Source organism: Schistocerca piceifrons, chromosome 4 (genome assembly GCF_021461385.2).
Source record: "Schistocerca piceifrons isolate TAMUIC-IGC-003096 chromosome 4, iqSchPice1.1, whole genome shotgun sequence".
Classification (NCBI taxonomy): Eukaryota; Metazoa; Arthropoda; class Insecta; order Orthoptera; family Acrididae; genus Schistocerca; species Schistocerca piceifrons.
The window spans coordinates 605,543,834-606,659,214 of NC_060141.1; the positions used below are offsets into that span (position 1 = coordinate 605,543,834).

Below are 1,115,381 nucleotides of genomic sequence, written 5' to 3' on the forward strand. Positions count from 1 at the left end.
ATGACCTCTGTGCGATTAATTGTTTGTTCTTCCGCAGATAGTGAGTGCTGAAATACTAAAGCAAGTTGTACATTTTCATCCTTTGGCATTAAATAAGAATTTTGAAAATCAACCATTGCATCGTGTTGTACGAGAAAATTAGAACCTAAAATTACGTCTGTCGTCAATAAAGGAACAATCCAAAAATTTGAGTGAAATGTGTGACCTGCAATACTAAATGACAAATGCGTCTGCAAATTAACGTCTACTCCTTTACTCGGTACTGCTCCTTTTACTTTTGTTTTGCCTAATAGTAATGTCGGATACGTATTCTCTTTGTTGCACTCGTTAAAAGTTTCTTCATTTATTACTGATATAGGTGATCTGAAATCAATTACTGCTGAGAATTTCGATGAACCAATTTTAATTTCGATGACAGTATGTGAAATAGTTTTCTGAACAAATGGTCTTTCCTGTAAAAGAGTGTCTCGTATGTCGTCAAAAGTAATTACATTTTCATGAACAACATTCTGCGTGTCTAAAGTAGTGCTTACGTTACTGGAATATGCAATCTGTACTGTGTCTGGTCAAATTCTGTCGTACATGCTATTATTTACGGGAGGATGCTGTGGCATTTCGACTATTTGAACTGCTCTGTTATTTCTTACTGACGTGTTACGCTATAGATGACACCTATTGTCTGGATCATTCATGATAATGTGTTGTTGCTGATGTTCTTGCTGCTGAAAAGATCGACTGTTATCAAATGTACGCTGAAAATTGTGCTCATTATTTTTACGTTGGTCATGATAGTCACTTCTATACGGTGTATTGCGATAGGAATTCAAATACTGTGTTTTCTATACGTAGTTATTTCCTTGCTGCTGTGCGTTACTGTTTGTTGGTTCTGGGACTATACATGCACGCGGCGAAACATTAAAGCTTGGTTGACCTTGTAGACTGCATTGTTGGTTAGGTATGCTAAGCGGCTGACTTTCATGTTATTGAGGTGAAAAACATCCATTGTTACAAAAATGTGGTTCCTGTTACTAATAATTTTACACATACTGATGATTACGATTTTATCTGTTATTAAAGTTCTCGTAGTTGTCATTTCTCGAGTGCCTAATGAAAATTGTCACATTCGGTAAAAATTTGTCACATCGGGCTTTCATTACTACGTTTCTTAATTCTAGATAGAGCAATAGTTAAAGAGCAGTTTTGATAGATATAAAGGATAGTAGAAGAAAAGGCAGCAGTGCAGAAAACTAAAGATGAAACAGCACTACTACAGCTCGGGGCCCTATGCTCGCTACGGCACATATTCATTAAAGCGTAATGAATCCCCTGAGGTCTTTTACGCACTGCAAATAAATTTTAGCTTTTGCGTTGCAGGCAATAGCGGTAAAAATTCAAAAGCAAATAGTTGTATCCATGTTAATTCAAGTTTCCTCATTACAGGCAATGCTGATGAAAATGCAATAGCAAATTGTCGCATCAGGTTCAAAGCTAGTTTCTGCATTACACGTAATAGCGGTGAAAGCATAAAAACAAATTGTCGTATACAGCTCAAAGCGTGTACCTGTGTTCTGTCATTATTAAATTCTTTACATTTTCTGGCGGATAAATATTGCTCGTAATCTACGTTCTCGTCATTGAATTTGAAAACACATTCGGGTTTGTGTGTGAATCTGTTTGTCTGTGTCATTTCGTACTTCAAGTTGCGTAGGTAGCTTTTCATATTTTAAGTCGCGTAGCTTTTCGGATTTTAATTCGCGTAGTCTCTGTAAATTGTTCACATTATACACGCTGCGTGAGTCAGACAAATGTTCGCAAAGTGGCGGATTCTGTGACATATTGGTGACTGAAATAGTTTTCAACTCTGTTACTGTAACACTTTCGTCAATTTGGTTGATCTGTCGTGCAAATTTCTCGTCAACTTCCGTATTCGGAGTGTGTGAAACTTCCACTGACTCTAAATTAACTTCGTCGCGAATCTGTACTGCGTTTTTAGGACATTGTTCGGTGACTGCATTAATTTCGTGTATCTGTGTTGCGTTTGCTGAACATTGTTCAGTGACTGCATTAATCTCGTCTTTATGTGATTCTGTTGTGTCTACACGTGTACTACTTAATTCTTGTGCAACAGTGCCAACTTCTTTATTACTGTTTTTAGCACAAGCCTTAGTATTCACACGTAATGGTTCTTTAATGTCCTGACATTGCACGGTAACAGCTGTAATCTGCTCACTAACTTGTTTGTTCTGTTCTTTAAGGTCGTCTTGTTTTTCGCTTATGAGTTCGAAACTTTTATCAATTGCTTCGCTAAGTTGTTTGTGAAAGTCGTCTTGTTTTTTCATAAGTTGTTTGATATCTGCACTAAGTTCGTTCTTAAACTGTAGCATTATTGTCATAAATTGATCCAAACCTAAAGTAGCTGTTGCATTCTCAGTACTCTGTGAAGGAGTACATGCAATTGTCACGTTTTGTGTGACCATTTGGTCATTCTGCATTTTACAAAAAGGTTTACCAGTCGAATGTACACTGTCAGTCACTATTTCGGAGTTAAATGAATCCGTCCTACTTTGTGTATCCTGTTCATTTTCACTAGACAAATTTGTCTGTTCGTCACGTGAATTTTCTAAATCGGTTGTGTTAAGCTGGGCAGAGCTCATTACAATAGTGCGCCCCGCGTCATCAATTGTCGTCAAATCAACAGAGAACATAACCGAGTTCGTTTGTCCATCACTAAGACAAAAATCATCATTAGTGGTTGGAATGCACTGATTGTCAGTGAACGCAGGATTGTCATCACTACACTGCGTGTCACAGTTACTATCGGTCACGCTGTTTAAGTCGGTAATTTCATTCAAAATACCTCGCGATACACTATTAACAGTCTTTCGCGGCATTTTTGCAATAGTCACAATTATTCACAAAACAAATAAGCACAATGCAAAAACAACACACAAATACAACAGCGCAAAGAATTGCCGTTGACCTGTAGAAAGAAAGTCACAAGATTAGTAAAAGCGTTGCGCCAAATCCTAATTATATCTAAGCAAATAAGAGCAGATATCTGACTGTTTTTCAAAAGACTCTCGAAGAAATTCGATCCTGGACTGGGTGTCGCCAAGTGTAACCTCCCCACCGAAATTTAAAAGATATTATTTAATAGAAATGGATCCAAATGTAACCTCCCTGCAATGAAATGTACTGACAAAGGCAATAAAAATGTGAAATTCGCAATCTGACTCTGGTGTCAGCTCGCACAAAAAATATAATAAAAGATAATTCAGTGCTAATGAAACTTCAGTGACAATGAAAATTCAATTAAACCGAAATATCGGTCTTTGGCCCTGTGCAAAAAATCAGAATTAATTTCTTACCTCATTGAAACTGCATGTCAAAGTTCTGCTCTTATTGTTGGCCACAGCTTGGAGGAAATGCATTGCAAATAATATTTTTTTTATATTTTTTTTTTGAAATTTAATTGAAACTTTTCTTTAAGGGAAATGGAAGGAAATCGTTGGTTCAATTAAATGCTTCTTTTGTAAAAAATTGTTTTGAAATGAAAATTATTATTGGGGCGATTATTGCACAAATTAGTTACAATTAATTTACATTATTAGCTAAGGGCATTGCTGATTCATTACCTTGTTTAAAAAATAATATACCTCGTCCTGAATCTTGACCAGAATGCCATGTCGACGCCCGCCGACTCCTCACACACAACTGCACTGGGCTGCTACTACCGACATACAGCACTGCTCACAGACTGCCCACTGACAGACTGCTCGCAACTGTACTGCACGACTACTACTGACCGACTGCTGGACGCAACTGAACTGAGCTACTGCTACCGACAGAGTGCTCTGCACGACGACTACTGACAGAGAACTGTTCGACGACTACTAACAGACTGCCGCTCGCAACACTCGAGCGGTCAAGCGCAGACTAACCACGATAAAAGGCTCTCTTTTCAAAGATTTTATCATGCCTCACCATCGCTGCTACGTTACATACGTGTTTCAGTGGATGGACGTGTTCGGGTATGGAGACAGCCTCATAAATCCATGGACCCTGCATGTCAATAGGGGACTGTTCAAGCTGGTGGAGGCTCTATAATGGTGTGGGCGTGTGCAGTTGTAGTGATATGGGACCCCTGATACGCAAAAAATGGTTCAAATGGCTCTGAGCACTATGGGACTTAACTTCTGAGGTCGTCAGTCCCCTAGACCTTAGAACTACTTAAACCTAACTAACCTAAGGGCATCACACACATCAATGCCCGAGGCAGGATTCGAACCTGCTACCGTAGCGGTCGCGCGGTTCCAGACTGTAGCGCCTAGAACCGCTCGGCCACCCCGGCCTGCCCTGATACGCACTTCCTAATGCTGTGTTATAGGCTGACCGGTTCTGGCTGCAGAGTTGCATGTACGGGAGCTGAAAGAGTTCGGAGTCTAGAATGCTTACTGAACCAGAATATTCTTAATTTCCTGATACATTTCGTGCTGTACTGCTATTATTGAGACACTTTTAGGCAGCATGTGAAGTCCCCAGTATGTTGAGACAGTGGCAACTGGAATTAGGTAGCGGCCTTGCTGATGCCAAGTCCGTTTGGTGTCCTAGGGCCATAAGCACTCTGTACACTGGTGAGAAGTGCACAGAACACATTTCGAACCAAGAACCATCATAGGCTGGCTATAGTGTCAGGTTATGACATCCTCCGGGCGGCCTCATCTCGGCAGATGCACTTCGAAGCCTAAAACCGAGGCTAGCTAATGACCCGTAGCTCAGTTGTTGACTCATCTGAAGTAAGGAAGTCGTGCATTTGACCAATGACTAGTATGTAGACTGCGCCAACTGGATGCACCGTGCCGCAGGGCTGTGGCTCCAGCGCCTTGCTGCAGGGTACTGTGTCAGCAGTACTGCAGCACACATCTACACAATTACATTGGTGACTGGCCGGCATGTTCTTTGCTTGGTACCGAACGCATACTTGAAGCTCATGCTACAACAGTAGCTAGATGAATCCTTTGCTGCACCGCAAGGGAATTTCGCTGGAAATTCTTGTTTTCCTCTACATCTAGAGGCGGCCAGTGCAGGGTTACAAGCTATAGTTAGCTGGAATCCAGAATCAATATATATTAGATTTCAAGTCGTGTCATTATGTATTGCCACCTTCATCACACTGACTTAGAAAGTCGAAACAGAGGATATAATTTTTGTCTTCTCGTGCCGTGTGCCAATGTAGTCCTGAGCTATTGCAGATTTACCCACTTGGCCAAACGTATAGGTGTTTATCACATCCTTCTTACAATGCATGATATTTTCACATCTTGCAGACTCAGATCGCTACTTGAGAATGGACTACTTACGTTTTCTATACTACTCGTAGTTATTATGTTATTTTGAATTTAACTATCCCATTTGTAGAGTTGGCATTGAAAACTCTAGTCGCTGACTACTTTAAGTGTGAAGCAGTTTCAATTACACACATTCAGTTATACAGTTTCAGTTATCATATAGATAAATACACAACTGAATGTATGGTAGACTATGTCAGCGGCCTCGAGCAGAATGCGTCACAATTAAAATGGTTCAAATGGCTCTGAGCACTATGGGACTCAACTGCTGTGGTCATCAGTCCCCTAGAACTTAGAACTACTTAAACCTATCTAACCTAAGGACATCAGACACACCCATGCCCGATGCAGGATTTGAACCTGCGACCGTAGCAGCAGCGCGGCTCCGGACTGGAGCGCCTAGAAACGCACGGCCACCGCGGCCGCCCGTCACAATTACTTACACTATTTAACCTCTAAGTAATTCTTGTATGTTTACAACATTTCTTCCCTGTGATGTGTAGTATACTAGGCGTTTCCTCAAAACAGAAGAGAAAGTCCGTAGTGCGAGTTCATTTTAGTAATGTTGGTTGCCACTTCTTACTTCTACCTGTTAGGTAGTATTCTACGTGACATAACCACAACCATCAACTACACTACTATAAAAACTATGCGAAATGGAGATCTGACTTTATCTTATTAATATTTTTGCTGTAATCGTTAAACTGAAGTGGACACAGTGTAATAGATTTTAACTACATTAAGTACCCTTCACATAAATTAATTTAAAAAATGGTACAGGGCCTGATGTCTTCTGATGTTAAAGGTATCCAGAGTAATTATACAGATTTATCGTCGAAAAACGCAAAGGGAATTTCGATAAGTTTTGGGAATGTTTTAGTTCTTTGTGCACGTCATGCGCACACGCCCTGCGCAGCAGTATAGCTACACGGCTGTGCGGCAGAGAAAGCTACATGTGGTGCCCTTTGGGAGAAAGGCAGGAGAGCATTGTCGCGGCACCGTGTGGTTAGCAGGTATGGGCAGCACCATCGCGTGGCACTTGTTCCAAAATTCTGATGAGATTTTAAACGCTGCCGCGGTCAGGGCGTGCTTTCTGCAGCGTCAGTATGGGGAACTAACTGACAATATCTTGAAATTTCTGAAGTTCATAATAGCGATGTCTACATCTGCTTCTACATCTACATAGATACTCCGCAAGCCAACGTACCGCGCTTGGCGGAGCGTACTATGTACCACTACTAGTCATGCCCTCCTCATTTCCATTCGTAAACAGAGCGAAGGAAAACGACTCCGTATAATCCCTAATACACATGTGATCAAAAGTATCCGGACACCCTCAAAAACATTAGTTTTTCATATTAGGTTCATTGTGCTGCCAGGTACTCCATATCAGCTACCTCAGTACTCATTAGACATCGTGAAAGAGCAGAATGTGGAGCTCCGCGAATCTCACGGACTTCGAACGTGGTCAGGTGATTGGGGGTCACTTGTGTCATACGTGTGTACGCGAGATTTCCACACTCCTAAACATCGCTAGGTTCACTGTTTCCGATGTGATAGTGAAGTGGAAACAAGAAGGGGCACGTACAGCAAAAAAGTACAAGCCGGCCTCGCCTGTTGAATGACAGAGACCGCCGACAGCTGGAGAGGGTCGTGTTGTGTAATAGGCAGACATGTATCCAGACTATCTCACAGGAATTTCAAACAGCATCAGGATCCACTGCAAGTACTGTGACAGTTAGGCGGGAGGTGAGAAAACTTGGATTTCATGGTCGAGCGGCTACTCATAATCCACACATCCCGCCGGTAAAGGCCAAATGACGCCTCGCTTGGTGTAATGAGCGTAAACATCGGACGATTGAACAGTGGAAAAACGTTATGTTGAGTGACGAATCACGGTACACAATGTGGCGATTCAATGGCAGGGTGTGGATAAGGCGAATGTCTGGTGAACGTTATCTGCCAGCGTGTGTAGTGACAACAGTAATATTCGGAGGCGGTGGTATTATAGTGTGGTCGTATTTTACATGGAGGAACCTTGCACCCCTAGTCCTTTGCTAGGCACTTTCACAGCACAGGCCTACACTGATGTTTTAAGCACCTTCTTGCATCCGACTGCTGAAGAGCAATTCGGAGATAGCGATTGCATCTTTCATCACAATCGAGCACCTGTTCATTACACACGGCCTGTGGCGGAGTGGTTACACGACAATAACATCCCTGAATCGACTGGCCTGCACAGAGTCCTGACCTGAATGCTGTAGAACACCTTTGTGATGTTTTGGAACGCCGACTTCGTGCCAGGCCTCACTGACCGACGTCGATATCTCTCCTCAGTGCAGCACTCACTGAATAATGGGCTGCCATTCTCCAAGAAACCTTCCAGCACCTGACTGAACGTGTGCCTGCGATAGTGGAAGCTGTCATCAGCGCTAAGGGTGGGCCAACACCGTATTGAATTCCAGCATTACCAATGGAGGGCGCCACGAACCTGTAAGTCATTTTCAGCCAGTGTCCGGATACTTTTGATCACATAATGTATCTGATATCTTATCTTCTCGGTCCTTACGCGCGTTATCTGCTGGCGGCAGTAGAATCGTCAGCTTCAAATGCCGGTTGTCTATAGTTTCTCAGTAGTGTTCCTCGAAAAGAACGTCGCCTTCCCTCCAGGGATTCCCTTTTGAGTTCCCGAAGCATCTCCACAACATTTATGTGTTGTTCGAACCTACCGGTAACAAATCTAGCAGCCCGCCTCTGAATTGTTTATATATCTTTCTTCAATCTGACCTGGTACGGATCCCAAACACTCATGTAGTACTCAAGAATAGCCCGCACCAGCATCTTGTATGCAGTCTCCTTTGTATGTGAACCACACGTTTTCAAAATTCTCCCAATAAACTAAAGTCGACGATTCGTCTTCCCTACCACAGTTCTCAATGCTCGCTCCACTTCATATCGCATTGCAGCGCTACGCCCAGATATTTAAACGAGCTGACTGTGCCAAGAATGACACTAGTAATACTGTATCCGAAGATTATAGGTTTGCTCTTCCCACCCATTCTATCAATTTGCTTTATTCCACATTTAGAGCTAACTGCCTTTCATCACACGAATTAAAATTTTTATCTAAGTCGTTTTGTGTCTTGCTACACTCACTCAACTTCGACACCTTAAGGAAAACCTCAGCATCATCTGCAAACAACCGCAGATTGCTGTCCATCCTGTCCACCAAATCATTGATGTATATAGAACAACAGCGGTCCTATCACTGGGGCACTCCTGACGATACCCTTGCCTTTGATGAATACTCAGTGTCGAGGACAACGTACGGTGTTCTATTACTTAAGAGGTTTTCTATCCACTCTGTCTCACTTCATAACCTCGTACCTTCGTTAAGAGCCTGCAATGGGACGCCGTGTCAAACGCTTTCCGGAAATCTAGAAATATGGAATCAGCCTGTTGCTCAGGTGAATGTCAAGTTACCCAAGACTACAGGATTAAAGTTCGGGCAGACTTACATTGGCAAGTGAGAAAATGTGATCTTAAAAATATTTGGCACATAAATATCCCCGTTAAGGCAACATTGACCAGATATCGAAACAACACTACATATCCCCCTCCCGTGCGACAAAATTGAGAGTTCAATTCGATTGTTTCTGTTCTCTTTGACAGCAAAACACAACTCCTTACTGGTTTCACTCACCATCAGCAAGTAGCTGAGTTCGCTTTATGTTGCGTTGACAATAAGAATTTTGTGCCGTTATCAAATAGAGTAGTAATAGCTAGATGTTAGTCAAATAATTTCAGAATAGGCTGCTACGTAAATATTCTGGGAAGCTCCTATATTAATTTCTAAGCCTCATAGCTCATCCCATCTCGTAGTGGGTCATTCTTTTAGACCACAGAAGGTTCTTGACTGTCATGACCTGATTCTTTAAAGGTGTAGTTCTTATTATACGCTGTATTTTTAGGAAGCTACTGCCAAAGTAAAGAGTCAGGTAAGACCACTAGACGATAATCAAGTACTTTATGTCGGTGATTAAGGAATCACGTGCACACCTGTCAGTAACCTAGTTTATTAATATCGATAATATCAATTTCGAGAATTCATCTCATAGTGACGTGATAAACTTAATTTTTGTTATTGGCGTTTATCAAGTTGTTATCCTTCAGCAGATCGTTGTCCATCTAACCCCCATGCGGCTGTGTCTAGGGCTACGTTGGTAGAGTGCACCCAATTGTCTCTGGATCCCTCTGATACGTTTATAACTTATGACTGCCTGACTAATTGTGTAGCTCAAAATTACGTCCTAAGGGTAAGGATCGACATCGTGTCAGTTGATTATTCTTCGCTAAGATAAATATGACTAAGATTACGTACTGACTTAACAACTTACAGCAAAATTTCTACAGGGGATGGACTAAAATATCGAAACATCAAAAATACAACAAATTACCACCCCTAATACAGTGTAGGAAACCCGTTGGCATTCAAAACAGTTACTAGTCGTCTCGGAAAGCATAAATACAGATCCTGTATGGTTATTCCTGTAAAATAGTTGGATGTTCATGTAATTACAGTGAAGGTGCATGGTGATCACGCACTCTTCTCCCCAAAACAGACCATGAAGGCTCAATAATACTGAGATCTGGTGACTGTGGTGTGCAGGGAACACGCGAAAATTCATCATTGTGCTCCAAGAACCAGTGCTGGACGAGGCGAGCTGTGGGAACAGGAGTCGTGTCGTCTTGGAATACAGCATCACCACTGGGAGACAAACATTGTACCAGGATTGAACATGATCAGTCAAAATGGTCACATATTCCTTGGTAGAAATGCGACGTTGAAGAGTAGACGCGGGACCCATGGATACCATGACGTGTCTGCCCAAATTATCACCGAACCCCAAGATGTTTCATTCTTGGGGCGTAATCTGGGCCAGAAGTTGAAAAATGTCTGAAGCAAGCCTCATCCGACCAAATCGTCTTTGTTCCATTGCTCCGTAGCCCATGTTTCGTGGCTCTTGCGCCACGTTTTCCTGTTGCGGGTAATTACATCATCGATGAGTGTGTTTGGAATTCCATCACGGCGGGCAGTTTCTACATCTACATCTACATCTACATGACTACTCTGCAATTCACATTTAAGTGCTTGGAAGAGGGTTCGTCGAACCACAATCATACTATCTCTCTACCATTCCACCCCGAACAGCGCGCGGGAAAAACGAACACCTAAACCTTTCTGTTCGAGCTCTGATTTCTCTTATTTTATTTTGATGATCATTCCTACCTATGTAGGTTGGGCTCAACAAAATATTTTCGCATTCGGAAGAGAAAGTTGGTGACTGAAATTTCGTAAGTAGATCTCGCCGCGACGGAAAACGTCTTTGCTTTAATGACTTCCATCCCAATTCGCGTATCATATCTGCCACACTCTCTCCCCTACTACGTGATAATACAAAACGAGCTGCCCTTTTTTGCACCCTTTCGATGTCCTCCGTCAATCCCACCTGGTAAGGATCCCACACCGCGCAGCAATATTCTAATAGAGGACGAACGAGTGTAGTGTAAGCTGTCTCTTTAGTGGACTTGTTGCATCTTCTAAGTGTCCTGCCAATGAAACGCAACCTTTGGCTCGCCTTCCCCACAATATTATCTATGTGGTCTTTCCAAATGAAGTTGTTCGTAATTTTAACACCCAGGTACTTAGTTGAATTGACAGCCTTGAGAATTGTACTATTTATCGAGTAATCGAATTCCAACGGATTTCTTTTGGAACTCATGTGGATCACCTCACACTTTTTGTTATTTAGCGTCAACTGCCACCTGCCACACCATACGGCAATCTTTTCTAAATCGCTTTGCAACTGATACTGGTCTTCGGATGACCTTACTAGACGGTAAATTACAGTATCATCTGCGAGCAACCTAAGAGAACTGCACAGATTGTCACCCAGGTCATTTATATAGATCAGGAACAGCAGAGGTCCCAGGACGCTTCCCTGGGGAACACCTGATATCACTTCAGTATTACTCGATGATTTGCCGTCTATTACTACGAACTGCGACCTTCCTGACAGGAAATCACGAATCCAGTCGCACAACTGAGACGATACCCCATAGGCCCGCAGCTTGATTAGAAGTCGCTTGTGAGGAACGGTGTCAAAAGCTTTTCGGAAATATAGAAATACGGAATCAACTTGAGATCCCCTGTCGATAACGGCCATTACTTCGTGCGAATAAAGAGCTAGCTGCGTTGCACAAGAACGATGTTTTCTGAAACCATGCTGATTGCGTGTCAATAGATCGTTCCCTTCGTGGTGATTCATAATGTTTGAATACAGTATTTGCTCCAAAACCCTACAGCAAACCGACGTCAATGATATTGGTCTGTAGTTAGATGGATTACTCCTACTACCCTTCTTAAACACTGGTGCGACCTGCGCAATTTTCCAATCTGCAGGTACAGATCTATCGGTGAGCGAGCGGTTGTATATGAGTGCTACGTAGGGAGCTATTGTATCAGCGTAATCTGAAAGGAACCTAATCGGTATACAATCTGGACCTGAAGACTTGCCCGTATCTAGCGATTTGAGTTGCTTCGCAACCCCTAAAGTATCTACTTCTAAGAAACTCATGCTAGCAGCTGTTCGTGTTTCAAATTCTGGAATATTCCATTCATCTTCCCTGGTGAAGGAATTTCGGAAAACTGTGTTCAATAACTCCGCTTTAGCGGCACAGTCGTCGGTAACAGTACCATCGGCACTGCGCAGCGAAGGTATTGACTGCGTCTTGCCGCTTGTGTACTTTACATACGACCAGAATTTCTTCGGATTTTCTACCAAATTTCGAAACAATGTTTCGTTGTGGAACCTATTAAAGGCATCTCGCATTGAAGTCCGTGCCAAATTTCGCGCGTCTGTAAATTTTAGCCAATCTTCGGGATTTAGCGTTCTTCTGAACTTCGCATGCTTTTTCCGTTGCCTCTGCAACAGCGTTCGGACCTGTTTTGTGTACCATGGGTGATCAGTTCCATCTCTTACCAATTTATGAGGTATGAATCTCTCAATTGCCGTTGCTACTATATCTTTGAATTTGAGCCACATCTCGTCTCCATTTCCATAGTCAGTTCGGAAGGAATGGAGATTGTCTCTTAGGAAGGCTTCTAGTGACACTTTATCCGCTTTTTTAAATAAAATTATTTTGCGTTTGTTTCTGGTGGATTTGGAAGAAACGGTATTGAGCCTAGCTACAACGACCTTGTGATCACTAATCCCTGTATCAGTCATAATGCTCTCTATCAGCTCTGGATTGTTTGTGGCTAAGAGGTCAAGTGTGTTTTCGCAACCATATACAATTCGCGTGGGTTCGTGGACTAACTGCTCGAAATAATTTTCGGAGAAAGCATTTCTTGCTTATGGAGCTCCCTTTGTGTTGTGTTGATGCTGACGATGTTGGCAAATGGAGCTTTCAGTTCTGAAATGACTTCTGCCGCTGTTGTCCTCTCATGTTTCGCCCCAGTCCTCTTCAAACAATGTCTGTCACGATCGCTCACACACTTCAGTCCGCGTTATGATTTAGTGGATGATGTTTTTCTACATTTCCCTTTAAGCGATATAAATCTTCATTTACAGTGTCTCTCCGAAGGCTGAACACTTCGGCTACTTGGTTACAGAGGCTCCCACCATATGAGCACTAACAATTTTCCCACGTTCGAATTCACTTAGCTCCTACGTAATGAAAGCACTCCCAGACGCACAGAATACTGTTCCGAACATGGCTCACATTTACAACGTACTGAGGAGGTTACACAAGTGCCGTTCTTGGATAAATACAAGAGTGCAAAGTGCAGGCTTGGCTAGTGCCGCCGGCCGGAGTGGCCGAGAGGTTCTAGGCGCTACAGTCTGGAGCCGCGCGACCGCTAGGTCGCAGGTTCGAATCCCGCTTCGGGCATGGATGTGTGTGATGTCCTTAGGTTAGTTATATTTAAGTAGTTGTAAGTTCTAGGGGACTGATGACCTCAGCAGTTAAGTCCCATAGTGCTCAGAGCCATTTGAACCATTTGGTTAGTGACCGCTTCTGTGTTCACCACACATTTCTCGCAGTGTTGCCATGTTTTCCTCCAATCCCTGTAACTGGATCAATAATATGACTGATTTTTGTACTTCTAAAATTCACTCTGTTATTATGGTAACTATGCACTGTGTGACATTTATTCGTGAAATTTCGTTTCTCTTCGTGAGTATGCAGACATAAGTACTCTTTTCTGTGTACGGTGAATTCAGGCATTTCAGTGATCCGTAATCATTCAATTCAAAGTATACTTCTCTTAGTGTGTGATACACGTATTTCCGGACAGCCTCTTGAATCAGAAAGAGCCTCGCAGATCCTAGGGAGTCCCCTCCACGCTCAGAGCTTAAAGCCATCAAGTGCGCCTCGCTTGCTGTTTACCAGACGTGCTGAAACACGACTGCAGCGAATTAGCTGTGCACTCCCTCCCCATTCTTGTTTATTCTGTCTTGTTAAACGTTCCATATGGTTTTCCACATCTTGTTTTGTTTCTTTGTAACCTGTTTCTTATTTTGCACCCATTGGTGCTATAAATAGCACATCATGTTTATCATCCACTGATGTCAGACCAATTTAAGAGAAAGTATAATTTATTTTTACTTTTAATTACTGTACATTTCAACCACTTACGGTATTACATTGACAGTACTAGTTTTTACCTCTCAACAGCTCTTAATGTTGCTGAATCCAAAGCTAATCTGCTGTAGTCTGTAACGAGCTATTTATTCAGCGATGTTTGATGTTCCCTTTTTTTACTTATTTTGGAACATTTATTGATGGACAGAGACCACATCGCACCATCATGCATTCTTCATTGAGCTCTTGTTTTTCTTTTGTAACTCTCCCATGCATGCAACAAGACGATATATTACAGACCACTGGTGATGCTATACCTCAATAAAGCGAAACGCGTCTGGTGAAAAAAATCATGCATTTTTGTAGTTGCAACGACGGATCAAAAATACCCTCATGAATTATAAAGCAACTACGGACACTATGACCACACAAATGAAGAATTTAATTAAGGTCCGTGTGCAACCTGGTTGGGGACAGAATATGCTAAAACGTTTTACTGGATCACGTATAAAGGATGTTCCACTAAACCCGCTCGTCTCACGTCCAAGATTCAAATAACAATGAACGAAAAACTATACTATAATAGTATCGTTAAAAACATTTAGTTACCTGTTTATAAAATATGCTGGAAATCCAGAACGAAATTTTCACTCTGTAGAGGAGGGTGCGCTGATATGAAATTTCCTGGCAGATTAAAACTGTGTGCCGGACTGATACTCGAACTCGGGACCTTTGCCTTTCGCCAGCAAGTGCTCTACTGCATCTATTTTTCTGATCGCGTTTTTTTCGTAATTGTTCTTTGTATATGTTCGGGACGGACGTCCCATGACACCTGTTAAAGTTTATCGTTCACTCAACGCAGCTGACTCTCTTACCGAACACGCTGAGCTACTGTGCCGGCACCGACTGAGCTACCCAAGCACGACTCACCATCCGCCCTCACAGCTGCAACTCTACCAGTTTTATGCTGGAAGTGGTGGCCATGGGAATCGCTGACACCGGGTAATACGTTACCAGCAACACGGTTTAAATATGCAGGTGTGATGTTGTTAATTTCTCTAGTGCTGTTCGGTTTAAGATCGTCTACTGTCGAGGATTGCCAGCATACGCTTTGCTTTTTAGTGTTCCCCATAAATAAAAATCACACGATGTTCAGGGAATACTTTGGGGAAAGTGGCTATACTTTGGTTGCACGTGTGAGCGGTTGATGCATCTTGTTGGAATTCTGCGTACAGTTTCTCTGCATCAGTTAATTGTACATAGAAAGAGTGAAAGATCTCTCCCGATATGTGGCACTGGATAAAGTGTAATTAAAAATTTGCTGCCAATAATATCCCAGAAAACGCACACTAAGTACCTCTATTCCCTGAATGGAGAGGTTCTTCATGCGAAATACGTGTATTGTCCTGTGACCAGTGTCACATGACCTGCAAATAAAACCAGACCTCATATGACATTAAGTAAAGTTAAGGTTCTTAGTAACCATTAGCAGTTGATGTTAACAGCTAGTTACAATAATGATCACATTCTTCTCCTGATACTCAAATTTCAACTCTTGCGCCACACTCATACGACTGGGCTTTAATTTCATATCCTTAAGTACGCGAAAACTGCAACCTTCTGTGGTAACCTCCTTACTAACTTGCGTGGACATCTCGTAATGTCCATGTGGATTCTGTCTATAGTTTCAGGGGTCTTCACCGTCGGTCGCTTATTCCTCTGCAGATTCTAAACGGATCCTACAGCCCTCCAGATCTTGAACAGATCTTGAATGGTGCTGGTAGTGGAGGAGTTTCCTACCAGGATACTTCGCTTGCAATATTTCCTTACATTCGTTGATGGAGGCTGTTCACGAGATCAATTCGCTCTTCTAATGATAACTGACCCATTTCTGCAGCAACCCAGCAATACCAGCCTCTCACAACAACTGAGGCACGAACACAAAGAGCTGCACAACCTTCCGACAGCATACAGTGTAGCCAACTTTCAAGGCGGTGTTGCCACTTCACAAACAATTCGACTAGAGATGATTAACCTGCACGTGGGGTACCGGCATTTTGTGGGGACACACTGGGAAGAGTGTTGTACCTTTGAACACTTTTCAGATTTTAGCCTGTATCCAGTACTGCAATAGAAGTTTAATATGTTTTCTTCCACACTTTTTAAATGAATGCATTCACTTTTTGTGTGATGCAGGCTTTTTCCAAAAATTACAAAAAATTCTGTATCAAAGTAAGGTTCTTCCAAATACGAAAAGTCTCCCAAGCAACGACATGGTCATTTACCTTGAAACATAAATTCTGTTGAAAATTAAAAATGTTGCAGTCGAGAAAATATTCTCAGTAACGTTTTAATACTCTTTTTGTTAAATTACTTTTCTACTGATACACCAATAAGCAGTAACCGAAAACAGATTAAACAGAAGTATTATCGAAAACCAGTCACAAGTTAAATACATCTCGAAATACAAGCTAGTGGAAATAAGCACAAGTCTGCCTTTTAAAAAGAGGTAAAATTGTTAATATATTAAAGAAAGTCAGTTCATTTCTCAATACCACATGTTCCATGGCATAATAAGAACTTCTTTTTCAAGATACAAGATTATGCACAAACGTCCACACGTTTCGTAATTAGTTTCAAAAATACGCTCCTGGCCATTAAAATTGCTACACCACGAAGATGATGTGCTACACGCATGAATTTTAACCGACAGGAAGAAGGTGCTATGATATGCAAATGATTCGCTTTTCAGAGCATTCACACAAGGTTGGCGCCGGTGACGACACCTACATCGTGCTGACATGAGGAAAGTTTCCAACCGATTTCTCATACACAAACAGCAGTTAACCGGCGTTGCCTGGTGAAACGTTGTTGTGATGCCTCGTGTATGGAGGAGAAATGCGTACCATCACATTTCCGACTTTGATAAAAGTCGGATTGTAGCCTATCGCGATTGCGATTTATCGTATCGCATCATTGCTGCTCGCGTTGGTCGAGATCCAATGATTGTTAGCAAAATATGGAATCGGTGGCTTCAGGAGGACAATACGAAACGCCATGCTGGATCCCAACGGCCTCGTATCACTAGCAGTCGAGATGACAGCCATCTTATCCGCATGATTGTAACGGATCGTACAGCCACGTCTCGATCCTTGAGTCAACAGATGGGGACGTTTACAAGACAACAACCATCTGCACGAACAGTTCGACGACGTTTGCAGCAGGATGGACCATCAGCTCGGAGACCATGACTGCGGTTACCCTTGATGCTACATCAGAGACAGGAGCGCCTGCGATGGTGTACTCAATGACGAACCTGGGTGAGCGAATGGCAAAACGTCATTTTTTCGGATGAATACAGGTTCTGTTTACAGCATCATGATGGTCGCATTCGTGTTTGGCGACATTGCGGTGAACACACACTGGAAGCGTGTATTCGTCATCGCCGTGCTGGCGTGTCACCCAGCATGATGATATGGGGTGCCATTGGTTACACATCTCGGTCACCTCTTGTTCGCATTGACGGCACTTTGAACAGTGGTCGTTACATTTCAGATGTGTTACGACCCGTGGCTCTATCCTTCATTCGATCCCTGCGAAACCCTACATTTCAGCAGGATAATTCACGACCGCATGTTGCATGTCCTGTACGGGCCTTTCTGGATACAGAAAATGTTCGACTGCTGCCCTGGCCAGCACATTCTCCAGATCTCTCACCAACTGAAAGCGTCTGGTCAATGGTGGCCGAGAAACTGGCTCGTCATAATACGCCAGTCACTACTTTCGATGAACTGTGGTATCGTGTTGAAGCTGCTTGGGCAGCTGTTCCTGTACATGTCATCCAAGCTCTGTTTGACTCAATGCCCAGGCGTATCAAGGCCGTTATTACGGCCACAGGTGGTTGTTCTGGGTACTGATTTCTCAGGATCTATGCACCCAAACTGCATGAAGATGTAATCACATGTCAGTTCAAGTGTAATATATATGTGTCCAGTGAATACCCGTTTATCAACTGCATTTCTTCTTGGTGTAGCAATTTTAATGGCCAGTAGTGTATATAGAATTACACTCACAATAAAATTCAGTAACTGAAGAAATAACTTCTTCCAAATAGCTTTATTATATGAGGGCGTGCTGAAAAGTAATACCTTCAATTTTTTTGTGAAAACAAAGCTTTTTAAATAAAGCAATCATTATTGGCATTGTATGTCTTCATTCTTCATGTCTACATATTTATAGCCCTCTGCCGCTATAGGGCTTCGAACTGTAGCGTGTAACACGGCGGTGCGTAACGTAACTATGTCGATGGCAAACAGCATGCTGTAATCGTGTTTCGAATTCGAAGGGTTCGTCGCAATCTCTCCTTCAGCATGACAGTGCCACACCACACACGAGCGCTACGACATCTGCAACAATCGGGCGCCTTAGGCTCACTGGCATCGATCACAGTCTCGACTTGGTCCCTTTCGAATTTTATCTGTTTCCTTCCAGGACTTAACGTTGTGATGAAGCTGTCCATGCAGAAATGAGGATGTGGCTTCGCAACAAACATTCTACTATGACGGTATCTGCAAACTAGTCTCTAATGAAGAATAAAGATAAAAATGTAAATAAAGTCTGTTTTATTTGAAAAGATGTAAGAGTTTTCACTTAAACAATTCAGAGACTTTTTTTTCAGGCTGCTCTTGTGTTATTGTGCCCTTATATGTGCAGAATTCGAAATATTGATAAATGCTGCAAAAACAAAGCGTCATGGTTCAAATGGCTCTGAGCACTATGGGACTCAACATCTTAGGTCATAAGTCCCCTAGAACTTAGAACTACTTAAACCTAACTAACCTAAGGACATCACACACACCCATGCCCGAGGCAGGATTCGAACCTGCGACCGTAGCAGTCCCGCGGTTCCGGACTGCAGCGCCAGAACCGCTAGACCACCGCGGCCGGCCAAAGCGTCGTGTCTCACAGTAACACAAACAGCAGAAAACACCGAAAACAGCTTATGGCGGCCACTGTTGTGTATCCCTTACGTGATTCTAAAATTGAACACTAAATTAAAACATCGACCAGGAAGCATCATAGTTCCTAGGTACAACACTCGCCTCTATAAATACCAATGGATGACTTATATATATTTCCTAAGTTTTTGTCAATAATATGCTCCTTGATTAGCAACCTTACGTCCAAATTATCGGTATTTATTTAGCATTTTGTAGCTTTACTTTTATGAATGACTCTAGATATTAGTGCGTTAAGAAAGTTGTCAATATTATATAAATCCACCTCTCGTCTGCCACAGATTCTCCGCGATTTGCAAGCTGTTGATGAACAGACAGACGTGGTTGAACAGATTTCCACAGAGGGATCTCCTAATTCTGCTAGACGGCCTGAAACAATATTTCTTTACCACAACACTAAAATTCGTAGGAAATTTTAGCCCACTTCGGAAAGTAAACAGCCAACCATTCGCGAACTCTTTTGAAATCATTGTCTTCCATGTATGCAGAATAATCGTGTTCAAATGGTTCAAATGGCTCTGAGCACTATGGGACTTAACATCTGAGGTCATCAGTCCCCTAGAACTTAGAACTACTTAAGCTTAACTAACTTAAGGACATCACACACATCCATGCCCGATTCAGGATTCGAACCTGCGACCGTAGCGGTCGCGCGGTTCCAGACTGAAGCGCTTAGAATCGCTCGGCCGCACCGGCCGGCACTATAATCGTGTCCAGTAACAGTTATGTTGAACAGAAAACGGATAAAAATGTTTTTCATGTAATTTAATGGGCCAATTCTATGATCAAGAATCCAATATCAAAATACTGCTAATTTGGTTACATGTCATCATCACTTGCTATATGCCATTGCTACGTCTTATGTGGCAACTGCACACTATCTCCAAAAAACTGATTAGCAAACTTCAATCTCTACCACTGACAAAGAAAGCACAACTACGACAAAGATGAAGGGCAAGTCCCTATGTAGGGCTCTATCGAAACAATAGTCTTTTAATATACAAACAACAAATTTAAAAACACTGGAATATTACAAGAATACTACGGTTTCTAAAAACACGTTGTATGAATTCGGTATCTGTTTTGTGTATTTCGTCGCTGCCGTATGGCTGACTTAAATATCTCTGTTGTAAAAGTAAACCAAACTGGTTAGTAATGAACAAGTCACTAACTGTCGTAAGTTAATTCCATTACATAGTTAAAAGAATTAAGTAAATACAGGGTGTTTATAAGTAGTTATACAAGATTACATTTAACTATGAAAAGGTTAGTAAGTTACAGAAATGTTTGATATAGCACTGAGTACAGTAGTTTTTCAAGTTTTATTTACGAATGTTCAGTGTGGCTACCTTCTGTAACACGAGAAATGTCTCTTCTGATTTCTTGCCAAATCCTATGAAGTAAGTATGGACGTCTGGTGGTAAAGCTTTTGTTATCCGTTGTAGCTTGTCTTTGTGGTCATGACTTGCGATATATAGTCCTCAATTGTCATTGAAGAGTAGCAGAGGATTTGGTTTCATGAAACCATAACGACACCGTGCACACTCTCTCCGATTTTTACGGTTCCATGATGACTGTTGGAGTAACTCTCCTGCCGGCCGGTCTGGCCGAGCGGTTCTAGGCGCTACAGTCTGGAACCGTGCGACCGCTACGGTCGCAGGTTCGAATCCTGCCTCGGGAATGGATGTGTGTGATGTCCTTAGGTTAGTTAGGTTTAAGTAGTTCTAAGTTCTAGGGGACTGATGACCTCAGAAGTTAAGTCCCATAGTGCTCAGAGCCATTTGAACCATTTAGTATTTCTCCTGCGCATGCCACCTAGCGGGAACGTTCGGAACTAACAGTGTTAGACGGAAATAAAACTTGAAGATATACTGTATCAAACATTTCTGCAAGTTATTCGCCTTGTTCACAATTAAATGTTACTTTTGTGTAACCATAAACACACTGTATTTAATCGCGCATTAAAAAAATCAAACTAAGTGCCAAATACAAATAATTTCATACTTGCTGCAAGACAAAGTTCACATAATAGAAACAAAATACCGGTAATGGTTCTTTTCACACAAAGCTGATATTAAATACATCTTGTTATATGAATGCCTAACACGGATGTTACTCTCTTATAGGAATACATGAAATCTTTCTAAAATATGTGTTATGTAAGTAGCTGTTAGAAAGTTGTTACTGCAGATAAAAACTGGCGCTTCAGTGCTATGGATGTTGAAGAAACATTTGCTTCTTATTCTACATGGATTTGTTATTTTACTCAGGATAAGGCAGAAAAGGAATAATCTATGCTCTAGTAGTTCAGATCTTTTACCGGAGGTAGCTCCACGGTAAACAAGCTACACTAATACAAAGTCCCTGAATTGCAGGCTCTTTTCATTACCTTCCGACGGCTGGGAGCAATAACGAACAGCTTTTAATGCACTTCTAAGTTGTCGACGAGACAGACTGCTCCGACCGATCTTTCTATTAAGAAGGATGTTTTATTACCTGTAAACTTGTTCAGTAGTGGGTTTACTTCATAACTCACAGATGAGTAGTCAAGGATTTGTTGAGTACTAAGTGGAAATTAAGTTCATTAAATATCTCGGCTCGCTGGTGATTACGATACTCGTTTCTGAGGTCCTACAGCACCACGGCTCATGTCAACTGACCGTAAATGCCAAAAAAGGGCAGATAATGCCGAGTAACATAAAAATTTTCTTCTTGACGTCTCTCTTACGTAATATCTTGTTGTGTATTATGATGGGGACAGCTGTATATGGATGATGACTGAAGAATACTTTTTGAAATATAAATCATCACTTACAAGAGAGAGGGTCTATCACACCACTAAATGCAGCTCACAACGAATGAAATTATGTAGTGCAGATTTATCACACCAGTTGTTGACTGTGATACAGGGACAATTTCTGACCTATCGAAAGTGCTGAGGTTCGTGCTCGTCAAATGCTGTTACTTTGTTATATAAGATTATGCGTAGCTGTTAACAATAGCTTTAGCAGAATGAATCCTAAAGTCTACAGTGGAAAATACGCTACGTTTCTCGAACAATTTTCCTTGGAGTGCCCTGTGATTCATACGTCTCTCTAGTGAAATATTGAAAGTTATTTGCTTTAATTAGCTAGCGACAAAAAAACTGGATGGAATCAGATGCGGGAATCAGCATAATCAATAATTTCTTGCTTCGTTACTAACACGGTGTTGCATGGCCGTGTGAAGGAATATCAGTGCTTCAGCCCAGTACGTGCGTTGCAATGACTCTTTAAAGTATTGGACTCCATAAAATGAATCGAGTACAAACAAAGGTTTTGTTGTTGACCTTGCAATACGTATTCAATGCTGCAACAATGACGGCCGTCAATAGCCTTACTTTATTAGTAACTCCAAACTACGTCCGTCGCTCGCCGTTACAAAGCTGCGAAAACATTTAAAATCAGGTTAGCACAAGGAATAATGAACGTAAATGCATTGCAGCATTAAATCATACGTAATTAAGTTATACAGAGATAAAACAAGACCGTGTGGTGGAACCGGTTCATAGTATTTCGTGACTTTAATTACTTATAAATGATATTTCAGCTAGACCAAAAAAATAGAAAACCAGTTACCTATTGTCAGCGTAACAATTCGTTTGATCTCAAAAATGATTATCTCAGCTAATATTTGTCACTCTGCTAAAGAAATCTCCACTTGACGTTGTGTAGAAATGTTGCCCGTAAAGTCGTGTGAGCGGCACTAAACTGCATATCATTTATCAGATTTTACACTAGTGTTACTTAACATGGAAGCCCTTTTCTCTTGCAAAAGGAACATTTAGTCTCAAAATACTACCCGCGCACAACACTGGCGTATGTCTCCTATTAAAATGTTTCATGTAAATCGTCCGAAATAATTAGGCTTCATACATCAGCAAATAAGAAATTGATACTACGTATCGTGCTGTAAGAACTATTTTTAAAGATTCAATCTGAGTTGAATTCTGTCTTTTAAAGTAGATTCCATACATTTATTTCTAACAACATTTATGTTTGTTAAAATTCTCGATTCAAAATTGCCGCCGAGATATTTTTGCTAAGATGGCGGCAGACGATAGTCAATTTGTCTACTGTTAAAAAATGGTTCAAATGGCTCTGAGCACTATGGGACTCAACTGCTGTGGTCGTAAGTCCCCTAGAACTTAGAACTACTTAAACCTAACTAACCTAAGGACAGCACACAACACCCAGCCATCACGAGGCAGAGAAAATCCCTGACCCCGCCGGGAATCGAACCCGGGAACCCGGGCGTGGGAAGCGAGAACGCTACCGCACGACCACGAGATGCGGGCTGTCTACCGTTATTCTCGGTTTATGTTGTCAAGATAATATATTTAGATAAAACTCTTTAAGCCTTTTATCTCCATTCTTTAGCATTTAAAATCATTGTCAATGATGAATACCGACATATATTTTATATCAGCTACTAGTAAACTCCGCTGTAAAATGACTGCGCACCTAATTGCAGAGCTGAAAATTAACACTTAAAAACATAAAGTAGATTGGATTACAATTGAAATAAATACAAATCCACGTCTAGAATATAGCGACTCTAATTCTCAAATAATAATTAACAATATATAGTTACAGGCTTTCTCTTTACAGACCTCACACGTCTCACGTCCGAACAGTTCATCCGTCAGCACAGGAAGAACAACTGAGCCACAATTATCACAGAGAACAAAAAAATTATAATTGTCATTGTCCATGAGTGTAGTTCTCTGATAATAATTGTAATTCACACAGAAATTAAATTATTACAGAAATAATGAAATAATATCGTCATTTTTACAAGATACATTCCTTTTATACGTAGTATCGATAATATTTGTTGAAGTTTGTTCACTTAGCTCATTTTAACATCTTGTGGCTAGAACATAGTGTCGTGGATATTACAACCGCCTTCTGCTTTTTGTGAAGAGGGGAGAGGCACCAGACAGAAAAAGACAAATGACGCTGAGCCAGACCCAGCAATTGTTTTTTTTTAAAAAAAACTCGTAATGAAAAGATAACACAGGTATTGCTTACACTACCGACATCAGTAATCTGGTAGTGGCCAAAGAGGCTCATATGTCGTTTCTCGCCTAATTACAACATGGCTGCCACGAAATGTCACGAATACATATAATGAAAATACTTTCCAATTCTGCTCCCTCGTCATCGATTCATCACATGTTGGTATAGAGTTATAAGACACAAATAAATAAAAATACTTTTATAACGTAAAGACTTCTGGAAACTTCCTTGCCTAAAAACAACATGGCGGACTATGTGGATGACAAGAATCGGCAGGCACGTCGAATTTCCAAGCCCTAAGAACATCCAGATAGTATAGAGAGAGGTCACTGACAGATGATTACAGCATTATCTCAGATCTAGATAGTTGTGAATGTTCTTTTGTAATGTTCTGTTATACAGGCCCCTTGAAAGGCGTTGGCACCATTCATCTTGTCGATTTGACGATGCCATTCAACGAGTAGTCACTAGATAAACACACTCACGTACGGGAGTTCGTTGTTATAGCCTATTATTGTTACAGTTTTCTCGTATTCATAATCAGCATTCTTACTTCATTTTATATTTAAATCGTTCAATACATACTACGTTCTATGCACACAAGCAAATTGGTTTGTGTAATTAACATAAACTAAGATCTTCATAGATCTCGTTATTTTTCACTCTGAGTATTGCAATTATATAAATGATATAGAGAGGAAAAAATGTTCGATTTTTTTACTTCTTGAATATTGAATACTGGTGTAGTTATTAATTTAAAAAATAACCTGAAATAATTTGGCTAACACATTTTCAACATTTTACGAATTGAACCCACAGGCAGGTCTAGGTTACGTCGTTGGTTGTCGGATGGTACCAACCAGGACAGGATCCAGGTTTTGAGATTTGTGGTTGGAGTGGGGCAAGGCATCACAGGTCAGCCGGGCTGTCACTCGTGGAGGCATCAGGTGTTGAGGGGCCAGTTTCATGGAACAATAGAACAGTAGGATCAGAACGCCACGACACAACTCGTAGTGGTTGTCCTGTTATGAAGGTTATTATTACAAACACAAAGTTTTCCAGACGAGACAGACGTAGATCATATAACAAATACATACAGTATTAGGAGATTCGTACGTTATTATTTTTATCATTATGGAGACATCGATGTATAGTTGATTTTTCATGTTTTATGTTGTAGCGGAAGTTATTATTTCTTTGTTTATAACCCCATTGTGCCATTGTGCACCCAATCTGGTTTAACTTCAGTAAGGTTCACAACAAGCACACTAAGCGTCCACGTCACGCCTGTTTTCGTGTTTATCCTAGCCACCGGCCGGAGTGGCCGTGCGGTTCTAGGCGCTTCAGTCTGGAACAGCGTGACCGCTACGGTCGCAGGTTCGAATCCTGCCTCGGACACGGATGTGTGTGATGTCCTCAGGTTAGTTAGGTTTAAGTAGTACCAAGTTCTAGGGGACTGATGACCTCAGATGTTAAGTACCATAGTGCTCAGAGCCATTTTTCATCCTAGTCGTTTCATTTGAATGCCTTTAAAGATTCCGCGTGAGCGGCACTCACTCCGACAATCAAGTTTGTTTTGAGGCACTGAAATTGTCGCCGGGTACAGGCACGGGTAATGCTCAGTCAGTTACGGAAACAGCACTGTGGTTACTGTGTTTGCGTGCTTGCATATACAAGGTGTTACAAAAAGGTACCGCCAAACTTTCAGGAAACATTCCTCACACACAAAGAAAGAAAATATGTTATGTGGACATGCGTCCGGAAACCCTTACTTTCCATGGTAGAGCTCATTTTATTACTTCTCTTCAATTCACATTCATCATGGAATGGAAACACACAGCAACAGAACGTACCAGCGTGACTTCAAACACTTTGTTACAGGAAATGTTCAAAATGTCCTCCGTTAGCGAGGATACATGCATCCACCCTCCGTCGCATGGAATCCCTGATGCGCTGATGCAGCCCTGGAGAATGGCGTATTGTATCACAGCAGTCGACAATACGAGCACGAAGAGTCTGTATATTTGGTACCGGGGTTGCGTAGACAAGAGCTGTCAAATGCCCCCATAAATGAAAGTCAATAGGGTTGAGGTCAGGAGAGCGTGGAGGCCATGGCATTGGTCCACCTCTACCAGTCCATCGGTCACCGAATCTGTTGTTGAGAAGTGTACGAACACTTAGACTGAAATGTGCAGCAGTTCCATCGTGAATGAACCACATGTTGTGTTGTACTTGTAAAGGCACATGTTCTAGTAGCACAGGAAGAGTATCCCGTATGAAATCATGATAACGTCCTCCATTGAGCGTAGGTCGAAGAACATGGAGCCCAATCAAGACATCACCAACAATGCCTGCCCAAACGTTTACAGAAAATATGTTTTGATGACGTGATTGCACAATTGCGTGCGGATTGTCGTCAGACCACACATGTTGATTGTGAAAATTTACAATTTGATCACGTTGGAATGAAGCCTCATCCGTAAAGAGAACATTTGCACTTAAATGAGGATTGACACATTGTTGGATGAACCATTCGCAGAAGTGTATCCGTAGACGTACACCGTACCTGCCTATGTTCATTACATTCGAAACGCACGGGTGACGGCGGCAGCGGGGCGGTGTGGCGAAGAGAGAACGAGTAACATGCGAGAAAGAGACAGATGCTGCCGCTCAGCTCAGCCAACAATGACATCGCGCGAGTGCGAACTTTACGTGCGGCAACATTGTTTAATTTTAGTTTGTCTTGGAATGTTGGGGCGCACGTGCACAAGCAATTCATTCAACGTTTTCGTGTTAGCAACATTACAAAAACGCGTAAATGCAAGTTTACCATTAATATTACTTTGCAGTGTTGCATCAGATATTCGTGTGAAAAGTGTCGTACTGATTTTAGTCTTGTCGTGGTGGTGCCAGCGATATCGAGAAACATTTAAAAACACAGGCTTTCTGACCAAGCTACTGCTTCTAGCTCGACAATGCTTGCTTTTTGTTTTTCATAAGAACCGGTCTGCCGACTTCAAAGGATTTGGATGTAGCTGCAGCGGAAGGTGAATGGGCGTATAACGTATTACAAGAAAACCACAGCTTTCGCTCACATAATTTGAGAATAAATTTAGATGTACTCGTACAAAATCCCAGGATATTGTTGTAAATGTTCTGGCACCTATGGCGATGGATGAATGGAAGGAGTATCTTCGTGAGGCCCACTGCGTATATTTATTGTCGGATGCTCACACGTCATGGCTAAGTAAAATTATTCTCTGTTTTGATTAGATATTTTTTTATCTTATAAAGATGCGAAAGTCAAGGTTTTAGAGTTTCGAGAGCAGCCCGGCTATTGCTGTCGGTTATTTGAGGGAGGAATTACAGTGCAATGATTTAAAATAGAAAATTGTGGCATCCTGGGCAGATAATACTAAACGCGATTTTAGAGGAAAAATAGAAAAGGAGTAATAATTTTTACGCAAAACGTAACCTTTCAATTGACTGAACCCACGTAAATTGGAGCTTTAATTTCTGTGAAGCCTCCACATCGACGAAATTGCCCGATTGGACTATGCATCGAAAGAGCCTCAGATTGTCTCCCTGTGACTTCGAATACATCATTGGGATTGGATGTCGAGCCCAAATAGCTCACAACGCTATCGAAACAGCTTCAGACTATCTCCCTGTGACTTCGAATACATCATTGCGAAAATGTACTCATTTTTTGTACACGTACAGCGTTCGAGTGAAAGCTCTCAAAGAGTTCTGTGATTCCAGTGACAGGAAGTAACAGAAATTACTGGGCTACAGCAGATGGCTCGCGTTAATGCCGACGCTTGACAGAGTTTTAAAAAAATCCAGCCCTTAAAAAGCTATTTTCTGAGTATCAATGAAAACCCAAATATTTTAAAAACATTTTTCGAATTGCGCACCTCTGGCTTATCGTTATACTTTTCGCATGCACACGCAGCGACTTTCCATCAAACGTTGTTAAAAACTGAAGCACAATGCGTTTGTACTGTAGAACCTACAAAGGAAATTAAGCGTCTCTGAGATGACTTGGCATGTAGAGAGAGTCGCTTTCTCTTCCTCACACTGTACGTAATCTAATAAAATTACAAGAAACTGACGCTGTTGTTCATGGGGTAGAAATCATGGCGGCTGAATTTCATGAGCAGCGAAGAACACTTGAATCGGATTGGAATGTAAACCGCAGAGACAGGCTGGACAGTCAAGGGGGAGACGTGATTATAGCGATAAAAAGTGCAGTAGTATCGAAGAAAATTGACGGAGATCGGAAATGTGAAATAATTTGGGTGAAGGTCACGGTTAAAGCAAGCTTAAACATGGTAATTGGATGTCTCTATTGGCCCTCTGGCTCAGCAGCTGTTGTGGCAAAGCACCTGAAGGAAAATTTGGAAAATATTTCGAGTAGATTTCCCCACCATGTTGTAGTTCTGGGTGGAGATTTTAATTTGCCCGATATAGACTGGGAGACTCAAACGTTTATAACGGGTGGCAGGGACAAAGAATCCAGTGAAATTTTTTAAAGTGCATTATCTGAAAACTACCTTGAGCAGTTAAACAGAGAACTCGTGGCGATAAGATATTAGACCTTCTGGTGTCAAACAGACCCGAACTATTTGAAACAGCTAACGCAGAACAGGGAATCAGCGATCATAAAGCGGTTACTGCATCGATGATTTCAGCCGTAAATAGAAATATATAAAAAGTTACGAAGATTTTTCTGTTTAGCAAAAGTGATAAGAAGCAGATTTCAGAGTACTTGACGGCTCAACACAAAAGTTTTGTCTCAAGACAGATAGTGTTGAGGAGTTAAAAAACTGCTGCGGAAGCAAAGGAAACTTCACAGCAAACATAAACAAAGCCAAAACCTTGCAGAAAAAAAAAATTACGGGAAGCGAAATGTAGTGTGAGGAGGGCTATGCGAGAGGCGTTCCATGAATTCGAAAGTAAACTTCTATGTACTGACTTGGCAGAAAATCCTAAGAAACTTTGGTCTTATGTCAAAGCGGTAGGTGGATCAAAACAAAATGTCCAGACACTCTGTGACCAAAATGATACTGAAACAGAGGATGACAGACTAAAGGCCGAAATACTAAATGTCTTTTTCCAAAGCTGTTTCACAGAGGAAAACTGCATTGTAGTTCCTTCTCTAGATTGCCGCACAGATGACAAAATGGTAAATATCGAAATAGATGACAGAGGGAAGCCTGCACACCGGCGAAATTGCCCTATTGCACTATGCATCGCACGCCAGACACAAGATTTCACTCACACATTACGTTGCCTGCGAGTACCCTAATTCCTATCACAAATTTTTTATTGGTTTTCAGGTGCATGAACAGATTAGACGTTAATATCACTGGTTTTCCCTTTAGAGTTCTGTCATTTATATTGCATGGATATACGGTACTACACGAATGTGTAATAAAAAATGAGGGTTCCTATTTTAAAAAATGCAGTTGATACCCGTTTGACCTATGGCAGCGCCATCTAGCGGGCCAACTGTAGCGCCAATTGGTTTCCCCCTTTTAGGTAGACAAGTTTCGTTCTTTGTAGTTTTTTCGTTTGACGCTTATCTTCTGAAATATTTGGCCCGGTCACGATCAATGGACCACCCTGTATACACATGCAGATATTAACTTTTGCTTTTAGCATAGTAGTGATCACCACAAGAGAATACTACTTCTTTAACCTACAGCAAAGATAACAAGTGTCTCATTACAGACAATAGTCTATTTTCGTATTACAGTGCTTCTTTATATTAAGTAAACATCAGCGTTAAATATAAGCCTGGTGTTCAAGAGATACGTCCTCTTGTAATATATCGTTCTCTTCTTTCTGTTTCATATAATTACACAGAGACACATTGTTTACAAATTTCCATGTAAACAGTTCAGAGCGATATGCAGACTTGCTATAAGCAAAGATAGTGGTATACTAGAGTAAAACTATTCAGATATGAAATTGTTTAGACCGTGTTTTCGCATCAACCACTATTTATAAAGCTTACTTGCTGCCACAATATTTTGGCGCAGAGTCTTCTGTCAATCTTCAGGTGAACAGTGACAGGAATGGCATTGAGCTCACTTATTTAAGACCCCGCTGGCACATGCGTGATGTGTCCCACTGGCATTGCACATGCGCTGTTGCCTGCAAGTCTGTGCGCTGCTTCGAGCACCGTTCGTGTGAAAGCTGGCTTCATTGATATCAGATCTATGAGCTTCGCATGGAAAACGAAGGCGGCTATGCAAAGCGCGATGTTTATCGATGACGGGATTCCATGAAACATCCAGTGACAAGTGGAAAGATGATGTTCGAATGTTGAATTCTGGCAAACCTCCACATCACTAAGAGGAGAATGCTAGGACAAAAGGAGGGGTGGAAACAAAATTGACGCGCCCGTGGTTCGATTCTCCAACCTCAGTGTTTCAAGCCAAACGCTCTGTCATTTTTTTTATAACACTCGTTCTCACGACATCTCGTGTTGCTGGCACGCGCTTTTCCGCTTTCTCTTTTTTTTTCACCAGGAACTGGGCATTACTAGCCACAATCATTTCACTATTTTATTTACTTTTTAAAAACTTTTTCAGTACGGGCAACAACGGACACATTAGGCTTCAGGCTAGACGGAGACAAGTTGGGCAGGGGTCGAATACCGAAGCCTGGCCACAATGCCCCCCTCCCTTCCCCTGCCCACCAACCTGTCACTGTGCTAGTTCCTCACACGGTGCTGGAACTTTCTTTAATATTACTTTCAGAAATCTTGATATTCATAAATTCCACAATTCCAGGAGTCCAGAAAATACGAACTGAAACTTCCTGGCAGATTAAAACAGCATGCTGGCCCCAGACTCGAATTCGGGACCTCTGTCTTTCACGGGCAGTTTTAATCCGCCAGGAAGTTTCATACCAGCGCACACTGCACTGCAGAGTGAAAATCTCATTCTGGAAACATTCTCCAGGCTGTGGCGAAGCCATGTCTCCGCAATATTCTTTCTTCAGGGAGTGCTAGTCCTACAAGTTTCACAGCAGAGCTTCTGTGAAGTCTGGAATGCAGGAGAAGAGGTGCTGTCGCAAGTAAAGCTGTGATGACGGGCCGTGAATCGTGTTTGGGTAGCTGACACGGTAGAGCACTCGTCTGCGAAATGCAAAGGTCCCGAGCTCGAGTCTCGGTCCGGCACTCAGTTTTAATCTGCCCGGAAGTTTCACATCAGCGCTCACTCCACTGCAGACTGAAAATCTCATTCAGAAGAGAAATTGCTTCCGTTGCAAGAACGCACTGAGTGAAGGCTCGAAATCAAGAGGGAAAGAAACGAACTTTCGAACATCTTGACGATCGAATACAAGGTGCAACATATTTGGAAATTAAGCACGATAACGTGGAAGTCTCTGCATTGCCAATGCACGTTCACCAAGTATTGGCAAAACACGGGATCGTGGTCGTCGTCCGCAGCTCGTGGTCGTGCGGTAGCGTTCTCGCTTCCCGCGCCCGGGTTCCCGGGTTCGATTCCCGGCGGGGTCAGGGATTTTCTCTGCCTCGTGATGACTGGGTGTTGTGTGATGTCCTTAGGTTAGTTAGGTTTAAGTTATAGGGGACTGATGACCGCAGAATTTAAGTCCCATTGTGGTCAGAGCCATTTGAACCATACTCGAACATAATACGCGTTCCAAAATTCTACAACTGATCGACGTTAGAGATATGTCTATAGTTCTGCACATCTGTTCGACGTCCCTTCATGATGACCTGTGCCCTTTTCCAATCTTTTGGAAAGATACGCTCTTCTAGAGACCTACGGTACACCGCTGCAAGAAGGGGACCAAGTTCCTTCGTGTACTCTGTGAAAAATCGAACTGGTATCCCATCAGTTCCAGCGTCCTTTCCTCTTTTGGAGATTTTAACTGTTTTTCTATCCCTCTGTCATCTGTTTCGATATCTACCACTTTGTCATCTGTGCGACAATCTAGAAAAGGAACTACAGTGCAGTCTTCCTCTGTGAAACAGCTTCGGAAAAAGACTACTGGAGTCTATGACTTCTACGTAGGATAAAACCGGATAACTGCATCATGACGTGGAGCGGGAATTTTTGTGCAACGTAACACACTGTTCTGAATACGTAGGCATCTGAGATCCATATTTTGTGAAGAAGGCTAAGGGGACGGCGTTCTTATTCACGAGTCGACCCTTGGATTCGATCCGTCAGCTCCCGCCCACTAAGTGCTGCCATTATCGTAGGGCAGCGATCCACGGTAATTCCCCAAGGATTTGTGGCGGGCAACCACCGTTGCTCTGCGGTAAGCCCCGTCGGATTGCAATCCGGGGAGTAAGTTGTCCAGTCACCACGACAGACGTTTGAATACCAGTAAAAAGACTGGATAATGCCTGACACAGGGTCTGATTGAGATCGGTCGCCTAGAGACGTGCATCAAGAGGCTGGGACTGACTTTGTCAATTGCTTTATTAAAATCGATAAAAGTGGTTCAAATGGCTCTGAGCACTATGCGACTTAACTTCTGAGGTCATCAGTCCCTTAGAACTTAGAACTACTTAAACCTAACTAACCTAAAGACATCACACACATCCATGCCCGAGGCATGATTCGAGCCTGTGACCGTAGCGGTCTCGCGGTTCCAGTCTGTAGCACCTAGAACCGCTCGGCCACCCCGGCCGGCGAAAATCGAAAAAAGTAAGGCCCCAGAGACAGATGTATCTGCAGCCAACGGGACGACGTCTTGTCATGAGACTACAGAAGTCAGGGTCATGTGCCCAGGCTCACAGCATTGGTGAACAGCAAGAATTTTGTCAAGCAATATCGACAAACGCCTATTAACCGCCGAGGCGACTGTTTTGTAATCGAAATTAGTAAGTGTGATTTGACGGACTTTATCAACGTTTGGATGTCCGGTATCTTCCGAATAAGAATGATTTTACTAGCCTTGAAAGGAGCAGGAATCAACCCCCCCTCCCGCCCCTTTTTACCAGCGCCGTAATGGTGTCACCTATAAGAATCCTTAGGAATACCGTTGAGTTCAGGTGGTCAACCAGTAAGAAGATGAAATGTGTCATCGGGAGTAAAGTCCATTTGGAACTCATAATTAAATGTGGGAGTAGGCAAGCAAGCCAGAACAGGTGTAAATGCACTAGGGAGAACTGTATCAGTAGCAGGGACATCATAAAGGAGATCGCTCTGGAAATGTCAATACGTTGTAACCTACCAACAGTAAAAAACATATGTACAGGATTCTCAATCAGTGTAACATCCCAACAATTAAAAAAATAATATAATTATATACATATATATGCATTCACATTCAGTGTAACCTCCCCACAGAAAAAATAATTATACATCATTCCGTAACCTACCAATAATAAAATGTGACTAACCTCCTAATTAAAAAATGTGACTCATTTATAACCTTTCAATAATTAACTGACTGTGAATGTAAACTGGTAAACTTGGACGTCAGCAGTGCTGCGTCATGGCCCTGAAAGGTCATACTGAATAAATTGAAAATTCTTACCTCAATAAGGTCGCCGGAAACGCGTACATATCTGCTGCTATAAGAAATTTTTCTGGCACAGCCCAGTGCAATGCTGGCCGATAGGTTTGTCATGTATAAAAAGAAACAACTGATTTTTCTTTACAATAATCGGGATGACCATGGATTGGAGAAATTAGTAAATACTTTAAATTGAGATGAATGATTGTCAAAAGTTAATTTTTATAAGAAAGATTATTATTAACAGATTTTTCTAAAAACATTTACATGGGACTTGATATAACAATAGTACATATGCGCGAGGCTGTTTTTACCTTATACTACATCGCTCAGGCACCGCCATCGCTCCCCACGACTGGCCCAGCTAACTCCATACACACGTCTGCCAGCTACTACTTATTCGTACAGCGTCACAGTTCCTACTATAGCCAACACTGCTCTCTAGTCTGAGATTCTCTTATAGCTTACATATCGCAGGCAGCGTGTATGCAATCCATCGAAATTACATCTACTCGAGTGCGCTAGCAATAAATTCCTTAGTCATTGACCTCTTACAACGTGACCATCGGTGTCAGTGAGGGACGAGATACACGCTCTTTTTCGTCGCACCCGCAACGGGATAAATGACATAAGGAAGTCAATTCATCCGGTAGGTATGAGCGAGATTTTTATCACACTATGAGTCTTTCCATTTGTTGTCCCTTTAACTGAAGAAGCGTCCCCTTAACATGGCGAATATCCTGAATCTGAAAGGGAGGAAAGGGGGGAGGGGGGGGGGGGGAGTGCAGGATGAAGGTTCTGGGGGGGGGGGATTTTTTCCTGGGGTATATTATGTATCATGTTACTTTGCTTGACAGGATGCATTATGTTACATCTTACAGGCACTAATACTAACAACTAAAAAAGCGCGAAGATGTCAAGATGTTTTTTATTTAAATATCTTTTACTCTGCCAGATAAGTCGAAAAGCTAGTTCCCCTCTTTTACAACTCTACCTGTGCTCAAGACGTACTCCTGTCTTCCTGTGCTATGATGGGAGCATTTTTCATTCTGGTACAACACACTGTCAGTAACTGAGAATGTAAACGCAATCAGGAAACTAAGAACGAAGATATTGTGTATCGGTCAGGTACACGCCGTCGCTCAGGGATAAGCCCCCAGCAGTGCTGAGAATGCCCCACCGCGCAGACCAACAGGCGGACGCCGTGTCCGCTGAGCACCAGATTTACGCCGGCGACTTTAATTTTACGGCCCGATGACCTTACTGTGGCAGTTGCAGGTCTCAGTCCGGCAGAGACTGGAATGGATAGCGGGCTCCGCGGACTTTAGTAAGCCCCACTGCCGGCAGGCTGCCACCTTTATCTTTTACAGCTAGATGGCCATTTCTTCTCACTAAGACTGGTGAATCTGATGAGGATATCTGCCTGGCTCACAGATAAAACATGTATACCCGTGTTTTTTTCTGCTTAAAAAGCAACCCTATAATACCTCGCATTATTCGTTACTCTGATAAGCATTCATTTTTTATGACTCCAACAACTCATTGTTAACTACCTTGCCGTTGCTGAATTAAGGTGTAAGGGTGAATCAGAAAAATAACAAATTGAAGCACAATTTACCTTTACGTTAATGAGCGATCAAGATAAACTACGACACGATAGAAAACAAATACACTATTGGCCATTAAAACTGCTACACCAAGAAGAAATGCAGATGATAAACGGATATTCATTGGACAAATATATTATACTAGAACTGACATGTGATTATATTTTCACGCAGTTTGGGTGCATAGATCCTGAGAAATCAGTAACCAGAACAACCACCTCTGGCCGTAATAACGGCCTTGATACGCTTGGACATTGAGTCAAACAGAGCTTGGATGGCGTGTACAGGTACAGCTGCCCATGCAGCTTCAACACGATACCACAGTTCATCAGGAGTAGTGACTGCCGTATTGTGACGAGCCAGTTGCTCGGCCACCTTTGACCAGACATTTTCAGTTGGTGAGAGATCTGGAGAATGTGCTGGCCAGGGCAGCAGTCGAACATTTTCTGTATTCAGAAAGGCCCGTACAGGACCTGCAACATGCGGTCGTGCATTACCCTGCTGAAATGTAGAGTTTCGCAGGTATCGAATGAAGGGTAGAGCCACGGGTCGTAATACATCTGAAATTTAACGCCCACTGTTCAAAGTGCCGTCAATGCGAACAAGAGGTGACCGAGACGTGTAACCAATGGCACCCCATACCATCACGCCGAGTGATACGCCAGTATGGCGATGACGAATACACGCTTCCAGTGCGCGTTCAGCGCGATGTCGCCAAACACGGATGCGACCATCATGATGCTGTAAACCGACCCTGGAGTCATCCGGAAAAATGAAGTTTGGCCATTCGTGCATCCAGGTTCGTCGTTGAGTACACCATCGCAGGTGCTCCTGTCTGTGACGCAGTGTCAAGAGTAACCGCAGCCATGATCTCCGAGCTGATAGTCCATGCTGCTGTAAACGTCGTCGAACTGTTCGTGCAGACGGTTGTTGTCTTGCAAACGTCCCCATCTGTTGACTCAGGGATCGAGACGTGGTAGCACGATCCGATATAACCATGCCGATAAGATGCCTGTCATCTCAACTACTGGTGATACGAGGCTGTTGCGATCTAGCACGGCGTTCCGTATTACCCTCCTGAACCCACCGATTCCTCATTCTGCTAACAGTCATTGGATCTCGACCAACGCGAGCAACAATGTCGCGATAGGCTACAATCCGACCTTGATCAAAGTCGGATACGTGATGGTACGCATTTCTCCTCCTTACACGAGGCATCACAACAAAGTTTCACCAGGCAATGCTGGTCAACTGCTGTTTGTGTATGAGAAATCGGTTGGAAAGTTTCCTCATGTCAGCACGTTGTACGTGTCGTCACCGGCGTCAGCCTTGTGCGAATGCTCTGAAAAGCTAAACATTTGCATATCACAGCATCTTCTTCCTGTCGGTAAAATTTCGCGTCTGTAGAACATCATCTTCGTGGTGTAGCAATTTTAATGCCCAGTAGTGTAGGTGAACTATAGTTTCCTAAAATTTTTCCCAATAAGTTGAAGCCGACAATCCGCCTTTTCTACTACAATTCTCATATGCTTGTTCCATTTCTTATCGCTTTTCAACATCATGCCTAGATATTTCATCGTTGTGACTGTGTAAGTAAGATACTATTAACGCTGTATTCGAAAATTACAGGTTTCTTTTTCGTACTCGTCTGTATTAACTTTATTAAGTAATAATTTTTATTATGTAATAACTATTATATTTAGACATAGGTGCCAATCACCACGTCAACCAGAATGTTGTGTAATTCATCAACTACGTTATCTTCCCTACTTTTCCGCATCATTAACAAACAGCCACATATTGCTGGTCACACTGTCTATCAGATGACTTACGTATACAGAAAATAGCAGCGGTCCTACTACACATCCCCGAGGCACACCCGGTGATACCATTGTCTCTGACGGACACTCGCAGTAGAGCACGCGGGACTGGTTTTCTGTTACTCAAGAAGTCTGTGAGCCACTCATATAGGTCGGAACACGTTCCATACGCTCGTATCTTCGTCTGCAGTGGCTCACTGTGCCAATTGCTTTTCGGAAATCTGTGAATATGAAACCTGCCAGCTCCCTTCAGCCATAGTTCGCAGAAAATCATGTGGCGAAAAGGCAAACTGAGTTTCATACGACCGATGCTTTCTAAACACTTGCTAATTCGTGGACAGAGACTTTTTCATCTCAATGGAATTAATATTCGAACTGGGAAATCGTTCGAGAACTCTGTAGAAAAATTATGTTTGGGATATAGGTCTGTAATTTTACGAATCCTTTCTTTTACCTTTCTTATTTACAGGAGTACATGACACGTAGATGCTGTTCATTCCTACACCACAACGAATATAAGAGGGTTTTCGTGTCTGTGAGGATCACATTTGATACTGATGTTGATGACGGAGGTATGGAATGAAAGTTTGCTCGTTTAACACTAATTACGTGATGACATTTCCACCGAGTTCGACAAATGTTAGACAGTTACTTCACGGTGTAACACTTCCCCTATCTGCCAATGTGTGTTCATCTTAATCAGCAGTATAAGGCAAATGGTGTTAACACGTCCCATTTCTGTCAATGTATGGTCACCTTAATCAGCAGCATAAGGCATTCTACACCCTGTAGCGCTCGCTAAGACGTTGCTTAACCAGCCCTACCGATATCTGCATATAATTTTTAAGAATTGTTTGAAGTGTCAGTGGAAGGCTAACAAGATGACTTATTCTTAGAAATTTAAAGGAAGTATTACGAATGTTGTAGTTATCATTAAAATCCCATTCAGGATGATTCACATTTCCTTTTGCAAGCTTCTAGGGTTTGTAGATAAAAGATCTGACAAGGAACCGATGCCCGGAAATGTACTCTCTGGAAGAAAAATAGGTTTGAATATCGAATGCTTTTCACGTCTCCCGCTTCACGGTATGCACACACATTCTAACCTGTTTCCTACTCCACGTGGCGACAAAGGTGTGCTTTGCACAACGAGTTTGTGCAACCTATACTTTCATACACACGATCCACAATCCATGGTGTGTATCCGTGGAGCCCTATAGCCAACGAACATAACACTTTTTCGCAGCTTTCGTGGCAGTCGGCCTAATATCGTATGTGATGGACTAAGGAGGCCCAGAAAACATTCTCGATAAACGTATGGTGTAGCTCTATTACTTTGTTCTACGTGGGCAGTCTAATGCGGACCCTGCGTGGCCCGAGACAGCGCAAAGAGAGAGCAATCCAACGCTAAGCCCTGCCGATGTAGTTACTCTGTCCTACGTGTACAGCTCAGCTGCGTAGGGGGCTGATAGCTGTACATGGGTAAAATAAGTTTTCCGAGTATTTTGCTGTTAAAAAAATGTATGTTAATGAACCAAAGCTACATTCACTCCTGCAGTTGCAGAGATTTCTCTTTGTTTAAAAAAACTGAAAACAGCTTTTTCGGTTTCAGAGGAAACTAATTAGTACACAAAATTGAATTTTTCGAATCTTACAGTTTCACAACACAGCCTGATGATGAAATATATATTTTCTTAATATTGCTCATACTTGTTGTGATACTGTAGTATGCATACCCCATGGGTCCAGCGGATCCGCAGAGTCTTTTAACTTTTAGTTACTATATGAAAGACTTAAAATTGTGGCCCAACTCATCAGGTATACTCTCCTGCGGTATTCAATAACACATAAAGGCACAATTAGAAATCTGTGTCATTTGTTTTAAGTGTAACTTCAATTTTCGTCTTTATACCACGCATTTACATAACCTGAGTACGATGGACCCTGTGGTTTAAGTTGTAGCGTCATCAGATTGGGTAGTAATCGATTACATTTTGATCGAATTCAGAGAATGAATTATTGTTGTCATTGTAGAAAATGTGTTGTTACAACTCGCCACTCTGTTCAACTGTCAGATAGCGTACTCCTGTGTTGTGTAACAGAACGAAATATTGTAGTGCATTATTACGAGTATGTGAAGCAATATAGCAATGTTGGAGGAGTTTGTGGCACTGCAGTGTTGTGTTTTATATTCGATATGAAATCGGAAGAAAGGTGTCATTTGCAACACTAAACAATAAAATGAACAGCAGTTACGTTCCTACAGCGGCAGAAGAAGAGTGTAATGAGGTTATTTCTTCACATGTCAGAATCTACATCTAAAAAAAGGAGCAGGAAAGAAGATAGTATACGCCCATCAAGCCCAAATTTTGGATCAGTTGTTATTCAATAGGTAGCCGAAGATGATGATTTCCTTTGAGATGTAAGTACTGCTTGAGATGAAAACCATGAAGTTGTTCCTCAGGCAGCGGCATGCAGCTCTCTGAGTGAAGAACAACGTACTGGTGGTGGTGATGATGATAGTGATGATGACGATGATTATGATGATGATGACGTAGGTAATAATGCCTCTGGACGAAGCAGTGAAAATGCTAACATATATATTGCTCCAAATGGTATGCATTGGAGTAAGTGCCCCCCCCCCCCCCCCCAGTGCAAAATAAAATGCCTGCACACAATTAGGTGAAATTTATTCCAGGACCAACAAGGGGCATCATCACTTACACCACCAACAATGCTTGGGATTTATTTATTCCTCTAACCATTGTGAATGAAATTATGAGATGCACAAACCTAAAAGCAAGAAGAGTTTGTGTACCAAGAAAAATAAACTGGAATGATGTAGTAGCTAGAGACGAAATGTTCGCCTTCTTGGGAATTTTACTTCATACTGAAGAGGATAAGGATTGGGATGTTACAATCAAGGAACTTTCTTCTGGGAAAGTTTTCCAACCCGTTATATAGCGCTACGGTGTCCGTGAGTCGGTTTGAAGCAATAAGAAGATTCATTAGATTTGATGACAGAGCAAGAGATGCTAGGTTACAAACTGATAAGCTTGCTGCTAAATCCTATGTATAGAAAATATTTACAGGATAGTCCAAGAAAATAATGATACCTAAAAGTAATGTTACGGTGGATGAACGGCTAGTTCCATTTAGGAGCCGTTGTGCGTTTGTGCAGTATATGGTTCAAATGGCTCTAGGCACTATGGGACTTAACATCTGAGGTCATCAGTCCCCTAGACTTAGAACTACTTAAACCTAACTTAACCTAAGGACATCACACACATCCATGCCCGAAGCAGGATTCGAACCTGCGGCGGTAGCAGCAGTGCGGTTCCGGACTGAAACGCCTAGAACCGTTCGGCCACAGCGGCCGGATTTGCAATATATGCCAAACAAGCCTGGAAAGTATGCAATGAAAATATTCTGGATGTGCGAAGCTGAAACTGGTTATGCCATTGATGTGATTGTGTACACGGGAAGAGAGCCAGGTGAACAACCCTAGAAAAGTTTGGACCTTACCACAGTGAAGGCCCTTGTAGGCAATAGTGCTGGTAGAGCCAGAAATGTTACCGTAGATAATTATTTTACAAGTGTACCGTAGGCAGAACTTTTGTTGAGTAAAAACCTAGCTATTGTGGGAACAATGAGGGTGAATAAAAGAGAAATTCCAAAAGTGACGAACCCAAACAGGAGTAGAGCAGTACATTCAAGTCTATTTGCATTTATGAAAGAAATGACGATGGTTAGTTTTTCGCCAGACAAAAGCAAGTGTGTAATCCTCCTAAATACCATGCATCATGATAAATCTGTTAATGAATAACATCCAAAATGGAAGCCAGAGATTGTGAAATTTTATAACCAAACTAAGGGTGGTGTGGATGCTATGGATCTACTAGTGCGTAATTATACATGCAAAACAGAAACTAAATGGTGGCCAATGGCCCTCTGTTGCAACATAATGGTTGTATGCATTCTAAATGCCTTTATTCTTTACAAAACTCAGCATCCCACATTTCAGATTTTTTTGGAAGTTTGTGGTAAGTTCCTGTGGGACCAAACCGCTGAGGTCATCGGTCCCTAGGCTTACACACAACTTAATATAACTTTAACTAACTTACGCTAAGGGCAACATAAACGCCCATGTCCGAGGGAGGACTCGAACCTCCTAGTCCGCAGATCGTGGTATCGCGGTCGCATTCTCGCTTCCCGAGCACGGGTACCGGGTTCGATTCCCGGCGGGGTCAGAGATTTTCACCTACCTCGAGATGACTGGGTGTTTGTGTTGTCCTCATCATTTCGTCATAATATGAAATGGCGAGATTGGACTGAACAAAGGTTGGGAAAGTGTACGGGCGCTGATAACCGCGCAGTTGAGAGCACCACAAACCAAACATCATCATCGCGGCTACCCCTCGCGGCCATCCGACATATCATGAAGTGTACCGGCCGCGGTGGTCTAGCGGTTCTAGGCGCTCAGTCCGGAACCACGGGACTGCTACGGTCGCAGGTTCGAATCCTGCCTCGGGCATGGATGTGTGTGATGTCCTTAGGTTAGTTAGGTTTAATTAGTTAATTAGGCGACTGATGACCTCAGCAGTTAAGTCGCATAGTGCTCAGAGCCATTTGAACCATTTTATCATGAAGTGCATTTGCACAAGAGGAATGTTTTCATCAAGGGCCTGACAGTGGAGATAGTCTAACTGTTCATGATCAGAAAATCGTGTAATCCCCTTTTTACAGAAATCCATATACCTGGATATGGAAAAGTTCATTACTATCCCTAAAACACAAAACCGCATTAATAACAACAACTGCACAGGTAACAACAACGGCACAGTGAGTTTTCAGAAGTGAAGGGGTTCATATGTCCTACTTCAAAGGACAGAAAAGCAAACCATAACAGGCAGTCTGAGAACAGTTTGTGATAATACTGGTGCCCTATGTTTCAGTTTTTTAATCTAATTAATTTAATGAAAATTAATCAGGATTAAAAATTGTAATTCTTTTAATTTAAAGAAAGTGTTAAAACAGATCACAACTTGAAAACAAAATATTTGTTTATGTTAATGTCCACAAAATACTTTTTTTCGTTTAAGTTCTCGAATTAGACATAGCGGGTCAAATGGACCCAGGGTATGTAAATGTGCAAAAAATATAGGTCATGCACAGAAGGGTTAATTTCTGAGTAACCCGTAGCATAAAGTTGGAGGGTTTACAGTGAAAAATGTAGTCGTTTGCTACTTCACGTTTGGCTGATTTTAGGTGATGCATTGCTGCATACCAAATGTAGCTACCATACTGGAATTGTTTTTAAAGCTGAAACGAAAGTCATATCACACCACAGTAGGGAGAAAACAAGTCGAAATGTTTTATTTGAGCTCACTGCCGACGAGCATGCCACGTCGATCTACATCTAGATTTACATGGATACTCGGCAAATCACACTGGCAGAGGGTTCATCGAACCACCTTCGCAATAATTCTCTATTATTCCAGTCTCGAATAGCGCGCGGAAAAAACGAACATGAGATCTGTCCCCGCGAACTTTGATTGCCCTTATTTCTTTATGATATTTCATTATGTAGGTTGACATCAACAAAACATTTTCTAATTCGGAGGAGAAAGCTGAAACTTCGTGACCAGATCCCGCCGCAACGAAAAACACCTTTTGTTTGACGCTCTCTCCCCTATTATTCGATAATATAAAACGTGCTGCTCTTCTTTGAACGTATTCCGTTAATACTATCTGAGAAGGATCCCAGGCCGCGCAGCAGTACTCTAATAGACTCTGACAAGCGTATTGTAAGCACTCCCTTTCGTACATCTGTTGTTCTAAGCGTTCTGCCAATAAAACACAGACTTTGGTTCGCCTTTCCCACAACATTTTCTATGTGTTCTTTCGATTTTAAGTTGTTTGTAATTGTAATTCCTAGGTATTTAGTTGAATTAACGGCCTTTAGAATAGACTGATTTATCTTTTTTAGCACTCATGTGGATGACTTCACACTTTCCGTTATTTAGGGTCGCTTGCCAATTTTCGTACCATACAAGTAGCTTTTCTAAATATTTTTGAAATTTATTTTGGTCTTCTGATGACTTTACTAGACTGGCACTCAAATTGTCTCCTAAATCGTTCATACAGATACGGAACAGCAGGGGACCCGGAACACTACCTTGTGGAACGTCAGAAATAACTTTTGTTTTACGTGTTGTTTTCCGTCAGTTACTACGAACTATGACCTTTCTAACAGGAAATCACGGATCCAGTCACATGACTGAGACGATATACGATAAGCACGCAAATTCAATACCGGCTGCTTATGTGGTACAGTGTCAGAAGCCTTCTGGAAATTGAGAAATACGGAATCAATTTGAAATCCCTTGTCAATAGCACTCATCACTTCGTGTGAGTAAAGAGCTATTTCCAAATCCTTGTTGGCTGTGTGTCAACTGACCGTTCTCTTCGAGGTAATTCATGATGTTCGAACGAAATATATGTTTCAAAATCCTACTGCGAATCGACATTAATGACGTGTGCCTGTAATTTAGTGGATTACTCCTACTGCCTTTCTTGAATACTGGTGTGACCTGTGCAGCTTTCGGTCCGGATCTTTCGTCGAGCGAGCGGTTGTATATGATTCTTAAGTATCGATTTATTGCATCAGCGTACTCTGAAACGAACCTAACTCATATATAGACTGGACAGGAAGACTTGATTTATTAAGTTGCTTCAGTACACCGAAGATGTCTACTTAAGTTGCTTCACTACTCCGAGAATATCTACTTCTAAGTTACTCACGTTGGCAACTGTTCTTGATTCTAATTCTAGAGTATGTACTTCGTCTTCTTTGGTGAAGTAATTTGGGAGTGCTGTGTTTTATAAATCTGCTTTAGCAGCAATATCATCGATAGCAGATAAGGTACTGATTGTGCATTGCTGCTAGCGTACTTTACATTAGTGAATTTTCTGTCAGGTTTCGAGACGAAGTTTCGCTGTGAAAACTGTTATAAGAGTCTCGCAATGAGGTCCACCCTAAATTTCGAGCTTCTGTAAAAAATCGCCAATCTGAGAGATTTTGCGTCTGTTCTAATTTGGCTTGCTGTTTTCGTTGTTTCTGCAACAGTGTTCTGACCCGTCTTGTGTGCCAAGGAGGATCAGCTCCGTCGTTTGTTAATTTATTTGGTATAAATCCGTCAATTGTTGTCGTTAATATTTCTCTGAATTCTAGTCACTCCTCGTCTACAGTTAGATTGTCAATTTGGAAGGAGTGGAGACTGTCTCTCAGAAGGCACAAAGCGAATTTTTATCTGCGTTTTTGAATAGGTATACTTTTCTTTATTTTTGGAGGATTTTGGTGCTACGGTATTCAGGCTCGCTACGACAACCCTGTCTTCACCCTCGTTATTAGCTCAGAATTACTTGTTGCTAAGAGGTCAGGTGTGGTTTCACAACCGTTTACTATTCGAGTAGGTTCATGAACTAACTGCTCGAAATAATTTTCAGATGATGCACAATTTCGGACGATGTTTTATGCGTACCTCCGGATTTAAACATATTTTTTCGCCAACATATGGAGGAGTAAATTGGAGTCATCACCACCTGTAACTGTATGAGTCGGGTAAGAGTTTGAAATTCGACTCAAGTTATCTTTGAACCTTTCAGCAAATGTATCATCTGAGTTCGGAGGTCGCTAAAAGAATCCAATTATTATCTTATTTCGGTTGCCAAGAATAACCTCTACCCATACTAACACACAGGTACTATCTGCATCAATTTCCGCTAGGTCATTCGCAAAGAAATTGGCTAGCTTATCTCTGGCTTCAGCCATCCTTCAATGCCTATAACGACGTGAGTATCAGTACTTTATATTACCGCTTGGCGCTCTGGCACCTTCCCAATACAGCTATAACAATTCATAACTGTTACACCGATGGCTCCTGGATCTATGCTCTTCCTGTGATTGACTTGGACCTTTTGAGACTGAAGCCCTTTTTATGTTTCTCCGAGACCCTCTAACCTAAAAAAAACCGCCCACTGCACGTCACACAGCCTCTGCTACCCATGTAGCCGCCTCCTGCGTGTAGTGGATTCCTGACCTATTTATGGTGCAACTCAGTCGTGAACAGTCATTGTACTAGATGCATTGTTCTGCCATCAGCACATCTGCCTAGTCGGCACAGTACACTGATTATGGACAAATCAAAGACGTTTTTAACGGATCAGTCGTATCTTGTCCAAAAAACTGTCTACGACGAAGGAGTGGAACTAATGTTACTGTTGTGGTCTTCATTCCGAAGACTGGTTTGATGCGGATCTCCATGCTACTCTGTCCTGTGCAAGCCTCTTCATCTCCAAATAACTACATGGTTCTGAATCTGCTGATTGTATTCATCTCTTGGTCTCCCTCTATGATTTTTACCCCTACAATTCCCTCCGACGCTAAACTCGATCGAGTAGGTGAGTATGGACAGGGATAAAAGAATGAAAGAGGAAGCCTCCTCGTAGAATTTTGCAGAGAGCAAAATGTAATCACCGCAAACACTTAAGAATCATTGAAAAAGTTGTATATGTGGAAGAGTCCTAGAGGCACCAGAAGGCTTCATATTGATTATACGAAGGAAAGACAGACACTAAAGAACCATATTTTAAATTGTAAGACATTTCCAGTACCAGATGTGGACCCTGATCACAATGTATTGGTTATAATCTGTAGATTAAAGCTGAAGAAATTATTAAAAGGTAGGAAATTAAGGAGATGAGACCTGAATTGGTTTAAAGAACTAGATGTTGCCAGAGTTTCAGGGGAAGCATTATGCAAAGGTGACTACTAAAGCGGAAAGGAAGACAGTAGAAGACGAGTGGATAGCTTTAAGAGATGAAATATGAAGGCAGCGGAGGATCAGAAAAGCGAAAAGACCAGGCCTAGCAGAAATCCTTGGATAACACGGGAGATATTGAATGTAACTGATGAAAAGGGATGATTCAAAAATGCACCAAAGAAAGCGAGTGCATGGGAATATAAACGTCTAAAAAATGAGATTGACAGGAAGTGGAAAATGGCTGACTGGATCAGGCGGCTTCCTCTTTCATTCCTTTCCTCCAGTCCTTATTCACCTACTATTTTTCCTTCGCGTCCTTTTCCTACTATCGATATCCAGTCCTCTGTTATAATTATAAATTGCCTTCTCCGTTAACTGTTTGAATAATTTCTCTCATCTTCTCATACATTGCTTTAATCTCTTCATCAGCGGAGCTAGTTAGCATATAAACTAGTACTCCTGTCCAGGGTGTTGGCTTTGTGTCTATCTTGGCTTCAGTAAAGCGTTCAGTATGCTGTTCATAGTAGCTTACCCGCATTTCAATTTCTTACTCATTATTAAACCTACTCCTGCATTTCTCCTATTTGATTTTGTATTTATAACCATGCATTCACCCGACCAGAAGTCTTCTCCCTCCTGCCACCGAACTTCACTACTTCCCACTGTATCTAACATCACCATTTTTAAATCTCCTAACCTACCTGCGCAATTAAGAACTCTAACATTCCGTAGAATGCCAGTTTTGTTTCTTCTTTATGACGACAAGCTCCTGATTAGACACCGCACGGAAATCCCAGTAGGGGACTATTTTACGTCCGGAATATTTTACCCGAGAGGATACCATCATTTAACCATACAGTAGAGCTGGTTGGCCTCAGTTTCCCCTTGCTTTCATCCATTCGAAGTATAAGCACAGTAAGGCCGTTATGGATGATGTAATAAGGCCATCGTTGACATCAGCACTAGGGTCAATGGCAGTCTCATATATGACACTGACAGTAGCGCTCTAAAGCCATTTTTGTGACCGTCCCATCCAATTCGTTTTCCGGAATGGTACATGTAAAATCCACAAAATCCGAAGACCTGCTCTCTAGTGAGTGTTCTGGCTCAATGTTCGCATCTGCTCTTTGCTATTTTAAGATATCTGTTAAAAATAGCGTGGAATCAAAATACGGCCAAGTGCCTGTTATACAGGTTCACTAGCGGCATCAGTTCCACAGCAACGTTTCGGTATTTCTTCAATTCTTATGAGAATGGGCCCCCTGAATTTTTCCAATTTTTTCTTTGCCGCATCACCTGAAGTAAAATTTAAATAATTTAAGGACAAAACAGAATACTAAAAAAGTTTTCCGTCTCTCTTTCACAGTTGCCCTTTGAATTGGGAGCACATCGAACTGTCGACTGTTTCAAATTAATGGCTAGCGGTACTTTTCCGCTGGGTGAAAATGGATCTCTGTCGGTTCTCTGTGCGACCTGAGCGTGCAGGAGATAAAACTAGTATAAAACTATGCGTTCTACCGGTACATTCTTGTAAATAGAAGCGTACGAAAATAAATCAGTTGCTCAACGATATAATAACTAATGAGATGCTGCATATATTTAATCCATCGTCAACCGTAATCTTTGCGCAGATTTGACCTACGTTACTTATTACCGCCTTTCCATTGAATCGCTCTGTATCGTAACAAATGATTACTCGTTGATGGTATATTCCAAAAAACGTTAAAGGCACATTATAGCAGTATGTCACTCTGAATACTAACGTGACTGTAATACCGAGCTCATTCGCATTTAATCAAAGACTAGCTCAGGATTCTATTGACAGCAGTTATAAAAGAGACAGTTATAATTACGTAGTTCTTAGTTACATATATAAGAGAGAAATAAGTTAGCATATTTAGAACCTATTCCTTTTTTAAACTAGTTATAAACATAAGAAATTAATATACGTTTTTCTGTACTCCTCGTGTTTATCCACGGGCATGCAGTCCCACCAACTCGCTTTTTCTATTAGTATTTCAATAACTGTTATCTCCACTGTGGTGTCACCGCCAGACACCACACTTGCTAGGTGGTAGCTTAAATCGGCCGCGGTCCATTTAGTACATGTCGGACCCGCGTGTCGCCACTGTGTGATCGCAGACCGAGCGCCACCACAAGGCAGGTCTCGAGATACGGGATAGCTCTCGCCCCAGTTGTACGACGACTTTGCTAGCGACTACACGGACGAAGCCTTCCTCTCATTTGCCGAGAGACAGTTAGAATAGCCTTCTGCTAAGTCCATGGCTACGACCTAGCAAGGCGCCATTAGCCTTACCTAGTTTGAGAGTTATCGTATAAATGTCTCAAGAAGAACGTTGTAAATCAACAAAGAATAAAGTTAAGTATATTCCAAAGCTACGTATTTTCTTTATAGCAGTCATAACGTATCCTGTTCCAGACTTGACGCCAGTCGGCGTGTGTGTACGCGTGCCTTTCGGCTCCCTTCTCAGTGTGGCGTAGCTAGCTTGTTACGCCACAACATCCACAATTGTTGTAGACGGTTATAAAGCTATATTTCCAACATTATTAACAAAGCACATGCCAGATCTCACAGAAGATGACTTTGAAAAAATAGCACAATCTTTGTGAGACAAGACGGAAATTCAATAACGGAAGTATGATAGCAAACACATTCGCATTAAATAAGCATTAAAAAGCAGTTAATCTGGTTCCGTGTATTACTGCTACAAAGCCAACTTTTCTGTTGGATTATTATCTTTTACAGATGCAAATTATAGGTCTATTATGGTCACTGTAGGCTCCTACGGCAAAGAGAACAGCCCAAGTGTTGTTGATGAATGCCCCTTCGCCATGAAACAGAAGTGGGAAGACTATAAACACCTAAAGAATTTTCGCCAAGATCCTCTATCAAGTGTTCAATTATTAGGTATTCCATACGTTTAATAAACACTGCAGATACACATAACAGAGATCGCTACGGTCGCAGGTTCAAATCTTGCCTCGGGCATGGATGTGTCTGATGTCCTTAGGTTAGTTAGGTTTAAGTAGTTCTAAGTTCTAGGGGACTAATGACCTCAGAAGTTAAGTCCCATAGTGCTCAGAGCCATTTGAACCATTTTTTAGCTACCAATAATACATTTTACTTCACTATTTACAACAGTCTGCCGACTCTGAGGTAGTTTTCCGATTCCACGAGTGTAGCAGTCACGCGGGTTTGAGGAGAAGAAGTCGAGCCATCTCCGGAGTCAGTTCTTTACGGACAGAAAATTCCTTGAATGTTGTAGGATTGAGAACGGAAAACGTGAAAAACTGAGGCCACAAGAGAAGGTGAATAAGGCGGATGCGGAATAGCTTCCCAAGTCTGCAAGACGTCTCAATTGTTGACAATAAATGTCGGCAGTGATGGTTAAACCTCGGAGAAGCAATTCGTAGTGCGCCACACCTTCGCTGTCCCATCAGATGCATGACATTATCTTTTGTGGATGCACGTAGGTTTTTGTACGGGGAGTTGCTGCTTTCTTTGGGCTCAACCAGTCCTTTCATTTCCTTATTTTACGGTAAAGACATCATTTCTCGTCACCGCTAAGAATATAGAATGGGAATGGTCGTTGTTGTTTATGAGGCGATTATTGACGAGCAACCAGAGACCCACATGTGGCCACCGGCTGATTTTTCTTGATTTTTCGCTCAGAGCTTGCGATACCCTTACACCCGATTTTTTAACTTCCTCCACTGCATGCAAATGTCGCACGATGGTGAAATGATCACGATTACATTGACATGGATCATTGTGGATTAATTAGTTTAAACGACCTTCATCAATGCCCGAAGGTCTTCTTGAAAGTGGAGAGTCATTAAAGTCAAAAGGATCGTCCTGAAAACCATTTTCGTGTCGTGTTCTATCCCCATACACGGCGCTAATGTTTCTGGCTGCCTTCTATGCTGCTGCCCCTGTGTTGAACTCATACAGAAGTGTGTGTCGGAAATGTTACGATTTCTCCATTTGGCACTGCATTATCGAGCGTCAACAGCTGTATTCACTATCGTTAAATGACAAAATGACAATATGAAACTTCCTGGCAGATTAAAACTGTGTGCTGGACCGAGACTCGAACTCGGGACCTTTGCCTTTCGCGGGCAAGAGCTCTACCATATATAAGAAAGAAATAAGTTAGCCTATTTAGAGCCTATTCCTTTTTTGAACTAGTTATAAATATAAGCAATTAGTATACGTTTTTCTGTACTCCTCGTGTTTATCCACGGGCATGCAGTCTCACCAACTCACTTTTTCTATTAGTATTTCAATAACTGTTATCTCCACAATTGTTGTAAACGTTTATACAGCTATATTTACAACAAGTTTCGCAGGAGAGCTTCTGTTAAGTTTGGAAGGTAGGAGACGAGGTACTGGCAGAAGTGAAAGCTGTTGAGTACGGGGCGAGAGTCGTGCTTGGGTAGCTCAGTTGGTAGAGCACTTGCCCGCGGAAGGCAAAGGTCCCACGTTCGAGTCTTGGTCCGGCACACAGTTTTAATCTGCCAGGAAGTTTCATATTAGCGCACACTCCGCTGCATTCTGGAAAATGACACTATGTTAACTCAAACAGCTACAGCGAACAAGAAATAAAAAATGATTGTAGCCAAATAAACCCATAGCAGTAGGAATACCAACATGCAAAACAAAACCTCAACGAACTTATACACCAACCTAATACATTCCTTGGACGTCCAGTATTCCTCCAAAAGCATGTGACGCTAAAGACAGGTACAAGTATCTCGGGGAAGATTGGTGGCTGAACGTTCATTTGGTTCTATTACATCTAACCAATCGAAACCTGGGTAAATATGTTACATGTTCTTACGTGAGTTACTTGTAGTATCGGTTATCGAGAACTTTCTCACATTCACGTTACGATATTAAATGTTTACTGCGGTATTCATTTCCCTTCTATCAGACATATCTGATATGTGACGAAACCAAACGATGGACCCATCAGACATCTCTTATTGTGTAACTTAACGCATTTACTATTGTTAACAAAGTGTTTATCGCCAAGTATGGAGGTGCATAGTTTTTCTCTCATTTCTTGCACTACTGGCCATTACAAATGCTACACTAAGAAGAAATGCAGATGATGAACGGGTATTCATTGGACAAATATATTATACTAGAACTGACATGTGATTACATTTTCACGCAATTAGGGTGCATAAATCCTGAGAAATCAGTACCCGGAAAAACATCCTCTGGCCATAATAACGGCCTAGATACGCCTGGGAATTGAGTCAATCTGAGCTTGGATGGCGTGTACAGGTATAGCTGCCATGCAGCTTCAACACAATACCACAGTTAATCAAGAGTAGTCACTGGCGTATTGTGAGGAGACAGTTGCTCGGCCACCATTGACCAGACGTTTTCAGTTGGTGAGAGATCTGGAGAATGTGCTGCCCAAGGCAGCAGTCGAACATTTTCTGTATCCAGAAAGGCACGTACTGGATCTGCAACATGCGGTCGTGCATTATCCTGCTGAAATGCAGGGTTTCGCAGGGATCGAATGAACCGTAGAGCCACGGGTCGTAACACATCTGAAATGTAACGTCCACTGTTCAAAGTGCCGTCAATGTGAACAAGAGGTGACGGAGACGTGTAACCAATGGCACCCCATACCATGACGCCGGGTGATACGCCAGCATGGCGATGACGAATACGCGCTTCCAATGTGCGTTCACCGCGATGTCGCCAAACACGGATGCGACCATTATGATGCTGTAAACAGAACCTGGAATCATCCGAAAAAAATGACGTTTTGCCATTCGTGCACCCATTTTCGTCGTTGAGTACACCATCGCAGGCGCTCCTGTCTGTGATGCAGCGTCAAGGGTAACCGCAGCCATGGTCTCCGAGCTGATAGTCGATACTGCTGCAAACGTCATGAACTGTTCGCGGAGATGGTTGTTGTCTTGCAAACGTCCCCATCTGTTGACTCAGGGATCGAGACGTGGCTGCACGATCCGTTACAGCCATGCAGATAAGATGCCTGTCATCTCGACTGCTAGTGATACGACGCCGTTGGGATCCACCACGGCGTTCCGTGTTACACTCCTGAACCCACCGATTCCATATTCTGCTAACAGTCATTGGATCTCGACCAACGCGAGCAGCAATGTCGCCATACGATAAACTGCAATCGCGATAGGCTACAATCCGACCTTTATCATAGTCGGAAACGTGATGGTACGCATTTCTCCTCTTTACACGAGGCATCACTACAACGTTTCACTAGGCAACACCGGTCAACTGCTGTTTGTGTATGAGAAATCGGTTGGAAACTTTTCTCACGTCAGCACGTTGTAGGTGTCGCCACCGGCGCCAACCTTGTGTGAATGCTCTGAAAAGCTAATCATTTGCATATCACAGCATCCAGCATCTTCTTCCTATTGGTTAAATTCCGCGTCTGTCGCACGTCATCTTCATGGTGTAGGAATTTTAATGGCCAGTAGTGTACTGTAAGGGGGATAGGCGGGTTGCTAGCTTGTTGATTTATAGAATGTCTAATAATAAATCAATAGTTAAATATACAGCTCTAGGACCTGCAGTATTTTTACAATTTGCAGCCGATACTTTTACAGGCTAGTAAGTCGATATTTTCACCCCGATATATCGGTACATTATTTGATATATAGAGAGCCGAAAAAGATATATTTTTTAAAAATCTATATTTCGGGTTCCCGATATTTTAAAAAATAACTACAGTCGTAACGCCTAGAGACCTCTAATAGTAATTCTGAAGCATCCTGTACTTTCGACCAATTTGTCATTTTTGCTGACTGACAGTTCAGAATAACAAAATCCATGAGTGGTAAGTCAAAGCGGAGGCATGAAAATTTTAGCACACTTCCAAGAATCATAATTAATGTGGAATTATGGAACCGCAAAAAAAAATGTCAGTACTGATACGGACTGTCTGACCCGTTCAGTTCTACAGAGTAAAGGAATGCCGCAGTTGGAGGTCTGCTTCAACACTGTCACATCGTGCGGCGCTCCGGAATGTGCAGAGGAACGTTTGTGACACCGCTTACTGTTCCCGTTTTCATAGCACACTGAGTAAACTGCTGGGACATCAAATCCATGTTCACTACGGACGCAGTCTTTCTTTGGCAGGGGAGCGAGTTGGTACAGTGGTTAGCATAGTGGACTTATATTCTGGAGGACGACGGTTCCAACCCCCATCCGGCCATCATGATTTCGGCTTTCCGTGATTTCTCTAACTCGCTTGTGGCAAATTCCGGATAGGTCCTTTGAAAGGATATACTCGAACCAAGACACTGTCGAGGTGAAGTGTTTTCTGCAAGATGAAGTCAAAATCTCGGTGACCGAAATAACGGGAATAGACTTGTCGATCATGAACAGCATTGTCTCTGTTAAAATCGTGAAGAAGGCGACGTGTGTTCTACGCGAGACCAAACAGGGGCTGCTCTGCTGTCATGCTGGCGGCAATGTGGGGGCGGTGACCGTCGACCACACAGGCTTAGGCATGCGTACGATACGCGGTTCCCAATTGCCATTCGAACTTCCAGCAGAGGCACAGTCCACGGCCATACGACCGACATTCCCGTCCTAGACGGCGTAACACTGACCACCATTCATCTTCGAAGCCACGTCCTGTCCTGTCTTCAGATCGGCGGATGCGATGAAATAATTATAAGCGATGAACAGCTTCGGACCTGTTTCGGGTGCTCCAAACAAGGCGACCTTAGGTCCGAACTCCTACTGTTGTGTCCTGCCCACTCGTGTCTTATAGGGCGCCGAGGAAGCTGTTTCCTCGGATAGCTAGACAACATACAAGCAAATCCTACAGTACTGGCCATTAAAATTGCTACACCACGAAGATGAAGTGCTACAGACGCGAAATTTAACCGACAGGAAGAAGATGCTGTGATATGCAAACTATTGGCTTTTCAGAGCATTCATACGAGGTTGGCGCCGGTGGCAACACCTACAACGTGCTGACACGAGGAAAGTTTCCAATCGATTTCTCATACGCAAACGGCAGTTGACCCGTGTTGCTTGCTGAAACGTTGTTGTGTTGGCTCGGGTAAGGAGGAGAAATGCGTACCATCACGTGTCCGACTTTGATAAATGTCGAATTGTAGCCTATCTCGATTGTGGTTTATCGTATCGCGACATTGCTGCTCAGGTTGGTCGAGATCCAATGACTGTTAGCAGAATATGGGATCGGTGGGTTCAGGAGGGTAACACGGAACGCCGTGCTGGATCCCAACGGCCTCGTATCACTAGCAGTCGAGATGACAGGCGTCTTATCCGCATGGCTGTAACGGTTCGTGCAGCCACGTCTCGATTCCTGAGTCAATAGATGGGGAAGTTTGCAAGACAAGAACAATCTCCACGAACAGTTCATGACGTTTGCAGCAGCATCGACTATCAGTTCGGAGACCATGGCTGCGGTTACCCTTGACGCTGCATCACAGATGGTGTACTCAACAACGAACCTGCGTGCGCGAATGGCAAAATGTCATTTTTTCGGATGAATCTAGGTTCTGTTTACAGCATCATGATGGTCGCATCCGTGTTTGGCGACATCGCAGTGAATGGATATTGGAAGCGTGTATTCGTCTTCGCCATACTGGAGTATCACCCTACATGATGGTATGGGGTGCCATTGGTTACACGTCTCAGTCACCTCTTGTTCGCATTGACTGCACTTTGAACAGTGGACGTTACATTTCAGATGAGTTAAGACCCGTGGCTCTACCCTTCATTCGATCCCTGCGAAACCCTACATTTCAGCAGAATAGTGCAAAATCGCATGTTGCAGGTCCTTACGGGCCTTTCTGGATACAGAAAATGTTCGACTGCTGTCCTGGCCAGCACATTCTCCAGTTCTCTCACCAACTGAAAACGTCTGGTCAGTGGTGGTGGAGCAACTGGCTCGTCACAATACAGCAGTCACTATTCTTATGAACTGTGGTATCGTGTTGAAGCTGCATGGGCAGCTGTACCTGTACACGCCATCCAAGCGCTGTTTGACTTAATACCTAGGCGTATCAAGGGCGTTCTTACGACCAGAGGTGGTTGTTCTGGGTACTGATTTCTCAGGATCTATGCACCCAAATTGCATGAAATTGTAATCACATGTCAGTCCTAGTATAATATATTTGTCCAATGAATACCCGTTCATCATCTGCATTTCTTCTTGGTGTAGCAATTTTGATGGCCAGTAGTGTATTAATGGAGTTTATTACAGTAATTGAACTGACAATACTTAACTTTGTATTTACAACAAGTTGTCGCAAGAAATTGGTAGCATGCAAATAATCAATGTCCGTCGATAATCACTATGTCCGTGCAATTTAATAACACACGTTCATATGGCTCACAAGTGTTGGCTCATCTAGTGTGTGTGAAATCTTATGGGACTTAACTGCTAAGGTCATCAGTCCCTAAGCTTAGACACTACTTAACCAAAATTATCCTAAGGACAAACACACACACCCATGCCCGAGGGAGGACTCCAACCTCCGCCGGGACCAGCCGCACAGTTCATGACTGCAGCGCCTGAGACCGCTCGGCTAATCCCGCGCGGTGCTCATCTAGTGTTCTGTTCTGGTCCGGGTCTGCTAGTGTCCAGCCGAGGCTTGCATGAGCAGCGCTTATTTTCTCTTCGGATAGCGGCCGCTCCTGTCGTGGTGTCGTCCTAGTCAGCGTACTACTGGCTGACGTCGTGTCACATCCTCCTCTGCTCATGCGTTCATCTTCGTGCTGGCGCCTGTGCTTACGCCGGAACACCTGGAAAAGCACATTACACAACTTCTAGCTGGCGAGCGGACCATCCGCGTCGCAAACTACAGCGCCAGCTATGGGGCACGCCGCCGCTCTCGCTTCCTCTGCTGGGACGTCACAACTGAGCCGGATCATACTCCAACGGAGGGTGCCCCGGACGGCCCGTCGCCTCGGCCGGCCGTTGACCTCGCCCCGACGGTGTCGACGCCACCGGCCGCTGACCCAGCGCTCGCCAGCAAGATGGCGATCGACTCGCTCGTCTTCCCTACGGCCGACGTCTTGCCAGAGCGAAGCGGTGCCGTACCGTTCTCGGACACGGAAGGTTGTGTTTAGAAACGACGTTCTCCGAAATGTCGCAAGTGAAGGAGCCAAACCATTCCAGGCCGAGGGGAGGCATTGCAGGCCAATGACGAAGCCACTGTCGACCCCATCGATGCCCACGAAACCGCCACGGCCGAGGGAGACGATGTGTGCGCGGTAACATCTATCGGTGCGTCTGCGCCCGCCCCACAGCTCTACGAGATCTCGGCCGAAACTACACCTTCTTCTGAGGATAACATAGACGATACACCAGTGCCTCCTCCATGACAAGGCTCGAGTTGCAGACCCTTTCGGGACCCTGCCTCGTCGGCGCCGCTCGACTAATTATACTCTCCCCTGGAACTCCTGGGTACGAGTGGCATGACGTTCCACCGCTATCTTACGTCCTTCCACTGACGCAGCAGTGGGTCAGCCTCCAACAGTTCGCTGTCAGGCCTGTCAAGTTGCAACCATTACCAACAAGAATATCCGTTGCGGGTGAAAATCCATGTTATGTGAGAGATGTTCTTGGATTCACATATTGATTTCACCCTCCTGCAGGAAGTTCACTTGGCCAGTTTCCCAGATATCAAAGGCTATGTCTACGAAGTGATTCCTGTCATCAGTGTCACATTTCCTCCATCAGGTAGGGCCGTGGCATTGCTGCCATGAGGACACGATTCATTAAATGTCTACATCCCATCCGGCACTGATCAACGACATGAATGGGACCCCCTATTTTTGGGGCGATATGAACACTGCAGGCCGGTGTGGCCGAGCGGTTCTAGGCGCTACAATCTGGAACAACGTGACCGCTACGGTCGCAGGTTCGAATCCTGCCTCGGGCATGTATGTGTGTGATGTCCTTAGGTTAGTTAGGTTTAAGTAGTTGTAAGTTCTAGAGTACTGATAACGTCAGAGGTTAAGCTCCATAGTGCTCAGAGCCATTTTTTATATGAACACTTCCTATTAGGAGAAGATTTTTAACTGCGTTGTACGCCCGAAAGATCAAGTACCTCACTATCCCACGAAGCAGGAACTATGTACAGTGGTGCAGGACGTTCTGGCTATACTTTTCTTATCAGTCATTCGGCAAGCTGTGTAGACAGGGTACATGTCTCATGGGATCTTACATCAGTGACAAGCTACGCTGAATGCAGGCCACTGGCCATTTCCGACCATTGTGTTTACAACTGCACCGTCCTCCTTCCGCCCCAATCTTTATGGCGCAGCTGTGTGCCGTGGAAATTGAATGCTTCTCATTAGCACGACCCATCTCGTCACCAGCAAGTCGCCGAGACATAGGCAGCCTGTGAACTTCTCAGCCACAGTTCGACATTGATATGGTATATACTAAGCGGCGATTTGGATTACACTGATGACATACGGGAATCCTTTGCTGAATGGCATCGTGTCACAGTCAACTTCTACTATGCAATTCTCCGAGATCTGGACAGTCAGCCGCCAACCCCAGACAGCCAGATATAATGGCCCAGAACTAAGGCGAGGGTACTTGCGCTGGAACGCCGCAAATTGCAAGGGGTGGTGATACGGACGCGAGGCCACTATCAGGGGGGATTGGAAATTCCATCCGTGCATCACATAGCATCTGGCAAAAGACTGCATTGTCGACAGCCTTCGACACTCTGGTCACTCCTCATGAACCGCATATGACTAATCAGAATGACGTCGTTAATAATTTCTTGAAATGATGCTGATGTGGTCGTCGTTACAGATTTCGATAGCACTTTCAATAAAGGACGCCACCGTTTCCTGTTTGCGCGGGTAGTCTTTACAGGGGTGCCAGTCCATGAGTCCAAGTCAATGAACGTTTGTCACGGCCGGTACCATCCGCGGCTGAATTCTGCAAGGGTGCCAAGGATGTCTACCATCTATGCCACTGCCTTGGAACCCCTCATTGAGGGGCTGTCTTCCAGGCTCACCAGATTCACCTTTTGACATTACACCTGTCGCTGCTGGGCACATTCCGATGACCTCCTGCTCCTCGTCGGCTCCCAGTTCCAAGATTCGAGCAGTCCTCGACCTAATTAGATATTATGGGGCAGCTACAGGCAGTGCAATGAACGTCCCCAAACCTTCTGGAATGCACACAGGACGAGGTCTCCAGGAAAGACAAGTGGCACCTCTGTTGCTGTTTGAGTACCCCCACGTCATAGGGACAGCCGCGATGGATTTCTGTCACCTGTTACACGCCATTCGCAACAACGTCTGCCAGAACATCCTGCACTGCCACACGCACTTCAACGCACTAAGTTTCTTAATCGTTATGTGGCATCAGAATTGGTCCGCAACATGCAAGTACCATGAGAAGAGAATGGACTAGACGGGTCACATCCCTCACATGTAGCTTGCTTGAAGTCCTCCTAAATGCGTCTATTCCAACACCAGTGTCTGTTGGACTCATCGCTCCTCACCTGTGTGACTCATTGGACTTTTTTTCAGTGTCAGTTATGCACATACCAGCCTCCCAGAAATGCACCACCCAGAGGCAAGGATTTTTACAACCTACTATTGCGCCGTGACCCGCGTAACACGCTGGAGACTAAATACCTTTCTGTCTGGTGGTCCTTAGTGAAAAATGACATCCATCAGCGTTTCCTCCCTATGGACATCCGGGCAATATGGTATTACAGAGTCAACAGGAAATTTGCCTCATAACAGCTACTGCATGACATTGGTTTGTCAGATTCCCCTCTCTGTCTTCTTTGACAGTAACTCGAGATTGATGACCACCGTCTGACCTGCGCGTTTTCGCAAGATGTCTGGCGATTAGTGAAGCAAATGACTGCTTCTTACATCCGAGCGCCAGTGGATGCAATCGAACAGTGACTGTTTCTGTTCCGGAGGACACAAATTTTCCCGCCGCCAAATACCACGCCTTTACATGGGTCAAGGAGTGTGCAGTCAGTTACCTAATTCGTGAGACAGCCTTCCATGACCGATTCTGCTCCCAGTCTCCGCGGATGGGAAAGCGCGCCGTAAATGCTCGGATTTCTTTTACCCATCTTCTGTTTCCTATACAAATGCTGTCTGTTCCACAAAATAGCATGATAATTGTAAAATAAATACAAAAAAAAAGTCTCGAAATTTAACCGCTGCCCACACTGCCCCCTACGCCCCCATCGGTCCACTCAAAAAGAAAAAAATCTATAGATCAAATCCTCGTCAGGTTCCTTCTTTTTATTTTTTAGGCGTTCTAGACGTTTGTAAGTAGGACAACATTTTTTCACTTGACGATATCGTATCATATGACAGTGGGATCGTTTTAACTACATGCATGTGTCTACTGCACGCACAGCGCGCAACCATAACTGGTCCTGTCAGTTCATGTTGGGTGACTTCCTGATGGATGGATACGTCGATATGCTTTTGGCTACTGCTTCTGCTGCTCGTGCATATGCTGTGCGATACTCTCAAAGGCTCCATCCCAATATGAATGTTTTTCGTCGCCTAGAGCATCGCCTTCAGGATGACGGCGATCTTCGTCCACAAATAAATGAAAACGGTCGTCCAAGAACTAATACTCCACAGAGGAAGCGATTCTTGAAACCGTTCACCAATCACCTCGTCGAAGTACCCATGGTACTGCAAGGAATTTCCAGATATCTCGAAGATGGCAACACCAGCAGCCCGAAGACTACGATGAGTACAGTTTTGTGAATGGTTTTTGGAGCAAGTAGAAGATAACAAATAATTTATAAATAACGTGATGTGGATTGACGAATTTAGCTTCATACGTGAAGGTATTTTCAACCTCCACATTATTGGTCGGAACACAACCCAAATGTCTCCCATGAACGTGGCTTTCAGGCACCGATTGGCATCGTAAGTTTCTGTGCAATACTTTGCTTGACGCGTTAGACAACGCTTCATTTGGTGTTCGGCAACAGCTGTAGTTTCAACTTGATGGTGGACCGCCACTCTTTGAAATGACTGTGTAACTATTTAAATGGGAAATGGTTTCGTCGTGGAGATCCAATGTCCTGGGACCTTCATCAAGAACATTTTTTCTGTACAGACATTTAAAGGAACAAGTTTATAGTACTTCACCCATGAATGTACAAGACCAAATAGCTCCCATGCATGCCACTTCGGCAATAGTGGATGCTCCGAGTGAGGTGGCGCAGTGGTAGCACACTGGACTCGCATTCGGGAGGACGACGGTTCAATCCCGCGTCCGGCCATCCTGATTTAGGTTTTCCGTGATTTCCCTAAATCGCTCCAGGCGATTGAAAGGGCACGGCCGACTTTCTTCCGCATCCTTCCCTGCTCCGATGAGACCGATGACCTCGCTGTTTGGTCTCTTCCCCCAAACAACCCAACCCAATAGTGGATGCATGCGTGTTGAGTAGGGTCCAGCAATGTATGATCCACCGAGCGGCAAGTTCGTTTTCAAATTTTACCTTGCAGTCTTGTCAGACCTTTGCATCACTGGGTAAGTTATCAGCAATTTTAGTTGCGGCATTGTTGATCCATTTCTGTTATAAGTAAGACCCTAATGCGAAGTAATAAATGTCATTCTTCCTTCCGCCAGTGTAATTATGTAAACTGTCCCCTTTTTAAATGCAGTGGATTGTTTACAAGAAACTTCATGAGCAAACAAAAATACTGTATTAATAAGAATGCCCAGCTCCTTAAAACAGATGTCTACTAGATGATCAAGGGTGAGCACCATGTATTACTCTTATGGAACGTTTTTGAGAAACGAAGACTTTCTTTCGTTAAGATGACTTACCCGAGAACGTTGTTCCATATGGCATCATCGTAAGAAAATATACGCAAAGTATGTCAAATAATTTATTTTTCTCTCTTCTAGATTTGAAAACTGGCGCCACTCTTGTTTGGCAACAGTCTTACCGTGTGACGACATGATTAATTTACTTTTTGAAGTTGTCTCGAATGTCCTTGTGCCGTCATAAGACGCGACTGAGCCGCAGCTGTTCAAAAATCGCTCCTGCAACGCTGCCGTCACCGCTAAGAGATCAGCTGCATGACTTTCTACAGACATATGAAAATTTGTACCTGATCAGGACTCGAACCCATGTCTGCTGCTTATTGAGAGCGGTCGCCTTAACAACTTTAGCTATCAGTGCACGCTTTCCAGACAGACCTAAACTTTCATATGTCATAGTGTCTACGTGCCATAGCCCTCACACGCTGTTCCAGTGATTCCTACACAGGGAGAGAGAATGTTTCTCTTGTCGGTTTGACTTGGTTTGTCACGAAAGACAGTTAGTGCAGTGCCTGTATTTGACAGTGTATAGTTCGATGCAAATGTTCCTGTTGTGAAGAAATAGACGCTGATGACGATCTACAGCCATATTAAATTATGAAATGTATTCGGAACCTGCGAATACAATATTTCATGGGGTGTATAAATCTGGGACACAAATCTAGATTTCAAGCATATTGCGAGTGATCGCCTTAACCACTTTCGCTATAAGTGCACGCCTTTCGAACGGACCCAAACTTCCATGTACCGTAATGTCTACGTCCAATAGTGCTGGCCCACCGTCCGCATACTTTTCGCATGGGAAGTGACCGTATTTTCTCGTCAGGTTTCGCTTTCGCATGAAACACTGTTAGATCAGTGTCTGTATTTGAGAGTGTTGCCGTGCATCCATGTCTGTTGGGCATTTTCATCGAACTATACAGATACTGTCAAATACCGACGCAACACTAACTGTCGACGGGGAACGATGGAGTCGTCTAAACGAGAAACATCCAGAAGCAACCTGGGGCACGCCGCACGAGGAGAGGGCCGTACGGATTTCGCGATACGTCTGGGCAGCTGTGGTGGAATCGGCTGGCATTATCAAGAGTGGCCTGGCCTAACTGTAGTGGTAAAGCACGTCGGTGACATTTATCTTTGGTGCTTTCTGTCCGGAAGACAGTGACTTTGTGAGTGTCTGATCAGATGGGGCTACTCTAACTTCCTGTAACAAGTGGTGGTTAGCTCTCTCCCTGTTGTAATCAGGAGCGTGCCCTATTGGAGAGAGCGGAGTGATTTCTACATGCAATACTCCTTTCCGTTACTAGGCTGATCTCTAATTACTGTGTGTTGTGCACATTGATTATGAAATTATTTTCTGTCTACAGAAGATGTATTGGTTAGTCACTGCAATAGCATTCTGTGTATTTCACACGTTTTGTACCTTCATCTCTCCATGAGCGCACATCTCAAACCACACACACACACATATGTCTAGTATATTTGCTTTATTGTCGTTTGTCTTCATCGGATTCGTTCTCACTTCACAGTGTTGCAAGAGTGTTTATTTTCTTTAATGCATTCCAGTGAACCGATTTACAATATAAATTTAGGTCCGTTGGTTAAGTTGCTTTAGTGGTCAGATGATGGGTACAATTTTTGAAATAAGTTTCAGGTAAGAATAATTTCCATGATCGTTAAATCTTGTTGTGTTCACCGCTAAACTCCTTGCATAATTGGACTCGTATTTCAAAGAGCTTCATACTTAGTCTATTGTTGTTGACGGCTTTTGGGCAATTTCCCTAAGTTACAAACTTGTAGAATTATGCAGTGAATTTGTTTCTTTTGTGTTTTAAGACTGTTTTGCGATACCAGGGGCGAATTAATTGTTTCCTTAATTTGTGAATATTTATTCCAAAAATTAGTTTTGAGAATTGATGAATAGCAATTTTATGAGTAGCAGCCCAGTCACGTCCTGCCACTCCCTCTAGCGTCGCATATCGATATAAAAAAAATTAAAGGTAACAGGTCACTCACAGCGCTCAACTCCTAGAGATACAGTCCACCTGCTGCTGTATCTCGAACACTAGGGGTGGCGTTCTATGGTGCATTAGTACTTGCAGTGCTGCTTGCGACTAAGATAGTATCGCAGTTGGCGACACCGTGTTTTCTCCAGGTTTACTTCAGCCCTGCTATCATACGTGTTAAATCTGCGCTTATGATCGATCCGCAGCGAGAAATTTGCATTATCCCCAGTCACCCGAGATCGTGTCGATAAATGCACAGTCGGTGTGGTTACTACCTATTGATCCACCAGTATACAGAATGATTCAAACACACTGTTACGAACTTTCCGGGCAGGTTCCTTACACAGAACAAGAAAAAAAAAACGCCCATATAGAGACTTAACCAAAAATCCTTCATTTACGAGTTAGAAGGAAAGAGATGAAAAAAACTTCCACAACCAAAGCATATGAGCTGTTCTAAATCCTTGTGCTACAGTTTATGCTAGACAGGGCTGTAATAGTAGCCGATTGCCTGAAAGGTGCATACGTCCTCTTACTACGTCTTACATGTGGTCTCTGCAGGGACTTTGCTCTCCAATGTTTGCACCTGCAAGCAAGAAGAAACAAATGGTTTCTGCATGATGGGCCTCTACCACATTTACTTATAGAGATGCACTGGTTGGCAGATGGGTAAGTAGAGTAGGACCAGCTAAAAAGCCTCCACGTTCCTACAGCCTCAGTCCTTTGTTTTGTCTCTGGTGGCACCCAAACAACTGGCTTCAGTAGCTGACGATCTGTGTGCAGTAACTTTCCATGGACGTATCATGGAAGCCAGCGAAACTGTTCCGCGCTCAGTGAATATTTGAAACGATGTGACAGTCCATGATTCGACGGGTACAAGCATGCATGGAAGGTAGGGGAGGAAATTTTGAACTTTAACTATAACTTTCTGGGATGATGACACAATTTGTCTTTAAATTGACTAGCTTTGGGAGCAAGATGCAATTAAGCATTGTGTAATAAACTGGCGTTACGAAGCGAACAAGTTTCCTTTTATCCATGACAGCGTAAAGCTACATTGGAGAGTCCTATACTAGTACAAGTGCTGCAAACGATGTTATCAGATATGCTGCTTTAATTTTATTACTTGCCGATAGCCAAACAAGGTTCCGTTGAATTGTGTAAGAGGCATTACGACTCTAGCTGTGGGGAGAGAAGTTTCGATAGTAATCTGCACCTTATTCATTGTTAGTTAAATTTACAAAATACATGTCTAGCGTATGTTCGTTCTTGAAGTGTCCCTCAATTACAGGTATCAGGCGTCGCGTCAGAAGGAGTACTTTCACAAGTAGTTCATTAGAGACAGATATGCTCCCATCCCTAATCGAGGTACAGTGCCAACGTGTGCTGTCGATTCTAATGTGTACCACCACAAAAAAAGACCATTTTGTTGCCTTTTAAGATTTAGACAATCTGAGCTTTAGTGAAAATTCAAGTGGTCTTCAAGGCGTTCCACAAACAGAAAATCATGGAAATTCCGCTCGGTGTGTAGGAATGATGCTGTAGCATGACATTTGAATGCTCGTCTGGAAAAAAGTTGTCCTCGCACAATCATTTCGGAAACAGAAACTCAGCAATCATGTCGTGAGAAACTGAAAAGATTGGGCGTTCACGTAGCTGTTACGTTGTTTAGACAATGTACATTCTTAAGTGTGCGGGGCATCGTTAGCAAATTAAGATTCGATTTCATGTAGCTGTTAAGAAGGAAGTCGGTAGTTCGATGTCCAGGTAATCGCGTAAAGTTTTGTTACAGATTCATTATCTTCATTAATAAACAAAGACTTTTTGAGGATATGTTTCTACGAGCTTAATTCCTTGTTTTGATGTAAAAGTACGCAAAAATTTTCGATCAGATATTTTGAGACTCCCATGTATTTGCTCCCATATTTCTGCGGTTATTGCTTCACTACTGACGACACGATACTCTTTTCCTCCTTTTATACTGCCGGGTCCATCTCTCGAAGTCAGGTGGGCGTAAATTCGTACATACTTCTAATTGTATTTCCACTGACAGCCTTGACTACAGAGGGTAATCAACCGCTGTGAAAAAGTTCCTCGATACGTGTCACTGCGTACAACCGGCGCCATTAAGACGAGAGCAAATTGCCGGTTCTACTTATTAAGCCCTTCCGCCGCCTCTCGCCCAGGGACCAGTTATTAGGAGACGCGCTCGCGGAGCTGCGCCTGTGCTGCACCTGCATACAAATGAAGGGCGACCGCCGAGCTAACGTAATGAAGCTGCCGTGTTGGGACACCCCTGAGGGAACAGCCTCTACCTGCCACGCAAATTTGCGACGTCGCGCCGCCGGCCAGCCAGATAACCCCTGGCGCCCGCCACATCGGGCTTAGGCGTCCCCAAATCCCTGCCACCAACGCAGCCCTATCCCTCCCCTTCACCCCATCCCTCTCTCCCCTAGTCGCACTCTGTTACCCAATTCGGGGCGACACTTGCAAAGTCGGTCACTTCTTACGTTTACTTCTCAAGAACGCCTCAGGATCATGGTTATCAGTTTCACATTGCACAACGTCCTAGATGCAAGCTTACCGTGTTTTCCTCTAAACAGACAGTATCCACTTATGCGTTTGAACGTGACTAAACGAAAACACCATCGTACGAAGCATAGTTCAAGAGATATGACGTTATAAACACTGAGAAGCGTGAAAAAATGCCACATCATGCATGAAATTTTAACAGACTCCTACAGTCGAATCAGCGTAAGGAAATCCTTGAAACCTGGCAGCGCTATTGACAGCTTTCAACTGCGAAGTGCAAACTGCTGTTGACGAAAAACAATAGCCATCTATAGAGGTATGAAGAGGCGGTGCCATAGTGACATTTACATCTACATCTACATCTACATATATACTCTGCAAGTTACCACACAGCACGTGGAGGGGTGTATCCAGTACCACTACTAGTCATTTCCTGTCCTGTTCCTCTCGAAAATCGCAATAGTTAGTGACTCACCCTGTATATTTAATCGAAGTGACTATGTGAAGCAGTACACTACTCATATTGTAGTCGAATATTATAGGTTTGTTTCTCCTACTCATATGCGTTAGCGTATATTTTGCGACGTTTAGAACTAGCTGCCATTCATCAAACCAAGTACGTTATAGACAAACGAAGGAACTTCTACATTTCTAAGTATCGCACATTTCTTTGTACATCCCTTTCATAGTTTCAATGGTGTTTCTACTAATACATGGTAATTAATTCCTTTTCGATATTGAGCTGAAAACACAATTCATTTTATGTTTCCAACTCTAATAGAAAATTGACAAAATGAATACCTGCTCAATGCCGGGTTTGTCAGATAGTAGAAAATACTTTCGGGGGTAGTACGATAGACTAATTCGAGTAAAACGTTCCATACAGCTCCATGCAGTTCTCACTGGTGGCAAACCTATAGCTGGTTGCAGACAGAACTTTTCATTTGGCATATTCGAGTTCCAGACACTATGGGTTTATATGCCGATTATTATTTTATTTTGAAGTTGTGATTTTCTGCTTGAGTTAACATGGCTGAGTTTTTTAACTGATTGTAATTTGTTGGCCAGTTCCGCTATACCGTCTAAGCATACTACAAGTACAAATGCTGAGAAGGTTTATATGCAAAAACTGCTACAGCATGAAGAAAATATGGAAGACGATTTCGTAACCGCGGAGTATCGGATTGAGCAGTGTACCACTAAACTGCAGAGTCTGCTGCACGAATCAGCACTTATACTTTATCTGAATGTCAGACTGAACTGAGTGTGGATGAAGTGGAAGGCATTATTCAGTTGGTTGAACATAGTCCTCCAAAAAGCACCCACAGAGACTCTACACTCATCGATGTTACACGCTTAAGAATACTGCGGATATTACGTATGCACAGCCTCTATCCTTATCATTCACCGCGTAATCGCCTTCTAGCTCAGTTCCATTTAATTTATTGACATGAATTTTAAACCTGTTACTTTGAAACTATAAATAACTGGAAGAGATTCAATAATATGATGACACAGAAAGCGTAATATTACACTAATGGCCACTAAAATTACTACACCAAGAAGAAATGCAGATGATAAAAGGGTATTCATTCGACAAATATAATACTAGAACTGACAAGTGATTACATTTTCACGCAATTTGGGTGCATAGATCCTGAGAAATTAGTACTCAGAACAACCACCTCTGGCCGTAATAACGGCCTTGATACGCCTGGGAATTGAGTCAAACAGAACTTGGATGGCGTGCACAGGTACAGCTGCCCATACAGCTTCAACACGATACCACAGTTCATCAATAGTAGTGACTGGCGTATTGTGACGAGCCAGTTGCTCGGCCACCATTAACCAGACGTTTTCAATTGGTGAGAGATCTGGAGAATGTGCTGGCCAGGGCAGCAGTTGGACATTTTCTGTATCCAGAAAGGCCCGTACAGGACCTGCAACATGCGGTCGTGCATTATCCTGCTGAAATGTGGGGTTTCTCAGGGATCGAATGAAGGGTAGAGCCGCGAGTAGTAACACATCTGAAATGTAACGTCCACTGTTCAAAATGCCGTAAATGCGAACAAGATGTGACCAAGACGTGTCACCAGTGGCACCCCATACCATCACGCTGGGTGATACACCAGTACGGCGATGACGAATACACGCTTCCAATGTGCGTTCACCACGATGTCGCCAAACACGGATGCGACCATCATGATGCTGTAAACAGAACCTGGATTCATCCAAAAAAATGACGTCTTTCCATTCGTGCACCCAGGTTCGTCGTTGAGCACACCATCGCAGGCTCTCCTGTCTGTGATGTACGTCAAGGGTAACCGCAGCCATGGTCTCCGAGCTGATAGTCCATGTTGTTGCAAACGTCGCCGAACTGTTCGTGCAGATGGTTGTTGTCTTGCAAACGTCCCCATCTGTTGACTCAGGGATCGAGACGTGACTGCACGACCCGTTACCGTCGTGCGCATAATATGTCTGTCTTCTCGACTGCTAGTGATACGAGGCCGTTGGGATCCAGCACGGCGTTCCGTATTACCCTCCTGAACCCAACGATTCCATATCCTGCTAACAGGCATTGGATCTCGACCAACGCGAGCAGCAAGGTTGCAATACGATAAACCGAAATCGCGATAGGCTACAGTCTGACCTTTATCAAAGTCGGAAACATGATGGTACCCATTTCTCATCCTTAGACGAGGCATCAAAACAACGTTTCACCAGGCACCGCCGGTCACCTGCTGTTTGTGTATGAGAAATCGGTTGGAAACTTTCCTCATGTCAGCCCGTTGTCGGTGTCGCCACTGGCGCCAACCTCGTGTGAATGCTCTGAAAAGCTAATCATTTGCATATCACAGCATCTTCTTTCTGTCGGTTAAATTTCGCGTGTGTAGCATGTCATATTCGTGGGTACCAATTTTAATGGCCAGTAGTACAGTAAAGTATGTGAACAGCAACTGTTGTTAATATTAATGTAGGAATTAAAACAAAATGTTGAAAATAGGTCAAAACAACAAAATAGAATAAAATAAATGTAACTTAATGTAAATTTGTGTATGTATTGCTGGATCTGTTACTGGTGAGGAGAGGGGGGGGGGGAGGGGGAAATGGAATAGGAGAGAAAAGGAAAATGACTAGTAGGTATCCACATTCCGCCAGAACTTCGTCTTCTCCCCCATTCACTTCTCCTGATCCTACTCAACCCAGTAAGCCACCTTTGTCGATGTTGACCTCCAACTCATGGATGGATACATCGGTACCTCTCCCCATATCAAATCTACCCGTAATACCACTACTTCGACAGCTGCCACCTATTCCACACCTAGAAGTCTCTCTCTCAAACAACCGTCTTGCCACAGTTCGTGGGGCTTCCCCCATCAGAGGTTCGAGTCCTCCCTCAGGCATGGGTGTGTGTGTTGTTCTTAACGTAAGTTAGTCTAAGTTATTTTAAGTAGCGTGTAAGAGTAGGGACCGATGACCTTAGCAGTTTGGTCCATTCGTAAGTCACACACATCTCTCATACATCCTACGCACCCATGGTCACTGAATCTGCAATGATCAGCAGTCCATCGCAAACATACGGAGGGTCTCACTGAGGTCTTTATTGACAGAAATTACCATCCTAAACTTGAACAAAAACAGATCTGTACCTTGTCTCTCCAGTCATCCACCATCCAGTCACAAAGCAGCACTTCTGTTGTGACTGAACCCACGACTGGTGCAAATGAAACAGGTTCCTTACAAGAGGGTTTCGACTGCCTCTTGTTGCGTCTTGAAATGAAGAATATCCTACTCACAATCCTTCCCACCCCTCCGACAGTGTTGTTCCACCTACTACCAAATCCATGCAGTATCCTTGTCCAACCCTAACACAGCTCTACGTCCAGCCTTTCGCCTCGTAGCTCATAACGTTGCAATAGATCTAGATGGACAGTCTGTCCCACACATCCTCCCACCACCAGCTGCTCCACGCTAGTCACACAGGGACAGGGCTACATGTGAAAGCAGTCAGGTAATCTATAAACGAAGCTGCAGCCACTGTGCTCATTCTGTGTGCGTATGACGAATAAAAAGCTGTCTCTGCACATGAATGGCCACTAACGAACTAAGAGACAGCTGGACAACCCAGTTGCTGAATGTGCTACCCAACGCAATGTTCTTCACTTCAGTGACTGCTTCACAGCCTGCGCCATCTAGATCCTTCCTACAATCACCAATCTTTTTGAATTTCGCAGGTGGGAACTCTCTCTGTAATACAAAATATGCCATCGTAACCCCACCTCTCTGGCCACAACCTTCGTTAGCCTCGACCTTCCATTTATATATGCGCTTCCTCTCTTCTGCTCCTGCAAAACACGGCCTTCCATATCGCTTTCTAGTCCTTTTCCCATTCTCTACTTTTCTCTTTTTCCTCCTCTCACCCCCCCCCCCCCCCCCTGTCCTTGCAAACCACCTACTGTTTCTAGCAAGCCTACCCTGTCCTCACCACATCCCTACACACTCTCGCAAGTAGCTCTACACCCTCCCCCCACACCACCCTTCTACCCCTTCCCTGAGCCATACCTCCTCCTTACCCACACTGCCCACATCTAATGTCTGCTCCCATCAGATGCAGTACTGAGTGAGTCTGGCCACAGTGGACAGGGACACTGGTCTTGTGTGTGTGTGTGTTGTGCATGTGTGTTTTCTACCTTAGAATAAGGCATTTTGACAGAAAGCTGTGGTGTATAGCAGTCTTTTTCCTTGTGTCTGACTGTGACATTGTCTTGTTTATATTGTGAGTAGCAATCTACCCTTTTCATAATATTGTAAACATGCTTTTTAGATTACTGGATGCGCATTCATAGTAAAAGTACTCCATAAGTTTAGATCATTTACATCTGACTGCAGACCGCAGTCTAATTTTCTGCATTGTATTTTTATGTCGAAGTGGGGACAACGGAAAACGACATGATCAGCAGAACCTCCCTACCCATATTCACCGATTGGTGTGTTCCTACATCCTATTAGTAGATGTTTGGTATATGAGCCGTGAACTTCTAATAGGTGCACCGTACCTCGTGTAGCGGCAACGTCGTGCAAACTAGGCCTCTTCCTAATGCTCAGGAATATGCTGTATACCCTCCGTGCAGTGCTACTAGAGTCCCAATCAGACTGACATTCTTTTAACTTATAAGCTCGTAATTGTCTTTTATTAGAAAAATTAAATCTTGTGGTCTCGTACGCTCGACGCGTTGTTCATGCCCAAAACAATAAAGACGCTCCTATATAGCGTACGACTAATTTGTGCACATATCCCAATAACCATCAGTGAACCCTGGACAGGCGTAGTGCGAAAGACACCGGCGAGACTTCGAGAAAGAGATGACGAGGATTGGAATTTTTTCGCTAGATAGTTGCAAATCGCTAAGTAATCTCATTAATTGTGATTACAAATAAGCCACTTTCATTAATGACAGTTTCAGTAACACTCCTAGCTCACAGTGGTGGTCCGACGAAAACCCCAATACCTTTGCGGGGACAAGTTTCCAAGAACACTCGAAACGCGAACTGAGTTCAAGCTTCAGCCTCGTGAATGACCATAATTACTACTCATACATTGCCAGAAGAAAAAGGGAACATCCTCAGGGAAAAGGACATTTCACTCACAAGTGACGTGACAGGTGGTTCGCCATCGTAGGAATGTATAACAACACGTTCAGACCAAATGTAACACACATGTCACAGTAAATCGTTCCCAGACAGTAGCGTCAATGCACAGTGCAGCCCCTCTGGTGTCAACGCAGCTATGTATTCTTACATGTAAACGATCAAAAGGGTGCCGAATGGCACCCTGTGATAGATTTGTCCAAGGCATCTCGCACCTTTTGATGTATTTTGGCTATGGTTCTTGTTGGCCCTGGAAAACAATTCCCACTTCATCATGTCTCGTATGTGTTCAGTTTGTGAGACATCTGGTGATCCGGCTGGCCAAGGCAGTTGTTGTAAACTACGCTGAGCATGTTGCGTCATGAAGCCTGGGATGGAACATACGTGTCGTGGGCAACTGCATTCTGGGTAGGCAGCTCACCACGTCTACGCCATGCACGTGTTTGTCCATCACTCGCGTGTATACAGAAGCTACTCTCATCACTGAAGACAACATAGCGCCTTTCCACCCTCCAGTCAACTCTTTCACGACACCAGAGTAGCCGTGGTTGGTGGTGTTGTGATGTCATTGGTAGCAAGGCCACAGACAAACGTGATCTTAATCCAGCGAGAAGCAAACGGTTCTGTACGGTAGCTGATGTCACAGCAGTTGCGACATGTGTCCAGATTTCGTCCTTGGGTGATTTTAGGTCGGCCACCGCTCCGCGCACAATGTGTTGATCTTGACGTGCGTCCAAGACCTGATTTACAGTCGAGGGAATGTTCCATAGACCTCTACTGAAAGCAGCCATGTAACACCGATTCATTGCGCTCAACATGTGCAGCACTCCTTCGATACGTCTGTCCAGATTCCAGTAGACCCACTATGATTTCCCATTCAGATGCCTAGAGCTGTTTAGCAGGAATGCACACACATCGGAGGGACATGATTACACCCTAGAACGAACGTTGGAAACTCTGCTCAGCTCTAAACTCAGCACAGTTACTACCTGCAGATTCATAATAGAAGGTTCACTGATAGGCTTCCTGAGCGCCATCTTATTACCGATGACAGTGACTAATGAATCATTAACATTACATCTCAGTATGTACATATTATACCCTTGTGTCACTGAACACAGTTCTTGAAGGTGTTGGATTGTTTTTTCTCCAGCAGTCTGTAACATCTCTAACATCTCTCCGAGAAAAATAAAATACTCCAGCGGCAATGTTTAGAAAGTGAGAACGTGCAAAATAAAGGGTGTTTGAAAAAGAACTCCCTAGTTTTAAATATAAATTTAATCGGGAAGTTAATGACAAATACATCAATGAGTAAATATCATGAAAGCATTTCTAACAGGATTGGCAGTATTTTGCGCAAATATGATGTGAAATGTGTTTTTCGACTACCTTCTAAGATTAAGGCCCTGTTGGCGTCCGTAAAAGATGATCTTGGTTTTCGTAGACTGGCTTCTAGCGTATCCCTTGCAGTTGTGGCATGTCACATATTGGTCAGACAATCAGGACTGTGGAAGACCGGTGTATTGAACATAAGCGTCATACAGCTTACAACAGCCGAGCAAATCTGCTATTGCAGAACATTGCCTTGACACCGGTCATCCTATGGAATAAGTCGGCCGAAGTGGCCAAGCGGTTCTAGGTGCTACAGTCTGGAACCGCGCGACCGCTACGGTCGCAGGTTCGAACCTGCCTCGGGCATGGATGTGTGTGATGTCCTTAGGTTAGTTAGGGGACCTCAGAAGTTAAGTCCCATAGTGCTCACAGCCATTTGAACCTATGGAATACAACACGGAGATTCTGGCTTGCACGTCCAGCTATTGGGATACTCTCATTAAGGAAGCTGTTGAAATCAAGCTATCAAGCAACCTTATAAACAGAGATGGTGGATTTTGTCTAAATGCTGCTTGGAATCCGGTTCTGTCTCATAAAAAAAACAGAGGGACAGAATTAAGGCTACCTCACCTGTTGATTAATAGTCACTGTCCATATTTCTGACGTTGGTTATCTTTGGTTGTGTGTTGACTTTGCGGTTACTTGTTTTGCTGCTGCAAACGTCGTCGAACTTCGTGCAGATGGTTGTTGTCTTGCAAACGTCCCCATCTGTTGACTCAGGGATCGAGACGTGGCTGTACGATCCGTTACAGCCATGCGGATAAGATGCCTGTCGTCTCGACTGCTAGTGATACGAGGCCATTGGGATCCAGCACAGCATCCCGTATTTCCCTCCTGAACCCACCGATTCCATATTCTGCTGACAGTCATTGGACCTCGACAAACGCGAACAGCAATGTCGCTATACGATAAAACACAATCGCGATAGGCTACAACCCGACCTTTATCATAGTCGGAAACGTAATGGTACGCATATATCCTCCTCATACGAGGCATCACAACAACGTTTCACCAGGCAACGCCGGTCAACTGCTGGTTGTGTATGAGAAATCGGTAGGAAACTTTTCTCATGTCAGCACGTTGTAGGTGTCGCCATCGGCGCCAACCTTGTGTGAACGCTCTGAAAAGCTAACGATTTGCATATCACAGCATCTTCTTCCTGTCGGTTAAATTTCGCGTCTGTACACGTCATCTTCTTGGTGTAGCAATTTGACTGGGCAGTAGTGTAATTGCTAGAAAAACTGAATGAGTTATTCAAAAGAAAGAGCTTCACAAATTGTGCAAGTCAATAATGTGTCGATTCACTTTCGACCCTTGTTCAAGCAATTATTCGGCTTGGAACCGTTTGACAGAATTGTTGGCTATCTTCCTGTAGGGTATTGTGTCAAATTATGTGTAGCTGGCGCTTTAGCTCGTCAAAATCGCGAGCTGACTGACCGCCTATAATACTCGAAACTTTCTCAAATGGAGAGAGATGCAGCGACTTGCTTGCCAAGGTGGGGTTTGGCAAGCAGGAAGACAAACAGCAGAAACTCTCGCCATAGAATATCGAGGACGTGCCGCTGTGATGTAAGGGCGCCGCGGATAATAACCAAGTGTGTCCCGTTCTGACATCCAATGCCACCCAGACGCTCACTCCTGGTTGCCTAGCTGTCTGGAGAGCGACAGACAGGTTGGTATCCCATTGCTGTCTGAGGAGTCTACAGACACGTCTACGCTGGTCACCGGGGCTCAGATCCAAGTGGGACTCATCACTGAAGACATCCTACTCCAGTCTATGAGATTTTGGAGATGCCCCTTACTGTTGTTGTTGTTGTGGTCTTCAGTCCTGCGACTGGTTTGATGGCGCTCTCCATGCTACTCTATCCTGTGCAAGCTTCTTCATCTCCCAGTACCTACTGCAACCTACATCCTTCTGAATCTGCTTGGTGTATTCATTCTTGGTCTCCCTCTACGATTTTTACCCTCCACGCTGCCCTCCAATACTAAATTGGTGATCCCTTGATGCCTCAGAACATGTCCTACCAACCGATCCCTTCTTCTAGTCACGTTGTGCCACAAACTTCTCTTCTCCCCAATCCTGTTCAATAGCTCCTCATTAGTTATGTGATCTACCCATCTAATCCTTAGCATTCTTCTGTAGCACCACATTTCGAAAGCTTCTATTCTCTTTTTGTCTAAACTATTTATCGTCCATGTTTCACATCCATATATGGCTACATTCCGTCCAAATACTTTCAGAAACGACTTCCAGTCAAATCTATACTCGATGTTAACAAATTTCTCTTCTTCAGAAATGTTTTCTTTCCCACATTGCCAGTCTACATTTTGTATCCTCTCTACTTCGATCATCATCAGTTAGTTTGACTCCCAAATAGCAAAACTCACTAATTCGACTACATTCCATTATCCTCGTTTTGCTTTTGTTGATGTTCACCTTTTTCCTCCTATCAAGACACTATTCATTCCGTTCAGCTGCTCTTCCAAGTCCTTTGCTGTTTCTGACAGAATTACAATATCATCAGCGACCCTCAATGTTGTTATTTCTTCTCCATGGATTTTAATACCTACTCCGAATTTTTCTTTTGTGTCCTTCACTGCTTTCTCAATATACAGATTGAATAACATTGCAGAGAGGCTACAAACCTGTCTCACTCCATTCCCAACCACTGCTTCCCTTTCATGTCCCTCGACTCTTATAACTGCCATCTGGTTTCTGTACAAATTGTAAATAGCCTTTCGCTCCCTGTATTTTACCCCTGCCACCTTCAGAATTTGAAAGAGAGTATTCCAGTCAACATTGTCAAAAGCTTTCTCTAAGTCTACAAATGCTAGAAACGTAGGTTTGCCTTTCCTTAATCTAGCTTCTAAGATAAGTCGTAGGGTCAGTATTGCCTCACGTGTTCCAATATTTCTACGGAATCCAAACTGATCTTCCCCGAGTTCAGCTTCTTCTAGTTTTTCCATTCGTCTGTAAAGAATTCGCGTTAGTATTTTGCAGCTGTGACTTATTAAACTGATAGTTCGGTAATAACACCTGCTTTCTTTGGGATTGGAATTATTATATTCTTCTTGAAGTCTGAAGGTATTTCGCCTGTCTCATACATCTTGCTCACCAGATGCTAGAGTTTTGTCAGGACTGGCTCTCCCAAGGCCGTCAGTAGTTCTAATGGAATGTTGTCTACTCCCGGGGCCTTGTTTCGACACAGGTCTTTCAGTGCTCTGTCAAACTCTTCACGCAGTATCATATCTCCCATTTCATCTTCACCCTTACTATCGCCCAGCATAATGGCCAATAACCAGGGGCGATGTTCTGTTGTGCCATTTCATATCTTAGCAGGACCACTTTCGGTGTCATCCGTGGCATCCTTGCAGCACAGTGGTACTTCGACGATATCCTACGCCTCATATTGCTGTCCTCCATGGTTAGCCATCCTGGGCTTACATTTCAGCAAGACAATGCCCACTCGTATTGCCTTTGCCAGTGACGTCCCCGCATCTCTACCCAATTGAGAACGTTTGGAGCTTAGTGGGCAGGACCTTCCGACCAGCTCGGGATGTTGACGACCTGAAGCGCCAACTAGACAGTATACGGCACGATATCCTCGAGGACGACACACAACAACTCTATCAGACACTACCAAGCCAATAACAGCTTGCGTAAAGGGCGGAAGTGGACCAACGCAATATTGACTTGCCCAGTTCGTAAATCTCTTTCTCTTGGAAATCCTGAATTGTTTGTCTGTAGGTGTACACCACATCTACCAATTTTCATCCCATTCGGATAATTCCTTCGTGGTGTTTCATTTCTTTCGTCTTAGAGTTTACATTTTCCATAATTCTGATGCCTCAATATTCCATTCTATGATTAATTTTCTCTCCAACAAACACGTAAAATTCCCGCTCGCCGGACGTAGTTCTGTACTGCTTTGATGGCTGAATTATCTGAAGCCTGAAGAAGTTATCGTCTTTGTTCATTTTTAGACTTGGCATTTGTATAAATGCTCGAAACCTTTTCCGCTATGTCTTAATCCACAGTTAATCCATTAGCACACAGTATCATTACGCTCATAGTGAAGGGCCACCAGTGAGTAGCCTTCGATGTATTTCAGCCTCACTCACCAGTCATTTACGGAAATGCACGTCTGTGACCATTTATCACAACGATAGTGTGTTTCAGTTGCTTTCTTTTGATTCCAGCGTGCTATAGAGTTACTAAAGATTACAGTCACGATTTTGACGAAGGTGTACGGTTTGATGAAAAACTGAAATTTATTGGTACGTCGTGAATGTATCACAAAAATCGTGGGAAACAGTACACTTATAGTGTATTCCGGGAGTCTATTAAAACACACTAACATGTTACGCATAGTCTTCTGCTTAGGGCCTACTTCTTCCAGACTGTCACGTTGGCAACTCAGGTGAAGCGAACTGCAGTCTCACGCGTGCTGTCACTGACAACAAGCAATGATTTTAGCGGCTATTCCAAAGGCACGGTCGGAACGTGACGATTTAATGGCAGCAAGCTAGTTGTGCAACAGAGATACCTGATATTACGAAGTTACTGCATTGAATATCAAGCGAACCTAAAAGATGTCGAATTTGTTGTGAGTAAGAATATGATCGGCGCTCCATCATACCCTTCGCCACCCTCACGCGTTCTACAACTGGCTTTCGGAACTCATGTATACCCGTTAAGCTTCTCAGCAAAACTGGCGTGAAAGGAGATTAGGAGAGATCACATCGGAAAACGATTACCGAATAATAAGACATGGCAGTATAGGTGAAATTTGGAAATGGTGTAACATATATTATGACGTGCTTACAGAAAACCAATAGGAGATGCATTTGGCTGCATCGAACGAACGCATAGTTAGTGCAGCGTGGAGAGTAATTTTTAATATATTCGCCAATAAAGAAATCTGGGTGGGACACTACAGCTGTTTCATTAGTTATATTTGAATCACAGAAATGCAGTAACTCTGAAAACGTCTAAAGACTACTGCGAAGATAGAATGCAATACTACTGTAATGGTATGACACAAAAAACACGCTAATGCTATCCGAAAATGGAGGCCGACTCGTCAGCCAGAGTAACACAGGTTCCACTTGTGGCGCTGTCTGAAACTGAGTAATTCTATATAAAAGCATCGATATTTCATGAAAGCTTTAATAATACTGATTGCTGCTTTAAATTGCTGTGGTAATTATAAATGTTCATTCATGTACATCCAAGATTAAATCCTCTTTTCTCTGAAGTATCCACCTTTATTTTTTGTCGCTTCGTCGCTTCGTACTCAGCGAGAGTAAATAATTCCTAGTTACGTGTGTTACATACAGTTTTTATTCACTTACATGCATTACAAAGCGGATTCCCCATGGGTCTTCTATTCGTTTAGCGACCTGTCTGACTATCCTCTTGGACGACCATTCCGTTGGTCGATAAATTGAAGGGCTGGAGGCAATTACATGGTAACCAACACAAACCAAGTTCCAAGATAATTGAGCTTTTCTTGTCCTGAAATGTACATAATACATTGTAAGGTCGAGATTCACAGATATAATAATTTAGTGTAAAGAAGCATTTTATAAAAATCAGAATAATCTCGTTGAGTATTCTGTAACCGTTTTGTGTGGCTTAACGTGTTTTTCATGGGAAATTTAATCCCAGACGTTGATTACAATGCTTTCTTTTAATAATAAAAGTTATGTTAGTTCAATATAGAGGCTCATTTATATTTATTATTTAGTTCGTGACAAAATTGTGCTCTGCCACACTGTGTATCGCATAACTGTCTTATACAAATAGACTGATGGAAATAACCTTCTTAATATGAAAAGTTATTCCAGTGTTGATTAATCGGGTTTCTACCGGTTATTCGCGTCTTTCCTGCACGATAATTCAACTGCGTGACTCGCAGTCTTCTTCAGGTGCTGTCTGATACTGTGTGTCAGTTGAAATATCGTGCAGGAAAGACGCGAATAACCGACAGAAACCAGGTTAATCAACATGAAAACGTCTCACCGGGAAAGCTTGTGGAATTACATGTTTTTTCTATTTTATTTAGTAGAAATAATATAGAACCATTTGTTCACTGTTCAGTAAACAACAACTGAAAACAAAATTATCTAATACAGACAGACACACATGTGAAAATAGTCTTAATAACTGGCAAATGATGGTATGTTTAACATCACATAACTCTTAAGGAATAAGTATTCAGCAACATCTGTTGAAAACATTATACCATAACACAAACAATATACTTATGACTACATCTTAATACTGATATAAATTATATACTTAATATTTAAGGGTATATATATTTTTCTCTTCTAGGAACTTATTTGCACCAGATACGAACCTTAATTGATACTAGTGAACATGTTTAGTGTAATAATAATTCATGAATTTGAGTTCCATAACACTTTCTGACATTTTTTCATACCCTTATTGAGAAGTAGGAAAGAAATAGTGAACATTGTTACTGAAGTACACTGGGATGTATTGTATCGCTGTATGTCCAGTTATCATTGTAGAACAAATCTCTCCCACTAACTCTTCTTCTGGTCTGTGACCTATCTTCACTTTATTGTAATATTGTTCCAAGAAGATGTCTAGGATGTAATCTTTCAGGGATAAAATGTCTTTCACTTTTAACGGATCTACTTTCTTTGATCCATTGTACTTTAATGGAAAGACTGCCTTTGCTGGTGATACAGCTTGACCTATCGGACCAAGATTCACTGTTTCATCCAGGCCATTACGTTAGTACTTAATGTTTGATTTCGCTGGATCATCCATTGAACATGAGAAGGTAACTGCATCCTTGAATTGGTCTGATTCCTTTTTGTCAGTCCTTGTTCTGAACGTAAAATATTTCCTGAGGTTCTCCAGACTTACTAAATCCTTCTGTATCATTCTCGTTACTATAAACTTCTTTTTTTGAGAAGATTTTCTATAATTTCAACCCATTGTTGTGGAACGTACACAACCTGTGCGCACCTTCTTACATAGCTCTCTGTGTAGCCTATATCTTGGTCTGAAGGAAGCATCATGTGGCATGAAATAGGGAAATGATGTTCTACGTGTTCAAAGCGACCAGGAGCAAAGAGATATAATATAAAAACCTACCATAGACCAATTTTTGTTTTCGCCGCAACGGTTTTCACTTACCAAAACAAGTTTATTACCTCGCAAATTAAAATAAACACCTTATGATCTCCTCTGATCAACAGCCAGCAGTTGGATCATCCCAAATATAGACGTAATGTAGCCCAGACTTGTTGTCTTGTGCACTAAAAGTGTAGCACCAAAATTTCCTTGGAGTAAAACGCTGGATCGGTACTGAGTTTAGGAAGAAGCAGTGCTGGTTGAAGGTCGAATTTGAACAGGTAAGTATCTTCTTCAGCTTCGGCTAAATCAGTAGTTCCTTTTATTTTTTTAACTCCAGCTTGTGCTCTTTTGTGGCGCAGTTCTTGTTGAACTTCTATCTCATGGAGTTCCTTGGTATCATTTGTTTTAAATTCCAGTCTTTAATTTGCAAGGAAAACGTGTCCCAAGTTGTACTTGTGTCAGTCTTTGGATGTCTGTAATATACACTCCTGGAAATTGAAATAAGAACACCGTGAATTCATTGTCCCAGGAAGGGGAAACTTTATTGACACATTCCTGGGGTCAGATACATCACATGATCACACTGACAGAACCACAGGCACATAGACACAGGCAACAGAGCATGCACAATGTCGGCACTAGTACAGTGTATATCCACCTTTCGCAGCAATGCAGGCTGCTATTCTCCCATGGAGACGATCGTAGAGATGCTGGATGTAGTCCTGTGGAACGACTTGCCATGCCATTTCCACCTGGCGCCTCAGTTGGACCAGCGTTCGTGCTGGACGTGCAGACCGCGTCAGACGACGCTTCATCCAGTCCCAAACATGCTCAGTGGGGGACAGATCCGGAGATCTTGCTAGCCAGGGTAGTTGACTTACACCTTCTAGAGCACGTTGGGTGGCACGGGATACATGCGGACGTGCATTGTCCTGTTGGAACAGCAAGTTCCCTTGCCGGTCTAGGAATGGTAGAACGATGGGTTCGATGAGGGTTTGGATGTACCGTGCACTATTCAGTGTCCCCTCGACGATCACCAGTGGTGTACGGCCAGTGTAGGAGATCGCTCCCCACACCATGATGCCGGGTGTTGGCCCTGTGTGCCTCGGTCGTATGCAGTCCTGATTGTGGCGCACACCTGCGCGGCACCAAACACGCATACGACCATCATTGGCACCAAGGCAGAAGCGACTCTCATCGCTGAAGACGACACGTCTCGATTCGTCCCTCCATTCACGCCTGTCGCGACACCACTGGAGGCGGGCTGCACGATGTTGGGGCGTGAGCGGAAGACGGCCTAACGGTGTGCGGGACCGTAGCCCAGCTTCATGGAGACGGTTGCGAATGGTCCTCGCCGATACCCCAGGAGCAACAGTGTCCCTAATTTGCTGGGAAGTGGCGGTGCGATCCCCTACGGCACTGGGTAGGATCCTACGGTCTTGGCGTGCATCCGTGCGTCGCTGCGGTCCGGTCCCAGGTCGACGGGCACGTGCACCTTCCCCCGACCACTGGGGACAACATCGATGTACTGTGGAGACCTCACGCCCCACGTGTTGAGCAATTCGGCGGTACGTCCACCCGGCCTCCCGAATGCCCACTATACGCCCTCGCTCAAAGTCCGTCAACTGCACATACGGTTCACGTCCACGCTGTCGCGGCATGCTACCAGTGTTAAAGACTGTGATGGAGCTCCGTATGCCACGGCAAAGTGGCTGACACTGACGGCGGCGGTGCACAAATGCTGCGCAGCTAGCGCCATTCGACGGCCAACACCGCGGTTCCTGGTGTGTCCGCTGTGCCGTGCGTGTGATCATTGCTTGTACAGCCCTCTCGCAGTGTCCGGAGCAAGTATGGTGGGTCTGACACACCGGTGTCAATGTGTTCTTTTTTCCATTTCCAGGAGTGTATATTCAGTGTTCTGAAGATTCTTCTGTACTTGTCCAAGGAATCTTCCTTTAGTGCATTTCCTTTGCTGGAATTATTGACATAATCATCATAAATACTTCCAATTAAGTGTTTGTGTCCAATATAAACGCTGTCTTAGTTATCTTTCCAACTCTAATGACTTCTGTATTTCAGAATTTGTTAATATGATCAGTTACATAATTTCTCTGATTGTCGCTAAAAGCATTACTTCTAGTTGCATGAAGGCCTCTCTGATCCAAAGGAGGGGTGATCCGACCTAGAGCTAGTTTTCTAGCCATAATCTCAACCCTTCCTCTCAACTTTTGAAGTCTATGTATGCTTAGAAATGCTACTTTACAAACAACGACTTCCATAGAATCTTTCAAAACAGTGTACTACACCAGTAGATCTCCTACTTCCATCACTGTCCTTTGTGTATCTAGGTTTAATTGCGATGACTTTGATTCGTCCACGTAAATACGACTTCAGGACATCATAGTCCTTCATGTCCCGGAACTCTAAAAACATTTTTTGCCTAAATTCTTGTGGAATCTCAGATAAACTCTGTTTCTTGCTCTCACAGTAATGATCTATTTCCCATTTTCCCATAATAATGCCTTTGTTAACCGTTGTGTACTCAAGCCTGCTTTCCTGTTCTGTTTCTTTTCCTTCCTTTGGTTACTTTTTTTTTATTTTTTACAGGATTATTTTCATTTCAACTCTCTGCGTTTTGTTCCTGCAGGTCAAATGGTTCTGTCACAGTTCGTGTACTTTCAAAATTTCTTTTCCCAGAGAATTGAATATAGCAAGAGTAACACTGCGATTAGCGTATTAGATTTGGAACTGTAAACCTCTGCATGTGTTCATTTCAGAAGTGCAAAACATGGTAAGCCAAATAAAGACGCACTGATGATTACAGAAAGTGGCTCATCAGTTTATAATGCATAAAAGATAGTCTAATAATGTTATAAATTACACTTTTTGTTCTTAAAACGCACACAAAAGACATGAATGATTTCTAAGATCAAAACATGTTAACCAACATCACTCAAATGCATGCTAAGCCAAGTCCTTACATTGTTGATTCTATGATCATCACCGCTTTCTTCATCATTGGACATTATATACTCACTATCAGATCCTTCAAACAATGTATTACTGTCATTAAGATCTTCAAAACTAAGTTTCATTCTCGTTTCCTGTTGCCTTTTAGAGGAATAAATCTCTCTCCAGCCTGCCATTGCGTCTGTGGGATATCAACGTATGAATTTTAGATGATGCAGTTTTGGATTATCAAAATGTATATTACTGCGCCATCTGTTGGATTTTTTGCTGGAACTATGTGATTTCCTGGTGGCTTACCACATTAACAGTCTCAGTGTTACCATATCTCAATTTTTAACAAGATGGGGTGTACCATGTTTTTGCTCCCAGCCTTTCAATTCTTTCTAGTTAAACCACAAATTTCCGCGACAGGCACTACAAAAATTTCTATCGCAATACCTGTTGATCTTCTTTCAAATTTCCTGCCTTACCCGTAATAATTATACCTCATGAGAGCTTCTGTCAGGTCTGTATCATCGAAATTGACAATATAGTTGACGAAGTTTTTAACATCGTATCCTTTGGCATTTTCCTTGTCTCACTTTCTAGTCTCAGTTCCAGTGCCTCAGTTGTTACTAGCAATCATAAAAACATTTCCGAATACATTTCTTCTTTCACGCAGAATGGTGCGATGTTAATTTTTCGTATTTGTCTTGTCTGTCTGTTCACTAATTAGTTCTTAATTTGGTATTCTATTACTTTCATCAAATATGCACCCGAAAATATCTTACCGTACTCACTGTATGCGTTAAACATCCCACACGTTTCAATTAGTCTTGATAGTGCTGTTTCTCTGATAGTTCCAGCATTCTGCTGATCGTGTATGTACTACGTAACCTAAAACATAGTGTAACATTTCAGTACTACGGTATTTTTGGCCATGGTCACAGTTAATACGCAGTAAATGGATGTCCGAGGTTCATGTTTTCTGTTTCACTTAAGTCTTTGCCGGCACCATGTTTACGTCACGCGTAACTTTATATCTTCAGTTATCGACATTTTCAGCGACATGAGCAATTGCTACAATTATTTCCTGCTTACCTGTATAGATTTCAGACCTTATCTTACTTGTAATATCCTTAATTTCTTCTCTCAGCTTCCTTACAGTTCTAAATACTCTCCGCTCATTATCAAATCTCCTCTTTACACCTTTATCCTTTGGCCGGGGACTTAATACAACCATTTATCTGAGCTCGCAGTTTTTTAAATTGTACTTAATCTTTCACTTAATTTACCTTCCATAGATTTAATGCTGGAATTGATCTTACTCATTAACTCTTTCTTCACCTTAGTACCATTCATGGCTCTTGCTCCTATAATGTCGTTTCCTATGGTCGCAGGTTCGTATACTGCCTCGGCCATGGATGTGTGTGATGTCCTTAGGTTAGTTAAGTTTAAATAGTTCTAAATCTAGGGGACTGATGACCTCAGATGTTAAGTCCCATAGTGCTTAGAGCCATTTATCGTCTCCTGAGGGTTCCTCTTCGTTCAACGACTCCTTTCCAGTGTTCTTCGTTCATCAGTTTAAGAAAGCATTGTAATCTACTGTTAGTTTGAAAACGGTCGTCAAATTACGACGCAGTGCGAGTGTCCGTAATCGTAGCGATATCTTCCGACTACCTGCTACTGAATTCGTATAGTCTTGGACGAGACTCCCCCCCCCCTCCCCTCCCCCGCCCCCTCCACGCAACTCACTTGACCCCGCCGTCCTGCTCTCGAATTGTTATCAGGTCTAACTATAGCAAACTCTACTAGCAGTGCTTTCTCGTTTCTATATTTGTTTCTGCATTTATCAGAGATAGGCTATCGCTTATATGACGTAATTGTCCACTTAGGATGTCGTTATTCAGTCAACTGTCGGTTGTTTCGGTTTCAGTTAGCAAACATTAAGTAATACTAGTGGTTCAGAAACTGTAGTAGATACATAAGGTACAGCGACTGTTGCAGCAGCCGCAGCTTTAAGTTCGTGTATCGCGTCTGGCTTAGGTTTCACGTAATCACACCTTAGTCTGGGCCTTCCATTCTCCCAATTATTTATGTTTCTACGAGAGCGAAGTTCACTTAGGGCTTGTGTTCTTTGATAGATAGCGATGAAGGGACTGACCGCTGCTAGCGAAGTAGCTACGTTGGCTACAGTAGACTGCCTTATAATGGCAGCTTGGTCTATAATCCGCTTAACACAGGCACTGCAACATCGTATTTCTCTGCCGATACCGGGCAAGTGACTTCCAAGTACAACGTCTGAACTGTACGAGAATACACATAATGGATGTACGAGTCCGAGGTTTGGGTCCAGCCGTGAGTCGTGCACAGGTAGCAAATGGTAAGGCGACCGCTCAAGAAAAAGGGGAAATCCGCGTTCTAGTCCCGGTCCGGCACAGAATTTTCATTTTCGTCATTCCATTCTGCAGCTGACAGTTGTCATTATTCGCAATTGCGAATATATTTAATGATTCTGTGGCGCTTAATGACTCTTTCACGGCAGGCTAATCTAAACAGCTTGCGGCTACAAACGCGGCACTTGTGTTCTCTTGTACCGCCTACTGATATTATTACTTGGGAGACTGCCTCGAGGAAATAAGACAAATGTTTTTAGTAAGTGTATGCAGTACATTGATAGGAAATAAATCGAAAAACCGAGAATATGGCTACGAAGTCTTTCGCGACGTATTTCTTGAGTAAAAATCTCTCGGTGTACATGCCGCGTCAAATCAGGATAAATCTCCAAGCTTTCGACCACTACCTCCATGGTCGTCGTCAGGGCTAAAACTGACTGTCGTGAACTACTTTTTTTTTTTTTTTCATTTATTGAATTTCAATTCCCCCCGAAGGGGGCGGGCTGGCAGCAGCTTAGTACGCCGCTCTTCAGCCGACAGATTTTGTGACAAAGATCAAGAGAACAAATAATAAAAAACAGGCGATAAAATCGGAGACTTAGAGAGTAACAAGGCGAAAAGAAATCGTGGAACTTAAAACAACAACACAGGGATGATGACGCTAATAAAAATACATACAAAGTAGACAGGGAAAACAATAGACAATTAAAAAAACACGGCGACAGTCTGGATTCTGTTCGCAAAGGAAATAAAATTCACACCGAGCGACAGCATGGTTTCTGTTCGCAACACGAGAAAGACAAACAACACTGAATAGTCACTGGAACACTGCACTAAAAAGTTGGCAAATGTGACACCACAGTCGAGAGCAGGTGGGGGGTGTCGTGAACTAGCGAGGTTCCCACTTTTATATGCAAAGGACGGCTTCTGATTGGTTGGATTACGTCAGCGATATGGTGCGTAGCGAAGTGGTGCCCTCTACTTCCATAGACGTAGTTGCTATCCCGCGTTGCTTGCAGCGCCATCCCTTGAATCAGGAGGTAAAGTGCGAGAAGTTTTTCTCTGCGATTTTTCTTTATCCAGCGCACTCTTCCACGTGTTGCTAAGTGCATAGCCGTTGTCTCTATTAAAGTTATTGTCGCTAAGTCTAATTTCGACTGCTTCCCGGATCACAGAGTCCCAGTAATTCGATGTGTGGGCTATTACTCTGGTTTCTTCAAATAAAATCTTATGTAAGAACCGTTGCCGACCGCTGCATCGAGCACCAACGCCACCTGAAATACAGGTATTTGGAAAAATCAGCGGTGGCTGAACATAGCCTGCTTAACAAGCATAAGATTTTATTTGAAGAAACCAGAGTAATAGCCCACACATCGAATTACTGGGACTCTGTGATCCGGGAAGCAGTCGAAATTAGACTTTGCGATACTAACTTTAATAGAGACAATGGCTATGCACTTAGCAACACTTGGAAGAGAGCACCGGATAAAGAAAAATCGCAGAGAAAAACTTCTCGCACTTTACATCCTGATTCAAAGGATGGCGCTGCAAGCAACGCGGGATAGCAACTACATCTATGGAAGTAGAGGGCACCACTTCGCTACGCGCCATATCGCTGACGTATTCCAGCCAATCAGAAGCCGTCCTTTGCATATAAAAGTGGGAACCTCGCTAGTTCACGACAGTCAGTTTTAGCCCTGACGACGACCATGGAGGTAGTGGTCGAAAGCTTGGAGATTTATCCTGATTTGACGCGGCATGTACACCGAGAGATTTTTACTCTCGAAATACCGAGAAGTTGTTCGACGTTAACGAAAGTCAGTAAGCGTTTTTTCTTCATCTGGAAGATGAAGTCTACTCAAATTTCGCGTCAGTCGCATAAGAGTGCAGCTAGTATCGGCACTATGAGAACGCAAATCAGGTTGAATACGCACCGTAACGGCCGTGAACGTTAGTTACCTTTGGGATTGGATGTAGTGAGACGGTGTTAGTCAAGAATTGTTGTAAGGCGACTAATACGCCATTAACAACTCCTCACTGTTTTAACGAGGTCGTGTAATAGGGCTACGAGAAGGTGGATGTTCCTTCCACGATATTGCAGAGAGACGTGGAAGGAATGTAGCCACTGTGCATTATTGCTGGCAGCTGTGGTCACGATAATGTACAGTCTGAAGAAGACCGGTCTCCGGAAGCCATGTAGCTCTATCGAGAGATAAAAGCACCGTATCGGACGTATGGCACTATCGCATCATACTGAATCTGCAGCAGCAATCTGAGCAGCAGTTGGCATCCCACTGACACGAAGAACTGTTTCAAATCGGTTATTTCGTGGACAGCTCCTAGCCAGGTGCCCTGTTGCGTGGATTCGATTAACCTTGAACTACCGCCATTTGCGTCTTCAGTGTGAAACGTCCCCTTAGAAAAATCAGTGAATTACTGTGCTGATAAACCCCTTACGTTATTTGATTTTCAAACAGCTGAGCAAAACTGAACGTACTCAGACATTTCTCTCTTTACTTATTTGAATCATCGCTAAACTGACACACAATATTTTTAGCGCAACGCAATCTGACTTTGAATAATCCCTACAAAAGAATGGCCCTGACTAACAATAACCCTACCTTTCATGAATCACTAACCTCACAAAAATCTTCATTACTCGAACTACTGCAATACAGCGAGCGCCAATATTGCCAGCTAAATAAAAGATTCTAACTACTGAAGGCACTAACTACTGATAGGCATAGTTAGCAAATGAAAGATTTTGATAGAGAACAAACAATGTATCTACCTTAATAGTGTTCAAATGTCATATATATATATATATATATATCTCAGTTCATGATATCCAGGCTTACAAATTTACTGTCTCTGATGGACACACGTCCAGATCATCCGCTCTCAAAACTCCGCCATCTCTCTCCCCACAGCCACCACTGCTGGCGGTTCACTTCCAACTGCGCAACGCTACGCGCTGTACACATCCAACTGCCCAACACTTGAATATTCCAACAATGCCACCCAGCCACAGACAGCAAAAAACAGCACAGCTAGTGATTTTCATACAGAGCGCTACGTGACGTTACCAATATAAAAACCTAAACAGCCTACTTACAAGTGGTGTCAAGCGAGTGCTCATTGGATGGCAGAACATAGGTTGTTTTTCTTATAAAAGTTGGTTCTGCCTCGGTGACAGTGATGGCCAGGTGTTGGTTAGAAGGAAGCCAGTTTGAGAGCCTACAGCCAACCTGTCTGCGTGCTAGACACACTGCACACGCATGGAGTCATAGTCTGACGTGCGATTTCGTATGACAACGGGAGCACTCTCGTAACTATCCCACGCGCTCTGACTGCAGATCTGTAATACAAACTCGTAACTCGACCCGTTGTGCTGCCATCCATGAACAGCATTTCAGCGGCTGTTTTCCAACAGGATATCACTCGCCCACATACTGCTGTTATAAACCGACACGAGCTACAGAGTGTCGACATGTTGCCTTGCCCTGCTCGATCACCAGACCACTCTGAAATCGAACACAAATGGGACATCATCGAAATACAGCTCCAGCGTCACCCACAAACAGCGTTAATGGTCTCCGTATTGATCAAGTGCAACAGGCATGGAACTTAATCCCACAAACTGACATCCGACAGCTGTATGACACAATGGACATATGTTTCCATGGTTGGAATCCGAATTTGGAGGTTACCCCGTTATTGGAAATGGAAATGCCGTGTGGCTAGGGCCTCCAGTCGGGTAGACCGTTCGCCTATTGCAAGTCTTTCGAGTTGACGCCACTTCGGCGGCGTGCGTGTCGATGGGAATGAAATGATGATGATAAGGACAACACCCAGTCCCTGAGCGGAGAAAATCTCCGACCCAGCCGGGAATCGAACCAAGGCCGTTAGGCATGACATTGTGTCGCGCTGACCACTCAGCTACCAGGGCCGGACACACTGGTTATTTATATACCGGGTGATCATAAAGCCAGTATAAATTTGAAAACTTAATAAACCACGGAATAATGTAGATAGAGAGGTAAAAATGGACACACATGCTTAGAATGACATGGGGTTTTATTAGAACAAAAAAAGCACCTCATATTGCTTCTCAGAAGCAGGAAAGATCTCTTGCGCGCGTCGTTTGGTGATGATCGTGTGCTCAGCCGCCACTTTCGTCATGCTTGGGCTCCCAGGTCCCCCGACCTCAGTCCGTGCGATTATTGGCTTTGGGGTTACCTGTAGTCGCAAGTGTATCGTGATCGACCGACATCTCTAGGGATGCTGAAAGACAACATCCGACGCCAATGCCTCACCATAACTCCGGACATGCTTTACAGTGCTGTTCACAACATTATTCCTCGACTACAGCTATTGTTGAGGAATGATGGTGGACATATTGAGCCTTTCCTGTAAAGAACATCATCTTTGCTTTGTCTTACTTTGTTACGCTAATTATTGCTATTCCGATCAGATGAAGTGCCATCTGTCGGACATTTTTTGAACGTTTGCATTTTTTTGGTTCTAATAAAGCCCCATGTCATTCCAAGCATGTGTTCAGTTTTCAAATTTATACTGACGTTTTGATCACGCGTTACATGCATTTCACACTTGCAATGACTTATCTCGTCCTTATATCAACGTGTGATCTTGCAATATTAATAACTTAAATATGCTACCGAGACAAATACATTCCTGAAATTTCATTACTCTACATTAAGTATTTTCTGGTGTTGGAATTTTCTCCTCCCGTCAGTCTATGAATAACTGTCTTTGTAATTTTATCATTCACGCTGTTACTGTGATACTGCTTTGGAGTATAATGTGGTGGTTCGTTACCATTTTGCACGACGCTCATCTAAATAGCCGACAGCAACAAGCGCTGCATATGAGTTCGCTTGTACCGCCTGCTGATATTACTACTAGGCAAACTCCTTGGATGAAAGAAGACAAAATTCTTTCAATTGTTGTTGTTGTTGTGGTCTTCAGTCCTGAGACTGGTCTGATGTAGCTCTCCATGCTACTCTATCCTGTGCAAGCTTCATCATCTCCCAGTACCTACTGCAACCTACATCCTTCTGAATCTGCTTAGTGTATTGATCTCTTGGTCTCCCTCTACCATTTTTACCCTCCACACTGCCCTCCAATGCTAAATTTGTGATCCCTTGATGCCTCAAAACATGTCCTACCAACCGATCCCTTCTTCTAGTCGAGTTGTGCCACAAACTTCTCTTCTCCCCAATCCTATTCAATACCTCCTCATTAGTTACGTGATCTACCCACCTTATCTTCAGCATTCTTCTGTAGCACCACATTTCGAAAGCTTCTATTCTCTTCTTGTCCAAACTGGTTATCGTCCACGTTTCACTTCCATACATGGCTACACTCCATACAAGTACTTTCAGAAACGACTTCCTGACAAATCTATACTCGATGTTAACAAATTTCTCTTCTTCAGAAACGATTTCCTTGCCATTGCCAGTCTACATTTTATATCCTCTCTACTTCGACCATCATCAGTTATTTTACTCCCTAAATAGCAAACCTCCTTTACTACTTTAAGTGTCTCATTTCCTGGTCTAATCCCCTCAGCATCACCCGATTTAATTTGACTACATTCCATTATCCTCGTTTTGCTTTTGTTGATGTTCATCTTATGTCCTTCTTTCAAGACACTGTCCATTCCGTTCAACTGCTCTTCCAAGTCCTTTCCTGTCTCTGACAGAATTACAATGTCATCGGCGAACCTCAAGGTTTTTATTTCTTCTCCATGGATTTTAATACCTACTGCGAATTTTTCTTTTGTTTCCTTTACTGCTTGCACAATATACAGATTGAATAACATCGGGGAGAGGCTACAACCCTGTCTCACTCCTTTCCCAACCACTGCTTCCCTTTCATGCCCCTCGACTCTTATAACTGCCATCTGGTTTCTGTACAAATTGTAAATAGCCTTTCGCTCCCTATATTTTACCCCTGCCATCTTCAGAATTCCAGTTAACGTTGTCAAAAGCTTTCTCTAAGTCTACAAATGCTAGAAACGTAGGTTTGCCTTTTCTTAATCTTTCTTCTAAGATAAGTCGTAAGGTTAGTATTGCCTCACGTGTTCCCACATTTGTACGGAATCCAAACTGATCTTCCCCGAGGTCCGCTTCTACCAGTTTTTCCATTCGTCTGTAAAGAATTCGCGTTAGTATTTTGCAGCTGTGATTTATTAAACTGATAGTTCGGTAATTTTCACATCTGTCAACATCTGCTTTCTTTGGGATTGGAATTATTATATTCTTCTTGAAGTCTGTGGGTATTTCACCTGTCTCATACATCTTGCTCACCAGATGGTAGAGTTTTGTCATGACTGGCTCTCCCAAGGCCATCAGTAGTTCTAATGGAATGTTGTCTACTCCCGGGGCCTTGTTTCGACTCAGGTCATTCAGTGCTAATCATACAGTGAAGCTGCATGTCCTCGGGAAAAATTACGGCTGTAGTTTCCCCTTGCTTTCAGCCGTTCGCAGTACCAGCACAGCAAGGCCGTTTTGGTTAATGTTACAAGGCCAGACCAGTCAATCATCCAGACTGTTGCCCCTGCAACTAATTCTTTCAATACGCATCTGAAATACAAGGGGGTGGCTAGGTCGTGCGCTTTATAATGTGAATAATAACATATGAGAATCGAGGTTATCGTTTCCAACTTCAGGGAAGTTAGAATGTGTGAGGAGCCGTACAGAGGGGCGATTTCCATTTTTATTGCGTCTCCTGACTGCTCGCTCGCCTACGTTGAACAGCGGCTGCTAGCGCAGCAGTGCCGAGTGGCATCGTGATTCTCAGTGCAGTGCTCGCAGCACAGGCACGTGTTGGCAGAGCTCGCGGCGAGGCAGCGCCGCCCGTTGCCGGCAGACCGTGAAGGGGCGCGTCTCCCCGCTGCTGTTCCGGCCGGGCTGCTGACGTAAGCAGACCGCTACCTGCCGTCCGCCTCTGTGTCCCAGCCCAGCACTTCACCACTTCACAGCTGCCCGCCCTGCCGGCTCCATTGCTAGCAGGGCACTGCTGCCGCCACGCACATTCAGTGCAGACAACTTGCAGGCTAGAGGAGTGCACCTCCTTGTCCGGAGAAGATCTTCCGTCTCATGACTCACCAACAACTTGACGTGCCTTAACTACTTCATCTCTCTTACACTCACTCTGTGTTTCTCTCTCTTTGTCTATTTCTTTCTCTCTCTCTCTCCTCTCTCTCTCTCTCTCTCTCTCTGTTTCCCTCTCTATCTCTCTTGCTCTATTTGCTTTGCGTTTTTGTTTGTTTGATTATTTTTTTGGGGTAGGGGTGGGGCGAATCGAGTACTGTACTCTCTGGCGTCGTATGTGTGTCAGCAGGTGCCACTGTGCCCATCTTATCTCGCAAGTTTGTACACAGTTGTGAACTAAAACAGCGATCTATAAATTCCTGAAATTCTTTCATTGATCCAGTCAATCATAACAAACAAAGTGTCGTCACACTGTAAGACTACAGCAGGCTACTGTAGACCACCAGAAGAAAGCGTTGACTACGGTAGTTTTTGTTGAAGCTTTGATCAACTAAGAGGACTTGGACGTCATGGCCTATGACTCAAAAATTTTAATAGGTTTTGGAACGAAACTTTAACCAAATAATCAGTTTATTGTGATCTATATGCGAAAAAAGTGAAGAAATGTGGAGTACACAGTGGCGAATTCCAGTTGATATGCTGGCCCCACAAACTCTCCGTATCTTAACCCGATCGAACACCTCTGGGATGTAACTGAAATCGGCGTGAGAGCTCACTGTTTCCCTCCCCGGAATTTATGGGAATTAGGTCACTTGTGTGTGCAGATGTTTTGCCAACTCCCTCCAGCGCCCTACCAAAGGCCTCATTACCTCCATGTAGCTATTATCCGTGCCAAAGGTACACATACCGGCTATTAGGTAGGTGGTCGTAATGTTCTGGCTGATCATTGTTTTTGACAAATACAGGGTGGAGCGCCGGCCGGAGTGGCCGTGCGATTCTAGGCGCTACAGTCTGGAACCGAGCGATCGCTACGGTCGCAGGTTCGAATCCTGCCTCGGGCATGGCAAGCCGTTCCACAGGACTACATCCAGCATCTCTACGATCGTCTCCATGGGAGAATAGCAGCCTGCATTGCTGCGAAAGGTGGATATACACTGTACTAGTGCCGACATTGTGCATGCTCTGTTGCCTGTGTCTATGTGCCTGTGGTTCTGTCAGTGTGATCATGTGATGTATCTGACCCCAGGAATGTGTTAATAAAGTTTTCCCTTCCTGGGACAATGAATTCACGGTGTTCTTATTTCAATTTCCAGGAGTGTATGTTACAACAGAACTTCAAAAAGTAAGTTTTACGTTATCATGGTAGGCAAAGTAACTGTTATCGAATACTGCACTACTCTTCAAAGTGCCATAGATACATGACACTATTTTTCAACGTGCTCATCAGGTCTTTGCCGGCAACGATCGGAACGTTGTATCAGGCGTTCAGTTCTTCGCGAAAGATATGCGGTCCTTCGTCACGGACCTATTCGGGAATCGCTAGTCAGTGTTCTCATCGATGGAAAATCTCTTTCTGCACCGATGTACTGTCAAGTTGTTGAAAAAAAAAATGGAAATGGCATCGTTCAGGGTCTGGATTGCTTGGCGTATCAGCTTCATCCAGGTCTCTGTGGGGTAGGTCAAATTTTTGGCACCATCACTACGCCTAGACGTGACATTGCATTTAGTCCATACGTCGCCAGACTATTACAATGGCTGTGCACGCAATTTAAACGTTTCTCGCACTAAAACCGAAGTGTGCTTCAGTGTTGGAGATCATTTGGAGTTTCGCGCCGTTTCACTGTCACACTGCGATGCACCTATTGTCCTTACCGCGTCAGAACTGTGTCTGAAAGAAAAGCGGAACACGCACTCTCTACTCCTACTATTATTACTTCTGATAACCACCAGCAGGTCTTTCAATTGAACGCCACTTCGGTGAATTCTGAGTCCCTGGACCAGCGGCGTGCGACGTGCCCAGACAGTCACCCATCCAAGTACTATTCGGGCTCGACGGTGCTTCTGACAAGACGGCATTCTTCTTGCGTAACAGAGGTGACGTGGCACGACACGTGCAGTTTACTTTCTGATGTCCCTGTGTGTAAGTCATTACAGTTAAAACACTAAATAATAAATTAACGACGATTGAAAACTGATATTGTTTATATCTTTTAACCATGTCACATAGGGTAGATCCTGTTAGTATGATACAAGGCGTCTTTCGTTTTAATCAGGTATAGTTTTAAGTTCATGATTACTGTTTATAGTACACTTCCATTATTTTATATCTTTTTGCTTACACTTTTAGATTCGACAATACGATATTGCGGTGCCTGCTTCTCCGAAGGAGCAGACACTGTGGCGACTACAGCCCTTATGAAAGAAGAACCGTCAGCTGCGAACACAAACAACCATCAGCTGTGTAAGGGAAAGACGACAATGAAAATTTTTGCCTCACCGGGACTCGAACCCGAATATCCAGTTTTACTGGAGCGGTCACCTTAATCGCTTTGGCTACCCGTGCATGACTCAAGGCCACATCCAAACTTCCCTATCAAGTCGTTCCTGCGTCAAGGCCTGTTCTTGTACACACGGTGTGAAATTAACGGGTGGGCATTTTGACTAAATGCCGCTGCGTGGCATCGACGGATGAATATACACTACTAGCCATTAAAATTGCTACACCATGAAGAAATGCAGATGATAAACGGGCCAAATATATTATACTAGAACTGACATGTGATTACATTTTCACGCAGTTTGGGTGCACAGATCCTGAGAAATCAGTACCCAGAACAACCACCTCTGGCCGTAATAACGGTCTTAATACACCTGGGCATTGAGTCAAACAGAGCTTGGATGACGTGTACAGGTACAGCTGCCCAAGCAGCTTCAACACGATGCCACAGTTCATCAAGATTAGTGACTGGCATATTGTGACGAGCCACTTGCTCGGCCACCATTGACCAGACGTTTTCAGTTGGTGGGAGATCTGGAGAATGTGCTGGCCAGGGCAGCAGTAGAACATTTTCTGTATCCAGGAAGACCCGTACAGGACGTGCAACATGCGGTCGTGCATTATCCTGCTGAAATGTAGGGTCTCGTAGGGATCGAATGAAGGGTAGAGCCACGGGTCGTAACATATCTGAAATGTAACGTCCACTGTTCAAAGTGCCGTCAATGCGAACAAGAGGTGACTGAGACATGTAACCAATTGCATCCCATACCATCACGCCGGGTGATACGCCAGTATGGCGATGACGAATACACGCCTCTAATGTGCGTTCACCGCGATGTCGCCAAACACGGATGCGACCATCATGATGCAGTAAACAGAACCTGGATTCATCCGAAGAAGTGACATTTTGCCATTCGTGCACCCAGGTTCGTCGCTGAGTACACCATCGCAGGTGCTCCTGTCTGTGATACAGCGTCAAGGGTACCCGCAGCCATGGTCTCCGAGCTGATAGTCCATGCTGGTGCAAACGTCGTCGAACTGTTCGTGCAGATAGTCGTTACGTTGCAAACGTACCCATCGCAAGGTTCGAGACGTGACTGCACGATCCGTTACTGCCATGCCTGTCATCTCGACTGCTAGTGATACGAGGCCGTTGGGATCCAGCATGGCGTTCCGTATTACCCCCCTGAACCGACCAATTCCATATTCTACTAACAGTCATTGGATCTCGACCAACGCGAGCAGCAATGTCGCGGTACGATAAACCGCAATCGCGATAGGCTACAATCCGACCTTTATCAAATTCGGAAACGCAATGGTACGCATTTCTCCTCCTTACACGAGGCATCACAACAACGTTTCACCAGGCAAAGCCGGTCACCTGCAGTTTGTGTATGAGAAATCGGTTGGAAACTTTCCTTATGTCAGCACGTTGTAGGTGTCGCCACCGGAGCGAACCTTGTGTGAATGCTCTGAAAAGGTAATCATTTGCGTATCACAGCATCTTCTTCCTGCCGGTTAAATTTCGCGTCTGTAGCACGTCATCTTCATGGTGTAGCAATTTTAATGGCCAGTAGTGTATTTATGAGCGAGATTGTTGAGAATGGTGCAGCCATGCAGCAAACTTTTATATAGTGTCGTATCAAACAATCTGAGACCATTTAATTATGAGGCACCATTTAAGTCAAGATTAACCAGTTAGCAAACTGTAGGTTAGAGCCCTGCAAACGCATGGCCTATCGGCGTGGCCCACGCGCTCGTGCTGCATGCGTGTGATTATGCAAATACGGTCCGCTAACGTTGGCAGAAACTGCCGAAGATCACCGGTGTTGATGATCGCCGCGTGAGTAAATGTACACCGGCCATGCAGCTGTCGTAGGCGCTTGTGATCTTGTCCAGAGCCATGTGAATTTCACGTGCTTGCATTCACTTGCACGTAGGCTGCGAATTTGCGGTGTGCACAAGCGCGATGCGCTTTGCTTAGTATCAGACTTGGGCGAAATTTATAAAAATGACGAATAACAAATACCAATATAAATTGCTATTCGTTGTTAGTGAATAACAAATATTATTCGAAACATTATTCACTTACGTGAATAAAAGCACTTATTCGTGATCTGTGAATAAAACATGTTAAGTATTATCGATAAATCTGAAAACTTATTGCATTTATTGGTCCAATTGTATGTCGTTTATTGAACAAAATAATGTACTTTTCGTTTCTTTTAAATCAGTTTTTAGAGCTAATCGTTTTTTTTTCTAATGTCTCATCAGAAACTTTGAGTTATGGGTATTTACCATTGTGACTAAAGAAAATACGTTCTACACATGCAGGACACTCCTGGATTCGTCTTTAAACATGCCTTCGATGTATAACTTTCAGGTCACAATGTTCTTCAGCAATGTTCTACAGCTCCACTGTAGTTTTTGGCAAATAATTCGTTGTGATCCTACTTCAGCTTCACTTCCAAAATGAAATTCCAAATAAAATCTTCTTTTTACGTTATAATGTCATTCAAAGCTAGTGACCCGATTTCTTTGATATTTCTTTGGCTATTATATGTTCGAAGTTTGTTGTTAGCCTACGTTGCTCATTTCTGCTGCAATAATTACACTTCGTATAAAAAGGTGAAAAACGTCTTCCCATCAACTTCTGACGCTTTCACGATACACAAATTACAAGTTGGCTGCAATATTACGAAGTCTTTTGTGTATTGGAACCCTGTGTCTCTTCCGAAATGTTTGAATCTCAGAGCTCTACATAATTGCGTACACGAATGTCGGATCGAAAAACTACTCCATATAATGGCAAGCTTAATGATACTTAATCCTAAAATTGTTTGATGACTTTCGAAGTCCAGCGGCATTCCATAAACTTTTTAGGACACGTTAAAAGTCTGGTGCTGTTAATCGTTAGGAACCACTCAATTCTTGCTTGGTTCACTCATTTTGCAGCATTACAGCCACGAATATCCGATAGTGTTAACAATCTAAAACAAGTTGTTGAAGAGTTCTTGTCAGCTGTATTCTCATCATTAGCAACTTACGTAGAGATCTTGCGCCGTGTTAGCAGTGGGAGAGTGAGATGTATTGGTAGGTGCGTAGACACGTTGAAAGGGAATGAGTCTGTAGTGGAAGTGCTGTAAAGTACTTTGAACTTCTGCGGGGACTAATAAAAAAATGACGCACTTAGTACCCGCTAGACTGGGTCCCTGCGGTATCCAGCTGGCTTCGCGCTGCATGTAAGTGAGCAAACGTTTGGACAGTGACTGAAATTATGCTTAAAATTTGTTGTAAGTTGTTAAGTGTGCTTCCATTACGAAATACTGGACGATTTTAGGATACGACATTTGCGACCAATTTGAAGCAAAAGTGCGCTTTTGACATATCTCATTATTTCTAACTTCATAATTCCTGAACTATTTCCTGTGCAGTGATATGTTGCTGGAGCATTCAGTGGTATATACAGATACTAATATGTTGCAAATGGCGTTAGTAGTAAAGAAGTGAGAAATTAATATGTGACACCTGATGTTGAAATTTTTACTGCACGCCAATGTGAGCAGAAGCTGGTTTTTGACTCGTTTATGTGTCCATCACGTCACATCCCGTTAAACTACGATTTGTGGCGATATAATTTTGCAGATACGTTCAGCGACATATGTAGATATTGTCTGCAAAGTGTGTGGCATCACTAGTAAAGAAGGAAAAAGTTAGAACATTATAGCATATGCTGAAGTTTGATCACATGAACAGCGACGATGTATTAAGCGATGAACTTTTTTCCTTCCCCTAATATGTTGGGACTGCCGGCGAGGACAATTGTCGAAAAGTTTTGAAGTTATAAGTAAGGTTTGTTGTAAGTCGCGAAGTGTTATCATTGTCGAATAATGGATGAACAAAGATGGAATATTTGAGTGCCGTCAGCTTCAAGACAAATAATTAGTTTCTAATTCCAATACTTATCTTATCGTATGAAGTTTATCCTACCTTAATAAGTAGATTATGATAACATGTTAAATTTTTAAACTCGATTAATAATCACGCGAAATATTCAAAATGAATTTTCTCTTGCCCCTGGAAGCCCTTAGAAAGGCCACCTGCAAGAAGAAGTCCAGGACAAACACCCAAAAACGGATTTCATTTTGTAGATTTTAGGTATGTACGATACCTTAAAGAAATGTAAGATAATTTCGATGCAGTTATGCGATCCAGTAACGCTAAAAGGTTGGCAACGCTGAAGCAGCCAGGCCTTGCTTGTATTCTGGAACAAATTTCATGATGACTTTCGACAGCTTGTAGGCCCTGGGGGAATTTCCAGTTCTGGAAGGACGTACAATATATCTTCAAATTTATAGCCATATCTCTCTGGCGCATTGTTTTGTAAATCACAGCTTGCATTTAATAGGGCAATTGCAGGTTCTTCTCGATCATCCACTGGGCGATGAAAAATTCTCCGTTCTCAATTTATTCGCCAGAGTACCAGAAGTGCATTCTGTAAACCTCCTAGAGCCAGAAGGTCGGTTTTTAGAGATTCTTTTGTTGTTTGTTAAGCTCCTTCCTCCATATGGACGCATTAAATTTTCCGATATACCAAATGCGCCGTCTCCGACAACTGGGCAAGGCATCGGTAGTCCATTGTTTGATATGAGCCTTTTCTCTGATATTCGTAAATTTTTACTAGTGAGATTTTCATGCCAAATTGATTGCATAAAAATAGTTGAGTCACTATATTTTCCATATTCTTCACTATCTTTGTAAACGAGTTTATAATGCGCAGCACATAAAGCAAGTAAAGCGACGGAAAAATAATGATTGTAATTAAAAGTAACGTACGTTTGTTATGAGAGAAAAAACATAACATATTCCACATCCATCTCGCACGCCTGATCTGTTACGACCAACCGTCAGCTGGCTGACTAAATTGGCTGCCCATCATCGAGGCTACACAGTGCGTTACAGCCCAAATTGCTGAAGCCGTCCGCCTGTAATCGTTATTATGTTTCATTTGTTACATTGCGAATCAAGTAAAGCTGTACTCAGCGTGAAGGATGGTTTCACCACTTCAGTGCTTTATTAGGCATGGTGGTGTTCCCTTGACTTCCTCCCTCCTCTGAGCGGACTTATGCAGCCAGTTAGAGGGGACCTACATTTCAACACATACTCCTTCATAGGTGAAACTTTTTGCCATTATTGTCATTGTTGTAGGTGAAAGAACCGATAAGAACAGAGAAAATCGTAGGACCAACTGGGCATCGAACCCCAAGTCTAAGTTTTGTCGTCTGGAACTTAAGCCATTGATCCCCAAAGGCACATTTCTGGACAAACCATTAATAAGTTATATATCAAACGGAAACTGCACTGAGCCAAAGGATAAGTACTAATTCAGTACAGGAAGTAAACAAAGAAAATAGAGTTGCATTATGTGCTATTCGTTATTTAATGGACAGATAATTTATTGGCGAATAAATTTCTCTGAGAGATCTATACATGCGAATAAATATCCAGAGAGAAATCTATTCGACGAATACCCATATCTTTTAACTACTACTGCTTACGCTTCATTTCCGTTTCCGTTCGTATCAAGAAATGTAACTGGACCTACTAATTCATTTGTTTAACTTACCCATGAAAGTTTATGGTGTAGCTGAATGGAAGTTTTTCGTTAATTATACACGAAGTTGGTAATTACAGTCTATTGTCACATTCCTCACTGTAAATATTTTTAATTTGTTGTGTTCAAAATATGTGGAAAAGTCAGTGCAATTTTAGCTACTGACTGAAAGTGAGCATTAATTCGTCAGTTATTATTTCCCGGAAATATACAGTTCCGTAACTTAAGCAGTGACTTCAATAACAGTCAATAGTCGGTCTTCACTTTAATTTTCATTATACTGTGCCAACACGTGGTCAATCCCAGGTATGTGGCTACACCTTCTTCATAGAAAACATGGGAAATCACAGATAAAAATAAATTCTAATTCTAAATGCCCTGAACGCTCGCCGGACCCATTAGTTCCGCTACGTTGTGTCGACGCTGTATAGATAGTGTCTGCGTTTCGTTACCCACGTGGGAAGGCCACGCTACTATTGCTCGTCACTCCGTGTGTGACCGCCGCGTGACACAGAGTGAGTAAACTGCCAGCCGCGCACTTCCTCGTGTGCGTGCGTAGTGAGTGATGTAGACGAGCCCTACTCACCCGGATTCGTCACGTTCATGTAGTGTTCTACTGTAGGTAGCCAGTTTGTATCTTGGCAGTGAAACCGATAGCCATTGCAGTTACGCTGGTGGATAATAGAATCAGAACGGAACGAAATATACCAAGTAAACAAATTTTGCTTGTTGTACTCGTACATACACAGCGTAACACGCAGAATACGTGATTAGGTCTATAAATAAACTGGAGGGCATACTGGTTGCGTAATTTAGTAAATAATGCAGCTATGTCTTCCAGCAGTTATGGCTCTAAACTGAGTGCTCGGCGAGTGCAATTGAACTATGTATCACCCGTTTTCATTGTAGCATATTTTACGTTTTCCACATCAAACAGCTTGAATTGACTCGGGTAGGCAGCTTTCCTAAAGACGAATTGATTCAACCTCCCACAATATTCACTCCTTGCCTTCTAAGACAAGTCGGAAAGCCGTTAAGGTGATATTAGGAAGCTTCTCCAGAAAAACAGTAAAGTTTTTACCTCATACGCACGCCAAAACGCCATTTCCTGTATGTGAAGATGTGACGAAGGTCATTTCACAAGTAATCTGGCAATGGTTCTTCTTCTTGGTGGCTCCACACATGCGTACGACCTCCTTGGTGCCTCGCACAGAACCGGGACTAGGCCGAAAAAATACGTGCCGCCATTTTCGTGTCCAACGATATAGTTCAGACGTAGTTTATGGCACTGCGTCAATGGATCACGCAGCAATGGTCTCGCCGTGCTGACGATCAATAATGCTCCGGAGGTCATCGCAGTGTCTGTGCGGTTAATTTTTTTGCTACAAACAAACCCATTTCCTAACGCACGTTATGTGACATTTTTCTTCAATCCTGCTCGGTCGAGCGTCCAACATGGCTGTCCTCTCAACTGCTAGTAATGTGTTGCTATTGTTGCCCTGTAATATGTTGAGTTGGGCCCTCCAGGTCATATCCATTCCATATTCGCATTGTTGTAGTGAGACGTTGAACAAAGAGAGCAGCAAACCATGGAAGTATGTAATGCACTGTCAACAACAGTTCTGCCCCTTTCGAGTACCGACAATTTGTGGTAGACATTTCACCTTCTTGCAAACAACCAGCATGCAAATGTTATTGCAAAAGGAGAAACCTGCCTTATAATCTTCCTTATACAGGTTGGTCAGGAAAAGTCCGAAAAGCTTGAAAGGGTGTTGCAGGGTGGGTTGCAATGGGAAATAATTGTTAAGAAAAAAATCGATACCTTGCACCCTTTCTGAATTAATTAGCACTGAAATTAGCCAATGAGGCCATTTCTCGCGCAAATTTAAGCGGCCCATAGACGGTGTCGCCAAACGTGTTCTTCCTTTAGTTTCCTGAACCGAACAAGAGAGATTTTACAAGGGACAGTAGTAAGCATCGAAATAGTCCAGGCAAACGCTGAGCAGTCTCGTTCGCTATCATCTACGCTATGAGAACTGACACTAAAACTGCATCAACCACATCGCTTGAATTTGTGCCAGCAACGATATATATAAACACAGAGAATACGACGCTGCGGTCGGCAACGCCAACATACGACAAGTGTCTGCCGCAGTTGTTAGATCGGTTACTGCTGCTATAATGGCAGGTTATCAAGATTTGAGTGAGTCTGAACGCGGTGTTACAGTAGGCCTACGAGCGATGGGAAACAGCATCTCCGATATAGCGACAAAATGGGGATTTTCCCGTTCGATAATTTCACGAGTGTACCGTGAATATCAGGAATCCGGTAAAACATCAAATCTCCGGCATCGTTGCGGCCGGAGAAAGATACTGCAAGAACGGGAGCAACGACGACTGAAGAGAATCGTTCAGAGTGACAGAAGTGCAACCCTTCCGCAAATTTCCGCAGATTTCAATGTTGCGCCATCAACGAGTGTCAACGTTCGAACCATTCAACGAAACATCATCGATATGGGCTTTTGGAGCCGGAGACCCACTCGTGTTCCTTTGACGACTGCACGACACAAAGCTTTCCGCCTCGCCTGGGCCCGTCAACACCGACGTTGCACTGTTGATGATTGGAAACATGTCGCCTGGTCGGACGAGTCTCGTTTCAGATTGTATCGAGCGGTTGGACATGGGCGGGTATGGAGACAGCCTCATGAATGGGCGCTGCATGTCAGCAGAGGACTGTTCACGCTGGTGGAGGCTCTTACAGAGCGTGGGGCGTGTGCAATTGGAATGATGTGGGACCCATAATACGTCTAGATACGACTCTGACAGGTGACACGTACGTAAGAATCCTGTCCGATCACCTGCACCTGCACCTGCACCCATACATTTCCATTGTGAATTCCGATGGACTTGGGAAATTCCAGCAGGACACTGCGACACCCCACATATCCACAACTGCTACAGAGTGTCTGCAGGAACACTTCTGGCCTCCAAACTCCCCAGACATGAACGCTATTGAGCATATCTGGGATGCCTCGCAACGGTCTGTTCAGAAGAGATCTTTAGCTAACACAAACAAACTGGACGGTTTGCCCACTCAAGAGTATGCCACGTATACGGCTCTGAGCACTATGGGACTTAACTTCTGAGGTCCCCTTGAACTCAGAACTACTTAAACCTAAATAACCTAAGGACAACACACACACATCCATGCCCGAGGCAGGATTCGAACCTGCGACGTAGCGGTCGCGCGGTTCCACACTGAAGCACCTAGAACCGCTTGGCCACACCGGCCGGCGTATGCCACGTATAATTGTGTGTCTGAAAAACGTGGTGTGCTCAAATCTAAGCCACAAACAGACATCGTTTGGCCTTGAGACTGATTGATAGTTACTGCAAATGCCAATCTAATTGGAAATTGAAAACGTTTAAATTGAATTGGCGCATCTGTGGGTATAATAGGGATTCGTGGTAGTAATATATTTTCACCTTGGAATTTGCCATTTAAAATGATGGCATCGACAACGTTTTACATTAATTTTCTACTGACTAATCGCTTGCAGTTACACATCCATGGTGGGTTCAAATTACGAAGCAAAATAGCCGGAGATCCTACCTTCAGTTGTAAATTATGCGGTGGCATGCCTGGTAAATCCAATGAGTTCAAAAATTTTGTTGGATAATTCACAGCTTCTGTGGCATCGCAAACTGTATCAAAAGATTTCTATGACACCAAGTCCCCTGGCAACAACTGTTATATCTTGAGATTCAACTCGTTGACGTCCACATTTTTTGTTGCTAAAACTACTCTTTCTGACAGCCACTCATGATTAGTGTATTGTGTGTGTATATAGGTAAATATCTGGTCAGTGAGAGCATCTTACGAGTTAATGATTGTGCAGGAATCGGTAGGTAATTTTATGCATCCAGTTTCATCTATAGTAACTTTTCCATCGCCGATATCTAACAATTGTTTTGAGAATGTTTCAGCGGATGGATCTTGAAGCATTTGAACGCGCATATTTACTTTCAGTTGTACTTTTTCAACAGTACGCCACAGTGGCGATAATTTTAAGCAAGCGTTGATCCCATCAGCGTACGTTGGTGTGGAATGACTGGAAGTGTTTGTCTGAAATCACCTGAAAGGAGTAACAAGTGCGCCGCCAAATAGTTTGTCGTTGTTTTTTATATCTTTCAATGTCCTGTTCAACGCCTCAAGGGAATGTTTATGTGCCATAGTGCATTCATCCCAGCTGATAATTTTACATTGTTTCAGCACTGTGGCCATGGACGATTGTTTTTTTATGTTGCACACTACGTCTGTCTTATTTTGAATATCTAGTGGCAGCTTAAATACTGAATGAGCTGTTCTACCTCCATCCAATAAAGTTGCCGTAATGCCAGATAATGCAACGCCCAATGCGATGCCATTATTTGATCGTATTTCGGCGAGAATTAGCGAAATAAGGAATGTTTTGCCAGTTCCACCTGGTGCATCCACCTTGTCCTGCCGAAACTGCGAGCATAATGCGGTCGTGAATGGTTCTTTGTTCCTCATTCATCACTGGGACATTGCGAGTAACAATCGCTGCCGTTTCTACAGTATTGTATTGCAGTTCAGTGTTCATTAAATCAGATGCACTTAGATTTGACGAATGCATACCGAAATGATTGAGTGGTAAGTTGGCAATGATAATAGCAAACCAATGCTTTAGGTTTTGCACAGCAGTCTTTAGTGAAACACAAGTAAAATTTTATCACTCATGATAACGTAGCGGGTAACGTAATAGCAGCTGCCCATGTCCACCCGAAACTGACATAATAAAATCTACAATTTCCCTCTGAAGTCTCCAGGAAGCTGAAAGAGATAATTTTAATGTACCGTTACCTGCCCGCTATATTGCGGGAAAACTGCTTTCATTCAGTTTAATTTGAATTTGCCGCGGCAGCGGTACCCGCGATCGCTGCAAGGCTCTGCGTCATGAAAAATTCCCAATATGCTGAAAAGGGCTAAGAATGTGGAATGAAATCTTGGGAAAGCTAGCAAGAAATTATTACAGGTAATAATTTTAACAATTTCTATATTCAAAAAATCAACATAAATTGAAAGTACACACCTTTTACAAATATCATCCTCCAATGGCTTCTTTCTCGATCAAAGGACAAACGAAAGCTTCCTAGGCATCCAAGCGAGCGTCACAGGGTCTTACAACTTTAACGGCTACAAGAAGACAGAGACAGTAATGTTTTAACCTCCACTGTTTATAGGCAATTTAATATGCATCTTTGTAATTATTTTTAATTATGATTGTCTGCTTCGATACATACAATTGCGCGACCACAGACGTTATTTGTGAAATAGATACATAAATACTGCACAAACATAAAAATGAAAAATTGTTATTTCCTTTTATACACAATCTATAACCATTAATACAGTAATGAAATAATAATAATAATAACACAGATTAATGTTTATTTTTATTATTTTTTATATATTTTAACGATTCCGTAAATCTCTTGCCAGAAGACGTCACAATTTGCAAATGTATTTGATGCTCTTCACTGAACTGCAGAACTCGACATTAATTTGAGCATCGAATATTTTGCTCAGCAGAGGCGAATATGCCACCACCGAACGATTGTCAATGTAAATTTCTGTGTTTCTGATAGTTTTAATAAATGATTGTCAGCCATTATCGGGATTACTTCCACGATATATTGGATATCCGTCAACATTTGTGATGGTATCGTTAGTGAAATCTTTAGGAAAACTATTGGTACATTTTCCATCTGCCATGCAAGGTGATGAACGATTCAAATTACTGCATGGGCCATGAATCATGTTTGCTGTAACAATACCAAACAGCAATGGATCAGTGGACAGACCTGGAATTTCCGCAGAAATTATACTATTGATTTCTTCAGGACAGATTTTGTCGATTAACCAAACCAAAATGTGTGAATGAGGAAATTGCCGCTTTTGCCATTCAACCGAATACATCCAGCAACGTGTGGGACAGAATACATGTAATTTCGTAATAAAACTTATTAAAGACTTTAATTTTTATCTGAACACACGTGCTGTAACGTCATGACGATGTAATGCATTGTGGCCAGGCAATAGCAAAGATGTAATATCCGCCCATTTTGGATTACATGTGAATGTGATAAATAAACACGGTCGTCCATATTCGCGCACGAAATTCAGAGCATCCTGTATATATTGTAGCATATGACGTGGACTGACTATGTACGATGATGGTACAATGAGAGAGTTAACGATTTCGGCGGCGTCGGCGTTGTTGGCAATAGCGCCTCCAACTGAATTCATTCTTCTGCACGCAGCTTTTGTTGACTACATCGCAAGTATAGTAGTGGTTCGGTCTCTATTTTCACTTACATGTCATCCATGAATTGTTGACAGAGCTCACGACATCGTAAAATGACGTCCTGACCGCATCTAATCATCAACCGATATTCCTTCGAACTAACGTTCGGATTTGTTTGGGCTCCTGTAATATATATTAATGGATATTAACTAACATTAGTTAAGTTCAGTAATAAATTAAGATTTATAAATCAAGTTTTTTTGTTATATGAGTAACGATCTTGTCCCTTCCAGAACTTTAGCGGATATTGGAGAGCGTTTGTTTTATTGAAAAAGCTTTTAGAGTTTTTACATAAAAATTTGGAGGCATTACTTTTCAGTATGCCCTCGTATTTATCAAAATTTAGCTCTCCCATCTCTGTTGCACTTTCATATGGACACTACTGACTTGTTTCTAGCAAAGAAGCATGGTTCCGAAGTTCCATATCTGCCCGCCTATTATCCTTAATAATGAGGCCAAACTCTGGCGCAGTACTTACGAATTTATCGCATTTGTATCATCTACGCTGTTTCCTCGCAGAAGCACCGAATTTCCCCATGACCTTCCCAACAGATAAAAGCCTTTTATTCGTCTTCCTCACTATTTATTTAAAGTGTTCGTGTCATTTCATAATGCTAACGGGATATTGCCCCTAGGTATTCTTATGACGTGATAGGCTCCAAAACATTGTATCTTATCTTGTTGTCGGATAGTGCGAGTTCTTCCGCCTGGTTATGGGAATTATTTCGTATTTGTCCTCATTTAAGGAACGCTGTCCTTCTAAAATACCAAATAGAGATGGTCTCTAAATCAATGTGCGTTTCGTTACCGTCATCTTGCCATTATACTTTCTCATAAACAATAGCATAGTCAGCGAACAAGCTAATAGTGTAACCGATAAATCATTTATACAAGAGCGGTTCGGAAAGTAACTGCCCTTCTTGCGCGAGGTGAGCGCCTCCATTGTCACATCTGTATGTTTTCTGATTCAGCAAGCGCCCCGCTGTGAATGTATTAACCTCGTTCTTTCACTCATTCGCTTGTTATGCTTCACAACATGAGCGCTGTAATAACAGTTCACACGATTTGGGAGCAGTAATAAAATATCTTTCAACGCAAAACGTTTCAGCAGCAGACATTCGTTGGCATTTGCGTACTGTGTACTGTCCAGATGTTATCAGCGAACGTGCTGTGTAGCAATGGGACCGATGTTTTAAAAGAGCCAGTACGAGTATTTACTATGAAGAGAGGAGTGGTAAACTATCTGTTGTGAATAATAATCTACATCTATATAAATACTCCGGAAGCCGCCGTATGGTGAGAGGCGGAGGATATCCTATACCACCAGGAGTCATTTCATTTCCTGTTCCACTCGCAAGCAGAGGGAGGGAGAAACGACTATCTATATGGCGCCGTACGAGTCCTGATGCCTTTAATCTTAGTGCCGTGGTCCTTACGCTTAATATACGTTGGTGACAGTGGAATCATTCTGCAGTCAGCCTCAAATGCCGGTTCTCTAAATGTTCTCAATAGTACTCCTCTAGAAGAACGTCTCCTTCTCTCCAGGCATTCCCTCTGGAATTCCTGACGCATCTCATGCAATAAATAGTTGCATGCTGTTCGAACCTACCGGTTACCTGTCTAGCAGCCTGCCTCTGAATTGCTTAGATGTCTTTCTTTAATCGGACTTGGTACGGATCCCAAATACCCGAACAGTACTGTGTCCTGTATGCGTATTCCTTTACAGATGAATCACATTTACCTAAAATTCTCGCAATTAACCCAAGTCGACCGTTTGCATCCTCTACTGTAATCGCTAAATTCTTATTCCATTTCATATTGCTTCGCAACGTTACGCCTATTTAATCGATATGACTGTGTGAACCAGCACACTAGTAATGCTGTACTCGAATATTACGAGTGCGTTTTTGCTACGCATTCACATTAACGTACATTTTTCTACATTTAGAGATAGCTGCCATTCATCACGCCAACTAGAAATTTTGTCTAGGTCATCTTGTATCGTTCTACAGTGAGTCAGCAACGATAATTTGCAATATACCACAGTATCATCAGCAAACAATCATAAACTGCTGCTTACCCTGTACGCCAGATCATTTATGTATATAGTAAATAACAGCTGTCCTATCACACTTCATTGGGGTACTCCTGACGATACCCTTGTCCATGGTGGACAATCGCCTCCGAGGACAAGCTACTGAGTTCTTTCATTTAAGAAGACTTCCAACCACTCACGTATCTGGGAACCTATTCTGTACGCTATCATCTTCATTAATAGTCGGCATTAAGTTACCGTGTCCAGTGGTTTACAAAGTATAGCAATATGGAATCCGCCTGCTGCCCTTTATCCACAGTTCGCACGATATCATGTCAGAAAATGTATAACCTCCCAACAGAAAAATTCCGAAACTTCCCAGCAGTGAAATATAATTACTTATATAATTCACATTCAGCGTAACTTCCCAATAAAAAAATTCCGTAACCTACCAATAATACAATAACTAATCTCTCAGTAAAATTGTGGCTCAGTTATAACCTTTCAATAAATTGACTGTGAATTTAAACTGGTAAATTTTGGACGTCAGCAGTGCTGCGTCATGGCCCTGAAGGATCATTCTGAATAAATTGAAAATTCTTGCCTCAATAAGGTCGCCGGATAACGCATATACTGTATATCGGCTCCTATAAGAAATTTTTCTGGCACAGCTGAGTGCAATGCTGGCCGATAGATTTGTCATGTATGAAAGGAAACAATTGATTTTTCTTTTGAATAATCGGGATGACCAAGGATTGGAGAAATTAGTAAATTCTTTAAATTGAAATGAATGATTGTCAAAAGTTAATTTTTATGAGAAAGATTATTATTAAGAGATTTTTTTAAAACATTTACATGGGACATGATATAACAATACTACTGTAGGCGCCCCGGTGGTCCGGGTCGCCTACGGTGGACTGGATGGCCGAGCGGTGACCTCTCCAGTCGTCAGGATGCTAGGAAATGGCTGTAGAAGCGTTAGAAACGCCAAAGAAACATTATTAATTCATAACATCTTTATTCCTGCCGAGTACAATGTGATTTGGTGATATCAGTGACCTTCCCCGAGTCCTCGCTCACTCGTAGCGATGACACCAGATCCGGGCCGCGCAGTCTTGCTAGCGCAGCGCCGCGTGCTGTGACGTAGTGGAGGAATGCCCTTACTTCGGCCGCGCGTGGCTGGCGGCGCTCGGCTGGCGAGCCGGCTCGCCGGCGGACAGCAGGCTGTTGCGCGTAGAGGCTCCGGGTTGGAGTCCCGGCGCTGTCGGCACGAGAGGTGTTCTCGTAGTGCGGAGTGTACTCTACCCCACCCTGTCTTCTTCCCTGCTCCTCCTGGTGGCTCGGCCGCGGTGGAGGGGCGGAACGGGCTGCAGTCTCCCGGCGTCGTCGGCTCACCCAGTTGTGACGGCGGATGCACAGGGCCTAGGCCCCGCACGATCTCGACGACGGCTCACTGATGTGGTCAGCATTGGTGGCGAGTGAGTCTGCCGCGATGTCTGCTAATCCTGGGTTGATGATTGACAGCGGCAGCAGAGAGGACCAGAGCTGGTACTGTCCCCTTACGTCTGCTGCTGGATGGGCCGCCCTTACTGCAACATCTCCTTAATAAAGTTTAACATGTCGATCACGGAGCCGAGCGCTACGCAGCGACCCAGTACACTACTAACTGCAAGTCTAATTGCGAGTGTGAGTGTCTTGTTGCTATCAAAGCTGTCGTACTTAAAGGAAGCACGAGCGACGTCCTGACGTCATGCTCGTTTGTAATGACCGCATTCTCCACTTATACTGCTGATTCATCTGTCGTACTCGCCCCCTAGGTGTTCTTGCGACAGAGTTACGTGTTGTTGCGGCAGACTTACGCGAAGTTGTGAAATGCAGTACAGCTGACACTATACCTCTGTCTTGCACTCTACGAAAGTCTCCGTCTAACACAAACCCGTGTGCTAAGCAATTCTCTCTCGCCTGCTGTGTGTAACCAGGCCATTGCCCCTGCGTGACGACACATTCCGATATATGTGCAATGCTCCTACCTCTGGCTCTCGACATAGGCAACGAAACTTTGACAATATTCCGCGTTTTCAATCCTTTATTATTCTGCAACACTACACTACATATGCACTATACTACAACAATCAGGCTTCGCCATCGCTCCCCACGACCGGCCCAGCCAACTCGACACACACGACTGCTACCTACTACTACTACAACTGCTACACAGTTCCTACTGCATACAACACTGCTCTCTGGTCTGAGATTCTCTTATAGCTTACATATCGCAGGCAGCGCGTGAGCAATCCATCGAAATTACATCTGCTCGAGTGCGCTAGCAACAAATTCTTTAATCATGGACCTCTTACATAACCCTCCACTGGGGAGGGGGGGGGGGCAAAAATTTGGCATCGATGGTGAGTCAATTGGACTTGCCATGAGCAACAAATTTTTCTATAATCTATTTAGTTTACTATGTCTACAGTCAGAGGGTATATACATATATACATAACATTACTGATAAATAATATAAGTACAGAACATATTAACAAATGAAATAGAGTGCACATGCACTGAGTTCAGAACATGTTAAGAAATGATAAAATGTATACGCCATGAGCACAAAATATATTAACAAATGACACAAAGTGCACACGCACTGTAAAATTCTTTAAAATTTTACAAGAATTTGAACATATTGCGAAATGAAATAAAGTGCACACGCACTGTAAAAGTCTTTAAAATTTTACAAGAATTTAAACATATTGCAGAATGAAATAAAGTGCACATGGATTGTAAAAGTCTTTAAAGTTCACAAAAAATAACAAATCGCGAAATGAAATAAAGTGCACACGCACTGCATAAGTGTTTACCATTTTACAAGAACTAGGAAAGGAATGGGAAGGATAGCATCATGGTTGTAGCACAGTGGGTTGCACGTAGCTGTGCAGAAAGTTCATATCTTTCTACAGAAGCACAACACCAAGTGAGACAATTTGAAGTTCTCTTCCCTGAAGTATTCGTCAGTGAAGCCAAGACACTGAAATCTTGTATTAATATTGTATGTTATCATTTTGGTAGTACATTAGGTACACCAAACAGTAGGACCATAATGACATCTCCTTCGGTCATAGTGGTGGACAGGTTGATGTCAACACCACATTCTGGTAGAATCCATACTCTTACATCAATGTAGAATTAGTGTACAAACCAAATATAGTGCTCCATGATCATGAGGATGGACAGGACATACGGATATTGCAGTAGTTGCTGGTAATTAGGTCAGAAGGTGAAGGATACATTGAGTCTTATGCTAGTCATAGAATTACACTAGTGTCTCAACCAATACACAGCATTTAGGTAGTACATATGGAGTATTACAGAACATTATTCATAAGTCATCTCATTACAGTAATTATTGGCATAGCGTTTATGTATAAGTAATCTCATTACAGTAATCATTGGCATCATAAGTTATCTCATTACAGTAATTATTGGCACTCATTGGCCAGTTACAAAGCATTTTTTTGTATTATTCAGAAGTCATCATTCAAAACCAGAGTTAATTATTGGCACAGCATTTATGTGTAAGTCATCATTGGCATCATAAGTCATCTCATTACACAAATTATTACAGAACATTATTCATAAGTCATCTAATTACAGTAACTATTGGCGTCATAAGTCTTCTCATTACAGTAATTATTGGCACTCATTGGCCAGTTACAAAGCATTTATTATGCTTTATTCAGAAGTCATCATTCGAAACAAGAGTTATTGCGTGTAGCATCAAGCTGCTAGTGACTATATATGATATCATGTATGTGACATAAGTCATACTTAAAATGTAAGACATTGTAACTATTACTCAAGGGCTGTAGTCCAATAATACATAGACATAATGGAATCAGTACATCAGAAAAATTTCCATTATATTTAGGACTACAAATATATTTTAAACTGGTAGCATTATTTAATTGTATACTGGTAATAGTTGTGACTAGTAATAATTATTTTGTGCTAGCAATGCATTGCGTTGGGATCAGTAGTCAATCGCTGGGACATGAAAATATTTGCTTTTGACTTATTGCTGGAAAGAAGGATTATTAACATCATTCGTCTTGAGTCAGTTGTAGCAAGGTTATGAAACAAGTATAGTATATGTGATCACATTCATAAATGATAGACACAACTGGGTAAAAAAGTGCAAGTACTAGAACAGGTTTAATAACTAACTGCTGATAGCATATTAATATCATGAAAAGCTTCTCCTGGAAAAAATACGAAGTGGATTACTGAGCTGAAAGAACAAATGTATATTATGCTGAAAAGTAGTAAACTTCGAATTAACAGGTAATGAAACGTGTACTTAATATATATGTACTCTAGCTGTCTTTCCCAAAACATTCAGTCATTATACTATGCGAAATAAGACATACTGTCAAAAGGAACTGCAACAAATACTTAAATAACTACATAGCATTTCTTAACTAACAGAAAATATATAAACTTCATCATTATCATCATCTGCAAAGAAAAACTTCATTATTCATATTACCATATTCTTCATATAACTATTCATCATCATTTAATACATCTGCAAAAAATAGACACTTCGTTATCCATATGCTTATTACCATTTACTTCATACAACTATTCATTATGATTCATTATTTCATATATTATAGAGTTTCTTACTTCTAGCATATTTCATCACTAAAACTAACATGTGTAGTTCTGTCCGGCAGCCTGCATCAATCGCCTCGTATTCTGAAAGAAAAATAATTAGTTAAAATTGCTTTTATACAGTGTGTATAGTATATTCTTGTTAATTCTGATCCATTTACTCTTCATGACAAGGTATTGCATTGTATTTTCTTTCAATCCGAAAGAGAAATTTCCATTTCATAGTAAACCACTGTGGTTTGTTTAATTTATTTCTTTTACACGGTATTGCTTTCTGAAAACGATGAATATGGATTAATATCTTGCATTTAAATCATATACTCAATAAATAAAATTTGTTTCTAGTGATATAACTAAGCATACAGCATAGCATGACAGAAAACGTATTAGGTCAAAAACATAGACAGTTTTCAAGTGCAAAAATGTACACACAGTATCATAATGTATTAGCAAAAAAAATGTAGAATAGTCAAGATATTGAGGCATCATAAGGAAAAATGTCAAAGTCAACTGGTGTTTGTTATGTGTTAAAGATTTCATAGTGCATACAAACACAATTCCACTGTCCGCAGCTCGTGGTCGTGTGGTAGTGTTCTCGCTTCCCACGCCCGGGTTCGATTCCCGTCGGGGCCAGGGATTTTCTCTGCCTCGTGATGACTGGGTGTTGTGTGATGTCCTTAGGTTAGTTAGGTTTAAGTAGTTCTAAGTTCTAGTGGACTGATGACCATAGATGTTAAGTCTCATAGTGCTCAGAGCCACAATTCTACTATCGATAGGAAATCAATCGTACATACACAAAAAAAAAAAAATTGAAAGTGTGCACGGTCTGACTGCAAGAAAAGCGACCTGCTAACCTTACCTTGCCGGGCACTTGCCAAGAAAAATATTACCATCATCAGTAAGTAGTCACATAGATATAATTGCATAAGTGGTCATATACATATCAGGAAATGACATTACAGTGTGATAAATCGTAAAGTACGTTCATTCAATAAAGAGTTTAATGTTGATAATATGATGATTGCCCTTGCTTTTTCTGGTTCTCAAAGTTTCGACATGTACTACACTGGGGTGAGGAGTGCTGAGAATTCTACATGGACCTGCGTATAGAAGCTCAAATTTACTGCATCTACTCTTTCCTCTGTTGGATAAATAGTGTGTGTGTACTAATATCTTCTGTCCAATGTGAAAGTCACGGCGTGTACAAACCTGTTTTTGTTGTCTTCTCCGGCGCTCTGCGGCACGTTTGATGTTTTTGAGCGCAATGTCAATTATTTCATGGTTGCGTAGTCGACGAGATGTAAGAAAAGATACTAATTCTTTAATTTTGTTAGGTGGCTCAACATTTTTCAATATAACAGTCGGAAGTAGCACAGTAGATTCATTTGGTATGAAGTTAATTACATCCTGGAATGAGAGTATGTGTGTATCCCAATCAATATGTTTTTATGACAGTATATTCTACGTAGTTTACCAATTTCTTTCATCAGTGGTTCACAAGGGTTCGAAGAAGCGCGATACTTGGATATGTAGATCGGAGAAGTGTTTCTTGCTCGTAACATACGTGTCCATATTACAGATCTAAATTGTGGTCCACTGTCGGAAATTACTTTCAGTACATGCCATACATGAAAATGTTTTACAAATGCATTCGAAATAGATTTAGCAGTAGCTTTGCGTAATGGAGTGAAGGTAACAAATTTCGAAGTGAGTTCAACAGCGACAAAGATGTAGCAAAAACCTCTATTAGTTCTGGGAATCGGACCAAAAATGTCTACAGCGGCCATGTGTCACAATTTAACGGGTACAAAGGGATGTAACGGAGGAATGTGTGAAGCCGTGTCTAATTTAGCTTTCTGGCAGATTTTACATGACATTAAAACTCGTCGAACACGTTTCTCCGTGTTAGCAAAATAACAGTTCTGTCTCAGTATAAGAAAACATTTTCTGGCTCCACAATGTGCGTAACTTAAATGAGTGTACCAAATTAATTTGTTAACAAGTTCGTCAGGAATATATAATAACCAGTTGTTGCTTTTAGGGTGAGAGCGGCGAAACAGAATGTTCTTGCGTACAGTATAATGGTTTCTAATGGTAACGTTATTCCTATCTTGCCAAAGGTGTTTAATTTCTTTCCATACGTCGTCTTTGTTCTGCTCTTGTGCTATGTCTCTTAATGACGACGAAATGAAATTTTCAAATGCAACTTGTTGAATATACATGACGCTAAATTTGCTTGGCAGAAGTTGGTTGCGATGTCTTGCTGATTGTTGCTGAGAGAACGGGATAGTGCGTCTGCTACAATATTTTGTGTACCGGGAATGTGAACAATTGTAAAATTAAATTCCTGTAAATAAAGTTTCCCTCTGCTTAACCTTTCATGTGTAAATTTAGCTGAAAGTGAAAACTGTATAGCTCTATGATCTGTATAAACCGTAGTATGTCTTCCATATAGAAAATGCCTAAATCTAGTAAATGCCCATACAACACATAATGTTTCAAGTTCTGTAACAGAATAATTGCGTTCAGCAGGTGACAAAATGCGACTTGCAAAGGCGATGTTTTTAATTACTGTATTACCACCTTCTTCTATTTCCTGAAAAATGTGGACGCCTAAAGCTGTGTTAGAACTGACGTTGGCAATGGAAAAATATCTGGTAGGATCTGGGTGTGATAAAAGTGGTGCGTTCAACAAAGCTTGTTTCAAATTAACAAAGTCAGACTGTGCTTGGCTATCCCAGGATGAAATAGCGTTTTTACCCGTCAATATGCATAATCTAGGGGTGTCTAAAGCAGAGTATTGAATAAATTTACGGAAAATCCCAGACTGCGTAGTTGTTTCTTCGTCGTTGGAGCAGTAATGTCACGTAAAGCTTGAAGTTTTTCCGTGTCAGGCGCAACGCCTTCTACTGAAATTACATGTCCAAGAAATTTTATAGAAGTTTTCCCAAAGTGTGATTTGCTAAGATTAACTGTGACTCCTTGTGCACGAAAAGTATGCAACAGTTGTTCAAGAATCAGATTGTGTTCAGACCAGTTAGCCTCTGCGATAAGGATGTCGTCTACATATTTTGTGATTCTGTCTTTCAGTTCTGTCGGTAGTATAGTATTCAAACCGCGAATAAATGCTGCTGAAGAAATTGTTAAACCGAACGGTAATTTGCAAAATTGATAACAATCACCAAAACAGAGAAATTCTCAGTACTTTCTGCAGTTCGGATGGAGCTGAATTTGCCAAAATCCCGATTTCAAATCTAATGTGGAATAAATAGCAGTACCATGAAATTTCTGTAGAAGTTCTTCTAGTGTCTGTGGTCGATCTGTTTCATTAATAATAATGTCATTGATGTGACGCGAATCAAGTACGAGGCGAAGTGATCCATCCTTTTTCTTAACAATATAGAGCGGGTTTATGTACGGACTAACTGCCGGTTCAATAATACCTTGGTCAAGCATAGCTTGCAATTCTTTCTTGGCTTGTTCTCTGTGAATATACGGAATGGGATAATGTCTGGCTTTAAACGTGTCGTGCTGTTTAACTTGAAATTTATATATGAAACCGGACATAGTACCAGGGATGTTGTCAAAAACTGGAGCTTGCTGTAAAAGAATTTTGCGTAGCTCTGTACGTTCGTCGTCTGTATTTGCACTGCTTTGCTTTACTGTCTCAGAAATCATTTGCATAACGTCATCGTCGGCTTCGTCTGGTGTATTGTAGTTGAGTACGTACGTATTGTGAACAATTTGGAATGACAGTCTATGTTACGCGATGTCGAAATGACCTCTGTTCGATTAATTGCTTGTTCTTCTGCAGATAAAGCGTGCTGAAATTCTAATGCCAGTTGTATATTTTCATCCTTTAACATTAAATAGGAATTTTGAAAGTCAACAATTGCATCATGCTGTACCAAAGAATTCGTACCTAAAATAACGTCTGTTGTCAATAAGGGAACAATCCAAAAATTTGACTGGAACGTATGACCTGAAATACAAAACAATAAGTGTGTCTGTAATTTTACATCTACTCCTTTACCAGATACTGCTCCTTTTACTTTAATTTTGCCTAATGGTAACGTAGGATAGGTATTCTCTTTGTTACATTCGTTGAAAGTTTCCTCATTTATAACTGACATAGGTGATCCAGAATCGATTGCTGCTGAAAATGCGTATGATCCAATCTTTACTTCAATGACAAGGTGGGAAACGGTTTTTTGTATAACTGGTTTTTCATGTAAAAGTGTGTCTCGGATGTCGTCAAAAGTAATAACATTTTCGTGAACAAGATTCTGTGTGTCAAAAGTATTGCTTACGTTGCTGGAAGATGCAACCTGTACTGTATCTAGTCAAATTCTTTCTGACGTGCTGTTATTTGCGGGAGGATGCTGTGGCATTTCAACTATTTGTACTGTTCTGTTATTTCTTCCTGACGTATTAGGTTCGGTATGTTACCGACTGTCTGGTTCATTCATGATAATCTGTTGTTGCGGATGATTCTGCTGCTGGTAAGACCGACTGTTACGCTGAAAACTGTGCTCATTACTTTTACGTCTGTCATGATAATCATTGCTATACGGCGTGTTGCGATAGGAATTGAAGTGATGTGTTTTCTGTACGTACTGATTTCCTTGTTGCGGTGCGTTACTATTTGGTGGAGCCAAAGCTATACGTGTAGGCGGCGAAACATTAAAGCATGGTTGACCTTGCACATTATATTGTTGGTTAGGTATGCTAACCGGCTGGTTTTGTTGCTGTTGTGGGGAAAAGCCTCTATTGTTACCAAAATGTGTTTGCTGTTGCTAATAATTTTGACGGTACTGATAATTAAAATTTTGTCTGTTATTAAAATTCTGGTGGTTGTCATTCCTAGATCGTCTATCACCTTTGCTATTAAAATAGCGTGGCTGGTCGTAATTACTGTATGCTTGTTGGCCTTGGTTATCATGTGAAAAATTTTTGTTTATGAAAGAATAGTCTGATTGCTTAACTTCCAAAAACTGTAGCAGATCTCCAAATGCCGAAATATTTTCTTTCTGCTGTCCTGTTAAAAGTGATACTCTTAGCGATCGTGGTAATTTGGAAATACATAATTGGATAAGTGCTGATTCACTGTATGGCTCACGTAAGTATTGGTTTTGTTGGACCATGTGTTCAAAAAATTGCAAGACAGTGGGAAAATTTGAGTTCTCATAATTCGGTAAGCTAATTAATTGATCCTTGATTCCGCGCTGCGTCGTCTTCGATCAATACGCTGACAGAAAAGCAGTCTGAAATTCTTCTACCGAATAACATTGCCTCGCGATCATTCTCATACGAGTTGCCGGCTCGCCTTCCAAAAAATTGCAAATAAATTCAAGTTTATGTGTTACGGGCCAAGTTGGTGGAAAAGCAAAGCTAAATTGTTGTATCCAATCCAAGGGGTCAATCTGCGTTCTGTCATTCTTAAATACCTTAAATTTTCTCATGGATAGAAAGTGCTTATAATCAAAATTATCGTCTCTGTGTGTCTGAGGAGGTTTAGGATTGTATGATAATCTGTTTGTCTGTGACTGTTCGGAATCAAAGTCACGTACACTCTGTAAATTACCTAAATTACACTGGCTGTGTGAATGTGACAAATGTTCACAATGTGGCGTATGCTGTGACGTGTTAGAGGCTGAAACATTTTTCATTTTTGTCACTTCTTGCTGTAAAGACGACACTTTTCTACGCAATGTATTATTGGACGAACTTATCTCACCAATTGCCTGCTGTAAATTTTGGAATTCGGGTGTTTGATTGAAAGAAATTAGTGACGTATCGTCTGATTGAGTGTCATTGTTATTTCCGATAACGTCAATACGACTGGCCAATTCATCAAATTTTTCGGTCAGTGCTTTTACCTGACCGTCATTTTTAGTGTCACAAACATTAATTTGTTTTTGGATTTTACAGGTGGTTTTGTTCAATTTCTTAACGTCTGCTTTGAAGGCATCGGGATCTTGTATTAATTCCAATTGTTCAAGTCTGCTGTTCACTGTCTGAAAGTCTACTGTGTGTGTGTCTGGTTTTGTTTTAAGATCAGAGATTTCATCATGCAGTTCGGTGTTCAACTGTTTGATAGTATTGATTTCGTCTGATAGTGCAGCAATGTTGTTGTCTACGTATGTTTTTGCTTTCGTAAACAATTTACGCTTATCTTCCTGTCTCTGTGCAGTAATTGTTTTCATGACTTGTTTCTTTACTTTGTTCTGTTCCTGTATAAATTTACGGTAACGCGTTTCACTGTTTTGTAGGTGGTGATTAAAACGCTCGTCAATTTGGCTGTTTTGTTGTTCAAATTTCGTGTCTACTTTCGCGTCCAGTGTGTGTGAAAGTTCTGATGACATTAATTTAAACTCGTCGCGTAACTGTGTTGCGTTTTCAGAACATTGCTTAGCGACTGCACAAATTTCATCTCTATGTAATTTCGTTGTGGCTGCATGTGTATTACTTAATTCTTGTGCAACAGATCTAATTTCTTCACTACTGTTCCTAGCACAAGCCTTAATTTCCTCACGTAATTGTTCTTTAGTATCGTGACATTACACGGCAACGGCTGTAATCAGTTCACGAAGTTGTTTGTTCTGTTCATTAATCTCTTTAAAGTTCTCATTAATTTGTTTGATCGACCTGTCGTGTTTTTCACTCGACTGTTTGAGATTATTGTCTAGTTTTTCATTAAGTTTGTTGTCTTGTTTTTCATTAGACTGTTTGAGATTTTCACTGAGTTGTTGTTTGAGATTTTCATTAAGTTGTAGCAATAATGCCATAACTTGATCCATGCCAAAATTAGCTGCTCTATTCTCTGTGCTATGTGATGGTGTATCTCCATTTGTCACGTTTTGTGTAACCATTTGGTCATTCTCTGATTCTTGGAAAGGTTTGCCAATTGCCAATTGGATGTGGGTCACTACATCGGAATCAAATAAATCTGACGTATTTTGACTACATTGTTCATCTTCGTGAGAAACATTTACCTGCTCACTGTGCAAATTTTGCAAATGAGGTGTGTCAAACTGGGCAGCGTTCATTGTATCGGAACGTGTCGCCTCATCAATTGACGTTACATTTAGTGTGGACATAATTGAATTTATTTTGTTCATCATTTGAAATAAAATCATTACTTGTGGTGGGTACGCACTGATTATCTGTAATTAGAGGTTTATCATTATAAAACTGAGTGTCGCTAGTATTACCGGTCAAATTATTCAAGTTGGCTTTTTCACTCATTACTGATCGCGATGTACTGTTGGCAGTTTTTCGCGGCATTTTCACAAGTCAAAGATAAGCACAAAATCAAACAAAGACAAAACAAAAAATGGAACAAATACAATAACAACAAAGAGCAATAAATTGCCGATGATCTGTGAAAGAAGGAGTGACAAATTATTAAATGCGATGCGCCAGATGCAAGCTACATTTAGCATTAGGTGAATAAGAGCAGATTTATAACTGACTACTACTCAGAAATTCACAAAGAAATACGATCCTGGGCGGTTGTCGACAAGTATAACCTCCCAACAGAAAAATTCCGAAACCTCCCAACAGTAAAACATAATTACTTATATAATTCACATTCAGCGTAACTTCCCAAAAAAAAATTCCATAACCTACCAATAATACAATGACTAATCTCTCAATAAAATTGTGGCTCAGTTATAACCTTTCAATAAATTGACTGTGAATTTAAACTGGTAAATTTTGGACGTCAGCAGTGCTGCATCTTGGCCCTGAAAGGTCATTCTGAATAAATTGAAAATTCTTACCTCAATAAGGTCGCTGGATAACGCATATATATCTGCTCCTACAAGAAATTTTTCTGGCACAGCCGGGTGCAATGCTGGCCGATAGATTTGTTATGTATGAAAGGAAACAACTGATTTTTCTTTTGAATAATCGGGAAGACCAAGGATTGGAGAAATTAGTAAATTCTTTAAATTGAAATGAATGATTGTCAAAAGTTAATTTTTATGAGAAAGATTATTATTAAGAGATTTTTTTAAAACATTTACATGGGACTTGATATAACAATACTACATACGCGCGAGGCTGCTTTTACCTTATACTACAACGCTCAGGCTTCCCCATCGCTCCCCACGACCGGCCCAGCCAACTCGACACACACGACTGCTAGCTACTACTACTACAAATGCTACACAGTTCCTACTGCATACAACACTGCTCTCTGGTCTGAGATTCTCTTATAGGTTACATATCGCAGGCTGCGCGTGAGCAATCCATCGAAATTACATCTGCTCGAGTGCGCTAGCAGCAAATTCTCTAATCATGGACCTCTTACAAATGGCAAGCTGACTTTTGCACCAGCGATGCTTTCTGCACTATCTATCTAAACCAGTGCTCATTTGTGGCCATAAGCTTACTTCTTTCCAATCTACAGCAAGGGAGCAGAGGGTTTTTAGAAGAGAATTGTGAGTGGTGACGAAGTTTGTGTGGCATACGTAAACACCGAAGCGAAACAGCAGTCGATGGTTTGGGGCCATACCAATTCCCCACGCAAGTCGAAGAAAGCCCTCCAAACTCTGTCATAGAGTAAGATTATGACTACTGTTTTTTGGGATGCCAGGGTAGTTTTGTTATTTGGAAATGACAGTCACTTCAGTTTTGTGCTGCGAAACTTTGCACGGCATTCAAAGCAAACGTCGCGGTATGCTGACATCCGATGTCGTGTTTCTGCATGAAAACGCTCATCATCACAGTCACCGAAAAGGTCTAGAGGTCTTAAAGCAACTCAAATGGGACATTACTGATCATCCCAACACAGCCCAGACTTGGTGTCAAATGATTTTCGATTTTCATCTCTTCGCTCACGTGAAGGAATGGCTTGCGTTTATGTCGCAGCATTTCGATGACTACGATGTACTTCAAAAGGCCGTGAACGATTGACTATGCGACAATTTTGTGAAGAAGTAATTTGTGTTTAGTGAAATGTCAGAAATGCTTGTATTTGAAAGGCGACCATGTTAAAAAAAAGCGAAATTCTGTAGTTTCAAGATTTACATTATAATTTTCTTCCATGCAAGTCTTTTATTGACAACCAACCGGAGATTACTTTGCGAACTGCTTTCGTATGTATAGAGAATATAAGCGGTCCGATTACACTTTCTCGAGCCAAACCTAACGTTTCTTTCATTTGTGCTGCACATACGACATAAACCGTGGACCCCTGATTATTATTCTATCAGTGCTGACAAGCTGAGGGAAGTTTCACTTCCTCCAGAAAACATCCTAATGTTAGAAAATCATCCAATAACTTAGATCAATTGGCTTTTGGGGATATTAGTATGCAGTTTTGTAGTTCTGCCTTTCTACATTTTCATTAACAAGAATTACCTGCATATTTATTTTGGCACGAGGGACTATTCACTAAGAGAGTCATTAAGATAAATTTGTGTTAGGAAGGTAAGTGATTCATGAGGATTTATTGTCTTGTTTCCTATGGGTACCAAAAACTGTTTCTCAATACTGCGAACGCTTATTTAAAAACTTGTTGTTTATGAGCTTGTGCAGATGTCTAACACAGAGGCAGCAGTAAAGGACCACCGGTCACTTTTTAAATTCAGAATTACGTATTTTAGGATCGTGTCTAGCGTTTCATTGTAATACGGATCTCTGAGATACGATTCTGTCCGTTCATCGAGATTGCATAGAACATGTACTTGTTGTATTGGATCTCAAAAACGATGTACACTTCACGTTTATCCCATCAGTGGACGCTCCCTTTCGCACTACATTTTATAGATAAGTACCCTAGAATGTCATTGCAACTTTCTTCTCTACCGTCTCTAAATGAGAGTAACAGCCGAAGTGGTTCCGGGTCGACCTCTAGTGCACGATTTATAAAATATTCCATTTTTACACAAAGACTTCCTCCAAATATACGTTTCATCTTTCATGAGTTTTATGCGTTTGGACACCATTAGGATTGTAATAGTCAGACGCTTTTAAAAACTCTTAAGTGGCCTCCAACCAAAGTTCGTGTATGCATGTGACCATAACGTCTAGAATGTTTCTCTCACGTGTGAGAACATTGATAAGTTGTTTCAAGTAGTCAGTTGCTTTTTGAATAAAACATTACTTCACAGTTCCATTTGTCTTTATAGTGGTAACGTATCCATTATTTTCCCACTCAGCGTCAGGCGTAGTAAGGACACTATTCTCTACTAGCGTAAGCTCGAAGGATTTTTGTGCTATGTAATCATTTAATGATCTACGCGCCTAAGTCCGCCGACAGACAGGAATATCCTACTATCAATCCAAGCTCTAGAATGGTATTTGATTTTGACCGTATGAGTCAATCGGTTTCACTTTGGAATTTATTATACCTAATGCGTCTGCAGTAAATGAAATAGGCAAAAAGGAATACAAACGTCTCAAAAATGAGATCGACAGAAAGTGCAAAATGGCTAAGCAGGGATGGTTAGAGGACAAATTTAAGGATGTAGAGGCGCATATCACTAGGTGTAAGATAGATACTGCCTACAGGAAAATTGAAGAGACCTTGGGAGAAAAGATAACCACCTGCATGAATATCAAGAGCTCAGATGAGCAGTTCTAAGCAAAAAAGGGAAAGTAGAAAGGTGAAAGGAGCATATAGAGGGTCTATACAAGGGTGATGTTGTTGAGGACAATATTATAGAAATGGAAGAGAATATAGATGAAGATGAAATAGGAGATATGATAATGCGTGAAGAGTTTGACAGAGCACTGAAAGACGTAGTCGAAACAAGGCCCCGGGAGTAAACAACATTCCATTAGAACTACTGACACCCTTGGGAGAGCCAGGCCTAACAAAACTCTACCATCTAGTGAGCAAGATGTATGAGAAAGGCGAAATACCCACAGACCAAGAAGAATATAATAATTCCAATCCCAAAGAAAGCAGGTGTTGACAGATGTGAAAAATACCGAGCTATCAGTTTAATAAGCCACGGCTGCAAAATACTAACACGAATACTTTACAGACGAATGGAAAAATTAGTAGAAGCCGACCTCGGGGAAGATGAGTTTGGACACGGTAGAAATGTTGGAACACGTGAGGCAATACTGACCCTACAATTTATCTTAGAAAATAGCTTAAGAAAAGGCAAACCTTCGTTTCTAGCATTTGTAGACATAGAGAAAGCTTTTGACAATGTTGACTGGAATACTCTCTTTCTAATTTTAAGGGTGGCAGGGGTAAAATACAGGGAGAGGAAGGCTGTTTACAATTTGTACAGAAACCAGATGGCAGTTATAAGAGTCGAGGGGCATGAAAGGGAAGCAGTGGTTGGGAAGACAGTGAGACATGGTTTTTGGCTCTTCCCTGATGTTATGCAATCTGTATATTGAGCAAGCAGCAAAGGAAACAAAAGAAAAATTTGGAGTAGGTATTAAATTCCATGGAGAAGAAATAAAAACTTTAAGGTTCGCCGATGAAATTGTAACTCTGTCAGAGACATCAAAGGACTTGGAAGAGCAGCTGAACGGAATGGACAGTGTCTTGAAAGGAGGATACAAGATGAACATCAGCAAAAGCAAAACGAGGATAATGGAATGTAGTCGAATTAAATCTGGTGATGCTGCGGGAATTAGATTAGGAAATGAGACGCTTTAAGTAGTAAATGAGTTTTGCTATTTGGGGAGTAAAATAATCGATGATGGTCGAAGTAGAGAGGATATAAAATGTAGACTGGCAATGGCAAGGAAAGCGTTTCTGAAGAAGAGAAATTTGTTAACATCCATTATAGATTTAAGTGTCAGGAAGTCGTTTCTGAAAGTATTTGTATGGAGTGTAGCCATGTATGGAAGTGAAACGTGGACGATAAATAGTTTAGACAAGAAGAGAATAGAAGCTTTCGAAATGTGGTGCTACAGAAGAATGCTAAGGATTAGATGGGTAGATCACATAACTAATGAGGAGGTACTGAATAGAATTGGGGAGAAGAGAAATTTGTGAGGCAACTTGACTATAAGAAGGGATCGGTTGGTAGGGCATATTCTGAGGCATCAATGGATCACCAATTTAGTATTGGAGGGTATAGCGTGGTAGGTAAAAATCGTAGAGGGACACCATGGGAAGAATACACTAAGCATATTCAGAAGGATGTAGGTTGCCGTAGGTACTGGGAGAGGAAGAAGCTTGCACAGGATAGATTAGCATGGAGAGCTGAATCAAACCAGTCTCAGGACTGAAGACCACAACAACAACAATGTGTCAGCCTCTTGTTGTAAACTTCTCCCCCTTTAGAGAGTCTAATTTATCTTTATGATACAAATTACATATGGTTGTGGAAATTGTAATTCTTTCTATATTGGGTTTGAACACTCAGTTTCTGCAGCTGCATTGTTGTTGTGAACTAAATCCCGTGACTGCTACAAACAATCTGGGAGTTAATGTTTGGTGCTTTCTTACTCTTAATCCGTATCAGGTTCAGGAATTTAGTCATGCTAATGTCTCAGGTGATACTAGTGAAGCCCATTAGTATGTGAATTGTAGTCCATTCCAAAAAAGTTAAAATTTCTTAGTGCCTGCCAACTGTATTTTTTCTCCATACTATTCTAAAACCTAATGTCCTTGTTACTGTTACCGTCATTTAGAAACAAGATATTTCACTATACTCATGATTCCAGAATTTTGGAATTAGCGCATTCGTGTATTTGAGAAATAGTAATTACATGAAGAAAGAAAGGAAGAGAAAACTGTGAAGTACCGCTGGCTTTGAGGAGATGAGAGACAAAGCAAATGTTTGAACTGGGCAAGTACATGGAAAGAATTCGGGCATGGCTTTATTTAGGAAAGCATGTATCAAATTAGTCAACTGGGAATTTGAAGTTTTTTTTTTTCTCCAGAATTCTCCGCAGCTTTTCAGGTTAGTAGATTTTTTGTAGCCAAAAGACAAATCTCATGTCCAACATTTAAGGTAGAGTAATAGGAGGCGAACCCCTATTACAGAAAACAAGTTGCCGTGCACGGTAATAGCCTTGCAAATTTGCAACTGACTTGCACACCGGGTGTTGTATCTAAACCAACTGATATACGCACACAAGTGAAACTGGTACTAAACATTTATTAAGTGAATTCACACAGAATACTCAGTTTTGAATGATTAATGGTATGTGGATCTGTTTTCCAATACCTATACACTAAACTAGCCCAATTCAGTGAAATAGAACTATGTAACCCAGAGAAGCTCAGTCTGTACTTGTATACCTAACAGTCTATTAATTTGGTCAGAATATGGGTTGAGTAATTTGGGGGAAGAGACCAAACAGCGAGGTCTCATTGAATTAGGTAAGGACGGGGAAAGAAGTTGACCGTACCCTTTCAAAGGAACCATCATGGTATTTGCCTGGAGCAAGTTAGGGAAATCACGGAAAACCTAAATCAGGATGGTCGGACGCGGGATTGAACGGTCGTCCTCCCGAATGCGAGGTCAGAATATGAATGCCCCTTTGACTCCTGACGTTGACTGTCCCCCAGTCACTGGCTTATTGCGACTGGCTGTAAGGAAAACATCAGATTATCAGTGACAGTGGGTGGTAATTGTAGACTGGTACAGTTGCTTACGATGAACTGCAACAGGAACTCGCCAAGTGTGAGTCCCCAATTATCCGCGAAATGTGTAATGATGTCCATCTGCCGTCTCGTGTTGGGAGCATAAGCAGGTTCCAGTTTATGAGCGCCACCTAGTCGGCAACAAACGAGGCGCAGAGACTGCCATGATGGCGGTGCCCTCTGGCGCTGTCGCTTGACTGCGTGCACAGAATGTTATATAGCATGCAGTGTCAGAAAATTATTAATAATGGTATTTGTATTCCTATCAGTGGCGGAAACAAAAGTTATGTTCGGCTACACTTTGATCTAATGGCCTATTATTTCATATATTTAATTTTTAGGGTTCCTTGCCTCATTTGGTACGAACGGAACAATTATCACATCGCTTCATTGTCCATCTATTTGTCTGCCTGTCTGACAGTTAGGACCCCCTTTTTCTCAGGAAAGGGTTGAAGTTTATGTCGCAGTTCTATGGCCATTTAGTGGTGTAAAAAGTTTAAGTTTCTAAGTCAAATCAGTCAAATGATATGGTCATCTATGTCAAATGTTGCGATACGAAGTATCTCGTCAAAAAAGTAATTTTTGAGAAAATTTCTCTGCGATTTTTTATTACTTAAAAATGAAAATGAACAGTCATAATCGCGACAAATTTCTTTTTTATGAGGTTACTGGTTTCAGTCTGTTTTACACCAACTTCAGATCTCACACCTGATGGTAGACGGTGGCTGTGAACGGAGCAGGCGCTATACGACTCCACGAATGCTAAATGCTCGTGGAGCCTGCTCTGTTCGGAGGCAACGTCTGCCATCATGGTATGAGGTCTGAAGATGGTCTAAAACAGACCGAAACCGGTGACCTCATAAAAAAAACTTTCTTACGCTTGTGACTGTTCATGCTCATTTTCACTCATCATAACCTATAGAGTACTTCCCATTGACATAAAATCACGAAATTCAGTTACAACCAAGGTTTCACAGTACAAATAAAGGAAAAAAATCCGAAAATTGTTAATTAGTAATAAAGTCACATTAAAATATTTTTTGCCATATGTTGTCTGTCTTTGTTTGTCTGTTTATGCGTTAAGTCCCTTTTTCTTCGGGAAAGGTAGAATTGAAATTTATGTCAAATACTACGGTCCCTAAGTGGCATAAGTCAATGCGATCAAACGATATGGCCACATATTTCATATATTTTGATACAAAATCACATGACACCTGTAGCTGAACTAGCCACATACACTTCTGACTGGTGGTTTAGCATTAAAGCGAACGTTCTGGATTGAATCTGGGGCGGACCATGGGTTTCTAAATCTTTGTTTCAATGCAGCCTTCACCTCTCAGGGATGTGAGGAGTCGCCAGAAACAACACATAGTTCGGCTTCCAAGTCAGACTGTAGATGCCGTTTCTTCTGCTGGATAACTGGGACAGGTTAGCGACACCTAAATTGCCGAAGTCGCGTCCAATAGAAAGACTTGCACCAGGCCAGTGAGCCATACGAAATTGTTATTGTAATCTTATACATAAAAACGAAGATAACTAGAAGTAGCAGAAACTGAGAACAGCAAGAAACTTAATATCAGGATTGGTGACTGCGAAGTAGATGAAATTAAGGAATTCCGGTCTCTGGGCAGAAAAATAAACCATGACGGAAAGACTAATACATGAAAACTGACTAGCACTGGCAAAAAGAGAATATCTGGCCAAGAGAAGTTTATTAGTATCAAACATAGGTCTTAATTTGTGGAAGAAATTTCTGAGAATGTGCGTTTGAAACATAGCATTATATGATAATTGAACATGAATTGTGGGAAAACTGGAAAAGAAGATCGAGATGTGGTGCTACAGAAGAATGTTGAAAATTACGTGGACTGCTAAGATAAGGAGTACGGTGGTTCTCCGCAAAATCGACGAGGAAAGGAGTGTATGGAAAGCACTGACAAAAAAGGAGGGACGGTTTGGTAGGACATCTGTTAAGACAGCGCGAAGTAACTACCATGATACTAGAGGAAGCTGCTGAGAGTAAAACCTGCAGAGGAAGGAAGAGACTGGAATACGTCCCGCAAATAACTGACCACACAGGTTCTAAATGCTATTCTGAGATGAAGAGGTTGTCACAGGAGAGGAATTCGTGTCGGGCCACATCAAACCACTCCGAAGACTGGTGCCTCAAAATGAAAAAGAAACAATAAAAAGATAAAATGGTATAATTAACTCTGGAAATACCAAGGGGGATACTGTATGCCCACTTTTTCAGAAAACTGTATATCAGTTATTTTATATTTTAAAATATTGAAAAAGTATTTATTATTGTTGAGGAATTCTTCTACCAGATTCCATACATGTTTTGAATTTTTAATTTACGCTTCACCCCACATTTGATGTCTTCCTAGCCAATATCACTTTCCCCAATGAATGCCGTATACCGTAAGTCGAAGTTCAGGACGTTAGTGACAGATCAGCATTTCTGTAAAAACTATTTTGAGAGTAAAAGTCAGTATCGATGAATGAAACTTTCCTTTTTTAATTTTTTGTGTTGGTCGTGAAGTAGTAGAACATATTATTGAAAGTGCATTAATGTTGGTAAAAGAGTGCTAAATAGTATTTTCGGGTTCTGGCCCCTACTAACACGTCAGTACTTCTGTAAAAAGTATGTCGTTAAGAGAATTCGCAAGCTGCGACATGGTCGCGAGTGGAACAGTGACCCGAATATAGAATAAATTTCCTTTACTTCACGTCTATGGTCACAAATTTGTTGTTATCAGACTACGGGTTTTGATCTATAATGACCATCTTAGGATATGTTTTTATAAAACAGATCTGAAGATGGTCGTTGCAGTAAATTAAATTTATGTTAAGAGAACTGAGCAAAAATCAATGAATCCTGTTTTTTCAAGTTTTTGATGGGAGGGCATAAAGTAATCTCCACCCCACCGCCCGCCTTGGTAATGCGCCGTATCGAAAATACCTTGGTATTGCTGGGGTTAAATTTGTACTGGACCCTCAGAGCGGGAGGCCTATTCGCACTTGTCCGCTTTCTACTTTTCATAACGACTTGGCTCTCGTTGTTACCTTTTTAATTTCATGTGAGGCAAACGTGTGTTGCAGCTGACTGCAGTTCGTCTGGGGCGTAACGTAGAATGCTACCGTTGCGCCAGCCGTGCAGTCCAAACATGTTCAGAGGATGAACTTCACCATGCCGCGTGGACGCATTTTTTTAGATATTAGTTTATTGTTAATTGTTACCCTGCAGTGACTGGAAGCAGTTATCACAAAACGAAAAATATGTGTTAATTAGCACTGTTGGCTGAGTCAAAAGACGCATCGATTTTACTAGAATATAATACTCGTACGTTACGAGAGAAAAATTTGACTGTTTTTATATAGTAAGTCATGAAAAAGATATCGCAATGAAATATGAGTTAGCTGCCTTTTCTCAAAACATACTGAACCTACTGCTGAGAGAAGCTCAAAAAATAGAACGACTGTAAGCGACGTGGTTCTACGGACTTTTATAGGTGAAACACATTCTATAAATATCAGCTTGTTTTGATATGTATAGACTGGAAGTTGTTTGAACTGAATGGCTGTAAATGTTTTACCATGGATCTAAATCTACATGACACTGTCTGTGGGTAACTGCTGTGCAGCATTGTTTCGTTCGCGGAAAGGCACCCTGCTACAGCCACTGCGACACCAACAACTAAAGTGGTTCACACCGGTTGCGTCATATCACCTGTTGTCCTACAGATTCGCGTTACGAGCAGCAGGTATGTTTCCCGTGAAATAGAGTTCCATTGGCACTGAAGGGCATCCCGCCGTCCTCTTTATGCAGATGTAAAGCGTTGCCCATTACCAGCGTACAGGAAAGCAGGGTGAGAATATTCCGTTCTGTACTGACATAATGTTGATATTAATGAACTTTTGATTTTGGTACGTTGGTGCATATTGTAATACATTAACTGAAGTTTCAACATAATCTGCAGTATAGTTCAGTTCGCGCGCCTTTTAAAAGTAGTTTTCTTTTGTACTCGCTGTTGAAATGGACGTTTCGACATGTTTTACTAAAGTCTAAAGTATCATGTCCTTTTTCAGCCGTTAAAATAGTTGTGAGGGGGGACTGAAACTTCTCAGATAAATTTTTAAGTCGTTGCGTGACTCTTACTAGGCAAAACGGAGCTACGAAGTGTGTGGAGCTCAAGAGTGATGCTAAGCCGATAGCCGAAAATGCCACAAAGACCGAACGTCACGACTGCAAGTAACGTTGAACTCAGAGCACTATCTACGAACAAAACGAGAATAGTCCCACACAACAAACAATCATTGTTCCAAAGCAAAGACCAGATCCCGAAAAGCAAGGAAACAGTTGTATACGACAATCGGTGTATGGCTCTGAGCACTATGGGACTTAATCTCTGAGGTCATCAGTCCCTTAGAACTTAGAACTACTTAAACCTAACTAACCTAAGGACATCACACGCATCCATGCCCGAGGCAGGACTCGAACCTGCGACCGTAGCGGTCGCGCGGCTCCAGACTGAAGCGCCTAGAACCGCTCGACCACACTGGCCGGCCATAGCATGGTATTTGTTATTAGTATATCCAGTTGTTCAACCCGGACGTAGTACACTCAGGTGCCAAAGATCATGGGATAGCTATGTGCACACATACGAGTATAGATGGCGATAGTATCGCGTACACAAGTTATAAAAGGGCAGAGCGTTGCCGGAGCTGTGATTTGTATCTAGGTGATAATGTGGAAAGGTTTCCAACGTCAATGTGACCGCAGGATGGGAATTAACAGACTTTCAACGCGGAATGGTAGTCGGAGCGAGACACTTCGAATATTCCATTTCGGAAATTGTTGGGGAATTAAATATTACGATATCCACAGTGTCAAGAGGGTGCTGAGTATACCAAATTTCAGCATTACCTCTCACCATGGACAACACAGTGGCCGACGGCCTTCACTTTACGACCGAGAGCAACGGCGTTCGCCTAGGGTTGTCAGTGCTAACAGACAAGCAACACTGCTTAAAATAACCGCCAAAATAAGAGTGGGACGCACGACGAACGTATCCGTTAGGGCAGTGCGGCGAAATTAGGCGTCAAGGTATTACAGCAGCAGACGACCGACACGAGTGCTTTTGCTAACAGCACAGAATCGCCTCCAGTGTCTGTCCTGGGCTCGTGACCATATCGGTTGGAGCCAAGACGATTGGAAAACGTGGTCTCATCAGATGAGTCCCGATTTCACTTGGTAAGAGCTGATAGTAGGGTTCGTGTATGGCTCAGACCCGAAGTAGCTTTGGACCCAAGTTATCAACAAGGCACTGTGCAAGATGGTGGTAGCTCCATAACGGTGTGGATCATGTTTACATGGAATGCACTGGGTCGTCTATTCCAACTGGACTGATCATTCATGGTAAAAAGTTATGTTCGGCTACTTGGCAAATGGTTCAAATGGCTCTGAGCACTATGGGACTTAACTGCTGAGGTCATCAGTCCCCTAGAACCTAGAACTACTTAAACCTAACTAACCTAAGGACATCACACACATCCATGCCCGAGGCGGGATTCGAACCTGCGGCCGTAGCGGTCGCGCGGTTCCAGACTGTAGCGCCTAGAACCGCTCGGCCACTCCGGCCGGCTTCGGCTACTTGAAGACCATATGCAGCCATTCATGGGATTCGTTTTTATGGAAGTCAGTGCTTCGTGTAATCGGTCCACAAATGTTGGCGATTAGTTTGAAGAACATTCTGGAAAGTTCGAGCGAACGATGTAGCCACCCACAAGATCCTCCGACATGAATTCCACCGGACATTTATGGGACATAATCGAGAGGTCAATTCGTGCACCCTGTCCAGCACCGGCAACGCTTTTGGAGCTACGGACGGCTGCAGAGGCATTATGGCCCAATATTTCTGCTGGGGACGTCCTACGACTTGTTGAGACCACGCAACGTTGAGTTGCTGCACTACGCCACGCAAAAGAAAATCAGACACGATATTGAGAGGCATCTTTTGACTTTTGTCACCTCACTGTATATGCATTACCTAAATTCTTTTTACTTACAGCCATACCTACCTAGTCATCTTATCTTAAATATCTTATGCAAATGCGATCTAGGTGTACAAGATTTTTATAAATAATTCTTTTTAAATTTCAATATATTACATAAAGAACACTTTCTCCATTACTGATAATGTCAGGCATTGCTAATAGCTGAACTGAAAGCCGGATCGGGTATTTATATCCCGTACAGGTCTAAAGAGCATTGTCACGCTACGTGTCTGCCACGATCCCTAGGTGCAGCTGCCAAAGGGAGAAATATGCGCCGTGCAAATAATATCAGCCTCGTTCTCCGAGTCTGCCACCGTAGCGCAGATTTTTTGTTATTTATTTATTTTGTGTTGCCTTAGGTAACATAGACTGTATACGCAGCAAGTATTACAACTACTTACATTAAACTTTGAGTTAAAATAACCTGATAGAAGAAAATCACATTGTATTTTATACAAGTTCCTTAGGATATTTTATTATAGTCCTCATGACCTTACGTACCATTTTATATTTAGCATGGTTTCATGTGGAGTACCTCGTTCAAAATACTTTGAATCTTAGTAGACAAATATAAATTGATAATATAAAAAACTATACAAAGGTGTAATGGCTTGTTTCTTCATTTATACAAACGTAAGTTCTCAATTTTAACACCATGTAAAATAGTATAGTATAATTTTTCCAACTACTGGGCTGTCTCCATGTGACTGCTTGAACTGAGTGCACATATAGCGCAAAGTTTAAATCTGTGTATCCTCCTCTTTTAAGTATTCTTCTATCAAATTGCACTTATTTACATCGCGTCTATACTCTTAGGTGATAACGTTTCTTGTTGGCAGGGGAAAACTCCTTGCAGCCAGTTTCCTGTACAGTAATTCTTGTTTCCTTGTACTTTGTGCATGCCAGTATTAGATGAGTCATCGGTTTCGTCAGTCTGATCCAGATTACAGCTTCCGCAAACTTGAATGTTTTTCGGTGTGCTCTGTATTGCTGAATGTTAGAAACATGACTTGGGCGGAAGAGGCCTGAAACTGCGACAGACGAAGTGTGCAATGTGCTATAGGGCGTCCGAAAAAAAAAAATGTGTATGAAACATCTGTCACCATATGGATCTCGGTGTAAGAAAATTATACATTTTCATTGAGTATTTGTTATGGCAAAACTTTGGTGGAAGATAGTATAACCTTACAGCTGGAATCGGATGACGTATGTCAATGATACATTGCGTGGAATTTTGTGTATCTACCGAGTGCAACGTACGTGGCCCCCTGTGGTTACTATCAACGTTTTTATCACATGTGTGACTAATTTAAATGTTTATTGGCTGCATTGACGTCTAGGGGACGATCACATAATATACAATTCTGCTAACTTTAATATGCCTTAACAACTGCAGTCAGTATTGTGCAGGACGATCACATAATATACAATTCTGCTAACTTTAATATGCCTTAACAACTGCAGTCAGTATTGTGGTCAGTGGTGAAAATTAACAGCTGCTTTATTTTCTTTTAACAAAACGTATTCTTCATGTTTGTGAACTAACACGGTAACACAAAGGGTTCCTTACAATAACAAAAGCATTCAGCACACCATATCACCTTTCAAACCCAACGTTCCTGTGACAAACTGTCGAAAAAGTTACAAGTTTAGCACATCTGCTCAAATGTTGAAGTTCTCCAGCTAACTGGCATAAAATATTACTAGCCCACCAAATGAGCTCAAACGTTCTCCAACTAAATGGTGTAAAATACTAGCACTCCGGCGGTTGTGCTCAAAAATTACGGTCTATCAGTAGCTTTCTAGCCTTTCAGGTATTAGACGACTGTTGCGTGAAATTTCAGAAGTCCACGGAACTGTTGCCTAAACATTCCGAACTTCTTAGAGCGACTGAGCGAAATTTTTAGAAATCCACTAAACTGCCCAGCGAAAAATTTCTGTCAGTTGAAACCTACGGCCGATTCACCACTCATAAACCACACGTTTGTAATCAAAGTCTCTAAGCGAACTGTCCGCAGTGAAGATGGTGGCTATCCTTTTGACATCGATTTGCCGTTAGAAAAATTCTCATACACAAATTTAACTTATAGCTACCACACACGTGACGTATCACTGTGAGACGCAATAGCGTGTGGAAGATTTTGGTGGCAAACTAATTTATCGATGCGTTTCGATACATCATCACCAGACATAGCTGCTGTAAGAACCATGAAGTACACTATGAAAATGTATGCACAGTGGACAGCACTGTCCATCAGTACTTACAAGTAGTATAAAAACAAAACACACAAAAGTGACAACACAATTTATTCAAACTATAGCTCTCATACGTGTACCAGCTGGCAAAGTAATCATACATCGAGAAATGTAGTGGCGAGGGAAACCGCTCCCTTCAGGTGATGACGTTAGCAAGCATACAGACAGTAACTGGGAAGCAAAGAATGTAACCACTCGATGATCACATACTTTATGAACTTCAAAGCTATGGAGGAACCAAGCAGGCATAATTAAAAAGGCGAATTATGCAATACATAGAATAAAAAATAAATATCTATAAGAAAACACACAGACTTCATTTGGGCCGTTACTTATCAAAATTATAAAGTACAGAGGAAGTGTTAAAGGAAATGTAACGTAAAACAAATTGTAAGACATAGATGCAGACATAACGTGACGTAGTTACGTAAACAATTACAATGTAGGCATGGAATATGATATAGTTAAATAAAGAGATACAATATTGGCACTAACATTTTTTTTATCCAAGAGTATTTAACAGTAGAAAAGAAAACAACAGTATCCACATCATAAAGTCATGTGGTGTATCAAACTTTAACACGTAAAATGACAGACAATAGACTGATAATACAGCTAACTGAAAACTTACGAACTGTGATAAAATGTGAAGTTGTGCTAAGACTATCGTGTCATTCATAAAATCGGGGGAATATAATATAAACATAACACAGCAGTAATGATTGACTTATCTGCAAAAGTAAAAGCAGGAGTGTCATAGTAAATAAGAGTTCTTGACAAAATACATACAGCGTAACATAAACTAACGGCCATTTTCAATAAAATTAAAATATTTCCGGCGTTGCAGCCATCACATTCATGTACAAGAAGCTCTTCTTAGAGCAGTTGAGAAGACAACTGTGACTAGATGACGTAATGCCATGTGAGGTACCGATGACAGGTGGTTTGCTCGGTACGGGTATCGTGAGAAAGACCACCTAAGCCCTAAATTGTGGCCCTTATGCGCGATTGCCTGCTGCGTTCGAAAGTTGCGTGCCAAAATGACAATCTTCTGTTATTAATATTAGATAAGTTAAACAGCGTATTTACTTGGGTGTCGTATTTAAAACATCTCTTAATAGCGTGCTGTCATTCCATTATTGCACAACTATTAATAACCAGCAGAATTATGTTGTTGTTGTTGTAGTCTTCAGTCCAGAGACTGGTTTGATGCAGCTCTCCCTGCTACTCTATCCTGTGCGAGCTCCTTCATCTCCCAGTACCTACTGCGACCTACATCCTTCTGAATCTGTTTAGTGTATTCATCTCTTGGTCTCCCTCTACGATTTTACCCTTCACGCTGCCCTCCAATACTAAATTGGTGATCCCTTGGTGCCTCAGAATATGCCCTACCAACCGATCCCTTTTTCTAATCAAGTTGTACCACAAATTTCTCTTCTCTCCAATTCTATTCAATACCTCCTCATTAGTTATGTGATCTACCCATCTAATCTTCGGCATTCTTCTGGAGCACCACATTTCGAAAGCTTCTGTTCTCTTCTTGTCTAAACTATTTATCGTCCATGTTTCACTTCCATACAAATGCAGAAGTCGGTCTCCATACAAATCCTTTCCGAAACGACATCCTGACACTTGAATCTATACTCGATGTTAACAAATTTCTCTTCTTCAGAAACGCTTTCCTTGCGATTGCCAGTCTGCATTTTATATCCTCTGTACTTCGACCATCATCAGTTATTTTGCTCCCAAAATAGCAAAACTCATTTACTACTTTAAGCGTCTCATTTCCTAAACTACTTCGCACAGCATCACCCGATTTAATTCGACTACATTCCATTATCCTCTTTTTGCTTTTGTTGATGTTCATCTTATATCCTCCTTTCAAGACACTGTCCAATCCGTTTAGCTGCTCTTCCAGGTCCTTTGCTGTCTCTGACAGAATTACCATGTCATCGGCGAACCTCAAAGTTTTTATTTCGTCTCCATAGATTCAAATTCCTACTCCGAATTTTTCTTTGTTTCTGTTGTGTTGGCAGAAGAGCCAACACTGTGTTACGAGAGGGGGCCGAAATGCACGCGTTTTAGCTCACGCAGGCTGGCGTGAGGAGGGAAGAACTATACTGACGTGAGGTCTGGAACATGACAAGGAAGTAGAATTCAGAAAGCGGACGTAATTAGTTTGATACTTAACTTTAATTCATTAATGATGAACGTCGCTCTTGACGGTACATGATTCACAATATTATCAGTTCAGAATACATTCTTGAAGAATATGGCGCCTTGCTAGGTCGTAGCAAATGACGTAACTGAAGGCTATGCTAAACTGTCGTCTCTGCAAATGAGAGCGTATGTAGTCAGTGAACCATCGCTAGCAAAGTCGGCTGTACAACTGGGGCGAGTGCTAGGGAGTCTCCCTAGACTAGACTTGCCGTGTGGCGGCGCTCGGTCTGCAGTCAGATAGTGGCGACACGCGGGTCCCACGTATACTAACGGACCGCGGCCGATTTAAAGGCTACCACCTAGCAAGTGTGGTGTCTGGCGGTGACACCACAGTTTCCTTTACTGCTTGCTCAATACACAGATTGAATAACATCGGGGATAAGCTACAACCCTGTCTCACTCCCGTCCCAACCAGTGCTTCCCTTTAATGCCCCTCGACTCTTATAACTGCCATATGGTGTCTGTACAAATTGTAAATAGCCTTTCGCTCCCTGTATTTTACCCCTGCCACCTTCAGAATTTGAAAGAGAGTATTCCAGTCAACATTGTCACAAGTTTTCTATAAGTCTACAAATGCTAGAAATGTAGGTTTGCCTTTCCTCAAACTATCTTCTAAGAAAAGTCGTAGGGTCAGTATTGCCTCACGTGTTCCAGTATTTCTACGGAATCCAAACTGATCTTCCCCGAGGTCGGCTTCTACCAGTTTTTCCATTCGTCTGTAAAGAATTCGTGTTAGTATTTTGCAGCCGTGTCTTATTGAGTTGATAGTTCGGTGATATTCACATTTGTCAACACCTGCTTTCTTTGGGATTGGAATTATTATATTCTTCAGAATTATAACCAACTAAAAAACGAAAAGGCAGACGAAGCACTTCGGTGTTCTTCGGATCGCGTCTAACTACGATGGCGGGCGAAGCGGTTCGGCTGTAACATTAGAGCTGGTTCGGCAGTCTCGGAGGACGGACATCTTGTCCGCCGCAGTATTAGTTAAGACTTTACTAGCAATATGGTTAATTAAACACATGGTTGAGAACAGCTTGATACTAATTACGGGAATATGCTCTTCAGTAATTTGCTGAAGAATAAAAATCATTTGTGACTCTAAAAAGGGATGTAATTGTGCAGTTTCCCGTGTTCTTCTAATAAAAATGGAGTGGCATCCCGTATAAACAAACTGATTGGAAATTAAATATTTTTAATTCCTCGCTAAGAGTTTCTTACATTCTCAAAATTACGGATCCACGACCTAAGTGCTGTTTTCTGCGCAGGGGACAACACTCATACAAGGCTGTAGATTGGTGAACGTCTGTTAGAACTTACACATTTCACTCTGGGCGCTGGAAGCCTCCCGTGTTCTGCAACCTTAGTACAAATGATATCAGTGACACGTGATCTGTTGTAACACAGAGGAGGTATGAAGAAGAGAAATATTTTTGAGGGAAAGGATTTATCATACGCACGTACATTTATCTTCTCTCTCGCCTGTCTCTTTTTCGCCGGCCGAAGTGGCCGTACGGTACTAGGCGCTACAGTCTGGAGCCGCGAGACCGCTGCGGTCGCAGGTTCGAATCCTGCCTCGGGCATGGATGTGTGTTATGTCCCTAGGCTATTTAGGTTTAAGTAGTTCTAAGTTCTAGAGGACTGATGACCTCAGAAATTGAGTCCCATAGTGCTCAGAGCCATTTGAACCATTTTTTGTCTCTTTTTCAACTTCCCATACAAGGGCTTAAAGTTGATCGAAACATGATCGTAAGAGAGTATAGTGGAAAACCGTGCCAAAAAATTATCAATTACCATAACGTTCCGAGTCAACGGAATGTGTGACGTGTTTTGCACGGCGCATCCGAGAGGAAGGGATAGAGTAATGCAGGCACAAGAGAAATAATAATACTGCACGGAATGTGCGACATTTATTAAACAGCTCATCGTATACCGTAAAACATGATTTTGCTGTGCTGTGCACCACAGCAAGCAGTGAAAAATGAGAAAATTAGAAAACCATACAGACATGATCAATACTCGCAGCCTTAATTTGTACAGACGTATAGCATTTTACTTTTTAGATCCTCACTAACTCGATCTAAGGGCGGTTCAAATGGCTCTAAGCAATTTGGGACTTTAACATCTGAGGTCATCAGTCCCCTAGACTTAGAACTACTTAAACCTAACTGACCTAAGGACATCACACACATCCATGCCCGAGGCAGGATACGAAACTACGACCGTAGCAGCCACGTGGTTCCGGATTGAAGCGCCTAGAACCGCTCGGCCACAACAGCCGGCAAAGTTCAGTTCGAATAACTATGGGTGTGGATTAGAATTTCCCCAGCTTTCAGATGTGTCCTTCGAATTTTACCTGGCCTTTTTATGTTTTGAGCTATTTGCAATTTAATCAATGGTGTACAAATTTGATTTCAATTATTATCAAACGTACTGAGGCTTGCCCGACTACGGATAGCTTTTGTAGTCTACTTTCTCATAGCGCCGCTAGTTTTACCAACTTCTAATTTATTTGACTTTAAAATACGTTTAATTTATCTAACTTTAAAATACATTTTTAATTCTCGGAATGAGCATTATGACTTGTAATTTAAAATATATTAATCACAAAATTGAATCTATATTTAGATAAAACAAGTGTTTGTAGAATCTTGGTGTGTTAAAAATTGCTTGATGTGTTTGGAAGCTAGTAATTTACTAAGTTCTTGGGTGTTTATAAATATTGTATTGCTGATAACTAAAGACGTTTAGATGTTGTATCGAAAAGGTGTATAGAAGCGCAGTTTCGTCTTATGCTTCTCTTTAATGTCTTCGCATAATTCTGAATTAAAATCGTTTGGATTTTATGCATTTTGCGTCCGTGAAATGATTTTTCAGCCAAGTTCTCGTCATGGCGGGACCTCATCTCAACCACATTCCTATAACCGTCAACCCGCGGCAGTAACCTACCGAAGCACCCACTGCCCCCCTTCTATGCGTTTTAGTACGTGGTCTGTCGTTACTCGTAATAGGAGTCCCTGAAAGTGTTATCTGCTGGGATTAGCATACTACTCCAAGCTGCTACTTCGTAACATGTGACAAAACCCGCGCGTCTCCGCCACTTCAGCTGTCAAAACATACCGTGCGCACAACAACGCCTATCTACAAAGTCAAAGCACTAGGTCGGGTCAGCATGTAACGGCTCACGACGAACAACTAGGGATGTAGAATGCTTTACACGTCTGTAGGCTTTCATGACCCTTCACTGAAGGAAAAATCTGTGTAAAAAGACCACATGTTATTCAACAGATGATGTTTCGACACCTGTGTTAGGATATTCTTCAGGGTCATTCTCGTGTCTCGGGTTGCCTGAAAACCAGAAGTAAATCAGAGAAGAGGTCAAACTATCGACTAATTAGGAAGTGTAAAGAGAAACAACGCATGCAACAGCGCGCAAGATCTTACCACTAATGTAGAATACGTTTATTGTAAGCCCCATCGATTATTTCCCAGAAAATGGTACTTCATGATCTTACAAGCTCGCTTAAAAGCCCTTTTACTAGCTACTTGGTACTACTAATTAGCGAAAACTGATCCGAGCAGGTATATGCTTCCGTATACAAGAGAGGCCGTACTGGAAGTGAGTAAACATTCTGCTACGTTAGCCTATGGAGAGTTATTTTTATTTAAAAGATGAATTTCTTTTTTCTCGTTTTGCGTGGGTGAAATTTTTCAATCGATTTCAAACATTCTGATGACATTATAACAGAGACATTCAGGTTTGGTTGATTTTAGGTTTATTTTAGTTTCTCTTCATCTGCGTCAGCTAATATATTGCTTCCTACTACATATATGCTGCATCAAGAAACGTTCGTGAAGGAAACAATTAGAGAGATTCGAAGTTACACAGAGGCTTACCAGCAATCATTCTTACCGCAGCCGGCCGAGGTGGCCGAGCGGTTCTAGGCGCTACAGTCTGGAACCGCGCGACCGCTACGGTCGCAGGTTCGAATCCTGCCTCGGGCATGGATGTGTGTGATGTCCTTAGGTTAGTTAGGTTGAAGCATTGTAAGTTCTATGGGACCGATGACCTCAGAAGTTAAGTCCCATAGTGCTCAGAGCCATTTGGACCATTTCTTACCGCAAAATTTTCTCATTTGGAACAGGAAAAGGGGAAATAGCAGTACCCGTCACAAACATCAGACATACTGAAAAACAAATTACTTTCCGCCACACAGCAGACAAGAAGGCAAGTTAATATTGCATTGTCGTTATCTTGTGAGCTATTTTTAAAGTTTCATGTCTCTAGCTCATTGGGAAGTTAGTTAAAAACCAATTTGTAGTAAACATCAGGCGGGCAGAAATACAAAGCATACTCCGCCACACACCAGACGAGAAAGCGAATTAATAATGCGTTGTCATCTGCTTCTCAGCTCATGAGGAAGTCAATTTGAAACCAATTGTCTTAAATCCTTTGACTGCCGGCTGTTGTTCCCGTAGAACGAAAATACTTTTCGCTGCATTGTCTGTTCTCTCTGGAAATATCACCGTCTGCTACGACCTACTGGAGTCCGGGACACAGTTTTCTGCTGATAGTCCGTAACTCCCAGAGAAAAAGAACTATGAGCGAGAAGTAACTGCAATGAAACAATAACGCACAGATATACTCAGCTAATGACGCTTATTTTCATATTACAGTAACTGCTACTTCTCAGTAACCGGTTATTTCTATCAGTTAAGTTATTTTTTGCCACCTCTTCGATTTACAGATTTCTAAGTGTAACATGCTGTCAGTATGTATCTGACAATGTCGTTTTCATTTTTTCCACTGTCAATGGCTGCAATACTTTGTTTTAAACTTGAAGTACCCAGAGAATTGTTGCATAACTCATTAATGAAAGCAAATATGCAGATAAACTGTAGAATTTTAAGTCACCTAAAGCAGTGGTCAAGAATACTACGATCATAAAGAAACGAAGGCATTTCATTAATTATACGGAGTGTGTTTTCCTATACAATTGGTGATGTATCTGTAGTCCCAAAACATTAACACTTTGTACTTGTCGTATTTCATTGTTTGAAAAAAGTATTTCTGTAGAATACAGAATTCTGTGAGAAGTGCTGAACTATTTGTATCGTTTCTTGTAAAATTTTCTGTGATTATCTTGTTGCTTTTAACAATTTGTTAACGTTTTCCAATATTTCATTTGCTGTTTTTTCATTTGGGAACTAGTTTTATTGTTTACGCCTATACTTGTATCATCTGAAGAATTTATAGATATGCATATCTGAAACTGCGTGTGGAATGTATGCTATGCATATCAGAATCAAATCAAGACCCAAAATAGGACTAAGTAGTACACAATCTCTAAGTGCTTCATATTCTCAACATCTGTTCCTACGTGAAGGACGTGGAACTGATACACGCTGATTTCTGTCATTTAGCTTAAACAAAAAATCATGGATTAGCAGTGCCTACAAGTCGGTAGTATTTCAAATTTTACATTCAGATATCATGGGTCACACAAAGTTTTAGCCCGTTCACAAAAGTTCTCACTTTTTATAATTACTGATTTACTGATTCTAGTCTGTAATGTGCCGTGCGCCGCATTCTCTAAAATTTTTAAAGTATTGGCAGGAAGTGGATGGTACAGTAATTCTTTGCTAACATTTTCTCTCCTTTTTGTGAGGTTTTCACAGCAGCACGTTTAAGCCTCTCCGCGTAATCACCACTGAGGTAAAATTAACCACGCAAGTAACTCAATATTTTACCTAAGTTCAGCTGAACATTTCATTATTTTACAGTCATAGTACTAATTCCATCGTAACCACTTGAAGATTTATTCTTAAGGGGATTGATACCATTGATACCTTTTTCTAAAGATGACTGATGAAATTTTTTTTATCAAACTTGTTTGGAAGGCTTTTCTTAGAAAGTGTAGGTCATCTGCTAAGGAACTGTTCAAATTTAGTCTTATTTACTGGCTGAAAAAAGTTACTACAAATTTCAGCAATTTCAGAGCTATCTCTGATCAGTTCACTATCCACCTCTAAGCAAATTTCTTCCTTTTCTTGAATAATTTTTCCTGTCTCATTTTGTACTATGCTCTAAACATTTCCTATCTTCTTGCTTGAGGAGATTATTTTTTTCTTGGAGGTACATAAATTTTTGTTCTCTAATGGCTTAATGTAGAATTTTAAAGTTCTGTTCCAAATGTGATTTAAGTCCCTCTGGCGCCAAATGGAGTCTTCATTTAATTTTGCATAATGCTCCAGTCCTGACGTTTAGGTGTGGTCAATGTAATTCTGCTCATTAATTTCCTAGAAATAAAGTTTTCAAAGTACTCTGTTAATATGGTACCGAATATTTTATATTTTTCGTTTACAAAAAAATGGTTCAAATGGCTCTGAGCACTATGGGACTTAACTTCGGAGGTCATCAGTCCCCTAACTAACCTAAGGACATCACACACATCCATGCCCGAGGCAGGATTCGAATCTACGACCATAGAGGTCGCGCGGTCCTAGACTGTAGCGCCTAGAAGCGCTCGGCCACACCGGCCGGCTTTCGTTTACACTTGGGAGCGTTGTGCACAACTTTCCACTCTGTATTTGGTAAATTATTTTTCTTAGATTAATCTTGTATTCTTCAATGTCTTCGAAGGTTTCCTGCTACATTCACAACTTTCATTGCTCAAATTCTTTTGCGTGTTCTTAAATCACAGTCTGCAAAGATACGTTCTGCACCAAGGTGTCGAAATCTGAAAGCACGAGTGTCTTTGACACGATCTACAGGGGTCATGAGTAAGCACTTTGGTGAAGCGACTGTGGTCAACAATGGGTTGCGAGCGTGCCACGTGTTTGAATGGACAAAGCATGGTGTTTTGTGGCCCAGAGGTTTGGTGTTGGCAGGGTGGTAAGACGCTTTATAATTAAGAAAGGTGTAAGTGGAACTGAAGTTAAAGTCTGTTGTTTGCTCGCTTACATTGTGCTATAAATATGCTCCTATTTTCTAGTTCGTACTACAAGGCTTGACGTGATATTCTTAGTCTTTACAGTACTTTAGCGAGTGATTTTTGTGTTGAAATGTTACGTTCATGGCTTTGTGAGATGGATGTCTTTCGCAGGACTCTACAGAATATAGTTTCCGTTAATCTATCAGAATATTAAGGCACTTGAACTCATGATATTCTCGTTTAATTAGCTTCCTTTAATATTTTAATATGCTTATTGATTGTCCTTTGTTCATTTATTTCGTAAGTCTTCCTCTTTGCACCAAGCGCTACATGTAGATAAGTTGTGTGGATGATGGTGGCTGAACTATGCTCTGGATGCAGTTCCTTACTTTTCTACTCAAAGGTTCCCTAAGTTACTCCTGATCCCTTGCCATTATTTTCAAATTATGACGTCACTTTAGCCGAGTTAGACTTTGCCGTCGGTACCAAGCTGTCCCACATAACGTTCATTCTGCCTTTAGCAAAGAAAGTTTTTTCATGAACTATCACTGTGATGAATACAATTGTGTTTCAATAACTGCAGTGAGTGATACTTTCGGCCATTTCCTTTGCACAATCTTTCAGAAAGGACGGTAAATTCGCAGTTAACATCTTATTACTCTCTACATAGCGTGAATGCTATGTGTCTGCGAATATTCAGATCTGCCAATAGAAAGACTATGCTAACAGACTGGAAGAAGCATTGTTAATGCATGTAGGTAGGCTACAGGCTGGGTTACTGACATGTCGTAATTGGTAATGTGCTTAGCAGAGATTGATGCTTTTGTGGAAGTAAGCTAAAAGTTTTTTAATGCCCAGTAGCTCTTTATTATTCCGTTGTGCAAGATTAAGCTACCCTTTTCCCCACTGATGATTTTCGTCAATGATCTTTGTAGTTAGATACTCATATCACACTGATTCTGGTCTAATCTTGATATCATTGATGGCATATTCAAGATATAGAGTTGCATATAATCAGACTTAAAGAAGAAGATACGGGGCAGCTCGCTTAAGAGCCACATATCATCGTCGTCGTCATCGTCAGCAGAAACCACATGTCCCTTTTATGCAGGGTGTTCCGAAATTTCCGTTACATGCTTAAAGGACACGTAAAGGGGAGTGGGTACATAATATTTTGTATTAGAACCCATGTCCGGACACGTACCTTATCTGTTCTACAACGGTTTCAGTTCAGATGTTTAACGCAATCATTTCTGCTCGACGAAGTGAATTAGGCGTGATGCAGTACAGTTATTAGGTAACAATTAGAAAGGAAACATAACGTAACACCCATGTATCACTTAATCACGTTTGTTTGGATTAAGATTTAAACATTACGCGTTTACGTTATTCCAAAACAAGAAGGTGCCCAGCATACTGTACGTACAGAACAGCACTGTTGCATTAGAACAGCGGCTTGTTATTACATTTTACCTACAAAGAATGTTCTCGTACATACTCAATTGGACATCCCGGTCAACAATGCCATACGATCATTTCATTTTATTTGACCATCTCACCTGGTGTCTCTTCAATTTCTAGTGTTGCTGTCAGAACTCGTGCTAGCAGATCTTCCTCTGTCTCTGCCGGAGCCCCGTAAATTAAACATTGCGTACAATCCTACATGAAGTAGACCATGTCATCTTGTGTAGCCTTTTCCGTACCAGGAAAAGCAACTCTGAGACTTTTCTCTTTCCCTCAGCAGATGTGCGCCCGTTATACATCAGAAATGAGACCGTCATAGAACGGAAACGTTACGTTTCCTAACATGGGTACCTGTTCAAAACAATATGTCCTCACATCCCTCTACGAGCCCTAGAAATTTATAACGGAAATTTACGAACACGCTGTATACGATTCCGTGCTGTAGGGTGGTGCCTCCGAATTCTTCACTTGAGGCTTTTTAAATACACAAACGTTATTAACATTATAAATCATTATTCGTCGTGTCTACATATTTGCAGCCCTCGGCCGCCAAAGGGCTCAGAATTGTAGCGCGTATTATGACGGAGTGTAATGTAACTGTGTCGGTGAATGAGAAACAGCGCTCTGTAATCGAGTTACAAATTCAAAGAGTTCACCCACACATGTCAACATGACAATGCAGGTAGCACACTCGAGCACTGTGAGGTCCATACCAATCCAGTCTTGGGTTCACAGTCATCAGTCATTTTCCATGAAATCTCCATTGGATTTTCATCTGTTTCCAACGCTTAGAGAAGACCTTCAAGCACCGCTTTGTTAGCCATTGAGTGGCGGAAGGAGACGTGAGGTTGTGGTTCCGTCAACGAAGTCAAGCATTCTACGTCGACGGTGACAACGAACTGATCCCTGTTAGAAGAAATGTGTTCGTCGTCAGGGTCGTTACATTGAGAAATAAATACGTAGACACGAAGAATAAAAGATGTAGAATGTTGATAACGTTTGTTTCATTTGAGAAGCTAGTAGAATTTGTCCGTATAAAATTCGAGACATTACTTCCTACCATGCACCTGTATAAAATGTACATTACTTAGTTACAGTTCGTTTCAGAGTGCACTACACCTGCAGTATGTGCGTGGTGTGTGTGTGTGTGTGTGTGTGTGTGTGTGTGTGTGTGTGTGTGTGTGTGGGTGGGTGGGCTGGTGGGAGGGTAGGTGGGTGTGAGAGGGAGAGGGAGAGAGAGAGAGAGAGAGAGAGAGAAAAGAGGCTAAAACGCGGGATATATGCTATCGAAATGGATTTCTCTCTGATACTAAAATATGAAACTACATGGAAGCACTACTACCCCATCACCTATTTGCACATAGTATAGAAAATCACGTTGCTTGTAATAACCCATCTAACGATGAGCCTACAGTCACTGAAAAACGATGAACAATACTCAAGTCAAAACGCACTCGCTGAATATGATAGTTCCTACACTGATCAGCCACAACATTATGACCACCTAAATAATAGGCAGTATACCCACCTTTGGCATGGTTAACAGCGACGACGCATCGTGGCGTGGAAGCAGTGAGGCCTTGCTAGGTCGCTGGAGGGTTTTGGCACCACATCTGCACACACAAGTCACCTAATTCCTGTAAATTCCGGGGAGGAGGGAGATGAGCTCTGACGCCATGCTCAATCATATCCCAGATGGGTTCGACCGTGTTCAGATCTGGCGAGTTGGGGACCATCACATCAATTGGAACCCGGCAGTGTGTACCTTGAGCCACTCCGTCACATTCCTGCCCTTGTGACATGCCACGATATCTTGCTGAAAAATGGCATTGCTGTCAGGATACACGATCGCCTTGAAGGGATCTACGTGGTCTGCACCAGTGTACGATACTCTTTGGCCATCGTGGTGTGTTGCACGAGCTCCACTGGACGCATGGGTGCCCACGTGAATGTTCCCCAGAGCATAATGGAAAGGCTGCCAGCTTGTCTGCGCCCCATAGTACAATTGCAAAGAGCTTGTAACCTCCCAAAAGTTTATTCTATTTTCGTAACTTCGCAATAATAATGTGACTAATCTCTCAGTAAAATTGTGACTCATATATAACCTTTCAATAATTAACTGACTGTGAATATAAACTGGTAAATCTAGACGTCAGCAATGCTGCGTGATGGCCCTGAAAGATCATTTTGAATAAATTGAAAATTCTTACCTCAATGAAGTCGCCGAATAACGCGTATATATCTGCTCCTATAAGAAATTTTTCTTGCACAGCCCAGTGCAATGTTGGCCACTAGATATGTCTTGTATAAAAAGAAACAACTGATTTTTCTTTACGATAATTGGCATGACTATGGATAGGAGAAATTAGTGAAAACTTTAAATTCAGATGAATGATTGTCAAAAGTTATTTTTATAAGAAAGATTATTATTAAAAGATTTTTATAAAACATTTACGTGGGACTTGCTATAACTATGGTACAAAATCAGTTGTTACAAATTACATATGCTCGCGGCTATGAATACTAATTCTTGGGTTTACCTTATACTATATCGCTCAGGCACTGCCATCGCTGTCCACGACAGGCCCAACCACCCGACTGCGAACTACTACTACTGCTTTCGACACTGCTCTCTAGTCTGCGATTCTATTGTAGCTTACGTATCGCAGGCAGCGAGTGAGCATTCCATCGAAGTTACACCTGCTCGAGTGCGCTAGCAGTAAATTCCTTAGTCATGGACCTCTTACAAGCTGTTGCCCTGGAAGATGACGGATTCGCGGCATCCCATCGGCATGCTAAAAAAGGCATCGAGATTTATAAGATCATGCAACGCTCTGTCACTGCCCCAACGTCCAGTACTGATGGTGACTTGCCCATTTGAGTCGTAGTTGCCGATGCATATTGTTAACATTGACAAATGCATGGGTCGTATACTGTGGAGGTCCATTGCTAGGAGTTTTCAGTGAACTACGTGTTCAGGCACACTGGTAGTCCGCCCAGCATTAAAATCTAAAGTTAGTTCCACCACAGTTTGCCGCTGTTTTATTAGTCTGCCCAGCCTACGACGACTGACGTCTGTAATAAGGAGTGACCGCCCAACCATACGACGCCTGGACGTAATTTCCCCTTGGTTTCGCCACATGTTGAAAGCATTCACCACATCACTCCTCGAACACAAGGCAAGTGGCTCGTGGTGAGCCTCCGTGGGAATACAGTCCGACCTCGGTCAGACTGAGGTAGACTGCACGCCTTCCCCGTTCTATACATGGACAACACGCTCACTGATACTACATGCACTTTGCATATGTCTGACTAGCAGCCAATCATCGTCAGTTGCCACTGCTGTCACCTGGACCGGTTTATATCGATAGTAGGTCGGTGGTCATAGTGTACCGACTGATCAGTGTAAACTGCCAACAATATTGTTTTCATTTATTTCAAGTTCCTGCTACCAGTCACTTTTTATTTTATGCTTAATGTAACATAATGCGACGCGTTTCGAACATGTTCTCTTCCTCTTCAGTTGTATATACATACATACATACATACATAGAGAAATGTTACTTAAAAATAAACAGTCTTAAACTAGATTAATCTAGAACACTTTGTCCATTGTTTTTTACTGTAGCTACTGGTGCGGCATTTGGGGGAAGGAGGGGGGCAGTGTATGGCTAGAAATCGAAATCAGTGATGTCGTCTGCTGGTTTTCTTTTTTGTTGTTTACTATGTATATCACAGCCTGTATAGGATGCAGATAGATTTGCATCAGGTATGTGTTACGAAAATAGTGTGAAAGGCTTTTATATGACAGTTGATCACTTACAATTTCATCATCTTTCTGCTTCACTTGCATCACTGGAGTAATGTCGGAGCTGTTGATTGACATTACACTATTGCACATTATATTTTGTCACTGATTGCCAACGTAATTCACTGCACAAATTGATTAGTTGTTATACACACAAGATGGCGGACTGTAGCATGTGAGTCTGTATCAATTATCGAGGTTTTGTATCGATATTCTTGGTACTGATAGATATGTAGTCAATGTTGGTTGAATTTATTACTCTTGGGAAAAATTTGTGGGGGTTACTATTCTTATTTGCGTATCTATAGGAAGGCAGCTTGTTTCTCTTTCTCAAATTGTCAAGCTTCTTGTGATGAGTGCTGTTTATTTTATTATATGTTTCTTTTTAATTATGTTTCCAAGGATACCATGGAGTAATGGGATCTGTGCTGGATGTGCTAATAACATTAATTCCAGATAGGTGCTGTTAGCTAATCGGTTGAGGTCTTCTTTCTTTGTATATAACTCTTTTACTTCACATCTTAGCCAGAACTTCTCACTTCTAGCTTTAGCAAGTTGTGCTGAGATAGATTTACAGTTAGTCCTAATGTTCACATATTTCTCTATGTATGTATGTATGTATATATGTATGTATAAACGCCTGAAGAGGAACAGAACATGTTCGAAACGCGTTGCATTATGTTAGATTAAGCATAAAATAAAAAGTGACTGGTAGCAGAAACTTGAAACAAATAATCATCCCACACAGTCACGGTTCACCAACATAGTCATTATGGCTGAAAACAAATATTATTTTCAATTTTAATCTGGTAATATTTCACCAAAGGACTGATCGTCAGGACTCTGGAGCGCCCAACTGCGTGGGTCCACGGCATGTGCGACGTGTGTCACTGCATCTACGCCAGTGGAAGCCAGTGGTGCTAGGACTAACACGTGCGTGACGCTGTCTGCTTCTCAGGTGCGCGCTGGTGGCGGCGTGGTGGTGCGCCTCGTCAACAGCGGCAGCAGCTGCCACGGAGGCGGAGGACTGCACGTGCGAGCCGCTGCCACTGGCAGAGGGTGGCACTGAGTGCCGCTGCCACGGGCCGCTCCTGCTCGACCTGCCCGCCACGCTACCCGACGACCTCGCCAGGCTGTAAGTATCTGCTCTCTGACAGTAGCTGCTCTCCACTGAGCAAAGCAATAGCGTAAGTCTACGTAATGTGTAGTTTAATAAGTCACGGCTGCAAAATACTAACGCGACTTCTTTACAGACGAATGGAAAAACTAGTAGAAGCCGAACTCGGGGAAGATCAGTTTGGATTCCGTACAAATATCGGAACACGTGAGGCAATACTGACCCTACGACTTGCCTTAGAAGCTAGATTAAGGAAAGGCAAACCTCCGTTTCTAGCATTTGTGGACTTAGAGAAAGCTTTTGACAATGTTGACTGTTTTGTGGCGGTGTTCGTAGCGACAAGCAATTCGCTGTAGAAACGGCTTACGAAGTCACCGCCACACTTTTAATAGCGGGCCGACCGGTCCGCTGGAACAGTGAACAGAAAGATGAAAACCCAAACACTCTGATTAAATAAAAGTCGGTACTTATCTTTATTAACGAAGATACAGAAACAGTAGTGAACTCTGTGTCTACAGAAATCTGTCTAGTTCGAGTCGGAGCGGCTAGGTCAGCGTCGGCTGACGACAAACAACAACTCTGCTGCGATGAACACACGACTGACTAGCAAGTACACAATTCGGTGGCGAGTATACAACTGAGCGGCGAATGCAGAACTGTCCTAGCGCTCGCGACTCCAGCGCTTAAGAACCCAGAAGCCAGCGGTGGCGCGCGCAGACTTGCGGCGATTTCCTGTCTCGCTGGCGCTGCTTATGCGGACGGCGTCCGGACTTTGATGCTGCCAACCTTTTGGCAGCGGGCTCGGGTGGCATTACTGGCTAGGATATAACAGACTGGGATACTCTCTTTCAAATTCTGAAGGTGGCAGGGGTAAAATACAGGGAGCGAAAGGCTATTTACAATTTTTACAGATACCAGATGGCAGTTATAAGAGTCGAGGGACATGAAAGGGAAGCAGTGGTTGGGAACGGAGTGAGACAGGGTTGTAGCCTCTCCCCGATGTTAGTCAATCTGTATTTTGAGCATGCAGTGAAGGAAACAAAAGAAAAATTCGGAGTACGTATTAAAATCCATGGAAAAGAAATTAAAACTTTGAGGTTCGCCGATGACATTGTAATTCTGTCAGAGACAGCAAAGGACTTGGAAGAGCAGTTGAACGGAATGGACATTGTCTTGAAAGGAGAATATAAGATGAACAACAACAAAAGCAAAACGAGGGTAAAGGAATGTAGTCGAATTAAGTCGGGTGATGTTGAGGGAATTAGATTAGGAAATGAGAAACTTAAGGTAGTAAAGGAGTTTTGCTATTTGGGGAGCAAAATAACTGATGATGGTCGAAGTAGAGAGGATATAAAATGTAGACTGGCAATGGCAAGAAAACCGTATCTGAACAAGAGAAATTAGTTAACATCGAGTATAGATTTAAGTGTCAGGATATCGTTTCGGAAAGTATTTGTATGGAGTGTAGCCATGTATGGAAGTGAAACATGGACGATAAATAGTTTGGAAAAGAAGGGAATAGAAGCTTTCGAAATGTGGTGCTATAGAAGAATGCTGAAGATTAGATGGGTAGATCACATAACTAATGAGGAGGTACTGAATAGGATTGGGGAGAAGAGAAGTTTGTGGCACAACTTGACTAGAAGAATGAATCGGTTGGTAGGACATGTTCTGAGACATCAAGGGATCACCAATTTGGTATTGGAGGACAGCGTGGAGGGTAAAAATCGTAGAGGGAGAGCAAGAGATGAATATACTAAGCGGATTCAGAAGGATGTAGGTTGCAGTAGGTATTGCGAGGTGAAGAAGCTTGCACAGGATAGAGTAGCATGGACAGCTGCATCAAACCAGTCTCAGGACTGAAGGCCACAACAACAACAACACGTAATGTGGGGTCGAGAGTTACCAACAAGGAAAAGGGACGACCCTACCTGTAAAAACAAGTAAAGTATCTGGTCGACTCGATTGGATGCCAGCGTAACTTCGTACAAGCAAGCACCATCGGCGGGTAAGTCACAGGTAGAGTGGCCACAAGAGTGCCTTAAGTGTTTCTCGTGGTAATACCAGGCTAAATAAGCGGTATGAACAGCCTCACCTGAAATGGTGTCACATTCTTCGAATGTTTTTGTGACGCTCAGCGATGTTATTGCCTGTGTTACGATGCGTGAATAAATCAAAGAAAGACGAAAGTAATGAGAAGTAGCAGAAATGAGAACTGCGTGAAACATAACATCGGGATTGATGGTTACGAAGTAGATGAAGTTAAGCAGTTCTGCTACCTAGGCGGCAAAACAATTAATGGCGGATGGAGCAAGGAGGGCATCAAAAGCATTCTAGCACTGGCATAAAGGGCATTCCTGGCTAAGAGAATTCTACGGGTGTCAAACATACGCCTTAGTCTCAGGAGGAAATTTCTGAGAACGTACGTTTGGAAAGCACATCATTGTATGTTGGCGAAACATGGACCGTAAGAAAACCGGGACAGAAGGGAATAGAGGCGTTTGAGATTTAGTGGTACAGACGAATGTTGAAAATTAGGTGCACTGATAACATAAGGAATGAGGAGGTTCTGCGCAGAATCGGAGAGGAAAGGAATATGTGGAAAACTCTGATAAGGAGAAGGTGCAGGATGATTGGACATCTGCTAAAACATCAGAAAATGACTTATATATCACTAGAGGGAGCTCTAGAGGGTGAGAATTTCAGGGGAACAGAGAGAGAGTGGAATACATCCAGTAAATAATTGAGGACGTAGGTTGCAAGTGCTACTCTGAAATGAAGAGTTTGGAACAGGAGAGGAAGTAGTGGCGGATCACATCAAACCAGTCACAAGTCTAATGACACAAAAAAGAAAAAAATGCGGCGTGAAACCAGTGTTCAAGATTTTAACTCACGGTGTGTATCATTCAGGGAGCTCTCATGGCACAACGGTATATCACGGACATTCTGATTCCTCATGTTTTACATCTCACATGGCAGTGTTGTGGTATCTGGTACTTGTTGCTTTGTACTTTATACAGTCTGCGTCATGTTGAACTATTCACATGGTCAGCAAGATGCCCACATTCTTCCCAATAACACAAGTGTAAGACCATCTCAAACGTCAACTCTGTACCATTACCAATATATCAAGGACTAGTTACAATAACTGTGGACCATGTTACCTCAGGAAAGGATACAGTGATTTTACTACACCCTTCCCAAGCGAAACTATTCATGCTTCCAGGTTGGGGTTGAGACTGGGGCGCAACGTCATACTGATAAGTGGGCTCATGCCGCCATGTTCTGGGTATATCTGATTCGATTTTGTACTCACTGAAATAACATCGCTTGCCCTGACAGCCTGTGACGTTTCATTTCCTTTCCTCCTTCCCTTCCCCACGTTTCACTTTCACTGTCAGGAGGAAATACATATATAGGGTGGTCCATTGATGGCGACCGGGCTAAATATCTCACGAAATAAGCCTCAAACGAAAAAACTACAAAGAACGAAACTTGTCTATCTTCAAGGGGGAAAACCAGATGGCGCTATGTTTGGGCCGCTAGATGGCGCTGCCATAGGTCAAACGGATATCAACTGCGTTTTTTTTTTTTATATAGGAACCCCCATTTTTTATTACACACTCGTGTAGTACGTAAAGAAATATGAAAGTTTTAGTTGGACCAGTTTTTTCGCTTTGTGATAGATGACGCTGTAATAGTCACAAACATATGGCTCACAATTTTAGACGAACAGTTGCCAACAGGTAGGTTTTTTAAATTAAAATACAGAAATTAGATAGGTTTGAACATTTTATTTCGGTTGTTCCAATGTGATACATGTACCTTGGTGAACTTATCATTTCTGAGAACGCATGCTGTTACAGCGTGATTACCTGTAAATACCACATTAATGCAGTAAATGCTCAAAATGATGTCCGTCAACCTCAATGAATTTGGCAATACGGGTAATGACATTCCTCTCAACAGCGAGTAGTTCGCCTTCCGTAATGTTCGCACATGCATTGACAATGCGCTGACGCATGTTGTCAGGCGTTGTCGGTGGATCACGATAGCAAATATCCTTCAACTTTCCCCACAGAAAGAAATCCGGGGACGTCAGATCCGGTGAACGTGCGGGCCATGGTATGGTGCTTCGACGACCAATCCACCTGTCCGCAGCTCGTGGACGTGCTATAGCGTTCTCGCTTCCCGCGCCCGGGTTCCCGGGTTGGATTCCCGGCGGGGTCAGGGATTATCTCTGCCTCGTGATGACTGGGTGTTGTGTGATGTCCTTACGTTAGTTAGGTTTAAGTAGTTCTAAGTTCTAGGGGACTGATGACCATAGATGTTAAGTCCCATAGTGCTCTGAGCCATTTGAACCATTTTTTGAACCAATCCACCTGTCATGAAATATGCTATTCAATACCGCTTCAACCGCACGCGAGCTATGTGCCGGATATCCATCATGTTGGAAGTACATTGCCATTCTGTCATGCAGTGAAACATCTTGTAGTAACATCGGTAGAACATTACGTAGGAAAGCAGCATACATTGCACCATTTAGACTGGCATCGATAAAATGGTGGCCGATTATCCTTCCTCCCATAATGCCGCACCATACACTAACCCGCCAAGGTCGCTGATGTTCCACTTGTCGCAGCCATCGTGGATTTTCCGTTGCCCAATAATGCATATTATGCCGGTTTACGTTATCGGTGTTGGTGAATGACGCTTCGCGCTATATAGAACGCGTGAAACAAATCTGTCATCGTCCTGTAATTTCTCTTGTGCCCAGTGGCAGAACTGTACACGACGTTTAAAGTCGTCGCCATGCAATTCCTCGTGCATAGAAATATGGTACGGGTGCAATCGATGTTGATGTAGCATTACCAACACCGACGTTTTTGAGATTCCCGATTCCCGCGCAATTTGTCTGCTACTGATGTGCGCATTAGCAGCAACAGCAGCTAAAGCACCTACATGGTGCATCATCATTTGTTGCAGGTCGTGGTTGACGTCTCACATGTGGCTGAACACTTCCTGTTTCCTTAAATGATTTAACTATCCGGCGAACGGTCCGGACAGTTGGATGATGTCGTCCAGCATACCGAGCAGCATGCATAGCACACACCCCTGTTGGGCATTTTGATCACAATACCCATTCATCAACACGATATCGACCTTTTCCGCAATTGGTAAACGGTCCATTTGAACACGGGTAATGTATCACGAAGCAAATACCGTCCGCACTGGCGGAGTGTTACGTGATACCACGTACTTATCCGTTTGTGACTATTACAGCACCATCTATCACAAAGCGAAAAAAGTTGTCCAAGTAAAACATTCATATTTCTTTACGCACTACACGAATATGTAATAAAAATGGGGATTCCTATTTTAAAAAACGCAGTTGATATCCGTTTTTTACCTAAGGCAGCGCCATCTAACGGGCCAAACATAGCGCCACCTGGATATCCCCTTCAAGCTAGACAAGTTTCGTTCTATGTAGTTTTTACGTTTGATACTTATTTCGTGAGATATTTGGCCCGCTCACTATCAATGGACCACCCTGTATACAGAATAAACTGCAGGAACGAACCTATAGTGGATAAGTAAGCAAAAAAGGTCATATACACAAATGGATTGATATGCTTGGTGCGTATATTAAACGCTATTTATTAATTGCCATGCCTTAACAACAGAATTCATTGCACGACATGCTGAGGTGAGGCTAGTATTAGCCACGGCTCTTGAAGCGGTCCCTACGGTCTTCTAAGCTCACGTGAACATGCCACAGCAGCGAATAATGCACACATTCAGTACGCCATCTCGCAATCGAATGGCGTCATAGGCAGCATGAAAGCATTGTTCCATTGCGTACACATCCAGGATGGAATCGCGCACACACGTCATCTTTCAGGTGCCCTGCAGGTAGAAGTCTAAAGGGTTGAAGTCTGGCAATCAGTCGGACTGTGTGACTGGGCCACATCGTCCAATGCAGAGGGTGGGGTGGATGTTATTGAGATGCCTCCTTATTGAAACGTGATACTGAGCTCAAGCGCCATCATGTATTGTAATTCGTCCCACCAAAGCCGCGTCTTCCATCTGGGGAAGCAAGGTCACCTGTGGAAAGTGCAGATATACTTCGTCTGTGAGGTGTTATGGAAGGATGGTCGGTCCCATGAGGTGGTCCCCAATAATCTCCGTACTGCGTAGACGATACCACCCCTAGTAGTGGTAGCCTCAGCTGTGAATAGGATGGAAGATACAAATCACAGCACCATGGTGGCCTGTGCAACGAAACCAGCAACAAAACCATCGCCATGGAGGTAAGTTGGTAGGTAATAAGGCCTGGATACATTGTGATATGGATAGTGACAGCTGCCCTGGAGATTAATCGATGCAATTGGGACACTAGACTGGTGCTGATGGTAGTGTCATATTTTTTGGTGGTTACTTGTTCCTCCAAGGCCTGTGTATATATCGGGAAACGGTACCTTTCACGGCTACCAGTTACCTTAAATGAGCCCGTCACACGCAAACAACCAAACAGAGTGCAACCAATTTACGGTGCAATTTCTGACTGTGGGGATACTTTTTCCGGTACAGTCATGGCGCTGCCCATCCATTGCCATTTGGCAGTCCGTGTGTAAAGACATAGCCTGTTCCTGGTCTGTCTGTCGTCTCTGGGCACTGAACTACACGGCATTTGTCCACATCAGAGTGAGTCAGCAACAGCAGTGAAGCAGGTTATCCCACTACCGAACTGTAGTTGCACCACCGCCACGGACATCATTTCACTCTTGAGTATATAGCTAAAACGCAGCATTCACACTTGCTGGTGTGTTAACATGTGTGCTTTCAATCATGAAACCCTGCAGTGCCACAGAGCTATTATCTTCTAGTGGGTGTTATCCCTTGGAACACAATACCAGCCACATCTCCTTATGATCTACATGATCTACTTTGCTACTTACTCTCTCAGGGATCGTTTCTTGCAGTTTGTCTGTATTTGACAGATTTTCCCAGCATGCTGTATACAATGTGAACCAAAATTCGCATACTCAGTTTGAGGCGTTGATTGATCTGTTTAGCATGCGCCTAAAATGCTATGGATTTGATGTCTGGGGACCTACGTGGAAGGAATCTCCCAATAAGATTGTGCGAATCTAAGAAAAACAATATTGCACAATGTAATCATGTTATTGAAGGAAAACTGTAAGGTGAGACCCAACCACACAACACACGTGGATAATAATGAAGGAGCTCATCCAACTGAAAATAAAACTGCCAATCACAATAACAAGAACCGTACAACATCAAACAAAGAGATTAACCACTTAATTGAGTATATAAACGTTTAATAAATGGACAAAAGATGAAATACAGCCTTGGCACAGGTGATTGAACACATGAAAGCATAACATGAGACTATGTCATGAACATGGCCAGTGACTGCGAAAATGTTAGTGGTTTGAAGAAAGAACACTACGAAACTAAGTATGAACACCAACAGAATCACCAAAGTCCATGATGGAAGCAGCTAGCTAGCTGAAAACGTTAAAACTGTGCAGTTAAGCACTGAGGTAAGTTAACTAGCCTCACATTCCCCTTGGTTTGCTGATTGGATTGCCGGCTCATTCTTAACACTTCTAAATGGTGTGAATGTAGAAGACGGGAGTAGCAATGCTGGAAATTCTGGGTCCCCTACAGCAGAAAGAGTACTCTCTTCAGTGTCTATGCAGCAAGTAATGTCTCATTGATAATGTGACAGCAAGTGTGTAGCTTAATTCCTTGAAATGACTGTTTCTGCCACTGTAGAAATCTCACCAGATAACTGCAGCAGATCTTGCAAGTTAAGACCAATAATAAATTAATAAATAAGTTTAACAAACGTCTATTCTCACGGATTTTGTCATCTTGAACTAGTGATGGTCTGACACGAGAAGGAAGGCAGAAAATATCTCCCACTCCATGACATGTTCCTAACCACAGTCTTTTGAAAGTCTTGGACATAGACACACGCCGGCCGCGGTGGTCTAGTGGTTCTAGGCGCGCAGTCCGGAACCGCGGGGCTGCTACGGTCGCAGGTTCGAATCCTGCCTCGGGCATGGATGTGTGTGATGTCCTTAGGTTAGTTAGGTTTAATTAGTTCTAAGTTCTAGGGGACTTATGACCACAGCAGTTGAGTCCCATAGTGCTCAGAGCCATAGACACACATGGAAAACCACGCCTTCTGTAGAGATAATTCTTATGAGCCAAACAGAGCGTCCTTTACTAGGATTTTAAAGAAACATTCTTCTGTGGTATGGCTGGTCTTACTCTTTACCATTCTGAAGGCTACACCTATCTTAGATTTCATCTTACGTAAATGGATTTCTCCTAGTGTCTTACATAAAGCAGACAGGCTACCCTGGGCCGTCTGCTCTGCTGAGATGGAATGTGGCGAATTATCTGACATCTGCCTGCTCTGGAGGGCTGGTTTGAGATCCGAACGTGTTTATGACCCTCTGGCCCTTTTAAGTAAGCTTCCATGATGTCCGAGGCAGCTAACAAAAGCTTCAAGAGTGCAGGAAGTAAGAGGTTCACCTCACTGTATTAAAAGGAAAGGAGCAGAAGAAGTAATTAGCTGAGCAATCATTGCCAGTATTGAACACTGTCTGCAGTTACAATTGAAGAATATACTGTTACTGGCTATTAGGATGTGCGGGTTACATTATAAAATAAGTTGCATAACAATTTGGACATAAACTGCCATCTGACATCAGACAACAGGTAATTTGGCAGCACTATGATCAATATATGACGAATATCCCTATTCGAAACTATGTAACTCGGCTGCGGAGTTCGTGGAGTGGATATGGGGTGATATATTCGAGACTGAATGTTAAATTTCAGGTCTAGGTGTATGATGTTTTTATTTTCTAATTTTGCTGTACCCAGTAATGTTGTACGATACACATTTTCGTAAGCGATATGTATCCTACAATTCTATTTATGTTAATTTCTTACTGTTATTGGCCAGACATGACAAAAATATTTATGAAGTATAATAGTCAGTTAAAATAAATTACTGCACAATTATCAATGTAGAGATGTAAAAGATACATCCTGCACTCATTTGGTGGGGCTACAGCAATGTCAGTGGATTAGTACAGATGAAGTCTTGTATTATGTCGTAGAGAACAGAATAAACGTTTAAAGGCAAAAATACTTCTTTGAAACTGAGATGCACCTTCATATCAGTATCAGAATAATATAACGGCACGTGTTTTGTATAAGACCTGCTGTAGTTGCTGTATAAGGATTTAGAAATGAAATATCACGTACTCTAAAATTAGGAAATAAAAAAAAGTTTACAACTAGTTCCAGAATCAAATAGTCTAATTCTATTATTGTAAAACAAAACTTATCCCACTGCACTAATTGCAAACCAGGTACACACAGTTTTCAATTAAGGCAACTGTCGTACATGTAATTACTAGTTGCGAATTCCATTCCTTTGAAGCCAAATTTGTATGCACAATATGCATAGGCTGAATTTTTTCTACAGACATGCACACTACTGGCTATTAAAATTGCTACACCAAGAAGAAATGCAGATGATAAACGGGAATTCATTGGACAAATATATTATACTAGAACTGACATGTGATTACATTTTCACGCAATGTGGGTGCATAGATCCTGAGAAATCAGTACCCAGAACAACCACCTCTGGCCGTAATAAAGGTCTTGATACACCTGAGCATTGAGTGAAACAGAGCTTGGATGGCGCGTACAGGTACAGCTGCCCATGCAGCTTCAACATGATACCACAGTTCACCAAGAGTAGTGACTGGCGTATTGTGACGAACCAGTTGCTCGGCAACCATTGACCAGACGTTTTCAATTGGTGAGAGATGTGGAGAATGCGCTGGCCAGGGCAGCAGTCGAACATTTTCTGTATCCAGAAAGGCCCGTACAAGACCTGCAACATGCGGTCGTGTATTATCCTGCTGAAATGTAGGGTTTCATAGGGATCGAATGAAGGGTAGAGCCACGGGTTGTAACACATCTGAAATGTAATGTCCACTGTTCAAAGTGCCGTCAGTGCGAACAAGAGGTGACCGAGACGTGTAACCAATCACGCCGGGTGATACGCCAGAATGGCGATGACGAATACACGCTTCCAATGGCGTTCACCGCGATGTCGCCAAACACGGATACGATCATAATGATACTGTAAACAGAACTTGGATTCATCCGAAAAAAACGACGTTTTACCATTCGTGCACCCAGGTTCGTCATTGAGTACACCATCGCAGGCGCTCCTGTCTGTGATGCAACGTCCAGGGTAACCGCAGCCATGGTCTCCGAGCTGATAGTCCATGCTGCTGCAAACATTGTCGAACTGTTCGTGCAAATGGTTGTTGTCTTGCAAACGTCCCCATTTGTTGACTCACGGATCGAGACGTGGCTGCACGATACGTTACAGCCACGCGGATAAAATGCCTGTCATCTCGACTGTTAGTGATACGAGGCCGTTGGGATCCAGCACGGCGTTCCGTATTACACTCCTGAATCCACCGATTCCATATTCTGCTAACAGTCATTGGATCTCGACCAACGCGAGCAGCAATGTCGCGATACGATAAACCGCAGTCGCGATAGGCTACAGTCCGACCTTTATCAAAGTCGGAAACGTGATGGTACGCATTTCTCCTCCTTACACGAGGCACCACAATAACGTTCACCAGGCAACTCCGGTCAACTGCTGTTTGTGTATGAGAAATCGGTTGGAAACTTTCCTCATGTCAGCACGTTGTAGGTGTCGCCACCGGCGCCAACCTTATGTGAATGCTCTGAAAAGCTAATCATTTGCATATCACAGCATCTTCATCCAGTCGGTTAAATTTCGCGTCTGTAGCACGTCATCTTCGTGGTGTAGCAATATTAATGGCCAGTAGTGTATGTACCGGTACTGAGCAAGAATTGGATTGTTTGGGGGAAAAGACCAAACAGCGAGGTCATTGCTCTCATCGGAAGGACGGGGAAGGAAGTCGGGCGTGCCCTTCCAAAGGAACGATACCGGCATTTGCCTGGAGTTATTTAGCGAAATCACGGAAAACCTAAATCAGGATGGCCGGACGCGGGACTGAACCGTCGTCCACCCGAATGCGAGTCCAGTGTGCTAACCAGCGCGCCACGTCGCTCGGTACTCTGCAAGGAATAGCAATATGGTGCAAAGTGGACCAATTTTAGTTTGTTCTGCAGATATGAAAAACTAAATCACGGAAAAGACATGTGTTCAACTGTATGTGGTGGGATGATAGGCCTTAGGGAGTGTCAGGAGTCATAGCTCTTATGGACCCTGAAGCTGTCCTCCACGAGATGTTACATTTCAGGGATGAAGATATGAGCTCACATCATAAAAATACAAATCACGAACAGCAGTAAAAATAATATTTTTTCCTTCTGCATTGCCAGTTTAAAATTTTCAACTCGACTGTACCCAAAAACAAATTCCACGTCGTTTTCGGCCTCCGACACTAGAGTACCGCTTCTGGAATCTGGGTGGACCTTGAATAAAAGACCAAATCTCGTAATTTAAATATTTCCTTAAAAGTTTGCACTCACTTTCGAGAAGAATGAACGACATGGTGCAGCATCTCCTTTTCTGGAGTCACGGAAGCAATACCCGTGATTGTGAACATACAGTGCTTATGATTTCTCAGCCGCGTACACTGCTGGCCGTTAAAACTGTGACACCAGAGAAGATACTACATAATGAAATGTTGGTTATTGTTTATATATAGTGTAGTTGGAACGACACATGATTAAATTAGTAGATGGTTTGGGGGAATACAGGGCGTGAAACTTAGTACACTGAGATGCAACCACTGACAGCAAAAACGGCTGTAAGCTGTCTGAACGCCGGGTCGAAGTGAGATTGCTTGAAAGAAACCGACACGTCGTGCCATGCAGCTTCACCTGCGTGCCAGAGTTCATTAGATTAGTAGTGGCTGGCAATCCATGATCTGATGTTTTCAGTGGACGAGAGATATAAAGAACGAATTGCCCAGGCCACAATCAAACATCCTGTTGCGAGATCGGTGAAAACAGCATCTACACTTACGAATATACTCCCAAGCCACCATACGGTGTGTGGTGGAGGGTACTGTGTACCGCTGCTACACATTTTCTATCTTTTCCACTCACAAACTGAGTGAGGGAAAAACGACTATCTATATTCCTCCGCAAGAGCCCTAATCTCTCTTATCTTATCTTCATAGTTCTTAGGTGAAATGTACGTTGGTGGCTATAGAATCGTTCTGCACTCAGCCGCCGGCCGCTGTGGCCGAGCGGTTCTAGGCGCTTCAGTTCGGAACCGCACTGCTGCTACTGTCGCAGGTTCGAATCCTGACTCGGGCATGGATGTGTGTGTTGTCCTTATGTTAAGTTAGGTTTAAGTAGTTTAGTCTAGGGGACTGATGAACTCAGATGTTAAATCCCATAGTGCTTAGAGCCATTTGAACCATTTTTTAGTCAGCCCCAAATGTCGGTTCCCGAAATTTTCTCAGTAGTGCTCCTCGGTAAGGACATCGCGTTCCCTCCAGTGATTCCCGTCTGAGTTCCCGAAGCATCTCCGCCATACATGCGTATTGTTCTGATCTACCGGTAACAAATCTAACAGCCATTCTCTGAATTGCCTGATTGACTTCCTTTAATCCGATCTGGTGCGAATTCCAAACTCTGTAACAGTACGCAACAAGAAATTGAGAGAAATGTTTGATGTCGTGTTACATTGCAGCGTTACTACAGTTTCTCAAAATACCAAGTGCTTCGAAGTGATCTTTTACGGAACGATCACAGGAAGGCATCCTTGGTGAGGGCAGTTACCGGAGAAATACTACGGAGAAATGTGAGGAGGTATATGCAGGTAGATGAGCACTGCCTCATGGTGAACTTTCATCAAGTAGAATTAATGATAGAGAAGAGTTGAAGAAGAGCTGAGCACTTCATCAAAGGTGGTATTATTCGGTATGAGAGCCTGACAGATCTGTTCAGGCGCAATGGACTGGGATACACTGGACTCCGATTTACGTAAGGTCCAAGCTACACATGCCGCAACTTGGGGCGCCAAGCCGAGACAGACGCCACAGCTGTAAGATCTACACTACTGGCCATTAAAATTGCTGCACCAAGAAGAAATGCAGATGATAAACGGGTATTCTTTGTACAAATATATTATAGTAGGACTGACATGTGATTACATTTTCACGAAACTTGGGTCCATAGATCCTGAGAAATCAGTACCCAGAACAACCATCTCTGGCCGTAATAACGGCCTTGGTATGCCTGGGCATTGAGTCAGAGCTTGGATGGCGTGTACAGGTACAGCTGCCCATGCAGTTGTATCGTAACACATCAGAAATGTGACGTACACTGTTCAAAGTGCCGTCAATGCGAACAAGAGGTGACCGTGGCGTGTAACGAATGGCACGCCATACCATCACGCCGGGTGATACGCCAGTATGGCGATGACGAATACACGCTTCCAATGTGCGTTTACCGCGATGTCGCTTAACACGGATGCGACCATCATGATGCTGTAAACCGAACCTGAATTCATCCGAAAAAATGCCGTTTTGCCATTCGTGCAGCCAGGTTCGTCGCTGAGTACACCATCGCAGGCGCTCCTGTCTGTGATAAAGCGTCAAGGGTAACCGCAGCCATGGTATCCGAGCTAATGGTCCATGCTGCTGCAAGCGTCGTCGAACTGTTCGTGCAGATGGTTGTTGTCTCGCAAACGTCCCCATCTGTTGACTCAGGTATCGAGACGTGCCTGCAGGATCCGTTACAGCCATGCAGATAAGATGCCTGTCATCTCGACTGCTAGTGATACGAGGCCGTTGGGATCTACATCTACATCTACATCTACATTTATACTCCGCAAGCCACCCAACGGTGTGTGGCGGAGGGCACTTTACGTGCCACTGTCATTACCTCCCTTTCCTGTTCCAGTCGCGTATGGTTCGCGGGAAGAACGACTGTCTGAAAGCCTCCGTGCGCGCTCTAATCTCTCTAATTTTACATTCGTGATCTCCTCGGGAGGTATAAGTAGGGGGAAGCAATACATTCGATACCTCATCCAGAAACGCACCCTCTCGAAACCTGGCGAGCAAGCTACACCGCGATGCAGAGCGCCTCTCTTGCAGAGTCTGCCACTTGAGTTTATTAAACATCTCCGTAACACTATCACGGTTACCAAATAACCCTGTGACGAAACGCGCCGCTCTTCTTTGGATCTTCTCTATCTCCTCCGTCAGACCGATCTGGTACGGATCCCACACTGATGAGCAATACTCAAGTATAGGTCGAACGAGTGTTTTGTAAGCCACCTCCTTTGTTGATGGACTACATTTTCTAAGCACTCTCCCAATGAATCTCAACCTGGTATCCGCCTTACCAACAATTAATTTTATATGATCATTCCATTTCAAATCGTTCCGCACGCATACTCCCAGATATTTTACAGAAGTAACTGCTACCAGTGTTTGTTCCGCTATCATATAATCATACAATAAAGGATCCTTCTTTCTATGTATTCGCAATACATTACACTTGTCTATGTTAAGGGTCAGTTGCCACTCCCTGCACCAAGTGCCTATCCGCTGCAGATCTTCCTGCATTTCGCTACAATTTTCTAATGCTGCAACTTCTCTGTATACTACAGCATCATCCGCGAAAAGCCGCATGGAACTTCCGACACTATCTACTAGATCATTTATATATATTGTGAAAAGCAATGGTCCCATAACACTCCCCTGTGGCACGCCAGAGGTTACTTTAACGTCTGTAGACGTCTCTCCATTGATAACAACATGCTGTGTTCTGTTTGCTAAAAACTCTTGAATCCAGCCACACAGCTGGTCTGATATTCCGTAGGCTCTTACTTTGTTTATCAGGCGACAGTGCGAAACTGTATCGAACGCCTTCCGGAAGTCAAGGAAAATAGCATCTACCTGGGAGCCTGTATCTAATATTTTCTGGGTCTCATGAACAAATAAGGCGAGTTGGGTCTCACACGATCGCTGTTTCCGGAATCCATGTTGATTCCTACATAGTAGATTCTGGGTTTCCTAAAACGACATGATACTCGAGCAAAAAACATGTTCTAAAATTCTACAACAGATCGACGTCAGAGATATAGGTCTATAGTTTTGCGCATCTGCTCGACGACCCTTCTTGAAGACTGGGACTATCTGTGCTCTTTTCCAATCATTTGGAACCCTCCGTTCCTCTAGAGACTTGCGGTACACGGCTGTTAGAAGGGGGGCAAGTTCTTTCGCGTACTCTGTGTAGAATCGAATTGGTATCCCGTCAGGTCCAGTGGACTTTCCTCTATTGAGTGATTCCAGTTGCTTTTCTATTCCTTGGACACTTATTTCGATGTCAGCCATTTTTTCGTTTGTGCGAGGATTTAGAGAAGGAACTGCAGTGCGGTCTTCCTCTGTGAAACAGCTTTGGAAAAAGTTGTTTAGTATTTCAGCTTTACGCGTGTCATCCTCTGTTTCAATGCCATCATCATCCCGTAGTGTCTGGATATGCTGTTTCGAGCCACTTACTGATTTAACGTAAGACCAGAACTTCCTAGGATTTTCTGTCAAGTCGGTACATAGAATTTTACTTTCGAATTCACTGAACGCTTCACGCATAGCCCTCCTTACGCTAACTTTGACATCGTTTAGCTTCTGTTTGTCTGAGAGGTTTTGGCTGCGTTTAAACTTAGAGTGAAGCTCTCTTTGCTTTCGCAGTAGTTTCCTAACTTTGTTGTTGTACCACGGTGGGTTTTTCCCGTCCCTCACAGTTTTACTCGGCACGTACCTGTCTAAAACGCATTTTCCGATTGCCTTGAACTTTTTCCATAAACACTCAACATTGTCAGTGTCGGAACAGAAATTTTCGTTTTGATCTGTTAGGTAGTCTGAAATCTGCCTTCTATTACTCTTGCTAAACAGATAAACCTTCCTCCCTTTTTTTATATTCCTATTAACTTCCATATTCAGGGATGCTGCAACGGCCTTATGATCACTGATTCCCTGTTCTGTACATACAGAGTCGAAAAGTTCGGGTCTGTTTGTTATCAGTACGTCCAAGATGTTATCTCCACGAGTCGGTTCTCTGTTTAATTGCTCGAGGTAATTTTCGGATAGTGCACTCAGTATGATGTCACTCGATGCTCTGTCCCTACCACCCCTCCTAAACATCTGAGTGTCCCAGTCTATATCTGGTAAATTGAAATCTCCCCGTAAGACTATAACATGCTGAGAAAATTTATGTGAAATGTATTCCAAATTTTCTCTCAGTTGTTCTGCCACTAATGCTGCTGAGGCGGGAGGTCGGTAAAAGGAGCCAATTATTAACATAGTTCGGTTGTTGAGTGTAACCTCCACCCATAATAATTCACAGGAACTATCCACTTCTACTTCACTACAGGATAAACTACTACTAACAGCGACGAACACTCCACCACCGGTTGCATGCAATCTATCCTTTCTAAACACCGTCTGTACCTTTGTAAAAATTTCGGCAGAATTTATCTCTGGCTTAAGCCAGCTTTCTGTACCTATAACGATTTCAGCTTCGGTGCTTTCTATAAGCGCTTGAAGTTCTGGTACTTTACCAACGCAGCTTCGACAGTTGACAATTACAATACCGATTGCTGCTTGGTCCCCGCATGTCCTGACTTTGCCCCGCACCCGTTGAGGCTGTTGCCCTTTCTGTACTTGCCCAAGGCCATCTAACCTAAAAAACCGCCCAGCCCACGCCACACAACCCCTGCTACCCGTGTAGCCGCTTGTTGCGTGTAGTGGACTCCTGACCTATCCAGCGGAACCCGAAACCCCACCACCCTATGGCGCAAGTCGAGGAATCTGCAGCCCACACGGTCGCAGAACCGTCTCAGCCTCTGATTCAGACCCTCCACTCGGCTCTGTACCAAAGGTCCGCAGTCAGTCCTGTCGACGATGCTGCAGATGGTGAGCTCTGCTTTCATCCCACTAGCGAGACTGGCAGTCTTCACCAAATCAGATAGCCGCCGGAAGCCAGAGAGGATTTCCTCCGATCCATAGCGACACACATCATTGGTGCCGACATGAGCGACCACCTGCAGATGGGTGCACCCTGTACCCTTCATGGCATCCGGAAGGACCCTTTCCACATCTGGAATGACTCCCCCCGGTATGCACACGGAGTGCACATTGGTTTTCTTCCCCTCTCTTGCTGCCATTTCCCTAAGGGGCCCCATTACGCGCCTGACGTTGGAGCTCCCAACTACCAGTAAGCCCACCCTCTGCGACTCCCCGGATCTTGCAGACTGAGGGGCAACCTCTGGAACAGGACAAACAGCCATGTCAGGCCGAAGATCAGTATCAGCCTGAGACAGAGCCTGAAACCGGTTCGTCAGACAAACTGGAGAGGCTTTCCGTTCAGCCCTCCGGAATGTCTTTCGCCCCCTGCCACACCTTGAGACGACCTCCCACTCTACCACAGGTGAGGGATCAGCCTCAATGCGGGCAGTATCCCGGGCAACCACAGTCGTAGTCCGATCAGGGGATGCGTGGGACGAGCTGGCCGTCCCCGACAAACCTCCATCCGGATCCCCACAGTGATGCCCTTTGGCAACAACCTCAAACTGTGTGACCGAAGCCAATACTGCCTGAAGCTGGGAGCGAAGGGATGCCAACTCAGCCTGCATGCGAACACAGCAGTTGCAGTCCCTATCCATGCTAAAAACTGTTTTGCAAAGAACGTCTGAACTAATCTACAGAGAGTGCAAACAAATCAACAAAATTTAAATGGTTATTAAAATACAAGATTGCCTAGTAAATGCAGTAATGCTGCTACTTGAGCACTGCTGACACTGCTCGGCGGCGGAAGGAGACTACGCGAATTTACACTATTCAGGTACTAAAACGCGATGCTACACTCTCAGCACGGCGTTACGTATTACCCTCCTGAACCCTCCGATTCCATATTCTGCTATCGCGATACGATAAACCGCATTCGCGATAGGCTACGATCAGACCTTTATCAAAGTCGGAAACGTGATGGTACGCATTTCTCCTTCTTACACTAGGCATCACAACAACGATTCACCAGGCAACGCCGGTCAACTGCTGTTGGTGTATGAGAAATCGGTTGGAAACTTTCCTCATGTCAGTATGTTGTAGGTGTCGCCACCGGCGCCAACCTTGTGTGAATGCTCTGAAAAGCTAATCATTTGCATATCACAGCATCTTCTTCCTGTCTGTTAAATTTTGCGTCTGTGGCTCGCCATCTTCGTGGTGTAGCAATTTTAATGGCCAGTAGTGTATATACAGGACGGATCACAATATTAGTAACAGCCGCAGGTACAAGATGTGTAGACAGTCGGGTATAGCGTAAACTGACACTGGTTAAAGTGTACGAATTAAAAGGAGGGCGGAGAAAGAACCATATTACTTCCGCAACATGCATCTCGTCAGATAGTGCAGTAACAATCCTTCTTTCTGCACAGTATGCACGAAATGAAGAGGAAGGTGAGAAAAATTATTCTGTTATACTCTGTAACAATAACTACACCTCCCAGGGTAACTACAGGACGGCAGATCTACGTGTTGTGGCAGGGAGAATTATTATTGTTTCGAAGGAAACACACAAGCAGCTGTCGTTAGTAGCATCATTGGCCTACCCATTAAAGTACACGCTGCACTCTAGGTTCTCTGGGGGTGAAAACTACAAGACATATAGAGAATAGTGCTTAGAGCATGTTGCCAAGTTTTGTCTCAACATTACAAGAGCTCTATATGGACTCTGGTTGTGACGCAGCAAATGTCAGCACGAGTGTGAATTCATCGAAGTCACTGCTGCTGCCTGGGAAGATACAATGGCAGTAGCACACTTTTAAATGTGCAAGCGCGAAATAAACCGTTGCTACAGTACGTAGCGGATGCTTCCTCTACATGTTTAAGGTGACATTGCGACAGTCCCTAACGGTTTCTGCTGTTGTTGCTCTTCCAAACAGCATCACTTGCGTCTTGACCTGTGGTTACTCATACTTTAGGTACTTGGGTTATGTATGGCTCTCTTCAAAAAGAATAGCTCGATGTAATCATAGGTTCGAGTCCCACACGTCTGTTTTCATGCCCTGCATGTAATTCCCTGCAGATGATAACCTGTAGACGCGATCCTACAGTCAAATAGTCTTTGTATTGGCTATTATTGCGCTTTAATAAAATACACAGAAATACAAAACAAAAGTTGAGTGAATAATCTAATAACAAGGGTTATTTTCTGACGTCTGCAATTGTTATAGATGACTGAGAATTATGCAATGATGTTTATTCAAGAACAGACATCTCAAATAAACGGGAAGCGCTCCTACGATATTCAGTCGAAAAACATGCAGAAATTACCGTTATCAAATGTAGTGAAGCTGTACATGGGTTTAACGGAGTACATCGAGAAAGTTTAAAGATGAGCAGCACGTTTTGTATTGTCGAGAAATAGGAGTGAGAGTGTCACGGACATGATACAGGATTTGAGGTGGACATCGTTAAAACAAAAGTGTTTCTCGTTGCGGCGGGACCTTCTTACGAAATTTCAATCACCAACTTTATCCTCCGATTGCGAAAGTATTTTGTTGACGCTGATCTGCACATGGAGAAATGATCGTCGTAATAAAATAAGGGAAATCACAACTAGCACGGAAAGATATAGGTGTTCTTTTTTCCACGCTTTCCGAGAACGGTATAATAGAGAATTATTGTGAAGATGGTTCGATTAATCCTCTGCCAGGCACTTAAGTATGATTTTCAGCTTATCCATCCAGAGGTAGATGTAGACATAGATTACTGGTAACTATACCACAGTCATATTTCGACACCTACCGTCTTTCAGCACTAATGGTGGCTCCGGATTGACACATGTTTCTGCGCTCACATTTTTCCTTATTTATTGTCAGTTGCCAATTTTCGCATCATACAGATATCTTTTCTAAATATTTCTACAATTTGTTTTGAACTTTTCTTGACTTTAGTACACGATAAACGACAGCATCATCTGCCGACAACCTAATCATATGTCTTCCCGAATACCGATAGGTCTGGTACTGAACGTCCTCCCCAGTGGAATCGATACGTTCACAAACGTTACAGCAGGCAAAACCTGTTTTATGGCGTAGGCCAAAAACTTCATCCAGTGCGACATATCAAACACTCTGTCCATGTTCCCACTAGAAAACACGTCTTTCGTGCTATGAAATATGATCAACTCCATATATCAACTAACATTTTATCACTGCTCTACAGTTTTACCGCGTCTAATTAGAAACTTTAGATCTAATATTGCCCTGTGCAAAAAATCATCCATTCAACTCTTTCAACTCAGTTGATAGCTGAATCATAGATCCAGAAAATGTTCACCTCTATTTGCACTAAAATATCATTTATACCCAGAATTTTACGTACATACATCTATTCAAAAATCTATTCAGAGTAATACACATCATACAATCAACCCACGTAATACACCCCCAAAAGCTACGCTCATACTTTGCACATAACTACATGTTTTACTCTGGCAACCAATTAAAAATTTTATGAGGTGGGATTTACTCCGCACACCAAAGTTCCTGCGAGTAATAATTACTAATAAACTACATGTGTCATACGAGAAATGCATCCAAAATATTACAAGTAACACATACAAATAACCCCCTGAAATTTCCCTCCAAATCTTACGTACAGTACAATTTATTGCTCACTTTCAAAAATAACGAAATTAATTACATTATGCCAAACTCCGAGCATCAAAATTCGTGCCGCCAATGTCGACACTCTCCTCGCACTAAGTTGTGCTTCCATACTTCATCACTTAAGTCTTAAATTTATCAAATTACCGCTTACACATAACAGAAGTAGCCACCAAAATTCTTAAAATTACAAACGAAATACACGTATTTACACACTTTGCACAAGCTCAAATTCTAGATATCTTTCCTCATTCACCAACGGACTCTTATGTTTATATACAAAACTTGTGACTACCGCTGGGACAACACCGTTAAACTCAAGGAACACACAGTTTCTTTCTCCATCAACATCAATCACTTCACTTATAGGCTGCACATTTTTAATTTCACCCCTCACTAAACACTGTTCCCTCAGAACATCATTTTCAACGTCCTTTCCTCTTTCTTCCATATTTATGGTACAAAATATAATTTCTGAACAACCCTCAATTTCATTGTCCATTCCTAGAATCTCCTAATCTTTTTCCAACTCATGTGTAGGATTTAAACCACCACCAAAACCCATCGTCACATCATCATCGTAAGCATCAAATATATTGTTCGCTTCCTACAAAGTAATGATCTCAGTAGCTGCAACATTCTCCCGACTAACCGTACAACCTAGAACTTCGTTTCTCTTGAACAAATCTTCACTTATTTCCACTGAATCAGTACAAACTTCATTACAATTGACTCCATTAGCATCCGACCCATAACTCATATCATTACTTAAGACATCCATCACATTCGTCGATACATAATAGAAAGCACCACCAACTCTGCCAACCTCCGCCTACACACCATATAAATTAACGCTATTGCATCGATCCACATTAGAATTCATGCTTTCTTCATGAACCCTCGGTTCACTTTCATCAGTAGAAATAATTGTACAAATTCCTTCCTCCGAGATATCTAAAACAGTAGCTTCAACCTTCACAATTCTGCACTTTCTAAAACATCGCCTTTACTTTCTTTTAACAATAAATCACCCATATCCGCCGATACACAATAAAATTCGTCACCACCTGACTAGAATATTGCTACGTTGCCTTCACCAATACCTCCACATACTCCCGTCGATTCACCAAAAAAAAAAAAAAAAAATCATCTCCATCTGTCGAGACTATAGCTTCGCCACCTTCACAGATAGCTTCACTTACTTCCTCCGACAGAAAGTCATCCTCATAATTTTCACCTACATTACTATAATTATCTAAGTCTGCAGGCTTTCGTGGCCGTTGTCACTGACGTTAAAATCTACTCGGTTATTAGGCCGCGTCATATTTATTCTAAAATGATCGACGTTTCGACCCCTCTGCTGGGATCTTCCTCTTCCGGTGTCCACTACTGCTACTAGTGTTCTAGAAGTAATGGACACCGGAAGATCCTGAGGAAGATCCCAACAGAGGGATCGAAACGTCGAGCATTTTAGAAGAAATATGACGTGGGCTAGTAACCCAGAAGATTTTAACGTCATTATTATAATTGTTGCTACTGCATAGTGCTCGCCGGCCGAAGTGGCCGTGCGGTTAAAGGCGCTGCAGTCTGGAACCGCAAGACCGCTACGGACGCAGGTTCGAATCCTGCCTCGGGCATGGATGTTTGTGATGTCCTTAGGTTAGTTAGGTTTAACTAGTTCTAAGTTCTAGGGGACTAATGACCTCAGCAGTTGAGTCCCATAGTGCTCAGAGCCTTTTTTTTTTTTTTTTTTTGGCATAGTCCTCACTGCGATTCGTCATTCTGTCTAGCTCCCTTTCACAGAATATTCATCCCCACATAATCAATATCAAATTTCTTTATACATTTTACGACCCTTGTTGCTTTCTCTTTATGACTGCATTGCTTAAAATTATTCTCCATTTTATTCCTACTTGCTATATCATCCAGCATCTGCGACTTCTTTGTCGAATTTTCGATCTCTACAGAAATTTTAAAATAGTGTGTCTTTCCAATGCCGGTTTATTTCGCCGCCTCTGAACCTGAGGGGCAACGATGTCTAATTACACGACCTCGTATTCTGCCGTCACAGTTCGTGAGGCTCCTGCCCCTCAGATCTTCATTTCCGATTTTGATTTTCGTTATGAAAGCTACCGCTTCATCTCTACTTTGTAAATTATTATTACCACTGAGGTGATAATTGCTTGTATGATTATTATAATACCCGTTCTGGTAATCATTGCTCTGTCTACAATTCCGATTATGTTGCTTGAATTTCAACGCCTGTTCAGATTTCTCAGTAAAATCTAAAATCTCGTCAATGGAGTTCGCTGGACTGTGAACTAGTTCCCATTGTAAAAATTCCGGTAGCCGTCTCTTGATCTTAGTGATCTTTGACAATACTCCCAGCAGATGATTTATGTTTGTCAACTTAGCTACTTCAAGCTCACAAGAATCCCTCATCGACCCACTTTTGTGTCTGAAACTTGGTCACCTTTGTTTTGCTTCACTCCAGAATCTGATCACGAAACAATTCTCAAACTCTTCATAGGTAATAAACGAAGCATTAATTAAATTTCCCCATGAGAGCGCATTGCCTTCAAGATGTCTTTTCGCGAATTCGGTTTTTGCCTCTTCCGACATTCCTCCCACAAAACCATCTCTACATGCAGCAACAGAATCGACTGGATGGTATTTGTCATAGGCTGCAAAACACTTTGTCGTTCAATTTATCCCACAGAAGCTCCATCACAGTGGTAGCCTTATTTGCTGCTAAAGAATTTAACTCTGCACTCACGTCTTTAACTGCTGTCAACGCTGCACAGTCTCATCAATTAATACGGCTCGAAAATTTTCTCTGTTCTTAACCACTTCTTTCTCTCATTCAGATACTCTACCTGACCAAATGTTAATGGTCACTTCCTCAAGTGTACTTTGCCTCAGCGTACAATTCTTAACATTGCTACCCAGCTCGTCCGTATCTGTTCTAGCTTTATTACAAAACCTCTTTCTAATGTATCAGCTCTGGTGTTTATCAGGCCAACTTACTGAGGCATTTTGTCCATGTGTGCCCTTATACCTTCTAATTTTGTATCAATGTCTAATTTTTTCCACCTCATCTTTTTACACTTTCAGTATTTGAACTGAGATCAGAATTTCCCTGTTCCATTTTCGTAGTCAATACTTGATTGCACTGGCCCGTATTAGAACTCAAGTTTGACTGAACTTTCTTTAACCTTGTTATTGTGTCAACCGTAATTACATCCCCTTCCTCTGATTTTGGGCTATTTGCCGCACTAATATTGTCACTATCAATAGTAATTCGTTCAGATTTACGGATAACTGGCCCACTAGCTTTACCTGAACCCACGGACTGCCTGACTGCCTACTCGTTGGTAATTCCTTCACCGACGATAGCTCTGCGCGTTCACACATATTAAAACTAGCGGCGAAGGTACTTAACTTGTCGATCATATTGGATGCTTCCGCTGTACCACTGCTGCTGAAAGTGTAGATGCTGCTGACACCGAAGATGCCGAAGTCGCCGACAGTAGTCCATGTCATCGTGGCCGTCGCTGTCGTTGTGCCGCCGTCGAAGTCTCTGCTGGTGCTGACCCGAATTCAGCAGGCCTCTGCGTAGCCTTCTTCTTCTGTCTTGAAGTTCCGTTGCTAACTTTACCATGTGTAACTTTTCCTATCTGTTCTCACACACGCAACTGTCTCAAAATCTTATGCTCTGAGCCCCACGCCCCATCAACTGCCTATCACGCAATAGATTTGGGACATGGATAACAGAATATTGTAAAGTATTACAGTTACATTTATGATTCTAAAGGGAATAAATTCATAAACTGGACGAGAAAATCCCAACTAGAATGGCACTTAACAGCTACTGCTGGTGAAGTTGTTCCCAAACAGACAAAGTCAGTTGCGTCTTTGCCCATGGTAACTCGTACTTAAGGTACATGAGCTATCCGCGGCTCTATTTAAAAAGAACAGCCCGATGCAATCAATGGGTCGAGCCACACAAATCTGTTTTCATGTCACAAAGCTAATTCGCTGAGCGGCCGGGGTGGCCGAACTGTTCTAGGCGCTACAGTCTGGAACCCCGCGACCGCTACGGTCGCAGGTTCGAATCCTGCCTCGGGCATGGATGTGAGTGATGTCCTTAGGTTAGTTAGGTTTAAGTAGTTCTAAGTTCTAGGGGACTGATGACCTCAGATTTTAAGTCCCATAGTGCTCAGAGCCATTTGAACCATAATTCGCTGAAATAGTAACCAGGAGCTGTGATCCTGCAGTCAAATAGCCTATGCATAGGCTAGAACTGAAAGTTAATAAAACACTCTGAAATATAAAATAAAAGTTAATTAATAATTTGATAGCAGGAGTTCTGTTCTAAAAGCTTTAATTGATGAAGAAAAGATAGAATTATGTTGAACGATGTGTATTCAAGAAAGAACACGTCAAATAGGCCTAAATGGGAATATTCATTTCAGTTACAGACAGGAAATCCCCTTACCAAATACAGTGAGGTTAAGTTGAGATCGTTACAAGAATGGTAACAAAATCCTCCAACTGAATTGTAATGAAGTATACATGAAAATTAAGTCCATTTCGTAATCACAATATGTGGAATATTCATCTGCTCAAAACAGTTCAGAGTTCATCATGATTATTTACAAATTACCACTTGTGATACGTACAAAGTATAGTAACTCACCCTTTGTCTGTTGTCAGTTCTGTAAATGTACTGGCAAAATATACTCTGGAGCACATTCAGACTTCTCAAAATAGAAAGTTTCATCAGAAGTAACATATGGTAGCGGCTGTTCGCAACCCAGAATCAGTCATCCATACAACTGAATCATGCACATTACTGCATTTAGGTCTGCATTTTTTACGTGCCCTATATCGCTCCCTTGTGGTTTTTCCTTCAAAAGTTTTAGTCACCTCTTGACTCCCGTAGTGTTCCAGTCTGCTTTTCCATTGGCTGAAGACCATCTGTAACAAAAATATATCTCTCTTACTTGCTACAGATATGATTTGACTCATCTTGACCATATCCAAGACTAAACTAAGAAATTACAACAATACTTTAATAAATAAATGTTATTTATTATTAAGTTATAAATATTAAGTCACAATAATTATAAATAAGGGAGTTTTCATAAATAAATTAGCTGAGCTTCTTGTACAAGTGCACTCATGTTAAATATTGTCGTTAAATACTATTTAAACAGTCATTTGTACCTTCTTGATAGAAGCATCTTTTAGTTCCCTTTTCAGTTGTGGTAGCCACTAGCACATGTCATTGACCACTTTTAAACAGCACAGTTGTTTAATAACACTTGCAGTCAACATTTAATTAAAGTTACTGGCAAAATTGAAAACTGTTCATGAGATAACTATGTGAAGTGTTAACGCCGTATTCATAATTTGTGTAAATGTGGAGAGTACAGTGTTCTGCCAAGCATATTCATGTTAATATATAACATAGATACGTATGAGTAGCTTTCAGGGACGATAACTATCATGAAATTGTCATATGAGGTATAACAAGCTGAAATCGAATGAAGCATTTATCAGTTCAGAGGTTCATTATGAAAATGTGTATTCACAGTGCAGTATTAAATTCTTTAGTTTTGGAATTTATTGAGATAGTGTTGTGTCACCAGATGCCTGTCATTTATCTGAGATCCCGATGTAATCAGATTTGCTTTAATACTTGATCGTAAATTATTATAGACTCTCGGAGAGCTATAAGATGCTACCTTTCAACTTGTCTGATACTCGACCATTTCTTGGAGCATTGTCTGTCCTTGTAAGCATAATAATTCCCTGTACATCGACGTTTCCATTTATAGCCACGTGCTCCGTGTCTCTGCACCTGGACCCGCCTGGTCTGGTCGCCTAGCTGGACCTGCTTCTGCATGCCATGAGCCCTTGGGGCAGCCAGCGTTCAGTTGTACAACAAATTCATGTCGTGCCAATACTGAGTGACTGATTCCCTCGCTTAATTATGTATGACGTTGCAGTTGCCTGTGAACGTCTGGAAAAATACTAACAACTTTCATAAAGTTTACGTGGTTCTAACTAAGAAAAGGTGAACCCTTAGCAGGATTAAAAGCGTAGGATGATGGGAATTCTTCTTGCTGAATATTTTGATATACAATGAAACACATTAGTTCCCATACTGACTTTATAACAATTTCTTGTGAAGATTAGTAGTCAACATGTTCTATTTTCCGGATAATACTTGCACTCTATGCACTGACTATCTTACTTAGATGCTTTAAACATTAAATAAATATTAACAACATATCCATCTAAAATGTTGACTACGACATGCCACTTCGGTCACAAGTTTATATTCTAGAAATATATACGTCTGATGCTCATAATTAAGGTTTCTCTTTTATGACTAATCCTTTTTTTTTTTTTTTTTTTTTTTTGCTGTTGGTAGTAAGTTAGTATCTGTAGTCTGTTTTACTCCAAATATTATCCTGAACCATCCCAAAAAGTTTCAAACATCTAACTCAAATAGATTGTGGTACATAACATAAACAATTTAATCCTTTAGAAATTCAATAACAAGTTACATTTTATAGAGCACTTCTGTTGTCTCTTACAAATTCCAACTGCATACTCTTCTTGGTTTACATGTTCCTCATCTTTCTTCCTTTCTTCATTTCTCTTTGTTATTCTGACCTCTTTTGGGGCCTCATGAACCCTCTTTTCAGGTTTGGCCGTTTTCGTGCAATATCAACTCCTATTGATTATTGCCTCACACTGAACCTAAAATACATTTCTAGCGACTCTAGACCTACACACTAGTACCAAAACACTTTTTTGGAGGCATAAAACTTTAGAGGATCGAAACAGCAAATACTGTAATGTTTATAAGCAAAACAACGTTCGGAAATCAAAGATAGTCAGGGGAAACGTAACACCATCGCAAAATGTATCTCCTAACAGGGCTGCCAGTTAGAGAAACGCTTGTGTAGTGCATTTTCTCGAATGGGAGTCTTACACTCACTGACAGATTTTTAAGCTGATTTTTAAGTTACTTCCTAATGTTTAATTCAATTCTTCTAACCACAGTTTCGTTAAAAAACTTTAAGCAGTTTTAAGTATGAAAAACAAAGAAATCATTTTTTAAAGCAGATTTACAAGCAAGTGGCCTTAAAATCCTGAATTATACCTTTATTGCAGACAATTGAGAGTTGCCAGTGACGAGCTGAAGTCACGTGGGACGAGGCAGCCATCTTGGAACCAAGTAGTACTAGAATGTAAGTGGGAGAATTGATCTAATTAGCGGTTATCTTACTATATAGGGTTGTGTGGAATGTACAGACTAATTTTATATTACATTAAGATCCTAACAAACCGTGTCAACTTTTCTGTGGCAAATAATATCGCAATGTAATGCAGTAAACTGCTATTCGAGGACTGGGGCTGATAGTAGGTTTTTCCGAATTCCACAAGGCGAAAGAATCATGAAAAGATGTAAAACATGGCTGCATGGAATCGAAAGGAAAGATACATTTCCATTCGAGTATGCTTAACTATGTGAAATAAACAAACATTTCTTTCATAGTAAATTACTGAAATTGAAGTTATACAGGGTGTTACAAAAAGGTACGGCCAAACTTTCAGGAAACATTCCTCACACACAAATAAAGAAAAGATGTTATGTGGACATGCGTCCGGAAACGCTTAATTTCCATGTTAGAGCTCATTTTAGTTTCGTCCACCTACGCTCAATGGATCACGTTATCATGATTTCATACGGGATACTCTACCTGTGCTGCTAGAACATGTGCCTTTACAAGTACGACACAACAAGTGGTTCATGCGCGATGGAGCTCCTGCACATTTCAGTCGAAGTGTTCGTACGCTTCTCAACAACAGATTCGGTGACCGATAGATTGGTAGAGGCGGACCAGTTCCATGGCCTCCACGCTCTCCTGACATCAACCCTCTTGACTTTCATTTATGGTGGCATTTGAAAGCTCTTGTCTACGCAACCCCGGTACCAAATGTAGAGACTCTTCGTGCTCGTATTGTGGACGGCTGTGATACAATACGCCATTCTCCAGAGCTGCATCAGCGCATCAGGGATTCCATGTGACGGAGGGTGGATGCATGTATCCTCGCTAACGGAGGACATTTTGAACATTTCCTGTAACAAAGTGTTTGAAGTCACGCTGGTACGTTCTGTTGCTGTGTGTTTCCATTCCATGATTAATGTGATTTGAAGATAAGTAATAAAATGAGTTCTAACATGGAAAGAAAGCGTTTCCGGACACATGTCCACATAACATATTTTCTTTCTTTGTGTGTGAGGAATGTTTCCTGAAAGTTTGGCCGTACCTTTTTGTAACACCCTGTATACATCATTATTTGATGTTCATTTTATGTTATCTCTTTTAGTGTAATTGATCGCGTGGTGGATTACGAATGCAATGTGCACAAAATCTATCCTCATCAAAAACAAGTTTTCTTTTCCCTTTTCTCTTCCTGTTCTCTTCCCTTAAGACTACTGTCCTCTGAACTCCATTTTATTTGCAATACAGTAATATGTTTAAACTCCATAACATATGACTCGTAAGTTTTAATATCCAGTTTAATTTATTACCTTAATTTTACACCTGATCAGTTCAGATGAGTCACAAAGATGGTGTGAAGAAAGTACATTTAATGCCTGATGCAGCTCGTATTCTGAAGAATCTGAGAAACCGGTAAATTGTTTCCGACCACATTCCCAAACAAGCCGTTGGAGACAATAATTGTTTCCGACCACATTCCCAAACAAGCCGTTGGAGACAATAATTTATCATTTCCAACTGTCTTAATTAAGCCTCTTGTAGAGACGCGTGATTTTACCAAAGAGAAGGAATTGAATTTGGCTTGGAACCTTAGAGAAAATGGAAAAAAATTAGACAGGGCACTACGATAGGATAAAAGTTGGTCCTGCCTAATCACACAGTTGAAGCAGCATTTAGTATGCAGTAGAACAGCAGCTGCGCCAGCTGTAAAGTTTATAGATGTGATTCTCTGGTGGTTAAAAATAGTAGCCTGGGGGAACGAAAATAACTAAAATGCATAAGCCTGTTGAGACAAACGCGATGATGTTGCGCAGTTCCTCACGAATTTTACCACGCTGTTCGAAAAGATGGAACTTAGGAAATTAAATACCTGGTAAACAATAGTAATTCTGGGAACAACCACAGCAATTAACAGTCAAAATTAACTTCTGAATGAAAAAGATTTCCACTGAGTATTATTTTGCACGCTGTCACAAGATGCCCTGGTAAAACCTTTCTGCATAGTTCGAGGAAATAATCCCGTTGCACAGTATTTTCGAACCAGTCGCCATGAAAATTATCAGAAAGAAAATGTTGAATTCCTCATCGACTTCATAGAAAGCAGGCACACAGGCGATGAGCCACAAAGCAAAAGCGATGTAGTCATACCTCTAAGAGTATGTTTAGAGATAAGTGAAGTAGATGAAATGTCTCACGAGGAAGCATATTACCGCATTCAGCAAATGAATAACATGAATCGGCAAGTGTTCGTATATTACACAACCGACGACAACTGAGGACGCGTATTGTAAGAAGCGTTGAGCAATATTCAAATGGTAGAAATAGATTTCCGTGTCAATGACACACAAATTTTCGATTCTTAAGTTGCAGATTTAAGTACTGGACGGATATGCAAGTAAAGCAGCTAAGAAACTACCTCATTGCATTCCGTCTTGTCACATTGTCACAGAGAAAATTGTGCACATATTTTTGACGAAAGAGTACATATTCTTTTGAGGAAGTATAATCTCCAGGCAGAGATGGATACACCTGTAAAATGTGGCAGTAAAAATAGAGACATGAGAAAAGCACTAAGGATATTTTAAGAGGCAGTCACTGGGCAGGTAACTTATTTCCGTACTTTTCAGTTAATTATATTATGTAAATATAAAATAAATAAAATATAAATAAAAGAAGTATGCGATTGTGTTTCAATATGGTCTGCAATTCCCAGATATCTCCCTAAATAAACGGAATGAGCATCATATATATATTAGGGATAGAAAAACAATTAAAATCATTCAAAAGAGGAAAGGCCGCTGGACCTGATGGGATACCAGTTCGATTTTACACAGAGTACGCGAAGGAAGCTGCCCCCCTTCTTGCAGCGGAGCACCGTTGGTCTCGAGAAGAGCGTAGCGTTCCAAAAGATTGGAAAAGGGCACAGGTCATCCCCGTTTTCAAGAAGCCACGTCGAACTGATGTGCAGAACTATAGACCTATATCTCTAACGCCGATCAGTTGTAGAATTTCGGAACACGTGTAATGTTCGAGTATGACTTTCCTGGAGACTAGAAATCTACTTCGCAGGAATCAGCATGGGTTTCGAAAAAGACGGTTATGTGAAACCCAGCTCGCGCTATTCGTCCACGAGACTCAGAGGGCCATAGACACGGGTTCCCAGGTAGATGCTGTGTTTCTTGACTTCCACAAGGCATTTGATACAGTTCCTCACAGTCGTTTAATGATCAAAGTAAGAGTGTATGGACTATCAGACCAATTGTGTGATTGGATTGAAGAGTTCCTAGATAACAGAACGCAGCATGTCATTCTCAATGGAGAGAAGTCTTCCGAAGTAAGAGTGATTTCAGGTGTGCCGCAGGGGAGTGTCGTAGGACCGTTGCTATTCGCAATATACATAAATGACCTTGTGGATAACATCGAAAGTTCACGGAGGTTTTTTGTGGATGATGCTGTAGTATATAGAGAGGTTGTAACAATGGAAAATTGTACTGAAATGCAGGAGGATCTGCAGCGAATTGACGCATGGTGCAGGGAATGGCAATTGAATCTCAATGTAGATAAGTGTAATGTGCAGCGAATACATAGAAAGATAGATCCCTTATCATTTTGCTACAAAATAGCAGGTCAGCAACTGGAAGCAGTTAATTCCATAAATTATCTGGGAGTACGCATTAGGAGTGATTTAAAAAGGAATAATCATATAAAGTTGATCGTCGGTAAAGCAGATGCCAGACTGAGATTCATTGGAAGAATCCTAAGGAAATGCAATCCGAAAACAAAAGAAACAGGTTACAGTACGCTTGTTCGCCCACTTCTTGAATACTGCTCAGCAGTGTGGGATCCTTACCAGATAGGGTTGATAGAAGAGATAGAGAAGATCTAGCGGAGAGCAGCGCGCTTCGTTACAGGATCATTTAGTAATCGCGAAAGCGTTACGGAGATGATAGAAGAACTCCAGTGGAAGACTCTGCAAGAGAGACGCTCAGTAGCTCGGTACGGGCTTTTGTTGAAGTTTCGAGAACATACCTTCACCGAGGAGTCAAGCAGTATATTGTTCCCTCCTACGTATATCTTGCGAAGAGACCATGAGGGTAAAATCAGAGAGATTAGAGTCAACACAGAGGCAAACCGACAGTCTCTCTCTTTCCACGAACAATACGAGACTGGAATAGAAGGGAGAGCCGAAAGAGGTACTCAAAGTACCCTCCGACACACACCGTCAGGTGGCTTGCAGAGTATGGATGTAGACGTAGATGTAGATTCTATTACACCTAGAACTTATATACGGTCCAATCACATTAATGAGACCACCGCCAATGTTCGACATCCACATGCAATAACCATTCACAGACTGTAGGTAGCAGGACTAGCAGCAGACGGTATAAAAAGCGCACTGACGGACGTGATAAACGCTGCAAACGTTGTATGTGGAAACGGAGTAACTTTTCTGACGTCCAATAGTGGCATGATCATTGGCATTCCATCGATGAAATCGTTTTTGAAATGGCTAAGTTTACAAACTGCTAGAGTGCCGCCGTGGTTAAAGTATACCGTGCATGGCAAAATGACGCTATTCAAAGCTGGCACCGAGGGAGATGTGTTGCACCAATGGCCATAACGATAGGGCTGAATGACGGCTGAGAAACTTTGTACGGGAGGATAGACATGCAACTGTTGAGCAGCTGACCGCCCTGATGGGCAAAGTGCCGATTAACAGCGTCTCCTTAGCGACCGATGAGAGGCAACTGCTATGTCGTAAAGAAAAAAGTTAATTAACGTGTTCTTTGACTTTTGTCTTTGACACAGGTAAAACAGGTACTCGATTTAAGCTCTCTTTTGATTATTTCTCCTAGATGCATACATTATAAAACTTTTTACCTGTCTAAGATTTAAAAAATCTGTGAACCAATTTGACTACAGATGTATATGTTTTCTTTGTGGCTGCTGTAAAGAGAGAACGGGTTAGGTAGAGGACGAGTTGGCGGTCAGAGGTTTCCGCTTCTCCGGTTCTCAGAGAACGCCAGGAAAGGTTGGAGAAAAATGCTACAACTTGTGATGAAGACTCAATCTCTCTCTTGGCCACAAAAGTACTCACAGTCGTCGTAAGTTTTACTTGAAACATTTTCAGACTGAGAACGTTGAACAAAATGTGGCAGCGTGGTATCTTCTGACTAACAAACTGGTCGCTTAGGGAATGTCTTGAGCACACAAGCTGTCGGCGAAATATTGCGCGTCGTTCCGACCGTGATAGTAGCAGATCCGCCCAGTATTGTTAATTCGCGAAGAAATCACTATGCACTGTATTGCTAAACACACTAACAATTCTTATGAAGGTCATGGGATCCAATAACGAATAAAAGTGTGTAAACTATATGTACCTCCTTTTTTCGTAAACAATATTTACCTCCTTTTTCACAAATTTCTGTTTTTTGATAATTGCGTTACAAGTTGACCTCCGAATTTGATATTACTTCTATATGCAAACTTATTTGACCTCAAAGAAGCACAGTGTCAACTCAGCATTTCTTATCTCCAACAACTGCAAGGAAAACTTAGATGCTCCTTGTTTTTCACAGCAAGGAGCGTTGTCGCCCCAGCAAAGAGATTTGTCGTCTCAGTTATAGTAGCGCATCATCGCTGATACTCGCAGCCGGAATATTACAGTGATATTCCATTACCTAGGGACATTGCATTTGCCGGCGAATTTCCGTGTTTATAAACTTCCACGGTGAGCGCCTGGTTCATTCATTAATATCGAGATCTGTTCATTGGAGACCGAGGCGGAAACGTACATGTCAGTACCAGAAATAGATGTCTACGGAGTGGGGAGTGGTGGTCTTCTCAGACGAATCGTGCGTCTTGCTCAATCGCGTAGGTGGTCACTGGCGTGTAGAACTCGGAACGTTTGAAAGCAAACACCCTGCAATCAGGAGGGAGCATTATGGTCTCAGAATGTTTCGTGGGAGATACCGTAGTTCAGGAAGGCAGAATGGACCAACATACGTATGCATCTCTACTTAGGGACCATGTCCGGCCCAATGTGCAGTTCATTTCCCCGTGGTGCGATGGCATCTACCAGCAGGACAATGCAGTGTGTCTTACAGATCGCAGTGTACGTGCGTGGATCAAAGGGCACCGGGATGAGTGTAGCTCCCCGGATTTAAACCCCTTCGATAGTCTGTGGAACCACCTCGACCGGGCTGTTCGCGCCTCGGATCCTCAACCAAGAAACCTAGCGCAGCTGGGCACGACATTGGAGTCGGTATGGTTCCACATCCCTGTCGATACCTTCAAGAACCCCACTGACTGTCATACTGCACATATTTCAGCAGTCTGCACTGCAAAATGTGGTTATTCAGGCTGTTGACAGGTTGTCACATTAATGCGAGTGGGCAATGTGACAGGAAATTTTACGAGTGCCTTGAGCAAAGAAAAATACCATAATTTCAGTAAAGGAGCTACGAAAATCGGCATTTCATTCACTTTATCTTTGCAGCAGAAACCAGGAAAATAAAAAATAGATCATTGTTTACCCACTAGGATATCTGATGTCCGTATAGTCCGCTTCAGTTCTCCATAAATCAGAATGTTCATCACGCTGCTGTAGCCATTTTGGTGCAAAGTGGCAGCCACCCCCGAGTGCTGTATACCTGTTCTGAAGCCGGCCAACTACTGATGTGCTCTGCCACTAACCCAGGGAGCATATTACGAAGCGATATTGGACTAATTCTCGTAAGTGCCACTTATGAATGTTTCTTGTAATACACTACTGGCCACTAAAATTGCTACACCACGAAGATGACGTGCTACAGACGCGAAATTTAACCGACAGGAAGACGATGCTGTGATATGCAAATGATTAGCTTTTCAGAGCATTCACACAAGGTTGGCGCCGGTGGCGACACTTACAACGTGCTGACATAAGAAAAGTTTCCAACCGATTTCTCATACACAAACTGCAGGTGACCGGCGTTGCCTGGTGAAACGTTGTTGTGATATCTCGTGTAAGGAGGAGAAATGCGTACCATCACGTTTCCGACTTTGATAAAGGTCGGATTGTATCCTAACGCGATTGCGGTTTATCGCATAGCGACATTGCTGCTCGCGTTGGTCGAGATCCAATGACTGTTAGCAGAATATGGAATCGGTGGGTTCAGGAGGGTAATACGGAACGACGTGCGGGATCCCAACGGCCTCGTATCAATAGCAGTCGAGATGACAGGCATCCCCATGGCTGTAACGGATCGTACAGCCGCGTCTCGATCCCTGAGTCAACAGATGGGGACGTTTGCAAGACAACAACCATCTGCACGAACAGTTCGACGACGTTTGCAGCAGCATGGACTATCAGCTCGGAGACCATGGCTGGGTTACGCTTGACGCTGCATCACAGGCAGGAGCGCCTGCTATGGTGTACTCAACGACGAACCTGGGTGCACGAATGACAAAACCTCATGTTTTCGGATGAATCCAGGTTCTGTTTACAGCATCATGATGGTCGCATCCGTGTTTGGCGACATCGCGGTGAACGCACATTGGAAGCGTGTATTTGTCATCGCCATACTGGCGTATCACCCGGCGTGATGGTATGGGGTGCCATTGGTTACACGTCTCGGTCACCTCTTGTTCGCATTGGCGGCACTTTGAACAGTGGACGTTACATTTCAGATATGTTACGTCCCGTGGCTCTGCCCTTCATTCGATCCCTGCTAAACCCTACATTTCAGCAGGATAATGCACGGCCGCATGTTGCAGGTCTTGTACCTGCCTTTCTGGATACAGAAAATGTTCGACTGCTGCCCTGGCCAGCACATTCTCCAGATCTCTCACCAATTGAAAACGTCTGTTCAATGGAGGCCCAGCAACTGGCTCGTCACAATACGCCAGTCACTACTCTTGATGAACTGTGGTATCGTGTTGAAGCTGCATGGCAGTTTTACCTGTACACGCCATCCAAGCTCTGTTTGACTCAATGCCCAGGCGTATCAAGGCCGTTATTACAGCCAGAGGTGGTTGTTGTGGGTACTGATTTCTCAGGATCTATGCACCCAAATTGCGTGAAAATGTAATTACATGTCAGTTCTAGTATAATATATTTGTCCAATGTATACCCGTTTATCATCTGCATTTCTTCTTGGTGTAGCAATTTTAATGGCCAGTAGTGTATATGCCCAATCGTCCTCTGAAAATCCATTCTTATGAATCACCTTTTAATACTATGCTGGTGCTCTAATGAAGACAATTAAAAAATTAGCTTGTTCTAAAAGAAGATAAATGATGCACTAAGTTTCCATTGTTGATCGTCCGAGATACCCATATGTAGTGAGGTGACAAAAGTCATGGAACAGCGATATGCATATACACAGATGGCGGTAGTATTGTGTATACAAGGCATAAAAGGGAAGTACACTGACGAAGCTGCCTTTTGAACTCAAGTGACTCAGGTGAAAAGGTTTCCGACATGATTGTAGACCCAGACGGGAATTAATATACTTTGAACTCAAAATGGTAGTTGCAGCAAGACGCATAGGACATTTTATTTCGGAAATCGTTAGAGAATTCAGTATTCCGAGATCCACGGTGTCTCGAGTGTGCCGCGAATACCACATTTCTCGCACATTCCTCCCAGCATGGACAACGTGGTGGCCGACGGTCTTCACTTAACAATCGAGACCAGTGGCGTTGCGTAGAGGTGTCAGTGCTAAGAGCGAAGTAACACTGCGCGAAATAACTGCCGGAGTCAGTGCATTTGTTAACAGGATGACATCGACTGCAGCGCCTCTCCTGGGCGCGTGACCGTATCGCTTGGACCCTAGACGACTGGACAACCGTAGCCTGGCTAGACGCGTGCCGATTTCAGTTGGAAGGAGCTGATGGTAGGGTTCAGGTGTGACGCAAACCGCACGAAGCCATGGACCCAAGTTCTCAACAAGGCACTGTGCAAGCTGGTGGTGGCTCCATAATGGGGTGGGCTGTGTTAACAGGAAATGGACTGGTCCTCTTGATGTTCGGCTACTTGGAGACCATTTTCAACCATTCAACGACTTAATATTCCCAAAGAACCACGGAAGTTTTATGAATGGCAACGCACCATGTCACTGCGTCACAAGTGTTCGCGATTAGTCTGTAGAACATTCTGTACAGTTCTAGCGAATGATTTGGCCGCCCGCATCGCCCAATATAAATTCCATCGAACATTTGTTGGGACGTAATCGAGAGGTCAGTTTGTGCGCAAAGTCCTGCACTGACATCACTTTCTCAAATATGGACGGCTATAGAACAAGCGTAGCTCAATGTTTCAACGATTTGTTGAGCCCATGGCACGATTAGTTGCTGCACTACGCCCAACGAAAGAAGGTCCGACACGATGTTAGGATGCATCCCATTACTTCTGTCACCCCAGTGCATTTATTCTGATTTTCCACTTGTCACGCATTCTTGCTGCAGTGTGTGTAAAATCTGAACTATACAGAATAGCAACAAATTTATTAAAATACACATTGGTCCTGGAAATTATGTTTGATGATTCAGCTTGTCACTGTTATGTCGACTATCCCCACGACTAGTACAAAAGACACATTCTAAACACTTAACTACAGCTAACGATGAATTTCTGTGGACGAAACTTTGGGATGAATGTCGGTAATTAACTAAGAACATGAATTAAGTGTGTTAAGAAGCTGCTTATGATTACGTACTTGTCATGTGTCAGAGTCGAACCTAGACGAATCAGGGGTCCCATATCACTCCAACTGCACACGCTCCACACCCTTCCAAATCCTCCACCACCTTAAACAGTCCCCTGGTGGCATGCAGGGTCCGTGGATTTATGACGTTTTCTCCAAACCCGTACACGTCCATCCACTCGATACAATTTCAAGCGAGACTCGTCCGACCAGGCAACATGTTTCCAGTCATCAACAGTCCCATGTCGGTTTTGACGGACCCAGGCCAGCCGTAGAGCTTCGTATCGTGCAGTCATCAAAGATACACGAATGGGCCTTCGGCTCCGAAAGCCCATATCGATGATGTTCCGTTGAATGATTCGCACGCTTACGTTTGTTGATGGCCCAACACTGAAATCTGCGGATATTTGCAGAAGGGTGGCACTTCTATCACGTTGAACATTTCTCTTCATTCGTCGTTCGTCCCACTCTTGCAGGATCTTTCTCCGGCCGCAGCGATGACGGAGATTTGATGCTTCACCGGATTCCCGATATTCACGGTACACTCTTGAATTGGTCGTACGGGAAAATCCCATCTTCATCGCTACCTCGGAGATGCTGTGTCCCATCGCTCGTAGGCCTACTGTAACACCACGTACCACGTTGAAATTCACTTAAATCTTTGTAACCTGCCATTGTAGCAGCAGTAACCGATCTAACAATTGAGCCAGACACTTGTTGTCTTATATAGGCGTTGCCGACGGCAGCGTCGTATTCTGCTAGTTTACATATCTCTGTATTTGAATAGGCATGCGTATACCAGTTTCTTTGACGCTTCAATGCTTTTATGTATTGTGAAGCGACTTGTAACACGGGTAATGTTGTGAAAATTTAAAAGTATATGCTGTAATTCTATATGTTACGTAAGTAGACAGTCTCGTGTGGTAATGTCGTTATTGCAAAATATTTTCGCATCAACTACTTTTCATCCTCTTGGAGATCCGATGATGACAGCATAGCTCCGTCGAAAGCGTTTTTAGCGTACACTGAGATCAGTGCTAAATTTTTAAGCCTGTCGTAATGGTCGTCAATAAACGCGCTACTGTGATTAATCTCGTTGTTATAAAACAAATTATATTACAGTTGCTGTATAAAAAGTAATTCTATCATCCCGTTGTTAAAACACGATGCCAGTCCCACATCGAATGTTATTATTAACAATAATAGCGCACGCTAGAGTAAATTATTTTTGATGAGTTATGAATGTCGTAATGTAATAATAATTAACTATAATATCAAAGCATTGTGTTCACATCCGGTTTTAAATGCATTTATGTTTACTCATCGTATCTGAAGCATCCGTTATTATTTTGTTACTCGAACCGTAGAAAATTAACGAAAAAAGTCATATCCGTTTTTAGAATGGAATGTAGCAGATTGAGGGCGCCTAGATAAAATTACACATGGATGAGGTATAATGACAGCCCAGAAAATGACAAAATACTCTGTTGTAGCTAAGCATTGTACTCGTTTTTGGTTTTGCTTATTTAAGGAAATTGTGCTCATCGAGTTCTAAATTCACAAAAATATCACAAGGTTAATCATATGTGTGTTTTACGTATTATTCTCTAGTATTCACTATTTTATCCAATATTTTTGAGCAACGGGTGTGATGGTAACTATCAGGATTAAAGGCAATATTTTACGTCCCAGCGGTTCTGATGTCACATGAGATGGAGCAGTAGCTCATCTGGATTTGGTAGAAAACAAGAATTGTGGAGTCATTCAAGCCTACGGCATGAATTATTTAGACAGGTCACATAAAATCGAAATCTCTGCTGCTACTTGAGTGTTTGTGTGCGAGCTGCCACCATTTATTACGCCACTTTCTTATTGCCCATAACAGTCGTTTGTTTGCAATATATCAACAGCGTGACCTGGTGTGGAGAAGCAAGTGTGACTTCCGTACCTCACTCCCTGAAATTTATATGGCGCCGTTTGTTCGCTCCACGCCTCGAAACGGTTTTGATTAATACAGCCCGCCCGCGCCCAGCGCAGCCGCATGACGTCATGATTTTTTTGCGATGGTTTGACATTAATAACAGCTATTATTATTACATCTTTCTAGCATTAAACTGAGATAAATGAAAAAAATAACGTCTGACTAAATTTCAAGATGGTGTAATGAGAATTTTAGAAGTTAACGTACAGTGTGTCACAGGAGGAATGGTCAATATTAAGAGGTATGATAGGAAACATCATTCGAAACAAAAAAAATACCTGGTAAACTGTAAACATGGGCTCTAAAATGCATACTTTAAGAGCTATGAGCTCTTCATCTTCAGCACTTTGAAAGAAATCTCTTTTCGCGCAAGCTCTGTGCTTTCCATATTTTGGGAGATGTAATATACAGCAAACCAAGGAAAAATGGTATAGTAAACGACGGCTCTAAAATATATAGCTTTAGAGGTATGGGCAGTTGCTCAGTAGAGGGGTGTGTTTCGCAGTAGCGAAGTCTAGTAAACGTGGGATTCAAAATGCTTAACTTAAGCGCTAGGGGCATTTATTGATAAAGAAAGATATTTCAAATATGTATTCTTGACATTTCCAATCTGGGAGCGATCTGCAGTGTATAACAATTAGAGGAAACTTCACAAGCCAAGATAGTTAAAAAGCATTTTATTGGATGACAGCTTTCGACGGAGCTATGCTGTCATCATCGGATCTCCAATAGGATGAAAAGTAGTTGATAAAAAATATTTTGCAATAACGACATTACCACACCAGACTGTCTACTTTCATAACATATGGAATTATAGCATATGCTTTTAAATTTTCACAAGTGTTACAAGTCGCTTCACAATGCATAAGAAAACTGAAGCACCAAAGAAACTGGTATACGCATGCGTATTCAAATACAGAGATATGTATACTAGTAGAATACGACTCTGCGGTCGGCAACGTCTATATAAGACAATAAGTGTCTGGCTCAATTGTTAGATCGATAACTGCTGCTACAATGGCAGGTTACCAAGATTTAAGTGATTTTCAACGTGGTACGTGGTGTCACAGTCGGCCCACGAACGATGGGACACAGCATCTCCGAGGTAGCGATGAAGATGGGATTTTCCCGTACGACCAATTCAAGAGTGTACCGTGAATGTCTGGAATCCGATAAAGCATCAAATCTCCGTCATCGCTGCGGCCGGAGGAAGATCCTGCATGAGTGAGACTTACGACGAATGAAGAGAAATGTTCAACGTGACAGAAGTGCCACCCTTCGGCAAATATCCGCAGATTTCAATGTTGGGCCAACAAGCGTAAGCGTGCGAAACATTCAACGGAGCGTCATCGATATGGGCTTTCGGAGCCGAAGGCCCATTCGTGTATCTTTGATGACTGCACGACACGAAGCTCTACGCCCCGCCTGGGCCCGTCAAAACCGACATTGTACTATTGATAACTGGAAACATGGTGCCTGGTCGGACGAGTCTCTCTTGAAATTGTATCGAGCGGATGGGCGTGTACGGGTTTGGAGAAAACGTCATGAATCCACGGACCCTGCATGCCACCAGGGGACTGTTCAAGGTGGTAGAGGATTTGCAAGGGTGTGGGTCGTGTGCAATTGGAGTGATATGGGACCCCTCATTCGTCTAGATACGCCTCTGACACATGACACGTACGTAATCATAGTGACTGATCACCTGCATCCATTCATGTCCATTTCGCATTTAGAAGGACTTGGGCAGTTCCAGCAGGACAATGCGACACCCCACACGTCCCGAATTTCTACAGAGTGGCTCCAGGAACATTCTTCTGAGTTTCAACACTTCCGCCAGTCACCAAACTCCCCAGAAAGGAACATTATTTCAGCATATCTGGGATGCCGTTCAACGTACTATTCAGAAGGGATTTCCACCCCCTCATTCTCTTACAGATTTATGAACAGCCCTGTAGGATTCAAGGTGTCAATTCCCTCCAGCACTACTTCAGACATTAGTAGAGTCCATGTCACGTCGGGTTGGGGCGCTTCTTCGTGCTCGCAGGGGCCTACACGATGTTAGGCAGATGTACAAGTTTCTTTGGCTCTTCAGTGTGTATCCCATACCATCAAGATCACTGCACATCGGCATGTCATATGTAAAAGTATTTTGTACAAACATAAACATAACTATACTGCGCCGATTGCAAGTTCCCTGTTCGCTATCAGCTGGCAAATGACAGAAGTGTCGTAAAGACGACGACCTTCATGAACGTCCACCAGGTGCATTGTGGCAGGTGACTGGACTATTGTCTTGCATGTAGCATAAAAGACTGATACATAATTCCGTATAATTGATAATACATTATAAAGGACAATTTTTATTTACGTTATTTTTATGCAATCCAATTCAGAGAAAATGGGAATTTTTATGTGTAATTTACGTATGTACCTTTGATAATTTTGTAGTATAAAATATGCATGACATACATTAAGGAACAAGAATTAAGCTCGCAATGTGATAAAAAATGATAAAAATCTTTAAAAAGAGATTCTTCAGGCAGAATGTCTATTCTGGTGCTCTCTATGTGATGTTTATAATTTAAATCTGAATGTCCATATTAAATGTTTAATATCCCATCATGGTGGCCAGACAATGTGGATCTTTACCTCATAAAAACTGTGTTGTACGCAGAATATTATAAACAGATCATCGTTAAAAGTGTAACGAGAACCTCACAGACTTTTAGTCATTGAATAATAATGTTCACCTACATCGCATATGTCGCCCGATATCAAGGTAACTAAGGGGGATATTGGAAACAAGCGTCGTTACGATCCATCCCATCAAATGCAATTAAAATGATACCGAGTTGTGCTTAGAATTTAAACAAGAAAAAATATAAATCTATCTAATACGTCGAAATATAGAACAATGTATATCAACCACGTCATGTTGAAATAGGAGTACATTGTCCTTTTTTACAGATCACAAAACCTGTTTAATGCATTTCGAATAGCTACAATAATAATCAAGAATTACTACATTACATTTTTTCAAACATTTATTGAGCCATAAATGTTCCTTGTCGTCCAACGACGTGATTTAAGTCAAAAGAAACGCTTGCTACATTCATTTACCTCCGTCTAAACTAGCTATCCAATAAAATGCTTTTTTTAGCGACCCTGGCTTGCGAAGTTTTCTTCATTTATCTGATATTTGAAAGTTGGTAAAAACATGTAGCATCTTCAATTGATTTACTCTTCTCTGTATACAATTTGAAATGTGTAAATCAGTAAATACTAGCGACAGAGTTTGGTGAAATCTGTGTAGGTTAATTGATTTTTGATTTGAACTGTCAATTTTGGAATTTTAGGACATTATAGGGTCAAGTTAAAGATGGCGTGCGGCTTTTGCCCAAGTCCAAATCTGAGACAATCTTTGAGAGAATGTAGGCGTTCGTGCTATGTCTAAGAAACCCATTAGTTTACCTAGGATAACACTTTTCACTGGGCTTTATCTGGAAAATATCCCCTTTCAGAGTAAAAGTATTTGGTCACTGAAAAGTCAGAAATGGGAAGGCAACGATGTATAGAGGCATCTGCGGTCACAAGCTATTCTAGGGAGTCTTAATTTGAACACCGTCAGCTCCGGCGCCCGAAACCTGCCCCTGTGGACTAGCAGATAGGGACTGCTGCTTGTTACTCGGTGCTGTCTCCACGTCCCTCTTGGCCATGCTTTGGATGTCTTCGATCAATTTTCTTTTTGATTTGTGCAGGGCTTTGAAATTAAAGCGATAGCGGAGCCAATGCGTACATTTTATTGGCTGTGTTCCACAATGTCGGCCATGTTAAATACCGCGTCTTTTGCGTGCCAAGAATTAAATTGGACTATGGTAGTTGATTAACGATTTGCACTTAGGATGGGGACCTGCCATGCCTGAACTTCACCGATGACTTTTCCACGTTACGTAAAAAATAATTTTTGTTAGCTCTGAGAAGACCGTTTCTGGCATTCGACTCTTATATCAATTACAGTGTGTAGAGGACATAGTGCTGGTGAATGTGAAATTATTAATGCAAAAATTTAATCTAGGTGCTACAAAATGTTGTTGGGATTTTATAGTATTTCCTTTCACGTTATGAACTTGGATTGCAGAGCTGCTTTGACGGAGAAGTTGCAGTTATGAGAGAATAAATCTGTAAGGAGCCTGCGGTATGTTGTATTACACATCGCCTGCCCACCGGTTCCTCTAAAGGCGCGTTCAAATTAGCTCAACGAAGGTCAACGAACGACAGCCAGCGGATTTGGTCGAACGTAGCTCGCCAACGCGCTAGAGTTTGGCCACTCAGTCTCACCAAACCAGAGTAGGGGCAAACGGTTTCAGTCAAGTGGAATCGCAATTGTCACTGATAACATGCCGATGTTGCTCCCATTTTGTTACTGTTATCAAGAAGAGTTTTCATTACAATTTCACCAGCCTATATTATGAAGGGAGAAGAGGGTTTATCATTCGTCGCATATGGAGCTTTTGTTCTACTTCAAGAATCTGATCATTAGATGCTGGTGCCTGATCTCGCTTTTAAAAAGTAGGGAACAGTGTGATGTGACAACACTGTCAGACCTTAAAGCTGAATTGAAATACGGGCTATTTCAGAACTTTTTCCTGATGAAAGATAAAGACTACGAACCAGCAATCATTTGCCTAGACACTACATTTCTAAGCATGACACCTCTTTTAGGTAAGCAATAACAGCAAGAGAAAAAAATAATGGCACTCCGGGTGTTGTTTCCCTTTGTCGTTCACAGCGAAAAGATGTCGATAAAGGTTGAAATGGTTCAAATGGCTCTCAGCACTATGAAACTTAACATATGAGGTCATCAGTACACTAGGCTTAGAACTACTTAAACCTAACTAACCTAAGGACACCACCCACATCAATGAGCGGGGCAGGATTCGAACCTGCGACCGTAGCGGTCACGCGGTTCCAGACTGTAGCGCCTAGAACCACTCGGCCACTCCGTGCGTCTCAGATGTGTTACGACCCGTGGCTCTACCCTTCATTCGATCCTCGCGAAACCCTACATTTCAGCAGGATAATCCACGACCGCATGTTGCAGGTCGTGTATGGGCCTTTCTGGATACAGAAAGTGTTCGACTGCTGCCCTGGCCAGCACATCCTCCAGATCTCTCACCAATTGAAAACGTCTGGTCAATGGTGGCCGAGCAACTAGCTCGTCACTAGTCTCTACTCTTGATGAACTGTGGTATCGTGTTGAAGCTGCATGGGCAGCTGTACCTGTACACGCCATCCAAGCTCTCTTTGAATCAATGCCCAGGCGTATCAAGGCCGTTATTAAGGCCAGAAGTCGTTGTTCTGGGTACTGATTTCTCGGGATCTGTGCACCCAAATTGCGTGAAAATGTCAGTTCTAGTATAATATATTTGTCCAATGAATACCCATTTATCATCTGCATTTCTACTTGGTGTAGCAATTTTAATGGCCAGTAGTGTATTTGAAACTTAATTCTCTAACAAAATAAATTTAGTATGACAAGTATCAAGTCATATTTGAACATCGTTTTTTGTTTCAGTATTAATCAGGGGTCACTTACAATCACATGTGCTGCCACATGGGAAGGAAAGGTAGTGCCATAGCTGGAGAGTTAGAAGTCTATCCACATCACTAAGAGGAGAATTAATCCAAAAACAAATTATTATGTACACTAGGAGTACATGTAACATAGCCCGCCGAAAAACACCTGCCCCATTGCAGCACCGACTGACCAGCCGAGAGGGAGATATTCCACTATTCTCTAGCAAAAACAATAGATGGGAAACAGAGGACGAATTTTTGTAGTAAATAGATCCCAGCAGTAATCCTAATACTCGATCTCTCAGTTATGCGTTACAGTCCATTACGGGAAGATGTCTAAAGTATCGGGAGAGAAACCCCGTCTCTGAGTGAGTGATGGCCTGTTTCGCGAAAGGCTCCCAGAGTCCTTCGCGTGGGTGCGTTCCCTCGTCGCCAGTGCCCCAGACCGTCGCTCTGTTGTCTCGTGGGAGCTTCCGGGCGGAATAATTAATCCTGCGGGAAGCGCGCCTCCTGTATCGCCTGGGCGTGGTCGGCCACCATTAATCTCCAGCGTCTCGCTCACTGCCCTCTCTGCTGCGATAAATTCTCTGGACTTAGTGTCTCTCGCCTCACATTGTGTACTACGCTTTCCCTTCGTTGCAACCAACAAGTAGCGTGTACTTTGGAGTAGGGCTTTCGATGATTATCGATAGTTACAAAACGTCCATTTTGTAATTTATAACGTTGATGATTGAATATCGATAATGTAGTCTTTTAAACATCATAACGTCGACGCCAAAGACATAATACCAACTTCCGATGCTGGCGGAAAAAAAGCCAGTAAACTTCTCAACGCTTATTTCTTCATTTGATTGAATCTTTTTCTGGACATGGCTCATAACTATAGCAGCATAACATATCTGCAATTTTCAAATGTCATCATTGGGGTGGGGTAGAAAGAGATCAATATTTTTGCATGTTCGAAGGTAAGAACAAGATAGGAGTTGGAATAATGAATTAAAACTTGTACCAAGGCTGGGACCCGAACTCGGGTCTTCTGCTTACTAAGCGAGCGAGGTGGTGCAGCTGTTAGCACACTGGGCTCGCATTCGGGAGGATGGCGGTTCAAACCCGCGTCCGGCCACCGTTATTCAGGTTTCTCATGATTTTCCTTAATCGCTTCAAGCAAATTCCGCGATGGATCCTTTGAAAGGATGCGGGCGACTTCCTTGCCCATCTTTCTCTAATCCAATGGGACCGATGGCCTCGCTGTTTTGCCCCCCTCCTCCAAATCAACTAAGGAAATCTGCTTACGAGTAAGATGTACTATCCACTGAAACCGCTACATGGTCTACTCTAGCTGCCTAACACAAACTTCGATTCACACCTCTGCCCATTGAACTGAAGTTTGTGTTAGGGAGGGCAGTGGACTAGCCTAGTCGGTACAGTTGCATGGGGAGAGGTGCGAATTGAAGTTTGTGTTAGGGAGGGAAAAGGACTGTTGTAGTACATGCAACAGTGTTGTAACCTCCCCACCGAAATTTTTAAATGACAGAAATAATAAATGAATGGTAGCCAAGCGTAACCTCCCTGCAATTAAATCTACTGACAATGACAATTAAATGTGAAAAATCGCAATCTGACTCAAGATGTAAGCTCCCACAAAAATAATAAAAAAAAATTCAATGCTAATGAAACTTCACTGACAATGTAAACTCAATTAGACCGAAATATCAGTCTTTGGCCCTGTGCAAAAAATCAGAATTAATTTCTTACCTCAGTATAACTGCATGTCAAAGTTCTGCTCTTATTGTTGGCCACGGCTTGGAGGAAATGCATTGCAAGTATTATTATTTTTTTTTTAAATTTAACTGAAACTTTTCTTTAAGGGAAATGGAACGAGATCGTTCGTTCAATTAAATGGTTCTTTTATTAAAATTTGTTTGAAATCAAAATTATTATTGGGGCACTTGTTGAAAATTAATTACAATAAATAAACTTTACATGATCTGATGTGCGCAGTGCAGCTTGGTTACCTTAATTAACAATATACCTCATTCAGCATCTTGACCAGAGACCCATGTCGACGCCTGAGATTGCGTCCCGCTCGCGACCGTACTTGACTGCAACTGACTGACTACTCGACTGCCCACTGACTACTACTGCTCGCAACACTCGCGCGGTCAAGCGCAGACTAGCCACGATAAATAGCTCTCTGGTCAGAGACTCTGCAATGCCTCGCCATCGCCGCCACACAACATACGTGTTTCATAACCCTCCACTGGGGGGGCAAAAATTTGGCAGCGATGGTGAGTCATTTGGACTCGCCATGAGCAACAAATTTTTTCTTGACTAATTAATTATTACAATTACAGCATAAGTACAAAACATGAATTAAACTTGATGCTCATGCACTGAGTACAAAACATTAGACAATGACAAAAAATGTATACAATGAGTACCGAGCGTATTAGCAAACCAGAAAAATGTATATACAGATAAATGACAAAAATGCACAGTTACAGACGTTCAGCACAAAACATATTAACATATGACATAAGTGCACATGTACTGTAGTTCAGAACATATCAGCAAAATAAAAAATGTATATACAATATAAAAGACAAGAGTGCACATATACTGTACTTCAGAACAAACCGAAAAAATGTCTTTAGCATTTTCACAACATAATGGCAAAAAAAAACATGTCGACAAGTGACATAAGTGTACTTGCATTGGAGTTCAGCAAATCGAAAAAAAATGTTAGCAAGAAAATGATTTTCACTATGTGACAAGAATTAGGATAGGAAAGGGAAGGATTGCATCATGGTTGTAGCACTTTAGATTGCACATAGCTGCTCTGAAAGTCCATATCTTTCGACAGAAGTAAAACACCAAGTGAGACAATTTGCAGTTCTTTTCCCAGAAGTATTTATCAGCGTATCCAAGACACTGAAATGTCGTAGTAATATTTCCTGTTATCATTTAGGCAGTACATCAGGTACACCAAACAGTGGGACCATAATAACGTCTTCATCGCTCACGGTGGTGGACAGCATTTCGTGTCAACACCACGCTCTTACAAGGCACACCAACGTAGAATTAGTGCAAAAACCAAATATAGTGCTCCATGATCAGGAGGATAGACAGGACAAAATGGATATTGCAGTAATTCAGGGTAGTTAGGTCAGTAGTGGAAGGACATTAAGTCACATACCAGCCTTCATTAGCAATTACATTAGTAGTTAGCGGCATTCATAGCCCAGTTATTGAACATTTCTGTACCATGTATGTAGTTTTACAGAAAAATGTTCATTAATTGTTTTACATAGAATCAGTAGCCTTCTTTTCCTGGTTACAAAGCATTATTAAATAATTGTATTCTTTTCCAGTCACAAAGCATAATGAATAGCATAATTACTTAATCATTTGTCATTCCAATATAGTAATAATCATTAGCTTTTTCCTAATTACAAAGCATTATTAAACAATCGCATTCTTTTCCAGTTACAAAGCATAGCATAATCAATTAATCATTTGTCATTCTAATAGTAATCATTAGCCTTCTTTTCCAGTTACAGAGCATAGCATAATTAATTAATCATTTGTCATTTCAATATAGTAATAATCATTAGCCTTCTCCTAATTACAAAGCATTATTAAACGATCGCATTCTTTTCCAGTTACAAAGCATAATTAATATCATAATTAATTAATCATTTTCCAAGTGACATATTATTTATTGCTGATCAGCATTACTCAGAACTCTCTTAAACTGGTATCATTATTTGGGACTGGTAATACATTTTTTGTTAGCAATGCATTGCTTAGGGTAATTATAGGGGAAAGCAAGAAGAAAAAAATTTGTTTCTAGTTTGTTGGTATAAATGAAAATGTGTAACGTCATCCATCATAAGTCAGCTGTGGCAAGATTATGAAACAAGTAGAGTATATGTAATCACCTTCATAGATTTAATGAACAACTGCTTATAGCACATTAATCTCATAAATAATTTCTCCTAAAAAAATATATAAAAATGGATTATTGAGCTGAAAAGAGAAATGCATTTTATGCTGAAAAGTAGTGAACTTCGAATTAACAGGTAGTGAATTGTGTATAAAAAATGTGTTCCATAGCTGTCCTTTCCAAAACCTTCAGTCATTATACTATGCAATATAACACCTGCTGTCAAAACGAACTGCAACAAATACTTAAATAACTACACTCCTGGAAATTGAAATAAGAACACCGTGAATTCATTGTCCCAGGAAGGGGAAACTTTATTGACACATTCCTGGGGTCAGATACATCACATGATCACACTGACAGAACCACAGGCACATAGACACAGGCAACAGAGCATGCACAATGTCGGCACTAGTACAGTGTATATCCACCTTTCGCAGCAATGCAGGCTGCTATTCTCCCATGGAGACGATCGTAGAGATGCTGGATGTAGTCCTGTGGAACGGCTTGCCATGCCATTTCCACCTGGCGCCTCAGTTGGACCAGCGTTCGTGCTGGACGTGCAGACCGCGTGAGACGACGCTTCATCCAGTCCCAACCATGCTCAATGGGGGACAGATCCGGAGATCTTGCTGGCCAGGGTAGTTGACTTACACCTTCTAGAGCACGTTGGGTGGCACGGGATACATGCGGACGTGCATTGTCCTGTTGGAACAGCAAGTTCCCTTGCCGGTCTAGGAATGGTAGAACGATGGGTTCGATGACGGTTTGGATGTACCGTGCACTATTCAGTGTCCCCTCGACGATCACCAGTGGTGTACGGCCAGTGTAGGAGATCGCTCCCCACACCATGATGCCGGGTGTTGGCCCTGTGTGCCTCGGTCGTATGCAGTCCTGATTGTGGCGCTCACCTGCACGGCGCCAAACACGCATACGACCATCATTGGCACCAAGGCAGAAGCGACTCTCATCGCTGAAGACGACACGTCTCCATTCGTCCCTCCATTCACGCCTGTCGCGACACCACTGGAGGCGGGCTGCACGATGTTGGGGCGTGAGCGGAAGACGGCCTAACGGTGTGCGGGACCGTAGCCCAGCTTCATGGAGACGGCTGCGAATGGTCCTCGCCGATACCCCAGGAGCAACAGTGTCCCTAATTTGCTGGGAAGTGGCGGTGCGGTCCCCTACGGCACTGCGTAGGATCCTACGGTCTTGGCGTGCATCCGTGCGTCGCTGCGGTCCGGTCCCAGGTCGACGGGCACGTGCACCTTCCGCCGACCACTGGCGACAACATCGATGTACTGTGGAGACCTCACGCCCCACGTGTTGAGCAATTCGGCAATTCGGCGGTACGTCCACCCGGCCTCCCGCATGCCCACTATACGCCCTCGCTCGAAGTCCGTCAACTGCACATACAGTTCACGTCCACGCTGTCGCGGCATGCTACCAGTGTTAAAGACTGCGATGGAGCTCCGTATGCCACGGCAAACTGGCTGACACTGACGGCGGCGGTGCACAAATGCTGCGCAGCTAGCGCCATTCGACGGCCAACACCGCGGTTCCTGGTGTGTCCGCTGTGCCGTGCGTGTGGTCATTGCTTGTACAGCCCTCTCGCAGTGTCCGGAGCAAGTATGGTGGGTCTGACACACCGGTGTCAATGTGTTCTTTTTTCCATTTCCAGGAGTGTACATAGCATAAATACATAACTTCAACATTATCCTCATCTGTAAAGAAAAACTTCATTATCCATATTATCATAACTTCATTATTATCATCACCTGTAAAGAAAAAACCTCATTATTGATAGTAGCATACTCTTCATCATTATTCATCAGCATTCATTATCATCTGCAAAAAATCACTTCATTACTCATTATACAACTATTCCTTATCTCTAGCATATTTCATCACTAAAACTAAGATGTGTAGTTCTGTCTGACAGCCTGCATCAATCACCTTGTATTCTGAAAGAAAAAATTAATTAAGACTGCTATTCTACGATGTGTATAGTATATTCTTGTTAATGCTTGTTAATCCTGATCCATTTACTCTTCCTCATAAAGTTATTGCATCTTCTTTCGATCATTCCGTAGGTGAAGTTCCCATTTCTGTGTAATTTATTTCCTTTACACGTTATTTTTTTCTGAAAATGATGAACAGAGATTAATATCGTGCATTTACATCATATACTCACTAAATAATGACTGGTTTATGGTAACATAATTTAGCATACAGCATAACACGACAGAAGACGTAATATGTCAAAGACATTGACAGTGTTCAGATGCAAAAATGTACACAGAGTATCACAATGCAGCAGCAAAAAATGTAAAACAGTCACGATTTTGAGATGTCATAAGGCAAAAAATGTCAAAGTCCACTCGTGTTTGCTATGTCTTCACCATTTCATAATGCATACGAACAAAACATGAAATAATCGTATATATATAAGAAAGAAAAAATGTGATGTTCGTTGTGTTCAGCTTGTATGTAGTGTAGTTAATAGAGGCGATAATTAAAGCCTTTAATGGAGAAAAAACGTAACGAAATTAACATGTCATTAGATAACATTGCATAATTATTCATAAAATACGTAAGTGTCTCTGAAAAAAAATGTGCACAGTCTGATATATGACGACAAGAAAGGCGACCTGCTAAACTTACCTTGCCGGGCACTTGCCAAGAAAAATACGATAATCATCAGTAATTAGTCATGTGAATATAATTGCGTAAGTGGTCATAAAGATTAGTAAATGGCATCAAAGCATGTTACATCATAAAGTGGTTTCATTCAATAAACGGTTTAATGTTTGAGATATGGTGATTGCCTTTCGATTTTCTGGTTCTCAAAGTTTCGACGTGTACAACATTGGGGTGAGGAATGCTGCGTATCCGATATGGACCTGCGTATAGAAGTTCAAATTTACTGCACTTACCTTTTATTCTGCTGGATAAATAATGTGTACGTACTAATATCTTCTGTCCAATGTGAAAGTCACGGCGTGTACAAACCTGTTTTTGCTGTCTTCTCCGGCGCTCTGCGGCACGTTTGATGTTTTTCAGCGCAATGTCAATTATTTCGTGGTGTCTTAGTCGACGACAGGTAGGGAAGTTTACTAATTCTTTAATTTTGTTTGGTGGTTCAACGTTTTTCAGTATAACAGACGGAGATAGCATAGTGGATTCATTTGGAATGGAATTAATTACATCTTGGAATGAGAATATGTGTGTATCCCAATCAATATGTCTTTTGTGGCAGTATATTCTACACAGTTTAGCAATTTCTTTCATTAATCTTTCACAGGGGTTCGAAGAAGCAAGGTACTTGGATATATAGATCGGAGAAATGTTTCTAGCTCGTAACATACGTGTCCATGTAACAGAACGAAATTGTGATCCATTGTCAGAAATTACTTCCAACACATGCCCTACATGAAATAGAAAATGTTTTACAAATGCTTTCGAAACACTTTTAGCTGTAGCTTTGCGTAACGGAGTGAAAGTAACAAATTTTGAAGTGAGCTCAACAGCGACAAATATGTAGCAAAAACCTCTGTTAGTTCTCGGAATTGGACCAAAAATGTCTACAGCGGCCATGTGTCTTAATTTAACAGGTATAATGGGATATAATGGAGGAATATGTGAAGTGGTGTCTGACTTAGCTTTCTGGCAAATTTTACATGACGCTAAAACTCGTCGTATACGTTTCTCCATGTTGGCAAAATAACAGTTCTGTCTCAGTATAAGAAAACATTTTATGGCTCCGTAATGTGCGTAACTTAAATGAGTGTACCAGATTAATTTGTTAACAAGTTCGTCAGGAATGCATAACAACCAATTGTTGCTGTCTGGATGAGAGCGGCGAAACAGAATATCATTGCGTACAGTGTAGTGGTTCCTAATCGTAACATTATTCTTATCTTGCCAGAGGTGTTTAATTTCTTTCCACACGTTGTCTTTATTTTGCTCTTTTGCTATGTCCTGTAATGACGACGAAATAAAATTTTCAAATGCAACTTGCTGAATGTACATGACACTGAAATTTGCTTTGCAGAAGTTGGTTGTTGCTGATTGTTGCTGAGAGAACGCGATAGTGCGTCTGCTATAACATTTTGTGTGCCGGGAATGTGAACAATCGTAAAATTAAATTCCTGTAAATAAAGTTTCCATCTACTTAATCTGTCGTGAGTGAATTTAGCCGAAAGTAAGAATTGTATCGCTCTGTGGTCTGTGTAGACGGTGGTATGTCTGCCATAAAGAAAGTGCCGAAATCTCGTGAAAGCCCATACAACACATAACGTTTCCAGTTCTGTAACGGAATAATTTCGTTCAGCAGGTGACAAAATGCGGCTTGCAAATGCGATGTTTTTGATTACTGTAGAGCCATCTTCTTCAATTTCCTGAAAAATGTGTACGCCTAAAGCGGTGTTGGGACTGTCGGTGGCAATGGAAAAATTTCTGGTAAGATCTGGGTGCGATAAAAGTGGAGCATTCAACAAAGCATGTTTCAGGTTCACAAATTCAGAATGTGCTTGCTTATCCCAAGACCAAATACTATTTTTACCTGTTAAATGGCATAATCTAGGTGTGTCTAAAGCAGAATGATGAATAAATTTACGAAAAAAGTTAATTAATCCCAAAAAACTGCGTAATTGTTTCTTTGTCGTGGGAACAGTAATGTCACGTAGAGCTTGAAGTTTTTCCGGATCAGGCGCAATGCCTTCTGCTGAAATTACGTGTTCAAGAAATTTTATTGAAGTTTTGCCAAAATGCGATTTACTGAGATTAACTGTGAGTCCTTGTGTATGGAAAGTTTGTAACAGACGTTCAAGAATCATATTGTGTTCACACCAGTTAACTTCTGCGATAAGAATGTCGTCTACGTAGTCGTAATTCTGTCCTTAAGTTCTGTCGGAAGTATTGTGTTCAAACCGCGAATAAAAGCTGCAGAAGAAATAGTTACGCCGAATGGTAATTTGCAAAATTGATAACAGTCGCCAAAACAAAGAAATGCTGTATACTTTCTGCAATTCGGATGAAGTTGAATTTGCCAAAATCCCGATTTCAGATCTAATGTGGAATAAATAGCAGTACCGTGAAATTTTTGTAGAAGTTCCTCTAGTGTCTGTGGTCGATCTGTTTCATTAATAATAATGTCATTGATGTGACGTGAATCAAGTACGAGGCGAAGTGAGCCATCTTTTTTCTTAACAATATGTAGCGGGTTTATGTACGGACTAACTGCTAGTTCAATAATTCCTTGGTCAAGCATATCCTGCAATTCTTTCTTAACTTGTTCTCTATGAATATACGGAATAGGATAATGCTTAGCTTTAAATGTGTCGTGCTGTTTGACTTGAAATTCATACATAAATCCGGACATAGTACCAGGAATGTTGTCAAAAACTGGAGCTTGCTGTAAAAGAGTTTTGTGTAATTGCGTGCGTTCGTCGTCTGTATTTGCACTGCTTTGTTTAACTTTATCGGAAATCATATGCATTACGTCGTAGTCAGCTTCGTCTGGAGTATTATAGTTATGTACGTACGTATCCGTGAACAATGTGGGACTACAGTCTATGTTACGTGTTGCGGAAATGACCTCTGTGCGGTTAATTGTTTGTTCTTCCGCAGATAATGAGTGCTGAAATTCTAAAGCCAATTGCACATTTTCATCCTTTAACATTAAATAAGAATTCTGAAAATCAATAACTGCGTCGAGTTGTACCAGAAAATTCGTACCTAAAATAACGTCTGTTGTCAATAAAGGAACAATCCAAAAATTTGAGTGAAATGTGTGACCTGCAATACAAAATGATAAATGTGTCTGTAATTTAACGTCTACTCCTTTACTCGATACTGCTCCTTTCACTTTCGTTTTGCCTAGTGGTAATGTGGGATAAGTATTCTCTTTGTTACACTCTTTAAAAGTTTCTTTATTTATTACTGACATAGGTGATCCGGAATCGATTACTGCTGAAAATTTCGATGAACCAATTTTAATTTCGATAGCAGGATGTGAAATGGTCTTCTGAACAACTGGTCTTTCCTGTAAAAGAGTGTCTCGTATGTCGTCAAAAGTAATAGCATTTTCGTGAACAACATTTTGCGTGTCAAAAGTAGTGCTTGTGTTATTGGAAGATGCGACCTGTACAGTATCTAGTCAGATTCTATCTGACGTGTTATTATTATCCGGAAGATGCTGTGGCATTTCTACTATTTGAACAGTTCTATTACTTCTTCCAGACGTGTTACGCTCTGGATGATACCTACTGTCCGGTTCATTCATGAGAATATGTTCTTGTGGATAATTTTGCTGTTGGTATGACCGACTGTTGTTAGATGTACGCTGAAAATTGTCCTCATTATTTTTACGTCTGTCGTAATAGTCATTCCTATACGGTGCATTGCGATAGGAATTGAAATACTGTGCTTTCTGTACGTAGTTGTTCCTTTGCTGCCGTGCGTTACTATTTGTTGTACCAGGGACTATACGTTCACGCGCCCAAACATTAAAGTTAGGTTGACCTTGTGCATTACATTGTTGTTTAGGTATGCTAACCGGCTGGTTTTGTTGCTGTTGTTGTGAAAAACCTCTGTTGTTGCTAAAATGTGGTTCCTGTTGCTGAAAATTTTGACGATATTGATAATCAAAATTTTGTCTGCTATTAAAGTTCTGGTGATTGTCATTCCTAAAGCGTCTGTTGCCTTTCCTATTAAAATTACGTGTCTGATCATAATTGCTGTACGTCTGTTGGCCTTGGTTGTTATATGAACAATTTTTGTTTACGAAAGAATAATCTGATTGTTGCACTTCTAAGAGCTGTAACAGATCTCTGAATGCCGAAATGTTTTCTTTTTGTTGACTCATTAGAAGTGACACTCTTAATGACCTTGGTAGTTTAGAAATGCATAATTGTGTCAGTGCAGATTCACTGTATGGTTCACTTAGGTACTGGTTTTGTTGGACCATGTGCTCAAAAAATTGCGTGACACTAGGAAAATTTGAGTTCTCATAATTTGGTAAACTAATTAATTGATCTTTAATTCCGCGCTGTGTCGTCTTCGACCAGTACGCTGACAGAAAAGCATTCTGAAATTCCTCTACTGAATAACATTGTCTCGCGATCGGCCTCATACGAGTTACCGGTTCGCCTTCCAAAAAGCTGCAAATAAATTCCAGTTTGTGCGTTACGGGCCAAGTCGGTGGAAAAGCAAAGCTAAATTGTTGAATCCAATCTAGCGGGTGAATCTGTGTTCTGTCGTTTTTAAACACTTTAAACTTTCTCACTGACAGAAAATGTTTGTAATCAAAATTATCGTCCCTGTGTGATGGAACAGGTTCAGGATTGTAAGAGAATGTGTTGAACTGTGGTTGTTCGGAATCTAAGTCCCGTACCCTCTGTAGATTACCCAAATTATACGCGCTGCACGAGTCTGACAAATGTTCGAAAAGTGGCGTTTGCTGTGATGTGTTATTAACTGAAATATTTTTCATCTCTGTTACTTCTTGCTGTAAGCTTGACAATTTTCTACGAAACGTGTTATTAGATGAATCTATCTCATTAATTGTTTGCTGTAAATTTTGGAATTCTGGTGTTTGATTAAATGAAACCGGTGCAGTATCGTCTGATTTATTGCCATTAGTACTTTCGATAACATCAATACGACTGGCCAATTCATCATATTTTTCAGTCAGTATTTTAACCTGATCATCGGTTTTAGAATCAGACGCATTAATCTGTTTTTGCAACTTACGTGTAGTTTCGTTCAGTTTTTTAACGTCAGCTTTGACGACATCGGAATCCTGTGTTAGTTCTAATTGTTCGAGTCTGTCAGTCACTGTTTGAAAATCGGTTGTGTATGTGTCTGTTTTCGATTTAAGGTCAGAAATCTCGTCGCGTAATTCTGTGTTCGACTGTTTGATGGAATTAATTTCGTCGCACACTGTAGCAATATTGTTGTCTACATATGTTTTTGCCTTCGCAAACATTTTACGTTTGTCTTCCTGTCTTTGTGCAGTGATTGTTTCCATTACCTGACGTTTTACTTTATTTTGATCCTGAATAAATTTACGGAAACGCGTATCACTGTTTTGTATGTGAACACTAAGACGTTCGTTAATTTGAGAATTCTGTTGCTCGAATTTCGCGTCTATCTTTTTATCCATTGTGCGCGAAAGTTCTGCTGTCATTGTTTTAAACTTGTCGCGTAATTGTGTAGCTTTTTCAGAGCATTGTTTAGCGACTGTACTAATTTCTGCTCTAAGTGTTTCTGTTGCGGCTGTTTGCATTTCCCTTAATTCTTGCGCAACAGACCTAATTTCTTCGCTACTTTTCTTTGAACAAGCCTCAATTTCCTCGCGTAACTGTTCCTTAGTGTCATGACACTGCGCGGCAACAGCTCTAATTTGTTCACTAAGCTGTCTGGAATTGTCGTCTAATTTTTCATTAAGCTGTCTGGAATTGTTGTCTAATTTTTCATTAAGCTGTCTGGAATTGTTGTCTAATTTTTCATTAAACTGTTTGTTAACTTCGGTATTTTCATTAAGTTGTTAACTCATTTGTAGCAACAATGCCATAATTGGCTCCGACACAAAAGTAGCATTTCTATTCTCTGTGCTGTTTAATGGTGGATCTGGAATTGTCCCGCTTTCTGTAACCATTTGGTTATTCTGAGATTTACAAAACGGTTTGCCAGTTGAATGTACTCTGTCGGTCACTATTTCGGAATTAAATGAATCCATCGTACTTTCAGTACACTGTCCATTTTCATTAGAAAAATTTGTCTGTACGTTATTTGAATTTTCCAAACCGGGTGTGTTAAGCTGGGCAGCGCTCATTACAACAGAACGCCCCGCATCCTCGACTGTCGTCAAATCAACAGAGGACATAACCGAGTTCGTTTGTTCATCATTAAGACAAAAATCATCATGAGTGGTTGGAACGCACTGATTGTCAATGAACGCAGGATTGTCATCATTACACTGCGTGTCACTAGTACTATCGGTCACGTTGTTTAAGTCGTTTATTTCGTTCATAATACCTCTCGATACACTATTCACAGTCTTTCGCGGCATTTTCACAATAGTCACAATTGTTCACAAAAGAAATAAGCACAGATGCAAAAAGCAACAAACACAAATACAACAGAGCAAAGAATTGCCGATGATCTGAGGAAAGAAAGTCACAAAATTAGTAAAAGCGTTGCGCCAAGTCCTAATTATATTTAAGCAAATAAGAGCAGATATCTGACTGTTTTTCAAAAGATTCTCAACGAAATACGATCCTGGACTGGGTGTCGCCATGTGTAACCTCCCTACCGACATTTTTAAATGACAGAAATAATAAATGAATGGTAGCCAAGCGTAACCTCCCTGCAATTAAATCTACTGACAATGACAATTAAATGTGAAAAATCGCAATCTGACTCAAGATGTAAGCTCCCACAAAAATAATAAAAAAAATTCAATGCTAATGAAACTTCACTGACAATGTAAACTCAATTAGACCGAAATATCAGTCTTTGGCCCTGTGCAAAAAATCAGAATTAATTTCTTACCTCAGTATAACTGCATGTCAAAGTTCTGCTCTTATTGTTGGCCACGGCTTGGAGGAAATGCATTGCAAGTATTATTATTTTTTTTTTAAATTTAACTGAAACTTTTCTTTAAGGGAAATGGAACGAGATCGTTCGTTCAATTAAATGGTTCTTTTATTAAAATTTGTTTGAAATCAAAATTATTATTGGGGCACTTGTTGAAAATTAATTACAATAAATAAACTTTACATGATCTGATGTGCGCAGTGCAGCTTGGTTACCTTAATTAACAATATACCTCATTCAGCATCTTGACCAGAGACCCATGTCGACGCCTGCGACTGCGTCCCGCTCGCGACCGTACTCGACTGCAACTGACTGACTACTCGACTGCCCACTAACTACTACTGCTCGCAACACTCGCGCGGTCAAGCGCAGACTAGCCACGATAAATAGCTCTCTGGTCAGAGACTCTGCAATGCCTCGCCATCGCCGCCACACAACATACGTGTTTCAGTGTCAGACAAAATGTGTAGTGGACAGAACCACAGGACATCTGCCTCGCTTGCAGAAGACTTGGGTCGAAAGTCCGGCTTGGCACAAATTTTAATTCATTACTTGAGCGGAAGCTAAAATTGAGACTCATTGTGTCTTTGGGAAAATGTAATTCCATAAGGTACGAATGTTGGCTACCGTTTTTACTAAGAAGGTACCACTGATATTGTGGCAAATGAAACCAATAAAGAATAGTTGAGAGAGTTTGAAGAATAGCTCCATAAAGACATCAAGAAAGTGGTTGTAACGCCGGAAATGCATATCCTCCTATTTCCATCTATTGTACTATTATTTTTTTCCTTGTTTTGTTACCTCAAGATATGACATTTCTGTCTCTTTATATATTGTAATTGTTTTACTATTTGTATATTTATGCGTTTATGTCGATGTATAATTGGTTTGTTTCGTAAATATTATTTGTATTTTTACGCTGGGTCTTGCCTAGGGAAAACTGCTATCGAACGATTACGTCGATAGGTCGTGTGAAGAATCAAAGTGTGTAGGATCTTTGGTAGTGTGAACTCTGCCGCGTGGAGCGCGGGCTGAGTGAGAGTCTGGCGGGAGTAGCGAGTGGAGCAGGTGTGTTGTGTGACGCTCCCGCGAGTTGCCGCGCTTTCGGGGTTTGGCAGCATGTAATTGCGCTCGACTCGCGATGATAGTTTCTGACATGGTGTCGCGGACGGGAAGCATTAGCTGGCGCACATCAAGAGCCCGTTTCGCCTGGTGACCGTGTCGAGAAGAAGGCGCGCCAACATCCAGCTTCTGCAACAGCGACGGCCGACAATGAGTGACTGTCGCCACCTCCTCGATCGACGGCTTCAAACCTTCAATCAACCAACAAGGAAGACTAAAAGCACGTAAAGTTTCAGAACTGTATGGCAGACCTCAGCTTTTCAAATTGTTCCATTTGCCTCGCAAAATTACAGCAACTTAGCATGAACCTTTGTTGCTCATTGTCCCAATTGCATTGCCAAGCAGGGTCCCTTCCTTTTCCGAAATGAACCCGAGTGTCGTTGAAATTCAAACGCCAGCATTAAAATAATATAATTAGATTTCACTGCTTTAATTTCAAAGTTCAGTAGCTGGCTACAATATTTAGGTTACACGAGCACAAATTTAGAGTGCGAGTTTTGTTAGCATATTTTAGCCTACCTGTGACTGCAGCTCAGCTTGGTACGTACTAAATTTTACTATTGTTAATAGTTCAGAATCATTTAATTCAAGTTCAAAGTAAAATCTCTTGTTTCTAAATTGCGTAGAGTCAAGTTGCTTTTGAATTGATTGTTGAGGTAGTCCAAGACTAACCGTATTTTACTGGATTTCGATGTGCTTCAGAAAGAAAGCTCACTATTAACTTCAGTCACTAAATTAACTTTCGATTTTCCGGTGTTATTAATTCTTTTGCTAAATTAAGTCAGAGTGTAGCGAAATTTATTACTTCTGACAGACTTTCAGTTTTCACACTACACGTGTCAACCTTCAGTTGCCACGCTTCTAGTGTTCATTATATGTGTAATAACCTTTCTTTTTCAGCTACTATAGTAATTGTCCTTAGGACTGGCGACCGTGATTTCCCCCAAATCTCAAATACCTAATTACCGCTAGTTAATTGTTAACGTAACGGCTGCACATTTACCTTCTTTATTAACTTTACCCCTTTTCAAAATTAATTTCCACCAGTTTCATTAGCACATTTCCTTTCATTTAGATGTAACCCTTTCCTCCCTCTTTACCGACAGGTTAACTTCGGTGACGATTGCTTTTCCAAAACTCCCATTAGGTACACGCGGTTTCATTTTTCACTGTCATAAAGGCCGGTAAGTGAGGGGGAGGTTACATGGTTACCACCAACTGGAAATGTTAACATTTAAGCCATATAACATCAACGTTGCTAGAGCCTAGACATGCTTTAGCATGTTCGAACCCAACGAAAACCATCAAGGTTTTACTCGCAGCTAGGCAACTGGGTGATACATTATAGGAAAACAGAGAAACCAATTTATGGAGTGAACATCATACAAAAGCATAGGAAAAGGACAAATTGCATTCTGTAACAGAAATGGACCTATCATCACAGTTGTGTTATTGTCGGAAAAATCGCCTTCTAGGTCTTAAATAAGATCTGTTAGAAGTATAGAATTACAAAGTTGGTACTACCTACCAAAAGCTACAAAACAATTGGGAAATTTGTTATAAGTTCTATGAGACCAATCTGCTGAGGTCATCGGTCCCTAGGCTTACAAACTACTTAATCTAACTAATTTATGCTAAGGACAACATGCCCAAAGGAGGACTCGAACCTCCGTCGGGAGGGAGGGGGGGAGGGGGAGCCGCGCAAACTGTGGCAAGGCGCCTTAGACCGCACCGCTACCCCGCACGGCTACAAAAAAACCTTCACTTATTTATCTGGAGTGTATACCCACGTCGTCACTTCTCAAGGACTCGTCTGACAGGTAGGATGTACACTCTGTCAACAATGTAATAGACTGAAGGGGCTACTTCTCACAAGAATAGTATTTTCACAGTCTGTAGACAGAAAGTTGTGGGGTGCCAATCGTAATTACGGCTGTTTTTAATGATTAACACTAAATATGATAGTAGATGTATTTGAATGTTGTTCTTAATACGCCATTCCGAAAATGTTAAAAACATCGATAATTTTGAGTCGACTATTATCGGCTATTGATGTAAAGATGTCGGTGATGAAATTGAAATCAGCATCAATAGAGGTATTATTATAAAGTGTTTCGTTTTACTTTCAGAGCTATAGTTTATTGCAGCTGATTTTCTCTACAGATCTCAGATAACTATAAAAAAGAACTGAACAGAGTACTTAATTAATGGAGGTGAAACACAGACTGGTCGAAAAAATGCAAGAAGTTTTAAAATAGAAATAATCAGCAACATCTCCATCCAACTATTGTGAAAAGCATGGAAGGGGTATTCTACCACTTAATTCATGTTTCCTCCCGTTACGTAAGCATGTGTTAGGCGGGAAAAATCATCGCTTGAACGGCTCTGAGAATGTTGTCTTTAATCTTGTCTTCGAAACAGGGACTTGTGCGGTAAGTAGGGAGTTGTACTACACTCCCAAATTCACCATTTAGTACTGCTTCTTAATAATATTGCAAATACGCCTTCGCGGGAAAGTTTGCACCTCTCTTCAAGCGTCTGCCACTTCGTGTTTTCCAGCATCTGATGACGCTCTACCAAGAGGTGAACATACGTGTGCTGCCCCTATTTGTGTGGGTTCATTATCCGTCGTTCTAATGGTTATGACCAACAGATACTTGCGCCGTATTTTAAAAAGGACCAGAAGAGTTTTTTTTATAGGCAATATAGCTTGTAGACTGATTGCAGTTTCCAAGTACCCTACTAATGTGATTCTTGAGTTTCTCCCGGCGTATTTGATAATCAAAATATCCACGGGTATGCTGCCGGTCTATAGTGTCCAACGGGCACAATATTTCGGCGATCACACATGTCGCCATCATCAGGTGAACTGACGGACTGAGCTCCTGTGAACGTGCCGGCACGGAGATCCGTACGCTATGGCTGTTCAGAGGGAACTGGGTTCGGTCGCGGCGGCGGCCGATTTAAATACCCTCCGCCCGCGGCGCGCTCCCTCCGCCGTCCGCGCCCAGCGCCACGGTCGCGCGGTGGAACAGATTGCGACGGCGTCTGAGATGACGTCGGTGTGATGGCTCTGTCCGCCTTGGTCGTCACAACTATACGTCTGCTCGATTTACTCTTGATTAACCCGATCGCTGGTTCCCAAGCCTTGCTAAGATTATAGCCACAGTCACGGTTTATGAGGTCGTCATTGGTGCGAATTTCGATGGCCTCTCTTACAACGCTGTCCCAGTATCTCGACGTCTGTACCAGAATCCTCGTGCGGTCATACTCCATGGCGTGATTTTCCGACAAACAATGTTCAGCGACCGCCGACTTGCTCGGATACATCAGTCGAGTGTGCCTCTGGTGTTCACGGCATCGATCTTCGACGGTACGCATCGTCTGACCAATATACGACTTGCCACATTGACACGGAATCTGGTACACGTCGGCCTTCCTCAAACCGAGGTCATCTTTGGCGCTCCCCACCAGTGCACGAGTTTTATTTGGAGGACAAAACACAGTTCCGACCCGGTGTTTCTTCAGAATGCGGGCGATTTTTCCCGAGAGTGCGCCTGTGTATGGAATAAATGCAGTCCCTCGTGACTTCATCCATCTCAACAGGTTGTGCTGCAGTGGTTGGGCGGAGAGCACGTTGAATCTGCCACTCTGAGTACCCATTTTTTCGAAATACAGTTCTCAGATGTTCCAATTCCTGGGGTAGACTCTCTGCGTCAGAGATAGTGCGCGCCCTATGTACTAGAGTTTTAAGTACCCCATTCATCTGTGAAGGGTGGTGGCAGCTGTCTGCATGCAAATACAGATCAGTGTGCGTAGCCTTCCGATACACCCCATGACCTAGGGTGCCGTCAGCCCTTCTCTTGACCAAGACGTCAAGGAAAGGTAATTTACCCTCCGTTTCAGTCTCCATAGTGAATTTGATGTTGGGGTGTATGGAGTTTAGATGTGTAAGGAAGTCAAGGAGTTTATCCATACCATGTGGCCAGATGACGAACGTGTCGTCAACGTAACGGAAAAAGCAAGTGGGTTTCCATACGGATGACGACAGGGCTTCCTCCTCGAAGTTCTCCATGTACAAATTCGCTACCACCGGTGAGAGTGGGCTACCCATGGCGACTCCCTCCGTTTGTTCGTAGTATTCTCAATTAAAAAGAAAATACGTGGAAGTCAAGACATGCCTAAAAAGTTCAGTGGTCTTCTCGTCAAACTTCTGACTAATCAATTCTAGTGACTCTCGCAGGGGTACCCTCGGAGGGAGCGCGCCGCGGGCGGAGGGTATTTAAATCGGCCGCCGCCGCGACCGAACCCAGTTCCCTCTGAGCAGCCATAGCGTACGGATCTCCGTGCCGGCACGTTCACAGGAGCTCAGTCCGTCAGTTCACCTGATGATGGCGACATGTTTGATCGCCGAAATATTGTGCCCGTTGGACACTATAGACCGGCAGCATACCCGTGGATATTTTGATTACCCTACTAATGATCGAAGCATGTCATATTCCTACAAAATGTTATACCCAGGTACCTGAATGATTTGACTGTTCTAATGATGACTTGTTGATGTTGTAGTCACATATAACTATCTTTTGTCGTTTTGTGAGTGTACTATTTTACATTTATGAAAATTTGAAGCTAGCTGCCAATCTTTGCACCACTTTGAAACATTATCTAGATCTGATTGTATAGTTCTGCAGCTCCTTGCAGACATTCCTTCATTGAAGATAACACATCAGCTGTGAAACTTGACTATGACGGCAGGGTGCGTGGGCGTGGGGAAGTGGAGCATGCTGATGGTTTTACTGGGTAATAATTTTTGCTGTAATCTTACAGCCACATATATACTATTAAGGCACAATCGTTTATCAAAAACGATAAAAAAACTTAGTACTAATGACGAATTTCTATACGAAGTTACTTATGGCAAATACTTAATGTTGCAGTAACAGTAATTTCACAACAAGAAAAGACATTCACAAATATGTCCTCGGAGTCTTTCGCGACGGCATACATGAATAAAACGTTCTCGGTTTTCCAGCCGCGTCAATTCGAATAAAATCCTCGAGCTTTGGATGACCATCTCCGCCATCGTCGTCAGGAGTTCACTGACTGCCGGGACAGTCAGTGAACTCCTGACGACGATCGTGGAGATGGTCATCGAAAAGTTGAGGATTTTATTCGAACTGACGCGGCTGGAAAACCGAGAACGTTTTATTCACATTCACAGATAGTTAGGAACTTCTTTAAAAATAAATCTTCGATACAAATTTCATTGAAATATACATGACATATATAGAGCAATTATCTTGGCACACATTGAACTCTTGACATAACATTGAAGCTACTGGCACACTAAACTGTACGCAGTTGAATGGTGGCAACTTTAGATCAATATCTTTCTCATTATCGAAACATCTGTTTCAGAATCTCGCGGCTACCGGTGAAGTAATATTTAAAAGCAGCTACTTTTTATTTGAGTGTCAGTATCGCACATGAAATGTTCTTTATTTGGATGGGTTACTAGTTTTGTCCAAAAATCTACCCTTTGCAGAACATAAAACATATCCAATCAGTGTCAATCCCATTCAGGCACCGTTAAAATATTTTCAAATGATAACATCCGTACATGACATCTTTTTATCGATCGTTGCCATTTTAATTAGACAATGGTCATAAAACAACAGCGGTATGCCAGTGAAACTTAGTAACTACGTCAGTACTGCTTTATTAGCAACTGAAATTATTATTTACCTCATCTCGTATCTATATGATGATATCTGTTATGAAATGAAATAAATACTGAGTGTCACGTATATGATGATCTCTGCTACGAGAGGATGTAAATTCTGTGTCAGTTACTAAGTTTTGACCGCATAACGTTTTTTGTTTTGACCGTCGTTCAATTACACTACCTACAAACGATGGAAAGCTGTTTTCAACTATGTCATGTATGGACTTTCTCATTTTTAGAAACATTTTAACGATGTATGAAGCTATTATGGAACCAAAGTAGTGGGACAAAGGGGCTATGAGGACAGTTTCAACCTATTCAAGATGGTGGACTTTCCTCCCAACCCTCCCCATACTATCTACAATAATATGGAAGCATCGCACTGATATCATGGGCTTTTCTCCTCCCCATCTTCTCCTCCCCTCCCACTGCACCACCACTCTCTTTCCCCCCACCCCACCTCGGAAAGAATTGGCATGAAAAATCGCTCAGTCTATGCTGAGCTGTTGGTGTGGATGGATATTATTGTTTTTTTCTTTATTTCCTATTGGAAATTGGAAGGAAAAACTTGCAATGTGTTCAACTGACAAGATATTGGTGTCAGACTGAGAAAGGTTTAATAACTGTATCACATGTAAGCATGCGGCTGTGTCCATTGAACCTTACGGGAGGACTGGACAGGAAAGGTCATAGAGTAGTGTAAGGAGAAGAAAACTTAGCAAATAATGGCGATGGAGTGGGAGGATTTGAAGATGCATTTCGCAACTCTTACAGATGGTTGCTTGTGGTGAAACTGTGTTCCTTTTTGAAACGCCCAGTCAATATGCCTAAGAAGTCCCTACCACAGCCCCAGCCGGCCAGGGTGGCCGAGCGGTTCTAGGCGCTTAAGTCTGGAAACGCGCGACCGCTACGGTCGCAGGTTCGAATCCTGCCTCGGGCATCGATGTGTGTGATGTCCTTAGGTTAGTTAGGTTTAAGTAGTTCCAGTTTCTAGGGAATTGGTGACCTCAGAAGTTAAGTCCCATAGTGCTCAGAGTCATTTTTGAACCACAGCCCCAGACCGACTTACCTAGTTGACAATACCGCCACCAGAGTGGCGTCATGGGTGAAAAAGTTGGTGAGAACAAATTACAGTGCAGCTTTTGGTCATACAATTGTGATGTCAGGGATATAAGGCGACCACAACCGCTCACTGGCCTCAGTCAGTGGAAGGATTGGGAGATGTCAACAGCTGGAGCAGCTGTGATCATCCGACACCCTAGAAGAATAGGAAGAAGCGAAAGAGTAAGGTACTAATTACATGACTCTCTGCTATTGTGGCCGGCCGGCGTGGCCGAGCGGTTCTAGGCGCTACAGTCTGGAACCGCGCGACCGCTACGGTCGCAGGTTCGAATCCTGCCTCGGGCATGGATGTGTGTGATGTCCTTAGATTAATTAGGTTTAAGTAGTTCTAAGTTCTAGGGGACTGATGACCTTAGAAGTTAAGTCCCATAGTGCTCAGAGCCATCTGAGCCATCTGCTATTGTGTCTTCTTCTGTGTACCACATGTAATGATTCTTCTTCTTTGTTGAACTGCTAAGGTGACCTCCAGCATGTGAGGACCTGCAGCAGTGGCAATGTCCTGCAACTTGGCATGACTTGAAGCAAGGATGGCGACCTACAGCACGTTGGATCCTGTAGTGCTTCTGGTCAGCAGGAGCTGTTGTCTGTGCAATTCATCGACGATAAAACCCAGCCATAATCCTGGCTAGAAGAATTGCACTGGGGGTCTCATGCAGCATGGCGTGGGCAGTTCTGGACTCCAATATACGCGCCATCCAATGAACTACAGAACATTAAAGCAGTACTGTAAGAGCTGAGTGTAAATGTACTGGATGAGAAGATACTAGTTGCTCCCTGTGCGCTATTGCTGTTCACTCCATATGTAATTTTACTGCTTGTGTCAAAGAGTCTGGATGAAGACATAGAAGCACGAGACAGTGACTGGCATGTAGTGATTGAGATCACAAACGCAATGAAGAGTGTTGAAGAGTGGTTTACTGAGATCGAGCAGAAAGAACTATCTCATGCAATACCCTACATCAGTGTGCAGGTGACTACAGAGTATAACACATCTCTGTCTGCCCTGGACATTTACTGTGCTGTCCTGATGCTGTCTATGCTGCGATGATGCAGCATTCAGGGGGAAATCTGAAGACTGATCCGCACCCCACTGTAGCAATTTGGATTGAGGGGGGTGATATCCCATACGTTAGAGAGACTGGAGAGAAGGCTACCATGTATCCGAGCCATATACAGTCATACTGTGAACCATCTTTATGTGTGTAATGTATATTAATGATTCAGAACAATGCTTTATTTCATGTAGCAGTGCAATGCCAAAGAAGACTCCGGCAGACGTGGAATCCATCCACACTACATTTACAGTCGGAATACCTGAGTTTTTCGATACCCCAATCAGTTTGAAGGAAATACATGCTGAATGTTGTGCATACAAGAAACTGTTATTTGCTAAATACAGTGAAAAAATGAACCAGTAGATGTTTTTGATAATGCGTAGCCTCCCATTTACAATAAAATTTATATTATCACAGACTGGGTGTTTTTCTTCCGCCAGCCACTGTGACCGAGCGGTTCTACGCGCTTCAGTCCGGAACCACGCTGCTGCTGCGGTTGCAGGTTCGAATCCTGCCTCGGCCATGGATGTGTGTGATGTCCTTCGGTTAGTTAGTAATACGCCCTGCTAAACCCACAGGACAGGACAAGTAGTAGGAATTGTGGGAGGGGACCAGAATGAGCAGCTGTCAGTTACACTCCAGACATAACACTTTATTTAGTTGTCCAAACATTACAGCGGAACTTCTAAGCTTGACTATCGACAGAAAACGTCTTTAATTCTAAAACAGCTGAAGACCCATGAATTAAATACAAATGATACAAATATTCCTTTTTTGAGACAGAAGGCTCTAGGCTTTAACCTTAAATAGTATTTAAGGACAGGCGACGTAAGACTTGACTAGTCAGATAGATTAAGTTTTCTTTAAATACGGCTGAAGGCCGATAAATTTAAAACAACATAACTACAATAACCTCTTAATAGGTAGAAGGCCCAAGCTTTATGACCAATAAGAAACCTTACTCCAAAACGGCTGAAGGCCTTTGTTTTTTTTAAAAAAAGAAAAGAAAACTGCAACCAATTTTCCAAGGCAGAACGGCCAAGGCTTTTAACATTAAATAGTATTTAAGCCCAAGTGATGTAAGACTTGATAAGTAAGAATCCAAAATATAAAGCGGCTGAAGGCCCATCATTTTAAGAACAATACAACTACGATAAATTTCCAACAGGCAGAAAGCCCACAGATTTATCTTCCAAAAGGTAATACTTCATAAGTGAGATCCTTATAACTTAATGCGGCAAAAAGCCGATGCCTTAAAACAATACAATAAATTTTCAACGAGCAGAAGGCCCAAGCTTTATCTTCAGACAATGTAAGATTTGCGCAATTTAGGAAAACTTACTTTCAAAGCGGCTGAAAACCTTTGTTCTTAATAACACAATTACGAGCATACAAATTCCAACCATCGTCTATGAGACATTAAAAATACAAAATTAAACACCAACAAGAAAGGCAGTATAGACAACGGCGCTCGGCAACTTCCAGGGACCTCGGTCTGCCCTTGAAATCTTAACGTTCGCTTAGATGAGACAAGAAGTCGGTCCAACTATACTCGATCTGCCGGGAACACAACCAAGAGACAGTCAGGGACTCACCGACAAGACGATGTGCTAACCACCGACCAGTATACGAGAATTCCACAGCCAAAACGTTACAGACATAGATGCTGGCAACCAAAAATACATTAAGCTGTTAAAAACTACACACCGTGTTGGAAAGGACACTGCCTGAATTTACGTCAGCGACCAGGGTAGGTAACCGGAACACTAACGGCCACAAGGCAGAAAATTCCGCTGGTGCACTTGATTTTCAAACCGACAAATATAGTTAATTTCACCACACAGCGGCTAAAGTGTCCAGGTGCCTCGGAGTGAACCAAAGCGACGTTGTTCGGACATCGAGGAGATACAAAGAGACAGGAACTGTCGAAGGCATGCCTCACTCAGGCCGCCCAACGACTACTACTGCAGTGGAAGACCGGTACCTACAGATTATGGCTCAGAGGAACCCTGGCAGCAACGCCACCTGTTGAATACTGTTTTTCGTGCTGCCACAGAACGTCGTGTTACGACTCAAACTGTGCGCAACAGACTTCATGATGCGCTACTTCACTCCCGACGTAAATGGCGAGGTCCATCTTTGCAACCACCACAGCATGCAGCGCGGTACAGATGCGTTCAGCAACATGCCGAGTGGACAGCTCAGGACTGGCATCACGTTCTCTTCACCGATGAGTGTCGCATATGCCTTAGACACACTGTCCAGCGTGTGCAGCAAGGTGGAGGGTCCCTGCTGTTTTGTGATGGCATTATGTGAGGCCGACATACGCCGCTGGTGGTCATGGAAGGCGCCGTAATGGCTGTACGGTACGTGAATGCCATACTCTGACCGATAGTGCAACCACATCGGCAGCATATTGGCGAGGCATACGCCTTCATGGACAACAATTCGAGCCCCATCGTGCACATCATGTGAATGACTTCCTTCTGGTTAACGACATCGCTCGACTAGAGTGGCCAGCAAGTTCTCCAGACACGGACCCCATCGAACATGCCTGGGATAGATTGAAAAGGGCTGTTTATGGACGACGTGACCCACCAACTACTCTCAGGGATCTACGCCGAATAACCGTTGAGGAGTGGGACAATCTGGAGCAACAGTGCCTTGATGAACTTGTGGATAGTATGCCAGGACGAATCCAGGCTAGCATCAATGTAAGAGGACATGCTACTGGGTATTAGAGGTACCAGTGTGTACAGCAATCGGGACCACCACCACTAAAGGTCTCGCTGTATGGTGGTACAACATGCAATGTGTGGTTCTCAGGAGCAATAAAAAAGGCGGAGATGATGTTTATGTTGATCTCTATTCCAGTTTTCTGTACAGTTTACGGAGAAAAAAAACCGAATATGTGACATGCAACAAACAAGCACCAAATTTTTCAAACACGAAATATGGAACAATAAAAAGGATTTCTCAGTTTAAATACTTGGGGGAAATCATACAAGGAAACGGTCTGGTAAAGGCTGGAAACAGAGTTCGCTGTCAAAAATGGCAGCTGCATTCAGGCTAACACAAAATTTTGATAATAAAAATTCACTTTCTAAATTCAGTAAACTTATGCATTACAGCACTGAAATCAAACCTGAATGTCTTTATGGAGCAGAATCTTTAATTTTAAATACGAAGAGGATTAGCGAAGAAATTCAAAAGAAAGAAAGAAAGATTATTAAGAAAATATTGGGCCTCAAAATTACTGATGAAGAAGCTTATAGGCTGAGAAGTAATACGGAAATAGAAGACTACACAGAAATACACTCCTGGAAATGGAAAAAAGAACACATTGACACCGGTGTGTCAGACCCACCATACTTGCTCCGGACACTGCGAGAGGGCTGTACAAGCAATGATCACACGCACGGCACAGCGGACACACTAGGAACCGCGGTGTTGGCCGTCGAATGGCGCTAGCTGCGCAGCATTTGTGCACCGCCGCCGTCAGTGTCAGCCAGTTTGCCGTGGCACACGGAGCTCCATCGCAGTCTTTAACACTGGTAGCATGCCGCGACAGCGTGGACGTGAACCGTATGTGCAGTTGACGGACTTTGAGCGAGGGCGTATAGTGGGCATGCGGGAAGCCGGGTGGACGTACCGCCGAATTGCTCAACACGTGGGGCGTGAGGTCTCCACAGTACATCGATGTTGTCGCCAGTGGTCGGCGGAAGGTGCACGTGCCCGTCGACCTGGGACCAGACCGCAGCGACGCACGGATGCACGCCAAGACCGTAGGATCCTACGCAGTGCCGTAGGGGACCGCACCGCCACTTCCCAGCAAATTAGGGACACTGTTGCTCCTGGGGTATCGGCGAGGACCATTCGCAACCGTCTCCATGAAGCTGGGCTACGGTCCCGCACACCGTTAGGCCGTCTTCCACTCACGCCCCAACATCGTGCAGCCCGCCTCCAGTGGTGTCGCGACAGGCGTGAATGGAGGGACGAATGGAGACGTGTCGTCTTCAGCGATGAGAGTCGCTTCTGCCTTGGTGCCAATGATGGTCGTATGCGTGTTTGGCGCCGTGCAGGTGAGCGCCACAATCAGGACTGCATACGACTGAGGCACACAGGGCCAACACCCGGCATCATGGTGTGGGGAGCGATCTCCTACACTGGCCGTACACCACTGGTGATCGTCGAGGGGACACTGAATAGTGCACGGTACATCCAAACCGTCATCTAACCCGTCGTTCTTTCATTCCTAGACCGGCAAGGGAACTTGCTGTTCCAACAGGACAATGCACGTCCGCATGTATCCCGTGCCACCCAACGTGCTCTAGAAGGTGTAAGTCAACTACCCTGGCCAGCAAGATCTCCGGATCTGTCCCCCATTGAGCATGTTTGGGACTGGATGAAGCGTCGTCTCACGCGGTCTGCACGTCCAGCACGAACGCTGGTCCAACTGAGGCGCCAGGTGTAAATGGCATGGCAAGCCGTTCCACAGGTCTACATCCAGCATCTCTACGATCGTCTCCATGGGAGAACAGCAGCCTGCATTGCTGCGAAAGGTGGATATACACTGTACTAGTGCCGACATTGTGCATGCTCTGTTGCCTGTGTCTATGTGCCTGTGGTTCTGTCAGTGTGATCATGTGATGTATCTGACCCCAGGAATGTGTCAATAAAGTTTCCCCTTCCTGGGACAATGAATTCACGGTGTTCTCATTTCAATTTCCAGGAGTGTATATGGTGACATGAGAAAACGAAGACTTCAATTTTATGGGCACATTAAAAGAATGGCTCCAACAGGTCGATAAAACAAATAGTAGAATTGTACGAAAACAGAACTAAGGCCAAATCTGAGCCAATTAAATGGTTCGCTATGATTAAGAAGGATCTTAAAGCAGCCGGATAACTCAGGCAGACGTCGCGGATAGAAAAACACTTAGACAAAAGAGGAAAATTAAAAAACGGACTGGTACACAGTGGTCTGATGAAAGAAAGAGACTTCATTCCGAAAGGGTGAAACAAATTTGACACAAAGGAAGGCCAACCATCAAAAGCGCCATTGACTGATTCTTCCTCGCGTGGTCCTATTGGGCCCATACGTGACTAATAATAATAATAAGATGCAGAACTCCGTCCTGAAATGTTCCTACACAAAGGAAAAAAAATCAGGAACTCTACCACTGTTAAACTCTCACAACTCTGCAATGATGAACGGTACATTAACGTTAGTGGCTTTGAGAAACAGATGAAGCAGCTAAAATTGAACAAAGCGCCAGGGCACGATGGATTATTAGATTCTATAAAAAAACTGCACCTGAATTAGCCCCTCTTGTATCAGAACATTGGCATCAATCCGCTGTAGAATCTCAGGAGCTATTTTAGACTCAAATGTAACGAGACATCTCGAACAGTATGACCTCTTCCAATCCAGCTTGCATGGACTCTGAAAAAAAATCATATGCAATACAACTTGCACTTTTCTCATAATACATTGTGAAACACACGGTTCAAGGCAGTTATGTAGATGCTGTAATCTTTAATTCCTGAAACGTATTTGTCTCAATGCCATATCGGTGATCATGAACAAAAGTGGGATCTTATGGTGTATCAAGCAAAATTTGTGGTGGGACTAGGTGTTTCTTGGCACGAAAAACACAAAATTTTATTTTGAACGGAGTGTCAACGACCTAAGTAGAAGCAACTTTAGCCGTGTCCCAGGAATTTTGTGTCGGAATTCTTGCTCTTCACACTGTACATTAATTATCTGCAGATGACATTAATAGTCATGTCAGGCTTTTTAAAGCTGATGCATTGATCAAATAATGAGGTACTGATGTAAGAATCTGCACTATTAGTCAATAAAATCTCGATAAAATTTCGAAGTGCTACAAGGACTGGTAACTTGCTTTACATGGCCGGCCGAAGTGGCCGTGCGGTTCTGGGCGCTGCAGTCTGGAACCGCGAGACCGCTGCCGTCGCAGGTTCGAATACTGCCTCGGGCATGGATGTGTGTGATGTCCTTGGGTTAGTTAAGTTTAACTAGTTCTGAGTTCTAGGGGACTAATGACTTCAGAAGTTGAGTCCCATAGTGCTCAGAGCCATTTGAACCATTTGCTTTACATGTTCGTAAATGTAAAACTGTGCACTGCACAAAACGAAGAAAACGTGGTATACCAGGACTGCAATATTAACGAGTCACTGCTGGAATGTCAAATCACACAGATACCTGTGTTTAACTATTTGGAAGAATGTGAAATGAAATGTCGTAGATAAAACAGGTGGCAGGCTTGTGTACCTTTCCAGGATACTGGGAGAATGCAATCATTCTACAAATGAGATTACTTACAAATCACTCATGCGAAATATTTTAGAATATGTTATTAAGTACGTGGGACCAATACCAAATAGGACCTCAAGAAAAGACTGCAAAATGGAAAAGAGAAGTCAAGGCGGAAGTGAGAAGGAGACATAATGTCTATATAAGGATGTAGCAACTGTAGGGAAGCTATAACTGATTATTTATAACAGCCACAGTTATGATTTATTCTAAGCGATTACCGTTTTCTACTTTCATAGCTTTAGGTCAGTTGCTTTGCGAAACGTCAGCTTCGTCATCGGCCCTCAACACTTAAATACTGGCAGACCACATACGGCCTTACTCTGCGAAGAGATAGAGCTATACTGCGACTAAATTAAGGATGACCCATAACAGCCGAAACTCTTAATCACCTATAGTAAACTGCACTTATGACTCCAATAAATAATCAGTTCTACTATCAAACTGGTCGTCTAACAACCTCATAAGAGAAATGCTCCATAAGTATATTGTTACAAAAGATCCTGACACCAGGGTGAGAGACCTCACACTGGCTCTGTGTATAAGGAGCTCAAGAGTGATGCCGTGGTTAAGATAATTAGGACGCAGGCTTTAATTAAGAGGGTTGCGTGAGAGGTACTGTTACCTGTCGGCATATTATTACTTTGTCTCATAAATTTTGACTGCGTGGTTTCACACTGACGTTCCTTTCTAGCTTTTGGCAGGGAGCACCGCTACTCAATATTTCTCACATCGTTACACACACATCACAAAAGTATTCAACAGTTACTCTTCTGGTTGAGATTCTTAATATTGTGGTTGTAATAGTAGTCCGGTATTTGCAAATGTTACTCACTGATCGATGTGGCGTCCCACTCAAGAAGGTGTAAAAATATCCATACATATTGCAAATATGAATGGTTGTATTTGTGTATGACTGTATACATGTTCTCCATCTCCTTCTAAACCACCTGACTGATTTCAAGCAAACTTGGTACACATATGCCGGGTGATCAAAAAGTCAGTATAAATTAGAAAACTGAATAAATCACGGAATAATGTAGATAGAGAGGTACAAATTGACACACATGCTTGGAATGACATGGGGTTTTATTAGAGCTGATAAATACAAAAGTTCAAAAAATGTCCGACAGATGAAGTTTCATCTGAACAGAATACCAATAATTAGTATAACAAAGTGTCGACGAATAATGTTGTGAACAGCACTGTAAAGCATGTCCGGAGTTGTGGTGAGGCATTGGCGTCGGATGTTGTCTTTAAGCTCCCCAGAGATGTCGATCGATCACGATACACTTGCGACTTCAGATAACCCCAAAGGCAAAAGTCCCACGGACTGAGGTCTGGGGACCTGGGAGGCCAAGCACACGATCATCACCAAACGACGCACGCAAGAGATCTTTCACGCATCTAGCAGTATTGGGTGGAGTGCCATCCTGCATAAACATCGTACATTCCAGCAGGTGTTTATCAACCAGGCTGGGGATGATGCGATTCTGTAACATATCGGTGTACCTCTCACCCATCATGGTAGCAGTTTTGCTGTCCAGCGCCATCTGTCGGACATTTTGTGAACTTTGTTTTTCTTTTTGGTTCTAATAAAACCCCATGTAATCCCAAGCATGTGTGTCAAGTTTTACCTCTCTATCTACATTATTCCGTGGTTTATTAAATTTTAAAATTTATACTGACTTTTTGATCACCCAGTACATTACTGTCAGGTAACAATTGCTGTAGGGGTAATAACCACCTACCTACCAAAGGGTTGAGGTTGCAGATGAAGAACAGCATAGTGTGAGAGGCTTGAATTGACAGGCAGTATTTGAGAACGAGAGCAGTAAGTGACTTGTAACACATAATATGAAACCTTTACGAAACTGCTTATCGCTGACAACTCCTACAAAATGATAAAAACAAAAATGTTTATCGCTTACTTCCTTTCCAATGCTCATGCAGTAAAAGCGCTGCATGAAATACAACATAATTTATTACTTCTTTAAGCATCACGTATGATGTTCAAATTTTAATTCTTCTTTGCTATTAACTCTGTTCGCAATAAATTTGGCAAGCAACATCAACATATGTTGCTAAATGTACCTACAATATTATATGACTGTATTACTTGTAGTTCAGTAGATATGACGTTTCCAATGTTAGGCACAACACCAAACGCTGCCTAGTACTGGCGTAGGCGCACTGCTATGAAGTGTGTGTGTGTGTGTGTGTGTGTGTGTGTGTGTGTGTGTGTGTGTGTGTGCTGTGGCTTTCTCCACCAGACATCACGGCGCCTAGAGTATTAGCAACCAAACTGACAGCCTGCAGCCGCGGGTTGCCCGCCTCGCAGGCAAACCGAGGCACTACACAACCGACAGGCAATATTGATGAACGGCCGCAACAACAACAACAACAACAACAACAACCACAGAAAAGACACCAGCGGCCACCAGGGGCCACTACCGGCCCACTTAAACATAAGGAAGAGGTCGCTTCAGATCCCGGAACTAATTTCACACGTCAAACCACGTGATGGGAAATAGTTCCGAGGTACTCATCAGCCGAAGCGCTATAAAGGCCGGCGCTCGGCCGCACATCGGCAGTTCAGCGACCGCCAGCAGACTTGGATAGCTGCCGCCCCGGCAGCTCAGCTTCGATCTTCTCGCTGATCTCTGGATTAGGCTTGGTATATCGGAAAAGTCTCTGGCAGAGACTAGTAGGAAATTATTTCAGTTGTTTTCTGTATTATTCTTGTATGTAGTTGTGATTCGAAGACGGATCACTGTTTTGTGTTGGTGTTATACTTGGAGAATTTGTTTTGGTTAATTGAACAGTCCAATAAATTGTTTTCAGACTTTGATCGTTAGTTCCTTCTGCTCACGCAGACATATCAGTGTGTGTGTTTGGTGCTTACGGACGTTCAACGGCGGGTTCAAATGGTTCAAATGGCTCTGAGCACTATGGGACTTAACTTCTGTGGTCATCAGTCCCCTAGAACTTAGAACCACTTAAACCTAACTAACCTAAGGACATCACACACATCCATGCCCGAGGTAGGATTCGAGCCTGCGACCGTAGCAGTCGCGCGTTTCCGGACTGAGCGCCTTAACTGCGAGATCAACGGCGGGGTTATAAGCGCCCTTACACACATTAAAAGAGACGAATGTGGAAGAAATTATTAAAATGTCATCATACATGCTAAGACAACGGGAAAGAATAAAAGGTGCTGTTCAGTAGGCTAAAACACAAGTAAAAAGATAAAGGAGCTAAAAGCAATGCACAGGAAAATGTCACTGTCTTACCACTTACATAAAGTATGCGCGAGCCAGTCACCATGTGAATATACTCAGACCACCTCCCTAAAATCGTGATAAGAATGTTGGATAATTCGCAAAACTTTAAAACGCTAATCACATTCATTTGATCATTATCTAAAATAGATTGCAAATCCGTCGGCAAACCAGCGTCCGACCGCTGGTCGCAAAATTAAACGCAGTCCAATAAAATGTGGCGCACAGTGATTAGGACGCCACAAGTGTCTCTACATTGGAGGGTCCTCTCGCCGGAGCAAGAACCCGTGCGTCATAGGGCTGTGGACTATCCGAGGACAAGGTAAGGGGGACCTCATCCCGTGTAGGTGGCTAGAATGCCGGCCGGAGTGGCCGAGTTGTTCTAGGCGCTACAGTGTGGAACCGCGCGACCGGTACGGTCGCAGGGTCGAATCCTGCCTCGGGCATGGATGTGTGTCATGTCCTTAGGTTAGTTAGGTTTAAGTAGTTCTACGTTCTAGGGGACTGATGACCTCAGAAGTTAAGTCCTATAGTACTCCGAGCCATTTGAACCATTTGGCTGGAAAGAAGTACACCACAGCCGCGTTGTGGGCTTTACTACACGGAGCTTATTGTCCGTCACTTCCAGCCACTCATCCTCCGACGGGCGCAAGAATCTGAAGCTCAAGAACGAGGTAACAACTTTCAGGGGGATGTCACACTGACAAACCTGAGAATCAAGACACTCTTCCTTGGCTGCTAGCTCAGCCCTTTCGTTCCACGCAATTCCTATGTGCCCTGGTTACCCAGCAGAAAGGCACATGTCTCCCCAGTAGTTGTATTTGGAGGAGGGCATCCTGAATAGTCTGGACTACTTTATCTGCTGGGTACAAACGTTTCAGCGAGTGAAACGCACTCAGAGAATCGGGACAGACAAAAAAATGTAGTACTGGAAGAACGTCTCATCTCCAGTGCTCGCAAAATCGCATATAATTCTGCATCAAAGACAGTAAAGCCATGAGGCAGTTAACATTGAGGACATGATCTGGGAAAGCACCAGAGCCACCAACAGAATCCCCTTGTATCAATCCATCCATTAAAACAGCTAAATAGCTGTGGTGCTCAGATATAATGTCAAAAAATAACGCATTAAAAACGGAAGCAGGAGTGAAATCTCTCCTGTACTGCACCAGATCTGAAATTATTCTGGCCCTCTCCAGTAACCACAGCGGCAGACGGTTAAAACCCTGGATTTGGAGTTGTACTTGCACCATTCCGAGTGACTCCAGCACACACTGCACATGGATCTCAAATTGCATTGTGATTCGTGGACGGTTGCAAAAACAGCATTCCAGAGGCGGACAAGCAGCAGTATGGCATGCAGATGACGTCGGAACTGCAAGGAACTTACACACCTGATGCACCATGAGAAGGTGACTCTAGATGGTAACTGTCTGTTCCCTGGCCTCAGCAAAGAGGCTGAGTATGGGGCTGAAGCGCCTCATGGTGGACAGCGTCAATGATCTTCAGATAAGACGGCCTCGCCGATCCATAACATCATACACCTGTAGTCCAGCAGTGAACACACGAAAGCCCAGTGGAACTGGAGATGACGCGTCCTGTCTACTCCACAATACCTGTGGCTAAGGCACTTTAAAATATTCAGTGCTATCAGTGTTATGGCTTTCAGCTCTCTCAAGTATGGAAACCACGACAATCTGGAATCAGAAAAGAGGTCCAGTAACCTCACCGAGTTTCGAAAATGTAGGACATTTTCCCTCTTATGCAAGGCAGATAAATTAAAAATACGACCCTTCTTTGCAGCCCACCCTTCTAATTTCCGCACTGTAAGTTGCAACTGGCGACTCGCTTTGGCGACACTGGAGAAGAAACAGAAAACAGTAAAATCGTCCACAGATAAGGAGTACCATATGGAACTCGTTACTGCAGACCTGGTACTGTTTACAGTTATGGCCAATAGGGTAACACTTAAAATGCTTTCCTGATGCACCCCATTATCTGATGATGAATCACCGACTATGCCCTGAAAGACCGCTGAGACATGAAAAACAGTATGAAGAAGACGGGAAGGTGGCCATGAAAGTGCCATTGATGCAGTTTCCAAGTGGTATCGTACACCTGAATGATATCGAAGAATATGCCAATACAGTGATGTTTACGTAGGGAAGCCTGATGAATAGCCGCCTCCAGAAGGGTCAAGTGGTCGACAATGGACCGAAATCTCCGGTATCCACACTGAGAGTGGCTGTGTAGTTGCCTGGACTGTAACAGCCAAACCAGACGACGGTTAACCATTCACTCCAGGGTCTTTCCTACACTGCTTGTTACGGCGACATTCCAATAGCTACTGGGACATGTGCGGACCTTTCCTGATTTCTGGAGGGGTATCAAAATTGCCTGTCTCCACGAGTTGGGGAAATTACCTATCTACTGTATCAGATTAAAACATTCAAGGAGTACTTCCTTTGATGCTGATGGTGAATTTCGAAGCTTGCAGTACCGGATCTGGTCGTGACTGGGTGCAGTATTACAAATCTTAGAAAGGGCTGATTGCAGCTCCCTAATGGAAAAAGGGTAATAGTAACTCTCGGAATCTTTGCATCTGAAGTCCAATTTTCCCCTCTCTACAGTCGCACGGCAGCGACGAAACGCTGGATTCTGGTTGGGATTTGCGGTAGTTTCTGGCAGCACCTGAGCGAGTCTCCAGGCACTGTTTGGAGACACCCAACTGCTGCTGTGGTTAATGAGTGCGTTTACCAGAAATCTTCCTGATGACCTCCAATACTTTTGTAGAACAATTGGAATGGTTGATGGAGTCCAGGGACGCTTGCCATAACCTTTTCGAGCTTGCGTCGGGCTTTGGCTCTCGTGGAGCGAAAAGCTATGAGGATGTCTGCTGTAGGCTGGCTTTTAACTGGTCAAGGAGCCACACGCCTGTTCCGGATGACTGAGCGGCCTCCTAAGATGACCTGAGGACGTTGGGATGGATAAGCAGCGGCATGATGGATCACTTGTGTGACATGGTCCACCCATTCCTGGACGCTGTTGCAATGTTCAAATACTGCTAATTGACTGAAAAGTGTCCAGTTAACTCTTCAGGTAGTGCTCCATCCCGACGTTGAATGTGGAGTGGGAAGCGGTCACTGGAATGAGGGCCATAAAAGACTTTCAATTGAATAGAATCTGTGAGAGCTGGAGAATGGAAAGAGAGGTCGACGGCTGAGAATGACACAGTAGCAGCACAGAAATGAGTATGAGCACCTCTGTTGAAAATGCGCAGCTCGTCATAACTCATGAGGTTCTCCAGAACCGACCCTAAGGGCAAACAGACGTCGAGCCCCGTAAAACATGATGTGCATTGACGTTGTGGGAGTTGTTCCACAAGATCTATGAGAGCTTCAGAGATGATTGCATCTTGTGGAGGGAGATACAGCGAGCAAACAGTGATCCTCCAACACCCTTGAATTCCGACAGCAACCGCTTGGAGGTCGACAGCTAGGTAGAGAGCAGAGGAGTGAGGCTTGCTATTCACAAAGACAGCACACCTCCCTTGGCTCTGTCCCCTGTCTGGTCATCCTTTCCGTGAGAGGTATACCCAAGTATCACAGTGGATCCGCGGATTTAAAATGTGTTTCTTGTAAACACAGGCACAGATGGTGTTCCTCTTCTAGCGCTTTCAGTTCCTCCATATGTGTCCTGAACTTATTAATGTTCCACTGTAACATGGGACCCATCTATCATGGAGTTCTACTTTCATCCTGTCTTTATGCCGGGGAGTGGAGCCCCTAATGGGAGGGGGTGTGGGTGGGGGTGAGATGATTGTTGCCCCAGTTCGACATCAAGCATCAAGCTCCATTAGTTCAAATGGTTGAAATGGCTCTAAGCGCTATGGGACTTAACATCTGAGGTCATCAGTCCCCTAGACTTAGAACAACTTAACCCTAACTTAACCTAAGAACATCACACACATCCATGCCCAAGGCAGAATTAGAACCTGCGACCATAGCAGCAGCGTGGTTCCGGACTGAAGCACCAAGAACCACTCGGTCACAACGGCTGGCTCCACTAGTTCTACCGATGATTCAAGAGAGACGTAAGATAGTAGAACGTCGACATCATCAGACTGTTTACTCCCCAACAACGTCGGTGGTGGACAACAGGCGTTCGATTTTTTGCCATGGGTAGACTTTGGAGCAATAGTGGCACTGCTGGACGTGGACCAGACTTAACCTATGGAGGAGGAGGGAGCGCTACAACGTTAGTGGCAACCGATTTGTCTAATGTTTTGTGAGCAGGCTTTGAAGGAACTGCGGCGGCACAAGTGCACTGGCAAATGCAGGTGCCAGTGGTGACATTAAACCTGTGTTTGGGTAGCAGCATCGGTCTTCTGAACTGGTTGTTCAGGAGTAGTCGCAAAGGAGGCAGCAAACTTCGGCAGTTGCATGGTCTTACAGATCTTTTTGGTCTCTCCTTAAGAGATACATTTAGTTTTTTGATTTCTGTAACTTCCTTTGTTCAAGAAAGACACTGCAATCCCTACTCGAGACTGGATCGCCAGAGCAGTTTACACATTTTGTAGGAGATGCACAACAAACACCCTCATGGGCGGCTTTACCACAGTTGTCACAAGTGGCTGCTCCCTTACAGCCTGAGATGGTGTGCCCAAAGCGCTCGCATGTAAAATAGTGCATCAGATTAGGAAGATAAGGCCGCACACTCAGGTGGAGGAAGCCAGCCTTAACATGCTCTGGAAGTTTTGTGCTGCGGAAAGTCAATATAAATGAATCTTATTTTACGAGATCACCATCCATCCGTTTCATTATGTTCTGTACATCAACAATGCCTCATTGGGACCTCTCAGCTTTCAGTTCTTTTCGAAGAATGTCAAGTAGCTCACTCAAGTGACGACACCGTTGCTATGGTTTAGAGTGTTGCTCAGTTTACTTTTTGTTGCATACTCCCCGAGGCACTGAGCTTTCTGGATATTCTTCACTTGTTGAGAATAGGATGTTTTTAACAACAGGGCCCCATTTTCCAAGCGCTTTACAGATTTTAAGCTTCCAGAGATTCCCTCTAAAACTTTTTGTTTGCAAAAAGGTGAAACTTTCTCAAAGCTCCCTTTTTCCGTTTAGTTATAAGATACGCATTCTGGCCACCAGCATGCATTCTATTACTCGGTACAGACAGAATCTGTGTAATGCCCAAGTCTGTACGACTGGCTACACGAGCTCTCTTGTTTGTTTAGGTGCTGGTATCTACCAACAGCCCACCCATTCCACTGGGAGGAGGAAGAGAGATGGCCCCAAAAGCAGCTATGGAAATATAAGTCCACCTAGACAGAGCCCCGCATGTCTAGGTTAGTCTTATACAATTTAGCTGCAGCAGTTTCCCCAGAGGTTGCCCGCTGACGACTGTTTCAACTCAACAGCCAGGCATATCATCATCGTGCAGCACACCTTGAGATTTAGAGGTATTTTACAGAGGTATTTACCGTCCTAGTGATCCGGACGGTCAAGCCAAAACCCCCGTTGCCTGAGACACACAAGATTCCACCACCATGCCGAATGGTCGTCGCTGAAGCATGTCCAGAGCATATGGTGACAGAGGACTGGCGGCGCTTACTAGTCCCCACCTCAGGAAGCCCATGGTCGCAAAGCTCTTGCTCAGCAAAAAATGCTGAGGCCCAGAGGCGGTTGCGCGGTTCCAGACTGTAGTGCCTAGAACCGCTCGGCCACCACGGCCGGCATTTGATTAACAAGAATCCGGCTACTCTGCGAGGAGAAAATATTTGTACTCCGTTTACGTTGTCTTTCACAGCTGCTTTAGATCGTGTTTGTGCGGGACACCACTTTATAAATTCTTCCTTCAAGAATAAGACTAAAATATATAAAAATACTTAGTAACAATGAGTGAACAAGGTATTCTACTATAAATGACTGCTCAATGCAGTTAGAGTTTACCTTGTCTAATTAAAGTTCTCGTATCATTGTAGTACATGAGTGACTGGTCACCTGTGTCGACAGGTCAGCAGAAAATACATCTACTTGTAATTTGAAATGTGCTAATATGGGAGCAGTCGAATTCTGAATCCTGTTCGTACTATAATTCAGACCAAAAAGATGAATACTGAATGTGAAAAAGTCTCGCATGGCTGAAGAGAAATGCTAAACTTGAACAGGTTCAGCGTAAATAATTCGATATATTTGTTAGCTGCTGAAGAGGTTGAAAGATAACGAAAATTTTACTGTAAAAAGGTGATTCTGAATGGAGACGCCTCATTGAATGTTTACGGAACTTTTCCTACTGGGTACGCCAAATCTAATGGTTACGATATTATCCTGGCAGGGCACGCTAAATTGAAAGTTTACACTCGGCAGCTGACGCTAAAATGCATGATATCGTGGCAGGGTCGTACGCAATGAAAGGCTACGTGTTATGGTCGTACACAATGAAAGTTAACACTTGGGCTGACTATGTTAAGTGATGATTTGATTGAGAAGGCGAGGAAAATTTTAGTTTACTGACTTTTATTTTTCCAAACACAAAAAAGCAAAAGAAACAAAGACAGCACTAATCAAACTCAAACATATTATGTTAGAATATCGTAGACAACTAATAGGTGGTTCAAGACCACAATGGACAAGGATCCTGGGTGGCAAAGGTGAGTCAAATACACTGGCCCTAAAAATGTGGATAATGCTCTCGGTGTTAATTTGACGCTGAGCAGACTTTGACTGTTCAACCTATATTAGGCTACGTGGGTGCAGCTGAGAGCAAGTGGCAATTGGGGTTTGTACGCCTAGACAAGGCCGGAGCAGCAGTACTTTACCATGTTTACCTCGTGCAGCGATGTAACCTGCAGCTAGCGAGTCGTGTGCGGCAGTGGCGAGACGTAATGCGGCACATGTGAGTCGATTGCGCCCACGAAAGAAATGAAAAATCCCACGATCTAGCCATCAGGCAGCCAGGTCGCAATTTACTCCCTACTAGAGTCCTGAAATCACGGAAGATATCAGTGTGTGACACACCCGTAAGCTGGTGGTACCAAGGAACAATTCGGCTCACTTATATGGCAGAGCGCACAAGAATGCCAAACATGGAGACTGGTAAACCAAATTGAATTAGTGTGCCCTCGGCAAACGAGTAGTCCGAGAGGTTTGACGTCATACAGTCGGTACAGTGAAACCCACCACAGGCTCCCCCGTCTTACTTCTCGCAGGTTAAGTCAGTCTAAGGACAGGTCACACGTACCAACCACACCTGCCATAGCATCGACCACAAATTGCTTACAGACCAAAGTCCAGAGCCAGAGTGCCTCGCACTTCTCCAGATAGAAACAATTCCCATTTTTCCGCACAGTATACGAACGACACTGCCTTCCATTTCGACTTGAGCCAACTACAAAGCTTTAGGGGCGCTAAATTTCCCCTCCTACACACCAGCACAAACTCCCGACGAACCAGCGCAAGAGTTAAGAGGCCTGCGCCTCTGAAAAAAAAAAAAAAAAAAAAATGAAACAGCCAATTGCAGCCATTTTTGTTTTCGCAGAGTCAGCAGATGTTTTTCTGTTTAAAGTAAAGGAAAACATGTTGTGTCAAAGCAACAGAAACGCTCACGAATTGCATAACTTACGTTAGAATCATACTGTTTACAGAGATGGTATATGTGATACAGGTTTTCATGCCCTATGTGAATACGGTGGATTCTGATCAATACAGGGTGATTCAAAAAGAATACCACAACTTTAGGAATTTAAAACTCTGCAACGACAAAAGGCAGAGCTAAGCACTATCTGTCGGCGAATTAAGGGAGCTATAAAGTTTCATTAATTGTACATTTGTTCGCCATTTCAGCCAATAAAGTTTTTGGTCCCTTTTTCTTCGAAGGTGCTACTGTAACTGGACTACAGTATCTGGAGATGTTAGAGAATTGGCTGTTCCCTCAGCTCGAACAAGAAGCACAACAATTCATATTTCAGCAGGATGGAGCGCCACCACATTGGCACTTATCTGTCCGTAACTACCTGAACGTCAACTACCCGAGGCGATGGATCGGCCGCCAGGCAGCCCGTGACAGAGCACGTCATCACTGGCCTCCAAGAAGCCCTGATCTTACCCCCTGCGATTTTTTCTTATGGGGGTGTGTTAAGGATATGGTGTTTCGGCCACCTCTCCCAGCCACCATTGATGATTTGAAACGAGAAATAACAGCAGCTATCCAAACTGTTACGCCTGATATGCTACAGAGAGTGTGGAACGAGTTGGAGTATCGGGTTGATATTGCTCGTGTGTCTGGAGGGGGCCATATTGAACATCTCTGAACTTGTTTTTGAGTGAAAAAAACCTTTTTAAATACTCTTTGTAATGATGTATAACAGAAGGTTATATTATGTTTCTTTCATTAAATACACATTTTTAAAGTTGTGGCATTCTTTTTGAATCACCCTGTATATTGCTTCGGACCGTTGGACTCTGTTGATTTCGTTGTTTCGCCCTGCTGTGCCTGCCCCTCTACACTCTGCTGACTGCAGATAATAGACTCTGAACGTTTTCATGGATGTCTCTGGGACTGCAGGCTAGGGTGTGTGGAACACTAACGAAATTTGAGTACGTTATCGTCAAGTGACACTGAATGTAACCTGTGATAGGTGCTGAAGTTGTGAAACTTCAAGTGTCAGCTCCTTCTACTTCATGTATTTTCTTGTGAATGTAAAGATCAAGTGATGTGTTATTATGTTTCATGACTAGTAAACACCGCAACTGTGCAAGTGTTTGTTTATTGCTGTAGATTACAGCAGTTTGTTAATAAAATGAAATCACGATTGTTCTGTGTTGGGTGTGCTTATTTGTTACATTTTGTGCAGATAACGCTGCAGAGGAGGCCTTGGCAGATTGGCCATAGGAGCACGGTGGCGAATTGGTATTATTTCGTTGAACTGCCGTCATATTACGCCACCGACGAAGGCGATTGGTAGCAACAATACCGCTGTCTTTTCACAAACAAGTCATTACAGTTAAATTGTCGAGCGAGAATGGTCACGCATTTTGATTTTTCTTGTTAGTGAAAGTAAATTTTGGGTACTCAAGACATTTGATGCGTGCTCGAAGACAACGTTCTTATTAAATAAGTAAGCACACGATTAGTGTCCATAGTTTAAGGATTATTTTTACACTGTTTACGGCAATAAATGTTTTAAGTTTTCGTAAATGAAGTGAAATAACTCCAGTGTGGTGATGGGTGTACAATGGCCCACTTCAACAGAGGCACATCGGTCCACTTGGACAACCTGCTCCGCTGTCTTTATGTAAGCAAGTACTCTTATTTAATAGATAAATTCGTAATGAAAGTCTAAGTCATACCCAGGTCATTTCTTACGTAAGCAAACTGTGTCTTGCATTGATTTAATACTTTGTATTTTCACCGATGCCTTCACACACAACAGATATACCTGATCTTAATGCTGTTGGTTCAGGTTTCATTCCCGAAGCTGGCCCTTCAATTGCTCAAGAACACATTGTTAGGCCTATGAACCAAAGCCTGTTAAGCTGAATGTCACTTCAGCGTACCAGCTGTACTACACTATAACTGAAGAAGTTCGGCCACTTCAAAAATGGCAACCAAGAAAAAAGACAGAAAACGAAGGATAAAGAACTTAAGCTATACTGAGGGACATTAGAGTGAAAGATGCGTTACAAGGCGAACAACAAGTCTCTGCAGATAGAAAAGGAAACACTTTAAATGGAAATATAGGTGATGCGCGTTAAAACCTGTTTTCTAAAAAAGTGCCCATGGTCAAGCTAAATCACACAATGAAACTCCTCAAATAAAACGCAGGAAGGAAGTTAGCATTTCTAATGAGGTTCTTCCAGATGTGTCTTCAATCATTTTCTCAGAGCAATCCAAGTGATGAAAAGATACAGTGGACAAACTGTAAGCATAGGGCATGTCTTAAAAATTAGGTGAAAGAACTTTTCTTTAAGAATGTATGAACTGTGAAGATCGTATCGTGCATTCAGACAAAGACAGATAAAATTTCTGGACATATTTTTCTCTCAGACTATTATAACAATAACAACACAATTTTTGGCTGTAGTTTTTGTCACAAAGCTGTAGCAATTTATATTAAAAAGAACTGTGAGCATTAAAGTGGATATTATGGGCCGTCTTGCCTCAACTGCTGGAACAACATAACCCATGGGTAAATTGGCCCAGGTGATATTACTGTTGTAAAGTGAGACGCCATAATTACTTACTTGTATAGGTTCTGAAACAATATACCAGTGTTTCCGCATAAAAAAAAGATCACTAGAAACGTTTAAAACACAAGCTGAAAAAAAATCAAGAGTAAAAAGTAGGTCAACCTGCCCCAGTCTCCCTTCTATGTGTGAAGCGCGGAATGGGCGCTGAGAAGCCAAAACATTATGACACTACGATATGTCTCAGTTGCTGGTGAATCTTCTGGTTTGTATGGTCGTGGTTATTCAAACTACTTCGTTCCAGATGTTTGGTCCAGAGCTGCGGTAGACGCCTTTACGGGTGCTTTTGATTCTGCGGAGCACCTCTGAAAATGTCCAGCGCAGATCTGGACAAAACATCAGGAACGAAGTAGTATCATGAACCACGACCATACAAATCAGAAGATTCACCGGCAGCCTTATGACAAGACCCGCGGCAAAATTAACGACGCCTGGTGATGTAAGCAAATATACAAACGAAGCAGAAAATCGGGGAGCCATTGCAGAAAACAAGTAAAGCCGATGACATAAGAGACTTTGACAATGAGCAGATTAAAATGTATTGATTAAAAATTTTACGTCAAGGTCGCGAAAATGTGTTTATTGACAACTAGTTTCACCTCATTGGGGAGAAATCTTCAGACGTAAGGTAAATGGGTGACATTGGTGAGAAACAATTTTCGGCCATGTATCATGTGTAGATCCTGTCTTCGTTTTGTCACACCTCAGTGTTATTTAAAGTTGCGCTCTATCAAAACTATGGGAGCCTTTATATTTTATGAAGTAACAGCTTTTTCATGAGACGAGGAAACATTTTAATTTCCAAGCACAGATCAGAAACTAACAAGAATAAACAACTCGAAACCAAGCCGACTACGGCAAAGATAAATATCTATCAGCTGCAGCTTTCACCCGCTGTTTTTGGCGCAGTGGATAAATGACGTCGCCACATCAGCCCCCCTCCTTTTGAAACCGGGTGCACCAGGTATGTGGGGAAACTTGCACTTGATTTTTCTACCAGCTCTCGTGAAAACATCTGGTGCAGGCAATGGCTGCTCCTGTTCTGCACTTGCTGCTTGGTTGTCCTCTTCTGAAACCGAGGGCTCGGCGAGACTCTCTGCTGTTTCTTTGGCCTCCACGTTTGAGGGTGATTTTGCAGACCGAGGAAGGAGTGTACCCTCTTCGGTGTAAGCAGGTTTAAGCCGTTCAACTGAGACTGTCTCTTCTTTACCATCCTTATCGATTTTGAAGCTGTGGCTTCCTCTTGTGATTACCCTGTATGGTCCACAGTAAGGCGAAACAAGTGACAGGCGCACCATATCATCCCTAAGCCACACGTGGAACGTTGCTTGCAGGTCTTTATGTACAAACACTCTCCGGTCTCCATGTCTGACAGGGTTAGTGGGTTTGATGTTTCTCATTCTAACGCTGAGTTGTCTCGCGAATTACGTGCATAGCTCAGAGGCGAACGGCTGTGTAGATGCTGGAACGATAAATTCTCCAGGAACCCTCAATTGCTCGCCATAAACCAATTCTGCGGAAGAACATTGTAAGTCCTCCTTCACGGCCGTTCTCAATCCGAGTAGGACCAGCGGTAGTGCTTCAGGCCATGAAGTGGAACTACACATTAATGCAGCTTAGAGCGTGCGGTGTAGTCGTTCCAACATTCCATTACTAGATGGATGATAGCTTGTGGTGCGTAGGTGGTTGCACCCGCACAGTAGTAACAGTTCATTGAAAAGTTGGCTTTCAAACAGCCTTCCGCGATCAGTTGTTATGTTTTGCGGAACGCCAAACCTGGAGATCCATGAATGCAACAGTGCTTTTGCAACCGACTCCGCAGAAATGTCTTGTATTACAACTACTTCTGGCCACCTGGTAAAACGATCAATGATTGTGAGCAAATAGCGTTGTTCTGAAGAGCATGATAGCGGGCCCACAATGTCCACATGTATATGTGAAAATCTTGCAGATGGCGTCGGGAAGTCAGCAATAGGTGCTAAGACATGCCTGCTGATTTTATTACGCTGGCATGTTAGGCATGCACGCGCCCATGCACGACAATCTTTTTGTATTCCAGGCCACACTACTTTGGAGGAAACTAACTTGGCTGTAGCTCGTACTCCTGGATGTGACAGGTTATGTAGTGCACTATAAATCTCGCGACGATATTGTTCTGGTATGTAAGGTCGCTCCTTTCCTTTTGCTACATCACACCAAATTCCGTCTGGAACATTTGGGGCAGACACACGTCTGAGCTGCAGCGCAGTTCTCTGTTCCTCTATTAGACGGCGCAAGAAAGGAGCTTCTCGTTGTTTAGGCGCTAACTCGGTCCAACGAATTGAATTTAAACTGGCACAATTCCTAGACAGGCAATCTGCGACCAGGTTGTCTTTTCCTGAAATGTGACGCACGTCGGTTGTGAACTGTGCAATGTACTCGACTTGTCTGCACTGACGTGGTGAATTGAGCTCTGTGTCTCGTTGAAATATAGCTACTAACGGCTTGTGATCGGTAAAAATTGCAAAGTGCCTCCCTTCGACAGACGTGCGAAAATGCTTTATGGCTAAGTAAATAGCAAGCAACTCACGGTCAATAGCACTCCATTTTTGCTGCTATCGAGTCAGGTTTTTAGAGAAAAATGCGAGCGGCTGCCATCTGCCATCAACTTCTTGCTTAGCGGTGCACCCACTGCTGTTTGGCTCGTATCAACCATGAGCGCTAAAGGAGCGCTCAATCTTGGATGTCCCAGTAGTGTTGCCCGAGAAAGACATTTCTTTAAGTCATGGAAAGCTGCTTCAGCATCTGGACTCCATGGAATTTTACGATTTCCTGTTGTATTTTTACCTGCAAGTAACGTTGTGAGTGGCTCTTGGGCGGCAGCTAATTTAGGTAAGTGACGTCTGTAATAGTTGAGCATGCCTAAAAATCTGCGAAGTCCTTCGTAAGTTGTGGGAAGGGGCATCTGTTGTACTGCTTCAACCCGCTCAGGCAAAGGTGACAGGCCTGCTGCTGAAACCAAATATCCCAGGAACTTAACCTCTCGTTTTCCAAACGTGCACTTTGTTTCGTTAATAATTATGCCATACTCTGTCAGACGGCGGAAAAGCTGCCGCAGATGTTCGACATGCTGATATACAGAACCAGAGAATACTAAAATGTCGTCCATATAACAAAATACGAATGGTAATTCTCGAAGCACCTCATGCATGACTCTTTGCCATGTTTGGGCAGCGTTTCTGAGGCCAAATGGCATAAAATTGTACTCAAACAAACCAAATGGTGTGATAACTGCTGTTTTTTTAATGTCAAATGGAGCCATGGGAATCTGGGAAAATGCTTTGGCGCAATCAATCACACTAAATATTTTGGCATTGCTAATCGTACTGTTAAAATCAGTCACATTGGGTACTGGGTAGCGGTCGGGAATTGTGCGGGCATTGAGCGCCCTGTAGTCTCCACATACTCTCCATGAATTGTCTTTTTTACGGACCATGTGAATTGGAGATGCCCATGAACTATCAGACCTACTTACAATACCTGTTATTAGAAGTCTGTCGAACTCAGCTCGCGGGCGGAAGGCAACGGATTGACCTTGCGTCGTGCTGATGTGGTGTTGAGTATTGTGTCTGCATTTCCTGGTTGCGTTGACGGGTTCGGTAAGTGCTGGAAAGTCTTGAAGCTGTTTACGAAAAACTGATTCCTCCGACAGTGCTCTGATATTGCCTACAGTATACGAATCGTTACGACTGTCGGGTGTCTTCTTGCGTGACGCACACGTGTGCGCCCCGCTTAGTTGCGGGTAGGAAATCGTATCACGATATCCCGACGCGGATGACGCAGTAGAGGAGCCGGAAATCTTCGTGCGGAAAGACACGGGCACATCGCACTGCACTTGAACCGACGCGGAAGACGCAGTAGGCAATATCCCTTCTGTGGGAACTGTCACCAAACGACGGTTAATCAGGTCGGGCATAAGTCGGTAGTTCCGTAAAAAGTCCGCTCCAATTATAGGACTCGGCACATCAGCAACCACAAAAGTCCATTTTGGATGGAAGTTGGAATTCAGATGTAATGCCAACTGTTTCTCACCATAGGTAGATATTCTGGAATTGTTTGCCGCAGTCAGCACATGTTGCGTTGTTGTCGTGAGTACATCACCTCTCTTTCTTGGATAAACACTGACTTCTCAACCTGTGTCAATCAGAAACTTCTCACCTGAAGAGAGGTCCAACACGAACAATCGGTGTGATTGGTTGACTGCAGATACCGCGGCGTTTTCACCTCTTTGAATCACGCTATGACTCGGGCGCCTATGTTGTTGTTGACGAAAATTAGCGCCCTTTAACGCCCGCCTTTTAAGTTTGGGTAGCTGCAGGGTTGAATACATTGACGGGCAGTGTTACCGAAGCGTCTGTGGTACCAGCACCATTGATCTGTCAAATCCTGTTGGATAGCATTTCTTCGTCTTTTCCAACTGCGACTTCGTAGCTGCTGGTGGTGTGAAGTTACTTGCACGTTGAGTTTTGCCACTTGTGCTGCCAGTTGCTGTATGGTGGGTTCGGCCGATGAGCACTGCTGTTGGGAAGTATTATTGCATCTTCCTGGCTCACTGACGTCAGATTCCATCACACTACACGTTCTTGGGACTCTATCCTGTCTGTAGTCGAATTCGGAACACGCAGAAACTTCGGTTAAGGTGTTTGCGATGGTGTCTGCCTTTTTTGCTAAGACTTGCAATGGTAAGTCTGTTTCTGCTGCAATGACGGCACGGATGTTGGCAGGAAGTTTACGAAGCCATATTAGACGTAAAGACACTTCAGGTAGGATTTGCGGGCCGGCTAATGTACGTAAGGGTTTGAGTACTTGTGACGGAGTCTTGTCGCCCAAATCTTCGTATGCGAAAATTTTTTGTAGTCGCAAATCTGCTGACAACGTATAATGTTGTATGAGAGCTTCCTTTAGCACAAAGTAATTTTGTTGCAACAAGGTTTCTTCTACTTGCTCTATCACTTCTAAATTTAGATGTGAAACCACTGAATTAAATTTGTCAATGTTGTTAGACACCCCACGCTGCCGAAATATGCATTCAGCCTGCGTAAACCAAAGCTGGGAGCGCGTCGGCCAGAACGCGGAAAGCTTAACATTTCCGTGTCGCGCGTAGGTACTCCCATCTTTTGCGTTAACATCTGTCGTTCCGTTTTGTGGCGAATCAAAGGGCGTGGACCGCGATCCTTGGTCGAACAGACTGTAGTCTTCAATCTTGATTCCACTGCCCCAAGCTTTTGTCTCTGAATTCATTATTCTCGTCGGTATATATATTTTCTTTATGCTTCTGCTACGATTTTTCGGGGTCACCACTATGGGAGCCTTTATATTTTATGAAGTAACAGCTTTTTCATGAGACGAGAAAACATTTTATTTTCCAAGCACAGATCAAAAAGTAACAAGAATAAACAACTCGTAACCAAGCCGACTACGGCAAAGATAAATATCTATCAGCTGCAGCTTTCACCCGCTGTTTTTGGCGCAGTGGATAAATGACGTCGCCACAAAACTATGGTTCGGTAGTTTAGATATATTACATAAATGACATAGTAAATGGCAGGATTATCGGTAATATTGGTTGCATTGATAGGAAAGGAACGTAAATGAACGTGAAACAGAGAAACTGGGACCCAACGACTTATCTTTGTATTTTTGTTTATTCGGTTGTTTGCTTTGCATGCAATTAGAACATCATTCGGTGTTAAGTCCATCATGTATTTTATATCCTTACAGAACATAAACTGCATTTTGTAAGTGATGAATATTAGTTGATCGTGTAACTTCTGCGGTTTTCTGAAACCAAAGCAATAACTTTTGATGCAAATACAGTTCGCATGGTTTCACACTCACACACACACACACACACACACACACACACACACACACACACACACACACACACGCACATATATATATATATGTATGTGTGTGTGTAATTGTTGTTGCTTTGTACTCAAAAGAGTGTTCTTCATCATGATCAAAGCCAAGAGTTATTATTGATAATAGCGAAGGTTGCTTACGAATAACAGAAACATGAAGACTAAAGCGATGTTTGACATCGGTTTTTTTATTTTAGCATTTTGTTGAGGAAATTGTGTTTTCTAGCAGTACGTAATAAATATGTATTGTTTCCTTTCTTTTTACTGCAACTTTCCTTTGTATCATGTTACAAATCAGCAATTTTCGAACAAAACCTGAATTAATTTTGCTGTGAATACTGTTTGCTTTAAGTAACAGACGGGAGGGTAACCACAGTCAACAAAAATGTTCCGTTGGTTATATGGACTTCTATATACCGTCACTCAGACTCTTGACAGTTCACTGCATCCGATTCTTAGGGGAATCTAGCAGGATATCCCATAGGAAAAGAAAGCGATCGTTATGAGGTAACGCCCGATAGTTATGTACCACATAATGTACAGGTAATTCGGGTACAATCCTTAGTGACCAAAGCTACTAGGAAAATAACCGTACTCAACCGTTACTTATGATAGTCTACTACGGTACTGATACAAGTGTAGTGTTAATACAAAGTGAGTGGCAGCGGTAATAGCTAAGCCATACGTGGATGTAAACAAGACGTATCACTCGCAATTGTAGCAACAGGAGAAAGGAAGAGCCTGAATGCGTTTTTCACTCTGCAGCGGAGTGTGCGCTGATATGAATTTCCTGGCAGATTAAAACTGTGTGCCGAACCGGGAACTCGGTCCCGAGTTCGAGTCTCGGTCCGGCACACAGTTTTAATCTGCTAGGAAATTTTCAAGGAAGACCCTGTACTACGGATGTCGGAGAACTGGAATATTTGCAGCATCAGAGTGTCATGGATACACGAAAAGCTTCTCGGAAACGGTGAAGTTCGTCGGCTGTACACTTGCAACTGTCGTTGAAGGAGTATACGACAAAATGTTGGACGTCCAAGCCTCATCACAGAACGTAGAAGTCGGAGAACTGCCCGCTTTGTAAAAATGAATAGGCTGCGATCTCTGATTGGTCTGATTACTTATGCAACCACAAGTGTCTCGGAGCACGCCGTTGAGCACACATTGTTCAGTATGGAGCTACACAGGAGACAATCCCAGCGTCTCCCCGTATTGACCCAACGACATTGACAATTACGATTACGACTGCGGTGAGCACAAGATATTGGTATTGGCTCGTGGACTACTGGGAGCCTGTCATCTAATTAATGATGTTTCTTGTTACACCAGGTCACGCCCAGGCAAATGGATGCTCGAAACGTGCACCTGCGCCAAAGACACGCGACAGACGGAGAGTGCTATTCTACAGCAAACAGGTTTTGGCCCATCAATGTATAGGGTGTGTGAAAAAGAACTCCCTAGTTTTAGATATAAATTTAACGGGGAAATTAATGAAAAATTAAATCAATCAGTACATATCATGAAAGAGAATTCCTTCAAGTTTTGTTTAATGTTAATACACAACTGGCCATTAAAATTGCTACACCACGACGATGACGTGCTACAGACGCGAAATTTAACCGACATGAAGAAGATGCTGTGATATCCAAATGATTAGCTTTTCAGAGCATTCACACAAGGTTGGCGCCGGTGGCGACACGTACAACGTGCTGACGTGAGGAAAGTTTCCACCCGATTTCTCATACAAAAACAGCAGTTGACCGGCGTTGCCTGGTGAAACGTTGTTGTGATGCCTCGTGTATGGAGGAGACATGCGTGCCATCACGTTTCGACTTTGATATAGGTCGGATTGCAGCCTACCACGATTGCGGTTTATCGTATCGCGACATTGCAGCTCGCGTTGGTCGAGATCCAATGGCTGTTGAGCAGAATATGGAATCGGTGGGTTCAGGAGGGTAATACGGAACGACGTGCTAGATCCCAACGGCCCCGTTTCACTAGCAGTCGAGATGACAAGTATCTTATCCCCATGGCTGTAACGGGTCGTGCAGCCACATCTCGATCCCTGAGTCAACAGATGGGGACGTTCGCAAGACAACAACCATCTGCACGAAAAGTTCCACGACGTTTGCAGCAGCATGGACTATCAGCTCGGAGACTATGGCTGCGGGCCGCGCGGTATTAGCCGAGCGGTCTAGGGTGCTGCAGTCATGGACCGTGCGGCTGGTCCCGGCGGAGGTTCGAGTATGGGCATGGATGTGTGTGTGTTCGTCCTCAGGATAATTTAGGTTAAGTAGTGTATAAGCTTAGGTACTGATGACCTAAGGATTTTTTTTTTGCCTTGGCTGCGGTTACCCTTGACGCTGCATCACAGACAGGAGTGCGTGCGATGGTGTACTCAACGACGAACTTGGGTACACGAATGGCAAAACGTAATTTTTTCGGATTAATCCAAGTTCTGTTTACAGTATCGTGATGGTCGCATCCGTGTTTGGCGACATCGCGGTGAACGCACTTTGGAAGCGTGTATTCGTCATTGCCATACTGGCGTATCACCTGGCGTGATGGTATGGGGTGCCATTGGTTACACGTCTCTATCTCCTCTTGTTCGTACTGACGGCAATTTGAACAGTGGACATTACATTTCAGCTGTGTTACGACCCGTGGCTCTACCCTTCATTCGATTCCTGCGAAACCCTACATTTCAGCAGGATAATGCATGACCGCATGTTGCAGGTCCTGTACGGGCCTTTCTGTATACAGAAAATGTTCGACTGCTGCCCTGGCCAGCTCATTCTCCAGATCTCTCAGCAACTGAAAATGACTGGCCAATGGTGGCCGAGCAACTGGCTCGTCACAATATGCCAGTCAGTACTCTTGATGAGCTGTGGCATCGTGTTGAAGCTGCATGTGCAGCTGTACCTGTACACGCCATCCAAGCTCTGTTCGACTCAATGCCCAAGCGTATCAAGGCCGTTATTACGGCCAGAGTTGGTTGTTCTGGGTACTGATTTCTCAGGATCTATGCACCCAAATTGCGTGAAAATGTAATCACGTATCAGTTCTAGTATAATATATTCGTCCAATGAATACCCGTTTATCGTCTGCATTTCTTCTTGGTGTAGCAATTTTAATGGTCAGTAGTGTAGACTTCAACGTGGGACCCATTTGTTGCCCAGCACACGTCGAGACGATATTCCACTTCTCGCCACGTATTCACCGGTTTCCTTGAAAGACTTTAGCCGATGACGGGTAGTTTTTGTCTTAGGTGAGTCACCATCATACCGGCGGCTAAAATTATGCTGCACTGTTATCACTGACTCGGTTTTCACAAGCCAAATAACACACTGCGCTTTCTGTGGCGGAGTACATATTGTTGGTGAGTTGCTCTGCGCTGCACAGCACGCACGCCTGGACTGAGCGAACAGAGGAAAAAAAACAGCGCTGGTACCGTCCGAAGATCAAGCAGACCTGCCAACTGCAAGGGAGACAAACTTGGAGAGTTGATGAATCAAACACCACAAACCAGAATACTGTATGTCACTTTGTACAGATTCTAGGACACATTAAAACTAGAGAGTTCTTTTAGAAACACTGTGTTTATGCTACGTGATTGTTGAAGAAAGCGATACGAAAGCTGAAGTTTCAAATTTCACGTTCAAGAAATCGTTCAAGCAGGAGAATCGTAGAAACGAATCGTCAATTGACCAGCGCAGCGACTCCCTTATGGGCGACATAATGATAAGCATCCCTGGCTTAGAGAAATAACTGCAAGTTTTTGAAAGCAAATAAATCACCAGGTCCAGATGGAATCCCAGTTCGGTTTTACAAAAAATAATCTAAAGCATTGGCACCTGCTTCAGCTTACATTTATCGTAAATCTCTCGCAAAATACAAAATCCCAAGCGACTGGAGAAAAGCGCAGGTGACTCCAGTGTGTAAGAAAAGTCAAAGAACAGACCCGCAAAATTACATACTATATCCATAACTTCGATTTGCTGCAGAATCTTTGAACATATTCTCTGTTCGAATATAATAAAGTTTCTTGACACTGAGGAGCTTATGTCCACTACTGAGGATGGATGTAGAAAGCATCGTTCTAAACTCAGGTTACCCTTTTCTCATGTGACCTACTGCGAAATATGGTCGAATGGCAACAGACGGAGTCTGTATTTCTATATTTCCCCGAAAGCTTTTCACACGGTGATCCACTGCTGCCCTTTAACGAAGGCATAAGTTCACAGTTATATGTATGGTTCGAAGACTTCTTAAGTAATAGAATCCAGTGTGTTGTCCTCGACAGCGATGTTCATCAGAGACAAGGGTATCGTCATTAGTGTCGCAGGGAAGTGAGATAGGACCGAGGTTCTTTCTCCATACATGAATGATTTGGCAGACAGGGTGGTGCGATTGTTTGCTGACGATGCTGTGGTGTGCGTAAGGTGTCGAAGTTGAGTGACTGTAGAAAGATACAAGGCGACTTAGAAAAGCAGAAGGTAATCCTCCGCAATATTGAGAGTGGTAATGATGTTCAGTCCCAATGGGGCACTGTTAAATGGGGCGTTCCCCAAGGGTCGGTGCTGGGGCCACTGCTGTTCCTTATTTATGTAAATGATATGCCTTCTAGTATTACTGGTGATTCAAAAATATTTCTGTTTGCTGATGACACCACCTTGGTAGTGAAGGATCTTGTGTGTAATATTGAAACATTATCAAATAATGTAGTTCATGAAGTAAGTTCGTGGCTTGTGGAAAATAATTTGATGCTAAATCACAGTAAGACTCAGTTTTTACAGTTTCTAACCCACAATTCAACAAGAACTGACATTTTAATCAGACAGAATGGGCATGTTATAAGCGAGACGGAACAGTTCAAGTTCCTAGGCGTACGGATAGATAGTAAGCTGTTGTGGAAAGCCCATGTTCAGGATCTTGTTCAGAAACTAAATGCCGCTTTATTTACCATTAGAACAGTATCTGAAATAAGTGACATTTCAACACGAAAAGTAGTATACTTCGCATATTTTCATACGCTTATGTCATATGGTATTATTTTTTGGGGTAATTCTTCTGATTCAAAAAGGGTATTTTTGGCTCAAAAACGGGCTGTTCGAGCTATGTATGGTGTAAGTTCGAAAACCTCTTGTCGACCCCTATTCAATAGTCTGGGAATTTTGACATTGCCCTCACAGTATGTATTTTCTTTAATGTCGTTTGTTGTTAGCAATATTAGCTTATTCCCAAGAGTTAGCAGCTTTCACTCAGTTAATACTAGGCAGAAATCAAATCTGCATGTGGAATGCACTTCCTTGACTCTTGTGCAGAAAGGAGTGCAGTATTCTGCTGCATCCATTTTCAATAAGCTACCACAAGAACTCAAAAATCTTAGCAGTAGCCCAAACACTTTTAAGTCTAAACTGAAGAGTTTCCTCATGGCTCACTCCTTCTATTCTGTCGAGGAGCTCCTGGAAGAGATAAAAAATTAAGCAAATTCCAGTGTTACATTCTTGATTTTCTTTATTTAAACTAACGACTTGTTTCATTTTATGTGTTTCTACAATCGTGTTATAATTTCATGTATTGACTCGTTCCATGACCATGGAGACTTCTCCTAAATGTGGTCCCACGGAACAATAAATAAATAAATAAAAATAAATAAATAAAAAAATTTCTAGTTGGTGTGATGAATGGCAGCTGGCTCTAAATGCGGAAAAATGTAAGTTAATGCGGATGAGTAGGAAAAACATACATATAATGTTCGATTACAGTATTGCTAGAGTCCTATTTGACACAGTCATGCCCGCATCTCGTGGTTGTGCGGTAGCGTTCTCGCTTCCCACGCCCGGGTTCCCGTGTTCGATTCCCGGCGGGGTCAGGGATTTTCTCTGCCTCGTAATGGCTGGGTGTTGTGCGCTGTCCTTAGGTTAGTTAGGTTTAAGTAGTTCTAAGTTCTAGGGGACTGATGACCATAGATGTTAAGTCCCATAGTGCTCAGAGCCATTTGAACCATTTGACACAGTCATGTCGATTAAATATCTGGACATAAGATTGCAAAGCGATTTGAAGTGGAACGAGAATGTGAGAGCTTTGGCTGGGAAGGCAAATGGTCGAGTTCGATTTATTGGGAGAATTTTAGGAGAGAGAGTGGTTCTTCTGTAATGGACAACGCCTATAGGACGCTGGTGCGAACTATTCCTGAGAGTTTCAGGTCCGTACCAGGTCGGACTGAAGGAAAACGTCGAAGCAGTTGAGAGGCGAGCCGCTAGATTTGCTTCCGATGGGTTCGAACAACACATAAGTTCAAATGGTTCAAATGGCTCTGAGCACTATGGGACTTAACATCTGAGGTCATCAGTCCCCTAGAACTTAGAACTACTTAAACCTAACTAATCTAAGGACATCACACACATCCATGCCCGAGGCAGGATTCGAAGCTGCGACCGCAGCAGTCGTGCGGTTCTGGACTGAAGCGCCTAGAACCGCTCAGCCACAGCGGCCGGCCAACACATAATTGTTACCGGGAATCAGTGGAAGGCAGGCGACGTTCACTTCGAGGAACACTACTGAGAAAATTTAGAGAACCAGCATTTGAAGGTGACTGCCGAACGATTCTACTGCCGCCGACATAATTGCCCTTAATGACCACGAAGATAAAGTTCGAGCAATTAGGGTTCATACGGAGGCATGTAGACTGTGGGTTTTCCCTCGCTGTTCTTGAGAGAGGAACAGGAAAGGAAATGAGTAGTACAGGGTACCCTGCCCAAGGCACCGTATGGGTACTTGCGGAGTATCGATGTAGATGGAGCTGTAGATGGAGATGTATGTGTACCTGATGCAGATTGAGTTAACTGCATCGTTAAGCCTTAGGTGCTTTCATCGAGACTGATCCGTGCGAGTGCGTGTGTCGATAGTTAATACGGTCACCTATCTTTGCTCGCAGAAGTCTGTGACTTCCCTGGCCGGCTGAGAGAGTGCTTGTTCTGGGAATGCTATTTACGCAGCTCCGCCGGAGAGACGGAAGTTACCGACTGCAGTGACTACGAACAGATTTCATTGTGGTCGCTGGCTGGTCACAACACCGGGAGTGCGCTTCGGCAGTGACTGAGTGTGAGATCGCATGGCGGTCTTGAATATGCATTGGTGTTGATTTTAAGCGGCATTGGTTACATGGAATTGCCTTTCAGAAAGGAAGGCAACCTGGATTTATTTCGTGGTCAACTTCTGCAACAAATGTGGACTCGTCGTCGCCGAGAAAGGATTGCATGGTGAGTAATTTGTGAAACTTATAATACCCGGTGTCTTCGAAGATCGTTAAAGTGTCTGATTTGTAATGTGCGGCAGGAAAGACTTTCGTAGTTGCGTCACCGGAATAACGGTTGATTCCCCTTCGTAATCGAGTGGATAAGTTGTCAAAGTAAAACATAACACTGTAGTTCGGCTATTTTGATACTGCTATTTGCTTTTGAGTCGAATGTGGTCTGATTGGATACATGTGCTTTCCCAGGTTTGCCGTCTTAATTCAATGGAGTTTTGTAGTGCATATTTTATGCCTGTGATTAATTGTGTGTCTTATTTATTGTAGCGCCGATCAAAGTTGCGTGGCCTCTAATTATTGCTGTTTTGAGGCTTTTGCTGGTCGGCCATTCAATCGCAGTTAGTCTAAAGTTACTGGAGCGGATAAGCTCGTGAACGGCTATTGGCTGGGAGTCAGGTAATTCATTGAAGTTTTTGAACTGTCACCAACACATGAAAACAATCAATGGTGACTGGGTATTTTAACGTCTTTAAAGTGGAAGTAAAATTTATTTTACTAAACCCCTTGCTTATGTAGGACGTTTAACATTCAGTTCACTGAAACTCGGCATTTCACCAGCTTCGATTTTTTTTTGTTCCTGACCATCGTATCCTAATTTCTTAACGCTGTTTATACTGGTTTCTGCTCAATTCGAGTAATCTCGCACGTCGGAGAAATTTTCTTGCATTTACGTTTATTTTAAAATTGTATTCCGTACATAGTTGTAGTTGAATAACAGTGTCTTCCATTTAATTAAGAGCCTGTAGCTGATCACTTCATCTGTGTTCTTTTAATCTGATTGTATGTTTGTTAGATTGTTTTGTTATTATGCATGCGCTTTGACTAAAAATTTTGTAAGTGTTATTCTCTAAACAAAATAAGTTCCTTCCTGCGGAATATTGCCAAACACTGGATTATATAAATTCCATTGACATCTGGTTCCTGATCGCCTTCTGAGAATTCTGTTATCTTGTTTTTAAATTTTCTACAGTAATTTTAAAAAAGGTTATGAAATGAATATTTTTTTATTATTATTTTTTGCTACTGTTGTAAGTAGGTTGTTTAGGTTTTTATGTTGGTAACACCACGTAGCGCTTTGTATGAAAATCACTGACTGTGCTGTGTGCAGTCTGTGGCTGGTTAGCATTGTTGAAATATTTGCTACTGTACTGTTGGGCAGTTGGATGTGAACAGCGCGTAGCGTTGCGCAGTTGGAGATGAGCCGCCAGCAGTCGTGGCTGTGGGGAGAGAGATGGCAGAATTTTGAGCGCGAACGATCTGGAGGTTTTGTTAGTGCCTTCAGTAGTTAGAACCCTTTATTTAGCTGGCACTATTGGCGCTCGTTGTATTGCAGTAGTTCGAGTAACGAAGATTTTTGTGAGGTAAGTGATTCATGAAAGGTATAGGTTATTGTTAGTCACGGCCATTCTTTTGTAGGGATTATTGAAAGTCAGATTGCGTTGCGCTAAAAATATTGTGTGTCAGTTTAGTGTTGATCAGAATAAGTAAAGAGAGAAATTTCTGAGTACGTTCAGTTCTGCTCAGCTGCTTGAAAACCAAATAACGTAAGAGGTTTATCAGCCCAGTAATTGCCGGTCGGAGTGGCCGTGCGGTTATAGGCGCTACAGTCTGTAACCGAGCGACCGCTGCGGTCGCAGGTTCGTATCCTGCCTCGGGCATGGATGTATGTGATGTCCTTAGGTTAGTTGGGTTTAATTAGTTCTAAGTTCTAGGCGACTGATAACCTCAGAAGTTAAATCGCATAGTGCTCAGAGCCAAGCCAGCACAGTAATTCATAAATTTTTCCAAGGGGATGTTTCACTGTTAGTAAAATGTTTATGCATTTCTGGTTACCATTATGCAGTTCAGTAATTTAAAAAAGTTATTTAATGATCTTTTGATTAAAATCTTATGTGTTAAAGAACCTTCTGCGTTGCCTGTTATCATTTTAAAGTTGCCTTTAGTAATTTTACAAAAATTATGTAATGTTCTTTTGATGAAAAATTTTATCTGTGTGTAAACAATTATCAATAAAAACTAGTGCGATATTCATGGGCAAATAGGTTTACCCGCTCACAGCACCGCCGTACCACAAACAACACTGCTTCATCCATCCGCAGTGGTGGACGCTCCAATAGTTTCTTTTCTCTTGCCTGATATAACTCTTCACAGACGTTGGTCTTTGTAAACAACGATGTGTTGCTCTAAAGGTAGTGTGGATACTTGAAGAGGTAATGAACCAACATCCTACAACAGTTTGGTCCAGACGTGCAGACGCTGCCGCTGATATTGCTCTTGGTGTCAACTCGCAGCAGGTGTCCGGAACGGCGCGAGCGGGGAATGGGATCCAGACGTGAGGGAGTGCAGACGCGGGCGCCTACAGGCGTTCCGCTCACGTGCCTCCCGGAATTTCATTTCTCGCGTTCCTCGCAAACGAGTGAGCCGAAGGCGTGGACTCAGCGGTCTTTCATCAGCTTTGCCTTGAAAGAATACACGAGGCGTCTTCGACAAATAAAAACCTCACTGCGGGAGCTGAGAAATGGCCTCTTGGTGGAGACCTCTCGGGTTGCTAGTGTTCATCGCCTTCTTCATATGAAGTTACATACGTCGTCAACTTCTGAATGAAGGCTGGGAATGCTATACAAATGCCAAGAGTGGTAAAATAATAAGTCTCAGTAAATGCTGTAATTTACCGTCTAGTAAGGTCATCCGAAGACCAGTATCAGTTGCAAAGCGATTTAGAAAAGATTGCTGTATGGTGTGGCAGGTGGCAGTTGACGCTAAGTAACGAAAAGTGTGAGGTGATCCGCATGAGTTCCAAAAGAAATCCGTTGGAATTCGACTACTCGATAAATAGTACAATTCTCAAGGCTGTCAATTCAACTAAGTACCTGGGTGTTAAAATTACGAACAACTTCAGTTGGAAAGACCACATAGATAATATTGTGGGGAAGGCGAGCCACAAGGTTGCGTTTCATTGGCAGAACACTTAGGACATGCAACAAGTCCACTAAAGAGACAGCTTCGTCCTCTGTTAGAATATTGCTGCGCGGTGTGGGATCCTTACCAGGTGGGATTGACGGAGGACATCGAAAGGGTGCAAAAAAATGGCAGCTCCTTTTGTATTATCACGTAATAGGGGTGAGAGTGTGTCAGATATGATACGCAAAGACGTTTTTCGTCGCGGGGAGATCTATTTACGAAATTTCAGTCACCAACTTTCTCTCCCGAATGCGAAAATATTTTGTTGAGCCCAACCTACACAGGTAGGAATGATCATCAAAATAAAATAAGAGAAATCAGAGCTCGAACAGAAAGGCTGAGGTGTTCGTTTTTCCCGCGCGCTGTTCGGGAGTGGAACGGTAGATAGTACGATTGTGGTTCGATGAACCCTCTGCCAAGCACTTAAATGTGAATTGCAGAGTAATCACGTAGATGTAAATGTAAATACTAGAAAATTCCTACAACCTTAGAAACACCATAACTGTGCTACAAGTGCTGTAAATGATGGAGAAATGCGGTCATTCTTGATCGGTAAACATTAGCATCGCTTTGCTGAATTTGCGAGCGACATGTATAACCAAAGATGTAGACAGCTCCTTGTATATCAAACGAATGTCTTGTGATCTTTACAGTGGTGTCTAGATACGTGATCTTTCTTTATGGAGTAGAACCTTACCTGTCTTGGACTAAGGTAGCTGCTGTGCAAAGCGGAGGTCTAGGATTTGAGTCCCGCACCTGTGTGCCCTAGCTACACACTACAATGTGCATAGAAAACTCTGGTTCGACAATATTGTGCTGTGTTTCCCGAAATTCGTTTTGCATTTACAAAATTCGGACCGACCTAGAGAAGTACTAACAATCTTTTATTTCCAACACAGTAAAATGTCTGCCAGGCAGGGACTCGAACCTGAAACATTTGTCTTTCACGGGCAAGTGGCGCGCAGATCTTTATTTTTCAAAAGCAGGGCCTCGTTCCTCCCCATTAGCCCTTCGTTCCTCTTACCATTATTTCCTTTCTCGACAAGGCTTCAGACACCGTTAAACAAAATTTTTACCTATGTTAAGAAAATTTATTCGTTTCTGGTATCAGTAACAGAATAAAAAATTGCAACAAACATCAATATTTGGATCTTCCTAAAAGCATAATCGTTCCTGGAGCGCATGAACAATTGCCTGTCCACTTAAATTAATGAAATAATTTAAATAAATTCTTCTTCTGAAACAGTTGCATCTTCATAAAGAAGACTGTTCTGTTCTTTTAGTCTCCAAAACAACAAATAATACAAATAATATAAGAGGTCTGATTCTGCACTGATCATCTTCTTCTTCGAAGAAACAGATAAAAAATAACTTCGCCATCCCTTATTGAAGTCCGTAAGATAGCTGTTGAAATAATGTTGAGTAACTAAATGTCAGCTCACCTACATATCGTAGTGAAATCGGATGTAAAACCTATGTAAACTAGGCAGAGCGCACGTTTCATTTACGTGTTAACATTGTTTACGTAGATGGCATACAATGAATCGAACATATACGTGTTTTTAGTATGTGGTGTTAAATATATCACCTCACAGACTGTACATCCTACTTCAGTTTTATGGTAACATTAACCTAATCCAAGCTCATGAATTCTTATTTGTAGCACATTGCCAAAATTGGTGTTGTGATTGCTTCTGCTCTAATCTTTAGAGAATTCAAGCTCATTATAGATTTTTATTCCCCAACTGCGTCGCATACTGTTTTATTGCTTCAATAATTGTCAAAGTTAACGTAGAACCGCATAATCGCATACTTCTTATGTTTCGGGAAGTATATAGCATCCTGGTTCGTCAGTGTATTCATAGTGACATGTCTCCCGTATTTTCTACCTCTTCATTTATATGACTCATAAAAATTCTGTAATCATTGCTTTCGAGACTATGCATTAGAACAGACACATTATTACGTTTTGTATGTAGGCGTCCACTAGTTCCGCTTTTAAAATACGCGTTTGCATCACCCAGTTCTGTTGCATGCAGTCTGTCACTTGTTGATACAGTGTCACTAACACTGTATAACACGTAGGCCGTATATCTGCTGACAGTCGCCGTTAATATGTTTCCATATATTCTCCCTGTTTTAATTTGTTTCTCTGTGTCGATTCTGTTTTCCTGTTCATTTCTTGCAAGTGTTTGGAATACGGACGCCATGGTTATATAACATTTAATTCGATATATTATTTGAATATAACGTACTTCTACCATGTAAACTGTCACATGTTTCATTTTAAAATTTATGATCCATATGTCTACAGGCATACCTAAAGTCACTGGCGTCGTTGTATCAAACAAAAATGAGGAAATGTGTCAGGATATTTTTGAAGAATTTCCCGAGTCCTGTTGATAAGCCCAGAATCTTCTGTCGCATGTCAATCAGGCCTAAGCAGCCTTCCCCGCACCTCGAGAAAGTTGTGTAGGCAGACAATTTGAATATGTGTCCCTTCCCTATGAATTGCCAAACTGTTCCTTTAAGTTCTTTGCAGTTCCCAAGGATATCTGCAGGCACTGTATTAGATCAAATGCTTTCGATAGTACAGTGCACTTGATCAGCTATATTGTCTGTATGCCATTCAAATCTCTGTTTCCGTTTTCTTTTACTGTCGCCGTAAGATTTCTTAGCATTTCTTTACAGTTTTCTGCTCCATTTCTGAGAGGGCACTTATGAAAGATAATTCCCAGCGATTTGAGGTGATTTTTCGACAGCCCATTCTACTCTCGTGTTTTGGAAACCATTCATATGAAGGAATGGACTTTTCGTTTTGTTCACTTCTCCACCCGTAGCTGTGCTGTAAAGCGGGATTCCACTCTGTAATTTGCAGTGTCGGCGTTCCTCTCATTTATTCCAGCCAAGTGGTCTGCTTATACATTTATCGCCTTTTTTGTGGACAGTTCAGTGTTGAGTTTAATAATACAAGGTTCAGCTGCTATAATAACAATGAGATAGGACTACCTTGCGGAACACCTCTTAGAATTTCAGTGTTCTTAGTCCAGTATCCTTTGACGAGTACTCGAGGTTAAATCCCTGTGACCATAATCCGTGGCGAGCTTAGAAACTGATAGTTAAAATTCATTTTTTCATTGTTTTTAAAAGGTAACAGTGACTGACGTGATTGAATGCTTTGGAAAATCGATAGACACTAAAGACTCTTTAGTTCTACCCGCAGCGAATATTGGATAATGTCTCTGTCTTCACTGACGGTTACTAGAATACTGAATCCAGACAAGGTTATTTGGTCGTCTCCTATTGCCTTTCTTGTTGCTGTGACCATTCGATCTTTTATCGTTCGTGCAGCTGTTTTTCAGTGGACATTAAATAAACATGCAGATCTTACCAGAATGAGATATTCACTCTGCAGCGGAGTGTGTGCTAATATGAAACTTCCTGGCAGATTAAAACTGTGTGCCGAACCGAGACTCGAACTCGGAACGTTTGCCGTTCGCGGGCAAGTGCTCTACCATCTGGGCTACCCAAGCACGACTCACGCCCCGTCCTCACAGCTTTACCTCTGCCAATACCTCGACTCCTACCTTCCAAACTTTACAGAAGCTCTCCTGCGAACCTTGCAGAACTAGCTACAACTCGCTAGTCCATTGGTATTCCATCTGGACCATGTGTCATTCTTATTGGACACTTCTTCACTAGAAAACGTTGTCATCTCCATGTTATCTTCCTCTGTTATCAAGGAGTATGTACCTCCGTTTATGATTTCCGTCGATCGCTCTTCATTTATAAAAGCGTTGGGTTTCATTGTTTTTTTATTCTATGGAGATTACCTCATTTTCTGGACGCAGTTCATTCACGAAAGTTCTCCTTTTGTTCTTTAACTTTTTCAGTAAACGGCATATGGAGGAATTTTATCCTACTATGATTGCGATCTGGATTTAACCCTCGAGATTCTTCGTCTCCAGTTTAGTTAAAACTACTTATATGTTCTTTATATTTGTCAAACAGTCAACAGATACAATTATTCTGCTAAATAGGTCTCTTACACAGGAATAAAATTCTATTGTATTATTTATTAGGTTAGCTTTTTCTTTTGCACGTGTGATCAATGCTCAGCTTTCTTAACCTATTGGTTCCACCATTCAGTATTAGACTGATATCTTCATCTTGATCTCACACACACTTTCAAAGCTTCCTGGATTTCTGTGTCTAAATCTTCGCCATTTTATTTCCACATTCCACGGCCCCAGCATACATTTAAAAAAAAAAACTTAAGTTATACTGTGTTACAGAAGAATATTGGAAGTTAAGTGGACTGACAAGATAAGGAACGAGGAGGTTATCTGGAGAATCGGCAAGGAAAAGGAATACAAGGACACACTGACAAGTACAGGGTACAGGATGATACATCTGTTAGGACATCAGGGATTAACTTCAGTGCTAGTGGAGGGAGCCGTAGGAGGTCAAAGGGTAAAAAAATGGAGAGGAAGGATGAGACAGGGATACATCCAGCATGTAATAGAGGACATGGGTTGCAAGTGCTTCTCCGAGATGAAAAGTTCGGCACAGGAGAGGAATTCGTGGAGGGCCGCATCAAACCAGTCAGAAGATTGATGACTCAAAAAAAAATCTGTACTACATCATATGCTGCAGTGATTTCAAAAACTAGAGGACGTTGTTTCTGCTGGTGAAATACATTGTGTTAGGCTTTCTGACCTTACGTATCCTGTTTTTCATCTTGCTCCTACATTTCAGATAAAGATAAACCTCGCAGTAGTGGAATATTTCACTTTTCTGGCGTCCTTCACCTGGAAGTTTCCAACCGAGCACGACAGCAGTTGGGAAAAATAAAGTTAGGCGTCGTATCTTTCCGTGCTACAACATAGTTTCCGTCTCCTGGAATTATTATCTGGGACGTTTTCTAGTATCTGAACTATTTCGGTTTGAAAAAAAATTATCTGTCTCTCTTTGAATTATTTCCAGAGGGGACATGAACATTTACTAGTGTTTCTGGAACATTCCTTGGGCTCTTGGAGGAACGTAGACATATTAATAACTTGACTACAACGTATTAATGTTCCACAATAATATTTATTAACGCGTTATGAACCGGCTTTCGGCTTCTCAGGCCATCGTGAGATAACTTAATGTTGAACAGATAGTCCACCAATTTCGGCGAGAATTCATAGATGTACAAAGAGTGCTGTGCAAAGATATATGGCTTTTATGAATATATCAATTCATAACACAAGCATGATATTATACTTAAAGAGACAGTAAACAAATAAATCTTAAATTACATTATATTCAAATGTTAGAATTATGTGAATGTATAAAACAGAAAAGCTCTACAAGTGAGTAATGGCACAGGTTACTATATCATATGGACAAACTGGTGAATGTCATGAACAGACCGAATAAAGGGAGGGGAAGAAAGACGTCTATGGAATGTGGAACAGTTGTAACAAGCTTATTAGTTAATGGTTAGAGGAATAATAACTGGCTCTACTTTAAAAGGGAGAGTAATGAAACTGAGTTTGGTCATTAACGACCAGTCAGGATTCTTTGATTGGTGTTTGTTAATGGCCAGAATTTCAAATAATGTTAGTTTTTTCCCCTTTAGTTCCTTTATGGAGAACATTACATGTCACGTCATATGAATGAAATTCATTCAGAGCATGTTCACCAAAGGTGGATTCTCTCTTTCTCAGTCTGTAACTTCTTCCATGCCCAGTCAGTCTAGTGGTTATAACCCTACTGATTGACCTACATATAATTTGCCACATAGATTGCAGGAAATTCTATAAATTCCTGTAATCTGTGTGTCAGAATCATACACGAGAAATTTTAGAACAGACATTTTATATGGACTTCGAATTCTGTTCATATTTAACGTAAATGTGTTATGTTTGTTCTTCTTTTACATTTTTATTGTAACTGAAAACTTAGACAATGTTCGTTGCAAGTTCATTGTATCTCAGGCGATACGCTCGTATAAAATTGATTTTCCTCTGTTTACCGCAATGATTCAGAAGATTGTTGTCATCAATTAATTTTTCCATTGACTCTTCGGACGCCGATGCCTGATTTTCCTCCTCGGCTTCCATTTCAGTGGCCCAGGCTTTTATATGAATGGTTTTACCTTTCTTTCTTTCCTTCTTTCTCAAGAATTCCGCCTGCGTGCAGTGCGACCGTTGGTTGAGAGGCCTTCGACGCAGTTTGTTCATTGACTTGGGCAGACAGAGGAGTTGATTCCGTTGTCTGATTTGTTCAGTCAGCTGCTGGAACTATCAGCGATGTCTTTTTTTTCTCCTTCTAATATGTCGTGGATTTTCTCCTTGCGCGTCAACTTTATTCGATGTAAACTGTCTCTCTATTTTTCTGTCAGCTGCTGCATTAGCTGTTCTTCTTTTCTTGTTCTTGCTATGTGGTACACCATGCTCTTCGGGTGATATTACTGTTCGTTCCTACGATGTTAATGTCCACTGATTTGGTTTGGAGAACTCCGCAGTGTTCTTATTTTCTGTAGGCGTCATTTTATCTCGAGTGGAATCGATGTGTTCATGCGTCATGGACATTTCTGTGTTTTTGGTCACTGAAATATCCTCGCGCCCCGTGTCCAGTATGTTGCTTGGCGTCACAGGCGGGGGTCGCTCTGCCTGGCTGGCTGGGGTCGCGTATGTTAGCGGCAGTGTTTTGTTTATAGCGGCGGCGGTGCGCACCGGCGCGTCCCACTGCGGCAGCTGGGCCGCTGCCACTCAACACGCACATGGTCTGTCCAGTTGCATATTGCACACGTTCTGGGCTGTCCGGCGTAGTGCACAGTAGCTAGATACAATTACGAGTGACGGAATGTGTTTCAATAAATCAACCTCATCTTGCCGAATTCCGTTGAGAACAGGCAAGGGAAACTCGTTTCTCCGCCTCTCTTCATAAACAGAAATGGCACGCAGATATTCATTTAAAACTTTTCCGAGACATTCACTTAGGGAAACTTGACACAATCACTTAGGAAAAGCCGCGTGGGGTTAGCCGAGCGGTCTAGGGCGCTGCAGTCATGGACTGTGCGGCTGGTCCCGGCGGAAGTTCGAGTTCTCCCTCGGGCATGGGTGTGTCTGTTTGTCCTTAGGATAATTTAGGTTAAGTAGTGTGTAAACTTACGGACTGATGACCTTAGCAGTTAAGTCCCATAAGATTTCACACACACACTTAGGAAAACTCGAGCACTCGTATAGTGCGAAGCCCCAAACCAGCATACATTATTTGAACCTTAAATCCTTTTGCATGTCCATACTTCTTAGAACCGTCTGTCTCTTCAATTGGACGACTGCAAGTTCACGAATCTTAAGGCCGCAAATGAGCAACAGAAGCCAACTGGAAAAGGGTTACACCAGTAATATCATCTGAAGATATGCTAACCTTCTCAGTAACAAATCTGCAAATCTCAGATGCACCGGGCTTGACACAATCTTGTTCAAAACGAAACCCCAAAGTACCTCGTCCTGAAACCGACGACATCTTCAAATGACAGACACTAACAAATGTATTAACTACCACTACGTCGAACTAACACTCACAATATTAAACCAGCTGAACAGCTATGCTGTAGCGAAATACTTAACATAAAGCGTTAGAGTAGGTTTGCCTTGCTTTCAGCAGCGCGCAATTCAGTATAAAATCGTTCATTACGACGAAGCCTCAAGACTACATTAAAACTAAGTGCTGGGTCGAGACTCGAACCTGCAATTGCTCTACCAACTGAGCTATCCAAGCACGAGTGATACACAAAGCTTTACTTCCCCAGTACCTCTTCTCCTACCTCCCAAACTTCTCTTTCATACCTTGCAGGACTAGCACTGCCGGAAGAAAGGATATTGCAAAAAAATGTTCAAATGTGTGTGAAATCTTATGGGACTTAACTGCTAAGGTCATCAGTCCCTAATCTTACACACTAGTTAAACTAAATTATCCTGAGGACAAACACACACCCATGCCCGAGGGAGGACTCGAATCTCCGCCGGGACCAGCCGCACAGTCCATGACTGCAGCGTCCCAGACCGCTCGACTAATCCCGCGCGGCAAAGGATATTGCAGACACATGGCTTAGCCACAGCCTGGGGTATAACAAGCTGGCTATAAGGCTAAGTCGATAAAAGTAAAAGATAAGTATAGCAGAAAACGAAAAGAAAGGAAAGAACAGGGAAGAAAAAGAAGTTCTGAACCCGAAGTTGCTAATAAGCAATCCGTCGATAGTTATATTTTTCATTATTATTTCTTTCCTTTTTTTAATGTATCGTCCGTCTTCTGACTAATTTCATTCGGGCCGCCACGAATTCCTCTCTTGGGGCAATCTTTTCACCTACGTCCTCAATTATTTGCTGGATGTATTCCAATCTCCTTCATCCCCTACAGTTTTTACCCTCAACAGCTCCTTCTAGTACCACAGAGGATATTCCCATATGACTTAACAGATGTCCTATCATACTCCTCCTCCTTCTTGCCAGTACTTTTCTTACATTCGTTTCTTCACAGATTCTGTGGAGAACCTTCTAATTCCTTACCCTATTAGTCCAATTAATTTTCAACTTTCATCTGTAGCACCAAGCATAAAATACTTCGATTCTCTTCTGTTCCGGTTTTTTCCACTGTCCATGATTCACTAACAAATAATGCTGTCCTGTAAACGTACAGTCTCAGAAATTTCTTCCTCGAACTAAGGCGTATCTTTGATATTAGTATACTTCTCTTGGTCAGGAATGCCATGTTCGCCTGTGCTAGTCTGCTTTTGACGTCCTCCATACTCCGGCCATCATGGGTTTTTTTGCTGCCTAGCTAGCAGAATTCCTTAATTTCGTCTGCTTCGTGGTCAACAATTCTGATGCTGAGTTTCTCGCGTTTCTCATTTCTGCTGCATCTCATTACTTAGGTCTTTCTCCGATTTACTCTCGATCCATATTCCGTTTTCATAAGCCAGTGCGTTCCATTAGACACGTCCTACAATTCTTCTTCACTTCCCCTGAGGACAGCTTTGTCATGATCGAATGTATTCATTGTCATCCTTTCAACATAAATTTTAATCCTACTCTTGAATATTTCTTTTATTTCTGTCATTGCTTCTCCGCTGTAAAGACTGAACAGTAGGGACGGAAGACTAATTATTATGTTACCCGCTTTGTAATCCGAGCACTTTGGTCTCCCACTCTTGTTGTTCCTTGTTGATTCTTTTACATGTTGTTTATACCCTGTCTCTCGCTGTAGCTTACTCCTATTTTTCTCGGAATTTCGAAGATCTTGTACCATTTTACATGCTTTTTCCAGGTCGACACATCCTAGGTACGTCTCTTGAGTTTTCGTTATCCTTGCTTCCATAATTACCTTCCATAAAACCAAATTTATCGTCGTTCTACAGATCCTCAATTTCCTTTTGCATTCCTCGATATATTATTCTTGTTAGCAGTTAGGATGCCTGAGTTGATAAGTTGATTGTGGGACGATTCTCGCACTTCTCGGCTCTTGCTATGTTCGGGATAGTGTCAATGAGGTTTTTCCGAAAATCTGATAGTACATTGCCACTGTCGTACATTCTCCACTCCAACGTGAATAGTCGTTTTGCTGTCACTTCCCCATTGATTTTAGAAATTTTGATGAAATGTTGTCTATCCCTTCTACATTATTTGATTCAGTTGTTGCTTGTTGTATAAATATTTGCTATCCAGATCAAACAAAATTAATATTTTATCACAGTTGTGGTTACTGGCGACGACATTACGTGGTAATATTCAATTTTCTTGAGACACAGTAAACTACTTCGCTCTTCATCATTTTTATGTAGCACCATATTTCGAAAGCTTCTATTCTCTTTTTATCTAAAGTGTTTGACGTTCATGTTTCATTTTCACTCGTGGCTACACTCCAAATACCTTCAAAAAATACTTCATAACACTTAAGTCTGTATTCAATGGTAACAAATTTCATTTCTTCAGAAATACTTTTCTTACCATAGTGAGTCAACATGTTATATGCTGGAAACATGTTATATGCTCTCTACTTCGTCCATCATCAGTTATTTTGCTGTCCAAATACCGCAACTCATCTAATACTTTAAGGCCAGGTTCTCATTCAAATGAGCAAACAATAGGCAAAGTTAGGAAATCTTTTGTGAGACAATGAAAAGACATACAAAGGATCTATTTGAGGATTATGGCTCCAAAATGGTTCAAAAATGGATCAAATGGCGCTGAGCACTATGGGACTTAACATCTGTGGTCATCAGTCCCCTAGAACTTAGAACAACTTAAACCTAACTAACCTAAGGACATCAGACACACCAAAGCCCGAGGCAGGATTCGAACCTACGACTGTAGTTGTCGTGCGGCTCCAGACTGAAGCACCTAGAACAGCTCGGCCACTCCAGCCGGCTGGGGATTATGACTAATCATACTACGAATTTTATTTTAGATTTTCAGTACAAAATCAAAAACAAAATGTCGCCCTTAATTATGATTTCATCAAGGGCCAATTATTTGCTGGATGTATTCCAATCTCTGTCTTCCGCTACACTTTTTACCCTGTACTGCTCCCTCTCGTACCATGGCAGTCATTCTCTGATGTCTTAACAGATGTGCTTTCATCCTGTCCCTTATCCTTGTCAGTGTTTTCCACGTATTCCTTTCCTCTCCGCCGGCCGGAGTGGCCGAGCGGTTCTAGGCGCTACAGTGTTAGAAGCGCTCTATGTGAAAATAACCTCCAAACGGTGAAATACAGCGTAAATAAATATGTGAGGTTAAGTTGTTATGGTACTAACGTCGAAAATTCCGCGCGATTTTGTTGCGAAATTGCAGGATTGTATTTTTCGCATATCCCTAAATATATCCAGCACTTACGTAACTTCTACATCACCATATTGAGAAAAGCACTACATACACACACACCAAAAAGAATTTCCAGATGAGAAGTTATCACAGAGATTGCAGATTTACAAACACAACAGTGTCAGAGACGTTCTCTCTCAGGGACATCACAATATACAGGTTGCTTTGATTTCACAGAATGACTGTTTTTAAAGAATAACGTAACTTAATGAAAATTAAAACACAGAGATAAACCTTACATTACGAACGTATAATATTACAAATGAAGTTGACAGATGTAGTAACCAGCTTGTGTGAATGCTACTTATATGGTATCATGTAAATACTGTGCTATATACAAGGAGCAACATAGAGGTGAGATAAAATGAATAATATGGCAGTAACAATTGTATTAACATCTGTGTATGGTGCACTGAAATTTTGAATCAAGTATAGTAGCAGTAATTTTTTTCCCCAAGAATCAAGGTAGCATTACAAGTACATTACAAGTACTTACATTACAAAGAATACCATAGTCAGTGAGCATCAATTACAAATAAATTGGGAAAATGTGATGGCCAGTTGTATGAATGTTACTTATATAGTATTGTGTAAATACAGTGCAATAAACAGGTGACAACATTTACATGAGATACATGAATAATGTGACAGTAGTAATAATATAAATGTAGTATGACGCACCACTTTTCTTTTTAAATCAATTTTACATTTGCGGTAATGTGTGATTGCGGAGGCAGCTATATTATGCTGTAATACTTTATTTGAATTATTGATTGCATGTTGTTGTTAAAAGGAGTGGTGTTTATTTATGTTTTAGTCAGGATAATAGGTGAGTGAAGTTTTGTAGAAAGGTTGCATTGGCTAGCTCTGTCTGTTTATTAAGAATATGATGTGGTGATTTGGTTTTATATGTATTTATTTCTATCTCTTCAAGCAGATTCATGAGGCTACCTTTCTCAACGTGATACAATATTTGAATGTGGTCTTCAATGTTTTTTACTCTATGTTTACTGAGAGTTGTGTGCATTGCAAATGCAGATTTTGAATGATTGTTCAGACGTATGGTATCTAAATGTTCTTTGAATCGAATCTCAAAGTTTCTCCCAGTCTATCCAATATAGAAGGAAGGGCAATTTTGGCAACTGAGTTTATATATACCTGATCTTTTGTAAGGGGGGTTGTTATTCTCTGTGTTATGAATGGTTACCTGCTGAAGTTTATGGTTTGTGTGGAAGCTTATATTTATGTTTGTGTTTTTGAAGAGATTACTTATTTTATGGGATATGCACCCTAAAAAAGGAAGTGAGACATATTTTCTGCAGATTTTTGTGTTGACTGCATAGGTGTCTGGTGTGGAGCTTTGTTGTTTGCTATTTTCTGGATTTTTTGTGATAATTTATCAATCATGTGTGGGTTATATCCATTGTTTAGAGCTATAGCTGCATGGACCTGAAGTATGCCATGTTATGTTGGTTTGGGTGGCAAGATGAGCTGTTGATCCACATATCTGTGACTGTTTGCTTTCTGTAAATTTCCAAATGATGTTTCTGGTTTTTGCTGGAAATTTTTAAATCTAAGAAATTGGTGCTGTTATTGGATTCATGTTCAACAGTGAATTTGATGTTACTGTGCATGCTACTCAGTTTGGTTGCTAATGTGTCAATTTCTTCATTAGTGCCATCAAAAAGAATAATTGTATCATCTACATACCTTTTATATTAGATGATTTTGCTGTTGATGTGAGTGTTAGTTTTGAAAAATGTGTGTTCTAAGTGGTTTATGTAGATGTCTGCTAACCTCCCTGCTAGGCTGCTACCCATTCCCAACCCATCATTCTGTTTGTAAATTTTGTTATTAAACCTAAAGTAATTGTATGACAGCACCAACGTGAGTAACTCAATGAACTCATAGATTTCTGTCATACTCAGTTTCTTGTGTTTAAGCAGATTGTTCTTGATTATATTTATGGTGTCCTGTACAGGGATGTTAGTATAGAGATTTACAATGTCATGCGATGCAAATCTGGCTTTCGGTGGAATGTGCACATCCTTAATTTTGTCAATGAGCTCAAATGTGTTCCTAATAGAGTAGTTGATTTCAAAAGTATAATGGGTATTTAGAAGAGCTAGCAGTTTGTTATTTAATCTGCATGAAGGGCTGTTCCTAGAGTTAACAATAGGCCTGATTGGGCAGTGCTGTTTATGTATCTTGGGCTGTGAACTAAGGCAAGGGGCAGTGGGGTTCATAGCAATGCAGTCCCCTACTTCCCATTTGCTTAGGAGGAAATTACAGTTCTTAAGAGTTTTCTTAAGTTTGGCTTGAAATTTAGAAGTGGGATCAAAGTCTAATTCGATTATGTTATTACTACTAAAAAATTCCATGGTTTTGTCAACATATTCATTGTCATACATTACAACTGCACAGTTACCTTTGTCTGCCTTCACTATTATTGCTTTACTGTTAGAAAGTTTGGAGTTGATACAATTCAGTGTCTTTTGGTCACTGTTTTATGTGAAGTATTTTTCAAGTGTCTTGTGATTATTTTATTGGCTTTGAAGCCCGTTGAATTTGTTTCACTGGGATTCGATTTAGCAGCATAACATGCAAGCTTAGTGGATGCAATAAGGCTTTTTAGGTTATTGCCATTAAGAATTGGTTCTATGTTGTGCTTAAGACCTTTGTTTATGGGGGCAAGTTCAGTATTTGTGGAGGTGATGTTAGTTGAATTAATAACTCTTTCATGGAACTGATGTAGGTTAGCCTGGGGATTTTTGGTACTGAAGCTACCTTTTTTCCTTTTCAGACCATCAAGTTTTTTGTTATCCCTACAGGTTATTTTCTGATGTTCTTTAGAAATGATGTCGTCAATGTATTGCAATATGTAGGAGAACTGTAGGCTAGAAAGGCTATTGCTAAGTTGCAAGTGTAGATTGTACAGTTGTCTGTTGAGGAGGTATTTCTTTTTGTGTTGCATTTTTATCTCTGTCTTGAGCCACATGATTTCACATTTGGCTTTGACTATTTTTGCAGTGCTGCTACGTGCATTAATCTTTACTTTTATGTAGTTTGGTGTTACCTGTGCTAATAGACATTGCTTGTTATATTTGATGTTGAGGATTGTCTTTGTTAGGTTTCTCCTGCATCTTTTGAAATCTTGAACATTTCTCAGTACCTGGCGAGGTATGTCTAATGCTATTTTGTCTAAAACTGACATGGTGAGACCGTGGCTGTGTTCTTCCTTGTAAGAATTAACCTAAATTAATTGTACACAGCCACGGTCTCACCATGTCAGCTTTAGACAAAATAGCACAACGATAGCAAATATCCTTCAACTTTCCGCACAGAAAGAAATCCGGGTACGTCCGATCCGGTGAACGTGCGGGCCATGGTATGGTGCTTCGACGACCAATCCACCTGTCATGAAATATGCTGTTCAATACAGCTTCAACCGCACACGAGCTATGTGCCGGACATCCATCATGTTGGAAGTACATCGCCATTCGGTCATGCAGTGAAACATCTTGTAGTAACATCGGTAGAACATTACGTAGGGAATCAGCATAATTGCAGATTTTTTACAAGCGTTCTATTTAGCCACGAAGCGTCATTCACCAACAGTGGTAACGTAAACCGGCATAATATGCACTACTGCGCAACGGAAAATCCACGATGGCTGCGACAAGTGGAACATCAGCGACCTTGGCAGGTTAATGTATGGTGCGGCATTATGGGAGGAAGGATAATTGGCCCCCATTTTATCGATGGCAATCTAAATGGTGCAATGTATGCTGATTTCCTACGTAATGTTCTACCGATGTTACTTCAAGATGTTTCACTGCATGACAGAATGACGATGTACTTCCAACATGATGGATTTCCGGCACATAGCTGGCGTGCGTTGAAGCGGTATTGAATAGCATTTTTCGTGACGGGTGGATTGGTAGTCAAAGCACCATACTATGGCCCGCACGTTCACCGGATCTGACGTCCCCGGATTTCTTTCTGTGGGGAAAGTTGAAGGATATTTGCTATCGTGATCCACCGACGACGCCTGACAACATGCGTCAGCGCATTGTCAATGCATGTACACATTACGGAAGGCGAACTACTCGCATTCGTTACACGTATTGCCAAATGCGTTGAGGTTGACGGACAACATTTTGAGCATTTATTGCATTAATGTGGTATTTACAGGTAATCACGCTCTAACAGCATGCGTTCTCAGAAATGATAATTTCACAAAGGTACATGTATCACATTGGAACAACTGAAATAGAATGTTCAAACGTACCTACGTTCTGTATTTTAATTTAAAAAACCTACCTGTTACCAACTGTTCGTCTACAATTGTGAGCCATATGTTTGTGACTATTACAGCTCCATCTATCACAAAATGAAAAAGGTGGTGCAACTAAAACATTCATATTTCTTTACGTACTACACGAATATGTAATTAAAATGGACGTTCCTATTTAGAAACAAACGCAGTTGATATCCCTTTGACCTAAGACAGCGCCATCTAGCGGACCAACCATAGCGCCATCTGATTTCCCCCTTCAATCTAGACGAGTTTCGTTCTTTGTAGTTTTTTCGCTTGATGCTTATTCCGTGAGATATTTGCCCCGGTCACTATCTATGGACCATCCCGTATATATGCTCCAGGCTACTCCTTACAATCCAGTATCTGTTTTCGGAATCTCTGTCTGACCATGATGTAATCTAACTGCAATCTTCCCATATCACCTGGCCTCTTCCAAGTATACTTCCTCCACTTGTGATTCTTGAACTTAGTATTCGCTATTACTAGCTGAAATTTATTACAGAACTCAATTTGTCTTCTTCGTCTCACATTGCTTGTCCCATGCTCATATTCTCCTGTAACCATTTCGTCTACAACTGCTTTCGATCCTCCTGTGACGATCAGATTTTCATCTCTCTGTAGGTACTGTATTACTCTTTCAATATCCCCATTACTTTCTATATCTCTTTATCTTCAGCTTGCGACGTCGGCATGTGTACTCCGCAACGTGTGTCAGACTGGTTGTGCTCTATCTTCCTACCACATTTGCGTAAGGGCGCTCTGTGAGTGTTTTAGGAATTCGTGTTAAACCTACCGCCTGCAAGGTAGGTAGACACCAGCTCACCGTGCAGAGTTCAGAAGAGTTCAGCAGTAAAGACAGTGACGTAAACAGACAATGATCTCGATGGCGGCTCTACTACACTCCCTGTATAGGCAACGTTATCGCAAACAGAAATTAGTATACAGGATCAGGCATAACTATATGTTAGCAAAAATGAAAATCTTAGATTTTAGTAATTCAGGTTTATATTTTACTCTAAGTATGACTTTATGACTAATCAATCATGATTTTAGTACATACAGGATGGTAAAATGTCGATATTGGGTGTTCACAACTGCGAAGGGAAATTTCTATTCTAAGGTCCTTTAATAGTAAGATGGTTGATGAGCATGTCTCGGTGTCGATAAAATAGAAACAAATTAAATACAATTGGGACCAGAGATATCAATTAAGCTAAAATGCACAATTAAAATAACCAAGTAACGGATAGGAGTAGGTAAAGAGTAATCAGAAAGAAGTACACGATTTAAAAAATTCACTAACTTCAGTGTACAAAGCACTCTACAGTTGCTGATCAGTCCTTTTCCTTAGCTCGTTTATATCGCGTATTTTCCTTTCAATTGAGCTTGGCAATCATGAATATGTTTAACTACAGGTCATTGTTGAATGCACGAAAGAAATAGGAGAGACAGCGACGACCGCAGTTCTGAGTGTCAATCGAATATCACTGACATAGCATGTGTGCGCGTGTTTACCTTTCGTCGACGGCGGCAGTGGCTGTTGTCGGCGCGAGCTGTGAACCTGAGAATCTATTGTAAATCTCTCTCTACTGTTAAACAACAGTCTGATACATTTCCTACATCTTTGGTGGAGCCGAGACTCCTATTTATTCTCTAGCTAAGTTGATTGGCCTGGCACACGCTATGCGCGTGGAATAACGCGTATGTCGTTGCCCTCAAATCGCTCGCAAGCGTTAACTGTCAGTGCTCGGCGCGATTCTCTGTGCTAAGAGACTTAACAGTTTAACTCCTTACGAGTTGGAACCGTAATGTAACCTGTTGTGACGGCAGAAGAGGCAACACCGTGTTACTAGCGGAGGACGAAATGCACGCGTTTAAGTTCACGCAAGCTGGTGTGAGGAGGGAAGAACTATACTGACGTGAGGTCTGGAACATGACAAGGAATGACAATTCAGAAAGCGGACGTAATTAGTTTAATACTTAACTTTAATCCATTAATGATGAACGTCGCTCTTGACGGTACATGTTTCACAATGTTATCTGTTCATAATACATTCTTGAATAGGGCGCCTTGCTAGGTCGTCTCAAATGACATAGCTGAAGGCTATGCTAAACTGTCGTCTCTGCAAATGAGATGTAGACAGTGAACCATCGCTAGCAAAGTCGGCTGTACAACTGGGGCGAGTGCTAGTGAGTCTCTCTAGACCTGCCGTGTGCTGGCGCTCGGTCTGCAATCACTGATAGTGGCGACACGCGGGTCCGACGTATACTAACGGACCGCGGCCGATTTAAAGGCTACCACCTAGCAACTGTGGTGTCTGGCGGTGACACCACATAACCCTTTCTTTTTAAAGACAAAATTTTATATACTGTGGTTATAGCTTCACTACTGTAGTGTCAAATAAACTTTTAAATCATATTTTAGCCACATTCCTTATGACAATCATGTCAGAATATAGTTTAGGGAAAACTTTTCTATGTGTTATTAGTTCAATTTGCATAAACTGCTGAACGCTAACCTGAAATTTCGAAATCTAAAATGGTTTCTTCGCTATGGTGGACAAAAAGTTACGTTTTCACCAATTTTGACCAAAATTTAAGAAAAAAATGTTTCCGTTACTTACGTTTAGTTTGCATTTCCGTTATTGTCTATCAACCATTCCTCTAACTCGAATTATTCTGGGAGAGCTATTCCCTTGTTCTCCTTGGCGAGAAAAGCCGACCTGGCTGAGCTGGATGTGCTGCATTCGACAAACTGCACACGTTGCCCGTCTGCTTTTTCGGTGAATATCTTTGCAAGCACACTGCAATATCAGTCTTTTCACGAACATGGCGTCACGGCGAGACAGGTTTTCTGCGGAGCCGGGCGTCTCCGGCTCAGAGCGTCCCAGGGGGCCGTCACACTGCTTCGAACAATGGACTGCATAAATTTTCGCTACGCATAAAAAAAACCTTTTTGTCGAAACGTGCTGTACATATACACCTTTAAAAAAATTCAATTACAATAAAATCGAATTTTCGACCTTTTTGAATGAGAACCAGGCCTTAAGTGCCGCTTTTCCTAACCTAAATCCTTGGCATCACTTGACATAATTCATCTACATTCCAATGAAACCCCCCCACCCCTTTGAAAAACTTTATAAATGACAGTGCTGGAAAACCTCTACGCTATTTCATTTTCAAACAGCTGAGCAAAACTGAACGTACTCAGACATTTCTCTCTTTACTTATTCTGATCATCACTAAACTGACACACATTTTTTTTTTTGCGCAACGCAATCTGACTTCCAATAATCTCTACAAAATAATGGCCCTCACTAACAATAACCTATACCGTCATGAATCACTTACCTCACAGAAATCTTCGTTACTCGAACTACTGCAATACAGCATGCGCCAATACTGCCAGCTGAATAAAATACTCTTAACTACTGAAGGCACTAACTACTGATAGGCATAGTTAGCAAATGAAAGATTTATATAGAGAACAAACAATGCATTTACCTTAACAATATTCAAAATTCATCATATATATATATATATACCTCAAAGATTTTATTTTTCGTTCCTGAACTTTAATTTCTACTCAAAATTTTTCTATTGTTTCCTTTAGTGCTTGTTCAATGTACATATTAAATAACATCGCAGATAGGCTAAAACCCTGTCTCACTTCCTCTTCAGCCACTGCCTCTCTTTCACGCCTCTATATATATATATATATATATATATATATATATATATATATATATATATATATATATTAGTTCATGATATACAGTGTTACAAATTTACTCTTTCTGATGGACACACGTCCAGATCGTCCGTTCTCAAAATGCTGCCATCTCTCTCCCCACATCCACCACTGCTGGCGGCTCACCTCCAACTGTGCAACGCTACGCGCTGTTCACATCCAACTGCCCAACACTACAATAGCAAATAGTCCAACAATGCAAACCAGCGCCCGCATCTCGTGGTCGTGCGGTAGCGTTCTCGCTTCCCACGCCCGTGTTCCCGGGTTCGATTCCCGGCGGGGTCAGGGATTTTCTCTGCCTCGTGATGGCTGGGTGTTGTGTGCTGTCCTTAGGTTAGTTAGGTTTAAGTAGTTCTAAGTTCTAGGGGACTGATGTCCATAGCTGTTAAGTCCCATAGTGCTCAGAGCCACCATTTTGCAAACCAGCCACAGACTGCACACAGCACAGTCAGGAGTGTGCATACAGAGCGCTACGTGGCGCTACCAACATAGATACCTAAACAGCCTACTTACACATTATCCTTGTTTTTCTTTGGTTGATGTTTATCTTGTACTCTCCTTTCAAGGCACTGTCTATTTCGTTTAACTGCTCTTCCAGGTCCTTTGCTGCCTCTGACAGAGATACTATGTCATGGGTAAACCTCAAAGATTTTATTTTTCGTTCCTGAACTTTAATTTCTACTCAAAATTTTTCTATTGTTTCCTTTAGTGCTTGTTCAATGTACATATTAAATAACATCGCAGATAGGCTAAAACCCTGTCTCACTTCCTCTTCAGCCACTGCCTCTCTTTCACGCCTCTCGACTCATGTAACTGCCGTCTGGTTTCTGTACAAGTTGAAACTAACCTTTCGCTCCCTGTATTTTACCCTTGCTACCTTCACAGTTTCAAAGTGAGTATTCCAGGCAACTTTGTCAAAAGCTTTCTCTAAATCTATTGCCTTTCCTCAACCTTTCTTCTAAGATAAGTCGTAGGGTCAGTACTGTCTCGCATGCTCCTTCATTGCTCAGAAATCCAGACTGATCTTCCCCGAGGTCTGCTTCTACCAGTTTTCGTGTACTTCTGTTTAACTCGTGTCAGTATTTTGCAGCCGTGACTTATTAAACTGATAGTTTGGTAATTTTGACACCTGTCAGCAACTACTTTCTTTGGAAGTCGAATTACTATATTCTTCTTGATGTATGAGGATATTTCGCCTGTCCCATGTATATCGCACATCAGATGGAAGAGTTTTGTCATGGCGGGCTCTCCCTGTTCATCTCCATTACGTCCACTTCCCTTTCTATAACACTGCTTTCAAGTTCATCTCCCTTGTACATTTTTGCTTGATATTCATACAGCTGCTTCTCTTTTCCCCAAAGCCCTTGGTGGTATCTATCTTTTTCCTATTCATCTAAATCTTTACATCTGTTTTCCAGCCATTACTGCTTAGCAGTTTTGCACTTCCTATCACACTCGTTTTTTAACGTTTGTACTCCCTTTCGCCAGCTACATTTGCTGCATTTTTAAATTTTCTCATTTCATCAATTAGATTCAATATCTCTTGTGTCATCCAAGGACTGGCTTCATATTCGGTCTTTCTTACTCGGGACACTTCAGTTCTGTTGTACTAGGTAGTCATTTCTCAATGTTACAGCATCATCATAAATACAGTGACGTAGAGTTCAAAACTTAAAAATAGCGGTGACTGTGCCATCTTTCCTTGTAACGAAATAGAAGAACATCTGAGTTGTGACACATTTCGCAAAGAAGCTAAGTGCTCTTGGATTTATAAGCTTTAAGCCAAGCCCGTAACAGATATCGAATGCAGATTGTTAAAACATCAGCGAAACATGTATGCAAAATCCATGACACTTTTTGAATGAAATGTGTGTGTACTGGCAATGTATTACAATCAAAAATGCAGCGCGCTTGGTACAAATCTTAGGGCGCACCTTATTTGCCTGACGGTAGGACTGCATGTATGTTGGTAGAAAAAATTACGATTTGCACTCCATATATGTATCTACTACCGGCTCTTTTTACTATTCTGAAGTGTTATCATAGATACAAAAGTAGCTACTGTAACAAATCGAAATAACCATACGAGTAGTTACATCATTAATCTGCAATGAAGCACTTGAGACCGCGGGTCCTTATATAAACAAAAAGCACTCAGAAAATATCCCTGCTCATAACCAGAAATATCTCCATTTAGAGTTAGTCCTCAGATGTTACTCTCGTATACCGAAGACCCACAGAAACTCGTACACCTGCCTAATATCTTGTATGGCCCACGCTAGCACGCAGAAGTGCCGCAACGCGACGTGGCATCGACTCAACTAATGTCTGACGTAGTGCTGGAGCGAATTGACGCCATGAATCCTGCAGGGGTGTCCATAAACCCGTAAGAGTACGAGGGGGTCGAGATATATTTTGAACAGCACGTTGCAAGGCATCCTAGATATGCTTAATAATGTTGTTGATTGGGGAATTTGGTGGCCAGTGGAAGTCTTTAAACTAAGAAGAATGTTGCTGGAGCCACTCTGTAGCAATACTGGACGTTTGCAGTGTCGCATTGTCCTGATGGAACTGCCCAAGACCGTCGGAATGCACAATGGACATGAATGGATGCAGGTATCAGAAAGGATGCTTACGTACGTGTCACCTGTCAGAGTCGTATCTAGACGTACCAGGGGTCCAGTGTAACTCCAACTGCATACGTCCCGCACTGTTGTAGAGCCTGAAGCAGCTTGAACAGTCCCCAATGAGATGCAGGGTTCATGCATTCATGAGGTTGTCTCCAAAACCGCACATGCCCATCCGCTCGTACAATTTGAAACGAGACTCGTCCGACCAGGCAACATGTTTCTACTCATCAACACTTCAATTGACGAGCCCAGGCGAGGCGTTCAGTTTTGTGTCGTGCAGTGATCAAGGGTATACGAGTGGGCCTTCGACTCCAAAAGCCCACATCGATGAAGTTTCCTTGGATGGTTCACATGCAGACACTTGTTGATGGCCCAGCATTGAAATCTGCAGCAATTTGTGGATGGGTTACACTGCTGTGACGTTAAACGATTCTCTTCAGTCGTCGTTGCTCCCGTTCTTACAGGATCTTTCTCCGGCCGCAGAGATGTAGGAGATCTGATGATTTACCAGATTCTTGATATCCATGTACACTCGTGGAATGGTCGTACGGGAAAATCCCTACTTCATTGCTGCCTCGGAGATGCTGTGTCCCATCTCTCGTGCGCTGACCATATCACCACGTTCAAACTCACTTAAATCGTGGTAACATGCCATTGTAGCAGCAGTAAACGTTCTAACAACTGCGCCAGACACTTGTAATCTTATATAGGCGTTGCCGATAGCGGCGCCGTATTCTGCGTGTTTACATGACTCTGTATTTGAATACGTATGCGTGTACCAGTTTCTTTGCTGCTTCAGTTTATTTTATAAGATCGTAAATAGACATACTTAGTTTCAATGTCAAAATTGTGCCAGTGTTTATGTATTATGACGTTTGTGTGTAGCTCGTATTGCATATAGTTTTCGTTTTGCTACAATAAAATGTCAATATAAGTGTTCACTCAACAAACGCGATTAATTATACTAGTGATGACACGGCTCATATATTTGAAGTTATGTATAGGTCTCGGGTTTGCAACCGAGTAAATTCGTAGAAATCCTTCATCGTTTCGGTGAGTGTCACTCCTACATCTTCTTGCGAGCTGTGGAGATGGTGGGTAGGTTATCCCTAAGCCGTCGGCACACTTGCCGTGCTGTCGAACGTCAACGTTGAGCGTGCTAAGTTCAACGTGCTGCTGAACGCTCAAAAATGATGCGACTTGTGCATACGATACGTGGGCTCTAACGTGGTATACGCGATCACAACGCACTCCAGTGGCAGCTGCGGGATGTTTCTAGTTCGTAAATCACACTGTTTACTAAATGGACGCCTGTTATATTCCCACGTTGCTCTATTAAAACGCATATTTCCTCCATCGTCCACGAAAAGGAAAGTACCATGTCTAATCAGTAAGGCTTATAAAAGTTCCATTACAAACGGCGCGATACAAATTTGCAATACATCTCCACATAAGATGAACATCATTTCATCATTCCCACATTTTAGTAAAACCCCAAGGACAGCCTTACTTGATCACTGCTCCTACCCAGTAGCAGAATCTTTGCAACATGTGAATTACGAAGCGTAAAAGAAAAGGTGCAAAATATCTTTATACAACTAGCGCAAGCTGTCCTATAGATTAAGCCAATCGAACAGTCATCCCTCAAGAAAAGGTGAACTTATATTTACATAGCATAAAATATTATAGTATATACTTATATTAAACTAATAACAAAGTATCAGAACCTAATAGAAACGCAAATTTTAGGAAAAGAATTACTGTAAGTGTCGAGTCGCTAACCAATGCCCAAACATACTACTACATACGGATCAGTGACACTACTCACTTCGCTAAACCAACAACACTCTATTGACACGCAATCATAGCATGTTACCCCTTGTTGAAAACTTTAATCGTAGATATGTTACTAACTGAAATTTTATTATAAAAAACTGTACCAAAAGCAATGCATTTTGGATGGATCTTCAGTGTGTCGCTGTCTTCAAATAGCATACTCTCATAATATGGTTGCCACGAATATGGGGTTTCTCATCATTTTATTGGAACGAATCACACAGTTAACAGCAGGTTTTCCAGTGATTCTCAATTTGATGGTGCCCAGAGACGGCATACATACATACAGGCTTGAAATGAATGCCAATATGGCGCCTTACAACTCTGTACTGAAGGGAGACGGCGTGCGTGTGACGTAGGTGGCGTTGTGCCATCTCATTGGTCAATGCTCAGACGCACGCTCAGACTATCTCACATACTAGATATTGCTCTGAACGTTCGGAAAGACTGCCGAACGTGCTATTCCACACTATGACGTCAGAAACTCGGCATGCTCAACGCTCAAATTTCGGTTGCACGGTCCGTGTGCCAACGGCTCTACGCAGTAGGGCTGGCTAAAATTAACGTAACTGATAGAAATAACTGGCTACTGAGAAGTAACGGTTACTGTGATAACCACTCATCTGATACTGGCAGTTATTTCAATAATTGCCAATAGTGCCTGGCGCCATCTGTTGACCGAATGTCGTACTACGCTTTCGCGTCAACTCATCGAAGATCTGTCTACGAAGGAGAGGGAAATCATTTGGAAGGCGTTCTATAGGGCGTGAGAATAACTGTGAGACTATGCGCCATATGTTGTTAGGAACTGTGTACTATTTCGTCCGCCTTCGTTACTTTTAGCACAAACAATTACATAAAGTTAACATCAGAGCGGTGGCTGATACGAGCTGCAGTACAGGCTTTAACAAGTACGGTCGTTCCTATGAGCCACAGCCTTATATGTCCATTTAGCTTGGACGGGTAGTACAAAGAGAGTTACCATAAGGAATTCGAGCGACTGTGGAAATAACTGTCAGAGATCATTATTCTCCGTTGGCAGTTGTCGTTATTGGCTCACAGTTCTCGTTCTCTGGCAGTTATCGGACTACCACTACAGGTAACCTGGAAATTGGTAGCGGAATAACTGTGTGTCTATGTACCTGATTTGGTGATATTTCCAGAGAGGATAGTTTCTGGAATGAACAAATATTTTCGTACTTCTTCGGAAATGCGCTCGCCATCGCGAAAGAGAAACAACATATCAGAAAGCATAACATAAAACATTTTAAAATAAGAATTATTATCCTCATCATTTGTCAGGAGATCGTCAAAATATGTGAGTATAATCATTAACTGCTAATATTTACAGAATTGATACACTGTCAGAATAAAACACAGTTATGCACTTTTAATAGATTTATCATACACAAAATACCTGATATTGACTGTTGTGAACAGGTGCTGTCAAAACTGAAATATAGAATAATTTTTACTTAAGCTGGTCTAACAGTCTCGGTTAAGATTTGGAAGTTTTTTTAATGAATTACGAAGTTTTTTATTTATGTGTTCGGCGCTTTCGTCAGGTGTTATTGGTTTGTTATTTGTAGTGTGGTAAGATGTTTGAAGTGTGTGTGCATGTGGGTGAGGGGGGAGGGGGGGGGGCTGGCCGATCTAGTTTGCAGCGCCGGAATTTGCTGATGGTGAGTGACTTTTTTTTTCTAGTGTCATCTTTCATGTATTTATGGAGTATTGAATGTGTTTTTAAATTTATGTAGGGGTGTTTGATTTGTGGATTTTTGAGGTTGTGGTTTTGGTTTTATTTTCGAAGTTGTAGGTGTTGGTTTTTTGGCATTAGTAGTTGTGGTGGACCTACATAGGTCACCAGAAATGACCTATTCCTGATTTTCGTAGCTGTAGGTGTTGGTGTTTTGGTATCGTCATCTGTGGTTGACCTATATAGGTCAAGGGAAATGCCGATTCCGATTTTCGTAGTTTTAGTTGTAGGTATTGGTGTTTTGGTATCGTCACCTATGGTTGACCTATATAGTTCAAGTGAAGTGTCCGATACCTGCTGATTTTGTTGGTGTAGCGGAATGCTGTATTTTTTGTTTTTGTTCGTCATTTTCTGTTTTAGGATCGCGGTGTGGTTTTTTTACTATTATATTTAGCTTGTCCTCACCCTAAAACTCCCAACTTCCCGCGGCTGTCTCGTTACTTTGATTTTATTTCTGGAGGAGATGTTATTGTCTTATTTATATGTATCTTAGATACACTTAAAATAACAATTTCCGCCGTATTGAAGACGTCATGGGTCAAAGCAGAAGGGTGGAATCGGTCACTTCTGTATCAAAAAGTCTTTCAAACACTCTGTAAACCGTGTTTTATCTGAAAACAAGTTTTTAATAGTTGCTGACTTGCTGGCAGTTTATTGAAAATGTGTGTTCCTGAATATTGGACCCGTTTTTGGACCAAGGTAAGTGATTTTAGGTCTTTATGTAGACTGCTGTTCCTATTTCTAGTATTGATATTATGTATTGAGCTATTGGTTGGAAATACTTGCAACAAATTTCATTAAGGAATAAATATACTAGGAAGCAGTGGTCAGAATACTAAGTTCCTCTTGAATTTATACCACAAACGATTTTTATTACACGCTTTTACATGCTAAAAACTTTTGCTCCTTTGATGAGTTACCCCAGAATATGATCCCTTATGAAATAAAGAATGAAAGTATGTAAGCTTTTTTATATTTGTGTCTCCTACATCTGACATCATTCTCACTGCAAATACAGACTTGTTTAGGTGCTTCATCAATTCTGTGGTATGTCCTTCCCAACTGAATTTACTATCGAGTTTTAGTCCCAGAAATGTAACACTGTCAACCTTTTCGATCTGCATGTCTTCATATGTTATACACATGTTGTAGCTGGAGAAATCAAACAGTTTTCGAAATCTCACATAAAGCTTTGATTAGCGTACTCACTCTTTCCCCAATAGATCTATCTTCTACAGGACTGGAGTAAACGAATCTGTCACATTAAGTATATTTTTTGTTGTATTACAAGGCTGTACACTTATTCTATTAAGTGAACAGCACAAGAAATTAAGCTTCGAATTTAACCTGCAGTATTCAGTTTACATATTACTTCGTACAGAAAAACGCACGTTGTTAACATTTTACTTGAACAGTGCTGTGGTGAAGTTCCGCGTATTTTCTGTTGCAGCTACGAGAATAATATTTCTAATAGCGACCGATAACCTAAACGCATATAATATGAAAACTAATAATAGTTCTAACATCAACTGAAATGTACCCGGAGTTAATTTGCTAAGGTTATGACACGATTCGTACGACATTCCTGTCATTTCGCACTACTCGCAGTTGTACTGATAACTAAACTGATGGATTCCAACTATGTCATTATGTAACTGTAACTCCATCAGAGTATTAGGTAGTGAAAAATAACTTGACAGTTATTGATAACCGTTAAAAATAACGGTTCTGAAAGAATAACTGGAACCGTGATAACGGTTACTCCACAAGAACCATTTGGCCCACCACTCTTATGCAGGCTCTATAACGTGACGGCCGCCTCTCCCTGCGCCCCCCCCCCCTCCGCCCCCTCCAAGTTGGTGGATGGTGGGGATCGGGTGGGGCAGGGCGCTCCAATGCCAGTTTGGTCAGTCTGCCTCTAGATCGCGTACCGCACGGATCTCTCTCGCCTGCGAACGCTCGCAACATACTGTGGCCAGGTCCCTAACTTAGCTGGTAACTCATAATTTCTGTATACGTGGCCATCGTTGTTCCTGTTACAGATGGCTACTTTTACCACTCTGAAAAACTATTATGCAAAACATTAAAAGATCATAGACTGCTACAAGAAATAATCCCTCCTTAATACGGGTTTCGAAGAGACTAGACGCAGTTAACAAGCCGATCACGCTAGCGACGCATACGCTGTAGCGATATGATTGGTATTACTGAACCTTTTGATAACATATGGCAGCCGTCTTTCTCTGGTCACCTTAGGGAACTGGAGAGTCCAGAGGCGCCGTAAACTGCCTGAGCGACTTACCGTTAAGATACATTTTTATTTCATATGCCAAGGAAAGTAAATACCGAAGACCAAAACAAAATGCTGCCAACCTGGATCAGTGTATTGTCGAGAGTTTAAGGATGTAGCAATAGAGCCCATAATACAGATTTTACATGACAGTAGTAACTTAAGTGGACTGCTAGCATACGCAAATGACGTGTTCTCGTCGAAAGTACTGAGAGCAGGACAATTATAAAAGACAGTTCATGAAGCGCTCCATATGAACCTGAAGGATAGTGTCGAGGTCTCGGATTGGCATTAACACCTCACAAAAGTGTGTACCTCATGCTGGAACCAAACAAACAATAAATCCCAAAATAAAATTAACCGCTGTAAGACAATCCAGTTACCCCAAATTTAAAATGGTACGAAGTCTGCCAGTTATCAAAAGTCATATGTGGGGGAGGATGGTGGGGAGAGGAAGACAACGGGAGAGGTAGTCACTTGCGTCTTCATTTAGACACCGCTACTTCCATACCAGGCCTTGCCGAACGACAGTCGAATTGTGGGAGCTGGCTCGTGCAAAATCACTCGCACATCGCTGTTCTGTGTTGTGCTGCCCTTGTCGTGTGCCACAGCAGCGGCCAGCACCAGTATCGCTCGAAGTGCACCATATGACATCACACAGCCCCCAATTCACAGTTGTAGGGACGCTGCTTTCACCTGTAGTAGTTACATATATGAACTGGCTGGTACCATATTAAACAGCAAGAAACGCAAGTGGATATCTCACGGCTCTCACCCGATAAGGGCTCTGTGCCCCACCACAGTTGGTGTTCTCTATAGTGGGAAAACTGGGTTCGGGCAGAGTGGTAGAGTGCAGCTTCCACAGGCTCTAGAGTGTATGTACCAGTCATGTAGCAACAACATTTGAGAATGAAGCATGCCTATTCTTATTTACAAGTCGAGGCATAGCTATCACTATGATGGGTAGGTATGATATTTTCTATGAGGGCTGTGGTCAGTACTGCACTTGTACACTACATTTCCCCAAATGGTTCCCGCATCAGTATGTGTTTTATAGTGCATATTTAACATCAGACACCTCGATAGGATTTCTAAATGATGGCAGGCGACATATGTACAGTAATTCACTGAATTTTTTGTGAAATTAGCAAATAACGAACCGAAATCAATAAAATTTGTACCTAAAGAAGTGTTAAACCCCCTTTTCAGGTGTGGTCTTATGCTTTTAAAATGAATATTGTCTCGGTATCATTGAATTATGCATTGAAAATAGTAAATGTCAATCGAATTATCGTTTTGATTTGTACCTAGACAATAAAGTATCGTTGTTTGACGGTTTCATATGTTCTTATACAAAATTGTGATGTTTAGAAGCAACTGTACTACAAGGAGGCATGACATCTAGGACAATCAGTCAGTATGTTGTAGGATAGAATAGGGGAGGAACGTTTATTTATCTAAACAAACACTGTGAGTTTGTATCAGTACACTGTGCACCCTGTATTTAACACCGACCAAAAGTCAGGATCATTAAATTTGCATTCCAGCAAATATTTGACAACATAAACCAAGAGCACTTTAAGATATGTCCTTCACACATAGTCTCTCCATAACGATATGTACCTCACAATGACAGGTCCCCAGCGGTGCGATCGCCTTTTTGAAACTGTCTATGCGGTGATGTGGGGTAAGACCCTAGGTGTCAGGCACTGCAGCCATCCACATTGATGGGCCATTTTTTGCGAGTAATTGAGGAAAAAATTCGGAATTCTGTGTGAAAGTCAGTAGCATTAAAGAAGCTGCAGTACAAGTGTAGTTGCATGGTGTGATGGATAACATAAGAGTTTTCACATATGCGATGTTCTTGATTCAAATCTCATCAGGTGGAATAAGTTTTCGTTTTAAATCTTTATCGAAATGACTTTGATAGTCGTTTCTATTCAATTAATTGACTTAAATGTCATTTTTTAATTCCATTCCTTTGCGACATAATTTTAGCAATAACCTCAAATTTTTTACGTGTTCTCATGTTACTTCCTATCATTCATTCTCAAACTGAAATCTTTATTCATGTATTTTTACTCAATTTTATGTATTAATTTCGATTTAATTTCTTTTGTTTTATCACCCTGTGTTTTCTTTCACGATATTGCGTTCACTACACCTGTTCCTTATTTTACTGAAATTTCGTTTTACTTACAAACCCGCTTTCATTTAAGTTTTCTTCTGCTTTATTTTGTCCATGGTGCAATGGGTACTTACGTTATGTTTTAAACGTATTTATGATAATTACTGTGCAAAAGTTGCACATTTGGTAACAAAAATACATTTTTCATATCATTCCAAAAACATAAATAGATTGTTTCGCCTCTTGTTTTTGGCTAATAGATCGGAAATTTCAAAAATTGAATATTATGGTAGTTAAGTATAATTGAAATTATATTCACAAAAATTTCGATTGGGAAAATAACGATATAAAGAAAAAATGAAAAACTTCATATGTGGTTAAAATAATGTGCCAAAAGAATGGTCACAAAAATAACATTTAAACCAATTAATTGAATAAAATTAATGATCGAAGTAATGTCGATAAAGACTTAAGAAATAAAAACAAATTCAAAAACACTGATCCAAGTTTTCGAACTCAAAATCTCTTCTACATCAAACTGTTATCCTGCCCTTTACACCACACAGTCGAAGTATATGGTACAACTCTTTTATTGAGTAACACAAGCTCCTGAACCATTGTTTTCATCAATTACTGGCAATCGAAGGCCCACCAGGGTGAAGGGCTGAGGTGTGTGATACCTGGGATCTTAACCTACATCACCGTATAGACAGTTTCAAAAAGGCGATCGCACCAATGCGGACGTCTCCTTGTTAGAGTACAAGTCGCACCGGTTCACCACACTTGAACGTTTAAAATCACTTGACAAAGGCACGTCTCGAATGGGTATGACAGCCGAAGTTGTCCCTGCTTATAGAATGTCCCAATTAACTATGAGACCGTATGAGAAAGCGTATAGAGAAAGCAACAAAAATTAAACAGGTTAAAGATTAACAATGACGTATTTTCTGTCATAATTCGAAAACACAGAGCTGTGGGCAGGCTTCGCTGATGTTTTAATATTGCTTAGATACTAGGAGGACATTGACAGATATATCAGTCAATCAATACAGGAATCATGATTATGATATATGTTATTTCTCAAAGGTGTTTTTTTGTTTGGTCATTACGCCATGTGTCTCAAATTCATTGATAAAAATTGAGGACTAAGACATCATTTTCAATACTTCAGTCACTATTATTGACGACAAATTCACAAATAGTTTGAAGTTGTTGTTTTCGTTATAAACTTTATTTTCAAAACATTTTTATTCAGTCGTATTTGCCAATACTAACAGGATGCATTTTAAGATTTTCAGAGACAGCGCATGCCACCTGAAGCCTACAACGACATACTGCTACAACAGGAGAATGTTTTTAAATATCATGGTAAATCTGGTGAACAATTCAACCGGCCGACCGCTGTTATGACGGTTGCACAACACACACCGGAAGCCTACTGTGGTGTCACCGCCAGACACCACACTTGCTAGGTGGTAGCCTTTAAATCGGCCGCGGTCCGCTAGTATACGTCGGACCCGCGTGTCGCCACTACCAGTGATTGCAGAACGAGCGCCGCCACACGTTAGGTCGAGAGAGACTTCCTAGCACTCGCCCCAGTTGTACAGCCGACTTTGCTAGCGATGGTTCACTGACAAATTACGCTCTCATTTGCCGAGACGATAGTTAGCATAGCCTTCAGCTACGTCATTTGCTACGACCTAGCAAGGCGCCATTATCAATTGCTATTTATCTTGTGATGCATGTACCGTCAGAGCGATGTTCACCAGTTATGGATTAAAGTTTAGTATTCCAGAAGCTACGTACTTTTTTTACTAGACTCAACTCCTTTACTGTTCCAGACCTCACGCCAGCCTGCGTGAGCTTAAACGCGTGCCTTTCGGCTATCTCCTAGTGGCTTGGCTGTCTTGCCAAGTCACAACACCTACAGCGTAGAGGAAGAATGTACGAACGGCAAGACAGCTCGCGTGAAGCTGAATGATGAACAGTAAGCAATAGCTGAAGAAACAAAACTTTGTGTCACATTTTAGGAGCGGAAAGCAAGATTGCTTCACCACCTGTATGAACAACCGTTGCTGCCAATCTCCTACCACGGAGACGCATATCATATTCAAACTACCTGTACTCGTCTTGGACATCTCGGTCTCATCGATCCGCAGTGACATCAGGGACGCACAGCTTCTCCGTGTCTGCGATCACATGGTTTGCGACGAGATTTCAGTGGTTCCCGAAGACCCACTATGCGTTGTCGATCGACTTTCAACGGATACCATGAATAATAATCTCCCTTATGGATAGAAAATAATTCTGTTTTGTGGAGACTTCCCTCAAGTATTACCCGTCGTTACACACAGCTATAGAATAGCCATTATCGAAATCACAGTTGCACGATCACCCTCAAAGTCTCATACTAAAATTCGTAAGTTGACTCAGAGTACGAAATCAAAGAGAGATCTACCTTTCACTGAATGTTGACGCAAATTCGGTAACGGTGACTCATAAAATCAGATTACTTCAACGAGATGATCAAAATTCCAAACATTTTTATTGTAATTACGAAAATTTGTCATATTCTGTGACAAAGAAATCAATGAACAAAATGTTTCGCAGTTCAATGCGATTCTGAGCCAACAAATTTATGATTTTACTACAAATAACGAGTGTGTCATTTCCCATTATTTACCTGGAGTGGCAAAGCTAGTGGTAGAGTTGCCGCTTACCACGCAGGAGCCCCGCGTTCGATTCCCGGCAGGGGACTGGGTGTTATGTGTCCTTCATCATCGTTTTCGTCATAACTTACTCGCAAATAGCCGATGTGGCGTCACCTACAAAGGACTTGCAATACGGCGGCCGAACTCCCCCTAATGTGGCCTGTCGGCCAACAATACCATACGATCATTTTAATTTTTTACCTCAGTTCTGAACCTGTTCAACTTAAGGAAATATACAGCATCCACCTTTACCCCAAATAATTCTTGAATTCTTTAGATCCATTCGGTCTACTACCTTATCAATTGCTTTTAAGGAAATCTTAATACCAAGCAGAGTTTATTTAACGGTACAAGATTAGTTGAATATCTCAGAAGCAAAAGCCGCTAAATGCATTTTCGTCGATTTTCAGTTGAGCACACTGCCGTATTGATTTTCTCAGCACCTGCGCAATAAAAGAGGTTTTAGGACGCAAAATCTGCAACAAACCGTTTAAAATGGCCGAAGAAAATCGTGTTCGGCTGCAAAAGCTGCTAACTGCACGTTGTCTTTCGGTGCAAAGCGCTCTTAATGTTCAACTTTTGCAAAACCGTCAAGTTCGACAGACATGGCGGTCGCTTGCAGTGTCCAGTTACAAAAGCACGCTAATTAACATCAGACTTACCAATCTTGAAATTCAAAGCTAAACTGCAGTTTGTTAGGATTAGGAGGGATATTTTTCTTATTGAGAACTCGGTTGGCTGCGGTGTACCGAACGCGTACGTAACAGTGAATATAGCTCTCGCTACCGATGCACTGCCGAATACACGACGGTAAGCACAGTTCAGCTGATCAGCAGGATGTGCGTTGACGTATTTGAGTGAGTATTTTGAAGAAAATAAGTGATTTTGTGGACGGGTTAAATACAGAATATGGTACAGACGAAGTGGGAGTAATTGAAATAGTAGTAATACTGCAAGAAATCGAACCTGTAGTAGTGGCTGAAAATGACTAGAACGAGACCGCGGACGACGGTCCATCACGGAAAAAGAAAGAGCGACGTCCTGATCAGTGGAACAAAAAATGTTTCCAGACAGAAAGGTAAGAACAAGAAAAGTGTTATGAAAACCGTATTGACGCTAATTGTTATGATCTACGCAGAAGGCTGACATCTGGCATTTCCACACTAAATAAAGAAAAATCGCTTTCACGGAAGCAAAAACTAGAAGGAGATTTGTCTAATTCTTGGAGAGCCATTCTACAATTTTCAAGCTGGAGAGGGGAGGAGCATTCTGAAGAGGGAAAAAGTTTCAGCAAAGGGAACGGCATAACATCAATCGCAGCAGGTGTAGAAATTTCAGAAGCGAAACGCGGAGACGTCAAAAACCTTTTGGAGCTCAACTTTGTTGAAGACTGGATGGGGCAACGACGACCTCAAGTTCTAGACCGAGGTGTTGGATGAGTAGCAAGGCACTCCGAAAACGGCTCCTGCCACTGCCAACACTCAGAACGAGGAAGATGGCGGAAGCGAGAGAGTGTTGACGTCGATGTCACTTAAAAGCAATTTTCAACCAGTTTCATTTCCTTCAGTTCTTTGTTGCTTTTCATTTCCTTCTACTCTTTGTTGCTGTTTTAACTAAGATGCAACTTCCGGCCAATTTTATCATTGTATAAAATTTTATCGATGTTATACTAAGAGTCAATTTGGAACTTATTTTATTTTCTAGAATATCTTGTGATGTCGAAAGCACAATGATGTATTTTTTTAAAAAAAAACCCTAATGTTGAACTTTCATTACTGTTCTCTTTTTTACGCTAAATAAAACAGTTTTTCATGGCAAAATAATGTTACCTTCGTGTGTTTATATACCAATTTTATAGAATTTTCAGATTTCTCTTTGAAATTAAAACGTGTATTTGCATTAATTAAATTCCATCCTTTTTATCTTTCCTGAGATATCACCGAATGTTTGTTACGTAACTGGCTCGATATATTTGCAAAACCTGCTAACTGCATAAATCGGGTGTAAAAATCGCTAAGTCAGTATTTCGCGTAAGATTTTAGCGGATAAAACTTAATCGCAAGTTTCAACCATTAATACGGAGTAATTAATTATTTTTTTACTTATTTGTAATTAATTATTTTTACTCATTTTTTAAAAAGAAATGAAGTCTTTAACAGTTTGGATGGGACGAGTTGTTTGCGATTATCTCAGTTCCGCTTATCATGCAGTTTGTAGCTTTTTCATCTGGACTACTTAGTTGTTGCTCACGTAAGCGAGTACGCAAGCACTGCTAAATTCATTGACTCCGATAAAACTGTCTTCTGTTCCCGTCTTATCGTGGCTCCTCTCATCCAATCACGCCTTTCTAAATAATAAGAAAATAGTTCTCAGTAACAGTAGCCTTCGCTATGACTATTAATAAAGGACATGGTCAGATACATCTCATGATTGTAATTACAAAAACCTGTTTTTTCGGACTGACATTTACACGTGGCTTTTTTACGAGTTCGCACGCTCAGTGATGTCTATGTTTGTGCTAAAGACACATACAACCAAAAAGTAAATTATAAATAAATATAACAATTAACGTTGCATCCAACGAAGTTTTGTAAAATAAAGAATTTTTTAAAAAAAGAAAATTAATTTGAACAAGGCAATATCTGCTTTCAGTATTTTTATTACCAACTATACTGCATATAATGATAGCGATTTTTTACAGTGAGATTAACATTTGTCACTACTATTCAAAATATAATACACTTCTTTAATAAATACCTGCTTTTACATGCTTCACCATTTCTGTATTACCTATGATTGGCTGATCTGGATAAGGTGTGAATTATTTGAACTAGTCACCCAACCAACACATGCAATAGTGTAACGTGTTAAACGCCACCTGCGCTACTGGTGTTGTGAAAAGAGTCGACTTTATGTGGGAATCCTAACATGGCTGAGAGAGAGGAATATGAGATAAGGATCGAGGTGAGAAAAGGACGGGTGATTTTATCTTCTTAACATGTCGCTGACGATGTTGTCTCACGCAACAGTGCGCCACAGTCGCACACTCAGAGCGAAAACGATGATGCCTGTTCGCGAGTGTTGTTATTACCATCTGGTGAAGATAATGAATTGGCAAACTGTGATCTGACTCAGGCACCAAGCACCAAGAGGACACCTGAGTCGCATTCGACTGGCTGCAATCGTTTGTCAGTAGTGAATCTAGCAGAAGATGAGAGAGGGCTGCCTGGGCTCCGGGGTTTTGTGCTTTCAGAGTGCCCACTCTCCAGTGAACTTCCTACCTCAAAAACGGGCTTAGTACCTAGTGTGGAGAAGAGCAATGGCCAAGGAATACCTGTCGGGACTGGATGAAGAGAAGTTACCGTCATCTTAAGCAATTAATTAAATCATTATCATCAGCCAAAGAACATCTGTTATCCAACCTATGCCGCGACAAAAAATGCGACGTCCTGTGTATACAAGAGACGCATAGGGATGAGCGACAGAGACGACCAGAAATACCGGGCATGAAACTAGCTGTAGAAACACCGCACTCTCAGTATGGAAGTGCTATATTTGTAAGACCAGGTCTTCAGATAATCAGTGCTCACCGCACCGTAGAAAATAACATCGAAGTCATCTCAGTGGAGCTGAGTAACTGCGTGGTTACCTCTGTGTATAAGCCCCCTTCGGCTGCATTTTCCTTCACGCCACCCAGGAACTTCCATAACAGCAAGACGTCTGTAGTAATCGGTGACTTTAACAGCCATAGTCATTTGTGGGGATACTCTGAAGATGACGAAAATGGGGAGGCAGTCCTCTCCTGGGCTGAATCCTGCCAGTTGTCTCTTATACACGACAGCAAGCTACCCCCTTCCTTCAACAGTGGCAGGTGGCAACGTGGATTTAACCCTGACCTCCTCTTTGTGAGTGAAGACATCACACAGCTTTGCTCCAAATCAGTGTGCTCGCCCATACCAAAGACGCAACACAGGCCGCTACTGTGTCAAGTTCTTCCAGCAATAAGGCCACAGGAGGTGAATTTCAAACGGAGATACAATTTCAAAAAAGCTGATTGGAAAAAATTTGCTTTGTTCAAACTGTCAAACATTGCTCCCGGGCATCAATTCCAAGAGGGTGTAGGACAATGTATCTGCAGGGTGTGACACCTGAAACAGCTGCTCTGCTGGACGGATACTATCGACTATATGAAGAAAACCCTTATAGCGAGGAGACTTATCTGGCTGCGCAAAATACTCTCTCCTCAATCTCTGAGGCGAAGAGAGAACAGTGGATTAAACTGATGACAGAATGTGAGATGAGTAGAAGTAGTCAAAAGGCCTGGAAATTGTTACGACACCTTAACAATGATCCCTCCCAACCCAATACGCATACAAATGTGAAGGCAGGCCAGATCGCACACCAGCTTTTGAAAAATGGTAAACCTGACCATACCAGTAAAATCGGGAGACGAACCCTGGAAAGGGAGCCCGAACAAGAGGGAAACACTCTGTCTCGACCATTCAGTTTGAATGAGCTCGACTCAGCTCTAAATAAGTGCAAAGTCGGAAAAGCAGCAGGGGTAGATGACATAAGAAGTGAAAAGATCAAGAACTTTGGTCCAGGCGAAAAGTGCTGGCTACTCGAGCTAATGAATAATTGTGTCAAGAGCGGCAAGATACCAAAATCTTGGCGGAAAGCAAAAATTATAGCTATACATAAACCAGAGAAAGACCGGGATGACCCCAAAAGCTATAGGCCAATCTCCCTCCTATGCCACCTGTATAAGGTATTGGAAAGGTTGATCCTCCAAAGAAATACAGATATGATAGAACCATTACTGATCCCTCAACAGGCAGGATTTAGACAAGGGAAGAGCTGCACAGCACAGGTGGTGAATTTGACACAGCATATAGAGGACGGCTTCCAAAGGCGGCAGATAACAGGAGCGGTGTTTATAGATCTTTCAGCCGCCTACGACACTGTCAACCACAGACTCTTGTTGCTGAAGCTATACAACCTCACCAAGGACTACAAACTAACCTGTCGAATTAGAAATCTTCTGCAGAACCGAAGATATTTTGTGGAATACCAAGGACAAAGAAGCAGATGGAGGCAGCAGAAAAATGGGCTGCCACAGGGCAGTGTACTGGCACCCACCCTCTTCAATATATACACTAATGACCAGCCGTTACCAGAAGGAACACAAAGCTTCATATATGCAGATGACCGAGCAATCACAGCACAAGATCACAGCTTTGAGAGGGTGGAGCGGAAGCTAACTGATGCTCTGAAAGAATTAACTGCCTATTACAGGGACAATCAATTGAAACCAAATCCTTCTAAGACCCACACCTGTGCTTTCCACCTCCGAAACAGACAGGCTGGTAGAACCTTGCAGATAGATTGGGAAGGAACCTCTTTAGAACACTGCAAGACTCCAAAATACCTCGGAGTCACTCTGGACCATGCTCTTACATATAAGGAACACTGCTTAAAAACAAAGCAAAAAGTGGCTGCCAGGAACAATGTGGTTAGGGCTGACTGGAACAACATGGGGATCACTGACAGACACAGTGCGCACATCCGCATTAGCCCTCTGCTACTCTGCAGCTGAGTACGCTTGCTCAGTATGGTGCAGATCTACACATACAAAGAAAGTTAATGTTGCTCTGAATGAGACATGTCGTATCACTACGGGTTGCCTAAGAGCCACACCTGTGGAAAAACTGTACTGCTTATCCGGCATAGCCCCCCCGGACATCCGAAGAGATACAGCAGCACGGAGTGAAATGAAGAAGGCATTAACATCCGAAGCCCACCCACTACATGGCCACCAACCGGCACAGCAAAGACTTGTGTCTAGAAAGAGCTTCCTTCACAGTACAGAACCACTCGCTGACACTCCACATCAACACCAGGAGAAGAGATGGCAGGTCAGATGCCAGCATCTGGAGGAGTGGCTGATCTCGCAAGAAGTTCTCCCCCCAGGCCACACAGAGAAATGGTCCACATGGAAATCACTCAACCGCCTGCGTTCTTCTGTCACAAGATCCAAGAATAATCTGGAGAGGTGAGGCTCTCTCCAGTGTGACTGCGGAGCTGCCGTGCAGACATCAACACATCTACTACAATGCACATTACCTCCAACTGTGTGCACCATGGAGGACCTCGTAAACACTACACAAAGTGCACTGGACGTTGCAAATTTTTGGGCATCCACTGTATAGATTAAAATTATCTTATGTTTGACAACACAATCTGTGTCCAATCATTTATTTCATTCTTGACTAGTTTAATTTATAAACCATAATGTATGTATGTATGTAGTAATGTATCTAATATTGTTTTTAGTTTGCTTCCGACACGATAAATAAATAAATTAAATCATCTCAGAATGACTACATCCGTATTCAGTTTCCACAATATTGTTCTACAGAAGGTCACAAAACTGTCTATTATGGTCCCTGTTCTCTTTAAGTTTCATAGCAAGGGGTTATTTTGAATTTAAAGTTTAGGGAACGTCTAAATTTAATTGATAACTCGATAATAAGTTTACCAGTTATTAAGAATGGGCCTGTAATCAGCACCAAAACGTAAGGAATATCAGTCATTCAGGGTGACCTTCTTAGAATCCTTTGTGAATGCATTGGTATGAAACCCGACACGCAGCTAGCATGGCTAGGTTCGTTGTATTACAGGCTCCCCGGGATCCTCTGAACACTCGTAGACATAGGCGAATTCCTGATTATTTCTTTGTAAAGTATATGGCCCCCCCCATGAACCATTGACCTTGCCGTTGGTGGGGAGGCTTGCGTGCCTCAGCGATACAGATAGCCGTACCGTAGGTGCAACCACAACGGAGGGGTATCTGTTGAGAGGCCAGACAAACGTGTGGTTCCTGAAGAGGGGCAGCAGCCTTTTCAGTAGTTTCAAGGGCAACAGTCTGGATGATTGACTGATCTGGCCTTGTAACAATAACCAAAACGGCCTTGCTGTGCTGGTACTGCGAACGGCTGAAAGCAAGGGGAAACTACAGCCGTAATTTTTCCCGAGGGCATGCAGCTTTACTGTATGATTACATGATGATGGCGTCCTCTTGGGTAAAATATTCCGGAGGTAAAATAGTCCCCCATTCGGATCTCCGGGCGGGGACTACTCAAGAGGATGTCGTTATCAGGAGAAAGAAAACTGGCGTTCTACGGATCGGAGCGTGGAATATCAGATCCCTTAATCGGGCAGGTAGGTTAGAAAATTTAAAAAGGGAAATGGATAGGTTGAAGTTAGATATAGTGGGAATTAGTGAAGTTCGGTGGCAGGAGGAACAAGACTTCTGGTCAGGTGACTACAGGGTTATAAACACAAAATCAAATAGGGGTAATGCGGGAGTAGGTTTAATAATGAATAGGAAAATAGGAATGCGGGTAAGCTGCTACAAACAGCATAGTGAACGCATTATTGTGGCCAAGATAGATACGAAGCCCACACCTACTACAGTAGTACAAGTTTATATGCCAACTAGCTCTGCAGATGACGAAGAAATTGAAGAAATGTATGATGAAATAAAAGAAATTATTCAGATTATGAAGGGAGACGAAAATTTAATAGTCATGGGTGACTGGAATTCGAGTGTAGGAAAAGGGAGAGAAGGAAACATAGTAGGTGAATATGTATTGGGGGACAGAAATGAAAGAGGAAGCCGCCTGGTAGAATTTTGCACAGAGCACAACATAATCATAACTAACACTTGGTTTAAGAATCATGAAAGAAGGTTGCATACATGGAAGAACCCTGGAGATACTAAAAGGTATCAGATAGATTATATAATGGTAAGACAGAGATTTAGGAACCAGGTTTTAAATTGTAAGACATTTCCAGGGGCAGATGTGGACTCTGACCACAATCTATTGGTTATGACCTGTAGATTAAAACTGAAGAAACTGCAAAAAGGTGGGAATTTAAGGAGATGGGACCTGGATAAACTAAAAGAACCAGAGGTTGTACAGAGATTCAGGGAGAGCATAAGGGAGCAATTGACAGGAATGGGGGAAATAAATACAGTAGAAGAAGAATGGGTAGCTTTGAGGGATGAAGTAGTGAAGGCAGCAGAGGATCAAGTAGGTAAAGACGAGGGCTAGTAGAAATCCTTGGGTAACAGAAGAAATATTGAATTTAATTGATGAAAGGAGAAAATATAAAAATGCAGTAAGTGAAACAGGCAAAAAGAAATACAAACGTCTCAAAAATGAGATCGACAGGAAGTGCAAAATGGCTAAGCAGGGACGGCTAGAGGACAAATGTAAGGATGTAGAGGCCTATCTCACTAGGGGTAAGATAGATACCGCCTACAGGAAAATTAAAGAGACCTTTGGAGATAAGAGAACGACTTGTATGAATATCAAGAGCTCAGATGGAAACCCAGTTCTAAGCAAAGAAGGGAAATCAGAAAGGTGGAAGGAGTATATAGAGGGTCTATACAATGGCGATGTACTTGAGGACAATATTATGGAAATGGAAGAGGATGTAGATGAAGATGAAATGGGAAATACGATACTGCGTGAAGAGTTTGACAGAGCACTGAAAGACCTGAGTCGAAACAAGGCCCCCGGAGTAGACAATATTCCATTGGAACTACTGACGGCCGTGGGAGAGCCAGTCCTGACAAAACTCTACCATCTGGTGAGCAAGATGTATGAAACAGGCGAAATACCCTCAGACTTCAAGAAGAATATAACAATTCCAATCCTAAAGAAAGCAGGTGTTGACAGATGTGAAAATTACCGAACAATCAGTTTAATAAGCCACAGCTGCAAAGTAATAACACGAATTCTTTGCAGACGAATGGAAAAACTAGTAGAAGCCGACCTCGGGGAAGATCAGTTTGGATTCCGTAGAAACACTGGAACACGTGAGGCAATACTTACCTTACGACTTATCTTAGAAGAAAGATTAAGGAAAGGCAAGCCTACGTTTCTAGCATATGTAGACTCAGAGAAAGCATTTGACAATGTTGACTGGAGTACTCTCTTTCAAATTCTAAAGGTGGCAGGGGTAAAATACAGGGAGCGAAAGGCTATTTACAATTTGTACAGAAACCAGATGGCAGTTATAAGAGTCGAGGGACATGAAAGGGAAGCAGTGGTTGGGAAGGGAGTAATACAGGGTTGTAGCCTCTCCCCGATGTTGTTCAATCTGTATATTGAGCAAGCAGTAAAGGAAACAAAAGAAAAATTCGGAGTAGGTATTAAAATTCATGGAGAAGAAATAAAAACTTTGAGGTTCGCCGATGACATTGTAATTCTGTCAGAGACAGCAAAGGACTTGGAAGAGCAGTTGAATGGAATGGACAGTGTCTTGAAAGGAGGATATAAGATGAACATCAACAAAAGCAAAAAGAGGATAATGGAATGTAGTCTAATTAAGTCGGGTGATGCTGAGGGAATTAGATTAGGAAATGAGGCACTTAAAGTAGTAAAGGAGTTTTGCTATTTGGGGAGCAAAATAACTGATGATGCTCCAAGTAGAGAGGATATAAAATGTAGTCTGGCAATGGCAAGGAAAGCGTTTCTGAAGAAGAGAAATTTGTTAACATCCAGTATTGATTTAAGTGTCAGGAAGTCATTTCTGAAAGTATTCGTATGGAGTGTAGCCATGTATGGAAGTGAAACATGGACGATAAATAGTTTTGACAAGAAGAGAATAGAAGCTTTCGAAATGTGGTGCTACAGAAGAATGCTGAAGATTAGATGGGTAGATCACATAACTAATGAGGCAGTATTGAATAGGATTGGGGAGAAGAGAAGTTTGTGGCACAACTTGACCAGAAGAAGGGATCGGTTGGTAGGACATGTTCTGAGGCACCAAGGGATCACCAATTTAGTATTGGAGGGCAGCGTGGAGGGTAAAAATCGTAGGGGGAGACCAAGAGATGAATACACTAAGCAGATTCAGAAGGATGTAGGTTGCAGTAGGTACTGGGAGATGAAAAAGCTTGCACAGGATAGAGTAGCATGGAGAGCTGCATCAAACCAGTCTCAGGACTGAAGACCACAACAACAACAACAAAGTATATCGCAGCTTTCATTTCACATTTTAGCTCCAACTGAACTTTTGCTCCGTCTCAGATGTCCTCGTCATATGTGGCACAATTAATCTTCCTGCTTTCCTTTGCTTGATTTTGGCATTGTCACGCGATACGGAGGGCAGGGAGATGAAATAGCAGGTAAAGAGAGGTACTAGTCAAAAAGCATACCGTGCATCATGAGAGAATTCTAAGTCGTGAAGCCGTCAATACATGAAGATTATTTCTTGAGCCTTTGAAGTATTCCATATCATTTCTTCTATACATCACGTGTCCTGCAAAGTTTTCGCAAATAAACCTCCGGAAACATGAAATAAAATGTGGAGTATTACTATCTTACTTGTCGCGATATTTTCGAGAAGTTTTATTGGCACTGGAGGTGACTGCGATAAAACATCTAGTCGACTTATAGAGAGTGCCGCGCCCAACGATCGGCAAACTGTTCGATCGTTTTGTGTCGTAAAACACCAGTAAAACACGTACTGCACTTTCCTCCGTGATGGGGACTGAGGCTTCGGGGTCGGTACCGAGGCACTGAGCGTCGCTTGTCGCTCATGACGAGACCCGGTGTTCACCTGACACGAAGTTTCTTTGACGACTATGTAATGTTGTTGCTAACAGTTCTTCTAAGTTTACCACCCTGTCGAAACGCTATTGATATTGTGCGTAAAACTCGAATGTTGATTTGTATAAAAATGTTATTTCAGTGAACGTAGAAATACCTATATGGGAAAAAAATTTGTATTTGCATTTCAGTTTAACATGTGTAAGTTGTGGTAGGCAAGTTAGACCAGATGAGCTGTGATACCAATATTATCGACTTTAGAGGCTTGAGGTACGAATTAAGTAGATGTTTTCCTCATTTTTCGTCAGATTTTATTACAAAGGAGACTTAATCCAAAATTAGTACTACAGTTAAAGTAAATGTTTGAAACTGTACATCGAACAGCTGTATTGAACCACAATTCAAAAATAAGTCACTGAGAGATTAGAAGTAATTATTTAGGAATATCCATCACAGAAAGATTTTTCTTCTCTTGTCTTTCGGTGTTTTCTACCCGTTCATCTTTCAGATCTAATGTTACAGAAAGAAACTCATTGAGAAATAGACTTCATGTCTCCCCAAATACACAGTGAGGTAACGAAAGTCATGATGGCGGTAGTATCGCGTATACAAGGTATAAAAGGGTAATGCATTTGCGGAGCTGTCATTTGTACTCAGATGATTCATACGGAAAGGTTTCCTAACCGATTATGGCGGAACAACGGAAATTAACAGACTTTGAATGCTCGAATGGTAATTGGAGGTAGACGCACGGGACACCATTTCAGAAATAGTTAGAGAATCCAATAATCCAATATGCACAGAGTCAAGAGTGTTTCGAGGATACCAAATTTCAAGCGTTACGTTTCACCACGGACGACGCAGTGGTCGAAGGCTTTCACTTAACGACCCGGCGCAGTGGCGTTTGCGTAGAGTTGTCAGTGCTAACAGACACGCAGCACTGCGTGGGAAAACCGCATAAACCAATGTCGGACGTCTTTGACACCAGTACTGCGGGACGGAGACAGCCTGGTGGCGGCTCCATTACACGCTGGAGAACATTCACTTAGGCATCCAAGGGTCCAGTGCAGCTCATGCAAGGCACCATGACGACCAAGGAGTATCGTATACTGCTTGCAGACCACGTACACTACTTCATGACGATCATACATTACTGGCCATTAAATTGCTACACCATAAAGATGACGTGCTAGAGACGCGAAATTTCACCAACAGGAAGAAGACGCTGTGATATGCAAATGATTAACTTTTCAGAGCATTCACAAAAGGTTGGCGCCGGTGGCGACACCTACAACGTGCTGACATGAGGAAAGTTTCCAACCGATTTCTCATACACAAACACCAGTTGACCGACGTTACGTGGTGAAACGTAATTGTGACGCCTCGTGTAAGAATAGAAATGCGTACCGCCACGTTTCCGACTTTGATACAGGTCGGATTGTAGCCTATCGCGATTGCGGTTTATTGTATCGCGACATTGCTGCTCGCGTTGGTCGAGATCAAATGACTGTTAGCATAATATGGAATCGGTGGGTTCGGGAGGGTAATATGGAACGCCGTGCTGGATCCCAATGGCCTCGTATGACTATCAGTCGAGATGCCAGGCATCTCATCCGCATGGCTGTAACGGATAGTGCAGAAACGTCTCGATCCCTGAGACAACAGATGGGGACGTTTGCAAGACAACAACCATCTGCACGAACAGTTCGACGACGTTTGCAGCAGCATGGACTATCAGCTCGGAGATCATGACTGGGTTACCCTTGACGTTGCATCACAGAGAGGAGCGCCTGCGATGGTGTACTCAACGACGAACCTGGGTGCACGAATGGCAAAACGTCATTTTTTTCCGATGAATCCAGGTTCTGTTTACAGCACCATGATGGTCGCATCCGTGTTTGAGGACACCGCGGTGAACGCACATTGGAAGCTTGTATTCGTCATCGCCATACTGGCGTATCACCCGGCCAGATGGTATGGGGTGCTATTGGTTACACGTCTCGGTCATCTCTTGTTCGCATTGACGGCATTTTGAACAGTGGACGTTACATTTCAGATGTGTTACGACCCTTGGCTCTACCCTTCATACGATCCCTAAGAAACCATACATTTCAGCAGGATAATGCACGACCGCATGTTGCAGGTCCTGTACGGGCCTTTCTGGATACAGAAAATGCTGGCCTGTTGTCCCGGCCAGCACATTCTCCAGATATCTCAGCAATTGAAAACGTCTGGTCAATGGTGGCCGAGCAACTGGCTCGTAACAATACGCCAGTCACTATTCTTCATGAACTGTGGTATCGTGTTGAAATTGCATGGGCAGCTGTACCTGTACACGCCATCCATCCAAGCTCCGTTTGACGCAATACCCAGGCGTATCAATGCCGTTATTATGGTCAGAGGTGGCTGTTATGGGTACTGATTTCTCAGGATCTATGTACCAAAATTGCGTGAAATGTAATCACATGTCAATTCTAGTATAATATATCTGTGCAATGAATACTCGTTTATCATCTGCATTTCTGGTAGGTGTAGTAATTTTAATGGCCAGTAGTGTATTTCCTATTCCCAACGGCTGTTGCCATTTTTCACCAAGATAATACACCATGTCACAAGGTCAGGAGTGTGATGGAGTGGTTCCAGGAACACAGTGGCGAGCTCCAATCAATGTGCTGACCCCCGAACTCGCCACATCTGAACCCGATCGAACGTATTTGGGATGTGATTGAACGTGGTGTCAGGGGTCATCGCTCCCTCCCCGGTATTTACGGGAATTACTTGACTTGTGTGTTGTTGACGTGGTGCCAACTCCCTCCAGAAACCTATCAATAGGCCGAGCGGTTCTAGGCGCTACAGTCTGGAACCGCAGGTTCGAATCCTGCCTCGGGCATGGATGTGTGTGACGTCCTTGGGTTAGTTAGGTTGAAGTAGTTCTAAGCTCTAGGGGACTGATGATCTCAGAAGTTAAGTCGCATAGTGCTCAGAGCCAGAGCCAAACCTACCAGTGACGCACTGCATCCATACCAAGACACGTCGCCACTGTTATCCTTGTCAGACGTGAACACACCGGCTACTAGGTAAGTTGTCATAATGTTCTGGCTGATCAGTGTATAGTTCTAGCCTTAGGTAAAATGAGAATGACTCAGGCTGGATGCATAAAATAATGTATAGTTAAATTTTAAATAACAACGCCCACAAGACTTCCACTGAAACAGCAAGCTGGTAAATTAATCCAGAAAACAAAATTAAATCACACAAAGACAGCAAGAATACTGATACATTAAAAACTGGCCTCAAACATGAAGAGGCAGAAACCTCTAGCCACGTAATTTAGCCACTGGTAAACCGTTTGAATGAAATTAAATAAACTCAAAACTAAAACGTATAATATAACGCTCCTTATGCCGGAGCGGACAGTTCCTAGTGTTCCTGCAGTCTGCACAGTAATTTGCTCTCAAAGCGAGTCCAGCATTCGCCATTGCCTACGATTCGGTAACTACACTTCCCTCTTGAATTCTGTAGACATAAATAGCAGATTTAGTTGCAGGGCTGTCACCAACGAAATCCTAGTGACATGTTTCTCGGAAGTATCAGTTGACTAAGTAGCGCTAAGTACTCGCTCGAAATCATATTCAGTTACGGCAATTGCTCGGAGCAGCCATGCCCCACATGACCGCCATCACTTGCCCTTAGACAGCGATCCGGCAACTATCTCCGGTAAACGGGTAAGAGCAAACCGACGCGGGCCGCCGTTAACAGTTTGAGCCCAACTGTTATCTACGCCAAACCACAATGTTGTTTGGAAGTACCAGTATCTTTAGCATAAGACACCGATGGTACGAAAGCACTGATTAAGGGCTGTCGTAGCATCGGTGGTTCATGTTAAACGCACTGGTACTTCCAAACAAAATGAGTAAAAGACCGCCGGTGCACCCTGGCGAGACGTCCGCAGTGCGTGGTCTAGTAGCTAATGTTGCTGCCCCTGGATCGCGGGATCCCGGGTTTGATTCCCGGCCGGGTTGGAGGTTTTTTCTGCCCGGGGACTGGGTGTATGTCTTGTCCTCATCATTATTTCTCCTTATCATTTCGGCATAATGGCTTGATTGCACTGGGCAAAAAAACTGGAGTGTGAAAAAATTGGGACTTTATACGGGCGCTGATGACCGCGCAATTGAGCGCCCCCCAAACCAAACATCATCATCACCCGGGAGAGACACAAAGCAAGCAATTGCTTAGCTACAGGCGAAGAGGTTATAGCGCGCTTACGATTACATATCGAAACAGCACATGTGGCATGTACGAGGAGCATTTAGTAAATAACTCAACACATACATTTATTGGGTCATTTCGGCTGAAAAAAAATGAGGAATTTACTGTGGAACGTCGTGAAATATTCCCGCTTCAGCCCCTATAGTTTCATGCGATTCAAATAGGTGGCGGCACCATACGTAGCCTTCAAAATGGCGTCTGTAGAGGAGGTGCGTCCCAAGCAGGCAGCTGTCATTGAGTTTCTTCTGGCGCAAAACCAGAGCGTCACATGTATTCATAGGCGCTTGCGGAACGTCTGTGGAGACCTGGCAGTGAACAAAAGCACGGTGAGTCGTCATCTTCGCAATGAGGTCGCGCAACTTCGTCCGTTCTCCCGTGCGCCTGCCGGCCGCACACAGTTGAGAGACCTGCAATGTAGGAACGTGCGGACATTCTCATGCAGGTGATCAACGGAACATAAACACCTCGCTGCTCAACTGCAGGCCTCTGTTGCTAGTGCTGACTCACTCGTCCACTACTTGGGGTACTCAAAGGCGTGTAACAGCTGGATTCCTTGCTCCTTAGAGAGAAACACAAAGAGCAACGAAAGACCACCTGTTTGGCCCAATGGATGATGCACTTCCCGGGAAGCAATACCTGGATGTTAGGGAGGTTGTTGGTGTAGCAGAATGGTGTCATGCGGGCATACAGGTCATCCAAAAAAATGGTTCAAATGGCTCTGAGCACTATGGGACTTAACTTCTGAGGTCATCAGTCTCCTAGAACTTAGAACTACTTAAACCTAACTAACCTAAGAACATCACACACACCCATGCCCGAGGCAGGATTCGAACCTGCGACCGTAGCGGTCGCGCGGTTCCAGACTGCAGCGCCTAGAACCGCTCGGATACCCCGGCCGGCAGGTCATCCAAGTAAGGTAGCGTAAGGCCGTCGCATTGAATGGGGATTATCTCGTAAATTAGAGTTTTGTAGCCCTAAGAATGGGGAAAGATACGGCGTACTGGAATCAGGAATGAAACCAACTTGCAAAAAAATGTGTTGCATTACTTTTTGAACAGTTCTCGGGGTATCCGACCGGGTAGCGTCGTAATTTCTCCACAATATTTTGGCAGACGTACACGCTGCCATCTTCAGGTGGTTCCTGACGAATGCTGTGCTGTTCCTCTTGGCGCCCTATATGTACTAGCCGTTACCCCCTCCACCGTTACTCTCCTGGAGTGTTTGATGCGGCCGGCGCGGCGGCTACTGGAGGTGGTGGGGGAAGCGGCGCCTGGGTCTGAACTGGGGTCTGCAGTCTCCCTGCTGCCGCCGTCGGGGGCGATCTTCGATCTCTGGAATTGCATCTTTCTCTCCAGGCTAAGTGCAGGGTTCCAAGCCAGACTAAGTTGAACGCCGCTGTCTTTATTAATTAGATTGTATAATAGATGTATTAATTACATTTTATAAAGGCTGGCCATACGATGGACTATGAAAAAACAAAAATATTCTCTCAATCCTCGTACTTCTGGGACTGCGTTACTAAAGAGGCCATCGAAATCCGACTACAGGACGATCTAATTAATAAAGACAGCGGCGTTAAACTTAGTCTGGCTTGCAACCCTGCACTCAGCCTGGAGAGAAAGATGTGGTCCCAGAGATCGAGGACCGCCCCCGACGGTGGCAGCAGGGAGACTGCAGACCCCAGTTCAGACCCAGGCGCCGCTTCCCCCACCACCTCCAGTAGCCGCCTCGCCGGCCGCACCGAAGACGGTGGAAGGGGTAACGGCTAGTATATATAGGGCGCCGAGAGGAACAGCACAGCATTCGTCTGGAACCACCTGAAGGTGGCAGCCTGTACGTCTACCGAAATATTGTGGAGAAATTACGACGCTACCCGGTCGGATACCCGAGAACTGTTCAAATTGGAAATACGCCGGGAAAACTTCAGATCGCATGTTGCATTACATACTGAACACTCCTCTTACTTCGTGCTCTCCACATGATAAAGGGTGCATACATTATTTGTGCAACGATGTGTAATTTGCAAAATTTCGTACAATAGGCACAACATTTTAAAACCTTGGGCAGATGATAAAGGTAACATACAAATGAGTCAAGCTCTCATTGTGAAACTGGGAAAAACAGGAGTATCGTTTTAAAATTAAGTAGTTTTCTGCAAAGAACCTATATCCCCAACTTACGGAAATGACAACTAAAATAACCGTAATCCGTTCAGTGGCCATAGACATACATAAAAATGATAAATGTAGTAAATTGTCAAGGGTTAATAAGCACAGAACAAGCCATAGAATGTTTGCACAAGTTGATTATAACTGGAGCTTATTTCTGTTTTAGAACGGGAAGCGCACGTAGCTCTCCCATGTCCCATGTGAAAAGCCGCCGCCGAGCGCATGGCTGATAAGCCACATCTCGTCATATTGACCAAGCGTTCCTCTTCGCAGTTTTCTGACAAAATGATCCTAGATATTGAATGTTACCCAGTGTCATCACAGGCTCGATTCTTGGACGTTGTCTTTAATTGTCGATTAACATGGGTCCCTCACATAAACCATAGAGTTAAGTCACTGTGGAAAAAGCATTAAATAAAATCCGACCAGCCTGCCGACTTCTGTGGGGCTCTCATCCGACCCATTTATTGTCGTTGTACAAGGCATTAATTCCATCAAAGACTTAACTGCGGTAGTGTGGCGTATTATACTCTGTGAAAGGAAATTGGACAAATTTCAGTTTAGTGACCCTCTCAACTCACTTTACACTAAGATTCCTGTTACAGACTCAGTCACACAACAGCAATAAATTCACGGCCGATATAACAGCACTTTTTCATCGTGTCCGTTCGTCAACTCCCTTTTTAGCGCTTGGTGCAGGGAGTGGCAACTGACCCTTAACATAGACAAATGTAATGTATTGCAAGTACATAGAAAGAAGGATCCTTTATTGTATGATTATATGATAGCGGAACAAACACTGGTAGCATTACTTCTGTAAAATATCTGGGAGTATGCGTGCGGAACGATTTGCAGTGGAATGATCATATGATATTAATTGTTGGTAAGGCAGGTGCCAGATTGAGATTCATTGGGAGAGTCCTTAGAGAATGTAGTCCATCAACAAAGGAGGTGGCTTACAAAACACTCGTTCGACCTATACTTGAGTATTGCTCATCAGTGTGGGATCCGTACGAGGTCGGGTTGACAGAGGAGATAGAGAAGATCCAAAGAAGAGCGGCGCGTTTCGTCACAGGGTTATTTGGTAAGCGTGATAGCGTTATGGAGATGCTTAGTAAACTCAAGTGGCAGACTCTGCCAGAGAGGCACTCTGCATCACGGTGTAGCTTGCTGTCCAGGTTTCGAGAGGGTGCGTTTCTGGATGAGGTGGCAAATGGTTCAAATGGCTCTGAGCACTATGGGACTTAACATCTGAGGTCATCAGTCCCCTAGAACTTAGAACTACTTAAACCTAACTAACCTAAGGACATCACACACATCCATGCCCGAAGCAGGATTCGAACCTGCGACCGTAGCGGTCGCGCGGTTCCAGACTGAAGCGCCTAGAACCGCTCGGCCACTTCGGCCGGCTCTGGATGAGGTATCGAATATATTGCTTCCCTCTACTTATACCTCCCGAGGAGATCACGAATGTAAAATTAGAGAGATTCGAGCTCGTACGAAGGCTTTCCGGCAGTCGTTCTTCCCGCGAACCATACGCGACTGGAACAGGAAAGGGAGGTAATGACAGTGGCACATAAAGCGCCCTCCGCCATACACCGTTGGGTGGCTTGCGGAGTATAAATGTAGATGTAGATGTAGATGTTTATTTAATAATGGATATATAGAGCAAGCTGACGGTGTTGCCATGGGTAAACCCTTTTCTTCCCTGGCAGCAAGCTTTTCTTATGGAAGACTTTTAGGAAATGGCATTTGATTCGGCAGAACTTAAACCATGAGTCTTACAGCGATGTGTACATGACACTTTTGTCGTGTGGCCCCATGATGAAGAACTGTCACGTTTCTTGCAACAACCGAATGCACTCAACCAGAACATCCAGTTTACGATGGAAACAGAGAAGGATGCTTGCTTACCGTTTTTGGTCGTCTTGGTTAGATGGAATATGAATGGGCCATACGGGCATTCCGTCTGCATTAAGCCCACACCCACACGGACCTCTGTCTGCAAGTGTCGAGCTGCCACCACCCTTCAAAAACTACCGTCGTCCTTAGAAGGTTGGAAGGTTGATGCACAGGGCACGTGTTGTTTCTGATGGAGACAGCCTTACAAAGGAGTTAGAACATCTACATTCGGTGTTAAAAAATAATGGTTGCCTTCCACATCGGATTAGTTCAGCGCTAAGGAGGAAGAAACGTGACGACCCATAACATCAAGAAGATAAGAAGCGGTTCAAGTCCTGGGGTTCCTTTCACACGTCGGCAATATTTCGTCTAAGGTAGGCAAGTCCCTAAGGAAACATCCAATTAAAGTAATCTTCCGGCTGCCGGCGAAGATTAGTGCTGTTCTCGGTTCGGTAAAGGACGATGGGACTGCAGAAGGCCGGAATTTATAAAATTACTTGCCAGTCTGGCAAAGTTTACATGGGTCAGACGATACGCAAAGTACATGAAAGTTGCGTTGAACATAAGCGCCGCACTCGCCTTTCGCAGTCCAGTGAGACGGTCGTAGCTGAGCATTGTTTTACCGTAAGACACTCTATGGATTATTCCGCCAAGAAAATCTTGGCCCCGGCGAGAACCTTTTGAGATTCAGTAATTAAAGGATCTATGAAAATACTCCTGGCAGAAGGTATTATAAATCAGGACAGCGGCTTTCGAGTAGACATGGATTGTAACCCGATGATCCCTTTAATTTCTTCAGACAGAAAAGATTTTGTTGACAATGAAACGTCTGGCGACATCTGACGTTTGTTTTTAGCTCCGCCGGTGTGCCTTCCGAAAGAGAGCTGACGTATAGTTTCATCTTTTCGCTAGAGATGGGACAGTATTTGCAGAGGGCGCTGATATCAATAGAGGACGCTCCTGTGACGGCTGCCAATACGCGTTTGTCTCCGCGCCAATTTTTGGTGTAAACCCAACACCGTGAACTAGCAGTCTCCTGTGGAGGACACGAACCTGAAGATGGCTGAAAGGTTGCCGGCCGAAATATTGTGGCAACATGTCAACATCATACGGCTGCAATCCCGAAACCTCGTAGAATATTTTAATATGTAATTTATATGTGTAGCTATTCCAATTTAGGCGCTGAGCCGTTGTACTTCTATTGCTTGTAATTTATCGTTTTCCCTATTGACTTGTGCTCTCATGTAAAATTGATACTCAGCACGCTCAACACCTTCGTTAAATGTATACACATACCTTTATTTATATTTGTGTCAGTACAACTTTGTTGTTGTACTTTCGTCACTGTTATGTCATCAGCTTATGCTTTGTACTATGTATCTGTTATTTAACCTTTAGCTAGATTAACGGCCATTAGCTGCCTGATACCAAATGAATAATAAACTTACGCTCGGGAAAAAACGCTATAGACCATTTTAGGAAAGATAATTCACTAATGTGGCATTGTAAATACCAGAGAAAAATAATTCAGTATGTCATCACAATCACCTTCCAGTTAAAATATCGAACTGATTAACAAAGTGTGCGTACTTTCAGACCCTGTATAAAGTAATTTATAATACTATCAGTAATGTAACACCTCGGTGTTTCCGGCGTCCTGCAAGTGAACAATGCGATGTAGCGGTCATCACAATGGACACGCATATTGGAAAGCTATGCAGATGTACTCCCTTCCCCCTCCCCCAGCCCTGTGTCCAAACTCCATGCGGCAACTTTGTTCCACTTACAGATGGTCGCAGTTAATTAGTAGACTGACGAAATAGGCAATCACTTTCGTGCGCCGTAATTAGCCACTTACCAGTAAATAACGACTTCAAATTACAGAGCTCAATGTCATATTTTCACCCAGTGATTACTGAAATTATTATTCCTCATAAAAATTCTCTTGCGTAATATTTTATAATTAGTCCAACACAGCTCAAACGGAATAATCGCGAATATAATCTCTGGAAGATAAACGTAACTTGATTATTTTTGTTTAAATTCGTGTTTGAACCAAAAGGGGACGTAATTGCATACCTAGTATTGTAGAAAGTATGATAACAAGAGTTCTTTTTAGAAGCTATACGCCCAGATTTCTTCTCGAAAGCTGGCAAAACATGAATATTTATACGGAAACTTACATTGATGTAGAGTAAAATAATAAGTGAAGTAGTTGTTACGTGTTTCCCTTGTTTTTACTCATCTGTGTAAGTGTGTCATGTACACGTGAATACAAAGGACTTTCTTTAGTAACCTGTAAGGGACATTAAAATATGTCTTAAAATCATCTATGGAACTAAATAATATTTCGAACAATTCTGTTAAATTTGCGAGTGTTCGTGAGCAATAGGTACAACTCGGTAGCTCTTGTCATTCCGTGAAACGACTTTTCTGACCCTACGTGGAGCTTGCGGATACGTCATAATGAGTCAACTATTTATACGTGGCCATGGCATCGTGACTGCTGTTTTGCAAACTTTATGGTTGCTGACGAGGAGTAACATAGGAAATTTGTTAAGCGCCTGATACAAACCGATGTCAGTTTCAAAGGTGAGCAAAGAGGAGAAATTAATGAAGCAGTGAGTGTGTTGTTTTACTGCTCAAGCGTAAGGTAATATTTGCATAAGTATCTTTAATGTATGTTAAATGATGATGGCGTCCTTTTGGGTAAAATATTCTGGAGGTAAAATAGTCCCTCATTCGGATCTCCGGGCGGGGACTACTCAAGAGGACGTTGTTATCAGGAGAAAGAAAACTGGCGTTCTACGGATCGGAGCGTGGAATGTCGGATCCCTTAATCGGGCAGGTAGGTTAGAACATTTAAAAAGGGAAATGGATAGGTTAAAGTTAGATATAGTGGGAATTAGTGAAGTTCGGTGGCAGGAGGAACAAGACTTTTGATCAGGTGAATACAAGGTTATAAATACAAAATCAAATAGCGGTAATGCAGGAGTAGGTTTAATAATGAATAAAAAAATAGGAGTACGGTAAGCTACTACAAACAGCATAGTGAACTCATTATTGTGGCCAAGATAGGCACGAAGCCCACGCCTACTACAGTAGTACAAGGTTATATGCCAACTGCCGGCCGGTGTGGCTGAGCGGTTCTAGGGCATTAGTCTGGAACTGCGCGACTGCTACGGTCGCAGGTTCGAATCCTGCCTCGAGCATGGATGTGTGTGATGTCCTTAGGTTAGTTAGGTTCAAGTAGTTCTAAGTTCTAGGGGACTGATGACCTCAGATGTTAAGTCCCGTAGTGCTCAGAGCCATTTTTTTATATGCCAACTAGCTCTGCAGATGACAAAGAAATTGATGAAATGTATGATAAGATAAAAGAAATTATTCAGGTAGTGAAGGGAGACGAAAATTTAATAGTCATGAGTGACTGGAATTGAAGAGTGGGAAAAGGGAGAGAAGGAAACATAGTAGGTGAATATGAATTGGGGCTAAGAAATGAAAGAGAAAGCCACCTGGTAGAATTTTGCGCAGAGCATAACTTAATCATAGCTAACACTTCGTTTAACAGTCATAGAAAAATGTTGTATACATGGAAGAGCCCCGGAGATACTAAAAGGTATCAGATAGATTATATAATGGTAAGACAGAGATTTAGGAACCAGGTTTTAAATTGTAAGACATTTCCAGGGGCGGAGGTGGACTCCGACCACAATCTAGTTGGTTATGAACTGTAGATTAAAACTGAAGAAACTGCAAAAAGGTGGGAATTTAAGGAGATGGGACCTGGATAAACTGAAAGAACCAGAGGTTGTACAGAGTTTCAGGGAGAGCATAAGAGAACAATTGACAGGAATGGGGGAAAGAAATACAGTAGAAGAAGAATGGGTAGCTTTGAGGGATGAAACAGTGTAGGCAGCAGAGGATCAAATAGGTAAAAAGACGAGGGCTAGTAGAAACCCTTGGGTAACAGAAGAAATATTGAATTTAATTGATGAAAGGAGAAAATATAAAAATGCAGTAAATGAAGCAGGCAAAAAGGAATACAAACGTCTCAAAAATGAGATCGACAGGAAGTGCAAAATGGCTAAGCAGGGATGGCTAGAGGACAAATGTAAGGATGTAGAGGCGCATATCACTAGGGTTAAGATAGATACTGCCTACAGGAAAATTAAAGAGACCTTTGGAGAAAGGAGAACCACTTGCATGAATATCAAGAGCTTTGATGGAAACCCAGTTTTAGCAAAGAAGGGACAGCAGAAAGGTGGAAGGAGTATATAGAGGGTCTATACAAGGGCGATGTACTTGAGGACAATATTATGGAAATGGAAGAGGATGTAGATGAAGATGAAATGGGAGATATGATACTGCGTGAAGAGTTTGACAGAGCACTGAAAGACCTGGGTCGAAACAAGGCCCCCGCAGTAGACAACATTCCATTAGAACTACTGACAGCTTTAGGAGAGGCAGTCCTGACAAAACGCTACCATCTGGTGAGCAAGATGTATGAGACAGGCGAAATACCCTCAGACTTCAAGAAGAATAGAATAATTCCAATCCCAAAGAAAGCAGGTGTTGACAGATGTGAAAATTACCGTACTAACAGTCACTGCTGCAAAATACTAACGCGAATTCTTTACAGACGAATGGAAAAACTGATAGAAGCCGACCTCTAGCCGATCAGTTTGGATTCCGTAGAATTGATGGAACACGTGAGGCAATACTGACCCTACGACTTATCTTAGAAGAAAGGTCAAGGAAAGGCAAACCTACGTTTCTAGCATTAGTAGACTTAGAGAAAGCTTTTGACAATGTTGATTGGAATACTCTCTTTCATATTCTGAAGTTGGTCAGGGGTAAAATACAGGGAGCGAAAGGCTATTTACAATTTGCACAGAAACCAGATGGCAGTTATACGAGTCAAGGGACATGAAAGGGAAGCAGTGGTTGGGAAGGGAGTGAGATAGGGTTGTAGCCTATCCCCGATGTTATTCAAACTGTATATTGAGCAAGCAATAAAGGAAACAAAAGAAAAGTTCGGAGTAGGTATTAAAATCCATGGAGAAGAAATAAATACTTTGAGGTTCGCCGATGACATTGTAATTCTGTCAGAGACAGCAAAGGACCTGGAAGAGCAGCTGAACAGAATGGACCGTGTCTTGAAAGGAGGATATAAGATGAACATCAACAAAAGCAAAACGAGAATAATGGATTGTACTCAAATTAAATCTGGTGATGCTGAAGGAATTAGATTAGGAAATGAGACACTTAAAGTAGTAAAGGAGTTTTGCTATTTGGGGAGCAAAATAACTGATGATGGTCGAAGTAGAGAGGATATAAAATGTAGACTGGCAATGGCAAGGAAAGCGTTTCTGAAGAAGAAAAATTTGCTAACATCGAGTATAGATTTAAATGTCAGCAAGTCGTTTCTGAAAGTATTTGTATGGAGTATAGCCACGTGCGGAAGTGAAACGTGGGCGATAAATTAGACAAGAAGAGAATACGTAGAAGCTTTCGAAATGTGGTGCTACAGAAGAATGCTGAAAATTAGATGGGTAGATCACATAACTAATGAGGAGGTACTGAAGAGAATTGGGGAGAAGAGGGGCTTGTGGTGCAACTTGACTAAAAGAAGGGATCAGTTGGTAGCACATGTTCTGAGACATCGAGGGATCACCAATTTAGTATTGGAGGGCAGCGTGGAGGGTAAAAATCTTAGTGGGAGACCAAGAGATGAATACACTAAGAAGATTCAGAAGGATGTAGGCTGCAGTAGGTACTGAGAGATGAAGAAGCTTGCACAGGATAGAATAGCATGGAGAGCTGCTTCAAACCAGTCTCAGGACTGAAGGCAACAACAACATCTTTAATGTGCTGGCGGCACAGCACAAAGGCATTTTCAACATCGTGACATGTTTGTACATACTGCTCACGTCATTTTCAAACAACCTGACTGGTTCTTTAGGAGTTGTTACGACATTTACAGTTACAAGTTTACTCCAGCTGACCTGCAAAGAAAATCTGTACAGATTATACGACTGCTAACATTTTTGTTTTCGCGACTGGACGCAGATCAAACGTGTTCAGAACTGAATGACAGCTACTTCTCCACCACAGATATTTTATCTACAGATGTGGCATACAGAGCCCTTCCGCAAGCGTTTCGTTCTACGACAGATGTTAATAGTCTGGGCGTGCTGGGAGAAATTTATTACTAATATCCAACAAACGAAGACATGATTTTTTTCATTTAGAGTTTTTGTCATCTTTGGCAAGTGATATGTATCTCATCTCGCTTGTGTGACCCTTCATTAACCGCGGACTACTTTGCTTTATTGCAGAACGGTGACAGACGCCGGCATCGTGGTGCTCACGAACACTTCGCTTCAGCCATATCGTGCGTCTCTGAAAGACCTGTAAGTATTACCCAGGAGTTCTGTATCACACTTTCACGTATCTAAAGGAAAGAGGTTTTGATTGTGTTTCTTGATTCGCGCCTTATTTCTTAAATCACTACCGTCGCTAACTAACATAATACATTGTACCTTCCAAATGCTACTGCTGCAAACTTATCGATAATTTTCAGGATTATCGTTTGAAATAACTATGTGAACCTGTGACGAAAGAAATCAGATTCTAATCTCATGTCATTTCATGGCTACACAAAAGTCTTACCTTGTGTAAATAAGAATTTCATAACAAGAATAATATTTAGGAAAGTGTGGCTGCAAGAGTGATTTCTTTAGAACTGATAGTTATTAACATTGGAGAGCGTGCAAGAAAAGTATCCTTTGTATTTAAAATTACTTCTCTGTTATGAATCTGTCAAGTGCATGGTTGTTCGTATGTCATGTTACTTATCAGTTGGAAATGGAAAGTGCTACATCATGAAGCAACAACCTGATATATCTATCGTACTTCGTGCGAATGTTCTTCACATCAACGGTACTTAATGCCTAACCATTCATTTGAATAAAAAGTGATGTCCACTACTAACTTCAGTACGACTTGTGATTCCCAGAGTTACGAAATCACTGTTGTCCTTGTGGCATGGAAGCAAATACCCTCCAAACATTAACTTGAAGACTTTATTGGCGTTCATCTAACAAACTGTTTCCCAAACTTTTCTTCTTATAGAACACTGTGAGAATCCTCGTACTTCGATGGAGAACGTTGTTTATTTTGAGGGGCGATAAAATTCCAAACAAAATGAAGAAAACTTGTTTTAGAGGTTGTTTCTATTTTGGATCGTAGCATATAATACAGAAATCATAATAAAATAAAAAATAGTATCAGCAAAACGTCAAAAAATCACTATGTAATTTTTCGCAGAGCAGTTATTCTCTTCCAGCGGAGCACCAGTGTAGTGCGGAACACAGTTTGTTGTATCGTGCTATAACAACAGTTCATGAATCATGCTGAGGCTGGTATGAAAGTATACGTGTTTCCATCGCACCTCAGACAGGTTCTGTAGGGGATAAATCGTGGGCCTGTACTGGCAGTGAATTCCACAACGCGTTTGTCGTGTGAACTGCGGTGTGGAGTCTTGCATTTTTCTGCTGGAATATACGCTGGTCATGGAGGGTACAAGCACAAGGGCTATCCTTTCTGCCATATATGTGGATGATGGGGAGATTACTGATGCAGCCAAGACGTTAGCTTCTATGTCGACCACTGGAGTCGTACCATGCGGCCGTAGAGGTCCTCCAAGTAAAGTAGCGTAAGGCTGTCGCATCGAACGAAAATTATATTGAAAAACAGAGTTTTGTGACTGAACGAGTGGGGACTAATGTGGTGTATTGCATCCTAGATAAAACCAACCACTTCTGAGAAAAAAATAATGTGCTGCATTACTTATTGAACGACCCTCGTTTTTATGGAAGGACTTGTGCTTCCATATTGTTATCCATCTCAGCAATACTCGTTTTGGAATCGTTGCGCTAAACCCAACCGTCTGTCGGCAGAATGCTGCTATAACCCTCACGGCAACCACTCGAGCTTTCAGCCTTGATTGATGTACCCATTTTGCTTTAGGATTTTTGAGCTCACTGTCCGCTTACCATTCCTCTACCGATATAAACACAAATATAAGGGAGTGTGCTTATTTTCTTCAAACAACAGGCTACCACACCCTAATGACTTCCAGTTTCATGTAGTTTCGCTGACGGGTGTGAGAAATGGCCTATCTGCAATATAGTATACAATTTTCAGATCATCATGCACTACTGCTCTACAATTATTCCCTGACTAACGATGACATTTGCAGCTTACCATTGCACGTCAAAGCAGAACAATGATTAATTTATTCTTAATACCTGTCACTCAAACTGCAATGTCACATTTAAGTTAGGATACTAAACAAGTGTAATATATGCAAACATCTTACTGCGTATTTCTCAGTGAAGTTAATGCTCTTGTTTGATTGTACCTGTAACGTAAAATCTCAGGCTTTTTAGAAACTATGGCATTAGAGTTACTTCGAAACTGCCCCATAAGCATATATCGAAATCTGATTACTTTCATTTCGTAATTATTTAGCAAAAAGTTTACCAATATCTACAACGATGTACAGACGAAACGCTGTTCGGTTGTAATACTGGGTAGAACCATGATAGATTTAGTTTCTTCGTAACATCTCGAACCGCTAGTGTGTCATGCGCAATTTTTCTGACTTCGAACCTCATTTACCGTCTTCGATTACACGCTCGTTTCCGATAGTTAGTTAGCTGCTTAGAAATAAAGACGTAAATGTAAATTTCATATGGAATAGTTTCTTCATTTTGTTGTTAATGGGCTGCAGTCGATACAACATATACGACAGCTAGAGCATAGTATCGGTTTTTAAACAGCAAATATTTGTGGGAGACAATGATAGAAAAATAGTATGGCACTAGCTGCTCATACAACGCAAACGAATAAGTCTAGCAAATTCCATAGAAACGAAACCGTTTAAAATTCTCTTTCCTTATTTTCCTCTACATGTATGCTTTTACAACTACCACACTATATGTATTCGGAAAATTGGCACAGAGAAATTAAGTCGAGGAAACAGTTTTTGAGATTGTAATAAAACAGAATTACTGTGCCTTTCTTGACGCCTATAGTCAGTAGTAACGAATATATACACTTTGAAAATAGAAAAAAGCAATGAATGAGAGCAGGAATATTATTCACTCCAATGATGCATTTACTCTTAAATGGCCACCTCCACATGATAGAATTCTGAATAATCATCAGCTGGTACAAACAAACAATCTTTATTCGGCATCTATACTGACCAAATATGCCATATTCCTGTTGTAATGATCGGCAGTGGGGACAAGATACACTATTGTGCAAAACTTGAGGACGAAAGTAACTTTCGCATGATGTGTCACTGCTTGCTAACTTAGCTCCATGAATGTTCAGCTAGTGTACTTAGGAAGGTAACTTAAAGAAATTCTTAATGAGACGAACATAAATAAAACTTTTATTTAAAGGTAGTAATTATAATGAAGTCAGCTCAATTAATGATCAACTACTAGTTATTACAAAAGGTGCGACATGGTCCTTAATAGTGTTTGTGATCAACATGGATGGGAATGCATGTCTGCAACACATTTCAGTGCTGGCAACAACTTTGGCAAGCCGTTGCAGTGCCAGGGTGTTCCACTTGCAACCAGTGCGGTTAGTTGGATGGCTGTTCCTAAAGATGGACGTGATTCAATAAGTCTCCCCATGGCAATCCATAGAAGTGAGGCTGGGCCGCAGTCACCCCAAGTACCTTTATCCAAGATAGCAGCGATGCCGTCATCCAAAATGGCGGACTTTGGTGGGAAGATAGGTCAATTGCGCTATGTCCACTAACCTAACCCCCCACACCTCCCCCCCCCCCCCCCCCCATACCAGAGAAATGGTGGTAAGTTCAAATGTTCAAATTCCGACAGGATAATGCATCACACCACAGTTATCTCTAATAACCTAAGAAAATGGCGGGAAGATAGGCCACTTGGACTACCTCCACTAACCTAAGTAATCCGACCACTTCTCTTCCTAGGAACTGGCGCCAAGTTTGAATTTTGGCGATGACGAAACGTCAGTTGGGCTATCTCTACTAACCTAAGAAAATGGCGGGAAAGAAAGGACACCCCCACTAACCTAAATCACCCGACCACCACCTCCTTCTACGGATTTGTGATAAAAGGACTCAACCAGTACTGGGCTGCTGGAAAGAAAGAGGTCTACTTTATTTATTTTGAAACAATTTATTTAGGGATTTAGGGATTTATTACACCGATGCAAAACACACCCTCTGACGTGCTAGCGGTCCCACCACACAGCCTACAGACATGCAAACCAATAAAAGACTGCATACATGCTTGCTAATTGTCAACTGTCGAAATCTTGCACCAGTCTTTATTTAAACAATGCGAGACACTACCGCCATCCAGTGTGTTTGCCATGAGGTCCAGAGCCCAACTGACCTATTACACAGTACAATTGCCAGAGGGCGCTGTCGTCCAAGATGGCTGTCATGACGTCAGCTGATGACGTAAGTACCGTTATCCAAGATGACGGGAACAGTGTGGTCGCCACCAGGTATGGTCCTAGTACACAAAGTATTGTACTTGAAAGCGCTGTCGTCAGTTCCGTGGCGTAATCCTAGATGGTGGTCTGGAGGGGGAAAATGGCACCAAAATGACTCGGCCTCCTCTGGGCTGCTGGAGAAAGTAAGGAAGGATAGTACTTAATCTATTTTGGAACAATTTATTTAGGGAGCGAGTATATTTATTACACTGACACAAAACACCTGAAAAGCCCTGATGTGCTTAGGGTGACAATACACAGTCTGCAGACTTGTGAACTACTTGTGAATCATGCAACAGACGCGCTCGCTAAATGTAGACTGTCGAAATATTGCATTCCACAGCCTACACAAATGTAAACTACTACACTGAAATAATTGTAGTACAGACCTGCAAACTCCTCCTAAACAATGCAGCACAGTGATGTGTAGACACGCTCAGTACTTATAAACTGTCCAAATAGCACATAGCGCAGCCTACAAACCTGCTTGCAAAATAATGCAACAGACACGCAAACAATGTACGCAGCCACCACCCGCCGCTCCTTGTCCACTGGACCACATAGGAGGCTAGAGGCAGCCCCCGTGAAATGATGTGGCCGTCAGCTGTCAAACAACACACAGGTGCCCATTCGGGTCCCTCATGCATGAGGCGGTGACATCCCTTTCATACTTGGTACCTGAGAAATTCCTCTCGAAATACGTTTCACCTAGGCACACATGCTGATGCGACTGGACAAGAGTTAAGACTTATTTACCAAGTGCACTGACGCCACAGTGAGCCACTGCTGGACGCAACCCAGCGTGACCCATTGCCCTCACGCCACTGCAGGTGAAAGTTGGGCCTATATTCGGGTATATAGTCAGTGGTATACTGACATCACAGAAATCCAATGCTCGCTCATGCCGGTCCCATGTGGGGCACCTATGTATGTTCTGTATCGGATCAAGTTATTGGAGCTTTTATTATTCGTAATTTTTCTCTGTTGGATAGTACAGAATAACGATGATAGCAAGTTGGACTGATAGATACGAATGGACGTGGATCTGCATCGGACTGCAGTATCTGTATCTAGCTTGGAGACGTACCACATTGCACGCATTTTCACCGAATGGTCCAAACATGGTCCTGTTGCATTAAGTCAGGTCATCCTGTCTTTACATGTATTGCAGAAGGTGGTGAATATGTCTTTCTCCGACTTCTGCTCAGTTCCGACTTAAATTGTACGATCGCATGCGCAAAGCTGTAGAAATGGGAATAGTTGCAAGATGCGTAGGGAGTGACTAAAGCGACATTGGAATTTTACTGTAACAGCCAGGTTCGAGAAAGCTGACTTGTATCGAGATATGAGAGTGCCAGAAATATGACTGAGTAGTGGTTGTAATCATTAAACGACTTGTCAATAGGATCCAATGCAGGGGTCAAAACATGGTCCCATTGCACTAACTCAGGTCGTTCTGTTTCTCCATGGGTTGCAGAATGTGGCGGATATGGCATTCTCTGACTTCTACTCAGTTCCGACTGAAATTGTAATGATCACATGTGCTAAGATGTAGAAATGGGAGCAGTTGCAAGATGTGTATGGGCTGACTAAAACCAGGTTGGAATTTTACTGTAGCAGATAGGTTCGAGAAAGGTGGCTCGTTTCGAGATATGAGAGTGCCAGAAATATGACTGAGTAGTGGTAGTAATCATTAAATGACTTGTCAATAGGATCCATCGCAGGTATGTGCTTGAATGGAAAGACCTGATTCCAAATCATGGGCATCATTTCTAGCAGATACGGTAATACTAGACATCTGATTAGCTAGTGTAAATTTTCTGACAACTTTAATCAGCACATCATCTACTGCTACTGTTTGTGTTCCTTCTAAATCAGTCATCTCCTATAACTCAGTGGATATATCGCAGAACCTCTGACATGGTATCAGGACAGGAAACGTTACAAGTACTATAGAAATATATAGCTGGAGCAGCGTGAGAGAGTTGCAAATATCGCTTACATACCACGTTCTTAATCGAATCACTTTCGAAATTCAACGATTTTGTTACGATTTTGCACCGTCGGCGACGTGTAACCAGAGTGCTGGTCTGATAATACACATTCCTACAATCACCATCTCGGTATTTGTAAGGAAAAATCATTTCATTCAGACGTAATGTTGTAACTCGATTTATAAAGCGAGTAAAGCTTTTAAAATGGATACTTCTGTGCACCTGTAGGACCAAGACCGCTTGTGACAGTAACATACAGTAGTTGCTGGGATCGAGTTTTTTAACATCTGGCAGTTAAACCTCAATTTCAGGACATGGAGGTGGCACCCGCAAGAGAAGCTTATGAGACATATCCATTCATGGTTGATTTTCTCTCAGTATTATTTCATATCGCCTGTGATCAGTTATTGACGAAGTATTATACTTAGTAGTAGGGGGTTGCGTGATATGTTTGCATTTGAGCATCAGGCTTATGAAGTATGTGTTTGTGTTCCGACATGTGCAAAGGAAATGTCTATGTCCAGTCATAAGGAAGGTGTGGATCTGACGTGGAGTACTGTGATATCATGGGAAGAGTATGTCAAGTCATATGAATGGGTATCGATATTTCTATTTCCAGATCTGCAGCCATCAGCAGGGTGTATTTGCAATACTTCGCTCACTGATGAGTGTCATTCAACTGAGACTGCAGTGCTAACATATAGTTGTAAGTATAGGGATAAAATATAAATGTGAACGAATTTTTGGATCATTCTGCCTATGTGTGCTAGGCGTGCAGCGCCAGTGATCTGTTCAGGAATCATTCACGTTTCCTGTTAACGGCAGCAGCCGCCCAAATGCAAAGGCCTGTTGGACTGCAGGAATGTGTCTGAGTTAACTTTGACATCCCTTAGAGGGCAGAATAGTGAACTAATACTTAATATGTGTTGGGCAGCTTTCGTGATCGCGTGGAAGTTTGAGAAGATTGAATATGGATGTGTGTCTGTGCTGGACCATTATTCCCTCCCATGTAAATTGTTGGGTAGATTGCCTCTGCACATTTCGCGCCTTTATTTAGTTGAGAGAAGATCGGTTGTGATGTGTGCATCTAGCAGGTGAAAGAGATGTTTGCTTGTTCTCTAGACATGAGAAACACCTTAGTTGGCTTGGTAAATTATAGGGATGGTTTGGAATCTGTTACATCACCAACATCGGTATTCGCGAATCAAAATATCTTTTTCCTCTATTTGTTTGGAGTTCTCACATGAAGGTCTTTACAGAAGCGATAAGCGCTGAAGTTTCTGGTTTGTAGAGAAAAATTTCCAGTCTATATCTTCAGAATTATGTTGGGTGAGCGATCGGGAGGCTACTGCTGTGTGCTTGATATCGAGAAGTACTGCGAAAATGGTATAATATTATGCTAAAACATGAAAAAATACTTGTGTTCTTGTAATCTGAGAGTCTGGAGATGGGTGTAAAAAAGCAAGCAACCAATCACGTCCAGACCAGAAGCAGTAATGCTTTTGTGTCAAGAGGGGAAACGAGGTAAAATTTGTAGAACAGTTCTGAGAGTGACTTCGATCCACTGAGGGCGCTCTGGTGACCTGTCAGGAATGGATGCCCTAGTGCCGCAAGTATACATATTGTGCAGTCTGTCTTCGCAGTATATGTACGAATGATGTAAGTGGGGCGAATTTGTATGTTTACTACTCGACATGGTACGCAGTGATATATTGCTGGGTTGGAGTTCGGTTTCACGCTCTAATATTCAAGATCTTGTCCTCAGTGGGAGAGCAGTGTAATTGAGAAAGAGTCTTTCCATATCTGACGATATGTAGGTGCACTTTGCAGGGTTTAATTGTCGATGCAATATGCCTATCTGTGTAAAATAGGTTTTCTCCTGCTGAAAGTCTTGTCTACAGAAAGAAAGAAAAGGCTGATGGTACTTCCACACCAGTCGCATCAGTAATTTGGAGGGTAAATTCGATAAGAGCCAATCATAATGCTCGATTCACTCACAAGAAATTCTTTTGTGCTGGAATACAGAAGTCTCTACATAGTGGTGGGGACAAATGTGTGTGCTGAAAGCAGGAAGGATACCACGTGATGGATGGGGTATCACGTTAGGACCGCTAGGAAGACTACATTCGATGTTATTCTGAGCTGTTTTCGTAAACAGGTTCTGTCAGTGAAAGAATTTCCTTGCATACAAGCTGAGTGAGACATCAAGAAAGCATGCGTTAACTATTTCTGGCACACTATACAATTTCCAAGAGGTGGAGTTGGTTCTGATTTTACATAGATATGTGACATCAGTATAAGATTTAGAACCTTGTGGAATGTGCTTCTGATGGTTTGTAGCTATGTGCACACGCTTCACGGCATTGTGTCAGTCACAATGGGCAGTTGAGCACCGTTAGATGCAGCTGGCATGTCCAGCTAGGAACAATGCACACTGTGCTACTCTGGGAAGCATTGCAAAATTTCTCTCTCTGCACTCAACCATGGGTAAAGCGATGGGTCACGCCAGCAGAAGTGAACACATGGTGCTTGGTTGCATAGAGTTGTGACCTCAGTATCCATTGGTATTGCATCAGCAACAGTAAACATGCACACGTGCTGCCCAGAGGTGTCTCACATATGGACCTGCGTGAGCACACGTTGGAGTTCTGTGACGTCAATATAACACTGACTGTATACCTGAAAATAGGCCCAATGTTCACGTGCATCACTTGCAGTGGCATGAGGCTAATGGGTCACGCTGGCTTGCATCCGGCAGTGGCTTGCGGTGGCATTGGTGCGCTTGGCAATTAAGTCTTCGCTTCCATCCATTTGTGTCAGCAACGGTGCCTAGGTGAACATGTATTTCGAGAGGAATTTCTCAGGTACCAAGTATGAAAGGGATCTCGCCACCTCATGAGTGTAGGACACGAACAGGTACCTGTGTGTGGTTTGACACTTAATGGAGGCTGCCTCTGGCTTCCAGTGTGGCCCAGTGGACAGGAAGCGGCATGTAGTGGCTGCATACCTTGTTTGTGTGTCTGTTGCATTATTTTGCAAGCAGTTCTGTAGGCTGTGCTACGTACTATTTGGACAGCTTATGAGTACTGAGTGTGTCTACACGTCACTGTGCTGCAGGTGTACTGCAGGTCTGTACTGAAAATATTTTGGTGTAGTAGTTTGCATGTGTGGAATGCAATATTTCGACAGTCTACAATTAGCAAGCGTGTCTGTTGCAAGTCTGAAGATTGTGTATTGTCACCCTAAGCAAATCAGGGCGAGTGTTTTCTGTCAGTGTGATAAATATACTCGATCCCTAAATAAATTGTTCCAAAATAGATGAAGTACACTCCTTCTTTACTCTATCCAGCAGCCCAGCGCAGGATGAGTCATTTTGGTGCCATTTGCCCCCTCCAGACTGCCCTCTTTGATTACGTCACAGGAATTATGACAGCACCCTCTGGTGGCAGTAGTGTGTACTAGGTCAGTTGGACTCTAGATCTCATGGTGGAGACACTGCCTGCAAAATAAAGACTTATGTCCAGCACAGGGAGAGTCCTTTTCCCTTCATTTTCTCCCACCCCAGACCGCCATCTTGGATTACATCACAGAACTGACTACATCGCTCTCAGTTGACAGTATTGAGTACTAGGTCTATACCTGGTGGCGACCACATTGTTTCCCGTCATCTTGGATAACAGTACTTAGGTCATCAGCTGATGTCGTAACAGCCATCTTGGGTGACAGTGCCCTCTGGCAATGGTACTGTGTCCGCTGGCAGTGGTACTGTGTAATACGTCAGTTGGGCTCAGGACCTCGTGGCAAACACACTGGATGGCGGTAGTGTCTTGCATTGTTTAAATAAAGACTGTTGCATAATTTCGACAGTTGACAATTAGCAAGCATATTTGAAGTCTTTTAGTGGTTTTCATGTCTGTAGGCTGTGTGGTGGGACCGCTAGCATGTTAGAGGGTGTGTTTTGCATCAGTGTAATAAATATACTCCATCCCTAAATAAATTGTTCCAAAAAAATAATGTAGACTCCTTCCTCTCCAGCAGCCCAGCACTGGTTGAGTCCTTTTCTCGCAAATCCGTAGGAGGAGGTGGCGGTCGGGTGACTTAGGTTAGTGGGGGTGTCCTTTCATTCCCACCAATTTCTGAGGTTAGTGGAGGTAGCCCAATTAACCTTTCTTTATCGCCAAAATTCAAACTTGGCGCCAGTTGCTAGGAAGAGAAATGGTAGGATGACTTAGGTTAGTGAGGTAGTCTAAGTGACCTATCTTCCCACCATTCTCTTAGGTTAGTAGAGATAACTGTGGTGTGATGCATTGTCCTGTTGGAATTTGAACTTCCCACCATTTTTCTGGGGGAGGGGAGGTGTGGGGGTTAGGTCAGTGGACATAGCTGAATTGACCTATCTTCCCACCAAAACTAGCCTGTTTGGATGACGTCACAACTGCCGTCTTGGATGACGTCACGGCCGCCATCTTTGTTGACGTCAACACCGCCATCTTGGATAACGGTATTCGGGGTGACAGTGGCATAGCCCCCCAACTATACACATGTGCTCGATGGGATTTCGGTCGGGGGAACTGGAAGGCCAGCCCATTTGCCGAATATCCTATTGTTGTAATAACTCCTGCACCTGAACTGTTCGATGTGTTCGTGCAGTGTCTTGAATAAAAATGAAGATGTGGCCAACTGCCTCCCAGGAAAGACTCACATGAGGAAGGAGGCAAGTATCACAACAAGATTGACCTGTTAATGTACCGTGTTCATTGAATTTGCAGTCAGTACGTCAATCCATAATTAGACTCAGGTAACAGTTAAGTTGTGATGAAGTGTAGGCCGAAGTTTAAGAGACTAGTCCGGAAGAATTAATATTCAAAGAAGTGGGTTCAGAAGTACTAAGGAATGAAGAGATATGCTTGGAATTCTTTGAGGCTAGAACTGCTCGGCCACACCGGCCGGCCTCCGAAAATGAAAGCACAAGCAATTACGGAATTGGTGTCCCATATTTAAATCTCCACTTAGCGCCTTCGAAACCAACATGATCGTATTCTCTAAGAAACAGTCGATGAAAAAAATGGCTCTGAGCACTATGGGACTTAACATCAGAGGTCATCAGTCCCCTAGAACTTAGAACTACTTAAACCTAACTAACCAAAGGACATCACACACATCCATGCCCGAGGCAGGATTCGAACCTGCGACTGTAGCGGTCGCGCAGCTCCAGACTGAAGCGCCTAGAACCGGTCGGCCACTGCGGCCGGCAAACAGTCGATGACGAAAAAGTTTTCGAGTATATTCCGACTGAAAGTTAACAAAACCTCTTCCTCTTTATTGGTATCATCGACTTTCATGATCAACTAAAGCTCATGAGTAATAACGTTACGCTAGTATTTCCCTTTGTTAAATAACACTTTGTTCCACGTCGACCTAAAAACTTAACAAGTTTGTATCGCTAAACGTCCTCGTAATACGAATTCTGCAAACAGCCAGTTACCGTTATAGGTCAACAATAGCCCGTTCTAACTCTGAAGCAGTTGCTCTAAACTCCATAAACGCCACCAACATCACTTTGCTGTCACTAATGGACAAGTTACCTCGTGCAGAAACAGTAGTTACAGTTACTCAGTTCCAGTAAAGCAGAGTGCTCCCAATGTCAAGTACATCTAACAGAAATATACATTTACGCGCAGAGTGAAGCGGTCGGATTTTGGGTAACGAGTCGCCTTATTTCCAGCTGGAAACGCACCAGTAGAAAAGTGGGAAACTGAACATTTAAAACTTACAAATTAAAGTACATAATACGGAGACCCTAGTACCGCCATCGAAAGTTGATCCAAATCCTCATCGATTCACAGTGATTCAAATTTTGCGTTCATTTAGACCAGAGGTTCCCAAACTTTTGTTTGTCACGCCCCCCTTCTGCCGAAAGAAAACTTCCGTGCCCCCCCCCCTAAAAAATATAGAGATTTTTATTAATTATCAAGAAACTATTGAAAAATTTGTGATGGTGACGTCATGTAACATGGTGGGCTGTTAATGTATCGACTCGCAGTTATTACGTCATCAGTCTAGTCTAGTGATTATAAGCCACTCCTAAAGAAAAGAAAGTCCTTGGTAAACAAGGAAAGCCGGCCGAAGTGGCCGTGCGGTTAAAGGCGCTGCAGTCTGGAACCGCAAGACCGCTACGGTCGCAGGTTCGAATCCTGCCTCGGGCATGGATGTTTGTGATGTCCTTAGGTTAGTTAAGTTTAACTAGTTCTAAGTTCTAGGGGACTAATGACCTCAGCAGTTGAGTCACATAGTGCTCAGAGCCATTTGAACCATTTTTTAAACAAGGAAAAATATTTGCGACCTTTGCAGATTAGTGGATGCGGACCATTATTTTAAGTTGAGTGTAGCTTATTACTTTCACTCATTATCAAAAATAGTCACTCAGTCACGGTGTTAACGAACATCACTGATTTGTACGCCTATAGCGCTCCCCATTGTCATTGCGCATAGGTTGACATTTATGTCAACGACGACAGTTACCGAACGGCGACAAAGCCCCAGTTCTCAAAACCAGACAAAGAATAAAAAATAAGTTTTACGAAATAATTTTGCAGACTACACAGAAATTTAAAAAATATGAATGAAACAACTTCCTTACCTTGATTACATTCCCTTGCTGCACACCATTTCTTCACCAGTATACGATTTTAGGAGTACTCTTTGCTTCCCATATCTAGGATAAACTTTCGCTGTGTCTTCATCCAGAAGAAATACCATTATTAGTTGAAATTACATAACACACGTAACATCAGAATCCATAAGGATCACTCGCAGTATTTATATTTAAATCAGATTCACTATGTTTATTTTATACTGTTTCTTCGAAATAGTTTTTTTTATAATTTTACAGTATAACCTACATGTAAGGATAGTTAGGAGGAAAATAACAAGTTATCTTATAATGTGACGTACTTATTATAAAAATATTATTTCCACACACATATGGCAATAAACAAACAAATAAATCCATGTGAAGCATGAGCGTGCATATTTTTTACAAGATTTTGAATTCTTGGCTGAATAGTAGAAACTGCGCAACATAAATCGTTGGCAATACTGAGTTTGCTTCTAAGCTTATTTTTTATCGCCACTACCGCTGAAAATGCTCTTTCGCACAAATAAGTGCTTGAAAATGGTAAATACAGTTTCAGTGCTTCTTCTTCTGTGCTGGGATACACTGTAATCGCATCACATGTGGATCCGCGGGTTGACACGGTAATAAAACGGCAATTTTGCAGTTACGCAGTATAAGTGATTATTACTCTGATAAACATACCCGACGACGGTTAAAGTTATAACATGATTACGTTCAGTTCATGTGTACAAATGTACGGAATAGTTAATACCTGACTTTTCTGTTTTCCAATTGTCAGAAGTAAGTTGTTTACAAATTTGATATATTAGAATTAACGCATATCGCCTTCGTAATTTTGAGAGTTTCTGTGTGTGACATTCTAAACGTGACATTCTAAACGTGATCTTCAAAAGTTGTATGCTGTAGGACAGGTTATTGGGATAGGATTGCGGGAAGTGGGACGCCAAACGATTGCATTTAGCACCATAATCTATCATTAATACCTGCACATTCATTTTTATGAAAATATCGATATTAAAAGGAAATATCAGGTTTATACCGCTAACTCCACTCGCGCCCCCCTTGCAACATCATCACGCCCCCCCAGGGAGGCGCGCCCCCTAGTTTGAGAATCCATGATTTAGACCGTAGCCTTTCTCCCATTTAGATATCTCTCTGAGAAGCAAGACTTTTAATAGCGGCCGGCCATAGTGGCCGAGCGGTTCTAGGCGCTACAGTCTGGAACCGCGCGACCGCTACGGACGCAGGTTCGAATCCTGCCTCAGACATGGATGTGTGTGATGACCTTAGGTTAGTTAGGTTTAAGTAGTTCTGAGTTCTAGGGGACTGATGACCTCAGAAGTTCAGTCTCATAGTGCTCAGAGCCATTTGAGCCATTTTTTAATAGCGCTACTGTTGCTGTCCGCATGCTGACGACGAAACTTCAGCGCTGTGAACATGTACTAGCTCAGTTTGTTAGATGATGTTTGGTTGGTGGGGCGCTTAACTGCGCGGTCATCAGCGCCTGTACAAAGTCTCAATTTTTACACAGTCGAATTTTTACCAATTCAATCTAGCCACTGTCACGAGCGATGATGATGAAACGATGAGGACAACACAAATACCAAGTTCCCAGACAGAGAAAATCCTCAACCCGGTCGGGAGTCGAACCCAGGAGCACGTGATTCAGAGACAACAACGCTAGCCACAAGACCTCGAGCTGTGGACGTACTAGCTCAGTGATAAACAAAGTCGACAATATCTCTCAGAAGTTATCCTATGCAAAATGATCTTTCTAAAACGATATTCTACATCATAAGTTATTTTGAAATCTATCTGCATCAGGTGTCAGCTGAAAGGTGAATCTAAAAACCTGTTCGTAACATTTGTTACACTAAGTAACTACATTAACTTCATTCCTCCATCAGTCTTTAATATTTCCGGTCCTGTGTGACTGTGTGTCAGAAGAGAAAACTAAGAAATTGGCTTGGGAATTCCAAAGAGCATCAGGTATCTCAAATAATATTAGAAAGAAGATAACGGCATATTGAAGTAAAACTGCATAAAATTTGCGAAAGACATGTTGCACATCTGAAAAGTATAGCGGAGACAAAATTAGGAGTCTGTCTTTCTTAACAGAAAGCCAATAGCTCAGGTTTGAGAATCTAGGCTGGGGTAATTAAATTTTTTCTAACATAAAGGATGCATAAAGAATCTAGAACTCTAGAAACAATCAAATATCTACAGGACAAAATTCAAGAATTAAAGTCAGGAAAATACGTTCTCAATAAGAGGATACACAAAAAAGTAAAAAAGAAAGTGGAATAATAGAGAATCATTTTTCATAAAATTGTATACAGACAAAACTAAAAAGTAACACATTTACGACACGACTGTGAAGTCTACGGAAGTGAGAGTCTAGAACTCAATTATGAATCAGATAATCTACATCTATTAGTGAGAACAATTATGAGTAAATATGTAGGCCAAAGGAGAATCACAGAATACTGAAAATTAAGATGTAATTTAGAAGTACGAGGGTTGGAACTTTGATAGTGGCAACTATTTATTTACAGCTCGTACAAAATAGATACGTGTTTCAAAGTTCTACTGACCTTCAAAGTAGTCACCAGCATTGTGTATAACCCGTTGCCAGCTATGTGGAAGTCGTAGGATAGTCTTAGCTGTTCCAGTTGTGTTGACAGTTCGAGCGGCGCGGACTATTGCCTGACGATTTGTAGCAGTTCTGAAGCGAATGCCGTGGAGTGTTTCCTTCAGTTTCGAAATCGAGTGGAACTCACGAGGGCTTAAGTCAGGGGAGTGCAATAAGTAGTATAGCATTGAGCAGCCGTATCGGTCAAACATATCAGTTCCAGCTTGAGCATTTTCCTGCAAAATGATGGTCAGGTCCTGCAGAAAGTGTCATTCCCCCCAGGGGATCCACAACTCTTTTGTGAATACGTGCGTAGCGAGCACGGGGCCCCGAGCTAATGTGGCCTTCCTTCCTTTCCGGGCTGCATACCTTCCCTTTCTGCATCCCTCCCCATCCCCTGTCTTCGCCCCCCCCCCCCCTCACCTCTGGTTCTTTCCTTCCCTTTCTCCCCCTCTGGGAGTATGGTTTGTGCCTACGTCCGGAGACGGACGCTTGTAAATGTACCGCATTCTTCGCCTTCCTTGCTTGTATGTCTTCTTCCTTCCTTTGTCCTTCTCTTTTCCTTATCTCTTCTCTTTACCCTTTTCTCCGCTGCAGCGTTTGAGACCCCTTCTTCTTTTCTTTCCATTTCTCTTTCTTCCTCCCTGTGCGTGTCTGAAGGCCGACCCACGCACTTCCATGCGTAGCCGGTGACGGGGTAACGCGTAATTCCCCGCCCCGGGTAGACAGGTAGGACACGTACGTACCCCCTGGTAACGGCCAGGCCCAGGGAGGGGTGATTACCCGAGCTGATACCTTCCGAAAGTGCCGATTGGTCCCTCCGTCCGTTTGTCGGGAGGTGTGACCTGAGGTGTGAACAATCACCTAAGGCGGGTGTGCCCTCGGTGAGGGCCCCCACAAGGGAGGAGCGCGCCATCGGAGACGCCGGTAATCATGGGGGATTCTTCCGCAATGGTTTCCTCACTTTCCACTATGTCTGCTCACAAACGTAAGTTCACTGAGTCTCAGCCACAGACGGTTCTTCCATCGTTGCCACAGTTCCTTGTTGTTTCTTGGTCTGACGAAGGTCACGAATTTTCCACGGTCAACCCTTTCATTATTCAGAAAGGTGTCGACGCAATTGCGGGTCCTGTAAAGTCTTGTTCCAGATTACGGAATGGCACCCTGTTGTTAGAAACACACAGTGCCCTCCAGGCTCAAAAATTGCTGCGTACTTCTCTGCTCCACACCTTCCCTGTCCGGGTGGAACCGCACCGTACCTTAAATTCCTCGCGTGGAGTCGTTTATACCCGCTCCCTCGATGGATTGTCTGACGAAGAAATTCAGCACTACCTGTCTGACCAGGGCGTCACGGCTGTTCATCGGGTTATAAAAAGGGTTGACTCGAACATCATTCCAACCCGCACTGTCTTCTTAACATTTGACAAAGTTCAACTCCCATCAAAAATCAAAGCTGGCTATGAGATAATTTCCGTTCGCCCTTATGTCCCGAACCCTACGCGTTGCTATCGATGTCAGTGGTTCAATCACACCAGCCAGTCCTGTTCAAATCCGGCCAAATGTGTTACGTGTGGCAAGGATGCCCATGAGGGTGCTTGTCCACCTCCATCCCCTCGCTGCATCAACTGTATGGGTGACCACGCTGCTTCCTCTCGAGATTGCCCCGTTTTTAAGGATGAAAAGCTCATCCAGGAAATAAGAGTGAAGGAAAAGGTGTCGACCTTTGCTGCTCGAAAGTTACTCGCCAGTCGACAGCCCACCGTGCCTCAGAAAGGAAAATACAGCACTGTCCTTGCTTCTCCTCGGCCAACAAAGGAGGCGGCCACGCAGACTTGTGACCTCACCTTTAGTACCACGGTCGTCAGATCGGCCAGCGCAAAGATCGCCCGTTCAACCTCACCTCTTTCGCCTGCCCACTTTATGGCTCACCCTTCGTCGGGTTCTGGTAAATCTCGAGCCCAAAAGTCAGACGCCAACTCTTCGAAAAAAGAGCATTCTCGTGAAGAGTTTTTACGTACCGCAACTTCACAACCATCGGTTCCTCCTTCATCTAAACATCATACTTCCAAGAAGGCTACGAAGAAACACAGTTCCTCTCCTTCTCCGCCAAGGCGTGTCCCATCTACAGCACCACCTGGCTGAAATCGCCCTCGGCCGTCTTCTGTGTCGCCGAGGCGCACTGCTGGTGGCCGGTCAACTGGCCGATCGTTGGTGGCAGGAGCTGCTCCTGACCAACCTATGGATCAGGATCTTCTGCCTTCGACTGAATGCCATTCCATGCTGTCGGTCGCAAGCTCTGAGCAGTCGTTGAGTTGACAGCACCCTTGGTCACGTTCCTCCATTTTCTGTTCACCCTATGTCCATTATCCACTGGAATATCCGCGGCATTCGAGCCAATCGGGACGAATTGTCGATCCTCTTACGATCCTACTCGCCGGTCATCTTCTGTCTTCAGGAAACAAAGCTGCGTCCCCATGACCGCTTTGTTCTCCCTCATTTTCAGTCTGTCCGATATGACCTCCCCTCTGTTGAAGGCACTCCAGCCCATGGAGGACTCATGATTCTGCTCCATGATACTCTCCATTATCACCCAATCCCCTTAAACAGTTCCTTCCAAGCTGTCGCCGTCCGTCTTTCCCGTTCTGGATACACGTTCTCTCTTTGTACGGTATACATTCCATCGTCCACACCAATGGCACGAGCTGATTTCCTTCATCTTCTTGATCAGCTTCCACCCCCCTATTTGCTGGTTGGGGACTTCAATGCCCACCACCCGCTTTGGGGATCTCCACATCCTTGTCCACGTGGCTCACTATTGCTAGACGTCTTCCACCAAGCGGATCTAGTCTGCCTCAACACTGGGGTCCCCACATTTTTGTCTGCCTCCACGACAAATTTATCTCATTTGGACCTTGCGGTCGGTACTGTTCCGCTAGCTCGGCGCTTTGAATGCTTCACCCTTGATGATACACACTCGAGTGACCACTTTCCATGTGCTCTTAGACTGCAGCCTCAACTGCCATATATGCGCTCGCGACGCTGGAAGTTTGCCCAAGCCGATTGGACACTTTTTTCGTCTCTAGCGACATTCGATGACCGTCGCTTTCCCAGCGTCGACGATGAGGTCACACATGTTACCGACGTTATTCTCACAGCTGCGGAACGTTCAATACCACGCACCTCCGAATTGCCCCGGCGCCCCCCAGTTCCCTGGTGGAACGAGGCTTGCCGTGACGCAATACGTGAGCGGCGACGTGCTCTTCGCATTTTCCGTCACCATCCAACTTTGGCCAACTATATAAGCAGCTCCGTGCGCGATGCCGTCGCGTCATCCGCGATAGCAAGAAGGCAAGCTGGAAATTCTTTATTAGCTCATTTAACACCTTCACTCCCTCCTCGGCAGTTTGGAGTCGGCTTCGACAGTTCTCAGGCGCGCCTAGTTTCTCCCCGGTCTCTGGGCTCACTGTCGCGCATGATACCTTAGTGGACCCCGTCGCAATTTCTAACTCATTGGGTCAGCACTTTGCTGAGATTTCGAGCTCTTCAAATTACCCGCCAGCGTTTCTCCCGAAGAAACGTGCAGCGGAAGTGCGATATCTTGCTTTCTCCTCTCAAAATCATGAAAGCTACAATACTGTTTTCTCCATGCGGGAACTCCAAAATGCCTTCTCTTCTTCTCGCTCCTCCGCCCCAGGACCGGATGGTATCCATGTCCAAATGTTGCTGCATTTATCAACCCATAGCCTGCGTTACCTCCTTCGCCTTTATAATCGAATTTGGACCGACAGTACCTTTCCCAGACGATGGCGGGAAGCTATTGTCGTTCCCGTTCCGAAACCTGGAAAGGACAAACATCTCCCCTCTAGCTATCGCCCCATTTCTCTCACGAGTAGTGTCTGTAAGGTTTTGGAGCGTATGGTGAATTACCGTTTAGCTTGGTGGCTGGAATCCTGCAGTCTTTTAACACCAGCCCAATGCGGATTCCGAAAGCATCGTTCTGCCGTTGACCATCTTGTTGCTCTCTCCACTTATATCATGAACAATTTTCTCCGGAAACGCCAAACGGTAGCAATATGGAGAGAGCATACGATACCTGTTGGAGGACAGGCATCCTCCGCACACTGTTCTCTTGGGGCTTTCGAGGCCGGCTGCCCCTTTTTCTTCGCGAATTTATGGCAGAGCGCACATTTAGGGTGCGGGTGAACACTACTCTCTCCCGTACTTTCTCCCAAGAAAACGGGGTACCCCAGGGCTCCGTGCTGAGTGTTGTACTGTTTGCCATCGCCATTAATCCAATTATGGATTGTCTCATTCCTGATGTCTCGGGCTCCCTCTTTGTGGACGATTTTGCGATCTACTACAGCTCTCAACGGACCAGCCTTCTTGAAAGACGTCTTCAAGGATGTCTCGATCGCCTCCACTCGTGGAGCATCGAAACCGGCTTCCGTTTCTCACCCAGTAAGACCGTTTGTGTTAATTTTTGGCGACGTAAGGAGTTTCTTCCGCCCTCCTTACATCTAGGTCCTGTCAACCTTCCGTTTTCCGACGTCGCTAAATTCTTGGGTCTTATGTTTGACAGAAAACTGTGCTGGTCCTCCCACGTTTCCTATCTTTCGGCTCGCTGTCTGCGTTCCCTTAACACCCTCCGTGTCCTGAATGGTACCTCCTAGGGAGCGGACCGAGTGGTCCTTCTCCACCTCTATCGCGCCTTAGTTCGATCGAAATTGGATTATGGAAGCATAGTCTACTCCTCTGCTCGGCCGTCTATTCTTCGGCGTCTCGACTCTGTCCACCACCGTGGATTACGTTTAGTGTCTGGAGCTTTTTACACCAGCCCTGTGGAAAGCCTTTATGCTGAGACTGCTGCACCTCCGCTGTCCAATCGGCGGGCAGTCCTTCTGAGTCGTTATGCTAGCCATCTGTCTTCCATGCCTGCTAATCCAGCCCATGACCTTTTTCTCGACGCCTCCTTTGATGTCGGGTATGCAGGCCGCTCCTCCTCCCTCCTACCCCCGGGAGTCCGCTTCCGTCAACTGCTCCATTCTCTTTCCATCCGCTTTCCTAAAACCTTCTTGACAACTTGGGGTACAGCACCGCCTTGGCTCCGTCCCCGGATCGACTTGCTCAGAGACCTCTGTCAATTTCCCAAGGATGGTACCCCTACACTTGTTTACCGTCGGGCATTTACTGCTCTATGTGCACAAATGACGGAAGCCACATTTATTTACACTGATGGCTCGAAAACATCGTTAGGTGTAGGGAGTGCCTATATTGTTGGCGACACCCCAAATCACTTTCGGCTTCCCGACCAGTGTTCGGTTTATACTGCGGAGCTTTACGCTGTTCTCCAGGCTGTCCACTACATCCGCCGCCATCAGCGGATACAGTACGTAATCTGCTCAGATTCTCTCAGCTCTCTCCTAAGTCTCCAAGCTCTTTACCCTGTGCACCCTCTGGTCCACCGGATTCAGGACTGTCTGCGCTTGCTCTACCTGGGGGGCGTCTCAGTGGCGTTCCTCTGGCTCCCGGGACACGCTGGTATCTGTGGGAATGAGGCGGCCGATATAGCGGCCAAGGCTGCAGTCTCTCTTCCTCGGCCAGCTATTCAGTCTCCGGAGCGGTTTATGTTGGTCAACACTTCCCCATAATAAATTGCGGGAAGTGAAAGCCCTTCCTTGCGCTTGGACCTCTTCCTCCCGAACGCGTCGTCGGGAGGAGGAAATTTTAGCTAGACTCCGGATAGGGCACTGTCTTTTTAGCCATCGACATCTTTTAAGCGGTGATCCTCCCCCATTCTGTCCCCACTGCTCTCAGCTGTGGACGGTCAGACACCTTTTAATTGAATGCCCCTATTTTAATCCGTTACGCTCCCGTCTACAGCTATCGCCTGATCTATCGTCGATTTTAGCAGATGACACGCGCTCAGCTGACCGCGTTCTACAGTTTATTAGTGACAGTGAAATGACGTCAGTCATTTGAAGCTTTTTTTGGGGACAACCAACCCCTTTTTATAGTGGATTTTTAAGCATTCCTTCTGCCTTTAGTTTCTCAGATTTTATGACTTTGTTCCCATTGCTGCTGATTTTAAATTTAGTTTTTTTCCTGTTTCCTACGTCACGGGCTGGGCGCTAATGACCATAGAAGTTTTGCGCCCTAAAACCACAAACAAATAAAGAAAGTGTCATTACTTCTGTCTCTAAGCTGGTCGTAGGTTGTGTTCCAAAAATGAACAGCTTAGAGACGGAAGTGCATAATCATCGTCTGTGGGATACATTGCAATTCTCGCGGGAAGGTTGAGGCTTCATCGGTTCAGCGTCAATGTCTGGGCGGGGATTCTTGGCCATCGGATACTTGGACCATTTATTATTCCGCAACATCTCGACGAAGAAATCCTCTGCCTGGGCTAGTACAGAACGTGCCTTTGGTAATACGACAGGTTATGTGGTTTATGCAAGACGGAGCACCAACCAACATCCACATTACGGTTCGCCGACACTTCAACACTCAACAGCACTTTCTCCGAACGCTAGATAGGACGCGGAGGCCCTTTAGAACGACCTGCTACATCACCGGACTTAGGCTCGCTGGATTTTTATCTCTCGGGGCATCTTGAAAGCGTTGTGGATGCTGAACCGGTTGCTGACGTGCAGCCTCTTTAACAGTGCATTCACAACGCCTATGACACTACTGCGACAGAGGCCGGAACACGCGAAAAAGTATAGCAATCCATGATGCCACGTGTGAACACGTGCATTACAACCCATGCAGGCCACTTTGAACCTCTGTTGTGACGATGGACCTCTGTACTGTGTTCCGGAACTATTTCTTGCCGTTGCACACCGATCATCCATTGTCAGACACATATTCGTATGGGTTTTTTCCCTCTATTTTCACTCCTGAATCATCAATGGAATTTGTATGGGATTAAAAGGTTGAATTCCTATTGGTGGTCATAGTATTACTAATTCAATTGTTGGAGCTAGACTACTGCTTATACCGCTGAAGAAAGCTCAGAAGAATGATACAAAAAATAGAACTTCTGATGCAATAAATAAAATTATTCGTCATCGTAATCAGTTAGATACAAATTCTGGATGTAGTCCGTTATCATTTTTGGGTTAGATTTTTCTCAGTTTTTCTGCTCTTTTAACAAAATTGGGTTTAAAAGAAAAAAGTTTATTTGATTAAATACAATTTACGTGGCTGAAAATATAATAAAGAGATTAAGTTAAGTCATAAGAAGATCAACACCACCTGCAAAATGCTTTAGACAAATTAGAGATTACCCGCTAGAGTACTAAAAGGAATAAACAAAATGGTTCAAATGGCTCTGAGCACTATGGGACTTAACTGCTGAGGTCATCAGTCCCCTAGAAATAGTTAAACCTAACTAACCCAAGGACATCCACACATCCATGCCCAAGGCAGGAGTCGAACCTGCGACCGTAGCGGTCGCGCGGTTCCAGACTGTAGCGACTAGAACCGCTCGGCCACTCCGTCCGGCAAAAGGAATCCATGAAAGTTCGGTTACGCGATGAATCACAGAAATCTAAAGGCTGTCGATTGTCGATTGGACGCATCAGCCCTTCAAGAGTGTGCAGTCGTAAAAGACGCTTTTTGATCTGTCTGGCAATACCCCACTGCGGGTCCGTTCAATTACTCCAGCGTGTGTTCTGCTACTCCTTGCTGTCTGAAAAAAAAAAAAAAAAATCGTCTCCGAGTTCCTCGGGCCACCCCACCCCTCCCCGCCCCGCCCCACCTCTGTGGTCGCAGCTTGGGACGTTGGGACGCAGGCCACGTACGGCATCGAAGCAGCTCATCACAGCGGCCGGCCACGTCGCCGCCTCGGCTCGTCCAGATGCTCGGCGTTCCTGCAGGCGCAGTCGGACGTCTGAGTCTACTTCGGCCAGCGGCAAGCCGGAGATAAACTGTGCACTTTGCCGGGGCACGCCGTTACGAACTTCGCCTTTCGATATTGCTGGCCCTGTAGACGGAGAGCGAGTATTGCAGTGCCTGTGTTGTTCAGAATTGCTACTCACAATCAACTTTCAATTACAATTGCTCCCCTGTTAGGTAATATACATAATGATTGAACGAGTGCAGGTTGTGGCTGACGACATATGGAAGTTAAAATCTGGTCGTGGAGCACGCTCGCATAACCTAATGGTGAGGCGGCCGCTTGCTATCACCGGAAAATCCAGGTTCGAGTTCCGGTCCAGCACAAATTTTCAGTATTGGAACAACACTGATTGTACCCCAAATCAACATACCCAATATGGCAGCCGTGGCGTCACAGACCTACCCCCAGTGACGACATCAAATATGGCGGCTATGACATCACAGACACACCCCCAGTAACGTCAATCAAGATGGTGGATTTTGGCGGGAAGTTTGAATTTTGGCGGGAAGAAGTTCAATTGGGCTACCTCCACTAACCTAACCCCCCTACCCCCACAGAAAATGGCCGGAAGTTCAAAGTCCAACATGATAATGCGTCACACCTAGTACAATGGCGGGAAAATGGACTTGTCTTTATTACTCGTATGTAACCAATTTCTAGCAGGTATGTTCACCACTGGGGCGGGACTCCAGCACATACGATTTTTGCCGGCCAGTGTGGCCGAGCGGTTCTAGGCGCTTCAGTCTGTAACCACGCTACCGCTACGGTCGCAGGTTCGAATTCTGCTTCGGGCATGGATGTGTGTGATGTCCATAGGTTAGTTAGGTTAAGTCGTTCTAAGTTCTAGGCGACCGATGACCTCATATGTTAAGTCCCATAGTGCTCACAGCCATTTGAACAATTTTTTTTTTCGGGACTCCAACTGGCTTAGTTCATATTGGTGCCACCAGAGAGCGCAACCGTGATGTCAGATCACGACACAAGTACAGTGATTCAAGATGGCTGCACCCAGTGTGTTCACTATGAGCTCCAGTGACCAACTGGCTTATTTCATATCATGCCCACGATAGGGCGCTACCGTGAAGTCGCATGATGACACAAGATCGTCTGCTCTCTCTGTGGCGAGCGCACTATAACCGGACACGCGCTGCGCCACCAGACCGTGGGCGTCCAACTGCTTACATCACACACCCTCGGCCGCCACCTCCACACACATGCCGGACATAGTCTTCTGTAAATATGCTAACTGAAGTAACCTCCACATCACGCATCTAACCTATCAGGTACCTAAGTACTTAATTCCAGTTAAATTTTCATCATATTCAATAATTAAATTTACAATTTCAATATTCAATGATCAAATGAGAGGTTCCACATTTTCCCACTATCAGCACGGTGTTCATTCATGACATAGTACCACCACCCACCCACCCCTAGAATGCTGCACTCCTATTGGCCACGTGATTCGACTTCATATAGGTAGGAAAAGGTGTTCACTATACTTTCACCTACCTACTTTCAACTACTTTTCAAGGTCCAGATCGGCACCTCTTCCTAGGAACCGCCGTCGAGTTTGAAATTTGGCAGTAAAGAAAGATCACTTGCGCTTTCACCACCAACCTAAGAAAACTGTTGCAAAAGAAAGCTCATCACCACTAACTTAAGCCTCCAAAGCGCAATCTCTTGGTAGCGGTTGTTGGTAAAAGGACTCAGCCCACACTAGGCTGATGGAGAAAGGAAGGAATGTACTTTATTTATTCAGGAGCAGGAGTATATTTAGGAGCAGGGTATATGTATCAGAGAACATACGCTCAGACATGCCCCACATCATACAGACTTGCAAACTACTCCCACATAACTCATCTATAACGCTCTACACACATGCTTGCTAATTGTCAACCGTCAAAAATAACACACTGCACAACCTACAGACATGCGAACCACTTGTAAATAATGCAAATCATTTACGTTCAGATAGCCAAACAACTCGTAAATTGTCAAAATAATAATCCGTCTAAAAGACTCTGCTTGCTAATCGTCAACTGTCGAAATCATATACCAGCGTTTATTTAAAGAATTAGAGGCAGCACCACCACCAAGTGTATTCGCCACCGAGTCCATAGCACAACTGACTTAGCTCATATCCATGCCGCTAGAGGACGCGGTAGTGACGTCAGGTGATGACGCAAACACCGTAATCTAAGATGGCGCCACCTAGTGGGTTCACCACGAGCTCCAGACCCCAACTGTCTTAGTACAGTTCGTCGCCACCAGACGACGCCTCCATGACACTAGCTAATGACACAAGTACAGTCATCCCTGGTGGCGGCAAACCGTGTGTTCTAAAAATGGTTCAAATGGCTCTGAGCACTATGGGACTTAACTTCTGACTTCATCAGTCCCCTAGAACTTAGAACTACTTAAACCTAACTAACCTAAGGACATCACAAACATCCATGCCCGAGGCAGGATTCGAACCTGCGACCGTAGCAGTCTCGCGGTTCCATGCTGTAGCGCCTAGAACCGTGTGTTCTCCACAAGGTCTAATACTCAGTAACACCAGCAGAGGACGCTATATCCCCTTTCGTGATGTAAACCAAGGTGGTGAGTGAAAATGGTGGGAAAACAACTCAGCCTGCTCTGGGCTGCTGGGGAGAGTAAGGATGGGGTGCACTCTATTTATTTTCTAACATCTTATTTAACAGTAGAGTATATCTATCACACTGATACAAAACATCCACCCTGATGTGCCTGGGGTCATGTTGCACAGCCCACAGACACGCAACCAACTCTTAATGTCAGTACACAATAGCAAACTACTCCTAAATAATTCTTCACACTGATGGGTAGACACGCTCAGTACTCGTAAACTGTCCAAATAGCACATGGCAGGGCCTACAGAGCCGCTTGCGAAATAATGCAATCAACGCTCGCAAGCGCAGTCCACCGCCCCCTGTCCAGTAGAGTACACAGGACATAGCGATAAGTGATGCATCAGTCAGATGTCAAACCACGCACAGCCCCTGCTCGGCTTCTGCAAGCGTGAGGTGGTGGCACCCCCATTCATACGTAGCACCTGAGTAATTCCTATCCGCTAGACACCGATAATGACGCGATTGCACGTACGGTCAATGCGGCCATCAGCTGTCAAAGTACTTACAGACCTCCATTTAGGCCCGCTCGCCACAACACCTGCAAAGTAAGGCAGCCGCAGCTCGGTTCCCATGCGTTCCGTCACAGTCCCCGAGCCGGCGTCGTCAAACACCAGTGATAGTTCCATACTTCTACACAGTCACCATTATACTGTCATAGCATTCCAAAGCGCATTCACGCCGGTCACATATTCGAGGCATCCCCAGGGACCATTTGTCTTTAACACTGAAGGCAGAATAGCACAGAGTGTGTTGACACACGTGTTCAATTGCACGTACCCGCCCTAGCTTGACTGACACATCGCCATCTAAAACATTCTCAGTGTTATTCTTACGTCACAAGGCTTTGTGAAAAAAAAATCAGCTAAGTCCAGCTGTCAGTAATTTTATACAGCCCCATAAATAGTTAACACTCGCTTTCTTCTTGTCTCAGCTTGTATGCGCCAAAATTCCTGCCCTAACAGAATCTGTTTACCAAAATATCGCCAGATCCAGTCTTCCTCGTGGACATACTGTGCTAACCTTCCTGCTCTGAACATACGCAAATGTTGTCACCGCTCCTATATCCCACCACAATCAATCGAGCATTTTCTTTCTGGGGCTTTCTGTTGTTATTTTGCAAAGATTGCTAAACTGCTCTGACAGTTCCCTCAATCTATACACCCCCAACCTGTTCATTCTTTCTACACACGCTACACTCAGTGGTAATAAACTATTTTTCACTGATCAACATTTCGCACCGAAAACTAAACATCGCAAAGTTGTCTACAGGTCATCAAACACATATGATACTTGCAAGAATATTGGAGCGTCAAACTGATATCCAACCAGGGAATGTATCACCGAGTACTGTCTCGATCTAGCAAATATGCAATTCATATCCCCCACCATACCAAATCACCCCCTTTACATCAGCAAACCGAAGTCACCCTCTCAGAACTGTTGCGCTCGTTTCACCCTGGCACAAACGCATTAGTGTTTCCACTTTCTTGCTCGCATTTCTGCAGACATCTCCATACTCCTCGAGTAGAAGAATAACCATATTTTCGCCATAATATTATACAACTTTAGCCGTACTTCTCGATATCAAGCACACAGCAGTAGCATCCCGATCGCTAACACGACATAATGCACTAGATATAGATTGTAAGTTATTTCTCCACAGACACCAAACATTAGCGAGGTGCAGCGTGCTGTAAACCAGTGACTAACTAGAAACAAGTAGAGTTAACTTATATTTGCACTCGCGAATACGGAAGTCCGTGATGTAACAGTTTCCAGGTGATCAATATTGTTTACAAACCAACTGTGGTCTTTCCCATGTCTAGAGAACAGGCAAACGTGTGTCCAAAACACCGCAATCGATATACCCTCAACTAAATAAAGGCACCAAATGTTCATAAGCAGTCGACCGAACAATTTTCATGGGAGGGAATAACGCTCCACCGCAAATGCACGATCTTATGAAAGTTACACTTGATAACGAAAGCCGCCCAGCAATACTTAGTTCGTTATTCGGTCGCCTAGAAGATGGTTAAGTTAACTATGATACATTCCTACACTCCAACAGGCCTCTGCATTCGGAGGAGTGCTACCATTAACATGGGAACCCGAATCAATACCACCACAGACTTTGCATACACGGACACATTCTAGAAAACCCCTCACATATATCTTCTACCATTATAAATACAATTAAACCTTACGATATCGGTCTCAATTGAACGGTATTCGGCAATGAGCGAAGTATTGGAAATACACTCTGTTGAGCGCTGTGGCTCTGGAAGTACCTTAACCGTCCTTACAACTGGTCATACTCTTCCTTTCGCTATCACAGTACTCCAAGTCCAATCCTTACCTTCCCTACAAGAGCACATAGACATTTCCTTTACACAAACACATATACTTTATAAACCTAATGCTCAAATGCGAACATATCAAGCACCCAGCACTAATACTACCTCCTCAATAACTGGATGCATACGACACCAAATAATACTGACTGAAAATCAATGTGGGTGTGCATGGCTCTTATATTCTTCCTGCGAGTCATACCACCGTGTCATGGACGTAATCGAGCACATGTTAAACAAAAAATCCGAATCCCAACAACTACTGCATGTTGCTCTCACAAGCACTCGTCGTTCTACAGGTGCACCCAAGTATCCATGTTAAAACCTATAACCGCTTTACGAATTGAGGTACGATATTACCTCTGAATGAGGTGATGTTTCCCGGATAAATACCGTGACAGTGATTGTAGAAATATGTGTATTAAGAGCCAACGATGCAACCTCGCGATAAACTCAATGAACTTTGAAAGTCATTCGGCTAAGGAACGTCGTATGCAGGCGCTATTTGCGACTCCATCACACGGCATGCAACTGCATTATTCATTAGTTTTTGCAACGCATTCTGCTTCGAGACCATATCAGACGTTCCGTGATATATCTGCTGAGTTATAGGCGATGACAGACAGTATTAGTAGATGATGTGCTGATTGAGGTCCTAAGAAGAAAAATATACACTAACTTCTCAGATCTCTAACCTCATGCTATGTATTAGAAATTCCGTCCATTCAAACACATTCTTGCATAGGCTCACACCCACAAGTCAATTATATTTCACGCACTCTCATATCTCTAAACGAGTCACCTTCCTCGAATCTGTCTGCTACAGTAAAATTACAACCTCCTTTTAATCACACCCTACACATCCTCCAGTCGCACCCATTTCTACAGCTTTCCACAAGTGCTAGATCCAATTTAAGTCAGAGAAAGACATATCGAACACGTTGTGCAACCCTTGTAGAAACAGATCGAGCTGAGTTACTGCAACAGGACCGTGGTTTGAGCATTCGGTGGAAATGCGGGCAATGCAGTGCGTACCCAAACTAGATACAAGTACTCCAGATCCCCAACATGCTATCTCCGTTGTTCTATACCCACTCCAACATAGAAAAATTAGGAACTATAAAAGCTCATCCTATTTACAAGTCACCTAGGTGTCGATGCGGGCGCAATGACATATAGCTAGGGTGGGCTCCCAGCGCAAAGAGAGACATTTCACAGTACTTCCCCAAAATAGCTTAGCGTGCAGCCACCACGGCGTTCCTAATGGTTCACCGAGTCTGACACATCAAACCGCAGTTGCTTATGTGGAGACGATCATATTAAATATACAAACACAGCATAGACTACTTTAAACTTTCATCACATATACTATAAGCGAATTATCGTATGAGATGCTCCCTCTACTCCTGTTTCAAACACTATTTTCTAACTCGCTTTTGTACATTGCCAAACATTTCATTTACTTTAGTTAGCATATTTACAGATGACTATGTCCGGCGCGTGTATAGAGGTGGTGGTCGAGGGTGTGTGACGTAAGCGGTCGGACGCCCGCGGGCTGGTGGTGCGGCACGTATCCGGTTATAACGTGCACGCGAGTGAGAGAACAGACAATCTTGTGTCATAAGACGACTTCACGGTAGCACCCTCTGGTGGGCACGATATGAACTAAGCCAGTTGGGCACTGAAGCTCGTGGTGAACACACTGGGTGCAGCCATCTTGAATAACGGTATTTGTGTCATGATCTGACGTCACAGTGGCGCTCTCTGGTGGCGACAATATGAACTCAGCCAGCTGGTGTCCAGACCCAGTGGTGAACACAACTGCTGGAAATTGGTTAAATAATAAAGAAAAGTCAATTTTTCCCACCATTTTACTAGGTGTGACGCATTATCATGTTGGAATTTGAACTACCGGCCATTTGGTGGGGGGGGAGAGGGGTTAGGTTAGTGGAGGTAGCCCAATTGACCTTCTTCCCGCCCAAAATTCAAACTTTCCGCAAAAATCCGCCATCTTTATTGACATCACTGGGGGTGTCTGTGACGTCACGGGCGCCATCTTGGATGACGTCACTGGAGGTGTGTCTGTTACGTCACGACCACCATCTTGGATAACGGTACTTTGGGGTAAAATCTATGTTGTTCCAATACTATCGACAATGGTGGATGACAACGCGTCCAAGATGTTAGGCGAGGATCGCAGCTGCAAAAGAATTTCGATGATGCAGGAAGGGAGACGAATAGAGAAATCGGCCAACTGGAGGTACCGACGCCACCTTTTCCCCGGCTTTCAAGTTGAGGGCACGCCCAAACAGCATTCGGATTTGGACATACGACAGCGAAAACAGAGGTCACCAAAATGGCGAAAGAAACGACGCTCTACAGCATCGAACGATTACTCTCTTCGGACGGGAAAAGATAAAGGCGAAAACGCAGACGATGACGATGTCACAGGCGATAGTGCTGGCGTCTCCGATGCCGACTAACGTTATTCCATCGACTGCGATGACCTTTCTGCACCAGCGACGCTTATAAGGCAAATCCTCATGAGGTTCCAACTCGGCACACTATAGGAAGACATGTCCGTAACAGCTGAGGCTGAGAAGGATTCGTCTTGACAAAACTGGGCCGATGACAGTGAGGAGATCAAACCGCCTACAGTGACAGGTATCACGGTTGATGCGACACCCCACAAAGACGGTGGCGAATCACTGACGCCACCGACGCAGAGCACATCTTCAAGGACAGTGTGCGCCAAACATGCACGTCCCCCAACTAGTAGCACGTCAACAGGCGTTCGGCATCACATCCATTAATACTAATACCATACGATCACGAATAAAGACGACCTGACATGCTGCATGCAGCAGACGTGGATATCGCTGTTTTACAGTAAGTATACGTCAACATATACCCGTCCCTCTATGGTTACGACAACGTGATGCTACCAATTTTAGAAACCGGTAGTGGCACAGCGATACTCCTTGAGGATGGCATCATTACAAAGGATGTCAGCTGTCTACCATTGGCATGCGGTGTGGCTGTGGCATGACTTGGAGTGCCCCTTATCAACGCCTACGCGCCATCAGGGACGGACAAACGAAGAGACGATCACGCTCTTTCTAGGACGGCAGCTAATTGCATCCTCGGCAGTGACTTCAATTGTGTGCTGGCGCCGAAGGATCAGTTCCCACGTTGTAACCTGTACGCAGAACAGAGAACACTGGTACGAGATCGGCAGTTGGTAAGTTTTTGGGAACATGCCCGTGGAGACCGAACCGGACATACATATGTATCTAGCCACTCCAACAACTGCAGCGAATGCATCTACGTCACGTGCCGCTTCCAATCTTACATCCATGAGCAGAACTATGGACAGCGTCCTTCACGGACCACAAGGTATATATCTGCACTAAAGCACTATCCGAATACAGCGGGTGTCGTGAAACTGCGATCTATGGAAAATGAATGTGGTCCAACTCAGAGCTCCAGCGTGTCATCAAGTTATTGAAGAAGTTTGGCATTATTGTGGACGTCGTCGAGGGATAAACCCTACGATATTATGTTGGTGTTAGTGATGTACCAAACCAGTGATACGGTGCAGACTGACCGCATTGCGACGCGAGGATAGAGTGGAGACGGCAGACTACGAACTTCTGTTTCGCCGGCCGAAGTGGCCGTGCGGTTAAAGGCGCTGCAGTCTGGAACCGCAAGACCGCTACGGTCGCAGGTTCGAATCCTGCCTCGGGCATGGATGTTTGTGATGTCCTTAGGTTAGTTAGGTTTAACTAGTTCTAAGTTGTAGGGGACTAATGACCTCAGCAGTTGAGTCCCATAGTGCTCAGAGCCATTTGAACCATTTTTGAACTTCTGTTTCACGATATTACGAGAATGTATGAACCAGCCCCCCCCCCCCCCCTCCCCCGTACTGAACGATAGGTGGTGGTATTATGTGTTTGCATTTGAAGGGAGCAGCGGTCCGCGCCAGGACACTAGATCGAGTCACGAACGAACGACCATTGATGCACCATGTCATTAACGAGGACATAAGCGGCATCCTAATACATACCACTGACAAAGAGTATGGCACTTATCTGCGATACAAAATGTCATAGGAAATGTCTTCGTGGACCATTATACCCGAAAGCACTCAGTTAGTGCTGCTTACAGCATCGAAAAGACGTCCCTTCACCTCCACTGGAACTGTCGTGTATCCGTCTAGGGCATTCCGCTATCTCTCCACCAGGTTGATGTAAACACGGAAGCCCCACCGACGCTACCTTTGTCTCTCATCTCGTAACCGTCTCAGACACCAGCTTGTTGTAGGCCTTGAACTTGGCTCTACTGAGAACTGTCTTATTAGTGCCACTCCAACTGCTTACTTCAGAGCATAGAACCTCTAAGTTCTGTGCAAAGAACTAATTCCAACAACTTCACAACCACATTGCCATTACTGCCAGCTCGACCACTGCGCCAAGCCGGCTCCAAGAGACGCGCCATAGGTCGCCTGCCGCTCCCTATGCAGCGGCGGCGGTTGCGTCAGAAGATGATGCTAGTCCGTCCGTCAGAGCCTGTTCCCAGCTCGGAGACGACGGCGTTCGCCTCCATCACTTGCTCTCTGTAACCACAATCTCACAGCAGAACGTGACAATCGACTCGAAAAGATTCTCCGGTGGTGTGAAAATCGACTGTGCTGCTCCCCACTGCACACTGCAGAAAGCATTCTTTTCCTGTAGCGATCATCATCTTATATTTCCACTGACTTACACATCATGGGTAATCTTACCAGTTTCCAGTGTTACTGATGAGTTCCGTTTAGAACTATCCTTAATACAAATTATCGTTAATCCAAATTCTGTACTATATAGAACGTGCATTTCACTGACTCGTCCACCCAAGTACTGCATACTTCAGAAAGGCTCCACACTTCGGTGACTTGGGAGTGTCGTGGCCACACATGTCCATGTATCATTAAAAGCACAGCATATCCGTCGTCTGGCTGTCAGCGAAATAATTATACAATAATTAAAACCGCATAGTGACGATTGCAGTCATTCAATTTTCGTTATGAATGAAAGCGCACACGGCACTGGTGAAATATTCTACAATATTTATTATTTATTTTACAAACCGGTTTGCGGCTGTTACGTCGTCATCAGGTAGGCCTACAAAGATAAATACGTGTTGCAGTGAAATTTTTTAGGATCAAAGATTTTAAGCTAGTGCCTTTACAGAGTATCTCCGTTTCCAGAGACCAAAAATGGCAATGTTACATTTATGAATAAAACAAGTCGAATTCCTTCAGTGAAAATGCGATGGATGAAAGTGAACTTAACAATAAACTTTCATGACATATTCCAAGAGTAAGGCTGAATAAAATAATCTTGTTTTTAACAGGTACTAAATTGCAAATAGACAAGGTATATTAACGAGATTAAGCAGGTAAGTGAAACAACTATGAGGATAAAAAACAAATTTTGTGTAACAGGCAAGAGAAATATAATAACTGAAATAACGGAAAAATGGGCATGTGAGTGAGAGGGATAATTTACGACATGGCCTGGATGGGAGTGTGATTAGAACACAGAGTTAGAAGCGGCGAGTAAGGGAACTGTGTCTGGTCATTCAGTCTTAAAATGGGCAAATGGATATATATTTATTAATTTCCATTATTTCAAGGTAGTTCATCTTCCTTCCTTTATGGAAATGATGTAATACATCGTGCTACACCATTTGCTGTGGCCTTCTTTAAGCAGGTGGCCTATAAAAGTAGAGACTTCTTTTATAAGTTTCCAGCATGTCCTTCAAGCGGGTACATATTGCCCTATCAAACTGGCCTATATACAATTTGACCCAGTTACAAGTGATTTTGTATCTTCCACTCTTTTCAAATGGTGACACATTGTCGTTACCGTTGGAAAAAGTGTGCAAGAGTGTTGTACACAAAAAATGATGTTTTGAAGTTCCTTGATTTAAGCTCTCTGGTTACATTTAACGAGACTTTTCCCAAATATGGAATGGTGCACCATTTATTGCGTACTTGAGGTTGTGCATGGCGAACAGAGTGAAGAAGAGAGTACATCTCTTGTTTAAGTTTTTTATGCATTACGGAGTCCACGAAGGTAAGAGGGTAGCCACTCTTTGATGATATTTGTCATTTAATTCCGTTTCGATGTTGTCTTCACTTATGGTGTTGGGTATCAGACAGTATATCACTGAATGAAAGGCAGCTTGTTTATGGTTCTCTGACAAGGAAAGCTCCCCATCTCACCCTTCCCCCTCCCCCTCCCCCAGGTTTAGAGGTCAGATTGCACACTGTATAGCCCGTCAAAAACAGGAAGAAGGTGTGAGCTGTGTAGAAACAACAAAATAAAAACAGAGAATGTTCCAAGTTTAACAAATGTAATATCGAGCGTGGATAAGTAGCCGTGATGTGGTGGTTATGTGGTAACGGTGTGGGACTATAATGCGAACAAACCGGGCACGGAACTCCTTCGTGCCTTTTATCTTTATTTGTTTCACCACATTATGAACTGTCAGTTTGTTCACTGAAATTTTCTCTCTTCTGTGCTCTTGGCAGTTATTATACTGTACATTGGCTATAGAATATAAGTCATGTGGTAAGAGTACGCTACCGTCGCAAATAAAATTGATGAATGGTGAGGGCAGGCGAGATACCAAAGATATGAAAACAACAAATATACGGGTGTGAACTATGTTACAAAGAAGGAATTCAGGAGTGAAAACTTCCAAAACGGAACTCAACTTCACAAACGTTAAAAACCAATGCCTGACGGAACACACAGAAACTGTATGATTGTGAAACTGTTGCGTTCATTTGCTGCAGCTTATGTGACAAACTATTAAGTTTTAATCATTTCCTTGGGAGTGATCACATTCGCATCCATTGGAACACCTAAATCGGACAAAAAGGCATATCTCCCTCACTTACTAGGCACACAAATTACGTGAGTCAGTAAGAGATTTCTATCATATGACGCACGTACTCTCACATTGCCGTGTATGACACACCAGACGTGTTTTCCGATGGAGGATTCGGTCATCAAACGTTTGCGGTTCCCATTCGAAAGCCACTTCCTCTCGGCTGCTAATATATAACATGTGCAGAATTAACTGTCACTATAGGTCCCTTTCTTTCACCTCACTGTTGAAAACGGATCTTACACTACGACACAGACGCAAATTTGAATATAGCGAACAGCGAAAAAAAGTGTTGACGCGAGGGACGTTTGAAAACGGGTCGCCCGCTTCGCAGACCAACACCGTGACCACATAACCACCAGTCCATTGCTCTCTAAACCTTCTCTGTATTGCATATCCTGCTCTTGGACCGTTCACTGTTCTACTTTCATTTTTTTCACCATCTAGTACACTTGATTCCTGTTTAAATGCTTGATCTGTGTTCAGTTTTTGACGGGCTGTCCACTGCGGCCCCTTACCACGTAATCTGAGGGAATACGATTGGGAGTTTTCCTTGTGAGTAATGAGAATTAGCATACATGTTACACATGTGTCAAGTGTGTTTTCATTCATAGTGTATGAAATATTCTACTAAGAACCGACGGAACAGACAATCAATGGATTCAATTTTCATTCCCAATATTCCAGTCGGAAATATTTTTTATACACACATCAAAACAAGTTTTGCATCACCCTGGTTCCCAGAACTCCTGAAGATAGACGTAGACTGTCGATATTGTATCACAGACACAGTCCCTTTGACTGTTCAGAGATGTCACTAAACAACCATCCATGAGCAGCGCCTATTAGACGGAGGGGTCCGACAGCCAATCAGGCCCAGTCATGCCACCAAAAAGGAGGTACATTGCTCTTGTTGTCTGTAGTTCAATCATGCCTTGACAGTCAGTACCGCGGATTGATCGCGTCAGCATTATTACTTTGTGCCAGGAAAGGCTCTCAACAAGGAAAGTGTCAGGCGTCTCGGAGTGAACCAAAGTGATGTAGTTCGGACATGGAGGAGAGACAGGAACTGTCGGAGATATGCGTCGCTCAGGCCGCCCAAGGGCTATTACTGCAGTGGATGACCGCTACCTGCGGATTATGGCTCAGCGGAACCCTGAAAGCAACGCCACCATATTGCATAATGCTTTTCGTGCAACCACAGGACGCCGTGCGCAATAGGCTGCATGATGCGCAACTTCACTCCCGACGTCCATGGCGACGTCCATCTTTGCAACCACGACACGATGCAGCGCGGTACAGATGAGCGCAGCAACATGCCGAATGGACGCTCAGGACTGGAATCACGTTCTCGTCACCGATGAGTGTCGCATATGCCTTCAACCAAACAATCGTCCGAGACGTGTCTGGAGGCAACCCGGTCAGGCTGAAGCCCCAGCGAATGCAGAAAGGTGGAGGTTACCCGCTGTTTTGGGGTGGCGTTATGTGAGGCCGACGTACGCCGCTGGTGGTCATGGAAGGCACCGTAACGGCTGAACGATAAGTGAATGCCATCCTCCGATCCATAGTGCAATCATATCGGTAGCATATTGGCGAGGCATTCGTCTTCATGGACGACAATTCGCGATCCATCGTGCAAACCTTGTGAATGACTTCGTTCAGGATAAAGACATCGCTGGACTAGAGTGGCCAGCATGTTCACCAGTCATGAACCCTATCGGACATGCCTGGGATAGATTGAAAAGGGCTGTTCATGGACGATGTGACCCACCAACCACTTTGAGGTATCTATGCCGAATCGCCGTTCAGTAGTGGGACAATCCGGATCAGCAGTGCCCTGATGAACATGTGGATAGCATGCCATGACGAATTCAGGCGTGCATCAATGCAAGAGGACGTGTTACTGGGTATTAGAGGTATCGGTGTGCACAGGAATCTGGACCATCATCTCTTAAGGTCTCGCTGTGTGGTGGTACAGCAAGCAAAGTGTGGTTTTCATGTACAGGTTCCGGAACTCTCGAAACCAAGTTGAGCCAAAACTGTTTTTGATGTATGTATATTTAATGAGTGTTAAGGCACACAAGTCCATCAAATAGTAAATGTACCTTACAGTCTTCTGAACACACTTTTGCTTTTCTTAGCCTTCTTCTTCCACTTCTTTTCGTCATTTATTTACGATTTTTTAGATTAATTCATTGTCTTCGTAGTCTACGTTAAATTTCGTCATTCTATTTCGCATTGCATTACAGGATCTTTTTTTGTAGGTCAACTCTTGTAATGAAGAAGTTGTTGCTTACTCTTCCTTCCATTACTTAAGGCAAAGGCAGGATACTCCTTACTGCCTCTTTCACTTTTCATTCTTGTATTTTGGATAATTTTCTACTTAGTAGTTTCGAAGGGTGATTTAATTAGCTAAAATGCCAATAGTTTCAAATATATCTGTCCGTTCTAATAGTGTGACAACATTTCTGTTGGAAAATCACAGGGTAAGCAATCTTTTCCTAGGTGTGATGTACCACATCACATTATTTAACCTGGTTGTTTATATACAGAGTGTTACGAAGTTCTTGTGACTCAGATCTAAAGGTAATACAAAATGTTTGCTAACGTTTCGCAACCACTTTAGGCGACCTTTAGTATTCACTGGCAATGGGATAACGAGATTTGACCGAACCAGGAGGTTCTACTAACGATATGTGCTACTTCTACCTAACCCAGTAAATTGATAGTTATGTTCAACTAGAAAACGATAAGAATTGGTATTTCTAAGCGGAGACACATATGTTAGAAGAGAATCAGAAAGTTCAGTTTTGCAGGGCCTACCGCTTTTGAAGTGGAAGAGATGACGGGATTGTGGGCAACACACATAGCATACGAATACCGCAGATTGCCTATAACCTGGCACCTCTTGAGGGCAGTCTCGAACGATGTCTAGCGTGGCCAGGAATTGTCAGGGATCATTTTATCTCTTAAATAAGTTGTTACCTGCGATGAGATCTATCACCCCTATATATCTGTTGCAAACACTTGTACTTCCTCTGATTTTAGAAGCTTCAAATGTAGTTCATGGACTTTATCGGAATTAATTAAACCCCTAGCTCTGCGTTACTAAGAGCACCTATTTCGTTAACATCAACTGCCTTCTCTTCTACAAACTTCATGTACGGACTACCAATGCATGCCTACTCCGACGAGTGATATCAGAGGCAGCTTTCCGCCATTCACGCTCTGTTTCAGACGACCTAGTCAGTGAAGAGTAGCAGTAATACCACAGCGATGAAAGGAATGTTTAGAATGTATGTGATACGTTTTTACAAAGTATGGCCCATCAAAAACCGGGCTACTTACATGAAGACTGCAAGTTTGACAATGAATCAGAAATAATTATCTCGAGATGTGATAATCATGAGTATCAGAAAAATTCTAAGGCCAGTAGTGAATCAAAACCGCAACGTTCGATTTGGTTTCTGGCAGGTACCAGCCGACTTATGATCTTGTACTTATGGTCCTGGACTTAAAAAGAAAAAAAGTATGAAGAATGATCGACATTTAACAGCTGCAGCTGTTGTAAATTCTTTATTAAAAGCACAACCGGTTCCGTAATTTAAGTTACATCAACAGATGCAAATCTGAATAAAAACAGGAAAGAACCGCAAATAATATAACGCCGAAATCATATCACAGTGGTAAAAAGTGTCCACTTCTATAATTTCTGTAAAAGCCACAGTCGAGAGAATGGAATTGTGTGAAACATATTCCCTCCAGGTAAAGATTCTGATTGAACTTAGCTGAGAAGGTCTGGTGTATAGAGGAACATATTTCACCTTTCCAAAAGCTGAAATAGATAACGGTAAATGTAAAAATAATGTTGTTATCTGAATGATAAAACAGAGATGCGACAATTTGAGTGTACCGTGTCCACTGTACAGTTGAAGGTCACTCCTGAGAGACTTTCTAACTATTCTTACTTACGTCAACCTTGAGTAGTTATCTCCGTAAAAATACATGCTCGCTCCAACATCAGTAATAAGCACTTAAACAGCCTTGTGCCGCCTAAGTGTTACCCGGAGATTGTCAGTGAACTCGCTTAAATAACTGCCTATGCCACCCCAGCACTACAATTTGCCTAAGGTTGATGAATGCTTTCTGTACACGTTGAGTAATGACGAGATACATTTTGTATCGAAGAGAAAAGTAGATTGCCGATCTATGGTAATAAAATAGTTCTAAGATTTCGTTTTGTGTGTGTCGGATCATGTTGCATAAAAACCGCTGCGGCTGTTGTAAACTAGTTTCGTAATTGAATTTAAATTACATCAAGAAGGGCAAATCCGAATAAAAACAGGGAAGAGACCGCAAACAATGTAACGCAGAAATCACATAACAGTGGTAAAAAGTGTCTACATGACTGAATGGTTATGTTACAGCGGTTAAGCCACTTTTACAGTCCGATCCCAAATCTTTCTTTAAAATTCGAGAAACTGCTCAATAAGCGACAGTCGTATATTAAAATACGGCAAGGAAATTGAAACCTATGAAGAAATGGGACAAGAGAAAAGATTATAAAAATACTGGAAACAGGACGGGAGGGAGGAAAAAGACGAAGTGTAAGAGTAAAACGTACCCCCTCCCCCTCACAACCCTTTTTGCCGTGGTTTTTATAATCTTATCTTTCGTCCCATTTGCACATAGATTCCAGTTTCACTGCCGCGTTTTAATCCATGTCTGACACGTTTTGCGAAATTTCAAAAAAGAGTTGGGATCTAAGTGGGAATGTGGCTTGAGCACTGTACTCTGAGGTGACAAAAGGCATGGAATAGCGACATGTCAATATATATATGGCGGAAGTATCGTTTACATAATGTATAAAGGGCAGTATTTTAGCGAAGCTGTCATTTCTAGTCAGCTGATTCACATTAAACGGTTTCCGACTTGCCCTTACGAAAGGAACTACCAGACTTTGAAAGCAGAATAGCAATTGGAGCTAGACACATGAGACATTCTGTTTCGAAATTCGTTTGCGAGTTCAATTTTCCGAAATCCATCGTATCGAGAGTGTGCCGAGAATACCAAATTTCGCTCATTATTGCTCACCTCGGACAACGCTGTGGCAGACGAATTTCTCTTAACGACTGAGAGCAGCGGCGTTAGCGTAACGTTGTCAGTGCTAACAGACAAGCAAAACTGAGGCGGAAATTACTGTGGGACGTACGATGAACGTATTTGTTATTACTCTGTGGTAGAAATTGGCATTAATGGGCTATGGCAGCAGACGGCCGACGCGAGTGCCTTTGCTAACAACACGACATAGCCCACAGCGTCTGTCCTGGTCTCGTGACGATATCGATTGGATGCTAGATGACCGCAAAACCGTGGCCTGGTCAGATGAGTCCTGAATTCAGTTCGGAAGAGCTGACGTTGGGGTTTGAGTGTGGCGCAGTCCCCACAAAGGCGTGGACCCAATTTGTCAACAAGGCACTGTGCAAGCCGGAGTGGCTCCATAATTATGTGGGCTCTGTTCACATGGAATGGACTGGATTCTCTGGTCCAACTGAACAGATCATTGACTGGAAACAGCTAAGTTCGCTTACTTTGAGGCCATCTGCAGCCCTCCATCGACTTCATTTTGCCAAACAACAATGAAAATTTTGTGAATTACTGTCAACGTATCACCGGGCCACAATTGATTGCGATTGATTTGAAGAACGTTCTGGACAGTTCGAGCGAATAATTTCGCCACCCAGATCGACCGACATGAATACCATCGAACACTTATGGGACATAATTCAGAGGTTAGTTCGTGCACAAAATCTTGCACTGGCAACACTCTTGACGGCTATAGAGGCAGAATGGCTCAATATTTCTGCAGGGAACCTCCAACGAGTTGAGTCCATGCCACGTCGAGTTGCTGAACCACGCTGGGAAGAAGGAGGACTGACACGATATTAGGAGGTATCCTATGAGTTTCATCACCTCAGGGTGACGTAAGTATAAGTCTTGCGGACCCTATCCCTGTGATATTGTCTTTACGTTACATTGTTTGCGGCCCCTTTCTTTTTTTATTCATATCTGCAACTGATAATGTAATTTGAGTTACGAACTCGATTCTGCCTTTAATAAAAGATTTACAACAGCTACAGCGTTTTTAATCGACATGAAACAGTTTGTCTGTAGGTACTGGTCAAACAAACTCTTGTGTGGCAAAGAAACTAGTATAGGCATGCGTATTGAGATACAGAGGTATGTAAACAGGCAGAATAGGACGCTGCGGTCGGCAACGCCTATATAAGACAACAAGTGTCTGGCGCAGTTGTTAGATCGGTTAGGGCTGCTACAATGGTAGATTATCAAGACTCAAGTGAATCTGAACGTGGTGTTATAGTCGGCGCAAGAGCGATGGGACACAGCATCTACCAGATAGCGATGAAGTGAGGATTTCACGTACGATCATTTCACTACCGTACCTTGAATATTAGGAATCCGGTAAAACATCAGTCTCCGACATCGCTTGCGCCTGCAAGAACGGGACTATCGAAAAATGAAGAGAATTGTTCAACGTGACAAAAGTGCAACCATTCCTCAAATTACTGCAGACTTCAATGCTGGCGCGGGATTAGCCGAGCCGTCTAAGGCACTGCAGTCATGGACTGTGCCGCTGATCCCGGCGGAGGTTCGAGTCCTCCCTCGGGCATGGGTGTATGTGTTTGCCCTTAGGATAATTCACGTTAAGTAGTGTGTAAGGTTAGGGATTGATGACCTTAGCAGTTAAGTCCCATAAGATTTCACAAACATCTGAACACTTTTTTCAATGCTGGTCATGAACAAGTGCGTGCGAACCATTCAACGAAACATCATCGATATGGGTTTTCGGAGGCGAACGCCCACTCGTGTACGCTTGGTGACTGCACGACATAAAGCTTTACGCCTCGCCTCGGCCTGTCAACACCGACATACGACTCTTGATGTGTGGGAACATGTTGCCTGGTCGGACGAGCCACGTTTCAAATTGGATCGAAAGGATGGACGTGTATGGATCCTGCATGTCAGCAGGCGACTGTTCAAACTGGTGGGGGCTCTGCTATGGTTTGGAGCGTGTGCAGTTGGAGTGATATGGGACCAATGATAGGTGTAGATACGACTCTGACAGGTGACATGTTCGTAAGCATCCTGTCTGATCACCTGCAGCCATTCATGTCCATCGTGCATTTCGACGGACTTGGGCAATTCCAGCAGGACAATGTGACATCCCACACGTCCACATTTGCTACAGAGTGGCTCCAGGAACACTCTTTTGAGTTTAAATACTTACGCTGGCCAGCAAACTCCCCAGTCTTGAGCATATTTGGGATGCCTTGCAACGTGCTGTTACTCTTACGGATTTGTGAACAGCCCAGCAGGATTCATGGTGTCATTTTCCTCTAGCACTACTTCAGACATTAGTCGAGTCGATGGCACGTCGTGTTGCGGCACTTCTGATTGCTCTCGAGGTCTTTGCACGATATTAAGTAATTGTACCAGTTTCTTTGGCTCTTCAGTGTATTTCCTTAGTACATATATAGAGTAATAGAAGGATCAAAGTTGGTGGACTACAGTCAGAAATGTTTGCACTACTTCCACTCTTCAGAAGTGGTGAAAAGGAATTGTCCTGTAGCATCAAAAACTATCGGAACTGACCGGAAGTTGAACATCTATACTAACAGTGTATGCCGTCAAACATCAAACCGTTTTCCGGCCAACGAGCGGGTACGGCGTCCTGTTTGCAGTGACTCGGTCCGTTCACTCAGCCCGGGGCGGAGCAGAGCAGCGGGAAGCGCAAATACTCACAGCTCATCCGCCGCTGTGCCGGCTGGCTCCGTCATTTAGCTGGCTGGAATGTGTTTGTCCCCAGAAATTACGTTCACCCGCAACCGAGCCACAGCCCTTACGTCATCCTGGGATGGGAACCGCACTTGGTTTGCTGGTGTGCTCTGCCTCCGCTTCCGTCGACTGGCTCTCAGTACAGTACGGAATATTAAAGTATTTAAAACTTTGAACATAGCTGCTAAGGTTCAGTGATCGTGTCAGAATTATATTAGAACAAATGAGCCCTCGGTCACAAATATTAAGTCAAAATTGACCAGGTTTCGACGCTCCTATGAGCGTCGTCTTCAGAATTAAACTAACTGTTCTAAAACATATTAGGTATATAATACATTAATAAAATTAAAGTTTGTACTGACTGGAAAGAGATGCAGTACTTACAAGTCACATTTTAAAAAATCTAAGCCGGAAAGGCGACGTCATGAATAGTTGTAAATAGGATGGCGAGCCGCTAAGGGCTGCTCGTACTTTAGTGAACAAGGGTTGCAACAAGACTGAGGTGCCCACGTTAGAAAGTGTGGGCAAGTAAACATGGTGTTGCTACGAGCGCCATCTAGTAGCCGCAGAAACAACTAGGCTACTGTACATTCAAAATTAGACACATGAAATTGTGATGAAGCTGATTCAGGCATAACGTAAGCACTAATAATAATAGGATGAAGTTACATATTTATCTGCTTTAAACAGAGATACATTTTGTAACGTAAAAAACGTCAGTTATGACATACAAGAAAACAGCAATGATGTAACAGGAAAACAACATTTCGGCAAACTGCATGAGGAAATCTGAATCAAAGATCAAGCAATGGCTTTGTACAGTCGAAAAAGTTTTTATTTCGCAGCTGCAGCTGTTCGTTGAGAATGAGGCCATCATGACGAGAGAGCTGTTTGAAAATCTTCAATTCCTCTAAAACATCTAACCTACGCCTCTTCTTTTCGGTATGCATAACATTGCTGTCGCCTATGTCTTTAGGCAAGTGTCCCGTAATTAAGAGATGATCAGCAAAGGATGAATTTAGGGGACTGGTGCCGTTCTGTACAGTAGCCCAGTTGTTTCTGCGGCTACTAGATGTCGCTCGTAGCAACACCACGTTTACTTGCCCACACTTTCTAACGTGGGCACCTCAGGGTTGTTGCAACCCTTGTTCACTTAAGTACGAGCAGCCCTTAGCGGCTCACCATCTTATTTACAACTATTCATGACGTCGCCTTTCCGGCTTAGATTTTTTAAAATGTGACTTGTAAGTACTGCATATCTTTCCAGTCAGTACAAACTATAATTTTATTAATGTATTACATACCTAATATGTTTTAGAACAGTTAGTTTAATTCTGAAGACGACGCTCATAGTAGCATCGAAACCTGGCCAATTTTGACTTAATATTTGTGACCGAGGGCTTATTTGTTCTAATATAACTAAAGTATTTTGTTGTATGTGCTATCGCTTGAATTACCAGGGCTGATCAATAACGACCGATTTTTTCCTGTAACTTCGGTGATAGTTTCCTTTCTGTACCATGAATATCTGATGGGAGTGGGTTTTTGTGTATAATGTAAACAGGAGACAGCACTCTCTCATCTGTAGGTGGCTGGTAGTGCTCTATTTTGTAGATGCTCTTTGCATTTGACACATCATACGAGGGCTATCCACAAAGTACATTACGTCTTGGATTTAAAAATAAATAAAGTATTGGAAAATTTTATTATTATATACAGATGAAAGCCACACTTAAATACTACTTTTCTACGTAGTTGCCATTTAAATTAAGGCACTTATCGTAGCAATGGACGAGCTTGGAAATTCCTTCGTCGTAAAATTCGGCCGCCTGCGCCTTCAACCACGTGGTTACCTCTTTTGGGACAGAAAAGGTGTGATTTTTGTGGATTTCCTGGAAAGAGGCACTACAATAAACTCTCAAAGGTATTGCCAAACTCTGAACAACCTCAGAAGAGCAATACAAAACCAGCGCAGGGGAAAGTTGGGCTCAAAGATCTTGCTGATTCACGACAACGCCCGGGCCCACACGGCAAATGCCACTCGTGAAGTTCTCGAATCTTTTAAGTGGGAGTTGTTTCCTCTTCCGCCGTACAGTCCCGACCTGGCACCGAGCGACTTCCACTTATTCTCAGCAATGAAGAAGTGATTGGCTATGCAGCGTTTTGATGACGACGCACAGCTTCAAGAAGAGGTAACCACGTGGTTGAAGGCGCAGGCGGCCGAATTTTACGACGAAGGAATTTCCAAGCGCGTCCATTGCTACGATAACAGCCTTAATTTAAATGGCAACTACGTAGAAAAGTAGTATTTAAGTGTGGCTTTCATCTGTATACAATAAAAAAAATTTCCAATACTTTATTTATTTTTAATTCCAAAACGTAATGTACTTTGTGGATAGCCCTCGTACAAAGGAGGTGACGCGAGAGGAGCAGTACGGCGCAATAAAATTCTATGTTCGTTTGAACTATACAGCAGTGAAACTTACAAAAAGCTGCAAGAAGTGTTCGGTTAACATGCACTACCTCGCGCGACAGTATGTAGGTGGTTCAGGGACTTCAAAGAAGGCCGATTTGTCTGTGTTAAGCAAGGTAGGTCTGGTGTTTCGCTTTCTACTGTGAAGTCAACGTCAAAACAGCTACGATTGTCCGTGAGGATCGGTGGATAACATTATGCCACCTCAGTGAAGTGCTGAGAATTTCATATGGCAGTGTCTTTATTAAGCATGGTCGTCTCCATAAGACCCTGTAAGACGTGCATATTTCTATCGTCTATTGTGAAACCACAGTTTATGAAAGATGTTTATATTTTATTAATAGGAGCAAGTAGGAATAATTAATATTTGTCATTTTGGAAATAATTTTGGTAGCAGGGAATGTCTGCACCGAAGTATTGTTGGCGGAAGGGACCGCACACACATTCATATAATTTTAAAAAGAATGGGAGAGACCGCGTATGATTACATTTTAACAAAAGAGCGGGAAAGACTGCGCATTGATACATTTTGTAATGGTAGCAGGGATTGTCTGCACCAGAAAGCATTGTTGGCGGGAGAGACCGCGTTCGTAGGAAGTCAGTAGCAAGCGATATGTGAAGCGAGTCGGTAGCAGGTCTGAAGCGAGATGTTGAGAGCATCGGTGTGCCTGCCAGCCACCAGCTATGATTTACAAGAGATTATAAACGGATGTACAGAGACATCGGCTAACTATTATCATTAGAGGAACTAATATTATTGAATTATATTTTTTGAGAACCTCAAGATGACTGAAGGTATGTTTGCGCAATGGTAGTTGTAAGATTATTGTAAAAAGTAAGTCCCATTTGAGCGTTTGTAAAATCATTTCATTACCAACAGTAAATATTTGAAGAATCGTTTTCAAAATATAATTAATTTTTGCCAGCAATTTTGCGTTACTGTTTATAATCCATCCCAAAAACCATCAACGCAAAACTTTACAAAATTTTATTGTTGTCAAGAAAAAGTTTAAATATGAATTACGTAACTTCAGTCAAATTAATTAAAGAATAATGTCAGCTTTACTATTAAAGAATAACGTCAGCTTTGGTAATAAATACAGCCACTTATTATGACAGCCCACCAGCAGCTAATAGAGTATAGTAAAACAGAGTAAATATAATCATGTCGCAGTTCGATGTAGCAGACAGATGGCGCTCCAGTAACAGTAAAAATTGTGTGGAACAGTTTTGGGTTATTGCAGATAACTACTGAGGGCCACGACGACGACACATTCTATGTTTCGTCGAAATAATCAGAAAATCACTTTTAATAAGCAGCATTTAAATTTGTACGCGAAGATTGCACTTATTGAGAAAGAGAATTAATTTCAAAGGAAAGATTTCATTTGTTATTATTAATCAAGAGATAGAAATCCTAAGGGAAGGTTTCATAGGTTATTGTAGAACGGAAGGTTGCGTAACAAAAGAGATATAGAGGAGACATGAAGGCTACAATCTGTGCTTGTGTCCGTTGGGTGCCACGTTAGTTGAGCACCGAACAAAAGGCTGCGGGAATGGAGACAAGCCGTGAGATGATGCATATCTTTGCTGATGGAGGGGAATCGATTATCACGTGTGGCGAGTCACGGCTGCATCGTTAGGATCCCGAAAGGAAACGACCCAGCAAAGTGTGGAGATCGCCAGGTGAAAGCTGTTCCATCTGCAGGGAAAGGGATAGTGATCACATTTTTTGACTGTCAGAGAATGATTTACCAGCATGCCGTTCCCCCTCACACTACTGTTTCAGCAGCGTACTACACGTTAGTATTGGCTAAACCGCAGAAGCCCATTGCAGGGAAACGACCGGAACTTTCTCGGACTGGCTCAATTCGGCGTTATCTCTGTACCGCATCTGCCTTACAGCCCCGATCTTGCACCATCTGATTTCTCCCAGTCATTAAACAGTGTTCCAGAAAACTAAGGCGGTTCAAAAGACCTGACAAATAACAGCCTGCACAGGCGCTGTATAAAAGGCTTTCACGTACGAGGGGAGTACTTTGAAAAATACCATGTAAGCTCTGGAATAGAGTAATAAATATGTACGAAAATAAAATCAGTGTCGGCCTTGGTCATCAGCCCTCAAAAATTGCCTCAGCTTATAATATTTCTGGCTTCACCAACCATCTTTCTTGATTCTTCTATTAATAACGGAACTACTGGCTGTCGTTCTGAGACGCGCAAACAGCGGTAGGTTCTCATGAAGTTATCATCGTATGTGTTCCATATCCTCTGAAGCATAGGAAATGTCGCGATACCGCAGGAAATTATGCAGTGTTTCAGAAAGATGTATCATATTTCGCGTTCTTCTACGTAAGTGAAGACAGAAACTCGTGAGAATCATCTGCTTCTATATGCATGAACATACAATCTTCGGCACATTTCAGGAAAAATTTTCATTTAGCGCACACCGGACTTAACTACATCCAAACTGAGGTCAAACCAGTTCCGAAATTTCGCGAGCACGTTGAGAGTTAGCACAGTCACTGCTGTTACTTTGCGACCTAACAGTTGAACCAAAGTTGTAGGAAGAGGTTGTAAATACGCGGAGTCTTTCACAGAACCCCACAGAAAAGAGATTCACGTATCGTGAGATTAGGCGACACTGAAGGTCAATAGTGCAGTGCGATATGCGTAGGTCCGTTAGGCCGGTATTACACGAAATACCTATCGTATACAAATTTGCACCAGCGTCCCATGCGTACAAGTATGGAATTGCCAACTTTTTCGATAGCCCTATTACACGATAAACGTAACGTGTAAGTCTACATCAGCGCCCCAAGGATACATACTCGTAGCTGCAGGCTTGTTTACGTCGTCGACTATGACAGGTCATATTATTGTAAGTTGCTACTGACACGCACTAAAATTTCTAAAAGGTCTAGATTAGCATTTATTTGGCAGTTATAGTTGTGCAGCTAGATTGAAATTAGTTATGATTATTCAGAGTTACAGAATGAAGTGTTCATATTTGTCGCGCTGGAACAAGCCAATGTTTATCAACGTCAACGTTTCACAGCATTTTACACATAGACGAGGCAATTATCTACGCAGCGTTGGCCGTTGCAGCGTCCGCCGTATCGTTAAAGGGGCAGGACGATGACGTAATGCCACGATTAGGTATTGGGTTCGACCCTGGCTGGGAAGAGGGAGTGAAGGAAGGGACATATAGTACTTGTTAATGATGGACTGGGGGCCCAAAGATCCACAGGAATTTGAGAACTTCGTCAGAATGAATCTGCCTTGTTTTGACGAGCTGCTGTCGATCGTACATTCCTCACTGGTCGCTGCCGGCACTGATGCTCTGACTCTTGTGGCTATGCTCTCGACACTATCCTTCCTGGCAAGCTGAAATAATGCAGAAGATTCAGTCAAATCAAACACCTGCGGTATGTTCACCAATTAAGGCTATACGTAGAAATACAGAAAGTAAAATTATATGCACATTTACGTAAACCATATAAACTTAAAATCAACCATTTGCAGAGTAGCGAATGACGGTCAGCGTATAGAGAAATCTTTCCTTTATGTATGCGTCAATAAGCACGCTTACACTTTCCCTGTTTCATTCCATTTCTACAATAAGAAGCTATCATTAGACATACAGCTTTCGTCAATGTCAATAGAAAAAGATAATTTTCATTTGTTTTATTACTGTACTTTTAAAAAATATTACTCACTGAAAAAAATTTTCAATATCACGCGCAGTAGCGAAAAGAATTCACTTATTTCTCGTCTGCTGACGAAAAGTGGAAACAATACCAAGCATAAAGCCCGCTCGAAATGCAGCGTTCAACACATACGCGCATACACCTGTACTACGCATGAGTGGAAACACGGCAGAATGGAACGGTTCCTACTTCTGCCCGGCGGATAAACCGTCTGCTAAAATCGCAGCTTCGCCCTTTCTGCCGCTAAATGGAACGCCATTTGCACCTGACTTGAATACGTTTCACGTGTCGTGTAATAACGGCTTTACGACCGATTCGCTGTTGAGGCAGCTCATTGTTAAGAAACGCTCTCATCTGCTTTTGCCAGTGCTGCCGAGCTTCGTCCTGTTGAAACGGATAACGCAAAATGCTTGTGTATCTGTGTTATTGCCACCTCGAGTTAACAAACATTGGTTAATGAACGAAAGGACGATCAGACGAATGAAATCACCAGAGCGATGCGTACCAGCGCTCTACAAGAGCCGGTAGTTTACTACCGATACCAATTGATACATCTAGTCACGATTCGTAATTTAATATCTACCACAAGTTCCTATCTTCATACACTTTGAAGATGTACATTATCTGATCAAAAGTAGCCCTGTAAAATGGCGGAATTGACTACTAGCTGTCACGAGAGGGGGACCTACCTGTGTAAATGGAGGTGGAGTCTGTTCTGTTATCAGTAGAGGAGAAGAGACTTTGGAATGGGTCAGACAGGAGAGCTGAGTGACTTCGAATGTGGCTACTCATCTGGATATCACTCGAATAACAGATCCATCTGTGATATTTTTACCAAGCCAAAGGTGCCCAAGTCGACTGTTGTTGATGTGATTGGGAAGTGGAAACGCACAGTTACACCGTGACCAGGGAGACATGTATGACGTAGAATGACCTTCGAGTATTGCAGTGGGTTTGTGGACAAAAATATTCTGAAATGGAGTGGCGTGCCCGTAGTCTCGACATGAAACCAACAGAACAGCTTTGGGATGGGTCAGAATGTCGACTGGTCTTTAGGAAGAGCCATTGCTTCACAGACATTGACATGTCATTAAAAGTTTGAAGGCGACAGAAAGGCTCAAGATGGACACATCATCTGTTAGTGTCCACTCTAATGTGTCCAGATACTTTTGATCAGATGGTGTAGTCTTGCGAAACACCTCGTATATCGTACCTGTTTTATCTGGTGGACATCAACATCATCCCTGATGGCGAGCAGGCGGCCGTCTTTTTGTCCCTCTTCGATATTCTTTAATAACGATTATAATCAAATTTTTTGTGAATAAATGAACGTGGTGCTGTTACTGAGAATATCTGATAGCCTGTACCTCATGGAAGCAGGTGGACTGCAGTTAGGAACGGAAAAGGTTGTTGGAGGCTTCATTCGGGCTGAAAGAGGAGGATAGGCTATGGCTGATGGGAAGCAACTGATACGATTGCCTGTCCTGGGGGTGGGAAGCGACTAATGTTACTGTGAAAAATAATGTACGGTGTTTGAAGGTTAAGAGAAGATGTGGGGTGTTGGCAAAGGTGTGACAGCAGTTCTGGGTGGATGAAGATCCGAGATACAACTATGTGAATGCTACCGTTGAATATGTGAAGGTGTTCCCGAAGTTTTGCGAAATGTGGAGACCTTATAAGTTGGTACCGGATTCGGATGGGAGAAGTTATTCGGATATAGAAAATGCAAGTATTTCCAGAACTAGGAGGGAACGGCAAAACTTGGCATAAGCACATGAATTATTACGTTATTTCTGCTTATAAGATCCCCTGCACCACCGATATGTAAAGGGTATCACAGGAGGAATCGTCAGTTTTTAGCAATATGATATGAACCATCATTCAAAGTGAAAAATGTCTATTACACATGGAAACGAATACCTTAAGAACTATGAGATCCCCCCGTCGGTACCGTGAAACAAATCTTTTCTATTGCAGGCCGTTCCAAATTTTGAGAGGTGGTAGTGTGCATTAAAACAAGAAAAAAAATTCCATTAAACATGGGCTCTGAAACATATACATTAATAGCTATTGCACTTGTTCATGTTCGCTTCTGTGAAACACATCTCTTTTACTGAATGAGCCACGGCCAGCTCGCACTCCATGCCGTTTATTTTTTGGCATTTTGTCACAATCGAGTGGCGTCTTATTTCTCCCTGAGTTACTAGCATAACGAGTTGCTGAGTTGCCTCCGTCAGTGGCAGCAGCAGCACATATCGATACTGGTACTGCTGTACCATCTTTGGTGTGACCAATATATTTCCGTGTGGTGGTGTGTGTGTGGGGCAGTTGGTCGGTTGGGAAAGAGCAGCAAGGAAGTCTCCGTGGCGTGAGGTCAGGCCGGGACCGCTGGTGGCATGCACGCGCCGTCGGATTGTGAGGCACTAGCTGCGAGAGCTACAAAGTTCGTTGCCCAGCGAACCTGGACACTGAAGTTGAGTGTTCGACTATCCTATTATGAAACCTCAACTGCTGTGACATCTCTTCGTTCATTGCCGGTTGTTGTTTCCTGGGCCGTTCCGGCTAGGAGCAACATATGGTGTGTTGGAGTCGGTGAAGTTTTGCAACTGTCTACCTGTGTGGTCTTTAACTATTAAATTGGTTGTCGCTTATCAGTGAAGTTTTCTGCCTTGTGGCCATTGACGCTCCAGTTATCTGCCCTAGTCGTTAGCGTAGTTTTCCAGCAGTGTGTTTTTCCTCGCCGTGTTGATGCTGTCCAGCACAACGAGTAGTTCGATAGCCTCTCAGTTGTTTGATCATATTTTTTCTTGAGAGTTGTTATTGTGCCTTGGTTTTTTTTTACGCCAATTTTGAAGACGTAATGCGGCTGGGATCTTCGTCCTCAGCTGATATTTTCCGTTGTCGTACCGGGCAGAAGGGAATTGATTAGGTAGTTGGTCAGTCCTTCAGCCGTCCCTGGGTCGGGCTGCCATCCGATTATTTAACCTTACTCTTGGCTGCCTGTCTCACCTCACCTTACGTTAGAGCTACCTCCTGAGGCCGATGCTTGGAATGCTTCTGAGCACCACTGTTCTGTTGGTTTTCGATTGTGATTTTCATTTTAGTCTGATGTACTGTGTGAGGCCTTCAGCAGTCTATTAATTTTAAGGTAAGGCCTTCAGCTGACTTAAATTAAAGTTTGAAGATTGATTTGTTTAATAACTAAAATTCGGAAAGTTCGTTCTATCTGAAATTCTTGTTATCCAGTCCCTATGTCCTGAGTTGTTCAATGTCCAGTGTGCGGCCTTCAGCCGAGCTTTTACGTGCAATATTTTTAAGATAAGGCCTTGAGCCGCCTTAAATTAAAATTTTGAAAACTGATTTGTTTAAAAGTAATTTTTTTTAAAAAAGAAATTACTCTATCTGAAATTCTTCTTATCCATGCACTAAGCCCTGAGTTGTTCAATGTGTTGTGTGTGGCCTTCAGCTGAGTATTAACGAGAAATATTTTTTTGAAGTGAAGCCTTCAGGCAAGTGTATTCCTTAAAGCCATTTCTATAACTTGTGTTCAGGCCTTCAGCCGTTCTTGTTTTTGGTGTGGTTTCAGGCCTTCAGCCCAGAGGTATCGCAAGTTTTCTTAACTAGGCCTTCAGCCGTATTGTTTTAACGCGATCCTTTTAAGGTAATGTGTAATTAAGTGGTTCTTAGGAAAATAAAAGTTTGTGTGTTTTGTGCAACTAACAGTAACTGATTACCACCACAACCATAGCCTGATCCACTCTGTCATGCGAAACCAGATTTCACTGAACAAGTGCACCTAGATCTTAAAGTGAGATCTTATAGCCCATGTGTTCTATAAATTTTTTTTGTTTGGTTCATATTGCCTCCTTAAAATGTATGGAAATCAAAGGGCTTGCAGTAGATGAGATTTGGTTTATTGTGCTGAAAATTAAGAAGTGCTCATAGCTCTTAAGGTACGTATTTCAGAGCCCATGTTGATTGTGCATTTTTTACTTCGAATGACCGTTCCTGTCATAAGCCTGAATATTGGCAGTTCCTCCCGAGACACTCTGTGTTGGGGTAAAGGGAAACTTTAATATTTAGGAACTTTTATACAAACTGGTACCGCTAGAAGGGATGTGCAGAATCAGTGTTCCTGATTCACTTATTCAGGTACACAAAATTTCTAGAAGTCTCATAGTACTTGAAAATTTTTTCCTCTGATGACAAGATGTCATCTGCCTTAGTAGCTGATCAATTCCACCCAGCATAAGTTTTTACTTCTTCATACTGTCATTGATTTTCATAATTTCTCTTATTGCTTTGCTGTAGTGTCTTTTATGATGCTCTCAAAGTCCTTTCCGAAGACATCCACCATCATTCTCCTATTATGTTTGGCTTGAATCTCTGGCGTGCTTATTGTTTTGTTCCCTTCTTACCTGTAACATATTTTGCTGTTTGCTTTTAAGTCCCCTTGTTAAACAATAGCGGTTTTCATCTATGTCATTGTAGCCTTCCCTTTAGAATTTAGTTCATAGCTGTAGCTTTGCAGCTGCTGTGGGTGACTGACACATATAATCTGGTGTATCTTCCAATTCTTAGATAAATTCTCATAATCTACACAATACAAGTCTATTAGTAATGAAGTAAATATGAAGTGCAGGGCTAACAATGCGAAATCACTGCAGGAAAGGTATGAAGCTATCGAAAAAGAAATAATCATCGGGAGTACTGACTCGGCGTATAGAAACATTAAAACAATATTCGGTTAAATTAAAAGCAAGGGTGGTAACATTAGGGGTGTAATAGTAATTTCACTGTTAAATGCAGAGGGAGATAGGTGGAAAGAGTATATTGAAGGCCGCTATGAGGCGGATGGCTTGTCTGCTGACGTGACAGAAGAAGAAACTGGATTCAACACAGAAGACGTAGGGGATCCAGACTTAGAGTTACAATTTGAAATAGCTCTGGAAGACTTGAGATCAAAGGAGGCAGAAGGGATGGACAATAGTCCATCGGAATTTCTAAAATCACCAGGGACAAGGCAGCCAAACGGCTGTTCAAGTTGGTGTGTAGAATCTTTGAGACTGGCGACGTACCAACAGGCTTTCCGGCAAATATCGTCCGCACGATTCCGAAGATTGCATGGACACGTAAGTGCGAGAATTATCGCACAATCAGCTTAACCGCTCATGCATTTAATCTCCTGATAAGGATAATGTATAGATGAATGGAAAATAAAACTTGGGAAGCGTTAGAAGCCTATCACTTTGGCTTTAAGAAATTTAAAGGCAAGAGAGGCAGTTCAGACGTTGTGCTTGATAACGGAAGCGAGACTGAAGAAAAATAAAGACTCCTTCATTGGATGTGTCGAATTGGAGAAAGCAATCGAAAACTTAAAATGGTGCGACATGTTCGAAATTCTGAGAAAAACTGGAGTCTTTCGGGTCTAATGTTCAACCTATGCATCGAAGAGGCAATGATGGAAATGAGGGAGTTGCAATATTGGGATTAAAATTCAGGGTGAAAGGATATTAAGGATTAGGTACGCTGATTACATTGCTACACCTAGTGAAAGTGAAGAAGAATTAAAAGGACTTTATGAATGGAATGGAATAAGCATAGAACATGGAATGAGAATAAAACGAAAAAGACATAAGGAATCAGAAGTAGTAGATAAGACAATGGCGAGAAAACACCATGACTGATGGTCTGGAAGCAAATGAAGTTAAGGACTTCTGCCACCTCGGAAGAAAATAACACATGACGGACGAAGCGAGGAGGACATAAAAAGCAGACTAACACAAATGAATAGGGCATTCCTGGCCAAGAGGAGTATTCTAATGGTCCAAATGGCTCTGAGCACTATGCGACTTAACTTCTGAGGTCATCAGTCGCCTAGAACTTAGAACTAATTAAACCTAACTAATCTAAGGACAGCACACACATCCATGCCCGAGGCAGGATTCGAACCTGCGACCTTAGCGGTCGCCCGGCTCCAGACTGCAGCGCCTAGAACCGCACGGCCACTCCGGCCGGCGGAGTATTCTAATATAGGCCTCAAATTCAGGAAGAAATTTCTGAGAATGTACATTTGGAGCACAGAATTGTATGGCAGTGAATCATGAACAGTAGGAAAACCAGATCAGAGTAGAATCAAAGCATTTGAGATACGATGCTATATAGAATGTTGACAATCAGGTTGACCGATAACGAATGAAGAGGGTTCTCGCAGAACCGGTGACGAAAGGAACATACGGAAAACACTGAGGAGAAGAAATGACAGGATGATAGGGCATGTGTTAAGAGATCAGGGAATAACCTTCGTTGTTCCACAAGGTGTTCCAGAGGGTAAAAACTGTAGAGGAAGGCACAGATTTGAATACATTCCACAAATAATTGGGGACATACGGTGGAAGTGCTACTGTGAGATGAGGAGTTTAGTGCAGGAGAGGAATTCGCGGCCTGCATTAGACCAGTCAGAATACCGATAGCTTAAAAAAAATCTATGCATCTGACTTCAAGCCTGTCGAGTCTGTTTACTTTTAGGTTTGTATTTATTCCTTTCGTTTAAAAAGTCTGTGATCGCTTGAAAAATCTAAGATGATTTAGACCAGTCATATCCATCCTTCTTCATTTTTTAAAATATAGTTAATGTTTCTTGCATTTTCTCGTTATCACCGTCATTGTCACTGGCATTAGACGTTGGTTTTCTTCTGGAGGAAATTATTAAAGACAAATGCATTGTTTTTTACAAACGCATCGTTCTTTGTATGACTGGCTGCTAACCTAGAATCTCTGAGATTTCCGGTGTCATACTTCCAATCGAGTATTGGCACAATTGAGCATATTTCGGTCTATTTGTGTGCCGTACCTTCAGTTGATTTATTGAGAGATAACAAGGGACATTCCTCGACATGGCTGACAAACACAAATTTAAAGTCAAGTAAGGTAGGGTAGTGGGGTGGTGGGGAGTGGGTGTGAGGCATCTGTCTACTATCCATTGCCCACATAATAAACTATAAGAATATTTCGATCATTTTCCTTGTGGTCCAGCGATTAACTATATCAAGTAGTAATCCCGATGTTTAACTGTGTTTGTAATCTCTGCCTTCCTATCTCTCTCATCTCATCATTTTTGTCTGAGTTGTTTCTATACGTTTGGTGACAACTGTTATTAAAGTGAAGTTTTCTTTCAAAGAATTTTTGTCTATTATCGGAGAGGATTCCAACGGACAGGCAGGGAATCAATACCGTTCTGAAACCGACGCCAATGCCACGGCCCGTTTATGTAACTATTTTTAGTGATAGGATAACAGGAGAAAAATATGACTTCACTCGTACTCTCTTCCTCCACTCACTTTAAAATACTTTTTCTTCGGCTAATCTATTTATCAAGGATATACACTGAAGCATTTCAGCGTCTAAATTTATAATTTTCATAAAGAAGTGAAAAAGTGCAAAAGCATCGTCGTTATTAGTGTACAATTAAAATATCTTTCCTTTTCTCATATGTTCTCCTCTTTCATTGGCTGCTAGACCTGTTAAGCTATGTTACGAACATCGTAGCCATTTTGGAATCCGTATCCTAGATGGAATTCATAATTTATAAATGGAAAAGTGGTCATGAGGCATATAAAATAGAGAATCACACGGGAAGTACAATGGAGTCTTTCATTTGAGCATAGCTTCATTCATTCTCGACGTTTGTTCATTACATGTGACGTGGAAACTGACTGCGCTAACGTAGCCCGAATACATTTAGATCGTCCTGATATCAGGAGGCAGGACCAACCGTGATATCGCATAGCATTTCAACCAACAGCGAACATTACTCGCAATGCGTTGGTGGAACTCCTCGAGAAATTCATTGAAACTGGCTTTTTCGCAGAGGAACCGAAAACGGGAAGAACGAAAATGGCTACGGGGGAAGCAACATCAACCGTCATTCTGGCATCGTTAAGTAAGAATCTAGAGCGCAGAAATCGCCGCCCAGAAGTCGCAGATCTTGCAGGAAAATTTTGACGAAACACAGATGACACCTTACAAACTGTCAATCAAGAACTTACCAGATTGTAAGGTTCACTTCGCAGAATGGGTGACACACGAGCTGGACCAAAAACGTCTATATGAATAAAAAGGTAAATAATCACACATACTCATCAGACGCCAAACCTCACTGGGATGACTCCATCAAAGACAGCTGGCGCATCGAGAGTGATTGTCTGCCGTGGAATACGGGGTTCTCTTATTTTGGGCCCTTCTTCATCCAGGATACCTTAACCTGCAGTCTGTGGGCGAAGACGTGGTACTGTCGGTGCAATCTGATGATGGGAGTTTTTCTCATTGTTTTCAGCACGAGCTAGCTATTCGGGCATATATAGATATGCAGTTTTCTCTTGGGTTTGTAGGTCATAGAGATCTGGTGGAACGGCCGCCGGAATCAAAGGGTGTCCGTGTAAGGGAACATTTGAAGGCAGTTACGGACGCGGTGAAGATAAGAAAACTGGATCGCCTCAGAGAATAGATTACTGATGCTTGTGCTCGCGTTCGGATACATGCGTTGGTTAAAATCCATGCGGAAAAGGAGAAGCGGATAACACCAATTACACAATGTCTTGGTCAACACATCGTATATATATACACGGTGGTCCATTGATCGTGACCGTGCCAAATATCTCACGAAATAAGCGTCAAACGAAAAATCTACAAAGAACGAAACTTGTCTAGTTTGAAGGGGGAAACCAGATAGCGCTATGGTTGACCCGCTAGATGGCACTGCTATAGGTCAACCGGATATCAACTGCGTTTAATTAAATAGGAACCCCCATTTTTATAACATATTCGTGTAGTACGTAAAGAAAATGATATGAAAGTTTTATTCGGACCACTTTTTTCGCTTTGTGATAGATGGCGGTGTAATAGTCACAAACATATGGCTCACAATTTTAGACGATCAGTTGGTTTCACCAACAGCGGTAACGTAAACCGGCATAATATGCACTATTGGGCAACGGAAAATCCACGATGGCTGCGACAAGTGGAACATCAGCGACCGTAGCGGTTTAATGTACGGTGCGGCATTATGGGAGGAAGGATAATTGGCCCCCATTTTTTCGATGGCAATCTACATGGTGCAACGTATGCTGATTTCCTACGTAATGTTCTACCTATGTTACTACAAGATGTTTCACTGCATGACACAATGGCGATGTGCTTCCAACATGATGGATGTCCGGCACATAACTCGGGTGCGGTTGAAGCGGTATTGAATACCATATTTCATGATAGATGGATTGGTCGTCGAAGCACCGTACCATGGCCCGCACGTCCACCGGATCTGACGTCCCCCGATTTCTTTCTGTGGGGAAAGTTGACGGATATTTGCTATCGAGATCCACCGACAACGCCTGACAACATGCGTCAGCGCATTGTCATCGCGTGTACGAACATTACGGAAGGCGAACTAAACGCTGTTGAGAGGAATGTCGTTACACGTATTGAAAAATGCATTGAGGTTGACGGATATCATTTTGAGCATTTATTGCATTAATGTGGTATTTACAGGTAATCACGCTGTAACAGCATGCGCTCTCAGAAACGGTAAGTTCACAAAGGTAGATGTACCACATTGGAACAACCGAAATAAAACGTTCCAACGTACGTACGTTCTGTATTTTAATTTAAAAAACCTACCTGTTACCAACTGTTCGTCTAAAATTGTGAGACATATGTGTGTGACTATTACAGCGCCATCTGTCACAAAGCGAAAAAAAAGGTCCAACTAAAACATTTGTATTTCATTATGTACTACACGAATATGTACACTTCTGGCCATTAAATTTGCTACACCAGGAAGAAATTCAGATGATAAACGGGTATTCATTGGACAAATATATTATACTAGAAGTAACATGTGATTACATTTTCACGCAATTTTATTGCATAGATCCCGAGAAACCAGTACCAAAACAACCACCTCTGGCCGTAATAACGGCCTTGATACCCCTGGACATTGAGTCAAACAGAGCTTGGTTGGCGTGTACAGGTACAGCTGCCCATGGAGCTTCAACACGGTATCCAATTTCATCAAGAGTAGTGACTGGCGTATTGTGACGAGCCGGTTGCTCGACCACCATTGACCAGAGGCTTTCAGTTGGTGAGAGATCTGGAGAATGTGCTGGCCAGGGCAGCAGTCGAACATTTTCTGTACTCAGAAAGGCCCGTACAGGACCTGCAACATGCTCTCGTGCATTATCCTGCTGAAATGAAGGGTTTCGCAGGGATCGAATGAAAGGTAGAGCCACGGGTCGTAACGCATCTGAAATGTAACGTCCACTGTTCAAAGTGCCGTCAATACGAACAAGAGGTGACCGAGACTTGTAACCATTGGCACCACAGACCATCACGCCGGATGATATGCCAGTATGGCGATGACGAATACACGCTTCCAATGTGCGTTCACCGCGATGTCACCAAACACAGATGCAACCATCATGATGCTGTAAACAGAACCTGGATTCATCCGAAAAAATGAGGTTTTGTCATTCGTGCACCCAGGTTCGTCGTTGAGTACACCATCGCAGGCGCTCCTGTCTGTGATGCAGAGTCAAGGGTAACCGCAGCCATGGTCTCCGAGCTGATAGTCCATGCTGCTGCAAACGTCGTCGAACTGTTCGTGCAGATGGTTGTTGTATTGCAAACGTCCCCATCTGTTGACTCAGGGATCGAGACGTGGTTGCACGATTCGTCACAGCCATGCTTATAAGATGCCTGTCATCTCGACTGCTTGTGATACGAGGCCGTTGGCATCCAGTACGGCGTTCCGTATAACCCTCCTGAAACCACCGATTTCATATTCTGCTAACAGTCATTGGTCTCGACCAACGCGAGCAGTAATGTCGCGATACGATAAACCGCAATCGCGATAGGCTACAATGCGACCTTTATCAAAGTCGGAAACGTGATGGTACGCATTTCTCCTCCTTACACGAGGCATCACAACAACGTTTCAGCAGGCAACGCTGGTCAACTGCTGTTTGTGTATGAGAAATCGGTTGGAAACTTTCCTCGTGTCTGCTCGTTGTATGTGTCGCCACCGGTGCCAACCTTGTGTGAATGCTCTGAGAAGCTAATCATTTGCATATCATAACATATTCTTCCTGTCGGTTAACTTTCGCGTCTGTAGCACATCATCTTCGTGGTGTATCAATTTTAATGGCCTGTAGTGTAATAAAAAACGGGGGTTCCTATTTAAAAAACCCAGTTGTTATCCGTTTGACATATGGCAGCACCATCTAGCGGGCCAACCATAGCGCCATCTGGTTTGCCCCTTCAAACTAGACAAGTTTTGTTCTTTGTAGTTTTTTGTTTGACGCTTATTTCGTGAGATATTTGGCCCGGTCACGATCAATGGACCACCCTGTATATATATATAAATGTCGTCACCAGCATCGATATTGTTCTGTACAAAGTACGACGGTAACTCAAGATAAATAAAGCGTCCCTGAAAGGAAAGACGCTATTTTTTTTTCTCGTGCGATTCCCTGTTTGATATGTTACATGACGTTCTGTCTATTTGGAAATAAATTATTACAAGTAGCGTTTAAGCCGGCTGCGTCCGAAACACCTGCCATGTTGTTTGCATACCTTCACATGTTTCCCTCCTTCTACATCTCGTTAACTTTTTTAAATCTCTGTTTATCCTTCTGTTTCGTTTTAGAGAAGTAGTTCCACTTCTATGGTTCAGCCTGTATAGAGCTGCAGCATGAAGAGTAATGCCCTATAGAGTTTTGAGAGGTTTCTATGAGCAGACGATCTGGACGTGTGTCCGTCAGAAAAAGGAATTTTGTAAGACTGGATGTCATGAACTGATATATATATATATATATATATATATATATATTATGATTTTTGAGCACTATTAAGGTAAATACATTGTTTGTTCTCTATCAAAATCTTTCATTTGCTAACTATGCCTATCAGTAGTTAGTGCCTCCAGTAGTTAGAATCTTTTATTTAGCTCGCAGTATTGGCGCTCGCGGTGTTGCAGTAGTTCGAGTAACGAAGATTTTTGTGAGGTAAGTGATCCATGAAAGGTATAGGTTATTGTTAGTCAGTATCATTCTTTTGTAGGGATTCTTGAAAGTCAGATTGCTTTGAACTAAAAATGTTGTCTACATCTACATCTACATTTATACTCCGCAAGCCACCCAACGGTGTGTGGCGGAGGGAACTTTACGTGCCACTGTCATTACCTCCCTTTTCTGTTCCAGTCGCGTATGGTTCGCGGGAAGAACGACTGTCTGAAAGCCTCCGTGCGCGCTCGAATCTCTCTAAATTTACATCCGTGATCTTCTCGGGAGGTATAAGTAGGGGGAAGCAATATATTCGATACCTCATCCAGAAACGCACCCTCTCGAAACCTGGCGAGCAAGCTACACCGCGATGCAGAGCGCCTCTCTTGCAGAGTCTGCCACTTGAGTTTGGTAAACATATCCGTAACGCTATCACAGTTACCAAATAAACCTGTGACGAAACGTGCCGTTCTTCTTTGGATCTTCTCTATCTCCTCCGTCAACCCGATCTGGTACGGAGCCCACACTGATGAGCAATACTCAAGTATAGTTCGAACGAGTGTTTTGTAAGCCACCTCCTTTGTTGATGGACTACATTTTCTAAGGACTCTCCCAATGAATCTCAACCTGGTACCCGCCTTACCAACAATTAATTTTATATGATCATTCCACTTTAAATCGTTCCGCACGCATACTCCCAGATATTTTACAGAAGTAACTGCTACCAGTGTTTGTTCCGCTATCATATAATCGTACAATAAAGGATACTTCTTTCTATGTATTCGCAATACATTACATTTGTCTGTGTTAAGGGTCAGTTGCCACTCCCTGCACCAAGTGCCTATCCGCTGCAGATCTTCCTGCATTTCGCTACAATTTTCTAATGCTGCAACTTCTCTGTATACTACAGCATTATCCGCGAAAAGCCGCATGGAACATCCAACACTATCTACTAGGTCATTTATATATATTGTGAAAAGCAATGGTCCCATAACAAATCTTTAACATACTGCAGCGTATCAGCAACTGTGAAATGTACAGCAAATAAACAATTTTTTTCAGCCTTCAGTTTACCTAGGTTTCGATTCCAGTAATGGAATCTTCTTCAGAACCTATAAATTAAACCACATAGGGACATATATTACTCACTAAAATGCATTATCTGTCTAATGATTGAATATTAAAGAAATTGTGATACTTACAAAAAATTAAATTATTTTGTGAGCCAAACACTGCCAATGTCACAGATTAAAAATTCAAACAATAAAGACGCATAATCATAAGATTATGTCAGTCAAAATTAAAACCATTAAGGCGAACGTAGACGGAGCTACGCCGGCCAGAAATCAGGACCAACGGCTCGAAAACTAGGCGTTGTGAGCAGTTACGCGGCGAGGCTCGGCCGCGGCCGAGCGCATGCGCAAGCGCAAGCGCAGGGCCGAGAGACAAACTGTCTCAAAATTACTTAGAGAAAATATACATATAAACAAAATGTGACTAAAGCCGTCCTACAATTGGACAAACCTATCTATTGGTATAGCAACATTAAACAATTTACCTGAGAACAAAATACAAAGCCAAGGTATAATTTTTTTTCCTTTAAATATTATAGTAAGAGGGCGTAGCCCCGCTACAGTAACTAAAAATTAGTGTCAAAACCATGCGTGCTAAGCATAAAATGTCTTTAACATAAAAACGCCTTAGCAACTATGTGTCATTACCAAGCATATAACGAAATACAAAGACACACATGTACAATCACATTATAATAAAGGGACAAAGCAGATAGGGAAACAGCATCGGCCATTCGAGGCGGACTGTTGGTTAACTCCACTGGAGTAAAGGTTGAAATCCTTCGAAATAACTTCTATTTTTTAATTGCAGCTGATCATTAAGTAAGTTGTCTCTATCAATACTAGGATGTTTAAAAATTTGCAATTCTTCGAGGGTGTCTAGCCTACATCCCTTTACTTCATTATGCAACAGCTCTGCGTCTTTTAGAGGCTTGGGAGCATTGATCTTAAGCTTAAAAATAGTGAAGCACTAATAACTAAGGCCGACAAAGGCAATTCCCTAATTATCGCCCACAAAAGCGAATACATCCGTAAAACGGAAATGTTTTTTGAGGAAAATGGCATCGTGCCAATCGAGGTGGACCCCACACCCGTGATCCAAAAAGAGATAAGGTCGGCTCTTAGCAGTACAAAAAAGTTAATCGGCGAGTGTTATAAAAAATGCCTTTATAAACATGAATCCGAAACCACCTATTTTGAGAAGCCAGTTTAAGGTTCATAAAATTTCCCATCCTATCCGTGCGATCGTTGACAGTACCAAAAGTGCATACCACAAACTAGGTAGGTTCCTACATCGTAAATTGAAAGAGAATTTTGTGTTTGAAAAATATTTCTTCGTCTAAAATTCGGTAGACGTGGCCAACAAACTTCAAACTTTAGCCTGTTCTGACATCACAAAACTCGTATCATTTGATATTAAAAATTTATACACTAATGTACCCTTTGAATAGACGATGGACATTATAGAAACCAATTTGCGATACTATAAAAAATTATCGGCCCCTGAGATCGATGAACTAATGGTTCTGTTACGCACCACCCTCAAGTACAATTATTTCTCTTTCAATAATAAAATATATTCGCAACCCTGTGGCTAGCTATGGGCAGCCCGTTAGCTGGTATCATGTCAGATATTTTTATAAACTCTATGGAGCAGATGTTTTTTCGGAATTATCCAGATTTGGCAAATAATATAATATTCTATGCGAGATATGTAGATAACTTGCTGTTTATGTTTGAAGGTTCCCATGAAGAGCTAGAACTGTTATTTACCACTTTCAATAACCTACATGAAAAAATCAGTTTCACGCAAGAAAATCAGACAGCTGACAGGACCTTAGACTATCTCGATCTGACTGTATCCATTATTGGCAACAAAACAGATTTCAAAATTTTTCGGAAAGCAACCTATTCCGACATCATCATCCCAGCTGATTCCACCCATCCTCAGGCCCAAAAAATGGCCTTTTTTCACTCGAGTATCCATCGAGCTCTTTCAATTCCACTTTCGCCAGTCAACTTACAGAACGAATTAAAAGTCCTCAAAAACATCGCTCAGAATAATGGATATAATCCCTGTATAGTGAGACAGTTGTTCAATAAAAAAACACGAAAGAAGACTACCACCCTTTCCAGTTCAGATACTCACAATCAACACCAGGCAACGAAATACATATCAGTTCCCTTTATAGGTAACATATCCTATAAGGTAGGTCGTTTATTAAAAAAACCTAGGGTGTAAAGTTTCATACTCTACCACCAACAACCTGTCCGCCCCAGTAGCTGAGTGGTCAGCGTGACGGATTGCCGTCCTCTGGGCCCGGGTTCGATTCCCGGCTGGGTCGGAGATTTTCTCCGCTCAGGGACTGGGTGTTGTGTTGTGTTCATCATCATTTCATCCCCATCCGGCGTGCAGGTCGCCCAATGTGGCGCCGAATGTAATAAGACCTGCGATATGGCGGCCGGACCTGCCCCGCGAGGGGCCTCCCGGCCAATGACGCCAAACGCTCATTTCCACCAACAACCTCAAAAAGAACTTAGTTCTTTCCCTGGAAAAAGGTAATGATAAATCATCGCTGTCAGGTGTGTATAAAATCACGTGTGCTGAATGTCCTTCTTATTACATTGGCCAGACAGGAAGGGCCCTGTGTGTTAGGTTTAAAGAGCATCTGCCGACAAAAAGCGGTGATGGAACTCGAGGATCTACATTTGCTGAACATCTGGTCCAAAAGGCGCATGCTCCCAAGCCTCTAAAAGACGCAGAGCTGTTGCATAATGAAGTAAAGGGATGTAGGCTAGACACCCTCGAAGAATTGCAAATTTTTAAACATCCTAGTATTGATAGAGACAACTTACTTAATGATCAGCTGCAATTAAAAAATAGAAGTTATTTCGAAGGATTTCAACCTTTACTCCAGTGGAGTTAACCAACAGTCCGCCTCGAATGGCCAATGCTGTTTCCCTATCTACTTTGTCCCTTTATTATAATGCGATTGTATATGTGTGTCTTTGTATTTCGTTATATGCTTGGTAATGACACATAGTTGCTAAGGCGTTTTTATGTTAAAGACATTTTATGCTTAGCACGCATGGTTTTGACACTAATTTTTAGTTACTGTAGCGGGGCTACGTCCTCTTACTATAATATTTAAAGGAAAAAAAAATTATACCTTGGCTTTGTATTTTGTCCTCAGGTAAATTGTTTAATGTTGCTATACCAATAGATAGGTTTGTCCAATTGTAGGGCGGCTTTAGTCACATTTTGTTTATATGTATATTATTTTTAAGTAATTTTGAGACAGTTTGTCTCTCGGCCCTGCGCTTGCGCTTGCGCATGCGCTCGGCCGCGGCCGAGCTTCGCCGCGTAACTGCTCACAACGCCTAGTTTTCGAGCCGTTGGTCCTGATTTCTGGCCGGCGTAGCTCCGTCTACGTTCGCCTTAATGGTTTTAATTTTGACTGACATAATCTTATGATTATGCGTCTTTATTGTTTGAATTTTTAATCTGTGACATTGGCAGTGTTTGGCTCACAAAATAATTTAATTTTTTGTAAGTATCACAATTTCTTTAATATTCAATCATTAGACAGATAATGCATTTTAGTGAGTAATATATGTCCGTATGTGGTTTAATTTATAGGTTCTGAAGAAGATTCCATTACTGGAATCGAAACCTAGGTAAAGGAGTAAAATTACCTTGCAACTGAAGGCTGAAAAAAATTGTTTATTTGGTCCCATAACACTCCCCTGTGGCACTCCAGAGGTTACTTTAACGTCTGTAGACGTCTCTCCATTGATAACAAATGCTGTGTTCTGTTTGCTAAAAACTCTTCAATCCAGCCACACAGCTGGTCTGATATTCCGTAGGCTCTTACTTTGTTTATCAGGCGACAGTGCGGAACTGTATCGAACGCCTTCCGGAAGTCAAGGAAAATAGCATCTACCTGGGAGCCTGTATCTATTATTTTCTGGGTCTCATGAACAAATAAAGCGAGTTGTGTCTCACACGATCGCTGTTTCCGGAATCCATGTTGATCCCTACAGAGTAGATTCTGGGTTTCCAAAAACGACATGATACTCGAGCAAAAAACATGTTCTAAAATTCTACAATAGCTCGACGTCAGAGATATAGGTCTATAGTTTTGCGCATCTGCTCGACGACCCTTCTTGAAGACTGGGACTTCCTGTACTCTTTTCCAATCATTTGGAACCTTCCGTTCCTCTAGAGACTTGCGGTACACGGCTGTTAGAAGGGGGGCAAGTTCTTTCGCGTACTCTGTGCAGAATCGAATTGGTAAACTGTCAGATCCAGTGGACTTTCCTCTGTTGAGTGATTTCAGTTGCTTTTCTATTCCTTGGACACTTATTTCGATGTCAGCCATTTTTTCATTTGTGCGAGGATTCAGAGAAGGAACTGCAGTGCGGTCTTCCTCTGTGAAACAGCTTTGAAAAAAGGTGTTTAGTATTTCAGCTTTACGCGTGTCGTCCTCTGTTTCAATGCCATCATCATCCCGGAGTGTCTGGATATGCTGTTTCGAGCCTCTTACTGATTTAACGTAAGACCAGAACTTCCTAGGATTTTCTGTCAAGTCGGTACATAGAATTTTACTTTCGAATTCACTGAACGCTTCACGCATAGCCCTCCTTACGCTAACTTTGACATTGTTTAGCTTCTGTTTGTCTGAGAGGTTTTGGCTGCGTTTAAACTTGGAGTGAAGCTCTCTTTGCTTTCGCAGTAGTTTCCTAACTTTGTTGTTGAACCACGGTGGGTTTTTCCCGTCCCTCACAGTTTTACTCGGCACGTACCTGTCCAAAACGCATTTCACGATTGCCTTAAACTTTTTCCATAAACACTCAACATTGTCAGTGTCGGAACAGAAATTTTCGTTTTGGTCTGTTAGGTAGTCTGAAATCTGCCTTCTATTACTCTTGCTAAACAGATAAACCTTCCTCCCTTTTTTATATTCCTATTAACCTCCATATTCAGGGATGCTGTAACGGCCTTATGATCACTGATTCCCTGTTCTGCACTTACAGATTCGAAAACTTCGGGTCTGTTTGTTATCAGTAGGTCTCCAGGAGTCGGTTCTCTGTTTAATTGTTCGAGCTAATTTTCGGATAGTGCACTCAGTATAATGTCACTCGATGCGCTGTCCCTACCACCCGTCCTAAACATCTGAGTGTCCCAGTCTATATCTGGTAAATTGAAATCTCCACCTAAGACTACAACATGCTGAGAAATTCTATGTGATATGTATTCCAAATTATCTCTCAGTTGTTGTGCCACTAATGCTGCTGAGTCGGGAGATCGGTAAAAGGAGCCAATTATTAACCTATCTCGGTTGTTGAGTGTAACCTCCACCCATAATAATTCACAGGTACTATCCACTTCTACTTCACTACAGGATAAACTACTACTAACAGCGACAAACACGCCACCACCGGTTGCATGCAATCTATCCTTTCTAAACACCGTCTGTGCCTTTGTAAAAATTTCGGCAGCATTTATCTCTGGCTTCAGCCAGCTTTCTGTACCTATAACGATTTCAGCTTCGGTGCTTTCTATCAGCGCTTGAAGTTCCGGTACCTTACCAATGCAGCTTTGACACTTTACAATTACAATACCGATTGCTGCTTGGTCCCCGCATGTCCTGATTTTGCCCCGCACCCTTTGAGGCTGTTAGGTAGTCTGAAATCTGCCTTCTATTACTCTTGCTAAACAGATAAACCTTCCTCCCTTTTCTTATATTCCTATTAACCTCCATATTCAGGGATGCTGTAACGGCCTTATGATCACTGATTCCCTGTTCTTCACTTACGGAGTCGAAAAGTTCGGTGATGATCAGGATAAGTAAAGAGAGAACTGTGATTCTTCAGTTTCTCCCGGCGTATTTGTTTCTCGAACAGTCCACGGGTATACTGACGGTTCATAGTGTCCAACAGGCGAAATATTATGCCCGTTGGACACTATGAACCGGTTGTATACCCGTGGACTGTTCGAGCAAAGAGAGAACTGTCTGAGTACGTTCACTTTTGCTCAGCTGTTTGAAAATCAAATAACGTAAGAGGTTTTCCAGCACTGTCATTCTTTACATACAAAGGGGAAGTTTCAAGTGGGGTAGTCAAGGAAGAGAGCATCAATTCCGCTACAGTGGCTTGCGGTCCTCGGCATATCACCAAGCAACATACTCGACCAAGTACCACAAGATCATGGGGTGTGGACTGCGTATTGATTTCTAGACTGAAATTTCCGGTGTCCTGTACGATCACAAAACACGAGTATAACTTCGGTCCACAGATCCCCTTTGTGGCTTTAGCGATCTAGTCCTGTTGTTACATGTGTCGCGTGTATCCCACAACCGCATTAATAAGAATTACAACGGTCTTCTTCCAGTCACTTAAAACTCTTCGTTACTCCGCGTTTAACGATAACCTACTGCTGGAAAAATAGCAAATTCCGTCACGTAATTTACATCGAGTCGTATATGTTTCCTAGTTCTTACTCGATTATGTGGTTGTAGTTGAAATTACAGCCCTTCTTTTCAACAGCTGTCATTTCAGCATTCGTGTGACTGTTAGTGACAGGAAAAGTGGTAAGACATTAGTTACGAGGATCGTTCAATAAGTAATGCAAAACCGTTTTTTTCTGGATGTAGGTTGGTATGGAAACCTGAGGATTGCAATACGCCTGATTAGAGCTTTCCTGTAACCCTAATCTTCTCTGTACCGGAACTGTCTTGCTTTGTAACAGAACTGCGCAAGTGATTTGGTCACACTGCAAAGCACAAAACCACAAAAAAAAAAAATCTATACCCGAGGGCCAAAGATTACTTAAGAATTGGCATAAAATTTAATCTGAAAACCTGAATAAGTTCTGACTTCATATTTATTACTGAGCATTGCGTTACGCATTGCCATTAAAAAAAAAAACACAGAATGGACATAAACGAGCGTTACCTTTAGACAGTAATATAGCTGACGTTTCTTCACATGCCCAGTTAGTAATCCAAATTAGTACACATAACGAGAAAAGATCGGGTGCTCCAGCTTACTCAAACTAATGGATGCACTATAATAGTAAAGGGCGCGTTAGGTTGCTCTAGCACCGACTAATGAGCATAATTTTTGGTGTATGACTTCACAAATGAAACGTAAGCGACGTCACTGAGATACGAGGACGACGGCGTCAACAAACACACGTCCGACACGAAACCAATAAAAAGAAAAATTACTCCGACACCCTTAACCCTTACGGTCATGGCGTCCTCATATGTTAAGGACTATGGGACCAAACTGCTGACGTCATCGGTCCCTAGCCTTATGCACTACTCAATCTAACTTAAACTAACTTACACTAAGGACAACACATATACCCATGCCCGAGGGAGGACTCGAACATCGAACATCTGGCGGGGGAGGAGGGGGGGGGGGGGGGTGAGACGCGGGAACCGTGGCAAGACGCCTCCTCAGATCGCACGGCTACCCCGCATGGCCATCCAGAGAGACTACACATTCCCTTCGAAATATGGATACTATAAAGAGATCGCTACCATATACATTCAAATCCACATGAGCTTACCTAAGCTGTGAGTATTTTTCCCACCGGTCATTTCCATACGGCGCTTTCACTCGAGCTCATCACGCACCTTGGCTTTATTCGTGCCACCTCGAAAGTGAAGAATGTTCTTCTAATAGTTTCCGGGTATGCAGCCGGATCCCGTCGACATTCTGCCACGATATTTCGGCCCAGAGACGTCCGGCCATCATCAGGTGAGTACACAACTACTGAAGAGCCCAGGTGCAGTCGCGGTATTTATGCCGAATCTCGCGCATGTGAAATGTACTGGCATCCTACAGCGCATGCGTCAGGTGTTGACATGCGCACCATAGCCGAGTTGTACGTGCTGCCCTCGGTGGTGGAAATAAAGGTTCATCTAGTCATTGAGTATCGAATGACACTGTCGATTCCGCTGTGATTGTATAATTTTAATAACAGGATTCCAATTTTTATCCAGCTGAAAGCCGTTGTCACGATTTATAAGATTATTGGCAAGACGTATTTCCACTGATTCCTTGATTACGGAATCCCAAAAACCGGAAACCGGGAATCAGTGGAAATACGTCTTGCCAATAATCTTATAAATCGTGACAACGGCTTTCAGCTGGATAAAAATTGGAATCCTGTTATTAAAATTATACAATCACAGCGGAATCGACAGTGTCATTCGATACTCAATGACTAGATGAACCTTTATTTCCACCACCGAGGGCAGCACGTACAACTCGGCTATGGTGCGCATGTCAACACCTGACGCATGCGCTGTAGGATGCCAGTACATTTCACATGCGCGAGATTCGGCATAAATACCGCGACTGCACCTGGGCTCTTCAGTAGTTGTGTACTCACCTGATGATGGCCGGACGTCTCTGGGCCGAAATATCGTGGCAGAATGTCGACGGGATCCGGCTGCATACCCGGAAATTATTAGAAGAAGAAATACGCCGGGAAAATTTCAGAAGTCACGTGAAGAATGTTGTTTGCAAAGAAATATTGAAGGATGCCAAACACACAACTTGCCGTCCATCCGACGACCTCGAGTTTTACATGGTTCCCACGAGGCAGCAGCAGTGAGCGCCCACTTTAGTTCTAATAAAAACGGCGTTGTCGGGACAACAGAGAGCGTTTTGTATTCTAAGTTTTGCGCAACGCGGGTTAGTAATAACTGTTCAGCGTGACTTTCACACTAGCTATGGTACGAATCCTCCAACAGCACAGAGCATTAGATGATGGCATAAACAATTCCGAGAAAGAAGTTGTGTAAGGGCAAATCGCCGGGCCGTCCCCGAGCGTCTGTCACAGACGTTGAACGCATCTGCCATAGTTTCGCAAGCAGTCCGCAGAAATCCATACGCCGTGCAGCTCGACAGCTCAACACGCCCCCGATGTCCACCTGGCGTGTGTTGTGTTGACGTTTACACATGAAACTATACAAAATTCAGCTACTGCGAGCTCTTCGTGAGTGTAAATGGCAACAACGTGTAGAGTTCCGCAATTTCGTTCCTGGAAAGACGGAGGATGACAGGCTTCTTCCACGCTTAGTGGCTCTGAGCACTATGGGACTTAACAGCTGTGGTCATCAGTCCCCTAGAACTTAGAACTACTTAAACCTAACTAACCTAAGGACATCACACACATTCATGCCAGAGGCAGGATTCGAACCTGCGACCGTAGCAGTCGCGCGGTTCCGGACTGCGCGCCTAGAACCGCGAGACCACCGCGGCCGGCCACGCTTTGTGTTTTGTGACGAGGCACAAGTGTACGATCATAATGTGAGAATATGGGGTACGGAACAACAACATGAAGTTGTACAACATGACAGGGACTCTGCGAAATTTAATGTGTTCTGTGCAGTTTCACGGGAAAAGGTGTGTGGTCCATTTTTCTTTGCCGAGAACACTGTTACAGGACGCACATATCTCGATGTGCTTGAGAAGTTTCTTTTCTCTCAGTTGTAGACTGATTCGAACTTCATTTACCAACAGGACGAGGCACCGCCACTCTGTCAGCTGGAAGTGCGGGAATTTTTAAATCAAAGAATTACTGAACGATGGATCGGTCGCAATGGACCAGATGATTCAGCTCTACATTACTGGCCTCCAAGGCCACCGGATGTGAGTGTATGTGATTATTTCTTGTGGGAGTTTATAAAAGACTGTTTATGTGCTTCCGCTACCAACAACAATGACTGAACTGAGACATCGAATAACAGCAGCTGTGGAAGCCGTAACTCGAGACGTGCTCGCTGCAGAGTCGGAAAAATTTGAATACCGCATTGACCTACGCCGTGTATGTCAAGGTGGGCGTATTGAACACCTATGGAAAGGTATGAAAAAAATCTTTTTGACTTTCCCGTTCATCAAAAAACAAAATTCATTGCACATGTTTATTAACTTCAGAAATGTAGACGTGCCAATTCGAGTGTTTCTTTTTGATACACCCAGTACTTCTAGCAGCTTTCGTTGCTGTTGTCTTTGAAATATGTGCGTATTGCTCCTCCTCCCCTTCCCGTCCCTCCCCCCTTTCTTCTATAAATTGAAGTGTTTCAAACTGAACCCTCATCCTACTGTGTTCATAGACAGGCGCATCAGTATCGATTTGAAGAAACTTGGAACTTGTTAAGGGAACTGGCTAGTAGCAGATTTGCCAGTAGCCATCTGTAGTGAAATTTAGAAGTTATTTCTCCGTTCGCTGCTGTTATCCATGCATCTGAAAGCACATCTGGTAATGACAAAGTTACTAAAATGTGAGTAAAGGAAATATTAACATGTACCTGAAAGCTGCCTGTCATAAAACAAAATTGTATCTACAAATCTTGTACGAACTGTACTCTCTTAGTTCAGTACATGAGTGCCTTATAATTTTGCGTCAATATGGTGGTTGGCGATTACTAAGATAATTTTCTCAATACTTTTAGTTTTGGTACTGTAATGATTTGAGTTCCCTTCTCCCTAATATGAGTTAACCCTCCTCATCCCCCTCCTATCACGTAGCTCAAATCCTGGGGACGCTTCTGAACTTTGAGCTGACGTTCTCAACTAGTATGAACCTATATTGTAAGGTAGTTCCCGAGCCAAGATACAGCATCACAACTTTTCACACATATAAGTCCATGCTAGAGCTGATAGAAGTGATAAGTGAGACAAAAAGCACCAAAATCGAAAGAGGACAATACTTCGGATTGATGTTCGGTTATTCTCTGAGACATAACGTGTATCAGAGTGAATTATCTAACTGAAGGAGTTACGTATCTCACATGAGAACATGAATACTGAATTCAGTTATTTCTCGCTGTCGATTTATGGCAAAGAAACCTATATTAATCTTTAGCAGTTAATTGTTTCTTATACGTAGTTGAAGATTGAATTCAGTCGTATAAAATCATTATATTCAACTATCAGCATTATGTAAACGTGTCATTCAGTAGTATAGTGTCATTACTTCCAATTTTCAGTATGAACTCAACTTTCAAGGTTAATTAAACTGTATACTCAGCTTTGGAGCTATTTTCAGCCCCGTTCTTGCTTACATAAAATATTGTGATTCGTTTATGAACGGAAAGCAACCACGCTGTGTACTTGCTCTTCAAAATCCCGTAATTGTGAGCACATGTGACGCTGAAGTCTGAAATTTAGGTCAAAAGTGCTTAGAATCTACGTCTGTAATGGTGCAAATGAGTGGCGTCGTATGACTTGGGTTCTTGCGACGTGATCACCATGAGGTGCGACATTGACACATCGGGAATAAGATGACAAAGGGTGCCTTTAAGACCCCAAATTGGGCAACACACTCTGTGGCACCTGCCTACCTTTACTGACATGTTTAAAAAAATGTTACTTTACACAGACAACTAAGTAGTCCTAGGGGCCTCCAGGCAGTCACCTACGTTCGGAGTAGCAGCGTAAAGGGGTTGCCAACCTGCAGGAGCGTGGGTCAACTTCGCAAGTTGTCTCTGTATTGGTACAACTTCTCAATAAAAGGGGATGGGTTTCATCGATGGTGTCGACCTGGGGTAATTAACCATTTAGGCTAACATGTAATTTTGTGAGGGGAAAAAGCCAAAAGGGTTCGATTGTGTTTCGGTCAAGAAACTTAATTATTTTCGAAACATCATTGCTGTTATCACTATTTCTTGTGAGGCAAAGTGAGGAGCTACTTGATTGAGAAGTAGCGCCTCCGGTCTCCGAAAATGACATACGGTCGGGAGAGCAGTGTTCTGACCACATGCCCCTCCATACCAACATTCAGTGACGCCTCTGAGCTGAGGATGACACGGCGGCCGGTCAGTACCGTTGGGCCTTCGTGGGCTGTTGGGGAAGATTTAGTTAGTTACATCTGTGACAACAGAATTGAGAAAGGCATCATATAGATTTAAATATCTCATTTTGCAGGTAGTTCCAAAAATACGCCAGAAACTGCCTCATTATCCACTTCACAACCAAAAACGATCTAACGAAATGCACAACAAAAAAGTATCTGTGAACTGGCCACTACATTCCTGCTGAGCTTTATTTTTGGGCCATCAGTCATCTGACTGGTTTGACACGGCCCACCAGGAATTCCTCTTCTGTGTCAACCTCTTCATCTGAGAGTGACACTTGCAACCTATGTCCTCAATTATTTGCTGGGTGTATTTCAATCCCTGCCTTCCTGTACAGTTTTTGCCCTCTACAGCTGCCTCTAGTACCATGGAAGTCATTCCCTCATGTCTTAATAGGTGTCCCATCATCCTGTTCCTTCTCCTTATTGGTGTTTTCCACATATTTCTTTCCTCCCCGATTCTGAGCAGAACTTGCTCATTCCTTACCTTATCTGTCCACCTAATTTTCAAAATTTGTCTGTAGCACCACATACCAAATTTGTCGATTCTCGTGTGTTCCGATTTTCCCACAGTTAATGTTTCACAGCCATTCAATACCGTGCTCCAGACGAACATTCTCAGAATTTTCTTCCTCAAATTAAGGTCTATATTTGATATCAGTAGACTTCTCTTGGCCAGGAATGCCCTTTTTGCCATTGTTAGTCTGCTTTTGCTGTTCTCCTTGCTCCTTCCGTCATTGGTTATTTTACTGCCTAGGTAGCTAAATTGCTCAACTTCATCTACTTCGTGACATCAGTCCTGATTAAATATTTCGCTGTTCTCATTTCTGCTACTTCTCATTGCTTTGGTTCAAATGGCTCTGAACACTACGGGACTTAACTTCTAAGGTCGTCAGTCCACTAGAACATAGAACTACTTAATCCTAACCAACCTAAGGACATCACCCACATCCATGCCCGAGGCAGGATTCGAACCTGCGACCGTAGCGGTCGCCCGTTCCAGACTGTAGCACCTAGAACCACTCGGCCACCCCGGATGGCTTCTCATTACTTTCTTCTTTCTCTGATCCACTCTCAACCCATATACTGTACTCATTAGATCTTTCATTTCGTTCTGCGGATCATGTAACTCTTCTTTACTTTCACTCAGGATAGCAATGTCGTCAGCAAATCGCATCATTGATATCGTTTCACCTTGAATTTTAATTCGCCTCCAGAACTTTCATTTATTTCCATCATTGCTTCTTCGATGTTCGGGCTGAATAGTAGGTGCGAAAGACTACATCCTTTCCTTACACCTTTTTTAATCCGAACACTTTGTTCTTGGTCGTCCACTATTATTATTCCCTTTTGGCTCTTGTACATATTGTATATTACCTTTGTCTCCGTATAGCTTGCACCATTTTACATTGTCGAACGCTTTTTCCAGGTCGACCAATGCTATGAACGTGTATTGATTTTTTTTTAGTCTTGCTTTCGTTATCAACTACAACGTCAGAATTGCCTCTATGGTGCCTCTACCTTTTCTAAAGCCAAACTGACGGTCATCTAGTACATCCTCAATTTCCCTTTCCATTCTTCTGTATATTATTCTTGTCAGCAACTTGGATACAAGAGCTGTTAGCTGACTGTGCGATAATTCTCGCAGTCTTTGGGATTGCATTTTTATTTTTGTTTATTTTTATTTACACGTCAAGTTCCGTAGGACCAAATTGAGGAGCAAATCTCCAAGGTCATGGAACGTGTCAGTACATGAACTTACAACATAAAAGTAATAACAGATAAAAGTCAATGTTCAATACCCTGAAAAAATGTCAGTCCATAAGTTTAAGTAAACGCTATCAGCAATACAATAAGAATCAGCTTAATTTTTCAAGGAACTCCTCGACAGAATAGAATGAGCGACCCATGAGGAAACTCTTCAGTTTCGATTTGAAACCCCGTGGATTACTGCTAAGATTTTTGAATTATAGTGGTAGCTTATTGAAAATGGATGCAGCACTATACTGCACACCTTTTTGCACAAGAGTTAAGGAAGTCCGATCGAAATGGAGGTTTGATTTCTGCCGAGTATTAACCGAGTGAATGCTCCTTATTCTTGGCAATAAACTAATATTGGTAACAAGAAACGACAATAAGGAATATACATATTGAGAGGCCAATGTCAAAATACCTAGACTCGTGAACAGAGGTCGACAAGAGGTTCGTGAACTCACACCACTTATTACGCGAACCGCCCGTTTCTGAGCCAAAAATATCCTTCTAGAATGGGAAGAGTTACCCTAAAATATAATACCATACGACATAACTGAATGAAAATAAGCAAAGTAGACTAATTTACGTGTCGAAGTATCACTCACTTTTGATACCGTTCGAATAGTAAAAATGGCAGTATTAAGTTTTTGAACAAGATCCTGAACGTGGACATTCCACAACAGCTTACTATCTATCTGAACACCAAGAAAATTGAACTGTTCAGTTTCACTAATCATATGCCTGTTCTGTGAGATTAAAACGTCATGTCTTGTTGAATTGTGTGTCAGAAACTGTATAAACTGAGTCTTACTGTGATTTAACGTTAGTTTACTTTCTACAAGCCATGAACTGAGGTCATGTACTGCACAATTTGAAACCGAGTCAATGTTGCACACAACATCCTTTACTACCAAGATAGTGTCATCAGCAAACAGAAATATTTTAGAGTTACCCATAATACTAGAGGGCATATCATTTATATAAATAAGGAACAGGAGCGGCCCCAACACTGATCCCTGGGGCACCCCCCACTTGACAGTACCCCACTCAGATCCCACATCACAGCCGTTATCAACATTTTGAATAATGACCTTTTGCTGCCTGTTGCTAAAGTAAGAGGTGAACCAATTGTGAGCTACTCCCCTTATTCCGTAATAGTCCAACTTATGGGGCAATATTTTGTGATCAACACAGTCAAATGCCTTAGTTAAATCAAAAAATACGCCAAGCGTTCGAAACTTTTTGTTTAGCCCATCCAGTACCTCATAGAAAAAAGAGAATATAGAATTTTCAGTTTATAAACGACTTCTAAAGCCAAACTGTACCTTTGATAGCAAATCGTGTGATATAAAATGATCAATTAACCTTACATATACAGCCTTTTCAATAACTTTAGCAAACAGGGCACATCTGAATTCCATCCACACAAACATTCAGTTTACGATGGAAGTTGAAATAGATGGTTGCCTACCACATCTGGACGTCATGGTTAAACACACGGTGGATGGGTCATTGGGGCATTCTGTCTATCGAAAACCCACACATACGGACCTGCAGGCGTCAAGCTGTCATCACCCGTCACAAACTATGGGCGTCCTTTGAACGTTGGTGCATAGGGCACATGTCGTGTCTGATAAAGACAGCCTTGCAGACGAATTAGAGCACTTGAAATCGGTATTTCAACATAATGGATATTCTGCACATTAGGTCAGTACTGCTTAAAGGAGGAAAAAACGTGACCACCAACAAGATCAAGCGGATAAGGAGGTGTTTAAGTCCAGAGCATTTCCCCCATATGTCGGGAACATTTCATCGAAAGTAGGCAGAATTTTAAAGAAACATCGTGTGAAAGCGATCTTCCGGCCACCTACAGAGACTCGTGCTCTTCTGGGCTCGGCCAAGGATGATCTGGGATTACGGACGGCTGGAATTTATAAAATACCTTCCGAGTGTGGGAAAGCCTACATTGGTCAAACCACACGCACAGTACACGACCGCTGCGTTGAACATGAGCGCCACACTCGCCTTTTACAGCCCAGTAAGTCGGCCATAGCCGAACATTGTATTTCGACAGGACATACTATGGAATATTCGGCCACGAAAATCTTGGCCCCATCGAGATCCTTCTGGGATTCAGTTGTGAAGGAATCCGTGGAAATACGTTTAGCGGAAAATCTAATTAATCGTGATGGCGGCTTTTTATTGAATAAGGCCTGGGACCCGTTGATTTCTTTAATTTCAACCAAAAGAAAACTTTTTATGGCTTCTGACCCATCGAGCGACAAGTAATTTTAATATTGAAATTTTGCATTTTATTGTTTTGGACACGTCTGCGTTACAAGTTTTACTTTTTCTTCACGCGTTCCATTGGGCTCCATAAATGCAGTAATATTGTAGAGGGCCTTGGAATCGACAGGTGGCGCGCATGCTACTGTAACTTGTGCATGCGCGCCTGCGGCACTTTTACGTATAAATAGAGCGACTCGCACTAGCAATCTCCCACTCCGCCTCGCCTTCCGTATATGCCTCCCGTCCCCCATGCGGATCCTCTATGATCTCATTCCTTTCCCCCATCTGCTCCTCTTCCTCGAACATATCCGCATCCTCTACACCTTCCGCCGCCATGAACCCACTGATCCCCTGGTTGCTCCTCTCCTCTCCCATCCCCACCCCCTGTCACGACTTCACTCTTTTATCCTCCCTACCCTCCATCCCTACACCCTACATCTCCTTTCCCAAGGTGGCTTCCATCAACTCTCCTTCCCGGATGGTGCCCTCTCTCCCTCCATTTATCCCTCCTATCAACTAGATCCTCAGTCCCCTCTTTTCCTCTGTCCTTTCCCTGGGCTCCCTCTTCCTCCCCCCTTCCATCCTGTGTTTTCTCCCCCCCTACCCTCTCCCTATCTCCTTTCTCCCCCCCCCACGAGTCCTTTTGTACTCCCCTCCTCTGCATTCACCACTCCCTGGCACGTCCGCTCAACACACCCTACCCCTCTTCTGGATCCTCCTCTTCCATTGGCTCCTTTCCCCCCTCCCACTTCACTTTTCCTCTCCTTCCCCCCCTTTTTTTCCCGTCATCTGAACAAGTTTCCCCCACCTGCTCTCGGGTGTGGTATGTCATATTTGTGCCAACTTTTTAGTGCAGTTGTAACAACAACAACGCTGTACTATTGTACATATAATAATTTTTTCTTCTGATTTTCGATAAATTAGTATAATCGGTGATTTGATTTCTTTTCATTTTTGTTTCATGCCATTATGTTAAAGAAACTGTAAACAATTTTCGATGTGAATATTAATGTTTATGTCAAATTTCAAGCAATATTATAACAGAATTGAAATGTAAGAAACGTTGAAACTATTTTAAGATGTTAAAATTGTAATTGTGCGTCTGGTCCATACGTAGGCAATGTGTTAGGATATGTAGAATGCAAAACCTCTGGTGAATACCCTGTCTGTAGGGGAGCAGTAAAAGGTGGATGGCAGGCGAGCGCGGGAAAATGCACACGGGCATTGTACGGCATAACGGGCTCAGCAGTAGTAGTCGGAGTTGGGCATTGGTCTGAGCAACACGTTCTGGATCGAGGAGGCTCTCCTGGAAGACGTAGTTTCATTGAGCCTCGGATATGCCATTCCGACGCCTATACAGCATGGCAAAATTCCATAGGCACTAAATGGAAATGTATTGCGACGCTATGAAGAAGTAAAGTGCCGATACATCAAGAGCCATTGCTGTGGTTGTATGTGTGCTTCGTGCCTCGCCATCTCGCCACCCGCCAACCGCCACATCGATACGAACAGGTTGAACTTTTTAGTACTGTATTCGTATGGACCAGTGTTACTTTTGTTCCATACGGTTCTATAACAACTTAAATTTTACCAGAACTGTCCTGTCATTTAATTATCCTCACAACTAACCTAGCCAGGGTCCTTTCCAAATGTTGTGCAATCCGAGTGTCCCGAAATGAAGAATTAAAGTTTATGTTAATAATAATTACCTGCAGACCTAGCTATGCTAGAATGATGTTTAAAGAACTTTTTTGTTAATGAACTAATACATGAATTACAAAGGTCTGACGAAGTTGGGAGATAATTTTGATATTGATTTAGTAATGAAGCTTAATTATTTCGAGACAGATATAATGGTATTTAAATGAGCAGGAAATAAGACAAAAAGAGTAGTAAATCATATACTGGAAATCTTGAGGGCATAATGATTTCAGTAATTAATTGTTTTAATATCGTGATCATAACAGTTTCAAGGTCCACCCCCCCCCCCTCTTTCTTATTCATTTGAATTCTGAAGTGTTCTAAACTGATTTGACCAGCAAAGTCAAAGCCAAAATAGAAACCAAAATTTATCAGTGTCTTACCTTTATCAAAATTGACATTGTGTGTGTGATTCGAAAGTGCTATTTCTAGGGTAACCTATGCCCGATTTTAATCAGATCAATAGACAGTACGAAGTTTTGTAGTAAACATTATAGTGTAGTGTTATGTATTTATGGTTTATCCATATCAGTACAGAAAGTGAAATTATCAGTTCAGTAGATTTTCTGTTCTAAAATTTACCATATTATGCAGTGTTACTACGTGTTGTTATGCTCGAACGTACATCAACTTGTACAGGGAAGAAACTCAGTTAATGCCCAATTAGGCTGGCGACCGTATTATTAGCAAATTGGTAACATCTTCTGTGTTGTTTCTTGTCCGTCCTGACGTGTGCTTGACGTATCATTGTTACTACAGAGTGGGTGTGAGTCTGATTTGCCTCCATTCAGGTACACGCGGTCAATATCTATACAAAAATCCTTTCTTATAAGGTGAAGCCCGTCAACTTACTATAGTACAGGCTTTAATGAGTATCGTGAGCCCCACGCGCACACGTTACAAGTGGCGACCGTGACAGGACATCCAGTTGTTGTCGGTCACAAATTAACGTGAATACCGAACAGTGGATGTTCAGTGGCACGAATTACAATAATATTTAGTAAAATAAATAGCAGTGAACGTCAAGTACGGTAGTGTGGTGTAATTTGCGTTCAGTATGGACAGAAACCTAGAAACAGTAGATGTGCCGAGCGTAATGGAAAATGCGGCTGCCAATGACAGGAGTGTACGCGGCCAGATAACAGATGGCGTTAGCGGAAGACAATTGGCGTACATACAATATCATGAACATGTTAACGAACAGATTGAAATGTCGAGATTGCCTCGAACACAGCAAGGAATAAAACAGGAAGTAGAGGATGACTTTGTAGATGATAGTGGGTGCGTGAACGAATCCACTGAGATGTTTGATTCATCACAGATAAAGAAAGAACCGAAAGAAAATTTTGATGTAGGATCGGAACATTCCGATTTCATAGAACAAAACAGCGTGAGAATTTTAAGCATGAACGACTTATGTGAACAATTAACCAAACAAATTGCAGGACAGAATGATCAGCTTAAAACACATGTTGATCGGCAGTTCAAAACACAAAGTAACCAGCTCAAAACTCAGAATGATCAGCTTAAAACACACGTTGATCAGCAGCTCAAAACTCAGAATGATCAGCTTAAAACACATGTTGATCAGCAGTTCAAAACTCAGAATGATCAGCTTAAAACACACGTTGATGAGCAGTTTAAAACACAAGTTGGTCAGCTTAAAGCACAGGTCGAAGAACAAGGAATTAAAATTAGTAAACAAATAGAACAGGTAGAACAGAAAGTGGGTAATTTGAGTTCTGTGGTAAATACTATGAAGTTTGAAATTGACACAATTAATAAAAATATGGATACTATGCAGGGCGAAATTGACAACATTAACAATAGGTTTGATGTTGAAATTCTCAACATCCAAGAGAAATTAGAGCCTCTGGTTGAAACAAAAGTAGACGAAAAAGTTTTCGGTCCTAAAACTGAGATCGTAAACGAATGTCAACACGGAATCTCACAGCTGAAAACGGCAGTTTCAGACACTGAAAGAGATTTAGACGAGAAAGTTTCATCAAAAATTGCGAGAGAATGTTTCCTGAACACTTGTCTGGTCAGGAAAAGATAAACGTAGTAATTAGCGCCTTAGCAGGTGACGCTAAGCGCTGGGGAATTAATTTGAATACCGAACAAATGACGTTCGAAGAATTTAAGCAAAAGTTTACGGAAGAATATTGGTCCAAACAAAAACAGGATCATTTGTGGTGCGAGTTTATCATGGCCAAACTTCATGATAACAGGGGCAGGAAGTCTTTGAAAGATTTCTGCGAATATTGGTACCGAAAGTTGACGCATTTAAGAGGGAGAAGATCCGATTCTGAAATCATATGGGAGCTATATAAAAAGCTTCCAGAAGATTCAAAGAGATATGTGGGAAGCAATCATCGTAGCTTCCAAGCGTTTCTCGAGAAGGTCGAAGACGAAGACCATTGGCGCGAAAGTCGTGCCAATTATCAGAATTTTGGTAACAGAAACATTCGCAATAATGACGAGAGAAATGACGGCGATGGGTTTCGCGTCAACATGATACTGAGAGGTAGAGGCAGAGGAAGAAGAAGAGGTCGCGGTAGAGGATACACCGCGCAAAATAATGACGACGCGGAAAACTGATTTCCGCGAACGTTGCGGGCCGCACGGAAGCGGACAGTACATACCGGCCCCGATTTAAGAAAAGTTACCGGACTGACAGTAAAATTAGGAGACAGATTAGAGACAGGCGTGGAACAACGCAACGTGTCGTTGCGGAATAAGCGTCTGGTGCGCGCACAGATGACTCATCTTCGCTGCGCAGAGTGCTACATGTTAACAGGCGAGTGGAGCATCAGAGCGCAACGGCCCAGCCTAGCAGAACAGCTGTTCAGAGAGAAGCCGCTGGCAATGCGGCAGCATTAGGTACGAACATTGCCGTAAGAGCTGGTGAATACATTACGAGTGGTAATTCCGTGGCGAAGGAAATAATAGATGAAACTGTGGATACACAGAGAGATGCGGTTAGCAGTGTTAGCAATGAAGTAAATGGCGAGAATGAATTAGCAGAAGTAACTGATTCGCGTGTGCAGATCGACGATCTGTACAAGGGCCTCAAGCAATGTGAGTGGGAGGATTTTAAGAAGGAGTATGAGGCAAGGAGGTTAATTAGTGGAAAAGGAAATAGTAGGGACGTCGATAAGGTGACGTGGCCCAAATTTGAAGAGGAGAGAGTAAATAGCGCCGCGCAAAGTACGCGTGCTGCCGATAGGACGAAGGTTAAAGATAGGAAGGAATTGGAGGATGAAATCCTAAGCATTGACGAGGAAGTAACGTCTGTTAACGATCCGCCAACAGTGCACGCTGCTACCGAAAGGCACCGTGGGGAAGGGGCAGATAATTACCTAAAGGTAATTGAAGTCCACGAGGATTACACTAAATATAAAGTAACAGTGGATGTGAGTAAAGCTGATAATGAGGCCGTTTTGCCAAAAGAAGATACTGAGTTAAAATCAAAGCCTGATGAAAATGCAGCGGAAGAACTTAGTGCCTGTCTCAGAAAAGCTTTTATGTTAGAACCTGAAAGCGATCCAGAATGGTCGAATTCGGACGATAGTTCAGATAACGAGTATTTCGGTACTAGTGAAAATAATGGGAATACAGCTAATTGCGATATTGTACCTACCGATGATGAAGTGTCAAAGCAAAACCCAGATGTTGAGACTGAACACAGAAAGAAAGAACCACCTGACGACTCAGTGTTTATTTTGCAAAGAGTTCAAGTAAGTAAAGACTTTGAACTCCAGAAACCGAGAAAGCCACCAGATATAAATGGTTCACAGGTCAGGAACGTATCTTGGGACGATGTCACAGTCGACCAAGGTGCGTTGCGGAAAAAACAGGAAGGGGCATGATTCAGAGCCTGAGGTAGATTTATATTGGGCTTTGAGAATGTCATGAACACCTTACATCATGAATCTACTGGGTTCCCACCGGAAGAAATTTTGTTAGGCAGCAGAAGTAAAAGTTTAATTGAGGAAAAACTAGAGTTTCCACCTTGTACAAGCTTGGGTTTGAGTCAAAAGAAAGGATTAGTCAAAAAAAGGGCAAAGCAAAAAGCTGAATCTAGATCTAAAAGGCATGATAAAAATCTGAAAGTTTCAAAATTTAAAATTGGAGATTATGTTCTTTTAAAAACCCACGAAAAATCTAGTGAACTGAACCATGAAATCTCCAATTTTAAATACATTTATAATGGGCCATATATAATACAGAACATTCCACACGATAATGCTTACTATCTGACCTACCCAAAATCCAAAAGACCTTTAGGTGTTAGAAACGTGGTGGACCTGAAACTGTATGCTCCTAGGAGTGAGTGACCTAAGTACACTCAGAGAGCAATCTGCAGTAAATATGCTGTATCTAATGATGAACTTATTTTATTCTAAATGTAACAAATCTTTGTAAATATATGTATACCAATATCAATGTGCTAATGTACCTATGTGAGTTTCAGATTACCAAATGTACTATAAATGTAAAGATGTATGGAGAAAAGGGTTGAAAAGAAAAAGCAAATGCTGTAAGCCAGCTAAAAGATGGGACTGCCAAAAACCAAAGTGGGCAGTATATGAGTCATAATATAAAGGACTGCCAAAAATCAAAGAGGGCAGATAAATAGTCAAAGGAGAATTGTAGGTGTGGTACAGGTGATGTGGTAAAATGATGCGAAATGGACTGCCCAAATCTGGATAATAGGCAGCAAATATGTGTAGTAAATTTTCTGAATATTATTGTGTGTTTTTTTTAGTAAGTAAGGAAATGGACTGCCATTCAATGCAAGCAGCAACAAATTGTTTTATAGTATATATAGGTAATTGTATCTGCTTTTGTAGATAAGTGTTTGTGTTCCAAATTTTGCTTTTATTTGTCTGAGAAATTTAATAATGATGAGTAATTTGCTATCTAAATAATGTTGTAATAGGAGGATGGACTGTGCTAAAGGCACTTAAGTAAATGATAAGTAAATGCTCTCGTTATATTAAAAACTATAGACCTCTATAATGTGCGAGAAAGGAAGTTTAGTGATACAAAAATTTTATGATGGCACATTCATGCAAAAATTCAGAACCCCTGTATAAATATAAAGTTCAGTGTTCCCATCAAATTTGCACTTAGTGAAATTTACTGGAAACAGGGGCATGTGTAACAACAACAACGCTGTACTATTGTACTTATAATAATTTTTTCTTCTGATTTTCGATAAATTAGTGTAATCGATGTTCTGATTTCATTTCTTTTTTGTTTCATGCCATTATGTTAAAGAAACTGTAAACAATTTTCGATACAAACAGGTTGAACATTTTAGTACTGTATTCGTATGGACCAGTGTTACTTTTGTTCCACACGGTTCTATAACAACTTAAATTTTACCAGAACTGTCCTATCATTTAATTATCCTCACAACTAACCTAGCCAGGGTCCTTTCCAAATGTTGTGCAATCCGAGTGTCCCGAAATGAAGAATTAAAGTTTATGTTAATAATAATTACCTGCAGACCTAGCTATGTTAGAATGATGTTTAAAGAACTTTTTTGTTAATGAACTAATAGACGAATAACAAAGGTCTGACAAAGTTGGGAGATAATTTTGATATTGATTTAGTAATGAAGCTTAATTATTTCGAGACAGATATAATGGTATTTAAATGAACAGGAAATAAGACAAAAAGAGTAGTAAATCATATACTGGAAATCTTGAGGGCATAATGATTTCAGTAATTAATTGTTTTAATACCGTGATCATAACAGTTTCAAGGTCCCCCCCCCCCCCTCTTTCTTATTCATTTGAATTCTGAAGTGTTCTAAACTGATTCGACTAGCAAAATAAAAACCAAAATAGAAACCAAAATTTATCAGTGTTTTACCTTTATCAAAATTGACATTGTGTGTGTGTTTCGAAAGTGCTATTTCTAGGGTAACCTATGCCCGATTTTAATCAGATCAATAGACAGTACGAAGTTTTGTAGTAGACATTATAGTGTAGTGTCATGTATTTATGGTTTATGCACATCAGTACAGAAAGTGAAATTATCAGTTCAGTAGATTTTCTGATTCTAAAATTTACCATATTATGCAGTGTTACTACGTGTTGTTATGCTCGAACGTACATCAACTTGTACAGGGAAGAAACTCAGTTAATGCCTAATTAGGCTGGCGACCGTATTATTAACAAATTGGTAACATCTTCTGTGTTGTTTCTTGTCCGTCCTGACTTGTAGTTGCATTTCGGACTAGCTTGACGTATCATTGTTACTACAGAGTGGGTGTGAGTCTGATTTGCCTCCATTCAGGTACACGCGGTCAATATCTATACAAAAATCCTTTCTTATAAGGTGAAGCCCGTCCACTTACCATAGTACAGGCTTTAATGAGTATCGTGAGCCCCACGCGCGCACGTTACACAGTGTTTAAGTGACTGTTCAGTGTTGTGCGTCTTTCCACAGTGTTGCGAACGGAAATCATGCTGTCGCTGGGTGTGCATTTTATATCTCTTGCGAACAGAACCCAGACTGTCGCCGTGTTTTTTAATTGTCTGTCTATTATTTTTCTGCTTCCTGTGTAATTTATTAGCATCATCAACCCTTTGTTTTCTGTTTTAAGCTCCAGCATTTTCTGCCATTTTACCTGTAAGTCATAGATTTTATCGCCAACTGTTATTATTTTTTCTTATCTTCATCTTTTTAAAAACAAATTCTGTAGGCTGAAGAGCGGCGTAATAAGCTGCTGCCAGCCCGCCCCCTTTAGGGGGATTCGAAAATCAATAAAGGAAAAAAAATGTAGCAATCTCCAATGTCAAACACTCGCCTGAAGATGGCTGTAAGGTTGTCAGCCGAAATATCGTGGAAAGAAGTCGATGAGATCCAGCTGCAATCCCGAAATCTTGTGGAATATTCGATACGCCGGGAAAATTTCAAGAGTCACATCAAATACCCCTTCGGGGAGGAGATGGCATCTAACATCCAGAAGTTGGATAAGTTACGAAACAAACGTGTGAGATTGTTAAGTGCTTTATGTTTCTTACTGAAATGCCGGGATAATGGCCTCGTTCCAAAGTTCGCCAGAGTGACACATTTTATCAAGACCGCCGCTGCGAAGTTCATCACTCGTAAAGCAAGTTTAGCCCTTGTGAAGGAGAGGATACGCTTCACTCGCCGGGAACTGGACTTGGTTTCGAAAGAGCTGTTTTATTTGCATATGGAGATTGCATCTAATGTTCCTTCCCTCTCCTGGGAATGGATCGATGGTGTAACATGGGCCAAATCAAAATGGGGACTGTCAGGAGTATTCTTTAAGACAATCATCGAAGTTCGACCGACTCTCAGCAACGTCACGACAAGATGATGTTTTTCGACGTTCTGTGGTAAATTTCACGAATAAGGATTTAGACAACGTGACACTGTCGGTACTTGGGAAAGGTCTGAACTTCGCACCGACACCTAGGACCTTACCTTTAACAGATTCTATTAGTACTGTTGAAGAAGCTGTCAGGCCTCTATCCAGTGAAGCAGCAGAAGAAATCAGGCGGGAAACATGTGGCGCCCTTACGAGAACTCGGCCTCAGAAGAGCAACATTTCTTCAATGGAAAGGGCTGCGCTGCGTAAGTTACGGGAAGATCCTGAGATGGTGGTCCTTCCGGCGGATAAGGGGAATGCTACTGTGCTGTTGCCACGTGATATGTATGATCAGGAGATATATAGTTTGCTGAGTGAGACAACGTACAGGAAACTTGATAAAGACCCTACTCGGAAAGTAGAAAGGAAAACGTCAGAGTTGCTAAACTCCTCTTTTCTGCCGCAAGAAGTTGTGAAAAGATTGAGACCTCACAGTTCTGTTCCACCGACGTTATATGGTCTTCCAAAGATCCATAAGGATAATGTGCCCTTACGCCCCATAGTGAGCAATGTCGGTGCTCCAACATATGATTTATCTAGTCATTTGGCTTCGCTACTGAGACCTTTTGTTGGCAAATGTACGCACCATATTCGCAACTCTGCGGACTTTATCAATAGACTGAGAACACTACAGCTGAAGGATTCGGACTTGTTAGTAAGTTTCGATGTCGTTTCACTCTTCACGAGGGTCCCTCTTTTGGATTCATTGTCACTTATAGGCAATAAGTTTACGGCCGATATAACGGCGCTGTTTCATCATGCCCTGTCCTCTACTTACTTTCTATTTAATAATGAATATTTTGAGCAACTTGATGGTGTTGCCATGGGCAGTCCTCTGTCCCCTCTGGTAGCAAACTTTTATATGGAAGACTTTGAGGAGAGGGCTCTCGATGCGGCGGTGTTGAAACCAACAGTCTTCTGGCGGTACGTGGACGATACCTTTGTAGTGTGGCCTCACGGTGAAGAAGAGCTTTCACGGTTTTTAGAACATCTGAATTCCATCCACACAAACATTCAGTTTACGATGGAAGTTGAAAAAGATGGTTGCCTACCACTTCTGGACGTCATGGTTAAACGCAGGGTGGATGGGTCATTGGGGCATTCTGTCTATCGAAAACCCACACATACGGACCTGCAGGCGTCAAGCTGTCATCAAACCGTCACAAACTATGGGCGTCCTTCGAACGTTGGTGCATAGGGCACATGTCGTGTCTGATAAAGACAGCCTTGCAGACGAATTAGAGCACTTGAAATCGGTATTTCAACATAATGGACATTCTGCACATCAAGTCAGTACTGCTTCAAGGAGGAAAAAACGTGACCACCAACAAGATCAAGAGGATAAGGAGGTGTTTAAGTCCAGAGCATTTCTCCCACATGTCGGGAACATTTCATCGAAAGTAGGCAGAATTTTAAAGAAACTTCGCGTGAAAGCAATCTTCCGGTCACCTACAGAGACTCGTGCTCTTCTGGGCTCGGCCAAGGATGATCTGGGATTACGGAAGGATGGAATTTATAAAATACCTTGCGAATGTGGGAAAACCTACATTGGTCAAACCACACGCACAGTACACGACCGCTGCGTTGAACATGAGCGCCACACTCGCCTTTTACAGCCCAGTAAGTCGGCCATAGCCGAACATTGTATTTCCACAGGACATACTATTGATTATTCGGCCACGAAAATCTTGGCCCCATCGAGACCCTTCTGGGATTCAGTTGTGAAGGAATCCGTGGAAATACGTTTAGCGGAAAATCTAATTAATCGTGATGGCGGCTTTTTATTGAATAAGGCCTGGGACCGGTTGATTTCTTTAATTTCAACCAAAAGAAAACTTTTTATGGCTTCTGACACGTCGAGCGACAAGTAATTTTGATATTGAAATTTTGCATTTTATTGTTTTGGACACGTCTGCGTTCCAAGATTTACTTTTTTCACGCATTCGATTGCGCTCCATAAATGCAGTAATATTGTAGAGGGCCTTGGAATCGACAGGTGGCGCGCATGCTACGGTAACTTGCGCATGCGCGCCTGCGGCACTTTTACGTATAAATATAGTGACTTGCAATCTCCAGTGTCAAACACTCGCCTGAAGATGGCTGTACGGTTGTCAGCCGAAATATCGTGGAAAGAAGTCGATGAGATCCGGCTGCAATCCCGAAATCTTGTGGAATCCTCCAAAGCTCTTTTAATTTCTGATTCTAGTACTGGATACCCTATCTCTTCTAAATTGGCTCCTGTTTATTGTTCTATCAATCAGTCAATTCTTCCCGTCATAGAGGCCTTCGATGTATTCTTTCTACCTATCTGCGCTACGGTCGCAGGTTCGAATCCTGCCTCGGGCATGGATGTGTGTGATATCCTTAGGTTAGTTAGGTTTAAGTAGTTCTAAGTTCTAGGGGACTTATGACCACAGCAGTTGAGTACCATAGTGCTCAGAGCCATTTGAACCATTTTTCCACCTATCTGCTCTGTTGTTGTTGTTGTGGTCTTCTGTCCTGAGACTGGTTTTGTGGTGTCACCGCCAGACACCACACTTGCTAGGCGGTAGCCTTTTAAATCGGCCGCGGTCCGCTAGTATACGACGGACCCGCGTGTCGCCACTATCAGTGATTGCAGAACGAGCGCCGCCACACGGCAGGTCTAGAGAGACTTACTAGTACTCGCCCAGTTGTACAGCCGACTTTGCTAGGAAAGGTTCACTGAGAATTACGCTCTCAATTGGCGAGACGATAGATAGCATAGCCTTCAGCTACGTCATTGCTACGACCTAGCAATGAGCCATTTATCCTTTGCTATGTATCTAATGACGCATATACTGTATCAACAAGACCAATGTTCACCAATTGTGGATTAAAGTTAAGTATTCCAGCAGCTACGTACTTTTCTTTATAGCATTCATTACGTATCTTGTTTCAGACCTCACGCCACCCGTCACTGTGGATTGGCTGTCTTGCCAGTCCACAACAGGTTTTTATGCAGCTTACCGTGCTACCCTATCCTGTGCAAGCTTCTTCATCTCCCAGTATCTACTGCAACCTACATCCTTCTGAATCTGCTTAGTGTATTCATCTCTTGGTCTCCCTCTACGATTTTTACCCTCCACGATGCCCTCCAATACTAAATTGGTGATCCCTTGTTGCCTCAGAACATGTCCTACCAACCGATCCCTTCTTCTGGTCAAGTTGTGCCACAAACTTCTCTTCTCCCCAATCCTATTCAATACTTCTTCATTAGTTATGTGATCTACCCATCTAATCTTCAGCATTCTTCGTAACACCACATTTCGAAAGCTTCTATTCTCTTCTTGTCCAAACTATTTATCGTCAATGTTTCACTTCCATACATGGCTACACTCGATACAAAAACTTTCAGAAACGACTTCCTGACACTTAAATCTATACTCGATGTTAACAAATTTCTCTTCTTCAGAAACGCTACCCTTGCCATTGCCAGTCTACATTTTATATCCTCTCTACTTCGACCATCATCAGTTATGAAACTTCCTGGCAGATTAAAACTGTGTGCCCGACCGAGACTCGAACTCGGGACCTTTGCCTTTCGCGGGCAAGTGCTCTACCGTCTGAGCTACCGAAGCACGACTCACGCCCGCTCCTCACAGCTTTACTTCTGCCAGTATCTCGTCTCCTACCTTCCAAACTTTACAGAAGCTCCTCCTGCCACCGAACTTCACTAATTCCCACTATATCTAACTTTAACCTATCCATTTCCCTTTTTAAATTTTCTAACGTACCTGCCCGATTAAGGGATCTGACATTCCACGCTCCGATCCGTAGAACGCCAGTTTTCTTACTCGTGATAACGACATCCTCTTGAGTAGTCCTCGCCCGGAGATCCGAATGGGGGACTATTTTACCTCCGGAATATTTTACCCAAGAGGACGCCATCATCATTTAATCATACAGTAAAGCTGCATGCCCTCGGGAAAAATTACGGCCGTAGTTTCCCCTTGCTTTCAGCCGTTCGCAGTACTAGCACAGCAAGGCCGTTTTGTTTATTGTTACATGGCCGGATCAATCATCCAGACTGTTGCCCTTGCAGCTACTGAAAAGGCTGCTGCCCCTCTTCAGGAACCACACGTTTGTCTGGCCTCTCAACAGATACACCTCCGTTGTGGTTGCACCTGCGGTACGGCTATCTGTATCACTGAGGCAAGCAAGCCTCCTCACCAACGGCAAGGTCCATGGTTCATGGGGGGAGGCTATCTGCTCTATCCTCTGCATTTAGATATGGAATTCCCGTTGCACTTTTAATGTTTAATGTGTTAAAAATGTGATGAAATCGAAGCAATTTTAATGTTACCACCCTTGTTTTTAAAGTCACCTTATCTTCGGCATTCTTCTGTAGCACCACATTTTGAAAGCTTCTATTCTCTTCTTGTCCAAACTATTTATCGTCTATGTTTGACTTCCATACATGGCTACACACCATACAAATACTTTCAGAAACGACTTCCTGACACTTAAATCTATACTCGATGTTAACAAATTTCTCTTCGTCAGAAACACTTTCCTTGCCATTGCCAGACTACATTTTATATCCTCTCTACTTCGACCATCATCAGTTACTTTGCTCCCCAAAGAGCAAACCTCATTTACTACTTTACGTGTCTCATTTCCTAATCTAATTCCCTCAGCATCACCCGACTGAATTCGACTACATTGTATTATCCTCGTTTTGGTTTAGTTGATGTTCCTTTTATATCCTCCTTTCAAGACACTGTCCATTGCGTTCATCTGTTCTTCCAAGTCCTTTGCTGTCTCTGACAGAATCACAAAATCATCGGCAAACCTCAAAGTTTTTATTTTTTCTCCATGGATTTTAATACCTACTCTGAATTTTTCTTTTCTTCCCTTTACTGGGGTGGCCGCTCGGTTCTAGGCGCTACAGTCTGGAACCGCGCGACCACTACGGTCGCAGGTTCGAATCCTGCCTCTGGCATGGATGTGTGTGATGTTCTTAGCTTAGTTAGGTTTAAGTAGTTCTAGGGGACTGATGACCTCAGAAGTTTAAGTCCCATAGTGCTCAGAGTCATTTGAACCATTAGTTTCAAAAATGGATCAAATGGCTCTGAGCACTAAGGGACTTAACATCTATGGTCATCAGTCGCCTAGAACTTAGAACTACGTAAACCTAACTAACGTAAGGACATCACACAATATCCAGTCATGACGAGGCAGGGAAAATCCCTGACCCCGCCGGGAATCGAACCCGGGAAACCGGGCGCGGGAAGCGAGTACGCTACCGCACGACCACGAACTGCGGACTGAACCAGTTGTTTTCTTTACTGCTTGATCAACATACAGATTGAATAACATCGGGGATAGGCTACAACCCTGTCTCACTCCCTTGCCAACCACTGCTTCCCTTTCATGTCCTTCGACTCTTATGACTGCCATCTGGTTCTGGTACAAATTGTAAATAACCTTCCGCTTCCTGTATTTTACCCCGGTCACCTTCAGAATTTGAAAGAGAGTATTCCAGTCAACATTGTCAAAATCTTTCTCTAAGTCCACAAATGCTAGAAACGTAGGTTTGCCTTTGCTTAATTAATCTTATAAGTCGTAGGGTCAGTATTGCCTCATGTGTTCCGATATTGCTACGGAATCGAAACTGATCTTCCCAGAGGTCCGCTTCTATCAGTTTTTCCTTTCGTCTGTAAAGAATTCGCGTTAGTATTTTGCAGACGTGACTTATTAAACTGATAGTTCGGTAATTTTCACATCATTTAACACCTGGTTTCTTTGGGATTGGAATTATTATATTATTTTTGTATTCTGATGGTATTTCGCCTGTGTCATACATCTTGCTCACCAGATGGTAGAGATTTGTCAGGGCTGGCTCTCCCAAGGCTATCAATTGTTCTAATTGAATGTTGTCTACTCCTGGGGTCTTGTTTAGTCTTAGGTCTTTCAGTGCTCCGTCAAATTCTGCACGCAGTATCATATGTTCCATTTCATCTTCATCCACATTCTCTTCCATTTCTATAAAATTGTCCTCAAGTACATCGCCCTTGCATAGACCCTCTATATACTCCTTCCACCTTTTGCTATCCCTTCTTTGCTTAGAACTGGGATTCCATCTGACGTCTTGATATTCATACAAGTGGGTCTCTTTTCTCCAATGGTCTCTTTAATTTTCTTGTAGGCAGTATCTATCTTACCTCTAGTGAGATATGCCTCTAGATTCTTACATTTGTCCTTTAGCCAACCTTCCTTAGCCTTTTTGCACTTCCTGTCGATCTCATTTTTGAGACGTTTGTATTCCTTTTTGCCTACTTCATTTACTGCACTTAAATTCAAAATTTTTTCTGTTACCCAAGGATTTCTGCTCACCTTCGTTTTTTTACCTACTTGATCCTCTGCTGTCTTCGCTATTTCATCCCTCAAAGCTACCCTTTCTTCTTCTACTGTATTTCTTTCCCCCATTCCTGTCAATCGTTCCCTTATGCTCTCCCTGAAACTCTCTTCAACCTCTGGTTCTGTCAGTTTATCCAGGTCCCATCTCCTTAAATTCCCACCTTTTTGCAGTTTCTTCAGTTTTAATCTACAGTTCATAACCAATGGATTGTGGTCAGAGTCCTCATCTGCCCCTGGAAATGTCTTACAGTTTAAAATCTGGTTCCTAAATGTCTGTCTTACCATTATATAATCTATCTGAAACCTTTCAGTATCTCTAGGCCTCTTCCATATATACAACCATCTTTCAAGATTCTTGAACCAAGTGTTACCTATGATTAAGTTACGCTCTGTGCAAAATTCTACCAGGCGGCTTTCTCTTTCATTTCTTACCCCCATTCCATACTCACCTACTGCGTTTTCCCTTCTCTTTCTTTTCCTACTATCGAATTCATGACTATTAAATTTTCGCCTCCCTTCACTATCTGAATAATTACACACATTTCATCAATCTCTTCGTCATCTGCAGAGCTAGTTGGCATATAAAATTGTATTACTGTGATAGACGTGGGCTTCGTGTCTATCTTAACCACAATAATGCGTTGACTATGCTGTTTGTAGTGGCTTACCCCCGCTCCTATTTCTTTATTCATTATTAAAACTACTCGACCATTACCCCCAATTTGATTTTGTATTTATAACCCTGTATTCACGTGACGAAAAGTCTTGTTCCTCCTGCCACCGAACTTCACTAATTCCCACTATATCTAGCTATAACCTATACATTTCCCTTTTTAAATTTTCTAACCCACCTTTCCGATTAAGGGATCTGACATTCCACGCTCCGATCCGTAGAACACCAGTTTTCTTTTCCCTGATAACGACGTCCTCCTGAGTAGTCCCCGCCCGGAGATCCGACTGGGAGACTATTTTACCCTTGGGATATTTTACCCAAGAGGACGCCATCATCATTTAATCATACAGTAAAGCTGCATGCCCTCGGGAAAAATTACGGCTGTAGTTTCCCCTTGCTTTCAGCCGTTCGCAGTACCAGCACAGCAAGGCTGTTTTGGTTAGTGTTACAAGATCAGATCAGTCAATCATCCAGACTGCTGCCCCTGCAACTACTGAAAAGGCTGCTGCTCTTCTTCAGGAACCACACGTTTGTCTGGCCTCTCAACAGATGCCCCTCCGTTGTGGTTGCACCTACGGTAGGGCTATCTGTATCGCTGAGGAACGCAAGTCTCCCCGCAACAGCAAGTTCCATGGATCATGGGGAATATTTGGTTATTACGTAACTGAATCATGGGCACGAAAGGTACTTGCTACCGACAAAAACACAATTTTGTATGATTAATTCTATATATATATTCAAAATATTACTTCTATTACAACAGGTAATTGTATTAGTTAGATACCGTGAACAATAAGCGTCCGTCAGCTAGAACATCAGAACCATGAAGACAACGAAACGAAAGACGTTCATCCCTTTTGTTCCAACTGACAAAGATACTACACACACCTATTCCGAGAGCGCATATAGTGCTTCCATTGTTGTATATCGATAATTTAATTTATACTCTTTTTGTTCTCCGGAGGCTATGCTATAATTACCCTATACTCATCTGACCAGAAATCCTGATTTCGTTTCTATTTCACTTCACTGAGCCCTACTATATCGAGATTTATCATTTGCATATCCATATTCAGATTTTCTAGTTTCCCTACCACATTCAAGTTTCTGACATTCCACGCCCCTGTAGGCAGTATCTGTCTTACCCCTAGTGAGATATGCCTCTACATTCTTGCATTTGTTCTCTAGACATCGTTGCTTGTCATTTTTCACTTCCTCTCGATCTGATTAATCAATCTTTCTCTCATGGTCAACCCCTCACCCTCCTCCCTCCCCGCCCCCCCCCCCTCTCCTTGGGGGTCCCCTCGCGGAGATCCGAATGGAGAACTGTTCCGGAATCTTTTGCCAAGGGACATTATGACACTTTTCAATTACAGGCCACGTGCCCTGCGGATACACGTTACATGTCTTTAATGCAGTGGTTTCCATTGCCTTCTGCGTCCTCTTGCCGTTGATCGTTACTGATTCTTCCACCTTTAGGGGCAGCTTCGCACCCTTGGACAAGAGAGTGCCCTGAACCTCTGTCCGCTCTTCCATCCTCTTTGACAAGGCCGTTGGCAGAACGAAGGTGACTTCTTACGCCGGAGGTCTTCGGCCGCCAACGCTGATTATTACTCAAATTTTATGCATAAGTGGGATTGGAACCAGGGACCGAGAACGTTTTCATTACAAATCCAAGACGCTAGCCCTAGACCACGGTATTACTAATATCTTTATTATCAGTGACTGTGACCAGACGAAAGCATCGGCAGCCTGAAGTGCTCCAATCTCTGACATTTCAGAAACAAGGAGCCCATCAATCAAGTGTTTTACAAACAGTATGCCTAAATGTAGTTCAGACATTTTAGTTTTGTTAATTTTATATGTGGGTGGAGGCTGGTGGAGCAACAGTCGCTAGAGAGAAGAGGGTGTAGGGAAAAAATGTTTTGTAACAAGTGTCTGCCCTCAATGTGGTTAATTAGTTTGCCGTTGTGAGGAGGAGATGTCGGTAGCACTTGTGTTGCACTCAGAATTTTTAAAAGCACTCCGTCGTCAGGCCGCAAGTGGCCCATCGGGTCCATCCGACCGCCAGGTCATCCTCAGTTGAGGATGCGGATAGGAGGGGTGTGTGGTCAGCACACCGCTCTCGCGGTCGTTACGATGGTTTTCTTTGACCAGAGCCGTTACCATTCGGTCGAGTAGCTCCCCAGTTGGCATCACGAGGCTGAGTGCACCCCGAAAAATGGCAACAGGTCATGGCGGCCGGATGGTCACCCATCCAAGTGCCGGCCACGCCCCACAGCACTTAACTTCGGTGATCTGACGGGAACCGGTGTATCCACTGTGGAAAGGCCGTTGCCCAGAATTTTTAAGCTTATTAGAAATAAGTAGTACCAGCTGTCTCATTCATGCATTAGCTGACGGTTTATTAAAATTGCCACAAAAATAAATATCATTTAATTTTCTCACTTTAAAAATGAATGCGTCAACAAAAATTGTTTGTGATGATGGGGGCGGAAGGGGTATTTATTCAATATTTGATACAAATCAGGGCTAATGGGCTCAGAAATATTTAGAACCACTCTCTTAGAGGGAACCTTTGCCGTTTTATTAACGCCTGGATTCAGTGTCGCACCCTACAATGACCACGCCACAGCACGGCACGAAACAGAAGGGCATATGCACCTTTCTCTCCTTTGGATCAGTTTCAGGTTTCATCTATTGGATTTAATAGGTCGCTAGCTGTACCAAACTCAACAAGAGAACAAAAACTGCGGTCATGCTGCAATTCAATGGGGCATGATCATGTTCAGTAGGGATGTAGCCGCACAACATACATACAGAAGGACTGAAGTGTCTTGAGGGTGTCATCAGTTACAAAGGTTGTCAAGACAAATTAATAGTTTAGCATTGAAGCTGACTGGGTCACAATGGTAAAAGCATGCGAAAGTGTGTTTCGCACACAACTGGAAACTCTATACCTGTGTGCGGGAATCGCTCCTGGATATCTGATGATGGATAAATTCCGAAAAAAGCGTCTTATGAGAAATAAAGCTATTCCTTGCCTGATGTTTTACTTTCTCTATTTCGGCACAGTCAATCTGAATGCAGAACTACTGATTATTATATTTGTGGTCGTCAGCCCCCTGCATGACTTTATGTCACGTTTATGTTGAGGATGAAATGTATTCGCAGTTGCGAATGTAGAGAACCATCAGCTTCAGAATGGAATGACGTCAAATAAAGTTTGTGCCTGGGCTGGGACTCAAAGGCGGATTTGCCGCTTGTCTCGAGCAGTCGCCTTATCATTTGGGTTTCCGTGCACGACTCGCAGCCTGACCTAAACTACCATGCGTCTGCAACCCGTACTTGAACGTCCATTATGTATATTCCTGTACATCTGAGACATTTTACTTGTAATCCGCTTGCTCGGTGTCGGCGGATAAATACGATATTGCAGTACCTATGTTATTCTGAATTGCGATGCTAAGTTCCTCTGGATATGCATGCGGGTCCTAGGGAACAGGCACTGCGGGTGTTACGAAATACGTGAAATGTATTCACAATTGCGAATATAGACCACTATCAGCTGTAGAATGGAATGAGGGCAGTGAAATTTTGTGATGGACCGGGACTCGAACCGGATTTCCCACTTACCGGCGGATTCTGAATTGCGATGCTAAGTTCCTCTGGATATGCATGCAGGTCCTAGGGAACAGGCACTGCGGGTGTTACGAAATACGTGAAATGTATTCACAATTGCGAATATAGACCACTATCAGCTGTAGAATGGAATGACGACAGTGAAATTTTGTGATGGACCGGGACTCGAACCGGATTTCCCACTTATCGAGGACAGTCGCCTAACCATTTGATATCCGTGCACGATTGACGGCCACACCATATGCGCATTAGAGATGAGTCGTTCGCGAAGTATCAGGTCCAAAGGAACGGTTCACCATGATGAACGTAACGAGCAAGGAACGAATTCTAAGGAACGGTCGTTCATAGTTCACTTCGGTCGCGGCTTCCTACTTATTGTTCCCGGGAACGGGAAACGGTCGGTCTCGTTCCGTGAGCGGCACGTCGGCCGGTCTCGTTCCAGAGTGCCTATTCTGTATCTTTCCGCCATTGTGCCTATCGTTTCGGTACTCAAGAGCACCGAACGGTCTAGTACTCGAATTAGAGTCCCTGCTTTATACAGTACGCATTTCAGTAGCGATACCGTTCGGGCCTAGAGAACCGAAGCGATATTGTCCGCTCGTGTCACGCAAGCCAATCAAAAGCAAGCGGCAGCAGATGCGCGCGTGCGAACTGCAGCGCATGCACAGTGCCACGAACACAAAGCGGCTAGCAGACGACACAGGCGCGCTATTCTTCCAAGAACCGAAAATCGCGTTTACGTTGCCATAACGCATGACGCCGCATTCCATCGAGCTGACGTGCCCGCCTCCATCGCCCCTGCCTCCTCCTTAACAGTATCAGGCGCAGTATATCCATTTCCATGATTCTCAGCTGAAATTCATAAAATTTTTTACAGTTTGTCAGCATGTTTACATGTATGCATAATAACGATAGCGTATTTGACTGTATTCGGCAGATTGTCGTAAATGCCGCATTATGTCGTCTTATTCTCATCCACCTGACATCGTGTTTTGGATTTTACGTTTCGGAAAATGAGTTAGGAATAGTGTGTAGTAGCACATTGTACTAATACAACTATAAAAACACCCGAAAAATTGATTCTGAGAGTTTCAAAGAATAAGAAGATAAACAGAATGTGGTTATAACTCGCTCCCAAATGATTAAGTAGCCCACATCCGTATATGATACGTCAACGACTTAGGTCTTAAAAACAAAACTGAAAAAAACGCATTTTCGAAGGCTCCTGCAGTTCGCCGAAGCTTATAACATGCATCTCATGAATGAAAATGTTTCGTGTATGATGCTACAGTCTAAAAATATTACGGCAGAGATTTTTCATCTCTGTCTACTGTGGTTGAGGATTCGATCGCAGATACATATTTGTGACAAGCAAGATTATGTAGATGACAGCTGCTAGTTACATTCCCAGTAATTTAATTTGTGCTCTTAGATTACTGTCTAACTGCATACTCGGAAATCGTAACATATTCGGAAAAAATTGTGAATTATTTCTGACGAGATAAAATATCAAGGTCAATGTCGGCCGTTTCACTCACAGCAATTTCATATCCAACATTTTCATATTTCATATTTTAAACACTCAGAAATTACGAAATCATTACCGAGGAAGTGCGCTCTTACGTGTAAGTAATAACGAATATTGCAGAAAAATCTTAACTTACACGAATAACAATGTCTCAGAACGTATTGCATATATGAAGCGGAAAAAAATTTTTTTGTATCCACCCATGAGCGAACTCGTGTCCTTTCGTACCTTATTCCCGCGCGCTAACCATTTAGCCACGCCAAATAAAATAGAAGCGGTGCTCGATTCTTGTACTATTCTATAGAGGAACTTAGGCAAACTTCGTTGTGAAACGGTTCTGCGTAGGTCATAAATACGTGATAGTTCGGATGGTTTCCAATACCAGGCTTAACATATTGCTTTCTATTGTTACTTGGAAGTTGTAAACACGTTTCGATAGTTACTAACTAACCCATTTGTGGGAAAAAGCACACAAAGTCACAAGTAACGTCAGTTCACACTCATGTAATATACGTAAGCACAGCCGATGTCTTGATATTTAATGATCTTTAAACTCTTATTTGCATATAAATAGCACGTATTTTGAGAAAATATTGACTAAAAACTTTTTTTTCACGTAATCATTCACAGTAACAACCTAACCTAACTATATTTCTAATAAAGGAAACTAGTCTATTATGAACTCATTTTCCAACCGAATGCATCCTCTGGTGATTCTTATTAATACGATCACTAAATCCAAAGCAAATACCGCTAAATATGTTTAAAATAACAAATTATAGGTGTACATAGACAACAGCTCGCCGATCGACGGGGCCAGACCGAAATCCAAAACCTCTCGGTACAATTGTCGTAAAATTCGGTAACAAGTTTCAGAAGCTTACTTATTAGGATATTTCGATAAAGAACCGAAAATGACGTCACTACCGAGATTAACCTAGTACACCCATCGCTATGAACGATACAGAATGGGGCCCCAGCCTCGGTCCCGTTCCCGTCTGTCTCGGTCGCGGTCTCGGTCTCGCTCGGCCGGACTCGTCCTTCTTCGCTTTGCCACTCGTCGCAGTTCGACTGCCGACTGCTCGTAGTTACTTCAGTATAGAGGTATCGTTTCGTTCGCTGCGCACGCCCATTCTAAATGTGTTTCAAACCTTTTTTGAACTCAGAACTTCTGGTTCTTTTCGTATTCTATCTACCGTCCACAGCCGGTAATTAACATTTATTTTATAATTACGTAAATTACAGAAAAATTACGTCGTATCTAATACATTCATCTGTTCAGGTAACAAAACGGCATATCAGGTTACTTCACTATTTTGATAAACAGCAGAAGAAATACTTGAAAAAAAAGCGAGAATTTTTTGTTACTACACATGCAAAGGAAGTCGGCACGACACACACCAGTGGCAATTTTCCGTCTTTTTTTGATCCAAGATAAAAGGGCATGTTCATTGTTATGGAAGGCAGACCGACTCCCAACCGAATGAAGCTCGCGCTTCGTAATCGAGTGTCTCGTGTCACATTTTGTAAAGAGGATATGATAACTTCTACAATATTATTTCAATGGTACAGGGTGGCGCACGAAAAATCGGCCCCCATTACTAGACTGCTCATTGTCGCCCACCAGTCGTCATCTATTGTTTTGAAGTTGTAGTTTGCATTAGCTTATTTGTTATTTCTTCACTGCCTCATTGTTATTCTGCTCGTAGCGGTCAACAAATCGTGATTCATTGGCGAGCAGTCTGTACACGGGGCCGGTTTTTCTTCCGTCACCTTATATTATTTCAGTGCGATCAGCCACATAACGCTACAGTTGGCTAAACGAGAGGTTTTGCAGGATCAGGAAAATTACAAGTGTGTGAGAATTATGCTATGAATAAAAACTCAGTACTCCAGGGGAGGGGCAAGTGCCCCCTCTTGGCGCCTTTCATAAGAACCATATACCAAGCACAAACGAACCGTGAACGAGTAAAAATGAACGGTTCCCAAAAGAAATCGGTCACCAGTGAACTAGTTTCCCTGGATGAACGAGTTGGTCCATATCTAGTATGCATGGATGTCCAAAGGAACTTTGCGTCGTAATTCAGAATAACACAGGCACTGCAATATTGGATTTATATTGTCAAGGCCGTTGTCATGTTGCTCATTATAATGAGGACTGTCGTTTTCGACGACGGAATGTGCTGAAATCATCGTTCCAAGGAAATGGGTGGTCTCATTGGCGCTCTTTATGCCACCCCCCTGAAACTTTTTCGTATCGATTGTGAGTAGCAGTTTATCTGAAGTGTTGTCCTCGGCCTCCCTTAAGGAAATCGCGTGATTCTAATTATGGGAGTTGCGGTTCTCACCTCTATCTCAGAGGTCTGGAAACAAGGCGAGAAATGTGGGTAAGTGGTGGGGAGTTTGACTACCTCTCCAATGTGTGATGCGTCCACGGCCTTCCTATCGCGTGACACAACCACGATGGCCTTGGGCAAAATTGAAGTGCAAGTTGGTGGCAATGTGGCATCATTAACCCACCTTACGAGTCTTATGAACTTCCGAGCTGGGGCCTATTTCCTTCGTGTGTTGACACATTGCTGTTCGAAGCGTCGTCGAGTCCGAGTGTGACGTCATAGGGCGCGACGCTGTTGCACCGTTACGTAAGAGGTTGTAGGCACGTTTGACCCCACTTTAAAATTTCACGGCCGGCCGGTGTGACCGCTACGGTCGCAGGTTCGAATCCTGCCTCGGGCATGGGAGTGTGATGTCCATAGGTTAGTTAGGTTTAAGTAGTTCTAAGTTCTAGGGCACTGATGACCTCAGAAGTTAAGTCCCATAGTGCTCAGAGCTATTTGAACCATTTTTAAAATTTCAGTGTCGGAATATTAGACAATTACGTGGCTTTGGAGAAGGGATTCCTTAACTGTGTTGCGCAGTGTATTTATCATCCCACTGCGTGATCCACCCTCATGTTCATCAGTTAAGGATAATTGCAGAATATGATGCCACACAACTTGGCGCTACACAAAACTGACACTAATAGCATAGGCACATAGCGAACACACATGACACAGATCTGTAAGAACATGGTATTGGTGATAAGTTGAGAAAACCGTCCCAAAACGCATGTGCTACAAAATGGTTCAAATGGCTCTGAGCACTATGAGACTGAACTTCTGAGGTCATCAGTCCCTTGATTGACGTTACTGGGGGTGTGTCTGTGATGTCTTTTTTTTTTTTTTTTTTTGTCATCAGTCTACCGACTGGTTTGATGCGGCCCGCCACGAATGCCACGAATTCCTTTCCTGTGCTAACCTCTTCACCTCAGAGTAGCGATTGCAACCTACGTCCTCAATTATTTGCTTGACGTATTCCAACCTCTGTCTTCCTCTACAGTTTTTGCCCTCTACAGCTCCCTCTAGTACCATGGAAGTCATTCCCTCATGTCTTAGCAGATGTCCTATCATCCTGTCCCTTCTCCTTATCAGTGTTTTCCACATATTCCTTTCCTCTCCGATTCTGCGTAGAACCTCCTCATTCCTGACCTTATCAGTCCACCTAATTTTCAACATTCGTCTATAGCACCGCATCTCAAATGCTTCGATTCTCTTCTGTTCCGGTTTCCCACAGTCCACGTTTCACTACCATACAATGCTGTACTCCAGACGTACATCCTCAGAAATTTCTTCCTCAAATTAAGGCCGGTATTTGATATTAGTAGACTTCTCTTGGCCAGAACTGCCTTTTTTGCCATAGCGAGTCTGCTTTTGATGTCCTCCTTGCTCCGTTCGTCATTGGATATTTTACTGCCTAGGTAGCAGAATTCCTTAACTTCATTGACTTCGTGACCATCAATCCTGATGTTAAGTTTCTCGCTGTTCTCATTTCTACTACTTCTCATTACCTTCGTCTTTCTCCGATTTACTCTCAAACCATACTGTGTACTCATTAGACTGTTCATTCCGTTCAGCAGATCATTTAATTCTTCTTCACATTCACTCAGGATAGCAATGTCATCAGCGAATCGTATCATTGATATCCTTTCACCTTGTATTTTAATTCCACTCCTGAACCTTTCTTTTATTTCCGTCATTGCTTCCTCGATGTACAGATTGAAGAGTAGGGGCTAAAGGCTACAGCCTTGTCTTGCACCCTTCTTAATACGAGCACTTCGTTCTTGATCGTCCACTCTTATTATTCATTCTTGGTTGTTGTACATATTGTATAGGACCCGTCTCTCCCTATAGCTTACCCCTACTTTTTTCAGAATCTCGTACAGCTTGCACCATTTTACATTGTCGAACGCTTTTTCCAGGTCGACAAATCCTATGAAAGTGTCTTGATTTTTCTTTAGCCTTGCTTCCATTATTAGCCGTAACGTCAGAATTGCCTCTCTCGTCCCTTTACTTTTCCTAAAGCCAAACTGATCGTCACCTAGCGCATTCTCAATTTTCTTTTCCATTCTTCTGTGTATATTATTCTTGTAAGTAGCTTCGATGCATGAGCTGTTAAGCTGATTGTGCGATAATTCTTGCACTTAGAACTTAGAACTACTTAAACCTAACTAACCTATGGACATCACACACATCCGTGCCGGAGGCAGGTTTGGAACCTGCGGCCGCAGGGGTCACAAGGTTCCAGACTGTAGCTCCTAGAACCGCCCGGCCACTCCGGCCGGCCATGTGCTACAAAGCGCCACTGTTTACTGCGCATGTATCCCGACATCAATATGATATATGATCACCATGCACATGTACACAGGCCGCACAACAGGTTGGCATACTCTGGCTCAGGTGGTCGAGCAGCTGCTGGGACATAGCATCCCATTCTTGCACCAGTGCCTGTCGGAGTTCCTGAGGTGTCGTAGGGGTTGAAAGACGTGCAGCGATACGTCGATCGAGAGCATCCCAGACGCGATCGATTGGGTTTAGGTCTGGAGAACAGGCAGGCCACTCCATTCGCCTGATATCTTCTGTTTCAAGGTACTCTTCCACGATGGAAGCTCGGTGGGGTCGTGTGTTATCGTAGATCAGGAGGTAGGTGGGGCACACTGCACCCCTGAAAAGGTGGACATACCGGTGCAAAATGACGTCCCGATACACTTGACCTGTCACAGTTCCTCTGTCAAAGACATGCAGGAGTGAACGTGCACCAATCATAATCCCACTCCACACCATCAAATCACGACATCCTTACAGGTACCTTTCAAGGTAATAGAGGGGTTGGCATCTGGTTCCTCGTTCATGCCAGATGAAAACCCAATGAGAATCACTGTTCAGACTATACCTGGACTCGTCCGTGGACATAACCTGGGACCACTGTTCCAATGACCATGTACTATGTTCTTAACACCAGGCTTTACGGGCTCTCCTGTGACCAGGGGTTCAGTGGAATGCACCTTGCAGGTCTCCAGGCGAATAAACCATGTCTGTTCAGTCGTCTGTAGACTGTGTGTCTGGAGACAACTGTTCCAGTGGCTGCGGTAAGGTCCCATGTAAGGCTACCTGCAGTACTCCGTGACCGTCTGCGGTGGTGACATATCGGTCTTCTTGTGGTGTTGTTCACTGTGGACGTCCCGAACTGTAGCGCCTGGACACGTTTCCTGTCTGCTGGAATCGTTGCCCCAATCTTGAGATCACATTTCGTGGCACACGGAGGGACCATGCTACGACCAGCTGTGTTTGACCAGCCTCCAGTCGCCCTGGTATTCTACCCCTCATAACGTCACCAATATGTGTTCTTTGAGCCATCAGCACGTCTGAAAACGTCTGCTCACTTACTCGCTGCACCGTACTCTAAAATGCATCAACACACCTCTGCGTATGTGGACTGCTGCCAGAGCCACCATGCGACGACCGCAGGTCAAATGCACCGCATGGTCATACCCCGAGGTGATTAAGCCCGCAAAGCGCCCACCAGAGCGTAGTTTCACCATCTATCAGCATTATCCTTAATTCATGAGCATGAATAATGATGCCATATATGAGTCTGAACAATATTTTGCATCCACTGGGCTGTAGCATCATTCGCGACTTTCGTCATTTTGCACTTGTTGCGTAAATCACCGAAATTCAGTTCGTCTGAAATCTACTGGGAAACATTCTTTCCATTGTAAAAGGTCTAATAATTTGCTGAAGTTGTTGGAATGTGAATCAATAAGCAGTTTCATTCTCTTTGTGTTAATACATTAAATCTTTTATAATTAACAGCAAAACCATCGCCTGTATTTTAAAACGTGTTCATCTGAAACAGAAGGAATTAAACTTGTTTAACGTAAGAAACTAATCTGAAGACGTAAATTGTATTCCGGTAAGCCGAAGCAGTCTAGCATGACCAAGGAAGAGAGAGTCATCGTTAACAGCCACAGGCATTATGCGTGAAGTGCAGAAGAAGAAGAAGACTCTCTACAATATTATTAAACTTACGTGTTTGCATCATCAGTGAATATTTCACTGAGGTGTCAAATATCACAGGACACCTCCTAATATTGTGTCGGACTTCCTTTTGAGCAGCATCTTATCTCAGCGAGGCATGGACTCAATAAGTCGTTGGAAGTCCACTGCAGAAAAATTAAGCCATACTGACTCTATAGCCGTCCATAATTGCGGAAGTGTTGTCGGGGCATGAATTTTGTGCACGAGCTAACCAATCTATTACATCCCGTTAATGTTCGATGGGGTTCATGTCGGGCGATCTGGGTAATCAAATCACTTGCACGAATTACCCAGAATGTTCTTCAAACCATTTGCGAATAATTGTGCCCCGGTGACAAGGCACGTTGTCATCATAAAAAACCCATCGTTGTTTGGGAACGTAACGTCCCTGAACGGCTCCAAATGGTCTCGAAGTAGACGAACACCCGAAGGACTGGGTTAACTCCACGAAAACACAGCCCACACCACTTTGGACCCACCACCAGCTAGCTCAATGCCTTGTTGACAGACTTGGGGCCAAGGCTTGGTGGAGTCGCACTGAAATCCGGATTCATGTGGCCAGGCAACGGTTTTCCATTGGCCTAGCGTCCAACCAATATAGTCACTTGCCCAGGAGAGGCACTTCCGTCGATGTCGACATCGTGGCACTCGCGTCGGTCGTCTGCTGCCGCAGCTCATTAACGGCAACTTTCGGCGCACTGCCCTAACGGATACGTACGTCGTGCGTCTCACATTTATTTCTGTAGTTACTTCATGCAGTGTTCCTTATCTGTTAAGACTGATACCTCTACGCAAAGGCCCCTGTTCTTGGTCATTAGGCTGTCGGCCACCGCGTTGTCCATAGCGAAAGGTAATGCCTGAAATGTGGTATTCTACGCACATCTTGACACCGTGTATCTCATAATATTGAATTCCTTAACGACTACCGAAATGGAATGTCCCATCCATCTAGCTTCAACTCCCATTCCACGTTCAAAGTCTGTTGATTTCCTTCGTGTGGCCACAATCACGTCGGAAACCTTTTCACATGTATCACCTGAGTACACATGACGTCTCCGCCAATGCACTCGCCTTTTGTACCTTGTGTTCGTCGCCTTGTGTACTGTCGCCATCTGTATATGTAGGTACCGCTATCCCATAGCTTCCGTCATCGGAGTCTGGTCGGGCTGGTTCCCTCTCATGGAATACTTATGACATTTTCATCGCCTTCACATATAACGTTTGTGAGATAACTGTTTTCTAAACATCTGGTTATTTCTTTCATTTTGTTCCAGAATTACAGTGGTTGGTGTGCATTGTCTGTCTTCTGCTCTCAAAAAGTTTTGATCTGAATCTGTTGTTACTTCATTATGTTCGTGCTACATTGATACGCAGTAGTAGAAAAATCACTGCAACTGTGGCTGTACCTCAGACATAGGTGATCTATAGATCTTATGTCATTAATTTTCTTTAAATTAAGGCTATTCCATTACCGGAGAGTTTTGGCAATACTGACAGTTTAAGAAGAGGAAAATAGGCTGAAGGTGTGAATTAAAGTGTGGGTTATGGAGCGCATTGGACTAGTGTAGCCCAACAGGTTCGTTACTCTTACTGCTACTGTTTTGCAGCAGTTAACACATTTGCTTAGTAAGCAGAACACCTCGGTTCAATTACTAGCTGTGACACAAATTTTAATCCAGTTCTTCAGCTTCTATCATTATGTAGATGAAGTTGAAACTGATACATCCCAAGGAAAAATTAATTTTATAAGATCCGCAATATGTGTATTTGAAGTGAATCTGAATATTCTTTAAATTGTGTTAGAAGAAAGTATAGTTTCAATACAGCAAAAGAATGTTACCTTTCCAAAGCTTTCACATTGAAAAGTATCATTTTATTACAGATGTAAGGTGGCTATAAATTCGTACCTTACAAGCACTCATCTACATACTTTGCTGTGATCTACAACCACAATTAGATATCATTTGATAGGTTGTGCATCGTATATACGAATATTTAAAGAGACTGACATTATCACATACGCCTTGTATATAATTGTTAACGCTTTTGCATGAAAGGTGACGGAGTGTCTTTAATATCAAAACGGCCTAATGAATGATTTCCTGCCGGCCGCGGTGACCGAGCGGTTCTAGGTGCTTCAGTCCGGAACCGCGCTACTGCTACGGTTGAAGGTTCGAATCCTGCCCCGGCCATGGATGTGTGTGTTGTGCTTAGGATAGTTAGGTTTAGGTAGTTCTAAGTTCTAGGGGACTGATGACCTTAGATGTTTAGTCCCATAGTGCTCAGAGCCATTTGAACCAGTTTTTGAATGATTTCCTGTACTAGTGGAAGTTGGAACGCCAGTGGAGATAAAATGGCAGGCGGAACTCAAGCCCTGGGTGGAAGGCCCGCACAGGTGTGTTGGTCCTGCTTAAACGCAGGAAGTAGCATGATGGACGTTGGGGCACCTGAGCGCTGGAGCACAATAGTCGTGGCCGGCCAGTTTTGTAGAGGAACCAGAAGGATAACCGGGAACTCTGCAATACATGGACGCTGCTGAGAGGAACGAGGAAGCATCACCTCGGAAATCACACAGGCTGGGTTATTTCCAAGAATTATTACTCAGAAATGTACCATTGCACAAGTATAGGTATTCCCTCACAAACTTTCCGCCCTGGACTACAGACTAAAATATGGTTGGTCGGCGTTCGGAAGAATCTGTAGAGAGGGAGAATATTCCGGGATTTCGAGAATACGATTCGCCTTTTGCAGTTACGAGCGAGGAGAGCCGAGTCTTGCTGGGAAGCCAGCGGTGGAGAGGAAGATGTCTTCTGTGTTTGAGCGCCCATGTGTGACAGTCGCTCAGTATCAGCTTTGTTGGTACAGACGGACTTGCTGTCTTTGCGCTCAGGAGAAATTATAGTTATAACGGTTAGGCACTGCACTGTTGTGAACTTGGACTCTGCCTCTGGGTTGGAAGTCACTGAGTATGCAGCGTTCAGTGATTGAGAACACTTGTTCTGCCTACACTTACGTTGAGACGTTATTTAAACTCCATCCTTGCGACTGGGAGTTCGCGTTTCTCGTCTGTGGAACACAGAGACAAGGAGACAGTATTAGAGTATATTAGTCAGAGGACCACGTTCTGACGTCCTAGTGTTTGAAAGAGTTTTATATTGTGGCTGGAGTTGTTCCATCGTCGCAGACGTGTACGAGAACCATAACTCCGACGAACTGGACGCAATACATACGGTGATGTTGCTAATTGCTTCGGCTTATATGGGCTATAAAGCTAAACAGCTGTGATCACGCTAGTTTATTTCCACTGAGGTTCCACACCATCGTAGATCATCTTTGAAAGTAGTGTCTTCTAGTGTTTGGTACGTAGATGATGTCAGTCATTTCACGTTATTTATGTTAGATCGCGTGGCCATAAAAAGGGGCAGAGTTGGGCAGTTGATCAGCAATTTAGTTAGAAAATATAGACAATTGTAATATAAAGGGTTGTTTTTAATCTACAATAAATGTACAATGAGAAACAACATTTATGATTTGGTAGTATTGGTTGCCTTAATGTAGAGGTTATAATTTATATGTTAAAGAGCATTAAGAGACCCTAAGATCTGCTTCATGGGGCAGTCAGACAGGGCCAAATTATCATTTTAGCGTTCAATATTTTCCGTTGCGCACATGCATTTTACACGGGCCTGGAGTAGCATCTGGGACAGAGAAATTATTTTACTCTTGGATGTTCGAAGTAATTAATCGGGCGATCAGTGACCTTAATAAAGTTCGTGGCTAGTAATAAAATTTCATTTCCCGTGTATCAGAATCCGCTAACATGGATTCGGCACGCTTCACAAGAATGACAGTAGAAATTTCTTCAGATGTTTAATGAATTTCCTTTACCTGACTTTTCAAATAATTTCAGTGTCACAGTGAGTGGCGGTTTCTCGTGGTAAACTGAGTTGTCAGCAAATCAAAGAGAAAAACTGTCAGATCCTTTTCTCGTCGACTTTGAAAGCTGAAAGAGTCTGCGAATTTCGCATTCGTCCCGTGCTTTCTTTGATCTTCGACAGGTGCTCGCTTCAGTGTGATTGCTGTGGAGCGACCACAAGAGTGCTGAGAAGATATCTGCTACATTTTTTTTTTCAGAGTGATGATCAGCAGAATAAAGGGACCGAGTTTACAGGAGAACCCCAAGGGCTATTACCTCCTTCGTACTATATTGTAAAATTAACTGAAGTTAGCATGCTTAACTCTTGCAGAAGCTTTGTTGTTGCATAATATGAGCCCTGCCATGAGAACTATTGAAACAACAGGCAGAGAAAAACCTAGTAATTGTCTCAGCAGAAGACGTTACAAACTCAGTGGTGGAGTCACACTTCTTAAACCCAACTCCATTATTAAGGATATGATATGATCAAATGCATCAGTTGTAACGAAGCTGCACTGTAATGATCTCGAAAGTATTATAGCTTTGTTCTTACGGACTAGATCACGGGAAACTGTAGTTTTTGAGCATTACTAATTCGTCGAGTCCGCCAAGCATGCCCTAGCGCAAACTAAAAGCTATAAATTGACACAAGATCTTTCATTGGCAGAGCAACCCGCCAAAAGCTATTTCACCGCTCATAAACTGACTCTTCATAGTAAAACAAAGCGACGTTACGCAGTGAGGTACGAATGAGCTCGAAAAAACAAACGATGCTGTTGTATAAATACAGAGTGCCGTGCGCATTGTTCGTGAACTTTAATTCGACGCTTTATCCTCCTCCCACTGTGGAGGATGAGGCGGTGCAGCATAATAACACAGGAAGACCGTCCTACCTTCAGGCTATCAGATGATAAAAGAATGACGTACATTTACTGCGGAGAAATATATTTGCACCTAATTATTCTTTCACAAGTTCAATAACTTTCTCGAAATCATGTCACGAAATGTTAGTTGTGATCATCTTGTTTGAAATATCCAGTGTGTAATTTATCACACACAAAAACTGGGGAAAAGTTACGAACTAAAGAGACAATTTTATGAAGAGTGTAGTTAGTATTGCAACGCATGCGACAGCATTCGCTGCCTGATGATGTTCCAAGACGCCGCGCATGAAAACGGGATTCTTTCGAGGCTCATACCTCGGATTCTGTGGTGAGTATTGGTTTCCATACCTAACAAAGGGTTGATATTTGTGCCACTCTCCTACAGTGCAGAGTCAAATTGCATTACAAGCTTTGTCCAGCTTAGGTTAAGGAAGCAAGTAGTTTGGTTCTTTTCGCATTTGATGTGGTCTGCGTTGGGCGCTAAGGGGCATATCGAGGCAGCTTTAGTTCAAAGACAATTCCTTTTTTTTATCGTTTTCCGTACCAAAACCGAACCGCGAATTCCAAAACGGCTAAACACAGCAAATGGTTGAAATTTTTGCAATATTTTCCTATGATTCCGATCTCGAAGAACCTTGAAATATTCGTGATATCTTTACCGTTTCTTAGATATACAGATTCAAAGTTATTAGGTCATGGACGTTTCTGGAAGTGTTTCTTTACCATTGTTTCTTACCAAACCAGAGCTAAGTTTGAGAGTTATATTGACGTTCTCGTCTGTTTACGAGATACAGATGTTCAAAGATACCTTACATGTACACGTAAAGTATAGAAGTAAAGTGCAGTGTGAGACAGAAAAGTAGTTTATAAAGTGACGTAGCACGGAGAAACATGCTGTAAAATGTCTCCTTTGTCATAAGAAGGTTTCTGTGGTCAGCGCGACAGAATGTCCATCCTAAGGATCCGGGTTCGATTCCCGGCTGGGTCGAAGATTTTCTCCGCTCACGGACTGGGTGTTGTGTTGTCTTAATCGTCACCATTTCATCCCCATCGACGCGCAAGTAGCCGAAGTGGCGTCAAATCGAAAGACTTGCACCCAGCGAAAGGTCTACCCGACGGGATGCCCTAGACCAGGTGTTCCCAACAAAATTTTCTGGAAGACACCCCATCTGTGAAAGCACTGCCCTAGACATACGACATTTATTACTATTTCAGAAGGTTTCCGATAACCCCATGCTTTAGTTTGGAAGCACATACAAAATTTTTGTGCGCGTAAAACCTGAAGGAAGGAAGATTGGGCTTAACGTCCCGTTGACATCGAGGTCGTTAGAGACGGAGCACTAGCGTGGATTGTGTCAAGTAAATCGGCCGTGTCCTTCCAAAGAAACCATCGTGGCATTTGCTTGGGGAGATTTAGGGAACTCACTGAAGGATTAAATCTGGATAGTCGGATGAGGGTTTGAACCGTCGTCCTCCCGAATGCGAGTCCTGTGACCTAATCACTGCGCCGCCTCGCTCGGTACGTAAATTCCGGTCTGAGGTGTAAAATTCTCTCCATATGAGAGGAAAAGAAAGGGACCAGTGGAAAAACGCTGCCTTCGGAGCACAAAAAAGGTGAATATGCTCCTCTTTAAAAGCCTCTGACTGGAAAGTGGGATACCAGCTGTCTATCTTCCTGTGCACCTTCAAAAATTTCGGCATGCAAATATATTGGCGCCTTTTTCTGCTGACAGAGAAGACAGTTCTAGCGGGAAAGAGACGGAAAAGTAATACACAGGGTGTGTAAAAAAGTCATCCCATTTTTAAAAATTTTTCAATTAGTTTGTTATTTGTGATATGTGCGTGAACAACATACCGTTGGAATGAGAAAACTCTGTAGTGTTACATGGTTTCCGCTAGATAGCAGAAGTGTGCGCCCACTTTAGTTCTAGTAAAAATCGTATCGGGGCAACAGAAAGCTTTTGGTGTTCTACGTTTTGCGCATTGCGCATCAGTAATAACTGTTCATCATGACTTTCATACTAGTACGGTGTGGATCCTCCTACAAAATGGCTCTGAGCACTATGCGACAACTTCTGAGGTCATCAGTCGCCTAGAACTTAGAACTAATTAAACCTAACTAACCTAAGGACATCGCACACATCCATGCCCGAGGCAGGATTCGATCCTGCGACCGTAGCGGTCGCTCGGCTCCAGACTGTAGCGCCCAGAACCGCACGGCCACTCCGGCCGACCGATCCTCCTACAGCACAGAGCATTAGACGAAGGCATAGACAATTCCGAGAAACAAGTTGTTTGTGTAAAGGCAAATCGCCGGGCCGTCCCTGTGTGTCTGACAGAGATGCCGAACGCATCTGCCATAGTGTCACAAGGAGTCCGCAGATATCGGTTCGCCGTGCAGCTCGACACCTAAACGTGCCCACGATGTTCGTCTGGCGTGTGTTACGTCGATGTTCACACGTGAAACCACACAAAATTCAGCTACTGCAAGTTCTTGGTGAAGATGACAAACAACAACGTGTGGAGTTCCATAATTTCGATCTTGGCAAGATGGATGATGACAGTTTTCTTCCACGCTTAGTGTTTAGTGACGACGCAATACTCCATTTAAATGGAAAGGTGAACCTTCATAATGCGAGAATATGGGGTACGGAACAACAGCATGAAGTTGTCTCTTCAACATTTAATGTGTTTTGCGCAGGTTCACGGGAAAAGGTGTATGGTCCTTTTTTCTTTGCCGAGAACACTGTTAAAGAAAGAACATTCCTCGACTGCTTGAGAACTTTCCTTTCCCAAAGTTTGTTTTACCATAGTTTGACCTCATTTACCAACCGAATGGGGCACCGCAACACTGGCATCTGGAAGTGCGGGAATTTTTAAAGCGAAGGGTTACTGAACAATGAATCGATCACGCTGGACCAAATGTTTCAGCCTTACATTACTGGCCTCCAAGGTCACCCTATCTGACCGTATGTGATTATTTCTTGTGAGGTTTATGAAATACTCCGGGCATGTGTCTCCGTTACCAGCAACAATGAATTAAATTGAGACATCGCATAACAGCAGCTGTTGAAGATGTAACGGAACAATTTAAATACCACTCTGACATATGCCGTGCATCTCCAGGGGAGCATACTGAACACCTATGATAAAGTAAAAAGAACTTTTTGAGTTTCCCGTCTATGAAATCACAAAATTCATTGTATATGTTTATTAGTTTCAGAAATACAGATGTACCAAACCGAATGATTGTTTTTGATACACCCTGTATATTGGAAGACAGTAGACAGAGGCTATGGTATAGGAAGAGCGAAGGAGGTAATGGCAGTGCGAGAGAAAGAGCTGAAAACATTGGCAGTGCAAAGTAGTTGACAGTGCTGGGAAAAGACAGAAGGAGGAAGTGACAGTGAGAGAGGAATAAAAAGGAGGAAGTGGAAGGATGGTAGCCAGTGATAATTAGAGAGAGGTTCTGTGACAATGAGAATGAGAGAGATGGTGACAGTCATAAGACGCAGCAGCAGTGAGAAAGAGTGATTGAGAGATAAGCAGTTAGAGAGAACAAGAGGGAAACAGTGACAGTAATAGGGGACTGTAGTAGGTGGAGAGAACAAGGCGACTGTGGCCTTCACACAGAAGACAATTGCAATTAGAGAGAGACATAGAGAGATAATAACAGTGAGTTGGGAGGAATGAGAAAGTGAAAATGGGCAAGTGAGAGTGGATGGATATGAGTGACTTATACCAATGAATTATTTGCTGTGTTCGAGTTACAGATACGTTAGCGCGTGGGAGTGAGAATTGAGTTGTATACTAAAAGAGCCCGAATATGTTTCCATGCCTAAATTTTTAGGAAAATTTTTAAAGGTGTTGAGAAATGTAGAACGAGGCAGTTGGTAACCAACTTTTCAGAATCCTTTAAACAGGAGGATATTCGCTTTTTTGTGCTGCGGTAGGAGCATTTTTTTCGCAGTAGTAAATATGTGTGGAATTCATTAGATGACAAGTGAAAGCCACTTCATTAATCGCCGTCGGCTAGTCACATCACGTCACATTATATCACCGCTGCATAATAGCCAATCACGTCGCTGAATGTTGGCCGCGAGTTGTTCGTCCAGCGCTAACGATTCTCTGTTGTCTTCGTTACACTTCCTGTATGCCACCCGCAACGCTGGCTGAATGTGAATTACGACTAGTAGCAGACTTTCTGACAGCTACAGTCCACTTTTCCATCGTGACTTACGTTGCGATGAAAGGCACTAGTGTTTTATTTATCCGTTTGTTCACAGTGTACTGTTACGACGAGCTTAATAAAAAACGGCCACGGTTTCGTATCAGTCATTTCCTCCTTAATTTAATTTTCCTTTTATCATAACTGATATCACTTCGTTAAAGCAGGGGCAAATGATACTTGAGCTTTTTCTGAACTGGTAAAGTGAGTACAAATTGCTTGCGATCTGGCAGGATAGGCGGTTGGGCAAGCGGACACACGAAATCCTCTAAAAAGTGTTGAAATTTTGTGGATAAATAAAAGTATTCGCAGCAGTAGTTATGTTATTCGAAGGTACGACGAAGAAAAGTTAAAGTTACGTGTGATTAACATGTCTGTAATGTTAAAATATGTGACTGAAACCAGCTTAAAGCATACCTCTACAGTTTTAAAACATGGTTTCACATTTCCTTAACCCTCTAATTGACAGTGGTTTCGAAGTTTTTATGATAAACGTCTAGACGTGATATACTGCATGATTATGTCACAGGCGACGATCTTTTGTTTGAGACAAATTCTTCGTCGATGTTCCCCAGCGGCGCTAGGCGTCGTTTAGGACTGGTTATGCCCCCGAAAGGCGGCAGGCATAGGAACTCTGGTGCATTCGTACGCAACGTGTGTTGCCTATCATACAGTCATCTGATTTGCGTGAAAGGAGGTAAGCCGAGCAAAATAGAAGTTCCTGATTCGCTTCTAAAATATCTGCTCAGAGACATTCATTGTTCTGTTTTTCTTGTTCAAAATCACTCTACCAGTTTACTGGGGTAGGTAGTGCGCGGCACACCTGGTTGGTAGACCCTACTAGTTCGGTGAAACCTCATCGTTCCAGGGCCACTGAACAGACTACTAAACGACACCTACCGGTGCTGGTAACTAACAGCGATCATTTTACCTCTTCACAAAAGTTGTTCCCCACAACGTCATCACTCACCTCTCGCCGTTTGCCAGAAAGATTTTGGAACAACCCACATACATCACTGGCAAACATCTGGGACTGCCATCTATAGTTGGTTTTCTCCAGATTCATTGGTCTAAAAATTTTCCACACTATATAGCATGGTAGACTTAAAAATATATAATAAATTGAGTAGGTTTATTCATTACTGTTCCCAAAGAGTGCGTAGCTGCTCGATAAGGGCTCCTTTACTTTCCATGCAGTAAAATCTTCACGTCTACTTGCGACCTCCATATTTTCTAAAGTCTCGTACCAGCCTGTCATTAGCTCTTCGTCTCGGTCATTCGTATCAGTTTGACTACAACATAGAAGTTCTTTGTTCCTTGTACCATCCATGTGATTACATTTTCACGCAATTTTGGTGTATAGATCCTGAGAAATCAGTACCCAGAACAACCACCTCTGGCCGTAATAACGGCCTTGATACGCCTGGGCATTAAGTCAAACAGAACTTGGATGGCGTGTACAGGTGCAGCTGCCCATGCAGCTTCAACACGATAACACAGTTCATCAAGAGTAGTGAATGGCATATTCTGACGAGTTAGTTGCACGGCCACCATTGACCAGACAGTTTCAGTTGGTGAGAGATCTGGAGAATGTGCTGACCAGGGCACCAGTCGAACATTTTCTGTATCCAGAAAGGCCCGTACAGGACCTGCAACATGTGGTCTTGCACTATCCTGCTGAAATGTAGGGTTTCGCAGGGATCGAATGAAGGGTAGAGCCACGGGTCGTAACACATCTGAAATGTAACGTCCACTGTTCCGAGTGCCGTCAATGCGAACAAGAGATGACCGGGACGTGTAACCCATGGCACCCCATACCATCCCGCCGGGTGATACGCCAGTATGGCGATGACGAATACACGCTTCCAATGTGCGTTCACCGCATTGTCGCCAAACACGGATGTGACCATCATGATGCTGTAAACAGAACCTGGATTCATCCGAAAAAATGACGTTTTGCCATTCTTGCACCAAAGTTCGTCGTTGATTTCACCATCGCAGGCGCACCTGTTTGTGATGCAGCGTCAAGGGTAACCGCAGCCAGGGTCTCCGAGCTGATAGTCCATGCTGCTGCAAACCTCGTTGAACTGTTCGTGCAGATGGTTGTTGTCTTGCAAACGTCCCCATCTGTTGACTCAGGGATCGAGACGTGGCTGCACGATCCACTACAGTCATGCGGATAAGATGCCTGTCATCTCGACTGCTAGTGATACGAGGCCGTTGCGATTCAGCACTGCGTTCGGTATTAGTCTCCTGAATTCACCGATTCCATATTCTGCTAAGAGTCATTGTATCTCGATCAACGCGAGTAGCAGTGTCGCGATACGATAAACCGCAATCGCGATAGGCTACAATCCGACCTTTATCAAAGTCTGAAACGTGATGGTACGTATTTCTCCTCCTTACACGAGGCATCACAACAACGTTTCACCAGGCAACGCCGGGAAACTGCTGTTTGTGTATGAGAAATCGGTTGGTAACTTTCCTCATGTCAGCACGTTGCAGGTATCGCCACCGACGCCAGCCTTGCGTGAATGGTGTGAAAAGCTAATCATTTGCATATCACAGCACCCTTTTCCTGTCGGTTAAATTTCGCGTCTGTAGCACGTAATATTCGTGGTGTAGCAACTTTAATGGCCAGTAGCGTATGTTTGTTTGAAATGACATTCATATGAGCCCCGACTAAAAACATAGAATCCCAAATAACCAAATTTTCTGGAGGTGTGTTATGATTGTGGGTTATCGCGGTCTGTATGTTTTGTTTCAGGTGATCTTTTCTCATGACCTTATAAATTAAACGCGAAAACTTTGATTTATAGCCGGCCGAAGTGGCCGTGCGGTTAAAGGCGCTGCAGTCTGGAACCGCAAGACCGCTACGGTCGCAGGTTCGAATCCTGCCTCGGGCATGGATGTTTGTGATGTCCTTAGGTTAGTTAGGTTTAACTAGTTCTAAGTTCTAGGGGACTAATGACCTCAGCAGTTGAGTCCCATAGTGCTCAGAGCCATTTGAACCATTTTTGATTTATATTTGTGTAATACAGTTCGGTAGAAACATATGACGAGAGCAATGTACTGAAATATCTCCCAGCTTCAGTTTTGCCACTGAAACACTAGGGAAAACAATACTGCTCCATCTTTAAAAATATGCACATCTGTATCTGTAGCTTGTTGCACCCATCACCACCTCGATAAGACTTGCACCACAACTTCCCATCTCAAGAGGAGGCTATTTCTTTTAAAGTGGCCTATGACGTCACTCCCATGGCGACAAACAACCCCTAAATCAGAATTACGACGTGTCTTCTGAATCAGGTTTAGATTTGCTGAAGGCCTATTAAGCTGACGGAAAAATAGCTCAGCACCAAGGAGTAATTCAAAAATGGTTCAAATGGCTCTGAGCACTATGGGACTTAACTTCTGAGGTCACTAGTCCCCTAGAACTTAGAACTACTTAAACCTAACTAACCTAAGGACATCACACACATCCATGCCCGAGGCAGGATTCGAACCTGCGACCGTAGCGGTCGCGCGGTTCCAGACTGTAGAGCCTAGAACCGCTCGGCCACCCCGACCGGCCGAAGAAGGTGTTGTGCGACATTAACGAAAGTTGGTAGGCGTGTTTCTACGTCATAAAGATGATGTTTGTTCACATTTCGCGCCAGTCCACAAGAGTGACGCCAGAAGCGCTACAATGGGGATGCAATCAGATTTGCTTTAAATATGCGCTGTAATGGTCAGGAGTGTTGGTTGCCTTTGAGATTGGACGTGGTGAATTGGTGTTAGCCACCAATGCCTTTAAGGTGAAAAAGGCACCATTATCAACATCTCACTGAGCTTGAGCGAGATCGTGTAATAGGGCTACGAGAAGTTTGGATGTTCCTTCTGCGGTATTGCATAAATACTGCAGGAGTCTAGCCACTGTGAATGATTGCTGGCAGCGGTGGCCACGCAAATATACGGCTGCAAGAAGACCGTGCTCCGGAGGGCCACAGGCCACTACCGACAGGGAAGACCATCGCGTACGTACGGCGCATGGTTCTGTAGCATTCTACTACACTACTGGCCGTTAAAATTGATACACCCCGAAGATTACGTGCTACAGACGTGAAATTTAACCGACACGAAGAAGATGCTGTGATGTGCAAATGATTAGCTTTTCAGAGCATTCACACAAGGTTGGCGCCGGTGGCGACACCTACAACGTGCTGACATGAGGAAAGTTACCAACCGATTTCTCATACACAAACAGCAGTTGACCGCCGTTGCCTGGTGAAACGTTGTTGTGATGCCTCTTGTAAGGAGGAGAAATGCGTACGATCACCTTTACGACTAATCAATGTATAAGCAGGATTTGCATGCAAAAACAATCAGCAGTTTAGGAGGGACTTTCAAATTTATTTGGATGCACTACATGGGTGTGGATGGGCTGGAGACATACAAAAAGAAAAGTCATTAGAAAAAAAGACAAAAATGAAAGTCAATCAGAACGTTATCCTGATGTATATCAAACGATTCCGTTTGTTCAGAATATTACGACACTGAAATAATTTTTTGTCGAAGGAAAATATTACAGTGTTTATCAATTGTTTTTATTAACTGATCCATAAATTATGAATACGTGAAGGGGGAGGGAGGGCCTCAACAAACGTGACGTGACGCCGTGTAAGAATTGGGGAGGGGGAGGGCGGAAGACGAGCCATAAGCTTCGTGACGTTACATGTATAAAGTTTTTTTTTGTTTTGTTGAAAACTATCAACTTCAAATCTGTTGGAAAAGCTTAAGACATTACGAATTCTACTATTATTAATTACTAAGGTTTCAACTTGTCTGTAGGCCTATCACTTTTTATATATATAGAAACTTGTCTACCAACTTCTGTTTACATCGCACATCCCTTACTTGGTGTTGCCTTTTTACCATCAGTGCACTGTGATTCCTTCCCAGACGGGTTAATACGGAGGAAGGAAAGAAACCACATGGTAACTGTTCCTGAGAAATTGTCTGAATTAGACTGTACGCGTCGTGTAAAGCATGAAGGTGGCGAATTCCTTCGTCATTTGGGCCCTGGTCATCTACGGATGACAAATCATATGCACCAACAGGTACTACAGCAGCTAATTCTCAAACACCAGTATTAAAGCATCCTGACTACCGTGTAAAACTACCGCATCATGATTTCGTGGTCGCTAAAAAATATAAATTATTCAATCCGTTTATGCAGGTATAGTAATATAGAAGAACGGTAAAGGGAAAACTGAAGCTATGACACAGTCTGGGCCTACATTCGTTGAGACTGATCTCATAGACGTACATAGAGTTTATGAATTACCAGCTTTAGAAAACGTAATGATCACTCGGGAATGCTTTGTAAAACCCGTGTTTATTTTCAGTTACGATTGTGGTTCTGACGAAAATCCACATAGGAGCGCGTTGTAGTTCCAGCTGTATAAAATTTTCAAGATTCTGACGTGGATACCATGTACATTGCCTCAAATACTCTAAGAAGAATGCATTTAACACAGTGCAGCGACAAATGGCGCGTCTTAGTCGTAAATGTACTGGTGTTGTATAAAAACATGGCAGTTTCGGTTCATATCTTGATTCCAGTAATCGATCTACTGACTTGGAGCTAGAAGAACGGCACTTCGAGAGGACAGGTAATTGATCAAAAATGGTTCAAATGGCTCTGAGCACTATGGGACTTAACATCTGACGTCATCAGTCCGCTAGAAATTAGAACTACTTAAACCTAACCAACCTAAGGACATCACACACATCCATGCCCGAGGCAGGATTCGAACCTGCGACCATAGCGGTCGCGCGATTCCAGACTGAAGCACCTAGAGCCGCTCGGCCACAACGGCCGGCAGGATATTGATCAATGACGATTTTCCTGGGTTTGTCGAAAACATTGTGCTTTCAGATACCAGATTGGGTATCGTGCTGGCTAGGATATTGAAAGATGGTGCTGCTTGGTATGCATATTAAGTACGAATCACAGTATTTTTTTTACAACTTGCAAAATGCGAGGTTGTCACATGTTGCGTAGCGCTACGATCTAGCCTGTTGTGGCTATCACGAGAGGGGTTTTTCCAGTACCTGTGTTGATTACATAGACTTCAGACGGGTATGCACTTGTAGGAAAGTATGACACCAAGGGTAAATTTGTTCCGCTGTTACTACGACTATCTTTGAAGTAAGTACCATACGATGGCTACTGCCCCATTGTCGAGGAGTGTATTTTGAAACGATCCTGTAGCATCTGTCGCCTGTATTATTCACTAGCAGAGAAACATGGCGTTTGCAGGGTATGTATTTACAGCTGCGCATCCAAGCACTTACCACGCTCCGTCTGGCCTTCTCCTTAATGTTTATCATGTCGTATCTCCTGAGCTATGTCTTGTAAAATGACATAGTTTTATGGGAACCTTCAGCGGCATATGTGGATACTGAATGAAAAGTGGAGTTAATAGCGAAAAGTATAGCTTTAAACGTCATGCACTTGAGGCAGTTTTTCACATACACCACTGGCCATTAAAATTGCTACACCAAGAAGAAATGCAGCTGATAAACGGGTATTCATTGGACAAATATATTATACTAGACCTGACATGTGATTACATTTTCACGCAATTTGGGTGCGTAGATCCCCAGAAATCAGTACGCAGAACAACCACCTCTGGCCGTAATAACGGCCTTGATACGCCTGGGCATTGATTCAAACAGAGCTTGGATGGCGTGTACAGGTACAGCTGCCCATACAGCTTCAACACGATAACACAGTTCACCAGGAGTAGTGACTGCCGTATTGTGACTAGCCAGTTGCTCGGCCGCGATTGACCAGACGTTTTCAATTGGTGATAGATCTGGAGAATGTGCTGGCCATGGCAGCAGTCGAACATTTTCTGTATCCAGAAAGTCCCGTACAGGACCTGCAACATGCGGTCGTGCATTATCCTGCTGAAATGTAGGGTTTCGCAGGGATCGAATGCAGGGTAGAGCCACGGGTCGTAACACATCTGAAATGTAACGTCCACTGTTCCGAGTGCCGTCAATGCGAACAAGAGGTGACCGAGACGTGTAATCAATGGCACGCCATACCATCACGCCGGGTGATACGCCAGTATGGCGATGACGAATACATGCTTCCAATGTCGCCAAACACGGATGCGACCATCATGATGCTGTAAACAGAACCTTGATTCATCCGAAAAAATGACGTTGTGCCTTCGTGCACCCAGGTTCGTCATTGAGTTCACCATGGCAGGCGCTCCTGTCTGTGATGAAGCGTCAATGGTAACCGCAGCCATGGTCTCCGAGCTGATAGTCCATGCTGCTGCAAACGTCGTCGAACTGTTGGTGCAGATAGTTGTTGTCTTGCAAACGTCCCCATCTATTGACTCAGGGATCGAGACGTGGCTGCACGATCCGTTACAGCCATGCGGATAAGATGCCTGTCATCTCGACTGCTAGCGATACGAGGCCGTTGGGATCCAGCACGGCGTTCCGTATTACCCCCTCCCCCCCCCCCCCCCGTGAACCCACCGATTCCATATTCTGCTAACAGTCTTTGTATCTCGACCAACGCGAACAGCAGTGTCGCGTTACGATAAACTGCGATCGCGATAGGCTACAATCCGACCTTCATCAAAGTCGAAAACGTGATGGTACGCATTTCTCCTCCATACACGTGGCATCACAACAACGTTTCACCAGGCAACGCCGGTCAAGTGCTGTTTGTATATGAGAAATCGGTTAGAAACTTTCCTCATGTCAGCACGTTGTAGGTGTCGCCACCGGCGCCAACCTTGTGTGAATGTTCTGAAAAGCTAATCATTTGCATCTTCTTCCTGTCGGTTAAATTTCGCGTCTGTAGCACGTCATCTTCGTGGTGTAGAAATTTTAATGGCCAGTAGTGTATCTCACTGTTTATGAGGTTGTATCTCCTGAACTATGTGTCGAATAACGATATAATACTGTAAGTTCATACAGCAGCAAATGTAGACAGTGTCTGCAAAATTTATTGCGAAAACCGTTAGTAACAAAGAAGTAACTAATTTAAACGTCATTGAAGATGCGGCATTTTTTCAAGGATCTCACTGTTTGTGATATCCTATATCTTCAACTACGTGTTTTACAACGATATAATTTTGCATTTGCATTCACTGGCATATGTGCATATCGTCTGTAAACATGTCGTGCATACAGTTAGCAGTTACGAACTAATAAATTATAACGCTATGCCCCAAGCGAAACTTTTACTTAATGAACAGCGGAAAAGTAGTAAGCGATGAACATTTTTCCTTTCATTATTTTGTAGGGGTTGTCAGCGAGAAAAAAATTCGTTATGATTTGAAATTATGCAAGTCGCTAAGTGCTCTCATTGTCAGATACTGGGTGAATGAAGTCTGGATATTCACATGTCACGGGCTGCACTTCTTTTTAACTCGCCCCCCTCCCCCCTCCCCTTCAACAGGTATGTGGTTCTTACCCTCACAGTGATTGTCACCTGACATTAAGATATACGTGTGCCAGGTTTGGTTGAATTCGTTCCAGTGGTTTGGAAGGAGATAAGGAGGAAATACACACACACACACACACACACACACACACACACACACACAAAATATGTGTTGGTTACTACTACCCTCTTTTACGTTTGGATATTGTCTAAAACATAGATCAAGTCAGCTTTCTATTAAGAAATACATTAACTACACTTTCAACACTTTTCACAAGTTATTTTCGATTTATATACCGTCACTGTATCACTTTGACTGCCCACACTTCACTGTTTGTTTTTATTTACTCGCTGCACTACTTTTTCTGTTCTTCCCTTCGTCACTGATAAGGAACTGACGTTCGAGCCCACGACGGGTCTTGCTTTATACACCGCTATCAAGGGGTAGCCCCACCAGTGGCGAATTCAGAACACATCAAAAAGGGTTCGAATGGTCTACAATGTTCCAGAAAATTGCACAACATTAGAGACCGTTCTAGAATGTTCCACAATGATCTGCGATATTCGGAGATGTTTCCGAATATTCTGGAATCTTCCCGAACGTTCCAGACTATTCCCAAACATTGCAGAACATCCCACATAATTGAGGAACGTTCCAGAACGTTCTGGAATGTTGTGGATGCCCTTGAATGTTCTGGAATGTTCTCGAATATTCTCTACTGTTCTGGAATATTCTAGAAGTTTGTAGAGGGCGAAACTTACCAGCTCTTATATCTTCAAAAGCACTCCCTTCAGCTAAAAACGGGAACCTTCTTCATGGAGGGGGGATAGAGGGTTACTGCATCATATAACTCCCTTGATCCTACCAGGACCCTTAAAAGAGTTTCAGCGGCACGCACGTTGTACACTTTCTTTTATAGTGTATACTGATTATACGAAGCCACTAGCCAACACATGCAACCACATAAGCACCAACAAGACGTTTTGCCCGTCACAAAAATTCGTTTCCAAAGAACTGCAGGTATATGTGTCAGCGAAGTTCTTTGTTCGATAAACGATGACGATGCTATATGGTTTGGGCGAAGATGATGTGGACGTAGCGAATGTTCCCAACATTATCCAAATCGAGAATTCAATGACTGTTATGTCAGTCACAACTAATATAAAGGAATGGGTTCAAAGTCCTTCGACATAAGTCGATAAAATTTTGCATCGTTACTACATAACTACTACATAATATGATACATTTTTGTATCGTTCCCCTGATTTATTATGTTTCGCAACTTTTATAAAACATTTGGTTTACTCTCGATCTTATGAAAAAAACATTTTCTGTAAAAATATGTAAATAATTTTGTAACTGCTATTTTAAATTTAATAATTTCTAAATTTAAAACTGCAGACTATCTTACGTTACAGCAGGGGAGAGAGGTAGGTCACCAAATTATATGACCGCCTGTGACAAGGAGAGTGGGCACCAAAAATCATGAAATTTGTCTGACGTAATTGATGGATAGCTCATTGTAATAAAAATATCGTCTTTTGAGAAACACTGGTTATCAGAATCCAGATATTTTGATCTCGTGCTCTGTAGCACTTCATCATAGTGGTGTAGCAAATTTAATGGCCAGTAATGTAATTGTGGCTTTGTCGCATTAACAGCATTCTTGGCTAACATCAACTCACGACGTCCAATCTCAAAGGTAACTAACGCTCACGACCGTTACAGCGCTTATTTAAAGGAAATCTGATATGCATGCTCATTGTAGCGCTACTAAAGCTACTTTTATGCGAATGTCGCGAAATAAGAATAGAAATCATCTTTCCGATGTAGAAACACACCTACCAACTTTTGTTTATGTCGCACAGCTAGCTTGTTGGTGTTACGACTTTTTTTACTGTCAGTGTAGGTAAAAGAGGTGAAGCGGAAACACAAATAGTTAACAACGAAAATAATGTCATTCCGAAAAAAATGACAAAATGATGTGTACAAAACCTATCAAATAAAAAAACACACATGGAGTTCCTTTTCTCCAGCTTTGATTGAAATCTGAACAGTGCCGGTTTGGGGGCCAAGCGACCCGAGACGCTGGATGGCGTGCCAAACTAAGAAGTGCGCAGGAGGATCCATCACTGTAAGTTTTGTACACAGGACGTTGGGCAACTTCATTAGCTGTCGCTTGTGGCGCCAAGCTGGGAGGGGCGCCAAGAGCGCCGAAGTGCGTGACTTGCTTGCAGTGCGTTTCACAATTATTGGTGGAAACGGACACGGATGAAAGTGTGTGAGGAAAAACAGGGAGGGTGGGGGGTGGGAAGCGAGGGCGCCAAATAATAAATTGCGTGTCTACAACAATGTTTTCGTACCGGCCCTAAGTTTAACCATTCGTACAGTAACACAGTCAATAAAAACGGATTCTAAATATGTTAGTGTACTGAGGAGTATGTACTTCAACAAGACTGTATGACAATCGGGATCAAAACGCAATACATGCACGAAGACTCCAGGCCGGCAGAACTATTGTCAGCAGTTTTGGAAAATGTTTGCAGATTGTTGGATTACGAAAACGAAAGAAGGTATACATCTCAATGGTTCTTATACACTGCATGAACAAATAAAAAGCACCCCGAGTACGAGGTGGAAGCTAAATGAAATTTCTCGGGTTGAGAGGGTATGTGATGTTACGTCAGTGACGCCAATATGGAGTAAATTAACATATAGATTTTCTGAGTATGAACATAATTATAAGTATGATGTTGCATCTCCTCTGGCATGGAGAGAAGCTCTGATACAGTTGAGAAGCCTGTAAACGAAAGCCGTAGCCTCTCAAGAGTCAAACTCGTCCATACCTGTTGTTAAGTGCTCCTTAATATGCTGGATACTTGGATACTGGCACCGGGTTGGAGATGGCGTCCGAGGTGGTCACATTGAGATTTGGCAATTCTCTCTTATGATTTAAAGGTTGGCTACAGCGCGCATACACAAGCTCTGGAATCTAAGATATTGTTGTCGCGCTTCGCAGCGCACGGATTAATTAGTGGCAGTTTGGAAGCCGGTGTAGGAGCCCGACTGCTGTGGTGCGCACGTGTGTTGGGCGCCGAGCTGCCGTACTGCCGTGTCCGCCAGCAGCGACACAGGATTTGATAGTGAGTTGACATTTTGTATAATTTGCAGCGTGCTTATTAATTTAAAGAAAAGGGTTTGTGTATGTGCGTAGCAGCAGACGGTAATTTTGATAATGATAGGAATTGAATTCTTAAGGGAAACCATTGTTAGGCATATAGATTAAGTATTGATTTTTGCTATTGATTTCTTTTGTCAGGGAATTGTTTCACTATGTATTTAATTGAGAAGTATTTCAGTCTGTCTCAAGAGTTTGATTCATCTGTAATATTGCTTTAATGCCACTGGAGGCAGATTTACATACGAAGCGATTGTTCAAAGAGCTTATAGCGTTTTGCTAATTGAATGAGAAAGAATTGCTGTCAGAATATAGTTTTTGAAAAAAGGAATTACTTGTTTGGGTTATCTTTTATCGAGTTTAGATTTGACCAAACCATTTCTCCTGAATTATATGTAGTTGTAGTAAGCAGCAGTAGCAGCAGCAACTGCAGGAGCCGCCATACGGAACATGCATTGCACTCAGCATGAATAACAGGTTTTTTTATGTTTTTGTTAAAGGAATGCAGCAGATCAAGCAGTGGCAGCAGAAAGACCTAGTAAGTTATTTGTTGCGCACAGGACCAATTTGAAAAAAAAAGAAAATAAAGTTTAGGCGATCTCTGTAATAGTAAAGTTAGCAAGAGTACAAGCACGAGATTTTCAGTAGAAAACACGAGATAATAAGATAGACTTTCAACATCCGTCTACTGGGGGCAGAAATGGGGATCTTTCTGGCCAAGGAAATACCTCAGTATCACACATACAATTCCCAAAGATACATTCCACGTGTGGACGGGAATTTTCCTCTTGAAAAATGGCATCGCTATGCTGTCACATTAAACAAATGAGCACGTCCGTGAAGTATGGGTCAGCCTTTCCTGTTCCGTCAGTCACTACCGTCAGTGATCTGCACTCTCATCCCCGATGGTTGCCTATACTGTGACGCCTGGGGTAGCACCGTTGTGCCTCTCCAAAACATTGGAATAACGGGACCTCTCCACTGGTCGACGTCACAATCGCCAACGATGATCACTCGAAGTAGGGGAGAACTGTCATTCATTGCTGAATGCAATGCGACGCCATTCGTCAGTGGTCCATACGGTCACGGCGTCATTCTAAACGCAGATGTTGTGGTATTGACGGCTGTCTACGAAGCTCTGGCTCCTGCTAGCCTTCGAATAATGGTGTGGGATGACACAGAGTGTTGGCAGGGATTTAATTACTTGTTCTTGGGTTGTAGGCACAGAGGTGAAGTATATATGACGTGCCTGCGTTGGTGATTTCCCTAAATCGTTTCAGGCGAATGCCGAGATGGTTCCTTTGAAAGGGCACGGCCGATTTCCTTCCCAATCCTTCCCTAACCCGAGCTTGCGTTCCGTCTCTAATGACCTCGTTGTCGACGGGACGTTAAACACTAACCACCACCACCACGTGCCTGCGTTGTGGTTCAAAAACGGTTCAAATGGCTCTGAGCGCTATGGGACTTAACATCTGAGGTCATCAGTCCTCTAGAACTTAGAACTATTTAAACCTAACTAACCTAAGGACATCACACACATCCATGCCCGAGGCAGGATTCCAACCTGCGACCGTAGCGGTCGCGCGGTTCCAAACTGTAGCGCCTAGAGCCGCTCGGCCACACCGGTCGGCAGCGTTGTGGTCACACGCAGTCAATCGGTACTGTGACGGCTGTGCCTGCCCCCTCCCATCCATTCAGTCGAAGTCCAGGCCACTGCAGAATCGGAATGACGCACAAATCAGGATGTAGTGCAACTGGACCAGCGAACCAAATGGGGACACAGAACGATGCCCTCTCTAATTACGTCAGATGCAGACAAAGCTTTCAAACTCCGTCAGATGCTGACAAAGCAGTCGCAGCCTAGTACAGAGCACCTCTGTGTCCCTCACATTGATCACTCAACGTCTGACGCTGTTCACACCCTTTACATACCCTACCGGGCCTGGTACCAACACAAAACACGAATAACGCCATTGCACTGTGGTAGCTGTTCTACTTGTCACACAGAGTTGCAACTGTAATCATTTACACCCACCGATGATGTGTACATATACGAAGTTATATTGACTACCGACCATGTCTTCTCGGTGCTTTTTGTGTCAGGCAATAAGGGATCCACAATCTCTTACGTTATGCCTCTAGTACAGATAGACTTAGACAAAGAATGAAAACACTTAATAGAACTAGTTCGCAAAAGGTCAGAAAGTCGATTATATAATAAGACGAATGCGTTGTGAGAAGGTACTGAAGAGAATTGGGGAGAAAAGGAATTGTGACACAACGTTACTAGAAGAAGCGATCTCTTGGAAGGACACACTTTGAGACATCAAGGATGACCAACTTAGTACTGTAGGCATGTGTGTGTGTGTGTGTGTGTGTGTGTGTGTGTGTGTGTGTGTGTGTGTGTGTGTGGGTGGGTGGGTGGGTGGGTGAGGGGTAAAAATCATAGAGGGAGACCAAAAGGTGAAACGTTAAATACATTCAGGAGGATGTAAGTTACAGTAGTTATTCGGAGATGAAGAGGCTTGCACCGGATAAAGTAGTGTGGAGAGCTGCATGAAACGAGTCTTCAGACTGAAGACAACAACAAACAACGACCGACATATGGGAAGGAAAGTTCTAAACATGGAAAATGAGAAAAAACATGTCAATAAGTTTTTCATTTGGGGGAACTGAAGTCTGTGTCTTCTTACACAAAGATATAGATGGAAAAGTAAAAATGGGAGGAAGAGGAGATTGGTGTTTAACGTCCCGTCGACAACGTGGCCATTAGAGACGGAGCACAAGCTCGGATTAGGGAAGGATGAGGAATGAAATTGGCCGTGCCTCTTCACAGGAACCATCACGGCATTTGCCTGAAGTGAGTTAGGGAAATCACGGAAAACCTAAAGCAGCACGGGGGTTTGAACCGTCTTCCTCCTGAATGCGAGTCCAGTGTGCTAACCACTGCGCCACCTCGTTCGGTGGTATAAAATACCCTAGAGTGCTTACGGTAAACTAAATGGGACTTCTTCAATTTATGCTAGGAACTGAAAGCCCATGAAATTAATATCGCGTATAAATCTTCCTTATTTGGATGTGTTTTCAATCTCTAACATAAATAAAAATAATACGACAGATCGTTTGTCTCCTGGTTGCCAATGACTGAAAATTTGATAAATGGGATTTATTTATTTAGTTTTATTTCACAACTGCGTATGTAAAGGCCAAAGCCCTAAGTGAGGCCAATTCCCGAACTGGTCAGCTATTTGATGCACTGGCTGGACATCTCTGGCCAAAGCCCCATGTGCTAATGCAACAAAATGCGGTAGGCAGCGTTTCTTTCACTTCCAGTGTTAAGTGGACCATGTATGTGGTAGAGGGCGCGGAGTATCGTCGTCGTCATCGTCGTCGTCGTAGTCGGCTGATAGTCGTATACGAGTTTCCATTTTTTCCTGCATTTCCATTACCCATGACAGTTTTGGCACGGAGATGCCAATTATGGATTAGCAAACCAATCCTGGCAGGAAAACTGTGGCCACATATATTACAAGATAACCTGCTTCTCCAACGAGCAATTAGTTGATAATATTTCCTAGAAAGAGGAAGTGATTTACTTGTTTAAAAGTGTGTTGTAAATAGACATACTGATATCTAGAAAGGCAGATGCAGGAGTTGGTTGTGCCAGTACCTTCGCTTTTTGACTGTTGATGGTCAGGCCAAACCATTTATATGCAGTACTGAAACAATTTAGAGACAGTTGCAGCTCTGTGGGTGAGTGAGCTGGAGAAGCATTGTCGTCAGCATACTGTAGTTCAGTTACCAAAGTGAGACATGTGAACTTTTAGAATGCAGTCTGGAATGATTAAATAGCCCTCCGTCAAATCTGTGTTTGAGTTCTACTCCTGCATTGTTTTGAGACGGTGTATCATCAAGCATGGCTGCTAGGTACAGAGCAAACAACTTTGGCGTAAGTACACATTCTTGTTTGAGCCCATTAGTGATAGGAAATTAGTCAGATGTTTCATTCTGGTTTAACACTGCCCAGACATACCATCATGGAAAGCTTGTATCAGTTTAACAAAGTGCCCAGGGCAAGCAAAACGCTTTAAGCCCTTCCATACAGCTTCTCTGAGCAGTGTATCAGTGGCATTCCTAAGGTAATAGACCACAAATAGTAAAGGCTAACGTTGTTCCCAGCACTTCTTCTGCAGTTATCGTGCACAGAAGAATATATCAATAGGTCCTCTCGTGGGGCGAAATCACTTCTGAGATTCAGGTAGTACAGTCACGGAGGCGATTCAGCAGTATTCTAGCGAAACGTACCAGCCACAGAAAGCAAGCATATGCCACGATAGTTACCACATATGCTTTGGTCGCCTTTTTTAAAGATGGTGACAGTTGTGGAGTTCTATGTCAACTGGTACTTTACAGGTTTCCCACATTGGAAGAAATAGGGAGAAGAGTCTAGTTTCTAGGGACAAGCCACCACTTTGAATGATCTCGAGGAGGATGCTGTCTGATCCAGATGTCTTTCTAGTTTTCATGCTATCTAGAGCCTTGCTGAATTTATCAAATGTCCATGGGACTGCCATACTAGGTAGTGTTGGATGTTGTAGGACATGTTCGAGAAAGTTTTCAGCAGCAGTAGGACTACGGTTTAAGAGTGAACTGAAATGCTCTTTCCATCTCCTGACTTCCAGTAATGTCGGGGTGTAGGCTGCTTTCGGGGTTCCTGATGATGAATCCGACAGGCACATGTATTTCTTTTATTCCATCATCAAAACACCACAAGTCCCTGGCACCTGACAGACTTTGGAGTTTCTTAGCCTTTGGTTGCTACTAGTTGTTCTTGATTGTTCTTATTTCAGTTTGAAATTGCTCAGCTGATGGTAGAACTGATTCATTGTATCCTCCTCACTGCGTAAATTGGGCGCAAGGCTGAGATAAGGGCCACAAAGCTACCCCTTGTGAGGGAATTCGAAGAGTTGTAATTCTTTCATTGACAGCAGTAGGAGTCAATCGATTTTGTCTCAATATTTTAGTTTTTACCGCAAATCCCACACAACGGGTGCGTCGTTCTCGTGCAAACTTTCCTTTCGAAAAGATGGTGTATCTTGATATAACCTCACCGATGTGTCCTTCGCAGCATCCAGGTCTAGACTAGTAGCCACTCTGAAGTCTGCTACCACCGTCCTTATACCACCGCCATTAGACTTTAAGGAAAATGACAGGAGGAACTGCTATTCGCGAGACTTGATGTAAGATGAACCCCAGCTTGGGAAGAAGTAACGAACTCACTATGATTCTAGAACCATTCATCACGATACATGTGGTTTCAGACAACAGAACTGCAACGAACTGCCGCGAGCTCAAGGATACTAGAGCAGCATCCTTGCAGCCAGTTCGTCTGGCATAACCTCTTCCGCTAATGTGACGGTTGGCAATCTCAGGCGTAAGATGTTGCTTTTCCGTCCGCTTCGCCGTTGGATCATTGGACGTTGGATAAAAGGATTAGGGGAAGGAGCGCGAAAAGAGATGGGGCGTTGGGTTACACACTTTGTCTGGTTCACCTGCTGAGACCTGTCCGGCATGGAGACACTGCCAGTAGCTACGCTACCGCCAACATAGCACTCAGCTTCACAAAATTCAAATAGCTCCAAGCACTATGGGACTTAACAACTGAGGTCATCAGTCCCCCAGACTTAGAACTACTTAAACCTAACTCACATAAGGACATCACACACATCGGTGCCTGAGGCAGGATTCGAACCTGTGACCGTAGCTGCAGCGCGGTTCCAGACTGAGGCGCCTGGAACCATTAGGCCACAGCGGCCGGCTCAGCTTCAAATGAACACGCAAATCTCTCACCTCAGCGCTACGATATGAGGGTGTCCCTTGGAGTATCACTTGGTTGCTAGTTGCGCAGAAGGCGCGATAGGGGAGAGGTGAACGATAGTGGTGGGGTGTCGGTAGGGGACGTATATTTCTACAGCATAAGGCTTCACACAAACACGTATCTCGTGGAAATTGTAAGCTGCAGCTAGCAAGTCTGCAAACGATCGATCGTATTAACAGGTTATTAAATACGACAAATAATTCGACAAGTCAACCGTTTATTATTAAAATACAATCGGCACAGCTTTACGCTGAAATTAAATCAGAGAAAGCGATATATTTTCAACTGTCTTGTACACTTTCTTCTGTTAAAATGGCTTCTTTGCACAAATCACAGCGGTGTTCACACAATGTCATCTCACTGACATGCTAATGCAGCTGCATTAGGTACGGAATCCTGAAACAGTCTACTATTAGCCCAGCAACTGAGATCAAGTCAGTAACTTATGAAAAGCTCATGCTTGTTTTAAAAATAAAAGTGTGATTCATTCATTTATGGTGTAACAGAATCCGTAGTAATTGTCGTTTCACCAGCTTTCGATGGCCATTCCAATAATTAAATTATTTTATTGAAAAAATCTGTAGTCACTGATACATCGCAGTAGATAAGAATGTTTCTCGTGTTAGCAATGAGGCAATTTACTCTCCACTTTGCATGCTGTCGTGTGCCAAAATTCGTTTCGGTATCTCGAACTGTTTATGTGATCTCAAGGATTAAATGAATATTTCACTTTAGTTTGTGCAGACGGTCGGAAGTGAGTGCACTACACACAATCCATTTTCTCGAGACGTTGATATATATCTTGTGTCAACTTAAAAGCAAAAGTCAATGTTTATGCTCCATTCTGCACGATGCAATATGTGGACTGACATACATCAAACGCAAACTCTTAGTGACCCCTGTTTATTATTGTAAAGCATTCGAATGTAGCACAGTACATTACTAGATGCAAAAATATCACACTGTCTATGACCGTTAACGTCATTAGCAGCAATTAATCAAATCATCATGAAAATAACGAAATGGGCCATGAGATGGGCGGGAATATTTTTTTTTTTTTTTTTACTGAATAGTTTCCTTAAAATCGTTTGAGAAAGGTTGCAGTGCAACCAGCGTGTGCGTGCCTCCATTGCCGCAGTATACCCGACGCCGGAAGACAAATGTTCTGATCGTAACGGACGAAGCCCTTAGTTGTGTAGGCGACAGGCAGTTGAGGCGGGCTTCCCTGCGGAACACAGCGCTGAGAACGAGAATGCGTTTCTGCCCACCGGCCAAGTAATCCTGCTCGAGCTCTGGCTGCTGCTTCCCGGTGAAGGTCCCGCCTCCGACTGCGGCGTATTTTTTCTGACAAATTGCCTTCATTGTGAGTACTATAATAATTCCACCAGTGTGGGATCCGTACCAGGTTGGGTTGACGGAAGAGATAGAGAAGATCCAAAGAAGAGCCGTGCGTTTCGTCACAGGGTTTTTGGGTAAGCGTGACAGCGTTACGGAGATGTTTAGCAAACTCAAATGGCAGACACTGCAAGAGAGGCGCTCTGCATCGTGGTGTAGCTTGCTGGCCAGGTTTCGAGAGGGTGGGTTTCTGGATGAGGTATCGAATATATTGCTTCCCCCTACTTGTACCTCCCGAAGAGATCACGAATGTAAAATTAGAGATTCAAGCGCGCACGGAGGCTTTCCGGCAGTCGTTCTTCCAGCGAACCATACGCGACTGGGACAGGCAGGGGGGGTAATGACAGTGGCACGTAAAGTGCCCTCCGCCACACACCGTTGGGTGGCATGCGGAGTATAAATGTAGATGTAGATGTAGATGGTTGGATGAGCAGGAAGTTCAGATAACGCAGAAAGTGTCAAGTATGACCTGAAAAACTGACAAAATATATTTTACGATTTGTACAGTTCCCTTTTTTTCCCTGCCGGCCGATTCGAAATAAATGGAAGGTCGCAACAGCGGAACTCGGATGAGTCAGACTCTGCTGTGGTTTTATTTGTGACTCAAGGGTTGGAACTTGAATAGCGGGAAATATTTATTTACAGGTCGTACAAACAGATACTTAGTTTTACGGACCTTAAAAGTAGTCACCAGCATGGTGTATAACCCATTGCCAGCGATGTGGAAGTCGTAGGGCAGTGCGAGTTGTGTTGACAGTACGATCGGTGCGGTCTATTGCCTGACGAATTTGTAGTAGTTCTGAAGCGAATGCCGTGAAGAGTTTCTTCAGTTTAGAAATCGAGTTGAACTCACGAGGGCTTAAGTCAGGGTAGCGCAGTAGATGGTATAGCCCTTAGCAGCCCCATTCTTGTTTCATGCTGTTCATTTTTGGAACACAACCTACAAACTGCTTAGAGACAGAAGTGATGACATTTTCTGCAGGACCTGACATGTTTGACGGATGGGGCTGCTAAGGGCTATACCATCTACTGCACTACCCTGTCTTAAGTCCTCGTGAGCTCAACTTGGTTTCTAAACTGAAGGAAACACTTCACGGCATTCGCTTCAGATCTCAAACTGTCACCACATCTGGCAGTTCTAAGAGTATCCTACGACTTCCACATCGCTGGCGACGGGTTATATACAATGATGGTGACTACTTTGAAGGTCAGTAAAACTTTGAGACACGTATCTATTTTGTACGAGCTGTAAATAAATAGTTGCCACTATTAAAGTTCTAACCCTCGTATTTATATGCTTCCTGACTTTGTCTTTAAATGTGGTAAATCAGCAACCGTACATAATTAAGTGAAAGGTATACACACAGGGTAAATTAATTCAAGTTTTGTAAGAAAATATTATATTGAACAAGAGGTAGTCAAATGTAGTATCGATCGTGTAGTTGCGTCGCAGCTCAACAGCGATCGCTGATTCAAGGCGTTATGGTTAACGCGTTAGAGTATGTATGGAGGACTCGTAAGTGTAAAGACGTGTTGTGTTTGTTGTGCCTGGATATATACTTAACTCGCCACGGGCAGTAACGATTTTTTTATTTGCATGATATTATGATGTTTGCTGACTGTAAAAAGAATCTCCACAGAAGTTGGAAATAAATATGTTAAAGGAATCTCAACAGAAGTAGGAAATATTAAGATAAAGAAAGTTGTTTTGTTACTATTGCAATGCACATATTCACTTATGGTTTAGCCAACGTATAGCACTCACACCCAGTGATTTGTAAAGCTAATTGTTAATGTATAATCAGTTTATTGTGCGTGTTAATTGTGAGCATTATCAATTTTCAAAGAGTCAAAATGGAAGTTTTAAAGTTAGTGCACTATTGTTACTTACTCCAAGTTGATACCAGTTCCCATATCCACGTCATCTCCGGTTAAATAATTTTCTCAAGAAACTATAGTCTCAGTCAAAAGTGGTTCAAATGGCTCTAAGCATTATGGGACTCAACATCTGAGGTCATCAGTCCCCTAGACTTAGAACTACTTAAACCTGACTAACCTAAGGACATCACACACATCCATGCCCGAGGCAGGATTCGAACCTGCGAGCGTAGCAGCAACGCGGTTCCGGACTGAAGCGCCTAGAACCGCGCGGCCACAACGGTCGGCCTATTGTCTCAGTCATACTCTATTTAATTAAAACGTATGCTAAGCAAAAGTCTTGGAGAATAGCTGTTTGCTAACTGTTCAATTTAAAGTACTAACAGAGAGCAGTGCGAAGAGCGTTATCGTTACGCAGATAAAGGTGAGAAATTTTTTTATTTCAGGGATAGCATTCGTTAAGCACAGGGACCATTATTTTCAAATTGATCAAGTTTAGTTTTATTACTAGGGCCAGTTTCAAATCAATAGTGTTGCATTAGATTCAGTTTTTGTATTATGTAAGTTCATGGAGTTTTGGTTTCTGGTAAAGTTATTGACAGTTTACATTCTAGCAGCTAAATTAATTTTAAATTTTCGCTGTCAGAAAAGTCCAGTACAGGGAAAAGCACATAAGCGACAAGATAAAATACATGTTCACATGCATTCCCATTCTAATAGTTGTGTTTCAGACAACTGTCAGTTACGTAATTTCAATCATATTTCAAACGTACATGTTTCATATGATCTGTAAGCCTGCCCCACGTAACGGCGTGTCGATTTTAATTATTAGTATTATTCCTGCGTAGGCCTCATGGGAGTAATCAGCAGGGCGAATTTGGGATATACGCAAATGTAGGACCCACATCTGATATGATACGCAGGTTCTCAGACAATTTGAATATTCTGTTGCAAGAAAAAGCAAATAATAGTGCGTTCTCGCCAGAGATCGATACTGCTCTCTTATAGAGGACGTAAAGCAAAACAGGGAAAAGAGACTGTTGACTGCCGTCGGATAAGAAAATACGAAGTTATTCTAGTTGACGGGAAAGAAAGACTTACTGTGCCAGCAACAGGAAACAGCGTTATTTCCTGTTACGTGCATACCGAAGAATTGTTCCACGTACTGCATGATACTCACTTGAAAATGGGACATGGAGGTCGAACACCGATGGAATGCGAGCTACAAACTAAATACAAAAATGTCACAAAAAAGTCATAACGCTGAATCTCCGCTCGTGCAAGCCTTTTCAGGCCAAGTTTTCTAATCCCAAGAGCCGGCCGTTGTGGTCGAGAGTTTCTAGGCGCTTCAGTCCGGAACCTCACTGCTGCTACGGTCGCAGGTTCAAATCCTACCTCGGGCATGGATGTGTATGATGTCCTTAGGTTAGTTAGGTTTAAGTAGTTCTAAGTCTAGGGGATTGGTGACCTCAGATGTTAAGTCCCATAGTGCTCAGAGCCATTTGAACCATTTTTCTAACCCCAAGAGCCGGCCGGGGTGGTCGAGCGGTTCTAGGCGCTACAGTTTGGAACCGCGCGACCGCTACGGTCGCAGGTCCGAATCCTGCCTCGGGTATGGCTGTGTGTGATGTCCTTAGGTTAGTTAGGTTTAGGTAGTTCTAAGTTCTAGGGAACTGATGACCTCTGAAGTTAAGTTCCATAGTGCTCAGAGCCATTTTAACCCCAAGAAAGGCTGTTTCCAACAAAGATTTTAACTCAAGATTGTAGGTAGATCTGATAGACCTGCAAAGTAATCTTGACGGTGAGCACAGGATTATATTCAATTACCAGGGTAACGTAACCAAATTTTTATTGTTGCTACCATGAAAAGCAAAACAGCAGAACAAGTTGCTTACCATCCACTTAATATATTCAATACTATAGGTGCTCCAAGGGTGCTTCAGTCGGATACCGGGTGGGGAGAGAAGTTTCGAACCAAATTATAAATTAACTAAAGGACATGTGGTCTAAAATGAAACTGGTACACGAAAAAACCTAAACATAGCCAAACCCAAGGTTCCATCGTACGCGCCAACCAGGATATTCAGAATATAATAATGACACGGATGAAGACGAAGGAATCAGTACATTCGACTGAGAGACTCCGAATTATTCAATTCATGGAAAACCGTTCGTTTCATCGAAGCATTCAGCAGTCGCCAGTTGCGAAGCAAAAGTGGGTCTGACACCTGCAATCTGCCCAGGGAGGTTACGTATAACATAGTGGCAGATGAAGACCTTCAGAACATTGAACAAAAATTGGAGTATGCTATAAATGCAGGATCTTTCCCGATAACGTAGTCGCCGCCATGGCGGTGGAACCATTGGAACCTACAGACCAGTTGTCTGACAGGAACGGTGCGAAAATATTGTGTCTGATGTATCAACCAGCTTATTGTTCTGTAACTTGTGATAAATATGTCCATGTAGTTGGTGGAACAAAAGAAAATTAAACAAGAAACCAGGAAAAAGCGGTCACGAGATAATGTCAGTTTGCAAACGCAAGGTGCGAAAATACTTAAAATTCAGATTCAAATTTCCCACCAGCAAAAGCTGAAAACAGTGTTCGCCAAATGAGTGTTCGTCAACGCCCATTGAGAGGCTATTTGACTGAGTCATAGGGGCTTCGATCGCGAAAACTGACAATGGCCGGGAGAACGGAGTGATGATTCAAATGGCTCGGAGCACTATGGGACTTAACTTCCGAGGTCATCAGTCCCCTAGAACTTAGAACTACTTAAACCTAACTAAACTGAAGGACATCACACACATCCATGCCCGAGGTAGGATTCGAACCTGCGACCGTAGCGGTCGCGCGGTTCCAGACTGTAGCGCCTAGAACCGCTCGGCCACCCCGACCGGCGAACGGAGTGATGACGATGTGGCTCTCCATATCCGTATCCACTAAGGTCCATCGGTTGAGGTGCCGGTTGGCGTTTAGAGGTCTGCTCGATCGGAGTTACATCAACTGTAATAAATGATAGTGATAAAATGATTGGACTGTATAATGTTTGAAGTCATATACGCTCATCAAGTTTCGAAACAGTTATGCAGTTCCAAATGTCATAATAGTTCATATTGTAAGCCTAGTTTAATTGACGACAGATTTTCATAAGTGAGACTGACAAAATGAACAGCTTATATAAAGTTAGAAATTACGTAGACTCTTCAACTCGACTCAGTTTTTTTCTTCTGATTTCAGCCAGTGAGTCCACGCCATTACGAGAATAGTCCAGTCCAATACCAAAATCAAGAAAAGGTCGGACGTTGGCAGCTCAATTTACAGCGAAATTGGCCATTTACTCACCTTGTACTGTGGCCAATTTCGTACTTCGGCCGTGATACATACATATTCCTGTACGGTGACTAGTTTCGAGTAAGTCCGTTCATTTTTGATATATTGCCTGTGTGTTTATCATGTGACTGTAAAATAAGGCCAGTGTAATAAAGATTAAGACGCAGGCAATGCTTCTCAAGTAGCCGGACTCGTTCGCAACTAGTCGCAGTTATGGAATACGTATACAACTATATCATGAAACTTGATACACAACAAAAAATAGTTGCTGCACTTTAATGTCAGCGCTGTCTTGGAATTGCACGTATAAATGGGATTTCCTAAGCGTCCAACGTATGTGAAAGAAAAGCTTACAATGCCTGTATCACTAGTTTCTTACTTATGACTTAGGTCTTAGACTTTTGAAGCGAAAAAAGATAAAATACTGAAGGCTGCTCACCGTCAACTGGAGTGATGCATGCTAGGAATCTGTATGAGAGACAGGTAACAAAACGAACAGTAGTAAATAAGTCTAAAAAGAAAATTTAATCGAAGGTAGGACACGTCGCTTTGTGATTGGTTGATAGATAAAACAGTTGCAGTCCAGAATATAAGAAACGACAGAGAGGACAACGTCACTGAAGGTGAGGAATGACGTTAGAAAATATGCTTGTGTACAGTGGATGTGTACAGCTGAAGATCGTGAAGGAGCGCAAGGTTCACAGGAGGCATTTATGTAGTGCTGTTCCCAGATGCTTGATGACAATGATGACTTTCTTCCATTCATAGTTGAGGTTTGTCTGCGCTAGAGACATACTACACAAACCAAAATGAATGTGATTTAGATATGATTCATCAAACCGCATTACGGATCTATTAACATCACCAGAGCTGCAGACATTAGTTTTAGGAATATAACATCTTGTGAATCTCCTTCCCAAATTCTGTATTTCTCGCAATCATTACTAAATTTAGCGTTAGGGTGAACTTAATCATTAAAGTTCCAGTTCCGAAACGCTGTTAAAAAGTATCACTGTTCAAAATGACGTCAAATTTGAATGGAATGTTACCGAAGAAGGTAAAAACGTTAAGGAAACATACAAAGTTTAACGAAAATTTTCCCACTATACCGCGCTGTAAGCATAATAACGCTAATACGCTCGGCTGCAAAACATAAACGAGTCACAGTACGCGGCTATGGTATGAGCTGCACGTCAAACTACACTACTGGCCATTAAAATTGCTACACCAAGAAGAAATGCAGATGAGAAACGGGTATTCATTCGACCAAAATATTATATACTAGTACTGACATGTGATTACATTTTCACGCAATTTGGGTGCATAGACCCTGAAAAATCAGTACCTGGAACAACCACCTCTGGCCGTAATAACGGCCTTCATACGCCTGGGCATTGATTCAAACAGAGCTTGGATGGCGTGTACAGGTACAGTTGCCCATACAGCTTCAACACGATAACACAGTTCGTTAGGAGTAGTGACTGCCGTATTGTGACGAGCCAGTTGCTCGGCCACCATTGACCAGACATTTTCAATTGGTGAGAGATCTGGACAATGTGCTGGCCAGAGCAGCAGTCGAACATTTTCTGTATCCAGAAAGGCCCGTACAGGACCTGTAACATGCGGTCGGGCATTATCCTGCAGAAATCTAGGGTTTCGCTGGGATCGAATGGTGTTGAAGGGTAGAGCCACGGGTCGTAACGCATCTGAAATGTAACGTCCACTGTTCAAAGTGCCGTCAATGCGAAGAAGAGGTGACCGAGACGTGTAACCAATGGCACCGCATACCATCACGCCGGGTGATACGACAGTATGGTGATGACGAATACACGCTTCCAATGTGCGTTCACCGCGATGTCGCCAATCACGGATGCGACCATCATGATGCTGTAAACAGAACCTGGATTCATCCGGAAGAATGACGTTTTGCCATTCGTCGTTGAGTACACCATCGCAGGCGCTCCTGTTGCGATGCAGCGTCAAGGGTAATCGCAGCCATGGTCTCCGAGCTGATAGTCCATGCTGCTGCAAACGTCGTCGAACTGTTGGTGCAGATAGTTGTTGTCTTGCAAACGTCCCCCTCTGTTGACTCAGGGATCGAGACATGGCTGCACGATCCGTTACATCCATGCGGATAAGATGCCTGTCATCTCGACTGCTAGTGATACGAGGCCGTTGGGATCCAGCATGGCGTTCCGTTTTACCCTCCTGAAGCCACCGATTCCATATTCTGCTAACAGTCATTGGATCTGGACCAACGCGAGCAGCAATGTCGTGATACGATAAACCGCAATCGCGATAGGCTACATTCCGACCTTTATCAATGACGGAAACGTGATGGTACGCATTTCTCCTCCTTACACGAGGCATCACAACAACGTTTCAATAGGCAACGCCGGTCAACTGCTGTTTGTGTATGAGAAATCGGTTGGAAACTTTCGTCATGTCAGCACGTTGTAGGTGTCGCCACCGGCGCCAACCTTGTGTGAATGCTCTGAAAAGCTAATCATTTGCATATCACAGCATCTTCTTCCTGTTTGTTAAATTTCGCGTCTGTAACACGTCATCTTCGTGGTGTAGCAATTTTAATGGCCAGTAGTACTGTGCAGTCTATGTTTGGCATTCAACAGTTGTAGGCCTGAAAGTTAGCTAAGCCCATCCACCGTGGCAAAGGTCGTACTACATCGGATAGGAAAAATATATTTTTAGTTGTCCTGAGACCAAAAACCTCATAAGAAGCAACAATGTCATCGGTTTCTAAATGTCATCAGACTGGTGCAAGACATGTCCATTTTGCAGTCCACCGTTTTCTGTCAAAAGTTGAAATCGAGAAACAGCTTATTCTGCAAGAAATCGGAGTATCTGAGGGATTATATTCAGAATGCGTTGTGCAACACACGTAAAAATCAGCCACGTTGTAACCGGATTAATGAACATCTTTCAGAAACCTCTCCGCCTGATGTTACACTGATTAAGAGCAAGTGATTTGCAACGCCAAGCTATAGTGAAATGACGGCTGATAATTCTAGCATTCTCAAAATGAGTCTACAGCAGCAGCTTCACTGATCGTGCAATGTGCGGAGGAACGCCATGTTATGTAAAAATTATCCAACCGACATAACCACGATGTTGAAGGATTGGAAAGACGTTTATGCTCAAAAGCCTCTCGTATCGTTTACCAGTGACGTTAGAGCTAACGGTACCCATATGACCCATCTCGTCGATACAGTATTACCGTACGATAAAGGATGCATTCAACCTGCATACATTTTTGCAGAATGAAGCAGTACCTCTTGATGTGTGGGCGGATTTTCCATTGAACATATTCTGCATTTCTGTGTATTAATGTGTTCTTGGAGGTGTGCTTCAGCTGTCCAAAGAATGTTCTTTGCCAATTCATTGCCCACCACGCGAGCAAGAAATTTTAAAGCAAACGTCTTACTGGTGGGTCAGCATGAAGCGGCTCCTGAACGAGGGTTACTTTGTATGGATAGTGTTGCGGAATGTTTAGTAGAATATTATGCACGGTGCTCGAGGCATGTACAGAGTCTGGGCTGTTTCCTGTACACTGCATGTTTGCATATCACCACTCAACCAATCCTGAAGTGTTGTGGCCATATCTTCTACCAATGTCGAATCAGTTGTTTTCTTCCTTCTTCCACATTAAACTTCAAAAGAACCTGTGTTTTTGAATTTAGTAATCATTTTCTCCAGACCTTGGGTGGCATCAGACTAACGCCTTTCTACATCTACATCTACATCTACATCCATATTCCGCAAGCCACCTGACGCTGTGTGGCGGAGGGTACCTTGAGTACCTCTATAGGTTCTCCCTTCTGTTCCAGTCTCGTATTGTTCGTGGAAAGAAAGATTGTCGGTATGCCTCTGTGGGGGATGTAATCTCCTGATTTTATCCTCATGGTCTCTTCGCGAGATATACGTAGGAGGGAGCAATATACTGCTTGACTCCTCGGTGAAGGTATGTTGTCGAAACTTCAACAAAAGCCCGTACCGAACTACTGAGCTTTTCTCTTGCAGAGTCTTCCACTGGAGTTTTTCTATCATCTCCGTAACGCTTTCGCGATTACTAAATGATCTTGTAACGAAGCGCGCTGCTCTCCGTTGGATCTTCTCTATCTCTTCTATAAACTCTATCTGGTACGGATCCTACACCAGTGAGCAATATTCAAGCAGTGTGCGAACAAGGGTACTGTAACCTACTTCCTTTGTTTTCCTTTGTATTCTTCCATTGAATCTCAGTCTGGCATCTGCTTTACATATTATTAATTTTATATGGTATATGGTCATTCCATTTTAAATCACTTCTAATGCCTACTCCCAGATAATTTATGGAATTAACTGCTTCCAGTTGTTGACCTGCTATATTGTAGCTAAATGATAAAGGATCTTTCTTTCTATGTATTCGCAGCACATTACACTTGTCTACATTGGGATTCAATTGCCATTCCCTGCACCATGTGTCAATTCGCTGCAGATCCTCCTGCGTTTCAGTAGAATTTTCCATTGTTACAACCTCTCGATGTACCACAGCATCATCCGCAAAAAGCCTCAGTGAACTTGCGATGTCATCCACAAGGTCATTTATGTATATTGTGAGTAGCAACGGTCCTACGACACTTCCCTGCGGCACACCTGAAATCACTCTTACTTCGGAAGACTTCTCTCCATTGAGAATGACATGCTACGTTCTGTTGTATAGGAACTTTTCAATCCAATCACACAATTGGTGCCGGCCGCTGGTGGCCGAGTGGTTCTAGGCGCTTTAGTCTGGAACCGCGCGACCGCTACGGTCGCAGGTTCGAATCCTGCCTCGGGCATGGATGTGTGTGATGTCCTTAGGTTAGTTAGGTTTAAGTAGTTCTAAGTCTAGGGGACTGATGACCTTAGATGTTAAGTCCCACAGTGCTCAGAGCCATTTGAACCATTTTTGAACACAATTGGTCTGATAGTCCATATGCTCTTACTTTGTTCATAAAACGACTGTGAGGAGCGGTATCAAACGCCTTGCGGAAGTCAAGAAACATGGCATCTACCTGGGTACCCGTATCTATGGCCCTCTGAGTCTCGTGGACGAATAGCGCGAGCTGGGTTTCGCACGATCGTCTTTTTCGAAACCCATGCTGCTTCCTACAGAGTAGATTTCTAGTCTCCAGAAAAGTCATTATACTCGAACATAATACGTGTTCCAAAATTCTACAACTGATCGACGTTTGAGATATAGGTCTATAATTCTGCACATCTGTTCGACGTCCGTTCTTGAAAACGGCGATGACTTGTGCCATTTGCCAATCTTTTGGAACGCAACGCTCTTCTAAAGACCAACGGTACTCCACTGCAAGAAGGGGGCAAGTTCCTTCGCATACTCTGTGTAAAATCGAACTGGTATCCCATCAGGTCCAGCGGCCTTTCATCTTTTGAGCGATTTTAGTTGTTTTTCTGTCCCTCTGTCATTTATTTCGATATCTACCATTTTGTCATATGTGCGACAATCTAGAGAAGGAACTACCTCTGTGAAACAGCTTTGGAAAAAGACATTTGTATTTCTGCCTTTAGTCTGTCATCGTCTGTTTCAGTTTGGTCCCAGAGTGTCTGGACATTTTATGTTGATCCACCTACCGGTTTGACATAAGACCAAAATTTGTTAGGATTATCTGCCAAGTCAGTACATAGTACTTTACTTTCGAATTCGTTGAACGCCTCTCGCATAGCCCTCCTCATACTACATTTCGCTTCCACAGAAAACCTAAATCCGAATGGAAGTCTGGGATTCGCACCCTGCTCAGCCCGAAACTGATTTCTGTTTCCTAACTACTGCGTCTTGATCCTAACACACAGTACATCAATACAGCCCGGATTAGAATTATTTCCAAGTGTCATATTTGGTTCACGAATTAAACAAATTCCAGTTCAAATCTGTCGTGAGCGAACCACGTACAAACTTCAATTCAAGTTATCTTATCTCAAAGGAAGCGCGGCATCTCTTAAAATCTGATTTGTGTCAGTAAATATGTATTAGGAAGGAAACCCTGTTTCGGATGTTTCTTAGAAGGTCCCTTCTCCTTCGAGCATATTAGGTAATCTTGTTTCGTGAATGGAATAATCTTTTTATTTCTTCCATTCTTTCCTTCCCAGCTGTGGTTTTCAGGAAATTTTCCTTACTATCAAGCAAAAATTTGTTTATTCCTATTTGTCATAGGAAGGATTCTTATTTGTCACAGAAAGCACTGGTGACTCCTGTATATGAAGGGCTTACTTCAATAGCGGTACAAGTCCATTACCTCCACTTTTCTGTCTATAATGCTTCTGAAATCAATGAGCCAAACAAACAGAAAGAAAAGTTCATCTCTAGCAAGAAGCCATATGCTTGAAAATTTCTGGTATCTCAACTGCAGAATTTTCAGCACTCATTTAACTTTAGGACTCTGTATCTCAATGTGAACAAAAATGGGCTTGTACCACTATTGAAATAAGCCCTTCATATAAAAACTGAAGAACGGACGAAACCGCAAAATTAAAGACCAAGATCCGTCATATCGGTTTGCTGCAGAGTGCTTGAACATATTCTCAGTTCGAATATCATAAATTGTCTTGAGACCGGGAAGCTTATGTCCACGAATCAGCATTGTGTTAGAAAGCATCGCTCGTGCGAAACTTAGCTTGTCCTTTTCTCACTTGATATACTGCGAACTATGGATGAAGAGCAACAGGCAGATTCCGCATTTCTAGATTTCCGGAAACCATTTGACACAGTTCCCCATTGCCTATTGTTAATGAAGGTACATGCGTAAGGTATAGGTTCACAGATATGTAAGTGGCTTGAAGACTTCTTAAATAATACAGCCCATTATGTTGTCCTAGACGGAGAATGGTCATCAAATACAAGTGTATCGTTAGGACTGCCCCCGAGAAGTGTAATAGGACAGTTATTTTATGTATACATAAATGATGTAGCGGACAGGGTGGGCATCAAACTGCCGTTGCTTGCTGTTGATGCAGTGATGTACGGGCAGGTATCGAAGTTGAGTGACTGTAGGAGGATGCAAGATCACTTATACAAAATTTCTGTCAAATGTTTTTTATTCCAGTCTTTCATCACAATATGAATTCTTTAGACGATGACCGGTTACAGTCCGTAATTACCATCCTCAGATCTATAATATTCAAATATATACACCTAGTGAGCAGTATGTCTTTCAACATAATACAGCAACACCTATCACAATATACTATCATACAACCGGGAAGATGTACAAAAAATACCTTAAAACGTACCTTTTTTACACCATGTCCTAAAGTGATAATGCCATAATGGCAACGTCAAAACATATAAATACAATCAGCATAGCATCGTCATACAGATCTAAAATAAGGTGTAGAATAGGCCGCTTCGTCCACACAGTCATTATTGCAACTGACTAGTGAAGTACAGTATCTACCATAAATCTGTTTGCCTACATCATCCCTAGATGTCGCTACTGTTGGCTTAGATGTAGTCATCATTTACTCAAAAAACATAATCTGATAAAAACACGTTATGTAAACTACATGTAGCAAACTTTTAAAATTCACAACTATCACAGAAACTAAATTGTGATACATTATAAGACGAATAAAGTTACCCATATAAAATTATTAAAAGGAAATATATGAATTGAGGAGCACCGATCCTTTTTATGGTGAATTTACGGTCAACAATTAATATACGTATTACATTGCCTGTAGCAACCATGTTGCAGTTAGTGGAACAAAATTTCTGGTTTTCGTAATGCAAGGCTGCTAGCTCTAAACGTAGATAAATGTAACTTAATGCAGTGAAGTAACAAACCCGTAATTTTCGGATACAACATTTGTAGTGTCCTGCTTGTCATAGACATGTCGTCTGAGGGTAACTCTGCAGAGGGATGTGAAATGGGACAGGCATGTGAGGATTGTGGTTTGGAAGACGAATGGTCAGCTTCGATGTATTGGGACAATTTTGGGAGGAGGGGGAGGAAGAGGAGGGGGAGGAGGAGGAAGAAGAAATTAGTGTTTAACCTCCCGCCGACAACGACGTCATTAGAGACGGAGCACAATTTTGGTTTAGGGAAGGATGGGGAAGGGAATCGCCCGTGCCTTTTGTCAAAGGAACCATCCCGGCACTTGCCTAAAGTGTATTAGGGAAATCACGGAAAACCGAAATCATGATGGCCAGATGCAGGTTTGAGCCGTCGTCCTCCCGAATGGCCCGTGTGCTAAACATCGCACCACCTCGCTAGGTGAGAATTTTGGGAAAGTGTGGTTCATTTGCAAGGGAAACCGCATATACAACACTAGTGTGACCCATTGCTGACTACTGTTCTAGAGTTTAAAATCCTTACTCAGTCAGATTAAAAGAAGACATCGAAGAAATTCAGAGGCGGGCTGCTAGATTTGTTATCGATAGATTTCAAAAACATGCAAGCGTTGCGGAGATGCTTCGGCAACTCAAATGGGAATCCCTGGAGGGAAATTAAACGTATTCTGAGGAACACCACTGAGCAAATTTAGAGAACCGACATTTGAATCTGTCTGTAGAGCCATTCTACTGTCACCAGCATACATTTTGCTTAATGATGACAAGATACTAAAAACTAGGGATCGAAGGGAGGCATTTAGTCACTAGTTTTTTCATCGCTCTGTCTGCGAGTGTAATAGGAAAAGAAACGGTTAGTAGTTGTACTGGGTACCCTCCGCCACGGACGTTCGGTATCTCACGGAGTATATCCACAGTGATAATGTGTTGTACACTGAAGCACCAAAGAAACTGGTGTAGGCATGAATATTCAAATACAGAGATACGTAAACAAGCAGAATATGGCGCTGCGGTCATCAACACCTTTGAAAGACAACAAATGTCTGGCGCAGTTGTTAGATCAGTTACTGTTGCTACAATGGCAGGTTATCAAGATTTAAGTGAGTTTCAACGTGGTGTTATAATCGGCGCACGAGTAGGGGACACAGAATCTCCGCGGTAGTGATGAAACGGAGATTTTCCGGCACGAGCATTTCACGAGTGTGCTGCGAATATCAGGAACCCAGTAAAACATCAAATGTCCGACATCGCTGCGGCCGGAAAAAGGTCCTGCAAAAACGGAGCCACCGACGACTGAAGAGAATCTTTCAACGTGACAGAAGTGTAACCCTTCCGGAAATTGCTGCAGATTTCAATGCTGGGCTATCAACAAGTGTTAGCGTGCAAACCATTCAACGAAACATCATCGACATGGGCTTTCGGAGTCGAAGGCCCACTCTTGTAGCCTCGATCACTGCACGGTACAAGGCTTTACGCCTTGCCTGGGCCCGTCAACACCAACATTGGACTGCTTATGACTGGAAACATGTTGCCTGGTAGGATGAATCTCGTTTCAAATTGTATCGAGTTGATGGACTTGTACGGGTATGGAGGCAACCTCGTGAATCCATGGACCCTGCATGTCAACAAGAGACTGTTCAAGCTGGTGACGGCTCTGTAATGATGTAGGGCGTGTGCAGTTGTAGTGATATGGGGCCCCTGATAGTCTAGATACGACTCTAAGAGATGACACTTACATAAGCATCCTGTCTGATCAACTGCTTCCATTCATGTCCATCGTGCATCCAAAAGCACTTGGGCAATTCCAGCAGGACAATGTAACACCTCATACGTGCAGAATTGCTACATGGCGGCTCCAGGAACACTCTTCTGAGTTTAAACATTTCCATCGACCAACAAACTCCCCAGAAACGAACGTTATTGAGCATAACTGGAATGCCTTGACGCGTGCTGTTCAGAAGAGATCTCCACTCCAATCCCTCGCACTCTTAAGGATTTATGGACATCACTGCAGGATTCAAGGTGTCAGTTCTCCCCAGCACTACTTCAGACATTAGCCGAGCCCGTGCCACGTCGTGGTGAGACATTTCTGAGTGCTCGCGGGGGCCCTACACGATATTAGGCAGGTGTACCAGTTTCTTTTGCTCTTCAGTGTAGTATAGTACATTTCTTCGAAGTTTGAATCACATATGATTTATCCGATTAAATCGCACAGCCTCAGTCTCAATATAAACACCCTAATCCATCTGTATACATTGTCTTGTTAATGTATCAATCTGACACTTCAGCTCATTGTTGTATACTGCTAGAGAAATGTCTGGTTGGTTAAAAAATAAGAAAAATGTTTCAGAACGCCCTGTCGTTTGCCAGGTGACACGGTTTATTGGCCACTGGCCCATCGCTCCATCACCTGATTTCATGGACTGGGGTGCATTTTCTGAAAACAGCAAGTTAATTATGAAATTAGTTCGAGGATTAGAAGGCTGAAATATTGAGGAGAGAGATAAGAAAGACGAGAACAACAGCCATAAGGAAGAATCGTGATAAATATTGTATGTTGTAATTTAAAATGAAAGAAGTGGAATTTCTTATCTTAGCTTTTCAATTTTCTGTTGCAGAACGCTTTCTAACGTGAGAAACTTGCGAACAATCGAGGAAGGAGTTTTCGAAGGTCTCTTAAATCTGCGAACAATGTGAGTAGCAGAGTTTCATATTTTGCATGCTCTTCTAATACTTTCATTTTAGCATAACGAAAACAGCATCAAGAGTGGTGTTATTTTTTCCTGTCTGCCTGTCAGTGGAACGATACTTTGTTTTTTTAGACTGTCATAATTGTAGATAACATTTAACATATATGCCAAACCGATTGATATTCAGTACACATGTGCAGACGTTTTGTACAATGACAAAGAGTTCCGTGAGGACTAAGAAAAAGTTCAGCTTCCACGATTCTAACGGATTTTGCTTTATAATTAAATGACTATGAAAACTTAAACCGAAATATATTTCATGACCGTTTAACTGAGTCTTCTACGTGGTGATGTTCGGAGAACTAAAATTCGTAGAAGTACTGTTTTTATAGTTGTATTCTATTGTATTGTATGTTTTCGACCTAGAAACGACGGATAGGCTTCGGCCCGCCGTAGCGCTCAGTGGTTCACAACTCCACAACAGGCCACAGCAGTCCACGCACCCCCCGCCGCCCCACACCGAACCCAGGGTTATTGTGCGGTTCGGCCCCAGTGAGTAATTATGGTGTACGCGTATGTGGAATAAGCAATTCAGATCAATCAAATTTCTCCCTCTGTTACTAATTTGTGTGTCTATACTACCCTTCATAGAAGATAACAAGAGTTAAATGAACCACACACGTGCCAAACAGTGTATTACTTCAATGAAAGTGTCATATTTTATGAAGCAGTAAGTTTCATTAATTTATCACCTCTTGGTCTTAGGGTTCTATTCATCTTCTGCTTCAAAAAATAAAAAGAGTTCTTCGTCTATGTAATATGACTTGCTGAAAATATTCCAAATATTTTTGAGTATCGAATGGAACTAAAGCATTTCTTCTTCATTCAAACTAAGATTTTTGGACGTCTTTGTAGAGTTGAATATTGTTGACTTTTGATTCGTAATTTTCGTAAATAAGAATGATTTTCAAAATATCTGGTAGAACGTTACAAAGACTGTTCTTATTTTGAGGTTTTCATTGGAAACTGATGCGAGATATCTATTGCGCTTAGGTCGAAAGGTCATTATACTGTTATATTTACTAAAGAAGGTTTTGCCTATTCTGGAGAACAGATTCAGTATACGTATATTGGGTTTAAAAACACGAGATGGACTATGGAAGTAAATGAATATTTTCCTGAAATTACTCACAAAGTGCGAAATTTCAGTAACAGTGGATACGTCGTATTTCTGTTAACGTGTTAGAATTAAGTGCACCAGTCACACTGGAGACGTGCGTGATGTTTAGATGGAGCAGGTAAAAGGGACGCTAACTAATTGCACTGTTATTAGTCTTATTAGTTGTCTAGAAGATTGTCACGGAACATTAATTTAACCATATTTGCGTAAACTCTTGAATTAGTACCTTTACCTGAGGACATAATGTGGCTTCATTACCCGACCTGCAAATGAGTACAGTACACGCAACAGCAATCTTTCTTTTGAACAAGTCAAAGCAGTGCAATGCAGAGCGTCAGATTAAGCGAAACAACTGACCCATACATGTATTTTCTACTCCGCAGCTCGTGGTCGTTCGGTAGCGTTCTCGCTTCCCACGCCCGGGTTCCCGGGTTCGATTCCCGGCGGGGTCAGGGATGACTGGGTGTTGTGTGATCTCCTTAGGTTAGTTAGGTTTAAGTAGTTCTAAGTTCTAGGGGACTGATGACCATAGATGTTATGTCCCATAGTGCTCAGCGCCATTTGAACCATTTTTTGCGTTTTCTAGAAATGTTGGAAGAAGACCGTGAACTGGACATTATCAAAAAGCTGTGTCAATGAAGTAACGAGTACACCAGTTAAAGTAGCTCCCTCCTTATCAATAGAGGTTAGTCATCTTCACTCCAAAATCATCTGGACTGAACGTCACCATGCGAAGGTGGTGCACGAACGATAGATTTTATATGCAATAGTAATTTTGTAATTGGTACCGAAATGAAAGTTGTAAAATGCTAACGGCGCTCGTGGACTGTTAGTGGCTGCCACTTTGAATTACACCGACTGAAACCTGTCGACGTTCTGTTGGCTCCGCACAGATTCGGACGAGAAATGAAAGGCTTCTGCTCAATGGAAAAGTTAGATAACTATCGCCGCTAACAAATTAGTCCAGGATGTGGTCCACAAAAATATTAATGCACTACTGGCCATTAAAATTGCTACACTAAGAAGAAATGCAGATGACAAACGGGTATTCATTGGACAAATATATTATACTAGAACTGACGTGCGATTACATTTTCACGCAATTTGGGTGCATAGATCCTGAGATATCAGTACCCAGAACAACCACCTCTGGCCGGAATAACGGCCTTCATACGCCTGGGCATTGAGTCAAACAGAGCTTAGATGGCGTGTACAGGTACAGCTGCCCATACAGCTTCAACACGATACCACAGTTCATTAAGAGTAGTGACTGGCGTATCGTGACGAGCCAGTTGCTCGGCCACCATTGACCAGACATTTTCAATTGGTAAGGGATCTGGAGAATGTGCTGGCCAGGGCAGCAGTCGAACATTTTCTGTATCCAGAAAGGCCCATACAGGATCTGCAACATGCGGTCATGCATTATCCTACTGAAATTTAGGGTTTCGCAATGATCGAATGAAGGGTAGAGCCACGGGTCGTAACACATCTGAAATGTAACGTCCACTATTCAAAGTGCCGTCAATGCGAACAAGAGGTGATCAAGACGTGTAACCAATGGCACCCCATACCATCACGGCCGGTGATAGGCCACTATGACGATGACGAATACACGCTTTCAATGTGCGTTCGGCGCGATGTCGCCAAACACGGATACGACTGTCATGGTGTTGTAAACAGAACCTGCATTCATCCGAAAAAATGACGTTTTGCCATTCGTGCACACAGTTTCGTCGTTGAATATACCATCGCAGGCATTCCTCTCTGTGATGCAGCGTCAGGGGTAACCGCAGCCATGGTCTCCAAGTTGATAGTCCATGCTGCTGCAGACGTCGTCGAACTGTTCGTGCAGATGGTTGTTTTCTTGCAAACGTCCCCATCTGTTGACTCAGGGATCGAGACGTGGCTGCGCCACCCGTTACAGCCATGCGGATAAGATGCCTGTCATCTCGACTGCTAGTGATACGAGGCCGTTGGGATCTAGCACGGCGTTCCGTATTACCCTCCTGAACGCACCGATTCCATATTCTGAAAACAGTCATTGGATCTCGACCAACGCGACCAGCAATGTTGCGATACGATAAACCGCTATCGCGATAGGCTACAATCTGACCTTTATCAAAGTCGGAAACATGATGGTACGCATTTCTCCTCCTTACACGAGGCATCACAACAACGTTTCACCAGGCAACGCCGGTCAACTGCTGTTTGTGTATGAGAAATCGGTGGGAAACTTTCCTCATGTGAGCACGTTGTAGGTGTCGCCACCGGCGCCAACGTTTTGTGAATGCTCTGAAAAGCTAATCATTTGCATATCACAGCATCTTCTTCCTGTCGCCTAAATTTCTCGTCTGTAGCACGTCATCTTCGTGGTGTAGCAATTTTAATGGCCAGTAATGTAGTAATATTGGGGTGTGGGATTCATCTCGCTACTATAACTGAAGAGTGCTCCAAATTGACTTAAATTTATTATAATCGCAAGTGCGTGCAAGAGCAAACGTGGTTTGATTATAGCACCGTATTAATTCCAAACAATCATATGAACAGGAAAATTAAAACATAAAATCTTTAAACGGACTCAGAAGCGATAGTAGTACAACAGAGCACGCAAGGTTTGGGTAAAGAAAGGGATCAATTTAATAATTCGTAATTCAAAGAAAAAGAACATGTACGCGTTTCCGCTGAGGACAATACGACTGCTTCGATCTAGTTGAAGGATATGACATGCAAAATCCCAAAGTGCCTGAATCATTAATGATCCAGCAGTATTTTAGTGAAATTCTGAAATGAGATCGCATTAAGGTATACAAACGCACCTATGTTCTCCAAACCACTCTCATCTCCCCTTCGTCTTGGCCGCAAGATCTTACCATGTTTTCTCTCCGCTGGAGCGTGGACTGCATGCGATGTCTTGCCAAGCACGTCTCGTGCCAGATACTGGGTGTGAACCCCGACTGAAGATTGCAGTGTCCAAATGGCCTCGATTCCAAGTTCCAAGTGTAACCTCTCAGTGTCCTCTCAGTTCCCAGTTCTTCGCGGAACTCCTGCAAAAACCTTACAGGCCACAAGCTCAGTGGGCACTTATCAGCCTCCATTTCGGTACAAATTACCAAACTACTTTGCATATAAAATCTATCGTTCTCACTATCTTCCAACGGTGACACTCAATTCAGACGGTTTTGGAGTGTCGATGACTCGTATCCAGTAATCAAGAGAGAGCAGACTTAAGGGCCCTGCCGCACTGGGATGCCACGGCATCTCTGCTGGCGTCTCTGCTGGCAGCACGCGGTTTGCCGGTGCGGCTGCCAGCAGGGACGCCACAGGGGAGACTCCGTTAAGATGAATACCTATTCAATTTTGATGTACACATGCAAACTTGATAATGTAGATGCGAGTAAACATCGAAAAGTGATGAATACAGAAAAATTAACTTTTGCAAGAGGCTTTGTATTGTTGGTTTTTGCGTTAATTATAACACAGCTTTTAATATTTCACAGAAAAGTCGTTTACTTCCATGTGGCATTTTGCCTTACATAAAAAGAAAACTAGTTCATACGAATCGCTTGTCGTACTCGTTGTTGCCTAATTTATTACAGGTATCTGGCGACTGGCTGTTCTTTCATGGAACTGCATTATGGATACCGTCTCGGGCACACAAAAATCACAGAATTTGTTCGAGAAGTATGTATCCTGTTATGGCAGAAACTGTATGGAAGTAAAGCTATGCCGACAACAGAAGAATGGTTAAAATAGCAAATACCTTCGAAAAGAATGCCAACTTTACTCACTGCATTGGAGAAATTGATGGCAGACATTTACGAGTGATTAAGCCCGCTCACTCAGGTCCTTGTACTACAACTACAAAAATTACTTTTCCATTGTTTTGCTCGCTGTGTGCGATGCTAACTATAACTTGATTTACGTAGGCGTCGGAGCTTATGGAAAAAGTAATGATTCGGCAACTTTCATAGACAGTTTGTTTTACAAGAAACTAATGAACAATTCCCTGAAGATTCCTAAAGCTTCACCACTGACAGAAAAGCAGTCAGCTGTTTTTCCTTACGTGTTGGTAGGAGATTAGGCTTTTGGCACGAGTGAAAATTTGATGCGTCCGTACGGTGGAAATAATCTTAGTTACGAGAAGAAGATCTTCAATTACAGATATCCAGGGCTAGGCGTTATGTGGAATGTGCCTTTGGTATCCTCTCCAACAAGTGGAGAATCTCCCATCGTCCACTAAATGTAGGCATTGATTTTGCGCAAGATATAGTTAAAGCTTGTTGTGCTCTGCATAATTTTGTACGTGCAAGAGATGGATTCGTCTATGAAGACTCACTTGAAGTAATTGGTTTTGAGAACAATGAATGTGCTGGCCATTCAGGCAGAAGCGGTCGATCTGCACTTGCAGTGAGAGACAAATTTTCAGAGTATTTTGTTAATCGTGATCCCCTCAAGTGGCAAAGTACTTACGTTCAGTAAACTTTAGTAATGAAAAATAAAATGTTTTTGAAGCACTTACCGAGATCTTTCTTCACTTCCAAAGACGATTCTTTTCCTCCGAAAATATCAACAACTTGTTCCCAACACGTTTCTTTCAGTTCGCGGTTCGAATAATCCACGGATGATGTTTCCCAAATTGCTGGTCTCGTCTGAATTTCACATATAAAAGCTTCCGTATCGAAAATATCCATGGTGGCACACATGCTAAACTGCAACAGGTGAGCGGCAGGTAGCGCGTGGCAGGTGTGCTGGCGTGCGGGTGCGGAAGCTCCCATAAGCCGCCTTGTGTTTCATTGGCAGTGCCGCCAGCCTGGCAGAGGCTTGGGGCGGCGGGTCTGCTGGCAGCGCTGCCAGCGTCAGGTGGATGCCTGGTGCGGGGGGCCCCACTGAGCCCAACGTATTGTATCGGGCGTCTCTGCCAGCAGAGATGTCGTAGCATCCCAGTGCCGCAGGGCCCTAACTAAATTACACAGCTGTTTGATAATTACACGGTCTACCTCCATATTTCTCAAAATTTCGTGTATAGGCCATGTGTTTCGTTTAATCTGATGGTCTTCACGGGATTGCACTGACGTCTTCAAGAGAAAGACTGCTATTGCGTGTTCTGTACTCATATGGAAGGTAAGAGGTGACGTACTGCTGGAAGTAAAGCTGTGAGTACGGGTCATAAGTCTTGCTTCGATAGTTCAGCTGGTAGAGCACTTGCCCGCCAAAAGCAAAGGTCTCGAGTTCGAATCTGTGTCCGACACACAATTCCAATGTGCCAAGAAGTTTCATATCAGCGCACACTCCGCTACGGAATGAAAACTTCATTCTGGAATTTCTTGCTGCCCGCCTCTGTTCTGACCAGGCTCTGCTGTTGGGAGCCCGGGCTCTCCAGTGCGATCATGGTCGCCTTGGCTGCCTTCAGGGCTGCTTACCGGTGCTGTTGACGCACATTTTCTTGCCTCGCTGGGTCAGCAGCCTTACCACACAGTTGACTTCCGCATGTCTACGCTCTACAGAAGTTTCACACTCTGGCTCACTCACAACTATCGGAAAAGTGGTTCTCACGGTGTTGTCACGGCTCCTCCTGGAAGGGGAAAGAATCATTTAAAACTTAGAATGTCTTTTAGCGTTTGCCGCCACTGTGATTATATTGAAAACTCCTCTCAGAATTCTCCCAGACAAAACCCTTCTCCAGATTTCAGTTCCTCGGTACTTCAGGAGCAATTATAAAAATCTCTCTTTTCTCCCAAATTTTTTATTGACAGGTTGAACCATTACTGAGAATTAAAAGAACTCGAAATAAAATTGATATCAAAGTTGAGTATTGCGGTAGGCTGTTCATTATCATAAAGTCCTGAATCCTTAATCATAGGTTCAAATGGCTCTGAGCACTATGGGACTTAACATCGGAGGTCATCAGTCCCCTAGAACTTAGAACTACTTAAACCTAACTAACCTAAGGACATCACACACATCCATGCCCAAGGCAGTATTCGCACCTGCGACCGTAGCCTTAATCATATTTATTAATTACTTATTTCTGTTAGTTTCTTTGTTTGTATGGTGGCCTAAGTTGACAGCACACGTGCGCTTCCCGACATGTGGTGTTATGGTATGGTGTGATTCAATGACTGTGATATAAGCTAGAGAACTACATTCGACAACAGCTTTAAATTCCATTCACAAGCTCCGTGCTCAAAGCATAGTTTCTTACCAATTATACGCATCCACAGTGTCAAATGTTTTTGAGTATTTAGAACTAGTACCTACTGTGTATCAGGGATCAGAAATATTGATCTATAGAGTAGTATGTGTGTACCTTTGATCATGGCTGTACAGAGAGTACCTTGTTTACTGCAGAGCTAAAAATATCAAGTTTATGCAAAAGTTAATGGAGGTATGGTCCTTCTACACATCGCCGCAACTCGAGTACTAACAAATTCCTTGTAGTCCAATCGTTCCATGAAAGTTTTTCCATGATATCTTAACACATGTTGTGTTATACTGCCCGTTCTTATGGATTGAGTTTTCCATATATGTTTCATCGCTGATTCAGTGGATAACTTCATTTTATTTCGCATTTCGATACCAAAAAAATGAAATTGTATGTATTCACAGGGATTACGTTTTGTTGCAATCAATGTTTCCTTACCTCTTGTGACATTGCACAGTTTACGTCAACTACGTCACTTCTAGACCATTTATCACAAACATATAGTTTGGAATTTACTCCACTGTTAAGAATAGATAACTTTGTTCTTCCGCCTGTGAAATAAAACATGACACAATTGCCATCTTAGAAAGATTCAAGGTTACAGAACTAAGATGTTTTCATTAATTATCTGTGTAGTTTGGGCTCCCTATGCAAGTTTTTCTGTTGGTCCTACCCCATAGTAATGTGACATTATATCTGAGGGACAATATGAAATTAGCGGGTTGTGATCTTCAGTTTGATTCTGGGTCATAAAAGTTAGGGTGGGTGAAAGTCATATACATATCCACGCGAGTACTGTGGTGACGAAGTCTTTTGGAAATAGAAACTGTCGACAACAGTATAGATTTTCCATATCAGCTATGTTTGGAAGAATTTTTATGGGGCTAAATAGAGTAGATCGTATTTATCACAGTGTAATTTACACTCGTATACGAAAGGTAAGCTTTGTCAGGAAAATATCAGCAGCGGACAGTCACCGTAAATAATCTGAAAATGACCACAAGGTGGTCGCAACGCGCAAAATATTAGTAACTTAGCAGGAAAGGAGACCTCTCTGTTCGAATACGCAAGGGACCATAAAGAGCTAGACAGGCGGATCATATTCGAGTCCTTTCAGCGTTTGTATCTTGAGCAGCTTTCTAATCTTCACAACGTTATGAAAGACAGAATTTATCGAGACTGAAGCATAAATAAAGGGTTATATGTGCCATTTATAGATGAATCCTATGTTAGTCTGGGAATGATTCTCTTCACGCATTCGTCTAAAGGTACGCGGACCCACATCACGTTTAATGCATTTGCGATCGTACACATGTACGTTGGGGTTTCAAGGAATATTGTTACAGCTGAAAGGTAAATCATGTTCCGTTAATGTGCAGAATGATTTTTTGCACGTATTTGTCTAGAGGTAGAGCGGAAGCCCGTGAAATCAGATCGTTGTTAGTGTTGGAATCCTTGCGAACCTACATGTTTTTTTTTTTAGCATTTATGGCGGCACACATGCACATTGGCGATTCGAGGAATGTTATTACAGCTTACAGATGAAGAGACGTTAGTCTGCCAAATCGTATACAATATTTCAGAGGTCTCCAGGGTCGCAGTTTCCGAACTAACTGTGTATCCGGGATCAGAGGTATTGATATATACAGTGGTAGGTGTGTACCTTTGATCATGGGTGTACAGAGAGGACCTTGTTTATTGCAGAGCTAAAAATATCAGGTTTATGCAAAAGTGAATGGAGGTATGGTCCTTCTACACATCGCCGCACATCCATTCTGAATACGATCTGTAGTCAGTTCGAAGGAAGATGAGGGTAGATATTGTTGTAGTGGCGGTGGTGATTTAATGTTCCAAAACTGTACGGAGTTTCCCGTCACCATTGCTGATTGGAGATACGACCAGAGCTACAACGTTGTGGCTCAGCAGTGTCATGTGCGACTTTTGGGAGGTGTATTTGGGCGATATTTCTTTACCGTAGATGATACTATCCGTCTGGATGGAGCTTATTGTACTAAAAGTACACTACTGGCCATTAAAATTGCTACACCAAGAAGAAATGCAGATGATAAACGGGTGTTCATTGGGCAAATGTATTATACTAGAACTGACATGTGCTTACGTTTTCATGCAATTTGGATGCATAGATCCTGAGAAATCAGTACCCAGAACAACCATCTCTGGCCGGAATAACAGCCTTCATACGCCTGGGCATTGAGTCAAACAGAGCTTGGATGGCGTGTACAGGTACAGCTGCCCATGCAGCTTCAACACGATAACACAGTTCATCAAGAGTAGTCACTGGCGTATTGTGACGAGCCACTTGTTCGGCCACCATTGATGAGACATTTTCAATTGGTGAGGTATCGGGAGAATGTGCTGATCAGGGCAGCAATCGAACATTTTCTGTATCCAGAAAGGTCCGTACAGGACCTGCAACATGCGGTCGTGCATTATCCTGCTGAAATGTATGGTTTCGTAGGGATCGAATGAAGGGTGGAGCCACGGGTCATAACACATCTGAAATGTAACGTCCACTATTCAAAGTGGCGTCAATGCGAACAAGAGATGTAACCAATGGCACCCCATGCCACCACGCCTGGTGATACGCCAGTATGGCGATGACAAATACACGCTTCCGATGTGCGTTCACCGCGATGTCGCCAAACATGGGTGCGACCATCATGATGCTATAAACAGAATCTGGATTCATCAGAAAAAATGTCGTTGTGCCATTCGTGCACCCAGGTTCGTCGTTGAGTACACCATCGCAGGCGCTCCTGTCTGTGATGCAGCGTCAAGGGTAACCGCAGCCATGGTCTCCAAGCTGATAGTCCATGTTGCTGCAAACGTCGTCGAATTGTTCGTGCAGATGGTTGTTGTCTTGCAAACGTCCCCATTTGTTGACTCAAGGATCGAGACGTTGCTGCACGATCCTTTACAGCCACGCGGATAAGATGCCTGTCATCTCGACTGCTAGTGATACGAGGCCGTTGTGATCCAGCACGGCGTTCCATATTACCCTCCTGAACCCACCGATTCCGTATTCTGCTAACAGTCATTGGATCTCGAGCAACGCGAGCAGCAATGTCGCGATACGATAAACCGCAATCGCGATAGGCTACAATCGGACCTTTATCAAAGTCGGAAACGTGATGGTACGTATTTCTGCTCCTTACACGAGGCATCACAACAACGTTTCACCAGGCAACGCCGGTCAACTGCTGTTTGTGTATGAGAAATCGGTTGGAAACTTTCCTCATTTCAACGCGTTGTAGGTGTCGCCACCGGGGCCAACCTTGTGTGAATGCTCTGAAAAGCTAATCATTTGCATATCACAGCATCTTCTTCCTGTTGGTTAAATTCAGCATCTGTAGCACGTCATCTTCGTGGTGTAGCAATGTTAATGGCCAGTAGTGTATTCTTCTTAGGTGTCGATTTTTCGATGCACTCCTGTTTTGAAAGTGTAAGCCTTAGATAGAGCAAGTGTCGTCGTAAGCTGGGCGCTGGGTGAGTACTAGTGGCGAGAACCATAGAGTTCAGAGACAGAGCAGGGAGAGAACTGTGGCCAGAGGCAGTGGCTATTGTAGCGATGTGCAGCACCTCTGGACGCTACCGGTTCCTACTGTAAGGGGGTGGAGTGGGATACAAACAGATAGCTGCTACATGGACTGGTAATTGTGTCTGGAAGAATTGATGAGACAAATTACAGCCTGATGTCCACCACCTGCACTCTTCCGTATCTCTATATAGCTGCCTTTCCGGATGACACTGAGTGCTATCAGAGACCTTGGATCACTCTATGATGAACATGTCACGTCAGAGCCAACCTGTTGTTACAACACAGTATTGCCATATCTCCAATTAAGTATTCTTCGCGATGTGGAATACCCTGATACTAATGTCGATGTCGTAATAGGTTTCCTTCGGAGCGCGACGTCCCGTGTTCTCTACAATCACTACTGTTGACCCGTTGTTCGGTGCGTCAAAGCTGTCCGATATCTGCACTGTTGTATGCTTTCTCCATGGAACCGTCGCTCTGCAGTCTCCTTCAATACCTGTCTGGGATATCTCTCAGTTTATGTTTTGCTGTACTGCTTATGTGGACGATATCGCCCTCGTTCTTCGTAGATTACCCCTACGGCGAGTTTCAGTTATCTTGTAACCTCCCCCTCACTTATCGACCTTAATGACAGTGAAAAATTAAACCGCGTGTACCTAATGGAAATTTGGGAAAAGCAATCGTCACCGAAGTTAATCTGTCGGTAAAGAGGGAGGAAAGGGTTACATCTAAATGAAAGGAAAATTGCAAATGAAACTGGTGGAAATTAATTTTGAAAAGGGGTAAAGTTAATGAAGAAAGTAAATGTGCGGCCGTTACGTTATCAATTAACTAGCGGTAATTAGATATTTGAGATTTGGGGGAAATTACGGTCGCCAGTCCTAAGGACAATTACTATAGTAACTGAAAAAGAAAGGTTATTACACATATAATTAGCACTAGATGCGTGGCAACTGGAGGTTGACACGTGTAGTGTGAAAACTGAAAGTTTGTCAGAAGTAATAAATTTCGCTACACTCTGACTTAATTTAGCAAAAGAATTAATAAAACCGGAAAACTGAAAGTTAATTTAGTGACTGAAATTAATAAGAAGCTTTCTTTCTTAAGCACATCGAAATTCAGAAAATACGGTTAGTCTTGGACTACCTCAACAATCATTTCAAAAGCTACTTGAATCTACGCAATTTAGAAATAAGAGATTTTACTTTGAACTTGAATTAAATGATTCTGAACAATTAACAATAGTAAAATTTAGTACGTACCAAGCTGAGCTGCAGTCACAGGTAAGCTAAAATACGGTAACTAAACTCGCACTCTTAATTTGTGCTTGTGTAATCTAAATATTGTAGCCGGCTATGAATACTTAAAGTGAACTTTGAAATTAAAGCAGTGAAATGGAATTATGCTGGCGTTTGAATTTCAACGACACTCGGGTTCATTTCGGAAAAGGAAGGGACCCTGCTTGGCAATGCAATTGGGACAATGAGCAACAAAGGTTCATGCTACGTTGCTGTAATTTTGTGATTTGAACAGTTTGAAAAGCTGAGGTCTGCCATACAGTTCTAAAACTTTACGTGCTTCCAGTCTTCCTTGTTGGTTGAATGAAGGTTTGAAGCCGTCGATCGAGGATGTGGCGACAGTCACTCATTGTCGGCCGTCGCTGTTGCAGAAGCTGGATGTTGGCGCGCCTTCTTCTCGACACGGTCACCAGACGAAACGGGCTCTTGGCGTGCGCCAGCTAATGCTTCCCGTCCGCGACACCATGTCAGAAACTATCATCGCAAGTCGAGCGCAATTACATGCTGCCAAACCCAGAAAGCGCGGCAACTCGCGGGAGCTTCACACCACACACCTGCTCCACTGCACCACCCCAGCCAGACTCTCACTGTCCTGCCCGCGCTCCACGCGGCAGAGTTAACACTACCAAAGATCCTACACACTTTGAGTCTTCACACGACCCATCGATGTAATCGTTCGATAGCAGTTTTCCCTAGGCAAGACCCAGCGTAAAATACAAATAATATTTACGAAACAAACCAATTATACATCGACATAAATGCATAAATATATATATACAAATAGTAAAACAATTACAATATGTAAAGACACAGAAATGTCATATATTCAGGTAACAAAAATAAGGAAAACAAATTATGGTACAATAGATGGAAATAGGAGGATATGCATTTCCGGCGTTACAAGCTACGTTAACGGCTATGTGTTTGGGGATCCCTGAGGACAGCGCTTTTCCATTACGTGTAGGTACTACCATGCGGTGCTTAGGACTCTGTTTCAGGAGTGATCTGGCGCGCATTATTGCCCTCAAGTGGTGGTGCCTACTGTCCCAATTACGAGATGGGCTTCTATATCATCGTTTAAGAGCCCTCGATTTTCTGCATCGGGCGCAAGATGATTACGTATTAGTGGCATCACATAACCCAGCGTGGTACAGACAGCCGGCCTAGGTGGCCGAGCGGTTCTAGGCGCTATAGTCTGGAACCGCGCGACCGCTACGGTCGCAGGTTTGAATCCTGCTTCGGGCATGGATCTGTGTGATGTCCTTAGGTTAGTTAGGTATAAGTAGTTCTAGGGGACTGATGACCTCAGCAGTTAAGTCCCATAGTGCTCAGCGCCATATGAACCATTTTTTGGTACAGACACTCCCCACTCCGCCACCCATTGCCCAACGAATGCCACCAACACTGAGTTCAAACGTTTTCCAACGCTTGCTGTTCAAGATTCGGAACGAGACCCCCACCCTTCCAGGAGGCAGAGAAAGCTTAGACCTGTACCATGTCCTTGAAAGCTCGATAACCATCTTCGTCAGGCCTCAAATGATGCTGTGGCACCGTTGTCCCGCGAGCCTCACCAGCCAGTTGCTGGAGACCGCGTTGCTACACACTCTCTCTCAGCCCTTTCTTTTGCTTCCGCTTTTTTTTCTCAAACCTAGATACGTCCATAACGTGCTACTGCAAACTCGATTGATGTTCACGAAAGCGATCTGTGGCTTTCTTCAACAAAACAGGACACAGTATGTGGATGAGGGCAAAGCATCCCAAGTCGACTGGAGCGCAGTGTGGTGATCGCTGTGCGCTGCTTATATTGCACTGACCTTCAGTCTGCATGATACAATAGTCAATGGGAAGCAAATATGGAGGTTCGCCTTCGTGATTCTCCTAGCAGAAACTCCACAGTGTATAGCCTGTGGTGTCCTGGACACGGACGAGGATCACCTGGTGTGCAAATCGGTGATAGATAGCCGGATCTTGGCGCTGCAGATGCTGGCCTTTATTAATTATACGACTCCTCATCAGATAACTCCTCACTTCGTCTTTTTTTTTTTTTGGGCTCGGGTATTTCCCACAAACGGAGACCAACTTCGTGAAGTCTATGTGTGAACACGCAGTTCACTACTTTTTGCTGATGGCGAGGAAAAAGTTCTTGCTTATTGGCAGTTCCTCAATGAATGACACTGTGCAGTTGTCTGCAATCCCTAATACGGACAACTTTTTTCTAATTTTCTTTGCAGTGTTTTTCTTAACCCATCCCGGAGCTAGATTGTTGCTGCAGTGAGCAGTTGATCCACACATTTTCCACTATTAGTACCGATTCTTCTCTAGTCGTTGGAATGTTCTTTTCCGAGAAAATACGCATCGATAGCGGCTACCGAGTGTGCGACTTGATGCTCCTTCATCCCGATGCAACTGACATCGTTAGTTCCTTCCTTTTCCATTCCTTTCTCCCGCATCCAACTTCAATTTACATAGTAATTATTCTATTGCCAGAGAACTAGCTTCTTGTTAAAAGTGTTCATGATTTCAGATTTTTCTACAGGCATATCGAAAGTTCTGTTTGTTACATGTTTGGTGGAAAAGTTGCACTTCTTTTGCTGTCGTGGGATTCATGCTCACAAATCTATGCATTGAGATTATAAATTAAATTGCTCCACCGCAGTTTACTTTCAGTAAGTGATCGTTAACCTCAGAAACTACTGCAGTGATTCTGACACAGTTTTGAGTAATTTGAGTCACGTGCAAGGGTTGTCTAAATAATTTACTATCTCTGTGCCAAAAATATCGTCTAGCCGTAGATGCTTAATGCCACCCATGCGAAGCCATTGTTCAAATGGTTCAATTGGCTCTGAGCACTATGGGACTCAACATCTTTGGTCATAAGTCCCCTAGAACTTAGAACTACTTAAACCTAACTAAACTAAGGACATCACACACACCCATGCCCGAGGCAGGATTCGAACCTGCGACCGTAGCAGTCCCGCGGTTCCGGACTGCAGCGCTAGAACCGCACGGCCACCGCGGCCGGCGAAGCCATTGTGGTTCGCTAGTAACGTATATATCTCCTTCTCTCTTCAACAAAACATCATCGTAAGATCAACGCTAGATGTAGTGGGATTGGTGTGAGCTCATCGCGTTGAGTGGTCTTCAGTCCTAAGACTAGCTTCATGCAGCTCTCCACGATACTCCAAATGCGTAATTATTGCAATCTTCATGCTCTTGAAACAGCTTACGACAGTCAAGTGTAAGCTTTCCTCTACAGTCCTAACCTTCCATTTTAACAATTCTGCAATCCGTCATGATACGTAACTTTTCATAGTCAGGTCGCATCATGTATTTTTCTTCCTGATTCGATGCAATACGTCTTCATGCGTGTTTTTCCCCTGTGTAATCTTTACAGCATTCTTCACTATGTCACGCTGCAAAAGCTTTCTTTCTCACATGATCTGTACTGCTTATAGTCCACTTTTCACTTCCAGAACGCCAAATTAACAAACGTGAAACATGCAAAAGACATGATCAACGCAACTTTGTTCGCGTACACAACATCGGCGGCTGTGTAAATCAAAAGGTTAGCAATTCTCTGAGGCATGTAGACCTTTAGTCTTGTTCGTGCCATGTACTCGTGCGACACATCGTTATCAGCACCTGCCGGATTCTGAAACGGGTCTATTGTCTTTATCCAGATTTGTGGCGTACTCTTATGTGACGCTGACTAGATGCTGTAACAGAATCGCCGTATTACGCACCAAGCACAGGGTAACACTTTCACATCTTGGACTGACATTCGAGAACAAATAATAGATTCCCTGCAATATGCTGTGTTATTTTGTACCATTGATCGTAGACCAGCAGCAACCAGACTAAGTTATAACCGTCAGATTCGTAAACTGACGTTAAAACCACAACACAGCTGGCTGCGTTTCTGCGGTACCTTGACCAGGAAGCATGTATTGGCGTTCGATTGCGTTCAGCGATGAACCGCTGTTCTGCACTACCTCGGATGACTACCGTTGACAACTATGGGGGAGACCTAAAGGAAGATCCCATTCCTCCAGGGGTTTGGAGAGACACAGCGGTGTTACTCCTGACGTCACGGTGTGGAGAGCCATCGGGTATGACCCCAGGTGAAGGCTGGTAGTGACTATAGGAACTCCGATGGCACAATGGTACGTCACATACATCCCTCGTCCTAATGAGTTACCTCGAATATGACTTGTTGTGGTGCCATTTTTCAATAGGACAATGTACGTCCACACAATGCTTCAGCGCACCGGTTGCTTGATGTTAGGTTCAAATGGTATATATGGCTCTAAGCACAATGGGACTTAACAAATGAGGTCATCAGTCCCGTAGACTTGTTGTTGTTGTTGTGGTCTTCAGTCCTGAGACTGGTTTGATGCAGCTCTCCATGCTACTCTATCCTGTGCAAGCTTCTTCATCTCCCAGTACCTACTGCAACCTACATCCTTCTGAATCTGCTTAATGTATTGATCTCTTGGTCTCCCTCTACGATTTTTACCCTCCACGCTGCCCTCCAATGCTAAATCCCGTAGACTTAGAACTGCTTAAGCCTAACTAACCTAAGAACATCACACACATCCATGCCCGAGGTAGGATTCGAACCTGCGACTGTAGCAGCAGCGCGGTTCCGGACTGACGTGCCTAGAACCGCTTGGCCACAGCGGCCGGCTTTGATGTTAGGACACGTGGCCAGTATCATTTCCTGATTTGTCCACGACAGAACCTGTCGACGTCAACTGTGTTCCAGTGCCGGTATGAAGAAGTTCTTTGTAAATACGACTCGATTATGATATCACTGAAATAATATAACACACCCTCTCAATCCCAGATCAATGCTGGATGTAGTTAATCATTAGGTGGCAACAAATCTCCTGTTTCATTAGTAACGTAAAAAGAATGGGAAAACGTAAATTTCAGAAGTATTTGTGAATTAGATTTCGCCACCTGCTGTTAAGTGAGTTTCTTTGTGTTTCTACTTTACTCTTGGTGCTAGTAGCACCACACTTCAGATGACCTAAATTATGGGATTGGTGTGAGCTCATCATTTTGTGTGATCTTCAGTCCGAGGACTGGTTTCACACAGCTGTGCACGATACTACAAATGTCTGCTTCATTCCTGCAACCTACATGAACTTGAAACAGCTGAAGGTAGTCAAACGTTAGCTTCCCTCCACAGTTCGGTTCCTCCTTCCAAGTGCTCAATTGTGCATTTTGTCGCCCATTTCCTCACAGAATACCTTCCTGTTTAACTCGACTGTATTACGTACGGTTTACTTTCGTTGATGTTCCTCTCGTAACCCGTTTTCGAAACATTATCCGTTCAGATTAGTTGATTTCCATGGCCTTTACAGTATCTGAAAGAACTACAGTGCCACTGGATAACTTTAAAGTCTTTACTTCCTTTCCTTGAGCTTTAATTCCTCTTTCAAATCCCTCTTCTCTTGCCTTCACTGTTTCCTATGAGTATAGTTTGGATAGGATGGATGAGTGGTTGCGGCAGAGTCCTAGTCCCTTCAGAACAATTGTCTGAATTTCATATCTTTCGACTTTGCATTCTGGTTTCTGTAAATTTTCATCTACATCTTCATTTACATAGATACTCCGTAACCACAGTACAGTGCGTGGCGGAGGGTACCCTGTACCTCTACTTGTCATTTCCCTTCCCGGTCCACTCGCAAATAGAGGGAATAACGACTGTCTATATGCCTCTGTATTGGTCGCAACTTCTCGTATCTTATCTTCGTGCTCCTTAAGGGCAATGTATGTTGGCAGCAGTAGAATCGTTCGGCAATCAGGTTCAAATGCCCGTTCTCTTAATTTTCTCAATAGTGAATAAGATATTCTCGGGTTTCCAACCGCATCAATTGCTTAAAACTACACGAGCTTTCGGCCAAGCACTCCTTAGCCATTGTCAAGTGGTATGACTGCGAGTGGGCTGTTTGTGCGCCCTTATATATGGTAGCTGCCGGCTGTGACGTCACTGGTGCCCGTGACATTGCTATATATGGGTATGTTTTGAGTCGGCGTTCGATGTGCCCTCTTCAACCGCGCGATCGCTGGATCCCACGCAGCGCTGAGCTGCAAGCCACCGTCTCTATTCAGGGTGTTTGTGGTAATTTCTATTTCAATAGCTTCCTTTATTAAACTGTCCCAGAAGCCATTAGTTCGAGCCACGACTGAGTATATAAGGGCTCACCAATAGCCCACTTGATAATGGCCAAGGAGTGCTTAGCCGAAAGCTCGTGTAGTTTTAAGCAATTGACGCGGTTGGAAACCCGATAACATTTTATTCAATGTTATCGCCGCGAGACTCTGCATTCATACATTTCTCAATAGTGTTTCTCTGAAAGAAAGCTGCCTCCCTTCAGGGAATCCTATTTGAGTTTCCGTAGCATCTCCTTCACTCCTTCACTGAGTATAGTTCGAACCTGCCGGTAACAGATATAGCAACCCGCCTCTGAATGCTTCGATGACTTCCTTCAATTTGAGCTGGTACGGATCCCAGGCACTCGAGCACTCGCACCAACATCCTTTATGCGGTCTCCTTTACAGATGAACCTCTCTTTCCGAAAATTCTACCAATAACCGAAGTCGACCATTCGCCTTCTCTACCACAGTTCTCACAAGCTGATTCTATCACATATGGATCTGCAACGCTACACCCAGATATTTAAACGCCCTGACGGCGTAAATTAGGGCTCTAGTAATACTCTATACGAACGTTACAAGTTTAATATTCCTTCTCCTCCACATTAACTTGCATTTTTCCTCATTTAGAGCTAGCTGCCATTCATCACCGCGACCAAAAATTGTGTCTAATCTTTTCCTACAGTTGTAACCTCCCCCTCACTTATCGACCTTAATGACAGTGAAAAATTAAACCGCGTGTACCTAATGGAAATTTGGGAAAAATCAATCGTCACCGAAGTTAATCTGTCGGTAAAGAGGGAGGAAAGGGTTACATCTAAATGAAAGGAAAAATGCAAATGAAACTGGTGGAAATTAATTTTAAAAAGGGGTAAAGTTAATGAAGAAAGTAAATGTGCGGCCGTTACGTTAACAATTAACTAGCGGTAATTAGATATTTGAGATTTGGGGGAAATTACGGTCGCCAGTCCTAAGGACAATTACTATAGTAACTGAAAAAGAAAGGTAATTACACATACAATTAGCACTAGAAGTGTGGCAACTGAAGGTTGACACGTGTAGTGTGAAAACTGAAAGTTTGTCAGAAGTAATAACTTTCGCTGCACTCTGACTTAATTTAGCAAAAGAATTAATAAAACCGGAAAACTGAAAGTTAATTTAGTGACTGAAATTAATAAGAAGCTTTCTTTCTTAAGCACATCGAAATTCAGTAAAATACAGTTAGTCTTGGACTACCTCAACAATCATTTCAAAGCTACTTGAATCTACGCAATTTAGAAATAAGAGATTTAGCTTTGAACTTGAATTAAATGATTCTGAACAATTAACAATAGTAAGATTTAGTACGTACCAAGCTGAGCTGCAGTCACAGGTAAGCTAAAATACGGTAACTAAACTCGCACTCTTAATTTGTGCTTGCGTAATCTAAATATTGTAGCCAGCTATGAATACTTAAACTGAACTTTGAAATTAAAGCAGTGAAATGGAATGATTGTACTTTAATGCTGGCATCTGAATTTCAACGACACTCGGGTTGATTTCGGAAAAGGAAGGGACCCTGCTTGGTAATGCAATTGGGACAATGAGCAACAAAGGTTCATGCAAAGTTGCTGTAATTTTGCGGGGCAAATGGAACAATTTGAAATGCTGAGGTCTGCCATACAGTTCTAAAACTTTACGTGCTTCCAGTCTTCCTTGTTGGTTGATTGAAGGTTTGAAGCCGTCGATCGAGGAGGTGGCGACAGTCACTCATTGTCGGCCGTCGCTGTTGCAGAAGCTGGATGTTGGCGCGCCTTCTTCTCAACACGGTCACCAGACGAAACGGGCTCTTGATGTGCGCCAGCTAATGCTTCCCGTCCGCGACACCATGTCAGAAACTATTATCGCAAGTCGAGCGCAATTACATGCTGCCAAACCCCGAAAGCGCGGCAACTCGCGGCAGCTACACACAACACACCTGCTCCACTCGCTACTCCAGCCAGGCTCCCTCTGCCCGCGCTCCACGCGGCAGAGTTAACACTACCAAAGATCCTACACACTTTGATTCTTCACACGACCCATCGATGTAATCGTTCGATAGCAGTTTTCCCTAGGCAAGACCCAGCGTAAAAATACAAATAATATTTACGAAACAAACTAATTATACATCGACATAAGTGCATAAATATATATATACAAACAGTAAAACAATTACAATATATAAAGAGACAGAAATGTCATATCTTGAGGTAACAAAACAAAGAAAAAAATAATAGTACAATAGATGGAAATAGGAGGATATGCATTTCCGGCGTTACACAGTCACTCAACTTCGCCACCTTACCGTGCATCAGGGCATCGTCAACAAACAACTGCAGCCCGCCCTGTCCACCAAATCATTTATTTATACAGAGAAAAACAGTGGTCCTACCACACTTCCCTGGGACACTCCTGACGGTACCCTTGTCTCTGATGAACACTCGCCGTCGAGGACAACATACTGCGTTCCATCCTTTTAGAAGTTGTCGAGCCACTGACATATCTGTGAATTTATACCATATGCTTGTACCTTCGTTAACAGAGTCCAATATTTATACCTTTTCTGAATTATATTTCCGAGAAATTGTTATGTGATTTTTCGAATTACATCTCGATATCATGAGCGTAGAAAATTCTGGAATGGTATTTGATGCTTTATACGCCGTGGGAGTTGTAAATACATTTCAACCACTTTTGGATGGGAAGGGGGGGGGGGGGGAGGGGCTGTTGGAGTATTTCCATATAAAACCCGTTTTGTCTTGCTTTATTTACTCATTTCATATATTTGCAACTCAGGATTTTCGAAATTCATGTGTTCTAGCTCATGAGATAATTTCTTTATGTGTAACAGAAAGGCGATTTGAAGGCTAGTTGCTTCTGCTTACAGTTCAAACCACTTTATATCTTGTAGTTTCCGTCGTCTGAGGGAATCATTGGTATTACATTGGACGGCTTCTCTAAAAGAAGAAGTCGGTATCCAACATTTTGTGTTGTGAGTAGCTTCAAGGCACGAAAAACCAAGTGACGAGGATAGTTTGTAAATGGCGAAGGAGGAAACGAGGCGAATACGTAGAAACCATCATATGCGGCAGTTTGTAAGCACGAGCGCCCCTATGTGAGACGTTGCCTAAGAGAATTGCCTCAAGAATTTACGACGCCCGCTGTGGCGTTCCTATTTGGCGGATGAAATTTGCTGAAGTAGGTCGGCGAAAGGTCGGATGTATTTCGTTCTTCCTGCGGTAGGGAAGAAACGTGATGCACTTGGGTACGTAATGTTCCCTCAATTGCGATGAAAATGACAGATTAATAATTTCATTTTAAACGACTAGACCTCCAAAAAAGGGAAGAGCATTGTACATCTGAGGCAGAATCAAAATATTTCTCTTAAAAGATTCGATTGATCAGTTTTCATTGGTTAACAACAGTCAGCATGCATTAATTTTTTTCTCAGTTTATTTCATGCCATCTATTCATGTTGTCTATCTACAGAAGAATCTATCTGCATTTTGATCTTTCTTTCAAATTGGGTGATTTATAGTGTAGCTGAAATGTTAATGAGGACGTCCTCGCGGGTCTGAAGTATACAAAAATGTTATGCAGCTCCTCACTACATTAATCACTGTTGTCTCTTGACGTTGTTTCGCATTCTAGGATTTACTTTTATTTTCAATGTTAGAAAGGGGAAAAATGACCCAGAAATAAATTCAAATAGTTTTAATCCTATGCTCCGAGGAAGGGTTTTGGGAGATTTTGCTTGGTTATTAAGCGAATGCAACAGGAAATCTCTTGCCAGATATTTCCAACTGGTTCCAGAAAGAATAAATTGTCTCTGTTGCAAAAGGCTTTATTGCTATTGACGCGTTTCACGCGGTTGGCGCATCTTAAGATTATCTTAAAGTAGCGAACGTTGCATTAGTCAGATTATGAGAACAGTGACTGTTTCCTCTTTTTGGATTAATTGACTACCGTTGCTGCACCAGGATCACTGGTTAAGTGAAGTTTATTTCCAACTGGGATTGTAATAATAATAGTAATAGTAATAATAGTAATATAGCGAGAATCATTATTATTATTATTATTCTTTATTAAGATGTTCCACTACATAGAGTGGTACTATATCTGTTGGTTTAATTACTTACGGTCTTTGCTGTAGCTAAAAAAACGATATCTTCTATATTGCATAATTTATCGTACAGTGATTACTGCCTTAAAGCTAGTGCAGAGTTTGTTTAGTAATTGGTGATGCTGGGAGATGTTCGGAATTTTCTAAGTTGACGGTCTAGCTTGATGAATTGGAATCCTGGGAGATGCCGCAAAAATATACAAGTGTACGCTCGAAAATAAAATGACGGGTCAAGCTTATGATTGCCAAATGAACACAAATTAAAATTACTTTGATTTATTCCAGTAAAATGACTGATAAACAAATGGAAACCTGTGGCAACACTAATGTAATAAGACCTTGGCATATCTGACACAGCGAGTCGTGGTTGGGGCGGGGGGGAATTTTAATAGTCGTACACGTAATTAATTACAACGCGAAGTGCCCAGGGTTGTCATGATTCTTCAAATGGCTCTGAGCACTATGGGACTTAACATCTGAGGTCATCAGTCCCCTAGAACTTCGAACTACTTAAACCTAACTAACCTAAGGACATCACACACATCCATGCCCGAGTCAGGATTCGAACCTGCGACCGTAGCAGTCGCGCGGTTCCAGACTGAAGCGACTAGAACCGCTCGGCCACAACGGCCGGCTGGGTTGTCATGATGTTAACTGAAAACATATACAGGGTGGTCCATTGATCGTGACAGGGCCAAATATCTCACGAAATAAGCGTCAAACGAAAAAACTACAAAGAACGAAACTTGTCTAGCTTGAAGGGGGAAACCAGATGGCGCTATGGTTGGCCCGCTAGATGACGCTGCCATAGGTCAAACGGATATCAACTTCGTTTTTTTAAATAGGAACCCCCATTTTTATTACATATTCGTGTACTACTTATAGAAATATAAATGTTTTAGTTGGACCACTTGTTCCGCTTTGTGACAGATGGCGCTGTAATAGATACAAACGTATAAGTACGTGGTGACACGTAACATTCTGCCAGTGCGGACGGTATTTGCTTCGTCATACGTTACCCGTGTTAAAATGGACTGTTTACCAATTGCGGAAAAGGTAGATATGCTGTTGATGTATGAGTATTGCGATCAAAATGTCCAACAGGCGTGTGCTATGTATGCTGCTCGGTAGCCTGGACGACATCATTCAAGTGTCCGGACCGTTCGCCGGATAGTTTCGTTATTTAAGGAAACTGGAAGTGTACAGCCACATGTGAAACGTCAACCACGACCTGCAACAAATGATGACGCCCAAGTAGGTATTTTAGCTCCCGGCTAATGCGCACATCAGTAGCAGACAAATTGTGCGAGAATCGGGAATCTCAAATACGTCGCTGTTGAGAACGCTACATAAACATCGATTGCACCCGTACCATATTTCTACGCACCAGGAATTGCATGGAGACGACTTCGAACGTCGTGTATAATTCTGCAACTGGGCACAAGAGAAATTACGGGACGATGAGAGATTTTCTGCACGCGCTTTATTTAGCGACAAAGCGTCATTCACCAACAGCGGCAACGTAAACCGGCATAATATGCACAATTGGGCAACGGAAAATCCACGATGGCTGCGACAAGTGGAACATGAGTGACCTTGGCGGGTTAATGTATGGTGTGGCATTATGGGAGGAAGGATAATTGGCTCCCATTTTATCGATGTCAATCTAAATGGTGCAATGTATGCTGATTTCCTACGTAATGTTACTACAAGATGTTTCAGTGCATGACAGAATGGCGATGTAGTTCCAACATGACGGATGCCCGGCACATCGCTCGCGTGCAGTTGAAGTGGTACTGATTAGCATATTTCATGACAGGTGGATTGGTCGTCGAAGCACCATACTATGGCCCGCACGTTCACCAGATCTGACGTCTGCGGATTTTTTTGTGTGGGAAAAGTTGAAGGATATTTGCTATCATGATCCACCGACAACGCCTGACTACATGCGTCAGCGTATTGTCAATCCATGTGCGAACATTACGGAAGGCGAACTACCCAATGTTGAGAGGAATGTCGTTACACGTATTGCGAATTGCATTGAGGTTGAAGGACATCATTTTGAGTATTTATTGCATTAATGTGGTATTTACAGGTAGTCACAATGTAACAGCATGCGTTCTCAAAAATGATAAGTTCACAAAGGTACATGTATCACATTCGAACAACCGAAATAAAATGTTCAAACGCACCTACGTTCTGCATTTTAATTTAAAAAAACCTACCTGTTACCAACTGTTCGTCTAAAATTGTGAGTCATATGTTTGTGACTATTACAGCGCCATCTATCACAAAGCGAAAAAAGTGGTCCAACTAAAACGTTCAATTATCTTTACGTACTACACGAATATGTAATAAAAATGGAGGTTCCTATTTAAAAAAAAAAAAAACGCAGTTGATATCCGTTTGACCTATGGCAGCGCCATCTAGCGGACCAACCATAGCGCCATCTGGTTTCCCCCTTCAAGCTAGAAGAGTTTCGTTCTTTTTAGTTTTTTCGTTTGATGCTTATTTCGTGAGATATTTGGTCACTATCAATGGACCACCCTGTAGTAATGCAGAAGGGAACACGTCACATCTATGTTCGGGGTTGAAAGGAAACTGTTAACTGGCGACAAGATACAAATCTACAGAGAGGCGGTCGAAGTAGCCGGGTTACTTGAATGCCCCAAATCGTCATGTCCCGGTTGCGGCTCGAACTCACCATAGTATTGCCGATGGAGGCTGAAGTAGTGGCAAAATCGATCATTGATGGAACCAACGATTTTCGCCAGCTGCTAAGTGCAGACCTGCCCGAAAATTTTGTTTCTCCAAAACGTCAGCTCAAGCAGCTCGGCAGAGCGACGTCGACTCTCAGCATCGAAGTTTGGTGGCGGTGATCGAGTTGAAGTTTGTGAAGGCATTGCTAATTACGCATATAAAATTTTTTTTCGTGATTTTCTTTAGATTTCTATTCTTTTTATTTTGTTCATGTGGGTATTTCTAATTGTGATTATGTAACATTTTACTGTGGTTTTTAAATGTAAAGATGTAATTGTGATTATTTCGTTTGCCAATGGATAAAGATGTTTCTTGCTTTGTACCTGTGGTAAAGTTTGTAAAGTTCTCTTTTGGAATATTATTAATTGTGAAAACTGCAGTCAATAACATTTATTAAGATTTATGTAATTTACGATAACGATATAACAATTATAGACAGGGGACAGCGATAGTGATATCGATAGTCGAAAGGTCGTTGTGTAGTAGAGGGGATGGTGGATGGTGTGTCTGTGAAGCTTGCGCGGAAAAATAGTACTGTGTTTTATGAAAAGCATACGTAATTGTATGGACAGTGATACCGAACTATCAGATTGTTAATTCCCTTTACCACTGCGGTATGTAATGCCATCGCCAGCGAACTTTAAGAGCAAATAAACCGGACTGTGAAAGTGCCGTTAACAATACTTTGTTGTGGCAGACACGAACAGTGCTTTTATGTGAATGAACTTTGCTGGTATTGGTTTTGGGTGGTGGAACTGTTGTCTATCACATTCTATCAATCCGTGAAAGTGAAGACTTCAATTAACTGTGCAATATAAATGACTTTCAGTGACGTTGTCGAAATTTGAAATGCGTGAACAGATTGGACATTGTTTACGGTCTGCTTCACACACAAGAACAATTCTATGAACTGTGTATTGTGGCTAAGACTATATGAATGTGACGAACTATGCAATTATGGACGATAGCGTCACGGACAGTGCATACAGTGTAAAAACGAGCAATGTGTACGTAATGTGCTTTGAAAGAGAGGACATGTCAACAACGGTTGTATACTGGCGTCTTGTGGTTTGTTAATCACCACGGGGTTGATGATACAGCTGTGCCGGAACTTTATTCGTTTTTCGCCGGAGAACGTTAACCAGCGGAACTGCCTATATCCTGCTCTCATCGTCGTAACCCGCCGACATCGTGCTGCCCAACGCAACGCTTCGTATGCAACAAAACGTTAAGAGATTTCGCCGAACGCTATCCCCTGACTGAGGAACTTTCTTTCTCTATTAAAAGTATAAGAATTACAGACTCTATTCCTTGTTTAGTTTATGTTTGCTTTCTGCTAACGAAAATAAAACTACAAATAAATTCTTTGTTTAGTTTATGTTTGCTTTCTGCTAACGAAAATAAAACTACAATCAGTGAATTAAAAGTTGCCTGGTGGTCATTGTTGAAACACCAGTAAATATAAACTTCTTCCTCTCATTAGAACTAATTCTCCTTGCATGTCAAAATTATTGTAGTTATTTTATGTAGTTTTATGTATTGTTATGAGACTAGATATATGACAGTGACTAATAATAGTATTTTGTCGCGAAAAATGGCTTCGCGCGAAAATTATGGCGACCACCATATTTGCTTGCGTTCTGACCAATAACGTAAAAGCTGCTATTCCCGTATTGGTGCATTTCCTGACGTGAGCGTGAGTTATAAATGTCAGCTGTCAAATCACGTAGGGACTGTTTACCCAGTAATAAAATTTTTGATACTGTATTGCTACGAGTCGTAGTATTAAGAGACACTGGTTATACTCAAAAGTGGGTAGATGTATGGTGACCCCCCCCCCCCCCCCAGTTTTCATGCAATTATTAACAGTATTGTGTGTGATTCAGGAAATTTTGTCACTTTTTCTAAATGCTTTCAGATATTGTCTTAGACGTCTTTGAAGTTTCAGAGATTATATACACAATTTTGTCGCTTCAGGTTAATTTCAGAGCAGTTTCTCGTGAATATTAGGGTTTTCAGTTCATAAAGAAAGTGGGATCGTGACCAATTGAGAAGTGTAACAAAGAGTGTGGTTTTCCAACTAGAATTTTGGATGATTTCACAGTTCAGAGTTTGATAATTATTTTTCCTGTGGGTTGAAGTCATCACAAGCTGAAGTAGATTCTGATCGAATGTTAACTAAAAGGAAACCTCGCACTAACGCGTTTTGCGTCCTTTAGTGAATTCTGATTGGCTCAGTTCCCCGTCACCGGAGTGCCGCACGATATGACTGCTGCTTAAAAAACGTCCCCTTATTCTAACTTGTTAACCAGTAACTTACCTCCTACCATCCTCCACGGAAAAAAGTCACATCACTCTCTCTCTTTTCCTCTCCATCACTCTATGTGACCGAAGAGGCGCTATTCGTCGTAACCGGCCCGTGTCTCTTTCTGCCTCACAATTTTTATACTTTAGCCAATACCGGCCGTTTTTACGTAGCCCAGATTTTTTTTTTAGTCAAAACGTCTCACATTTTCAAGCGCCCTCGACTACGGAACTCCAATACGTCTTCGAGATGTTTGTCTCTCGCTTTCAGTTCTTTCTGGAGAAGGACTAACTTTCTTTGTGTTGAGTACAATGGTGCGTCCTGCTAAAAAGCGAGCTTTCTCACTCTACTCCCAGCTTGTAAAATGTTTGCTCCTTAGGAGAATTAATCTGCGTTTGTGCATAAAGTGTTTAGACGTCTTAGGGTGGCACCACAAAGCGATGGCCGATGGCCGGTTGGCTATTCACCCTCGGCTCTCCGTCCACGGTCCATCCTTGCGAACTGGCTCTAAGGGATAGTCGACTCGACTGCTTATAGCGATCCACGTGCCTTCGCACTGTTTAGAAGGGTTTCTGTCGCTTCTACAAGGCATGCAAATTGGAATTACAAGCAAATGATTAGTATGGGTGCATTAGCCGTTTACGGAGGATCACCAGTACAGCTGTTTATCATATTCCTCGGTGTCAAGTATCGCGATCAAATGGGTCTTTCATTATCAATTTGCATATACTACATGAGCCTTTACAAAAAAAAAAAAAAAAAAAAAACGGTCTCGTAACAGTGACTGAAATTCTTACATTTGAAAATTCTAATAAATTACAGGATGCTTTTAAACACGTACCAATTCATTCGTCTGAGCTGGCCTGCTTCCGCTTAAGCTAGTTGTAGGTTGTGTTCCAAAAATGAACAGCATAGAGACAGAAGTGATGACACTTTCTGCAGGACCTGACCATCATTTTGCAGGACAATGCTTAAGTACGTACAGTGCAAGCTGTTACTGATGTGTTTGACTGATGGGGCTGCTAAGTGTGCTAAGTGCTATACCACCTACTGCACTCCCCTGACTTAAGCCCTCGTAAGTTCAACTCTATTTCTAAACTGAAGGAAACACTACACGGCATTCGCTTCAGAACTGCTACAAATTCGTCGGGCAACAGACCGCACCGCTCGAACGTTAACACAACTGGCACTGCTAAGAGTATCCTACGACTTCCACATCGCTGGTAACGGGTTATACTCAATGCTGGTGTTTACTTTGAAGGCCAGTAAAACTTTGAAACACGTATCTACTTTGTACGAGCTGTAAATAAATAGTTGCCACTGTTAAAGTTCCAGCCATTGTATATACATTATTTGGAATTCTATATTTATAAAGACGCTAAGCAAGTTCTTTTTGCTGATGATACAAGTATAGTAATAACACCCAACAAACAACAATTAGGTGAGTAAATTGCAAATAGTGTCTTTCAGAAAATTATTAAGTGGCTCTCTGCAAATGGGTTCTTATTAAATTTTGGTAAAACAAAGTATATACAGTTCTGTACAGTAGATGGCACAACACTGTTAACAAATATAGAGTTTGAACAGAAGTTTGTTGCTACGGCAGAAGATTCCAGATATTTGGGTGTGTGCATTGATGAGAGATTGAAGTGGAAGAAATTCACTGGTGATGTGCTGAAACGTCTGAGTTCAGCTAGTTATGCTATTAGGGTTACAGCAAATTTTCGCTATAAACATATAAGCAAAATAGCTTACTGTGCCTATTTTCATTCACTGCTTTCGGGTGGCGTCATATTTTGGGGTACTTCATCATTAAAGGAAGAAGTAATCAGAATAGAGCAAGTAATCAGAATAATAGCTGGATCCCAGCCAAGATCATCTTCAGACATTTATTTAAGGAACTAGGGACATTCAAGTAACTTCGCAATATATATATATATATATATATATATATATATATATATATATATATATATATATATATATTCACTTACGAAATTTGTTATTAATAATCCATCCCAGTTCAAAAGCAATAGCAATATGCATACCTTCAACACTAGGATTTTCACTACTTTTGGGTAAATATAGCTTTGCACGGAAAGGGATGAATTATGTTGCCACAAAAATCTTTGGTCGCTTCTCAGATACCATCAATGGTCTCATAGTTAACCAGCCAAACTTAAAGACAAATTAAAAGGACTTCTGAAAGACGACTCTGTATAATCAATAGATGAATTTTTAGATATAGATTAGTAATCTTCAAAATGAATGTAAATAAACTTTATTTTTAAACTGACATGTTCCCTATCATTGCGAAGTGTCGTACTCATGGAAGAGGTATTAATCTAATGTAATCTACGAACGTCAATGTCAGCCAGATTAGTCAACTTTTATAACGAGCTCGAATTTATAGTGGTTGTTTAGTATTTTCAGTTTAAAGTTCATCGAATTCATTCACTTTTTCATTTGATTCCAATAATTATTGGTGCTAGACCAGACAGAATACACAGCATTTACTTTTAACGCTATTCTGTGGGCTTTGGCAATCTTGGTATTAATAAATCGCTGCACTCGTTTGTATGTATTGCATTTGTACCGTCTTATTAGAACATGAATCCAGAGTGGAGATGGGTACACTCCTCAGCAGATGATTCTTAAAGCCTCGCAAAGAAATCCCCTGTTTGGTTCCTGAGTCAGATCGCGCCATACATATCTATTCTTGCTAATTCGATTAGTACTTTCCAATCAGTTACGCGCACTACCAATCTTGTAATCTTCAGCGGTTTTCTCTAAACCACATTTCACAAGATTCTGTTTTCATAAGTTTCGCTTCCATATAAGGCTACTCTCCCGACAAATTTCTCCAGAAGAGCGTACCACTCGTTTTAAATCTGATGTCAACAAATTTGTCATTTTCGGAAATGCTTTTCTTGATATCGCCAGCTCTTTTATATCCTCTTCACTGCGGCCATTTATTTATTTATTGTCTGGTTTCCTAAACGAAGTCCCTCAGAAACGTCTTATTTAATTCGACTACGCTGCGTTGATGCTCATCTGATAACCTCTGCCTGATTGTTATAGTGCGTGCGTTTGTTTTGTACATCGGCCTGCAACGTGATGCATCTGGACGCTGAATCTGAACTCACCATCAGTAATTATTCTGAGATCTCTTTTAGTTGGTCAGTTTGCTCCAAATGTATGTTGTTCAGAGAGATACTTACTTTTGTTATGTACCCAGCTCTTTTTCTTATCAATAGGTCTTTATATTTCTGCACGCTGAAATTAATATTGTTATTTTTGTCCGTCTCTTCGATTTTCCATACTTCGTAACTCGAAGCCTCTCAGCTGCGAAGGATCTCCTGTCTTTCGTCGTCATTTCTAAATCGTCAGTAAAGCCGATTTTTTGTATTTATGTTGTGTAACTGAACTTAAGGAAGGAGCTGTATTTTATGTTCCAGTATTCTGACACACAACAAGAACGCTGGCTACATTCTTAGGTTCTTTATCCCTCATTCTTGTCTGCTGACACACAAAAATACCGATCCGTCGAAATAGCTTTAAACTAAATTGAACAAGTTTTTAGGGCACTGAAATTCTCGTACAACATTGAGAATATTACACCACCAAGCGGCATCGAAGTTTCCTAATACGTCCAGACTTACCGTTAACAAACATTGGCCATGCATCATACGGTCTACAAATACTTTCTTTCCCGCTTCTTAAGAGACTACGGTTGTTCCCCACGGAGAAAACCTACGTCTATTGTTCTTTAATAAGTCATTTAAAGAAACGAAGTTCATGATTCTGTTCCTTAGTAGATTTTCCGGCATTTTTGCTTCTGTATACAGAAAGATGATTGGGCGAAGTTTAGTAACGGCAATACCGTTCCCCTTTCCTGGTTATACTGTCGATTGTATTCCAGATTCATTCCATTTCTTCAGACAAAATTCGTATTTTAAGCAAGTGTTGTGACTGCTGTGACATACTTTCGAAGAAGACTGAACATTATAGGGTTTTTTGTTTGCTGCTGATTCCGTTTTATCCAGAGATTTTGTTTTCATTCCTTCTTTTCATTATTTCAGAAATGTCTTGTTCTGCAAATATTCTATGGCAGCCGTAGTTCTTTGAGGTGCTCGTTTTCTTTTATTTCTTGATATGTTCTTGCAAAATATTTAAGCATGCAAGACATTGTTTCTTCTAAGCTAGAGGTTTGGGTGTTATCCGATTTCTGCAAAGCTGTGAACCTAATTGTTCCAGATGTGGACGACAGACTCTGTGCAGAGGCTTAGGTTCGAGCGTTAGGCTTCAATATTATCTCCGTGCTGGAACTTTACATTTTCTGTAGACTTTGTATACTCTTTCTTTTCCGTGAGGTATTGTCTTTTTGGTGTGTTCTAAGTGTCTTTCAGTTCCTTATCATTGGCCTTTTGATAAAGTTGTCTCACGGTATTTGTGTTTTTCCTTATTAATTTTTCCACCAGTGAACTGATTTGTTCCGCGTGTGTCGCTGCGAAGTAGAATATGTTTTCAAAGCTTTATTGCAGACAGTTTTTAAAACTCTTTCGTAGTCATCTAGAATTATTTCCACTTCTGTTTGCCTTTCAGTTAGCTGACTGGTCTCGTAAATTTCCCCGAGGTTCGCAAATATTTGGCGTGTGTGTGTGAGCTCGTCAACTATCAGATTCACTGAATTCCTCTTGTTTGGCGATGAATATATTTGAACCGAAGTTTATATTATGTTTAGCCTCGCGTTTCCCTATACTGAAGCAAATGATTTTATAATATGAACAGCTTCCTTCCTAGTTACATCCCCATTTATGTACTGTAGGCAGCCTGGTAGTGTTTGTTATTCTGAGGTCGATATCACTCTCTTCTCTGCTGCTTTAGAAAGCTGCTATGTCACTGGCTCCATTCGTAACAAATAAGTCCCTGACATCTAAGTATTCGTCAATAACTTTATCTCAGTTGTTTCTACTACCAACAGCACCTCATATTAATACTGGTTGAACACTACTGGTCTTAATCCACTGCTAATGAGTATTACCACGACACGTTTCCTCCCATTTTCTGAACTGAAAGTTCCGTATTTCTCTCTTTGCCCAGTAACTTTATTTTTTTTATGCGACGAATACTAAATCTACTTCGTTTTCTTCATATTGTACAAGATTGTTAATGATAGCCTGGGATCACTGCAGATTTATCTGTATGCACTTAATCTTCGACAAGTAGCATTTCTGTTGTCGGAATAAGAGCCAGTTTTGGAAACTTTCATTTTGCGTTGATATCTTTCATTATGACGCTGACATCCTTTGTGAGGTTTGTTGTTGTTGGGAGGACCTTTTCAGAACGCACTGTTTGTTTCATGGACATTTTAATTTCTGCAGAAGATATGGACTTTCTCACAACGTGATTTGTAGTTTCATCAGTGGATTTTCATGACGACAACCTTCCACGTTCTGTCGCCGCATCACCCAGTTCATCCATTTCTTGACTGGACATAGGCTGAGTGAGTTTACTTCTTCAAAGGTCAGTCTTCAGTAGATGGGGTTCCTAACTGTCTTCTTGAGTGCAAGTGGGAAGTGTATTAACGAGCCCACATCCATTTCCAGTGCCTCACGAAGCTTATTTATCGAAGTATTGTAGCTGTACGGTGTTGGCAAAGGCCACTAGGTGTCAGTGAGCCGAGCGGTTGTGCGGGAGTCGTCAAGTGCTACACCCGGAGGCGCCCAACACAGAGATATCTGATGTGATACACTACTGGCCATTAAAATTGCTACACCAAAAAGAATTGCAGATGATAAACGGGTATTCATTGGACAAATATACTAGAACTGACATGTGATTTTCACATAATTTGGGTGCATAAATCCTGAGAATTCAGTACCCAGAACGTTTGGAACTGCGCGACCGCTACGGTCGCAGGTTCGAATCAAGCCTCGGGCATGGATGTGTGTGATGTCCTTAGGTTAGTTAGGTTTAAGAAGTTCTAAGTTCCAGGGGACTGATGACCTCAGATGTTAAGTCCCATAGTGCTCAGAGCCATTTGAACCAGTACCCAAAACAACCACCTCTGGCCGTAATAACGGCCTTGATACGCCTGGGCATTGAGTCAAACAGAGCTGGGATGGCGGGTTCAGGTACAGCTGCCCATGCAGCTGCAACACGATACCACAGTTCATCAAGAGTAGTGACCGGCCTACTGTGACGAGCCAGTTGCTCGGCCACCATTGACCAGACGTTTTCAGTTGGTGAGAGATGTGGAGAATGTGGTGGCCATGGCAGCAGTTGAACATTTTCTGTATCCAGAAAGGCCCGTACAGGCAACATGCGGTCGTGCATTATCCTGCTGAAATGTAGGGTTTCACAGGGATCGAATGATGGGTAGAGCCACGGGTTGTAACACATCTGAAATCTAACGTCCACTGTTCAAAGTGCCGTCAGTGCGAACAAGAGGTGACCGAGACGTGTAACCAATGGTACCCCATACCACCATGCCGGGTGATACGCCAGTACGGAGATGACGAATACACGCTTCAAATGTGCCTTCACCGCGATGTCGCCAAACACGGGATGCGACCATCATGATGCTGTAAACAGAACCTGGACTCATCCGAAAAAATGACGTTCTGCCATTCGTGCACCCAGGTTCTTCGTTGAATACACCATCGCAGGAGCTCCTGCCTGTGATGCAGCGTCAAGGGTAACCGCAGCCATGGTCTCCGATCTGTTACGCCATGCTGCTGGAAACGTCGTCGAACTGTTCGTGCAGATGGTTGTTGTCTTATAGACGTCCCCATCTGTTGACTCAGGGTTCGAGACGTGGCTTCACGATCCGTTACAGCCATGCGGATAAGATGTCTGTCATCTCGACTGCTAATGATACGAGGCCGTTGGGATCCAGCACGGCGTTCCGTATTACTCTCCTGAACCCACCGATTCCATATTCTGCTAACAGTCATTGGATCTCGACCAACGCGAGCAGCAATGTCGCGATACGATAAACCGCAATCGCGATAGGCTACAATCCGATCTTTATTAAAGTCGGAAACGTGGTGGTACGCATTACTCCTCCTTATACGAGGCATCACAACAACGTTTCACCAGGCAACGCCGGTCAACTGCCGTTTGTGTATGAGAAATTGGTTGGAAACTATCCTCATCTCAGCACGTTGTAGGTGTCGCCACCGGCGCCAGCCTTGTGTGAATACTCTGAAAAGTTAATCATTTGCATATCACAGCATCTTCATCCTGTCGACTAAGTTTAGTGTCTGTAGCACGTCATCTTTGGGGTGTAGCAATTTTAATGTATTTTAATTTTAATGTATTTTACTTCAAGGTGTACACAGAGAGTAATGTAACTACTTCGTAGCCTCACGCAGCGTGGTGTGCCTCAGAGCTGCTGATGCCCCTCGACCCCTCGTCATGTCAGCGGGCAGCGGTCAGCACGTTGACGTGCGGGCTGCGGCGGGGAGATAAGTTGTCGTTTCGCAGCGCAGGGTAGTTCTACACCTCAGTTGTCTCGTGGACGGTCCGTCGTGTGATTAGATGAGTGCAGCCGGCTGCGATGTCCAAAATGAGGGTTGTCGTGAAGGACAGGGCCTGGTCTCCAGTCATGAGATAACCAAGACTGCAGCAGATGTCTCCGAGTGGCCAAGGGGCTGCTCGGACGCGCCAAACCTGGACACCATGGAGATAAAAGCTCGCAGATCCTCCACTGTTGAACCTCAGTAGTGGAGGGCTGGCACCACATTTGCCTTGTTCTCATCCTTGAAGTACAAGTATGCTGGAACTGTAGACCACGGCTGTGGCTTACATAGAAATGGATACGTCTCAGGGTCGAAATCAGCAAGCAGGTGGCTTGTTGTGGTTTCGGTGAATCTCAATAGACCTACATCTTCCCTGGTACTGGTGATAGAGAGAATGTGGCGGCGCTATTGAATGTCTTTGGGAGATTATTTAAACAGAAGATGAGCGCAATGCTCTGATTTATTGGACACGTTAGTGTACCTTGTCTCTATTCTTGGTTGTCAAGCTCGTGTCTTTCTCCACCGTGTTACTTTTGCAGTGAGCCTCTGGTGCTTGGAATTATGGAGCATTACTTCATACTAACCTGTTGCGATGTATTGCGGTGTTTTCTCTTTTGCTTCCGTCGCTATCTTGTTGAGTGACTACGCTCGACTCTGCTACACTGGTTGTATGCCATATCGATATACCGACTACACACCATTTCCAGGTTGGTCTGCTTGGCATGGGCCTGCCAATTAAAAAAAAAGCCGTGCACTCTGAATTCGTTATGAAGTGGAACATTCCTCCTTCTTCAAAAAACTGGCCCAGAATTTTCCTCGTATTATCCTCTGCAATACTCTTATTCACTGAATTACATATCTGTACACTGTGTACAATGCGCCACTTTTTTGGTCTTGTGTGCTGAACCGCACGGGTGCTTTTTTGTTTCTTAATCTTATAAAATTTGTAAGTTTCGGTGAAGTGAACCCTTTTTATGATTACGCTATATTAAATCCGTCTCTATAAGCTATCACAAGTTTACAGCTTCCCTTATTCTGTGCTTTGCGATATTTGTTAGTTAACCAGTCGAAACGTATCTGATGTACTGGTAAGTCGACAGAGTACCTGTTTTTACAGCTAACGCAAAAGCAAAGTATGCCAATTGCTACAAGAAACACGGCAAGATAGTTGGTCGTAATGCTTCTGGTTATGACATTTTGAGGTCGTTTTACCTGATACTGTTAACTGTCCTAGAGCATTAGTCCTATGGATATTTTTCTTCATGGTATGCAATTAATTTGTCGAAAGAGTACATTTGGCCGGGATTAAGATGTTGTTGAGGTAGGTTGTTCATTAATTTATTTTATTTCCTTGTGTAACCGCATCTGATTTGGTCCATCAGGCCATCTCTTACATCGGGCAAGGGTTTCACATATACAGTACCATTTTTGCATCAACGTTTCCTAAGAAATAACAATGCTAATATGATTTGAGGGTCTGAAGAGGCAATATGAGTAAATAGTATTGACCACGAACTAATCATGCTAATGCTGGCTGTACGTATACCGCAACAGCTGCTGACACTAATAGTGATATTAGTAATAATAATAATAATAACGATAATGACGGTGGCAGATATAAAAAGAATTTATAGTTGTACAGGATACATTTTTCCTGATACAGCGAGTTGTGGGGAAAGGAAATTTAAGGAGACTGCATCACCTACGAATACTGGGAAAAGAGGAAGATTGGGAGGGAAGAAGGAGGTACGGGGGTAGCGAATGCATCCAAGAACAATGGTAACGTTTATTGTTAGTCAAGCAGATATGCCATTAATTGTTTTCAGAAGCTGGAGATGTTGTTCAGTTGTCTAATAGGATGTGGTAGGTTATTCCAGAGTAGGGTTCCTGCTACTAAGAAGGACCGAGAAAGTAGTTGAACTATATAGTGCGACAGAACTGATTTTGCTCTGATGGGAATGGGTGTTTCTGCCATGTTGTTCGGATAAGAGCATTAAGTTCGAAGAAGAAAGATATCAGGGACCTGTTCGTCGATAAGACAGTAGAGACAGATGGTATGGATATCACTGCGCCTGCCTCCACGCTGCCAGGATTGCTGTGTATATCATGGTGAAATATGATCAGAGATTCATATATCGTAAATATAAGGAACACAGGTATTCATAAGTAGTTCAAAGCGCCCAGAGGTTTCTTGAGAATGACATTCGAGTATAACATCGCTATAATCAATAATTGTAAGTGTAAATCTTTGTACATGTTTCTTTTTCATGTCAAGAGGGAAAAGGTTTTAACATTTTTTTACGACGTGGAGAGATACTGTTGCCCACATGTACATTGCAGTTACATGCTCCAATTCAGATTTTCTACTATTACTATTCATAATGTGATGCCCTTTCTTTTACTACCATGTACTTCATAGATATATTTCTGATGACGAAGAATATTTTTCCTTTGGGTAAATAGTGTAGAACATGAAGTGTGACTATGTTTACTTTGCTGTTTTATGTACGAGTCCCTTATGTAAGGACTTAGATTTTTTTCTGATGATATTTCAAATAGTTTGTATTGTGTGAAATGTATTGTGTGAAACGGAATGCAATGAGCAGAAGTGCTGTAAGAACTGTGCAGCGAGAGAGGTATTAAAAGTTGTCGGGTCGAACAGTGTGTGGCAGACAGCCGCGGATATTGCGTGAACGTGGCGGTGTGGAAGCAAATATTGTGTGTAGTAATGGTGTGCCTTTAACGATATTAATACCGGACTCTCGGGTGTTAGACACGGTTTGAAATGTCACTTAATGATGGACGTTCTAAACAGACGTTGTATTACGCGACCGCTGATGGTTCTTGCAGAACGATGCTTGTTTCAGCGGCGATGCACTCGTGTACATTTAGTATTGTCGTCGGTTTAGAACTGAGCTGCATTACATAAACTGTGAATTTAATATTGCTCATTTTCTCGACTACAGTGTATGACGAATGCTAAAACACTAACCGTCGATGTGGAAACTGAACTCTGTTGTTACGTAAGTGACTGTTTTCGCAGGAAAATTGCTGCCGTGAACCATGAATATTAATAGTAGAGGGACTGTCTAACTTCGTATTTGGCAAATTATAGCAAATTGAATATTAATTTAAATACGGTGTATGGACTACCGAGTGCGAAAGTTGCAGCTGAACTAACACGATATTTAAGTGCTGCATAAACAGTTACTTTGTTCCGGCCTACGACAAATGGACGCTACGTAACTTGTTACCACCGCTAGCCGAAACCGGATGTAAGGAAAGAGGATATATTAATGCCAAGGACACGACTGAACGAACTTAGAGGACTCATGTCAGACACTTCTAACTGCTTCTACCTCCGTTGCGACATCAGACCGAATCAGAACAGATAAGACTCAAACCCATTACTCTCTTCGAGAAACTCACAGTTGTAAGCAATTTAATTTCTTTTTGCTTTGTAATAGACTATCTCTTAATGCTTCGCTTCGTAAATAAAAGTAGTGTATTGTAAAGAATGTTCACCTTCAGTGAATGTTGACTCCACCACTAAAAGTAGTTATTGCCATCAATTGTTTGTTTTTACTTTTCAGTGTATTTGTGCTAGTCGTTGCATGCGTTGTGTCTTTTTGAAGAGTGTGCATCGACTTGTATATACAGTAGTTTAGACAGGAGAATTTATGGGTTGTACTGTGAAATGTGGCCTCACAAAGTTGAGGCATCCGCCATTAAAGTTATTTACACTGACCAATTACAAAGAAGTAACTTACTCGCCATTGGTTCATATTAGCGTATCAGAGGGAACTTTGAATCTGACGTCTGTCAAAGTACGCGATCTTTATTTACATGCCACTTAACTTCGTATCTCAGTCACGTTTAGATGCAAATTTATCTGGGTTCAACTGTTACTGGTAAGGAACATTACAGTACTGTGTCCGTATCTATCAAATTAACTTCAGAGTGTTTTACTGTTTTCCACTATCAAAGGATTTTATTATCAGAATTTTAACAGTACTCGGAAACTTCTCATTCATAGGCTTGCTTTTGAAGTTTCCGGAAGTAAAAGGGTTTATTGGGGTTTACATAAAATTAATTTACTTCATGCAGTTTTTCTTCAAAAATTTTCTGATGGAAATCCACAGTCAAAGTAAATCTCCAGGATCCGTTTTCTTTACACTACACATTTTGATGAAGGTATGAGGCTGATATTTGTCGCATTTAGAGTTTCCCGATATAAGGGCTAGTGAATAACCAAACAGTACCGCTTGGGTTTTGGATGGGTAAAGCTTTAACCCTATAATCTGCGGGCTCGGACCGCAGAGGGAACGGCCCATGAGGGAGGGGATACAAGGTGGCCGCCCGCCCTCAGGACCTCAATTCGTCAGCGTACATGACGATAGTGGCATGTCTGATCACCGAAATATTTATCTAGAATGAAAATAGTTTAGGACCTATTACCCAACCTCAGGGAACTCCGGATTCTAGCTGCCTTCATTGTGACTGTATGGTGGCGGACATGACGCATTGCTCGTGAGACGTCAGTTATGAGCGAAACCATACCACTGTACTTTGCGAGAATTTTAAGCTGTTAACTTTAGCAAGTAAAATCTCGAATACGACACTGTCAGAGGCTTTACTACAGTCCAAGAAGCACATATTCGTTGCCTCTTTTGTCACCTTTATTAAAGCAGATATTACGTTGCGATGTTTACAGAAACTTGAGTGGTATCAGTTTAGTAGGTTGTTTGTAGTAGGTAGTTTGTTAACTGGTCGTGGATTATATGTATTCTAAGATCTAGGACAGTGCACGAAGAATGAAAATAGGTCCTTAATCAGAGGGTGCCGTGGCCAAGTTGTTTTTAGGTAGTGCCTTTACTAGTCCCTTTTTCCAGGCGACAAGGAAAACACTTGTTGCAGATATCCTTAACAGTGGTCACTGATGGGTCAATAAAAAGCTTCATCATTTGGACTGTGATGCCACCATGTCCAGTTGATGCTGGTACGCACGATGGTTTTTTGATGGTATTGCGAGTAGCGTTCTTTAGATAGAATTTCTTGGTTGTAGTCATTCACCCCCCATGAAGTAATGTATGAGTCTTTAAATGCGAACATTTTTAGGTTATGCTTTACCGTGACTGTTACTGACATTAAATGAAACAACAAGTTTACTGTTACCAGTCACCATTTTATTTTTTCCACGACGCGTTTCGAAGGTTTAAACCTCCATCATCGGGTGGATTTACATTAGTTAGTATTACATGAAAGAAGGTTGTATACATGGAAGAACCCTGGAGATACTAAAAGGTATCAGATAGATTATATAATGGTAAGACAGAGATTTAGGAACCAGGTTTTAAATTGTAAGACATTTCCAGGGGCAGATGTGGACTCTGACCACAATCTATTGGTTTTCACCTGTGGATTAAAACTGAAGAAACTGCAAAAAGGTGGGAATTTAAGGAGATGGGACCTGGATAAACTGAAAGAACCAGAGGTTGTAGAGAGTTTCAGGGAGAGCATAAGGGAACAATGGACAGGAATAGGGGAAAGAAATACAGTAGAAGAAGAATGGGTAGCTTTGAGGGATGAAGTAGCGAAGGCAGCAGAGGGTCAAGTAGGTAAAAAGACGAGGGCTAGTAGAAATCCTTGGGTAACAGAAGAAATATTGAATTTAATTGATGAAAGGAGAAAATATAAAAATGCAGTAAATGAAGCAGCAAAAAGGAATACAAACGTCTCAAAAAGGAGATCGACAGGACGTGCAAAATGGCTAAGCAGGGATGGCTAGAGGACAAATGTAAGGATGTAGAGGCCTATCTCACTAGGGGTAAGATAGATACTGCCTACAGGAAAATTAAAGAGACCTTTGGAGATAAGAGAACGACTTGTATGAATATCAAGAGCTCAGATGGAAACCCAGTTATAAGCAAAGAAGAGAAAGCAGAAAGGTGGAAGGAGTATATAGAGGGTCTATACAAGGGCAATGTACTCGAGGACAATATTATGGAAATGGAAGAGGATGTAGATGAAGATGAAATGGGAGATATGATACTGCGTGAAGAGTTTGACAGAGCACTGAAAGACCTGAGTCGAAACAAGGCCCCCGGAGTAGACAACATTCCATTGGAACTACTGACGGCCTTGGGAGAGCCAGTCCTGACAAAACTCTACCATCTGGTGAGCAAGATGTATGAAACAAGCGAAATACCCTCAGACTTCAAGAAGAATATAATAATTCCAATCCCAAAGAAAGCAGGTGTTGACAGATGTGAAAATTACCGAACTATCAGTTTAATAATTCACAGCTGCAAAATACTAACACGAATTCTTTACAGACGAATGGAAAAACTAGTAGAAGCCAACCTCGGGGAAGATCAGTTTGGATTCCGTAGAAACACTGGAACACGTGAGGCAATACTGACCTTACGACTTATCTTAGAAGAAAGATTAAGGAAAGGCAAACCTACGTTTCTAGCATTTGTAGACTTAGAGAAAGCTTTTGACAATATCGACTGGAATACTCTCTTTCAAATGCTAAAGGTGGCAGGGGTAAAATACAGGGAGCGAAAGGCTATTTACAATTTGTACAGAAACCAGATGGCAGTTATAAGAGTCGAGGGACATGAATGGGAAACAGTGGTTGGGAAGGGAGTAAGACAGGGTTGTAGCCTCTCCTCGATGTTGTTCAATCTGTATATTGAGCAAGCAGTAAAGGAAACAAAGGAAAAATTCGGAGTAGGTATTAAAATTCATGGAGAAGAAATAAAAACTTTGAGGTTCGCCGATGACATTGTAATTCTGTTAGAGACAGCAAAGGACTTCGAAGAGTAGTTGAATGGAATGGACAGTGTCTTGAAAGAAGGATATAAGATGAACATCAACAAAAGCAAAACAAGGATAATGGAATGTAGTCTAATTAAGTCGGGTGATGCTGAGGGAATTAGATTAGGAAATGAGACACCTAAAGTAGTAAAGGAGTTTTGCTATTTGGGGAGCAAAATAACTGATGATGGTCGAAGTAGAGAGGATATAAAATGAAGACTGGCAATGGCAAGGAAATCGATTCTGAAGAAGAGAAATTTGTTACGATCGAGTATAGATTTAAGTGTCAGGAAGTCGTTTCTGAAAGTATTTGTATGGAGTGTAGCCATGTATGGAAGTGAAACATGGACGATAAATAGTTTGAACAAGAAGAGAATAGAAGCTTTCGAAATGTGGTGCCACAGAAGAATGCTGAAGATTAGATGGGTAGATCACATAACTAATGAGGAAGTATTGAATAGGATTGGGGAGAAGAGAAGTTTGTGGCACAACTTGACCAGAAGAAGGGATCGGTTGGTAGGACATGTTCTGAGGCATCAAGGGATCACCAATTTAGTATTGGAGGGCAGCGTGAAGGGTAAAAATCGTAGAGGGAGACCAAGAGATGAATACACTAAGCAGATTCAGAAGGATGTAGGTTGCAGTAGGTACTGGGAGATGAAAAGGCTTGCACAGGATAGAGTAGCATGGAGAGCTGCATCAAACCAGTCTCAAGACTGAAGACCACAACAACAACAACAGTATTACATATGTGTGTATGTTGTGTTACGGCTTTGGAGGAACTTGTGGCACTACCTAGTGGAGAAACAAGACACTATTTCAGAATATGGTTTTGGATAACTTTTGACAAAAAATTAAACTGCTATCTAATGGTAAACTTTAATAAGTAAACTAGAGTACCTCCAGCGGTCACAGGTTCCTTTTTCTATCGTAACACTTCACATGTATACTGCCACATTTGTAAACAAATATGGCGTCTGGAATCAGCTGGGTGCAAGGTTCATACAGCAGAAGAGAAGACATAATCGCAAAGTGCAAAGAAAATACATTGTAACAACATTATTACAGAATAATCGTTTAAACCATTTGCAGGTGTTTGTTTTGAGGTGTCAAATATATGTGTGTGTACTTCAGGTGGTATATAAATCCAATTTTGAAAGGTTGAGTCTGTTTCGTTTTGTGGTTGTAGGTAACAGGAATACCAGTTCAGTTCTTAGGCTGAGATAATGAGACCAGTTGCAGCTTTTACTTTGCTTATACCAAGACCACTGGTCTATTTCTGTTGTCGATTAATGTATGAAAATGCCTTTCTTTAGCTTTTCTCACAGCTGCACTGACTTCTGCTTGTAAGCAATATGATTTGCAAGATGGAGCGTAGTTTGTTTGACCGATGTGCAGCGACTCTGAGATTCATAAGCTGTTTTATTTCTTCAGTAAGGTGCAGGTTTTCTTGTTTCTTTTCCGGTCTTTGGTGCTGGTAGCACTTCTAATGGTTTCTGTTGACAAGAGTGAGTTAGTATAACTATCGAGTCATCAGTGAGTGCGACGAAAAACTGTCCCGGTTATCTCGCAAGTTGCGCCTTTCAGTAAAATAGAGTTAGTGCGTAACTCGAGCTCTAAGATATCTCATTCCTATAGCAATTTTCCTTTGAGAAAACTGAGTAGATCCGGTGTCCTACCTAGTGAAAATGAGCTTTTGACATTCGGTGGCTTCCATTTTCCCTATAAAATGTTACACTTCACGTATCCACGCGTTGTGTCTGTACTCTTCGGGTTGGACAAATGGTGATGCTCTCTTTTCGACACTCCCATAGGGCCCCTAGTGACATAAGAGTGTGAGACTGTACACGCTCAGAAATTATTAACACCTCTCTCGTCCTCACTTGTATCCACTTACCCATTGCTTCCCATCTTACTGGATAAGGGTGAATCGTATAGCACCTTGCATTCATTCCTACTGCCGGTAATCACACAGATACGTGAAATCTTGCTCTGTCTGTTCTCACTTCTGCAGTTGCTATGTGGTAAAATAATGTCAAGTTCCCTTCCGTCATTTCTGTCACGCGTTGTAGTTCTCCAGGAAGCTGCTTTTCCTCTAGGTGCCACCCTGTGTGGCGTTCGCTGTGTTATTCAGTGGTTTGGTATTTAACTAATTTGCAAATGAAAATGATAATCTTATTTTATTACACTGAGTAATTACTAAATAATTTTTCTCCCGGCTAAGGATTTGATCAAGTTGCTAAAGAACTCCAAGTTAACGTCGTGTTAAAGCGTTGTCTGTAAGTTGTGTAAGTGTCACTAAATCACTGTTCATACAACAGATTCTATACAATTATGGATTATGATGGAAACAGTTATCTTCAGCAAAATGATCATTGAAACTACCGAATATCAGCCACGCACAACACTGACGTATGTTACCTGAAACAATATTCTTCGCAACTCGTGCGTAATTAATTTTGGCTCCATACATCAGCTAGAAAAGTTTGTTATAACGATCGTGCTTTGAACACTGCATTTAAAGAACCAATCTGATTCGAATTATTTTCATTAAAATGAGTTCGGGACCACCGGTGCACATTTATTTTGACACATTTGTATTACGTTCGGCATTTATATTTGCAGAGTTGCGTAATTTGAATTTGCCGCTGAGATAATTATTAAGACGGCGGCCGACAATTGATAGAGACTTTCTATTGTTAGAGCAAATAATTAAATATTTGAAATGCGTATTAAACGCTATAAAATATACTTTCGTATTGTGCACTATTTAGACTTCATCAAGCAAACATTTGATTTGTTTCTAAGGAAAACACAGACAAACACGCGATACAAATCGCTATCATCAATGGCTGCGCTCGTTGCAGCGGAAAGAAATAATTAACACAGATAATGCTTACTGAGAGAGGAATTAAAGTTACAAATAATTATTCACTCATATTTATAATAATAATGAACTCTATTTTCAAGTAATAATTAACAAATAATTACAATTTCTTAACAGACCTCAGTTTGATAAGCGTCCGCAATCTACATAAGCCAACCAACAAAAGGTAAAAACTAAGGAAGACAAACGCAGATCATAAAAGGAATTTACAATTATCATTGTCTTTGTATGATACACATCGATATGTCTAATTAAATCATAGAATATTATATAAATAATTAATATTTATAAGTTTTCATTGTTTTTTCATACGTCGAATACATAATGTTTATAACTGTTGGAGGCATAATTTCCTCTCGTCGCATTGTAGCCAAAAATTTATCTCGTGGATGTTACACCTGCCAAGAATTACTGTGGCGGCGGTAGTGCAGAACTAAGGTGCCAGTTTACCGCGAAGTAAATTACTTCTCATAACAACGCTATTCCCACTCCTGCATCATTTAATCTATGTGCTAATGGTCGCAATAACCTAGATACCGTCATTTTGCCGTCTTGTATGTTCAACGGAGTCTGTATTTTTCTCAAATCGTTGTTTACTGTTTTCATTCTATCCTATATGTACTGTGCTAACTCCGCACTGAACTCACGTACCATCTTAGTGTTGAGAATGCTCTGTCTTAAATTCGACTACTGCGTACTATGCCGTTCTACTGCAGTTGTGCTTGTCCAGTCCTGTCGTTCAACTTCTGTACATCCTCGTTATCCGGCATTCTCAATACTGTCTTCAATATCTTTCTTAATGCATCCAACCATCCGCTTTTCTTAGGAACTAGCATCTGTGCTACAAGAATAAAAAAATGAAGCATGTATTGAATAGCTCCAGAAATAAGATAAAAAAACTCGAATATTACTAGCTTTTCTGTAAACTCAGTGAATAGGATACGCTACGCATTTCATTTTTATCTTTTGTTAAACACCTCTTGACTTTCTTAGACGTTTTCATGCACACCGAATCCATTGCTGTAGTTTGTGATAATCCGTCCAAAATTCCTTTCAATACGGACAATAGACGTTTTGGATGGAAACTACACTTTAACGTTCACTGGTGAAGTCAACTCATTGAATTGGCAAGGACCCTGACACTTAGTCAAGAATGTATTCCTCTTTCTCTTATCCATGTAACGATTAATGACTAACACCCACTGGCATATTGACTATTGAGATACGTCCCCTACGTACTTTTGGAATTGTTCTCGTCGTTCTAAGGCTTTAGTGATGGTTTGCTTCACTTTCTACCAGCTCTCAAGTATCCTTTTCGCAAATCTTTTAACGGGTTCATAGATAGGTCCTAATTTAGAAATAAAGACATCGGTAGGGGACGGTATTTCCCGGCTGTTCACCACCACAAACGGCGATACGCCAGTTTTTGTATGTGCTTCTGAATTACTCACAGAAACTATGTATTGGAGGCATCTATTATAATCATGTTGGTCATTAACGTGATAGCTGAACGTTTTAGAAATTGTGCTACGCATTCGCCCTGCTCTGCCATTAGCCTCTGGATGGAACACGCTAGTTCATAACTTCTGGATATGAAGTACGAATATAGCTGATTCATTAAGCCTGATACAAAATTTGTATCCTGACCCATAATTACGTTATCAGGCACGCCAAATGTAAGCACCTACCTATTAACCACAACGTAAGCTATTGTAAGACACTGCTGATCTCGCACCCACCGTTGTCACAAACAATATATATATATATATATATATATATATATATATATATATATATATATACACTCCTGGAAATTGAAATAAGAACACCGTGAATTCATTGTCCCAGGAAGGGGAAACTTTATTGACACATTCCTGGGGTCAGATACATCACATGATCACACTGACAGAACCACAGGCACATAGACACAGGCAACAGAGCATGCACAATGTCGGCACTAGTACAGTGTATATCCACCTTTCGCAGCAATGCCGGCTGCTATTCTCCCATGGAGACGATCGTAGAGATGCTGGATGTAGTCCTGTGGAACGGCTTGCCATGCCATTTCCACCTGGCGCCTCAGTTGGACCAGCGTTCGTGCTGGACGTGCAGACCGCGTGAGACGACGCTTCATCCAGTCCCAAACATGCTCAATGGGGGACAGATCCGGAGATCTTGCTGGCCAGGGTAGTTGACTTACACCTTCTAGAGCACGTTGGGTGGCACGGGATACATGCTGACGTGCATTGTCCTGTTGGAACAGCAAGTTCCCTTGCCGGTCTAGGAATGGTAGAACGATGGGTTCGATGACGGTTTGGATGTACCGTGCACTATTCAGTGTCCCCTCGACGATCACCAGTGGTTACGGCCAGTGTAGGAGATCGCTCCCCACACCATGATGCCGGGTGTTGGCCCTGTGTGCCTCGGTCGTATGCAGTCCTGATTGTGGCGCTCACCTGCACGGCGCCAAACACGCATACGACCATCATTGGCACCAAGGCAGAAGCGACTCTCATCGCTGAAGACGACACGTCTTCATTCGTCCCTCCATTCACGCCTGTCGCGACACCACTGGAGGCGGGCTGCACGATGTTGGGGCGTGAGCGGAAGACGGCCTAACGGTGTGCGGGACCGTAGCCCAGCTTCATGGAGACGGTTGCGAATGGTCCTCGCCGATACCCCAGGAGCAACAGTGTCCCTAATTTGCTGGGAAATGGCGGTGCGGTCCCCTACGGCACTGCGTAGGATCCTACGGTCTTGGCGTGCATCCGTGCGTCGCTGCGGTCCGGTCCCAGGTCGACGGGCACGTGCACCTTCCGCCGACCACTGGCGACAACATCGATGTACTGTGGAGACCTCACGCCCCACGTGTTGAGCAATTCGGCGGTACGTCCACCCGGCCTCCCGCATGCCCACTATACGCCCTCGCTCAAAGTCCGTCAACTGCACATACGGTTCACGTCCACGCTGTCGCGGCATGCTAGCAGTGTTAAAGACTGCGATGGAGCTCCGTATGCCACGGCAAACTGGCTGACACTGACGGCGGCGGTGCACAAATGCTGCGCAGCTAGCGCCATTCGACGGCCAACACCGCGGTTCCTGGTGTGTCCGCTGTGCCGTGCGTGTGATCATTGCTTGTACAGCCCTCTCGCAGTGTCCGGAGCAAGTATGGTGGGTCTGACACAACGGTGTCAATGTGTTCTTTTTTCCATTTCCAGGAGTGTATATATATATACAGGACTATATATTTTCTGTCCGGCTAGTTAAGAACCATTCCCTGCCGTGTGGGTCGGGCATGAAACATCTTTGAATCACGTTGTGAAACTAATTCTGGGAACTATCGGTTAAAAATTGATCTCGTTTTCTATTTCCAGAGATATTTCATACACTTTCAACCATGACTGATCCAAGAACAGTGATTTTATTTATTATTCGGGAATAACATAGCAATCGGGTTCCAGTGTATTTTTTTCTAATTTTTGTTTCGTAAATAATTTGATTTAGTTGCCTTCGTAGTCAATATGCCTCCATTAAATACTATAATCTGTTTGTAACAGGATTATCAGCCTTTCTCAATAACCCTTAAATATTCTCAGATATAATTGTCTAGGTACTAGCTGATTTTTGGGATTTAGAAAACAAAGAGAAAGTCTCATATATTCTGTTTTATTGACACAGTTCCCTTCTTAAATTAATGAGAAATGGCACTGGGGAATCAGTGAAGGAGTTGATCCTAGTGTCTATCGTTTCGGTATAATAACAGTCAGTCCGTACCACATTCCTTCGCGTTCCTGTTACCAAAGATATGATTTCCCATGAAACTGTCCTTTACCACTAATATCTGACAAATCATAAAGATATCTCTGACTTTACCATGTCTAGCCTTCTTAATCCTCATGACACGATATTAATTATAGGTTCGAGTTCTTTCAGTGTCTATTCAGCACAAATTTAGTCTTTTCACGGGCACTATATCTCACGTCTCGTTTATTATCAGAATCACCTTGACAACGATCGGCAAAGATATTAGTATATTATTATATAAGGTCCAACTATTTTCTCTCCCAATATCTCAAAGTAATCTATTATCCACAACTCCAATGTCTAATCCAGTTGTTGGTGTTGTTGTGGTCTTCAGTCCAGAGACTGGTTTGATGCAGCTCTCCATGCTACTCTATCCTGTGCAAGCTTCTTCATCTCCCAGTACCTACTGCACTCTACATCCTTCTGAATCTGTTTAGCGTATTCATCTCTTGGTCTCCCTCTACGATTTTTATCCTCCACGCTGCCCTCCAATACTAAACTGGTGCTCCCTTGATGCCTCAGAACATGTCCTACCAACCGATCCTTTCTTCTAGTCAAGTTGTGCCACAAATTCCTCTTCTCCACAGCTCTATTCAGTACCTCCTCATTAGTCACGTGACCTATCCATCTAATCTTCAGCATTCTTCTGTAGCAGTACATTTCGAAAGAGTCTATTCTCTTCTTGTCCAAACTATTTATCGTCCATGTTTCACTTCCTGCGTGGCTAGACTCCATACAGATACTTTGAGAAACGCCTTCCTGAGACTTAAATCTATACTCGATGTTAACAAATTTCTCTTCCTTAGAAACGCGTACCTTCATATTTAACAGTGCCTGTATTTCATCCGCAAAAGCGGCATATTAGCAGCGTGTGTGTTTGTCTTGACATTTTGCGCAGTCTACAACTGCCGTTTACAGCAACAAGTAAACACAAATACAGAAGCTGAGCAAAAAAATTCACAAAAAATGAATGTACGCTAGTCCTTTCGCTATCTAGTATCTCAGTGGGACCTGAAATCATCTTGTGCCAAATGTCCACATGATCTAAAAATAATAAATGTGGTCGGCACAGCCTTGGTACACGGCAGCTCATTCCCTGGCAGGTTACAAAACTTACATCGCACTGGTGTAGAAAATGTTTGTTTGCAGTTCCCTCTAAATTACGTTAAAACAGCAGGATCCTCCTGCGTGACAAGGGTAACTTCAAGATTGCGATGAGTGTCGCTTCCTCCTACCAAGCCAGACAGAATGGGCCCACAAACAAAAAGGCCAACAATTAAAATATTTGCTCACCTCACTACATTCTGCATTTGTTCAAGACCACGTTCGAAGCAACATTTGCGATACCTCTGCCTCTTCAGGTAGTAGCGTCAGAGTATCTGATGACTACTTCCTGTCACCAGATATAACGGTGTCCAAGTATCCGACAGCCTTTCTGTCACAGGATATAGCGGTGTCAGAGCATCTGACGACCATTTCCTGACACCAAATGTAGTGACCAGGGATGGCCAAGGCCGCTGTGGGTCGGGGAGCTGAGTGGTTGGGCACTGTGGGCTCCCAATAACACAGTGGCATCCGGAATGACATTTTACTATCAAGATGAATACACAGAGAAATATAGCTGATTCGCAGCGTCGTCCAATACATGGGCCTCAGGAGCCCGACGGCGAACCACTGATGCGCCTCTCAGTGAGTCATGATGTTGATGCCACAGGTCAGTGATCGATGGCCAGCACGATGGCTTGGAGGCTGCGTGGGGGAGGTAAGTTAGCATTGCCTATTACTCATCGTTTTGCAGCAAAGGAGGCCTTACAGTCCGTTGAGTGCTCAGGTGAGTTTAGCTGACTGCGCGGACCAGAACGATGGTTGTTGTGAAGGAAAGGTCCTGGTTTCCGATCATTAGACAACCAAGGCCGCAACAGATTCTCACGGAGTGGCCAAGGGACTGCGAGGAAGCGCCACGCATGGACGGCGTGGGTATAACAGCTTCCAGACCATCTTCTACTGACGCTCAGTAAGTGGTGGATTGGCGGCACACCAGTCTTCCTCTCATCTGTGATGTCCAAGTAGCCTACAACGGTAGACTACGGCTGTGGCTTACATCGGAATGGCTGCGTCTCGGCGTCGAAGGCAGCAAGCAGATAGCAGGCAGATCATCGTCGATCAGATTGTGGTGGTTTCATTCAAACTCAACAGACATACATTCTCCTGGCACTGGTGACACAGACTGGGTGCTGGTGCAACTGGACGTTTTTTGGGGCTCCGAAAGTTTGGTTATTAAAGCAGCAGAGTTCGCCCCTATAGCGCAGTAGCTCTAGATGACTGAGCGGACTAGCAGTGGTTTATTGGACTAGTCTGTGTTCCTTGCCTCTACTCTTGGCTGTCCAGCTCGTCCCTTTCTGCAACCTTTGACTGCTACAGTGGCGCTCTGGTGCTAGCTGTTATAGAGAGTTATTTATGATGCCCTGTTCTGATGTACTGCTGTGTTTGAACCTTTGCTTACTCCGCTCGGAGGTCACGTGGCAACGCTCGACTTCCACCTTGCCTTCTGCTACACAGGCCCTAAGACCCTGTTGACATACCGATTGAAAACTTATTCTGAGATGACTTATTTGGCTCTTAGCTCACCGAGTGAAAACCTCACAGAATTTAGGACAGCACACTGAATGAATTTTAGACTGCAACAGTATTTTTTGGCAATATTAGTAGCGTTGGGTGTTGATGAGTCTCATTTGAGGCATTTTTAACCACGTCTGCGAGAACTGTCCTATTGCTTTCATTAGACGGAGAAACTTTTAGGCTTTCATCATCTATGTATCTTGATATGGATTCCTGTCCTGTGACATTTTCGGCATCGTTTGTTACATAATTCCCAGCAGCTATTTTGCTCTAAGTCAAAAATTACTTATGAAGAGGTATCTAGACGAGGTCCTACTGTTTCGAACTGTATATCCCTGTCAACATTACGTGTATCAGCCGGCTCTGGTCTTGACAGAGGTTGGTTATGTCCTGTATTACCAGCCTTATATTCCGATATTTTGTTTAGAGTAGTTGTTTAATCGGTTGTGTTCCGAGCTTAGCGCATCTGAGAGTGTAGCCGTGAATTACCTACTGCTCTGTGTTCCCAGATAGCTGTTTATTTTGTACTGTTATTCATATCGCTTGCATTATTGTTCCTTCTTGATGTAACTATAACCTGCTTATTACATGCCGATCGCACCTGGTATATTTATCTGGTTGGAAAATCGAGGAATTTACTTTGACGTTGAACAATCACATTAACTTTCTTACAGTTTTAGTTCATGTGTACCATAACATACCAACCGTTAAACAGAGTTTCATCCAGTGTGACACATATATCACATATGAAACTCCTCCACACGGAACAATTGTTGATTTTCGTACTTCGGCTATGTCTACAAAAATATATCGTGCTTTCTTGTAAATGATGACTCCATTTTGAAACGACCGATCTGGAAAGTACTCGCTCAAATGACGAAATTTCTTACAAAACTGTAAGATATTACTGACAATTGATACGTTTGGAAACTGTGGGAAGGCATTAGATAAAAATATCCTGCTACTTTTAAGCGTTAAACTGGACCCCAGGATCAATCAATAAAATTTTTCTGGGTTTAGACCACAGTACTTGGTTTTATACCACCTTCTTCTACAAGTTGGTCGACAAATTAACAGGTTTGAGAGACGTACTTGCTCCTCCTCAAATTCTGGAATATTATGTTAAATTCCATCCGCATATCATGGGGAGAAGAGCCGTGTAGTTAGGCAGAGAGAGGTGGGGAATGGGGGGAGGGGCGTAGGTGCAGTTAATTTATTTCCGACTTGCACAGAACTGATGTCAAAATGACGTGGAACTCAGTGCGATCACGACAGTAGTAGGCAAATGAACTTGGGAGACCCCTTACTGAACTTCGTTGTTTTCGTATAATTACTTTCGTGTTATTACAGTACGCCATTTCAAGGCAAGCGTTATTAAAGTTTTATCACAAACACGTCACTCTTCGTATGATTTGTTGTAATTAAATGTCAGTTAATGACACATTGGCGGTAAAGCCTTCAAGAGATCTTAAGTCTCGGTCGCCTCTTGTTCGGATTGACGGCACTTTGAACAGTGGACGTTACATTTCATATGTGTTACGACCCGTGGCCCTACCCTTCATTCGATCCCTGCGAAACCTACATTTCAGCAGGATAATGCACGACCGCATGTTGCAGGTCCTGTACGGGCCTTTCTGGATACAGAAACTGTTCGACTGCTGCCCTGGACAGCACATTCTCCAGATCTCTCACCAATTGAAACGTCTGGTCAATGGTGGCCGAGCAACTGGCTCGTCACAATACTCCAGTCACTACTCTTGATGAACTGTGGTATCGTTTTGAACCTGCATGGGCAGCTGTACCTGTACACACCATCCAAGCTCTGTTTGACTCAATGCCCAGGCGTATCAAAGCCGTTATTACGGCCAGAGGTGGTTGTTCTGGGTACTGATTACTAAGGATCTATGCATCCAAATTGCGTGAAAATGTGATCACATGTCAGGTCTAGTATAATATATTTGTCCAATGAATACCGGTTTATCATCTGCATTTTTTCCTGGTGTAGCAATTTTAATGGCCGGTAGTGTACCTTTTATTCATTGGCGTACTTCGTACTCGTAAAATTCTTCAATTGAAGACCGTTGACTGAGTGATGTATGTCTATTTTCCTTGTACTTCCATTTCTTTACTGCCATCTTCAGCAGGTGGACGATTTACGTTACCCTGGATACCTACACTGTGTCGTAGTAAACCACAGTTAAATTCAATTTTGTGTAACAGATTTGAATACGTCATGTTTACACGAATGGTAGACTGTGACAGGTTTCTGAACAGGTCTGACGAGAGGAGGAAAGAAAGTGGATTACCGAATAAAATACGTAGGGTGCTATTTTTTAAAAGAACACTATTCGATCAGAAGTATCAAACGCCTATTACTGGACACTAATATAATGTGCGTCCACCCTTCTGCCTTATGACTTCTTCACTGGGGACCCTTTCAATGAGGTCCTGAATGTCTCTGTAAAGAATGGCAGTCCCTGTTTCCTCAAGAGCACAAACCAAGAAGGAAGTGATATAGGACGCTCTAGTTTGGAACGAAGTCGACGTTCTAATTCAGCCCGAAGATGGTCCATTTGGTTCAGTTTGACCCTGGGCAGGCCAGACCGTTTGAGGGATGTTAACTGCCCACAAACTATTCCTTCGCAGATTCTGCCTTATGACAAGGCGCGTTGTCATGCTCATACACTAGTGAACTCCGAACACAATGCCGTAAAAGTGTTCATACCATTCCACATTAAGCATTTATTTATTTGCTATGCGAGGGCCACACCCTAATCCCGAAAATCACCCCTACACCGCAATATTAGCTCCTCCGCATTTGACTGCTGGCGCTACACATGATGGCAGATAACGCTTTTCACTGGATTGCTATAGGGTACAGCGTGTTTAATCACTCCGAATCTCAAGTTCCCAGTCACCTACTATCCAGCTGTGTTGCTCTTTACACCATTTAAATTCCCACTTAGTACTGACTACAGAAATTTGTGGCTTATGAGTAGCTGTTCGGCCATTGTACCCTATTATATTCGACTCTACACTCACGGTCGCTGTGTTAAATGGACTGTTGATAGCACTTTGGAACTCACAAGTCATTCCCACCGTTGTTTTTTACAACCATCCTCGGCAATACTTGACGGTCTTGGTTCAACCGTAGTTGCTACTTCGCGTTCCCGATTCGCACGACCAGCAGCTTTAGAAGAGTTGAAATATCCTTGATAGATTTGTTATTGAGGTGTCATCCAGTGATGAATAACATTCAAATTCATTCAGCTTCGCTGACCTACTTTTCCATTGACAACACAGCACTCCCCGCCTCCCTCCATACTGACGGGTGCGCCTTTCCACACGTAGTGCTCATTTGATAACTTTGTTATTTACGGAGATACACTGTCTGATCAATAGTGTCAGGACACACCTATGTATGGGGGCGTGCTGAAAAGTAATGTCTCCGAATCTTTTATGTAAAAACTCTTAGAGCTTTTTAGGTGAAACAAACGTTATTAACATTGTACACTTCATTCTTCATGTCTACATGTTTATTTTTGAACACAGTCACCCCAGCACCGAAAACAGTTTTCGCAATGAGAGACAAGTTTGTCGAAATCATCATTGTAGAATATCTGACTTCGTTCACAGACCCACAGCCTCACAGCCTCACATCTGCGTGTACCTCATCTCCGCTTGCACCGCTTCATCGCTGTCAAAGTGAAGCCTTCGACACTATTCTTTAAGGTTTTGGAAACGTATGAAAGTCTGATGAGGCCAAGCAGGGACTGTTATGGCGATGATCGATGACAATGAACCCAAGACGTCCGACAGTTGCAGACGCCACACCACTTATGCGTGGTTTGGCATTATCATGCTGAAGGAGAGGGTACTGTACTTGTGGACGACCTCTTCGAATTCGTAACTCCACTATAGCATGCTGTTTGTCACGCTCTGACATAGTTTACAAACCGCCGTGCTGCATGCTATAATTCGGATCCCTCTAGCGGCAGAGCGCTGCAACTCTGTAGACATCAAGAATAAAGCTGTAGAATCCAAATAACTTTTATTATTCTGAAATATCAGGTACTCGATCACTTGTAAAGCTTCTCACTGATTGCCTGTTTCGACAGATCTGTGCTGTCATCATCGGATATTGTAACATATTAACGAATAGATTTTCACGATTTTTGGAATGTGTTGCAAGATCTGATCATGACAACACAGATATGTCGAAACCTGTAATCAATAAGAAGAATTACAAGCGATACTGGCGTACCTGGTATTTCAGAATAGTATAAAAATTCACATCGGATCTAGCAGTTTACATAATGTCAAAAATATGTAACGTTTGATTTATTTAAGAAGTTGTAAGAGTTTTCACATAAAAAATTTGGAGGCATTACTTTTCAGCACGACCTCATACATAGTGATGTCCGGATAGTTTTATGCAGAAGGTCTGTTTTCGTAACGAACGAAGTTACAACACACGCAGTCGTGATGGTTAACATCCCCCTGGTAGTAAACAACATCTACTTGATACATATATTACTCTGCTTCTGCATGAAAAGTCAGGGTAAATGGCACATGTTGTACATATACGGTACCGTATAGAAATGAAACGTGGACAGGAGAAATCCCGAAAGTAGGAGAGTAGAATCACTTGAAACATGGTACTGTCACAAAATTTTAAAAATTAAGTGGCCGAATGAAGCACAAAATTAAGATATACGGAAAAGAATAGGTGAGGAGAGAAGATTATGGAGGACGCTTGCCAGAGGAAGGGAAAGGTTAGTGGAATATCTGCTAGACTAGCGAGGGCAGTGTTTCACTGGATGGAGCAGTAGAAGGGAGAAACAGTAGTGCCAGAGCAACACTATAACTTGTCAAACAGACTACGGTACACTTGGGTACACAATAACACAATAACAGACACAAATGAGCTCTGAATCGTCAGCAACAAAAAATATTGGCAACATCTTATTATATGGTACAGTTACTACGCGTTTTGCTATACGGACAGTTATGAAAGACCACATATATCTAGATACAGCAATTTTTGATCCGGTAAAGATACAAAAATGTGCAGCTGAACAAATTCGCAGTACTTTCAGGTCTAAGTTTAGATATATATGCAAACACGTTTTTAAACTTTTAGAAAAATGTGATAAAAGTATTTTCGAATTAAAATGACATCTAAAAATGAACACAGCGAGTCTGAAATGTTTGTGCAATGATGAAGCGATTATTTTGTGGCTAAAACCATTTTTTCAACGCTAAATGGTGCATTTACTTCTTCAATAATGATGTTGTCTTAAAGTCAATTAGGTAGTACAATGTTCCTTTGAGGATGCCGAGTACTTTAAATAATTATACTGGTCTGAAAGTACATGCAAATGTAGATGTACAACATTGATGATAACGGAGCTAGCGTCCAGAGAAAATTGAAACCATTTAGGAATAGATTATTGTTATTATTTAGTTAACTGAATTTTACTGAATTAAAAGTTAAAGCGACCTATTTATAAAAACATAAACGAATCTCTTGTGTATTTACAGTGTCACTACAGAATCTACTGAAACATTCTGACACAGGAACTCTCAGAAAAACCACTGGCATCAGGATGTGCTACGTTCATTGTTACATAATTTTGTCTCTCTGTGTAGATTAGTATCGGGGAACAAGTGTTCCTCTCTCTGATTTCCCAAGTGAAGTCTGTAGTATGAATCTCTTGTGAGTACAGATATAACAACGTTCTCAGTGTTTGCCCATAAACATGAGTTATCGCAAACCACGAGAGCTTGGTCAGAGAATGGAAAGGCAACAACAGTCCGGAAGCGATAACGTTCAATCCCCCAGCACAGCCGGTTCCCGCAGGAGAGCTGTATTGTGTTTGCGCGCAGCTTATCAAAACACTGCCGTTCTGGGGGCGTAAATCACAGCCCTCCCTCCAGAGAGGACCAAGAAACTGCCGAGACAAGGTGATACCCGTGTCCTTCGAATGACCGGGGCCGGAACTATGTTTGATTCTGGGTGATGTAATTGTCAGGCGGCCGGTGTGGCTGTGCGGCTCTAGGCGCTTCAGACTGGAACCGCGTGACCGCTACTGTCGCAGGTTCGAATCCTACCTCGGGCATGGATGTGTGTGATGTCCTTAGGTTAGTTAGGTTTAAGTATTTCTAAGTTCTGATGACCACAGATGTTAAGTCCCATAGTGCTCAGAGCCATTTGAATTTTTTGTAATTGTCACGTGACACAACTCACCACACAATGTTGCTTTGGTTGCCCAAGCGTAAATGGATCAACAGTTAGTAGTTTCACGTAAGTAACTTCCATGATCTTTAGAGAAAGATCAGGTTAATCATTTATAAAATAACATTCACTTCAGGTAAAGTTGAAGAAAAGTTAAGGTGATGTAAGTTTTCAATGAGCTTAGTTTTATTTGAAATAGGGCACATATTTTACTTTGCATCAACGAAGAAGAGAACCAATAAACTACGTATTAGTGATAAATACCAAATGAGTCTTATATTTGTTTTGAAACGTTAAAAAATCACACGGATGTGTTAGTTAAAAAAATGGTTCTAATGGCTCTGAGCACTATGGGACTTCACTTCTGAGGTCATCAGTCCCCTAGAACTACTGAAACCTGACTAACCTAAGGACATCACACAGATCTATTCCCGAGGCAGGATTCGAACCTGCGACCGTAGCGGTCGCGCGGTTCCAGACTGTAGGGCCTAGAACCGCTCGGCCACCCCGGCCGGCTGTTAGTTAAAAAGCTGGCAGGTGACGATAGGACTGACTCTGTGAAGGTTCTGTGCCAATATAATTCTGTATATTGATAGTTCGTCCGTTCTAGGAATCGAGAGTCTCGGCGATAATTGGCTGTTATCGACATGGATACTGGAAAGCCATGGCTCCTGGAAAGCCATGGCTCTCGTCCGAGAAAGTATTGATTTAAGGTATGGAGTCGGATGACAAATGAGAAAAGAAATTTTATTTCGTGCGGTATAATATCAAGTTCAACATTTCCTCGTGTTTTTGCTTTCAGCCGGAAGAACTCTATAGGTTTTGATGAGTCTGCGAGTATCAAAATATGTGGAATAAATGTCCGCATCTTTTGAATGCTTTGACTTAGAAGCTTACGTTTTTACACCTTCAAGGGACAAACAAGGAACCATAGCCCTTAGTAAGCGAGATAAATCTTAGACTGATACCTGTTCCTGAGAAAAATGTGTCGTAACAGACGGACGGACAGTAGACAATCGGATAATACATGCAAAAAAAAAAAAAAAAAAAATGGGGGGGGGAATAAATGTCCGCATCTTTTGAGTGCTTTGACTTAGAAGCTTACGTTTTTACACCTTCAAGGGACATGAAAGGAACCATAGCCCTTAGTATGCGAGATAAATGTTAGACTGATACCTGTTCCTGAGAAAAATGTGTCTTAACGGACGGACGGACAGTAGACAATCGGATAATACACTCCTGGAAATTGAAATAAGAACACCGTGAATTCATTGTCCCAGGAAGGGGAAACTTTATTGACACATTCCTGGGGTCAGATACATCACATGATCACACTGACAGAACCACAGGCACATAGACACAGGCAACAGAGCATGCATAATGTCGGCACTAGTACAGTGTATATCCACCTTTCGCAGCAATGCAGGCTGCTATTCTCCCATGGAGACGATCGTAGAGATGCTGGATGTAGTCCTGTGGAACGGCTTGCCATGCCATTTCCACCTGGCGCCTCAGTTGGACCAGCGTTCGTGCTGGACGTGCAGACCGCGTGAGACGACGCTTCATCCAGTCCCAAACATGCTCAATGGGGGACAGATTCGGAGATCTTGCTGGCCAGGGTAGTTGACTTACACCTTCTAGAGCACGTTGGGTGGCACGGGATACATGCGGACGTGCATTGTCCTGTTGGAACAGCAAGTTCCCTTGCCGGTCTAGGAATGGTAGAACGATGGGTTCGATGACGGTTTGGATGTAGCGTGCACTATTCAGTGTCCCCTCGACGATCACCAGTGGTGTACGGCCAGTGTAGGAGATCGCTCCCCACACCATGATGCCGGGTGTTGGCCCTGTGTGCCTCGGTCGTATGCAGTCCTGATTGTGGCGCTCACCTGCACGGCGCCAAACACGCACACGACCATCATTGGCACCAAGGCAGAAGCGACTCTCATCGCTGAAGACGACACGTCTCCATTCGTCCCTCCATTCACGCCTGTCGCGACACCACTGGAGGCGGGTTGCACGATGTTGGGCCGTGAGCGGAAGACGGCCTAACGGTGTGCGGGACCGTAGCCCAGCTTCATGGAGACAGTTGCGAATGGTCCTCGCCGATACCCCAGGAGCAACAGTGTCCCTAATTTGCTGGGAAGTGGCGGTGCGGTCCCCTACGGCACTGCGTAGGATCCTACGGTCTTGGCGTGCATCCGTGCGTCGCTGCGGTCCGGTCCCAGGTCGACGGGCACGTGCACCTTCCGCCGACCACTGGCGACAACATCGATGTACTGTGGAGACCTCACGCCCCACGTGTTGAGCAATTCGGCGGTACGTCCACCCGGCCTCCCGCATGCCCACTATACGCCCTCGCTCAAAGTCCGTCAACTGCACATACGGTTCACGTCCACGCTGTCGCGGCATGCTACCAGTGTTAAAGACTGCGATGGAGCTCCGTATGCCACGGCAAACTGGCTGACACTGACGGCGGCGGTGCACAAATGCTGCGCAGCTAGCGCCATTCGACGGCCAACACCGCGGTTCCTGGTGTGTCCGCTGTGCCGTGCGTGTGATCATTGCTTGTACAGCCCTCTCGCAGTGTCCGGAGCAAGTATGGTGGGTCTGACACACCGGTGTCAATGTGTTCTTTTTTCCATTTCCAGGAGTGTATATGCAAAAAAAAAAAAAAAAAAAAAAAATCTTCGCGTGATACAATTTCAGATTAACATTTTTAGAATTTATTTCCTTACTAGTATCGCGAAACTTCGCTTCTTGCGAAATTTCTGGTTTTTAAGTCAACGTGAAGTGCCCTATAGGTTTTGAGTGAGTTTGCAAATCTCAAAATATATGACATAAATCGCCGTATCATTTGATTGCACTGACTTAGAAATTCCAATTTTTTTAGAATAAAAAGGTCTCGCAGGCCTTAATATGTGATATAAATTTTAACTTGGTTGGTCTACCGTTCCTGAGAAAAGGTTTTTTAGCAGTCGGAGCGACAGACTGGCAGACGGACGAGAAAGTAATACCTGTAAGGTTTCCTTTTTTACCGATTGAGGCACAGAACCATAAAATGTCTGCTGCCAATATTATTTGCTCAAAATCTTGGCCATCCATATTTATGGCAAATTTTACAAGTAAAAATTGAAGAGAGATCTGTTAAAAAGTTTATACGAGGGGTTTTCGGTGTTTTAAGATTATTTTTCCGATTTCTACACTGCTAATGAACAAATAAATTGTAAAACTAACTGAATTTTCCTTCTGTGCTCGGCAGAACACGATAAAAATATTAAAGAAAACATTCCTAATGTTCCGCAAACTATATTTATTTGCTCACGAACTGGCTTTTGGCTTCTAAGACCGTCTTCAGGTGACAAATGAATGTCGTAAACACAGATAAACATAACATGCGACTTACGCGGTATTACTTATCGAGAAGATATAAAAATGGGGAAATGTTTACTTTGGAAAACATTACGATAATTATATTTACTAAAGAAGGTGGTAAACAAAGATTTTATGTGGCAATACGTGTAACAAATGGTGAGAAATAAGATGAATTTACAGATTCAATCTAATATTTGAAAAGAAATCTTAATTTTACGAAGGGGAAAATGGAAACTGAGTGTAATCATTTAATACTAGACTGGCATCAGAGTCATGCGTTTGTTGATTTCCGGTATTTGCAGTACGATCATCTTCCTTCTTTTCTTGACAGAATGTAAAACTTCTCATTCTGTATCATATTAATGCTTTTCTGCGAAAAGGTGGTGAGAAAAGTTCGAATATTTCTCCTTAATTACCAGCTACTCACATATTGTCAACATATCAGACAATCTTGCAAAAAAGTTAAGGTCTTGCATCTGTAGACCAGCATTTTATAATATCAATAACATATCAAAATTTTTATTTGATAGTAAGGACAAACGGCAAACCTCGGCACAGGGTGGTCAATATAAAATCACTTACACGCAGTTTGAAAAAAGTGTATACTGGTCAGTCAGTCAGAGCTGTGGCAATTAGGCTACGTGGACATGAAAAAAGTTTGTTCTGAAGGAAGAAAGAGTCGACGTTTGTTAATCAGCTTTTAGCAGAAAACCGTTCGAAAGTTTTAGTCTGTCAAGAAGAGCAGAAACTTGACATACTGTAACTGTCGGATGTCAACAAACACACAAAATCTCAGCGTAATATTAAACGATCAGATTCAGTTTCCCCTTTTTTGGATTAAATTTCCGTTACAAATACTAGACTCAGACTGTAAATCCTCGTTATTTCTTATCATTAGTTTAATTTATCTCCATACAAAAACTTTGTTTGTCCACTTTTCAGTTCATGTAATTATTGTGACGTTTTCGTATGCAAGCACTTAGTCAATTCTGTGTCTTCTGCACAAATAATTTTTGTGTAAGTAGCGCTTCGTGTTTATCTGTATCTGCGACATTCAGATGTCACATGAAGATCGCCTGAGAAGCCGAATGTCAGTTAGTGAACGAATAATATAATTTTGCAGAAGATTAGGAACTGATTCCTTTTCCAATCAATACATAATAGACAAGTAAGCGTACAATGCGCTTGCTGCTAAAACTCAGAAACGCGTCCTGGTACGATCATGGGAGCTACAGAGTCCTAGCCTATTCGAGAACAGTCCAGAACATTCAGAGCACTCCCAACATCCCATTGATGGGGATACCCATTGGTGGGGGCTACAGTAAGACTCGTCGTGGGTTCGAATGTCTGTTTCTTATCAGTGACGAAGGATGGAAAGTAGAAAGGTAGTGCAGTGAGTGAATAAAAACAAATAGTGAAGTGTGAATAATCAAAGAGATACAATGACTGAATTTAAATCGAAAATAAAGTGTGAAAAATGTGTAAAGTCTAATCAGTGTTTCTGTTAATAAGATCTTGGGTTGATTTATATTTTAGACGACGGCCAGACCTAAAAGAGGAGGAAATCTTCCCAGTTCTGAAGCAAAAAGATGAAAACAAAAAGAACAGCGAAGAAACGAAACAGACGAAGAGCAGGAATCACGTTTAAGTTCCCAACGAACGTAAATGAGCACTGTGAGAAGCAGTGAAATCAAAGAACAAAGAAGTGAACGGACTAAAGAATTAAGAATTGCGACACAATCTTTCTGTTACCACCACTGGAAGTACCTACGCAGGAACTTCTGCATTACATGATCGTGAAAACTCCAGAATCAAAACACTTTCTTCAAAATATGAAAGCGTACAACGTCTGCTTCTACTTAACTATTCTCGGTGTCACTTCGATCAACTCTTACGAAGATGAAATCGACTATGTTCTTTTCCGTCCAAGGACAAATAAATGTATCGTAACATGGGATCATTACTTCCACTATCCAACGAAGATGATAAATATCTGCAAGTCAATTTCATCGGAAATTAGTAAACAGAAATTGATTAACATTGCACAAATATCTGTGGATTCAGACGAGAAGTAGTCCATGATGTACAGAGAATCTTACACAAATACAATCAACTGATTCACGTATTCGAAACAGCACTAGACCGAATGATTTGTGATGACGTTAAAGTTATAATTCGAGCATACAAAAGACCACGTGGAGAACACGAACATCAGTTTAATGCACTTCAGATACACGAAGCTGCCATCGTAATTGTGGACAATAAAATGCAAGCCGTGACAATTGTACAACCGAGAAGAGAAGGGCTTAAACGCGTTGCAGAGACACACCGTCATGTCAGTATACATTAATATTTCTGCACGGAGAGGACGGATATCATTTTAACGTGAAACAAAACCAAAATGAAACAGGCGTAGAAACAAACAAAAAAGTCACTTCCAAGGAGTTCTACGCTTACCGCTTAATGATCAGAAAGAATGAAACAATCAGATTCTCAACAATCGCCCTTTATTCCAACAGTTCCTGGTAGATATGTTTGCGAAAATAGTTGCGGAACGAGTGCTTCACAAAAGACTGAATCAGAAGAAACTATGCACGGAAGAATACATCGACCATCGATAAGCAATCATAAATGCCGGAAACATTGATGACATTGTAACAATGGTAATCTTTCCCTCATCATACATAGGAAGTCCAAGGCACATGCGCGAATACACTCAAGATGCCGTGGCTTATATAAGAAAATATGGACGACTTGACGTCTTCATGACACTCACATTCAATTTGTCGTGCCAGAAATCAGAGAACAACTAAGATACACATTGACGCGTCATAAGAAACACAGTTTTCCGACAAAAAACGTTTGAGATGTATTTAAGTCATCACAAAATACCACACCTGAGGAACCGTCAGATGCTGGATGTGCGCAGTTGAATGGCAAAAATGAGGGCTGCCTCGCTCACACAATCTCTTACGGCTACACGACGGAATTCATCCGACAGATTTCGACAAAATCAAATCATCCAAGCCGAATTTCCCAATCCACAAGAAGATCAGGAACAGTCCGACATAGTAAAAAGCATGATTCACGGTCCATGCGAACCATTAAATCCCAATTCGCCATGTATGAGTGATGGATAATATACAAAAAATAAAACAAAACCGTACTTGGACGACACACAAACCAGATTTGATAGCTATCCCAAATACAGGCGACCAGGAGACGATCACCCAAAAATGGTGGCTTCATAGAAAAAAAAGAATACGAGGCAGCGACGAACTGCGAAAAGATAATCACTGGGTAGTATCATATAACACAATCCTTTCAAAAATGTCCCAAGTACATATAAACATAGCATACTGCAGTTCAGTGAAATCCATCAAATATATCTGTAAGTGTGTGAACAAAGGCAGCGACATGGTATTATTTCAAATAGCCAAGGACAGCGAACAACAAAACAGAAACGCCAAAATCCTCATGTACCAAACGGGAAGACACATCAAAAGTAACGATGTAGCATGGCGGATTGTCGGTTTTCGCATACGCGAACGTGAACCAGATGTGCAACATCTACGACTAGCAGTAAATTAGGAGAATGAACAGAGAGTTTATTTCACAAAAGACACCACCAGAAAAATGGCAAGCGAACCACCTCAGATTGTAACATTAACATCTTTTTACCAGCTGTGCTACACGAATCGATTTGCAACAACTGTACCATATGTCGATGTTCCTGCCTACCTACGGTTACCTATGTGAGACGCACACAGAAACGTGCCAACGCTTCGGACTCCTGGGAAACGATAACTGCTGGGAACTAACACTACAAGAAGCCTTACCCACAACCTCAGTTGAACAAATGAGTGACTTATTCGCCACAATTCTAATAACATGTACCCTGTCGAATCCAAAACAGTTATGGGACACCGTCAAAGAGAGTAATGAGTGATGACATTCTTTACCAAATGCGACAAGCTCATCCTGGACTGAGCGTCGAATTCAACGACGATATCTTCAATGAAATTGAGACGTGTGCGGCTCGCGTTCTTGCCGTCCATAACTTGACATCGTGTGATGGAGGTAGTGGCGCCTCGATTCCTTCTTGCTAGTATTGTTTGTCCGCGAGTGGCAGCAGCAGCGGTTATCGATAGCCAGTACTGTGGTACTATCTTTGGTGCCACGGGTAGTATTCCGGGTTGTCGTGTGTGTCATTTAATTCGGTTTGCGACATAGCAGCAAGGAGGTCTGCAGCGCTAGGGCAGGACGGAACAGCTGGCGGCGTGCAGGTACTGTCGGAACGAGGGGCTATAGCCGACAACTGAGCCCAGGACATGTGAAGTTGAGTGAACCGTGTCCAGTACTGAAACCTCCACTGTCTGAGATCTCACTGTTGTTTGCGTGTTGCTGCTCACAGGGTCGGTGAGACCAACCGCAACAAATGGAGTCTGTCAGGTTGGCGGAAGCTATTAGCTGTCTTCTGCCCCTTGATGTTAGTTTGGATTTAGTATTATTCTTATTAGTGAAGTACAACCAGTGGTATTTTCTGCCTTGTGGCCTCTAACGCCCCAGTTACCTGACCTGGACGTTAGCATACTTTTTCGGGAGCGTACCTTTCCTCGTCATGTTGCTGTCAGACACGGCGTGTAGTTCGACACCCTCTTGAATTGTACTGTGCATATGTTTTTGGGAGGTCTACCTTGATTCTACTGTTTCCTTCGGCCTTAGGTGTGTTTCTGAAGACATGGTGTTGTCCGTCTCTTCGCCCTTGCCTAAATATACTCCATCGTTTTACCGGTGACCGGACGTTAGGCGGATTGGATAGACGGTCGGTCGGCGCTTAAGCTACCCCTAGTGTGAGTTGCCATCCTGTTACGTGACTACAACTCTTGGCTGCCTGTCTCACCGCTTACACAGCTGTAGTCACCTTCCGCAAGTCGATCCAGGGATCACTGTCTCTGGATCACTCCATCTTATATGGACAAGTTGTCATAATTGTTTAAAATTTACACAAATTTTTTAACAAGTTATAGCCTTCCCCACTTGTAATTCCGGCCTTAAGCCATTAATTGTTTGTAACACTGCTTGTGGCCTTCAACAGACAAATTATTTTCAATTTTCGGCTAATAAGGCCTGCAGCCGTCACTATAGCCTGTTACAGTTCGTTGAGATTGTTTTAAAAAAATTTTAGTGTTTCAACATGCAACTGCCTTCCATACTTGTAATTCAGACCTTCAGCTGTTGAGTATTCTGAAAACTGCTTGTGGCCTTCAGCCCCCAGTAATTTTGAATCCCTACTTATTCAGGCCTTCAGCCGTTAATTGTAAGATTGGTTGTGGCTTTCAGCCGACAAATAGTTTCAGTTCTGTCTTGATAAGGCCGTCACTATAGCTTGTTACAGTTATTAAGATTGTTAAAAGGGTTTTTGTTATTTTTAACGTGTAATTGTCCACCTTACTGGCAATTCAGGACTTCAGCCGTTGTGTATTTTTGAAGTTGCTTCTGGCCTACAGCCGACGAATAATTTTGAACCTTCTTAATCAGGCCTTCAGCCGTTGATTGTGTGTAACATTGCTTGTGGCCTTCAGTCGACGATAACTTGCAATTCGTTAAATAAGGCTTTCAGCCACTAGTGTAGTAAAATCTTTTTAAAAATGATTATTGAGAGTTTTGTTTTTTAAAATAAAGTGTATGTGTCTTCTGTGCAACCAGTGGTAACTGATGAGGCCCCTTCCACACGTTTCCAGCTTTCTCTAAGTCCCACGTCTCAGAAATACTCATTGGCCTAGAAGATAAATGTTTAGTGAGAAATAACCAGACCTTAGTACAACTTGAGCTGCAGGCACCTTGAAAAGAGGTTTTCACTTTGCTACACTTCGAATTTACAAAGGAAAGAAAGGTAAAACTTCGGCGGAGTACTCCAATACATTGAAACTGTTGTGTCTAGACAAGACAGCCTAGACACAATGAGAGGAAGCCGAAAGGCACGCGCTAAGTTAAAGCAGGATGGCGTGAGGTCTGAAACAGGATACGTAATGAATGCTATAAAGAAGTACGTAGCTTCTGGAATACTTAACTTTAATCCATCCTTTTGGTACATCTGGAGATTGTGGCGATACAAGTGAGACTCTTTAGATAGATGTAATGTTACTAATGGCGCCTTGCTAGGTCGTAGCCATTGACTTAGCTGAAGGCTATTCTAACTATTGGCTCGGCTAATGAGCAATGCTTCGTCCATGTAGTCGCTAGCAAAGTCGTCCGTACAACTGGGGCGAGTGCTAGTCCGTATCTCGAGACCTGCCTTGTGGTGGCGCTCGGTCTGCGATCACACAGTGGCGACACGCGGGTCCGACATGTACCAATGGACCGCGGCCGATTTAAAGCTACCACCTAGCAAGTGTGGTGTCTGGCGGTGACACCACATTCCTCCCCCGCAAATCGGCGAACGGTCGTTTTATAAGGCTTCCGCCCGCCGTGGGGAGGACCCCATGTTGACGTATGCGATGAGGTGGGGAGCCTAACAACAGGCGAGGCTGTGCCACCCGCACCCGGCCATTCGGTCCGAGGGGATCTAGGAAACGCCTGAAAACCTAGTCCAGGATGCACGTCAATATGCGGTGTATGCGCCCGTAAAGAGACAGGAGGGGCCGAAGGGTCGACCTCCATCGGGGTACTCGACGCGCGAAGACGCCAGCCATGTGGTCCGGAGCGGGCAAGAGTTCCATGGCGGAGGACAGCTGGTCACGGTAAGCGATCGGCGGCGCGTGACCCAGGGAGGCGCTTGGCGGCTGCAGCGAACACTGCGGGCGGCGCCGGCTGGAGGACAGGCGGCGGCGGCGGAGGCGACAGCGGCGCGTCGCCATGGGGCAAAATGGAAGGCATCGTCGGTAACACCTGGGGATGAGGCGAGCCAGTAGATGGGTCCCCAGGGCGCTGACCGGACGGCACCGTCGCTGAAAGCAGACGGGGAGCGGCAGAACCCGTGCGACGACAGAGGCGCAGCTGATTGAGATGCCGACGCACCTCACCAGAGGCCCCCAAAACCAAATACATCGCGCGGCCGAGGCAGCGAAGAATGCGCCCTGCGAGCCAACGCCGTGAACCGCGAAAGTTGCGATAGAACACAACGTCGCCTGGAGCAAAAGCAGGAGACTGCCGCTGCACAGGAACCTGATGCGGCGGGTGCAGCAAAGACATCAAGGTGCGATGAGGACGACCGTGGAGCAACTCAGCCGGCGAGCGACCATCTCGGGGCTGAGAGCGATACGATGACAAAAAGAGCAACAACGCGTCCTCCCGAGAATGCGACTCTTTCAACTTCAACATATGTGACTTGAAAGTCCGGACCAATCGTTCAGCGGCACCGTTTGACTGAGGCGAAAACGGCGCGGATGTCAGATGTTGAATACCATTGGCCTGGCAGAATGACTGAAATTCTGCGGACATGAATTGTGGGCCATCGTCGGAAACAATAGTCTGCGGAAGACCCTCCAAGCAAAAGATAGCAGACAACGCTTGGATGGTGGCAGTTGACGTCGTGGAAGACATCCGGACAACAAAAGGAAAATTACTGAAGGCATCTTCCAGAACCAACCATCGAGCATTCCAGAATGGACCAGCAAAATCGATGTGCAAGCGTTGCCAAGGGGAAGTGGCTTTTGGCCATGCAAAGACTTTCCGCGGCGGTGCGGATTGTTGTTCGGCACACGCCATGCAAGAAGAACACATATTCGTAATCGCAGCATCGATTCCGAACCAAGTACAGTGCTGACGAGCAAGTTGTTTCGTTCGCACTATACCCCAATGTCCTTGGTGAAGAAGCCGTAAAACAGAGGACTGTAACGAACGTGGGACCACGACTCTGGACTGATCATCATCAGAACGCAAGAACAAAACACCACGTCGAACAAAAAGTCTCTCCTTGTGAGCAAAAAATCGGCGAACCAACGGATCCTCGATCTGAGACTCTGACAAAGGCCATTGCGTAGCAACAAAACGCAAAACGGTAGCAAGGACAGGGTCAGCAACTGTGGCTGTAGCTACACGACGAAAATCAATCGGAAACGATTCGACCACTTCATCGGTTTCCGAATCAATGAACATGCAAGCAAGTTCGGAAGAGTCGAATTCTCTATCCTCAGCAACAGGCAAACGGGACAACGCATCGGCGTTTCCGTGCTTAGCAGTGGACCGATACAAGATATCGTAGCGGTACTGCGAGAGGAAAATAGACCAGCGAATGAATTTCTGCGCTGTACGCGGAGGTACAGGCTTGTTCGGATGAAAAAGCGACGTCAAAGGTTTGTGGTCTGTGATGATGGTAAAGTGACGACCATACAAGAAATCATGGAACTTAGTAACACCAAACACGAGAGCCAAAGCTTCTTTCTCTATCTGTGAATAATTTCTTTGCGCAGACAAGAGCAATTTGGACGCAAAGGCAATAGGGCGATCATGCGACCCATCTTTGTGCGCAAGCACAGCACCGATCCCGAATCCGATGCATCTACCATCAACAAAAGGGGTTTCTGGGGATCGAATGGCGTAAGGCAAGTATTAGAAAGCAACGCCGATATCAACTGGCGAAAGGCGCGTTCGCATTCCGTCGTCCAGACGTACGGAACACCCTTACGGCGTAAGCTATGAAGCGGAGCTGAAATGGAAGAGGCATTGCGCAGAAAGCGATGATAATAGTTAATTTTACCCAACACACTCTGCAGCTGCTTCAAATTCTGCGGCGAAGGCAAGTCTTGTATGGCACGGAGGTGCTCCGGACTCGGATGTATGCCTTGGGCATTGATTACATGTCCCAGGTATGGTAAGTCACGAGCAAAAAACACACATTTGTCCTTCCGCAAGCGAAAACCATTTTGTCGCAATACCTGCAATAATGTTCGTAGGTGTGCTAAATGCTCGTCTGCTGTCTTTCCGGCGATCACAATATCGTCCAGATAGTTCGCAGCAGTAGGGACCGACGCACAAACAGTTTGTAAATATTGCTAATCCAATGTGCTCTGCACGCGTGGGTTCGACTCCCATCCTCGTCGCCAAAAATGTTGTGTCTAGACAAGACAGCCTAGACACAATGAGAGGAAGCCGAAAGGCACGCGCTAAGTTAAAGCAGGATGGCGTGAGGTCTGAAACAGGATACGTAATGAATGCTATAAATAAAAGTACGTAGCTTCTGGGATACTTAACTTTAATCCATCCTTTTGGTACATCTGGAGATTGTGGCGATACAAGTGAGACTCTTTAGATGCATGCAATGTTACTAATGGCGCCTTGCTAGGTCGTAGCCATTGACTTAGCTAAAGGCTATTCTAACTATTGGCTCGGCTAATGAGCAATGCTTCGTCCATGTAGTCGCTAGCAAAGTCGTCCGTACAACTGGAGCGAGTGCTAGTCCGTATCTCGAGACCTGCCTTGTGGTGGCACTCGGTCTGCGATCACACAGTGGCGACACGCGGGTCCGACATGTACTAATGGACCGCGGCCGATTTAAAGCTATCACCTAGTAAGTGTGGTGTCTGGCGGTGACACCACAGCAACAACAAACCAATCCCCAAAGACATCAAATGGAAATTTACAACGTTATCACGGACTGGATCGACAACAATACTGGCTGAGTTTTCACTTGGACGCACAAGGCGGCACCAGGAAATCGTTTCTAATAAATCTGTCGCTGGAGGAAATACGTGCTAAACAACACATCGCACTTGCACCGGCATCATCCGGCGTTGCAGCCACACTTATGGAGGACGAACTGCCCTTTCCGCCCTACCACTACCGTTGAATATAGCCAAAGAACAATTCCCCTTATGTAAAATCTTAAGAGCATCTGGGGAGATTAATATTTAAGGGAAGCTAAAATTATCTTCTGCAGCGAGTGCACTATGACACATAAGAAATTACTCGAAACCATGGACAGAACATTACAAGAGTTGCGAGAATCTGTGAAGTGATGGAAGGAGCCCTACTCATACTCTCAGGATATTTTCGGCAAAAACTTCTAGTTATCCCCAAGTCAACGCCAGCAGACAAAATGAACGCATACTTCAAAAAAATCACGTCTCTGGCCACATATACAAATACTGCGCCTAACAAAAAATATGAGAACTGAGCTATCGAGAGAAGAAACAACTGCATAATTTGCTCAACAAATTCTACAAATAGGCGACGGCACACATCCTACTGACCAGACGACCGCCCTCATTAAACTCAACACTGATTTCTGCAACATAGCCACTGCTGAAAACAAACTCATCGTCCAAATTTATCCAAACATTGTTCAACTGTACTAATCCGGACTGGCTATTTGGAAGGGCAATTCTGGCAACTACATCCTCATCTACATCTACATTTACATATATACTCCGCTAGCCACCAAGCGGTGTGGCACAATTCGCGCCAAAGTCATATCCCCCCCCCCTCCCCCCTGTTCCACTCGCCTATCGCGCGAGGGAAAAACGACTGTCTGAACGCCTCAGTACTAGCTCTTATTTCCCTTATCTTTGAACGATGATCATTACGCGATTTGAAAGTTGGTGGTAATAATATATGCTCTACATTCTCAGTGAAGATTGCATTTCGGAATTTGGTGAGCAGCCCCTTCTGTTTAGCGCATCGTCTGTCTGCAAGTGTGCCCCACTTCAAACTTTCTATGAGATTTGTAAAGCTCTTGCGATCTCTAAATGTACCAGTCACGAATCTTGCCGCTCTTCTTTTGACCTTCTCAATCTCTTGAATCAGATCCAACTGGCAAGGGTCCCACACAGACGAACAATACTCCAAGACTGGACGAACGAACGTATTGTAAGCTATTTCCTTTGTTGAAGGACTGCATCGCTTCAGGATTCTACCAATAAACCGCAATATAGAGGTCGCCTTACCCGCTACTTGTGTAATCTGATCATTCCATTTGAGATCATTCGAATAGTCACACCCAGATACTTCACTGATGTTACCGCTTCCAAAGACTGATCATTTATTTTGTACTCACACGTTAACGGGGATTTTCGCCTTGTTGTACGCAATAGGTTACACTTACTAATACTGAGAGATGACTGCCAGTCATTACACCATGCATTTATTTTCTGCAAATCCTCATTGATTTGTTCACAACTTTCGTGTGATACCACTTTCCTGTAGACTACCGCATCATCGTAAAACAATCTAAGGCCGCTGTCAGTACCATCAACCAGATCGTTTATGTATATCGTAAAAAGCAGAGGACCTATCACGCTACCCTGGGGCACACCTGAAGTTACTCTTGTTTCTGTCGAAGTTACCCCGTTCAGAACGACATATGCTCCTTGTCTATTAGAAAACTTTCTATCCAACCGCATATGTCATTGGGTAGATCTTAAGCGCGCACTTTTTGTAGCAAGCGACAGTGCGGAACTGAGTCGAACGCCTTTCGAAAGTCGAGAGATATGGTATCAACCTGGGAGCCGGTATATAGAGCCTGTTGTATATCATGCACAAAGACGGCCAGCTGTGTCTCACATGACCGCTGTTTCCTAAAACCGTGCTGGTTTCTGCAGATGAGCTTCTCAGAGTCTAGAAAGGTCATTATGTCTGAACACAACATATGCTCCATGATTCTACAACAAATCGACATCAATGAAATTGGCCAATAATTACGTGCATCCGATTTTCTACCATTTTTATAGATTGCTATGATCTGGGCCTGCTTTCAGTCCCTTGGAACTTTCCGCCGTTCCAATGATCAGTGAGAGATGACGGATAAGAATGGTGCTATATTTGTAAAATAGTCAACATAAAATCTTACGGGGATACCGTCTGGGCCAGATGCCTTTCTGGCCTCTAAGCATCTTAACTGTTTTACAATCCCAGATACGCTAAACACTATTCCACCATCCTTTCGTTTGTTGGATGGTTGAAAAGGGGATTGGTGCTCCAGTCCTCTATCGTAAACGAGTTTTTGAAAGCGAAGTTTACAATTTCGGCCTTCTGTTTATCATCATCGGTTATATTACCCGTATTGTCAGCAAGAGAAGGTATTGAATTATTTGTAGCGTTAATAGATTTTGCTTACAACCAAAATTTTTTGGTTTTTTTTTAGAATCTGCAGATAAAATATTGCTTTCATATTCGTTAAAAGAGTCTCTAAGTGTCCTTCTGACAGCTGCTTTCATTTCGCATAATTTCTGTTTGTCAGCGAGGCAGTGACTACGTTTAAAACGTCTGTGCAAAATTCTCTGCTTTCTCAGCAACTTCCTAATACGTTTGTTGTATCTACTGGAAAGTACAAAGCACACACACTATGTACCTCCAGATTACCAGTGATCTCTACTTAAATGCCATTTCAATTTAAAAGACTGCAATTTCCAATAAAAATAACCTACAGTTTTAGAGTTAACAAAGCGCAAGGACAAAATTTAAAATATTTCGACGTCTCAAAGACTCCTTCTTCTCTCTCAGTCAACTTTACGTAGCTTGCTCTAGAGAACGGAATTCGATAAATTTGTACATATGTACACTGGATAACAAAATGAAAAGGGTGTTTTTGTAAATAGGTATTGTAAATAGTTAGAATATTTTTCAAATTTTTTTTTTACCTCTAATACTTACCCTTTGATACTAACGATCACACAACTCCTGAGCGCAGCAGGGTACCCAGCCAGCAATAAATATACTGTAATATATTTTGATTACCAAACCGAATGGTATACTTCCATTACAATGTTGCCGTAATGAACGGCAGATCAGTCATGCATACGTATGACGGATGTACTAAACTTTCCTGGGTGAAGGGATGAACGTAAAAACATCACACTCCCATTCTTAGTTGGTATCGACTATAGGTAAGTGAGATCGATTACATCGTAATCTTCGCTAAATGCCGTGTCTATTACATTTTAAATTGCAACTGTAATTTTATAGTCGTATCTGGTGCTCTTGCGCCTACCAATGAATCCGTATTTTCGTGCTTACTAAATGAATCTGTGGCGAAACAAACTGGTCGAAGGAGGGTCTTCATCTGTCGCGGGTGCATTACATTGACTTAGGATTCTCCCAACGAATCTGTCTGGAATTGTTAAAAATATATTTCTAAATGACTGTATCCAGTGACTAACATAGAAAAGTTCCTTCGTCTATATAAATGTAAATATTAAATCCCAGGAGATAACTGGGTTATGGTGCGTTAATCCAAACTTCGTTTGTGATTCTGCACATAGAAACTCATCTTGTTGTGGTACTTATTGCTAGATGTTTCAGAAAGTATCTAAGGGTAAGGAAGCGACGGGAGTTCTGGGGATTCCTTGCTGAAGCAATTATTGTGGTGAGCTAGTAGGCAACAATCGGCGGAATATTCAAGTGGTGATACGCTCACTACAGCGGTCTGATAATAAATGTTTAGCAGCTCCTATTATTAGCTCTTGGGGGTTGTAGAGGGGACAGAACAGATAACGTTATAATATGGAGCTCACGTCCGGCGATGCACCGGTTGTAAGTAAAATTATTGTGAAGTTCTGATCATTTTCAAGTTACCCGCTTCACAATATCCTCCTGACACATGTGCTATTGGAGCCCATGATACGGGCAGTGTTCTCTTTTATGTGACGAAGTTTTTTTTTTAATTTGTAGGAAGTCCCTATGGGACCAAACTGCTCAGGTCATCGGTTCCTAGGCTTACAAAATACTTAAACTAAGTTTGACTAACTTATGCTAAGAACACCACACACACCCATGCCAGAGGGAGGACTCGAACTCCCGACACGGGGAGCCGCACGAACCGTGGCAATACGCCTTACACCGTGCGGCTAACCTGCTCGGCAGAAGATTCAAGGCAATGGACAGTTGCTAATATGTTTCTGAATTGTGCAGACCTCTTCCTCTCCGAGTAAATACTGCAACCTACATCGTTCTGAATCTGCTTAGTATATTCATTCTTGGTCTCCCGCTACGATTTTTACCCCACACGCTTCCCTCCAGTACTAAATCGGTGTTCCCTTGATGCCTCAGAACGTGTCTTACCAACCGCTCACTTCTTCTAGTCAAGTTGTGCCACAAACTCCTCTTCTCCACAGTTGTATTTAGTACCTCCTAATTAGTCACCTGATCTATCCATCTAATCTTCAGCATTCATCTGTAGCACCACATTTGAAAAGCTTCTATTCTCTTCCTGTCTAAACTGTTTATCATCCATGTTTCACATCCATACATGGCTACACTCCATACAAATACTTTCAGAAAAGGCTTCCTGTCACTTAAGTCTATATTTCATGTTAACAAATTTCTCTTCTTCAGAAACGCTTTCCTTGCCCTCGGCAGTCTACATTTTATAGCCTCTCTACTTCGACCATCTTGTTACTTCGCTGTCCAAACAGCAAAACTCATGTACTACTGTAAGTGTCTCATTTCCTAACTTAATTCCCTCAGCATCACCCAATTTAATTCACCTAAGTTCCATTATCCGCGTTTTGCTTTTGTTGATGTTCATCTTATATCCTTCTTGCAAGACTCTGTCCATTCCGTTCAACTGTTCTTCCAACACCCTTGCTGTCTCTGACTGAATTACAATGTCATCCGCAAACCTCAAGGGATTTTATTTCTTCTCCTTGGATTTTAATTCCTACTTTAAATTTTTCGTTGGTTTCCTTTACTGTTTTTCCAACGTACAGATTGAATAACATCAGGAATCCAAACTATCTTCCCCGAGGTCGGCTTGTACCAGTTTTTCCATTCGTCTGTTATGAATTCGTATGTTATAGGTTTACAAAACTTTAATGTGATACTACTGGATGAGCAATTAGGTAGCAAAGAAATAAACTTTATTAATGAGAATATGGTTCAGATGAAGTACAACTTCAAAAATTATTACGTAGAAAATAACACAGCTACAAATATTTCTATAGCACAATTCAATACACCAAATGAAAGACAGAGTGTGTGATGTCTTTGATAAGCTAGGAAAAAACGTTATGTATTTTTATATAGGAGTATAATTTAGACTGATACTGTAGAAACAAGCTGTATGATAGGTGAATGGATTGGTGAGCTACAAAATGATTGGATTACAAATTAGGCTTCAACTGTACGAAACAGTTTTTATTTTGAGAGAAACGATAAAAATACTGCAGTGAAGAAATGGGTTTCAGTTTAATACTGTAAGAAGTTTCGAAAACTTAATGGTGAATCTATGATAAGAGAATGAAGTGGGAGAAACTATACAACTAGAATTTAATTAGTATCCAAAGACATTACTACAAAAAATTTAATAAACAAGGAAGTTAAGAGAGAATTCTCGTTTCAGTAGGATAACATAAAAGTTCTAGAAAATTATGACTCATTGCTGTATGGGCATTAAATTATATATTGTTCTCCGGGTGTTGCTTACCACACCATGTAAAGATTTATTTTTTTTATCTTTTTAAAATCATTTTAAACAATTTGTGAGTATGAAGTTGTAATATTTCTGGCTTTGCAGCCATCATATTCAGTTGCAAGAAGCTCTTTTTAGAGCAGTCGACAAGGCAGCAGTGGCAAGATGACGCAATGTGGTGTGAGGTGCCGATGACAGGTGGTTTGCTCCGTACAGGTATCATGAGAAAGACTGCCTAAACTGTGATCATTCTCAGCGGCTGGCTGCTGCATTCGGAAGTTCCGCGCCAAAATGATAATCTTCTGTTATTAATATTAGAAAAACTAAACAGCTTGTTTACTTGCATTTCATATTAAAGCGTCTATCAATAGTGTGCTATCATTTCATTATTTCACAAGTATTAATAACCAGGAGAATAATAAACAAATGCTAAACGAGAAGGCAGACGAAGCACGTCGGTGATCTTCGGGTCGCGCTTAACTTGCACGCGGGCGATGTAGTTCAGATGTAAGATCATAGGTGGTTCGGAAGTGTCGGAGGACAGACATGTTGCCTGTTGCTGTAGGTGTCAGTTAAGAATTTATTAGTAAACTCTGGTTGTTTGGACGTTTAGCTGAGAACAGTGTGATAGTAATTACGAAAACATGCAGATTATTATTTTGTTGAAGAATGGAAATTATTTGTGATCAGATGTGGAATGGAATTGTGGAGTTGTCATGTTCTGGTAATAAAAAACGAGTGGCATCCCGTATAAACAGAGTAGTTGAAAATTTAAATATTCACATAATACCAGTTTCTTACAGCCTCAAGACAACGGATTCAAGATCTATGTGCTGTTTCCTGCGCAGGGGACAACTATTATAGAAGATGGCAGGCTGATGAACATTTATTGGAACTTATGCATTCCGCTCATGGCGGTGGAATCAAATAGGCACCTAGCGTATACTGCAGTCTTAGAAAAATGAGATCAGTGACACGTCATCTGTGTCATCAGAGGAGGTATGAAGGACAGAAATTTTCCAGGGAAAAGTTTTATCACACTCAAATACGTATCTTCATAACTCTCGCCCTCTCTTTTTCTACTTGCCGTAAAGTTAATGTTTTATATAAAATTATTGAATGTGAATATATGAAAACTAGATATTGAGAGAAAATGTGTATGAAGCTCAACAATGAGTTTAAAATTATTTTGGCAGGCAGGTATTTGAAATTAATAAGCGGTTGAGGTTTTCAGTTTTTTGGAGAGGCAAGTGTTAAGCTGGGATAAAAAGAAAAGAAAATGTTTGTGGAATTAAGGTTATGAGTTTCTTTATATGGAATTCAGTAAATGAATTTCATTAGTATTTCGTATGAAGTAGGATATAGAATTTTTGGTTTAATTTTTCAAGGCCTTCTGTGGTAGGCTCTGACAATTTGGTGCTCAGTGTTTGGGATCTCAAATTATTTTTTTTTAAATAATTGTCGTGGTCCCAAAATCTAAAATTATTTTCTGAAATGTAATTCTCATGCACCATAATTATTAATTTACGCGATACCCACTAGCATGTGGGCACGCTGGGTGAATTAGGAGCGAAATTTGTGGGCAGATCTTGTGCAACGAAATTAGTGTACAGATTTTTGCACTAGTGACCCAGTGTACCCACATACTGCAATCACTTTTATTATAAAAACGTTTCTCTGGTCTAGTGTGTGTGTATATTTTTTTCGTCTCTATGCAACTGTGTCTCCATCCTGTCCTTAAACTTCTAGAGCTTTGTCCTCCCTATGGATTTTTCTACCACACGGTGAGATTTGTAAATGTTTATATGTTGCTCATCCTTGTCCATTGTCACGTCTATTTTCCACTATGGATAGGAAGGTCCTGTTTTCTATCACGTTTAAGTCTTAATATTTGTGTCGGTCACATCTCTCAACTCTATTAATGTCTTATTTGTGTGTAGGGTGGATCAATGTAATTATAAGTCGAAGATTAACTGCAATCTACTCTCCACAATTCGTCCTTTCATCTTCCCATCTTGCAATTCATTAAGCATAGCAATATGACCAGATTGTCTACCTGCAGGAAATCCTGCTTTTTGATGACGATTGTTTGTGCCAGTAGAGAAATCCTCTGGAAGATGTAGCTGTTCCTAGCCCATCATCCCAAAACAGAAAAAAGTGTTCCAGACAGTCTTGGTTCAATCTGTAATCCGACCCCAGTGAGTCGGCAGTCAAAACATAAGTAGTATGTAACCCATTTACGTATAGTTTACCACTGTATTAAAACAAATACCCGTTAAATATAATTAATCCACACGTTTAAAAAATCTCAGCAGCGAATGTAAATAGTGACTATCAGTAAACCTATGTACTAACTACAATTTCCCGGATTTTCCCATTACAAGACGTATGTGGAAGTAAGTAATATGTTACAACTGTACAGACAGTTTGCTTCTGGCTAAGATCCACACTTCTGCTGTCTAGCTCATCTACATTAGTAACTAACAAACCCTTCCTCCATAAGCACGGAAATTACTCTCTCCGTCCTCTAGTCCTATGTGTAAAACGTCGTGATACCCAGTTATCCACCAGTGGTGATACTATGTATAATGTGAATTGGGCTTAGCGCTTTTACCTAGAATCGTTGTCCATGACGATCGAACCTTGAATATGCAATGTGTCCCCCCTAAAATAAAAAGGCAAACTCGAAGAGCAGGTTACGCATACGTAAATAAGTGAAACATGTCTAGTAAACATGGGCTCTGAAATGGATACCTTAAGAGATATGAGCCCTTTTTCACGTTAGATACTATGAAACAGATTTCTTCCACTGCAAGGTATTTCTATTCCATGTTTTGGGAAGAGCAAGTGTTGACGAAATCAAGAAAAAATTGTCCAGTAAACATGGTGTCTAAAAGCATATTTTTAGAGCATTTGTTCATCTTCGGCAGAGTGGAACACACCTCTTCCACTGAACAGGTGCTCGTAGCACAGTATTTTAGAGTCCGTATTTACTCGACATTTTTTCCTTGCTTTGGTCCAAACTACCTTCTCCAAAATATGAAAAGCAAAGACATTGTAATAGAAAAGGTGTGTTTCATAGTATCGAAGACGAACACGTGCTCATATCTCTTAAGGCATGCGCTTTAGGACCCTTGTTTAGTAATTTTTTTCTTGTTTTTATGTAAGGAACCTGTCCCTAAGGTTTGCCGTTTTTTTTTTTTTTTTGGGGGGGGGGGGGGGGGCGTTCTATGTATTCGACAGTGTTGTGAATAAAAACAATGTCCTGGATTGAGAAAAGTAACTTTCTAAAGCTAGTACTGCTGTGTGTAATACTGCAACCGGCCATTAACAAATTTTCCATTAAAAGAAACAGCAATTGTCTACGGCATATACATCCCGAACTGACTTTTGAAAAGTAATTAGCTTACGATGAATTAACAGTCATCTATCAGGGCAACGGAATCGTATGTGCAAGATAGTTTACAATAATACCACAGTTAGTATAATCGATTTCTACGTTAAATAATTTAAACCACAGACAGGACAGATAATTTTTGTAACCCATTCTCTGTCTCTATTGGATGGAACGCGTAGTTCTGAACACGTCAACTCATCCTCCTTAGTTGCTCAGATGTAGACCCTTCATGAACACTTAGTGATACCCAACAAAAGAAAAATGATTAGATTCCTACCTGTCAAACGCATCTTAGTCATATGTAGTAATTCCTTTACGAATCGTGGTGTGGTAAATGTAGAGCATGAACTATGTTCTCCACCTTTTTAATAATATGGCCCTGAAGAATAGAAGATGTATCGTCTGCATGAAGTTCATTAATCCTTTATGACACTGATTTTAACGTCGACCACTTGTACTTTGTAGCAGAAGTGTACTTGTTTATTTAAAAAATCATAATGCATAAGGGTAATTGTGAAACTATATGGCAACACCAGTTATTAGGTGTCTGTTAACCATTCAGATGGGAAGGACTCGACCAGCACCATAATCTATTGCACGGCAGTATTATTAAGTAGTTACATAAAGGAAGACATCAGTGTAAATGTAATAATATGAATGTAATATAATTTTACATAAAGCAAACCATCAAAATCAAGTATTGCAAATACAAAACAGAAACAGATTGTGCGTATTACGCAGAAAAAAAAAATTAATGGGTTTACTACTTAAAAAGTTCTAGTTTTAATCTATAAAAATGTTTTCAAGATTAGTAATAGTTTAGTGGTGGCTTAATATTTCTCCTACAGCTGTGTAGGAACAGTATATAACTTAATTAGATTACACTGAGGCGGGATATTGTTCTGAAGCCATGAAGAATTTGTTTACTATCTAACCTAGTAGTAGTGGTTATGCAACCTAACAAACACTGACTCACACAGCACTCTAACAAACAATACTTACATAGATTAGATCCGTATGAGCTGAACAAATCGAGTTTCCCAAGGAGGGATGTTCTTGTAGATAATTACTAAAAAGATACCACATTTGGACGATGGACTTGGAGTTCAATATCAAGTCCCCTTCCCCAAGTGACGTTGGTAAAGGTGTATCTGAATCAACTATTTCCTGTACTCTTTTATTCTCTGCTTAACTTAAACCATAAATTTATAGTTTCCTACTTCCAGATTCTTGTGTGTTTCTTTAAAAAATAAATGTAATTGCTGTAAGCAAATAAAAGATAACACCAAAGTGCAGACGAAAGAACTGCACGCAGGCCCACCTTCACGTGGTGCTGCATGGGCAATAGTGCTTGCTGCATGGTGGTGGCCATGGATATTGGCTAAGAGGTCTGTATGGAACACTCTGACCTGCCTAATGTAATAAACTGGCTGCCTTAGTAGTCATAGTAAAGCTTGAAAAGAAACGCAGTATAAATGGGAGCAGTTATGATTGATATGATGTGGCAGTCCCCCCGAGTATATGACTATAAAGTGCTAATTTTTCTCTCTAATGCGATGTAAAAAAGCAAATTTTTATGTCATGCATATTATTGACGCTTTAAAGCCCATTTGTGGCGGAGTATGGGAAGTTCGTCTCTAGAATGACCCATCTTTCCATTATAAAAGCACATGTATGTGGGTTCGTTATTGCCTATATGTAGTGGATACATTAAAGTTCTTCGGTTTCTACCGCAGGTCCCAGTTACTCGCTCTCTATAGCACCTTTTTATAAGGGTATATGTGTTTCACCCCTCTCATATATGTCTAATGCTTATGCCACAAATTTCGATTAATCCCACAGCCTGTATCCCGGTTTTTTCCATTATTTCTCCTTCTTTTACATACGTCTTCATGTTTTACCATTCTTCATATTTTTGACTTTTCATTCATATTATGCAAGTGTGTAAATTTGCCTCAATATTTACGTTCTGATTGTTTACCCTTGCAAGATTCTTTAGCATCCAACAACGATACAGATTCCACACCCAGCCAGACTGTACCTCTTCCATATGTCTACCCCGAAAAACCCCTGTAAACATGAAGGGAAAGCTGTCAATGCCAACACTTATATACACTAAACTACATGGACTGTGGTGTATGCCAGGCATGTAACAATGTTTGTTAGTGCATCATAGGCAAGTGTGGTGACTAGGTATCTTAAATACATTTCTATAGTTCCATGACCATCTAACAGTGTTGAGACTTATTTATACTTTTCTCCTGTGTTAGTAACATAACTGATCAATTGCAGGTATCAAAACTTGTATATATACAGTATAGATTCATGAATTATGTATATAGCAGATGGAAATAATATAAATGTACAAGAATAGTTGTGCTGTTGTTACTTACCTTGCAAAGTTTCCTAAGCATCTAGCACATACTGTCGTACATCTCCTACACATCTAGTGCTTATGTAACAAAAGTCCACAGCTCCTCTGTTTAAATACAGATATCGCATCCGCTTTTTGTCCATGTTTTTCTTCAGTGTTTTCGTACTTTTTTCACATGTTACGTATTTTTCCTTTTTTCCACATTTATCCATAATTTCTGTAATTTTAGCCCTAATATATGTGTAAATGTACAAAAATGTTTATACTCTTATTGTTTATCCCTTCGTGTTTCCTTAGGATCCAGCAGTAATTCTGGGACCCTCCACCAAACCAAGACAATTTACAGAGAATCTGCAAGATCACTTGTTACTATTCGTCTCCAGATCTCAATCCAGAAAAAAATCACTCTATGAACACATGACAATGACGACTTCCATTTTGCGCTTTCTTGCATGTTAGTAACACAGAACAGAGTGATACGAAAAACGCATCTGTCAAAGCGATATACTGCGAGTCGAAAAATTCTGTATCAGAACAGTTAATATCTAATGGAACCAACATGTCAAGCAGACATAAACCACTTCCTATTAAAGATTATGACCATCACACACACACACACACACACACACACACACACATATCTCAGCTAACATATTATTGGGAAATAATACTACATAATTGGCTTTGTAAGTTTGACACTACCAACAAATGTATGTGTGCATTTTTTTTTTTTTTGTGAGCCAACTAGGACCACATTTGCCTGCCTCCAATAACTGCAACGCAGTAGTTTCACATTGCTGTGTCTACTCAACATGTGTAAAACATGAGAGATAGGCAAAAAAGCTACACATGTGGAACCACAATATCATTAGATAGATGTCAAGAAGAACTTTGCTAATATACATAATATTAATAACACTTCATTTCAGAAATTATTGTTGGGAAAGGGAGAAATATATAATACAGAACACGTATTAGGCATGCATAGTGTGTTCTCTGCTTGTTGCTCTTACAAGATGCAGCCTGCTAACATTATCGTGGCTGTTGTCTGTTGCCGTCACATATCCACCATCCGTGGGTGTCTTCAGTATGCATCTATATCGTTTAGCAGGAGGCGATGTGGAATGGAATATTTAGACATTAGCCAGAGCGACATAGATCAGTGATGCAGCTTCTCTCAGATGCGACACTTGCTTAGGCATTTCATATGCAACTGTCGACATATGTCAATGGCGTGGTATCGATACATGATACCACAGTTTTTACCTGCATCATTGCCAATGCTATCGAGAAAAGACGTCCTCAATAGCGGAAAAATTGATGTGTTGTGGGTGTACATAGTTGGACATTCTTTTATTTATGAATGTCCTAATCGTAGTCTTACAGCAACATCACACTAATAATGTGTGGATAAGATAGATATGGCATATATCTGTTGCAGCGTGTTATTTGTTTCATGTGGAATAAGGGTGTACTTGAAAAAATGTCACATCTTGCTAGTTGTTTAATATGGGAAAACTGCATAATTCATTTACAATTTGCAGTGTGGTAATTACTCTGTCTCATACTTACAGTGGGTATTTGTGGAAAACTCGGCTAAAACTGTAAATAGATATGGAATGTTGCTATTAGAAAATTCTGAGCACATTGCTGCTGCTTGTGTTGACAAAAATACAAAACTTGAAGGTGGCCATTTTCGACCATTGATTATAGTAATGTTGGCTTCCAATGTGGAATGAGCCAACACAATCTCACACACAATTCGTTTAGAGGAGTGGGTGGACTAATATTTTCCGCCATTTAGCAAGATATACCATTATATCAGAAAATTTTAATAACTCAGCTACACGCTATTATGACATATTATCTTATCTCGTAAATTACGGAAATGACGCAGAGATTTTTTAAGTAGCATGACTGTAATAGGTTTCTAACCACAGTGAACCGACCTTGATTGGTACGGCCCATGCATTTGTTCTGGTAATGTAATGGGGAGGGAGAGATTAAGGAGCTAGAGTCTTGTTGGTTCAGAGGCAAAAAGGAGATGCTGGAGGAGAACAGAAGGGGGTAGAGGCTCCCTGAGGGTTTGGGGAGGGGCGATCTTGAACATACCTCGCACCGTTGCCTCAGGCGTAACGTGCTATCTGGGATATCTTATCGTCATAGCTATCATTTTATAAGTGGAATGAACCAGTTATTATCAGTTTGGTCCCCATAACCACCCTGCCACCCTAATTAGAACTTACCTCAGCATGCGTGCACTATCGACGGTATGTGGGTGCTGACTAACTTGGGTAACAACAACCATTCCGATGTATACTGAATAATACAATACAATACAAAATTGTCAATACAATTTCACCTGCACCTCATCGGGCATCTAGCAGCCACATACTGAGCGCAACATTGCTCATCCACACCCTGGGGTAGTGGATCGTTGATATTCTGCCCTCGGCACGTTCATGACCACCACCACCACCATTATGGCTGGCTAATCTATCCTCTACACTAGGGATCTGGAAGTAACAACACATTTCGTGCTGCTTGCAAAATTTCTTTGATGTTAAGGCACTATACCTTGTTATGTTAGTTTTTGTACCAGCTATGTATTTATTTTTTCTTATCTCAACATTAAAGAAAAGGTCTGTTCGGGAAATGAAAGGAATACACAAAGATCATCCATTACACTACCAAAGGAGATGTTGAGTTGGTTCTCAAAAAAATGGTTCAAATGGCTCTGAGCACTATGGGACTTAACATCTGTGGTCATCAGTCCCCTAGAACTTAGAACTACTTAAACCTAAGGACATCACACACATCCATGCCCGAGGCAGGATTCGAACCTGCGACCGTAGCAGTCGCGCGGTTCCGGACTGAGCGCCTAGAACCGCTAGACCACGGCGGCCGGCAGTTCGTTCTCAATTTGCCTTACGTGTACGTTACGAAAGGCTTCAATCGACTATGCGGCACAGTAAGTGTTGTAATATGTGGTACCCCTCTCGGCAGTCCTTATATTTGCCCATCTCGAACACTCGTTCTGACTTCATCACATCTGTGTTACCAAACCATGGTTAATTGCTTTCTTGTCGTTATACTCACTTAGTAAGCATCCAATCGTTGGCGATGAATGGCAGCACGGAAATTTTTCTTTAAAAGGAGAAAGCGTCAGTCGCGTTCTGTGTACCCACCAATCCCTTTATGTTGTACCTTTATTTCGAAGAGGAGCAGCAGAGCTACCTGTGTCTACCAACGGTATCTGAAAGCTTTGACCCTCGATCTAGACACTGAATTTACTGAATCCACACTCCATAAAAAATTTGTCGTTTACTTATGTTACAAAAACATTTTAAACTAGTTACATAATTTTGCTAACGAAAACAAACCAAAATACACAAGCAGTTCGAGACACTGTTAGCAATACCGTATTTCCGTGCTACACTCATCACATTTCATCCTCCTTCCCATTTACTGATGATTCTCCCTTCGTGGAACCATCCAGATGTCTCCAGGCGATCTTTTAATGAAGAACACCGGGACAGCGCACTGTACTTGTTCGCTCTTTGACGTACACGCTGTCTTTTCCCGTTCCCTCAACTGACTTGTGCACTGCTAGGAGACTACTGTTAACATGCCCTCACACTTTCATTCATTTCCATCTAGTTCTTAAAATGTTATGTTTCCTTATTTATCCAGTCCTAAAATTTTCCAGGACAGTGTATTTACGAGAAAAACCGCCATTCATGTCTTTTTATTAATTACCAGCTGATAAAAAATAGACTGATGTGCCAAAGAAACTGGTATAGGCATACGTATTCAAATACAGAGATATGTAAAAAGGCAGAATACGGCGCTGCAGTCGGCAACGCCTATGTAAGACAACAAGTGTCTGGCGCAGTTGTTAGATCGGTTACTGCCGCTACAGTGGCAGGTTTTCAATATTTAAGTGAGTTTGAGCGTGGTGTTATAGTCAGCGCACGAGTGATGTTACGCAGCATCTCCGAGGTAGCGATGAAGTGGGGCTTTTCCCATACGACCATTTCGCGAGTGTACCGTGAATAAGAGGAATCCGGTAAAATATCAAAACACCGACATTGCTGAGGCCTAAAGAAGACCCTGCAAGAACGGGAGAAACGACTACTGAAGAGAATCGTTCAACGTGACAGAAATGCAAACCGTCCGTAAATTGCTGTAGATTTCAATGATGGGCCGTTAGTGCGAACTATTCCACGAAAAATCGTCGTATTGGCTTTTGGAGCCCACTCGTGTACCCTTGATGACGGCACGACACAAAGCTTTTGGAGCCCACTCGTGTACCATTGATGATTACGTGACACAAAGCTTTATTCCTCGCCTGGGGCCGTCAACACCGACATTGGACTGTTGATAACTGCAAACATGTTGCCTGGTCGGACAAGTCCCGTTTCAAATTGTATCCATCGGATGGATGTATACGGGTGTGGAGACAGCCTCATGAATCCACAGACCCTGCATGTCAGCAGGGGACTATCAAAGCTAGTGTAGGCTCTCTAATGGTGTGGGGTGAATGCATTTGGCGTGATATGGGGCAATTGATACGTCTAAATACGACTCAGTTCACTGCGACGGACTTTGGCAATTCCAGTAGGGCAATGCGACACCCTACAGCTCCAGAATTGCTACAGAGTGGCTCCATGGACACTCTTCTGAGATTAAATACTTCCGCTGGCCACCAAACTCCCCATACATGAACATTATTTAGCATATCTGGGAGGCCTTGCGACGTGCTGTTCAGAAGAGACCTCCTTCCCGTCGTACTCTTACGGATTTATGGACAACCCTGCAGGATTCATGGTGTCAGTTCTCTCCAGCATTACTTAGACATTAGTCGAGTCCATGGCATGTCGGCACTTCTGCGTGCGCTCGGGAGCCGAACACGATTTTAGGCAGGTATACCAGCTTCCTTGGCTCTTCAGTGTATAATACAGCAAAATTATCAGTATATTAGCTCACAAACCAGGCATTGCCCAGATACTAATTTTCCCAATTTTTTATTAGAAACTGAAACAAAAACACGAACTGTGCTTGTATCGAAAAAAAAATCCATTTCAATGTATTCGTGAAAATAGCTCCGAGATTATGAAAATCCGTGCAACGAAAACGCATGATGTACAAATGTATAAGTACAGCACGAAAATGGAGAAACATGATACCGGACAGTTTCTGCACGCTGGGTGTAATTGCTTCACATGTCTACAACTCGATTTTGCAATGGTCTCTACGGATATGTCTAATCATAGCTCTCTGGACAACTAACTTTTTCGCCTGCACCGGTTTGCGCTTCGCAGTTGAAAGCTGTCAAAAGCGCTGACGGTTGTAAGATATTTCCATAATTTCATTGCGCTCTACGAGTACCTTAGTAGTAGAAAATAAATTTATCATTTCGTGCATAGTGCGGCAACTTTTCTGGCATCTGTGGTTTCACAAAGTTATGTCGCTTGAACTTCGTGTCGTACAATTATGTATTTGTGTAGGTACATTCACCGGCATAAGTGGCTACTGCCCGCGAAATATGTTGCCAATAGACTCTTAAATAGCAAAGGAGTAATAAACTTAAACATCATGCATGATCCGATAGATTTTCAGCCACCTTAGTACACTCCTGGAAATTGAAATAAGGACACCGTGAATTCATTGTCCCAGGAAGGGGAAACTTTATTGACACATTCCTGGGGTCAGATACATCACATGATTACACTGACAGAACCACAGGCACATAGACACAGGCAACAGAGCATGCACAATGTCGGCACTAGTACAGTGTATATCCACCTTTCGCAGCAATGCAGGCTGCTATTCTCCCATGGAGACGATCGTAGAGATGCTGGATGTAGTCCTGTGGAACGGCTTGCCATGCCATTTCCACCTGGCGCCTCAGTTGGACCAGCGTTCGTGCTGGACGTGCAGACCGCGTGAGACGACGCTTCATCCAGTCCCAAACATGCTCAATGGGGGACAGATCCGGAGATCTTGCTGGCCAGGGTAGTTGACTTACACTTTCTAGAGCACGTTGGGTGGCACGGGATACATGCGGGCGTGCATTGTCCTGTTGGAACAGCAAGTTCCCTTGCCGGTCTAGGAATGGTAGAACGATGGGTTCGATGACGGTTTGGATGTACCGTGCACTATTCAGTGTCCCCTCGACGATCACCAGTGGTGTACGGCCAGTGAAGGAGATCGCTCCCCACACCATGATGCTGGGTGTTGGCCCTGTGTGCCTCGGTCGTATGCAGTCCTGATTGTGGCGCTCACCTGCACGGCGCCAAACACGCATACGACCATCATTGGCACCAAGGCAGAAGCGACTCTCATCGCTGAAGACGACACGTCTCCATTCGTCCCTACATTCACGCCTGTCGCGACACCACTGGAGGCGGGCTGCACGATGTTGGGGCGTGAGCGGAAGACGGCCTAACGGTGTGCGGGACCGTAGCCCAGCTTCATGGAGACGGTTGCGAATGGTCCTCGCCGATACCCCAGGAGCAACAGTGTCCCTAATTTGCTGGTAAGTGGCGGTGCGGTCCCCTACGGCACTGCGTAGGATCCTACGGTCTTGGCGTGCATCCGTGCGTCGCTGCGGTCCGGTCCCAGGTCGATGGGCACGTGCACCTTCCGCCGACCACTGGCGACAACATCGATGTACTGTGGAGACCTCACGCCCCACGTGTTGAGCAATTCGGCGGTACGTCCACCCGGCCTCCCGCATGCCCACTATACACCCTCGCTCAAAGTCCGTCAACTGCACATGCGGTTCACGTCCACGCTGTCGCGGCATGCTACCAGTGTTAAAGACTGCGGTGGAGCTCCGTATGCCACGGCAAACTGGCTGACACTGACGGCGGCGGTGCACAAATGCTGGGCAGCTAGCGCCATTCGACGGCCAACACCGCGGTTCCTGGTGTGTCCGCTGTGCCGTGCGTGTGATCATTGCTTGTACAGCCCTCTCGCAGTGTCCGGAGCAAGTATGGTGGGTCTGACACACCGGTGTCAATGTGTTCTTTTTTCCATTTCCAGGAGTGTATATGCAAAAAAAAAAAAAAAAAAAAAAAAAAATTATCTTCGCGTGATACAATTACAGATTAACATTTTTAGAATTTATTTCCTTACTAGTATCGCGAAACTTCCCTTCTTGCGAAATTTCTGGTTTTTAAGTCAACGTGAAGTGCCCTATAGGTTTTGAGTGAGTTTGCAAATCTCAAAATATATGACATAAATCGCCGTATCATTTGATTGCACTGACTTAGAAATTCCAATTTTTTTAGAATAAAAAGGTCTCGCAGGCCTTAATATGTGATATAAATTTTAACTTGGTTAGTCTACCGTTCCTGAGAAAAGGTTTTTTAGCAGTCGGAGCGACAGACTGGCAGACGGACGAGAAAGTAATTCCTGTAAGGTTTCCTTTTTTACCGATTGAGGCACAGAATCATAAAATGTCTGATGTCAATATTATTTGCTCAAAATCTTGGCCATCCATATTTATGGCAAATTTTACAAGTAAAAATTGAAGAGAGATCTGTTAAAAAGTTTATACGTGGGGTTTTCGGTGTTTTAAGATTATTTTTCCGATTTCTACACTGCTAATGAACAAATAAATTGTAAAACTAACTGAATTTTCCTTCTGTGCTCGGCAGAACACGATAAAAATATTAAAGAAAACATTCCTAATGTTCCGCAAACTATATTTATTTGCTCACGAACTGGCTTTTGGCTTCTAAGACCGTCTTCAGGTGACAAATGAATGTCGTAAACACAGATAAACATAACATGCGACTTACGCGGTATTACTTATCGAGAAGATACAAAAATGGGGAAATGTTTACTTTGGAAAACATTACGATAATTATATTTACTAAAGAAGGTGGTAAACAAAGATTTTATGTGGCAATACGTGTTACAAATGGTGAGAAATAAGATGAATTTACAGATTCAATCTAATATTTGAAAAGAAATCTTAATTTTACGAAGGGGAAAATGGAAACTGAGTGTAATCATTTAATACTAGACTGGCATCAGAGTCATGCGTTTGTTGATTTCCGGTATTTGCAGTACGATCATCTTCCTTCTTTTCTTGACAGAATGTAAAACTTCTCATTCTGTATCATATTAATGCTTTTCTGCGAAAAGGTGGTCAGAAAAGTTCGAATATTTCTCCTTAATTACCAGCTACTCACATATTGTCAACATATCAGACAATCTTGCAAAAAAGTTAAGGTCTTGCATCTGTAGACCAGCATTTTGTAATATCAATAACATATCAAAATTTTTATTTAATAGTAAGGACAAACGGCAAACCTCGGCACAGGGTGGTCAATATAAAATCACTTACACGCAGTTTGAAAAAAGTGTATACTGGTCAGTCAGTCAGAGCTGTGGCAATTAGGCTACGTGGACATGAAAAAAGTTTGTTCTGAAGGAAGAAAGAGTCGACGTTTGTTAATCAGCTTTTAGCAGAAAACCGTTCGAAAGTTTTACAGTCTGTCAAGAAGAGCAGAAACTTTACATACTGTAACTGTCGGATGTCAACAAACACACAAAATCTCAGCGTAATATTAAACGATCAGATTCAGTTTCCCCTTTTTTGGAATAAATTTCCGTTACAAATACTAGACTCAGACTGTAAATCCTCGTTATTTCTTATCGTTAGTTTAATTTATCTCCATACAAAAACTTTGTTTGTCCACTTTTCAGTTCATGTAATTATTGTGACGTTTTCGTATGCAAGCACTTAGTCAATTCTGTGTCTTCTGCACAAATAATTTTTGTGTAAGTAGCGCTTCGTGTTTATCTGTATCTGCGACATTCAGATGTCACATGAAGATCGCCTGAGAAGCCGAATGTCAGTTAGTGAACGAATAATATAATTTTGCAGAAGATTAGGAACTGATTCCTTTTCCAATCAATACATAATAGACAAGTAAGCGTACAATGCGCTTGCTGCTAAAACTCAGAAACGCGTCCTGGTACGATCATGGGAGCTACAGAGTCCTAGCCTATTCGAGAACAGTCCAGAACATTCAGAGCACTCCCAACATCCCATTGATGGGGATACCCATTGGTGGGGGCTACAGTAAGACTCGTCGTGGGTTCGAATGTCTGTTTCTTATCAGTGACGAAGGATGGAAAGTAGAAAGGTAGTGCAGCGAGTGAATAAAAACAAATAGTGAAGTGTGAATAATCAAAGAGATACAATGACTGAATTTAAATCGAAAATAAAGTGTGAAAAATGTGTAAAGTCTAATTAGTGTATCTGTTAATAAGATCTTGGGTTGATTTATATTTTAGACGACGGCCAGACCTAAAAGAGGAGGAAATCTTCCCAGTTCTGAAGCAAAAAGATGAAAACAAAAAGAACAGCGAAGAAACGAAACAGACGAAGAGCAGGAATCACGTTTAAGTTCTCAACGAACGTAAATGAGCACTGTGAGAAGCAGTGAAACCAAAGAACAAAGAAGTGAACGGACTAAAGAATTAAGAATTGCGACACAATCTTTCTGTTACCACCACTGGAAGTACCTACGCAGGAACTTTTACATTATATGATCGTGAAAACTCCAGAATCAAAACACTTTCTTCAAAATATGAAAGCGTACAACGTCTGCTTCCACTTAACTATTCTCGGTGTCACTTCGATCAACTCTAACGAAGATGAAATCGACTATGTTCTTTTCCGTCCAAGGACAAATAAATGTAACGTAACATGGGATCATTACTTCCACTATCCAACGAAGATGATAAATATCTGCAAGTCAATTTCATCGGAAATTAGTAAACAGAAATTGATTAACATTGCACAAATATCTGTGGATTCAGACGAGAAGTAGTCCATGATGTACAGAGAATCTTACATAAATACAATCAACGGATTCACGTATTCGAAACAGCACTAGACCGAATGATTTGTGATGACGTTAAAGTTATAATTCGAGCATACAAAAGACCACGTGGAGAAGACGAACATCAGTTTAATGCACTTCAGATCACGAAGCTGCCATCGTAATTGTGGACAATAAAATGCAATTGTACAACGGAGAAGAGAAGGGCTTAAACGCGTTGCAGAGACACACCGCCATGTTACACCCTCCAGTATACATTAATATTTCTGCACGGAGAGGACGGATACCATTTTAACGTGAAACAAAACCAAAATGAAACAGGCGTAGAAACAAACAAAAAAGTCACTTCCAAGGAGTTCTACGCTTACCGCTTAATGATCAGAAAGAATGAAACAATCAGATTCTCAACAATCGCCCTTTATTCCAACAGTTCCTGGTAGATATGTTTGCGAAAATAGTTGCGGAACGAGTGCTTCACAAAAGACTGAATCAGAAGAAACTATGCACGGAAGAATACATCGACCATCGATAAGCAATCATAAATGCCGGAAACATTGATGACATTGTAACAATGGTAATCTTTCCCTCATCATACATAGGAAGTCCAAGGCACATGCGGGAATACACTTAAGATGCCGTGGCTTATATAAGAAAATATGGACGACTTGACGTCTTCATGACATTCACATTCAATTTGTCGTGCCAGAAATCAGAGAACAACTAAGATACACATTGACGCGTCATAAGAAACACAGTTCTCCGACAAAAAACATTTGAGATGTATTTAAGTCATCACAAAATACCACACCTGAGGAACCGTCAGATGCTGGATGTGCGCAGTTGAATGGCAAAAATGAGGGCTGCCTCGCTCACACAATCTCTTACGGCTACACGACGGAATTCATCCGACAGATTTCGACAAAATCAAATCATCCAAGCCGAATTTCCCAATCCACAAGAAGATCAGGAACAGTACGACATAGTAAAAAGCATGATTCACGGTCCATGCGAACCATTAAATCCCAATTCGCCATGTATGAGTGATGGAAAATGTACAAAAAATAAAACAAAACCGTACTTCGACGACACACAAACCAGATTTGATAGCTATCCCAAATACAGGCGACCAGGAGACGATCACCCAAAAATGGTGGCTTCATAGAAAAAAAAAGAATACGAGACAGCGACGAACTGCGAAAAGATAATCATTGGGTAGTACCATATAACACAATCCTTTCAAAAATGTTGCAAGTACACATAAACATAGCATACTGCAGTTCAGTGAAATCCATCAAATATATCTGTAAGTGTGTGAACAAAGGCAGCGACATGGTATTATTTCAAATAGCCAAGGACAGCGAACAACAAAACAGAAACGCCAAAATCCTCATGTACCAAACGGGAAGACACATCAAAAGTAACGATGTAGCATGGCGGATTGTCGGTTTTCGCATACGCGAACGTGAACCAGATGTGCAACATCTACGACTAGCAGTAAATTAGGAGAATGAACAGAGAGTTTATTTCGCAAAAGACACCGCCAGAAAAATGGCAAGCGAACCACCTCAGATTGCAACATTAATATCTTTTTACCAGCTGTGCCACACGAATCGATTTGCGACAACTGTACCATATGTCGATGTTCCTACCTACCTACGGTTACCTATGTGAGACGTACACAGAAACGTGCCAACGCTTCGGACTGCTGGGAAACGATAACTGCTGGGAACTAACACTACAAGAAGCCTTACCCACAACCTCAGTTGAACAAATGAGTGACTTATTCGCCACAATTCTAATAACATGTACCCTGTCGAATCCAAAACAGTTATGGGACACCGTCAAAGAGAGTCATGAGTGATGACATTCTTTACCAAATGCGACAAGCTCATCCTGGACTGAGCGTCGAATTCAACGACGATATCTTCAATGAAATTGAGACGTGTGCGGCTCGCGTTCTTGCCGTCCATAACTTGACATCGTGTGATGGAGGTAGTGGCACCTCGATTCCTTCTTACTAGTATTGTTTGTCCGCGAGTGGCAGTAGCAGCGGTTATCGATAGCCAGTACTGTGGTACTATCTTTAGTGTCACGGGTAGTATTCCAGGTTGTCGTGTGTGTCATTTAATTCGGTTTGGGACATAGCAGCAAGGAGGTCTGCAGCGCTAGGGCAGGACGGAACAGCTGGCGGCGTGCAGGTACTGTCGGAGCGAGGGGCTATAGCCGACAACTGAGCCCAGGACGTGTGAAGTTGAGTGAACCGTGTCCAGTACTGAAACCTCCACTGTCTGAGATCTCACTGTTGTTTGCGTGTTGCTGCTCACAGGGTCGGTGAGACCAACCGCAACAAATGGAGTCTGTCAGGTTGGCGGAAGCTATTAGCTGTCTTCTGCCCCTTGATGTTAGTTTGGATTTAGTATTATTCTTATTAGTGAAGTACAACCAGTGGTATTTTCTGCCTTGTGGCCTCTAACGCCCCAGTTACCTGACCTGGACGTTAGCATACTTTTCCGGGGGCGTACCTTTCCTCGTCATGTTGCTGTCCGACACGGCGTGTAGTTCGACACCCTCTTGAATTGTATTGTGCATATGTTTTTGGGAGGTCTACCTTGGTTCTACTGTTTCCTTCGGCCTTAGGTGTGTTTCTGAAGACATGGTGTTGTCCGTCTCTTCGCCCTTGCCTAAAGATATTCCATCGTTTTACCGGTGACCGGACGTTAGGCGGATTGGTTAGACGGTCGGTCGCCGCTTAAGCTACCCCTAGTGTGAGTTGCCATCCTGTTACGTGACTACAACTCTTGGCTGCCTGTCTCACCGCTTACACAGCTGTAGTCACCTTCCTCAAGTCGATCCAGGGATCACTGTCTGTGGATCACTCCATCTTATATGGACAAGTTGTCATAACTGTTTAAAATTTACCCAAATTTTTTAACAAGTTATAGCCTTCCCCACTTGTAATTCCGGCCTTAAGCCATTAATTGTTTGTAACACTGCTTGTGGCCTTCAACTGACAAATTATTTTCAATTTTCGGTTAATAAGGCCTGCAGCCGTCACTATAGCCTGTTACAGTTCGTTCAGATTGTTTTAAAAAAATTTTAGTGTTTTAACATGCAACTGCCTTTCTTACTTATAATTCAGACCTTCAGCTGTTGAGTATTCTGAAAACTGCTTGTGGCCTTCAGCCCCCAGTAGTTTTGAATCCCTTCTTAATCAGGCCTTCAGCCGTTAATTGTTTGTAAGATTGGTTGTGGCTTTCAGCCGACAAATAGTTTCAGTTCTGTCTTGATAAGGCCGTCACTATAGCTTGTTACAGTTATTAAGATTGTTAAAAGGGTTTTTGGTATTTTTAACGTGTAATTGTCCACCTTACTGGCAATTCAGGACTTCAGCCGTTGTGTATTTTTGAAGTTGCTTCTGGCCTTCAGCCGACGAATAATTTTGAACCTTCTTAATCAGGCCTTCAGCCGTTGATTGTGTGTAACATTGCTTGTGGCCTTCAGTCGACGATAACTTGCAATTCGTTTAATAAGGCTTTCAGCCACTAGTGTAGTAAAATCTCTTTAAAAATGATTATTGAGAGTTTTGTTTTTTAAAATAAAGTGTATGTGTCTTCTGTGCAACCAGTGGTAACTGATGAGGCCCCTTCCACACGTTTCCAGCTTTCTCTAAGTCCCACGTCTCAGAAATACTCATTGGCCTAGAAGATAAATGTTTAGTGAGAAATAACCAGACCTTAGTACAACTTGAGCTGCAGGCACCTTGAAAAGAGGTTTTCACTTTGCTACACTTCGAATTTACAAAGGAAAGAAAGGTAAAACTTCAGCGGAGTACTCCAATACATTGCAACAACAAACCAATCCCCAAAGACATCAAATGGAAATTTACAACGTTATCACGGACTGGATCGACAACAATACTGGCTGAGTTTTCACTTGGACGCACAAGGCGGCACCAGGAAATCGTTTCTAATAAATCTGTCGCTGGCGGAAATACGTGCTAAACAACACATCTCACTTGCACCGGCATCATCCGGCGTTGCAGCCACACTTATGGAGGACGAACTGCCCTTTCCGCCCTACCACTACCGTTGAATATAGCCAAAGAACAATTCCCCTTATGTAAAATCTTAAGAGCATCTGGGGAGATTAATATTTAAGGGAAGCTAAAATTATCTTCTGCAACGAGTGCACTGTGACACATAAGAAATCACTTGAAACCATGGACAGAACATTACAAGAGTTGCGAGAATCTGTGAAGTGATGGAAGGAGCCCTACTCATACTCTCAGGATATTTTCGGCAAAAACGTCTAGTTATCCCCAAGTCAACGCCAGAAGACAAAATGAACGCATACTTCAAAAAAATCACGTCTCTGGCCACATATACAAATACTGCGCCTAACAAAAAATATGAGAACTGAGCTATCGAGAGAAGAAACAACTGCATAATTTGCTCAACAAATTTTACAAATAGGCGAAGGCACACATCCTACTGACCAGACGACCGCCCTCATTAAACTCAACACTGATTTCTGCAACATAGCCACTGCTGAAAACAAACTCATCGTCCAAATTTATCGAAACATTGTTCAACTGTACTAATCCGGACTGGCTATTTGGAAGGGCAATTCTGGCAACTACATCCTCATCTACATCTACATTTACATATATACTCCGCTAGCCACCAAGCGGTGCGGCACAATTCGCGCCAAAGTCATATCCCCCCCCCCCTGTTCCACTCGCCGATCGCGCGAGGGAAAAACGACTGTCTGAACGCCTCAGTACTAACTCTTATTTCCCTTATCTTTGAACGATGATCATTATGCGATTTGAAAGTTGATGGTAATAATATATGCTCTACATCCTCAGTGAAGATTGCATTTCGGAATTTGGTGAGCAGCCCCTTCTGTTTAGCGCATCGTCTGTCTGCAAGTGTGCCCCACTTCAAACTTTCTATGAGATCTGTAACGCTCTTGCGATGGCTAAATGTACCAGTCACGAATCTTGCCGCTCTTCTTTTGACCTTCTCAATCTCTTGAATCAGATCCAACTGGCAAGGGTCCCACACAGACGAACAATACTCCAAGACTGGACGAACAAACGTATTGTAAGCTATTTCCTTTGTTGAAGGACTGCATCGCTTCAGGATTCTACCAATAAACCGCAATATAGAGGTCGCCTTACCCGCTACTTGTGTAATCTGATAATTCAATTTGAGATCATTTCGAATAGTCACACCCAGATACTTGACTGATGTTACCGCTTCCAAAGACTGATCATTTGTTTTGTACTCACACGTTAACGGGGATTTTCGCCTTGTTGTACGCAATAGGTTACACTTACTAATACTTAGAGATAACTGCCAGTCATTACACCATGCATTTATTTTCTGCAAATCCTCATTGATTTGTTCACAATTTTCGTGTAATACCACTTTCCTGTAGACTACCGCATCATCGTAAAACAGTCTAAGGCCGCTGTCAGTACCATCAACCAGATCGTTTATGTATATCGTAAAAAGCAGAGGACCTATCACGCTACCCTGGGGCACACCTGAAGTTACTCTTGTTTCTGTTGAAGTTACCCCGTTCAGGACGACATATGCTCCTTGTCTATTAGAAAACTTTCTAGCCAACCACATATGTCATTGGGTAGATCTTAAGCGCGCACTTTTTGTAGCAAGCGACAGTGCGGAACTGAGTCGAACGCCTTTCGAAAGTCGAGAGATATGGTATCAACCTGGGAGCCGGTATATAGAGCCTGTTGTATATCATGCACAAAGAGGGCCAGCTGTGTCTCACATGACCGCTGTTTCCTAAAACCGTGCTGGTTTCTGCAGATGAGCTTCTCAGAATCTAGAAAGGTCATTATGTCTGAACACAAAATATGTTCCATGATTCTACAACAAATCGACATCAATGAAATTGGCCGATAATTATGTGCATCTGATTTTCTACCCTTTTTATAGATTGCTATGATCTGGGCCTTCTTTCAGTCCCTTGGAACTTTCCGCCGTTCCAATGATCAGTGATAGATGAAGGATAAGAATGGTGCTATATTTGTAACATAGTCAACATAAAATCTTACGGGGATACCGTCTGGGCCAGATGCCTTTCTGGCCTCAAAGGATCTTAACTGTTTTACAATCCCAGATACGCTAAACACTATGCCACCATCCTTTCGTTTGTTGGATGGTTGAAAAGGGGAATGGTGCTGCAGTCCTCTATCGTAAACGAGTTTTTGAAAGCGAAGTTTACAATTTCGGCCTTCTGTTTATCATCATCGGTTACATTACCCGTATTGTCAGCAAGAGAAGGTATTGAATTATTTGTAGCGTTAATAGATTTTGCTTACAACCAAAATTTTTTGGGTTTTTTTTAGAATCTGCAGATAAAATATTGCTTTCATATTCGTTAAAAGAGTCTCTAAGTGTCCTTCTGACAGCTGCTTTCATTTCGCATAATTTCTGTTTGTCAGCGAGGCAGTGACTACGTTTAAAACGACTGTGCAAAATTCTCTGCTTTCTCAGCAACTTCCTAATATGTTTGTTGTATCAACTGGAAAGTACAAAGCACACACACTATGTACCTTCAGATTACCAGTGATCTCTACTTAACTGTCATTCCAATTTAAAAGACTGCAGTTTCCAATAAAAATAACCTACAGTTTTAGAGTTAACAAAGCGCAAGGACAAAATTTAAAATATTTCGACGTCTCAAAGACTCCTTCTTCTCTCTCAGTCAACTTTACGTAGCTTGCTCTCGAGAACGGAATTCGATAAATTTGTACATATGTACACTGGATAACCAAATGAAAAGGGTGTTTTTGTAAATAAGTATTGTAAATAGTTAGAATATTTTTCAAAAATTTTTTTTACCTCTAATACTTACCCTTTGATACTAACGATCACACAACTCCTGAGCGCAGCAAAGTACCCACCCAGCAATAAATATACTGTAATATATTTTGATTACCAAACCGAATGGTATACTTCCATTACAATGTTGCCGTAATGAACGGCAGATCAGTCATGAATGCGTATGACGGATGTACTAAACTTTTCTGGGTGAAGGGATGAACGTAAAAACATCACACTCCCATTCTTAGTTGTTATCGACTATAGGTAAGTGAGATCGATTACATCGTAATCTTCGCTAAATGCCGTGTCTATTACATTTTAAATTGCAACTGTAATTTTATAGTCGTGTGTGGTGCTCTTGCGCCTACCAATGAATCCGTATTTTCGTGCTTACTAAATGAATCTGTGGCGAAACAAACTGGTCGAAGGAGGGTCTTCATTTGTCGCGGGTGCATTACATTGACTTAGGATTCTCCCAACGAATCTGTCTGGAATTGTTAAAAATATATTTCTAAATGACTGTACCCAGTGACTAACATAGAAAAGTTCCTTCGTCTATATAAATGTAAATATTAAATCCCAGGAGATAACTGGGTTATGGTGCGTTAATCCAAACTTCGTTTGTGATTCTGCACATAGAAACTCATCTTGTTGTGGTACTTATTGCTAGATGTTTCAGAAAGTATCTAAGGGTAAGGAAGCGACGGGAGTTCTGGGGATTCTTTGCTGAAGCAATTATTGTGGTGAGCTAGTAGGCAACATTCAGCGGAATATTCAAGTGGTGATACGCTCACTACAGCGGTCTGATAATAAATGTTTAGCAGCTCCTATTATTAGCTCTTGGGGGTTGTAGAGTGGACAGAACAGATAACGTTATAATATGGAGCTCACGTCCGGCGATGCACCGGTTGTAAGTAAAATTATTGTGAAGTTCTGATCATTTTCAAGTTACCCGCTTCACAATATCCTCCTGACACATGTGCTCTATTGGAGCCCATGATACGGGCAGTGTTCTCTTTTATGTGACGAAGTTTTTTTTTTTAATTTGTAGGAAGTCCCTATGGGACCAAACTGCTCAGGTCATCGGTTCCTAGGCTTACAAAATACTTAAACTAAGTTTGACTAACTTATGCTAAGAACACCACACACACCCATGCCAGAGGGAGGACTCGAACTCCCGACACGGGGAGCTGCACGAACCGTGGCAAGACGCCTTACACCGTGCGGCTAACCCGCTCAGCAGAAGATTCAAGGCAATGGACAGTTGCTAATATGTTTCTGAATTGTGCAGACCTCTTCCTCTCCGAGTAAATACTGCAACCTACATCGTTCTGAATCTGCTTAGCGTATTCATTATTGGTCTCCCGCTACGATTTTTACCCCACACGCTTCCCTCCAGTACTAAATCGGTGTTCCCTTGATGCCTCAGAACGTGTCCTACCAACCGCTCACTTCTTCTAGTCAAGTTGTGCCACAAACTCCTCTTCTCCACAGTTGTATTTAGTACCTCCTAATTAGTCACCTGATCTATCCATCTAATCTTCAGCATTCATCTGTAGCACCACATTTGAAAAGCTTCTATTCTCTTCCTGTCTAAACTGTTTATCATCCATGTTTCACATCCATACATGGCTACACTCCATACAAATACTTTCAGAAAAGGCTTCCTGTCACTTAAGTCTATATTTCATGTTAACAAATTTCTCTTCTTCAGAAACGCTTTCCTTGCCCTCGGCAGTCTACATTTTATAGCCTCTCTACTTCGACCATCTTGTTACTTTGCTGTCTAAACAGCAAAACTCATCTACTACTGTAAGTGTCTCATTTCCTAACTTATTTCCCTCAGCATCACCCAATTTAATTCACCTAAGTTCCATTATCCGCGTTTTGCTTTTGTTAATGTTCATCTTATATCCTTCTTGCAAGACTCTGTCCATTCCGTTCAACTGTTCTTCCAACACCTTTGCTGTCTCTGACTGAATTACAATGTCATCCGCAAACCTCAAGGGATTTTATTTCTTCTCCTTGGATTTTAATTCCTACTTTAAATTTTTCGTTGGTTTCCTTTACTGTTTGTTCAACGTACAGATTGAATAACATCAGGAATGCAAACTATCTTCCCCGAGGTCGGCTTGTACCAGTTTTTCCATTCGTCTGTTATGAATTCGTATGTTACAGGTTTACAAAACTTTAATGTGATACTACTGGATGAGCGATTAGGTAGCAAAGAAATAAACTTTATTAATGAGAATATGGTTCAGATGAAGTACAACTTCAAAAATTATTACGTAGAAAATAACACAGCTACAAATATTTCTATAGCACCATTCACTACACCAAATGAAAGACAGAGTGTGTGATGTCTTAGATAAACTAGGAAAAAACGTTATGCATTTTTATATAGGAGTATAATTTAGACTGATACTGTAGAAACAAGCTGTATGATAGGTGAATGGATTGGTGAGCTACAAAATGATTGGATTACAAAGTAGGCTTCAACTGTACGAAACAGTTTTTATTTTGAGAGAAACGATAAAAATACTGCAGTGAAGAAATGGGTTTCAGTTTAATACTGTAAGAAGTTTCGAAAACTTAATGGTGAATCTATGATAAGAGAATGAAGTGGGAGAAACTGTACAACTAGAATTTAATTAGCATCCAAAGACATTAGTACAAAAAATTTAATAAACAAGGAAGTTAAGAGAGAATTCTCGTTTCAGTAGGATAACATAAAAGTTCTAGAAAATTATGACTCATTGCTGTATGGGCATTAAATTATATATTGTTCTCCGGGTGTTGCTTACCACACCATGTAAAGATTTATTTTTTTATCTTTTGAAGTATTTTCCTATATGAATGAAATTTCTACTGAAGAAGCACGACAGTGCAAGCAGTTCTAAATCATCTTAAACAATTTTGAGTATGAAGTTGTAATATTTCTGGCTTTGCAGCCATCATATTCAGTTGCAAGAAGCTCTTTTTAGAGCAGTCGACAAGGCAGCAGTGGCAAGATGACGTAATGTGGTGTGAGGTGCCGATGACAGATGGTTTGTTCCGTACAGGTATCATGAGAAAGACTGCCTAAACTGTGATCATTCTCAGCGGCTGGCTGCTGCATTCGAAAGTTCCACGCCAAAATGATAATCTTCTGTTATTAATATTAGAAAAACTAAACAGCTTGTTTACTTGCATTTCATATTAAAGCGTCTCTCAATAGTGTGCTATCATTTCATTATTTCACAAGTATTAATAACCAGGAGAATAATAAACAAATGCTAAACGAGAAGGCAGACGAAGCACGTGGGTGATCTTCGGGTCGCGCTTAACTTGCACGCGGGCGATGTAGTTCAGATGTAAGATCATAGGTGGTTCGGAAGTGTCGGAGGACAGACATGTTGCCTGTTGCTGTAGGTGTCAGTTAAGAATTTATTAGTAAACTCTGGTTGTTTGGGCGTTTAGCTGAGAACAGTGTGATAGTAATTACGAAAACATGCAGATTATTATTTTGTTGAAGAATGGAAATTATTTGTGATCAGATGTGGAATGGAATTGTGGAGTTATCATGTTCTGGTAATAAAAAACGAGTGGCATCCCGTATAAACAGAGTAGTTGAAAATTTAAATATTCACATAATACCAGTTTCTTACAGCCTCAAGACAACGGATTCACGATCTATGTGCTGTTTTCTGCGCAGGGGACAACTATTATAGAAGATGGCAGGCTGATGAACATTTATTGGAACTTATGCATTCCGCTCATGGCGGTGGAATCAAATAGGCTCCTAGCGTATACTGCAGTCTTAGAAAAATGAGATCAGTGACACGTCATCTGTGTCATCAGAGGAGGTATGAAGGACAGAAATTTTCCAGGGAAAAGTTTTATCACACTCAAATACGTATCTTCATAACTCTCGCCCTCTCTTTTTCTACTTGCCGTAAAGTTAATGTTTTATATAAAATTATTGAATGTGAATATATGAAAACTAGATATTGAGAGAAAATGTGTATGAAGCTCAACAATGAGTTTAAAATTATTTTGGCAGACAGGTATTTGAAATTAATAAGCGGTTGAGGTTTTCAGTTTTTTGGAGAGGCAAGTGTTAAGCTGGGATAAAAAGAAAAGAAAATGTTTGTGGAATTAAGGTTATGAGTTTCTTTATATGGAATTCAGTACATGAATTTCATTAGTACTTCGTATGAAGTAGGATATAGAATTTTTGGTTTAATTTTTCAAGGCCTTCTGTGGTAGGCTCTGAAAATTTGGTGCTCAGTGTTTGGGATCTCAAATTATTTTTTTAAAAATAATTGTTGTGGTCCCAAAATCTAAAATTATTTTCTGAAATTTAATTCTCATGCACCATAATTATTAATTTACGCGATACCCACTAGCATGTGGGCACGCTGGGTGAATTATGAGCGAAATTTGTGCGCAGATCTTGCGCAACGAAATTAGTGTACAGATTTTTGCACTAGTGACCCAGTGTACCCACATACTGCAATCACTTTTATTATAAAAACGTTTCTCTGGTCTAGTGTGTGTATATGTTTTTCATCTCTATGCAACTGTGTCTCCATCCTGTCCTTAAACTTCTAGAGCTTTGTCCTCCCTATGGATTTTTCTACCATACGGTGAGATTTGTAAATGTTTATATGTTGCTCATCCTTGTCCATTGTCACGTCTATTTTCCACTATGGATAGGAAGGTCCTGTTTTCTATCACGTTTAAGTCTTAATATTTGTGTCGGTCACATCTCTCAACTCTATTAATGTCTTATTTGTGTGTAGGGTCGATCAATGTAATTATAAGTCGAAGATTAATTGCAATCTACTCTCCGCAATTCGTCCTTTCATCTTCCCATCTTGCAATTCATGAAGCATAGCAATATGACCAGATTGTCTACCTCCAGGAAATCCTGCTTTTTGATGACGATTGTTTGTACCAGTAGTGAAATCCTTTGGAAGATGTAGCTGTTCCTAGCCCATCATCCCAAAACAGAAAAAAGTGTTCCAGACAGTCTTGGTTCAATCTGTAATCCGACCCCAGTGAGTCGGCAGTCAAAACATAAGTAGTATGTAACCCATTTACGTATAGTTTACCACTGTATTAAAACAAATACCCGTTAAATATAATTAATCCACACGTTTAAAAAATCTCAGCAGCGAATGTAAATAGTGACTATCAGTAAAGCTATGTACTAACTACAATTTCCCGGATTTTCCCATTACAAGACGTATGTGGAAGTTAGTAACATGTTACAACTTTACAGACAGTTTGCTTCTGGCTAAGATCCACACTTCTGCTGTCTAGCTCATCTACATTAGTAACTAACAAACCCTTCCTCCATAAGCACGGAAATTACTCTTTCTGTCCACTAGTCCTATGTGTAAAACATCGTGATACCCAGTTATCCACCAGCGGTGATACTATGTATAATGTGAATTGGGCTTAGCGCTTTTACCTAGAATCGTTGTCCATGACGATCGAACCTTGAATATGCAATGTGTCCCCCAAAAAATAAAAAGGCAAACTTGAAGAGCAGGTTACGCATACGTAAATAAGTGAAACATGTCTAGTAAACATGGGCTCTGAAATGGATACCATAAGAGATATGAGCACTTTTTCACGTTAGATACTATGAAACAGATTTCTTCCACTGCAAGGTATTTCTATTCCATGTTTTGGGAAGAGCAAGTGTTGACGAAATCAAGAAAAAATTGTCCAGTAAACATGGTGTCTAAAAGCATATTTTTAGAGCATTTGTTCATCTTCGGCAGAGTGGAACACACCTCTTCCACTGAACAGGTGCTCGTAGCACAGTATTTTAGAGTCCGTATTTACTCGACATTTTTTCCTTGCTTTGGTCCAAACTACCTTCTCCAAAATATGAAAAGCAAAGACATTGTAATAGAAAAGGTGTGTTTCATAGTATCGAAGACGAACACGTGCTCGTATCTCTTAAGGCACGCGCTTTAGGACCCTTGTTTAATAATTTTTTTCTTGTTTTTATGTAAGGAACCTGTCCCTAAGGTTTGCCGTTTTTTGGGGGGGGGGGGGGGGGGCGTTCTATGTATTCGACAGTGTTGTGAATAAAAACAATGTCCTGGATTGAGAAAAGTAAGTTTCTAAAGCTAGTACTGCTGTGTGTAATACTGCCACCCGCCATTAACAAATTTTCCATTAAAAGAAACAGCACTTGTCTACGGCATATACATCCCGAACTGACTTTTGAAAAGTAATTAGCTTACGATGAATTAACAGTCATCTATCAGGGCAACGGAATCGTATGTGTAAGATAGTTTACAATAATACCACAGTTAGTATCACTGTTTGGTATAATCGATTTCTACGTTAAATAATTTAAACCACAGACAGGACAGATAATTTTTGTAACCTATTCTCTGTCTCTATTGGATGGAACGCGTAGTTCTGAACACGTCAACTCAGCCTCCTTAGTTGCTCAGATGTAGACCCTTCATGAACACTTAGTGATACCCAACAAAAGAAAAATGATTAGATTCCTACCTGTCAAACGCATCTTAGTCATATGTAGTAATTCCTTTACGAATCGTGGCGTGGTAAATGTAGAGCATAAACTATGTTCTCCACCTTTTTAATAATACGGCGCTGAAGAATAGAAGATGTATCGTCTGCATGAAGTTCATTAATCCTTTATGACACTGATTTTAACGTCGACCACTTGTACTTTGTAGCAGAAGTGTACTTGTTTATTTAAAAAACCATAATGCATAAGGGTAATTGTGAAACTATATGGCAACACCAGTTATTAGGTGTCTGTTAACCATTCAGATGGGAAGGACTCGACCAGCACCATAATCTATTGCACAGCAGTATTATTAAGTAGTTACATAAAGGAAGACATCAGTGTAAATGTAATAACATGAATGTAATATAATTTTACATAAAGCAAACCATCAAAATCAAGTATTGCAAATACAAAACAGAAACAGATTGTGCGTATTACGCAGTTGAAAAAAATTAATGGGTTTACTACTTAAAAAGTTCTAGTTTTAATCTATAAAAATGTTTTCAAGATTAGTAATAGTTTTGTGGTGGCTTATTATTTCTCCTACAGCTGTGTAGGAACAGTATATAACTTAATTAGATTACACTGAGTCGGGATATTGTTCTGAAGCCATGAAGAATTTGTTTACTAACTAACTTAGTAGTAGTGGTTATGCAACCTAACAAACACTGACTCACACAGCACTCTAACAAACAATACTTACGTAGATTAGATCCGTATGAACTGAACAAATCGAGTTTCCCAAGGAGGGATGTTCATGTAGATAATTACTAAAAAAAATACCACATTTGGACGATGGACTTGGAGTTCAATATCAAGTCCCCTTCCCCAAGTGATGTTGGTAAAGGTGTACCTGAATCAACTATTTCCTGTACTCTTTTATTCTCTGCTTAAATTAAACCATAAATTTATAGTTTCCTACTTCCAGATTCTTGTGTGTTTCTTTAAAAAATAAATGTAATTGCTGTAAGCAAATAAAAGATAACACCAAAGTGCAGACGAAAGAACTGCACGCAGGCCCACCTTCACGTGGTGCTGCATGGGCAATAGTGCTTGCTGCATGGTGGTGGCCATGGATATTGGCTAAGAGGTCTGTATGGAACACTCTGACCTGCCTAATGTAATAAACTGGCTGCCTTAGTAGTCATAGTAAAGCTTGAAAAGAAACGCAGTATAAATGGGAGCAGTTATGATTGATATGATGTGGCAGTCCCCCCGAGTATATGACTATAATGTGCTAATTTTTCTCTCTAATGCGATGTAAAAAAGCAAATTTTTATGTCATGCATATTATTGACGCTTTAAAGCCCATTTGTGGCGGAGTATGGGAAGCTCGTCTCTAGAATGACCCATCTTTCCATTATAAAAGCACATGTATGTGGGTTCGTTATTGCCTATATGTAGTAGATACATTAAAGTTCTTCGGTTTCTACCGCAGGTCCCAGTTACTCGCTCTCTATAGCACCTTTTTATAAGGGTATATGTGTTTCACCCCTCTCGTATATGTCTAATGCTTATGCCACAAATTTCGAATAATCCCACAGCCTGTATCCCGGTTTTTTCCATTATTTCTCCTTCTTTTACATACGGCTTCATGTTTTACCATTCTTCATATTTTTGACTTTTCATTCATATTATGCAAGTGTGTAAATTTGCCTCAATATTTACGTTCTGATTGTTTACCCTTGCAAGATTCTTTAGCATCCAACAACGATACAGATTCCACACCCAGTCAGACTGTACCTCTTCCATATGTCTACCCTGAAAAACTCCTGTAAACATGAAGGGAAAGCTGTCAATGCCAACACTTATATACACTAAACTACATGGACTGTGGTGTATGCCAGGCATGTAACAATGTTTGTTAGTGCATCATAGGCAAGTGTGGTGACTAGGTATCTTAAATACATTTCTATAGTTCCATGACCATCTAACAGTGTTGAGACTTATTTATACTTTCCTCCTGTGTTAGTAACATAACTGATCAATTGCAGGTATCAAAACTTGTATATATACAGTATAGATTCATGAATTATGTATATAGCAGATGGAAATAATATAAATGTACGAGAATAGTTGTGCTGTTGTTAGTTACCTTGCAAAGTTTCCTAAGCATCCAGCACATACTGTCGTACATCTCCTACACATCTAGTGCTTATGTAACAAAAGTCCACAGCTCCTCTGTTTAAATACAGATATCGCATCCGCTTTTTGTCCATGTTTTTCTTCAGTGTTTTCGTACTTTTTTCACATTTTACGTATTTTTCCTTTTTTCCACATTTATCCATAATTTCTGTAATTTTAGCCCTAATCTATGTGTAAATGTACAAAAATGTTTATACTCTTATTGTTTATCCCTTCGTGTTTCCTTAGGATCCAGCAGTAATTCTGGGACCCTCCACCAAACCAAGACAATTTACAGAGAATCTGCAAGATCACTTGTTACTATTCGTCTCCAGATCTCAATCCAGAAAAAAATCACTCTATGAACACATGACAATGACGACTTCCATTTTGCGCTTTCTTGCATGTTAGTAACACAGAACAGAGTGATACGAAAAACGCATCTGTCAAAGCGATAGACTGCGAGTCGAAAAATTCTGTATCAGAACAGTTAATATCTAATGGAACCAACGTGTCAAGCAGACTTAAACCACTTCCTATTAAAGATTATGACCATCACACACACACACACACACACACACACACACACACACACACACACACACACACACACACACATCTCAGCTAACATATTATTGGGAAATAATACTACATAATTGGCTTTGTAAGTTTGACACTACCAACAAATGTATGTGAGCATTTTTTTTTTTTTTTTTGTGAGCCAACTAGGACCACATTTGCCTGCCTCCAATAACTGCAACGCAGTAGTTTCACATTGCTGTGTCTACTCAACATGTGTAAAACATGAGAGATAGGCAAAAAAGCTACACATGTGGAACCACAATATCATTAGATAGATGTCAAGAAGAACTTTGCTAATATACATAATATTAATAACACTTCATTTCAGAAATTATTGTTGGGAAAGGGAGAAATATATAATACAGAACACGTATGAGGCATGCATAGTGTGTTCTCTGCTTGTTGCTCTTACAAGATGCAGCCTGCTAACATTATCGTGGCTGTTGTCTGTTGCCGTCACATATCCACCATCCGTGGGTGTCTTCAGTATGCATCTATATCGTTTAGCAGGAGGCGATGTGGAATGGAATATTTAGACATTAGCCAGAGCGACATAGATCAGTGATGCAGCTTCTCTCAGATGCGACACTTGCTTAGGCATTTCATATGCAACTGTTGACATATGTCAATGGCGTGGTATCGATACATGATACCACAGTTTTTACCTGCATCATTGCCAATGCTATCGAGAAAAGACGTCCTCAATAGCGGAAAAATTGATGTGTTGTGGGTGTACATAGTTGGACATTCTTTTATTTATGAATGTCCTAATCGTAGTCTTACAGCAACATCACACTAATAATGTGTGGATAAGATAGATATGGCATATATCTGTTGCAGCGTGTTATTTGCGTCATGAGGAATAAGAGTGTACTTGAAAAAATGTCACATCTTGCTAGTTGTTTAATATGGGAAAACTGCATAATTCATTTACAATTTGCAGTGTGGTAATTACTCTGTCTCATACTTACAGTGGGTATTTGTGGAAAACTCGGCTAAAACTGTAAATAGATATGGAATGTTGCTATTAGAAAATTCTGAACACATTGCTGCTGCTTGTGTTGACAAAAATACAAAACTTGATGGTGGCCATTTTCGACCATTGATTATAGTAATGTTAGCTTCCAATGTGGAATGAGCCAACACAATCTCACACACAATTCGTTTAGAGGAGTGGGTGGACTAATATTTTCCGCCGTTTTGCAAGATATACCATTATATCAGAAAATTTTAATAACTCAGCTGCACGCTATTATGTCATATTATCTTATCTCGTAAATTACGGAAATGACGCAGAGATTTTTTAAGTAGCATGACTGTAATAGGTTTCTAACCATAGTGAACCGACCTTGATTGGTACGGCCCATGCATTTGTTCTGGTAATATAATGGGGAGGGAGAGATTAAGGAGCTAGAGTCTTGTTGGTTCAGAGGCAAAAAGGAGATGCTGGAGGAGAACAGAAGGGGGTAGAGGCTCCCTGAGGGTTTGGGGAGGGGCGATCTTGAACATACCTCGCACCGTTGCCTCAGGCGTAACGTGCTATCTGGGATATCTTATCGTCATAGCTATCATTTTATAAGTGGACTGAACCAGTTATTATCAGTTTGGTCCCCATAACCACCCTGCCACCCTAATTAGAACTTACCTCAGCATGCGTGCACTATCGACGATATGTGGGTGCTGACTAACTTGGGTAACAACAACCATTCCGATGTATACTGAATAATACAATACAATACAATATTGTCAATACAATTTCACCTGCACCTCATCGGGCATCTAGCAGCCACATACTGAGCGCAACACTGCTCATCCACACCCTGGAGTAGTGGATCGTTGATATTCTGCCCTCGGCACGTTCATGTCCACCACAACCACCATCATGGCTGGCTAATCTATCCTCTACACTAGGGATCTGGAAGTAACAACACATTTCGTGCTGCTTGCAAAATTTCTGTGATGTTAAGGTACTATACCTTGTTATGTTAGTTTTTGTACCAGCTACGTATTTATTTTTTCTTATCTCAACATTAAAGAAAAGGTCTGTTCGGGAAATGAAAGGAATACACAAAGCTCATCCATTACACTACCAAAGGAGATGTTGAGTTCGTTCTCAAAAAAATGGTTCAAACGGCTCTGAGCACTATGGGACTTAACATCTGTGGTCATCAGTCCCCTAGAACTTAGAACTACTTAAACCTAAGGACATCACACACATCCATGCCCGAGGCAGGATTCGAACCTGCGACCGTAGCAGTCGCGCGGTTCCGGACTGAGCGCCTAGAACCGCTAGACCACCGCGGCCGGCAGTTCGTTCTCAATTTGCCTTACGTGTACGTTACGAAAGGCTTCAATCGACTATGCGGCACAGTAAGTGTTGTAATATGTGGTACCCCTCTCGGCAGTCCTTATATTTGCCCATCTCGAACACTCGTTCTGACTTCATCAGATCTGTGTTACCAAACCATGGTTAATTGCTTTCTTGTCGTTATAATCACTTAGTAAGCATCCAATCGTTGGCGATGAATGGCAGCACGGAAATTTTTCTTTAAAAGGAGAAAGCGTCAGTCGCGTTCTGTGTACCCACCAATCCCTTTATGTTGTACCTTTATTTCGAAGAGGAGCAGCAGATATACCTGTGTCTACCAACGGTATCTGAAAGCTTTGACCCTGGATCTAGACACTGAATTTACTGAATCCATACTCCATAAAAAAATTGTCGTTTACTTATGTTACAAAAACATTTTAAACTAGTTACATAATTTTGCTAACGAAAACAAACCAAAATACACAAGCAGTTCGAGACACTGTTAGCAATACCGTATTTCCGTGCTGCACTCATCACATTTCATCCTTCTTCCCATTTACCGATGATTCTCCCTTCGTGGAACCATCCAGATGTCTCCAGGCGATCTTTTAATGAAGAACACCGGGACAGCGCACTGTACTTGTTCGCTCTTTGACGTACACGCTGTCTTCTCCCGTTCCCTCAACTGACTTGTGCACTGCTAGGAGACTACTGTTAACATGCCCTCACACTTTCATTCATTTCCATCTAGTTCTTAATATGTTATCTTTCCTTATTTATCCAGTCCTAAAATTTTCCAGGACAGTGTATTTACGAGAAAAACCGCTATTCATGTCTTTTTATTAATTACCAGCTGATAAAAAATAGACTGATGCGCCAAAGAAACTGGTATAGGCATACGTATTCAAATACAGAGATATGTAAAACGGCAGAATACGGCGCTGCAGTCGGCAACGCCTATGTAAGACAACAAGTGTCTGGCGCAGTTGTTAGATCGGTTACTGCCGCTACAATGGCAGGTTTTCAATATTTAAGTGAGTTTGAGCGTGGTGTTATAGCCAGCGCACGAGCGATGTTACGCAGCATCTCCGAGGTAGCGATGAAGTGGGGCTTTTCCCATACGACCATTTCGCGAGTGTACCGTGAATAATAGGAATCCGGTAAAACATCAAAACACCGACATTGCTGCGGCCGAAAGAAGATCCTGCAGGAACGGGAGAAACGACGACTGAAGAGAATCGTTCAACGTGACAGAAATGCAAACCGTCCATAAATTGCTGCAGATTTCAATGCTGGGCCGTTAGTGCGAACTATTCCACGAAAAATCGTCGTATTGGCTTTTGGAGCCCACTCGTGTACCCTTGATGACGGCACGACACAAAGCTTTTGGAGCCCACTCGTGTACCATTGATGATTACGTGACACAAAGCTTTATTCCTCGCCTGGGGCCGTCAACACCGACATTGGACTGTTGATAACTGCAAACATGTTGCCTGGTCGGACAAGTCCCGTTTCAAATTGTATCCATCGGATGGATGTATACGGGTGTGGAGACAGCCTCATGAATCCGCAGACCCTGCATGTCAGCAGGGGACTATCAAAGCTAGTGTAGGCTCTCTAATGGTGTGGGGTGAATGCATTTGGCGTGATATGGGGCAACTGATACGTCTAAATACGACTCAGTGCACTGCGACGGACTTTGGCAATTCCAGTAGGGCAATGCGACACCCTACAGCTCCAGAATTGCTACAGAGTGGCTCCATGGACACTCTTCTGAGATTAAATACTTCCGCTGGCCACCAAACTCCCCATACATGAACATTATTTAGCATATCTGGGAGGCCTTGCGACGTGCTGTTCAGAAGAGACCTCCTTTCCCTCGTACTCTTACGGATTTATGGACAACCCTGCAGGATTCATGGTGTCAGTTCTCTCCAGCATTACTTAGACATTAGTCGAGTCCATGGCATGTCGGCACTTCTGCGTGCGCTCGGGAGCCGAACACGATTTTAGGCAGGTATACCAGCTTCCTTGGCTCTTCAGTGTATAATACAGCAAAATTATCAGTATATTAGCTCACAAACCAGGCATTGCCCAGATACTAATTTTCCCAATTTTTTATTAGAAACTGAAACAAAAACACGAACTGTGCTTGTATCGAAAAAAAAAATCCATTTCAATGTATTCGTGAAAATAGCTCCGAGATTATGAAAATCCGTGCAACGAAAACGCATGATGTACAAATGTATAAGTACAGCACGAAAATGGAGAAACATGATACCGGACAGTTTCTGCACGCTGGGTGTAATTGCTTCACATGTCTACAACTCGATTTTGCAATGGTCTCTACGGATATGTCTAATCATAGCTCTCTGGACAACTAACGTTTTCGCCTTGCCGGTTTGCGCTTCGCAGTTGAAAGCTGTCAAAAGCGCTGACGGTTGTAAGATATTTCCATAATTTCATTGCGTTCTACGAGTACCTTAGTAGTAGAAAATAAATTTATCATTTCGTGCATAGTGCGGCAACTTTTCTGGCATCTGTGGTTTCACAAAGTTATGTCGCTTGAACTTCGTGTCGTACAATTATGTATTTGTGTAGGTACATTCACCGGCATAAGTGGCTACTGCCTGCGAAATATGTTGCCAATAGACTCTTAAATAGCAAAGGAGTAATAAACTTAAACATCATGCATGATGCGATAGATTTTCAGCCACCTTAGTATTTATGACGTCATATCTCCTGAATTACGTTAGGTAGGTGGTTCCTACACCCTCAGAGATTGTTGCCTGACAGTAAATGATACGTTTACGAACTTTACTTGAAATTCGTCTATTGGTTTATGGATTAATTCCATCATATCCTGTGCAAAGAAAGAGTTTCGAAGCTACTGCTGTTTTACTATGTAGTATTTTCCAGAAAGAGACACATCATGATTACCTTTACAAAATATTGCTCTCCACTGACTTTTCAACAGCGACACAGGAAATCTCTTTCGACTTTTTGTGCCACTGTGTAAATTAAATGCCCACCTTAATCAAATTACCCCGCTCGAACGTTCGAAAATGGAGATTTAGCGCCATCGTACCGTAAGTCAAAGCTTTTTAATGCGCTCTTTATTAAGAGTCAGCCGAGTGAATATTTTTCCTGTAATAACAGTTAGCTGGATTCCACGTACGACGCCTTCTGCTTTACAAGTAGCTTCCAGCTACGTAATTACCCCTTGAATAAGAAATGCTTTTGTTATGGTAGGAGGCGTTCCCGGAACCACTACTCGCTTTGAGAGGACGTACAGACATGCTTTCGATCTCTCTCTCTCTCTCTCTCTCTCTCTCTCTCTCTCTCACGAAGTTGTATGTCAAGAAAGTTACATGACAGTTGTAATGATATTGTCTGCTTGCCTTCTGGAGCAAACAATTGTGCGCTAAACTTTCGTGGGAGTGAACTTTATTTAGCACGAAAAACCTCGTTACGAGTTTTAAAGTGTGAGAAACTGATGAAGATGGACTTTTTTTTACAAAAATATTACGAAAAACATTGATTAAATGTGCCATGACCTACAAAGAACTACTATATGGAAAACTAATATTTATGATCATTGTCATTCTTAGAACAAATGCGCTGATGATTTCTTTTCTCACTTATTCTTCTTCTTTTTTGATTTTTGATGATACATCTTGAGCGTGCTGGCGGCCAGACGCCATTGCTGTAAGTGTAACACTTGCTGATTTCAAGCAACAGATGAAATTTTACCTAATTCTGTACTCCCTTACTGCAGTATTTGCTAACCCCACCAGCCTACGCTTTAAGAAGTGTGTGTGAATATTTTAAATGACACGGAACAGATGCAGATACTATTCATATTGTTGTCGGCCATCTGAAGAGTGATAAAAGTTATTTTACAATAGTTCTCAACTGATTAATAATATTCAACTTACACTTGTTTGAAAAAATACTAATAATACTAATCATAGCGTGTAGGCTTTCACGGCCGGCGTCTTCAGTAATTAAAACTTCCGGGCTAAGAGGCCGTGGTCCAATAGTAGAAATACTACACGCTCTATATAAACAGGACCTCCACGGCCTAGCAGCCAGTCGTAGAGTCACCTCAGATGATGTTGCCCGCAGCTGGCAGCGAAACGTCAGGGAGAAGTATTTCTACTATTGGACCACGGCCTCTTAGCCCGGAAGTTTTAATTACTGACTAATAATACCGCTTCAGAGTTGATAGGTATTTTGCTTAATTTCAAGGAATTTTGTGTAAAAACATCGCGCTTGTTTGTGCTAATAGAATCTGTGGCCAAGACGATGTTTTATCAATATTTAAAGAAAGAAAATATTTATCGAGAGAAGCTTCAAATATTACGAGATGGTACACACAATTGTTCATGCTAGGACGTACCCCACGATAGCTGGATATTTTGTTAAAGAACTATATTCGGTATTTAATAAAAAGATATCCCTGAGAGTTTTCTAGCCGGAACTTATAGCTATAACCGCCAAAGACAGATTAATACCGTGTGGTTGTAGTTTGCGCGCGTAGGTGAGATGTATTTTCTGATAAAGCAGATGAACAATTAATATAATCTTACCATCAAAGAGAACTGCTATTACGCTATTACGTATGTGCATGCTACTTCAAATTAAAAGATGTTTCAGCGGTAAAGCTAGCTACCTGTAGAATCCTCGCAGATTGTTTTCAGTGTATATTCTGAAAGTTTCGCGTAACGTATTACGCAAACAGTATTAAACTAGGACAACATACTAAGATTTACTGCGCATAAATAAGCTTTATCAGATTCGTGTGATACATTTCACAGAGTGCGCATCTCTTTACAATAAATTAATACAATAACACTATTCATGCAGACATTCTACATGACACGACACGGCACACACCACAGTACGTACGTTAACCACTAGTCCAAAATTTACAAATTTCTTTCTGTATTTTGCAATGACGATTTTTGATCATAACTTTGCTTGTGCGTCTGCAGTGATTAAGCTACTAATCATAACACAGTGCAGAGAATATGCATAGGATGAAGAAAAAATGCCACACTTGGAGGTCGGCATGCTATTCCTCATCCGGATTCAAGACAGGAGATTATCTAGCAACATCAGATTGGTTGCATTTTAAAAACACTTGTGTGAAACCTAAGAGGTGGCAACACCGTCACAACGTGCAGCGCATCGGAATGGGCAAAGGAACCTGTATCACTCCGCACTACTTTACCAGCCGCCGTAGCTGGGTGAGTATACAGTTGGAACATCAAACCCGGATCCACCAAGATAGCGTTCGAATAGTCGTCAAAATCATTTTTAAATTTTTAGACGGCCGTTCCACAGTTCTTGCCGTTTAAAAGCAGGACATCGTGACAGCAATCTATTACATGACGGTGGGATCCACTAAATTGTAGTGCAAGTGTCTACTAACCGCACACAATACCTCATCCTTAATGGTCCTGTCAAGTTCATGTAAGCTGGCTTCCCGATGGAGTAAGGAAGCGATGAATGTGTCGATATGCTTTTAGTGCTGGGTGCATCCCGTAACCAAATTGCTGCTGCTCGTGCGTATGGTCCACAGTGCCTTCAAACGCGCCATCCCGATTAGAATGTTTTTCGTCAGCTGGAGCAACGCCTTCGGAAAACCGGTGATCTTCGTCCACAAGTGATGAACTGAGGTCGTCCAAAGACAAGGCGTACTCCACAAATGGACAACATTCCTGAAATCGTTCTCCAGTCACCTCGGCGAACTACCCGCGATATTGCGAGGCAGTTGCAGATATATGTGTGTTTGCAGGTGGGCGTATTTCAGCCGCCAAATAGTCAGTGACCATTATCTAGCTTAGTTGGCATAAACAGCAGGAAATTTATACCGTAATATGAGCAAAAGTAATTTGCTTTTTTAAGCCCACCATAGTACATAAAACATTTCTCACAATACCAGCTGTGTACGAAAATTTTCTTCAAGAAGCAAGTCCACATTGACAGCTAGATACAAACTGACAGATGTAACTAGGCCATGTTGTTGTTGTGGTCCTCAGTCCTGAGACTGGTTTGATGCACCTCTCCATGCTGCTCTATCCTGTGCAAGCTTCTTCATCTCCCAGTACCTACTGCAACCTACATTGTTTTGAGTCTGCTTAGTGTATTCATCTCTTGGTCTCCCTCTACGATTTTTACCCTCCACGCTGCCCTCCAATACTAAATTGGTGATCCGTTGATGCCTCAGAGCATGTCCTACCAACCGATACCTTCTTCTAGTCAAGTTGTGCCACTAACTCCTCCCCAATTCTGTTCAATACCTCCTCATTAGTTATGTGATTTATCCATCTAATCTTAAGCACTATTCTGTAGCACCACATTTCGAAAGCTTCTATCCTCTTCTTGTACAAACTATTTATCGCCCATGTTTCACACATGGCTACACTCCACACAAATACTTTCAGAAACGACTTCCTGACATTTAAATCTATACTCGATGTTAACAAATTTCTCTTATTCAGAAACGCTTTCATTGTCATTGCCAGTCTACATTTTATATCCTCTCTACTTCGACCGTCATCAGTTATTTTGCTCCCCAAATAGTAAAACTCCTTTACTACTTTAAGTGTCTCATTTCCTAATCTAATTCCCTCAGCATCACCCGACTTAGTTCGACTACATTCCATTATCATCGTTTTGCTTTTGTTGATATTCATCTTATATCCTCCTTTCAAGACACAGGTCATTCCGTCCAACTGCTCTTCCAAGTCCTTTGCTGTCTGTGACAGAATTACAATGTCATCAGCGAACCTCAAACTTTTTATTTCTTCTCCATGGATTTTAATACCTACTCCGAATTTTTCTTTTGTTTCCTTTACTGCTTGCTCAATATACAGATTGAATAACATCGGGGATAGGCTGCAACCCTGTCTCACTCCCTTCCCAACCACTGATTTCCTTTCATGTCCCTCAACTTTTATAACTGCCATCTGGATTCTGTACAAATTGTAAATAGCTGTCGATGTGGGCTTTCCCGCCGTTTATGCCAGATAAGCTTGATAATGGTCATCAAACGAAACTAGTCGCGAATTGTGCCCAATAAACGATAGCTTGAGGCTTCGCCATGAATTTTATCAGTAGCAGATATCTCAAAGACTGCTCCTTGAAGTATTGCACGATTAAGAACTGCATCCATATCATTACACTTTAACTCAGCACCAGCAGGCAGAAGACCACATTTGATGAAAATAGTTTTATAAACGGCTGTTGCACCAAGTGGAAGATAACGAACATTCGATAAATAAAGTGATATGGTCTCATGAATCTAGCTTCACTCGAGGAGGTATTTTCAACCTCCACAACGGTCATTAGTGGTCAGAACATAATTCACACGTCAGCCGTGAACGTGGCTTTCAGGCACGCTTTGGCATAACGCTGTGGGGTGGAATTTTGTGGGGTGTTGTTTAGGGCTCTTGCCTGTTGTCGGACACGCTGAATGCGCCCCTGTATCGTACGTTTCTTTGCAATAGTTTGCCTGACGGATTAGAAAACGTTCCAATTGGTGTTCGGCGACAACTACGGTTTCAGATCGTACTGAAACCACACTTCAGAATGAATGTGTAAATGAAGCGTTTCCAGGTATATACACTCCTGGAAATGGAAAAAAGAACACATTGACACCGGTGTGTCAGACCCACCATACTTGCTCCGGACACTGCGAGAGGGCTGTACAAGCAATGATCACACGCACGGCACAGCGGACACACCAGGAACCGCGGTGTTGGCCGTCGAATGGCGCTAGCTGCGCAGCATTTGTGCACCGCCGCCGTCAGTGTCAGCCAGTTTGCCGAGGCATATGGAGCTCCATCGCAGTCTTTAACACTGGTAGCATGCCGTGACAGCGTGGACGTGAGCCGTATGTGCAGTTGACGGACTTTGAGCGAGGGCGTATAGTGGGCATGCGGGAGGCCGGGTGGACGTACCGCCGAATTGCTCAACACGTGGGGCGTGAGGTCTCCACAGTACATCGATGTTGTCGCCAGTGGTCGGCGGAAGGTGCACGTGCCCGTCGACCTGGGACCGGACCGCAGCGACGCACGGATGCACGCCAAGACCGTAGGATACTACGCAGTGCCGTAGGGGACCGCACCGCCACTTCCCAGCAAATTAGGGACACTGTTGCTCCTGGGGTATCGGCGAGGACCATTCGCAACCGTCTCCATGAAGCTGGGCTACGGTCCCGCACACCGTTAGGCCGTCTTCCGCTCACGCCCCAACATCGTGCAGCCCGCCTCCAGTGGTGTCGCGACAGGCGTGAATGGAGGGACGAATGGAGACGTGTCGTCTTCAGCGATGAGAGTCGCTTCTGCCTTGGTGCCAATGATGGTCGTATGCGTGTTTGGCGCCGTGCAGGTGAGCGCCACAATCAGGACTGCATACGACCGAGGCACACAGGGCCAACACCCGGCATCATGGTGTGGAGAGCGATCTCCTACACTGGCCGTACACCACTGGTGATCGTCGAGGGGACACTGAATAGTGCACGGTACATCCAAACCGTCATCGAACCCATCGTTCTACCATTCCTAGACCTGCAAGGGAACTTGCTGTTCCAACAGGACAATGCACGTCCGCATGTATCCCGTGCCACCCAACGTGGTCTAGAAGGTGTAAGTCAACTACCCTGGCCAGCAAGATCTCCGGATCTGTCCCCCATTGAGCATGTTTGGGACTGGATGAAGCGTCGTCTCACGCGGTTTGCACGTACAGCACGAACACTGGTCCAACTGAGGCGCCAGGTGGAAATGGCATGGCAAGCCGTTCCACAGGACTACATCCAGCATCTCTACGATCGTCTCCATGGGAGAATAGCAGCCTGCATTGCTGCGAAAGGTGGATATACACTGTACTAGTGCCGACATTGTGCATGCTCCGTTGCCTGTGTCTATGTGCCTGTGGTTCTGTCAGTGTGATCATGTGATGTATCTGATCCCAGGAATGTGTCAATAAAGTTTCCCCTTCCTGGGACAATGAATTCACGGTGTTCTTATTTCAATTTCCAGGAGTGTAGATTGGTCGTGGAGTTCCAATGCTCTGGCCCCTAAGTTGTCCGAAACATAATCCACTAGATTTTTATTTTTGGGGCCCTAAAACATCAGGTCTATAGTACTCCGACCATAGATGTACACGACCTGATAACTCGTTTGCCTGCCACTTCGCAATGGTCGATGCAAGTGTGTTGCGTAGCGTCAAGGAAAGTACGATCTAGTGAATGGCGAATCCTGGCAAATGCAAGGTAGGCGCTTTGAACGTCTTCTGTAAAGTGAACGTTGGTCTTACGTGTACGTGCTGGGTCTGTGAGTATAAGGCTAGACGTCAGAACATACAGAATGGAATTATCGTGAATAGCATACTGTGCTGTCCAGTGTTGATTACCTGTTGTGTTTCTTGCACCTCATTGGATGCACATGATGTTACCACATCCATTGGCTTCATTTGTGTCATGGACGAAACAGTGGTCGTTTACGGGTGTAAGAAGTCATGTTATGCCTTAAAGATTCAATAAAGGTAAGAGCAACGGAAAGAAATACACAATGTACCGCATTGCGGAGGTGTAAATTGGATACGATTTAATGCTTTAACTGAAAAAATGCCAAATCGACACGAATATCAGCGAATCCTTATACCTGTTCCCACGCCATTCCCTCCTCTCACTGAGCTAATGGGACAGCTCCAGTACAGCAAATGTTACAGCGTGCCAGAGTATAGTTCTTTTAATCGCATTTCTATTAAACCTATTTGCCGGGCTAGTTATCCCTAAAACATTTCTGCCTGAAATGAGACGAGGAATTGCATGTCGACAACATAGTGCGGAAGATATCTACTGATATCTCTACTAATAGACGGCCGCGGTGGCCGAGCGGTTCCAGGTGGTACAGTCTGGAACCGCGCGACCACTACGGTCGCAGGTTCGAATCCTACCTAGGTTAGTTAGGTTTAAGTAGTTCTAAGTTCTAGGGGACCGATGACCTCAGATGTTAAGTCCCATAGTGCTCAGAGCCATTTGAACCGCATTCATCGGCATAAGTGGCTACTGCCCGCGAAATATATTGCGAATAGACTTAGTAGCAAAGGAGTAATAAACTTAAACGTCATGAACCATCTCTACTAATACCATTTTTATCTGTTCGTAAAGAAACTTCATGATTTTCATTTATACCATATGTGTCCCGTACCGTGCATGTCTAAAAGTTTATATTCATATTGTTACGTTGCAGATATATCTACCAAGCACCAGCGCTTCTGACCATCCCAGCGACGGTCTTTCGAGTGGAGCTGCCGAATCTTAAAATTCTGTGAGTATAGCAGTCAAAGATTCTAGAGTAATTTTAAGTAGTCTATGAGAGTACGCAATGTAACATATGTAGCAACGTGGAAGAGGCTGGCTTTCTCCAACAACATACGTAGCTCCAAGCGCTTTTTGTATGGCATTCTACGTTAGTCATGACTTTCAGATAGTGAAAACACATTTAAAACACATTTAAAATAAACTAAAATTATGCATCAGTGTCTTTCTAACCACTGATATTTAATGACACAGATTACGACACGAACCACTGAAGATGGACATGTGCTCTTCATTGAACAACACAACTACATGTCGTCGACTCCGGTTTAGCTTACATGAATAGTTTTCACATATACAAAGAAAGCCATACAGCATTTTAAGGGAGGTCAACGACATAGTAAATGAGGATAATTAGAGGGAGATATATCTTCGGAATTGATTTATTTTCTACACCCTGTAACAAATGTGTATTTCTAAGTATCAAAATTGTTCAAATGGCTCTGAGCAGTATGGGACTTAACATCTATGGTCATCAGTCCCCTAGAACTTAGAACTACTTAAACCTAACTAACCTAAAGACATCACACAACACCCAGTCATCACGAGGCAGAGAAAATCCTTGACCCCGCCGGGAATCGAACGCGGGAACCCGGGCGCGGGAATATTTCTAAGTATGTTGTATTTGAATTCTGCTGGTCCGTTCTAGATAACAAATCTCACTGCACATCCTCTCATCATTAGCTGCATTATTTTAACTGCGTTGTACAAAAAATGCTGTTACCTGTACACGCCTAGAAATTGAGCTGGAAAATGAAAACCATGTCCCCGAAAGCTGTACCTATTTTCCAGTCACATCTTCATTGCACTGCAGTGATATGATTTCGGAGTAGTTCATAGATTACGCTGTTAGAGGACATGCGCGATTCTCTTCATACTTACACAGTGCTATTCAGCTGCCTCTACTGGTGTTTTAAACAACCCACAATGTTAGTTTCCGGCCCTCGAAAACTATGTACTAGTTTTTATTTTCTCCCAGCCGCTACACACAAACTGTTAGTCCAACAGAAAAAATGTATTTAAATTTAATATTGGGATACTTTTTCGCTAGATTTCGATTTGTTCAAGAAAGAGATACAAAATTCATCTCCAAACGCATCCCACCCCCTACATTCAGCATTCAGGCCTCACCGGTCAGGATTTCTAGTATGTAGTCCATGGCACCCCCCTCCTGCCACTGTACAAAATTTGCGACTGCACAAATTATTTACCACATTCAACCCTCCTTGGTCTTCACTGATTGGCCTTATTATCCGCCACCGGCTTACTAAAGCACTTACAGATTATAAAATTGACGTTTGATTAAATTTTATCCAACAATTTTGTTAATTTTAACAACATAAAGAAAAGCTAATTACATCAATGTATTCCTCAGTCTTCTGACTGCGAAACTATGATGATTAGAAGGGTTATGTTTGGATCGAACTGTCAACATAATTAGTTTTAGTGTGTTGTTGTTGTTGTGGTCTTCAGTCCTGAGATTGGTTTGATGCAGCTCTCCATGGTACTGTATCCTGTGCAAGCTTCTTCATCTCCCAGTAACTACTGCAACCTACATCCTTCTGAATCTGCTTAGTGTATTCATCTCTTGGTCTCCACGCTGCCCTCCAATACTAAATTGGTGATCCCTTGATGCCTCAGACCATGTCCTACCAACCGATCCCTTCAGTTTTAGTGTAACGTTTACAAAAGTCGTTTTTCTTTCATTACCCTCACGGAACGGTTAAATTAATAATTTTTACAAAATAGTGGACTATGCTGGTGGCTTAATAGTCCAAGTGGTAGAGCCCAAAAAGGTCGAATATCGGGAATAGTTCGTGTAGTCGGAAATTTTCGTATATTGGTAGGAGGGAGTGTCACGAAAAACATACTGGAAATTCTGACTAGTGAGCAGTGAGAGCGGCGGTGGAGGTGCATTTGAAGGACACTATTGTACTTTTTTTTATAGCTGGGAAGCCGTGGCCTCTGGCAAAAGCGTATGCCAGTGCAAAATTTGGCTCCATTAAATTTCCTACAAAAACTCCTCTCCTGCTCATTCTCATTATTCCAGTATCACTAATAGTTAAGCGCAGCAAGCGAGAGAATATGAAAATCTCGCGCTTGGTTTTTGAAGGCCAGGTATAACATTGCGGATTGCATTAAAAGACATCGATAGGGAAGCTGAACAGATCTGTGTATTGTTCTGCAGTACATTCGATGAGCAGCTGGAGTGGCAACGTGAGTAATTGCTTCATAGAATGCGCTGTGTAGGGACTCTACAGCAAGAAAGGAATAAAGAAAAGTAAAGTCGTATGGCGTGAACGGTTGTGAGACACCGAAGGGCAGGTTCAGCCGCCTAATTGGAAAGATCTTACCCTTCACGCCCGCAGACACCTTTCTTTCGCGAAGCATGAGGATTGTGCGCATAGGTCTTTTAAGTGCAGGTGACTGTAATGGATGTGTGAGTAGTGTAGTGTCGTGTTCGTGTCGGAGATGATGAGAGAAGGGAGAGGGTGAAACCCGCTGCCGGCACATAATCTACTCCTATCGAAGAGCACCGAGGGAGTCTCCAAGCTTAACGTTCCCATCTGACGTACGGATCACGATCGAAAATGTCACTTCATGAGACACTGCTGAGACGTTTGGTATTCGTACCAGGACACTGACACAAAGTGATTAGAAACTTTACGCAACCACCTCTCCTTCCCTGCCTGCCAAATACTGGCAGTGAAGATTTATTCCACCTCCTGGATTCGAACAGGCTTATCGCCGGGTCGAGCGCCACCGCACAGGAGTGCGTTAGCGATCTTGGTCACGGGGGCTTGGAGGAAAGCAGAGACGTTGCATAGAAATTGTTCAAATGGCTCTGAGCACTATGGGACTTAACATCTGAGGTCATCAGTCCCCTAGAACTTAGAACTACTTAAACCTAACTAACCTAAGGACATCACACACATCCAGTCCCGAGGCAGGATTCGAACCTGTGACCGTAGGGTCGCGCGGATCCAGACTGAAGCGCCTAGAACCGCTCGGCCACACCGGCCGGCCGACGTTGCATAGTCCATGAAAAATTCCTCTTGCATTTGCTCGTTGAATTAGATTTTAACACTGCATCTGTGGCAGAGGTAACCATAGACAATTTTTAAAATAAATGACGTTCGTTGCTACCTCCCTCTCAAACCAACCGATCAGTAATTTTTGAGAAAATTGCTCATGGAGAACACCGGTTTAGCAAAAAGTACTTTAAAAATGAACACAAACAGTCTCGACCGCAAAAACTTTCATTTTGTGGTAACCGTTTTCTGTCAGTTTTTGACCATCTTCAGACGATCATACCATGATGGTAGGCGGTGTCGGTGAATGGAGCGTGTGTTATAACTGCAACTACAATTGCAGTTGACGTTCGTCGAGTTATAACACCCACTCCATTCACCTGCACCACCTACCATCATGATATGATGGTCGGAAGATGGTCAAAAACTGACCGAAAACGGTTACCACAAAATAAAAGTGTTTGCGATCAAGACTATTTGTATTCCTTTTTATTATACCGATTAGCCTAGGAAGTAACTGATGACTTTTGAAACTGGGTAACATCTTTTGATGCTAGTCAGTTGTCACGATGAGCATTACTGCAAAGGGCATTTGATTCTAAAGCATTATGTCAGGGTGAAGAGCACTAAATAAAATACTTTTTCTCTCTGAACAACATGTGGGCAGGGTTGGTTCTTCCTTGGCTCGGTTATGAGGTAGAATGAAACAGCATTTTTACATAAGATAACTTTTATTGAAAGATTGGTACAATGGTTTCCTTACTCGATTGTTCTGGCTGGGAGAGCGGCAGCTGTGTCGTTTGCGAAGCCCTCTACTGCGTGGGCGGCGGCGTCTGATTACGCCTGGCAGTGTATATCTTGTGTCGTGTTTCGCCCGGTTGACTGGAGACGTACATCATGAGGTGGCCCGTTTAATTATTGAGAACGAAGTCGTGAATCGGATAGTGATACCTTGGATGTGGCGTCTCAGTGTTTCTCTTCTCTATGTGACCGCGTGTGACAGCGTTGTGCGTCGGCCAGCGGAGCGGCGTGCGAGCGGCGGGGGAAGGACAGTCTCCCAGACTCGAACAACGGACTCCAGCTTGCCAGTCTTCGGCTGTCAGATCTTCATAACCAGCTCACAGGTGACTGCTAAGGTGAGGCTGTCTCCTTCCCGTCCTCACGAGTCACCCGGGTAGGTAAAAATCATTCTTCAAATACCTTCTAACTTCTGTCTTCTGGCGACGACGCTGCTGCTTGCTATTCCATTACAGCGGGGGACTTGGTGCTTCTGTGTATGATGCAGTCTCTTCCTGCATGACCGTCTTCAGCACCGACTGCACTATACTGGAACTGAACTGAAAAACTACTGTCGGGCCCACTGCGTCTCGCGTATTTATTTACTTCAGTTCACTGGAGGTGAACGACTTCACAGTCATTGCCTCTTCTGTCACATTGAAAAGCTTCTCGAAGAATCTTCTTAATGTCGGTCATTGGCCCTTGAATGTAGGCGAGGGCCTTTGATCACATGTGACAATTGAGAAACTCGTGAGCCGGTAATTGCCTCTTCTGTCACGTTGAAAAGCTTCTCAAAGAATCTTCTTAACGTCGGTCATTGGCTCTTGGAATGTAGGCGAGGGGCTTTGCTCACATGTGACAATTGAGAAACACGTGAGCCGGTCGGGCGATGCCCTGACGGCTGAAACGACAGCTTCCGCTTATGTGAGGAGGGCGATGGCTTCTCCTGAACGTGCTGAACTGCAAACGCCGGCCGTTGCCACTGCTGTTCAGATGGTTGGCTCTGAGCACTATGGGACTTAACATCTGTGGTCATCAGTCCCCTAGAACTTAGAACTACTTAAACCTAACCAACCTAAGGACATCACACACATCCATGCCCGAAGCAGGATTCGAACCTGCGACCGTAGCAGTCGCGCGGTTCCGGACTGAGCGCCTAGAACCGCGAGACCACCGCGGCCGGCCACTGCTGTTCTCCCCTCTGTTTGCTGGTGTGTAATTCTTCTAAACTAAACTAAGTTTTTCATTTATTTTCTAATTTCTACTTCACTTCACATTGACTTCACTAATTTATTTACCTATCTTAAGTACCACTCAACAATATAGCATTCACCAATTAAGGAAGCTTTCTCAGCCATGTGGCGCGGTGCAGCCGCCGAAACTAAAGTTGTTTCTGTACTAAGTCGCATCCACAGTTAAACCGTTCGTTTTGGTAGCTGCGCTTCACTTCCACTAGATGGAGAATCTATTGGGTTTTGCTCACTGATTAAAAAGTACAGCGAGTAGTCTGTCCCCCTTTTCGTGGGACATTTATTACACTTTCAGGACCAAGACACTAAATGATTGGTATAGGGATACAATAAAAGACATCAGTAAATGACGTTTTCTGCGACGTTTAGCATAAATCAAGTTAAAAATGGAGCACAACTTAGTAAAATATGGATGGTATAGAAACAGAAGCATGTGCCGTATGCACATTTACTGAATCTTAAGTAAGCCTTTTAGTTTTGTAGATGTTAGTGTGTGTCTTCCTCCAAACAATAATTTAGAAACTGCTGCATGAATGATTTACGAGTACCTACAGAATCATTTATCCATTGTTATCGTAATACCAAAAAAAAAAAGAAAATTACACAATTTTGGAGAACAACTACTCACTTAGAGTATTACTATAAATATCACTGTGCAGATGATTGAGGGTTACTTTAAGCAAGTGGCAAGGAAGGTAACAGCGTGTTGTGTTGTAATGTGCTTTCTTTCTTTAACTTATAAAACTCGATCAGTCTTGACTTCATGTTGTACGTCTAATTTAACATGCATCTTTATCTCGTGCAAGACTGAAACAAGCAACGTTAAAAAACAAACAAACAAATAAACTGGAGCCGCAGTTGTTGCAATGAATTATTTACACTTTGACAATTGTGTGAATCGCCGCCTTCTCATGGGAAATTAATCTTTCCTTTTCTATAGAAAAACTTCCAGCACGCTGTATTTTCCGCAGTATCTGCCTTGTCTTGTGTCGTTCTGTGTAACAGACTATGCTTTTACGTTAGGGACTTTGAGATCCCCCTGCTGCTTTCCTATTCATAGCTTCATAACACGTTTACCTTCATGACTCACTTTGTGCCCAAACCAGACCACCCCGTTTTACTGCAATTACAGTGTTTTCTGCTAGCTCATATTCACGACAACAACAGACAATATCAAAAGAAAGGGACTTTTCAGATTGCAGCATCCTCTTTATTTTCCACGAAACCTTCGTCAGTGTACTGGAGATAACTACAAATTTTGAAGTATCACCGCAAAACTCAAATTACGGCATATAAATCGCGAAGCAATGCTTATGTTATATATTAGTTTCAGATGGAGATAGAGCCATTCTTTCATGTAATCATGACACTTCACCTCATTATTTGTTCAATAAAGAAGGCGCTATAAAAGCTTGTATATCCTTGTGTGAGGTGATGAAATCTGTTATACTTATCTGTTATACTTAGCCTATTCACCTCAGCGATCTGTGTTGGTGTAAATAACCCTCACAGACTCAACATCACAATGAAGCCGCCCAAGATGGCAACAGATTTCCAGTACTATCTGTTATCTGTAAATCTGATCATTTCCCGTGTTTTTCTAGAGGCAGTTTCCTCAACTGCTCCCGTGAATATATTCTTTAAGCGGTAGAAAGGTGTATGAATAGTAAACGGTTGTGAAAACGCACTTGACCTCTTAGCAAGAAATAATACTGAGCTAATAACGAGCATCAGGACGGATACAGGGATTAGGGAACACAAGGTTGTCGTAGCGAGGCTGAATACCGTAACTCCCAAATCCTCCAAAAACAAACGAGAAATATACCTATTCAAGAAAGCAGATAAAAACCTACTTGACGCCTTCCTGAGAGACAATCTCCGCTCGTTCCAAACTAACAATGTATTTGCAGATCAGATGTGGCTGGAATTTAAAGAAATACTATCGACAGCAGTTGATAGATTTACACCAAATAAATTAACAAATGACGGAGCTGATCCCCCTTGATACAGGAAACGGGTCAGAATACTGTTGCAGGAACAACGAAAGAAGCATGCCAAAATTAAACGAACGCAAAATCTCCAAGATTGCCAATCTGTTACAGAGGCTTGAAATTTAACGCGGACGTCAATACGGGATGCTTATAATAGTCTCTACAACGGAACTTCGATGTCTCGAAACCAGACAGAAAACCAAAAGAGATTCTGGTCGTACATAAGTATGCTAGTGGCAAGACACAATCGATGCCTTCTCTGCACGATAGCAATGGAAATACTATCGACAACAGTGCTGCTTGAGCAGAGTTACTAAACAAAGTCTTCCGAAATTACTTCACCAAAGAAGACGAAGTAAATATTCCAGAATTCGAATCAATAACAGCTGCCAAGATGATTATCTTAGAAGTGTACATACTCGGGGTAGTGAAGGAATTTGTCACTTAATAAAAGCAAGTCTTCTGATCGAGACGGTATACCACTAAAGTTCCTTTCAGAATAAGCTGATGCAATAGCTCCATATTTAACAATCATACACAGCTCGCCAGACGAAAGATCCGAATGCAAATACTGAAATGTTGCGAAGGTCACACCAATATTCGAGAAAAGTATTAGGAGGAAAAATGCACCAAATACGGCCTATATCATTAACGTCGATATGCAGTAGAATTATGAAACGTGTATTGTGCTCGAAGATAATATATTACCTCGAAGAGAACGGTCTATTGACACACAGTCAACACAGATTTAGAAAACATCGTTCTTGTGAAAGACAACTAGCTCTTTACTCACACGAAATGTTGAGTGCTATTAAGAATGGATTTCAAATTGATTCCGTATTTCTGGATTTCCAGTATGCTTTTGATGCTGTAAAAACATAAGCGGTTTGTAGTAAAATTTCGTGCTTATGGCATATCGTCTCAGTTATGTGACTGGATTCGTGATTTCCTGTCAGAGAGGTGACAGTTCGCAGTAGCTGACGGAAAGTCGTCTAGTAAAACAGAACTCATTTCTAGCGTTCCCCAAGGTAGCGTTATAGGCCTTCTGCTGTTCATTTTCTACATAAACGATTTAGGAAACAATCAGAACAGCCGTCGTAGATTGTTTGCAGATGATGGTGCCGTTTATTGTCTAGTAAATTCATCAGTAGAACAAAATAAATGTCAAAACGATTTATAAAACATATCTGTATGAGGTGAAAATTGGTGATTGATCCCAAAATAGAGAAAAAAGTGAGGTCATCCACATGAGTGCTAAAAGGAATCCGTTAAACTTCTGTTACACGATAAATCAGTCAAATCTGAAGGCTGTAAATTCATCTAAATACCTTAGAATTACAATTATGAACAACTTAAATTTGGAGGAATACATGAAAAGTTTTGAGGGAAGACAAAACAAAGACTTCCTTTTTTTGGCAGGACACTTAGAAAATATAAAAGATCTACTAAAGAGAATGCCTACACGACAGGTGTTCGTCCTCTTTTGTAATACTGTTGTGCGGTCTGGGATGCTTGCCACGTAACGCGTTTTTTTCGCACATCGACGGCGGTTCTGTAACATAAATTGTCCACCTACCTCGATACTGCTGCAGATCTGCACGCGTAACTCCTAACTGCAGCTACTTAAGAGATCTCAGAAAAGCAGTGTTGAAGAAACTGAGATTTCATAACTACACGTCGGAGGCCGCTATAAGCACTAAAAGCTGAAAATAGTCTTGTGAACTCTAAAGAATAAATCGGAAATGTGTTGCTGTTCAAATTTCTAAGTTCAAAGGTCCTTTTAAACTTGCATTAGGATTTTCTTTTATTGCTATTAAGCAAGATCATCTGCCCACATGTGTTCAAATCATTAAAGTTCCTGTTCACAGTCCCCGTCACACTCGCACAGCCAGAACTTTTCCTACCCAATTCCGAAATCATTTACGAGAGTAACACAGTCAATAAACTATTTACTTTTGCACTCGGCATTCAGTGGTTGTCTTTAAATAAAGTTTTTGCTCGCCATAAATACACAGTAAAAAAAAAAATTACTTAGTACCGCCACGCTTTTGTTCAAATGGCTCTGAGCACTATGGGACTTAAAATCTTAGGTCATCAGTCCCCTAGGACTTAGAACTATTTAATCCTAACTAACCTAAGGACATCACACACATCCATTCCCGAGGCAGGATTCGAACCTGCGACCGTAGCAGTCGCGCGGTTCCGGACTGAAGCTCCTAGAATCGCTCGACCACTGCAGCCGGCGCCACGCTTTTAGTTGAAAGTTTACACACGCGATTTTCTCCGGAACAAAATATCTCTCGACTCTTAAAATTTCACAAATAGTTAATGGTAAACAACAGGTACCTTTATCACTGTACAGAAACGCGGAAGTCACAATATCACTTCATTTTACACACGATGCGTTCGGACACTTTCAGCATGACCATCTCCTTCGAAAGCTAGTCCACCACTTCCTTCTTCTCTCTCTGCCTCTACAAGCCCCTCTAACTTCCAAATTATGTCAGTTATTGATTTCAGATTTTGACAGATTGTTCCTTTACGCAACAGAAGGTTATGTACCTAATATGAAGTTCCTCAGGCTATTTCTAGGTCAGTTATTAATTTTTATAGTTCCAGAGAATGTAACTACTCTGTAAGCGCCTCTCCGTTACTTTCACACGTTGCAGCCACGCCATTTGGTCATGATGCACGTCTGCAGGACACAGGTCACCCGTTGCAGATCGTATAAGATTCTGACTGCTTACACTGGAGCCCAAATACATTCATACAAGAAAGCTTTAATAGACAAATTGACGATCGCACCCTACCTGCGACACCTCATGCTTACCAGATAGGTTTAACGCAGTTCAAAGAGGAGCAGAACATTTTGTATTATTGTGAACTAGGGGAAAGAGAGCCACGGACTTGAAACAGGATTTAGGGCGGACATAATTAAAACAAAGACATTTTTCGTAGGAGCGGAATCCCTCACGAAATTTCAATCACCAACTTTTTCCTTTTCCTATGATTACGAAATTTTTTTTTGTTGACGTCTAGCTACATAGGGAGAAACGATCATTACAATAAATAAGGTAAATCAGAGCTCGCACGGAAAGATATAGGTGTTCGTTTCTTCCTCGCGCTGTTCAGTGTTGGAATAACAGAAAATTATTGTGAAGGCTTTTCGATGAACCCTCTGCCAGGCACTTTACTGTAATTTGCAGAGAATCCACGTTCACGTAGATGTAGATGTCAGTAAGATATATGTGAGCCAAATGATGTTAGAACATGCTAGTGATAAAATAACATATAAGGTGCATATTTATTAATGACATAAACGCATACAGTTGAAAGTATACGATACTATAAGCAAAAAGTCTTAGTAAAAATGGGTCCACAAGCGAACCGTTTGCGAGAGAAATGGATTTTTGTGGTTATCAGCCACTAAGGACGTGTTTCTGTGTAAAAGCTGCATGCCGGTCCATGGTATTGTCTTTGTTTACATTTTCGAGAGGTGGAGCTGTAAACAGAATGGATACGACTATACAGTTCACAGTCATAGTGTCACTCATAAAAGATGTCAGCGGAGTGCCAGTTGCATTGTATGAGCGTTGGTGGTAACATGGAGCATTAAGTAATGAATGGTATGCGGACAAGCATTCCACGTATGGTAGGGCTAACAGCAATGCATGCTGCGGGAGTGGGAATTCCTGCATGAATTACCTCTCTGCTTGAAGATATGGTGTTCTAAATAGTCGAACACTCTCCAGAAATCTCTACAGGCAGACGTTCCACACAAATTCCTGGAGTGAGCCACAGTAGTGTTCGAAGAATAATTTGTCGCAATGCATTGTACCCGTAAACGTCCAACGAGTTGAGCGTCTGAATGAGGCTGACTTTACTCGTAGACTAACGTTCTGTCAGTGGACGCAACAACAAGCTGTAGTAACCCTGTGTTTGAGGATATCATTGTATATCCAGATGAAGCAGGGCTCACTCGTGATAATGTGTACAATTGTCTCAATTCTCACGACTGGAGTTATCTAGGCTGGAATCATCTAGGCTCAAACCTATATGTTCTGCATGAGTCTCTACATCACCGGCATTTCTCAGTGAATATGAGCTTAACGGTAATAGGTGATCATCTTGTAGGGCCCTCCATTTTACCAAACGAACTCAAAGGACGGACAACGTTGAAATACAGAAAGGTTTTGATCGCGCATTTCTTTATTAAACGTTACGCGTTTCAAAATTTCATCGTCAGACTGAAGCTGTGGAGTAAAGAGTACACTGAAATTATCGGTAGCACATATGTAAATTATAAGATAAGTATGCATCTTAGTAGTCTGCACACAGAAATTTCCATTAATATCGTACTTGCATTTAAATCAAACACACGAAAGTATACACACGGGCTAAATATACTACAGATCTCATCTCATATACGCTCATATTGAGAGTGGTAATGATGTTCAGTCCCAATGGGGCACTTTTAAATGGGGCGTTCCCCAAGGATCGGTGCTGGGGCCACTGCTGTTTCTTATTTATATAAATGATATGCCTTCTAGTATTACAGGTGATTCAAAAATATTTCTGTTTGCTGATGACACCAGCTTGGTAGTGAAGGATCTCGTGTGTAATATTGAAACATTATCAAATAATGTAGTTTATGAAATAAGTTCGTGGCTTGTGGAAAATAATTTGATGCTAAATCACAGTAAGACTCAGTTTTTACAGTTTCTAACTCACAATTCAACAAGAACTGATATTTTAATCAGACAGAATGGGCATGTTATAAGCGAGACGTAACAGTTCAAGTTCCTAGGCGTACGGATAGATAGTAAGCTGTTGTGGAAAGCCCATGTTCAGGATCTTGTTCAGAAACTAAATGCCGCTTTATTTACCATTAGAATAGTATCTGAAATAAGTGACATTTCAGCACGAAAAGTAGTCTACTTCGCATATTTTCATACGCTTATGTCATATGATATTATTCTTTGGGGTAATTCTTCTGATTCGAAAAGGGTATTTTTGGCTCAAAAACGGGCTGTTCGAGCTATGTGTGGTGTAAGTTCTAAAACCTCTTGTCGACCCCTATTCAATAGTCTGGGAATTTTGACATTGCCCTCACAGTATATATTTTCTTTAATATCGTTTGTTGTTAGCAATATTAGCTTATTCCCAAGAGTTAGCAGCTTTCACTCAGTTAATACTAGGCAGAAATCACATCTGCATGTGGAATGCACTTCCTTGACTCTTGTGCAGAAAGGAGTGCAGTATTCTGCTGCATCCATTTTCAATAAGCTACCACAAGAACTCAAAAATCTTAGCAGGAGCCCAAACGCTTTTAAGTCTAAACTGAAAAGTTTCCTCATGGCTCACTCCTTCTATTCTGTCGAGGAGCTCCTGGAAGAGCTAAAAAATTAAGCAAATTCCAGTGTTACATTCTTGATTTTCTTTATTTAAACTAACGACGTGTCGCCTGAATATGTTTCTTATATTTCATTTTATCTGTTTCTACAATCTACAACTGAATATGTTTCTTATATTTCATTTTATCTGTTTCTACAATCGTGTTATAATTTCAGGTATTGACTCGTTCCATGACCATGGAGACTTCTCCTTAATGTGGTCCCACGGAACAATAAATAAATAAAAATAAATAACAGTGCCGCAGTCTATGGCAAGAGAAGCAGTGCCAAAGTGGCTGTGATGATTAAGCTGTCAAAGAAGCAATCGAAGGCCGGTAGGTGGCGCTAATATCAATCATAGAAATGAAGTCAAAGAATAACTTTACAAACAACTACACATAGCGATGAATTACATGTCAGAACATGACAAAGATACATTTATGCTATTTTAAGGAGGAGAAACTCATATAGCGACAGCATGAAATGTGCTTTGTCACGCAGAATCTTCAACAAGATTACAGTGATATTCGTCAGTCGACAATCAAAACGGAAGAGATGTTTGCATTCATTAAGGCCGGCCGCAGTGGGCGAGCGGCTGTAGGCGCTTCAGTGTGCAACCGCTCGACCGCTACGGTCGCAGGTTCGAATCCTGCCTCGGGCATGGATGTGTGTGATGTTCTTAGGTTAGTTAGGTTTATGTAGTACTAAGTTCTAGGGGACTGATGACCTCAGATGTTAAGTCCCATAGTGCTCAGAGCCATTTTTGCATTCATTAACCGGTGTGGTATAATGTAAACATAGAACAGGTACAGATCACAAATAAAATATAAGTTGTGAAAGAATAAATTTTAAACCATCAAGGAACAAAATGTGACAAATGTATCACAAAAAGTAGTCGTATTACAATAGTGAATGATACAGTAAATGACATAAAACAAAATCGTTTAGATGAGCATATAGTGTCTCCTATTGATAAGTAAAATTAGAATCTGTGTTTATACGTTAGAAATGAACTGTTGAAACTTCCGAGATCTCTCGATGCCTACTTGATTTTGTGAATAACTTCGAAACTTTTGGCCTGATGTGCAGCATTTCACTTTCTTAACTATTAGCATTCGGGTATCGTCTTTGAGCTGAAGATGAAAAGGCGGGAGGTTCGGCTGTTGCCAAAATCTCATCCAGTAGTCAGTTTTTTGTAAATTATGGATTGCAGCGATCAGTCGTCCTTTTTTTAAAAAAATTATTTTGCAGATCTAGATTTCGGCGAGAAGCTAGCCATTCTCAATGCACTATTATTCTCGCACAACGCATGAATTGCCTGTTAGTCGGGCTTTACCCACAGTTAATTGATTACTACTGTTTGCAGAAGGCAGGCTCGGCGTGAGCTTTTTAGAAATGCACATTTTGTTTAAATGCTATATGATGGACGGTGACTGCCAACTTTATCTTGAGCTTCTTGTACCTGTAAAACACAGTGCTGGCCCAGCCGGGCAAAATCTTCATCATGTTACCTACCATTCAGAAAGCTGTTGCACTCAGCGACTGTTATGTTGACTTGTAAATTATAGATTGCAGTGATCAGTCGTCCTTTTAAATTTTTTTTCTGCCTTCCGCAAACAGTAGTATTCAATGAACTGTGGATGAAGCCCGACCAACAGGCATTACATGCATTGAGCGAAATTAATAGTGCATTGAGAATGACTAGATTCTAGCCGAAGCCGGTCGGGGTGGCCGAGCGGTTCTAGGCGCTACAGACTGGAACCGCGCGACCGCTACGGTCGCAGGTTCGAATCCTGCCTCGGGCATGGATGTTCGTGATGTCCTTAGGTTAGTTAGGTTTAAGTAGTTCTAAGTTCCAGGGGACTGATAACCTCTGCAGTTACGTCCCATAGTGCTCAGAGCCATTTCTAGCCGAAATCTAGATCTGCACAATAAAAAAACTGAAAAAGGACGACTGATCGCTGCACTCTATAATTTACAAGTCAGTATAACAGTCGCTGAGTGCAACAGCTTTCTGAATGGAAGGTAACCCGTTGGAGTCAGTTTTTTGCTTGCAGAGCGGTTAGTCGTCAATGCCTTAGGTAACGAAGGGTTCTTGTACAGAGGTTCTCGTTCTCTTGCATCTCAAATATTTATAAAATTATCCTTTTGCTCTCCACTGATATAGCCTACAATGGAAAGAGAAAGGTCTCCACGGAAGAAGACAAATTTCGCGTCATATTATGATTGTTGACTCAATAAAACTTATTTCTAAACTCAGCACAGCGTTATTTTATTTGCCAACTAATATTTATATCAGTATATATATCTGTCATCAGTGGCTTATGTTAAACGCTGGAGTCTGGGTATCTAGGGAAGAAGTCTTAATGGCGCAGTCATCTGTGTCATGACGTTTTCCTTTCAGGAGAAACATTCCCGCAGACTGAGCTATCCAAATACTACTCTCGAAAGTCGCTCTAGGCTTCAGTTCAATAACTAGTTCTCTATAGCTCTTTAATTTCACGAAATCTCTCCTGCATATATTGCTGGAAGAAGAGATGTGGCGGATAAATGGCTTACAAAGAGACCACATCGAATTTTCCTAATTTTTTGTATTTATAACAGAACTCAAGTAACAATTTCCCATAGTAAGTCGATGTACTCTCAAACAATTTCGAGATAGTCAACTCTGAAGTCTTCCGAGTGTCTGTAATACCCTGAATTAAGTCAGTTTGCCGCGGCGAACTGTAGTTCTGCGATGAAATGTTCGCATGCTATGTGGGAGGTCTGGATTCGACAACTGGTTGAGGCAGATTTTTAAACACATGTGTGTCCTCTAGGAGCATTTCTATGAAAGACGAAAAATTTTTGTGGATTTTTAAAATTTAAACATTCTTTATTAACAGTCTCCTTAATAACAAATCGATAATTAGAAATTTACATTTGCAAATAAAATTTGATTTCTGTGTGCGACATATAATTTGAGACAAGAAGATGTGCATTTCTAACAAATATGACAATTAGATATGCCCAATAGTGCATATTATGCTGGTTTCCTTTACCGCTGTTGGTGAATGACGCTTCGTCGCTAAATAGAACGAGTGCAAAAAATGTGTCATCGTCCCGTAATTTCTCTTGTGCCCAGTGGCAGAACTGTACACGACGTTCAAAGTCGTCGCAATGCAATTCCTGGTGCATAGAAATATGGTACGGTTGCAATCGATGTTGATGTAGCATTCTCAACACCGACGTTTTTGAGATTCCCGATCTCTCGCGCAATTTGTCTGCTACTTATGTGCGGATTAGCCGCGACAGCAGTTAAAACACCTACTTGCACATCATCATTTGTTGCAGGTCGTGGTTGACGGTTCACATTTGGCTGAACACTTTCTGTTTCCCTAAATAACGTAACTATCCGGTGAACGGTCCGAACACTTGGATGATGTCGTCAAGGATGCCGAGCAGCATATATAGTGTGGTTTCACCGCCAGACACCGCACTTGCTAGGTGGTAGCCTTTAAATCGGCCGCGGTCCATTTAGTACATGTCGGACCCGCGTGTCGCCACTGTCAGTGATCGGAGACCGAGCGCCACCACAAGGCAGGTCTCGAGATACGGAATAGCACTCGCCCCAGTTGTACGGACGACTTTGCTAGCGACTACACTGACGAAGCCTCGCTCCTTTGCCGAGCAGATAGTTAGAATAGCCTTCAGCTAAGTCCATGGCTACGACCTAGCAAGGCACCATGAGCCTTACATAGCAATTGATACTTATCGTATAAAGCATGTCTCATCAAGAACGATGTATACAACAAGGATGGATTAAAGTTATTCCAAAAGCTACGTACTTTTCTTTATAGCATTCATTACGTATCCTGTTTCAGACCTCACGCCATCCTTCGTGTGTTTATAGCGTGCATTGCGGTCCCCTCAAATCACACTGTGTCGGTACTTCTGTCGACACATCACATACTACACGCCCGTTGGGCATTTTGATTACAATAGCCATACATCAACATGGTATCGACCTTTTCCGCAATTGCTAAACGGTCCATTTTAACCCGGGTAAGGTATCACGAAGCAAATACCGTCCGCACTGACGGAATGTTACGTGATACCACGTACTTATACGTTTGTAACTACTACAGCGCCATCTATCATAAAGCGAAAAAAGGGTTCCAACTAAAACTTTCATATTTCTTTATGTACTTCACGAATATGTAATAAAAATGGCGGTTCCTGTTTTAAAAAATGCAGTTGATATCCGTTTGGCCTGTGGCAGTGCCATCTAGCGGGTCAACCATAGCGCCATCTGGTTTCCCCCTTCAAGCTAGACAAGTTTCGTTCTTTGTAGTTCTTTCGTTTGATGCTTATTTCTTGAGATATTTGGCCCGGTCACAATCAATGGAGCACCCTGTATATCAGGTATAAGATTGTATGGCGTGGAGGGTATAGTGGGCACTTGCTAATATGGGAAGCGTTGCGTAGTCTGTGCCAGTTGGAGCATTGTCTCAACATTGCAGATTAAATAAAGAGGGTAAGTGTCGCACCGAAATATGTCAGCATGCAACTAGCTACAACAACATTTAAGAAAAACTTAGTTTCACCACGTTTCTATCAACATGTCATGTGTATAAGAGCAAGAAGACAATTGCGAAGTTAAACTGTTACCAATTTCTTAATAACGAAGTGTCTGCCTCAAGACAAATCCAGATATCACTTTTTTTTATCTTCAGTTGTCTACGCGTTAGTGACACGCTCAACCTAAAAATTGCGTTGACTGAATGCGGAATTCAATGAACCTTCCGTTTAAATCACTTACAGTCTCGGCTGTTCGCTAGACGTGCTGCTGTATTCGTTGATAAACTGTGTGCATCACCAATCAATTAAAGTAGAAGATAACTATGTTTCAGACAACTGTCTCATTGACATTACAATCATTTGATTCGTTTATCTGCACTCCTCTGGCCAGACTCGCTACAAAAATTCGGGGCTACCCACTCATGCAGATATCGCAAAATGGTGCTCTGTATTTATTCTGTGTCATGTGGGATAATCCCCGCGACAGATTTATTAACAGAAATAAATAAAAAGTCGCATTTAAGCTCCGCTCGCTTTCAAACCAGGCGTGAAGCAAGATTAAAGTGTCCTGTGTGTAATGCGGCATCAAATTGTACAACGAAATAAAACAGGGTCAGTGCTTCCACCAGCCTTGCAACCTAAAATCATGTGCATACAAATGCCTTTAGACTGGCGAATGTTAGTAATTCACCTTCATACACACCCGCGGCTGCTGCGTTTCAAAAATTAACGAAGATCCACCCATCCTTCATATCACTGAAAGGGGCAGCAGCATGGTCCTTGAAACCGTGTAACACAGTCACAGTTTTCACAATTCTGTAGAGTTCCGCAACCTTTTATATTCAAAATCCTCCTGGATGTACTGCTGCGTCGTAGCATAATATAATTAATATACCAAAGCAACATTCTTCAAGAACTCTTACTATAAATTAATTACTATACCAAAACAACAGACTTCAAGAATTCTTGTCATTGACGCAGCCTAATGCCTGTGGTAATGCCCGACCGTCGGTCCTCGCCTGAGATATGCTAACTCTCCATGGCTCATTCATTACTTCAAAAGAGTTTGCGGGTACGGCACGGCTAGGTGAAATAACTGAATGAGATACTGTCGCTGCAGTAATGTTACTGAAAGTGTAATGTCAACTGATATACTGTGGATCAAAGGGCATCGGTTTGTTCCTACTTGCAGGTCTGAACTAGCAAATTACGACCGTCGATCGACAGTAGAGCTGCAAGATGTGTGGAGGTAGCAGCACACAGTTATTTGGGCTGGTCTAGTCAAAGAATTTATAAGCTCAAGAATCCCGATAAGAGCTACATACATTCTTAATGCATTTCAGTGCAAAAGGTATCATTATAGAAACTCGCAACATCCGTCTACGAGAGAGCTGTTATACCACGAAGAAAGCCACTGGATTGTCTTCTGCAATATTAGCTTCAAACTGGAACATTGCCTCCTCCCAAGCTGCCAACCTGATTGGTGTCGGCGCTCTTCTGCCACAGGAAGAACTGAACATTTTGTCGCTATTAAGTTTTCTAGTTACATCCATTTTGCACGTGGCCTGTGACAGATAATATCAGTCTTTTTCGCTGAGTTTGAACTTACAACGGGCCTCGTTCTGATTTCCTGTCCCAAGAAGCATCCATTGTACAAACCGCCCCGACATGCAAGCAAAGTCTATCTGTGGCCAAATATTGTCCATCATGCTGTTTACTTGTTTTTCCCCTCGCTCACGTCATTGATCGCTTAAAATAATTTTTATATATCTGTAATTAGCTATCACTTCCTCAAATACCAAGTGATGTGTGTCAGATGGAATACGAGTACCGTAGGCAACGAAGTAGCTGGCAAAAAAGCTACAAAAACTGTTGCATGAGAGATATTCTAAGCAACTAGAAGCCATTGTAGTAATTTTAATTCCAATAATATGTCAACATCCACAGACGTAAACTGGGGGTGTACAGTATCCCAGCTCACCGAATAAAGCATGCTTTGAAGGTCTTGAAAATAGAGATTGGCTCCAGAGCATCATACTACAAACGTAGTTAGGACACGGATATCATCACGGTCATCTAAACAATATCAAAGTTGAGTCATAACAAGCCCATTTCAGCGAACTAATATTAGTATGCACTAAATACCGAAGAGAACAAACAAAATTAAACCAATAGGACACAGTACCTACCAACATTATCCTCGTTTTATACTTGAAAAATATACGTGTGTATAATATCAATGAAACATTTCCGGAAGATTTGTGCTACGATATTATGACGGAATGGATTTTATTTTGTGTCTGTAGTCGTTATAAAAGTGTATGTAAGATGAAAGTTTTGAGAGCGTGTAGGATATAAGTTTATGCTTAAAATGTAACCAGGAGTTGAAAGTTGTCCCGAAAACTGAAATAAAAATTCCAAGATGTAATTATACCCATTACCTTTGATGATTGCTACAACACAGTGGCAATATAACACACACTATTATCCAGTGCTTGGTGAGATTACCTTCACAATAATGACTAGAGTATAGTTTGGGTTGTGTGGTGTCAGGCTGACGTTCCCAAGTTTCGGTGTAGTTGGATTCTGGTGCCTATTGTGAAGTAGGCGACTATCGTTTCTGGTTTTAATTGTTCTTGGTCACCTTGTTATATTTATATGATGATGGTATCTGTTCTTTCGGACATAGCCGGCCGGGGTGGCGGAGCGGTTCTAGGCGCTACAGTCTGGAACCGCACGATCGCTTTGGTCGCAGGTTCGAATCCTGCCTCGGGCATAGGTGTGTGTGACGTCCTTAGGTTAGTTAGGTTTAAGTAGTTCTAAGTTCTAGGGGACTGATGACCTCAGAAGTTAAGTCCCTTAGTGCTCAGAACCATTTGAACCATTTTAGCCTTTCGGACATGTCCGAAAGAACAAATACCATCGTCATATAGGTACGGCTTACCTGCTAATGATCTTCTTCAGTACGGATGTACTCACATTGCTCGGACATGTCCGAAAGAACAGATACCATCTTCATATTGATAAGGCTTGCCGGCCAATGATCTTCTTCAGTGCGGATACAGTCACATTGCTCGAGCTCTTACGGGAATCGGTAGAGTGACTGCCGTGAGTAATGAGTATAGTGGGCAGGGGCACTACAAATGTAGTGTGTGGACAGTAAGTTGGAAATGTGACTCTCACGGGGAGCGTGACAGACGTAAGTTCCTGCAGTCGCACTATCCTCTGTGTCCTCGATCGCTACCCGGCATGGTAGGTCAGCGTGTCCGGTCAGATGGTTAGCTACCCTCTGTAAGAAAAGAAGTTAGTGAACGAAGAACCTATCTGGGTGTCATCGGACGTCCACCCCGAACAAATTCAACGATCGATATGGAACAAAACACGATTAAAAGAAAAAACAAGATAGTTCAATCGGACAGAGCGTCTGCAAGGTAAGCAGGAGATCCCGGGTACGAGTCCCGGTCGGGGTCCACATTTTTCAACTGCCCCCGTTGATATTTATCAACACCTGTTAGCAGCTAATGGTCTGGATTTCATTGTAATTTTATTCTTGTTGTATTTAGTTCAATACTTTTATGTTTATTTGAAATGAGTCCGCCGGGACCTTTTACTGTGATTAACCAACTTCTGTCGTGAAACGTCCTACGAATATGAAACATGCTAAGAATACGACAGATAATCGTACCGTAAACTTCCCAGACATTGTATTGTGGTAAAAGCTACTGCTTCAACATCACTCGCCATATTTAACTACATCCGTACTTATTAAAGGTTTTCAATGGCTTTAGCCGCATTTGAGCACTGAAGTGAATCGATGGCAACAGGTGACAATTTGCCGGACCAGGACTTGAATCTGGACCTGCCACTTAACACTGGGAAAAACAAGGGCGGGCATAGGCGGGCGACGGGGTGGGGGGGGGGGGTGGCACTTTATTCACACCTTTTGAAAACGTTGTAATCTAGTCTGCTTTTTACATTTTAAAAATTTGTAAAATTTTATTGTTTTTAGTAAATTCGTGTATAAAATTCTAGAAACGATTCAAATTTTTTAGTTACGCCTACCCCAAGAATTTAATTCTTAATAATAGATTTCACTTTCTCCAGTGAATGCCATATTCAATACTTTCGGGTTCAGGACTTTACTTACACATCAATATTTCTTTAAAAAGGATGTTATCAGTTAGCGAAATGCGTGGTGGTCATAGTACAGTTGGTAAACGTGTCTTCATATTGCTAAGAGTAGGTTCTGGACCTATTTCTAATATATCAGTACCTCTTTCAAAAGAATGTTGTTAATACAAGTTAGCGACAATTAGTTTTGCTTTTCGTAGGACATTTTTTACGGTGCGCATAATATACCACCTCTCCCTATGGTAATTCCCATTATGGAAATGCGTGGTATTGTGGTGGCCGTAACTGCCTCGGCCATCCGATCACGTTTCGCGTCCCACCCTACTAGCATAGCTTCACCTACACATGAACCCTTCACTCGCCATTTCCGATTCCTGCAAGAGATCGGGCTTGGTGTACATTCGCTCTGAAACAATGGATCTTTGGTCGTCCTCAACTTACTGATATACATATTATGAGGCGCCAAAGAAAAAGGTACAGGCATACATATTCAAATAAAGAGATATATAAACAGGCAGAATACGGCTTTGTGGTCGGCAACGCCTGTGTAAGACACCAAATGTCTGGCGCAGTTCTTAGATCGGTTACTGCTGCTACAACGGCAGGTTATGGAGCTTTAAGTGAGTTTGAATGTGGTGTTAAAGTCGGCGCACGAGCGATGAGACCAAGCATCTCCGATAAAGTGGGGATTTTCCCATACGACCATTTCACGATTGTACCGCGCATATCAGGAATCCGATAAAACATCAAATCCCTGCGGCCATAGAAAGATCGTGTAAGAGCGGGACCAACGACGCCAGATGGGAATCATTCTACGTGACAGACGTGCGGCCCTTCGGCAAATTGCTGCAGATTTCAATGCTGGGCCATCAACAAGTATCAGCGTGCGAACCACTCATCGATATGGGATTTCGCAGCCGGAGGCGCACTCGTGTACCCTTGCTGATTGCACGACACAAAGCTTCACACCTCACCTGAGCCCTCAACACCGACATTGGACTGTTGATGACTGGAACTATGCGGCCTGGTTAAACAAGTCTCGTTTCAAATTGTGTCGAGTGGATGGACGTGTACGGTAATGGAGACAACATCATGAATCCATGGACCCTGCATGTCAGCAGGGGACTCTTCAAGCTGGCGGAGGTTCTGTAATGGTGTAAGGCGTGTGCAGTTGGAGTGATATGTGACCCCTGATACTTGTAGATGCGACGCTGACTGGTGACACGCACGTAAGCATCCTTTCTGATCGCCTGCATCCATTCATGTGTATTGTCCATTCCAACGGACTTGAGCAATTCCAGCAGGACAATTCGACACCCCACTTCTCTAGAACTGCTACAGAGTGGCTTCAGGAACACCCTTCTAAGTTTAAACACTTCTGCTGACCACCAAACGCCTCAGACATGATCAGTATAGAGCATATCTGGGATGACTTGCAGTATGCTGTTTTGAAGAGATATCCACGACCTCGTACTCTTACGGATTTATGGTCAGCCCTGCATAATTCATGGTGTTAGTTCCCTGCAGCACTACTTCAGTCATTAGTCGAGTCGATGTGCGTGCTCGCAGGGACCCTACACGATATCAGGCAGGTGTGCCAGTTCCTTTGGCTCTTCAAGGTATGTCTTTGCAGTGTCGTTTCTCATATCTACAGCCATACTTCCCGGATTGTCAGTCATCTGTGTAACGAAAAGACAAGTTTCCGTTTGGTAGTAATCCGCTACTGCTTTACCTCGACTATTAAACCTCAAAGCAATCAAAGAAGAAGAATAAGTAATCTGCATTTAGGCATGAAGAACGTCTTGGAGCGCTATCTAGCTGGATACAGATTTACATTTTAATGATAGTAAACGATACGATGTTATTATGTCTTGCGCGAGGAATTACTCTGTATTTGAGAATATGTCACTGCATACATAAAGCAGGAACGTCCGACCACATTACTGTCAGCTACGTCATGTCTGAATATCCATTTTCGATTTTCCTAATGAGCGCACGCAAGTTAATGGTGTACGGCGCGTGTCAAACGAGCTCTCTGCACACATGAAACGAGGGGAAATCTGGGAGCGCAACGGGGCATTGCACTGGATTCCTGTTGACCCTCTTGTATTAACCGGACAATTACCTACTACTTTTAACTATAATTTGTCCCAACTACTGTGTCTTGTGTTTTATTTTTGTCCATTTTTATTGTTACTGTAAATATTATTAATTTTTGCCAGTTGGTCGCCAAAGCAGTACGAAATCTAAAAACACAATTTTTTTGTTTGACCAAATAAAGCCGACGTTTCGCAACCTGCTCTGCTCTGTATGGCCAAGTTATTCGATAGGAAGAGAACCAGCTGATTGACTTGACGGGAGCGGACCCAACACTGCGGTCACAGGTCCAATCCGATTAGAGAAGGATGGCGAAGAAAGTCGGCCGTGCCCTTTCAAAGGAATCGTCCCTGCATTTACCTGAAGCGATTTAGGCAAATCACGGAAAACCTGAATCAGGATGGCCGGACGCGGTTTTGAATCGTCGTACCACGAATGCGAGTCCAGTGTGCTAATCATTGCGCCATCTCGCTAGGTGCGAACTCGTTAAACATACAACTACAGTGGGGTAATAGTCCTACAAAAATTTTAATCCCTCTTCTGGAAAATCGTGATCAACGGCAAATTATTGAAAAACGCATGTTGCGCGTACAGCGTTATTTTACTGATGTCAGCACGCCGGACGAAAAGTGAATAACGCTCAAGAATCGTGTAAGTAGGCTGTTTAGGTTTTTATATTGGTAACGTCACGTAGCGCTCTGTATGAAAATCACTGGCTGTGCTGTGTGCAGTCTGTGGCTGGTTGGCATTGTTGTAGTATTCGCTATTGTAGTGTTGGGCAGTTGGATGTGAACAGCGCGTAGCGTTGCGCAGTTGGAGGTGAGCCGCCAGCAGTGGTGGATGTGGGGTGAGAGATGGCGGAGTTTTGAGAGCGGATGATCTGGACGTGTGTCCATCAGAGACAGTAAATTTGTAATACTGGATGTCATGAACTGATATATATAATATGACTTTTGAACACTATTAAGGTAACTACATTGTTTGTTCTCTATCAAAATCTTTCATTTTCTAACCATGCCTATCAGTAGTTACTGACTTCAGTAGTTAGAATCTTTTATTTAGCTGGCAGTATTGGCGCTCGCTGTATTGCAGTAGTTCGAGTAACGAAGATTTTTGTGAGGTAAGTGATTCATGAAAGGTATAGGTTATTGTTAGTCAGGGTCATTCTTTTGTACGGATTATTGAATGTCAGATTGCGTTGTGCTAAAAATATTGTGTGTCATTTTATTGATGATCTGAATAAATAAAGAGAGAAATGTCTGTGCACGTTCAGTTTTGTTCAGCTGTTTGAAAATCAAATAACGTAAGGGGTTTATCAGCACAATTATTAATAAATTTTTCTAAGGGGAGGTTACAATCTTCACGTTAATACTTCGAAACACTTGCTCCAGCCTTCACCAGGTCCTCAAATTTCTGCAGATATATGAACCCGTGGTGTCTGTTCTTCCACATATGTCCGAAAGAACAGACACCAAGCGTGATCCGCAACTGTTATACATTATACATAAATTGAGAGTGGAGGGGGAGAAAGGAAAGGGAATGGACCACCGATGAGTAATCCCTTCCTTTTCCGTTTCACCCCCTTACACCTTCAGTTTGCATATTCTGCACGTATGACATATTCCACCTAAAGGTACCTACAAATGGTTAATTGACATACAGCCACCTAACTGCAGTGTTGTTGATTGTTACGTTTCAACCGATGTTGTTTGAATATTCCTCCATCCAGGATCGTATTTCTGCAACGCTGGCGTCTTAGGAGACAAGTGCGTCCACAGTACACTCGTCGCGAAGATGTGAAGAAAAGAGCAACCCTTGGCTACCGACATTGGATGTTCTAAAAAGTATGTTCGCATTACAAAGTATTAAATTGTCAAAACTATCGATCAGTGCACCACGGTTCGCTTATTGGAGGAACGAATATAATTATATATTCATCACTGCTACATGTTGATTGTCTTCCATTTGCTTGGTTACGTGTCACATGTTACAAAACATATCCATAGCAGAAATCATTTTGTATTCTCTAGTTTGCGAAGTGTAATTCCGAGATTGCAGTGCAAAGACGTTTACAGCGGAGGTGCCAAACTGATCTTCCGAACGGATGGACCAGTCGCTGATGGTATGGACAGTCTGTAGACACAGGATGTGTGTGTGAAGGAAAGAGTCGTTGGATTGGCCTCCGAAAGGACACCGACTTAGCACTTCTCAGCAGTCTGCGACGGTCACCGGATTTGACGCCTTGTGACTTTTTGCTGTGCGATTACGCTGAGGACTAACGTTTACGCACCAACACTACAACATAACCTAGAAGAGCTGAAGAACCGGATCCGTACAGCCGTATCAATAGACAATTGACACGCTTGCCGAATATGGGAGGAATTCAGATATAGATGTGATGCTTTTCGCGACGCTAGTGGAGGACAAACTGAATATCTGTTATCTAAACCTGAGAGGTTCGTAAATGTATGTCCCAAGTTTCATAGTGTTATGGCTTACAGTTTACAGATATTTGCTTTCGGAGGCGGCCGATATACCATCAGTCTTTCGGAAAAATATCATCTATACAATCCATAAGATTGCATCAGTTTAACAGCACATACATCCAAGTTTATGACGAGTATAATATACACAAGCATGGAAAAGAGAACTACGGAGGTTTTAGATGACTATTAGTTTCGCCTTAGCAAAGATAAAGGCACCAGAAAGGCAGTTCTGACATTGCGGTTGATAATGGAAGCAAGACTGAAGAAAATCAAGACTCGTTCATGGGATTTGTCGAACTGAAAAAAGCGTTCAACGATGTCAAACGCTGGCAGGTGTTCGAAATTCAGAGAAAAATATGGGTAAGCTATACGGATAGGAGGGTGATATACAATATGGACAAATGCCAAGAGGGAACAATAGAGTAGAAGATCAAGAACGAAGTGCTCGGATTAAAAAGGTTGTAAGACAGGGATGGGATCTTTCACAGCTGATGTTCAATATACACAGCGAAGAAGTAACGACGGAAATAAAAGAAAGATTGAAGAGAGGAAGTAAAGTCCAATGTGAAAGGATATAAGTGATAAGATCCGTTGATAACATTTCTATCCACAGTGAAAGTGAAGAAGAGTAACAGGATTTGCTGAATGGATGAACAGTCTAATGAGCGCAGAAATGGATTGAGAGTAAATCAAAGAAAGACGAAAATTATGAGAAGTGGTAGAAATAAGAACAACGAGAAACTTAACATCAGGATTGGTGATCACGAAATAGACGCAGTTAAGGAATTCTGCCATCTAGGCAGCAAAATGCCCCATGACGGCTGGAGCAAGGACATGAAAGGTATCCTAGCAGTCGCAAAAGACTGAAGTCTACTAGTACGAAACATAGGCCTTAGTTTGAGGAAGAATTTTCTGAGCATGTATGTCTGGAGCACAGCATTGTACGGTAGTGAAACAAGGACTGTGAGGAAACTGGAACAGAAGAGATTCGAAGGATTTGAGATGTGGTGCTACAGAAACATGTTGAAATTGGTCTGATAAGGTAAGGAATAAGGAGGGTCTCCGAAAAATAGGAGAGGAAAGGAATATAAGGAAAACACTGACAAGAAGAAGGGAGAGGATGGTAGGGCATTTGTTAAGATATTAAGGAGTAACTTCCGTGGCATTAGAGGGAGCTCTGGAAGGTAAAAAATGTAGAGGAAGATAGAGACAGGAATACATCTAGCAAATAACTGAGGCGTTGATTGCAAGTGCTACTCAGTGGTGAAGAGAATGGCACAGCAAAGAAATTCGTGACGGGCTGCTTTAAAAAAGTCAGTTGATTTGAAAAAGAATGCTTTCCGAATACGAGTATTCTTTTTGAAACATCTTGTGTATTCACGGTAGTCTGGATACATATTCACAATACGTGCTACGAAAATCATCCCGACAACGTCACAGAAGCATCTACAGTTTCAACAACACCCTTCACTCACCGCAGGGTGAATCGCCCTCTGGAGTCATTGAACAAGAGGCAACATTGGGACTCGTGTAACTAAATTGTACGCCCCCCGTCAGCCATTGTCCAGTTTCTACGTTGCTCACTCGAGAACTGGCTGAGGTGGTCCTGCGTTCACAGACAGCAGCAGTCCATGCCGGGCTTGAAACCGCCTGTCATTGACTAGGTGCGAGACGCTTCTTTGGTCTTTGTCAATGACGATGATTTTATTCTGTGTTGAATGGCTGAGTGAGATAACCATTCCTTGAAGTCACTTTGGACAATCTGTTTTGATCCATCAACATATCGGTTAACGTCATTCTCGGTATGGTGCCGGGCACGTCCAAACACGATTACTCCTTTCATCTAGTCTGAAATTATGTACGCATGTTACTCCACTGATTCGCAGCAACTGATCGGCAGATATCCACTTCCCCGCCATGACTTAATGTCTACCTTGGTGAGACACATAACTGGCTCTCCCCAGTTCTTCACCATCAACATCGATCTTTTAAGATGGCGACTAATATTTTGTCTGTTCATCTTACTTCCCCTTCATATATACTGCATGTCGCTTAGGCTCGTCACTGGTGCGACACTCAGTGTCCAGTCGTGATACTAAAAGAGATCTTCATTATTTCAGCTGCTAGTGAAACATAGGGGCTGGTGTAAAGCTCGTGCCTCTGTCCTGTTTGAGATCAGCAACAAAGCTGAGTTTGCCGAGTACAATATTATCCTTAAAATCCTGTGGAAGAAGTATTACTACCTTCACGTAAATAATGAATGGAATGGATATACAATTACACACATTAAAAAAGGTTTTACATGACCTCGGTTCCCAGAACTCCTGAAGATAGACGTTGACTGTGGGTGTTGTATTACAGACAAAGTCCCTTTGACTGTTCAGAGATGTCACTAAACCGGCCAATAGATCAAAAGGTGTAAACAACCATGCATGAGCAGCGCCTATTAGAAGGAGGGTGCCCGGCAGCCGATCAGTTCCAGTCATTCCAGCAGGAAGGAAGTATAAGTCTCGTGTTGTCTGTAGTTCAACCATACCTAGACGGTCAATACCACGCTTCGAACGTGTCCGCATAGTTACTTGTACCAGGAAGGGCTCTCAACAAAAGAAGTGTCCAGGCGTCTCGGAGTGTTGGGACATGGAGGAGATACAGAGAGACAGAAACTGTCGATGACATGCCTCGCTCAGGCCGTTCAAGGGCTACTACTGTAATGGATGACCGCTACCTACGGATTATGGCTCGGAGAAAACCTCACAGAAACGCATTTTCGTGCTGCCACAGGACAACGTGTTACGACTCAAACTGTGCGCAATAGGCTGGATGATGGCCAACTTCACTCCCGACGTACATGGCGAGGACCATGTTTGCGACCAAGACACCATGCAGCGCGGTGCAGAAGGGCCTAACAACATGCCGAATGGACCGCTCGCGTTCTCTTCACCGATGAGTGCCACATATGCCTTCAACCAGACAATCGTCGGAGACGTGTTTGGAGGCAACCTGGTCAGGCTGAACGCCTTAGACAAACTGTCCAGCGAGTGTAGCAAGGTGGAGGTTCCCTGCGGTTTTGAGGTGGCGTTATGTGGGGTTGACGTACGCCACTGGTGGTCGTGGAAGGCGCCGTAACGGCTGTACGGTACGTGAATCCTCCGACCGATAGTGCAACCGTATCGGCAGCATATTGGCGAGGCATTCTTCTTCATGCAAGATTATTCGCGCCACCATTGTGCACATCTTGTGAATGAATTACTTCAGCTAGCATGTTCTCCAGACATGAACCCTATCGACAATGCCTGGGATAGACTGAAAAGGGCTATTTATGGACGACGTGACCCACAAACCACTCTGAGGGATCTACGCCGAATAGCCGTTGAGGAATGGGACAATCTGGACCAACAGTACCTTGATGAACTTGTAGATAATATACCACGACGAATACAGGCATGCATCAATGCAAGAGGACGTGCAACTGGGTATTAGAGGTACCGGTGTGTGCGGCAGTCTGGACCACTACCTCTGGAGGTCTCGCTGTATGGTGGTACAACATGCAATGCGTGTTTTTCAGGAGCAATAAAAAGCGCGGAACTGATGTTTATGGTGATCTCTATTCCAATCTTCTGTAGAGGTTCTGGAACTCTCGGAATCGAGGTGATGCAAAACTATTCTTGATGTGAGTGTTTTAAAAAGTGACATATTGTAAAAGTATAATAAGTGACTGACTAGTTATCATGATTATCACCGGCTGATCAAATCCGGTAAGAGTTTTTCTTGCTGTTGTCTCAAGAAAAGAGTAGAAAACGTAATCTGAACTGTGGAAAAACATTTGTTTCGCAGATTTTGTAGTTTTCTTACGTATTCTGGCATAGATGGAACTAACTCACAAACCTTTATAACGTCACAGATGAACCTGTGTGTTCCAGCAGACGAGGGACCTGGAATAGAAGCAGCTTTCACATTAGCAATTCGGTCTCTGTTAAGCGCGTACTCCTTTTGGGGTATCATCAGTCTTCTGACTGGCTTGATGCATCCTGCTACAAATTCGTCTCCCCTGCAAAACTTTTCATATCAGGATACCGCATGCACGCAATGTCGTCAGTTATTGATTGGATATGTACCAATCCCCCACAGATTTTACCCTCTACAGCTCTCTGGTGAAAAATGGAAGTTATTGCTTGATGTCTCAACAATTATCAACCTGATCCTTCCTGTCAGTTTTCTCCGCATGTTCCTCCCATCACTGATTCCGTGGAAAATCTAATTTGTTACCTCATTTTCAAAATTCTTCTATAGAACCACATCACACACTCTTCTACTCTCTTCTTTTCCTATTTTCCCACAGTCTGTGAATCACTTCCATGGAAACCTGTGATCGAAACACAAGTTTCATCCTCAAATTAAGGCTTACGTTTGATACCAGTAGACTTCTTTTGAGGAGAAACATCCTCTTTAACTGTGATAGTCTGCTTTTTTGCCCTTGTTTCTTCAAGCGTCATGTGTTATTGTGGTTACAAGACAGCAGATTTCCTTAACTTCCTTGTCCTCGCATATTTATTAACGAAGATTTTGAAGTAGCCCACCTCTGCTACTTTTCAAAATTATTCAATTTATTGTACCTTTCACGAATGTTCAGTTTAGGCTTCAAGCGCAATAGGTGTAGGTGAGTTGTGCAATTAACCTATTATTAAACTGTGGTAAAGCCGATCACGTGAAAAAACAGTAGAAGTGGATTACTTCAAAATCTCTTTCGTATGTAGTGTTCGCTCAAAAGATTCTTCCTGGCTGATTAACACTGTGCATCAGATCTGCCAACAGCGCAGTGTGTAAAGATAAGTCATTTTTCATTTCACTGCATGAGCGACTGGAGAGAGGAAGTTCTATTTCGGGACCACGCCATAGGTCTGGATAAGACGTAATCTTCCGCACCCTTACTTTCGTTTTAATAATCCAGTACATTACGCCTTAATACACCAATGCAGTTTGAGGAATTACGAGGGAGCTTTAGGCAGTATGGAGCATTCAGTGGGCCTACAATCAGGTTAGTTGTAAAGTTGCCGTTTATTCAGGTTTAATTTGTAAACTCTCGCTGAATGTGTAAATAGCACACATCACTTTTTAACACTTCCACTTAATTATTTTCTACTCGTCGGTAAGGTAATCCTCAAAACTTCGAAGACACATGAACTGACTGATCAAAAGTGCATGTCATCTGATGTTATCTAGAATCATAAGTAGAAGGTTAGAACCAAATTTTTCTCCACATAACTGAAATATTCGTAGAATGCCTGGATCTTCATGAAGTGTGGTTTACAGTGAAAGTGATCGGTTCCAGTTTTTAAAAATTTATTCTTCCGTTCGTAACAGCTGATCAAATCCATCATGACGCATTGCAAAGAGGCCGAGTTGTACAGTATGTCTTCGTAGAGCAGCTGACTGGTTCACGAATCAAGAAACATACTTTTTCACAACTTTAAATCTTGGTGAAATAATATTCAACTAACTAACACAGGTTACACTTCGAGATATCAGCTCAGACTGCCCGGCCAGCAGCCTCGCTGCTCCCCTATTTATACAGGGTGAGTCACCTAACATTACCGCTGGATATATTTCTTAAACCACATCAAATACTGACGAATCGATTCCACAGACCGAACGTGACGAGAGGGGCTAGTGTAATTGGTTAATACAAACCATAAACAAACGCACAGAAGTGTGTTTTTTAACACAAACGTACGTTTTTTTTAATGTAACCCCGTTAGTTTTGTTAGCACATCTGAACATATAAACAATTACGTAATCAGTGCCGTTTGTTGCATTGTAAAAAGTTAATTACATCCGGACATATTGTAACTTAAGTTGACGCTTGAGTACCACTCCTCCGCTGTTCGATCGTGTGTATCGGAGAGCACCGAATTACATAGGGACCCAAAGGGAACGGTGATGGACCTTAGGTACAGAAGAGACTGGAACAGCACATTACGTCCACATGCCAACACCTTTTTATTGGTCTTTTTCACTGACGCACATGTACATTACCATGAGGGGTGAGGTACACGAACACAGTTTTCAATTACGGAGTGGAATAGAGTGTGTCCCGACATGCCAGGCCAATAGATGTTCAATGTGGTGGCCATCATTTGCTGCACACAATTGCAATCTCTGGCGTAATGAATGTCGTACACGCCGCAGTACATCTGGTGTAATGTCGCCGCAGACTGCCACAATACGTTGCTTCATATCGTCTGGGGTGTAGGCACATCACGGTACACATTCTCCTTTAACGTACCCCACAGAAAGAAGTTCAGAGGTGTAAGATCAGGAGAACGGGCTGGCCAATTTATGCGTCCTCCACGTCCTGTGAAACGCCCGTCGAACATCCTGTCAAGGGTCTGCCTAGTGTTAATTGCGGAATGTACAGGTGCACCATGATGCTGATACCACATACGTCGACGCGTTTCCAGTGGGACATTTTCGAGCAACGTTGGCATATCATTCTGTAGAAACGCGATGTATGTTGCAGCTGTTTGGGCCCCTCCAATGAAGTGAGGACCAATGAGGTGGTCGCCAATGATTCCGCACCATACATTTACAGTCCACGGTCGCTGTCGCTCTACTTGTCTGAGCCAGCGAGGATTGTCCACGGACCAGTAATGCATGTTCCGTAGATTCACTGCCCCGTGGTTTGTGAAACCCGCTTCATCGGTAAACAGGTAGAACTGCAACGCATTCTCTGTTAATGCCCATTGACAGAATTGCACTCGATGATTAAGGTCATCACCATGTAATTGCTGATGTAGTGACACATGAAACGGGTGAAAGCGGTGACGATGCAGTATGCGCATGACTCTACTTTGACTCAGTCCACCGGCTCTTGCAGTGTCCCGTGTACTCATGTGTGGTTTCATGGCAACAGCAGCTAACACACCAACTGCACCCGCTTCTCCTGTGATGAGCCTGTTACGGACCCGTTTGCGTGCTACGACCATACCTGTTGCATAGAGTTGGCGGTAGATGTTTTGCAATGTGCGGCACGTTGGATGCTCTCTGTCCGGGTACCGTTCTGCATACACCCTGCAGGCTTCAGCTGCATTTCGTCGACACTCGCCATAGATGAGTATCATCTCCGCCTTTTCAGAGTTCGAATACACCATGGTCACAGTTCCTACAACACTACACTATCACAGACGTCTGGTAACACGGTGTCCTACAGTTGGTCTGCGTGCGGAGATGAATGCAGAATAAGAATAGCAGCAAGCGTTACATGCCGACACTGCGACAGCTAGACCAAACCACAACAGTGCACTACAGCCACACTCGTAAACATGGTCGTCATCGTAAACATGTCCCTACAGATGCTGCTCACCGACTGTGGCCCGTGTTTGTTACAACACGCAACTGAACGTCGGAGGTTTCAAGCGTCAACTGTAGGTTACAATATCTCCAGATGTAATTAACATTTTACAATGCAATAAACGGCACTGATTACGTATTTGTTTATATGTTCAGATGTGCTAACAAAACTAACGTGGTTCCATTTAAAATAACGTAGGTCTGTGTTAACAAACATACTTGCGTGCATTTTTTTATGGTTTGTATTAAACAATTAGACTAGCCCCTCTCCTCACGTTCGGTCTGTAGAATCGGTTCGTCAGTATTTGATGTGGTTTACGAAATATATCCAGCGGTAACGTTAGGTGACTCACCCTGTATATTCTAAATAATGGATGGTCACTTGGACCATTATTACATAATAATGACATATTTTTAATCGTATTTACAATTAAAACTTCCAAAGCTAAGATGTTCTCATTACACAGAATAATACATCTAAAATTACAGAATTGAATAATATGTGAAATTCATAATGTAAAAATGTTTTTAAATGTGAAAATCCCATCTAAATATGAGTACAATAATGAACTTCACAAAATTAATTAATACACGCTAATTACACAACGACTCACATTCCTAACAATAATTGAAGTTAAGAGGATAAACGAAACAGGTTTTCATTGACAGAATTTGTAACAGATGCCTAGAATTTTGTAATTAGGCGTATATCTGGTTACAACAATACGAGTTTAATTAATAAAGTCATTAAGACGGAATGTTCTTTATAGCTTTCATCCTTAATTTTCGTTTTACAATATGTGACTTCATTTGCAAGCGACAGAATTACTTCTTAAATGAGTAAACTATATTCGTAAAAGTCCATTTATTTAAACAATTACAGTTGGTAATTCCTACCATTTTCACTAGTTCAAGTCTTTCCCATTACTACAATGAATGCCACAGTTTGTTAAAGTACACCGTCGTTTGGTTTATTTTGTAATAGTGTCTGCTAATTAGTCTCCAATTTAGTGTCATTTTTATGATACTCACGAATCACCACAATACCAATCATTTTAAAGTGAGGTATTGTACTACACGATGTCATGGAATCGAAGTTTTCATTAAGTCTTTGTATATTAGGTATATTACAACTTGATGTAGTAAAAAATATCGAATACGACAGCTGACTGGTATGTAGCTTCTCTTCTAGGATTAACAAACTATTATCCGACACTAGATTAAATTAGTCTAGTCGTACTCGTGTTTGTCTTCTATGCTTTTTTCTTAAATTGTAGCCCAGATTCACCCTCAATGTGAAACCTACGAGAAGTTGTTGACCTGAATGCAGATTTATGTAAAATAGGCGATATAGTGTAGTTCCATAAGGATACGACGGTTACTTGCTTATGTACATAGGTGATCAAATTTGTTTAAACTAGTCATATCATAAAAAATACATGTGCAACTCAACGCAAAGAAACGATAAATTTTAAAGATTTAATTTTTAAGTTTCCAGGTATGAGATCTTTTTAGTATAACTACCCATGTACTTTGTGACTGTGTAAAGTTTATACACATTTCGGTCAAAGTAAAACGTAGCTTCTTAAGGCCATTTTAAATTGGGCATGTTGACCAAAATGTGTCAGTTTATCATCCTTTCTGCTCAGTTCTCTAAAAATGGACTAATACTGAAAAAGTGATACGGATATATTCCAAAAGCATTTATTATTTAGTACCACTTATACAGAAGGTAACTAGTTTCGAGATTTCAGCTCTCATTTTGAAAATGTCGTGAAAATTCAGCCGCAGTCATGCAATTATCGTAGTGAAGTAGTGAAATACAAGAAAATGTTGTGTAGACATTCAAAAATGGTTCAAATGGCTCTGAGCACTATGGGACTTAACAGCGGAGGTCATCAGTCCCCTAGAACTTAGAACTTCTTAAACCTAACTAACCTAAGGTCATCGCACACATCCATGACCAAGGCAGGATTCGAACCTGCGGCCGTAGAGGTCGCGCGGTTCCAAACTGAAGCGCCTAGACCCGCTCGGCTACTCCGGCCGGCAGACATTCAAAGAGACACGTATTACACATAAGACAAGTGTAACGTGAAATCCAATTCGAAGTATTCTGACAAATACAAATTGTATGAAATATTTATTATTACGATTGCAATTTCGGCCTTAGGGCCATTTTCAAGTAACAATGCAAAAGTTACATTCTGTCAGAATATAAGACTATCTGACATGAGTACATGTCCTCGTCAAAATGCAGCCTTTTGACGACGACATGTACTAATGTCAGATAGTCTTATATTCTGATAGAATGTAACTTTTGCAGTGTTACTTGCAAATGACCCTAATGTCGAAATTGCAATCGTAATAATAAATATTTCATACATTTAACGGCGACTATGATGTCTTTTAATAAATATTGTATGACTGTGTATCCCAACCATGAGAAGTTAATCAAAGACAAATTGTTTTTCTTGACAGAAATCTTAGTAGTAGATTCCATATACTGCCTTGATAGAATTTTTATGATGCCATTGTAAGTATGGAGCTCACAGCTTCATCACGGGGATTTCTGCGATTATGTAACTAAATCCACTGGGAAACCAACCCCCCCCTCCCCCTCCTTCCAGGAATGCGTATCTCTGCGAAATGAAGTGCATATTAATAACGATTTACGATACCGTGAGGGAATATGATACAGAGATATAGAAGAACACAGGGTGTGTCAGGACGAATGGTCAGTACTCAGGGACATGATAGGAACTATTACTTGAAGCAAACAAATCTAGTAAACGTACGCTCTAAGATGCATACCCTAAGGGCTATGAGCATTTCAACAGTGGGAGACATGTGTTCCTCAGTAGCGAAGATGAACAACTACTCATAGCTCTTAAGGTATGCGTTTTGGAGCCCTTGTTTACCGGACATATTTCTTGTTTTGGCCCATACTACCACCTCTAAAACTATAGAAAGCAAAGCGCTTATAGTAGAAGATATATGTTTCACAACATCGAAGATGAAATGAGTGCTCATAAATCTTAAGATATATAATTTAGAGCCCATAATTTCTAAAATAGTTGCTTCGAATGGTCTTTCCTGTCATAACCCTTAATTTAACCATTCGTCGTGGAACACCCTGTTCATTCCACCACGATTTCGAAAACTCAAATTAAGAACGCACTGCGACTCTCACAGACACACATTTCTGTAACATTCACACACATCTATATCTGCACTACGCGAAACACTTTGAAGTGCGTGGCGTCCTATTGTACCAGTTATTAGGACTTTCACCCGTTCCATTCACATATTAAACACGGGAAGAATGATTGCTCAGAAGTGTGCGTGTTCTCTGTAAAGAGTGTAACCTTGTCTTCGTAATTTCTATGAAAACGGTATGCAGAGGGTTGTAATATATTGTTAGATTCATCACTTACATTTGTTCTAAAATATTTTTAATTAGTTTTTCATTTGATGATATCGTATATCTTCAAGCGTGAGCCAGTAATTTTAACATCTTCATGACACTCGACCATGGGTCAGAAAAATCTGTGATGACTCGTGTTGCCCTCCTTTGTGCCCGCTCATTACCCCTGCTAGTTTTATTTGGTACGGATCTCACAAACTAGAGCAATATTTTAGGACCAGTCTCATTTGTAAACTGGTTTCATCTCTGTAGTATTCTACAATGAACCCCAGTTACCAACCAATTTACCTATAATCATGCATATGCGGTCGTTCCATTTCATATCCCTACAAATTGTTACAGCCAGGTAAACTTTGCTGAGTTTTTCAGAGGAGAGTAAGAAAACATTTGCCTTTATACGTTGCGCAACCTTATTTTGTCTTAATTCTAATGATCTAATGAGGTGTTTTCTATCACTGTATGTCACCGGGGATACAATCTGCAGCATCGCAAAGGCATACTAAGTTGCTGAATTGGCACCTCACATGGGAATATTGCGACTCTTGTCCAGAACGAATTTTGGAAAACCGGCGATCCTCTTATTTACATAGTAACATTTGTGGTTGAAAAATTGGAACTTGCGAACTTGGACCAGAATTTTCGTATCCCTGGTATTCTTATGTTTTTCGCAATCACATTTTATAGGACGATCCTTAAGAATCGGGGGACACTGCCTATCCCACACTGGGTGACGTATCAGTAAGATGTATTCAGGACTGGCACAGCCAAGTTTCGGCACTTGATAAGGAAGGCTACCAAGTGTGTGATAAGGGAACCAAGTGACTGATGTTCAGAGTGCAAACAATGAGAGTATGCGGTGCAGTGCATGGGAAGTGAGCAGAAGTTAAGGAACATGTCGAAGCTGACTTGTGTGTCAATCACACACACACACACACACGCACACACACACACACACACACACACACACACAGTGCCAGTTTTCTAGTTATGCGTAACCTGATGGTGAAGATGATCCTTAGGCTCAGTTTTCTGAAATTCTACAGAGTGGTACTGTGCTTGTAGCATGCAAGAAAATGGATAAATGCAACGTTTGACTTACCACAGGAAGATGATGATTCGAGCAGAGATGAATTTGAATGCATGAATGGTGAACTGACGCTGAAGACGAACCGGGGGACATGTTATTCGATATAAAAGATGAGCACTTCGACAAGCATGTGTGTGCAAGTCGTGTCGTCTTCAGCGATGAGAGTCGCTTCTGCCTTGGTGCCAGTGATGGTCGTATGCGTGTTTGGCGCCGTGCAGGTGAGCGCCACAATCAGGACTGCATACGACCGAGGCACACAGGGCCAACACCCGGCATCATGGTGTGGGGAGCGATCTCCTACACTGGCCGTACACCACTGGTGATCGTCGAGGGGACACTGAATAGCGCACGGTACATCCAAACCGTCATCGAACCCATCGTTCTACCATTCCTAGACCGGCAAGGGAACTTGCTGTTCCAACAGGACAATGCACGTCCGCATGTATCCCGTGCCACCCAACGTGCTCTAGAAGGTGTAAGTCAACTACCCTGGCCAGCAAGATCTCCGGATCTGTCCCCCATTGAGCATGTTTGGGACTGGATGAAGCGTCGTCTCACGCGGTCTGCACGTCCAGCACGAACGCTGGTCCAACTGAGGCGCCAGGTGGAAATGGCATGGAAAGCGGTTCCACAGGACTACATCCAGCATCTCTACGATCGTCTCCATGGGAGAATAGCAGCCTGCATTGCTGCGAAAGGTGGATATACACTGTAATAGTGCCGACATTGTGCATGCTCTGTTGCCTGTGTCTATGTGCCTGTGGTTCTGTCAGTGTGATCATGTGATGTATCTGACCCCAGGAATGTGTCAATAAAGTTTCCCCTTCCTGGGACAATGAATTCACGGTGTTCTTATTTCAATTTCCAGGAGTGTATATGTAATCCGGACGAAACCGAATTAGGAAGATAATAAACGACAATATAGTAGAGATCGAGACCCCCCAAGGTGTGAAAATCAATGGGACGGCTACGTATTTCACGCCTCGAAAGGTTTACAGAGCAAACAAGTCCGAGAGCAACAAACAAGTCTCCCACCTGTGGGCACGTGTATGCTGAAGAATCAGGGAGGATGATCAACAGTATTTTTTTGTAGGCTACGTCTGGACGACTTTTCGGAAAGGTTAAAACCATTGTAACAGTACTGAATATATACAAAGATGAAAGCATCGGACGAGATGTTGGATGAGTTTGTCCCGTGAGGACGATATGCATGTTGTACTTTTTGTTACTGTGAGTCGGTAGTAGGAAGCACTGAGCTGTAATTGCCGGTAGCATTGTAGCACCAAGCCCTTGGTGGTTTACCACACACTACTGAGTACCGTACCAGAGAAAATTCTTTTTAAATACTAGTAGTGCTGTGCAATGAGTGATGAAGAGGGGCAGAGGTAAAGGCAGAGTTTAAGCGCGGCACGTCACATGAATAAAGGTACTTGAGTCCGACTCCGATAGAACAGCACTTTTTGTGTCTTTTGATTATACTGTTCTTACGGGATCTGACTGTCATCTGATGGAAGTTCTTATTTGTAATAATGAATACCACAGAAAAGAATATCTGACCACAGGGGAAACGAATAAATAAACAGTAATATAACCTGAAAATAGAGGGCAGATACATTTTTCGATCTCAAGTACGGATACAATCTTACGAAAATAATGTACTCGTTGTACTGAATTTCATAATTGAGTGTTCTGTGGTTTTTGACATTGTTTGTCATGGGCCATGCTTGTATGTCTTGTGTGTTTCAGAGAAGTCATCCGAAAAATCTTAGAATGACCAACCTGCATTCAGAATTGCAGCAAACCAAAAGATACAAATTGAGCGGTGAAAGGAGAACTCATCTCAATATCGATGTTAGTGAATCAAGCATATAGACTTGTCATGTTACTCACAAAAACTGTTAGGATACTGTTCATACATTACAGCAACGAGTTGCGAAATTTAATGAATGTAATAGAGACGAGAGTAATACAGCTGTTGGTTATGAGGAGGCTATGTACATGAACACTGATGGTAGCAAGCCCACTGATTAAAATCGTGATGTCTCTCAAGTTAATAGCAGGAGCTCTTAATCTGAGTGTATAAATCTTGTCATCCGTCTCCAAGAAGAACAATAAAAACTGTGACGTTAACCCTTCTGAAAAAAGAAAGCCATTTCATATCTCGAACTATAGGTCTTGACAATTAGTGCAATGACGTTGTGTTTGCTGGGGAAGAGCGAAGTACATTCATTTCTCTTTTGTGTATTTATTTCAGTATTTACAAGGACATTGTTATTGCTTTTATGTATATTTTAGATAGCTCTCAAGAAACGTGTTTTCAGAGACTGGCCTTTACACCCATTCTGAATTATTAATTAATAAAATGGTCTTGAAACAACCTTATCAGCAGTGATGCAGCCTGGAATGTGAAAATGATCTTATTTCATGTTGAGCACATTAGTGACTTATCCTGTTCAGTTTAATGTCAAAATACGACACTAACTTACAAATCAGTACTTGATCCTTTTCACACAGCGACACAAGTGTTGTTGTACGAGTATTTTTCTAATGTTTTCACTGTCAACACCGTTACCCATGAACATTCATATTCATGTGTAGCTAGGACGATACATTTAAACATATTTGATGATTTACGAATTTGTAATTGCATCTGGCCGTACAGTGGTACAAGTGTTGTAAAAATTACCTACTAATGTTTTGAATGTCAATTCTATTTGCTCATTTATGTCAGTGTATTTACATGTATCTATATGTGCAGTGCATTTGTCACGATCCATATTGATAGGACTGAAGGATGAGTTATTTGCAATTGCAATACAGTAAGAGTGAATGCGTAGTAAGCAACTGACCAACTGACTTTAGATACGAGTAAAGTATCAGCACATTTGAAAATAAGCCATTCATGTGTGTGAGGTTCTACAGGCATCGCCTTATTTTAGAAGCACTGTAAAGACAATTACTAAGTGTGTGTGGAATTTTCGCAGCTGGTGTTCCCTTTACTTATATGTAATATATATAAATTTAGACTTACACCAGCATACATTACTTAGAGTGAGGAGGGTTGAGGTTAAGTGTGTGTGTAAAATCCAATGTTCGTCACCTTGACACCAGGTCAACCATTCCCACCCATAATATATGGCATGAAGGATATCAGTTGATTATCATGCAAAATAAAACGAATAATAGTACCCATAGCCTAAAAACACTTCTTTGATGTACCTACGAATCAGATTTGTCTCGGGACAACTACATCAGCATCCATTTTCGGAACGAGGAAGCGGTGGCATTACATGGCAGCTTTTTACAAATACTTTCAAGTAACCTGTTTAATAATCCAATATGCGTATCGAATGATTAATGCTGCAGGGAAACTGCAAGCAATAACAACAATGGCGAATGACTGCAATTTTAATTAACTGTATCTCTTTTCCTTTTGGTGTGGCTGAAGTGGTCATGTAATTGCAGTGGGCTTGGGGCTTTCATAAGGAGCGATCGAAAACTATCCATTCGAGGGTTGTTCAGTCAATCTGTATTACATTCAGGTAATATCACTGTGAGCATTGAGGCAATCATCCCCCCATGGTTCAAATGGTTCAAATGGCTCTGAGCACTATGCGGCTCAACGTCTGAGGTCATCAGTCGCCCAGAACTTAGAACTAATTAAACCTAACTAACCTAAGGACATCACACACACCCATGCCCGAGGCAGGATTCGAACCTGCGACCGTAGCGGTCACGCGGTTCCAGACTGAAGCGCCTTTAACCGCACGGCCACACCGGGCGGCATCCCCCCATGCCAGCCAGGTTGAAAATATTTGTTTGGTAAAATACGATGTCCATGCTCTATGTAGAACACCGTAATTCCCTGCTGGCACATCTTTGTCGACCTTCAAGGCCTATTTTAAGAAACCAAAGACATGATAATCACATGCGGAGAGGTCAGGACTGTAAGGCAGATGTCTGAGTGCGTCTCACTTGCCTCTACGTAACTCCTGCATTACGACATTTGCGATATAGGAATGTGTGACCAGCATAGACCTTGATGCAGCATTCCATAACAGTATGAGATTTTCACTCTGCAGCGGAAGTGCGCTGATATGAAACTTCCTGTCAGATTGAAACTCTGTGCCGGACCGAGACTCGACACCTTTGCCTTCTGCGGGCAAGCGCTCTACCATCTGAGCTACTCAAGCACGACCAAGAACACGTCTTCACAGTTTCAATTCTGGCTGTACCTCGTCTTCTACATTCCAGACTTCACAGAAGCTCTTCTGCGAATCTTTCAGAATTAATACTCCTGGATGAATGGATACTGCGGAGACATGGCTTAGCCACAGCCTGGGGGATGTTTCCAGAGTGAGATTTTCACTCTGCAACGCAGTGTGCGCTGATATGAAAATTCCTGGCAGATTAAAACTGTGTGCCTGACAGAGGCGCGAACTCAGGACCTTTGCCTTTCGCGGTCGAGTGCTCTACCGTCCGAACTACCCAAGCATGACACACGATCCGTTATAACAGCTTCAATTCTGCCGGTACCTCGTCTCCTACATTCCAAACTTCACAGAAGTTTCTGTATTTACTGCAAGCATGTCGAATGCCAACATAACCCCTTCTGTAAATGTCGCTGCTTTTACACCCGTATCGGAGTCATTCTGCATTGCAAATACGAATGGAAAACTTTTTGATTGCCTCTTACAACTATTTGGCAATAGGGAAGAGTCACTTGTTGGAACCACATGGCTCACAAACGTGTTTCTGCCGATAGTCAGAGTCTTGAACAGGTAAACACAGGGGAGAGCCCGCTGCCTACCGAGCACACCAGTAGTGGGGGTAGCTAACCTGTCATAAAGCTTCAATGTGTGTGAAGTGAAAAGAATCCCATTTAGCAAGTATAAAGGTCTTAAGGACAGGTGAAAATATGAGGCTATGAGTGTGTGGCCAGCCCTTAAGCCCTGAGGAGGCCGGCTGGAACGCTTATTCAAAATTTTGTAAAGAAATCTGTGATTGGACCATAATATTTATTTTGGCAGTGGGGGAGATTTCCCACACATGTATAAGTGGACACTTCGTCATTGGCCGTAATTCGAAATCTTTTGCAAAATGGGGAGATTTTTTGCCCTCTTTCCCACCCAAGGCAGAAATGCACTGTATTGGTTCAGATGACAAAATCTGTAAGAATAGTGAATTTTGTTAGCGTATTTGTTAAATTATCATTGGTCAGAACATGGGAGATCTGTTGCAATTTGCCTTTGATATTCCAACTTCGGCAAAAACAGCTAAGTTTTGCAAACGTGAGTTGAACTTCATAGAAGACACCTCTGTGCAGAGCTTGAGGTGGTAAGCTTGGTATTTGAGCGACAGAGTGAGATGTCTCCAACTTGGAGCAGAAGTCACACGCCAGGACTGAACTTCGAATTCTCAGCCACTTCTGCAACCGTCTTCTGCTGTCTCATCATGTTGCTAAGCATGGGCCATATTTCCATCCACCGGGAAGAGGTGACCACGAAGTCATGTAACTTGGATCAGGGTTTCATTCTGCCGATCTAGTTTTCACAACCAGCTAGCGCCACTTTCAGTGCACTTAGGCCACAGTGTAGGAGTTTCTTCATACTTTTCCGGGACCTTTTCTTAATTATTTTATTCACGATAGAGTTTTATGTTGTTCTGTCATGTGTCTACCCAAATGTGCCAAGTATCAAACACGTATTTTCAATCCCTTGTTCACTTAATAACTGACTGTAGTCTTGGTTCGTAGAATATAGCATTTTTTATGGTTCCTAGCAATAAATCAGGTTGTTATACATTACAGGCCATTAAAATTGCTACACCAAGAAGAAATGCAGATGATAAACGGGTGTTCATTGGACAAATATATTATACTACAACTGACATGTGATTACATTTTCACGCAATTTGGGTGCATAGATCCTGAGAAATCAGTACCCAGAACAACCACCTCTGGCCGTAATAACGACCTTTATACGCCTGAGCTTTGAGTCAAACAGAGCTTGGATGGCGTGTACAGGTACAGCTGCTCATGCAGCTTCACCACGATACCACACTTCATCAAGAGTAGTGACTGGCGTATTGTGACGCGCCAGCTGCTCAGTCACCATTGACCAGACGTTTTCAATTGGTGAGAGATCTGGAGAATGTGTGGGCCAGGGCAGCAGTCCAACATTTTCTGTATCCAGAAAGGCCTGTATAGGACCTGAAACATGCGGTCGTGCATTATCCTGCTGAAATGTAGGGTTTCGCTGGGATCGAATGAAGGGTAGAGCCACGGGTCGTACCACATCTGAAATGTAACGTCCACTGTTCAAAGTGGCGCCATTGCGAACAAGACGTGACCGAAACGTGTAACCAATCGCACCACATACCATCAAGCCGGGTAATATGCCAGTATGACGATGACGAATACACGCTTCCAATGTGCGTTCACCGCGATGTCGCCAAACACGGATGCGACCATCATGATGCTGTAAACAGAACCTGGATTCATCCGAAAAAATGACGTTTTACCTTTCGTCCACCCAAGTTCGTCATCGAGTACACCATTGCAGGCGCTCCTGTCTGTAATGCAGCGTCAAGGGTAACCGCAGCCATGGTCGCCGAGCTGATAGACCATGTTGCTGCAAACTTCGTAGAACTGTTCGTGGAGATGGTTGTTGTCTTGCAAACGTCCCCATCTGTTGGCTCAGGGATCTAGACGTGGCTGCACCATCCGTTACAGCCATGCGGATAAGATGCCTGTCATCTCGACTGCTAGTGATACGAGGCCGTTGAGATCCAGCACGGCGTTCCGTATTACCGTCCTGAACCAGCCGATTCCATATTCTGCTAACAGTCATTGGATCTCGATCATGGCGGGCAGCAATGTCGCGATACGATAAACCGCAATCGCGATAGGCTACAATCCGACCTTTATCAAAGTCGGAAACGTGATGGTACGCATTTCTCCTCCTTTCACGAGGCATCACAACAACATTTCACCAGGCAACGCCGGTCAACTGCTGTTTGTGTATGATAAATCGGTTGGAAACTTTGCTCATGTCAGCACGTGGCAGGTGTCGCCACCGGCTCCAACCTTGTGTGAATGCTCTGAAAAGCTAATCATTTGCCTACCACAGCATCTTCTTCCTGTCGGTTAAATTTCGCGTCTGTAGCACGTCATCTTCGTGGTGTAGCAATTTAAATGGCCAGTAGTGTAGTTACCCTAGTGTCCCATCATTGTTTGATGGATCCAGTTTTCTTACGTCCGTGTAAAGTGAGGTACTCACACTTTCATGCTTAATTGAGTTATCCTGTTAATTGCATATTAGATTGATGGTTATTCATTGTGTGACCGTTTTTCCTTATAATTCGATTGCTCTTATGGGAAGTTTCCTGTAGCTGTAGGTCACCAGGGATAGAATCCGTATCATCTCAGGTGTATGCTATTTGCTCAACCTGCACCTCAGAACATTACAGTGGCGGTATTTTTCCTCCCTTGTCGGTCGTTAGAACTGAATGCATTACGTGCCTCGTGTCTGACCTTGTGGAAGTTGTTGGCCACTGGCCGACTACTCTTGGCAACCAAGTCGATGTGAACCTCCATCCGTCGTCATGATTCACGTTGACAAGCTGTATCACGATGTACGCTGATGCAACTGGACACTGACGCATATCGTAATCACATCCTGATGAAGACAACACTGGATGAAACATTGGGCTACAAAAGAACGTGAAGACGCCGTCATGTATTTGGAACGTGTTTTGAAGCAGATCACTTACTCTTTTTCTAAACTGTTAGTAGCACATTAGTAGGTAAAATCAGAAACGGCAAGCGTTAATTGTTTTCGTGTAATTAGAAGTCCTGTTTTTAACAAACAACGTTAGTAGTAATATGAGGGCCACTCTAAAAATAAAGAATTGTTACTGCTATCTATATCTTTATTCAAGACAATGTAGTCGCCATCCAAATTTCAGTATTGGTCGTAGCACTCAACAAGCTCCGTTGAGCCCAAGTTGTAGTATCAGTCACTAACGTCTTCTCTGATTTCACTGTCATTTCTGTAGTAGATTTGGCCTAAAAACTCCTTCAGTGTAGGTAACAGAGTGTGATCTATAGGGGGGGGCCAAGTCAGGGCTGTAGCCGTCGGCGAAAAAACTACACACTTAAATTGCCGAAGCAAATTCCTTGTATCCTCTGCCGAACGCAGGCTTGCTTTATCGTGAAGAATCAATGCCTCTGACTAACAATCTAAGCCGTTTGTTTGGAACACTGCGACAGCAAGCCAGTATATTCGTAATCACTTCTCTAGCAATAAAGTCAATAAGCAGACTGTGGTATCGATCTCAAAACGCTGTTGCCAAAAAAAATTTGGTACTTCGAATTAATTTGGCTACTTTTCTCTTTTCACTAGCGCTTAGTTTCTGGAATTTACGTTAAATTTACATCTCGGTATCAGTAAAGCTTGGGTTGTCGTACCGATTGAGACGAATCAGTGTGATTCCCATTTCTTGTTTATGGGATCATTCATCACAAGTCGAGGAACCCAACTGGCGCACGTTTCTACAGCTCAAATCAGCACTAACAATTTGGTAGTGAACTGATCACGAAATTTCGGGAAATCGCAAGCTCAGTGCATCTGTGAAACGACTGTCATTTTGAATTTTTTCCTCAATACTTAATCCGTTTGTCACTTGTGAGGGCTCACATGAGTGTTCTTCATTAGGACTATTCGGTCCGCTGATTTTGTAATTAGGCTGTTTAGGTTTTTATATTGGTAACACCTCGTAGCTCTCGGTATGAAAATCACTGGCTGTGCTGTGTGCAGTCTGTGGCTGGTTTCCATTGTTGTTCTCTATTGTAGTGTTGGGCAGCTGGATGTTAACAGCGCGTAGCGTTGCGCAGTTGGAGGTGAGCCGCCAGCAGTGGTGGATGTGAGGAGAGAGATGGCGGAGTTTTGAGAGCGGATGATCTGGACACGTGTGTCCATCAGAGACAGTAAATTTGTAAGACTGGATGTCGTGAAATGATATATATATATATATATATATATATATATATATTACTCCTGGAAATTGAAATAAGAACACCGTGAATTCATTGTCCCAGGAAGGGGAAACTTTATTGACACATTCCTGGGGTCAGATACATCACATGATCACACTGACAGAACCACAGGCACATAGACACAGGCAACAGAGCATGCACAATGTCGGCACTAGTACAGTGTATATCCACCTTTCGCAGCAATGCAGGCTGCTATTCTCCCATGGAGACGATCGTAGAGATGCTGGATGTAGTCCTGTGGAACGGCTTGCCATGCCATTTCCACCTGGCGCCTCAGTTGGACCAGCGTTCGTGCTGGACGTGCAGACCGCGTGAGACGACGCTTCATCCAGTCCCAAACATGCTCAATGGGGGACAGATCCGGAGATCTTGCTGGCCAGGGTAGTTGACTTACACCTTCTAGAGCACGTTGGGTGGCACGGGATACATGCGGACGTGCATTGTCCTGTTGGAACAGCAAGTTCCCTTGCCGGTCTAGGAATGGTAGAACGATGGGTTCGATGACGGTTTGGATGTACCGTGCACTATTCAGTGTCCCCTCGACGATCACCAGTGGTGTACGGCCAGTGTAGGAGATCGCTCCCCACACCATGATGCCGGGTGTTGGCCCTGTGTGCCTCGGTCGTATGCAGTCCTGATTGTGGCGCTCACCTGCACGGCGCCAAGCACGCATACGACCATCATTGGCACCAAGGCAGAAGCGACTCTCATCGCTAAAGACGACACGTCTCCATTCGTCCCTCCATTCACGCCTGTCGCGACACCACTGGAGCGGGCTGCACGATGTTGGGGCGTGAGCGGAAGACGGCCTAACGGTGCGCGGGACCGTAGCCCAGCTTCATGGAGACGGTTGCGAATGGTCCTCGCCGATACCCCAGGAGCAACAGTGTCCCTAATTTGCTGGGAAGTGGCGGTGCGGTCCCCTACGGCACTGCGTAGGATCCTACGGTCTTGGCGTGCATCCGTGCGTCGCTACGGTCCGGTCCCAGGTCGACGGGCACGTGCACCTTCCGCCGACCACTGGCGACAACATCGATGTACTGTGGAGACCTCACGCCCCACGTGTTGAGCAATTCGGCGGTACGTCCACCCGGCCTCCCGCATGCCCACTATACGCCCAAGCTCAAAGTCCGTCAACTGCACATACGGTTCACGTCCACGCTGTGGCGGCATGCTACCAGTGTTAAAGACTGCGATGGAGCTCCGTATGCCACGGCAAACTGGCTGACACTGACGGCGGCGGTGCACAAATGCTGCGCAGCTAGCGCCATTCGACGGCCAACACCGCGGTTCCTGGTGTGTCCGCTGTGCCGTGCGTGTGATCATTGCTTGTACAGCCCTCTCGCAGTGTCCGGAGCAGGTATGGTGGGTCTGACACACCGCTGTCAATGTGTTCTTTTTTCCATTTCCAGGAGTATATATATATATATATATATATATATATATATATATATATATATATATAACTTTTGAACACTATTTAGGTAAATTCGTTGATTGTTCTCTATCAAAATCTTTCATTTGCTAACTATGCCTATCAGTAGTTAGTGCCTTCAGTAGTTAGAATCTTTTATTTAGCTGGCAGTATTGGCGCTCGCTGTATTGCAGTAGTTCGAGTAACAAAGATTTGTGTGAGGTAAGAATTCATGAAAGGTAGAGGTTATTGTTAGTCAGGACCATTCTTTTGCAGGGATTACTGAAAGGCAGATTGCGTTGCGCTAAAAATATTGTGTGCCACTTTAGTGAATGTCTGAGTACGTTCAGTTTTGCTAAGCTGTTGGAAAATCAAATAACGTAGGGGTTTATCAGCACAGTAATTCATTAGTTTTTCTAAGGGGACGTTACAATTTCTATAGGACGGATTTTTCTTGACTCAGAAGGCTTATTACACTACGAACCTCGCACTTGGCGGGATGGCTAATTTTATCACATATTTTAAAATCGCACAAATGTACAATGAACGGCTGTGGCTGCTCGATGATAATTTCATACTGGCGAAAACGATTCGAAAGTTCAGTGACATGGCAGCGGGTATAGGGGTAGAATTGCTCTGCTTGTCAGATCGAAACCTTCTTCACTTTTAGAACGATCCTCGTAATACAGATAATTTCATATTAATGTATCTCCAGCTGGCTGAACGCAGCATTGAGACTGCCGACCTTGCATATTACTTGTGTTGTGAAGTATCGAAATTTTGCCCTGTATTTTTAAGTGTCTTACCTTTGATTCTGAAACATTGTATCCATATCGAAATCAGTCACCCCTGGTGTTCTTAACTCCTCAGACAAGTTACAAATAATCCATTATACAAAATGCATCTGTCTTACAAGGTGATCGACACCTACCTATTTGCAAGACCCGGTATTTCTTTAACTTACAAGATGGCCCAGGATTAGACAGGGGTCAGATCTTACTTCCTCTGCATTTAGTGTTATAGCTAACGTTATTCATACCAGTGACATTCTTCACCGGGAATGCTCAGTTCACACTCGGTGGTTTGGGGGGGTGGGGGGGCAGATTATTACTTCTTGTAGTTCCATAGCCCTCTGCAAAAAGACACAAACTGCTTACGGTGTTCCCTACTTCATCGTTAATTGCTTATTCAACTACATACAACTTTAGTAAATTATCATCATATTGTAGTAATATAGAATGGTATGCCTGTATGTTTTTCTTCATATTCCTCTAGCATAAAAAATGCATTCAAAGCGGCTACTTATACAAAAGTATACTTGATTTATGTCACAACGAAGAACCTGACTTATAACCTACCTTCCAAGTCACTAAAGTACAACAGGAGATTTCTCGTTAATTTCTCGTAATTATCTTTGTTGACAGCCAAAGCTGAGATGGTATTATTTACCATTTGGAGACAGTGACTGTGAAAGGAAGCTGACGGTGGCCAGTACGATTCCGTAGCAGAAGGCGGTCTTAGGATTATCAGCTAGCCAATTACATTGAGATGCTTGGACAGGTTTTAAAATAACACTTCGAGGTAGCTTCTGTAGGCGTTTTCTTTAGTATATAAATCATGGAGAGCCCATCCTGCGCTATCTTCAAAAATGATTCAAATAGCTCTAAGCACTATGGGACTTAACACCTGACGTCATCAGTCCCCTAGACTTAGAACCACTTAAGCCTAACTAACCTAAGGACATCATTCACATCCATGCCCGAGGCAGGATTCGAACCTGCGACCGTAGCAGCAGCGCGGTTCCGTACTGAAGCGCCTAGATCCGCTCGGCAACAGCGGCTAGCGCGCTATGTTCAACTAATAGGATTTGATGTTTCAGAACCTTCACAAAAAAATCGAGACAGTGCGTTTCCAAGACCAAAATCGTAATGTTGTGTTGCTTGTTTACCTACAAGCTAGGTGAGCTACATGAAATTCTATGTGCTTTGTCCCTAATGACAAGACGGTAACAGTTTCTCATACTGTTTCGGGCTAACGGAAGTTCGATGTTCTACCAGCGTGTCGTAAGTAGTGGAGGCAACCAATAACTGTAATGTAAACAAACAATGGTGAAAAAATTCATGTTCGTGGTTTTGTAGCGTCACAATGACGACTTTCAGCAAACTGAAATCAGATATTAGAAATGGGGCTTAAGTACACTACTGGGCATTAAAATTGCTACACCAAGAAGAAATGCAGATGATAAACGGGTATTCATTGGACAAATATATTATACTAGATTATTTTTCGTATCCAGAATGGCCCGTACAGGACGTGCAACATGCTGCCGTGCATTATCCTGCTGAAATGTAGGATTTCTCAGGGTTCGAATGAAGGATAGAGCCACGGGTCGTAACACATCTGAAATGTAACGTCCACCGCTAAAAGTGCCGTGAATGCGAACAAGAGGTGACCGAGATGTGTAACCAATGGCAGACTATACCATCACGCTGGGTGATACGCCAGTATGGCGATGACGAATACATGCTTCCAATGTGCGTTCACCGCAATGTCGCCAAACACGGATGCGAGACTGTTGGGATCCAGCACGGCGTTCCGTATTACCCTCCTGAAGCCACCGATTCCATACTCTGCTAACAGTCATTGGATCTCGAGCAACGTGAGCAGCAGTGTCGCGTTACGATAAACCGCAATCAAGATAGGTTACAATCCGACTTTTATCAAAGTCAGAAACGTGATGGTACGCATTTCTGCTCCTTACACGAGGCATCACAACAACGTTTCACCAGGCAACGCCGTCATCTGTTGTTTGTGTATGAGAAATCGGTTGGAAACTTTCCTCATGTCAGCACGTTGTAGGTGTCACCACCGGCGCCAACCTTGTGTGAATCCTCTGAAAAGCTAATCATTTGCATATCACAGCATCTTCTTCTTATTGGTTAAATTTCGCGTCTGTAGCACGTCATCTCCACGGTGTAGCAATTTTAATGGCCAATATTGTAGGTTGCGTCGTAGGGAAGACACTGGACACATCCTCGGATGCTGAAATTCCAGTTTGTCCTACTTCACACAGATTCTCCATAGTTTCCTTCAAGCAACTGCAGAGGATGTCGGAATGATTTTTTCAACAAAGGATAAATTTCATTCTTTCTAATTTATTTAAAGTGTTTCGTGATAGCTGCGTTATGTGGCAGCATTTTCTTACAAACTGTAGGACGGAAACAATTGCTCTAGGTATTTTAGGACATACAATGAAGCTACTTTCTTCTATATGTTCTAGTACTCTGATAATTTTACTTTATCTTTTCGCAGTTGCGCCCTTAATTATTCGGTTGCAGATATCTGTACCCAAAGCCTCAGAAATCTTTCTCAGTCTTGGTGATTTCCTTTCCGCTGCTTCCTTTTAGGATAATGCAGCAGCACATTCAGTACTTACACTGTTCGCCCCCGTTTCTCCCAGGCCTTCACTAGCAGCCAGCACGAGAGGAAAATGGCCTCCTTCACGATCACTTTGGTGTTGCGGAGGACTCTTCGCCCTGAGTACTACGAATCTCTGCCCGCTCTACAAGACCAAAGCTGCAGTCTGTAGGTGGAAATCCTCTAGGCTGAAAAAACGTATGTAATTAAAAACATTAAGTCTTTAGTGGCAATATCTTTACTTTCTTACTACTGTTTGATGCCTTTCAAATCTACAGCGCAATTTAAAGGCCTGCCTAGCAATAATGAGCGTTACAACTCTTTCACTTTTTCACGTTACGTTAACAGAGCGTCAATGTTGTTATTTACACGTGAAGACTGTCTCAGACGGGATCAGTGAGAAAAATGAAGTATCCTAACACATTACGTGTGTTTGGTCCTGTAACATTCGTCTTCTGCATTGGTAAAAATGTTCCATATTTGCATTTACATTTTGACCTATTCTGCGTGTTTATGACAGTACTACATGCCTAAAAGAGGCGTATTTATTCTACGTGTATGTTACAGTGACGTAATGGGGTACTGAATTTCATATTACTTCCGCCTACGTACGTTGACGAAATAACATAAAAAGATTGCTTAGGAGTTACAGTAATTTACTTCTTTTATAGTGGACATTTAGCATTCATAATTGATTATCTCCTTAATAAAATAAAAAGGAAAGAAAATAAAAGTGAAACAAAACCCTTGTTACCAACAGACTTTAAAACTGTAAAACCTTTCAGTGTTTTATTCATTGGAAGAGCTTATTAAAAAATTGGGTATTAGCGTAAATGATATGAGATTAACGTGACCCATTACATAAAGGTCGTCCCTGCTCACAGCTGCAACGAACTTGACAAATATAGCCAACCACTTGTTCATAACATCAGTTCCAGATTTACAGATGTAGAACAGCAGATCATCTGCGATACGATGTGATCAATCATCAATAAAAATCTCACAGTTTGCCATAGACAATCCCCAGTCACAAAACTTAACATACTACAAGAACTAGAAATAAACAAGGAATACATTCCCCAACTCTCTGAGATGCTGTAAGTACACACAGAGAGCGCATACCACAAATTACTTTCTAAATTCCTTAATGACTGTCTCTTAGTACAACAGCCCCACAAGAAATTAATGAACATAGTTGTCTTATGGTTACCATAAATATAAACATACTACCTCATCTCCATCTAATTCCACATTCCACTTACACTGGTCTCTCCCTTCCTTTCTCTCAGCCCGCCACCCTCGTTCTCACCGTCACTTTGAATAGGTAGTGGAACATTTTTACCAATGCAAAAGGCGAGTGTTACGTGGCCAACCGCAGGTATTGTACACTAATGGCCATTAAATTTGCTACACCACGAAGATGACATGCTACAGACGCGAAATTTAAGGCAGAAGATGCTGTGAGGCGCACATGATTAGATTTTCAGAGCATTCACACAAGATTGGCGCCGGTGGGGACACCTACAACGTGCTGAAATGAGGAAAGTTTCCAACAGATTTCTCTTACACAAACAGCAGTTGACCGGCGTTGCCTTGTGAAATGTTGTTGTCATGCGTCGTGTAAGGAGGAGAAATGCGTACCATCACGTTTCCGACTTCAATAAAGGTCGAATTGTAACCTATCGCGATTGCGGTTTATCGTATCGCGACATTGCTGCTCGCGTTGGTCGAGATCCAATGACTGTTAGCAGGATATGGAATCGGTGGGTTCAGGAGGGTAATATGGAACGCCGTACTGGATCCCAACGGCCTCGTATAACTAGCAGTCGAGATGACTGGCATCTTATTCGCATGGCTGTAACGGATCGTGCAGCCACGTCTCGATCCCCGAGTCAACAGATGGGGGCGTTGGCAAGACGACAACGATTTGCACGAACAGTTCGACGACGTTTCCAGCAGCATGGACTATCAGCTCGGAGGCCATGGCTGCGGTTACCCTTGACGCTGCATCACAGGCAAGAGCGCCTGCGATGGTGTACTCAGCGACGTACCTGGGTGCACGAATGGCAAAACGTCTTTTTTTCGGATGAATCCAGGTTCTGTTTACAGCATCCGGATGGTTGCATCCGTGTTTGGCGACATCGCGGTGAACGCACTTTGAAAGCGTGTATTCGTCATCGCCATACTGGCGTATTACCCGGTGTGATGATATGGGGTGCGATTGGTTACACGTCTCGGTTACCCCTTGTTCGCATTGACGGCACTTTGAACAGTGGACGATACATTTCAGATGTGTTACCACCCGCTGCTCTACCCTTCATTCGATCCATGTCAAACGCTACATTTCAACAGGATAATGCACGACCGCATGTTGCAGGTCCTGTACGAGCCTTTCTGGATACAGAAAATGTTCGACTGCTGCCCTGCCAGCACATTCTCCACATCTCTCACCAATTGAAAACGTCTGGTCAACTGTGGCCGAGCAACGTACTCGTCACAATATGCCAGTCACTACTCTTGATGAACTGTGGTATCGAGTTGAAGCCGCATGTGCAGCTGTACCTGTACACGCCATCCAAGCTCTGTTTGACTCAATGCCCAGGCGTATCAAGGCTATTATTACGGCTAGAGGTGGTTGTTCAGGGTACTGATTTCTCAGGATCTATGCACCCAAATTGCGTGAAAATGTAATCACATGTCAGTTGTAGTATAATATATTTGTCCAATGAATACCCGTTTATCATCTGCATTTCTTCTTGCTGTAGCAATTTTAATGGCCAGTAGTGTATTACGATACTTTATTTCGCTCATTAACCCCGTCTGAGACAGTTTTCTTGTAAACAACTGCGTCGTCGTGTTAATTTTAGACTTAAAATTGAAGCAGATGCCCTTTATGTGTATGCAGTCCTTGGAAATCGAGTTGTAGCTGCGAAAGGCACTGGACAATAATTAGAAAATAAAAATAATGCGAGTGAAGACGAAATGTTATTAATAAAATAGATCCCTAGCACAGAACCTAGTACCACGGATATCTCACGGTCTAATGCCTGTTAATAACATAATGGAAATACTATGTTGTAAACAAATTCCTAGGACGTATAGAGGACAGCCGGGAGAACTGTAAAACAACCCATCATCAGCACAGGTTGGTGGACGTGTACGCTTCTACTACAGGAATGCAAATTCTCATGTTTGCCAGCATGGAAGGGTATCTAATGGACATTCCTGTTTTGGCTGGAAATCATTGTGAATATAACCAGCCAACTAATGATACTACATTTTACTATTAATATACAATCACCACGTGCCACCTCATTGACTGTACGTCTCTACAAGGCATACCCTATGCTACAGCAACATTTAGCATTGAGTACTGTGACAGTCAACAATCCGCGATAGTCAACATTCTTCTTAATTCATGTATTAAATCTTCATCCGCGTTGATAATACGTGGGAATAACTGCCATGATATTCGTATTTTCTCTTCAGAATTGCAAAATTTTGTATCCAGTTAGTAGCAGGCAGCACGAAATCAAAATGATACTGCAATCTGACAAATTCTATAATATATTCCTCTGGCATTAATTATATATCTATTCCCTGAATTCTAAGAAACACTGTTATATTTATCTTAACCCAGATGATTCATGAGATACGCGCACTTGAGACCCGAAATTTCTATCTTCGTCTATATATTTCAGTTGGAGTATCACCCATTCTTCATGTGGTCCGATCTTGGCCTTACAAGCGTGCATCTCCTTCACCAGCCAGCTCACCCAAATTCTCCTGTGTAGCTTCCTCTTTCCCCGTTCATGATCTACACCTCTTTTGTCTTCATCTTCTTGTAGTGAAATATGAACAGTCGACTGCGCGCCCCTACTGTTCTGCACTCGCGTACGTTAGAATCAGACGCAGCAGAAATACTTCAACGCATTTGCATGTGGTGCCTTGGAATACGCGATGATGCAAGAGGATTAGCTCGAGGTTTGAACATATTGTTGCTCAAAGTATGCTCCTATAATGTCGCGAGAATGAGCGAGTGTTCGTCAACATGTCTGCAACGTCTGAGAGGGGACAGAGGTGCTAAAAGTGTTCTTACGCGATGAAGATAATCTATCGTGTCAGTGGTGGGCTACAGTACTTCTACTGTGCAACGGCCAATGCGTACACTTCGTCCGTTCTGATGTCAGCTATCATTATCTTTGATACGTCAAGAACAGGAAGTGAAACAGAGTTTGATGTCTGGGAAGAACACAGGTATATACCTAGAGTTGTGTAATCTGCAATGCACATCCCATCAGAGGAATCTTCGAAGCCATGATGAGATAGCAGTTGAGAGCCATACCACGGTAATGTTCATGATGCTCGGAGGTGGGCTGGAGGTAAAAACCTCGAGGCGTTCCTTCTGTGAAGTCTGCCTCCGCAACTGCGTGGTCAGTGTAGGAAGCTGCAATGTAGAGGTGCAGGGTTTGAGTCTCGCTACTGCCAAAGATTTTTCCTTGGTGGAGGGATAGGTGCGGGGTGCAGTTTAGCTTGTGATGCCAACTGAGGAGCCATTTGAATGAGAAGTAGCAACTCCAAGGTCTGGAAAGTCGACAGGACAGCAGGGAGATCGGAGCGCCGACCACATGGCCTTCCATATCGCATCCACATGATGCCGCAAGTAGAAGATGACACGGCTGCCGGTCAACATCCCTTGGGTCTTCAAGGCCTGGACGAGGAGTTCGTTCCCCCTGTGAAAGCGTAAGTATGTGAGTGTTGCACTCCAGACTTAGTCGACCACGCAGTCGCAATGAAATACCATCTGTCTTCCACGGTAAGCTTGCAGTCAGCTGTAACATCGCAACGTATTATGGCCTACGACGCCACCCATACCTTGGTGAATCGAATTCAGGATGAGAGGGTTTCTGAAACAGTACAGGTTATTTTCAATAGCTTCGTAACCCTCCCAAATCATGCTTTTGAAACTCAGACACCTGAAGTAAATAAATATCAGTTCATATTTTTCCGTATCTTTTGCCAGTTATCAGATTGCTGCCATACCTAATGCCTTGTGCCGAGTCTTTTATTTCATTTGCTACAGTTTAATGTCTCTTAGGCCATATACTTTGTCCCATACAGCGTGTTCTCTGATTCGCTTCTGGCGTGATTTTTCTCAGTTGAGAACCTCTTTGGTAGTGAAGTTGCAACCACGACCGATCTGCACGAATTCTGATTTCCTTCGAGTCCGATGAGTCTCAAATTAAAGTTTAATGTATTATAGAAAATCGCATTGTTAAAATGACGCAATATTGTTCAATAATCACATATATACAGAACAGCTTGCACTCGGTGGAGTATTAAAATATTGATTAAACTCGAAAACGAAAATCATTTGTCGTTATATTATCTTTGGCATGCCCTGTGCAGGCTCTTCTGATTTTTTTGCCGTTTTACAGGGTGTTCGGCAATTCGCGTTACAAACTCTTGGGTCTTGTAGAAGGAATGAGTGCATAATATTTCGAACAGGAACACATGTCCGGAAACATTCCGTTTCCGTTCTACGAAGGTTTCAGTTGAGATGCTTAACTCATCCACTTCTGCTTGAGAAACTGAATAAAGCATGACGCAGTAGAATTTTTAAGTAACCATTTGAAAGGAAACATAGGTAAACATCCATTTATCATATAAGCACGTTTATTTGTATTAATAATAAAACATTACGTTTTGTACATAGAATATGCTGGGTTGTTTTTTGTTTTGGAAACGTAATCTCATTCAATTCCACAAGCAGAAATGGATGAGTTAAACATCTGAATCGAAACCGCAGAAATGGGTGACTTAAACATCTGAATCGAAACCGCTGTAGAACGGAAACGGTACGTTTTTAGACGTGGGATCCTGTTCAGAGTATTGTATACTCACTCCCCTGTGAAAGTCCTAGAAGTTTGTAACAGAAATTTTCGAACACCCTGTAAACGCTTTGAAGTTTTTCTGTTTGTCTATTTGCAAAATTTTTCTGTTTGTGCATTTGCATGGTTTTATACATATTAGTGATACTCAAAATTTATTATTTCATATGTTAGCAGCTGTTTCTTTCTCTATAAACATCTCTAACCTTCTGCAATACTTGTTACAACATCTGTTCTCCACTTTCTTTTATATCTACTGAGATAGCGAAAGTCTTTTCATTAAGAGGCTCCTAACGTCAAAGAATGACCCTATTGGGTCATTAAATATATGAACTGAAGACTGAAATGTGTTCTTGTCACGTGGCATGCTGTTTTCACAAACTCAGTCTGTGTAACTTGTTTAGGAAATCATACGCGAAGTTTCACCGATGTGGCCCGCCTGCAGTATTTTCACTTTGTAAGTCTACAGGCTTCGATGATTCTTATAACCGCCATTACCGGTCTAAAAAAAGTAGATCATGGGTTTACCAGTTTGGCAGCAAATGCTGCTATGCGATCTCGACGATGTATCTCCCGATTTCTAACGATGATATAAGAAAATGAGGCTTTCTCCACACTACTTGCGCTATATCTTACATTCACTATCGTAGATTAACCAGCAACGTCCAATGACAACAAGACACCTCTGGAGCATTTTACGATGCCACTATGGCTGCAGTACATTGGGACATGTTTTTATAAAACAGATCTGAAGATAGTCATTATAGACCGAAACCGGTAGTCTGGTGACGTAATAATTTGTGATCAGAGACAAGAATTGAAGGAAATTTAAACCTCTGAGGTATGTGTTTCCATATTCGTACACTGCTGACTATTAAAATTACAACTCTAATTGACGGTGTACTGAGCAACATTACATCATTATATGCTATTGTGCGTAGCAAGAACGAGCAATTAATGCTTACTGTCCCCTGTGGAACAGGTCAGATGCTGAAGCGTTGATGCGTGGACGTTGAATGGAAAGTCTATACTGCCAGGTATTGTTCACTTCACGGTCCAGGTATGGTCACGCAGGACACATCAGGTCGTAAAGTTTTTGATGTGCTTGCGGGGAGACTTTTCATCTAGAGAAGAAACAATCAACACACTGGTGTGCATACATATTAAGGCAACACATATAAAAATATTTACACTTATAGCTGTCACATTCTGTATATAGTCATACAGTAGGAAAAACACATGACTGAATTTGTAGCTGTCACATTCTGTATATAGTCATACAGTAGGAAAAACACATGACTGAATTTGTAGATAGTTTTGGGATATACACGGTATGAAATTTAGTAACAGAACTACCTTCTCTGGCAGAGATGTCGGCTCTAGGTCGGCTGACCATTTAGTCGAAATGAACCAGAATGACTACTTTGGATACGTCAGTCATTCCGTGATGCTTCTGCTCTATAACAGATCCCATTATTCATAGTAGCTGGTAAGTGGTGGCATGCCAGTCTCTCTGCAACCCATGACCAGAGGTGAGTCGGAATGAACAGGTAACCAACCGTTATGAAAGGTAAGCCTTACAGAGGCCTCGACAATAGGCCACAGCCAATGATGAGAAATGTAACAGACGCGAAGAAGCGATGATCATGTTGTGCCCTCAAAGGCACCTCGAAACCTGCACTCCAGAGGCTGGAACCAATTGAGATTTACGAGTGTATCCTCTTGGAGCCAACTGCCTTGCCGCACTGGTGACACCGGTTCCCGCCAGATCAGTGAAGTTAAGCGTGTCGGACTTGGCTAGCACTTGGATTGGTCATCGTCTAGGTCTGCCAAGAGCTGTTGGCAAGCAGGGTGCACTCAGCCCTTGTGAGGCCAGTAGAGGAGCTACTTGATTGAGGAACTACCGGTCATGAAGACTGACAACGGCCGGGAGAGCAGTATGCTGACCACATTCCCGTCCCTATCCACATCCGGTGACCAAGGGCTGAGTGTAGTGTTGGCAGAAGAGCTAACACTGTTTTTCTAGAGGAGGCCGAAATGCACGCGTTTAATTACACGCTGACTGGCGTGAGGTCTGGAACAGGACAATATCTTGAGAATTGCTAAGAAAGTACGTAGTTGATATAATACTTAACTTTAATCCACAAGTGTAGAACATCTCTCGTTACGGTACATGCTTCATAATATTAATTATCAATTGAATACGGCGCCTTGCTAGGTCGTAGCAAATGTAGCCGAAGGCTATGCTAACTATCGTCTCGGCAAATGAGAGCGTATCGGTCATTGTAGCTTCGCTAGCAAAGTCGGCTGTACAACTGGAGCGAGTGCCAGTACGTCTCTCTAGACCTGCCGTGTGGTGGCGCTCGATCTGCTATCACTGACAGGGGCGACACGCGGGTCCGGCATATACTAATGGACCGCGGCCGATTTAAAGGCTACCACCTAGCAAGTGTGGTGTCTGGCGGTGACACCACACTGAGGATGACACGACGGCCGTTCGGTACCGTTGGGCCGTCAAGGCTGTTTGTTTGCTTGAGTGCATCCTCCTCATGGCCTCCATATTTGGATACGTGCGTCGTGATGTTGTATGCAGAGTTGGAAATCGTCTTAAAAAAACGACTTCTTGCCATTTCTGTGTCTATTGTTGTCGTTTCGGCGCCCCTTTGTCTGACCCCGCTCTCTGTTGCCGCATCAAGCGAAGCCGCAATGATGGCCCTGTAATTGCTATGCTCTATGCGTTATCACACTGTCCTGTGTCCAGAATCCACTTGGTATATACAAGTCTATTTCCTTAATTTATGGTACTTAATCTAACTATACGATCCTGCACCTCCTTGCGAACAACACATCTGTACAGCTGCGTGGGACAGCTGGCAGCCTGCATGCCATTAGTATGACCCGCCTCAACATACCGATGTCATATTCAGAAGACATTCGTGGGATTTCGATCGACAGGAACAGAAATATCGCACAACGATAAACCACACTTGCTCCTAGACGTTTCTCCTCCTTACACGAGATCTACGACGGTCTTCTCACAAGCAAACGACACTGAAATGCGAATTATGAATAAGATACCTGGTGTGTAAGTTTTCCTTACACACAGAATGTAAAAGGGCGTTACATGTTACATTATTTTTCCCGTTAAACTGGGATGCTGATCAGTCGTATATGATTCCGATTTGTTGACTGCCGCATTCACAGTGTTGCAGTTTTAATGGACAGGTGATTTTTCTTTCATTCTGTGATGAAATTTGTTTGTAGGTTTCTTGCGTGCACAAAAGGACGTTTATAATGGAGTGACCAGAATTTGCCTTTGGTCTGACAACAGTGGCCAACACGTATCATATGTTTTATGTGCAGGCGGATCGTCCACACCGGGCTGCAAGCTGCTCCTCTGCTGGACGATCTCCAGACGTCCGACATCATGCACATGGTGTGAGTACACGTCTGCGACACGCAACAGCAGCTAACTGCGAGCTTATGGCGCCAATGCAGATTTTAGCCTACGCAGATATAATTGCGGTAATAATGTTTTGTTCTTACATCCAGCCTTGTCCATACTTCTATCAAAAAGACACTGACGTAACGAGAAGTTTAAAAATAGAGAATTTTATACGTTTACACAAAGCACAATGAGGAGCAACGATACGATTATGCCGTTAGTTTTAGTGAAGTGACCAGCGAGCTTCGTATACAGCTAAATGAGGCTTTAGAAATCTCATCACCATCCTCATAATCGGCTACACTTACAGTAACAGCTTCGTAAACCAGATAAATATTTAATGAGATGCCACAATCATATGTATATTATCAGGGATTCTATATATGAGAGCAAAAATACTGATAAGTGCGTCTAATTCTGTGCTCAAAATTCGTCATCAAAAATAGAATATGTAATTTAATTTGTTTTGAGTCATAAGTTTTCTGAAGGGTATGATGTGGCCAGCCAATATTTCCTGTCCTGTAACAAACTCTTCATCTCCTCATTTTTTTATCAGTACACTTAATCTTCAACTAATATTCTCTTCGTCTACAGTTCCCCACAAGCCACGGTTCATTTTCATACATTGCGCTGCTCCATGTGTACGTTATCAGTACGCTTAATTCCCTTCTACGTGTTTGTCACATTCGCAGAGGATAGCAACATCATCAGCGCATCTTTCAGTCTCTTGAGGCTGAATGCTAATCCCAATTCCTAACCTTTCTTTTATTTCCTTCATTAATTCTTACATATATACACTAAACAGCAGTGATAAATACTGCATCCCTGATTCATGCCTTACGTCTTTTCTGATGAGGACTTCTCTATTTGCCATTCATACTTACTGTTCTTTCATAGTTCTTGACCGTACAGATCACGAGATTGTTTAGAGGATTTCAAACATCTTGCTCAACATCACTTATCGTACTGATATATTTTTTTCGCGTGGCAAATCCTCTAAAGATGACTCGATTTTTCTCAAATCTTGCTTGTATCATCTTCCTCCACTTTCTATCCTGTAACTCTTCCTTGTACTCAATACCCTACCATCAAGCGTGAAGGTGCAAAGGTTAAGACACTTCATACACTTTACAAGGGCGGCGACCTAAACCCCCATGTGACCATCGAGATTTCAATTTCAGTCGTTACATTAAGTCTATGGATTTGAAAACCATAATGACTCCCTTTAATAGATGTTTCCCTTCCCGTTAGTACCGAGTCCCATTCTGTGCTCTATAACTAATTGCCTTGTCATATTTGGGACGTAAAACTCTTTGTTCGTTTCCCTACCATAGGATTCCACCATGGTATTCCATCATGCTTGCTACAGTTTCTTCTCCCGTTTAGTACCGAATTACGTGTCCAATTCTCTCGTTTACTTCTACAATATCGTCATTTTCTATTTGTCTGGTCGGCATGTGTACATGAGTTATAGTTGTTGGCCTTTGGTTGGTTTACGTTCTTATGAGAACATTCGTATCGCTGAACTGTTCACTATAAGTCATTTATCTTACCATACTACTCATTAAGAATCTCCCGTTGTACCATTTTGTGAGGCTGTCAGTACCACCGTATTTTATCCTGTTGATATCACGCTATATTCGTCTTTATATTCTTAAATTTCATTTACGAATATTGAATCCAGTTACAGCCGTTCTCTAACGCTTACCTTTAACCAATGAAAAGATCATCGAGACACATTTTTTATTGGTGGACCATTGCTCATATGTTTAATAGGATTTTTCTGTTTTCTATTTCAGGGATTTGGACAACAACAAAATTAAAAGGATTGGCAGACGGTGGATCAAGCTGAAAGCCGAACAAATGTAAGTGGAGCCACAAGCCAAAATAGTTGTATCCCAGAAGGATATTAATGAATGTAATTTAAATCGTGTATTGCGTGCATGATACAAATTTAGGCTCTACAATACAATAAGACTGAATCATCAATTTTTTTGCATGATTTCGTAGATTGCATGAGTTCGTAGATTATCCTAGCCTCTATTGTATACTCTTTTTCTTGTTCTATAGTTACCTATTACCTTTCCTTTCATAATAGTTGTTTAAATGCGAAAACGTGGGAGAATAAATAATTATGGTATCTCGTTATACTGATCTACATAGATCTTGTTTGCTACACTTCTTTTTCTGTCCTCCTGTTCGACGGAAGTTTCTTATCCACAAGACCAAAAGATAGTACAAAAAATTACCATGAATATTTATTATTTTCACTTTGTTGTCACTTTCACACATGACAATTTGGGGTTGTAAAATATCGTAAGTATATCTTTCAATCATTATGAGTTAGTTTAATTTTTATAAATCTAGCTCTATTTTATATTTGTAACTATATTTGTAAGTGTTTGAATCAGTTGGTTTCTCCATAGTAATGAGTCAGGTGAAGACGGACACATATACATGAAATGCCAAATAAGTTACGAAATTACTTTTGTAACGAGCAGAGGCCTATGCCTTTGGCCTTTCTTTGACTTCTCCACGTTATCTTTTAACAGTATAACGCAAGACCACATATTGCACCTGCTGTCCTGACCTGCCTCAATACAGAGGATGTTCGACTAGCTATCAGCTTCCTCAGATCGCTCACTCACAGGGATCATCTGGTCACGGACTGTCTAGAGACTGGCACGCCACCACTCATCAGCGACTACGATCTCTAAACTCTAACTTAAACTTTGTAGATCCTAAAGAAACTCTCGCAGTGTTGTTGTAAAATAGGTTTTGGTCTCAATCCAGAGTGCTTTAATTTTTTTAAAAAAAGATTGCTTTCGCTACTACGTGAATCAGTATTAGATTTGACTGTAACAATTGAAGGAGTAACCTATTTAATTTACCAGCAAAATTTACATACTATGTCATATGACAAATATTTTACCTTGTGACGTAGCATGTAAATTTTGTTGATAAGTTGGGCGCGTTGCAATTGGAGCTGATACCATTACACCTTAGAATGGTTCGTGCACAACGGAAACAGGTAATTAAAAAAACATTGTAGATAGACAACAAAACCTGTCTCGCATGAAGTTGAAGCCCAATGGAATGAAATATCCTTATCTGTCATCCAAGCTCTTATTCATGCCATGTTTAGCCAGGTTAAGGGTGTTGTTACTGACAGAGGTGTACTAAAATTTGCACCCAACGGACATAGAAATTTAACCACGTATTTTCTGTAGTGTAACGTGCGCGCACAGTAAGCAAAATGTTGTGTTGCAAATTTAGTATACATCAATGTAATTCAGGGAGAGTTTTCAGGGTCTTTCATTAAGTACTCTGAGAATGATGCATTCTTGTATGGGCTGTGATCATTAATCAGCTTTTCTGTGCAGTAACAATGGTGTTTCCAAATAATGACCTAAGTCTACTAACACCGTTTCTTTATTCCTTTACCCGTGTTGGATCATTAGTACCTGGTAATAATACTAATTTACCAATAACGTAGTTCACGGTTGCATGAAAGCAGTCCCAGTAATATGGAAGAAATTTAGTCTAAAAACGTACACGTTTGGTAAATCCCTCTGCTGTTTACCTTTTTCCCTTGTTCAAATGGTTCAAATGGCTCTGAGCACTATGGGACTTAACATCCATGGTCATCAGTCCCCTAGAACTTAGAACTACTTAAACCTAACTAACCTAAGGACATCACACACATCCATGCCCGAGGCAGGATTCGAACCTGCGACCGTAGCAGTCGCGCGGTTCCGGACTGCGCGCCTAGAACCGCTAGACCACCGCGGCCGGCCCTTTTTCCCTTGTATCTGGAAATACGTTTATATACGAAACTATTGTAACACCCCTCTCTCACTTAGATTTTTTTCTTGTTTTTGCAAGTATGTTCTTTGACCAACTCAGACTTATGCTGCTGCAATATAAGGTATCGTTTTTCTTAATCTACAATCATTCTGACACAAGATATTGAACTGATTACGTAGCTTTCTTAGGAGTGATGTGACTTTACTATTGTGACTGAAGTGCAGATTGTCGTATTGGGGATCACTCAGGCGACTGTGCAATTAGTGTAAAATCAAAAAGTTTGGAAAATGCAAATTTTGCTATCTTCTCCATTTGGATCTTAAGTTCGTTGCTTGGATTTGTGATATTCATAGACTCGTTGAATTGAGGTAAAACAGCGATTCACATTTCCACATTTAAAAATGTGTCGCACGAGGATTTAGCAGAAATTTATGGAATGCAGTGAACCGTATTTTGAAACGTTACGTATGTTCACCATTGCTGAATGGTACGAAGATTCGTAAATCGACTTCCTACACAAGTAATACTTTCTTTTAACATCATTCAGTGTTTTACAGTAACATCCATCCTCGTCATCAATTCTTATAACATGATAACGGAAAAGGGCTGTGGAAAATTGATGAATTTAATTTTATTTCATTCATAGACTCATTTCAAAAGCCTTCCATGCTACAACTCTTCTGAATGTCATGTCTTAGTGAAACCCAGTCCTCAGGTGAGGACTAATGAATATGGGAAAGTATTGAAACACAAGGCGATGTATGACTGTTACGTTATTGGTTTTACTGTTCTCAGGTTGCTCAATTACAACGCACTGGAGGCGGTGGAAGCTGAGGCTTTCTGGGGATCGCACATCGCCACTCTGTGAGTAAACTTAGTTCATCCTGAGTTCTTGAAACAATGCGATACTGTTAGTCTAACGTTGCTATGCCTTACAATTTCAGGAGTCTCAAAGGTAACAGGGCCCTTTCACATCTCGACATGGACGCATTCGTCGGTCTCAATCATCTCCGTCGCATGTGAGTTCTGATATGATCCAGATCCTCTAAGTGTTTGCGTGTGTGTATATGTGTGTGTGTGTGTGTGTGTGTGTGTGTGTGTGTGTGTGTGTGTGTGTGTGTGCTGTGTGAGTGAGTGTGTGTGTGTGTGTGTATGTGTGTGTGTGTGTGTGTGTGTGTCCTGTGTGAGTGAGTGTGTGTGTATGTGTGCACGCGCGCAACTGAGGGGGGGAGGGGGGGGACACAGTAGAAAATTCACGCTTCACTTATGTCTATAGTAAACCAATGACTTGGGCAGCCAGTAACAGACCTTGTCTTTTGACATTCACCATTCACCTAACAGCAACAGTGCACCCATCACAGTTACCACACAGAAAAAAATGTATTACTGAAAACTACTGACATGTTCAACAAAGAGGAGAAGCAGATTGCAGTCGATTACGTAGTGTTTCTCCAGAGTATGTGTAGGAAACTAACAAGCTTTTGTTGGTTGTATCATCTAAAGATAGGTGCAGTCTTGCATTTACTCTTTATAAATTTATTTTGAAGCTTCCTGTAAGAAAAGTAAAATCATCTAGGGGACATTCGACACAGAAGAACTGGAGAGAATTCACGCATTGTGGGAAATACATTTTTGTTCCTTTCCACCCATATGTATTTTAGATATGAAACGACATTACGTTACCATGCAGAAGGAGTTTAAAGATTTTGTTGGCAATGAACGAGCAAAAAACAACGATCGACAGAAGGGGTTCATTGTTCTGTTCGTCAAAAAGTGCTTAGTACTATATTTGCAGGCCTGGTGCACGTGAAGAAATTGATGGTATGAATAGTCGCTCACATTATTACACTGACAGTTGCAACAATTTTCTTTGGAATTGAGTGGAATGATGATGGAGACTTCATACATTACTGAAACGTTCATTGGTTAACTCAGAAGGCATGCCAGGAACGATTTCTCGATTTAAAACTAGCTGTTGAATTTATGAAGGAAAAAAGGGGAGCAGGAACGAAAATTATAGCATCCGGAATGGAGGCTTACTTCGCATTTTAAGTGGACTTCACTGCACACTGCCCACCTTAAGACATTGCGAGGTTGCTTCTTTCTGATTTCAAGTGGATGCATCTAAAAAGAAAATCGTGTAGTAGAAGAGACGCATTCTCACACAGATAGTTCAGTCCCATAAGCTCACTGGCTTTGATGGAAACGTGAGGTTTGAAGACTTCATTGTGGCCCTGAAACAATTACAAGTTTAATTTTATAAAGATTCCGAGGACACTGTCAAATTAACATCTGTTCCTGAGCTTTTTTTGACACTGTTTGCCGTTTCAGTTGAAATAACTCCTGTGCATGTGCATATGTAACTGGTGATCTGCAAGGTAAACCCAGATGTAATCACAACTCTTTTTGCGTTACAACTGTCCAGAACGTCTACATTGCGTTCCTCAGGTGGAGTTTCCATGTCTCCATAATGAGGCTGCTAAAGTGCCACAATATTTCCACCTATATATCTGTGTGAAAGATCTTTCGTGGACTGTGAAACTAATTAAATCGCTATTACGCGACAACGTGTGTCTGTCTGTATGCCGGCAGTTTGTACCAGATAAAGATTATATTATGTCTTCGAAGCGCCAAAAATAATTCAGTCATGCTGAAAATTGTTTTATTTTTGACCTGCGTTGTTGAGAAATGTGAAATACAGAATCAAGTAGCATGCAGTGCACCTGCACTACCTCGTAAACGTGGTGCGTTCACCGTTTCCCCATCTTCCCTCTCCTTGCAGTGGGACAACGTGGTGTGGCTGTGGGGGAAATTAGGACCAAGGCTGAGCGCTTTGGAAATCGTTCCCTGGCCATGGCTGGCTAGCTGAAATCTTGGCCTCGTCTACCCGAAGCCAAGATCACAAATATCACCAGGTGGCCATTTGTGCATCTCTTCTTGCTCGTCATCGATTGTCTCGTGAACAACACGAACCTTTCCAATCCTGCACCGTTATTGATAACGAGAAATGTTGTCTTAATGCGAATGTAAGGAAAAGAAAGGAGTGAATGAGCCCAAACAATATAGCATCTCCCCATACCGAGACGTGTGCGCACCCATAAAGATGATGTTATGTATTTGGTGAAACAGCAACAGTGTGGTCTACTACGAATTGCTCCCCTGAGGTGAAACCAACACTGCAGACATTTATTGTCAACTGAGTTGTCTGGCAGACGGAATCCAAGAACGACGACCAGGAAGACTGCATGGAGTCATGCTACTTCACGATAGCGCCCACCTGTTTTCTGCTAGACACGTCTTATTCACCTGATCTTGCTCTCGATTTTCACCTTTTCCGTTCCCTATCTTTCTGGATGAAAATTCTGTCCGAACATGGCACGTTCTTCACCTCAAAACCATGTGATTTTAACATTCGCGAAACCGAAAAGTTACCGCAGCCTTGGGAGACTGATGTAAAGAATGTACAAGTGATGACTTCAGTCTCTTTTATGTGTATCCGTTGCGCTTATTAAACTTACGGAAAAACCCTGAGTACTTATGCAACAACCCAGTATTAGTCTGTTTCAGGCTTTGTTTTGGTTCCTGAGGAAGTGTGCATTCCATGGCAAGTTTGTGTCAAGAGTTAGTCCTAAATATTTTACTGTGTCAGAGAGAGGGGCGGATTTGTTCTAGGTGGATATGTCGGTTAATCAGTCAACTATTAATTAGGACAATGCCAAATAAACGGAACAGAGAAAACGTGCTGCATTGCTCGCAGCGCCTTATGTTCACACTTAAAGTTTTTGATGTCTCTTAATGAATAAATAAACAAAAAGCTACTTTTTGCCTTGTCGGCAAGCCTTATTGATCAATTACATTATTTCACCTCATGGAAAATTCTGACAGAGTATCTGTGGCTAGCGAGTACGTGTGTGGAGAGAGTTGCAGCAGCGGACGCCATGTGTGTCGGCAGCGACCTGTCGGAGACGGCGGTGACGCAGCTGCCGACACGCGGACTCGAGGGCATCGACGAGCTGCGCCTGCAGGACACCAGCAGCCTCAAGGTGTTCCCCTCCGTCTACAACTTCGAGGTGAGCGCAGCGGACTAATTAGCCAATACTTCTCTCAGCTCAAATGCCATTAAAATTAAATGGACAGCTGTAAGGCTTCGACTACATAGAGCAACTGAAGTAGTAAATGATTTATAATATATATATATATATATATATATATATATATATATATAGGGTGAGTCACCTGACGTTACCGCTGGATATATTTCGTAAACCACATCAAATACTGACGAACCGATTCCACAGACCGAACGTGAGGAGAGGGGCTAGTGTAATTGTTTAATACAAAACGTACAAAAATGCACGGAAGTATGTTTTTTAACACAAACCTACGGTTTTTAAAATGGAACCACGTTAGTTTTGTTAGCACATCTGAACATATAAACAAATACGTAATCAGTGCCGTTTGTTGCATTGTAAAATGTTAATTACATCCGGAGATATTGTAACCTAAAGTTGACGCTTGAAACCTCCGACGTACAGTTGCGTGTTGTAACAAACACGGGCCACGGTCGGCGAGCAGCATCTGCAGGGACATGTTTACGATGACGACCGTGCTTACGAGAGTGGCTGTAGTGCACTGTTGTGGGGCTGGTCTAGCTGTCGCAGTGTCCGCATGTAGCGCTTGCTGCTATTGTTATTCTGCATTCGTCTCCGCACGCAGACCAAATGCAGTACACCATGTTACCAGACGTCTGTGTTGGTTTAATGTTGTAGGAACTGTGACCATGGTGTATTCGAACTCTGAAAAGGCGGAGATGATACTCATCTATGGCGAGTGTCGACGAAATGCAGCTGAAGCCTGCAGGGTGTATGCAGAACGGTACCCGGACAGAGAGCATCCAATGTGCTGCACATTGCAAAACATCTACCGCCAACTGTATGCAACAGGTATGGTCGTAGCACGCAAACGGGTCCGTAACAGGCCCGTCACAGGAGAAGCGAGTGCAGTTGATGTGTTAGCTGCTGTTGCCATGAACCCACACATGAGTACACGGGACATTGCGAGAGCCGGTGGACTGAGTCAAAGAAGTGTCATGCGCATACTGCATCGTCACCGCTTTCACCCGTTCCATGTGTCGCTACATCAGCAATTACATGGTGATGACTTTAATCATCGAGTGCAATTCTGTCAATGGGCATTAACAGAGAATGCGTTGCAGTTCTACCTGTTCACCGATGAAGCGGGTTTCACAAACCACGGGGCATTGAATCTACGGAACATGCATTACTGGTCCGTGGACAATCCTCGCTGGCTGAGACAGGTAGAGCGACAGCGATCGTGGGCTGTAAATGTATGATGCGGAATCATTGGCGACCACCTCATTGGTCCTCACTTCATTGCAGGGGCCCAAACAGCTGCAACATACATCGCGTTTCTACAGATCGATCTGCCAACGTTGCTCGAAAATGTCCCACTGGAAATGCGTCGACGTATGTGGTAGCAGCATGATGGTGCACCTGCACATTCCGCAATTAACACTAGGCTGACCCTTGCCAGGATGTTCGACGGGTGTTTCATAGGACGTGGAGGACGTAAATTGGCCGGCCCGTTCTCCTGATCTTACACCTCTGGACTTCTTTCTGTGGGGTACGTTAAAGGAGAATGTGTACCGTGATGTCCCTACAAACCCAGAGGATATGAAACAACGTATTATGGCAGTCTGCGGCGACATTACACCAGATGTACTGCGGCGTGTACGACATTCATTACACCAGAGATTGCAATAGTGTGCAGCAAATGATGGCCACCACATTGAACATCTATTGGCCTGACATGTCGGGACACACTCTATTCCACTCCGTAATTGAAAACGGAAACCACGTGTGTACGTGTACCTCACCCCTCATGGTAATGTACATGTGTGTTAGTGAAAAAGACCAATAAAAAGGTGTTAGCATGTGGACGTAATGTGCTGTTCCAGTCTCTTCTGTACCTAAGGTCCATCACCGTTCCCTTTGGATCCCTACGTAATACGGTGCTCTCCGATACACACGATCGAACAGCGGAGGAGTGGTACTCAAGCGTCAACATTAGGTTACAATATCTCCGGATGTAATTAACATTTTACAATGCAACAAACGGCACTGATTACGTATTTGTGTATATGTTCAGATGTGCTAACAAAACTAACGGGGTTCCATTTAAAGAAAACGTAGGTTTGTGTTAAAAAACGTACTTCCGTGCGTTTTTTATGGTTTGTATTAACCAATACACTAGCCCCTCTCCTCACGTTCGGTCTGTGGAATCGATTCGTCAGTATTTGATGTGGGTTACGAAATATATCCAGCGGTAATGTTAGGTGACTCACCCTGTATATATATATATATATATATATATATATATATATATATATATATATATATATATATATATAATAGGGAAACATTCCACGTGGGAAAAATATACTTAAAAACAAAGATGATGTGACTTACCATACGAAAGTGCTGGCATGTCGATAGAAACACAAACAGACACATACATACACACAAAATTCTAGCTTTCGCAACCAATGGTTGCTTCGTCAGGAAAGAGGGAAGGAGAGGGAAAGACGAAAGGATGTGGGTTTTAAGGGAGAGGGTAAGGAGTCATTCCAATCCCGGGAGCGGAAAGACTTACCTTAGGTGGAAAAAAGGACAGGTATACACTCGCACACACACACACACATATCCATCCGCACGTACACAGACACAAGCAGACATTTCATTCACATTCTGTGTATGTGCGGATGGATATGTGTGTGTGTGCGAGTGTATACCTGTCCTTTTTTCCACCTAAGGTAAGTCTTTCCGCTCCCGGGATTGGAATGACTCCTTACCCTCTCGCTTAAAACCCACATCCTTTCGTCTTTCCCTCTCCTTCCCTCTCTCTTGACGAAGCAACCATTGGTTGCGAAAGCTAGAATTTTGTGTGTATGTATGTGTCTGTTTGTGTTTCTATCGACCTGCCAGTGCTTTCGTATGGTAAGTCACATCATCTTTGTTTTTATATATATATATATATATATATATATATATATATATATATATATATATATATATATATACGGTAGTATTAGAAAAAGCTTCATATGGACTTACATCCTGCTCCGAATGGCTTCTGAGATAGAACACATTTAATATTCATTGTTATTTATTTTCTGTACTATCAATGTAACACAGTAGTGTAGAGCAAGTTGAGACTAATAGTTTGATAGACGACACTTGTGGTCTTTCAAGTCGGGAAACTACCCCAAATTGACCTACAAAAACTACGTAAGCTACAGCGCATGCGCTACGAGCGAGTTTTTCAACGTTCTCGCGCTCTCTTGACACAAACCATTATTTCGAGAGAAACAAACGAATAGGACCTTTTTTGTAGGAAATTTTATATAGTCTAATTTTGTACTGCGACACAGTTTCGCTGAAGGGTGCGGTTTTCGAGTTATTCAAGAAAAACGTACAAAATTTATATTAAGTGTGTTCTACCTCGGAAACCATCCGGATTAGGGCATACGTCCACATGAATTTTTTTGTTCACAAATACTGATAGTATCAGCCCTCAAAGCATGTACCTTTCTTAGAACGTGTTCGAAGTGATGACCATTGGTATCAATGCAGTGCTGCAATCTTCGTATCATGGATTGAGTGGTATTCCTTATCACACCGGCACTTATCGAAGCACAAGCTCTGATAATTCTCTCCCGCATATCTTCAGGTGTTGTTGGAACGTCGCTATGAACAATGTCCGTAACGAATCCCGACTAGAAAAAATCCAGAGGCGTCAGGTCTGGCGAACGAGCCGGCCATGACACTTCTCATCCGCGTCCAATCCAACGATTTGAGCATTGTCTATGCAACTCATTTCTAGCTATCCGCGAAAAATGTGCCGGACACACTTCGTGCTGATACAACATTCTGTTCCTTGTTCCTAAAGGAATTTGTTCCAATAACAGACCTAATGTTTCTTGCAGGAATGTGGTGTACTTCCTACCATTAAGATTTCCTTCAATGAAATAGGGTCCTATAATTCTGTCCTCCAGAATCCCACATCATAGATTCAGCGACCACGGTTTCTGGTGCCCAATAATGCATGTTATGCAAATTAACATTTCCATGGTTCGTGAATGTAGCCTCGTCAGTAAATAAAATCAAATTAATAACTTTGACATTCCTCTGGATCGGAAATTGAGCCCATCGGCAGAATTCAATGCGACGCATACAATCTGTACCTGTTAATTCTTGATGGAGACTGATGTAAGGGTAATATTTATGGCGATGCAGAAGGCGAACAACACTACTCTGGCTCATGCGAGATTCCCTTGTGATTTGTCGCGAACTAACACATGGGTCTCAAACCACAGTGGCAAGTGTACCAATTTCCGTTTCCTTGTTAGTACCTTTCCTTTGCCGTATATGTTTCCGATGTGTTAAAGATCCAGTTATTTACAAATTATTATACACATACTTTTATGTACGACGTGTAGGGGGATTAAGTTGAGGATATCTTTCAGCGTGTAAATCTCTAGCTCTCACTAAATTTCGTTGCAATTCTCCGTAAATGAGAAACATATCGACTTGTTTTTTGAAGGAACGCATTATTCACATTCGCTTGATACGACGATACTAGTCTTACCGTTCCTATTATTCTTGTATTGCGAAACCGTCGAATGGTGTTTACATGTCAATGGCACGTTAGATGGATACGCCGTATTCTGCGAATATTTACTATTTGCACGATATACGAGAGAGAACTGTCACAGCATGTGCTTCGGTAAGTGCCGAAGTGACAAGGAATACCACTCAACCCATGATAAGAAGATTGCAGCACTGCGTTGTTACCAAGGGTCATTATTTCGGACACCTTCTGCAAATGAACGTTCATGCCACCTTTTTGATCTTTGTTGATCTTCAAGGACCTTACTGTTACACCTCATTGGATTCGTCTCGGTAGCCGCTGTCAGAAATGAAGTACCAACCTAAAGCATCCCTAAAAAAAAATTTAAAAAAATTTTTCCGTATCTCAGACGCGACCTGTCTGGCAACAAGGAAAGCAACGTCATATAATGGGCCCTGTGGTACCATGCAACATTTGTCCCACAAACCTTTCAGCTACTAGCATACTTTCGGAGTTATTCTAGGTGGCAACAGTTAGTTCAAATGGGTTCAAATGGCTCTGAGCACTATGGGACTCAACTTCTGAGGTCATCAGTCCCCTAGAACTTAGAACTAGTTAAACCTGACTAACCTAAGGACATCACACACATGCATGCCCGAGGCAGGATTCGAACCTGCGATGACGTTAGGGACACTAAGATCAGTCCATTGGCGACAAGTGAAAAAATGTGCCAGACCGAGAGTCAAACCTGGATTTACCTTGGTCGCCTGAACGGCTTCGGATGCATGAGCACCCTTCCCTCCTAGCCCAGATTCTCAACATGCCACACATCATACACACAGTGTCCACTGTCCATCACCCTCATTGGTCGCAGCTTCACCTGGTTTCTGCAATAGTTCAGGTGTAGTACGTTTCTGGACTGAAGTCATCACCATTCGCCGTCGGGTGTATGTGTTGTGTGCGACAAGTTGAAGATTTGGGCTGAAAGGGAAAAAGTGAAGCATGCTCGGATAGCCGAAGTGGTTAAAGCGACCGCTCGCGTTAAGAGGGAGGCCCAGTCTGTCACAAATTTCCACTTGTTGCCATTGGTTTTACTGCATTGCCCAACTGCATATGACGTCTGAGTTTTTCTAACGTCATAGATTAATGTTTGAAAGGAAAAACAATGATTAGTTTAAATTCACTGAAATCTGTTCCAAATGGAATGGTGTAACGTTGTGTGGTGTCCCGTGTGCTTTCCTGTGAAATTGCTGGTCATGAGCGAACAGCGCTGGATGTCGAAATCTTACGTTCTGTTGGATGCCTGAAAACACGTTTTCCCTAACGGTTAAATAACCAGTAAGTCACGGGATACTTCCAGATCTGCATGGTAGGCTTTGTTCGATTGCACTGGTTCAAACAGCCCTACCTCCAAAATAACTTACTATACATCGCACTAGTCTGTGGCAAGAATTATTTTCAACTGAGGATGTGGGCGGTCTGTTTGTGGACTGTCTACTGAGATACTGGTTTTTAACATCCTACTCACGATTTACACCGAATACTATTACGTAGAAGCAAACGCTTCGCCCGTGAACAGTGACCCATGTGTCATACGAGTACCCCGTGCAAAAAATAGTTCAAATGGCTCTGAGCTCTATGGGAATTAACATCTGAGGTCATCAGTCCCCTAGAACTTAGGACTACTTAAACGTAACTAACCTAAGTACATCACACACATCCATGCCCGAGGCAGGAATCGAACCGTAGCGGTCGCGCGGTTCCAGACTGAAGTGCCTAGAACCGCTCGGCCACACCAGCCGGCACCCCGTGCACAGCCATGTCCCTCACAGAGGCAAGGTCAGGTTAGGAATTGCTTCAATTAACCTCGTGAGTAAATATTTAGATGTTCTCGTACTTGCTTCGTGTTGCAGTTTTTCTGATGATCCATTTCCGTGTCTGGTCAGCATTTTCAGAAGGTAGCAGCTCCGATGGCCCTTTTATTTCCCTCGATCAGCTCCTGTGCTGTGCAGGGTTGTTCAAGTTGAAGACAAGTCTTGTACACTTCCTCACACGGAGGATGTATCTCTGTCAGCTAGAAGAATGCCCCATTTTCGCATGTTGGTCTTGCAAAGAGGAACGCCCACCCTAAGACGATAGAGCGATCTCCAAATAGAGAAGGGAAAGTCATTTCCTGGAGCTAGCTCTTCCTTTACAGGGATATCAGGTGGTAGTTTGCTCTTCCACGCGGTGACGCGGTTAGACTGCGGTGTTCCCTCTAGTGGCTGAGTCCTGGCGATGAAGCACTTTCTTGACCTCAGTCGATGGGCCGCAGCCTGAGGATCATGCAGTGGATGTTGAGGATCATAAGTTTGCTTAGCCCTCTCTTCATCAGCAGCTACAGCTCTTCTAATAGTGGGGGGAGCTATTCCAACAATCGGGTAGATTTTATCGACTGGAATTGGCTTCATACATCCCAACAAGATTCTGAAGGTCTCATTAATTGCAATATCAACCTAATTGGTGTGAGTGGATGCACTCTGCACGGTTGAAGCATACTCTGCAGCGGACACACACAAAGCAAGAGCCGAAATTCTCAGGATGGGAGGACTTGCTCCCCAGGTGGTGGATGTGAGCATCCTCAAGATGTTATTCCGTGAACTAACTTTCAGCCTGGCGTTATGGCAATGTTCCTTGAAGGACAGAGTTCGGTCAAAAAAATGGTTCAAATGGCTCTGAGCACTATGGGACTCAACTGCTGTGGTCATCAGTCCCCTAGAACTTAGAACTACTTAAACCTAACTAACCTAAGGACATCACACACAGCCATGCCCGAGGCAGGATTCGAACCTGCGACCGTAACAGCCGCACGGTTCCGGACTGCGCGCCTAGAACCGCGAGGCCACCGCGGCCGGCCAGAGTTCGGTCAAGGGTAACACCCCGATATACTGGTGTTGAACAGTGCTCCAGTCGTTTGCCTTGCCATGTAACGTCCAGTTCCCACCAAGCTTCTCTTTTCTTCAAGTGAAATTCGCACACCTAAGTCTTGTTGGGATTTGGCTTTAGATGATTGGCTTTGTAAGAGGAGACAAGCGTGTCTAGCACAGAAGTGATCTTTTCCTCTACTTCTTCAAACGTCTATCCTTGAGCAGTTACTGCAATATCGTCAACATGGCTGAAAAGCCTGGAATTTTCCGTTATGGGCTGGTCATTAGTGTAAACACAGAAGCGCACTGCCTTGAGGTAAGACATTCTTTTGCATGCGCCATCTGCTCTTCTTGCCATTGAGAGAGATTTAGAGTCTTCAGTTCTGTAGGAGAGTACCAATAAGGGGTGTTAGTTGGTAATTCTTGTTGAGTTGCTAAATTTTCCTCAGCGGCTTCCTGTGGTTGATAGTGTCGTATGCAGCTGTTAGGTCGTCAAAGGCCACTCCTGTTATCTTACCCTGTACGAACCATCTTTGATGCGTTGAGTGAGGTTCAGTATCTGACTGCAGCACGACTTTCCAGATCGAGAGCCAGCTTGTTGAGGGATGAACTTTTCTTCGAGGATGCCTCTAATTCGGTTAAGGATAAGACGCTAAAGCCCCTGAAACAGTGGCATAACAGGGCGAAAGTTTTTAGGGTCGTTTGGTTTCTTACCATGCTTAAGTAGTGCAGCCACATATGCTTTCCTCCAGAGCTTGGAAATATATAACCTTGATACACATTCATTGGACATTCTAAGCAGCCATTGCAGAGTGGTACGGCCAAACTTCTTGATCTGTTCTACTCTGATGTCATCGATGCCAGCAGCTTTGTTCAGTTTCAAGATGGAGATGACAGAGTGTAGTTCATCCAAGGTGAATGGTTTCGGAGGTTATGGTTCTCGCATCCTGGGGTTCGTTCCAGTTGCTCCCGTGTACTCAGACTTTTAGTTTTCCCGTTCATTAGTAACTGTGTTGCAATCTGGTCTGCTGTTATTGCGGTGACGTTTCTGGATTTCGTTGGGTCACCGCTCAGGTTTTCAAGGAGATTCCAAGCCCGCCTACTATTTATATTCATGTCAAGGTTCTCTACCAACGAGTTCGACTTAGCTTTGCGATTTGCTGAGATAATTTGCAGCAATTCCTCACCAACCTCGATAGTGTCATCAGCAAATGGACCTACCTCGAAAAGGCCTTCGTACGGTTCATTCGCTGGTTGCTGTAATCAGTCAGTCCTGGTATGTAACTTGATCTACAGTCTCTTGGGATGGTCCATGGTCCTTCTTGAAACTGTCAGAACGCATTTGACAAATGCATCGTACATCTCAGGTTGCGGTGGAATCTTGGCAGTTTCTGTGTCGAGCTCGTTGGTGAATCTTTCCCAGTCGCCCTTCTGAAAATTAAATCTTCGTATGGAAGGCACCTCCTCTGACATTACCATGGCATTCACTTTGCAGATTACAGGTCTATGTTGCATGGATGGGATGGGCTTACCCATCATCTTGACACAGCTCTCAGTTCTTTGGATGACACGACTATATTATCGGGGTTGTAGCCTCTCCTCCACCGACTATTATTAAAGGATACCGGCAGCTTTGGATCAAGAATTAGCTGAAAATCATGACTCTCTGGCCAAGTCTCTAGTTTTTCACCATTGGTATCTTACTTTGGGTATCCACATGATGTGCTTAGGCAGTTGTAATCACGAAGGATGAAGTTTACGTCGTGGCAGTAAAAGTTGTTAGGTGCTTCAAGCGTGAAGTCGAGACTGGGAGGCTTGTATACAGAAGTAGCGCAGAAGTGGCGTAGTTACTGAAAGAATCTCAATGTCATCCCTCTCGGTCAGCGAAGTTGATGTGATATTTAGGTTTGGTCTGCTGAGAATGGCACCAGCGTATTTATCATGGGGCCGTTCCAGAACAAGTTCCATGCCTGCAATTTTGGGCCGGTGGCTATTGTAGCCTCGGTGAGTCTCTTGTACTAAAAAGATGTCACATTTATATTCCGCACAAATCAGCCAGTAAGGTCTCTTTGGCACACGAAAATCCCTCAATATTTATCGAGATCACAACAAGTGGTCTTAAAAAAGCCCTTTTGGAATCTACTACTTCTGTGTTGATCGGTGGTGGAAGAATCAGTCGCTGCTAATGTGCAACGTTGCCCAGGGTGCGCCCGACCGTACTGATTTTTCATTGTGTAATGTATACAATCTTCGGGGAGGCTTCGTCCTAGAACCTTTCTTCCTCCTCATGGTATTTCTCGTATACTATAGCGCTTTTGTGGTGTAAACCAATACTGTGGCTTCTGATAGGAAAGCGGGAGATAATAAATGAAAAATAAGGATACCATCATGAACTTCACAGAATAACATTTCTGATAATAACTGACAAAGTTAACTTGCAAAAAGAAATTATTGGGAACACTGCTGGATCGCGTCTAAGTTTCGACCGACTGACTTAGCGCGTTACAGAGTCTACTACACAAAGTCTGCCTGATTCGTACTTCTTCGTATACACTCGGTAACTTTCTCCCCGTACTTTACTTAGAAAAACGCGAAGTTCACTGTAGTGGAATGAAGTCGCAGTTATTCCCAATTACTGAGACCCTCCTTCTGGCATTTTATTTATGAAACCTGGTTTAATTTTTATTTACATTTGTATTTAAAGACAATAGTGTTTGACGCCCGTCTTAAGAGACACAGCCGGTCGATACGTCAGATTCTAAGATCAGTTTTCGTTCCCATAAACAAATCACAAACTTTACAATCTGGTTTTCTGCGTGGCTGTAACATTTTCTGCATGGCCATAACTGCACCACCAAGTGGACTACACCTGTCAGTATATACTAAACGTTTTGCGTCCACGTGTCACACTTCAACATCTGAGCTGCTGCCCAGGGGAAAATAAGCATTAATGGCTTTCTCTTGCAACATGTGCTTGGTATACTCTTCTGAAGAGAAGTATATTATTCTCATAGGACTAATACAAAATATTTTTCACTGATACACAGCCTGTGTGATAACACACCTATTGATTTACAAATCGAAAGCTACACTCCTGGAAATTGAAATAAGAACACCGTGAATTCATTGTCCCAGGAAGGGGAAACTTTATTGACACATTCCTGGGGTCAGATACATCACATGATCACACTGACAGAACCACAGGCACATAGACACAGGCAACAGAGCATGCACAATGTCGGCACTAGTACAGTGTATATCCACCTTTCGCAGCAATGCAGGCTGCTATTCTCCCATGGAGACGATCGTAGAGATGCTGGATGTAGTCCTGTGGAACGGCTTGCCATGCCATTTCCACCTGGCGCCTCAGTTGGACCAGCGTTCGTGCTGGACGTGCAGACCGCGTGAGACGACGCTTCATCCAGTCCCAAACATGCTCAATGGGGGACAGATCCGGAGATCTTGCTGGCCAGGGTAGTTGACTTACACCTTCTAGAGCACGTTGGGTGGCACGGGGTACATGCGGACGTGCATTGTCCTGTTGGAACAGCAAGTTCCCTTGCCGGTCTAGGAATGGTAGAGCGATGGGTTCGATGACGGTTTGGATGTACCGTGCACTATTCAGTGTCCCCTCGACGATCACCAGTGGTGTACGGCCAGTGTAGGAGATCGCTCCCCACACCATGATGCCGGGTGTTGGCCCTGTGTGCCTCGGTCGTATGCAGTGCTGATTGTGGCGCTCACCTGCACGGCGCCAAACACGCATACGACCATCATTGGCACCAAGGCAGAAGCGACTCTCATTGCTGAAGACGACACGTCTCCATTCGTCCCTCCATTCACGCCTGTCGCGACACCACTGGAGGCGGGCTGCACGATGTTGGGGCGTGAGCGGAAGACGGCCTAACGGTGTGCGGGACCGTAGCCCAGCTTCATGGAGACGGTTGCGAATGGTCCTCGCCGATACCCCAGGAGCAACAGTGTCCCTAATTTGCTGGGAAGTGGCGGTGCGGTCCCCTACGGCACTGCGTAGGATCCTACGGTCTTGGCGTGCATCCGTGCGTTGCTGCGGTCCGGTCCCAGGTCGACGGGCACGTGCACCTTCCGCCGACCACTGGCGACAACATCGATGTACTGTGGAGACCTCACGCCCCACGTGTTGAGCAATTCGGCGGTACGTCCACCCGGCCTCCCGCATGCCCACTATACGCCCTCGCTCAAAGTCCGTCAACTGCACATACGGTTCACGTCCACGCTGTCGCGGCATGCTACCAGTGTTAAAGACTGCGATGGAGCTCCGTATGCCACGGCAAACTGGCTGACACTGACGGCGGCGGTGCACAAATGCTGCGCAGCTAGCGCCATTCGACGGCCAACACCGCGGTTCCTGGTGTGTCCGCTGTGCCGTGCGTGTGATCATTGCTTGTACAGCCCTCTCGCAGTGTCCGGAGCAAGTATGGTGGGTCTGACACACCGATGTCAATGTGTTCTTTTTTCTATTTCCAGGAGTGTATAAGTGAACGCACAGATAAAGCGATTCGCTATGTAGGTGACTGCCAACGTGAGTCGTACTTATAAAATTAGTGAATAATCACTGAAACAGAAAATTGGGATAAATGCATAGTTCATGTTAGGAATCTCACAAAAACTTACATTTTTCTGATTGGAGAAGGTTCAGGCAGCTTGTTAACGAGAGGGGTTGTGGAACGGATTATAAAGTTTCATAGAGCCTCGTCGTTTGAGCAATCCATTATTTCAATGTCTTGTTTTTGTGGTGTTTGCTATGAATAAAATAGCAGAAATAAAAATATACTGATACAGATAGTTATTAGTCACGGTCCACATACGATCAAGCGCAAGGCTTTTCTTCGTGCATTCAGATAGGCATGATTCGCATGCAAATGTGGAGAAGAGCGTAGAGGTTGATAGTGTACCTGCAGTATTTTGTGAAACACGTCATCAACACTACTGTTGTTTGCACTGTGGTAAAAACAGTGACTGCGATCGTACATGGTATTTAAGTTCTTCAGCAGCTGTAGTAATCATGTTATCTCTCTCCAACAAAATTCCAACTTCCCAGGGGGAACCAAGCTCCCAGACCATCGAACTGAAACGCTGCGTTGGCAGATTCTAACAAGTTGCTTCGGAGTGGAAACGAGGAATTTCCTGAATAGAGCTCTCGCTGGCACTTTAACTGATTACGTCTGACGTCACCATGAATAATCAGCAGCGTGGCCCCCAAATAGAACGATTTCCTTAAGGCAGCGTTTAGAGCGTCGTGGACCCTGTTAAGTCGACTGTACGTCCTGACGTTGACCTATTTCATTACCGGAATGTCTCACTGTGGGGAGGACACAGTTCACTGTCGAAATATGTCAGCAGTGTTCTTGTGGCGCTTTAGTGGATGGAGACGGTAACTAAGTTATGGTTTCGTCTTCACTGTCACCTGTATGCCTTTGTTCGGATGGTATTGTTAGATTTGTGTACCATTGAACTAGTCTTGCTTACTGTCAGAAACCCCACATCAATCGACGTTCTCAGCGTTGGTTTCTGTGTTTTTTGTAAGCTTAATTCTCTTCTGAAAATTTCTGTTAACTGCTCGTACCACAGTGGTGGTAAATTGCAATCCATCCTTACAGCACTTATAACATATACTTGCCTTTCTGACAGTGATTCTATTCGTCATTTTAAATTACTTTGATCCTGTGCTTTATTTCGTCTCGGGATTTAGATGTTAATATACTGTTCATTCCAAATGCTGTGAATATGTTCTAATTTATCTTTAATCTTTTTTCATTACTAAGTAAAGGCCGTTTTTTATCTCCGCTACCACTACGTTCCCTGGAAGTAAACTGAACTTCTTCTAGTAACTCTAGAAAGGTGGGGAGAAAGGAGCTCGGAGTGAAAGGACCAAGCCCCAAAAAATATGTAGCTCAAAGATGTTTTTCTTTTTTTGGTCAGTGCTACACAGAAATGATAGAACTTATACGATGTTAACAGTCGTGAGGCTTCAACCACAAATACAAATACAGCACGTGCTTCAGCTGCACCAAGATCAATTAAGAAAACGTGCAGTGCTACACACAACACACCATAGGCATCTGGCCTCGGTCCGCAAGTGATTATTGCTGCAACACTTGGTAAACTATAGAATTGTGGCGATAATGGCTACCAGTACTTTTGGGGCTGTGGCTGTGCTTGAGAATTATTTATTTTATTTGATTCTACAAGTCACTTTTATTGGTTTTATGCTCTTTAAAAAAAAGAATACTGCAACGCGTTTCATGCCTGTTCTGATAATCTTCAGGCGTTTATGCATGCCGACAATTGTTACGTAAAAATCAACTGCCTCAAACTGAATCAACATATAACATTCTGTTTACTGTTCGCTGCTGAAGAGGTTGTTGGGGTATTTTGAGGGAAGGGGGGGTGAGGGACAGTGGTTGCCAGAAGTTTATGTCTAGTGACGTCTTCTGCTGGTGTGGAACTGTGTGTCACTGTTTATTGCGATTGCACTACACCGTGTGCATGCTGCAGAGAGTTTTTCGTCCATTGTTATGTAGCGAAAGTCATGTGACAGTTGTTCACTCTGCGATTTTTGTGTCCCAAAGCTTCGTTTGCATCTTTGGTGCAATGGCGGAGCTTTTATATAACATGACACTTTTGCACTATTTGTTTTGTCGCTGTTCTGTGTAAAAAATTTTCTACATACATGTAAACACTGTACACTTAATACAATATGGCAGCCTTGAAGCGTTTTGCTAGGTATCGACAGTCTAGAAGTCGTTTGTTTGAGACAGGCACATCTTAAATTTTTGTATTAGAATTGGCTCAAGACAACAGAAGAGCTCTGACGTTTGAATTTGTTTACCTTATTAAGAACATTATGTCCATATTCTGTGTAATGAAAGAGGGTGGCCAGTGTCTTTAATGTGTGTTGCTACTGTTGATTTGTTACCTTTATCGAGTCTACAGCAGTCTACATGGCTTGGTAAACTGTCATAGAACCTGTAGACAGGTAAGGTAGACTCAATAGAAGGAATGAATAAAAATAACAATAAGAATGTTTCAGAGTTATGAATTAATTTAGTAATTAACTAAAGGACACATCAACCTTATGTGAAAACACTTTCTGTAACCCTAAGGCAATAGACAATTATATAACCACAGGGCACAATAAATTTGAAAAAAAAACCTAATTTTTGTCCTGGCAGGGGAGTTATAAAAGACACCCTTGTTGGTAAACAGTCCTGCAGCAACACAGGACGATCAAATGGTCTTTGGTAATTTAAACAACAGTTAGCTGGCGTTTGGGACAAAATGTTACTCACAGGATACAATTCTCTTCCGTGTTCCACTCGCGATATGGTGAACGAAAGGAACCCACAGCTAGTGTCGCGTGGGCATACCCCATCAATTTGCGTTCAGACGACACGTTCGACCTGGGGTCTCCTCCGTTGCAGCGTCACTAACGCGTCTCCTTCAGCAGTGCCTCAAGTTGACAGAAATTTCCTAACAGTGAATAAAAATTAGTTTTCTGAATGTATTTGTCTGGCGAGTAACCTTGCATCATCTCCACTACTTTAGTCCATACACGATAGGGTGCAAAGCCAAATCGAAGTGCTGCTTGCATCTTGTTGTTTTTGTGGTCTTCAGTCCAGAGACTGGTTTGATGCAGCTCTCCATGCTACCCTATCCTGTGCGAGCTTCTTCATCTCCCAGTACCTATGGCAACCTACATCCTTCTTAATCTGTTTAGTGTTTTCATCTCTTGGTCTCCTTCTACGATTTTTACCCTCCACGCTGTCCTCCAGTACTAAAGTGGTGATCCCCTGATGCCTCAGAATATGTCGTACCAACCGATCCCTTCTTCCGGTCAAGCTGTGCCACAAATTTCTCTTCTCCCCATTTCTGTTCAATACCTCTTCATTAGTTATGTGATCTACCCATCTAATCTTCAGCATTCTTCTGTAGCACCATATTTCGAAAGCTTCTATTCTCTTTTCGTCTAAACTATTTATCGACCATGTTTCACTTCCATACATGGCTACACTCCACACAAATACTTCCAGAAAAGACTTATTGATAATTAAATCTACACTCGACGTTAACAAATTTCTCTTCTTCAGAAACGCTTTCCTTGCCATAGCCATATTACATTTTATATCCTCTCTACTTCGACCATCATCAGTTATTTTGCTCCCCAAATAGCAAAACTCCTTTACTACTTTAGGTGTCTCATTTCCTAATCTAATTCCGTCAGCATCACCTGATTTAATTCGACTACATCCCATTACCCTCGTTTTGCTTTTGTTGATGTTCATCTTATATCCTCCTTTGATGACACAATACATTCCGTTCAACTGCTGTTCCAGGTCGTTTGCTGTCTCTGACAGAATTACAATGTCATCGGCAAACCTCAAAGTTTTTATTTCTTCTCCATGGATTTTAATTCCTACTCCGAATTTTTCTTTTGTTTCCTTTACTGCTTGCTCAAGATACAGATTGAATAACATCGGGGATAGGCTACAACCCTGTCTGACTCCCTTCTCAACCACTGCTTCCCTTTCATGTCCCTCGACTCTTATAACTGCCATCTGGTTTCTGTACAAATTGTAAATAGCCTTTCGCTGCCTGTATTTTACCCCTACCACCTTCAGAATTTGAAAGAGAGTATTCCAGTCAACGTTGTCAATAGCTCTCTCTCCAACATTTACTGAATCACAACTGATCTTCCCCTAGGTAAGCTTCTACCAGTTTTTCTATTCATCTGTAGAGAATTACATCTTAGTCGTTCTAAATTTTGGCGTAGTAATCGGAAGTGAATACCCGCTGTCTGACCAGTAAAATTGTGTTACCTGAACGCTGGAACACGTGATTATGTACTAAGTAAACTAGAATTCATCCAAACCTATTTCAATCAATTTGTTCCATGAATTAAATCACTTGGTAAAACAAAAATAAGAATTTCAATATGGTTGTTTTGCCAACATATATTATTTACTTGCTTGTAAATAGTTATTGTAAATGCCGTTCCACTTTGATTATTAAGATAGCACTAGACATATTGTTTTCTGCAAATCCAGCAACGGGCAGAAAAATCGCACAATCTGAAAAGGTATGTGTCGAATGTAGTGGAATTGTAGGACAAAGTTGCTTGAGTCGCGCAACAGAACATATGAGTCATAGACAGACACACGACATAGTGTGCACTGTGGACTGAACAATTTCGAGAAGTAGTTTGTACTCAATTTTTTAAATCCAGTCTAGTCGTCAAATATGGGGTGTCTAGGAAACCTGCTTTCTCGGATCGCTAGACAAAATTCAAACAAAGCGTATTAAAGAGTTTTATTGCAAAATGAAAAAATACAATACGTAGCTTTTTTTTTGCACAGATGTATCGGAAGCGAAGGGTGACACACAAAATAAGGAATCTCTTCAGTATAACAATTCCCAAGTCCTTGTTATATAGATGGCACAAAGAAGTGATTAGAGTTGACGCTTCTATCCAATCTGCTAGTCTTGAAACTGTTGTAGAACTGGACAGTGACCAGTTGTGCGCAGCGCTTATGTGCTCTTCGCATAGGGGCCGCTGCTATCGCGTTGACGTCCTGGAAAGGGGTCGGTCAGCCTGCGATTGGCTGACGTTTTCTCACAGCCAAGCCGGCGCTTGACTTCAGGTCGTAACACTATTACCAGCTGTAGGACAAACACGTAGAGGCTATTTGACTATTTCTGTTTGCCTTTATACTAATACTATGAATATTTAACAATTTTTAGAAAAATTAAATACGACATCCTTGGTGCTCTTAACGCTATGTCTGACACTTTTGACAGATATTGGGGTCCTGTGGTCTTTGAATCGAACAGTCAGTATAAAAAATATTAACTCTTCATATTTTTATAGTGTCTTACACCACATATATAGTGTTGAATTTCAAGTCTTGCCTTCAGTTGCAATCTCTGTGTAGCAGAGCTAGGCTTCGGTACTATAAGAAACGTCAAGGACAGTCTCATTGGAAGGTGCTTAAAATATGGGTCCGCTCTCTCTCCCTCTCCTATTTTAATGAGTTTAGTAAGCCAGCCCAAACGTCTGATACACAAAACTCACCGTATCTGTTATTAATGCTGTATGATATTCAAGTTTTTTTCCTTTAGTTCTTATATATATATGAACATACATATATACTTTACCATTCGCGACAAAAACAAGTAAGGTGTAATCATGATGAAAGGTGTATGGAAAAAGATGTATGTTCCTATACCCCTTTTTTTTATCTTTTTGACACTTTATAATTTTGTTTATCATGGTTGTGTTCACATGTTTGTTAATCAAATGAAAAATGTATACTTTGTGATATAGAGCTTGCAATAGAGCGTATATGATGTCTCGTTACATTTTGCGAGTACTCAGTCTGAAGAATATAAGAACTTTTAGAAACGACGATGCTTGGAAAGGATATCTATCTCGCTTCCTGACACACGGGAATTCCTGATGCGTTTACGAGATTCCTCTCACCTCCTGTTACGGTGCCTACCGATAGATGAAGACTCAGATCATGCCGTTGATTCTCATTCCATCCACGGGGCGGAGAGAGAGAGAGAGAGAGAGAGAGAGAGAGAGAGAGAGAGAGAGAGAGAGAGAAACGAACTCTACAACAAAGAAATAAATTCTGCATTCGTGTATACAATCTCACGCTCTACCGTGAAGGGCTTTATTACATGTTTCCTCCTCCTGTAAAGCTTTCCAGAAGGTCTGGGAGTATAGACTTAATGTAAAATGAGAAGTCAAGTTCCTCAGCATCACGTTGGGATATTGGCAGCGCCGCCTGCAGCAAACCGTAGAGCCAAACAACTCACATTATGTCCAACGACCAGTCATGTGTCAATACAGAATTAAACTTAATGGTTATCACTAAGACAATTAAAATGTCTCAGTGTGTGGACAAAGTTGCCAAAAAAATACCTTGCAGCTGTGACTCAACTTGTCGCAAGGGTTCGAGGAAGGCAGGAGACAATGAAAAGACTCTGCCATTTGTTTGGAGTACCGTTCCCTCGGCAGCTTTTAATTGCGTCGTGTGTTGCATTTCCAACATAGACGATATAATGAAGCGGCCGAAACGTGCCGCGGCGATGCCACGGTGGTATCAGAGCGGTGGTGCTGCGGTTTAACCAGACGCTTCACGCCAGAGGGCAATTTAGGCATGACGACAACACTGCTGGAGGACTTGCCCGGCTTTCCACACTATTCCGAAAGTCTTCACTGCCGGGAGTCGTAATAAAGAGGTAAACCGGCAAACACAGTACTCGTTTAATACAAAGGTCAACACGAAGAGTATATCAGCTAAGTTGTCGGTACTGATTTCGAATAGTTGTTGAAAACAAATAGGGCGGGAAGGATACGTGGAAGCATTACCAACGAGTGACACTCGGAAAATTGAATTACGTTGTGGGGTATTAGTTGGCACTTGTCTCAGAATTGATAGTTCTGGCAGTAATTTATGTTGTTCTAGGTTTTTTAAGGTTGTGAATTTCATTTGTAATGACCGTCTAGGAACCTTGTAAACAATGTAAATGGTCTTACTGTCTCTGTGGCGAGTTAACTCTGAAATGTGAAAAGCGAAACCTATTCCCCTCTTAAAAAAGTGCTGTGAACTTTGTTTAGGATATAGTTTGGTGACGCAAAGAAGAAAGAGCCCCACCCATTCCCTCATTGAGCATACACACACACACACACACACACACACCAAATAGTATGACATGTTATACTTCTGACACATCACACGTTCATTGGAGTTTCGTTATTTGCAGTGAACCAATGAATCAAATAACAAACTCTATTGGCAAAGATACTTGAAATAAAAAATAATAATAAAACAAGCAAAGAAGACTGGATAATATCATAACTCACCTTCCGCTGTAAGGACTGTGTGTTACAGTGAAGAATCAACGATGCAATTAAATCCTGAGAACACAAAGAGAGTGAACATGAATACGTAGACACTAAACAAGCCAACACGCACACAGGCATAAGATTTCCAGCCCACTGTGGATTTAATGAGACAGACTTTTTGCCTCAGTGGGTTCTCAGGGATCTCTTTCATGTCTTTAGTGTGTCGGAGGAACCGGTTGGGCATTTGGCTTAAACATTACAAGGAAGGGATATTTCCGAAGTTTTGTAGGCATCATACTGATTCCTTTAAATACTCCTCCGAGGAAGAACGCTACAGTTTTGTAATATCTAATCCGTTGCGGAGCATCTTGGCTGTGATTTCATTGTGAATGAATGGAACCTGTTAGTGTATTGTAGCAAATTTAGTCTTGAATATCCTACGCTATAACAAATTTAATTCAGTGCCAACTGTCATAAATTAACAACTAAAAACCCACAGTGCTAAGCAAGGTGGAACTGAACCCATGACCTATGCTTTATAAGACACATATACTAGTGGTGTACATACGTAGATCTCAAGGTAACTGCAAATCTGCTAGGCATGCTGTTCAGCTGCACGAGTACTTCTGCTTTCTAAGCGACGGTGACAGCACAGACGGAAATAAACTGCCGCTGTGGTGAAAAATGGCCGTCTCAGAATGAACTACTGCCGGTACGGAAAAATGTGGAATGCATGCTGCATGCCGCATTTCTGCAGAACGTCGGACGTAGCCAGCGCATGTACGAAATCTTACTCACGAATAATACAAGAAAAAAAAATACAAAAATTGTATCCATCGGGCCTACGTTTCTTAATGTATTTATGTTCCCATTTGCAGGATATTTATATGCCAAATTCAGCACTACATTATTTAAATGAAACAAACTGAAATTTATTGAGTGCTACACACGAGGGTTGGAACTTTAATAATGGGTACTATTAATTTACAGCTTGTACAAAATAGATACATGTTTCAAAGTTTTACTGACCTTCAAAGTAGTCACCAGCATTGTGTATAACCCGTTGCCAGCGATATGGAAGTCGTAGGATACTCTTAGCAGTGCCAGTTGTGTTGACAGTTCGAGCGGCGCCTTCTATTGCCCGACGAATTTGTAGCAGTTCTGAAGCGAATGAGGTGAAGTGTTTCCTTTAGTTTAGAAATAGAGTTAAGCTTTCGAGGGCTTAATTCAGGGGAGTGCAGTAGGTGGTATAACACTCTCTGCTGTTCATTTTTGGAACACAACCTACGACCAGCTTGGAGTCAGAAGTGATAACACTTTCTTCAGGACCTGACCATCAATTTACAGGACAATGCTCAAGCACGTACAGTGCAAGATGTTACTGATTAGTTTGACTGATGGGGCTGCTAAGTGCTATACCACCTACTGCACTCCCCTGATTTATGCCCTCGTGAATTCAACTCGATTTCTAAACTGAAGGAAATACTTCACGGCATCCGCTTCAGAACTGCTACAAACTCGTCTAGCAACAGACCGTGCCGCTCGAACGTCAACACAACTGGCACTGCTGAGAGTATCCTACGATTCCCACATCGATGGCAACGGGCTATACACACTGCTGGTGACTACTTTGAAGGTCAGTAAAACTATCAAACACTTATCTATTTTGTACGAGCTGTAAATAAATACACTACTGGCCATTAAAATTGCTACACACGAAGATGAATTGCAACAGACGCGAAATTTAACCGACAGGAAGAAGATGCTGTGATACGCCAATGATTATCATTTCAGAGCATTCACACAAGGTTGGCGCCGGTGGCGCCACCTACGAGTACAACGTGCTGATATGAGGAAAGTTTCCAACGGTGTTCTCATACACAAACCGCAGTTGACAAGCGTTGCCTGGTGAAACGTTGTTGTGATGCCTCGTGTAAGGAGGAGAAATGCGTACCATCACGTTTCCGACTTTGATAAAGGTCGGATTGTAGCCTATCGCGATTGCGGTTTATCGTATCGCAACATTGCTGCTCGCGTTGGTCGAGATCCAATGACTGTTAGCAGAATATAGAATCGGTGGGTTCAGGAGGGTAACACGGGACGCCGTGCTGGATCCCAATGGCCTCATATCAGTAGCAGTCGAGATGACAGGCATCTTATCCGCATGGATGTAACGGATCGTGCAGCCACGTCTCGATCCCTGAGTCAACAGACGGGGACGTTTGCAAGACAACAACCATCTGCGCGAACAGTTCGACTACGTTTGCAGCAGCATGGACTATCAGCTCGGAGACTATGGCTGCCGTTACCCTTGACGCTGCATCACAGACAGGAGCGCCTGCGATGGTGTACTCAACGACGAACCTGGGTCCACGTATGGCAAAACGTCATTATTTCGGATGAATCCAGGTTCTGTATACAGCATCATGATGGTCGCATACGTGTTTGGCGACATCGCGGTGAACGCACATTGGAAGCGTGTATTCGTCATCGCCATACTGGCGTATCACCAGGCGTGATGGTATAGTGTGCCACTTTTTACACGTCTTGGTCACCTCTTCTCTGCATTGATGGCACTTTGAACAGTGGACGTTACATTTCAGATGTGTTGCGACCCGTGGCTCTACCCTTCATTCGATCCTTAAGAAACCCTACATTTCAGCTGGATAAATCACGACCGCATGTTGCAGGTCCTGTACGGGCCTTTCTGGATACAGAAAATGTTTGACTGCAGCTCTGACCACCACATTCTCCAGATCTCTTACCAACTGAAAACGTCTGGTCAATGGTGGCCGAGCAACTGGCTCGTCACAATATCTCAGTCACTACTATTGATGAACTATGGTATCGTGTTGAAGCCGGATGGGCATCTGTACCTGTACACGCCATCCAAGCTCTGTTTGACTCAATGCCCAGGCGTATCAAGGCCGTTATTACGGCCAGAGTTGGTTGTTCTGGGTACTGATTTCTCAGGATCTATGCACCCAAATTGCGTGAAAATGTATCACATGTCAGTTCTAGCATAATATATTTGTCCAATGGATACCCGTTTATCATCTGCATTTTCTCTTGGTGTAGCAATGTTAATGGCCAGTAGTGTAGTTGCCACAATTTAAGTTCCAACCTTCGTAGAAACCAAGGGCACGATGAAAAGGAGCATGAAAGTGCTCCCTGCTTTGTGATGAATCACTCGTGCATTTACATATATTTGTGTTTTGTTGTGTTAATATTTGGACATGATGGCTATTTATCAAGATTTCATTAATATTCACTACAATATGTATGCTAGAATAATTTGTAAGATTGGACAGTGACCAGCGTGAGGAGATGTATTCAGCTGTAAGAGGATCGATTTATATTAAATTATGGTTATTGCAAAGATAGTTTTGTAACACATTTGAAACATGGTTAGAGGGGTCTGATTTCCGAAGCATCAAATATGTGGCGCTGCTGCGCCTCTTCGTCGAGTGATGTGAGGTTTCGCAACCAGAGAACTTTAACGTGGCGAAAGTGATAGCTTACTTCGTGATCAGCGCAAACTGAAGCACATTCACCAACGAACTTTTACAGTAACGAATAGCCGTTACTTCGGCTTTGGTTTTGTTATCGATTTAGCTGATATGACTGGGAAATCTTCTTGATATCATTCGCTATTCACGCAGTCGTAAGCTACGATCTTAATTCTTTAACCTTAGGGTATAAACCGACAGATATTTAATAATTATATGTGACGCCATCATCTTTCTTCTTGAGGTGTTACTGAAAAAAGTTTTCATTGTTCAGCTTGACTTTGTCACTTTTCAATGGTATGATAGCAGAACAAGGGAATGTAGAACATCGGTGGAAGAAGAGATACAGCTAATATTTTTAACACGGGATTGCTACGGAATTCGTATATGTTTTAGCAATGAGCACACTTGAGAGAAATTCTAAACTCCCCCAAAAAGAAAATAGCGGACTAAATTTATGCATTTACAGAAGTTACTAATGAGTAAATATTTAATAAGTATCGAGATTTTCTCAAATTAGTCTCTTAAAAGAACGTTTCGTCCTGAGACTCTGAGTATTTGGCGAAGAAAGCACGTCGCGTCAGAGGATATCGCAAGAAACGTGTAGTGCTGTGGTGTCACGTGTACTGTCTCTTTGGCGCGACGCTATAACTGAATGGTTGTTGCTTCATCGCTGCGCCGTTTCAAACGCAATATCACTGAACTCTCGCCAGAGGGCAGGCGTATAAAAGCGGACGGTAGTTGCGACAGCGACCTTGCAGCAGCTTCTCCTGCTGCTCACTGCTGGGTTTTCTTTTCTGCTTTACCAGTGCAAAGCACACTCCTCGCTACTCCTTGGGGACTGTTCCACAGCAGACTCCGTTACACTAAACGGCGCCCTGAGATTGCAGCCGTGCAGGTAGTACGGGCACTGCTCTGGAAAAACCTTCGAGAGGCTACCAAAAGAGGAAACATGACACCACTGCTTTCGGTCAGAAATCAAACTTAGACTTTTCATTATCGAGAGTAAGGTGTCATCTGGAAACTGTAGCGCATTTGTAACAGTAATAGGGAAACTCAGGCACGTTAAAGAAATCTCTTGGAAACCTACAGAAATACGAAGGTAATCTGAAAAATTTCATGTTAGACCTCTTGATTAGGAGGAAGCAATACACCAGAGGGTGAAAAGAACAGAAGCACATATCCACTTTTATAATTATCATCATTGTTAATATTATTATTATTATTATTATTATTCATTTTGCCCTTAAGACAGTGACTTTGGGAAACTAATGCCTTTCATTATTTTTATCATTTAAACACTGATCTACAGAATCTTCCCTGAAGACAACTCAAACTTAACCTATTCATTTATTACCCACAATATACAAGCCCAACGCAATCTGACTGCTCTATAGTGACAACACGACTTCCAATAATTAATACGAAAGAATGGCCCTGAATGGCAAGAAATCCTATCAACAATAAAATTCCAAAAAATATGAAATTAAAGGAATATGAAACTACCTCCAACTCTGTAAATTGCCTAAAATCATTTCAGTCACGAACCTTACTTCTTTTTCTTTCTTTCGTAAGTCATTTACCTCAGAGAAAATCTTCGTAACACGAACTACATCAATTACAGCAAGCAGCAACTACTGCCAGCAAAATAAAAATTACTATAAATTCGAGCTACTAGGAGTCATTTGATTACCAAAAGAAAGTTTTTATTGAAGAGCATGTGACATCCAGTTCTAAAAATTATATAGTTGTCAATAATTCCACAACCCAAACATTACCAACAACTTCCATCCTCATTTTACATTTTCTAGCGTCTCACTTTATAATGAATGTCCTACCAACACAGAGTCTCCACCAAAAAAAAAAAAAAAAAAAATGTCCAAACACTTGTCTATCCTCTCGCTAACTTCTAGTCCGTCCAACCACAGAACCCCTTCCCTGTTTTCTTCCTTTCTTTACATCAAATCTGTACGTTATTTTTTTCTGGATTTGTTTGTGTCATTTACCATTTCCCAATTGCTACTTGCTTGTTTTAGGTCCTTATTTGTTGAGGCCTGTGGGTTTCTTTAATCGAATTCTTTACTACACCAAAAATCCTTTTTGTTGGTTTGTGCCGGCCTGTGTGGCCGTGCGGTCCTAGGCGCTTCAGTCTGGAACCGCTTGACCGCTACGGTCGCAGGTTCGAATCCTGCCTCGGGCATGGATGTGTGTGATGTCCTTAGGTTAGTTAGGTTTAAGTAGTTCTAAGCTTTAGGGGACTGATGACCATAGATGGTAAGTGCCAAAGTGCTCAGAGCCATTTGAACCATTTTGTTGTTGGTTTGTTAATTACCCTACGTGTGTGTCCATAAAATGTTAGGCGACCTTCTCTTATAATGTCTTTAAGTCTGTGTGTTCAGGTAACTGATTTGATGGTCTCTTTACCCATACAGTATCTCCGTGTATTGCTCCAAAAGTTTTCTGAGGATTTTACGTCCATTTTTTCCCATCTGTAAATGCCAGGCATTTTACGATTGCTTTGTTTTTAGGTGTTCTTCCCAACTGAAAACGTTTTACTTTTTCTTCCCATTGTTTGATAATTTCCTCGAAGACCGAGTTGAATAAAAACGATGAGATCCCATTTCCTTTTTTGAGCCCCGTGTATTAATTCGAATGGTTCTGAGGCTTCGTACAAAAATTTTATTTCTTATGTTGTGTCTGTTCAAAGAGAGCCCTAGTTTTTCTGCCTGTTCCATATTCTTCTAGAGCATCAAAGTCTGCCTGTCTATGGAGGCGCAGGTCTTCGTAGGGTTTGGTTTGGTTTCTGGGGCGCCCAACTGTGCGGTCATCAGCGTCAAGCCTTCGTAAAGTCCACAAATGTGACTACAGCGTTGTTCGTCTGTCACATCTTTTGGTGTGTTCACAGGTTCAGAATCTGTCCAATACTCGATCTTTCTGTTCTGAATCCTGCTTGTTACTCACGTATCGCCTTGTGGTTCTAGTCTGTTGATGAATGCCTTGGTGAGAATTTTTTAGGGGACCGGTAATAATGAGATTCCATAGTAATTATAATGGTACGTCATGTCACTCTTTTTGTACAATGGTTGGCTCAACGCGCATTATCATTCCTGAAGGATTTCCTCTGCAACTCATACCTCTGTGATAATGTTATTAATTTTCGTTGTGATGTTTTGGTCTTTGAGTTACCAGGTCTATTTTTTTAAATTTGTTTTATAATTTCCTGCAACTCTGTGATAGTGGATGGTTTCAAATCCGGCATTTGAGCCATTTTCTTTCCTTCTTGTACTTAAAGAGATTATCAAAGCATATTTGAAGTATGTTGCAGTTTAAATTAGTATTTGTTTCTAGAGTTCTGTCTGTTCTTTAGAAGCAGATTTCTGTAGGCTGATAACCGTTTATACCTTCCCCGAATATTCTGTAGGAATATCTCATGTTTTTGTCTTCTTCCTCGATTTCACTTAATTTGGTTTTGTCGTGTGCCCAGTTCATTCTTCTAATATCTTCTGGACTTTGCGGAAATTCAGCCGTGTTTCTGTTGTTCCGTTACTACTCAACTTCTTCCATGCCTCTAATGTTTGTATATCCATCTTTGGAGAAGTTGGTGGTTGGGACATCAACTGGTCAGTTTCAAGTAAACAGAAATGTACCTTCAGCTGTAAATTTTGAACTTTTTATTGACAGTTATTATACTCTGTCAGCCTATAATATATGCTATGTTTATGATTTTTTTTGTGGGGCGGAGGGGGACCTAATGAAACAATCAAAGTAAATCTTTTTGCACGTATTGACACTCGGACAACATTTTATATCAGTTTGAAATACACTATACCTCAGGCTGATTGCGGACACTCTAATAAAGAAATATATGTCTACAGGAAAATTAAAGAAACCTTTGGAGAGAAGAGAACCACTTGTATGAATATCAAGAGCTCAGATGGCAACCCAGTTCTAAGCAAAGAAGGGAAGGCAGAAAGGTGGAAGGAGTATATAGAGGACGATGTACTTGAGGACAATATTATGGAAATGGAAGAGGATGTAGATGAAGACGAAATGGGAGATAAGATACTGCGTGAAGAGTTTGACAGAGCACTGAAAGACCTGAGTCGAAACAAGGCCCCGGGAGTAGACAACATTCCATTAGAACTACTGATGGCCTTGGGAGAGTCAGTCCCGACAAAACTCTACCATCTGGTGAGCAAGATGTATGAGACAGGCGAAATACCCTCAGACTTCAAGAAGAATATAATAATTCCAGTCCCAAAGAAAGCAGGTGTTGACAGATGTGAAAATTACCGAACTATCAGTTTAATAAGTCACAGCTGCAAAATACTAACGCGAATTCTTTACAGACGAATGGGAAAACTGGTAGAAGCGGACCTCGGGGAGGATCAGTTTGGATTCCGTAGAAATGTTGGAACACGTGAGGCAATACTAACCTTACGACTTATCTTAGAAGAAAGATTAAGAAAAGGCAAAGCTACGTTTCTAGCATTTGTAGACTTAGAGAAAGCTTTTGACAATGTTAACTGGAATACTGTCTTTCAAATTCTGAAGGTGGCAGGGGTAAAATACAGGGAGCGAAAGGCTATTTACAATTTGTACAGAAACCAGATGGCAGTTATAAGAGTCGAGGGACATGAAAAGGAAGCAGTGGCTGGGAAAGGAGTGAGACAGGGTTGTAGCCTCTTCCCGATGTTATTCAATCTGTATATTGAGCAAGCAGTAAAGGAAACAAAAGAAAAATTCGGAGTAGGTATTAAAATTCATGGAGAAGAAGTAAAGACTTTGAGGTTCGCCGATGACATTGTAATTCTGTCAGAGACAGTAAAGGACTTGGAAGAGCAGTTGAACGGAATGAACAGTCTCTTGATAGGAGGATATAAAATGAGCATCAACAAAAGCAAAACAAGGATAATGGAATGTAGTCAAATTAAATCGGGTGATGCTGAGGGAATTAGATTAGGAAATGATACACTTAAAGTAGTAAAGGAGTTTTGCTGTTTAGGGAGTAAAATAACTGATGATGGTCGAAGTAGAGAGGATATAAAATGTAGACTGGCGATGGCAAGGAAATCGTTTCTGAAGAAGAGAAATTTGTTAACATCGAGTATAGATTTAAGTGTCAGGAAGTCATTTCTGAAAGTAGTTGTATGGAGTGTAGCCATGTATGGAAGTGAAGCATGGACGATAAATAGTTTGGACAAGAAGAGAATAGAAGCTTTCGAAATGTGGTGCTACAGAAGAATGCTGAAGATAAGGTGGGTAGATCACGTAACTAATGAGGAGGTATTGAATAGGATTGGGGAGAAGAGAAGTTTGTGGCACAACTTGACTAGAAGAAGGGATCGGTTGGTAGGACATGTTTTGAGGCATCAAGAGATCACAAATTTAGCATTGGAGGGCAACGTGGATGGTAAAAATCGTAGAGGGCGACCAAGAGATGAATACACTAAGCAGATTCAGAAGGATGTAGGTTGCAGTAGGTACTGGGAGATGAAGAAGCTTGCACAGGATAGAGTAGCATGGAGAGCTGCATCAAACCAGTCTCAGGACTGAAGACCACAACAACAACAACATATGTATTTTTAAGAGTAACCGCCATTGACTGTATATTATTATATTTATCTTTTGTACTATCCAGATTTCGGCTTTTATGCCACCATCAAGTACAATGCCAAAAGTTTTTAGACCATTAGTAAGTCAAATCTGTTAGGGCAGTTCAAAGATATCATTCTGACGGAACAGGGGTTTGGATTATTAAAGGATGAGGAAGGAAATTTTCCGTACCCATTCAAATCAGCCATCCTGTCATTTGCCTCTAGCGATTAAGATACATCACCGAGAAGCTTCCTGGATGGCTGGACGGGGATTTAAAGTTCTTCCTCCCGGAAGGGAGTCCAGTTCCATACCACTGCACCAACTCGCTCTCTAAAACAGTGTTAAAATGTGTGCCATCGTGTTCTATGATAGCAATCTGTCATCACCACAAGAGGTGTTTTATGCTTCTGTCTTTCGATATAACCCACGGGAGCCAGGTTAGCCTTGTGCGTTAAAGTGCCGCTTTCGGGATAGGAGGCGCGGTGGCCAAAGACCGAATATCAAACGACGAGGGTCGGTGTGCCGGCCAACCTGGGTGTGGCCTTTAGGTGGTTTCCCACATTGCACTGAGAGAATACCAGGCTGGTACGCAATTTACAATTTATGAAATTTTCACTCACACTCATATGAATAAAACTACCCACAGACAGATGGCGTAGACACAGTCTGTCCCGAAGGGTAAAGGGGTGGCGGCAGCGAGGACATTCGGCACCCATTAAAATACCCATGATAAATCCGTTAATAACAGTGCCGATGCCGGCACTGCACCAGTATGGGGCAAATGCCCATGAAAAAGGTGGTCATCTGTTATTACACAACATTTAGCCTACCTACTGCAGTAATCACTAACTCGTCCAAACACACCTAACTGTACTCGTATTTGATCGCGTTCACGAAAACATGCGCCTTAAACTAGTGCATGCTATTGCTGAGTGTGGTATATACGAAATCTTTAACCGTCTAGTGAGATAATCGGGGAAGCCAAATAAGTGGCTCTCATCGGTCAATTACCACCACTGACTGTGTGGTATAGGTACTCTACTGCCGTTTGTAGAAAATGGGGAGGGAGGGAGCTATCCCACTGTACATTAACCGCAATCGCTTAATTCCTCTAACGGTAAATATATCCTATACGGTGTGCATTAGACCACACAGAAATAGTAGAGAAAAGAGCACCTGCTAAAGTGTTCATCAGTGTGTGACGCGCAAATAATCTCAGTTTCCAGCCACACATTGATACTAAATTCTGCATAATGCCTTCCAAGACAGGTTGATGACTTGCTTCATCACGCAGTGGTTGCCATATTACATTAATTTTGCTCCCTTTGAATATCATCTCATGTATAAATGAAACTTATGCTGTAACCTAAACATCTTGTGGGTGTTGTCTTAAAAGAAACTAGAGGTGGCAGTGGAAGACAATAGTTACTTACGAGAGCGCAATATTGAGTATCTGTGTTTGGTTAAGTCAGTAAATCTTAAATTACATTGAAATTACAGTAGAGCGTCGATTATCCGAACGTTGGTCAACCGAACGACCGCTTAACCGAACTGTGTACTTGCTCGCACCTGTTACCCTCCCACCCTACCGTCCATCATCCCCCTCACTCCCAAACCAAGTTTCCCACAGTAGTCGCCGCACTGGGCCACCGCTGGCGGAACATTGCTTCTAATGGGGCCTTCACAAGGCGCTGCTGACAGGCCAAGCAGCCAGTCGCTGTGTTTCAACAATCAGCACACTTATGTCGGCTTGGCACTGGCAGTAGAAGTGGCGGCAGTATCAAAGCTGTTCACAGCAACAGGAGGCGTGCCTCTCCGCGCAGTTTGAAGGATTGCGCGCCCCCAAGCAGAGCTTCTCACGGTGCAAACAGTCACCTTCTGTTCTCTGTTACGACCACTTGTGTGCTGCTGCGTGATGAAGTGACCTTGACGATACAAAATGCTTAAACGTAAACGTGTTGTCCTTTCTATGAGGGACAAGTACGAGATTATTAAAAGGTTAGAAGAAGGTGAATCTGCAACCACTTTATCTAATGAGTACAAGGTGGGGAAGTCGATAATTACGGATATAAAAAAATCAAAAGACGAGCATAGCAAATTTTATAGCTATGCTTGATAAAACCGTGAAGCTCGCCACGTACTATATATTCTTACTGAAGTTGCCTTTGTATGTTATTTTGTAATACTAAAAGAGATGCCTGTTTTTATGAATAAATTTACTGTACAGTACTTCTTTTTGGCAAATAAACATGTACAGTTCGCTTATCGGAACAAACCAGTTTTCCGAACACCCATGTCCCCCAATTACTTCGGATAATCGACGCTCTACTGTATTAGCAAATTTATTTTACAAAGGGTTACACAGGTTTTAGCTACGTGATCTGCCATGCAGGTAAAAATTTGTTTACATGTAACACTGTTCGCATTACTCTGAGTTAGCGCTGTCTTCATCAATAAGTAGCTGAAAACGTTCGAGAAGAAATATATCACTCTTACTATCTTACATTTTCACTGGAGAGTAGTAGCTGAGAGGCTTTACACACAAGAAAACCCTGTTACAGTACTATTCATAATGTAACAAGGTCAGTTGTCCTGCTGTTGTTCTGATCTTCAGTCCGAAGACTGATCTGATGCAGAGTCAATGCTCCTGTATCCTGTGCAAGCCTCTTCACTTCCGAATAACTACTGCAAGCTGCATCCTTCTGAATCTGCTTACTGTATTCATCTCTCGGTCTCCATCAACGATTTTTACCTCCCCCACTTCCTCCAATACTAAACCGGTGATGCCTTGATCTCTCAGAAATTGTCTTATTAACCGATCCCTTCTTTTAGTCAAATTTTGCCATAAATTTCTGTTTAGTACATTCTCATTAGTTTCGTGATCTATCCCCCCTAATCTTCAACATTCTTCTTTAGCATCACATTTCAAAAGCTTCTGTTCTCCTCTTGACTAAACTGTTTATCGTCCGTGATTCACTTACACATACGGCTACACTCGAAACAAATATCTTCAGAAAAGACTGCCAAGTACTTAAGTCTATTTTCTATGTTAACAAACTTCTCTTTTTCAGAAATGATTTTCTTGCCTAAATTTATATTCTCTCTACTTTGGCAGTCATCAGTTATCTTCCTAACAAATACCAAAACTCGTCTACTACTTTAAATGTCACCTCTTCTAATCTAATTGCCTCAGCATCATCTGATTTAATTCGACTACGTTCTATTTTCCTTGTTTTGCTTTTCTTGATGTTCATCTTATATCGCCCATTCAAGACACTGTCCATTACGTTCAACTGCTCTTCCAAGGCCTTCACTGTTTCTAACGAAATTACAATGCCATCGGCAAACCTCAGTCTTTAATTCCTACTCCATTTTTTTTCCTTTATGGATTGCTCAGTGTGCAGGTTGGGGATAGGCTGCAACCCTGTCTCAATCCCTTCTGAACCACTGCCTCCCTTTCATGCCCCTTGACTCTTATAATTGCCGTCTGATTCCTGTAATAGTTGTAAATAGCCTTTCACTCCAAGTATTTTTACCTCTGCTACCTTCAGAATTTCAAAGAGAATACTCGAGTCAACATTGTCAATAGCTTTCTCTAAGTCTATAAATGATATAAACGTATGTTTTCCTTTCCTTAACCCATCTTCTCTGATAAGTCGAAGTTTCTACATTTTTCCGAAATCCAAACTGATCATACCTAAGGTCAGTTTCTACCGGCTTTTCCATTCTTGTGTAAAGAAGTCGTGTTAGTGTTGTGTAACCATTACTTATTCAACTGACAGTGACTGAATTAATACATCAAATGTTGCTCAAATACTGTGTTTTTTAATTTTATTTTTATTATTTTTTTGCGTTAGCAAAGAAAATTCCGGAGTATCAAAACTTCATACACAAAGTAAACTACGATTCAATATATACAATATACACAAAAGGGAAGGAACTTTGTGAGTGTTAAGTGTAGCCACAATATTAATAAAGCAATTTTGAATCTTCATTTTCTTTATTATTCGCGTAAAGGCTTTCAAAATAGCAATGATTTATAGGTTGTATGTAGCATATAAGTACTTTTCTCGGTTGATAGGATGGGACCCATCATATTTTCCACCAAACTCTAAGGCGGTAGGAATTGCTTACCGGCCTCGTTTTCGAAAAACGAAACATTTGAAAATTCAGCATTTACCTAACGTTTCAGCTTCATTAACGTTGTCTCTTGCTTCCTACTTCCCTTTAAATGAATGTAGATTGTGCTCCTTCCCAAACGTAAATAACCATAGGTCTTTGTAGACAAATAACAAAAAAAAACTGCTAAACCCCAATGTCTAACATTGAACAAAACAACGCTAACCCTCTAGCACTTTTTCTGCTGTTACTAGGTAGAATGCATCAATGACTGTAACAAACTTACAGACGTTGATTGGTACATACTACATGAAATTTATGTACTACTAACTGTTATATCTCGTCTTATTCACATGTGAGATCTCATTTGGTTAATGGAAGCACGAAGCGAAATGCATCATTAACATAAACACACACAATTATCTTTTATCGTGGGTACTGATAACATTAAGAAAAAGATGAATACATATCTTTCTGGTAGCAGCTGACTGTACAAGTTCCTTTTTAAGCCAAATACACAAGTTCTGAAATATTCAGTTAGGCTTTACGTTATGAATGGTAACTACAAAGCATATGGCCAACAAGTATATGAGATCACTGACCAGTAAGATCAAGAACAAGCAACAAGTGAGCGCAAGGGAAGCCGTTTTTAAAACTGAAATACATCTGCCGCAGGATCTCACAGATTTTTGGCGGCATAGTAACAGATAAAGCTCTGTATAAAGGAAAGTATGTCCATCCTTTTCCCCTGCGTTTGCCGCCGTCCGCAGTTCAGGATTTCCTGAAACCGCGTCACGTGATAATAGCAGCCACTTGGGACCAAGCGCTACGTGTGAAGCATAGGAAGTCTTGTGTATCTTCGAAGTTTTAAGTAGAATAACGCCTCAGTGCTGTGCTCTTGGCTGCTCGTTTCGAGGCAAAAAAGGGAGGAAAACTGTACAAAATTCCTTCTGAAGGGAGAGATGCGACAAGGAGAATACTGATCGCCATGGGAAAGGTTGCAGGAACTCGACTTAACCATTCAATTAATTTGATTCATTTCTGGCCTTTTGTCTTTGTCTCCATTTTACATTTCTGTTACCTAGTTTCCAATCCATCTGAGCAGCAAGAAAACAAAACAAAAAAAGTCACAAGGGGTAATGGGATGGTTTAATCGTAATTTAATTACAAAATAGAAATTTTAGAGATAAAACTGCTACTGTTAGGATGTAAAACGAAAAATAGTGAGTGGACCGTGCAAAGTTATCATATCTGGTAATAAATTTGACATGATTGACTGTAAAGTACGGTTTAAATTTACATTTAAGATGCTCCCAATAATAAATTGTATTTTGTTGCACATAATATAATGTACAAAAAGAAAAAAAAGCACTAGGAAAGTACTGAACCTACCACCTTTCAATCAGTAACAATTAACGTTACCAGGACACTATTACTACTGTTCTAAGCTGGCTGCTGATCTACAGTGTATTAACACGAATACATTTGTTACCGTTTCTTACAGCCTACTTTTGATCTTAGGACCAGTTTTATTCGAACACATTTTAAAAATATTGTATTCTCTTGTACATTCGTAACCATTCTCCTAATGTCATATACAATTTGCAGACACAAATTTTATGGGATTGTTCTGACAAAAATATAAAGCGTGCGTAATCATACAGGTACGTTTATCAATTCTATTTACTAAGGTACCGCGCATATACAGGGTGGTCCACTGATCGTGACCGGGCCAAATATCTCACGAAATAAGCGTCAAACGAAAAAACTACAAAAAACGAAACTTGTCTAACGTGAAGGGGGAAACCAGATGGCGCTATTGTTGGCTCGCCAGATGACGCTGCCATAGGTCAAACGGATACCAAGAGCTTTTTTAAAAATAGGAACCCCCATTTTTATTACATATTCGTGTAGTTCGTAAAGAAATATGAGTGTTTTAGTTGAACCACTTTTTTCGCATTGTGATAGATGGCGCTGTAATAGTCACAAACATATGGCTCGCAATTTTAGACGAACAGTTGGTAAAAGATATGTTTTTTAAATTAAAATACAAAACGTAGGTACGTTTGAACATTTTATTTCGGTTGTTCCAATGTGCTACATGTACCTTTGTGAACTTATCGTTTCTGAGAACGCATGCCGTTACAGTGTGATTACCTGTAAATACCACATTAATGCAATAAATGCTCAAAACGCTGTCCGTCAACCTCAATGCATTTGGCAATACATGTAACGACATTCCTCTCAACAGCGGGTAGTTCGCCTTCCGTAACGTTAGCACATGCATTGACAATGCGCGTATTCGGTGGATAACGATAGCAAATATCCTTCAGCTTTCCCCACAGAAAGAGATCCGGGGACGTCAGATCCGGTGAACGTGCGGGTCATGGTATGGTGCTTCGACGACCAATCCACCTGTCATGAAATATGCTATTCAATACCGCTTCAACCGCACGCGAGCTATGTGCCGGACATCCATCATTTTGGAAGTACATCGCCATTCTGTCATGCAGTGAAACGTCTTGTAGTAACTTCAGTAGAACATCACACCGACATTTTTGAGATTCCCGAATTGGTCTGCTACTGATGTGCGGATTAGCCGCGACAGCAGCTCAAACACATACTTGGGCATCATCAGTTGTTGTAGGTCGTGGTTGACGTTTCACATGTGGCTGAACACTTCCTGTTTCCTTCAATAACGTAACTCTCCGGCGAACGGTCCGGACACTTGGATGATGTCGTCCAGGATACCGAGCAGCATACATAGCACACGCCCGTTGTGCATTTTGATCACAATAGCCATACATGAACACGATATCGACCTTTTCCGCAGTTGATAAACGGTCAATTTTAACACTGGTAATGTATCACGAAGCAAATACCGTTCGCACTGGCGGAATGTCACGTGATACCACGTACTTATACGTTTGTCTCTATTACAGCGCCATCTATCACAAAGCGAAGAATGATGTCCAACTAAAACATTCATATTTCCGTACGTACTACACGAATATATAATAAAAATGGGGGTTCCTATTTAAAAAAACGCAGTTGATATCCGTTTGACCTATGGCAGCGCCATCTAGCGGGTCAACCATAGCGTCATCAGGTTTGCCTCTTCAAGCTAGACGAGTTTCGTCCTTTGTTTTTTTTCCGTTTGATACTTATTTCGTGAGATATTTGGTCCGATCACTATCAATGGACCACCCTGTATATTTGAATCCAATGATCTATTTCGTTTAACAAAAGAGACATTGGGCGAATTTTCTATATACCGAGTAGCAGGAACAAGAAGTAAGTCGACTTAGAGCTTTATATTAACAATGGCTTTTTCCTTGCACTTGAAAACTAATATTGGTTCCCTTTTCTCCTGCTGGCTATTGGACAGGATCAATCTAACGCTGATTACGAAAACAGATGTTCAAACTCGATACCGCAACAAGAACTGTGAAATCTGCTTACACTATTAATAAAGGATAGTAGGGAAGAAAGTGTATTTCATGCTCGCCACAACAAATGCTTTTCGACTCGTTCAGCTTAAATTTGTTGAGATTTTTTGTTGCTAAATATCCGACGTGTTCTGTTTGAAGCCACTGAGCAGTTTTAGCAGTACATTAGACGGCTGAGTGCACTTCTTTAATATACACGGCTAAATATGCTGCAGAAGCCGATGTATCACCAGCGGCGCAGTCCAACAAAAATTGCGGCCATTGGCAAGTTGGCCGCACATTCCCACGCAGAGCTTTAGTTCAAATTGTTCAAATGGCTCTGAGCAATATAGGACTTAACTTCTGAGGTCATCAGTGCCCTGGAACTAAGAACTACTTAAACCTAACTAACCTAAGGACATCACACACATCCATGCCCGAGGCAGGATTCGAACCTGCGACCGTAGCGGTCGCGCGGTTCCAAACTGTAGCGCCTAGAACCGCTCGGCCACCGCGGCCGGAAGAGCTTTAGTAACAGCGTCGAATCAGCGCCACTTGGCCGCAGGATTGGTTCTGTGAAGGGCGCCGATGAATCACTGTCGTCATTAACACCCTAGCCGTACATACATCTCTGTATGTAGTTCTGACACCGGTATCATGTTGACGCTATGGTGTGCCACTGTTTTCATCCACAGACAAGGGAAACAGTGCATATAACCTACCAATGCTTTCTACCAGTACAGATGGAACTAAATGCTGGCAACATGTTGTGCAGTTGATACAACTAAATATAGCGTGATCAGACTAATTCTCACTAAACTGTGGATAAGCGCTTTCTTTCGCCAACACCTTCAATGGGCAAAACAGTAATTCGAATGTTGGGCTTTTGGGCAGAGCACTTTCTGACGCAACAAGTGTTATGATAACTGCCTATGCAAAATTGTCCTTCCACGACCGTGTCTGAGGCATTCAGCGGTTATAAATTTTCGAACACTTGTTCCAGGATCACAAACTAATGCCACTATTCGCCCGTCCGCGTTTGGGACCCGAAATGTTGGAGACACACCACGATCCTTTGTATTTTCACGAATTATACGTCATAGGCTACAGAGAAATGTGATATATCAACGTTCCGAGAAAGACCAGTCCGCATCCCGAGTTGCAATACCAGAATTACAATAACAAATGTAATTATAGATCAGTACAAGAAAAAACATTTCACAATCGAGGATACCATAACCAGTGGAATGAGAAGGTACAGGCTTCGCGGAAAATATATCACAGGCTGTGATCTGCAGATCCTGTCCCTGTATACTCGGACGAGCTTGGAACAGCGCTGACATCGGCGTCGTGAGTCACGTACTGGTAGCGACGCTAGTGGTGCGTGAAAAGTTGCGGAGTCGGGATATAAAAATGCCGCGCTCGCGGAATAACCTGGAAAACATTTTTTTCCTGTTGGAATGCGGCGTTGTGTATTTCGTTACGATACGGGAGCGGAAAAATACACTTACGCTGTACCTGGATTTTACGTTGCGTGTTGCAGCACTTGCGTGATAAATTATTCGAAATGAACATGAGAAATCATGATTCAGATATTGGAAGCCAATGTCTGTTTGCCCGTAATTTTCATTATCTCGTAAATTAAATTACCTCGTACTTTGTTTAAGCTTTGCTGTTAGGCCCCATCCTAACCAACACCTCTGTGAACACTTTATATTCTGATAAAACAGCCAAATACATGAGACAACCACGACTATGATTTTCATTGTTGTGTGTTTCCCTCGCAGATATTTACGCTGTGATGTTAGGTGGCAACGTAACGACAACCACGGAAACCGTGACATATTAGGAAACAACCAACATGACAAGATCGAGCGAGTCTCATTGTCTACCGAGTACTGTCACCCGATTGGCTACTACCAACAGCAACGAACTGATAAATAGCAGCGTGCAACGAAAAAGCCAGGTACCCTATGAGTGTACTTTGGCCCAGGTTGTTCTAGATCAACGGGATGAGTTAAACCACAGCAGAATTCAAGAGCGCAATTTCCCGCGTGGACAATAAGACACCAAAACAATAATTAGGTTTTGCACAGAGCACAGAATCACTAATAATGTGCGGGTAGTAGCAAACTAAAACCGACAACGCTAGTTCAGGTATACGTACTAACGTCGCAAGTCGAAGATGAAGAAATAGAAAATGTATATGAGGATATGGAAGGGACAATTGAATACGTAAAGGGAGATGAAAATCTAATGGTCAACGGGACTGGAATGAGGTTTTAGGGAAATGAGTTAGAGAAAGTGTTAGGGGAAAATGTGGGCGTGATACTAGGAATGAGAGAGGAGGAAGGCTAATTGACTGCTGCAATTAATTTCAGCTAGTAATATCGAATACTCCGTTCAAGAACCAGAAGAGGAGGAGGTATAATTGCAAAAGGCCGGGAGATGGTCCGGCAGAGGTTCCGAAATTAGATGCTGATTTGTATGGCGCACCCAGGAGCGGATATAGACTCAGACCACAATCAAAGAGAGATGAAGAATAGGCTGAAGCTTAAAAGACTAGTCAGGAAGAATTAATGCGCAATGAAGTGCGAAACGGAAGTACTAACGAATGAAGAGATGTGCTTGAAGTTCTCTATGGATACCGCGATAATGAATACTTCAGTACGCAGTTCAGTTGAGGAGGAGTGGAAATCTCTAAAAATGTCAAACACATAAGTTGGAAAAAACATACGTACAAAGAACTGTGAGGAAACCATGTGTAACTGGAGAAATACTTGGGTTGATCGATAACAGAAGGAAGTTGAAAATCGTTCAGAGAAATTCAAGAATATAGAAATGCAAGTAACTTAGGAATACATAAATAGGAAGTCAATGTAGGGAAGATGGCGGATCCAGTATTAGAATGAGAATCTAAGAGAGCTTTGGCGGACTTTCAGATAAGGCAAAGGGGAAGGACAATATTTTATCAGGATTTTCAAAATCAGTTATAGTAGTGGCATCAATACGACTCTTCAAGTTAGTGTGTAGTATTAGAATGAGAATTTAAGAGAGCTTTGGTGGACTATCAGATAAGGCAAAGGAGAAGGACAACATTTTACCAGGATTTTCAAAATCAGTTATAGTAGTGGCAACAATACGACTCTTCAAGGTAGTGTGTAGTATTTACGACTCAGAAGACATAGCATCTGACTTTGGAATGAATAACATCCATACAATTGCGACACTGCGAGAATTGTCGTACAACCAGCTTAACAGCTTATGCATCCAAGTTGCTTGCAAGAGTAATGTACAGAAGAATGGAGGAGAAAAATGAGGAGATGTTAGATGACGATCAGTTCGGCTTTAGGAAAGGTAAAGGCGGTTGATAATGGAAGCAAGACTAAAGAAAAGTCAAGACATGTCCATAACATTAGTCGACCTGAAAAAGCGCCCGGCAATGTAAAATGTTGCAAGAGCCAGGAGGGAATAATAAGGATGGACTACCAAGAAAGGAGTGCTCGGATTAAAAAGGGTGTAAGACAGGGGAAGTCTTTTGTCCCTAATGTTCAATCTGTACATCGAAGAAGCCATGATGGAAACAAAAGAAAGGTTTAGGGGTGAAATTAAAATTCAAGGGGAGAGGTTATCAATGATACGATGGGAGCTCCAACGTTAGGCGGGTGATGGAGCCCCTTAGGGACATAGCGGAAAGGTCGGGGAAGGAGGCCAGTGTCCACTCTTGTCTGTTTGCCGGGGGGTCTCATCCGAGATGTGGAGGAGGCCCTGCCGGCGGCGATAGAGAGCACTGGGTGCACCCGACTGCAAATTGTTGCTCATGTCGACACAAATGACTCCTGCCGTCTGGGTTCAGAGGTCATCCTCAGTTTGTACAGGCGGTTGGCGGAGTTGGTGCAGGCGGAAAGCCTCGCTCGCGGGGTGGAATCTGAGATAAATGTTTGTAGTATCGTTCGCAGAACCGATTGCTGTCCTCTGGTTTGGAGCCGAGTAGAAGGCTTAAACCAGAGGCTCTGACGACTCTGCGGAGATCTGGGGTGCAAATTTCTCGTCCTCCGCTATCGGGTGGAGAAATGTAGGGTCCCCCTGAATAGGTCAGGCGTGCACTACACGCAGGAAGCGGCTACAAGGGTAGCGGGGTACGTGTGGAGTGCACATGAGGGTTTTTTAGGTTAGAGAATTCCCTCCCTAGGCCCGACAAGACGCCTCCTGAGACGCGGCAAGGTAGGAGTAGGCAAAATGCAACAAATGCAACAGGGAATAGCAATATTATTGTGCTAATAGTAAACTGCAGGAGCGTCTATAGAAAGGTCCCAGAAATGCTCTCATTAATAAACGGTCACAATGTCCACATAGTACTAGGGACAGAATGTTGGCTGAAACCAGATGTAAACAGTAATGAAATTCTAAACTCAGATTGGAATGTATACCGCAGAGACAGGCTGGACAGTGAAGGGGGAGGCGTGTTTATAGCGATAAGAAGTGCAATAGTATCGAAGGAAATTGACGGAGATCCGAAATGTGAAATAATTTGGGGGAAGGTCACGGTTAAAGCAGGATCAGACATGGTAATTGGATGTCTCTATAGGCCCCCTGGCTCAGCAGCTGTTGTGGCTGAGCACCTGAAGGATAATTTGGAAAATATTTCGAGTAGATTTCCCCACCATGTTATAGTTCTGGATGGAGATTTTAATTTGCGGGATATAGACTGGGGAAACTCAAACGTTAATAACGGGTGGGAGGCACAAAGAATGCAGTGAAATTTTTTTATGTGCTTTATCTGAAAACTACCTTGAGCAATTAAACAGAGAACCGACTCATGGCGATAACATATTAGACCTTCTGGTGACAAACAGACCCGAACTATTTGAAACAGTTAACGCAGAACAGGGAATCAGCGATCATAAAGCCGCTACTGCATCGATGATTTCAGGCTTAAATAGAAATATTAAGAAAGGTAGGAAGATTTTTCTGTTTAGCAAAAGTGACAAAAAGCAGATTTCAGAGTACCTGACGGCTCAACACAAAAGTTTTGTTTTAAGTACAGATAGTGTTGAGGATCAGTGGACAAAGTTCAAAACCATCGTACAATATGCGTTAGATGAGTATGTGCCAAGCAAGATAGTAAGAGATGGAAAAGAGCCATCGTGGTACAACAACCGAGTTAGAAAACTGCTTCGGAAGCAAAGGGAACTTCACAGCAAACATAAACACAGCCAACGCCTTGCAGACTAACAAAAATTGCGCGAAGCGAAATGTAATGTGAGGAGGGCCATGCGAGAGGCGTTCAATGAATTCGAAAGTAAAGTTCTACGTACTAACTTGGCAGAAAATCCTAAGAAATTTTGGTCTTATGTCAAAGCTGTAGGTGGATCAAAACAAAATGTCTAGACACTCGGTGACCAAAATGGTACTGAAACAGAGGATGACAGACTCGTCGTCGTCGTCGTCGTCGGCTGATACTCGTATCCGAGTTTTCATTTCTCTCCTGAGATTTCCTTTGTCACGGTTCAGGCGTGGAAGTGTCGTTGATGGCTTAGCAACCCAATCCTAACGTGGAACAGGCGGCCACAGACATTACAGCTGGTGGAAGGTGGAGGACGTGGCTGAGCCTGGAGGAGTTTACGTCTCCGGCATTTGTCATCCTCCATTCTTCGACGTTCCAGCTCAAAGTTTTGAAGAGCATTTGAGGTAACTGAGCGCCAGCGACTTCGGTCTTCTGCTATTGTGGACCAGTTACTCGGATCGATGTTCAAGTTTTTCAGATTTTTCTTGTACTGATCCTTATAACGTTTGAGAGGGGCACCTCGTGGCCTTTTACCTGTGCTGACTTCGCTGTACAGCATTTGGCGTGGAAGTCTGTCATTTTTCATCCGCTGGACATGTCCGACCCATCTGAGTTGATGCCCAATGATAAGATCTTCCATGCTATACATTTTTGCTTTCTCAAGAACAGTCGTGTTGGATATGAAGTCATCCCATTTCAGGTTCATGATATATCTTAGCTTCTGTTGGTTGAAGCGTTCTAGATCCTTCACATCACAGCGATATAACGTCCAGGTTTCGCAACCATATAGCAGGGTGGAAATGACTACAGCTTTGTACACCATCAGTTTGGTGTACAGTGTTAGGTCTTTATTCAGGAAGACACGCTTTTTAAGACGTCCAAATGCTACATGGCCAGCACGTAATCTATTCACCACATCTTTTCCAGATGAGCAGTTAGATGACAGTATGCTTCGCAGGTAGAGGAAATGGTCCACTTGTTCCAAGGGTGTATCATAAATGGATATGCTGAAGTCAGGAACGGAGGAGCCAGGAGTTAGCTGTGCCATCACCTTTGTCTTTGGAATATTGATGGAGAGACCAAATCGTTCTTACGTCCTGCTGAAGGAATCAACTGACAGCTGCAACTCTGCAGGTGAATGAGCCGGAGAAGCATTGTCATCAGCATACTGCAGCTCTGTCACACGAGTGGTACTGGTGAGCATTTTTGAATGGAGTCTGGACTGGTTGAATAATCCTCCATCAAACCTGTACTATAGTTCTATTCCTGCACTGTTTACGGTTGTCTCGTAAAGCATAGCTGCCAGATACAATGCAAATAATGTTGGTGCAAGAACGGATGCTTGTTTAAGCCCACTTGTTATTGGGAATTCACCAGTCGTTTCATTCTGGCAGAGGACCTGTCCAGTCATATCATCGTGGAGAGCTTCAATCAGGTCAACAAAATGTTCAGGGGAGCCGAAGCGTTTTAAGACCATCCACATGGCTTCTCTGGGAACTGTATCAAAGGCCTTTTCTAGATCGTAGAAAACAAATAGTAAAGGCTTTTGCTGTTCTCTTCACTTCTCCTGTAGTTGTGCACAGAAAATCATGTTAATTGTCCCTCTTGAAGGTCGAAACCCGTATTGAGACTCAGGTAGTATAGTCTCTGAAAGTGTCTGGAGGCAATTTAAAAGGATTCTTGCAAAAATTTTGCCAGTCGCCCTTCTTGAAGATGGTGACAATTGTGGAGTTCTACAAGTCAGCTGGTACCTTGCAGATTTCCCACATTAATAGAATGAGTGAGAAGAGTCTAGTTTTTAGAGGCAAGCCGCCACCCTCAATAAGCTCCATCGGGATGCTGTCAGGTCCAGGAGCCTTCCCAGGTTTCACACTCTTGAGTGCCTTGCAGAATTCTTGAAAAGTTGGAGGATCAGCCATCCAGGGTTTTGGAGGGTGCTGTGGGACATTTTTGAGAAAGTCTCTAGCGGCAGTAGAAGGGCGGTTTAACAGTGAGCTGAAGTGCTCTTTCCAACGATTTAAGATGTCCTGACTTTCAGTAAGAATGGTGGAGTTGTCAGCAGCTTTCAGTGTTCCTGATGAGGAGCGGGTAGGTCCATACAGCTCTTTAATACCAGCGTAGAAGTCACGTAGGTTCCTTGCATCGGGAAGATTTTGGAGTTCTGTGGCTTTCTGTTGCCACCATTTGTTCTTGATTACTCGTATTTCACTTTGACATTTCTGTTTGAGTTCTTGAAAGTGTGCTTTCTTTTCTGCGCAGGACGGATCTTGAGCAAGGGATAGGTAAGCATCCCGCTTTGCATTGATGATGGCTTGGATTTCTCCATGTTTGTCATCAAATCAGTCACTTCTTTTCCGTGCACTAAAACCAACAACATTCTCAGCAGTTTCTTTGATGATGTTCTTTAATGTGGTCAATTCTTGTTCGACGTCATCTGTGGTTGCTGGAGCTTTGTTAAGTTGTTCAGACAGTATGTCTTGGAAGTGTGAGCGAACGTTTTTGTTGTTCAGGTTGCTTATGTTGAATTTTCTGCGTGGTGGGTTTGAAAAATGGGATCGTGGCTTGCGATACTTTGGTACTCTCAAACGGCTGACTAAAAGTCTATGGTCAGTCCAGCACTCATCGATATTTAGTGCTGCTTTTGTGATGAGAATGTCTTTCTTGTCACGCTGTCGCGTAATAACGTAGTCTATAAGATGCCAATGTTTGGAGCGTTGGTGCATCCATGTGGTCTTATAGCGGTTACGCAAACGGAACTGGGTGTTGGAGATGAAAAGCTCGTGCTCAGCACATAGACCAAGAAGTAACAACCTATTTGCATTGCAGTTTCCCACCCCTTGTTTACCCATGACCTCTCTCCAAAAACGGTTGTCCCTTCCCACTCTGGCATTGAAATCACCAAGTAAAATTAATTTATCTTGAATGGGTATTTTAGAGAGAGTACTGTTCAGTTGGTGGTAGAACTGATTCTTTGTGTCTTCGTCACTGTCTAAAGTAGAAGCATATGCAGAGACGAAGGTGATGAATCTGTCTGAACCAATGGGTACTCTAAGAGTCATCAGTCTTTCATTAATTGAGACAGGTGTAAGTCGAAGATCTTTCACTATTTTCGTTTTTACAGCATATCCTGCACCATGGATGCGTGGTTCTGCTGCATCCCTTCCCTTCCAGAAGATGGTGTACCCTGAACGTTCCTCACTAATGTGTCCCTCACCTGAAAGTCTTGTCTCACTCAAGGCAGCTATGTCTATATCTAGCCGGGCTACTTCTTGGGTGATAAGAGCGGTTCTTCTCTCTGGCCTGTAATTGTTCACGTCCAGGAGGGTCCTGACATTCCATGTCCCAATTGTCGTAATCATTTCATTCATCTTTTGTATACGTCCGCAGTATAAGGAGTGACCTACTGGGTGCGGATTCCCAGCCCGGTTCAAGTGTGACTTCCGATGTTTAGCCCACATTTTCTAGGGCCTTCCACATTCAGGGTGGGCAGCGGTCATCCTAAATAGGCCTGCCCAGTCGCAGATGCAGGACCGAATTCCCGAGTAGTCACACGGGTTCTCAGGAAGGCGACTATCACACACCTGTCGCCAATGTGCAGGTCCAGACTAGTACCTTCCAGCCTCACTCGGAGCCAGCTACCATCGTCCTTATCCCATCGCCATTGGTCTTTAGAGAAAATGACAGGAGAAATTGCCATTTGCGTGAATTTGTTTAAGGTGGATTACAGCTTGCGAGGAAGTGACCCACACGCTGTGACTCTGGAACAATTCATCACGGCACATATGTTCGTGACAAGTGACTTCCGGTACCAGAACTGCAACGAACTGCCGCGAGCTCAATGATGGCTGAGCGGCGCCTTTACAGCCAGTTCGTCTGGCATGACCTCTTCCGCCTCCACTATCGTTGAGAACCTTGGATATAAGATTTTTCTTCCGCTCGCTTCGCCGTTGGGTCGAAGGGTAGATAATCGATACTAGAGAGGAAAGTGAAAGACACCCTTGGGCCTCGGAAACCTAATACCGTTGGGGTCGAAGAAACCAAGAGTTGGCCGAGGGGGGCCGAATAGGAAAGGAAACAGGAGAAGCCTGACACAAGTAAGTCGAAGTAATGCCAGGCTTAGCTAAAGGCCCGTGTGGTTGCCACCCACATACTCCCAAGATGTGAGCCCCCTGCGGGGAAGATGACAGACTAAAGGCCGAAATAATAAATGTCTTTTCCAAAGCTGTTTCACAGAGGAAGACTGCACTGTAATTCCTTCTCTAGATTGACGCACAGATGACAAAATGGTAGATATCGAAACGGACGACAGAGGGATAGAGAAACAATTAAAATCGCTCAAAACAGGAAAGGCCGCTGGACCTGATGGGATACCAGCACGATTTTACACAGAGTACGCGAAGGAACTTGCCCCCCTTTTTGCAGCGGTGTACCGTAGGTCTCTAGAAGAGCGTAGCGTTCCAAAGGATTGGAAAAGGCACAGGTCATCCACGTTTTCATGAAGGGACGACGAACAGATGTGCAGAACTATAGACCTATATCTCTAACGTCGATCAGTTGTAGAATTTTGGAACACGTATTAAGTTCGAGTATAACGACTTTTCTGGAAACTATAAATCTACTCTGTAGGAATCAGCATGGGTTTCGAAAAAGACGATTGTGTGAAATCCAGCTCGCGCTATTCGTCTACGAGACTCAGAGGGCCATAGACACGGGTTCCCAGGTAGATGCCGTGTTTCTTGACTTCCGCAAGGCGTTCGATACAGTTCCCCACAGTCGTTTAATGAACAAAGTAAGAGCATATGGACTATCAGACCAATTGTGTGATTGTATTGAAGAGTTCCTAGATAACACAACGCAGCATGTCATTCTCAATGGAGAGAAGTCTTTTGAAGTAAGAATGATTTCAGGTGTGCCGCAGGGGAGTGTCGTAGGACCGTTGCTATTCACAATATATATAAATGACCTTGTGGATGACATCGGAAGTTCACTGAGGATTTTTGCGGATGATGCTGTGGTATACCGAGAAGTTGTAACAATGGAAAATGTACTGAAATGCAGGAGGATCTGCAGCGAATTGACGCATGGTGCAGGGAATGGCAATTGAATCTCAGTGTAGACAAGTGTAATGTGCTGCGAATACATAGAAAGAAAGATCCTTTATCATTTAGCTACAATATAGCAGGTCAGCAAATGGAAGCAGTTAATTCCATAAATTATCTGGGAGTACGCATTAGGAGTGATTTAAAGCGGAATGATCATATAAAGTTGATCGTCGGTAAAGCAGATGCCAGACTGAGATTCATTGGAAGAATCCTAAGGAAATGCAATCCAAATACAAAGGAAGTAGGTTACAGTACACTTGTTCGCCCACTGCTTGAATACTGCTCAGCAGTGTGGGATCCGTACCAGACAGGGCTGATAGAAGAGATAGAGAAGATCCAACGGAGGGCAGCGCGCTTCGTTACAGGATCATTTAGTAATCGCGAAAACGTTACGGAGATGATAGATAAATTTCAGTGGAAGACTCTGCAGGAGAGACGTTCAGTAGCTCAGTACGGGCTTTTGTTGAAGTTTCGAGAACATACCTTCACCGAGGAGTCAGGCAGTAAATTGCTCCCTCCTACGTATATCTCGCGAAGAGACCATGAGGATAAAATCAGAGAGAGTCCTTCTTTCCACGAACAATACGAGACTGGAATAGAAGGGAGAGCCGATAGAGGTACTCCCAGTACCCTCCGCCACACACCGTCAGGTGGCTTGCGGAGTATGGATGTAGATGTAGAAAAATGCTCGAGTTACAATGAGCTGCTCTGTCTTTGTAACTCACTCTTTTTAACTCCTTCAGCAATAAGTGCTAGCTGGACTGCTAGCACCACTTTGGAACTCACGAGTTGTTCCTTCCACTGATTTGGTACAGTTTCTTACAACCATTCGCCGCAACGCCAGACGGTCCCTGGTCTTATTGTAGCTGTGGCTGTTACTTTGCATTTCCACTTGACAATCACATCACCAACAGCCGGCTTGGGCAGCTTTAGGAGGGCTGACATGTCCCTGACATATATGAAACTCGGGTGACTTCCAATGACTAGACTACGTTCGAAGGCACTCAATTCTGCTGACCGCTGCTGTTACCTCTTCTGTATTGACAACGGAATACAACCAGTTTCCCTTAACGCTGGCGCGCACGCCTCTCTTGAGGCAGTTCAAAAAAAGGTTCAAATGGCTCTGAGCACTATGGGACTTAACTTCTGAGGTCATCAGTCCCCTAGAACTTAGAACTACTTAAACCTAACTAACCTAAGGACATCACACACACATCCATGCCCGAGGCAGGGTTAGAACCTGCGACCGTAGCGGTCGCGCGGTTCCAGACTGTAACGCCTAGAACCGCTCGACCACTCCGGCCGGAATTTACCTATTTGCTTTACAGTTTTTATATTATTCTGTGCACTCTCAAAGCTGTTTATTATTTATGTCATTATCTATAATATTCGCACTTGAGCATATGTGAATTACTGTGTCTTAACTCTTGCGCATTTCAACAGTCTAACTTTTGTCGTGTTTTATTTCATCGCTTTTTATTACGGTAATACCTTTTACACCTTATAAGCCCGTTACAGACTTTACCGATTATATCCCCCTTTATTTTACGTTGTTCAATTAATCATTGAAGAAAATGCGTATGTCTGCAGTTGTGACATCTGGTGAACTTGCCACACACACATTTTGTGGCTACCGTACGGCTCTTGAGGCAGTTCCGAAAACAGTACGTACAGTGTAGCTAGATCTACACTTCTGGCCATTAAAATTGCTACACCAAGAAGAAATGCAGATGTTAAATGGGTATTCATTGGATAAATACATTATACTAGAACTGACATGTGATTACATTTTCATGCAATTTGGGTGCAGAGATCCTGAGAAATCAGTACCCAGAAAAACCACCTCTGGCCGTAATAACGGCCTTGACACGCTTTGGCACTGACCCAAACAGAGCTTGGATGGCGTGTACAGGTACAGATGCCCATGGAGCTTCAACACGATTCCACTGTTTATCAAGACTAGTGACTGGCGTATTGTGACGAGCCAGTTGCTCGGCCACCATTGACCAGACGTTTACAGTTGGTGAGAGATATGGAGAATGTGCTGGCTAGGGCCGCAATCGAACATTTTCTATATCCAGGAAGGCCCGTACAGGACCTGCAACATAGGGTCGTGCATTATCCTGCTGAAATGTATGGTTTCGCAGGGATCGAATGAAGGGTAGAGCCATGGGTCGTAACGGATCTGAAATGTAACGTCCACTGTTCAAAATGCCGTCAGTGCGAACAAGAGGTTACCGAGACGTGTAACCAATGGCACCCTATACCATCACGGCGGGCGATACGCCAGTATGGCTATAACGAATACACGCTTCCAATGTGCGTTCACCGCGAAGTCGCCAAACACGGATGTGACCATCATGATGGTGTAAGCAGAGCCTGGATTCATCCAAAAAATGACGTTTTGCCATTCGTGCACCCAGGTTCGTTGTTGAGTGCACCATCGCAGGTGCTCCTGTCTGTGATGCAGCGTCAAGGGTAACCGCAGCCATGGTCTCCGAGCTGATAGTCCATGCTGCTGCAAGCGTCGTCGAACTGTTAGTGCAGATGGTTGTTGTCTTGCAAACGTCCCCGTCTGTTGACTCAGGGACTGAGACGTGGCTGTACGATCCATTACAGCCATGCGGATAAGATGCTTGTCATCTCGACTGCTAGTGATACGAGGCCGTTGGCATCCAGCACGGCGTTCCATATTACCCTCCTGAACCCACCAATTCCATATTCTGCTGACAGTCATTGGATCTCGACCAACGCGAGCAGCAATGTCGCGATACGATAAACCGCAATCGCAATAGGCTCCAATCCGACCTTTATCAAAGTCGGAAACGTGATGGGACGCATTTCTGCTCCTTAAACGAGGCATCACAACAACGTTTCACCAGGCAACGCCGGTCAACCGCTGTTTGTGTATGAGATATCGGTTGGAAACTTTCCTCATGTCAGCACGTCGTAGGTGTTGCCACCGGCGCCAACCTTGTGTGAATGCTCTGAAAAGCTAATCATTTGGATATCACAGCATCTTCTTCCCGTCGGTTAAATTTCGCGTCTGTAGCACGTCATCTTCGTGGTGTAGCAATATTAATGGCCAGTAGTGTACATATCCTTATTTACACTATGGTCATGTCCATTAAATAATTTCCTACCAGTGGTACTAATACGCGATATCAGTTTCGTGGTTTCTTGATATTTCCTTCATTGCGCCGTTTACTATCTTATATAGTTTAAAGACGTAGTTGTCGCCTTAGGATATCGTTGCCTATGTTTAGGAACTGCACATCGCTTGCGAAATAGACAGTGCAATTTCTTATTATACAAAGCGCAGCACTATAGAGGGAGGAATTTGTACCTGTATGCTTTAAACTTAATTTATGTGTTACATGTCGCATGTTCTTTGTAATTTAATAATTTACGCTCATAAATGTGAAAATTAACGTACTATGCGTTTAATAAGTCACGGTGTAAGAGGTATGCGATGTATGCGCTGCCTGTAATAGGCAAGGCATAGGAGAGGCTCTGACCAGAGAGCAGTATGTAGTTAGTTGTTGCTCGTCGCTAGTCGGCGTTAGTCTCAGTAGTCTGTGCTAGGCAGTAGTCTTCAGTAGTCTGCGTGAGTCTGCGGTAGTCGGCAGTAGTCTGCGCGTGTCGGCAGTCTGCTCTGGTCGGGATTCTGGAGGATGAATATTATTGTAGAAGGTAAAGAAGCAGCCTTGTGCATATCTAGTAATGTATGTTAACTGTCATCCAATTTCTTTTAAAAAATGCCCCAATAATAATTTTTATAATATAAAGTAACTTTTTTTTTTTAAAAAAAAGCATACATTTCAATTTAAAGATTTTATCCAATGCATGGTTATTCCTTTCACGAATCACAAAGCATAGGCCAGCATTGCACGGAGCTGTGCCGAAAATTTTTTAGGTAAGAGCAGATATATTCGCAGTTTTTATTGAGGTAAGAATTTTTGCTTTTTTTATTCAGAATACAGGGCCGAGGCGCAGCGCTGCTGTCGTCATAAAATTTACCAGGTTACTGAATTTTTTTATTATTTTTTGGTTTAGGAATTTTTCTGTTTCGAACTTAACATTAAATGAGAAAAGAATTTTGTGGGTACATCAAATGTGAATGCATTTCTGCGCTGAGATTATAGATGGGAACCAATTTTGTTCAGGGGTTATAATGTTTAAAAATTCATTTAATTACAATTTTTGTGGGGAGGTTACACTATTCTGTGATTCTTGAAAATGTTTGCTAATCGGATGTGCACTGTTGGTCACTAAATCGGAATCAAATAAATTTAACGGACTTTGAGTACATTGTTCATTTTCGTTAGAAACATTTATCTGTTCATTACGTAAATTTTGCAAACCAGGTGTGTCAAACTGGGCAGCGTTCACTGTAATGGAACGTGCCGCGTCATCAATTGTCGTTAAATTAACAGAGGACACAATTGAATTTGTTTGTTCATCACTAGGATCAAAAACAATGTTAGTGATCGGTACGCACTGATTGTCTGTCAAAGGAGGACTATCGCTATTACACAGAGTGCCGTAAGTATTATCGGTCAAATTATTCGAGTCGGCTATTTCACTCATTGCACATCGCGATGTACTGTTAACAGTTTTTCGCGGCATTTTTCACAAATCAAAATTAATCACAAAATGAAACAAGGACAATACAAAATTGCAACAAACACAATTACAACAAAGAGCAACAAATTGCCGATTATCTGTGAAAGAAAGAGTGACAAATTAGTAAATGCGTTGCGCCAGATGCAAACTACGTTTAAATAAATAAGAGCAGATATATGACTACTTATCAGAAGATTCACAAAGAAATACGATCCTGGCCGGATGTCGCCAAGTGTAACTTCCCCACAAAAATTATAACTAAATGAATTTTTAAATATTATAACCTCTGAACAAAATTGGTTCCCATCTATAATCTCAGTGCAGAAATGCATTCACATTTGATGTACCCACAAAATTCTTTTCTCATTTAATGTTAAGTTCGAAACAGAAAAATTACTAAACCAAAAAATAATAAAAAAAATTCAGTAACCTGGTAAATTTTAGGACAACAGCAGCGCTGCGCCTCGGCCCTGTATTCTGAATAAAAAAAGCAAAAATTCTTACCTCAATAAAAACTGCGAATATATCTGCTCTTACCTAAAAAATTTTCGGCACAGCTCCGTGCAATGCTGGCCTATGCTTTGTGATTCGTGAAAGGAATAATCATGCATTGGATAAAATCTTTAAATTGAAATGAATGCTTTTTTTTAAAAAAAGTTACTTTATATTATAAAAATTATTATTGGGGCATTTTTTAAAAGAAATTGGATGACAGTTAACATACATTACTAGATATGCACAAGGCTGCTTCTTCACCTTCTACAATAATATTCATCCTCCAGAATCCCGACCAGAGCAGACTGCCGACGCGCGCAGACTACTGCCGACTACCGCAGACTCACGCAGACTACTGAAGACTACTGCCTAGCACAGACTACTGAGACTAACGCCGACTAGCGACGAGCAACAACTAACTACATACTGCTCTCTGGTCAGAGACTCTCCTATGCCTTGCCTATTGCAGGCAGCGCATACATCGCATACCTCTTACAACGGATGCAAAATACTGACACGAATTCTTTACAGACGAATGGAAAAACTGGTAGACGTCGACCTCAGGGAAGATCACTTTGGATTCTGTAGATATGTTGGAACACCTGAGGCAATACTGACCCTACGACTTATCTTAGAAGATAGATTAAGGAAAGGCAAACCTATATTTCTACCATTTGTAAACTTAGACGTAGCTTTTGGCAATGTTGACTGGAATACTCTCTTTCAAATTCTGAAGGTGGGAGGGGTAAAATACAGGGAGAAAGGTTATTTACAATTTGTACAGAAACCAGATGGCAGTTACAAGAGCCGAGTGGCATGAAAGGGGAGCAGTGGCTGAGAAGGGAGTAAGACAGGGTTGCCCCGATGTTATTCAGTCGGTATATTGAGCAAGCAGTAAAGGAAACATAAGAAAACTTTGGAATATGAATTAGAATCCACGGAGAAGAAATAAAAACTTTGACGTTTGCCGATGACATTGCAACTCTGTCAGAGATAGCAAAGGACTTGGAAGAGCAGTTGAACGGAATGGACAGTCTCTTGAAAGGAGGATATAAGATGAACATCAACAAAAGCAAAACAAGGATAATGGAATGTGGTCAAATTAAATCAGGTGATGCTGAGAGAATTAGATTAGGAAATGAGGCGCTTAAAGTAGTAAATGAGTTTTGATATCTGGAGAGCAGAATAACTGATGATGGTCGAAGTAGAGAGGATATAAAATGTAGACTGGCAATGGCAAGGAAAGAGTTTCTGAAGAAGAGAAATTTGTCAACAAGGAGTATAGATTTTAGTGTTAGGAAGTCGCATCTGAAAGTATTTGTATGGAGTGTAGACACGTATGGAAGTGAAACATGGACGATAAGTATTTTAGACAGGAAGAGAATAGAAGCTTTCGAAATGTGGTGCTACAGAAGAATGCCGTAGCTTAGAAGGGTGGATCACATAACTAATGAGGAGGTACTGAATAGAACTGCGCTCCGTCTTCAGGTCACAAGTGGCCCATCGGGACCATCCGACCGCCGTGTCATCCTGAGTTGAGGATGCAGATAGGAGGGGCGTGTGGTTTTCTTTGACCGGAGCCGCTACTATTCGGTCGAGTAGCTCCTCAACAGGCATCACGAGGCTGAGTGCACCCCGAAAAATGGCAACAGTGCATGATGGCCTTGATGGTCACACATCCAAGTGCAGGCCACACCCGACAGCGCTTGACTTCGGTGATCTCATGGGTCCCGGTGTATCCACTGCGGCAAGAATTGGGGAGAAGAGAAATTTGTGGCACAACTTGACTAGAAGAAGGGATCGGTTGGTAGAACAAGTTCTGAAGCATCAAGGGAGCACCAATTTAGTATTTGATGGCAGAGTGGAGAGTAAAACTCGTAGAGGGGGGGGGGGGGGGGGCAAGAGATGAATACACTGAGCAGATTCAGAAGGATGTAGGTTGCAGTAGGTACTGGGAGGTGAAGAAGCTTGCACAGGATAGAGTAGCATGGTGATCTGTATCAAACTAGTCTCTGAACTGATGACTACAACAACTACAATCCCCATATGTTTGGAAATGATAACCAGACAGAAGTAAAAGCGTTTGTTTGTGGGGGAGAACAACGGATAAGGTTCTTTTCTTTTTCGACCAAGTACATTAACCGGATTTGCAGAGTGGATGGAGCTTGGGGAGGCACGGGAGGCTATGGTTGTTAAGGTTGAACTAGCCAAGGCTTATGTATAATACGAATAATTGGTATATAAAGTATTTATACTGTGAGAAGAGAGGGAAAATGCTGCCTTTCTGTTATAGATTTCTTTTGTTTTAATAAGCTATGGTTATTAGTATCTGATCATCAGGTCACGTTCATTCCTGTTCTTTCTCATAGTGATCGATATGATTGTTTCTACGTGATTTACTTAGTAATGGATGGTTCACTTACCGATCATATTACAGGAATTTCTAATGGATAATACAAATAAAATCTAATTTACGAAGCAACAATTTGCCGTAAAATCAGGGCGTTACAGATGTTTGTAGCCAGTAACCTCCGTCTTTCCATAATAAGCCCTATTTAGATCTATAGCTTTAGTATCTAATCACTAGTCACCGGAGAGAGCTTCTCAAGTTTATGTGTCAGTCTGTTTCCTTGGCTTCGGAGTTTTTCGCTGTGACATCCATACAAAGATTTCGATGTTCAAGCCCCATTGTGCTTCAGTTAAGAGTCGAGTTTTCGAATGTATTCACCAGTTACCGAGATTATGCCATCTACTTCGCCGAAGTAGTCCTATGTCCTATATAGGAAGTATACATTGTTCCAATCAGTCTGTCAGCTCCTGACACACAAAAGTCTCAATATCTTAGAAAACTCTACTTTTAATTCAAACGTGGACTGAATTGCACACAGATAAAATTTGATACAGTTTGCTTTCATATCTCATATGTTTGGTGATGATGATTGATGTGTGTGAGAGGGAGAGACGTACCATTGTCTCATGTAATGCTTCACTTGTTTACCCTCTTTTGCTATAATCATTTCGTTGTTCACGTTCATAAAGAATAACAACAAAGCTAAACGTGTTTGTTCGAAATTAGATTTTATTATATGTACATTCATAGCTAACAAGGGGAGTCCGCCAATTGTGAAATTCAGATTCGATTCATACTGCGCATAATAAAAGCTCATGGCCAGAGGTGTAATGTGGCAAAGCACCAAGATGCACTTCTCAGCCGTTGTCGAGGAAATCGACAGTTAAAAGAAACCGTTGCGGTGAAATACTCTCTACGATTAATAATTTTCTACAGCGTCGTGGCGCTGCGGTAAGCGCTCGAGTTCGTAATCCGAAGGTCGGCGGAACGAATCTCGCGCCATGCAACCATTTTGTTTTTTTTAGTATTTGTTTTTTGTAATTCAAATGTGTGTATAAAAACACACACATACACACACGCACATACATACATACATATATATATATATATATATATATATATATATATATATATATATATATATATATATATATAAAATTCCCGGCAATAAGTTGCAACAATTATGCATATAATAAGTTGTTGAAAGTCGTTTGTCGTGGAAAAACTGGCGACTTCGAACATCATTATGTTTTCCGCAAACAAAGTTGTATTTCACAAATGTTATTAATTGTCTTCATAATGTTAACCACGTATAGTTAACGGAAGACGTAGAAACGATATTCCGAAACGAATACGTATAGCTTAAGTCAAACGTTCGAATTAGAATAGAAACCCCACGAACACAAATTTGCTGTGGCAGGTATGAAATATAAACTCCGTTACTCGCTCGTTACACTTGAAGGACAGATGTTGAATGGGCCGAAACGAGCCGCCGCATAACAGCGTAGTTGCCTGCTAACTTCGAAAGAAGATAGATGCGGCCCTAGGGCAACTTACAACATCGTCGAAAATCAGTGCGGACGTGAGAGCTTTGGTACACCCTGTTAAACAAACGGAAAAATGGAGGCGGTACAATTGGAGAGCGATCCGCCTTCACCAACATGCATAAGCAATTCATTATATATTTGAATTACAAAAAACTAATAATAAAAAAATGTTGCATGGCGCGAGATTCGATCCGGCGACCTTCGGATAATGAACCCGAGCGCTTACCGTTGCGCCACGACGCTGTAGAACATTATCAATCGTAGAGAGTATTTCACCGCAACGGTTTCTTTTAACTATCGATTTTCTCGACAACGGCTGAGAAGTGCATCTTGGTGCTTTGCCACATTACACCTCTGGCCATGAGCTTTTATTATGCACAGTATGAATCGAATCTGAATTTCACAATTGGCGGCCTCTCCTTGTAAGACGTTTTTATTTGAACTGCGACTGCTGACTTGCACTCACAAATAGACCATGTAGGTTTTTGTTTATTGCAGCGAATAAAATTCTACGTAATTTATTTACCAGCACAAATGGATTAACTAACGTTGTAGAGTCTCCTCAGCCCTTGTATTGATTTCTGACTAAAGCGCCGATTTCAGTCCGAATCCCTCATAATGGGACGACCGTGCGCACGTCATCATAGTTAACTTGCGCGTTCCATATACACATTGTAAAGTTGTAAGGTAACTGATTTAACATGAGTGAACAACATCTTTCACGGCTGGGGATACACTATGTTCGTTATTAACATTGAAAATTACGTTACGCCGACTAAAGTAAAAATCCATATTTGTAGCGACGATATTTGAAGACGCGCGTGTAGAAAAGTGATTAGGTGCAGTTATAATTTTGAGGCATATGTTTGCGATATCAGTGTTCTTAGATTATAACCAGCAGCTAAAACGGGCCCACTAATGTACAAAAACCATGAGCTTGTAGGAGTGTGTAAGCCGAAGATACATACACTACTGGCCATTAAAATTACTCCACCACGAAGATAACGTGCTACAGACGCGAAATTTAACCGGCAGGAAGAAGATGCTGTGATATGCAAATGATTAGCTTTTCGGAGCATTCACACAAGGCTGGCGCCGGTGGCGACACCTACAACGTGCTGACATGAGGAAAGTTTCCAACCAATTTCTCATACACAAACAGCAGTTGACCGGCGTTGCCTGGTGAAACGTTGTTGTGATGCCTCGTGTAGGGAGGAGAAACGCGTACCATCACGTTTCCAACTTTGATAAAGGTCAGTTTGTAGCCTATGGCGATTGCGGTTTATCATATCGCGACATTGCTGCTCGCATTGATCGAGATTCAATGACTGTTAGCAGAATATGGAATCGGTGAGTTCAGGAGGGTAATACGGAACGCCGTGCTGGATCCCAACAGCCTCGTGTCACTAGCAGTCGAGATGACACGCATCTTATCCGCATGGCTATAACGGATCGTGCAACCACGTCTCGATCACTGAGTGAACAAATGGGGACGTTTGCCAGACAACAACCAACTGCACGAACAGTTCGACGACGTTTGCAGCAGCATGGACTATCAGCTCGGAGACCATGGCTGCGGTTACCCTTGACACTGCATCACAGACAGGCGCGCCTTCGATGGTGTACTCAGCGACGAACCTGGGTGCACGAATGGCAAAACGTCATTGTTTCAGATGAATCCATGTTCTGTTTATAGCATCGTGATGGTCGCATCCATGTTTGGCGACATCGCGGTGAACGCGCATTGGAAACGTACACTCCTGGAAATTGAAATAAGAACATCGTGAATTCATTGTCCCAGGAAGGGGAAACTTTATTGACACATTCCTGGGGTCAGATACATCACATGATCACACTGACAGAACCACAGGCACATAGACACAGGCAACAGAGCATGCACAATGTCGGCACTAGTACAGTGTATATCCACCTTTCGCAGCAATGCAGGCTGCTATTCTCCCGTGAAGACGATCGTAGAGATGCTGGATGCAGTCCTGTGGAACGGCTTGCCATGCCATTTCCACCTGGCGCCTCAGTTGGACCAGCGTTCGTGCTGGACGTGCAGACCGCGTGAGACGACGCTTCATCCAGTCCCAAACATGCTCAATGGGGGACAGATCCGGAGATCTTGCTGGCCAGGGTAGTTGACTTACACCTTCTAGAGCACGTTGGGTGGCACGGGATACATGCGGACGTGCATTGTCCTGTTGGAACAGCAAGTTCCCTTGCCGGTCTAGGAATGGTAGAACGATGGGTTCGATGACGGTTTGGATGTACCGTGCACTATTCAGTGTCCCCTCGACGATCACCAGTGGTGTACGGCCAGTGTAGGAGATCGCTCCCCACACCATGATGCCGGGTGTTGGCCCTGTGCGGCTCGGTCGTATGCAGTCCTGATTGTGGCGCTCACCTGCACGGCGCCAAACACGCATACGACCATCATTGGCACCAAGGCAGAAGCGACTCTCATCGCTGAAGACGACACGTCTCCATTCGTCCCTCCATTCACGCCTGTCGCGACACCACTGGAGGCGGGCTGCACGATGTTGGGGCGTGAGCGGAAGACGGCCTAACGGTGTGCGGGACCGTAGCCCAGCTTCATGGAGACGGTTGCGAATGGTCCTCGCCGATACCCCAGGAGCAACAGTGTCCCTAATTTGCTGGGAAGTGGCGGTGCGGTCCCCTACGGCACTGCGTAGGATCCTACGGTCTTGGCGTGCATCCGTGCGTCACTGCGGTCCGGTCCCAGGTCGATGGGCACGTGCACCTTCCGCCGACCACTGGCGACAACATCGATGTACTGTGGAGACCTCACGCCCCACGTGTTGAGCAATTCGGCGGTACGTCCACCCGGCCTCCCGCATGCCCACTATACGCCTTCGCTCAAAGTCCGTCAACTGCACATACGGTTCACGTCCACGCTGTCGCGGCATGCTACCAGTGTTAAAGACTGCGATGGAGCTCCGTATGCCACGGCAAACTGGCTGACACTGACGGCGGCGGTGCACAAATGCTGCGCAGCTAGCGCCATTCGACGGCCAACACCGCGGTTCCTGGTGTGTCCGCTGTGCCGTGCGTGTGATCATTGCTTGGACAGCCCTCTCGCAGTGTCCGGAGCAAGTATGGTGGGTCTGACACACCGGTGTCAATGTGTTCTTTTTTCCATTTCCAGGAGTGTATATTCGTCATCGCCATACTGGCTTATCACCCGGGGTGATGGTATGGAGTGCAACTGGTTACACGTCTCGGTCACCTCTTGTTCACGTTGACGGCACTTTGATTAGTGGACGCTACATTTCAGATATGTTACGACCCGTGGCTCTACCCCTCATTCGATCCCTCGAAACCCTACATTTCAGCAGGGTAATGCACGACCGCATGTTGCAGGTCGTGTACGTGCCTTTCTGGAAACGTCTGGTCAATGGTGGCCGAGCAACTGGCTCGTCACAATACGCCAGTCACTACTCTGGATGAACTGTGGTATCGTGTTGAAGCTGCATGGGCATCTGTCCCTTAACACGCCATCCAAGCTCTGTTGACTCAATGCCCAGGCATATCAAGGCCGCTATTACGGCCAGAGGTGGTTGTTCTGGGTACTGATTTCTCATGATCTCTGCACCCAAATTGCGTGAAAATGTAATCACATGTCAGTTCTAGTATAATATATTTGTCCAATGAATACCCGTTTATCATCTGCATGTCTTCTTGGTGTAGCAATTTTAATGGCCAATAGTGTAGCACATGTTGAGCCGGCTATCGATTTCGTGAACAAATTAGCAAATACACTCAGACATAAATTAGGCTTCACATTTTACGTCTGCGACCTACAGGGGTTGGAGGAAAATATAGGGACACCGCGAGAAATGCATACTTGAACATATATGCAGGTGCCAGTCATCCAAGGAGATTGCCCTGACGTATTTGACCATGAACGGCACATGCGAAATGTCATAACTGCGGCGCAGGTGTCAGTTGTGTTCAGTTGGTGAGTGCATTACGTCGGATCAGTGATTCACTGCTCGTAACAGGAAAAAATGCGCGAAAGCCATAATACCTGGTCTATAAATCAGTGTAATTTTGTCGGACGAGTCTTGTTGCACAAGGTTTCCAACTTACAGTCGAGTTTACTTCCCAAGAGTGTAACACAGAGGAGGTACGATGACGATATAGGCAGCCATAACGTGTCATTCCGTGGACTCCATGGTTGCGCTGCAAAGTCGTATTACTGTCAAAAATTATGTGAGCATTTTGCCTGATAAAGTCTGTCAAGTGGTACAGTGTTTGTTCCCTAAAGGTAATGCTGTGTTGCAAGACGGCAGGGCCCCTGTTCACACTATAGTCTGCAGTGCTACTGACCCTTTGTGGTCTACTTTGGAGAAACAATTGCTTGATAGCTACCCGTTTCCATTGTCGTTACCTGAAATTGCCGCTATTTTGCAGGAAGAATGGTATAATGTTCCTTTCAACAACATACAGGACCTGTATGTACCCATTCCGAGACTACTGGAAGTTGTTTCCAATGCCAGTGGGTTTCCTGCACCATGTTAGTCGTAGTAATGTGTTGTGTTTTTGGTGTTTCCAATTTTTGTCCACTCCAAGTATCATACCAGAACTAAATTAAAAATAGTTTTTATCTCCCATTTACGACCAAAGTTTTCGTGAGGTTTTCCTTCGCTGTAAAGCAAATGTCGGGGTTGCAAATACTCTCCTAAACGTTCCCAGTTCGGACTCTCTACGTCCCACTACCTGCTCTTGTCTGAAAAGGCCCTCACTCTACAACCTGTTTACCGCTCAAATAGCTTTTTCGTCCTTTACTTTGTAGAGAATGAATGCTATTAAAAAATAAAATAAAATAAATAGTTTTTGATGTTGCTGAGCAACAGTCATACGATAATTTTTAAATGAACACGCCGCCATTTGTCTGTATTTTTGTTTATTTAATTACGACCAGGATTTCGGACTTTTATGCCATTTTCAAGTAACTGAGTTTATGCCACTAACATATTTTGCAAGTAATCAAGCTCATAATTGGCCATGAATTAAGAAAAATATAGCTCCACATCAAATGCCGGATGTAATATCATCAGTTTGTAAAAAGATCGATAGCTAATAGTGGGAGCACGTCATAAATAATGAATAGTAAAACTGTTTTCATTAGATTCACTATGTGATCAACAGTATCCGTACACCCCCAAAACCATACCTTTTTCATATTACATTCGTTTGGCTGCCACTTACTGCCAGGTACTCCGTATCAGCGATCTCAGAAGTCAGACATCGTGAGAGAGCAGAATGGGGCGCTCCGCGGAACTCACGGACTTCGAACGTAGTCAGGTGATTGGGTGTCACTTGTGACATGCGTCTGTACGCAAGATTTCCACAGTCCTAAACATCCCTAGGTCCACTGTTTCCGATGTGATAGTGAAGTGGAAACTTGAAGGGACACGTACAACACAAAAGCGTACAGGCCGACCTCGTCTATTGACTAGCAGAGACCGCCGACAGTTGAAGAGGGTCATAATTGTAATAGGCAGACATCTATCCAGACCATCACACAAAAATTCCATACTGCATCAGGATCTACTGCAAGTACTATGACAGTTAGCGGGGAGGGAGAAAACTTGGATTTCAAGGTCGAACGGCTGCTCATAACCCACACATCACGCTGGTAAATGCCAAAGGAAGCCTCGTTTGGTGTAAGTAGCGTGAACATTGGACTATTGAACAGTGGAAAAACGTTGTGTGGAGTGACGAATCACGGTACACAAGGTGGTGATCCGACGGCAGGGCGTGGGTATCGCGAATGCCCGGTGAAAGTTTTCTGTCAGCGAGTGTAGTGCCAACAGTAAAATTCAGAGGCGGTGGTGTTATGGTGCGATCGTGTTTTTCGTGGAGGAGGCTTGCACCCCTTGTTGGTTTACGTGGCACTACCACAGCACAGGCCTACACTGATGTTTTAAAGACGTTCTTGCTTCCCACAGTTGAAGACCAATTCGGGGATGGCGATTGCATCTTTCAACACAATCGAGCACCCGTTCATAATGCACTGCCTATGGCGGAGTGGTTACGCGACAATAACATCCCTGTAATGGACTAGCCTGCACAGGGTCCTGAACTGAATCCAACAGAACACCTTTGGGATGTTTTGGAACGCCGACTTCGTGCCAGGCCTCACCGGCTGACATCGATACCTTTCCTCACAGCAACACTCCGTGAAGAATTGGCTGCCATTCCCCAAGAAACCTTCCAGCATCTGATCGAACGTATGCCTGCGACAGTGAAAGCTGTCATCAAGTCTAAGTGTTGGCCAACACCATATTGAATTCCTGCATTACCGCTGGAGGATGCCACGAACTTGTAAATCATTTTCAGCCAGGTGTCCGGATACTTGTTATCTCATGACGACGTGCTCCAACAATTATCAGCTGATCTTTTTACGAAATGATGATTTTACATCTGACATTTCGTGGCGAGCGAATATTTTTCTTAATTTGTGGCCAATTTTTAGTTTGACGTCCTGCAAAATATATTAATGACATAATCTCAATCAATCGTAAATGAAAAAAAAAGCCGAGACCTGGGTCATAATTAAGTAAACAACAATACCGTCAAATGGCGTTGGGTCTATTTAAAAAAATGTGAGTATGCAACAACAATTTGTTAAACATGTTTAATTTTTGGTGGTCATGAAGTTATGTGCACCGTATATTAATATATGTAGATACTAAAATCGAGAAGTGTAATGCGAGATTCAATAAAAGAATGAACAAAGAACGTACAAATAATTTTGTAACAAAAATTATCGCGTAACGTGCGCTATATTAAATATATGGTGCAATTACGGTACTTTGTAAAAGTCTCCACAAAAACAAAAGGCCACTCACGCCTGGGTAGCTGGAAATGACAGGTGATAAAGCGCTCCTTGCTGAAAGGTCGTTAAGAAATAATTTACGGGGAACGAACTTGCCTTTAGTCGTCTTTGACTCCAAGAAAGCAGCTCCGTGCTTAATTTCAAGGTGGTTGTAAAGCCTCTAAATAAAGAATTTGTATTTAATTTTTGTTTTCTCTGAAATGAAAGTAATGAAAATATACCGAGAAGATTAATTTAAGAACGGCGTAAAATAACTGAATCGCATTTAGTTGTTTATAAAATCGAATACTGTGTGACAGACTCTTACGAGGATGTCTTATTTTCATATTGCGTAATATGTTGAGACTTGTAAGCAACTGAGAAACTGACACTGGTTGCCACACTGGTTGTGACACTGGTCCAGACAGGTGTCATCAAGTTTGTTACCATTCTGTACGTTGTGGGCTTCAGCTTCGAGGTTTTTGTTCGTCTCTTTCGTTTGAGTGGATAACGGGTGATAAGAGTGCTTTTAACGATGCTCTAAGTCTCTTCACATGCTTATCTCACAGTATTCAGTATATTTTGACAACCAAAGTACCTAATCTAAGATTAAGATGTGATCATCTCAGATTTGGGTAGGTTTAATACTAAAGCTGAATACACTTTCAGGTCTACGTGTTACACAGACTTTTTGTGTTCTACGATAGGCAAATTCTTACGTTACACACGACATTTACCTGAAATAATTCTGCGTGTCAGATTCACTCTAAACTCAGTCGTCTCCATCAGTGTGCAGCTATAACAAGCTGCAAGTTGTTCTTAGAATAAAACTTTTGTGAAAATCCCTCCCCTCTGAAGTTCGGTCAACAGTGGTTAACTGTTGAATAGCCGAATCATTCTCTATTTACACCAGTCACAGCGTTCAACAATATCTATAATATGAGCAACACAGAACAAAAAAATATTCGCTTAATATGTTCCAAAACAATAAATTACAATTAATTATTCTCAGAAAGCATTCAGCTGCGTGAAGGCCGGCCGTTGTAGCCGAGCGGTTCTAGGCGCTACAGTCTGGAACCACGCAACCGCTACGGTCGCAGGTTCGAATCCCGCCTCGGGAATGGATGTGTGTGATGTCCTTAGATTAGTTAGGTTTAAATAGTTCTAAGTTCTAGGGGACTGATGACCTCAGAAGTTAAGTCCCATAGTGCTCAGAGCCATTTGAACCATTTTTAGTAGCGTGAATAGAGACACTCGCTGCGAAAATATGATTGACGTTTCTTCCTGAATGGTCCATACTACCACCTTTAGATGTACGTTCCTTCCCTCTGTGTGCTCATCCGTCTTTCCTATCGAAATATTTCAGTCATATTTTAAAACAACGGTATGTTTGAGATCTGAATTAGCGTACGCATGTGGATTGAGAGACAAAAAGACAGTCTTGTTTCCGTCGACCACGGAGGTAGTGGTACTGCGTGGGCTCTTCCTGCACTTTCCATGATTCTGTTGATTGGAAGATTTTGTGTGATGTCTCGTATCGATGACCATTTGTAGCCTCTATGCTGTCTAGCGTTCTTTGGTGTAATATCCTATCAGCATAGCATTTAGCTTAGGATATGTGATTTCTTTGTAACCAATACTAAGTCTTTGTTCAGAGCGAGAGACTTTGTACCACATTCAAGGAGCAGGATCGGCCTTTCATTAACTCACTCATGAATATAGATCATAGTTCACGTTACTACCGGGATTAGAAATTATGTCAGGTTCCATTTGCTCTAATTTTGATGATTTTTTAAAAATCTTATGGGACTTAACTGCTAAGGTCATCAGTCCCTACGCTTACACACTACTTAACCTAAATTATCCTAAGGAGAAACACACATACACCCATACCCGAGGGAGGACTCGAACCTCCGCCGGGACCACTTTTGATGATCTGTGGTAGTTGTGTTCCACGTGATCCCACGCAGGACAGCTGCAATTTCATTGATGAGCTATCGTGATGGTTTTCTCGCATAACAATAATTAATCCAATTTCTGAGTAATTATTCCTCATCCCAAAGCCACTTATAATTTATCATGGTCTCCTGATCATGTCTCATGAGCTTATTTACTTTTTATTTAATGTAATAACTGACGTGAGCACACACAACTGAATACGTTCAACCATCACTGGAATCATAATTTAGGCAAGCTTTCATCGACTTTCTTGGCATACATATTACAGCAGGTATAAGGTAGGACTGAGCTGCTCAGAACTTCGAGACACGTGCCTGAGTGTGACTATTGTGATTGCCTTTTCAAGAAGATGTGGATTCTACATCTCCATTGCACGCACCTTCTCTACAAGAGCGGATGCACTGTACTTTCAGGTTGTGTCATTAAATTTGTGTGTATTGGGCGTAATTTTGTATTACTTAACAAATCTTCAGGATCCCCAATACTCATTATCGCGCTGTGAAGGTCTTTCCTATCTCCGAACATCTTATAAGGGAAGGTAGATCTTGTCAATATCTACTAGCTGGCCAAATTTTGAGTGCGAAGGAGATTAATTTTCAGGCCATCGATAGAGAAGTCATATCAGTTTCGTGCTCGAAATAAATTTAAAAGGAATAGCAAGCTTTCAAGCCTTATGAGACTTCCTCTAAAAACATCCATTTTTTTAGTCGCTTCCAGTGATGAGTTGTAATTGAAAATTAAGTAAAGTGTTCTTCTGGGCACAATATCCTCAACCGAGTGAAATACGTGATCACAAATATCGCGGCGTTCTTTGTAACAAGAATCTCTTTTAAAAGCCTTTAAGAAGATGAACGGCATCCACCTGTCCGCCCTCACCGACAATCTCGACGAATTCGTAAACAAACAGAGGAATCGCGGTTTTGCACGCTTCCTAATCCAAACGCACATAAAAAGATGCGCTGATAAGATTCACGAATCAGCGTTACATTTAGGAAGAACGGAAACTTATAACCAATATGAATGAAATGCTGCAAGAAGCAAAACAGCACAGATCGAGGTAGAATTATTAGCCCAACTGAAAAAAAATATTTTTTCTGTTTCAGAACATCCGCGTAGCGCTGCTGACATACCCATACCATTGCTGTGCATTCCAGTTCCCTGGGACTCATGACCCTGCTGCTCATCACAGACATGAGGTAAATATAAGTCATTATCTGTGACGTATTACTTGCACGATCATTTGTGATACACTAGGTCAAGCAAAACTAACTAAAAGTGGAAGATAAATAATTAGAAAAATACTGTATGTAGCCTGACGCTGTTATCATGATATTACATAGAAAAACATGGGATGTTTTGTAAGTACTGAAAACCTCCGTTGTTTTTCAAAGGCAAATAGCACTACAGTATCCCTCAGCGTGTTCTCCGCTGCTATATTGTAGAGTTTAGTGAATTGAGTGAATTAAGTTGTACTAGGAATAGCATGTAAATTAGTTTAGCATAGGTTAGAACACAACTACAAATACTGAGTATTCTGACTGTCATCAGTCATGACAGTTCTCACCTGATAAGTCTCTGATAGCTATACGGAACTAAAACAGAAATTTGCTCTGGCTGACAGGAGAAACGAAGCACTCACATGAAGTGGATGAAACGAAATGAAACTTCGCGGGTTGAGAGGAGAGGGTACGTGATGTTGCTGTAGCAATTACAATATCGAGTCACCTTCACAAAGAACTTGACAACATGAGTTCACTTACCAACAGTATGTTGCACCCCCACTTGTCTGACGTGCGTGCATGACATGATTTGGTTGCGAAGGGCGTCATAAAGCCGTTGTATCCTTTCTTGAAGCCAACGTACGGACAACTGTTGTAAATCGTCCCCGATATCGTGGATAGAGAGGAGAGACGCTCAGTAGCTCGGTACGGGCTTTTGTTGAAGTTTCGAGAACATACCTTCACCGAGGACTCAAGCAGTATATTGCTCCCTCCTACGTATATCTCGCGAAGAGACCATGAGGATAAAATCAGAGAGATTAGAGCCCACACAGAGGCATACCGACAATCCTTTCCACGAACAATACGAGACTGGAATGGAAGGGACAAGCGATAGAGGTACTCAAGGTACCCTCCGCCACACACCGTCAGGTGGCTTGCGGAGTATGGATGTAGATGTAGATATAGATGTAGATGTAGATGCTGGTAATGGCGCCGAGTGACGTCCGACGTAGTCCCACACATGATCTGTCGAGAACAGATAAGGGGATCTTGGTGGCTAGATGAATAAACATCACGCATATATATATATATACATATATATATATATATATATATATATATATATATATATATATATAGATAGATAGATAGATAGATAGATAGATATATGCTACCACGACCAATCCAGAGAGTAAAGTAAGTGCGGTTGAGTTGTTCCATACGGCGTCTGGTAAAATGTGAAGCGGGTCCGTCATACTCGAAGTACATTGCTGTCTGCGTGGCATAAGGAACGTCCTCAAGGTGTCCAAGAAACGAATTTTCCGAAAATTGCAAGTAATTCCGTCGTTCAGCGATTTGACCTACCAACATGTCACCAATCAAGCCGCACCAAATAGTGATCGGAAAACGAATTTGAAAATTGGTTTCTACTGTAGCATGTAGAATTTCCTGCGACCACCGATGATTATTACCTGTATTGTTGACTTTATTACTTGTAACCGTGGCTTCATCATTGAGTAGCAGTATCAATGGGAGCAAATGACGATCATAATTAAACTAGTGACAGAATTCAAGTCATGTGGCATTATCGCCAGTTGAAGATTGTGATCACGGGTACAATTTTTCCGCAAGTAATGTTCGCAATACACGTTTTGGGACACTGATATGTGCAGAAAGTTGCCGTATGCTGGTAGTAGGACAACGCAGCACCACGTCAACAACGTGTTACTGTTCCTGCACAGTTCAGAAGGAAAACGGGAACTTGGAAGGATACCTATTCATTGCAGTGTGCTGAAAATTCTGGTAAGCGCTCTACGATCAGCAATTTAACATATCGAAAAGAGCCGACGTTATTCTTAGACGGCAGCAGGAGCACTATCATCACAGGAACCGTAAACATACACTACGTCTGCATATTTTTCATTAGTGTGAAAGTGTGGCGTTTTAGCCAGCGCGTGTACAAACACAGTTAACCGACGTTTCTCATTCATACACTCTTATTCCCTCGCACTACTTCACTCACAACACACCATGGAGAACTGCGCATTGAAGATGTTGAAAACAACGAGTTAGACTGGGATAGAATAAAACGTTAAAGAAGTTGGATGGGTAAGACATATACGTGCTTGCCACTAGCTCAAAAACAAACCTACGTTAAATGTGTTCTTTCTCTGAAATCTTTTGGAATAGGACACATGTCCAGATTAGGTGGATATGTGCTTGAATGATCGTCCCTGTCATGTCCCTGAATATTTACCATTCCTCTTGAGACGTACTGTATACACTGTCGCCATGTAACTACGTTCAGAAGACTGCCATATACGACAACTAGCTTGGAAAAAGAGCGCCGCAAATAGTCAGGACACTGAAGCTTCTTATGGAAAATTAGTGCATGAGTGATGTACCGGGACTCGAACCTGGGACACACACTGCGTTGCAGAGTGGAAAATTCATTCTGGAATCAGTAAACTGTCTGCGTTTGATGTTGAGAAATTCACGGCTTCACGAACGCAATAGTATAACTGTTTCAACTGGAAAAAAACGAGAATTATCGTCTTGTATTATCGTCCGCTAGGTCATTAATGGTTCCGTGCCTCTTCCTACAGACAGGATATACGCTTAATAAACACCAACAGCCATCTTGAAAACGTCATTTCCGACACCCGCACACAGAAACGCACTTGCGAACAAACTGATAAGTTCGGAATGGACCGCATTATGCCGCCGAGGACCACAGACCACTGACCTAGGAAATACGCTCCGCAATACCGCCTCCATCCCAGAGAGCACAAGGCTGAGCTCTATCACCCATGGCGGCTTAAAGCTGACTCCCCGTTCTCCACCTCCAAAAACAGCTGCACGAATTTTCTGTAACATTCAGGATTTTAGGCCAGTCAGGCATAAGAACATATTTGAAACATATCCATTGGCCATTACTAGTGGTCTCTAGCAACAGTAGGATCTGGAAACACCGGACATCCTCGAGAAATCACTCATCCTTGAAAACCGCCTAGTCGGTCACATGATCACCCACTTTTGAGACTTACTTTGAAAACAATCTTAAAAAAATGTTCAAATGTGTGTGGATTCCTAAGGCACCAAGTTATTGATGTCATCGGTCCCTAGACTTACACACTACTTAAACTAACTTATGCTAAGAACAACACACACACCCATGCCCGAGGGAGGACTCGAACCTCCGGCGGGAGGGGCTGCACAATCCGTGACAGGGTGCCTGAAACCGCGCGGCCACTCCGCGATTGAAAACAATCTTATCAAGTCTAAAGTCTTCAACACAATGTAACGGTTGTTAAGTAATGTTACATACATACATATATAAGTTATAATGCTTATTGACGTTGTAAGGTTTTCTTTAAAAACATATGAAATTTTTTCTAGAACGTCAGTAAAAATTTCCCCGTATTCAGGAATCTATCAGAACGAAATCAATGTGTTTTTGTACACAATTTAATAAACCACGATTACAAATATACTAGGAGGAACACAATTTTGATGTTTTCTGTTGCTGGATTTTTACGGCTTTCCTAATATCTGCGAAAATGGACCAATTTTTATGTCTTTTCTCTCAAATAAATTCCTTAATATTGAATTAAATTAAGATTCTTTCCATAGAATCATAGAATGTTTCACTATAGTAGTGACTATTTGAGTACAAAATGTAAGTACTCTAAGGTGTTTGTAAGGTACATAAAATTTCCGAAATGTAGGTTACGGGAAACCTAAATCAAAGATTTTACAGTGTTTTTGTAAGTGCTTACCTTCCGTGGGTGAACTAATGCAAACCACATCCATACTCCTCTTTATCCGCAAGCAGTCTTTTCTTTGGTTGTCTAGGCTAATCGCCACTCGGGATCAGCCGAGCGGTCTCAGACGCTGCAGTCATGGACTGTGCGGCTGGTCCCGGTGGAGGTTCGAGTCCTCCCTCGGGCAGGGGTGTGTGTGTTTGTCATTAGGATAATTTAGGTTAAGTAGTGTGTAAGCTTAGGGACTGATGACCTTAGCAGTTAAGTTCCATAAGATTTCACACACATTTGAACATCTAGGATAATCTGATTTCCAGACTGAACAGCCATGGTGTCAGCTGCGGCAATTCTCCTGTAATCGATTTCCTTCAGTATCGACAGTGTGCATGCGCCTGGATTAAATAATAGCCTGTGTAGATTTCGCAGCCTGCCAAGATCATTAAAGTGTAGTATTACACTTTACTGGTACCGGGCATGCTGTAGACTGTAATATAGATCTACACACAACTTTCGTAAGCTTTACTTCGCTGTAACAACTTGTAAACAAACGCCATAAACCAAAGGATACAATATCAATGACAGTGATGCTATTTCACATCCTTCTTTATGTACTACACAAACATTGCCCGCATGGCGATTACAAAAACTGGAAGAAAACAAGGCAGGAATACATAACGTAAGTAAATACAGAACAAGAAAGGGGCGTGGCCACGTGCAAGCTTTTGTCAGTTATTATTTTTATCACACTTGAGAGTAGAATTGGAACGTATATTTAGAAATTGAAATACCACGTAGTAAATGAAGAACCAATAACATTTTTTTTCGCTTTCGCTCACGTACGTCCCCTCGTAAGGGAAGACTGGCGTATTGTCTGGAAGGTGGAGAAGGGCGCCGCCCACCGACTCCGCAAAACCGGCCTTGGCGATCGTTGCAGCGCTTGGCACGAACACACAAACGCGCTCAGGGAATGTGTAGCAAGTGGTACACGCGCTAACAGGAAACAATGTTGTGTCTTTAAAGCGCGGTATGGCATTCGCCACCAGTAGAAAATGACTGAAATGAGCTGCAGTGGACTTCATGAAACGAAAAGGGAACAATAATGTGAATAAAGCTGATGTTTTGCAGAGCGCGACCACTGCTCTCACAATATCGACTCTGAAAGTAGTAACGCAAATGCTGCACAGGCATGCATTTGCACTTCCATTAAGCGAAATGTCAATTATTTGTCGGAAATAGATTTTCGAGGCATATCACAGTCTTTTCTGCAGGTAAAATAACCTGAACGGCCGATACATGATGTGTATGCGAAATCCATTTCAATCAATTTCTGCAAATATAAAATTTCGTAGCAATTCTCGGGAGGATGGATCTCGTGTGCCTATAATCCACTGCTTCGAAACACAGCTCAGTCTGGAAATTAATTACAGAATACACTCCACATCTGCAGGAACTCTTGCTTCCTTTTGGCATGAGGGTACTTTTCACCATAGCTGTGAGTTACACACACGAGACCTCAGTCGACTTATTACATCGCAATTACTGATGGGAGAACAGAGTAGTATCCGTTGAATTGGTCTTCACGAAACGAAATTTCGTCTCGGTAAGAAAACACGCTTCAGCTTAACGAAATTTCTAGCTGCTGCTAAAAATGGGAAATTGAGGGAGCTTAAAGTCATTATTCATTTAGAGAAAAATTTACACCGTTTCCAGAAAACCCCGACTGATCAACATAGACAAATGTAATGTATTGCGAATACATAGAAAGAAGGATCCTTTATTGTATGATTATATGATAGCGGAACAAACACTGGTAGCAGTTACTTCTGTAAAATATCTGGGAGTATGCGTACGGAACGATTTGAAGTGGAATGATCATATAAAACTAATTGTTGGTAAGGCGGGTACCAGGTTGAGATTCATTGGGAGAGTGCTTAGAAAATGTAGTCCATCAACAAAGGAGGTGGCTTACAAAACACTCGTTCGACCTATACTTGAGTATTGCTCATCAGTGTGGGATCCGTACCAGGTCAGGTTGACGGAGGAGATAGAGAAGATCCAAAGAAGAGCGGCGCGTTTCGTCACTGGGTTATTTGGTAACCGTGATAGCGTTACGGAGATGTTTAACAAACTCAAGTGGCAGACTCTGCAAGAGAGGCGCTCTGCATCGCGGTGTAGCTTGCTCGCCAGGTTTCGAGAGGGTGCGTTTCTGGATGAGGTATCGAATATATTGCTTCCCCCTACTTATACTTCCCGAGGAGATCACGAATGTAAAATTAGAGAGATTAGAGCGCGCACGGAGGCTTTCAGACAGTCGTTCTTCCCGCGAACCATACGCGACTGGAACAGGAAAGGGAGGTAATGACAGTGGCACGTAAAGTGCCCTCCGCCACACACCGTTGGGTGGCTTGCGGAGTATCAATGTAGATGTAGATGTAGATGTAGGATGGTTATAACTAACCTGCCAATACTTGAGCCAGTGTAGACGGAAAACTGTTTACCGTGCGAGTACGCAACTTTGTAGGAATTATGTTCCAACTGTGGGCTACAGGAGTTTCGTTGTTAGTAGTGCTTGTTTCATGACTTGCTGTTAGGCGACGGTACTGGTAGGGCGCCGTAGTATTGATACACACCCATCGGTGTGCATTGCAGTTGTAGCCAACTTGGATCTGGACGAGGTGAGCAGGGCTTTCCTCGTAAGGCTGTTTCATCAAAAGAACAGCATCAGTGCTGCTCCTCTTCACAAGTATCGACACATTAAAAGAATACGGACAGACCCTCTTTCCATACGATGGTAGGAGAACATGATTCGCAAGCTTGAATTAAGTGGCGATTTGCGGAATTGCTCCTGGGACAGGCCGACGGCCAATTGCTCCACAAATTATTGAAGAAATTACTGTTGTCATCGCTGGGAATGTTGGACGCAATGTGCGATCTTCAAACAGTGCGCGAGTTGTGTCACAACTTCTGAACAATCAATGGTCCAACGCTCGAAAAGCTCTGCGAACAATTGTGGAACGGTATCTGTACAAACTGAACATTACTCATCAACTTTTGCCACGTGACGCAGACATTTGAAACGATTTTGCCCTTACGTTTCTTTCAAGGTTTTAAGTCGACTACATGTGGCCTTGGAACATTTTTTGGAGTGATGAAGCTCACTTTACGCTCGCTGGAACGTCAACACCTACGAAGTTCGTGAAGTTCCCCTGCATAATAGCCGCGTCGCTGTTGTGGTGTAGTTTCACGGCGAAGTTCATGAACGGGCCATTTTGCTTCGAGGAACCCCGAACCCAACGAACAGAGACATGCAGAGTGAACAGTAGACGTTACTGTCATTTACTTTGCCATCAAGTGATCCCTGCTCTACGGGAGAGAGATGCTTTGAACGTAATTGCTATGACGCATGATGGAGCTACACCTCACATGTCCCTTGAGGTCACTGGGTTACTATGTAATACGTTTGGAAAAAACGGAATCATTGGCCAATCGTTCCAAACTGCGTGGCCATCTAGATGATCAGTTTGGAACCCATGTGGAGTTACCTGGAAGATAATATTTATCAACAGGACACTAACATACGGTGCAGATTGGAGATGAGCATAACCAGGGAGGTAGCCAACATCCCACCTGACATGTTTCAGGCAGAAAATAGAGCAATCTCTTGGGCGGTTCCAGGCTCTATGGATGCGGATGGAAGGTAAACTTGGTACGCTATTAACAACTGTTTCTCTCTCACGTGGTAATTAAATTGTATTTCTTTGATGGTTTATTCATTATTTCTCTTTCGCATGTCATTACAAATCTTTTCACAATGTTTCATTGTCATATGATCACTCGTTTTTCGTGTGAGTCCTCTCTAGTAACGAAAGTTTAATTACGATCACTCTGTACGACAAGCGACACACAATTTGGGACAAAACATTTCGTCGGCTTGTTGGATTGCCACCTCTAGGTACGATATGTAACGGCAGCAGCAGTAATTTTCAGTAGCACATTTTAAAACATCCTGTATGAGTCGTCGCACTTGGCTGATTACCGTATCGGCATCTCACCTTTAGAAATACTCTCTTTAGCCTCCCTATCGTTTTAAGTACTGTTTCAGTTGCATCCTCTGTTTTAACAACCCAGCGAAAATCATTTCGTAATATATGCAGCACTTCTAATCTTAGACCCACAGCGACATAAAGCTGGTATCTATGACACATGTCATGGGATAGCGTATATACATATACAGATGGCAGTAGCGTCGCATTTACAAGCTGTAAAAGGGCTTTGCTTTGACGGAGCTGTCGTTAGTACTCAGGTGACTCACGTAAAAAGGTTTCCGACGTGATTATGCGTGAACGACGGGAATTAACAGATTCTGAACGCGTAATAGTAGGTGGAGTTACACGCATGGGATATTCCATTTCGGAAATCATCAGGAATTCAACGATCCGCGATCCACAGCGTCAAGTGTCCGAGAGTACCAAATTTCACGTATTACCTCTCACCATGGACGGCACAGTGGCCGACGGCCTTCGCTTAACCGTCCAGAACAGCGGAATTTGCGTAAAGTTGTTAGTGCTAAGAGACAAGAAACACTTCGGGAAATAATCGCAGAAATCAATGTGGGACGTACGACGAATGTATCCGTAAGCACACTGGGGCGAAATTTGACGCTAATGGGCTACGTCAGCAGACGCCCGTTGTGAGTGCCTTTGCTAACAGTACGACATTACCTGGAGAGCCTCTCCTGGCCTCGTGACCATATCTGTTGCACCCTAGATTACTGGAAAACGGCGGCAGTTTCAAATAAGTCTTAATTTCGGTATATAAGAGCTGATGGTAGGATTCAAGTGTGGCGCAGACCCGACGGAGCCATCGACCAAAGTTGTCAACAAGGCACTGTGCAAGCTGGTGGACGCCATGTTTACATGGAATGGAGTGAGTCCTCTGGTACAAATGAAACGATCAGTGACTGGAAATGGGTTTACAATGGGTTTAGAAAACAAACTCCATGTGAAACACAACTAGCTCTTTATTCACATGAAGTGTTGAGTGCTATGGACAAGGGATTTCAGATCGATTCCGTATTTCTAGATTTCCCGAAGGCTTTTGACACGGTACCACACAAGCGGCTCGTAGTGAAATTGCGTGCTTAGGAAATATCGTATCAGTTATGTGACTGGACTTGTGATTTCCTGTCAGAGAGGCCACAGTGCGTAGTAATTGACGGAAAGTCATCGAGTAAAACAGAAGTCATTTCTGGCGTTCCCCATGGTAGTGTTATAGGCCCTTTGCTGTTCCTTATCTATATAAACGGTTTCGGAGTCAATCTGAGTAGCCATCTTCGGTTGTTTGCAGATGACGCTGTCGTTTATCGACTAATGAAGTCATCAGAAGATCAAAACAAGTGACAGTTGACCCTAAATTACGAAAAACGTGAGGTTGTCCACATGAGTGCTAAAAGAACTTCGGTTACCCGATAAATCAGTCTAATCTAAAAGCCGTAAATTCAACTAAATACCTAGGTACTACAATTACGAACAACTTAAATTGGAAGGAAAACATAGAAAATGTTGTGGAGAAGGCTAACCAAAGACTGCGTTTTATTGGCAGGACACTTAGAAAATGTAACAGACCTACTAAGGAGACTGCCTACACTACGCTTGTCCGTCCTCTTTTAGAATACTGCTGCGCGGTGTGGGATCCTTACCAGATAGGACTGACGGTGTACATCGAAAAAATTCAAAGAAAAGCAGCACGTTATGTATTATCGCGAAATATGTGAGAGAGTGTCACAGAAATTATACAGGATTTGGGTTGGACATCATTATAATATAGGCGTTTTATGTTGCGACGGAATCTTCTGACGAAATTCCAATCACCAATTTTCTCCTCCGAATGCGAAAATGTTTTGTTGACACCGACCTACATAGGGAAGAACGATCACTACGATAAAATAAGGGACATCAGAGCTCGTACGGAAAGATATAGGTGTTCATTCTTCCCGCGCGCTGAGGTGAAATCATTTTAAAGAAAATATTACACTGCCCGACGTAAAAAGTGAGTCACCCAGAAGAGGAGAAGGACACGATGAAATATTGGTTGAGAAGGTATGTGACTTTATCAAGTGATTACAAAATCGCGTCAAGTTTACAAAGAACTTGGTAGCATGAGCCCACTTATCATTGAGATGTCGCACATCCTCTGGTCTGAATGCATGCACTGATCCTACTCGGAAAGGGTCATAATGGAATAATAGAGAATTGTGAAGGTGGTTCGATGAACCCTCTGCCAGGCACTTAAATAAGATTTGCAGAGTATCCACGTAGATGTAGATGTTTGGCGACTGGGGCATGATTAGCAGCCATGTCACTAGGCCATATTGTTCGCGAGTGGTTTGAAGAACATTGACAGTTCGAGCGAAAGACTTGACCACCCACATTGCGCGTCATGTAACCCATCAAAAATATATGGGACGTAACAGAGAAATCGCTTCTTGCAAAATGTCGTGCAGCGGTGCAGCGGCAAACTTTCGCTGTTACGGACGGCTGTAGAGGCAGCATGCACTCCGTCTTCAGGCCCCAAGTGGCCCATCGGGACCATCCGACCGCCGTGTCATCCTCAGCTGAGGTTGCGGATAATAGGGGCGTGTGGTCAGCGCACCGCTCTCCCAGTCGTTGTGATGGTTTTCTTTGACCGGACCCGCTACTATTCGGTCGAGTAGCTCCTCAATTGGCATCACGGGGCTCAGTGCACCCCGAAAAATGGCAACAGCGCATTGCGGCTGGGTGGTCACCCATCCAAGTGCCGGCCACGCCCGACAGCGCTTAACTTCGGTCATCTCACGGGAACCGGTGTATCCACTGCGGCAAGGCCGTAGAGGCAGCATGGCTCAATAATTAAGCAGGGGACAACCAATGACTTGTTGAGCCCATGCCATGTCGAGCTGCTGCACTACGTCTGGCAAAAGGAACTCCGACACCATATTAGGAGTCCAATGACTTTTGTCACCTCATTGTAGGGTTGATGCACAAGCATCAGTGCGCATTGCAGTTGCATATAGTCAACATGGATCTGGATAAGATGAACAGGGCTTCACATGTAAAGCTACTTCATCAAAACGATAGCAATAGTGCTGCTGCTCTTCCCAGTGGTCGACACATTAAAGGAACACGGGGAGGACATCATTCCGCAGCGGGTTTGAGGACGTGATTCGGAAGCTTTGAGGATGTGATTCGGAAGCTCAAATTAATTGGCAATTTGGGAATTGCTCCTGGGAGAGATCGACGGCCAATTGCGCCACAAATTATTGAAGAAATTACTGTTGTCCTGGCAGAGAATGCTCGACGTGCGATCTTCAAGCACTGTTCGAGCAGAGTCTCAACAGCTGAACATTCCGTATTCCGCCGTTCGAGAAGTGCTGCAAACAATTGTGAAATGGTATCCGTACAAACTTCTCGTTACTCACTAACTTTCCCAGGCGACGCAGACATTCGAAAAGATTTTGCTCTTACGTTTCTTGCAGGCTTTAAGTTGACGACATGTGGTCCCGGTTGGAGTGATGATGCTCGCTTTATGGTCACTGATGCAGTGAACACTCGCATCTGCTGCACTTGAGGATCGCCAGCGCCAACGAACTTTTTTGAAGTCCCTGTCACAGTGTGGTATGGGTTCAGGGCACGGTTCATGTACGGTCCATTTTACTTTGAGGAACTCGGACACTAAGGACCAAAGACATGCAGCGTGAACGGCACACGTTACTGTGACCTATTTCGTCAATAAGTGATGGTTTGAACTTACCTGTTTTTATGCACGATGGAGCGCCATCTCACTTGTCTCGTGAACTTCCTTAGTTACTACGTAACTTATTTGGAGGAAACTGTGTCCACCAAGGTCATCAAATTTGAATCCGTGTGAGATTACTAAAAGGACACAGTTCATCAACAGGTCACTAACACACGCTACAGACTGAAGATGAGATAGCAGCCAACATCCCACCTGAGACGTTTCAGGCAGCAGTAGATCAAACGCGCAGTTTCATTGTCATAATTTTACTCGTTTCTAATGGGGGCTCTCCCAGATAGCGAAAGTATGTCCACTGTCAGGCTCAGTATGACAAGCGATGACCAAACTGTGACGAGAAAATGTCCTCGTAATCGTTGGACCGCCAACTTTTGGTACAAAATGTCAATCTCGCAGCAGCTTTTTCCAGGACTGCGTTTAAGAAATTCTGTCTCAGAAATCGCATTTGGCATATTACTACACCAACTTATCGCACGGATTCATACTATCATTACTTGGTTGTTGAACTGTTGTAGGTAAGACATCAGTTACAATTTCTGTTTTCGTAACAGAATCAAACTAATTTCATACTACAGGCACCATAAGAAATCATTTTTAATACTTATTTTATCAGTCCATCTTATTTTAAAAATTCGCCTATAGCACCACATGTCAAATGTTCGGGTTGCCTCACAGTACATGTTTCACAATCATACAATGCTGCACTAAAGACTTACATTCTCAGAAATTTCTTCCTCAAATTAAGGCCTATGTCTGATGCTAGCAGACTTCTCTTGGCCAGGAATGCCCTCATTGCCCTTGCTAGTTTGCTTCTGATGTCCTCCTTTGCACCTCCTTTATTGGTTATTTTACTGCCTAGGAAGCAGAATTCCTTAACATCTACTTTGTGACGATCAATCCTGATGTTAATCATTTCTCGCACTTCTCATTGCTTTAGTCTTTCTTTGAATTACTCTCAATCCATATTCTGTACTCATTAGATGTTCATTCCATTCAGCATATCACGTAATTCTTCTTCACTTTCAGTCAGGATAGCAATGTCATAGTTCTGATTCCTCTCCCGAACCCTTCTCTTATTTCCACCATTACTTCTTCAATGAACACATTGAACAGGAGGGGCGAAAGACCACATCCTTCTCTTTAATTCTTTTTAATAGGAGCACTTCGTTCTTGGTCGTCCACTCTTATTATTCCCTCTTGGCTGTTGTACATATAGTATATGACCTGTCTCTTCCTATAGCTTACCCCTGTTTTTCTCAGAATTTCGAACATCTTGCACCATTTTACATTGTCGAACGCTATTTCCAGGTCGACAAATCCTATGAACGTGTCTTGATATATCTTTAGTCTTGCTTCCATTAACAACCACAATGTGAGACTTGCCTGTCTGGTACCTTTACCTTTCCTGAAGCCAAACCGATCGTCATCCGACACATCCTCAGTTTGCGTTTCCAATCTTCTGTACATTATTCTTGTCAGAACTTGGATGAATGAGCTGTTAAGCTGATTGTGCGATAATTCTCACTCTTGTCAGCTATTGCAGTTTTCGGAATTGTGTGGATGATATTTGTCAGAAAATCAAATGGTATGTCGCGACTCATTCATTCTAACACCAACGTGTACAACGTGCACAGTACTTTTGTTCCCTCTTCCCCTAACGATTTTAGAAATTCAGATTGAATGTGATCCATCCCTTCTGCCTTATTTGATCTAAAGTCCTACAAAGCTCTCTTAAATTCTGATTCTAATACTGGGTTCCCTATCTCTTCTAAATCGACTCCTGTTTCTTCTTCCGTCACTTCAGAGAAATCTCTCCCCTGATAGACGCCTTCAGTGTACCGTTTCCATCTATCCGCTCTCTCCTCTGCATTTGACCGTGGATTACCTGTTGCACTCATAATGTTACCACCCTGGCTTTTAATGTCACTGAAGGCTGTTTATACTTTCCTGTATGCTGAGTCGGTCCTTCCAACAATCATTTCCTTTTCGATTTCTTCACATTTTTCATGCAGCCATTTCGTCTTAGCTTCATCTGCATTTCCTATTTCATTCCTCAGCAACTTGTATATCTGTATTCCTGAAATTCTCTGAACATTTTTGTATTTCCTTCGTTCATCGATCAGCTGCAGCATTTCTTCCGTTACCCGTGGTTTCTTCGCAGCTACCTTCTTTGTACCTATGTTTTCTTTCCACCTAATCTGATTGCCCTTTTTAGAGAAGTTAATTCCTCTTCAGCTGCACTGCCTACTGAGCTATTCCTCACTGCTTTATCTGCAGCCTTAGAGAACTTCATGCGTGTCTCGTCATCCCTTAGTACTTCTGTATCCCACTTCTCTGCGCACTGATTCTTCCTGACTAATCTCTTGACCTTCATCCTACTCTTCATCACTAATACATTGTGATTCTGAATCTATATCTGCTCCCGGGTACGGCTTACAATCCAGTTTCTGATTTCTGAATCTCTGTCTGACTATGACGTAGTCTAACTGAAACCTTTGCGTATCGCCGGGTCTATTCCAGATATACCTCCTCGTCTTTTGATTCGTGGACAGAAATGGAAATGGAAATGAGCGTATGGCTTCAATGGCCGGGAGTACCCACTCGGGGAGTCGAGCCGCCAAGTGCAAGTCTTATAGAATGCGACGCCAATGCGCACCGACAATGGGGAGGAAATGATGATGAGGACAGCACAACACCCAGTCCCTAAGGGGAGAAATTTCCCTCCCCAGCAGGGAATCGAACCCGGGCCCCCTTGCATGGCATTCCAACGCGCTGACTATTCAGCTATTGGGGCGGACTCGTGAACAGAGTATTAGCTATTGCTAGCTGAAATTTAGTACGAGGACTCAATTAGTCTTTCTCCTCTCTGATTCCTTGTCCCAAGTCCATATTCTCCTGTATCTTTTTCTTCTACTCCTTTCCCTAGGCTGCATTCCAGTTCCCCATGCCTTAGATTTTCGTCCCCCTTTATGTATTTTATTACCCTTTCAGTATCCTCATATACTTCCTGTATCTGCCGGCCGGAGTGGCCGTGCGGTTCTAGGCGCTACAGTCTGGAGCCGAGCGACCGCTACGGTCGCAGGTTCGAATCCTGGCTCGGGCATGGATGTGTATGATGTCCTTAGGTTAGTTGGGTTTAATTAGTTCTAAGATCTAGGCAACTGATGACCTCAGAAGTTAAGTCGCATAGTGCTCAGACCCTTTGAACCATTTGAACTTTCTCTATCTCTTTATTTTTAGCTTGCTACGTCGGCATGTGTACCTGAACTACCGTTGTCTGTGTTGGTTTGCTGTCGATTCCGACAAGAAGAACCTATCACTGAACTGTTTACTGTAACACCCTCTCTGCCCTACCTTTCTACTCATAATGAATCCTACTCCCATTATACTGTTTTCTGCTGCCATTGATATTACCCTGTAGTCATCTGACCAGAAATCCTTGTCTTCTTTCCATTTCACTTGACTGATCCATACTGTATCTAGACTGAGCCTTTCCATTTCCGTTTTCAGTTTTCTTAGTTTCCTACCACATTCACCTTTTTGACATTCCACGCCCCGACTCACAGAACGTTATTCCTTCATTGATTATGCAGTTTTTTTATGGTTATCTCCCCCTCGGCGGTCCCCTCCCGGAGATTCAAATGGGGGTCTATCGCAGAATCTTTTGCCAATGAAGAGATCATCACGACCATTTTTCACTGGGGGACTGATGACCTTCGCTGTTTAGTCCACCTTAAACATCCCAACAACCACCACCACCATTTTTCAGTTACAGGCCACATGTACTGTGGACATACGTAATGTGTCCTTAAAGCAGTTTTTTCCATTGCCTTCTGCGTCATCATGCCGTTGAGAATTGCAGATTCTTCCACCTTTAGGGGCAATTTCCCATTCCAAGGACAAGAGAGTGCCCTGAACCTTTGTTCGCTCCACCGTCCTCTTCGACAACACCATTGGCAGAACGAGGGAGACTTCTTATGCCGGAAGTTTTCGTCCACCAATGCTTATTATTAATCAAATTTCAAGCGGTGGCGGGTTTCGAACCCGAAGCCGAGGACGTTTTGATTATTAATCAAAGACACTACCACTACACCACGGGGTTAGAAACGACTTCGATACTTTACTTATTATGACACATTGCGAACTATAGCGAAGAACTATAGCGAAGTCACCTCGCCCGCCGGGGTGGCCGTGCGGTTCTAGGCGCTTCAGTCTGGAACCGGGTGACCGCTACGGTCGCAGGTTCGAATCCTGCCTCAGGCATGGATGTGTGTGGTGTCCTTAGGTTAGTTAGGTTTAACTGGTTCTAAGTTCTGGGGGACTGATGACCTCAGATGTTAAGTCCCATAGCGCTCAGAGCCATTTGAGCCATTGTTTTTAAGTCACCTTCATAAGGAACATTGTGTTGCTTTCATTCCAGAGTCACAAAACTGTCAAAATGTGACAACGTCCCCGTTGGCAGAGCGGCTAGTGACGGCCTTAGATGGTGAACTAGCATTGTTGGGTGTGCAGATATTCATGCAAGAGATGAAGCAGAGGTGTTCGGACGAGGGACTGGAAGCGGTGTCTGCGCCGTCGACGCCGTCAGACAGGGAGCGGCGCTGGGCCGGCAACTGGTCCAGCAGCGCGGGGGCGGAGGACTCGCTGGGAGGCGGCGGTGGCGGCGGCAGCAGAGGCGGAGGCGGAGTCGGTGGCGATGGCAGCGCTCACCACGGCTTCGACGGCACCTTCCACCAGGACAAGGTGCGTGCTCAAGCCAACGGCAGCGCTAGCGACAGCTTCTTCACGCCTCTCTTCATTTTTTGTTCTTAACACATTTCATTTGTTGTTGTCTTTGTCTTTAACCTAACGTTCGGTTGACGCGTCTCTCCAACATTTTCGCTTGGCGGTTATCCTCTCCACTCCAGCGGAATTGATGAATCACCTTTCTCGCTGGGAAAAAGTAGAATCGCCTCTCCCACTTGCTGTACAATGCTTCTGATTGTATCTCATGCCAGATAGTTAAATATTGTGTACTAGAAAGAAACTTTGTGTTCTGCCTTACGGCAGGTCTTGTCATGGGGGAAGTCTCATCAGATAGGTCCACCGCATGAGCGTCTAGGGAAGTGATTCCAATGGTGGTTTCGCCCGCATCTCGTGGTCGTGCGGTAGCGTTCTCGCTTCCCACGCCCGGGTTCCCGGGTTCGATTCCCGGCGGGGTCAGGGATTTTCTCTGCCTCGTGATGGCTGGGTGTTGTGTGATGTCCTTAGGTTAGTTAGGTGTAAGTAGTTCTAAGTTCTAGGGGACTGATGACCATAGATGTTAAGTCCCATAGTGCTCAGAGCCAGCCAATGGTGGTTTCCCGTTGCCTTCCACTGATAATGATGAAATGAGAATGAGGACAACACAACACCCAGTCCCTGCGTGGAGAAAAATCTCCAATGCAGCCGGGAATCGAACCCGCGCTCCTTGACGTGACAAACCACCGCGCTGACCACTCAGCTATCGGGGCGGAATTGTGTACTAGCACGATATTAATATTATCTCTAAGTAACATGTATTAAAAGTTAAGTAATTTGTTCAGATGTGTAGAAATTGTTAATTACACGTCGAGTCAAGCTAGTACAGTTAATGGCTCACTAGAAAATAGCTTTTCTGCATAATTTTTAGTTGCTCAAAAGTTACAAAAACTTCTGGCCCGGAAATCCATGTTTGAATAAGGGATAATGCTCCAAGCCATTCCGTATAGCGTGTAGCTATGATGATATAGACAGTTTAAAAGTAAATTATGTACCATTTCGGTTCGAAGTAGATCCCAGAAATTTCAGCACGATATTTATTAAATAACAATCCCGCTCCAAATTTTATGTTTCTAATTATACTAGTTCAAGTGTGAAATTCTACAGCAGTACCAACCGCAAAAAGTTAACTTGTCTATTTATAGTATTCTCACTAACTTCATCGTAACAAAGAAACTACGCTCTGTTATGCCGGCCGGAGTGGCCGTGCGGTTCTAGGCGCTACAGTCTGGAACCGCGTGACCGCTACGGTCGCAGGTTCGAATCCTGCCTCGGGCATGGATGTGTGTGATGTCCTTAGGTTAGTTAGGTTTAAGTAGTTCAAAGTTCTAGGGGACTGATGACCACAGCAGTTAAGTCCCATAGTGCTCAGAGCCATTTGAACCATTTTTTTTTTGTTATGGAAAAATTTGACATCAATTTGTACAAAGCACGGGACTTCCTTTGACCACTTATGAAGTGCTCGCTGCGAGAAAACTCAGTGTTTCCTCAAGCGTCCGCGTCCGCGAATGATATTCAAATAGTTGTGAAGACTTTAGTACAGATTGGTCGTCCACAATCGTCCTTAAAGTGGACGTATCGTGTTAAATACTTCGGGATCACTCTAGACAACAAGCTACTCTTGACACCACACGCCAGGGAGGAGCGGGTGAAATTGCTACAACTCTTGCACCAACTCTATCCAATGCTCGCTAGTACGGAAGTACACATGAGAACCAAGCTATGACTGTTCGTTCGAGTAAGTAGTCAGTCCTCTCATGTTACGTGCACAACTGGTACCGCTCTTGTACTACCTTTGTGCTGGAATTCCTGACGATGGAGCTAGTACCGAAAGGCGTCATTTGTGATCAGTAAAATAATCCTTCACCTGATTTTTGAGCGATCTACAGATATAAGCAAAATTTCATAAACGAACAGTTTTAAGCGCCCACCAGAAGACTTCTTGACAAGGACGAGAAACTTCGCCCCACTTCAAAGCAAATCGAATATGCTGGCTCCGTGGCACCAAAACGGTGTGACACGGTGAACGTACCTCCCCCTATAGAGGAGGAAACTGTATAACCGACAATAAAATATAGACCTGAGTAACCACAATCATAACAGGGTCGAACGATCCCTGAGCCCAAGATCCTACTCAAGAGCAAATAAAGTTTACCCCGAATCATTCACCATACACTCCAGATGTCCAGCCAAACAGATGGTGGAACTTTGGACACACCCACCCACCCACACACACACACACACACACACACACACACACACACACACACACACACAAACGCCGTTAGTAAGTCTACGTCGATCAGAGTGAACGGTATATGTCTAGGAGTCTTCATAGTGCGTCTCTGCCAGACTATGCAAGTTTTTAAGGAAGTAACAGTCACATGCATCGGATGGCTGTTTTTGGTAAACATAATTTTGTGGAAAGAATAATTTGAATGTCTTATAAATATTTAGGAAGTTGACTGTTTCAAGTGATATTTTTATAATTCGACTCAAAGCGACTTGACGACTGACGTATCACAGATTTGGTATAAATTTATGTGCGCCGCCTGCATAAAATAACGTGTGGCAGGTGGAGTTCTAGAATTTTCCACTAATCGGTCAGTAATTATTTCAATTAACATAATGAAACACTAGAAGATTCTCAGGCTATTAAATCGGTAACTTGCCACGTGCAGCTTACGTCTGCAGTAGAAGGGCTAGAAGGGCTTGTTTTCGAAGCGAACTTTCAAGATTTAGTATCAGCAAATAATATTAGAGTCAGATTTACCTTATTTCTGGAATTACAAACTTACTATCCATTACCACACTGTAGGGAGTGTTTTTCAGCGAATAGTGCTGCGATGTCAACAAGTGGAATGACAATTACTGGTAATTCTCTCATACTATTTGAAGCTACCTATCGTGTGGTCTGCAGCCCCTTGCTGCCTAGGTGTCACACAGAAAACTTTATGCAGTGGAGAGTGAATATTAAGTAGAACTAAGTGCGCAGTGTGGTGAGATGGACATACAAAGGTAGGAGAGGTGGACACAGAAATCGGAAGGATCAGGTGAGTTCAACATATGTGTGAAATGCATACGCAAGTGGAACTGTGGGGAAAATTCTAGTACTCTGACATGTATAGTCTTTCAGACTTGTCGTATGTACTGTGTCTTGAGCTGAACCGGAACCAGTATTATCAGACACAAGTTCTGATTGCATTCAGACTGGTGTGTGAGCATCATCTGCTCACAGAAGCGAGCACAAATTGAAACCTTGCAAACTAAGGCAGCGCAGTACACAGTTGCTGTAATTGACCCTGAACATAAATAAATGTAACACTACGGCGCAGCTACACTATTGATGCCAAATAGCCGAAACAGTATCTACTGTGAAATATCTAGGAGTAACTATCCAGAGCGACGCTAAGTGCAATGCTAACATAAAACAAATGATGGGAAAAGTATTCGCCGAATACTGCCTATCCATCTAACGTGCCACTGACATGTAAACATCATTCGACGGTTTCGCAATACAACACTGATAGGAACGGTAAGACTACTATCATGAAATCAAGAGAATGTGAATGATGTATTCCTTCGAAGAACAAGTCGATATGCGTCTCATTTACAGAGAATGCGAACGAAATTTAGTGAAAGCTACAGACTTGTACGCTCATAGATATCCTCAACGTACTCACCCTACACGTCGTACATTTCAATATGTGCATGATAAATTGAGAACATTTGGATCTTTAACGCATCGGAAACATCTCTGGCAAAGGAAAATCACTACCGAGGAAACGGAGATTGGTACTATTGTCACTGTGGTTCGAGATCCTTGTGTTAGTTCGCGTCAAATCGCAAGGGAATCTCGCATGAGCCAGAGTAGTGTTGTTTGTGTTCTGCATCGCCATAAATATTCTTACCCTATGAGTCTCCACCAAGAATTAACACATACGGATTGTATGCGTCGCACTGAATTCTGCCGCTGGGCTCAACTTCAGATTCAGAGGAACGACATATTCATTAATTTGATTTTATTTACGATGAGGCTACATTCACGAAACTAAATCCACGAATCATGGAAATGTTAATTTGCATAACACGAATTATTGGGCAACTGAAAGTCGATCTTGGCTGCGGCAAGTTGCACACTAAAACCCGTAATCGGTGAATGTATGGTGTGGGATTCTGGAGGACAGAATTACAGGCCTCTATTTCATCGAAGGATATGTTAATGATAGGAACACCACATTCCTGCAAGAAACATTAGGTCTGTTATTGGAAGAAATATCTTTAGGCACAAGGAACAGATTGTGGAATCAACACGATGGGTGTCCGACACATTTTTCACTGGTGGCTAGAAATGAGTGGCAGAGATAATTCCCAAATCGTTGGATTGGACGCGTAGGAGTTGTGTCGTGGCCGAATCGTTCGTCAAACTTGACGCCTCAGGATTTTTTCTTGTGTGGATTCGTAAGAGACATCGTTTATAAAGACGTTCCAAGTACACCTGAAGATATACCAGGGAGAATTGTCAGAGCGTAAGTGCCGATGTGATATGGAATGCCACTCAACCCATGATAAGAAGATTGCAGCACTGCACTGATACCAATGGTCATCACTTCGAACACCTTCTGTAAACGGACGTTCATGCCACCTTTATGACCTTCGTTGACGTTCAAAGACCTTACTGTTACACATTATTAGGTTCGTCTGGATAGCCGCTATCAGAAAATAAGTAGCAGACTATAGCATCCCATTTAAAGAATCAAAGTTGACCTTCACATCTCTGAAGCGAGCCAACCTAGCAACAAAAAAGTAACGTCATGTTATGGCCCCCGTTGTCCCATGCAACTTTTGTCCCACAAACGTGTCAGCTCCTATCATACTTTTGGAGTTATTCGTGGTGGCAATAGTTAGTGACTCAGCCTATATAATTTGCAGTAGTTTACAATAAAAACGTCATTTGTAAGCTGTTTTCATTATAAGCTACTACAGGGAAAGCGGCTTCTGATTCTCATATTTAAAAGAAATGTGGACTAGATACCGCTGGATACGTCTCAAGGTCTTGATATTTACCCAGATAATTTGTTAAAAGAACAGAGTGACTTCCTTCACAAAGCCTTTTTCTAAGTGTTTTCTGATCTGTTGTGGTGTTGGTTTTTTCCCTATCTCTTAGTCAGCGTTCCTTTTTCTGATAGCTCGCACTCGTCTAATAGCAGGCTGATTCCTCAGTTCTCACTTACTGGTTGGTTAGCGTGCCTCTGGGCCAGCCATACACTAGTTTACTACACGCGGATCGCGTCTGCAGCCTAGCATCATTGACCGTACTATGCGCGCATCTTGCTTAATTACACCCCACGCTAAGCCCTTGATTATTAGTTTTCGCTTCGAGAAGTTATTCTTTCACGATCAATTTTATGTTGTGAATATTTTTAATATTACAGCAGCGACTTAAGAGTTAACAGCTTCACACAATTACGTAGCCTGTAGTTGTGTAATGAATCAGCCGCAGCTCTGTGTTAACCCCCGCAGTCAACAACCCGTTCCGAAACAGCACGCTCAGCAGCAAGTCACTACCAAGTCCCCTACTTCTGCGAGGCAGTGATCGAATCTTCTCACACCATTCGTGTAACTCCCTCGTCACGACCTCAGCAATGCTATCAAAAAATGCTTCAAATGGCTCTGAGCACTATGGGACTTAACATCTCATCAGTCCCCTAGAACTTAGAACTACTTAAACTCAGCTAATCTAAGGACATCACACACATCCATGCCCGAGGCAGGATTCGAACCAGCGACCGTACCGGTCGCGCGGTTCCAGACTGTAGCAGTGCTATCTCTCTGGCATAATCAGACTCCTGACAGCACAGCATTTAAGCCTACCCCCCCCCCCCCCACCCCCCACCCCACCCTCATCCCTGGGACAGCCACTAACCGTCAGACGCTGGGCGACGTTGTGACCTCCACACTCTGACTGACGCTGCCGTAACGACAACGATGTAGCTATAACACAGTCGCCACGACCGTCACCGGGTCACTAGGTCGCCCGACAGTCACTTGGCCGCCTTCCCAAGGACAACAACAAACGATGCGGACGGGTCTGCTATGGACTCGGCTACACGATAAATCCAAGGGGCCTGTCGCAACATCAGGATGCGACGAGAACGACAATGAAAGGACAGCTGCGGTAGGATGGGCTGCAGCAGTGTATTTGCCGCAATCGTCGAGGTACCAAAGATGAACATTTATCGCCAAGAAGACTGAATGTTTATAAATAATAGATAATAAATGGCACTTGTATCCATGGGCTGCCAAATTCTGCTGCTCCCAAATCTATAGCCAATTAAGAATCTATCGTCCATTCAAAACAGTTAGAGCAATCAGACCTCATAGATATTTACAATGGATCTCTCTGAGACTCTTCGGTTTACGACCCCCAATGTAAGTTATTCAAGTGTGTATGTTTCGTTATCGGCATCGTGATCATCATTTATTTCATTAACGTGCCTTTAAGGCCTACAGTAAAAAAAAGAACACAGAAGGAAAAGACATAAAGGAACATATAAGTGTACAAAAGCAGAATAAAAAGTGAAGTTGAGTGAGTCACAACAGAGCACATATCTACTGCAGATGGTAGTCCGTCACTGCCGGTCTCTAGCTTCATCATCTACCGGTTTTTACTCCACTTTTCTAAGGACTGTCATTATTCGACCCTTCGATCGCGTCCTTGGACGTCCCCTTGGACGTTTTCCAGCAAATTGAGAAGGGAGGACTCGGTTAGTCGGGGATCCATCAACTAAAAAGATATGGCCAAACTACTGTATAGCCTCTGGTACCCTAACATTCGGCTAATGTGTGGCTTTCCAATACGTTGGTACAGGCCTTCTTCCATTGTTCGTACCAATTTACCTTCCACAGTACTGTAGATGGGTATATACATGTGTCAAATGGTTCAAATGGCTCTGAGCACTATGGGACTTAACATCTGTGGTCATCAGTCCCCTAGGACGTAGAACTAATTAAACCTAACTAACCTAAGGACATCACACACATCCATGCCCGAGGCAGGATTGGAACCTGCGACCGTAGCAGTCGCGCGGTTCTGGACTGAGCGCCTAGAACCGCTAGACCTCCGCGGCCGGCATATACATGTGTCGAAGTACCTTCCACTGGAGGGCAGAAATTGCTTCTTCAGTTGTTGCTGATGTCGCACAAGTTTCACAATCATATCAAAGTACCAGACATAACAGGGTCACTTGCAGCTGAATCTTATTCTACTGCGATATTAGACGCGACCTGAATAATTTGTTCAGACTAAAGAACATTCGATTAATGTTTATTTCTCATTGATACACTTCTTACATCACTTCACTTTTATTAGTTGGTTGGTTGATTTGGGGGAGGGGACCAAACAGCGAGGTCATCGGTCCTATCGGAGTAGGGAAGGATGGGGTAGGAAGTCTGGCATACCCATTTCAAAGAAACCATCCCGGCATTTGCCTGAACGGATTTAGGAAAATCACGGGAAACCTAAATCAGGATGGTCGGACGAGGGTTTGAACCGTCATCCGAGTGCGAGTCCAGAGTGCTAGCCACTGCGCACCTCGCTCGGATTTTATTAGTCAGTATGGATCCAGGGTGCATGAGCACTGGAACTCGCTCAGAGATATGCCGATCAGCAAGAATGGAGGGAAAGAGATCTTGACGGCGTGATACGACGAGGTAATTTATGATCCCAATTTTCTTCGCATTGTGGGCAAATCGCGTGCCTGCTCTAGAGTGTCGCCAAGAATCGAAACATCACGAGCAACGGTTGGATTGTTGTGTCTGCTCCCACCACCTCCACTTTTTTAATTCGACAGGCTCTCGGCATAGTTTTTCCAAGGCCAAGGCGAATAGTATTGCCGCCAATGGATCTGTTTTGACAATCCATTTCGAGTATTGAATGATGGCGATCTACATCTACATCTACATGATTACTCTTCAATTCACATTTAAGTGCTTGGCTGAGGGTTCATCCAACCACAAACATACTATCTCTTTACCATTCCACTCCCGAACAGCGCGCGGGAAAAACGAACACCTAAACCTTTCTGTTCGATCTCTAATTTCTCTTATTCTATTTTGATGATCATTCCTACCTTTGTAGGTTTGGCTCAACAAAATATTTTCGCATTCGGAAGAGAAAGTTGGTGACTGAAATTTCGTAAATAGATCTCGCCGCGACGAAAAACGTCTTTGCTTTAATGACTTCCATCCCAACTCGCGTATCATATCTGCCACACTCTCCCCCCTATTACGTGATAATACAAAACGAGCTGCCCTTTTTTGCACCCTTTCGATGTCCTCCGTCAATCCCACCTGGTAAGGATCCCACACCGTGCAGCAATATTCTAACAGAGGACGAACGAGTGTAGTGTAAGTTGTCTCTTTAGTGGACTTGTTGCATCTTCTAAGTGCACTGCCAATGAAACGCAACCTTTGGCTCGCCTTCCCCACAATATTATCTATGTGGTCTTTCCAACTGAAGTTGTTAGTAATTTTAACACCCAGGTACTTAGTTGAATTGACAGCCTTGAGAATTGTACTATTTATCGAGTAATCGAATTCCAACGGATTCCTTTTGAAACTCATGTGGATCACCTCACACTTTTCGTTATTTAGCCTCAACTGCCACCTGCCACACCATACAGCAATCTTTTCTAAATCGCTTTGCAACTGATACTGGTCTTCGGATGACCTTACTAGACGGTAAATTACAGCATCATCTGCGAACAACCTAAGAGAACTGCTCAGATTGTCACCCAGGTCATTTATATAGATCAGGAACAGCAGAGGTCCAAGGACACTTCCCTGGGTAACGTCTGATATCACTTCAGTTTTACTCGATGATTTGCCGTCTATTACTACGAACTGCGACCTTCCTGACAGGAAATCACGAATCCAGTCACACAACTGAGACGATACCCCATAGGCCCGCAGCTTGGTTGGGAGTCGCTTGTGAGGAACGGTGTCAAAAGGTTTCCGGAAATCTAGAAATACGGAATCAACTTGAGATACCCTGTCGATAGCGGCCATTACTTCGTGCGAATAAAGAGCTAGCTGCGTTGCACAAGAACGATGTTTTCTGAAACCATGCTGATTGCGTATCAATAGATCGTTCCCTTCGAGGTGATTCATAATGTTTGAATACAGTATATGCTCCAAAACCCTACTGCAAACCGACGTCAGTGATATAGGTCTGTAGTTCGATGGATTACACCTACTACCCTTCTTAAACACTGGTGCGACCTGCGCAATTTTCCAATCTGTAGGTACAGATCTATCAGTGAGCGAGCGGTTGCATATGATTGCTAGGTAGGAGCTATTGTATCATCGTAATCTGAAAGGAACCTAATCGGTATACAATCTGGACCTGAAGACTTGCCCGTATCAAGCGATTTGAGTTGCTTCGCAACCCCTAAGATATCTACATCTAAGAAACTCATGCTAGCAGCTGTTCTTGTTTCAAATTCTGGAATATTCCATTCGTCTTCCCTGGTGAAGGAATTTCGGAAAACTGCATTCAGTAAGTCCGCTTGTTGGTTGCGAAACGAATTAGGGAAGTCGATAGATAGTAGCAAGCTGTAATCATTCGGATGCATACACTGTGTGACTACATTCCCTTTAGATACTTTGAGGATAGGCATAGCAAACATTGGATGTAATATACATACCTTAAGAGCATTTGTTCAGTGGAAGAGATGGATTTACACTAGCGAATATGAGCAAGTGCTCATAGTTCTTAAGCTAAGAATTTTATAGTCAACGTTTACCAGACATTTTTCAGTGTATTGGTGGAAGAAATTTAGTCACATCCTCTGTGTATGGCTGCGTATAAGACAAGTTTTAGTTGTAATTTAGTTACCTAGAATTTTATAATGGCGGTCTAGTTTATTTTCAGCAGGTCATCTAATGATGGTACTAAATCTGACTTGTGGCTGCAATATTTTTTAAAGGGAATATACTGCTCAAAAGAATTAGAGGAACGCTCCTATCAACGTCCGGTATGTGAAATCTACTTTGACACAGGCGATTCTGTGGCCGTATTACATAGTCTGAGAACTTAGATTCTAATGCATGTATGAACTGAAGTCATTTGTCATCTGTCAGATGTATTATGCATTACAGTTGCAGGTGATCTGTCAGAAGGACGTGCGTGACGGGTGTTCCGTTGCTTCATAGCACACACAGACGACGACATTTCTCATTTGTGGATATTGCATTTGGCGAAAAACGTGCAAAACGTGCAGTGCGACATCTTAATGGAATACAAGTTTGCAAGGTCTATGCGTTCGAACCAAGAAGGATGGATTTTCCCTCGTGTTCCTACAAATGCCAATGTCTCCTTATCTGTCATCCATAAGTTATGGACACGCTGCTGGGAGACAGGTTAGTATACAAGGCGAGTAGCACTATGCCACCGAAGCATTACGACCCCAGTGAAGATCGATATCTGCCTTCTCTATGTTGCGGGGTCTTATGGGTACCATGGGTACCGCTGGAGTACGGCAAGACGATCTCACAAGAGGCAGTGGAGCCGATGTGTGTGGACAGAGTGCAAGGAACAGGTTATGAGAAAGCACTTTATGACCAAGACGTCAGTAGCAGAACAAGGTTGGTCTCACGCCACTCTGCATTGTTGCGAAATTTATGCGATGACGACATGCAAGATGGAGACGTGTAGACTTGGCAACAGTGCATGACGTCATTCAAGATGGCAGATTTTGGCGGGAAAATAGGCCAATTGGGCTATGTCCACTAACCTAACACTCCAGAAAAAATGGTGGGAAATTTGAATCCCAACAGGATAATGCATGCAAGACTGTACTTATCTTTATTCTTATTCATTATTATTCATTATCATTTATTATCATTCGTTATCAGTTATTATTATTTATTATTATTTATATGATGCACATGTGTTTGTAACAAGGTCCAGAGTTCAATAGTGTTAGTTCATACCCCTGCCACCAGAGTACTGCTGTAACGTCATTCAAGATGGCGGATATCGGTGGGAAGAAAGCCAATTGGGCTACCTCCACTAACCTAACCCCCAGAAAATTGGCGCAAAATTTGAATTTTGGCTGGAAAATAGGTCAATTGTGCAATGTCCACTAACCTAACCATTCAGAAAAGATTGGCGCCAAAATTAAAATTCCTACACGATAATGGCTGTAAAAACCATACAGTACTTGTCTTTATTATCATTCATTATCATTTATTATCAATCATTATCATTTATTATCATCTATTATTATTTATTATTATCATTGGCCTACCTCCACAAGAAAATTGCGCCAAATTGAAATTATGACACGATAATATCTTGAAAACTGTACTTCTGTTTATTATTATTATCATTTATTTTAATTTATTATTTATTCAAGATGTCCGATTTCGGCGGGAAGAAAGCCATTTGCGTTACAGCCATAGCACAAATCTGTCACAAGTTCAAATTCCAACACCATAATCGATCACACATACGAAATAGTCAACATCCTCTAATTTTGCAAGGAAAAGGACTGAAGTCTTCATTTCAAGCACTACAGTCATCAGTTGTTCTCCAACAAACTTAGTACATGTTGTGGACTGGCAAGACAGCCAATCGACAATGACGGGTAGCCGAAAGGCACGCGTTTAAACTCACGCAGGCTGGCGTGAGGTCTGGAACAGGTAAGGTAATTAATATAGCCAATAACATACATAGCTGCTGGAATACTTAACTTTAATCCACAATTGGTGAACATCGGTCTGACGGTACATGCATCACAAGATAAATAGCAATTGATAATGGCACCTTGCTAGGTCGTAGCAAATGATGTAGCTGAAGGCTATGCTAACTATCGTCTCGGCAAATGAGAGCGTAATTTGTCAGTGATCCATCGCTAGCAAAGTCGGCTGTACAACTGGGGCGAGTGCTAGGAAGTCTTTCTAGACCTGCCGTGTGGCGGCGCTCGGTCTGCAATCACTGACAGAGGCGACACGTGGGTCCGACGTGTACTACCGGACCGCGGCCGATTTAAAGGCTACCACCTAGCAAGAGTGGTGACTGGCGGTGACACCACAGTACATATCCTTGAGATCGCAGCAACACCCACTCTGCTCGCCACTCGGTCCAGACTCCAACTGACTTAGTTCAAATCGTCGCCAGCAGAGGAGGCTGCCCCTGGCCGGCTGGCATTGACTTGTTTGTGTGTCGGCTGGCACGCACTCCCCTGATCCACGTCACAGCTGCCTGGCACGCAGGACCCTGCCAGCGCTAGCTGCTGGACCCTGTAAACATGTTTTCGCTTGACATGCTGGAACCAGCCGATGCGTGCGTCACAGCAGGCGGTCCAGCACGTGTGTTCACTACGAAGACCTTCTCAAAGTTAACAGATCATGCGAGTCTCATTCTTCAATCGACATAGTGCTATTACCTAATCCAAATTCGTCCTGAAAACACACACGCGAATGCGTGAACCATCGCTCGCCCCAACCTACATATCTCCGCAATTTAACCAAACACAAAGTTCACAGCACTACTTAATTAAATTCATCAAGTAATTAACCTCGTTGTTGCAGAAAGCGCCACGTCCACCTGGACTTGGAATGAATTTTCGCTAGTGCCACACCCACCTGGACTTTGAATCAAATAGTTAAAGTCTCTACCACGATCGTCAACGGACTGTCACATCCCCTTACCAACCCATGTTCATGCACTGAGCTGTCTTAACGTTTACTAATGTACATTAACTTATATGACACTTTCTCTATAGAAATAAGTTAACTTTGAATTACAGCAGTCGCTTTGTGTTTCGCTACCAACATAAGAAAACTGTGGCAAACAAAGCTGACATGCGCTGCTAGCGCACGTCCTGAGGCTCAGGCGTGAACCTCATGCTGCCCGTAATCGCAGCAGGATGGCAGCAGACCGTATTATTAGTTTCGGACCTCTTGATAAGTATGGAGGTGTGATTACGCATGTCAATCACATCGCGACTACGGGCAGCATGGGGTTCACGCCTGAGCCTCAGGACGTGCGCTAGCAGCGCATGTTGGGTGTTTCAAGCGTCAACTTCGCGTCTTAATATCTCGGGATGTAGTGGGAATATTGCGATGCAATCAACGCCATTGTGTATGTGCTTTGTCATGCTATTGATTGCTGAAGAAAAAATGTAGGAGGTCCATTTAAAAAAAACATAAGTTTGTGTTAAAAACACATATGCTTTCGTTTTAGAATGTTTCCAAATATGTACATTCATGGGCCCCAGCCCTACATTGATACTGGTGAAAGTCGTTTTCCAATAGCTGTTATTGTTCGAGAGATATTTTGGGTGGACAAGATAGCTGGCTCTGAGCACTATGCGACTTAACTTCTGAGGTCATCAGTCGTCTAGAACTTAGAACTAATTAAACCTAACTAACCTAAGGACATCACACACATCCATGCCCGAGGCAGGATTCGAACCTGCGACCGTAGCGGTCACGCGGTTCCAGACTGAAGCGCCTTTAACCGCACGGCCACACCGGCCGGCAAGATAGCTGGGACACCCTGTATACAAAGGCAACACATTGTAAACCACATTAACTTTATAATGCAATATATATACATTTGACAGAAAATTTCGCTTATCGTGTATATCTTTACAGCACCCGAAAAAATTACCCTATTCCTAAACCGTTTATATGCCCCACTGCTCTCCATACCTTGGGAAGCACCATCAACCTGCTGTTTCTCTGTACAGACTCGACACTCAGCTGTAACATCTCCTTTTACATCAGCAGACCGAAGACACTCTCAGAACTGTTCCACAAAACTAGGGATCGCTTCCCTCTCAGCACTAATGCGTTGCTGCCTCTCCTTCCTTGTGTGCCACTTTTCTACAAACATCCCCAGACTCATAGACTACAAGAACACACGTACTTTCTCCATAATATTACACCATTTTAGCTGTACTTCTCAATATCAGTCACTAGGCTACATCCTACCGATCGCTTGTTCATCAAAATTCCCAACATATATATTTCAAATTAATTCTCTATAAACCCCAAACTTTATCCATGTGCAGCATGCTGTAAACCACTCACTAACTATAAACAAACATACGAAAAATTATATTTCCACTCTCGAATGCCGTTCTCAGACATGTAACATATTCGAGATCTTCGCTATAATTTACAGGGCAACTAAGGTCCTTCCCAGGTCTAGAGAACAGACAAGCGTGCATCCAATGCACCACACTCGATCTTCACTCCACTAAATAAAGACAGCAAATATGCAGAAGTAGTCAATCAAATAACCTACATCCCATCGAATAACACTCCAACCCTAATCGATCATCTTCTCATATTCTGACTTGATCACCAAAGCCCCCAACACATACTATTACTTCGCTATTCGGTCGTCTAGAGGACAGCAAAGTTAACTCTTACAGATCGCTACATTCCAACAGGTCTCTGCATTCGGACAGCTGCTCCAGTAATCTATTATAATTTATTAACATTTATTATCATTTATGATCACTTATTATTATTTATTATCCTTTATTGTTTATTACTATTTATATCATGTGCGTGTGTTCGCCACGAGGTCTGGAGTCCAACTAGGTTAGTACACATCGCCACCAGCAGAAGGCGTCATTGAAAATGTCCGATTTTTGTGGTTAGTTTGAATTTTGGTGGAAGATCATACAATTCGTTTACCTAACAAAAATGGCTCCGAGTTCAACTGTGTTTAGCTCCTATCACAACCACTAGAGCGCTCTGTCATCACGTCAGTTGATTACGCAATTACCGTTATTCAAGATGGCTGCACCCAGTCCAAAACGTGTCACCTTTCCCGAACCTGCATCCTACAGTAAAATTCCAACTTGGCTTTAGTCACACCCTACACATCGTTTAGCTGATCCCATTTCCAGATCTTTGCGCATCTCATCTCTGCAATTTAAGCTGGAGAAAGACATATCCATTACCTTCTGCAGCCTGTCTAGAAACAGAACGACCTTAGTTACTGCAACAGGACCTTGTTTTGACCATTCACCGGAAATGCGTGCAGTGTTGTACGTCCCAAACTAGATACAAGTACAACAGATCCTCAGCATCCTATCATCTTTATTCTCTACCATCAAACAGTGAAAAGAAATTACCAACCATAAAAGCTCATCCTATTTACAAGTCACGAAGGCACCAATGTGATCCACCTCCAGCGCGGACAAACGGAATTCACAATACTCTCCCCGAATAACTCAGAGTGCGGCCATCCAAGAATTCCTAACAGCTCACCAAATCCGACACCTCAAACTGCAGCTGCCTGTGTGGACAAGATCATATTAAATATACAGACGCTGCAGAGACCACTTTAAAGTTTGATCACCCATACTCTAAGCGAATGAGAAGCTACCTCTGACCCTTATTCAAACACTGTTTTCTAACGAGCTTTTGGACACTGCCGAACATTTCATCTTTCTGCCGTGACATTGCAAGTATGTGTCTGATTCTAAGCAGATATTAACACGGACTGATGCACAGCCTCTCACAAGAAACTATAAGTATCACCTTTTAAATCATATTCTTACAGTCGATAGCATAACACAGAATGATTTTAAATAAAGGGCAGCTAGAACACAAGGAAACTAGAAGAGCCTGGCGGCGTTGTAGCGACTTTCCAAACTATCACCCGAAAGTGATTGACGGCCCTACATTTAAACTCATATGTCGCAGTGACCGAATAGTTGATAACTCTGCCTTCCATTTCTAGTGATTGCTCATTTTGCACACAAGTACCGGATCACCGTTTTTGGTGCTACGGTGCTAGCAACCCCAGAAGTGGCGGTCCATCAACCAAAATAAGTTCCCCAACTCAAGCAAGCATTCTCACTCAATCATTATGTGGTACCCAATGCACGGATGGGATGGAGAAGACACCACTGATCTACTGTAATATTATCCATCACAGCTGAAATCGCGAATTTTACAGTAAGTCCGTTATCGGCCAATCAAGTAATAGCATGTTTTCCTAATTTCAGTATCATAGCTAAACCATACCTACTCTACTTTTAAAGTATCATTGTGAGAGCATTGATAGATGACTGCTCAGTACGTCCATTCACACTAAATTCTCGAACACATAAAAACGGTCAAAGTATACGAGACAACACTATACATATTTCTAAGACCTCGCGCATAGCACTCGATCAATCTCTCTGCGTAGGGCAGTCACAGAGCAATCTCGCCATCTTACGTTAAAAGACCATCCTCACCTGGGCATTGACCAACCTACACTGCAACATCACTGTCCCATTAATCCTCAACCAAGCAGACGAATACAGCTACACTCCTCTTGACTGAATAGAGCTTTCCTAGTCCTAACCCCTCCAAGTGCACCACATTTATCGAGATGTGACCTAGTCTTGGAGCTTAGCACACCATATCGATCTATAATAACAGATTTCAAATTGCCTTAATGTAATAGCATACAGTTAAGAAGAACAAGAACCGAGTGATATTTATACATAACGTAGTTCGACACATTTTTACGTAAACCATCCAATCTATCATGTAAAGCATTGTTCTAGAGTGTAGGATCGGTGCCTCGAAGGTTTTCGTAAAAGAGAGAGAACATAAACACACGCACTCCTGAGACTAGAACGTTCAGAACTTAAAAACGGGCGATAATCTAAGATCGCCTACTTTTCCATCCTGTCAGACATACATTCTTCTTCCCGATTCCCCTACGCTGAGGTATCTTTCCCCAATCGTAAAACATTTGCTTTTTATGATACGAGCACAATATAGCCCTGCGGACAAGTGTAGTGCCCACTGATCACATCCGATCACGAATCAGAAATTATACTATTACTCCATCAGGTGTAGATAAAAATGACAGTTAGTAGCGGGCCGTACATCCTACAAGAAAACAGATGCGCATAACAGCAGCGTCCATCATGTTAAAATTACAAGTCATTCCGTCACCAACACTGTAAACAGACCATCTGTCAGGCAAATGTGTACACAACAATTGCAGCGCCTCACAAGCACCCACAGCTAACTTAGTTATGACTCTGAAGTCTCGATTTTACACCAAGGACGCGACAGGGTGGGGATCGCGTGAATCAAAGTGCGTTTAGAGGAATATGTCAAGTTTCATCACACATGAGATGGAAGTCCTCTGCTGACTGACGGGTTCACCGTTAACGATCGCAAGTAGACAGTGTCTTAAACCACATACGGAAGACGTGGCTGTATACGACTAGAACGCAGGCTATATCACGTGACTGATGCATCCAGATAGAACACTGGCAAAAAAAATTCACCCTCAGCGACTTGTCTGTCTCTAGAATAAATCAGTCAACGTTTAAATCGTACCCAGTTACAGCTCTATCTCAATCGATCATCCCGTACACTTTTTGTTATCCTTTAACAAAGATGCAATTAACTTTAGACGGAAATGATTCTCTGTCCTCCTGAAAAGCATTAAATACAGTAGTCAATACGCGTGTATCACTGCTACCTCAATAGACATACACTGTAATACGAACTCAACGGGAAAAAATTGACTACGTTCCTGATTCCGCTCGCTTCGATGTCATCGTTTTCCCGCATTCCTCATGTTGCCGCATACTTGACTCCAAGTACAAATTGCTCCGTGCGAATCAGAAGATAAGCAAGTACTTCCTCATTTTCACCGCATTTCGGTGTATATTAGGTTAGTTTATACCTATGCCCTAATCAGTTTTCGCATTTCTTTCGATTTTATGTCAGATCCATCCATGCGACCGCGTTATCACCTATCGTTCTGTGTTCTAAAAGTGCCTGTTAATGTAACACACGCGTATCCAATCACGGTCACTTTCGCAGAGCGCTTGCTCTGTTTTCTGTATGTCTGTGTACATGCACGCCTCGTAGAAGGCGGAATTTCTCCGGTGTTAGACGCGAATGCAACTGTGACGAGGTCATGTTTGGGGGAGGCCGAGCAGAGACTTTTGGTCGGTTAGGCAGCTGGGCGCAGGGTATTGGGTGAGGGTGTTTGGGTGCATCTGTTGAAATATTTTGCGAGCAGGTCTGTGGACTGTGCTGTGCTTTATTTGGAGAATTTAAGAGTACAGAGTTCGCCTGCGGATATTGTGTACTGCATTATTTAAGAGCAGTTTGCTATTGTGTGGTGAAATTAGGAGATGTTTGCGTGTTTGTGGGCTGTGACACGTGACCACAGGCAGATCAGTGAGAGTGTTTTGTGACTGTGTGACAAGTGTACTCCTGCCTAAATAAAAGGGCTCAAAATAAATAGAGTGCAGTCCTTCCTTACTTCCCCGAGCAGCACAGCGCAGTCTGAGTGGTTTTTGCGCAATTTTAAAGCAGAGGACCTTGGTTTACGTCAGGAAAAGGATGAAAGAGTAGTCTGGTGGTGGGACTGAGTGCTAGATCTAGTGGAGAACACGCTGTTTGCGGACATCATGGAAAACTGTACTTGGGTAATAATCTGCTGTCGGGAAGGGAGGGGGGGGGGGGGGTCCTGTATCAATGGTTCTGTGTACTAAGTCAGTTGGACTGTGGACTGAGTGGCGAATATAAAGGGTGTGCTGTCTCTCTGTCTAATTGTTTAAATAAAGACTGGTGTATGATTCTGAAAAGTTGACGATTAGCGAGCAGGATATTTTAGATGTATTATTATTTAGACAATTTAAGAGTTGTTCGGTTCTATAGGCATAAATATTTTGAAGTATTTAGGTGTACTACACACGTCTGTAGGCTGTGCAGTGACTTTTCTGACGGATTACAATTAGCAAGCAAGTGTGTACAGCCTTATACATGAGTTATGTAGGAGTAGTTTGCAGGTCTATATGCTGTGGGACATGTCAGAGCGTGTATTCTGTGATAAATATAATTAAACGGTAAATAAAGTGCTGGCAAATAAAATAATGTCCTTCTTCTCTCGATCAGTCTAGTGCAGGCTGAGTCCTTTTACCAGCAGTCCATAGGAGGAGGTGGCGGTCGGGTGACAGGTTAGTGGAGGTGAGCTTTGTTTGCCACAGTTTTATTATGTTGGTAGCGAAACACAAAGTGACTGCCAAAATTCAAAGTTAACTTATTTATATAGAGAAAGTGTCATATAAGTTAATGTACGTTAGTAAACGTTAATACAGCTCAGTGCATGAACATGGGTTGGTATGGGGATGTGTCGGTCGGTTGAGGATCGTGGTAGAGACTTTAACCATTTGATTCAAAGTCCAGGTTGGTGTGGCATTCGCGAAAACTCATCCCAAGTCCATGTGAACGTGGCGCTTTCTGCAGCAGCGTGGTTAATTAATTGATCAATATAATTAAGTAGTGATGTGAACTTTGTGTTTGGTTAAATTGCGGTGGTATGTAGGTTGGGGCAAGCGATGGTTCACTGTGTCGAATGAATAATGAGACTCGCATGATATGTTAACTTAGAGAAGGACTTCGTAGTGAACACACGTGCTGAACCGCCTAGTCTGACGTACGCATCGGCTGGTTCCGGCGTGTCAAGTGAAAACATGTTTACAGCGTCCAGCGGCTAGCGCTGGCAGCCACCTGCGTGCCGGGGAGCTTTGACGTGGATCAGGGGAGTGTGTGCCAGCCGACACACAAACAAGTCGACGTCAGCCGGGCGGGGGCAGCCTCCTCTGCTGGCGACGATTTGAACTAAGTAAGTTGGAGTTTGGACCGTTTGGCGAGCGCACTGGGTGTTGCTGCGAGCTCAAGGATTTGTACTAAGACTGTTGGAGAGCAACTGATGACTGTACTGCTTGAAATAAAGACTTCAGTCCTTTTTCCTTGCAAAATCAGAGGATGTGAATTAGGTTTGTACAAGTGCAGTTTCTTATCTCACGCGATTGTGATGGGTTAGCTGTGAAAACAGATAAGTGACGGTCAAAGTTCGTAGGATGTTGGCTATTTCGATGTGTGATCGATTATGGTGTTGGAATTTGAACTTGTGACAGATTTTTGCTATGGATGTAACGCAAATGGCTTTCTTCCCGCCGAAATCGGACATCTTGAATAAATAATAAATGAAAATAAATGATAATAATAATAAATAGAAGTACAGTTTTCAAGACATTATAGTGTCGGAATTTCAGTTTTGCGCAATTTTCTAGTGGAGGTAGGCCAATAATAATAATAAATGATAATGAATGATAATAAATGGTAATGAATAATAATGAATAATAATAAAGACAATTACTGTATGGTTTTTGCATCCATTATCGTGTTGGAATTTTAATTTGCGCCAATTTTTTCTGGATGATTAGGTTAGTGGACATAGCACAATTGGCATATTTTCCAGACAAAATTCAAATTTTGCGCCAATTTTCTGGGGGTTAGGTTAGTGGTCATAGCACAATTGACATATTTTCCTGCCAACATTCAAATTTCTCATGAATTTTTCTGGGTGTTAGGCCAATTCAGCTACCTCCAATAACCTATTTTCCCGCCAAAATCCACCATCTTGGATGACGCTCCTGCGCTGTTGCCAAGTCTACACGCCGCCATCTTGGATGACGTTATCGGTGCCATCTTGAATAAATTTGGCAACAATGCAGAGTGGCGTCACACGAACCTTGTCCTGCTAGTGATGTTCTGTTCAAGTACCCCCATTGAAACGATATCTCTCAGCTTGCGTTCAGCTCTTGCGTCCCAATGTCAACTGGCAACTTCGTCGCAGGGGAAAGGTGTTATTCACAGATGAGTACAGTCAACCTCTGACACAATGTGATGGCTGTGTTCGTGCATGGGGGCGCCATGGTGACTGGTACCTTCCAAACGATGTCAAGGAAATCACCAGATCTGACTAACATTACATTACACTGTTGGGTGCCAAATGTTGACAGTCGTGCAAATATCATCGTTGTCCTTGGTCACCGTACCGCCAAGCGCTACATCGGAAAAATCCTGTTGGGTCATGTGGTGACTACTGCGTGCGTTGGTGGCCCTGAATTCCTTCTCATGCTCGTTAATGCCAGAAGCATTACAAGGTATCTCTTGTGAAGCCGGGACAGCAGTGAATCGCGACCTAATCCTCATCGAAATTATATGGTACATGCTTGAAGCACATGCTCGCGGTCGTCCCCTGTTTCACCACGGGCTCTCAAAAAACTCTCAAGAGCTCTCATTCAAGAAATGAAGTCCAGCTCTCAGTGGCCACAAGGAAGCGACTCTCTGAACTGCAGCACATACGATGAAGCGATGTCTAGGTGGCGTCTGTGTAGCAACACGTAGCAAAGTGGTCTGTGTGTCAGTGGGCTAGTGCCTGCCGTCGGCCGTCCTACATCGCAGTGGCAGAGTCGCGCTCGTAGTCCTGAGCTGCTGGAGGTGTGGCCCTGCAGGTGCACACAGTTGAGTCCACCAGATCCCGCGCGACTGCTGTTGGAACTTGCCATTCCGTTACCAACTTAATGACGTCGGGGGGGGGGGGGGGGGGTCTATATGTGATACCACACTGGCATGCATCTTATTGCAGCTCTCAGAGTCCAATGAAAAGCATTCGGGGTAAGGGCATGAATGATTGTTTCCACTTTTTTTATATGTGAGTAAATCAAGAGAGATGTGAAAAATAAAGGTGTAATTTGGTTACACCTGAGTTGAAACATGGCCCCGGGAGTAGAAAACTTCCCATTATAACTACTGACGGCTTTGGGAGAGCCAGTCCTGACAAAACTCTAACATCTGGTGAGCAAGATATATGAGACAGGTGAAATATCCTCAGACTTCAAGAAGAATATAATAATTCCAATCCCAAAGAAAGCAGGTTTTGACAGATGTGAAATTTACCGATCTACCAGTTTAATAAGTCACAGCTGCAAAACAGTAACACCAATTCTTTACAGACGAATGGAAAAACTGGTAGAAGCCGACTTCGGGGAAGATCAGTTTGGATTCTGTAGAAATATTGGAACACGTGAGGCAATACTGACCCTACAACTTACCTTAGAAGAAAGATCAATGAAACGCAAACCTACCATTCTAGCAATTGTAGACCTAGATAAAGCTTTTGACAATGTTGACTGGAACACTCTCTTTCAAATTCTAAAGGTGGCAGGGGTAAAATACAGGGAGCGAAAGGCTATTTACAATTTGTACAGGAACTAAATGGCAGTTATAAGAGTCGAGGGGCGCGAAAGGGAAGCAGTGGTTGGGAAAGGAGTGAGACAGGGTTGTAGCCTCTCCCCGATATTATTCAGTCTGTATAATGAGCAAGCAGTAAAGGAAACAAAAGAAAAATTCGGAGTAGGTATTAAAATCCATTGAGAAGAAATAAAAACTTTGAGGTTCGCCGATGACATTGTAATTCTATCAGACACAGCAAATGACTTGGAAGAGCAGCTGAACGGATTGGACAGTGTCTTGAAAGAAGGATATACGGTGAACATCAACAAAAGCAAAACGAGGATAATGGAATGTAGTCGAATTAAGTCGGGTGATGCTGAGGGAGTTAGATTAGGAAATGAGACACTTAAAATAGTAAAGGAGTTTTGCTATTTGGGGAGCAAAATAACTGATGGTGGTCGAAGTAGAGAAGATATAAAATGTAGACTGGCAATGGCAAGGAAAGCGTTTCTGAAGAAGAGAAATTTGTTAACATTGAGTATAGATTTAAGTGTCAAGAAGTCGTTTCTGAAAGTATTTGTACGGAGTGTAGCAATGTATGGAAGTGAAACATAGACGATAAATAGTTTGGACAAGAAGAGAATAGAAGCTTTCGAAATGTGGTGCTACAGAAGAATGCTGAAGATTAGATTGGTAGATTACATAACTAATGATGAAGTATTGAATAGAACTGGGGAGAAGAGGAGTTTGTGGCTCAACTTGACAAAAAGAAGGTACCAGTTAGTAGGACATGTTCTGAGGCATCAAGGGATCACCAATTTAGCATTGGAGGGCAGCATGGAGGGTAAAAATCCTAGAGGGAGACCAAGAGATGAATACACTAAGCAGATTCAGAAGGATCTAGGTTTCAGCAAGTACTGGGAGATGAAGAAGCTTGCACAGGATAGGGTAGCATGGAGAGCTGCATCAAACCAGTCTCAGGACTGAAGACCGCAACAACAACAACAACAACAATTTGGTTACACACTCAGTCCTCAATTATTGCTCAGTCTAGTATCACAGATGCCTAATTCTTTTGAGTAGTGTATTATTATTGGTTCTCTCTTCAACCCCAGTTCATTCTTGTTAACACCAGTAGGCTACCTGTTACAAAGTACGAGCAAGGGAGGGGAACTTCATGGAGTTATCTCTGGCTAGGTACAGGATATTGGTTCCCATGCAGTCGTGAAATGTGTGGTGTACGAAGCATCCTGTACCATGAAGAGGTTGAAAAAATCAGTCAACCAGTTGCAAAACAAACCCTTATTTTCCCTTGACCTCCGTTTCGATATTTCTAAAAATATCTTCATCAGAAGTAGTTGTTACATCACCACATATTGTAAAGTAATGTAGCAAGGCCCACTCCTTCTGAAGAAGATATTTTTAGAAATATGGAAACCTATGTCAAGGGCTAATAAAACATGGTTTTGCAACTGGCTATTTTTTCAACCTCTTCATATTTAGAAACAATAAAAAGTCAAGATCGCTTATATACCATGTACTGGACCGAGACTCGAACGCGGGACCTTTGCGTTTCCTGGGCAAGTGCTCTACCAACTGAGCTACCCAAGCACGTCTCACACCCCGTCCTCACAGCTTTACTTCCGCCAGTACCTCGTCTCCTACCTTCCAAATTTCACAGAAACTTCTCATGCGAACCTTGAAAAACTAGCACTTCTGGAAGAAAGGATGTTGCGGAGACATGGCTTAGCCACAGCCTGGGGGATGTTACCAGAATGAGATTTTCACTCTGCAGCGGAGTGTGCGCTGATATGAGCCAGCGAACACTCAGCTGCAGAGTGAAAATCTCATTCGCTTATATGCTGTTTACTGGATAACTGGTTTCAATACACTACAGGTGCCATCATCGGATCTGAATGTAGATTAACATTTATAAACCATTTGGATATAGCGATACATGAGGCAGACCATCTGATATAAAATCATTGCCTGCCTCCTCTATCGTTATATCCAAATGCTTTATAAATGTTAAATCTACACTGAGATCCGATGATGGCACCTTTAGTGTGTAGAAACAGGTTGTGCAGTAAAGAGCATTTAAGCGATCTTGACTTTGGAATTATTTCTACAACAGAGTGATCCCCCAATGTGTTCACTGCTCTTCATATTTATGCAGCTGATGATCCACAGCCATGTTTAAGATTTTGACCCTGAACTTTCCCAGATGTGCCTGTATCTCTCTGTGGAAGCGCGGTACGCTCTGTGCCGGCAGGTCACGGCCGGCCGGGTTGTCCGAGCGGTTCTATACGGTATAGTCTGGAACCGCGCTGCTACTAATGTCGCAGGTTCGAATCCTGCCTCGGGCATGTGTGTGTGATGTCCTTAGGTTGGTTAGGTTTAAGTAGTTCTAATTTCTAGGGGACTGATGACCTAAGATGTTAAGTCACATAGTGCTCAGAGTCATTCTTTGAACCGGCAGGTGACGGTGTCTCCGGTGCGCGCCGAGTGCGGCCGGCTGTCGCAGAACTACCGCCAGGTGGAGTGCCGTCCGCGGCCGGACGCGTTCAGCCCGTGCGAGGACCTGATGGGCGGCTGGGCGCTGCGCGGCGCCGTCTGGCTGGTGGCGCTGGCGGCGCTCGCCGGCAACCTGGCCGTGCTGCTGGTGCTGGGCTGCGCGCGCCGCTCCGTGCCCGGCTTCCTGATGGCGCAGCTGGCCGCCGCCGACCTCTGCATGGGCCTCTACCTGCTGCTGCTCGCCGCGCAGGACGCGCGCTCCGTCGGCCGCTACTTCACCACCGCCGTCGCCTGGCAGACAGGTGCGAACGTACACATAACGACGCTTAGTACTGGTTACTACGCACCGTATATGGGGTGCGATAAGAAAGTAATGGCAACTTTTTAATTTCGGGGTTTATGCACCCGATTTGGAAAATAAACTACTGGCCATTAAAATTGCTACACCAAGAAGAAATGCAGATGATAAACGGGTGTTCATTGGACAAATATATTATACTAGAACTGACATGTGATTACATTTTCATGCAATTTTCATGCAATTTGGGTGCATAGATCGTGAGAAATCAGTACCCAGAACAACCACCTCCGGCCGTAATAACGGCCTTGATACGCCTGGGCATTGAGTCAAACAGAGCTTGGATGGCGTGTACAGGTACAGCTGCCTATGCAGCTTCGACACGATACCACAGTTCACCACGTATTGGTATGAGCCAGTTGCTCGGCCACCACTGACCAGCCGTTTTCAATTGGTGAGAGATCTGGAGAATGTGCTGGCCAGGGCAGCAGTCGAACATTTTCTCTATCCAGAAATGCCCGTACAGGACCTGCAACATTCGGTCGTGCATTGTCCTGCTGAAATGTAGGGTTTCGCAGGGATTGAATGAGGGGTAGAGCCATGGGTCTGAAATGTAACGTCCACTATACAAAGTGGCGTCAATGCGAACAAGAAGTGAACCCATACCATCACGGCGGGTAATACGCCAGTATGGCGATGACGAATACACGCTTCCAATGTGCGTACACCGCGATGTCGCCATACACGGATGCGACCATCATGATGCTATAAACAGGACCTGGATTCATCCGAAAAAATGACGTTTTGCCATTCGTGGACCGAGGTTCGTCGTTGAGAACACCATCGCAGGCGCTCCTGTCTGTGATGCAGCGTGAAGGGTAACCGCAGCCACGGTCTCCGAGCCGATAGTCCATGCTCCTGCAAACGTCGTCGAACTGTTCGTGCAGATGGTTGCTGTCTTGCAAACGTCCCCATGTGCTGACTCAGGGATCGAGACGAGGCTGCACGATCAGTTAGAGCCACGCGGATAAGATGCCTGTCATCTCGACTGCTAGTGATACGAGGTCTTTGAGATCCAGCACGGCGTTCCGTATTACCCTCCTGAACCCACCGATTCCATATTCTGGTAACAGTCATTGTATCTCGACCAACGCGAGCAGCAATGTCGCGATACGAAAAACCGCAATCGCGATAGGTTACAATCTGACCTTTACGAAAGTCGGAAACTTGATGGTACGCATTTCTCCTCCTTACACGAGGCATCACAACAACGTTTCACTAGGCAACGCCGGTGAACTGCTGTTTGTGTATGAGAAATCGGTTGGAAATTTTTCTCATGTCAGCACGTTGTAGGTGTCACCACCGGTGCCAACCTTGTGTGAGTGCTCTGAAAGGCTGATCATTTGCATATCACACATCATCCTGTCGGTTAAATTTCGCGTCTGTAGCACGTCATCTTCGTGGTGTAGCAAATGTAATGGCCAGTAGTGTATCTTGTTGGGATACATGTTACTAATGAACGAGGTCCACTCCAAAGGAAATGCACACTATTTTTTAAAAAAATACAGTTTCCATTCTGCATGTGTGAGAGTTTTACAGTGTGTAGATACATCCTTCCCGCTTGTTTTCAAACTCAGTTCAACCTGTTCCCGTGAGTGGCACCCTCACAGCATGTCTTCGAGGTGCCTGCTACACTTGACGTTCGTCAGAAGCAACGTGCTGCCATAGAATTCCTGTGCTGTGAAAACGAGACAGTGGGAAACACCCACAAGAGGCTGAAAAAGGCGTATGGAGATCTGCTGTCGATCGCGGTACAGTTAGTCGGTGGCCAAGCAGGTTACTTGATGAAAAGCGGACACAGCAGTATTGTCCTCTCAGCGGCAGGACTTACTCATAACAAAACGGACGCGAACTTTTCGACTCTGTAAGCGCAGAACGGGGAATCGGTGATCCTAAGGCCGTTGCAGCATCCCTGAATATGCAAGTAAATAGGAATATATAAAAAGGGAGGAAGGTTCATCTGTTTAGAAAGAGTAATAGGAGGCAGATTTCAGACTACCTAACAGATCAAAACGAAAATTTCAGTTCCGACACCGACAATGTTGAGTGTTTATGGGAAAAGTGTAACGCAATCGTAAAATGCGTTTTGGGCAGGTACGTGCCGAGTAAAACTGTGAGGGACAAGAAAAACCCACCGTGATTCAACAACAAAGTTAGGAAACTACTGCGAAAGCAAACATAGCTTCACTGCAAATTTAAATGCAGCCAAAACCTCTCAGACAAACAAAAGCTAAACGATGTCAAAGTTAGCGTAACGAGGGCTATCCGTGAAGCGTTCAGCGAATTCGAAAGTAAAATTCTATGCACCGACTTGACAGAAAATCCTAGGAAGTTCTGGTCTTACATTAAATCAGTAAGTGGATCGAAACAGCATATCCAGACACCCTGGGATGATGATGGCATTGAAACAGAGGATGACACACGCAAAGCTGAAATACTAAATACCTTTTTCCAAAGTTGTTTCACAGAGGAAGACCACACTGCAGGTCCTTCTCTAAATCCTCGCACGAACGAAAAAATTGCTGACATCGAAATAAGTGTGCAAGGAGTAGAAAAGCAACTGAAATCACTCAACAGAGTAAAGTCCACTGGACCTGACGGGATACCAATTCGATTCTACACAAAGTACGCGAAAGAACTTGCCCCCTTATAACAGCCGTGTACAGCAAGACTCTAGAGGAACGGAAGGTTCCAAATGAATGGAAAGGAGCACAGGTAGTTCCAGTTTTCAAGAAGGGTCGAGCAGATGCGCAAAACTACATGCCTATATCTCTGACATCGATCTGTTGTACAATTTTAGAACATGCTTTTTGCTCCCGTATCATGTCATTTCTGGAAATCCAGAATCTACTCTGTAGGAATCAACATGGATTCCGGAAACAGCGATCGTGTGACACCCAACTCTCTTTATTTGTTCATGAGACCCAGAAAATATTAGATACAGGCTCCCACATGAATGCCATTTTCCTTGACTTCCGGAAGACGATCGATACAGTTCTGCACTGTCGCCTGATAAACAAAGTAAGAGCCTACGGAATATCAGACCAGATATGCGGCTGGATTGAAAAGTTTTACCAAACAAAACACAGCATGTTGTTCTCAATGGAGAGACGTCTACAGACGTTAAAGTAACCTCTGGCGTGCCACAGGGAAATGTTATGGGGCCACTGCTTTTCACAATATATGTAAATGACCTAGTAGATAGTGCCGGAAGTTCCATGCAGCTTTTCGCGGATGATGCTGTAGTATACGCAGAAGTTGCAACATTAGGAAATTGCAGCGAAATGCAGGAAGATGTGCAGCGGATAGGCACTTGGTGCAGGGAGTGGCAACTGACCCTTAACATAGACAAATGTAATGTATTGCGAATACATAGAAAGAAGGACCTTTTATTGTATGATTATATGATAGCAGAACAAACACTGGTAGCAGTTACTTCTGTAAAACATCTGGGAGTGTGCTTACGGAACAATCTGAAGAGGAATGATCATATAAAATTAATTGTTGGCAAGGCGGGTGCCAGTTTGAGATTCATTGGGAGAGTCCGTAGAAAATGTAGTCCATCAACAAAGGAGGTGGCTTACAAAACACTCCTTCGACCTATACTTGAGTATTGCTCGTCAGTGTGGGATCCATACCAAGTCGGGTTGACGGGGGAGATAGAGAAGATCCAAATAAGAGCGGCGCGTTTCGTCACAGGGTTATTTGGTAAGCGTGATAGCGTTACGGAGATGTTTAGCAAACTCAAGTGACAGACTCTGCAAGAGAGGCGCTCTGCATTGCGGTGTAGCTTGGTGTCCAGTTTTCGAGAGGGTGCGTTTCTGGATGAGGTATCGAATATATTGCTTCCCCCTACTTATACCTCCCGAGGAGATCACGAATGTAAAATTAGAGAGATTCGAGTGCGCACGGAGGCTTTTCGGCAGTCGTTCTTCCTACGAACCATACGCGACTGGAACAGGAAAAGGAGGTAATGACAGTGGCACGTAAAGTGCCCTCTGCCACACCCTGTTGGGTGGCTTGCGGAATACAAATGTAGATGTAGGTAGACGCAGGCCCCGTACTGCACACAGACCAGACAATGTGCAGAGAGTTAACGAATTGGTGACTGGTGACAGACGCATCACAGTGAACCAATTGTCACGCTACGTTGGGATAGGGGAAGGAGGTGTTTGCAGAATACTGAAAGTGTTGGCGTTAAAAAAGGTTTGTGGCAGGTGGGTTCCCAGGATGTTGACAGTGGCTCACAAAGAAACAAGAAAAACGGTATGCAGCGAACTTTTGGAACAGTACGAGAATGGTGGAGATGAATTTCTTGGAAGAATTGTGAGAGGTGATGAAATATGGCTCCGTCATTTTTCACCAGAGACGAACAGGCAATCAATGAAGTGGCATGATGCAAACTCACTCAAGAAAAAAAAATTCAAAACCACACCTTCTACTGGAAAAGTTATGGCTACGGTGTTTTTCGATTCCGAAGGACTCTTGCTTGTGGACATCATGCCAAGTGGAACCACCATAAATTCTGTTGCGTATGTGATGACACTGAAGAAACTTCAAGATCGACTGAGTCGTGCTCGACCACATCGGCAAAAGCAGGATGTTTTGCGGTTGCACGACAATGCACGGCCACACGTCAGTCAAAAATCCATGGAAGCGATCATAAAACTCGGATGGACAACACTGAAACACCCGCCTTACAGTCCCGACCTAGTTTCATGTGACTATCATCTCTTTGGGAAACTGAAAGACTCTCTTTGTCGAACAAGGTTTCATGATGGTGACTCCCTTGTGCACGCTGCCAAACAGTGGTTCCAACAGGTTGGTCCAGAATCTTGCCATGCGGGTATACAGGTTCTGGTTCCAAAATGGCGTAAGGCAGTTGAGAGATATGGAAATTATGTGGAGAAATGAAAATATTGTTCCTAAAGGATGTATCTACACACTGTAAAACTTTCAAACATATAGAATAAAAGATGGATTAAAAAAAAAAAAGTTGTGTGGATTTCTTTTGAAGTGACCCTCGTATGTCTGCATTTTCATCTGTTTTGAATATTTAATTTATTGTTGGCAGTGAAGCGGCTTCACTGCGTAAGGCAGTTTTAGTGTGAATTTGCAGTGGTGGATAGCAGCCACTCACGTAACTCAGGCTACATTGGCTTGGGTTGTTTGGCTTAAAATGGTTCAAATGGCTCTGAGCACTATGTGACGTAACATCTGAGGTCATCAGTCCCCTAGGACTTAAAACTACTTAAACCTAACTAACCTGAGGACATCACTCACATCCATGCCCGAGGAAGGATTCGAACCTGCGACAGTACCTGTCACGCGGTGCCAGACTGAAGCGCTTAGAACCGCTCGATCACACTGGCCGGCGGTTGTTTGGGAGAAGAGACCAAACTACGAGGTTATCGGTCTGATCGGATTAGGGAAGGACGGGGAAGGCAGTCGACCGTTCCCTTTCAAAGGAACCATCTCGGCCTTTGCCTGAAGCGACTTAGGGAAATCACGAAAACCCAAAAAAAATGGTTCAAATGGCTCTGAGCACTATGGGACTTAACTTCTGAGGTCATCAGTCCCCTAGAACTTAGAACTACTTAAACCTAACTAACCTAAGGACATCACACACATCCATGCCCGAGGCAGGATTCGAACCTGCGACCGTAACCGACACGCGGTTCCAAACTGAAGCGCTTAGAACCTCACGGTCACACCGGCCGGCACGGAAACCCAAATCAGGATGGCCGGACGCGGGATTGAACCGTCGTCCTCCTGAATGCGAGTCCAGTGTGCTAACCACTGCGCCACCTCGCTCGGTCAGGCTACGTGAAGTTGCAAAGTATGCTAGATCAACGTGGGAGCAAGAGATGCTGAAACGTGGTGCTCAGTGGGACTGAGAGTAACTCTGGCCACAAGCTGACATCCAAACCAGCACACTAGCGCTAACCTAACGAGTGTCAGTATGTAACTAGAAGAGGAATATTCGTAAAAAATATGCGCACTGCCGAGTATAAATAGGGGGCACTCAAGTAATACTAGTGTCTTTAGTGTCACAGCTGTCTGAGGCGACGGTGCTGCGCTACACGGGCGTTCGTATGAAGCTTCCGACGGAGGAGCACACGTCCAGTCTGAGGCGGGGCCAAGGTTCGAACCCTCTGACTTCAAAAGGGACTCGAGCCAGCCAACAGTGGCCAACAGCAGCCCTCCTAACAGCACGGTCGGCCCCTGTCTAGAGGTAGGGAGTCGCATCCTGGCTGCTGCAGAGGACACCCGCCTGCCACCATTCGCTTTCTGCCCCTGTGGGGAGCCGGTCGGCATAGCGCGCGGCCGTCATCCAAGAATTCGCTGTTGGGGTAGCGTGCCTCGCCTTAGCTATCAAATCCGGGCCACGGGCAACGGGGCTGCGTCCTCAGCAAAGCAGGGCGACCAAAACCGTCGAGTGAGCGGTATTCGAAGCGAGTGGGACCATGAACGCCTGTACTGCCTGAAGCAAAGAAAAATAAAATGTTTAGAGACTGCTGTAGCGCCTCTACCCCTCACCACAGCCTCGAACCCACCATTTCCCTACCTCTGACGACTTCAACCGTCAGGAAAGTTATTCATGTTTTTGAATGCTCTGCGAATTTTTAGTTTCGAAATAGATGGATCGAAAAATTTACATTAAATTTTTCTTGAAAAATGAAATAAGGTGCACCACCACTTTCAAAATGTTCACTGTGGCTTTTGGCGAATCCGCTATGAGTAGAACAAGAGTTTACGAGTGATATAAACAAACGTTTGTGAACCGTGAATTTACTTTTCAAAGAATTTTCTTAAGAATTTATTTTATTTACTAGCGATTCATCAAGAACATTAACATATTTAATCACACTATGTGAGCGTGGAAGTAGTTTCCAGGGAGTAACTGTTGAAATCATAATCAAATTGCTTTTAACAAATGGGAATTTTATTCCTAAAAACGTTTTTTTTAAAAGAAACAGATTTAAAATTATAAGCAGAAAGCACCCTCTAAATATCAAGTACAATTTATTCAGAGGCAGAAAGAAACAAATTTTTGAGTGTATGATCTTTCGGGCTGAGAAGCTTGCCGCTCCCTTTTGATATGGCCGTAGCCACGACCGCTCACAACAACCTCTGAAAGACTACCCTGGTGCAAATCTGCAACACACCATATTACTTTAAACTAAAAGTTTTAACATATCACACACACACAAACTATGCACCCCGTAGGAGGGATGGAAATGGTACAGAACACTAAAATTAAAAGATTAACTTGCCACCGAAGGTGCAACGTGATTTTAACATCTAAGAAAAGTCTTACGGTGGAAGGGTGCAAACTTTATATGCTAAAATGACCATGAAATGCAATCTTATATAAAATTATGCAAGGTTGGCCAAACGAGTTAACATGCTCTACAGTACACATACACCGCCTCTCAAGAAGATAGGCAAGGTAAAAACATATTTCAGGAATTAGTCCGTTACACTCCAAGCAATAAATTCGTTAACACACCGAATCCGACAAACATGGCAGAGGCAGCTACTAACGTACGGTAGATTGATAGGGCGATTACCGAACAACCCGAACCACAGGTTGCTCTAACCCGCCCCTACTCCACAAGGGAAGAACGAACCACCCAATTTATAAATAACCACCTTTCCGCGGGTGGGCAAACGGAGAAGAATGGTGGGACGACCCCAAAGCAAAACGGCTGGTTACCTCACCAAGAAAACAAGCAGAATTTAACAAGAGTAAATCAAACAACATATCACCAATCACCTAACTTATTATAAACTGCGATATCTCGAGAAGACCTGGCGCAGCGCCCCCAAATCGCTCCCCCTAACCGTCCGCTGCCAGCCGCTTCAACGGACGCAGGAAGGCGCGCCGATCTCCCGTCTTTCCTGGTCCGCACCAACCGACCGACTGCCTGCTGCTCCGTCCGTGACTGCTGTTCCGTCGCGACTGCACTGCTGGTGCGTCTCCCACTCACTTCCAGACACACGACGGCGGAAATACTGGCTCGGACCCAACCATGCAGAGGAAACACGCCCACTGCCAAACGACATCCCTGCACCAGAAAAGGACCGAGCCAAGCTCCACAAGATGGTAACTGAAGGGGCCCAGAAGCGCTCGGAGAACCATTTACATCACGGCGTCGCAGCTCGCACCGGCCAGACTGATGACATGGGTTGACTCCTGTTGCTCTCGTGTCGACCGCGAAGCCACTACCCCTCGCTATACGGCGCGGCCCACTGGACTCACGTGGCGACCTCACATGCACCGACGCCCAAGACGGACAAGTCATCTCGTGTCTCAGTGCGCGACCAACCAACCGATCGATCCAACCGCCAATGACCATTGCCTGAGCAAACTCAAGCAGACTGACGGCCTAACGCGCAGACTCAGATGCAGGAACTAAGCCCCGACCGGGCGACCACTCGCTGAGTTCTCCTGAGTTCTCTTACTGGCGGAGTGGAAAGACTCTCATTTTGCCAGTTGTAAAGACTGATCCGAACTACCGACTTACTAGCACTCGGAACGACAGACAGACACTAACTGCCTCACAAATTCCGACGAGAGATAAACTAGTAAGCTGGGGACGAGAGACTGACCCTGACTGACCGACTCAGACCCCTGGCGAGCTCATAGCGCCCCTTAAATGGACGTGAACAGGCAACCTTTCCCCTTTTCCACCAGAGGGAGACACCAAAGCTGTGATTGCCACAGCGGTGCCACCACCAGAAACGAAGGGCGACTGCTTCACACTACGCGCCGCTGCGCGCTCTTCAAAACAGCAATTTTTACCACGGCTCAGTTTGAAAGAGTTCCGAGAAGACGTTGAAGACGACAACTGCCCTGGACGCCATAACACGTTAATTACTCACGACGAAGTGGAGGAAGTGAACAAATTGGTTATAGAAAATCGCTGAATCACCAACAGAGAAGTTGCTGATGATGTCGACATATCCTCTGGCTCATAGAAAGCGGTTTTTGCGGATGTTTTCGATGCGAAATGCGTAGCAGCGAAGTTTGTTCCGAAACTGTTGATTTTCGATCAAAAACGACGTCGCAGGACATCGCTCAGGAATTTCTGAATAAAGTCGACAGTGATCCAGTACTTTTAAAGAAGGTTATAACAGGTGACGAAACATGGGTATATGGGTATGACGTCGAAACCAAGGTCCAACTGTTCCAGTGGAGTCCCACTGAAGAGCAAAGACCGATAAAAGAAATTCTACAAGTTCGATCACATGTCAAGGTTCTTCTCACTATTTTATTCGATTACAGTAGGACAGTTCTTCATGCATTCTGGCTTATGGTCGAACGGTCAATAAGGGATACTACTTGTATATTATTCCCCGTTTCTGTCAAGCAATCCGAAGAAAACGACCAGACTTACTTACGGGAAACCACCCGTGGAAATTACATCACGATAATACTCCCGCTCACATCTCAGTGCTCGTTCCTGATTTTTTGGCAAAAAACAAAACTGTCACCTCAGCCACCGTATCTGCCGGAGATGGTAACCTACGACTTCTTTTTATTCCCGAGGCTGAAGAGATCCATCAAAGGACGTCGTTTTGCCGTCATTGAGGAGATAAAAACAGAATCGCGGGAGGAGTTGCACATAATAACGAAAAGCGAGTTCCAACGTAGGAGAAAGAGCTGTCATAAGCGTATTATGTATCAGAGGTACTGCTCTGAAGGGGAAAGAGTTGATGTTGATTAATAAATAACGATTATTTAAGAAAAACAAAAAATCCGATCACTTTTTGGTCACAACTTGTACAGATATGTATTTGAAATTTGAAGACCTAGTGCACCATTTTAGCGAGATACTAACTGGCCACAAGGGAACGTACGAACTTCTCTTCACCGACTTGATTCGTATTGACAGTGTCTGCAGGGCATCACCAGGACTGCAACATATGTAAACAGGGAGCCGTCACTTTCACCCTTTTCGAAAAAATTTAGTCTGAAATCTGTAGACGTCTTTGTATACCTTGTATGATCGCTGCTATGCAACGTGTCCACAGCCGAGAAGTAAGTGCGTAGTTTTATAGTTGCGAGGCCTCTGTATCGATTCCTCTTGCGGCCCTACTTCTTTTCGTGAGTTATCTACACCAATAATCGTCGCTATGCGTCGGTATCCGAGGTACGCATCGAAAAATGTGTGACGACCGAGAACCGTTTGTGAATGTAAACCAAGTTTGTTTTGCAGTAGATACAGTGAAAAAACCGTGGGCATGAAAACGTTCATCTGCTGTATATCGCGATAATGGTTGTTTTCCATGTTTGTACCATCGGTATTTTCCTCATTCAGGCAGTGCTGCATAGGTTATACATTAGAAAAAAAAATGGTTCAAATGGCTCTGAGCACTATGGGACTTAACATCTATGGTCATCAGTCCCCTAGAACTTAGAACTACTTAAACCTAACTAACCTAAGGACATCACACAACACCCAGCCATCACGAGGCAGAGAAAATCCCTGACCCCGCCGCGAATCGAACCCGGGAACCCGCGCGTGGGAAGCGAGAACGCTACCGCACGACCACGAGATGCGGGCTTATACATTAGAGATTCACAAATATAGTTACAGTTAAATGACTACACCACTTTGATTCAAAGTTCTCGTGTTGCCTTCTTGCATTTGCAATCTTCTTAAGAACCTTTTTTTCTCTTTTTTGAAGGTTAAAATTACAAAAACAGCAAACGAATCATTAAATATTGATATTTTCCGCTATTAAAATAAATCTCTTGTTAGAACTGCGTGGGAATGAAGAAAAAACCTAGCAGCAGCGAGATTAGATTTAGAGACATCGGCCTATGAAACTAATCCCTTACTCTGTTCGCTGCTCTCTCTTTGAACACTAGCGGCTCTGCAGAGCATTACAACACAAACATCCCTATAATTTTCAAACTCGATTTTCTCAAAAACGTTTGAGAGGTGCGCTTTCCTGTTTGGGATGACCTGTATCTCTGTAATTTTGAGGTACTTCTGTAGCCAGTAAAATCCCGAGACCTGTCGCTGACAGAACGTGTCTGACACCAGCTCTGGTATCAACTTCATCACTGTGACAGGACCGCGGACATCGAGAACCAGTTACAACAGTTGTCAGTCAACTTGCCTTATGAGAGGATCCAATGGCTTTGTGACACACTTCCAAACCTAACCAGAGGATGCATCAAGGCCAGAAGGACTGCAACGTCATCTGATTAGTTTTTATGGTAACTAAAGTAAGATCACATCATCTCTCAACCCGTGAAATATAATTTCGTTTCCTCCTCCCTTTCTCGGCACTTCACTTGATTTGTCATGCAGTGGGTTTTCAGTAAACATGGATTAGCATAGAGGCCTAGTATCCTGGGTAGATTATTTGTTTACCCTCTGCCAGGCACTTAAATCTGATTTTTAAAGTATCCATGTAGATGTAGATGTACCCAAAACTTGGGTTTCTTATTTTAATATCTCTGTTTTATATATGTATATAGTATTCAAACGTTATGTTAGCATTTGCATGCGTGACGAAAACTCCAAATGCTGAATTCAGCGTCTCAGCTGTATTTAGTACTCAGATTCAACTGATATGATGAGAACACAATTCTGAACCTGTTAATTTCCTTTACATATGCACAAAAATTTCCTATCTTTATCTAAAAAAATTTTTCCACGAAATTGTTTTAGGATGGTGCAGCACTTGTGATGGATGCATGATTTGCCTTTATGTTTCCGTATCAGTTTTCCGAAATTCTCTTTTCAGTGAGAGTATAGTCTATGATTATTCACAAGGTTTTTCGATTGTTTCTATCAAACCATGTTGGGACATATTACTTTACTTACCTCGTATTTTTCCACAGCGTGGTTCAAAACATCTTTTAATTTGACCACAGCATTTTCAATTTTATCTAAATGATCTCGTCTTTTTTAGCAGGTTGTTAGTAACAATCCACGGCTTCTAGTAAACATAAAACCACCCACAGTATATTAATTAAGTTATTTGATTGCTGAATATCGCTTCCGTAATATTATCTTGGTTACCAAACTCGTTTTTCTTTGACGACACTCTAGAAGAGTTGGATCTGTTTGTAGCCAGGAGCTCAAAAGATATTGCTTCCAGGTATGAGCTGGATTTATTATTACTTCGCCTAACAACAAACAACATATTTCATTGTTTTTAATACACGTTATATGCTTGAAATATGTGATTACACTATCCTTGTTGCTGTATATAGATTACGTCATACGAATATATAGTTATTTAAAATATTCTTGCGTTAGTTTTTCATTTTTTGTCCTTGTGTCTGTAGTGGGGAATGGGGGGGGGGGAGAGTAGTGTGGAAGGTCAGTCTATTATTGGTGTTATTATAATTATTACTCATAGAACAAACTGGTAAGCCATGCACGCATACAGTAACAGATATCCCATATAACGTGTAATATCTGTAGAGGTTGTTTCATTTGCATAGCAATGTGTGCCCCAAAATAAAGGAGACAGGAGGAAGGTGAGATGTTTTATGACGGTCTATAGAAAACACGAGACTACCATGCACGGACAGGGAGGGGATGGCTAATACATAAATAGAAATATTGCGAGAAATGCATGCTTGAACATTAATGCAGGCGCTATATAATCATGCAGGATGTTGTATTTGACGATGTATGACACCCTCCATACGTTGCAAGAATCAGTCGTGGTCAAAAGAGTGTTCTGTGTAGTTCTGAGAGCATTATCCCGGAGCTAAGCGCACTCGAGCGTGGGAAAATTGTTGGTGCTCGTATGGGGTGCTTCAGTAACCAAAGTCGAAGTCTTTGCTGTTTCAAGAGGCACAGTATCGAAGATTTGTACCGCATACTGGGAAAGAGGAAAAACGTTCCAGAATGAAATTTTCACTCTGTAGCGGAGTGTGCGCTGATATGAAACTTTCCTGGCAGATTAAAACTGTGTGCCGGACAGAGACTCGAACTCGGGACCTTTGCCTTTCCGCAGTATCCTTTCTTCCAGGAGTGCTAGTTCTGCAAGGATGCCGGAGAGCTTCTGCGAAATTTGGAAGGTAGGAGACGAGGTACTGGCGGAATTGAAGCTGTGAGGACGGGTCGGAGTCGTGCTTGGGTAGCTCAGTTGGTAGAACACTTGCCCTCGAAAGGCAAAGGTCCAGAGTTCGAGTCTTGGCCGGCACACAGGAAAGTTTCAGGAAAAACGTTCCGCTGATTCAAACCGCGGACGACAGTGTGTGCCGGCTGATCGTGAGTGCTGATCATTGGAAAGTACAACTGTTACGAAGGTCACTGCAGAAGTAATTTTCATACTCGTGAAATCGGTCTCCATCAGAACAACACGAAGGGAGCGCTGTAAGGAGGGAATTGCACAGCGTGCTGAAATTTGTAACCCACTCATCAGTGATGTAAATGCCCTTAAAAAGACCTTGAATCCAAGCCACAAAATCTGCACGATGGAAGCAAGTCATTTTGTCGGATAAATTTCGTTTCACACTGACGCCACTTTCTGGCCCAAGTTACTTCCCATCAGTGAAATACGGCGGAGCTCTATGGTAATTTGAGCAGCCATATCACGATATATTATGGGCTCCATAGGTACCCTGCAAGGTCGCATTACTCCAAAAGATAATGTGGTTGTTTTTGGTGGTCACTTCCAGCTATAAAGATTGTTGCCCAATGGTGATTCTGTGTTCCAGAACGATAGGGCCCATGTTCCCAAAGCTCGTATCGTCCAGAACTGATTTTGAGAGCAAGAGGATGAACTGCCGCATCTCCTCAGACCACCACAGTCACCAGTCTCAATATTATTGAACCTCTGAAATCTAATTTGGAGAAAATAGTGCGTGATTCACCTCCACCAATATTAACTCAACTATTTTGGAAGAATATTGGTATAAGATTGCCTTGAAACCAACAGAGCCTGTATTTGTCCATTCCGAGACGACATGAAACTGTTTCGAATGGTAACGGTTTTCCTAAATCGTATTAGGCATGGTGTTGGGTTGTGTTTGCGAAGTTTCCGTACTTTTGTCCACCCCCGTACACAAGTATATTCTAGGATCTCTTGAGAATATTGCTGCAACTATTGTCACAGCTCGATTCCTTCCTTCATCCGTCTTTAGTCCCTGACACGTTTAACATTCGCGAAATGCTTCCGTGGTCGCTTGTTTTCTGTGTGCGTACGCCGAACTATCAAAGATAATAATAATGAGCGTATGGCATTGGTGGCCGAGTGAACCCTCAGGGGGCGGTTCGGCCGCCGCTCCACACGTTCTTTAACGCCACTACGGCGACTTGCGAGTGAATGAGGACGAAATGATGACGAAGGACACACAACACCCAGTCATCTCGAAACAGAGAAAATCCTTGACCCCACCGGCAATGGAACCCGGGACCCCGCGCGCGGAAATCGAGAACGCTACCGCAAGACCACGAGCCGCGGACTGCCAAAGATCTTTTGGTGTGTTGTGTGTCGCCAGGTGCGGGCTGCCAGGCGGCTGGGGTGCTGACGGTGTTCGCGTCGGAGCTGTCCGTGTTCACGCTGACGGTGATCACGTGCGAGCGCTGGTACACCATCACGTACGCCATCCACCTGAACCGCCGGCTGAAGCTGCGGACCGCCGCCAAGATCATGGCCGCCGGCTGGTGCTACGCCGTCTGCATGGCCGTGCTGCCACTGCTCGGCGTCAGCAGCTACTCCAAGACCAGGTCTGCAGCTGCTCATTTCCTTCGCCATTCAGTGTGCTGCAGTTTGTACAGCAATAGAGGTGGTATTACGAAATAATTTGTTTATTTATTATCCTGACGAGCAATACATACCTTAAATGCTCCACGAGCAATACATACCTTAAATTTTTAATCGTACTTCTGTTTGAGTTACATACGTATGAGAAATTATTACAAAAAACAATTACCAACACAATAATAATAGTGAATAAAGTAATAATAATAATAGGCATTGGTATAATAGTAAGACTAAAGGACATTAAGAATAAGTATAGTATTGATTAGATTGCACAGTTTGAGCCGTGCTTAGTGTCACCAGAAGCGGAAATCATAAGATTGAAACGACAGTGACAATAACAGTAAACTATCATAACAGCGCTTGAAACGTCTCCATAGAAAAATTAATGAATTACTGTGCTGGTAAACCCCATACGTTATTTGATTTTCAAACAGCTGAGCAAAACTGAACGTACTCATACATTTCTCTCTTTACTTATTCTGATCATCACTAAACCGACGCACAATAATTTTAGCGCAACGCAATCTGACTTTCAATAATCCCTACAAAAGAATGGCCCTGACTAACAATAACCTATACCTTTCATGAATCACTTACCTCACAAAAATCTTCGTTACTCGAACTACTGCAATACAGCGAGCGCCAATACTGCCAGCTCAATAAAAGATTCTAATTACTGAAGGCACCAACTACTGATAGGCATAGTTAGCAAATGAAAGATTTTGATAGAGAACAATGTATTTACCTTAATAGTGTTCAAAAGTCATTATATATATATATATATATATATATATATATATATATATATATATATATATATATATATATATATATATATATATATATATATATATCAGTTCATGACATCCAGTCTTACAAATTTACTGTCTGTGATGGACACACGTCCAGATCATCCGCTCTCAAAAAACTCCGACATCTCTCTCCCCACATCCACCACTGCTGACGGCTCACCTCCTACTACGCAACGCTACGCGCTGTTCACATCCAACTACCCAACACTACAATAGCGAATATTCCAACAATGCCAACCAGCCGCAGACTGCACACAGCACAGCCAGTGATTTTCATACGGAGCGCTACGTGGCGTTACCAATATGAAAATCTAAACAGGCTACTTACACGCTGTGTAGACAAATGGCAATGAAAAGTCATTGAGGAAATGCAGGTGATGTGGGGCAGGGTGTTGACGAGTGTGAGTTGCAGACAAGTAAACAGAAGAGGTAAGTATTATGACAGAAAGTGGGCCATTATCTTTCTCATGAGATTAGAAAGGAATTCAGTTTCTCTCGTATTTTGAGGAAGTTCGTTCCAAAATATGGTTACCGATACAGTTTATGTTTTTGAAATGATATGTTGTGTTATAGAGAGGATTTTATTTAGTGGAAATGGTATATTTAGTTCAGGTGGTAGTGTTAGTGTTGAAGATAACTAGCAGCACTGCAATCATTCAGAAACCGATATGGCAAACATTGTGTATGATAATTGTGGTGTCACCGCCAGACACCACACTTGCTAGGTGGTAGTTTAAATCGGCCGCGGTCCATGTAGTACATGTCGGACCCGCGTGTCGCCACTGTGATCGCAGACCTAGCGCCACCACCAAGGCAGGTCGCGTGATACGAGAGTGGACTCGACCCCAGTTGTACGAGAACCAAGCTACCGCCCAGTTGTACGCGAACCTAGCTATCGCCCAGTTGTACGAAGCCTTTCTCTCTCATAAGCCGAGAGACACAATAGCCATCAGCTAAGTTAATGGCTACGAACTAGCAAGGCGCCAGTTGTATCAGTGCCTATAGCGTACGAGTATTCAAGAGAGATGTATTCCAAGGAATCAATAAAAGTTAAGTAAAAAGCATCTACATACTTTTCTTCTTATTCATTCATAAGTTTTTATGTTCCAGACTTCACGCCCGTCTGCTTATTGCCGTTCGTGCACTATCGGCCACAGCGTTAGTTTAGCATTCCTTTTCAGCAATCCACATCACGGTGTCGGTCCAGCTACCGACACTACAATTATTGGCGACGAGGATGGGATTCGAACCCACGCGTGCAAAGCACATTGGATTAGCAAGTGATTCTGTACCAGTGTCTGTTCCAATTGCACAAAACAGTCGCTCTTGTCGTCAGCAGGACAATAAACTTTTTGTGGACTTAGACTTTGAAGGCCAAGTGATACCATTCCAGCTCGATACCGGAGCTGCAGTTTCATTGCTCAATCACGACACATACAAACAACTGGGCGCACCTCCGTTGCGTTCCGCAAATGTTAAGCTAACTACATATTCCGGACAGAAAATTCCTGTGTTAGGACAGTGCAGCCTTCTTGCAACATACAAGGGACAAACAAAACTTGTGTCATTTTACGTTCTTCGTTCTTCTACGCCAGTGAACTTGTTTGGTCTAGATTTATTTAAGTTGTTTAACATGTCTATTGTAAATCAGGTCCTATCAGTGAATCAGACTGTGCCTACAGACAGTGTTTCTCGGCTCTGTGACGAATTTGCAGACATTTTTGCACCGGGCTTAGGTTGCGCTAAAAACTATGAAGCACATTTAGAACTGAAGGTAAACGCGCAACCGAAATTTTTCAGGGCGCGCAATGTTCCCCACGCATTGCGTGATGAGGTCGCAAGAACGTTACACGATCTCGAATCACAGGGTGTAATTGAACGTGTGCAAGCTTCTCTCTGGGCCTCACCCTTAGTCATTTTGCCAAAACCTTCCGGAAAATTGAGACTTTGCGTGGACTTCAAGGCCACAGTGAATCCACAGCTAGTGACTGCTACTTTTCCTTTGCCCCGCCCGGAAGATCTTTTTGCTAAACTGTGCCCGGGAAAATATTTTTCAAAGTTGGACCTAGCCGATGCGTACTTGCAAATACCGGTGGACGACGAATCCCAGCGCGTATTGGTGGTTAACACGCATCTTGGATTGTACCGCTTCAAAAGACTGCCATTCGGGTGTGCATCCGCCCCTGCCTTGTTTCAGCAATATTTACAAACTATTTGTGCGTCGGTCCCTACTGCAGCAAACTATCTGGACGATATAGTGATCTCCGGACAGACAGAAGAAGATCATCTTGCGAATTTACGAACATTATTTCAGGTCTTGCGGCAAAATGGTCTTCGCTTGAGGAAGGACAAATGTGTGTTTTTTGCTCGTGACTTACCATACCTGGGACATGTCATTAATGCCCAAGCCATACATCCGAGTCCAGAGCACCTCCGTGCCATACAAGACTTGCCGTCCCCTAAAAATCTGAAACAGCTACAGAGTGTGTTGGGTAAAATTAATTATTACCATAAATATGTGCGCAATGCCTCTTCCATTTCAGCTCCGCTTCATCGCTTACGCCGTAAAGGTGTTCCGTTCGTCTGGACGCCGGAATGTGAACGCGCCTTTCGCCAGTTGAAATCGGCGTTGCTTTCTAATACTTGCCTTACGCCATTCGATCCCCAGAAACCCCTTTTGTTGATGGTAGATGCATCGGATTTCGGGATCGGTGCTGTGCTTGCGCACAAAGTTGGCTCCCATGATCGCCCTATTGCCTTTGCGTCCAAATTGCTCTCGTCTGCGCAAAGAAATTATTCACAGATAGAGAAAGAAGCTTTGGCTCTCGTGTTTGGTGTTACTAAGTTCCATGATTTCTTGTATGGTCGTCACTTTACCATCATCACAGACCACAAACCTTTGACATCGCTTTTTCATCCGACCAAGCCTGTACCTCCACGTACAGCGCAGAAATTCATTCGCTGGTCTATTTTCCTCTCGCAGTACCGCTACGATATCTTGTATCGGTCCACTGCTAAGCACGGAAACGCCGATGCGTTGTCCCGTTTGCCGGTTGCTGAGGATAAAGCATTCGATTCTTCCGAACTTGCTTGCATGTTCATTGATTCGGAAACCGATGAAGTGGTCGAATCGTTTCCGATTGATTTTCGTCGTGTCGCTACAGCCACAGCTGCTGACCCTGTCCTTGCTACTGTTTTACGTTTTGTTGCTACGCAATGGCCTTTGTCAAAGTCTCGGATCGAGGATCCGTTGGTTCGCCGATTTTTTGCTCACAAGGAGAGACTTTTTGTTCGACGTGGTGTTTTGTTGTTGCGTTCTGATAATGATCAGTCCAGAGTCGTGGTCCCACGTTCGTTACAGTCCTCTGTTTTACGGCTTCTTCACCAAGGACATTGGGGTATAGTGCGAACGAAACAACTTGCTCGTCAGCACTGTACTTGGTTCGGAATCGATGCTGCGATTACGAATATGTGTTCTTCGTGCCCGGCGTGTGCCGAACAACAGTCCGCACCGCCGCGGAAAGTCTTTGCGTGGCCAAAAGCCACTTCCCCTTGGCAACGCTTGCACATTGATTTTGCTGGTCCATTCTGGAATGCTCGATGGTTGGTTCTGGTCGACGCCTTCAGTAATTTTCCTTTTGTTGTTCGGATGTCTTCCACGACGTCCTCCGCCACCATCCAAGCGTTGTCTGCTATCTTTTGCATTGAAGGTCTTCCGCAGACTATTGTTTCCGACAATGGCCCACAATTCATGTCCGCAGAATTTCAGTCATTCTGCCAGGCCAATGGTATTCAACATCTGACATCCGCGCCGTTTTCGCCTCAGTCCAACGGTGCCGCTGAACGATTGGTCCGGACGTTCAAGTCACAGATGTTGAAATTGAAAGAGTCGCATTCTCGGGAGGACGCATTGTTGCTCTTTTTGTCTTCGTATCGCTCTCAGCCCCGAGATGGTCGCTCGCCGGCTGAGTTGCTCCACGGTCGTCCTCATCGCACCTTGATGTCATTGCTGCATCCGCCGCATCAGGTTCCTGCACAGCGGCAGACTCCTGCTTTTGCTCCAGGCGACGTTGTCTTTTATCGCAACTATCGAGGTTCACGGCGTTGGCTCGCAGGGCGTATTCTTCGCTGCCTCGGCCGCGCGATGTATTTGGTTTTGGGGGCCTCTGGTGAGGTGCGTCGGCATCTCAATCAGCTGCGCCTCTGTCGTCGCTCGGGTTCTGCCGCTCCCCGTCTGCTTTCAGCGACGGTGCCGTCCGGTCAGCGCCCTGGGGACCCATCTACTGGCTCGCCTCATCCCCAGGTGTTACCGACGATGCCTTCCATTTTGCCCCATGGCGACGCGCCGCCGCCGCCGCAGCAGCAGCAGCAGCAGCAGCCGCCGCCGCCGCCGACCGCATTCGACGCTTCGTGGCAGCCGCCAAGCGCCTCCCAGGGTCACGCGCCGCCGATCGCTTCCCGTGACCAGCTGTCCTCCGCCATGGAACGCCCGCCCGCTCCGGACCACATGACGTCATCGCGCGTCGGCTACCCCGACGCAATGGAGGTCGACCCCAGTTCTTTACGGGCGCATACACCGCATGTTGACGTGCACCCTGGACTAGTTTTGCAGGCGTTTCCTAGCTCCCCTCGGACCGGATGGCCGGGTGCGGGTGGCACAGCCTCGCCTGTTGTTAGGCTCCCCACCTCATCGCATACGTCAACATGTGGTCCTCCCCACGGCGGGCGGAAGCCTTATCTCACGACCGTTCGCCGATTTGCGGGGGAGGAATGTGGTGTCACCGCCAGACACCACACTTGCTAGGTGGTAGTTTAAATCGGCCGCGGTCCATGTAGTACATGTCGGACCCGCGTGTCGCCACTGTGATCGCAGACCTAGCGCCACCACCAAGGCAGGTCGCGTGATACGAGAGTGGACTCGACCCCAGTTGTACGAGAACCAAGCTACCGCCCAGTTGTACGCGAACCTAGCTATCGCCCAGTTGTACGAAGCCTTTCTCTCTCATAAGCCGAGAGACACAATAGCCATCAGCTAAGTTAATGGCTACGAACTAGCAAGGCGCCAGTTGTATCAGTGCCTATAGCGTACGAGTATTCAAGAGAGATGTATTCCAAGGAATCAATAAAGGTTAAGTAAAAAGCATCTACATACTTTTCTTCTTATTCATTCATAAGTTTTTATGTTCCAGACTTCACGCCCGTCTGCTTATTGCCGTTCGTGCACTATCGGCCACAGCGTTAGTTTAGCATTCCTTTTCAGCAATCCACATCACGGTGTCGGTCCAGCTACCGACACTACAATAATCCCTACGCCCATCGGGTCGAGCCATCATAATTATTCGTGTCCAGGAGTGACATGATCGAAGCAGCGAATGTCTTGCGGACTGCAATGCGAGATGCCTATAACAGTTTCCACAACGAAACTTTGTCTCGAAACCTGGCAGAAACTCCAAGAGATTCTGGTCGTATGTGAAGCATGTTAGCGACAAGAAACAATCAATGCCTTCTCTGCGCGATGGCAATGGAGATACTATCGAAGACAGTGCTGCCAAAGCAGAGTTACTAAACACAGCCTTCCGAAATGCCTTCCCAAAATAAGACGAAGTAAATATTCCAGAATTCGAGTCGAGAACAGCTGCCAACAGGAGTAACGTAGAAGTTAATATCCTCGGAGTAGTGAAGCAATTTAAATCACTTAATAAAAGCAAATGCAGACTGTATACCAATTAGGTTCCTTTCGGAGTATGCTGATGCATTAGATCCACACTTAGCAAACACATACAACCGTTCGCTCGACGAAAGATTCTTACCCAAGGACTGAAATGTTGCACAGGTCAGAGCAATATTCAAGAAAGGTAGTAGGAGTAATCCACTAAATTACAGGCCCATATCTTTAACGTGGATATGCAGCAGGATTTTAGAACATATATTGTATTCGAACATTATGAATAACCTCGTGAAAACGGTCTATTGACACACAGCCAACATGGGTTTAGAAAACATCGTTCCTGTGAAACACAACTAGCTCTTTATTCACATGAAGTGCTGAGTGCTATTGATAAGTGATTTCAGATCGATTCTGTGTTCTTGGATTTCCGGAAGGCTTTTGAAACTGTACCACACAAGCGGTTCATAGTGAAATTGCGTGCTTATGGAATATCGTCTCAGTTATGTGACTGGATTTGTGATTTCCTGTCAGAGAGTTCACAGTGCGTAGTAATTGACGAAAAGTCATCGAGTAAATCAGAAGTGATTTCTGACATTCCCCAAGGTAGTGTTATAGGCCCTTTGCTGCTCCTTATCTATATAAACAATTTTGGAGACAATCTGAACAGCCGTCTTCGGTTGTTTGCAGATGACGCTGTCGTTTATCGACTAATAACATCAGAAGATCAAAACAAACTGAAAAACGATTTAGAAAAGATATCTGAATGGTGTGAAAAGTGGCAGTCGACCCTGAATAACGAAAAGTGTGAGGTCATCCACATGACTGCTAAAAGGAACTCGTCAAACTTCGGTTACACGATGCATCAGTCTAATTTGAAAGCAGTAAATTCAACTAAAAACCTAGGTATTACAATTACGAACAATTTAAATTGGAAGGAACAGATACAAATGTTGTGGGGAAGGCTAACCAAAGACTGTGTTTTATTGGCAGGACACTTAGAAAATGTAACAGACCTACCAAGGAGACGGCCTACACTATTCTTGTCCGTCCTCTTTTAGAATACTGCTGCGCGGTGTTGGCTCCTCACTAGATAGGACTGAAAAAAATTCAAAGAAAGGCAGCTCGTTTTGTATTATCGCGAAATATGGGACAGAGTGTCACAGAAATGGTTCAGGTTTTGGGCTGGAAATCATGAAAAGAAAGGCGTTTTTCGTTGCGACGGAATCTTCTCACGAAATTCCAGTCACCAACTTTCTCCTCCGAATGTGAAAATGTTTTGTTGACGCCGACCAACATAGGTAGGAACGATCACCACTATAAAATAAGGGAAATCAAAGCTCGTACGGTAAGATATAGGTGTTCATTATTTCCGCGCGCTATACGAGACTGGAATAATAGAGAATTGTGAAGGAGGTTTGATGAACCCTCTGCTAAGCACTTGAATGTGATTTGCAGAGTATCCATGTAGATGTCCCAATGTATCCAGGAGTTTATAACTTCGCTCCTAAGTCCTTTAAGCAACCAACAATTCTATTATACGCAAGTAATAATCGCCAATTCTAGTCAGCATGAATTCTCATACGATGGCGCCATAATCCAGTAGGGCGGAAATTGTGACGTAAGCTTCAGAGGAAATACAACTTTTATATTTCCGTAGTAAAGTGAGTGAATTTACGTACGAGGGCGTGCTGAAAAGTAATGCAACAGAATTTTTGCTGTGAAAACTCTTAAAGCTTTTTAAATAAGACAAACATTATTAATATTTTACATCCTTATTATTGATATATACCTATTTGTTTCTCAACTTAGTCACTCTGGCTATGAGCACATTTCCGCCAACGAGAGACTAGTTTCTTGATGCTGTCACTGTAGAATGACTGTTGCCGGAGCCACAACCTCGCCTCTGCTTGGACCACAAAGTGAAGACGTCGGAGTTGTTCTTTTAAGTTTTGAAAACATGTGAAAATCGGATGGGACCAAGTCAAGATTGTATGGAGGTTGATTGAACCGAAGGCGTCGGATTGTGGCAGATGTCGCAGACTTCGAGCGTGGTCTGCCATTGTCATCCTGAGGGAGAGAGTGCTCCATATGTGGGAGTAACTCTTCGGATTCGGAACTCGATTAAAGCATACCGTATCTCACACACCGACATACGCTGACAGAGTAAAAAAAATCATAGTACCATGAAATAATTAACGCAGAGTAAATAAATTCCGGAAATACATTTCTCGAGGTAACATGTTTAAGTGATTAACATTTCAAGACCACAGGCTAATGTAAGCGCAAGAATAAAAATGGGTTAAAATGGCTGGTTGGTCGCTAAATAATACTCACACGGCCTTTCTGGACCCTTTTTCTTTTAATTATTACGCGTTTCGGGCTCTGCAAATGTTCAGATACCTGATGTCACATATACACTACTGGACATTAAAATTGCTACACCACGAAGATGACGTGCTACAGACGCGAAATCTAACCGACAGGAAGACGATGCTGTGATATGCAAATGATTAGCTTTTCAGAGCATTAGCACAAGGTTGGCACCGGTGGCGACACCTACAACGTGCTGACATGAGGAAAGCTTCCAAACGATTTCGCATACACAAACAGCAGTTGACTGGCGTTGCCTGGTGAAACGTTGTTGTGATGCCTCTTGTAAGGAGGAGAAATGTGTACCAGCGCGTTTCCGACTTTCATAAAGGTCGGATTGTAGCCTATCGCGATTGCGGTTTGTCGTATCCTGACATTGCTGATCGCGTTGGTCGAGATACAATGACTGTAACCAGAATATGGAATCGGTGGGTTCAGGAGGGTAATACGGAACGCCGTGCTGGATCCCAACGGCCTTGTAGCACTAGCAGTCGAGATGACAGGCATCTTATCCGCATGGCTGTAACGGATCGTGCAGCCACGTCTCGATCCCTGAGTCAACAGATGGGGACGTTTGCAAGACAACAACCATCTGTACGAACAGTTGGACGACGTTTGCAGCAGCATGGACTATCAGCACGGAGACCATGGCAGCAGTTACCCTCGACGCTGCATCACAGACAGGAGCGCCTGCGGTGGTGTACTCAACGACGAACCTAGGTGCACGAATGGGCAAAACGTCATTTTTTCGGATGAATCCAGGTTCGATTTACAGCATCATGATGGCTGCATCCGTGTTTAGCGATATCGCGATGAACGCACATTGGAAGCGTGTATTCGTCATCGACATACTGGCGTATTACCCTGCGTGATGGTATGGGATGCCATTGGTTACGCGTCTCGGTCACCACTTGTTCGCATTGACGGCACTTTGAACAGTGGACGTTACATTTCAGATGTGTTACGACCCGTGGCTCTACCCTTCATTCGATCCCTGCGAAACCCTACATTTCAGCAGGATAATGCACGACCGCATGTTGCAGGTCCTGTTCGGGGCTTTCTGGATGCAGAAAATGTTCGCGTGATGCCCTGGCCAGCACATTCTCCAGATCTCTCACCAATTGAAAACGTCTGGTCAATGGTGGCCGAGCAACTGGCTCGTCAGAATACGCCAGTCCCTACTCTTGAAAAACTGTGGTATCATGTTGAAGCTGCATGGGCAGCTGTACCTGTACACGCCATCCAAGTTCTGTTTGACTCAATGCCCAGGCGTATCAAGGCCGTTATTATGACCGGAAGTGGTTGTTCTGGGTACTGATTTCTCACGATCTGTGCACCAAATTGCGTGAAAATGTGATCACATGTCAGTTCTAGTATAATATATTTATCCAATGAACACCCGTTTATCATCTGCATTTCTTGTTAGTGTAGCAGTTTTAATGGCCAGTAGTGTACTTTTTTATAGTGTTGCAAAATTACACATGTGTGCAAATGGAGCTCCTATACTAACCTTTGATATGTAATGCATACCATTTGGTACAAAGCGAACATACAGTTTTGATAAGGTTGTTAAGTAACATCAAAAGCTTCATAGGTTTTACAACTCGACACAGCACAATAAGAGTTCATCTAAACATGTGCGCTACTAACAGCTGAGTGAAGTGGCTGGTGGCCGTTCTCGCTTGGAGAACCAGTTAGCGCTAGGCGACGTACGCTGTGTGGCGCTGCCATCATGGCTGATGCTTCACTACGGAAAGAAATAATATTATGAATTGCAGAATTTATACAATTTTTCGAGAACAGTATATATGTTTTTTTTTTCTTTTTTGAAGACTCAAAGCCAACTTGAATAAAACGCACCATGAGAACAGAGGCAAATTTGAAGTGACATGCTTTTTCATTAGGCATATTTACGTAAAACTTCAGACAAAAACGTGTCACATGAGGAAAAAACACAGAATGAACCATAAAATGTACAGATTGGCTCTGGCGTCATGGCTGACGCGTCATTACAAATAGCAGTAATACTATCGATTACAAAATTTATACAATTATTTTGTGAACAGTAATGTTTTTAATTTTTTTATCATAAGAGTTAAAGCCAACGTGAATTAATTTCAGCACGACAACAGAGACAACTTTAGCGTGACTCGCTTTTTCATTAAGCACACTAACGAAGCATCAGATTAAAACCTGTGTCATCATGTAAAAAAATACAGAATGGACCATAAAGTGTAGAGATGTGGCTCTGCTGTCATGGTTGATACGTCATTACAAATAGCAATAATATTATCTATCAATTACAAAGCACTCTCTCTCCGTCCTCAGACCACGAGTGTCGGACCATCCGACCGCCGTGTCATCCTCAAGGAGGATGGTGATAGGAGGGGCGTGGGGTCAGCACACCGCTCTCCCGGTCGTTATGATGGCGTTCTTGACCGAAGCCGCTACTATTCGGTCGAGTAGCTCCTCAATTTTCATCACGAGGCTCAGTGCACCCCGAAAAATAGCAACAGCGCATGGCGGCGGCCTGGATGGTCACCCATGCAAATGCCGACCACGCCCGACAGCGCTTAATTTCGGTGATCTCACGGCCCTGTCAATTACAAATTTTGTAAAATTTTTCATTAGCAGTAAATAATTTTTTTTTATTTGCAAGAGGTAAGGCCTGCTAGGATTAATGGCACCATGAGGACAGAGATAACTTTGAAGTGACATGCTTTTTCATTAAGCAAATTTATGCAGAATATGAAACTAAAACCTGTGTTATGAGGTAAAAAGCAAAAAATCAAAATGAACCACAGAACGTACAGATGAACACAAATTCACCGAAATATAAATGAAAATGTCAGGTTTTTGTACGTAGTTTTAACCTGGATTTGTTCACCAGCAACTCGTCCAAACTGCTTAAGAACCACTGTCTATTGCTGGTAACCTGTGCATTATTTATTAAATCTCGGTTTAGACGGCAGTTAGTGTAAATTTCAATCTATTCACGAATATCCGGTGTTCTAACTTTTTGTTCCGAATGCTAAATGCCTAGGCTATTGACTGCAGACAGTGATTTTGTTCTCTAACGTGATAAACAATGGCACTGTTGTTGCTGCTATATGTGTGCTCCCTAAATCTTGTCTCAAACTCTGTACCCGTTTGGCCGAAATAAAAGAGATTAGATTTTAAATATTTTTATACCCAATTTCTGGATTTCTTTTACGGTAAAACCATTTCCTACCCCACATGAACTATTGCGTCAATTTTCCTATCACTTGTATCACTATCTATACCAAGTTTTACAGTTCGATAAAACATTGAAGTATGCTCGTTTACATTCTCTCGTGCCAATAATGCTCCCTCTTTCATACTGACTGATTTGACGGTTCGGTTCGCGCATGCGTCTACGAGGCATCCCGCACGTCTGCTCAAGTCACACTGATCCATTACTTTCGGTTTATAGCGACAACGAGAGCCGCAGGCACATTTTATCGGTAGGCGATCTTGCGCCGCCATATCGATGTCGTCCTTGAATGTCTCGAATGCTTATCGTTTCTGCAGCACATACTAATGTACATGTCCTATGAGTATGAACGTCCTCTCTAGTCGTTCAAATTGTTCTGTTTTTCTTGCCAATGACCTTCGAAGGACTGAGCTGTCCTGACCGATCCACTCAGCCTGTACACCTACATCTACATCTACATTTATACTCAGCAAGCCACCCAACGGTGTGTGGCGGAGGACACATTACGTGCCACTGTCATCGCCTCCTTTTCCTGTTCCAGTAGCATTTGGTTCGTGGGAAGAACGACTGCCGGAAAGCCTCCGTGCGCGCTCGAATCTCTCTGATTTTACATTCGTGACCTCCTCGGGAGGTATAAGTAGGGGGCAGCAATATATTCGATACCTCATCCAGAAACGCACCCTCTCGAAACCTGGACAGCAAGCTACACCGCGATGCAGAGCGCCTCTCTTGCGGAGTCTGCCACTTGAGTTTGCTAAACATCTCCGTAACGGTATCACACTTACCAAATAACCCTGTGACGAAACGGGCCGCTCTTCTTTGGATCTTCTCTATCTCCTCCATCAACCCGACCTGGTACGGATCCCACACTGATGAGCAATACTCAAGTATAGGTCGAACGAGTGTTTTGTAAGCCACCTGCTTTGTTGATGGGCTACATTTTGTAAGGACTCTCCCAATGAGTCTCAACCTAGCACCCGCCTTACCAACAAGTAATTTTATATGATCATTCCACTTCAAATCGTTCTGCACGCATACTCCCAGATATTTTACAGAAGTAACTGCTACCAGTCTTTGTTCCGCTATCATATAATCATACAATAATGGATCCTTCTTTCTATGCATTCGCAATACATTACATTTGTCTATGTTAAGGGTCAGTAGCCACTCCCAGGACCAAGTGCCTATTTGCTGCAGATTTTCCTCCATTTCGTTGCAATTTTCTAATGCTGCAACTTCTCTGTATGCTACAGCATCATCCGTGGAAAACCGCATGGAACTTTCGATTCTATCTATTAGGTCATTTACATATATTGTGAAAAGCAATGGTCCCATAACACTCCTCTGTGGCATGCCAGAGGTTACTTTAACGTCTGTAGACGTCTCTCCATTGAGAACAACATGCTGTGTTCTGTTTCCTAAAAACTCTTCAATCAAGACACACAGCTGGTCTGATATTCCGTAGGCTCCTACTTTATTTATCAGGCGACAGTGCGGAACTGTATCGAACGCCTTCCGGAAGTGAAGGAAAACGGCATCTACCTGGGAGCCTGTATCTAATATTTTCTGGGTCTCATGAACAAATAAGGCGAGTTTATTCTCACACGATCGCTGTTTTCAGAATCCATGTTGATTACTACAGAGTAGATTCTGGGTTTCCAGAAACGACATGATAAGCGAGCAAAAAACGTGATCTAAAATTCTAGAACAGATCGATGTCAGAGATATAGATCTATAGTTTTGCGCATCTGCTCGCTGACCCTTCTTGAAGACTGGGACTACCTGTGCTCTTTTCCAATCATTTGGAACCTTCCGTTCCTCTAGGGACTTGTGGTACACGGCTGGTAGAAGAGGGCCAAGTTCTTTCGCGTAGTCTGTGTGGAATCGAATTGGTATCCCGTCAGGTGCAGTGGACTTTCCTCTGTTGAGTGATTTCAGTTGCTTTTCTACTCCTTGTACACTTACTTCGATGTCAGCCAGTTTTTCGTTCGTGCGAGGATTTAGAGAAGGAACTGCAGTGCGGTCTTCCTCTGTGAAACAGCTGTGGAAAAAGGTGTTTAGTATTTCAGCTTTACGCGTGTCATCCTCTGTTTCAATGCCATCATCATCCCAGAGTGTCTGGATATGCTGTTTCGAGCCACTTACTGATTTAACGTAAGATCAGAACTTCCTAAGATTTTCTGTCAAGTCGGTACATAGAATTTTACTTTCGCCTACTTCTCTACTGACAACTCGACACCGAGCGAGGTGGCGCAGTGGTTAGCACATTGGACTCGCATTCAGGAGGATGACGGTTCAATCCCGCGTCCGGCCATCCTGATTTGGCTTTCCGTGATTTCCCTAAATCGTTCCAGGCAAATGCCGGGATGGTTGCTGTGAAAGGGCACGGCCGACTCCCTTCCCCGTCTTTTCCTAATCCAATGAAACCGATGACCTCGCCGTTTGGTCTCTTGCCCCAAACAACCCAACCCCAACACTCCCCGGCTCCTTTTGTACTGGCAGGTGCTCCTGCAGTGGCACAATTCTCCTCAAGTACCAGGACGTACGTATGTAATTTAGAATGGACCACTAGATGCCACGTTACTACAGTAACTGAATAACTGTTCACCTCCATGACCGTCACAGGCCTAATGCGTAACTTTATGTCGCAACTTAAGCAGGATACTTTTGATCAGATAATGCGTGTCGCAGCACATTATGTTCAGGGCTTTGCTTCAGTATGCTTCGGCCGGTGTTGCAACTGCGAGATACAGTGCAGCTGTTGCTCCCTACAGCCTGTGCCTGCCGCTGGAGTCGCGGACGGCGGTGGACAGCGCCTACCTGCTGTCGCTGCTGACGTTCAGCGTGCTGGCGTTCTGCGCGGTGAGCGCTTGCTACGCGCGCATGTACTGCGTGGTGCGCGGCGACGGCCAGGGCGCCGTGGCGCGCTCCGACGCCACCGTCGCCAAGCGCATGGCGCTGCTCGTCTTCACCGACTTCGCCTGCTGGGCGCCCATCGCCTTCTTCGGCCTCACCGCGCTCGCCGGCCAGCCGCTCATCGACGTCCCGCGCACCAAGGTGAGCCGCGTGGTCGAGGAGCACGGTCCACTGTAGCTCCGTCGTAACACACGAGCATTGTGTTTGTGCACTGGTCCCCTGCTAATGCACAAAATGTTGCTCGACATCTAGAAGAGCTCACTTGTCGCTTTCGACTGCTTTAGGTTCTGTGTAAATGACACCTCGCGTCATGTGACACTCTTAAGGGGGGTAGGACGTAGGGGGGTAGGACGTCAAACGGGCCGACTTGGAGCATAAAACTTTGTCAGCAAATGGTTCAAATGGCTCTGAGCACTATGGGACTTAACATCTATGGTCATCAGTCCCCTAGAACTTAGAACTACTTAAACCTACCTAACCTAAGGACAACACACAACACCCAGTCATCACGAGGCAGAGAAAATCCCTGACCCCGCCTGGAATCGAACCCGGGAACCCGGGCGCGCTATGCTTTGTCAGCATCACCAGGAAGGATTCAGTATTCACACTCATTTTTTCACTTACTAATGGCTGCATTTGTTGCTATAGGTACACTTTTCTTCATAAGTTACAGAGATTCGAAGGTGAATTTTGCACAGCATACATACCATACTTACAGCTGTATAAAACTCTAGAATTTATTTAATTTATGAAAAAACGAATGATCTGTAGTATTTTAAACTTCATGTATAGAAAAAACTAAAATTTTGTAGTTAATTACCTCCATTTTTACAACAGTTTTTAATAGATTTGGAAAATTCTAGAGTTTCATACACCTTTAAGTATGGTTTGTATGCTGTGCAAAATTCATCGAATCATCTCTCTTACTTATGAAGAAAAGTGTACCTATAGCAACAAATGCTGCCATTAGTAAGTGAAAAAAATGATGAAATTTCATCACATGTAAAAAAAGTTACTTGGTTATGTTTTCGAACTTCCACTGCCATGAGTGTGAATCCTGAATCCTTCCTGGTCATGCTGACAAAGTTTTCCGAATTTATTTGTAAAAGTATAGACAGTGAAAATTGAAATGTCCTGTGGTGCCTCTCCTGCTCCAAGTCGGCCCGTTTGACGTCCTACCCCCCATAACACTGAGGTAACTCAGAACGGCGAAATAGTGCGCGTGTGGCAGTCGTCTTTTGGAAACAGCTCAGTAAGAGCAGCCTTTCATCTCATGTTTCGCACAAAACTGGTAATGATCTTGCCCTCGTGCTACATTTGAACTTGGAGTCCTGAAGATGGAAATAACTCCGAAACACGTCATCCATACTTTATCGTGCCGCGCGGGATTAGCCGATCGGTCTAGGACGCTGCAGTCATGGACTGTGCGGCTGATCCCGGCAGAGGTTCGAGTCCTCCCTCGGACATGGGTGTGTGTGTTTGTCCTTAGGATAATTTAGGTCAAGTAGTATGTAAGCTTAGGGATGGATGACCTTAGCATTTAAGTCCAATAAGATTTCACACACACACACACACACACACACAAACACATACTTTATCGTCAACAAAATCATTCTTCGCCTGATGTGAATTTTAAAATTTTCCCGGCGAATTGACTGTTCAAACAAATTTCGGGCTTGCAGCCGGTCTTCGTTCAATACTTCCCACGATATTTCAACTGGGCATCTGCCAGTCACCTTCAGGTAAGCCGTCGCAGACTGGCGAAAACGTTTTTTTTTTATTTTTTTATTTTCTGTATTGTCATTTGATACCTTACAAACAAGGAAGGCTGGCAGCGACATATTTATGCCGCTCTTCGGCCGTAGAAAAGACATACAGTACAATAGGAATACCGAAAAACAAACATATATGGAGGGCAAAAATGGGAGACAAACATAATAAAAGAAAGGAAGTCGTTCACTGACGCACACCTCGAATAAAAAAATCGGTCAACGCTGCACACAACGGAGAATACAGACTGTCACACGCGAATAGAGGAGCTTGGACGAAGAGACACTGAAACACTGACGGGACGACAAACATGAGCACTGCGGCGACGAGCTCCGGTGCACGAAACGTACTGTTCACACAAAACAGCCAGGGGCCTGCCAGAGGGAAGAGGTTAGGGTAGGAGGGAGAGTGGGAGCGGGTTGATGCCAGTGCGAGAGGAGAAGGGTGGGGGAGAGGGCAGGGGGTTGTGGAAGCCCAGGGGGGAACGGGAGGGAGCGACGAAGAGAGGAGGGAGAGAAGGGAAAGAGGGTGCCCTGGAGGAAAAACACAGGGGAAGGAAGGGGAGGATCAAAGTTGGTAGGAGGGGTAGATGGAGGTGATGAAGGCATCATCGAGGAGGGGGAGTTGGCAGAAGCCACCTTGGACAAGGGTATGGAGTTTGGAGAGATGGGGAGCGGGTGGGATCTGGGAGTACAGGTGTGGCAGTGAGCGGGGGTGGGAGCGAAAACGTGCTCCGTTCCACAATATACAGGGTGTTACGAAAAGGTACTTCCAAACTTTCAGGAAACATTTCTCACACACAAATATAGAAAAGATGTTATGTGGACATGTGTCTGGAAACGCTTAATTTCCATGTTAGAGCTCATTTTAGTTTCGTCAGTATGTACTGTACTTCCTCGATTCACCGCCAGTTGGCCCATTTGAAGGAAGGTAATGTTGACTTCGGTGTTTGTGTTGACATGCGACTCATTGCTCTACAGTACTAGCATCAAGCACATCAGTACGCAGCATCAACAGGTTACTGTTCATCACGAACGTGGTTTTGCAGTCAGTGAAACGTTTACAAATTCGGAGTTGGCAGATGCCCATTTGATGTATGGATTAGCACGGGGCAATAGCCGTTGCGCGGTACGTTTGTACCAAGACAGATTTCCAGAACGAAGGTGTCCCGACAGGAAGACGTTCGAAGCAATTGATCGGCGTCTTAGGAAGCACGGAACATTCCAGCCTATGACTCGCGACTGGGGAAGACCTAGAACGACGAGGACACCTGCAATGGACGAGGCAATTCTTCGTGCAGTTGACGATAACCCTAATGTCAGCGTCAGAGAAGTTGCTGCTGTAAAAGGTAACGTTAACACGTCACTGCATGGAGAGTGCTACGGGAGAACCAGTTGTTTCCGTACCATGTACAGCGTCTGCAGGCACTATCAGCAGCTGATTGGCCTCCACGGGTACACTTCTGCGAATGGTTCATCCGACAATGCGTCAATCCTCATTTCATTGCTAATGTTCTCTTTACGGATGACGCTTCATTCCAACGTGATCAAATTGTAAATTTTCACGATCAACATGTGTGGGCTGACGAGAATCCTCACGCAATTGTGCAATCACGTCATCAACGCAGATTTTCTGTGAACGTTTGGGCAGGCATTGTTGGTGATGTCTTGAGTGGGCCTCATGTTCTTCCACCTACGCTCAATGGAGCACGTTATCATGATTTCATACGGGATACTCTAACTGTGCTACTAGAACATGTGCCTTTACAAGTACAACACAACATGTGGTTCATGCACGATGGAGCTCCTGCACATTTCAGTCGAAGTGTTCGTACGCTTCTCAACAACAGATTCGGTGACCGATGGATTGGTAGAGGCGGACCAATTCCATGGCCTCCACGGTCTCCTGACCTCATCCCTCTTGACTTTCATTTATGGGGGCATTTGAAAGCTCGTGTCTACTCAACCCCGGTACCAAATGTAGAGACTCTTCGTGCTCGTATTGTGGACGGCTGTGATACAATACGCCATTCTCCAGGGCTGCATCAGCGCAACAGGGATTCCATGCGACGGAGGGTTGATGCATGTATCCTCGCTAACGGAGGACATTTTGAACATTTCCTGTAACAAAGTGTTTGAAGTCATGCTGGTACGTTCTGTTGCTGTGTGTTTCCATTCCATGAATAATGTGATATGAAGAGAAGTAATGAAATAAGCTCTAACATGGAAAGTAAGCGTTTCCGGACACATGTCCACATAACATATTTTCTTTCTTTGTGTGTGAGGAATGTTTCCTGAAAGTTTGGCCATACCTTTTTGTAACACCCTGTATAGCGCGCTGTAACTATTCTGCGCATGCGTCGAAAACTTTGTGTGAGGTATTGAACAACGACCGGCTGCAAGCCCGAAATTTGTTTGAACATTCTTCACCTGTTGCATAACTTTTTATGCGACCTACACAACCCAACTACAGTCGCTAGCCTCCTACGTGACTGTACGTCACACCATTGATACTCATTGACACTTGACAACTGCAACGTGTCGCCATCAGACTATGGATGTAATATAATCGTATATCAACGAGAAGGTACGGCTCATTACAGTAGTGCACGGTAAATGCATTCTTTGAATCTTGTATCTTGGATCTGCATTCTTTGAATCTTGGATCCGCACTTATGATCGCTCGACTTGAACCACTTCATGAGTAAAACACATCCGAGTATCAACCAGACTTTATCAGCCTAACTCAACAATTGATCAAATGAAGTATTATTGTTACACTAGCTGTAGATGTTGTGCTGTCAATGAGTTGTACTGTCCCACAATTCACCACATATTCTAAATGATCGATGGCTACTTCCAACCGTCTGCCTCTATGCAAGTTCTGCCGCGCAGAAAGTTAAGTCGGGACGTTACGATCTGTTCCTCGCTCTCCTGCAGTGTCCAAAACAGTTCTGGGGAGGACTCTTAAACTTCGCAGTTAGTGGACGGCTATTAGCGAGCTTCGGTCGTTCGAGATCAGAGAGAGGTTGAGGTCCGATATGCCACTAGCTCCCTTGTCTCAGAGGTGCATGGGAGAAGTTACTTTGAGCACCAAATTTTCTGTGGCTCAAACTCTCTGTGGTTGTTCCTGCTAACTCTATGCCATCCGAAAACTTTAGAACTTTATTATGGAAAGATAGGGGACATACTCCAGTTTTGCTGCAATAATTTTGTTTGTTTACAACTAGTTTCATCCCTATGGGGTATTCTGAAGTGACAGGTTCTCAAGTGATTTTGTGGCTCTGCGCAAAATAGAATTGAGGAGTCTTACTCATTCAATGCAATTAATTATTGACTTTGGACCCATAATCCTGTTTAGTATATATCTGGTGCTATTTCCGACTCATCCTTGCCCACCAACTCATCATCTGTTACTTCAGAATTTTATTTAGTGTAAAACACTAAGCTAAAATGTGATCGCTCTCAATGGGTTCGAAATTATTAATCTGTCATGTCTGCAACACTGACTCTCGTGTTGCGCTACCATCACTCTTATTTCTGGTTCTCTTAAGTCGCAGCCAATACAAAAATGTTTTGGGAAATCTGATGTTAGATGTGACTTTCAGGTTAACAACACCCTAAAACTACGAGTAAAACAAACTGAAAATGACTTATGAAAAATTTGATGGCTCTGGAGTACACAGGATTGATTGCAGTACCTGTGACAAATATTTTATCCGTCAAATTGGCCGCTCATTTAACTTAAAGTTTAGGGAACATTCACAGCCACGGAACACAACAACTTTGGGACAGCATTTATCTGAAGCTGGTCATTCTGTAGGGAACATTGAGAACAGTATGCGTGTTCTCCACAGAATGGAAAGAGGCCTTGCTTTTCATTTATTAGAGGAGTTTGAAGTTTATACAGCAAAAAGGAAAATACCCACACAGCTTCTTAACCGGCAGAGCGATTTCGTGCTCAATACCTGTATTGCTTTTCCTGAAATTGTTCAATCTGACAATCACTGAACGCCTCTCTTTTGTGTAGGTTGTTGATAGTTTCACTTAGTATAGAGAGCCTTACATGTTTGCTTTGTTTCCTTACGTTGTCAGCATAACTCTAGTGTTTTCTTGTTCCTTCTCTGTTTACATAATATACTTCATGAACGAGATAATATTGTTAATGCACTGGTACGGAGTTTTATCATCCTTTTCTTGGAACGGCGTGCCGCAGGGTACAAGGGCCCTCTGTCGGTCACGTTTCCTCTAACCATTTTTGTGTGTGTGTGGTTTGAGGTTTTCGGGCGCTAAACCGCGTGGTCATCAGCGCCCAAACGCATAGAAACAGGAACACATGCAGTGAAGGGACGAAGACGGACAGCGAACAAGGAGAACGGCTAAAAGACACAGACCTGACGCAGTTCCAAATCCTCACATACAGAGGCAAAACAAGAGGAGAAGAAACGCACTAAAAAAGGAAAGGAAACACAAGGAAAGGAGAACAGCAATCGAAGTGATACAAGTAGGTAATCGTGACTGGTGGACCTCTTACCTAAGCCTGGGTGAGCCAGTCACCCAGCAGCACATTAAAATCCTCTTCCTAAAATCCGAGGCAACAAATTGGACAGGACACAAAACCGTAAGACCTTAACCACAGTCGTTGCGTCGTCTTGCAAAATAGGGGGCAAATCCGGTGGGAAGGAAACCACCGCCCTCTGGTCAGAGAATAAAGGACAGTCAAGTAAAATGAGGTGGACAGTTATCTGGACGCCACAAGCACTGCAGATTGGGGGAGCCTCCCGCCGGAGTAAAAAACCGTGCGTTAAGGGACTGTGCCCGATGCGGAGGCGAGTAAGGAGAACCTCATCCCGCCTGCATGACTGGTAGGACGTACGCCATGGCCGCGTGGTGGCCTTGACCAAACGCAGCTTATTTTCACCGACTGCCAGCCACTCCTCTTCCCATTGACGCATAACACGAAAACGCAAAAGGGAGGTAACAGCATGGAGGGGGACGGCACATTCAACAACGTGAGGGAGGGAACATGCATCTTTGGCAGCCACACCCGCCAGTTCGTTTCCCCTAATACCCACGTGCCCCGGCACCCAGCAGAAAGAAACCTCCTTCCCCTGCCGTTGCAGGTGGAGTAGGGCATCATGGATGTTCTGGACGACCGTATCCGCTGGGTACAAGTGTTGCATGGTCTGAAGGGCACTCAGGGAGTCAGAACAGATGAGAAACTTAAGACTGGGAACACATCTCATCTGGTCCAATGCCCGCAAGATCGCAAACAATTCGGCATCAAAGATGTTAAACGCTGCAGGAAGCCGTAACTTGACGACACGATCAGGGAAAACAACAGCACAACCAACAGTGTCCCCCTGTTTAGAGCCATCCGTAAATACTGGTACATGGTCGGCATGCTGGTTTAAAATATCGTAAAATAAGGAGGTAAAAACAAACGCAGGAGTGCAGCTCTCTGACAAGTCTAAAAGGACGCTGGGCCTCTGGAGCAACCAGGGAGGCAGGCGGGTAAAACCCTGGAGTTGGGGTGCCACACGCTCCACACCAAGGGACTCAAGCAAATGCTTGGCACGAATCCCAAATGGTCTCGTTACCCTTGGGCGACTGGAAAAGAGACGTTCCATAGACGGTCGGGCAACAGTAGGGTATGCAGGGGAGGTAGGACAGGCAAGGAATTGACACACCCGTCCCACCATGAGGAGTTTCCGCCGGATGGCGAGCGGCGGTTCCACTGCCTCAGCACACAGGCTGGGGATGGGACTGTTACGGAAGGCGCCAGTAGCCAGCCTGATACCCTCATGGTGTACTGCGTCAAGAATCTTCAGATACGAAGGCCTCGCTGACCCATACACAGTGCATCCATAGTCAAGACGCGACCGGACGAAAGCCCCATAAAACTGCAGCAGACGCGCCCGATCTGCTCCCCAGGACCGATGGCTCAGACACTTCAAAATATTCAGCGCCATCAGGGCCCGCACCTTGAGGTCTTTAAGGTGCGGCAACCACGACAACTTGGAATCAAAAGTGAGGCCCAGGAACCTCATAGTGTCTCTAAAAGGAAGAATGGTGTCCCTCAGACGCAATTCACGGGAGGTAAAAGCACGTCGAGAACGATTAAAATGAACACACACACATTTGTCTGCAGAAAAGGTAAAACCCGTCTTCGCAGTCCATGCCTCTAATCGCTTTATCGTAAGCTGCAGCTGCCGACTAGCAGTGACAAGACTGGAGGAAGAACAGAAAACAGCAAAATCGTCCACAAACAAGGAGCACTGGGCAGGACTCCGGATAGTGGACGTGATACTGTTAATGGCGACGGCAAAGAGGGTGACACTTAAAACGCTTCCCTGAGGAACACCATTCTCCTGCACATGCAAATCAGATAGCACATTACCAACCCGATATCGAAAGAGGCAGCGGGAAAGAAAGGACCGAATGAAGATGCGGAGTTGGCCACAAAAGCCCCACTAATGGAGTTGACTGAGGATAAGGCGGCGCCAAGTAGTGTCATACGCCTTATTAATGTCAAAGAATACACCTAGACAATGCTGGTTACGTAGGAAGGCCTGCTGGATGGCCGCCTCAAGCAGGGTCAAGTTGTCTATAGTTGAACGACATCTCCGAAAGCCACACTGAGAGTGGCTAAGGAGCTGTCTGGTCTCGAGCAGCCAAACCAGGCGACGGTTGACCATGCGTTCCAATGTCTTCCCGACACAGCTCGTCAAAGCAATACTCCGATAACTACTGGGATGCACTCGGTCTTTTCCCGGTTTGAGGAGGGGAACCAAAATCGCCTCCCTCCACGAGTCAGGGAACGTGCCGGATGACCATATCATATTAAAACAATTCAGGAGAACTTCCTTGGATGGCAGCAACAAGTGCCGCAGCATGCTGTACAGGATTTGATCATCACCTGGCGCAGTATCATGAGCCACAGACAGCGCCGAATTCAGTTCCCACATTGTGAAGGGGCAGTTGTAGGGTTCAGAATTTGGAGACCGGAAGTCCAGGTGACCCCTCTCGACGGCAGTGCGGTAGCGGCAGAAATCTGGATCACAGTTAATAGTGGCAGTAGATTCGGCAAAATACATGGCCAGTGTCTGGGCAATGTCTCTCGGCGCCGTGAGTAGACAACCCTGATGCAGCAATGCCGTGACAGGTAGTTGGCTGCGTTTCCCGGAAATCCTCCTGATGGCTTCCCATACTTTTGTAGAACTAGTGGAGCGGGAGATGGAGTTCAGGAACGATTGCCATGACCGTCGTTTGCTCTCTTTAATCACTCGCCGCGCCTTGGCCCTTGCCACCCGAAAGGCCGCAAGATTGTCAGCTGAGGGACGGCACTTGAAATGGCGCAGAGCTGTACGGCGGGCTCGGATGGCTGAGCGGCACTCAGTGGTCCACCAAGGGACAGGGCGCCTCTTGGGGTGACTTGAGGACCGTGGGATCGACAATTCAGCAGCATGGGAGATCATGGCTGTAACATGGTCGACCCATTCGTGGACGCTGGCACGGTGTTCCAAAACAGCTAAATGGCTGAAAAGTGTCCAGTCAGCTCTGCAGAGGTGCCACCTGGGCGGCACTGGTAATGCCACAGTCTCATCCAGGAGGCGAATCCAAAGGCGGAAATGGTCACTAGAATGGAGGTCAGCGGCAACCTCCCACAGAGCAGAATCCGCGAGTGCTGGAGAGCAAAAGGAAAGGTCAATAGCTGACGACGACCCAGAAGCAGTACTGAAATGAGTGCGAGCACCAGAGTTGAGGATGCACAGTTCTTCGGATGCCATGAGGCTTTCCAGAATGCGACCCCTGGGGCGAGTAGTCGTAGAGCCCCATAAGACATTATGAGCATTGAAGTCCCCCAGAAGGAGAAATGGGCGGGGGAGTTGGGTAATAAGGTCTGTGAGAGCCTCAGAGTCTATTGCATCCTGAGGCGGTAAGTAAACGGAACAAATTGTGAGCCTCCGCCCCACAAGAAGGTCAACTGCAACTGCAACCTCCTTCCCCTGCCGTTGCAGGTGGAGTAGGGCATCATGGATGTTCTGGACGACCGTATCCGCTGGGTACAAGTGTTGCATGGTCTGAAGGGCACTCAGGGAGTCAGAACAGATGAGAAACTTAAGACTGGGAACACATCTCATCTGGTCCAATGCCCGCAAGATCGCAAACAATTCGGCATCAAAGATGTTAAACGCTGCAGAAAGCCGTAACTTGACGACTCGATCAGGGAAAACAACAGCACAACCAACAGTGTCCCCCTGTTTAGAGCCATCCGTAAATACTGGTACATGGTCGGCATGCTGGTTTAAAATATGGTAAAATAAGGAGGTAAAAACAAACGCAGGAGTGCAGCTCTCTGACAAGTCTAAAAGGACGCTGGGCCTCTGGAGCAACCAGGGAGGCAGGCGGGTAAAACCCTGGAGTTGGGGTGCCACACACTCCACACCAAGGGACTCAAGCAAATGCTTGGCACGAATCCCAAATGGTCTCGTTACCCTTGGGCGACTGGAAAAGAGACGTTCCATAGGCGGTCGGGCAACAGTAGGGTATGCAGGGGAGGTAGGACAGGCAAGGAATTGACACACCCGTCCCACCATGAGGAGTTTCCGCCGGATGGCGAGCGGCGGTTCCCCTGCCTCAGCACACAGGCTGGGGATGGGACTGTTACGGAAGGCACCAGTAGCCAGCCTGATACCCTCATGGTGTACTGCGTCAAGAATCTTCAGATACGAAGGCCTCGCTGACCCATACACAGTGCATCCATAGTCAAGACGCGACCGGACGAAAGCCCTATAAAACTGCAGCAGACGCGCCTGATCTGCTCCCCAGGACCGATGGCTCAGACACTTCAAAATATTCAGCGCCATCAGGGCCCGCACCTTGAGGTCTTTAAGGTGCGGCAACCACGACAACTTGGAATCAAAAGTGAGGCCCAGGAACGTCATAGTGTCTCTAAAAGGAAGAATGGTGTCCCTCAGACGCAATTCACGGGAGGTAAAAGCACGTCGAGAACGATTAAAATGAACACACACACATTTGTCTGCAGAAAAGGTAAAACCCGTCTTCGCAGACCATGCCTCTAAGCGCTTTATCGTAAGCTGCAGCTGCCGACTAGCAGTGACAAGACTGGAGGAAGAACAGAAAACAGCAAAATCGTCCACAAACAAGGAGCACTGGGCAGGACTCCGGATAGTGGACGTGATACTGTTAATGGCGACGGCAAAGAGGGTGACACTTAAAACGCTTCCCTGAGGAACACCATTCTCCTGCACATGCAAATCAGATAGCACATTACCAACCCGATATCGAAAGAGGCAGCGGGAAAGAAAGGACCGAATGAAGATGGGGAGTTGGCCACGAAAGCCCCACTAATGGAGTTGACTGAGGATAAGGCGGCGCCAAGTAGTGTCATACGCCTTATTAATGTCAAAGAATACACCTAGACAATGCTGGTTACGTAGGAAGGCCTGCTGGATGGCCGCCTCAAGCAGGGTCAAGTTGTCTATAGTTGAACGACATCTCCGAAAGCCACACTGAGAGTGGCTAAGGAGCTGCCTGGTCTCGAGCAGCCAAACCAGGCGACGGTTGACCATGCGTTCCAATGTCTTCCCGACACAGCTCGTCAAAGCAATACTCCGATAACTACTGGGATGCACTCGGTCTTTTCCCGGTTTGAGGAGGGGAACCAAAATCGCCTCCCTCCACGAGTCAGGGAACGTGCCGGATGACCATATCATATTAAAACAATTCAGGAGAACTTCCTTGGATGGCAGCAACAAGTGCCGCAGCATGCTGTACAGGATTTGATCATCACCTGGCGCAGTATCATGAGCCACAGACAGCGCCGAATTCAGTTCCCACATTGTGAAGGGGCAGTTGTAGGGTTCAGAATTTGGAGACCGGAAATCCAGGTGACCCCTCTCGACGGCAGTGCGGTAGCGGCAGAAATCTGGATCACAGTTAATAGTGGCAGTAGATTCGGCAAAATACATGGCCAGTGTCTGGGCAATGTCTCTCGGCGCCGTGAGTAGACAACCCTGATGCAGCAATGCCGTGACAGGTAGTTGGCTGCGTTTCCCGGAAATCCTCCTGATGGCTTCCCATACTTTTGTAGAACTAGTGGAGCGGGAGATGGAGTTCAGGAACGATTGCCATGACCGTCGTTTGCTCTCTTTAATCACTCGCCGCGCCTTGGCCCTTGCCACCCGAAAGGCCGCAAGATTGTCAGCTGAGGGACGGCACTTGAAATGGCGCAGAGCTGCACGGCGGGCTCGGATGGCTGAGCGGCACTCAGTGGTCCACCAAGGGACAGGGCGCCTCTTGGGGTGACTTGAGGACCGTGGGATCGACAATTCAGCAGCATGGGAGATCATGGCTGTAACATGGTCGACCCATTCGTGGACGCTGGCACGGTGTTCCAAAACAGCTAAATGGCTGAAAAGTGTCCAGTCAGCTCTGCAGAGGTGCCACCTGGGCGGCACTGGTAATGCCACAGCCTCATCCAGGAGGCGAATCCAAAGGCGGAAGTGGTCACTAGAATGGAGGTCAGCGGCAACCTCCCACAGAGCAGAATCCGCGTGTGCTGGAGAGCAAAAGGAAAGGTCAATAGCTGACGACGACCCAGAAGCAGTACTGAAATGAGTGGGAGCACCAGAGTTGAGGATGCACAGTTCTTCGGATGCCATGAGGCTTTCCAGAATGCGACCCCTGGGGCGAGTAGTCGTAGAGCCCCATAAGACATTATGAGCATTGAAGTCCCCCAGAAGGAGAAATGGGCGGGGGAGTTGGGTAATAAGGTCTGTGAGAGCCTCAGAGTCTATTGCATTATGAGGCGGTAAGTAAAAGGAACAAATTGTGAGCCTCCGCCCCACAAGAAGGTCAACTGCAACTGCTTGCAAGTCCGTTACGAGAGGGAGCTCAGATGAGTGGTGCATGTCATGGACAAAAACCGCAACACCACCCTTTGCCCTTTCCCCCATCAGATCATCTTTTCGATACACGGTATAGCCCCGTAAAGAAGGAGCATCAGTGGCCCGGAAATGTGTCTCTTGGAGACATAAGCACAAGGGGCGCTCTCGTACAAGGAGCTGTAATTCGGCCACATGCGTCCTGAACCCATTCAGGTTCCACTGTAATATGGGAGCCAGTGATCAGGGTGGCTGAATTTTCACCCTGCCCCTGTGCTTTGGAGGAGAGCCCATACTGGCCGGAGATTTATTCCTGGGGCGAGAAGATCGCCCCCGGTCGACATCAGTGTCCATCAGCTCCGATGGCGACCCAAGGGAGATGTCAGATAGTACGATGGCATCGTCATCGGACTGACCCTGACTAGTCTCCTCAGGTGGCTAAACCTTCACCTTCGGCGTCTTCGTCTTGGAGGGCTTAGAATGCAGAACCTTGTCAACAGTTGGAGCTTTACTCGCCTGGGCAGAAGGTGCCATATGGGGAGGGGCAGGAAGTACCCCAATGTCGGCAACCACGGCCTTGTCCGACGTTGTGGGGAGAGCTGCAGGTTGCAAAACAACCGCAGCAGCACAAGTGCACTGGCAAATGCAGGTATTAGTGCTGACACTAGCAACCTCCGTTTGTGTAGCAACAGTGGCCAACTGTAACGGTTTCTGCAGAGTGGAAGCGAAAGATGTTGTAAACACAGGAGGCTGCATGGCCTTAAAGAGCTTCTTGGCCTCACCATAGGGGATGCGCTTGGATGTTTTGATCTCCTGTATCTTCCGTTCCTCGAGATAGACGGGGCAGACCCGGCTCCAGACACGGTGACTCCCAGAGCAATTCACGCACTTCACAGGCGATGAACAATCGGCTCCTTCATGGGCAGTCTGACCACATTTACCACAAGTGGCTATCCCATTGCACCCCAACCTAGTATGCCCAAAGCGCTGACATTTAAAACAGCGCATTGGGTTGGGGAAATATGGCCGTACTGGCAAACGTAAGAAACCCGCTTTAACATGCTCTGGGAGTCTCGGGCAATTGAACATGAGAATAAACGAGTCGGATTTGACTAGGTCCCCATCGACTCGTTTCATAATATGCTGCACGTCGACAATACCTTCGTCAGCCCACTCAGATTTCTACTCGTCCTTGGGGATATCCACCAAGTCCCTACATGTCACAACACCCTTACTATAGTTCAAAGTGGAGTGGAGCTCGGTCTCGATAGCGTACTCTCCGAGACAGGTTGCTTTCCTAAGAGAAGTGACTTGACGGGAACTAGAAGTTTCAACTAACAGAGTCCCATTGCGCAGACGCTTCACAGATTTCAGTGTTCCTGCAATTCCCTCAAGACCCTTGTGGATGTAAAAGGGAGACACTCTCTCAAAGCTACCTTCCTTCCGTTTGACAATCAAAAACACATTCTGGATATCAGCATGTGCTCTCTTACGACAGTCTGATAAATCTCTGGTAACACCAGGCGCTGGAGGACTCGCAGCACGAAGTCGCTTTTTCGATTGGGTGTGTTTTCCTACCAGTGGCCCACCCAATCCACTGGTAGGGGGAAACGTAGAGGTCGAAGGGTCCATTGTGGTCCCACGAGCAGCTAGGGAACTAAAGGTCCGCTCAGACAGAGCCCCGCGTGCCTGAGTAAGCCTTATACAACTGGGGCGCGGCAGGTGCCCCAGAGGCTGCCCGCTTGCGACTGTTCCACCCCAACAGCCATGCATCTTATAGGCGCGCAGCACACCGTAAGATTGAGGGGTTTTTATAGAGGTTTACCTTCCTCGCAATCCAGGCGGTCAAGCCAAGATTACCATTCCCCGCAGCACACAACATTCCACCGCCGCGCTATGCGGTGGTCGCTGAAGCATGTCCGGGGTTTACGGTGACAGGAGACTGGCGGCGCTGACCAGTCCCCAGCTCAGGACCCCGGGGTCGCCAAGCCCGTACTCAGCAAATGAATGCTGAGCCTCTGGGGGGACTAACTATTTCTCGCCAATGCGACAGTCTGGCGTTAGTGAGGGCGCTGATTATGTGCGACAGTCTGTTTTCTTTCATTGTGGCTTATTTAGCTATTTGGTTCAAATGGTTCAAATGGCTCTGAGCACTATGGGACTTAAATTCTGAGGTCATAAGTCCCCTAGAACTTAGAACTACTTAAACCTAACTAACCTAAGGACATCACACATATCCATGCCCGAAGCAGGATTCGAACCTGCTACCGTAGCGGTCACGCGGTTCCAGACTGTAGCGCCTAGAACCGCTCGACCACTCCGGCCGGCATTTACCTATTTGATTTACAGTTGTTATATTATTCTGTGCACTCTCAAAGCTGTTTATTATTTATGTCATTATCTATAATATTCGCACTTGAGCATATGTCAATTACTGTGTTTTAACTCTTCCGCATTTCAACAGTCTAACTTTTGTCGTGTTTTATTTCATCGCTTTTTATTACGGTAATACCTTTTACACCTTATAAGCCCGTTACAGACTTTACCGATTATATCCCCGTTTATTTTACGTTGTTCAATTGATCATTGAAGAAAATGCGTATGTCAGCAGTTGTGACATCTGGTGAACTTGCCACACACACATTTTGTGGCTACCGTAAGGTAGTTTGTTTTGAACAGTAGTGCTGCTGACAAGATGACTCTTGCATATACTGTTATTTGTGTATATCTGACGACGCTGGTGCTGATTTTGTGTTTAATATTTGACGATGCCACTATAGCTCCAGTATATTAGAACATATTTCTATGAAACAGGTATGCCTCTTAAAGCACAAAAATGCGCACATATGTCAGTAGTATGTTTCATTATGGCCTATTTTATTGTTTTAAGCTATAGATAATCAGCTAGTGTATTTAAGTTTTTTGTTATATTTTGCTGCAGATCTGAATAATGTCATTATAGACCGAAACCGGTAGTCTGATGACAAAACATTTTTGACCATAGACGTAAAGTAAAATAAATTTAATCTTATGCGGAAGACAGGATACATCTTGTCCGACGATCAGTGTCATATTGTGGCAACAGCAGTAGCCCTTTCGAGACAGGCTCTGAAAAGTTCCTTCGTGTGGTCCCAAAAGAATATAATCAATTTGTTGCGTTGTGATATATGTAGCAGTTTCTTTCGATGAGGGAATTTCGCATGTCTCCACTTCGTCCCCCTTTTCCTCTCAGCGTCTAAATGAAACAGTACATTTTCATTCCTCGTGAAAATTCCCGCCGGCCACGGTGGTCGAGCGGTTCTAGGCGCTTCAGGTCGGAACCGTGCGACCGCTACGGTCGCAGGTTCGAATCCTGCCTCAGGCATGGGTGTGTGTGATGTCCTTAGGTTAGTTAGGTTTAAGTAGTTCTAAGTTCTAGGGGACTGATGACCTCAGATGTTAAGTCCTATAGTGCTCAGAGCCATTTGAACCATTTTTTTTCATTCCCAGGAGAATCCCTCTCGAAATTATGAAAAAACTGTCATATCCACGTTCTTCTTATTGTTCATCATGTCGCTTTCAGTTCGTACCGAATGTGTCGAGCAAATGCTTTTTGTATCTCAGTTGTCTAGTGTTTAAACAGTTGTTTTACCTATTTGTCTAATCATCTGTTCTTATATGGTGAAGTCTCAGTCGATCTGGGTAAGTTCTTCAGTGGCTGTTGCGTTTTCGTAGGTTTTGAAAGTTGACAGCCAGCCAGAAAGTGGTAGTTGCTTAGTTGATATCCGTTGCAGTTATTCCTTGTTTTGGCCCCTTTTTAACTTCAACGGATTAATATGAATCGACACTGCTGAACTATCAATGGACAATGCGGAATCGATCACTGATCTTCGGCGAAGTAAGTTGTCACGTTAGTGACCCATAGTGGCTTACTTGAAATAATCAGAAGCAAAAATTACTTATACTGAAGCACCAATACATGTGCCTAAGCAATTTCATTTTCCCGGTGCCCACAATTACCACACTACGATGAACTGTGCGTTGTTTTTGTGAGATAATTTAGTAAATTAATCAGTAAAGAGTGTACATCAGGTAGAGGCATATTAACGGCACCCAAGACGCTATCGCTCTGCCTGTTATCTACTGACAGCTTTCACAGTGATTTCATGGAGTTTGTCTTCATCTTGTTGTAATCTTACCTACACATTTACCATTCCCTGCATCTTTTAGAATCTCTTTTACGTAACAAAATTCTGTAGAACATTTTAAATACTTTCAGAGGTTTCTTCTCCATCATCTAACGTAAATCTGATCTCTACCAGATAACCTCTTATTAACAGTCATCGATTTAGGTTTACCTCGAAAACCCACATTTCGTCGTAGGAAGCTGTTTCATTCCAATGGACAATTCTTCTGATCTACGTTTCCCTCCTCCTGAATATTTATGTCATCATTGTACCCCTATATTGATTCTCTTAAACATTTAATAGTATTCTGAAATTCCCATTCATTTCCTTCATTAATCTTGGTCATGCTGAGCATCACAACTGACGCTACTGTTAATGATTTATGAAAACCACCTCATCTCTATTATTGAACATTTATTGGGTTACCGCCGGTTTCGTTTGTAGAGCATCTTCAAATTGACGAGTTGTCATAAAGCCATGACGCAAATGGTCTAGTTGTCGTATGTGACGTTAAAGACCAAATACAGAAACAGTGATCATGAACATTCCGCCTGCCGTCTGCCGGAAGTATGGCAAGCAGGCACGGCATACTGCGTACAGCGAACTCTACTGCATACACTTAAAATACTTTGAAAGGTTTACATTATGCACTGTGCAACGCCTTTCTCCCGCCAGGTGGTCGGAAAATGGTTATTATAATTGTTTTTGGATTTGGTCTTTGACATTACATACAACTTCTAGATCATTTGTGTCATGACTTTAGCACAGCTTGGCCACCTGAAAATGTTCTACAAATCAAACCGGTCGTAACGCAATAAATGTACAATAACGCAGCCGAGGTCGTTTTGCACTAATCATTAACTTCCTTGCGTGTTGGTAGTTTTAACCGTTGAATATGCTGTTTGAAGGCCTCTTGGGCGTGTAGCCAGATAGAGTTATCCTTGTAGAACGAATTTCGACGGTGTAACGTGCCATCATCATCAGGTTATTCTTGCTGGCTGACATCCTGGTCCTGTGAGTGTGATAGATACATCAGCCGCCTCCTTCCTCCACTGAGTTCGTGTATAGACTGCGCGGTCTGCTGGCCGCTGTGGTGGGAGTAACTGGCCCTGGCGATTCGACTTGCGGTCGTCTGTCTGCACTCCGCCTTCTTGTGCTCGTTGTTCAGTTTCCGTTGCGTTTGAAGAATTTTCAGTGCCTGAAACTACGCTTGACAAAGTTGAAATCCATTGTCCCTGTCGACTAGATTCTCATGTAGCCGGATTTCGATAGCCTCCGTATGCGCAAAGTCCTAATAATGGGATGTGTTTTGCAGAATTTTTGTCTCCTTGTATTTCATTTTGTGGTTTGTTTCAAGGTAATGTTCAGGAAACGCTGATTTTGTAGGCTACTGGAGATGGGTGTGGCTCTTGTGTTTCGCACACATTTCCTTAATTGCGCTAATCGTTTATCCGGCAATGCACTCCCACCCTGGCATGACATCTAAAATATTACAGAGTTCCAGAGTCCTAGGTCGTCTTTACTGCCCTAAACGGAATTTAGTCTTTGACGGTACATACATTTGATATTTCGCCGTCGTAAAATTCCACCGAGTTTTGCAGATACATTCCCCACGTCTGGAATGCAGGTTATTTTTTCCGGTTGGTCTTCATCGGGTGTTGGCTGTGGTGTGGTCTTTTGCTTGAACTCGCGTCGAATTTGGCAGTCGTTAAATGCTGTTTTCTGGAACACGTCGTTGAGGTGGTCCAGTTCCGGTTTTAGGCTTTCTTCGTCAGAGGTCACACAAGCTGTTTGGACCGGTGTGTTTAGCAGTCCTTACCTTTGTGACGGGTGATAACAATTGGACGTATGAAGCTACTAATCCGTGTGGCTTTTCATCCGATAGACGCTGTGTCCCGATGTCTCGTCCGGTTTTCTCCGCGCCAGAACATCTAAGAACGGTAGCTGACCATCTTGCTCCACCTTCATGGTGAACTGAATTTGGTCGTGGATAGATTGCATGTGTTGCAAGAAAACTTGTAGCTCATCTTTTTCGTGAAACCAAATGACGAACTCGTCGTCAACATTTCTGTAAATAACTCTCTGTTTTAATGGTGCTGAATCTACTACCTTTTCCACAACGTCTTCCTAGCACATATTGGCAACCACAGGTGACAGAGGAATACCCTTAGCTACGCCATCTATCTATTCGTAGTAATGTCTGTCAAAAAGAAAATATGTAGACGTGAGCACGTAATTGAAAAGTTTGTTGAATGAGGGCCCAAATTTCTTCCCGATAAGTTCCAGCACCTCCTTGAGTGAAGCTTTGGTGAAAAGTGACACAAACGTCGAAACTGTCCATGAGATCTGAGCTGGCCAATCTTAGTATCCATAGGCATTGCACGAACTGAGCCGAGCTCTTGATCTCGTACCCACATTTGCCAACCAACGAAACTCAAATCTAACGTCAACTGTTTCGCGAGTTAGTGTGTTAGCGCTCCTATTGTATACACTGTTGGGCTGTGAAATGTGCCCTCTTTGTGCGTCTATAGAAGCCGATAGAGCTTAGGTGGTACGGCAGATCGTGGCCGAAGTTTCGTGGCTGCCTGTACTGTGAAAGTAGTTCCAGGAAGTTCAGTCGTCTTGAGCTGCATTCGGCTGGTTGGATCTGACATCATCATCTTGTAAACCACCTCGTCTACGAGTTTGGACGTTTTCTCTTTGTAGTCTAATATTTCTATTAAAACGTTTATGTTGCCCTTATCCGTTCGGAGGACGACAATGTCTGGATCGTCACGCAGAGAACGCAGCGCGACTCGTTACTGTCTGGAGATGTTACGACTCTGGGGTGCAGTCGGTGCGAGAGTGCGATACGTTTCCTGCCGTATTTCCTCTGCTCTACCGGGTTCTTAAGTGGAGGGAACTTGTCCCTCTCCGCTGATGATTTCTGTGACAGGTAGTGCTGTTGGTGTTGGGGCAATGTTTAAGCCTTTGCCGGCCGATGTGGCCGAGCGGTTCTAGGCGCTACGGTCGCAGGTTCGAATCGACCTCGGGCATGGATGTATGTGATCTCGTTAGGTTAGCTAGGTTTAAGTAGTTCTAAGTTCTCGGGAACTGACGACCTCAGATGTTTAGTTCCATAGTGCTCAGAGCCATTTGAACCATTTGTTTAAACCTTTCTCAAGTACAGACAACACAGCCTCGTCGATCGTTTTCCCTGTAAGATTCATGACGATTCGTCTAGCCTCGTCTTTTGGCTCTTTTGGTGCTAGTCGCTTGAATTTTGAAGAATGTTTCTTAGATGAATTTCGCTGTGCCCCGTCTGCTTGCGTTAATATCCGAAAGTCCCACAAATATGTATATTGCGCGATTCTACCATCTGGCAGACACTGATAACGCTGTCTCACACGAGTATGCAAGATCTCATTGCCCATTACAGTAATCACTCAAGTTCCGATGCTGTTAGCGCATTTTATACAAAAAATTACAAAGCAATCATTGAATTATTATATGTATACTGTGCTTACACTAAGCTATCACTATACTGCTTACTGCTATTGACGCTTATGCCAGCTAAATTATAATCTGTACTACTGGAATGAAAGCTACTGCATGGAAGAATGCTACTGTTTCCTCAGCCACTAAATATACCTGTTGTTAATCTGCTGTTGGTAGCTTAGTATCTATTTGATTGCAACAGCACTTTTCAAACAACATTATTACCGAAATCTATAAATATAGATTCCTGTTAATATAATGTTTCCTACCACTTATGCGAATTAATTGTTAGTTTTTGAATCAAGGCATCCAGAAAATTTGTTGAAATATATATTTTTAATTTTGTTAAAGTGGTAAGCTATCCCAGTATCTTGCTTTGTGGTGGATAGCTGAATATCTTTCCACCAGATTATATCTACGTTTTGTACCTATACAAGGAACCCAGGTTTACATAAAAATTGCCCGCATCTCGTGGTCGTGCGGTAGCGTTCTCGCTTCCCACGCCCGGGTTCCCGGGTTCGATTCCCGGCGGGGTCAGGGATTTTCTCTGCCTCGTGATGGCTGGGTGTTGTCTGATGTCCTTAGGTTAGTTAGGTTTAAGTAGTTCTAAGTTCTAGGGGACTGATGACCATAGATGTTAAGTCCCATAGTGCTCAGAGACATTTGAACCATTTTTGAACATAAAAATTATTTTCCTGTGTTCTATTGCGAAAGTGGAATTCACAGTTTGGGTGAAACTGACTTCTCTTGTCAGCAACCAAAAATCATTAGGAAGAAACTGTTTAGGGAGTTGAGTGGAAGAATTTGAAGATCCTTTGGAAGCCTTCTGCTTGACCTATGGTTACCTGCTTTCCACAATATTTTTAATGCCGGCTTCTGCTAAAGCAACGCTCCATACACTTTAGGTCAATATCCTACAACAGAATTTCGTAAAACAAGAGAAAGAAAAATGTGCGAAATGAGTCAATACTCTTATGTTTAGGTCATAAGGTTAGGAGCTGTTCTAAGGGCAGAACATGTCGAACTGAATGTCTTTATTGGTTCATTTGTTGACCATTCTGTATTAACATGTTATTCAAATGGACCCCAAGGAATTTTACACGGTGTGTTGCATTCAGTATATGACCATCAGCTCCACTTCCAGTACTTAAAGGTCCTAATTACTTGTTTGAATCGCTTAATACACTCCTGGAAATGGAAAAAAGAACACATTGACACCGATGTGTCAGACCCACCATACTTGCTCCGGACACTGCGAGAGGGCTGTACAAGCAATGATCACACGCACGGCACAGCGGACACACCAGGAACCGCAGTGTTGGCCGTCGAATGGAGCTAGCTGCGCAGCATTTGTGCACCGCCGCCGTCAGTGTCAGCCAGTTTGCCGTGGCATACGGAGCTCCATCGCAGTCTTTAACACTGGTAGCATGCCGCGACAGCGTGGACGTGAACCGTATGTGCAGTTGACGGACATTGAGCGAGGGCGTATAGTGGGCATGCGGGAGGCTGGGTGGACGTACCGCCGAATTGCTCAACACGTGGGGCGTGAGGTCTCCACAGTACATCGATGTTGTCGCCAGTGGTCGGCGGAAGGTGCACGTGCCCGTCGACCTGGAACCGGACCGCAGCGACGCACGGATGCACGCCAAGACCGTAGGATCCTACGCAGTGCCGTAGGGGACCGCACCGCCACTTCCCAGCAATTTAGGGACACTGTTGCTCCTGGGGTATCGGCGAGGACCATTCGCAACCGTCTCCATGAAGCTGGGCTACGGTCCCGCACACCGTTAGGCCGTCTTCCGCTCACGCCCCAACATCGTGCAGCCCGCCTCCAGTGGTGTCGCGACAGGCGTGAATGGAGGGACAAATGGAGACGTGTCGTCTTCAGCGATGAGAGTCGCTTCTGCCTTGGTGCCAATGATGGTCGTATGCGTGTTTGGCGCCGTGCAGGTGAGCGCCACAATCAGGACTGCATACGACCGAGGCACACAGGGCCAACACCCGGCATCATGGTGTGGGGAGCGATCTCCTACACTGGCCGTACACCACTGGTGATCGTCGAGGAGACACTGAATAGTGCACGGTACATCCAAACCGTCATCGAACCCATCGTTCTACCATTCCTAGACCGGCAAGGGAACTTGCTGTTCCAACAGGACAATGCACGTCCGCATGTATCCCGTGCCACCCAACGTGCTCTAGAAGGTGTAAGTCAACTAGCCTGGCCAGCAAGATCTCCGGATCTGTCCCCCATTGAGCATGTTTGGGACTGGATGAAGCGTCGTCTCACGCGGTCTGCACGTCCAGCACGAACGCTGGTCCAACTGAGGCGCCAGGTGGAAATGGCATGGCAAGCCGTTCCACAGAACTACATCCAGCATCTCTACGATCGTCTCCATGGGAGAATAGCAGCCTGCATTGCTACGAAAGGTGGATATACACTGTACTAGTGCCGACATTGTGCATGCTCTGTTGCCTGTGTCTATGTGCCTGTGGTTGTGTCAGTGTGATCATGTGATGTATCTGACCCCAGGAATGTGTCAATAAAGTTTCCCCTTCCTGGGACAATGAATTCACGGTGTTCTTATTTCAATTTCCAGGGGTGTATAATTTTTTGTAACATTGAGATTTAAATGTTTGTTAGTTGTGAACCATTTGTAGGTATCATCTGAGAATGGTATCATCAGTTTTCATTTAGATTTCACCCCTGATAAGTGTCGAATAATCCTTCAAAGTCATTGGAAGATAAGTTATGTATGTCAAGAACAGTGGTGGTCCCAGTACTGAACCTTGTGGTCATGCTACATTCTCTCAGTTTAATGTCTGTGTCACAATCTGCCTTTGAGACCCAATTTTTTCTGCGTTGCTACCTACAGCAAAGTAGCGACAGCTCTATAAAAATTGTACATAAATTCTGGAGACATGGAAAACTCAACTTTTATAATTTAGACGTGTAAGAACTATGTAGTGATACATTGTCTTTATGCTGAGAACAGAGGAAGCTGTTATTAGTTGGCGCTGTGGGTGCTTAGCTGGGTATGGTGTGCAGGTGCTGCTGGTGTGCTTCTACCCACTGAACGCGTGCGCCAACCCCGTGCTGTATGCGCTGCTGTCACGGCAGTACCGGCGCGACCTGCTGCTGCTGCTCAGCCGGCATGGCCTGTGCGCGCAGCGGGCCGCCCGCTACAAGGGCGCCGCTGCTCCCACGCTCACCTCGGACGGCCCGGGCAAGGGTCTGTACGTCCAGCACCACCGCCACAACCAGCACTACCCCAACCACCTGCGGCTCGAGCTGCGATCGCCACCAAACAGGCGCTCCACCAGTGTCGACCAGCAGGCTGGAGAGAGCGCCAGCTCCTATCTGTAGGTGTTCTGGGCAAGGGCCAGTACATGTAGCACCAGCAGCAACACCCCAGCCACAAACGGCTCAAGCTGCACTCCCCACCTACCAGGCCCCCACCACCACTGTCGAACTGCAGGCTCGTGACGGCAAGAATTTCCTGTAGGTGACCTGCCGAGGACCTGTAAGAGCTGCACCAACGCCACAGCTAACTCCACCCCAACTTCCTGCAGTTGAAAATACGTTCGCAACCCACCAGGCACTATGTCAGTAGTGAATACCTGAAGTGTGTAGGCAGTTGCTGTTGGTGTGCTGCTACCTACAAGTTAAATCAATGGCTAAGCTTGGGGGTGGCATCTGTGAAACCAGGAAAAGGCTGCCTTTCAGATCTACCTGTCCAACCAGAGGCATAAAGATCAGCATGTTCAAGCCATTGTCGCTCAAAAAATGCTCAGAAACACATGTACACAGCACCAAATTTCTCACAGTGGGATACTGTATACACCTGATACTGACACTTACGATCAAAGGTCCACTCAGTGACTTAGTTGCCCTGAAATGGTATTGAACCCATGTCAGATCTACTCTTACCACACTAGTCTGCTCTGCAGCATTACTCGCCACTTGGCAATGGCTACCAATGGTGCCAGTTCCTGTGAGCAGCCAACGCATACAGACCTCAACAAGAACCTCCATCATGATTTACTGCATATCAAACACTGGACATTCATTTCCTCTACTTACTCTGCTGTATACAGATGCACGTTTGAGATGGATTATCAATGTTACTGTCCTTCTGTAAAACGAAGATGAAAACTATATTTTCTGAAACATTTCCCCAAATACTAAAAATGTAACGTAATAATTCTGTGCTTCCGATAGGAAGATGATTATCTTTGAAAAGGCACTGTGATGTTTTGAATGCTCCAGTAGTAGACTGATAATTGTCAACAGTCATTAGTTCCAAACAACGTACCATCACTACAAGGTCCTTCCTCATCTATCCTTAGCCTAATTGGCACTGATACAGACTATTAATTATTAGTGCAGATCTTTGGCTTGTAATGCATCATCACAAGGATCTTACTGAACTGTCAATATACATGGCATGTTAAAAAAATATTCCATATTTTTAGAGGATGGAACCGAGAAAAAGAAGTCCTGTAAACATGGGCTCTACAATGCTTACCTATGAGGTTCCTCGTCAGTACTATAAACACATCTCTTCTATTGAACAGGTGCTCGTAGCTCTTAAGCTATGCACTTTATAGCCCACGTTTACTGGAGTTAATTTTGTTTTGGTGGGCACTATCATCTCTCAAAATACGGAACACTTTTTTTAACACCATGTGTATCACTGATCCATCATCTTCCTTTTTCCTTGTTTCGTTACAGTTGCTGAAGAAAAGCTTACTAGCATTAGCTATCTACTCGGTATTTTCTACTGTGACTGTTTCCAATAGCTACTAAGTAAAAATAAAACGCTGTTAGAACCTCATTCGTGTGTTGTGACGCTTATACATTAAGTAAAAGGACCATTTGCTGATACTCCGTTCCATCTTTAATTTTGTCACCCTTACTGTCATTTGATTTTCTTTAATTATCCAGACTGATTTCACAATTTAGTGCGTGAGGAAATAACATCTATCGAAGAACAGTCCATAAATTAACTGAACCGTTAACCACTCGTGTTAGCAAATGAGTGAACTTCATGGATAACATGATGTGAAGAAAATTCTTGAAAAAGTGTTTTGGACGTTTACATTAATATATAACTTAGAAGTGCTTCTGTACCTACATATTTTCTCATTATCACTGTAGCTAATTGGCTACTTCGTGTTGCTGTATCTGTAATCCACGATTTACAATACATTTTTTGTGTAAATCAAGTTTCTGGGGAAAAGTAAACGCAATGTCAATAGTAGATAGAAAATTACATCAATTTAAAGTCATCTTCAAATTCGAATCCATTATAGTATATATTTTCACTTGGTACTGCTAACTTTCAAACAATTTTGATACAAATGAATATTAATACTTAATATATGTTGACTTCTGAGAACACAATGAGTAACTATATTGATGTGTCCCCACAGTGACTCACTCACAAGGATTCTTGACGATTTTTGGAAGGTTGATTCTTTGTAGTGAAGAACCTTAATAGAACCAGTGAAACTGAAGAAAAATTTACCCCCAAAAAAATCCATTCATTTCATTTTATCAGATGAAAGATATCTTGGTTTTCCGTTTTAAACGAGATTTGGAACCTGCTTGCTTACATAAAGCGTTAAAATGTCCTGATTAGTGTATGAAGTACAGAGAAAACACACTATATTTTTGAGGACATTAAACACTGGGGATTTATACTTTGCTCAATAAATGTTACTCTCTAGTGAATTTGTGCATAATTAATTTAATATGAGCTTTATTGTTTTTGACTCAGTGTCAGTCTTCTTACAAACAGATATTTTTCTGAAAAGTGCTTTCTAAAATCTCACTGCAAATAAATAGGAAGCGTTAATTTCTCCACGGACGATTGTAAAAGTGTGAGTAATACGATTTGAAAATTGACAAACTTTTCTGACATTCACTATCTTTGGAGTAAGATAAATAACTTATGAATAAGAATGTCTAAATATTTTCAACGGATAGATTGGTGTAGTTTAAAGATTGCAGAAGTACTGTGTAAGAATATGTTTGTACCTATTTTTCAATAAAGATTCAAATATAGGCAATACTGTATCTTAATTTATTATCTGGTAGTTACCCTGACGTACATGGCGGTTATTATTACTGCTGCATCTCCTCAGCACAGACTTCAGTAAACACCACAAGCATTGACAAGTTACATTGACTCATGGTCTAACAAAATATTACACAAATAATTGATGTTGTTATGGTATGCGCTAGACTGTACATCTATTGGTCAGTGATAGTTTTGTGCCTTTGTTATACAATTTAACGTGAAGGTTCAATCTTAATTTTGTACAAATTTCCATGAACATGACGGTTTTCAGCATTGTCATAAAAAATATTTGTCAAACAGGAAGTGCATACAGAGCAGTTGCTGTTGAATGAAAACGAGACATTATTTTAATGGAATGCAAATAAGATTACTGACAGCAGAAAGAACTTCGATGCATACCTTATAAAAATTTCACAGTGTCTCATTAAATGCAATACAGCCCTTTACATACGTTAGTCTGAGTGGGGCACGTTTGTACAATTCAAGTTAAAGGAAAACAACAGATACCGCCAGATGGCACGACTTCAAAATAGAATAGCATGTATGTAAGATCACACATTACATGGCATTGTTAAATATTAATTTCATGGCTTTTAAGATACAAATACAAGACATGTAGTTATATGTATGATGTAACCCAATGTTAATACCATATAGACGTTGATTGAATTAATAGAGTGAAATGAAGTTCATTAGAAATATAACAGAAAGAACAGTGCAAGCCACATTAGCCCAAACAATAATTATCTGTGTTATATATCGATATAATTTTATTGTTGGATTATACAGTGCAGATAATTAGAAGTGAACAATGGAACAACAGATGAAAGGGTGCATGATGGTACCAAACTAAACAGAACAGATGAGACTAAAAGAAAATAAATGGGCGAGTTTGTATATGTCGTTTGGCTTCTGACACGTTCTATGCAATCCACCATGAATTCCTCTCCTGTACAAACCTCGATATCTCAAAGTTACACTTGCATCATATGAACTCAATTATTAGTCGGATACGTTCCAATTGTTCTCTCTCCATATATTAGCTGTTCCAAATATCATGAGTTGTTTATGTCTTAACACATGTTCTATCATTCTGTTCCTTCTCCTTTTAGTGTTTTCTATATGTTTCTCAGTTCAATGATTCTCTGGAGAAACTTCTCATATTTTCAGTATTTCTCTGTACTACCACATTCCAAGCCCTTCACTTTATTTCCTATTTTCACGCAGTCTACAATATTGTGCGCCAAACGTACATTTTCCGAAATGTCCTCTTCAAGTTAATATTGATGTTATATATTATTAGCCATTGTTTCGCCAGGAATGCTTCTTTGTTCATTCTAGCCTGCTTCCTACGTCTTCCTTGTTTTGTCCGTCATGTGTTGTTTCGCTCCCTCACTTTATCTACTTCTTGGTCAAAAATTTTGAAGTTTTTCGCTAATCTCATTTCTGTTATTTCTCACTGTTTTCATCTTTCTTAGGATTACTTTCAAGGTGTTTGCTCATTAGATCATTCAACTGAACAGATCCTTCATTTCTGCCTTAACTTTACTTAGATTATCAATGCCACCAGTGAATCATATCTCTGATATTATTTCACCTTGAAATTTACTCCCACTCCTGAAACTTTCTCTTATTTCCGTCACTGTCACTTTGATGTATAGACTGAACAGTAGGCTGGAGCAGCTGCATCCCTGTCTTATATCCTTTCTAATGCGTGCACTTCCACCTTGCCCTTATAGTCTTACTTTTACATCCTAGTTCTAGCACAAATTATGCGTTGCCGATAGTGATATTTTCATTTTCCTGCACAGTGTGCGTTTTTATGAAACACTGTGTGCCACACCGAGACTCTAACAAGGGGCCTTTGTCTTTCGCTAGCAAGTGCTCTCCAAGCAGGACTCACGACCTGTCCCCACATCTTTAGTTCTACCTATAACTCGTCTCCTGCCCTCCAAACTACATAGTCGTTCTCGTGCCAAACTTGCAGGACTGGCACTCCTGGATGAAATGATACTGTGGAGACACAGATTAGCCACAGCCTGGGGGATGTTTCCAGAGTGCAATTTTCACTCTGCAGCCAAGTGTGCGCTGAGATGAAAGTTCGTGGCATCATCAGACGAGTTATTGGCGGAAGTAAGGCTGTGGGAACGGACGGTTAGTCGTGAGCCGTGTGTGGCTCGTGTTTGTGCCATATCTCATTTGACATCCTGTTTTTACTGTACTACCACCTCGTTATGTTAATTTCAATTACTGGTGTTACTGAGTTTCCACCTTGCCTGCCCGTGAGCGGCAGCAGCGGCGCTTATCGATATAAGAACTGGCGTATTATCTTTGCTGACTGCCATTACTTGCCGGTTGTTGTGTGTCTGGAGTTAGTTGGGACCTGCCAGTGAGTTGGGACGCCCTAACAGTGCAGTTCGGACCTGGCAGTGTTTGACAGGACACGGCAGAAGTTCAGTTGAGGCACGGCCGCAGTGACGTCCGGGCAGCCATGACTCGCCCGACTGTTCGTTGTCGGTCGGTCGTCTTGTCGGACGATGTGTATGTTGGATGGCGATGGCTTGTTGGTTGCCTGCGTGTACCGACTCGTGATTCGTCCTTGATATTGCACAGTTGCTGCCGTTAGTATTGTCTAGTCCTTCGTGCAAGTGTTCGTAAAACTGTGTGTAGCTTGTGACGTCGACTGCTCAGTTATGTTAGTGCTGTCACCGTGGTCATCTGTGGCAGTCGGTCGGTTGGTGTGGATCAGCCAGCAAATCTCTGCGGCTTGGCGCAGTGGGCCAGGCCTGCTGGCGGTCTCTGTGCAGTGTCGGAGTGTGTGGGAACTGTTCTGATTGCTACGAGGTTTGTGGCTCACCGACCCAGGACATCACAGTTGAGTGGTGATTTAATTACCGAAGCCAGTCCGTTCACATTCTGCCGTTGGGCTTCATCGTTGGCTGTTGGGGATATTCCCATGAGCAACAGTGAGTGTTCAAGTTGGCGAAAGTTTGGCCACCATCCGGTGGAGTTTAACTGCATTTTGGTTATTTGAAGTCCAAGTGCGCCAACGAAATTTTCTGCCTTGTGTCCAAGAGCGTTCCGGTTACCTGCCCTGGCCGCTGACATAAAATTCAGGCAGTGTCCTTTCCTCACCGTGCTGTCACGTGTTTGTAGTTTTGACAGCTTATGCATACTTGGTTGTGGACAGCTTCGCCTTTTACGTTTTGGCATTGGAGTTCCTTGTGTACTGGTCAGGTGGAAAGCAAGTCGTCTTGTCGGTGGGTCCGTTGATTGTCTCTTGGTTGGATTGCCGGCGGATTGGATACAGTTGGGCCGACTACTTGTCTCTCCTAAGCGAACGTTAATATTTCAAGTGCAGACCGACCTCTGGAAACTTCTGAGCGCCGCTGGCTGTACTGCCTTTTCTTATTGGTGTTTGACTGTGTATTTTAATGGCTCATAGCCGATGGTTTGAATTTGTATCCTTTTAGTTGGGATTTCAATAATGGGCCTTCAGCCGTTTTAAAATTGAAAGCTCCTTTCTTGTCAAGTCTTGCATTATTTGGATAAAGCTTTGGGGCTTCTGCCTTTTGAAAATTCATTGTGGTTGTATTTTTTAATCATGGGCTTTCAGCCATCTTAATATTAAAATTCCTTACTTGTTAAGCCTTGTTTGGGCCTTCAGCCTCACTTAAAATACTTTTGGCTAAAGCTTTGGGCCTTCTGCCTTTTGAAATTTTTTTGTAGTTGTGTTTCTCAATCATGGGCCTTCATCTGTCTTAAAATTAAAATTCGATACTTGCTAAGTCTTAGATTGTTCGGGCCTTCAGCCTCATTTAAAATATTTTTTTCTGGATAAAGCCTTGGGCATTCTGCATTTTGAAAATTTATTGTAGTTGTGTTTTAAATCATGGGCCTTCAGCCGTTTTAAAAATTAAAGAGGTTGTGCCCTTAAGCCATATGACTGTGTAACTTATTCAGTCGATAGTTAAGGTCGGAAATTTGCGCTGTAATGTTTAGGCAGCTAAATAAAGTTATATGTGTTCGAGTGTAACTGACAGGCGCTCATTTTTTCTACTTTCCACTATTCCAACTACCTGACCTGTCTTGTGGGTTTAGCAAGTTCCTGGTAGTAACAGTCGAGTTATTTGTGGAAGTAAGGCTGTGGGAACGGATGGTGAGTCGTGCATGGATAGCTCAGCTGACAGAAGACATACTTACAAAAAGCAAAGGTCCCGAGTCAGAGTCTCCGTCCAGCACACAGTTTTATTCTGCGAGGAAGTTTTGCATATTTCTATTCTCGAGATAATTTTAAACATCTTGCACTATTTTACGTTGTCGAATGCTTTTTCTGGGTCGATAAATCCTATGATGAGGTCTTGAGTATTCTTAGCTCTTAATTCCATTATCAAGAGCAACGTCATGGCTGATTCTCTTGGGCCTATACCTTCTCTAAAACCAAACGGATCGGCATTTAAGAAACTATCAATTTTATTTTCCATTCTTCTGTATTTCTGGTCGACTTCTTGGATGCATGAACTGTTAAGTTATCGCACTTATGTGCCACTTCTGTCTTTGGTATTGCATGGAATATATTTTTCCGAAAGTGTTGTGGCAAAGCCTGTATCTCCAGATTCATAGTTTCCATAAAACAGTTTCAAAGTCGTTCGGTGACCACATTCTCCATATTTAGAAATTCCGAATAAATTTATCTACGCCTCGCGCTTTATTTGCTGTAAAGGCTTCCAAACCTCTGTTAAATTCGGACTCAAATAATGGACCTGCTAGATCTTCCACATCGAATCCTATTTCCTCTTCTAGCATATTAGGTATTTCCTCAACTTTGTATAGGTCTCCAATTTACTCATTCCAACAGCCTACTCTGTCCTCCTCTTTTAACAGAGGGATTCCTCTGCACTCTACTTATTAACTTCTTTGCATCTAATTTCACCGAAGTTTGTTTTGGTTTTTCTACGTACTGCTTAAGTCCTTCCGTTTGTTTTTTCGACTTCATCACATTTTTCATTCAGTCATTCCGTTCTTGCCTCTCTACACCTCCGCGCCGGCCGAAGTGGCCGTGCGGTTAAAGGCGCTGCAGTCTGGAACTGCAAGACCGCTACGGTCGCAGGTTCGAATCCTGCCTCGGGCATGGCTGTTTGAGATGTCTTTAGGTTAGTTAGGTTTAACTAGTTCTAAGTTCTAGGGGACTAATGACCTCAGCAGTTGAGTCCCATAGTGCTCAGAGCCATTTGAACCATTTCTCTACACCTCCTATTTATTTCATTCCTTTGTGACATGTATCTCTGTTATCCTGTCTTTCACTGAACGTTTTTGCACTGCCTTCTTTCGTCGATCAATTGATTTCTTTACAAATGACAGAGCATAGCAATCAGCCGTCCTTTTTTGCAGGTTTTATTTGGAAAATCTAGATTTCGGCTATGCCTAGCCATTATCAATGCATTATTTCACAGCATCAGTGCATGTCAGTGCCCTGTTGTTCGGGCGTCTGTTCAGTTCATCCTGTAGACTGGAAACAACTGTGACAGACGCCCGAACAACAGGGAACTGACATGCATTGATAATGGTTAAGACTAGCCTAAATCTATATTTGCCAAATAAAACCGGCAATAAAAGACAACTGATTGCTGTGCTCTGTCATTTGTGAATCGTATCACAGTCGCTGAGTTGACCCGTCTTCCTAGTGGAAAGTAACCTGGTGAATTGATTTCTTTTTATATCAAAGGTTTCTTCGCAGTCGTGTTGATTATAAATATATTTGTCGCCCCAGTGTCTGTGATTATCCTATTTAGTAATGCCCATTCTTCTTCATCCTAAGTAAGTTCAAAAAAATAATATAGGTGATGAAAACAATCAGGATGGACGGTAGAGAATATAGTGGAGGAGAGAAGAAACTTAACGTGCAATTTCGAACCTCGGACGCTGAATTGTCACACTGCGGAACACTGGCTCTCAAGAAGATGCAGGAAGATGCCGACGAAAGATACGCCATCCTCTGCAAAGCAGATCGTTACTGGTGTCAAAATGCCTATTTCAGTAGGATCCATTTCGTTAATTCAACAAGCGTTGCGACAGTTTCAGTTGCAATTAGTTCATAATAATAAGAATACTATCTTTGGGATGTTATGAGACGAAAGGCGATAAAACAGAATTCACAGTAGAACCAACGTAGCAAACAGATGCGCACACACAAACAGAAATACGAAAATAACGTAATGTCAGGTCTAAAACGTAGACCAAAAGTTGTGGTAAGAATTAAAACAGTATAGCAAATAGTGTGCCTGGCTGATAACTGAAACTCGTAAAAAGGATGAGCCAGCCACTCTGGAGCACACAAAAATCTTCATCGGAGTGCAGACATTTCATAAACCTTCAGAACCTTCGTCACACTCGTCTCGACATCAGTTAGAGTGCAGGTCCCCAACGAAATTCGCCTCCAGCCTCTCAGCAAAATATAAAATCCACTCAGCTAAAATATGGCCCACAGTAAGTTGTGCGCCACACGCATTGCAGAATGTAGGGTCCTCTCGCCAGAGTAAAAAGCCATCCATTAGGGAATAGTGCCTCATTCAGAGGCGAGTCAGGACCAATTCATCCCGCCGGAGTGGCTGGCTTGTAGAACGCCATGACCGCAGTGTAGGGTTCATCAACCGCGTCACTGCCAGTGTTTCACAGGCCTGCCGCACCATGAGGAACCGTGGCCTAATGTGAAGTGGCTACTCACTAGCTTCAGGGTCGAGGCTAGGTACGAATGTCGTTTTAAAGCAGTGGTTCCCAACCTGTGGGTAGTTACCCCTGTGAGGTAAAGTGAAATTTTCTGAGGGGTAAAAACTAAATAATTCGATTCTGCTTCAGTCACGAAACTAAGTTGTCTTCAGAGCAATTACTATTATAACAATTTTGTAAGACTAATACTATGCCAGCCGGGGTGGCCAAGCGGTTCTGGGCGCTACAGTCTGGAACCGCACGACCGCTACGGTCGCAGATTCGAAACCTGCCTCGGGCATGGATGTGTGTGATGTCCTTAGGTTAGTTAGGTTTAAGTAGTTCTAAGTTCTAGGGGACTGATGACCTCAGAAGTTAAGTCCCATAGTGCTCAGAGCCATTTGAACTAATACTATAGTTTTAAACATGGTTGTTGCCCAGCAAACGTATACTAGTTTCAACATAGTATTATACAGCAAATCCGTAGCTAATAACTCTTAGGTACATTGACTTACGTTTAAACAAGTACTAAGGGTGTCTTCATCAGAATGAAATTTTGATAAAACGTAAAATTACAAGTACTCGTAGAACGCTCCTTTTCTGCTCACAAAAATGTTTTGGGTGCTAGAAGACACTACGTTACTACCGAATTTTTGGAACAGTACTTCGTCCGAACTTTTGGAAGAGTACTTCGTCGTTTATGTTCACATTAGTATAAAAATGTAAAATAAATTGTAAATGATGCTTTGGTCCAACGGTATTAATTAAAAGTTAGTGCTGTTCAAAAAAATTCATGATTGTGTCTTTTTTTTTTTTTTTTTTTTTTTTTTTTTTTTTTTTTAAATGAAATATTACAGAGTTTTTGAGCGTGCCCGTCTGCATGCGAAATATCTCGAAGTTGGACCTGTACACATCGATTGTTTCGCTACGACTCACTCACTTCGCATCCGTTCTTTAAGCTACGTTACCCTAGCTGCGGGAATTTGTCGCAGCGCGCTGCAGAATACGCTTGCGTCTTCCGCTGTGCGATGCGGGTCGCAAGGTTCTACGTCGAACCTTTTCCTAGGCGTTCGGCGCGATGCGGTCAGAACCTAAAAAATAAAATTTATTTCTTTAGAATTTGGAAACTGCACCTGACGGAGTGATACGGGAATTACCTCCTCATACCTTTTTTTTAACTCAACGAAAATTTTGTGCTATTGAAATAGATAAGTACACTACTGGCCATTAAAATTGCTACACCAAGAAGAAATGCAGATGATAAACGGGTATTCATTGGACAAATATATTATACTAGAACCGACATGTGATTACATTTTCACGCAATTCGGGTGCATAGACCCTGAGAAATCAGTACCCAGAACAGCCACCTCTGGCCGTAATAACGGCCTGGGCATCGAGTCAAACAGAGCTTGGATGGCGTGTACAAGTACAGCTGCCCATGCAGCTTCAGCACGATACCACATTTCATCATGGGTATTGTGACAAGTCAGTTGCTCGGCCACCATTGACCAGACGCTTTCAGTTGGTGAGAGATCTGAAGACTGAGTTGGCCGGGGCAGCAGTTGAACATTTTCTGTATCCAGAAAGGCCCGTACAGGACCTGCAACATGCGGTCGTTCATTATCCTGCTGAAATGTAGGGCTTCGCAGGGATCGAATGAAGGGTAGAGCTACGGGTCGTAATACATCTGAAATGTAACGTCCACTGTTCAAAGTGCCGTCAATGCGAACAAGAGGTGACCGAAACGTGTAACCAATGGCACCCCATACCATCACGCCGAGTGATACGCCAGTATGGCGATGACGAATACACGCTTGCAAAGTGTGTTCACCGCGATATCGCCAAACACGGATGCGACCATCATGATGCTGTAAACAGAAACTGGATTCATCCGAAAAAATGACGTTTTGCCATTCGTGTACCCAGGTTCGTCGTTGAGTACACCATCGCAGGCGTTTCTGTCTGTGATGCAGCGTCAAGGGTACCGGCAGCCATGGTCTCCGAGCTGATAGTGCATGCTGCTGCAGACGTAGTCGAACTGTTCGTGCAGATGGTTGTTGTCTTGCAAACGTCCCCATCTGTTGACTCAGGGATCGAGACGTGGCTGCACGATCCGTTACACCCATGCGGATAAGATGCCTGTCATCTCGACTGCTACTGATATGAGGCCATTGGGATCCAGTACGGCGTCCCGTGTTACCCTCCTGAACCCACCGATTCCATATTCTGCTAACAGTCATTGGATCTCGACCAATGCGAACATCAGTGTCGCGATACGATAAACCGCAATCGCGATAGGCTACAATCCGACCTTTATCAACGTCGGAAACGTGATGGTATGCATTTCTCCTCCTTACACGAGGCATCACAACAACGTTTCACCAGGCAACGCCGGTTAACTGCTGTTTGTGTATGAGAAATCGGTTGGAAACTCTCCTCATGTCAGCACGTTGTATGTGGCACCATCGGCGCCAAACTTGTGTGAATGCTCTGAAAAGCCAGTTATTTGCATATCACAGCATCTTCTTCCTGTCTGTCAAGTTTCGCGTCTGTAGCACATCTTCGTGGTGTAGCAATTATAATGGCCAGTAATGTATATGAAATGAATCTACATTGCGTAAAAATTACATACCGACAATTGGCGTAAACTTTCTGGAAGAAATACTCACTGAACTCAAGGGCAGCATTATGTTGACGAAACTACAGACACTTGTGGCCGTTAAACTGGAAATTTAATTGTTGGTGCTTTAAAACAAGAGCCTTCTTCCTCCTATTTAGCTTCCTGCAAAGAAATTGAAAAAGTAAATCATTCTATGATCGCAAGATTTGTGAATGAGGGTATTTAGAAAAATATTTCCAGAATCTTCAGCGGGTGTTTGTGCTTATTTCAGATGGTGCTCTCTATCTGATCAAAGCAGGAAAATCCCTCCGAGTATTTTATCCCTGTTTGATTCACGTGACGTGCTTTGCTCATGGAATATATCGCCTTGCTGAAGAAGTACTTTCCACGTTTGTGAATGTGGTTTATTTAGATTTGCTTGTATTCACAAACGTGGAACGTACTTCTTCAGCAACGCAATGTACTCCATGAGCAAAGCACGTCACATGAATCAATTTCTTCCAGAAATAAACTGTTTCTTAAGGTTCCTGTTCGTATCAAGAGCCACAAGGAAAAACTACCAAATGTCCCTTTACCTCGCGTACCAGTGATAACTCGTTGGGGTACGTAGGTCAACGCTGAATTGTTTTACAATGTTTATTTCGAGGCCACTAGAGGGGTCGTAGACGACTTACATAATGGAGAGGCTTTGGCAATTTGGCAGTGCAAGGCAGCTTTTAATGATTCCAGTATTAAAAATGACATTGGTGTGTTTAGGACTCATTTTTCCCATATACTTGCAAGTATTAAAAAGCTTGAAACTCAGGATTTGGCGTTGAATGAATCTGTTCAGTTAGTGAATAGAATTATTCTAGTGAACTCCTCATTGCTGGGGGTATTCCCAGGAAAACTTGCAGAAAAGCTTGTGAACTTTTTAAACAATAACCCAGGTTTTATACAATGTACCAGGTTTTATTAATGGGACGGGTGACCTTTTACCAGAAGAAATAAATGCCAACATAGCACCCGAATTCAAATACTGCCAAGTTATCTCAATTGATGTACTCGTAGAACGCTCCTTTTCTGCTTATAAAAATGTTTTGGGTGATAGAAGACACTACCTTACTACCAAACTTTTGGAACAGTACTTCGTCGTTTATGTTCACAATAGTAGAAAAATGTAAAATATATCGTAAATGATGCTTTGGTCCAACGGTATTAATTAAAAGTTAATGCTGTTTAAAAAAATTCATGATTGTGTCTTGCTTTTTTAAACGAAATATTACATAGTTTTTGAGCGTGCCCATCTGCATGTTGTTTAAAAAAATTCATGATTGTGTCTTGCTTTTTTAAACGAAATATTACATAGTTTTTGAGCGTGCCCGTCTGCATGCGAAATATCTCAAAGTTCGTCCAATACACATCGATTGTTTCGCTTCGAGTCACTCGCTTCGCATCCGCTCTTTAAGCTACGTTTTCCTAGGTGCGGGAATTTGTCGAACGTGCTGCGAAATACGCTTGCGTTTTCCGCTGTGCAATGCGGATCGGAGGGTGCTGCGTGAAACGTTTTCCTAGGCGTGGCGCGGTGCGCGTCAGAACCTAAATAATGAAACTTATGTTTTTAGAATTTGGAAACTGCACCTGATAGAATAATACGAGAATTACCTCCTAATACCTCTTTTTTAACTCAATGAAAATTTTGTGCTATTGAAATAGATAAGTACACTACTGGCCATTAAAATTGCTATATCAAGAAGAAATGAAGATGATAAACTGGTAGTAATTGGACAAATATATTACACTAGAACTGAAATGTGATTACATTTTCGCGTAATTTGGGTGCACAGATCCTGAGAAATCAGTACCCAGAACAACCACCTCTGCCCGTAATAACGGCCTTGCTACGCCTGGGCATTGAGTCAATCAGAGCTTGGATGGCGTGTACATGTATAGCTGCCCATGCAGCTTCAGCACGACGCCACACTTCATCAAGAGTAGTGGCTGGCGTATTGTGATGAACCAGTTGCTCGGCCACCATTGACCAGACGTATTCAATTGGTGACAGATATGGAGAATGTGCTGGCCAGAGTAGCAGTCTAACATTTTGTGTATCCAGAAAGGCCGTACAGGACCGGCAACATGCGGTCGTTCATTATCCTGCTGAAAGGTAGGGTTTCGCAGGGATTGAATGAATGGTAGAGCCACGGGTCGTAACACATCTGAAATGTAACGTCCACGGCTCAAAGTGCCGTCAATGCGAACAAGAGGTGACCGAGACGTGTAACCAATGGCATCTCATTACCATCACGCAAGGTGATACGTCAGTATGACGATGACGAATACACGCTTCCAATGTGAGTTCACCACGATGTTGCCGAACACGGATGCGACCATCTTGATGCTGTAAACAGAACCTGGATTCATCCGAAAAAATGACGTTTTGCCATTCATACACCCAGGTTCGTCGTTGAGTACACCATCGCAGGCGCTCCTGTCTGTGATGCAGCATCAAGGGTAACCTCAGCCATGGTCTCCGAGCTGATAGCCCATGCTGCTGCTAAGGTCGTAAAACTGTTGGTGCAGATGGTTGTTGTCTTGCAAACGTCCCCATCTGTTGACTCAGGGATCGAGACGTGGCTGCACGATCCGTTACAGCCATGCGGATAAGATGCCTGTCATCTCGACTGCTAGTGATACGGGGCGGGTGGGATCCAGCACGGTGTTCCGTATTACCCTCCTGAACCCACCGATTCCATATTCTGCTAACAGTCATTGGATTTGGACCAATGCGAGCAGTAATGTCGCGATACGATAACCGCAGTCGCGATAGGCTACAATTCGACCTTTATCAAAGTCGGAGATTTACTTGGCCTTTCTCCTCCTTACACGAGGCATCGGAACAACGTTTCACCAGGCAACGCCGGTCAACTGCTGTTTGTGTCTGAGAAATCGGTTGTAAACTTTCCTCATGTCAGCACGTTGTTGGTGTCGCCACCGGCGCCAACTTGTGTGAATGCTCTGAAAAGTTAATCATTTGCATATCACAGCATCTTCTTCCTGTCGGTTAAATTTCGCATCAGTAGCACGTCATCTTCGTGGTGTAGTAATTTTAATGGCCAGTAGTGGATTTAAGATTTTTAAGAAAAGCTGATATTCCGCGGTACTCGATATTTATCACGCTATATCTCGTAAACTAAGAGTCTTACACAACATAACTTTATAGTTGCCTTCAGTAGGATATTTCGATAACGTCTGCGAAAGTTCTCGCCAATAGAGTCGGTAATAGTGAAGTAATAAATTAAAATGTAACGTCTGACGCGGAACATTTACCAAACCAACTTTCTAAATGAAGTAAGCAACAAACTTTTTCCCGTTACATTTTTTGTGGGGGGGTGAAAGCGAGAAAAAGTTTCGGGAAGGTTTGAAATCGCTTTTACAGTTTGTTGGAAGTCGGTGGGTACTATAGTTTTTCCAAGACGACAGCAGTTTCGTGCGGTTCGTCGGCGCGACCCTACTTCGTGCTGGCTTCGAGTAGCTTTCTGCTAGGCCCGGGGCAGTGCAATGCGACAGTAGCAGCGGAGACAGTGACGGCCAAACATGCAGCGCAGTGCTCGAGCTACAAACTGTTAATTTTGGCACTCCGAAAGTACATGGAAGTTGAAGTAGAGGAGGAGGCCTGTATGTTATTGGAAACAGTACTCAGGATGCGCAATGCAGTGAGACGAATGTTCTTGCATCGCGAAGAAGAAGGAGCATATAAAATTTTAGTTACAAAACATTTCCTCGGCGATGCGGAGAAGGTTATGGCATTTTTCAGATTCACACTCAACTAATTTCTTTATTTTCTTTCGTTAATTCAAGACAAACTGAGAAGTAATTCCTGTAACCGAGTGGCAAAATGTATTACATGGGGCATAAAAAATGACATCTACATCATACTCTACAAGCCACTTATTGATGGATGGCGAAGGGTACTGTCGGTACGAATATCTGATCCCCCCAACCCTGTCCCACTCACGAATAGTTTTACTGATTTTTCTTCCTATTTCTGACCTAATTAAGTCTTTGTTTCATTTGATTTTTCCACTCGGCTACGACCATATTCCACAAAATTTGCTTTTCTGAAACCAGTTCGATAAGGCAGAGAAGCGGTCAGCCGACATTTCTGGTGATTGTTTCTATAGCAACTTTGTTAAAAATTGTCTGTTGTTGCCTCTGCAAGGAAAAAATAAACAGTAGGGCTGTCGTCTCGCTGCTGCCCACTTCGACTGCCCTCGCTCCTCCGGCCAAGTAAATCTCTGCGACGTGCGGGACAGACTCCTCCCGAAGCAGGCAAGCGTTTCTCGCAGGCGGAGCTCGCTGCAGTACTGTGTTGTCCGCACCCTAGGAAAACGACCTCCTATGTTTGCATTGTGCGAATCTCGCACGCGTTTTACGCAGCACGCTGCGGGAAATTCCCGCAGGTAGGAAAACGCAGCTTTACCGACAACAGCAGCAAAGAAGGAACAATTCTTGAAACACTGTATGCGTGGCCATTTTGCAAATTTTTAGAAAATAACCCCAGAAAGGCCCCCTTCCTAATCCCTAGCAGAAAGTATTCATAAAATGATATCAACGTTCTAAATCTACCGATTTTTCGCGTGGCCGGCGCTCTTCCTCGTAACTGATATGCACAGGTTCGACTTTCAGATATAATGCACGCAGTAACTACATGTCTTTTTTTATTATTTGATCTTGCATACTTCGACACTTTCCGTGCATTTTTAAGCATTTTTCATGCATATTCGCATGCATATTTTAAGGTTTTTGTGATGCATATAACCCGGTCTCTAATTACTATCAAAGATAGGCCTCAATTTTCAGGAAGAAATTTCTGAGTGTTTATGTTAAGAGCACATTATTGTATGGCAGTCGAACATTAATTGTGGGAAAACTTATACCAATACCTCCAATAACAGTTAATTAGTTCAAAAATTATCACACCGCGCACTCAAAGTATGATCTTTTTATTGCGCAACTAAAAGGTCTTTAATGTGGCAGGTGTTGCTACATCAATTGATTAAAGTCACTGAAGAAAATTAACAATAATGTCACTTATCTTGTGTTTGCAAACCAACGACGATCTCGCGATGGCTTTGGCTCGTAATTAAAAATGTTGTCTAGGTGGCGTGACTGCCGCTGTTGGTGCGAAAGGCACTCGGATGTTAATTACGCCGACTTGAAGAACTTACGAAGACAATCTTTCAGGATTAATTTGATGACTTATGTTTTTCATTGCAAGGTGCTTCATACTTTGTTAAGCAATGCTCACTTGAAAATAAGTCTTTACACTCACTTTTCTCAAAAATTCACATTTATTAAACTTTTTATACTTTCGCATGTTCAAAACATTACTTCGTCATACAATTTCGCAGCCGTTACTGCTCTTAGTAAAACTCACAACATTTTTCGCTGTCCACAACTCAGACTTATCTCTTAATTTACAACACGAAGCAAGACTGTTCATATTCAACACAAAAACGTGACTACCCTCTACGCTTCCGCGCCAAAAGTCACAAGCCAGCATCAAAGATAACACTAAGTACAAAGATATTCACACTAGATATTATATCGATTTCAACATCTCAAAATATCGACGTACATACACATAAAAATGAAACCAAATTTGAATAGAGTGAAAAATATGAGACATTAAGTAGAAAAATGTTCATTAATCTACGGTACCGAAAAATAGGGTTGGCGGGCGTTAATGGTTTCGCAAATAAAGAACCATTACAAACTGGAAGACAAAAGAATCGAAGCATTTGCAACATGGTGCTAAAGAAGCATGTTGAAAATTAGTTGGGCTGAAAGGTGAGGAATCAGGAGGTTCTCCACGGAATCGGGAAGAAAAGAAACATACGAAAAGCAATGAGAAGGAGAGGGGTTGGATGACAAGACACGTCTTAAGACATCAGAAATTAACATCCTAGGGAGTAAAGTGAGCGTTTGAGGTTAGAAACTCTGGAGAAAGAAACAGACTGGAATACATCCAGCAAATAGCTTGGATCAGCTACTCTGAGATCAACAGGTTTGGACAGGAGACGCATGTTTGTCACGGATCATTTCAAAGCAGTCAAAAGAGTGAAGGATACAAAGAAAAAAAGTATCTCTTGTTTGAAGACTGGGATTTTCTTGCCAAAAAGCGAATGGACTTGGGACCTGTTGAGACACATTGGTGGGGAAGTACGAGGCGTGTTTTCTAAGTAAGTACCGTTTTGAAATTAAAAAAAGACGTGCTAAGATATCTCAATAATTTTATTTTTACATGAAAGCCTGTACCTTAATCTACTTTTCTACATAATTTCCGTCAATATTTAGGCACTTGTCATAGCGTTGTATCAGATTTTGAATGCCCTCCTGATAGAAGTCTGCCGCCTGAGTTGTTAACCACTGCACCACCACTGTTTCGACTTCGTCATCGTCTTCTAGACGCTGACCGCCCAGGTGTTTCTTCAAGTGCAGGAACAGATGGTAGTCACTGGGCACAAGATCGGGGCTGTACGGAAGATGATCTAGAGTTACCCATCGAAAACATGTGATGAGATCTTTGGTCTGATTCGCCACGTGCGGACGGGCATTGTCTTGCAGCAAAACGATGCCCTTGCTCAACTTCCACGGACCGCTGCTTTGATTCTGGTGTGACGTAGGCCACCCATGTTTCATTGCCCATAACAGTTTGGCGTCAGAAATTATCACCGTCGTTGTGGTACCGCTCAAGGAAAGTCAATGCACTGTCTAAACGTTTGGTTTTGTGCACATCCGTTAACATTTTCGGTACCCAACGTGCGCACAATTTTCGGTAATTCAAGTGTTCGGTCACAATGCCATACAAAACACTATGAGAAACATTAGGAAAGTCATCCCGCAAGGAGGAAATCGAAAAACGTCTGTTTGCTCTCACCTTTCCTGCACCAAACTTTCATTAACGACTGAAGGACGCCCACTCCTTGTCCATCATGCACATTTGTGCTGCCATCTTTAAATGCTCTCACCCACTTTCTTACCATTCAATAACTTATAATGTTTTCTCCGTAAACTGCACAGATCTCACGATAAATATCGATCGCCTTTAGGCCTTTAGCACTAAGAAATCTTACAACAGCCCGTACTTCATAGTCGGTGGGACTCACGACTATCGGAGGCCTCTAAAACACTCAGTACACAACGAAAACAAGGAAGAATCAGACTGTAATGGCGTCAGTGAGTAGATTAAGGTACAGGCTTTGATGTAAAAATAAAATTATTAAGATATCTTAGCATGTCCTTTTTTAATTTCAAAACGGTACTTACTTAAAGAAAGACGCCTCGTACACTGAATCCCTCGTTCTTGTCATCTTATCCAGATTCTCGACATCCAGTCTGACCTGCACAGCACAGTGGTGGGAATGAAGTGTTGACACTTAAAGCAGCTCGATGGTGTAGGTACTTAGGGCCTAACTTTAAGTGGGAGAAACATTTTGCTATCTCTTCAGACATCTTGAGTAGATTGAATTTCAGAATAAAAGAGCCTGACTGCTGGAGCTCTCCATGAAACCTTTGCATAAAAATCTTTGCCTCAATGACACATTCACTTTCCCATTGCTTTAGGAGTTCTTTGGTATCTACACCCAAATCGTCCTAGTGTGTCACAACTCCTTTACAACAGGTTACCCTAGTGTAAAGCGCAATGTAGGTAGCATATTCTCGATTTAACAACTTGTTTACTTGACTAGCTTTCGCTTTCTCAATCAGAATGCATAGCCATAATAGGTATACGTTATGCTGCAAGTCGCTGTAGATCTATATGTGCGTAGAAAGGCGAGTTTTCAAAGAAACCTTCTACATCTTTAGTAACAAGATATAAATTATCTATGACAAGATGTGATCTACGTCTACTACTGCCTTCTCTTACATTGAAGACGTCCCAGCTGGTTCAGTCACCTGAGGTCTCTTCGGAAGTTGGGTGTTAATACTGCCCAAAGAACCATTCAAACCGCTAGGTGTAGGCTTCGTGGAAGTCCCACGAGCAGCTAGGGAAGAGAGCGTCCACCCAGGCAGAGTCCCGATTGCCTGGATCAGTCTTACATAACTGAAGCACGGCAGGTTCCCCAGAAGTTGCCCGCTAACGACTATTCCGCCTCAACAGCCATGCGTCACATCGGCGCGCGTCACACCTTGAGACTGGGGCTCTCTCTTATATAAAGGTTTTTACCATCCTTACCGTTCCATTCACCTCTGACAATCAATATTCCACCGTAGCGCAGCACATTGGTCCCTGGAGCATACACAGAGGACTGACGGCGCTCATTAGTCCCCAGCTGAGGAAGTCAAGGATCGTCAAGCTCATTCCCAGTAAAAGAAACAGAGAACTTACCCACCTACGTAATATGAAATGGACCCAATGCGTACTACTCTTTCTTAAAACTGGAAGCCAGGGCGCTTGTGACAGTACATCACAAGCTTCTTGAAAACTGTTTTCACAGCCTGTATCAAGTTCCGCTACGACGTTGTCAAGCAGTTCATTTCCTATTTGCAGTTCCTGATTTACGTCACTATCAAATATAAATAAATAATGTATTAAGTGTCGCGATTTACGACAGTGTCTAAACATGCTGCGTGGTGTCTGTTTGTTCTATATCGTGTCTCTCTACCACTTTCGCACAACGACGCTCTGAGCGTGTTTTTTAGGTAATTGACTAGTTTGAACCTGGAACCTGTTGCTGGTAAGGAGACGCCAGACCACACATGACATGTAGAATTCAGAGGAGTTCAGTGAGACTAGCGATGATATAACCAAATACTTAATGATTTCAGCGTCAGCTCCACTGCACTCCCTGTAAAAGAATCTTAATACTAACAAATTTAGTGGAAGGGCTTCAAGGCTTTCCTATTTTTAGTTAGCTGGTAAAATAACGTCGAAAAAGCAGTTAAGTTACCGTTGAAAATTTTATTCTACTCACAAAACACTGTCTATAAATTGCACTATTGATAAAAGGAAATGTTTTAACACAGGATGGTAAAAACCGACTGTGTTCAACAAAAATGTGAACGAATATTCCCTGAATGGGTTTCCAACTTCTACAATGGACCGAAGGATGACCTATGCCATATCACATCTATAATCTAGGTTTAAATTAAGTTTGACAAAAGAGAAAACTATCAAAATGGTCTACAGTGACCCTCAATTATCTTTAATTACTTATCTAACTTGTCGTAAATTACAGTGGCTGATGTGGCTTCTCAATAACTATCTAACAGAAAAATCATCGCGTTTCAGATTTTTACTTCAAGTGGCAAATGTGAACACCATGAGCTTTAATTGACGATCGACACTAGTATTACGCAAAAGGGGTGCAACAGATGAGACTTCTGCAGTTGTGAGTGAAGTTATATGCGCTGTTATGCGGCATCGCGTGCGTTCATTACCTTGTCGGTGTTCGTCAGGGGGCGGTGGGCAGCACAGCTCCTCTCACCTCGCCTTCTCCAAAGCAACTCTGTCCTAACTTCTCCTTACTACAATTTACCAAAGTTGGTTTTAAAAAAACTATCTGGCTGTGTTTTCATCTGACCAATCAGGGTCTCAATGTTAACCTTAAGCTCCACCTACAAAAATTCTGTCTATCCAATGAGAAACGTTATACTTTTCGTGGTGGGGCAATGCTTTTAAAGCTTGCAACGTAACAGAGAAGCGAAAAAGTCTCACGCTAAAACTTGCAGCTGGTGTGGTCCTTATAGCGTTATCGTAAGATCTATACTGTTCTTCTGGAGGGCTCTATCTTTTAACATGGGCTGGGGAGTGGTCCTAACGTAACAGAGACGCGAAAAAGTCTCACGCTAAAACTTGCGGGTGGTGTAGTCGTAGCGGTTAGCTGGCGACGTGGGTGTCCGTCCCTTATCGTAGGGCCTTCTCGCTTAACACGGTTCTGCTCTCGGCTTCTGTTCTCGTTTCTCCCCTCGGAACTGTGTCTGTCTCACGGTGGGAAGGTATGACATGCATTTAGGCATTCTTGTGTTAGTCTGTGGTATTCCATTTGCTCACTCGTTACTCGTATTACTTTCGTTAATTTAATGTCACGATTTATTCGGAGCTATGTGACATACTACTGGATTTGCTTATCATGTCAGGGTTTTCATGGAAGGTGTTGGATTTGCCTGACTCCTTACAAGTGGAAGTGATAAAAATCAGATAAAAAGAGCGTCGATCACATCTTCAGATTTTTTATTTGTTTGCAACCGGTTTCGGCTCCTTTCTCGGACAGCCTTCAGGCGTTTAACCGCCATTGCGGCTGCTGGTGGTGGCAGACGGAGTTAGGTCCTTCAAAGTAAGATTGTCAGGAACTCGCTCCGTCTGCCACCAACAGCAGCCGTAATGACGGTCAAAAGCCTGAAGATAGGCTGAGGAAAGGGTCGAAACCGACTGCAAACAAATAAAAAATTCTGAAAATGCGATCGAGACTGCTTTTATCTGATTGTTTGCTGTTATACCGATCGCTGCGCTCCAGAATGCTTTGTAAAATTGAAGTGACAGCTGTGACTAGTGACCTAAGTGACATAATTACGTCATTTGTGTTAATTATCATGCAGGTTGAAATACTACATGAGAATTAGCGCTATTGAAGTAATTATGTTACGTAGATTAGATTATATTAGATTAGATTAGTTTTTCGTTCCATAGATCCGTGCTGAGGAGATCCTCGTGGATGTGGAACATGTCATTTTTTAAAAGCTGAAATAACAATGCTAATAGTATGAGTATTTACAATACAACATTTTTTTAAGCTGAAATAACAATACTAATAGTATGAGTATATACAATACGTCATTTGTTTCTATTAAAAAATTCCTCAATGGAGTAGAAGGAGTTGGCCACTAGTAAGTCTTTCAGGCTCCTTTTAAACTGATCTTTATTTGTAACTAAATTTTTTATGTTTGCTGAAAAATTACTGAAGATGAGTGTTCCTGAGTAGTGGACCCCTTTTTGAACTAAGGTAAGTGGTTTTAAGTCCTTGTGAAGATCATTTTTGTTCCTGATATTGTATGTATGAAATGAGCTGTTTGTTGGAAAAAGGGTTATATTATTTAGGAAAAATTTCATTAATGAGTAAATATACTGAGAGGCAGTAGTTAGTATACCCAATTCTTTGTAGAGGTTTTTACAGGACGTCCGTGAATTTACTCCACAAATTATATGTATTACACGTTTTTGCACTCCGAAAACTTTTTGTTTGACTTGAAGAGTTACCCCAAAATATTATACCATATGACATTACGGAATGAAAGTAGGCAAAGTATGCAAGTTTTTCATTTTTATGTTGCCTAGGCCTGCTAACACTCGAATTGCAAATGCAGATTTGTTAAGGCGTTTCTGCAGTTCTGTGGTGTGCTCCTCCAAACTGAATTTATTATCAAGTTGTAAGTCAGTGGTCAAAACTGTTACTTCCGTTGCAGTAAAAAAGGACATGACATAGCAAGGCTGCAATCGCTTACGTATCATACCCGTGCCAGGGCATCAATTATTTGTGTTTGATAATGACGTTATGCCAAAATTGCAATATCGATCTGGGTCCGGTGCGTCCCCTGTGTCCCTGAAGAGAGAGCCTTGCTGCGCTCTGCTTTCCAGTTGGGTACACGAATGCTGACTGCTTACAAATAATTGCAAGTAATGACTGATCTCAGAAAAGTTCATTGCTTGGATAAGATTCACAGCCTGCCCTTTTGGGACGATAACAGAAAAAACGTCAAAGTGTATAGATCTGTAGTCAATCTTTATAGGTCGCATAAAAAGTAACACAGCAGGTGAAAAATGACTATTGATCACAAAGTATGCATGACGCTTTTCAGAATTATTTTCATCTTCAGAAATCCAAGCGCAATGGTAGCACACAGCTAGGATGAGCACTTCCTGTCACACTCTTGTTTTCTTTCAGTACCGAGCAGGCAAAAACTTTCCAGTTGCTAATTCTGCTGTTTCATTAAGGCCACCTGTTACGCAAACAGTAGACCAACCTCAGGAATAAGAAATGACATTAATCACACGACACGCCTCCAGTCGTTATAATTCGAATTCGCATGTAGATAAATGTTACGTAACAGTTGCATGTACTTTATCTAATGCAGGAAAATACCCAGTGTTTTGTGCAATATGTTAATAAGTGTAAGGTGCAATATTTTAATGGGTTACTTATCTAGGATTGAAGACAACTGTGTAAGTTGAAATGACATGTTTAATGTCGCAATATTAGCACAAAAATACGTGCTTTTGTACAGTTTTCAATCTGACAACAAAAAACAGTTGTCAGGATAACACATCCCGTCAACATCAAAAAGTGAAATAATCGTAAACACAACAGTATTAAATATTAACACTCAGATTGTTACATTTTCCTAAAGGCAACGATATTAAAGTTTAATTATAAGTTTCTTTACAAAATTGTTCCTACACTTACATTATGATGTTGGTCAGTACTACGAAAATCATCCCATTCCGGTTCAAAGTTCGGTAAAATTTTTAGGATGACAATCAAGTCTATGGTGGATGGTTAGTTACGTGACAAATTGTGCAAAAGATTACCCGTGGTCGCTCGAGTTAACAGTGGACACAAGCTGGTGAAAAAACACGTTTACGCCTCTGCACGCGGTATTTACCCTAAGCTGTGATGAGCTGTCGTCTGCTAGGCCACTCTCTTCCGCTGAAATTCCTATAAAGCTAATTACACCTTTGGTAAATTTTCCAGCAGAAACTTTCCCTATGTCACTCGTTCGGCGAGGAACATGTACTCATCCCTAGTCTTAGAATGTGGCGATATACATGCGCGAGGTTGGAGTAGTGTACATATTATAAGGCCCTCTCAGTTCTCGCAACAACAATTAACTAATTGCCTGGTTCGTTTAACCACAGTTGGGGCTGAACGATGCTAGAGCTAATTTCTAGCTGGATATCAGCCGCTGTAAATGCGTTGTTCAGACAAATTGCTCCTCTGCATTGTTCAGAGCGTTATGTTCTCCGTTCTGCACTGGACGCCAGTTCAGAGAAGAGTCCTGAAAATTTCTCTCTTCTCTTACTCATAGCCGAATTGTCTCACCATTTGGGTTCTTTCGTTCTTCACGTCACGGCTTCTTTCGACCAATAGGAGCGTTCCTCTTATTTTTTCGAAACTCTCTCTACCAATCACAAGGTCCCTACCATTAAACTGCGGCAAAACTTTGGCTTTTTATCCTTCCTAGTGCGTTTCCGCCAATCGGACGTTTTGTGCGCGTTCCAGATGCCTAAATGCGTACATTGGCTCTCTCACGTGTGTACCACTTGCTGGACATGCGATCGCAAATGCGTCACAGGTCTTGTTTCACATTCATTTGGAATTCTGAAATGCAGTTTTCTAAAAGCTTTCTTTCCTGTCCTCCCTCACATGGACCATTATGCTCACTTTTCCCTTCTAAGTCACCTGGTTGCTCGTTGACTTTCTGCCTGGGACACCCCTGTAAGTGGTTTCTGTGGTAGCCCGTGTGGCGTGGCCTTCCCTCTGCGTCACCCCTCTGAATTCCAAACTAAAATGCCTCCTGTTGCTTGTTTCACCTTCTGCTCAAACACGCATTTTAGGAACAGTGTGTAAATTACCTTTGACTGAATGTCATCCCTTTTTGAATTACATACTGCTAGGCAAATTTGCTTATTACTGCCGAATTAAGTTAGGTGCCATATTCACCTTCACGTTGCAATGTATAAAGCCCTCATGTAAAGTGTGAATCTGACTTTCATTTATTCTGCCATCTTATACAAGTTGGAGGAACAGGCCAGAGTGATTTTTTTCTTCTGGTGTTGTCAACACCACGATAAAGTGACATTAGTCGAACAGTGTAAACACTGGTGACACCCTTTTTTCCGCCAGCTATGTAACGATCCACGGTATACGCTACACTTAGAGTTTTAACTTGATATGTTAACGCTTTACTATAAATGCAATTTGTGTTTGTACAGCCAAAGGAGAAAATGAAAATAAATTCCAGAATTCGCATATCGCCTGGCACAATGCAGAAGAGGGCTAGATGGTGACAGTCCACTGCCCATGGAGCATAGACTCCCTGTATCTCTCGAGCGCTCTAGACACTCTTCACCCTGTCTGGCCCCAACTCCCAAGTCAAGACACTTAATTCTAATCTTAGTACATCCATATTTAAATCACATGATGGTGGGGCATCAACTGGTATAATTTTTATGAAAAATTAAACTCCTCCAGCAGTACTTAAGATTTCATATTAATTTGGTTACTAGTTTAGATTGTGCGTCAACGCCATATCATCAAAGTGTACGGGCCTGAAGACGGCATTGATGCAATGTAAAAACCAGTAGCCAAATAAATATGAAATCTTAAGTACAGCCGGAGAAGTTTCATTTTTAATAAAAACTTAGTTCTCATGTTCCAGCATTCCATGACCACCTGATGCTGTAAAATTAATCTAATTCAGTTGTGCTTCGTTACTGTCTTTGTCATCTTTCTGCCTGCTGATATCTGGCAGTATGCTAGGAATGCCATCTACATCTACATGGATACTCTGCAAATCACGTTCAACTGCGTGGCTGAGGGTTCATCGAACCATCTTCACAGTAGTCCTCTATTATTCCAATCACATAGAATGTGCATGAAAAGAGAACACATATATCTTTCTGTGCGAACTCTGATTTCCTTTATTTTATTATGATGATAGCTTCTCCCTATGTAGGTCGGCGTCAATAAAACATGAAAATATTTTGGTGATTGAAATTTCGTGGAAAGATTGTGCAGCAACGAGAAACGCCCTTGTTTTAGAGATGTCCACCCCAAGTCCTGTATCACCTCAACGAACAATTATGTGAATACATATTTTATACATATTTCGTATTGTGTTGCCACAACTATTAACCCTTCAGTATTGTGCTGGAGTTCTAAATTGTTCAAATGGATCTGAGCACTATGGGACTTAAGTGCTGTGGTCATCAGTCCCCTAGAACGTAGAACTATTGAAACCTAACTAACCTAGGGACATCACACACAGCCATGCCCGAGGCAGGATTCGAACCTGCGACCGTAGCGATCGCGCGGCACCAGACTGTAGCGCCTATAACCGCTCGGCCACGACGGCCGGCTGTGTTGGAGTTTCACACAGCCTAGTCATTGCATTTTTCAACATTGTCTAGATATTACACATAATTTGTATCTGAACGATTAATTATGTAATCTTTATATGGCGTTATTGCCAGCATAACTCCGTTTGTGGGGGAAGACAGGCACGTTTTCCTTTGCTGGGGTTTATAAAGCAGCACCACGGTAGTGGACACTCTTTGTTTTCACAGAAAAGACCATTGACAATTGTAATAAAAATCAATGGACATGTGTTATTATTTTCAAACATTATGTCTAATGTAAACAGAATTTCTAAAGAATTTCTGAACAACCCAGTATAGTAGAACGTTTCTTGCAACGAAAGTAGAGTCATCATGGAGATAACCAATAAATTTTCAACTGAAGCTGAAAAGGAAATGTTAGACCATTTGCAGTTAACGAGAAACTAAAAGAATCACAAACAAGGTGCATTTTGCGTCCTAGATCCTAAGACAGGAAAACTGAACAGCGGTCTCCAAAACGGAATAAATAAAGAAGATATTGTTCCAAGTTGTGAAAGGAGCCCCAATAATGAAGAAGACTTTGGATGAACATTTTTTTGCTCCAGATATTAACGTGTAAACAAATTTTAAAATTATGTACTTATTATTTCTCTTATGTTCCACAATGCGAGCAATGTGATTGAAAATGAAAAAACATCTTATCATTTTAACAAAATAATGCTATTGTGGAAAAAGCAAAACATTTTGTTTTTGATGCATGTTATGAACGTTAGCAGTGTTTTTGCAATTATTTCTACCAAAACATGGTTGCTTTATATCCAAATAAAAAAAATTATGTGGGTTTTTCAGAACCCCCGTACTGTTAATGTTAAATTAGCTGAGTACAGCAACGAAAGATTAAAGTTAATAATATATCCAAAACACCATTTCTGCTGCTGTTAAGAAATACTTTATTTGGCGGTTCCAGTTACGTTCGTTGAACATCTTCAGGTGACAGTTGCCTAGGAATTTATTTTTCTTCTACTCGCTGACGAAAGAAACGCAAATACCAGAGTTATTACTCACTCGTTGTTCTAGTCTCGATGCTAACACACGCTACAGCGACCGTTACGCATTGTAAGTTGTAAATTTTAAATAATACGATAATTTATGCTGATTGTTTATTTTTTCCTTCATGTGCCGAGTGACTTTCAAGCAGAAATAAAAATATTATTTGTAAGTTTTTCAGCACGCTGGATAAATGACAAGAACAGTCGAACAATCGACCATTCTTGGTAGACGTCTTGCGTAGTAAAAATTTCATTATAAATTTCATTGCGTTCCGTTATCAAAAGACACATTAAAAGACTTGCACCATAATTATTAAAGAAAAGAAAGTGAATATACTATTTAGTGTTGTATGAAAACAAATACTAAGGACATTCCATTAATTTCAGATATTGGCTGCTTCTCGGTAAGACGAAGATTATTACGTTAAGAAAATGGGAAATTCTTTCTTTTAGTACAAGGTTTCTTTTAATTACATTTCACTACCCTGCAGCAATATTTTAATGTGATAACACGACATACAATCCCTGGTATTATGTTTTTTTAATTCTTTTGTCAGTATGAATGCTACACGTAGACCCAAGTTTCAACAAATGCTAAAAGCGCCTCACGCAATCCTATATTAATAAGGCGGTGAGTTGCGCGCTGTTGAATATTCAGAGTTCAGAGAATTATTTTACGGAAGTGTCGATTCACGTCCCACACATTATCATGATTTTTTCTTGTGCCTGCTCCGCAAAATATGAGATCTATTCACACTGTTGCCGGGCGTAAATATCAGTAAAGTTAAGCGGTAACATCTTACACTCTTTTCGTCAGATTCATTGACTACACCGTAAGTATACTCAAGACCGTGTACGGACCTTCGACCATAGATATTGGTAGACTGGTCATGACGTATATTTCGTGGCACCAACATCTCTACTGCTATACCACGTGACTATTGGCAAAACAATGGTGGTATCCTGTTGTGCTTATGGTTGTACCGAGCGTTTTGTGAAGGGAAGTAACATTAAATTTCACATGTAAGTATTATTAGTATAATTTAGCGGTATTTCTTGAATACTGATAAACTATTGTGTGTATCATATCCTTACCCAGAACGCCACAGTTACGTAAATTGGCGGTTTGAAGTGCTGTGTGTGTTTCCAGGCGCACATTGCAATCGTATATATTTCTTGAAATGGTAAGCTACAAAGCTGCTTTTTCTCTTTCGTATAGGTTTCCAAAGGATGAAGGGCGCAGGCAGATGTGGATACAGACAGTGAAACGAAAAGATTTCAAGCCTACTGCGCACACACGCATCTGTTCGAAGCACTTTCAAGAATATATATATATATATATTTTGTGTGTGTGTGTGTGTGTGTGTGTGTGTGTGTGTGTGAGAGAGAGAGAGAGAGATTTATTACCAATAACCCTTCCCACTCCAAAAGCAATGGCAATGTGCATTGCTACTACATAAGAAGAAAGGATGATTTTTACTATCCTGGATTAAATCTGACTTTGGTACAAAAAGAGGTGAATTATGGTGGTATTATTTTAGAGAACAATTTGCAAAAACAAGTTAGGGGTTTGATTTCTCATCAGGCTTTAGTTTTATTTTGTACTTCCCAGTTACAAAACATACAAATATCAGAAACAAATACTGAATACCATTTGCAAATAGGTAGTTGTATGGCCTATGTTAGTTTCCAGATAATAAGCTGTAATGTGTGGGATAAATGATATGCTGCTACAAAAATCTTCGGTCATTTACCAAAAAGCATTAAAAGCCTGACAGATAGCCAACCAGCATTTAAAATCAAACTAAAAGAATCTATGAATGACAGCTCCTATTCAGTAGACGATTTTTTAGGTATAAATAAGTGATTGGAAGAATTGTCATGTAATGATAGGCCTACCTTTCATTAAACTGACACATCATTGTGAAGTATCGTATTCATGATCTGTGGAACAAGTAGTCATGTAAGTAGGTACTGATTTTGTAGATATCTTATTTGATACATCTTCGAAACAAACTGTTTAAACCAAAAAAGAGCTTTCAAATGAAACTGCTTTACGTTTTGTGGGTGAACGACACAATTGAGTTCGTTACATTAGATGTGAACACGTGTGTTTACGTTACAGGTTTTGTTGTTTATGCCGATTTATGAAGTCTATAACACTTTCTACAACCAAGGCACTAAAAGACACACACGCAATATTTACATTTTATGCAGTGTATAACGCGTATTGAGAGTAGAGAATGCATCTCATAATTGGTAACACTGAAATATTCGCGGCGAATATATTGCCGAACATCGAAAGTGTTTCAGCAGTTCACAAAGTTCATTGTGAAGTAATGGCTGTAAAACTAAATTTGTACTGAGGTTACGCAATAATTTATCACTTCTAGCTGTGTTTACATAAGCTACATTTAACGTGGTGAAGTTAGGAGGAAATCCGCTGAGAAGTACTGGAAGTGAAATCAGGAATCAGAATGCTGCCTTGAACTCCCGCCGACGTTCTGCCAACAGTCACGTGATTCTATGTTGCAGCCACGCCAGACGTATAGCCGCTGCACTGCTTGCCCAGTCTATTAGTATCTATGGTCGAAGGTACGGACCCGAGCGGGAGCGGCACAAATAGCGCCCAGCGTGGGGCCAGACTAAATAAATGTTGCTGTTCGGTATCCAACTTACAAGTCAGAAATATTGCTGTAGTGAGTACAATATTTATTGAATATTAGCAATACCAGATTATGTCTATGTATGTATAATAACAATTTGCATAGTTTGTAATTCTGTAAATGTTTTAATTACAATCCATTACTGAGCACGGAAAATAAATAACCCGATCTGCTGGACTGGGACAGACTGCAGCTGCTGTAAGATTATTGTACAAAACAGACTCGGAACCCTGATGTGGAGCGCCAAGTTTCACAGATTGCTTACCGAGGTATGGATACGACTGCATGAGCTCCCAAGTTCAATATTAGATTCATTAGGTAACTGGGGCCATGCAGAGTGCTTACTGATTAAATAAAGTGTGACACTTAGTACATTGATTAGTGCAACCGGTTACATTGATTAAAAAATGTTTGTTTGACGCAGTGCTAAAGTCCAAGTGTAGATATATGTTTTCAATTGACGTAGATATTTTTGCGGGATGAGCTACACAATCAGCCGTGTGGCTATAGTTCGTTTAAAAATTCCACGCAAGAGTAATTTTAATTTTTCTTGCCTAGGTGCTACGACTGAGTTTTTCAGTGTGAGTTAGTTGGGTATAGTGTATTGTTGTTTGTAATAGACTAAGTGGTGTATTTTTGTGTTTTTTGTGTCTTTTGTGGGTAACAGTGTTCATACAAGCTTGATTAAGACCAGCAGAGAGACAAAACTTGGCATGAACGACAACAGACATCGATGACCAACATGTTTCAGTAATCCACAATGTGGAAACTGAACAGAGTAATGTAGAGGAAATATTGCCTGCCGCTAGCGGTCAACAGTTGGAACAGAAGACAGACGTCAGCTCAGCTGACGACTCAAACAAAACAACATTTGTTGTAAACACAGCTGATATGCTGCCACAGCCAGCACCGACGAATGGTTTTCTAATCATGTTGCTGGCAAATCTTCAGTTGAGACAAAAGGAGGGAGGAGTGTCTCGAAAGAGAAAAAGGCTCTAATAGCTCAAGTGAAGGGGATATTAGAAGCACAATCTCTAGAGAGGGAGGAAAGAGATAAAGCAGAACGCTTGTAGAGGTAGGAAGGAGAAGAAGCAGAACGCTTAGACAGGGAGGAAAGAGAAAAAGCAGAACGCTTGGAAAGGCAACGGAAGGAAGAGGAACAAATGGTTCAAATGGCTCTGAGCACTATGGGACTTAACTTCTGACGTCATCAGTCCTCTAGAGCTTAGAACTACTTAAACCGAGCTAACCTAAGGACATCACACTCATCCATGCCCGACGCAGGATTCGAACCTGCGACCGTAGAGGTCGAGCAGTTTCAGACTGAAGCGCCTAGAAGAGGAATGTGTTGAACGTTTAGTTGATCGACTAAACCAAATTTTAGATGAACGGGATAAAGTCATCGTAGCACATCTTAAGGGAGAAATAGATGGTCTGCGGAAAAAGTTTCCGGATTGGTAACCCAAACCATAGCACAGAGGCGAAAGTCCTGAAATTTGGCGAGAAGGTAACCGAACTCGATAGAGCACAACGAGCCCTGGAGGGTCAGATGAAATCGCAACCAAAAACTATAGATCAAATGGCTGACAGTGTAGAAACAAATATAGAACAAGAAGTAACGAATGCGTTGCAGATTAAATATAGGTCTTGAGTGTGAGAGCCAGTATTCGAACACGCACTTCAACCTTGAACTAAATGAGATGCAGGAATGCACTTCCGGTTTAGTAAGGGAAAATGGTCGTAGGGAACATACCAGCCCACCGCACACTAGTACTTGGTAAGGAAACGTATCTGTGATAGAGTTGTGGCGATTCGTGAATGAGTCGTTCATTTGAACGACTGTAAATAAAGAATCGTATCGTGATACGGACTAATCGTCGTTCAACGAGTGTGTGTTTCCGATTCGTGACGATTCCAAGTTCCAACGATTCATCGATTCTTAGTACACTATGCTTCTAAGGCAATTTCCGGATCATGCCGAGACGTGCCGAATGATTACGACCGCCAGATGGCAGTCAAGTGGAGGATGCGTGTGAACAAAGGAAGCTTGGAACGAACAAACGAAGTTCGTGGGCCGTAATATTACTCGTGAAAACCAAGCTATGAGCTAAACCACGTCTGCCTCACTGCTAGATTTTGTTATTATAAAACAGACGTCTGTAGTTAGTTACGTTCAAGCCACACGACCAAACTGGCATACCACGTAATTTTGCTCCACTCTTTACTGGCATACTGAAATAAAACAATAGATGCAATCAAATCAAACGTGACCTTTCATCAATTAACGCATTACACGTATAAATCGAGAATCACACTTGTAACTGGAACGTCATATGCCTGTTTACTCATAAACAAACTATTTCTGGCATATCTTATAATGACACAGTTCGATTCTAACCCCATTGACAATTTCGGACATGTCCTGCCATCTTTGAGTAAGATGTAGAACTTTTTGCCTTCCGTAAGAATCGTGCCATCACAGACTAGAATGAATCGTGAAAGAATCGTGAACGAATCGTAGGAATCGATTCGCAATGTGAGATTGAATCGTAGGAATCGAATCGGGAAAAAGAATCGTGTTGCCCAACTCTAATCTGTGAATATGTCAATCGGCGAGCAGTCGTCTTGCAATAATGCCAAGCAGTATAGCCCGTGCAGTTACGGAAGTATTGTTGGTGCGACAGATGTGGGTGCAGTGCCAACTGTAGCACAGGTAAAACATGAGGAGTCGCTTATTAAGTACAAGCAGTTCCAAGTATTCACTGAAGAACGAAAGTCAATCCACCCAGTAATATTATATCAAGAGTTTTAGAAATCTTATACCTCTTTCGTGGACAGAGAAACAGAAAATACAATTCGTGATTGCTTTAAAAGCAGAGATGCAGCTCTCTGGGCAATGGAAGCTTTAGAGAATTGTCAGGTACCGTCAGACTTTGAGAAGATATTTTTAGCTCGTTTCTGGTCGTCGTGTGTACAAGAACGACTCAGAAAACAGGTGCATAATCCTGATCCTTTAATCCCCGACAAGGCAGTCTTCGAAAATACTTCGAAAGATATTTAAATAAGACACGATACTGGGACGAACCCATGCTTCGGAGAGATGTATTGCTTATATTAAAGGGCAAGTTACCAGTTTCCATTAGGGAAAAGCTTGTTCACGAGCCTGATACGGACCTCGAACAATTTATGGCCACCATAGATTCATTAGATTTAATACAAGAATACGCCAGACAAAACGAATCTGGCAATGGTAGGCCATGATCGAACAGCAGTAGAAATAAACAAAGAAATTTGAATGGAAGCAGTCCCAGAAAAGGTTGACCGAATAGAGAAAGTGATTACCACGCCGATCACTGTAGCAACAAACAAAATAGTCACAGTGGTTCGGCTGGCTACCAATACAGTGGGAGTAGTAACCGTTCCCCGAATAAAAACGGAAACGGAAATTTAAATAGCGGGCGGATAACGGAGGAAGTTTTAACACTTCCTTCACCAACAGAAATATGCAAACTTCAAACGAGCAGTGGCACAAATCTGGCCCTGCAAATCGGCAGACACGGCACGCTTCCGACGACCGGACCGTGCCAGTGAATAACATAAATGTTATATCAGTGCCGCCGCCAACTACACAGTAGCATTGGACACCTCAACCGCAATATGTGCAAAAACAGCAACAACAGAAACAAAATGAAACAGTACGTATTTTGGAAGTGGTGGAAGAGCCGCAACCCGGATGTTCGGTGGCGGTAAACTCCAACCGACCTATGTAAGCCTTCTTCCACAAAGGGTCGGTATGGCACCGGGCGGAGGCAGGAAAAGCATGAGAACATTCATGTTGAGATATAATGAAGGTGAAAAACGCAGGGAGGAATTAATTGCTGAACGGAGGCAAACACAGCAACAAAAGGTTAAGTTCGTACAAGCTGCTTTTAAGGCTCAGATAAGCGGAATACCCGCAACCATCATTATTGATACAGGGGCAAGTGCTTCAGTTCTGGATTACAAAATTTATAAATGCGTAGACCAGGTAAAGAGACTGCCAATTTTACCAGTGCAAAACTGTAAAATTGTGGGGGCCGTACGTAGCCTGGTGCAAATCATTAAAAGTCAGGTACAGGCCGTCCTTGACATAGAAAAAGAAGCGATGAAATGTTCATTCTTGGTCCTTAGGAACTTAGCGGTGCCTTGTATCCTGGGTTTGGATATGCAAAGACAGACCTCTCTCGTGCGACATGCATCTTGAAAAACCACAACGATGTTATTGGACTGGCAATGATAAAGATTGCTGCCACACATAACAGTTACTGTAGGCAGTTTCAGGTGGATGTCTCGGACCAAAAGGTACTGTATTTAGAAAATGACTACTACAGAGGGACTTACAATAAGATAGTCCATGTTACTGAATCTGAAACAAAAGAAATAAGACAAGGTATTGAAGTAAAGTTGTCGGAATCGAGTTACCTCGACCGTAGCCGAACGAATGAGCTGACTCACCTGCCAAATGAGTATAGTCATGTATTCTCCGAGAAACCTGGTACAATAAATGGATACACTTATGACATGCAAATTAAACCGCATGAAACGTTTTGCCGCACCACGTAATCCGTGCCATGGGCTAAAAAGCAAGCCGTAGCTCAAGAGATTCAACAACTGCTTAAATGGCAAATAATAGAACATTCATTGTCGCCATACTGCAGCCCTCTGCTCGCAATCGCGAAAGCAGATGGAAGTATGCGGTTAGTGCTGGATGCCCGAGACATTAACAAAATTATTATGTCTGTAAGAACCCGACCTGAAATGGGAGATCACGAAACAAAAGCAGTTACAGTAGCGTAAGGTTATTTCATTAGTTTTAGGTTCATTCTTGTATTTTTCTTGTGTGTGTATTGTAAATATGTATCTAAAAGTGTATGTACATGTACATTTCTGTGTCTATGTATGAAATCAGAATGTGTGCATGAATACATGAGAGAGCATGTGAACAATGACAACAAAAGGTGAATTATTAATGAGGACAGTGCACTTAGTTAGTGGAAATTTAATAAAATTGTAGGCAGTTTGCAAGGTCCCTAGGTGACTAATGTGCGCCCGTAAAGCATAGACCAATACCAAAGAATTTTAGAATAACCATAATGCCAGAATTGTCAAACATAAGATAACATATTAAATTTACATAACATATTAAACTTCTATCGCGGTGGAATGTATAAATACTTCAGACGTTAGGTACTAGGAAGCAATGTGCTCGGATCCTGTTGTCAGAAAGCAAAGTAAACACTAGAGAATGAATCAGTGTTGCGAGCAAACATGATGGTTAAAAAAAAAAAACTGAACTGAATTGTTCAGATGACGAATTGATCGAACTTTCTGCTTGAGGGGACACTAGCTACATTAATACTATTGAAATATAAAAACTTTTATTGTACAGTATGTTCAATGTGTGCTACATAATGTAAAAATGAAAGTAATTATAATGGACTCTTCACACGTAAAATGAACAAATTGTGTTCAACAAATGCATTTTAAGTGTGGAACAATCTGGACACTAAAGTAGCGACAGTGAAAGGTCAAAGCCTTTAAACAAACAAAAGACAAATGCACGAACTGTGTAGGTGGAAAAAGTGGTGAGCACAACGCAGTAAAGAAGAACTGTGATACACAAAAAAGACTGTGAATCTGTAAATAGTACATAAATTTATGTCCAAAGTCTTAAGCTTATGGAAATGCTTAAGTATTAATGTGAAGTTCCACGTACAGAATAGTTATATGCAGTGTACAAAACTGTTGAAATATCGTATGCATAAAGGTGTTAGATGTACTGTCAAACTGTGGAATCCGCATACGGTAGTGAGTAACGTGAAAACAGGGGTCATCTGAACGCTTGACACTTCAAGATGGACCAACATACAACAGAAAACCCAAACGGTACACGACGACTGTATGAACGCTCAAGGAAGTGCATTCACAGTGCGCGTGTGACGGGAGGTGTTGGCAAGCTATGAGCTGGGTATTTGATTAACCAGTGAGATAGTAGAAGCCTAATTGTCAATGTTGTAAAGTGCTGTACTAGTGACGTTCAAACCAAGTACATGCACAAACTACAAGACAGTGACACTCGTGGCTGAAGAGTGATTGTGCATTAATCAAAACATTTTTTCAGCTTATATGTGCATACATCTTCATGATAAGAAAGCTGATGAGCAGTGGACTTGTTTCAACATGCTTCGGGGTGGCGGAGCCGGCCTCCCATCCAACGCCTAACAAGCGCCTGACCGGCTACTACGACGACGATGCGCAGCTGTCCAGTGTTCAACGACCGGCTGCAGGAGGCGAGTTCCCGATCGTTTGCCCAGCACTCCAGCGGCATCAAACAACAAAGTTAACCTACGAAGGCATCGGCATGATAAAAACTATATAAAGTTCCGTAACTCTAAATTATTGATATATTCTGCAATATTGACTGGGAGAGACATGAATGAAAAGGTTTTTGTGCTGTATGTATCGTGTAAAATTTATGTTACCTAAGTAAATGGGACGTACATTGAAAGTTGATGCACTGAGTTGGTGAACGAACTTAGTAAAATTAACCATCAACCGCACATTTTCATATTGTACGCCCGAGTACATGAATCAGGTAAGTAACTTGTAAATATTGTGTAAAACTATTTTCTGTAAAAATGATCGTCTACAGTTCAATATAATCAAATGATAATATCAATCACAGTCAATAACTGATTGTAATGGGAGTGTGAACAGTTTGAAGGCTCAGGGGATGGATGGTGGTGGTGGGGGGGGGGGGGGAGGGATGAAGTTATTGCTTACCGAGACTGTTCAGTAACACCAAGCTGTTCTGACCCGTCGCGTAGTGTAAAGGCAAAGAGTAGAGCAATGCCCATAGTCGAAACAGAAGAAATCACGTAAAAATGGAAAATCTTCTTTGTAACAAATTAATTGTAAATTGTCAATCACTGTAAAGTGATATATACTGTGTATACACCCATTTGTGTAAAAAACAAAAGAGACGTAAACTGAAATGTGTCTAAAAAACTACTTGTGAGAAGGAACATGTGTTATTATGAAGGTGGTATGACTGTTCGCAAACCTCAAGTTTTTTTGGCTCATTTATACCAGGAGACCCTTGTACCGATATAGTGTACAAAATATTAAAACGTGCGGCGAAAAGTCAGACACAAAACAAAGTAAAATGAAAATACTAAAAAACTCTGAATATGAGCAGGCAATCAGCCCTCATAATGGTTATTTTATAGTAAAATGAAATAATAATGGTAGAAAGAGACTCTATAAGATAACTGTATAGCATCTCTGTATTAATTATTCTTTTACATGCTGACGAAAGAAACGAAAAAGACTAGCGTTATTACTCACTCTCTGTTCTAGTCTCGAAGCTAACACACGGTACGGCGGCCATTACGCATTGTAAGTTGTAAATTTTAAATAATATACGATAATTTATGCTGATTGCGTATTTTTTCCTTCATATGCCGAGTGACCTTCATGCAGAGGTAAAAATATTATTTGTTAAGTTTTTCAGCACGCTGGATAAATGACAAGAACGGTCGAACAATCGACCATTCTTGGCAATTGGCAAGTATCTTGCGTAGGAAAAATTTCATAATAAATTTCATTGCCTTCCGTTATCAACAGACACATTAAAAGACTTGCAACATAATTATTAAAGAGAAGAAAGTGAATATACTATTTTATGTTGTATGAAAGTAAAAACAAAGAACATTCCATTAAGTTCAGGTATAGGCCGCTTCTCGGCAAGACGAAGATTATTACGTTAGGAAAAAGGGAAAAACTTTCTTTCAGTACAAGTTTTCTTTTAATTAAATTTCACTACAGTAAGGATATTCTGCAGGAATATGTGATAACACGACATACAATCCCTGGGATTATGTTTTTTTAATTCATTGTCGGTAAGAACGCTCCACGTAGACCTCAGTTTTAACAAATGCTAAAAGCGCCTCACGGAATCCTATATTAATAAGGCGGTGAGTCGCGCGCTGTTGAATAATCAAAGTTCAGAGAATTATTTTACGAAAGTATACATTCAGGTCCCACAATTATCATGATTTTTCTTGTGTCCGCTCCGCCAAATAAGCGCTCTATTCACACTCTTGTCGGGCGCAAATATCAGTAAAGTTAAGCGGTAACATCTTAGACTCTTTTCGTCACATTCGTTGAGTACACCGTCAGAGTATTTAAGACTTTGTACAGACCTGAGCTCCACAAAGGTTATCGAGATATTGGCGAACTACCGCCGCACCATCCTTGATATACCACATTCGTCGGATGCCGTCTAGTGGTAAAATAATTCATAAAGCATTCGCAAATGAAGCAACCCGCACCTGAAGTACAGACAAGTTTGTCCCCTAAGACGTTGCGGAAGGATGTAGGGCTAATGAGACGGTCATGAACAATTCTATCGCACATCTCAATGTCTTTCTTGCCGCTCTTCATGAGAGTTACGTGGATCAAGGTATGATTTTTATGGTAGTTGAAGATACCGTCAAGTGAAATGAAAGCCTCATCAGTGAATAAGGTTCACGTTAAGAACTGCAGAAACGTTGCACTATATAACATGCGTTGACAGAAAGTCATTCTTGGCTGAAGGTCTGCCTCATTTAATCCTTGAACTTGTTGAGGGTGATAAGGATACGGAAGACTTTAAAGCAGAATGTTTTGCATTGTCATGTGAGTAACGCCGTTCCCTCTCCCAATTATTATCGTTGTACTAGGTGATAGCTTTTCATCCACAATACGAAAAACGCGTTCTTCAGTCTCAGGATTTCGAACAGCATCTTGGCTCCCAGCATCTACAACACTCTTCTCAAGTGAGCCTGTCTCTCCCAGGCGTAGGAGGAGCCGTGAAAACGTTGTTGCACGACGTAATTTGCTCCCAGAGTAAGGTTCAGCATTCTCACCTGACAGGCCGTACACGTGGACCTAATGCATATCTGTCACTTCAGACGCTGATTACATCGTTGTGGCCGGCCGGAGTGGCCGAGCGGTTCTAGCCGCTACGGTCTGGAACCGCGCGGCCGCTACGGTCGCAGATTCGAATCCTGACTCGGGCATGGATGTGTGTGATGTCCTTAGGTTAGTTAGGTTTAAGTAGTTTTTTGTTCTAGGGGACTGATGACCTCAGAAGTCAAGTCCCATAGTGCTCAGAGCCATTTGAACCATTTGAACCAAAATACTGTATCTAAATCCTTTTACCATTGGATTAGATCTTCTGATGACATTGCTAGACGGTAATTGACAGCATCATCTGCAAATAAGCTGTGAGGACTGGTCAGATTATCTTCTAAAACGTATATGTAGACCAGGAACAGCATAGGGACTATAGCCCCTCCTTGCGGAACGCGGCAAATTACTTTCCGTCGAATACTGCATACTGCAACCTTTCTGAATGTAAATTTCGGGTCAAGCGATACTCCATAGGCACACAATTTGATTAGAAGTCTCTAGTGAGAAATGGTTTCAAAAGCCCTCTGGACATCTAGGAATATGGAATGAAATCGAAATCCTCTGTCGCTAGCGCTCATTACCTCGTGCGAATAAAGAGGCAGTTTTGTTCCATAAGAACGACATTTTCTGAATCCGTTTTGACTGTGTGTCAAAACACCGTTACCTTACAGGTGATTCATAATGTATGAACACATGTATGTTCGGAAATCCTACTGTACGTCGAGGTTAGTGATATAGGTCTGTAATTCAGCAGATAACCGTATTTCCTTTCGTGAATAGTGGTGCGACTTGGGCAACTTTCCATCTCTGGGTACGGAACTTCTGTCGAACGAGCGGTTGTATATGATTGCTAAGTATGGGACTATTGCATCAGCGTACTCTGAAAGGAACCTTATTGGTATGATATCTGAACCATTTCCTGCTTTAAGCCTTTATTTCCCGTTTTAAGATGCTACGCTATACTGAGGGTGTCTACTTCTAAGCTATTCATGTTGGCAGTTGTTCTCGATTCGATTCAGCAAAGAAGGCACGATGACCAATTGTAAACAATAAAGTGAATCAAAATGCACATTTGAGGTAAATCACACCACCGCAATAACCAAAGATTTTTGAACCCATGTTTATATCAACTTTTTGTGATGTTTTGATGTCAAGAAGAAATCTGCAAACTTTCTGAAACATGTTTTTATACAGCCTGTAGTCTTGCCTACGTTTTAGTGCAACAAAGAAGGATAGTGAAGGCAGTCTACACAACTCCGCGGACTGCCTTGAAAGGAACTTGTATACACGCACTCCATGCAGGAGGAGAAACCTGAATGTCGACAGTGTGCTAATATTATTTAAGTATATTCATGCATCTTACCGTTCTCTGTAGTAATGCGTTTTACTACTGACATCAGTTTCAGGGATGGAGAATTTTCTTTTTTTCGTAACGTCACATTGAGATGGCCGTCATACTTAAATAATACTGTTGATACCTCATCACAAAGGTTGGGATAATTTTAAGAAAAAACACATGGAAGGTGGACTCACATATTTCGTCATTTGTCATTTCATGGAATACAATTTATTGCTTAACTACCAATATTGTGATTACAAATTAAAAATCTCGTCAAAAAATGAATAGCAACGCTCATAATAATTCAGAGAACTTTAACAGGATCGAGTCATTAATAAAAGCTCTTAACAGTTTGTACCATTAAGAACAGGGCTTAAAACCAGGAATACAAATAAGCCCCCAAATACAAGTAAGAAGTCTTACCAACTAGATGTGACTGGAAGCTGGTTCAACAAACGGAGTTTTGTAGGTAAAATGAATTACAAATGACTCCCACTAAAGATATTAACAATACACAAGCATGGATAAAACTTTGAACAAATGGACAATGCCCATCCCAAATACAGAAAGGACAAGTCACACCACTGATTGTGGCTGTTGGAAAGCCATTAACAATTCACAAATCTTAAGAAAATCCCTTAAGCAATAAAATACACAAACTCCTACAATACAAGGATATCTGGGAAAGTATACAATTTAAATGTGACTCCTAACTGGTGCACACCAGCAGAAACATTAATAATTGCCCTTAAATAACGATATAGTCCATCAAAATACAAGAAAGGTGACAAGTTACAGCAACCAGTTATCGCAGGAAACTGGCAGTAGCCACACAAGTTTGACAATAAATGCAGTTAGCAAATGACTATGGATAAAAAAACTCCACAGTTCATACTCATAAGTAAAGGTCTTTAAACGTAACATGTTCCAAAAGCAGCAAACAGGGTCTGCAAGACTTAAACGAGTTGTTAAAGGGCAAATATAGTCACAAGCAACTTCCAACTTACGCAGTATACCTTAAGACTTTTGTGCTTGCTCAGCTCTCAATATTTTAATAGAAGAAGGGTTCTGGAATTAATTAGGCGACACTCCGCCGTGGCCCGTACAAAACGATCAAATTTACTCAACATGAGCTAACATGAGGCACGTGATAACGGCGCCTGGCTGCAGGCAAACCTAGACATCGTGCGACGACGGAAGTCTCACCACAGCAGGAAGAAAGCTCGTCCCTCCTCAAGGGCCCTGAAAACAGGAACGTGTCTTCCACTGCCGGAACGACCCTGCCAACACGCATCACAAAGTAAACAGTAATCTGCCCAATAAGGGCACAAACGGCAATACCTAAGATGTAGGAAATATTAACTTATTACGGAGATGGCTACACATAATAGTCACTAACTTTATGGTCCTTAATATTACCTGAAAACTGGCGATGTGAACTACAATCACTTGTAAATCCAAACATCAGGGCACACCGTCTTTTAACAGTGCATTGCTTTCGACACAGACGTTGTTGTAGCCCAAATTACATCAATTCAGTTTACAACAAAGAGCATTCATACACTTGCAATGAATACTATAAGGAAGAAACAGATTAAAATCAGTTACACTGACTGGTGACCATCCACACAATAACTCGGAGGCGTTGTGACTTCTTCTGGAAAGCCCAATAAAAATTAAATTAACCTATACCACATGTGTAGATGTGAAGACTAAAACAGGTACAAAACAAAGTATATTTCTGTCGATAAAAACCGTAGCGTGGCGCAGTTGGAGGTGAGCCGCCAGCAGTGGTGGATGTGGGGAGAGAGATGGCGGTGTTTTGAAATTTGTAAGACTGGATGTCATGAACTGCTATATATATTATGACTATTAAGGTAAATACATTGTTTGTTCTCTATCAAAATCTTTCATTTGATAACTATGCCTATCAGTAGTTGGTGCCTTCAGTAGTTTGAATCTTTTATTTAGCTGGCAGTAGTGGCGCTCGCTGTATTGCAGTAGTGCGAGTAACGAAGATTTTTGGTGAGGTAAGTGATTTGTGAAAGGTATAGTTTGATGTTAGTCAGAGCCATTCTTTTGTAGAGATTTTTGAAAGTCAGATTGCGTTGCGCTAAAAAATATTGCGTGTCAGTTTAAGCACAGTCACGTGTACAATTGATCAAAGGGGACGTTTCATAATAAGCACCAATAAAAGATCAACACTCAATTACACTCAGGTGCGAAGAAGCCATGACTTCCAGGATTCCAAGCGGGGGTGTTATTACCTCCAATCCATGAACGTGGCCTAAAGTCTCCGTGATGTTTAAGCCTCCAGAGTTGGCAAGGTGTTTGCTGACCATGTTGCACGCTGCGTCAGGTGCCCTTCCCGTAACTCGCCGCTATCAGTACTTAATCCCGGCAGGAAACTTTGGCTGCGACCAGTTTAACAACTCTCAGCTTCACGAGCTCCACGCACAGGCAGCAGAAGTGTCGCAAAAACCAATCAACCAGCCACGTAGCCTTCCGCTAATTGCCGGTAGCACGGCCCACCAAACCCAACAGCACACTCCTCGACCAAAGACCGTACGACTGGCATATGACCAGAATCGATATCGGCAGTACAAGTAGGTAGTGGCGATAATGGAGTGGCATGGCCGCCAAAATTAAAGCCGTCACTTCTCAACTGTAAGTAAGAAATCATTAATAAATAAATAAACAAACGGTAAATAAATATTCCTATAGTACCTACTGACGGTCGGTTTGTCGATACTGGTGGTAACTAGAGGTTTATTTCATATCGCTTTTTTATTTTTTCTTATAAAGGCGAATATAACAAGCGATGAGGATTGAAATTTTGTTAGATTACACCTACTCTGTCGAGGAAAGTAAAAGCGACACGCAAGCAACGTTTCCTTCTTTACAGCCTACCACCAAGTGAGGTGGCGCATTGGTCAACATAGGTTTCGCTTCGAGGAAGATACACTCCTGGAAATCGAAAAAAGAACACATTGACACCGGTGTGTCAGACCCACCATACTTGCTCCGGACACTGCGAGAGGGCTGTACAAGCAATGATCACACGCATGGCACAGCGGACACACCAGGAACCGCGGTGTTGGCCGTCGAATGGCGCTAGCTGCGCAGCATTTGTGCACCGCCGCCGTCTGTGTCAGCCAGTTTGCCGTGGCATACGGAGCTCCATCGCAGTCTTTAACACTGGTAGCATGCCGCGACAGCGTGGACGTGAACCGTATGTGCAGTTGACGGACTTTGAGCGAGGGCGTATAGTGTGCATGCGGGAGGCCGGGTGGACGTACCGCCGAATTGCTCAACACGTGGGGCGTGAGGTCTCCACAGTACATCGATATTGTCGCCAGTGGTCGGCGGAAGGTGCACGTGCCCGTCGACCTGGGACCGGACCGCAGCGACGCACGGATGCACGCCAAGACCGTAGGATCCTACGCAGTGCCGTAGGGGACCGCACCGCCACTTCCCAGCAAATTAGGGACACTGTTGCTCCTGGGGGATCGGCGAGGACCATTCGCAACCGTCTCCATGAAGCTGGGCTACGGTCCCGCACACCGTTAGGCCGTCTTCCGCTCACGCCCCAACATCGTGCAGCCCGCCTCCAGTGGTGTCGCGACAGGCGTGAATGGAGGGACGAATGGAGACGTGTCGTCTTCAGCGATGAGAGTCGCTTCTGCCTTGGTGCCGATGATGGTCGTATGCGTGTTTGGCGCCGTGCAGGTGAGCGCCACAATCAGGACTGCATACGACCGAGGCACACAGGGCCAACACCCGGCATCATGGTGTGGGGAGCGATCTCCTACACTGGCCGTACACCACTGGTGATCGTCGAGGGGACACTGAATAGTGCACGGTACATCCAAACCATCATCGAACCCATCGTTCTACCATTCCTAGACCGGCAAGGGAACTTGCTGTTCCAACAGGACAATGCACGTCCGCATGTATCCCGTGCCACCCAACGTGCTCTAGAAGGTGTAAGTCAACTACCCTGGCCAGCAAGATCTCCGGATCTGTCCCCCATTGAGCATGTTTGGGACTGGATGAAGCGTCGTCTCACGCGGTTTGCGCGTCCAGCACGAACGCTGGTCCAACTGAGGTGCCAGGTGGAAATGGAATGGCAAGCCGTTCCACAGGACTACATCCAGCATCTCTACGATCGTCTCCATGGGAGAACAGCAGCCTGCATTGCTGCGAAAGGTGGATATACACTGTACTAGTGCCGACATTGTGCATGCTCTGTTGCCTGTGTCTATGTGCCTGTGGTTCTGTCAGTGTGATCATGTGATGTATCTGACCCCAGGAATGTGTCAATAAAGTTTCCCCTTCCTGGGACAATGAATTCACGGTGTTCTTATTTCAATTTCCAGGAGTGTAGTTTGCCAAATGTCCTTCTGACCATTCTGACTGAATTCTTCCATTATTACCTTAACGTACGCACTATATTTCCAGTGTTAAAACTGCAACACTGATGACGCATTTATCTCTGAAACTTTGATAACGGCAAACTTAAATTTTTAGCAATTATTGTATAAGTTCTTTTCTAATTACTGAAACAAATACAGAATACACAAACAAATAATAAATTAGATAAATTTTAAATTATGTTAAATTTTCTTTAAAAATTCCACTTCTTCCCCCTGTTAATAAAAAAACCTTTAGAGTAGATGATGTTATTGACTAATATCTAACGCGAATTCAGAAAATGCCACTGTGGTGAAATACAAGTAGCCGGCCGATGTGGCCGAGTGGTTCTAGGCGCTTCAGTCTAGAACCGCGCGACCGCTACGGTCGCAGGTTCGAATCCTACCTCGGGCATGGACGTGTGTGATGTCCTTACGTTAGTTAGGTTTCAGCAGTTCTAAGTTCTAGGGGACTGATGACCTCAGATGTAAAGTCCCATAGTGCTCAGAGCCATTTGAACCAAAGACAAGTAGGTGTTATCTCTCACAAAGTAACGAGTGCTGTCAGCAGCGGACCTCAGTTTGATTCCACGTTTTTTTATTTCCAGAAGTCTTTTACCATGGTTACGCAAGCTACTTCTAATCAAAGTTCGTCGGTATGTATTATCATTTCAGTTGTGTTACTGGATTCGTAATTTTGTCAGGAAGGCTCAAATGGCTCTGAGCACTAGAGGACTCAACATCTGAGGTCATCAGTCCGCTAGAACTTAGAACTACTTAAACCTAACTAACCTAAGGACATCACAAACATCCATGCCCGAGGCAGGATTCGAACCTGCGACCGTAGGAGTCGCGCGGTTCCGGACTGAAGCGCCTAGAACCGCTTGGCCACCGCCGCCGGCTCCTGTCAGGAAGGTCACAGTTCTTAATAACTGACGTAAAGTCACTGAGTAAAACAGAAACAATATCTGGCGTTCCACGAGGAAGTATACGCCGTCTGCTGTTTCTGATCTATGTAACGATTTATGAGACAGTCTAAGTTGCCCTCTTAGATTGTTTGCAGATGATGTTATTGACTAATAGCCAATACCACTCTAGTGAAACACAAGTAGCTCTTAACCCACACAAAGTAATTTTCAGTCTTGTAAAGTCATCAAATGATCAAAACCAATTGCAAAATGACTTAGACAAGATATCTGTATGGTGTGAAATGCCGGCCGAAGTGGTCTTGCGGTTCTAGGCGCTACAGTCTGGAACCGGGCGACCGCTACGGTTGCAGGTTCGAATCCTGCCTCGGGCATGGATGTGTGTGATGTCCTTAGGTTAGTTAGGTTTAATTAGTTCTAAGTTCTAGGCGACTGATGACCTCAGAAGTTAAGTCGCATAGTGCTCAGAGCCATTTGAACCATTTTTTTATGGTGTGAAATATGGTAATTGACTAAACAAAAAAAGTGTGAAGTAATCGACATGAGTACTAAAAGAAGTCCGCTAAATTTCGGTTACACGATAAATGAAGATGGTTCGATGAACCCTTTGTCAGGCACTTAATTGTGAATTGCTGAGTTATCCCGTAGATTTAGATGTAGATTTTGGTGGTTGAGCGGCTACAGTGCACTGAGAGATAACATATTAGGTACAGATATCTATAGTGGTTTGGAAGATAACTGACAAATTATTTTTAAAAAGTGGTTTTCAGGAAGTCAAGTTCAAAGTTTCAGATGATATATGGAGGCATGGTAGCTTCTAGAAACATCCTAGCCCATAATCAGCATTGTCTTACTCGTATTCTTGATCATGCTGCAAGCCTAGACCCTTCCTTTTTCTCCTTCCTCTTGCTTCTTTAGTCATTTCTCCTGCTGCACGCTGGGCTTCCACGCTTCTAAATCGCTGGAAGTTTTTAAGCATGTTACGTTCTGGAGTGCTACCAAGTTGCTCTAGCAACCTAAATCTTCCCTTGTTATCACCATGAAACGTTATGACAGCATGACAGACACCCAGACGTAGTACGGACATTCCTACAAACATGTATTTTGGTATGCAGGTTGAAGTAATGTTACTGAAAAACTCACTCGGGTGGTTCAAGAGCATCCGTCACCGCACATGCATACAGTGCTTTAATAGCTTACGTCACTGCATATGGTCTGCTGTATTTGTGCCTGAACTGTTCCTCTGTACCTGCTGCCTGAGCTTTGAAGTTCTTGCACCACCAACCAGCACGTGGTGATAGGGGTATCATCAGTAGATGATTTGTGTAAGAATGTAGCCCATACTGTTCTTTTCATTTCTTGAGGATCATTTGGATTGTGGCTTACTGGCATTCCATAACAATTCTGGAGTTTATAATTGTTTTTATCTGTAAGTCTTCCTTTACCGTTTAGAGTTCATTGTATTTACAATTCCACAATTACACTGTTTATGCAGTGCATTCAAACTGTTAACAAGAACACGAAGTCAAGAAACAATGAACTTAAAACCACTCTCATCTAGAAACTTGTACAATGGTCGGGATTCGAACCCATGTCTCCTGCTCACCTGGTAAACATGCTAACCATTATGCGACCCAGGCCCAGTGGCGTTGCACAGCAGCACGGACTACCCTAACAGGCCCCCTTCTCAATCCAAATTTCCATTCATGCCTCAGCCCAGCCTTGGCACAAAAATTGTCATCCATCACTTCAGTCTGCATATGTGCATCTAAGATATTTGAGAACTGAAAAAGTCTCTGAAGCCATACAGTTTCATCTGATTAAAGCACCTGTGGCTGGGATTCAGGCAGGTTCCCACATTTCGTTCGATGTTGAGGTGCTTTCCCAGTACAGTTGGAAAACTTCTGCAATGTTGTTTTAGTTTATGGGGAAAACCAAGTGGTCTGAGACGTGAAAGGGAATGTGGACTGAGGAGGGAGGAATGCTGGAGTAATATACACTACTGGCCATTAAGATTGCTGCACCACGAAGAAGACGTGCTACAGACGCGAAATTTAACCGACAAGAAGAACATGCTGTGATATGCAAATTATTAGCTTTTCAAAGCATTCACACAAAGTTGGCGCCGGTGGCGACACTTACAACGTGCTGACATGAGGACAGTTTCCAACCGGTTTCTCTTACGCAAACAGCAGCTGACCGGCGTTGCCTGCTGAAACGTTGTTATCATGCCTCGTGTAAGGAGGAGAAATGCGCACCATCACGTTTCCGACTTTGATGAAGGTAGGATTGCGGTTTATCGTATCGCGACATTGCTGCTTGCGTTGGTCGAGATCCAAAGACTGTTAGCCGAATATGCAATCGGTGGGTTCAGGAGGTAATACGGAATGCCGTGCTGAATCCCAACGGCCTCGTATCACTAGCAGTCGAGATGACAGGCATCTTACCCGCATGGCTGTAACGGATCGTGCAGCCACGTCTCGATCCCAGAGTCAACAGATGGGGACGTTTGCAAGACAACAACCATCTGCACGAACAGTTCGACGACGTTTGCAGCAGCATGGACTAGCAGCTCGGAGACCATGGCTGCGGTTACCCTTGACGCTGCATCACAGACAGGGGCGCCTTCGATGGTGTACTCAACGACGAACTTGGGTGCACGAACGGCAAAACGTCATTTTTTCGGATGAATCCAGGTTCTGTTAACAGCAGCGTGATGGTCGCATCCGTGTTTGTGGCGACATCGCGGTGAACGCACATTGGAAGTGTGTATTCGTCATCGCCATACTGGCATATCACCTGGCGAAATGGAATGGGGTGCCATTGGTTACACGTCTCGGTCACCTCTTGTTCGCACTGATAGCAATTTGAACAGTGGACGTTACATTTCAGATGTGTTACGACCCGTGGCTCTACCCCATTCGATCCCTGCGAAACCCTGCATTTCAGCAGGATAATGCACGACCGCATGTTGCAGGTCCTGTACGGGAGTTTCTGGATACAGTAAATGTTCGACTGCTGCCCTGGCCAGTACATTCTCCAGATCTCTCTACAACTGAAAACGTCTCGTCAATGGTGGCCGAGCAACTGCCTCGTATCAATACGCCAGTCACTACTCTTGATGAACTGTGCTACTGTGTTGAAGCTGCATGGCCAGCTGTACCTTTACACACCATTGAAGCTCTGTCCGACTCAATGCCAAGGCGTATCAAGGCCGTTATTACGGCCGGAGGTGGTTGTTATGGGTACTGATTTCTCAGGAACTACGACCCAAATTGCGTGAAAATGTAATCACATGTCAGTTCTAATATAATGTATTTGTCCAATGAATACCCGTTTATCATCTGCATTTCTTCTTGGTGTAGCAATTTTAATGGCCAGTAGTGTATACAGGTGTGTCAAGGCTTAGTGAGTGGGGACACAGGATCGAATCACGGCTTTGGTACAAGTTTTCATTCGTCGGTTCAGTCTGCGTATATACATCATAACTTTGAAATGATAAAATGTACATTCTGATTGGATCTATTTAACAAATAATACACTTCAGGAGAGGTCAAATATAATTAGGAGATAAAAGTTGGAAAAGGTCACTTTTAGACCAGTTTCACCACAGTTACTGCCCTTAAATCACTCAAAGAATACTACAAGGTGATTCCCAAAGACGATATTAATGCTTTCTTTAGTATCTACATACGTTATCACTCAGTTACCTACTGTCTATGTTATAGTATCGACACAATACGAATTCTGCGAATGATGGCGACTGATAAAATGTTCTCAGATGCAATAAAAATGCAGTGTACTCTGCTTCATCTTGGAAGACATTAACTACTACAACTTAATATCATGTAAATTAGTGCTGTCGTGGCGCCGACTGTTTTCACGTCGAACTTGCCGGTTGTTCCGGGAAATCATATAGACCCAGGTTAGAGTCGTCACGTAACTGAGTCATTAAAACACGCTACATCTTAGAGATGGGAATTAATCGGAGAAAAAGATAGGGATGGGTAATAACCTGTTTCGGAAGATGAGTTAGGAGTGATATAACCTTGGACTTGCGTGGCTACCTCCAGCTGCTCATTCTGTGAATTCATAAAATAACTCCTCGTCGCGATCCTCGTCAGACAAATGATATGTGTCGTATGGTAATTAACCAGTGAAAGGATTGACGACAAATCATGAATAACAATTAATGCTCTTTTATGAGCCAGTATTTAAGTAATTGTTTCTAGTCTTCTTTTTAACTGTCTTTACTGTAATTAGTCAAAACTTCTGAATTATTGATATTATCCCGGTAGATACCTTGTGCAGTTGGAACACCTTCGATCAGCCCACTGAATCTGTAATTATATACCACGAGAGCACTGCTGGGTACTATCTCCGAGAATAGAATCTATAGACAATATTTAAAAAGTGTACGAATTAAGAGGTGAAATCAAAGCAAGTACTTCAGTTTATACAGAGATTGCGATAACGTACTTTGGCGTTTTTAGCAAATTATACGCTGAGGTGACAAAAGACATCGGATGATTCCTAAGATCACGTCAGAGCTCTTTTTGTTCGGAGTAGTCCAGAAACTCCATGCGACTTGGAGTCAACACGTCATTGAAGAACATCTGCAGAAGTATTGAGCCATGCTGCCTCTACAGCCGTCCATAATTGCGAAACTGTTGCCGGGACAGGTTGTTGTGCAGGAATTGAACTCTCGATTATGCACCATAAATGTTGGAGCCGGTCGTTGTGGCCGAGCGGTTCTAGGCGCTTCAGTCCGGAACCGCGCAGCTGCTTCGGTCGCAGGTTCGAATCCTGCCACGGGTATGGATGTGTGTCATGTCCTTAGGTTAGTTAAGTTTAAGTACACTACTGGCCATTAAAATTGCTACACCAAGAAGAAATGCAGATGATAAACGGGTATTCATTGGACAAATACATTATATTAGAACTGACATGTGATTACATTTTCATGCAATTTCGTTGCATAGATCCTGAGAAATCAGTACCCAGAACAACAACCTCTGGCCGTAATAACAACCTTGATACGCCTGGGCATTGAGTCAGAGCTTGGATGGCGTGTACAGGTATAGCTGCCCATGCAGATTCAACACGATACCTCAGTTCATCAAGAGTAGTGACTGGCGTATTCTGACGAGCCAGTTGCTCGGCCACCATTGACCGGACGTTTTCAGTTGGTGAGAGATCTGGAGAACATACTGACGAGGGTAGCAGTGGAACATTTTCTGTATCCAGAAAGGCCCATACAGGACCTGCTGCATGCGGCAGTGCATTATCCTGCTCAAATGTAGGGTTTCGCAGGAATCGAATGAAGGGGTAGAGCCACGGGTCGTAACACAACTGAAATGTAACGTCCTCTGTTCAAAATGCCGTCAATGCGAACAAGAGGTGACAGAGGCGTGTAACCAATGGCACCCCATACCATCACGCCGGGTGATACGCCAGTATGGCGATGACGAATACACGCTTCCAGCCATGGTCTCCGAGCTGCTAGTGCATGCTGCTGCACACGTCGTCGAACTGTTCATGTAGATGGTTGTTGTCTTGCAAACGTCCCCATCAGTTGACTCAGGGATCGAGAGGTGGCTGTGCGATCCGTTACAGCCATGCGGATAAGATGCCTGTCATCTCGACTGCTAGTGATACGAGGCCGTTGGGATCCAGCACGGCGTTCCGTATTACCATCCTGAACCCGCCGATCCCATATTCTGCAAACAGTCATTGGATCTCGACCAACGCTAGCAGCAATATCGCGATATGATAAACCGCAATCGCGATAGGCTACAATCCGAGCTTTATCAAATCGGAAACTTGATGGTACGCATTTCTCCTCCTTACACGAGGCATCAAAACAACGTTTCACCAGGCAACGCCGGTCAACTTCTGTTTGTGTATGAGAAATCGGTTGGAAACTGTCTTCATGTCAGCACGTTGTAGGTGTCGCCACCGGCGCCAACCTTGTGTGAATGCCCTGAAAAGCCAATCATTTGCATATCACAGCATCTTCTTCGTGTCGGTTAAATTTCGCGTCTGTAGCACGTCATCTTCGTGGTGTAGCAATTTTAATGGCCAGTAGTTTTGTTCTAAGTCTAGGGGACTGATGACCTCAGATGTTAAGTCCTATAGTGCTTAGAGCCATTTGATCCATAAATGTAGGATGGGATACATGTCGGGCGATATGGATGACCAAATAATTCGCTCGAATTGTTCACAATGTTCTTCAGTCGCCAACAGTTGTGGCCTGGTAACATGACATCGTTGTTTGGGAACATGAAGTCAATGAATGGCTGCAAATGGTCTCCAAGTAGCCAAACGTAACGATTGCCAATCAGTGATCGATTCAGTTGCACCAGTTCTCTATGTAAACACAGCCCACACCATTATGGAACCACCACCAGCTTCAACATTTCCTTTTGAAAACTTGGGTGCATGGCATCGTGGGTTCTGCGACACACTCGATTCCTACCATCGGCTCTTACTAACTGTAATCAAGACTCATGACCAGGCAACGGGTTTCCAGTCGTCTAGGGTTCAACCGATATGTCACGAGCGCTACAGTCGATGTCATGCTGTTAGCAATAGAACTCGCGTCATTTGTCTGCTGCCTTAGCCCATTAACTCCACGTTTCGTCACACTGTGCTAATGGATACGTTCATCATACGTCCTCCATTGATTTCTGCGGTTATTTCACCCAGTGTTTCTTGTATGGACTGACAACTCTACGTCAAACGCCTCTGCTCTCGGTCGTTAAGTGAAGGTGGTCATCCACTGCGTTCTTCGTGGTAAGTGGTAGTCCCTGAAATTTGGTATTGTCGGTACACTCTTGACACTGTGGATCTCAGAATATTGAACTCCCTAACGAGTTCCGAAAGGGGATGGCCATGCGTCTAGCCGCAACCACCAGTCAGCGTTAACAGTCTGTTAACTGCCGCTGTGTGATCATAACGACGCTGGAAACCTTGAATCGCCTGAGTACAAATGACAGCCCCGCCAATGCAGTAGCCTTTTATACATTGTGAACGCGATATTGCTACCATCTGTAAATGTGCTTATTGCTATCCCACGACTTTTTTCACCTTCGTATATAATTACTAGCTGACAAAACCGCATTGCCCAGATATTCATTTAGCTAGTTTTCTTTTAGAAACGAAAACAAAACATGAATTCTGTTGGCAGTGTAATGCCGAAAAAATTTGATTTCCATGTATGCGTGAAAATACCTTAGAAATTATGAAAACAGTATAATAATGTACGAAGATATATGTACAGCTCCTTCGCATCTCTTTTTTTTCTTTTTTTTTTTTTTTTCCTACTGCCGTTTACGCTTCGCAGTTGAAAGTTGTCAAAAGCGCTGCCATCATGTATGATGCGGCATTTCTCCACACATCTCACTGACTATGACATCATATCTCTTGAAGAGTAGGCTAAAGTTTAAGAGATTAGTCAGGAAGAATCAATAAGCAAAGAAGTGAGATACGGAAGTACCAAGGAACGACGAGACACTCTTCAGGTTCTCTAAGGCTATAGACATTGCAATACGGAATAGTTCAGTAGGCAGTACAGTTGAAGAGGAATGCACATCCCTAAAATGATCAACCACAGAAGTTGGAATGAAAAACAAAGGTACAAATAAGGTAACTGCGAAGAAACCATGGGTAATAGAAAAGAATACTTCTGTCGATCGATTAAAAAAGGAAGTTGAAAAATGTTCAAGAAAATTCAGGAATACAGTCGCTCAGGAATTAAATAAATAGCAAGTGCAGGGAAGCTAAGACGAAACGGCTGCATGGAAAATGTGAAGAAATTGAAAAAGAAATGATTCTCAGAAGGACCGACTCAGCATATAGGAGAGTCAAAACACCTTCGGTGAAATTAAAAACAAGGGTGGTACCATTCAGAGTGCAACGGGAATTTCACCGTTAAACGCAGAGGAGAGCGAGGATAGGTGGAAAGAGTTCACTAAAGGCCTCTATGACTGGGAAATTTTGTCTGATATGATAGAAAAAGAAACAAGAGTTGATTTAGAAGAGGTAGGGGATCAAGTATTAGAATCAGAATTTAATACAGATTTGGAGAACTTAAGATCAAATGGGGCAGAAGGGGGTAGATAACATTCGATCAGAATATCTAAAATTATTAGGGGACGTGACAACAAAACGACTATTCACGTTGATGCGTGGAATGTATGAGTCTGGGGACATACCATCTGAGGTTCAGAAAAATATCATCCACACAATTCAGAAGACTGTAAGACCTGACCAGTGCGAGAATTATCGCACAATCAGCTTAACAGCTCATACATCCAAGTTGCTGACAAGAATAATATACAGAAGAATGAAAAAAATTGAGGATGTGTTAGATGGCGATGAGTTTGCCTTTAGGAAAGGTAAAGCCACCACAGAGGCAATTCTGACATTCCAGATGGTAACAGAAGCAAGACGTAAGAAAAATCAAGACGCATTCATAGGATTTGTCGACCTGGAAAAGCGGTCAACAATGTAAAATGGTGCAATATGTTCGAAATTCTGCGGAAAAGAGGGGTAAGATACAAAGAGAAACAGGTAATACGAAATATGCACAAGAGTCAAAGTGTTCGGATTAGAAACGGTGCAAGATAAGGACGTAGTTTTTTGCCTCTACTGTTCAATCTGCACATCGAAGAAGCAATGATGGAAATAAAATAACGGTTCAGGAGTGGAATTAAAATTCAAGGTAAAATGATGTGGTTCGCAGATGACACTGCTATCCTCAGTGAAACTGAACAACCGTTACATGATCTGCTGAATGGAATGAACAATCTAATGAGTGCGGAATATGGATTTAGAGTAAATCTGAATACATGAAAGTAATGAGACGTAGCAGAGATGAGAACGGTGAGAAACTTCACATCAGGATTGATGGTCACGAAGTAGATGAAGTTAAGGAATTCTGCTACCTAGACAGCAAAATAATCACTGAGGGACAGTGCAAGGAGAACAGCAAAAGCAGACTAGTACTGGCTAAAAGGGCGTTGTTGGCTAAGAGACGTCTACTTGCATCAAACACAGGCCTTGATTTGAGGAACAAATTTCTGAGAATTTACGTTTGGAACACAGCATTGGACGGTGGTGAAACATGGACTGATGGATAACCGAAACAGAAGAGAATCGCAGCGTTTGAGATGTGGTGGTACAGACGAATGTTGCAAATTAGGTGGACTGATAAGGTAAGAAATGAGAAGGCTCTACGAAGAACCTAAGAGGAAAGGAGTATGTGCAAAACACTGAAAAAAAGAAGGGAGATGATGATAGAACATCTCTTAAGGCAGCAGGGAATGACTTCCAAGGTACTAGAGGGAGCTGTAGAGGGAAAAAAGTGTAGAGGAAGACATATTGAAATACATCCAGCAAATCATTGAGAACATAGGTTGCAAGTGCTACTCTGAGATGAAGAGGTTGGCGCAGGAGAGGAATTCGTGACGGGCCAAATCAAACCAGTCACAAGACTGATGACTCAAAACAATTAATCTCTTAAACTACATCATTGTCGTACAATAGTGTATTTGTGTAGGTACACTCAGCGCCATACGTCGATACTTACTGCGTAATATATTGCGAATGGAGCTACTAGCAAAGAAGTAATAAATTTAAAGCCGTACACGATGCGGCAGTTTGCCACTTATCTCAGTGTTCATGAAGTCATATCTCGTGAACTATGTGTGGCATCCAAATATAATTTCGTAGATGTATTTAGCGGCATATGCGGATACTGTAGGCGAAATTTATTGCGAATGGACCTAGCAGTACAGAAATAATAAATGTAAATGTCATGCATGATGAGGCAGTTTTTGACGCATCTCATTGTTTATGACATCAGCAATATGCGACAAGATTCATTTTAAATCAGCCCAGTGCAGGAGATGTGGAACGTACATACATACGTCCTTTTTTGTTATATGTGTAGATTTATAGGGCACTTACGTTAATAATATGCACCTTATGTCCGTTGCAACGTTTATTAGGGTATCAAGTACAAATTAGAAGTAAATCTACCGAAAACTTCGAGACTTTTGCTAAGGTCTTTGAAGGTCAATGAAGGTCAAAAAGGTTGCATGAACGTCCATTTACAGAAGGTGTTCGAAGTGATGACGGTGGCAAAAATGCAGTGCTGCACTCTTCTTATCATGGATTAAGTGGTATTCCTTATCATTTCGGTTCTGCATGCTCTGACATTTCTGTCTCGTATATCGTGAAAATAGTAAATATTCGCCGAATACGGCGTATCCATCTAACGTGCCATTGACATTTAAACAGCATTCGACGGTTTCGCAATACAACACCTAGCAACAAAAAACTAACGTCATATTACGGCCCCCGTTGTCACATCACATGCAACATCTGTTCCACAAACTTTTCAGCTGCTATTATACTTCCGGAGTTGTTCTAGTTGACAGTAGTTAGTGACTCACCCTGTATATTTGTACATCGTATGCATTTAAAAATGTGTAGCCTATGTCCGTCAGAATGTTTACTACAAAATCACTTGATAATTTGAAGTAAATCGGCCAAGAATTTTTTCGAAATTTCTGGTATCAGCATTAAACTGCCACCTCTGTGTACGTAGTAGTACAGACGACTTCTTGAGAAGCGAGAGAAGAAGTTCGACTTTGAGTGAATGACAGCTTGAAAGCATTCAGTAGCGCCTGTCTGGGTCGAGGTCAACAAGTTGTCCAGACACGCTTCGAGCCAGGGAGCGTGGAGAAAGTACTGCTCGGGCTGTTCTCTAGTCGCCCTCTAGTTGGTTACGTAACACTACCAGTCAGTCGGCAGCTCCGCGTCTCGAAGCCAGCCTCCAGTGGAGTGACATCTTTGCACCTGGTCAAGCGCCTGCAATGTCAAGTTGTTAATGAACTTGTCAACTTGAGAACAAAGCTCAATTCAAGCATTCACCATTCATTCATAAACACACCGAGGTGCGAAAATCTCATCATGAAAGACAGCGTCCAGGGATATGAAACGAGTCTAGTTCTAAGTCAGCATTAAGCAGGCCGAGAACATCAATTATCTGACAACTCAACTCGCATTTTTCTCACGTGACATCCTGAAAGCCTTGGATCAGAGCAGCCATGCAGATGCAGTATTTCTCGATTCCCGAAAAGCACTTCGCTCAGTACCACGTCCACGCATATTTCCAGAAGTGCGATCACATGGTGTATCAAGCGAAGTTTGTAACTGGATTGAGGAATTTTTGGTAGGGAGGACGTGGCATGTTATCTGGGATGGAGGGTCATCAACGGATTTAGAAGTAACTCCGGATGTGCCCAAGAGAAGTGTTTTGCAACCCTTACTGTGACTAGTGTATATTAATTACCTTGCGAACAACATTAATAGTGACCTTAAGCTTTTTCGTAGATATGCATTTACTGATTTACCTATAATGAAGTACTGTCTGAAAAATGCTGTAAAACATTGTCAGATCTTGATAAGATTTCAAAATGGGCAAACATTGCCAACTTGATGTAAGTGTGGAAATATATAAAATTGTACACTGCACTAAACGAAAAAAAGGTAGTGTCCGGTGGCTGCAATATGAATGAGTCACACTTGGAATCGGCCAGCTCACATAAATACTGGATGTAACAGTTTGTAGGGATATGAAATGCAACGATCACATAGGTTCAGTCGTAGGTAAAGCAGTTGGCAGACTTAGGTGTATTGGTAGAACAATGGAGAAGATACTTAAAAATGACTCGTGCCACCCATCCCTGAATATTGCTCAAGAGATACCAAACAGGACTAACAGAGGATATTAAAGGTACACAGAGGAGGGCAGCACGAACGGTCACAGAGTTATTTGACCAGTGATTTAGTGTGAGACAGATGCTGAAAGAAAGACACTTCAGGATAGACGCAAACTAATCCGAGGAAGCCTACTCACAAAGTTTCAAGAACTGGCTTTAAATGATACACCACAATCCCCTATGCATTGCTCTCTTAGGAGCCATGAGAACATGTTTAGATTAATTAAATACAATTTAATAAATCATTCCTCCCGCACAGCACACGTGAATGGAACGGGAAGAAACCCTAATAACTGGTACAAAGGAAAGTACTCTCTGTCGTGCACTTCACAGTGGTTTGCAGAATAAGAATGCAGATGCAGCTGCAGATGTAGAAGCAAGCCCTGCGAGCAACTTCGGTACGGTGTACTACCAAGGAAATACGGAAAGTTATAATACACTCGCGCTGGTAGTTGTGAAATTCACCACTTGATTATTGTACAGGGTAAGCTCGAATTTCACCTGAGACCACGGGCCCTTGTACCAAAATAACATACGAAGTTTCGTCTATTGTGTTCGGTTCATCCACTGCATACGGAAGAGGGAATCCTCTAAGAAACGTATCCCTTTTATTTGGTGAACAGTCCAAGATACCTATACGATATTCTGGGGAAACGATAATACACAAATCGTTAAAAATGGAACCCTTAGAAGATCACTTTCTTGTCCATCCGTCTGTCTATCTGTCGTCCGTCCAACTGTTAAGATTCCATTTTCTCAGGAACGGATATAGGTATAAAGTTGAAATTTATGTCACATACTAAGGTCTACGGTCCCTTGGGTGCGTAAAAAGGTAAGCTTCGAAGTACATGCTATCAAAAGATACAGACATTTTTGATACTCGCAAACCCACCCATTGACACCTATAGGGCACTAGAATGATGAATTTTTGATAAGGATCTAGGTGTCACAATGCAATTTAGGGAAAAGAATCCGACAATCGTTGATTTGTAATTATATAATTTTTTTACTGTTACAAACTTACATGGCATTCATAATTCGTAATATGTACAGTGATTCACCAGTAAGGTTTGTGTGGATAAATTAGAAATATTTCGTGCTAGCTAATAACTAATGCCTTTGCCACCTAGTGGAGATATCGTAAGGTGGCTCGACTACTGCGCCACGCTGTTGATAGGTAGGAAGATCCTTTACGAACTGCTCATTTTACACACAAATCTTCTCTGACATCATATTTCTACGACACGTGCAGCATCTGGAATGTTTCAGAGCAAAGTTATGCTGGTAACTGATGCTGGTTTGCACTTCATTACCAGGGACGGCTTTCCTATATCCCATAAAGTATACATAGAAGCATTATACAGAACAATTTGACATTTTAGTAACAACCATAATCCTATGGCCCGCTGTTGCGTTTCTTTCTCGGGAGACTTCCATCACATACTACCACTAATCGTGACAGGAACGGAAGCAGACGAAGTCAACGAATCTGCATTTGTCAGTTAGCATAGCATATTGATATAACTCCGAAACTAATAAAGTAAAAGAAAAATTAGAATATTAAATTAAGCAAAACGTTTAAACTTAAAATTAAAACGTTCTAGAAAGTCTTTCAATTTCCGAGACCTGTATCTCACCAATACTGATGTCGGAAACAGGCAAAAATCGTCGGGATTTTCAATTTCCGGCCTGGATGAACCGTAATTAAGTTTATAGAGAATCCTCAATGCGCGAGTGCCACTACCACTTCCCTGATTTTCTTTTTGTGGAACGACGCATCCGAAAGTTCTTGCTAAGGAGTGTAGGGTGATTTAATTCTTATTAAGGGGAGCCGGAACGATGAAAATGACAAAACTAACGTTTTCTGTTTGTTTTTTTTTCATTATAAAATTATTTGGAGTTTTCTGAATAAAACAATCATGTTTCACACTTCTAAGTGAATTCTAAGTGTGTTTTTTATCGCTGCAAAGTTGACGCGCCGTGTAAACGGTTGTAGCCACTTGGCGTGTCACCTCCGACGGCGCCGCGATTATCTTTGCGGAATTAGACGGAGTTTTGTTTTCCAACGTTGTATGGCTTTATCTCTGTGACAAGTGACTGCTCATATCGGTAAACATAAACGCTATACCGTGTGTGTTGACTTGTGGAGTTTGCTTTGTGTTGTTTAGTTGTTCAATTTTGCGTATTTGACGAATTTTGCTCCTACCTGTTTTACGTATTTGGTTTGTGGATATCAATATGCCCCGTTTCAGCAATCGAGTGTCTAAGAAAAGGCACAATGAGTGGAAGAAGAAATCTTTTGTTGTTTCGATGGGAGATGCTGCTCAGACTGCTTCACCGACTACTCCAAATGAATATGATAGAACTTCTTCCAGCAAGAAATTGTGACATCAAAGAAAAATTTGAAAACTCTGAAAGTGACAGTAATGATGTGAATGAAATAATTAACATTTCCTTGATCTATAATATTTTGAAACATAGCATATTATACCCAGTTTGCAAAGAAAGTGGCCTGGAATTGAAAATAACTTCACACATTGGTTTGGCATGTAAAATGTTATTGAAGTGTAACAAACGTGCTGCAGAAGTTTCGTTTTCTAATTCTAACAGTATTCCTCGTAGTGGTAACAGTGGAAAGAAGGTTTATGATATAAATATTAGGCTAGTGTATGGCTTGCGTTGCATTGGCAAGGGCAGTGCTGCAGGGACAACGTTATGTGGAATTATGAACTTGCCAAAACCACCAACCAAGTTTTGATTTAATAATGAATTGGTGGGATCTTTGCTGAAGATATTGCTCAAGCAAAAATGAAGAAAGCAGCTGAAGAAGCTGTGACAGATAATGAGAACTGTAGACATTTAACTGTTGCTTTAGATGGATCATGGCATCGTAGAGGTAATAAATCTCTGAATGGAGTTGTGGCAGCCACCAGTGGAGACAGCAGGAAAGTAACTGATGTTGCTATTCTCTCAAAACAATGTAGATGTAAGGGCAGTACCAAAGACGAACATAGTGAATGTAGTGAAGCAAATTTCCACGGCACGAGTGGAGCGATGGAAGTAGAGGGAGTGAAAGCAATTTTTTCCAGTTCACACGAGTAGTATAATGTACGATATACTAACTATCTAGGAGATGGTAATCCTAAAGGATACAAAGCTGTATAGGAACTCAAACCTTATGGCAATGAAATTCACATTAAAATACAGGAGTGCATTGGACATGTGCAGAAGCACATGGGGGCTCGCTCGCAGACGCTAGGATCCTAGAAGCTCAGTGATGGTAAGTCCATGGAGGAAGAGGAAGATTGACAGATGAAGCAATTGATAGATTGAAAAGGTATAATGGATGTGCAATTAGGCAAAATACAAGAAGAACTGAGCATATGAGGAAAGCAGTATGGGCATTAATTTTTCATACTGCATCAACAAATGAGCACCCACAACATGCTCTGTGTCCCACAGGTGATGATTCATGGTGTAAGTACCAATCAGGAAAGGAATATGCCCATAAAAATGCCCATAAAAACAGTTTTCCAAATGCTGTAATTGATGTAATTAAGCCCATATTCAGAGATTTGTCACAGCCAAGTTCATTGGAAAAGTGTTTACATGGGAAAACTCAAAATCCAAATGAAAATGTAAATAATTTAATTTGGATTAGGATTGCCAAAAGAGTGTTTGTACAGATAAAAACATAGCATTTTGAAGTGTATGATGCAGTGGCAACATAGAATGAAGGAAACATCAAATGTGATGTGCTGAAACGTTTAGCTTTCCAACCAGGACACAACACCATTTCCACAATGCGCCTAGTTGATGAAGAAAGACTAAGAGGTGTAGGAAGAAGAGACAAAAGCCTACAACATGCAGCGAAAGGGAAGAAAAGACCAGTGAAAAGGAACATAACACTGGAAAAAGAAGAGGATGCTGATAATCCATCATATGGGGCAGGAATGTATTAAAAAACTTTGGAAGCCATTTCCCGCAACTTTAAAATTTTCATCTTTGAGGAACATTTTCTCAAAAACGGCTAACAGTATATCAATGAAATTTGTACGCAATATTGTTTCGTTCTTTTCCTTCATTTTTGTAACAAATTGTAAAAAAATATTGTATAATTCAAGAGTTATAGAAGAAAAAGTGCAAAATTTTAGAGAAAAAAATAAGCATCTGTTTAAAAAAATTGTAAAACAAAAACCAATGAATATTTCTTAACATGGCCTTATAACCTTGTAGAGAAATGTTCACTGAGCATGTAGTCCAAATTTCAGAGCAATACGTTTAATGGTTTTAGAAAAAAATGTTCCTTCTATCTGATAAAATTAACATGGAGGAGATGGAGACGAAGAATTTTAGCACACGTTTATGAGCCATGTGCTAAATTAAAAAGCGAGGCAGCCGGAACCAGGTATTGCCATGTTAGCTGCGTGGGGTGTCGTCATATGCAGCGAGAAAGCGGATTTCAATAATTAATGCAATTTTGTGTCGGCCAATTTCGTTTGAAAAAATGCAGAATTTGTTGTAGGATATCGTGGAATATCCTTGTTTTAGCCGCTATAGTTTCATGAAGTTACGATAGGTGGCAGCGCTATACGTAGCCCTCAAGATGCCGTCTGTAACGGAGGTGATTTCGAAGCGGCGAGACGTCTTTTGATGAAATTGCCTTGCGCAGCAGTTACTCACAGGCGCTTGCTGAACGTCTATGGGGACCTGGCAGTGAAGAAAAGCATGGTGAGTCGTTGGGCAAGGCATCTGTCATCATCGCAACAAGTTCGTGCAAACCTGTCCGATCTCCCGCATGGCGGCCGACAGCACACAGATGTGACTCTTGCAGTGTTGGAAAGCGCGGACACTCTCGTTCGAGGCGACCGAAGGATCAGAAACAAAAACCTCGTTGCACAATTGGACACGTTGGTTGTTCTCTCTGATGTCCTCCCTCATGGCGCAACGATTCACTCTGAAGTGTATTGGGTTACCCCCAGGAAAAAGCACGACGTGACACACAAGTCTGCGCACCCGGGAGGAGTTCATGAAACTACAGTGATCTGTTCTTCCTCATCCACCCTACAGACCGTTCCGAATTCCATCTGTTTGGACCAATGAAGGAGGCGCTTCACGGAAAGCAGTGCGTGGATGATGGAGAGTCTATTGATGCAGCAAGAGTTGGTTCCGTCTACAGCCAGTAGAGTAGTACCATGCGAGGAAACAGAACCTACCACTAAGGTGGCGTGAGGCCGTCATATTGAACGGACATTATGTTGAATGACTGAGTTTCGCAGCCGAAAGAGCGTTGAATGCTAAATAAAACCGAACTGGTGTCAGAAAACATATTTTTCATAACTCACTGAAGACCCCTATTAGGTCTGCGATAATAAATAAGACATATTTCCTTCTTTTCCTATTTTATATGACGTAGAAGACCACCTAAGATTGCTGTAAATAAAATTATATGTAAATTTACAGAGCATCAGAAGGGACTTAAATACGCTACTTCGAACATATGTACGTAGTCACGTTTGAGTGAACAGATTTTTTGTGGAAAGAAGTGCACAGTCAACAAGCTTAACACAGCGGTGAGCGGTGGAGCCTGGCAAGAGAGCGCCCCCCCCCCCCCCCCTCTCGGTCCGAAAACAAAATCAACAAGCAATCCGGTGCGTTGCCTATTAAATTTTGCATTTTTCTCGAGTGTTTCGGCGAAAAGTTAACGAGCGTTAAATCACTGTACACATGTTTTCAAGAATGGGATTGAAAATAATATAAAGTCCCATTAAAATAGCCATAATTCCTTCAATAGCAAGGTTGATACAGGAGTTATGTATATTAGCCATGGAGCAGATTTATGTGCCATGTGTCTGGTGTCATCTGACGAAAATCTCATTTCGGTATTTTGGACGTTTCATAAAATCAAATGGATAGAACCTAATCGCTGTGACAATTATGGGAATTTCACGGAGGGAAGCGGTGTGCCACAGGGTGAGGGTGGTTATCCAGCCATCTTGGAATCAAACCAAGGTATAGTTGAGCTATATCTATAAATAAGAAGTATGTAAGGTAAAAGACAATGTCGCCCCGTAAAGAGTGTATGCCTGTCTATGTAACTATGAAACACTACCACGAGTTGTTAATTAACAACCTCAATTATTAAGCTGTGGAGTGACATATGAAACTTTATGTCCCCAAAAAGTAGGTTCGCTATATGACTAAGCGTTTCAGAATGGAAATAATTTATTTATCTGTTCGACCCGTCTCAGAGCATTTACGTGACAAAGACAGTGGCCACGAGTACACACAATATGGCAGAGGGGCATTATGTAGCTTGCTTTAAGTAAAGATAATCAATGAAATGACCTGCTTTGCACGAAATAATTCAGGGATGTAGACTACATATATTGTTCCAAAAAGTTGTAACCGATTTATCAACCTCAAATGATTCTTCAAAGTAGCAAACACAAATTAGTTTCTCACAAAGAGTAAACGGAATCATATGCTCTTAAGACACAACTCTTTAACAAGCTAATGACCCTTTTATAATTCAGGAGAGAATGATAATTGGGAATCTACAGCAAGACAGATTAAAAAGATAATATAAGGTTCCATTATCAACTTCCATTTAAAGAAAAACTAATTTCTTTTGTAGTACATTATGCATATTACAAAATAAACTGGAATGTTGATCATTAGTCATCGGCTTATTGTATTTTGACATATATTGTACGTGTCAGCAGTTCATGTCATATTCTGTAGCAGATAGATGAGCATAAGGCCATCTGATAAAATTCTTGTTTTTTGAGATTACATTCTATATTCAATAACACATAGTGGCTCGTTTATACTACTGTTGGTTAGCCACCTAAATTTCGGGTTACTATTACGCCCAATTATCAAAATTGCAAATTTATATTTTTCGTCAGTAGTATTGTTATATTTTTCGTATTTATAATAGTGTTATGACTAATTGTAATTCCCTGACATTCAATACTTCCTGATTTTTATTATTTAATGAACAGATAATTCTCAATGTTTATTTACTAGGGACGTACTGATACGAATATAATTTTGTGATGTATATTTATAAATAATTTTCTTTATATTAATATCCTTTTTCATATTGGTGGTCATATTTGCATCAAATTAGCTTGGCGGTAGCGCTGTCTGGTGGGCAAAAATTTCGTGTAGCCGTGTTGCTACACCTCAGCCAGTTGGTTGACAGCTGTCACACAGACACTTCCTTGTTCCAGATACGAATATTAGTAATGATATCTTGTTTACATCTACTCATGGACAATGCAAGTGTCATTGGTGTCCTTCGTTTGTACATATGTGCGGCAAAATGGACACTGTAACAACATTTGATTAGTGATTAACGTTGTCAGTTAACGTTACCATCTACAATTTTCACTTTAGTTAACGTACTTCGTATTCCTCATCATAAATTTTTCATATTTTTATTGTGTTACGCTTTAATAGTTTCCCTTTACGCCTGGAGGATTTTTTATTCTACTAGGGTGATTTTGCTCTAAAAAAATACGATGTGAACAGCAGTTTAAATTTGAAATTCAGGTGTTGTGTATTTTTTTTGTTCACTTTTTATACACATTTCTCTGTAGTTTTAGATGTGGAGACGTCACTGTAGTAAGTCGAAGCCGAAAGTTAATACAGAAAATTTGCGATCTTGACGTTGACTTTTATCCACACGCGTTTTAAATCAAAGGATCGTGTATCTTCCCATTGACAATATAAAAGGATATATAATAAATGTTAACACAAAGATACGAATTCCTTTCTAGGGTAATACAGACCTTTCATCCTCACAGGCCTTGTGCTGTGGTACAAAGATGGAGAAATTTGTAAACATCAGAGGCAAGTGATTCTTGAGATTTACCTAGCGTGTAGAGGATTCCATGATGTTCCGGGATTGCGGCCGGATGACGTCAACTTCTTGCCACGATATTTCGACTGAAAACCATTCAGCCATCTTCAGGTGAGTGGTTTGCACTGTAGATTGCTAGTTCGCATCGTTACATGTGTACAATAATTGACGCGTAGACGCATGCGCAAAGACAGTCACCACATGGGCGGCCTCAGTAACACTCGGCCTCTTCTGATAATGCTCCAGCTATGGTGCGCAGGCGTAATGACGTACTACATGCGCTCTCATGTCGGAATGCGCATTCGCTGACTTAAAATTCAGCTGCCGGGCGGAGTGGCCGTGCGGTTCTAGGCGCTGCAGTCTGGAACCGAGCGACCGCTATGGTCGCAGGTTCGAATCCTGCCTTGGGCATGGATGTGTGTGATGTCCTTAGGTTAGTTAGGTTCTAGGCGACTGATGACCTCAGAAGTTGAGTCCCATAGTGCTCAAAGCCATTCAAAATTCAGCTGTCAAAAGGAATAAACTTAAATGTTGTTATACGTGTCATAGGTTATAAAACGTTTTCTTTGTGATGAAATTAAATATGTCACCGGGTCCCACGCCTTTCAGTTGTTGTGGTCTTCAATCCTGAGACTGGTTTGATGCAGCTCTCCATGCTACTCTATCCTGTGCAAGCTTCTTCATCTCCCAGTATCTATTGCAACCTACATTCTTCTGAATCTCCTTAGTATATTCATCTCTTGGTTTCCCTCTACGATGTTTACCCTCCACGCTGCCCTCCAGTACTACATTGGTGATACGTTGATGTCTCAGAACATGTCCTACTAACCGATCCCTTCTTCTAGTCAAGTTGTGCCACAAACTCCTCTTCTCCCCAATTCTGTTCAATACATGCTCATTATTTATGTGATCTACCTAGCTAATCTTCCGCATTCTTCTGTACCACCACATTTTGAAAGCTTCTATTCTCTTCTTTTCCAAACTATTTATTGTCCATGTTTCACTCCCATACATGGCTACACTCCATACAAATACTTTCAGAAACGACTTCCTTACACTTAAATCTATACTCAATGTTAGCAAATTTTTCTTCTTCAGATACGCTTTCTTTGCCATTCCCAGTCTACATTTAAATCCTCTCTACTTCGACCATCATGTTATTTTGCTCCCCAAATAGCAAAACTCCTTTACTACTTTTAAGAGTGTCATTTCCTAATCTAATTCCCTCAGCATCACGCGACTTAATTCCACTACATTTCATTATCCTCGTTTTGCTTTTGTTGATGTTCATCGTATATCCTCCTTTCATGACGCAATCTATTCAGTTCAACTGCTCCTCCAATTCCTTTGCTCTCTGTGACAGTTTTACAATGTCATCGTCAAACCTCAAAGTTTTTATTTCTTCTCAGTGCATTTTAATACCTACTCCTAATTTTTCTTTTGTTTCATTTACTGCTTGCTCAGTATACAGAATTGAATATCATCGGGGAGAGGCTACAATCCTGTCACCCTCCCTTCCCAACCACTGCTTCCCTTTCATGTCCATCGACTCTTTTATCTTTCATCTGGTTTCTGTACAAATTGTAAATAGCCTTTCGCTCCCCTTATTTTACCCCTGTCACGTTCAGAATTTGAAAGAGAGTATTCCAGTCAACATTGTTAAGAGCTTTCTCTAAGTCTACAAATTTTAGAAACGTAGGTTTGCCTTTCCTTAATCTAAGATAAGTCGTAGAGTCAGTATTGCCTCATGTGTTCCCACATTTCTACGGAATCCAAACTGATCTTCCCCGAGGTCGGCTTCTGCCAGTTTTTCCATTCGTCTGTAAAGAATTCGCGTTAGTATTTTACAGCCGTGACTTATTAAGCTGATAGTTCGGTAAGTTTCACATGTGTCAACACCTGATTTCTTTGGCATGGGAATTGTTATATTCTTCTAGTAGTCTAAGGGTATTTGGACCGTCTCATACATCTTGCTCAGCAAATGGTAGAGTTGTATGAGGGCTGGCTCTCCCAAGGCTATCAGTAATTCTAATGGAATGTTGTCTACTCCCGGGGCCGTGTTCGATTTAGGTCTTTCAGTGCTCTGTCATGCTCTTCACGCAGTATCATATCTCCCATTTAATCTTCATCTACATCTACATCCTCTTTCATTTCCACAATATTGTCCTCCAGTACATCGCCCTTGTATAGATCCTGTACATACTCCTTCCACCTTTCTGTTTTCCCTTCTTTGCTTAGAACTGGGTTTCCATCAACGCTCTTGATATACAAGTGGCTCTCTTTTCTCCAAAGCTCTCTTTAATTTTTCTGTAGGCAGTATCTATCTTACCCCTAGTGAGATAGGCCTCTACATCCTTACATTTGTCCTCTAGCCATCCCTGCTTAGCCATTTTGCACTTCCTGTCGATCTCATTTTTGAGACGTTTGTATTCCTTTTTGCCTGCTTCATTTACTGCATTTTTACATTTTCTTCTTTCATCAATTTATTTCAATATTTCTTCTGTTACCCATGGATTTCTACTAGCGCTCGTCTTTTTACTTACTTGATCCTCTGCTGCCTTCCCTAGTTCATCCCTCAATGCTACCCATTCTTCTTCTATTGTATTTCTTTCCCCCATTCCTGTCAATTGTTGCCTTATGCTCTCCCTGAAACTCTGTGCAACCTCTAGTTTTTTCAGTTTATCCAGGTCCCATCTCCTTATATTCCCACCTTTTTGAAGTTTCTTCAGTTTTAATCTACAGTTCATAACCAATAGATTGTGGTCAGAGTCCACATCTGCCCCTGGAAATGTCTCACAATTTAAACCTGGGTTCCTAAATCTCTGTCTTACCATGATATAATCTATCTGGTTATTATCTATCTGATACCTTCTAGTATCCAGTAGAAAGCCGCCATCACAGTTAATAAGACATTGATATAAACGTATTTCTACTTTATAATTGAGTCCCAGAAGTATCAAAAATTGGTTCAAATGGCTCTGAGCACTATGGGACTTAACTTCTGAGGTCATCAGTCCCCTAGAACTTAGAACTACTTAAACCTAACTAACCTAAGGACATCACACACAACCATGCCCGAGGCAGGATTCGAACCTGCGACCGTAGCGGCCGCGCGGCGCAGAAGTATCCCACCGAGCCCAAGATTTTAGTGACAGAGTAATCCAAGGACTGTACTGTGGAAATTCAATGCTCGGCTGTAGCTTACTTTTCTCGGCTGCAGAAGGCAAGTGTGGCGATCACGTTCAACCCATCACTCACTCACTTTGTGCGTCGTCTGACCAGTGTAGGCTTCACTGCATTGGCAAGGCATTTTGTGGTGCGAGTGAGGTGACCGAGAGTATAACATATTGCCAACGTGTTTTACCTTCGTCACTAATTCCTTTTCTCACTCGGTAGGCTCCACTGCTTTCATTCTGTCTCAAAATGTTCTAACCAACACACATTATGTTTGTTGCAGTAATCGTTTAGCTATGCATAAATTGCAAACCGGTGGGGTTTGTTAGAATGTAAGAAACGTAAGTGGTTAGAAATAAAGGTTCCGTCGAGCTCCACTACATGAGGCGCGAAGGAATAAATCACTTTGATTATCTTGAACTGAATACGAGATCTACATGGATTGAAAAAAAAAAAAGAAAACCAAAAAGAAAAAAAACGCTTGACGGCATTCGCCTGAAATTTCTTGGGAAAAAGAATTTAATCTATGATGGGTGCCAAGTCGATTAACAACTGTACCACCTGTCACGCCCCACAAACACAGGACCTAGACAATAACAAATACAACATGCACCGAAGATTAGCGAAATTCAGAGCGCTGTTCCTCGAATTTGCACTGAACTCCTAATAAATATGCTGCAGAATAGGTTATCGAGACAAGCACGATATCATTACGTCAAGTCAACAGGGAAAGACGGGATCGTTGGTACATTAGCGTACAAAATTATTCATCAAAAATCTCACTTTTCGCGTGAATGGTAGCAACAAATGAACTCTACAGCTATGTATCACGATCGCCTCATAGCTTCAGTCTGTCGGTATTGATCTCCGTGTTCGAGTTTTATCCCATCAAACACCCATGTACTCATCCGTAGAGAACGTACACTAAAGCGCTGAAGAAACTGTTGCAGGTACGCATATTCACATACAGAGATATGTAAACAGGCAGAATACGGCGCTGAGGTCGGCAATGTCTATATAAGACAAGTGTATGGCGCAGTTGTTCGATCGGTTACTGCTACTACAATGACAGATTATCAACATTTAAGTGAGTCTGAGCGTGGTGTTATAGTCGACGCACGAGCGTTGGGACACAGCATCGCCTAAGTAATGATGAAGTGGGGATTTTCCTGTACGACAATATTTCGAATGTACCGTAAATATTAGAAATCCTGTGACACATCAAGTCCCCGACATCGCTGCGGTCGGGAAAAAAGATTCTGCAAAAACGGGACCAACGACGACTCGATAAAATCTTTCAACGTGACAGAAGTGCAACCCTTACGCAAATTGCTGCAGATTTCAGTTTTGGGCCATCAACAAGTATCAGCGTGCGAACCATTCAACGAAACACCATCGATATGGGCTTTCGGAGCCGAAGGCCCACTCGTGTACTCTCGATGACCGCACGACACAATGCTTTACGCCTCACCTGGGCATGCATTCACCGACATTGGACTGTTGGTGATTGGAATCATGTTGCCTGGTCGGACGAGTCTCGTTTCAAATTATGTCGAGTGGATGAACGTGTAGGGGTATGGAGAGAACCTCATGATTCCATGGACCCTGTATGCCAGCAGGGGACTGTTCAAGCTGATGGAGGCTCTATAATGGTATCGGGCACGTGCAGTTGGAGTGATATGGCACTCCTGATACGTCTAGATACGATTCCGATAGGTGACACGTACGTAAGCATCCTGTCTGATGCTGATGACGACTCCAGTAAGACAATGCGGCAACCCACAAGTCCAGAAATGCTACAGAGTGGCTCCATGAATATTCTTCTCAGTTTAAACACTTCCGATGGCCACCAAATGCCCCAAAGACGAACATTACTGAACATATCTGGAATGGCTTGCAAAGTGTTGTTCAAAAGAGATCTCCACCTCCTCGTACTGTTACGGATTTATGGGCAGCCCTGCAAGATTCATGGTGTCAGTTCCCTTCAGCACTACTTTAGACAGTAGTCGAGTTCATGCCACGTCGTGTTGCGGCACGTTTGAGTGCTCCCGGAGGCTCTACACTGTTTTAGGCAGGTATACCAGTGTTTTTGTCTGCAGTTTATATACTGGGTGTTCCGACACTATTCGTTCAAATTAATGCAGGAACTGCAGAACACCAAAACAAATATATTTGGATAAGGAACGTATGGTCTCTGAAGTGAACTACACTACTGGCCATTAAATATGCTACACCAAGAAGAAATGCAGATGATAAACGAGTATTCATTGGACAAATATATTATACTATAAGTGACATGTAATTACATTTTCAAGCAATTTGGGTGCATAGATCCTGAGAAATCAGTACCCAGAACATCCACCTCTGGCCGTAATAACGGCCTTGATACGCCTGGGGATTGAGTCAAACAGAGATTGGATGGCGTGTACAGGTACAGTTGCCCATGCAGCTTCAACACGATACCACAGTTCATTAAGAGTAGTGATTGGCGTACTGTGACGAGCCAGTAGCTCGGCCACCATTGACCAGACGTTTTCGGTTGGTGAGAGATCTGGAGAATGTGCTGGCCAGGACAGCAGCCGAACATTTGCTGTATCCAGAAGGGCCTGTACTGGACCTACAACACGCGGTGGTGCATTATCCTGCTGAAATGTAGGGTTTCGCTGGGATCGAATGAAGGGTAGAGCCACGGGTCGTAACAAATCTGAAATGTAACGTCAACTGTTCAAAGTGCCGTCAGTGCGAACAAGAGGTGACCAAGACGTGTAACCAATGACACCCCATACAATCACGCCGGGAGATACGCCAGTATGGGGATGACGAATCCACGCTTCCAATGTGCGTTCGCCGCGATGTCGCCAAACACGGATGCGAACGTGATGATGCTGTAAACGGAACCTGGATTCATCCGAAAAAAAAAGACATTTTGCCATTCGTGCACCCAGGTTCGTCGTTGAGTGCATCATAGCAGGCGCTCCTGTCTGTGATGCAGCGTCAAGGGTAACCGCAGCCATGATCTCCGAGCTGATAGTCCATGCTGCTGGAAACGTCGTCGAACTGTTCGTGCAGATGATTGTTGTCTTGCAAACGTCACCATCTGTTGACTGAGGGATCGAGGCGTGGCTGCACCATCCGTTACAGCCATGCGTATACGATGCCTGTCATCTCGACTGCTAGTGATACGAGGCCGTTGGGATCCAGCACGGCGTTCCGTATTACCCTCCTGAACCCACCGATTCCATATTCTGCTCTGAACAGCTAATCATTTACATATCACGGCATTATCTTCCTGTCGGTTAAATTTCGCGTCTTTATCAAGTCATCTTCGTGGTGTAGCGATTTTAATGGCCAGTAGTGTATTAGTGTCAGGGAAGTTGTAAGGTTAGGAAATATTTCATTAGGAATGCCTACGTATACTGGTGTGTTTGTGTAGCTGACTGGGAATGTGTACTGACAAAATATCAACAATTCGCATGTCTGGACACATTTAAATCCACGAAGTTCTCAACAAGAGCGATTCGGCGCTAAGTTGTGGGCCGGCATTCTCGGCGATAGGTTGATAGGACCAAACATTCTCCCATTCCGCCTAAGAGGACGGAAATATATAATCTTTGTGAAAAACATATTGCGAATACCTCTGAATGTTAAACAAAGGATGTACTTCCAGAACGATGGGACGCCAGCCCATTTCAGCATTGGTGTGCGGAACCATCTGTGTTCCACGTTTGAGAAACCAAGGGTTGGCCGGGGTGGCACCGTGGCCTTCCCACCCAGGTCACCTGATCTCGTGTGTCTGCATTTCTTCTTCTGGAGGTATATGAAACAGGTGGTGTGAGAAACCATTGCGGAAACAGAAAAAGACCTCGTCGTTAGGATTACAGTCGCTGTTGGTACTACTGTGGACATTCAAGTAAATTACAGGTAATGGCCCGACTATTTACTGCCTACATAAAGGCCAATGTTAGTGTATTCGAGCAGTTCCTGTGAATGTCACTGCCCTATTTAGCAAGCTAAATCACCCTCTCTATAAATCGCCCCTAGCATGATAAACTACCGTCAGAGACCACACGTACCAAACCAAAATACACTCATGCTCATAAATTAAGGATAATACTGATACATGGTGAAACAACGCTCTGGTAGGCGGTTTGCGGGTTTAAATCACCTCGGGGTATGACCATGCGGTGCATGTGACCCGCTGTCGTTGCACGGTGGTGCTGGCAGCAGTCCACATACGCAGAGGTGTGTTGGTGCGTGTCAGAATACGTGCAGCGAGTATGTGTGCAGACGTTTTCAGACGTGCTAATGATGACTGTGTGTTGAAAATGGTTCAAAGAACATATATTTATGACATTATGAGGGCTAGAATACTAGGGCAACTCGAGGCTGGTCAAAAACAGCAGGTCGGAGAACAGGCCCTCAGTGTGCCACAAAGTGTGATCTCAAGATTATGGCAACGATTTCAGCAGACAGGAAACGTGTCCAGCCCTACAGTAGGGACGTCCACAGTGTACAACATCACAAGACGACCAATGTCTCACCATCAGTGCCGTCAGACGGCCACGGAGTACTGCAGGTATCCTTGCTCGGGACCTTACCGCAACCACTGGAACAGTTGTCTCCAGACACACAGTCTACAGACGACTGAACAGACATGGTTTATTCGCCCGGAGACCCGCAAGGTGCATTCCACTGACCCCTGGTCACAGGAGAGCCTGTAAAGCCTGGTGCCAAGAACACAATACATGATCACTGGAAGAGTGGTCCCAGGATATGTTCACGGACGGGTCCAGGTATAGTTGAGCAGTGATTACCACAGGGTTTTCATCTGGCGTGAAACAGGAACCAGATAAGAAACACCTTAATGTCCTTGAAAGGGACCTGTATAGAGGTCCTGGTTTGATGGTGTGGGGTGGGATTATGCATTTCTTTGACAGAGCAACTGTAACAGGTCACGTGTATCGGGACGTCATTTTGTACCAATATGTCCGCCTTTTCAAGGGGGGAACGGGTCCCACCTTCCTGCTGATGGATGATAACCCACGGCCCCACCGATCTGCCACCGTGGAAGAGTACCTTGAAACAGAAGTTATCAGGCGAATGAAGTGGCCTACCTTTTCTCCAGACCTAAACCCCATCGAGCACGTCTGGGATGCTCTCGGGCGATGTATCACTGCACGTCTTCAAACCCCTACGGCACTTAAGGAGCTCCCTCCAGACCTAAACCCCATCGAGCACGTCTGGGATGCTCTCGGGCGATGTATCACTGCACGTCTTCAAACCCCTACGGCACTTAAGGAGCTCCGACAGGCACTGGTGCAAGAATGGGAGGCTATACTTCAGCAGGTTCTCGACCACCTGATCCAGAGTATGCCAACCCGTTGTGTGCCCTGTGTACGTGTGCAAGGTGATCATTTCCCATATTGATGTCTCGGTAAAAGCGAAGGAAACAGTGGCGTTTTGTAGCACATGTGTTTCTAGACGGTTTTCTCAACTTACAACCAATACCGTGTTGTGTGTGTTCCCTATGTGCCTATGCTATTAGCGCCAGTTTTATGTAGTGTCACGTTGTGTGGCACCACATTCTGCAATTAATTTATGAGCGTAAGTGTATATCTGTATGGTGTTCTCTGCCTCTTGTATTACTTAAAATGAATAGTTTCGGGACACCCTGTACTGTGTTCTAAACCATTATGTCCATCCGCATAATAACATTTTCTCTTACCTTCGGGATGCAGTATGGCAGAGGTTCTGCACGGAGTGTGTACAACAAGTCTTTGGTAGGTCTTAGGAGACACAAGGCACGAGCTGACCGCACACAGGTCAGGCAATTCCCGTAAATTACGAACCGGCTGTTTGTGGGCGCCAAGCTGTCGACCGATAGCGTCCCAGACGTGCTACATCGCGTTCGGTCGAGGTAATTGTAGCCAACACATCAACGTGACTTATTTCAAAGCATACACAGTCATGATCGCATTACAGTTGTTCACTTTTAAATTTAAATTACCGGTTTTGATCTTATAAGAGAAGTGTTCTCCACGCCTTAACATACGAACGTACTCCACGTCTACAGTTCCTACAGTCACCAAGAAATGTAAGATCTGAGGATGATCTCTTATAACATCGAAACCGGTCATCTAAAAATAAAAATATTATATGTGATCACGATTGTGTGTATTGAAATAAGTTATAATGTTCATAGGTTGCTGTTTTTCCTGGGACAATTTTCCAAAATAATTTACGCTTACGTAAGCTCAGCATTAATTAATGCCTTTTGGCACGGACAGTTACCCTGTTGAAATATGCCGTCACTGTTACGGAAGATATCAAGCATGAAGGGATATAGGTGATCAGAAATAATCTTCAAATGGTCCACAGGAGTAATGGTACTTCGACTACTAACAAACTCTGAGTGGAACTTCAAGTGAGTGTCCATCATAGCATAACACTGTCGCCCCCGTCCTGCATCCATGGGGCGGTGCATGACGGGTGGTTACAATGAAACAGACGGTGTTTTGACTACTGCAGTATGTGCTGTGCACATTGCAGGACTCTGAAACATTGTAGGTCTGTTCATGTAGGTATGTGTTCGTGGATTACGCTGAGAAAAAAATAATAGTTCCATTCTTTGCCACCAGGTGAAAATATGGCGCTGGAAACAGTCAGATAGTGAAATGTTTTCAACTTTGATGTCAGTATCCTGATTGTCGCATGGTGACTTCTGATGATTTCTTTTATGAGCTGATTGTTGGTGTAGAAGGCTAAGAAGGTTCAGTTTTTTCGTACGAAATGAAGTGGCTATGACGGGGCACTGCTGGTAAAGTAGTTGCATTGCGGGATTGTCGCCAACTTAACCAGCTGTATCAATAAATAGACTGAAGAACTCTACATCTACATCTACATACATACTCCGCAATCTACCGTACGGTGCATGGCGGAGGGTATCTGGTACCACAACTAGGATCACCTCTCCATGTTCCACTCCCAAACACAACGAGGGAAAAATGACTGCCTATATGCCTCTGTACGAGCCCCAGTTTCTCTTATCTTATCTTTGTGGTCTTTCCGCGAAATATAAGTAGGTGACAGTAAAATTGTACCGCAGTCAGCCTCAAATGCTGGTTCTCTAAATTTCCTCAGTAGCGATTCACGAAAAGTACGCCTCCTTTCCTCTAGAGACTCCCACCCGAGTTCCTGAAGCATTTCCGTAACACTCGCGTTATGATCAAATCTACCAGTAACAAATCCAGCAGCCCGCCTCTGAATTGCTTCTATGTCCTCGCTCAATCCGACCTCGTAGGGATTCCAAACGCTCGAGCAGTACTCAAGAATAGGTCGTATTAGTATTCTATAAGCGGTCTCCTTTACAGATGAACTCTGAAAAAACAGGTGAATTAGGTGGTGCAGCAGCGAGAGGGAGGCGGCCCATTCCCATGGCAGTTGTTGACGAAGTTACTGTATCTGTAGGCGAGCGTGCAACACACATTTCAAATTTTTCAGGGAGAGGCTGAGCTGTGTCGCGGCATGGTCTCTCCCCTGGTCAACAGTTCAAAAGATTTTGCGGAGCATTTTACACGGGTGTCCCAACAAGATTTAGAATATGAACCAAACGAAGTCCCAAGATAGGCTATTACGCCGTGACTTAGCCCTTCGTTCTGCGGGACGCGCGGAAATGGATGACATACGGCCAGGGAAGATTCTTTGGATGGACAAGTAACATTTTACTCTGCACGATGCCGGGAATGCACACAACAGTCGCATATGTGGTTTTCTACTCCGCCACATGCCATGCTGGAACATCCACTGCGCTCTGCTTACATGACTGTGCAGTGTGGTTGGAAAAGCTCTTTCTTTTCGGGTCCAATTTTGTATATTGAGGTGAGCTCCTGTTACCTCCATGTTACCTCCTTGGGAAAAAGGTGATTCCAGCGTTGCATGAGCACAGCTACACAGTTGCATTTTCATGCAAGATGGCGCGACACCACAAGTCGCTGGCGAGGTGATTGATTCGCTTAGAGAAACCTTCAGTAAGGACCGCGGCATCTGTAGGCAGTTTCAAGACGTGTGACCTTCCAGATCCCTCAGCCTAAATCCATGTGACTTGAGGTTGTGGGGATATTTGAAAGATAGTTACTGTAAGGGTGTATCGGGAATTTCCCTGATCTGCAGGATAGCATACGACGACATATCGCTCTGGGTACACCACATATGAAGCCAGCAACTGTCAACCACGCCGTGTTACGGAAGCTGCATGTTGCTGAGTCGGGAGACCATATTGAGCAAATGCACCTTCTGGCCATGTCCTAATGAAAGTGTCAGAAACACAGCTAACATGTGTTTGATCGTTCCTCCCCTTTTTCTGTACCCATACCACATTCTTAGAGTGCCATAAAAGATGGCTCTGAGCACTATGGGACTTAACATCTAAGGTCATCAGTCCCCTAGAACTTAGAACTACTTAAACCTAAGAACATCACACATCCATGGCCGAGGCAGGATTCGAACCTGCGACCGTAGCGGTCGCGCGGTTCTAGACTGAAGCCCCTAGAACCGCTCGGCCACACCGGTCGGCGACAGTGCCACAATATCATGTGGAGGCAGAGAGTGGAACTATTTATTTTTCTTAGAGAGTGCTCCGCTTAATGAACATACCTAAGATGTTTCAGCGTCCTGCTATATATACATCACGCACTGCAATACTTGGAACACCGTCATTTTAATTATAACCACCTAATATACAGTTATTCTCCTAGATGGGTACGACGACCGACTTGGTGTCTGTCTCCTACTTGTAATTTCGCTGACCTGCAACCAATTTCTGTAGATGTTCACGACAGTAGCACGCGAACAACCGACTGGTTTGCCGTTACCGAGATGTACAATCACGTGGTAGGCAGTTGTCATGTTGTTTTGGCTCAACAGTGTGCATATTCAACGAGCGCTGGTGTTACCTCTCTGGAATTGCTTTGTGGCATTTATCAGTGTTCACTTGGTAAGCCAGTCGTAACAATAAACACTAGAACCGTAGCTGAGTCACATGACTGCTTAAAATTGGTACTGTAGGACAGTCTTTCATGGGACCCTGTCTCCTGACGACGGGTCAGTTGCTTGTGGCTCTGTTATTTTGATAATATGGTGCTTAAAATAAATGCTGCATACTTATTTACCGTCAGTCCTGGACAAACGGGAACCAAACCTGGTTTTGCTCTGTCAGGAACACCTACATCTACATCTGCATCCATACTCCGCAAGCCACCTGACGGTGTGTGGCGGAGGGTACCTTGCGTACCTCTATCGGTTCTCCCTTCTAATCCAGTCTCGTATTGTTCGTGGAAAGAAAGATTGTCGGTATGCCTCTGTGTGGGCTCTGATCTCTCTGATTTTATTCTCATGGTCTCTTCGCGAGATATACGTAGGAGGGAGCAATATACTGCTTGTCTCCTCTGTTGAGGTATGTTCTTGAAACTTCAACAAAATCCCGTACCGAGCTACTGAGCGTCTCTTTTGCAGACTCTTCCACTGGAGTTTATCTATCTCCGTAACGCTTTCGCGATTGATAAATGATACTGTAACGAAGTGCGGTGCTCTCCGTTGGATCTCCTCTATCTGTTCTGTCAACCCTATCTGGTACGGATCCCACACCGGTGAGCAGTATTGAAGCAGTGGGCGAACAAGTGTATTGTAACCTACTTCCTTTGTTTTCGGACTGGATTCTCTTAGGATTCTTCCAATGAATCTCAGTGTGGCATCTGCTTTACCGACGATTAATTTTATATGATCATTCCATTTTAAATCACTCCTAATGCGTACTCCCAGATAATTTATGGAATTAACTCCTTCCAGTTGCTGACCTGCTAAATTGTAGCTAAATGACAAAGGATCTTTTTTTCTATGTATTCGCAGCAGATTACACTTGTCTACATTGAGATTTAATTTCCATTCCCTGCACCATGCGTCAATTCGTTGCAGATCGTCCTGCATTTAAGTACAATTTTCCATTGTTACAACCTCTCGATATACTACTGCACCATCCATAAAAAGCCTCAGTGAACTTCCGATGTTATCCACGTGGTCATTTATGTATATTGTGAATAGCAACGGTCCTATGACACTCCCCTGCGCCACACCTCAAATCACTCTTCCTTCGGAAGACTTCTCTCCATTGAGAATAACATGCTGCATTCCGTAATCTATGAACTCTTCAGTCCAAACACACAATTGGTCTGATAGTCCATGTTCGCTTACTTTGTTCATTAAACGACTGGGGGGAACTGTATCAAACGCCTTGTGGAAGTCAAGAAACAATGCATCTACCTGGGAACCCGAGTCTTATAAGAAAACAAAAATGAGGAAGATAAACTCATTGTCACTTGATAGATACAAAAAAACAAAAGACAAAGAAACAAAAAGAAAACCTTACCTAAGATACCATTGCAAACACCACTGTTTCTTCTCACTATCGTCTTGCATAGCACATTGCTTATGAATAAATTGGCACTCCTTGTAACTGAAGACACTTCTGAATGCGGTTAGGCATACTTATTACCGAACTGTCCCGATTAGTCTGTGGGATAATGTCCCATTCCCTCGCAGCGTTTTCTGTTTGATTCCCTGTAAGGTCTCTGGTGGGTCAGGACGAGTGTAAATAGTTCGTTTTAGCATGACCTATGCACTCTCAATGCCGTTCATGTATGGAGAATATCGAGGCCATTCCACCTGGCTGGTTCGGTACTTTACTAGCAACGTGTTCACAAGATCGCGACGATGGGGCTTGCATTGTCGTCCACCAGCGTCAACCACGCAACAATACGTCCACCAAACGGAGCCACAGCGAGTGCAAGGATGTTGTCCCGATACTTCACACCAGTCACCATCCCATGTTCCCAGAATGAGATTTTCACTCTGCAGCGGAGTGTGCGCTGATATGAAACTTCCTGGCAGATTAAAACTGTGTGCCGACCGAGACTCGAACACTGTACGTTTGCCTTTTGCGGGCGAGTGCTCTACCATCTGAGCTACCCAAGCACGACTCACGCCCCGTCCTCACAGCTTTACTTCTGCCAGTACCTCGTCTCCTACCTTCCAAACTTTACAGAATCTCTCCTGCGAACCCTGCAGAACCCGCACTCCTGAAAGGAAGGATATTCCGGAAACATGGCTCAGCCACAGCCTCGGGGATGACGTTTGGAAGGTAGGAGACGAGGTACTGGAAGAAGTAAAGCTGTGTGGACGAGGAGTGAGTCGTGCTTGGGTAGCTCAGATGGTAGAGCACTTGCCCGCAAATGGCAAAGGTCCTGAGTTCGAGTCTCGGTCCAGCACACAATTTTAATCAGCCAGGAAGTTTCACCACCCCCATGTGTTTGTACAAGGGGTGTCCTTAGTCGTACATAATTGCACCCCGAAACAAGACTAAAGCACCATAGGAGGTACATTAAATTTATTCGCAGTTACGAATATGGACAACCATCGGCTGTATAATGGAAAGACTACGAGGAAAATCTACGCCGCGCTGGGACTGGAACCTGGATTTCCTGCTTATTGCGAGCTGTCGCCTTACCATTCGGCTATCCGAGCTCGCCTTACGGCCATACCTACACTTCCACGTACGTCTACATTCTGTACTCATATCCATCATTTATGTTCCCATACAGGGTTGACATTTTACTTGAAAGTTGCTTCCCCGGTGTCGGCAAGCATATCGGAAGAAAATATGCATCGTATTTCTGAATAACACAGACACCACAATGTGGTATTTATCCAACCACTCCGAGCAAGCGACTTTCCTAGTGAAATGCCTCCCCTGTACGGGAATATATACAGGGTGGTCCATTGATCGTGACCGGGCCAAATATCTCACGAAATAAGCGTCAAACAAAAAACTACAAGGAACGAAACTTGTTTAGTCTGAAGGGGGAAACCATATGGCGCTATGTTTGGCCCGCTAGATGGCGCTGCCATAGGACAAACGGATATCAAGTGCGTTTTTTGAAATAGGAACCCTCATTTTTTATTACACATTCGTGTAGTACGTAAAGAAATATGAATGTTTTAGTTGGACCACATTCTTCGCTTTGTGATAGATGGCGCTGTAATAGCCATAAACATATAGCTCACAATTTTAGACAAACAGTTGGCCACAGGTAGGTTTTTTAAATTAAAATACAGAACGTAGGTACGTTTGAACATTTTATTTCGGTTGTTCCAATGTGATACATGTACCTTTGTGAACTTATCATGAAAGGTGGCTACACTGAGCCACAGCGCCAGAGATTGCGCCAAAGAGCTTTATTCCGGCGCCTCCACTGGCAGTGTTTGTTGAGATGTGATAGTGGGCAGTGCTTATTGAGAAGTAGCAGTAGGCAGTGCTTGTTCAGATGTAGCAGTGGTGAGTCGTTGTTGAGAAGTTCCCATGGAGAGTGCTTGTTCAGAACTTGTAGTATTGTTTTGATGGACACCAGATGTTGTTGGATTGGGGATGCTGTAATGTGCTTTTCGTCAATATATATGAATGTAAAAAAATTCCTTTTTTTAATTTATTTCATTGTCTTAAACAATAATGCCTCTTGGTCACAGGTTCAGTCAACAAAGCATCTGGCTCGTGTTCTTGTATTAGACTGTATTTCTGGTTTCTATGTGCAATTATAGTATTTCTGTTTATTTTTTTTAATTAATTCAGTGTAAATGGTATTTAAAATATCTTGTCTTTTTGAGGAAGAACCGTGCCAGATGTGTACGTTGAATCATACTTCCACACACAGAACAGCTACACGTGTGCCTTGTTGTTTCGTAGCTTTCATAGTTGCTGGGGACTTAGTTAATTAATTGTGTTAACGGAAATTTTCTTTCATTCTTCGTTGTTATTCTATGCAGTCAGATTGCGTACTAATACCAGTCAGGGCCAACCGGTTTCGAGACAGCGTAATCGGACAGACAGCGACGACGATGGGCGCTGTATCTACAGGAATTTGATTTTAGTATTGTTTACATACAGGGTTCTTCAAATATTATTGCTGATGCTTTAGCACGTGCACCTATGGGTTTAAAACAAAGTGCTGAGGAGGACTGCAAAGAAAACAATTATTGTTTGATGTATATTCAAGGTGTTGCGTTTGAAAAGTTTGTTTCGTCTTCGCTCCAGGACATCGATAATGAGCAAGATAAGGATCCAATCTGGAAGGACATTAAGGAGAAGTGGAGGAGAAAGGAAAGCGTAGCGATTATACAGTATTATTTAGTTCGCAATGATATTCTTTTTAAACGAAAATCGGTCGACAACTCTGTTTGGTTAGTTTGTATTCCTGATGAGTGGGTTAATAAATTGATTTGATACACACATTTCAGTTATGCACACTTTGGTCCCAGAAAATGCTTTCATAAATTACGAGAAAATTGCTACTTCAGTAATATGGAAAAACGTATTCGATCTGTTTTTGCCAAATGCAAATTATGTCAAAAGGCTAAGCCGCCAACTATTTCTCACAGAGCACCGTTGTTTCCTATCATTCCAGCGAAATTAAAGGAGATGGCTGCAGTCGATTTGTTCGGTCCAGTGGTTCGTTCTACTAATGGTTTTGCGTACATTTTGGTAGCAGTGGAATTGATATAAAAATATGTGTGTTTTACACCTTTACGCAAAGTAACAGCTCGTTCAGTATCTAATGCTTTCATCAAACATTTTCTTAAAGAAGTGGGTCATGTTGATAAGGTTATATCAGATAATGGATCACAGTTTCATTCTAAAATTTGGCTTTGTACTCTACGGCGTTGTAAAATTACATCAATTTTCATTTCACTTTTTCACCCTCAATCTAACGTTTCAGAGAGATGGATGAAGGAAATCAATAAATTGTGTCGACTTTATTGTCATCAGAATCACAGAACTTGGGATCAGTATCTTCAAATTTTTCAAAACATTCTGAATGAACTCCCTAATGATTCAACTTCTTTACCGCCTATATTGATATTAAAAAATAAAACACCAACAAATCGCATTTCTAAAATCGTTCCTTCTCCGCCTACACGGAAACCGCGGCATTCTGAAGTTGTCAACCTGGCTCTACGAAATATTGCGTCTGCGGCTGCTAGAAGAGAGAAATCAGCTAAACGTCCTGGTCGTTTAAAAATCTTGTCAGTTGGTCAAAAGGTGTTAATTAAGTCTCACCGTTTGTCTCACAAAGGAAAAGGCTTGTGTCGCAAATTTTTTCTGCTTTATAACGGTCCATATATGGTTCGCAAAATTATTCATGATAACACTGTCGAAGGCCGGCCGCGGTGGTCTCGCGGTTCTAGGCGCGCAGTCCGGAACCGCGCGACTGCTACGGTCGCAGGTTCGAATCCTGCCTCGGGCATGGATGTGTGTGATGTCCTTAGGTTAGATAGGTTTAAGTAGTTTTAAGTTCTAGGGGACTGATGACCACAGCTGTTAAGTCCCATGGTGCTCAGAGCAATTTGAACCATTTTAGCCAACACTGTCGAAGTAGAAACTCTTAAATCTCGGCGCTCTAAGGGACTACATCATGTATCGAACGTTAAAATTTTTGTGGAATGACAGACTTTTGAGAAACTAACAGTTATACGTAAACATGCAGAGAGTACAAGGATACCGCGCCGTGTTCCAGCGGCGGCACATACTCAAAGCAACAGTCAAGTCTGCGCACCGCATAAGGCAGACGTTGACCGCAAACAATTACTTCCTACGTCACGCGTACCTACAGCTGATCGAGCGCTCAGTGCGAATGCACTGACAGCCGTAAACAAATACACAGTCTAATTTCTCTGATTAAATTCAGTATAAAGCTGTAGTGACTTGCTAAATTATGTTATTAACGTTTAGTATTTTTCAGGATACGGTTGTATAAAATATTTAAGACCTTCAGGTAAATTCTGTGCGTCTCCGACGTTAAGAGGACTTGCTATGGAGAAAATTTCAGGAAGAATGTAATTTCAAAAAAAAAAAAAAAAGTAATAAACCAAAAAGGTAACTATTAACTGAGTTTATTTTTCAGGTAACATATATCCACTTAGGTATGTACATTAGACGTAATTTGCTGCTCCCGATTACGTGATTCATACTTTGTGCTAAATTTCATGTTCTATGAATTTACTTGTGAAGCGACGTGCTTGCATACATTAACTGATTTTGACAATGACTGATTAATGAACAGGGTTGTTACTTGTGTATATTATGCATCGCTTGGCTGCACTACTTTTTCACTGATGTCACATTTTTTTTTATTATGTGCCTGCTGTGCTTATTTATTTAAATTATAATTGTCACCTGATTAATTGTGCTGATGTGGTTATGTATGTAGGCTATACTTTGTTATTTATCTGCTTGCGCCTTCATGTTTACTTATTAAGATTACATATGAACATTTATTTGCTTATGCTGATATGATGCTAACGACCTGTTTATTATGTAAGAGATATATGTGCTGCTTTGCGTATGGATTGCATATTTATACATTTCTGTTTGTTGTGATAACTACTCTTTAATTTGGTATACAGAAATGCTGATACACTGTGTACAAACATGGAGTTTAGGTCACACTATGGTATTAATTATTATAGATTGTTCGCTTGGCAGAGCCTCATTGTAGGAATTGTGCTGCATCCATTTGTTGACATTCTGTTCTCCACTGGTATATTTACTCGCTATTGCATGTTTTGCTTACGCTCAGTGCTTTATATGTTAAGGTAAGACAATGAACTGCTATAATTCTACGAACGACATTAGTACAAGGAACTTCATAGAAGTCACATGAGCTGGAGGTTTTATGGAAGTTGTATACATTTATGTTACTAGGGAGGAAGCTAACGACATGACACACCAACAATAAGTTTAGACCATTGACAGTTATTACAGTACATTCTTCGTGAGCAATTGAAATAGCAAGTGACACTTGACACAAAAAATACTCCACATGTTTGCTTCTGTTTTGCCATGATTCTTGAAGTGGTGTACACACTGTGAAATATTACGATTTATTCACTCAAAGTCTTATGTGATCTTTCATACTACGTACTCGCAACTACTTACTGAAAGTTATTCAAACTAAAGGCTGTTAGAGGTCATGTATGCATTTCTTTTATTTAATGATGGACAAGGTAACCAAAATGTATTTTAAAATTCGTAATGAGTAGAAGATTTGGGTCAGATGGATTACACAGAGGTTGTGTGTGGACATTGTGTCTTCAGATTGTATGGGATGATGAATTGAAGTTAGCACTAGGATTTTATCTGTACTTGTTCGAGGAGACTGACTAGAGGAAAGAGTTGTTATAGAAGTGAAATGATATTGGTGTTAAGGTTCATATGTATCGACGTATTGAAGAGGTATCATTGAGGTATTGAGATTGTGTGAAGTTGATGAATATTGGAGTTTTGGTGGAGAAGAGGTAAGGTAAATGGTATTGGTGATAAGGTTTATATGTATCGACGTAAGAGGTATTATTGAAGTATTAAGATTATGTGATGCTGATGATTATTGGAGTTTTGGTGGATAAGAGGTAAAGTAAGTGAGGAGCATATTTTTTTTTTTTTTTTTTGTTGGTTTATATGGAACAAGGAGGATGAAGATAGCAGACTAGAACACTCAAGTGGAAAGAAGATTGTCTACACACACACTTTGTTAAATCAATAAGCAGTATATATCTATTTTTTTTTTTTTTTAGAGAGAGGAAGCAATTGCATATCTTGGCACACTGACAGTTGTTCAGCATCCGTACATTTTGCTTTGGCTTGGCAAACATTGGTCTTGACTTGATGACTACGACGTTGACTAACTATTATTGACTGTTATACATTGCTGCCACTACTACTTGATACACAAGTTGAACATTAAATTTTGAACAGAATTGCTTTTACACAGTTAACACTATTCAATTACACAGTAGTACTTAATGTGGATGAAAGATGAGTGAGTGTGTTTTGTGTGTTTTCCTTTCCCAATCCCAAAAAATTGGTACCGACATATCTCCTAAATATTATTTTACTTGTTTGTTGTGGCTTACACTGACACCCATAAATATTATAGGTTTACTGGTATTATGGACTGTTTACCTGCACCTGTTCAACATTGCTGGGTGCCACTAATGGAACTGCTTATACTGAAATGATGTCACTTGTTGGTGTCTGCACCTGCTCAACATTGCTGGGTGCCACTGAAACTGCTTCTGCTGACATAATGTCACTTGTTGGTGTCTGCACCTGTTCAATATTGCTGGGTGCCACTGATGGAACTGCTTCTATTGAAATGATGTCACTTGTTGGTGTCTGCACCTGTTCAACAATACTGGGTGCCACTGATGGACTGCTTCTACTGAAATGATGTCACTTGTTGGTGTCTGCACCTGCTCAACATTACTGGGTGCCACTGATGGAACTGCTTCTACTGAGATAATGTCACTTGTTGGTGTCTGCACCTGTCCAACAATGCTGGGTGCCACTGATGGACTGCTTCTACTGAAATGATGTCACTTGTTGGTGTCTGCACCTGCTCAACATTACTGGGTGCCACTGATGGACTTCTTCTACTGAAATGATGTCACTTGTTGGTGTCTGCACCTGGTCAACATTGCTGGGTGCCACTGATGGAACTGCTTGTACTGAAATGTCACTTGTTGGTGTCTGCACCTGTTCAACATTGCTAGGTGCCACTAATGGAACTGCTTCTACTGAAATAATGTCACTTGTTGGTGTCTGCACCTGCTCAACATTGCTGGGTGTCATTGATTGAATAATACTTATGTAAACTATTGTGTAAAATCATATGCATGAAAGCATTTGTATTCCTTACTGTATTTTATACATTAGGTTATTGAAGGGTCAGTGCAAAGCCAAAATTTATTTAGTGAAGTGATATTTACTTATTAATATTATCTTTTATTTTAGTCTCTATATTTTTGGACGAATTTGGTGCTATTTTCACCACCAATGCTGGCAAAAATACCATCAAATTCTGGCCCGTGGAGGAGGGGCATATGAAAGGTGGCTACACTGAGCCACAGCGCCAGAGATTGCGCCAAAGAGTTTTATTCCGCCGCCTCCACTGGCAGTGTTTGTTGAGATGTGATAGTGTGCAGTGCTTATTGAGAAGTAGCAGTAGGCAGTGCTTGTTGAGATTTAGCAGCGGTGAGTCGTTGTTGAGAAGTTCCCATGGAGAGTGCTTGTTCAGAACTTGTAGTATTATTTTGATGGACACCAGATGTTGTTGGATTGTGGATGCTGTAATGTGCTTTTCGTCAATATATATGAATGTAAAAAATTCCTTTTTTTAATTTATTTCATTGTCTTAAACAATAATGCCTCTTGGTCACAGGTTCAGTCAACAAAGCATCTGGCTCGTGTTCTTGTATTAGATTGTATTTCTGGTTTCTATGTGCAATTATAGTATTTCTGTTTATTTTTTTTAATTAATTCAGTGTAAATGGTATTTAAAATATCTTGTCTTTTTGAGGAAGAACCGTGCCAGATTTGTACGTTGAATCACACTTCCACACACAGAACAGCTACACGTGTGCCTTGTTGTTTTGTAGCTTTCATAGTTGCTGGGGACTTAGTTAATTAATTGTGTTAACGGAAATTATCTTTCATTCTTCATTGTTATTCTATGCAGTCAGATTGCGTACTAATACCAGTCAGGGCCAACCGGTTACGAGACAGCGTAATCGGACAGACAGCGACGAAAATTTAAAAGACATTCGCATATTTACACTCCTGGAAATGGAAAAAAGAACACATTGACACCGGTGTGTCAGACCCACCATACTTACTCCGGACACTGCGAGAGGGCTGTACAAGCAATGATCACACGCACGGCACAGCGGACACACCAGGAACCGCGGTGTTGGCCGTCGAATGGCGCTAGCTGCGCAGCATTTGTGCACCGCCGCCGTCAGTGTCAGCCAGTTTGCCGTGGCATACGGAGCTCCATCGCAGTCTTTAACACTGGTAGCATGCCGCGACAGCGTGGACGTGAACCATATGTGCAGTTGACGGACTTTGAGCGAGGGCGTATAGTGGGCATGCGGGAGGCCGGGTGGACGTACCGCCGAATTGCTCAACACGTGGGGCGTGAGGTCTCCACAGTACATCGATGTTGTCGCCAGTGGTCGGCGGAAGGTGCACGTGCCCGTCGACCTGGGACCGGACCGCAGCGACGCACGGATGCACGCCAAGACCGTAGGATCCTACGCACTGCCGTAGGGGAGCGCACCGCCACTTCCCAGCAAATTAGGGACACTGTTGCTCCTGGGGTATCGGCGAGGACCATTCGCAATCGTCTCCATGAAGCTGGGCTACGGTCCCGCACACCGTTAGGCCGTCTTCCGCTCACGCCCCAACATCGTGAAGCCCGCCTCCAGTGGTGTCGCGACAGGCGTGAATGGAGGGACGAATGGAGACGTGTCGTCTTCAGCGATGAGAGTCGCTTCTGCCTTGGTGCCAATGATGGTCGTATGCGTGTTTGGCGCCGTGCAGGTGAGCGCCACAATCAGGACTGCATACGACCGAGGCACACAGGGCCAACACCCGGCATCATGGTGTGGGGAGCGATCTCCTACACTGGCCGTACACCACTGCTGATCGTCGAGGGGACACTGAATAGTGCACGGTACATCCAAACCGTCATCGAACCCATCGTTCTACCATTCCTAGACCGGCAAGGGAACTTGCTGTTCCAACAGGACAATGCACGTCCGCATGTATCCCGTGCCACCCAACGTGCTCTAGAAGGTGTAAGTCAACTACCCTGGCCAGCAAGATCTCCGGATCTGTCCCCCATTGAGCATGTTTGGGACTGGATGAAGCGTCGTCTCACGCGGTCTGCACGTCCAGCACGAACGCTGGTCCAACTGAGGCGCCAGGTGGAAATGGCATGGCAAGCCGTTCCACAGGACTACATCCAGCATCTCTACGATCGTCTCCATGGGAGAATAGCAGCCTGGATTGCTGCGAAAGGTGGATATACACTGTACTAGTGCCGACATTGTGCATGCTCTGTTGTCTGTGTCTATGTGCCTGTGGTTCTGTCAGTGTGATCATGTGATGTATCTGACCCCAGGAATGTGTCAATAAAGTTTCCCCTTCCTGGGACAATGAATTCACGGTGTTCTTATTTCAATTTCCAGGAGTGTATTTAATTAAGACCCCATGCAATCATTTCTGAGAACGCATGCTGTTACAGCGTGATTACCTGTAAATACCACGTTAATGCAATAAAAGCTCAAAATGATGTCCGTCAACCTCAATGCATTTGGCAATACGTGTAACGACATTCCTCTCAACAGCGAGTAATTCGCCTTCCGTAATGTTCGCAGATGCATCGGCAATGCGCTGTCAGGCGTTGTTGGTGGTTGACGATAACAAATATCCTTCAACTTTCCCCACAGATAGAAATCCGGGGACGTCAGATCCGGTGAACGTGAGGGCCATGGTTTGGTGCTTCGACAAGCAAGTCACCTGTCATGCAATATGCTATTCAGTACCGCCTCAACCACACGCGAGCTATGTGCCGGACATCCATCATGTTCGAAGTACATCACCATTCTCTCATGTAGTGAAACATCTTGTAGTAACATCGGTAGAAAATTACGTAGGAAATCAGCATACATTGCACCATTTAGATTGCCATCGATAAAATGGGGGCCAATTATCCTTCCTCCCATAATGCCGCACCGTACATTAACCCGCCAAAGTCGCTGATGTTCCACTTGTCGCAGCCATCGTGGATTTTCCGTTGCCCAATAGTGCACATTATGCCGGTTTACGTTACCGCTGTTGGTGAATGACGCTTCATCGCTAAATAGAACGCGTGCAAAAAATCTGTCATCGTCCCGTAATTTCTCTTGTGCCCAATGGCAGAACTGTACACTACGTTCAAAGTCGTCTCCATGCAATTCCTGGTGCATAGAAATATGGTACGGGTGCAATCGATGTTGATGTAGCATTCTCAAAACCGACGTATTTGAGATTCCCGATTTTCGCGCAATTTGTCTGCTACTGATGTGCAGATTAGCTGCGACAGCAGCTAAAACACTTACTTGGGCATCATCATTTGTTGGAGGTCGTGGTTGACGTTTCACATGTGGCTGAATACTTCCTGTTTCCTTAAATAACGTAACTATCTGGCGAACGGTCCGGACACTTGGATGATGTCATTCAGAATACCGAGCAGCATACATAGCACACGCCCGCTGGGTATTTTGATCGCATTAGCGGTACATCAACACGATATCGACCTTTTCCGCACATGGTAAACGATTTATTTTAAGACAGGTAATGTATCACGAAGCAAATACCGTCCGCACTGACGGAATTTTACGTGATACCACGTACTTATACGTTTGTGACTATTACTGCGCCATCTATCACAAAGCGAAAAAAGTGATCCGTCTAAAACATTCATATTTCTTTACGTACTACACGAATATGTAATTAAAAAAGTGGGGATTCCTATTTAAAAAAATCGTAGTTGATATCCGTTTGGCCTATGGCAGCGCCATCTAGCAGGCCAACCATAACGCCATCTGGTTTCCCCCTTCAAGCTAGAAAAGTTTCGTTCTATGAATTTTTTTCGTTCGACGCTTGTTTCGTGAGATATTTGGCCCGGTCACGATCAATGGACCACCCACTATATAATGGATGTACCAATACAGGATAATGACACATGGTTGGCGGGCCTGATTCGTGGTCGGATAACCAAATGGTAAGGTGACCGCTCGCGATGAGCTGGAAATACGGGTTCGAGTCTCTGTCCGGCACAAATTTTCACTGTCGTCATTACATTATACAGGTGACAGTTGTCCATATTTGCAACTGCGAATACGTTTAGTGTATTTAATAATGCCTGTATTCGCCGCAGTGCATGTGCGAAGGAACTTTGCATCGCGTTTCTAAACAGCACAGGTGCTGCAATATCGTATCATATTGCCTTAGTAAGGATGGCGGTTGACAATACACTTGTGAAGTAAACGCTTTCCTCGTTGCCTCCACGCATGAACATCGGTATAGTCATGGTGGGGACAAACCCGGATGTCATTAGTAAAGAGCGTTGTGTCACACTGTTGCCTAGTTCACAAAGATTGATTACTTGCCTATGAGACTCGAGCCCTCTCTCCGAAACCAATTTGAAGCAGGAGCCTTGAGAGGTCTTCTGGCGCGTAGACCCTGCTCATGGAGTGTATATATCGTACCTTTTGTATTGGCACCTGTACTCCTGTAGCGGTTGGAACTGCAGCCGTAGATGTTTCGCAATTTGTTGAGGGTTCAAATGGTTCAAATAGCTCTGAGCACTATGGGACTCAACTGCTGAGGTCATTAGTCCCCTAGAACTTAGAACTAGTTAAACCGAACTAACCTAAGGACATCACACACATCCATGCCCGAGGCAGGATTCGAACCTGCGACCGTAGCGGTCTCGCGGTTCCAGACTGCAGCGCCAGAACCGCGCGGCCACTTCGGCAGGCTTTGTTGAGGGTTTCAGCACATACTGGTCCTGCACATCTGGTATTATTCCTTCCACTGACAGACCTGTGACGATCCTCAGCTGATCCTGCCGCCAGAAACTTGTTCCAGATTTTAGAGATATAACTCTGGTTCACAGCGATAATCGCTGTGACGCCCATCTGTTTCATTCTCTGCTCCATTACAGTTACTACACGGACCCTCTGATCGTACGTTATTGTTGTCTGAACAATCATGAAGAAACACAACTCTCGTAATGTCACAAGTACTGAAATGTTTACAGGTCACACGGTGGCCGTAAACTGCACATACTTCACCTTCACGGTAGAATCACCGACTGTTTCAGCCAGAATTACGTTACGGTGTATTAATATCATAATGTGTTTGAGGAACACAACGTTCAATAAATTTAAAGCTTCGGTTGCGTGCAGCATTTATTTTAACTTCTGTATTTAATCAAGTTTTACACGTGTTGTGTCGTCGACGTCATTTTCTAAGAGTCTTTGCAGTACCACAGGGAGAAGTTTGTTCTTCCATTAACACTAATAACAAAAGTTGGTGTCATAATGTGGCACACAAAAAATTTAAAAGTACTTGCACGAGTCACAAAATTTGCGAAATTGGATACTGTTGCTTAGCGAAAACAGAACCTCGCAATAATTTCTTCTGGGTGTGTTTGGGATGGTATGTCTTAGCTAATTCAGCCTATAAATCCTCGATTACTCATATCTGCTGTAGGTGTAGATCACTTCACTAATAATCACAACATCCTGAGTCCGGGTCCTGCCACTGCTCAAATTTTGAAGAAAAATAATCAGCAGTGGTGGCTGAAGACTTCAGGCATAAGAAGTCGCCCTCGTTCTGCCATCGGCGGAGAAGCGGACGGAGGTTCAGCGCATTTTCTTGCCCTTGGGGTGGGTAACTGCCCTAAAAGGCGGAAGAATCAGCAATGATCAAGTGCCTGACGATGCCGAAGGTAATGAAAACCAATGCATTAAGAGACGTAATGTGCATCCATAGTACATGTGCCTGTAATTGAAAAAGTTTCACGAAAATATCTCTATTGACAAAAGTTTGCAGACTAGTCCCATATTCGGATCTGCGATAGGGGACTGCCAATGGGGAGGTGACCACTAAAAAAAGATCGAATAACCAACGAAAGGATAACGTTCTACGAGTCGGGGGCGTGAAATGTCAGGGGCTTGAACGTGGCAAGGAAGCTAGAAAATCTGAAAAAGGGAAATGAAAAGGCTCAGTGTAGATACTGTGAGGGTCAGTGAAGTGAAATGGGAAAGGAGTTCTGGTCAAATGAGTTTAGGCTAATATTAACAGCATCAGAAAGCAGTATGATAGGCGTAGGATTGATTATGAATAGGAAGGTTACTGTGAGTTACTGTGAAAAGCTCATTGACAGGGTTGTTCTCAGCAGGACCGACAGCAATCCAACACCGACAACAATAGGTCAGTTATGCATGCCGACGTTGCAACCACAAGATGAAGAGATAGTGAAAGCATACTAGGATATTGAACTGGTAATTCGGTATGTAAAGAGAGATAGCAATCTAACAGTCATTGGGGATCGGAAAGTGGTTGTAGGGGAAGAGAATAAGAAAGGGCTAGAGGAGATAATGGGTTTCGTATCAGGAACAAGAGCGAAGAAAGACTTATTACCTTCTTCAATAAATTTCAGCTAGTAGTAGTAAATACTCTGTCCAACAATCAGAAGAGGAGGAGGTATAATTGGAAAAGAGCGGGAAGATTTCAGTTAGATTACATCACGGTCACATAGAGATTCGAGATCCCGGAATTTGCTTATAAGGCATATCCAGGAGCAAATATAGACCCAGGTCATAGTTTAGTAGCGGTGAGGAGTTGGCTTAATATGGAAATACTAAGCTTTAAAGAGACACACTTAAATTTCTCTGAGGCTCCAGATACCGTGATAACGAAATAGTTCAGTATGCATATCAGTTGAGGTTGGGTTGGGTTGTTACGGAGAAGAGACCAAACAGCGAGTTCATCGGTCATCAGATTAGGGAATCACAGGAAAGATAGTCGGCCGTGCCCTTTCCCGGGAACCATGCTGGCATTTGCCTGGAGCGATTTAGGGAGATCACGAAAACCTAAATCAGGATGGCCAGACGCGGGGTTGAATCGTCGTCCTCCCGAATGCGAGTCCAGTGTGCTAGCTACTGCGCCACCTTGCTCGGTCAGTTCAAGAGGAGTGAGCATCTCTGGAAAGGGCAATCGGAATAGTTGGAAAGAAAATTATGTCTACAAGGAAGGCAAGTATGAAAAAGGCATGGGTAGCAGAAGAAGTACCTCAGCTGATAATAAAAGAATGAAGCAGAAAAAGTTGAGAGAAATGCAAGTTTACTGAGAGTCCCTTAAGAATGAAATAAACAGGAAGTACACAGAAACTAAGGCGAAATGGCTACACGAAAAATGTGAAGAAATCGAAAAATAAATTAGTGTCAGAATGATTGGCTCAGCGTGTAAGGGGGTAGGGCGGGAGGAAGCTCGCTTCACATTGGATGACCTTCATTGCTCTCTCCCCTCCCCCCAAATTCTTGCGGGACCTTCCCAGATGCCTATGGTGGCATTTAAGATGACATCCACTGATGTAATATGGCCAGCCACAAAGTGCTGATGGATGCTGAGTCACCTATTATGACCAGAATGAACACTGCTTCTCTACTAGCAAGGGCTACATTAATAACAGAGGCTGTAAAATGCGAAGAGAGGCTGTTAGGAACGCTATGGTACTAACTACTGGAAGAATTTACGAGCCTCTCAAATTCAGTGGTGTTCTGTCTTCATAATTATTGTCCAAAATGATTCCTCAAAGTTGCAAAACCATTTATAGTTGCCGAAGGAAGTACATGAAGCTAATGCAAAGGAAATAAAATGAAAAAAATTATATTCAAGCAAGCTTCATTACCACCCTCAAGGTTAGCCGTGCTGTATAACGCACTGCTTTCTGGGCGGGAAGGCTTGCCAGTCCCCAGCACGAACCCGCCCTGCTGGTTAGTGTCGAGGTCCGGTGTGCCAGCCCGGCGGCGGTGGCCGAGCGGTTCTTGGTGCTTCTGTCCGCAACCGCGGTCGCAGTTTCGAATCCTGCCTCGGGCATGGATGTTTGTGATGTCCTTAGGTTAGTTAGGTTTAAGCAGTTCTGAGTTCTAGGGGACTGATGACCTCAGATGTTAAGTCCCATAGAGCTCAGAGCTATTTGAGCCGGTGTGCCGGCCAGTCTGTGGATGGTTTTTAAGGCGGTTTTCCATCTGCCTCGGCGAATGCGGGCTGGTTCCCCTTATTCCGCCTCAGTTACACTACGTCGGCGATTGCTGCGCAAACAGTGTCTCCCACGTACGTGTACACCATAATTACTACGCAAATATTTGGGGCTATACTCGTTTGGTGTGAGACGTTCCGGGAAGGGGGGGGGGGGGCACTGGGGGCCGAACCGCACAATAACCGTGGGTTCGGTGTGGCGCGGCGGTCGGGTGAGTGGAGTGCTATAGGCTGTTGTGGGGTTGTGAACCGCTGAGGGCTATGGCGGGGACGAAACCTCTCCGTCGTGTCTAGGTCCCCAGTTCCATATCATACCATACCGAGCTTTATTACCGGGCTATTGTAACATAAATAGTCATAATAAAAACAGTGGAAGAAATAAAAGAATCCTCTCTACAAATTCTCTCATCACACCTCTATCTGCCGCATTAGCTATTTCAAATAAAGTTTTTTCACGCATACAGGTTGCCGATAATCTTTAGTCGGGAACTTGGCCGGACACGACACACGGCGCTACACACGGCACAGATTGCAGGATGAAGTCGTAAGGGGGTCGGCTGTCGCACAGTCAGACCCAACCAACCCGACAAGAAAAGTAATTCGGGAAGCTTCTACACACGTCCAGTTTATCGGACGATCGATAAACTGGTTCCTACAAATTAGACAGTGTGAAGGGCTCTTTGCATTCCACCAGTGGAGCTCCCCCGTTCTCGCATTCCAGCAATGGCAAATGCCTCCGTAGGTGTCACTCCGTAGCACAACGTCGCAGTACGAGGTCGCCTGCGTCGGTCGCTTTTAATGTGGGTCGTCTCCACTGTCAGTAGCGGAACACGAGGCGCAGAGGTTCGTGTTATTATAAGTACTCTGTTTCGATAACGTAGAGATTAACGTCAGGCGACACACTGTTAAATGAATCTGACCGACCCCTGCTCATGGACATTGACGTCCTGTAAAACGATTAGTTCGAAAGGAACGAATATTACAGTTTAACGTCCTGTCAGCATAGTAGCCGTTAGGGAGCACAAGCTCCCATCACGAAAGAATGGGGAAGGAAATCGCCCTTACCTTATAAAAACAGGCGGCCAGGTATTTAATTGGAGCGTTTTAGGTAAATCACGGAAATCCTATGGCCGCGCGGTTGGAGGCGCCATGTCACTGATTGCGCGGCCTATTCTGCCGGAGGCTCGAGTCCTCCCTCGGGCATGGGTGTGTATGTGTCGCTCTTAACGTAAGTTAAAGTAGTGAGTAAGTTTAGGGACCGATGACCTCAGCAGTTTGGTCCCTTCGGAATTCACACACATCTGAACACTTGAACGGAAATCCTAAATCCGAATTTTCGGGTGGTAACTTGAACTGTCGGCCTCATGAATGCGAGTTCAGTGTGGTAATCACTTTCAGTACGGTCAATGGTAGTGTACACGATCATGTTTGAGTTCGTCAGATTAACATGTGTATTACGTAACTCATACTGAAGAAGCACTTAAAGTCCCGTCTTCGCACGCAGCATTAGGTCTGAGATCGTTAAGGGTTCAAAATCTGCCATATGAAATTCCACACTACTGTGGAACTGCACCTACTGTGATTCGTGAACAGTGGCGTCACATGCAATCCTTTAACATAGACAACGGCGTCTTTTCGTTAAAAATAACCTGAGCGAACCCGCAAGCTACGTTAAAGGACCAAATTTTGCTGGTAACATCTTCAGTGCTCGTTGACAGGGTTTTCCACAAAGTTGTGTATATTTCAGATTTGAGTAACACACATACTAAACGCGAAACAGAGTTGAACGTTTTACACAATGTACGACAGTTATTCTAGTGTTGTTGTTGTTGTTTTCGTGGTCTTCAGTCCTGAGACTGGTTTGATGCGGCTCTCCATGCTACTCTATCCTGTGCAAGCTTCTTCATCTCCCAGTACCTACTGCAACCTACATCCTTCTGAATCTGCTTAGTGTATTCACTCTTCATCTCCCTCCACGATTTTTACCCTCCACACTGCCCTCCAATACCAAATTGGTGATCCCTTGATGCCTCAGAAAATGCCCTACCAACTGATCTAGTCAAGTTGTGCCACAAACTCTTCTCTCCAATACTATTCAATACCTCCTCATTAGTTATGTGATCTACACATCTAATCTTCAGCATTCTTCTGCAGCACAACATTTCGAAAGCTTCTACCCTCTTCTTGTCCAAACTATTTATCGTCCATGTTTCACTTCCATACATGGCTACATTCCATACAAATATATTCAGAAACGACCTCCTTTCAAGACACTGTCCATTCCGTTAAACTGCTCTTCCAAGTCGTTTGCTGTCTCTGACAGAATTACAATGTCATCGGCGAACCTCAAAGTTTTTATTTCTTCTCCATGGATTTTAATACCTACTCCGAACTTTTCTTTTGTTTCCTTTACTGCTTGCTCAATATGCAGATTGAATAACATCGGCGTTATTCTAGTATACTTATGCCGCAACTGTCGTTTGGACGTTGCAGTATTTCTTAAGTAAGTTATTCTAGTATACTTATGAAATATTACATCGTCCAAACGACAGTTGCGGCTACACAATACCGAAGGCGTTTCACCCAGATTTTGAACACATCTGTCGTTAAGTGTTTGAGTAATTCTTGAAATTTCATCGTGAATTCGATCTTTTAACTATTGAAGCTTCTCGGACGGTCGGAGTACGATCTCGCCTTCAAATAACCCAACAGGTAAAAGTCTGTCACTGTTAAGTCAGGTGAGCGGAGCCTGTTCTCTGGAGTTCGCACTGTCTTTCGCTGGCCAGCTGACTTTCGATTCGATGCACTGGCAGCTGCGCGGAATTAAATGTTGTCCCAGGAACTTGAATTGGATATCGCGAGTGAATCTTGAAAAATGCTTGTGAATGGTACGTTGCACGCGCGCGACAGATTCTCCGTAGCGAAAATAGCTTTCCATGGCGAACGAACGATATTGCTTTGATCAGTTACACAGAATTACTGGCCTCTATACGAGATGAAACATGACACTCCACGGTACTAATAGACGCCGCCACCGTCGCTGTATCTCGTTTTTAGAGCGTGTTACTCAAATCTGAAGCACACTTTATCACATCTTAAGCACTTTCCACATCAAACTTGCCCTCCATTGGCCCTATACTATCCCCAACGTTACTTTCATTTCTGAAAATCCTTCAGCAACTTGCTTCTGCTGGTGTGTGCAGGTCTCTTGTCACATTGGCCTAAATTTCCTCTGGGGCTTGGAAACAACTTCCTTCCGACGAGTTTAGGGAAAGATCTGCTGGGGCTAGGTGCGGAGAGTAGGGAGGATGAGGAACAAAGAGAGTATGATGTTGTGTAAGATAACTGTGGACAAGGAGTGACTCGTGAGCCAATACACTGATATGATGCAACATCCATCTCAGCTTTTCCTGTCCGCCACGTTATATATCATTACATAAGAAACTCATTTCTCCAGCTTAAATTCAGTGTTGCTGGGTCTCAGTTTTCGTACCGCACGCACACCAATACGGTCCTGCTCAGACAAGACGAACTGAGCAGCACGCTGTAAGATATTACGAAATCTTAGCAGAATAGCGAGGTTAAACTGAAGGAGCGGTTATGTAATATACAAAAATTAGGACAAAGTGAAGGCCGCATAAATTGAGTGGCTATGAATGCGTAAAGGTTGCTCATCTGAATTTCCGTCTATCAAAAAAATACGGTTGGTGAGTAAACAGTCCCAGGCAAAGAATAGTTACACCGCTAAAATGATATAGCAGATTGCATCAGGAACACTTTACATAGATACGAAATTGTGACGCGACACAGAGAACAGAAAGCTCTGTTCATTCTCCGTACTATCATGATGCTATTTTAGTGAATCTCTCTTCACATGCTCTTTACTACCCACCGGAATATCGATGAGACTCCGGTGGTACTTTGCTGAAGTACATACAATCGATCCTGAAATACATCGATAAAAAACTTCTATTGCTGCACTGCCTCGCCTTTCTACACTGACTACAAGAACAAGCACACATTTACTCCTTCAAGAGCGCCCCTCCCCCCTTCCCCCCACTCCCCCAAACACATACGATTCATTAAACTGAAGGTTTAGTTTTATTATTTGATTTCCAATTTCCTAAGAATGCTTTAGTGTTGAGTTAATTAACTTGTTAAACATGTATGATCACCCCATTCGGAATAGTCGTAACAAGGTTTTGGTATGGTATGATCTGGTCTGGCTTTACCTGAATCTATAGACTGGTCCGTCGTCGTGAGAAGGAGGCAAAATGGTGGAGACTCAGTTTTGAATTTCATAAACATACTGAACAAAGGCGGCGGTCGACGCGGAGGATATTCTCTGCTCCGCTCCCCTTCCCGCTCCCCACCCCCTCTCTTCCCCCCCCCTCAAGATACCCAGATAGTCCGACAAAGGAAGAGAGAGAGAGAGAGAGAGAGAAAGAAAGAAAGAGAGAATCTCGGCATAATCACAATTGACACTTATGGGAAGCATGTTTTTGTGAGTCTAACTAAACGTAAATGCCACTTGTTATGTTTCGGTATTAGGCCTTCATTTCATTGCGTTTTTTTGGTCAGAATTTACGATAAGTCAGTAATACACGACGTCGTTTATCATTTCGTGATTGCGTAGTAGATAAATGAGCTATTGTAAAGATTTTTCCCGCTATACAAGAAAAGCTAAAACTGTTTCTAAAGGAAAAAAAATTACAAATTTTTTGGGGTTGCTTTCAGGCTCACACATTCAGATACTTCTGGTAAGTATTTTATCTCCGGATTTTACTCCTACATGTTTATCAGCTGGATTTAATGCTGATGCTATAGACCACAAGAAACATCTTTCATCATTATTCTTAACATTTATACATGCTTTTTTATCTTTTATTGTTTTTGGTAGTTCAATATATGATGAACCATTAAGTGGTGTATATTTGTTAATTCCTAATTGTAAACCAATTACACTATTTAACATCCAGCCTGATCCTCTATCTTGAAAATTTTGCATGTGTGTTAATATTTGTTGTTACTTTTTGTATAAAATTTATTTAGATCTTTTTCATTTGTGATTGTATAGTTGTATGTTGAGAATCTAAATTCTTTTATTTTATTAGTAGTATTCAATTTGAATTCACAGTACAATATTAGATTAACTTTTAATCCATTGTATATTTTAAGATTATCTTTTATTAACTGACATACAATAGGTTTTGCTGATGTCATAATGTGTTGTGGATCTATAATTTTTAAGTTGTTTTCAATATTGTCTGTTTGTAATCTATTTTGGAATGCTTTTTCAGTTGAATGATAAACATGCATTTTTCGTTCATTAGGATGTTCAATTATTTCTGTAGCAAATGGAATTAGTGTTTGACTATTTTGAATTAAATTCAATAGATCACTTTTACGTAATTTAGAATATCCACTTAGATTTCAATGTTTAGCTATAGTTTTAAGTTCATTAAAATTCATTGTTGATGGATCTTTATCTTCTATATCAGCAATAGATACAGTTTTAGTTCTTATTTTTCTTTTTGGTTTTGTTATTATCATCAAATATATCTGTAACATATGGAAATAGTGTTTGAAATTGAATATACTCTATCAACTCATTTATACATAGTTTAGAGTATTGTTTCAGATTTAAACTCTTAGCTAAGGCCTTGAGTTCATTAAGCTTCATCGATTGTAGCTCCATTTATTAAGGATAAAAAATTTTATTTTTGTTGTCTATATTTGCTGTCTTTTTATATAGACAATATTCAGTTAGATGTTTATATTTATGTACATATTTATGATTCAGAATATTTAGTAGCAACTACATGTACCTTTATATATATATATATATATATAATTATTATTCCGAATTTTTAAGTGAGATGATATTTTTATGAATTAATGTGTCTAAATGTCTTTTTAATACACGTTTAATTAATGATCTACCACATTCACATGTCGTCTCTTCCAAAATTTTATCCTTATTGATATCATAATAGTTTTTACTATAATAATATGCACACTGATTACATACTCTACGATGTCCGTCTTTTTGAAATTTATCATTATGAAATTCATTAATATTTTTTACATTTTTACATCGAGTACACTTTTTGATAGTATCCATTTATAATATATATAAAAATCATTCAATTATTGTTGTCTAAATTCCAATACGTGTACCTTTTTATCTGATCTGTCAATCATTCCTTTATATACAATATTCCAACCAATTATTATTGTACAATCATCCCAACTAATCATTTTTGCGTATCTATCTGGTAATATTATATTAAATTCATTATTAAGTTCAATAAATGTTTTATAACCTAGTTTAGTATTTTTGATTTCTACATTTGTAATATGGTACACTTTATCCACTTCAATGTCACATTATTTCACCAATGGTGTATTTTTATTAACACTATTAAGTCTAGTTAATAGCTCTATTTATATAGAACAAAAATGTTTTAATTGTTGGATTGTATTGTTAGTACATCTATTAGTTCTGATACTATTACACAGTCTATTCCAAATAACGACAAATCAGTTGTACCTGCTCTTATTACCTTCTTCGTGAATTTATTATATTCATAAAATATCTCATCTTTGAAATAATATATCATTCCATTTATGTACCTAAATACTGAAGTTATACCTGCTGATAATCCTGAAAATTGTCTGCTTGTTATACCACGTATTTTATATTTAAAATTGCATTCATCCAACTCAGCATAGAAAAATTCATTAAAGAATAAAAATGCTCTACCTGAATATATGTTGACTATATCATTTAATTTGAAATAATTACGTAATCCTGTGTTAGATAATGGTTTTGGATATCCTGAAATTTATTTCAATGTATGTAAATTCATCATATAGATCATATTGTCAACAAATATTACAACTTCACCACCAGGTCTTTGAAATATCCCATTCACTTTTTGTAAATCTTGTAGTAAGAAGTTTAACCAACTGTTTATTAATTTCGGTTTCATATCATCACCAATCCATACCCATTTCTGATAAAATGTATATAACATTCCATTTGCGAACAGTAAGTGATCGAAATGTTTAATTTCACATAATGATTCAGCTGGTTCAATTGGTGTAGATGGTGTAGGTAATTTTACACTTATCTTTGGTGTAGTAGTTTGTTGTAATATTTTACCATATTAACTTTGAATAGCATCAATATCATCTTGAGATGATTCTAAATGCGATCCATTATAGTATGCATACATTATTGAACCATAATCATCTGAATGTCGTAAACCTAATGTATGACCGATTTCATTCACTAACACTTCAAATAGATTCGTTTGATATTTTGGTGTATTTCCATCAATTTCCAAGTACCACAAGTCATCATCATCCATATGTATTTCTACAGGATTATTATTCATATCTGGAAAAAATGCATGACCCAACACATTACTTTTACCATCTAAATCCTTTGAACGATGTATACTTTTATCAATTACAAATTAATATTTTTGTCTTTTATTTGTAATTAAGATATCAGGATTGTTGCTATCATGATGAAACTGATATCAATATATTTTTGCCATAAATTAAATGCTGCTTCTGCTACATGTAATACTTTTTTAGTAGCACCTTTATAATGCCACTTGATATGTTTCTTATTCCATTTACACAAACTAGTTCTATAGCTACCAAATTCATCTTTTACACCACATCTAGGCATGTTCATAAAATTTAAAGTATCATCACTTAATTCACCACTTATTTCAAAATTATATGCTAACTGAAATAACATTAATGCTTCTCTAAATGCATCATCACTGACATGAGTATTATCATTAACATTTGTAATATCTAAATATCCATAATCACTAAAATATTTTATAACATCATTTTTATCATTGGCATATATAATTTTAATCAACAATAAGAATATTATTATTTTCATTTATATAGACTTAAAAAATTCAATCTTAATGTTCTCATTCTTATCACTAAAATATAAACCAATAATATGGTTATCTATAGTTGAAGAAAATTCCCAATCAGATGATGTAATTGATTCTCTAAAATTTAGAAATACCTTTTCATCATAATTATAAATAATGATTCTATAAGTCGTATACAACATTTTTTCATATTTAATATAGCCAATCCTAGGACTATTATGTAAATAAAAATCAATGTATACTTCTTCAAGTTTAGATATGTCTTCTAACAGCCTCATTTACTGAATTCAAAAATAAACAGTTTGTTTCTTAAAATATTCATAAACAACACATATTTCCTCACCATTCAGATCATATACATAATTCAAAGATTCGTCATTTAACTGATTAATGAATATAGATACATCATCATCAGGATAACAGACAGGTAGAAAAAACAGAAGTGCAAACTTCTTCATTTATATATATAAAAATTATTCACATAATTATGTTGTATAATTATGTTGTCCTTACTGACCCAACTATTATGTGAATTATCAAATCCTAACCATTTAACATATACTTTATGACCTTTTTTCCTTAATACTTTTTCAATAAGATATACATCTGGATAATTTGTTTTTTGTATCTCATGTTCATAAAAATTTCCTTAAATATCTTTCAATTTGTATGTAATTGGATCTGAATAAATAACATCTTCAATTTCAAATAATTCTGATGACCAATTAGCTGTATAACCTTTTTCAAATATTCCTTTTAATTTACTTATTGTAACTTGATCACCAATAGAATATTTAGCTTTATGTGGATATATAACAGTAGCAGATGGTTTATAATTTTTATCATTAACATCTATTGGTTTCATTTTTATTGTTCTATGTTTAGTATTATTATAGACATTTACTAGTCTTGGTAATATATCAACCTATTTGTAGTTACCTTGAATATAAAATTTTTCCATATTTTCTCTTTTAGTGTTCTATTAAACCGTTCTACAACTGATGCTTTAATTTCAGTAAAAGTAGAATAGTGATTAATATTATATATTTTCATTAGTTTATTAAAATATTAATTATAAAATTCTTTTCCATTATCTGTTTGTAAATGTTTTGGTGATCTAATTTTAAATATGTTATCAAATGCATTTGCTACATTTTCACCTGATTTATCATTAATTGGAATAGACCATGCATATTTAGAATATACATCAATAACAGTTAACATATATTTATATCCTTTATTTATTTTTGATATACCTTTTAAATTACCTGAATCCATTTCAACTAAATCAGCCTGCTATAAATCATCTATTCCAAATGATTCTACTTTTCTTCTATTATAATTTTTCCTCATTGGTTTATGTAGTTCATTTATTATATTTTTTCTACTTACAATTAAATTTTTTTTAAAAATTTACTCTTTTTTTGTTTTACATACTGAACATATGCCTTCAATTCTTTGTCTTCCATTTTTAGTTATTGATCAATGTAGATCATGTATATCTGTAAATGTTTTACACTTCAAACAATAAATGTGATCATTCATTTATATAGTGGAAACATGTTATGGTTTTAAACTGTTTTCTTCACATAAATCCAACAGTTTACCAAATAAAAATATCTTTACATCTACTGGAACTGTTTTAATTGTTTGAATCATAGATATCAGCATTTTAACCCTCCATTTCATTTCATGTACATTATCTAGTTGATCAGTATATACATTTTGTATCTTATCATTAGATCTTTTAATTTTTACTGTAAAGTTAACAGGATACACTTCACCATTTATATTGGCTCCAGATATAATAATTTTCTTAATTTTTACATTGTACTCGAACTGATGTTCTATTACTTCATTACCAGTCAGAAAAGTAAATTCAATTGTTTGTTTATCACAGATTTTATTTTCAAGATTATTTATTTTATTTATGTATGGTGATAAAGCTGACTTTGAGAAATAATCTGAAAAAGCCTATTCAATCTCCTTTTTTGTGAAGAAATTCTTAAAAGTGTTGTAGTTATCTTGATGAATCCGATTAATTTTTTCATTAAATTTTGTATTGGTAACATAGTTATTAAATTGTGTTAAAATAGACATGTATTCTGGTTTCATAACATATTCTTTTTCTAAGTATCCTTTTATAACAGCATCATAGTCATCAACTGGGTCATTTATATTTACTAACCGTTTACCTTTAAAACTAATATATTTTTGGTAACCTCAAAAATCTTAATCAGGTCTTTTTCAAATTCATTAATTACATTTTGATTTTTTGAATCCAATATTGAGTTTGGTTTATTAATTTGTTTGGTTTTTATATTTTCTGATTTTATTTTATTTCCAAATATGTCCATTTATTATATCTAAAACATCATCAAATTTATTTCCATCTGATAATAGCTTTAACACAAATATACATAAATGCCCACATATTACTTCATCATAATTTTGCATTCTCATTGCATTATAGTACAATTCATTTTCACCTAAATACTTAACTAGTTGATATGGTATATTACCACCAAATGAATCAAACAAAGATTTACCATCATTATTCTTATAATAACATATCCAATGTGTACCAACATGATCAGATGTGTCTAAATTTACCATTCCACATTCAATATTTTTAGGTTTATTAGATAACTCGTCTATCATAAAAACACCTTTAAAATGTTTAATTTTTAGTGTTTTAGCTATATTTTCTAAATCAAAATTACTCAATGCTTTTGGATACATTTTCAATATTTTTGCATCGTTTTTTTTAACCCTTTACCTTCTTTCTCCATTTCCATATTATGCCTCTTTAATTCAGCTAATTCAGCATCACTTTTCTTTTTATTCATAACTGTACTAGCAACAGCTGCAGCACCACTGGCTATTGTACCAATTGATGCTAAATATGGTAATGCAGCTAATATTCATGGTAAAAATCCACCTTCATGTTGTGTTAATCCATTACCTTCTTTCTTTTTTGTTAGTTATTCAATAATCTTTTTCACAACTTGAATACCTAGTGTAATAAGTAAATTACCACCAATTTTTTTATCTCTTTTTCTTTTTTGAGCATTAGTTAAAAAATTATCAATAGCATATAATTCATCCTTATTTAGTTTAATTTTAATAGCTTTAGCTTTAATTTTACCAGTAGGTGGTGTTTTATAATCAATTGTAAAGTTATTCATTTATATAGAATAAAAATTATAAACCCCAATCATCAATACCCATACCTAATTTTCTATTTAGTACACATTATACCTCTAACAGTAGTAGAAGCTAATTTTTCACCTAATGATGCATCTGAACTATACATTCTCTCTTTTGCTACATTTTGTAATATTTTATCGGCAATATGTCCTTTTTCTACATCTTTATTATCACTACATGCAATATAATGCTGTTTACATGTTTGATCTAATGGATTTATACCTTTGTCACCTCTAGATAACCTTTCATCTAATTTTGTACCTGGTCCACAATAATTATAACCAGGTAGATGCATTTCAAATGGCAATTTTTTAATTAATGTATTTATCAATCCTTTACCATATTTTTCGTTCTTCCAAAATGTGTGTGGTATATTATTCAAGATCCTAAATAAATATGGATTACCTTTTGGATCATTAATTATTAAGTCATTAAATTTATTTGTTAACATTTTAGTTATTCCTAGTTTTTCATTGTAATAATTATTATTACTAGCCTTTTCTTCACAATGAATTACTGCTAATCTATCAATTAATTCACGTACATCATTCATTCAAACATATTCAACTGGTTTTTCAGTATATTTTTTAATAAATCCTGTACCTGATTTGGTTGGGGACACATCTGAATAATCCGATGAATCTATAGTTTGTTTTCTTTTTTTGGGGAAAGAGACATCAACAATTTCTTTTATCAAATTATTGTATTTTAAGCCTTTACTTGATTTTATTGTATTTGGATTTTTATCAGAATATAATGCATCTGATTTGTACAGTATATCTGCATAATTTGATAAATCAACTGAATGAAATTTATTATTCAAATCATCCATGGTAACATGTTTTTAGTTAAAAGTGTCATCAATCCATCTGTTCTTTCATATTCCTTTCCACCAATAGTTAATTTATTTCCATCAAATTTTACTGGTAAATTACCAATGTACTTAAACACTCCAACAGGTCTTAATCCAAAAACAGTATCATCACTATGATTGATATATTTTAACATTCTTTCACTTACATCTAGATGCATTCTTTTATTTTTTTATCATCATTCTGATTAAGCATTTTTTATTTATTATTTCTTCATCATATTGAGTTAAAACATCTCGTATTTCAGATTCACTTAATGTAGAATCATTAATTGGTGCTATGTCATGATGGTGATGAAATGGAATCATTTGTTTTTCTACCTCTCTATTTTCTTCAATAGCTTTCAGAACATTATCACCTATTCCTTCAAGCCCTTGTTTTACTTGTTCTGTAGCATCAATAACAGGTTGATCCTCTTTTTATATTTTTTATATTCTGTTCTTTGTTGTTTTTTCCATGTTTTAAATTGTTCTTTTAATTTTTCTACTTTTTTTCTATTACGTTTAGCTTGTTTAACTATAGCTGGATCATATTTTGTAAACATATATTTAGATTGAAAATGTGTTTATGTTGATGTTTGTGTTGACATTTATGTTTATGATGTTGATGTTTGTGTTGACGTTTAACCTTTATGTTTATTTTTATGTTAACGTTTATGTTTAACATTTATGTTTTATGTTTATGTTAACATTTATGTTTATGTTTCTATTTAAGGTGAAAGATTCGTTACCCTTATGTTCTTATGAAATGTTGTATTTTATTTCTGTATTTTCCATTATTGCATTTTCTTGTTATATCTATTGTTATAAAACCAAATTCATGATTCCAACATTTACTACATATTTCTTTAAATTCATTAAATTTTAAATCACCACCAACAAATTCATTATAAACATGATGTAGATTTGTTTCATCCTGTCTAAATATATTTAAGAAATTGAGATTATCTCTGACTAGCTGTTTAGGTATTTTTGAATATGTTTGAGCTAAATAAAAACAATCAATTCCTATATGTCTACCTCTAGTAAAATATTCTCTTACTATATCTTGATTTTCCAATATAAAATCATCAAATATTACAATTGAATTATCATCACAATCATCTAATGGTACAATGTCATCATTGTTACTAATAAATGATGCTAATGAATCACCTGTTATTTCTACAATTTTTTTACATTTTTTAATTAGGTGTTGATATTTTGATTGATCTAAGCTTTTACAATAAATATATACATGGTTTATTTTATCCCAATTTAACCAACCTGGTGCTAATAAATCGTTATCAATCATTAATGTTGTTTCTCCACATCCACTTGGTCCAATTATAGCACATCTAATTGAATTAGGCAACAGTTTACCATGCTTATCTTTTACCTTTTTCTCTGGTAATCTAATTTTTGGTTCCCAATCAATTTTGTTCATTTAATTAATAATAAATGAGTAGATTATTTCAATTGAGTGGTAATTCATCAGTACTTAAAAAAAGATTAAATGTACCTATTAGAGATAACTTTAATAGTGTAGCATTAGTTGGATTTTATACAACATTTTTAAAACCTAATATAACATCTAAAAATAATAAATTATATTGTGATGGTGAAAGAATTGTATTTCCTATTGGTCAATATAATTTCAAAAATATAGATAAATTTATTCATACAAAAAACCTAATATAAATATTAAAGCAGATGAAATTATAAATAGGGTTGTTATTGAGAGTGATAAAAAAATTTATATGGATATACAAAAAGAAGATAATATAGCACCTCTGTTAGGTTTTAGTAATCAAACAATTAATCCAAAACAAAGAACTGTTGCTAATGATGTACCTAAAATTATACCATTTGAATTAATTAATATTAATTTTAATTTAGCTGATGGTATGTATATAAAGCATAATGATCATTTCCATAGAGAAACTAATATTATTGCTTCTTTTAAACCAAATGTTGAATTTGGTGCACCAATAATATATGAACCATCTCAATCATTATTTGTTCCTATTCAAGATAAAATATATGATTTAGAAGTAACTATAACTGATGACAATGATAATTTAATTGATTTCAATGGGGCACAAATAACAGTTATATCAGAGATGAAATGACACATTTTTCTTCTTGATAAATGAAGAAGATTGGAAGCTATTAATTTCAATCATTTCCAGTGAATGAAAAAATAAAAAATAATCTTTGTGTTCCTAATAAGGTCACTAAAATTAATATTCATGTTGGTGATGGTTGGGTACATCCTAGTCATGCTGAATTGTACATGAATTTTGAAGTTGTTCATGATGATGGATTTGATTTTTCTGCATATGATGGAAAAACAAATGTTAAGTTAATTGATAACTATGTTGCTCAATTATTTGATATGGTAACTATAAAAAAAGGAAGTAATATTTTATTGTAGTAGAACATCCATTTATTTCATCATCTGTGTTAACACGATTAACTGCCTCTATTTCTGATAAAATATCACTAGCAAATAATATTATGAATAATGGAAATGTAATGAAACACGAGAATTAAGTCCTATATCCATTGGAATTATTGGGTGGATTTTTTAGGGATTATGAAGAAATCATGTGGGAAGGTGATTTAACTGTATGTTTTACATCGAGTTCAAGTGCTAGTGATTGTATTTTTAGATGGAAAACAGGTGATGATAATTCTACATTACCAAAAGAAGGAAAAATTGTTGTTAAAAATATGGAAAGATGGGTGCCAACTGTAAAATATGAACCTAATTTTGAACTTGAACTAATAGAAATTATGCTAAATAATCTTAAAATACCAATATCATTCTATGAATTACTGACTATAGAGATTGCTGGATTAAGTGGTAAGAAGAATATTGAATTAGATATTACAAACTATTATAATTCAGTTAAATTTGATATGCCTTATTATATATTCGTTGTATTTCAAACTAATCTTAAAAATAATCAGTTGATTGATTCATCATTATTTGATCATGTTAAACTACATAATATTTCTGTAATAAATGGACATAATGAAATGTTTCCTCAAGAAATGTGAAATATAGAACCACCAGATAATTATCTTAAAGCATATGATGCATTTCGTGAATTTAAAAGGGTTAGAGAGAAAAAATGTGATGTCGATATTAATCCATATAATTTCATAAGTAATTATCCAATATATGCCATTAATATGTCTCATAGAAAAAATGTAGTAACTACACAAAAAACAACAATGCAATTATGTGCTACATTTAAAGATAAAATACCTGATAATACACTAGCCTGTATAATTATGTATGTTAAGAAAAATCTAACATATGATACACAACATAGATTACTCACTGAAATCTTTTAATCCCATATATCAATGTTGTCATCTTCATCTTCTTGTTTCTTTTTCTCATTTAAAAATTGTTCCCATATACTAATATTACGTTTTGTGTTTTGTATTTTTATTTGATGTTTAATATTTAATAGTTCGTTTATTTTTGCAATTATATATTTGTATGGTAATGATTTACCTTTGTAAAAGTGATTAAACATCTCAAATAATTCTATAATACGATCTTTTTCATAACCAGTAAACATGTCCACTATTGCACCATTTTCTACAGTTACACATAACTTCATTAAATGTTTATTAAAATATTTAAATCTATATTTTTTATTATTATGAACACTTACTTTATCAGGATTACAAATATAACATCTTGTACCATCAATACTCCATTGTGAGCAATTTTGACAATATTCAGGTGCATAATATTCAGATGGATAATGTATATTATCAGGTATATCAATTTGAACTGCTTTTTCGAATTGTTGAACTAGTCTACTATCATCATTTTTTACATTATTCTGAATGTTTCTGGTTTGCTTTGGATGACATCTATTTTTTCTATCTTGATTAATACATTTCTTACATATAGATCTTGGTTTACCTAATTTCATTCCATATTCTGATATATCTTTTATCATCACACATTTAGTACATTTTTGTACTGTTTCATTTTGAATGTTACTAGTGTTCTTTGAATAATATCTATTTTTTCTATCTTGATTTATACATTTCTTACATATAGATCTTGGTTTACCTAATTTAAGTCCATATTCAGATATATCTTTTACCATATCACATTTAGTACACTTCTTTGATATGTTGTCCATTTATTACAGAAAAAAATGTAAGTATTTGTTGTCCACTCTTTGTTGTCAATGTTTTATATGTGTAAATATATTGTGTAGTATTGTTTCATCATCATTCATTGTATATATGTATATATTTAGATTAACCAACACCATCTATAGTTGTATATACGTATATATTTTTCATTGCTATCAACAGTTAAAAATTATAAAAGTGTCTCACTTTGGCATTTCCCTAATTTTGTGGTTGTATCATTGTAAAAATATGAACAATAGCTGATTTCGATGTAAAATGGTCTAAAAATAGCATTAAAAAAGGGTTTAAATAGCTGATATTGGCATTTGGTCCAGAACATACATATCCTATCTACTCTTCCATAATGATTATTAGAATTACAGATATTTTTGCGAGTCGTGTTACAAATTTTTACGCACATATGATGGTAAGGTTTTTCATTTTTTCTAAAAAGACGTTTATCTGTAATTCTGTAGATCGGAGAACTTTCTTGAAAAATTATCACATTTTATTAGAAACTTCTCCAAAGCACAAAGAAGAAATTCATGGAGTACAATACAACACTCCAAAAATCCGTTGTTTTCGTTTTGCAGAAATTTCAATGACATATTACTGCCTGTTTGATTCCGACCTGTAATTGGATGACCTTTAGGATAGGCTGTTTTTTTTATCCGATTGTGTTCAGAGCGTTGTTTGAGAATGATGCAGCTACGCCAGTTACAGTACTCTGCTAATTTGATACGGTTGTCGAATTACGTAGTGCTACACTTATTGTGCGAAAATCTGAGTACTACAAATAACAGTAATTTAGTGATTTTGCTAACATTAACACTTGGCAAAGGCAGTTAGTGGCAAAGGCAGTTAGCGGCAAAGGCAGTTAGCGGCAAAGGCAGTTAGCGGCAAAGGCAGTTAACGGCATGTAAGCTGTTCTAAACAGATCCAAAAATTCCTTAGATAGTAGTTTAGCTCAGCCTAATTTACTTTACAAGAAAAAAGAACATGTATTAGCCTCATAGAACTTTACAAATGAGCACACAGAAGTACACTGAATAACTGAGAGAAAAAATGGCCACTGAAAAATCAATCCTATACTACCGTCGACCTCTACTACGTACAAAATAATTGTTAAAGGAAAATACGAGTATGCCCAGATAACTAACACCTAGGCGAAGAAATGAAGCACAATACAGAATAACTTAAGACTACTAAGTAATGGTGAAATCTCAATGTCACAATGTCTCAATGAGCACTGCAATGCAGTAAAATGTAACACTCTTATGCAGTATGCTCCACCAAGTGAAAGAGAGAGCGAGCGATAGAGTGATACGGAGAGAGGGATTTACGTGTGTGTGTGTGTGTGTGTGTGTTTGTGTGAGCGCGTGGGCCCCCGCGTGTGCGCGTGCGTGATAAAGCCCCTTCCCTCGAAAATTTCCTCCTCTCATGACGTGTCACTGATGTAATTTGTTCTAATGCTGCAGTACATGAGCGAACGTTCACCAACATGCTGTGCTCTATAGCTAGTGCCCACTATCAGGAAACAGCACTAGGTCGCGAGTGCTATAATACAAAATGCCTTAAATTAGTTTTAATTAGATTTAATCAAAATTTAAATAAACATATTTTATACCCTGTTACACTATAAATGCATAATACGTAATGTTTTATTTTTGGCTGTTTATAAATAGTGTTACTGTTTATATCCTGCGACTGGAGCGGTCTATCATTGTTTTTGCTTTCATCACAGCTGTAGTCATTGTTTAGAAACAGCTGGGTCTTTGCCCTTGGCATTCTTACGAGGTCGGTGCTAGCTCACACTACTACTGATATGGTTCGGTAACGACTCACGCTTATACCTGATTTCTCTTGCCACTCTCTTTAAATTTTATATCCTGGAGGCTTACAACAATGATTCACAGATATATTGAGAAACGTTTTAAAATCTTACTTCAACCATAATCCACAAATACTCATATGCCAAATCGTTGCTTCATTCTACAGTATGAGGTATCATTCCCTTCATATTTGAGTTTCATTGTTGCTACAAACCCTTTCAGTGGAACTGTATTCGGGTAATGAATATTTTCTACTGACTTGCATGTACGAGCATTACATGACTTTGTAATATGTAGAGGCTAATTACCTTATCCTTAGCTAGACATTATATAAGACCTGTGTGTGTGTGTGTGTGTGTGTGTGTGTGTGTGTCATTAATCTATACTTCATATTAAGCGCTTTCTGTTTAAATCTAATTGACTATGTTTATGCACCAGAAGGAGCTCACGGTTCATTCGTGAGTTCATATGTTGCGCACACAGGACATTGAGTTATTGCAGCCCATTCTTCCTTCCCTGGCTGCATTTCCTTCACCCTGCCCCTCCCTCCCTATCCGCTGCTTCCCTGCTGCCCCACCTACCCCTCTCTCGGTGTTCTGCTTTATGTCGACCTGGCTCTCCACCTGATTCCCTGTACTTCAATTTTTTTTCCTTCTGCCTGTTCTTTCATCTTTTTTGGTGTTTAGGTCCCCACTTCTAAATTTTCTGTTTTTAGTGTGAGCTGTATGGGGAAAAGCACCGTCCCCTGCGTCTATAGTGTGGATTCCTCGTCCCCCTTCCTTCTCCTCTTCCCGCCGTAGTCCCCTCCACCCAGCTAGGTCATCAGTCTGTGGGGTGGTGCTGTTACGTACCCAACTGTATGAGCCCCCTGAGAACACAGAGATCACACTACTGATACCTGAGCTGCTCCGATGCATTCGAAGGAGTGGTAGCTTGTCTTCCTGGAACATTAGAACTCCCAGCAATGACAAATTTTCCAGGTGGCCCTTGCTGTGGCTGGTTGGCAGTCATTGGGAGAACACCTGATCGGAGTGGGTGGTATCAGGACAGATGCTTAGCGCATGAAGCGTCTCAAGCTGTAAAAATCTGGCCGTTCTCAAACAGTCGTCTCTTAGAATGATGAAGCATCTTTGACTGCTGCTTCATAAGACCCGGCAGCCTTCCCTTCCCTGGCTACACCATGGGAGGACAGCCAGGTACGCTGTCTTGGGTTGTAACTTTCCCACTTCCTCGTCTGTGCTAGAATGCATGCGGACACATTCATCGCCACAAAACCGTCGTTTCTTATGGAGAATATCGAGGACATCTATCGTGCAGTGGAGTCTCTCATTAAGATGCAGTCAGGCACCCTGCAGATCAAAGCTGCTTCTGCTACCCAGTCTACAGCAGTTTGTGCTTGTGATCGTCTCGGCAATTTTCCACCAATCTCTTGAATATGGTGCAGGGAGTAATGTTTCATACGGACCTCATAATGCAAACAGATACATTCTGTGCTAATATGGAGCGAGGCAACTTTGTTCGACTTATGCAGAAGTGTCACAAAGTCAACTGCACCAATACCAGCGTCCTCCTCCTAGCTTTCGAGGGGATACCCTGCCAGAGAAGGTCAAGGGTATGTGCTATAAATGTGATGTGAAGCCATACGTCCCACCACCCATGAGGTGATTTCGGTGCTTCCATTTTGAGCATATGTCTTTCCACTCTAAGGCGGACACTGTGTGGTGACTGGAGGGAAGCGCCTGTGTTCCGCCACCTGTGTGTGTCAAATGTCTTGACCGCCACTCCCTTCACTCGCCAGGTTGCCCAGCTTAAAAGAGAGAAAAGAAAATCCAAGAGTACTAATCTGTGGGTCTCCTGTCTTACCTCGAGGTCCGCCAAAAATATGAGAGACCCTCCATCAGGTTTTGCTTTCTTCAACTTTTGCCTTTGTCACATCCTTTCACCCTGCTTCCTCTTCCTTGACACAGCCCCAACTCTCTCTCCCCACCCACTCCCCTGTAGTTCCCACGACCTCCCCTTTGGGACCTGCTCCCTATCCCAAGCCAAAGAAGTGCCCCCCTTCTTTGGTACCTGCCAGTGATGGAGCTCCCCCTCTTCCTGGACCCCTCCCCATGTCGTCTCTAAAGCTGGAAGCCTACTACCACAACTCAGCCATGAGACACACCATCCGTGTGCCCCAAAGTCGTCAGCTTTCTTTCGGTTCTGGACCTTGTAGGAGCCTGTACTCCCTCTGTGCCCTGCCCTACTGCACCTCTGGAAGAAGAAGAAGAAGAAGAAGCATGTCTCAGGAAAAGCAACCCCCTCCCCCCTCTGGTGCCCCTGGAGATGTCATCTCCCCAAGGCAGCCTGCATCTCGCATCTTATTTGTGGATATCACCACTTTCTTGTCGGTGAAGATCACATACGGAGTGACACAACATTCTCTCGGCTTCTATGTCTAACCTGGACTATCGCCACATGATAATCCAGTGGAACTGCAATGGACACTATCGTCACCTACCGCAAATATAACATCTACTTTCCTCTCATTCTGCATTCTGTCTTGACCTTAAAGTAACGCTCTTCTGTGGTAACCACTCTCCAACAAATTCTGGTTATCGTGCTGGCCCTGGGATAGCATCTGGAGAGGTCTGCACTTTGGTTCTCTCTGATGTCATTAGTGACCGGATCCCTCTTCGTACAAATCTGGAAGTGCTGCTGGCACTGCTGTCTCCCTGTCCCCAGGTCCACCTCGTCGACTGGTACTGTGGTGGACGAAGGACATAGCAGGCACGGTCCATGACTGCCAACAGGCGCTGCAGAGATTTAAAAGACACCCTTCACAGGTAAACTTCCTGGCTTTTAAGCGTCTCCACGCTAAGGCTCGTTATCTTATCAAGCAGAGAAAAAAAGGAATGCCAAGAGCGCTGTGTTTCCTTCCTGGGGACCTGTGCCTCTTCCTCTCAGGTTTGGTTCACGTTATGAGCATTTGGGGCTACCAGTTGTCCAGGGTCTTATCCTCCAAGGTGTTCTGTGTACTGATCAATTGATCCTTGCAGAAAACCTCACAACACACTTTGCGACGCTATCGGCGTCCTCTTCCTATTCCACTATCTTTCTTTGGCTGAACTGCCACACCTACCACACTGAAGCCAAAAAGGAACTTCTTCCCATGACACGTCCCCAGACCCAGACTTCTTCCACAGCCAGATGATCCAACACTTGAACGTTACCCAGAGGCAATATCTACTCAGGATCTTTAACTGAATTTGGCTCACAGTGGCTTGCCCTCCACAATAGCGAGACAGTATAGTTACCCCGTCCTTAAGCCTGGGAAGAAGTCAATGTCTCTAGACAGCTACTGCTCGATTAGCCTGTCAAACGAACTTTGTAAACTGCTTCAGAGGATGATTGCAAACAGCAATCTGACAGGAATTTACTACTTGCCAGCATCTTGCCGCAGTCATCTTTAACCTACATAAGGCATGTGAAATGGCTTGATGCCATCACATTTTTGATATCCTCCATGACTGAAGCTTTTGCAACCCGCTTCTGATTTTTATCCACAAGTTTTTATCCTATCAGCTCTTCTGGATTCGAATTGGCACTTCACTCAGCACCCATCAGATTCAGGAGAACAGTATCCAACAGGCTTCTGTGTTAAGTGTCATACCCTACCTCATAGCCATCAATGGGCTTGTATCCTCTGTTGGGCCTGTGGTTACCCCAACTCAGGAACATCTGCTCCAAGGCGCCATCTAATGGGCCCATGTGTGGGCCACCTCTCGTGGCTTCCAGTTTTCTCCGTTCAAAACGTGGGTGAAGCATTTATGTCGATGACCCACGTTACCCCACGATCCAGAATTTTATTTAGGCCACCAGCTCCTCGATTTTGTAGCACAGTCCCGTTTCTTGGGTCTTACTCTTGATAAAAAGCTGATGTGGCTGTGCCATATTCACCAACTAAAGACTACATGCATGTGGAAGTTTAATGCTCTTCCCCACCTGGCTGACACATCTTGGAGTGCAGACTGTGCCATTCTTCTCCATCTTTACCTTGCTCTGGTCTTGTCCAGAATAGATTACGGCAGTCATCTTTATGGTCACGTTTCGGTCTTTGCTATCCATGACCTTCTCTCTGCCCATGGTCGTGCTTCCTCCTCAGTTGTCGTTCTCTGGGTCCCAAGTCATGTGGGCACCCCAGGCTGACAGTTTGGCTAGAGAAGCAGATACATACCCCAATTCCCTTTCAAGATTCCAGCTGCAGAAGGGCAGATCAACGTCAAATCTCTCATTGCCCAAAATTGGAATGATGTCATGTGCGCTACTGCTCACTGCTGTGCACTATGAGTGCTGCAGTTTGGTAGTTTTCCTTCCACTCCTCTCAGAAGGAGTCCATTGTCTTATGTCATGTACGCATTGGTCATACCAGGCTCGCTCATTGTTTCCTCTTAGCTAACGAACCACGCCCACAATGTGATTGTGGAGCCAGATCGATGGTATCCCATATATTGATGAAATGTTCCCCTCTTTTGACCTTTCGTACTAAGTATAGTCTTCTAGATTGCCTAAATTTAATATTAACAGACGATTCAAGGATGGGTGAACTGGTCCTCAGTTTCCTCCGTGAAAGTGGTTTTTATTTTCAGGTATGAGGTCTTGGGGCAGGGATAGGGGCAGGGTGGCTGTGGTTGGGGTCTTTCCTCATGTTTTCTTGGTATGGTACCCGTGACCACTTCCCCTTCCAAGGACCGCTCTTTTATCCCTCTGTTTTCCCAGTTTTGAGATTTCGGCTACCCTTCTATACCTTCTACTGGGTGTATTTTAATTTCCTCGTTATATGGTTTTACTCCTCTCCACTTTCAGCAAATGCTCTCTCTTCTATGTGTAACCTCGGAATCGGGGCTGGTGACCTTCACCGTTTATTCCCATAAACCCTCTTAATCAATCAATTAGGTTTATGTCTTTTATAAGATTTCTCTGTCAGTATTGCGCATTATGTGGGCAATATGTCTACTCCCTTGTGCGTCATAAAATAGTGGGCAGAAACCATTCCACCCATAAATACTACAAACTTACTGGCTGACTGAGAAGTCGTCTTTTGTCTTTCCTCCTTCATAAAATGAGTGGCTGACCTTCCAGTCATCTAATAACCATAATCCCCCCCTCCCCTCTCTCTCTCTCTCTCTCTCTCTCTCTCTCTCTCTCTCTCTCTCTCTCTCTCTCTCCCCTCCCTCCCCCCTCCCTCTACGGAAATAATTAGACTACATTCCTGTCGCCTGATCTATAAATCTCCATTTACCTCTTTCCTCTCTTCGTAAATAATTGTCCAACATATTTGACGCTTATAACTCTCCGTTTACCATATACCTCTTTGGCTGAACTTTTCTTCACCTACCAGTGTATTACAATTCGTTACAGTGGAAACTACTTCGCAGTTTCAATTCATACTAAAGAGTAACAATATATCTATTTCGTTAACTAACAATATGTCTATCTTGACAAAATCTCTACATCATCTCAAGACGACGTCTTGCTATTATCGTTAATTTTGCACCAAAAAAATTTTTGTATGTACATCGTCAAATTCTCCTACCTGATTTTCATGCGTTATTTCATCTGTGTTGTATACAATGGACCTCGTCTTGCTTTCATATTCTTAGAGCACCTTGATATAAAGGTTTGTTTATCGTTGATGTACATATTTAAAAATTGTTTCACTACAGACTTTGCTTTTGTTGTGTGCATTAATATGGTCCTGTTGTAACTATATACTGCAAGATTTTTCTGCCTTATATCTCTAATCGTATACTTCATATATTCTGGCCTGTCCACCTATTTCATCAATTGTCTGTTTTACACCGGTGCTATGCTGATGTTTATTCTGCTGGGCTACTTCGTTTATGTCTTACCTTGTTTCTTTGTTGTCGCATTTAGTGTAAGGAAATTTTCTTATGTTAACCTTGATAGTGAAGAATGTTAAAGAAGATCGCTATTGTCCTGAATGAAGGAAGGGAAGAACTGGTACTCGTCAATTACGTAGCAGTGCCAAGAACATTATTGCCCCCTGAAGTTTAGTAGTCATAATATTTTTTAATGTGAGGCACTTCATTCAGAACTTCCTCAGATTCACCTACGCAATCTACCCCTGTACGACGCTTCCTAGTTCTGAACAGATTGGTATACCTTTCACCATTTTTTTGCTAGCGACCTCTGACAGGCGCTGGCTGTCAAGTCTGTGTTTATTGGTATGTTGACGGCATTGAACTTGGGTAAGGGACCTTCTTTTACCTTAATTCTGTCAGTTTGTGGTATAATGACTTTTTCATCATCAAACCTTCTGTCAGCAAATGCTTCACCTCTAGCTCTGTTTTGTATGCTACAAGACCTGTATTGATTTAAGAACGCTTGAACGATCTCTTTGTTTTACATGTGTTACTGACCCCAGTTCCCATGATATTGCTTCTCTTTTTAATCTGCTGGCCACGAACTTGATTTTTTTGTCGTTCTGTCACGTTTTCAGGGATGACTACCTCAAACGGTCTGTATGCATAGTCCTACCGTGATTTGCTACGCCACATACATGATAATATTTTATTTCATGTTCGCAAGAAATTTCCACTTATTGTTTAACTTCGTTTTCTAACTTGTCTTGCATCTCAGGAAGCACGTTTTGCTCCATTTTCTCTCAATTTACTCTGAATCGCACTTCTGTTGCTTTTACAAGAGGATCCTACATGTAAAATGTTACGATTAAGTACTTCATGGTCATTTTTGATACTATGTAAGCTATTCTACTGTATATCATTCCAATGTTTATCCTTACATACTTTAATAGATTGGTTTTGTTCTTGTCTTTCATTACGAATATCATTGTTGTTTGTATTACCCACTTTCGATCCTGCAAAGCCTTATTTAACTTAATGATTTCATAGCCTTCTGCTTTCTCTCTGACTTACAAACTTTTACCCCATTCTTTTATTTAATAATCTATTTTCTTAGAACATCTCTCTTGGGACAGCACTCAAATGGTTTAAATCGTACCTAACTGGAAGATTGCAGAAAGTTGAAATAAGCAGTTCACATAATATGCAAAAAACTGGTGATTTCTCAAACTGGGGAACAATCAAGAATGGGGTGCCGCAAGGTTTGGTTGTGAGCCCTCTGCTGTTATTAATATATATTAATGACTTACCGTTCTATGTTCACGAAGATGCTAAGCTGGTACTTTTTGCCGATGATACAAGTATAGCTATCACACCCAACAGACAAGAATTAACTGGTGAAATCATAAACGATGTTTTTCAGAAAATGATTAAGTGGTTCTCTGCAAATGGGATCTCATTAATCTTTGACAAAACACAGTACATGCGGTTACACACAGTAAATGGAATGACACCTTAATAAATATAGACTTCGACCATAAATCGGTAGGTAAGGTAGAATATTCAAAATTTCTAGGTGTATTCATTGATGAGGGGTTGAACTGGAAAAAACACACTGAAGATCTCCTGAAACGTTTGAGTTGAGCTACTTATGCTATTAGGGTCATTGCAAATTTTGGCGATATACATTCAAGCAAATTAGTTTACCATGCCTATTTTCATTCTCTGCTTTCGTATGGCATCATATTCTGAGGTTACTCATCATTGAGTAAAAGAGTGTTCATTGCACAAAAGCGTGTAATCAGAGTAATTGCTGGAGTTCATCCAAGATCATCCTGCGGACACTTATTTAAAGATCTAGAGATCTTCACTGTAGCCTCACAATATATATATATATATATATATATATATATATATATATATATATATATATATATATATATATATATATATATATACACTCCTGGAAATGGAAAAAAGAACACATTGACACCGGTGTGTCGGACCCACCATACTTGCTCCGGACACTGCGAGAGGGCTGTACAAGCAATGATCACACGCACGGCACAGTGGACACACCAGGAACCGCGGTGTTGGCCGTCGAATGGCGCTAGCTGCGCAGCATTTGTGCACCGCCGCCGTCAGTGTCAGCCAGTTTGCCGTGGCATACGGAGCTCCATCGCAGTCTTTAACACTGGTAGCACGCCGCGACAGCGTGGACGTGAACCGTATGTGCAGTTGACGGACTTTGAGCGAGGGCGTATAGTGGGCATGCGGGAGGCCGGGTGGACGTACCGCCGAATTGTTCAACACGTGGGGCGTGAGGTCTCCACAGTACATCGATGTTGTCGCCAGTGGTCGGCGGAAGGTGCACGTGCCCGTCGACCTGGGACCGGACCGCAGCGACGCACGGATGCACGCCAAGACCATAGGATCCTACGCAGTGCCATAGGGGACCGCACCGCCACTTCCCAGCAAATTAGGGACACTGTTGCTCCTGGGGTATCGGCGAGGACCATTCGCAACCGTCTCCATGAAGCTGGGCTACGGTCCCGCACACCGTTAGGCCGTCTTCCGCTCACGCCCCAACATCGTGCAGCCCGCCTCCAGTGGTGTCGCGACAGGCGTGAATGGAGGGACGAATGGAGACGTGTCGTCTTCAGCGATGAGAGTCGCTTCTGCCTTGGTGCCAATGATGGTCGTATGCGTGTTTGTCGCCGTGCAGGTGAGCGCCACAATCAGGACTGCATACGACCGAGGCACACAGGGCCAACACCCGGCATCATGGTGTGGGGAGCGATCTCCTACACTGGCTGTACACCACTGGTGATCGTCGAGAGGACACTGAATAGTGCACGGTACATCCAAACCGTCATCGAACCCATCGTTCTACCATTCCTAGACCGGCAAGGGAACTTGCTGTTCCAACAGGACAATGCACGTCCGCATGTATCCCGTGCCACCCAACGTGCTCTAGAAGGTGTAAGTCAACTACCCTGGCCAGCAAGATCTCCGGATCTGTCCCCCATTGAGCATGTTTGGGACTGGATGAAGTGTCGTCTCACGCGGTCTGCACGTCCAGCACGAACGCTGGTCCAACTGAGGCGCCAGGTGGAAATGGCATGGCAAGCCGTTCCACAGGACTACATCCAGCGTCTCTACGATCGTCTCCATGGGAGAATAGCAGCCTGCATTGCTGCGAAAGGTGGATATACACTGTACTAGTGCCGACATTGTGCATGCTCTGTTGCCTGTGTCTATGTGCCTGTGGTTCTGTCAGTGTGATCATGTGATGTATCTGACCCCAGGAATGTGTCAATAAAGTTTCCCCTTCCTGGGACAATGAATTCACGGTGTTCTTATTTCAATTTCCAGGAGTATATATATATATATATATATATATATATATATATATATATATATATATATATATATATATATATATATACAGGGTGTTAAAAAAAGGTACGGCCAAACTTTCAGGAAACATTCCTCACACACAAAGAAAGAAAATGTTATGTGGGCATGTGACCGGAAACGCTTACTTTCCGTGTTAGAGCTCATTTTATTACTTCTCTTCAAATCACAGAAATCATGGAATGGAAACACACAGCAACAGAACGTACCAGCGTGACTCCAAACACTTTGTTACAGGAAATGTTCAAAATGTCCTCCCATAGCGAGGATACATGCATCCACCCTCCGTCGCATGGAATCCCTGATGCACTGATGCAGCCCTGGAGAATGGCGTATTGTATCACAGCCGTCCACAATACGAGCACAAAGAGTCTCTACATTTGGTACCGGGGTTGCGTAGACAAGAGCTTTCAAATGCCCCCATAAATGAAAGTCAAGGGGGTTGAGGTCAGGAGATCGTGGAGGCCATGGAATTGGTCCGCCTCTACCAATCCATCGGTCACCGAAATTGTTGTTGAGGATCGTACGAACACTTCGACTGAAATGTGCAGGAGCTCCATCGTGCATGAATCACATGTTGTGTCGTACTTGTAAAGGCACATGTTCTAGCAGCACAGGTAGAGTATCCCGTATGAAATCATGATAACGTGCTCCATTGAGCGTAGGTGGAAGAACATGGGGCCCAATCAAGACATCACCAACAATGCGTGCCCAAACGTTCACAGAAAATCTGCGTTGATGACGAGATTGCACAATTGCGTGCGGATTCTCGTCAGCCCACACATTTTGATGATGAAAATTTACAGTTTGATCACGTTGGAATGAAACATCATCCGTAAAGAGAACATTTGCAATGAAATAAGGATAGACACATTGTCGGATGAACCATTCGCAGAAGTGTACCCGTGGAGGCCAATCAACTGCTGATAGTGCCTGCACACGCTGTACATGGTACGGAAAAAACTGGTTCTCCCGTAGCACTCTCCATACAGTGGCGTGGTCAACGTTACCATGTACAGCAGCAACTTCTCTGACGCTGACATTAGGGTTATCGTCAACTGCACGCAGAATTGCCTCGTCCATTGCAGATGTCCTCGTCGTTCTAGGTCTTCCCCAGTCGCGAGTCATAGGCTGGAATGTTCCGTGCTCCCTAAGACGCCGATCAATCCTTCGAACGTCTTCCTGTCGGGACACCTTCGTTCTGGAAATCTGTCTCGATACAAACGTGCCGTGCCACGGCTATTGCCTCGTGCTAATCCATAAATCAAATGGGCACCTGCCAACTCCGCATTTGTAAACATTGCACTGACTGCAAAACCACGTTCGTGATGAACACTAACCTGTTGATGCTACGTACTGATGTGCTTGATGCTAGTACTGTAGAGCAATGAGTCTCATGTCAACACATGCACTGAAGTCAACATTACCTTCCTTCAATTGGGCCAACTGGCGGTGAATCGAGGAAGTACAGTACATACTGACGAAACTAAAATGAGCTCTAACATGGAAATTAAGCGTTTCCGGACACATGTCCACATAACATCTTTTCTTTATTTGTGTGTAAAGAATGTTTCCTGAAAGTTTGGCCGTACCTTTTTGTAGCACCCTGCATATTTCACTTATGAAATTTGTTATTAACAATCCGAACGAATTCAAAAGTAATAGAAGTCTACATGTCTACAACACTAGGAGAAAGGATGGTCGTCACTACTCAAGGTTAAATGTAACTTTGGCTCAGAAGGGGTAGATACTGCTGTGACAAAAGTCTTTGGTCACTTACCTAATAGCATCAAAAGTCTGACAGATAGCCATATAGCATTTAAAAGGAAATTAAAAGAATTTCTGAATGGCAACTCCTTCTACTCATTAGATGAATTTTTGAATATAGTAAGTGGGTAATTTCCCCAAGCCCCACAAAAAAATTAAAAATATTGTCGTTTAATATTTTGTGTAATGTAATATCTTGTATAGACACCTTTTGTTAACCTGACACGTTCCACATCTTTACGAAGTGTCGTATTCATGATGTATGGAACAAGTACTAATCTAATCTAGTCTGTCAAGTACTAATCTAATCTAGTCTCTCAATTTTAACTTCAAGATTTGTAAAAGTTTGTTCCAGAGCATTGAACTTAGAGTGTTATGTCCTAGCCAGTAATGCCACCCGAGCCCGCTGCCAAAAGGTTGGCAGCATCAAAGTCCGGACGCCGTCCGCATAAGCAGCGCCAGCGAGACAGCAAATCGCCGCAAGTCTGCGCGCGCCACCGCTGGCTTCTGGCTTCTTAAGCGCTGGAGTCGCGAACGCTAGGACAGTTCTGTATTCGCCGCTCAGTTGTATACTCGCCACCGAATTGTGTACTTGCTAGTCAGTTGTGTGTTCATCGCAGCAGAGTTGTTGTTTGTCGTCAGCCGACGCTGACCTTGCCGCTCCGACTCGAACTAGACAGATTTCTGTAGACACGAAGTTCACTACTGTGTTGCTGTATCTTCGTTAATAAAGATAAGTACCGACTTTTATTTAATCAGAGTGTTTGGGTTTTCATCTTTCTGTTCACTGTTCCAGCGGACCGGTCGGCCCGCTATTAAAAGTGTGGCGGTGACTTCGTAAGCCATTTCTACAGCGAATTGCTTGTCGCTACGAACGCCGCCACAAAATAGAGTTAACTTGAGCTATTTACACACTGACTTCTTTTAAGCCCTCATTTTCTTTTCGTGCTTTTCTTAATTCCTCCTCGCTTTCTTTTTGTTCGTGGAAAATTAATTCTAGCGTAAACATCATATCCCGATCATCGTCTTACGTTGGCAAAATGTCAGTTGATGCCGTACCATGACTTACTGTACGTACGTACTCATGTGCTGGCTCTTTAGTAATGTCGAAGTCAGTCATTTTCTCTGGCATCGTCATTCCAGTCAGTCACTCCATATTCTGGGTTTTCGTTGTTATTGTACGCCACTACATCTACATTTTCATTCATAATTGTTAGTTAACTCCATATTCAGTGCAAAATCATTCATGGCTACTTCAGAATTCTCGGTGAGATAACAGATTATTGAACTTACTATTTTTGATTCTACACCGAAGTTTAAATCGGCGTTTTCACTTCAATTATTTTTGACTAAATTTGACATATCATTGAACTTACATCTGACTTCACTGCCATTTATTTGTACGTGACACAGCAGATCGTCACTACTGCTGTTTAAGACTGAACGTCTTTACTTCTGAGACCGTTATCTCACTTTTTTCCCCCTGACCCCCAATGTTCCAGTTTCAAATCTTACAATGCTACATGCAAGCGTAGCACTTATACTACTTCTCTTCCTCTTCTTGGTACTCGGAGCTGTGGGCCGCGCCGCTAGCTGCATCTCAGCTGTCGTAGAGTACTGAAGCTGTCACATCAAACGCGCCCTGACTTCTAAATGCTTACTGCCGCCGCCCCTGTTGACCGTATATGGCTCGTGCTGCTCTGCACGCTGCGCCGTCTCGTAGCGTGAAGAATTTGAAGTTATGATTTTTAACGTATCCCTTGAACGGCACACGAAACGTTAACTTTTATTCGTGTAGCACTTCAGGACTTCCTATTCCTGCTTTATACCCATACTTAAGTTTTAACGAGAACACAAAAACTTGATTTTGCGACATCAATTATTATAGATAAACTAAAGTTCAGACATAGTTCAAAGCCGTTTAACACTTCCCGCTAATCTAGCCCCATAATTCCAAAGCAAATAGACTTCAAAGATATTACCATCAGGGATGCCATGTATCAGAAGCGAGGAGATAGAGAGATAGGGGGAGAGAGAGAGAGAGAGAGAGAGAGAGAGAGAGAGAGAGAGAGAGATAGGGGGAGAGAGAGAGAGAGATAGGGGGAGAGAGAGAGAGGGAGAGAGAGAGAGAGAGAGAGAGAGAGAGATAGGGAGAGAGAGAGAGAGATAGGGAGGGAGAGAGAGAGAGAGAGAGAGAGAGAGAGAGAGAGAGAGAGAGAGAGAGAGATGTGGTGAGAGGGCTTTGCGTATGTGTGATAAACCTGTTCCCTTGAAGATGTCCTCCCTTCATATCTCCTGTGTGTGACCACAGATTACGTGACTCCGATCTCATTTGTTCAAAAAATGGTTCAAATGGCTCTGAACACTGTGGGACTTAACATCGGTGGTCATCAGTCCCCTAGAACTTAGAACTACTTAAACCTAACTAACCTAAGGACATCACACACATCCATGCCCGAGGCAGGTTTCTAGCCTGCGACCGTAACGGTCACGCGGTTCCAGACTGAAGCGCCTATAACCGCACGGCCACAACAGCCGTTTGATCTGATTTGTGCTAAAAAGTGAAGGCCACGAAGTTACGATCGCATATTTACTCCAGACTTTGTACACATTCAGTTGGCAATTAAAACAACATGATGTGCAAGTACCGAGCGAGGTGGCGCAGTGGTTAGCACACTGGACTCGCATTCGGGAGGACGACGGTTCAATCCCGTCTCCGACCATCCTGATTTAGGTTTTCCGTGATTTCCCTAAATTGCTTCAGGCAAATGCCGGGATGGTTCCTTTGAAAGGGCACGGCCGATTTCCTTCCCCATCCTTCCCTCACCCGAGCTTGCGCTCCGTCTCTAATGACCTCGTTGTCGACGGGACGTTAAACGCTACTCTCCTCCTCCTCCATGTGCAAGTAATAAGGTGCACTAATCTGGCAGTTCCGAGAAAATCGCAAGAGAAGGTTCCCACGTCTGTTATGTACCTCATATATCTCTGCGAAGCTGCCTGTTGTAGCAAGTCATTGTCATCAAGCTGTTAGCATCGGAATGTAGCAAGCGCATCCTCAATGAGGCGACTGTTCGAATCCCAATACCACTTACTTTTTAATCCATATACTTTCATCTCGGATCACGCTATTTATGTTGGGTCTCCCGCACTCATGTCGTATAGGGCACCTAGGGGGTGCAGCGTTGTCGGAATGCTACACAACATTTCAAGCAAATAACATTAGTACACTACTGGCCATAAAATTTGCTACACCAGGAGGAAATGCAGATGAGAAACGGGTATTCATTGGACAAATATACTATACTAGAACTGACATGTGATTACATTTGCACGCAATTTTGGTGCATAGATACTGAGAAATCAGTACCCACAACAACCACCATTGGCCGTAATAACGACCTTGATACGCCTGGGCAGTGAGTCGAACAGAGCTTGGATGGCGTGTACAGGTACAGCTGGCCATGCAGCTTCAACACGAAACCACAATTCATCAAGAGTAGTGACTGGCGTATTCTGACGAGCCAGTTGGTCGGCCACCATTGACCAGACGTTTTCAATTGGTGAGAGATCTGGAGAATGTGATGATCAGGGCAGCAGTCTTCTGTATCCAGAAATGCCCGTACAGGACCTGAAACATGCGGTGGTGTATTATCCTGCTGAAATGTAGGGTTTCGCACGGATCAAAAGCAGGGTAGAGCCACGGGTCGTAACTCATCTGAAGTGTAACGTCCACTGTTCAAAGAGCCGTCAATGCGAGCAAGAGGTGACCGAGACGTATAATCAATGGCACCCTATACCATCACGCCGGGTGATACACCAGTATGGCGATGACGAATACATGCTTCCAAAGTGCGTTCACCGCCATGTCGCCAAACGCGGATGCGACCATCATGAGTACACCATCGCAGGCGCTCCTGCCTGTGATGCAGCGTCAGGGGTAACCGCAGTCATGGTCTCCGAGCTGATAGTCCATGCTGCTGCAAACGTCGTCGAACTGTTCGTGCAGATGGTTGTTTTCTTGCAAACGTCCCCATCTGTTGACTCAGGGATCGAGACGTGGCTGCACGATCCGTTACAGCCATGCGGATAAGATGCCTGTCATCTCGACTGCTACTGATACCAGGCCGTTGGGGTCCAGCGCGACATTCCGTATTACCCTCCTGAACACACCGATTCCATATTCTGCTAACAGTCCTTGGATCTCGACCAACGCGAGCAGCAATGTTGCGATACGATAAACCGCAATCGCGATAAGCTACAATTCGGCCTTTATCAGAGTCGGAAACATGATGGTACGCATTTCTGCTCCCCACACGAGGCATCACAACAACGTTTCATCTGGCAACGCCGGTCAACTTCTGTTTGTGTATGAGAAATCGGTTGGAAACTTTCCTCATGTCTGCACGTTGTAGGTGTAAATACATCCTTCCCACTTGTTTTCAAACTTAGTTCAACGTGTTTCCGTGAGTGGCGCCGTCACAGCATGTCTTCAAGATGGCTGCTACACTTGACGTTCGTCAGAAGCAACGTGCTGTCATGGACTTCCTGTGCTGTGAAAATGAGACAGTGGTAAACATCCACAAGAGATTGGAAAAGATGTATGGAGATGCTGCTGTCGATTGCAGTACAGTTAGTCGGTGGGCACGTGATGAAAGCGGGCACGGCAATATTGAGGATTGTCCTCGCAGCGGCAGGCCTCGTACTTCACACACTCCAGACAATGTGCAGAGAGTTAACGAATTAGTGACTGCTGACGGACGCATCACAGTGAACGAATTGTCACGCTAGGTTGGGATAGGGGAAGGAAGTGTTTGCAGAATACTGAAACTGTTGGCGTTAAAAAAGGTTTGGGCCAGATGGGTTCCAGATGTTGACAGTTGCTCACAAAGAAACAAGAAAAACGGTATGCAGCGAACTTTTGGAACACTGCGAGATTGGTGGAGATGAATTTCTTGGAAGAACTGTGACAGGTGGTGAAGCATGGCTCCATCATTTATCATCAGAGACGAAGAGGGAATCAATGGAACGGCATCATGCAAATTCACCCAAGGAAAAAAAAAAAAAATTCAAAACCACACCTTCTGCTGGAAAAGTTACGGCTACGGTGTTTTTCGATTCCGAAGGACTCTTGCTTGTGGACATCATGATACATATATGACGACACCGAAGAAACTTCAAGCTCGACTGTGTCATGTTCGACGACATCGGCAAAAGCAGGATGTTTTGCTGTAACACGACAATGCACCGCCACATGTCAGTCAAAAAACCGTGGAAGCGATCACAAAACACGGATGGACAACACTGAAACACCCGCCTTACAGCCCTGACCTGGCTCCATGTTACTATCATCTCTTTGGGAAACTTAAATACTCTCTTCGTGGAACAAGGTTTGAAGGTGACGACTCCCTTGTGCACGCTGCAAACAATGGCTCCAACAGGTTGGTCCAGAATTTTACCGTGCGGGTATACAGGCGCTGGTTCCAAGATGGCGTAAGGTAGTTGAGATGGATGGAAATTATGTGGCGAAGTGAAAATATTGTTCCTAAACGATGTATCTACACGCTGTAAAACTTTCAAACATGTAGTGTGCATTTCTTTTGGAGTGACCCTCGTATTCACTTCTTGCAGAGGTCGCTTCTGGCGCGTCGCGGCCTTCGTCGGCGGGCTATTGGCCGACGTCGCCTTCTCTGATGTTGTGTTCTACCTCTTCGTTCTGGCGCTTGTGGTTACGTCAGATCATTCCTCCCCCCCCCCCCCCCCCTCAAAGGTGAAGGACAGTGCTAGCGCATGGAATGCGTCCACGGTGGGGAAGGGAGGAATGTGGGCACAACGTCGGGCCGGGAGCTGTGGCTGCAGGGGACGTCAAGCTTCCGGCCGTACTTCGCCATCCGGCCTGCGCTCTAGTGGAAACTTCCACCGGAAAACGACCTCAAGGATACGCGTCCACCTCCTGCTGCCATGATCCAGATGAAGAAGGTGGCGGCGACACCCTCAGGCAGTTGCTGTAGGCGCGCTGCCCTCTGGACCAGTGAATATTGGGTAAGAGAGACTGATAAATCATCGTGTAAACGGCGGAGGTGATTTTTATGGGAGCGCTACAAGCCATCCGGACCTGAAATAAAGTACATGCAAGCGCCAAGTCGACGGAAGATCTCGCCTCGCATCCACCGTCTGCTGCTGCTAAAAGCCTGTAAAAGACAATAGCGTCCAGTGCGAAGCGATACTTGCGGCCTTCCTGCGGCGCCGGATGCTGAGGAGGGTGGAGCAGCGTGCGATGGCGGTGGCCATGAAGCAATTCACCCGGCTATGGTCCACCTCGTTGGTGCGAGCGCTACGAATCGAGAAACAGCTGCAATGCTTGATCCCTGGTGTGTGCGGAGCGAAGTTCAGCCATTTCATGCTTGGAGGTTCTGACAAAACGTTCTGCTTCGGCGTTTGACTGTGGGTGGAACGGTGCACTAGTTACATGCTGTATGCCATTGCGTTCACAGAATGTTTCAAATTCATTTGACGTGAAATGAGGTCCGTTGGCTGACACTATTGCTTTAGGTAAACCTTGAAGGCAAAAAATCGATGATAACACCTGAATTGTGTTACGCGACATTGTCAAGTTCATTGGCACAGGAAGAGGAAACGTGCTATACGAGTCAACGACAATCAACCAACGAGTGCTCCAAAAAGATCATGCATGGTCTATGTCCAGAAGTTGCCATGGCGATTGCGACGTAGGCCAATTAGAGAATTTTTGTGGCGGAGCGGACTGATTTGCCGCACATGCGTGACACTGTAACGTCATCTGCTCTACTTGAGCGTCCATAGACTGCCAAGTACAGTTTCGTACGGACAATCCCCCAGTGTCCTTGGTGAAATAACTGCAACACTTCTTTTTGCAAAGCTTTAGGGATCACCACACGTGACTGTCCATTTTCATTGTGGACAACAAACACACATTTCTGTACAGCGAGACTATGCCGACGTGCAAAATATTGGCGTACTACATAGTTCTTTATGCTATACAAGGAACTAGACCAAGATAAGAGAATGTAATTGAGCAAAATATTAAAATCTGAATCAGTTTCCGTGGCCTGGGCAATTTTCTTGTAACTCAGCGGAAAAGATTTAAGTAATTCAGAATAGTGAGCATCGATCTGACAAGATGCAGCAGAAGAGTCAAAGTCAATATATGACGCCAATCGGAAGACGTGAAAGTGCTTCCACATTATCATATAGAGCTATCGGACGATACATAATCTCTTGCTGGTATTGAGACAACAACAAAGCCCATATTTGCTATTTTTGGGCAGTTAGGGAACCTGTTTCGTCAGATGAAACAAGGACGACAAAGGATTGTGACTCTCTACTAATTTTCTGCCAGACAAACAGTGGTGGAATTTGGTGATACCGTACATAATAGCCAAAGCTTCTTTTTCAGTTTGCTAATAGTTGCACTGAGCTTTGGACAACACTTTTGATCCGAAAGCAATAGATCAGTGTTTATCACCAATTCTGTGCGAAAGCACTGCACCAGTTCCGTAAGAGGAAGTGTCAACTTGCAATACAACTGGTTTTTCAGAATCAGAGAGAACTAATCATCGATCACTGAGCAATGCATCTTTAAGTTTTTGAAAAGCTACGTGGCACCCATCTGTCCCAGCAAAGGGGAATGGAGAAGCGATTTCTGCAGCATTCAGTATGAACCGAATATAGTTCATTTTCCCTAAGACTGACTGCAATTCTGTGTCATTGCGAAGAACTGGCAAGTATGGTATGGCTAACAAATGTGACTGAAGAGGATGTACACCTTTGCTGTTTGACACGAACAAGATACTGCAATTCAGGTTTAAAAATATCCCACTTGTCCAGTCTACACTTTATTCCTGCATCACATAACACGAAGAGCAAGGCAAGTAAACTTGCAATATGTTCGTCAGGTGTACGACCTGCTGCGACTATGTCGTTCAAGTAGTTCGAACAGTTTGGCACTTGTGCAGTCAGCTGTTCCAAATACCGTTGGAAAATGGCGGGTGCGGAAGCACTGCCAAAAGGTAAATGCAAATATTTAAACAAGCCCAAATGAGTGTTCACAACCCATATGATTTGAGATTCTCCATCTATTGGTATCTGAAGATAAGCATCGCGCGAAGCAATTTTTGAAAAATAGCGTCCAGCGCCTAATTTGTCCATGAGATCCTCTCCGTGTAGCAGTGGATAAGTATCAACGACAGTTTGTGGGTTGACTGTAGACTTAGTCAACACAGAGGCGATTGCGACTTCAAGGTTTGGAGAGCAAAACCAGTGGACTTGCCCAGTGGCTAACTAATATTGGCGCACTAACTCTGTTATCTTGCAATTCTTTAAGTTCAGCCACGACTTTGTACCGTCATGCAATGGGAACTGTTCTGACTCGGCAAAATTTCGGCTGAGCATTGTATTTCAGCGTACTATGTGCAACAAAATTTTTGCCTTTGCCTAAACCTTCAGAAAGGCGTTCTGGGAATTCTCTTAGCAAGCTAGCTACACTGTCTTTTGCATTGAATGCAGACGCTGACAACACATTGTCTTGAATGTCAAAGCCAAAAGAATCAGGGTCAAATATGTTCTCACACTCACGGGATTGTGGCACCGTAAAAGTCACTTTTCGCGTATGCTAGCGATGCATGGCAGGCAATGTACATGTTCAGAGAATGGGAATGTCTTGTCCATTATAAGTCATTAGTTGCGTGCTAGTTTTAGACAGTCGTGGGGAGCCTAAGAGTTCAGATGTGTGACGGTTTAGCAATGTGACAGAGGCAAACCTGTCCAACTGAAATTTCACACATTTCCCAGAAACAAGTGAATGGACAAAAAGTTTGTTTGACTGACATATCACTGACGAAACTGCACGCTTGCTATTTGCAGACTTGGAATGTACTGCATCATGAGATATGCACTGTGACCGGATTTCAGTGAGTGGGATGAATTCTCGTGTTCGTTAGATTGCAAACATACGGATTTCAGATGCCCTTTCTTACCACAAACATAATACTGAGCCTGTCGGGAGGGGCAGTCTTGGTGGTTGTGTAGTGAAACCTAGGGTCAGACTTAATTCTATTCGCCTATGTAGCAGCCTGTTTAGCGAACTGCTTACGCGGCGTGGAAGGTTGTTCACTCGGCTTGGGTAGCGCAAGCCATCGGTGCGAAATGGGGCGATCGCAACTAAGGGGCTCAACTTGGCAAATAGCTGGCAGCGCAAATGTATCAGCCAACAAGGCACCGGAATCGAACTGATATAGTATTTGCACTATCTGCTGAAACGATGGATCGGACTGTTTCAACATCTGTTCTGAGATTGATATCAGGTACAATGTAGACGATCCCGTCACGCAACATAATATCTGAATATAAAGCACTCCAGGCAGATTTGAATTTACATTTCCTTGTCATACCCTACAAATCTGTTAACCACTCACGATATGTTTGTTCTGACCGTTTTTTTGCAATTAAAGAACTGATACCTAGGCCTGCTGCTACCACATTCACTTATTGGTCGTATTAGTTGGTTAGGGACTCTATTACTTGGTCGTACTACAGTTCACTCGGAATGGCGTTAGGAAAGATTTTTTTAATTAACCTGAACACTGCACTTCGTACCGTGGATAATAGATGTGGAAGTTTCGCAGCAATTGAGACGTTGTGGGCGATGAGATGCGATTCGAACCGGACTAACCACACAAGCCATCCCTTTTCTTGTTCTCAAAACTGCCGAGAAGGTGATATAGCGGCTGAAGTAGGTGGTGCTTGATCTGTCTGGCACGCAGCGGTGGCCAGTAGCTGCTGCACCATGTTGAGCAGGGTGGAGATTTGCTGTGTCTGAAACTGAAATATCTGCATTAGCTCTGTGGCATGTAACGATTGCGGCTGTGGCGCCTGAGTAGGGGGTGGGACAGGATTGGTGGGCTTGTTGGAAGACACAGACGCAAAATATTAGACAAAAATTATGACAAACGCAAAGAAATGTTCTGCATCGCCTACCTGAAGACAATGAGTAGCAAAAACGACAAGAAACTGTTAAAGCAATAAGCGCCTGTGCGAAGTAAAGACAAGTGAGAATGAAGGCGCCAGCACAAAAAACACACAAATTTCTGAGGCCGTCGGCACGTAGTTGGTCTGAAGCCTCGTCGCCAGTTGTTGGGTCTCGCCTACTCGTCTCGTAAAGGGTGCCTAACGGATGCAGATTTCTCGGAATGCTATACAAAAATTCAAGCAAATAACATTAGTAGTTTTATTTCTATAAAGCAGATTTAACAACATTGAACTTTTAACTGACATCGGTGTCACAAGTAACATGCAAACAGTAATAGTATGAAAGCTTTCACGACCGGATGACATATCTTCTGGTAAACCTTCCGGGATGTAAGGTCGTGGTCCATGAAACTCTTCAGCTCCTAACGTTTCGTCCAGAGCTGCGCTGGACATCTTCAGAGGGGTGTTTCTCCTCCGGTGAGTCTTGCCGACTCACCGGAGGAGAAATACCCCTCTGAAGATTTCCAGCGCAGCTCTGGACGATACGTTAGGAGCTGAAGAGTTTCATGGACCACGACCTTACATCCCGGAAGGTTTACCAGAAGATACAAACAGTAATAGTTGCATGGGGGCTTATTTATTAAATTTGAAAATCATTTTTATTTTTGGTAGCTGTATGCCCGATTACGCTGTGTCTCGTAAACGGTTGGCCCTGACTAGTATTATTACGCAATCTGACTGCATAGAACAACAACAAAGAATGAAATGTAAATTTTCGTTAACACAATTAATTAATTAAGTCCCCAGCAACTATAAAACCTACGAAACCAAAGCACAAGTATAACTGTTCTGTGTGTGGAAGTATGACTCAACGTACACATCTGGCACGGTTCTTCTTCAATAAGACAAGAAATTTCAAATACCATTTATACTGACGTGATAAAAAAAATTAGAAATACTATAATTGCGCAAGAAAACCAGAATTACACTCTAATACAAGAACACAAGCCAGATGCTTTGTTGACTGAACCTGTAATGACGCATTATTTAGGACATTGAAATAATGAGAAAAAAAAAGAAAAGTAGTTTGTTACCTTCATTTATATTGATGAAAAGCACTCTAAACATTACAATATCTCCACACCGACTCGCTACTACCACATCTCAACAAGAACTGACTACTGCCACATCTCGACAAGCACTCTTCACTACTACATCTCAGCAAGCACTGCCTACTACGAGTTCTCAACAAGCACTGCCCTCCGCTACTTCTCAATAATAACTGCCAGTGGAGGCGGCGAAACAAAACTCTCTGGCGCTGTGGCTCAGTGTAGCCACCTTTCATATGCCCTTCCTCCACGGGCTAGAATTTGATGGTATTTTTGCCAGCATTGGTGGTGAAAATACCACCAAATTCGTCAAAAAAAAAAAAAATACAGACAAAAATAAAAGATAATATTAATACGTAAATATCACATAATTAGATAAAATTTTGGCTTTGCACTGACCTTTCAATAACCTAATATATAAAATACAGTAGGCAATACAAATTCTGTCATACTTGTGGCTTTACATAATAGTTTACACAATACACAAAAAATCAGTTTATACAAATGTTCACATAAAATACTTTTATTTATTAAAAAAAAAACGAATAGTTGATAGTTCCAGCAGCAGCACCCAGCAATGGTCAACAGGTGCAAACACCAACAAGTGACATCATTTTAGTAAAAGCAGTTCCATCTGTGGCACCCTGTAATGTTGAACAGGTGCAGACAGCAAGAAGCAACATCATTTCAGTAGAAGCAGTCCATCAGTGGCACCCAGCAATGTTGAGCAGGTGCAGACAGCAACAAGTGACATTATTTCAGTAGAAGCAGTTCATCAGTGGCACCCAGTAATGTTGAGCAGGTGCAGACACCAACAAGTGACATCATTTCAGTAGAAGCAGTCCATCAGCAAAGTTGAGCAGGTGCAGACAGCAACAAGTGACATTATTTCAGTACAAGCAGTCCATCAGTGGCACCCAGCAATGTTGAACAGGTGCAGACACCAACAAGTGACATCATTTCAGTAGAAGCAGTTCCATCAGTGGCACCCAGCAATGTTGAACAAGGGCAGACACCAACAAGTGACATTATCTCAGTAGAAGCAGTTCATCAGTGGCACCTAGCAATGTTGGACAGGTGCAGACAGCAACAAGTGACATCACTCAGCAGAAACAGTTCCATTAGTGGCACCCAGCATTGTTGAACAGGTGCAGACACCAACAAGTGACATTATTTCAATAAAAGCAGTTCATCAGTTGCACCCAGCAATGTTGAACAGGTGCAGACACCAACAAGTGACATCATTTCAATAAAAGCAGTTCCATCTGTGGCACCCAGCAATGTTGAGTAGGTGCAGACACCAATAAGTGATATCATTTCAGCAGAAGCAGTTCCATTAGTGCCACCCAGCAATGTTGAACAGGTGCAGACACCAACAAGTGACATCATTCCAGTAGAAGCAGTTCCATTAGTGGCACCCAGCAATGTTGAACAGGTCCAGACAGCAGTCCATAATATTCACTATCCTAATCACACAGTTCATCAGCAGAAATTAATCATTTCTAAGTGGCACCCATTATGTTGAAAAAGTGCAGGTAACAGTCGATAATATTCACCATCACGAATCAGACAGTTCAGGCATGAACAATAGTTTGAATGCACATACAAATGCTTTTACAAAATTATTCTCAATGCTCTTACACTAAACATACAAATTCTAATAAACACACAAATGATATCAGATAATTGTCATATTAACTATTACAAATACTCAAATATCAGTAAACCTATAATATTTATGGGTGTCAGTGCAAGCTACTACAAACAAATAAAATAATATTTAGGAGATAGGTGGGTAGGATTAGGAAAGGAAAACACACAAAACACACTCACTCATCTTTCATCCACATTAAGTATTACTGTGTAATTGAATAGTGTTAACTGTGTAAATGCAATTCTGTCAAAATTTGATGTTCATCATGTGTATCAAGTAGTAGTGGCAGCAATGTATAACAGTCAATAATAGTTAAGTCAACATCATAGTCATTATGTCAAGACCAATGTTTGCCAAGCCAGATCAAAATGTACGGTTGCTGAACAACTGTCAGTGAGCCAAGATACACAATTACTTCCTCTCTCCAAAAAAAAAAAAAAAAATATGTACTGCTTATTGATTTAACAACGTGTGTGTAGACAATCTTCCTTCTACTTGAGTGTTCTCGTCTGCTATCTTCATCCTCCTTGTTCCATATAGACCAACAAAAACAAAAAAAATATGCACCTCACTTACTTTACCTCTTATCCACCAAAACTCCAATAATCATCAGCATCACATAATCTCAATACTTCAATAATACCTCTTACGTCGATACATATAAACATTACCATTAATAGCATTTACCTTACCTCTTGTCCACCAAAACTCCAATAATCATCAGCATCACATAATCTCAATAATACCTCTTCAATACGTCGATACATATAAACCTTATTACCAATATCATTTCGCTTCCATAACAACTCTTTCCTCTAGTCAGTCTCCTCGAACAAGTACAGATAAAATCCTAATGCAAACCTCATCATCCCATACAATCTGAAGACACACTGTCAACACACAACCTCTGTGTAATCCATCTGACCCAAATCTTCTACTCATTATAAATTATAAGATGGATTTTGGTTACCTTGTCCATCATTAAATAAAAGAAATGCATACATGACCTCTATCAGACTTAGTTCGAATAACTCTCAGTAATTAAGTTCGATTACGGAGTGTGAATGATCATAATATTTCACAGTGTGTACACCACTTCAAGAATTATGGCAAACAGAAGAAAACATGTGGAGTATTTCTTGTGTCAAGTGTCACTTCCTATTTCAATTCCTCACGAAAAATGCAGTGTAATAACTGTCAATGGTCTAAACCTAGTTTTGGTATGTCATGTCGTTAGCTTCCTTCCTATTAGCATAAATTTATACAGCTTCCATAAAACCTCCAGCTCATGTGACTTCTATGAAGTTTCTTGTACTAATGTCGTTTATGTCGAAATATAGCAGTTCATTTTCCTATCTTAAAAATATAAGGCACTGAGTGTAAGCAAAACATGCAATAGCGAGTAAATATACCAGTAGAGAACAGAATGTCAAGAAGTGGATGCAGCACAATTCTTACAATGAGGCTCTGCCAAGCAAACAATCTATAATTAATACCATAGTGTAACCTAAACTCTATGTTTGTACACAGTATATCAGCATTTCTATATACCAAATTAAAGAGTAGTTATGACAACAAACAGAAATGTATAAATATGCAATCCATACGCATAGCAGCAAACATATATCTTACGTAATAAACAGGTCATTAGCATCATATCAGCATAAGCAAATAAATGTTCATATGTCATCTTAATAAGTAAACATGAAGACGCAAGCAGATAAATCACAAAGTATAACTTAAATACATATCAGCACAACTAATCAGGTGACAATTATAATTTAAATAAATAAGCACAACAGACACATAATAAAAAAATATGACATCAGTGAAAAAGCATTGCAGCCAAGCGATGCATAATATATACAAATAACAACCCTGTTCATTAATAAAACGTTGACAAAAATCAGCAAATGTACGCAAGCACGTCGCTTCACAAGTAAATTCATAGAACATGAAATTAGCACAAAGTATGAATCACGTAATTGCGAGCAGCAAATTACGTCTAAAGTACGTACCTAAGTGGAAATATGTTACCTGAAAAAATAAACTCAATTAATAGTTACCTTTTTAGTTTATTAGTTTCTTCTTGGAAATTACATTCTTTCTGAAATTTTCTCGAAAGCAAGTCCTCTTAACGTCGGAGACACACAGAATTTACCTGAAGTTCTTAAATATTTTATACAACCGTATCCTGAAAAATACTGAACGTTAATAACAGAATTCATCAAGTCACTATAGCTTTATACTGATTTTAGTCGGAGAAATTAGACTGTGTATTTGTTTACGGCTGTCAGTGCATTCGCACTGAGCGCTCGATCAGCTGTAGGCGCGTGAGGTAGGAAGCAATTGTTTGCGGTCAACGACTGCCTTGTGCGGCGCGCAGACTTGACTGTTGCTTTGAGTACATGCCGCCGCCAAAACACAGCGCGGTATCCTTGTATTCTCTGCATGTTTACGTAAACTGTTGGTTTCTCGAAAGTATGTCATTCCACAAAAATTTTAACGTTTGATATATGATGTATTCCCTTAGAGCGTCGTGACTTAAGAGTTTCTACTTCAACAGTGTTATCATGAATAATTTTGCGAATTCTATATGGACCGTTATAAAGCAGAAAAAATTTGCGACACAAGCCTTTTCCTTTGTGAGACAAACGATGAGACTTAATTAACACCTTTTGACCAACTGACAAGATTTTTAAATGACCAGGACGCTTAGCTGATTTCTCTCTTCTAGCAGCCGCAGATGCAATATTTTGTAGAGCCAGGTTGACAACTTCAGAATGCCGCAGTTTCCGTGAAGGCGGAAAAGGAACGATTTCAGATATATGATTTGTCGGTGCTTTGTTTTTTAATATCAGTATAGGCGGTAAAGAAGTTGAGTCATTAGGAAGTTCATTCAGAATGTTTTGAAAAATATGAAGATACTGATCTCACGTTCTGTGATTCTGATGACAATAAAGACGACACAATTTATTGATTTCCTTCATCCATCTCTCTGAAGCGTTAGATTGAGGGTGAAAAAGTGAAATGAAAATTGGTTTAATTTTACGACGCCTTAGAGTACGAAGCCAAATTTAAGAACGAAACTGTGATCCATTATCTGATATAACCTTATCAACATGACCAACTTCTTTAAGAAAATGGTTAATGAAAGCATTAGATACTGAACGAGCTGTTGCTTTGCGTAACGGTGTAAAACACACATATTTTGATGTCAACTCCACTGCTACGAAAATGTACGCAAAACCATTAGTAGAACGAACCACTGGACCGAACAAATCGACTGCAGCCATGTCCTTTAACTTTGCTGGAATGATAGGAAACAACGGTGCTCTGTGAGAAATAGTTGGCGGCTTAGCCTTTTGACATAATTTGCATTTGGCCAGAACAGATCGAATACGTTTTTCCATATTACTGAAGTAGCAATTTTCCCATAATTTATGAAAGCATTTTCTGGGACCAAAGAGTGCATAACTGAAATGTGTATACCAAATCAGCTTATTAACACACTCATCAGGAATACAAACTAACCAAACAGAGTTGTCGACCGATTTTCGTTTAAAAAGAATGTCATTGCGAACTAAATAATGCTGTCTAATCGCTACGCTTTCCTTTCTCCTCCACTTCTCCTTAATGTCCTTCCAGATTGGATCCTCATTTTGCTCCTTAGCGATGTCCTGGAGCAAAGACAAAATAAAGTTCTCAAACGCAACACCTTGAATATACATCAAACAATAATTGTTTTCCTTGCAGTCCTCTTCAGCACTTTGTTTCAAACCCATAGGTGCACGTGATAAAGCATCAGCAACAATATTTGAAGAACCCTGTATGTAAACAATACTAAAATCAAATTCCTGTAGGTACAACGCCCATCGTGACAATCCGCCATGAGTTAATTTTGTCGACATAAGAAATTCCAGAGCTCGATGATCGGTGTAAACCTTAGTATGTCTGCCATACAAAAATATCCGAAATTTTGTGAAAGCCCATACAACAGCCAAAGCTTCAAGTTCCGTAATCCAATAATTCTTTTCTGATTTAGAGAGAACACGACTTCCAAATGCAATAGTTTTCTGTACTACAACGCCGTTTTCTTCTATCTCTTGAAATAAATGTGCACCTAGGCCTTTGTATGATGAGTCCGTCGCCAAGCAAAAATCTTTAGATAAATCCGGATGTGAAAGAAGTGGAGCAGCAACTAAAGCATCACGAAGTTGTTCAAATTCTGATTGAGCCTCCTCATCCCAACACCAATTAGAATTCTTTCCGGATAGTTCACATAAACGAGGTGTGGCCAAATCGTCCAATTTAACAAAGCGTCTAAGAAAATTACGGACACCAAGGAAACTACGAACAGCATAATTACGAATAGCGTCTAATTTTTCTGGATCAGGAAGAATACCTTCTGTAGAAATAATGTGACCAAGAAATTTCACCTGTGAACGTCCAAATTCAGATTTTTCCAAGTTCACTGTAATGCCAACTCTTGCAAAAATTCGTAATAATGAATCCAAAATTTTGTTGTGCTCACTCCAAGAACGTTTAGCAATAAGAATGTCGTCAACATATGAAGTAATATTGTCACGAAGATAAACAGGTAAAATTTCATTTAAACTACGAATGAATGCTGCTGAAGGTACAGTAAGTCCAAATGGTAATTTCCGAAATTTCTTTTGGGTAAAATCGTCATATCCGGTTACTTTACCGACTCTCTAAATAGATTGATAGTTGAAGAGTTATTTTGACAGATGCAAAGAATAGTAAAAGAGTAGGCAGCGGTGCAGAAAACTAAAAGGGAAATAGCACCACTACAGCTCGGGGCCCTATGCACGCTACGGCACATATTCACTTAGTGCAGTGAATCCCCTGAGGACTTTAATAGCCGCACATAATTTCCAGCTTGTGACCTAGTGGCCAATTTGGTGGAAGTGCGTACGCAAATTGTCCTGACCATGAACATGGATGTATGTCGTTCTTAGAATTGCAAAAGATCTTAAATTTCCGAACAGTTAAGAAGTGTTTATAGTCAAAGTTTTCTCCTCGTGGCGACCAAGACCTACCGCGACTGTTCCAGTCCGAATGTCGATTATTGTCAAGTTCACGCGCCTGGCGCTCTCTTGTTGCATCCCGTACACGAAACAAATTACTTTCTTCAAACCCCTCTGGTATCTGTGATTCTAAATTTCCTTTGCTGTCTTTTCCTCCGATTTCGCCTTCAATTTGCTTGACTTGCTTTCGTAATGCCTCAACTTCCCTTTTAACGCGTTCATTAAATTTTCCCTGATTTTCAACATGCTTATTTATGTTCTGGTACTCTTCGGTTTCTGCAAATGGTGATGGAGCTGTATCATCCGAATCTCTGTCCCCATGTAAACTAAGATTTGTCAATTTATCTGAAATCTCCTCAACTCTTTCCGATAAGTCACCTATTTTTTCTTTCTGTTTATTTACGTCTTCCGTAAGTGTCACGACTCGGGTTTCAGTATTGACACATTTGGTAGTTAACTGTTCATATTGTTGTGTTAGATTATTTATTCTGTCATTTGGTATGGATTCCTCGATTCTCTCAAATATTTCTTCCTTATCGTGTGCACGTTGTAAATTTAACTCTGAAAATTTCTGTACTATCACGCGATCTCTTTCTTCCTGTTCTCCATCCTGTTCCCTTTGTCTAATCTCCTCTGCAATTAATCTATTATTGTGAGCATTTACAATCAGTTGTACTTCTTCTCTGATTTCTTTCTTCAATTCATCTTTCATGTTTTTGAAACATGTCCTTATTCGTGAATTTAACTGTGTTTCCATTGTTTCCATCTCTGTTTTAATTGTTCCTATTTGTGATCCCAGTGAGTCTAACCGTGTTTCCATTGTTCCCCTATCTGTTTTTAATTCAGATCGTAACTGTGATCCCAGTGAGCTTAACCATGTTTCCATTTGTGAGTCTAACCGAGATCCCAAATTTAATATTGCACTCATCAGCTGCTCCATATTAACTTGTTCGAAATTCTTTTCGCCCCTAACATTTCCCGCAAAACCAGTTTCCTTCGTCATAGCTGTAAAGCTATCTTTGTTCGATACTATTCCAGAATCTCCTATCGTTAATCTCGTATTCTGTGAATTTTCTGATTGAGAAAAATTTTGAAATGGTTCCGGACTATCTTCCCGACTTATTAAATTGTTTTCCACTTCATTATTCATGATACTGTTTTCCTCTGTTGGCGAGTTCGCCATGTTAACAATTTCGTCATTCTCACTATCCATCATTTTTGCCTTTTTCATCGATCGCGTAATCATTTACAAAACATACAAAACTCGTCACTGTACCAAAATTACACACAATGACTCTTTATCTCCAACAATACCATTTACACGAAATGTTTCCCTCAAACACGATTAATCGAACAATTGAAATAATTGCCCTAAATTGTCAAACATGTATACAAGACAATAAAATTAAATTCTGAAATACCATTAGAAGAATGACAATTACCAAATCTACACATGCAATATAGACTACAATTACTAAACTACAAATTACTACAACAATACCACTGTCTACTATTTTTACAATCAGAAGAATTCCAAGGGACGATCCTGGCAGGGTCGCCATGTGCATGGGGGCTTATTTATTAAATTTGAAAATCATTTTTATTTTTGGTAGCTGTATGTCTGATTACGCTGTGTCTCGTAAACGGTTGGCCCTGACTAGTATTATTACGCAATCTGACTGCATAGAACAACAACAAAGAATGAAATGTAAATTTTCGTTAACACAATTAATTAATTAAGTCCCCAGCAACTGTAAAACCTACGAAACCAAAGCACAAGTATAACTGTTCTGTGTGTGGAAGTATGACTCAATGTACACATCTGGAACGGTTCTTCTTCAATAAGACAAGAAATTTCAAATACCATTTATACTGACGTGATAAAAAAAATTAGAAATACTATAATTGTGCAAGAAAACCAGAATTACACTCTAATACAAGAACACAAGCCAGATGCTTTGTTGACTGAACCTGTAATGACGCATTATTCAGGACATTGAAATAATGAGAAAAAAAAGAAAAGTAGTTTGTTACCTTCATTTATATTGATGAAAAGCACTCTAAACATTACAATATCTCCACACTGACTCGCTACTACCACATCTCAACAAGAACTGACTACTGCCACATCTCGACAAGCACTCTTCACTACTACATCTCAGCAAGCACTGCCTACTACGAGTTCTCAACAAGCACTGCCCTCCGCTACGTCTCAATAATCACTGCTAGTGGAGGCGGCGAAACAAAACTCTCTGGCGCTGTGGCTCAGTGTAGCCACCTTTCATAGTCTTCGCTATATACAAAGATCCTGCAAGTTTGACACAGTTACTAATAACTTATCTCGCGAGAGCTGTCCACTAATGGCCGAATACGCAGCCGATCTGACTGGCTGCGGCTGGTAGGAGCGGAACTTCCATCCACTTCTTGCAGAGGTCGCGCCTGGCACGGCGCGGTCCTGGTCAGCATGCTATTGACTGACGTCGCCGCACCGCCTTCTCTTATCTTGTGTTCTTCCTCTTCGTTCCGGCGCTTGTGGTTACGCCAGAAAAATTTTATTTGACATTTGAGATGTAATATATTGAAAAAAAGGCCACATATATTCTCAAGAAGTAGTGGATTTGTATGATATTGCGTGAAGAATTTGACAGAGCGCTGAAAGACGTAAGCCGTAACAAGGGCCCGGGAGTAGACAACATTCCGTTAGAACTGCTGATAGCCTTGGAAGAGCCAGCTATGACGAAACTCTTCCATATGTTGAGCAAGATGTATGAGACAGGCGAAATACCCTCAGATTTCAGGAAGATCGTAATAATTCCAATGCCAAAGCAAGCAGGTGTTGACAGGTGTGGAAATTACCTATCTATCAGTTTAATAAGTCAGGGCTGCAAAATACTAACACGAATTCCTTACAGATGAATGGAAAAGCTGTTGGAAGCCGAGCTCGTGAAAGATCAGTTTGGATTTCGTAGAAATGTAGGAGCATATGAGGCAATACTGACCCTACGACTTGTCTTAGAAGATTAAGGAAAGATAAACCTACGTTTCTAGCATTTGTAGACATGGAGAAAGCTTTTGACAATGTTGACTGGAACACTCTCTTCCAAATGCTGAAGGTGGCAGAGGTAAAATACAGGGAGCGAAAGATTATTTAAAATTTGTACAAAAATCAGATGGCAGTTAAGAGTCGAGGGGCATGAAATGGAAACAGTGGCGGGGAAGGCAGTTAGACAGGGTTGTAGCCTATCTCCGATGTTATTGAATCTATACACTGAGCAAGCAGTAAAGGAAACAAAAGAACAATTTGGAGTAGGAATTAAAACCCACGGAGAAGAAATAAAAACTTTGAGGTTTGCCGATGATATTGTAATTTTGTCTGAGACAGCAAAGGACGTGGAAGAGCAGTTGAATGGAATGGACAGTGTCTGGAAAGGAGGATACTAGATGAAAATCAACAGAAGAAAAATGAGAATAATATAGTTTAGTCGAATTAAATCAGGTAAAGCTGAAGGAATTGGTTTAGGATATGAGACACTTAGAGTAGTAGATGAGATTTTCTATTTGGGAAGCAAAATAAGTGATGATGGGCGAAGTAGAGGCCACATAAAATGTAGACTATCTGTGGCAAGGAAAACGTTTCTGAAAAAGAGAAATTTCTTAACATCGAGCATAGATTTAAATGTGAGGAAGTAGTTTCTGAAAGCATTTTTATGGAGCGTAGTCTTGTATGGAGGTGAAACGTGGACGATAAATAGTTTAGACAAGAAGATAATAGAGGCTTTCGAAATGTGGTGCTTCAGAAGAATGGTGAAGGTTAGATGGGTAGATCACTTAACTAATGAGGAGGTACTGAATAAAATTGGGGAGAAGAGGAATTTGTGGCACAACTTGACTAGAAGAAGGGACCGGTTCGTAGAACATGTTATGAGGCATCAAAGCATCACCAGTTTGGTGTTGGATGGAAGCTTGGAGGATAAAAATCGTAGAGGGACACCAAGAGATAAATACACGAAGCAGATTCAGAAGGATGTAGGCTGTGGTAGTTACTCTGACACGAAGAGGCTTGCACAGGAAGGAGTAGCAAAGAGAGCTGCATCAGATCAGTCCCTGGCCTGAAGACCACAACAACAACAATGAATTCCATATGTTGTTCGACTGTTTTCTATTTATAATTAAACTTTCAAGGACGAGGGACAGGCTTGGAAAGCCGAGGTCAAACCTCGACAAATACTGATATGAATGACGATATCCACATTCAGTAATATAGTGACAGTGCGCCAGATAACAAGATTAATATACAATTACTTGTCGGATGTGCTGTCGACATCGCACGTTGCAGGACATTTGTCATACAAACATGGAAAACATAAATTATAACTTCATAAAAATACAAGTGGTTTTTTTTTATAATATTATGTCTCAAGTCATATGAATTAAATAATGTGACGAGTTACGAAGAAGATGTGTTAATGATTACACTTGAGCCGGATTCGAACCGTTGCGTCATACATGTTCGTCTAATGTAACTCGAAGATAATCACTTGACCACCATGAACTCTAAATCCCGGCACCTACGATCAGATACATAAGTCACATAACAGGTGAGTAAAATATCTCTTGGAAATATCTCGGAATTGCCAGAGTAGGGCATCTCACTACTTGCAAATCATTTTCTTTTAATGGCCTACTAAAGGTCCACAAAGCTTCAAGAAAATCTATGATCCATTGTAAGTTTGCAGTACACGCGAGGTGCCTAGTTGCTTCACTTGCCATGAGTGGAATGTATAAGTTCTGAATAATTTTCACCAACCATGGTATCTCCTATAGTTGCCTTGAACTGTAACAAATTGCTAGCGAGAAACTGGTATTGCAAAGGTAATTAAATTTTGAACTGGTTTGTTCAAACGGGATGCCAGTCGGTTTTTATTGGCAGAAACTAAACACTTACAGTCCACTTAATAAATCACAAATAATTTTCATTCTTGACACTTTCACAGAAAATAAACAAAATAATGGCTTGTTTGCGCAATTACTATGATACTAGTTCTCAAGTACATGTCCATAATGACGTGTTGGCGCAATTACTATCATTCTAGTTCTCAAGTACATGTCCAAAATACCAAAAAATGCTAATGAAATTCTTAATGAATACCAACTGCTACGGACATGTATGTCCTCAAGAGAACGCAGCTCTGAACTTACAGCCGAACAAACTCGCCCGCCATCCAAGTTGCGCGCGATCCGAAGCTCTCGGAAGTACTTCGTCCGTCTTTCCTAGCAACTGCTTGTTATTCAGCTGGTAATTACTTTAGAAATAATGTAATGATATCCCGCTATTGAGAGGCGCTTTTATACGAAAGGGATGTAAATTCGCTACATAGTTTTTCTAATATTAATGAGAGAACTTCATCACGTTGGCACGCAATTTCCGAAAGCAAAAGCCAACCGCCGAGGACGACCACAAAGTAGGCGGTCTTTCACACGGTACCCGTACCGAACACCAATCTATCATTGGTACCTGAGACCACATTACGTCATCTTCCCGATGCTGTCTTCTCAGCTGCTCTAAGAAGAGCTTCTTCTAAATTTGTACGACGGCTGTAAAATCGGAAATTTTGCAATGTCACTTAGTAATGAAATAAATAGGAGGTGCAGAGAAGACAAGCCGCATTGGCTGCATGAAAATAGTGAAGAAATCGGAAAAGAAATGATCGGAAAAGAAATGACGGCCGGACGGAAAAGTAATAATAACCTTCTGTGGAATCAAATGCAAGGGCAGTAACTTCAAGAATGCAACAGGTATTCCACTTTGAAATGCAGAGACTAAAGCGGATATCTAGAAAGAATACACTGAAGACCTCTGCTAGGGGAGAGATTTACATCATGACGTGATAGAAGAAGAAACAGGAGTTGACAGGGAGGAGACACAGGATCCCGTATTAGAATCAGAGATCTGAAAGACTTAAGATCAGATAGGGCAGATTGAATAGATAACATTCCATCGGTATTTTTAAACTCATTGGGAATTGGCAACAAAATGACTACTCGCGTTGGTGTTTAGAATGCATGAGACTGGTGATATAACACCAGACTCTCGGAAAAGCATCATCCACACAACTGCCAAGACTGCAAAGTTGGACAAGTGCGAGAATTGTCAGGCAACTCAACACCTCATGCATCCTAGATACTGAAAAGAATAATGTACAGAAGAATGGAAAAGTTATTTGGGGTTCTGTTTCAAGACTATCAGTTTGACTTTAGGGAAAGTAAAGGCACGAGAGAGGCAGTTCCAACGTTGCGGTTGATGATGGAAGCAAGACTGAAGAAATATCAAGACATGTTCATAATATCTATCTGGAAAAAGCGTTAGGCAGAATTGGGCAAGATCGAAATCATGAGAAAATTGGGGTAATCTATAGGGAATGACAGGTAATATACAGCATGTCCAATTACCAAGAGGCGAAAAGAAAACTGGAAGACCAATAACGATGTGCTTGGATTAAAAGGTAAGACAGGTAGTAGTCTTTCGCCCCTATTGTTCAATCTATACATCGAAGAGGCAATGACGAAATGAAGAGTCGTTCAAGAGTAGAATTAAAATGTAGGGTGAAAGGATATCAGTGATACGATTTGCTGATAACATTGCTGTCCTCAGTGACAGTGAAGAAGAATTAACATGTCAATGAGTACAGGTCGAAACCAATGTGAAGTAGCAGAGATGAGAACAGCGGGAAACTTAACACCAAGATTGGTGAACACAAAGTACATGAAGTTAAGGAATTCGGTTGCCTAGGCAGCAAAATAACCCAGGACGGTTGAGGCACGGGGGACATAAAAATCAGAGTAGCACTGGCAAAAACGCCATTCCTGGCCAAGGACGGCCTACTACTATCAGTCAAAGCCCTTAATCTGAGGAAGAAATTTTTGAGAATGTACGGCTGTAACACACGGACTGTGGGATAACCAGGACAGGAGAGAATCGAAGCATTTAAGATACGGTGGTACGGAAGAGCGTTGGTAAGGTAAGGAATATAAAGGTCCTCCGAAGAATCGGCGAGGAAAGGAATACATGGACCAGACTGAGGAGAAGAAGGGACATAATGGTTTGACATCTGTTACGACATCAGGCTTCAAATGGCTCTAAGCACTATGGGACTTAGATTCTGAGGTCAACAGTCCCTTAGACTTAGAACTACTTAAACCTAACTAACCTAAGGAGGACACACACATCCATGCCCCAGGCAGGATTCGAACCTGCGACCGCTCGGTCACAGCGGCCGGCTACGACGTCAGGGAATAACTACCATGGTATCAGAGGGAGCTGTAGAGGATAAAAACTTTAGAGGAAGACGAGAGACCGGAATACATATAGCAAATAATTGAGGATATGTGGTACAGTTGCTGCTCTGGGATGAAAAGGTCGGCTTAGGCGATGAATTCTTGGCGGGCAGCATCAAATCAGTCATAAGCCTATTGACTCAAAAAATGTAACTCACTTACCATAAATAACGGCTTCAATGCACTTCAACCTGCAGCTGGCACCCGCAAGTCTCATGTCTGTCGGAGCGTATGGCCCCACGTCACATAAGGACGTGAGTTGCTGTCTCGTTCCGGATATGGTGGGAAGACACCGTCTACTCCCCAAGGAGGCGATGTTCACGTCCAGGTGACGACGCTCGGCGTTTACTATTGCCCTGTTCCGCGATGGTCTTCGTCCCAGTGGCTCTTGCTTGCTGGCTATTATTAAACTCTCGCCCCAGCACGCCTTCAGAGATCGGCCACCTGGACACTTGCATTGGTATTCTTGTAGTGAGTACACCTTCGTAGAGTGCTCCACCTTAAACAGCCGGGAAACTCTGCACCAGCGGCGGGAAGTGCAAATGTGCGCAATGCACAGCACACATTTAAAGAGTGGGATAGCATGCCAAGGAAGATCGAATCACATCACATTACATAGCGTAGCATGCTGCAACAAGACGCTTAATAGGGCCCAGCTGCAGATTTTGATATCAGAGGTATACAAAGATGTCCAATTTCGAATGTGCCACCTTTATTTATCATTATTCCGATATTATTTAACATTTGAGGTTCGTTTTAGTTCCATGAGGCTTACACTTGTTCGTTGACTCCCTGCTCCACTTGCCGCGCGGTCTAATGCGCCTTGCCACGGTCGGCGCGTCTCCACCGTCGGAGGTTCGAGTCCTCCCTCGGGCATGGGTGTGTGTGTGTGTGTGTGTGTGTGTGTGTGTGTGTGTGTGTGTAGTCCTCAGCGTAATTTAAGATAGATTAAGCAGTGTGCAAGCCGAGGGACCGACGACCTCAGCAGTTTGGTCCCATAGGAACTAATCACAAATCACAAAAATTTCCTGCACAACTTTAGTCTGAGTCCATTTATGTTTACAGATGCACATCTTTTTAGACAATTTATTTACCATCTGGTGTATGACTACATATCAATCCGGGCAAAAACTAACTTCATGCTGTCGGTAATACACTACTGTCCATTATAATTCCTACACCTAGAAGAAATGCAGATGATAAATGGTTATTCATTGGACAAATATATTATACTAGAACTGACATGTGATTACATTTTCACTCAATTTGGGTGGATAGATACTGAGAAATCAGTACCCACAACAACCACCTCTGGCAGTAAATAACGGCCTTGATACGCCTAGGCATTGAGTCAAACAGAGCTTGGATGGCGTGTACAGGTACAGCTGCCCATGCAGCTTCAACACGATACCACAGTTCATCAAGAGTAGTGACTGGCGTATCGTAACGAGCCAGTTGGTCGGCCACCATTGACCAGACGTTTTCAATTGTTGAGAAATATGGAGAATGTGCTGGCCAGGGCAGCAGTCGAACATTTTCTGTATCCAGAAAGGCCTGTACAGCACCTGCAACATGTGGTCGTGCATTATCCTTCTGAAATGTAGGGTTTCGCAGGGATCGAATGAAGGATAAAGCCACGGGTCGTAACACATCTGAAATGTAACGTCCACTGTTCAAAGTGCCGTCAATGCGATAAAGAGGTGACCGAGACGTGTAACCAATGGCACCCCTTACCATAACGCCGGGTCATACGCCAGTATGGCGATGACCTACACACGCTTCCAACATGCGTTCACCGCGATGTCGCGAAACACGGATGCGACCATTATGATGCTGTAACACAACCTTGGTTCATCCGAAAAAATGACGTATTGCCATTCGCGCACCCAGTTTCGTCGTTGAGTACACCATCGCAGGCGCTCTTGTCTGTGATGCAGCGTCAAGGGTAACCGCAGCCATGGTCTCCGAGCTGATAGTCCATGCTGCTGCAAACGTCGTCGAACTGTTCGTGCAGATGGTTGTTGTCTTTCAAACGTCCCCATCTGTTGACTCAGGGATCGAGACGTGGCTGCACGATCCGTTACAGCCATGCGGATAAGATGCCTGTCATCTCGACTGCTAGTGATACGAGGCCGTTGGGATCCAGCACGGCGTTCCGTATTACCCTCCTGAACCAACCGATTCCATATTCTGCTAACAGTCAAATGATCTCGACCAATGCGAGCAGCAATGTCGCGATACAATAAATCGCAATCACGATAGGCTACAATCCGACCTTTATCAAAATCGGAAACGTGATGGTACGCATTTCTCCTCCTTACACGAGGCATCTCAACAACGTTTCACCAGGCAACTGCTGTTTGCGAATGAGAAATCGATTGGAAACTTTCCTCATGTCAGCACGTTTTAGGTGTCACCACCGGCGCTAACCGTGTGTGAATGCTCTGAAAAGCTAATCATTTACATAACACAGCATCTTCTTCCTGTCGGTTAAATTTCACGTCTGCAGCACGTCATCATCGTAGTGTAGCAATTTTAATGGCCAGTAGTGTAAATACAGGGTGTTTCAATAGAGGCATCTTATTTACACAAGACTATATTTTATACTCGAATGAAGAGACGTACTTAGGACAAATTGTGACTAACGCACTGAAACTAAAATTTTACCTTGGCACCTGATGTAGTTGTGGTTGGAGGTGGGGGTCTCCTTCGTCCATCTATCTTGCCCTCTCGCCCACTGATTACGGAATGTGTATCGAGTCGATTTCTAACACCAACAAAAGATGTTGTGGATTCTCCATGTCAACAGGTGAAATTGGGTTGCAACTCTGAGGCGTGATTTTCGTCGAGGGTCCAGCACTTAAACTCTCACTTGTTCTTTATGTTAAGAGAAACATATAGTTCACCCCCACTGTGTTCGTTCAGGAAGTAGAATAGTGCATGTAGCCCACAGAGGTCTACCCGTCGTGGTAGCCGAGGGTTAGACATTCCTCTGAATTGAGTTGATGAAGCTATTGTGCACCCCTAAAACCGGCCGGTGTGGCCGGGCGGTTCTAGGCGCTTCAGTCTGGAACCGCGTGACCGGTACGGTCGCAGGTTCGAATCCTGCCTCGGGTATGGATGTGTGTGATGTCCTTAGGTTAGTTAGGTTTGATTAGTTCTAAGTTTTAGACGATTGATGACCTCAGGAGTTAAGTCGCATGGTGCTCAGGGCCATTTGAACAATTTTGCACCCCTAAAAACAGGAACAACTTACATTAGCAGGAACACATAGAAAATATTGTGGGGAAGGCTAACCAAAGACTGGTTTTGTTGGCAGGACACTTAGAAAATGTAACAGACCTACTAAGGAGACTGCCTACACTACGCTTGTCCGTCCTCTTTTAGAATACTGCTGCGTAGTGTGGGATCCTTACCAGGTAGGACTGGCGGAGTGCATCGAAAGAGTTCATAGAAAGGCAGCACGTTTTATATTATCGCGAAATATGGGAGAGTGTACCACAGAACTCATACAGGATTTGGACTGGACATCATTAAAAGAAAGGCGACGGAATCTTTTCAGGAAATTCCAATCACCAAGTTTCTCCTCCGAATACGAAAATATTTTGTTGACACCGACTTACATAGGGAGGAACGATGACCAGGATAAAATAAGGGAAATCCGAGCTCGTACGGAAAGATATAGGTGTTCATTCTTTCCGCGCGCTGTACGAGATTGGAATAATAGAGAATTGTGAAGGTGGTTCTATGAACCCTCTGCCAGGCACTTAGATGTGATTTACAGAGTATCCATGTAGATGTAGAACATGCACACGACATCAATTAGGTGTATTTCAAAACTTACGATATTCAATTGTTATAGCTCTCCCTAGTTTGATTTTGTAGTTTCTCCCGAGAACAGAATGACAGCCTGTTCTTTTTTTATGGAAAAGTCGGTTATGGGAATGACGTCCTGGATATGTTGGAGATCTGGTTTTTACCACGGCCTCGAGAATACACCTAAAATTTCATTTCTGAATAGGCAGGGAACCACCGGATTGGTACTCACATCTGAAAGCATTTGATAGTGAACTGTCTCAAGGGCAGGTCGGCTGAAAGGAGCGTAAGGATCTCGTACTGTACAGCTGGCCTTGAAGGTCGCCTGATGTCATGGCGTGTCATCATTTTATTGCAGCCTGTAGAAGGTCCCGTATATGTACCTCGCCTTACAACAACTTTTGACGAAAAAGCAAAGCAACGGCAGACTATGCAGTCACTCAAGACATGTTCACGAAAGGCTGGAGTGAGTTTGATTATGATCTGGACTGAAGTTTCTCATAACGAGAAGAAGCGATCTGTTTGTATTTTAAGAACTTCGGAATAAAAACACTCTTAGTTGCAAAGTTATTTCATGTCAATAACGCGTTTCATCCTTTTGATGCATCATCAGATTGTTGAATATGTAGTTGGACAGGTAACCCATCCGACATAAACCCAGATAAAATGCAAATTGGACGTAAAAGTAACTGGGTATGTGGTCACTTTCCATTTTTATGGCTTTATGACGGATTAGTTACATATGCAGGTGCTTTTCCAACAATCTGGTGATACACCAAAATGACGAAACGCGTTTCTGATATTAAACAACTTTGCAACCAAGACTGTTTTCATTCTGGAACAATCAAAAACCGGTTGCTGCACCGCACTACCACTATCGAATGGAAAAAGTTTTACTTTAAAGGAATACTTTACAGACAATATTGCGTTCAAACCTATTACTTGTCGATCAGTTTCGACAGGTAAAAGTATAGTCTTCAGATATTCAAAAAATTCTTTGGTTGTACGTAATCATCCATAGTTTGTCCGAGCGCGGGGTCCCGGTTTTGATTCCCGGCGGGGTCAGGAATTTTTCATCTGCCTCGAGATGACTGGGTGTTTGCGTTACCCTCACCATTTCATCATTATTCATGACAGTGGCGAGATTGGGCTGAGGAAGGTTTGGGATTTTGTATGGGCGCCCCACAAATCAAACATCATCACCCGTAGTCCGTTCATTAGTCACACCGTGTTAACAGTTTAGTGAAGAGTATATTTCAAATTACACACAGATTTGTCGCAAATAAAAATATACTAAGCTAAAATGCTGCTTAATGAAACTTAGTATGTATACACATCTAGTACTCCTCTGATGCTTGTTAAAATCCAGAGCACGTAGTAAAAATGCACATTTATAAAAAATGGTTCAAATGGCTCTGAGCACTATGGGACTTAATTTCTGAGGTCATCAGTCCCCTAAAACTTAGAACTACTTAAACCTAACTAACCTAAGGACACCACACACATCCATGCCCGAGGCAGGATTCGTACCTGCGCCGGTAGCGGTCACGCGGTTCAGGACTGTAGCGCCTAGAACCGCTCGGCCACTCCGGCCGGCTGCACATATATACCGATGTTTACATTCACATGACTAGTGAAGGGCTCTTGGCACCTTCTTACCCGAGTTGCGTTATATGTGTCGAGTTAGAAGGCTCCAAGATAAGCCTCGCTCGTCACGTGAATGTGAACATCAGTACAAATGTGCAACTTTACTATATATTGTGGGTTTCAACCGACAAGCATCGAAGGAGTGGTGTATACATATATATGCCAAGTTCCACGAAATGCATTTCAGTTGTATATATATATTTACTTGTGACGAACCTGTTCATAATTTTATTAATTTTATTTTTCACAAACCTATATGGAATGTGAAATATACTCTTCACTAAAATCTTAACGTGGCGTAATGAACTCACAGTGGAACATGACGTACAGCCAAAGACATTTCTGAAGATCTGAAGAACAGATGTGTCTATCGAAACCAGTCAATAAATAATTTTGAACGCTGTCTTTTCTATAAAAAGTTCTTTATGATCTGGAGTTTGTCGTGTGTCCGATGCACGATTAATTGAACATTTGTGAACGGTAAAGAAAGTCTTCGTTCTTAATCGTAAGTCCGCTTTCCTGTGGAAGATACGCCCCTCTATAAGCGGATAGTTTTTCTGAAAATAACGGCTTCGTAGTCGTAAGTAAAGTACATAATTCATCCCAAGTTTCTGTCTTCATCCACATGGCAGACGTAGTGTTGTGAAATAAGATTATTCTTTTTGGAACACAGTGTACAATTCTGTGACTCAAAGCTGTCGTGCCGTACGTACATTACAGCGATCCAGAGCGTCATGGCGAAATTGGTACTCTCCGTTCAGGGCTCGACAGCACCAGCGATCAGATTCAGTGACCCACAACCCATTTTACTTCTATGTCATTTACGACGAGTTAGTGTGCTGTGCATGTTTGTAGTTTTGGGACGCGCTACAATTATATTGGCGCCAGTGTAGTAGAAAGGAGTGTTGCTGGAGTGTAGGAGGAAGGCAGTCAGGTCGAGAGGACCGCGGAGTGTGGTTAGGTGGGAGGGGGGGGGGTAGTGGAAGGGAGGGGGGGGGGGTTGAGGGGAAGATTGCAGCAGCCGCGTACCTTCTAGTCAGCCGTGGCCGACCAGTATTCTTCCGAGTCCTGCGGGGACTGCATCGCCTTAGCAGCCGCCAGTAGGCAGAAAAGCTCCGCTGGGTGAGTGTGGTGTTTGGATTCCGTTGCACGTTAATTGTCAGTAGCATAACGATGTCATTGCGGTAAGTAGCCAATTAATCTAATGCTAGGTGATAAATAAATGTATGAATACATACTATTTTTTAATTATATTTCCGTTCAGTCTGAAAGAACTGTATTGTTGTTGTGTAGCGGGAAAAAATAAATCAAAGTATTTTTATAGAATATTACATTAGGTTCTCTGTTATTGCTGTGCAGCGGGGGGAAAAAAAATATCAAAGTATTTTTATAGAATATTTCATTAGGTTCAGAGCTCTCGACAAGATTATAAGCGGATTGTAGAAGGCTTATTGAGCGAAAATGCTCTGTACTGTTGCTTCTGAACACAGACGCTGTCTGAACTATTTCTAGCCGCGCGAAGTGGCCGCGCGGTTTGAGGCGCCATGTCACGCATTGCGCGGCCCCTCCCGCCGGAGGTCTGAGTCCTCCCTCGGGCATGGGTGTGTGTGTTATTCTTAGCATACGTCAGTTTAAGTAGTGTGTAAACCTAGGGACCGATGACCTCAGCAGTTCCGTCTCTTAGGAATTCACACACATTTGAAATATTTGACAATTATCTTCATTTCTGCTGCACATCTTTTATTTATTATATGACTACCACAATTACAGCTTCCAAGGTGGCTACTCAACTGTTCCATATTTCCAGAAGTAGTTATTGCCACCGTGGCTCATTATCAAGCGGTGCAAATGCGTATCAATGACATTTCCGATTAGACAAGCAAACAAAGTTAAATTACGGGAAAAATTGCTTCTTCGCACTTCTCTATGCTGTTCATTTTTGGAACACAACCTACGACCAGCTTACAGACAGAAGTGATGACACTTTCTGCAGGACCTGATCATCATTTTGCAGGACAATGCTCAAGCACGTAAAGTGCAAGCCGTTACTGATTTGTTTGACTGAAGTGCTATACCACCTACTGCACTTCTCTGACTTAAGCCCTCGTGAGTTCAAATCGATTTCTAAACTGAAGGACACACTTCACGGCATTCGCTTCAGAACTGCTACAAATTCGTAGGGCAATAGATAGCGCCGCTCGAACTGTCAAGAGTATCATACGATTTCCACATCGCTGTCAACTGGTTATACACAACGCTGGTGACTACTTTGAAGGTCAGTAAAACTTTGAAATACGTACCTATTTTGTACGAGCTGTAAATAAATAGTTGCCACTACTGAAGTGTCAACCCTTGTATTTGCATACCAGCCGATGTTATGCGCGTGCACGAAATTACATTGACATTCGACAATGTCTTCTCGATACTTCGCTTCTTTTGTCAGGCAGTGTATAATGAACATAAAATTAATGCAGGTGGGGCGTTTATGTAGGAGAATGGTCACAGAATGTTCTTTAGTAATGGTTCAAATGGCTCTGAGCACTATGGGACTTAACATCTGTGGTCATCAGTCCCCTAGAACTTAGAACTACTTAAACCTAACTAACCTAAGGACATCACACACATCCATGCCCGAGGCAGGATTCGAACCTGCGACCGTAGCAGTTTCGCGGTTCCGGACTGCGCGCCTAGAACCGCTAGACCACCGCGGCCGGCTGTTCTTTAGTAGTTTTAGAAATATAACAAAAGATAGAAACTAGAGGAGGGGTGGAAAACATTGGATAACACATACGCGCGTCACAGATGCGAATCGCTGAATACCATAATGCGTGGAAATCTCTAGAACAGTCCTTTTATCCTGTAGTAAACGGTTGGCACTTAGCACGATGGACAAATTTTGTGGATACGAGAGAGAGGAACTGCAGAATAGACCTCTTAGGAGTTCCTGTGCAACTAAGTCGGTAAGAAATGACCCAAAACAGTTCATATCCCCCAGGAGTACGCAAATTAAAAATGTTAAGACATTTCATTTTTAGGGTATCAGATACACTGTGGTGACAAGTCATGGGATACCTCCTAATATAGTATCGGACCTCTTTTGCCCGGTGTAGTGGAGCAACTCTACGTGGCTTGGACTCAAAAAGTCGTTGGTAGTTGCCCGCAGAAATATCGAGCCATAACTGCGAAAGTGCTGCCGGTGCAGGACTTTCGGCACGAACTGACCTCTCGATTATGTCCCATAACTGTTCAATGGGATTCCTGTCTGGTGATCTGGGTGGCCAAATCATTCTCTCGTATTACCCAGAATGTTCTTCAAACCAGTCACGAACAATTCTGGTGCAGTGACACGGCATGGTTGTTTGGGAACAACAAGTCCACGAATGACTGCAAATGGTCTCCAAGTAGTCGAACCAAACCATTCCCAATTAATGATCGGTTCATTTGTACCAGAGAACCCAGTCAGTTCCATGTAAACGCACCCCACACCATTTTGAGCCACCACCAGCTTGCACAGTACTTTGCTGTCAACTTGAGTTCAAGGCCTCGTGGGGTCTGAACCCCACACTCAGATCCTACCAACAGTTCTTACCAACTGAAACAAGACTCGTCTCTTAAGGCAACGGTACTCCATTCTAGAGCCCAACCGATAACCGATATCGTCATGAGTGCAGGAAAGACTCTGCAGTGAATGTCATGCTGTCAGTAAAGGCACTCGCGACAGCGGTCTGCTGCCATACTCCATGAACGCCAGATTTCGCCGCACTGTCCTAACGGATACGTTCGTCGTATGTCCCATTGATTTCTGCAGTGTTGCTTGTCTGTGAGCACTAACAATTCTACGCAAATGCTCCTGCTGTAGGTCGTTAAATGAAGGCCGTCGACCGCTGCATTGTCCGTGATGACAGGTAATGCTTGAAATTTGGTATTCTCGGCTGTGAATCTCGAAATGTTGAATTCCCTAACGATTCCCGAAATAGAATGCGCCATACGTCTAGCTCCAACTACAGTTCCTCGTTCAAAGTCTGTTAGTTACCGTCGTGCGGCCATAATCACATCGTAAACTTATTCACCTGAATCATCTGAAATGACAGCTCCGCCAATACACTGCCCTTTTCTATGCCATGACTTTTTCCACCTCTAAAAGTTTCCCACCTCACTGTTAGTGTGCGTGTAAGACCTTTGTTGACCAGAGCACCTTTTATTCATACCCATGTGCAGTATAATTTCAATAGGTTATAATAGTAATAGCGCAGCGACCTTTTGTTGAACACGATAGTTCACATAAAACCAAAATGAAATATGTGGTCCGTAAAGATGCCCAGGGTTAGAAGTAGTCCTGTATCGACAGACATAACGGCCCACAAAGTAGGAATATTAATTTTCCAGTGTACGTGAACATGTGGTTCTTGAAATTGGGTGTGACATGTGGAACAGTGACTCAACTGCTTCTAGGACTCACGGATAAACAGTTGTCTGTACTCCGCCAGTACCCTGTGCAAATGGAAATGGTCGTATATTGGTCGGAAATATCTAGAACGATATGAAACATTAATCTAGGCTAAAAACTAATCATCTTTCGCATAGTACATAATTAAGAGTTTTGCTCCTAATACGTGGCAGTTATTTTGTTAAACTAAATAACAATTTTTTATTTAGGAGAGTACATATAACATTCTGGTGCGTAATTGTTCTTAAATGTTCACTTCCGATACTTATCGTAACAGAAATACCAGAGGTAATACTGATTTTTCACTCTGCAGGACTAGTTTTGAAAGCCATTGGCGTCATGTAAACCTTGCGCCGTTTGATCCGACCGTTTGAGGGTATTCTCGCATTTGCACTATTACCGTTTCCGACGAACTACGTGAAAAATTTGTCTAAACGTGATTGTACAGAGGTAACCTGATGTTGAGTTTCTTAGAGTGTTTGGATCCAGTGAGAACATGATGTTCATTAATTTGGGTGTTAGTACATTAGTATGAATAATAGAGCGATAGTAGGAAGCGCCTTGTCAGTTTTTTTTTTGCGACACCAGTCTTCTGACTGGTTTGATGCGGCCGGCCACGAGTTCCTCGCACGTGCCAGCCTCTTCACCTCAGAGCACTACTTGCAACCTACGTCATAAATTATTTGCTGGATGTAAACAAATCTCTACAGTTTTCGCCTTCCACAGCTCCCTCTAGTAACTTGGAACTCATTCCATGACGTATTAACAGATGTCCTATCATCCCGTCCCTTCTCCTTGTCTGTGTTTTCCACATATTCCTTTCCTCTCCAATTCTGCGCAGAATTTTCTCATTCCTCATCAGTCCACCTAATTTTCAACATTCGTCCGTAGAACCACATCTGAAATGTTGCAATTCTCCTTTGTTCCAATTTTCCCCACAGTCCATGCTTCACTAGCATACAAAGCTGTACTCGAGAATTTCTTCCTCAAATTAAGGCATATGTTTGTTACTAGTAGACTCTCTTGGCCAGGAATGACCTTTTGCCAGTGCCAGTCTGTTTTTGATGTCCTACATGCTCTTTCTGTCATTGGCTATTTTGCTGCCTATGTTGCAGAACTTAACTTAATGTTCTTCCTGACGATCAATCATGATGTTAAGTTTGTTGCTGTTCTCATGTAACCTGCTACTTCTCATTACTTTCGTCTTTCTTCGATTTACTCTCAGTCCATATTCTGTACTCATTAGGCTGTTCATTCCATTCAGCATTTCATGTAATTCTTCTTCACTTTCTTTCAGGATATCAATGTTTTTGACTTTCCTATATGCTGAGTCAGTCCATTCGACAATCATTTGTTTTTCGATTCCTTCAGACTTTTCATGCAGCCATATTGTTTCAGCTTCCCTGCACTTCCTGTTTATTTCATTCCTCAGCCACTCGTATTTCTCTATTCCTTAATTTCTATGAACATTTATTTGCTTCCTTCTTTCATAGATCAGCCGAGGAATTTCTTCTGTTACTCATGGTTTCTTTGCAGTTACCGTCTTTGTACCTATCGAAAAAAGAAACATCTGCAGTTGACCTTCTTAGAGAGGTCTATACTTCAACTGTACTGCATATTGAGTTATTCCTTATTGCTGTATCAATAGCTTTGGGGTACTTAAAGCATATCCCATCATTCCTTACTGTTTTTGTATCCAACCTCTTTTGCTATTGATTCTTCCCGACTAATGTCTTAAACTTCATCCTACTCTTCATCACTACTATATTGTGATCTGAGTCGACATCTGCTCCTGGGTACGCCTTACAATCCAGTATCTGATTTCGGAATCTCTTTCTGACGATGATGTATTCAATCTTCCCGTCTCACCTGGCCTTTTCCAAGTATACTTCCTCCTCTTGTGAGTCTTGAACAGAGTATTCGTTATTTCTAGCTGAAATGTATTACAGAAATCAATTAGACTTTCTGCTGTGTCGTTCTTTGTCCCAAGGCCATATTATGCTGTAACCTTTTCTTCTACTTTTCCCCATCATTATTAGATTTTCGTCACCGTCTACGTACTGTACTACCTTTTCAATATCCTAGTATACTTTCTCTATCTTTTAATCTTCAGCATGCGTCGTCGGCATGTATAATTGAACTGTCGTTGTCGGTATTGGTTTGCTGTCGATTCTGACAAGTAGAACCCTACCACGAAACTGTTCACAGTAACATACTCTCTGCCCTACCTTCCTATTTATAACTAATCCTACTCCCGTTATATCATTCTTCGCTGCTGTTGATATTACCTTATACTCATATGACCAGCAATATTTGTCTTCTTTCCATTTCACTTCACTGACCCCTATAGATTGAGGCTGTGCATTTCCCGTTTCAGATTTGCTAACTTTCCTACCACGTTCGAGCTTTTAACATTCCTCGTCCAAACTCGTAGAACGTTATCCTTTCATTGGTTATTCAATCTCTTTCTCATGGTTACCTTCCCCCTTCGCCGCTCCCCTCCTTCCTCCCCATCCCCCCATCCCCGCACAGCCACCACCACTACGGAAATCCAACTGATGGGGGAGTACCCCGGATATTTTGGCAGTGGAGAGAACATGATGAAACTTTTGCAATTACAGGCAGCATGTCCTGTAGATAGAATATGTGTGTCGTTAATGCAGTGGTTTCCATTGATTTCTGAAATTTCATAACGTTGATCATTGCTGATTCTTCCGCCTTTAGGGGCAGTTTACAACCCCAAGGAGGAGCGCCTTGAAATTCTGTCGGCTTCTCCGGCCTCTTTGACAATGCCGTTGGTGGTATAAGGGTGACTTCTACGGCCTCCAATGCCGATTATTAATCAAAATTTAAGCGGTGGCGTGTTTCGAACCTGGGACTGAGGGCGTTTTCGTTGCTACTCAATGACGTTATCCCATTTTCTTTCTTTTTATCTCATTCTGTTCTTTATTGGTCGTTGTATTTGATAGGGGTGGACGTCCCGTGAAGCTTGTTAAAGTTCGTCGTTGATCCATTAACTCAGTTTTTTTATTACAGTGGGCAGCTAACCCTCTGATGGAAGACGCAGAGTTGCGGTGACCAGTAGACAACGGTGGTTTACTGCTTTCATTTTCTTATATGCTCTGAACTGGTTACGCAAACCCTTACGCTTAATGTGGCGATAAATGCTGTGAATCTTTAAGCAGGTACGAATCGTGCAGCGTTCACCTCCATAGCTAGATCCTCTGCCTGTGTGTGTGTGTGTGTGTGTGTGTGTGTGTGTGTGTCGAGTGTAACGCATCAGTTTCTGATAACGGCAAGTAACTTTTATGGAGGGATTGGGACTTAGTACACAGAATCGTTAGGACGATGTGTTGGCAGCTCGTCTGATTTCTCAATCCAACGTTAATGACCTGGTGGCTGGCGTGCTAGCGGCAACGTCCGTTCGTTCTTGCACTCTCAGTACTGGAGCTAGCCAAGGTGGGGTAGCGGTCGGCGGAAGGCACTCGGAGCTATTACACAGAAATAACGACATAATTGTGACACATACTGTGCTGCTCTCAAGCTCACGGAAACTGTGGTCAGATGTTTCAGTGATGAATACTATACATTATCACTAACATAAAAGGTCCAGTCACATTGAAACGACCTCTGAAAGTCCTGCATAACCAGCTTTTACGGCGCAGACGTGGAGGAAGCGTGTCACTGAGGTCCTGGAAGATACAGACAGGGATGTGAAGCCATGTCGACTCCAGTGCCATGGGCAGGTGCGCTCGGTTGCTCGGTTGAGGAACAATTCCGCACACAACACAATCGTGTTGGCCTCACAGATTCTCGATTGGATTTAAACATGGGAATTTCTGACGGCATAGGAGTACAGTCAACTCAACCTGGTGTTCTTCGAGCCATGCAGAGTACACTTCGAGCTGGTTCAGAGGTTACATTGTCGTGGTGGTAGATACCATTATGCCGAGGAAAAAAAAAATTCCCTGTAAGGGTATCGTAACGCTCTATGCATCGGCCTGAACCATTCGACGATTGTTGCAGGGCCGTACACGCCAACGGCTGTCTGGACAGTGGAGCAAAAGAAACTGATCTATCTGAAAAGACCACTCAGTGGACGCCAAATTGCGGCAGAGGCGTACAAACACCAGCCTCCATCGCCGATGAATAAGAGGCAGTATGAATACATGCCGCGGAGGACCACACGCAGTAACATTCGCTGAACGGTCGTTAGTTCCCCCGCAGGTTGTCATATATGGCCCGTGGTGCACCACTGTTACCTCTGCGCCAGTTTCCAATAATGCCATTTTGGCATGCACGATATATTTTAACTACGGCGGCGTCCGAACAGTTTACAAGGTCAGCCGTTTCGGAAATGCTTCCACCCTTGGTCCGAAAGCCAATGATCATGTCCTTCCGGTCCTCCCGTCGTGTTTTATATGCCCTCCACTGCTAGTGGTTGCATCTGCCGTCTGTGACTGCTTGTTGCACATTGACGTCGAAAATCGATGATGGCCACATTAATGTAGAAGTGTGTACACAAACAACATTCACCAGGAAACATGTGGAGACATAAATGTTGAGTGCTGCCTACCGTAAGTTTTGCTTAGCATAACAGAACTGCGTTAAGTACTGCATAGGAAGTTTCTACATCTATTACCGGATAGTTTGAATTTCTTCATAAAATATTTCGGTTATTGCTTCTATATTCCCCAATTGTAACAACCTAATATTTGATTGTTATGCTTGAATATCGCTACTAGACGTTCGCGTGTGCACACAGTGATCTCTTGGACAGTTACAGTATCCTGCGTTGATGTTGATTCTCTGCGCAGTGTAACACCAGTAAGTCCACGAGCCTTTGAAAAATCTAATGCCCATTTATAAAACCGCTTCAAACATCTGATTACGAATGAGATAAAGTGTTAAATATCTGATTTTAAGCATGTAAGCGAGAAAAAACTAGGAAAGGTTTCAAATTATGATTAAGTCTGTGGAAGTCACCAAGTGCTCTTATCATCAAATATTGTATGTATGTAGTATTGGTAATTTTCGCAACATTTTAGGCAGAAGTTGGTATTTCAGGCATGTCAATATTTCAGACTTAATATCTCCTGAACTACGACTCGTTAAAAAAAAAATCAAATGTGTGTGAAATCTTATGGGACTTAACTGCTAAGGTCATCAGTCCCTACGGTTACTCACTACTTAACCCAAATTATCTTAAGGATAAACACACACACCCATGCCCGAGGGCGGACTCAAACCTCCGCCGGGACCAGCCGCACAGTCCAAAACTGCAGCGCCTTTGGCCGCTAGGCTAAGACTCTTCAGTAATATAATTTTGCGGGTGCATTCAGTGGTATAAGTGATATGCTGTGTGCAAACAGTTCAGTGCAGTTCTGTGAGCTCGTCTCGATGCGCAAACTTGCGTGAGGCCTTGCGTTGTCATTGGGAAGGAAAAGTTCGTTTGCATTTTTGTGGCATCAATAATGCTGAAGTGCCTTTTTCATTTTCCTGAGAGTAGCGCAACACACTTCAGAGTTGTTCTTTGCAACGTGAGGGAGGATATTGCATAAAACGACCTCTTCACAGTCCCAGAAGACCGTCGCCATGACTATCAGGTGAGGGTGCGGCTTTGAACCCTTTTCTCGGAGGAGAGGCGGGTGGCTCCATTCTATTAATTGCCGTTTTGTTTCCGGTTAGAAGCGATGAACCAGTGTTTCACCTCCTGTCATTATGATTGACAAATAATTGTCACTGTCAGCCTAGCGACGCGGAAGCAGTTCCGCACGGATGATCCTTCGTTGCTCTTTATGGTCTTTTGTTAAGCGGCGAGGAATACAGCGGGCACATACATTTGAGTACCCGCAATTGGTGGACGAGTGTTTACGTACTACCAACAGAGACGCTCAGTTGAGCAGTGACGTGTCTGATCGTGACGATCGCCTCGAATAAGTGTGTCCATACGTTCCGACATTGCAGGTATGGCAACTGTGTGCCGTCTGCTGGCACGCGGGAAATCGGACATGTTTATGCGACCTTGCAGAGCTGACAGGCGCCTCGCCCAACGATTCACCGTGCTTTTTTTCATTAATAGGTCTTCCATAGATATTCTGCAAGCGCCTATGAATATCTGCGAGGCTCATGTTATCCGCCAAAAGAAGTTCAGTGGCAGTTCTCTGCTTTCGGCACACCTCGGTTACAGACTTTTTTTTTTAAAATCTACATACAGCGCCACCATCTATCGGAAATTCATCAAACTATATGGGCTGAAGCAGGAGTATTCCACGAAGTCTCACAATAAAACCCACTTTCTTTCAACCGAAATTGTCTGAGAAGCCAAGGTGTTGCATTACTTACTGAATACCGTACAACTGCATGCCTCTTATTGAGTAGATTATGACAGTACTTCAAAATCTTGCATTCGGTCAATAATTACCCAAAATACGAGTGTATAAAATTTTTCTTCCCCTGGAAGCCATTAGACAGGAAACGTGCAACTGGTACTGGGATCCAGGATAGCGGCTTAATAGTATGGATTGCATGTGGTGGTCGTTATCTTCATACGACACTTGAAAAAATACTTGTCTTTATGATGACAATGATGCTTTTGTAATACACTCTTTGTGTTTCGAATGAAGGAGTGAAGTGTGTGATGGGAAGAGAGAGGGACAGATTCCTGTCAAACTGTACCAAGGGGCAACAGAGTTCAACTTTCACATGCGAGTGACAAATTCAATCATTAGTGTCGCAGGCCGTAATTTCGTGAGAAACTGGAGAAAGATCTGGCATTTAATCTAAGATACTGCCGCAATGTCGCCTTATAACTTGCGTCACGCCACACGCGCCACTATTCTCGAGGTCGAAACAAGAAAAATACAAAGTGGCTACCTCCAGTTCCAGCGTCATCGCGCTGTGCACTCGCGTTCAGAAAAAAACATAACACCTTCAAGTACTGGACAGGGTGTTCGTATTCTCGAGACACATACATCAGTATGTCCTGTAGAAATGATTAGCAAATGAACCACGTCAGCCTGCAGGTTCAAGGTCAACATCGATATCGCGGTGCACTCGCGCTCAGAAAAAAACATAACACCTTCAAGTACTGGACAGGGTGTTCGTATTCACGAGACACATACATCAGTATGTCCTGTAGAAATGATTAGCAAATGAACCACGTCAGCCTGCAGATTCAAGGTCAACATCGATATCGCGGCGGACCACCACCTACCGGTAAAATGTACCTACGGCTCTTGTTGCCGCTATAAACTGAAGGTGATGGATCAGTGTGACTTTAGCAGACGTGTGGGATGCGTCCCAGACGTATGCGTGAACCTTACCGTCGAACTAATGAGTTTCCAGGAGGGCGCCGTCTACCATGAGAGAATGTGATGCATCCGTCCGGGAGATTGCTACTCGTGAGGGACGAAGTGTTTCGGCAGTGAACGGCTGTGTTCAGAGTGGTTCGTGGGAGGCCGCAGGACACAACGAGATGGGTCAGGTCGCACCACCCAGACAAGCGCCCCCCCCCCCTCCCCCCTCGAAGATCAGCACCTCGTCCGAATGGCATTGTAGGACAGATCTGCGCCCTCTTCGGCTCCGGCACAACAGTGTAATGAAACCTTCAAAATCAGGGGTGACAGTCCGTCGCCGTTTATTACGGGACGTGTTACGTGCGCGTAGTCTACTTCTCCGTCTACCTTTGGCGAACATGGAGAACCATTCTAGACGGCAAATGGTGTATGGAACATCATCACTGGAGACAGGAATGGCGTCAGATGCTGATTTCGGAAGAATCCGGGTTCCGTTTATTTGAAAATGATGGCCACATTTTGGCCCGCCGTAGACAAAGGGATGGCATCTTAGTGACTGAGTTCGCACAAGACATTCAGCGTCAACCCAAGGCCTTATGGTGTGGGGTGCCATTAGATACAACCACAAATCACAGTTGGTGCGTTTCCAGGGCAACGTGACCAGTGTCACCTACGTGAATGACATACTGCGACTCGTAGACCCATTCTTCACAATACCCCTGACGCCATTTTTCAGCAAGACATGCTGCTGCCTTCTTGGTGTCACAGAATTTCAGCATTTTGCCATGGCCCGTCAGATCACCAGACTTGTCAATGGTTCAAATGGCTCTGAGCACTACGGGACTTAACATCTGAGGTCATCAGTCCCCCAGAACTTAGAACTACTTAAACCTAACTAACCTAAGGACATCACCCCATCCATGGCCGAGGCAGGATTCGAACCTGCGATCGTAGCAGTCGCGTGGTTCCAAACTGAAGTGCCTACAACCGCTAGGTCACCGCGGTCAGCATCAGACTTGTCGCCAATATTAAATGTGTGTTATATTGTGAAACAACGGGTGCAATGCTGTGACCCAATGCCGATCACCACAGATGAACTTTGGAACCAGGTGTATGCAGCGTAGATGACCATACCACAGGACGTCATTCGCGCCTTATGCGCGTCCTAGGTGACTGAAATGCTAATCGTTTCTGCAGCACATACTAAGGTACATCTCCTGTGAACGAACGTCCTCTCTCTAGTCGTTCAAGGCGTTCTGTTTTTTTTTCTGAACATGAGTGTACTAACTTCGATTCAAATGGAGGCTCCAAACCAACATTTGGGCACTTACAGCTTCAGGAACGTGGGGAAGGTTTCACTTTATATTCAGAATGATAAAATCATACACAGATGATACCGTTGAAACGTCACGTTGTTTGTAGTGCGGTACGCTGGTTTAAAATATTGCCGTCGAAAACATTCTGACAGACTACGAAGTGAGAAACTCATACATTAAATGTGTTTACTATGAAGAGCTGAGAACGGGCCCTTAATGACCCCTAACGGCGGCTGATTACGTGTGCCGAGGTAACGGCCACTTTCCAAGGTGACCTCATTCGCTTCGTTTAAGTACAAGCCTGTTTGCCAACAGTGATCACTGGAGATAAAGCAGAAAAGGAAATAATGCAGAAAGTTACTTCGTCTGTATATTGGTATTCTTAATTCTCAAGATAGTGAGTACAGTATATCCCTAACAGTTTTAAGAGGTTAAGTAGTCCGTAATAACGGTAGATCTTAACACTTCAAAAGTATCATTAACTCCTCTGTTAAATGCGTTTGTGGCGGACGTGTAACTTCTTCGTACTGCACTGACTCAACATTTATAAAATCATAAATCACTATCTGAAATATCTCCTTGACTGACAGTTACATAGATTGTATATATACAATGGACCGAGCGGTGTGTCAGACATAAATTTCGAAATACATTGAGGTGCAAGTACTCCTTTCCTGGTGCCGCAATATTTGTTTCAAATTATTTCGAAATCGGAAATTGTGTTAGCTGTTATCAGTGTTTCCGTATTTTATCAGATTGTGTGTTACCTGACAGGTAAAATTGTTTTTTAACGGAGGAGTTACGCATTTAATGGTTGTAGTTCTTGTAAAAACAGCTGCACCTGTGTGTATACTAAATGTACATGTCTCTCATTTCTCTGACAGTGGAAACAGTGCTTCGTTCTCCTTTGTCAGGTGAGAAACTTGTAGACTTCCACGGGACAGACGATCGTCGAGAGATTCTCCAGTCTTCCGCTGCAGGCTGCAAGGGCGGCACTTAGCTATTTAGGAATGTCGGCAAAACATCATCAACGGCTGGCATAGTTTTTTGTCATCATCACCTTTTTCCGCACTTCAGTGCATAGGTAACATGCCTGTTCAGTCTTCACATAATCAACCCCCATCTCTATCTCGGCCGTCCCTTACCTCTTCCTCCTGAGGTCTTGCATTTGTTTACAACGACTAAAATTCTATCTTCATTCATCCGCTTGAAGTCTCCATTCTTTCCGATATTCTCCAATCTTCTCACTTAAATTATAAGTTCGCAATCCCGCCAAGATATCATCAGTTTTTTATGTGGCTGTTCCTTGAGCAACCTCTAATTCTTAAAAATCGCATTTCTGCTGACTGTATCTTATTTTTATCTCTCTTTCTATCAATCCATAAAGTGGCAAAGGCACCGTCATTGCTTTACACAGTTTTAAGTGTTTGGCTTTCCTAGCATTATTTCTTAAATATTTGTTTCAAGTTCATAGTACATGTTGGAAGTTGTTGATTTTCTTCCGTATGTCTTTATCTACATACATTCTTACGTCGATGCCTTTATAACTGGAAGAGACTTGTTCGAGTATCTTATTTTCAATAACAGCCTTAGATCAAACTGGGAAATATCCCTAGTGTGCCATCAGTTATGGTTTAGTAGTAGGTATTTACAGATTGTAAATGTTTTCTTCCTAGCCCACATAGCTTATACAGAGAGCGTTGTAAGCCTACCTCCGTCTTTTGTTATGCAACATTTAGGTGATGGCTCCTCTCCAGCTGTATGCCTCCGTGGACGTCATTCTTCAGTTTCTTAAGAGGTATACTGCGAATGTTATAACGGTCGGTGACATGATACTGCTCTGGCTGAAACGTTGATTCATTATTATATTATGTGTTACTGATGTGACTGTATTTTGGTGTTATTACATATGGTTTTCATTATCTGTATAACATGCTTGGCGTATTCTCGCTTTTCCATTACTGTCGATGGTGTATATATAAACATTGAGTCAAATGCTTCTCGAAATCAATAACAGCAACAGTAGTTTCAAACCTGACCTCTCGTCGTTTTCCTAAATCACAGCACATTCCTTAAACCCACTCTGCTCATCTCACAAACATGCATCTGTTATTACTTTCAACGGACTGTTCATTATTTTTGAGTAAAACTTTATAAACTATATTAGAGAGACTCTGTAATTGGAACGTACATTTCTTTGGCCTTATGAAAATCAGAAATTACCAGGCGGTTTTTTAATCATGAAGGATTTTATATCTTTGCTAGAATTCATTGAACGAATGTGACAGTTCGCACGGCGTCCCTCGGTGCGTAATAAGTTCTGCGTTTTTTCCGTCCGGGCAACAACTTTTGCAGTTTTTCAAACTTTTCAGAACCTGTTGAATCTCATCTAAGGAAGGCTGCTTGAATTTACGTGCACGAAGCACTGACTGACTAACTTCAATGCTAAATATCTCGAAAACGGCGTAACGTACCAAAATTTTTTCTAAACCATTATTATTCAGCACAACCTTTACTGCGATACCCTTACAAGCTTATCAGTCTGTTTCTGACCACCCTCTATCCATAACTACTGTACGAAGTGCGTGAGAAAGATAATGAGGCTGACAATACTGCGAGCGATCTGGCGACAATGTGTTATTATTCTAGCATAGAGAGTAGTGTTCATCCATTAACATACGTACTTCAGCTGCGTTCAGCCATCACGTGATTTTTTGAAAGCGCCGTCAGTGTAGTTGTCTGGCAATCGAGTTTTGTATTAAACTCGAGGAATTCACGAGTGTGATCTCCGAAAAGTTGAAACGGGCCTATGGGGGCCATTCCTTGTCAAGAGCGCAAGTTTTACCTGGCACAAATCATTTTCGGACGGCCGTGAACACGTTGAAGTTGAAACACTCTCAGGGAGACCTTCATCTTAAACAACCGACGAAAACGTCGAACGTGAACATCCTCTAAGATCAGATCGACGTCTAGCAATAAGGATGACGGCTGACCTATTCACCGTACATGAAATATTGATCGAAGATTTGCACATGCGACTTTTTGTGCCAAAGTAGTGCCAAAGAAACCTCACAACTGAGCAGGAGGACAATCGAAGAAATGTGTGCGTTGATCTACTTGAGAGGACTGCTATTGACAACGAATGGTTCAGTCATGAGATCACATGTGATGAACCCTGGACTTTTGAGTACGATCGTTAGACAAACCAAAAACGAGTGGCGTACTGAGACATTTCCTCGACCAAAACAGCTCTAATGATCAAATCGCTACAGGACACAGTCACCCAGGTGTTTTACAAAGAATGCTTCAAAGGCTTAGGAAACGGATGAATCGAGTGAGATCGCACATTGCAGTCAAGTCAGTGCTGCATCATGACAACGTCCCATTTCACACGGCCACACCCATCACTGAAATTTTGATCTCTAAAGGCGTTCCATCTGTTCCACAGTAGTCTTGTTCATCTGATGTGAGCCCTTGTGACTCTCGTCTTTTCCCGAACTTGAAAAATCTCTAAAGGAGAAAATTCAAAAGGATGCAACCGCCATGTTAAAGGCCCTACCAGTTGAAGCCTTCCAGCGCTTCTGCCAACACTAGGAACAACGATTCAGGAGGTGTATAGCTGCTGAAGGGGACAGTATTATTGGTTGAAAAAAATTATAACTCTGATAGATGAAAATAAGTCACATTACTTTTCTCGCAAACTTCGTAAATAAATAAATGCGTGTGAGAAGGCTTTAGTTTACACCCTAAGCTGTTCGATATTTACACGGACCATGGTGTTCGCAGGGGGAATTATAAGATAAACACTGAGTTACAACTAACAGTTCGATCTTTCTAAAATCACTCAAATATGCTACCGATAAAACAGTGATTTGTTTTCAAGAGATGATTATTTACAAAAAAGAGATTTATGAACTAAATGAAGTATGTATAGTATAAAAGAAGAAAGTACTTTTTAGTCAATCGAAGTCAGTGGCATATTGTGGAAAACATTCAGTGAGAACGAAGATAGCAGTTAACGAATAAACAAATGAACAGGTAAAATATTTTAAGTATCATGGATGTAAAATATCGTATGAATACGAAGAAAATACAATAGCTAAATAGTTCTGGAAGCATGTGTGGAACATTTAATAGAACTTTAAACTCTAAAACATGAAAAGAAACAAACCCGAAGTTATGTAAAACAGTTGCATTGTTTACCTTATTTTACAGAAGTAAATCGTAGGTATTGAATAAAAACCAAGAAAAACAAATACGAGGAACTGACATGAGATTTCTTAGAGCGGCAAAGAGGTGTACGAGAATAGATGGAATACTAAATGAAAATACTAAAAGAATTTGCAAAATCTGAAATTGAAAGAAAATCTGGTTGAAAAAATAAATAGACTCGACAATTACAAAGAACGGATACAGAGATACTAGCACGTCAGAGAAAGGAAATTAAACCAAAAGGGAAAAAGAGGACCCGGCGAATAGAGAAGAAATGAGAACCGTAAACGGCAACGGATGGTCTACTACAGAAAGTGAAAAAGAGGAGGATCAGGAAGTAAAAGAAAATTGCTGAAGTTGTGGCAGTATGCGTCTACATTCTTGCAGGGCCAGAGAGAAATATCATCTCGTGACAATTACACTACTCGTCAGTGACTGGTAGTCGAACAGTTCACAGCTCTGATATTCGTATCATGTTCAACTACGCATGCCTGGAATCAAAAATTAATTTAGAACGGGCACTCTATTAAAATATTAGTGACGTGTGTTTTCTGATATCATTATTAAAAATCTGTGATCAGAATTAAAGGATTAATATTTTATTACTCTCACTTACTTTGTGATGAGGACTGGTCTTGGCAGACGCTCTCGACTTGTGCTTGACAGTGTCACTGCGCTACAAGTTTACTATGTGATAGTGCAATTACGTATTTCTACAATTTCACACTCTCGAAACTGGAGACAGACAAGCACGTGAGCATTACAAAGGTGGCCCGCATCTCGTGGTCGTGCGGTAGCGTTCTCGCTTCCCACGCCCGGGTTCCCGGGTTCGATTCCCTGCGGGGTCAGGGATTTTCTCTGCGTCGTGATGGCTGGGTGTTGTGTGCTGTCCTTAGGTTAGTTAGGTTTAAGTAGTTCTAAGTTCTAGGGGACTTATAACCACAGCAGTTGAGTCCCATAGTGCTCAGAGCCATTTTGAACCATTACAAAGGTGGAAGTTGCGCAGGCACTTGTAGTCTCAAAATCAGGGGCCGAGAGAAAGTTTTTATAATACATTAGATCGGTGGGCTGAGAGTTTAAAATAACACGGAGTGTGTCCTTCATCCTTAGAGAGAGCCAGGAAATAGTAGCCACGTGGTCGGGTGATTCAAGAACACCGGCGCCCACGTGAAAGTAGAAACCAGATAGGAGATCCAGAACGAAAGGCGCCAGACACTGGGGCAGGATTTACCTGGCAGAAGAGTGCAGTATGAATATTTACCATGCTCCTCAGTCGTCATTACTTAATTAATGTTCCATTTAAAATGAAACTTTCCATCGTACACTCGTTTCATACACCTAACGTCACTATCTCGATATTTGGAACGTGCAGGATTAACGCAAGGCCTTAATCACTTAATGGCTGTGAGTCTTGCAATTTTCGATATGTCTTCACTAGCACAGGCTAGGAAAACCGCCAACGGGGAAGACAGTGACCGTCTTGTAAATAAAACATTTGTTTTGTTAATACAATAAAGTTACATCACAAGAAGTGTCCTAACACAACGCTAGTGAAGACAATTCATTTCATTATTCATCCTCAGTCCAGACAGTTGGTTTCATAACGGGATTCAACTTTTTACAGAGTCATTATCAGATGATATTAGAATACCAAGAATGCCCTATAAAGTCTTCAGATGGTATTTGAATCTGTTACATAGTAACTCGTCAAAGCACAGCTTATAATTAGACATGTTATTACGAGTATGTGGTGATTTGAACACCACCTGTTGATGATTTATGTAAGAAGTCGATTTTCGTTATGATACCAACAGTAGGAATAGAGAATGAAAAATTAAATGAGAGTTTTTCTTTAGTAGCGATGGTGTGGAATACATTCAGTGATATCAGTTGTGTTTTTGTTACAAAACTACTCTCTTCTTGTCCAAACTATTTATCGTCCACGTTTCACTTCCATGGCTACACTCCATACAACTACTTTCAGAAACGACTTCCTGACACTTAAATCTATACTCGATGTTAACAAATTTCTCTTCAAAAACGCTTTCCTTGCCATTGCCAGTCTACATAGAACCTTTTTTTCGATTCTTGAACCAAGTGTTAGTTATGACTAAGTTACGCTCAGTGCAAAATTCTACCAGGTGGCTTTCTCTTTCATTTCTTATCCCCAATCCATATTCACCCACTATGTTTCCTTCTCTCCCTTTTCCTACTATCGAATTCCAGTCACTCATGACTATTAAATTTTCGTCTCCGTTCACTACCTAAATAATTTCTTTTATCTCGTCATACATTTCATCAATTTCTTCGTCAACTGCAGAGCTAGTTGGCATATAAACTTGTACTACTGTAGTAGGCATGGGCTTCGTGTCTATCTTGGAAACAATAATGCGTTCACTATGCTGTTTGTAGTAGCTTACCCGCACTCCTATTTTTTTATTCGTACGTGATTTAAAAACAGTTCCCTCTACAAAACTAATTTAAATATGACTTAAGTGGGATATTATACGAAGGTGACAAAAGTCATGGGATAGCGAAGGGCGCGTATACAGATCGCGGTAGTACCACCTACACAATGCTTAAAAGGCCAGAGTACTGGCAGTGCCGTCATTTGCATAGAGGTAATTCATCTGAAAAGGTTTCCGATGTGATTACGGCCGCATGACGAAAATTAAGACTTTGAACGTGAAATACTAGTTGGAGCTGGTCGCATCGTGCGTTCCACTTCGGAACTCGTAGGGAATTCAGTATTCCGAGATTCACAGTGTGTAAGAGATGCAGAGAATACCAAATCTGAGGCATTACCTCTCACCACAGATCACGCAGTGGCCGACGGCCTTCACTTAACGACAGAGAGCAGCGGCGTTTGCATAGAGTTGTCAGTGCTAATAGACAAGCAGCACTGCGTGAAATAATTTCAGAAATCAAAGTGGGACGTACGACGAACGTGTCTATTAGGACGGTGCGGCGAAAGTTGAAATTAATCAGCTACGACATCATAAAAATGGTTCAATTGGCTCTGAGCACTATGGGACTTAACTGCTGTGGTCATCAGTCACCTAGAACTTAGAACTACTTTAACGTAACTAATCTAAGGACATCACAGACATCCATGCCCGAGGCAGGATTAGAACCTGCAACCGTAGCTGTCGCGCGGTTCCAGACTGTAGCGCCTAGAACCGCTCGGCCACTTCAACCGGTTACGGCATCAGACAACCGACGCGAGTGCATTTGCTAACAGTAGGACATCGCCTTCAGTGCCTCGTCTGTGCTCGTGGTCATATCGGTTGGACCGTAGACGACTAGAAAGCCGTGACCAGGTCACATAAGTTCAGATCTCTGTCAGTAAGAACTGAGGGTAGGTTTCGAGTGGGGCGCAGCCCCTCACGAAGCCGTGGACCCCAAGTTGTCAACTGTGCAAGCTGGTGACGGCTCCATAATAGTGTGGACTGTGTTTACAAGGACTGAGTCCTCTGGTCAAGGTGAACCGATAATTGACTGGAAATGGCTATGTTCGGCTACTTGGAGACCTTTCTATCCATTCACTTACTTCATATTCCCTAACAACGATGGGATTTTTTTGGGTGACAGTGCACCATGTCATCGGGTTAAGATTGTTCGCTATTGGGCTGAAGAACCTTCTGGATAATTTAAGTGAACGATCTGGCCACCCAGATCACCCGACATAGGACATAATCTAGAGACCAGTTTGTGCACGAAATCCTGCACCAGGATCTCTTCCGCGATTTTGGACAGCTGTAAACCCAGGGCGGCTCACTATTTCTGCAGGGGACTGTCAACGACTTGGTGAGTTGCAGCGTTACTCCGGGCAAAGAAAGGTCCTATACGATATTGGGTGGTATCCGATAACCTTTGTCACCTCAGTGTATTTTAAAGTAAATCTGTAGCATATTTTAGTAATTTTGCAATATCATGAGAGCAGTTAGAGAATTTTATTGTTGTATTCTGTTTAGTAACTGCCAACAAAGGAATTCCACTCGGCAGATGCTTCATATAAAAGGAATTCGGTAATTTTTTGAGAAAAACTGAGACTCAGTACCTCGGTGCAGTTGCGAACCGACGGAGCTACTTGATATTATGGATACTTTATCTCTGTGCAAATAAACAGTAAAAAAAAACACCGTGGTTCAAAATATAACTTAATGTAGCTTAAGACTTTTGGTGCAGTTGCACTGCAAACGGACTGGGCGTACTGCGTTAGTACACTGACAGCTCGTTCGTCCTTACCCCAAAGAACAGAGAGGAGCACTTTTTTGGTAATTCAAAACATAATAGCATAGTTATATTTCTGTGATATTTGATTCCAGAAGACGAACTTACTGAATAGACCGAAGTACGAATTTTCTGAAGTGAATAAACAATTCTTTACAAGATGTTCGATACACAAATCGTATCTTAATGTGACCCTCCACTAATGCATACTGCAAATGAACGTCGTAACGCTTTTGCCATAGAGTTTCTTATGTCCGGCTGACAGTATGTTGCGTCGCGTTGTAGTGAATAAAACTCTGTACGTGGCCTATGTTCTAGTGTAAACTGTGAGAGTCCTAAACTGCCACTATTCAACAGATTATTTTATTTCGGCGTTGTCTTGGTACTCATGTTTCCACAACGAATTGAAACTCTGTCGGAGATTATCACGGTCGTGATCCGATAAATTAGAAAGCACTTGACCTTTCAAGAAAACAATGCTTTAGCATTGAAGTTTGAGCTAATAATGTGCAACATACGTAGACATACGTAACAAAAGGCTTTTGAAACCACTGAAGCTGATAAATTTTGGGATCGGTGCCCAGAGGTAGTGTTCTAAGCGATATAATAACAGTAACTCCTTCTGTATAATAGCGGACAAGCAACTGACGAGTAACACACATGTACCCACATGACTTGACAGCATTAGGAGATCTTCCACGAGAAAGAAGACAAGCGTGACAGATGAGCTTACGGTTTCTTTTTTAATAAACTGGTTGTTCAGCAGAAATATTAACAAAAGTAGGCCTATACGATTGGATTGAGAATTTAGTGAGGCTTTCGACGTAATAACACATTTCGGCATACATTAGTTAAGGGGAAATACAGTTGTGAAGTGCTTCAAGAATTAGGTACAGCACGAGTGATAATAGAGTATATAGGTTGAGGTATCATGTCAGAGCAAAGTAGTTAATTGAAAACAACATAACAAATGTTCGACATTTTCATATCACATGGCAGTCGATTAATTTGAGGGTAGCAATGTTTTCTGGAAGTTGTTACTTCACAGGGTGTAACCGTGGCGGTCTCTTGAGTAATTTCGGTGAATATAGTCCCGATAATGTGGGCACCCTGACTGGACACTATGATAGGAATGTAGCAATGGTACTGATGTGTTCGCAAGACCCAACGGGCTATAAGACGAAAGAAAAGACCATCGTAGCATCGAGTCCCTGATAAACAGGTACAGCCTCCATCCCGCTACCAACCAATCCTCAATACGTTGCATCGTCTTTTAAAGCTACGGAGTAGGTTGGAGAAATACGCTATACCACTTTTAATGACTGGGTATTTCCAGGAAATGCCGTGGTCCGAGGATAGCATGTTTGATTAGTAATAAAAACGTCCTCGGTCCCGATCTCGAATCTAGCCACCGCTAAAAAAATGAATAAAAATCAGCATTGCCTTCCGAAGACTTCCGGCATAAGAAGTCACCCTCGTTCTGGCAACGGCTTTGCCGAAGAGGGCGGAGGAGTCAACAGAGGTTCAGGGCACTTCTTGCCCATGGGGTCGGAAACTGCTCCTAAACGTGGAATAATCGGCAACGATCAACGTTATGATGATGCAGAAGGCGATGATGCAGAACGCAATGGAAACCACTGCATTACAAACACATAATGTGTACACACACGACATGTGGTTTCTAAGTGAAAAAATGTCATGATGCTGTCTTCTTTGGCAAAAGATTCCGGACTAGACACCCGTCCGGATATCTGAGGAGCGGTAAGTGTGTGAGAAAAAGATCGAATAACTAAAGAAAAGGATAACGTTCTACCACAAAATTGAACGTGGTAACGAAGTATAAAATCTGAGAAGTGAAATGTAAAGGCTCAGTCTAGATATAGTGAAGATCACTGAAGAGAAATTGAAAGAAGACAAGAATTTCTGCCCAGATGAGTGTATGGCACATCAACTGTGCAGCGGCGTAACGGGCGTAGTAATCGTTCTGAATAGAAAGGTAGCGCTAAGAGTGTGTTACTGCGACGGAGTTGGTATCATCACAATCGTCAGAAAACCAGCACCGACGACGATAGTTCAGGTATACACGCCGAAGTCGCAAGCTGAAGATGGAGAGATAATGTATATGTGATAATGAACGGGTAGTTCAGTACGTAATCGGAGATGAAAATCTAATAGTCAAGGGCAACAGGAATGCGGTTGTGTGGAAAGTAACTGAAGAAACAGTTACAGGACACTGTGGGCTTGGTAGTGGGAATGAGAGAGGAGAAAGACTACTTCAGTTCTGTGATAAATTTCAGTTAGTAACAGCGAATATTCTGTTCAAGAATCACCAGAGAAGCAGGTACACTTTGAAAAGGGCCCGAGATACGGGAAAATTTCAGTTGGGTTACAGCATAATCACGCAGAGATTCCGAAATCACATACTGGATTGTAAATCGTACACAGGAGCAGATAGAGACTCAGATCACTATATAGTGGCGATGAAGAGGAGGTAGAAATTTGAGACTAGTCAGGAAGAATCAATATTCAAAGGAGAGATACGGAAGAAGTAAACGATGAAGAGATCCGCTTGATGTTCTCTGAAACTATAGATATTGCGATACTAAACAGCTCAATAGGCAGTTGAAGAAAAACGAACATACCTTAAAAGGGCAATCACAGAAGTTGGAAAGAAAACCATGGGTGCACAGAAGTTAACAGCGACCAAAAAAAAGGGGTAAGAGAAGAAACACTTCAGTTGATCGAAGAAAGAACGAAGCACAAAAACGTTCAGAGAAATGCAGGAACATAGAAATACAAGTCAGTTGGAATGAAATAAACTGGAAGCGTGAGTAACTCATGACGAAATGGCTGCCTGAAAAATGTGAAGAAATCTAAAAAGAAATGATTATCGGAAGATCGGAAGGAAGATTAACCATATAGAAAAGTCAAAACAGGCTTCGGTGAAATTAAAAGCAAGTGGTATTCCACTGTTAAATGCAGAGGATAGAGCGGATAGGTGGAAAGAGTACATTGAAGACCTCCACGAGGCGGAACATTTGTCTGATGTGATAAAAAAAGAAGCAGGAGTTGATTTAGAAGAGATAGGAGACACAGTATTAGAATCAGAATTTGAAAGAGATTTGGGAGACTTAAGAACAAATAAGGCGGACGGTATAGATAATACTGTATGTGAATTTCTAAAATCATTTGGGGACGTGGCAAACAAAATTCCCGTTAGTGTGTAGCCTGTATGAATCTGGCGATATACCATCTGACTTTTGACCACACAATTCGGAAGAATGCAAGTGTGGACAGGTTCGTAAATTGTCGCACAAGCTGTTTAACAGCTCATGCATCCAAATTGCTGACAAGAATAATATATACAAGAATGGAAAAGAAAACTGAGTATGTGTTAGATCACGATCAGTTTCACTTTAAGAAAGATAAAGGCAACAGAGTGGCAATTCTGACGTTCAGGTTGCTAATGGAAGCGAGATTAAAGAAAAATCAAGACACGTTTATAGGATTTGTCGATCTCAAGAAAGCGTTCGACAATGTTAAGCGGTCCAAGATGTTCGAAATTCTGAGAGAAATATGGGTAAGCTCTAGGCAGAGAACGGAAACATAAAACATGTAAAAGAGCCAAGAAGGAGTAATAAGAGTGCAAACGAAGAAACAAATGCTTGGATTAAAAAGGGTGTAAGATAAGAACGTATTCTTTCGCCCCTACCGTTCAATCTGTACATCGATTTAACAATGATGGAACTAAAAGAAAGTTTCAGGAGGGGAATTAAAATTCAGGGTGAAATGATATCAGTGATACGATTCGCTGATGACATTGCCACCCTGAGTAAAAGCGAAGAGGAACCACACGATATGCAGAATGGAATAAACAGTCTAATGAGTACAGAATACGGCTTGAGAGTAAGACGAAAGTAATGAGAAGAGGCAGAAACCAGAATAGTGAGAAAATATCAGGATTGACGGTCACGAGGTAGATGAAGTTAATGAATTCTGCTGCCTAGGCAGCAAAATAACAAATGACGGACGGAGCAAGGAGGATATAAAAAGCAGAGTAACACTGGCAAAAACGGCATTCATGGCCAAGAGATGTCCACTAGTGTGAATCATAGGCCTTAATTCGATGGAGAAATTTATGGGAATGTACGTTTGGAGCACAGCATTGTATGGTACTGGAACATGGACTGTGGGAAAACCATAACATTTGAGATGTGATGCTGCAGACGAATGTTGAAAATTAGGAGGAGTGATAAGATGAGGAATGAGGAGGTTCTGCACAAAGTCTGTGAGAATAGGAATATGTGCGAAACATTGACCAGGAGAAAGTACAGGGTGATAAGACCTCTCTTAAGACGTCAGGGAATGCCTTCCATGGTACTACAGGAACTAGATGGAAAAACTGTAGCCGAAGACAGAGAGATTGGAGTACATCCGGGAAGTAATTGAGGACGTAGTTTGTAAGTGCTACTCCGAGATCAAGATGTTGGCACAGGAGGGGAATTCGTGGCGGGCCGCATCAGACCAGTCAGAAAACTAAAAAAAAATTCTAGGAAGTTGCCCACATCCTGGCCTCTGCACCAGTTGCTCCGGGATCGATAGAATGTTTTGTTCTATACTGCCGCAACCAACCGACTTTAAATGTAATCGACGTGGATGGTCTTGTGAGACAGTCAGAGTTGCAATAATCTTATGGGACAAACCAAGTAGAATAAGGGCACTTGATGCCTCTATAATCCCACTTACCCAGTTTGTAAGAACCGATGACGATGACGACGACGACGACGATGACAATGACGACGACGACAGTGATCATGATTATAATATTCCCCTTTCTCAAACCAGTCTTGTATGGGCTTGGATTTATGAACAGGACCATCTCCGCAACGTTCACAGAACCACCCTTACCACTACGAATAACAGAGATGCGTAATTCCCAGCTCAGCATGAGCATTTCCATTGTTCTGAAGTGTGGCTAAAACATGTTTAGAACCACCGTAATCAACGCTCAGCATCCTATCACGTACAACTAAATTACGTGCTACAAAGTCCGACTAAACAGTGTAACGGGACTCGTATTTGACTAAATTTGGCTTCATACTCTCCACAGTTCGGTTTTCCGTGCCTTCCCCACAGAGAATAAGGTAGAAACAGTGACGACTTCTTTGAAAAAAGAGAGGACCTATTTACTTCACATTTTATCTCGAAACTGTATGCCCTTTATCTCTAAGACTTCGTCTTGTGTACTTTGTTATTCTTTTTTTATATAGTTCTTGGTTAGTGGTAGAGACGTACTTATCGATGAAAACCGGGAATGGAAGAAGTAAATCCCTCACCAGCTCAAACAGTTGAATTCAGTTACCTTCGGTCTTTGTTTAATTGAGGTTTGGAAACAAACGACTTAACCTTCTGAGATACTTTGCGTATTTCTACTAGGTAATGTTTCAATGAATAATTTCCTGGGGTAACTCGCAACTTAGAAAGAAAATATTGATTGCACAACAGTGAAGAAATACGTATGGTCGTCACGGATATCATGTAGCTACCTGTTAAGGGGCTCGGCAATTTAACTGCGCCGTCACAATGCATACTTTAGGTGATGATAGTCATCATGAGTAATACCTCAAAAGTTGAACAGTGATGTATAAACCTACAACACCTGAGGGAGGAAGACCTTTGATCCGGAACTGAAACCAGGAACTCAATACGCAGCAACAGAAATTTTTGATCTTATGCCTAGTATCATAAAATGTCTGACACTCAGCAAGACAAGTTTAAAAAATTTTAAAATCATTTATACTCCTACAACTTGAATTCTATTGATGAATGTCTATTTAAAAATTGATGCGAGTAGAAAATAAACAAAAGAAGAACTGGTAGCCTGCGAAAAAGTATTTTTACCGTAGTTCACGAGTATGACTAAGAACTGGTTCATTAATGTTAATACTAATCATGTATAATTATCCTGTAAACTGACACTGACTCGTTCCACATTATTTCGATAAAAGAATCGTTCAAATGATCTAAAGCACACGTAATTAACTTCCTCCTAGGCTAAAGACGAGTTACTGGAAATGTTAAACTTTGGTCTGTAAAGAATTTTATTACTTTGAAATCCCGGCCTTCCGTTGCAAACGGAAGGTCTTGGTGTATCCTGTCTGTCAAGTACACTTCTACGAGCGTCGTTGAAGCTGTTGTTTATTGCTGCCTAATATTTTCGTCGTATCCTTAAATCAACCAATGTCGTGAGCCTGAAATTTTGTGTGTAACTCACGGATGAAATCGTATCCTTAAATCAACCAATTATTCGTGAGCCTGAAATTTTGTTTGAAACTCACGGATGAAATATGTGAGCAGTGACGATCTTACATCTTTGAATTTCACCCAAGTAATTTTAATAAGTTCGGCAGAGCGAGTTTTATTTTCATCAAGAGTGTCCATCCTTATACGGCACAGCCCTTAGATCCGTTTAGAGTCTGTTTCTCTTAAATGTGGTGTTTATTAGTGGCACGCTACTACATCAAGGCGTCTTACAAAAAAAAATATTACATCTCAATGTCCATCATATACGTTATTTAAACTTACTGAATCGAGGTTCGCCTACCACACACAGCTATTTTTAATAAAGTGATAACAGCACGTTTCGTGCCAGTCTTTTCTAGGAAACGTCGAGAACATGTTTCTTTTTTCAGGTGAAAGAATCTTGTTTGAATTTTTTGTAAGAGAAGCTTTTTGTCTTCTGTTCAGGGAGCCACAGACAGCATATTGTCTTCCTGTCGCGCCTTAAGTATCATAAATTTTTGACATACCTGTACTCTTTGTCAATCGCTACCGTAAAAGGAAGCCGTTTGTTTAAAACTTTCATGCTGGATACTTACGTACCTCTTAAGCAGGGCAGTACTGTGAACAGGACCACGACCTGAAAGATTATTTCAGCATACATTAGAAACAACCAATAAAATGCTTCCTAGCTGCCGGGAACTAAGTCAAATCTTCTGCTGGACTAAGGAACCAAGTGATAATTGTCGATAGTGACAGAAATAATGTTACACTGTGGCCTCATAGGGTAGTAGTGTGCGTTACAAACTGACAAAGTGACTTGGATCACAATCTCGTAATGCCTTAAAGAAATGATCCCCGTCTGTATTATGATTTCGAGAACAGGCGCCATGCAACTTTCAGTTTGTGTAATGGAAGTTTGCCTTTAAAAGAGAAATTATGATCCTTTACGTCACAAAACGTATATTCTAGAAACGTATTGCATGAAAAGTATTTTTAAATTAATATTCCCTCATAGTTGCATTTAATTCTTTTTTATAACTTTACGTGAGCTGTGCCCACGTGGCTGAAAGTCTCTCAGACATACAGGATGTAGGTACGAGATGCTGATAAAAGATTTGAAAGCACGAACATCGCACGGGACCGGAGATATTTGAAGTTAAAAGAAAGGTTATTAGTAACAATGTAGTATGTAGTAAACTCTTGATCGACGTAATGAGGGAACTAATTACTGTACTGCTATCCAGATCGGGTTTCTCGTGGTTATATAATGCTTTTATGACAAATGCCACGACTATTTCTTTGAGTCCGCAGCTCGTGGTCGTGCGGTAGCGTTCTCGCTTCCCACGCCCGGGTTCGATTCCCGGCGGGGTCAGGGATTTTCTCTGCCTCGTGATGACTGGGTGTTGTGTTATGTCCTTAGATTAGTTAGGTTTAAGTAGTTCTAAGTTCTAGGGGACTGATGACCATAGATGTTAAGTCCCATAGTGCTCAGAGCCATTTGAACCATTTTTTATTTCTTTGAACGGCTGGTCCCGGCGGAGGTTAGAGTCCTCCCTTAGGCATGGGTGTGTGTGTGTGTTTGTCCTTAGGATAATTTAGGTTAAGTAGTCTGTAAGCTTAGAGACTGATGACCTTAGAAGTTAAGTCCCATAAGATTTCACACACATTTTGAACATTTTTTTTTTTGTTTCTTTGAAAGCAGCAGATTTGCCCAGTCAGAAGATATAGCTCATCACTAGCTATTTCACCATCTATGGGACGTGAGCCATAATCATTTCTTTCCTCGACAACACAGAAATGGAATGGCAGTCGGCAACAGAAAATCCATGTGATGATAAGTAAGGACTGGCCGCCGGCTGTTAACGAAAGGGCTTTCAGTATGTGCCTTGTTTTCTGAATGGTACCACCACCACAGGAATATATTAGATAAATGACAATATGGACGTGGACATAGCCGTAGCCTCCCAAAGGCTTTATTCGTAAGAACACTACTAAACCAATTCTTAGAGCCTTAGGTGCCATTAGAAGTATTAGAAACGGCCTGTTGTAATGTTGTATCTGAGGTTAAAGATTCGAAATTCCGAGAATCCAACCTGTTTGTAACCCGCTCTTCTCACCAGAAGCATTTAAGCGGATGGTAAGAAAAGAAGTCCGTATTTTCTCAACAAGAAATAAAATGGAAGATGAACGATGTAATTGGAAAACCTACTCTCGTGAAGCACGTGAGGGATCTTAAGAAGAAATGAGGTGCGAAGTGTGTCGTCAGTTTCTTTGTGTTTTTGTACTCAAATCTGTTTCTAATTTTTACATTATGAAACCACTGCCACAGTAATGTATAGCTACTGAGAGTAGATTCCTGATTAAAAAGCAAGCAATAACACTGCAAAAACAAAGGAAAAGAAATAAACTACAAACGTTCGATATTCATACAACGTCTACTGGCGTCTTATTTTGAATAAATATCATTGAGAAATGCAACGTTTAGTAAAGATAACTTCTGGAAATGATTTTACAGTGGATAAACATGAATACAAGATTGTATTTTCCGTAACTAAAATACGTGTTTTTCTGTGTTACTAAATAGAGACATTGATATCAAAACATTTGAAAAACAGGTTTCATCAAAATTCATTCTTGAAATAGATGACTATCATTGATAGTTCAAATGGCTCTAAGCACAATGGGACTTAACATCTGAGGTCATCAGTCCCCTAGACTTAGAACCACTTAAACCTAACTAACCTAAGGACATTGCACACTTCCATGCCCGTGGCAGGATTCGAATCTGTGACCGTAGCAGCAGCGCGGTTCCGGACAGAAGCACCTAGAACTGCTAGGCCACATCGGCCAGCAACTATCAGTGATAATTTAATTTCGTTGTACTGGGTGGTTATAATTCAAGTGTAGCTACTCATAGAGGTTCAGAGGTTCAGTGTGGGCTGTAGTTAAAGATATACGTTTGGAAAAAATTAGTTCCAATTTTTGCCACCAGATGCAAATCTGTTGCTGTGAATGCGAGGAAGAGGTATAGAAATTATCCGAATGTGAAGGATTAGGAATGAGACGTGGGCAGAAAAGGTCAGCAAAGTGAGAAAGACGTATTGTTGAAATTATTATTAACAGACTCTTGTAAAATACGTTCAATATGAGCAGCATAGATGTCGACGAGATGCTGTTCAGCGCCAGTTTTCCCCTGGAGACCAAAATTGAAATTAAGTTTTTCCCCAGAGTAAATCGATTCCACATTCAAAATATTTACAAAGTATCGCTGCCATACGATACTTACAGCCCACTTTGGACCTCAGTGAGTACTCTAATTACAACCGCCCGGTATTCAATGCTGCATCTAGACGATCAATAATATTGAGAATATTTTGCGAATGTTCAATAATATTAATCGTCTCTGAGAGAGATTAAGAGGTTGCGCAATAATACTGAGAACGTTAAAAACATTGGAAATGTGTTGTGGTGTCTGAAAATATTGTGCCGTGTGTGGGCGCGAGACGAAAACGAAGGAGGATGGGTTATTAGGTTTTCTCTTGTTGCGTGGAAAGTAAGTCCAAAATAAGATGAAAGACTATTAGTTCAAATGATTCAAATGGCTCTCACCATTATGGGACTTAACATCTGAAGTCATCAGTCCCCTAGAAATTTTAAAAAAATCTTTAGTTTCAGTACGTAATAATTATACAATATACGAATGATCAAAAGGTGGGAGCCCGTCTCTTGCCCTAGACCGTCTCCTCTGGCACGGGGAGGGGGGGGTGGGGGTGGGGGCAAAGAACGCAGGTCGCCCACCGACCTCGCCCGAAGGCCAAGGGCACTCACGAACTGCTGGGTTCAACGCGCCGTCGCCAGCGCACTGGTCCCCATCGGTGGCTCCGTCATCGACGATTTTACGCGACGCTCCTCGGCAAGTCCACCCCGCACTCCCTTAGAACTTTGAACTACTTAAACCTAACTAACCTAAGGACATCACACACATTCATGCCCGAGGCAGGATTCGAACGTGCGACCGTAGCGGTCACGCGGCTACAGACTCAATCGCCTAGAACCACTCGTCCACAGCGGCCGGCAAGACTATTAGTATTACAGTGCATCGAAATGTGTAAATCATTGCTGGCATTGTGGAATGTTACGCCAGAATGCACACTCATATAATTTGTTGCTCAGAAAATGTAGGGAACGGCCACGAAGACAGGTTTCTAAAAATTTCATTAATGGAATTTTATAAATAAAAGCTTAAAGACGTTCATCGGTGCGCTCACTTTATCTAGTCCCACATAATCGTTTAATTAACGTACTAATGCATGACACGTTCCCATAATTATGCCTCAAAAATGATAAGTTCCAACTGCACCTGTAAATTTGAATTCTTCGAAAGAACTGCCAGTAGCAGGGTATCGCAGCTAAACGGTGATTGCTCTTCCCGTGATGTAACTGCTTCTGTCATTGTTTCATTTCGTTTTTTGATGATGGGGATACGGGTGACAGCAGAAATTTATCTGTAGTTGGGGGGAGGGAGGTGGCGGTGGGGGGGGGGGGGGGGCAGGGGGAGGGTGGACGAGGGGGAGGGCGGCGCTGATATATTTCCCGTAGAATATCAAATGATGATTTTTTTTTACTGTCAACCTCAGTTCTCTCAACAAGTTTCTCTGGGTGGTCTTTGACGCTCCAATTTTTCCTCCACCTTTTTCCTCTAACTGAAAGAAAGTAAAGCAAGTATCACAGTAGTAGCGTGTATATCATCCAGTGCTACGAATAATTGTATTATAGAACAATATTATTGACAACGTAATTGGCAGTTTTATTGACTAGTCTAGGGGCAACATCAATAATACTGTACAGTAGTATTGTGTAATACTATAAACCATCAAAGGACCGCTTAATAACAAATAAACACTTGTGACGTTGCTCTGTACGGAATTATAGCCTCTGCTCTTAAAAGTGAGCTATTTTAATTCCATTTATCGCTCTCTTCCTCAGATCTGAAGGTGGTCAGTACCAACAACCTTCTACGAGTGCCAGCGACCTCTCAGGTCTGGCCATGGAGTTCACGCCGCCCACAGCCGAACAAATTGCCCGAGCTCGTCAGAACGTCGATGCCGACGAAAACAGCATTAAGGAGGCCAAGGAGATTCTCCTAAGCTGGCTGAAGACACAGCCGCATTTGCCCGATGCCATAGGTAAGGCTTAAGTCTGGGTTCATCCCTTATTTCTTTGTTGTCATGGAGTTCCGCAAAGTCACATCTCAACTGAAGGCTGCTACAGTGCGAAGACAACTGAGGTCGGCCCTGCGAGTCTACATCACCACCTGTGTTTAACCTCTGTTTCGCAATACTCAGTGAACCACTCGTTAAGATTTGTAGCAAACAAACAGCACAGCAGAATGTTCGAAACGGGAGAGGGTCGCCACCTTCCAGCAATGTTAGGGATTTTAATAAGTTTCATTATTAACATACTTAACCACTTAATGTACAGTATATTAACGAATTACGCATTTGACTGTATACCTAATCTTAATCCTAGATTAAACCTACAAATACTCTTGGATTAACCTAATCCCGAAGAAAGAAATTTAGCGTTAAAGCTAATTATCACCGCTTGCTGTTACCAGTATGTAACCTGACCTAAGATGCATCGGGCGAGAAAAATGGTCTATCCAAACGTGGTCCATCCAAACGAAGCGTCGGCCAAGAAGTCAGATGCCCCAGAGTCTAACGAGAAGTGAGAGAGATTCACTCTGGAAAAGTACAGCTTTCTTCATTTGAACGGAAGAGAACAACAGCCCAGCCTCTCCATTCGGAAACTGCCATTCTCCGCCTGGAGCAAGTTTCCCATGTGTGTGTACTTTGTATCTTCATACAACTGATGCCTTGGATGGTACGACCTGCGCATCTGCGTAGAAGTTCATGTATTTCTACTAATTCACGTAGATCAAATAGATTATTTAAACATTTTGTCCAGGAATGTAGCAAATGCATGACATGAACTCTGACTTTAATATAACTTATTTACCAACCACTTTCAGTCCATGTGCCTGTTCACGATAGCTGGTTACATAAATGCGTATTTGAATATTGTGAACGTGGTCCTGGACTGAAACCGGCTGGTAACTAAGTTGCCTTACAGTCTGCATTCATATTATGCATTTCCAACAGGTGAGCCTCTGCGAAAGTTTTGGGCGAGGAGCTATTAACGCCGGGATGGTCTTGCAAATTAGGTCTGAAGTGCACCGCTTGTGGTAAACTTAACGAAATCGTTGCACTGTTAGCACTTTGGCAAATGGCAGAACGTCACACTCAGTTTCGATATGGTGACCCATCCAATGTAAACAAAGTTCCTTAGAATTTTTTACCATTGAAACGGAGCCCATACTGTTATTTTTTGGAATATTTTGTGCAGTTTAAAATGAAGAGATTCATTGTACAAAATATTATTTGTTGTTATTTCGCACTGCTGGTATTTTCATGACACTTAACAAAACATTGACACAGAAACCAGAGGTACAAAATTTACATTCTGTACTATCAAATAATTATAAAAATTGAACTAAAACCTTCAAAAATTGCAAGACAAGAGGTGTAACTGCGTATTAAATCTACTGTACGCAAATAATTACACAGATAATCGGTGATTTGATAACCATACACAAAATGTTTGCAGCGGAGTGTGCACTGATATGAAACTTACTGTGAAGTTTGGAAGGTAGGAGATGAGGTACTAGAGGAACTAAAGCTGTGAGGAGGGTTCGTGAGGTTTGTTTGGGCAGCTCAGTCCGTAGAGCACTTGCCTGCGAAAGACAAATATTCAGAGTTCGTTTCGATCCGGCATGTAGTTATGATATGCCAGGAGATTTCATATCAGCGCACACTCCACTGTAGACTGAAACTTTCATTCTACATCTACAAAAGATCATATTAACAAGTTATGCAAGTATGACCAACTGGAAACAATTGCTTATTATTAAAAAAAGCACCTACTGGCATTGAAATTGCAACAGAAGCAGCGATTAATTTTTGGCTGACATGTAAACCTTTCTTCATTTCTCTTGTTGCCATTTTAAAATTAGTTTCTTTTGCAAAAACGCGGTAGGTTTACACCATTTCATCTCACTATTACGATAATGTAGTTGTATTTGCGACAGAATTCAGGCATGGTATGTTATTAATTAAGGAATAAGGTCAGAAGCTCATGATAAGAATAGAAATAAACGTCTGATTCCTTCAGGTACATTGTTGTAAGCTCATGCTAATTTCCATTTCACCGAGTGTCGATGACCCTTGAAGTAAGCACTCATTTCATTGAGAAAGTCCGTGTTACTCGTATATCACAGTAGATACCAGAGCTTTGGCTGTTAAATACATGGCAAAATATTTTCCGCCTTACGTGCTGCCATTTTCCAAAAAAATCGTTTCGATATCCCGAACAGTTTCAGATGTCAGGAATGCTATGAATGTTTCACTTTCACTAAATCAATAATTTTTTGTGCTGGCGATTACAAGGGAGGGCTCTATACATTTTCTCGAGTTTGGAAACAGGTACATATCTCACGTAAAATTTAAATAGGTCACTAACTATTAACATTAACGAAATGATAAACAGTTAAGCATGAAGCTGATAAATAAGGCTATAAAACACGACAGAACATAATTTGCTTCCGAAATGGTTTGAGAAAGACTACTGAGCATCTATAGTGCGAACTGTTCCGGAAATGGAGCCAAAAGGAGGTGAGAATTTCGGTCATAGCAGATGAAATGTGCAGCTCAACAGGCGACAAGAAACTGAGGTGGCCGCCCCTTTGTACAGGGCGGATGCAATCGCCCAGAACTGAGAACGACAATGCTTCTCCATGCAGGGGCCAAGTTATCTTATGAACAGCTCTACTAGGCATATCTCAGGGTATGTAGTCTCACGAATCTAGTAGAGGGGTCAGTCATGTTTGGGATAGTATCATGTACTGATGTCAGATGCGTTTCGTCCTTAATGGAGAGTGCCCGGTGGTGACGATGACTCGGGCGCCCTCTGAAGAACGCAGTTGCGCTCTGGGGTTTAAGTGGGCGGCGGTGGAAGTCCAGTAGACCGAGTAGAAACGCTGTGGCCTGTTCAGTTGCGGTACTTGATGTGTCGTGGCTCAGGGAGGCGATCTCGCCTCTGTCCATTGTGTCAGTCTGCAGCTGATGTACGGGCATCTGCCCTCGATGCTGATCAGCCGACCTGCATTGCTGACAGAAGGCTCGTGGCATGCGGTGGCCTCCTGTTGGCTGTGGCTGTACCGTCAGTGGCGGCCTACAATCGCGCCAAAAGACATTGGAACAGCTACATTTTAGTGGCTGTAAGTTAAACGAAACATATATTTCAGAACAGAACCCAGACACGTGCCACCTTACATTACATAGGTTACAAATATGTCCAAATCACCTGTCCTTAAAGTAACATACAGTGTTATGAAAATAAACATCGCTCTTCTGCATCCAAAAAAGTATTGGCACACGCGTATGAATCGGAGAGTGCGTTCGTTTTCTTCATTGATGTTCACCTTCTAATAGCTAGTGTGCATCCCTTTAGGATCTATAACAGCACATAAACGCCTAGGAATGCTTTGTGTTAAATTCTGGTTGATGTCAGGGGTAATTTTCGCCCATTCCTCAAAGAGCCCTTTCTCCAAGTCGTTTTTACCGGACGGACTCCTTTGTCTGACTTATGTTTCAAGATGAGCCCACAGTTTCTCAATGCGGTTCAAATCAGGGCTCTGAGTTGGTGTTAGAACCCTTCTGGGGCCATTGTACAGTATCCACTGCCAGGTTTTCATGGCGGAACACCCCAGTGTATGTGCACTAGAGTGTAAATTACCTCGCAACACGTCGATGTATCTCATATGATCCATTGTACCGTGGATTACAGCTAGATTCCCAACTCTGGACGCCACTATACAGCCCCAGACCATGATACCGCCCCCATCGTGTTTGACTGTGGAATGCATGTGTTTGATGTCGAGGTGTGTATTCGGCTTTGGCCATACTTTCTTTCTTGCATCAAATTCGAACACATTGAACTTAGATTCGTCGCTAAATATCACAGTGTTCCAAAACTCCATCGGCTTGCTGATGTAGTCCTTAGCAAACTGAACACGTTTCTGCCGGTTAATTTCCGATATGTATGGCTTTTTCCTGGGAGAACGTCCATGCATGTCAGCCTCATTCAACACATTTCGTATAGTTTGAACACTAACCGTCTTGTTGAACGTTGTCTGAACAACCTCAGCAATAGTTGCGGCACTTGTAGCAGGTTCCTTCCGAGCAAGTGCGATGATACGGCGACGCTCTCGGGTTGTAAGCACTTTTGAACGTCCAGGACGACACTTATTCACTGTTGTTCCATTCTCTTTATATTTATGAATGATGGCTCATACCGTGGTGTATCTAACAGACACCTCTGCTCCGATATGTCGATAGCTTCTCCCTTGTGAATGGAGCAATACCAATCTCTCTGGCCGGCCGCGGTGGTCTAGCGGTTCTAGGCGCTCAGTCAGGAACCGCGCGACTGCTACGGTCGCAGGTTCGAATCCTGCCTAGGGCATGGATGTGTGTGAGGTCCTTAGGTTAGTTAGGTTTAAGTAGTTCTAAGTTCTAGGGGACTGATGACCACAGATGTTAAGTCCCATAGTGCTCAGAGCCATTTGAACCATTTTTGAACCAATCTCTCTCTCAACGCCACTGAACGTTCCTTCTTCTTCGGCCCCATGCTGACCACTATGGCTCAATACAGCAACATACCAGCGACTGGGCCGTCAACAACACGCAGTGTCTATTGCGTCAGCAGATGGCGTTCCGGTACCTCAAAACCCAGCAATATACCGAGAAGCCACGCTCTGTGCCAGTAATTTTTGTGTGCAGAGGAGATACATATTTGCCCTTAACACTGCATTTCTTTGTTAATAGTAGGCACTGTGGGCAGAATTGTAATGTCTGGTATGTGAGGTAGCACGTACATGTGCTGTGTACCGGAAGGTGTGGCGTTTGTAACCAGCAACGATAAATACGGACATGTACCAATACTTTTTGGTGCGACTGTATTTCCTTGGGCACTGTGGAGCCCTGGCGGCCTCCCGACCCTACGTGCGTGTTCCTCGGTGGCATGTGGGGACAGCTGTGATTGGCATTCGACTCGCTGCCGGTGCAGGCGGCACCAGGTGTGGACGGCAGTTTGGCGGGTTTGCGGCACCAAATCCCGTGAGGAACTTAGTGGCGGCTGTAGCAGGCACAGCCCAAGGCGCTGCCCAGGTTTCTCTGCGCCTGGCATGGCTCTCGGCGTCTTACTGGTGCTGCTGCACACTGGCAGTGAGCGAATCAGAATGCTTCCGCCCCAAAATTCAGCCACATTTGTATCGCTACGAGGCACATTTCTCTAACAGAATAAAATCAATGAAAAAGCAGTCTAGATCGCGACTGAGGTCAGTTGACTTCAGCTAATGGTGCTGTCTGAAGATGGCCTAAACCGGTCACTCTTAATAAAATACTCATCGCATTCTTCACTGTTTCTTCACTGATTTTTATATAATTTACAAGGATCGCAGTTTCACAAGAATGCTATCTTTCACTGAAACATAGTCCGTACTTACGTCGCCTATAATAAGAGACTTGCCTTGTGTGGTGGCATTTGACCCACTTGCTAAGCGCCATTGCCATTGGTGGTCCAGTTTTCTGCTGGACTTGGCTTGCCTGTGTCTCAAGTCGTAGTATACTGACGCACATGTCACCACAGTTGTGGATACTAACCTGTAGTTAGGAAATGGAATACTTCCAAGCGGCTTTCTCTTTATTTACTTCGCGCTAAAAATCGATTGTTGAGATTACACAGTAGATGATAAGACAGGCCAAAACTTTTTAGCTCAAAACACCTTACTATTATGTTTCTTAGGGTGATAAATCCAAAGATGATACTTAAAAAAGTGTATCACCCCCAACTTCTTCACATTTTGCAGTTAAATATATTTAAGTAAGAGATTTTTAAATAATTTAACAACTTTTATTTGTTTTTGTTGTGGTCTTCAGTTCTGAGACTGGTTTGACGCAGCACTCCATGCTACTCTATCCTGTGAAAGCTTAATGTTACATATAATCCGTCTTGATTGCAAAATTTTTTATTCATATGACCGGTTTCGGTTCGTTCAGAACCATCTTCAGATCTGTAACGATAATGATACTAATTTACTATTTCACGGAAGCAAATCTTTTTCATCCTATCTAATCAACATCAAATGTACCAGAACGTACCTGATATTTCAGTTACAGGAGTAACCCGTCCAAAACCAGCAACTTTCACATGCTGCGTCACATAAAATTGGTTGGCAGAATGCACGTTATTTATAATAATTATAACACTATTACCGACAGGTGGCGTCCGGTACGTTTGTTACTTTCCATTTGGACATACTGTGTTCAGTAGATTTTTTTGATTAACTTCTATCTCCAAAAATACTTATTTAAAAAATGTAGATGTCAGGGTCAAAATCTGTACTTAACAAAATTAAAGAACAGTAAAATTATCATTTTTATACGATCTAAAAAACATTGGGCGATTTATATATCTATGGCGTTGGTGTGGACTTGTTCCCCTCTGCGGTCTGCTTCCGTGGTTCCCGCCATTTCGGTGTTGTGCCGCGATTTGCTCAGTTGTCTGACGTCCATCGCCGTGGGCAAGAGGGCCGCGCAGGAGGGCCCTGTCAACGACGCCGGGCGCTGTACGCATCTTCCGGCTCCTCCGCAACGCACCATCTCTCGTCCCTTGGCCTGGACCTCCACACGCAACAGTTATCATCTTAGTAAGTCATCATAAATGCTAATAGCAGTCGCGCGGTTCTGTACTGAAAAGCCTAGAACCGCTCGGCCACCGCGGCCAGCGACATCGTCATCTCGGAAACCTTGGAACAGGTTGCCAAGGATGATCTAAATATTTTACGAAGCAGGAGATAGACCATCGTTGGTGGGGAATATTAGGCAGTAACAGAATTTGATTTTACAGATATGGTAATATGTGAACTTTCGAACGTAGAGCATTTATTTTGAAAGTTAGGTTCATGACTTACGGCAAAGATATTTTCTAGTTTAATGAAGCGTTTTCTTTAGCTACCTGATCTCTTTGAGTCTAACTTCCACACGTTCCAAAGTATGGATGTGATGCAAAACGTTTTCTTTGTTGTGTTAATATAATTTGGAGAAGAAAGCGATAACAATGACTACCCCCATGGCTCAAAGCCACTCAGCGTTATCAACCGCATGGTGCTACCAGTTTTATATCAGTTGTGCGCCTCTGAAACAAAAGTCGCTAGATTTCTTCATGAGATCAATGGGCTCCAAGAGTCTTATGCTATAACATGAAAATTGTCATCAACTGCTGAAGATATGTAAGACTCGGGCACTACCCCACTGTATTGTTACGTAAACATTTATTGGATGTTTTAGATTATGACTCCTCTGACCTTAGGTGTACGATTAATGTGTCCCTCGTATTAGTCTATTTTGTAACAACGAAACACGTTGTTTCAATGTGTACGACGTAGGGTTTCATAAGAAGTTCAGTGGATAAAAACGACCTGCCTGGCAAGTGGTTATAGCGGAAAATAGAGTAGTTTACTGTGTCTGCTGTCGTAGTATCCTGTCAAATGAGATATTTCTTGATCTATGGTTTTATAAATGGAATTGGATAGCCCTTAATAACGGTATAGCTTGTTGTGGGTGGCTGTGAAATGGACAAAACATGAGGCTGGAATGGGCCTAAAGCTACGATTGACAAGCAGATGGCACCCACTCTGCTAGGAAACAGGGAAACGGGTAACTACAGAAAGCATTATGTAGCTGCGTTACTCTTTGTAGGTACTGTCAAAAGCCATTAAATGTGCATTTGATAATAATAAACATAGTCCCCTCTGTAGCTCAGTTGCAACAACAGTATCAGCATACCAGCAATAGCCAAAGCAATGATTCCATATCTAAAACAGTAATATAAGTGTCTGCAGCTCATGAGACACCATCTTACATTTTAGCAGACAGTCGTGTTAGCATTGCCCTACCGTACACATGTGAACTGTGATACTTACCAGATTTGTTTTTGGAGTCATAGGCATTATCATGGAGTACCCCGCAATGTGTGTGTGTGTGTGTGTGCGTGCGCGCGCGCGCGCTTTGTGTTTCTTGTACGGTTCTTAACAATTTGAACTATTTAACGGAGAATGGTCGTAACTGAAATTTTATTTTGTCTCGGATGAGTACCATAACGTTTAAACTGTGAAGTAACTTCGCGTCAAGATAGTTCCTTTAGAGTTTCACGCTCATCTTCATCGGTCACAGACACAAAAAAGGGAGCTGCTGCTACCACGATGATGCGAGTACATTGTGTCTGTACAATCGGTAACAATCTTCGTTGTGAAAATAATGCTCAGTGAATGTGAAAAGGTGTTACGTGTGTATAGTTAAAATCTTCTCGGTTGTTAGCCCGCGTCATATTTCCTTCTAAAGTAATCGACGTTTCGACCCATCTGCTAGGGTCGTCTTCAGGATGTACTGTGTCGACTATTGCTAGAATACTGTCAGGGATCAGTGTAACATTCTCTTATAAAGGAGACTTCCCCCGATTTTGTGCTGGAGAAGTGGGAGCATCGTTTAAAATTCTCGTAGCTACCATTGGTGGGCCATCGTCAGAGGCTGTTACTCCCGCGCTGATGCAGAATAAAGGGCGTTATTGGCTGAACCCTTATGGATAGTACTGGTGGACGATCGTCATTGGATAGAAAGGCACTATTCCACATTTACGCTGGAGAAGGGTTATTGGTTGAAATTCCTCCTACTGCTATTGGTTGGCCATCATCTATGGCTAGATACGAAACGAACAGAGCAAGAGAGGGAGAACGTTTACCCAAAATATCGGCAGTTGAGGAACATCATGAGAACTGTGGCTCAGGCATAGATATTAATAAAGTTCGTGTGCTGGCTGAAGAAACCTACATTTATACAAGAAAGGCCCAGGAAGTGGTTGAAATTGCCAAGAACACTTGTAATTTCTATAGAGGGGACGGCTATAGCCTTTGGGCATCAGGGCTCCGCGCCATCAAGGAAGTAAATATGCGGCAGCGGTGTGCGAGCAATACGAACAACGCGCTGCAAGTCACCTCGACGGACAATAACATTTTTGGTAAACATTCCCCCTCTCTTGCTCTGTCCGTTTCGCATCCAGCCAATGATGATGGATAGCCAATAGCAGTAGAAGGAATTTCAACCAACAACCCTTCTCCAGCGAAAGTGTAGAATAGTACCTTTATATCCAATCACGATGAGACACCAATTATATTCATAAGAGTTTCGTCCTGAAGAAGATCCCAGCAGAGGGGTCGAAACGTCAATTACTTTAGAAGGAAATGTGACGCGGCCTAACAACCCAAAAGATTTTAATTTTAGTAAAAAGGACCATGAAAGTCTGCAGACTAACATGTTACATGCGTGTTTGTCCAGATGAGGTTCGGCTGGAGCGGCTGTACCTCAACTGCAAGTGCAGCCTGGAGCGCACCAAGGTGGCGCTCGACGCGTACTTCTCGCTGAGGAGTCGCCTGCCGGAGTTGCTGCAGGAGAGGGACCTGCTGCGGCCCGACTTGCAGGCCATGGCCCAACACGTGTGAGTCACTCACAGAAACACGAGATGTCTAGTCGAACGGTGTTCCTTACAGCATTGTTATAACTGTAACCATTCCTTCCCGAACACTAGGGCTGTTGATAAAATAACGATATATACACTACTGGCCATTAAAATTGCTACACGAAAAAGAAATGCAGATGATAAACGGGTATTCATTGGACAAATATATTATACTAGAACTGACATGTGATGACATTTTCACGCAATTTCGGTGCAAAGATCCTGAAAAATCAGTACCCAGAACAACCACCTCTGGCCGTAATAACGGCGATACGCCTCGGCATTGAGTCAAACAGAGCTTGGATGGCGTGTACAGGCACAGCTGCCCGTGCAGCTTCAACACGATACCACACTTCATCAAGAGTAGTGACTGGCGTATTGTGACGAGCCAGTTGCTCGGCCACCGTTGACCAGACGTTACAATTGGTGGGAGATATGGACAATGTGCTGGCCAGGGTAGCAGTCGAACATTTTTGTATGCAGAAAGGCCCGTACAGGACCTGCAACATGCGGTCGTGCATTATCCTGCTGAAATGTAGGGTTTCGCAGGGATCGAATGAAGGGTAGAGCCACGGGTCGTAACACACTCGAAATGTAACGTCCACTGTTCAAAGTGCCGTCAATGCGATCAAGAGGTGACCGAGTCGTGCAACCAATGGCACCCCATACCATCACACCGGGTGATACGCCATTATGGCGATGACGAATACACGCTTCCAACGTGCGTTCCCTGCGATGTCGACAAATACGGATGCGACCATCATGATGCTGTAAAAATCTGGATTCATCCAAAAAAAATGACGTTTTGCCATTCGTGCACCCAGGTTCTTCGTCGAGTACACCATAGCAGGCGCTCCTGTCTGTGATGCAGCGTCAAGGGTAACCACAGTCATGGTCTCCAAGCTGACAGTCCATGCTGCTGCAAACGACGTCGAGCTGTTCGTGCAGATAAGTGTTGTCTCGCAAACGTCCCCATCTGTTGACTCCGGGATCGAGACATGGCTGCACGATCCGTTACAGCCATGCGGATAATATGCCTGTCATCTCGACTGCTAGTGATACGAGGCCGTTGGGATCCAGCACGGCGTTCCGTATTGCCCTCCTGAACCCACCGATTCCATATTCCGCTAACAGTCACTGGATCTCGACCAACGCGAGCAGTAATGTCGCGATACGATAAACCGCAATCGCGACTGGCTACAATTCTACCTTTATCGAAGTCTGAATCGTGATTGTACGCATATCTCCTCCTTACACGAGGAATCACAACAACGTTTCATCAGGCAACGCTGGTCACCTGCTGTTTGTGCATGAGAAATCAGTCGGAAACTTTTCTCATGTCAGCACGTTGTAGGTTTCGCCACCGGCGCCAACCTCTAGTGAATGCTCTGAAAAGCTAATCATTTGCATATCACAGCATCTTCTTCCGGTCTGTTAAGTTTCGCGTCTGTAGCACGTCATCTTCGTGGTGTAGCAATTTTAATGGCCAGTAGTGTAGTTATTTTTATTTGAATATCGATGTGTAACGCCGATTATTTTTCGTCGATGTTTCGATATACAGATATCAAATGGCAATATCGAGTGCTGATAATTTTAATTTATGTTTATGTTTTTTGCTATTTTCGGCAAGTATTTGAAGTTTTTCTTTTGAAATTGTTGTAGAACTTAATTTTACTTTCACTATGTGAAGCAGTCATACTAGTTTTTAAGCTTTCATCATGTCCAGTCTTTCTCTTTGACTGTGTGAAGCAAGTGTAGGTGGCACAAATATAGTTGTCAGATTGCGCTGGGGGGGGGGGGGGGGGGTGGCTGGTAATGGATAATGGAATAACAAGGTTTCCGATGTGAAGAAATTGGGTTAAAAAAACAATTTTTAACGCAACTAGTGTGTTATTTCTTTACATCGCCATTGTTGAAAATCAGCTGCTGAAAATGATGAACAAAACTCTGAATGGCAAGATTGGTCTTTGCTGTGGACGGAGATGTGAGAAGGGAAATGCTGACGCAATCGGCTCTCGGCGCTACCAACAGAAACTGTGACGTTTAGTTTCACGACTCATTTTTGACACTACAACTACTAGGTTGTTAGCGTTGGCAGAAATTAAAAAACCGGACGGTCGAAATGAAGTGTTCCGGACAAACGCGATACTTGACCAAACCGAACGACGGACGCATCAGGCACCTTTTATTGTGCCACTTACAAGCAGACACCACTGTTAGCTGTGCATAGTTTCCCTTTCAATTCTTCCTCTAAGAGGGATAGGCAGGCTGCTCCCTTGTTGATGTACAGAACTTCTAATAACAAAATCAATACTTAAAAATACAGCTCTAAAACTGTAGTATATTTACAATTTGCAATCGTTGTTTTTGTAACCCGATACGCTGACATTTTTCCGTCAACACATCGATACGTCGAGAGCTGATGATGATATTTTTTTAAATATCAATATATCGTATTTTAGATATTTTTAAATATGTCAACAGTCCTACCGCACATCAACTGTAGATGAAGATGAACATTGTCTTTTGTCTCCATACGGGATGACAATTATTGAAGTGTACGAAAAAAAACGTAAATTAGTTAGAAACTACGGCGTGCACACACTTTACTGAACATGTAAACGTCACTTCAGATATTCCTGTTTAGGTTATGTCTTCTTCGATATGCCTGCATCAATGTGGCGCAGACGAATAGCGAAATTCTGCATGACCCGCCGAAGTGTCGGAACATCCATGCTGTCGATGACCTCCTGAATGGCTATTTTCAGCTCAGCAATGAAATTGCGGTTATTGCTGTACACCTTGTATTTAACATAGCTCCACAAAAAGGAGTCACATGTGAGCAGATCCGAAGCATGTGGCGGCCAATGGAGGCCCATGCCAGTGGCCTCTGGATACCCCAGAGCCAGAATTCGGACCCCAAAGTGTTCTCAAGGACATCGCTCTCCTACTTCGATGGGGTTGAGCTCCCTCTTGCATGAACAACACCTTGTCGTAATCAGAGTCACTTTGGATAATTGGGATGAAATCATCTTCCCAAACGTTTATGTACCATTCGGTAGTCACAGCGCCATCAAGAAATATCGCACCGATTGTTCCATGACAGTGCGTTTCACACCATACGATCACCCGTTGTGGGTGAAGCGGCTTCCCGATCATGAAATGCGGTTTCTCAGTCCACCAAAAGCATCGGTTTGGCTTACTGACGAACCCACAAAACTGAAAGGGGACTTCGTCGCTAAAAAAAAACCATAATGCTCATACTAATTCCCATCATGCGCAGCGGGCAACCGTACAGTTTGAACGCCCTAACGCTAACCATTCAGAAATTAAGATGACTGTGTCTCATATAATTCAGTAATTGTCACCCTGTACCTCCTTCACTGGTTGTAGGATCCATTAATTTAATTTATATCACATTACGTTTTTGCCTGTTTTCAAATCTGTGGGGCAACAGCGATGCCCAGATGAAATTTCCGCACAATCTGAATTTTGTTTTTAATTTTTACGTGTCCTTTCTGGTCAGCAAATTCCAACTCCGTGTCTGTTCGCTGTAGGGCATAAGAATGTAAGCTTATCTGAGTGTTAGAAGGGATTTCTACTTTACGTTGCTGAAGTATAGCAGGGTGCTTCCGTTAGCTTTCGTGGTACAATAGTGGGATGGACACGAAAAAAAAGGGCAACGCCAAACTACATACTTCTGTGTGGCCTACATGACTCGTAGGTCGTCCATGTAGTGTTGGAGAGTTACGGAGATAATGAAGAATAACGTCGTTGTTGGTTATAGTCAAAAGAAAGCGGGCAGCGACTGGGAGTAAATTCAGTGCTGAAGTTTTCAGATAAACGTCGGGCGCTGCACAAATCAGGTTCTTGTCTGATGAAGTGGATAAGCGATGGAAGACCGCAGAGGTTGCTGCCGTATGGACCTGCGCCAGCTTCAAGCAGAATTGGTAACAGACATACAATCGTAAATGTGATTAGCGGTGATTTCTAGACCACAGGGTAATTGATAGCTTCATGAGTATTTCATTTTTCGTGTAGATTAATTAAATAATTAGATAATTTGGACTCATTCTTTCAGTTAGTGTGAATGTCCGGTTTTTCTTGCAGAAAGACATGGTTCCCAAACGATCCGTCCTGTTACTAACTACCAAAGCTTTAATTAGTGGTGCTCCAACTTTCGTCCCTCCGTTTGTCTCTTACGTGCTCTGTAGGTTTCTTTCCTAAAGTATCAGAGTTCAGTTTTGGTTTACATGAATTCCTTTAACAGAGCATGCCTCGTTTTTGTGTGATCTACATCCTCTCCAGTGTAGAAGCTGTCTCCTCATTACACGGAGAACGCCGCACGCTGAACTTTCTACCACTCACAAGGGAACCTCCCCATCGCACCCCCCTCAGATTTAATTATAAGTTGGCACAGTGGATAGGCCTTGAAAACTGAACACAGATCAATCGAGAAAACAGGAAGAAGTTGTGTGGAAGTATGAAAAAATAAGCAAAATATACAAACTGAGAAGTCCATGTCCAACATATGCAACATCAAGGAGAGGGTGAGCTCCGGAGCGCCGTGGTCCCGTGGTTAGCGTGAGGAGATGCGGACCGGGAGGTCATTGGTTCAAGTCATCCCTCGGGTGAAAAGTTTAAATTTTTATTTACAGTTTGTCACAAACTCTTATGTTTTCATCACTTTTTTGGGAGGTGATTATCACATCCACAAGAAAACCTAAATCGGACAAGGTAGAAGAATCTTTTAACCCATTCGCCAGGTGTACAAGTTAGGTGGGTCGACAAAATATTCCTGTCATGTGACGCACATGCCGTCACCTGTGTCGTATGGAATATATCAGACGTGTTTTCCTGTGGAGGAATCGGTTGACCTATGACCTTGCGATCAAATGTTTTCGGTTCCCATTGAAGAGGCACGTCCTTTAGTATACCAATTACACGGTTTTGCGGTGCGGTCGCAAAACACAGACACTAAACTTATTACAGTGAACAGAGACGTCAATAAACGAGCTGACAGATCATAACTTTGCGAAAATAAAGAATGTAAACTTCTCATTCCAGGGAAGACTTGAACCAAGGACCTTTCGTTCCGCAGCTGCTCACGCTAACCACGGGACCACGGCGCTCTTGGGCTCTCAGTGTCCTGGATGTTGCCTATCTTGCGCATGGACTACTCAGTTTGTATATTTTGGTTATTTTTTCATAGTTTCGCACAACTTCTTCCTGTTTTCTCGATTGATCTGTTTTCAGTTTTTCAAGGCCTATCCACCGTGCCAACTTATAACTAAATCTGAGGGGGGTGCGATGGGGAGGTTTCCCTGTCAGTATTCACTCAGTTGTGCATGCGTAAGGGGCAATTAGATGAGTCGGCCGATGTGGCCCTACGGTTCTAGACGCTTCAGTTCAGAACCGCGCTGCTGCTACGGTCGCAGGTTCGAATCCTGCCTCTGGTATGGAAGTGTATGATGTCCTGAGGTTAGTTCTAAGTCTAGGAGACTGATGACCTCAGATGTTGAGTCCCATAATGCTCAGAGCCTTAACGCATTTAGATGAAGTAATTTTCTACTCATTTATTGTCAAATACCACGTAAAATGGTCAAGATAATATCAATAAATGTTGCAGTTTGCAATGCTTCTTTTAAACTGACAGTTCCTCTGTTCCACGTAGATGTAGTCGGTAACACAAATCAGAAAGTTGTCAGTTACAAGCAAAGATCTGGTAGTCGTCTCCGTAAGGCTTTACAAAGTTAGCGTTACCCACGTACAGCATTAGATTAAGATTTCTGTCCTAAATTCATGGCCTAAATGGTTTATTTTTCTGTGAATAGAATCCCGTATGGCCATTAGACTTCCCGTTGATGAGCGATTCAAAAGGATGGGATGTCTGATGACGGAAGAATCTGATACACTCGTGTAGACCAGTAATACAGTTTTGTCAATTATAACCCAGACATTTTCCCCATTTTTTACTACCGTTAATCTTAATAACTCAACAAGTACCTTTCAGCAGGAAATTGGGTAAGCTTTCTCACGGGCTTTCAAATGAATAAGAGTATGTTGATTTTTTTAAGAGAAATCTTTTATTTGTACAAAATCAAAGGTCAACACGTACTTGGTCACTTACAGAAAATTGTCATCCAAGTGACGGCCATTCTCTCGAATACAATTTTCAACTCTTCGCCGGAACGTGCTCACAAATCGGGGCAACAGGCGTTGGTTAATGGCCAATCAAACACGCCTCTGCTTTAATGTCAGCCTTCCATTCCATTTAGCATTTGGGTTCGATGGCACAGAAGCTGTTTCAAGTACCCTGACAAGAAGAACTCACATGGACAAGACTGGGAACTTAGTCCACGACTCGTCGCCGAAACGAGAAATGAGGTGTGCAGGGAAATTGTTCCTCATAACTGGATGTATTTGCAGCGAGCGATGTTGCAACATCCTGCTGAAAATAAACGCTTCCTCTGTTTATCATTTAACTCCGGAATTCTGGTAGGAAGAACTGTCGGTGCTACACCAGCAGCAGCTAAGGCAAACCACCCAGTCACCGTGCAGAGGTAAGTCTGATCCACTTAAATGAAAATCCGTCTCATCGCTCATAAACATTATTTATTGCATTTGGGCCTCCTTCAAAGATCGCGTAAAAATGTATACCAACCTCATTATTGGAAGTCCCTCCTAACCTTGATCTGGTGGACGCCCAGAGTAATATTTTTCTCAGACACACGGCGCATCCATAGACAGTTTGTTTCTTGATGTGCTAATGATCTCGGACACCTGTCACAATGCCGACGTGTCCACACGTGCCCGCCTTTTTTGTCCAGCTGTGCCCGCCGTTTCATCAGGACATAGTTGCTTCCTCTTAAAAATATTTCCTATTCTGAAAGCTGTAACCTATCACAAGAGTATATTGCGACTTGGGTGGAGCTTTGCGATGAAATATTTGCCGTGATGCAACGACAGACCCTCAGCATTTAGAACGAAGGCATCGTACGCGGAAACGCATACTCTGTCTTCCACTATTCCAGTGTTAGTGAAACGGCGGACAGTTACGAAGTGAATGACGTATGCACCTCTCGCTTTCACCAATGATTTTCACATACTGTCCAATACAAAAACATCGGTGTGTGGGATGTACGATATCGAAATTTCCACAGCGTGAATTGTTCCGTCTGCCTCTTGAGTTCGATGAGCAGCGAAGACGCTGTTGTTCCTGGTAAGCTAAGCTGTGACTGTCTGCTGTTATTTGGATTTATTTCGGGTCCTCTTCTAGTTCTCCCTTCTAAGACACCTAAAATAACGAGCTGTACTTGAGAAATGATGGATGTAAGTTTATGTAAGCTGCCTCTGTCGTGTACGACGCACAATTCCTTGGCATATTACAGTGATTTTCTTTTTACTAGGCCTTGTCCTACACGGTGTTTGTGTTGTAAATCACATCGAACGCATTCTTTTAGATATTTCAAGGTTGTGGTTTTTACCAGTGAACTAGCATCATTGTGATCAAACAAAAGTAAGTCTTTCCCCTTGCTTGCGGCAATAACTACCAGTATACTGAGTCGCTTTACAGAACGTTGGTTCTCTGCATCTCTTTCTGCGATTTACTTCTATCTGGCTTTGCAACAACCCTACACCAATAGCACCATCTACGAACACTTTCCTGCGTTCTTCTCGTATGAGCAGGAGATCTAAAGAGGTTTTCAGACGTCCAGCTGTTGCGATCTTAGCAGAATCCAGGGGCCACATACAGGGCAACATGGCGCACTGTTTGAAACTATGGAAGAAATCCTGACTTCTGATTTGTCTGCACGGGCAGAATACCTCCGTAAATGGGGGCTAAAGCTGTTAATACAGAAATGACTTCCTTCTACCCTAATAACAGGCAATCACTAGAGACCTGAATGTCTGTGCAGATGACACACATAATAGCCACAAGAAGCCAAAATATATGGGTGTCACGCTAGATGGAACTGTCTTTCGAACTGTAGATGAGTGCAAGAATTAATCTCTTTCAAATGCGGAATCACATCAGGATGATGCAAAGAGAGTGGTATACTCTGCGATGGAGTACTGTTCTCAGGTGTTTGAACAGCGCTTACGTAAATAAAATTGCTCTCTAACTTAATAATACTAGGCCTATAGTTTCAGGAGCAATTAAGTCTTCTCCCATCAACTGTCTACCTGTACTGAGTCATATACTCAGATCTGCGGAGGAACGATGCTTTGATCTTTGTAAATTCCGAACTGTGGGTACATTTTAACCTTCCTGATTCCATCGTCAATAAAATTCATTAAAGACTTTCTGATCTTGTACTTGCAAACAGAATTTAACATCACCAGCTCCTGGTGGGGAGAATACTTCCAAAATGTCCCAACAAATGTCATTTCTTACCTTGTAGTACTAAGAGAGCTCCCGTGCTTGACCATCCCCGCAAAATATATTCAATTTTCTAGCGATGGAAAACGGTAAATAAAAGATGAGCAGATTCACTTTTTACATGGCGGATGCTGTCCTCACCAGCGTAGGTGGGGTAGCACCGAGGCAGAGTATCCAAAAAACCACGGAAGATGGCACTGCCACAGCACATACAGACGTTTACGAGGTATTTCTGATAACAACCCCGAAGGCCAAATTATGTACAATTAGATGTTTGCTCGGGATTAAAAATAAAGTTATTCGATATTAAAATGTACTTAGATGCCATAGGACAAATAAATCTACGGACAGTCTTATGGAGTTTCCGACAACTTACTAGAGTCATTAATGAATATTGTTTATAGTAATGGTACTATCACTGTTCCTAGCTGTACGTGCGAATCTAATTTCACATCTCACGATATTTACCCTTTAATCCAACCACGAACCTTATCCGACCAGCGGAAAGATGCTGCTATCGAAACACAAAACAAGCGAAAATGCTCCTGTTTATTAAAAGACTCTAAAGTGGAGCACCACCTGCCTCATTCTGCCGTCTTGAGCGTCTTCAAAATTTTCCCAAGAAACTGGCATGTGAACATACTTGTGCTCTTTTTAACATGCAACTCAAACTCCCACAAGCCACCCTAATTGTAGCTCACTCACATCCACTACTACATCGCTGTAAGTCGCTCATAACCATCCACTCCCACTTGCCCATCTTCATTCACTCACTCACTCACTCAAGCCAACTCACTGCCGTTATTTCTCAGTATCTCTCTAACTGCCACTGTCTGCTGTATCATAGCCGCTGTTCCACTAATTTTGTCTCCTCTCAGTATCACTCCCTCCCTCTTGCTCTCTCTTATTGCTCTCATCTCATTCAGTCCTTCCTATTATTATCTGTTCTTACTGACACTATCTCTCTGTTGTTGTAATTGTCGTAGACTCTCTCATTGTCACTGGATCTCACCTACTTTCACTTTCGCCTTCTCTTTATTCGTCTCACACTAGCGCTGTCTCTTTCACTCTTTTCCTAGCACCGTTCTGCCATTTTCAACTATGTTCCACTACCATTTCTACTGTTACTCCAACTGCAGTTCCGGCTAAAATACTTCTCATTATGAGAATGGAATACTTAGCTTTGAACCGTCGAATCTTCTCCTCCACTAACGTTCATTAGGGGACGTATATTGATTTGGCTGGATTTCGGACGTGATGAAAAATTCGATGTTAAAATTTTCCAACACACTGATGAATCTTTCAACACACTGATGAATCTTTTAACAGCCGATGTATTTTCCATAAGCATTCCCACAGATGTTCACAAGTAAACTGTCTTCTGTCAGAATGACTAAGAAAACATCAACTGTTACAGCCTTTGCGTCCTGACATTGGCCAAACTGCGACTGACTCCAAGTACTTTGCACCGCTCGATATATACCCTATCTTAACAATGTATATTCTTAGACCACATTCACTTTAATCCCTCACATTAACTGATGTATAGTACAAAATGCCAAGATGGAATTCAGGTTAAAATTCTGTATGATAATTTCTTAATATCAAAAGGCTAAAAATCAATAGTTTTTCATCAGAATGTTAGAGAATCGTTAGTGAAAAAGTTAATTACAATTGATCTACTTGGTTTCTCGATATTGATATGATACATTAAGTGCACAAATCACGTTAAATGCATCATATGAGTGATAAATGTTCCAAAAGTCTGTCTCGTCAGTAAGTTGAAATTTACGAATTTTCCAAATCAATTATTGGTTTCAGTACAGCATAGATATTACCTTGTGTAATTTCTGTAGGAATATAATAATGCAATGACGAGAATAAAATTGTAAATCTTTCTGACATTTACGACAATATGTTAATCTACAACATCAGGTTTTCTAATTGCAACTTTATGTTAATTACAGTGAAATGATCTGACATAATGTTACTGATCTTGATTCGGTATGTAAGTGAACCATACAGATTAATATGCTGATACGAATTAAGAAAAAACGTACTTTATAAGTTTAGTTCATCACATATTTTGTATCGGGTACTATCTAATCTGCTAATTTTTTAATGGTATCGAAGCATTCATCAACTACCCTATACGTAGACCTATTACATACTGCCTCCCTCTTTTTCTCTCACACTGCCTCTGTCTCCTTCCCTCTTCCTATACCACATCTAGTGTCTACTATGTTCCATTATTTATTACTTTTCCGCCTCTTTATACCATCGGCACTGCTACTTCTTTTTCAGCATAAAAAAAGCACAAATACGTTCGTACGCCGAATACTATACGGAAACTTTTAAAGGTTGTAACGAAGGTGTAACAAGGCGGCTTGTACCCCACTTTAGAGTCAGCCTTTTATTATACAGGAGCATGTTAACCTTATTTGTGCTCCAACAAGAACATTTTTTTTTCGGTGGTTGCCTTCTTTTCCCTGCCAAAACAGGCCACGTCACTCATAGGGAAAGAGCTTTGTGGGTCAGTAAAATTGTGATACTTTACTTGCATGAGATTGAAATAACGCAAAACTGTATAATTTCGCACCTCATACCGGATTTTACATACACCACAATTTAGCAAGTGCTTTAGTATTACAATAACATGGGGTCCCCGAACCCTTCTGATGATAACAGAGACATTCTGAAGCATATTTCTCCGCACTACATCACTTAATAACCTACGTTTCCGCCTCACACGGGATTTTAAGTGCATATTTTACTTGTACAAGTAGGGTACATTTTAATGTCTGTATCTAGGGAACGAATAAAGATATAAAAAACATTTTCAAGTTTTTTAGAGATCTGAATATTAGCAATATATCGTAAAAATTTCAGCCATTTGCTGAGCACAGCCATCTTGTAATACGCGGCGTGGTTTTGGTACTCAAAACCGTGATTTGCGAGTTCTCAGGAAAAGTCCAGTAACTACATGGTTACTCCATAAACCTTGTCAACGCGCACCGTAAACCACATCTAATACAAACAGAACCAACCAATTTGCTTCATTTAGCTAAGCTGGAGGAAGTGTGTCATATTAAAACTTTAACCGTATACTGTCGGACAGTTACAGTAGTACGATATTTCTGTTGGGTATACGAATGCATCCTACCTCAATGGATACCCACAGAACTTGACGCTATGTTTCTGTCACCAGTATAATCAGAAGTAGGAGCCCCTGAAGAATACCATGCATGGTGTTCCGGAACGTAACAGGTACCGCATGCTCTCACAAGCTTACGGGTATTCGAGGCGCTAGTATTTTGTTCACTAGCTAACCGCGAAACATCTAAGGCTGTCGGCAATGAAAGAGGAGGCACTGTACATAAAAATTGTGATCGTCACTGAGAAAACTAAGACACAGCGAGACAATTCGACTGCTGTACCATTTATCACAAGATTTCAAACGACTACTACATAGGAGTTTCTTCCTAAATTCTGTTCTGCGTAAGTGTTACAATCTCCTCCTATGTCCTTAGTTTCGTGCTGCAGAGGTGTCAGACAATAATTGTATAAAACCTCCCAGTTTGATTCAAACTTCCAGAAGAACGACATGTATTAAATGAGTGCATCATTACACTACATTAACCCATTTATAAAACACATGTTATTCGTGCAATGAAATTTTCTGTCATATATTTTTCGTCATGTTTACATCACGCATTGTTATTTCTTCGTATTTCGGCAACGCGTTGTTTTGTTTTATGCGTAAGCCCTGCGGAATAGAACGTTAGCTACGCTGAGCAGACGGACTGATGTGGGACGCTGTAGATAGTATAGAACCAGTACCATGCTGTCATGTGACCCTCCACAGGTGACGTAGGTCATGGCAGTGAAGTATCGTCCTGTACCAGTTAGTTGTAAGGAGTCATCTCTGCATTATAGGTCAGCGCAGAGACGCGACAAGTAGACAAATTGAGTTACCGTGTTTGGAGATGCCCATGAACATAAAGGGAATAAAGTTGCCCGATTTCTTTGTGTATGAACGTGGACAGTCAAATCTGTGTACAAGGAATGCCTTACGACTTGGAACATTGTAACACTACGTGAGAATTACGGTCGTAAAAAATTCTAATAAACGTGTGTAAGGTTGCGGGGGTTCGTTTTGCTTTGCTTATTCTTGAATTGAGTACAACTGTCTGAGATGAAATGACAAGTTTATTGTCGCAATATTTCTCACCACATTACAGCTTCTCACACAGTTTTCAACTCGCCAACATAAAAACAGCGCAATGGATAATGCATATTGCCAACATCAAAAAGTGAAACAATGTTAAATATTAACTCTCTGAAAGAACATTAATCTTAAGCACAATATTATGAAAGTTTAGTTAGAAGTTTCTTTACATTAATCCTAAGCACGATAATATGAAAGTTTAGTTGGATGTTTCTTTACAAAATTGCTCTTACACATACGTTATGATGTTGGTCAGTACTACGAAAATCGTCCGATTGCGGTTCAAAGTTCGGAACTATTTAGGATGACAATCAAGTCTAGGGTGGATGGTTAGTCAAGTGACAAATTTGAGCGCAGGGTTTTCCAAGGCCGCTCGAGTTTACAGTGGATGTAAGCTGGTAAACCAACAAAGTTTACGCCTCTGCACGTGGTATTTAACTTAAGCTGGGACGTGCTGCTGTCTGCAAGGCCGCTCTCTCCCACTGAAATTCCTACAAAACTAATCTGGCCTTTGCTCGACTTTCCAGCAGAAATTTCCGCTATGTTTCTCGTTATGCGAGAAGACATGTACTCAGCCCTAGTCTTATTATGTGGCGATATTCACGCGCATGGTTGGAGCAGTGTGCATATTATAGTGCCATCTCAGTTCTCGCAAGAACAGTTAACTAATATGGCTGGTTCGTTTCTCCACAGTTGGAGCTAAACGTTGCTACAGCTAATTTTACCTGGAGTGCAGACGCTTTGAACGCAGTGTCCACACCAATTTCTTCTCTGCGTCGTACGGAGCGTTAAGTGCTCTGTTCTGCACTTGACGCCAGTTCACAGAAGAGCCCCCAAAATTTCTCTCTTGTCCTACTTGTGGCAGAACTGCCTCCCTCCACTTGGGTTCCTTTTTCACGTCACGAGTTTTTCGACCAATAGGAGCATTCCTCTTACTTTGTAGAAACACCCTCTACCAATCACAGCATCCCTTCTATCAAACTGCGTCGAAACCAGTAGTTTTCTCCTTCCTAATCAGTTTACGCCAATCTGACATTTTGTGCCCGTTCCAGACGCCTAAAGTACATTGACTTTTCCGTGTGTCGCAATCGCTGGACGAAAATGCGTCGCTTGCTTTTGTTCGTATCTCGTTAGAATTCTGAAACGCAGTTTTCTAAAGCTTCTTCTCTGCCCTTGAGCAGATGCCCCCTGTTACAGGCCGTCCTCCGGCTTGAATCACCTGGTCCAGGGTCGCTGTCCTCCTTCCTGCCACCTCTTTAAGTGGTTTCTGGCATAACTCCCACAGCGCAGCTTCGCTACGATATTGTGGAGCTGGCTTTTCGAAACTAAAAACGACTCGACTCGTGTTCTCTCTTCTAACTTCTGCTCAGACACATGTATTGTATAGGAATGGTGTGTTAATTACTGTTGATTGACTGCCAACCCTTTTTGCCTTACATATTGATAGGCAAATGTTCTCATAACTGCCGATTTACGTTAGGTGTCCTCTTCACCTTCTCATTGCGATTTGTAAAGGTCTCATGTAAGGTGCCAGTCTGACCATTTGTTCTGCCACCTTACACGGGGAACGAAGGCAAATGCTACGCTTTGTTTTACAAGCTGACAGGAAATGTAAGTGAATGCAGGTCAGAGAGAACATGGAATAGACAGTCTGAGTCAGATACCTTGAAATAGACCATTGCACTTAGCGGCACAAAATGCTCCACATTGTCAAAGTGTAAAAAAAAAAAAAAAAAAAAAAAAAAAACTGGAAAACGGCGTACTGGACACATTTAATGTGGTCCTATGAAACAAGATTTTGCTTATTTTCAAATGATAAAAATGGACATCAGTCAGGGTTATTATTTCAGTATTCTTGATGAACCATGTTGCCCTTTCTTCTACATCCTCATATTCAGTACGTTTCTGATACTCCAACAACAGCCGTATTCAGAGGCTGCGCACATACTTCAGTGGACTGACGTATGCTCAGGCACTTTATCGCACCTCGACTGACCTGCGACCGACTGGAATCCATGAGGAAATTTCTGGAACTATTTGGAACAGCGAGTGAAACATATCACACACCATCCCAATTTGATAGCTCTTTGGGATCAATGAGTGAGTGCCTTTACCTGGATATAGCACGCTACAAATGAATCTTGTCCATGTTCTAATGTAAAGTAAAGGTTTCGAAATGTAGTGTATTACATTGTCTTTGTTTGTTAATAGACGTTTTTCTCCTCAATGGAAAAATGATAACGATGGATTTAGAATAGTTAGCAGTAGTAGAAGGATAATAAAGCGAACCACAGTAAGCATCACCGGCGATAAATGTAACGGTTTTGAGTTATTGGGCCTGTCCGTAACGGGAGCACTTATGTGAAACAGACCCAGATGTCATTCATAAGTAGATTAACCACCACTGTTATGAGGTGTCAACCCACCTGGGTGATTTTAGGATGTTTTACAATCTGACCATATTTTCGGTTTGCCAAAATATTCTTGTCATTAAGAAGAGAACAAACTTCATAAAATTAATGTACTTGAGGTATCCAGTGTGCACGACTTTCCTACATATCTTACGGTAAATGATAATGTCATGACAGGAAAGTGAATAAGACTCGTGTACACCAAAAGAGAACGAAAACCTATGGCAGACACGGGGCCACCTTTGGTGATCTGAGGGCCTGATTCACTAAGCTGGGCCGGCCGGAGTGGCCGTGCGGTTCTAGGCGCTACAGTCTGGAGCCGAGCGACCGCTACGGTCGCAGGTTCGAATCCTGCCTCGAGCATGGATGTGTGTGACGTCCTTAGGTTAGTTAGGTGTAATTAGTTCTAAGTTCTAGGCGACTGATGACCTCAGAAGTTCAGTCGCATAGTGCTCAGAGCCAGCCACTAAGCTGCTTCACCTCGCAGGCCGTTACAGCATGTGACGCAACAGCAGTCCTCTTATTGCATGAGGTCAAAACATCACCGCCCTTGAAGTTAGTGTCCGTAGGGTAACGCACCGATTTGAATGTCACCGCTTTCCCCGACAGGCTACGTCAATACATTATGCCTTGAAATACGCGGTTTTGAGAGTAGATTTATTTTATGTTGACCCCATGTTGAAATGTTTGCATTTATTTACACGTCATGGACATTATTTCTTTTTTATTTTTTAAAAAAATTCTTTATTCTTCAATATGTACGATACATCAACAACCCACCACCTTAAACAATTAGTGGGTCCTAATTGTTACGATACAATTATTATTACCGCAGCCTAGTTCTAAGAATATTAGTTCCTTTACTCATGCACTATGGGCACTACTGCTATGTCTTAGGTTACCAAAGTTTGATTATTTTTGCTACTTACGCTAGTCTACTTTACCTGTAGCATTACAGGCGTGCCAGCGTTTATATAAACGTACACTGTTCGCCGTGTTCACTGAGCTAATCCCGGTGGACATGCCCCTGGCACCGGGCTGGCCTGGAGTGGTTGATCGCTGCAGTACTACACTAAAGTTGGTATCCTAGCTTATCCTACATCCAACCTAATATTTAATCTTATATCGAATCCGGTGAGTGTCACAATCGGTAAGAAAGGCGCACCCTCCCCCTAATCCCAGAAATGGCCGTGAAGCGGCTGGCCAAGCCCACGCCTCGGCGGAACAGGACAAGTGCACGAAGTGAGGTCGGTATCAAATGTGGGATCGTAGTTATTGTTGCGTCCGCCCCCGATAGCTGAGTGGTCAGCGCGACGGACTGTCAATCCTAAGTGCACGGGTTCGATTCCCAGCTGCGTCGGAGAATTTCTCCGCTCAGGGAGTGGGTGTTGTGTTGTCCTAACCATCATCATTTCATCCCCATCGACGCGCAAGTCGCGGAAGTGGCGTCAAATCGAAAGACTTGCACCAGGCGAGCGCTCTACCCGACGGGAGGCCCTCGTCACACGCCATTATTATTATTGTTATTTCTATTTTTCTCAGACCTTAGGTCTGGTTAAAAATGGAAAGTGACGCGGACCTTCATCAAGCGTGACTTCCTTTTAACTGTATGGTTTATGTTACATTGTACACTCCTGGACATTGAAATAAGAACACCGTGAAATCATTGTCCCAGGAAGGGGAAACTTTATTGACACATTCCTGGGGTCAGATACATCACATGATCACACTGACAGAACCACAGGCACATAGACACAGGCAACAGAGCATGCACAATGTCGGCACTAGTACAGTGTATATCCACCTTTCGCAGCAATGCAGGCTGCTATTCTCCCATGGAGACGATCGTAGAGATGCTGGATGTAGCCCTGTGGAACGGCTTGCCATGCCATTTCCACCTGGCGCCTCAGTTGGACCAGCGTTCGTGCTGGACGTGCAGACCGCGTGAGACGACGCTTCATCCAGTCCCAAACATGCTCAATGGGGGACAGATCCGGAGATCTTGCTGGCCAGGGTAGTTGACTTACACCTTCTAGAGCACGTTGGGTGGCACGATATACATGCGGACGTGCATTGTCCTGTTGGAACAGCAAGTTCCCTTGCCGGTCTAGGAATGGTAGAACGATGGGTTCGATGACGGTTTGGATGTACCGTGCACTATTCAGTGTCCCCTCGACGATCACCAGTGGTGTACGGCCAGTGTAGGAGATCGCTCCCCACACCATGATGCCGGGTGTTGGCCCTGTGTGCCTCGGTCGTATGCAGTCCTGATTGTGGCGCTCACCTGCACGGCGCCAAACACGCATACGACCATCATTGGCACCAAGGCAAAAAGCGACTCTCATCGCTGAAGACGACACATCTCCATTCGTCCCTCCATTCACGCCTGTCGCGACACCACTGGAGGCGGGCTGCACGATGTTGGGGCGTGAGCGGAAGACGGCCTAACGGTGTGCGGGACCGTAGCCCAGCTTCATGGAGACGGTTGCGAATAGTCCTCGCCGATACCCCAGGAGCAACAGTGTCCCTAATTTGCTGGGAAGTGGCGGTGCGGTCCCCTACGGCACTGCGTAGGATCCTACGGTTTTGGCGTGAATCCGTGCGTCGCTGCGGTCCGGACCCAGGCCGACGGGCACGTGCACCTTCCGCCGACCACTGGCGACAACATCGATGTACTGTGGAGACCTCACGCCCCACGTGTTGAGCAATTCGGCGGTACGTCCACCCGGCCTCCCGCATGCCCACTATACGCCCTCGCTCAAAGTCCGTCAACTGCACATACGGTTCACGTCCACGCTGTCGCGGCATGCTACCAGTGTTAAAGACTGCGATGGAGCTCCGTATGCCACGGCAAACTGGCTGACATTGACGGCGGCGGTGCACAAATGCTGCGCAGCTAGCGCCATTCGACGGCCAACACCGCGGTTCCTGGTGTGTCCGCTGTGCCGTGCGTGTGATCATTGCTTGTACAGCCCTCTCGCAGTGTCCGGAGCAAGTATGGTGGGTCTGACACTCCGGTGTCAATGTGTTCTTTTTTCCATTTCCAGGAGTGTATTTAGGAACTTTCGGGTTATTGAACACGTATCAATAATTACGGATTTCTGTAGTTGTATATATACGTTTGGATGTAGCTGGTGGATATTGTGTGGTATGACTCCTGTAGTTGATAGTATAATCGGTATAATGTCAACTTTATCCTGATGCCACATGTCCTTGACTTCCTCAGCCAGTTGGATGTATTTTTAAATTTTTTCTCTTGTTTTCTTCTGTATATTTGTTGTATTGGGTATGGATATTTCGATTAGTTGTGTTAATTTCTTCTTTTTATTGGTGAGTATGATGTCAGGTTTGTTATGTGGTGTTGTTTTATCTGTTATAATGGTTCTGTTCCAGTATAATTTGTATTCATCATTCTCCTGTACATTTTGTGGTGCATACTTGTATGTGGGAACGTGTTGTTTTATTTGTTTATGTTTTATGGCAAGTTGTTGATGTATTATTTTTGCTACATTGTCATGTCTTCTGGGGTATTCTGTATTTGCTAGTATTCTACATCCACTTGTGATGTGATCTACTGTTTCTATTTGTTGTTTGCAAAGTCTGCATTTATCTGTTGTGGTATTGGGATCTTTAATAATATGCTTGCTGTAATATCTGGTGTTTATTGTTTGATCCTGTATTGCAATCATGAATCCTTCCGTCTCACTGTATATATTGCCTTTTCTTAGCCATGTGTTCGATGCGTCTTGATCGATGTGTGGCTGTGTTAGATGATATGGGTGCTTGCCATGTAGTGTTTTCTTTTTCCAATTTACTTTCTTCGTACCTGTTGATGTTATGTGATCTAAAGGGTTGTAGAAGTGGTTATGAAATTGCAGTGGTGTAGCCGATGTATTTATATGAGTGATTGATTTGTGTATTTCTCTAGTTTCTGTTCGTTCTAGAAAGAATTATCTTAAATTGTCTACCTGTCCATATTGTAGGTTTTTTATGTCGATGATTCCCCTTCCTCCTTCCTTTCTGCTTAATGTGAATCTTTCTGTTGCTGAATGTATGTGATGTATTCTATAATTGTGGCATTGTGAGCGTGTAAGTGTATTGAGTGCTTCTAGGTCTCTGTTACTCCATTTCACTACTCCAAATGAGTAGGTCAATATTGGTATAGCATAAGTATTTATAGCTTTTGTCTTGTTTCTTGCTGTCAATTCTGTTTTCAGTATTTTTGCTAGTCTTTGTCTATATTTTTCTTTTAGTTCTTCTTTAATATTTGTATTATCTATTCCTATTTTTTGTCTGTATCCTAGATATTTATAGGCATCTGTTTTTTCCATCGCTTCTATGAAGTCACTGTGGTTATCCAATATGTAATCTTCTTGTTTAGTGTGTTTTCCCTTGACTATGCTATTTTTCTTACATTTGTCTGTTCCAAAAGCCATATTTATATCATTGCTGAATACTTCTGTTATCTTTAGTAATTGGTTGAGCTGCCGATTGGTTGCTGCCAGTAGTTTTAGATCATCCATGTATAGCAAATGTGTGATTTTGTGTGGGTATGTTCCAGTACTGTTATTCCCTTAATTTGTATTATTTAGCATGTTGGATAGCGGGTTCAGAGCAAGACAGAACCAGAAAAGACTTAATGAGCCTCCTTGGTATATTCCACGCTTAATCTGTATTGGCTGTGATGTGATATTATCTGAATTTGTTAGGTTATTAAGTGTGGTTTTCCTGTTTTTCATTACTATGTTTAGGAACTGTATCAATTTAGGATCTACTTTGTATATTTCCAATATCTGTAGTAACCATGCGTGGGGTACACTATCAAAAGCTTTTTGGTAATCAATGAACGCGTACTGTAGCGACCTTTGTTTCGTTTTAGCTTGATATGTCACCTCTGCATCTATTATCAGTTGCTCTTTACATCCTCGTGCTCCTTAGCAGCAGCCTTTTTGTTCTTCATTTATAATTTTGTTCTGTGTCGTATGTGTCATTAATTTCTGTGTAATGACTGAAGTTAATATTTTGTAGGTTGTTGGTAGGCATGTTATGGGGCGGTATGTAGCTGGGTTTGCTGTGTCTGCTTGATCTTTAGGTTTCAGATAAGTTATTCCATGTGTAAGTGTGTTATTATTAGTATTATTAATATTGTTATTATTATTAGTTATTGTTCCGTAGGAAATCCTTTAGGACTTTGTGTAAAATTTCATTTGTTACTTTATTCATGATTGGGAAGTGAGAAGGTGATACGTGTGCTAGTTGGGTAAGTGTTGACGTAATTGTGCCGCTACGTCATCGAAGAGGTGGCACTCATACAGCACATGTTCTGTGCTGCCTGGTGCGACCCCACAGTCACACGTTGGTGTAGCCAGTTTCCCGAACCGGCATAGGTATGCCGAGTAGTGTCCATGTCCCGTAAGGAAGTGCAGCAGTCCTCTTGAAGGCTTCAAATGTTCTAATTGTAGTCGCTCCCTGACGTTGGACAGTAGTTCGTGTGTTCTGCGACCGGTGTCTTCATTATCCCACTGTTCTTGCCAAAGCTCCTCCCCCTTACGTCTGATTTCTAGTTTGTTCCATACGTGAATCCCCATTAGTTCAATTATTTTGTCCCTGTTTCCCTTTTTGACCCAGTACCATGCTGCTTGTTCTCACACAGTATTTTGACATCATTTGCTGGATACCGGTCAAGCGTCTGGGCTCACAGATTAACAAGGGTCATGCCTGCCATGGCTGTAAGAAGAGTGCAGCGAAATATGCTCTTGAGGTCAGAAGGGGCATATAGAACAACTCTGGGGGAAGCGCTAAGAGTAGTAATGGGGCTTGGCCACTCGACATAAAGATTAGAGTACATCATTTCTTTACATACCCCGTTTCGCAAAAGTTGTCTTAAGAACTTCCGTTAAAATTTCTGCAGCGCCTTCTTTCTCCCCCAAGAACTCCTTCCTCGAGCGGGATTGAAACCAATAGTGGGGCGAATCCGGTCTGTGGACCATCGGTTGCCGAACATGTTGCGGCACATGTTTTGTTTGTTCAATATTGCATTTGAAATATACAGTAAATTTGCTATATGATCTCTATTTTCCTGAGATAGTTTTGATGTTAAGAGTACCCGTAATTCAGTAGATGCCTAAATCGCTGAAGTCCTTTAGTGATGCTCCAAAGCGTAATTTTTCCACGTAGTTGTGCTGGGCATTCGACAAATGGTCTACAATAAGGAAGGTTAATATGGAAATAGATCAGAAAACGACATGTATGTAGCTGACACGGCCATGACTGTCCTTGCTTCCTTTCTACAAACGACAAGAAACACGACGGGTCACTGTCATGTAAGAGAGATTCCTGCCATCCTATGGCACTGCTAAATTTCTTGACTCGCACCACCAACTTCCTCGATCGGTATCCGGTCAGCTGCCTCCATATTTACTTCTCCATCAACATTATATGCACCAGTGTTAAACTATGCTAAACTCCTGTGTGTCAACCTGTCGCCCTTCCTCCAGTGCCACGGTTTCTAAATATTTGTCATAACAGGTTCTATGGCATATACACTACTGGCCATTAAAATTGCTACACCACGAAGATGACGTGATACAGACCCGAAATATAACCGACAGGAAGTAGATGCGGTGATATGCAAATAATGAGCATTTACACAAGGTTGGCACCGGTGGCGACACCTACAACGTGCTGACATGAGGAAAGTTTCCAGCCGATTTCTCATATACAAACAGCAGTTGACCGGCGTTGCCTGGTGAAACGTTGTTGTGATGCCTGGTGTAAGGAGGAGAAATGCGTACCATCACGTTTCCGACTTTTATAAAGGTCGGATTGTAGCCTATGGCGATAGCGGTTTATCCTATCGCGACACTGCTGCTCGCGTTGGTCGAGATGCAATGACTGTTAGCAGAATATTGAATCGGTGGGTTCAGGAGGGTAATTCGGCACGCCGTGCTGGACCCCAACGGCCTCGTATCACTAGCAGTCCAGATCACAGGCATCTTATCCTCATGGCTGTTAAGGGTCGTGCACCCACGTCGCGATCCCTGAGTCAACAGATGGGGACGTTTGCAAGACAACAACCGTCGCACGAACAGTTAGACAACGTTTGCAGCAGCATGGACTGTCAGCTCGGAGACCATGGCTGCGGTTACCCTTGACGCTCCATCACAGACAGGAGCGCCTGCGATGATGCACTCAACGACGAACTTGGGTGAACGAATGGCAAAACGTCATTTATCCGGATGAATCCAGGTTCTGTTTACAGCATCATAATGGTAGCATCCGTGTTTGGCGACATCGCGGTAAACGCACATTGGAAGCGTGGATTCGTCATCGCCATACTGGCGTATCACCCGGCGTGGTGGTATGGAGTGCCATTGGTTATACGCTTGGTCACCTCTTGTTCGCATTGATGGCATTCTGAACAGTGGACGTTACGTTTCAGATGTGTTACGATCCGTGGCTCTACCTTTCATTTGATCCCTGCGAAACCCTACATTTCAGCAGGATAATGCACTCCCGCATGTTGCAGGACCTGTACGGGCCTTTCTGGATACAGAAAATTCCGACTGCTGCCGTGGTCAGTACATTCTCCAGATCTGTCACCAATTGAAGTCGTCTGGGCAACGCCAGCCGAGCATCTGGCTCGTCACAATACGTTAATCACTATTCTTGATGAACTGTGGTATCGTGTTGAAGCTGCATGGGCAGCTGTACCTGTACACGCCATCCAAGCTCTGCTTGACTCAATGCCCAGGCGAGTCAAGGCCGTTATTACGGCCAGAGGTGGTTGTTCTGGGTACTGATTTCTCAGGATCTATGCACCCAAATTGTGTGAAAATATCACATGTCAATTCTGGTATAATATATTTGTCCAATGAATACCCGTTTATCATCAGCATTTCTTGTTGGTTTGGCAATTTTAATGGACAGTAGTGTAATCTATAAAACACGGCGACAATGCACACGTCCGACTCAGGAGTAATAAACTGTATCGAAATAACTACTAACGCATTTCTGATTATTTACTCGTCTTACCCTGTTTTCCATTAATCTCTCTGTTTCAGCGACTGTTCGCTTTACTCATGCAGTGGATAACAAGTTCCATTCAGATTCAATCTGGAATAGCTGTTCTACCGAGTGCCTCACCGACTTTCCGCATTTCGTATCCGGAGAAATCACGGGGTTCATTTTTCCACAAGCAACAACTTTACCTACCAAACCAGCAAGCTGAATCATCGCAAATGAAGAAGTCTGGACAAACCACACATATTAAAAAACGCATCTCTCGGTACAGAACGTAACTTTTATTATTTCTGGGTGTTGCAAGTATTCCTCCGATTACCAGCGAACGAAGCCTCGCAATGTATCCCATCACTAGGATCCTACTGCCAAGATGTACCTGTGGTTACCGGCTACCTGATTCTACACAGGCGTGCGTATGTCACGTATCGTGTCGTAATCTGCAGGTTTTTGAGTGAAGTATAATGGAGTCGGACACCGAACTGACGCGAATGTAATTTACTGTCGGATTTCGGGGAAAACCGATAAACTGTGCTTAAGACACAAAATTAACGGAAAGATTTAACTCCTGAGCCAGCTGTAATGCGGAGTTAATTTGAATTTAGTCATGGAGTTTCTAGATGGTCTCCTACTTCTCAGTTCCAAGTTTTTTTCTTCAATACAGATAAAAATTGTAATTATCTGTCTTTACAACATATAATTAGAAAGTTAATGTTTTTATGTGAAGGCTAATCTGATGAACTACTCCAGGATCACTGATACCGTTTTCGCTGATAGACTGATCCACGAGGAAAGTTTCTGCATATAATGTATGACCCCTGCGCCAGCAAAGTCATCTGGGGACAAATACACTACTGGCCATTAAAATTGCTACACCAAGAAGAAATGCAGATGATGAACGGGCATTCATTGGACAAATATATTATACTAGAACTGACATGTGATTACATTTTCACGCAGTTTGGGTGCATACGTCCTGAGAAATCAGTATCCAGAACCGCCACCCCTGGCCGTAATAACGACCTTGATACGCATGGGCGCTGAGTCAAACAGAGCTTGGATGGCGTGTACAGGTATAGGTGCCCATGCAGCTTCAACACGACACTACAGTTTATCAAGAGTAGTGACTGGCGTATTGTGACGAGCAAGTTGCTCGGCCACCATTGACCAGACGTTTTCAATTGGTGAGAGATCTGGAAAATGTGCAGGCCAGGGCAGGAGTCGAACATCTTCTGTAACCGGAAATGCCCGTACAGGACCTACAACATGTGGTAGTGCATTATCTTGCTGAAATGTAGGGTTTCGCATGGATCGAATGAAGGGTAGAGCCACGGGATGTAACACATCTGAAATGTAACGTCCACTGTTCAAAGTGCCGTCAATGCGAACAAGAGGTGACAGAGACGTGTAACCAATGGCACCCCATACCATCACACCGGGTGATACGCCACTATAGCGATGGCGAATACACGCTTCCAACGTGCGTTCACCGCGTTGTCGTCAAACACGGATGCGACCATCATGATGTTGTAAACAGAACCCGGATTCATCCGAAAAAAGACATTTTGCCATTCGTGCACCCAGGTTCGTCGTTGAGTACACACTCGCAGGGCCTCTTGCCCGTGATGTAGCGTCAAGGGTAACTGCAGCCATGGTCTACGAGCTGCAAACGTCGTTGAACTGTTTGTGCAGATGGTTGTTGTCTTGCAGACGTCCCCATCTGTTGACTTAGGGATCGAGACGTGGCTTTACGATTCGTTACAGCCATGCGGGTAAGATGCCTGCCATCTCGACTGCTAGGGATAAGAGGCCGTTGGGATCCAGCACGGCATTCCGTATTACTCTTCTGAACCCACCGATTCGATATTCTGCTAACAGTCATTGGATCTCGACCAACGCCAACAGCAATGTCGCGACGATAAACCGCAATCACCATAGGCTACAATCCGACCTTTATCATTCGGAAACGTGATGGTACGCATTTCTCCTCCTTACACTCGGCATCACAACAACGTTTCACCAGGCAACACCAGTGAACTGCTGTTTGTGTATGAGAAATCGGTTGGAAACTTTCCTCATGTCAGCACGTTATAGGTGTCGCCACCGGCGCCAACCTTGTGAATGCTCTAAAAAGCTAATCATTTGCATATCACAGCATCTACTTCCTATCGGTTAAATTTCGCGCCTGTAGCACGTCATCTTCGTGGTGTAGCAATTTTAAAGGCCAGTAATGTATTTAGTGCTACCCTTGCGAAGCCGTAGTGGTTCACTAGTTCAAATATAGATTTTAGTTCTCGGTAGCATGCTACTGATTATTCACAGAATACGATTGAAATTTCAGTACTTCACTGCCTGTAATCCTAAGAATTCTGAAGAATCAAATAAATAAATTGGATAAGCAGATAGTACTTACGTTAAATTCGTTAACAACGTACTCTTCAGGTGTATGATCATTTCCAGAAAAGTTCCAATTTTTTGAACACAGCCCCATTTGTAAATAAATTGTGAATACCATTTATGTTGAATCATTGTTGATTTTATTCCCGACTATGACCTCCTCCTCATTGATACAAAACTACTACTAACCTCGACAAGAGAACTAAAACCATAAATAATCTGAGTACAAGGCATAAATGCCAGTCAAACAGAGTACAGAAATCCACTACTTTGACATTCCACGTCGCGTCAACTTAAGAGGTGACTCTCTTGAACATAGTGAGATTTGATAATTTCTTATTTTTATATTTAAATTTTTTACAATAATAAGGAATTTACGAAAGTAATTTGTACTCACATACAGAGAATTCTAATACAACTGTAATTTCACGTAAATTTTGGTATTTTGACTTACGATGGACACATGGCGACATTTTTATGCAAAAATAATGAAATTAATGAAATTTCAATAATTTTGAAACAAAACTTTCCTGGAAGATTAAAACTGAGTATCGGACTGAGACTCGAATTCGCGCGCTGATGCTCTACAATTGAGCTACTCAAGCAGGGCTCACGATCGCTCCTCACAGGCTACCTTTCAAACTTCACAGCAAGTTTCATATCAGAGCACATTACGCTGCAGAGTGAAAATTCATTGTGAAATTTTGTTTCCAAATTGTAGAAAAACCATAACGGTTATGTTATTTAACACTAAGAAGCTGAAACATGATGTTCTGGGAAACGAGAGCTAATGACAATGATACGCAAGTTTATAAATACCCTAAACTGATAGGGGAGGTGTTGTATCTTGGATCATATCAGGCTTTAGCCTCCATCCAGTCCTGAAACAGGAGTTTAATATAATTTCTTATTCCTTTTATAAATGATGGCATTCAATTTTTAACAGACACCCTTAGTGAGTCAAAATTACGTGAGCAGTTTGGTGGTGGTGGTGGTGGTGGTGGTGGTGGTGGTGATGATGATGATGATGTCAGTTCTACCAGTGTTTCCTGTCGGATGTGAGTAATGACAGGAAATGGAAATGGCTCATTGAAGAATTTCATAAGACAAACGAAGTAACTGCAAGCATACCACCTTTATAGAAACTACACATTCGTTCAGATATCATGAAGTTACGGTGAACTATATCTTTACGGTTAAATACAAATGGTACGAGGCCCATTTCAAGTAAAAGTTGAGTCCCGATATCGGCCTTCTTGGAATGCTGGTTGACTTTGAATTAGCCAAACGCGAAAACTCTCTGTATCTCAAATACTCTCTGTATCTCAAATTTCAGGCAACCCAGAATGTATCTAGAAATAGTGAATACTCGGATATCAACAAGTAACTGCGGACAATGGAAAGAAATGTTTAACTTTTATAACTGCCAAATTACGGCGCCTATTTTCTCTAATGGAACTACATATGCACGTTTTTATCGCTTACAGGATGCTTTTTCCGATGCCACGTCTCACACCAGAGGGGTACCGTGTCCACCTGTCTCTGGGGGCAGTCAGTGATCTGTCAAAATATAACCCGGACGCGTACGTCAAGCTGTTCCTGATGATGCTGGAGGTGCGCCTGGCTGAAGACCTGACGCCGGGCGACGTCTACGTCATCGACTGCGGCCAGTTCACCATGGCCCACATTGCCTCGTTCGGACCGGCGCGAGTGCGCAAGATAGAGATGTGCGTCAGGGTGAGTCTGCTCGCTGCCAGCGGCTTTGTGTGTCGCGTCGTTCGAAAAGCGACGAGCTGTTCAAATGATAAATTATGATCTGTGTTATCAGCTCAGGTACTAATCATATTTAGGAATATTAGAGACTCTTTCATAAATGTAAATTTTCCAAAGTAAATATGACAGGTTCGTGCAGTGTTAGTTACCACATGCGACAAAACTTCAGTTGACAGAAAATATATTTTTGGCTTGGGGCACTGGACATGGAAAAGTAAAACCACAGAATTATTTAGCATTAGTGCCGCACTTTGTCTGTAACTTGATACACTTAAAGTCGAATAACTTGGCTCCAAATGTTTACTTAGGTTACTCTTAGTCGTCCTAATACACACATCAAAAAATGTTTTGCATCACCTCGGTTCCGAGAGTTCCAGAACCTTTACGGAAAATTGGAGTAGAGATCAACATAAACATCATTGCCGCTCTTTTTATTGCTCATGAAAACCACACATTGCATGTTGTACCACCATACAGCGAGACCTCCAGAAGTGCTGGTCCAGACTGCTGTACGCACTGGTACCTCTAATACCCAGTAGCATGTCCTCTTGCATTGATGCATACCTGTATTCATCATGGTTTACTGTCCCACCCCTCAACAGCGATTCGACGTAGATCGCTCAGAGCGGTTGGTGGGACACGTCGTCCACAAACAGCCCTTTTCAATCCATTCCAGGCATGTGCGGTAGGGTTCATGTCTGGAAAACATGCTGGCCGCTGTAGTCGAGCGATGCCGTTGTCCTGAAGGATGTCATTCACAAGATGTGCACGATGTCTTGCCAAAATGCTGCCGATATGGTTTCACTATCGGTCAAAGGATGGAAATCACATATAGTACAGCCGCTACGGCGCCTTCCATTACCACCAGCGGCGTACGTACGTCGGCTCCACATAATGCCACCCCAAAACAGCAGAGAACCTCCACCTTGCTGCATTCGCTGGGAGAATTCAAAATTCTCGCCAGATCTGAACGCGATCGAACACACCTGTGATGTGAAACTTCCTGGCAGATTAAAACTGTGTGCCCGACCGAGACTCGAACTCGGGACGTTTGCCTTTCGCGGGCAAGTGCTCTACCAACTGAGCTACCGAAGCACGACTGACGCCCGGTACCCACAGCTTTACTTCTGCCAGTATCTCGTCTCCTACCTTCCAAACTTTACAGAAGTTCTCCTGCGAACTTCTGTAAAGTTTGGAAGGTAGGAGACGAGATACTGGCAGAAGTAAAGCTGTGGGTACCGGGCGTCAGTCGTGCTTCGGTAGCTCAGTTGGTAGAGCACTTGCCCGCGAAAGGCAAACGTCCCGAGTTCGAGTCTCGGTCGGGCACACAGTTTTAATCTGCCAGGAAGTTTCATATCAGCGCACACTCCGCTGCAGAGTGAAAATCTCATTCTTACACCTGTGATGTGATTGGCGTCAGAGCTCATCGTCACCCCCACGAAATTATGTGACTCGTGTGTGCAGCTGTGGTGGCAACTTCCTCCAGACAAAGGCCTCGTTGCTTCCATGCCACGACGGGTTGCCGCTGTTATCCGTGCCCAAGGCGGCCATGCCGCCCATTAGGTAGGTGGTAATAATGTACTGGCTGATCTATGACTGTCATGTAAAGAGGGACCACTTGTCTTGTTTTGGCGTTACTGTACTAACAAAACGTATTCCTGTTGCACAAAGGTGCCTTTGAGCCCCACAAGTTACTATAAAATTTAGGAGATACTATTTTGTGAAACTTTCCATACGCAGCTGCGATATTCAGAAACGGGACCTCTTGCTGGGCCAGTGTTACTTCTGCAAGACAAGAAGTTCGTTTTCAGAAGTACTACGATTACCTTTAATGGTATTATTGATAGCTGTTCGATTCAAACAGTTTACAGATCGGTACGAGAGTCTACAGAATGACCTAAATTACTACGAAATAAAAACTACCGAAACAGGTATATACATTGCCGAAAGTTTTTGCTTTTACTGAAGATTTTACTTCTCCGACTAGAGGTCCCTTTTCGCTCTCCATCTTACAAGTACCATTTGTTTCACGAAAAACGTGCGGTACAAACGTCTGTGCTACGATAAACAGTGCGTACTATCTCAAAGACACTGACTTCCTGGACAGCTGCAAACAGCTAAAACAGGACAGATTAACGGAAATACCTGCAAACGTCTGTCATGGTTGTACTGACTTTAGTAAAAGATAACGACTCCTCAAGTGCCATGCAGCTGTGCTAGGCAGTAGACATATATCTGAGAAGACATTTCAAAAAGAAATTATTATTATTAATAATAATAATAATAATAATAATAATAAACCCCTTCGAGGCCCGGGAAAAGAATAGGCTTCCGGTATGTTCTGCTAGTCGTAAAAGGCGACGAGAAGAACAAACCACTAATAGGGCTAACCCCCCTTGTAGTGTGATTAGTTGGTTCAGGACAAAACTAATGAAGCCTCGGACAAGCGCTGTCATGCTCGGGGGCGACGCTTGAACCCTATGCCCGTCCACAATAGTAACGACCCTGCTAGCCACATGGAAAATGATTTAAATCCAAACAGAGGTGATTTGCAGGATATGCTTCCTGCAACCACCCTAGAAGGAAAACAGACGATGAGATGGTCAGATGAAGTTAACCGACACCTCATGTTCTGTTATTACCAAGCAACAAATTTAGGAACCAACACAAGTGGATACAGATCACAAGTATACACAACATTTATTACCAGATACTCAGAATTAAAATTTTTAACAGAACAACGACTAGCTGATCAGATCAGTGTAATATCCAAGAAAATTACAGGATACCCCAGTCAGAATTAGAAAACATCAAACAACAAGTACAACAAATACTGGAACAAAATAATGTGCAATCAGAAGAGGAAGAAGAAGAAAATACAGTAATGGACTCAAACATCACAGAGCAAACAAACAAAAAACAACACGCATCAACTGAACAATTAGGGGAAAACGAAATCTTAAGACAGCCACCAAAACAAGCACAAATAGAACACGAAGTGACACATATGTTAGATATACAAGAAAAATTACAGCTGACATATATAGAATACAAAGTCACAAATACAGACATTAGACCATTCATGCATAGACCGTCAAATAACCCACAAGTCGAAACAACAATAACAACTATCAGCACAATCATACACAACAAAATAAATGAAAATACAACTACGGAAGAGTTACAACTACTGGTTTATATAGGAGCACTCACTACACTAAATATACACACTAGGCAGAGATCAGAACCAGCCAACACACAGAAGAAACCCTCAAAGCCAGCATGGCCACACAGGCTACAGATCAGAATAGAAAAACTGAGAAAAGACATTGGACCGCTAACACAATTTATAAGAAATGAAATGTCAGAAAAAAACGAAAAAGGTTAGGTAAAATCTCACTACAAGAAGCGATAGAGCAATTAGATGAAAAGAAGCAGGAATTACAAGCATTGGCCAAACGACTTAGAAGATACAAAAAAGTGAAAATAGAAGGAAACAAAACCAAACATTGAACACAAACCAAAAGAAATTTTATCAGACAATAGATAACACACACATTAAAGTAGACAATCCACCCAGCATTACAGAGATGGGACACTTCTGGAGCAACATATGGTGAAACCCGGTACAACATAACAGGCATGCACGGTGGATACAAGCAGAAACAGACACATACAAGATGATACCACAAATGCCTGAAGTGATAATTTTGCAACATGAAGTCACCCGAGCAATTAATTCTACACACAATTGGAAAGCCCCCTAAAAACATAAAATAGCAAATTTATGGCTAAAGAAGTTCACCTCAACACATTCACATCTAACTAAATTATTTAACAGTTACATTGCAGACCCATACACAGTCCCTGATACACTTACAGAAGGAATAACTTATCTGAAACCAAACGATCAAGCAGACACAGCAAACCCAGCAAAATATCGCCCCATAACATGCCTACCAACAATATACAAAATATTAACTTCAGTCATTACGCAGTAATAGATGACACATACAGCACAGAACAAGATTATAAATGAGGTACAAAAAGGCTGCTGCAGAGGAGCACGAGGATGTAAAGAGCAACTGATATAGATGCAGAGGTGACATATCAAGCTAAAACGAAACAAAGGTTGCTACAGTACGCATTCATTGATTACCAAAAAGCTTTTGATAGTGTACCCCACGCATGGTTACTACAAATATGGGAAATATACAAAGTAGATCCTAACTTGATACAGTTCCTAAACATAGTAATGAAAAATTGGAAAACCACACTTAATATCCAAACAAATTCAAATAATGAAACTTCCTTGCAGATTAAAACTGTGTGCCGGACCGAGACTCGGTCCGGCACACAGTTTTAATCTGCCAGGAAGTTTCATATCAGCGCACACTCCGCTGCGGAGTGAAAATCTCATTCTGGAAATTCAAATAATATCACATCACAGCCAATACAGATTAAGCGTGGAATATACCAAAGAGACTCATTAAGTCCTTTCTGGTTCTGCCTTGCTCTGAACCCACTATCGAACATGCTAAATAATACAAATTATGGATTTAATATTACTGGAACATACCAACACAAAATCACACATTTCCAGTATATGGATGATCTAAAACTACTGGCAGGAACAAATCAACAACTCAACCAATTACTAAAGATAACAGAAGTATTCAGCAATGATATAAATATGGCTTTTGGAACAGACAAATGTAAGAAAAAGCATAGTCAAGGGAAAACACACTAAACAAGAAGATTACATATTGGATAACCACAGCGACTGCATAGAAGCGATGGAAAAAACAGATGCCAATAAATACCTAGGATACAGACAAAAAATAGGAATAGATAATACAAATATTAAAGAAGAACTAAAAGAAAAATATAGACAAAGACTAACAAAAATACTGAAAACAGAACTGACAGCAAGAAACAAGACAAAAGCTATAGGTAATTATGCTATTCCAATATTGACCTACTCATTTGGAGTAGTGAAATGGAGTAACACAGACCTAGAAGCACTCAATACACTTACACGCTCACAATGCCACAACTATAGAATACATCACATACATTCAGCAACAGAAAGATTCACATTAAGCAGAAAGGAAGGAGGAAGGGGATTTATCGACATAACAAAAACCTACATTATGGATAGGTAAACAATTTAAGAAAATTCTTTCTTGAACGAGCAGAAACTAGCAAAATACACAAAGCAATCACTCATATAAATACATCAGCTACACCACTGCAATTTCGTAACCACTTCTACAACCCTCTAGATCACATAACATCAACGGATACAAAGAAAGTAAATTGGAAAAAGAAAACACTACATAGCAAGCACCCATATCATCTAACACAGCCACACATCGAACACGACGCATCCAACACATGGCTAAGAAAAGGCAATATATACAGTGAGATGGAAGGATTCATGATTGCAATACAGGATCAAACAATAAGCACCAGATATTACACAAGCGTATTATTAGAGATCCCAATACCACAACAGATAAATGCAGACTTTGCAAACAACAAATAGAAACAGTAGATCACATCACAAGTGGATGTACAATACTAGCAAATACAGAATACCCCAGAAGACATGACAATGTAGCAAAATTAATACATCAACAGCTTGCCTTACAACATAAACTTATAAAACAACACGTTCCCACATACAATTATGCACCACAAAATGTACTGGAGAATGATGAATACAAATTATACTGGAACAGAACCATTATAACAGATAAAACAACACCACATAACAAAGCTGACATCATACTCACCAATAAAAAGAAGAAATTAACATAACTAATCGAAATATCCATACCAAATACAACAAATATACAAAAGAAAACAGGAGAAAAAATTGAAAAATACATCCAACTGGCTGAGGAAGTCAAGGACATGTGGCATCAGGATAAAGTTGCCATTATACCAATTATACTATCAACTACAGGAGTCATACCACACAATATCCACCAGTACATCAATGCAATACAGGTACATCCAAACTTATATATACAACTACAGATATCCGTAAATTGATACATGTTCAATCACCCGAAAGTTCCTAAATGCAATATAACATATACCGTACAGTTAAAAGGAAGTCACGCTTGATCAAGGTCCGCGTCACTTTCAATTTTTGACCAGACATATCGTCTGAGAAAAGAAAGAATGAATAATAATAATAATATTCTGCAGTGAGAAGAAGTGCTGAGAAGCCGTCGTTCAGAAGTATGTTGTACCTAAAAGTGAGAGTTAATCAAAATAACCTTCCCTTTGGCCCTGTACAGTTGCATAAATTCTGGGCCGTAATTAAAATATGTTAGTTTACTTGTCAAAGATTCTTCGAAATTAAACGGTTTGTAAACAGCTGTTTTTAGGGGAAGAGCTGATGATAACTTCAACCATTGCAGTAAGGAAGATAAATGTTGGAGAGTGAGAACTGCTGAGCCCGCATATTTGGTCTTCTCGTGCCTCTTACAAACATCAGCTGTAATATGCATCTTAGCTCTAATTATTGACGGCCTGTGTGGCCGAGCGGTTCAAGGCGCTACAGTCTGGATCCGCGCGACCGCTACGGTCGCAGGTTCGAATCCTGCCTCGGGCATGAGTGAGTGTGATGTCCTTTGGTTAGTTATATTTAAGTAGTTCTAAGTTCTAGGCGACTGATGACCTCAGATGTTAAGTCCCATAGTGCTCAGAGCCATTTCTAATTATTAACACAACACTAGAGAGGCAATATTATATATTGAGTTGTCTTTTTATGTTTTTTTAGACGGCGTACTGCTCTCGAATAAAGGCACTCCACTTCGTCAACATGTCACAAGTTGTTGACTTACTGTACAAGATTGTTGTCAACTCTTTTTCGTCAAAGCTTGCTAAAAGGGTAAGAGCATTCAGCCTTTCCTATTGATTTGTTATTTTAGCTGGGTCGGTGTTGGTGTAGTTTTGATGAATCAGAAATTCTTTTTATTTGTACCATTTACTTTGGGTTGATGTGTTTCATCCGTAGTTTATAAGTAGTAGTTGTCAAAATGATTATAATGGGACAAGGCTATGATTAGATTATAAGCACGACGTGTTACCCGTGAGTTTGTTATCATAATTTATCACCAGCAGCCGTTCTCCCTGTGGTGAATAGAAATCACTCTAAATGCGTTGCGCTTAAATGTAGGTGTAGAAAATATGGTAATGTTGGTTGTGGGTCGCTCAATTGATATTCCGACACCAAGCCTGCCTTTAAATTACGTAAACTTGCACATAATAGAGGTCAGACTTCCGTAGGCAATCTAATGAAATAAGCATATCTAAGGAGAATAAAATACTATCTTTACATTTCCTTTTTGTTGGTGCGTTCACTTTTATCATACATGGCGCCTAAACAATTTTTTAAATACCTTTTATGTTTCTTTCATTCGTAATCAAGGCCAAAGCTACTGTATCTCCAGCTTGGATCTAAAATGTTGTAAATACTGACACTGTAATAAAATAAACACTTTGCTATGCAAGCTATTACTACACGAAACGGTTTAAACTGCATTGTGGCTGCCGCTGTGAAAAAAAGACATGAAATATTTTGTAATACTCGAAATTGCCACATAATGGTGGCTGACTGTTGCGTACCAACGAGGTTCTGTTTGCGCGGCAGCTATAAATTGCCACAAATGGTTTAAATGTTCAAAACATTGACATGAGGGATGGGAAGGCTACTTTTAGTAATAACAACGCTTTCATTTCATACATATACTAACAACTATTCAGTGGCGCATTTACATATAGGCCCGCTACACAGGGGCCTAGGGGCGGCACCTTAAGGGGGGCGGCATTTTTGCTCTGTACTTAATTAAACTTTTACGTTTTAAAATACCTGCACTTACGAACGACAAACTTTTATAATATTGTTAAACAATTTACTAGTTTAAATAAAGCTTGAGAACGCAGTTCGACAATACAAGACTGGAAATATACGTAGTTAACTGGATGGAAATTTAACATTGGGTTTCTCTCTGGTATAATCTTTATGAGTGTTCAAAAGCTGTTACGACGGCAATCTACAACACAGTGTTAGAAACGTTAATATTCCGAGAATGTTGTCGGCTTCTACTTAACCCTACGAATTTTCCCCGTGAAAATACCTGGACCCTTGAACAGCTGCGATGAAGTAATCAGCAGTTTCTTAAATACTGTAACGTGTGTGAACCTCAGTGTGTAAAACGCGAATCTACTTAAGTTTCTTGTAAAAATTACTGGGAAATATCATGTCAACCCTCCATCACTGTAATAATGTGGAAGCTCTGTGGTCTTTAATATCTTGGTTTTGATTTAATGACACTAGTTTAATAAAACATGATGATACTGGGAATGTTTTACATTTTTAGACACATGCTTATACGAAAAGAACATAAGGTGAGTATCTAATAATGTGTGAAATACACTTCACAACAATTTAAAAATTTTATTTATTTATTTGTTTACTTAGTTCCTTTTTTTGGTGAAAAAAGAAGAAGAAACCAACTTTCGTTTGTCTCATTTATTGTGCTGCAGCCTGCACGATATCAAAGTTCCAACGCCGTGCAATCGAATAGTACGTGGCATTGCAAATTTTATATTAAACGTCTTAACTAAGTTTTTTTTCTTCGAGGAAAGGTTATTTTAATTTTATTTTGGACAAAGGTGCATTTGCATATAGACATAACAGCAGTGTTCACATAAATGACAACACACCACATCAGCTGCTAACAAGACTACTTAAACTCTGTAGTCTGTCTTCTCTGTCCACAGAAATTGCTAAAATGTTGTAAGAATAAGTGGGACAAGAGTCGATCCAGTACACCTCACTGCAAGAAATTATAAAAATTATTTGCTTTTTAAATTAGAAGGACAGTATCAAGGATATTCAGAACATATTAGAGTCCCTGTTATTATTCCGGTGACCAGGGAAACAGATGCCAGGTGTGCTTCTACTGTTCACTGACAACAGAGAAACAGGTGACAATAAAATTAAATTATTCTGCATTGTTGTTCTTTCATAGCACAGTTACTTACAGGAATTCCAGTTGGTCAGTTCATCATTCCGTGTTTAAAGGAAGAATCTTTGTCCGTGTGTGCCGTGTTTAAAGCAAAAAGCTTTGTGCTGATGTGTGGTGTAGTACGACTGGAACTGGATACAGTCTTTCTTTCTTGCCTTTTACAATTTTTTTCTTTGGCTTTTCTTCGACAGTCTGTGATGAAATAATAGAGCTTCTTTCTGAGCGAATGAAAAGAATTATCACGAGTGAAATAAAGCAGGCCAAATATTTCTCTATAATAGTAGATTCTACTGCGGACATGTCACATATTGATCAATTATCTTTCATATTAGTATACGTGAACGAGAATGGTGAAGCCGTTGAACGTTTGCTTCTGTTTTTAGTAAACCGGGATACAAGTCGCAGAACTTAGCTGAGGCCGTACTAGAAGTCCTCTATACAAATTCCGTTGATATTACTGACTGTACAGGCCAGTCATATGACAATACAAACAATATGTCAGGAACCTACACTGGTTTGCAGGCACACATTATAGAACGAAATCCGACATCGTATTATGTGCCTTGTGCTGCGCATTCTTTGAATTTAGTCGGCGCTAGTGCTGCAAGGTGTTGTCGGGAAGCGTCTTCATTTTTCAGTATAGTGCAAAACCTTTATAATTTTTCTAATGCTTCTACTCAGCGCTGGGATAAATTTGTTTCTTTCATGAAACCCAGTAAAAAGTTTATAAAAAACACGATGGTCAGCATGAGAGGAAGCGTGTGTAAGTCTACATGAAAACTGGGAGGGCATTATCAATGCCCTCACACTTAATGCCAGTAATACGTTTGAAAAACCACTTGTGCTAAAGAAGGCTTGAGCTTTATTGAATCAAATCAGCAGACTAGAAACAGTATTCATGATGACAGTTTGGAAGGATATACTTCGGAGAATTAATAGTGTAAACCTGAAATTGCAATGTATAAATACTGATACTAAAGTAGTGCATGAGTTATATGAATCACTTGTGGGATTTATTGCATCTTTTCGTGGCATGCTCGACTATTATTAAAATAAATCCATGGTGATTGTCACTGATATAGACTATGAATACACCTATAAAAGATCATGAAAACGTGTACTTCATGATGACGAAGAAGCGGAATCTAACGAAGTTTTTATGACTGGAAGGGAAGAACTTAGAGTCGAAACATTTCTCCCAGTATTCGATAACTTGTACGCCGAATTAGTGAGGAGGAAAGAAAGCTGTAGCACAGTGTTAGACTCCTTCACAGTTTCAAGTAACCTTAAGAACAGTTCACCTGACGATATTGCTGAACGTGCAACAAAACTCCAAGCATCATATGACACAGATTTAAGGCCATCCTTCCCTAGTGAATGTGTACATATCGCGGAACTATTGAAATCTTCTGAGATTAGAGATATACCAGTCGAAATGAGTAAATTTTTACGAAAAGAGAGGTTACAATCCGTGTTTCCGAATGTTGACATTGATTTTAGAATATTTCTTTGTATGGCACTTTAAAAATTTTCGGTAGAACGCTCGTTTTCGGCTCTTCAAATACTGAAATCGTATTACGTTCCACGTTGTATTAGGAGAGATTGAACGCCCTGTCCAGTCTTCACATCGAAACCGACCTCGTCTGAACTACGATCAACGAGTCTTCTGCCGTCAAAGCTAGATGCAAACTTTACTGACGGATGAGTTTATTTTTTCATATTAGTTTCGAAAATTTAAGATTATAATGTGATTTTTATTATAACTTACAGGACATTCATTGGATTTACAACTACGTATTACCTGTTTATTTTACAATTGCCGATGGCAGAACTCGGAACATCCTTTTTTACGTGCAGACGTGACCGAAGGCGCCCGAAAATACTAAACAATACCCGAATGGCCCAGGCTGCTCAGCGCTGTACAGTCAAGTCATACTGATACAGTAGTATATTACAACTGATGCGTATTCTTGGCGTCTGCTGAAATGTATAGTTATCGCGGAAATGTACGTTATCGGAGAGTAGGTTCAGATGAAGTGTTTTAATAAATAACGTAGTTCAGTTCTATCGATATACCGTTAGAAAGAGCTATGGTGAGAGCAGTAGCTGTACAAAACTGTTCAGCCCTTATATGGATTAAAGACATTGTGTACACTTCATTATGCAGCATCTAGCTACACAGGCCGTAATGCTTTACACGTTAACTATTAGATTATAACACAAATTTGATTTTTCCCCACCAGTCTGTAAAATTATGTAATAGTAAATCCAGTTCTGTGTTTGTTCGTCTGTATTTAGTTATCAGTTCGTGCACCGAAATCTCTGCTCCATTTTCATTTCTTACGCATTCTTATAGATTCACGTATTAATATCGAAAGTGTTTATTTTATCTGCTGCACATTGAAGTTATTAGATCGTAAAACAACAGTTTAATTTTAATTTTGAACGCATCTCTGTAAAAGTACGTATTAATTTCTAAGGTATGACACGTTCGCTTCAATTTTTAGATAGTAACAAAACTTTTTTTTCATTTTCATTTGCTACGGTTTCGTGTAAAAGAACATATTAAAAGATATGTATAACAAACTTCCGTTGTCTCCTACACGTACTGCTGAATTTTTAGGCCACAAAAGAAAAGTTATTTTCCATGTGTTCCTTTCTGATGTCTTTCGACAGAAGAATGTGTTAACACAAGTTCCAGTGCCTTGTGTGGCCCATGATTTATTGATCTGTAAACATTAGGTATACTCCAAAAAGTGTTATCTCACAAGTACAACGTCCTTCCAATAAGCAGAATTTGTTTTCTTACTTCCACTATGTAACCAGACATAACACTGTCAAGGTAACAGACATTTTTCTTCAAAAGCCTATCAGGGGTTAAAATATCATGAACTCTTCAGAACATATTAACAGTTATTAAGAAACCAGAGAAAGGGAATCGCGTGAAGCAGAATAGCGTCAAAAATTAAAGGAGGATTATAGTATTAAGAGAGCTATAACGAAGAATATGACCTTAACTGGATTCAAACAGGTAGCGAAAACGTGTAGGATGGTATCCACCTTGTGTGATAGGAGGTGCGCAATTGTTGCTTCCCTTGTTAGCTATGTATATTTCGTACTAAGTAAAATTTTAATGGAAAATGCCCATTGATTCACTGAGACAGATGTTCGGATGACTTGCTTTGCAGGTGCACGTGCACTCCAAGGCGGCCAACGCACTCCTGGACCACTTGCCGGCGGAGTGTCTGCCAGACGAGCTGGGCGGCAACGCCGGGCCTGCCAGAGACATTTGGGGTGAGTTCAAGGTCAAGGCAAACGACTCGAGGCGAGGCCTACACATTAAAGGTACCAGCAAGGCATCATCCTCAGGTGAAACACCGATCTAGACGTTTCTCATATTCAAAGAAAACAGATGCGCGTTTGTGGGTTCATCATGTCGATATATTCTAATAATCTGGCGTGAAAATGAAAGGTGTGGGAGAAAGTGTATGCGAAATTAACGAATAGAAGACGGAGATGGAAAGTATTTTATTTTCCTCGAGTGGAACAGGTAATTGTATAGAACCTTCATATGCATTTCTAAAATCCTCACAGGTTTTTTTTTTATTTTACACATTACAAACTTTTGTCATAAACACTCTTGCAAATTTAAGTTTCGCTAACGATGTCACCTATTCTTTACGCATTAGTGTCTAATTTACGAAACTACTGTTAGGAATAGCAAGTCTGGTCTAGTGAACAATTAAGATCTTTCCAGAATGAGAGTTTCACTCTGCAGAGGTGTGTGCGCTGATATGAAACTTTCTGGCGGATTAAAACTGTGTGCCGGACCTTGACTCGAACTCGGGACCTTTGCCTTTCGCGGGCAAGCGCTCTACCATCTGAGCTACCCAAGCACGACTCACACACCGTCATCACAGCTTTACTTCTACCAGTACCTCGTCTCCTACCTTCCAAACTTTACATAAGCTCTCCTGCGAACTTCACAGAACTAGCACTCCTGAAAGAAAGGGTATTGCGGAGACATGGCTTAGCCACAGCCTGGGAACGTTTCCAGAATAAGATTTTCACTCTGCAACGGTGAATGCGGTGATATGAAACTCTGGCAGATAAAAACTGTGTGCCGGACCGAGACTCGAACTCGGGACCTTTGCCTTTCGTAGGCAAGCGCTCTACCATCTGAGCTACCCAAGCACGACTCAGTCCCCGTCCTCACAGCCGTCGTGCTTGGGTAGCTCAGATGATAAAGCGCTTTCCCGCGAAAGGCAAAGGTCCCGAGTTCGAGTCTCGGTCCGGCACACAGTTTTAATCTGCCAGAAAGGTTCAATTAAGATCTTATTACCTACGACTATTTTGTGGTTGAAGTTCTTTTTTCGACGACGTTTGCTTCCTAATATGTAGTAAGAAAATGTGGTTTTTTGCCTTGAACAAACTCAATTTTTCTTGTTTTATTGCCCACGCATGTTTCAGAGAAGTTTCCCCATTTTCAGTGCCTCTTATCTATATGTTGAAGAATATGCAAGGAATTTATGCATTGATATTTATCAGTTTTTTGTGTTGTGTTATTTACATTACTATAATTATTGATGGAACATTAACATGAGGAACAGTTATATACGTTATTGGCACGTGTTAGTGTTTATAAGTCTGTCTGGTAGTTACAGAACAACTACAAATTTTGCCTTCCAGTATCCAGACATAACGTTTTCGTGCTTCTACAAAAAAACAAATACACACATTTACATACATAAAATGCTCCTCCTCCCCAAGCAACATTTTAAAAAGCCTAATCATAGTCAGCATACATTTCAACACATATTCCGAAAAATAGTTCAGATAGTAAAATAGCTAATCTTTATTTACAAGACAACATAAATAACGACAGTAGTGCTATAGGAAGAAAAAGAGGTACTACCACAGTAAGCCAAAAAAATATTTTGAGAAGTTACGTAACAAAACAACTGTTCCAGATGACATACTATAAGACAATAATTCTACTTGTGTTGCAAAGACCATACAGTCTTGCGAACACTTCTACGTAATAATAAGATATAGAACTATTCTTCTTCTTAATATTTCTGTCGATACAGTAATTTAAACACCATAATCTCAAAAAACTGGTCAGTAACATAACACATAAACTCTTTATATATTGGTCAATAATTGATAAATAAAACACCGTGAAGATGCATAAACTTCAGCTCACGCGGGCACTAAAACAAGAAAAATTGATTGCTCGGGGGAGCACCATATTTTCTTATTCCTTATTAACTATATATGCGCAATAGTTTTGTTGCATCCATGTCTTCTGTGACTACTACATAAAATTTTGACTTCTCATCATTAGTCCCGACTTTTTTTGGTCAGTGTTAGATTGTCGGTAAATGATACCGACAATGTGATTCAAGCATTACGCTTTCTCTGGGCGCGACAACACCACCGTTGATACACCTCTGGAAACACTGTTTTCGACGACAATTTCAGTACATTCCAGTAGCCTCTTCCAGTTACTGTGCCGTCCTGCCATCATACATAGAGACGACACTGGGATGTCAATTTTTCGTTTTACTTAGACGTTTTGTGCTAACTGTACAAGGATGTTGCCGTCTCCTTTGCTATCACATTTTGCGTAGCAACTTTATGCATTCAGAATGCATATTCATAGGTCGGAACATCTCCGGTGTAAGATGGCGTACTTTCTAAGTCTAGCCTTGTGTTTTGTGTTTATAATCTCATCATACCCGTGTTTGTGACTGTTAACGCCACACATTCATAAAACTTTCCTACATTGGTTACCAGACAATGAAAGTATATTAATTGATAACAGTTATTCTACTGGTACGTTTTACTTGTTCGAATCAACTATCGTACACATCTTTTTTCTCATTTTCAGTTTTAAACGTTTCATTTTTATCAGTTTGCGTGAATAATGTCCTTACTCTTTCCACGATACGGTAGCGTTGGTATACATGCTGTGGAGGAAACAGTTTCTAGTATTTCGTGACTTTAATTACATATAAATGATATTTAAGGTAGATTAAAGAATTATAAAACCAGTTACCTATTGTCAGTTTAACAATTCATTTGATATCAAAATGGTTATCCCGGCTAATATTCAAAATGATTATCCCGGCTAATATTTGTCACTCTGCTAAAGAAATCTCCACTTGACGTTGTGTAGAAATGTTGTCTGTAAAGTCGTGTGAGTGATACTAAACTGCATATCATGTATCAGATTTTACACAACTGTTTCTTAAGATGGAAGCACTTTTCTCTAGCAAAGGGAAAATTTAGTCACAAAATACTACCCGCGCACAACACTGACGTATGTCTCCTATTAAAATGTTTCATCTAAATCTCCGAAATAATTAGGCTTCATATATCAGCAAATAAGAAATTGATATTACGTATCGTGCTGTGAGCACTATTTTTAAAGATTCAATCTGAGTTGAATTCTGTCTTTTAAAGTAGATTCGGGACCACCGGTGCACATTTATTTCCATTCATTTATATCTAACAACATTCATGTTTGTTAAAATTCTCGATTCAAAACTGCCGCGGAGATATTTTTTCTAAGATGGCGGCAGACAGACGATAGTCAGTTTGTCTATTGTCATTTTCCATTCCCTTTTTTATGAAGGTAATATATTTCGATAAAACTCTTTAAGCCTTTTATCTCTATTGTTTAGCATTTAAAACCATTTTCAATGATAAACACGCTATTTTTCAAATAATAATTAACAATATATAGTTACAGGTTTTCTCTTTACAGACCTCACACGTCTCACGTCCGAACAGTTCATCGGTTAGCACAGGAAGAACCACAATTATCACAGATAACAAAAAAAGATTATAATTGTCGTTGTCTATGAATGTAGTTCTCTGATAATAGTTTTAATGCACGCCGAAATTAAATTATTACAGAAATAATGAAATAATTATCGTCATTTTTACACGATTCAGTCTTTTTATACGTAGTATCGATAATATTGGTTGAAGTTTGTACACTTAGTTCGTTTTAACATCTCGTGGCTAGAACATATTGTCGTAGATATTACAATGCTCCCACGGACTGAATTCAATTAGATTGAAATGATACACAAATAATTCATGTCATGCTATTTCCGCCTTATTACATGTGTGGTCAGAGCGGGAGATTGCTGACTTAATACGCCTGGGTTCGATTCCCGACTGCATCGTAGATGTTCTGCGCTTAGTGACTGGGTGTTGTGTGTGCTGTGCTTAGCTTCGTATCGTCATCTGCAGGGGCTCACATCACAAGTGTAAGCCTATGTAACTTTGTACCATGGTATGGCTTTACCCTAATGGATCGTCTGAATTGTCGCAAAAGAATGTCAATGATATTTCCTTTGTTGAGACGGCTGTATGGGCATGTACTAAAAGCCATTATTTAAAAAAACAACTGGCCACAGGTGTAGGTGAGCACTTCCATAAGTAATAGGAAAGCTGCGTGTGTACCACGGGATGAATTGGTTCAGGTAATGTTGAGTGTTCAAATTTGCCTTGAGAGAAACCAGAATGTACGACTCTCATGCTCGCTCTTCGAGACCCTCCATTTACAACGATGCCTTTGTGCAATACCTCGATACCCTACTCTTACAGAGCTACTGCGCTCCTAGTCGCTGCTGCTTTAATCACTGACAGAACAGTTTACTCTTAGAGACAAACCCAATCCGTGCGATCCGCACAGTGATAAAACGTGCAAGGAAACACCGGATACGAACACCCTATCCCAGCTAGTTGTTTTTGATGATCGTGACACTGAGTGTAAAATTTATCCCGGTTACTTTTCCTACACTACTGCCGTGCGATCATCATCTGCGGCTGCTCTCCTGATGCGATGGTCCACCTAAGACGAGGATCACGTGCTCCACTTCAGACGACTGCTATCAATACGATATTGCAGCTCCGGTATTGTTGCGAAGTACAGTGCCTGAAGGGACAGACACTGCAGCGATCACAGCCGTTTTTTTGTGAAATACATAAAACTTATTCGAAGTTGCGAACTTAGACGTCCACCACCTGTATAATGGAATGATAATGATAATTTCTGCTGGAATGGGAACTGAAACCAGATATCCCGCTTTTCGCGGGCGGTCGCCCTACCATTAGGCTACCCGAGTACGACTCACAGCCATACCCAAATTTCCATATGACGTCAGCCACGTATCTACAACCTGTACTCGTACACTCATTGTGTGTATTCCCGTGCAAGGAAAACGTTTTAATTGAATATAGCTTGCCCGGTTGGGGCGGATAAATATGCAATTTTCAATACATTTCATGTGTTTCATGACGGCTGTTAACATACCCATGGTGTTGATTAGCAGTCAAAACGTGCTCGGTCCCGGTTTCGAAACCCAGCCACTGCTTAAATTTTGAATAAATATCACCTGCAATGATGGCTGAAGACTTCCGGCATAACTCACCCTCATTCTGCCAACGGCCTTGTCAAACAGGGCGGAGGAGTGGACAACGGTTCAGGGCACTCTCTTGCCTTTGGGGTGGGAAACTGCCTCTAAAGACTGAAGAATCAACAATGATCAACGGGATGAGGATGCAAAAGGCAATGGAAACTGCGGCATTAAAAACACATAACGTGTATTCCTCGCTTCAGCGGTTCATATACTAAAATTGGAACTATACAGAGAAGATTGGCATGTGAAGCGTAAATGTTGTTGGTTTATCACCTCACCGTACCGTCGCGAGCGCCTGGACAGCTTTTCCTCAGCCTTCTACGTGTCTGTCGGATCACTGTTTGCTCCTTGGTGTTAGTTACTGTGTGTGTCTGTTGGCAGCGCCGTAGTCCAATCGTAGTGTCCGCCACGTGCTTAAAGTGTGTTACAAGAAAAGGTGCAGTCAACTTTAGTTTCCACAATTCCATGCGTTCCGTGCAACGCTGATCTTTGTAAACTAAGGATTGGATCATTGATACTAGTCGTGTAACATCTGATCAGGTTCACACCTCCTATTCTGATTCTCATAACTATATCTTTTCTGTAAAGTTTAATGATCCGCTAGAAGTTGAAAGGTTGCTTTTTTGTCACGGTTGTCATGCGCATTAAGCATCGTGATGGTTCCATTAGTGTAGTGCCTCTTGCTAACGCCGAACATATATATATATATATATATTTGTTTACGTCAGAGCGGTCGGTCACTCTGCCGCCAGAAGTTGACAGTTTACTTGAGGAAGTGTTGCTCCGTTATGGTGATGTGAGGGCTGTACGAAGTGAACGCTGGTCCACTCTACATCGATTGCCACATTACAGCGGAATCCGTTTAGTGGAAATGATAATCGCACGTAACATTCCTTCCCGTCTACAGGTATGCGGTTACCGCATTCCTTTAACGTACAGTGGGCATGCGGGGACATGCTTTCTCCGCAATGAGAGTGGCCACCTTAGATCTAATTGCATGCGGTGGGTATTTGTACTGAAGTCTTAACAGCGTTGGAAATAGACGTTAGCCGATGTCATTTCTACTACTCACGAGGTTGGTGCCAGGTGTTCCTCGGGTGCAGTGGTACACCAGAACAGTTTACTGGTCCTGAGTTTCTGCCTTCACCCTTGCAGCACTGTTCTGTAATTGTTGTTGCCAAGCCTACAGTGTCAGCAGTGCTACGTAAGAGATGTAGCACGCAGAATGGTGAAGAGTGTGATGCGTCTGCTCCATACCCATATCTTCCTGAAGTAACTTTGTTGTTTGATGTATCTTGTAGTTCTGAGTTCTACATTCCTCATGGGGTCGATAGCGCGAAAAGAACTGCTCAGGTTGCAAGTATTTCTCATAGTACTGGTCCCGCGGTTGAGGTACTTCCTCTGAAACTACCCGTGTGTGGGGCTTTCCCATTTTCCAGTGATTCAGTAGCAGCAAATTGAGACACCTCTAAAACTACCTGTTCCCTTGATGGCACTCGTTCAGTTGTCATCGAAAAGCCCAATTGTTGTTACTCCAGTGGAGTGGACCGAGATGTTGTGATGCCTGACACCTCTCTTGTGTGTCGATCTGGATTGCAAGGAGTGGGTCTCTGCAGCTTCTTGATTGTCACCTTCTTTGGTTGATGTTCAAGAACCACCTACGTCTTCGACTGCCAACGCTGTATTGTCTCGTAGTCGCCGTAAGCAAAGCTTCTAATCTGAGTGCACGTTGGTTCGTAAAAAGAAGAAACACAAGTATATCAGAGGCAGGGTGCAAGATCTCGTCCAACCCCTCCCCCCGCTTTCCCCCCTCCCCGCCTAGTGGATCTTGACAAACATAGATTTGCGTAATTCAGTTGGTCAGCAGCTCGAATTTCGTTTCTTGTTGAAGTATGTAGGCATACACGTTTCTTTCTTCGAATGTTAATAGGCTGGAATCGTTCCTGCGGCTCGCTTCGTTGCGTCGGGTTACCTAGGATTCCCGTGAGGATGTCGTATTTCTAAAAGAAGTTCAATCTACTCGCTTTTCTCATACAGGATTTTGCACTGTGATTTTTGTTGCTCCCAAATGTTCCATTGGGACTTCCTTGATTTTTACAGACTGCATTCCCATTGAAGGGATAGAAGTTCTTGATGATAGAGAAATAGAATGTAATTTCCTTCATCTGACCTTCATTCTCCTTTAGTCACTGACCGGTACCGGACAAACTTTGGACCTCTCCCGATTTTACGAGTACTTGTTTTATTGCTACTTCTAGCATTAAGCTTGACAGGTTGGTTTTATGAGATAGGATGCGTAATAGGATTTGGGCTGTCGATGTCATCCCCGCCAGCGTCATGGACCTCAGTGCAGTGACTGTTACCTTAAACCACTCACGACAGTCTGTGAAATTGTTTCGATCGCCTTGGATGCTGAGTGTAGTGCACTTGGAGGATCCCTCTCTCGATGAGGTGATCCGGGATTGGCGAGACTGCAATCTCCCCTCAGCTGCAAGATACGCTTCTGTTTTGGAACGGTGGGTTCAACTGTCAAATTCGAGGCTCAGATAAACATTGATACGATCCTGCGCTGATAGTGTGTGGGACTCTCGGAGGCCACAAGAGTTTTAATTCTATCCCTCTGTCTAACGCGACTTATATGAAAGTGCTCATCTGGCTCCGCTACGCATTGCAGACGTAAGGCGTGTAAGGATAGTTACGATAGAAGCAGCGTCAAATGCAAGGGTTAAAGATGCGATCCAAATCACGTCCAGGAGTAGCAGATTAATTGAATTGTTTGTATCATGTGATCCGACATCAGACTCACCATCAACGTGTGTATATCACGTCTCTTAAGACAGAGAATGGAAATGCTGTGACGGCACAGAAAGACATACTGGATGTTCTACGTTGGGCTGCATGAGATTCCCGCTACTGTCGATACGTCGTCCAGGTTATTTGTTCAGACACTGGATAGCAGAATTATATCTGCTCATAATGCTGCGTTTTTAGAAGCTTTTCAGTGTGTCTATGACCTTATTATCAGATCGCCTTCTCGTAAGTCGCCGGATTGAACGGTCTGTCCAAGGCGTTTTATTTGAGTTTCTGGCCTTACTTTTACGTTGCTTTTGAACGAAGTGTTGAGGGGAGGGATTGTGCCCTATTCGTTTAAAGTTGTACAAGAGTGTATTAATTCCTAAAGGTTCTAGTCAAGCAGCAACTGATACACTTCATTCCGTTATCTTATTAAATTTTGCTGGGGAAAATTGTTGCTGATCAGAGCTGTGTTCCCGGCCATACTACGAGTATTTAGACCGCGGTAGCTGAAAGCCGTGACATCATATCGGTAGCCGATGTTACGTCTGTTCCTTGTACTATGGCATTTTTGGATTTTGATAACGCGTGCGATCGGGTCAGCTATCGCTTCCTGTTGCAAGTGTGGAAGCCGTTGGTACACAGATGAAGCGCGTACAGTGTTGTATAATTTGTATATGGATTCCCAAGTTTCGGTGGCTTTCGGCGGCCAGCTGACACTACACATTACCATTCGTAGGGGTTTTCCACATGAAGTCCGTTTTTAATGTCATTGTTTGTTCTATCACTTGACCTACTCCTTCTAAGAGTCCTCGCTCGGTTACTAGTATGGACACTGTAGGGCGAGACGATATCGTTACGTACATACGCGGATGATATGCTGGTGTTACACCGTTCTCTACGTTATATATCTTTTGCTTTGTATCTGGTGCCCGCATCGACGAGGCAAAATGCTGATAATGCTGAAATATCGTGGGAGGCAGTGGTGGATTGACATAAATCTTTGGAAGTCGTAATTGACCACTCACCACTCCAAATGGCTACCGTTAACTGGAAGCTAGTTACGAAGAAGACATAGTGAGCAATCCTACTACATGAACGACATTTCCTGAACCTTCTTCAGAAAGTTAGCGTTCGCGTTACCTACGTGCTGTGCAAAGCATTTTACATCGCTCAGATCTTTCCCCACCCTGGGATGTTACGCAATACACACATTTACGTCTCGGCTATTTTTCTGTCAGAAGCCGGACAGCCTTCATCCGCCTGTCGATCTTGGTCGAGTGAATTTAAAGTTGAAACATGTCTGTCAATTTGCATTGCTGTCAGTAATTTGGAAGCTGAAATTTTACGTATGCAGCATCTCGTTACCGTATTTTTGTTAACGGGGGGAGAGGAATCGACTGTACGGCGCTGGTTGAACTGGCATCTCCTCAGAACTTCTTGGAGTACGGTTTGGTTTCATCCTAGCCTTCCTGTTCTGCCAGTGGCGTTTGCGTCCTCGTGGTGGCACATGGTAAACAATCTGCTACCCACCAATGAAGCCTGTTTCGTGTTGGTCTTACGTGACAAGGATCAGTGTAGCCGGCTGTCCCGCCATTGACACGCTACGGCATAGATTTACCTGTTACCAAGGAGCGGACTCGCACTGGCCTAAAAACAGTCAGCCTTTCTAACTCCATCCGTTGATACTGCCTTTTCAGCTGATATGCTACTGCGTTTAGGCTACTCCTTGTTTCTGAGGAGAAAGTCTAATACCATTGCGATGGTTGTTAGGGCACTATGTTCATTACATTGTAGATGGAGGGGCTGAAAGAGAGCCACACGTCTTCCAGCAACATATGGCCACTGCATATTCGAGAGTTTGCGCCTGCTATGGTATCGCGACCTATTCGCCAAAATGTTGAACCTTGTATTTCGCCTTGAACGTATCGGTCGAATTAACCTGCCCTTTTATGTATTCTCATTATGGCTCCTTGTCAGGCGTATTGTTAGAGATATTCGTTTTTGTGGCCCTGGTAGTCTTTCCTCGATAATAATAGAAACTGGTGCAGGCAACTAATGGTGATGAAATATCATTTTTTGTTTTTAAGTGACGGAAGCCATGCAGGTTAAACTCCAATTTTGTTTCATTCTTTAAAAAAGAGTAGTGTCTTTGATTAGAAATCAAAACGTCTTCGGTCCTGGGTACGAACCAAGCCACTGCTGATGGTTTGAATAAACTTTATCAGCAATAGCGGATGAAGATTTTCGTAACAAGAAATCACCCTCACTCTTTCAACGCCATTGTCAAAGAAGACGGAGGGGCGGGCAGAGGTTCAGGGCACTCTCTTCCCCTAGGAGTGGGAAAATGCTCCTAAAAGGCGGAAGAATCAGCAGAAATCAACGGCATGAGGATGCAGAAGGTAATGGAAATAACTGCATGAAATACACACAATGCGTATCCATAAGACATGTAGCATATAACTGGGAAAATTGTCATCATGCTCTTTCCATGATCTAATCCCTCAGTCGAATCTCTGGGGGCGGTCTGTCAAGGGGGAGGCAACCTTTAGGAAAGGTCTGAAAGACTAACTTAAGGATAATATTCTAATAGTCGGGGTATGGTATGTCGGAAGACTGAACGTGGTAGGGAAGCTAGAAAATCTGAGAAGAGAAATGATTCAGCTCAATCTAGATATAATGAGGATCAGTGAGGTAAAATGAAAAGTCAAGGATTTATAATCAGACGAGTATTGGGTAATATCAACAGTGGCAGAAAATCGTAGAACGAGACTATGATTCGTCATAAATAAAAAACGTAGTTGAGTGGGTTTCTACGAAAGTTCAGTGATACTGTTGTTCCCATCAGAATTGGCAGCAAACGAACACCCCAAACGTACTTCAGGTACACATCTCGAAGTTACTAGCAGAAATTTGAGAAACAGAGGAAGTAAGAGGATATTGAGCAGGTAATTCAGTACGTCAGTACGTAAATGGAGATGAAAATCTAACAGTAATGGGGGACTAGAATGCGCTTGTAGGAGAAAGAGGAATGAATGGGTTACTGGAGAATATGAGCTTGGTAGTGAGAGAGGAGAAAGACTAATTGAGTTCTGCAATAAATTTCAGTCGGTTACAGCGAATATTCTGATCAGGAAGAACAAGAGGAGGTGATATACTTCGAAAAGGGCAGGAGATACAGGAAGATCTCAGTTAGATTACATGTTGGTCAGGCAGAAATTTCAGTATCAGATATTGGATTGTAAGCCGTACCCACGGGCAGATGTAGACTTTTATTACAATTTAGTAGCGATGAACAACAGGCTGAAGTTTAAGAGACTAATCAGAAAGAATCAATACGCTATGAAGAGGAATACTGGAGTACTAAGGAATGAAGGGATACGCTTAAAGTTCCCCAGACTTTAGATACTGCGATAAGGAATAGTGAAATACAAACTGCAGGAAAACCGAAACAGGAGAGAATCGAAGCTGTGAGATGTGGTGCAACAGACGAATGTTGAAAATTAGGTGCCGGCAGGAGTGGCCGAGCGGTTCTAGGCGCTACAGTCTGGAACCGCGCGACCGCTGCGATCGCAGATTCGAATCCTGCCTTGGGCATGGATGTGTGTGATGTCCTTAGGTTAGTTAGGTTTAAGTAGTTCTAAGTTCTAGGGGACTGATGACCTTAGAAGTTAAGTCCCATAGTGCTCTGAACCATTTGAACCATGGAATAACTTTAGTGGTATTAGAGGTAGCTGTAGAGGGTAAAAACTATAGAGATAGACATCCAGAAAATAATTAAAGACGTTGGTTTCCAGTGCTACTTCAGGATGAAAACGTTTCCACAGAACAATTCGTGAGGGCTGCATCTAACGAGCTAGAAGACTGACTTCGGGGCAACGCAGTCATTGTAGTATCGCATTTATCCACGGACACCGGCCAAGCGGCTTTCAATTAAAATGGATATTCTGTACGGGGATATTCATAATGGATGTAAAAGTACTGATTGCACACACATAGTTGACGACATGCGGAATTCTCGGTTTTGCCGTGACTAATGCTCGGATAGCCAAACGGTAAGGCGACCGTTCGTGATAAGTGGGAGATCTAGGTTAGAGCCCTGGTCCAACATATATTTCAATTGTCGTCAGTCCATTGTACAGCTGATGGTTGTCCAAATTCGCAAATGGGAATACATTTCATCCACTGGTATCAATGCTGACCTTGTGTACAACGTTTTGGACAATTCTGTGGCAGAGCTTGTAATCTTAGTATAATATTGCGGTAGTATACTGCTCATTGATGATCTCCTGGCTTAGTTATGCTCGAATCTGCGGAACACTATTTTCGTAGGTCAGATACAGTATTCGTGACAACAGAAGTGTACTTCTAATATCTGCATCCGTAGGAAGGTACTCTTTATTAATGTGTTTGCGAACTTCTGCTTTACCGGCGTATATGTTGTTTCCACATATCATCTTTAGCTGAAAAAACACCTACCTCTGTCATCCACAATAAAATGGCACGCAGAATAACGCTTGCCCAAGGACAGATTAGGTGAATGCTAGAATAATAGAATAATGTTAGCTAGAATGATGGGTCGTGGAACATATGACTGGGTGTACATGCCGGCGGTAAAATTCAAGTGCTTGGAAAATCACAACATGAGGTGATACCTGTTGCTATCATACAAAATCTTAGGACAAGCAGTGATATCCCGTATCTGGAATTCAGATGTTACAATGTGAGCCCTGCCAACCCAGCTGCTGCGTTTGACTCCCTTCCTGATATTACTACGAAAGTGAGTTCCAGTATTTGTTGTTCCTTAATTGAATTTCGTAACTGCTTTCTATACTGATGATTCAGAAGATAAAGAAAATTTTAATAAATGGGACATCACTTTATTTCTGGGATGTGCACTTCGAATCAGATCGTACATTTAGGAAAGAATATGAAACTGCGTTGTGTGTTTTCTAAATCACTTACCAATATGTAGGACATTCCATAATTGTAATAAATACCTAACTGCAGTATACGGATGGATTACTCTGTTAGTGACCCAGGTTCAATTCCCGGTACTTCCGGAGATTTTTCCTTGCTGGGAGGATTGGAACCAGGTGCACTCAGCCACCTGATGCCAATTGAGAACATAACTTGAGTGACAGAATCTGGGTGTCTCACAACAGGCGGGAGTGCAGTGTGCTGAAATGTCCCTTAAAACCGCATTCGAATGATGAACACTGTCAGGGGATGAAATGGGAGTCGGTTTGTGCTGAACGGGCGAGTAGGACCACCAGACAGAGCTTCATCTTATTTAAGCACGTTGTCGTTCTATCCATATGATATGCTTCGTTCTTTCATAATACTTTCAAGCTTTTTACGGGATATTACTTGAAATGAAAATATGCAGCATAATTGTCTTATCTGTTAAATCGTATTTTTACAGACTACTGTTGTGAGTACTTCGTATTACACTGACGGCGTCAGCGCTGATTTCATTGTACCCAGTCGAAATCAGCTTTTCTTTTATCTATAGCTTCAGACATAAGGTTTTTGACTTGGACATTTCTAAAGTCATGTTTATTAGTGAAAGCCCTGTGTCTGTCGACAGTTGTATACTAAGCGTAAGACACGCTCTGAAAACAGCGTATATTTGTCTTGTACATTTGTCTTGTGCAGTGAGTTCGATCATTGAGTGTTTCAGCAGAACACAATTACACTTGTATGATCTGTTTCATCTTACTGAAAAATGTAGTTTTCGTTACAGAAAGTTGATTTTCAGAAATCAAATAACTCTTGTGAAAACGAGGATGAATTTCGGTCCACAGAGATGTATAAGAACCGGACTATTTTACTATTTACCGAAGGTACTCACCAAATATGAATAGAAATACAGTTTCAGTTCACGAAATAAAATTGCTTGTGCTGTTGCGGATATATATATTATTGTGAACAGGTTCAGTTTAGAGAATGTGCTCTCGAGTGATGTGTACCATCGAATCTCGTGGAAACAAATGTTCATAATGCCAGGCTTAACTACTACCTAATAATATACATTATTCTTCGAGGGAAGGTTGTGAAATGCCAACCACAGTTTCAAAATAACAGCAGCCTTCATTAATATATAAAGAAACAAAAGTAGCTTCCACAAGCCACATCGTGAACTTATTCTTGCACAGAAACGACCAAAATATGCAGCCGCAAAAATATCTGACATTCTCTCATGCTGGCATACAACGGCTTAAAAGGTACAGAAACCGTTTCGACTTTACGACTGTTTCTATTCCATAGTTCAATTTGCATTACATAATAATTTTGTGTGGTTGGGCTGCATTTATAACATTTAATTGTAGATAAATCCAGTTTACTAATTGAGCGGCATTTAGCCATATTTCCACAGAGAAAATGTACTTAACTTTCAAACCTACGTACACAGTTCACACGATATTGAGGTATTCCAAAAACTTGAACAGAATTTTACAAATTTACATGATGACAGCAACCATTTTCCCAACATATGGTCGGGTATGACAGCATGGATTTTACCCTAAATTTTAAAATGTAATATGGAAACAGACGAGCAGAGAAACTTTGGTGGGCAAGGAAGTGTTACATAGCCGTCGAGGTAAGGAATTCACAAACAATAAAATAATATTCTCACTAGGGAAAAAAGAGACACTTCTGGAACCAATCTCTCATAACTACAACTACGTTCCCAGATATGCTCGTGATCAGATGTTGAGAGACGGCCTACATGTGTTTTTAATCTTGTCGGGGAACAAGTTCCTTCTGTAAAGGTTTGAGGCAGCGTGATCACAGGAAGTTTCCATCACAAATATTTATTTTTTAATGTCTTTATTTAAATTTGTATTTGGACCTCCCTTAGTACGTCGTTTTTTTGAAGCTACCGCCACTGCTATCATTATTCGTCCTGATACTGTCACATCTTTCCATGACATCCTTTGTATGTGTATTGTGAGAACAGGGTGGTTTTATGGCGGATAATAGTTGAGAGGATGGGTTATCCCTGGAGTTATAGCAGGAACTGCAGCCTTCGTTGCCCTAACCAAATATTGACGTGGCTCTAAGGTAGCAAGAAGTTCCCGAGTCTGTATTGCAGCCATCTGAAGGTCCCATCCAGACTGCGTATACAACTTATACTTCCTGTATGTCCGTAAAATTGGCTGAGAGACAAACCCTAAGAAAATTACCAGATATTTAAATTCTAATCAAATGACGTCCCAGGTAATCACATTGCTGGGGCCCTAAATATATCTCTATGAACGCACATGGTCTATATATATATATATATATATATATATATATATATATATATATATATATATATATATATATATATTTGTGCGTGTGTGTGTGTGTTGGTTTGTTTGTTTGTTTGTTTGTTTGTTGTTGAAAGTGCTCTCTTGTTTGCACGTGTTGCAGAAGCGTGGCAGTCGAAGCTGTTGTCGTACAGGGACTGGTTCCTGAAGCAGGACAGCGTGACGTCTGACGAGACAAGGCGGCCTGGCAAGGACCCCTACGGCGAAGGACTCTTCGGCTGTGAAGGGTCTTTCAGAAAATTACAGCTGGACTGATAAGCGCTTGGACAGGAGGGGCCTCACACACATTCGGGTTGCATGCTCTTGCCGTTGAGTAGCATCGATATACGCTTCAGTTCCTGCATTTATCAAAATAGGCACGCACCATTCCTACAGATAAAAAAGAAAACGCACAGGGATAAGGAATGTATTTATTTATATTTGCTATAGTGAATACCATTTGTTCTTAAAGTGTATGATGCATATTTAATCATGGAACTCATTTTCCAACAATTTATGGGCATCAGCATCTGTTGGAAGAAATAACGTCTCTCAACAAACGCTTTTGTACGAACGTAAGTGTAAACTTAGTCACCAATATTTGGTAAAAATTTAACAGTGGTGATGGTGTACTACCCTTGAAAAGTTTCCTGGAGGACAACTACAATATGACCGATTAAGAACATATGTAATTTCTTTGAGAGTTCAAAACCATCTACGTAAGTGATAGACACGTAGACGGTAGTGTAGAGAACATGCTCGTCATTTGCGTAAAACCAAATGTTGTACTACAAAATATGGAGAAAAATACAGTTTAAAGAACTGTCAACGAGATAAAAATAAGCTCTTTGTACAAACCAACATCACTTCCCTAACGTACGTTCGTTCCCTTTTAAATGAGCCTCATAAGTCATAAGGAAACGAAAACTGACTTACTAGCTGAGTATTCCGCAGCTGTTTGGCGACGGTGTACAATTATTTGTCAAAAGATAAATAAAATCGAATACCGACGTTCAGTTGGACCACGAAGGAAATTATTGCAGATAACCTTAGGACAGATACCAAATGTTTACTGACAAGAGACAGAGAAGATAGCGACGGCGTATCAGATATAAGAAGTTACACATGAACTTACATGACCTCAGTGTTCTCACATTTTAGTACCCGCCATGTAACGGAATTTAGCAGAGCTATAATAAAAGCGTAAGAATTACATTAACATCAACTTATTTTACAAAATTTAATTATTTGTTAATAAATATATCTATTACTAAGTTATTTACATTTCATTTCTTTGTGCTAAAGATGTTTAATACAATTTACAGCATAGCAGCCAGTGCTGTAGCAAGAGTTCCATAGTGTCAGAGTTTACCAAATGAATGTATGGCATTTAAAATGATAAACACAGTTGTACATACGATAATTGTCTGTTTTTAATTGGAGATAGCTGAACACGGATTTTCTCTGACAGCACCAGTTTCGTTTTCTTCTTACTGTTCTGTCACTTGAACACTTAAATGAGTTTATGAACCCTTCTTTCAATACCTGTAACAATACACTGTCCAATAACTAATGTCTTTGAAATGTGTTTGTAACCGAAGAAGTAGTCTACACCTGCTTTTGTGTCACCACATATTGTCCCCCAAACACAGCCACACTTCACAGGTAGCCAGAATATCATAATAAACTATGGAATTCCTTGGGATTAGATATCTTGTGGGGGACTCCTGCTACAAACATCTATAGACAACTGAAGTTTCCTAGAGATTCAAGCTGTATACTGATGGGACTGTGACTATGCCTTCTTCACCAAATTCTCCACAATAGATGTGTTAATTCTAACTAGCGTAGTAAGTGTAAAATAAATAAAAGCGTGACTAAATTTAACAATAGGATCTTGGTATCACTCTCGTATGTGTGTACATACAATGACTTCTACACAAAAGGATTACTATTAAAAATATCCAGTTCACTTCTTGTACACATTCCGCCAACTTCTACCTTACATCGTACAATGTGGCGGTTATTACTCTGGTGGCTTAGTGAATTAAAAACCAGGTATATAGCAGAAATGTTCGAATTTCCAGCCCCAACGATTCGATGTCCATGTCAGGACAGAGGATGGAGGAATTAAAGGGCATAACACGTCCAAAAGGACCATATGTAGTAACGAAGGTAATGTTCACATCAACTTTCAGGTTGAGGAAAACTTTAATATTTGTGATATAGCACCTCCCATCAAGAACTGTTGTATGAGCAATTCTAACATGTACTCAAGAGCTCCAGAACCACTAATGGCTCAACCTGAGGCAAAATTCTGCGTGAACTGAATAATAACTAATCAAAATTAATAAAATTGTAAACAGCCGACCAGTTGCAATGGATAAAGAATTCTTTACCTAGGTTTCAACAAATGTAAATTTGTCTTCTTCTGAAGGTGATAATTTTACATTAGTAATTGTTGAAGACTTGGTTAGCATGGGACTGAATGAAAGAAGTGATGGGGTAATGTTTCCATTGTTTCCTAATGAAATGTATAAGCATTTTCAGCTTTCGCCATAGATGTGGTGATATCTAACCAAAAGAGCTCAGGAAGCTGTACTTGCTAATTCAACCAGCACAGTCGGGGGACATAATTCTGACTGGCGAGAAATCACTTATGGGGTTCCCCCAGAGCTCAATCTTAGGCTTACTATATGTAAACGATCTCCATCTAATGAACAACCACAATTAGTTCTTTCAGCAGATGACACTCGTAATGTAATCAATCCAAGCATACGTACAGAAACAGGAGAAATTTTAAACAATGTTCTTAGAAGTATCATTGACTGGTTTTCTGCAAATGCTCTAACTTTTAAAAAGACACAATGTATCGAGTTCCCCACATCTAGGGATACTGCACTGATAAGATTAAACCATGGTGAGGAAATAATAATTAGAAGGGGTGAGGATTTTAACTGGAAAAAGCACATTTTGAAACTCCTAAAAAATTTAGCTAAACCTCATTTGCACTTAGAATCATTGCAAATTCTGGGGAGAGACAAATCAGTAAGTTGATATGTATTGCATATTTTAAATCAATGTCGTGTGGAATAATGTTCTGGGGTAACTCTTCTTTAAGAAAGAAAGTCTTCATTGCTTAAAAACATACTGTAGGTACAACGTGTGGTGCTCACCCATTATTATTTCACAGACATACGTTTGAAGAGTTGGGCATTCTTACTATTCACTCATGGAGTTTGTTGTAAATAATCCAGTACAATTCAAAACGAATAATGAACAAAATCACAATACCAAAAGGAAAAATGTCATTAATTACTCTGTTAAGGCTATTTTTAGCAAAATAAGGGATGTACAATGCTACAAAAATAATTTATCGATAACTTACCTAGTGATATAAAAGTCTGAATGACACAAAATGATAATTTGAAACCAAAATGAAAAAGTTTCTTCCTGTCACCTCCTACTATATCGTAGAATTTCTGTTACTGCAATGTGTAAGAGGCGATACGCATGAATTAATCAAACCTGCATATAAAAAATAATAAAATGGAAAACACAAATGTTCAGCATGTAGCTATATTTAAAAATGAATTTGCAGTGTAAATGCAGAATGGGTCATTTAGATGCCAGTAAGGTCAACTGTAAACTCCAAAACTAGCTCCCCATACGAAATAAGAGATTTTCGTCTATACGTTCTCCTCCTCCTCAGCAACAATAATAATAATAATAATAATAATAATAGGTTGTTGTTGTTGTTATAGATTTGTCATTGTTTCAAAATACAGCACACTGAACGTCACTGGATACATTAAAGATGCCCTTAAACCACCTCCAGTGCGATTTGCTGAGCATTTTTAGCCAGTCTTTATACCTCCATATCAATAGGAAGAAGTGCTAGCGTATAAAAAATGATTGTTTGAAGAATGGCGTGTAAGCCTTCATCTGTTCAAATTCATCATTTTCTACCGTTTTAGTACATTGCAACCACTGTCATAGAAAAACTACATGAAAAGAAACAATGAACAATGTACACACAGGATAAAACAACTAAGTTGTCGAGTTGATCAACGTAAGCATGCGGAAGTACTTACAAAAGATCTGTAGCTTACATTAGATAGATATGCAATTCAACTTTCCATTGGATGAACTGAAAACCATCACAGATGAAATGTTTACAGAATAACATATAGCAGGCTATGATTTAGATTCAAGCTCGAAATTGTCTTCACTGTGATTAAACAGAATTATCATTACGGTGGTAATACAAGGACAGACCTCCGTTGATACAAATACATCAAACACACACATAAAAAAACCAACAATGCAAAGAACCTTACAGTGCAAAGATTATCTATCAATAATCGATTTGTGTTATATACAAATATCTATGAGGGACGTTCTTAACGTGATCTCAATCTATTTTTAAAAAGATGTGACTGAAGTTATAGAATTTGTTTTGGAATTCTGTGAGAGTAAACACTGTAATTTATGAAACTTCGTGGCAGATTAAAACTGTATGCTGGACCGAAACTCGAACTCGGGAGGAGGAAGGGTTGTGAGTCGCGGTTGGCTAGCTCAGATGGTAGAGCACTTGCCCGCGAAAGGCAAAGGTCCCAAGCTCGAGTATCGGCCCGGCACACAGTTTTAATCTGCCAGGAAGTATCATATCAGCGCACACTCCGCTGCAGAGTGAAAATCTCTTTCTGGAAACTGTATTTTTGCAGATTGTTGCCTGCCACGCTGCAAAATTATGTCGTGGCAGTGTACGTTCTTTGAATTTCCGTAATGGTAGAATTCTGCCACCTGCATGCATCTTGCATTAAATTTACAGTAGCCCAAATCATCGGTAATGAGTGAAGGTAGTTTACGACAATGGTGCCATGTTTCCAGAAATTGGCGAATCAGTGTCGCTGATGAAGAGAAAAGTGATAGACTGCACATGGTAAATGCAGATTTGATTTGTTTCGTTCGTCAAAGTGTTAGGAAAACTGCAGATTCACCATTAAGGAGCTCTGGTTTCATTTTCCACACATTAATCGTACTGTTTGGACAAAGTGATTATCAGAGTTTTGGGGTTTCGGAAGTTTAATGCCAAGTGTATGGTGCAGGCGGAAGAATTCTGTGACTGCGGGATTTCAAAACTCTTTAAATGTTACGACTAATGTCTCTGTGTGACTGGAAACTTTACGTTTTCACAAATTATAGTGTGTAATTTCACAGTAATGTGAAACAAATTCTTTGACTTCATTCACATTAAACAAACAAATAAACGGACGTATATTGTCAACATGTGGACTATGAATGTAGTCTTTCAAAGAAAATAATATTTACATTACGTCTATGCTGTTGGTATACAGCAGCCGAAACTGTGCAATGAAAAGTATCTACTAAGCATCACCTCCTCCAAGTAATTTTCTTATGAACATGCAAAAGACAAGATTACATCGGTCTACAGTCCAGAATGATACAGGTCACAGGAACATCGTAGTTAACACTTATTGATAACAGCTTTCAGTGGAAACAGCTACAACTGCTATTATTTACTGACTGACTGTCCGTAAGGACACAATTTTTTTGCTGCACGGTGTAGCATCGCCTTAATAGATCAGATGTTCCTGCGATGCTTTTTTGGGACAGCTAGCTTAAACCCCTTCGATTCTTTTACAGGAAAAATTATTTTAAATAATTTACCTATGAACTAAAACTGGGCCCGAAATAAATCTACGTAGTGGGACTGTATCCGCATGTGGTAATAGCCGAAATACTCAGTGTGTACGGCCTACGCTGTAGTTGAGAGCTGCTGCTGTCAGAAACTATGCGGTGCATCCTTCATTCAACTCTACACATGATGTGACACTGCTTTATATTTGCAGACAGTTGCGCGTGGTAATGTAACTGAGTGTGGGGAAATGTAGATCAACTAAGTACCTGCTATATTTTGGCACCTGTAAACCCCTATTAATAATGGGAAATTCTGATGACTTCGTGGAGCTGGTGTGTTGTTCACGGCCGACCTTAGCTGTCATGTTGCTGAATATCGTAATTCGTATCGCTAATTTTTCATGTGTAGCAATAAGTAACAATACTTGTTGCCTCTACACATGCCACTTTGCGCCCGGTTTACACGAGACATACGCCAGTTCTGCTCCGTAGTTACTGTACATGAAGCACTAAGTACAAATGTGATGTTTACGAGTGCACATAGTGAGAAACGCGAGGTTAGTTCTTTCCGCATAGCATACCGCCCAGCTACCAAACCACGTGACATCCCCCCCCCCCCAGTCCACCTCCACCCCCCATCGTTTGATCTACATAGACGAAAATTTCGTTTGTTCAAAATATCATGTATCTCCGAAAGTTATTGACCGATTGCTTTGAAATTGTAACATACTTTAGATTAAGCCAACAGCTTTGCTGTAGCGATAACACCGGTTCCCGTCAAATCACCGAAGTTAGTTGTTGTTGGGCTTGGCTAGCATTTGGATGGGTCACCGTCCGGGACTGCTGAGTGCTCTTGGCAGGCGGTGTGCCATCTGCCCTTGTGAGGACGATTGAGGATCTGATTTAGAAGTAGCGGCACAGGTCAAGAAAACTGACAACAGCTATAGGGATGACACGGCGGCCCATCGGTGCCGTTGGACGGTGACTGTCCGTTTTTGGACAGTAGTGAAACGTTGTTAGTGTGCGTAAAGTTAAGCGCCGGCATGCCAGTCGGGAACGTTGGAGCAGAGAGGGCTGTGAACAAGACGTTCGCCAATTGCACGCTGACCGACCTCTCTCCAGGACGACAAATCGACTGCGGCGGCCTGTAGGCGAAGAGAAGCGCCGCTCCGAGTGGCCGCAACCCAGTTGTGCATCTACATATGCCTCAAGACCAGCGACCAGGATAGAAGAATCCACTGTATTACTTAACCTGCGTTGGAATCGTTATACTGAAGGACATTGGTTGTATTGCATGTCGCCCTTTGCCTGCGACACATCTGTATTTCTCAAAGTTAAGTAATGTCATTTATTTTCTGTACTAAAACTCTTTAATATGATTTGCTTGAATTGTTGTTTAGCGATCCAGGTTTCCTAGACAGACCATATTTGACAACTAGGCTGGATACAACAGTTAGCAAACAGGGAAGTTGTATTTATAGCTTATTGGTTTATGATCAGGCAACTATTACAGAATCTGATTTCGTAGTAACAATAAACAAGTCTCAAGGTAAGAGAGAGGGTGGAAGAGGAGATAGACACAAGGGTGAGAGGCAATGGACGTAGAAAACCGGGAGGAGGAAACGGAGATAGGGTGTCGGAGGAGATGACAGATAGAGCGGGAGAGAAGGATATTAGGACGTGTATCCGTTTCCCATATATATTTGCTACGTGTGCTTTCTTATTTCTTTGTTTTCCATTAAAGCAGACTTAGCCACAGCAAAGCGTGGCGGGGTACAGTTGAAAAAATGGAAATGAAGTCCCATGCGTCTTTACAAAGCGTAGGGGAACGATGCAGGAGACCCGCACCGCTTTACTAGGCAAGGTCCTAGTGGAGGTGGTTTGCCATTGCCTTCCTCCGACCGTGATGGGGATGAATGATGATGATGAAGACGACACAACAACACCCAGTCATCTCGAGGCAGGAAAATATTCGTGACCCCGCCGGGAATCGAATCCGGAACCCCGTGCTCGGGAAGCGAGAACGCTATCGCGAGACCACGAGCAGCGGATGGGGTACAGTTAGTAACTCAAAAAATGTGGCAGCTAAAATGTGCGCACACTACTCAGTAATTTGGATGGTGTCTAACAAATGAAAGAATGCTTTATGATTACGGTAAAATACATGTTTTTTTTAAAAAGAAAAAAAAAGCACCATTGAAAACTTCCAGTATCTGTGTAAAATTGCAGATTAGTTTGATCACTATTCATTTCTTAGATTTTAACGCTTCTAGCTTTCTGGCAGTTTCAGTAGTTCTTAGCAGTTTTGGGAATCATAAACTGCTCTTTTAACTCGATTTCCGATTCACTTATAAAGCCAGTTCCGTCGTGCTTTGTTGAAAGAAAGAATATTCTTGTTTAAAGTCCCGTTGTTGAAATTATTGCAGACGGAGCAGAAGTTCGGATTGGAAACGTATTCGTTCTAAATGTTTCAGGGATATCACTGTAAACCTAAACCTGACTGGTCGAATGTCCATATGAAGCACCGTCCTCCCAAATTTAGATCCAGTGTCTTACCATAGCACCGCTTCAACGGACACTCAGAGACTGATAAAAGCAATTGTATGCGTTAAAATGTTTGAGAATGTGTAACCACTACATATGGAATTTGATAGTAGAGGTTTTAAACCTTTAACAAATTACACTCGAAAAAATTTAGTGGAACTCAAAATTTTGAAAAAGTTTGATAAAAAGGAATCTTAAATACATACATCTGTTGAATTTACCATTTTGTCTTAATTTCATTACAAGAACTGATACAGCACTTTAGTTGTCAAAGAGCGATGTACGTAATAATTAAAAATTAAAAAATATGTGGCAGGCCCTTAAAAGGCTACCACTGTCTGTATACAAAGAAGTCAGCTTCGTTTGTTGTAAAATATCAGTGCTACATACCCGCAGGTAACGAAACAAAGAAATAATATCTTCACCATAGGACACCCCATGTCAAGTGTTTGTCAGTTATATTCTCACAATTACTCAAAGCTTCTCGACAGACCACAGACTTGCCATTCCATGGGCTTGCACGACAGTTTGAAACAAATTCACTGAAAATTGCTGTTTTCTTGTCAGTCTTCGCTGCTGCAACGTGTGAAATACATCGAGAATGCAGTGCGCAATTGACCGTACCGCATTCGTCAGCGTTCATTAACAACGTGATTTCGACATTTGGCAATAGCACGTTACATCCACGATGAATGATGCAACTGGTACACCCACTCTGACCTGATGAATATTTATTGCTTATCGCAGTGAGAAGCTTGTCTCTTCATAGCACCGAGGATGTACAGTACCGAAAACGCAGTCATTTAATTTCAGGAAGCTGAACCAGGTCCTGCTATTAATGGAAGCGAAGTAGACAGTATTTAAAGCAACAATTAACATAGCGTGTAAACAAAATCAGGCATAGACAGAGCATTGTTATTAATCAGTACTTAAACAGATGAATAAGATATATTAATCATATACAGCTGATGTTTCTGAAATATTCTGAGTCTCACCTTTATGTGCAATAACGATGTAGACTGAAGCAAGGATTTACACTTCGTATCACTGCCAGGATCCGAACCCCCGGGTCTCCTGCTTATGAAGCAGGTACCTTATTAGTTTCAAATCTGCCTAGCAACACCCGGGTTCGAATCCCGGCACTGGAACAAATTTTAGTTCTTTTTTTCAGCCTGTCTCAGTATCGCAAATGAACAGGAGTACTGAATAACGGTAAATTCTTAATTGTGTGTTCTTTCTGACACGCCTGAAAGAACAGGCATCACATATATAAATATATTCGCTCCGACGGCAACTAACGATTCGTTCAGTGCACGTGCACTTTTGGCCCGACCTCTTGCCGGAATCAGCATGAGCTTGCAAGCAATGAGAGAAATGGACAGTGGACGCAACTTGTATACTCTGGAAAAAGTTGGGAATTTGGGTTGCACAGGAAACGTGATCTGATAGCCGAAGCAGGTAAAGTGACAGCTAGCATGAAGCAAGAAACACGATTCCAGTCCCGGTCGGGCAGCAAATTTTCATTTGTCACCATTGAATTTATTTCAGTGCCCGATTGAGGTTAATGCTTTTTTCCAATTTTGTCTCAATAAATTCTTTGTTTCTTCGAGTTTCTAAAACCAGAAACATTAACATCCTTTGTGCAAGAAGAGTATCAAAAGCAAATTGTTGAAATATTGTCCCAGTTCTCCACTTTTTGTTTCCTGTGACTTCCACCTGTTCCTAAACATGTTGGTGACGCGTCAACATTTTGGGTCCATTGTAGAGTCTATGCCAAACGTGTATCAGTAGTTCGCACAAGAACGATTCCTATAATTGAGCTTCAGGGATGGAATGTGCTTACTGGAAATTGTGTCAACTTCATCTTCACCTGTTCTCCTCAATCCAATGTGAACTGTATGACAGAAAGTGTTTGCTATTGTTATTATGGCTTCTTCGTGTCCAGATAGAATGATAGGTTAAATGCCTCTATAGCGCTGTAATTTGTCCTCGTCTTCGTGGTCGATGTGGGAGGGAGGGAGGAGGGCTTTGTAGTATATTCCTCGATTCTTCACTTAATACTGATTGTTCAGGCTTTGTAAGTAAGTTTCGCGAGGCGACTGGCGTCTAACAGCTCAGGTCTCTCGATATTTCCGTGACACTCGGCCGCGGGTGAAGCAAACGTGTGACGATATGTGCTGCTTTTCTATCTAAACGTTCAAAATCCCTGTTGGGCTTGTGGTATGGGTCACACACAGATGAGCAACATTCTACTACAGGACGAACCAGTGTTTTGGAAGAAGTGTCATTTTTAGACTGCCCGCTTTCCCCCTCCAGTGTACCAAAGTCTGCCACCTGCCTTATTTACCAATGAGCAAATAAGATCATTCTCTCTCAGATTTTGATGCTCGGGTATCTGTATGAGATGACACATTTCAGTTGCTATTCATTGATGCTGTAGTCTCAGAATACTGTTTGTTTTCGTTTTCCAAATTTCAATTTTACATTTCTGAACATTTAAAACAAGTTGCTGATCTTCATACGAGGTTGAAGTGTTTTCAAAACTGACTGAATATTTGTGAGGCAGCGCTGCATAATTTGCGAAAAGCCTAAGGTTAGTATTAATATTGTCGGTAAGATTAACGGTCCCAAATCACTTGCTTGGGTCCGCCTAAAGGGTCATTCCATGTCATCTATAGCTAATGTTAATGGCAACATGTTTAGTAGCAACTTTAGCATGTCAGTTAACATTAGCTATAAAGGAAAATGTGTCATTTGATACTCTATGAATCTTAAGTCGCTTTTTATCAATTGGAACAAAATGGTGATGGGCTCTCGTACCAGACACTGTACATCCATCCTCAAAGCGTTTCTCTTAATAAATTTTTGCATCTTCAATAATTTCTTTCTTAATATAAATAAATTCAATGCCATCAACATTTTTTTTTTTTTTTTGCAACATTCAAACAGATCAGTTGGTGTTGAGATTTGATTGTTAATTGGGCATTGAAGGCTAGCTCTTGCTGCTAAACGCTTAACTGTGCCCCCAGTTCCGTCACATGATGATTTCTCATGGCTTGTTCCGAAAAAATTCCATTCTACATTAATGCCAAAATCTTTTTGATGATGGCAAAGATTTAGGAAGGTCTTACAATTTTTGTACTGCGCTGCAGAACCGTAGAATGAATATGCTTATTTTCTTTAAATATACACTTAAGGGATTTGATCAAGTAAGTTAAAAACACATGCACTGTAACTGTGTCAAGTCGGAAGCAATCACTGATTATGCAGTAGCTGACTCACTTTTAGGTCTTCATTACCTTTGTAGTAAATGACAAATGGGTGTATTGTAGCTTGACTATTTTCCCAATGGGATCCCAGCACTGCATCTTGGACAATAAAGGATTTTTAACATTATCAATTCTCCTGGTTTGAGACCTTCTTTAGTGAACTGCAAATGCTGATGCTTTGAAATGAAGTGGTGAGTACAAAGGGCCGGCAGTTTTGTAACTAATAGTTCAATGAATTGTTCAACTGTCATTGCTCTGGTTTCAAGTGTATCTCTATCAGTGAGAGTCCATTGTTTGAACTGAATTGTATCCTCAGGATCAATTTTGCTCAGTAAGATTTTGTCATTTTCTTTTATTGGGCTATGTGCCAACATTAGTTTCACATTTTGATGTATTGTGCAGACACAAACTGAATGTGAACCAGGTGTGCTTACAGTCACACAACACTTTGGCCTTAATTCACATGATTTGGAAAATCAAATTTCCGGTCCATTTTTATTGCGGTACGCAACTAACTTTTCTTTTAAGTTGTTCAGTAATAAGTATTTCTGTTTTGTAACCTTATCTCCATCCATCCGAACAGTAATATAGTCCTTTTTTTCTGGACAAGTCCGACTAAACTGTTCATCATAAAAATGTTCTGTAACTTTTGCTTTCACTTCCTCAGAAAGCTTTTTCCCAGATTTATCTTTGGGCTGTGCCAATATTTCCTGTTCAGCTTTTAATTTTCTAGCCTTCCTTACCATTCTTTCTGAAACACAAAATTCTTCCACAGTCTTTTTGATAGACCAGCTTTGGGGAACTAAGGTCAAAATTTGAATTTTCTCGTTATTATTGCATATATATGTAATTTTTCTGTCAATTCTTGGATCAGCTCAATGTAATCTGAACAAGTCAAGCATTGCTTGCTTGTGAATGGTTGCTCAAATTCACTGGGATCAAGTCCTCCCACTTCTGCAATGTTCTTAATAATTGCACCTTCAACTTGATGTATTTGGCGCTTTGCGTGTCCTTTTGTATCCCTCGTACCAATTCGTTGAAATTTTAATGGTGATATTGCAACAAATGTTAAGCTTGTATTCAAATTGTGACCAACATTAGTCTCATCATCTTCATCTGACTGATAGGTAACGTCCATTTGTGAATATTTCAGTGTATCAAATTCTTTTCTACAGGATGGGCACATTTTTAGCCTGGCTTAATATCAGACATGGTTATCTTTTTTAGTAGGTTAACTGTTTCTACGTTGACTGAGCGCAAGCTTTTTCGTGCAGTGTCGTTTTTCTTGCCAGATTGGTTGCAGCATGATCTTTGCAAAAATTCAAATCTTTTTAGGAGTAAATCTTCATTATGGAAGCATTGTTGAGTATTTTCAGCAAAGTGTAAAGCACCCTGTCTAGTAAGTAATTCTTGCTCTTCTAAGGAAATTTGCTTTACAGCTTTCAGTCCTTTTAAGGCACTGTATGTCGTTAAATGGCATGGGGAATTAGTATTTCCAAAACTGCATACATTAACTTGATCTTGTTCTTCCATTTTAGCAACAACTTGATATGCTTCAGCCATTAAAATCAGATTGTCGAGTCCCAAATAAAGAAAAGAAATAAAATTAATAAGCATTCAGGTTCCCAAAAATTATGTAGAAGTCTCTAGTACAGTTAAATGGTTAAATTTAGCAATGAACCTGTCACAAACAGGTTTAAAATCACCGAATAAACAGCAAAATGAACATTTAAACAATGAAGACATAATCAACAATATTCCCAATTTTAGGTGACATTTTGGTATCTTACCCAAAGAGACACCAAAATGAATATAAGGTTTTCTAATAAAATGAAATGTGTTCTGTTGTTTGGTGTTAATGAATGTAATGTGGTAGGTGTCCATTTTGAGATAGATGACTTTGAACACGGGTATGTATATTTTGATACATTCATGTCTTTTAGCAAATTTACAGGATGGTAGCAGAGCCAAGCCAAAATTTGTGATATACTAAACACCCAGGCAATTGTTTGGCAAAAAGACCAGGTTAATAGCGCACTTTCTCCACTACATATGCTTCGTTAAACAATGGAGCAAATTTCACGCGACATGATTTGTTGCCCTCTTTGAACTGAGAGTATGCCAAATGCATTGCTTTCTGAACTCTACTTGCTACATTTGTGTGTAGAGTACACAAAGTTTTACCACTATACCCAGAAGCAAGAGTCTAGCTCTCACATTAGGAACAGTGGAATGCCAAAGTTCACCATTTCTTCAGGACTTTTCGGTCTCTGTAAAAGTGGTGTTCACGAAAATGGCTCTAGCGCCTCAACCAAGTTACAGATGAGCCTAAAACGTTGCATATAGGGCCCTCAGGTACATCCTTTACAAATTTCATCAAAATTGAAGATGGTCGAGCTGGGAGCCCTAGAACACTTCTCGTAGAATGATACTAAAGTAAGCCGGCCGGAGTGGTCATGCGGTTCTAGGCGCTACAGTCTGGAACCGAGCGACCGCTCCGGTCGCATGTTCGAATCCTGCCTGGGGCATAGATGTGTATGATGTCCTTAGGTTAGTTAGGTTTAAGTAGTTCTAAGTTCTAGGGGACTGATGACCATAGATGTTAAGTCCCATAGTGCTCAGAGCCAGAGCCTCATCACCTAACATTAGTCGTTTCGGTAAATTCGAGAACGTTTCACTCTGTCCTCGTTTTGATATTGGTTTAGAAGAACAAAAATTACAGAACTTTATGTCGCAAGGTGTGTGATACAGCCTTTCAACAGATTGCTGATTACCAATTATGAGTCCCAAGCGACTGCAAAAAGAGAGCAGGTGACTGCTGTATGTAAGAAGGGTAAGAGAACTGACTTCTCAAATTTATAGACGAATATCCTTAACATAGGTTTGCTGCAGTAGGCTTGAATATATTCTTAGTTAGAATATAATGACGTTCCTTGAGAAGGAAAAGATTCTGTCCTCAAATCAGCACGGTTTTAGGAATCATCGCTTGTGCGAAACTTAGCTTGCCCTTTTTTCGCTTGATGCCCTGCGAACTACGGATGAAGAGCAACTGACAGATTCCATATTTCTAGATTTTGACCCGGTTCCCCTCTGCAGATGTTTAATGAAGGTATGAGGAGACGGACTACGTTCTAAGGTACGTTAATGGCTCAAATAAATCTTATACGAGGATTGGAACTATAATAGTGGCAACTATTTATTTACAGCTCGTACAAAATTGATACGTGTTACAAAGTTTTACTGGCCTTCAAAGTCGTCACCAGCATTGTGTGTAACCCGTAGCCAGCGACGTGGAAGTAGTAGGGTACTCTTAGCAGTGCCACTTGCGTCGACAATTCGAGGGGCGCCGTCTGTTGCCCGACGAATTTGTAGCAGTTCTGAAGCGAATGCCGCAAAGTGTTTCCTTCAGTTTAGAAGTCGAGTTGAACTCACGAGCGCTTAAGTCAGGGGAGTGCAGTAGGTGGTATGGCACTTAGCAGCCGCATCAGTCAAACAAATCAGTAACGGCTTGCACTGTACGTGCTTGAGCATTGTCCTGCCAAATGATGGTCAGGTCCTGCAGAAAGTGTCATCACTTCTGTCTCTAAGCTGGTCGTAGGTTGCGTTCCAAACACGAACAGCATTCTACCACAGAAGACGAGTTTTTTGCACCACATCTTTATGCGCCTGTCTACATCAATCTTTTTTTCATTTGGGTTACTACAGGTGCACCCTTGTAATATACCTAGGTACCCTTTAACAGGACCATTAGTAACCAACATTAAAAAAAATAATACGTAGACTGGCAAAGCAGCTAAAGATGTGCCCCATATGCTCGCCATCTATCATATACTGAAATACAAGTCGTAATTTGTAACTGATGGCGGTTTCTTTACTGTTTTAGTCGTATTTTATGGAGGGATTTACTTTACCTATTGTGGAAAATGTTGGAGCTAAGGAAACAACTCACAGCTCATAACTCATTGCCCGTGGAAGCAACAATAAGTGCTTTAATTAACGCCAATTGCTAAAAAGAAAGAGTAGCAGGTGGCAGGTGCGACTGTGATGCGTCATGGAGAGAGGACGAGACACGGGGCCACAAAAAGAGAGTATAGGCCTTTAGAATGTGGTATTACAGAAGAATGGTGGCGATTAGATAGCTATAACGAGTATATCACGAAGAGGTGCTGCATTGGATAGGGAGAAAAGAAATGTATGGGACTACTTGGCCGGAGGAACGGTTATTATTCATTTGGTAAGGAGAGCAGTGGGGGGTGGGGTTAAAAATTCTTGAAGAGATAAAGCCCTGACTGCGGTAAGCAGGTTGAGTGCATGTACGTAGATTACAGTAATTATGCAGAGATAAAGAGATCTTCACAGAAGAGCCTATAATATGCAGCAGCAAAATCAATTTTGGGTTGACAAAAACAGCAACAATTACAACAACATGGAACCTGCGGGCAGATTTTAATCAGATTCACTTTGTCGCACCGGGACTCGAACCCGCAACGCTCGTGGGCAATGACGTTACCTACTGAACTGTTTCAACATGTATTTAAATGTTTTTAGATCATCTATTTAATGTGCCGTTGGTTTATACAACAGTACAAGATTCATTGAAATAAACCATGTCAGGCGAAATGAAATGCATAAATGCGTAAATTTTGATCTTGATTAGAACTTAAGGAATTTCTTTGTTTTAGGATAATTGTGCAGAATTTGGTATAAATAAAGGTTTGCAGTGATATTATGATACGATAATAGTAATGTAAGGTATCACTTGACAGCAGCGTAAAACCACGCTTCCTTAATGCTTGCAGATTTTGAGTAGCTTAATCTGTTTACAATTAGTGAACTAAAAACACTGCGCAACAGAATTAAAGACTCAGTTTTTCGAAATCTCGTAACTGCCTCACATCGCGATGCATAAGTTGTAAGTCTGGCTCAAAGATGCCTACAAGCTTCCTCTATAATGGCGCAAAAACGTGGCACTCTGCGACTCACCTTCGGGCTGGGCGATACTTCAAACAGCAACGTATCGACACACGCGAAAAAAAAGAGAAAAAAAAACAACAACCACAGCTCAGAAGTTCATGTGTACCGCAAGGTGGAGTAATGATGCCGCAATGGCATCAACACAAATCTGCCCAACGCCATCGTGGGCGTATCACAAGATGAGGTGGTCGTCACAGCCCATCTTACGCACGTTTCACCCGATCTTTTGAAGTCTCTGCGTTGGAGTTTAGAACCGCTACACCATCACTGAAACCACGCGGAATTGTTATGAGTAGCCAAGGAAGAGACACTGCCGCTCGGAATCGACACGAAAAGGCCTCAGCGGGTGTAAAAGGCGTCACTGAAACCACCCGTTTCCCTAGGGCATTGTTTCCCACACGTTTCGCTGTCGAAAACGACAGTTCTAAAAGCGGTGAGCTACAGGAACATGTTCTTGACAGCCTTTGACACCGCTGACACGCTCGGACATTTCAACCCTCCTCTAATGTGACTGTGGGACTCCATCGCCTTTGAAGGTGATCGCACACCTAACGAGTACAGTGCGACCGTAATTTCTGGTCTCATGTTCAATTAACGTTCAAAACCATTCAACGAATTTTGAACATGACCCGAAGCAGAAAACGGTTCTTATACTGTTTCCACGAACCCCCCCGCCCCTCCCACACACATAATACACACACTATTTTCCATCGTCCTGTGGTGCGATGACGTGTGCAACATTAACATGTGAGTGAATAAAGCGGCAAAGCGGCAGCCGGTCACATTAAAGACTCCCCGGTTCGGCAACCCTCTCGGTGCTACACACGCCCCTTTGAGCCAAATTAATAACTTATCCTTGGCAACGGGAGAAAATTACAAGGTTCCGAAAAAGTGATCCTTTAATTTGTTCCGCACTGTAGATGCAGTAACTGTAGAGAAGGTATGTTCACGGGTGCTTAATGATGAGCGGAGACAAGTCACGGGGCTGCCTTCAGCAACGAGTCTCCCGAGAGGGTGAATCGGTACGACAGCGATCTCGGTCGTTGACTTTGATACTTACGTTTTCCATAGCAGTGTTCTGCTGGAACCTTCGAAAGAATATCGAGGTAGTAGGTTTATCATACTTTCCAAGTGATTCAGTAGATACTGAGAGAGACTGAATGTTATAGGTATGTTGTATATATTTGCTAATACGTAGTTCTTTGCTTTTCGCCATTACCCATCATATTTATACCCAAGAAACCTAGACAAGGACTATTTTACAAAAGCTAAGGAAACGTAATAATCCTTGATACTTAATAAAGGAAACAACGTTGATACCATGTATATTGCCGGATAGTACGCAGAGCATACGGTAGTGCCTAACTGAACACTAAGCTGACTGAGATCCTGTCATGAAGTTCAAGAGTTCCTAACTGGAGGATATTGATTTGTTACGACATATGTGACGAGGGTCACGTCTTTAAGTTCCAACGTTGTGATAGTACTGCTAGTTTAAGTAATAGCACCATACGTTATCAAAACAGCCGTCACTAGACACTTAAATGTGGGCCGCAAGGGAAGCCAAACAAATGGTTGTATCTCTACAAATTCCATCCATATCTAATTCATCGACTGCTGAAATGCTTGCACGGGACGTGCTGTGAGGGGGGATGTCAGGCATGGAAGTGAGCTAATGTTATCCACTTTGCACTGCAATGAACTATCTCCAAGAAAGACTAACTAAAGTAGAAACCACTCGAGAACCATGCATCCAAAACGAATAAGATAATCTTTAAGCCGGCATTAATACAACGTCGCTTTGTGGATCTGAGAATCAATCGATGCCTCATCGAGCTACATCGTTCCCATTTTACATTAGAACCTAATACTGAAGCGAAGCACTGCTTACCGACCATCTGAGCTGCTTTCGGGTAGACAGTGTGTTCCTGTATTTTCTCCGCCGTTCGGCCGTAGTTTATCTGCTTCTCTCCGTTCGGCCGTAGAGTTCGGCATTAGAGTAGAAAGTCCACATCTTTCCCTGGTCTTCTGTAGCTCCGAAAAACTTTACTTAATCCCCATGCTGGAGTCCCGGTGAATGAAACGCGCATCTAACACACATTGGCCATACACAGTCTATGTGTCGTTGTCGGCCTACCATACTAAAGGATATTCTCCTCCCGATATCCTTCTTTCTCGGCTGTTCTCCAGAGGATTTCCTGCCAAAAACGTGAGACGCCAATGACGGAGCATTATTAGTTCTCCACCAACGAGAGAGGAGGAAACCGCGCTCTCGCTTCTCACTTCTCGAGATAATTTCAAAACAGCCAACCAGACGTGACGCTTGGGGCTAAAATTCACTTGTCCGGTACAGTAACTAGCACGCCCGGCGCCTTCTTGTCGCCAGTTCATGGGAGGGGGATTGTTCTTGCTGGAGTTGGTCTGTGAGAAATTCTCAGACGTGACTGACACAAGCGGATCTCCTTAGAGTTGCGTCCAGGTTTTGTGTCCAGGTGCGGTGCCTTTCATCACTGCCTAATTGATGTGGGCAGAGATTTCCCGTTTCGAAAGTTGCTTTTATCCTCAAAATTTTGCGCGTACAGAGGCGCGAAGCCGCGCCATTGTGACCTCACAGTGCAGGTGGAGACGGCCACTCAAGGACTCCCAACAGTAGAAGGGTCTTCGAACTTAACATACCAAATCTCACGTCGCTACATAGTGGAAAAGTCCATAACTTAAAAGAAATTAGTATAGCTGCTGCATTGCCATGTACAGAAAAGGTTTGAGTGAGGGCTCTGTCTACTTGTTATACCACAACTGTTTCTGATGTGTCTGTTATGAACTTGTTCTTCCACGAATTACTGGTGGTATAAACCTTGAACGATGGTTGAAATTGATTGACACGAAAAGGGCCAGCCTACGGACACATTTTAATAGGACACACCTATCCACTGCATTGACTGTTGCAGTCCTTAAGTTTTTTTTTTAAAAAAAAGAAAGAATAGAATCTTTTTAGCCCCTGCTCGAGTATTGACGCCTGTAGTCACTGACTTTCAACCAAATACCAGGTGAACTGATAGTGGGGTGGATAGTGTCTCATATGAAAATTTCTGAGAATGGATTTCTAGTTACATCACATGCTTCACAGCCAAAAGACGTCTGTCGAAATCCTTTGTTAGAACATGGAGCTGGGAACCGAATTAGATGTAATCCATTAGTGCTGGAGTCTTTATTTTTTAGGTTCACTACTTTTACCTTCTTTGTTACAACGAAAAAGAAGCATTTAAAGTGAAAAAGGCATATTTACTTTCTAGTTATAATATAATTATTACACTGTACCATTTATCTAAGGCTAAGCAGTAGTGAGAGCAAAAGATATATTTGTATTATAAGGTTATACATATTTGTGCTGAAACGTACGAAGCAAACAAATACAAATTAAAAAATCACAATCACAATCAAAAAGAGAAACAACATCTCTCTCAGTTTAATAAGAAGCAAACCTTCAACACGTAGGTCGACATTACATTTCTTGCACTGGGTCTGTAGTGATGTCTTATATCCCAACATATCGCCTTCTTCTGAATCCCTGTATTTTCGCAATCAAGTGCTTCATTCCTCAAACTGAAACTCATCCGCTACCGTAATGGAATGAGGAGATCGTCCATGCCCTTTCGGTAGCGTCGCATGCCTCCTCAAGCACACTTGCACAATTTTCTCTTCGGATATTCACATAAGAGATTGTATTTTCATTTCCGCGGCAGAGTATTCAAACATTGTATGCAGTGGCATGCAATAACCAAATGAAAAGAGACCAGTACCATTTCCTGTTATAGATAATTACGCTAATTTTTTAACCTATTGAGACACTTGATCAGTTTCACCCATTTGGTAGTTGCATTCTGTCAGAATGGAGGGTCCAGAAAGTGCAGTGTGTTTCCTTGACCGCTAAAGATATCTTTTAACACTAGTTACTGGATGCACACCAGCAGGATTTAATTCTGCAGAAACAATGAAGCTTTTATGCTGTTTACTAGAGAGAGACAGTTTTCTTTTTTTATAATAGACTGAATGGTATCTCTTTCACGTTTATCTGTCTCCTTCCTTCGATGTAGGCAGTTTTGGTGGATATAGTTTTCTCTCTCTGTCCCAGCGCTCCCAAAATAATACTGAATCACAACAGTAATAGGCATAAAGTCATAATACAATTAGGTAGAACATGTTCCATACATTTAAATAAATGCGTATTATTTTTGGTGCATTAAGCAAATACAGTTTTTGTATCTGAATGACAAAATATTTTCACTGACTCTAAATCCATTGTGTGATGAGATTCAGACTATAGTAAAAATAGTGCAATTCAGTTTGCCAATTGTTCCTAGTTGTGGATTGCTTCTCATTACTAATGATACAGGAATGAAAGAACAGATGCTCAAGAATCATTAAATAACGATAAGATATTGAGGAGTTTCATTGTTGTCCAAGTGTCCCTTGTACCATTCATTTAACGCAGAGCCCATTGGGTTAATTTTCAGACAATGTATCTCCGATAAAAAATGTATATCTGTTTATGAGTGAGCAATTCCGTGTGTGTGATTTGATAGACGTGTGCAGTGTATCGCTTTCATCACAGGTGCCGCGAAAGATAATACAAATTTTATTTTAATACATTTCATTCTGTACTCCTAAGGATGGAGCAAGCTCTTGGAGTAACGACCAATAAATAATTTGTTGAGTGAATTGATTAATATGAAACCATCTCATAAAGAGACTAGGAGAAAGTAGCCTATGTGCACTGACTGACGTACGTGAAGATTAGTTTGTATCGCCGTACACTTACAAAAATAATTAATGTACGTAACGTCATACAAACATTTGGCAACTGAAGATCTTGAAATTAATTTTCTAGGATTTCACTCTCTTTATTGTCTATTCAGTGTCAATTTGGTGTCTGAATAGTCGTAGATTACTATTGTGAAAATGATGCGTCTCGTATGCATTCCAAATTTTGGTTCCTGCTTTCTGTCAGAGACTGACGTCTGCAGTCTTCTTACAATACTGATTTACAGACGAACGTATAGATTGACGGTCAATTGAATCAAAACCTTGGAACTTTTCATTTAACCTGTAATATGTTTTTTATACCTTCGATATAGTTTTATTCTCCATTAGAACACCTTGCGTGTAATTTCTGAAAATTCACATAGCAGAATGATTTTCAAAAGGGCCAAAGAAATTCGGTTATTTAACGATTAAGTAGGAGTTCCATTTTCGTATGTTTCATAATATCGTTGTATTCTGATAGAGATGTTTATGCAACACAAGCAGCCAAGCACAAAACTTTAACAAAATTTTTGTGCTACATAAAAACTTCAGAACTTTCACTTACCCAGGCTTACAATAAATTTTTGCTGCTCACACTATCAAATATATCAAACAGTGACGTATTTGGTCTCTATGATTTCATCTCTTTGTAATCTTCAACCATAAAACAGTTCTTCCATGTTAACGAATTCATTTCTCAACTAACTAGCATACATTCAGCAACATTCGCTGTGGAACTGAAACACGAAACGAACTGCACCAGAGACTGTCACAGTTATATCCATGTCTCCTGTACAAAGAAATTAATTTCTGACAGATTTATTCTCTGGTGATTGATGCACATACAAAATTAAAAAGAAAAACTACCGAAAACAAAAATTCATGCACACACGAGATTTTGGTGTACAAAATAATGTTCTAATAACATAGTCATACTTGTTAATATATCATGCTCATTTACAATAGCGTCGTTAATATTTTATACTGTACTTGCAATGTCTTTATGGTATATGCGTTCATATTACGCACAATTATTAGGGGCGGATAAGCGTTACAGCAACTGTATTATGTGTGTCATGGGCTGCCGGTTGAGGCTAATGACTTAACCGACGACTTCAGTGCCAAGTTCAGAAATAGTTTGTCAGGTGGTGAAGATATACGAGTAGGCCTACTGCTTGAAACTATTATTTTCATCTTCTCTCTAGAATAGCGTACTTGAAATGTGGGACAATAGTTTAAGTTTAATCGTTGTTTATCAGTGGTAGCAAACTTGAAATGCAATCTAAATGTCGAGTGCATCATTCAGCATTCAGAGTTCTGCAGGTATCAAATCTCTTACATTGTCAGTATTGCTAGAACCCGCTGTTGAAGTTGTGGCAGTGTTTTCCTTCGATCTGTGTCTAGTAAAACGAACTTTGCATTGCTTCCAATGCTAATTTGACTATTTTGGATAAAATATGCCGTAAATAGTGACAGTGGACAGTAAAATAATCTGACAATACTAGGTACCTGCAGACAAATGTGTAGTTCTTCTCGAAATTTTTATCAATTAGAGGCCCATATTTAAGCTCCATACAAAGAGAATATTTCCAGTGCGCTAAGCTTATTACTTCAAAAGTGTTTTATTTAATCCCTATGAAATTATATTTTTTGAACGCTAATGAGTTTTATTATTTAGGCGCTGGTTAGCAGAAAGTAAAAACTAAATGAACGTATCACATTATACTTCGTGGAAAAAGGCGTTTTTATTATTATTCTGAACAAATGACTGCAACGTTTTGCATTGTCGTGCACATTCCATCCGTCTATTTAATGAGTTAGCGCTCGTTACGTATTATCAGACAAACAAAAAGTGAAAATACTCCAACAAAGAAGAGAACAATAAATGCTGTTAAAGCATAAGTGGACCACGAAACAGAAAGTGACATATCGTCTGCTTTCGAAAGTAAAAACGATGGAAGTGATAAGACGTCGGACTTTCTGTTATAACCTGATAGACTGATACTTCTGGAGCATCATATAAGTTCAGTCTAGTATTTTCTACTGTGGTAGTATCTTAACAAGACATAAGTTCTAAGCATATATTCTGTCATAAAGTTGAAACATTTCTTTCTAGCACTGAATGCACCTTTGGTGTTACACATCTCCTTAAACCTATCCTCACTTTAAATACACTCCTGGAAATGGAAAAAAGAACACATTGACACCGGTGTGTCAGACCCACCATACTTGCTCCGGACACTGCGAGAGGGCTGTACAAGCAATGATCACACGCACGGCACAGCGGACACACCAGGAACCGCGGTGCTGGCCGTCGAATGGCGCTAGCTGCGCAGCATTTGTGCACCGCCGCCGTCAGTGTCAGCCAGTTTGCCGTGGCATACGGAGCTCCATCGCAGTCTTTAACACTGGTAGCACGCCGCGACAGCGTGGACGTGAACCGTATGTGCAGTTGACGGACTTTGAGCGAGGGCGTATAGTGGGACCGGACCGCAGCGACGCACGGATGCACGTCAAGACCGTAGGATCCTACGCAGTGCCGTAGGGGACCGCACCGCCACTTCCCAGCAAATTAGGGACACTGTTGCTCCTGGGGTATCGGCGAGGACCATTCGCAACCGTCTCCATGAAGCTGGGCTACGGTCCCGCACACCGTTACGCCGTCTTCCGCTCACGCCCCAACATCGTGCAGCCCGCCTCCAGTGGTGTCGCGACAGGCGTGAATGGAGGGACGAATGGAGACGTGTCGTCTTCAGCGATGAGAGTCGCTTCTGCCTTGGTGCCAATGATGGTCGTATGCGTGTTTGGCGCCGTGCAGGTGAGCGCCACAATCAGGACTGCATACGACCGAGGCACACAGGGCCAACACCCGGCATCATGGTGTGGGGAGCGATCTCCTACACTGGCCGTACACCACTGGTGATCGTCGAGGGGACACTGAATAGTGCACGGTACATCCAAACCGTCATCGAACCCATCGTTCTACCATTCCTAGACCGGCAAGGGAACTTGCTGTTCCAACAGGACAATGCACGTCCGCATGTATCCCGTGCCACCCAACGTGCTCTAGAAGGTGTAAGTCAACTACCCTGGCCAGCAAGATCTCCGGATCTGTCCCCCATTGAGCATGTTTGGGACTGGATGAAGCGTCGTCTCACGTGGTCTGCACGTCCAGCACGAACGCTGGTCCAACTGAGGCGCCAGGTGGAAATGGCATGGCAAGCCGTTCCACAGGACTACATCCAGCATCTCTACGATCGTCTCCATGGAAGAATAGCAGCCTGCATTGCTGCGAAAGGTGGATATACACTGTACTAGTGCCGACATTGTGCATGCTCTGTTGCCTGTGTCTATGTGCCTGTGGTTCTGTCAGTGTGATCATGTGATGTATCTGACCCCAGGAATGTGTCAATAAAGTTTCCCCTTCCTGGGACAATGAATTCACGGTGTTCTTATTTCAATTTCCAGGAGTGTATTTGGAACTGTAATTATCGATATTAAGTCGGACCATTTTTTTGATAAGAACGTAGGTCAATTATTGTGGAAACGTACAACGATACCAAAAACCACCATCAGTGCTGGGGGCTAGTCAGGCAGTGGTTAGAGGAGACAGTATAAGTATTCCTAAAGAAACAATACTTGGTAGAACGTAGAATCCTATTTGACTGCAGACAAGAGAACTCTTCCTTTGATCTTAAAGCAAATGTTGGAACTAGTGATACCCTCCAAGAAGCCAGTTCTATCGCTCTGGTTAGGAAAGTAAAATTTCTTATCATGTTGTAATGACTAGTGCAATCAGTATCCTGTGTGATATGTTGTTCAGGATGTTTATCTGCCGGCAAATTCCCAGCTATGAAATGATCTAAAGAACAGTGTTGCTTATATTCGCATTGAAACATTTCATACTGTACTAGGAAGGGGAGGAGAACACTCTATGATCACGCAAACATAGTGCTTAATTTTAAACTGACCTGAGCAAGCACAAAAGTTTACAGTGCAAACTTTATAAAAACTTATGAAATCATTGCGTTTGATTAGTAACAAACACCACGCTCTCTGCAGCTGGTAAGCGTTCGTAAAATACAGCAGAAGTAGTATTTATTTGTAATACATTTATGTCAATAAATATTTATATACATGTGTCTATTTGTATAAGCTAACTGATTAAATTTTGTGGAATATTCTTATGTGGGGTTTTGGAAACAGCGAACTGAAGATGCTCTAAAAATGAAGCTGTTGTCAACAGGTAGATCGCTGATTGTTACGAGTAGATCAGAATTCATTTGGAACATGTTCACAAAGCACGTCTGTATGTATAGTATGGTAAACATATAAATCGATGGACTGTGTCAGCACAACCAGGAAATCATGAGCAATGCAATCTCCTAAACCATACTGAGAAGCTCTTAATTCAGATCACAGACCTCATTACCAGACTGAAGTTGTTTAAGCAGTAGCCAGTATTCTACTGCAGGAACGTGTTTACCTGAAGTACTCGGTGGAAACAGTGCTCCCCACTGAGACATCAAGATCACCGTGTCACTGTAGCAAATATTTGCGACGTAACGTTTGCTGTACGAAAGGGCGGCAACTTTTAAAAGAGGCGGCAGTAGTCACCGTAACAGAACTTAGGGGTGCAATGACCCTTTGCCACGAGGATTGCACATCAGTGCGGTTGTACAGGTTGTTCCAGGAAGACTGGTCAATGGTCAATATTGAGGGATATGAGAGGTACGATCATTCGAAGAAAAAAAAAAAAAAAAAAAAAGAAAGGCCAGTAAACATTGGCTTTAAAATGCATATATTAGGAGCTATGAGCATTTCTTCGTCTTCGATACTACGAAACAAATCTCTTCTACTTGATCTCCACATTATGAGAGGTGGTAGCACGGACCAAATGTTGTGTCCTGCCCACTCGTCTAACTTACGGTGCTTAAGAAACCTGTTTTCTCGAATAACTAGACAACAATTCAAGGAAATCGTATTAATGACATTTTATTACAGTGAGATAATTGACAATACTTAACTTTGTGACATTCAGAAGTGTCACAGGCAAAGGGCGACAGATTAAATAAGCTATGTCTTCGGTGTATACAATTCGTAATACCAGTCCCCAAGTTACTGCTGCAGCATTCGCAGAACAGCTCGTGTTCACCTGGGCCGCGGCCAGGGCGCTGCCGTCAGGATGCCGTCCTAGAGAGGGGTCGGTCAGTGTACAGCTGGCTGACGTCGTCTCTTGGCCACCGTGCCGGTGCTTGACGTTACGCCATATCACAAAACAAAAAGAAAATGTCCATAAATATGGACTCTGAAGTGCACAACTTAAGAGCTATGAACACTTGTCCATCTTCATACTGTGGAACACCTCTACTCAACAAGTGCTCATGACGGTTAAGGTATGAATTTTAGAGAACATATTTAATATACAATTTTTTTCTTTTGGTCCATACTAACTCCTCCCAAAGCATGGAAAGCAAGTAGATTGCAGTAGAAGAGATTTGTTTCACATTATTGAAGATGAAGAAATGCTCATAGCATTCTAGATTCCTTATTTACCGGGCTTTTTTGCTTCGAATGATCGTTCGTGTCACATCCTTAAAATATTGTCGATTTGTCCTGGGACATCCTGTGTAAGCAGATTTAGGAGATGGAGATGGTTTCAAATGTACACAATAAAGGACGTGTAATGAAGAAAGATAGTAGACGACACACAATTGTATCGTACAAACAACGGAGTAGAACGGGACACGTGATTGGATAGCCATGTAAACGGATGGCTAGGAAAGCAGCACCGACTCAAAGGAAGGCCTCGGCGCTTGTTGGTGACGTCACGTCAGCTAGGCACGGCGAACGCCAGGTCTGTTGCAGGCAGAAAGCCTGGGCGCGCTTATCACTATAAATCTCTTATTTTTGGACAAAATGTTTGGTATTTTTTGGATTCTGCAGTTTTATTTAGATGAAAGGTTTTCTTACTATCGTAAAGCTACGAATGAAGATCATAGTTCTGTATTACTGAATTCTGTCGAAACAAACGTAGATCAATATGAGAAGACGCTTTGCCCCATTGCAAGCTTCAGAAATTTTACATTCAAGTAACTATATTTACTTGATTCATTTTGCTATCGAAACTTACACCAATCCCCTTACAATGAACTCGTTTCTTTTATTTATTTATTTTCGTTTGAGATCGTCACTGGAAATGTGAACTAATTTACATGTGTAAATGTCCAACTGTTGCCAGACATTAGATTACAGTCGTTTTCAACGCAAGGGATTCTAAACAGGAAACAAAATATCTTCATACATCGAAAATACTGCTGAGCTTAAACTATTTTAAACATGCACATTAGAAAAGATAAATATTCCCCTTTTGCAACTGAAAGGAGAAACTTTATAAGATAAAAAAGATTTATTTGATGAAACAAGTATCTCTCTTTTGCCTCTTCTTCTGTCCCCCACCCCCTCCCCCAACGCGTACAATCGCAAGATATTTCACTAACATTCAGTGCTCCTCACCCCATAGTCAACCAAGATACATAAAGAAGAGCACCAATATGTTAACAGTTTCTTGTAAAAGCAACCCAATACAAACGTAACTTCCTCAGATTTACAAATAAGGTAAAGAAGCACGAATTCTGTTGTAGCTGGACCATGAAGTTGTTTTTGTGTGTCAATCCTTAAAACAGGTGGAAGTTTAAGTTCAGGAGTACAGTATTTGTTAAGAAGTGTAATGAATTGCACAAGTAATTGATTGCAGAAATCTCTCAGAACAATGTGTGTTGGTCAACTACCGCCAATAGTTTCACATTTTCATGTCAGAGAGGGAGACACCACCATTATGAGTATGGCTGCAGCAGACCTGGCGTTCGCCGTGCCTAGCTGACTTGACGTCACGAACAAGCGCCGAGGCCTTCCTTTGAGTCGGTGTTGAGGAAAGACGCTGACGTACCGACGTACTGCATCCGTTCGCCATCTGGCGGCAGGTCCTGGCTCTAAAGTGAAAGCTGTTCGTGAAGTTGACAGTTCAGTCCAGAGATGGCGTTCGACCCGCAGTGTTGCATTTCAAACCACAACTTCTGTATTTCCTACCACCCCTGGTGTCCTTGGTATGTACGTGTGTGTGTGTGTGGGGGGGGGGGGGGCGGGCGGAGGAGGAGGGGGGGTTGGTACATGGGCGGTACACGCACGTTCCTCCAATTTGGTTATAGACTTCTTATTCATTACAGAATTTCTAGCAATGAATGTTTGTGACTCTTGAAATGCAAATTTAACACTGCCGAGACCTCTGGGAAATTCTATGACTTTCAGGCATGAGTGAGGCGTCTCAAGACAACATACGCGAACGCACGAATAGGCACAAGGGAAGGCGCTCACCTGATAATTCGCGAGATCGCCAAACACCACCGCTGTAAGGAAACTGAACTGATGAGTGCAGTGACAGTAGTAATGAACAGAACCGTAGGAGAAGAAACAACGGGATTTGGGAGATCAATAAAAAACTGACCAAGTGTGAGTAGGACGTGCGCACTGACGGTTACGTACAAACTAAATTATGTGTATAGACAGTTCATCAGGAATCGAGAACCTCAACGATTTTTATCTGTTATCGATACCGATATTGGCAAGATTTTTGTGGCAAGAATTCCAAGCCCGTATCAAAATCTCAACGATCTTTATATCTTATCGCTATCGATACTGGCAAGATATTGGTGTCAAGAATCCCAAGACTGTATAAAAATCTCCACAGTAGTTCCTCAGGCTAGACCGGACATACAAAAATAAGCGACCAGGGCACTTCAGTTTACTCATTTAGAGAGACAAGATATAATGAAATATTTTTATTTAGTTAGTAAAGCATTACTACAACATACATTTTACATTTGCATGAAGTAATGTTCGCCTATTACGCTTTGCACGGATGAGTACAATTTATCTTCAGCTGATAACATATATTTTTATGTGATATAATTGTAATTTAACAAGGTTCAGTTTGTTTACTTCACTTGAACTATTAAACCTTTGTTCTTGTGAAATTTCATGATTGTAGGTCAAGAAAAGGCAAACCTACGTTTCTAGCATTTGTAGATTTAGAGAAAGCTTTTGACAATGTTAACTGGAATATTCTCTTTCAAATTCTGAAGGTGGCAGGTATAAAATACAGGGAGCGAAAGGCTATTTACAATTTGTACAGAAATCAGATGGCAGTTATAAGAGTCGAGGGGCATGAAAGGGAAGCAGTGGTTGGGAAAGGAGTGAGACAGGGTTGTAGTCTCTCCCCGATGTTATTCAATCTGTATATTGAGCAAGCAGTAAAGGAAACAAAAGAAAAATTCGGAGTAGGTATTAAAATTCATGGAGAAGAAGTAAAAACTTTGAGGTTCGCCGATGACATTGCAATTCTGTCAGAGACAGCAAAGGACTTGGAAGAGCAGTTGAACGGAATGGACAGTGTCTTGAAAGGAGGATATAAGATGAACATCAACAAAAGCAAAACGAGGATAATGGAATGTAGTCAAATTAAATTGGGTGATGCTGAGGGAATTAGATTAGGAAATGAGACACTTAAAATAGTAAAGGAGGTTTGCTATTTTGGGAGTAAAATAACTGATGATGGTCGAAGTAGAGAGGATATAAAATGTAGACTGGCAATGGTAAGGAAAGCGTTTCTGAAGAAGAGAAATTTGTTAACATCGAGTATAGATTTAAGTGTCAGGAAGTCGTTTCTGAAAGTATTTGTATGGAGTGTAGCCATGTATGGAAGTGAAACACGGACGATAACTAGTTTGGACAAGAAGAGAATAGAAGCTTTCGAAATGTGGTGCTACAGAAGAATGCTGAAGATAAGGTGGGTAGATCACGTAACTAATGAGGAGGTATTGAATAGGATTGGGGAGAAGAGAAGTTTGTGGCGCAACTTGACTAGAAGAAGGGATCGGTTGGTAGGGCATGTTTTGAGGCATCAAGGGATCACAAATTTAGCATTGAGGGCAGCATGGAGGGTAAAAATCGTAGAGGGAGACCAAGAGATGAATACACTAAGCAGATTCGGAAGGATGTAGGTTGCAGTAGGTACTGGGAGATGAAGAAGCTTGCAGAGGATAGAGTAGCATGGAGAGCTGCATCAAACCAGTCTCAGGACTGAAGACCACAACAACAACAACAGGTCAACAGGAAGCTTCCTATACTTTTTGACAAATATCAAAATATGTGACACATGTGGTCGTACCTACTGACAACCTTGACTTAGAAATTTACTATTTTTATGCTGCCAAGGGTCCATAGACCTTAATATGTGACATGTTTTTTAACATGGTACGCCAAACTGTTACAGAGATTTTTCCGGTGTTTTCCGTTACTTGTACAGTGAAACCTTGCTTCTTGCCCGGTTTCATGATTGTATGTCAATGGGAAGCACCCTTTAGGTTTTGGTGAGTGAGTTTTTGAGAATGAAAATATGTCAATTAAATGGCCGTATCTTTTGACTACATTTACTTAGAAGCTGATAATTTTTACATCACAAAGAGACCATAGACCTTAGTATGCGACGTAAATTTGCACTTGATTCACCAAACTGTTCTAGAGAAAAAGGGCTTTAACAGACGGACAGACAAACAGACAGAGGGACAAAAAAATATTTTCGGCCTGTTATCTAATTACAAATTATCAGTTTTCGGATTTTGTCCCACACTTGTACTGTGATATCCTGCCGCCTGCCAATTTTCACGATTCGAGGTCAAAAGGCACACCCTATAGGTTTTGATGAGCGAGTTTTCGGGTATCAACATATGCGACATAATGTGCCTATCTTTTGAGTGAACTGACTTAGAAGCTTACAGTTCTTATACCACCAAGGGGCCATAGACTTCCGTAAGTGAAATAAATTTGAACTTGATACACCAAGCTGTTTCAGAGAAAAAGGGTCTTAACAGACGGACTGTCTGACAGGTGGATGAGAAAAGGAATATATATATATATATATATATATATATATATATATATATATATATATATATATATACTTTTTTTTCGTCTGATATAACTGCAGATTAGCAATTTCTGGATTTTTCCTTCACTTTTACTGCGAAACCTTGCTTCTCGCTAGGTTTCATGATTCTCGGTCAACGGGAAGCACGCTATAGGTTATGACGAGGCTGTTTACGCATATCGAAATAAGTGACTTAAATGGCCATATCTTTTGATTGAATTGAGCTAGAAGCTTAAAATTTTTGCACCTTCTAGGGATCATTGACGTTAATATGCAACACAAATTTGAACTTGATACGTCTAGATAATCTTGGGAAAAAGGTTTCTTAGCAGTCGGACAGGAGGAGAGACAGACGGACAACAACGCGATGCTATAAGGTTTCAGTTTATACGGAGTGAGGCAGGTAATGCTAAAACCTAAACGGTCGTCAGGCACCTATTAAAATACTAGTATGAATCGTGTTCAGAATGAAGGGCTGAATTAGTCCTCTGACCGTTCAGCGCCAGAAATCTGGCTCCGACGAAACCGTTTAGCCCAAGCGTTCTGGTCGAGGGGAAAGTGAGGAACGCAGATACTGACGTCAGTAATTTACGTTACAAAGATGTAGTTGACATGAGACATGGCTTGCAAGCAGTCCACAAAACTTGTCCTTAGGTAGAGCACACAGGAGAACGATTCGCTATCGCGCTAGAAACAGAGGGAAATGATACTGTGGCCTTCACTGATTCAGATGCAGAAAGGACGCTGATGTCAACTGGACGCTATAGACAAATTTCTGAGCGGAAGCCATTGTCAACGCTACCTGATACCGCAGGCAAAATTATCGGTGCCGTTGGCACACGTAGAAAAACTGTTCCCCTGCGAGCTCAGTGTATAGTGAAACTAGAGAAACAGTTTCACTGTCCACGGCCTTGTATCCTCGGCGTCATTTGCTTGCGGAGAACAACGCTGTGATTGGCTTCGCTGCTAGAATACTTGTTTTGCGTTCAGCGAGCCGTAACTTAAAGATTAAATACCTTACTTCTGCCGAAGGCCACAGCCGATTCTGTCCCCAGGTTCGCATACAAACTGTGGTAACTAAGTGGGGGCCCATTCGCTTCAGCGCTTGTAACTGTTGCATATTAAGTAATACCTTTGAAGAAAAGTTAGGTGTGTCAGGAGCGGGCCGACAACCGAAGTGTTTTGACCGAACATGAGATGTTTTCAAAGTAAAGCCGGGCATAATTAATTGTTATGAGTGCATAATGGACGTCATATGTCACGAACCGTTCAATCTTCTGTCTTTCTCTATCTCTTGGGTGAAACGATCTGCCGTCTCCTAAAAGTTATATAGCAGTACTGGGGAATTATGGAACTTGATTTATATCTTGTCCAAAATAAGGAGCTTTTCTATAAAAGAGCAAACCAGTAGGATGTTAGCCATATCTTACATATGTACTCAGTTTTCCAAATACACTCCTGGAAATGGAAAAAAGAACACATTGACACCGGTGTGTCAGACCCACCATACTTGCTCCGGACACTGCGAGAGGGCTGTACAAGCAATGATCACACGCACGGCACAGCGGACACACCAGGAACCGCGGTGTTGGCCGTCGAATGGCGCTAGCTGCGCAGCATTTGTGCACCGCCGCCGTCAGTGTCAGCCAGTTTGCCGTGGCATACGGAGCTCCATCGCAGTCTTTAACACTGGTAGCATGCCGCGACAGCGTGGACGTGAACCGTATGTGCAGTTGACGGACTTTGAGCGAGGGCATATAGTGGGCATGCGGGAGGCCGGGTGGACGTACCGCCGAATTGCTCAACACGTGGGGCGTGAGGTCTCCACAGTACATCGATGTTGTCGCCAGTGGTCGGCGGAAGGTGCACGTGCCCGTCGACCTGGGACCGGACCGCAGCGACGCACGGATGCACGCCAAGACCGTAGGATCCTACACATTGCCGTAGGGGACCGCACCGCCACTTCCCAGCAAATTAGGGACACTGTTGCTCCTGGGGTATCGGCGAGGACCATTCGCAACCGTCTCCATGAAGCTGAGCTACGGTCCCGCACACCGTTAGGCCGTCTTCCGTTCACGCCCCAACATCGTGCAGCCCGCCTCCAGTGGTGTCGCGACAGGCGTGAATGGAGGGACGAATGGAGACGTGTCGTCTTCAGCGATGAGAGTCGCTTCTGCCTTGGTGCCAATGATGGTCGTATGCGTGTTTGGCGCCGTGCAGGTGAGCGCCACAATCAGGACTGCATACGACCGAGGCACACAGGGCCAACACCCGGCATCATGGTGTGGGGAGCGATCTCCTACACTGGCCGTACACCACTGGTGATCGTCGAGGGGACACTGAATAGTGCACGGTACATCCAAACCGTCATCGAACCCATCGTTCTACCATTCCTAGACCGGCAAGGGAACTTGCTGTTCCAACAGGACAATGCACGTCCGCATGTATCCCGTGCCACCCAACGTGCTCTAGAAGGTGTAAGTCAACTACCCTGGCCAGCAAGATCTCCGGATCTGTCCCCCATTGAGCATGTTTGGGACTGGATGAAGCGTCGTCTCATGCGGTCTGCACGTCCAGCACGAACGCTGGTCCAACTGAGGCGCCAGGTGGAAATGACATGGCAAGCCGTTCCACAGGACTACATCCAGCATCTCTACGATCGTCTCCATGGGAGAATAGCAGCCTGCATTGCTGCGAAAGGTGGATATACACTGTACTAGTGCCGACATTGTGCATGCTCTGTTGCCTGTGTCTATGTGCCTGTGGTTCTGTCAGTGTGATCATGTGATGTATCTGACCCCAGGACTGCGTCAATAAAGTTTCCCCTTCCTGGGACAATGAATTCACGGTGTTCTTATTTCAATTTCCAGGAGTGTATGAGATTACGTGCCTTATCGTACAGTTTAGGTTTACTTCATGTATCGCACTTCAGCGAGAAAAGTGCCGCAAGTAAAAAAAAAAAGCGGCAATTTTTTATTTTTACCACTGAAAAATACGTGTGAAGTGTCCCAACATGCACGAAAAACGTCACGTCTCTATCTGGCCATTTGTCCACTTCAGGACAATGTGTCAGTCTAGTTGCAGGCTACTTCATGATTCGCCACGGCAAGGACAGCGTCACTTCAGCGTTGCTGATGGCACATGTGCGTACGTCGTTTAAGAAGAGACGCACATTCTGATTTTCGAAATTTGTCGACTACAACGTAAGTTGAATGTAATGCCAGTGTTTTTACAGTGTCCGTACCTTCTATTGCAACGTCCTTGGAGGCACTGTTTTGACGCTCACTACTGTCATAAATAATATGAAACTTATGGAATAGCCGTGCGGGGTAGCCACCAGGTCTCAAGCGTCTTGTCACGGTCTGTGTGGCTCCCCCGTCGGAGGTTCGAGTCTTCCCTCGAACATGGATGTATGTGTCGTCCATATCGTAAGTTAGTTTAAGCTGGATTAAGTAGTGTGTAGGCTTAGGGACTGATGACCTTAGCAGTTTGGTCCCATAAGACTGTACCAGAAATTTCCAAAACTTATGGAATACGAGGAAAAAACTGGAGATTTCTGCTATGAAGAAAGTTCATACTGAATCCCTTTTGTCGGCAAAAGCATTCTTACATTGTTGTTGTTGTGATCTTCAGTCCGATGCAACTCTCCATGCTATTCCATCCTGTGTAAGCCTCTTCATCCCCGAATAACTACTGCATCCTACCTCCTTCTGAATCTGCTTACTGCATTCACCTCGCTCTACGAGTTTAACTCCTTACACTCCCCTCCAATACTAAATTTGTGATCTCTTGATGTCCCCGAATGTATCTTATCAACCGGTCGCTCCTCTGGTCACGCTGTGACACCAGTTTCTTATTTGCCCTGTTTGGTTCAGTACCTCCCCATTAGTTACCTGATCTGCTCATCTAATCTTCAACATTCTTCTGTAGCACCACACTTCGATAGCTTCTACTCTCATTTCGTCTAAACTGTCTATCGTCCATGTTTCACTTCCAAATATGGCTACACGCCAGACAAACACTTTCAGAGTAGACTTCCTAACACCTAAAACTATATTCGATGTTAACAAATTTCTCTTCGTCAGAAATGCTTTTCTTGCTATTGCGTCCACATTTAATATACTTCGGAATCATCTGTTATTTTGCTGCCCAAGAAGCAAAACTCGTCTACTACTACAAGTGTCTTATTTACTAATCTATTCCCTTAGCTTCACCTGATTTAATTCGACTACAGTCCATTATCCTTGTTTTGCTTTTGTTCATATTCATCTGATATCCTTTTTTCAAGACAATATCCATTTCGTTCAACTGCTCTTCCAAGTCCTTTGCTGTCTCTGACGGAATTACAATCCATTTTCAAAGCTAAAAGTTTAACTTCCTCTCCCTGAACACTAGTTCTTTCTCCCAATTTTTCATTGGTTTCCTGTGCTGCTTCCTCAGTGTAGAGATTGAATACATCAAGGATAGGCTACAACCCTCTCTCACTCCTTTCTCTCAACCACTGATTTCCTCTCATGCCCCTTGACTCTCATAGCTGCCGTCCCGTTTCTGCCCAAGTTTTAAATAGCCATTCGCTTCCTGTGTTTTATCCCTGTTAGTTTCAGAATTTTAAAGACGGTATTCCAGTAAACGTTTTCAAAAGGATTCTCTAAGTCTACAAATGCTTTAAACGTAGATCTGACTTTCCTTAACCTATCTTCTAACATACGTCGAGAGGCGAGTATTGCCTCGCATGTTCCTACGTGTCTCTGAAATCCAAACTGATATTCCCCGAGGTCATCTTCTACCAGTTTTTCACTTTTTCCATCCATCTGTAAGCAATTCGTGTTATTATTTTGCAGTCATCACTCATTAAACTGGTAGTTCGGTAATTTTCATACCTGTCAGCAACTGATTTCTGTGGTATTGGAATTATTACATCCTAAATCTATCTTGCCAATACAGGATCAACCTGAAACTCTCCGGTGTCTCCAGGTCCCTTCCTCACTTACAGGGTTGTGGCTGCATCTACAGTAAAGCTATCTGTATCGCTGAGGCACGTAAATCACAGCACCATCGGCAAAGTCCATCGTTCATGGGAGGGATTCCCACACTATATATGCCCATTTATAATTCCTTGCATTCGAAAATTGTTTTGCCTAAATTGCATCTAACTGATGGTTCCTTCTTAAATTTTATTAATTTCCATAAATCATAAGTTTGTGAGATTTAAAACTTTCTCGGCGTACATATTGTTCCATAAAATTTCGGGCGAACTGCCGGATGTTTGCGACTTCCTGTAAACATCCGGCAGTTCGCCCGAAATTTTGTGGAAAAATTATAAATTTGTCTTTTGTATTTTTCTAATACAACAGTTTCAACTTGTCTTTCATTTTTCATTTTAACTAAAACACTAATTTTGCCTGATGGAGGTTCGAATCCAATATTATATTACAGTAAGTAAAAAAAAAAAAATACATATTTTTTGGGGTGGGAAAGTGGTAAAGGTATTACACGAAGGGTCATAAGAAAAACAAAATAGTTTTTATAAAATGGTGGAAACCGATACAACTCAAAGAATTAATTAATAATTATCTGATAACACCTCATATTGGAAGACAACAGATTTACATGTCTGTATTACAATTGTATTGATTATGCTGTAATTTACTGTCAAAATTACTTACTTTGAATTTAAAGGACGCTTATACTACTTCAGTATGAGTTTTATAGAATCATTTATGTCGATATTTCTCAAGTACCGGATTTCTGAGTTGTGTCACTATTGTTGCCGGGGGCGACACGTGTATTTTAGTAAGATGCTCTGATTTTATTCGTGATAAGATTAGAGCGTTTTATTAAAGACAGAAACACAACCTGTTTTCTAGCTTGACTAGGCATCTCAGAGGTAAACTTCACTGCAGAGGGAGGACACATTGGGGAGTAAGGTAACTTCATTACTCATGATGGTCACCTGTGTTCAATGCCGACCAGCTGCAGTTGTGCTCTGTTTGTAAATGGAACGCTATCTTGTCAAGAACGGACGTGATTGCATCCTGTACTCAGTGAATAGTTTAGAATGAACTCAGTGCGGAGTTTGCTTGTGAATGACCGATAGCATTTTCAGTACATTAGTCTTGATTGTCTGGGTCGAACTTGCGATCTTGTACTAAGATAATCGGTGAGCTTCTCCCTGCTAACAAAGTATGACCTGTATACCGAGAGGTACGGCCTTACGTTACGGTTTGGTTAGGTTAGATTGTTAATTTTCATAATAATGTAACTCATTATGGTTGCCTTATGGGTTAACGTTTCTATCTACACACGTGTTCTCGGGGGCATGATGTTTACTTTCACAGCTATTCATTACGTCTCACAACATACAGGCGTATGTATACTAATTTTACTGACAGTGTGAAATTTATAGAATTACCTTATTTTGACGACTTGACCCACCGTGTGAGGTTTGTGGGCTGAAGCATTTCTGGAAGTACACATTTGGTTGCGAACTAACGAACACTTTCAAAAGCGATGTATTTAATCAATAGCCACACAGACAGTTAAACGCAATGAGTGTGTATAACATTGCTATATCTTTGCTGTTTCTGTGAATTGCTTACTGTTTCTGTTTCCATTCTCTGTTAACACTAGGCTGAAAATGTCTGCGAGAGGCGAAGTGTTGATACATATCTAGAGCTGCAAAACTACCATAGGCTATCGTAAGTAAGCGTAGAGTACGTGAATTACATTACATACGTTGCATACCCATTGGGCGTTACCTCATACCGATTGCTTTCTTTACGTATGCGATCAGTATCCTACTAGATTCCCCTAAAAGCCGGAAGCGGTGAACCTTCTAGAAAGTGATAGAGGGTATATAAAGGAGCGGGTAACCTACCGAACGTTGTTATTCTACATAGTTATCCTCCTGTCTGTTGCTTAAAAGTAAACAGTATTTATAGCAAAATGAAATTGTCATGGTTTCATACAGGTTTAATTCGAAAATTGTTGGTTTGTAATATGAAAGTTGTCGTTGGATCACAGTTTCTCTTTTCCACATCCATTTGTTTCTTTCCCTACCAATGCAAGCAATTCTGCCAGCAATCCTACCATTTACAATGCAATTTTTGTAGTGTATCAAAATTACCGAACCATAGTTTTGGTACAGCGTTATTCTACTCACATCCCTTGGTGTGTTTAAAAATGTCAGTGAGATGCTTCGAACTATCTGCATTCGTGGGGGGAGTCAAACATATAAATAACGTTAACTGGCAGTTCCCTGTGGCTCTGCTCGCTCATCGGTAGACATGATGAGTGATTGTAAGTAAGCTATGGTACGTGCAGTAACATCAGATGCTCCAAGTGTCTGCCTTTTCGAGCAATAAAGCATAATAATGTATAGCTAGTTCAGTATCACGATGCAGAGATGCACATCCCCACCTCTCCCCCTCGAACTACAATGACACACGATGACATGGTACGCACACAGCGTTGCTGCCGAGTGGTGCATGTGGACGGGCTTAGGAAGATGCGCACATCTATGTATCGTGGTATTGTAGTAGCTACACATAATTTGTAAGGTGGCAGAATAAATGAAGGCCAATTTTGCACCTTACATAAGAGTTCATACATCGTAAAGGGAAGGTGAATATGACACCGAACTTACTTCGGCGATAATGAGCAAATTTGCCTATAAGTATGTAATGCAAAAGGGATGACACTCAAGTGATGGTATTAACACACCACTCCTATATAATGCATGTCAATGAGCTGAAGGTGAAACAAGCAGCGAGAGGAAACGCTTTGTGTGGGAGCCAGTGTGGGCAGATGCACATGCTGTGCCTGGGAGTACTACAGAAAGCTCTTAAGGGGGCACTTCCCACAGCAGGTCAGCAACCGCGTAGGTGACGCATGCTGCAGGGCGAATAAGAGGCCACCAGAAGTAGGACAGAAAGAAGCTTTAGAAAACTGCTTTTCGGAATGTGAAAGAGATACGCACAAAACCAGTGATGCATTCGATCACGTGAACTACAAGTGGTACACACGTGATAGACACATGCAACTTTTCAAGTTTCTGGAGCAGGCACAAAACTTCCCATTGGCGGAAATGCACCGAGAAGGAGTAAAGTGCTGAGATTTCGACACAGTTCAATGCTAGGACCCTTGCGATTGATAGAGAGAGTTTCCACAAAATAAAAGGAATGTTGCTATTGGACGAAAAAATATGTGACATGGAGAACGAAAGAACCCAGGTGGGGAGAGAGTTAGGCAACGAGAAAGACAAGAGCGAAATTTTTTGGGGACTCTTCTCTGAGTTGTATGGACCATGGCCATACAACCCGGACGAATTCTCGGCAGCTCAAACATCTGGTCATGAAAGCCTTCATTGTATGACTCTTCTCTGAACTGGCGTCAAGCGTAGAATGGAGTGCATAATGCTCTGTACGATGCAGAGGAGAAATTTGTGTGAACACTGCATTCACAGTGGCTGACCTCCAGCTAGAAATTAGCTGTAGCATCGTTGAGCTCCAGCTATGGAGAAATGAACCAGCCGGTTAGTTAATTGTTCTTGCAAGAACTGTGAGGGCATTATAATATGAACACTGCTCCAGCCATGCGCATGTATATCGCCATAGTCTGAGACCAGGGATGATTTCATGTCTTCTCACATATCGAGAAACATAGGGAGAGGTTCTGCTGGATAATTCAGCAAAGGTTTAATTAGATTTTATAGGAATTTCAGTGGGCGAGAGCAGCCATGAAGATGACAGCTCATCACAGCTAAGGTAAATACCGCTTTCAGAGGAGTAAACTTGTTAGTTCACCAGCTGGCATCCACTGTAAACTCAAGCAATCTGTGGTAATCTTTTGCTCAACTTGCCACAAAACTAACCATCCTCCGTAGACTTCATTGTCATCCTAAATTTAGTACCGAACTTTGAACTAGAATAAGATGATTTGTCATAGTACTGGTCAACATCATAATGTACTCGTAAGAATAATTTTGTAAAGAAACTTTTAGTTAAAATTTTATACCGTTGTGTTTAGCATTATTTAACTTTCTGAGAGTTACATTTTAATACTGTTTTGTTTAGGATTAGTTCACTTTCAGAGGCCGAGATGCGTCACTTTGACAACTGTCTTAACATTGTGGCAAAAATTGCAATATTAAACAATGTCATTACAGCTTACATAGCTTTGCTCAGTCGTAGAATAAGAAACCACCTAACCATAACCTCACAAATTCTGTAACAAGTGTCATAATTTTTTTAAACATAGTTTGTGTTCACTGTTGTAAAAAATGTGTTCCATCCCCCTACTTCACAGTTTCAAGTATTGACTTTTCTTTTTTACTTTCTGAAGTAGCCTATCTTCTTACTCAGTGTTCAATCTCTCCCCATTCCAAATTTTATCGGAAGTGGTTCAGCGGATTAGCCGTGAAAGCATACAAAATTATTTGTGCAGATATTATATTATACTAGGGAAGTACGGATAAAACACTTTGAGGATTGTGCAAGCACTATATTCATTATGTTGCATTGTATTAGATACAACATATCAATTAATAAAAGCAGTTTCATAAATATGATAAAGTTCAAAAGTCAAGCAGTAATTAGCTTTTTCGAAGAGTAAGTATATTGCCCTAATTCGCGTAATATTCTACACATCAAAAAATATCTTGCACCAAAAACTTCCCAAAGTAGCTTATGTTGTTTTTCAGCGTTCCAACTATCTCCATACAAATTTTTTTCAAAACTGGTTCAGATGTTTAGTTGTGAAAAGATAACAGAAAAACACAGTTTCGCATTTATAAAACTTTGAATTACGGTATCTTTTTTTCAGTGCTCCGAGTTTGATGAAACAATACCCACAATACGCTGCCCGAAGCTACTCAGTTACATGTGGAAAAACTCATAAAGAATCATCTAGTAGTTTTGGAGATTAGCGTGTGCAAACAGACAGGCAGGCGGTGTTAGAGTTTTATTTTTAGATATATTTCGATTTTGTAGAAGCACGCAACACATTTATTTGTAATGATCTAACAACGCCTTGTCAGAAATGTATTCACCCTATACTGACGTTGTTGTTGTGGCCTTCAGTCCAGAGACTGGTTTGATGCAGCTCTCCATGCTACTCTATCCTGTGCAAGGTTCTTCATCTTCCAGTACGTACTGAAACCTACATCCTTCTCAATCTGTTTAGTGTATTAATCTCTTGGTCTCCCTCTACGATTTTTACCCTCCACCTTGCCCTCCAGTACTAAATTGGTAATCCCTTGATGCCTCAGAATATGTCCTACCAACTAATCCCTTCTTCTAGTCAAGTTGTGCGCAAATTTCTCTTCTCTCCAATTCTATTCAATACCTCCTCATTAGTTATGTGATCTACCCATCTAGTATGAAATGCGTACCATTAGGCTGGTCATATTTTTCCTTAGTTAATATTCTTTATTTGTGTTGTCATCTCCTGTGCCTATGTTATCTACGTAACTAGTATCTATGTGTCGCACAGAACTTATCAGTAACAGGTAGACCTATTACGACGAAATGATCTGTACAATGTATGACACAGTGAGCAACATCTGTTACAGCAGAAATACTTTCCTGCTAAGAACGTCTGCATCGCTGTTGTAGAGCTGTCCTACGCAGCCGATGTCAAACTGTACCAAAAATCACGTGCTCTGATGATTCCACGATGCCGGATGTCGCTGTGTTGTGGATTTTCGGAGAGATTTCCCCACAACCACCGGGCTGCTGCCAGGGTGAAGAAAACCTTGTCCCTCCACAATATGTCAATGAACACTCAACTTCCTGTCATCGGCAAGAAACGAAGAACAAATATTGCAAACCTATTGCAAATAAGGAAACAAAGAATGGTAATATTGTGAGGCACTCTTTCAGTCACAATAATAAAAACAAATGTAAATAATACCTATAAAAGAACTGAAATTGAAACTGAATTTATTTACAAACCAGCATACACCCTAGAGCAAATGAACATGTGTATTTATTTATCTATACGTATACTAATGTAAAATGTATATTCCTTTGTGTGTCATCAGGGAATGACTTCTATGGTACTAGAAGGGCTAAGTGGGTGAAACCTGTGCAGGAAGACAGAGTTTGGAATACATCTATCAACTAATTGAGGACGTAGGGTGCAAGTGATACTCTGAAGTGAACAGACAGTGCAGGAGAGGAATTCGTGGCAGGTCACATAAGAAAAAAAGAAATCTGTTACCACTGTATTCGACGACACGTATTTCACAACATTTAACTTAGGTGTAACAACGACTATTGACGAAGAAAAAATTGCATATTCTTCAACGTAATTGAGCTAGATCGCTGGTCGATCATCAGCGATCAGCTTGTTATCGTTGGCCCATCCCCGGGCATGAGCATCTTTGCGTTTTCGGCTGTGGCGCGCGGGACAGCGAGAGGCAGTCGGTTTGGGGCGGCCGGTGAGACTGGCGGAGTTGTGGCTCGGGCGTAAGCACATGTGTGATGTCTGTTACACTGGGGCTGTTTGCTAACCGTGAAACTCCTGGGGCGGTTGGTTACTGGTGGCCTGGAAGGCATTTCATATAAACTGTGCCAAGCCTCGCAGTGAGAGGGGAGTCTGGAGTTGGTGTTGGCCTAGATGTTTGTACAAATTGAGGTGCCTGTGTGAGAAGCACGGCTTGGGCCTGTAGGTTGCTTCGTCCTTCTGGCAGCCACCGCAAGCAGATGTTCGGCCGGAATGTCTACAGTTTGTGGTGAGCACAGTGTGAACAAGTTCTCTTAGGATGTGCTCCCAGCCTGACTCTTAGCCTGTGTTTTTTGTGGGTGCCGACCCCTTGTCTGTTACTGCTTCCGGGTGTCCTGTAAGATTTCACAGCAAAACTGTGTTTTTGAGGCATTCTGTGTTTCTGGATCAGTCTCCGCCTAGAAAGGGGAAAGATTGGGAATTCCTTAATGCTGTAATTTAAACATATAAAATAAAACAAATTGTTCTTTCAGAATAAGCGCCGGTTTCTTTGGGACACTGCAGTTCAAACAGAAGTGGGGTAATGTTAATGAGTATTTGTTAATCGTCAAATGAAGTGTATTTAATGCCTTGCTGTTTTCTGGGGCACGCAGCTGTGTTACTGAACTCATTTTGAAGTGTTCCGTCGGGTGAATGACTGCTCCCCACTTAAGTGTATTCTTTTGAGTAATATTCTAAGGCTTTTTGGATATTTGTATTGATCCAATTTTGTTTTCCCCTTTATTTTGAATTACGGTGAATTGCTTAGTTTATCTGGTTATTAGCTTAACCCGCGCTTCACACACTAAATCAGATAATATAGAAATTTTTTAGTTCCTGTTTAATGTCAGACACATTCAAATGTAACTTCATTTATGTTATTTGGAATAGATGTGTCGGATTGACCTTAATGAATTATGCGCAGTCCGAAGTAAGGGACCCAGTCCTTCATTAGTGCTTAACAGTGCCGTGTGGTTCGGGTTGTGAGCCCCGTGCTCGGACCAGTTCTGTGACGAAAAAGCTACGAGAAAGTCATCGTGCTGTCTTCAGTGTAAATATTAGCTATAGAAAACGTTAATATGGTATTAGCAAACTCCAGGAACATTCAAGGAAAAATTCCGCAATTAGTATCGTTTATTGTAAATTACAATGTGCAGAATAGTATTAGGAGCAAACAGATGGTTGGGACCGGAAGCGTATAACAACGAAATCCTGAGTTCATATTAGAATATTTGTCGTAATGATAGTTAGTCGCTATTGGTGGCGGTGTAGTTATTGCAGCAACATATTCGATAATATCCTGCGAAGTTACCACGGTTTCCAAACGTGAATTAATCTGGGAGATGATAAGCTTCAAAGGTGGATGAAACTGGTAATCTGATGCCTTTATAGACCGCTTGGGTCATGAACTGTGATTGTAGAGCGCCACAGACACAGCAAGTAGGATATCGACGGTAAGTTTCCTGATCATGTCGTTGTAATTGGGTGGTGGAGGGGGGGAGGACGGTGGGGGGGGGGGGGGGGGAAGGGGTGACTTCAACTTGACTGGAATAGATTAGGAGAATCACCCTATCAAAACTGGTGCCAGGGACAGGGATACGTGACATTATTCTGAATGTCTTGTTCGGAAATTACTTCGAGAAGATAATTGGAGTTCCGAATATTGAAGGTATCATCTTAGGCCTCCTAGAGACAAACAGACCTGAACATAAGGAATCAATTAACATGGAGGAAGGTATCAGTGATCATAAGGCTGAAACAGCACCTCTGACTACAGGTGTTACAAGAAATGTTAAGAAAGGTAGGAAAAGATATTTGCTTAGAAAGAGCGACAGGTTACGAATGGCAGAGTATCTGAGGAGTCGGCCGCAAATATTCACTGCTGAGGACAGAAATGTGGAGCACGGTGGGAAAAAAATCAAAACCATCGTTCATATTAGACACGTATGGTTCAAAAAACCATACGGCTCTGAGCACTATGCGACTTAACTTCTGAGGTCATCATTCGCCTAGAACTTAGAACCAATTAAAACTAAGGACATCACACACATCCATGCCCGTGTCAGGATTCGAACCTGCGACCGTAGCGGTCGCTCGGTTCGACTGTAGCGGCTAGAACCGCACGTCCACTCCGGCCGGCTAGACACGTATGTTCTGAACATGGTCTTAAGTGATGGGAAAGACCTGCGGTACTTTAACAGACATGTTAGGAAACAACAACGTAAACAAAGCGAATTTTATCACACAGAGAAGTCAAAACTTAGCGTACAAACAAAAGCTGAACGAAGCGAAAATGAGCGTAAGGAAACCAATATGAGAAGCGTACAACGACTCTGAAAGTAAAATTTTGTCTACCAAGCTGAATAAAAACCTTAATAGGTTTTGGTCTTAAGTAAAATAAGTAAGAGAGTCGAAATCCTTCGTTCATTTAGTCAGTCACCATACTGGCACCGAAACCGAAGATAAGGGGGAGGAATGCGAAATAGTGAATTCGGTCTTCTGAATCTGTTTCAGAGTGGAAGATCGTAACTCAGTCCCTCCTTTCAATCGTTGTACGAACGGAGAATCGTCAGGTATTGAGATAAATGATCACGGAACAGAAAAGCAACTACAATCCCTTAGTAGGGGAAGTGCACCACAATCAGATGAGATACCGATGAGATTCTATACAGATTATGTGAAGGAGCTTTCTGCCCTTCTAGCAGCAATCAGGCAGCAGCAGCCGGCCGAGACAGACGCAGCAACGGGGAAGCAACCGATTCAGTGACTTTTACGAGTTCCTAACCAGGAGCGAATTGTATAATTTCATCTGTGTGCTTTGGTAGTTTAGTTGCTTGAGTTTCTGCGTGGTCATTGAATATCTAATAGCCACAGTTCTCTATTTTCGTTTGCGTCAGAAAGTAAACCGATTTTGTGGCATATTACACGTTCCTAATCAGGGGAAATAATTTAGTTTCACGTGAGTGCTTCGGTAGTTAGGCTTTTCAATTTCTGCATATTAACGTAATTGATTGCGCACTGTTCCTCTGTTTCCGTCAGCGTCTACAGTAGAGTCCGCAGCACGTGCCGATAGTCCCTTTATCTGGGTAGTTCAGCATTCCGCATTTTTTAGTACAAATGCGAGCAGTTGTGTGCGGGTGCGAGCAGAGTTGTTGACACTTGGCTCTCAGCTTCGGTTACACAGCTTGAAGCTGCAGTCGATGAGCATCATGTTGTGGGCCGGCCGTGGGCATCGAACGGGCGTCCATCACGCCCGAGTCCTTCGATCGGTCCTCACCTGTGGCCAGACCAGTTACTGCTCGGACTGAGGTTGACCCCTCAACCGTAGTCGAGTGGGAGGTCGCACCGGGGCGTAGCAGGTGGCGAAAGATTTCCCATGGGGCCGCACATAAGGCCTCCACAGTTAGTCTGACAAACAGTTTCCAGGTGCTGTCTTTGGCCGACACTGTTGCTCAGACAGATGCAGTCGCCTATCTTGTTTCAAAAGAAACCTCTCAGCATGCAAGATCTGGGCAATCAGAGGGTGGGATTGATAATAGTTTGGAGCTCCAACGTTAGGCGCGTTATGGGGCCTGTTAGGCACATGGCTGGCAAGTGTAGGCAGGAAGTCAATGTGCACTCCGTGTGCATACCGGGTGGAGTCATTCCAGAAGTGGAACAGGTCCTTTCGGATGCCATGAAGAGTACAGGGTGCAGCCAGTTGCAGGTGGTGACTCACATCGGTACCAATGATGTGTGCCGCTTCGGATCTGAAGAGATTCTCTCTGGTTTCGGGCGGCTAACAGAAGTAATAAAGGCTGCAAGTCTTGCTTGCGAGATGAAAGCAGAGCTGACCTTTTACAGCATGGTCGACAGGACCGATTGAGGACCCCTGGCACAGAGGGGAGTGGAGGGTCTGAATCAGAGGCTGAGACGGTTCTGCTACAGTGCAGACAGCAGATTCTTCGACTTGCGGCTAAGGATGGTTAGGTTTCGGGTTCTGCTGAACAGGTCAGGAGTCCACTACATGCAGGAGGCGGCTACAGGGCAGCAGAGGCTGTGTGGCGTGGACTGGGCGGCTTTTGAGGTTAGACGGTCTCGGGAAAACACTGAAAGGGCTTGAGTCACAAAGGCTGCAGGCCGAACACAGGAAGAACGTAGATACGGTATAACAGTTGAAAATTGTTGTTGTTATGTTGGGAAAGTACCAGAGCTCTAAGCACTAATAGAAAGCACTGATGCTCAAATCCTTATAGGCTCTGAAAGCTGTCTAAAGCCGGATATAAGCTGAGCCGAAATTTTTCCTAAGAACCTAACGGTGCTCCGAAAGGAAAGGGTAAACACGGTTGGCGGTGCCGTCTTTGTTGCTATTAGAAGTAGTTTATCTCATCGTGAAATTGAAGTAGATAGTTGCTGTGAGTAAGTATGGGCAGAGGTCATTCCTGGCAACCGGAATAAAATAATAGGATCCTTTCACCGGCCTCCCAACTCAGATGATACAATGGATGAAAGTTTGAAAGGAAACTTGAGTTTGATTTCAAACACCTACCCGACTCATACAATTATAGTTGGTGGTGACTTTAATTTACCCTCCATATGTTGGCGAAAATACATGTTTAATTCCGGAGGTACGCTTAAGACATCATCCGAAATTATCCTAAAGGCATTCTCCGAAAATATTTCGAGCAGTTAGTTCATGAACCCACGGGAATAGTAAAGGTTGTGAAAACACATTTGATCTCTTAGCAACAAATAATCGCGAGTTAATAACAACAATCTCCACTCCTTCCAAATTAACAGTGGAAGTGTAGACCAGATGTGGCTTGAATTCAAAGAAACAATGTCGTCAGCAACTGAGAGATTTATACCAAATAAATAAACGAACGACAGAGCTGATCCTCCTTGGTACACAAAACGGGCCAGAACACTGTTGCAGAAACAACGATAAAAAATGGTTCAAATGGCTCTGAGCACTATGCGACTTAACAGCTGAGGTCATCAGTCGCCTAGAATTCAGAACTAATTAAACCTAATTAACCTAAGGACATCACACACATCCATGCCCGAGGCAGGATTCGAACCTGCGACCGTAGCCAACGAAAAAAACATACGAAATTTAAACAGATGAAAAATCTCCTACACTGGCGATCTTTTACATAAGCTCGAAATTTAGCGCAGACTTCAATGCGAGATGCTTACAATAATTTCCACAGCGGAACTATGTTTCGAAACCTGGCAGAAAATCCAAAGAGATTCTGGTCGTATGTTAAGTATGCTAGGGGCAAGAAACAATCAATGCCTTCTCTGCGCGATAGCAATAGTGTTACTATCGAAGGCAGTACTGCCAAAAAATTATTACTTAACACAACCTTACGTCAATGGCTTCACAAAAGAAGACGAAGTAAATATTCCAGAATTAGAATCAAGGACAACGCCAACATGAGTAATGTAGAAGTAAATATCCTCGGAGTAGTCAAGCAACTTAAATCACTTAATAAAAGTAAGTGTTCTGGTCCAGACTGTATACCAATTAGGTTCCTCTCAGAGTATGCTGAAATATTAGCTCCATACTTGATAATCGTATACTACCGTCCGATCGGCGAAGGATACGTACCCAAAGACTGGAAGGTTGCGCAGGTTACACTAATATTCAAGAAAGCAGTAGGAGTAATCCAATAACTTACAGGACCATATCATTAACGTTGATGCGCAGCAGGATTTTGGAACATATATTGTGTTCGAACATTATGAATTGCCTCGAAGGAAACGGTCTATTGACACACTGTCAACAGTGATTTAGAAAAATCATTCTTGTGAAACACAACTAGCTCTTTATTCGTATGAACTGTTGAGCGCTATTGACAAGGGATTCCAAATTGATTCCGTATTTCTGGATTTCCGGAATACTTTTGAAACTGTACCACAAAGTGGCTTGTAGTGAAATAGCGTGCTTATGCAATATCGTCTCAGCTATGTGACTGGATTCGTGATTTCCTGTCAGAGAGGTCACAGTTCGTAGTAACTGACGGAAAGTTCTCGATTAAAATGGAAGTGATTTCTAGTATTCCGCGAAGTAGTGCTATAGCCCCTTTGCTGTTGCTTATCTATGTAAACGATTTGGGATACAGTTTGAGCAGCCATCTTAGGTTGTTTTCAGATGACACTGTCGTTTATCGACTAGCAAAGTCATCAGAAGATCAAAACAAACTGCAAAACAATTTAGAAAAAAATATCTGTATGGTGCGAAAATTGACTCAAAATAACGAAAAGTGTGATGTCATCCACACGAGCGCTGAAAGGAATCCATTAAACTTCGGTTACACAATAGAATGGCCAAATCAAAAGGCCGTAAATTTAATTATATTCCTCTGGATTACAACTACGAACAACTTAAATTAGAAGGAACACATACAAAATGTTGTGGGGAAGGCTAACCAGAGATAGCCTTTTAGTGGCAGGACATTTAGGAAATATAACATGTCTACTAATGTTACTGCCTACACTACGCATATTCGTCGTCTCTTACAATACTGCTGCTCTGTGTGGGATCCTTACCAGATACGACTGACGGAGTACATCGAAAAAATTCAAAGAAGGGCAGCACGTTTTGTATTATCGCGGAATGGGGGAGAGAGTGTCGCTGAAATGATAAAGGATTTGGAATGGACATCACTGAAACGAAGGAATTTCGTTGCGGTGAAATCTTCTCACGAATTCCAATCACCATCTTTCTCCTCTGTATGCGAAAATATTTTGGTCACGCCGACCTACATAGGGAGTAACGATCAGCATGATAAAGTAAGGGAAACCAGAGCTCGCACGGAAAGATATAGATGTTCTTTCTTTCCGCGCGCTATGCGAGATCTCGCCATGGACGTCGGGAGTGAGGTTGTGCATCGTGCAGCCTATTGCGCACGGTTTGAGTCGTAACATGACGTCCTGTGGCTGCAAGAAAAACATTATTGAACTTGGTGGCGTTGCTGTCATGGTTCCTCCGAGCCATAACACTTAGGTAGCGATCATCTACTGTAGAGGTAGCCCTTGAGCGGACTGAGTGAGGCATGTCATTGACAGTTTCTGTCTCTCTGTGTCTCCTCCATGTCCGAACAAAATCGCTTTGCTTCACTCCGAGATGCCTTGACACTTCCCATGTTGAGAGCCCTTCCTGGCACAAAGTAACAATGTGGACGCGATTGAACCGTGATAATGACCGTCTAGGCATGGTTTTACTACAGTCAACACGAGCGGTGTACCTCCTTCCTGGTGGAATGACTGGAACTGATTAGCTGTCGGACCCCCTCCGTCTAATAGGCGCTGCTCATGCATGGTTGTTTGCATCTTTGGGCGGGTTTATTGACATCTATGAACAGTCAAAGGGACTGTATCTGTGATACAATATCAACAGTCAATATCTATCTTCAGGAGTTCTGGGAACAGGGGTGATGCAAAACCTTTTATGATGTGTGTTTTAATTTCCCCCACATACAACTCGCGATACGAGCGTGACGAGTAAATTCGAGATATTAGAGCTAATATAGAGGGTTCCCGATAATCATTCTTCCCACGCGCTATTGGCGTGTGAGACAGGGAAGGGGTGGATCAGTTAGTGGTACCCGAAGCATCCTCCGCCACTCACCGTCACTAGTGTTGAGGAGTACGGATGTTGACGTAGATGAAGATGCAGCGTGAAAACGAAGATCATGAAGTTTGTTACTTAACATAATCTGTATATAAACTCTTAGAGATATTCCTTGTCAGTTCATCTAAGCAGTTCATTATCTCTCTAAAGCAATACGAATAACGTTAAATATGGAACTTTAATTTGAAAGTATGTCAAAATTGTAGTCTCCGAACAAATTCGCCCTCGTTAGGGGTTTATTCCCTGAATTTTCAATTGTCTTCCTTTTTGCAGAGACACAACAATATCAGAGATTACTTCTTACTTCTGATTCATTAACGAATTAGCTTTTTCTGAAAGTTCTGATTGCGCAATTAGCCGCCATTTTATGAATGAATATTCTCATGAAATACTGCTGCAGCATATGAAGTATAAGCCACAATCACATAGCGAGTTGGAAGCTACTACAGAATTGCTGAAAAATAATTAAAGAACATGGTTCGAGAATCTCTCGCTCCTCATTTGACAATAACTCACTAATTCTTTAGAAATTTGTGTTCGCAGAGCAATAGCCAAACACTGAGAAGCGATCAGAGGTGAGATAATTGTTGTCATGTCTCGTACGTGGTGTCTAAATTGACTAAATATTAATTAGTACGAATTTACGACTTCAGGAGTTATAAAAAATCTATTTGTCGAGGTAGGAAGTGTTTTATTCTTGTGCTTCGGCCTACTGTCACCTGATCGTAGACCTCTATTTACTTCTTTTTCTGAATAGACATTTGTTTCGAAAGTCTGTGTCAATTCGGCGACCAGGTGTTGAGGCATGCAACTTCTTTTGCCTTTGTCAACACCCTCTTTTATTGTGGATGATGGCTGAAGTTCTTATCCAGACGTCTATCACTACACATGACTTTCCCAAAACTTTTATGTTCCATCCTTCCATTTGTTTGTGTCATAACTAAGACATCCAAGAAGGATATTCCGTCGTCATTTTCCGTTAGCATAAATTAGATCTGTATTGATTTGTTAAGTAAGCAAACCATAAATCTATCTTCCATAAAGCGGCAACATCGAGATGGTTTCTTTTTTGCCTTTTCTACATCTAATTTTTCGAATTTTTTCCTATAGAAGGACCCAATAGGCTACCATCAACTTGCTTATGAAATTTGTGGTCCCAATTGAACCGGCTACATGTGAGACAGCGTATAGAAAGAGCAGTAAAAAGTGCCGTTGGAAAGCTTCTACTGCATGAATTATTACTCTAAATCATACTGAATGAAGACACTATATTGTTGCTTACAAGAATATACAGGGTGTTACAAAAAGGTACGGCCAAACTTTCAGGAAACATTCCTCACACACAAATAAAGAAAAGCTGTTATGTGGACATGTGTCCGGAAACGCTTAATTTCCATGTTAAGAGCTCATTTTAGTTTCGTTCTTTCACCTACGCTCAATGGAACACGTTATCATGATATTATACGGGATACTCTACCTGTGCTGCTAGAACATGTGCCTTTACAAGTACGACACAACATGTGGTTCATGCACGATGGAGCTCCTGCACATTTCAGTCGAAGTGTTCGTACGCTTCTCAACAACAGATTCGGTGGCCGATGGATTGGTAGAGGCGGACCAATTCCATG

General features: G+C 42.5%; 2 protein-coding genes across 2 annotated transcripts; both read left to right on the plus strand.

The window, feature by feature from the left end:
* Positions 1-308,179: 308,179 nt before the first annotated feature.
* LOC124796047 (lutropin-choriogonadotropic hormone receptor-like) lies at positions 308,180-811,363 on the plus strand. The gene is made up of 16 exons (XM_047260133.1): positions 308,180-308,223; positions 311,941-312,015; positions 461,742-461,816; positions 582,361-582,438; positions 643,207-643,281; positions 645,088-645,153; positions 647,891-647,959; positions 648,040-648,114; positions 651,048-651,165; positions 716,517-716,609; positions 732,701-732,839; positions 757,275-757,303; positions 757,530-757,866; positions 772,408-772,636; positions 787,533-787,815; positions 811,046-811,363. The coding sequence occupies exons 1-16, from the start codon at positions 308,180-308,182 to the stop codon at positions 811,361-811,363; spliced, it is 2,103 nt and encodes a 700-aa protein (XP_047116089.1).
* Positions 811,364-967,225: 155,862 nt separating this feature from the next.
* On the plus strand, positions 967,226-1,064,637 carry LOC124795138 (alpha-tocopherol transfer protein-like). The gene is made up of 7 exons (XM_047259016.1): positions 967,226-967,330; positions 998,921-999,120; positions 1,008,442-1,008,601; positions 1,035,548-1,035,797; positions 1,042,630-1,042,740; positions 1,048,072-1,048,177; positions 1,063,537-1,064,637. Exons 1-7 carry the CDS (start codon positions 967,320-967,322, stop codon positions 1,063,686-1,063,688), a joined length of 990 nt encoding a protein of 329 aa, XP_047114972.1. The 5' UTR covers positions 967,226-967,319; the 3' UTR covers positions 1,063,689-1,064,637.
* Positions 1,064,638-1,115,381: the final 50,744 nt, after the last annotated feature.

Excerpts from the sequence above, each read along its gene's own strand:
- LOC124796047 (XM_047260133.1), top strand. The coding sequence starts at position 308,180 with ATGTCAGTTTCAAAGGTGAGCAAAGAGGAGAAATTAATGAAGCA. Across the intron at positions 312,016-461,741 it reads CGTGCGTCTCTGAAAGACCT|AACGCTTTCTAACGTGAGAA; the intron begins GTAAGTATTACC and ends TTTCTGTTGCAG. Across the intron at positions 732,840-757,274 it reads GGCGGAGGACTCGCTGGGAG|ATGTGCCTGTATCTCTCTGT; the intron begins GCGGCGGTGGCG and ends GAACTTTCCCAG.
- LOC124795138 (XM_047259016.1), top strand. Across the intron at positions 999,121-1,008,441 it reads GCATTTGCCCGATGCCATAG|ATGAGGTTCGGCTGGAGCGG; the intron begins GTAAGGCTTAAG and ends GTGTTTGTCCAG. Across the intron at positions 1,035,798-1,042,629 it reads AGATAGAGATGTGCGTCAGG|ACGGCGTACTGCTCTCGAAT; the intron begins GTGAGTCTGCTC and ends ATGTTTTTTTAG.